The following is a 1,153,433-nucleotide window of genomic DNA, read 5'->3' as shown; positions in this document are numbered from 1 at the left end:
CTCGTCGCTTGTTCTAAATGTTCTTGGAGGCAAATCTCTCCCCGCGCCCTATTAGAAGTCGGGCTCTTGGAATTTGAGCTAGTAGTACCCCCAACCACTTTCAAAACCCACCAGCCACCAATCGTTTCGGGGCTCTATTCCGCACACCTTTCCACATGCCGAACACTACTGAAAATTCGAATTTAAACCATACGTAAAACACAGGTTTATATCTATTTATTTAACACTCCACCCTGCTGCTGTCCTCCTACCGTACTCCAGGCATTTGTTAATAATACGCCACTTCTCATAGCGCTACACAAACATCCGCTAGCCCCAGCAGCCGTCCCTGCGCGCCTCTGATAATTAGCAAATCAAGCACTTCCGAATTGCAGACTGCATGGGCACGCCTCGGTAACCTCATTTGCAAACTCCAAACCTGTTCCGTGTTATTTATAGCCCTCATTTCAATAAACCCACTCATTATGTCGTTGATGTTAATGAGTCAAGCCTGCTAAATATAGCCACTTCCTGCATTACGAAGATCGAGCTTAATTTACCAGGCACCGGGCGTTTTTTGTTGTCCTCCTTGGACCTAGGAAAGGAAGTCAACGCCCACTTATAACTTCAAACCAAATTAGCCCAAATGACCTTACCATGCCGCCAAGTAAATTGTTAATAAGAGGTCGGAATTAGTGTCGCTGTTTTCCCCGCTTACGACCTTTGTTGACCTGATCGTAGTAAGCCAATAGTCGATGTAAAAAATGAGTTAGTTGTTCTTTCTGTCTTAGAGTTTTGCAAAGAGGCAAACTGTCACCTTGCAGTCTTTTCCAAGCCTTGAGGACAGCAGGAGAAAAGTGGAGGAGATAAAACGTAAATTTCTGAGCAGTCGAAGTCTGCCCGAATGTGGGCATTCCTATTCAACATTCTTCAGAATTCTTGATTAAAAATAAGCTTGGCTAATTAAAGGATTAACGTGAGTTAATTTTTTTGTGATATTTTGGACTGTGCTGGAGTCAAAGTTTCATTCGAACCCATTCAAATCAGGTAGCAGTGGCCAGACTCAGCTGCAATAATGCCTCCTACTGGCTTATGACAGTACTCGCACATGTACAGCTTCATGTGTTTTTGATGCTTCACAAGTACGTTGGTACTATGAGTATGTAAGGCACATTACATTTAAATTGCACATAATTCTGCTTTATGAGGCCTTTACGCCGCTGTTGCTTCACTTTTTGTGACGCTGCGGCGGTGTAAAAAATGCACCACACTGCGCCATATTTACAAAATGACTCATCCAGGCAGATGCGTCGCTTGGTAAACCCCAGCATTACATTATACCTGCGAAAGGTATAATTTATACAGGGTGGTCGTTCCAGCGCAGAAAAGGCTCGTCAAAGTGTCACAGACACCTCTACGACCTCACTGCGTCAAATCCTTACGCCTGCTTGAAGCAGACGAAAGGGGTGACACAGGCCTTTTCACATGGGGCTTACTTGATTTTTTTAATGTTTGGTGCATGCATGCATGAATATTTGGGAGTGAGTGTTGTGAATGGATATGTGTGTGTGTGTGTGAATGCATGGTTGTGAGTGAGTGAGTATGTGTGCGCGTGTGCCCCTTTCACTCCCCTCCCTGCGAAAATGATCAGTCGCCACTGATCTGGACTCTAGAGCTTACCTCCCTCTGCCCAAGCACCCATCCCTAGGTTTACACTCCTTCCAACACTCTAAAAACAAACAGAAGAGCTCATATATCCTTCCCCTGATCATCAGTATTAGAAGATCATTCTCACAAACAGAATTGCCCTCCGATTTAAAAATAAAAAATTACAACTCTTATGACAATAGTGTCCTTTCTTGCTTACTTTCTCACGCCATTAACACTCAAACAGAAAAAACTAGAAACCCTTTCCCTAGAGATTGGGAGATAAAACATAGAAGTGGAAAACACCAGAGCGGCCATGTTTAGTCTCTCCAAAAAGTTGTAAGTAGCTGCCTGCATAAGCTTCTCTGACCTATTTCCGCTGGAGATCAAGACAATTGTCCCAAGACACCAGAGTAGATGTCCCTTAGAATCCCATCTTCTCTTTTCAAGTTTGAAATGCTTCATGGTGACCAGGAGTCAAACACAAAAGAGAGTAGCCTAATGAAAACTAAACTGAAATGCCTGCTCATCCCAATACAGACAGGACACAAATCATGCTCTTGATAAGTTTCTATGCACAAAAAAATGCAAGCAAAATGTATCAAGACCATAACACTCAGCTCTTCCTCAGCAAATTAAAATATATCTGTAATGTCTGCAAAGTCTACCTCAGAATCTTGGTCTTATGCTTCTGAGAGAAACCCGATGAACTGAACAGTACCATAGGATTAGTTGATCATCCACCTTGATAAGAAGGCAAGACAGGGATAGTTTATTTCTGATACATAGCCATTCCATCTGCTGGAAGCCTTTAGAATAAGAATGGTTTTTATGTGTTCCACTTTTTGGCAGTTGAACTTACTTCTGCCTTCCTTTTACCTAACTATCTCAATATCATATACCACCAACCAGAAAAAGAATTGATTATGGAACACTGTATCAAGCACACGACCCCCACAATCATATGCTTAAACAGTAGCATTTTATTCAGAGATGTCAATCCCTACTAGGAATACCCGAAGATCTAATTTCATTTGCATCTCCTGTGCCTTATCCTCATGTAAAGGGGCAGTTCTAGACCTCATCATAGCAAAGAAAGGCAGTCTTAGGATGGAAGAATCTACACTCGTGGGAAGGCCTGACCATTGCCAACTTCCCCTTTTTCTATTCTTTTTTAAAATGACTACACCTGGCCAAAGGAAACCCATGTGCACTTGGGCTGGCAACACAAAACTGTGGACACTGAAAAGCTCACCTCTTTCATTTCTACTAAGGAAAAGAAAATCCTCACTGAGTCTGGAATGGAATTGGGGGCAAATTGTTTTGTTGCAAAGTTAGAAGGGCTGCATGCAAAGAGAAGCATGTACATAAAAGCATATATTTGAAGCAAAGCTGCTTCCATCATAACACAAATTGATTCGGCCACAAATCGTTTGAATAGATTATTTGATATTGTGAAATACGCTACTTGCCCTTCCATCACTCTTGTAATTGAGGATCCTGACAGAAAAAGCTGGGATTGTGACCATTTTCTGATGGTCTCACGGCTAGACTGCCGAATTTGGAGCTGGGAAACCAAGGTTCGAGCCTCGGGGTCGACTCCACATCCTGTGATTCTGGGTAAATCACTTAATCTCCCCATGCCTACCAAAAAAAAAAAAAAAAAAGCATTTGCAATGCAATAGGTCTCGCAGTTACGAGAGTTTCAGCTATTGGCATTGTAAATAACAATGCCTTTTATTTATGTTTTTAAAAGAAAAACAAAAATAAAAAGTATTATTATTTGCAATGTCAATAGCTCAAACTCGCGTAAATGCGAGACCTATTGCATTGCAAATGCTTGTTAATGTAATGGCGATCGGCACGCTAATGCCATTTCATTGAAAGTTAAAGTGAAATGAGACAATTGTCTCATTTCATTTTCACTGCATCAGTGCTTGGGGCCTTGCTCAGCCCCCTGAGCACCAATTCAGACTGGGGAGATGGATCCAACCGAGGTCAATAGGAGTCCCATGCAAGGGATCCTATTGTGCTTGTTTGATCCATTACTGTTGCAGGCACTTAGACCCAGCCGCACAAGTGGGCCAGTGTTTTTATCAGCACAAGTGGGGCAATGCTGGGTGGTAGGAACTTTGTTGATTCAAGTGGTATGCAGACTTTTCCATCACAGAAATGTAAGGAAAATACATGACTTGTGGCAAAGTTTGAGATTTGAAGGGCATTGTGGGTAAAATAAACTCATGGGGTCCATGCAAATCACCTCATCTTGAATTCTGAAGTTGTCTCATATATCAAAATGTACAAGTTTGCTAGCTTTCCCTAGGTGTCGGCTGAGCTAGGGCCCAAAATCCACAACTACCCACTTTGCAAAAAAAGGGTCAGATTTGAGTTGAAAAATATGATGTATTCATGTTGCGTTTTGGGCTGTTTCCTGTCACAGGGACTAAGCCTACCCACAGAATTGAGGTACAATTTTTCTCAGAAGATGTAGCGTAATGCTGGGTGGAAAGAAGTGTGTGGCTCCCGCAGATTCCAGAACTTTCCATTAAAGAAATGTGAGGAAAATGTGTTTTTAGTCAAGGTTTGAGGTTTGCAAGGGGTTCTGGGTAAAACAAACTGGAGAGAGCCACACAATTCCCCCATCCTGGATTTCCTCAAAAAAAGATTTCAATAAAGTACAGGTTTCCTAGGTTTCCCTAAGTGTCGGCTGAGCTAGGGCCCAGAATCCACAACTAGGCAAATTGCAAAAAAAAGGGTCAGTTTTCAGTGGAAAAAAGTAATGTGCCCATGTTGCCTTGTGGGAGCTGTCCTGCCACGGGTAGTGGCCCACCCACACAAGTGTAGTACCATTTTATCAAGATACTTAGAGGAACAAAGATTAATAGAACAAGTGTAATTACCAATTGTATTTCTCTGCATTTGTGCCTTCCAAATGTAAGCCAGTGGTCAAGAAAGAAGACATTTTGATAAATACCTTCTAATTCACATGCTAGTATGGGTACCCACAAATTCAGAGATGTGCAAATAACTACTACTTCTAAGCTCCATATCTTGTGCCCATTTCGAGAATACATAGGTTTCATTATCTAACTCTGATAGAAATGTGAGAAAACCACCATTAATTTTGATAAATGCCTATATTCCTGTCAAATGCCACTTATGATGCCCTCCTAAGTGAGGTTGTCTCAAAAATTAAAAAGCCTATGATAAAGAATCTCCCCCACAAATAATATTGGTAGGGGACTTGAATTCTAAGATTTTTAATCTTACATTAGAAAGGTTTCGGAATAAAGATAAAAGAGGAAGCCATGTGGATCCCACAAGCTCTTTTCCCCCCAAAAAATAATAATAACTAATAAGAGAGGGAAAATGTTAGCTGTTGAATTGAAAAAGGTTGATGGTGTTATAGTAAATGGGAAGACTACTTTCTGATTCTCTAGCAGTTTTACATGTAAAACTTCTAGGGAGAGAGTCAATCTTAGACTACATGGTCATGGGAAGTGCTTCTTTCTTCCTGCTCGGAGAATTAAAGGTCTCTAATTCTGTTTTTAGTGATCACATGTTATTAACTCTCCTTGTAAATTTTAACGTCTCTCACTGACTCCTAGGTATTAGATTGTGAGTCCACTAGCTTTGATAAGAAAACAGGGAGATGCCATTGGGATAGTAGGGTTATTCTAGGTCTCAATGGCATCTTAGAGGCTGCTCTAGAAATGCTGTCCACTTGGGCAGGAAAAGAAATAGAAAGTTTCAATACACTCATGCAACAATTATCAGAAAATGCAAGATATGTAAACCAAAGTAAAAGTTTTAAAGAGGTCCCTCAATCCCTTCTTCTGTTAAACCATGAAATAAATACTCTAGTCAGGAAACAGTATTTGAATTATACCTCGGAAAGATACTATAGAATATTATTATTAAAAAGGAGGAGTAACCGATTAAAGGTCAGGCTGAGGGGGGGCGTGGCTAGGACGCCGAAGAAGATGGCCGTCTAGTACGGGAGCTCCGCTGTGCCGGGACGATCTTTCACGGCATGCTGCATTCTCGGAACCGCAATATGGGCGTCTCCGGTAAATTCAACAACCGGAACCTGCCGTCCGTCTCCTGAGGTCTGCATCATTGTTTTTTTTTCTTAAACGCATCGATAATGCCGCTTTTTCAGTCCCCCTCATCGCGGCCGCCATTTTGAGCACCTCGCAGCGCTCGTATGCGCTCAGCGCGTCCACACAAACTGTTCTAAATGCTGCCTGCTTTGCTTCCTTATGTCTATTTTTTGTGCATTTTGGTGATTTTTTGAGGAGACTCAGGAGGGGTTTCTGCTCAGACATGCCATAAGGAGCTGACTTCTAGTTGTATTTTACCTGCTCCTTCACTTGCTTTCATCATCTGCGGACTTCAACTGATGTGACATATTATGCCCCTTTTGTGCTATGTGTGTGAATGAGCATTATATGGCGCCAACTTGTTATTGGACATTACATCTTACTCTCTGACTCGCTTTTACTGCTTCTTTGAGGAGGTACTTCAGGATTACGTCTTGAATCACGTGATGTGATACTGGAATTCCCTCTTTTGAATACCTTCACTCTGCGTTGTGGCTCTAGGAGGTTTGGTGATATCTGTGGTGGTCGCACGTACACAATACCTGACAGCTCTCATGGTTTTTTGTTTGAAGTGCATTATCGCCTCGACTCTTATTAATGCGTCACACCTTTTCCTGTCTCATGCTTATCATCAGGGATTTGAGTGTTTTTTGCGATGCCTTGCTGAGTTCAGGTTTTTGATCGCTGTTGCTGTCGTCCGCCTCACATCTGTGCTGCCTATCTGCACTGTACGGTGCCTGCCTGTCAAGGTCAGGAAGATCTTTTCTTCTCTTCCACCTCGCCTTAGTACATTTGTGTTACCTAGCCGCCTCAATACCTATGGGCAAGTTGCGTAACCCGAAGTTTGTTTTTGTGCCCTCAAAAAACTTCTCTACGACGTCACCTTCCTCCTCCTCAGCTGCTGATTTTTCATCTAATCTAGACCAAATGGCTGCTTCAGCTCCCAATCGTGCTTCCTCCTCGCAGCCCTCTTCAAGTAAGGTCTCTCCTCCTTCTACATCGTCTAAACGCTTGAAGCAGGATTCTCCCCTTCCGGTCAAACCGTCTTCTCCTATTTCTCTGGAGCTACTCCTGGAGGAGATCCGTGCTTTACGTCCATTTGTTGAGGAGACCAATAATAAAATGCAGAATTTTGAACTGAAATGGTCAAATATGGACAACAGAGTCTCTTCGGTGGAGCAGCAGGTTTCAGAGATCCAAGTTAATTCCCAACGTATAACCTCACTAGAGAAATCCGTTCTTGCCCTCCAGCAACATACTGAGGAGTTAGAAAATAGAAATAGGAGGAATAACCTGCGCATTTATGGCCTTCCTGAGTCCTTGGAAGGCGATGATCCTGTCTCGTTTTTCTCCTCCTTCCTCCTGAAACTTTTGGATTTGCCTGCCACTACCTCTCTTAGGGCCTTATGTAGGTGGCCTGGCATTTACCACTTCATAAATACCGAATCATACCGATTCGGTATTTATGAAGTGGTAAATGCTATGTAGGTATTCAATCGGTAAAAATTACCGATTCGTAGAAATTCGGTAATTACCGAATCGGTATTTACCGATTCGGTAATGAGGCATACCTTCCCATTGATTGAATCAATGGGAAGGTATGCCTCATTACCGATTCGGTAAATACCGATTCGGTAATGGGGGGAGCACAATCAAGGGTGGCAGGGTGTCACAGTGACACCCTGTTGCACCCCTGATTCCTACATGTGTGCACATGTGGCACACATACATGCCCTAAGGGCATGTATGTCTGCCACATTGCACACTTCAAAGTGCATAAAAATGCTTTTTTGCAGCTATTCGTTATTTACCACCAACTTTTAGTTGGTGGTAAATAACGAATCCCCACACCAACCACACACTCCCCCTACATGTCATTTCTGGATTCGGTATTTACCGAATCGGTCAAATTACCGAATCGGTAATTTTACCGATTCGGTAAATTACCGAATCCAGAAATATGCCCCCTACATAGCAAAAGCCAAAATACCGGTCGGTAACGGGATTTTTACCGAAAATCGTCCGTTACCGACCGGTATTTGGCTTCCTACATGAGGCCCTTAGCATCCAAAGAGCTCATAGACTTGGCCCTCGCTCCTCCATCTCATCCAAGCCTCGTGGAGTCATCATTCTTTTCTTAAAATTCACAGATCTACTTCTGGTCCTTTCTGCGGCTAGATCCAAGCGTCAAGTTTCATGGTTGGGCCAGAGGGTTTTTCTTTCCCAGGATGTTTCAAATGCAACTGCAGCAAGACGGAAGGAATTTTTGAATCTTTGCGCCCCTCTACGCTCTCTTGGAGCCAGATACGGCTTATTCCATCCTTGCATCTTTAAAGTTATTCATCAGAACCAAACTTGGACTTTTCAAGATCCTGCGGAACTTAAAAACTTTATTCACATTCAGTCTAATGCTGGCATGGATACTTCTACTGCTTGTGGTTGAATGTTTAACTCTCTTTTTTCTTGCAGGTTTTATCTAAAATGTTTTTGCATTGCCTTGTGTCTTATTGTTGGTTTGCCTTTAGATCAATTCTTTTTCATCTAGCATTTTGGTGTTTGTTTCTTCTTCACGCATTTTGTTTTATTGTTATTTTCTTCATCATAATTGTTCACATCCTCTTTTTCTTTATCAAGGCTGACTGATGTGTTCCTCTTCATTCCATATGGTTTGTCTTTTTTGTCTTCCGTCCTGACTCGGTGTGTTCTCCCGGTTTTGAGTGGTCAATCTTGTCGAATCCTTCCACAACCCCGCCATCCTTTTTATGTCCCCTTCAGGTACGTTATCTTCAGTCATCCTTTTTGGATATGTACTGTCTCTTCTTGTACTTTTTCTCTCTTGTCCTTTACCTTTTTTCCTCTCCATTTTGCTCTCCCTATTATCCTCTTTTGTTTCTCCTCTATTAGTATCTTATTTTTGTCTTTCTACTTATATTCTTCCATTTGATCCTGTTTCCTTCTATCTGTTGCGACTTCCTTTTTTTTTATTTGTTGTCTTTGATATGATATCTTTTCGCTTTTTCATTGTTGCTGTAGGTATTGTTTCTATTAATGTTTTATTGCGTTCAAATTCAGAGTAATCTCCTGGAACGTAAAGGGTTTTATTAGTCCCATTAAACATCAGAGGATTCTTTCCCACCTTGCTTCTTATAATCCTGACATTGTTCTGTTACAAGAGACTCACCTCTCGGAGGCTGAGTCTCTCAAGCTAAAGCGAGGTTGGGTGGGTACGGTGTTATTTTCTCCCTCTACCAATAAGAAGAATGGTGTTGCTGTCTTGTGTCATAAAAGGTTAGCATGTAAAGTATTATTACAAGAATCAGATTCTGATGGTAGGTGGATACTAGCTAAGTTACTGATTAACGATGTTCCTCTGACTGTCTTCAATGTATATGGTCCTACACAACCCGATTTATTTTTCTGGCCTTCAATTACGAGCAAATGTATACAGCATAGAGATGACCTCTTTATTCTAGGTGGTGACTGTAACCAGATTGTGGACCCTTTTCTGGACCGTAAGTCAACTGTTCGGTTTATTCCTCATAAGCCTCATAAACAATTTCTAGATACTATTTCCCAATCACATCTCACCGACTCCTGGAGACTTTCACACCCTGACACTCTTGACTATTCCTTTTTCTCTCCTCCTCACTCATCTTTCTCTCGTCTTGACTATATTTTTCTTTCTCCTTCATTATTACAAAATCTACTCTCTTCTTCTATTGAACCTATACTTATCTCGGACCATGCCCCTATTGTAACGGATCTCGACTTCCTTCCTCCGCGTCCCAGGTCTTCTCGCTGGCGATTTAATAATTCTCTTCTTACTGATCCTTTCTTTTCTTCCTCCTTTCGTTCCTTTGCTACTGAATTTTTTATGTTAAATGATATTTCTAACATTTCCCCTCATTCTCTTTGGGACTCCTTTAAGGCCACGGCTCGCGGGTTTGTCATTAACTTTGTCTCTAAGAAGAAGAAGCGTTTTCTTCAGAAGCAGAAAACTACATTGGCCCATATTAAATCTTTGGAACATAAGTTTTACTCTTCTCCCAATAATTCCGTCCCTCCGGATCTTATTCGTGCCAAGCTCGAGTTCAATAAATCTACTACTGAACACGCTTCGTCGGTGCTTCTTCGTAGTAGTGCTCGTTATTATGGTGGACGCAATAAGGCAGGTAAACTTCTTGCCAACTATCTTAAGTCCCGCATGGAGCGTTCCTTTATTAAATCCATCTACTCTTCTGAGAACACCTTGCTACATAAATCTCAGGATATTCTTGACCAATTTCAATCTTTTTATTCTGCGCTTTATACTCCGGAAGCTTCCCCCCCTCCCTCTTTGGTCCAGGCTTATTTTGATAAACTTCCTAAACCGTCGCACTCTCATCTCAATCTCCAAGACTTGGATGCGGATCTCTCTTTACAAGAGCTATCTGTGGCTTTGAATATTTTTACCAAAGGCAAAACCCCAGGTCCTGACGGTTTTTCGGTTGAATTCTATCTACACTTTTCTGATCTTTTACTCCCCAAACTTCTTTCTCTCTTTCAATCGTTTTGTTTGTTGGGCAAGGCCGAGGGTACATTCCAGGAAGCCACCATTTGTCTTATTCCTAAGGATGGTCGCGACCCCAAATTCTGCAAGAACTATCGTCCGATCTCTTTAGTAAATGTGGACTACAAGTTGTTTGCTAAAGTTCTTGCGTTACGGCTCGACCCCCTTATGCCCCATCTTATTGGGAAGGAACAATGCGGTTTTGTTAAAGGCAGACTTACCTCCGATAATTCTCGTCTCTTTCTTAATGTTTTAAATAAAGTCCCATCTCTCTCTATCCCCTTGGCAGCTATTTCTGTTGACGCTGAGAAGGCCTTTGATAGAGTTGGCTGGTCTTTCCTTTTTGCTTCTTTGCGTTGGTATGGTTTTGGCCCTCGTTTCATCTCTCTTATTTCTCTCTTGTACTCCTCCCCCAAAGCTGCTGTCCTGGTTAATGGTCAAGTTTCTTCGTACTTCCCTCTTCAACGGGGTGTTCGTCAAGGTTGCCCCTTATCTCCTTTACTTTTCGTCCTGGCTCTTGAACCCTTTTTGTCTTCCATTCGTAATAATGAGTCTATTTTAGGTTTTCCATATGGGACTAGTCAATTGAAGCTTTCTGCTTATGCGGATGATATCCTTCTTTTCATTTCTGCTCCGGAAACTTCTATCCCCCCTTTACTGTCTGAGTTTGATTCCTTTTCCCAAGTCTCGGGTTATAAAATTAATTCGGATAAAACTGAGATTCTCCCTCTTACCAAATTTTGCAACCCTTCTGTATTCTCTTCTACTGGATTTGCTTGGAATAGTTCCAAAATTAAGTACCTAGGAGTATGGTTTTCCAACTCTATTTCCTCCTCAATTTCTTTAAACATGTCTGCGGTTTTGTCTCGTATTGATCATTTATTTTCCACCTGGAATCCCCTCTTTCTTTCTTGGTGGGGACGAATGGATTCAATCAAGAATATGATAGCTCCCATTTTAATTTATATTTTGTCTATGTTACCTTTTCATATTCCCGCAATTTATTTTAAACGCATCGACTCTTGTTTGTCGAGATTTCTTTGGAGCAAGAAGAGGGCTAGAATCTCATTAGCATGTCTCCGCAAGCCCAAATCCAATGGTGGGGTTAATTTCCCAGATTTTCGGCTCTATCATAAGTCTTTCTCTCTCCGTCAGGCATCCAGGTGGCTGGCCTCTACTCCCTCTCCTCTTGCTCCTCTGTGGCTGCATATCGAACAAACATTGTTGTTGCCTTTTTCTTTCAAAGAGACTATTCGCTTCTCTGTCAAGGCTCCGCACTCGTCACTCCCTTTATTTAAACACACCTCTTCCCTTTTAAAGCCTCTCTTTAATCCTTCACCTACTACTCGGGAGTCCTTTCTGGATTCCACCGTTTGGTATAATTCACTTATTCTTATAAAGAATAGACCCATCTTCTGGAAAGCTTGGAGGTCTAAGGGCATCATCTGGGTGAATCAATTTTTGGACGGACATTCTCCTTGTTCCTTTCCTCAATTTCAGAGGTCCTTTCACTGTCCTCGCTCTTTTTTGCAAAAGTTTGTTACTCTAATGACACTTATTCTTGATATTTTCTACTCTCTTCCTTCTTCCCCCTCTTCTGCTGCCAGCGCTCCTCTTCTTAAGGTGCTTTCTGCCCTTCCCAAAGCTTCCCTTATCTATAAATTCTTTTCCGCTCCTAACCCGGATCGCCCTAAATCTAAATTGGAGCTTTCCTGGGAGGCGGATTTGGGTTGTGTTTGGTCCGTTGCCATATGGGATAAACTCTGGTCCAGATCTCTAAAAATTTCTCGTTCTGCTTCTCTTACTCAATCTCTCTTTTATCTGTATCGTAGGCTATATCTATCTCCACTTTCTCTAGCCCGTTTTTCCTCCTCTGCTGATTCTCTCTGCTGGACATGTTCTTCCCCCAATGCCAACCTTTTTCATCTCTTATTCTTATGTCCTTCTGTTTCTCACTTTTGGGATTCTGTTTGGCTATACATCTCACGCATTTTCGCTATTTCCTCTCATTATTCTATACCTATCCTTTTTCTTGGCAGTTTATCAGATTCGCTAGCTCTCCCTCTTCATTCTCGCGGTCTTTTTGACCTCATGCTTGCCTTAGCCTTTCAGCATATTTCTTCCAACTGGAAGTCCCTCACTAAGCTCTCCATACGCTGCTGGTGGAACTCTCTATGTCACTTCCACAGACTTGATACCGCTTTTGCTTCCTCCTGTAATCCCACTCACAAAAGGGATCTCTTTTGGTTACCTCTTACCTCATATCTAGACCGGATGGTTCGTAAGAATCTATCAAGTACCAATGCAGAAAACTTTGATCCGCCTTGAGGAATTTACATCTTCTCTTCTTGCAGTAACAGTATAGGATTTATTTATTGTTATAATTGCTCTTCGTATTTGCTATTTGAATATTGTTTTGCCTACAGCACTTACTTCTAAAGCATGTTATTGTATTTTCATAATGCATTGTATCATTTCCTTTTTTTTTTTTCTTTTTCCCTCTTTTATTTCTTTCCCCCCTTCCCCTTTCCCCTTCTCTCCTGTTTTTCCCTTAAAATCCTTATAAAATGCTTTTGCTCGTTTCTTATGATATTGGCCTTTTCATGCTATTTAACTGTATTTATACTGTTGCTGATATCTTTGTACTAATATTTTCCTGAAATAAAGCTTTTCAAACACAAAAAAAAGGTCAGGCTAAGGTAAGAGCAGGAAGACAGTATCTGGATAAAACTTAGGAAAGCAGTCTCAAAAGGCCAGATTAGGACCTTTTGGTCTCTTTCTACGGAGGTTTGTGGAGTCAGAGCTCGATCTCTCCCTGTTGCTATTGAAGAATACAAATGAGGTAGTTTTATTCAGGAACTCTACACAGCAAATGAGGGGGCAACTAAGTTCCTTATGCCAAAGGAAGCCTATGCCTCGTATGGACCGCCTCCTGATAAAGAAATAGAAATGGTGATCAGGGGAATGCGTATTTCGATGGCAATGGGCCCTGATTAAATACCAATTACTGTCATAAAACAAAATGGTACATTGTGGAGCAAAATTATGAAAGAAAAATGGTTCCCCCCTTCTGGAAAGGAAGTATAAAAGTTCCACTATTTAAGAAAGGAGACCGTGACCTTCCGCCAAACTATTGTCAGATTGCGCTTCTTGACGTGGTGGGTAAAGTCTTCACTGAATGCCTCCTGCCTCAAATTAGTGATTGGGCAGAGGCCAATAAAAATCATACCTATGGAGCAAACTGGGTTTAGGGTGAAACATGGAATGATTGATAATTTGACTGCCCTCCAGGTAATGAATAAAAATGATAAAATTAGAGGGGAACAGTATATACAGATTTAATTGACTTCTCCACAGCCTTGACTAAGTAGATCGTCCTTTGCTGTAGAGTAAGCTTTTAAACTTGGGCTTGCCGGGCACCCTTTTATGTTATATTATGTTATGTTAAATTGGATTTGTTGAGCGCTTAATACCGAAAAGGTCTCTAAGCGCTGTAGAAGAAGAGTAGCGTAGAATCTAAGCAGTGCACTTGATCGCTATGTTAAGCCCAGGCTTCAACAAACAGGATGGTTTTCAGTTGTTTCCTAAAAGGGAGAAGGCGGTCTTCAGCTCGAAGTTGGTTGGGAAGCTTGTTCCAGAGAGTGGGAATAACGGAGGAGAAGGCCCTCCCTCCTTTGGAGACATAGTTGATGCTGGGACAGTGAAGCAGACTCCCTGTGGAGGACCTGAGTACACGCCCTGGTACGTATTTTGTAAGGCGCTGTTTAATATATGAGGGAGCTTGGCCATAAATGGCTTTATGGGCGATGCACAGGCCCTTGAATTTGGCCCTTTGTTTCACAGGGAGCCAGTGAAGGCGTTGAAGAAGAGTCGAGGCTCGAGTGTGTCTTGGTAGTTTAAAAATGAGCCTAGCGGCATCATTCATTGCTATCTGCAGTCTTCTAACCAGGAAGTCAGGAAGTCCAATGTACAGGGAGTTGGCGTAATCGAGCCGGGCCAAGATAATGGCAGATACAATAGTTCTCATAGTGGAAAATGAGAGAATGGGGGAGAGTCTCCTTAGCAGTCGGAGAAGTCCCACACAGGTGCCAAAGACCGTGGAAACTTGGTTGGCCAGGGTAAGCTTGTCATCTATTTTGATGGCCAGGCTTTTAACCACCGGGATCGGGACAGGGGCCTCACCCAGCTCCTGGGGCCAGTACAGGGAGTTCCACGGATTGTGGACATCTGACATTGCCAGGACTTCGGTTTTGTCAGGATTAATTTTAAGTGAATTGGCCATCATCCAGTTGACCGTAAAGCTTAAAATTTCTTTTGCCCTGGCTTGTGCATGGGGGGAGTTCTCAATGTGGAGAATGAGCCGAGTGTCATCTGCATAGTTAAAAATCTGGCAGTCCATATCCGATAAGGTCTTAATTAAAGGACTGAGATATATGTTGAACAGGAGAGGTGAGAGTGCAGATCCTTGCGGGACTCCACAGGTAATAGGGCCTTTCTCCGAGACCCAATCACCCATCTGGATTCTTTGGGTGCGATCTGTCAGAAAGGAGGCGACCCATTGTAGGGCAGGTCCCACCAATCCCAGTGCGCGTAATCTTTCCAGCAAAGTGACGTGGTTGACCGTGTCGAATGCTGCCGACAGGTCGAGAAGGATCAACACGCAAGGCATCTTCTTATCAACATTTAGTCTGATGTCGTCGAGGACCGATAGCATTACCAGTTCGGTGCTATGGTGAGCACGAAAGCCTGCTTGCCTATCTCCCAAGAAATGGTGATCTTCAAGGAATCTGGAAAGATTCTGCAGCACGTGCTGTTCAAGTATTTTAGCAAGGAAGGGAAGTTGGGAAATGGGGCGGTAGTTCTTCATATTGGATATATCCGCGCCGGGTTTTTTAAGGAGGGGGGTGATTCTAGCTTCCTTGAAGCCGTAAGGAACCTTCCCGAAGCGTAGGGAGGCATTGAGAAGAGCCAGGATGTCGTGCTCAATTTCTGGGAATGCAAGGTTAAAAATACTGGGCGGGCAGGGGTCGGCTGGGGAGCCGGATTTAGTCTTTTTGGCCAGGCCTCGAAGGGCATCCATTCCAAGGAGTGGGAAGGAGGAAAGGGACTCGGCCGTCATGACTTGTGAGTCATCCACTACTTTAGGTAAAAGTGTGCAGGGAGAATTGCCGATCTCCATCAGGATGTCCTGAATTTTCTTTGAAAAATATGTGAGGAAATTATTACATTGTTCCTTGCTGGGTGGGGTGGTCTGTGATTGTTTTTGACTAAGTTCCTTCAGGATTCTAAACGTTTCTTTTTGTTTATTGGGGGCAGACAGTATTCTGTTTTCATAGAAAATTGCCTTGCTACGCAGCAGCGCTTTTTTATATGAGGCTAGTTCTCTTCTGTAGTCTGCCAAGGCCTGAGGATTGTAGTGTTTCCGCCATAGTCGTTCATGCTGGCGCAGAACTCGTTTGGAAGTCCTAAGTTCTTCCGTAAACCACGGGGCCCCTTTGCCTTTAATGCAGATTTTAATTTTCTTTTCCGGGGCCACCGTGTTAATTGCTGCAGAGAGTCGATCGGAAAAGGCAACGACCCCCCCATCTAAATCGTCCTCACATTCTATATCCGCTGACGCCCATTTTATGGAAGGGAGATTGCGGAGGGCATTTAGCAGCGTCTGGCCTTCTATTTTGGACCAGGTGCGCACGAGTTTCCAGGTCGCAGTGGGTGGCATTGTTCGTTCAGTAAGGGGAAGTATCAACTGAATACAAGAGTGGTCTGACCAGGGACATGGGATGACTTCTTTAAGTAATAAGGAAGGGATGGTGGACCAGACCAGGTCCAGAGTGTGTCCCTGCACATGAGTAGGAGTGGTAATTAATTGGGAGAAGCCGAGCTCGGTTAGAGTCTCTTCTAATTGGCGAGCCTGAGCCTCCCTGGGTTGTTGATCCCAGTGGAAATTAAAATCTCCCATTACCAAGAGGTGTTGAAAGCGTGAGCGGAGGTTGGTGATAGATTCGATTAGGAGGTTGGTGAAGTTAGGGGGGCATTTCGGGGGGCGGTAGAGCATGGAGATCGTGATGCTCGAGGAGTGATGACAGACCTTAATGGTCAGCATGTCAGCCCCAGCCAGAGTTTCACCGGAAACTTTCTCTATCCTTAAGTGTTTTTTGAAAAGGAACGCTACCCCTCCTCCTCTACCAACGGGGCGGTTGTGCCAGAATATGTCGTAGCCGTCTGGAAGCGCCGCCAGTATAGTGGGTCCCGATTCTTCATCTAACCAAGTTTCCGACAAGGCCAAGATATCTGGGGCCTCGTTTTGTAGAAACGTGAGAATTTCTATGGCGTGCTTTTGGAGGGAGCGTGTATTCAGGACCATTACTTTCAGTAATTGAGGCGTCAAAGTGGAGGAAGTCTGGGCCAAAGTGGGACTGGGGCGCGTGGGCCTATCCTCTGATGGTATGAGGAGGCCTTCTCTCCTGAGAACACCAGTAGTCTCCCTATTCAAGGGGTAGTGGTCCCGGTTAAGGGTTCTTAATTCTACACTGGTGTAGGATAGAGGTCGGGCAGAGATTTTGGCCCCTGGGCCCGGCAGGGCGCGGACGGGCGCAGACGGGCTTGCCTTTGGCGCGCCTTCGGCGCGCCAGAGGCGCGCCCGCTGCGCGCGTCCGCTGCGCGCCCGCTCCAGTGCGAGGAATATATGCCCCTGTGACCCCTGGCTCCTCCCCGCCAATCAGCCCTGCTGTGCAGCAGCTGACACCCTCACGGTCGCTAGACCTACGTGAGCGCGTGCGTGGGAGGAGATCAGAGCGGCCAGGTGAGGTAGAAAGTGCACAGTACACAGTATCACAGTCAAATGGTTAAAACGGTTTAAAAGTTATAAAAACAATTAAAACTTTTAGGAGCAAGGCTTGCTTTCAGCGTTCAGCGTTCAAGCGTGCACTGCTAGAGCTAGCGTGTCATCTTCTGACAGCGCGTCCGCTCCAGTGCGAGGAATATATGCCCCCGTGACCCCTGGCTCCTCCCCGCCAATCAGCCCTGCTGTGCAGCAGCTGACACCCTCACGGTCGCTAGACCTACGTGAGCGCGTGCGTGGGAGGAGATCAGAGCGGCCAGGTGAGGTAGAAAGTGCACAGTACACAGTATCACAGTGAAATGGTTAAAACGGTTTAAAAGTTATAAAAACAATTAAAACTTTTAGGAGCAAGGCTTGCTTACAGCGTTCAGCGTTCAAGCGTGCACTGCTAGAGCTAGCGTGTCATCTTCTGACAGCGCGTCCGCTCCAGTGCGAGGAATATATGCCCCCGTGACCCCTGGCTCCTCCCCGCCAATCAGCCCTGCTGTGCAGCAGCTGACACCCTCACGGTCGCTAGACCTACGTGAGCGCGTGCGTGGGAGGAGATCAGAGCGGCCAGGTGAGGTAGAAAGTGCACAGTACACAGTATCACAGTCAAATGGTTAAAACGGTTTAAAAGTTATAAAAACAATTAAAACTTTTAGGAGCAAGGCTTGCTCACAGCGTTCAGCGTTCAAGCGTGCACTGCTAGAGCTAGCGTGTCATCTTCTATTTTTAGAGCTCGTTTGTACCATTAATACCGATAACTAGTGTAGAATCTTAGTAGCAGGGGATAGAGGTTTTTCGCAAGCCATCCCGTCCGCAAATTGACTAAAACAAGGATGCTTACTTGCCCACCTGCTCTTCTTATTTATTTCAACTCTTCCCAATTATCTGGTCCAAAGTGATGGCATCGCCCCGGCAACTGTGGGAAAATCGATTGTGTGTCTACTCTATGCGGACGACATATTAATCTTTGATTTAACCCCCAAGGGTTTAAATAGTCATCTGCAGGAGCTCCAAAACTTCTATGAGGCTTACCACCGAAAGATCAATGTATCTAAAAGTAGAATTATGTGTATGCATGGGAAACAAAAGTTGAAATATGGAAACTTTGTATGGTCTCTAGGCGGCCTAAAATTGGAACTCGTAAAGTCACATACCTTTTTAGGAAAAATAGTGTGTGGCAACCTAAGCGACAAAGCCCATATGGATAACAATATTTCTAAAGCCGCCACTCAGGGGAAAAGCTTGGGCTCCCTTTACAGGCCTACTGGGAGAAAACACTTTACACCGTTATTGGAGGTCTTCTGGGCAAATATGCCTGCCTCCCTGGTGTATGGTACAAAGCTGATCGATATAGGGAAATGGGGCTATTAAACGCAACAGAAAGCCATATTTTAAGAAGCTTAGGGCCATATGTAGGTAAATTATTTTTACCGATTCTTAAATACCGAATTTTACCGAATCGGTATTTAAGAATCGGTAAGTTATATGTAGGTCAACAATCGGTAAACATTACCGAATCGGTAAAATTCGGTAAACATGAATCGGAATTTACCGATTCGGTAAATACCGAAGCGGTATTTTCCGAATCGGTAAATACCGAAGCGGTATTTTCCGATTCGGTAAATACCGACGTGGAATATTCCGATTCGGTAAATACCGATTCGGTAAATACCGAATCGGCAGTTCAAAAACACATGACTTCATGCAGCCAATCCTGTGCAACCTCAACCCCACCCAACCAGGGAGTGGCCACACCCAGGCAGGTGCACACAATTAGCAGACTCTGGAGAGGCTGGGAGTGCTGAGGAGAGGAAGAGAGCAACTGCCAGATTCAGACCTTGAGACTGCAAGAATGGCCAGCCAGGACACAGAGAGGGAAGGAGGGGAGAGGAAGCGAAAGCTCAAATTCAGCCCAAAGGAGCTGCAAGTTCTGGTGGAGGAGGTCGTGAAGCAGCACCAGAAACTATTTGGAAAGCTGTCACAGCAAGTGCCTGAGTCAGAAAAAAGAAAGATCTGGCTTGGAATCCAGGCACAGGTGAATGCCGTGGGAGTGACCCCCCGGGACATCGATGTCCTGAAGAAGCGGTGGTATGACATCCGCATCATCACAAAGAGGAAGGTGGCAGATTTAAAAAAAGAGGCCAGCCAGACAGGAGGTGGACGCAACAGAGCACCAGCCCTGACAGAACTGGAGGAGCTAGTGGAGACAACGATTGAGCCAGAAAGCATCGTGGGGATTGGGGACGCTGACAGCTCTGCCAGAGGCACCTCCAAACAAGGTAAGACGCTTGCACAGCAATGTGCCCCCCCCTACCCCTATCCCAACTCCCAAAATGTGCCATGAGAATCCCACTCCAGTACAGGTATTTGTGCATGCCTGCAATGCATCATGGGAGATGTAGTCCCTGAAAGGCCAAACATGATACGAGGACATTGAGATACTGTCTAGAAATTGTATTGTCATGTCATCTTGAAAAAGCTTCTGGTACACTTAGCTGCTGTCGCTTTTCTGTCCACAGGCACTACTGCGCACAGAACTGGCCATGAGAAGGGAGAGAGGGCACACCACACACCCAGCACAGAGAAGGCCACCACCAGTTCCGCCCAGGGAACGGCACCACAGGCAGTTACACCACCCCAGCCAGCATCGCCGCTCCTGCCAGCATCCCCAGTCCTGCAGGTTTCACCACCATCTTCACCTCCTGCATTGCACAGGTTGAGGAGGCGTCCTGCAGCCAGGTTGGATGTGACCGACTCATCATCCGAGGAGTCGAGGGGCCCGGAAACGTCCACTGTACCCCAGAATGTAACCCATGCCAGTGTGCCTTCCGAGTCTGAGGGAGAACACACAGTTGGCAGACGGCGCCGCAGGGCTCGGCCGCAGAGTCCACCTCCCCTTGGGCAGGGCCATGGAGTGTTCTCAGGTCTTGAGGGCACCATGGTGAAGATACAACGCGTCCAGGCAAGGGCAATGGTGTCCGTACAGCGACAGATGCGTGGCCTCAACAACACCTTTGGTAACATTGAAAAGGGCATCACCACCATGGCAGGGGGCATTGCTGATATGGCAGCGGGCATGCGGGACATGTCCCAATCCATCATGCTGCTGTGCTCATAGTTCGATGAGGACAGGGCCACACGGCGCAGGGGACATCAGAGGAAGGATCAGACCTCGAGGGCAGTGAACCGGCTGGCGACTGCCACATCGCTGATCTGCAGGCGCTCTGTGGCGATGCAGGAGGGCCTTGCACAGTGCAGCACAGATGTGTCCAGGGGGATGGTTAGGGTCACAAGTGCACTAGAAGTGCTGCTCACCAGCCAGTCTGCAGCAGCTGGCGCTTTGGATGCTGGCGACACAGAAGACACGACCAGCAGGAGCAGCATAACCCCCCCTGTCCCAGACACTCGTCGGAGCAACAGGCGTCAACGTGGTGCCACTGGTACCCCAGCCAGTGAGGACGCCCCCTCAATTCCATCCCGCACTGCTGCGCATGGGCGCAAACATTAATGCGTCATGCGACACAATGACACATTTGGGTGAAGTAACCCTTAACTCACAAAATTTTATTTTTCATTGTTGTTGGAATACAATTTCCTTTGTGTTGTGGCGTAGTGCTGCCTGATTAAACTACGTTATGGTATCCAACTACAGGCTGTGTCCCCTTACTCATTCAGAAATAGTTGCATGTGATCTCTGCCCGTCTCACTCTTCCATCTGTTGCTGTTTGTACTCCTGCTGCGTTGGCCTCTGCATGTGCAGACTCATCATCATTGTCCTCAATATATGTAATTTCGACCTCTGTGCCTCTCTTTGTGGCAAGGTTGTGCAGCATTGCACAAGTGGCAATAATCTTGCAGCAGAGGATGGGTGTGTACTGGCGTGCACCTCCACTCTTATGGAGGCAGCGAAACCTGCTCTTCAGTAGTCCAAACGTGCGCTCAACCACATTGCGAGTAGATTTGTGTGCCACATTATATCGTCTCTCACTCTGGGTTGTTGGGTGTAGGTAGGGAGTGAGGATGAATGACCGCACGGCATATGCACTGTCCCCTAGGTGAGTAAAAGGGAGACATCAGTCACATGCCTCAATACACTATGATTTGCACTGAGTACTATGTAGCGTCACTGTTACTTACCTAGCAGATATCCTTCTCCAAATTCTCCCGCAAGCAGTCGTGTGTAGATCCCACTGTTCTGGAAGATGTAGGAGTCATGGGTGCTCCCAGGGAATTTGGCAACGATATCAGTGATGATGTTCCCTGCATCGCAGATTACCTGCACATTGATGGAGTGGGTGGACTTTCTGTTTCTGTAGATGTGCTCAGTGGCAGCTGGTGGGCAGATTGGGATGTGTGTGCCATCTATACAGCCAATGACATGGGGGAACTGTGCCATGTGATAAAAGTCAGTTTTAGTTTTCTGCAGTTCAGCCTGTGTGTTTGGAAAGCTGATGTAGTGGTGCATTCTCTGCATCATGGCATCCAGGAACTTCCTGAAGAAACGGGACAGGCAACTCTGGGATACACCGCCCACCGCAGCTATCACCCCCTGGTAACTGCCAGATGCAAGTAGGTGTAGGCTGCAGAGCACCTGCACATGTGGTGGTATGGCATGCGCCCTTCTTGTTGGCTGGTCCAGGAGTGGGTGCAGGTCCCTTATCAGGTCCATGATGGTTTGGGGGTGTAGCCTGTACCTTTCATGTATCTCTGCGTCAGTCAGTTGGAAGAGTGTGATGCGCTGTCTGTAGATGCGTTCCTCCCGTCTCCATATCCTTAGTCCTGCAGCCTGTAGACGTAGCCGCCTTGCAATGACATACAGAGCGGCCATGTTGTCCATGCTGTTGCATTTTGGGATTGCTTAAATGCACTGTTGAAAATTACCACCTGCTTTCTATCAGTGTTAATTACCGACTCTTATTTACCGATTTTGAAGGATTTCTTAATTACCGAATTTACATACATATCATTTTTCCGTATTACCACTTCATATTTACCACTTCATATTTACCAATTCGGAAAATATGTATTCGGTAAATTTGAAGCGGTATTTTTGAAGTCGGTAAATTTGAATCGGTATTTACCGATTCATATTTACCGAATATGGGTTTTTGGTCTCCTACATCTCAACTATCTAAATACCGGTCGGTAACGGGTTTTTTACCGAATTTCGGCCGTTACCGACCGGTATTTGGCTACCTACATGAGGCCCTAAGTCTCAGTTAAATCGGCATGTTCTGCAGCTGCACTCAGGCTAGAGTTTGGAATGAGAGATACCTGGGCACAGGGCCTCGGGGGTGGTACGTTGGACTATGGGTTTGGCGAAGAGCGATTAGGGTACACTTAGGTTCTCGCTCCGAAAATAATTTAGAAGGTTTAAAAAAACAGTCATTCATTTTTAGAAATGTTATGATTGCAATTGATTTGCTGCAGACCAGTCCTTGATTTTTACATTATCACCGTACCAACTAAAAGCTGTCCTGAAACAGGCCACTTGGTCTCAAAGTTTCTCAAGGGATAGAGAAGCTTCCACTTTAAAGAAGGGTAAAATCTGACTTTTGACTCCTGCTGGATAAAGTACAGGCTTATATTTCATGGAACTTGCCACTTGGAGTGCGCCATTTTTGGTTACTATTGAAACAGGGTATGCTCCGTTTTAATCCTTTACTGGCAAAATGGTGTGATTTATCACTGATCTGTAATCTGTGCAATAAATGTCTCCAAAACGTTAATCGTGTATTATTTATCTGTACAGCCTTGCTATTATGCCGACAGAAATGAACAAAACAAATCTGTTTACAGTTATCTATCTTCTCTACCTCAGCAGTTGAAGAGTCTCTCTAAGACCCCTCCAACAAAATATTCTATCATTAAAAAAAATATGTTTTAAATTTATATGAAGGTCCATCAGATATGTAGGATGTAGCTGCTGATACTTGTTTTATGTAGATGATTTTATCCTCTATTTTCTGATGGTATTTCACGGAATATAAACTATCTTATTTTATTTAGTTCCTAAACTCTTGCACTAGTGGCACAAATGACACTTTAATATTTTGTACTGTATGTTATGCTGCTGTGTTGTTAACTGAAAGCCCTTTGATCGTTGGTTTCAGTTTACGAGTCTCTGATCTTTTGTTGGGGAGGAATATTTGTGTCTATTTTATCGTAAAATAAAAACCTTTATATATGTTGGTGGATTTGTAATTTATGTGGACTTCTTCTCAGTTCCGTAAACATAAATAAATAAACTTGAACTTAAACATGAATACAGTGTGATGATACTATCAAAAGATAACTATGCGTAAAGCAGTGTCCTTTAGAAAGAATATGACTGTATCGCCGGCTGTCAGGGGAAAAGGCTGGATTGACATCCTGGCTTCCACCCTAGACCAAATTATACGCTCCTCAGTCAACAGCTTTGCATCTGTTTAACTCATTGCCCTTAACTGGCTACTTTGTGAACTCCTAAGTAAATCAGGCCAGAGTTCACCCAGCAATGAAATAGAGATTTATTTTCAAATTTTGAGAGGTCCTTTGATTTTTTTTTTAAAATGTTGTCTATGTGCATTTTATATGGTATGCCTATCAATGACTTTAAGAGGAAGGATTCCCTCTGGTTCTCAGACTTGGTAGTAATTACATACGGTTATTGAACTGGGTCCATATTGGGCAGTTTAACCATGTCCTTAACTTTACTGGCAAAAACACGAATTGATTACTGAAAAATGAATCTAACAAGCACTGGCAATGCCAATAGGTCAGGCTTATGAATGCACTGTGAAGCCTGGCCTAAAAATCCATGTAGATTATTGGCTGCCCTCCTTCCATCTGTGCTGCTTCCAGAGAAAAACACTATAAAATATCAAATTGTCTAAGACACTTTAGTAGCATTGCAATGGCAGATGTTGCCCCCTGGAAGATCAGACTTAAATAAAGTAAATACAATGATCACAGCTGTGTGGAGGGGCAGGAACTATGCTAGTGGAATCAAACAATGTCTGCCCAATCAAAACATGTACTTCTAACTCCCAGCATGTGTTCGAAGCCAAGGGCCCCTCCTGGCGATACTGACATAATCGTCTGCCGACAACTGCACTGTCAAGCCAGACCATACAAACATTTTATTATTTCCAGTTTATATTTCACGTGGCTCACTCTCTTAGGGAATTTGAGAGTAAGTAAGATATTTCCAGTCTGTTGTGTTTTTGTATTTTCTCGTGTTGCATATTACTCTTGTATAGTCGATACTTTGACGTGAGCCGCCTGTGGTTGTTTATAATTGGCCATGGTTGAGAGCTCTGGAGTTGAGTGTGAAGGCAGTGCGAGTTACTCACAGTGTCTATCAGTGGATCAAAAAAGACAATCAAAATACATGGTCATCCCATCCTTGGTCTAACTGCAGAGCACACATAGGCGATGGTTTCCTCATCGAGTTGTAATTGTGATTCTGTGCAAATGTGTGTGGAGGAGATACACAGTTGTAAATATATTGACAAGAAGATGTAAAAAGAGGATGGAGAGTTTATAGTTGATTGTGTAGTAGGTGGTGAAGTGTAGGAGATGCAAGTAAGTACATTAAGGAGAGGGGGAAAAAGGGTGCTGAAGAGGAAAGAGATGAGGTTTGAGATATGCAGATGGGCAAGATGTGGAGCGAAAAAGAGCATATATGTCTAACACGGAGTGAATATAACAGGGGTGATTGCAACATTCTGAAGGGCTCAGTATTGTTTAATTCACTGCCTGAGTTTCAGAATTTAAATATGTTCAATAATATGCACAACAAAATCATTGTTACTCATTTATCTAAAACAGGTAACAGCCATTGACAAAGTCTATAGTCAATGCTGGTTTTAGCTGTATATCAGTTGCTGTGTTATACATCTAAATGCAACAACAGAAAGCTCGTAATGGCGCCAACACACCGCTCTGTGGGCACACTATGCAATGCCCCATTTATCGACCACCGCTTTTTTAGGTCTCGCCTGAGCGAGCGCATGCTCTGTCTCAGGTGAGACATTTAGTATACAGGATTTCAAAGTGCTACCAGCGCTGGCCTACCACTGGCGTTCATGCGAGCGTGAACGCGCACAGCTGCCAGCTTTCAGCGCCCGAGGCGCCATCTGGAGCGTGATTGCATTGCTTTCACTTTTGGCAGTGCTGCGTGCTCACCACTCGCGTGTTTGCCGGCACGCGCGCACACCACTGCAATGCTTGTTTGTAATTATAGTGGCTCAAATACAATGAATAGAAATATTGCATGCAATGCATCTGGAGCGTGATTGCATTGCTTTCACTTTTGGCAGTGCTGCGTGCGCACCACTTGCGTGTTTGCCGGGACGCACGCGCGCGCACCCCTGCAATGCTTGTTTGCAATTATGGTGGCTCAAATACAATGATTAGAAATATTGCATCCAGTGCAACAGGATTATATTCCCCTGCTAAAGTGTGTGTCATATAGTTGTTACAAAACGCATGAAGCATAATTTGTTGCACGATACATATCTCCCCAAAAAAGTTCATTTCTGGCTGAAATCTAGAGTGTGCCCTACACGTTTATGAAGCAGTAATAAAACCAGAAGGGTGCTGAGCCTTATATAAACGCAGCTGCTTTCAATTCACAATCACCAACATTTGTCTTAATAAAGAGCATAGATACAAGACAATAAATGCTATGCATAAAAATGGTAAACTCACACAGGTGTTGATATACACCTCCCAACGCCAAACTAGAATAGTTTCATATGCCATTACCCAAAAGGTGGACAGTGAGCCTTTTGACTCTAGTAAAAGAGAGACCTAAATTTGTTTCTAGATACTGCAAAAGAGAAAACTCAGAATTGATCTGATGACACACGACATTAAGCCAGAGAAAAAACCGATGCATAGAGCAGCCGCCAACTATGCAAAATTGAAGAATTTATACATTTCAGAAGAACACAAATCTTAAGTAAGAATCAACTACAACCTACAAGATAAACAATGTGTAATTACACACCTAGGGGGAGTGATCAAACATTTGGTATGATCACCATAAGCTTGGGGTCATGCACCCACGTCATTTATGGAAGTTCAGTCAATCTATAAATTATTTTATTTCGATTTGAACTGTCATAAAAACACAAATCACACTGTTCCAATGTTATTGACAGCTTGCTATCATGCCTAAAAAGGCAGTACAAACAGTTGAAGTACACACATTATATAAACAAGCATTGGCATAGCCAATAGGTCTCGCCTTTGGGACCTTATACGTGTTTAGCCATGCAACAGTTGATGTTGTTGCAACAAGGATATTGTACTGCATAGCTAAATGCATATGAGGTCCTAAAGGCGAGACCGATTGCATTGCAAATGCTTGTTATTGACAGTTAATCCTTCAGCTATGTGACTCTTTCCTCATATTTTCTCTTTCACTTTTCTTTGCCTCTCAGTGTTTTGTTACCATCAGCCTCTCCCAGTGCTTTAAATAGGAACAATCATTGTGTTTCGCCTACGTGACTGATAATAATGCTTTTGTTGTAAGTTTTAGCTTGATAAGCAGCTGTGCAGTATCAGTTACTTACGCTGCTTTAAGGTTCCAGGAAAGAGCAGAGCAGCTCTGAAGAATCATTTGATCATTTAATGCTATTTTCCCATGATAAATGTAGGAGTGTAGGTATCAATTCCCAAAAACAAAACTGAACAAGCATTGGCATAGCCAATAGGTCTCGCCTTTGGGACCTTATAAGTGTGTAGCCAGTGATATTTGGAAAGAAATTGTGTGTGTGCGCGTGTGTGTGTGCTTGAGCGAGAGATAGAGGAAGCGAGAGAGAGAAGGAGTGTAACTGAGAGAGGGGAACAGAGAGTGCGTGTTACGAAGAGAGTGACCACGGGAGGGATGAAAAGAAATAGAGAGTGAGTGCCTGGGTGATGGCTAGACAGAGAAAGAGAGACGGCAGAAGACTAGATACAGAGATAAAAAAAAGAGCAGCAAAGAGACGAGGGGATATGGTGAGAGGAAGAGTGGAAAGAGATAAATAGAGGAGCAGAGAAATAAGAAGAGAAAGGGTGACAGAGGAAGAGCGAAAGGGAGAGAAATTAATATAAGGAAAGGGGAAATGAGTAGCAAATACATGAAAACTATCGCCCATAATTCGACTGAATGTGGGCTGACCGACAAAGTCACCGCAGGGGACCCTCATAAGAGGGCGGCCCCTTTAGTGCCACAGGATGGCACACTGGGCAGCCTAGTGTTCTAGAGACCCCATTGTGGTCCAGCTCGTCACCTCCGGCCGGGGTTGGGGTCAGGGGGAGGTATTAATTCCTCCCCCGCCCAACTGGTGGCCTCTGTGTCCCCTCACCCTGACGCAGTTTAGACGTGTCCCAAGAGCTGCGACTTATATTGCATGGTGAGTGCATGTTCCCCCGCCCTCGCCCGATTCCTCCCTTCAAGGGGGGTTGTATGAGGGCTGGGTGACCTGCATGGAGTGGCCCACCATAGGGGGGGGTTTCGTCAGCTTTGAGTGGGCTCTGTGGGTGCTGAGTATTGAGGTACGCGGGGGCAGCGGTACACGGTGCACCCTGTTTTCCTCCACCCGGTAGGGGGAGAGGACTTAGAGGTGTTCCCGCCAGTCGTGGCCTGTGGGTCCCAAACCACGCGGGCAGTGGCCTGAGCCTGAGTGGGATAGCAACACACACAAAATGATGGACGGAATGTTGCACATTGGCAAAACATTCACCCCCAGTCACAGATCTTGGTTTAATCCATCGTTATTTTGCTCACCACGCCACCCCAGTTCAGACATGGCCATATGCAAATCAGTCTTGACCCTGCGACTCATGGGAACAGTCCAGCCCGAACTGCCAAGCCATGTCTTCCCTGGACCGTAATCAAGCATCCTAGGACCGGTTTCGGGGTTTCACCCCTCCTCATCCAGGATAGCTTGAATCAAGTGGCGTAGTGAGCACGGGACCCACGTCTGGGCATACCCTTCCCACATAGGGCGAACAGCAAAACACACAAGATGATGGACGGAATGTTGCACATTGGCAAAACATTCACCCCAGTTACAGATCTGGGTTTAATCCATCGTTATTTTGCTCACCACGCCACCCCAGTCCAGACATGGCCATATGCAAATCAGTCTTGACCCTGTTCCTCATGGGAGCAGTCCAGCCTGAACTGCCAAGCCATGTCTTCCCTGGACCGTAATCAAGCAGCCTAGGACCGGTTTCGGGGTTTCACCCCTCTTCAGCCAGGATAGCTTGACTCCAGTGGCGTAGTGAGCACGGGACCCACGTCTGGGCATACCCTTCCCACATGGGGCGAACAGCAAAACACACAAGATGATGGACGGAATGTTGCACATTGGCAAAACATTCACCCCCAGTCACAGATCTGGGTTCAATCCATCGTTATTTTGCTCACCACGCCACCCCAGTTCAGACATGTTCATATGCAAATCAGTCTTGACCCTGTTACTCATGGGAACAGTCCAGCCCGAACTGCAAAGCCATGTCTTCCCTGGACCGTAATCAAGCATCCTAGGACCGGTTTCGGGGTTTCACCCCTCTTCAGCCAGGATAGCTTAACTCCAGTGGCGTAGTGAGCACGGGACACACGTCTGGGCATACCCTTCCCACATAGGGCGAACTTCAAAACACACAAGATGATGGGCGTAATGTTGCACATTGGCAAAACATTCACCCCCAGTCACAGATCTGGGTTAAATCTATCGTTATTTTGCTCACCACGCCACCCCAGTTCAGACATGGCCATATGCAAATCAAATGCTGTTCATCCTATGTGGTAAGGGTATGCCCAGACGTGGGTCCCATGCTCACTACGCCACTGGAGTCAAGCTATCCTGGCTGATGACGGCTGATAGCCAGAAACCGGTCCTAGGATGCTTGACTCTGGTCCAGGGAAGACATGGCTTGGCAGTTCGGGCTGGACTGTTCCCATGAGGCACAGGGTCAAGACTGATTTGCATATGGCCATGTCTGAACTGGGGTGGCGTGGTGAGCAAAAAACCGATGGATTAAACCCAGATCTGTGACTGGGGGTGAATGTTTTGCCATTGTGCAACATTCCGTCCATCATCTTGTGTGTTTTGCTGTTCACCCTATGTGGGAAGGGTATGCCCAGACGTGGGTCCCGTGCTCACTACGCCACTGGAGTCAAGCTATCCTGGCTGATGATGGCTGATAGCCAGAAACCGGTCCTAGGATGCTTGATTCTGGTCCAGGGAAGACATGGCTTGGCAGTTCGGGCTGGACTGTTCCCATGAGGAACAGGGTCAAAACTGATTTGCATATGGCCATGTCTGAACTGGGGTGGCGTGGTGAGCAAAATAACGATGGATTAAACCCAGATCTGTGACTGGGGGTGAATGTTTTGCCATTGTGCAACATTCCGTCCATCATCTTGTGTGTTTTGCTGTTCACCCTATGTGGGAAGGGTATGCCCAGACGTGGGTCCCGTGCTCACTACGCCACTGGAGTCAAGCTATCCTGGCTGATGACGGCTGATAGCCAGAAACCGGTCCTAGGAAGCTTGTTTCCGGTCCAGGGAAGACATGGCTTGGCAGTTCGGGCTGGACTGTTCCCATGAGGCACAGGGTCAAGACTGATTTGCATATGGCCATCTCTGAACTGAGGTGGCGTGGTGAGCAAAATAACATGGATTAAACCCAGATCTGTGACTGGGGGTGAATGTTTTGCCATTGTGCAACATTCCATCCATCATCTTGTGTGTTTTCCTGAGTGGGATAGCCACGGGGGAGGCGAGGATCAGGGGTCGCGGGTCCAGATGGCGCACGGGGGGACTGCATCGAACACCGCAGTATTCCCTCAACTGCTCCCTGGAGGTAGAGGGTGTGGCTTAACGGCTAAGGGCTGTCTCTAATGCTGGGGTACGGTGTTTGAGTCTCCGCAGGGACACACTAACATCTTGTGACACTGGGCAAATCACTTGGCGAGGCTGCACTATTACCTGGGGAGGCGCATTGCACCGAGGATCATGCCGTCACATGTTCCAGAGACATCCGGGTCCAGGCCGGACTAGGCCTGCATCACGGGGCCGGGGAGCGGCGTGGCTATTTCTTCACTCCTTTCCTCTCTCCAAACAAACCCTGCTCAGTGTAACCCACTGGGACAAGGGCATTGTGACATTTGGGTCCCGAGACAATTCAGCAACATCGGTCATTGGATCGGTCGTTTTCGATCACTAAGTCCCCAGGGATCGGCAGCAAAGGTTTAGGATGAGGGGATTAGTATTCGGGGTGGCTGGGGCTTTGCAACTGGCATTCACAGGGGTCCACGTGGGGCACAGGCACGCAAATCGGGAGTCAAGGGGAACCCACCTCAGCTTTGGAATCCAGGAGCTGTTTTGTAATGGTGCAGGGGGAGGGGAGTGTGGCTTACTTTTGTCACCTCGCCACCCCTTTTCCGGTAAATGTGCTTAGTTCAGGTCAGGGTCAGGACCGGCACTGAGCACATGGCCTACCCCTATCTGCCAGTACTGCCTTCGTCCCCACCTGCAGTCCGGCAGCTCCCTTCTGGCTGGTGTCGGTCTCTGCCACCCATAGGGACATCAGTAGCGATGGGACACCGCAACTGTTCTGGGGCCCTGTGCCTGCCTTCTACGCCCTCATGGGGGGTGGTGCAGGGGTGTGGGGGACGAGCATCGTGGTGGTCGCCATTATCTCGGGCACGGGGTCGGCCTTGAACACCCTGGGGCACCGGATAGATTGGCAGCCTGCATTCTTAACACCGTTGCCTCGCTTTTCCCACCCCCAGCGACGGCGCTAGCAGATTCTGCGGGGGAGCCTAAGCTATGTCCAGCTGTAACTGGCATTATAACTTTGCATCCATGGAATTGCATTGTGCTGTGGCGGCTGTGCCACAGCAGCGGACACGGGCTCAGCATTCTTGCAACCGGACCGTGTCCTCTGAATCAAAGGACTAGCCAGCCTTGGCTTTTTCTGGCCGACCAATGTCATAGTGCCAATATCGGCAACAGTTATCACAACACACATAAGTACATAAATAAAAACACACGACACTGAATGTAAGTGGAGAAATATTGCTGCAGGTTTATTAGCATAAGCAATATGCAAACATGGTGGGTTATCTTACGGGCGATCCCAGGGCAGGCCAGCCCCTATGCCGCCTGCCCGTCTGATAAGCCTAGAGTCACCATGGCAACGCCAGATGGTGTATACCAACTATTGGGAGGGGCCACCCCTCCCATCCGTGGACCCCCAGTCCACTTGCTTCACACGCCCCCTGCCCCGTGAGGGGTGGGCGGAGCATACATGGCAGCCCCCGGTTGCTCAGACCCACAACCGCCTGTCGGATAGCGGGGCGCCGTCGGTCTTCCAGTGGACACGCTAAACATCCCTGGGTATCCTGGCTTAGCACCACACGGTGCTGCTGCATGCTATACCCCTTGGTATGTGCAGACCCTGGATCGCCCTGTAACTCCTCCTGCAACACAAAGTGAGAATTGTTAGAAAACCTGGCCCCCCCTTTGTCCCTCCGGACGCCGGGTATGCGGATGGGCGGGCAAGGCGAACGAGCGGACAAGAGGGCGAGGAGGGGGCGGAGACAGAATATGTACCCCCCTGGCTCCTCCCCGCCGGAAGCAGCTATCTGCTGGGGTCTCCCATGGTCCATCCCAGGGACACGACCTCCCACCCCTGTGCCTTCCTGTGGCACTAAGGCGGCCGCCCTCAAAGGGGCGGGCCGCTGCGCAACCCCCCCCGGGCAGCCTTACATAGTGCCAATATCGGCAACAGTTATCACAACACACATAAGTACATAAATAAAAACACACGACACTGAATGTAAGTGGAGAAATATTGCTGCAGGTTTATTAGCATAAGCAATATGCAAACATGGTGGGTTATCTTACGGGCGATCCCAGGGCAGGCCAGCCCCTATGCCGCCTGCCCGTCTGATAAGCCTAGAGTCACCATGGCAACGCCAATTGGTGTATACCTAATGTTGGGAGGGTCCCCCCCCTCCCACCTGTGGACCACCAGTCCACTTGCTACACACGCCCCCCCGTGATGGGTGGGCGGAGCATACATGGCAGCCCCCGGTTGCTCAGACCCACAACCACCTGTCGGATAGCGGGGCGCCGTCGGTCTTCCAGTGGACACGCTAAACATCCCTGGGTATCCTGGCTTAGCACCACACGGTGCTGCTGCATGCTATACCCCTTGGTATGTGCAGACCCTGGATCGCCCTGTAACTCCTCCACAGCCTTGGGAGTGGCCACCGTCACTACCAGGGCCCCCCACCAAGGTAGACCTATTTCCTTACAACCTGCTGCAGCCAAAGCTTCCCCTAGGTCCAGTAGGAAAAGAACCGTGCCTAAACTAGAGAGGTGCACCCCATCTCCCTCCCGGCACCCTGTGGACTTGGCGTGTATAAGACCATGCCTGATGAAGCCCAAAACCTCTTTGCTCTGCGCAACTGCGCATGGCTCCAGGTAGACCTTTTTACCTACAGCAACTGATACCGGGCTTCTCCCAGGTCCAGCCAAGACAATCTACGCCCAACCGGACCGGCGGGCGGCCTGCCCCTCAGGACAGGTGCCCTCATCCTTTCTAACTCCCCCGTGGATTTTGACTGAAATGACCGTAAACCTATAACTAGGCGTTGGTCCAATGTAGCCTTTGAATGGCTGAAGAACAATCCCCTTGACAAGACACTCCTGCCTGGCAGTGCCAATGCGGGAGGGGTAAGAGTTGACAAGCCCGCCTTAACTCCTCCTTCACTCAGTTGGAGTATGTCCATCGCATTCCATCAGTCACCACCAAATGAGAAGCCTTGCCCTCCCAAACTTTTGCTAGTATACCAGGGAGAGACAGGACTGAGTGACCACAGAGGAGGACCAACGTGTAAAATTCTTCACTATCTTGGATACTGGGTAAGCCAATTGTTCTCCTGCTAATTGGTAGCCCAAAAGCATTACCCTGGGGTTTCCCTCAATCATGTGGACCATATCGCCCCCGAGGAAGGCCACTTCCACAACCTGCATAGCTGCCAGCCAGTGCTGAAGGGCAGGATACGTTACCCGGTACCGATACTCGCATCCATGGTACCTGTTTCGTCGAACTCAAGGACGGGCTACTAAGTGAGCAACCAGGCTCCGCCCACTCCTGCCTGGCAGTGCCCATGCGGGAGGAGGTAAGGGTTGACAAGCCTGCCTTCCTTCCTCTTTCACTCCGTTGGAGTACGCCCATCGTATTCCATCAGTCACCACCCAATGTGAAGCCTTGCCCTCCCAAAATTCTGCTATTATACCAGGGAGAGACAGGACAGAGTGACCACAGAGGAGAACAACGTGTAAAATGCTTCTCTATTTGAATACTGGGAAAGCCAAATTGTTCTCCTGCAGATTTGTAGCCCAAAGTGTTACCCCGGTGCTTCCCTTAATCATATGGACCATGGCCCTGTTGGAAGGCCACCTGCATAGCTGCCAGCCAGTGCTGGAGGTCGGGAGAAGTTACCCGGTACTGATGCTCGCATCAAAGGTACCTGTTTCGTCTAACTCAAGGGCGTGCTACTAAGTGAGCAACCAGGCTCCGCCCTAGTACCCCGAGGCCAAACCCAAGCCCCTCCAAGTTCTGCTGCTTCACCTGCCTGTTAACACGAATCCCAGGGCAGACCACCGGCCTATAACCCATGCTTGGCCATGCCTGAGCTAAAATACCTCTGAACAGCCTGACAACAAGCTAACCACCAGCATAGATTTCTGAATGTTTCTGACGCTGCCAAGAAACATGCGCATAACTAAAGCAACTGCCACCATGCCATAAAAGTAACAATTCAACCTTCTATGAAACAAACGTGCCCTTGTGGCGATCCGAGTAGTGCTCCCTCCAAGCCAGCAGCCGTACTCAGGCAACCCGCACCCTCTTGGCACTGGCACACCCCCGCCACAGCTGCCCTCGAGTGCCTGGTCGTGTGTAGCCACAACCTAGGTTTCATCACTGCGTCATACCGGGGTATGATGACCCATCTAACTCGACTGCTGAGTGCCCATTGCACCATCGCAAGTATGCCTTTGCCTGCTCAGAGTCTGGCTGTAAAGTTGGAAGGCATTGACCCCCCAGCCCAGGGTGAAGATGGCAGCATTACAGTACCTGGTGCTATAGACAGTCCCCGTACCCTGATGGGACAGAATGCAAATCCCTTGCTCCTGTTGAGCACGAACCCAAAACCAATTGCTCACCATGGTTTAATACCTTCCTGCTGCTAATCATTTCCTAGCTGAATGTTGACAAATCCATGTTCTGTAATGGCACTACTTCGCAGCCTGCACCATTCTGCCAGTGCCGAAAAGACCTTTGTCATGCTGCCTGGCCTCATCAATCTTGCCCTGTTCTAGCAGCGCCCGCTTCAGCCGTGGAGCAAACAACTCGCCGGTACCCCCAAACTGGCCCTGATGCGAGACAAACCGGGCCAAGGCACAACAGTGAGTGTACTAACTAATAGCAGGTCTAACAGCGTCAACAGGCATCCTCAGCTTACAATAGGCGTGATGGAGTGAGGGTATCCAGTGAGAATCAAGATGACAACTTCCCATCTGACCGACCGTGGTGGGAACCACTCCTGTATATTCTAGTACACATGGTCCCAGTTCACCTGTCACTGCCTGATGTACGTGACCTAGGTACATGGTCCCCTAGCATGGCGGCATGCCATTGAGACCAACATCCAGTCCCCGATAAGTACCACTATCTGCCTATGCTACAATCTTGCCTGGCGTTCCTTCATGCCCAGCTATACCAGGCGATGAATGCTCTCCTCCGTCACTTGACCCGACCACACCTAGAAATACAAAACAGCGAGAGGAGGCAGCCTGTGACCTGCCCCAAAAACCACCACCCCGCATCAAACCGACCCGATGGAAAGACAAGCGCCTAATGCTCTACACCCCTGGAAGACCCAGGAAATAACCCATCGTACAAAAGCGAGTAACTAACAACGGACATCCTTTCAGCATCTGGAGGCCTAGCCCTTCCGAAGTAACCTGGGAGCCCAACGCCAGGCCTCAGCACCTGTGGCGTGAGTGATCTTTGCCCACTACCGTGCGAGCCAGGGCCCCCGGTGCATTTTTTTTTTTTTCTTTTTTTTGGATCACTGAAGCACACGAAAAACCCCTAGCTGTTCCTTACTGCTAGGTCTTCCTACCCTCAGGAGGCCAAGAAAGACCAGGTAACAATAACACTCACTCAACTGTGGTAAATAAAATCTTCTTTACCGTACTGAATTTCATACGGAATCTTAAAATAAAGAAAAATAGCTCAAAATAACAAGAGGCAGAATCCGTGGTATAAGAGGTTTTCTAAATGGGCTTTATTCCATTCAAAATGGCCGACTCGAGTCGCGGCCTTCAGGTTCCGTCACCACGAGGGTTCAGGAAGTGAAGTACAATAATTTATTGACAGACATGTATTTTTATAATAAGTGCATTACAATGAAACGAATGTAGAAGGCGTAACATTTGATAAGAAGAGTGACAAAACAGGTACGTAATCGAAACTAGGCGTAATAAGGAATAAAAGAAACATGATTGGTTTGCATTATCAGACATAGGTGGATCTATAAGATAATACTTGGCATAGATGCGCGCGCAGCAGCATGACGTGTATTTGACGTGCAACTAGGGGGTGAAGGGGACTTGACATTTAGCTCTACATGTGGAGACGAGAAGTCTGGGGGGTCAAGTCAACCTAATCCCAAATCATATCTACCATCCTATGTTCGGAGAACTATGTTATCCACAATGAAGGACTCTCGGACAGAATCTATTCTATACTAACTGTGTGTGCGTGTACAAGCGTCTAAGTGTCTATATGAGATGCGAGGGGCAGAAAACTTTCCATGGCAGCAGGGCTATGAATCACTTGCAGGAGGACGGAAAGGCTGAGTCCTTGCTTGTGAGCTAAAGGAAATGTTTACCTAAATCACTTGACAGGAATGCATCGGCTGAAGAGCAAAATAGATAATTCGAAGGTGAAATACAACTTCTTGGCAGGCAGGCGAAAACTGGCCGAGGCAGACATTGTTAGCTGCACAGGGAGTAGGACAAAGTTCATGGATACAGATGCGAGCTCAAGCTGAAGCTGTCAGAGACAGAGAGCAGGGAAAGGCTTTGAGGACAGAATCGGGCCTACTTGCCTGAACTGTAAAAATGGAGTAACTTAGCCATATAAAGTCGGTGGCCTTTCATACTTAGGAATCGAATATCCAGCCCATTGATGGCGGATCTGACAGAGAACATGTCGACGGAAGACACACATATGTTTGCGTCTTAGAAACTGGAACTGGAGGGAACATACATGTACTTGTAACATGCATATAGAACCGTTGGGGTCCAAGATAGGGGACATAACTGATCAGGAAAATCCACATTTCCACATTCCCTCCTTGTCCCCTTCTTGCCCTTCAAGAGACATCAATCTTCATCATTCCATCGATTTGCTCATGGAGCATCATTTCTTCTTCCTTCTTCTTCCGGCATTCTGAACGAGACCTTGGTGGTGGAATACACGATGTGGCACACAGACCACAAATCGCTGGTCCACATTGTAGACATAGACAGCAACTGAATAGTATGAGAAGGCCAATACCTAGGAAGGATAGAACTCTCCATCCCCAGGCTGATATCACACTCCAAAACCACCCGGACCACGTCCAAGTGCCTGGATTCTCGTGTATCTGGCTTACAATCTTATGAAGGCGTGTTATAGCTTTATATACAGATGGCGAATTTTCTGGTATGAATATGCAGCAGCTGGATCCGATGACCCTGCAAGCTCCGCCCCTATCGACCAGGATGACGTCAAGGACAAGACGATTCTGGAGAACAACAATTCTCATCGCTGATTGTTCCTCTGTCAGATTGCCTAGGGCGGCTATAGTCTCGTTTACTACAGCTTCAAGAGTCTTGGTGAGTCTGCGTATCAGCTTACTATTTGATATAGTACCTATATAGGGAAAGATACCTTTATTGAAATCTACATATTTGTCCCATGCTGTCTCAGTATAATCGACAACTGGGAGATCTCTTCGCTCTCTATTGTGTACTAAATGAACATTTCGATAATAATCAGGGGGAGCTAGGAAAACAGGTGGCAAAAGGAATGCTATGTAACAGGTACCATCCCAATCTAGAGGCAGACGCATATATGCCGTCTGGCCACATATGAAGTAAGAATGGCGAGAAGCTCTAAATGAAGATTTACCTTGATCACTATATTCTACTATAGTAACGCATTGGCTATGGCCCATATGTATGGAACCAACTTTTCTCACACATAATTCACCCTTAACTGGAAATACTGACATAGTGGGCAGAATTAGTTCAACTTCGGATTTGACATTCAAAATCATAAGATTAGGCGTAAAATTACCTAATTTATACACTTCATTTTCTAAATCAGTTCCTGTTCTACTGGGGTGACCCTCCTTATTAGGGTGACAGACTTTGAATAAAACTAGATTCAAATTTCCCCATATCCAATGTTGTTGATAAACTGCTGTGTCTGGGTCTATGGAATTTAATAAACTAAACCATGCTCCACAGGAGCCATTGTGTGTGAACGGATGTGGAAAGAAAGGCAGAACTCCTTTGTTATTCTGATAGGGAGGAAGTCGGCCACACACCCAACAATTGGTGGCATTACTAGTCTGATGGAAATGATGTAACATACTAATGAATGTGTTATTGCGCAGCGCAAGTCTATAGGACAACTCATGTGGCGGTAGGTCTCTAAAAGAATGTTCTCCAGTTATATTGAAAGCACGTTTAGAAACAGGATAATACATATGCAACAATATACTTGCAGTAACTATTAAAAAACTCAAGAAAAACAAAATTAATAAAGTCACAATACAGTGGCTACGCAGTGATTTACAATAAGCATGTCGTTTCATTATGATTCTGGACTCTACATGATTCAGACCTAAGGGATACATGTCGGGACAGATTCAACCGCTTCACCTTGGAGAGGACTTAAACAATCAAATCGTCCGACAGTTTAGATCTGGACCTGAGTTTCTGTTTATAGAGTTCGGTGCTACTGGCCTCAGCCAAAGGTAGCTTTGAGTCAATGGGGGAAGACACACGGGGAGTACTGTTTGTGTCAGGAGGAAGTCCATGAAATTTTTTTATATGGCTGGAATGCACCCAGCCTTTCCTCCCTTCGATCTTCACAGCTGTTCTGGTCGTCAGCAGGACCAACTTAGGAAGCCTCCACCTTGGCTCCAGTTGGGTTTTCCGATCAAAATTCCTGACGAGAACATAATCGCCGGGAATTACGTCATGAGGTTTCACCTCGGTGTTGTCAGGAAAAGCTGCGACTACCTGTGAACGACAAGATTGTAGTGCAGACATCAAGGAAGCCAGGTAATCTGTCAGCATATTACAGTCAACATCAGTTATTTTACGGGGTATAGGCGTCCCCCACATATTCGGTGGCCTACCAAAGATCACCTCATAAGGCGATAGCCCTGTTCGAGAGTGTGCTACCATCCTCATGTAAAATAGCGCAACTGGTAAGGCTACTATCCAGTCCACACCCTTTTCCTGACATATTTTAGACAATCTGATTTTTAAAAGTTGATTATGTCGTTCCACGAGACCTGCTGCCTCGGGGTGTCGGACACAGTGGAATTTCCACTGATATCCCAACAAGAGTGAGACATGTTTCATTAATTCGGATGAGAAAGGCTGACCGTTATCTGAATATACAACACGGGGTAAACCGTACCGTGGGAAGAATTCTCTAATTAGCTGCTTGGCAGTAGTCGGGGCAGTGTAATCTGATACGGGATACGCCTCTGTCCAACGGGAGAGAGCGCAGACAACTACGAGAACATATTTGAATCCTCGACAACGTTCCATCTGAATATAATCCATCTGGAGGACTTCAAAAGGATGGTCAGGAGGCTGAAATCCACCCTGCTCTACGGGAACACTCTTTCCTGGATTAAACTGACAACATATCATACAGGTACGAACCTTTTGTTTAGCTGCTGCTCGTAAATGTTTATTGAACCAAATGTGCTGAATGCTGTCTAGCATAGCCTTCTCTCCTAAATGTGCTGGACTGTGAACTGTAGCTATAATGGCTTGAACCATGGAATCAGGGAGAAACCATACAGATTTCTCCTTCGTCATCCATCCTTGATCTGTCTGGATCCCTCCTAGTTCAGTCCACTTCTTTATTTCTTCTGCTGTGGCATGTGTCTGTATGTCAATTACGTCAAGTGCGGGGTCCTTAATTGTCATACACTGTGTTGGTGTCTGAACTATTGGCTTTGTCATGTCTAATGTGCGATTCTGAGCAGTCTGTTTAGCTGTTTTGTCAGCTAAATCATTGCCTTGAGAAATGGTATCAGTAACCTTCGTGTGTGCTTTACATTTCATAATCGATATAGCAGTGGGTAGATGTATTGCGTCTAACAAAGCATGAATGAGGGGTCCGTGCTGAATGTGGGCACCATGGGAGGTTAAATAACCTCTCTCTCGCCACAGCACGCCGAAGTCGTGTACAACTCCGAATGCATAACGTGAGTCAGTGTATACATTAACTTTCTTATTTGTGGCTTGAATACAGGCTTGTGTTAGAGCAATAAGTTCTGCTGCTTGGGCTGACAAAGTATCTATACAATTTGTTTCAATAACTTCAGTGTCTGTTGTGACTGCATACGCGGCCACTAAGTCTCCTGTACTTGCTCTCATGCACGATCCGTCTACATACAACGTCAGGTCTGGATCTAACAATGGAACGTCTGTCAAGTCTTGTCTAGGTTTCGTCTTTATTTCAATGATTTCAACACAATCATGAGCTAGTGGGTCTGTTCCAATTACAGGTAATAGTGTAGCAGGATTCAATGTATTACACCGTCGGATCTCTATGTGTGGTTGAAACAATGTCAGTTCATAACCGGTAAGTCTTGCTATGGTCAAGTGTTGTGTTTGTGTTCGGTTCACAAGAACCTCTACTGCATGTGGTACTTGTACTGTCAATGGGTGTCCTAATACTATGGCATCGCTTTGTCTGATTGCTAAAGCTGTCGCTGCCACTGATTTCAGGCATGCAGGCAAAGCCTGAGCTACGGGATCTAATGTACTGGAAAAATAAGCACATGGCTTGCGTGATCCTGCTTGATCCTGAGTGAGTACTGACAAGGCAGTACCTTCGCGTTCTGTAACAAAAAGTGTAAAATGTTTGCTATAACATGGCGTTGCTAAAACAGGTGCTTGACATAAAGCTTCCTTTAGGCTTTCAAAAGCTTGTGTATGTTCCTGAGTCCAAGGGAGAACAGTCGATGTGGCTGCCTCCTGTGTGGTTAACTGAATGAGTGGTTTTGCTAGAAATGCGTACTGAGGGATCCACTGCCTACAATATGAAGTGAGGCCTATGAAAGCCCGCACCTCCTTCTGTGTCTGGGGTATTGACATGTTAGCAATTAACTGGATGCGATCTGGTGTAAGCTGCCTTCCCTCCTTGGACAGCGAGTGACCAAGATAAATAACTCGCTGAACACAGAATTGCAGCTTAGAAGGGGACACCTTGTGCCCCTTGTCGGCTAGGAAATGTAAAACTGTCAGAGAAGCCTTTTCACATTCTGGCTCGCTTCTTGCGGTGATCAGCAGATCATCGACATATTGAAGCAGTGCAGTATTGACTGGCATGTGGATACTGTCAAGTTCTCGTTTCAGTGCTTGGCTGTAGATGCTGGGGCTTTCTGTAAATCCTTGGGGAGCGCGTGAGAATTTAAAGCTGCGCCCATTTAAACTGAATCCGAACAAGTATTGGCTTTCCGGATCTATTGGGACGCTGAAAAAAGCATTCTTGAGATCAATTACAGTAAAAAATGTTGCTTCGGAATCAATTGCTGTCAACAATGATGATATATCAGGGACCACAGGGAATTGTGGTACAATACACTTGTTTAGTTCACGCAAATCAATAACCAATCGGTATACTGGTGGGGCAGTAGGGTCAGTTCGTTTAAGAATCGGAATTATCGGTGAATTACATATATTGGAGTCTGTTTCTATAACTACTCCCTGGGCAATCAGCTCATCAATGATTTTCAGCAAAGCCACTACAGCATCATGCGGTAACTTGTATTGTCGCATTCGTGGTAGTACCACTCCTGCTTTCAATGTAACTCGATAGGGTGTAATGTTCATGCAGCCAACATCCGTAGGGCCTTGTGCCCATAGATGTACTGGTAAAGTCTGTAGTCGGGGATCCATGTCTCTAGACACATAGTGACCTTTAAAATCCCGCAAAAACAACCTTACTCCTTCCGGAGAACAACATATTATGGCTCCTAGTGCTTTCAGAGTTTTAATTCCTAACAGATTTTCTGGGCATGATTTAGTAAGCAATAAATCTGTAGTTCGTGTCAAAGGTCCTATCGTAAGTGGTAGAGGCTGTGATACTTCATTAACAATAGGTTTTCCCGAAAAACCAAGGGAAACATTTTGAGAGCCTGAGAGGGGTGCCCCTGGAACTTCACTACGTTTTATAGTTGTTCGACTTGCCCCTGTATCGAGTAAGAATTTTCTATCTTGACCTAATAATTCACTATGTACATAAGGTCCTTCTTGATCTACAGGAATCTCGATAAGCGGTAAGTCAACTTCCCTCTCTAGGCTGGTTCATGCGTAATGCTGATATTCAGGGTATTCATACTGTGCAGTCTGATACATTTGTCGTGTTGTTGTTTGTGTGGCAGGAGCAGGCAACGGTGGTGCAGCTGGCACAAACTGTATGGGTTGCTGTGAGGCTGGCATGGACTGTTGCTGAACTGGCATGGACTGTCCATGCTGCATAGCTCCTTGTTCATTCTGATCTTGTCTAACTAATCGTGGTCTCTCTTTTGCAATACCCGTAGCTATATTACGTTTCAGGACTGGACAATCATGTACATAATGGCCTAGTTGTTTACAGTAATTGCAGGTTCCTTTTACAGGAACTGCAGAATCACCAGAATGTGTCACACCCTTTTTGTGACCATCTGCTGGTACTGTCTGAGAAACTAGCATTTTCATTTTTGTATCCTTCATGCGTCTATGCTCGTGTTCTTGTTCATCCCTAATTCTATTGTGATGATACTGTAACATCTGTAGCATTTGCGACGGAGTGTTACTTTGCCAGGTACTCTCGAATTTCAATATTCTATTCTTCACTGGAGGCAATGCATTTTCCACCAATTTTGTCACAAATAAATGTGGATATGAGTCACTACTTGCTTTTATACCACTATTTATACCAAAACATTTTTCAAATCGAGCATAATAATCGCTTGTGTCTTCATCTTGCTTTTGTTTGCAGGCTGTGATTGCACCCCAATCTTCCTTTTTTGTAGTTAATAAACGTGGCAGTACCTGTACTAGTAAACCTGGTAACAGTTTAACTTTATCCCCGAGCCCCGAACCTGCAGTTCGGCTCCTTTCTTCCTCTGCTAATGCTGTCCAGTCTATCTTTTGGTCTCCTACTTCCCACTCTTTTTCTTTCAGTTTTTCATAAATGCCAGCAGGCAAAAGCACCTTTAATATCGTCATAATATCAGGAAAGGTGTACTCTCCCATCAGTAACATGTCTTTAATTTCTCGGTGGAAACCCGCTGGGTCTTTGTCATGACTAGGTACTACTTTCTTCATTTCTAATAATTCCATTTTTGATATGGGTGTGTAAACAAATACACGGTGAAACTCATTGTCTTCGCCTTTTATTGGGTGCACTTCTCGTAAAGGATTTTGTCTATCCATATAGTACGGCGTTCTTTCTCTGTGGGGCAGCGAGAGAGAATCCGGACTTACAAAAAGGACATACTGTTTACGTGACACTAATATCTCTTTAATTAGCTTATTACTAGAACCTCTCCATCTGTTTGTGAGTAGTTCCGTTAATATATCAGGTAAAGGACCAGGGTCAGCATGTTGGCACTTATATAATATGAGGAGTTGCTGAATCATATAGATTCCAGCTAAGCGTTGTTCATCTGTACTGAGATTGAGAAACGTGTGTGCTACGGTCTCATCACCGTATTTTTCAGGACTGTCAATCCAGTGAACGGCTGATCTGGCTAATTCTTGCTCATCCATGGAATCGAGGAGGTGGTAACCCCTTCGTTCTCGTAGTATCTTATCTGCGGCTTGAAACGAATGTTCAGGAGACTTCAGATTTATTACAGGCGTCGGATACGTTCTGCTGTTTTTTGGGCATACAGAATGTATTGGATCAGGAAAACATCTAGCATTATCACAGGATCTTCCTCTGCCTACATAGGCTATGGTCTCTGACTGTCTTGCGGAGTTCCCTGATTCGGACACTTCATCTTGCTCAAACTCGTCTGTTCCCAGTCTTTCTTCATGAATACGCTCTATTTCTTTACGGATTTTTCGGCACATGGCTATTATACAATTTTGCTTATCGTGTCTCCCTTCTGATATATTCTGACTCCATCTTGTAAGAATAAGCATTGCATTCGGGTCTACCCCCGGACGATCTTGATTTCTGATCATACAGTTTATGAGGAAACGTAACAGTTCCCCCTGTATCTCTACTTTCTGGAATTCCATAGCTCTGTTAATACATCCTGGATCTCGTCCTGTTTGAACAAAATGATATATGTTGTCTAGATGCGTAGTCATCCCTGGTAACCTCGCTAAATACTCTGCGGCTCGCCTGATACGTAATGATGCCAGGACCATTTCGTCCTCTTTACCAACCACCGGGTCATATCTACAATTTACAAGGAGTTCCTTAAGCGTACGTTCACTTACGAATTTAGGTGTACGTGAATGTGCTGACTCTTGAAAGACAAGTTTATTTATTCTAGGTGGTGTAAAAGTACTGCTAGCACCTCCCGTGGCCCTATCTGGGGCGTCGGGTGTGAATGGGTTCGTTGAACGTGACACAGCAACTATGGGTGTCGATACCTCTGTAGAGTCGACTGCGGAGACAGATGCGGAAACAGATGTGCTTGCCGACGCTTGTGTCGGAACTTGCTGTTGCACGGGGACAGATACCTGATCCTGACGTTGAACCCCTCCGCCAGACGGTCTATGTGGTGCGGCGTTAGCATACTCGGGAGCTGCGTCATCTAGATATGAGGAAAGAAAAACATCTTCTGCGGTTCTGGGAAGCCCCTTTGGATGTACCTTAATTGGAAATAATGGGGGTGGCAAGTCTTTTGGTATCTCTGGAGCAGCCTTAGGTAATCCTTCGGCTAGTAGGGGATACATACCATTCATAAGAGCATTTCTTTGTCTATTTACTTGTTCTGATCTCACTCGGATACCTTCCTCAATTAATAGATTTTCTTGAACTTTATTTGAACTTTCTTTACTCCTCTCTTCTTGTCTACGTGCTTTTTCTGTTCGTCTATGAGATTCTTTACGCCATAACTCAACAGCGTCTTTCTGTGACTGTCTGACCTTTCTTTTCCATAACTCTTCCTCCACTTTCATGATGCACTCTGCATCCCAGGTTCCCGCTATGGGCCACCTTTGACTTTCCGGTAATCCCTTGGTATAATCTACCCATAGATCAAGAAATAATATGGCATCTAAGCCATGTTTATGGTACATAAAATGCCCTGGAGTGTCCCTAGGAGGAATAGGAACTGCTTCTTCAAGCACCCCTTTTCTGGTAGTAATCTGTCTTAACTTCGAGAAGAACGGCATATTTACAACTGATCTGATACTTACTCTTGAATTTTCTTAATACGAAAAACACAATAAATGAACAGTGAACAATGAACAGTCATTCATACTACAATATTTTGAACACTTTAAACATTAAACATTAAACATTGTAACAATGATCGACAATGATGACAGTCTGCCTAACTAATCACCACGCTGAATTCTTGACAATAACTGAATTCTTCGGAATACTTGATATACTGCTAAACAGTACATATACACTGCTAAACAGTGCAGACCGGATTTGTGTACCCAAATCCGTCTTGACCGGCACAACCTATGTGCGCGTCAACACGCCTCCCCGGCGATGGTACTCACCGAGTAGCTCCTTGAAACGGAAGGCCTCAGAGAATGGACAGGACTCGATGACTGCGGACAGCGGACCCTCTGGACATCGGGATTTCGGAAAACCTGGTGGGCCTCTGTATACCTCGGATCTTGCTCTCTCAGCTAGGCTCTGGTCGGGATACTTCTCACTTCTCACCGCCTCGTCTGGGTTGATCGCAGCCTCAGTCGTCCCCGCTTGACCGGAGGGAGCTTACAGGAAATCCTGCTGGTACGCGTTTATGGTCCGTCCAGCTGTGGCAGGAGACCGGGCCTGCAACGCACCGCCGGCGCGTGAGATGAGAAAGTGTCCCTGTTCGGGCGCCATTATGTGGTAAATAAAATCTTCTTTACCGTACTGAATTTCATACGGAATCTTAAAATAAAGAAAAATAGCTCAAAATAACAAGAGGCAGAATCCGTGGTATAAGAGGTTTTCTAAATGGGCTTTATTCCATTCAAAATGGCCGACTCGAGTCGCGGCCTTCAGGTTCCGTCACCACGAGGGTTCAGGAAGTGAAGTACAATAATTTATTGACAGACATGTATTTTTATAATAAGTGCATTACAATGAAACGAATGTAGAAGGCGTAACATTTGATAAGAAGAGTGACAAAACAGGTACGTAATCGAAACTAGGCGTAATAAGGAATAAAAGAAACATGATTGGTTTGCATTATCAGACATAGGTGGATCTATAAGATAATACTTGGCATAGATGCGCGCGCAGCAGCATGACGTGTATTTGACGTGCAACTAGGGGGTGAAGGGGACTTGACATTTAGCTCTACATGTGGAGACGAGAAGTCTGGGGGGTCAAGTCAACCTAATCCCAAATCATATCTACCATCCTATGTTCGGAGAACTATGTTATCCACAATGAAGGACTCTCGGACAGAATCTATTCTATACTAACTGTGTGTGCGTGTACAAGCGTCTAAGTGTCTATATGAGATGCGAGGGGCAGAAAACTTTCCATGGCAGCAGGGCTATGAATCACTTGCAGGAGGACGGAAAGGCTGAGTCCTTGCTTGTGAGCTAAAGGAAATGTTTACCTAAATCACTTGACAGGAATGCATCGGCTGAAGAGCAAAATAGATAATTCGAAGGTGAAATACAACTTCTTGGCAGGCAGGCGAAAACTGGCCGAGGCAGACATTGTTAGCTGCACAGGGAGTAGGACAAAGTTCATGGATACAGATGCGAGCTCAAGCTGAAGCTGTCAGAGACAGAGAGCAGGGAAAGGCTTTGAGGACAGAATCGGGCCTACTTGCCTGAACTGTAAAAATGGAGTAACTTAGCCATATAAAGTCGGTGGCCTTTCATACTTAGGAATCGAATATCCAGCCCATTGATGGCGGATCTGACAGAGAACATGTCGACGGAAGACACACATATGTTTGCGTCTTAGAAACTGGAACTGGAGGGAACATACATGTACTTGTAACATGCATATAGAACCGTTGGGGTCCAAGATAGGGGACATAACTGATCAGGAAAATCCACATTTCCACACAACACTAGGCGTTCCAAGTCCACTCGGCCTAATTTGCCATTGCAACAAAGCATTGCAACCAGGCCCCCCCCAGAACCGCTGAGGCAGGAATACTCCCAATCAACCTCCCATCTCACATCAATACTGGCTAGACTAAGCCTCTATGGTGCATAGGATAATGCGACATCATTGTGGCTAACAGGCATAGCCTCTTGATAAATGCCTCTGTTCAGGCATGGTAAGGCCGGGTCACCAACACTGCTAGCCAAACTTACTAAAGTTTACACTCCCAAGCCCTTTCAGTGTGAATATTTTTTTTTTTTTTTTTTTTATTCAGAGGGCACCCGGGATACCTACGGGCCCCGAGACCATCCCGAGGAAGGGTGTGCATTACCCACAGTGACAGCTGTGGTCATTATCGGTGAGGGTGAGCCCAGGCAAAGTCAGGCAGATCATTGCTTCCCCAGGTCTGTTTACAACATCTAGGGCCTCATGTAGGTAGCATACCAGTTACCACTTCTTAAATACCGAGCCGTACCGAATCGGTATTTAAGAAGTGGTAACTCGTATGTAGGTAATGAGTCGGTAATTTTTACCGATTCGTTACAATTCGGTAATTACCGAATCGGTATTTACCGATTCGGTAATGAGGCATACTTTCCCATTGAGGGGAAGGTATGCCTCATTACCGAATCGGTAAATACCGATTCGGTAATTGTGGAGAACATGCAAGGGTGGCAGGGTGTCACATTGACACCCTGTTGCACCCCTGATTCGGCCATGTGTGCACATGTGGCACACATACATGCCCTAAGGGCATGTATGTATGCCACATTGCACACTGCTACGCGCGTAAAAATGCTTAAACACATACATTAATTATTTACCACCAACTATAAGTTGGTGGTAAATACCGACTCTTAAACACACCCACACACTCCCCCTACATCTCGATTTTGGTTTCGGAATTTACCGAATCGGTAAAATTACCGATTCGGAAAAGTTACCGATTCGGTAACATTACCGATTCGGTATTATTACCGAATCGGTAATTTTACCGATTCGGTAAATTCCGAAACCAAAACTTGTCCCCCTACACACCAATAGCCAAAATACCGGTCGGTAACGGTATAATTACCGAAAATCGGCCGTTACCGACCGGTATTTGGCTACCTACATGAGGCCCCTAATGAGTTACCAAATACTTTAAGGACATCTGCATGCATAACCACCAGAGTACGATGTTGGGCCGGTAGCGATGAACGACGTACACAAAAGGCTGGTAAAGCAGTGGCCACCAAGAAATCACACAACAGGTCAACCTGCCTGGCCCACTGCAGGCAATAGCCGGGAAATCACATCTCCTTCCGGGTCAAGGGACGTTGACGGACACAACAAAACGGGCCCCTCACCCTATGCCATTGACCGACTCGGGCCCACGAGGTAATCTACTGTGGCGGAGGACACCTACCCCTTGGTGGATGCTGTATACACATTAGCCCTTCCGGAGCATGCCTCCAAGGTGGCCGACTCACCACGTGTACTTCGACAGTCCCAGCCCGGTAGAACTCAAGCAACGTCACCCAATCTCTAAGACAAGCGACAAGCCGTTGTCATGCTCAACCCCCAGTCCTAGTTGCCCGGTGCTAGCAAGTGCTTACATAATTATCTGTTTGCTCCAGGCCCTCTGCTACCCCTGGAGGATGTGGCTGTAAGGAACAATAATGCAGCTGGGTCGAGTAAAACCGCACCCAGAAGAGGCAAACGATGTGGCACAATACGGCCATCTAGTAATGGTATACTTCATTATTTTCACATATTATTAAAAACTTGGTATACTTTCTGGGCATAGGTTGCACTTCATAAGTACCAGCATAATCCTAAATACCGCAAAAATCTATAGAAAGGTGACCAGGTGCTGGCCTGACTCAGACCCCCGGGCCGCCGTTCCTGGTCGCGGGAGGCCCCCGCCCGCGTGGACAGCGAGCCACGGCCGCCCCAGCATGCCTCCCTCAGGGCCACGCCCTGCACCACGAAGGAACACAACGTTGCGTGTGGGGTGGGAAATGGTGGGCAGCTCACCGGATGCGCGCACAGCCGCCCCGACCAGGTGGGGACAGGGCAGACTGTGCCCCACCCAGTGCCTCTACCTGCCTGCTGGACCCCCAGTGGAGCCGTCCTCGAGGCCCAGCAGTCCCGCTCAGGCCCGCCGCGGTGGGACAAACGTACGCGTGTGAATCAGCGTGCAGGGAATGTTCCAAAGCAAACAAACTCAAAATGTAGGAACCCCAAGACATCCCTACTAGTGGGCAGCATAGCCCAAGATTGCTTGGTGTGGAGAAACACAAGCTCAGAGTCGATTACTAGCTATATAAACCCTTTTTACAATGTCAATCAATGTTCTAACACTGTATGCCTTGCGGTGTGTTTGCAGTTCTGGGATGAACGTCTGAGCTCACTGTCGAATACCAGGACTTCATTGTTACAAAATGCAAGCAACAGAGGGGTGCCTCTCCTGAAAACAGACACCTGCTGATCCACTTACGTCACACACACTCTGTAATCTACTTGGCACACGTTCTTTGCAGCAGGCACATTAACCCTCTGCCCCACCGCGCAAGGCAAAGGCGGCTGCAGGGAACACCAACCAGACAAGCACATGGTGCTGCAGCGAGCTGCTTGTAAACATGCCTGTGTCAAGAAAAGCAGATGCAGCCCTCACGATAGAACACAGATTCCAATCACTGCAAAAGCCGAAAACCACAACACTAAATAATTCACAGCGTACAGGCACTTTGTGTAACTGTGCAACACCAATCAATGTTTTAATAATGAATGCATTGCGGTGTGTATGCAGCTCTAGATGAACGCCCGTAGCACACTGTAGAATAATAGGAGCTCAAGCCATCAATTGCAAGTACAAAAGGCTGCCTCTCAAAAAGCGGAATCAATCATGTGCGCACAAATATGCTGGCCCTAGTGAGATCCCAGTCCGAGGCCCCGTCTTCCACAATGCTCCACCGAGTGAGGAGGGCGCCCCGCCATGCACCATAGGCACAGGAATGTCACTATCTTGCTTCATATCACCTGCTGAGTAGCCTGGCTGTCCTGCCAACGGTACCCACAAGATTGGATAAACAGTCCGATACTCCAAAAGGCCTATTTTGAGTAAAGAAAGCCTGGCGTGCGGTGGAGTGACCTCCTGCAATGCAAACCGAGTGGAAGATGTGGGCGTCGATAGACAGCGTCATCAGCAATGCAACTAGTAAAGCCTGAGGCTGCCAAGCGACAGCTGCATAGCAGCATGGGTGAGCAGCATATCAAGACCTGCCAGGCGTTCACGTCCGTCCCGTAATGCCCGGGGGCTGGGGATAGGAACGACCCTTAAGCAGTGCACACCAGCGCCATGCTGCTAAAAAGCGTGGAGGCTACCCCAGTCAGGAGCAGGGGCATCTGGTCAATGAAGGCGGGAGGGCACGAAACCCGAACACCCCTGACGGGACATCAACCGACACAACTATCGCGTCCCAACTATAGCCACCAAAATAGCGTGTACCCACCACAGCCCACCCACATAGCACCCCATTGGGAACAATACAAGAAAATCTACACCGAAGAAAACAGCACCTTCGCAAACGACAATTCGGGCACGCTAAGATGTCAAACAACATTCCCGACAGATATCACATCACACACCCATTGAGAGAGGCCACGGGGCACGCAGGACATGCGTGAGCTTCACACTCACAGTGGAGTGAGTACAGGCTCAGGAGTGCATGCCATCACTCCCTAAAACTGCGCCCCCTAGGCCACAGCCAGTAGAACGGGAGGGAGCCGTGGCGGAGGGCCTCGCGGCACTCGCAGCCCCCCCCCAGCACACAACATCCGGCCCATGCTGGCCGGAACCCTGCTACCGGCTCCGCCGGATTAACCAGAAACGAAAGGGGAGCAACGGGGCGCCCCCTCCCCCGCAACACGCATCATCAAGTCCCCGCGGCCCGGGGCCCTGAAACCGGCACTCCACAGTGCCGACAAGCGTAGGAAGGAGCGTCCCGACCATACTCCCGCCCCCACCCAAAGAGCCGTTGGGAACCCTCATGGCAGTCGCAGCACCCCCCTATCCACAACATGACCCATCTGGCCGGGGGCCTGACACGGCCCGCCGTAGGAAAAGCAGCAGAGTGGGGCACCACGTGACACCCACAGCCCCCTCCACTCACGCACTCAACATCTGGCCCCCACGGGCCGAGGCCCCCGAGCTAGCTCGACAACAAGGGGAGGGGCCGTAACCCAAGAGGAGGGGGGAGGGCTGCGGAAACAAGACACTCCGGCCCGATGTGAGCTGCCTCTCGCCCCCAGATCGCCGACCGCTGCCCTGGCCTGAGGAGAGGTGCCGCTGCCCTCTGCACCCCAGGAGCTGTCCACCCCCCCCCCCCTCCAAGGCAGCCCGCAGCCACGGCAATGGCCGCCTTTCCTAGGAGTAAGGGGGGCGGTCAAAACAGTCACCGGAGAACAGCCTCCGACGTGGTACTGCAAGCTATGCATTGCAAGCAACAAAGGATGCCTCTCTTGACAAAATAAAAGAAGTAACCAGCTGACCCATTTACATCATACGCACTCTGTAATCTATTTGGCACTCGTTCTTTGCGGCCGGCATATTAACCCTCTGCACGAACTTGACCGATGTCAAAACCACAACTATACAGAGACACAGCATAGCATAATAAGCTACAAACCCGGCGCCCCAAGAAGCCAGCACATGGTGCGATGGCCCCGGTCGCATCGCCCTAAATCCGGCCCAGCCGGGGGCCTCCCACACGCAATCCAAGAGCTCTATGCTCCACCAAGGCTCTCACTCTCATCCCAACAACACTCACCGGGATAACAGAGATGACGAACGACCCGGACAAAACCCGCCGCAAGACCCCGAGGGCGAAAGCGGCGTCAAGGCGAACGAGCGGACAAGGGGGCGGAGACAGAATATGTACCCCCCTGGCTCCTCCCCGCCGGAAGCAGCTATCTGCTGGGGTCTCCCTTGGTCCATCCCAGGGACACGACCTCCCACCCCTGTGCCTTCCTGTGGCACTAAGGCGGCCGCCCTCAAAGGGGCGGGCCGCTGCGCAACCCCCCCCGGGCAGCCTTACATACTACAGCTTTCAGTTACCAGGGCTTTACTTGCCCTGATGGTCCCGGTGCACGGCACCGTCAGCCAGCTCTAAGAACCCGCGTTTGTGATAGTCTGTCACTAGCTGGCTCGTGCCTCCCAAATTTGAGTTGACCACACCAACAGGCTTTGATCGACTCAATATACTTTCTTTTTCCATGCCTGCGGCCCAAGCCCTTGTTTAGCTTTGGGGGCCGGTAATAGCCTGTGTTGTCGCACTGGTGGCAGGGTTAGGAACGGTGTGCTACCACACTTGGCAGAGTTGGCAGAGGCTAGGTGTGGTGCCAACTGATTTGGCCGCTTGACATGTGCTCTCGCATATAGTTGCTCATGTGTCAGGGTCAGTAGGGCAATGTTACATGATTGGCAGCACGGCAAGTGTGCCCACAGTCTGGGGATGCAGCTTGGAGGTGCGCGCAGTGAATGGATCGTCGCATATGCCTGCATTCTGGAATTGCTCTCGGGTGGAGAGACTGTGCGTTGGTTGCACAGGTTGTGGGTCGTCTCTTGCGAGGGGGTGGGTCACGGCACCGACGGGTGCACCGGCTCCCTCTGGTGCCTGGGTGCCCATACCAAAAAAACAAAAAAAACTGCCTTTGAGGGAACTTGAAAGAGACTCGTTTTATTTGTCCAGTCTCACCGTTTCAGAACTGAAGCATTTGCAATATTATATACAAGCCATAGTTGTTGCCTATTTACCTTTTGCAACTAACAACCATTGATAAAGCCAATGGTCCTCACTTGTTTTCAGTGCTTGCAATGGAAAAATAAAAGTGCCTCCTTGTTTCTGAGAAGTACTCTCCATTTAGGTATTGCTTTCTCTTGAGAAGTGCCGGTACTCTCCTCCTCTGGACAGTACCGGCCTATTTAAAGCACTGCTTGTTGTAGGTATAATGTTAGATGTTTATATATCGAGGCAATGGCAGAAGCAGCAAGGTGTCGGGCGGCACACTATGCTAAGCACAGAATTTTAGCATACATGTTTTAAGCAGTTTATCATGATATGCTCTATTACATTGTCTGCGATTGAATGCAACCTGAGATCGGAAGCGAAAACACATTTTCAGCGTTTTCAGTTGGGAATTTATCAAGCCTATTTGGAGTGCGAGTAGGGGACGTGTTAGCCAGCATTTTGTGTGTGCTCATGGGCCTCCCAGCTTGTTGTTAGGGACGGTGGACTGCTGTTTTTAGGTCTCGCTGAGCCCCAGCGCTTGCGCTGGCTCGGAGAGACATTTTATAGTTGGTATTTTCAAAGTGCTGCCGTGGCCTAAAGCCTCAGTGCACGTGAACGTGCACGCGCGCAGCGCCATGTGTCTTTCCTCGGCAGCACGCGATCGCAATCGCGATCACTTTCACTTTCGTGGCCGAGGAAAGTGGCGAAAGCTTGTTCTATTTCTTTGTCTTCTTGTTTTATTTTGCAAGTGAAGCCTTGCTTTCCTGCAGCCTGGACATTTCAGAATAGCATCGCTTTCCGTCCCTAACCCCTCGCAGCTTATTTATTTGTTGGTTTGTGAGTTGAGGAAGATGATCTATCTGATGCTTTTCTTTTCACATTCTTGCCGATCTTCCTGCGTGTTTTCCGGAAGACCGGGGAGAGGGCTTTTCCTAATGGAAAGAATGCAGGGCGTGTGACTTAAGAATGTTTTGTTCTGAGCTAGTTAAGGTGCTATAATGGACGTTTCTTCCAATGTTTTAATGCAGTGTCCGTACCTGAGTCAAATTATTTATTAGGCCTAATTACTTTCACATTTGGCCATTGCTTGTTATACACTTGTTTTGTTTTCTTCTCTTTCGTAGTTAGGGAAATGTGATGGTGAAAGGCAGCACGAGTACATTTAAAGTGTAAGAATGCTTGAGTTTTCGTCTGTCCTTGTGCTTTCATTTCGCACCCTCTTTTATTTGTTTGCAAAGCGCTCTGATACCCACGGGTCTAGCCAGCGCTATATAAAGCTTTATAAATAAAAACTCGGGCGCACTTCAAATTACAAGAACGGTTCTGTTTCTGGCCAGTCCCGATCACTGACCCTTGGAAACACTCTCTGCTCACTCCCAGCTCAGCACATCCAACTCTTCCCTCAGTCCACAGCACAGAGAAGCCGATTTAAAGGGGGCGCCGTTTTTCCACAGAAATTGCGTGCACTTCGCCCCGGAATCAGACTTGGCACCAAGATAACAGGCCACAGACATGCCTCATAGCTGAAAATAAAATAAATGCAAGTCCAGTCTGGTCATTAGATAAAGCTCTCTACCAGGTTTTATTGTTGTAGCCCTCTCCATGGATGTTTCACGGGAGCCATTTCAATCAAATGCTAGATGTGTACTCTGTTTTCAGCTGCAAGAATTTCCCTGAAACATGAGCCTAAACGTCTGACTGTTGCATGTGGGCACTGATAGGGCTGATAAGGAAGAGTGATTATGGCAATAAAGGAGGCCTGTGCGAATTCTGTAGCCTTCACTGCTTGTGGATAAGCACATTATATGCGTGCTCTCCCCGTTACTTTTGAAAATGTATCCATGTGTTAAGATGTCTGAAATGGCCGCAAGGAAGCTCTACAAATTAGTGCTCCGCAGTAGCACTAATTTCTGTTATTTATTAACAAAATAAACAGATACACATTTGTGTAGCACCCAAATCAGATTTCTAAGAAACTACCGTTGTGAAACCAACACACCAAGAGCCCCACTGTTCGTTCTCTTGAACCATCAGACTGACACATCTGAAGCACTGTCCATAGCACACTGCACCCCGCACTGAATCCTACTTCTGCATACTTAATATACTTCTGCAAGTCATTCATAAACTGGCACACTTTAAATCCGTATAGAAAGCATAGCATATTGTGGCAACTAGCTCATACACACATCCACTTGGCTTGTCTTTAAGGTACATCTAGGCTAAACATGCATGTCACCATTTGGGATGCATCTGCGGTTAAAATCTACTGTGACACCTCACCTATTGATCATTTTTGCTATTAACTATGGAAAAAGATCATGTGGCACTTTAAATACTCTTGAAATATCACCAGTCCCAAATATCTGCATAAGTGACAAGTCAAATAGGCATCATTTCTAATTATGCCCTTTTGGCTGGTGCTATCATCTCACCACACCAAGTTCCCAGTCCTATTTACTTTCCATTCTGCAGAGGCCTGGTAAAAATAGTGCACTTTGTTAAGTATTACATCCCATAATGTTTGTGTAAGTTACCAGATCTTTAGCTGCCACGAAACACTTAACCATAGTATGGTCCTCCAGAATAAGGTCAAGACACACAACCAACCACAACCAACCACACACACACAACCACACATACAACCACACACACAACCACACACACAACCACACACAACCACACACACACACCCAACCACACACACACACCCAACCACACACACACACAACCACAATCACACACACAACCAAACACACACACAACCACACACACACACACACACAACCACACACACAATCTTAAACGCAACCTCAAACACACACACAACCACACACACAACCACACACACACAACCACACACAAACAACCACACAACAACACACACACAATCACACAAACAACCACACAACACACAAACTAACACACAACAACACACACACAACCAAGCACACAACCACACACACAACCATGCACACAACCATACATACAACCACACATACAACCACACCCACAACCACACACACAAACACACACACTCAACCACACACACTCACACAACCACACATACACAACCACACACACAACCACACACACAACCACACACACAACCACACACACACAACCAACCACAACCAACCACACAACCACACACACAACCAACCACACAACCACACACATCCACACACACAACCACACACATAACCAACCACACAACCACACACACACAACCATACACAACCAATCACACACACACAACCACAACAACACAACCACACCCCCAATCACACCCAACCACACCAAACCACACACAACCACACTCACACACAACCACACACACACAACCAAACACACACAACCACACACACAACCACACACACAACCACACACACACACAACCACAGCCACACACAATCACACACGCACACAACCACACACACACTCACAACCACACACAACCACACACACACAACCACACACAACCACACACACACACACAACCATACACACACAACCACATAACCACACAAACAACCACACAAACAACCACACACAACCACAACCACACACACAACCACACATGCACAAAACCACACACAACCACACACACACACAACACACAACCACAAACAGTTTTTTGGGCTGTCAGCATAAATAGGCTGTCACCAAACACGATGAACACCTCAGGAAAGTTTAGGAAGTCACCCTCAACTTTGAAACCACTTGCTGTTGCAGAGTGTGTGCTGTACACATGGCAATACCTTGACACAGCGGACTGTTGCAAGGAATGCTTTGAGCCTCGGAGGCTGACAGACTTCAGCCTGTGCATTAGTTCACCCCGACTTGGCGCTGCATGTAAACAGGGTGCCCACTGTCCAGCATGAAGTGAGACATTGTGATCGGGGCTGGAGATGCTATTTAGCAATCTGCTTAGAACAGTGTGTTTCATTTATGGCATTAAACATAAAGGAGCACTGGCAACGCTGATAAACTGGATTTCAATTTGAGTAGTGACTAAAACTTTAAAAAAACCTTCAGTACTGAAACAAGTGCAATAGGTCTTGCATTTGCAAAAGTTTAAGCTATTAGCATTGTTCATGACAATGCATTTTTATCTATTTTATAAAACAAACACATAAATAAATGTCATTATCATTTACAATGCCAATAGCTAATGTTGCATTATTATTAGCAATGCCAACTGCTCACACTTTTATAATGCGAGACCTATTGCATTGCAAATGCTTGTTTGCTTTTGCGATGCACAGGGCGGCACGTTTACACCGCCGTAGGTCCACCCGCTGGGCAGTAATTAGCAGGTTTGTCCATTGGTCGCGTCTCACCTGGGTGACTGGAGTGCATTGCTGTCTCTGGTACTCGGAGGGGGTTGCCCCCCCCCCCCCCAAACGGTCACTCTGCTGTTTTCAGTGAATGTCTCGGAGATGCGTGAAAGATTGTGCTGGTCTATCATTCCAATGGCCGTCAGTAGTTCCACTGTTAGGAAGATGGGATGCTAGGGTGCGCAGTAAAGACAGGCGCGGCAGGAGTAAGTTAAGGTCATAGAGTATCATACAAGTGGGAGAGAGAGAATGAGTATATGTTGCAAATTAGTACAACACCGTGTTCACAGCCCCCTTCACCAGAGTTGATCATTTACGGGCTTGGGGACACTTATAGGAGTACAGCCAAGTGGGGGCCACTGGGTAGCATTGGCCCTCAGTAACTTTTTCCCTGGGCTCGTGACTTACCTCTACTTGTGACTGCGTGGGAATGTCAGTTGCTTGTCTTTCTTTGACTCAAAGCATGCGAAGGCAGAGTTGCATGGGGCAGGCCCAAAGGCTTCTGTGCTCCACGTTGTGAAGGTATTACCAGAGATTGGCCAACAGGATGGTGTGGAAGCTGCACCCCAGTCCCTGTGTGAAGCCAATTGTATGCTACGCTAGGGTGATCTGTGATGCCTAAGTTGGACATGAGGTAGTTTTGATATGCACCCGGCTACAAGTGTTAGTAGGGTACACTGCCGAGTGAGTTGATGCATAATGTGTTATGTTCAGTAAAGTCCCTACCAGTAACTACTGGGTTCAGCTAACTGATCTGTAGGACAGTGACCAAATTGACCTAGTGATTGATGTGATCCCTGTGAAGTCGTGACGAGGTTTGGGAGCACAGTGTGATATAGGCGGTTAGAACAAAGTTTTTTCTTTTTTGGAGGATACGAAGGATAATTTGAATAACCTTGAATGGAGTCTCCTCTGGTGTGCCTAGTTTGCTACTGTGGGTGTGCGGGTGGCACATAAAATTTACACTGCCTCTGGGATAAGCCCTAAGGCTCTGCCTAGCTACATAGGGGGTGAGCAGGCCTTAGCTTAAGTGTGTGCTTCCTTAGCCTGACTTGTGGGGGGTTCGGCCAGGCTCAGGTGCAGACCTTAGCCAACCAGAAACTCCACTTATGACATTGGTAGAGAATGCCTAGGAGTTGTTTGCAGTCCATTTGCAACCGCCCCACAGGGCGAATGCTTTAGGCCACATGGCTTGTGAAGGGCTTTTGTGGTAGAGCCTGGTTGAAGAGCTAACGTCGGGCAAGTGCGTCTTATGCTTTCATCGCACTGTTAAGTCCCAGTCACAAGCTGATTTTATCAGGGTGAGGGGCTGGGGGTCAGGGAGCGCCTATGCATCAGAAGCACTGAGCAGCTTTCAGTCAGGTGTGTATTGTTGATATCTGATGCAAGGGGCATCTGGTAGACTGAAGCTGCATTTCTCCCCAGCCAAAAGTCACCGTGATACACACTTGACATATTCGACCCGGGCATTTAATTTAATTTTCAGCCTCTGTTGTTTAATACCACATGGTGAGAACGTCACCCAGGGATGCTAATAAAGTGCGGCATTGGCCTACTTATGCTAAATCTCAGCATCTAGTTTACCTGTGCTATATCTGACTGGGTGGTTTTCGGAAGCTCAGCACCGGCACTTATATGTCAACACCGGCGACTGCGATGATGGCCTGCCACAAGGCAACGCCACAAGTCCCAGAGTTTGGAAGCACCAGTAGCTGGGCAGGCGCGTACTTTGGGAGGATGGTTACCAATGTATAATAGCCTGGGATGGCCAAGCACCCTCTTCTACTAATGGGAGCCCCGATGGGGAGACTGGAGGAGGTGCTTGCTATTCGGGCAGAGGACAGGAGGCTAAGAGCTTTCCAGGGTCCCCAGGGCTTAGCCAAAAAATCGATGCACAGGAGGATGGAGGTGGGCATTGGCAACACCAGACTGTCAGCTTGCTGAATAGGGTTTTTCGTATCACCAAGCAGAAGGGTGCCAGGAGGCATACCGGTTAACAAGCTGGCCTTTGTTGTGGTGGAAGGAAATTCAGTACAGAGACAAACCTTTGTAGTGGGTCCAAGTGCTGGTTTAAGCATACATGTCTACAGCCCATTAAATGCCACGCTGTTATCAATGATTAACCACAAGGTATTACAGATGGGGAGCATATCAGCTACCCAGTGGATGTGTATCACTAGAGGAGTGACTACACATGATTGTAGGCATTATTGATGCTTAAGTTAATGCTTAAGGAGGCTGTCGTTTACCAGCCCAAGGGGGGGGGTACAATTTTACACTTCCCCCGGTATGTTTGCCAGGTGGCCCTTCAGGGCGAGGGTTTTCTTATTCCGCTTAGATGATGGTAGATTGTTGGAGGGGTCCCCAGGCCCGGGGGTATCATACCACAACCCTATCACAAACTGATGGAAGGCAAACATTCCTTTGGGATCCCTCGCTTAATTTGTACTCTGTCAAAATAGTGGACAAAGTTACACCCGAGATGCCAGGCAACAAAGCCATATGGGGGCCTTCGTGGTCTTAGGCAAATAACCAGAAACATCGAAGCCAGTAGTACTAGCTTACAGGTATATGCATTTTGTGGATACATCTGGACACTGGCCACCAGCTCAACTGTATATCATTCTCCCTCAAGAGAGAAGGCATTCTTGGAAGCCCTCATCCATCGAAGGCATATATTTTATTTTATAACACTTCTTGATCTGATAAAGTAGCATGGATAGGGGGCAGAGTAGTCGGACAGCGGTTGTGGCTTGACACACAAATCATAGCAGGGCACACATGGGAAGATGCACGATAGACATACAGTTACACAAACCAGAGGGACACCCTTCATTTGCTCGACACAATTCAACAACAGAATGGCCTGCGCAAATGTCTGGTCGATGCAGAAGAGCAGGTGCACTCTGTATACAAGGGCATGCTACCAGTTGCTCATGTGAGACAAAAACACCCGCCCTATAGCTGGTGAGCCAGGCATTTGCGGAAGTTGCCATCTAACTAGTGGGTTGCGGTGCAATAAACTGTGGGGAACATGGGGTCATATCATAATTTGGTTACAATGATTAAAGAATGATTGTTTTGGTGTTCCCACTGCTCAAGAAAAGACAGGTATTCGTACATATTGTTCTCCCTCCTATACGTCAGGTACACAAAGACACCCGTGCTTAATGTCGCCTAACCCATGGCAGGATAGTCACCAAGGGGGGGACAGGCCATTGGTATGCCTTGCCAGGACAGTGATAGCCACTCACACTATCTGGAGCCTCTAGGGAGGATAAATGTTGGAAACACAGACTGGGGTGCGCTGGGCCCATAAACCCCTCACCAAAGTTGCGGGGTGCATCATGCTATTAGGTGTCTTTGTGGAATGGGCAAGGGCATTAAAGGGCTTTAGTTCGTGACAAGGCATTTGCAGGGATGCAGAAGGGTCCCAGCGGATCCACCAAAGGGACTGCAGCTAAAGATAAGGCCCCTACTTTGGGCAAAAGGACACTGCTTCAAAACATGAAGGCCACAATTTGCAAATTAAGCAACCAGTTAGGGACATGTGAACTGTGGTGGTCAGAGATCACTCCCCGGCTCCTGTGGCAGGGAGCCCGTTCAGGGGAAGCAATGGAGGCTGCGTGCAGGAGAGTCAATTGCGCGATGCGTAAATTCACTGAACAAATGGGGTTTGGATTCATAAGACATGGGTTGCTTCATGCTAAATCCACAGGGTGTTTCGAGGAAGATGGGATACATCTCTCCAAGATAGGCATGGACTTGTTCCTCCTGGATCTAGGGGAGGCCCTGGAAATAGAGGGATGTAAGTAGGAGTGCCGTCCTTGGTGTGGGGCCCTGGCTGCGACAGTCGCCACACCCAGGTCTGTGGCGGAGTTACATGGCGATCCAGAGGTGGAAAGTTACTCAGGGATACCCTCTTCAGGAGCACAAAGGGTGCTGAGGCCGAATATCCCCAGGAAGTCTGTGCGGTGGACCTTGGGGTGCGACGGCGCCCCATCTGTCCTATGGGCAGTTGGAAACCTGTACAACCGGGGGTCGCTTGAACGCTCCGCCCCTCGTAGGGGGGGCGTGAGTTATATGGTGGACCAATGGTTCACCGGAAGTGGGAGAGCTATCCCCTCACCACAACCGCTAAGCACCGATTGGCTAAGGCCACGATGCAAGTTGGCCCATCAGGTGGTAGGCCGCGAGGGGTGGCTTGCCTTTGGATCGCCTGTAAGATAACCCACCATGTTGGCATATTCAGTATGCTAATAAACCTGCAGCAATTTTCTCCACCAAAAAGTTGTCTTGTCTGCTTATTTATGCTACCTGTATGTTGCTGCGGGAGGGCTGGTGAGTGTGGCCGATATTGGCACTAAGCCTTGTGGCCCTTCAGACGCAACACAACCTTCCCATGGGCGCGTCATAATCCCACTGTGCTCTGCAAGTAAATAGAGATAGTGTGAGGGGAGAATGATGTGCAGCATTACAACTGGTCACCGACAGGGGGAGGGGAGGCTGGTTCGGTGGGCGGTACAGTCTCTGCCTTGACCCCACAGGCAGTGTGTCCCTTCCTGCCAGAGGACAGCACCAGACAGGAAGCACCATGGTGCGTGGCCTTCACTACAAGGAATCGCTGCTCATTCGGCATCCTTGGCAGGGAGAGAATTTGCATAAAGCGCTGCCATAAGACGTCTCCCATGTGGGAAGGATGCAAGCTGCATAAACTGTTCCTCGCGTGTGACGGAAAAGGGTTATACATATGTAGCAGGGGGAGGTGGTTGCACATGAAATGTCCCTGGTGTGTGTCACAAGCAGGTCTGACAGTTCTTACATGTTCCACGTGTATAAGGAAGGCCGCTGGACATGTCCTTCAAATAGTGGGGTCTTCAGGCTGTGACCGGTGGACATTTCATGTTCCAGGTGTGTAGCTAAGAAGGGACATTTTATGTTCCAGGTATGTGGCTGAGAAGGGGCATTAAACTTTGCAGGTGTGCAGCAGGGAGGGCGCAGCAGGGCCACTGTAATAATGCTGCAGGAGAGGGCCAAATTATGCGCCAAATTGAGTAAATTATGGGGCAAGCAAAGCCAAATTATACAGCATTTTGTAATAGTATTACTTCATTATTTTGTTATTTTTTAATTTGGTAACACTCACTGGGCATTGGTTGCACCTCATTTGTACCAGTTTAACCCCTTCCCTGCTCATGACGGAACCACTCCGTCATGAGCCACGGTCGCCGTGTGCTCATGACGGAGTGGTTCCGTCATGCCGCGGCCGTTGGCTGCCGCTCCGCCCACGCTGGGCGTTTTCCCCGCCTGTGCGGGCGTGCTACGTAAGTGGGCGGTGCCGTGACGGAACCACTCCGTCATGAGCACAGCGCAACCGTGGCTCATGATGGCATGGTTCCTGAAGTAATCTAAAAGTTATCCCAAGGGCCACACTTACCAGTGGCCCGCAATGTTAAGTTAAATAATAAGCAGTTGGCAACGTAGAAGGTTCAAGCGTTTATTGGCCACAACAGAACTCTATATAGAGGAGCCTCATCGACCCTCACCCATCAGGTGCGCCAAGAAGACTGCTCACATACAGTTAAAACCAGACAGATATACTTTCAGTGAACACATGAAGTCAGCACATGGAAATCTACAAATTGGCTCACAGAGAAAGGAAGGTCCATATATGGCACACATAATTAGCTCAGAGCTGGGAAGGTCATGAAGGTGCCTCCCTTTCTATCTCAGGCATCGGAGTTTAGGAACAGAAACTGCAAGAATGTGCTTATCATAGGCCCAAGGCCCGGCACGGCCTTGGGCCTCAGATAGAAAGGAAAGACAGTTCACTTTCAGCTGCTTTCAGTAAATCAAACTCCAAGAGGGAGGGGGAATTGTGCCATGCACGGAGCGACAGAACAAGTGTCAGCATCAGAGGTCTTTCTGCCATTAACAAGCCTCTATTTCTTATAACAGAAATATACAGAAACATCCATATTATAGACTTAACTGGAGGAAAGCAATGTAGCATAACAGGTCTCTTACTGAGAAGGTAAGAATAAGATAGAAGCTTTCACATTACAGAAACAATTCTATACACCTGAAGCTTGCACATTACAAAGATAGCTCAGTGGGTTGCAGCACATGAATAACAAACTGCGACTTCATATTGATTAAACATATTAGATACATTATGCTAACATTACATATTGACCTGAACACCTCAGAACGGCCCTTTTAGCACAATGTAGCTAATAACTGAGTCACTCTTCGAAGATGCCCTCGTCTATCTGCATTATGTCATGTATTTCTTTCTGCGTCAGTTGAGCATTCACCCTGGCTGGATTGGATCTAGATTCGGGTATAGCAAGACGAACTCGGGCAGCACAGTAGGAGCAACAGGCGGGTCCACATCGAATGCAAACACAACAGGTGAAAAGGACACCCGTTCTTCCTAAGGGAGTCATGAATATTTTCCATTCCCAAGTGGTAAAAGGAGACCCCAAATGACTTTCAGATGCTAATCAGTGCAGCCTTTGAATGGGATCGGCCCTTTTGGCGTGATGTAGCCAATATTCAAACAAAACTAAACAGAGAACACTCCCTAATCCGTAAGTGCCACTGAAACTAAGAATCGGACATTCCATTGTCTGCAGAGGGTGAGATCACCACTACTTTGCACTAAACCAACATTCATTTAATTAATCATGTCTCTGAAAGCCAAAGAGATGGCATGAGGAAAATTCAAATTGAGGCCTGAAGCCTAGGTCAAACTATACTCTTGGATGACATATATAGAATGATATGTTCTGCATTATTATATACAGGTACTTAGATACATTTGCTAATAAAGACATTCTCACATTATATACATCTAACTTATTCAACTGAATGCACACATTGTTACACAAAATTACTGCCTTACTCAAAGGAAACATTCTGCTTAAGGGAAAGAACCAGCATACTCAGTGAGGTTGAACCATTGGAATCCTACACTTCACTTTCACATCTGTTAAGGAAAATTCATGCTTCCCTTATTACATTTGAACAGGCATTTAGATGCATAGTACCTTGTTACTGTTCTCTCAAGATCTGTTTCTGATGCAATACACTGTACCTCAGGACATCTTCATAACCCAATTTACTTCACTTTGGAGCCCGATAAATATTTGTATTACCATGATTAGGCCCATCTACCTATACACCTATAACAAAATTAGGGACAAAACCAGATCATCCTTACTAGACAGAGTGGGAAGCGATCAGTGGACCCTACAACTAATAGATACTATCATTACTCCATCTGTGTCAATCTCGGGGGTACGTTTCATCATAGGATGAATTTGACGCTACTTCCACTAATCAGAATACTATTCTAAAACAGTGCCAGCAAAAACAGTAAGAATCAGTCTTATCGCACCCAACTGCTCGTGCAAATACGACTATGCCCAGAGTCCGTTCGAAGCCTCTCTGGCAGGCTTCTATTGTTCATCAAGTCTGCTTCCATCGTCATATTTGGCCTCTTTGATCAGGCCCTCCATGAAAATAGTTCTTCGTAGTATCCGTTGGAGTGCCCTCCTGGCAAACACTCACAGCTCACTTGAAAATCTCAATGTCACCAGGCAGTGCACCAACATCTTTCCTCTGTGGCAGGCACTACAGATATTGTGCTTTTCGTTGGTCCTGGGAACAGATCATATCATGCAGACCCAGGTACTACTTAAACAGGAAAGTTTCAAGTTCAGCTACACCCTCAGGCTCCAACACTCGTTATTCAGTGTCAGAGGATACTCGGGCTGCTGTTTCATGGGTACCACAATATAGTGCCTTTTGCCAATTGTAGATTCTTCGGTGCACTGTCTTTCCGTTGATATAAAGGAAAAGGGGTTTGGCCACAACTCAGGCCAAGGGGATCAGGGGACCGCGCGCTGTCAGAGGTTACTAGCACATGACAGGTAGAAAACTGAAGAAACTGAACAACAGCCCTGCCATCAACAACAGGGATCCCTCTCCTTTGCACTTTTGCACTGAAGTTCTGCGGCCAGCAGGCCTCTTCCTTCTCTGATGTCCGACGCCATCCAATGAAGCAAGCACGATGCTGCAGTCGATAAAGCATTGGCAATCGCGGTCCAATTTTACTACTTTCTGGGTGTTGAGACTGTAGGGCCAGGACATGTAGCCCTCATCTGTAGCTGACACTGATGGGAATTAGGACTCATCTTTATCACCGTTCCGCAGGGTATCATTCTTCCTTTTACTCTGGAAGATCCCGCAGAACCTAGTGATGTAGGGAATGTAACATAGTTGTTAATTTTCTTCCAAGTACAGAAAAACAATTCCTAGTATTTAACAAGGTGACTGAAAGCAGGCGGCCTGCAATCTTTGAGGGAGTGGCCATACGCTATGGGCCTATTTTGAGGGAGTGGCTATACGCCATGGGACTCATCTAAAATGTACTGTTTCTCAACTGGGCACTTTCTATCACCTTCTGTCATCTAGGGGTAGATAGCTACAGGGGAATTCTATCTGTATGTATGTCTTCACACATAATAGCATCGTATAATGGGGTAAACATCTCCTGAAATACTACATCTGTGTGCTCCTATAGTTCTTATCCGGAACATATCAAAAAGGAAACGTATGAAACAACTTATCAGAGGCATACAGATACCTTCCTTAAATAATAGTGTATTAGGTGCATGATGTAATGCAGGCTGATGGTCAGAAATGTGGGGACAAAAGACAAGGACTAGAGAGTCCTGATATTTTCACTATTGAAACCCATCTGATCCCACCAACATTCAAAACAGCAGGAACATACAGGTAACTACTATAGTCCAAGTGGAATAATCATACATGATATGGGGGTCCATGGTACATAGCCTGGGAATGCGTACTTGAACAACGTACCAAGGGCTGCAAGAAGACAAAACTGCTTTTCCCTAATCCAAATTACGCAAAATCAGTTTCTAGTAAAGACTGTGAGTGTATTCACACAGACTAGTTAAGGAAGAACTAGCCGAGTCGCCTAAGATTAGTAGAACAAAAACTACCCACAACTAACTCCCCTTAAAGATCACGATAAAACATGAGAAAAGGGAAGAGCAACATACATATTACCTCGGCTTAATTTCTAAGGGGGCTAGCAGGAAGCTAACCTCCTCCTCCCTCCCCCCGGTTTGACAGGAGTAAATCTGAAACAGATTTCAATGCTGTCAACACTATCAATCCCTGTGTGTGGCAATTGGGCATAAGCAAAATTATAGGAGATACATAGCACTTTTGAAATGGCAAGAAGTCCTTCTAGCAAAATGTACAAATCTCTTTGCCTTAGCTTATAGGCTGGCCAAATGACATCTCATATGCAAATGTCCCTATTATGTGATACTATACTAACCTGAAGTCAATCTTAATGCTAGGAGGCCATAATATGAATTTTAAGCTTCCTAAATATTTTAGAAAACGAATTTTAAAAGCACTTATTAATTTTAATAATTTCATAATTAATATTTTATCTGTTAAAGAAACCAATCGTTTTTCTATAATTCCACCTATAAAACAAGCTAAATCCCTCGCCTTCCATATTCAAAACGCTTCTCTTCAGAAGCTTAAACACAGGAGCCTAATTTTGACAACATGGCAACTTTTTGCGCCACCATTTACAAGAATGAGCTTATTAAAAGAAAACGTTTAAGAAAAGGAAATCCTGTCAGATATTTTCTCATTACCCAAAATACTGAACCTCATTTGTGGAAACCCTTTACAGCATTCTAAAATGCAGAGTTTTCACTCTGAGGAAGTCTTAGGTAAGTAAACATTCCTGTTCCATTTGTGGCCTAAAAAACACAACAGCAACAGCTGTTTTGCTCATCAGCAGTAAAAACGCTTCTCAGGGTTGCAACAAGATAATGGTGGCAGTCTTATTTAAAACAGACATTTCAAGTGTTAAGATGCGGGTGTAATACAGCAAAATCCAATGTATTCAGATGATGTGTTTACCCATTAATATCGAATACAATGTATCTAAAGGAAATTATTTATAATTATCTGTTTTATTGTAGAACACGCAATTTCGTTTTATAAGGCCTTTTATCCCCATATAAAGAATATGAAAAAGAAACCTGATTTATTTTAAGGAATCAAAGGCATCCTTATACACTTCCAAGGAAACAGAACAGGATTCAGGTCACCTTTTTGTAGGGGCTACAAATCATAATGGTTCCATAATATCCAATCTGGAAACATATGACCGACGACTGCCTGTCTATAAGAGAAGGGCAGTCATTGCTAAGCACAGGTGACACATATTCTAGTCTTGCATAACTTTTCTTGTTTTATTCATCTCCAATACCAATTAGACATACACTGATAACGTGTTGTCAGCTATTTTGACAGCATGATAATGATAATATCATGTCTGTGGAATTTAGTAATTTTGAACAAGTTCCAACCAAATGCTGCGCAGGGATTGACGTCGTCACGACCATCTCTGTACCGCACAGGAGAACTTGTATTAGTCTTAAAATACAATTGTCAATACGACGCAAAAACAAAACATATATAAAATAAAAATACATATGCCAAGCCATCAGTATACCAAGCAGAGAAAGCATAGACAACTTACAATAGCATATATAAATAAGCAGTGATGCGCAATTACTGAACCTACAGCTCAGGGTCGAACATTTTGGCCTGCTTAATTTGTCAGGCTTAAAGTCAATAACTGATTTTATAACTGATTTTCTTGCCTCACTCACCCCCGTCTGAACTGACTGTGTCGTTTCTGACACACAGGACCAGCAAGAATAACCAAAAATGAAAAACACACGAACATTTCTTCTTGGAAAGGTGTTATGACGAAAATACATTTATTTCAACACAATGTACCCTGATTCCCATTTGAAGGCGCATATCTCATGCTTCCTCTCATAGTTATAACCTTTTGATCACTTTGCCAAACCAACCCACGTGTCTTGTCAGTCGTAAAACCACCCAGAACAATCCATGAATGATCTGTGGGCAGAAGAAAAATACAGCACACACAAAAGAAAAACATGTCCCATAACAGACAAAATAACACTTATAACTTATAATCAAAAGACAAAACATAATGCTCAAAATAAATTTCCATTACTTAAATGTTATCATCTTGTCAGTTTGCGACACTAGGCCATCTGACTCTCAACTTTCTAAAAGTGGAATTACTCCACGGACATGCCATGTTAGCTTTGGGCCACAATTTCCACTGTGAAAATTAATTCTGAATTTGAAAATCGTTTTTATATAGGCATATAGCCCTTAAAATTTCAAGCGAGAGCATCATTTTACTTTTTGTCTAGAATCAATCCAACATTTGTTAAGAAATAAAAACAACAGTCTTCCATAGACATTTCCTTAAGGCACGGGTCTTGCACAAAATAGAACAAAGGAAGGCTTCTCAAGTTTCGTTTCTCAGCTGCCCTGTCTTATCAGAGAAGCTAAAAATAGCCCCTCAGCATGGCTTGAGCCTGGGCTGCTAGCCATCTGTTTTCCATCTACTCCTGGCCCCCCACCTCCTTCCAAGGCTCTTTGGCTGCAGGCATTACACATTTTCATGTCAGAGAAGCTTTCTAAGCAGTGACTTCACCTCCCGGTTTACTCGCTCCTAGCCCCCACCTTACAGGCTTCAGAGTCAGAATCTGCCTTCGATTTCTGCATCGCATTCTGCGCTCTTTAGCCCCCACCTTCTCCTCACTCTGAAGCTGTCAAAGACAAAAAGTCTTCCCAATTCTATATAAACTGCAATAATTCGCCCTATTGAAAAATTGTTTTTGATATACAATTTCTTTTCAGGGGATCATAACCTTATTTTTCCAATCTCAGATTAGTAAAACGCTCACTGTGAATAATGTACAGCACATAACATACTAGCACAGAGCAGATTATTAGTCATTACTTCACACAATGGTACTTATTTTATCAACCTCTAATGGATAGGAGTCTCAGCAAGTTCAGCTTGAATCAGAACCTACAACCGTCTGGACCTAGCACATTGGCTCACTGAACCACCAAGAACACAAAGCTGCATAGGAACAATTTGCAAATTCGAAATACCCACAATTTTTCTCAAGCTAAACTTTTACCCGTTCCCTAATTATTTTTCATTAATGTTTTTGTACATTCGGGGTGTCATCAAATCACAGGGGTTGCTGTTTCTCTAGCTACACCCCTCTCAATTTCCTTTTTCGACGCATTGACGGTGATGAAACCAAATTAAGCTTACTCCTCAACAATCTCACTTCTCAGAATTCTTTCACATAGTCACAGTCATTCAATCACACGCTTCTTCCAGCGCTAGCAACATCCAAAACACAATTGACCATACCACAACATTCTTATTCACTAATAGCTTACTTACATTCAAATTAGCAATCTTACCAACATACAATCTCACATCTACATGGCCATGTTACACACACTCCCATGTTTTATACTGCAAACATATATTCGCCACTCACACACATTTTCTAACACGTGATTGAAAGCATGAAAATAGCCGGCGCTTTTTACCAACAATTCCAAATACCAAAATGACATGTACATTTCTTATATAACGTTTTCTGCAGTTCAACCTATCCAAACTTGATGCATCCAAACAAACGAACCGAGCCTGTCGACTCCTGTTCGTGGAGAATTATTCAAAAGGATCAACAGAATCACAACAAGCAGTCTTCCAACAGACTGGCAAGAGGCTGTCAGACAGGGGTAACCACGAACTGGACTACGGACCATCCCATGACCTTCCTGGTTCACCACTGAGACTGTTCTGATGTGGTCCAAGCCGCACTTCAGATATGTCTCATGGCTACCCAGTTACAGCCACAGGCTTTTCCAAGTGCAATCCGGCCATGTGTTACACACAGGTAACAACTAGGCATCTGATCAGTGTCTCCAAATCACAAAAGATACGCGGAGTCCCTACAGTCAGTCCCTAATGGACCATCCTGCAAGACCTCCGTAATTCTCCTAGGGTCCTCATGACCCCTCAAATCAAATACAGTTAACTGTTCCAAATGCACCGCTTAACAGCGCGTGCTTCAACTTCAAACAAATGCACCGCTCAACAGCGCATGCTTCAAACAAATAAATTACTCACCGGGTGCACCCAGGTACGAATGTCCGTTCTCCGCTGCCAACTCCTCTCGACCAACACGGTCCGTTCCTGGGTTAAGCCCGTAGGACCCCGGTGAAGGGCCACTAGCAGTAGAGGGCACTCTGATCGTGGGTGCAGACCAAAAATGGTATATTTTCAATGTTTTTTTCCTCTCACTCACTTGACCAGAACACCCCAAATCCTAACCACCCGGTTACGGGGGAGGAAGGCCCTATCACGGGATCCCTTCATGGTCGCCAACTGAAGTAATCTAAAAGTAATCCCAAGGGCCACACTTACCAGTGGCCCGCAATTTTAAGTTAAATAATAAGCAGTTGGCAACGTAGAAGGTTCAAGCGTTTATTGGCCACAACAGAACTCTATATAGAGGAGCCTCATCGACCCTCACCCATCAGGTGCGCCGAGAAGACTGCTCACATACAGTTAAAACCAGACAGATATACTTTCAGTGAACACATGAAGTCAGCACATGGAAATCTACAAATTGGCTCACAGAGAAAGGAAGGTCCATATATGGCACACATAATTAGCTCAGAGCTGGGATGGTCATGAAGGTGCCTCCCTTTCTATCTCAGGCATGGGAGTATAGGAACAGAAACTGCAAGAATGTGCTTATCATAGGCCCAAGGCCCGGCACGGCCTTGGGCCTCAGATAGAAAGGAAAGACAGTTCAATTTCAGCTGCTTTCAGTAAATCAAACTCCAAGAGGGAGGGGGAATTGTGCCATGCACGGAGCTACAGAACAAGTGTCTGCATCAGAGGCCTTTCTGCCATTAACAAGCCTCTATTTCTTATAACAGAAATATACAGAAACATCCATATTATAGACTTAACTGGAGGAAAGCAATGTAGCATAACAGGTCTCTTACTGAGAAGGTAAGAATAAGATAGAAGCTTTCACATTACAGAAACAATTCTATACACCTGAAGCTTGCACATTACAAAGATAGCTCAGTGGGTTGCAGCACATGAATAACAAACTGCGACTTCATATTGATTAAACATATTAGATACATTATGCTAACATTACATATTGACCTGAACACCTCATTCCGTCATGAGCATGGCGGCGCTGCGCTTACAAAAAAAACCCCACCGCCGCGGCGGAATTCGCGCCGCGGCGAAGGGGTTAACAGCCAACTATAGTAATAAGAAACAGAAAGGTGACCAGTCCAGCATTGGAAAGATCCTTCCACTGCAGGGCAATAGCTTTCATCAGATTTTAGTCATTTTTTAACGTTTGAACTAGAAACTATTTTTCTAGTTAAAATCTGCAGAGTATATGACAAATTATGGATTATGTGGCAAATCTATAATTATGCTAAAATCGCCGCGGCCTCACAATGGCATAATTCCAGTGACACTACATCACCAGGGAATCAGTTTGCAAACTGTTCCGGGGTGCATATCATGGAACGATCAGTGCACGGAGGCTGGGGAGGAGAGAGAACCAGCAGGGTAATCCCCGTCTGTAACCAATCAAGGGCCTGGAGGAGCACACGGCGGACAATGTGTGTTGGAGACACCAAGACCGTCTGTACGGAGCGTGCACTGCCCACTCCGCCTGTCTCACGTGCAGCTGCTGAAGTCACTCAGTGCCCCCTGGGCCTAGTTGTCCCGAACTTGGGGGCACGTGTCCTGCACTGCACCTACAAAACTCGCGTTTTGTCTAAGCAGGGTGCCCTCCACTCGCAGTAGGTGCCAGCTTGTTCAAGTGGTGCCCACTTCCTTGGAACATCTGGACCACGGCCAGCTGCTCGGAGATGGAGGTCCCTACATTCTGCAAACTTGCTTCGGTGCGGAGCGTCGGCGCTTCCTGGCTCCACACTCTCTTCTGCAGCATAAAGTGCCCAGCACAATGCCCCTCGGAAACAGCTCAGGGAATTGATGTGCCTGCTGCATAGATGTATGTGGAGTCTGCAGTTCACATACTCCAATTCCAGTGACGTAGCTCAAAGGGTTAATAGAATTGCTGTGGAGACCTGTGTGTATTTTTCAGGCCATAATTTTAAACTCATATACCATTTACACCAGTGCAGTTGTATTAATCACTCATTAGGATTGCATAATATAAAGGCACGGCCACTTAAAATGTGACTTCAGCGGCTAATTCCTTTTTGGGTTTTTTAACAAATTGCAGACTGATTTCACGTACGTCCGTGATTGGTGGTCGTCTTTGAGAGATATGGTTTTGATATCTGGGTTTATTTGAGATGTATGTGGGCTGGATGTGTAATATTGTGGTTGGGTTCAGGGGCGAGTGACTGGCACAAAGTGAGGGGCATATCAGCAACAACCGGCGATAATAATCGCTAAGCGCACTTAGCGCTAGGATAATTATCGCTGGCTAACGTGGATTTTTATCGCTGAGATAGCATGCTATTAACAACGCTTATCTTAAAAGCGATAAAAATCCTAGCGCTAACTACGTGAGATTATCGCTGGAAACCCAGCGATAATCTCACAAAATGTGGCGTTAGCTTGTTGATAGGGCCTCACATACTTAGCCATGATTTCCACCTTCCATAGGATATCATGGCTAAGTCAGTCCTGAAGCAGGCGTAAGGAAAGTAGTGATAACAGGGGTTTCACTACTTTTCTTGCCGCTATGCTAGATAGCGTGGGGCTTGATGATAGGAGAAATGTCGCTTAGCGACATTTCTCCTGTCATGTTAGGTCAGGAACGCCCACTTTGCATCTCATTAGAGATGCAAAGTTGGGCATTAGGAATTTGTGCGCTAATGCAAGGTTTCATGCGCTAGTGTGACCTTGCTAATTAAGCGATAAAATTATCGCCGCTTTTTGGCCAAAAACAGTCGCAAAAACGGCGATAATTTTCTATCGCCGCGTTGTAGATATGCCCCTTAGTGAGTCCTGCTTAGATACAAAGAAACGCAGGGTGGATAACGAGGCACCTGTTGAATGGGAAGAGGTCTTGTCACAGGGCCAGTTGGCATAACTATGGAGAGAAGGCTCGGTACTGACCGGGGTTCTTGGCGTGGACGAGGCCTTGTCATGGCAAGGCAGTGCTTGCTTCCCTGGATCACAGAGAAACAAATGAAAGGCTGGTCATAGGGTCTCTATCAAGGTAATCGCAGTGCTCTGTCAGCGCTGAAACTCTAAGGCAAGGCTGTCGCTCGTGTTAGGTTTCATACTTTAATTTTGTTTTCCAGGTTGCTTGAGACCTTGAATGAACTTCCACCGAAGAACACAAACACAGTAGTTTGCTGATGGGAAACTGATAAGAGAACCATACACGAAAGAACAGAAACATTAAAGGCAAAAGAAATGAGGAAAGGTAATGTGACAAGCACAAAGAACTATAAGAAGTGAGGGAAGGCTGTACGTCCCTTTTAAGATATGTTGAATACAGCGCTGTGCAGGAGAAGCATACAGGATAAGTGCAGATACTCATTACATTGAGCTAGGGGCGTTGCTAGTGGGCGGGAGTTGGAGGTGGGGTGAGACGATGATAGAGAACACTTCCCTTGAGTATTCATTTTGCCCTTGATAGTTGTCTCAAACTTCAAACATCTGCAGTACAGGGTGGTGTAAAGACCTTCTGGAAACAATGGAAGGCGCTCCTTAACCCTGAATACAGCCAGGCCATCAACAGTACTTTCAGCACTTTCAGGCTAATAATCAGTGCGCTCCAGGACCAGAGAGACTCTGGCACTTACACCAGCTGCAGGACAGACCAAAGACATGTGAGAAATGTATCAATAGAAACAAAATGTGTTAACACGGTACACATAATGAAGGCCAGACAGTGAATGTTAATCTTTCTTTGTTTTGTAATATTTGCTTCTTAATGTCACACTGTTTCTACTTGCTTGCTTTTGGCGCAATACTTATATAGTCAAGAGTGCACACACATACACAAAGAAACAAGCATTCCATACATTTCTTTTCAAATACCTCCTGCGTGTCCCGATTCTCTTCCTCTCTGAACTTGTTTCTCTCTCACACACAAAAATACACACAAACAAGCAGACAAACACTCTCTATCAGTCTTCACATCTCTAACCTCTCAATCCCTCCCCGCTCACTTCTCCCCGATTTCTATCTATTACTGTCTTTGTCCCACTCTCTTTACCCCAATTGTATCCTTTCATTCTCTACCATCACTTTTTCTATTTCTACTTTGCCATGTCCATGTCTCTCTTACTCTTTCCACAGCCGTCCCAATCTCTTCCCCATCTCTATCTGCTCTCTACCTTTTTTACCCTTTCAACTCTCCTCTGCTCCTTCCATCTCTGCCCCCTCACTCTTCACCTTCTCTCACCCCATTCTCCCTCCTGTTCCCTAAGCAGGAGGCCCAGGGCCAGTAAGCTTTCAGTGGTAGACTGTGAGCACTGCAGGGATGCGAGCCGGTGCAGAGTCCAGCAGGGTAGAGGCCAGGTGAAGAACAATACTGTCCTATGATGGGCAGGTCAGTAGACCTCCTCCCACCTCACATGGGCACCACAGAGGCTGCTTAGGTTGCCGTGTAGTTCCTACAAATCTATAAAGGATTTGCGCGTTTAGACAACATAAACTAAGGGACTGGTGTTCAGATTGATTCCAGATACCCCCAAAGGATATGTTAGTCTGTAGGCCTGCTAGCTAGCTACTATGAGCCCCTGTTACTAAGGAAGGAATAGCTTCTGGCAACTATCAAAAATGACAACCCTGACCCCTCAGGGATCTTGGAAACAGTACAGTACTTTTCGCCCAATCACTCGTTCTCACTTTGTCTCAGGGAGATACACAGAATAAACAGTGGGGACGTTTTCAATAAGCATTTATTGAACCAGCGTCATTCTAGTATAAAATATGTGTGCTGCAACAACCATTAGACAGAAACAGATATGTACAATGATGACACCAGTAGAGTAAAGGAAAGGTAGAATTCAACCATAGTGCTAAAATAATGAATATATGCAGGCAAATACATGCATAACAGTAAAAATGCATACTCCTACAATGCAAACCCTAACTAGATGTACCTATGTGTACCTATTTTGTATGTAGATCTATAACCAAGAATGCCCTCAGGATAGAGCCAACCCTATTACCTGATGTGGGAGAGTGAAGGACCCTGTCTTGGTCTGAAGATGGACACCCCGCAAATGATGTCAGGCCACTGCATGCTGGAGTGTCTGAATGCAGAGACCTCAGCGTCTCGTGTCAGCATGTTGGCAGGGAAGTCTTATCCTCCGGCTGCCCAGTGAAGATGTAACACTTATATACCCGAAAGGTACTCTCAGAGTTTCTACCTAGAAGTGAACTATGGGCAAGTCAGGCAAGGAGGACGACAGAGGTGACCCTTATACAGAGTTATTATGCAGAAGATGGTAATCCTGCTGTGATACTGAGAATCCTCATGCATAATAAATGAGGCTACTTTTCGGAGAAACCACACAACAGTCAGGTAGCACCTAACTAGGCAAATGGTCAGCGTCAGGCCCGTTATGTATAACAATGGTAGGACAGATGCAAGTAATAGGTCGTGTAACTACCTCGGCCTATATTGGGGTGCATTGGTGTTCATTACAAGGCCCTCTCCACCGCCTCATTCCCGCCCATCATGGACTCAATGTCCCAGCAGGTGGGCAGGGTGGATGTGGGTTTGCAGGGGCAAGTGAGTCAGGGGAAAGACAGTCCAACCCAAGTGGGAGGCCAAGGGATGAAAATGGCCCTTCTTGCCTGGGCCCACGTGGCCACTAATGTGCTGGGCTGGGCCACCCCCTCCTCATCTTAAACAGTTAACAGCCATTGACAAAGCCTATAGTCAAGGCTGGTTTTAGCTGTATATCAGTTGCTGTGTTATACATCTAGATGCAACAACAGAAATCTCGTAATGGAGCCAACACACCGATCTGTGGGCACACCATGCCATGCCCCATTTATCGACCACCGCTTTTTTTGTACTTAAAGCTTTGAGCCTATCTGGGCTCGGCTCCTGTCTCTTCGAGTTAGAGTGGCTCGGCTCTGGCTCTGTGCCCTCCTGCGTTCACCACCGCCTCCTCTAGCTGAAAGGAGGGAGAGAGCTCGTTAGCATCCCTGGTCAGGAATACCCTGGGCGGCAGGGAGGTGGTACTATAAGTAAGCAGGAGTAAGGATATTCTCCATAAACACCCTGCACTGTGTTAAATATGAGTGTGAGTGTTATTTGGGCATCAGCTTGCAATTCTACATACAGTAGCAGCTTCAGTGACAGGAAGCAGCAAAGAAAGGTCACTTGGAGGACATACTCTCCACAGTCCAGCCAGCACCAGGATCCAGAGGGCCCTCCCTGAAGGTGACAGCCTGCTCACATACATTGCGCTGTGTCGTGGTGTTGTATGTGCTTCTTTCACTCCCTGGAAGCGCTTCCTCCTTCCTCTGTGTGTGTGTGTGTGGTGGTCTCCGGTCTGGGCGTTTATATACGTGTGCATGCGTCTGTGTGTCATGTCTATCTCTCCATCTGTGCGTGTTCTCTAGCTTGTGTATGTGTGTTTTGTGTTTGAAGTCAGTCTGTGCTTGCGTGCTATTTTTCTTCTTTACTTCCTCGTGTTTTTTAGGTCTCACATAGCGTTGCAGCGCAACGCGCTGTTCGCTTTGCGAGAAATGCAGTATACACTATAATGGGGGGAAGCTCCGCCTACTTTCCGGCCTTATTTTTGATTGGCTTTAGTCAGAAATTCAGAATTATGATTGGTTTTTCGCTTGGTAGTCCCACCTCCTGATGGCCATGTCGTCATTTTTGTTCCTCCGAGGCTATCAGCCCCTTTACTTTAAAAACCCTTTTGTTCCCCTTCCTCTCCCTGTACCCTGCCACAGTCTGTACCTTCTTGGACCACAACTACCCCCCACCCCCTCCCCCTCGTGCCTTCTCTGATGCCCGCACTTCCGTTGAAAATGCAATAGGTCTCCCGTAAATACGAGTCCTATTGCATTTTCAATGCTTGTTTGGCCTGTGATTGGTGGGTGACTTTGCACTATATTTTGCCTGACCCTGTCCTAATCACATGCGCAATAGAAACGGCTCTCTTACGCATGCGTGGGGATGTCTTTCTGTGTGCACTGCTCACAAAGCGTTAAAGCCCTAACGCTTCGTGAACACACAGAAAGACATCCCCACGCATGCGTAAGAGAGCCGTTTCTATTGCGCATGTGATTAGGACAGGGTTAGAGACACTGGTTTCAGGCTGACGTCATCGAGTGTGTGTCCAATGACTGTCTGCCACTGGACGGCCCGCCTGGACGTGTGCGCACGTGAACACAAACAGCACCGAACAGCTCACAGCCTCTGGACACCTATGCGGATGCAGCAGAGTTGTTTATGGAAGATTGTGCCCTGCTGTATGCAGCGGTGCAGGCTCCGGATAGCGTAGGACCGAAACTTCACTTCCTGCTTTCAAACAGTGTCAAAGCCAATGTGTCTAACTTCGTAACCCTGTGCTAAGTGCTTTTTAAGGCACACTGGACTGCATGGTACTTGAACAGCTCGCTGCATGTATCCACAGGGCATGTATGAGCTTTGATGAGGTAGGCAACATGCAAGTGTATAAAGATTACTGCATCCACCATCTGAAAGAGAGAAACCGGTGTGGTGGCCTACAGCATTGTGTTTTAACTCCATGCCTACCTAGTTCCGGATGTGAGCAGAGAGGCCGTATATTGTATGGGTAACAAGCTGAGGCGTCTTTTCGTTGCTCCTGAGATCGGCATGGCTAGGTCACAGTGCTGTTTTTACTGTGTATTTTTTAACTTTACATTTTTGTAAGCACAAAGTTTGGTGTTTCAAATATTCTTGAGCAGACCAGACCCCCCCCCCACACACATACTCAAACACATTGTGTCACCGCTCCTTCAAGTACCCAGTAGATTCCACACTGCGTGCTCCGGGCAGCGGGTTCCAACCAGCGAGTTGGGCTTTGATACCATCTCTGCCAATCACTTGGGAAAGGACGAGTGATGACTCGGTTTACCTTCTCCAGCTGCAAATGAGTTTTGCACCAAGGCAACACGTCTAAACGCAGCCTCATTTAGATGGTGTTACGCCCCATGAACTCATTCATCTCCGCCCTCTTAACAAGCTAGACGAGCCATTAGACTTCAAAGGGGTCCCCTGATCTGAGAGCCTCCGGGGTTGATCTGGGACAGAGAATAGACCCGAGAACCACAATAAGTGTCCCGCATTATTGAATTAGATAGGTAAAAAAAAGTCCCATGTTCGCAAACTGGGCCAGCTTTAAACCTGTAAAAACCTGCTGTATACGTGTTTTAAAAGGTATGGAAGATTGATTTTAGCTGCCTGCAAGCAATGTATATTTTATTGTGAGGAAAATCAACAGTAAAACCAGACACAGCAGACCACAAGACAGGCACACAAAGAACCCCCAAACCGAGCTCATTCAATAACCTGTGACGCCAGACAGACCGTTCTTCGGGCACTGCTCGATTACTTTCCTCACACTACAAACATGTTTTCCACTCCCTTGATTTCAGTGGGCGCCCCACAATCTCTCTCAAGCTGCCACTCCATTCTTCTGCCTCCTCTGCTAGCTGTCCGCCCCTCTCTATTTTGTCTCCCATCCTGACTCTTTATCTGTCCCAGTCACTCCCTCGGTGTCTCTTCTCTTCTTACCACCCAACTCTTCTCTCTTCACCTCACTTAATGTTTGTTTCATTTCTCTCTCTCAATGTTTGCTCTCTTTCTTTGTCACCATCTTGGTCAGCCTTACTCTTTCTTTTTCTCCCTAAGTCTCTCACATTCTCAGTCTCTTTCTTTTTATCTACGTCTATCACTTGTCTTAGTTTCCCTCAGTTTCTCTCTGACTGGTTCTCAGTAGTGAACCTTTTCTTTCCTTCTCATAAAGTGCCTCGATCAGTTCTTCACGGTTATTCATTCTCTTTAAGCCCCTCTCTGTTCCCTAATTGCTCCTGCTCTTGGGCTCCCAAGTCTCTCCTCCCTCCCTCTCACCTATCCTCGTCAGTGTCTCGCTCTTTATTTCGGTCTCCCATTCACTCTTTTATTCTCTCTCCCTCACACACTCTCCGCCTATGTGTATAATATTTAATTCTCTTTCTCTCACTGTTCTTTCATTCTGCATTGCTCACGTTCTCCTTTTTTTTCTCCACCGCCGGAGAACTAGTTGCTAGTTCTATTGCTGGTTGTTTATTGATAGTGTTTTTTAAAGCACGAACATGGCCCAAAGGGCGATGGATTTCACTATTGGGGTTGGGTTGATACCTTCATAGGATGTGGCATTGAAGGAGTTCTGAGGTTAGCTATATGATCAATAGTGCTGGTTGTCTGGAGGGCATGAATGTAGTTTTGTGGGACCATAATGAGTTTCTTAATCTCATTTTTTTCCTCGTCGGTGAAGAAGTTAACAGCACAGAAATTGGTGCTTTGTATATTTTTAACTCTGGCAGCAAAAATGGCTCCGCTGGGCGTGTTTAAATAGATTAACCTGGGCATATTGCAATGCCAACAGGGACTACTATTACCTTCTGTTTTTTCACTGTATGCTGCAAGCAGAGTTCAGTAAAATACCAGAAGCACTTTAGCATTCCCTTTATTCCAGGCAACAGAAACTTGTATTCAACGAGCACCCATAGACGATAATATTTTTTTCAAATCTTGTATTTTCAGTGATATGACCACCGAAGGGGCTGATTTTATATTAAAAACAGAGCTTTGGACAATACAATTTTCCACTGATGGGCAGTATTTCTCTCCATGTGTTACCATATCTGGCATGTTCTACAGTTTGGTGCTTACTTTCCCTCCATGTTAAATAACAGTAGATGTTTCAGCACACAGGCTAATGTGCTGCATAGCTAAATGCATATGAGGTCCTAAAGGCGAGACCGATTGCATTGCAAATGCTTGTTATTGACAGTTAATCCTTCAGCTATGTGACTCTTTCCTCATATTTTCTCTTTCACTTTTCTTTGCCTCTCAGTGTTTTGTTATCATCAGCCTCTCCCAGTGCTTTAAATAGGAACAATCATTGTGTTTCGCCTACGTGACTGATAATAATGCTTTTGTTGTAAGTTTTAGCTTGATAAGCAGCTGTGCAGTATCAGTTACTTACGCTGCTTTAAGGTTCCAGGAAAGAGCAGAGCAGCTCTGAAGAATCATTTGATCATTTAATGCTATTTTCCCACCACAAATGTAGGAGTCTAGGTATCAATTCCCAAAAACAAAACTGAACAAGCATTGGCATAGCCAATAGGTCTCGCCTTTGGGACCTTATAAGTGTTTAGCCAGAGATATTTGGAAATAAATTGTGTGTGTGCGCGTGTGTGTGTGCTTGAGCGAGAGATAGAGGAAGCGAGAGAGAGAAGGAGTGAAACTGAGAGAGGGGGAACAGAGAGTGCGTGTTACGAAGAGAGTGACCACGGGAGGGATGAAAAGAAATAGAGGATGAGTGCCTGGGTGATGGCTAGACAGAGAAAGAGAGACGGCAGAAGACTAGATACAGAGATAAACAAGCATTGGCATAGCCGATAGGTCTCGCCTTTGGGACCTTATAAGTGTTTAGCCATGCAACAGTTGATGTTGTTGCAACAAGGATATTGTACTGCATAACTAAATACTTATAAGGTCCCAAAGGCGAGACCTATTGGCTATGCCAATGCTTGTTTTAAAGGAAGACAGAAAAGCAGAAGAGCCATACCTTGTGCAGCAAGTAAGCAATGGCGGTGGCTGGCATGGGATTGCAGGGTGCAATAACCAGCAGAGAGAAGTGGCAACAGAAAAGGGGAGTGGGTAACAGCAGTCACAGGAGAGGCAAGGTACAGGATGGCTGCAAAATCAGTACGCCACTGCAAATTAGCCATAGGGGCAATCTTGAAAATTTGTTAGACTTTGGGACCTGTGCTGGCGTAAGTGAAAGAAGAAGATGGCGCATGTGAGGGAATTGGGACTCCCACTCACAAAGCATTAAAAACATACAATTAACACCAAGAGTTCAGTATTTTAAAATGCAAATAAAATAAATATAGTTACGCCTTGTCATGGTAAATAAAAAGTAAAAGTTATTAAATATAGGAAAATACACTGTTAAACTAACCATGCATGTTTGGAAAATCCACGCTAAAGACCTTGCCAACTCAATACTGCCCATGATTTACTCTCTGGTTCATCGAGACTAGTCCCCAGAGGTCTACTAGGTTGAATCTGTGCAGACAGTATACTTACCTGAACTAGATATGAGCCCCTCATGGCTGTGTTCTTATTGGAAGAGAAGGTATTCAGTGCATCAAGAGGGCTTTCTCTTACCTGATCCTGGGTAGATGGTATTCAGGCCTGGGCACAGATCATTGTGCTATGCAGAATCTACAACCTACATGCGGGTCAAAAGGGTCCTCACCTAAAAAGTTGGGCTTGTGAGTAAAAAAGAGGCAGGACTGCTTGCTATCCCCTGCTCTCTTAACTTTAGCTGGATTCAGATTAAAATAATTGTAGTGCTTTTTCTGGGTAAAAGCCTGATCCTAGTAAACTTACAATCGTCAAATGTTTAAAACAAGTGTTACAAGTTCATACAATTATCTCAGCTATCCTGACGGGACCTAAATATAGCCTTAATCTCTACCAGTAGCTCACTAGTGCATATCAAGTATTCACCGTTCCAATACTATCTGTTAGACCTGGCACCATTGGCGTGGGTCTCCCTTCCATTTTCCGCTGTTGTCTCCTCTGTTTTTGATGGTGATAGATGCTCTGGGCGCTGTGCCACTGCCATTCAGTGCCACAGCGTGAATGCTCCCTGTGTAAAGATGACATGTGAATTGGTATATCCATGATTGGCTTATTTGGTTTGCCTGTTAGTCCCTAGTAGCGTGGCCTGTGTGTGCCCAGGGCTGGTAAACCAAATGCTGCTGGTGGGCCTGCAGCGCTGGTTTGCACCACCCACAGAAGCAGCTTGTAAAGAGTGTCTCAGACCTGCCACTGCAGTGTCTGTGTGCAGTCTAGAACTGCCATCTTGGCTGTGAAGTGCACCCACTTCCCAGCCCCTGAACCTTCCCATGGCATCATGTAAGCCACCCCTATGGTAGGGTGCATTGTATGTGCAAGGTAGGACATGCTCTGATGTGTGTAGCATGTCCTGGTAGTGAATTACACCCAATTTCGTTTTTCACTACTGTAAGGCTACCTGTTCTCCATGGGCCAGAATGGGAGGTTTGGCTATTACATCCTATAGTCCTAACTGACCCATAGAACATGGTAGAAAAACGAATTTAGTATGCCTGAGCTCAGAATATTAAAATACATCTTTTAGTGAAATGTATTTTTATATTCTGTGTTTGAAAATACCACTTTTAGAAAGTAGTTATTTTCTTGCGTAAGCCTTCCTGTGTGCTCTGCTGTTATGTGTATTGGCTGTCTGGTTTTGGAGAGACAGGGCAGGCTGAGTCAGACCTGGGTTGAATAGAGAGATCTTCATTGGAGTATGGGGAAGGGTAGCTCCTGGACCTGAATAGGGCTGTGCCTGGCAAGGTGAATGCTGGCTCCACCTCCCACTGTGCGTCTGATGGCAGACCCCCTCTTTCTGAAAGGAAGGATGCAGCCTGGTAAACAAAGTGCTCCAGGGCTGGGCAGAACTGGTTCTGGCTGGGTTCAGTAACTTGTGACTCTTTAGAACAAAGACTTTTGGGGTATAAATATCTGTGCTGAAACCCCTACAATTTGTATTGCTCCTGGACAACAAGAAGAACCTCTGTCCGTGTAACTGAAGGAATCTGCAGGAGAAGGACTGTCCTTTTGCTTGTGTGCTGTTTCTTGGACTGGCCTGCAGTGGTTACTACTGGACTTGGAAGAAGAGGAAAAGGACTTTGAAGGAACTTTTATTTTTGCTACAGCAATCACCCAGGGGCTAGAAGAGAGCTAGCCTCCTGCAGGAGTCTCAGGCACATCAGACTCCACCACCAGCCTCCTGTTTCCTCCCAGCGAGGATTTCAATCTGCAGGTGAGGCTCCTGTGAGTTCCAGGGCCTCTAGTTCTACTATGGAGAAGAGAGTGCTGAAAATCGTCACTAACGCCCGTTAGCGAGCCGCCGCAGCTGAAGAGCGTAAGGAAAATCATTGCGCTGCTGCCGCTGAGTGCTCGCTACCCGAGATCATCGCATCAAACATTTGCGGGCTGCCAAATGCTCGCTAACCCGAAGATTATCACATTGCATGTTTGCGGGCCTCAAAGTGCTCGCTAACCAAACATCATCGCATCGAGTTCATCGCTTCACGACATCGCAGTGCGGACGCAGAGCGTTCGCCATTTTCATCGCATCGCCTCAGGATCGTCGCTCCCTCGCGGAGCAACATTTCTTTTCATCGCAACAAGATCGCATACGCCACAAGCTCGGCGCATCATCCTCCCTTCGCGGCAAGGATTTCATCGCATCGACGGCTTAGCATGTAGAAGTTTGTCGCTTTGTCCTGCACACAAATCAGCGCATCATCCTCCCTTGCGGCAAGGATTCAACGCATCGCTGGTTAGCGTAAGGAAAATCATCGCTACAACTCCTCAGCGACATTTTGGTTGCTTTGCTACAGAATCCAGGTACCTTGTAAGTAAAAGGGTCGCAGAGACCACTGCCTTGAACTGAACACCTCTTTGCACACTTTGAACTATTTTTGCAGCCTTTTGAGAGTAACCCTATTTTCTAGTATTGGGGCTTTTTACTGTTATTGGTCTTTGGTAAGTCTATATATAAAGATACTTATTTTTTATAACTACTTGTGTGGTGTCCCTTTGTAGTGTTCTTCACTGTGTTACTGTGTATGGTCATAAATGCTTCACACACTGCCTCTGAGATAAGCCTAGCTGCTCGTGCTACGTTACCACAGGGTTGAGCACCCTGTTATCAAAGGGTGTAGTCTGCTTTCTCTGACTTAGGAAGAAGGGTCCCTTCTTGGACAGTGGCCAGCCATTGCCAACTAGAGACCCCCATTTCTAACACTATCCAAACATTTTACAATAAACTTGGCTAAAATTTAAAATATATCGTATACAACTTAATTTACAACATATAGTTTTTGTACAGCATATTTATGATCAACACATGATCTATGGCAAGCAAGAATTAGCAGTTATTAGAAGGCTGCTCAATGTGTCTCACTTTTAAGTTTAGTTATCACACAAAAGAAAAGCATTAGGCTCTATTAGAACTGTTTTGACAGTAAAACTTAATCCCCCTTTCAGCTGTGCTATACATTATCACAATAACTCAACTTTTAAATATTTCCATCTAAAGTTAATAAGGTGATATAGTGTTTCCCTGCTGTGGCCACATAAACTGCAATGAATTAATTTTCCATTGGTTGGGCTCCATGAATTGATGCATTGAAAATGCTAATATGTTGAATCTATACTTCATAAAACACAAATGTACATTTGGATTAAAAGGAACAATTGTGCTTCTCTTCCATGTTCCATGGTACTTTTCTAAGGCAGGTGTACATTGTCACAACTTTACAATACATCTTGGGTAGCCTCAGTAGTTCCCAACCATCCAAGAAACGCATCAGTCTGAAATCGCTCTTAATAACACTTTGCTTACCATATATATATATATATATATATATATATATATTTATATATATATATATATATATATATATATATTTCGCCACAATTAAGGAGCACTCACGGGGTGTCCGAAAGTTCATTTTATTTCAAATAAAAGCATGAACAGCAAATGCATTTCAGCGCTTCTCGCCTTCCTCAGTGCTCTCGTTCAAGTCCAAGTTTGTGGTTCCCGTTTATTTATACGGCGCCTACGAGAATATGAATTACGGCTGCAACGAGGGGTGCTCGACAACACAGGATCTTCTAAGTGGCAGGCCCACCTGGGTAACGATGGAATGTGGCTGGGGTTGTATCAATAGAGCTCCAAATGGATGCGGAAAGAATGACATTCAAACCGACACCTGAAAAAGCATCCATTACTGCTGAGCCAATCACATCTAAATTGCAGCCTTCCCATTGGCCACCTATTCACCAATCAGAAAGAAGGTGACTATTTTTCAACGAATGAGTGACTGTGTTGCATTTCACGAGCCTGAACGAGAGCACTGAGGAAGGCGAGAAGCGCCGAAATGCATTTGCTGTTCATGCTTTTATTTGAAATAAAATGAACTTTCGGACACCCCGTGAGTGCTCCTTAATTGTGGCGGAGTTGTTTTAGAAACACGCGAGTCCTACCCTCGCGCAAAGGAGTCACCCGTTACGGAGTTCGGCAGTGGCACATGGTGGGAAAACGTGGAAGCTGTAAAAGTCACCTATACTGCCTGAACCGCAGCTGAGAATTCTTTTGTCCACCTATGGAGGTGGCAAACTATCCAAGTTTGTGGTTCCCGTTTATTTATACGGCGCCTACGAGAATATGAATTACGGCTGCAACGAGGGGTGCTCGACAACACAGGATCTTCTAAGTGGCAGGCCCACCTGGGTAACGATGGAATGTGGCTGGGGTTGTATCAATAGAGCTCCAAATGGATGCGGAAAGAATGACATTCAAACCGACACCTGAAAAAGCATCCATTACTGCTGAGCCAATCACATCTAAATTGCAGCCTTTCCATTGGCCACCTATTCACCAATCAGAAAGAAGGTGACTATTTTTCAACGAATGAGTGACTGTGTTGCATTTCACGAGCCTGAACGAGAGCACTGAGGAAGGCGAGAAGCGCCGAAATGCATTTGCTGTTCATGCTTTTATTTGAAATAAAATGAACTTTCGGACACCCCGTGAGTGCTCCTTAATTGTGGCGGAGTTGTTTTAGAAACACGCGAGTCCTACCCTCGCGCAAAGGAGTCACCCGTTACGGAGTTCGGCAGTGGCACATGGTGGGAAAACGTGGAAGCTGTAAAAGTCGCCTATACTGCCTGAACCGCAGCTGAGAATTCTTTCGTCCACCTATGGAGGTGGCAAACTATCCAAGTTTGTGGTTCCCGTTTATTTATACGGCGCCTACGGGAATATGAATTACGGCTGCAACGAGGGGTGCTCGACAACACAGGATCTTCTAAGTGGCAGGCCCACCTGGGTAACGATGGAATGTGGCTGGGGTTGTATCAATAGAGCTCCAAATGGATGCGGAAAGAATGACATTCAAACCGACACCTGAAAAAGCATCCATTACTGCTGAGCCAATCACATCTAAATTGCAGCCTTCCCATTGGCCACCTATTCACCAATCAGAAAGAAGGTGACTATTTTTCAACGAATGAGTGACTGTGTTGCATTTCACGAGCCTGAACGAGAGCACTGAGGAAGGCGAGAAGCGCCGAAATGCATTTGCTGTTCATGCTTTTATTTGAAATAAAATGAACTTTCGGACACCCCGTGAGTGCTCCTTAATTGTGGCGGAGTTGTTTTAGAAACACGCGAGTCCTACCCTCGCGCAAAGGAGTCACCCGTTACGGAGTTCGGCAGTGGCACATGGTGGGAAAACGTGGAAGCTGTAAAAGTCGCCTATACTGCCTGAACCGCAGCTGAGAATTCTTTCGTCCACCTATGGAGGTGGCAAACTATCCAAGTTTGTGGTTCCCGTTTATTTATACGGCGCCTACGAGAATATGAATTACGGCTGCAACGAGGGGTGCTCGACAACACAGGATCTTCTAAGTGGCAGGCCCACCTGGGTAACGATGGAATGTGGCTGGGGTTGTATCAATAGAGCTCCAAATGGATGCGGAAAGAATGACATTCAAACCGACACCTGAAAAAGCATCCATTACTGCTGAGCCAATCACATCTAAATTGCAGCCTTCCCATTGGCCACCTATTCACCAATCAGAAAGAAGGTGACTATTTTTCAACGAATGAGTGACTGTGTTGCATTTCACGAGCCTGAACGAGAGCACTGAGGAAGGCGAGAAGCGCCGAAATGCATTTGCTGTTCATGCTTTTATTTGAAATAAAATGAACTTTCGGACACCCCGTGAGTGCTCCTTAATTGTGGCGGAGTTGTTTTAGAAACACGCGAGTCCTACCCTCGCGCAAAGGAGTCACCCGTTACGGAGTTCGGCAGTGGCACATGGTGGGAAAACGTGGAAGCTGTAAAAGTCGCCTATACTGCCTGAACCGCAGCTGAGAATTCTTTCGTCCACCTATGGAGGTGGCAAACTATCCAAGTTTGTGGTTCCCGTTTATTTATACGGCGCCTAAGAGAATATGAATTACGGCTGCAACGAGGGGTGCTCGACAACACAGGATCTTCTAAGTGGCAGGCCCACCTGGGTAACGATGGAATGTGGCTGGGGTTGTATCAATAGAGCTCCAAATGGATGCGGAAAGAATGACATTCAAACCGACACCTGAAAAAGCATCCATTACTGCTGAGCCAATCACATCTAAATTGCAGCCTTCCCATTGGCCACCTATTCACCAATCAGAAAGAAGGTGACTATTTTTCAACGAATGAGTGACTGTGTTGCATTTCACGAGCCTGAACGAGAGCACTGAGGAAGGCGAGAAGCGCCGAAATGCATTTGCTGTTCATGCTTTTATTTGAAATAAAATGAACTTTCGGACACCCCGTGAGTGCTCCTTAATTGTGGCGGAGTTGTTTTAGAAACACGCGAGTCCTACCCTCGCGCAAAGGAGTCACCCGTTACGGAGTTCGGCAGTGGCACATGGTGGGAAAACGTGGAAGCTGTAAAAGTCACCTATACTGCCTGAACCGCAGCTGAGAATTCTTTCGTCCACCTATGGAGGTGGCAAACTATCCAAGTTTGTGGTTCCCGTTTATTTATACGGCGCCTACGAGAATATGAATTACGGCTGCAACGAGGGGTGCTCGACAACACAGGATCTTCTAAGTGGCAGGCCCACCTGGGTAACGATGGAATGTGGCTGGGGTTGTATCAATAGAGCTCCAAATGGATGCGGAAAGAATGACATTCAAACCGACACCTGAAAAAGCATCCATTACTGCTGAGCCAATCACATCTAAATTGCAGCCTTTCCATTGGCCACCTATTCACCAATCAGAAAGAAGGTGACTATTTTTCAACGAATGAGTGACTGTGTTGCATTTCACGAGCCTGAACGAGAGCACTGAGGAAGGCGAGAAGCGCCGAAATGCATTTGCTGTTCATGCTTTTATTTGAAATAAAATGAACTTTCGGACACCCCGTGAGTGCTCCTTAATTGTGGCGGAGTTGTTTTAGAAACACGCGAGTCCTACCCTCGTGCAAAGGAGTCACCCGTTACGGAGTTCGGCAGTGGCACATGGTGGGAAAACGTGGAAGCTGTAAAAGTCGCCTATACTGCCTGAACCGCAGCTGAGAATTCTTTCGTCCACCTATGGAGGTGGCAAACTATCCAAGTTTGTGGTTCCCGTTTATTTATACGGCGCCTACGGGAATATGAATTACGGCTGCAACGAGGGGTGCTCGACAACACAGGATCTTCTAAGTGGCAGGCCCACCTGGGTAACGATGGAATGTGGCTGGGGTTGTATCAATAGAGCTCCAAATGGATGCGGAAAGAATGACATTCAAACCGACACCTGAAAAAGCATCCATTACTGCTGAGCCAATCACATCTAAATTGCAGCCTTCCCATTGGCCACCTATTCACCAATCAGAAAGAAGGTGACTATTTTTCAACGAATGAGTGACTGTGTTGCATTTCACGAGCCTGAACGAGAGCACTGAGGAAGGCGAGAAGCGCCGAAATGCATTTGCTGTTCATGCTTTTATTTGAAATAAAATGAACTTTCGGACACCCCGTGAGTGCTCCTTAATTGTGGCGGAGTTGTTTTAGAAACACGCGAGTCCTACCCTCGCGCAAAGGAGTCACCCGTTACGGAGTTCGGCAGTGGCACATGGTGGGAAAACGTGGAAGCTGTAAAAGTCGCCTATACTGCCTGAACCGCAGCTGAGAATTCTTTCGTCCACCTATGGAGGTGGCAAACTATCCAAGTTTGTGGTTCCCGTTTATTTATACGGCGCCTACGAGAATATGAATTACGGCTGCAACGAGGGGTGCTCGACAACACAGGATCTTCTAAGTGGCAGGCCCACCTGGGTAACGATGGAATGTGGCTGGGGTTGTATCAATAGAGCTCCAAATGGATGCGGAAAGAATGACATTCAAACCGACACCTGAAAAAGCATCCATTACTGCTGAGCCAATCACATCTAAATTGCAGCCTTCCCATTGGCCACCTATTCACCAATCAGAAAGAAGGTGACTATTTTTCAACGAATGAGTGACTGTGTTGCATTTCACGAGCCTGAACGAGAGCACTGAGGAAGGCGAGAAGCGCCGAAATGCATTTGCTGTTCATGCTTTTATTTGAAATAAAATGAACTTTCGGACACCCCGTGAGTGCTCCTTAATTGTGGCGGAGTTGTTTTAGAAACACGCGAGTCCTACCCTCGCGCAAAGGAGTCACCCGTTACGGAGTTCGGCAGTGGCACATGGTGGGAAAACGTGGAAGCTGTAAAAGTCGCCTATACTGCCTGAACCGCAGCTGAGAATTCTTTCGTCCACCTATGGAGGTGGCAAACTATCCAAGTTTGTGGTTCCCGTTTATTTATATGGCGTCTACGAGAATATGAATTACGGCTGCAACGAGGGGTGCTCGACAACACAGGATCTTCTAAGTGGCAGGCCCACCTGGGTAACGATGGAATGTGGCTGGGGTTGTATCAATAGAGCTCCAAATGGATGCGGAAAGAATGACATTCAAACCGACACCTGAAAAAGCATCCATTACTGCTGAGCCAATCACATCTAAATTGCAGCCTTCCCATTGGCCACCTATTCACCAATCAGAAAGAAGGTGACTATTTTTCAACGAATGAGTGACTGTGTTGCATTTCATGAGCCTGAACGAGAGCACTGAGGAAGGCGAGAAGCGCCGAAATGCATTTGCTGTTCATGCTTTTATTTGAAATAAAATGAACTTTCGGACACCCCGTGAGTGCTCCTTAATTGTGGCGGAGTTGTTTTAGAAACACGCGAGTCCTACCCTCGCACAAAGGAGTCACCCGTTACGGAGTTCGGCAGTGGCACATGGTGGGAAAACGTGGAAGATATATATATATATTACCTACTGGCGGTCGCCAGTAGGTAGTTATAGTTAGGACCCTGTTTCCATAGGAAATCCGCAACATTCTATTTGGAATAACTTTGGCGCCGGTCGACGAATCCTCGCGAAATTTTCAAAATAGGTGGGGCGCTACGCTCCGCTCCTACCCTGAAAGTCTCGGGGGGATTCGTCAAGCAGGGGCCGAGAAAAAAGGGGGGTCCCAAAACGCGTTTTCCCCATGCATTTTTCCATAGGACCTTTAGACACAGCTACAGCCCGAACGGCTGAACAGAATTACTTGAAATTTGGCAGAGAGGTAGCCATAAGGTCAAGGAAGTGCCTTTTGCAGGTCTGGTGTAAATCTGTTCAGTATTTCCTGAGAAAATAGCATTTAAAAGCATATATATATGTGGGCGGAGCCTAACCACACATCTCATCCTGAGATCTGATTGGCTGTCAGCACTTCATCCAAGAAGTGTTGGCAGCCATCTTGGGACCAATATACATGATAGCACCTCATTAAAAAGCATTGCAGTTAATAGAAGGTTTTAAGACTTTAGTTACATTATAAATCATTTGTTGATGGTACCATACTCATTTTAGGAATTGTGGTATGTTCTAAGGTGATTTCACCATGTGAAAAAGCCTTCTGCTGGGATATCATGATTGAGAGAAAAATATTTTCTCATGCTTTTACCACAGAGGTTTGGAAGGTGATCTATAGGCTAAACTGAGAGCTTATTTTCTGTAAATTCACATTATCTTTCTGAGTCATGTGAGAATGAAGTCTGACATTCTCAGTAAAACATGTACATCCAACAAGGGCAGAGACTGTCAGTTGATTCCTTTGTGTTCTACTGCAGCTTCCCAGAGTGTTCCAAAGAACTACTAGAGCGCTAACAGTCCTACTTATGATAAACGTATGGCACACCTGAAGCCATCTTGCTTGGATTAAAGTGGTAACTCTTAAAACATTTAATTTAAAAAGGAACAAAATGAGGGGGTTCATTTTTCCATAAAAAGTATGATTAGTGCTGCAGAAAGAAAAATTAGGGCACATTTTGAGTGACTTCTCAAATCCTCTTCTATTTCATTAAAAAATTCTGACATGCAGACTGAAACGCACTTTCAATACCAGCAGCAGTTTTCCCTGGTGAGCAGAAGCTTTACTACAGTGATCTAATGAGCAAAAAGAGTGCTAACATTCTGAATTTATGGCAAATGTGTGACACATCTGAATGCCTTCTTGATGGAATCAAAGTAAAAAACTGAAAGTATTTCCTACTGAGGAGACTGCAGTAAATGAGGAAATTAGGAAACTTCATAACAAATAAGTCTCCCAAGATGGCCACCAGAGACAAAAGAGCCCAAATGTAGCCCAAATATCACCCAGATGTAGCCCAAGTATAGCCCAATGACAGAATGTCCCAGAATGTTCTTAAAAACAACTAGAGCGCTTACTGTCTTCATTATGACAAAAGTAAGGCACACCTGAAGCCATCTTGATTGGAATAAACTGGTAACACTTAAAACATTTAATTTAAAAAGGAACACAATGAGGAGGTTCATTTTGCCATAGAAATTATGATTAATGCTGAAGAAAGAAAATGAGGGCACATTTTGAGTGACTTCTCAAATCCTCTTCTATTTTCATTAAAAAATTCTGACATGCAGACTGAAACATGCACTTTTAATACCAGGAGCAGACTTCCATGGTGCAGTAGTTTTACTACAGTGATCTAATGAGCAACTAGAGTGCTAACATTCAGAATTTATGACAAATGTGTGACATTTCTGAATACCTTCATGATGGAATCAAAGTAAAAAACTGAAAGCATTTCCTACTGAGGAGACTGCAGTACATGAGGAAATTAGGAAACTTCATAACAAATAAATCTCCCAAGATGGCCACCGGAGACAAAAGAGCCCAAATGTAGCCCAAAATCACCCAGATGTAGCCCAAATATAGCCCAATGACAGAAGTGTGCAAAACACTTATTATTTTGTGTTTTTGCAGTGTTATATAGTGCAGACTTGTCAGGTATTGGAGTGCTTTACATTAGCATTGGTTACATCACACAAGAACAAATTCATTTTGGTTGTAGACATGGGGAGACTAAGTGATTTGACCAGAATCACAGAATGTCGAGCTGAAGCAGAAACTTCAACTTGGTTCCCCAGTTGCAAAGTCTGCAGTTCTAGAAGTAACACCACATCCTCTCCCCTAAGTGCAACATTTAATCAAGTGGTCAACTGGATAAAAAAACATAAAGATAACAAATAATTTAAAAGTGCTTTGTCGCTATTTGAAAACTCAGAAAATATGTCCTTATTTTAGTCTTTTAGAGCACTAACCATAATTTTGATGCCAATAAGACCCTCTCATATATGTAATTTCTAAAGGAAATGCTCTAGGTATTACAGTTTTGATTACATCAAGATGATGTCAGGCGTTCCACACTTTTGTAATAAATATAGAATGTTAGCAATCTAGTTGTTCATTAGGATACTGTTGAGAGGCAGAGGCCAGGGGCACGGACTCTGAAAATTGAAGGCAGGTAGGAGGGTGCAAAGGCAACAATTTAACCACACTGAGCAGGCAGGAAGGGCCGTGGAAGCACAACAGACTATGGAGGGCAGTGGAAAGGGGGGCAGGGGCAACAAACCAACAATACAGGACTTGCAAGAGAGGCTGTTGGAGGGAAGATCTATTACGGGTCAAGGAAGCTAGGGGCGGTCCCCAGATCCCCGGGAGCCACCACAGAACTGAGCAGGAGAGTGAGTCAGGGACAAAAGGGGCACCTTAATTTGAGCCGGGGTGCCTAGGAACGCTTGCTCCAAAAATGAAGAAAACAGACATATGAGACATGGAATTGGAGGCAGAATACAATGGCAGTTTAATGAGAAGATGCAACTTCAAAGAAACCGCAGAATAGAGACATAAAGTACAAAATACAGAATCCAGATAATCATACAGCTGTCATAATATTCTCTGTATCTCAATTAATGTACTGACAGAGAGAGAGAGAAAACACATCTATAAATGCATCATGAGAAACAAGTTACACCAAGGAAAATGTTACCTAGGAACACTCACGTTTACTCTTAGAGCAAGCATTCCTGCAATTACAATACAAAATCTTTTAAATGCAAAAGTAAAGAGAACAATGGTTAAACATAACATGACATTTCATACGGGTAAAATAGAATAAGATACTTCAAGCAAAGCAGAGCAAGACATTTTAAGAAAAGGAAGACAAGAGCTCCCAGCTCTTGGGGAAAACCTGCACTGCCTGTTAACCTACATACAGACGGCGAGGTAGTCCGTCGATATCTGTGGGTGCTCCCTTTTTATATCATTTTGTGGGCTCCTTTGCACGCTACATCTACCTACGTATGCTACCCAAAAGCTTCGTCTGCAGATTTTACCAGACATTTCGTCATTTACCCACTTAATGCTGACAATGGACTGGGTGAAAAGGTCAGTCTCTCAGGCCAATCGCTTATCGTAAGTTCCATAGAGAAAGCAGAAAATAATGGGTATTGTACGGGAATTCAATATATTCATGTATAAAATCTCCTCAGTTCTCCTAACTTGACGCTCTGCGGTTGCCACTTCCTTAAAAGCGGGAAACCTGCCCAGGAAGCAAGTACCAGTCCAGGATGCAGCCTACTGTATGTCGACAGCTTCAGGGGGATGTTGAACTTTGATACCGAGCACGGAGCACTCGGGTAGGGTGGGGGCTACTAGTTTGGATCAGAAGGACTCGCAGCCCTGCCTTCAGACTGCTATACACTAAAATTGCAGAGCTATGGTCAATTTAACAAAGAGGCCTACATATTGAACAGAAGGGCCTACACAGGGGTTTTATGCTGGCTGAGTGGTAAGGATGTCTCAGGATAATTATATAGCAACACAGGACCCGCTGGTCAATTTAATACGGCCTACAAATGCAGCTGGCAGGGCAAGGACAAGGGTCTCATACTTCAGGTGTGGACAGAACGGGCCAGGGGCCCCCTGTGATACAAAATCTACCCTCCTTCAAGGCTGTGGCAATGTAATAGACCATTGTGGGCAGAAGGAAGAGGCAATGGTAGTACAACCATACATGCCAACAGACCCGATTCAGCCAGGAAACGTCCAATGTTTTTAAGCTCAAATGGGCTTTATTTGATCTGTCTCCTGTCTACAATATCCTCTTTTTCAATGTAACTCAAAGGGGAAAATCAATACCCCAGTTTTTTTTCAAAATCTCCCTCTTACCAAGTTCAAAATGTTCGCAAGTATGGTACATTGGATCATGGAAGGAAATGGGATAGGGACATGGACTTGGATAACAGAGGACAGGAGGGACATGGAGAGGTGCACCAAACTGACCCTGCAGGGAAGGCATCAGGGTTTGCAGCAGCACAATACACCACACAGGGCATGCAGGACGGGAGTGCAGCACAACAATCCATAGAAAGCAAGAGGGAGGGGACAGGACCATGCACATGGACAACAGAGAACAGAGGGGCAAGAGGCAATGGTAGCTAGCTGACCATAATGGACAGACAGGAGAGAAAGCTGCAGTATAACAGATCATAAAGGGCAGGAGGGACGGATCAGGGGCATTACAATGGAACAGACAAGCCAGGAGGGAGGGAGTAGGGCTGGGGGCAAGGGGGCAGGGCAGGAGCAGCAAGATAGCCATGGAGGTCAGGCAGGATGGGCACTAGAAGCAAGACACACCATGAAGAGCAACAGTGAGACTGTGATGGCATACACACAGACCATGGAGGGAAGGTGGGAGGGGGTCAGGGGCAGCTAACTGACCACACAGGGAAGGTGGGAGGGGCCATGGCAGCACAGAAGACCATGCATGGCAAGTGGGAGGGTTAGTGGCAGCACAATGGCTATGATGGGCAAGAAGGAGGGTGGAGGGGCATGCACAAAGGACGATGGAGGATAGAAGGAAGGGTCAGGACCTGTGCACAGACAAGAAAGTTCAGGGGAAGGGACCTCACAACAGACCACACGGGGCAGGCAGGAGGAGCAGTTGCAGCACAACAGACCAGGGAGGGCAGAAGGGTGTGGCAGTACAATGGACCATGTAGGACAGGAGGAAGAGGATAGGGGCATGGCATGTGGACAGGCAGGGTGGAGGTGGCAGGGACAGGTTACAGTCATCTGACAATGCTAGGCAGGTGGGAGGGGAGTGGCAGCTCAACAGAACACTCAGAGTAGATAGGAGTGGCAGGTCCATGGGACATGGTGGGCAAAAAGGATGGAGCAGGGGCATGCACAAAGACATCGGAGGGCAGGGGGAAGGAGAATAGGGGCAGCAAGCTAAGCACAGAGTTTAAGCAGGAGGTCAATGATGGGGCATAGAATTGGGCAATGGAGGGCAGGAGGAGTGGACTGGTACATCATACTAAATTGAGGGCAGTGGCAGCACATCAGACCATGCATGGCAGGAGGGAGGAGGCTAGTCCATGGATTCACACAACAGAGGATAGGGAGGAAGGGGATGGGGCAGCAAGCTAACTGTTCAGAGAAGGCGGGTATTAGGAACTTTATTGTTTTTAAAACATAGTGTCTGTGCGAACTACTTAAAATATGAACAAGTATGCAGCATAATCTCACTTTTATTCAGGAAGAAGAGGACGTTTGTGACTGTGACTCCGGGCTCACTTGGCAGAAACACCCCCTGACCCTCCACCCCCTATCGCAAAATGTAATGCCCGTGAAAAGGGTAGGTGAACACAGTGTTATATTGAACATAGTCCTGAGAGCACGATTGAGAATGAAAACTAGATATAGTGTATGGTATAAACTATGCACCAAAAAGTGTGATATAAGATGAACCGGGCGTGAAATATACTATGCAATACATTGTGCGCAATGACAGATTCATTGGAGAGCGCGAGATAGCACAGGCACTAGCGCGTGCTATGCGATATGCGCCTTGGAGTGTAATATGCACAGGGCAGTGTTGTGTAACCTAACTAGTCTCTAAAGTTGTAATATAAAATATGTGCTGGGGAGTGTAACGTTGCATATGCACTGTGACAAAGATATGGATCCCAGATTGTAATATGTATGGCATAGCACTGTGCGTTATAACATAGGCATCGAGAAAGGCACGTTAGATGGGGCAATATAACCCGTGCGAAGACAAGTGTGGCATGACATATTCACGGGGTGGTGTTACAGTGCACATGGGCTAGAGAGTGTCATAGCATATGCACTAGCTAGTGGAATACAACACAGAGGTGTGTGGCACTCGGCAGGCAATGGTGGGTGTAACACAGCATTGGGCTCTGTCAGGAGCACGCTGTGACTCTCAAGTGATGTTCGTCCCCTTTCCAGAGAGTAAAATAAAAAGTATTACACATCCGGCAGTGGATGTGTGTTTTATTAACCGTGAGGGGGGTTTCTTGCATAGTTTTGGTCGAATTTTTGTCGAATCCCCTTTGAATGGCTTGGTGTGCATGTGTATTAAATGTGCCCGTCAATAGCTACCCATGTTTGTATAAATAAACGACAAGGGTGTCTACCAGGATTAGGCACAGTAGGGCATCAGACATGTCAGAGCTTCACTAGTGGTGTAAATACATTCCACGTGGATTCATTGCATAGTCGCCTTTTAATGAATATCACGCAAATCGTCATGGTGATAGGTACGTACGGTTGGTCCAGCATGTCCTAGGTGTGTCTATAAATATATATTTTTTAAAAATAATAAAAAACAGTGGCCGGCCCTGGGGATTGGGGTCAAAAAAATACAATTAGGAGACTGGCCCTGGGGGATGGGGTCATCAGGGCCAATAAATTAGAATAAGAAGGGGAACCAAACAGCCCCCCTTCTTAAAAAACTAAAATAAATAAAAGACTGGCATCGTGCCGGAGGCCATGCCCCCTCCGTGCAGCACTCTGCAAACGCGCCCCCAACAGGCATCTCCAGTATGCGCCAGGGAGCTGCGCTGCAGCCAGGTGTTCTGAGGCCAAGCCCCTTTTTACACCTCTCTGCAACGCAGCTCTGTGGCGCTTACTGGAGGTACCTAGTGGTCTAGTTTGACCCTAGGGACCCTTAGGATTCAGGGGGACTTAATCTCTCAACTTATAACAGCCACAGGGCGCGTTTACACAGTGGTGAAGGGAGGGGATGGGGCCTGAGGTGACGTGTGCAAACACGCACTATGGCACGTTTTAAATTGGGGATATAATTTCCCTTCAATACTGAGGGCCCCTGGGGGCTAACTAGCCCACCAAGTGCTTCCAGTAAGCGCCACTGAGCTGCATTGCAGAGAGGTGGTCCAGGCCGTGCCACTTTTTACACCTCTCTGCAACGCAGCTCTGTGGCACTTACTGGAGGTACCTAGTGGGCTAGTTGGACCCTAGGGACCCTCAGGATTCAAATGAACTTAATCTCCCAACTAAAAATGGACACAGGGCGTGTTTACACAGTGGTGAAGGGAGGGGACGGGGCCTGAGTTAACGTGTGCAAAAACGCCCTGTGGCCTGTTTTAAGAGGTAGTTTTAATCCCCATGCCCTATTATACACTAGGGGCTTACAGAGGAGGTCATGCTAATCACAGGGGGACCCCAACGCATAATGTTCCCTAGTGTATGTAGGTGTTTTAACTGTATTCTAAGTGTCTTTTAACATAGCACTGGCTCTAGGACTGGTTAGTCAGACTCAGTTACCACCAGTATCCGTCTGAAAAAGTTGAGGGTACAGGATGATTTTGCAACAAGGCTTCTTTCTGCTCTTCTTTTTGTTCTTTCTGCACGTTATCCTTCTTCCTGCACTTATCTTCGTATTTGAGGACTTCTGTTGCTTCTTTCTGCACTTCTTTTGTTTCTTTCTGTGCATTTTTTCTTCTTTCTTCACATGTCCTATCTCTGAAGGCATAGTTAGAAATTAGCATTTAAAAAACCTTTGAAATTCACAGAAAAAACCATAGGTTTCAGGCACGTTATAGTTAGGAATTAGCATTTAAAAAACCTCAGAAATTCACTGAAAAAACCATAGGTTTCAGGGGTGTTATAGTTAGCTGGACTTTTCACTTGTACAAAACCATTGAAATTCCCCCGTTATAGTTAGTTCAGCTAACTATAACTCGCGCGCCCGCAATGCACTGCTGATGACGTCACATATTACATCACTCATGACATGGTCAGTGACATCACTCATGACATCACTGATGACATCTCAAATGACATCACTGATGACATCACTGATGACATCATCCTTGTGATAGAGTGGCAGACCTCCTCTCACCCTAATATAACCTTTGATACACACATTCAAAAATAGAGACTAAAATGTTCAAAACAATGGACATACCAATACCAGTTACAACAACCTCTTCAGTAATTCTAAGATCCACATACACATCCACTCATTCACCAACAGTCCTATACAGTCACTCATACATGTACTCACTCATCATATGTACTCATACACCTATACATCCTGTTACACAATGCCACTCATCCATAGAGTTACTCACACACATAGTCACTCATGCTAATAAAGAATCAAGCATACATTTACTTGCATATACAGTTATACACACACCACCATACTTACTTCTACGGAAACTTACACATACTTAGTCTTTTAAACAATCACTTATAGAAACACATACTTATTCATACAGGAACTCTTTCAATCTCTCACTCTCACATATACTCACATATATACACCAATAGTCACATATACTAGTTTAAAACATATGTAGTTACTCATAAAGACACTATTGAGACAGTCATTCACTCACTAACACACCCATACACACACTCATCCACCCATACAGTCCTGCACACATGCTGTGTTCAACACATACAAACAGTGAGTCACTCATTCATGCACCTATGCACTACGTAATACCCCCCACCGAACCATGCAGACACTCAGACTGATACTCAAAAAACCAACTAATACCCTATATAGACACCCATGTAGCTACTCACCAACCCATGCAGCCACTTATACACAAAGTGAGAGACTGATACAGATATTTACATATTTAAACATTACTCACTAAGCCATGTATTCACTATGATACACTTAATCAGTCAGTTACACAATCAATTTTTCAAAAACAAATCATCCATTTAGACACTTATATACCCATTTATTCTTCCATCGACCTTGAGATATGGCATTCAGTCCTTAGCACACATCCTTTTTGTATCACAAACAAATTGTTAGGTGTTCTCACAAATAACAGTACAGAACTTAAGTTGAACAGAATAAAATGGTCTTCTTTTGAAAGTAGTTCTTTATTCTTAGGTGTCTTCCGTGCGATACACAACATCCAGCCGACACGTGTTTCGTCGCTACATGGGAATGTATGTCCCGCGACTTTTTCAAGGCTATCTTTCGTTCGTTTAGGTAATTTTCAAAAGTGGTGATAATTCCAAACCACCTGGGGTTTCAGTAGTGGTAACGTCAGTATTCCTCTGAGGTTGTTGACCTTTTCAGGTACTATTAAAACCTATTTCCAGTGCGTATCTGTCTGAAAATCGGGCCGGAAAACCTCCTGTGTCTGGTTTCCCTTTCGGAAGTGTAACACTTCCGAAAGGGAAACCAGACACAGGAGGTTTTCCGGCCCGATTTTCAGACAGATACGCACTGGAAATAGGTTTTAATAGTACCTGAAAAGGTCAACAACCTCAGAGGAATACTGACGTTACCACTACTGAAACCCCAGGTGGTTTGGAATTATCACCACTTTTGAAAATTACCTAAACGAACGAAAGATAGCCTTGAAAAAGTCGCGGGACATACATTCCCATGTAGCGACGAAACACGTGTCGGCTGGATGTTGTGTATCGCACGGAAGACACCTAAGAATAAAGAACTACTTTCAAAAGAAGACCATTTTATTCTGTTCAACTTAAGTTCTGTACTGTTATTTGTGAGAACACCTAACAATTTGTTTGTGATACAAAAAGGATGTGTGCTAAGGACTGAATGCCATATTTTGTAGAGCTTTGGCTCTTTTTTCTGGGGAGTTAGGCGGTACTTCCCACCTTCTAGCACCATCAAAATACTTCAGACAAATAGATAATTTATGCTTAATTTCCCTGTGGCGCCGTTACCTAAACCTAAAACCCCAACTCTATTATTTTGACCTTGAGATATACATATATAAAACATATTTAATTTTCAGAAAAACACACATTCACTGGATGATGTCATCAGTGATGTCATCAGTGATGTCATTTGAGATGTCATCAGTGATGTCATGAGGGATGTCACTGACCATGTCATGAGTGATGTAATATGTGACGTCATCAGCAGTGCATTGCGGGCGCGCGAGTTATAGTTAGCTGAACTAACTATAACGGGGGAATTTCAATGGTTTTGTACAAGTGAAAAGTCCAGCTAACTATAACACCCCTGAAACCTATGGTTTTTTCAGTGAATATATATATATATATATATATATATATATATATATATATATATATATATATATATATTCAGTTGGGAATCTCCTGAGTAGCGTTAAAACATATTTATTTTTAAGTTTCACCGTATTTTTATAAAGATTGTTACAATGTTTCTGCTGGTCCCATCTCTGCAGAGATCCTCCCACAAGTGCCATAAAAGTGAACCTCATTGACCCCTCTCTAGATGGAGATGAAAGAGCAAACTAACTTTACCAGCTAACGCCTTACAACTAGTCAGACTTAGATTAAGCCAATAAAGGGCTTCATAGGGTTGCCTGCCTCAAAAGAAACAAGAACCTCATTATTACCCCCACCCCCCAACTCACTTTAAAGTAAGGGACGTGCCCTCAGTAAATACTGACGATGCACATAATAAAACAGGAGAAACGTCTGCACAGAATGGCCCAATTAGGGATTTAGCTGAAAGACCACAGTATCTGTTGGTTAACATTTTTAGGCTATTAGAAATAGTGAGGACCTTACTTTGTTGTAGTCTAATTGTCACTCCAACTGAAATTAGCTTTAAACAGTCTTCCGAAGTCAAATAGTTCTTCACTACCTCAATGTTTTCCCACCGAAAAATTACTCTTTTCAAGAATTTTTGTTTTGTCGAAATTGACCATCAGAAATTTCTCGCTATTGTAAGAAGTCAAGCCATGCAGCTGGAATTGCAGACCAATTGTATTGGAAAAAACAATTTGCTTTATTCAAGTGAATTTTTACATTCACCAGATAAAAAGCAGGGGTATGGACACAGCCTTGTGTCAGACCCTTGCTGTACTTATCTTATTGTTGCAAGTTCTGATTCAGAAAAATACATATCAGTGCAAGTTTAGGTATCTCACAAGGGCCAACCATAGAGGGAGAGGAACTACACCAATGGTCTCCAAGTCGGATAAGTTGTGTCCCAGAGTATAATTATTGGACTAGCCATCCTTGCCCATACAAACTCTGGTCTATGCATCTTCATGAAAAGTCTGTAACTATTTTAAAAGCTCAGCATTCAAACCTATGGTATTGAGCTGTTTCTAACATAAATCACAGCTAATCTTATTCAAAAGCTACTTTATAACCCACCATACATGCACACAGATTGCTACCTCTACTCAGCGCAGTCAAGGTAATATCATTTTGTATTCAACAGTACCTGGAGGTCTCCTGGAGCTCTTGCTTCATTGAAATCAGAATGATCAGCTCATGAGGGCTTCAGTGACCGCAGACTGCTCCCGCTTGATAAACTTGGCAGAACTTGAACTGCCAATAAACCACTCCTAACTGTGGCCAAATATGCACGCTTATCCATTATCTGATTTCATCATATAGCTTATTTAAAAAAATTATTACATCAAACCGACTACTGCCAGTCACATGTATTTATCAGTGTGGATCACTGTGAAATTCTCCTGACATATACGGTTCTGAGGTTGGTCTGATTTACTGGTGATGCAAGTGATGTCTGCTCCACTTCTCATATATTAATTCTTGGGTCCCCGGATCAATTGATCAATTGATGCATACAAAGGACAGATTCCATATACTAAGAGTGTGAACTTTTACTTTACATGCATTAATCTATGGCGTTTAAAAGAGATTTTCATTATTGTATGTATAGATGATTAATGTATGTTGTGTTATGTATGCTTTATGTACCCTGTAATTCTGACTACTTCCTGTTACAAATTATACAGACAATTGTTTTGAATTTATGATTGTGTATGCCAGTTTCACCTAGTTTTCTTTAGTTCATATGATCAGTTGTTTGGCTTTTTGCCGCCAGTTTAATTCTGTTGGTCACCATTTCTGAGACATATTATCCAGATTTATTGTTTGCATAATGATCCCGGAGCTATCAGTTTACTTTATTCTAGATTGATACCCAAGCTCTGGAGACTTTACTGAGTTAGCAGTCCTGTTTGATGTGAGGTCTCACTAAGACACGTAGCGAGGTTAGTCAATCTACCTTCTTCCTCCATCCGGATAATATTCCTGGTGCCCCTTTATAACAGGGCGCTTCACAGGTCAAAAATAAGACCTTTACAGAGGGGCTAGAATATTCTCAGATAATCCCATTAGATTTAGAGGTACGGGAGAAATAAATTGGTGTCTAGACCATTTGGAGACCTGGAATGGTTGGGCCATTTTCCTTGCATACCCAGATGTTGAATTTGAATCAGTTGCAAGTTTGCAAGTCGACGGGATGGGGCACAAGGAGTTGCACCTTCTCGACTGGAGAAAGATGGACCAGGAATGGGCACTCAGAGCACATAAACTATCGATATTTAGAGCTTCATGCAGACTCCTTTGCATAACAAAGTCTAGTGCAGGACAAAGTGAAGTGCACACTTCTCATGGACAATCTGACTGCAGTCAGATATATCAACGAGTTAGCGGGGACAAGGTCAAAACCTCTAGCAGAACTGTCCAGGGCTCTGTGTGAGTATTGTCTCCAGCACGAAATGTCTCTGGTATTGGAGTACCCTCTGGGTTCATTCAATGTGGTAGCAGATTATTCCTCAAGAAACCTCTGCAACAACAGCAACTGGAGTCTGGCTTGTCAGCTACTCAGCACCCTAGAAGAGATTTGGGGTCCATTAAGTATAAATCTTTTTGCTTCCAAGTTGACTCAGTTATAGAAGTTCTTTAGTTATAGGCCAGACCCAAAGGCTTTGCCAATGGACACTTTCGTTCAAGACTGGTCTTGGGAAAGGTAATATGCGTTTCTGCCTTTTGCCATGATCTAACTCAAATTAGCAGGCAGTTTGCACATATTGTAATGGTGACAACTCTTATTGTTGTCAGCTTTCTTACCTTGCTTTGTTGGAACTTGTTGTGATCTCTGTAGAAAGACACCTGGAGCCAGGAGGTATTCTTAAGCCATCTTTATTCAGTCTCCAGTTCAGGTTACATCTGTCTCTACTCCAGCCAGCCTAGTGTGGTACCAGCCCCACCAGGAGCAGCCTCCCTAGCTGCTCAGCCCATCTTCAACTGCCAACACTCATCCACTCAGACACCCAGGCATTCCATGCATCACAGGCACACCAACATTCCATGACCATCTCACGCTCTGGCTGAGCAGCTAGTGGCAGCAGGACTGGACTACATGTTATACAATTAAGTAGGATATAACATTATCCCTTTTTCTTCAATGAAAACGAAACATGCAAATAATAAAACATCAAGGAAGAACTATAAACAAGAAAAAATGAATAATGGTACAAGTCCCACAGATGCAAACATAAATAAAACATCACAGGAGCAAGAACCATTAAAGCAAGAAAGGACGGATAAGATGCATACATTTGAAAAACCATATCTCCCATCCCTCCCTAAAAAGAATTAAAAAGCATTATGAAGCAAGCATAACATTACCAAAAATACATTTGAAGCATTTTGAAGCAAGCATAACTTTTATCTTTTGCAAGTTTCGTTTTCGTTGAAGAAAAAGGGATAATGTTATATCCTACTTAATTGTATAACATTGTAGTCCAGCACTGCTGCCACTAGCTGCTCAGCCAGAGCGTGAGATGGTCATAGAATGTTGGTGTGCCTGTGATGCATGGAATGCCTGGGTGTCTGAGTGGATGAGTGTTGGCAGTTGAAGATGGGCTGAGCGTCTCTAGGGTTCAAGTCCGCTCGTCGCCAAAATAAATGTTGTGATCTCTGTAGAAAGACACCTGGAGCCAGGAGGTATTCTTAAGCCATCTTTATTCAGTCTCCAGTTCAGGTTACATCTGTCTCTACTCCAGCCAGCCTAGTGTGGTACCAGCCCCACCAGGAGCAGCCTCCCTAGCTGCTCAGCCCATCTTCAACTGCCAACACTCATCCACTCAGACACCCAGGCATTCCATGCATCACAGGCACACCAACCTTCCATGACCATCTCACGCTCTGGCTGAGCAGCTAGTGGCAGCAGGACTGGACTACATGTTATACAATTAAGTAGGATATAACAGAACTGTTAGAGGATTATCCTATCCTCCTGTCCCACAGATGATGAGCGGCATTTATGATCACAAACACAATCTGGTGCTACAGAGAACGCTGAGTTTAGTGGCATGGAAACTTTCAAGATATTCATGTATGTGCCAGGACTTTTGGAAATGGCTTCTGGGTACATCAGAGTTCATAGGTTCTAAATGTCATGACATCTCTGGCAGCTGGTAAGAAATTATGCAGGACTATAAATGTTTATAGGTCAACAATGTCAGGAGGGCATCAGAAGTTAATAGAAAACCAGTTGGGGAACATCCTTTGATGTGAAGATCATTGAAAGGGATAAAGTATGAACCTAAATATTCCAGTATATGGGATGTTAAGCTGATTGTGCGTTTGTTTGAATCATGGAATGATAATGATGGTCCATCTCTTAAACCAGAGCTTTCCAAACTCTGTGTCGCGACACGGTACTGTGTCGCCTGCCATGTGCTGGTGTGTCGCGCGACGTCGACCAGATGCGCTTTTTGAACAGGACTGCATGTCAGTGATGCAGTGCGGTACGCGGAGGAAGAGCGTTCCCTTTGACGTGCGCGTCAAATGCACTATCAGTTCACAGAGCCGCCTCTGCTCCCCGTTCCATGCACTCAGTATGGCGCAGTTTTGACAGGAGAGGCAGCCCCGGTGCTCCCGCAACAATCAATGTCACCACTTAAATTATTTAATTTTACTCTGAACATTTAGAAAATGCAAGGTGCATCAACAAGTTACCAGCAAGAGCGGCATTGTAAAATAATCCGATTAGCTTCGGCAATATTTGTAAATCTACAAGTCACGCGATGAGCATTATTGTATGCAATGGTATGGTGGGGTACGATTCGGATGGAGAGATGAAGGTTAGGGCGTGATTTCGGTGGGCGAGGCTTGGAGACAAAAGGGAGCGAGAATCGTTTTCATTTTGGCCGGGACAGGATAAGACGGGAAAACAAGCGGGACAGAGGCGGGGGTGGGGGGGTAAAGAAATGGGAAAACAGAAAAGCTGTGAGAGAAAAAACTTACGCGAGAGACAGGCACGGGTGTGAAGACATTATTTTCAAAGGACGCAGCTTCTTTCGATAAAAAGTATGCGGTTAAAAGTTGACCCCTGACCGGCACTAATAGTGCTTGCTTGCCCTGTGGCTGGCGCTCTGTAGTTTAAACTACTCTCTGCCCAGTAAAGTTGACTGACTGCAGTTAGACTTTCACTAACACTTACCAACATTGAACTGCAACAGTAAGAGATCCTGGCGCTGTGCTCCAGTCCAGCCTCCGTTTATTCCGTCCTCGAGTGCATACTCAAGCGGGGTCCGCCATTGAGAGTGCCGCTGCCTTCAGAGAGCTTGTGCCATCACAACGCGTCTGTGTTTGCCTTTTGAGCACCTGGCTGCAACTCACCCCCTGCCCCGGCCCCACAAGCAGCACAATTTGTTTTCTAATTAGAGCGGGTCTCTTGGCATCCCAGGGACAACGGGGCTGAAGGGAACAGATGGGCTTAACGAGGCTGTCTCCAATTAAAACGGGATGGGCTGCTGAGCTGGAGCCTAAAATGGGATGGGAGATTCCCACCACTGGCAGGAGTTTTCCTAGTTCCCTCAGAATTCACTCAGCGTGAACGGAAGTCCAACACTCCTACTTCCTGTGAGCAACAGTAGGAACATGGCCCTCACCTTGGGCGGAGGACGAAGAATCTGGGTCTGAACAAAGGAAGCCATGATCCCAGAAATACACGAATCCACACAAAATCGGAAAATCACCCCTGACCAAGACCATCTCACTTTAAACTAAACATAAAAGAACCTTTTTTGTTGTTGTAGTTTTATGTAGCGCAAACTCGACCCAAAGGTATCATACAGATTTAGAGGAGCACCAGTTGCGTTACAGATGAAATATTTGAGGTAATAATGTTAACTATCAACGTTTAACACTAATAAAGCCACTTATTTCAACACGGAAAATCTAACTTCTTCTCTTCCTATACCCAACCTGAAATCATTAATTTCTTTACATTTTTAGACAAATGGATTTGTTACATCCCAAACAGACCATAACAGTAATAAGAACTAGCACTAGCCCAACAGCCGGAAGAGCAGAAGCAGTAACACACCTTTGCTCCCTCGCAAGGTTTATGCAATGTATGTACCTTTGCGCACATATTTTATTTGTGCTCAACCCTAGAACAATTATTCAAATTTGAAAATGGACCATTTTACCAGGCAATACTGGAAGTTGAACATGTGTCATTTTAACCTTCAACACTGAAATGTAAAATTATATATGGCCCTTCACAGACTTGGAAAATGTGCGTTTGCACTTCCAACCCTGCAACAAAGAACTATTATGTTTGATAGATTTGGGAAACAACCGTTTCAAAATTGCTTTATTAACCTTCCTGCTTTCTCAAATTTGTTTGAAAATGCACCATTTGCCCTCTTTTTTTTCAAATTTTTCTCAGGGGAAGAACCCCCTGAACCCCTTTTAGTTGGTTCCAGCTCGCTCGCTACACTGCGTTACCGTGTCGCAAAATGATGCATGTCGAAAAAGTGTGTCACCAACATGAAAAGTTTGGAAAGCTGTGTCTTAAACTATTATCTGCTAAGGTGGTAACACTGTTGTGTCTAGTACCCTTTAGACATGTGCCAGGTGCTTCATATCTTGACTATGCATTTCTCCCCTGTTGGTGTCCATTTTAATATTACAAGGCTAACTAAGAATGCATCCACTTACGTAGAAATCCTTAGGTTTCCTAAATATCTGTAGTCATGTGTGGTAAGGTGCCTTCAACAGTATGTACAAGTTACTAAAGATTTAAGAACAACAGCTCAACAATTATTGATTGCTCTTTGTAAGCCATTTCCCCCAGTAACATTACCCATGTTGAGTAGTTTGGTAAAAAGGTGGGGGGGACTTTGGCACAAAAGGATACAGAACACACTGGATCACATTCAGCTAGGGGTTCTGTCGCTTGTAAGGCATTCTGGGCATGGGCTTGGTTAGAGGACATCCTGAATGTGGCAGACTGGTCTAGAGTGTCAACTTTTAAAACATTCTATTGAGGGCTAGCTTTAGCACTGGTGGCGCCTTGTGTGACAATCTTTGTTGGCACCCCTCCCCCCAATGCCCTCCTTCTCCATGGACTAACTTTGCATTTAGGAAATGCTATTACCTTTGACTCCAAGTCGATGTTACCCATATGCAATTTTTGAAAATGCACAAAAAATGCAGTTTCCAAAGTGCCATGTATGCGCTGTTTTGGGGGGGGGGGGATTTCAGGGGGGCCTTGACCCCTGGGCACCCTTGGTTTTGCATGACCTAATTTACGATTACCAATTAGGTAATTGCAAATGACCTAATGCAAAACCATTCGCACCTATGGGCCTTTGGAAAAAATGGAGTGGTATTACCGAATAGTGATTATCTATTTACTGAATCACTATTTGGGAATTTTAAAAATTCGCTAAATCATAAGTGATTTCTTACATACATCGCATTTTGCGATTACCAAATGCCGATTCAGTCAAAATTGGTCATCGCAAAATTCTATTTTGATAAATGTGGACTCAACTTCGGTTGCCGCGCTGTGTTGCACTTGAAAATGACACGCCTCCATAATCCATATGCTATTCACCTGCTTCACCAGATCTGCAAATATCACCTCCCTAACGTGATATGAGCATGGCCTGGTGGACACACCAATCGCCTTATACTCTGGAGATATGTTTGAGATTTTAGATTTTTCAGAATTAATTCACGCTTTTAAAAGCCATTTGTGTAAAAAAAAGTTCACTTGCACGCGTACGATCAAATCAAATTGCAAACTGATTTGGTGCCGTTTGGTCTGATTAATCAAAGCAGAACTCCGGCAGTGCATGTTTTTGAAATAAGAAATGTGTGTAAAATGACGATTCTAAATGTAACTCCTATCCCAGCAGTTGTTAATCATTCCGACGCGCACAGAAACTTTGCGGACCAGTTTTAAAAATAACTTTAGTCAACTCCTTCTGTTCTGGCCTGGCTAATAAAACAGTTGGCGGAAAATTGGAAAGTGTGTGACACAAGCATGTCAACGATTTGTGTCAGCAAATGCGATTCTGTTGAGAAGAAATATGGGTGTAACCGATCTGCAGCGCCATCTGGTGGAAGTATACGATAACTATTTCAATGTTTCTGAGTTTCAGCAATCGAATGAGTATATCAAATAGCAACGGGTTTTATCAACCGCGTGAGTTGTTATATTAGTTTGAAACTGCACGCGGAACTTCAGTTTGAGTAGTGGCAAAGCCAGACAAAGTGATGCACGGACAATACCCATAGTGAATCAACAGTACACATGTTAAAACAAGCATTGGCCCTGCGGCTCACTGAGAACATCAAAGCGTCCGAAAGCGACCGAAAGGGGAGAAAGGAGGGGTGAGTGCAAGCCGAGGTGACAAGAAGGGCTGGGCAAGAAGGGAGGGGGGAATGCCAGCAGCAGAGGAGCTTTATCAAAGCTGATGAAAAGGGAGGGGAGCAGGGAGTGCGAGCAGCAGCTGTGCATGTGCACGCCATCATGCACTCAAGCTTCAGGCCTGCAAAATCATGTGGGTAGCACTTTGAAAACCCATATACTAAATGTTCTCCGAGCAGCGCATGTGCGCTGGCTCAGCAAGACCTAGAAAAACAGCAGCAAAGAGACGAGGGGAAATGGTGAGAGGAAGAGAGGAAAGAGATAAACAGAGGAGCAGAGAAATAAGAAAAGAAAGGGTGACAGAGGAAGTGCGAAAGGGGAAATGAGTAGAAAAGACATGAAAACTAGCGCCCATAATTCGGCTGAAAGCCTCGTGGCCCTTAAGACGCAACACAACCTTCCCATGGGCGCGTCATAATCCCACTGTGCTCTGCAAGTAAATAGAGATAGTGTGAGGGGAGAATGATGTGCAGCATTACAACTGGTCACCGACAGGGGGAGGGGAGGCTGGTTCGGTGGGCGGTACAGTCTCTGCCTTGACCCCACAGGCAGTGTGTCCCTTCCTGCCAGAGGACAGCACCAGACAGGAAGCACCATGGCGCGTGGCCTTCACTACAAGGAATCGCTGCTCATCCGGCATCCTTGGCAGGGAGAGAATTTGCATAAAGCGCTGCCATAAGACGTCTCCCATGTGGGAAGGATGCAAGCTGCATAAAGTGTTCCTCGTGTGTGCCGGGAAGGGGTTATACATATGTAGCAGGGGGAGGTGGTTGCACATGAAATGTCCCTGGTGTGTGTCACAAGCAGGTCTGACAGTTCTTACATGTTCCACGTGTATAAGGAAGGCCGCTGGACATGTCCTTCAAATAGTGGGGTCTTCAGGCTGTGCCTCGAGGAGGACCGGTGGACATTTCATGTTCCAGGTGTGTAGCTAAGAAGGGACATTTTATGTTCCAGGTATGTGGCTGAGAAGGGGCATTAAACTTTGCAGGTGTGCAGCAGGGAGGGCGCAGCAGGGCCACTGTAATAATGCTGCAGGAGAGGGCCAAATTATGCGCCAAATTGAGTAAATTATGGGTCAAGCAAAGCCAAATAATACAGCATTTTGTAAGAGTATTACTTCATTATTTTGTTATTTTTTAATTTGGTAACACTCACTGGGCATTGGTTGCACCTCATTTGTACCAGTTTAACAGCCAACTATAGTAATAAGAAACAGAAAGGTGACCAGTCCAGCATTGGAAAGAGCCTTCCACTGCAGGGCAATAGCTTTCATCAGATTTTAGTCATTTTTTAACGTTTGAACTAGAAACAATTTTTCTAGTTAAAATCTGCAGAGTATACGACAAATCATGGATTATTTGGCAAATCTATAATTATGCTAAAATCGCCGCGGCCTCACAATGGCATATTTCCAGTGACACTACATCACCAGGGAATCAGTTTGCAAACTGTTCCGGGGTGCATATCATGGAACGATCAGTGCACGGAGGCTGGGGAGGAGAGAGAACCAGCAGGGTAATCCCCGTCTGTAACCAATCAAGGGCCTGGAGGAGCACACGGCGGACAATGTGTGTTGGAGACACCAAGACCGTCTGTAGGGAGCGTGCACTACCCCCTCCGCCTGTCTCACGTGCAGCTGCTGAAGTCACTCAGTGCCCCCTGGGCCTAGTTGTCCCGAACTTGGGGGCACGTGTCCTGCACTGCACCTACAAAACTCGCGTTTTGTCTAAGCAGGGTGCCCTCCACTCGCAGTAGGTGCCAGCTTGTTCAAGTGGTGCCCACTTCCTTGGAACATCTGGACCACGGCCAGCTGCTCGGAGATGGAGGTCCCTACATTCTGCAAACTTGCTTCGGTGCGGAGCGTCGGCGCTTCCTGGCTCCACACTCTCTTCTGCAGCATAAAGTGCCCAGCACAATGCCCCTCGGAAACAGCTCAGGGAATTGATGTGCCTGCTGCATAGATGTATGTGGAGTCTGCAGTTCACATACTCCAATTCCAGTGACGTAGCTCAAAGGGTTAATAGAAGTGCTGTGGAGACCTGTGTGTATTTTTCAGGCCAAAATTTAAACCCATAAAGACTTAAGTGGTCCCCATTATCTTAGTAAACATCACTTCTGTTCATTCTTATAGAAGTGCAAGGAACATATATTTAGGAACAGCAATCCCTAAAAAAAATATTTTTATTAAAAAGTTTGCATATTAAATGCCTTGGACGCCTTGTGTTAAGGAAAATAACGTACTGTAAATAATACAAGAAGGCTGCGAATAATAGCAGGTTTGCTTTTAATCAATCAATCAATCATAGCCTTTATAAAGCGCACTACATACCCGTGAGGGTCTCAAGGCGCTAGGGGACAGGGGGACGCTGCTACTGTTCGAAGAGTCAGGTCTTGGGGAGTCTCCTGAAGGTAAGGAGGTCTTCGGTCTACCGCAGGCGGATGGGGAGGGTGTTCCATGTCTTGGCGGCGAGGTGGGAGAATGATTCGCCGGCGGTCACTCTTCGGATGCGGGGGACAGTGGCGAGGGTGCGGTCTGCGGAGCTGGCGGGTGAGGGTGTAGAGGCTGAGTCGGCTGTTGAGGTACACTGGTCCGGTGTCGTGGAGTGCCTTGTGTGCGTGGGTGAGGAGCTTGAAGGTTATCCTCTTGTTGATGGGGAGCCAGTGCAGGTCTCTCAGGTGGGGTGTGATGTGGCTGCAGCGAGGGATGTCGAGGATCAGGCGTGCGGAGGCGTTCTGGATGCGTTGGAGCCGTTTCAGGAGTTTGGCCTGTGCTCCTGCGTAGAGTGCATCCAGTCTACTGCTGACGAGGGCCTGGGTGACCGTCCTTCTAGTTTCGGTGGGGATCCACTTGAAGATCCTGCGAAGCATGCGGATGGTGTTGAAGCAGGAGGAGGAGACGGTGTTGACCTGCGTTGTCATGGTGAGGGTGGAGTCGAGGATGACCCCTAGGTTGTGTGCGTGGTCGGTGGGTGTAGGGGGTGCTCCTAGTGCAGTCGGCCACCAGGAGTCGTCCCAGGCCGAGGGGGAGGATCCGAGGATGAGGACCTCCGTCTTGTCTGAGTTCAGCTTCAGTCGGCTGTTTCTCATCCAGTCGGCGACGGCCTTCATTCCTTCGTGGAGATTGATTTTGGCGGTGTGGGGGTCTTTGGTGAGGGAGAGGATCTGCTGGGTGTCGTCGGCATAGGAGATGATGTTGAGGTTGTGCCATAGTGCGATGTGGGCGAGTGGTGTCATGTAGACATTGAACAACGTAGGGCTGCGGGATGAGCCGTGGGGTACACCGCAGATGATCTCGGTGGCTTCGGAGCGGAAGGGGGGAGGCGGACGCTCTGAGTTCTGCCAGAGAGGAAGGAGGTGGTCCAGTCCAGGGCCTTCTCTTGGATTCCGGCATCGTGCAGGCGTGTTCGTAGTGTGCGGTGGCAGACCGTGTCGAAGGCAGCTGACAGGTCCAGGAGGATGAAAGCCGCTGTTTCTCCGTTGTCAAGCAGTGTCCTGATGTCGTCGGTGGCGGCGATGAGGGCAGTTTCGGTGCTGTGGTTGCTGCGGAACCCGGACTGAGATGGGTCCAGGATGCTGTTCTCCTCGAGGAAGCTGGTCCGTTGTTTTTTGACAGCCTTTTCGATGACCTTTGCCGGGAACGGGAGTAGGAAGATGGGTCGGAGGTTCTTGAGGTCCTTGGGGTCTGCCTTGGGTTTCTTGAGTAAGGCGTTGATCTCTGCATGCTTCCAGCTCTCCGGGAAGGTCGCTGTCTCAAAGGAGATGTTGATGGTTTTCCGGAAATGGGGTGCGATGGTGCTGCTGGCTTTGCTGAAGATGTGGTGTGGGCAGGGGTCTTCCGGGAATACGGAGTGGATGGTGTTCATGATCTTGATGGTGTCGTCGTAGTTGATGTTGGTCCAGGTGAGCAGGCGGTTGGTGCGGGTGGTGGTCGTGGGAGTGGGGGTCTCAGCGGTTGCCGGGGTGGTGACGGCGTCGAAGCTGTCGTGGATGTCGGCAACCTTGCGGTGGAAGAAGGTGGCCAGCGAGTCGCACAGGTCTTGTGACGGTGGGATGTCGTTGGTATCGGAGCTGGGGTTGGAGAGTTCCTTCACGATGCTGAAGAGCTCTTTGCTGTTGTGTGCGTTGTTGTCTAGGCGGTCGTTGAAGGAGGTCCTTTTGGCGGATCTGATGAGGTGGTGGTGTCTGCGGGTGGCGTTCTTGTGGGCTGTGTAGCTTTCCAGTGTTCCAGTTTTTTTTGAGGCATCTGCTGGGTGCGGTGGTGTGTGGTGGGTTTCCGGAAGGTGAAGTGGATGCAGCGGTGGTCGGTCCAGTGGAGTTCGGTGGTGTGGTTGAAGAAGACGTGGGAGCTTGCTGAGAAGATGGGGTCAAGCGTGTGGCCGGCGGAGTGGGTGGGTGTTGTGACGAGTTGTTTGAGTCTGAGGTTGGCGAGGTTGTCGATCAGGATGGAAGAGTTGGAGTCGTTGTTGTTCTCAAGGTGGAAGTTCAGGTCCCCGAGGAGGATGTAGTCCGTCGAGGCGAGGGCGTGTGTGCTGATGAAGTCGGTGATGGAGTCGCTGAACTGCGATCAGGGTCCGGGGGTCTGTAGATGAGGGTACCTCTGAGGGTGGTGTTGGGGTTGGTGTGGATCTGGAAGTGCAGGTGTTCGGCAGTGCTGAGGGTGTCGTCGGTGTCTGTCGAGATTTTGAGAGTGTTTCTGTGGACGATGGCTATTCCTCCTCCTACTCCGTTGGTGCGGTCCTTGCGGGTGATCTTGTAGCCTTCCGGGATGGCTATGGCGATGTCGGGTGCCTAAGAGGGGTTCGGCCATGTCTCCGTCAGGAAGGCGACGTCTGCGGCATTGGTGTCGAGTAGGTCCCAGAGTTCGACGGCGTGTTGGCGGGCGGAGCGGGTGTTGAGCAGGATGCATCTGAGGAAGTTGGGTTCTTCGGTTGGTGGGTTGGGGGGCCGGATGCTGGTGAAGCTGCAGTTCCGGCAGGAGAACGGTCCTGGGGTGTGCTTAGGGGCGGCCAGGCAGCAGGTGTGTGATCGTCCGGCGTTGAGTGCATGGAGGGTGCTGGTGTCGTAGCGGAGGCGGAGGCGGGTTTCATGGCTCTTGCAGGGGCCAGGGGCTTTATGTGATAAACAGTAATAATGAATCTGCAAAACACTACTAGACCATCAAATCTGTGAGAATAGCCCTAGTTCTCAAACAAGAGATCTGCCCTCATATACCATTTACACCAGTGCAGTTGTATTAATCACTCATTAGGATTGCATAATATAAAGGCACAGCCACTTAAAATGTGACTCCAGCGGCTAATTCCTTTTTGGGTGTTTAGGTCTCGCCTAGCAGCGCACATGCGCTACTTGGAAAAAGACCTTTAGCCATCGATGCAGTTTGTGTCCCAAAAACGTGCACGCGTTGCATTGCCTTCAATGGCAACGCATGCACGTTTGGCGATTACCTTGCGGGAGCAAGCTTTGGCACCATGTGTTTATAATTAACTTGCAAACACACGCTTTGTGTGCTCCCCTACACCCTCACACTTTTAGCGCGAGGCACGGGCTTGTTTGTGCAGGCAATCATTTCGACGTGCGCGCTCGATAGGGCTCAACAAGATCCCAGCTATTCCTTTCCAGACCAAGTGAGTTCCCTGTCTTCTCTGCAGCACCCAGACAAAGGTCTTGTCATTCCTGGGATCTAGAGCCTGCTTTGACTTTAAAAGCTTGTAAGTTAAATAGCGTCCCTGAGGACAGAGCAGTAAGTAGAGTTGGGCAGGCTTACAGGGCGCTGCACAAAATAATGTGGGACTCTGGTTGCCTGTGAAAGGATGAAAATTCAAAAGTGCCACTGAAGCCAATTGTAAAAACCACCTGTTTCAACACTTTGTATGCTAATGAGGCATTAGCGTGGAAAAGAATACAGCAACCACACATTTGGCCTAGAATTCGGCACAATCGTTTCACTGTTCAGAAACAAGCCAGCTCGTAAAGGGCCATCTCTCCTGTTTCTCTCTTAGGGGCATATTATCAAGAAACGGCGTTAAAATTATCGCCGCTTTAGCAGCAGAAAACAACCGCTAAAGCGGCGATAATGGTCTTGATAATATGCCCTTGAGAATTCCCATAGAAACCCATGTTCTGGTGTCATTCTCTGCGGCATCTTATCAAGCCCATTATCGCCGCTTTAGCAGTAGTTTTCTGCCGCTAAGGTGGCGATAATTTTAACGCGGTGCTTGATAATATGCCCCTTAGTTTGTTTTGTTTTATCTCCAGGGCTTTTGTCGCAGTGGTTTTTCACAGCCTGATATGGTGTTTCCCTGTCAAGCTTGTTCGGCCCAGATCACAGCGCTCCTCTGGGCCACACATGCTGGCTAAAGCGCCTTTACTACATTGAGCTGTGAAAACAGGCAAGAATTTCCGATTTTGGAAAAAAAAAACAACACAAAGCCTGGGGGTGTGAGGCCAAACAGAAATAGGCTGCTGTCAGTAGGGAAAGATACCTGAGGCTGAGGCAGGTAATGTAAGTACGTGACTCTGTGATGGTCGATGTCTAAGTATTCGGCATATCACCTGGCCTTGCTTCCGGCAACCTTAGCAGCATTCCTCGTGCCTGTGTGCGTCATCCTAGTTAGAGATGGTAGGGGAGCGTGGAAGTGAGGCATTGTTAGAAAAGAAAAAATGTGCAAATTAATCGCTGGCCTTGTCACACAATCAGCGCAATCTCAAAACATGTACTTTGTGTCTCCTGTGGGGACAGTTGGAGGGGCCTGACAGCCCGGGCAGAGTTTATAAAACTATTTAATCGTTTGTCGATTGGTTTGAGACAGGACTTAAAATATGGAATTTTGGATTTTACTCCGGATTGTTCATGCATGGAAATGTATCCTGCGGCACAACAGCTCCCGCTTAACATTAATAGGAATAGACTGGAAAGTCCCTGATTTAGAGTACACGGTGAGGGGGGCAATTTCAGCACATCTGCCAAACAAGCACTGGCAAAGCCAATACTTATGCGAGATCTATTGACGTTGTAAGTGTTTATGGGACATGTTGCACAGCAGCACAAGATGCTGTGCAACATGGCTTAAAGTTAAGAGAAACAAGCATTGTCATAGCCAATAGGTCTCGCCTTTGGGACTTTATGCAGAACAATATCCTTGGTGCAAAAACATCAACTGTTGCATGGCTAAACACTTATAAGGTCCCAAAAGGCGAGACCTATTGGCTGTGCCAATGCTTGTTTAACAAATTGCAGACTGGTTTAACATACATCCGTGATTGGTGGTCGTCTTTGAGAGATATAGTTTTGATATCTGGGTTTATTTGAGATGTATGTGGGCTGGATGTGTAATATTGTGGTTGGGTTCAGGGGCGAGTGACTGGCACAAAGTTAGTGAGTCCTGCTTAGATACAAAGAAACGCAGGGTGGATAACGAGGCACCTGTTGAATGGGAAGAGGTCTTGTCACAGGGCCAGTTGGCATAACTATGGAGAGAAGGCTCGGTACTGACCGGGGTTCTTGGCGTGGACGAGGCCTTGTCATGGCAAGGCAGTGCTTGCTTCCCTGGATCACAGAGAAACAAATGAAAGGCTGGTCATAGGGTCTCTATCAAGGTAATCGCAGTGCTCTGTCAGCGCTGAAACTCTAAGGCAAGGCTGTCGCTCGTGTTAGGTTTCATACTTTAATTTTGTTTTCCCGGTTGCTTGAGACCTTGAATGAACTTCCACCGAAGAACACAAACACAGTAGTTTGCTGATGGGAAACTGATAAGAGAACCATACACGAAAGAACAGAAACCTTAAAGGCAAAAGAAATGAGGAAAGGTAATGTGACAAGCACAAAGAACTATAAGAAGTGAGGGAAGGCTGTACGTCCCTTTTAAGATATGTTGAATACAGCGCTGTGCAGGAGAAGCATACAGGATAAGTGCAGGTACTCATTACATTGAGCTAGGGGCGTTGCTAGTGGGCGGGAGTTGGAGGTGAGGTGGGGTGAGACGATGATAGAGAACACTTCCCTTGAGTATTCATTTTGCCCTTGATAGTTGTCTCAAACTTCAAACATCTGCAGTACAGGGTGGTGTAAAGACCTTCTGGAAACAATGGAAGGCGCTCCTTAACCCTGAATACAGCCAGGCCATCAACAGTACTTTCAGCACTTTCAGGCTAATAATCAGTGCGCCCCAGGACCAGAGAGACTCTGGCACTTACACCAGCTGCAGGACAGACCAAAGACATGTGAGAAATGTATCAATAGAAACAAAATGTGTTAACACGGTACACATAATGAAGGCCAGACAGTAAATGTTAATCTTTCTTTGTTTTGTAATATTTGCTTCTTAATGTCACACTGTTCCTACTTGCTTGCTTTTGGCGCAATACTTATATAGTCAAGAGTGCACACACATACACAAAGAAACAAGCATTCCATACATTTCTTTTCAAATACCTCCTGCGTGTCCCGATTCTCTTCCTCTCTGAAAGTGTTTCTCTCTCACACACAAAAATACACACAAACAAGCAGACAAACACTCTCTATCAGTCTTCACATCTCTAACCTCTCAATCCCTCCCCGCTCACTTCTCCCCGATTTCTATCTATTTCTGTCTTTGTCCCACTCTCTTTACCCCAATTGTATCCTTTCATTCTCTACCATCACTTTTTCTCTTTCTACTTTGCCATGTCCATGTCTCTCTTACTCTTTCCACAGCCGTCCCAATCTCTTCCCCATCTCTCTCTGCTCTTACCCTGTCTGTCTCTCTACCTTTTTTACCCTTTCAACTCTCCACTGCTCCTTCCATCTCTGCCCCCTCACTCTTCACCTTCTCTCACCCCATTCTCCCTCCTGTTCCCTAAGCAGGAGGCCCAGGGCCAGTAAGCTTTCAGTGGTAGACTGTGAGCACTGCAGGGATGCGAGCCGGTGCAGAGTCCAGCAGGGTAGAGGCCAGGTGAAGAACAATACTGTCCTATGATGGGCAGGTCAGTAGACCTCCTCCCACCTCACATGGGCACCACAGAGGCTGCTTAGGTTGCCGTGTAGTTCCTACAAATCTATAAAGGATTTGCGCGTTTAGACAACATAAACTAAGGGACTGGTGTTCAGATTGATTCCAGATACCCCCAAAGGATATGTTAGTCTGTAGGCCTGCTAGCTAGCTACTATGAGCCCCTGTTACTAAGGAAGGAATAGCTTCTGGCAACTATCAAAAATGACAACCCTGACCCCTCAGGGATCTTGGAAACAGTACAGTACTTTTCGCCCAATCACTCGTTCTCACTTTGTCTCAGGGAGATACACAGAATAAACAGTGGGGACGTTTTCAATAAGCATTTATTGAACCAGCGTCATTCTAGTATAAAATATGTGTGCTGCAACAACCATTAGACAGAAACAGATATGTACAATGATGACACCAGAAGAGTAAAGGAAAGGTAGAATTCAACCATAGTGCTAAACTAATGAATATATGCAGGCAAATAAATGCATAACAGTAAAAATGCATACTCCTACAATGCAAACCCTAACTAGATGTACCTATGTGTACCTATTTTGTATGTAGATCTATAACCAAGAATGCCCTCAGGATAGAGCCAACCCCATAACCTGATGTGGGAGAGTGAAGGACCCTGTCATGATCTCAAGATGGACACCCCGCAAATGATGTCAGGCCACTGCATGCTGGAGTGTCTGAATGCAGAGACCTCAGCGTCTCGTGTCAGCATGTTGGCAGGGAAGTCTTATCCTCCGGCTGCCCAGTGAAGATGTAACACTTATATACCCGAAAGGTACTCTCAGAGGTTCTACCTAGAAGTGAACTATGGGCAAGTCAGGCAAGGAGGACGACAGAGGTGACCCTTATAAAGAGTTATTATGCAGAAGATGGTAATCCTGCTGTGATACTGAGAATCCTCATGCATAATAAATGAGGCTACTTTTCGGAGAAACCACACAAAAGTCAGGTAGCACCTAACTAGGCAAATGTTCAGCGTCAGACCCGTTATGTAAAACAATGGTAGGACAGATGCAAGTAATAGGTCGTGTAACTACCTCGGCCTATATTGGGGTACATTGGTGTTCATAACAAGGCCCTCTCCACCGCCTCATTCCCGCCCATCATGGACTCAATGTTCCAGTAGGTGGGCAGGGTGGATGTGGGTTTGCAGGGGCAAGTGAGTCAGAGGAAAGACAGTCAGACCCCAGTGGGAGGACAAGGGATAAAAATGGCCCTTCTTGCCTGGGCCCACGTGGCCACTAATGTGCTGGGCTGGGCCACCCCCTCCTCATCTTAAACAGTTAACAGCCATTGACAAAGCCTATAGTCAAGGCTGGTTTTAGCTGTATATCAGTTGCTGTGTTATACATCTAGATGCAACAACAGAAATCTCGTAATGGAGCCAACACACCGATCTGTGGGCACACTATGCCATGCCCCATTTATCGACCACCGCTTTTTTTCTACTTAAAGCTTTGAGCCTATCTGGGCTCGGCTCCTGTCTCTTCGAGTTAGAGTGGCTCGGCTCTGGCTCTGTGCCCTCCTGCGTTCACCACCGCCTCCTCTAGCTGAAAGGAGGGAGAGAGCTCGTTAGCATCCCTGGTCAGGAATACCCTGGGCGGCAGGGAGGTGGTACTATAAGTAATCAGGAGTAAGGGTATTCTCCATAAACACCCTGCACTGTGTTTAATATGAGTGTGAGTGTTATTTGGGCATCAGCTTGCAATTCTACATACAGTAGCAGCTTCAGTGACAGGAAGCAGCAAAGAAAGGTCACTTGGAGGACATACTCTCCACAGTCCAGCCAGCACCAGGATCCAGAGGGCCCTCCCTGAAGGTGACAGCCTGCTCACATACATTGCGCTGTGTCGTGGTGTTGTATGTGCTTCTTTCACTCCCTGGAAGCTCTTCCTCCTTCCTCTGTGTGTGTGTGTGTGTGTGGTGGTCTCCGGTCTGGGCGTTTATATACGTGTGCGTGCGTCTGTGTGTCATGTCTAGCTCTCCATCTGTGCGTGTTCTCTAGCTTGTGTATGTGTGTTTTGTGTTTGAAGTCAGTCTGTGCTTGCGTGCTATTTTTCTTCTTTACTTCCTCGTGTTTTTTAGGTCTCGCATAGCGTTGCAGCGCAACGCGCTGTTCGCTTTGCGAGAAATGCAGTATACACTATAATGGGGGGAAGCTCCGCCTACTTTCCGGCCTTATTTTTGATTGGCTTTAGTCAGAAATTCAGAATTATGATTGGTTTTTCGCTTGGTAGTCCCACCTCCTGATGGCCATGTCGTCATTTTTGTTCCTCCGAGGCTATCAGTCCCTTTACTTTAAAAACCCTTTTGTTCCCCTTCCTCTCCCTGTACCCTGCCACAGTCTGTACCTTCTTGGACCACAACTACCCCCCCACCCCCTCCCCCTCGTGCCTTCTCTGATGCCCGCACTTCCGTTGAAAATGCAATAGGTCTCCCGTAAATACGAGTCCTATTGCATTTTCAATGCTTGTTTGGCCTGTGATTGGTGGGTGACTTTGCACTATATTTTGCCTGACCCTGTCCTAATCACATGCGCAATAGAAACGGCTCTCTAACGCATGCGTGGGGATGTCTTTCTGTGTGCACTGCTCACAAAGCGTTAAAGCCCTAACGCTTCGTGAACACACAGAAAGACATCCCCACGCATGCGTAAGAGAGCCGTTTCTATTGCGCATGTGATTAGGACAGGGTTAGAGACACTGGTTTCAGGCTGACGTCATCGAGTGTGTGTCCAATGACTGTCTGCCACTGGACGGCCCGCCTGGACGTGTGCGCACGTGAACACAAACAGCACCGAACAGCTCACAGCCTCTGGACACCTCTGCGGATGCAGCAGAGTTGTTTATGGAAGATTGTGCCCTGCTGTATGCAGCGGTGCAGGCTCCGGATAGCGTAGGACCGAAACTTCACTTCCTGCTTTCAAACAGTGTCAAAGCCAATGTGTCTAACTTCGTAACCCTGTGCTAAGTGCTTTTTAAGGCACACTGGACTGCATGGTACTTGAACAGCTCGCTGCATGTATCCACAGGGCATGTATGAGCTTTGATGAGGTAGGCAACATGCAAGTGTATAAAGATTACTGCATCCACCATCTGAAAGAGAGAAACCGGTGTGGTGGCCTACAGCATTGTGTTTTAACTCCATGCCTACCTAGTTCCGTATGTGAGCAGAGAGGCCGTATATTGTATGGGTAACAAGCTGAGGCGTCTTTTCGTTGCTCCTGAGATCGACATGGCTAGGTCACAGTGCTGTTTTTACTGTGTATTTTTTAACTTTACATTTTTGTAAGCACAAAGTTTGGTGTTTCAAATATTCTTGAGCAGACCAGACCCGCCCCCCCCCCACACACACATACTCAAACACATTGTGTCACCGCTCCTTCAAGTACCCAGTAGATTCCACACTGCGTGCTCCGGGCAGCGGGTTCCAACCAGCGAGTAGGGCTTTGATACCATCTCTGCCAATCACTTGGGAAAGGACGAGTGATGACTCGGTTTACCTTCTCCAGCTGCAAATGAGGTTTGCACCAAGGCAACACGTCTAAACGCAGCCTCATTTAGATGGTGTTACGCCCCATGAACTCATTCATCTCCGCCCTCTTAACAAGCTAGACGAGCCATTAGACTTCAAAGGGGTCCCCTGCTCTGAGAGCCTCCGGGGTTGATCTGGGACAGAGAATAGACCCGAGAACCACAATAAGTGTCCCGCATTATTGAATTAGATAGGTAAAAAAAAGTCCCATGTTCGCAAACTGGGCCAGCTTTAAACCTGTAAAAACCTGCTGTATACGTGTTTTAAAAGGTATGGAAGATTGATTTTAGCTGCCTGCAAGCAATGTATATTTTATTGTGAGGAAAATCAACAGTAAAACCAGACACAGCAGACCACAAGACAGGCACACAAAGAACCGCCAAACCGAGCTCATTCAATAACCTGTGACGCCAGACAGACCGTTCTTCGGGCACTGCTCGATTACTTTCCTCACACTACAAACATGTTTTCCACTCCCTTGATTTCAGGGGGCGCCCCACAATCTCTCTCAAGCTGCCACTCCATTCTTCTGCCTCCTCTGCTAGCTGTCCGCCCCTCTCTATTTTGTCTCCCATCCTGACTCTTTATCTGTCCCAGTCACTCCCTCGGTGTCTCTTCTCTTCTTACCACCCAACTTTTCTCTCTTCACCTCACTTAATGTCTGTTTCATTTCTCTCTCTCAATGTTTGCTCTCTTTCTTTGTCACCATCTTGGTCAGCCTTACTCTTTCTTTTTCTCCCTAAGTCTCTCACATTCTCAGTCTCTTTCTTTTTATCTACGTCTATCACTTGTCTTAGTTTCCCTCAGTTTCTCTCTGACTGGTTCTCAGTAGTGAACCTTTTCTTTCCTTCTCATAAAGTGCCTCGATCAGTTCTTCACGGTTATTCATTCTCTTTAAGCCCCTCTCTGTTCCCTAATTGCTCCTGCTCTTGGGCTCCCAAGTCTCTCCTCCCTCCCTCTCACCTATCCTCGTCAGTGTCTCGCTCTTTATTTCGGTCTCCCATTCACTCTTTTATTCTCTCTCCCTCACACACTCTCCGCCTATGTGTATAATATTTAATTCTCTTTCTCTCACTGTTCTTTCATTCTGCATTGCTCACGTTCTCCTTTTTTTTCTCCACCGCCGGAGAACTAGTTGCTAGTTCTATTGCTGGTTGTTTATTGATAGTGTTTTTTAAAGCACGAACATGGCCCAAAGGGCGATGGATTTCACTATTGGGGTTGGGTTGATACCTTCATAGGATGTGGCATTGAAGGAGTTCTGAGGTTAGCTATATGATCAATAGTGCTGGTTGTCTGGAGGGCATGAATGTAGTTTTGTGGGACCCTAATGAGTTTCTTAATCTCATTTTTTTCCTCGTCGGTGAAGAAGTTAACAGCACAGAAATTGGTGCTTTCTATATTTTTAACTCTGGCAGCAAAAATGGCTCCGCTGGGCGCGTTTGAGTAGATTAACCTGGGCATATTGCAATGCCAACAGGGACTACTATTACCTTCTGTTTTTTCCCTGTATGCTGCTTCATTGTCCCATCAGAGGTCAGTAAAATACCAGACGCACTTTAGCATTCCCTTTATTCCAGGCAACAGAAACTTGTATTCAACGAGCACCCATAGACGATAATATTTTTTTCAAATTTTGTATTTTCAGTGATATGACCACCGAAGGGGCTGATTTTATATTAAAAACAGAGCTTTGGACAATACAATTTTCCACTGATGGGCAGTATTTCTCTCCATGTGTTACCATATCTGGCATGTTCTACAGTTTGGTGCTTACTTTCCCTCCATGTTAAATAACAGTAGATGTTTCAGCACACAGGCTAATGTGCTGCATAGCTAAATGCATATGAGGTCCCAAAGGCGAGACCGATTGCATTGCAAATGCTTGTTATTGACAGTTAATCCTTCAGCTATGTGACTCTTTCCTCATATTTTCTCTTTCACTTTTCTTTGCCTCTCAGTGTTTTGTTACCATCAGCCTCTCCCAGTGCTTTTAATAGGAACAATCATTGTGTTTCGCCTACGTGACTGATAATAATGCTTTTGTTGTAAGTTTTAGCTTGATAAGCAGCTGTGCAGTATAAGTTACTTACGCTGCTTTAAGGTTCCAGGAAAGAGCAGCGCAGCTCTGAAGAATCATTTGATCATTTAATGCTTTCCTTTTTGCACACGGGTACTTTACTGTTATTTTCCCACCATAAATGCAGGAGTCTAGGTATCAATTCCCAAAAACAAAACTGAACAAGCATTGGCATAGCCAATAGGTCTCGCCTTTGGGACCTTATAAGTGTTTAGCCAGAGATATTTGGAAATAAATTGTGTGTGTGTGTGTGTGCTTGAGCGAGAGATAGAGGAAGCGAGAGAGAGAAGGAGTGAAACTGAGAGAGGGGGAACAGAGAGTGCGTGTTACGAAGAGAGTGACCACGGGAGGGATGAAAAGAAATAGAGAGTGAGTGCCTGGGTGATGGCTAGACAGAGAAAGAGAGACGGCAGAAGACTAGATACAGAGATAAACAAGCATTGGCATAGCCGATAGGTCTCGCCTTTGGGACCTTATAAGTGTTTAGCCATGCAACAGTTGATGTTGTTGCAACAAGGATATTGTACTGCATAACTAAATACTTATAAGGTCCCAAAGGCGAGACCTATTGGCTATGCCAATGCTTGTTTTAAAGGAAGACAGAAAAGCAGAAGAGCCATACCTTGTGCAGCAAGTAAGCAATGGCGGTGGCTGGCATGGGATTGCAGGGTGCAATAACCAGCAGAGAGAAGTGGCAACAGAAAAGGGGAGTGGGTAACAGCAGTCACAGGAGAGGCAAGGTACAGGATGGCTGCAAAATCAGTACGCCACTGCAAATTAGCCATAGGGGCAATCTTGAAAATTTGTTAGACTTTGGGACCTGTGCTGGCGTAAGTGAAAGAAGAAGCTGGCGCATGTGAGGGAATTGGGACTCCCACTCACAAAGCATTAAAAACATACAATTAACACCAAGAGTTCAGTATTTTAAAATGCAAATAAAATAAATATAGTTACGCCTTGTCATGGTAAATAAAAAGTAAAAGTTATTAAATATAGGAAAATACACTGTTAAACTAACCATGCATGTTTGGAAAATCCACGCTAAAGACCTTGCCAACTCAATACTGCCCATGATTTACTCTCTGGTTCATCGAGACTAGTCCCCAGAGGTCTACTAGGTTGAATCTGTGCAGACAGTATACTTACCTGAACTAGATATGAGCCCCTCATGGCTGTGTTCTTATTGGAAGAGAAGGTATTCAGTGCATCAAGAGGGCTTTCTCTTACCTGATCCTGGGTAGATGGTATTCAGGCCTGGGCACAGATCATTGTGCTATGCAGAATCTACAACCTACATGCGGGTCAAAAGGGTCCTCACCTAAAAAGTTGGGCTTGTGAGTAAAAAAGAGGCAGGACTGCTTGCTATCCCCTGCTCTCTTAACTTTAGCTGGATTCAGATTAAAATAATTGTAGTGCTTTTTCTGGGTAAAAGCCTGATCCTAGTAAACTTACAATCGTCAAATGTTTAAAACAAGTGTTACAAGTTCATACAATTATCTCAGCTATCCTGACGGGACCTAAATATAGCCTTAATCTCTACCAGTAGCTCACTAGTGCATATCAAGTATTCACCGTTCCAATACTATCTGTTAGACCTGGCACCATTGGCGTGGGTCTCCCTTCCATTTTCCGCTGTTGTCTCCTCTGTTTTTGATGGTGATAGATGCTCTGGGCGCTGTGCCACTGCCATTCAGTGCCACAGCGTGAATGCTCCCTGTGTAAAGATGACATGTGAATTGGTATATCCATGATTGGCTTATTTGGTTTGCCTGTTAGTCCCTAGTAGCGTGGCCTGTGTGTGCCCAGGGCTGGTAAACCAAATGCTGCTGGTGGGCCTGCAGTGCTGGTTTGCACCACCCACAGAAGCAGCTTGTAAAGAGTGTCTCAGACCTGCCACTGCAGTGTCTGTGTGCAGTCTAGAACTGCCATCTTGGCTGTGAAGTGCACCCACTTCCCAGCCCCTGAACCTTCCCATGGCATCATGTAAGCCACCCCTATGGTAGGGTGCATTGTATGTGCAAGGTAGGACATGCTCTGATGTGTGTAGCATGTCCTGGTAGTGAATTACACCCAATTTCGTTTTTCACTACTGTAAGGCTACCTGTTCTCCATGGGCCAGAATGGGAGGTTTGGCTATTACATCCTATAGTCCTAACTGACCCATAGAACATGGTAGAAAAACGAATTTAGTATGCCTGAGCTCAGAATATTAAAATGCATCTTTTAGTGAAATGTATTTTTATATTCTGTGTTTGAAAATACCACTTTTAGAAAGTAGTTATTTTCTTGCGTAAGCCTTCCTGTGTGCTCTGCTGTTATGTGTATTGGCTGTCTGGTTTTGGAGAGACAGGGCAGGCTGAGTCAGACCTGGGTTGAATAGAGAGATCTTCATTGGAGTATGGGGAAGGGTAGCTCCTGGACCTGAATAGGGCTGTGCCTGGCAAGGTGAATGCTGGCTCCACCTCCCACTGTGCGTCTGATGGCAGACCCCCTCTTTCTGAAAGGAAGGATGCAGCCTGGTAAACAAAGTGCTCCAGGGCTGGGCAGAACTGGTTCTGGCTGGGTTCAGTAACTTGTGACTCTTTAGAACAAAGACTTTTGGGGTATAAATATCTGTGCTGAAACCCCTACAATTTGTATTGCTCCTGGACAACAAGAAGAACCTCTGTCCGTGTAACTGAAGGAATCTGCAGGAGAAGGACTGTCCTTTTGCTTGTGTGCTGTTTCTTGGACTGGCCTGCAGTGGTTACTACTGGACTTGGAAGAAGAGGAAAAGGACTTTGAAGGAACTTTTATTTTTGCTACAGAAATCACCCAAGGGCTAGAAGAGAGCTAGCCTCCTGCAGGAGTCTCAGGCACATCAGACTCCACCACCAGCCTCCTGTTTCCTCCCAGCGAGGATTTCAATCTGCAGGTGAGGCTCCTGTGAGTTCCAGGGCCTCTAGTTCTACTATGGAGAAGAGAGTGCTGAAAATCGTCACTAACGCCCGTTAGCGAGCCGCCGCAGCTGAAGAGCGTAAGGAAAATCATTGCGCTGCTGCCGCTGAGTGCTCGCTACCCGAGATCATCGCATCAAACATTTGCGGGCTGCCAAATGTTCGCTAACCCGAAGATTATCGCATTGCATGTTTGCTGGCCTCAAAGTGCTCGCTAACCAAACATCATCGCATCGAGTTCATCGCTTCACGACATCGCAGTGCGGACGCAGAGCGTTCGCCATTTTCATCGCATCGCCTCAGGATCGTCGCTCCCTCGCGGAGCAACATTTCTTTTCATCGCAACAAGATCGCATACGCCACAAGCTCGGCGCATCATCCTCCCTTCGCGGCAAGGATTTCATCGCATCGACGGCTTAGCATGTAGAAGTTTGTCGCTTTGTCCTGCACACAAATCAGCGCATCATCCTCCCTTGCGGCAAGGATTCAACGCATCGCTGGTTAGCGTAAGGAAAATCATCGCTACAACTCCTCAGCGACATTTTGGTTGCTTTGCTACAGAATCCAGGTACCTTGTAAATAAAAGGGTCGCAGAGACCACTGCCTTGAACTGAACACCTCTTTGCACACTTTGAACTATTTTTGCAGCCTTTTGAGAGTAACCCTATTTTCTAGTATTGGGGCTTTTTACTGTTATTGGTCTTTGGTAAGTCTATATATAAAGATACTTATTTTTTATAACTACTTGTGTGGTGTCCCTTTGTAGTGTTCTTCACTGTGTTACTGTGTATGGTCATAAATGCTTCACACACTGCCTCTGAGATAAGCCTAGCTGCTCGTGCTACGTTACCACAGGGTTGAGCACCCTGTTATCAAAGGGTGTAGTCTGCTTTCTCTGACTTAGGAAGAAGGGTCCCTTCTTGGACAGTGGCCAGCCATTGCCAACTAGAGACCCCCATTTCTAACACTATCCAAACATTTTACAATAAACTTGGCTAAAATTTAAAATATATCGTATACAACTTAATTTACAACATATAGTTTTTGTACAGCATATTTATGATCAACACATGATCTATGGCAAGCAAGAATTAGCAGTTATTAGAAGGCTGCTCAATGTGTCTCACTTTTAAGTTTAGTTATCACACAAAAGAAAAGCATTAGGCTCTATTAGAACTATTTCGACAGTAAAACGTAATCCCCCTTTCAGCTGTGCTATACATTATCACAATAACTCAACTTTTAAATATTTCCATCTAAAGTTAATAAGGTGATATAGTGTTTCCCTGCTGTGGCCACATAAACTGCAATGAATTAATTTTCCATTGGTTGAGCTCCATGAATTGATGCATTGAAAATGCTAATATGTTGAATCTATACTTCATAAAACACAAATATACATTTGGATTAAAAGGAACAATTGTGCTTCTCTTCCATGTTCCATGGTACTTTTCTAAGGCAGGTGTACATTGTCACAACTTTACAATACATTTTGGGTAGCCTCAGTAGTTCCCAACCATCCAAGAAACGCATCAGTCTGAAATCGCTCTTAATAACACTTTGCTTACCATATATATATATATATATATATAAACATATATATATATATTACCTACTGGCGGTCGCCAGTAGGTAGTTATAGTTAGGACCACGTTTCCATAGGAAAACCTCAACATTCTATTTTGAATAACTTTGGCGCCGGTCGACGAATCCTCGCGAATTTCTCAAAATAGGTGGGGCGCTACGCTCCGCTCCTACCCTGAAAGTCTCGGGGGGATCCGTCAAGCGGGGGCTGAGATAAAAGGGGGGTCCCAAAACGCGTTTTTCCCATGCATTTTTCCATAGGACCTTTAGAACGAGCTACAGCCCGAACGGCTGAACAGAATTACTCAAAATTTGGCAGAGAGGTAGTCCCTAGGTCAAGGAAGTGCCTTTTGTAGGTCTGGTGTAAATCTGTTCAGTATTTCCGGAGAAAATAGCATTTAAAAGCATATATATATATATATGCGCGCAGGGTGCGCGCACCGTGCGAGCACCGTGCGAGCACCCTAACGTGCGCGAGCGTAATTCTGATTGGTGGTTACATGTTAGTCAACGTTCGAATCGGTCGAAATCAGGAAGTGTCGGCCGCCATTTTGTTTGTTTTCAGTGCGAGAGTGAAAAAGGAAGGTGGCGAACGTGAAAAGGGGGCAGGGTAGAGAGTTCCTGACCCCCTAGCCTTTGTCAGGGGGTCCCTGAAGGACCCCGAAGGCAAAAAAAAAAATTTTTTTTTTAAAAATCGCGGGGGTGCGCGCACAGTGCGTGCACCCTGAAAAACACAAAAAAAAATTATTTTTTTTGCAAAAAAAAAAAAAATTATTCGCAGGGTGAAAACCCAAAAAAAAAATAATAATAATTTTTAATACGTAGTTTATTGTAAAATAAATATATAAAAAATAATACATAAATAAATTAGCATTTAAAAAACCGTACAAATTCACTGAAAAAACCATAGGTTTCACACACGTTATAGTTAGGAATTAGCATTTAAAAAACCTTGCTAATTCACTGAAAAAACCATAGGTTTCACACATGTTATAGTTAGCTGGACATTTTACTGATAAAAAACCAATGAAATTCCCCCGTTATAGTTACTGTAGGCAACTATAACTCACGCGACCGTAATCCTCTGCTGATGACATATGTGTCTTTATGAAAAAAAAATATTTGTAATATATGTATAGCTAAAATTTAATGGAAGAAGACATGGGCAAATAAGTGTCTAAATACAGTATTAGCATCAGCAGAGGATTGCAGTCGCGTGAGTTATAGTTGCCTACAGTAACTATAACGGGGGAATTTCATTGGTTTTTTATCAGTAAAATGTCCAGCTAACTATAACATGTGTGAAACCTATGGTTTTTTCAGTGAATTAGCAAGGTTTTTTAAATGCTAATTCCTAACTATAACGTGTGTGAAACCTATGGTTTTTTCAGTGAATATATATATACATATATATATATATATATATATATTACCTACTGGCGGTCGCCAGTAGGTAGTTATAGTTAGGACCACGTTTCCATAGGAAATCCGCAACATTCTATTTTGAATAACTTTGGCGCCGGTCGACGAATCCTCGCGAATTTTTCAAAATAGGTGGGGCGCTACGCTCCGCTCCTACCCTGAAAGTCTCGGGGGGATTCGTCAAGCGGGGGCTGAGATAAAAGGGGGTCCCAAAACGTGTTTTTCCCATGCATTTTTCCATAGGACCTTTAGACAGGGCTACAGCCCGAACGGCTGAACAGAATTACTAGAAATTTGGCAGAGAGGTAGTCCTCAGGTCAAGGAAGTGCCTTTTGTAGGTTTGGTGTAAATCTGTTCAGTAGATTCTGAGAAAATAGCCTTTAAATCAATATATATATCTGAGCCAGCTTACGGTGCGCTTACGGTACGCTTACCGTACGCGTACGGTGGCGTGCGCGAGCGCGATTATGATTGGCTCTTAGATCTTAGTAAACATTCGAATCGGCCGAAACCAGGAAGCGGCGGCCGCCATTTTCTCTCTCGCACTGAGAGAGATGATTAACAAACAAAGCACAAAAACATTTAAAGGGGCTGTTTTGACAGCTCCCACACACATAGCCATGTACAGGGAGTCCCCAAAGATCCCCCAAGGCCAAAAACTGAATTTTTATTTTTTCGCTAATTTCGCCGATTACGCTTACCGTACGCGTACGGGAAAAAAATATAAAAAAAAATAAAATATCCACACTAACCCCACCCCGTGTGCAATTGGTGACCGAAGGTCACCAATTGTGCAAGGCTTATCACATAAGTAAAAAACGAAAAGATTAAAAAAAAAAATATTAAAAAAAAAAATTATCCACACTCTCTCCACCCCGTGTGCAAATGGTGCCCGAAGGGCACCATTTGTGCATGGCTTATAACTTTTGCGAAAAATTAAAATATTACCTTTAAAAACGAAGTGCATCATATGTCCTCCATGTGCGCACGGTGCGCGAAGCGCATCGTGCGTACATGGCCCATCTAGCGTAACGTGGGCACGCGGTGCGCGTAGCGCACCGCGTGCCCACCGTGCGTGCACGGCACTAACTGCGTAAAGTGGGCGCGCGGTGCGCGAAGCGCACCGCGTGCTCACTGTGCGCGCACGGTGCGCGAAGCGCACCGTGCGCGCACGGAACAAACTGCGTTAAGTGGGCGCGCACGCCACGAATGGCGTAAAGTAACTTAGCATTTAAAAAAACGTACAAATTCACTGAAAAAACCATAGGTTTCACACACGTTATAGTTAGGAATTAGCATTTAAAAAACCTTGCAAATTCACTGAAAAAACCATAGGTTTCACACATGTTATAGTTAGCGGAAATTTTACTGATAAAAAACCAATGAAATTCCCCCGTTATAGTTAGTGCAGGCAACTATAACTCACGCGACCGCAATCTTCTGCTGATGACATATGTGTCTTTATGAAAAGAAAATATTTGTAATATATGTATAGCTAAAAATGTATGGAAGAAGACATGGGTAAATAAGTGTCTAAATACAGTATTAGCATCAGCAGAAGATTGCGGTCGCATGAGTTATAGTTGCCTGCACTAACTATAACGGGGGAATTTCATTGGTTTTTTATCAGTAAAATTTCCGCTAACTATAACATGTGTGAAACCTATGGTTTTTTCAGTGAATTTGTATATATAATATATATTCAGTTGGGAATCTCCTGAGTAGCGTTAAAACATATTTATTTTTAAGTTTCACAGTATTTTTATAAAGATTGTTACAATGTTTCTGCTGGTCCCATCTCTGCAGAGATCCTCCCACAAGTGCCATAAAAGTGAACCTCATTGACCCCTCTCTAGATGGAGATGAAAGAGCAAACTAACTTTACCAGCTAACGCCTTACAACTAGTCAGACTTAGATTAAGCCAATAAAGGGCTTCATAGGGTTGCCTGCCTCAAAAGAAACAAGAACCTCATTATTACCCCCACCCCCCAACTCACTTTAAAGTAAGGGACGTGCCCTCAGTAAATACTGACGATGCACATAATAAAACAGGAGAAACGTCTGCACAGAATGGCCCAATTAGGGATTTAGCTGAAAGACCACAGTATCTGTTGGTTAACATTTTTAGGCTATTAGAAATAGTGAGGACCTTACTTTGTTGTAGTCTAATTGTCACTCCAACTGAAATTAGCTTTAAACAGTCTTCCGAAGTCAAATAGTTCTTCACTACCTCAATGTTTTCCCACCGAAAAATTACTCTTTTCAAGAATTTTTGTTTTGTCGAAATTGACCATCAGAAAGTTCTCGCTATTGTAAGAAGTCAAGCCATGCAGCTGGAATTGCAGACCAATTGTATTGGAAAAAACAATTTGCTTTATTCAAGTGAATTTTTACATTCACCAGATAAAAAGCAGGGGTATGGACACAGCCTTGTGTCAGACCCTTGCTGTACTTATCTTATTGTTGCAAGTTCTGATTCAGAAAAATACATATCAGTGCAAGTTTAGGTATCTCACAAGGGCCAACCATAGAGGGAGAGGAACTACACCAATGGTCTCCAAGTCGGATAAGTTGTGTCCCAGAGTATAATTATTGGACTAGCCATCCTTGCCCATACAAACTCTGGTCTATGCATCTTCATGAAAAGTCTGTAACTATTTTAAAAGCTCAGCATTCAAACCTATGGTATTGAGCTGTTTCTAACATAAATCACAGCTAATCTTATTCAAAAGCTACTTTATAACCCACCATACATGCACACAGATTGCTACCTCTACTCAGCGCAGTCAAGGTAATATCATTTTGTATTCAACAGTAGTGTACCTGGAGGTCTCCTGGAGCTCTTGCTTCATTGAAATCAGAATGATGAGCTCATGAGGGCTTCAGTGACAGCAGACTGCTCCCGCTTGATAAACTTGGCAGAACTTGAACTGCCAATAAACCACTCCTAACTGTGGCCAAATATGCACGCTTATCCATTATCTGATTTCATCATATAGCTTATTTAAAAAAATTATTACATCAAACCGACTACTGCCAGTCACATGTATTTATCAGTGTGGATCACTGTGAAATTCTCCTGACATATACGGTTCTGAGGTTGGTCTGATTTACTGGTGATGCAAGTGATGTCTGCTCCACTTCTCATATATTAATTCTTGGGTCCCCGGATCAATTGATCAATTGATGCATACAAAGGACAGATTCCATATACTAAGAGTGTGAACTTTTACTTTACATGCATTAATCTATGGCGTTTAAAAGAGATTTTCATTATTGTATGTATAGATGATTAATGTATGTTGTGTTATGTATGCTTTATGTACCCTGTAATTCTGACTACTTCCTGTTACAAATTATACAGACAATTGTTTTGAATTTATGATTGTGTATGCCAGTTTCACCTAGTTTTCTTTAGTTCATATGATCAGTTGTTTGGCTTTTTGCCGCCAGTTTAATTCTGTTGGTCACCATTTCTGGGACATATTATCTAGATTTATTGTTTGCATAATGATCCCGGAGCTATCAGTTTACTTTATTCTAGATTGATACCCAAGCTCTGGAGACTTTACTGAGTTAGCAGTCCTGTTTGATGTGAGGTCTCACTAAGTCACGTAGCGAGGTTAGTCAATCTACCTTCTTCCTCCATCCGGATAATATTCCTGGTGCCCCTTTATAACAGGGCGCTTCACAGGTCAAAAATAAGACCTTTACAGAGGGGCTAGAATATTCTCAGATAATCCCATTAGATTTAGAGGTACGGGAGAAATAAATTGGTGTCTAGACCATTTGGAGACCTGGAATGGTTGGGCCATTTTCCTTGCATACCCAGATGTTGAATTTGAATCAGTTGCAAGTTTGCAAGTCGACGGGATGGGGCACAAGGAGTTGCACCTTCTCGACTGGAGAAAGATGGACCAGGAATGGGCACTCAGAGCACATAAACTATCGATATTTAGAGCTTCATGCAGACTCCTTTGCATAACAAAGTCTAGTGCAGGACAAAGTGAAGTGCACACTTCTCATGGACAATCTGACTGCAGTCAGATATATCAACGAGTTAGCGGGGACAAGGTCAAAACCTCTAGCAGAACTGTCCAGGGCTCTGTGTGAGTATTGTCTCCAGCACGAAATGTCTCTGGTATTGGAGTACCCTCTGGGTTCATTCAATGTGGTAGCAGATTATTCCTCAAGAAACCTCTGCAACAACAGCAACTGGAGTCTGGCTTGTCAGCTACTCAGCACCCTAGAAGAGATTTGGGGTCCATTAAGTATAAATCTTTTTGCTTCCAAGTTGACTCAGTTATAGAAGTTCTTTAGTTATAGGCCAGACCCAAAGGCTTTGCCAATGGACACTTTCGTTCAAGACTGGTCTTGGGAAAGGTAATATGCGTTTCTGCCTTTTGCCATGATCTAACTCAAATTAGCAGGCAGTCTGCACATATTGTAATGGTGACAACTCTTATTGTTGTCAGCTTTCTTACCTTGCTTTGTTGGAACTTGTTGTGATCTCTGTAGAAAGACACCTGGAGCCAGGAGGTATTCTTAAGCCATCTTTATTCAGTCTCCAGTTCAGGTTACATCTGTCTCTACTCCAGCCAGCCTAGTGTGGTACCAGCCCCACCAGGAGCAGCCTCCCTAGCTGCTCAGCCCATCTTCAACTGCCAACACTCATCCACTCAGACACCCAGGCATTCCATGCATCACAGGCACACCAACCTTCCATGACCATCTCACGCTCTGGCTGAGCAGCTAGTGGCAGCAGGACTGGACTACATGTTATACAATTAAGTAGGATATAACAGAACTGTTAGAGGATTATCCTATCCTCCTGTCCCACAGATGATGAGGGGCATTTATGATCACAAACACAATCTGGTGCTACAGAGAACGCTGAGTTGAGTGGCATGGAAACTTTCAAGATATTCATGTATGTGCCAGGACTTTTGGAAATGGCTTCTGGGTACATCAGAGTTCATAGGTTCTAAATGTCATGACATCTCTGGCAGCTGGTAAGAAATTATGCAGGACTATAAATGTTTATAGGTCAACAATGTCAGGAGGGCATCAGAAGTTTGATAGAAAACCAGTTGGGGAACATCCTTTGATGTGAAGATTATTGAAAGGGATAAAGTATGAACCTAAATATTCCAGTATATGGGATGTTAACCTGATTGTGCGTTTGTTTGAATCATGGAATGATAATGATGGTCCATCTCTTAAACTATTATCTGCTAAGGTGGTAACACTGTTGTGTCTAGTACCCTTTAGACATGTGCCAGGTGCTTCATATCTTGACTATGCATTTCTCCCCTGTTGGTGTCCATTTTAATATTACAAGGCTAACTAAGAATGCATTCACTTACGTAGAAATCCTTAGGTTTACTAAATATCTGTAGTCATGTGTGGTAAGGTGCCTTCAACAGTATGTACAAGTTACTAAAGATTTAAGAACAACAGCTCAACAATTATTGATTGCTCTTTGTAAGCCATTTCCCCCAGTAACATTACCCATGTTGAGTAGTTTGGTAAAAAGGTGGGGGGGACTTTGGCACAAAAGGATACAGAACACACTGGATCACATTCAGCTAGGGGTTCTGTCGCTTGTAAGGCATTCTGGGCATGGGCTTGGTTAGAGGACATCCTGAATGTGGCAGACTGGTCTAGAGTGTCAACTTTTAAAACATTCTATTGAGGGCTAGCTTTAGCACTGGTGGCGCCTTGTGTGACAATCTTTGTTGGCACCCCTCCCCCCAATGCCCTCCTTCTCCATGGACTAACTTTGCATTTAGGAAATGCTATTACCTTTGACTCCAAGTCGATGTTAACCATATGCAATTTTTGAAAATGCACAAAAAATGCAGTTTCCAAAGTGCCATGTATGCGCTGTTTTGGGGGGGGGGGATTTCAGGGGGGCCTTGACCCCTGGGCACACTTGGTTTTGCATGACCTAATTTACGATTACCAATTAGGTAATTGCAAATGACCTAATGCAAAACCATTCGCACCTATGGGCCTTTGGAAAGAATGGAGTGGTATTACCGAATAGTGATTATCTATTTACTGAATCACTATTTGGGAATTTTAAAAATTCGCTAAATCATAAGTGATTTCTTACATACATCGCATTTTGCGATTACCAAATGCCGATTCAGTCAAAATTGGTAATCGCAAAATTCTATTTTGATAAATGTGGACTCAACTTCGGTTGCCGCGCTGTGTTGCACTTGAAAATGACACGCCTCCATAATCCATATGCTATTCACCTGCTTCACCAGATCTGCAAATATCACCTCCCTAACGTGATATGAGCATGGCCTGGTGGACACACCAATCGCCTTATACTCTGGAGATATGTTTGAGATTTTAGATTTTTCAGAATTAATTCACGCTTTTAAAAGCCATTTGTGTAAAAAAAAGTTCACTTGCACGCGCACGATCAAATCAAATTGCAAACTGATTTGGTGCCGTTTGGTCTGATTAATCAAAGCAGAACTCCGGCAGTGCATGTTTTTGAAATAAGAAATGTGTGTAAAATGACGATTCTAAATGTAACTCCTATCCCAGCAGTTGTTAATCATTCCGACGCGCACAGAAACTTTGCCGTCCAGTTTTAAAAATAACTTTAATCAACTCCTTCTGTTCTGGCCTGGCTAATAAAACAGTTGGCGGAAAATTGGAAAGTGTGTGACACAAGCATGTCAACGATTTGTGTCAGCAAATGCGATTCTGTTGAGAAGAAATATGGGTGTAACCGATCTGCAGCGTCATCTGGTGGAAGTATACGATAACTATTTCAATGTTTCTGAGTTTCAGCAATCGAATGAGTATATCAAATAGCAACGGGTTTTATCAACCGCGTGAGTTGTTATATTAGTTTGAAACTGCACGCGGAACTTCAGTTTGAGTAGTGGCAAAGCCAGACAAAGTGATGCACGGACAATACCCATAGTGAATCAACAGTACACATGTTAAAACAAGCATTGGCCCTGCGGCTCACTGAGAACATCAAAGCGTCCGAAAGCGACCGAAAGGGGAAAAAGGAGGGGTGAGTGCAAGCCGAGGTGACAAGAAGGGCTGGGCAAGAAGGGAGGGGGGAATGCCAGCAGCAGAGGAGCTTTATCAAAGCTGATGAAAAGGGAGGGGAGAAGGGAGCAGGGAGTGCGAGCAGCAGCTGTGCATGTGCACGCCATCATGCACTCAAGCTTCAGGCCTGCAAAATCATGTGGGTAGCACTTTGAAAACCCATATACTAAATGTTCTCCGAGCAGCGCATGTGCGCTGGCTCAGCGAGACCTAGAAAAACAGCAGCAAAGAGACGAGGGGAAATGGTGAGAGGAAGAGTGGAAAGAGATAAACAGAGGAGCAGAGAAATAAGAAAAGAAAGGGTGACAGAGGAAGTGCGAAAGGGGAAATGAGTAGAAAATACATGAAAACTAGCGCCCATAATTCGGCTGAAAGCCTCGTGGCCCTTAAGACGCAACACAACCTTCCCATGGGCGCGTCATAATCCCACTGTGCTCTGCAAGTAAATAGAGATAGTGTGAGGGGAGAATGATGTGCAGCATTACAACTGGTCACCGACAGGGGGAGGGGAGGCTGGTTCGGTGGGCGGTACAGTCTCTGCCTGGACCCCACAGGCAGTGTGTCCCTTCCTGCCAGAGGACAGCACCAGACAGGAAGCACCATGGCGCGTGGCCTTCACTACAAGGAATCGCTGCTCATCCGGCATCCTTGGCAGGGAGAGAATTTGCATAAAGCGCTGCCATAAGACGTCTCCCATGTGGGAAGGATGCAAGCTGCATAAAGTGTTCCTCGTGTGTGACGGGAAGGGGTTATACATATGTAACAGGGGGAGGTGGTTGCACATGAAATGTCCCTGGTGTGTGTCACAAGCAGGTCTGACAGTTCTTACATGTTCCACGTGTATAAAGAAGGCCGCTGGACATGTCCTTCAAATAGTGGGGTCTTCAGGCTGTGACCGGTGGACATTTCATGTTCCAGGTGTGTAGCTAAGAAGGGACATTTTATGTTCCAGGTATGTGGCTGAGAAGGGGCATTAAACTTTGCAGGTGTGCAGCAGGGAGGGCGCAGCAGGGCCACTGTAATAATGCTGCAGGAGAGGGCCAAATTATGCGCCAAATTGAGTAAATTATGGGTCAAGCAAAGCCAAATTATACAGCATTTTGTAAGAGTATTACTTCATTATTTTGTTATTTTTTAATTTGGTAAGACTCACCGGGCATTGGTTGCACCTCATTTGTACCAGTTTAACAGCCAACTATAGTAATAAGAAACAGAAAGGTGACCAGTCCAGCATTGGAAAGAGCCTTCCACTGCAGGGCAATAGCTTTCATCAGATTTGAGTCATTTTTTAACGTTTGAACTAGAAACAATTTTTCTAGTTAAAATCTGCAGAGTATACGACAAATCATGGATTATTTGGCAAATCTATAATTATGCTAAAATCGCCGCGGCCTCACAATGGCATAATTCCAGTGACACTACATCACCAGGGAATCAGTTTGCAAACTGTTCCGGGGTGCATCTCATGGAACGATCAGTGCACGGAGGCTGGGGAGGAGAGAGAACCAGCAGGGTAATCCCCGTCTGTAACCAATCAAGGGCCTGGAGGAGCACACGGCGGACAATGTGTGTTGGAGACACCAAGACCGTCTGTAGGGAGCGTGCACTACCCCCTCCGCCTGTCTCACGTGCAGCTGCTGAAGTCACTCAGTGCCCCCTGGGCCTAGTTGTCCCGAACTTGGGGGCACGTGTCCTGCACTGCACCTACAAAACTCGCGTTTTGTCTAAGCAGGGTGCCCTCCACTCGCAGTAGGTGCCAGCTTGTTCAAGTGGTGCCCACTTCCTTGGAACATCTGGACCACGGCCAGCTGCTCTGAGATGGAGGTCCCTACCATTCTGCAAACTTGCTTCGGTGCGGAGCGTCGGCGCTTCCTGGCTCCACACTCTCTTCTGCAGCATAAAGTGCCCAGCACAATGCCCCTCGGAAACAGCTCAGGGAATTGATGTGCCTGCTGCATAGATGTATGTGGAGTCTGCAGTTCACATACTCCAATTCCAGTGACGTAGCTCAAAGGGTTAATAGAAGTGCTGTGGAGACCTGTGTGTATTTTTCAGGCCAAAATTTAAACCCATAAAGACTTAAGTGGTCCCCATTATCTTAGTAAACATCACTTCTGTTCATTCTTATAGAAGTGCAAGGAACATATATTTAGGAACAGCAATCCCTAAAAAAATATTTTTATTAAAAAGTTTGCATATTAAATGCCTTGGACGCCTTATGTTAAGGAAAATAACGTACTGTAAATAATACAAGAAGGCTGCGAATAATAGCAGGTTTGCTTTTAATCAATCAATCAATCATAGCATTTATAAAGCGCACTACATACCCGTGAGGGTCTCAAGGCGCTAGGGGACAGGGGGACGCTGCTACTGTTCGAAGAGTCAGGTCTTGGGGAGTCTCCTGAAGGTAAGGAGGTCTTCGGTCTACTACAGGCGGATGGGGAGGGTGTTCCATGTCTTGGCGGCGAGGTGGGAGAATGATCCGCCGGGGGTCACTCTTCGGATGCGGGGGACGGTGGCGAGGGTGCGGTCTGCGGAGCTGGCGGGTGAGGGTGTAGAGGCTGAGTCGGCTGTTGAGGTACACTGGTCCGGTGTCGTGGAGTGCCTTGTGTGCGTGGGTGAGGAGCTTGAAGGTTATCCTCTTGTTGATGGGGAGCCAGTGCAGGTCTCTCAGGTGGGGTGTGATGTGGCTGCGGCGAGGGATGTCGAGGATCAGGCGTGCGGAGGCGTTCTGGATGCGTTGGAGCCGATTCAGGAGTTTGGCCTGTGCTCCTGCGTAGAGTGCATCCAGTCTTCTGCTGACGAGGGCCTGGGTGACCGTCCTTCTAGTTTCGGTGGGGATCCACTTGAAGATCCTGCGAAGCATGCGGATGGTGTTGAAGCAGGAGGAGGAGACGGCGTTGACCTGCGTCGTCATGGTGAGGGTGGAGTCGAGGATGACCCCTAGGTTGTGTGCGTGGTCGGTGGGTGTAGGGGGTGCTCCTAGTGCAGTCGGCCACCAGGAGTCGTCCCAGGCCGAGGGGGAGGATCCGAGGATGAGGACCTCCGTCTTGTCTGAGTTCAGCTTCAGTCGGCTGTTTCTCATCCAGTCGGCGACGGCCTTCATTCCTTCGTGGAGATTGGTTTTGGCGGTGTGGGGGTCTTTGGTGAGGGAGAGGATCTGCTGGGTGTCGTCGGCATAGGAGATGATGTTGAGGTTGTGCCATAGTGCGATGTGGGCGAGTGGTGTCATGTAGACATTGAACAACGTAGGGCTGCGGGATGAGCCGTGGGGTACACCGCAGATGATCTCGGTGGCTTCGGAGCGGAAGGGGGGAGGCGGACTCTCTGAGTTCTGCCAGAGAGGAAGGAGGTGGTCCAGTCCAGGGCCTTCTCTTGGATTCCGGCATCGTGCAGGCGTGTTCGTAGTGTGCGGTGGCAGACCGTGTCGAAGGCAGCTGACAGGTCCAGGAGGATGAAAGCCGCTGTTTCTCCGTTGTCAAGCAGTGTCCTGATGTCGTCGGTGGCGGCGATGAGGGCAGTTTCGGTGCTGTGGTTGCTGCGGAACCCGGACTGAGATGGGTCCAGGATGCTGTTCTCCTCGAGGAAGCTGGTCCGTTGTTTTTTGACAGCCTTTTCGATGACCTTTGCCGGGAACGGGAGTAGGAAGATGGGTCGGAGGTTCTTGAGGTCCTTGGGGTCCACCTTGGGTTTCTTGAGTAAGGCGTTGATCTCTGCGTGCTTCCAGCTCTCCGGGAAGGTCGCTGTCTCAAAGGAGATGTTGATGGTTTTCCGGAAATGTGGTGCGATGGTGCTGCTGGCTTTGCTGAAGATGTGGTGTGGGCAGGGGTCTTCCGGGAATACGGAGTGGATGGTGTTCATGATCTTGATGGTGTCGTCGTAGTTGATGTTGGTCCAGGTGAGCAGGCGGTTGGTGCGGGTGGTGGTCGTGGGAGTGGGGGTCTCAGCGGATGCCGGGGTGGTGACGGCGTCGAAGCTGTCGTGGATGTCGGCAACCTTGCGGTGGAAGAAGGTGGCCAGCGAGTCGCACAGGTCTTGTGACGGTGGGATGTCGTTGGTATCGGAGCTGGGGTTGGAGATTTCCTTCACGATGCTGAAGAGCTCTTTGCTGTTGTGTGCGTTGTTGTCTAGGCGGTCGTTGAAGGAGGTCCTTTTTGCGGATCTGATGAGGTGGTGGTGTCTGCGGGTGGCGTTCTTGTGGGCTGTGTAGCTTTCCAGTGTTCCAGTTTTTTTCGAGTTTTCAGCAGGTTCGCTTGGAGGCCTGGAGGTCTTCGGTGAACCAGCTAGCTCTCTTGCTGGTGTGTGTGTTGGAGGGCTTCTTGAGCGGGGCGAGGGTGTTGGCGCAGTCATCAATCCATTGTCTGAGGCTGCGGGCTGCGGCGTCGGGGTCGGTTGGGTCTGCGGGTGGGCTCTGGGCGAGGGCAGTGGTTAGCTGGTCCTCGGTGACCTTGCTCCAGCGGCGGCGAGGCATCTGCTGGGTGCGGTGGTGTGTGGTGGGTTTCCGGAAGGTGAAGTGGATGCAGCGGTGGTCGGTCCAGTGGAGTTCGGTGGTGTGGTTGAAGAAGACGTGGGAGCTTGCTGAGAAGATGGGGTCAAGCGTGTGGCCGGCGGAGTGGGTGGGTGTTGTGACGAGTTGTTTGAGTCTGAGGTTGGCGAGGTTGTCGATCAGGATGGAAGAGTTGGAGTCGTTGTTGTTCTCAAGGTGGAAGTTCAGGTCCCCGAGGAGGATGTAGTCCGTCGAGGCGAGGGCGTGTGTGCTGATGAAGTCGGTGATGGAGTCGCTGAACTGCGATCAGGGTCCGGGGGGTCTGTAGACGAGGGTACCTCTGAGGGTGGTGTTGGGGTTGGTGTGGATCTGGAAGTGCAGGTGTTCGGCAGTGCTGAGGGTGTCGTCGGTGTCTGTTGAGATTTTGAGAGTGTTTCTGTGGACGATGGCTATTCCTCCTCCTACTCCGTTGGTGCGGTCCTTGCGGGTGATCTTGTAGCCTTCCGGGATGGCTATGGCGATGTCGGGTGCCTAAGAGGGGTTCGGCCATGTCTCCGTCAGGAAGGCGACGTCTGCAGCATTGGTGTCGAGTAGGTCCCAGAGTTCGACGGCGTGTTGGCGGGCGGAGCGGGTGTTGAGCAGGATGCATCTGAGGAAGTTGGGTTCTTCGGTTGGTGGGTTGGGGGGCCGGATGCTGGTGAAGCTGCAGTTCCGGCAGGAGAAGGGTCCTGGGGTGTGCTTAGGGGCGGCCAGGCAGCAGGTGTGTGATCGTCCGGCGTTGAGTGCATGGAGGGTGCTGGCATCGTAGCGGAGGCGGGTTTCATGGCTCTTGCGGGGGCCAGGGGCTTTATGTGATAAACAGTAATAATGAATCTGCAAAACACTACTAGACCGTCAAATCTGTGAGAATAGCCCTAGTTCTCAAACAAGAGATCTGCCCTCATATACCATTTACACCAGTGCAGTTGTATTAATCACTCATTAGGATTGCATAATATAAAGGCACAGCCACTTAAAATGTGACTCCAGCGGCTAATTCCTTTTTGGGTTTTTAGGTCTCGCCTAGCAGCGCGCATGCGCTACTTGGAAAAAGACCTTTAGCCATCGATGCAGTTTGTGTCCCAAAAACGTGCACGCGTTGCATTGCCTTCAATGGCAACGCATGCACGTTTGGCGATTACCTTGCGGGAGCAAGCTTTGGCACCATGTGTTTATAATTAACTTGCAAACACACGCTTTGTGTGCTCCCCTACACCCTCACACTTTTAGCGCAAGGCACGGGCTTGTTTGTGCAGGCAATCATTTCGACGTGCGCGCTCGATAGGGCTCAACAAGTTCCCAGCTATTCCTTTCCAGACCAAGTGAGTTCCCTGTCTTCTCTGCAGCACCCAGACAAAGGTCTTGTCATTCCTGGGATCTAGAGCCTGCTTTGACTTTAAAAGCTTGTAAGTTAAATAGCGTCCCTGAGGACAGAGCAGTAAGTAGAGTTGGGCAGGCTTACAGGGCGCTGCACAAAATAATGTGGGACTCTGGTTGCCTGTGAAAGGATGAAAATTCAAAAGTGCCACTGAAGCCAATTGTAAAAACCACCTGTTTCCACACTTTGTATGCTAATGAGGCATTAGCGTGGAAAAGAATACAGCAACCACACATTTGGCCTAGAATTCAGCACAATCGTTTCACTGTTCAGAAACAAGCCTGCTCGTAAAGGGCCATCTCTCCTGTTTCTCTCTTAGGGGCATATTATCAAGAAACGGCGTTAAAATTATCGCCGCTTTAGCAGCAGAAAACAACCGCTAAAGCGGCGATAATGGTCTTGATAATATGCCCTTGAGAATTCCCATAGAAGCCCATGTTCTGGTGTCATTCTCTGCGGCATATTATCAAGCCCATTATCGCCGCTTTAGCAGTAGTTTTCTGCCGCTAAGGTGGCGATAATTTTAACGCGGTGCTTGATAATATGCCCCTTAGTTTGTTTTGTTTTATCTCCAGGGCTTTTGTCGCAGTGGTTTTTCACAGCCTGATATGGTGTTTCCCTGTCAAGCTTGTTCGGCCCAGATCAAAGCGCTCCTCTGGGCCACACATGCTGGCTAAAGCGCCTTTACTACATTGAGCTGTGAAAACAGGCAAGAATTTCCGATTTTGGAAAAAAAAAAACACGAAGCCTGGGGGTGTGATGCCAAACAGAAATAGGCTGCTGTCAGTACGGAAAGATACCTGAGGCTGAGGCAGGTAATGTAAGTACGTGACTCTGTGATGGTCGATGTCTAAGTATTCGGCATATCACCTGGCCTTGCTTCCGGCAACCTTAGCAGCATTCCTCGTGCCTGTGTGCGTCATCCTAGTTAGAGATGGTAGGGGAGCGTGGAAGTGAGGCATTGTTAGAAAATAAAAAATTTGCAAATTAATCGCTGGCCTTGTCACACAATCAGCGCAATCTCAAAACATGTACTTTGTGTCTCCTGTGGGGACAGTTGGAGGGGCCTGACAGCCCGGGCAGAGTTTATAAAACTATTTAATCGTTTGTCGATTGGTTTGAGACAGGACTTAAAATATGGAATTTTGGATTTTACTCCGGATTGTTCATGCATGGAAATGTATCCTGCGGCACAACAGCTCCCGCTTAACATTAATAGGAATAGACTGGAAAGTCCCTGATTTAGAGTACACGGTGAGGGGGGCAATTTCAGCACATCTGCCAAACAAGCACTGGCAAAGCCAATACTTATGCGAGATCTATTGACGTTGTAAGTGTTTATGGGACATGTTGCACAGCAGCACAAGATGCTGTGCAACATGGCTTAAAGTTAAGAGAAACAAGCATTGTCATAGCCAATAGGTCTCGCCTTTGGGACTTTATGCAGAACAATATCCTTGGTGCAACAACATCAACTGTTGCATGGCTAAACACTTATAAGGTCCCAAAAGGCGAGACCTATTGGCTGTGCCAATGCTTGTTTAACAAATTGCAGACTGGTTTAACATACATCCGTGATTGGTGGTCGTCTTTGAGAGATATAGTTTTGATATCTGGGTTTATTTGAGATGTATGTGGGCTGGATGTGTAATATTGTGGTTGGGTTCAGGGGCGAGTGACTGGCACAAAGTTAGTGAGTCCTGCTTAGATACAAAGAAACACAGGGTGGATAACGAGGCACCTGTTGAATGGGAAGAGGTCTTGTCACAGGGCCAGTTGGCATAACTATGGAGAGAAGGCTCGGTACTGACCGGGGTTCTTGGCGTGGACGAAGCCTTGTCATGGCAAGGCAGTGCTTGCTTCCCTGGATCACAGAGAAACAAATGAAAGGCTGGTCATAGGGTCTCTATCAAGGTAATCGCAGTGCTCTGTCAGCGCTGAAACTCTAAGGCAAGGCTGTCGCTCGTGTTAGGTTTCATACTTTAATTTTGTTTTCCAGGTTGCTTGAGACCTTGAATGAACTTCCACCGAAGAACACAAACACAGTAGTTTGCTGATGGGAAACTGATAAGAGAACCATACACGAAAGAACAGAAACCTTAAAGGCAAAAGAAATGAGGAAAGGTAATGTGACAAGCACAAAGAACTATAAGAAGTGAGGGAAGGCTGTACGTCCCTTTTAAGATATGTTGAATACAGCGCTGTGCAGGAGAAGCATACAGGATAAGTGCAGGTACTCATTACATTGAGCTAGGGGCGTTGCTAGTGGGCGGGAGTTGGAGGTGGGGTGAGACGATGATAGAGAACACTTCCCTTGAGTATTCATTTTGCCCTTGATAGTTGTCTCAAACTTCAAACATCTGCAGTACAGGGTGGTGTAAAGACCTTCTGGAAACAATGGAAGGCGCTCCTTAACCCTGAATACAGCCAGGCCATCACAGTACTTTCAGCACTTCCAGGCTAATAATCAGTGCGCCCCAGGACCAGAGAGACTCTGGCACTTACACCAGCTGCAGGACAGACCAAAGACATGTGAGAAATGTATCAATAGAAACAAAATGTGTTAACACGGTACACATAATGAAGGCCAGACAGTAAATGTTAATCTTTCTTTGTGTTCTAATATTTTCAGCTTCTTAATGTCACACTGTTCCTACTTGCTTGCTTTTGGCGCAATACTTATATAGTCAAGAGTGCACACACATACACAAAGAAACAAGCATTCCATACATTTCTTTTCAAATACCTCCTGCGTGTCCCGATTCTCTTCCTCTCTGAAAGTGTTTCTCTCTCACACACAAAAATACACACAAACAAGCAGACAAACACTCTCTATCAGTCTTCACATCTCTAACCTCTCAATCCCTCCCCGCTCACTTCTCCCCGATTTCTATCTATTTCTGTCTTTGTCCCACTCTCTTTACCCCAATTGTATCCTTTCATTCTCTACCATCACTTTTTCTCTTTCTACTTTGCCATGTCCATGTCTCTCTTACTCTTTCCACAGCCGTCCCAATCTCTTCCCCATCTCTATCTGCTCTCTACCTTTTTTACCCTTTCAACTCTCCTCTGCTCCTTCCATCTCTGCCCCCTCACTCTTCACCTTCTCTCACCCCATTCTCCCTCCTGTTCCCTAAGCAGGAGGCCCAGGGCCAGTAAGCTTTCAGTGGTAGACTGTGAGCACTGCAGGGATGCGAGCCGGTGCAGAGTCCAGCAGGGTAGAGGCCAGGTGAAGAACAATACTGTCCTATGATGGGCAGGTCAGTAGACCTCCTCCCACCTCACATGGGCACCACAGAGGCTGCTTAGGTTGCCGTGTAGTTCCTACAAATCTATAAAGGATTTGCGCGTTTAGACAACATAAACTAAGGGACTGGTGTTCAGATTGATTCCAGATACCCCCAAAGGATATGTTAGTCTGTAGGCCTGCTAGCTAGCTACTATGAGCCCCTGTTACTAAGGAAGGAATAGCTTCTGGCAACTATCAAAAATGACAACCCTGACCCCTCAGGGATCTTGGAAACAGTACAGTACTTTTCGCCCAATCACTCGTTCTCACTTTGTCTCAGGGAGATACACAGAATAAACAGTGGGGACGTTTTCAATAAGCATTTATTGAACCAGCGTCATTCTAGTATAAAATATGTGTGCTGCAACAACCATTAGACAGAAACAGATATGTACAATGATGACACCAGTAGAGTAAAGGAAAGGTAGAATTCAACCATAGTGCTAAAATAATGAATATATGCAGGCAAATAAATGCATAACAGTAAAAATGCATACTCCTACAATGCAAACCCTAACTAGATGTACCTATGTGTACCTATTTTGTATGTAGATCTATAACCAAGAATGCCCTCAGGATAGAGCCAACCCTATTACCTGATGTGGGAGAGTGAAGGACCCTGTCTTGGTCTGAAGATGGACACCCCGCAAATGATGTCAGGCCACTGCATGCTGGAGTGTCTGAATGCAGAGACCTCAGCGTCTCGTGTCAGCATGTTGGCAGGGAAGTCTTATCCTCCGGCTGCCCAGTGAAGATGTAACACTTATATACCCGAAAGGTACTCTCAGAGGTTCTACCTAGAAGTGTACTATGGGCAAGTCAGGCAAGGATGACGACAGAGGTGACCCTTATAAAGAGTTATTATGCAGAAGATGGTAATCCTGCTGTGATACTGAGAATCCTCATGCATAATAAATGAGGCTACTTTTCGGAGAAACCACACAACAGTCAGGTAGCACCTAACTAGGCAAATGGTCAGCGTCAGACCCGTTATGTAAAACAATGGTAGGACAGATGCAAGTAATAGGTCGTGTAACTACCTCGGCCTATATTGGGGTACATTGGTGTTCATAACAAGGCCCTCTCCACCCCCTCATTCCCGCCCATCATGGACTCAATGTTCCAGTAGGTGGGCAGGGTGGATGTGGGTTTGCAGGGGCAAGTGAGTCAGGGGAAAGACAGTCCAACCCAAGTGGGAGGCCAAGGGATGAAAATGGCCCTTCTTGCCTGGGCCCACGTGGCCACTAATGTGCTGGGCTGGGCCACCCCCTCCGACTCATTTTGCCTACACACATTACTGTGTTGCTCAGATATGAATTTACCTTGAAAAAATGAAAAGATAAGAGGCGAATTGGAAAACAGGAACAAGTTAGTTTAATTAAACACAGCTTCTGGGAGAGCATCAACAGAAACATGTCTGAAGACAGTCTCAATCTACAGAAGTTTTGACCTGTAATATATACAGTTCTTGAGGTACAATAGAATGATTACACATACTAGTACAACATGTAGACCCGAGCCTAGTCATGAATCATAAATACAACCATCATATAAGGAGGACACAGGTGGCTCTCGACCTCGTCGAGAGCTAGTGCTGGCCAGTGTGTATGTGTCCAGATGTCAGGCATAGGGAGCGTGTGATCGCTGCGTGTGGTGTGTATGCTGTGCTCTGATTGTCTGAGTGTTCCTAAACTACATGTGACATCTGACTTTGTGGTATTTTGGGCCTTAAGCCAAAGGTGTTTTTTTGGGACGAGTCTCCTTGGACCCGTTTGTGGTGTATCTGCCTTTCTATGGGATCGATAAGGGTTTTCCCTGTTTGCACGTTTGTCTTCGGGCTAAGTGTAACCCCACCTGTGACCTATCATTTGGTAGGCTTGGGTTTGGGTTACAGGGCCTATCTGACCACGTATCTCTGACTCTGGGTTGGTGGGGAGGTCATCTCGGGTGAATTTGACATCAATGATACAAGTTCGTTATTACGTGTACATAAAACATGGCAGTCATGGATATCATATTTACTGACATTCTCATTATAATGTGTACATTTGTTATAGCATAAATTAACATCGTTTTTACTGGCAGTGACATTGCTATTCCAGCATAGATTATAGCATAAATTCATATTGCATTAACTGATATTGACATCGTTATGCGTGTATATATCATGTTATAAATTGAAATCGTATTTACCGCTATTAACATCTGCACCTCATTTTCTCATTCTAACCAAAATATTATGTTTCTTTGTGCAGGAGACCCTGGCCACTAATCCTTCGATAAACTAATTTTGTGTGTTGTTTACTCAAAGTGGTACTTCTTTTAACATTGGTTACTACTGCCCTGTGCTCTGGTCAGTGATAAAAAGTGATAGATTATAGGCAGGGCCCCTGAAATTATGTGAAAGGGTTGAGGAAATTATGTGGCAAGAAAAGGGAAATTATGCAGCACATTTTGTGATAGTATTAATACATTACTTTGTTATTTATATGCTGTGTGGGTATTGGTTGCATCTCATTAATACCAGTTTAACCCCTTCGCTGCCGCGCCCTTTCCCCGCCCGGTGCCGCGCGTTCCATTAGCGGGCGGGGTTTGTGACGAGCTGGTCTCGTCACAGGCACAGCGCGACCGCGGCCCGTGACGAGACCAGCTCGTCACGGGCACTCAAGAGGTTAATACCTCAATATAACAATAAGCAACATTAAGGTGACCAGTCAACATTCACACAGTGCCTTTCACTGTATAGCTAAATTTTCTGCTGTAGTTTTAGTAACTTTTGAACCATTTGAGTTAGAAACATTGCTTTGCTAAAATCTGCAGATTTTGCTGCAGATGATGGTTTATGTGTCAAATCTTTTATTATGAGATAAAATGTCGCAATCTCAAAATAACATAGTTCTAGTGGCCCTTGATTATAGACTTTTTTTTAATCTGTGCTGCAGGGGTGAGACTGCATCCTAGCCCACCCTGTGTAAATCTGTGGAACATGCTAAACATGGGGGTCCATGATTAACTGTGATTGCATGTGATGTGCAGTAGTGTGTCTGGTTACAGTAATGGTATGTCACTTCTAATACTCAGTGTTGCTGAAGTGAAGCGCCCTAGGTCCGTCAGCACCTACAACACTATTCCAAAGAGCCAAATGTAACAGCAATGAGAAGCCTTAAATGGGATCAGGTGTGACTCACAACGATCACAAACCTTTAAATAACACGGTAGCCAAAGCTTTTGCCTCCTAAAACCTACCACTACTTGACCACAAAAAAATACAGGGAATGAAACAAGAGGATGTCCTATTTAGAACCAAGGCCACCACTAAAAATTAGAGCTATGATAATAGACCAAGACTGATTACAACTTATAACAAAAGATCTAATCAGTTTAAACAACCCTTAAAACAACATTTGAGCCTGTTATTAACTGACCCCATAATTAGGAATATGATAGGCAATGCTCCTCTTTTAACATATAGGGGACCTCAATCAATGAGGGACTGCTTAGTACGTTACATACACAGTGAGAACTGTGGCAGGGTATAAGATGCTGCACCAATTACTTGTGTTCTTGTACAATATCTAATACATATTAGTTATTTCAACCAGTAGTGGTCCAACAAATGCCCACCTCCCGAAACCAGCCACCAATTTGGTTTCAAATATAAAACAGATACACAGAAAGAAGGGAGAGGCAATGCTATAATGACCAAAGAGTTAATCTCTTTCATTCATCACAGACGATGACAGAATAAATGATTTTTGTAGCCGGAAATGTTCTTAGTCTTTTTTTATTTCAGTTTTGTATGTATAGCAGCAAAACAGCCAACGTGTTTCACCATTTCAGGCTTCTTCAGGGCAACTATAATGTTTCGCAGAGTCTTCGGCTCGGAGTTTCCCGATACTCATTCTAGGCACTTTCAAACTTTAGGATATACACTTTTATAATTTAGTATCAAAGTTACTGTAGGTACATATTCTGGTCCACGTTCCTCATTCCAATTCAGCGGGTCCTACTACCACAACAATAAGTGAATGCACTCAATCGCCCAATCTTTCAAAATCAAACAGTTGTCCTTCTATGTGTTTGAGTCCACACCCATGGTAAGTCCAAGGACCTCGAGTAATAGACAGTAATGGCGGCGCTCAATCGCTAATAACAAAGGATGTTCCTATAGTTCCTCAGAGATAGAGTGTTATCAACACGAAGGTTGTGGTGGATTAATGCACCATATAGACCTTAAAGAAAATCCATATGTCGGATTTGAATGCCCTCACACACCCTTGCAGGTGTCATGCTTCATCATATGGGCTGCTCCTCGCCGGGCCGGCGGTGCAATGCCTAGCGGGCTCCCTAAAAAGGGGCACTTTAGCGGAGATCTTTTATCCGACTGCCGTATAGGTGAAGTGCAGGTGTGGGGCCAGGTAAATGTAGATATAGAACAGTGAGATTAAAATAAGATTAGGAGTGCCTGGTGAAAATGAGTTTTATTCTGACGGCAACCTATCTTAATTAAAAACGTGTGTACATGGCACTAATACGAGTGTAATGGCTCTTGTTGAGGTGGCATGTAATTTACAGAAGTTGGTCAACATGTTTCTCGCTAGGAGCAAGTACGCTCGCGATTCTTCAGGACCTTAATGAAAGAAAGACTATCTACATTCAAAAACCTACTTTGGTTAGGGTTATATGTCAATCTATGTCTTTGCGTCCAGATTCAATACCTGTTAGTGTCAGGAGCTGCCCTAGTCAGTCACTATCCTGGCATCAACAGTACTCGGTGGGCTTATACACGAGTCGGACTTCCTTAAATTAATAGGAACGTCTTCTCCCCGTGTATCGTCAATCGACCTACCCTCTCCACCGAGTCCGGAAGGTGAGAACTGTGGCAGGGTATAAGATGCTGCACCAATTACTTGTGTTCTTGTACAATATCTAATACATATTAGTTATTTCAACCAGTAGTGGTCCAACAAATGCCCACCTCCCGAAACCAGCCACCAATTTGGTTTCAAATATAAAACAGATATACAGAAAGAAGGGAGAGGCAATGCTATAATGACCAAAGAGTTAATCTCTTTCATTCATCACAGACGATGACAGAATAAATGATTTCTGTAGCCGGAAATGTTCTTAGTCTTTTTTTATTTCAGTTTTGTATGTATAGCAGCAAAACATCCAACGTGTTTCACCATTTCAGGCATCTTCAGGGCAACTATAATGTTTCGCAGAGTCTTCGGCTCGGAGTTTCCCGATACTCATTCTAGGCACTTTCAAATTTTAGGATATACACTTTTATAATTAATATCAAAGTTACTGTAGGTACATATTCTGGTCCACGTTCCTCATTCCAATTCAGCGGGTCCTACTACCACAACAATAAGTGAATGCGCTCAATCGCCCAATCTTTCAAAATCAAACAGTTGTCCTTCTATGTGTTTGAGTCCACACCCATGGTAAGTCCAAGGACCTCGAGTAATAGACAGTAATGGCGGCGCTCAATCGCTACCCCTATTCAACGTGGAGACTCCTCCTCAGTGATCTCATCAGTGATGTCATTTGAGATGTCATCAGTGATGTCACTGACCATTTCATGAATGATGTAATATGTGACGTCATCAGCAGTGCATTGCGGGGGCGCGAGTTATAGTTAGCTGAATTAACTATAATGGCCGAATCTCTCTGGTTTTGTACAAGTGAAATGTCCAACCAACTATAATGTCCCTGAAACCTGTGTTTTTTTCAGTGCATTTCTAAGGTATTTTAAATGCTAATTTCTAACTATAACGTCCCTGAAACATATGTTTTTTTTACTGAATTTCAAAGGTTTTTTAAATGCTAATTTCTAACTATAACGTCCCTGAAACCTATGGTTTTTTCAGTGAAATTCTAAGGTTTTTTAAAGGCTAATTTCTAACTATGCCTACAAAGGTAGGACATGTGAAGAAAGAGGAAGAAAAGCGCAGAAAGAAGCAAGAGAAATGCAGAAAGAGGCAACAGAAGTCCAGAAAGAAGAAGAAAGGTGCAGAAAGAAGCAAGAGAGGAGCAGAAAGAGGCCTTGTTGCAAAGTCATCCTGTGCCCTGAACTTTTTGCTGACGGGTACTGGTGGTAACTGACTCTGACTAACCAGGTGCTATCCTGAAAGACACCTAGAATACAGTGAAAACACCAACATACACTAGGGAACACTATGTGTTGGGGTACCCCTGTGATTGGCATGACCTCTTCTGTAAGGCCCTAGTACATAGTAGGGCAGGGGATTCAAACTACCTCAAAGTGACACATGCATAAAGACACTTCTTTAAGTAGTAGTCACATTTGGACAGTGCTTGGATTTTGGCAGAGTGTCTGGAAAAGTACATGGTGCTGACTGGGTGATTGGAGGAGTGCAAAGGCAGTGACAGTGAGATGGCTGGACTGTATGGGTAGTGCTCAGGGGATTGTAGCAGTGAATGTGTTAGTGCCTGGGTCATTGCATGAGTACATGGGTACTGACTGGATGATTAGAGTACTGCAAGGAGAGTGCATGTTGAATTTATAAGTCCTTGGGTTTTGGTGGAGTGATTGGATAAGTACATGATGCTGGATGGGTGATTGAAGATGTACATGGGTAGTGACAAGGAGATGGCTGGTCTACATGAGTAGTGCTCAGGTAATTGTAGCAGTGCATGTGTTAGTGTCTGGGTCATTGCATGAGTACATGGGTAGTGACTGGATGATTAGAGTGCTGCAAGGACAGTGCATGGTGATTTTATAACTGCTTGGGTTTTTACGGAGTGATTGGATAAGTACATGATGCTGGATGGGTGATTGGACAAGTGCATGGGTAGTGACAGAAGGATTGCTGGAGTGCATGGGTACTACCTGGGTAATTGGAGGAGTGAATCAGTAGTGTGTAGGTGGTTAGAGGTCTGCATGGGTAGTGCTCAGGGGATTGTAGCAGTGCACGTGTTAGTGCCTGTGCCATTGCATAAGTACATGTGTACTGACTGGATGATTAGAGTACTGAAAGGAGAGTGCATGGTGAATTTATAAGTGCTTGAATTTTGGAGAGTGATTGGATAAGTACATGGTGTTGGCTGGTTGGTTGGAGGAGTGCATGAGTGGTGACAAGGAGATGGCTATGTAGGAGAGTAGGATCTGCTTCTTATGATTACCCCCAATTTTTGCTGATGTTTCACTGTTTTTGAACTTTAGTCTGGCTGGGGCCATGCTATTCAGGACCCCAGCATAGCTGCTTCCTCTGAAAAATGGATTCCCAGTACTTTAGGTGCACTCCAGATTGGATTCTGGGGTACCCTTGTGAGTCCCTAGTATATGGTATACTATGTACCCAGGGCATAGGTACCCCAGAGGCCTACCAGGGGGCTGAAGCATGTATTATGCCACCCGTGGGAAGCCTTCCAAAATGACACCACAGGGCTGCTACTGCAGCCTGAGTGAGATGTTGCATGCACCCCTCACTGAGATATAGGTTCACTATATCTCACCCTATCACTGCACATAGAAACCTATCAGTCACCCCAATGGCAGGCCTTATCAATCCTGAAGGCAGGGTGCTTGGTTATATGTGAGAGGGTGCCCATGAATGAGCAGAGCCCCTCTGCAGCCTTCGGAATCTATCCACTGGGGTTGTCAGTGGTGCAGCCTGACCATATATTCTTAAGTGCATTATAACCTCGTGGTAAATGCTAACTTTGGGATGGCTGCACGGAAACATGTTGTGTTTGGTGTCAAACACCTTGTAATCATACCCCCACACCAGTAACTGGTGTGGGCGTATGATCCCACCCATCTAGAGGGAGAGACATGACAGCACCGGTATACCCAGTACCAGCTTAACAGAGCCCTGGCGTCACAAAATGGATCCTGCAGCCACAGACACGAGTTTGGCCTCCTGCTGCTGACTGAAACCTCGGCAGGGGTGGCCTGGACAATAGGTTTCCTGTCTAAGGGAGGTGTGACCACCTCCCAGACAGGCTTTAGTATATTGGGGCTGGGTGGGAGCACTCCAAGAGTGCTTTAAAGTATGCACTGGTGGCACACTTGGTGTCCCTGTGCATAGTTCAGCTCAAACCGGTCCAAGGGGCTACCTGCCCCTGCTCTGGCATGCAACTGGACAAAGGAAATGGGTGTAGCCACCCCTCTTTCCAAACCCTCCCATAGGTGGGTCCCCTGAGGTTTCTTCTCTTTCTGCATGGGTTGCTGTTGCCAATGCTTGTTGTGTCCAATCTGGGCACCGACGCTGCAGCACTCAACATCGTTTGGGAGACAGCTCGAATCCAGCTCCTGGTTGTCCTTGACACCTCCTGGTCCTCGTGGCTGAAGAGTCAAGCTTCACCTTCTTCACCTTCTTCACCTGAAACACCCAACATCGGTGGGCATTCGTCTAACGTACCCCTGGTCACTGGCTAGTGACCCAGACTCTGTCCCCTCTGCATTCAGGTCATCCTCATCTTCGATCCAGGCTTGGATCTCTTCGGATACTTCGCATCTTCCCGGCAGCAGCACTTCTTCACCAGCTTCTATTGAAAACGACGACGTGACCCGACACCATTTGACACCTATGCACCCGGCTTCCCTGGGTGAGGTAACTCAAGTACTCCGGTGCTCCCATAAGTGTTGACCCTAGAACTGTCTAAGTCCAAGAGGGTTTGGTCCTAGTCCATTTCTAAGTGCCCTGAAACTTTATATTTCCAACCGCAACTTTCCCCTTAGAAGCTAAGGGGAGCTGGTGGCTGTGTTCTCACACTGCACACAACCCCCATGGGTACCCTGTGTCATTACTTTGGGTGGTTCCTTGGGGTCCCAGCGATTCTACAGGCTCTAGGCCTTGTGTCTAGTCAAGTTGTGGTTCTTATACCACTACTTTAGTATATGGTTTGGTCCACCCCTAGGGCCTATCGTAAACTGTGCTATTTACTGTGAATATTTGACTTGTAACTTGTGTACTTCAACTTCTAGCCTCATAAAGAGACTAGGGGGTGTGTTTTAGAATAAATACATTTATTTTATATATATACCTGGTGTGGATCTCTTTCAATTTGGTCATTCAAGAGATTATAGACTGGTAAAACAAGCTGCTTTACATTCCTTCAAGACTAAGCCTGAAGGCTGCTCTTCATAGCTACCACTAGGATAGCTTTCAATAAAGGTTGTCTTTAATTAATAAGGGGTTGTTTGGACTAGTGCAGGGTGCCCACTATAACTAGTGAAAAGCATATACCAGGCCAACTTCTCACATTGGTGTGCAGCGGTGGGATTAAAGCTTGCTATTGTTTTACCAGATAATCTCAATTGAATTGAGTAACTGAAAACCACTAAAGGTACCGGAGATACATATAAATTCAAGCTTAGAATAACAGTAAGTTCTCCTGAACTTAGAGTTGTGTGTTAAGGGCTTAGCAAACCCTTTCTACAACTCAAGAGAGTTTAGTGGGCCACACTAGAGTAGATAGTACATACACCTCACCTCACTAGTGATGTCTTCAAGGCCACAAACCAGTGGGTCCCTGCAAGAAGCCACTGGGCTTCTTCCAACCAAGTATGATAATCTCCCATTCTTGGAATTGAGAGCATTATGCAGTACTAGGAGACTGAAGACAGGCAAAAGTGCAAACACCCAACGCCTCATAGAGGTACTTCTGTTGGATGATCTCAGAAGACTTACAGGATCTGAAGGGGTAGGCAGAGTGGGTGGGGCAGCAGATGAGGAGGGGCCTAGGGATGAAAATCCGCATGACCTGACCTCTGATGCTGACCAGGAATATGATAATGATCTTGACCTGGAAAATCCAGCTCCCCGGGAAGATGAGGAGGAAGACCTCAATGGTCCTCTCTTTGTCCCTCCTGGGAGAGTTGGTGGTGTGCCTAGATGGTCCAGACCTCCCTCTGTGGGTTGAGTCTAACCATTCTGGTACATCCATATGGACCTCTATCTCTGCTCATAGGAGGGAATCCTCTCATGAGAGGAGAGGGAGACTGCTCAAGTATGAGGAAGCTCAACTTAGGACCAGAAAAAAGCAGTTGGCTATAGACAAGGAGGCCCTAGAGATTCAGAAATCTAGAAAAAAGATTGGGACTAGAGTCCCATTGTGGCAGCAAGATCCCTAGTACTAGGGAAAGGTCTTATGACCATAGAAACCTAAGCAAGATTGTCCCTCCCTACCAGAGTGGGGATGACATCCACAAATGGATTACTGCACTGGAAAGGGCCTGTAAAGTTCAGAGGGTCCCCCAGGAGCAGTGGGCAGAAATCTTGTGGCTCTCCTTTGCAGACAAAGGTAGAGATAAGCTCCTCACTGTCAGAGAAGAGGATGCTGATGATTACCAAATCTTGAAAAGAGCATTAATTGAAGGGTTTGGCCTAACCACTGAACACTACAGGTTAAAGTTCAGAGATACCCAAAAGGCACAGAATCAAGACTGGGTGGACTTTGTAGATTGTGCTACTAAGGCTCTGGTAGGCTGGTTACTTGGGAGTAAGGTGTGTGACTTCAAAGGATTATATAATGTAATCATGAGGGAGCAGATTCTTAATAACTGTCAAAATCAGTTGCTACATCAGTACCTGGTGGACTCTGATCTGACCTCTCCCCAAGAATTGGGAAAGAAGGCAGACAAATGGGTCAGAACCAGGGTGAGGCAGAAGGTACAGAACCAAGGTGGCGACCCAAAGAAGCAAGATTCTAATAACTCTGACAAGGGTGGGGAGAAGGGTAAAGACCAGAAGTCTTCACAAGAGCCCCAAAAATCTTCTTCAGGGAGGGAATGCCAATTTAACAAGGGAAAATGCCAAAAGAAAACACGGTGCAAGATATGTAAACAGAAAACTCACTGGACTAGTGATTGCACCAAGCCCAAATACTCTAATCCAGCCACGGTGCCCCTAAGGCAACTGTTCCCCCTAGTGCAGCTACAATCGGTGGTGGTAGTACTCAGAATAAGGGTATAGTAGGGTTAACCCTGGGTACTGAGATGGACTCTGGCCTAGTCAGAGTTCCAACTCAGGCTGTCCTGATCTGTGATGGAGGCATGGATATGTCCTCCTTTGTGAGTCCAAGTAACTTGGGCAAATACAGACAGCAGCCTTTGATTAATTGAAAAGAGGCTTTGGCATTCAGGGACACAGGAGCAAGTGTCACCATGGTGACAAAAGAACTTCTGCATCCTGGGCAGATTATACTTGGTGAAATGTACCAAGTGACCAACTAGCAATGTCAGAACAGACCATTCTCTGGCAGTTGTTAACTTCTCCAGGGGAGGGGTAACTGGCCTTAAGAAGGTTGTGGTGAGAGCAGACCTCCTTGTTGAATGCTTGCTTGGCAATGATCTTGAAACTTCAGCTTGGGCAGAGGTGGAGCTCAGGACCCATACAAAAATGCTAGGCATCCCTGCACATGTCTTTACTGTGACTAGGTCACAGGACAAAATGTCAAAAACTGAACAGGTCCTGGATTCTGGAACAATGGACCAGGTGCCATCCAAGAGGAGGAGCAGTAGGGTTAAAGCAGTGCCTTCCCCCCTGACTCAGAGTACAGACCAGCCTCCTGAGGGAGATGATCTTAGGCCTGAAGAAGGAGCTATCCCAGGGGAGCTTGAGCCTGACCAGGTTGAGTTCTTGGGGACAGGGGCCCTTCCAGGGCAGAACTGAGCCAGGAGCAACTGAGCTGCCCCTCTCTTGAACCCCTCAGATAGCAAGCTGCTGCTGAGGCTGATGGGAATGCTAGTGGTGCCCATAAAGTATTTTGGGATGATGGACTCCTATATTTAGAGTGTAGAGACCCCAAGCCTGGTGCCACCAGGAGGTTGGTTATACCTCTTAAGTTTAGGGGCTTCCTACTGACCCTAGTCTATGATATTCTCCTAGCAGGTCATCTGGGCCAGAACAAGACTTGGGACAGACTTGTACCCCACTTTCACTGGCCCCACATGTCTGAAGACACAAAGGAGTTGTGTCGCTCCTGTGTAACCTGCCAAGCCAGTGGGAAGGCAGGTGGCACCACAAAGGCCCCCCTGATACCACCACCTGTGGTGGGGGTTCCCTTTGAGAGGGTAAGGATTGACATAGTTGATCCCATGGATCCTCGAACAGCATCTGGGCACAAATTTATCCTGGTGGTGATGGACCATGCCACTAGGTACCAAGAAAACATTCCCCTTAGGACCACCACAGCACCTGTGGTGGCAAGGTCCCTCTTGGGGATATTCTCAGGAGTGGGCTTCCCTAAGGAGGTAGTATCACACGGGATGCAAACTTCATGTCTAGTTACTTGACTGCAATGTGGAAGGAGTATGGAGTGAATTATAAATTCACTACACCCTTTCACCCACAATGCAATGGTTTAGTTGAAAGGTTAAAAAAACCTTAAAGGGCATGATTAAAGGGATCCCAGAAAAGCTTAGGTGAAGATGGGACATACTCTTGCCCTGTCTTTTATTTGCATACAGGGAGGTGCCTCAAAAGGGGGTTGGCTACAGCCCTTTTGAACTTTTGTTTGGCCATCCTGTCACGGGTCCATTGTGTCTGGTGAAGGAGAGATGGGAGTTACCTCTCAAACCGCCTAAACAGGACATAGTGGACTATGAACTTGGTCTCTGCTGCAGGATGGCTGAGTATATGAAAAAGGCAACCAAAAACCTTGAGGCTAGCCAGGAATTACAGAAAGCCTGGCATGACCAAAAGGCTGTGCTGACTGTTTACCAGCCAGGGCAGAAGATGTGGGTGTTGGAGCCTGTGGCCCCAGCAGCCCTCCAAGACAAGTGGAGTGCCCCCCTGCAATTGTTGAGCATAAGGTAGAGGTTACCTACCTGGTAGGCCTAGGAACTCCCAGGAGCCCCCATAGGGTGCTCCATGTCAACAGACTGAAGCCATATGTGGACAGGGCTGACAAGGGCTTGCTCATGGCTACTGATGAGGGACAGGATCAAGAGAGTGACCCACTCCCTGACCTGCTCTCACAGAACCCTGATGATGGGTCAGTGGATGGTGTAGCCTTGGCAGGCAGCCTCACTGCCCATCAGCAAGCTGTTTGTAGACAGGTGTTCAATCAGTACAGACATATGTTTTCTCTGACTCCAAGTCAGACCACCTGGTGCACTCATGAAGTGGACACTGGGGACAGTCTGCCTGTTAAAAATAAGATTTACAGGCAACCTGATCTTGTCAGGTACTGCATAAGGACAGAAGTCCAGAAGATGTTGGATTTGGGAGTCATTGAACCCTCAGATAGCCCTTGGGCTAGTCCAGTAGTCCTGGTGCCTAAACCTCACACCAAAGATGGCAAGAGAGAAATGAGGTTTTTTGTGTACTACAGGGGTCTCAATGCAGTCACTAGGACTGATGCCCATACAATCCCCAGGGCAGATGATCTAATAGACACTTTGGCCTCAGGCGAGTATCTAAGCTCATTTGACTTGCTCGCTGGCTACTGGCAGGTCAGACTAGCTGATGATGCCAAGCCAAAGACGGCATTTTCTAACACTAGTGGGCATTACCAATTTGCGGTGATGCCCTTTGGTTTGAAGAATGCACCTGCCACTTTCCAAAGGTTGGTGAATACAGTCCTTGGAAGCTTATAGTGCAGCATATCTAGATGATATTGCTGTCTTTAGCTCCACCTGAGAGGATCACCTGGTCCACCTGAGGAATGTCCAGCGATTCTACAGGCTCTAGGCCTTGTGTCTAGTCAAGTCGTGGTTCTTATACCACTATTTTAGTATATAGTTTGGTCCGCCCCTAGGGCCTATCGTAAACAGTGCTATTTATTGTGAATATTTGACTTGTAACTTGTGCACTTCGATTTCTAGCCTCATAAAGAGACTAGGGGTGTGTGTTTTAGAATAAATATATATATTTTATATATATATATACCTGGTGTGGATCTCTTTTCATTTGGTCATTCAAGAGATTATAGACTGGTAAAACAAGCTGTTTTACATTCCTTCAAGACTTAGCCTAAAGGCTGCTCTCCATAGCTACCACTAGGATAGCATTCAATAAAGGTTGCCTTTAACCTATCATCATCAAGGGGTTGTTTGGACTGGTGCAGGGTGCCCACTATAACTAGTGGACAGCATATACCAGGCCAACTTCTCACTGGCTGGTCTGCATGAGTAGTGCTCAGGTAACTGTAGCAGTACATGTGTTAGTGCCTGGGCCATTGCATGAGTACATGGGTAGTCACTGGATGATTAGAGTGCTGCAAGGATAGTGCATGGTGATTTTATAACTGCTTGGGTTTTGGCGGTGTGATTGGATAAGTACATGATGCTGGATGGGTGATTGGAAGAGTGCATGGGTAGTGACAAAGGAATTTCTGGAGTGCATGGGTACTACCTGGGTAATTGGAGGAGTGAATCAGTAGTGTGTAGGTGGATAGAGGTCTGCATGGGAAGTGCTCAGGGTATTGTATCAGTGCATGTGTTAGTGCCTGGGCCATTGCATAAGTACATGGTGTTGGCTGGGTGATTGGAGGACTGCATTGGTAGTGACAGGGCGATGGCTGGACTGCATGTGTAGTGCTCAGGGGGTTGTAGCAGTGCATGAGTTAGTGCCTGGGTCATTGCATTAGTGCATGGGTAGTGACTGGATGATTAGAGTTCTGCAAGGACAGTGCATGGTGATTTTATAACTGCTTGGATTTTGGCGGAGTGATAGGATAAGTACATGATTCTGGATGGGTGAATTGAGGAGTGCATGGGTAGTGACAGAGGGATTCCTGCAGTGCATCGGTACTACCTGGGTAATTGGAGGAGTTAATCAGTAAGCTGTAGGTTGTTAGAGGTCTGCATGGGTAGTGCACAGGGGATTGTAGCAGTGCATGTGTTAGTGCCTGGGTCATTGCATGAGTACATGGGTACTGACTAGATGAAGAGAGTACTGCAAGGAGAGTGCATGATGAATTTATAAGTGCTTGGGTTTTGGCAGAGTGATTGGATATGTACATGGTGCTGGGTGGGTGATTGGAAGAGTGCATGGGCAGTGCACAGATTATCGTACCACTGCATGTGTTAATGCCTGTGTTATTGCATGAGAACATGGGTAGTGACTGGATGATTAGAGTACTCTAAGGAGTGTGCATGGTGAATTTATATGTGCTTGAATCTTGGCAGAGTGATTGGATACGTACATGGTGCTGTCTGGGTGATTGGAAGAGTGCATGGGTAGTGACAGGGTGATGGCTAGACTACATGGGTAGTCCTCAGGGGATTGTAGCAGTGCATGTGTTAGGGCTTGGGTCATTGCATAAGTACCTGGGTACTGACTGGATGATTAGAGTACTGCAAGGAGAGATCATGGTGAATTTTTAAGTGCTTGGATTTTGGAAGAGTGATTGGATAAGTACATGGTGGTGAATGGATGATTGGGGGAGTGCATAGGCAGTGACAGGGAAATGGCTGCACTGCATGGGTAGTGCTCAGGGGATTGTAGCACTGCATGTGTTAGTGCCTGGGTCATTGCATGAGTACATGGGTAGTCACTGGATGATTAGAGTGCTGCAAGGATAGTGCATGGTGATCTTATAACTGCTTGGGGTTTGGCGGTGTGATTAGATAAGTACATGATGCTGGATGGGTGATTGGAAGAGTGCATGGGTAGTGACAAAGGGATTTCTGGAGTGCATGGGTACTACCTGGGTAATTGGAGGAGTGTATCAGTAGTGTGTAGGTGGTTAGAGGTTTGCATGGAAAATGCTCATGGGATTGTGTCAGTGCATGTGTTAGTGCCTGGGCCATTGCAAAAGTACATGGTGTTGGCTGGGTGATTGGAGGAGTGCATTGGTAGTGACAGGGCGATGACTGGACTGCATGGGTAGTGCTCAGGGGATTGTAGCAGTGCATGAGTTAGTGCCTGGGTCATTGCATTAGTGCATGGGTAGTGACAGGCTGATTAAAGGGCTGCAAGGAGAGTGTATGGTGAATTTATAAGTGCTTGGATTTTGGCGGAGTGATAGGATAAGTACATGATTCTGGATGGGTGATTGGAGGAGTGCATGGGTAGTGACAGAGGGATTGCTGCAGTGTATCGGTAATACCTGGGTAATTGGAGGAATTAATCAGTACTGTGTAGGTGGGTAGAGGTCTGCAGGGGTAGTGCACAGGGGATTGTAGCAATGTATGTGTTAGTGCCTGGGTCATTTCATGAGTACATGTGTACTGACTGGAAGATTAGAGTCCTGCAAAGAGAGTGCATGGTGAATTTATAAGTGCTTGGGGTTTGGTAGAGTGATTGGATAAGTACATGGTGCTGGCTGGGTGATTGAATGAGTGCATGGGTACTGAGAGGGCGATGGCTGGACTGCATGGATAGTGCACAGGGGATTGTAGCAGTGCATGAGTTAGTGCCTGGGTCACTGCATGAGTACATGAGCAGTGACTGGATGATTAGAGTGCTACAAAGAGAGTGCATGGTGATTTTGTAGGTGCTTGGGTTTTGGCGGGGTGATTGGATAAGTACATAATCCTGGATGGGTGATTGAAGTAGTGCATGGGTAGCGACAGGGTGATTGCTGGAGTACATGGGTACTACCTGGATAATTACAGGAATTAATCAGTACTGTGTAGGTGGGTAGAGGTCTGCAGGGGTAGTGCACAGGGGATTGTTTCAGTGCATGAGTTAGTGCCTGGGTCATTGCATAAGTACCTGGGTACTGACTGGTACAGGAGCAGGATATCGACGCAGGCCTGACCCTTAATAACATCAACAAGTTAACTCAAAGCTTATGCAGTAAAAAGGACAAATGCGACTCTAATCTTTCTCATATTATACTAGCCCCAGACTATAAATCAAAAGGTAGGCAAGACATTCTCAACAGATCTAATATAATTAAATTAGTGGATGGTACTCCGGGGTTTGCAGGCTTGGTTACGGACGACATAGATTCCATCGTATTCCTTCCCCCAAGAGGCACCCAACCATCTGAGGTAACACTGGTAGCATTCAAGTCGGCCTATTGGGCAAGGGTATTTCTGGACCACAAGGCTATCCTGCGGGATTGGGGCATTCGAGTTTATCCATATTCCACCCCAGGGTACCCCCCAGCTTTATTAAACCAGCAAACGCCACCCAAAAGAGCCGGAACCCTACAATTCGAGCCCCGCCCCAGACCCTTCTCGATTCTAAAAAATGCGTCAGGATCTGAAGCATGTGACAACCCGACTTGAAATGTGGTCTCTAACGATGACTCTCATCAAGGCTGGAGTTGGCTCCCAGCTATCTTATCATCAAAAAGAACAGAATGACCTCAAGGTACAGAGCCTATTGGTCAAACTCTTACACCTTCGGAAAACACAAGCACTCAAGCATTCCCATCGGCAAAGGGGCACATCCCACAAGTAGATTCAATCTTCTTAATTTGCTCCTGGAACATCAGCGGTCTTCAACAGAAAGTTAGGAACTCAGAAACTTATTCTTTTATTTGTAAGCATGCTGTAATAGCTCTGCAGGAAACTTGGGCTTCACAAGGCCACCCCGTCACTGGTTATATCGATCTATGGAAACCAGCACTGAGGGACAGCAGGTATGGTCACTCAAAAGGTGGCATGTCAATATATATATCAATTAACCTAAAAGGCCCAATAACACAATTAAAATTGGATGAAGACTGGCTGCTTGGGGTTAAAATCAATTCTTGGCGGGAACAACGCTCACTCATTCTTCTAAACGTGTATATCAACCCAAACACACGCACAAAAAAATCACATCTGGTACGACTAACGGAAATTATGAGCAACTTAGCCGTGGAGCACCCACACTCGGACTGTATTGTTACTGGGGATTTCAATACCAATCTATTTCAGGGGCAACTAACAGAAATTGAGGGGCCCTTTCTATTCTCCTTGAATGAGGCAGAGGCACAAACTAAACCGGCGAATCAGGCCTACAGTGCTCTGGGACACCTCTGTGCGATGCGTTTTTATAGCGCAGGCTACTTGGTCATAAATGGAAGATCGGAGAGTGATACGCCCCCCAATTGGACTTGGACAAATGGAAACAAACGTTCCTATCTGGACTATTCCATCTGTAATTCAGCTCTGCTCTAATGCTTGGTCAGCTTTTGCATTCACCCACGAACAGAAAGTGATCATCGGCCTCAGGTCATAGCTTTCAAAACAAACCCGGTGAAGCATAAACCTGCACCTTCAACCAGTAGGGGAATATACTCCGAAAACCTCAAACGCCTCAGATGGAGCGATGACATTAGTCCGCAGATCCTTCAAGTAAGCATGGAGCTGATAAGAGGTGGATTTGACCAGGAAGCTTCCCCAATAGTGACATGGACGATGCTCTGCGCTCACCTGATTAACCTTTTTCCAAAAAAACACCAACCCTCAAGTAGATCTCTCCCGCGCCAGTTCACGCTTTCACACCAGTCGAAGCAACTTAAGAAAGCTAGAAACAATGCCTTACGACTGCTGGTAAAAACTCCAGGGAACAGCGAATGCTTAAAACGGTACCTAGTAGCCCAAAAGTCATTCAGGTTGGCAACCACTAAAGATAAACGGACACATGATAACCAATTTTGGTGTAAGTTAGTGTGTGAGAGTAAGAGCCGAAACTCACGAAAATTCTGGGCCCTAATCAATCAGTCAAATTCAAGCACACTGAGCCTTGGATCTGCTAACATCCAAGAAACAGACTGGGTCACCTTCCTTACTGACCATTTTAGTCACTCGGAATGCTTGGGAGCAACAGGAGAGAATCCCGTAAGTGAGAAAGTATCAGATCATAACAACAAGCAGAACAATCTTATAGAGTGCTCATACACCGATAACGACGATCTCCAGATGTCACAAGAAAGGGTCGCCACGGCTGTGTCAAAAGCTAGATCAGATGGAGCTCCGGGTCCAAATGGCCTCCCACAGAACTTGTTTAAATCTGACGTGGCCCTCTGGTCAGGCCCATTGTCAAATCTCTTTAACTTTGCTCTGAGAACTGCAACAATCCCAGACTCATGGCGGGGTGCAATAATTCAACCTATCTATAAATCTGGTTCCCGTGCCTCCCCCAAAAATTATAGACTTATTGCACTCCTGGACATTGAGGCGAAACATTATGCGGGTCTCCTGCTGGAGGAGTTGAGGGCATGGGCAAAGGCACACAAATTGATACCAATTAACCAAACAGGTTTCATTGCAAATTCCGGGACAATGACCAATCTATTAGCATTGTCAACTATCGTCGATAAAGCACTCTCTACATCCAGATCGGTGTTTTGTTGCTTTGTTGACTTCAAAGCAGCGTTTGATAGGGTTCCGAGGGCCGCTCTATGGGAAAAGCTGATGAAATGGGGGATCCCTGACAAACTTTTGGAGGCAATTGTACAACTCTACTCCAGAACTTGGGTTAGGGTGAAGTTGGGGTCCGGCACGCATCTCTCCCGGAAAATTTCGACATCAAGAGGTGTGAAGCAGGGATGCGTGCTGGCCCCCATGCTTTTCAATCTGTTTATAGCGGATTTGTCAACCTCATTGGACGATACTAATAGTCACGCCCCAAAGGTAGGAGGAATGGCTTTAAGCAACCTCTTATATGCCGACGACCTGGTTCTTTTTAGCCTCACTAGGGTCGGGCTGCAAAGGCTTCTTGATAAACTGTACACCTACACGTCCATGAACCAACTAGAGGTTAATTTAAAGAAAACACAAGTAGTCCCATTTGGTCGGAAACGGCGCATTGTTGGAGGTTGGTCATATAATAACACAAGCCTCATTGTAGGTCACTCGTACAAGTACCTAGGTGTCCATTTGGACTCTAGAGGTAACCTTACTAAACATCGTAACGAGCTCACAGTCAAAGCCATAACCCTTGCTGTATCACTAGCTAAAGTCTCGAAAAATATCTCTGGCCCAACTCTTTTACCACTCTTAGAAGTTCTGAGAGCAAAAATCGGCCCTTCTCTATCATATGGTATAGAGATATTCAGGGGCAAGCTGAATACTGCCTTAAACCAACATACAAGCAAAATCTATAAAAAGGTACTCCACTTGCCAAACTCCGCATCTCCAGCTCAGGTAAGACTTGAGCTGGGGATATTGAATTATGATGCTTCTAACATTGGTACATATCTGAATCTCTGCCACAAACTGCGACAAGCAGACTTAGGCACACTAGAATCTTTGGTCTGGTTGGAAATTACCCAGAAAAACCCTGGCGGTACGTTTGGTTGTCTTTTCAAGGATTACATTTGTCAAATGTCGGCGAGCGAGCTATGGGTCCTCAACCCCAGCCGGGCAGCATTCAAAACTGCCATCAAAAAATGTGTGAGAATGAGTTCTCTCATAATGGATAAGGCCCTCTTCACCAAACGTAGTCATGCTTGGGCTCTTGTAAATTCTTACAGACGGCTAGCCCCTGCATCTTATCTGTCTTGCACATATTCACTGTACTTAAAACGCAGCTTTATGGCAATCAGGATGGGTGACTGGCGCTTTTTGCAAGATGTGCCCCCCTGGCGACGTATGGCGGAAAACGTTATCTGCAGAGGGTGCGGCAAGACAGCCGAAACCCTGCTACATGTAGTTTGTCTCTGCCCAGCTTTTAACTCGCAACGCAGGTGTAAACTTAAAGTAGAGTGGAATAGGATGGGTGTTCGGACATGCAGGCAAGCCATTATTGTGGCTCTGAACCCTGAAAACAAAGACTTAAACCTGGGTTTAATAACTTTTATTCAACAAGTATATCGTAACTTTACGCAAAACAGGATTTGTTAACAAAAATTTTAGAGAAGAAGAAATGAAACGTTTATCATGCTCTGCAAAGTGATAGATCAATACATCTAATCCTATTCCACAGAACACTGCCTTGTTTTAATACTTATGTTGTATTTTTATAGCCAGTGTAACATATAACAGTGTATTGTATTTTAAAACAGTTGGTTTCTTTTTAACTGTGAATCTTGTAAACTCTTTTAAAGATATGTGTTATATCTAAATAAAGATTATTATTATTATTACTGACTGGATTGAGAGAGTACTGCAAGGAGAGTGCATGATGAATGTATAAGTGGTTGGGTTTTGGCGGATTGAGTGGATAAGTACATGGTGCTGGCTTGGTGATTGGAAGACTGCATGGGCAGTGCACAAGTGATTGTACCACTGCATGTGCCTGGGTCATTGGATGAGTACATGGGTACTGACTGGATGATTAGAGTACTGCAAGGAGAGTGCATGGTGAATTGATAGTTGCTTGGATTTTGGCAGAGTGATTGGATAAGTACATGGTGCTTACTGGGTGATTGGAAGAGTGCATGGGTAGTGAAAGGGTGATGGCTGGACTGCATGGGTAGTGCTCAGGGGATTGTATCAGAGCATGTGTTAGTGCCTGGGCCATTGCATAAGTACATGGGTACTGACTGGATGATTAGAGTACTGCATACGAGAAGTTGGCCTGGTATGTGCTGTCCACTAGTTATAGTGGGCACCTTTCACCAGTCCAAACAACCCCTTATTGATGATAGGTTAAAGATAGGCCTGGGCTAAATTTCCGTTCCGCTCACGGAAATTGCGATAATTTGACATTTTCGCGTTCCGCGGAGAGCGCGAAAATGTCAAAATTTCCGCATTCCGCAGCTGAGCGATAATTTGTTTCTTGCTCGCGCTGTAAAATAATACATTCTCGCGCGCGCACGATCGCCTTACCGGAATCCCCGCGTTCGCCGACAAGTTTTCCCGATCCGGTCGCGTTCTCCACGAGATGTTGGATTGTTGGTAGCCATTTGCGCTGTCTCGCGACAGTTCGCGCCTGCAGTAACGTCATGCGTCGCGCGATCACTTCTTTCTTCTCGCGATCATGCACCGCGAGAAGAGTGAAAACAAGATGGCCGCGCCCGCGAGCAACCGCATGGGTAAGTTGGCGAGCCGCGACCACGCAGAAAATACCGCGAACGGGCGGGAAAAAAACTTCCTCATCTTCGCGATATTTCAGCGTGTTTGCGGAGATTTTTAACATTTTCGCGATAATTTGCGAAAATCGCTTTCGCAAATTCCGCCCACCCCTAGTTAAAGACAGACTTTATTGAAAGCTATCCTAGTGGCAGCTATGGAGAGCAGCCTTCAGGCTAAGTCTTGAAGGAATATAAAGCAGCTTGTTTTACCAGTCTATATTCTCTTGAGTGGCTAAATGAAAGGAGACCACACCAGGTATATATATATAAAATATATGTATGTATTACTAAACACACCCCTCTAGTCTCTTTATGACGCTAGATGCAAAAGCACATAAGTTACACGTCAAATATCACAGTATATTAGCACAATATACGATAGGCCCAAGGGCGAACCAAAGCATATATTAAGAAAGTGGTATAAGAACCACGATTTGACTAGACACAAGGCCTAGAGCCTGTAGAATCGGTGGGACCCCAAGGAACCACCCAAGGTAGTGACACAGGGGACCCACAGGGGACGTGTGCAGTGTGTGAACACTGCATTGAGCTCCCATTAGCTTTTATGGTGAAAGTTGTGGTTAGAATTTTAAAGTTTAAGGACACTTAGGAGTGGACAAGAAACAAACCCTTTCGGACTTCGATGGTTCAAGGGCCAACACCCACGGGAGCACCATAGTCCAGTTCAAACCGGTTACAGGGGCTGCCAGCCCCTGCTCTGGCACAAAACTGGACAAAGGAAATGGGTGTAGCCACCCCTCTTTCCTGACCCTCCCATTGGTGGGTCACCAGAGTATGTCCAACCCCTTCCTTGGGTATAAGAAAGGAACCCCTGGCTACAGGTCTTTAGATTACACTTGGACGAAACTCTGATACAGAAATCCCAGAACTTCGACGATCTACATGACTAGATGACTGAAGAATCGACCTTGGAGTAAAGGAGTTACTCCCCTGCAAGGCAGGCACCTATAACGCATCTGACCTGTTTTCCTCTCTGAAGCTCCTGCTGGACTCCGAAGAATTTGCAACACAGGAGGTGGGCTCCCAGACTTCCCAGAGGCCGACCCGAGCTCCCAGCAAAGCTGAGACCCGTAGCCCTTGTGGGGACCGTGGAACCGGAACCCCTGGACACCGTGCACATATGCAAGTGCATATGCTTCTCGTCGATCCTTGAGGCTGTGCATTGGGTTACTTGTAACCCTGACCCGAGCAGCATTTTCACCGAAGATTGCCAGCCTACACTCCACGAGTGTTTCGTGAGCTGGCCATTTGTGTTTTCTCTCAAGGTCCCTTTGTGATCCCTGGTCCGTGACTGGTGGGTTCCTGTGAAGGCAACTCTAACTTTAATTGGGCTTCCCTGGTTGCTCTAGACGTGCCCTGACTCTCCATCGCTTGGGGAGTCCCAGGACCTTGCTGGTCTGCACCAACGCATCTTTCCTCTTCCTACGTGGGTTGCTGTTGACAAGGCTTGATGTGTCCAATCCGGGCACCAACGCTGCAGCACTCGACATCCTTCGTGGGACAGTTCGAATCCAGCTCCTGGTTGTGAGAAGTTGGCCTGGTATATGCTGTCCACTAGTTATAGTGGGCACCTTGCACCAGTCCAAACAACCCCTTATTGATGATAGATTAAAGACAACCTTTACTGAAGCTATCCTAGTGGTAGCTATGGAGAGCAGCCTTCAGGCCAAGTCTTGAAGGAATGTAAAGCAGTTTGTTTTACTAGTCTATAATCTCTTGAGTGGCTAAATGAAAGGAGACCACACCAGGTATATATATAAAATATATGTATTTATTTTTAAACACACTCCTTTAGTCTCTTTATGAGGCTAGAGGCAAAAGCACATAAGTTACACTTCAAATATCACAGTAAATTAGCACAATATACGAAAGGCCCTAGGGGCGAACCAAACCATATATTAGGAAAGTGGGATAAGAACCATGACTTGACTAGACACAAGGCCTGGAGCCTGTAGAATCACTGGGACCCCAAAGAACCACCCAAGGTAGTGACACAGGGGACCCACGGGAGACATATGCAGTGTGAGAACACAGCCGCAAGCTCCTGTTAGCTTCTACGGGGAAAGTCGCGGTTAGAAATTTAAAGTTTAAGGACACTTAGGAGTGGACTAGGAACAATCCCTTTTGGACTTAGATGGTTATATGGCGAACACCCACGGGAACACCGGAGTACTCATGTTACCTCACCCAGGGAAGCCGAGTGCATAGGTGTCCAATGGTGTTGGGTCGCGTCATCGTTTTCAATGGCAGCTTCTTCAGGATTGATAAGGCCTGCCAGAGGGGTGACTGATAGGTTTATATGTGCAGTGATAGGGTGAGATATAGTGCACATATATCTCAGTAAGGGTTGCATGCACCACCTTACTCAGGCAGCAGTAGCAGACCTGTGGTGTCATTTTGGAAGGCTTCCCAAGGTTGGCATAATACATGCTGCAGCCCCTGGTAGGCCTCTGGGGTACCTATGCCCTGGCTACGTTGTATACCATATACTAGGGACTTATAAGGGTACCCCAGAATCCAATCTGGAGTGTACCTAAAGTACTGGGAATCAATTTAGAGAGGAAGCAGCTAGGCCGGGGTCCTGGATAGCAGGGCCCCAGCCAGACTAAAGTCGAAAAACTGTGAAACATCAGCAAAAAGTGGGGGTAGCAATGAGAAGCAGATCCTACTCTCCTACACAACCCCCCCCACTAAAACGCACAGACATTAAACTAACCTTGACCAGTTGAGTCTTCATGTTCTACGTGGAAGTATCTGGAGAGTCCATCTGCATTGGCATGGTTACTCTCAGGTCTATGTTCCACTATATAGTCCATCCCTTGTAGGGAAATGGACCACCTCAAAAGTTTGGGGTTTTTACCCTTCATCTGTTTTAGCTATCAGAGGGGCTTATGGTCTGTCTGAACAATGAAGAGAGTGCCAAACAAGTATGGCCTCAACTTCTTCATAGCCCAAACCACAGCAAAGGCCTCCCTCTCAATGGCTGACCAATGTTTTTCTCTTGGGGTCAGCCTTCTGCTAATAAAAGCTACTGGCTGATCCTAACCTTCATCATTCAACTGTGACAGTACAGCCCCTACCCCGAACTCAGATGCATCTGTTTGCACAATTAACGTTTTGGAGTAATCAGGACTTTGCAGAATGGGAGCAGCGCACATGGCCTGCTTCAGGTCATCAAATGCCTTTTGACAGCTAACTGTCCACTGAACTTTCTCGGGCATTTTCCTAGAAGTAAGGTCATTCAATGGAGTCACTATGGATCCATAACCTATTACAAATCTTCTGTAGTACCCAGTCAGGCCCAAGAAAGCTGTGACATGAGTCTGGGTGGTTGGAGCCACCCAGTCCATTATGGTCTGGATTTTGCTTTGCAATGGTTGAACCTGGCCTCCACCTACAGGGTGGCCCAGGTACACAACCTGACTCTGCCCGTTCTGGCACTTAGTGGCCTTGATAGTTAGGCCTGATTTTTGCAGGGCCTCCAAATCATTCCTCAGGTGGACCAGGTAATCCTCCCAGGTGGAGCTAAAAACAGCAATATCATCTAGATATGCTGCACTATAGGCTTCCTGGCCTCTAAGGACTTTATTCACCTACCTTTGGAAAGTGGCAGGTGCATTCTTCAAACCAAAGGGCATCACCACAAATTGGTAGTGCCCACTAGGGGTAGAAAATGCTGTCTTTGGCTCTTCATCATCAGCTAGTCTGATCTGTCAGTAGCCAGCTGTCAAGTCAAAAGTGCTCAGAAACGTGACTGAGGTCAAAGTATCTATAAGCTCATCTGCCCTAGGGATTGGATGGGCATCAGTCCTAGTGACTGCATCGAGACCCCTGTAGTTCACATAAAACCTCATCTCTCTCCTGCCATCTTTGGTGTGAAGTTTAGGTACTAGGACTACTGGACTAGCCCAAGGGCTATCTGAGGGTTCAATAACTCCCAAATCCAACATCTTCTGGACTTCTGTCCTGATACAGTCCCTGACATGATCAGGTTGCCTGTAAATCTTATTATTAACAGGAAGACTGTCCCCAGTGTCCACTTCATGAGTGCACCAGGTAATCTGACTTGGAGTCAGTGAGAAGATATGTCTAAACTGGCTGAGAACTTTTCTGCAGTCAGTTTGTTGCTGGACAGTGAGGCTGCCTGACAAGGCTACACCACCTACGGATCCATCATCAGGGTTCTGAGAGAGCAGGCCAGGGAGTGGGTCACTCTCTTCCTCCTGTCCCTCATCATTAGCCATGATCAAGCCCATGTCTGCCCTGTCAACATATGGTTTCAGTCTGTTGACATGGAGTACCCTATGGGGACTCCAGGGAGTTCCAAGGTCTACCAAGTAGGTAACCTCTCCTTTCTGTTCAACAATTGTATGGGGGCCACTCCACTTATCTTGGAGGGCTGCAGGGGCCACAGGCTCCAACACCCACACTTTCTGCCCTGGCGGGTAAACAGTCAGCAATGCCTTTTGGTCATGTCAGGCCTTTTGTAATTCCAGGCTAGCCTCAAGGTTTTTAGTTGCCTTTTTCATATATTCTGCCATCCTGGAGCGGAGACCAAGTACATAATCCACTATGTCCTGTTTAGGGGTTTTGAGAGGTAACTCCCATCCCTCCTTCACCAGACACAATGGACCCCTAACAGGATGTCCAAACAAAAGTTAAAAAGGGCTGTAACCAACCCCCTTTTGAGGAACCTCCCTGTAGGCAAATAAAAGGCAGGGCAAAAGGATGTCCCATCTGCGCGTAAGCTTTTCTGGGAGAGCTTTAATCATGCCCTGCAAGGTTTTTTTGAATCTTTCAACTAAACCATTGCATTGTGGGTGATAGGGTGTGGTGAATTTGTAATTCACTCCACACTCCTTCCATATTGCAGTCAAGTAACTAGACATGATGTTTGCATCTCTGTCTCATACTATCTCCTTAGGAAAACCCACCCTTGAGAATACTCCCAAGAGGGCCCTTGCCACCAGAGGAGCTGTGGTGGTCCTAAGTGGAATTGCTTCTGGGTACCTAGTGGCATGGTCCACCACTACCAAGATAAATCTGTGCCCAGATGCTGTCTGAGGATCCATGGGACCAACTATATCAATCCCCACCCTCTCAAAGGGAACCCCCACCACAGGTAGTGGTATCAGGGGGGCCTTTGTGGTTCCACCTGCCTTCCCACTGACTTGACAGGTGACACAGGAGCGACAAAACTCCTTGCTGTCTTCAGACATGTGGGGCCAATGAAAGTGAGGGACAATTCTGTTGGGCGGAATTTGCAAAATTAACTTTCGCAAATTATCGCGAAAATGTTAAAAATCTCCGCAAACACGCGGAAATATCGCGAAGATGCGGAAGTTTTTTCCCGCCCATTCGCGGTATTTTCTGCGTGGTCGCGGCTCGCCAACTTACCCATGCGGTTGCTCGCGGGCGTGGCCATCTTGTTTTCACTTGTCTCGCGGTGCATGATCGCGAGAAGAAAGACGTGATCGCGCGACGAATGACGTTACTGTGGGCGCGAACTGTCGCGAGACAGCGCAAATGGCTACCAACAATCCAACATCTCGTGGAGAACGCGACCGGATCGGGAAAACTTGTCGGCAAACGCGGGGATTCAGGTAAGGCGATCGCGCGCACGAGAGAATGTATTATTTTACAGCGCGAGCAAGCAAAAAAATTCCGGTAAAATGCGGATTGCGGAAATTTTGACATTTTCGCGCTTTCCGCGGAACGCGAAAATGTCAAATTATCGCAATTTCCGTGAGCGGAACGGAATTTCAGCCCAGGCCTAGTTTTGGCCCAGGTGACCTGCCAGGGGAATATCATGGGCTAGTGTTAATAGGAAGCCCCTAAACCTCAGAGGTATTACCAACCTCCTGGAAGCACCAGGCTTGAGGTCTTTACTCTTTACTGAGTATAGGAGTCCATCATCCCAATAGAATCTATGGGATCCACTAGCATTCCCAGCAACCTCATCAGCAACTTGCTTTCTGAGGGGTTCAAGAGAGGGGCAGCTCAGCTGCTCCTGGCTCAGATATGCCCTGGAAGGGCCCCCTGTCCCCAAGAACTCAACCTGATCAGGCTCAAGCTCCCCTGGGACAGTTCCTTCTTCAGGACTAAGATCATCTCCCTCAGGAGGCTGATCTGTACTCTGAGTCAGGGAGGAAGGCTCTGCCTTAATCCTACAACTCCTCCTTTTGGGAGGCACCTGGTCCATTCTTCCAGGATCCAGGGCCTGTTCAGTGTTAGACATTTTGGCCTATGACCTGTGTAGGAGAGTAGGATCTGCTTCACATGGGTACCCCCACTTTTTGCTGGTGTTTCGCTGTTTTTCGACCTTAGTCTGTCGGTGGCCCTGCTAATCAGGACCCCAGCCTTGCTGCTTCCTCTCTAAAATGGTTTCCATGTACATTAGGTACATTTCTAATTGGATTCTGGAGTGCCTTATAAGCCCCTAGTATATGGTATACTATGTACCTAGGTTATAGGTACCTCAGAGGCCTACCAGGGGCTGAAGCATGTATTATGCCACCCCTGGGAAGCACTCCAAAATGACACCACAGGTCTGCTACTGCAGCCTGGGTAAGGTGGTGCTTGCACCCCTTACAGTGGTATAGGTGTAGAAGTGGACCTCAGCTAGGCCTACCAGTGCAAGGGGATCGCCCTTCTCTGCACAGAGTCCTCAGACCAATAGGAAGAAGTTGGCACAGAAACTGGAATAGAAAATACAAAGTTTAATAAACCTCATGAGGTGAACTTCATTCACACAGCACCCTTCGGTATTGAATGAAGTAGCACACCGAACAGAAGGAGCATGGTCCTTTTATACCCACACAGGGGCCCAAAAGAGGGCGGTACAAGTACAGGAGAAGGTTTTATGTACATATAAGGTCATATAGAAATGCATAGTCGACAAGTAGGAGGAGTTAACAGTTTGCCAATGCTAGTAAACACATCCTGACAGTTACATACTACTAACAGCTGCAAGGACAGCTGAAAACTCACTGGGCATGTGCGAAGGTGGAAGATGCTAAATATAGTTCGTTTCTAGGCAGATTACAAGAACAGTCAACACTGAGGGAGGACAGAGCACATGGTGAGCACGTGGCAGCACATGGCAAACAAAATGGCTGCCAGAAATACAAAATGGATTCCACAAAATGGACAAGATAGCCTCTAAATACAAGATAGATTCCGCTAATGCTAATCCAATCGCTGCCAATTTACAACAGACGACCCTTTTAGCATTAGCTGAAGACATTCGTTCCTCTGGGGTAATCTAAATATGCATCCCGTACATCTATTAGCATTATTTCGGCCACCTCTTTATTCAACATTTGTTGGGCCTTTGTTTCTGCAACATTCCTTTCGACAGGTATACAGACAGAGATGCAAATGGAGCAAAGCATTGGACCACATTGGATACATACACAGCATGTAAAAAGTATCGTAACCATTACACACAGGATAGTCAGGAGCTTCCAGCCCCAAGCAGAAACAAGAGTCCAAAACCATCCAGCAAAAGTCCAAGTACCAGTCTCTGGATGAATTTCTGCAGCAATTTTATGCAGTTTTGATATTGCGTCATATACTGAAGGTGAGTGATCCGGTATGAATACGCAACAGCTGCTACCGATGATGCGACATGCACCACCTCGATCAGCCAGAACAACATCTAGAACCATTCGGTTCTGGAGAGCTACAATCCTTGCAATTTGCAGCTCCTCCGTAATGTTCCCAAGTGCCATAGCTGTCTGATTGGTAACAGCTTCCACAACTCTAGTCAATCGTCCTATTTTCCTACTGTTTAATGCAGCACCCACAAAGAAGAACAAACCTAAATTAAAATCGACATATTGTTGCAAAGTGGTATCAGTTTGGTCTACTTCGTCAGCACTTATTGTCCTTTTATATATATTTCTAGAGATATCGTCAAATAATTTAAGGTCCCGGTGGTATGATGCAGGTGCCAGAAACACAGGGGGCAATAGAAAGGACACATAACACACACCTGACCACCCAGCAGGTAGTTGATAATATCCGTGGCTACCACAGATAAAGTAAGTATCATGTGAGGCTATAAAACTACTATTATTTACACCTTCAATAGTCAGAATTACAGTACATTCGCTTTTCCACACTGGAATTCTCCCAATACTGCTTATACATAGATCTGCTTTAGCTCTAGTAACAGAAATCACAAATTGTTCATTACTGGTAAAAGTTCTCATATTTGTGAAGACATATGGTGTTGAAATATTGTCCGGTTGATACTCTTCCTATTCCCATTTGGTCCCTTTGGCTTGAGGATAACCATCTTTATCTTGGTAGCATACTTTATTAAGGCGAAAAAGAAGCCCGCCTACTGTACGTCTTCCAGATGCAAACAAAAGAGCATACCAAGCTTGACAAGAACCATTATGAGAAAAGGGAAGAGGAATAAAAGGTGTTCCTCCTTTCTTTTGATGTGCAGGTAGCATCCCACACACCCAACAGTTGGTAGTATTTGTGGCATTATGAGTATGATGCAACATCTGGATAAAGGTATTATTTAAGTAGGATTGTCGATGCTTCTGCTCATGTTAGGGAAGCGTAAAGTAGTGGTGTTCAACTGATACTGGAGTAGTGGCGATCAAAAGCTCTCAAGCAGGAGCCACTTTCTCAATGAACCAGGTTATTACTGCTACAGCCACCATAGCAACAACAAACCCTATAGCACAAATGATATTTCTCTTAGCAACAGTTGATCTCATTGTGGACATGATCAGCTTGTCATTGAAAACAATCGTTGGAGCTCTTATCCCTGGGCAGCCGTTGGTTTCTTCACCAAGGGTCAAGACGGGTGTCGCTACACTATACAGGACTGATCCCCCCCCCTTGCCACATCAGAATTCCGTTGCACTAACCCAGGGCAGTTGCTCAACCAGTCTATTTCGATGGTGTAGGCTCTTTCCGAGGTCTCAGTTGGTATCGGGATACACCAGGAATTGTGTGGTCCGGGAAGACTTCCTCAGGTTCGTCAGGTGATATGGCTTGGCCTCTCTCTGTATCCAGGATGCCCCGATGGTCGATCAAGGCAGCAGGATCCACCAAGTTAGACGGCACTTTCATGCAGTGGGTGGAGTGCACCCAGTTCCACCTGTTCGTCACTCGGACCACAGTTCTCGTTGAAAGGAGCACCTGCTCTGGGCCGCGCCACCTCGGTTCCAAGCTGCTCGACCTCTGGAATGATCAGATCATCACCTGGTCTCCAGGTCGAAGTCCATGGCCTTCACCTGCAGACCTATCAGGAAGAGCTTCTCGAACCTGTTGATGAATAGAAATCAAACTGTCAGTCAATTGTGATAGGTAGTCACTCATCAACACACATGGTACATCATGTATGGGACGTGGTTTAGGAATTCCCCAAATATTCATAGGCCTTCCAAACACCACCTCATATGGTGTAAGACCAGATCGCGAATGTGGCACTGATCTAATGGACAACAGTGCCAAAGGTAATGCGTCTGGCCAATTCAAGGATGTGGAAGCCAGTATTTTCGCCAGTTTCAATTTAAGTGTGGCGTTATACCTTTCCACTAGCCCTGCTGATTGTGGATGGAAAGCAGCATGACATTTCTGCTTTATCCCTAATCCCTTCAGGACATATTCGACAACTTGCCCAATAAAATGGGGTCCGTTATCACTCCATAAAAGTTTACAAACACCAAATCTAGGGAAGAATTCCTTCAAAAGCACCTTTGCTGTAGTGAGCGCTGTATTGACCTTCGTAGGGTATGCCTCTATCCATTTACTGAAGGCACATACCACTACCAAAACATACTTTAAGTTGCTACTGCGCTCAAGCTGGATGTAATCCATTTGCAAAACTTCAGAAGGTGCGGTTGGCGTAGCAAACCCTCCTGTAGGAGTTCGTGTCCCTTTAACAGGATTATGCTGAAGACAAATCAGACAAGACTGCACCATCTTTTTAGCTGTGCCGGCAATTTCTGAATGCTCCCAAACTTGCGTGAGCAATTTCGTTATCGAGAAGGCTCCAACATGTGCCGGCCCATGTGCCATATGAATCATAGGTTGTAAATAGGCTGTAGGCAATCTCCACTTGCTCATCTCTTTATTCCTCCAACAGCCCTCATCGTCCAATGTTCCCTCCTTAGACCATTGCTCAATTTCTTCTGCAGAAGCAGATCTCTGCATATCTAGCACTTCCTGTCTGGTATCATGCCAGCGTTCAGCCTGTGACTTCACTACGTACATAGACGTGGTGCTTCGCTGCATGGCAGTTTCACGGGCTGTTTGGTCTGCAAAAGCATTGCCTTGTCCTATCTTATCAATTACTTTCTTATGTGCACTTCATTTAACAATTGCTATTCTCTTCGGGTATGTTAAAGCAGTCAAGAGATTATGTACTAATTCTCCATGCATTATTTGCATCCCGAGGGATGTAAGAAAGCCCCTCTCCTTCCAGAGTAGCCCAAAATCATGAGCCACTCTGAAAGCATAGCGGCTATCTGTATAAATGTTCACAGATAAGTCAGTACTAAGTTCACACGCTCGTGTCAAAGCTATTAGCTCAGCTCCCTGAGCTGACTTCTGTGGAATACGAGCTGTCTCAACTACCTTCTGAAGTGTTTTAATTGCATATGCAGCTGACATTGTACCATCTGGTAACTTCAAGCAGGACCCATCAACCCATAGTTCCCCATCAACACTTGAAAGGGGCGTGTCTTGCAAATAGACACGACCCTTTGTCTGTTCTTCAGTAAGGAATATACAATCATGAGACTCCTGTGACTGAGACTGAGTCACCGGGTATGGCAACAAAGTGGCTGGGTTTAGTGTCGCACATCTCTTCAGTGTAATGTGAGGGGCCAACAATGTCAATTCGTATCCTGTCAGACGAGCACTAGTTAAATGCTGCGTCTTCGTCTGATTTAAAAGGGCATCAACCGCATGGGGTACTAGCACCAACAGCTTATGTGACAAAACTATCCCTTCACTCTGACGTATTGACACTGCAACTGAACGGAAGCATCCAGGCAACGCACGAGCAACAGAATCAAGTACTGCTGAAAAATATGCACAGGGACGCTGTTTGTCACCGTTTGTCTGCACTAAAACTGACAATGCGCATCCATCTTTCTCATGTACATAGAAGTGTAAAAGGCTTCGTATAATCTGGAATACCTAACACTGGTGCTGAACAAAGAGCTTGTCGTAACTGTCGGAAAGCAGTCTCACATTCATCTGTCTATGGGAGGGGCATTGGAGTATCTTTAGTCAAAAGTGCTAGCAAGGGTTTAACAAGGTGTGAAAACCCTAATATCCATTGCCTACAAAAAGAAGTAAGACCAATGAATGCACGGACATCTTTCTGAGTACGGGGTACTGGTGTGTCTAAAATAGCTTGAATGCGATCTGGTGTGAGTGCACGTCCCTCCTTAGACAGAAGGTGACCTAAGTAGGTTACCTTCGGTCTACAATATTGCAATTTCTTTCGTGACACTTTGTGATGATGGGAAGCAAGAAAAGAAAGCAAGGACAAAGTACATTTTTCACACTGTTCAGGGGTATCGGCTGCCAACAAGATGTCATCGACATATTGTATGAGAGCCACACCTTCAGGCAAAAGAAAAGAATCAAGTTGTCTTTTTAATGCTTGACTGTAAATACTAGGACTCTCAGTATAGCCTTGAGGCTCTACAAAATCTATACGATCGATTATTCAAAGTGAAACCGAACATATATCGGCTCTCAGGATGAATAGGGATCGAAAAGAAAGCATTCTTCAAGTCTATCACAGAGAATGTAGTTGCTGTCGGAGGAGCCAAAGTAAGAAGTGTCGTTATGTCAGAAACCACGGGGTATTGTGGTACTACAATCTTGTTAACTTCTCGCAAATCAATAATGAATTGGTAAATCCTAGTGTCAGCATCTTTTTTCAGAATAGGAAGAATCGGACTGTTACAAACATTGAAAGGAACTTCCTCAACAACCCCTTCTTCAATGAGATCATGGACAGTGCGTATGAGTTCTTCTTCACCATCCTGTGAAATTTTGAATTGAGGCAAACGTGGTAGCACAGCGCCCTCCTTGACACTCATATGTACTGGTGGAATAACCATTTGCCCTACATCAGTGTCTGAAGTAGCCCACAAAGTACTAGGAGTGAAGCTAATGCAATATCCTCTTTAACAAGACAAGCTCTCTCCGTCACAGGATGGTTGTCATTCAAAATAACACGTACACCTTCTGGAGAACATCGTATCGTGGCCCTAAAATACTTGAGCATATCAAGACCCACAATATTGTCTGGTGTATTCGGGGAAAGCAAAAATGGACATGGAGCAGTAAATTTATCCACATGGAATGCAAGTGGTTGTGACAGTGGGCTAAGGGAAGGGGTTCCATCGAAACCTATCGATGTAATGGTTAAGCCAGACAGGGGAGCCCTTGGAACCAATTGTTTAGACAAGGCGCTACGAGTAGCTCCTGTATCAACCAGAAACTGATCAGTAGAACCCAAAACATGTGCTGTAACATAGGGGCCCCTCTGATCTACTGGAACTTCAACTGATTCCTTACCCCATCCTAGACAATCCTATGCATAAGCAGAATCTTGAAAATCAGACGGCACATAGTCGGACATTTGATAGTGGTTCCTTCTATCAAAAGTGTTAGACCCATCCTGCCCACGTATATTTGCATCAAACCTAGCATGATCACCTGTGCTTCCTCTAGGCCCTGAATATCCTGAACGATTTCTCATTTGTCCCTGACCACGTGGACACTGCTGAGCACACAGTGCTGGACAATCGGAAGCCCAGTGCCCAAATTTCTTACAGTACGCGCACTGGTCAACAGACGAATTCGAACGAGTATAAGAAGGGAAAGATGAACCATAAGATCCACGTCCACCTCTATCACTACCTCTAAAAGGCGGACCATAAGCCTGAGCCAACATAACCTTCGTTTTTAATTCTTTAGTCTTTTTATTCTCAATACCCTTTGCTTCTAATTCCTGGCGTTCATAATACTGACCCATAGTCAAGAGAGAAACTGAAGAAGAGGTAGTCGATGAACTCTCACTGGCTTTTAGGCGACTAGCTATTCCTGACAACAGGTTAGCGACATATTTATTGACAAACAGATGTCTGCCCGTGTCATCTGTCAATGACTGGCCACTAAAATCGTGGAATGCTTCTTCAAAGCGTGTAAAGAAATCAGAGACCGATTCATCTGCCTTTTGCTTACAAGACGCTAGAACAGTCCAATCTATCTTTTTAGGGGGAATAATAGTTTTTAACTTAACTAATATAGCTGTGGGAAGATCTAAAATTAACTGACATGGCTTCTGTGCGGGTTCCCTTTCTACATCCATTTGTTCTAAGTCTTTCCATAACGCCCCAAATGCTGCACGGTCATCAATTTTACGAACAGTTCTCCACATATCAGGTGGTAATATCAATCCGAAAAATAAATCAATATCAGGCAAAGTCATAGTACAAGAGCTAATAGCACCCTCAACTTCCTCATAAAAAGCGGCTGGATTTTTCCGCGGATCAGGCAATGCAGTTTTAAGTCCCATGACATCCTACGAAGTGTGCTAAAAACAGGCATGCCAAAAATAGTGCAGAATATGCAGTATTATAATCAAAGTAGCACTTAAGGTGCCTTTAGTACGATGTGCCGTTCAAATCAATTCAGATAGAGAAAATTCTCCTCATTTCCTGCCTATATAAATTGCAATTTATATATGAATCACATAGAAATCCAAGTTGGCCAACACAAATTCCAAAATACAAAAGCTGCAGTAAGTGTTACTAAACTACCTTACCAATCCCAGGCATGAAAACCAACAGCAAGCGCCGCAGAATGACACTTACAAATCACTTGGTGTCCATGCTCTAACTGCCAAGTTCTAAAATCGACCAAATGGTCACTGGACGGCGAATCAACAGAAGAGATCTCAGTCGAGAACCGGCACCACCTGGATGGTCAGATCAGAAAGAAAGGAAAAACTCAGTGGTTGCCAAGACTCGGGTCTCATCGGGCAGCGATCGCGTCCAGAGCGAGATTCCAATCCTTCGTCGCGACCAATTCTTTGGGCATCCGAGTCGCCGATGAGCCCCACTTGTCGGGCGCCAATTTGTAGAAGTGGACCTCAGCTAGGCCTACCAGTGCAAGGGGTTCGCCCTTCTCTGCACAGAGTCTTCAGACCAATAGGAAGAAGTTGGCACAAAAACTGGAATAGAAAATACAAAGTTTAATAAACCTCATGAGGTGGAACTACATTCAAACAGCACCCTTCGGTATTGAATGAAGTAGCACGCCGAACAGAAGGAGCATGGTCCTTTTATACCCACACAGGGGCTCAAAAGAGGGCAGTACAGGTACAGGAGAAGGTTTTATGTGCATATAAGGTCATATAGAAATGCACAGTCGACAAGTAGGAGGAGTTAACAGTTTGCCAATGCTAGTAAACACATCCTGACAGTTACATACTACTAACAGCTGCAAGGACAGCTGAAAACTCACTGGGCATTTGCGAAGGTGGAAGATGCTAAATATAGTTCGTTTCTAGGCAGATTACAAGAGCAGTCAACACTGAGGGAGGACAGAGCACATGGTGAGCACGTGGCAGCACATGGCAAACAAAATGGCTGCCAGAAATACAAAATGGATTCCACAAAATGGACAAGATAGCCTCTAAATACAAGATGGATTCCGCTAATGCTAATCAAATCTCTGCCAATTTACAACATAGGCTACCTATATCCACCTAAATATACAGACACATATAAACCTATAAGTCACCTCTATGGCAGACCGTGGCAATCCTGAAGGCAGAGTGCTTGGTTTTGTGTGAGAGGGTGCCCAATCATGAGCTGAGTCCCTCTGCAGCTTTCCTTAATACTTCCTTATGGCTGTTCTGTGATACAGCCATACCATATACTGTTAGGTGCATTATAACCTCGCGGTAAATGCTAACTTTGGAATGGCTGCATCAAAACATGTTGTGTTTGGTGTCAAACACCTTGGAATACTACCCCTCCGCCAGTCCTGGCGGCGGGGGTAGCATTCCACCCTTCTAGAGGGAGAGACATGTTCACACTGGTCTACCCAGTTAAAACTTTCTAAAGCCCTGGAATCACAAAATGGATGCCACTGCCACAGACACGGGTCTGGCCTTCTGCTGCTGACCAAAACTCTGGCAGGGGAGGCCTGGACAATAGGTTTCCTGTCACAGGGAGGTGTAACCACCTCCCCAGACAGGCAGATGTGTATTGGGGCAGGGTGGGTGCATTCAGAGAATGCTTTTCAGAGACTGCCTGGGGCACACAAGGTGTCCCTGTGCATAGCCCAGTTCAAACCGATTGCAGGGGCACTCAGCCCCTGCTCTGGCGTGAAACTGGACAAAGGGGAAGGGGTGTAACTACCCCCTCCCCAGGTCCTCCCATAGGTGGGACCCTAGAGTTAGTCCAACCCCTAAACTTAGTATAAGTATAGGAACCCAGTCCATAGGACTTCAGATTACCCTAGACGAAACTCTGCTACATATATCCTGGTCCTTCGACGTTCTATTTCAACTAGAAGACTGAAGATATCTCCCTTGGGGTCAACACCTGACCGGTCTACATCGCTGAAGCTCCCGCCAGACGCCAAAGTCTTTGCATCACGAGAGGTACATTTCCAGACTTCCCCGAGGCTACCCTGAGTCCACAGCAAAGCTGAGGCCCGTGGTTATGGTGGGTGACGTGGAACCGTGACCCCTGGACACCGTGAACTTTTGCAGCTCCATCATCTTCCTGGTCTTCCTCGAAGTTGTGCTTTGGGCTCTGAGTAGCTCCAGCCTTGAGCACCTCCTGCACCAAAGATTGCTAACCTCCACTCCACGAGTGATCCGTGGGTCAGTTTCAAGTGCGACCGCCTGAGGCTCCTTTGCGATCGCTAGCCCATTGGCTAGTGGGTCCCCACAAATGTAACTCCTCTTCTGATTGGGCTTCCCTGGTTGCTCCAGATGTGCCCTGACTTACCCTTGCTGGGTGAGTCCCCCAGACCTTGCTGGTCTGAACTGTAGTCCTTTCTCTGTTTCCAAGAGACATGCCGATGCCAAGGCTTGTTGGGTCCAATCTGGTCACCGACACTGCAGCACTCGACAGACTTTGTAAGGCAGCTTGAATCCAGCTCCTGGTTGTCATCGGCGCCTCCTGGACCTTGTGACTGAAGAGTCAAGCCACCCGTCAACTCGCCTGAAGCACCCGACATCTGTGGGCATTGGTCCATCGTGCCCCTGGTCACTGGCAAGTGACCCAGACTCTGTCCCCTCTGCTTTCAGGTTCCTTCCATCTTCGATCCAGGCTTGGATCCCTCCGGACACTTCTCCTCTTCACGGCAGCAGCACTTCCGGAGCAGCTTCCATTGAAATCGACGACGCGACCCAACACCAAAAGACACCTGTGCACCCGGCTTCCCTGGGTGAGGTAACACGAGTACTCTGGTGCTCCCGTGGGTGCTAGCCCTAGAACTGTCTAAGTCCAAAAGGGTTTGGTTCTGAGTCATTTCCTAGCGTTCCTAATCTTTAAATTTCCAACTGCGACATTGCCCATAGAAGCTAACGGGAACCCACGGCTGTGTTCTCACACTGCATACGGCCCCCGTGGGTCCCCTGTGTCACTACCTTGGGTGGTTCCTTGGGGTCCCAGCGATTCTAGAGGCTCTAGGCCTTGTGTCTAGTTCAGTCGTGGTTCTTATACCACTTTTAAGGTCTCGCGTTTGGCAGCGCATGCGCTGTCTCAGCGAGACTTAAAGTAATCTGTCTATTGGCTTCACCTCCATGTCATTTCTCCTGCCCCTCGTGATTGGTTTAAGTTTGGCATTGCTGTTGTTTTCTTGATTTCTGTTGACTGTTGGCCCTATGGCCACTTCCGTGTGGTCCCGAGGCAGCGGCGCCTAACTACAGTTTTCATCCGCTTCTTGGCTCGCACTTAATTGCCTGATGGATGTGTCAGACCCTGCCGACAAATGGTTGGGGGCATGGCGCCCCTCCTCTCCCTCCTCGCCTTGTTTAAGACGCACTTTCTTTTCTTGCCGGTTTTTGCGTAATGGGAGATTTATTCCTGCTGTGTCTAAACTGAAATGAACACATTGCTTTAAAGTGGATTTTTTACAGTTCTTCTCTACTTGTTTTCAAAAGGAAGGCTTTGGAGCTTGAAGAACCAGAACCTTTTGGGCCTGGCGGCGCAGGGTACGCCTTAATCTCCGGGGTTCTCCTGCTCAGCTGCACAGAGACACGGGACACTCTTTTAGGCGTTAGAAGATCGGATTTATTAGCTGCAGCTAGTACAGTTATCCAAGAAGTACACGAGGTAGGTTCTCAGGAGACTGCCACTTCACTCCGTGGCGCACAATCTTATATAGCACATAAGTAAATATACATTAACCAAATACACACCCAGAACATATAAGAAAGAGCCAATAAGAAAAGTTGGGAAACAGGACAGAACCAATAGAAAAGGTTTGAAAACAAAGTATCAGATGACTCGAAGAAACCTCTCCTCCAACTGTGTTTGTTACCCCTCCCTCGAACTAATTCATTAACAGATCTGCAACTAACTTGCAGGTGGCGAGATACGTTTGTGTGTGTTGGAGGACAGTTGTGAAACGAGAGAATGCTAGCAGAGGACAGCGAAGGCCCGACGATAAGATAAAGTCAGAAGAGAATAGTGTGAACCAACAGATAGTTGAGACGGGGATTAGAAAAACCAGACAGGGATTAGTGTACTCGGCCAGTCCTAACACCAGCTTTGTAAATAGAGGCAGAAGGCTTATTTCGACACGAGGCTGCAGAAAAAGCAGAATAGACTTTGTTCACCGTGCTGCCTGAGTGAGGGCAACACAAAATGGCGGCGGAGCACAAAATGGTGGGTCGATTCGATCACGATCGAAATTCGAATTTTCTCAGACCCTCCTTTTGCCAGAACTCAGGCAAGATAGACTCATGTTAATCTGAGTTAATGTCGATGGCCATGAGGTCATCAAGCTGTTGCTGTAGCATCATTCTTATATTCTCTGCTCTTTGTGATTTGGGTTTAGGGATACACATAGTAGCACAAAGGTCGCAGATAGCGGGACCACAGTGCATACAAAGGCAACAAGAGAAAATGATGGTCAAAACTACTCCAAGGAATGTCAATGCTTTCCAACCCCATTTGGACAGTAGTCCCCAAAACCACTCCAATAATGACCAATTTCCTTCGTCCTGATGAATCGACTCAGAGATTACATGCAACTTAGAGATAGCTTGGTATACTGTCAGAGCGTCATCAGGTATGAAAATACAGCAACTTGACCCGATCAATTTGCACACTCCACCACGATCCGCAAGAACAAAATCTAAGGCAACTCGGTTTTGTAAGGTCATAAGACGATCCGCCTGTAGTTCTGCCGTGACATTACTTAAGGCTCCTACAGTGATGTCTATTGTGGTTTCGACGACACAAACCAGTTGCCTTATATTTCTGCTGTTGGCCATTGGACCCCAAAAAGGAAGAAATCCTTTGAGGAAATCTCCTCCCTCTTGTCCTGCTGTGTCTTTGGAATCAATAATCCCTCTGCCATATCTGTTTCGATGATAGTTTGCAGAAGCGGTGTATGTAGGGGGAAGAAGGAAAGCTATATAACAGGTACCAGAAAAACCCGTTGGCAACCACATGTAAGCCCTATTGTGGCAGATAAAATACGTGCCTTGAGATGGCACTAGAGGCGGCGAGTTCTGAGAGGAGTAGACGTATGTGTGGGAACAGTTGTTTCTTTGTATGGTGTCAGAAGACCGACCATTTATTTGCAGACAGAAATTTCCCTGATGAGGAATAGTCCAAATTGGTGGAGATTTTCTTTCTTTGACCTTATCACTAAGGCTAGTGACATAATGGGTGACGTTCCAGTTTGTATACGCTTTCCTTTCGTCAATGGAAATCTTACTATTTTCCATGATTTTAGCCATAGCTATCATTCCCTTTATCAATGAGCTATGACTAAAATCTGGACCACCAATATATGAACTAATGGATCGTTTGAATTTGCTTTGGTAGGCATTGGAGAAGATAACAAAATAAGCCCAAGCAGAACCCTCATAAGAAAACGGAAGAACTGAATATGGCATTCCTTTTTCTGTGGTATGTGGCAGAAGTCCACACACCCAACAGTCAGTTGTATTGACCACTAACTGGTGTTGATGTAATAACTGGACAAAGGAATTGTTATAATATTCAGTTCTTCTAATGAGTTCATGTTGAGGAAGGGTATGAAATAGATGTGGAGAGACAGTAGAAGAAGACGAAGAGGAAGAAGGAGAGACAACTTTTTGCTGCAGAGCATAAATAATCCAACTTATAAACGCCAAAAGGTTACACAATAATATAATAATACATAAGGATATACTAAAACGACTGTACATTAATCTACAGGATTCTTTTTTCATTTCATCCTTTCTCTCTCTTTTGCCTAGTGTAGTTTCCATCTTTCTAAATGGATGCTCACGGCAATCTTCCTCGATCACTTAATTATGATTATCTGCCGTCCTATGACACTGCAAGTCCTGCAGGCCTATTGCCACTACTCAGGTCACAATCAAGAATCCTACCGTGACCCTGCAACCGGGATAGAATACTACACAGGAAAGAGGAAAATCTTAAGTGTTCTTTGGTCTAGGTCTCAGATTATAATGTTCTTTATCAGGTACAGTTTGGTCTCGGAGCAATGTTCGCGGATTTGTCGTATTCAAGCGACGATGTGGTGTTATCGCTTCCTGAAGAATGTTGTCGTCCTCTTTCTCAGATTGTGTTCCATTCAGGCGTGCATCGCTAAAAGGTACGAATCGTGGAACCTTCTCACTCTCAGAGTCACCAATGCCCCTACGCACCCATTGATCGAAGGGTAGAGGCAAAGGCACTTTCTTACTATGCACGCCGTGAATCCAATTTTTCTTTCCTTCGACTTTAACTGCTGTTCTTGTCACTAAAAGTACTAAACGAGGCTCCCTCCACCTGGGCTCCAAATTTCTCGTCCTTTGGAAATTCTTTATACAGACCCAGTCACCTGGTCGGATGGAATGACCTGGGTCTGTGGAAGCCTCCGGTAAAGCACTCTGAACCTGTTGATGGAGAACACGCAATTTAGTTGTAAGTTCATGCAAGTAGTCAATCAACATTGGATATGGCAAGTCTGAGTATTTCTTAGGGCGAGGGACTCCCCATATATTAGCTGGGCGCCCAAAGACCACTTCGTAAGGGATAAGTCCCAAACGAGAGTGCACAGCAGTTCTGGTGGAGAGGAGAGCTAGTGGTAAAGCATCGGGCCAATTAAGTCCTGTACTAGCCTGCACTTTCGCTAGTTTGAGCTTCAAAGTTCCGTTGCAGCATTCCACTAAACCTGCTGACTGTGGATGGTTTGCAGCATGGAACTTTTGCTTGATATCAAGACCCGCACAAACTTTTTGCATGACTTGGCCCACAAATTCGCTCCCATTGTCACTCCAGACAATGCATGGCAAACCAAACCTGGGGAAAAATTCTTTCAGTAGAATTTTGGCTGTGGATAAGGCTGTATTGTCTTTTAGAGGGTATGCTTCTATCCACCTGGAGAAGGCGCATACTACCACCAGAACATATTTGAGATTGTTGCATCGTTCCATGTGAATGTAATCGATCTGCAACACCTCAAATGGATATGTCGGAGGAGCAAAGTGACCCGCTGGAGTTGGGGTTCCCTTTCCAGGGTTGTACATCAAACAAACAATACAATGTTTCACTATATTGTCTGCGCATTTTGGGATTCCTTCATTTTGCCACACTGGAGCCAGAAGCTTTCATATACCTTTCGCACTTAAGTCGGCTGGACCATGCGCCATAGCGCCACTGGGAGTACATAGGCATCTGGTAACAGCCAACGTTGGTGTTCAGATAATTCCACCCAACAACCCATCTCATCTAACATTCCCGTACTTTCTTTCCACTTACTCAATTCCTTCTCTGTAGCCTCTTTCTGAATCGACTTTACACTTTCCACTGTATTCTCATACATTCCTCTTTCTCTGACCCAATTCGCAGGACCCGCCACATACATTCGACTTGTAGCATCTCTCGCTGTCTTTTTTGCTACTTCATCTGCAAATGCATTTCCTCGGCCAACATCATCTGTAATCTTTTTGTGTGCACTACACTTCACAATTGCTATTTGGGTGGGCAAAGCAAGTGACTCAAGAAGATCAGTCACCAACTGACCATGTTGTATTTTAGTGCCATGTGAAGTAAGGAATCCCCTCTCTTTCCAAAGACGCCCAAAATTGAACGCTACACCAAACGCGTATTGACTGTCAGTGTACACGTTCACTCTTTTCCCTTTTGACAGCACACATGCTCTCGTTAATGCTATCAGTTCTGCTGCTTGAGCTGAGTTGTGTCTGATACGGGCTGTTTCCACAACTGTATGTAAAGTAGTTGCAGCATAGGCTGAAACTGTATCTCCATTAGGCATCTTAAAACAAGAACCATCTACCCATAGAGTTCCATCCGGATTCTCTAGCAGCGTATCTTTCAAGTCAATTCTTCCTTTTGTCTCTTCCTCAGTACGGAGGAAACAATCATGTTGCTCCTCAATACCTTTCTCCTCTGGAAGGGGCAACAGAGTAGCTGGATTTAGGGTATTACATCGTTTGATGTGTACGTGACTAGCCAAAAGCATCAGCTCGTATCCAGTTAAATGAGCACTTGTAAGATGCTGCGTTTTTGTTCTGTTTAGTAAAGTATCCACTGCATGTGGTACCATGACAATGAGAGTATTATCTAGCACCACTCCAGCAGACTGTCGAATAGAAATTGCTGCTGCTGCTGTCGCTTTAAGACAACTAGGCAATGCTTAAGCTACGGGATCTAGCGTAGCCGAAAAATAGGCACATGGCCGCTGTTTGTTTCCAAATTGGTGTGTTAAAACTGACAACGCACAACCCTCTCTCTCATGAACATAGAGCGTAAAAGGCTTATTGTAATCCGGAGTACCTAGTACAGGAGCAGAACACAGAGCAGTACGTAAATCAGTAAAACTCCTTTGGCACTCGCCAGTCCAAGGAAGAGGCTGAGGTGTATCTTTCAAAGTGAGTGCCAACAAAGGCTTGGACAACAGAGAGAAGTTAGGGATCCACTGCCTACAATAGGAAGTAATACCCAGAAAGGCACGTACCTCCCTTTGTGTGGATGGCACAGACATTTGCGTAATCGCCTGAATTCGTTCTGGGGTTAATCGTCGTCCCTCCTTTGATAGGAGATGACCCAAATAGGTAACCTCTCGACGGACATATTGTAGTTTGGAAGGTGAAACCTTATGATTCAGATTAAACAAATGGCGTAACAATGCAACAGTCACATTTTTGCAAATATCTTCTGAATCAGCAGCGATTAACAAGTCATCCATGTACTGAATAAGAGCAGCACCAGACGGCAAATGAAAAGTATCAAGATGACATTTTAAAGCTTGGCTGTAAATGGAGGGACTTTCACAATATCCCTGCGGTGCGCGCTTAAACCGGAAGCTTCGGCCTCCAAGAGAGAAGCCAAAAATGTCCCTACTCTCTTCTGCAATGGGAATACTAAAGAAGGCATTCTTTAGATCGATAACAGAAAACCAAGTCGCTGTGGAAGGTATCATTGTCAACAGCGCAGTGATATCTGGGACAACAGGAAACTGTGGTACAACAATTTTGTTTACCTCCCGAAGATCAATTACAAAACGATAAACAGGAGGTTGAGAAGGATCAGTGCGTTTAAGAACAGGAAGAATAGGACTATTGCATATGTTTCCTCTCGTTTCCTCAACCACACCCTTCTGAATCAAATCATGAATGATTTCCAAAAGCGCTTTTTCACCTTCAGTGGAAATTCTATACTGCGGAATACGCTGCAATTCAACATTAGGCTTGAGAGTGACAACATAAGGTGGAATTTCAAGACAGCCCACATCATTCGGGCCCGTGGCCCAAAGCGTTGCCGGAAGAGAAAGCAATTCAGGTGGAAACTGATCTTTGGACAAATACATTGGAGAAATCAGTTTCTGTCCTAAAGTAAGATGTACACCAGAAGGAGAAGAATATATTGTAGCATGCATTCTTTTCAATAGGTCCAAACCCAACAGATTCTCACCGCAACCATTCGTCAAAAGAAGTGGAGCTTCCAAATCATAAGGGCCAATTGAAATAGGCAAAGGGCAAGAAACCGGGTTACGAACAGGGGCTCCAGAAAATCCTACAGATACATTTGTTAAGCCAGAGGTGCCCCAGGGAGTTTAGAATGAATGATAGAACTTCTCATCGCCCCAGTATCTAGAAGAAATGGCTCCAAAACACCCATTGTAGTGACATTAACATAAGGTCCATTCTGATCTACTGGAACCGACACAACTCCCTTACTTTGTCCATGGCTGTCCTAGTTAGCATGAAGACTTTCATTCTCACTTTCAATATAATGGTCTTCATTGTAGTACTGTGTAGACCTAACATTTTGCTGATCAAAGTAATTCATGGAATTGGGAGGAGGAAGGGCACGCTGTTCTGGAGTCAACACACCTCGACCTCTACCTCTGTTTGCTGACTGGAGGCCAGCACGACCTCGTGGAGCAGACAATGCTCCATTGCGCTGCAATAAAACCGGACAACTATTCTTAAAATGAACTTCTTCTCTACAATAGGCACATTGATTAGGTCCTAACAAAGGTCGCGGAATGTATGGCTCAGGTTTTTGATACAACCTCTGAAACTGCGGAGGCTGTTGAAACTGAGGCTGAGCATAGCGAGGAGGATAAGCTTGTTGCAAGAGAATCTTTGTTTTTAATTCTTTTGTCTTTTTCTCTTGCTTTTCTTTTTCTTCTTTATCTCTGTTTTCATAATATTGTGCAGTAGCCAATATCTGGGCAGAGGAAGAAACAGCCCATGAACTTTCAGAATCTTTCAATTTGTGTGACAGCTCGGGAAGCAAATTAAATACAAATTTGTCCACAAATAATCGCTGTCCACCCTCTGTAGCCATATCTTGACCACTGTGATCAATAAATGTCTCCTCGAAACGAGTAAAGAAATCAGAGACACTTTCATCTTTCTTTTGTTTGCATGCCGCTAATTTATCCCAATTAACTCTCAATGCAGGCATCATCGTTTTCATTAATGTAATAATCCTACCAGGGAGTTCTGAAATCAAAGTGTCAGGCTTCGCACCACCCACTTGGTCTCTATCTGCGGCAGTTATAGTATCCCAATCAGCACCTAATTCCTGTGCGTGATTCTCCTTACGAATCCTAGCCCATAATGTCTGTGGGACTACATTTCCCATCAACATATCGATATCAGCTAGATTCATGATGCAAGCGTCAACTGTCTGTGATAATTCTTTATAATACCCCGCAGGGTTTTTACGAGGATCGGGTAGAGTCTGTTTAAGGGCCAGAACTTCAGATCTTTTCCAGGGGACATGTACCCATATGCGTTGAAAATGAACAGGAATAGCTGGATTAGCACCTACTGCTGCAACCTCTTCCTTCCATACTGGAGGAACCTCTCTCATGGGATAATTTTTCAGTGTCAGTCTAACCGACGGATCGGAATCAAGGAAAGTCTGAGAGGACAATAAGTTTCAAAAGGAAGTAAGTGTCCTTACAGCGTTTTCAACTTTGGAACCCACAATAAGTCCTTTATCAAAGTCAGCCTGAACATCTAACAGACCCTGTGGAACGAATTCAAATTCACATCCTCCCATTCTTTAATGAGAGTATCACACATTACATGGAAAACATATCTTTGCGTGGGTGCATTCCATTGTGAGAAGGTAGGCATATTATCGAGCACACTGTATTGGGGACCCTTTTTGATCCATTTTCGTGCGAGAGATTCCAACCTTTCTCGTTCTTCAGAATCTGGGAACTGACTACGAGATTGTCTTCGAGAAAAAGCCGGAGACACATTTAATGCCTCAAAGAAAGGAGATAAAAGACCAGAGACCGTTTCTGTGAGTCGTTTACGCATAGACTGAGAATTGAACATAAGGATAGGGGACAAGGTATTAGGCAAACTAACGGAAGGGAAATCAGTAATTACCGGAGGAGCGGAAGGCGTAGAAGATGAAGGTAAAGGAATCGAAGGCAAAACTGGCAAAGGCGGCAATACTTGAGGGGGCAAATGTGGAAGAGCCGGAGCAAGCGGAGGCGCAATTGGCGGCTGAATAGGCTGTAACAACTGGGGTGCATTGGCACCTTGTGCATAGGGCAGAGGCAATCGCAATAAATGAGACATTAGGGGATCTTCTTCTAAATCTTTCTTGTTATCGGAAGGGGAAACAGGCAGCACCGGATAGCATTTATCTATCGTCATACGATGCTGTCTCTCTGAAATTTCCATTTCTTGATCAATCTCATTATCTTTAAACTGCTGGGCAGCCTGTATAATCGTCATACTTTGTGTTTTCTTATCTCTTTTTGCATGTTTAATTTCTCTCTGTTTGGCTTCCTTGCGCCAGAGGCGAAAAGAGTCAAACATTGCCGGCCGGGCTTCTCTTTTGAATAAGACTGCTTCTAAATTATCTAGCACATTAGGCTCAAAACTACCATTTTCTGGCCATTTTAGAACACCATCTTTCTTCGTGTATCTGGTCCATGCCTCGTTAAAGGCAATGGGGCCAATACCATGTTTTGAATAGAGCTCATATGTGGGAGTTCCAACCGAAGGAATCGGACAAGAGTCCTCAAGCCGGGAGTCCCTATTAAAACCAAAGCAACAAAGTTTTCCAAACTTAGTCAGACCAGGCATCTCGTGATTTCACCGGACTGTTCACAAACTTCAAGGGGGTAAAACTCAGTTTACGCAGCACAAATGCACTTACCCCTCGGCTTCGGCTATTGCAATAGTCGAATCTAAGGACCAAAGGATCAAAGGAACTAAGGAACAAAATTGTGGTAGCGACCCAGCAAATACTTAACTAAGGATGTCTTCTCATGCCAACAGAGGCCCGTCTATCGTCTCGCCTTACCATACATCACCAAAGGAAGGGCCAAGGCAGGGTGGCAGTCAGGGCAGCAGTCGTCAGTAGCCGTCAGGAAGGAGTAACCACGCTGAAAAAGACCTTCGGACCACTTTCGAAATACAGGGGTCGCTTGATGTGGCTCGCGAATCCTCCAGAATTTTCTTGCGGGGTTCCTCACGACCTTCAGGCAGAACCGGTACCACTGAAGCCGCCCCACGTTGGGCGCCAGTTGAAGAACCAGAACCTTTTGGGCCTGGCGGCGCAGGGTACGCCTTAATCTCCGGGGTTCTCCTGCTCAGCTGCACAGAGACACGGGACACTCTGTTAGGCGTTAGAAGATCGGATTTATTAGCTGCAGCTAGTACAGTTATCCCAGCAGTACACGAGGTAGGTTCTCAGGAGACTGCCACTTCACTCCGTGGCGCACAATCTTATATAGCACATATGTAAATATACATTAACCAAATACACACCCAGAACATATAAGAAAGAGCCAATAAGAAAAGTTGGGAAGCAGGACAGAACCAATAGAAAAGGTTTGAAAACAAAGTATCAGATGACTCGAAGAAACCTCTCCTCCAACTGTGTTTGTCACCCCTCCCTCAAACTAATTCATTAACAGATCTGCAACTAACTTGCAGGTGGCGAGATAAGTTTGTGTGTGTTGGAGGACAGTTGTGAAACGAGAGAATGCTAGCAGAGGACAGCGAAGGCCAGACGATAAGATAAAGTCAGAAGAGAATAGTGTGAACCAACAGATAGTTGAGACGGGGATTAGAAAAACCAGACAGGGATTAGTGTACTCGGCCAGTCCTAACACCAGCTTTGTAAATAGAGGCAGAAGGCTTATTTCGACACGAGGCTGCAGAAAAAGCAGAATAGACTTTGTTCACCGTGCTGCCTGAGTGAGGGCAACACAAAATGGCGGCGGAGCACAAAATGGTGGGTCGATTCGATCACGATCGAAAATCGAATTTTCTCAAGCTGTTATCTGTGGGTGAACTCTTTCAAGCGAAGAGATGGCAGTACATTTCCCTCTTTATGAAAGTTTTGCAGCACTGTAATCCATTTTCTGTTTGACTCTGACATAAAATCTGAAACGCAGCAAATCATGCGCGTCCGGCGTCAATAGTCTATAGAGAAGCTGCGCACTCATTAAAAAGTGTTAGAAGATAAGCAGACTGCACGGCATGCTTATCTTAAAGCAAGACCTCGCGCTCGCTTGTAAGAGATCAGGGGCTCTGTAGTTCATTATCAACGAAACCCTTTCTGCTGACTGCAAAGAACACTCTTTCAAATGTCTTCTGTTTTGTTGCTCCCGCAAATCAATAACCGGAGTGATGTGATCTGTTCAGATGCAGCGTTTGTTCCGTTGAGGCTGCCCCTGGCTAAATATTGTGAGTAATTACGCGAGAAGCCGCGCTTCAGTGGACATCTTGTAGACGGGAATGTACTTGTTAGTGGCTATAGCTTGCATAAAGGCATAATTGCATAATTGATTTGAATATTGTTTGTTTTAGCCCTTTTCACTTTGCTCGAGGGTGGAGATAAGTAACAGATGTCAATTTGTCAAGATGCCATTTTGTGGCACTTTATTTACCCATTTTGGAAGAATGAAAGGCAGAGGTAATGATTTTGTATAGCGATATTATATGTTTAATTTCAGTGCCTTTGATACAATTTTTAGCCATTGCAGTCTGTACCCATAATGCCCTTAAATCCTGATCAATTAGGTGAGTGACAGTGATTAAGTGCAGCTACATAGAATAGAGTAAGAAGTAATGTTTGTATGGCTGATTAGTCAAGGACGTGTTCATGACATTTTTATGATTCTTTTGGCCAGTCTTAGTGGAAACGTTTCTACCATCTTCAAACCATCTTTTGCCTTTGGAAACATTGGGGCATATTATCAAGCCGGGCGATTATGGGCTTGATATTATGCTCTATGGAATTCCAATTGAAGCCCATGTTAGACGTCCTTCACATTTAACATGGGCTTCAATTGCAATTACATAGAGCATATTATCAAGCCCATTATCGCCGTTTTAAGCGGCGATAATTTTATCACCTAGCTTGATAATATGCCCCATTGTCTTTCGGTCCAGGGCCATCGCCAGATTTCAGATGTGGGCATTTGGGCCTAGAGATGTATGGGCAAAAGGTTCTTCTAGGCGCTTTTGGATGTCGGCCAACTAGGGCTCTTCAATCACACGTATCCTGCAGGCAAGTCTTGTTGGGACGTGACACACTCTGCAGACACTGATGTGAGACACACAGACTGCACCAGCAGAAGAACAACATGCAAAGAAATAAAGCACTACAGAAACCTGGCAACGCCGAGTGGCACAGTGCCACCGGGAGGAGGGGTGGGGGAACCATGGGCACATAAGAGACGAGGAGCACATCAGGTCCTCCAGGGCAATGGCGGCCTCTCGGGCAGTGCCCCCTTTGTTGCTGGGGGTCGGCCCATCAAAGGATGACTTCTGGCAGACACTGCGGGGTTGTGGGAGTTGTGCTGGCCGGGCGGCTGTTGGTAGGGCCACTTTTCAAGGCGGCGGTTAATGATCTTGCAGTCTCTTTTGCTGCTCACTCACAGTCGTCCTTTGAACAAGGCAGTCCCAGGGCTAGACTGCCGACTTCGGAGCTGGGAAGCCAAGGTTCGATCCTCTGGGTCGACACCACATCATGTGATTCTGGGCAAATCAATTAATCTCTCCGTGCATACCAGCATACCACAAAAAAAAAAAAAAGAATGTGTACTTGTGTAACGTACCTGGTGCTCATGTATGGGCCCATGTGTTCAAAACACATGGCCCCATAAAGAGAAACTCCGCCGCATGTTTATTTTTGCATTTCACTTTCACTTTAAAGTGAAAGCGAGATGCAAAAATAAACCGTAGCTGCCTGTCGAGTTTTTTGCTTGCCCATGGGGTTATCTCTGCAGCAATAAAACGGAGGACTGTCTTTCATTCAGCCATGGGGAGGGTCGCGGCTGTCACAGCATCGGTGCCTTTCATTTTCAGCCAAAAACATGGGTGTACAAGCGCGTCCCTGTAACACACCCTTGACACCAACGACGCAAAGCATGTTTTGTGTGAGAACAGAGCACCCCTCGGCACACAACATGTTTTGCACCGGATAGTAATTAGGACACACTGCCTTCTCTCACTCTCTGCGCCACCCCAAAGCCTTAGTGAGTCCGGGCCACTATGAGGCCGCCTGGTCGTGTACTCACTCCCTGGTGATGTCGGCAGTAACCTGCAGACACAACTCCACCTTTCATCCTTCATTGTGACATCTGTGCAGTAAAGGCGCCATGAGGCCCAGCAGGTGAGCAGTCTCTGCTGGTGCGTTAAGTGGCCTACAGGTCACACCAAAGAATCTCTGCAGAGTTGACTCCACCTTTTATCCTTAAAAATAAAAAAATGCTGAGGGCTCCGCATAACAGCATAGCAGAGCCAGAGAGGGGACGGGTTCCTACTGACATCTGCAGTGAGATGCAGGTCAAATAGCTTCTCTCGCAGGGCCGACTCCGCCTTTAATCCCTGCAGTTGACACTTTTACGCCTGAGATTTAAAAACACCATGAAGCCGCAGGGCAAAGGCTCCCTGCTGACGTCAGATGGGACCTGCACGTTCACTAAATTTTGATGTTGTTTTTTCGGTTTTGTGAAGAAGACGTTGTTTTATGAACAAAATATTTTAATATTCATTCAAAATAATGCAACTTAAAATAAAGTATCACTTCACTATTTAGAATTTCATGTTTCTTGAGATTTTTGTGGCGCTGCTAAGAGTGTGGTGTTAGGAGGGTTATTGATCGATCGATTTAAGACGTGATGAAGTCACCCAAAAACTCTTAAATATCTCTGGATAAGCGCGGACTGTCCAATGATCGGCAGTTAAAGGGGCACCGTCAGCGTTTAATTGTATTATTGGTCATTGTTAATGGAAATGCTGTTGTTAGTAGAAGCAGAAAGATTGCAATTATTATCCCTGTTAATAATAACCTGTTAGCAAATGCCATTGATAACTCTCACCGAGCCAATGAATACAAATGATAATATTACCTGTTATCCTTGTTTCATGAAACACAAAATAAAGTTATTTTATCTGTCAGAGGCGCGGCTTCGAGACACAGTTGTGACCATCAGCGCCAGACGTGGTTTCTCGCTGTAAGCGAGAGGCGCCCACCCTTGTGTGCCCTGCTTTGGTCTGTTATCACCTGCTAACGCCCGCTTACGGTCTTGCCGCGGTCCATGTTCAGGCCCCAGGCAGCCCTTTCACCACCAGAGCCCCGAGGTGCCGACCTGCTTTAGCGCTCAGTGCTTCGGTCTGTTATCACCTGTTAATGCCCGCTGAGTGTCCTCATCCGTCAGCCCTTTCACCACCAGAGCCCCGAGGCACCGACCTGCTCTAGCGCTCTGTACTTCGGTCTGTTATCACCTGTTAACGCCCTCTCCGGGTCCTGTCCACGATCCATGTTCCTCCATCCATCAGTCCTTTCACCCCTAGGGTGACCAACTGACATGGGTGCAAATTCAGGACAGTGAGTGTAAAAATTCAGGACAAGGGGTCAAAATTCAGGACAAAAATTCAGGACAGGAGGTCAACATTCAGGACAAAAGGTACGTTTTACAGACACATCAGAGAAGGTTGCGAAATAGTATATAAGTAAGTAAATAGACAACTACTAAAGTACAAGTGAAAATAAGTTTATATTAGGTTGAGACAATTGTGCACTTCATGGTTTGTCAGTGTGCGCGCAGCTTTAAGCAAATGTGCAGGTCTTTTTGTGATAACGAAACCGCCCCCACCTTTCCAGCTCCCAGAGAAAACGCCTGATGCCCGGTCCGGCCAGTCCGGCCTTGATACCACCCTCCAATGGCGCCCCTCATCTTCACATAGACCCTCTCTCATGTGTATTTAATTTCTTCTATAGTGCTACTCATCCCAAGTATGTGGGGCAGAGTGTTGGAGTGCGTTACAACACACACATATTATATAGAGACAATCACTCATATAAATGTGAAAGTCAATGTATAAGAAATGTTGCTTAAGATAATGGGGCTTACAATGTGTAATCATACTTTCGTCCATCATTCAGTCTTTCACCATTCATTCTGTCCTTCCAACTGCGTGCCCATCCATGTCCATATTCATCCATTTACAAACCTATCCATCACGTATCCTTTCATCCATCATGTCACTCATCCATCCCTCAATCCACCCTTTTACTCATCCATCATCCATTCATCCACCCTTTCACCCTATCCATCCGTACACTCATCCATCCACTCTTCCACCCATCCATCCATCCATCCATCCATTCACTCATCCATCCAGCCATCCTTTCACTTACTTATTCATCCATCCAGTCACTCATCCTTCTACCCATTCACCCATTTAGTCATCCATTTATCCATCCCCCTTTCCCTTTCAATTCCCCTTTCACTTAGCCATCAATCCTTCCATCCACCCACCCATCCATCTACTCATCCACTCATGAATCCATCCATTGAACCTATCATTCATCCATCCTTTCACTCATCCATCCATCCTTTCTCATCCATCCACCATTTCACTCCTTCACTCATCTATCCATCCTTTTGTCCATCTACCCGCCCTTTCACTCACTCATCCAGCCTTACATCCACCCTTTCACTCATCCGTCCATCCATTCACCCTTTCACTTATCAATTCATCAATCCACCCTTTCACTTATCAATTCATCAATCCATCCACCATTTCACTCATCCATCCACCCATTCTCTCACCCGTCATCCATCCTTTCACTCATCCATCAATCCATCATTTCACTCATCTATCCACCCATCCCTCCACCCATCCCTTCATTTACTTACTCACTCACCTTTTCACATTAATTATGAGACCCATCAAGAACTCCACCCTCGCTGTAGTTCCTAAAGCAAGGGGTGGGGTGGGGCAGGGTTCACTATGCCCCTGCACTTAGGCAATCTGAAAAAGTGGAAGGCATGAGTCATGCATGATGCACAGTGCCTGGACGTGGGGCGACTGTGACATGGTGTTGTTTCCAGAGCTTTAAGTGGGATGTAAAAACTATGGGGGTCTCTCCAAAAGGGTGTTTAATGTAATAAAATGCGTGGCTTAAAACACAAACTAAAAATCAGTGCTTATTATAATGTGCCGCCCGACTGGTATTTTTGTTGCTTGTGCCATTGCATCCAGATATATAATACAACAAGTGATGTTACACTTAGAACAAGTAACGTTACACCTACAACAAGCCAGAACTATTGGCTTTGTCAATGGTTGTTGCATAAAAGTAAAAAGCAGCAACCATGGCTGCTATACTATAACTATAATCCTTTCCTTTGATCTTCTTTCACCGCCTCCTTCATTAACTGGATTCTCAGGTAGCAGCAGCATGGGCTTCCAGGTGACAGAATGCCCTGCCTGGACCGAGGCTGGAGGAGCCACCACATGCTGTGCCAGCCCAGACTGCCCCATTGTCATTCTGTATGTGGCAATCAGCCCCACACGGAATGACAATGGGCGGGGTGGGGCTGCTCTTGTACTCGGAGGAGTGCGAGGCGGCCCCATCAGGGGGCTGAGGCCTCTCGCAGGGGAACAGATCTGTTTCCTGAAATGCCTAAAATTACGGACAAAAGGCTTCCGTAAAAAGGATCCTCACGGACAACGGACGTGAGGTCCAATTTACGGACTGTCCGTGAAATTTACGGACGGTTGGTCACCCTATTCACCCCAGGATACGCGGACCGGGTCCAGGGCTCAGTGCATGTCTGATCTCGGCACAATCAAGCCCTTCAGGGCACACACCGTATATTTCTTCAAGGAACTACACCTTTAAAGCGCTCCGAGGAGCACATACAGCGCTATGAGAAGCTGGATGCCGCTTTGTGTAACTGAGGCCCATGGACGGATATTGTGGGGCTTATTTACAAGCCCCCAGCGCCGCCGGTGCCTCACTTTGTATCATATAAAAGACACGCAGGGGCGACGCAAGAGCCTGCGTTTTTAAAAGCACAGAATTATCTGCAAGTGTTTTATTTATTTTATGTTTTCCTTTTCCTTGTGTGTCTGCATGCTATTTCCCTACATATATCACGGGTTTTTTAAACGAAAAAAGTGACAATTAAACATTTACAAGCACACAAAGTAACATATTAAGAAACCAGAATGCTTTTTATGCCTGTTCTTTTTTTGTATCATAATTCTTTATTAAACGTTTTTCAAAATTACATACCAAGATCATGGGTTCATACATTGATCATGGAGTGGTTTAACAAAATAAAGATATATGTACACAAGAAGTGAAGAAATATATGCATTCAAAAACAAAATCCCTCGTGTAAACCCATTGAGCATAAATGGATAAAATATAATCAAAATCATCACAAACCAATTACAGAACCCCATACATGGGTAAAACGAACCACATTGTCATCCTATAGATTATTTTCTCAAAGTGAGCCGCATCGAACATATCCTCAAGCCACGAGTCGGAATAACACTGGCCCTCCAAAAACGTAAAATGCCATTTTTTTGACTCTTCTGATTTAAATGTGTGAAATAAAACCGTGAAAGAGTTTAGGCACGGCTTCTGCGCTACGGCTGTGATCGTGAACGTCCTGCAAGCATTTTTCACTTAAAGCAGGTGTAGCGGCCACACAAACACAACTCACTGTTTTCTAACACATACAGAATAATCCAAGTTACACAAATACGTCAGAAACGAGTCAGAGTCGAAGCAAGACAGTCAGTCTAAAACCCATTGCCTCACTATTAAACTAAACCCTTAAAATAACGGAGATGTAAGTTCATTGTAAATAGAACCCAAATATATTAGTTCCAGACTTTATGTAGAGGAGAAAAACTATCCTGACCCTTGCACTTGGCTTTGAAAGGGGGTGCACGGAGACCACAGTGATGTAGGACCTGGTGCTGTGCTTGGCAGAACTGCATTTTCTTCCCCTTAACGTCAACAGGCAAATGATTGGGACACACCGATTTATCCGAGTGGTGTACAGCACAAGCTCAGTTTTGCCACAAAAAACATTTGCCATGGTGGCACGACTTAAGGGCCACTGTTAGCAGATAGAACAAGCATCGGCATAGCCAATAGGTCTCGCTTTTGGGACGCATTAAAAATGCAATAGGTCTCGCCTTTCATTAAGTTAAAGCAATTTGCTTTGCTATACAATACCATTAGCAAAGCAAATGGCTTTAACTTAATCAAAGGCGAGACCTATTGCATTTTCAATGCTTGTTTGGTATATGGTTTGGTACGCCCCTAGGGCCCAAACGTGTATTTGTGCTATTACTGTTGAATACTAACTTGTAACTTAAGTACTTCGAACTCTAGCCTCGTAAAGAGACTAGAGGGGTACGTTTTATCTTAAATACATATATTTTAAATATGTACCTGGTGTGGTTGTCTTATCATTTGATCATTCAGGAGATTATAGACTGGTAAAACAAGCTGCTTTACATTCCTTCAAGACTTAGCCTGAAGCCTGCTCTCCATAGCTACCACTAGGATAGTTTTCAGTAAAGGGTGTCTTTAACCTATACCAATTGGGGGTTGTTTGGACTGATACAAGGTGCCCACTAGATCTAGTGGACAGCATATATCAGGCCAACTTCTCACATTGGTGTGCAGCGTGTGGGATTCCAGTTTACTATTTTTTTACCAGATTATCTCAATTGAATTGATCAACTAAAAACCACTAACGGTACCTTAGGAACATATAATATCAAGCTTAGTATACAGTAAGTTCTACTGAACTTAGAGTTGTGTGTCAAGGGATATCACACCCTTTCTACAACTCAAGAGAGTTTAGTAGGCCACACTAGTGTAGGTAGTGCAATACACCACACCACATTAGTAATGTCTAACCAGCCAGCAACCAGTAGGTCCCTGCCAGAAGCCACTGGGCTTCTCCCCTATAGATATGAGGATCTGACTTTTGCACAGCTTAGGTCCTTATTTTCCATTAGGAAGCTGAAGACAGGCAAAAGCCCAACCACCCAGCATCTCTTAGAGATACTCAAGCTAGATGATCTCTCAACCTCTAGTGGGTCTGATGGGGTAGGCAGAGTGGGTGGGGCAGTAGTTGAGGGTGGGCCTAGGGGTGGAAACTCCCCTGACCCTACCTCTACTGCTGACCAGACTGATGACAATGATCAGGATCTGGTGAACCCAGCTCCCCTGGATGAGGATGAGGAGGATGACAACAATGCTCCCCTCTTTGTTCCTCTAGGGAGAGTTGAACACAGGGTTAGAAGGAATAGATCTCCCTCAGGGGAGTCTGTTCACTCAACCTCATCTGTAGGGACCTCTGTTTCTTCTCACAGAGGGAGGGAAACCTCCCAGGAGAGGAGAGAGAGACTGCTGAAGTATGAGTAAGATAAATTCAACCTCAGAAAGCAGCAGCTGGCCCTAGATAGGGAAGCCCTGAAGCTCTTTAGAGCTAGTAAAAAGGAGGGACTAGAGTCCCTTGGTGGCAGCAACTTTCCTAGAGATAGAGTGTGAGAAGTTGGCCTGGTATATGATGCTCACTAGTTAAAGTGATCACCTTGTACCATGCCAAGCAACCCTTATGGTGTGGTTGTAAGTCAACCTTTTCGGACTAGCTGCCCTAGTGGTAGCGTAGGCTAAGCAGTCTTTGAGGCTAAACTCGTGAAGCGTGTTAAGCCAGCTGTTTTACCAAATGCAACCCCCTTTTATACCAATGAAAGGACACCACACAGATATATATTCAAAATATATATGTATTTATTTCTCAAAGTAACCCCTAGTCTCTTTATGAGCACAGGAGCACAAATCGTCAAACAAGATTACAGTAGAATACACAGAAGTTGCACTTTATATGGATAGGCCCTGGTGGCCGCTCAAACCATATACTAAAATAGTGGTATAAGTACCACGAACAGAAAAGGGAAAAGGCCTAGGGCCTCTAGAATCGCTGGGCCTACAAGGAGCTAACTTCAGTTAGTGACCAGGAGGTCCACGGGTGGCGTGTGCAGAGCAAATAGTCACACGCGTGCTCCCATAGGTTTCAATGGGTGCGTAAAAAGTACAAAGTTACTGCAAAGAGGATCTTCCGGATGGACTAGGAACTCAAGATTTGGAACACAGGCACTAGAGATGTAATACTACACTTGGGCACAGGTGTGCCAGCTTTACCTCACCCACAGGAAGCGGGTGCATAGGCCTCGAAGTGCGTCGGGTTTCTTCTACCTGTTCCGTGGAGCCTGAGGATAAAGATGCTGCAGGCGGTCGGTCCGGGAGGGATGCAGTGGATCCAAGGGTGGATCGGAGATGTTGAAGACCTGTAAGCAGAGGGGACAGTGTTCACAGTCACTAGCCAGTGACCAGCGTGGCACCAGGTGGGTACCAGGCAATGTCGGGTGCAAACAGGAAGAAAGGTGTAGCTTGTCTCTGCAGCCACGTGGTCCCTGGAGATCGACGACGTCCAGGAGTCGGTTCACGAGCTGTCCCACACAGGCTCTCGCTGTCGGCGGTGTCGGCGACTTGATCGAAGCAAACAAGCCTTGGCAAAAGCAATTGTTGTAGGAGATGGAATAAGCTGATGGTTCTGACCAGCAAGGTCAGAAGGACTGCTCCTTTGGAGGGGAGCAAGGGCCAGTCTGGAGCAACCAGACCAGCGGTGTATTTTGTAAAGTTCGTCGCCAAGATGGCTACTAGCCAGCGGGCCAGCAACCGGTTAGGCGCGTCGAGTGGCAAAATGCAGAAGGGCCCCACGCAGATCGTGGAGATGCTGGAGGGCTCACCTTTGGTGCAGATGCTGCTCGGGTGTTGGGCTTCTCAGATCCCAAAGCACAACTTGGAGGGAGCCTCGGTTGTTGCACTTGTCAGCTTGTCGTGGTCGTTTCAAGATGGCTGGCTCCACGTGTCTCGGTGCCTCCACGGGTCTCCTCTTGTCAGGGACTGTGGATCGGGCGGTGAGAGGTCTGGAGGTCCAGGTCTTGTCAGTCTCTGGGCTCGGGCTCCGGCGGGAGGCGGCGGCAAAGCAGATGTTGATTCGCTGGATGGTGCTTGCGTTAGCAAGGTGGTCACTCCCTGACCACAGGGGAGATTTCCTTCAGTCTTCTGTGCAGCAGAATGTCGAAGTTCCCGTCTTCTTCTTAGTTTCAAGTTGATTCCAGGATGTCTGAAGTCTTAGGACACAGCTCCTACCTTTAAGCGGATTCTAGGGGCCGGACTACCTGCTAGGTCCCTCCCTATGGGTGGGACCAGGAAGGGGGGTGGTTACACCCCCAATCCTTTGTCCAGCTCGCCCCAGGCCCGGGACTGGTGTGCCCCAGGACCGGTTTGAACTGGCATATGCACCGAGGCTCCTTGTGAGCCACAGGCATGTCTGGTTTCTTTCAAGCCCTACCTGACCAATACACAAAATCCTGTCTGGGGTGGTGCATGCACCTCCCCTGGCAGGAAACCCTTTGTCCACACCTCCCAAGCTGGAAGGACTCCCAGCAGCAGGAGGGCAGACTTGTGTCTGTGGTGGCAGCATCCATTTTGTGGAGCTGAGGCTATGTCTGATTTTACCCGGGTTTCAGGTACTGTACATGTCGTGTCCCTCTAGAAGGGTGGAATGCTAACCCCGTCGCCAGAATTGGCGAGGGGTTAGTATTCCAATTCGTATGACACCTTACTCGACATGTTTTGATAAAGCCAAACCAAAGATAGCATTTAACCGCGAGGTTCATAATGCACTTAAGAGTATCTGGTATGATGATATCTGGAAACAGTAGAAGGAAGTTGTTCCGGCCACTGCAGACAGGCTCAGCTCATGCCAGAGCACCATCTCACATGGAACCAAGCACTCTGCCTTCAGGATTGTTAAGGCCTGCCATAGGAGTGACTTATAGGTTACCAGGTGTCCCATTTAAGGTTAGGTATAGGTATACTACACCTAAGTAAGAGGTGGTTACACCAACTTACCCCAGCTGAGTGATCAGCCAGTTGTGTCAAATTTGTTAGGCCAAGCCTGGGGTGGCATAATACATGCTTCAGCCCCTGGCAGGCCTTAGATACACCAATGCCCTGGGTACCTAGTGTACACTGGTACAGGGGCTGACAGGGTGATCCAACCAATTGGGTATGTACCTAGGGTACATGGAGTCAATTTTAAAGAGAGAGCAGATGGGCTGAGGTCCTGAATGGCAGGATCTCAGGCCAACTAAGTCGAAAAACCAGCTAGACACTAGGCAAAAATTTGGGGGTAACCATAGTCAGATATCCACCTTCCTACACAACCCCCCCCAAACGAAGGGAGATAAGGCTGACCTTGACCAGGTAAGCCTATATTGCCCAAGTGGCCATATAAGGAGGAACCAGCACTGGCATGGTTACCCCCTGTCTCATGGTCCACTAAGCAATCCCTCACCCCAAGGGTATCAGAGGGTCTCCACCATAGGGAATCTCTACCTTTGGTGTGTCTTGGCAAAGTAAAAGGCTGGTGTTGAGATGGAGTACTGAAGTGAGTGTCCTCAAAGTGAGGCCTCAGCTTCCTCAAATCATCCTTCACCATGGATGCCTTTCTTTCCTTAACTGCGTTGCACTGTGCTCTCAGGGTCAGCCTCTGGCTACCTAAAGCTGGAGGCTGGGTCCCTTTTGTGGGCTTACTGGAGGGACAGGTCAGGTTTGGGGCCGTAAGGTCCCCGGTTTGCCTGTGCCAAACAGAATCCTTCTGGGGGAGGTCCCTAACTACCTGTAAAGGAGATCCCTCAGGAATGTTTTTACCCATCACCTGACTAGGGCTACTAGCCAGGCAATCCTCATTCTTTTGATGGGGGGGTTCTTGTGGACAGGGGCCCTCTGGGGGTCCACTGGCCTCCCTGACCTCTGCAGCCCTGGGCTGACTGAGGCAGGGTAGAGAGAGGCAGGCTACCTGCACCAGACTGGGTCCCACCTTGGAAGGGGCCACTGACATCAGAGGCTCTGCCAGGCCAGGCCTGGCTACCTCTGGGGCAGTTCCTTCACAAGGGGTGAGGTCAGATCCCTGAGGAGGCTGACCTTTTCCTAATGTCTGGGGAGAGGGAGACTTTTCTTCCTCCCCACTACTCTCAGTTTGTGTGGAGTGATCCATTGTTTCAGGCTTCACTACACCTATGTCAGTCTGAGTATAGACTGAGACCATTACAGCCTTGCCAACCTTTTCAGGGGGGCACTCAGTTTGTGTTTGAGCTGTGACTGTCACAGCTCTGCCAGTCTCTACAGGGAAGTCTGTCTGTGCCTGGGCTGTGGCTACCACTGCCCTTCCAACCTTTTCAGGAAGGAAATCTATTTGGACAGGGGTTGTGAATGGCACAACCCCCCTACCCTTTTGTGAAAGGCCTACCATTTTAGAATGGGTGTCTTGTTCAACTCCAGCCCAAGCTGAGAGTTCTAAGTCATTCCCCAGTAAGCAGTCTACAGGCAAGGTTGGGGACACTGCTACCCTTTTAGGGCCAGTGACCCCTCCCCAGCTGAGACATACCTCTGCCATGGGATGACTGTTCTGTTTGGCATCAATGTTAGTCACCTGGTAGGAGAAACCAGGCAAAAGCTGCTCAGAGGGAACTAGCCAATGGGCCACCATTGTGATGCTAGCTCCAGTGTCTCTGTAGGCCTCAGCTTTTGTACCATTGATGTAGGGCTCCTGTCTGTACCTACCCAAAGTGTTGGGACAGGCAGTGAAGTTGGCAAACCCCATGCCACCATCACAGACAAGAGTGGTTGCTGTAGGGGAATTGGCTAAGCCAGGGTCCCCCTGTGTTCCCCAAGTAAACCCACCCAGATTTCTGGGGGCACTCCCACCACCTGGGGGATTAGTGCTGACAGTAATAGGTGGTGTGACAGGAGTAATTGGAGGAACAGTTTTGTTTTTAGCCCTTGGGCAACCGCTGTCAGTTTTCCAATGCCCAGGAGTTTTACACTCATGGCAGTAGGTCTTTTTAGCTGTGGTAGAGGAGGGAGCTTGGGACCCACCACCCTGTGTGGAGTTTTGGGGCCCTGAGGAAGATTTCTCTTTTGCTTTATCCCCACCCTTCTCTTGAGGTTTGGTGGTATCTTTCTTTTGGTCACCACCCTGATTCTTAGGCCTGATCCTGGTCCTGACCCATTTATCTGCCCTGTTTCCCAATTCTTGGGGAGAGGTCAAATCTATACAGATTCACTAGAATACTACGATTACGACATTTTTTTACAAATGTATTACCAGCTAAGGAAGACACACAAACCAAAGAGTTCCTTGAATTCAAACCCAAATCCACATATCAGGCACCAATTTCGCATAAAATCATAGACTCATTTGATAACCTAGTGAGGAAAGATCTACAAAAACTAACAATTCAGGAAAGTGAAGAATTCGAATTTAACTCTACAAGAAAAAAATACATTAAAATCCATTCAGAAGGACACAGATATACAGATTCAAAAAGCAGACAAAGGAGGCGCCATTGTTCTTATGGATCGCTCCTTTTACATCAACGCAGTACAAGAACACGTATCAGATATTCAAACTTATTTAAAACTGGACCAAGATCCTATATTAGAGCTCAAGGAAACGCTTGGAAGCATTCTAGATCATGCTTTAGAAATGGGATGGATAAGTGAAACCACCCAAAAAATTTTGACAGTAGAGTATCCAAGGAAACCCACTCTGTATATGCTGCCAAAGATTCATAAGAACTTGTTTAATCCACCAATGCGGCCCATAGTAACGGGTTGTGGAACCATCTTCGAGCCCTTGGGACACTATATTGACTACTTCCTACAACCGCTGGTTCAAGAATGGCCCTCGTATATCAAAGATACGACAGATTTCTTATTAAAGCTACAGAAAATAAAGTTCATGGAAGACATCATTTTTTGCACCATAGATGTCAAGTCTTTATATACTTCGATCCCTCACTCAGCTGGCATGGAGGCGGTAGAATGGGCTCTACTGCGCCAATCTTCGCTCAGAGCAGACAAAGTGTTCATTCTGGAACTTTTACATTTTTGTTTACATCACAGTTACTTTTATTGGAATAATGATTTTTATTTGCAGCAACAAGGCACATCTATGGGCTTTGCCGGGGCTCCGGCTTATGCCAACACCTTCATGGCTAAATTTGAATCAGACTACATCTACAAAGATATCGGATGGACTGGAAATTTACTGCTATATTGCAGATTCATTGATGATATACTTATTCTCTGGATTAACACTCAGGAAATGTTGGAAAGCAAAATTGAACAACTTAATCAAATTGATGAACACATTCAGTTTACCCATGCAATTGATCCGATAAAAATATCTTTTCTTGATGTCATTCTCACCAAAGAAGCGGGTCACATAAAAACGGAGGTTTTCAAAAAGCAAACAGATGTGAACAGTGCGCTCCATTTCCAAAGTTTCCATCCCAACAGCCTAAAATACAACCTACCATTGTCTCAATTCTTGCGGATAAAACGGATCTGCTCCACTGCAGAGGATACGGAGAAGAATTTATCACTCCAACAGCAGATGTATCTTGCCAGGGGATACCCTATAGAAGTGATTGAATCAGCCAAACAACGCGCATCCAAATTCAACAGAGACAGTCTCTTATTAAGCAGACCACGAAAGCAGACAACTAGACAAGTGTTTGTATCAAAATACTCTACAGTATCTGGTAAAGTGAAGAACATCATCATTAAAAGATGGGAATTGTTACAGAATGAGCCTGATTTTCACAACATTTTTAAAGACCCTCCCATGTTTGCTTATAAACGCGCAAAAAATATTAAAGAAATTATCAATACTCCAATTAAGCAAGGAAACATCGCTTACAAAGGAATGAGTAAATGTCATAACTGCATCCATTGCAATAATGTTATCATCGGTAACACATTAAATCATCCATGCACTGGAGAAATCATTCAACTTCACCACACTTCTGATTGCAATTCAAACAAACTCATCTACTACATCAAATGTCCATGTGGCAAGTTGTATGTGGGCAAAACCGAAAGAAAAATTAAAACACGGATATCTGAGCACAAAAGTACAATCAGAACATTCAATAAACACAGCAGTTTGGCTATGCATTGGAACGAAGAAAAGCACAGTATCGCCCAACTCAGATTCTCTGTGCTAGAAAGAGTAGAGCAACGTCAAGACACAGATCTGACTAGAAGTCTCCTACAGAGGGAGACCTATTGGATCAAGCGTTTGGACACCTTAATGGAAAAAGGCATCAATGACAAAATAGACTATGCTTGTTATTTATGATGTATGTGTGCTAGAGCTTTTTTGTATCAGGATAGTACTGCATATTCACATATACCAATGTGATTAACCATTCTTCTTGGGTTAGATTACCCTGACCAGTGACCCCACCAATATATGCTTTAATTTTTCGCGGTATATTTTGTATTTTTTACCATTCTTCTACCATTAATACAGTATTTTTTCACTATGGGTTCTTTGCGCTCTCTTCCAAGATGGCGGCACCATCTATCTCGTTTTTAGTCACCTCGTTTATTTTCAGTTTAGCAGCACAGTATGCACGCGAGCATTACCCCCATCTTGTTTCAGGCTTACGCGTTTAGTCACCTCGTTCATTTTCAATAGAGGAGTTAGCCTTAACCTCGATTAGAGCCTGCGTATTTTTAGTCACCTTGTTTATTTTCATTGTAGTTTTCTTTCTCGTGATAGTTTTACCCATCGTTGTTTAGTCACCTCGTTCATGTCTAATATGCTCTGATATAAGCGCATGCTCCCATCATGCCGCTATGAGTTTCACCTGGTGATTTTTTGAACCAGCAGTCGGATAGGTTTCCTCTTCACTGAATCAACCACGTTGTACTGTGTCGGTAAGATTTTTCATTTGATTTTTCATCTTATCGCTTTTGTCAGTTTCTTTCTCTTTGTTTAGAAACGACATTTCAGTGTGTTCTGTTTTCAGATTGAATTCTTCGTTTTGAACAGCGATTTTTCATTGATCTACAAGGTAACAGTTTCATTGGGTTTTTTTCGTTTTTTTCGCTTTCTTCACTATTTACACAACTTTATTCAAACATTTCCTGGTGATGGTCATTTTGGGTCATTATTCGGTCACTGAACTTACTACCCAGTCGTGTTTCAGCATGGAATGTTGTTATGAAATTTTGAGTTTGATCATGTATTTGCAAACTGATGTTTTGCCATCATTGTAACGTTTATCGTGTAAATATATACTGTTTATTTATTTCTTTAGATACTTAGCCCCTGACGAAGAGCCGGTTGGCTCGAAATGCATTGGGCATTTATAAAAAGTGAACTTCTTGTAAGAGTGTAATTTGGATTTGTACGAAGAAATGAATGAAGATTTAATCAACAATTACTTTTGCAATGAATAAATTGCTATAATCATTGAGATATTCTTCGAAAAATTTTTCATTTATTCACCACAATGTTGGATTGAGTCTGTTTAAGAATAACTACAGTTTTGAGAAGTTTCAAGGTATCCACCTAAACGCAACTGTGCGTGGAGATTAGGGCCTCAACGGTCCTAGTATTGAAGGAAAGAGAGGTCAAATCTGAGTCTACCAGGTGTTGATGGAGGAGCTGGTTTTGACAGTTACTTAAAATCTGTTCTCTCATCATCAAATTGTACAATCCTGTATAATCAGATACCTTACTTCCCAGCAACCAACCCTCCAAAGCCTTAGTGGCACATTCAACATATTCAGACCAGTCCTGAGTCTTTTGGGTGTCTCTGAACATTAACCTGTACTGTTCAGTGGTTAAGCCTAACCCATCTACCAGAACACTCTTCAGGACTCTGTAATTTCTGACATCCTCTTCTCTAACAGTGAGGAGTCTGTCTCTGCCTCTTCCTTCAAAGGAGAGCCAGAGGATTGCTGCCCACTGGTCTTCAGGAACCTGCTGTACTTTGCAGGCTCTCTCAAGAGCAGTTATCCATTTGTTGATTTCATCCCCACTTTTGTAGGGGGGCACAACCTTAGACAGGTTCCTATTATCAAAGACCCTATCTTTGTCCTTAGGGACAATGCTGCCACCAGTGGGTATAGACCCACTCTCTCTAGGTTGCCTAGCCTTGTTCAGTTTTTCTTCCATCAGGGCTACTTCTAGCTCCTGCTTCCTGATCCTCAGCTGGGCTTCCTGCATTCTGGCCTCATGTTCCCTCCTCTGAGGGGTGGTCATCCTTTTCCTGGAGTGACCTTGAGAGCCTCTAGAGCCATGAGAAGCATTGGAGTCACCTGAGCGATTCCTTTGCCTCCCAAGCCCTGTGTTAAGTCCACTGGGGAGATCCAATGGGGTAAACCCACTGTCAGTCCCCAATAGCCTTAGTTTAGCTGGGCCAAGTATAACACTTGGCACTGGGCTAGTTCTCCCTTCATCATCACTACTTTCTGTATCAGCCCCTTTATCACTCTCATCCTCTGTGGTATTATTGCCATCTAAGGGGTGACTATTGGAACTGGGTACCTCTGTAGCATCTTCAGAAGGGGGGCCTCCTGTTCCTGACCCTAAGGGGGCTAACTGGGAAGCTTTCTTGAGCTCTCTCTGATTCTCATCATTTTGCAAGAGTTCTCTGAGCTCAGCAGAGGTAGGGTTCTTGGGCTGTTTAAGGCCTCTAAGAGTTGCCAAATGCCTGAGCTCATTCTGATTAAGGGTAGCAAAGATGGATGGTGCCCTCTGGGGGTCACTCTCAACAGAGATGGGTACAGTGGACCCCTCTGCCCCAGCCATTGCTCTTAAGTGTGGGTGGATGTGTTGCAATCTACCTACACTTGGGTTTACCTACTAAACCTATCTAGTAGTTGTAGTCAGGGTGTGCTACTCCCTTTGCTCTACAACAACTAAGTTCAGTAGAACTTATGTATATCTAATCTTGTTTTATATGTACCTACAGGTACCTATGTGATCTTTCAATTGGTAACCAAGAGATTACAATGGTAAAACACAGCAAGCTCAAATCCAACCGCTGCTCACCAATGTGAGAAGTTGGCCTGGTATATGATGCTCACTAGTTAAAGTGATCACCTTGTACCATGCCAAGCAACCCTTATGGTGTGGTTGTAAGTCAACCTTTTCGGACTAGCTGCCCTAGTGGTAGCGTGGGCTAAGCAGTCTTTGAGGCTAAACTCGTGAAGCGTGTTAAGCCAGCTGTTTTACCAAATGCAACCCCCTTTTATACCAATGAAAGGACACCACACAGATATATATTCAAAATATATATGTATTTATTTCTCAAAGTAACCCCTAGTCTCTTTATGAGCACAGGAGCACAAATCGTCAAACAAGATTACAGTAGAATACACAGAAGTTGCACTTTATATGGATAGGCCCTGGTGGCCGCTCAAACCATATACTAAAATAGTGGTATAAGTACCACGAACAGAAAAGGGAAAAGGCCTAGGGCCTCTAGAATCGCTGGGCCTACAAGGAGCTAACTTCAGTTAGTGACCAGGAGGTCCACGGGTGGCGTGTGCAGAGCAAATAGTCACACACGTGCTCCCATAGGTTTCAATGGGTGCGTAAAAAGTACAAAGTTACTGCAAAGAGGATCTTCCGGATGGACTAGGAACTCAAGATTTGGAACACAGGCACTAGAGATGTAATACTACACTTGGGCACAGGTGTGCCAGCTTTACCTCACCCACAGGAAGCGGGTGCATAGGCCTCGAAGTGCGTCGGGTTTCTTCTACCTGTTCCGTGGAGCCTGAGGATAAAGATGCTGCAGGCGGTCGGTCCGGGAGGGATGCAGTGGATCCAAGGGTGGATCGGAGATGTTGAAGACCTGTAAGCAGAGGGGACAGTGTTCACAGTCACTAGCCAGTGACCAGCGTGGCACCAGGTGGGTACCAGGCAATGTCGGGTGCAAACAGGAAGAAAGGTGTAGCTTGTCTCTGCAGCCACGTGGTCCCTGGAGGTCGACAACGTCCAGGAGTCGGTTCACGAGCTGTCCCACGCAGGCTCTCGCTGTCGGCGGTGTCGGCGACTTGATCAGAGCAAACAAGCCTTGGCAAAAGCAATTGTTGTAGGAGATGGAATAAGCTGATGGTTCTGACCAGCAAGGTCAGAAGGACTGCTCCTTTGGAGGGGAGCAAGGGCCAGTCTGGAGCAACCAGACCAGTGGTGTATTTTGTAAAGTTCGTCGCCAAGATGGCTACTAGCCAGCGGGCCAGCAACCGGTTAGGCGCGTCGAGTGGCAAAATGCAGAAGGGCCCCACGCAGATCGTGGAGATGCTGGAGGGCTCACCTTTGGTGCAGATGCTGCTCGGGTGTTGGGCTTCCCAGATCCCAAAGCACAACTTGGAGGGAGCCTTGGTTGTTGCACTTGTCAGCTTGTCGTGGTCGTTTCAAGATGGCTGGCTCCACGTGTCTCGGTGCCTCCACGGGTCTCCTCTTGTCAGGGACTGTGGATCGGGCAGTGAGAGGTCTGGAGGTCCAGGTCTTGTCAGTCTCTGGGCTCGGGCTCCGGCGGGAGGCGGCGGCAAAGCAGACGTTGATTCGCTGGATGGTGCTTGCGTTAGCAAGGTGGTCACTCCCTGACCACAGGGGAGATTTCCTTCAGTCTTCTGTGCAGCAGAATGTCGAAGTTCCCGTCTTCTTCTTAGTTTCAAGTTGATTCCAGGATGTCTGAAGTCTTAGGACACAGCTCCTACCTTTAAGCGGATTCTAGGGGCCGGACTACCTGCTAGGTCCCTCCCTATGGGTGGGACCAGGAAGGGGGGTGGTTAAACCCCCAATCCTTTGTCCAGCTCGCCCCAGGCCCGGGACTGGTGTGCCCCAGGACCGGTTTGAACTGGCATATGCACCGAGGCTCCTTGTGAGCCACAGGCATGTCTGGTTTCTTTCAAGCCCTACCTGACCAATACACAAAATCCTGTCTGGGGTGGTGCATGCACCTCCCCTGGCAGGAAACCCTTTGTCCACACCTCCCAAGCTGGAAGGACTCCCAGCAGCAGGAGGGCAGACTTGTGTCTGTGGTGGCAGCATCCGTTTTGTGGAGCTGAGGCTATGTCTGATTTTACCCGGGTTTCAGGTACTGTACATGTCGTGTCCCTCTAGAAGGGTGGAATGCTAACCCCGTCGCCAGAATTGGCGAGGGGTTAGTATTCCAATTCGTATGACACCTTACTCGACATGTTTTGATAAAGCCAAACCAAAGATAGCATTTAACCGCGAGGTTCATAATGCACTTAAGAGTATATGTAAATGTAAATGTAAATGTATGTGTCTTGTAAAGCGCACTGCTGCCCTGAGGCGTCGTGGCGCTGTAGACCGCTGGGGAACCCGTCCTGGCTATCCCTGTGAGATGGTCCCTCCTGGGTATCTCCAAGGTGAAACCAGGCATCCCCGGCGAATGTGGGGGGCCGTTGTGGAGATGAGGCAAGCTAATGCCCAGAGTTGCCGAGTGTGTTCCTGGTTAGAGTAGGTACCGAGGCGAGAATTATCGAGTCCGTTTTGACCCTGGTCCACAACCCTGCCGCGTCGGGAATTGAACCCTGGTCCCTGGCCGATTCTCTGCTTGCGGATCTGCCGCCTCTAACCAGTGAGCCACACCTCTCCACTGACGATATGACGGTATGACGATATCTGGAAACAGTAGAAGGAAGTTGTTCCGACCACTGCAGACAGGCTCAGCTCATGCCAGAGCACCATCTCACATGGAACCAAGCACTCTGCCTTCAGGATTGTTAAGGCCTGCCATAGGAGTGACTTATAGGTTACCAGGTGTCCCATTTAAGGTTAGGTATAGGTATACTACACCTAAGTAAGAGGTGGTTACACCAACTTACCCCAGCTGAGTGATCAGCCAGTTGTGTCAAATTTGTTAGGCCAAGCCTGGGGTGGCATAATACATGCTTCAGCCCCTGGCAGGCCTTAGATACACCAATGCCCTGGGTACCTAGTGTACACTGGTACAGGGGCTGACAGGGTGATCCAACCAATTGGGTATGTACCTAGGGTACATGGAGTCCATTTTAAAGAGAGAGCAGATGGGCTGAGGTCCTGAATGGCAGGATCTCAGGCAAACTAAGTCGAAAAACCAGCTAGACACTAGGCAAAAATTTGGGGGTAACCATAGTCAGATATCCACCTTCCTACATAGAGGGAGGTCTTATGACCATAGAAACCTGAATAAGATTGTCCCTCCCTACCAGAGTGGGGATGACATCCACAAATGGATATCTGCCTTAGAGAGGGCCTGTAAAGTACAGAGGGTCCCTCAAAGTCAATGGGCAGCAATCGTATGGCTCTCTTTTTCAGACAAAGGTAGAGATAAGCTCCTCACTGTAAGAGAAGAGGATGCTGATGATTACCAGGTCTTGAAAAGTGCATTAATAGATGGGTTTGGCCTAACCACTGAGCAATACAGGTTAAAGGTCAGAGATACCCCAAAAGCACAAAATCAAGACTGGGTGGACTTTGTTGACTGTTCTGCTAAGGCTCTGGAAGGCTAGAAATTGGGCAGTAAAGTGTGTGACTTCACAGGATTGCCTAATCTGATAATGAGGGAGCAGATTATTAATAACTGTCAAAATCAGCAGTTGCACCAGTACCTGGTAGACTCTGATCTGACCTCGCCCCAAGTATTGGGAAAGAAGGCAGACAAATGGGTCAGAACCAGGGTGAGGCAGAAGGTACAGAACCAAGGTGGTGACCCGAAGAAGCAAGATTCTAAGAACTCTGATAAGGGTGGGGACAAGGGTAAAGACCAGAAGTCTTCACAAGGGCCCCAAAAATCTTCTTCAGAGGGAATTCACAGTCCAACAACGGAAAGGCCAAAAGAAACCTTGGTGCGAAGTCTGTAAGCAAAAGACACACTGGACCAGTGATTGCACGAAGTCCAAAGATAAGACTCCAGCCCCCACCAATGCCTCTAAGGCACCTGCTCCCCCTAGTGCAGTTACAATTGGTGGTGGGAATACACAAGCCAAGGGTTTAGTAGGGTTGACCCTGGGACCAGAGATGGGCTCTGGCCTAGTCAGATAAACCACTCAGGCTGTTCTTGTCTGTGATGGGGGCATGGATATGACCCCCTCTGTGAGTCCCAGTAACTTGGGCAAGTAAAGGCAACAGCCTTTAATCAATGGAGTACAAGCTTGGGCATTCAGGGACATAGGAGCAAGTGCCACAATGGTGACAAAAGATCTTGTGAGCCCTGGGCAGATTATACTTGGTGAGAAGTACCATGTGACCAATGATAGCAATGTCAGAACAGACCATCTTCTGGCAGTTGTTAACTTCTCCTGGGGAGGGGCAACTGGCCTTAAGAAGGTTGTGGTAAGTGCAGACCTACCAGTACAGTGCTTGCTTGGCAATGATCTAGAGACTTCAGCCTGGGCTGAAGTGGAGCTCAGGACCCATGCAGAAATGTTAGGGATCCCTGCACATGTATTTGCTATGACCAGGTCACAAGCCAAAATGTCAAACACTGAACAGGCCTTGGATTCTGGAAGAATGGACCAGGTGCCTCCCAAGAGGAGGAACAGTAGGATTAAGACAGTGCCTTCCCCCCTGACTCAGAATGCAGATCAGCTTCCCGAGGGAGATGATCTTAGTCCTAAAGAAGGAACTGTCCCAGAGGAGCTTGAGCCTGATCAGGTTGAGTTCTTGGGGACAGGTGGCCCTTCCAGGTCTGATCTGAGGCAGGAGCAGCAAAGCTGCCCCTCTCTTGAACCCCTCAGAAAGCAAGCTGCTGATGAGGCTGCTGGGAATGCTAGTGGCACCCATAAAGTTTATTGGGATGATGGACTCCTTTACTCAGAGAGTAGAGACCCCAAGCCTGGTACTTCCAGGAGGTTGGTAATACCTCTGAAGTTTAGGGGTTTTCTGCTGACACTAGCAGGAAACCTGGGCCAGAACAAGACTTGGGGAAGAATTGTTCCTCACTTTCACTGGCCCCACATGTCTGAAGACACAAAGGAGTTGTGCCACTCCTGTGTAACCTGCCAAGCCAGTGGCAAAGCAGGGGGCACTACAAGACCCCCCTGATACCACTACCTGTGGTGGGGGTTCCCTTTGAGAGGGTTTGGATTGACATTGTTGGTCCCATGGATCCTCAAACAGCATCTGGGCACAGGTTTATACTGGTGGTAGTGGATCATGCCACCAGGTAAACAGAAGCAATTCCCCTACATCATGCCACCAGGTAAACAGAAGCAATTCCCCTAAGGACCACTACAGCACCTGAGGTGGCAAGAGCTCTCCTGAGTGTATTCTCAAGAGTAAGCTTTCCTAAGGAGGTAGTATCTGACATAGATGCAAACTTTATGTCAGGTAAATTAACTGCTATGTGGAAGGAGTGTGGAGTGAATTACAAATTCACCACACCCTATCACCCACAATGCAAACCTTAAAGGGCATGATTAATGGGCTCCCAGAAAAGCGTAGGCGAAGATGGGACATACTTTTGCCCAGCCTTTTATTTGCATACAGGGAGGTGCCACAAAAGGGGGTTGGCTACAGCCCCTTTGAACTTTTGTTTGGTCACCCTGTCAGGGGTCCATTGTGTTTGGTGAAGGAAGGATGGGAGTTACCTCTCAAGCCCCCAAAGCAAGACATAGTGGACTATGTACTTGGTCTCCGCTCCAGGATGGCTGAGTACATGAAAAAGGCAACTAAAAACCTTGAGGCTAGCCAGGAACTGCAAAACGCCTGGCATGACCAAAAGGCTGTACTGACTGTGTATCAGCCAGTACAGAAAGTGTGGGTGTTGGAGCCTGTTGCCACAGCAGCTCTCCAAGACAAGTGGAGTGGACCCCACACTATTGTTGAACAGAAGGGAGAGGTAACTTACTTAGTAGACCTAGGAACTCACAGGAGTCCCCACATGGTTCTCCATGTCAACAGGCTGAAGCCATATGTGGACAGGGCTGACATGGGCTTGCTCATGGCTACTGATGAGGGACAGGAGGAGGAGAGTGACCCACTCCCTGACCTCCTCTCATAGAACCCTGATGATGGGTCAGTTGATGGTGTAGCCTTGGCAGGCAGCCTCACTGCCCAGCAACAAACTGATTGCAGACAGGTGCTCAATCAGTTCAGACACATGTTTTCACTGACTCCAAGTCAAACTACCTGGTGCACTCATGAAGTGGACACTAAGGACAGTCTGCCTATTAAAAACATGATTTATAGGCAACCTGACGATGTCAGGGACTGTATCAGGACAGAAGTCCAGAAAATGTTGGATTTGGGCGTTATTGAACCCTCAGATAGCCCTTGGGCCCACACCCCACATGCCAACACCAATGGAGCACAACAAATAGGGAAACCAAAGTGGGCTACACTCAAATGGAAGGCCATGGAGACACACAACAAGCATGTGTACACCACATCAACACAAGGAACAGAGCACAACACCCTCACACCATCAAAGCACACATGGCTGGGACAGTCAGTGAAACCAAACCACAGACAGCTCAGTGCAACAACACAGGGAGACAGCAAAGCAAACCATGTATAGCCACAAGGATGAAAGGAAGGCCCTGAAGTCAAACTGGGAACAGGCACACATCCATACAACTACTTCACAGGAGTACACCAGCATCACTACACACAGCGACCATCTACACACCTCAGGACTGATAAACACCAGTAAGAATCTACACACATACCCCCCTCATACCAGCAGCACACAACACCAGTGCCAAACACACTGAAGGCTGGCAGTACTTGACAGGCAATACACACACAAACAACCATACACCCTGGGCTCAGCCACAAACATCACACACACACACACACACAGGGATGCCACCACAAATGTGGAAACAAATACAATAGACAAACACATAACCCAACTGAAACACACACAGAGCCACAACAACAACAACAGACATGCCCTGTGCAGCTAAACTGGGGAAAGGCAATGGGAGCACAGACACAACAGGAGTGCACAACCTCATCACTCAGGAACAATGCACAGACAACATACCACAACACACACAAGAAGTGATAAAGGCTATATTGTTGCTCTAACAGCTGTATGTTGCACGGGGAGCTGCTAATTTAACTTTTTGCGCTTTGCACATGAAGGAGAAACAATTTTAAAATACAGATTTTTCTTTTAATATTATCGGGGAGCTGCTAATCCTGTATGATTCAATTAACTGTTTTTACCTGATTTTTGCGTTTTGCACATGATGGGGAATTTCTTTTGAAGTACAGACCTTCTTTTTAAAACGAATCAGGGAGCTGCTAAGAGTGTGGGTTTTTTAATTGTTTGTGTTCTCAGGGCCACCCTCATTGACTTGAGTGTGCCCTGTTTTGGAATTGCGGTGTCCGGCTGTTAGAGCGGACCCGCCATTTTGGAAGTGTGCGGTCTAGTCGTTTCGGGCCCACAGCTACAAAGGACACGCTGGTGTGTGCGCGCAGCGTGATAAAGGTTATATTGTTGCTCTAACAGCTGTATGTTGCACGGGGAGCTGCTAATTTAACTTTTTGCGCTTTGCACATGAAGGGGAAACAATTTTAAAAAACAGATTTTTCTTTTAATATTATCGGGGAGCTGCTAATCGTGTATGATTCAATTAACTGTTTTTACCTGATTTTTGCGTTTTGCACATGATGGGGAATTTCTTTTGAAGTACAGACCTTCTTTTTAAAACGAATCGGGGAGCTGCGAAGAGTGTGGGGTTTTTAATTGTTTGTGTTCTCAGGGCCACCCTCGTTGACTTGAGTGTGCCCTGTTTCGGAAATGCGGTGTCCGGCTGTTAGAGCGGACCCGCCATTTTGGAAGTGTGCGGTCTACTCGTTTCGGGCCCACAGCTGCAAAGGACACGCTGGCGTGTGCGCACAGCGTGATAAAGGCTATATTGTTGCTCTAACAGCTGTATGTTGCACGGGGAGCTGCTAATTTAACTTTTTGCGCTTTGCACATGAAGGGGAAACAATTTTAAAATACAGATTTTTCTTTTAATATTATCGGGGAGCTGCTAATCGTGTATGATTCAATTAACTGTTTTTACCTGATTTTTGCGTTTTGCACATGATGGGGAATTTCTTTTGAAGTACAGACCTTTTAAAAACGAATCGGGGAGCTGCTAAGAGTGTGGGTTTTTTAATTGTTTGTGTTCTCAGGGCCACCCTCGTTGACTTGAGTGTGCCCTGTTTCGGAATTGCGGTGTCCGGCTGTTAGAGCGGACCCGCCATTTTGGAAGTGTGCGGTCTAGTTGTTTCGGGCCCACAGTTACAAAGGACACGCTGGCGTGTGCGCGCAGCGCGCGCGCCGCGCGCGCGCCTAATGCAAGCCAGTATGCGCCTGTCCGCACACCGACCACGCACAGCGCCAGCCAGGCTGCCCGTTTCAGACCACAGCATGTTACAGTAGGAGGCGGCTGTATCTGCTATACAAGTCTGGAACTACGCAAGATAGGTGCGTTGGGAAAGGGAAAGGGGGGGTTCATAATTGAGGAGAATGCGGGCCCTCTCTCTGATTTTGTATTACAAGAATACCTCCTCTGCGGGCTACTTAATGTAAGGTCTCTGCCCAAGCACTATGTGGAGATTCAGCTGATGTTGGAGCTCCACAAATTGGATATCCTATTCATGACTGAAACCTGGACTCATCCTGACAGTGACTTAGAACTAGGATTGGCATGTCCGTTGGGATATAAAGTCTGTCATAAACCTAGACTGAGTGGGAGGGGAGGAGGAGTAGGTGTGATATTTAAAGAATCACTGAATTTGTCTGCTATTGAGATCGATGTGATAGAAGGGTTCAAATTGCTTGGTTTCGCCCTAAAGGACTCTAGTGGGCATGTATTAACTGGGATTGTTTGTTACAGACCCCCAGGGGCCATTAGCATGCAGCAACAGCAGCTACTGATTGAGACTATCAGTAACTTGCCAGTTACACATGCTAGGTTGGTTGTTCTGGGTGACTTCAATCTGTGGTTTAATGGATCACTAGATTCTGGTTTTAAGAATCTACTTCAGTCATGTGAGGGCTTTAACCTACATCAGCAGGTCTCTGAGCCTACCCACAAGGGAGGACATGCCCTGGATTTAATTTTTGCAGAGGATCACATATTGGGAATGTTGGACATACTGCAGGTGGTCTGGTCCGATCACTATCTGATTAAATTCCAGGCATATATACCGAAGGGTAGCAGCCATGTAACTAGGGAAATAAAAAACTATGTTAGCAGAGATTGGAAGGCCCTGCTACGAAAGGGTAGCACTCCCCCGGTGTTTTCTCTGGATGGTTGTTTTATGCCAGACAGACAGGTGGAAGAGAATTATGCGACACTCTGTAAAGAGATCACTTCCACCTTGGATCAGATTGCTCCACTGAGAAATCGTAGGAAAGTAGGTAGACCCTCTGCCCCATGGTTTAATGATAGACTAAAAGACCTGAAACTAGATTGTAAACAGGCAGAGAGGAAGTGGAGGAGGAGGTATGAAGTTAAGAATAAGTCCGCTTGGAAAATAACAATTTCTAGCTACAAAAAGGAGATAAATATTGTAAAAGCGGAATATTTCTCTAACTCTATCCTAAATGCTCCTAATAATACCAGTAGCATCTTTAAAATAGTGAATAACTTGATGAATCCTGATTGCGTCAAGAAGCAGACACCCCCCTCACAAGCTCTCTGTGATGACCTTGCCAGGTTTTCAATTATAAAATTAAAACTATCATTGATGGCCTTGGTAGGGACCCTGTGGAAGAGGAAGGAGCTGGCCCAGAGTTTTGTGGGCAGCAGAGGAGGTTCTCTTCCGGTGTTAGGAAAGAACTCGAGACAGAGAGTACGATTTCCCTGATGGAATTTAAGATGCCCACTATGGAGGAATTTGGTCAGGTGGCCCTAGGTATCTCCTCAGGTTCACCACTGGACCCTGTGCCTCACAAAATCTGGAAGGAGTTGGGAGGAGAATTGTTCCCTGTACTCCACCTTATTTGTAACCAATCCCTCAGCTCTGAAGTAGTACCGAGCAGCTGGAAGCAGGCATGGGTAACACCTCTTTTGAAAAAGGCAACTTTGGATCCTGCCTGCGCTAAAAACTATAGGCCAATCTCCTTGCTACCTTATCCAACTAAAATTGTAGAGCGGATAGTTAGTAGATCACTATCCAAATATCTGGAAAGTAATATGATCCTAGAAGATGTGCAATTCGGATTTCGTCCTGCACATGGTACAGAAACTGCCCTGGTGACAGTAATGGATGAACTTTGTGCGCGGGCAGACAGAGGTCAGGCGGCGGTTCTTATCCTGCTTGACCTCTCTGCCGCGTTTGACACGGTGAATCATGCCATTCTTTTGACAAGACTGAGGGAGGTGGGAATATTAGGGACCGCCTTGAAGTGGTTTCAATCCTTCCTCTCTGATAGGAGGCAGGCAGTGGTGATACCCCCCTATCAATCTAATTTTACTAACACCTTACATGGCGTCCCTCAGGGCTCCGCGATTAGTCCGATTTTATTTAATATATATAGGCTACCTTTGATTTCGGTTATAAGGGCACACAATATTAACATTGTTAATTATGCGGATGACACTCAAATGATCCTCTCCTTGGAGGGGGAACAGTCTAAGTCCCTTGAAGTGTTCCATAATTGCATGAGAGATGTAACCAACTGGCTAAGGGAAAACTCATTGCAATTTAACGCTGAAAAAAACGAGGTTCTCTATTGCTTAGCTGGGAAGGCTCCCCCCATGCTGCCCTCAAATTTTTGGCCTTCAAATTCGGAGCGTCCACCGTTGCCTGTTGACAAGGTGCGGAATTTGGGTATCCTGTTTAATAACAAGTTGACGCTCGAATCTCAGGTTAATAAAACCGTGGCGAGCTGTTTTGTTATTATTAGAGTTCTTTGCAAAATCTTCCCGCTATTGCCTATCCATGCGCGAATATTGGTAGCCCAGAGCACCATCCTAAGTCGATTAGACTATTGTAATGCGCTGCTGCTGGATTTTCCGAGAAATCTAATAGATAGACTCCAGAGGATCCAAGCAATTGCAGCTAAGCTGGTTCTTGGGAAGTCAAGACGGTTCTCGACCACGTCGGCTTTGGCTGAATTGCACTGGCTTCCGATTCTGCAGAGAATCCAATTTAAGTCACTCTGCATAGCCTTTAAGGATCTGCATGGATTAGGACCGGAACTCTTGCAGAGGAAATTTGCTTGGTATGTCCCTGAAAGAAGCCTTCGCTCTTCGTCAGCCAGACTAGCGAAGGTGGCAAGATTTAAAAAAGTAAAATCCGGAGGCAGAATTTTCAGCATCTCTGCCGCTCGATTATGGAATAAGCTCCCAGTGGAGATGAGACATTTGGTCGACCTTCTGCCCTTTAGGAAGAGATTAAAAACTTGGCTCTTTCCTAGCGCATAATATGGGTTTGTTTAGCGTCCTCCCGAAACATTAGTCCTTGAGTGCACGTATATGCCAGCGCCAGGATGCCTGATAGGTGATAGTGCGCTCTATAAATGCAATAAATAAATAAATAAATAAGTGCACCATCACAGAACAATACAGCCACAGCAAACAAACAACAGATACACTGGCAGAACAATCACATAGCAAACATAGCACGACATCAGGGGATGCACACCAGGTAATCACAAGGCAACATACACACACAGCACTGCATGCACAACAAGCTGTGTGTGCACACCAAGCATACCAGACACACACAGACATCAGTGACAGAACAGCAACCCACACAACACCATACAGCACAGCACGAAGACAACAGCACACCCAGGAAGTGAAGCAATAACACAAACAACACACATACATCCAACACAACACCCAATAGATGCACAAGTCTGGGACACAAAGGTGGAAACAACTTGACCACAGGACTGGGCAGCACACACAGTTGAACTGCATAGCAGCAACCATGACTGATAAACAGCACAAGAACATCACACATGACCCATTGGGGAAATGCACTGAGTGACACATTTACCCTGGACAAAGAACTGCACCACAAAGCACAGTGGCACAAATGATGTCATGGGGAGGCACACACACATACAAACCAAGGGGACAGCTCACACCAAAGTGAAGTGTACTGCATGTCAGTAGGGGACATGGCAGGAGTGTACCATACACAAAGAGAGGGGGTGCAGACCCACCATGGGTAGGTAGCTGAAGCACAGATAGTGGATGGCATGACAACACACACAACATGCCACACTGGAGGCAAGAAGGCACCATGGGACAGCAAGGCATGAGACAACACAACCACAATGGCAGTGTGGAGCAGCAGGTCTGCACAGACCACACAAACAGCCACCAGACACATGGATGTGCAACAAAACACAACACTGAATTGCTAGTAACAGCCTCTGCCTACTCACAAGTGACAAAAACAACAAGTAGGAGTCAGACAGAACTGCAAGGACACACCAACACACTGCACAGTGCACAACATACATCTCACACATGGGCATACAACCACATCCACGGGGATGAAAAACCAAAACAACAGGCACACAACACCTGGGTGACACATGTGTGTAGTTGACATTGCATAGGCATGCACACATCAACACTCCCCACAAACTAACCCCCTTCACACTGCACACTACCTGGCCATCCAAGAGCACACATGGAAAGTAAGCCATGGGACTAGGGTGACTGGCCATCACAAGATGACCACACACATACACCACTGGGCACACATATAGGAAGAACACACACATGATGACCCTGGACAGCCTGCCTGCAATACTGTGTGCAGAAACCCACCCCGTGCTGACAGTGCCCCCCAACCTGACATGTGTACAATAGAGCCAACATGAACTAATCAAGTAAATGACAACTGCAAACCATTCGAAATTGACACCCTTGCCACCACAAGCATATGTGCCAAGAAGAACTGAAGACCCTGTCACCCCAGAAAAAAAGAGAGCAAGTGAGCCCAAACATAGACCATGCTGAAGTGCCACATAGACCATGAGGCACACTAAAGCATTTACACACAGCAAAATAACTTTATTCAGTAAGGACACTGACAAAATAGACAACTGCAGCAACTGACTTTATTCACAAATTGCACAGATAGGCACCATGAGAAGAGAAGAGTAGGGCACAAAATGCAGAGCATGTCCATGAGAAGCTGCACAGGCAAGGGCAAAACAGCAGTGAACAACAAGGCCAGTGGCCAGGGCAGAGTGCAGAGCATGTCCACGAGAAGCTGCACAGGAAGGGCAAAACAGCAGTGAACAACAAGGCCAGTGGCCAGGGCAGAGTGCAGAGCATGTCCACGAGAAGCTGCACAGGCAAGGGCAAAACAGCAGTGAACAACAAGGCCAGTGGCCAGGGCAGAGTGCAGAGCATGTCCATGAGAAGCTGCACAGGCTAGGGGGCAAAACAGCAGTGAACAACAAGGCCAGTGGCCAGGGCAAAGTGCAGAGCATGTCCATGAGAAGCTGCACAGGCAAGGGTGTAAAACAGCAGTGAACAACAAGGCCAGTGGCCAGGGCAGAGTGCAGAGCATGTCCATGAGAAGCTGCACAGGCAAGGGGGCAAAACAGCAGTGAACAGCAAGGCCAGTGGCCAGGGCAGAGTGCAGAGCATGTCCATGAGAAGCTGCACAGGCAAGGGGGCAAAACAGCAGTGAACGGCAAGTCCAGAGGCCAGGGCAGAGTGCAAAGCATGTCCATGAGAAGCTGCACAGGCAAGGGCAAAACAGCAGTGAACGGCAAGGCCAGCAGTGAACGTCAAGGCCAGTGGCCAGGGCAGAGTGCAGAGCATGTCCATGAGAAGCTGCACAGGCAAGGGGGCAAAACAGCAGTGAACGGCAAGTCCAGTGGCCAGGGCAGAGTGCAGAGCATGTCCATGAGAAGCTACACAGGCAAGGGCAAAACAGCAGTGAACAGCAAGGCCAGTGACCAGGACAGAGTGCAGAGCATGTCCATGAGAAGCTGCACAGGCAAGGGCAAAACAGCAGTGAACGGCAAGGCCAGTGGCCAGGGCAGAGTGCAGAGCATGTCCATAAGAAGCTGCACAGGCAAGGGGGCAAAACAGCAGTAAACAACAAGGTTAGTGGCCAGGGCAGAGTGCAGAGCATGTAGATGAGGAGCTGCACATGCAAGGGCAAAACAGCAGTGAACGGCAAGGCCAGTGGGCATAACAAAGTGCAGACTGAGTCCATGAGAAGCTGTACAGGGAATGCGTGCGACTGTACCTTTCCATGTTCAGCAACACAGTCAGGGGGCAACAATGTGCAGTACATAGGTAGGTGAGACACAGGTGTGTGAGGGTGACTGACACTCAGACTTGGCTGTCAGGCGGACTGGGAGCTGGCTGTGTCTCGGGAACTGTCAGGGCACTTAAAGGGGGAGAGAGCGGAACAGCTAAGGTAGAGCTATCAGTGGCTTGGCAAGCTGGAGGGCTGTTTGGGCCAGGTGGTGTAGTGGCACGTGGGGGTGGAGTCATGCAGACGGGAGTAACGGTGTGGCTGGGAGATTGTGGAGGGCTGCCCTTCCGCTTCTTGGGGATCCTAAATGGCTTGCCTGACTTGGGATCAGTGGGAATTGGTGTGGGTACAAGAGGCACACACACCACCACTGCTGCAGCAGGTGCAGGCGCTGGCAGCCCCTCTGGTGATGTGCTGGACCCAGTGGAACGCTTTGCCTTGCTTCACCTCTGCCCCCCTTGCCCTGTTTACTAGGTGTTACCCCTACAGTACTCCGGCTCCTGCTTCACTGGGCTTGGAATGGGAGTCGAGGTGGTTGGTGATACTGCCTTTGAGCCCTTCCCCGGTGTACTCTTGGCATGCACAACCTCCTTGGTGGGCACAGACATTGTACGATTATCTTTGCGCAATGCTTTAGGGGCAGGAGAGTCCTTGGATGGGGATGCCACTGAGACATGCATGCCTGAGGTCTGCTGCTTTGCTAATTGTACATTGGTGTTGCCTGACTGGCTTTTCTCCCTGCGCTCTGGGGTGCCTTTGGTCTTCTGTGGGGATGGTGTCTGCGCACGGGACCGCTTGGGTTGCTGCTGCTGTGTGCTCCGTGTACTGTATCGTGATTTTGATGTATGTGGACCATGGTCATTATCGTCAGACGTGGCCACTGCCCGGGGGGGGGGACAAAGGGACTGTGAGAATGTGCCTGTTGCAGGGCAGACGTCACTGTTGATGACAAAGCCTGGACTGTCCGGTGCAGCCCACCCACGTCAGAATGTATGCCCTCCATGAAAGCAACCACCTGGGCCAATTTCTTGTTGTGGTCAATGAAGGCATTGAAGAGAGCTGTCTGGCCTACACACAGCTGGCACAAAAGGTCCACAGATTCAGCACTGATGGCAGCAGGGGGGACAGGGGCAGGGGCAGCGGTGCCAGGGTTGAAGGGCACTCTTCCCCTCTTACTGAGGTGGACACGGGCAGCACCAGAGGAAGTGGCTGGGAGGGTGGGCAATGGCCGCTGCGTGGTGGAAGTCGATGCAGAGTCCTCGTTCCCTGTGCCCTCCAACATGGACGCATCCCCGCTGGCATCGGATGATGTGGTGCTTTGCGTCTCAGGCTGGGACTTCTCCAGCAGACTCCTGTCCCCCTCTGATGCGCTGGTGACATCTGTGTCACAGGGCTCCTGGGCAGCTGTGGTGCTAGTTTCACCCCCACTGGTGTCCGTCTCCTGTCCCTCCGTAACCACAGGTGATGCTGCATGGGAGAGAGAGATGTAGGGTCAGGTCAGTCGCAAAAACAGAAGCAAACATATGGAAGAACTGCATGAGAAAAGTAGAGCAAATCTACATGTTGCACACCACCCTGTGCAATCAAATCGTGCCAACTCACTACATAGACTCAACCAGTGCGTGGAAACTGGAAACTCAGGCATGAGTGAGCCATGTGATGACCACACAGCACAACACCCTGCTTGTGGCTCTGTTCAAATAGACACACAACTAGTTCTGAGCACATCTAGGGACATGATGGGGGCACAGTACTTGTTGCCAATGACAGAACTGGATGGAACAGGAGGGGACAACACAGACCCAGACTACAACATGACAGTCCACAATGGACATTAACACATGCCACCCACCATGTCGTACCTTGGGGACAATAGAATGCTGCACATTGCTGTAAGATGTCTAGCCCTCTCCAATATGGGTGCATGCAATGGACGCATTGATGTACGCACAGTCAGATTGGGCACACTGCCGTTCCCTCCCATGGGATTCCCAAGACTACACCAATGCAGAAGAAACCTGAAGAGGACAACTCAGAATGTAATGTGAAGGCACAGCATCCAAATCTACTTTGCAAGTACAGGTAGGGCAAATGCATGCCACAGGCACCACATGCCACAGCATCACACTACCAACATCACAGAGGCCAGCGCTGGCACAGGCTCTGTGCATATGCAGCCACTCCCATGCAAAGTCAGACTCCCAAAATGCTCACCCCTGGCTTGCTGCTGATGCTCCTTCAAACGTGCATCCAGCTCAGGCTGTGTAACCGCCAAGATGCGCCCCATTAGTGGTGTCATGCTGCGCCATGCCAGACGCCCAGTGCAGTGTGAAGAGGCAGCCCCAGGGTCATCTGCGCAACATTCTTTGCCAGCCGGCTGATGTCGTCCCATCTCTTGTGGCAGTGGGTGCGCTGTCGGTTTGAGACCCCCAGGGCTCGCACCTTCGCTGCAATGGCCCTCCACACGGCCTTACGCTGGTGTACCTTGAGCTGCAGGCATGGGAGACAAGAGGGAGAAATGATCAGGGACACAGTGCCATGTACCGACATCTATCAGTATGGCTGCAAGATACAACATCATCACATATCCAACGATAGGTCAATCAGAGACTATAGTACAGCCCACATGGGACCCCTGCATGGGAAAAGCTGATGTTAAAGCATGCAGGTGTGAGGGGGTACACAGTCCCTGCACATCTCACACATGCAGGATGCCAGCACTGAAACATCCATATAGCCTGCCCACGTCTCCAGTCCATTGTTTGCTTGAGCAATACATACATCCCATGTCAACCTGTGTTTGTGGGTGGACTCACTGTTTCCAAGACTGCGCAGCCATCAATGTCCCTGTCTTATGAATATTTGAATATTTGGTGGTCACATGGATGGACATGAGATCACAAATCCAATATGTCAATCACAAGGGCAGTTGTGTGCAAACCACAGTGCTGAGATGGACCATAGCTGGAGTGACATGTGACAAGACTGATGTCATACTCTGTAAGTTGAGTGAGTTGTCCTTGTCTTTGTAGGTGGGGATTGTGCAGGCCAGCTGGGCTCACACTGAGATGGACTACAGGGGCACACACAGCCATCCAGCCAAGAAATCACTGTCCTGACTATAGCATGAACAAACTTCTGTGTCACTGTATGGCTGACAACACAACACAGGTCACTCATACATACATGTGCAGGAAGGGAAAGCTGTGGCATTGTGTACACACACCCTCCCACTGGAGACAGCATGTCAGGCAGTGCATGACACTACCCCACACTCCCAGGCACATACTGCATCAGTCCACTACATGTGTGCCCCCCCCTGCCCTACCACATCACTGTTGAAGACTTACCACGACATTTGGGGCACCATATAGCCTTGGGTACTGTGTGAGCACCTCGTCCACCAGGACCTCCAGCTCCTCGCTCGTGAAGGGACTGGCACGGATCTTCTCTATCCTTGCCATCACTGTGGACATGAGACAACAGCAGGGAATTTTGATGGTGAGGGTTCCCAGGCAGCAGTCCCTGGAGGCAGCAGCAGGTGAGGGGTCTCAGGCAGCAGTCCCTGGAGGCAGTAGCAGGTGAGGGGTCTCAGGCAGCAGTCCCTGGAGGCAGCAGCAGGTGAGGGGTCTCAGGCAGCAGGCTCTGTGAGCAGTGGCAATGTGAGGCTCACTCCCACATATATATCCCCCTGGGGTCGTTTCAAAGGTGCCAAGCTGCAGCAATTGGTGGTCCAGGTCTGCCTCTTTCAAATGCATCCAGTGACCGCCTCTGCGGTGGCGGAGCACACCTACTGGAGCTTCAAAATTGCATTATGTCACCACAATCATGGCTCTCATTGGCTGTAAGGGCATGCGCCATGGTGGTGATACAACACTGGGGCCCGGGGTGCGCTACCACGATGGTGCATCTTTCAAATGCATCCAATGACCGCCTCCACGGTGGCTGAGCACGCGTAGCGCGATCTTCAAAATTGCATCATGCTACTGCTATCGAGCTTCGCATTGGCTCCAGGGCGAGCTCCATGGCGGTGTAACACCGCAGGGGCCTGGTGTGCGCTACCGCAATTTTAGTGGCGGGGCATGCCAACCGCCATTTCCACATGTCTCTATGCCTATGACTTCCGCACTTGTGTGAATGGGGGTGCTGGTGACACACCGCCGGTGCCAGGCAGTAGCTACCGCAATATGGGTGCCATGCATTGACACGAGGCACCGCCATTCTGGCTGCAGGGCATGCCAACTGCCATTTCCACATGTCTCCATGCCTGTGACTACTGCGCTTGTGTGAATGGGGGTGCTGGTGACACACCGCCGGTGCCAGGCGGTAGCTACCGCGATATGGGTGCCATGCATTGACACGAGGCACCGCCATTCTGGCGGCGGGGCATGCCAACCGCCATTTCCACATGTCTCCATTCCTATGACTACCGCACTTGTGTGAATGGGGGTGCTGGTGACACACCGCCAGGGCCAGGCGGTAGCTACCACGATATGGGTGCCACACAATGGCGATGGCCATCTGTCAAACATCAACAGTGCACAGTGCCAACATGTTCAATGGCACATCATTGTGCACAAGATGCCAATGTTCAATTTACTCCACTGATGGCTACACATGCCATGTTTGTGTGTGTGTAACATAGATTTGCCTGTACCCACTCACATGTCACTTAAGGATTTGATGTTGGTGTAGGCAGGACAGTGTAGTCCTGGACTGTACAATGTGTACACATGTCAATGTGTTGAGGTCCCGTGACAAGCACAGCAATGCTCGTCTCGATGAATGTTGATCCATCTAGCATTGCCTCTCATGTCTGCTCATGCACACATTCATCATTCCAGCGCCGACTGTGGTCATTGTGTGGTGGATGTGTGCCAGGTTGTAATGACGCATTAAGCTGTGACCGGTACAGCAGCTAGGTATGAGACAGTGGTTTTGATTAGTTACACATATGCTGGATGCTAGACTACCAGGCGTGCACATGTGTGCTGTGGCCATATCCCTGTGTGCATTCACATTGCCAAAGGTGGTGTTTGAGGTACTTGTCTTGTGTAAGTTGACACGCGTGCCCTTTGTGTAGCTGAAGGTGTCCCTCCATGTAAGCTGGTCTGTTAGTCACTATAGATGTCAGTCATTGTTGTCGTTGTGTCATCCAGAACGTGATATGCTGTGCACATCTCATGATGTATTGCATTGACATGTGTCCACTATCATCTCCAAAAGGAGGAGGCCAAATTTGACTCGTCACTTGACGGTGCTGGAGGACATGGAGGATGTTGCGATCATACGCATATGCCGCCTGGACAGAGCCACCCTGAAAACCCTTTGTGATCTGTTGGAGCCCCACCTGCAGCCACGCAGGACATATCCAACAGCTTTCACCCCTACTTATAAGGTGATGGCAGCCCTGCATTTCTTTGCCACGGGATCGTTCCAGGAGACTGTGGCCAGCGCTGGTGGGATGTCACAACCGATGTTCAGCATGGTGCTGCATGATGTACTGTCCACCATGATGCTATACAAGGACTGATACATACATTTCCCCAGGGGTGCTGAATTGCCAGCTGTGAAGGGAGACTTCTATCCCCTTGGAAACATCCCCAATTTTGTTGGGGCCACTGATTGCACCCATGTTGCTCTTGTGCCACCACAGGCAAGTGAGCACATTTACTGCAATCGCAAGCATTACCACTTCATCAATGTGCAGGTGGTGTGCCTGGCAGATATGATCATCTCGCAGGTGTGTGCCAAATTCCCAGGCTCGGCCCACGACTCCTACATCCACCGGAACAGCATAGTGCCCCAGCTGATGGCTAATCTTCCAGAGCGTGCATGGATTGTGGGTGAGTATGCCTAGTCATGTGGCGTGCTGTGTGTGTGACCTGCTGCCCTGAGCCTCTGCGAAGCTGCAATGTCTATTTGTGTTTGTCATACCTAGGTGACTCTGCATATCCCAACTGTCCCTGGTTGCTGAGCCCACTGCGGAAACCCAGGTCCCCGGCTGAAGTCCTCTACAATGAGGCCCATGGAAGGACACGTCATGTGGTGAAGCATACATTTGGCCTGCTCAAGTCACGTTTCCGGTGCCTGGACAAGACCGAAGGTGCACTGGCATACTCGCCCGGGAAGGTGTGTCAGATTGTTGTGGCATGCTGCATGCTCCACAACCTAGCCATTCGCAAGGAGATTCCCCTGCTCCTGGATAACGGTGAGGACCCAAGGCCCCAGCCTGCAAGCCAAGCCGTGTCCAGTGATAAGGACAGTGGAGAGGAGGAAGGTGTTGACCTGCATGAACAACTCATCACCTGCTACTTCACTTGACGGTGGGTGTCAATGTGCAACATATCCATTGTCTGATGATATGGCTGTTGTCATGAGGGGGCATGTGAGAATTGTAGCATCAGCCAGTTGTAGACTCAGTGGTGGTTGGAAATGTTTCTAGGACATGTCATTTGGGATCACCAACGGGACGTGTATGTTGACGCTCGGTGACCATTGTGACACGTGCATGTTGGGTTATCCTGGTGTTAGGGCTTGTGTGATGTCTGTGATGCCACACCCAGACCAGTGACAGTTGTTCTGTTGCGTTTCCCTAGGTGCCTTTGACTTCTCCTTGCCTACATACAGCCCATGCTCATGGTACATTGTGATCATGTTGAAGACTGTACACCCTGCAATAAAGACGGAGCAGACACAACAACATGTGTGTGAGGATATTTTATTTACTATGGTGAGATGCGAGGGGGTGTACATTTTCATGGGGGGGAGCAGTGAGTTGACAGTCGTGGTAGATGAGATGGTCGAGTAGTCACCACATTGCTGTGGTGACCCAGTCCAACAGACAGATGCCATTCACAAGGCACTGTGGGGAAGGACAGTCCAAAGAGTCAATGCAGTGGTGAAGAGGGTTGCCATCCTGGCTGGGTCCGTGACTGGCGTCTGGCAGGTGCTTGGCCTCCAGATACTCCCAGGGTCTTCTTGGGACGGCCCCTTTGTTGTTTGGCAGGGGGCGGGACTGCTGCTGGGCCAGTGGGGTCTGAGGACTCACCCCTCTCTGTGGGTGCAGGGGAGGATGGTGAACTGTCATTGTGCAGCCCTCCAGAGGGAGGCGGAGGTGTTGTCTGGGGTGCATGTCTGTCCCTCAGAACCGCCACTTGCTGGCCCAAGAGGTCCACGATTTGTCCCATGCGGCTGTCAATGGACCTCATCAGCAGGATGAGCTCGTGCAACAGATCGTCCAAACGGCCCGTTCGTCCCTGGGCCTGTTCGTATGCACCCAGGACTCTGGTGATATGTTCGAGGGAGGGTCCCAGCCTCCTGGTGTCCCTGGGTGACCCTGCCCCTACCACCTGCCCTGCTGCCATGGAACTGTTGCCTCACCACTATGGGCACCCGCATCCTCTCCCTGCCCTCCTCCATGGGTGGTGTGTGCTGGGCATCCTCTGGGACAGGGAGGGTGTTGCAGGCAGCACTGATGGTGGTGGTGGTGGCTGCACAGGCTGTGACAGCAGGGGTCTGCTGTGGAGTTGTTGCTACAGAGGTGGTGGAGGGGACGCTGGGGTCCTGGGACCTGATCCTTCCCTGGCACACCAGATGGGCTGGCCTCGAGCTCATCGTCCAGGGAATCTTGGGAGTCAACATTCGAGAGTCCATGTACTGGGGAGGGGGGACAGGCTCTGCAGGTTGCTGGTGTTGTCCTCTGCAGTGAGTTCTTGGTCACCTGTGGATCAGACACAAACCCCATCTCAGGGAAGATGGCTACCTACCTGTAAGTCTGATGAGGGTTGTGTAATGGCTGATACATGCTCCTGGGTGGGGTGGGGGAGGGCTCCATTCTGCTTCGGTGTGGGAGAGGGGGTATAGTGGGGGTGCTGGTTCAGGCCCCCCACCCCCAGACACCCTCATTGTGAAGATGGCTACCTACCTGTAAATTTGTTTGGTGTACTGCAATGGCTTCCAACTGCTCCTGGGTGGGGTGGGGGAGGGCTCAATCCTGCTGAGGTGTGGGACAGGGAGCATGGTGGGAGTAGTGGTAGAGGCTCCCCCAAGACACCCTCATTGTAAAGATGGCTACCTGCCTGTAAGTTTGTTTGATGTACTGCAATGGCTTCCAACTGCTCCTGGGTGGGGTGGGGGAGGGCTCAATCCTGCTGAGGTGTGGGACACGGGGCATGGTGGGAGTAGTGGTGCAGGGCCCCCAGACACCCTCATTGTGAAGATGGCTACCTACCTGTAAGTTTGTTTGATGTACTGCAATGGCTTCCAACTGCTCCTGGGTGGGGTGGGGGAGGACTCCATCCTGCTGAGGTGTGGAACAGAGTGAATGTTGGGAGTAGTAGTGCAGCCCTCCCAGACACAAACACCATCCCAGGGAAGATGGCTACCTACCTGTAAGTTTGATGAGGGTTGTGTAATGGCTGACACATGCTCCTGGGTAGGGTGGGGGAGGAGTCCATCCTGCTCAGGTGTGGGCCAGGGGGCCTGGGCGTTGTGTGAGTGCTGTCTGCCTGTACACATGCCCCCATGGTTATGTTGTTAGCTGTGTTTGGGGTGAATGGGAGTGGGTGAATGTTGGGTCTGTGAGCCATGTTTTTGTGAGTGTGTGCTGCAGATGGATGGTATGTGTCCTAGGTGGTGTAGCTTTGTAGTTGTGCAAGGCAGTCCATTGCAGAGTGGCAGCAGTCATTTGTTTGTACTTACCAGCCTCCACTCCCCCGGCTACTCCTTTGAGACTCTCTGGATGCAGTATGGCAAGCACCTTCTCCTCCCATTGTGTGAATGGTTTTGATGGAATGGGAGGGACACCGCCAGTCCTCTGAGCCAGCTCACGTTTCTTGCTCCTCCTCTCCTTGACCACCCTCTTCAGATCATGCCAACGCTTCATGATCTCCTTTTTTGATCTTGGTGTGGTCCCTATTACATTGACCCTTTGCACTATCCTAGCCCACATTTGTGTCCTTGTGGCTAATGGTGTCTGTTGGACCAGGGTACCAAAAAGCTGTGGTTCCACTCTGACTATCTCATCTACCATGATCTTCAACTCACTCTCAGTGAATTTGGGCATTTTCTGTGGGGCCATGGTGTGTGGTGTGCAAAGTGATTGTGGGTGCAGGAGTGTGAGTGGTGGTTGTGGTTGTGCTGTGTATGGTGTGTGTTGTGCAGGGGGGTTAGTTGTGCTGGTGTGGAGGTGGTGGTGGTGCTGTGTGTGGTGTGGCTGATGATGCTGTGTCCTTTGCCTCTCCTGTCAGCTGTGGTATGTGTCCCTTCTCGCCTGGAGTTTTGCAAGGGATTGTGGTCAGGGAAGGGGCTGGTTCTATACTCAGCCATGTGGGTGTGTCCAATTGGGGTGTTATTGACAGGTGTGTTGTCCTGGGATTTGTATTTTTCTTTTTGCCATGTGGTTGTGTCATTGGGGTGTGTTTTGTGTATTTGGGAGGCATGTCTAGTTTTCTGTGTGCACTTTTTGGCCTTCTTGTGGGGTTTTGGCTTCGTCCCCCATATTTTTGATGGTTCATCCGCCGTGGTGGCTGTGCTTCAGCTCTTCCACTGGCTCTCCCATTCATCCCATTGTGCGACCGCGGCAGTCGGAGATGGCGGTACGGACCGCGGGACCGCCGGGGATATACTAATTTCCGGGACGGTGTCTCCGCTATACTTGTCGCGGGTTGTAGTTTTTCTGCCTCGATTCTGGTTGCCGCGGATGGATTTTGGCCATCTCCGCCCGCTACGGGCGGTTATTCTTGGCCCCGTATCACCGCGGTTGGATTTTTTTGCAGTTAATGCTAATTTGGGTGCCGGTTTTTCCCACGGGGCCGGCGGGCGGTTGTTTTCCGCTTCCATGGCGGTCGGGGTGTTTTTCCGCCTGCCATCCTAATGGACCTCATAGTATTTACACAATTTACATACTTAATAATCAATTAAATAGTTAATATTAATTTTAAACAAATTATAAATTAAATATACTTAATTAACTTCCCACCCTGTACCCCTACAAACCACACTATAAATCACTATTTTACACTTGAACTACAAATATAATAACTTAAAATTAAAAAATATGTTTAAAACCATTAACAGCAATTACACAAACAATGTAAAATATATACAATAAAAATGTAGAGGAACAAGGAGTTGTCAACAGTGTGTACACTGTAGCAATGTGATAACAGGGAAATATATCATCCATCCTAGGTCTTGTTCAAAAATTTAATTAAGGCACACATCAGATTGTAACTCCAAAAATGTGGAATACAAAATTAAATGCCTTTGTGGAATGTTGTATATTGGGAAGACGGAAAGAAAGATAAAAGTAGTTATATCTGAACAAAAAAGTACCATTCGAACTCAAAACACAGCATCGAGTCTGACAGAACATTGGCTCACTGCCAAGCATTCGATCTCCCAGTTACGTTTTCAGGTAATTGAAACTTTAGGACCTACACCAGGGAAGGATCTAACCAGATCCCTACTACAGAGAGAAATTCATTGGATCAAGAAACTTGATACACAAATTCCCAAGGGTTTAAATGAAAAAGTTGACATGACTTGCACACATGCACAGTAACTTTCAAAGATGGCCGCAACATTAAAGCACTGAAACTAGAGTTACGCTCTAGACCGCTCTCTAGATTCACAACCACAATTACATTTTAAGCGGAGTGGGAGGGAAGGCTTCGCACCAGAGTTCCGCATATACTGGTTTACCCGAACGAAGCAGGACGTACTGAAAAGTGTGCAGCATCCCATAGAAGGAGAGGAGAGCGTAGCATGTCTTTCACTTTCAACATGACAGTGAGCAAAGTTGTGGCGAGTGTCCAAAGCACAGAGAGGCATTTGCCTAAACAAGCAGGGAACAGGTCAGTTTTTGAGTAGCTCTCCACAGGTTGTTGGATGGCCTACAAACAGCTTAGTGGTTTATGCAGTATCTATTTCGTTAATTCAGATGGCATATTATCAATGTGATCCAGTCAAATTTGGATGATTTAAGAAGGTTTTTTATCACATAAGTGTGTTAAAATAATGGTATGACCCAAGAGGGTGAAATATTTTGGCACTGGATTGCATGATAGGATTACCTGCATGTTTGGATAGGTTTGCAATCACGAGTAACACGTTGCACTTTGCAGCAATACACAAGGTGAAATAGAGTAGGAGTGTATCATAATTTACTTGTTCTTAGAGCATGATCACTTATGGGGTCACTATGATAGGAATCTCTTGGCTACATGGTGTTGGTTGATTGGCAGAAAATTACAGCTTAAAACTTAATGCCCTGTACATTGTTATTGTTCGTTTTAACAGATTGGCCCCTGAATTCATGTTCAATTTGAATTTGGCATTTTTTGTTAGACGCACTGTGGAAAAGTCACATGCAAAACAATACGAAAAACAATATGTAACTCATTATTACACAGAGTTAAACAATACGTAAGTTATTGTGATATGTCAAACGATCATAACATGTGAAATTGATTAAAAGAAGTCATTTCAGTAAAAAACCTGAAGTAACAATCGACATCTGTAAATGTGCACATTGTTTCAAGTATTATTACTTGTTTTCTATGAGTTGGATACTTCTGAAGCGTAAGGGACAATATGCTTTCCAATGTAGCACACACAGGTTGAAAGGATTAGTTTAATAAGTGTTTTAAACAGAACAGAAAGTTTTGAGTGCACTACACAAACCCCACTGAGTTCATTGCTCACAGATTGGATGCATCTCTTTACATGTAAGATCATTTTCAATAATTAAAACTGTAACATTTACAGTACTAATGACAGACACAGGTCAAAGTTTTAAAGGGTTGTATAAAGGATTAATAGGCAAAATACTAGGCCTGGGTGGTAAATTCCGTTCCGCTCGCGGAATTTGTGGAATTTGGGTAATTTCGCGTTCCGCAGAGAACGTGGAATTGCCAAAAATTCCACGATCTGCGACTTTGTGGAATTTTTTGCTTGTTCGCGCTTTCAAAATGCGTGTTCGTGAGATATTTTCCCCCGAGCACGCAAACAGCATTCGTGAACAGGAAAAAAGCATCGCGAACGGGTGGAACAAGCAATCCCGCGTGTTCATGGAACTCTGCGTGCTCGCGGAGATTTTTTACCATTTCGCGGAGCTTTGCGTAGGGTGACTACGCAAATTCCACCCACACCTACAAAATACATGAACTAGGCCCTCAATACATTGAGCAGCAAAGTATGCAAATCATAAGTATAAAGAACTTAGGTGCACATGCATCAACAAAAGCAAAAGCGATTCCTTAATAGCGATAAATAAGGAATCGGTATCAAGGAATCGCTTTACAGAATGCATCAACAGATTCGGTAAAATATAGCGATTCTTTAAAAATCGCTATATTTTACCGAATATACAATAGCGAGTAAAGAAAACACAGATTAGCAAAAAGCGAAATCGGCATCACCGATTTAGCTAATAGCGATTTCGGTATTAGCGTAATCGGTATTAGCGAAATCGGTATTAGCGAAAACGTGAAATAACGGGTCGCTCCGGGAACGGCATTATGACATCACCACCAGGAAATACTGCAGCCCCACCCTCATTGCCTCGCCAGAGGAGCAAACAGGAGCTGGTACTGGAGACTGCCTGAGCCCATTGAAGCTAAACTTACAGGACTACCACCCTACACAACCAGGATGGAAAAAGAAGCACCATCCAGCGCAGAAGCTGCACGCAAGAGAAAACGCAAGTTTTCCGACCGGGAGCTGGAGCACCTGATCGAAGGGTGAGCAGCAAACACGATCGGCTGTTCGGGAAGCTGTCTCTAAAGGTGCCAGAGTCAGAGAAGCGGCGCATATGGCTGCGCATCCGAGAGAGGGTCAATGCGGTGGGAGTGACGCCCCGCAGCATAGACGATCTAAAAAAGCGGTGGTACGACCTGAGGAAGCGGGCCAAGGAGAGGATTGTGGAGAGGCTCCGGGAGGCATCCAGAACGGGAGGCGGACCTTCAACAGTGCAAGCAAACACTGCCCTGGAGGAGCTGGTGGAAGGGACCATCGAGCCTGAGGCCGTCGTGGGAGTTACCCAGATGGATACCTCCGGCGCAGCCACAAGTGCCCAAGGTAAGATGCATGCCTGTGCCCATACCCAGCATTGCGTTAAACCATTCCCAACCCCCAGCACGATCAGAGTGTGTATGCAGATGTTCCCCACACAACTTTACTCATAACAGTAGTGCATCATGGGAGTTGTAGTCAAGTCAGCCCGGTGTGCATGCACAGGATAAAACTAAAATTAAAATTCACTACATCAGTAGAGGCTGGATATAGACAGTTTATTTAGTGGATCACAGAGGGACATGTATGTTTACAATACTACGTAGGTGTAACTATACCACTAACCATGCACTCTTTCACACACAGATGCATCTCCTGGCGATTCCGACGACAGCGGCCGGCTGATCATTTCGGAGACACCAGCCAATTCGGACGTGGATACACCGCAAGAGACGCAATCACCACCTCCACCAGCAACCACACCAACACCACCACCACCACCACCACCAGCAACACCTGCTGGCGCAACAACTGCAACTAAAGAGCGGAGACGCAGGTCACAAGTTCCACCCATGCAGGTGATGGATACATGTCAAACACCTGCAACACCATCGGGCCAAAGTCTGAGTATCATCCCACCACCTGCAGCACCACCAGCAAGTGTCAGACCCCCACAGCGCCGCAGGTCTCTGCGCAGTTCACAATCTGTAGGCGACGTTGCAAGCTCCCCAAATGGTGGCATCGAGGAATGGATGCTGCGTGTCCAGCGCCTGCAGGGGAGACACATGGCTACAATCAGCTGTAACATAGCGCGCCTTGCTAAGGAAATGCGTTCCATGACTGCGGCAGTGAGGGACATGAGCACTGTGGTGGCAGAGGGCAATGGGTACCTGAGGGAGGACATACAGGAACTCACCCGTGCCATGAGAGAAGGCCATGACAGCGACAGGAGGAGGCACCGGCAGAACTTGCTCCGGTCCGCAGCCTCTACGAAGGCCATCACCAGGCTGAGCAACAGCACCGCAGTGTTGGCACGCCACTCGGTGTCACTGCAGGTGGACCTTGGACACTTTTGCGGTGATGTTGCCAAGGCCCTAGGACAGGTCACCGCTGCAGTTGAACACCTGCAGAGCGGTACATTCAGTGCTAGCGCATTGGGAGGGGAGGACGGCAGTGAGGCTGCCTCAAGTGTGAGCAGTGTTTCGGTTGCAGAGGCCAGCACCAGGCGGCACAGTTCGCGGTGCTCCACAGGGACAGGCCGTGGTGAGGTGTTGGAGATGCCTGAGAGGAGGCTTGGCATTCGTGGCAAGCGCCACTAGACTAACTGATAGTCATGCTTGACCGTGGTGGGGCAACCAGGGTCCTCCCCTATTTGACGCTGCACAGCCATGACTACAACGGCCATTTGTTGTTACACTTTTGTTGGGGATATATTATTTTATTGCTTGTTTGGTCGCACATACCTCAGTGCTCCTGTGCATTAAACAGTAGCAGCACCAATGAAATCGTCATGTTTCATTCTTACCTGGTTCAGAAATGATGTTGCGTGATGTATGTCCGCCTCCTATGGCCCTCAGCTGTGTTAGAGACGTGTGCCTGTTGGTGTTGCGCGGGTGGTTGGTCATCCCGGTAGTCGTCATTCCTGTCCACCTCTATGGGTATCCCCCTTCTGGTCGCAATGTTGTGCAGCATGGCACATACAGCTACAATCCTGCAGCAGGTATCAGGTTTGTATTGCAAGGCACCGCCAGTCTTATGTAGGATTCTAAAGCGACTCTTCAGAATCCCAAAGGTCCTCTCTATGACATTCCTTGTGCTTATGTGGGCCGCGTTGTATCGTTGCTCCTGTGGTGTTGCTGGATTGATGTAGGGGGTGAGTATATATTCCCGCAGGGCGTATGCACTGTCACCTACAAGATAGAAGCAAAGGCTTAGCAACGGTGATGTATATACATGTGTGGTGCTCATGTGTGGAAGTGGTATGTGTACGTACCAAGCAGGAGTCCCTCTCCGAATTCTCCATTGAGTAGACGCCTGTGGATGCCACTGTGTCTGAATATGTAGGAGTCGTGTGTGCTCCCCGGAAATTGTGCCACTAGGTCCGTGATGATGTGCTTGGCATCGCACACAACCTGCACGTTGATTGAGTGGTAGGACTTGCAGTTACGGAATATGTACTCATTGGTAGAGGGTGGACAGATGGGGACATGCGTACAGTCGATGCATCCAATGACATGGGGGAAATGGGCCACCTGGTAGAATGCCTGTTTGTTGCGGTCCAACTGCTGTGGGGTTGTGGGGAAGCTGATGTGGGTGTGTATCATTGTCAGCATGGCATCAATGAATTTGTGGAAGAAGCGTGAGAGTGCGCTTTGCGATACGCCTCCGGCTACGGCAATTACCCCCTGAAAACTTCCTGAGGCCAGTAGGTGCAGGCTGCATAGGACCTGGACGTGCGCAGGGATTGCATTGGTCCGATGTGTCTGGTGCTGCAGTCGTGGTTCGAGGTCTGCAATGAGGCGCATGATCATGGCACGATTCAGTCGATACTTGTCGTACACCTCGTCCTCATTCTGTCCTAGCAAGGTGATGCGCACTCTGAATACTCTCTCCTGGACCCTTCTCCTGCGCTGTCCTGCTGCATTGATTCGCATCCTCCTTGCAAGCACGTAGAGGGCTGCCATTTTGTGCTAGCCAACAGGGTCTCCTGGGCCAAATTTAAGGGTTTACTGATTGGTACCATCTGTTGCACATGTAATATATATATATATATTTTTTTTCTTTGTTTGTAACTTTACCTCCAGGTTCTGATTCCCCTTAATCTGCTCATGCTAAATAGCGATTTTTGGGATTTTCGCTATTTGTGATTTTTGATGCATTGAGTAGCGATTCATTATTAGCCATTGGCACTTGCCGGGAGCTAATAGTGATTTCGGTGATAGCGAGTTCGGTATTTAGCGATTATTTATTTTTGCAGGTTGGTTATTAGCGATTCCTTATTTTTCCGGGTCATTATTTAGCGATTATTTATTTTTTCCCGATTAGTGTTGATGCATTGGGATTCGGTTTTTGACACTCGCTAACGGCTGATTTTACCGATTCGGTATTTTACCGACTGGATTTTTGCTTGATGCATGTGCCAGTTAGTAAAGTTCTATGGAAAATCCAGCATAGACTTGCCCTGTAAGAACAGGAAATGAGGATTCCAAGTTACAGAGAAAGTTGAGTTTTTTTATAGGATTTCAGATAATGGATTTCATACATCACACAAGTACATGGTTTTCAGATTATGCACCAATAAGAAACAAGCAAGAAGAAACGTTTATTTGTTTTATTTTTATCATTGTAAAGACAAGAGAATGGGTACAAGCTACCATCTGTGTAATGTGATCCAATAGTTTACAAGTATGATAGCTCAATGCTGCAGTGTTACATATTTAGAGGTGACACCAGGTATGCACATACAGTCCAGTAAATCCATTCCTTCAAAAGTAGAACTTCATCACCCAACCATAAGCCCCACCATTCCTTTAATTCGACATAATTTCTGAACCCTCCCCCTGGTCCTTTCCAAAGCAATATGTTGCCATCCCGGTGATGTGGGTGGGGCCTACTCAGTGGCATTTGGCTCAGGGGTATCAGTGTCTCCATGTCTATCTCCCCAGATGCCGGCTGGTATCCTATTCTGCTAAGTATGCCCCGAGGGAGCCCTAGATATTTCATGATTAGATCAGGAGCATCAATGTGTAGGTTTCAGTTCAATCCTTGCAAATGGATAAATCTCAAAGCCAATCCATAGACAGAAGAGCACTATGGCTCCCCTACATTTCGGCAACAGGTTTTTTTTAATGCCATTGCCATGAAGTATCTTAACCCTCTGGGAATCTCCTTCCAATGACCGAGAAATGACACAAGAGGGTGGGCTGAAGGGCAATGGTCTGTCATTTGGACCAACAGGTCAGCACCGCCACCCATTATACACAGACCAGGAGGCAGTCCCATGCCAAATGTAAGAAATCTGTGTGATCAACCCCACACAGGGCTCAATCATGAGGGTGTGATGGATCTATAAGGTGTTGGTGGGCTGGTGTACTATATGCACTACTTAAAATGTAAGAGTTTGTGTCAGTAATTCAGAGAGATTCGTCCCATCTGCGTGCAGCAGTAACCCAACTGCACATCAAACAGGAGCGTCCCCAAGTCATCATTCTCATGTGTGCCAGGCTGGCAGTGCCCCAATTACTTGGTTTTGGAATATGCTGGCCCAGAACTGTGACTTTCGCCTTGTGGTATCTGCTGTGTTCAGTGGTTGCCAGAAACTATTCGCTCCCTAGTTAGGACAGGGGGGCTTATGGTGGCAATGTGAGCTAGCTGGTCTCTAGGACAACATATCCTGTGGGAGTGCCAGGAATCAGTCCAAGCATCTCACCCAAAGTTTATGCTGTCCAACAAGCACACAGGTCCTACGTATCAGTGGGAACTACACGACCTGGCACCACCAACGTTGGTTGGGCTCCCATTTATCAGTCTTTCCTTAGTAGTTCAGTTGTGCTTTTATCAGAGACTCCTACTCAGCTCTAAACTGGAGACATCCGTGGTGGAAAGGGAAATCCAGCTGAGTAGGTATACCGTATGTATTGGTTGTAGGGTATACAAGCTTGTAGGATAACATTTCCCCACATTTGTGTTAACCCTATCTCAATAAATTCATTTACCTAACTCCTTCTATCTTAACAATGTCTGTAAATGGAGAGGAAGTTGAAGAACAAGCAATTAGACTAAATATTACAGAAAATTACCGACATGCAGTTACACTGAAAGGATTATATCACAGCCTCCCGGCAACGGGTGGTGATGTTACCTTCATGGTTGAGACACACAAAGCATTCAGAACAGAGGTATTCTACTCTTGGGTTAAATTCCCGCCTGCAGATGCTCACACAAAATTGTTTCACACTTACATTGAAAATAAAACACCAGTGGAATATTTTCGAATGTGTATATAGAAATTTCGCTAACATACCAAGCACATACAAATTGGTTTAAAGGTGCCCTTCTCCACACTGTAGTAAATGTGAGACTCAGTCCACTCACTAAAGAAGGAGCACATTGGCCTGTCCTAGCTGCTTATACAAAAAACCTAATCTTAATGATTTAGATGCAGCAGAAATAAAAACACTATACAAGGATCTGGTGCAACTTTACAGAAACCTCATGCAGTACATTATGCAAACACTCACAGTTAACCCTGCATGGACAACTTAGGCTGCACAACCTCAATTAGCTGCTATAGTTCCTCAAACACTAAATGCCATTATGGGAAAGATTGTGCCACTTGGGGTACAGTCTTCACTGCAGTCTACACCAGAACTCATGGTACTGCTTAAATAGCAGTTTTACCTCATGTAATGAAACAAGTACAGAATGATTAATGGAGCAGGATCAGCCCTGGACTTGAGGAGGAAACTGGTGGGCAATTTTGCCGCACTATCAGACATTATGTTAAGTAACATAAAAGGGGAAGCAGCAGCATTGGCTATACGCCAATGCCTGAGGGAGTTCACTCCTGCACCGCAGAAGCGGGAATTATCAAAGAAACCTATGCTACGCTAGGGCAAGATAATTTCGGAGCCAGACCTGGAAAACTACAGACAGGTTAAGAGTAATTTATAAAACGAGAACTCTAAGCAAGCAACCGATTCTACGAAGAAGAAATTAAACAATAAACAAAAATAAATAAACAAAATAAATTCAATCACTGGGTGGGTCTCCTTAGCAGGAATCCACTGAGAAAAAAGTATAATTTATGAAACTGTGATAATATTAGAAAACCTAACAGGCATCATTATACTGATACACATTCTTCATGTTCCTTACAGGATTCATCCGATACACGTTCAGTGAGAGGTGGACGCTCAGAGCCCAGATCAGAAGAGTGTGTGAAGCCAAAAAGTGAAACACATTGCACTTCAGACTACATCCTTAAAGAGGACAAACACAAGACTCCTAAACCTCAATTCAAAAAGAAGAAAGTAGCTGGAATTAAAAGAAGACATGCCCAGGCTACCGAGGACTTTGCTTCTGAATGGGAAGTGGGCAGTGACGATGCTGGACAGCGTGGCAGAAGTCACAATAGCTCGCCGGAACCTGATGGATTATCTGGTGATAGTAGTGTTGAAAGAGCATATCATGGTGGAAACACATGCTATAACGGTAAGTGTCCCACATTGTTTATACAAAATAAGGCTCCAAATGGAGGCGACATACCCAGGAACATTAAAGCTCCTTTTTGGGAGAACTTGACATAAGTTTACGATGGTAATGAGACAGAATATCAAGGCCCAAAAATTCGAACTATGTGAATATCAAGTTGGAAATATCGCGGAGTGGAAATATCAAGTGCAAGAATATCATTGTCAAGAATATCGATTTGAACGTAAGTAATATCAAATTTAAAAATAGAGAAGTCATTAATATCATTTGCAAAAATATTGGGGCAAATTCACAAGAACGTGCGATAACTATCACCAAAGTAATTTATGGGCAGAAAAGTTAGCACTGCCTAACCCCGATTATTATCGCCGTGATAGCGGGGTATTCACAAGCCCGCGCTACATGGCGATAATAACAGTGAACAGCGGAGAAATTAGGCGACAACAACATCGCAACGGTGATAGTTATTCCTGCGTTAGCAGGTGATAGCTGTGGATCGGCACATCAGCGTCAGAAAATTCACCTTTCTCAACCCAGGCGATATCGCATTGCGAACATGGCCCTCCAAATATTAGGATGTGAGGGTTAGGATGTCAAGTGAATAACAAATGCAGGAGACATCTGGTTCATTTCACATTTGGCAGGCAGCCTGAAAGACTGCTGTGTCAACAGAGGCGCTTTCCCCGACATCTGTACCCCCGCTCTATTGAAAGACCCTGCCAGTCAGCACCTACAAGTGATAGATATAGATGGAAATGCATTCACGGGTGAAAGTTGAGGGGTTGGCAGGTTATTAAAAAAATATAGAGGGGGGGCTGGGGATGGTGGCGATGGGTGTTGTGACCCTCATGGGTATCGGAGCTGCATGATCATTGCCTCCATGGCATCTGTGGGTCTTCAGGTGTGGCTCTTGGCTGGGCTCAATTTCATGCTGTGGGTAGTCGTCCTGCTTAGCACCAGTAAAAGGCAGGTGTAGAATCCCGGGTGCCACCGCGGGTTATCCCCTGTTTTTGTTTTGCTTCGCAGATTTGGAAGTTTGTTGTGAATGTGGTGCTGTGGTTTTCTCGTGTGTTTTTGCACGGGAACGCCTACCCTGCATCTCATTAGTGTTAGTTGGTGGTGTGCACCGCGGAGATACATTTTAAGGCAGTTATCGCGGGAATGCTGGTGTTGTCTGCAGTTAGCACCAGATTGTGAATGGGGTGTTGAATCTATTTCCACTTTTGATGCGTTAAGGTGGTGATAAATCGGAGATAAGTCCTTGTGAATATCCCCCATAGTTGTTTAAAATGTCAATTTTTTTATATTAGTGTTATGCATTTTAGTATATATGTTATATGTATGTGATGTATTTTTTATTGTCTATGAATTTGTTAAAGTTTTTTAATATATGTGTGAAATATTTAGTAGTTATCAATGTTATTTTAATAACATTTTGCGTTTTTTAGTTTCGTAGCGGGTTGTGGGTTTATAGGGGAATAGGGTGGGAACTAGTTTATAATAATTAATGATTATTTTTATTTATTAATATTTATTGAATTGAGATTTTATACTGTTAATTGTGGGAAGCAATGTATTATTAGTTAATGATTAATTGGTTGTTGATTAATATTAATTAAATAATTGGAAGTTAATTTTGGTAATTGTGTGATTCTTTAGGTGCAGGTTGTTGGGTTTATAGGGGTAAAAGTTGAAAAGTAATTTATTTTTGATTATTTAATAAATATTTGGTAATTGATATTAATTAATTTATTGAAAATTAAATATGGAAACTTATTTAATTTTAGGTGTGGGTTGTGGGGTTTATAAGGTCACAGGGTGGGAAGTGATTTATATTTAATTAATTGATAATTAGTTGATCATTAATTAATTAATATTTAATTAGGCTAATTGTTTATTTTTTGACTGTGGGTTTTACTTTTATAGAGGTAAAGGGTGGGCAGTAAATTAATTTTACTTACTTTATAATTAGTTGTTAAATACAATTTTGTTTTTGATTGAAAATAAGGTTTAATTGTGTATTTACTTTTTACAGTTTCATTTTAGCTGTAGGTTGTGGGGATTATAGGGGGAAAGTGTGGGAAGTTAATTAATTTTTATGAGTTTTAATTTGTTATTTAATTGATAATATTTTTTTAATTGGTAATTTATTATGTTAATTATGGAAGTACATTTTTTAAAAATTTAGATGTGGGTTGTGAAATGCGTGGTGTTAAAGGTTAGTAAATGAAAAAACTAAATGTATGTAATAATTGATGTTTTTTTCTTAATATTTTCAATTAAAAATATTTATTTGTTTGATACTTATTTTTAAAGTTCATTTAATATAATATTGGTAGGTATTTGTCCTATTTATTCAACATTAAATTATGTTTTTATTGTTTAATATTAAATATATTTGTATTTAAATGTCTTACTTATTCATATATATATTTTTAATTTTGTGTTTTAAATACTATTTTGTTGTCAATATTTTGTTTGTTTTTATTTTTGAACTGACTGGAGTGGAAAAATTAACTGTTACCCCTCCGTACTTCAACACTTTCCCTACTGTTGCACTCACTGGAGTGGGAATAGTACATTTTATCCCACCGCTATCCAACACTTTCCCACCTGTTGCACCCATTAGAGTGGGAATAGTCATTTTTACTCTTCCACTACCCTACATTTTCCCTACTGTTGCACTCACTGGAGTGGGAATAGTAATTTTTACCCCTACGCTTGTCAAGACTTTCCCTACTGTTACAATTATTGGAGTGGGAATAGTAATTTTTACCCTACTCTTGTCAACACTTTCCCTACTGTTACAATTATTGGAGTGGGAATAGTAATTTTTACCCATCAGCTATACAACACTTTTTCTATTGTTGCACTCACTGGAGTGGGAATAGTACATTGTATCCCTCCGCTATCCAACACTTTACCTACTGTTGCCCTCACTGGAATGGGAATAGTATTTTTTACCCCTCCGCTATCCTACACGTTCCCTACTGTTGCACACACTGGAGTGGGAATAGTCATTTTGACCACCTCCTTTATCCAACCCTTTCCCTCCTGTTGCACTCATTGGAGTGGGAATAGTAATAATTACCCCTCCGCTATCTAACACGTTCCCTACTGTTACACTCACTTGAGTGGGAATAGTACTTTTACCCCTCTGCTAACCAAGACTTTCCCTACTGTTGCACTCATTTGAGTGGGATTAGTAATTTTTACCCCTCCGTGATCCAACACTTTCCCTTCTATTGAACTCCTTGTAGTGGGAATAGTAATTTTTCCCCTACGCTATCCAACACTTTCCCTACTGTTGCACTCATTGGAGCATAGCTTAATGTTTTAATTTATAATAGAATGTTATTAAAGTTTATGTTATTTGTATCTATATATATATTTATTTATATATATATATATTTATTTATTTGGGAATTTTATATAATTTTAAAATTATTAATTGTTTTAAATTAAATATATATATAAATATATATATCTGGCTCGGGTGCAAAAACACACTGCACTCACGGGTGTATTGAATCCCTTTATTCAGGCACACCAATCGCGAGGACGCGTTTCGGCATTCCGCCTTCTTCCAGCTCGCGTGTGCATCAACAGACATGAGTGGGTGTCATTACTTAAAATGTCAGAGCTGAATGCTCATTGGCCGCAGTAGCTGGTAGGGAGGTAGGGATTGGTTGCTCAATAGCCAATGTCATGGGCCCCTCTGCTCGTACATCTCCCCTTTACCGCTGGCTAGATCCCCACATGTCAAACGTGGTCTTCAGGGCACCCCTCGTCAACCTCCGGGTTTTGTCACAAAACAGTGCAGGGATCAGCATATATCCGATTGTCCTCCAGTCTGTATGACTGGCGCTTTCGCAACACTGATATTTCCGACGCCCAGTGGTGGTGCAAGACTCTGTAAAATCCTGGCTCCTCTCCCACCATTTACGCCTGCTGCACTCTTCTGACGGGTGCAAGTAAAGATGGAGGTGGGTCCTCGCGATTGGTGTGCCTGAATAAAGGGATTCAATACACCCCGTGAGTGCAGTGTGTTTTTGCACCCGAGCCAGATATTTAAGAATGGACCCACCTCCATCTTTACTTGCACCCGTCAGAAGAGTGCAGCAGGCGTAAATGGTGGGAGAGGAGCCAGGATTTTACAGCATCTTGCACCACCACTGGGCGTCAGAAATATCAGCGTTGCGAAAGCGCCAGTCATACAGACTGGAGGACAATCGGATATATGCTGATCCCTGCGCTGTTTTGTGACAAAACCCGGAGGTTGACGAGGGGTGCCCTGAAGACCACGTTTGACATGTGGGGATCTAGCCAGCGGTAAAGGGGAGATGTACGAGCAGAGGGGCCCATGACATTGGCTATTGAGCAACCAATCCCTACCTTCCTACCAGCTACTGCGGCCAATGAGCATTCAGCTCTGACATTTTAAGTAATGACACCCACTCATGTCTGTTGATGCACACGCAAGCTGGAAGAAGGCGGAATGCCGAAACGCGTCCTCGCGATTGGTGTGCCTGAATAAAGGGATTCAATACACCCCGTGAGTGCAGTGTGTTTTTGCACCCGAGCCAGATATTTAAGAATGGACCCACCTCCATCTTTACTTGCACCCATCAGAAGAGTGCAGCAGGCGTAAATGGTGGGAGAGGAGCCAGGGTTTTACAGCGTCTTGCACCACCACTGGGCGTCGGAAATATCAGCGTTGCGAAAGCACCAGTCATACAGACTGTAGGACAATCGGATATATGCTGATCCCTGCGCTGTTGTGTGACAAAACCCGGAGGTTGACGAGGGGTGCCCTGAAGACCACGTTTGACATGTGGGGATCTAGCCAGCGGTAAAGGGGAGATGTACGAGCAGAGGGGCCCATGACATTGGCTATTGAGCAACCAATCCCTACCTCCCTACCAGCTACTGCGGCCAATGAGCATTCAGCTCTGACATTTTAAGTAATGACACCCACTCATGTCTGTTGATGCACACGCGAGCTGGAAGAAGGCGGAATGCCGAAACGCGTCCTCGCGATTGGTGTGCCTGAATAAAGGGATTCAATACACCCCGTGTGTGCAGTGTGTTTTTGCACCCGAGCCAGATATTTAAGAATGGACCCACCTCCATCTTTACTTGCACCCGTCAGAAGAGTGCAGCAGGCGTAAATGGTGGGAGAGGAGCCAGGATAAATATATATTACCTACTGGCGGTCGCCAGTAGGTAGTTATAGTTAGGACCACGTTTCCATAGGAAATCCGCAACATTCTATTTTGAATAACTTTGGCGCCGGTCGATGAATCCTCGCGAATTTTTAAAAATAGGTGGGGCGCTACGCTCCGCTCCTACCCTGAAAGTCTCGGGGGGATTCGTCAAGCGGGGCTGAGATAAAAGGGGGGTCCCAAAACGCGTTTTTCCCATGCATTTTTCCATAGGACCTTTAGACACAGCTACAGCCCGAACGGCTGAACAGAATTACTAGAAATTTGGCAGAGAGGTAGTCCTCAGGTCAAGGAAGTGCCTTTTGTAGGTTTGGTGTAAATCTGTTCAGTAGATTCTGAGAAAATAGCCTTTAAATCAATATATATATCTGAGCCAGCTTACGGTGCGCTTACGGTACGCTTACCGTACGCGTACGGTGGCGTGCGCGAGCGCGATTCTGATTGGCTCTTAGATCTTAGTAAACATTCGAATCGGCCGAAACCAGGAAGCGGCGTCCGCCATTTTCTCTCTCGCACTGAGAGTGTGAATTAAAATACAAAGCACAAAAACATGTAAAGGGGCTGTTTGGACAGCTCCAAAACACCTAGCCATGGTGTGGGAGTCCCCAAAGAATCCCCAAAGCGAAAAACTGAATTTTTTTTTTTTCGCTAATTTCGCCGATTACGCTTACCGTACGTGTACAGTAAAAAAATATTAAAAAAAAAAAAAATTCCACACCCTCCCCACCCCGTGTGCAAATGGTGCCCGAAGGACACCATTTGTGCATGGCACTCTAATAGATGTAAAAAATTAAAATATTACCTTTCAAAACGAAGTGCATCATATGTCCTCCATGTGCGCACGGTGCGCGAAGCGCATCGTGCGTACATGGCCCATCTAGCGTAACGTGGGCACGCGAAAAAAGAGGGTATGAAGTTCCTTATGAGAGTCTTAAGCAGGTAAGAGAGCCCGGATAACTATTACTATGGAGGTGGTCCAACCAATGTTACAAGGGGATGGGGGAATTCCTCCATTGGGAACTAGGGCCCTCACACACCCAGCCAGCTAGGTGTCATGCTTCATTATTGGGCCTGCTCCTCGTCGGGTCGGCGCTGCAATACCCGACGGGCACCCAATTCTTGGTCAAGATGTATTTGATGTTATCAGAGTTGGTGTTGTATGTCATAATGATACGTGTAGTGTCTTCATCTTCCTTAGATGCCTGAGTGGGTTCGTCCACCAACGTAGAAAGCCTAGAGATACCATTAGCCCTGTCTCTGGCTCTATTGAGTACCCATTTGGGATACCCTCTGTCTTTGAAATGCTCAAACATCTCCTGAGTCACTTGAAGATATGCTTCCTCTGAGTTACAATTCCTCTTCGCCCTCATGAGCTCACCAAAGGGGATACTCCATTTGAGGGTCTCTGGGTGGCTGCTCAGTGCCACATGTCATGTAGATACCATTTATTCTGTTGTTGTCTGTTGTTGCTTGTCATGCAAGATACCTTTTCCATTGACATACTCATGTAGCCATTGTTTATTCATTTTTTGAGATCATGTCAATGTTTACTGTTTATCATTTCAGACCATTCAAACATGTCTGCCGAGGTTACTCAGTATTACCAGCAGTGGTCCTATGTTTGTGTTCACAGCCCTGATTACTTTTTATTTATTCAGTTGTCACTTTAGCACAAACATTCACGTGATCAAGACTTGCAAGAGTCGAAACGCGTTGTGAATAAACACCCGTTTTACCGCTACGTCTGTTGGAGTCTTTGTTCCTGAGAGCGCACGTCACTTGAACTGTTTGGAATATATACATATATATACATATATATATATAATATATATATAGTTAGAACGATGTTTCCATAGGAAAAGCATTTTTTGATTTGCTTATAACTTTGGTGTCGTTTGACAAATCTTTACGAAATTTTCCGAAAAGTTCCTCATTTTAGGTCAGCTCCTATCCTGAAAGTTTGGGGGTGATTGGTCACGGGGGGGGGGGGCAGAGAAAAAAAGGGGGTCCCAAAACGTGTTTTCTCCATTGCAATTTCCATTGGAAATTTTAGACAAGGCTACAGGTCAAACTACTGAACGAAATTACGCCAAATTTGGCAGGGAGAAAGGTCTTGGTCAGAAAGCATGCTTTTGTTTAAATGGGGTAAGTCCGTTCAGTAGTTTTAGAGGAATATGAAAATTTACAGATATCGATATTTGAGAATTCTGACATCAGATTGGCTCAGGCATTACGAGCACGAGAGTGTGGCTCATTGGCTGCGAACTGTTGAAACTAGGAAGTGTTGGCAGCCATTTTGTGACTGAGTTGAAAGGCGTAGGGCGGAAAAAAAGAGAATAATTGTATAAGAGGGTATAGTAGAAACACTGTGGTCTTAGCTTAAGCAGTCTGTACGGTGCTGAGGCAGGGAGTTTGAATGTTGCGCAGGCCATGGAAATTACATCCGCAGAACAACGGTGAGCGGTATTTGGCGAGGTTGCGTAGGGTCTGGAAATCCCGTCTGGAAAACAATGCGCCGTATTGCGGCAAGCAGTGAGTAGGGTGCACACACAGATAGTGTGAATGTGTGGTATTGCGGCAATGTCCAGCAGGCTGTGTAACGGTGCACACACAAGTAGTGTGAATGTGCGGTATTGCGGCAATGTTCAGTAGGCTGTGTAAATCATATCGGGAAAATAACAATGCGCAGTATTGCAGCTTTCCTTTAATATAATGAGCAGTAATGTTTACTTATAATGCGGTGTTCACTTTTATCACGGACAGTGTCACTTTCTTAGACGAAATTTTATATTATGTGGGAGGATGTGTTCTGTTCCTGTGCCCGGAACAAAATTAACGTTTATTTGGCTGAGGTGTACTAACAACAAGCTCAATTTTCATTGGCTGCGAACGATTGAAAGTAGAAGTGTTGCCAGCCTTTTCCTCCCCATCTGCGGAGTAGCGGAGACATCTGATTGGCTTACGTGCTCCAAGCAGTACCTTCCCAAGCTTAATGTTCATTGGCTGCTAGCCATTGAAAGAAGAACTATTGCCAGCCATTTCCTCCCCTTCCGCGGAGTAGCAGGGATATCTGATTGGCTGACGTGTTCCAAGCAGGACCTTCCCAAGCTTAATGTTCATTGGCTGTAAACCATTGAAAGTAGAAGTGTTGCCAGCTATTCCTTCCCCTCCGCGGAGCATCAGGGACATCTGATTGGGTAACGTGTTCCAAGCAGGACCTTCCCAGGCTTAATGCTCATTGGCTGTAAACCATTGAAAGTAGAAGTGTTGGCAGCGATTCCCTTCCCCTCCGCGGAGCACCATGGACATTTTATTGGCTACAGTGTTCCGAGTGCAAGTTTGCTCATTATTGGCTGGTAACGGTTCACTGTTGTGAACCATTTTGTGACTCACTTCAATGGAGTACGGGAAAACAAAGTAGTAGCGGGAGGGTAGGAACACTATAAACTCGATATATTTTAAGGGCCATTTATATAATTGACGTGGGGTGTACAAATCACGGCGGCAAAATAACAGGGTGTGTTGTGGTCTTCTTTTTATTGAGTTTGTAGGTGGGATACTTCCCAGGAGCACTATTTACTTATAATGTGGTGTTTACTTTTCTGACGGGGGGCTGTGGTTGCGCCGCAAAAATTTCAGTCTAGCTTTGAAAAAGTTTTTATTAAGCAATTACAAATATATTTTCTTCGGAAAATGAAGCTTTATATATATCAAAGGGGTGCCAAAAAAAAAACGCAATTCATAAAATATCCCTTAAGCATGGCCACACAATCCCTTTTTTTTCTGCTATAGTTTGTAAAAGTGTTGCCCCATATTCCTGATATTATAAGAGGGCATGAGTTACTTTTAGATAAAGTAGAAAAGAAGTGCTACAAGAAATACTCTCGCAGTACATCATCTCAGGTCGAACAATAACAAGTAAAAACAGTTAAACACAAATGACTTTATATTACATAGAAATGCATGCTTTATCATTTTTATAAATTTCTATTCTGTAGAATTCGGGAAAGTTCTGTCGTAGTACTTAGAGGTCGCTTAGTGCTCCGCTAACAAATCACGTACTCCTTTAAGAACATATAGGATAGTAGTATAATAATATACACTACTGGTCTTATATATTCTATAGGGAGAATGTGAATAGGAACCGCAACAGAGAAAAATAGAAATACTCCCCAAAAATGTAGGGTTTATCAAAGATATTCTCTAAGAAAGTATGCAAACTAACTTTTTTTAAACTGTAATTTCTATGGATGAGTGGCAGTGTGTGAGTGTCTGAAAATTTATATGAGTGCATATGATAGGGTTGTACTGATGAGTGACTCCATGTCTAAGTGACTGTATGGGTGAATGAGTGGATGGTGTGTAGACCTAGGAATCAGTGAGTACATATGTAGTAACTGGTATTGATGTCTCGATGGTTTCGAAAATGGTAGTCTGTATTTTACAGTGGGTGTATCAAAGGTTATATTAGACTGTGAGGAAGTGCATCAGATTTTCATGTGGATGATGTCATCAGAGATGTCATCAGTGATGTAATTTGAGATATCATCAGTGATGTCACTGACCATGCCATGAATGATGTATTATGTGACATCATGAGCAGTGCACTGCGGGGGCGCGAGTTATAGTTAGCTGAACTAACTATAACGGTGGAATTTCTATGGTTTTGTACGTGTGAAATGTCCAGCTAACTATAACGCCCATGAAACCTATGGTATTTTCAGTGAATTTCAAAGGTTTTAAATGCTAATTTCTAACTATAACGTACCTGAAACCTATGGTTTTTTCAGTGAATTTCAATAGTTTTTTAAATGCTAATTTCTAACTACAATGTCCCTGAAACCTATATTGTTTTTAAATAAATTTTAAAAAGACATGCATACCTTTTGTAGTGAAAAACTAAATGTAACAGTAGTCTGTTATAAGTTATAATTTAACAATGTTTGAAACGTAATTAGCAGTAATTGACATATAAGTGTGGAAAAAGTGTGACGCAGCAGCTATGATACCTGACTTCGAACAACAGTGTTCATTGTTCGATTCCCGGCTCCAGCGGCACGTTAGCCCAACACTATGTAACTGTATGCAACACCTTGCTTAATCTTTCTGATGCCCCTGAGCGCAGGCACACCTTTCCAGGGGTAGCTGTGCGCTTTACAAATTCTCACTTTTTTTTAATTTAAAACCATAGTGATGAGAAATATTAGCACGTGTTTTTTTCTTCTATTTTGAAGGATATTTTTTTTAATGTCTTTTATTTAGAATAACGGCAATTAATAGATGTATTTATTCATGAGAATGGAAATTACACGGTTTGCCGGGTATCAGTTTTTAAGCTCTTCAACGTATGTACATATTAAGGACCTTATACGTGTTTGGATCGAAATTGAAACCTTTACCGCGTCACATTTTGTAACTTTTCCCAACACGTGCACAAGTTAAACAGTTAAAACGTGAGCATGTGTCAACTGTAAAACGTGACATCAAAATTTCGAAAAATATTCTCACTGTGAAAATATCTGATCAAGTAAGTTATATGCCGGGAGTGGGCGGGACCGTTACAGCAGCAGGCACAACTAGATCGCTGACCTATTCCACTCACCGGAAGTGAGTAATTGTAAGCTGGGTGTTTTACCCCTCCGCACGATCGGCACAAGCCGCGGCGGACCGGGGGGACACCAGAATCAAGGTAGGCAGCAAAGATTAAGTGAACACAGTATTTTTAAAAGCACAGTAAAGCAGCTTAAAAATACGCTAAAAATATTAAAACATATATTTGAATTATCATGCTGAGATTGACCTGAGTACATGAGGAGGTCTGAGGAGGTATTACCCCCATATCACTCCCTGAACCTAAGTCTCTAACTTGCTTATACTGTAATGCCCGATCCCTCCCTAAACATCAATTAGAAATTTGGGCACTTCTTGACGCAGATAAGCCAGACTTGTGTTTCATTACTGAAACCTGGCTCTCAGACTCTGCATTACCCGACATTGCAGTAGCCCTTTCCCATGATTACAAAATCTCGAGGCTGGATAGGACGAATAAAAAAGGTGGAGGAATTGCTATCGCTTACAGGTCCAACATCAAACTTCACCTCAATGATTCTCATCTTGCTGTTTGGGGCGAAATTTGCACTTTCACAATTACCCTAGGAAGTAAAGAGTCCTGGAAAGGTGCCCTCCTTTATAGGCCGCCGGGAACAAAAACGAACTTTTTAAATAAACTCACGGAAACTATCGCCTCCCTCGCTGTCTCCTCTGACAACTTTTTTCTCCTTGGAGACTTCAACTATCACGCTGAATCTCTACAGGACCCCCATACAAATGAACTTATTATAAGTATGAACACACTAGGTTTAAATCAACTGGTGACCGGCCCTACCCATATCGCCGGTCACACCCTGGATCTTTTATTTACCAAATCTGATAAATTAAAACTGGATCAACTTCTACCGGTCCTTTGGTCCGATCATTACATCATCAGATTCCATATCAACCTTAACTCAATTCCCCCCCCTCCTAAAAAAAGAGTTAGCTTAAGCAGACCTTGGAACAAGATTAGTCCAGAAGCCTTTTCCATGCATTTTTCCCCCACACCCATCGGACCTTTAACAGATCCTAACCAAGCTGCTATCTATCTTGATCAAGCCATCACCGCATCTCTAGATATCATTGCTCCTAGCAAATCCAGAAGATGTCCAACTAAACTATCCCCTTGGTTCACCCCCGAACTTAAAATAACAAAATCTGCCCTTAGGGCATTCGAACGCAAATGGAGGCATTCTAAAAACCCCCACGACAGAATACAATATAAAAAATCCCATCACCAATATATGAGGGATATTGCCTCTGCAAAAAAAGACTATTTGGGTGCCAGGATAGATCGGGCTGCTAACTCCCATAGAGAACTCTACAAAATAGTCAAAGAATTCTCTAGTCCTGCGTCCTGTCTGCCTCCTACAGTCGCTTCCTATGAATGGGTCAATACTCTTTCTTCATTCTTTTATAACAAAGTAAATGATATTTATAAAACCTTTGTTAACTCCATCACTACTGACCTACCGGATAAGCAGCCAATAAGCTTTACCCCTCTCATTCCTTCTACCATTTTGAAGGACTTCCATTCATTTTCGGAACTCGAGGTAACATCCACACTGTCTAGAATTACTTCTGGTTCCCCCACCGATACGGCGTCATCTTCAATCATTTCCAAAATCGCCCCTATCCTCATCCCTTACTTGACCAGAACCCTTAACCTCACACTCTCCCAATCGATTGTGCCCTCTCACTGGAAGAAAGCTGTCATCAGGCCCATTCTGAAAAAACCATCTGCCGACCCAACTCTGCCTCTAAACTACCGTCCCATCTCCCTCCTTCCCCTGTTTGGAAAGGTCCTGGAATCGCTGGTCAACTCCCAACTTACCAAACATTTAGAAGCCAACAAACTGTTAGACCCTTCTCAGTCTGGATTCAGAGCATTTCACAGCACTGAAACTGCTCTAATTGAGATGGTGGATAATATAAGGCTTGCCCTGGATGTAAAACAGCCCTCCATTCTGGTCTTATTGGACTTGTCTGCTGCCTTCGACACCATCTCACACAGTATTCTTCTAAAACGCCTTGTGGAGGTGGGTGTCGAAGGCTCAGCTCTAATGTGGATCAAAAGTTTTCTGGCTGGACGTAGTTCGAAAGTGCAAGTCGACAAATTCACCTCTTCAGATCAGGAAGTAGACAAGGGCGTGCCACAAGGCTCCATACTAAGTCCCACGCTTTTTAATCTTTATGTGTCTCCATTGGCTAGATTAATCAAAGCACACGGTTTTGAAACCGTGTCCTATGCCGATGACACACAAATTCTCATCACTTTAGGAATTGATCCCACTAATGTCAAATTCAGATTCCAGCAGTGTATGATCACGATAAAAGAGTGGATGTCAAACAACTTTCTGTTACTGAATGCAGACAAAACTGAGATACTACTCTTCGGAAATGCCGACAAATTTTGGAGCGACGATTGGTGGCCTATAACTTTAGGCCCGTGTCCCCCTCCCAAAACGTCAGCCCGAAATCTAGGGATAGTGTTGGACAACAAACTCTCTATGTCTAACCATATCAATAGCATTGTGCGCTCCAGTTTCGGGCTCATGCGTAACCTGAAGAAAATTTTCAAATGGATTCCCCTTCCCTCCCGCCTGCCTCTGGTCCAGGGACTAATTATTAGCCGCCTGGACTATGGCAATGCGCTTTTTGCATCCATTAATGAAAATCTTCTGAACAAACTCCAGGTCCTGCAGAACACCGCTGCTAGGATGGTCCTCGATCTCCCTTCTCGCACTCCCTCGGCCCCAAGCTTGAGGTCATTACATTGGCTTCCTATAAAAAAGCGCATCGAATTCAAACTTTGTTGCCTGGTCCACAAAACCTTAAATGGCAAAGGCCCTCTTTATCTTGCCAACAAACTCAAAGCTTATCACTTGGCTAGAACGCTCAGATCATCCTGTAAGCACCTTCTCTCCGTCCCCAAAGTTCGAACGGTCAGAAACGGAGACAGATCTTTTTCTAAAATAGCCCCGCTTATCTGGAACTCCCTCCCTCTTCCAATGAGGATTGAACCAAATCATTTAAAGTTCCGCAAACTGCTGAAAACCTGGTTGTTCTAATTCTGTCTGATTACCTGTCCATTATTGGAGTTTCTGCAGGCGCTTTGAAACCTACGGGTGATTTATGCGCCTTACAAATGCCAATACAAATACAAATAAACAAATAAAGGTTAGTAAGCTGTATTTCAGATGGGTTACTCCTGGCGGCGACAAATCTCCACTTCCTGTTGTGTGGAAATATGACACTCTATTACAATATACAGAGTGTCACTGATGTCACACAAAAGAAGATCAATAACGAAATATTATTTCTAAGGAAGATGCGGCTCCGCCCATTTTGGTTTAGTTTGGCAACTTTGTTTCTACTGCTGAACGAACACTGTCTCCCAGGACGCTCTGCAGTACAACTTGTGAACTTGGTTCTGAAACCACATACATCATTGCACCATGAACTAAGGGACCTGGTGAACAATACAGCAGTTCCAGTTCTGGAAGGAATAGTATGGGATAGGGTATTGTATGATATATGTGGTCCTACTGAACATTTACAAATTCCATATTAGTTTAAGATTTCCTTAAATTATATCATCGCCTCTAGTACTTTCTATGATGATTGGGACATTGAAACTGTGCATACTTTGCTTGCAGATCTAAAGCAATCAGCTGCATTTTTAAATGATGAATTGTATGATAGTATATCTAATTTTGGCAACTTGTTTTGTTATCAACATTATGGTCACCATTTTTTACACAAAGCTAGTATCCCACGATCTGTTTACAATTACAATGAATGGAAACATTGCCCAACACCGCCAAAAGGTAGTTCAAAAACATTTGCACAAAAGTTTGCTTATTTTTCTGGTTTTGACACATCAAACCCAGCCCTCTTATTATTATAGGCTTGCACCGACACCAGCACAGAAAAATATGCTAACAAACACCAAGCTATTCCCCAACTCTCTGTACAGGGTTTCGACTTTTGGAAAGATACCATAGACGCGAAATCTGTCTGGGGACAAAAGGTTGGCAGTGTCAGGGAATGGAGGCTTTATTTAAAGCATGCCTCATACCACAACAAACTTCCCATCTTAGAATAGCCAAAATGAAGGATTTTAACACACCACGTATTCCTGCATTCTCATGCTTTGTGAATTGGCAGCACTTAACACACTTCAGTGAGGATATATTAGACACCATGATACATGATGGTTCTTTCAATTCATCCAAACCCAATGGTTGGTTTGGCCTGTGTGCACAAATGGGTGTTAATCTAGATTCCTGGGCACCATCAATGGGTTTAGCATCAATAGGCCTGCTCTGCAATATGTACAAATAGATCACTCTGGGGTGCTGACATCATATAGTTTTGGGAAGTTGTGCCTTGGTTAGCTATACACCTCAACACTCTCTCAGGTGAAGCAACACGTGTTCCTTCTTTCTCATGACATGGATCCTAAGGATTTTCTATTAGGTCCCCGGATCCCATGTCAAAAGCACTTCTTGTACTGAATATACAATGAGCTGTGGAAAGGAAGCTGCTGAGAGATTGTGTGAGATCGATAGGGTTAATTTAGAAAAAGCTTTAGCTGTGTTTGACAACAGTATGACCACATTTTCATCCAGCATTTATTCACTAAGAAACAAAGTGTCTTCTGCAATGGACATTATACAGCAAGACATGTCGGTTTTACAGCATGAACGGTCACAATTATGGTACATTGGGATACTGAACTGGTACTTTGCAAACACTACGTTATGGCCATGTGCCGTGGCGTACCATTAATAGTAGGAGTATGTTACAGCATACAATATAACAGAAAGACAGGAAGAGATGGCATGCAGAAATGCAAAGTATACCATGTTGCAAATTGAAAAGCTAGATCAATTACCTTTTACCATGGCAGAGACACCATCCACAGACTGGATAATCCATGGTCACATCACCCTACCGGTTTCAGCTTTCCAATTCCAATATTGTCTCCAATACCAACAGGTAGGTAGATATGAAGCGCTAGGAAAAGGTTATGTGCATCAGGTTTAGATTCAGGAATGGGAACACTGAAGTTTTCCTTAGTGGTTCCAACAGTCAGGATGCTTTAAGTGGGTCCTTAATATGCAAATTTCTCTTCATGGAGAATGCATTGCTTCAGTTGCAAACTTGTCTTGTTATCTGAAGGGTTCCTCGGCTCCCGGGATACATCCGCTTTTCAAGTTTCTCTTGAATGGGAGCTATTTGATGCTGAATGACCAGGTTGCTGTGGAATGGAACCAGGCATTGCTTATCTGGTGACGGTTAATTCCATAGTCACTTGTTGCACACAAGTATTGTTTCCATCTGCCCGAACAGTTAGTATTGTGAATACTTCCCTGAGCATAAGTTAACATGAGTGACTGAGCGAAAGGTTCTGATCTGTTTCCACGATCCCTGAGGGGTCAAAGTTGTCATGTTCAGTGGTTGTCTGAAACTATTCGCTGCCCAGTAAGGTTAGGGGGTCTTATAGTCTCTAGGCCAACATATCCTGCGGGTTGCCCAGAATCAGTCTAGACACCTCACCCAAAGTTTATGTTGTCCAACAAACGCACAGGTCCTATGGATTAGTGGGACTACATGGCAGGGTGTAAGTACAGGATCTCTGACCCTACCAGAGTAGTACACATCTGGACCTGTGACCACTCTGCCAGGAAGAAGAGGAACTGCTGTGCTGCTAAAGGACTGCCACTCTGCTGGATCTGCTGTATGCTGAACTCTTTTCTTTCTGTGTTGCCTTGCTGCTGCAGCTCTCCCTCTGCCTGGTTGAGAAGGACTGGACCTGCATCACTTGAACCCAGAGTGACTCAAGGGCTTTCTCCTGTTGCCTAAGTCTCAGGGACACATAAGACTTAGAACTCTCCTTTTCCAACCCTTGGGCTCATCAGCTGGTGATTCTGTCCTGCCAAGAGGTGCAACACTTGGATGTGAACCTGAGGGTCTGCTCCAGTGTTTTAGGTTCATCGCCTGCTGTCGCTGGAATCTGATTGGTGCATCGCACCCAGAGCTGACCAATCACACATAGACCCTCTGCACTCTGAGCCTGACACTTCGTTCACGGCCCTCGTCACATCACCGCTGCTGCATTAGGGATCATTGAAGTATCGCTTGGCTGCACACCACCTCTGTTGATGATAACCTTGGATCAAGGTACTTTTGTTAAGTGGGCCTAAATGGGACCCTGTATCCAGCCTGCGCTCCCTTGCGATAATCCTTAACTGTTGAGTTTGTTCCAGTGCTGCACAACCAGTTAACTAGTGGCGGTGGGAGCTCACAGAATTTTACTCCGCGGAATTCCACTGAGTTACATAAAACCTCCACAAGATCCTTTGGAGTTCCGCCCACCACTAATAATGCCAAGGCCTCACTTTAAGCCTGCAATAAGTGCTGCAATCTGTGAATTGGCAGCTTTCCTCCCACTGATTGGCAGCTCTACCATCACATGTAGTTTTCACGATACGCATTACATGTTTCAATTTTGTTTCAACAATTTATACGGGTCACATTACAATCCAAACCTTTTATTTATGCGATGTATATTACAACAAAAATTTGCACATTATACAATATTTTACAATAACATCATAATGTGGCCACATTTCATTCATACATGCACGCACTCAACCTCAACAAAAAACATAATAAACCTTCTATTGCAGGACGAAAATTACATCCCTAATCTACTTTTGGGTAAATGCAACTTACAACTCCTGGGCACATCCCTTCACGGCCCAGAGGGGATTCCTTTCAAACCACGCATCTTTGAGATCATGGAGTGACTTTCTGTCCCTCATTTTCAATTGGAAAACATATTGGCAACTTCAAATTACCCACACTGACCACTTCCAACTCATCATAGGGAATCACAAGTTTATTAGTTATGCATGCACATTAACTTACGCTGCAACACAAGTGCAAAATACACAAACTTGCATGCTGTACCCCTTAATGACTCTGATAACCTTATATCTTGTATTTACACTATATTTACATCTGCGTTAAACATTGCCAAGAAAAAACAATGTAATGCATAAACAAAGGTCAAAACCTTTAAAGGATCTTTAAAAGACGACGGTTCCTGGATCCTCCCCAACATCAGGGCAAAGGGAGAACTTCATTTGAAACACGGTGCCTGCTTACCTCATCAAAAAGTGCGCACTGGACACTGCAGCGGGGGTAGTCGGTGTTCCGGTGCCAGCAGTCAAAGAATCTCCTATCTGGCTCGCTAACTTTTGTGGGGCACTACAAGACCCTCCAAAATGGAAAAACTACATGTAATGCTCTTGGCAATGCAAAGACAGTATTTACTAACTGTCGCAACATGGAGAAAGACCTTTAGCAGACAACACAGACTGCACCTCAGTCTCACTCAGGCTTTCTCAGATTGGCTGCTCGCAGGCAACCCTTTTTTATAAATGATACTACAAAGGGTAATTCCAGGTAGTGAACAATAGTTAACTTGGAAGTTGCAGATTTAGGATTTGAAAATACTTGAAGACTTGTGACCTCACATTCCTGAATCACAATGTAATCCACTACATATGCTTAATTGCATTCTCAACAAAGCTTGACAAACAAACATTCTTCTGCTTGTGAATGCATGTGTGTTTCATGGTATATGCAATTTTAGTGAGACGTATTCTGTAGTATAGTATACTTAAGATCTTTGTGTGCTCAAAACTAATTGATTTCCCTGCACCCATTGTTTAATCAGGCACCTTAGGCCTTCAGACGATCTCAGCTAATTCAATTATGGCACCCATTGTCTCAGTGGGGTAACGAAACGTGAGGGGGCCCCCCTGCAAAGTGCATGGAGTGGGGCCCCCCACTCTCCTAACCAAGTAAGGAGCTTGCAGGCCTGGTGTCCACCACCCATGCACAGTGTCGGAGGGGCCCTCTGGAGCTTGCCCCCCCCCACACCGAGGAGGTTGCAGGGGCTATTGTTACCTCACTGCTTATTGCTTAGGTTTCTAGAAAACCGAACTCCGTGTTCTAGAGTTATATAGAAAATGCTAATTTGTATAGTAAAAGAGAGCCCTAATCGTAGTGCAGTAACCATTATGTCACTGGGTCCTGGTGCCACTGTTCCTGCTGCTCTAATGATAGCTATGTCCCCTATTTTAGATGACTAAAGTGATGTGGCATTTGTTATAAAACTGGGAATGTAGAGGGTTGCTTTTGCAGGTTTACAAGTACAAATCTGAGAAACGTTTGCTTGAGAGGTGCCTTCTTAACTTGAGTATTGTTTACCCTTTTACAATTTTGGATCCCAAACCTTTGTGTATTTTCTGCTTCGTTCCAAGTACTCGCGAAGCAAAGTGCCCATGTGCTGAAAGCACTTCTACCGGTTCCATCCAACCTGACTTTCCTTGATTCTTTCTTCTTCTTGGCTGCGTTAGCAGTCAGACACTTACAACCCGGTTAATGTTTGTCAGCAGTGCATTGAAACTCCATCACCTGACCTTCAAGATCCTGCCAAGTTAGTTGAGTTGGTACTTTTAGAATGTATTAATCTAGCCCTGGGACCATTACATTGCTGAGGTTGGGCTTATTTCAGTACTTTATTGTTAAACGAAAACAGGATCATCATAAGTAGGCAGCTTGAGAGGGCCTTTCAGATTGTTCACAGTAACCAAACTGGTATTATCAAGTAAAGCACCTCCCAAAAATATTCACATCTTAAACAAAGCAAACAACACTTAACCACAATTGTGCATGTTATTAGACATGCCATCACCAAAGGCAGCTGCAGCCTTCACACATTATTTCCCAGACAATGCTGTGTGCTCAGCCCTTGCAGCCTTAGTTTCCTCTCTGAGCTGAGCACTAACCCTTGAGACTGCTCTAAAGGACTCCAACTCCACACCCAGTCAACATTGATCTGTGTTACTAATAAAAGTATTGCGCAGATGCATCTGATACAGAGTGGATGAAGAGAAGTTGGCTGAGGAGGATATTTAAATACCCACAAACCTTTATGTCGCATCTACATTCCCACAATCCTTTCTTCTATTGCTGCAATCTTTAAATGCGATTTTCAATAATTAGGCTGACTTTTCCTTACATTGTAACATAATCCACGTGTTTCATTTATATTTAAAATAAGCAACTGTACCTTTCAAAGGTTTATCTTTTTCCTGGGATGACAAGCACTGATCTTCTTTTGTAAAATAAATAAATAATAATAATACAAAATGTATAAAGCTCCTGGTTACTCCATACAGAGTGTTCCTGCGCTAGAAATGAATTCTCCAGTATAGAGCCAAAAAGCACAGTCTACACGCCCTAAATTTGTTTAAAAAGCCAAGTCTTAAGTTTCTTATGAAAGACTAATCCTGAGAATTCCTGTCTCAGATCCAGAGGCATGGTGTTCCACATTTTGGAAGCCAGAGAACTAAAGGAACATCCTTCCATGGGTGCTTTTTTCATGATGGGGATTATGGTGAACCCAGCTCCTGCAGACTTAAGACTTCTTCTGGCTCGATAAGGCTTCACCAGAGAATATAGGTAATAAGGTACTTTATAATTCAAGATTTTATGGCAGAAGCACGTGGCTTTAAAGGACACCCTCTTAATTAGCGGGATCTAATGTAGTTTAGCAAGGGCTTGTCCCATGGAGAAGCGTCTTGTGATGTTCAGCAGCAAACTTGCTGCCGAATTCTGCACCCTCTGGAGCTTCTCAACTTCCCTTGTGTGGCTCCGATATATAACACATTACATTAGTCCAGTCTGGACATGGCCAGGGCCTGGACTACTGTTTACCTGGCAGCTTCACTCGGAGAAGGCCCCTGATCTTGTTCAATGTTTTTAGGATACCAACACATTTCACCGCGAGGCTGGCTGTCTGTCAAATGATAGATTTTGTCAAACCATATTCCTAGGTTCTTCACTTTCGGCTAGGGAACAGGTACTGGTCCAAGTGCATCTGGCCAAAGACTGTTAAAACTCTGAATCTGACATTTGTTTGCAGTTTCCGTGTCAGTGAAATGCCCTGCATACCCTGCTCAGCACTCTGGAGAAGCACAGCCTGGAAAGAACATCCCAGATACTGCAAGGAGTGTGCACTGTTTGGCTCCAGCACACCTCAAAGAGTAGCTCCCGGAGTGGTGTGATAAGTGAGCCATGCCACCTCCATGTAAGGTGGCAACGGAGACCCAGCACCGTTGAAAGGACCCCCTCTGGAGTGTTTGGGAAGTGGTGGTACAGATGGAGAGGTACTAAGCTTGCTGGAGCTTGCCCATCCTTGATGACATGCCATCAATCATAGCGACAGATAATCCAGCCACCAAATGACTGCCCTTTGGGCTGTTCAAAACTGTGAATGACATTTCCAGCTAACCAATGACTGTAGGTGGCAGGTCCATTGCCCCAGTGGGCACCATTGCGCCAAGAGTGCTTACAGTATGTTAAGATTTGCTTCCATTATGCCACAGTAAGCATTACGGAGGACACCATTGTGCCAAGTATTCCCACATAATGTTCAGTATTACCATCATTATGCATAATTAGATTTGCCCCATCATTCATTATTAGTATATGTTTGAATATGCACATCCCTCAATAATCCTTAATGTGAGCTCAGAGTTGCATCATCACTCAGTAATCCTAACTGCATACCCAGATTTGCACCATCGCCCCGTAGTAATCTGTACACGCTGATGTTTTCACAGTCATTTAGAAATGTCGACTGAATGGCCACATATGTAGCATCACTCGAACTCTATTTTATGCATGGATTTAAATCATCACTTAGAAAGCCTGTGCATGATCAGTTTTGCACCTTTGCTGAGAAATATTGGCTGAATGCACACTTTTCAGAGAACTGATATCTTTACTCACTGCCATAAGCATTCAGCTCAAGCCTGGGCTTGAGCCATCTGATTCTACCAGTGCAAGTTTCTAAGGGACCATTTAAGTGTCACTCGTAACACCCTAACACCTCTGCACCCAGAGTTACTGGTATCCCCGTTATTGATAGCTTGGGAGCGAGATAGAGGGTGGGATGTATGTATTTTGCTTTATTTCTCAATCATCTAAGCTCTGGCACACCGCTAAATCTTAAAAACATAAAAATGAAAACATTTACACATCACCTTGACCGCTTTTCTTGTCTCTGTTTCTAATTGGCAGCCATCCGTACATTACTGTTGCCCGTTACTCTGCCGGCGCTGTGTTAGTGTTGGTAAATGAATGCTTTAAAATGGAATGTACCCTTTCTTTGTTCTCTTTCCAATGTGTTTTCATTATCATGATTATGAAAAGTTATTTTGTCTGTTTGTCGTCCTTCAAGGGTTCTGTTGACATATACTATTCCTACAACTTAGTGATGGTGTTTAAATCGAATCATTTATGTTGGTGAAATGTATGCAATGTACATTTCACAACTGAAACAGTAATACCTGATGCAGTGTGAAACTGCATGTTACTTCAAAAGGAGTACTAAAATGGTGCAGAGGTATGTAGTGAGCTGAGTTGAGATAGAGTTGGGCGAGCCATTGAAAGTTGTAGCCTGGATCTGGCTCAACTCGAGGTCCCTTTGGAACCTTGAGCCCATAACGAGCCGAGCCTTCATGTGCCCTCTGCCTGCCACCCTTGCTCTACCTTTATGGGCAAAGAGGTGAAAACATAACCTTAACATTTGAGATAAAAAGGAGAGACAAACAGATGCCCATTCAGTGAATGATTTGTACAAAGTGGAACCAGAACACTTGGATTCATTGCGGCTTCCCCGGTAACTCAATTGTGTGATCTTAGGCAGATATTTCTTTTTACCTGCTTTTTCTTCACTATTGCATATAAAAGCACCCTCAAAAACATGAAAACTGTCTTGCCTCTTAGTTCATTAATAGAACTACTGCCAGGGTAGGGGAGGGGGCAGAAATGGTTATAAATTCAAGTTAAAAACTATCACTTTTGATAAGTACGTCTCTGACAGTGTTTCCATGTGATTTATAATGTCACAGCTTCCACTTCTTCAAGAAGTATGATTTACATCGCAAACGTGTTCGTGGCTCAGCTCGTGCACGGGCTCCAAGAACCACCCAGATCCTTGGATCGGCTCTGTCTCGGCTCGCACTGTTAATTTGTTGGATCGCTCACCTCTAAGTCGTGGATTCGTCTACCTACCTTCCATGAGATCATTCATAAGTTATTGTCCGTTTACTCCCTCCAAGTTCCATGTTTAACATTCCAATGATGTGTCTTGAGAGAATAGTCCAATTGTTTCCCAATCCCCAAGGACTGGGCGCGCGCTCCAGCCTTCCGTGGGTGACCTTAGGCCTGACTGGCGTGAGCAGTGGTCGCCCGTTCGATTCCCTGACTACATTCTATGACTTTTATCACAAACAGCATTGTTTCTTTAATTTATGGACCAAATGAAACTTCGAGTAGAAGAAAGGTAACAGATATATTTATATGTAGAATGTGTAGACCTGTGTCATGGAGGGCCCCCCCTCTCATAGCTGCCAAGGTTTCAGATTGCTATGTGTGACATTTTCATAATTTCAGTGTGATTAGGAGTGACATTTCAATGACCATGAGTGACACTATCTCGAGAGCAAAATACAGCGATGTATAAGAGGGAAATATATAAATATCAGAATTTACAGCCATATGAACAACGAGAAAAAGATTTTAATACTACTGCAAAGCATTACTAGAAATTAGAGGGCACTAGTGTCCTTGTAATCTGATTGTACTGTAAAGCTGGGCAGGACGGCCCCCCTGCTGGAGAGATCTTGTTTTATTTGGCACAGGGCGCCGCCCATGGCGCTATAATGAGGTAGATTGCATACAGCGCTAGTCGATTAGTACATGACCCCCTCCCGACCGACGCTGTTACACTACAGTATTGTGCACTAACGTGTCACTGCTGAAGTAGAGAGAGGCTGCTTGCTGCACAATAATTCCTAGAGTAAATGAGAGTGGAGGCAGCCCAGAATTAACCCAAATTTAGAGCAACCAAGCGCAATTACTTACCTGGCAGACACGGAACGTGAAAGAGCTGTCCATGCTGAAATAAATGTAAGGGGCTTGCAGCGGTAAAAATCAAGTAACTTTAAGTGCTTGTGCTGCAGCTTCTTGCTGCTTGCGGGGGCGCTCAGTGGGACAGTCTAGCCAAAGATGGGCGATCAACTAAGTGACCTGAGTGAGTGTAGAACGATCAGACACAGCGCAAAGGTAGCAAAAAGACTGCAGAGAGGGGCTCTCACCAAACAAGCTCCTTCTGGCACCCATCTGATACCTTTGAAATTCCCGCCTGTCCGGACATGCAATGGCAGCATTAGAGATGCTGATAATAATTGAACTCCGCAAGGATTGTTACGCCGAGGGGATGTGGAGGGTAATTTTTAATGATGTCTTGCTGGGGTTCACATTGTAAACTTCAAAAAAACCTTTCTTTTCTGTACCACAGCATGGCAGTGTGAACCCCACCCGTCCCCAGAGTGAAAAAGTAATCACTTACTGCGGCGCCACCCGGGCAATGATTTTAAGGGTACTCACCAGCTGCACAGTCTGTGAATTATGTGTGCTCTCCTGCTCTGAGCTCCATCGCGGCTGCCAGGGTCTCGTGAGTCGAGAAGGGCGTCACTGTTTCCATGGGTGCATCAACCCACCATTCTATCTGCTTGGCGTGCATGTGGGGTAGGAGTCTGTGGTAAATAATAGGTCATCAACAGCTCTCTTCTTGTAAGATGGTTTATTCAAGTACAGAGAGGACACAAGAGCGGACTCTCCACAGCAGAAGCCAACCGCAACTGCCGTGGAAGAGAACCTAGAATTATAAGGCAACAGAGAACATAGGGAAAGGAACATTCTACTAGCATTGACAATACCCAGCATGTACTACAGAGTCCTTGTGATGGAGCACCAGGGATGTTGTGTGCTTTTCAGAATGCTGTGCTCCCTACTCTGCCCCCTCCACCGATGAAATACCCCACCACCCTCTGAGTACCCCTCCTGAACCCACACTCATTGCTTCATACTTTTTAGTCTGGTGTGGGGCATTGTTCGAAGGTTTCCAAATCACTCTTTCGTCACCATTTTCGGTGGGATTGGATGTACATGTGCGAATCACTAATGAACAGAACTGTCTGCATGTTGATTAATATTTGTACTGACGTCATTACACTTATACCGATTTATTGGTATGTTGTGCTGTTCTCTTTTAGTCAATGTTAGGGTTTGCGTTAGATGAAAATAACACAGCAATAAAAAGTAGATCATTGTGGGGTTTTCGCCAATAGGTGCATTTGGGATGAGCCTATAAGAACCAGCTTCTGGATACCCTCACAACCCCGGTGACAGGCAGCGCTCTACATACAAATACACCTTGCATTACATAAAGGTTTGCGGACCAAACTCACCTCGCCTTTGTGCCTCGCAAAATATTTGGTTTGTACAGCGCCGAAGCTCTCGGATGCATTCCGTCACATGGCGCTAGAGCAGTGCTCCGCCCCGGTGAAGCCTCTCAGACTCCTCACCCCTCTGTCACACCCGTCTCCGGTCAAGAGCCCAGTCGTCGGGTATCACAACGTAGATTCATTATAAATTTGACCACGGCAGTGCGAGCATAACTACCATTTGCCGCACAGAAACTTTGCTGCCTGACCCCTGCCCTCCTGTGCCACAGGCGCCACGAGGACGTGATGTGCCACGGCGATCGAAAGTCGGCTGCTGACACTGGGTGCAAATTATTACATTGTAGCACAATTAGCAACGCTATGGCTTGACTTTCCGGGGGCAGGCGCAAATGCATGGCATTTCAGTTGGAAGTGGCTTCCTCAGGAGTGTTGAGGGGGCCCCCTGGGGGTCAGCCCCCCCCGCTCCGTGGGGGCCTTTGTTACGCCCCTGCATTGTCTAATCAGGCCACTCACTATCTGTTTGAAGGCATGGGTTGCATGCCGGTGACCTTGTGTGTTGGAGTCTTAAATGCTTCCAAGCCTTTTAAACATGAGTTGACCTTTAACAGAAAAATCCTTTCAAGTTGCATATTCCATTGTATCCTAAAGTGGCCTCTCCACCTTACTCGTGTCTGTGCGGGATTTGGGCCTAAACTGTTTTTAAACCACAAACAGTCATGTGGTTTCTGCTTGGGCTTGTTGTTGAGCTATATTCTCATGTTGTATATTTTCTGCAGCGTTTCACATTTCACCCCTTGCGGTGTCGCTTTTTTGCATCAAATGTGATTTTGCTGATGATATATGTGACTGGCCATCGCTATCTTCTTGGCTTGGCACTTTGCTTTTGTCCTGGGGATGGAGGCTGTATCTAGATGCAGTGCAAACTGCGGTTCTTGTAGCCCTGAAAATTAGGAGTCTCCTACCCTAGTTTGCTGCCTGGGTGTACACACATGTTTTGGTTTTGTCTTTGGCTTTCGTGCGGTGACCTTGGTGGTACCTTTTGGAGAGGGGGAGGGGTACTACTTTCAGGGTTTTTAAATCCTAGCGCAGCTTCTTGTAGCTGAACCAGTGGGAAGATGGTACCCTGTGAGAGGGACTCATTGGATCATATAGTGCTGGGGAACTCACGGGGTCCAAAGGATATCCTATTTTGAGGATTTTTTTGACTGCTCGCAAAAGACTCTTCATAAGACTACAGTAGCCTCCCTTTTCTGTAATTTTGCTCTGGCAGATTTATTTCGGAGATATGTGACAACATGTTCAATTATTTTATCATCGAAGGTTCCGTCTTTTGGCCAGGTATACATATGCTTTTGGTTGGCTTAAACCCACTACAGGTTATACTTTTCTAATTTCTTATTATTACTTTGGAAAACCTTCTGCATATGCTTTAAGGGAATCTCCATTATTAGGGGTGTTGAACTTGGCCCTTTTGGCAGGTTCACCCCGAACCTTTTTGCATTCTCCTAGCCTTTTTCTGTAACCTGGTGTTGGTGGTTTTAGGCCTCTGTGCACTTTAGCACTGTGGCCCAGTGTAAAGTGCGTGCACTCTATGTGTACGTGTGGTGAGATTGGCCTGCCCTCCCATAGGAATGCATGGGGGATAAGTGTGTCCATGGTAATTCCTGGTATGAGAGGAGTGCAGGGTCGAGTTTAGTTTGTATGAACTCGTGAGGATAAATGCTGCGCAATGGTGTGCGCAGATTTATGTTGACTGGTGGAGAAATGCCACTTTTAGAAGTTGGCATTTCTGTGTGCTATGTGTCTGACTGCCTGATGTGATTTGCATGTCTGGCTTGTGATTGACAGGAACTGAGAGGTGTGGGTGGCTCCAGGAGGGGCAGGGTGAGTCAGCGCTGAGCTGAATGGGACACCTGGAGGAAGAGTGGTGGGAGGAGAAATCCCCTGACTCTGTATAGGATGGTGCTTCCCTAGTGAATGCGGGCTCCGCCCCCTGTGGTGTGTCTGATCACTGAGCCCCCACCTGACAAAGGTGAAGAGGAGCTTCCAAAACAAAGTGCTCCAAATCCCCCCTAAACCAGGTCTGACTGGTATCCCCAAGCCCTGTGCTGTGACACAAAGGAAAATGTGATATAAATATAGGGGCTGTGACTCCATGTCTCTGTTCAGTTCTGCACTTTGGTGCTAATCCTGCTTGGGCCAAGGGGGGCTGCCAGGAGGGCTTAGCTCCCTGGGCCCTGCATTGCCCCTTTATTCCTAAGGACTTCTAGGACTCTTGTGGCATCTAGCGCCTTGTGAGCACTTTATTTGTTTTCCTAAAAGCGCTGTCTCCCTGCACCTGAGGAGGGGCACGTCTATTTTCTGCTTTGCAGCGCAGAGCTGCGATCCTCTTAGAGGGAATCCCCAGCATAGGGATTCCCCCGCATTGTGGCTTGTTGCGGGTGCCCACCCCGCATTTGACTTTATTATACCAGAGGGAGCCTACCCTGCATTATTGCCGCCTGGAATCTCCTTTTCTTTATCAAGAGCGGGTGCCCACCCCACCTTGCCTCAAAGGAGATCACTGCCGCAGCCCAAGAAGAAGAAGTGCCGAACCCGACCAGGAAGTCAGGCCAGGTTGCCTGGCATTGGGCGGGATTTCCGGTCCAGCAGAAGGAGTTCCCTGGTGTCAGTGAGCAGTGAGGGAGCCTCGCAGGCTCCACATCAAAGTCCCAGGTCCCAGGAGGGAGCCCGGGTGAAGTCCGCAAAGGTCTGTGTCGGCCCTCTACATCGAGGGGCAGTGGCGATGCTGCAGGCGTGCAGCCTGGACTGCCTGGAGCCTCGCAGGCTCCATGTTGAAGTCCCGGTCCCAGGAGAGGGACTGGGCGAAGAGCAGAGCATCGCTGGAGAAGCCGCAGAAGTCTCCAAGCAGCCCAGTGAGTGGGTTGGGGCACATTGTCAGTGCCCGCCCCCAGTGCCGTGCTCATCTTCACAGCGGCACCGCAGTTGCAGGCAGCGGCAACGGCTTGGACATTATTGTCAATTTCAGAGTCCCTGAGCGGGACTCCAAGAGTGGCTTCCACGGCACGCAGAGTGCCATTGCTTATTCGATTTCTCCAGCTGCCCTGCCTCATAGCGGGCAGCTGCACCGATTTGGCCTAAGTATTTCAGGGTCCCTGAATGGGACAGGAGGGCCCAGTGAGTGCCAGTGAATTTCACAAATGCCCAGCAAGTAGTGGGCCGCTGCTCCGTTTAGGTCACAGTTCTTTGGGGGCATATTCTGGGAGAGGAGTGGGACACATTCCTTTGCCCTAGCGCATTGGCGCACTTTGGGTTTTTGCTGCATAGGCAACAGCCCTGACATTCTGGACACAGGGCGTTTCAGCCCTTTTGAGAAGTCCAGTTGGCCAGGGGGTCAGTGATTTATGAGCTATTAGGAAATGTGATAATCTACTATGATTCATGCCTCTAAATGCGTTTGGGGATGAGATTATGTGCGTAATGTGTTTATGCCAGTGAGATTATTTCCTACTGTGAGTATACCCCTAATGTGAATGATTCTTAGGAGGTTAGGGTCTAAGATGTTAGACTGATGAGGTTGGTGCACAATGTGTTTGGCGCCCAATGTGATATTGTGCATAATGTGGTTTATATTACAGGCTGATGCTGATTACTGGTTGTACGTTTATGATATGTCTTGCTTTCACTAAATTCGCTTTGTGATGGTTCTGACAGTGGTCCAGTGGGTTTTGCCAGTTGTAAATAATCCCTTGTAAATATCACCTAGTGCAAGGTGGCACAATGTGTATTATGTGAGTACTATTCTAATGTGTTATGAGAATACAAAGGCTATTTTTGATATAACTTTGCGTGGAGTTCCTTTTGTAGTGTGCCTGGGATCGAGATGATAGGGGTTGATGATTATCAAGATTATAGGGGTTGGTGTGTGAACACGGACAGTCCGAGGGTGAGGTGACCTTGGTGATACTGTATTTAATTATGGCAATTTTTTCAATGAAAAATGTGATGAGAGAATCGCATAAAGATTGTTATGGGGTGGGTTTAGCAGTGACACGATCTGGTTCAACAAGTTCATCTACTATGGAGAAGATATCCTTGGCTCTGTTGGAAGATTTTAAAATTTTTGAGGAAAAGTATTCTGCTTTGGTTTTAAGGATAGCACTTTTGGAGTCTCTAAGTGCAGATACTTAAATGGCCTTTTTATTTGGGCAATAATCTTGTCTCCACTTGGGTTCAGCTTGTCGCACAGCCAGTTTCTTCATCTTAAGGTTGTCAGAGAACCAGCGTTGGGCATCATGGGGCCTCCTATTTTTGATTTTCTTTAGGGGAGCTATGCTGTCTCTGGCAGATTCCAGCCAGGCATTGATGTTTTCCACCTGGATGTGAGGGGATTCCTTCTGGGCAGTTGGGGCTGAGGCGGTTAGTAAGGAGCAGAATTCCATGGTGTCCACCCGGCTCCAGTTTCTGGCCATGATATTACCTGAAGGAGGGACTATAGTAGGGGGAGTACTCAGGATAGAAAAGGTAATAAAATGATGGTCCAACCATGTACAAGGGGAAATCCGTAGTTGGGAAATTTCCAGGGAAGATGTCCAGATCTGGTCTAGAGTGTGCCCCTTTACATGGGTGGCTACCTTTATATGCTGGGTGAAGTTCATACTCGTTAGAAGGTCGGTGAATTCAACAAAGCAGGAGCTTCCCTGTGCATCATTAGGCCAGTAGTTAAAATCACCAATTATCAAGATTCTAGCGTGGTTGACAACCAGGTTGGCAATTACATCGCCCAATAACTGAGGAAATGTAGGCATGTGGAGTGTAGGTCTATAGAGTAGCGCACATATAAATGAAGAATGATGAGATTCAAACTTAAGTAAAAGGCAATCAACTGATGGGGAACCTAATTATACTAAGAGGGTGAACTTGTGTTTCTGTGATAATACAGCTGCAACCCCTCCTCCGGCTTTGCCCGCAGGTCTGTTAGCCTGGAGGATGTAATAATTGTCTGGGATGCTGCAAGAATGTCAGGGCTGGACTCAGCTGTCAGCCATGTTTCTGATAAGAGAAGGATATATGGTTTGTCCACATCTAAGAGGTAGAAGATCTCAAGTTGGTGTTTCACCATCGATCGGGTGTTTAGGTAACAAATTGACAGTTCCTCCTGTGCCTGGTGTGCGGGGTAGTGGTTTTGTTTTGGTGCTCACCGGTATTATTAGGGGGCTCCTGACCAAGTGGATTAAAGAAAGTATTACAGTAGGGGCCCCTATGGGTCAGGATCCCAAGTTTATCTAATATACACTGGGTTTGAGGATCAATGGCCCAGTTCACCTGTAGCGAGTTTAATTCAATGCCGAGTAGTGTAGAAAATGGGCATTGTGTATGACCCCTGGCCCCGGCTGGCCATGGACGGGCGCAGACGGACTTGCCTGAGGCGTGCCCGCTGCACGACGGAAATGGTATGTAGCTGTCAGGAATCCCCTCCCGCACATGGATTCCCTCCCACGATGCCACTTCCGTGAACCTGGTGCGCTTGGAGGAGAGCGGACTACAACTCCCAGAATGCCCTCCGGCAACAATTGCCTCATGGAACTCAAGAGTTCTGGTTACATAACACCAAGGGTAACGCCTAGTTTTTATGTTATGCAACTCAAGAGTTCTGGTTGCATAACACCAAGGGTAACGCCTAGTTTGCATGTTATGCAACTCAAGAGTTCTGGTTACATAACACCAAGGGTAACGCCTAGTTTTCATGTTATACAACGCCGAGAGTACTACTTAAGGAGAAGATCACTGGGACTCGGCGTCGGATATTCTGATCTTTGCCGGAGTACCTGGTTGAGGTACACGGACCCGTTGGAGAGTGGAGCGGCGGAAGGAACATTCTAAGGAGCGGAGGAGAGGTGCTGGCGTGTGCTTCCTGCCCGTGTCCTGTCCCGTTCTGAGAGCCGTATTCAACGTCAATGGGCACAAGTACCGTTGGTAGAGCCGAAGCTCCCAATGGCCTGACAATTTGGAGAAATCGAGGTTGGTGAGAGCCGAAGCTCCCAACCCTCGTTACTTGGGTGAACACACGCTTAGAGCTAAGACGCTATCCAGGAGGTGTTTCCGCGTCTTAGCCATCGACACTCGTAGGAGAACTGGGATAGGTAGAGTGGCTGCTCCCATCCATTCTCTGCACCACCTTGGGTATCATCACTTAACAAGAGACGCACACTAGGAGGTGTTCCCAGCGTCTTTGTGTTGTGGCAGTAGTCTGGGGGAAACTGGTAGAGCGGCTGTTCCCAGGTGGTAGAGAGCCCGGCCGGGTGACTCCCACGTGCCCCCCATATATTCCACAACCTTGGAACTACCCTTCACAGCGGTCGAGTGGCATTGTCGGCCACTGCTTAGCACTGTGCCCTCCGTTGGAGCATACCGGGACCGGTGTGCATGCGGAGGACGGTTAGAAGAGCTGTGAATGGGTATCGTACTTTAACTGGTGATTCCAGTACTGGTATTCTTTGTTGTCTGTAGTTGTTTATCTGTTTATTAAATCCTCCTTAACCTCCCTTTCTCTGCTCCGTTGTCTGTTTGTCCCAACCCCGAGAAAGCCAGGACGTTACAGTAGCTGATATAGGCTGCGAGCGTGGCGCTAATCGCTATGCCCAAGGTAAATCTAATATTGTGCAAATGGTGGGATTTCAGACCTGATCAATTAGTACTGGAACTAACGGGAGATGATAGGGGTTCTTAATAGTCACCATAGTGGAGAAGTGTGGCTCAATGGTTAGAGCCAACAAAAAAATGCCAGTACTGCACTTCAATTCAATAGTTTCTGCTAATTGAGTAACAATCCTCAATTCGGAAAGACCAATCTTTTAGTCTGGTTTCTTATGAACATTTCTTTTTATTTTGGATTTTATTCCTAAAGTTTTTTTCTATTTTTTGTTGGACCTTCTTTAAACAAAAATTATTTCACAACAAATAGAGACTTGAAAGGTATATACAAAAACATCCAATATATACAAAGACATCAAAAAATGTCACAACTCACATATAATGTATATCACTGCAAATTTTCATTCTTAACATTACAGCTACACGATTAGACACTTTGTTGGGAGACCGACCACTGAATCATAAATACAGGTATGATCTGAGAGTGTGCGTGATTGATTGAAGTCGAGTGTTGTGAGTATGACTGACAGAATGTTTTTATTATTTTTTCTGTAGATTGAATCTTCACGGTCCTGATGAGAATCCCTGCTACATAAGGGATTCGAAACGCGTCGACCCCTGTTCTCTTTACCTCCGTTCTCTCAAATAGACCAATCTCCCCAGGATTACAACTTAAAAATTGAATTATCTGATGGTCTATTATATGAAAATATGAACAAACAAATCTTGTACTAATCACTAGTATCCGCACCTGTTCTCAAAAAACTTTATTTAACACAGGGCGTTTACACTTGTTTCTGAACAGGCTATATTTGTTAATGTGTCGTCAATTTGTCAAGTCTTGTATGTTCATGTCTCTAAGTGCACTTAATGTTGTCCTTTGAATGTTTAATGTGTTCACTAAATATTTTGCAAAGTGATATACATTATATGTGAGTTGTGACATTTTTTGATGTCTTTGTATATATTGGATGTTTTTGTATATACCTTTCAAGTCTCTGCGGGATTTCCGGTCCAGCAGAAGGAGTTCCCTGGTGTCAGTGAGCAGTGAGGGAGCCTCGCAGGCTCCACATCAAAGTCCCAGGTCCCAGGAGGGAGCCCGGGTGAAGTCCGCAAAGGTCTGTGTCGGCCCTCTACATCGAGGGGCAGTGGCGATGCTGCAGGCGTGCAGCCTGGACTGCCTGGAGCCTCGCAGGCTCCATGTTGAAGTCCCGGTCCCAGGAGAGGGACTGGGCGAAGAGCAGAGCATCGCTGGAGAAGCCGCAGAAGTCTCCAAGCAGCCCAGTGAGTGGGTTGGGGCACATTGTCAGTGCCCGCCCCCAGTGCCGTGCTCATCTTCACAGCGGCACCGCAGTTGCAGGCAGCGGCAACGGCTTGGACATTATTGTCAATTTCAGAGTCCCTGAGCGGGACTCCAAGAGTGGCTTCCACGGCACGCAGAGTGCCATTGCTTATTCGATTTCTCCAGCTGCCCTGCCTCATAGCGGGCAGCTGCACCGATTTGGCCTAAGTATTTCAGGGTCCCTGAATGGGACAGGAGGGCCCAGTGAGTGCCAGTGAATTTCACAAATGCCCAGCAAGTAGTGGGCCGCTGCTCCGTTTAGGTCACAGTTCTTTGGGGGCATATTCTGGGAGAGGAGTGGGACACATTCCTTTGCCCTAGCGCATTGGCGCACTTTGGGTTTTTGCTGCATAGGCAACAGCCCTGACATTCTGGACACAGGGCGTTTCAGCCCTTTTGAGAAGTCCAGTTGGCCAGGGGGTCAGTGATTTATGAGCTATTAGGAAATGTGATAATCTACTATGATTCATGCCTCTAAATGCGTTTGGGGATGAGATTATGTGCGTAATGTGTTTATGCCAGTGAGATTATTTCCTACTGTGAGTATACCCCTAATGTGAATGATTCTTAGGAGGTTAGGGTCTAAGATGTTAGACTGATGAGGTTGGTGCACAATGTGTTTGGCGCCCAATGTGATATTGTGCATAATGTGGTTTATATTACAGGCTGATGCTGATTACTGGTTGTACGTTTATGATATGTCTTGCTTTCACTAAATTCGCTTTGTGATGGTTCTGACAGTGGTCCAGTGGGTTTTGCCAGTTGTAAATAATCCCTTGTAAATATCACCTAGTGCAAGGTGGCACAATGTGTATTATGTGAGTACTATTCTAATGTGTTATGAGAATACAAAGGCTATTTTTGATATAACTTTGCGTGGAGTTCCTTTTGTAGTGTGCCTGGGATCGAGATGATAGGGGTTGATGATTATCAAGATTATAGGGGTTGGTGTGTGAACACGGACAGTCCGAGGGTGAGGTGACCTTGGTGATACTGTATTTAATTATGGCAATTTTTTCAATGAAAAATGTGATGAGAGAATCGCATAAAGATTGTTATGGGGTGGGTTTAGCAGTGACACGATCTGGTTCAACAAGTTCATCTACTATGGAGAAGATATCCTTGGCTCTGTTGGAAGATTTTAAAATTTTTGAGGAAAAGTATTCTGCTTTGGTTTTAAGGATAGCACTTTTGGAGTCTCTAAGTGCAGATACTTAAATGGCCTTTTTATTTGGGCAATAATCTTGTCTCCACTTGGGTTCAGCTTGTCGCACAGCCAGTTTCTTCATCTTAAGGTTGTCAGAGAACCAGCGTTGGGCATCATGGGGCCTCCTATTTTTGATTTTCTTTAGGGGAGCTATGCTGTCTCTGGCAGATTCCAGCCAGGCATTGATGTTTTCCACCTGGATGTGAGGGGATTCCTTCTGGGCAGTTGGGGCTGAGGCGGTTAGTAAGGAGCAGAATTCCATGGTGTCCACCCGGCTCCAGTTTCTGGCCATGATATTACCTGAAGGAGGGACTATAGTAGGGGGAGTACTCAGGATAGAAAAGGTAATAAAATGATGGTCCAACCATGTACAAGGGGAAATCCGTAGTTGGGAAATTTCCAGGGAAGATGTCCAGATCTGGTCTAGAGTGTGCCCCTTTACATGGGTGGCTACCTTTATATGCTGGGTGAAGTTCATACTCGTTAGAAGGTCGGTGAATTCAACAAAGCAGGAGCTTCCCTGTGCATCATTAGGCCAGTAGTTAAAATCACCAATTATCAAGATTCTAGCGTGGTTGACAACCAGGTTGGCAATTACATCGCCCAATAACTGAGGAAATGTAGGCATGTGGAGTGTAGGTCTATAGAGTAGCGCACATATAAATGAAGAATGATGAGATTCAAACTTAAGTAAAAGGCAATCAACTGATGGGGAACCTAATTATACTAAGAGGGTGAACTTGTGTTTCTGTGATAATACAGCTGCAACCCCTCCTCCGGCTTTGCCCGCAGGTCTGTTAGCCTGGAGGATGTAATAATTGTCTGGGATGCTGCAAGAATGTCAGGGCTGGACTCAGCTGTCAGCCATGTTTCTGATAAGAGAAGGATATATGGTTTGTCCACATCTAAGAGGTAGAAGATCTCAAGTTGGTGTTTCACCATCGATCGGGTGTTTAGGTAACAAATTGACAGTTCCTCCTGTGCCTGGTGTGCGGGGTAGTGGTTTTGTTTTGGTGCTCACCGGTATTATTAGGGGGCTCCTGACCAAGTGGATTAAAGAAAGTATTACAGTAGGGGCCCCTATGGGTCAGGATCCCAAGTTTATCTAATATACACTGGGTTTGAGGATCAATGGCCCAGTTCACCTGTAGCGAGTTTAATTCAATGCCGAGTAGTGTAGAAAATGGGCATTGTGTATGACCCCTGGCCCCGGCTGGCCATGGACGGGCGCAGACGGACTTGCCTGAGGCGTGCCCGCTGCACGACGGAAATGGTATGTAGCTGTCAGGAATCCCCTCCCGCACATGGATTCCCTCCCACGATGCCACTTCCGTGAACCTGGTGCGCTTGGAGGAGAGCGGACTACAACTCCCAGAATGCCCTCCGGCAACAATTGCCTCATGGAACTCAAGAGTTCTGGTTACATAACACCAAGGGTAACGCCTAGTTTTTATGTTATGCAACTCAAGAGTTCTGGTTGCATAACACCAAGGGTAACGCCTAGTTTGCATGTTATGCAACTCAAGAGTTCTGGTTACATAACACCAAGGGTAACGCCTAGTTTTCATGTTATACAACGCCGAGAGTACTACTTAAGGAGAAGATCACTGGGACTCGGCGTCGGATATTCTGATCTTTGCCGGAGTACCTGGTTGAGGTACACGGACCCGTTGGAGAGTGGAGCGGCGGAAGGAACATTCTAAGGAGCGGAGGAGAGGTGCTGGCGTGTGCTTCCTGCCCGTGTCCTGTCCCGTTCTGAGAGCCGTATTCAACGTCAATGGGCACAAGTACCGTTGGTAGAGCCGAAGCTCCCAATGGCCTGACAATTTGGAGAAATCGAGGTTGGTGAGAGCCGAAGCTCCCAACCCTCGTTACTTGGGTGAACACACGCTTAGAGCTAAGACGCTATCCAGGAGGTGTTTCCGCGTCTTAGCCATCGACACTCGTAGGAGAACTGGGATAGGTAGAGTGGCTGCTCCCATCCATTCTCTGCACCACCTTGGGTATCATCACTTAACAAGAGACGCACACTAGGAGGTGTTCCCAGCGTCTTTGTGTTGTGGCAGTAGTCTGGGGGAAACTGGTAGAGCGGCTGTTCCCAGGTGGTAGAGAGCCCGGCCGGGTGACTCCCACGTGCCCCCCATATATTCCACAACCTTGGAACTACCCTTCACAGCGGTCGAGTGGCATTGTCGGCCACTGCTTAGCACTGTGCCCTCCGTTGGAGCATACCGGGACCGGTGTGCATGCGGAGGACGGTTAGAAGAGCTGTGAATGGGTATCGTACTTTAACTGGTGATTCCAGTACTGGTATTCTTTGTTGTCTGTAGTTGTTTATCTGTTTATTAAATCCTCCTTAACCTCCCTTTCTCTGCTCCGTTGTCTGTTTGTCCCAACCCCGAGAAAGCCAGGACGTTACAGTAGCTGATATAGGCTGCGAGCGTGGCGCTAATCGCTATGCCCAAGGTAAATCTAATATTGTGCAAATGGTGGGATTTCAGACCTGATCAATTAGTACTGGAACTAACGGGAGATGATAGGGGTTCTTAATAGTCACCATAGTGGAGAAGTGTGGCTCAATGGTTAGAGCCAACAAAAAAATGCCAGTACTGCACTTCAATTCAATAGTTTCTGCTAATTGAGTAACAATCCTCAATTCGGAAAGACCAATCTTTTAGTCTGGTTTCTTATGAACATTTCTTTTTATTTTGGATTTTATTCCTAAAGTTTTTTTCTATTTTTTGTTGGACCTTCTTTAAACAAAAATTATTTCACAACAAATAGAGACTTGAAAGGTATATACAAAAACATCCAATATATACAAAGACATCAAAAAATGTCACAACTCACATATAATGTATATCACTGCAAATTTTCATTCTTAACATTACAGCTACACGATTAGACACTTTGTTGGGAGACCGACCACTGAATCATAAATACAGGTATGATCTGAGAGTGTGCGTGATTGATTGAAGTCGAGTGTTGTGAGTATGACTGACAGAATGTTTTTATTATTTTTTCTGTAGATTGAATCTTCACGGTCCTGATGAGAATCCCTGCTACATAAGGGATTCGAAACGCGTCGACCCCTGTTCTCTTTACCTCCGTTCTCTCAAATAGACCAATCTCCCCAGGATTACAACTTAAAAATTGAATTATCTGATGGTCTATTATATGAAAATATGAACAAACAAATCTTGTACTAATCACTAGTATCCGCACCTGTTCTCAAAAAACTTTATTTAACACAGGGCGTTTACACTTGTTTCTGAACAGGCTATATTTGTTAATGTGTCGTCAATTTGTCAAGTCTTGTATGTTCATGTCTCTAAGTGCACTTAATGTTGTCCTTTGAATGTTTAATGTGTTCACTAAATATTTTGCAAAGTGATATACATTATATGTGAGTTGTGACATTTTTTGATGTCTTTGTATATATTGGATGTTTTTGTATATACCTTTCAAGTCTCTATTTGTTGTGAAATAATTTTTGTTTAAAGAAGGTCCAACAAAAAATAGAAAAAAACTTTAGGAATAAAATCCAAAATAAAAAGAAATGTTCATAAGAAACCAGACTAAAAGATTGGTCTTTCCGAATTGAGGATTGTTACTCAATTAGCAGAAACTATTGAATTGAAGTGCAGTACTGGCATTTTTTTGTTGACTCTTGTATTGGCGCAGCCTTACTGCGTTGGAGCCAGAACCCCTATTGTTGCCACCAATCAATGGTTAGAGCGGCAGACCCTGATGCAGAGGTCTGGCCCGGACCAGGGTTCAATTCCCGCCTCGGCGGGTCTTGGGCTCAATTTCCCCGGACCCGATAATTCTCGCCTCGGTGCCTATTCTAATCATGGGTCCCACTCTGCAACTCTGGGCAATAGCTTGCTTAATCTCTACAACGGCCCCAAAAGTGCTAGGATGCCTGGCTTCACCTTGGGGGTGCCCCGGAGTGGGCACTTCACAGGGAAAGGCCAGGAAGGGTTTCAAAGCGGTATGTGCACAGCGCCTGAGAGACCCTTTCGGGGGTGTGCGGAGCGCTATATAAATGCACTACATTTACATTTACCTTATTTATCACCCTATAATCCACACAAGTCCTCAAATCCCCATTCTTCCAGGGTACAAAGAAGAGTAGGGAAGACACAGCCGATGTGTGGTAACTAATAAATCCTATCTCTAGTGGTTCATTCAGATATTTGCGTAGCTATTGAGTTTTAGGTTCTGTTAATGTGTAAACTCTACTGAAGGGCAGCGTTGCTCCTAGGTGGAGATCTATGCGGCAAACAAAAGCTCTGTGTGGGGGCAGTTTTGTGGCTTTTATGGGGTCAAAAACATCTTGAAAGTCCTGTTAACCTTTGGGTAGTTTAATGTTTTCTGTGCCTTAGACCAAGGCGCAATGCAGAGGCATTCCCACCACTAGAACCTTGGTAGCAGGTAGTATTGCAGAATGGTGAGTCCAAGGTTAAAGTGCGGTGTACCCAATCGATTTTTGGATTATGGTGTTCTAGCAAGGTATTCCCGAAATTACCCAAAAAGATGTGAGTGTCGCCGGCAAGATGGCATCCCCCAGGGTGGACGTGTGAGCTGGTCCTCCTGGGCTCTCCACCCGCATAACCGATGAATTAGGAGGAGAGGAAGAAAACGGGAACTCTCTGCTGCGCGGCCCGTTTTGGCATGTTGAGAACCGTGGTGACGACGGTGTTTAGCAGGCTACAGCAATTTGCTAGACTACAGTGGAGAATGCCGTGGAGTTGGCGCTGGTGGTGTGCTGTGTCTGCAACGGCTGACGTCAGGAGGAAGAGCGGTGCTGACTCGGCGATGCCTCCCAAGGCTGGAAGAGGTCTCACCCCCTGATGGATGCTGCTGGATCTGGAGCAAGACTCATTAAGGGCTCGAACACTGTAGCTACATTGAACAAAGTATCCAAAATGGATGCTGCTGAAGATGCTATACTGGAAAAGTCGGACTGTGCACCTAGAGACAGCATTGGTAAGCGTGTTATTCCCTCTTTGTTCTCAGTGGGGAAGAAGGGAAAAAAGGCACAGATTGCTCCTTCTGGTATCCCTCAGACTTTAAACCAGCAGCAGAGAGTGGAGAAAGATAGGATCCCCACTCCGGCGGGGTCACAAAGCCCTATGGGGGATTCGGTTGTTTATAGTACAGACGCAGCTGAATCTGACATTTTTTAAAACTTGGGGGATGTTACTTTGATTATGGATAAAGCAGAAGGGGGTGAACTCCAAGACTCTTCAAATATGGCTACTCTGAGCCCCGATGGACCTAAGGTTGGAAATGTCATAGTGGCCCCTACAGAATCAGAAGCCGCCGGTGCTAGGAAAAAGGGAGAACCTCGGTCTACAACGAAAGAGATAGATTCAGGGGATAACTTTTATTCCTTGTCGTATCATACGGATGGTTCTAGTGATGAGTTGGATTAAATTTGGAAGTGTCAAACTGGGGGTGACTCACATGGTAGTGGCAATAGCGACACTAGTAGCAAGCACCTCGATGACATAGGGGTGACACATCTGAAGTTAGCCCGCTGACGGTTCGTAAGAAGCAGAATTTGAGTGAAGGGGCTATGCAGATGAATAGTGATGATGCTCTGCAGTGGTATTATTCTTTCACATCTGGTATAAGGGCTGGCAGTGGGGGCATTTTAGAGCCCAACAAAGAACAGGCCATAGAAAGATTAGAAGAGGTCTCGCTTGCCCTAATTTACCAAACCATAATGACCCACCGGGAAGAAACGCGCACAGAGAGTCAGCAGACACAGAGTGCTTGCCGCAAATTACAGAACTCTGTCAGGCGCATCGCAAAATCTTGCTACAGATTTACTGAAAGGTTTAATGAAGCGGGGGCCCGAATTTAATTCCTGGAAGATGAACTGGCAAGGCAGAAGGCCCCAACGGAAACTCTTCGGTCCCTTAAAGATGACACACAATGGAAATTAACCGATTTGGAGAATCAGCTTCGAAGAAATAATCTTAGAGTCTTGCAAATTCCAGAGGGCGCAGAAGGCCAGGACCCCCGCAAGTTTGTTATTGAACTATTCTTAGAAGCCTTTCCGGAGTTGACTCAATGGGACTGGCAAAATAAAATTCTAAGAGCTCACCGATTCCCATTCTCACTTCGAGCAAGATCAGGACAAGAAGCACCTAGACCCAGGGCGATCTTAATTTCATTTAATTACTTTTTGGCCCGTGAAGCAGTATCTGATCTGGCACGCCCTGATAGAAAGAGGGTGGGGAAAGGGGTAGAGTTCTTTGTCAGGCCAGATTTTTGCCACCAAACACTATAGAGGCTCTGGCAACTACGGCAACTTATTGCACCACTGCAAGCCACAGAGGGGCACTTTTTTGGCTAAATCCTGCTAAGTTAAAAGTGATATACAAGGATCACTGTTACAAAAGGATGAAGTCAAATCCAATAAAAATGATGAGTAGATTTATTATAAAGCAGCACAGCAACCAAAGGACAACTGATCAGTAGATGAGGAACAGTGCAACTGTCCCCAGTACCTAACAGTGTCCCCAAGGTTCCATATGGAATAAGAATGTCATCCATATGATGCCACGGTGCAGAGACATTACATAAATTAAATTAAACAAGCATAGCAAATGTAAATGCAACATATCTCCTTTTTTTCAAACAAAAGAAAACAGAAAACAATTACACACAAGATAAGCTACAATAAGTTATACATCATCAACATTTTTTTAAAACAATAACACATAAGATATGCTACAATAAGTTATTCATCGTAAAATCTTTTTGGGGAAAATCTCAGGCGATCAGAAACGTTGACTCTTGACGCTACCGTATCATTGCAATGTACTGGCGGAAGGTTATTTGTTTGTCTGGGTATGTTAGAACATTTTGCAACACGTTTAACATTCCATACCCTCCCATCTTGGGTTATGACACTGTTATCAAAAACCCTTACAATCTTCATGGGCTTACCAAAACTATCTGAACACTTCATGGTTAAACCAGGCTTTTAACTCTGACCCAATCACCCCTATTGAAATTGTGAGACTTGGTTTTCCACTTGCTATCATACCAGATTTTTGTCTTAATTTGTTTGGATCCAACCCTTTCCTTAACACCATGGAGTCAGAGAATGACTTGTATCTGCATTTTTCTTTAAATTACCATGGACATATCTTAGACGCAGGATCCCTGCCTTTTAAAAGATGGAAAGGGCTGACTTCAGTAGTGGTGTGAGGTGTAATGCGGTACAACCATAGTTTTTCTCTCACAAAATTTTTCCAATTACCATTCATTTTAACACCATCTGAAACATAACATTTTAAGACCCTATTAAAATGTTCCACAAGAACATTCTCGTGTGGTTCATAAACCGAGACAGTATGGTGTTTGATGTTGTGACATTTTAAAAAACTCTCCATTTCATTAGAAGTGAGTTGTACTCCATTATCGGTTACAAGTTCGGCAGGACACCCTTCTCTTGAAAAAAACTTCTTTAAAAAACTCCATGACTAAATTGGGCGAAGTACCTGATGAAAATGTTACTTCTGGCCATTTGAAGTGATAGTCCACCAAAACAAATGTATAACGAGAATCATGTGGTAAGCACATGAAAGGACCAGAGATGTCAAAAGCAATTTTCTTCCATGGCTCAGTGGGCCATTCAGTACTCTTTAATGGAGGAATGTTCACCTTCAACATTTTCTCGCTTCCCATACACACTTCACACTCTCTGACAATGCGATCCACCATACGATCTAATCCAGGCCACCAAAAATAATTTCTGACTAAACGTTTCATTGCTGATATGCCAGGATGTGACTTGTGTGCCAACTCCAGAATGATTTTTTGAATACCAAAAGGAGGAACACATTTACCATTTTTAAACATCAATTCAACTTCTAGTACTAGGACGTCCGAAACTCTCTACATTGGCATAAACTCTTCTGGCAACGCCTTTTTATCCGGCCACCCCTTCAAAATGTATTCTTTGACAGTTTGCCAGATGAGGTCCTCCTTCTCACAACACTTCCAACTATTTTCAGAAATAATCTCAAATGTTCCAGCCACGACATCTTGAATAGTGGTGATGACTTCAGAATCATCAGCCTTATTACTATCAGAAACTTGACAGGGAAGTCTGGACATAAAATCTGCCATGACATTTTTTTTTCCAGGAACAAACTCTGGTTTGAAGCAATATTCTTGCAACCTTGAAGTAAGTCTTGCAATTCGGGCGGTGGAGTTCCAGCCACCACCCGGAGAAAGTATGTTAACTAGCGGTTTGTGATCAGTTCTTAAAACAAACTTGCTCCCCCAAATGTAATTCCTGTAATGCTCAATGGCCCAAACATAAGCTAAAAATTCTTTTTCTATCACTGCATTCGTCCTTCCCACATCTTTGGGATAAGACTCCTCCAATCCCATACAAACTTGCATCAACTGTAATGATGCATTCTGTATTCATGCAATAAGGTTTAAGTGTGGGAGCCTCAAGAATTTCAGCTTTGATGAGTTCAAAAGTTTGTTGTTGCTCAAACCCCCATTCAAACACAGCCTTAAGTCTTAATAATTTCCTCAAGGGTTCCATTTTGGATGCAAAATTTTCAACAAACTTGCTATAGCACTCACACATTACAGTGAACGATAATAACTGTTCTTTGTTCGATGGCGGAGGAGCATTAACAATACCTTCTACATTAGACCTCTTGGGTACTACCCCGTCACTTGATAGAGTATGACCTAAATATTCGACTGAATCTTTAAACATTTTACATTTATTAGCCTTAAGAGTTAACCCACTACTTCTTAACCTTTGACGTTTGCTTTTTCACTTCTGAAATACAAGCAAAGGAGTACTTGCAGTCTATTTGAGGCAAAGTAGGCGGGTGGCACTACGGAGGATTGGATGTTTGGCTTAATATATATAATTATGTTATTTGGACCTTACAATTAGGTGCTGTTTTTGTTCTTCTTTGGAGTGGGGTTCATAGCTTGTTCTTTTGTTCCCTTTTGACCTGGGTTCTCATGGCAATATGCTGTACATACAAATAATAATGGCATGTGGGCATTAGGAGGGCACGCGTGTGTGGTCTTTGATATTTACATGTTACTGGTGTGCAGGTGGGAGGATGAGCCTTGGGGAGTGGGAGCTCACCATCACAGGGACCATTGGTCCTAAAGCCTTATTGCAGGGGAAGGGGGGCACTGGGGTGGGTGGAGGAGTATTGGGCGGGTGGTTTGTGGGGGGCGGGGGTTGATGAGGAGGGGTAAAATGAGGGAAAGAAAGTAATCCACAGTATTTTAAGCATGATAATGATAAGAGAGTTTTACAGAGCAGAACTATCAGTCTTAGGTACGCATCTAGATGCAGGAGATAAGATGGCTAAACCAGGATTACGCATTTGTTCGCTGAATGTCTGTGGGCTAAATAGCATTAATAAAAGACAAAGAGTAGCTGCGGAACTGAGGGTGATGAAACTCGATCTAGTGTGTGTACAGGAAACGCACATACTCTGGGGAAAGCGGAAATGCCTAACAGAATTAGGTTACGCGGTGTTGGCATGCTCACAACAAACGACGACAACTCGTGGGGTTGCAGTATTAGCAAAATGGGGAGTTCAGCAATCAGGACAAGTGTTAGTGGATAAGCAGGGTCGTTGGGCCATTTCAGAGTGTACAGCGGGGGAAACTAAGTTTACAATGTGCACGCTTTATGGCTCTAACTTTGACAAGGTTTCAATCCTGGAGGAGTTGAATGTAGAACTGGCCCTATGGCCTACCCCACTTATATTATGTGGGGATTTTACTATACACTTAGGTCAGTGGAATTTACAATCTGATATACAAGGATACAAAGGTAGGAAGCCTAAGGTTTTTAAAGCATTACACCACTTGTTGACAGATCATTGTTTGGTTGATGTTTGGGCAACACTGCTGGAGTCGGATCCGGGATATACATTCTATTCCCATCCACATCGAAAATTTGTAAGACTTGACTATTTTTTCGTTTCACCAAAGCTACTCATAGGAGCCAAGATTCAAGTCTTTCCTAGGATCACTTCCGATCATGGGACGGTGGTGATTGATATTTCAGCTTTAGGTTCCCATGAGACTCCGAGAGTTTTTAAATTTGATAGGAAACTCCTACTAGATACCACGTTTATAGACCATATAAAAGGTTGGATTAAGGATTTTCTTGACAATAATCGCAACTCTACCTCATGGGTGTTTGTTTGGGATGCCTTTAAGGCTGGTTTTAGTGGGGGAGGCTTTGAGTTACTGTTTGCATAAACAGAGGCAAGCAAGATTAGTCGTTCAGGAACTATACCTTAATCTTAAAGTAGCCGAAGAAAAACGAATCCAAGGGATCCTGAAAATGGGGATATTGGACAATTACAATTCGATGTTGCTAGAATTAACTTACAATGGCGTACGGAGAATGCTGTTAAAGATCAGGTCTATAAGAAAGACTGCTATGAATATTGGGAAGCCACGGGGCGCTGTCTAGTGCAAAGACTCCGCTCGAAAGATGCTTCACAAAGAATCAATGGTATGAGAAACCCACAGAATATTTTGGTACATAATCCCCAGGGGATTTTAAGACTCTTTCATAACTTCTATGAAGAGTTATACTCAGAAGATCGGGTAGGGGGACAGACTTCCATGAAAGGGCTACATAACCTTGTATTTAAGCACCTGGGGTAGGAAGAAGTAGAGCTTCTAGAAAGACCAATCACTTTAGAGGAATTGGAAGAGGCTATAGATAGTATGGCTAATGGTAAGGCTGAGGGCCGGATAGGCTACCCTTTGAGATCTATAAGACTTCCTTTCAGGTTTTAAAACTAGATATGATAGCAACCTTTCAAGATGCACAATCTGGGTTAGCTCCGGGATCCTGGGACCAGGCTAACATAGTTGTATTTAAGAAGAAAGATAAACCACCAGATCTCCCGGAGTCTTATCAACCAATATCCTACTTGATATAGCAAAAGTACAGGGTAGCGATTTTGGGTTAATTCTTTGAGATGCTGAGGTCTTCGATCGTGTGGCGTGGGATTTTTTTATGGGGAATCCTACAACAGATGGGGTTTGGCCCAGGGTTTATAAAAGCTATTCAGGTTTTATATTGTGCTCCGGTGTCTAAGATTCGTACAATGGGGCTTGAATCAGATCCAGTGTGTATATCTAGAGGGACTAGGCAGGGCTGCCCATGCTCTCCACTTTTATTTGCATTATACATCAACCCGTTTTTAAATATGATGGAGGCAAGTGCGGGGATCAAACCTGTCGTTATTGGCCAAGATCGTTTTTCTGTGCTTGCATATGCTGACGAGATAGCGGTCGTAACACCTGACCCTGTCACAGCTATGCTAGAAATTGAACATTTAGCACATTTGTTTGGCTCCATCTCAGGCTACAAACTGAATGCTGCTAAAACTCAGATTATCTATATGAATCAAGCTGCAGTTACTGAACCTAGAATAGTTAAAGAAGTAACATATTTAGGAATTAAGATCAGGGTGTTTCTAAAGGAATTGGTTGAGGTCAACTAGGGCACCATCATGACTAATGTGAAGCAATTGTTGGAGAGATGGGAATGCTTACATCTTTCACTGGTTGGAAGATGTAACATTCTCAAAATGAATATATTACCTAGGGTTCTCTACCTTTTTAGGTCCGTTCCATTGGAATTGTCTTGTGAACAGCTACAACAACTGCAGTCAATATGTGCTAGATACTTATGGTCCTCGGGGAAACCACGAAGAGCTATGAGTTTTATGACTCTATCCTGGGAGAAAGGAGTGTGGTCAGTTCCAGATTTCACTCTTTATTATTATGCCTACATACTACAGAATTTAAGAATACTTCTAACAGGAGAGGATGTGGGTAACCTGGCGGAGGCCCCTTCTATATACCAGATGGTTTTGGGAACCGAAGCCAAGAACTGTTTGTTTAAAAAAAAGAGAGTAGTTATTACAAAATAACTTGTTTTAAAATTATGGTTGCAGCTTTCAAGGTATTGGAGGTAGTATGAAAATGTCTCCAGATTCAAAGTGTTTCATACTATACCCCTACCGCGGCAACAACAATATAGCCTGCAATTTTTTGGGATCAGATCGTTGATAACTGGAGACTAAAAGTAATTACGCAAGTTGGGGACTTCTACGAGGGAGGGGGTTTATATTCTTCATTTTCAATATTAGCAGATAAGTTTCATTTGCCTAAAAATCAATTTTTCAAGTTCTTACAAATTCGTGATTATTTAGGTAAACGGCAAATCATGAATAAACCGCTTAAATTAATAGAAACTATTAGGCGCCACGGTAAGATAGGGACACTGTACAATCTGTTGCTGGAGACTAGGATGGAAGATCTCGGTATGCACAACCTTAAATGGGAATATCGGTTGGGAGAGCAGGGTGTGTCTGTGATACATTCAATTGACATAGCAGGGAAAATCTTAATCTGGGCTAATTTAAGAACACAACACTACAAGACAGTATTTAATCTGTATCATACGCCAGCAAAGTTGTTGAAGTGAGGTGGGGGAAATGATGGGAAATGCTTTCGCTGTGGGGCAGATGATGCCGACATTGTGCATATTTTTTATTCATGTGAGAAAGTATTGCATCTGGTTGGACATATTGAAAGGTTTCTGTCAGAAATAACAGGGACTGAGATAAAGATCTCTACCTCTATGATGCTCTTAGGGATTGGGGAAGATTTACGGCAGGGGCTACCCGTGTATGAATTTCGCTATCTAGTTTTTATTGCCACGGCGGTGGCACGGCTGTGTATATCGTCTGTATGATTACAGCAAGAAGCTCCGTCGATTGAAATGTAGAGGGCTAGTTTCTTTAACATGTTCAATCTGGAATACAGCCTCTACTCTGTTAAAGGGGTTAGAAAATGTAAACAGGGTAAATATATTTGGGGCCCCATGATTATTCATATGTTGGATTGAACCTCTTCTTTTTTATGTTTTTTGTTTTCTCTACTGTCTGTACCACATTATGATATGATGTAGATGTTTATATATTTTTTGTATGTGCTGTGGATTACAAAAATAAAATAAAAAATAAAAAAAGATGTGAGATTAAAGACAAGTTGTTCAGTGTGCCCATTATCATACACTAAGTTTAGAGCCTTTGTCTGAAAACAAATTAGTTCAGAAGACAATTCTTTTTTTTTTTTTTTGTAAATCTTTTTATTAAAACCAATTCGACAACATGGCCTAGTATCACTGAATCATACAATAGGCGGCAGCAAGACAGAAGTTCATAAGCATACAGGAATTTTGTACAGTAGGAATTACACTTCAAGGGAGACATCTTCCTCCAACAATCTGGGTGGGGAACAGATATTACCACGGTATGTGTTTCAGGGGGCCCCACACTTTGGACCACTTACGGGGGCAGCCTCGAGCAATGTATACAGTTTTTTCACGGTGCATGCACCAATCAAGGTCATTCTTCCAGTCAGCGATTTTGGGCGCATGTGCCGCCCCCCAGAGTTGCGCTATATTTCTCTTTGCTATTATGCAACCAAGTGTAACCCACTGCATGGCATGGTGGTTCAGGTCTGTCGGCTCCCAAATATTGAGGATGCATCTGGGGGCTTCCGGCTGGATCTCAATTTTCAGAGTGTTGCTAATGATTTCATGTATCTTTCGCCAATATTCCTGAATATGTCTACAGTGCCATAAGGTGTGCATGAAAATGCCTGGGAATTCCTGTTCCTACATTGGTCAGATATTGTGATATCTATATGGCTTCTCTCGACAAGACAATCTTCCTTCTGGTCAAGAGCCTTAGTTTTGCTGTTCTTGATCGACCTCTACACTAGCCACAGCCTTAGTCTTTTTTGTTTTGCAGAACATTCCCTAGTGAAATGACCATCTTTGCCACAATAAGACATAAGACATAGGTTTAATTTCTGGCAACATTCCTTTTCCAGTGGACCCCTAATACCTCCTATCAGAATTGGTTCAGTATCAAGAGTCTTACTTCTTGGTTTTGAGAAACATTCATCTGGTATTACTGCGAGATCGGTCAACCTTCTACTCGCCCAATCGTTGATCTAACTTAACTATATACTTTTTGGACAATCGTCAGGCAGATTAATGATGTGTGAGAGGGAATCTTTAAAGTCATCTCTCAAACCTCGATAGTACAAAGATGTTCTTTTCTCTTCTGACCAGCATGTTTCTGCCACCAGCACATTAAAGTAGTGATATAAGTCAGCAGATCCTTATAGCCTTGTCATAGGTTCAACAACTTATTATCACTTGCTTGCAGAAAAACATGTTGTGCAAATAACTTAGTCATGGCAGCCTTAAAAGCTGAATAGTTGTACAAAAGGAGATAATTTGTTTCTGGATTCCAAATGATTTCAAAAGGGGCAGCAACACTAGTTCCTGAATCCTCCCGAGACTTGCCCTTGTTTTCCAGGACGATACACTGCTCCGGTGGCAAATCTTAGAGGGAAGTCAGTTTGGCATGGAGAGAGCTTATAGAGTCACAGATGCTGTGGCTCAGCTACTCAACTGCATTGTCACTTGCTTGTATAAAAACATGTTTTGCAAATAACTTAGTCATGGCAGCCTTAAAAGCTGAATAGTTGTATAAAAGGAGATCATTTGTTTCTATTAAAGGAATTGCCCAGTTAGCGGATACACCTCCTGTTAGAGTCGGGGATCTCTGGTTGGCGCAAGGTTGCCCTTGTGTCAAGCAGGAACCCTCTCCTCCACGTCAGGGCGCAGGATAACCCCTCGCGAATGACCCTTGCTCACCCTCTAGGTGCGTGGCGTGAGCAGCCAAGGCGATTCCTCAGGCGTTGTTGGTTAAGCACTTACAATCGTACACACAGTAAATACATCAATCCCCCCAGAAACGGACACCAGACTTGGATATATATAAAAATACGATTCTTTATGTAAAAATAAGGTATATATATCTCAACAGACTTATCACAAGACCAATAACGTTTTCGCTAGGCCACCAGGTTATACAGCAGGCAAATGTTCTTGGTTCGTAGTTTCAAATGGATAGTTCGTAGGTTCTTTACTTGTAGTTCCAGTACTCACAGAGATCGGTTCCTGCGAACGGGGAAATAAGGCGTTGCGGGCCCCGAGCCCGATACTGGAGCTTCTTTCGTGATGTGGAGAGTCGGCACAGGTCGGTGCGACTCTCAGCTTGGGAAGTGTTCTTGGGTCCTCAATCAGCAGGTGTGGGCACGTAGGCAGGCGCGGCCAGCGACCCTTTAGCACGGCGGTGCAGGAGGGTCTCCACAGCGGGGGCGGCGCGGCCTGAGATGTCCGGGGATAGCGAAGCGGGGTCGCAGGGCACGGTCAGTGCAGCTGGATGACCCGGCGTAGATCACAGTCGTCGGACGGCTTCCGGCAGGAGGGGTGATAGCGCGTTCAGCGCGCTCCAGTAGCAGGCGGTGACAGGGATGCAGGCGGCCTGGCCCGGGGACAGAGAGCGGCTCGGGACGGAGCGGGGCTCTCACGGGTTTGAGGCAGGTGAGCTTCTGGGTGTCACGGCCCTAGGAGGGGCGATGAGGGGCGCAGTCTCTTTTCCAGCGGGATGCACACACGGCTCGAATTGGAGGACGAGCAAGAAGCACAGAGAACCCACTGTTCCTGGGGTTCAGTTCAGGGGGCAAGCTCAGATCAAGCCCTTGGAGAAGGTTCAAGCACAAAGTAGCAAAGTCTTTTCAGTAAGTCTCTTCCTCTCCTCTCTCAGCAAGGCAAGCAGCAGGCCAGCTCCTCCGGCGTCTTCTTCTCCTTCTAGTCGGGCAGAGGTTCTTTGTGGTAAACAGGATTCTGATTTCTTAGGAGCCAGGCTCCTACTTTTATACCATGATTCTTTTGTTCTTTAGCGCCAGGGGGCCTAGGCCTGGCTCAGTCCAGTTCTGGAGCACTTTGTTATGGTGACTCTGCTCTTTCCTTTCAGCAGCAGGGCAGAGACATCAGCCGCCCCACAGGGGGTGGCGCCGGCTGTGTGGTGGCAGAGCACAGGTCTATTCAAGAGTCAAGGTGTACTCCTCCCACCCATCCAGGTGTAATCTCTCTACCCACCACCTGGCAGCCAACCTGTCTCTGGGGATTCCCCAACCCTGCTCCTTACTGTGGCTGGGCAGAACACACACACATACAGCAGAGGCGGACTGAGATGGTCAGGTCAGTAAATACTAACTTTCTAAAAGTAGTATTTACAAACCCAGGGTATTAAAATAAACTTGACTACAAGAAGTATTTTATCATCCTGAGTTCAGGCATACTAAACTTGACACTTCTACCATGCTCTCTGAGTCCACTGGGGTCACAGCGTCGGCGTGATCCCGGCAGCCCATTCTGGCCTATGGAGAGCAGGTAGCCTTCAATAGTGAAGAACGACAAGGGCTGTAATTCACTACTAAGACATGCCACACACATCAGGGCATGTCCTACCTTATGCCTACAATGCACCCTGCCCTTGGGCCTACCAGAGGGGTGGCTAATATGTAGGTAAGGGAAGGTTTAGGGACTGGTAAGTGGGGGCACTTGCGCAGTCAGCGCGACGGTCCCGGACCGCGCACAGGGTCTGCGGTGGCAGACCCTAGGCACATTTTACAAGGCCGCTTCTGTGGGTGGCGCAACCAGCGCTGCAAGCCCACCAGCAGCATTGGCATTCACAAGCCCTGGCACCCCTGGTGCACTTTACTGGGGACTGACAGTGAATCCAATAACCCAATCATGGACATCAATTACAGGTACACCTTACCTAGGGAGCACTTGCACTGCGGCACGGATTAGCCGTGGCGCAGTGCCCTGAGCGGACAACACCAGCAAAACAATCGAGGCACACCATCAAAAAGTGGAAGGGAAACTCACGCCAAGGTGCCAGGTCTAACACCTCCCAAATCAGAGATTACAAACGCTACTTTAGCAGCGTCATGGGGGAACACCTGGGGTTTGCATGGGAAGTGTAATTGGCATTGACCCATAAAGGCTGCAAATTTATTACTGTCACTATTAAAGTGTTTTGGAGCTGTTAAGGGCACAGGACTGGGTGTAGCGACAGATACATGCAGATTCTGGTGATAAACCCCCCTTGTTGAAATGGTTTTCCAAACACAGGCCGGGACAAAACTGGGTGACTATCCTTGGGTTTAGTATGCCTCTATTGTGTGAAATGTGTCCTCTCTCCTTGCAACTCATCCTTAAGTGTTGCATTTTCTGCCTTTTACATATTCAGATCTAGTTGCAGCTGCTGTATTAACCCCTTCGATGCTCATGACGGAACGGTTCCGTCATGAGCATCGGTTGGGCTGTGCTCATGACGGAACCGTTCCGTCATGAGGACAGCCCCCGGGGGAAGCGCTGGCGCTCCCCCCCTTGTGCCTCGATCTTGCCCCCCTTTACGGGGGTGGCAGCGGAAGAGCTTCCGCTGCCACCCCCGACCCCCCCCGAGCCCCCCCACGCTTTCTGATGACGTCAGCGCGCACAGCGCGCGCCGGCGTCATCAGGAAGCGTTGGACGCGCTGGAATCCATTTCTTCCAGCGCGTCCAAGGGGAGCAGAGGTAGGTGTTTGTCGTCTGGTGGGGGCCGTGGCGGTGAAATCTGTAGTATTGAGGCATCGGGGGAGAGGAAAGAGTATTTCCTCTCCCCCGATGTCTCAATACAGGGCATTCCTGCTCCACGATCGCGCACAGCGTCGCGATCGTGGAGTAAGATGCCCCACTAGACACCAGGGATTTTGTATTTTGAGTTTGGGAAGCGACCCCTTGGGCAAGGGTCGCTTCCTTGGGGATGAAAATTTGGCAAAGTCTTTTCTGCCCCCCCTGGGGGCAGATCGGCCCGCTTTCTGCGCGTTTCTGCCCCCAGGGGGGGCAGAAAAGCCCACTAGACACCAGGGATGTCGTTTTTACTATGTAGGAAGCGACCCCTTGGGCAAGGGTCGCTTCCTTGGGGGCAAAATTTGTGGAAGTCTTTTCTGCCCCCCCTGGGGGCAGATCGGTCCGCTTTCTGCGCGTTTCTGCCCCCAGGGGGGGCAGAAAAGCCCACTAGACACCAGGGATGTCGTTTTTACTATGTAGGAAGCGACCCCTTGGGCAAGGGTCGCTTCCTTGGGGGCAAAATTTGTGGAAGTCTTTTCTGCCCCCCCTGGGGGCAGATCGGTCCGCTTTCTGCGCGTTTCTGCCCCCAGGGGGGTCAGAAAAGCCCACTAGACACCAGGGATGTCGTTTATGCTATGTAGGAAGCGACCCCTTAGGCAAGGGTCGCTTCCTTGAGGGGTCAAATAATTTGAAGACTTTTCTGCCCCCCCTGGGGGCAGATCGGTCGTCTTTCTGCCCGTTTCTGCCCCCAGGGGGGGCAGAAAAGCCCACTAGACACCAGGGATGTCTTTTTCTTTATGTAGGAAGCGACCCCTTGGGCAAGGGTCGCTTCCTTTGCGGCCTAATTATGTAGAATACTTTTCTGCCCCCCCTGGGGGCAGATTGGTCGTCTTTCTGTCCGTTTCTGCTCCTTGGGGGGGGGCAGAAAAGCCCACTAGACACCAGGGATATAAATATTATTGTAGGAAGCGACCCCTTGGGCAAGGGTCGCTTCCTTGGGCCCCTAAATGTTTTGAAGTCTTTTCTTGCCCCTCTGTGGGCAGATCGGTTTTATTTTTTTGCCGTTTCTGCTCCCATTGGAGGCAGAAAAGCCCACTAGACACCAGGGAATTAGTTCAATTAGAAATAGAAGTGACCCCTCGCTTCCAGGGTGCAATTTGTTATATGTATTTGGCTCACCTGCCCCGGGACTGAATAGCCTTTTTTTTCCTGCTGTTTTCTGCCTGACCTGGCACACAAACCGATTGACCATTTGGGTAGTGACATGGCATGTTATAATGTTTATTGTTATATTTTTTGTGATTTCCAATTGTAATGTTTTTTTTGTTTACTTTTTTGTTCTAGGTGAAGGCTTTTCTTCTGTTCACGGTGACGTTTTGGTTCTGGTGGTTTTGCTGTTTGTGTAGTTTGGTAAGAGACTGTTTTTTTGTACAATGCAAATGTGTTTGATTTCTCTGCCTGTTTTTTTTTGCAAATGGTGTAATAATAGCAGTATGTTTGGTTTTTGAGTTTCAAAAACTTTTTGCATTGGTGCACGATGTGTATTTTGTTGTCTTGTGAGTAATTTGTTTTTTTTTCTTCTCTCTAGTTTGATATCGTTGGTCTTTGCTGTGTCACTGCAGAGTTTGTTTCTGGTGAGTGTAGCTGTCTCTTTTGATTTTGGATTGTATAGTTTTTGAGTACATTGATCTTATTGATATAAGGTACACATTTCTTTACTTACTTGGTTTGCACATTGTTGGTTGTTGTTGACTTGTTTGTGCAGTCTTCCATCTTAGTAGGTATAATGGCTAGCCGCAGGATGACTGCTCAGCAGGTTGTTGGTTTGCTGTTTGAGTCTTCCTCTGATATTGGGTCAGAGACTGACTCTGCTTCTGAGGGAGAGGGGGCAGGGGACGATTCTGGCAGTGAGTTTTCTCTCCGTATGGGGTCATCGGATGATGAAGATACTCTTAGTGCGGATGAAGTGCCTGTGTTAGAGGAGGAGACTGATGTGCCGATAGTGCGGCAAGAGGCATCTGGGCTGCAGCCTGCGGCTGCAAGGCTTCCCGTTGGTGTAGTGCGGCAAGAGACATCTGGGCTGCAGGCTGGGACTGCAAGGCTTCCCGTTGGTGTAGTGCGGCAAGAGGCATCTGGGCTGCAGGCTGGGGCTGCAAGCCTTTCCGTTGGTGTAGTGCGGCAAGAGACATCTGGGCTGCAGGCTGGGGCTGCAAGTCTTCCCGTTGAAAGTGATGACCTCTGGGTTGCCCCTGGCATGGTGCAGCCGGAATTTCCTGAGTTTACTGGTGTTCCAGGGTCTAGAGTGAATACCGAGAACTTTTTGCCTGTAAATTTTTTTCAGTTGTTTATGGACGATGTGTTTTTGGCAGAGATTGTTGAGCAGACTAATTTGTATGCCGAACAGTTTTTGAGGGACAACAGTGCCAGTCTTAAGCCACACTCTAGAGCTACCCGGTGGACTCCCACAAATGTTGAAGAGATGAAGAAGTTCTTGGGTTTAACTTTTTTGATGGGCTTGCTAAGGAAGCCATCATTGGCTTCATATTGGTCTAGCAGTCCCTTGATGGCAACGTCTATTTTTCCGGCAGTCATGAGTCGTGACAGGTATTTGCTTCTGCTTCGGATGATGCACTTTGTAGATAATGGTTTAGCGTTGCCACGAGATCACCCTGATTGTGACCGTCTTTTTAAGATTAGGCCTGTCCTTGATCACTTTGTTGATCGATTTTCTGAGATTTATGCCCCTGGTAGAGAAATTGCAGTGGATGAGTCTTTGGTGTTGTTCAAGGGCCGCTTGGTTTTTAGGCAATACATTCCTAGTAAGAGGGCACGCTATGGAATAAAGCTGTATATGCTGTGTGACAGTAGGACTGGATATGTCTCTAATTTCAGGGTGTACACCGGTAAGGAATCTAGGTTTAACCTCCCTGGTTGTCCGTCCACTTTTGGAGTGACTGAGAAAATTGTTTGGGAACTTGGAAGAGGATTTTTTAACAAAGGCCACCATTTATATGTAGATAACTTCTACACTGGTGTACGGTTGTTCAGGGAATTGGCCAAAGTGGACACTTTTGCTTGTGGCACAGTCCGCTGTAACCGTAAAGGTTTTCCGAAAGAACTTGTTTGTCAAAAGCTTGTGCGGGGACAGTGCAGTGCGTTGCGTTGCCAGGAGCTTCTTGCTGTGAAGTTTACAGACAGGAGAGATGTCTACATGCTGACTTCCATCCATGATGAAAGCACTGCACCTGTGACTGTTTGGGGTCAGGTCGCTGAAGCGCGCAAACCTGTATGTGTTTTAGACTATAATAGGTACATGGGTGGTGTTGACAGAGTAGATCAGAGGTTGGAACCTTACACTGCTCTTCGTAAGGCTTACATTTGGTACAAGAAGTTGGCTATCCATCTTTTCCACTTGGCAATGTTTAATGCTTTTGTTGTGTTCCAGGATTCTTGCCCTGAGTCAAAGATGACTTTTGCTAAGTTTCAGGAGTCTGTAATAGGCAGCCTTGTTGTAGTGGAACAGGCAAGTGTTCCTAGAGTTGGACTGGTGGAGGATGTTGCTAGATTGAAAGAACGCCACTTTCCAGATCACATTCCTCCCACACCCGCAAAAGATTTTCCCAGTAGGAGATGTAGAGTCTGTTGGCGAAGAGGTTTGCGGAAGGAGAGTCGTATGTACTGTCCCGATTGTCCCTCTCATCCTGCACTGTGTCTCTCTGCTTGTTTTAGAGCGTACCACACGCGAAAGAATTTTTGGGAGGATTCTTGAGTGGTAAAGTGAACTGCCTGGTCTGTATTCTTTGGATAATTTGATTCTGTTTCAATGTTGGTGTTAGTGCAATGTATTTAGTTGCTGATTTTCTGTTAGAAGATTTGTATCTATTTGCAATTTGTTTGTGTTTTTATTTTTTTCTAAAAAAATCCAAAATGTGATGGCGGTGTGTGTAGGCTTGCGCTTGGCTGTTGGTGTGTGTGGACTGGCACTTGGTTGGTGGTGTGCGTGGAATGGTGCTTGGCTGACGGTGTGCGTGGACTGGCGGTGTGCATGGACTGGCGGTGTGCGTGGACTGGTGCTTGGCTGGCGGTGTGCGTGGACTGGTGCGTGGCTGGTGGTGTGCGTGGAATGGTGCTTGGCTGGCGGTGTGCGTGGAATGGTGCTTGGCTGGTGGTGTGCGTGGAATGGTGCTTGGCTGGCGCTGTGCGTGGACTGGTACTTGGCTGGCAGTGTGTGTGGACTGGTGGTGTGTGCGGACTGGTGTTTGGCTGGTGGTGTCCGTGGACTGGAGCTTGGCTGGTGGTGTCCGTGGACTGGAGCTTGTCTGGTGGTGTGTGTGGACTGGAGCTTGGCTGGCGGTGTGCGTGGAATGGTGCTTGTCTGGTGGTGTCCGTGGACTGGAGCTTGGCTGGCGGTGTAGGTGGATTGGCGATTGGCTGCCGGTGTGCCTGGACTGGCGATTGGATGGCGGTGTGCCTGGACTGGCGCTTGGCTAGCGGTGTGCGTGGACTGGCGTTTGGCTAGCGGTGTGTGTCGACTGGTGCTTGGCTGGCTGTGTGTGAGTAGTGACTTTCTGCTGGTCACTACACACACTGCTAGCTGAGTGCCACTCCACGCAATCCTTCAGCCTGTGTAGTTGCTGTGTCTGGATTGTGGGCGTGTGAAAGTGATGGGCCCTTGAATGGCGCTGTGTGCTGGTGTGAGTTTTGTTATGTGATGGGCCCGCGGCTGGCGGTGTGAATGGTTTTGTATGTCTCACACGTATGAAAGGTGTATGAATGGCCTGTAAAGAGGTTGGTGCCTTGTCGTGGCTTTACAGCTCACGAGCTGTGAGTCAATGGTTCAGTTTCTTGCCCTTTCAATTATTACCAGTGCATTTCATGTTTTGTGAAATCACTTGGTAATACAATTTTATCTACTGAACCATCACTCACCCTCGTGCCAAATCCAACCAGTATGTGTGTGTGCTTGCGGGTTAGATGACTGTGCAGTAATATTTGTCTTTCTGAAGCAGGGTGTACCTTGTCCCTTTTTGGTGATTTTTGTACTGTGTTGCTTTTGTACCTGGTGGTGCGAATGGTCTTGTTTGTATCACGTATGAAAGGTGTGTGAATGGCCTGTAAAGCGGTTGGTGCCTTGACGTGGCTTTACAGCTCACGAGCTGCAAGTCATTGGTTTGGTTTTTTGTGAATTTAATTATTGACAGTGCATTTCATTTTTGTGAAATCTCTTGTTAATAAAATTTAATACACTGAACCATGACTTGCCCTCGTGCCAAATCCAACCAGTATGTGTGTGTGTTTGAGGAATAGATGGTTGTGCAGGAATCTTTGTTTTTTGTTTCTCTGCCAAGGTACACTTTCCATGTAAGAATAACCCACCAACTGTAGATATTGTCGAAAACCTTTGGGAGTTCATGGTGATGTCTCTCTAGTGATTTGAAAAATATTTTTTATCCCCATTGTCCTGTAAACCTCAAATTGTCTGCCACATTTTCTTTGCAGTATTATTCCTAAATTCTCACGCTGTAGTAACAATAGGTAATCTGGTTTTGCAAGGGGGGTTACTTTGGTTTTTTGCCCAGGGCTCGGCGGCCATCTAGGGAAACCTTTCCAACCCACGCATTTCTGAAAACTAGACACCCGGCGGCTTCCAGGGAGGTATGGCTTGCGTGGATCCCCCAACGTTTCCTTACCTAGAATCCCCTGCAAACCTCAATTTTTGCCCAAAAAATCACTTTTTTCACACATTTTGGGGTGGGAAAGTAGTGGCATCACCGGGCTCACACAAATTTACCACCACCCAGCGTTCCCCCAGGTCTCCCGGTAAAAATGGTGCCTCACTTGTGTGGGAGGCCCAAGTACCCGCGGCAGGCAAGGGCCCCAAACGTAGTGAGGCGACCTCAAGATGGCCTATCGCCAAACCACCTGGTTTTGCAAGGGGGGTCACTTTGGTTTTTGGCCCGGTGCGCGGCGGCCATCTAGGGAAACCTACCAAACCCAGGCATTTTTCAAAACTAGACACCCGGCGGCTTCCAGGGAGGTATGGCTTGCGTGGATCCCCCAACGTTTCCTTACCCAGAATCCCCTGCAAACCTCAAATTTTGCCCAAAAAATCACTTTTTTCACACATTTTGGGGTGGGAAAGTAGTGGCATCACCGGGCTCACACAAATTTACCACCACCCAGCGTTCCCCCAGGTCTCCTGGTAAAAATGGTGCCTCACTTGTGTGGGAGGCCCAAGTACCCGCGGCAGGCAAGGGCCCCAAACGTAGTGAGGCGACATCAAGATGGCCTATCGCCAAACCACCTGGTTTTGCAAGGGGGGTCACTTTGGTTTTTGGCCCGGTGCACGGCGGCCATCTAGGGAAACCTACCAAACCCAGGCATTTTTGAAAACTAGACACCCGGCGGCTTCCAGGGAGGTATGGCTTGCGTGGATCCCCCAACGTTTCCTTACCCAGAATCCCCTGCAAACCTCAATTTCTGCTCAAAAAATCACTTTTTTCACACATTTTGGGGTGGGAAAGTAGTGGCATCAACGGGCTCACACAAATTTACCACCACCCAGCGTTCCCCCAGGTATCCCGGTAAAAATGGTGCCTCACTTGTGTGGGAGGCCCAAGTACCCGCGGCAGGCAAGGGCCCCAAACGTAGTGAGGCGACCTCAAGATGGCCTATCGCCAAACCACCTGGTTTTGCAAGGGGGGTCACTTTGGTTTTTGGCCCGGTGCGCGGCGGCCATCTAGGGAAACCTACCAAACCCAGGCATTTTTGAAAACTAGACACCCGGCGGCTTCCAGGGAGGTATGGCTTGCGTGGATCCCCCAACGTTTCCTTACCCAGAATCCCCTGCAAACCTCAAATTTTGCCCAAAAAATCACTTTTTTCACACATTTTGGGGTGGGAAAGTAGTGGCATCACCGGGCTCACACAAATTTACCACCACCCAGCGTTCCCCCAGGTCTCCCGGTAAAAATGGTGCCTCACTTGTGTGGGAGGCCCAAGTACCCGCGGCAGGCAAGGGCCCCAAACGTAGTGAGGCGACCTCAAGATGGCCTATCGCCAAACCACCTGGTTTTGCAAGGGGGGTCACTTTGGTTTTTGGCCCGGTGCGCGGCGGCCATCTAGGGAAACCTACCAAACCCAGGCATTTTTGAAAACTAGACAACCGGCGGCTTCCAGGGAGGTATGGCTTGCGTGGATCCCCCAACGTTTCCTTACCCAGAATCCCCTGCAAACCTCAAATTTTCCCCAAAAAATCACTTTTTTCACACATTTTGGGGTGGGAAAGTAGTGGCATCACCGGGCTCACACAAATTTACCACCACCCAGCGTTCCCCCAGGTCTCCCGGTAAAAATGGTGCCTCACTTGTGTGGGAGGCCCAAGTACCCGCGGCAGGCAAGGGCCCCAAACGTAGTGAGGCGACATCAAGATGGCCTATCGCCAAACCACATGGTTTTGCAAGGGGGGTCACTTTGGTTTTTGGCCCGGTGCACGGCGGCCATCTAGGGAAACCTACCAAACCCAGGCATTTTTGAAAACTAGACACCCGGCGGCTTCCAGGGAGGTATGGCTTGCGTGGATCCCCCAACGTTTCCTTACCCAGAATCCCCTGCAAACCTCAATTTTTGCTTAAAAAATCACTTTTTTCACACATTTTGGGGTAGGAAAGTAGTGGCATCACCGGGCTCACACAAATTTACCACCACCCAGCGTTCCCCCAGGTCTCCCGGTAAAAATGGTGCCTCACTTGTGTGGGAGGCCCAAGTACCCGCGGCAGGCAAGGGCCCCAAACGTAGTGAGGCGACATCAAGATGGCCTATCGCCAAACCACCTGGTTTTGCAAGGGGGGTCACTTTGGTTTTTGGCCCGGTGCACGGCGGCCATCTAGGGAAACCTACCAAACCCATGCATTTTTGAAAACTAGACACCCGGCGGCTTCCAGGGAGGTATGGCTTGCGTGGATCCCCCAACGTTTCCTTACCCAGAATCCCCTGCAAACCTCAATTTTTGCTCAAAAAATCACTTTTTTCACACATTTTGGGGTGGGAAAGTAGTGGCATCACCGGGCTCACACAAATTTACCACCACCCAGCGTTCCCCCAGGTCTCCCGGTAAAAATGGTGCCTCACTTGTGTGGGAGGCCCAAGTACCCGCGGCAGGCAAGGGCCCCAAACGTAGTGAGGCGACCTCAAGATGGCCTATCGCCAAACCACCTGGTTTTGCAAGGGGGGTCACTTTGGTTTTTGGCCCGGTGCGCGGCGGCCATCTAGGGAAACCTACCAAACCCAGGCATTTTTGAAAACTAGACACCCGGCGGCTTCCAGGGAGGTATGGCTTGCGTGGATCCCCCAACGTTTCCTTACCCAGAATCCCCTGCAAACCTCAAATTTTGCCCCAAAAATACCTTTTTTCACACATTTTGGGGTGGGAAAGTAGTGGCATCACCGGGCTCACACAAATTTACCACCACCCAGCGTTCCCCCAGGTCTCCCGGTAAAAATGGTGCCTCACTTGTGTGGGAGGCCCAAGTACCCGCGGCAGGCAAGGGCCCCAAACGTAGTGAGGCGACATCAAGATGGCCCATCGCCAAACCACCTGGTTTTGCAAGGGGGGTCACTTTGGTTTTTGGCCCGGTGCACGGCGGCCATCTAGGGAAACCTACCAAACCCAGGCATTTTTGAAAACTAGACACCCGGCGGCTTCCAGGGAGGTATGGCTTGCGTGGATCCCCCAACGTTTCCTTACCCAGAATCCCCTGCAAACCTCAATTTTTGCTCAAAAAAGCACTTTTTTCACACATTTTGGGGTGGGAAAGTAGTGGCATCACCGGGCTCACACAAATTTACCACCACCCAGCGTTCCCCCAGGTCTCCCGGTAAAAATGGTGCCTCACTTGTGTGGGAGGCCCAAGTACCCGCGGCAGGCAAGGACAACAAACGTAGTGAGGCAACATCAACATTGCCTATCCCAAATGTCGCCTCACTACGTTTGTTGTCCTTGCCTGCCGCGGGTACTTGGGCCTCCCACACAAGTGAGGCACCATTTTTACCGGGAGACCTGGGGGAACGCTGGGTGGTGGTAAATTTGTGTGAGCCCGGTGATGCCACTACTTTCCCACCCCAAAATGTGTGAAAAAAGTGATTTTTTGGGCAAAATTTGAGGTTTGCAGGGGATTCTGGGTAAGGAAACGTTGGGGGATCCACGCAAGCCATACCTCCCTGGAAGCCGCCGGGTGTCTAGTTTTCAAAAATGCCTGGGTTTGGTAGGTTTCCCTAGATGGCCGCCGCGCACCGGGCCAAAAACCAAAGTGACCCCCCTTGCAAAACCAGGTGGTTTGGCGATAGGCCATCTTGATGTCGCCTCACTACGTTTGGGGCCCTTGCCTGCCGCGGGTACTTGGGCCTCCCACACAAGTGAGGCACCATTTTTACCGGGAGACCTGGGGGAACGCTGGGTGGTGGTAAATTTGTGTGAGCCCAGTGATGCCACTACTTTCCCACCCCAAAATGTGTGAAAAAAGTGATTTTTTGGGCAAAATTTGAGGTTTGCAGGGGATTCTGGGTAAGGAAACGTTGGGGGATCCACGCAAGCCATACCTCCCTGGAAGCCGCCGGGTGTCTAGTTTTCAAAAATGCCTGGGTTTGGTAGGTTTCCCTAGATGGCCGCCGCGCACTGGGCCAAAAACCAAAGTGACCCCCCTTGCAAAACCAGGTGGTTTGGCGATAGGCCATCTTGAGGTCGCCTCACTACGTTTGGGGCCCTTGCCTGCCGCGGGTACTTGGGCATCCCACACAAGTGAGGCACCATTTTTACCGGGAGACCTGGGGGAACGCTGGGTGGTGGTAAATTTGTGTGAGCCCGGTGATGCCACTACTTTCCCACCCCAAAATGTGTGAAAAAAGTGATTTTTTGAGCAAAAATTGAGGTTTGCAGGGGATTCTGGGTAAGGAAACGTTGTGGGATCCACGCAAGCCATACCTCCCTGGAAGCCGCCGGGTGTCTAGTTTTCAAAAATGCCTGGGTTTGGTAGGTTTCCCTAGATGGCCGCCGCGCACCGGGCCAAAAACCAAAGTGACCCCCCTTGCAAAACCAGGTGGTTTGGCAATAGGCCATCTTGAGGTCGCCTCACTACGTTTGGGGCCCTTGCCTGCCGCGGGTACTTGGGCCTCCCACACAAGTGAGGCACCATTTTTACCGGGAGACCTGGGGGAACGCTGGGTGGTGGTAAATTTGTGTGAGCCCGGTGATGCCACTACTTTCCCACCCCAAAATGTGTGAAAAAAGTGATTTTTTGGGCAAAAATTGAGGTTTGCAGGGGATTCTGGGTAAGGAAACGTTGGGGGATCCACGCAAGCCATACCTCCCTGGAAGCCGCCGGGTGTCTAGTTTTCAAAAATGCCTGGGTTTGGTAGGTTTCCCTAGATGGCCGCCGTGCACCGGGCCAAAAACCAAAGTGACCCCCCTTGCAAAACCAGGTGGTTTGGCGATAGGCCATCTTGAGGTCGCCTCACTACGTTTGGGGCCCTTGCCTGCCGCGGGTACTTGGGCCTCCCACACAAGTGAGGCACCATTTTTACCGGGAGACCTGGGGGAACGCTGGGTGGTGGTAAATTTGTGTGAGCCCGGTGATGCCACTACTTTCCCACCCCAAAATGTGTGAAAAAGGTGATTTTTTGGGCAAAATGTGAGGTTTGCAGGGGATTCTGGGTAAGGAAACGTTGGGGGATCCACGCAAGCCATACCTCCCTGGAAGCCGCCGGGTGTCTAGTTTTCAAAAATGCCTGGGTTTGGTAGGTTTCCCTAGATGGCCGCCGCGCACCGGGCCAAAAACCAAAGTGACCCCCCTTGCAAAACCAGGTGGTTTGGCGATAGGCCATCTTGAGGTCGCCTCACTACGTTTGGGGCCCTTGCCTGCCGCGGGTACTTGGGCCTCCCACACAAGTGAGGCACCATTTTTACCGGGAGACCTGGGGGAACGCTGGGTGGTGGTAAATTTGTGTGAGCCCGGTGATGCCACTACTTTCCCACCCCAAAATGTGTGAAAAAAGTGATTTTTTGGGCAAAATTTGAGGTTTGCAGGGGATTCTGGGTAAGGAAACGTTGGGGGATCCACGCAAGCCATACCTCCCTGGAAGCCGCCGGGTGTCTAGTTTTCAAAAATGCCTGGGTTTGGTAGGTTTCCCTAGATGGCCGCCGCACACCGGGCCAAAAACCAAAGTGACCCCCCTTGCAAAACCAGGTGGTTTGGCGATAGGCCATCTTGAGGTCGCCTCACTACGTTTGGGGCCCTTGCCTGCCGCGGGTACTTGGGCCTCCCACACAAGTGAGGCACCATTTTTACCGGGAGACCTGGGGGAACGCTGGGTGGTGGTAAATTTGTGTGAGCCCGGTGATGCCACTACTTTCCCACCCCAAAATGTGTGAAAAAAGTGATTTTTTGAGCAAAAATTGAGGTTTGCAGGGGATTCTGGGTAAGGAAACGTTGGGGGATCCACGCAAGCCATACCTCCCTGGAAGCCGCCGGGTGTCTAGTTTTCAAAAATGCCTGGGTTTGGTAGGTTTCCCTAGATGGCCGCCGCGCACCGGGCCAAAAACCAAAGTGACCCCCCTTGCAAAACCAGGTGGTTTGGCGATAGGCCATCTTGAGGTCGCCTCACTACGTTTGGGGCCCTTGCCTGCCGCGGGTACTTGGGCCTCCCACACAAGTGAGGCACCATTTTTACCGGGAGACCTGGGGGAACGCTGGGTGGTGGTAAATTTGTGTGAGCCCGGTGATGCCACTACTTTCCCACCCCAAAATGTGTGAAAAAAGTGATTTTTTGAGCAAAAATTGAGGTTTGCAGGGGATTCTGGGTAAGGAAACGTTGGGGGATCCACGCAAGCCATACCTCCCTGGAAGCCGCCGGGTGTCTAGTTTTCAAAAATGCCTGGGTTTGGTAGGTTTCCCTAGATGGCCGCCGCGCACCGGGCCAAAAACCAAAGTGACCCCCCTTGCAAAACCAGGTGGTTTGGCGATAGGCCATCTTGAGGTCGCCTCACTACGTTTGGGGCCCTTGCCTGCCGCGGGTACTTGGGCCTCCCACACAAGTGAGGCACCATTTTTACCGGGAGACCTGGGGGAACGCTGGGTGGTGGTAAATTTGTGTGAGCCCGGTGATGCCACTACTTTCCCACCCCAAAATGTGTGAAAAAAGTGATTTTTTGAGCAAAAATTGAGGTTTGCAGGGGATTCTGGGTAAGGAAACGTTGGGGGATCCACGCAAGCCATACCTCCCTGGAAACCGCCGGGTGTCTAGTTTTCAGAAATGTATAGGTTTGCTAGGTTTCCCTAGGTGCCGGCAGGGCTAGGGTACAAAATCTACAGCTAGTCACTTTGCCAAAAAAAGGGTCATTTATCACTCCAAAACCACTTTGCGTTTTGCGCCATTTCCTGTCGCGGGCACTAGGCCGACCCGCACAAGTGAGGTACCATTTTTCTCGTAGGACTTTGGGGAACGCGGGGTGGGTGGAAATTTGTGGATCCACGCAGATTCCAGAACTTTCCATCACAGAAATGTGGGGAAAATGTGTTTTTTTTGTCAATTTTTTACGTTTGCAAGGGATTCTGGGTAACAGACCATGGTGGGAGGCAGTCAAGTCACCCCATCCTGGATTCCCCTGGGTGTCTAGTTTTCAGAAATGTATAGGTTTGCTAGGTTTCCCTAGGTGCCGGCAGGGCTAGGGTACAAAGTCTACAGCTAGTCACTTTGCCAAAAAAAGGGTCATTTTTCACTCCAAAACCACGTTGCGTTTTGCGCCGTTTCCTGTCGCGGGCACTAGGCCGACCCGCACAAGTGAGGTACCATTTTTCTCGTAGGCCTTTGGGGAACGCGGGGTGGGTGGAAATTTGTGGATCCACGCAGATTCCAGAACTTTCCATCACAGAAATGTGGGGAAAATGTGTTTTTTTTGTCAATTTTTTACGTTTGCAAGGGATTCTGGGTAACAGACCATGGTGGGAGGCAGTCAAGTCACCCCATCCTGGATTCCCCGGGGTGTCTAGTTTTCAGAAATGTATAGGTTTGCTAGGTTTCCCTAGGTGCCGGCAGGGCTAGGGTACAAAATCTACAGCTAGTCACTTTGCTAAAAAAAGGGTCATTTTTCACTCCAAAACCACGTTGCGTTTTGCGCCGTTTCCTGTCACGGGCACTAGGCCGACCCGCACAAGTGAGGTACCATTTTTCTCGTAGGGCTTTGGGTAACGCGGGGTGGGTGGAAATTTGTGGATCCACGCAGATTCCAGAACTTTCCATCACAGAAATGTGGGGAAAATGTGTTTATTTTGTCAATTTTTTACGTTTGCAAGGGATTCTGGGTAACAGACCATGGTGGGAGGCAGTCAAGTCACCCCATCCTGGATTCCCCTGGGTGTCTAGTTTTCAAAAATGTATAGGTTTGCTAGGTTTCCCTAGGTGCCGGCAGGGCTAGGGTACAAAATCTACAGCTAGTCACTTTGCCAAAAAAAGGGTCATTTTTCACTCCAAAACCACGTTGCGTTTTGCGCCGTTTCCTGTCGCGGGCACTAGGCCGACCCGCACAAGTGAGGTACCATTTTTCTCGTCGGACTTTGGGGAACGCGGGGTGGGTGGAAATTTGTGGATCCACGCAGATTCCAGAACTTTCCATCACAGAAATGTGGGGAAAATGTGTTTTTTTTGTCAATTTTTTACGTTTGCAAGGGATTCTGGGTAACAGACCATGGTGGGAGGCAGTCAAGTCACCCCATCCTGGATTCCCCTGGGTGTCTAGTTTTCAAAAATGTATAGGTTTGCTAATTTTCCCTAGGTGCCGGCAGGGCTAGGGTACAAAATCTACAGCTAGTCACTTTGCCAAAAAAAGGGTCATTTTTCACTCCAAAACCATGTTGCGTTTTGCGCCGTTTCCTGTCGCGGGCACTAGGCCGACCCGCACAAGTGAGGTACCATTTTTCTCGTAGGACTTTGGGGAACGCGGGGTGGGTGGAAATTTGTGGATCCACGCAGATTCCAGAACTTTCCATCACAGAAATGTGGGGAAAATGTGTTTTTTTTGTAAATTTTTTACGTTTGCAAGGGATTCTGGGTAACAGACCATGGTGGGAGGCAGTCAAGTCACCCCATCCTGGATTCCCCTGGGTGTCTAGTTTTCAGAAATGTATAGGTTTGCTAGGTTTCCCTAGGTGCCGGCAGGGCTAGGGTACAAAATCTACAGCTAGTCACTTTGCCAAAAAAAGGGTCATTTTTCACTCCAAAACCACGTTGCGTTTTGCGCCGTTTCCTGTCGCGGCCACTAGGCCGACCCGCACAAGTGAGGTACCATTTTTCTCGTAGGACTTTGGGGAACGCGGGGTGGGTGGAAATTTGTGGATCCACGCAGATTCCAGAACTTTCCATCACAGAAATGTGGGGAAAATGTGTTTTTTTTGTCAATTTTTTACGTTTGCGAGGGATTCTGGGTAACAGACCATGGTGGGAGGCAGTCAAGTCACCCCATCCTGGATTCCCCTGGGTGTCTAGTTTTCAAAAATGTATAGGTTTGCTAGGTTTCCCTAGGTGCCGGCAGGGCTAGGGTACAAAATCTACAGCTAGTCACTTTGCCAAAAAAAGGGTCATTTTTCACTCCAAAACCACGTTGCGTTTTGCGCCATTTCCTGTCGCGGGCACTAGGCCAACCCGCACAAGTGAGGTACCATTTTTCTCGTAGGACTTTGGGGAACGCGGGGTGGGTGGAAATTTGTGGATCCACGCAGATTCCAGAACTTTCCATCACAGAAATGTGGGGAAAATGTGTTTTTTTTGTCAATTTTTTACGTTTGCAAGGGATTCTGGGTAACAGACCATGGTGGGAGGCAGTCAAGTCACCCCATCCTGGATTCCCCTGGGTGTCTAGTTTTCAAAAATGTATAGGTTTGCTAGGTTTCCCTAGGTGCCGGCAGGGCTAGGGTACAAAATCTACAGCTAGTCACTTTGCCAAAAAAAGGGTCATTTTTCACTCCAAAACCATGTTGCGTTTTGCGCCGTTTCCTGTCGCGGGCACTAGGCCGACCCGCACAAGTGAGGTACCATTTTTCTCGTAGGACTTTGGGGAACGCGGGGTGGGTGGAAATTTGTGGATCCACGCAGATTCCAGAACTTTCCATCACAGAAATGTGGGGAAAATGTGTTTTTTTTGTAAATTTTTTACGTTTGCAAGGGATTCTGGGTAACAGACCATGGTGGGAGGCAGTCAAATCACCCCATCCTGGATTCCCCTGGGTGTCTAGTTTTCAGAAATGTATAGGTTTGCTAGGTTTCCCTAGGTGCCGGCAGGGCTAGGGTACAAAATCTACAGCTAGTCACTTTGCCAAAAAAAGGGTCATTTTTCACTCCAAAACCACATTGCGTTTTGCGCCGTTTCCTGTCGCGGGCACTAGGCCGACCCGCACAAGTGAGGTACCATTTTTCTCGTAGGACTTTGGGGAACGCGGGGTGGGTGGAAATTTGTGGATCCACGCAGATTCCAGAACTTTCCATCACAGAAATGTGGGGAAAATGTGTTTTTTTTGTCAATTTTTTACGTTTGCGAGGGATTCTGGGTAACAGACCATGGTGGGAGGCAGTCAAGTCACCCCATCCTGGATTCCCCTGGGTGTCTAGTTTTCAAAAATGTATAGGTTTGCTAGGTTTCCCTAGGTGCCGGCAGGGCTAGGGTACAAAATCTACAGCTAGTCACTTTGCCAAAAAAAGGGTCATTTTTCACTCCAAAACCACGTTGCGTTTTGCGCCATTTCCTGTCGCGGGCACTAGGCCAACCCGCACAAGTGAGGTACCATTTTTCTCGTAGGACTTTGGGGAACGCGGGGTGGGTGGAAATTTGTGGATCCACGCAGATTCCAGAACTTTCCATCACAGAAATGTGAGGAAAATGTGTTTTTTTTGTCAATTTTTTACGTTTGCAAGGGATTCTGGGTAACAGACCATGGTGGGAGGCAACAAGTCACCCCATCCTGGATTCCCCTGGGTGTCTAGTTTTCAGAAATGTATAGGTTTGCTAGGTTTCCCTAGCTGCTGGCAGGGCTAGGGTACAAAATCTACAGCTAGTCACTTTGCCAAAAAAAGGGTCATTTTTCACTCCAAAACCACGTTGCGTTTTGCGCCGTTTTCTGTCGCGGGCACTAGGCCGACCCGCACAAGTGAGGTACCATTTTTCTTGTAGGACTTTGGGGAACGCGGGGTGGGTGGAAATTTGTGGATCCACGCAGATTCCAGAACTTTCCATCACAGTAATGTGGGGAAAATGTGTTTTTTTTGTCAATTTTTTACGTTTGCAAGGGATTCTGGGTAACAGACCATGGTGGGAGGCAGTCAAGTCACCCCATCCTGGATTCCCCTGGGTGTCTAGTTTTCAAAAATGTATAGGTTTGCTAGGTTTCCCTAGGTGCCGGCAGGGCTAGGGTACAAAATCTACAGCTAGTCACTTTGCCAAAAAAAGGGTCATTTTTCACTCCAAAACCACGTTGCGTTTTGCGCCTTTTCCTGTCGCGGGCACTAGGCCGACCCGCACAAGTGAGGTACCATTTTTCTCGTAGGACTTTGGGGAACGCGGGGTGGGTGGAAATTTGTGGATCCACGCAGATTCCAGAACTTTCCATCACAGAAATGTGGGGAAAATGTGTTTTTTTTGTCAATTTTTTACGTTTGCTAGGGATTCTGGGTAACAGACCATGGTGGGAGGCAGTCAAGTCACCCCATCCTGGATTCCCCTGGGTGTCTAGTTTTCAGAAATGTATAGGTTTGCTAGGTTTCCCTAGGTGCCGGCAGGGCTAGAGTACAAAATCTACAGCTAGTCACTTTGCCAAAAAAAGGGTCATTTTTCACTCCAAAACCACGTTGCGTTTTGCGCCGTTTCCTGTCGCGGGCACTAGGCCGACCCGCACAAGTGAGGTACCATTTTTCTCGTAGGACTTTGGGGATCGCGGGGTGGGTGGAAATTTGTGGATCCACGCAGGTTCCAGAATTTTCCATCACAGAAATGTGGGGAAAATGTGTTTTTTTTGTCAATTTTTTACGTTTACAAAGGATTCTGGGTAACAGACCATGGTGGGAGGCAGTCAAGTCACCCCATCCTGGATTCCCCTGGCTGTCTAGTTTTCAAAAATGTATAGGTTTGCTAGGTTTCCCTAGTTGCCGGCAGGGCTAGGGTACAAAATCTACAGCTAGTCACTTTGCCAAAAAAAGGGTCATTTTTCACTCCAAAACCACGTTGCTTTTTGCGCCGTTTCCTGTCGCGGGCACTAGGCCGACCCGCACAAGTGAGGTACCATTTTTCTCGTAGGACTTTGGGGAACGCGGGGTGGGTGGAAATTTGTGGATCCACGCAGATTCCAGAACTTTCCATCACAGAAATGTGGGGAAAATGTGTTTTTTTTGTAAATTTTTTACGTTTGCAAGGGATTCTGGGTAACAGACCATGGTGGGAGGCAGTCAAGTCACCCCATCCTGGATTCCCCTGGGTGTCTAGTTTTCAGAAATGTATAGGTTTGCTAGGTTTCCCTAGGTGCCGGCAGGGCTAGGGTACAAAATCTACAGCTAGTCACTTTGCCAAAAAAAGGGTCATTTTTCACTGCAAAACCACGTTGCGTTTTGCGCCGTTTCCTGCCGCGGGCACTAGGCTGACCCGCACAAGTGAGGTACCATTTTTCTCGTAGGACTTTGGGGAACGCGGGGTGGGTGGAAATTTGTGGATCCACGCAGATTCCAGAACTTTCCATCACAGAAATGTGGGGAAAATGTGTTTTTTTTGTCAATTTTTTACGTTTGCAAGGGATTCTGGGTAACAGACCATGGTGGGAGGCAGTCAAGTCACCCCATCCTGGATTCCCCTGGGTGTCTAGTTTTCAGAAATGTATAGGTTTGCTAGGTTTCCCTAGGTGCCGGCAGGGCTAGGGTACAAAATCTACAGCTAGTCACTTTGCCAAAAAAAGGGTCATTTTTCACTGCAAAACCACGTTGCGTTTTGCGCCGTTTCCTGCCGCGGGCACTAGGCCGACCCGCACAAGTGAGGTACCATTTTTCTCGTAGGACTTTGGGGAACGCGGGGTGGGTGGAAATTTGTGGATCCACGCAGATTCCAGAACTTTCCATCACAGAAATGTGGGGAAAATGTGTTTTTTTTGTCAATTTTTTACGTTTGCAAGGGATTCTGGGTAACAGACCATGGTGGGAGGCAGTCAAGTCACCCCATCCTGGATTCCCCTGGGTGTCTAGTTTTCAAAAATGTATAGGTTTGCTAGGTTTCCCTAGGTGCCGGCAGGGCTAGGGTTCAAAAACTACAGCTAGACTCTTTGCAAAAAAAGTGTAAATTTTCAGTGTGAAAATTTGGTGTGTTCACCTTAGGTTTTGAGCCACTTCCTGTCGTGGGCACTATGCCTACCCACACAAGTGAGGTACCATTTTTCTCGGGAGACTTAGGGTAGTTCAAATTTGTAAAGCAACTGTTATTACCTATTGATTTTTGATGCATTTCTCCCTTCCAAATGAAAGACATTGTGTAAAAAAAAAGTCATTTTGAAAAATGACCAATAATTGTCATGCAAATATGAGTATTCCCAATTTCGAAAATGTGCAAATATGCACTGTTTCTGAACTCTGTAATTTGTTCCCATTTCAGAAATACATAGGTGACTTTCATACCGATTTTTCCAAGTACACATTTTCCCACAAAAATTGCTATATACCCGGACCAAAAAAAAAAAACATTACAAAATGCTGCTCATTTTTCTACTCTGGGTTCGTTGGGCTCTTGATGAACCTACAAGTCCTATATGTCCCCACAACCAGGAAGGTCTACCGGATGTAACGGTACATTGCTTTCAAATAGATGTCATAATTCGAAGAAGTTACAGGTAAAAACGTTGACTCAAGAGGCTGCTTTTTTCAACAAATTTTTAATTTTTCCTATATTTGCCTGTAAATTTCTATAAAGAAACCTTGATGGATCTACGCAAATGACCCCTTGCTGAATTCAGAATTTTGTCTACTTTTAAAAAATGTATAGCTTTCCAGGATCCATTATTGTTTTGTTACCCTTTTCTACCGTTAACTGGAAGGAGGTTGAAAGCACAAAAAATAGCAAAAATAGGGTATGTCCCAGAAAAATGCCAAAACTGTGTAAAAAATGTTGGTTTTCTAACAAAAGTCTGTCATTCCCTAAAAGCTGGAGAAATTGTGATTTCAGCCCCACAAACCCTTTTTTGATACCATTTGCAGAGAAAAACCCAGAAGCTTTCATTTGCAGCCCGTTTTTCACATTTTTCACAAAAAAAAAAAAAAATTGCTGTATTTTGACTAATTTCTGGGAACCCTCTAGGAGAATCCACAAACCCTGGGTACCTTTAGAATCCCCAAGATGTTGGAAGAAAAGGACGCAAATTTGGCGTGGATACCTAATGTGGTCAAAAAGTTACAGGGGCCTAAGCGCGCACTACCTCAAATAGCCCAAAAAGGGCTTAGCACAGGAGGGGAAAAGGCCTAGCAGCGAAGGGGTTAACTCAGACAGATTGTTAGCGTCATTAAGGTCCCCAGATAATGAATATTTTGCCTTGATTGGTCATGGTGCTGCCCGAAAGGAATCTTAAGTGTGTGACTTAGCCTTCAGTCATAAGCCACCTACTTGGATTCCAAATGATTTCAAAAGGGGCAGCTACACTAGTTCCTGAATCCTCCCGAGACTTGCCCTTCTTTTACAGGAGGAGTCAGTGCGCTGGTGGCAAATCACAGGGGGAAGGAGGTTGGGATGGAGAGAGCGTATAGAGTCAAAGATGGAGTGGCTTGTCTACTTAACAGGAACATTGCAGCAGGCATTCACACCAGTCTGATGAATGGTACTGGTAGATATGGCACCTATACACAAACAAATAATAAGGTGTTAGCCTAGTATTAACTCTATTTCTTAAAGTATCACCTCCCAAAAGCTTTTCAAATCTCAACTAACCTTTAGTTTTGTAGTTGTTTTGTTTTCTTTTAGAGTGTCCATAGAGGCTCCTTTATAAACATTTTCAAAAATTGTAGAGTATGATTTCAGCATAAAACCCTCAAGCAAATTTGGATGAGTTTAGCTTTATCCACTTCCTCTCTGGCAGAGCCCTGCTAACAGTGTGTACACGTTGAACAAAAACACTGGTTACCTTTCTTGGCAGCACGATGTTGCAACTGAGCTCAGCTTGTAGTAAAATCAAGGATGAAGAGAGCTAGCAAGACAGAGTCCTGGAAGCCGGTAAACTGGCAGACAAAGAGGCTAAGCGAAGGGGAGGAGTGAAGACAGTCTTTAAATAAGTCTGCTTATCTTTGAGCTGCACGTGAGTGTTAATTGCACTGCTTTAGAATGTTCACAAAGGTCTAATTTTAATTGTTTGTGACAAGGAACAGGTGCAGATAATTAACTTGATGAGGCTGCCTTCTAGAGGTGCTTTAGAATGTTCACAAAGGTCACGTTCTAATTGCTTATAGCAAGGAACAGTTGCAGATGGTTAATTTGATGAGGCTGTCTTCTAGAATGTGTGTTAGAATGTTCGCAAAGGTCAAGTTTGTATCGCTTTTAGCAATATACAGGTGCAGGGAATTAATTTGATGGTGGCTGTCTTCCAGAAGTTTCACGCTGAGGTCATCCATGCCGTGTTTGGAGAAATCATACGAGTCATGCTGGTAAATTGTTATAGTCATGAGAGGTGAGCTGTGGAGGGAATCCTGACACTGGGTGGGGCAAAGTGGTTTTAAAAATGTATTTGCCTCAGGGTGCCACCAGGTGGGACCAGAGGAGTAATTAAGACACTATACTGCATTCAACTCACCTATATGGACATGCCAATACTGTTCTATGCCGTTTGGCATAGCATGAGCTGCATCTATTTTTCAGAGAATCATGTTCCATCTTCTAGGAGAGGTTGTTTTTTAGATCATCATGCATGTTTATGCAACAACAACAAAAAATAATTTGAATGAACTTGTCACAGTGCTGCAAAATGTTTTGCAGATTTCTGGAAAGAGCTATTGTTTTTAAGAAACAAAAGTTGGAATTTTGGAGAATTTTTTTTTAGTTCTGATGTCATGTAAGATCACAAGAGGGAATTGTGCCGAGACCTGGTTTACTCAGAGCTGCATTTTGATTGTCCTGAGGATGAGTTAAAATCTTTCTTGGGCTTATGCATGTTTTATTCTAAATTCATTCCTACAAATGGTTCCAAGATTGAAAATCTTTCACAAATGTTAAAGAAGTCTATCCTTTACTAATCGGATGATGTATGTCAAGATACATTTAAGCGTGTGAAATTGGAAATAACTAATGCTTAGACTCCCAAACCTTTGACTCAGTCCTTCTTTGTGTTATTATGGTGGTTAAAAATAAATATGGATTGGGTGGCATTCTTAATCAAATAAAAGCGGCTGAAGACTATATTGTTTGTTTTGAATCTAGAGTCCTTTTTGTTCTTTGATCGAGAAAGAACTATTAGGGTGTTTTGGGGAAATTGAAAAATGTTGATGTTATGTGTGGTAAAAGAGATTTTTCCTTCAGACAGATCTTAAAGGATTACTTTTTATTTTGAATGGAAGTAATATTAAATAAAATACTCCATGCATTGCTAGATTAATAACCAAATTGGTACAGTATGTTTTTGAAATGCAATATATCTCAGGCAAGAGCAACCCAAAATTGTACTACCTTTACAAGAAAAGAAACCTATGCTTGAAGGAGAGAATGATGAAAGCTGTTTCATTGCTGTGTTCTTCTGCTTGTTCAGAAGTCTGGAAGAATGCTTGTAAGAGTGAACATTTTTTGAAGAAGTTTAGGGTGTTTATCGAAGAAGGTTGGCACAATGAGAAAGACTTATACACTAGTATTAACCCTTTTTCAAAGATGGCAGCAGAAGTGAAGGTTGAAAATGATTTGATTTTAAGGGGTGAGAGGTTGATCCTCCTTCCAGTATCTGGAAAGGCTTGATTATGAATATCCATGAAGGTAATTTAGGTGCCACTATGACAAAGAATAGGGTTAGAGTTATATTTTGGGTGCGCTCAATGGCTAAGACAATTGATTCTATTGTAAGGAATTGTGTGGTGATTAAAAGGCAATATCACAATAGCAAGACGGTTATGGTATATTTTCGCAAGCCAAGTCTATACATATAACTAAACAAGGTGAAGAGCACAACCGAAAATATTTACAAGGGTCTAAGAAGATCTCTTACACATCATGATGTCTGTAGCCAAACTGTAACACAACTCTTGACAGCAAACAATCATATAATACACATTCTTTTTCCAGATTACTTTCATCAGTTTTTATTCATAATTTTCAAGTAAAAACAGGATGAGATATCCAAGATGAACAGCCTACAGGTTTTGTCCCTATTCACTTGGGACTTCTTCAGGGCAACGCTCTGTGTTGTTGGAAGCCTTATCCTTAAACATCAATTGTCTGCACAATATCCTTTATACACTCATTCAGACCTCATACAGTTCCTCTATTGGTTCAAGATCTATAGTGCACATCAATAACACAATCAATTTCTTCCGTGATGTCTTCTCCCTTTCAACACTCTTTTATATATTACTCCTCGTCTTTTAATTTTAAGAGTATTTGAGCGTTGAAACCTATTTTATTCAGGCCTCAATTCCATAAGGCCCTGGTTCTCACACGAGTCCGGTTCCGGCAGTGTACACGTTAAAAAATAAATAAATAAATCGTGGACACTGCCAGAACCCGACTAGTGTGAGGACCAGGAGACATTACTCGTTCTGCTGGTGGCAGGCATGCATGATAGGGCCTATGGAATTGAGGCCTGAAATAAAGATTGTTTGCTGTCAAGAGTTGCGTTACAATTTGGCTATAGATATCATGATGTGTAAGAGATCTTGTTAGACCCTTGTAAATATTTCCGGTAGTGCTCATTACCTTGTTTGGTTAGGTGATTAAAAGGCATTATGGTGCACAACCCACCCCTTTTCCACCAAGCACATGGAATAAAGTTTGAATCAACATGGTTGGTCCTTTTCAGTCTTTTTCACCATCCCAATGTTGTGTATTTGTACTAATGGGATATTACATTTAGTAAGTAGTTTGAAGTGCAACTTATCGCAGAACCCACAGCATAGAGTTGTTGAATTCTTAAGAGATGTGTTCACAAGGTAGGGTTTTCCTGTGTTTCTCATCTCTAATAACAGTGTTGAGCTTATAGGAGCGGACATGGGAAAAAACGTCCTAGCTGAATCAGGTATCAAACATCTTAAGTGCTCACTTTATCACCCTCAAACCAATGGCCTTGTAAAACACATGAAAAAGGTGCTTAAGTATAGCAGTTTTTTAGCAAAAAGGAATACTTATGGTATTCTAGAATCAGTCAGATCAAAGTTTTAGTTTTATCCCATCACACCAATTCTGTTACAACTGTTTCTCTGTTTGAACTGCTACAAGGCTTAAACTTACTTTGGTGATGTTCCCAAAGTGATTGGCTAGGTGGCTTGAGAAAGGTATTGTGGAGTTGAGTTTGAATGCTACAGTCCCTAAGCAGGTGACTGAGTCTCAGAGTAGTCAGAAAAAAAAGAGTATGAGTCTAGGAAACATGTCAAGCAGATTACATTTTTCGAAGGAGATATGGTATGCATTAAAAAGCCGGGTTTTGTGAGAAAAGGTGAACCAGGAAGTGGAAAGACTTTTAGGATGAATGACATTTGTGGCAGTGCTGTTAGAATACAAGGAGGACAATGGTGGAATGCTGGAAGAGTTGCTAAAGCTTCACCAATGGATGATGTTGATGTTCCTCATTCTGTATCTACGAAGGTGTAATAGTCTTTTTCTTCTGTATCTTTCGCCGTTTTCTGATGGTAATTTACGCAAATCTTCCTGAACAATATGTCTACCAAAAAAGGTTTAGCTAATCCATCAATATACTTCTCAAAATAAATGTGTACAGTGATGATGGTGTTTGTGGTTAGTCACATATGCTCATTCTGAAAGCATAAAATGTTCAATAGCATACAATTTAATGCAATGAAATTCAAATACATTATTGTCCTTTTCGGTGGTAACTTTGTAGTTTTTTGTTCATGATAAGTAGACTTTCATTTTCTTTTATTCATGATGAGTACTATTGTAATTTTGTTTAGTTTTAATTATGTGTTTTTTTAACCTTGTCACAAAAAATATCTTTAATAATATGTACAACTAAAGATACTAATCTGCTGTAGAGCACTTGTGTACAGAAATGATAGAAATTTCATTTGGAAAACGTGGCTCACTCTAATTATGTTTTGATTTGCATCCTTTTTCTACTTACACAGGGTACTGAGATAAGCAGGAAAGGCAGCGAATGGAGTCAGCAGATCACTTGTTAATGAAGGTGAATGGGTTCATGGCTGAGTTAATTTATGGACATAGAGATCCACATCACTCTGTACTTCTTCCTTAAGTGTAGTTTTTAAAGGGGTGTTAAGAAATGGAGCCATAAGGGATGTTCCAGCTGAAAACTTCAATGGCCACTTTTGAATGACCATCCAGTGAATGATGTCATACTATGTATTGTAATATGTCACAACATTCTATCAGACCTCCTCAAATGTTTGAACTTTTCTAACTGTTGGTGATGCAGAACTGGGTAAATAGAACTCTCGCTTAACTGGATGCCCCTTCAAAAGATGCAAGTGCATTCCTGACAGCATAAATAGAGAAGTGCTGTTTAGTTGGATTAACACCACTATTTTGTAGAGAACAGAACACAGGTGTGGAAAAATGGAAAGTGTGTTATCTATTGAGAATTGTTTTTTTTTTATGGAAAAGAGTTATAGTTTGGAAAATCAAAAACATTACATTATGTGCTCAAATAATCACAACATCTTTGCATACAAGTTGGAAACATGCACTCAAGAACACAGATTATGGAGCAATGGGCCATCACCCGAGTTCTCTTCATCTCCCTGGTACGTTTGTAGCCGATCATCCATTTATTTACTCATCAATGCTTTCTTAGGCACCACGTGTCACTCGCAGTCTCTGAGGCTGTTTCATGCTTTCTTGGTGCGGCTCGAAACTTTAAAGATAAAATGAAAGTTATGATTGATAGAAAAAATGAGCAGAAACATATATACAGAGAACTAAGAATATGAACCATGAGAGGAAGCTGTGGGGCGGACACAGCTCATAGAACGTCATCCTCTTAATAGCAGTTCACAAAACCTGAGGAAAGACTTTTTTAATTGTTGACTGTTAAAATTCAGAAAGGCTATCAAGAGTAATACAGATGTTTATTGGTTTGCACTTTTGTGCACCGTTAGCAATGTGCAGAGTGCATTTTCACAATCGATTAAACATGTTTACACCAAAAAGTGTTGTTGCATTTAAAACAAACTTTATATCATGCATAGAAGTGAGTTTTTCTGATATGTTGCTGAGAGACAGAATCAGCCGATGACCCTCCTCTTACTAGGTGCAGAGAAGGACTTCGACAGGGTGGATTGGCCGCGTGCATAGGAGTGGCGGATATACCCAACCAGTTACGAGAGTCATTCCACCAAGAGGGGCTCATATTTACCGAGAAAACCATTAGATACATAGGGGTCAATCTCCCATTCCCTACTCAAACATTATATCCCACCATTAATCCCTGCCCTGTGGAAGGATTTATATCGGTGGGCTAAATTTGAAATCTCTTGGTTGGGCAGACTGACTGTCAATATAAAATTAATTTCAGGCCCGCCCACTCTATACACTACAAAAACGTCAGCTTGCAATTAGTAATACAACCCTGATGCGAATTCGACAAAAAAATGCTGCACTTCCTATGGCAAAGCAAATCCCCAAGAGCGGCTTGATTGACCCTGTCTTGCCCTATAGATGAGGGAGGTCTGTCAATCACTAACAGAACAGCCTACATGTTAGTGGCCCAGATATGCCCGTCGCTAAACTGGAATTATAACCCAGAGAGCAAACCTTGGATATAAGTAGAACAAACATTCTCAGCCATGTCACTCAAAGATTGATTAAAACTGCCACACAAAATTTGATGGCGATCTCACACTCTCCTTTTTACCACGGTTAAGTTACTTGAATACTGGAAAACCATACTCCACAAACTAGCATTTCCTTCCTATCCTTTTCCCCCACTTCATCATGCCTTCCCCCCCTGCGAACGTTCTCCTGTCCAGATTCCCTGCAGTCCACTACCCTCTGCTGCCTTAGGTTTGTGCTTCCTCGGCTCATTTTCTGCCTTCTTTTCTGCTCGTTTTTCTGCTTATTTGTGCCCACTTCTGGCCCCTAGTTTAGCATCGATCTGCTCGTTCTGCCAATCTTTTCTTGCCTCTTTCTACTTGTTTCTGACCTTTATTTTTCCTTCCCCTACTGCTTTGTTCTGATCTTTAGATTTCCTCTTACTGATCGTGTCAGACCTGACTCTTCGACGGAGACGTCACATGCACAGTGCCCAGATACACCTAGGGTGACAGTGCTGTGCTATACAAATGTTGATTGATTGAACCCTGCTGGTTAACAACCTGGACTTTACCCCAGGCACGGTGGATACAAGGTGTCACACCTGGAACCAAGGAAAGTCCCTCCAGTTTCAATATTTCTTCGACTGGCTAGAGCAGACTTAACTAAAAAATGTAGCCTGTACAGACGCAACATCATAGGATTACATAGGCCTTACATTTGGTAAGAAGAAGATCTATCAGAGAAGCACTGGCTTGAAATCCGACACCCATAAAATCTATTTTCAGCAACAACATACAGGGCATTTCCTGTCTATGCCACTATGTACTCCCTCTCGTTCCTCATAAGAAACAAACCTATGCCACTTGATGGGAAAGAGACTAAGAAACATAAATCAAGGAAGAACCTTGAAAGACTATTGGGAAGATGGGTTAGAAGTATTCAAGGTGCATACATCACAAGGAGAATGCAAATAAAATACTGACTCAATGGTACCTCAACCCACATGTTTTCACAAGATGATTGGTAGCCCTGACTTGTTGCAAAGGTTGTGGTGCATATCTGGTGGCCATTCCCTTATGCGTAGTATTGCTGGCATGAGGTTCTTATAAAAATATAAGCTATATAAAATGTCCCTAGGTGACTCTGGATAGCTGAGAGTATCCCTCAATACCACCCCAATAGGAACATTTATTTACCACTTATTGCTAGATGCTCACTTAAGCATTGCCAGATGTGGAGCAACCACACAATCAACACATGGTGGGGGAAAATATGGGCCATATAGGCCATGGAGAAACTATCTGCACAGATACATGATCATGAGAAAACATGGCATCCATTTGTCACTCCAATGAAAAGAGAACAAACAGTGAGTGACATCACCATGACAATTTCTAGGACCCCGCGGTGCTCTGGCATTTGTACTATATCCTCCTCTAAAGACAATAACCAAACAAACCACAGCACCTGAGAAAGCCATGCAAGATACAAATTGCTCAATGCTTGTAACAAGACATCACAAACAGAAAATGCAGCAAAATGTGACCCAGCTGCACCAGAGTCTATGTGTCTTCATTTTTTTCCCTTTTTTAATAATTATTTTGTTTTCTTGAACATGTAAAATATACACAGCGAGTAATTGTGTGTTGTATGTGTCTATTTCCAAATCCTGATATTAAAATTAAGTTGTAAAAATATAAATATATAAAAAGGAAGACTTGGGCTTTGCCATGTCAAATTATGCCAATTGGGGGTAAAACAATTAAACATTTACACTTTTAAGGGTTAGAGCACAGGAACTGAGTCTGATTAGCATGGCTCAGGGCAGTTCAGAGACATTACACCAGTCCCTTGTAGTCAAAATGGGGGGCAAAAAGTGAGGGCACCCCTGAACAATCCTGTTTCCTCACACTTAATTTGTCTCCCCTTTGAACACAGTTATAGCTGCCCTCTATGACTTCTGATGATCAAGACAGTCTTCTTGGAGGCCATTACATTGACCAGGAAGGTCAGCAAGCTAAAGGCTCTTTCTGTTCACCCTCCGTACACCAGCTTCTTCTCACACAAACTGGTTCTCTGAACCCATGCCTCTTTACTGCTGAAGGCGGTGACACTTTTCCACATTGGCCAATGCATTACGATACCTTCTTTGCTCTGCCTCCGGGGAGGTGGAGAGACTATACCACTTGTACCCAAAAAGAGCATTCCATATCAATTGCACCAAAGTACGGCAGGTGGACGATTAGCAATTTGTTGGGTTCACAAGAGCGAGAAGTGGAAAGTAGTGCCGTAGGTGCGACTACTTCGTTATCTCAAGGAGCTCCCCTACTGGACCTCTGGCTGCTACGTGGACATCCTTGCACTCACTTACTAAACACTACTACTTTGACAGCCTGAGCACTTTGCCCTTTCAGTCCTCCAGGACATTTAAATCTGAGCTAGTTTGCAGACCCACCTGTGGGTAGGTATTGATTTGCTGTCTATTCTAAGGATAGGAATTTTGGACTAGATCTCGCTCTCAGATGAACAAGATACTTACCTTCGGTAACGACTTATCTGGTAGAGACCTACCAACCCCAGGGGCGTAACAAAGGCCCACGTAGCCCCCACGGTTTGTGTTTCCCCTGGCTTACCCGTACTGGATAGGGACACCTCAGCCCCTCCTGATGTGAGTTTGAGGGGCCCCTTTAGCATACCGACCCTCCTACCTTCCCCAATTTGCAAACCTGTTTCCCTACCTAAAAAAATACATTTAGGTCCTTAGTATCTGCATACTGGTGAATCACAGTTATGAAGGAGCTCTGTTCTTCTGCCATGGAAATAGTGACGTAAACAAAACTGATGTCAGTGCACATCACATCTAGAGTGGACAACATGTACAATACCGGTGCAGAGCCATTCAGTGCCACCTATCGTCACAAAGGGGTTATGCTCAAGATTTTCTGCATCCGGTCTGATGCCTGAGGACATTATATAGTAAGGAATCTGTGGCTAGATAGAATGTCTACTAGGTGAGGCATTACCAAAGGTAAGCAACTTTTCCTTCAGTGCATGACCTATATCTGATGTTATCTGTTACTCTTAGCCCACCTCCTAGATACAAAGGAGCAAGCACTGGCAAAGCTAGGTGGTTAGGTCTGGGGTTATGTGCTAATGTATGGCATACATCATTTGTGCCTGCCTGTTATACATATGTTAACATAGTAAAGTCAGACATTTTGACATTGCTAATGCTTGTTCCGCCCAGAGCTGCATGCAATTCTGAAAAGCGATGACTCTTGTTAGATCAGTCTGAGTCAGATTAGAAAGAATGATCACTCTAAAGCAATATCGGTGATGTTCAATTGTGAGAAATGTTCTGCAAGTTTAGTCTACAGTGGCTTTAATCATATATTTATTTATTCTAAAGCACTGTAGGCCATTTTTAATCAAGAACCATGTTGCTTGTGAGTGATCTATAGTGTTGCTATGTATGGGTCTCATAGAGAGCCTCTATTACTTATTTCAGTTTCTGAATATCATAACTCACTGATATGACAACACAACAGTTGATAACAACATTGGTTACTTACTGTTGGATAACATAAAGGCATTTAAGGCCAGTCTTACAGGCCTCCCTGAGAGCCTGTCAGCACAGCTCAGCTTGGTTGCATTTTTTGAAAGCTGAATCTTTGGGACATGGATACATAACAAAGGGCATGTTATGTATGGGTCTCCCCATTACTCCTCTGTCCCTGAATAGCAGTTGAAAGCAAAGGCAGATGATTTGGGGGGTCATACATAATATAAAATTAAAGATGGGAAAAAGTGAATTATGTGGATGTTTTTTACCTCAAGGTTGAGTGTCATCATACAGAAAGGGGGAGGGGGGACAGGAGCAGGATCTAGGGCCAGTGACTCGTGCTCCTTGAAAGTAGAATAGTTCGGGAGAGTCACAGTTCCTGTGAAAAAATGTGGTTAAAAAGAGGAGAGAGAGAGAGAGAGAGAGAGTTGTTCTCTTAATGTAATGACAGGGGACAGTATGTCCTTTTCTTGGTGCCATCACACACCCCGAAGGATGTCATGTTTTATCCTTGATAATCCTGAGTGATCGGCTCATGAATGCAGCATTTTTAACGTGTTGTATCTATGTGTTTGTGCATCTACTTCAACGTCATCACAACATTTTGTATCATATTATGAATTCAGCATTTTTAACGAGACATTTCTATATGTTTGTTCATCTACTCTAATGTCATCTCAACATTTTGAACAACATCAGCCCACACCTGCCTCCCGGAAACTACACTACTGGGTGATTTGAGTAGTTGGCAGCACTACGAGCACACTGTCGACCAATGGGGGACCTCAGCTCCACCCAGATATAGTACCCAATTAAAAGGATTAGGCTTGACTGTATGCCCTCTGTTTCTCTTGCCTTGTTCTTTTGTCGTTCCAAAATAAATCAATCTACAACCCTTAAGAGTGGCAATATGACAATCTAACAGGCCACTACACTGCACTATCTTCATCCTGAAGAAGCGCATAGGATCTCCCCCTGAGACCACGACACTGAGCGAAACATGTCGAACCTTCACATGTCCTTAATAGACATGACACTTGCCTAGCTACTGGGGGCCTTTATCACCCCCGAGCAGCACAACCTTCTATTTTTTTACTGATGACAGAGGGGTTCTTTCCTCACTAAACCTACTACTAGCCCCCTCCAGCCATCTCTTAACACTTCACTAGACACCACTCCAACTCAGACCCGCACACACCTTTACGGCTTAATCATTCAAAAGATCTCCGAAAAACTGAACCTTCGGTTGGATCGCGTAGGGCATTACAGCGCCGACCCGGTGAGGGGCACCGCCCAATGATCAAGCATGGTATCCTTTGGGGTGTGTGAGGGCACCAAGACAAGGACATACTGTCCCCTGTCATTACATTAATGGAACAACTCTCTCTCTACCCCCTCCTTTCTACCACATTTTTTCACAGGAACTGTGACTCCCACAAACAATGATTGTCATCATAGACAACTGGAGCTTTCCTCTCGTTTACTTTTTGATGTCACCCAGAATCCCTTGGTGAAAAACATTCCCGTAATTCACTGTTAACCATGTGTAATTCCATACATTTTTCCACAATTAATATAGCTCTATATTTAATATGATATTTGAAGGAACTCTTGAATAACCAAGATTCTTGAGTCACCCAGTGACCAAGGGATGTTCATAATGTCTTTATGCAATTGGATGACTTTTCAAGTTCACTGAAGGGCGGCATAATGAGCATACATCCAGAAGACCTGTGTATCAGAAACTAAAAACTCATTTGACTATATGTTATCTTTAATACTATCTACAACTAAAGATACTAAGTTGGGGTAGGGCACCTGTGTACAGAAATGATATTATTTTCGGTAGGAAACTTGGTTTGCTTGAAATATTTCTTGATTTGCTGCCTTGTCCTACTTATGCATGGCGAGAGCACTAAAAAATGGAGCCACAAGGGATGTGACAGCTGAAAAGTTCTAAGTTTACTTTTCTAAGGGCCCCCTGGTGAATGATGTCATAATATGCATCATAATATGTCTCAAGACCGTATCAGCACTCCACAAGCATTTGAACATTCTAGATTTCTCACTGTTGGGGATAGGAGCTTTAGCTCCACCCACATGTACATGTGTTGATTGGGCAGAAAGTGTGTGCTTATACAAAAAAATGTTTTGACTTCCACACAGTGGTGATCATTTTGTTTACTTATCCAGCTGCCTGAGCTTGAACTTTAAGGGCAAACACATATTATTGTAATATTACTAAAGTGTTTTAGATGACTAGCCAGTTTATTGTGTTTTTCTCTGGCAGCAGCACAGACAGGAGGAGGGCCGTCATTTACCAACATGGACTTTTAGGTTCAGCATCACATTGCAACTCTCAGCTGACCTTTTAACCTACACCAATATTATTCTACAGTTCTTTACATCCACACATATAAATTCCCATGCTATTTACGCGTAATGCTTCACATTCCAAAGCAAGATTCCTTTAAAGCCTGACTTATTGGAGTGGAGTACAGAGGGGGCCGTCTATAGTTAGACATTAAAAAAGTGATGAATACAAGTAATGTCTTTGCTGTGTGATTTATGCAGGTATTAGCAGTGATATTTTGCAGGGCTGTCTTTTGTTTGCCACTGGAGCATGGAATATTGGGCATAATGGAATGTTCACAGATCTGCTACCATCCTCCGAGTACTTGAAATAAGTCTGTTTATATGTGTGTGTTCCACATTTTATAAATCTCTGTATAGGTTCCTAAGCAGAGATTACTCAAACTCTAATGAATTATTTGCATGCGTATGAGTGTGTGTGCATGTCTTTGTGGTAGCATCAAGTGCATTGATTTAAAACACACAGTGCACAGTGTACTAAATTAAACCATGGGATCCAAGTCCTGAAGAAAGCCCTAGACCGCACAGGGGCTAGGAAAATGGATGAAACATGTCGACCTATGAGTGCATGATTAATAAATACCTCTAAAATCCCCTTATACATTTGCTTTTAATATCTCAGTAGAAACTGCTAATACATAATGCTTGGACTACAAAGACAATATTATCTGTTCGATCCCAGTACCATAATTGGTAATGCCATCCTAAGCACTCCCAAAAATCTTTGGAAGCCCATACATCCTCCTAAGTATGTCAGATTGATGCGAGACAAACTCAATGATGTAGCATGCTGCCTAGATTGGTGGGTGAGTGTTTGCCTCCAATTTTTTAGAAACTAACACACCATATCTCTGTGGGGTACCCACTGGTTAATCCCTTGTTCCTTAATGACCACATTTGCATCCAGATTGATTTTTTTTTATTTTGTAGTGATTGTGTAAAATTAACAGCTCTAAAAAGTAATAGACAAAACCTATTGCCACTGAAGGCTTTGTAGGTAGTGGTGTGGAATCACAGTCTGTACATAATGTTTTTGCTTTCAGAAAGTTTCTTCAGAGAAGCCTCTGTTGTGAATGGCTTACCAGTGTTCTCTGCTCACATCTACTTTAGTCAATACCTTCAGCTGTCAGGCGTTATGAATAGCTGGTATCAACTTCCACCCAGATGCTACCCCTGGCTTGGTGACCCTAGACTAGTGCTTTAGGACCCCTTTGAATGCTCTTGCTATGTCTCAGAAGACATGAAGGCCGGGGCAGGAACAGGAAATTAGCAATAACTGCTCACTGAGCTCTGTTTACTTTATGTAGTTTATACCTTATGACCATTTTCCATGCAGCCCATAGCAAATAGGAAGCTAATAAGGGGTTAACTATGGGATAAAGGGGTTAACCTTATGTCAGTGTATGGTCAAAGGGTGAGTGATGTCGCTCGCACTGCCCCTGGTATTTTATTCTTAATTTACAACCTTGATAGCTGCTGAACATGCCCAGCTCCTGAATGAAGTTTTGTGTTATGCTGAGAATGGACAATATCTTGGTGGTTAGATAAATTTGTTGCAGATGTTTTGGGGTTTTGGGGTATTTGCTCACATAGGGTTATGGGCTTCAAGTAGAGCATCCTAGGTTAAGAACCTGTAGCAGTGTAGCAGATTGGGATTCTTGACATTGTAAGGCTTCAAGTAATTGGATGTTGGACTGGTCAGTGTTTTTGAGAATTTAAAATAAGTGGGAAGTGTTTAGATTGGATATCTTTGCGACAGGCTGAAGGTGTAGGTTTGGAAAATCTTCAGTCGATGTTTGCATTAACAGGGATAAATGTATTTCTTGAGGATTGGTTGAGTTGGAGGGTATGGTTCAGGAAAGTTTCCTTCCATTTGACGTGATAACAAGGATGATGTTGATGGTTCGTTGATGGAAGAAGCTGGCTGCAATAGTCACAGGTCTTTGGTGGTCTCAGGTATGGTTCCCAGTCATGATGGAGATGTTTGTGGATAGTCATCTTCTTCCGTGGTTCCCTGAGTTGTTGAAAAGAACTGCCTGCAAGGTGCATGGACTTGTGTAATTGTGTCAGTTGTTGGTGGATTGGAGAACCTTGGAAGACTGTGTGAGCCTTGCAAAAGGGACCACTAAACGCATTTAACCTTTTCGGTGCTCATGACGGAACGGTTCCGTCATGAGCGTCGGTTGAGCTGTGCTCATGACGGAACCGTTCCGTCATGACCACGCCCGCGCAAGAAACGGTCAGCGCTGAGCGGGAATCGGCGCCGCATCGAAGAGGTTAAGAATTCTGGACTCTAGGAACAAAGAGAGCATATAGGGTGGTTTTGCCAAAATGGTAGCACTGTGTATTTGGAAATAAAAGTTGATCCAGTTTCCTAGGTATGGTGTTATTGTATAAAATGATTGATATATACCCTTCTGCTATTGCAGTGGGGCACTAGTAAGTGAATGGGATGTTTGTAGGACCAAATGTACTGGTGGCGAGATTGTTAAGAAGTGTGAGGGTTGCCGAGTCATGAACTTCAAGGTGTACAGAAGAAAGAGAAGTAAATCTTGTGTCACATCTTTTAGAAAGCTAGAATTGTAATGAGCGGTTATCATTGTGTTTACTTTTTTGGAAGGTTAATATGTTGTTATATTTGTTATCTTACAGGAAGGTGTTGGGTATTAGAGTTTTGGCTATTTCTTGTAGTTTGGAGAAGGAGTCTATATTGAAAATAACTATACGTTTGTGTATGAGTATTTTTTTATCCAATGTTTCATTGGAATGAAAAGATATGTCTGGTGCACTGTATGGGAATACATTGGATGGAAACAGGTTGTGAGCTCTTAAGGAATAGTGCAATTGATGACTTTCACTGTAGAGGGCTAGAAAATCGGGTTTTATCTCTGTTTGCAGAAGGCAGATGGCTGTGCATTCATTGTTTTTATAGGATTGCTTTATTATTGCATAGTTTCAAATTACTTGTTTTGTTGTTGCTGTGAGTGGAGCAAAACAGAAAGATTGCTTTTCATAAATTCAAAGATTTCTGCCCATCTGGTTGTGAAAAATATACTCTAGCGAACGTTTATACATAGAATTCACAAATAGATTAATGACAAATGTAAACCCATGTACAAGTGTGAAGATATCCCTGTATCCCACTCAAATGGAGGCATTCCAAAGCATGGTTTGCCTAGGAAGTTTGGGAACACCCCTGAATTTAAACATTTTCAGCGAAGTTTGTGAACACCCCCAAATTTAGATCTTTCTTAGCATTTCTAAACTCTGACCACTCTCCACTCCAACCTGGAAAGGGTCATGTATTTACTCAAGCACAGAGCTGATAACTCCCCTTAAGAGGAGGGAAGGGGAACCAATCGTCCCTATATTTAGAGGGGGTGTTGGGGAAAGGATCTTGCACAGGGGATTTTTTCAAACTGTATGGAAAGCTCTGCACAGCGGAAATAGAAGCCCACATTGGAAAAGTCATTTATCTTCCCAGGAGTGAGTCTTCCTGGAAACTTGTGCCTGGCACCATTTTCCAGGAGTACCACTGGAAATGTTTTTAAATCCATTAAAAAATAGAAAAGTACATTCAGGCAGAGGCCAAGATCTCTGCTGATACCTTTTCTGTGAATTGGGCCCATTATCATTTGTGCTTTCCCAGTTGTAGTAGATCACATTATAGTGTGATATGAAAGCTATGGAATGAGTGAGTTTCATGAACATTGAGCTCTAAAGTAGGGCGCCTAGAAGACTACCAGGAAAGGGTGAGAATGTAGTTGGATGTGAAGATAGTAGCAAAGGTGTGTAGGAGGGAGCTGGTTAGTAGTATAGTAGGGTGTTCATAATATTAGTGATTTTCAATTAGTGTACAGCAATATCATTCACTAACAAGGAAGGTATGTCTATAGGTGCGCGTGAGTGAGAGAGGAGGCTAATAGTGGTGCTTGCTAGTTTCTGAGAATGATGCTGAAGTTAGTTGACACAGGTATGGAAAAATGCAGATTTAGTGTTGTCAAGGGTGTTGAATATTTTATCAAGGCTTGTTTGCAATTTCAGCGGTTTGTGGTAAACTGGAGCCTGAACACCATTTATGTAGTTATGAGATTTAGAATGCTGGATTGGTCCTGGGCATAAGGTGATGAAAATGTTCATCATGCATATTGTACTTTGAAGGTTTGATTCACTGTGCTGTTAAATCTTGATTGATGTGTTGTGTAGAAGTGAAGTGGATTAATTGGTTATTAGTCTCACATATTATCAGAACAGCCTCCACTTGATTCTGGCTGTTAAAAACTTTAAAAAACAATTCCTCTCGTGCCTTAGTCATTTTTCAAGACTGTACTGCCAGCATCTCAGTGGATCAATGATGTTCAAAGCTCTCTGCCTTTGCCATAAAACATTTCTTTACTGGCTACCTTTCTGTTTGGCCTCTTTGTGTCTCCCTTAGCATCCCAGGTGATTGATAAAGTCTGCTCCTTATTATTCCTAATGTTGACTGTTCCCATGTCGCTGGTTATATCCTGGATTTGAATTTTTATTTAGTAAGCGATCGTTCACTCAAAGGCGACTTGGCAAAATAATTCTTAAATAGAAAGAACTCTAAATAGGTAACAAATAAAGACACAAACATACTAGGCATCACCACAGTCAAGGACATAGCCCTGGACATCAGTGGTATTAGAAATGGACAAATAAGGTTTTCTGATAGAGGTCCTAACCTTTGATTCTTCACCTAGTGATTTTTCCCAGGCACTAGACTGGATCCGGAGATGTTATATAGTAATTCCATCACAGTTCAATGGTGGCATCATGCAGCTCTATGTCTGATTTGTCTTGCCCCAGATGTGACATTGGGGCCAATATGTCTACACCATCTAAGCATGCTAAAGTTAGTTCCTTTCTTTAAGTGCCTTCCAACACGGATCCAGAGCACCATTAAATCCTGTCCGGCTGACAGTTTACCTTTTCCCTTAAATTTTTCAACATGTCCTTAAAAAACAGCAGTGTTTAAACCTTTCAAGGACTACAACTGACAAATGCTGGTGACAGACGCCCACAATGTCATTTTCTGGTGCCTTTGATCCAGACACAACTCAGCGTCATGAGAATGCTGAGCAAAGCTGAACAAGAATGCGATCCCCAACTGCAAGCCAAGCTTGCCATCAAAGAACTTTGGAAGATGTCAATGAATACCCGGTCAGGGTTGAAAAATATTACTTTCCCTAACCAAAAGCAGCACAGATGCCTATTCAATTACTGTGAATTGCTCATGGGCATGGCCGAACCTTAACAAAGTGAGCACTGTTAAGCTGTTGCCAATACGTTCTCATTAGTATGGTGGTCATTTTCATTGCCTGTCACATGGGAGACAGGGGTTCAATTCCCCGAGGGGAAGAAGATTCTTTTAATTTGCACAATTAAAGAACAAAGATCTATTTACTCAAGTTTATGTCTATCTATATATTCAATTAATATATTTATTGATAAAGCTAACTATTTTTGCCTAGGAAATTCTGTACTCTAGTTTTTATGAGAAAAGATTACTTTGCCTAACCAGTAGCTGCAAAGCTGCCTATTCAAATACTGTGAATTGCCTGTGTGCATGACCTAACCTCAACGAAGTGAGCCATTGCAAACATGTCCTCGTTAGTATAGTGATGCATATGTCATATGGAATACCGAGGTTCAATTTCTCGACGGAGAGAAGATTCTTTGAATTTGCATGATGTACTTACTGATGTTGTAAAATATAGTTGTCATTATGCCTGCCTAATATGATTGAGATCAGGGTTGAATTCACAGATGACCAAAATGCTTACTGATGTGTTAACTGAAACTCGGAATAGGTTCTGAATATTTTAATCTGTACAAAGGGAACCAGAGCTAGTGGACAGTGACTCACCTGGTGATCTGCTGTCACAATTTCGTGGACTACATTAGGGATTACCTGCTCTGAGGATACCTAACAGTAGTCATACTGGCACCTGTGTCTCTCAGAGCCTCCACTCTCTTCCCATTGATGGTGAGTCACAGCTTGCATTTCTTATTGTTGTTAGACTTGGGAAAAGGTGACGCTACTTGCTACTTCTGTCGCGCACGCTGCTAAATTGTTTTTAAATTGAAATTGAATAAGAAATTACACTTTTACTCTTTGTTTCGCTCTATTTTAAAATCACTGGTTCAAAGCTTTATCGCTGTGCTGAAAACCTCACCGTATTCGCTGGCCCGACTCACCTCCTGGTGTACACGCCACTGCTGAGCGCCAATCAGGGAAGTGGGGGGAGGAGCCAAGGCTGACTACGGCTACTAATGCCTTTTGCAGCGAGGGAGCAGTTACTTGGGAAAAGGTGACGTTACTTGCTACTTCTGTCGCGCACGCTGCTAAATTGTTTTTAATTTGAAATTGAATACGAAATTACACTGTTACTCTTTGTTTCGCTCTATTTTAAAATCACTGGTTCAAAGCATTATCGCTGCGCTGAAAACCTCACCGTATTCGCTGGCCCGACTCACCTCCTGGTGTACACGCCACTGCTGAGCGCCAATCAGGGAAGTGGGGGAAGGAGCCAAGGCTGACTACGACTACTAATGCCGGTTGCAGCGAGGGAGCGCAGCGGACGCGCGCAGCGGGCGCGCCGACAGCGCGCCGAAGGCGCGCTAAAGGCAAACCCGTCTGCGCCCATCCGCGGCCGACAGGGGCAAGGAGCTCCCCATTATGCCCAATGTATAACCTACTCATTGGATGAACTAAAAACGATACACTGCACTGAGTTTGAAATTAACCACCGCACGCTGGATCGACTACGTAGGAACGGGTTAAGGGAAACAAGATCATCCTTCGCGGAATTTAAACACCCCATAGACACTGGGATTCTCACTAAACCTCAAGCAACAAAAAAAGAAAAATCTCTCTCTGTCATCTACCTAAATACCCGCTCCCTGCCAAAACATCAACTAGATATTTACAATCTGTTGATTTCTGAACACCCAGATATTCTACTTTTAACCGAAACTTGGTTAACACAAGACTCCGCTCCGGATATCCTAGCAGCACTACCAAATGACTTTTATATTCTCCAAGTCAATCGCCCACAGGGAAAAAAGGGAGGAGGAGTAGCAGCTATTATACACCAAGACCTTATATTCACTACACTTACCTCATTAGATATACTTCAAACAGATAATCTAGTTTTGAAATTAGAGCCTCCGCTCACCCCCTTAGTCGTTGTTCTACTTTACAGACCATCTCAGAACATGCCCCAGTTCCCTAAATAATTGAGTGAACAAATGACTCATCTGGTAACAAACCATGCAAAAGTACTGATGGCCGGGGATTTCAACTACTGGGCCAACGACCCAGCAGAGGGACCACACTCATTGGAACTTACGGACCTACTTACCGGACTTAACCTAAGTCAGCATGACTCGTCTGCCACACATATCAAAGGGCATACGCTTGACCAGGTATGGTCCAGCAATTTGTCCTTAACAAACTTAGAAGCCACCCCCTGCATCTGGTCTGACCACTATCTCGTCAAATTTTTTATAAATATCCCCACCTCGACCAAAATGACGCCACTCGATCTCGAAGCACGCAGGAGCTGGAGGACCATTGATAAAGATCCCTTTCTGGAGTCACTGGCCAACACCATTCCTACTGATCAATCTTCCATCGAGCTTAGCGAGAATGCACTTACAAACTGGCTGCTGACAGCCAGTAATAAATATGCTCCCCTCAAAAAATCTTCGCACATCCGTCGCCACGAGGCCCAGAAATGGTTTTCCCCCGAATTAAAGAACCTAAAGCTTGCTCTGCGGCACGCAGAAAGGAAGTGGAGAAACAAATACCTACCCGACGACAAAAGCACGTACTTAAATGCACGGGGAATTTATAAAAAAGCTATACTGGCTTCCAAATCCGAATATTTTTCGTCCAAAATCATTAACTCCATTAATCGATCCAAAGAAATGTTCTCAATCATCAATGAATTATCCAATCCAGACAGAGTAACGATTAAACCCACTCCTTCTCAGTCCCTATGTGACTCCTTAAATAATTTCTTTATTGAGAAAATCAAAACCATTAAATCAAATATCCCTCACTGTCCAAGCCCTGCATACCCCAAAAAACCTATGAATCCACACAAGCTGGAACAATTTCCAACAATAAATCAAGAAAATTTCAATGACCTATTGGCTAAAGTCAAGTCCGGGTCTCCAAGGGACTGCTGTCCCCCCTGGATCTTAAAGGAAGCATTTACCATCTGCCCTGGACCAGCCATGACCCTCCTAAACAAGTCACTAACTCAGGGTCAGGTACCAGAGATCTTTAAGGAAGCGGTTGTCATCCCTCTCCTAAAAAAGCCAGGAGCAGACCCTAAAACGTTAACTAATTATCGCCCGATCTCACTGCTTCCCTACCTGGCCAAAGTGCTTGAAGCACACGTAGCCAAAAATCTGTCTGCATTCCTGGAGCAATCTGAATATCTGGACGCCCATCAAGCAGGTTTCCGCCCAGCCCACTCCACAGAGTCAGTAGTATTATCTGTGCTGGACACCCTGAGAGAAAAGGCTGATAAGGGTCTCCCTCAAGCATTGGTATTGCTGGATCTCTCTGCAGCCTTTGACACGGTCGACTATAACATCTTGATCGACCGTGTCAGAGATGCGGGTATGGAAGGAACTGCTCTTGAGTGGATTAGATCCTTCCTAACAGATCGATCACAGGCTGTATACCTTGGCGGCTTCTCAACTCCCATGATTAAAAATACCTGCGGAGTCCCCCAGGGATCCTCTCTATCCCCTCATCTTTTTAATTTATATCTTCTCCCCTTGATCCATGCATTAAAAGAAAAACATATTCAAACCTTTAACTACGCAGACGACTTCCAATTGATATTTCCTATCAATGACTCTCCAGTATCCATCCTTGAATTTCAAGCAACTATGCTGTTCATCCGCGACTGGATGAACAGCAACCAACTGAAACTAAACCCAGATAAAATTGAACTGATCCTCACGGGTGGCTCACTAAATCACCGGAGCCCCAATTTCTGGCCAAATGAACTGGGACAACCACCGATCCCCTCCAAGCATGCCAAAACTCTTGGAGTTACTATCTGTAATGATCTCTCCATGAAAACCCAAATAGGATCAGTGTCATCTACATGTTTTTTCCAACTAAGGAAAATAAAGAAAATTAGCCAGTTCCTAACACAGGAAGCAAAATTACAAGCTATCCTTGCCATGGTGATCTCGCATATTGACTATGCCAACTCCTTAAACTTTGGTATCCCAGCCTATCTTAACTACCGTTTACAATTGATACAGAACCAAGCAGCTAGGCTGATCTTGCTGGAAAACAAACGCCAACACGTCTCCCCCCTTCTTAGGAAACTACATTGGCTACCCATATCACAAAGGTGCGCCTTTAAGATGGGCTGCATCATATTTAAATCTCTGAATGGCAAAAACCCTAAATTCATTGACAGCTTAATCACTAGATATATTCCAAATCGGAATCTGAGATCCACTCACTTGCACCTTCTAACAATACCCTCTTTTAAACAGAAACGATTTGGCGGCTCTAGGTTTGCCTTCTTGGGCCCAAGGTACTGGAATTCTTGCCCCCTAGAGATCAAAAGCTGTACAAATATCACGACCTTCCGTAAATTGCAAAAAACATGGCTTTTCAAACAGGCATTCGACTAACCCACTGATTCATAATACCTTCGTCACCTATCCAAGAAGCGCCAAGAAACCAATCCGGTGTACGTGCGCTATACAAATCCATTATAACATAACATAACATAACAGACATGTGAGCATTTGGCATCATCGCTTTCTGTCACCCAAAGACATGAAGGTAACCTCTGGTCTTCCCTTAGCATTAACTGGGGCCACCCCCTCCCTGAACACTATACCTGCAGTCCCAGGGGTCTGTACGCCGGTGGAGAGCGGATTCCTGCAGGGAACAGATGACATCCTTCTTTAAGTGCTCATACTGATAGCACTCATGGCACTCTGGTTTCAAGGGACCTTGATGTTTCTTCTGGAAACCCTACCCTTTCCTTTGATCAGGGTTTGACTGTGATTCCCCCTGTCGAAATTCAGTTGGATGTCTTTAGAACACTCCCTCTGTTTCCCCCTCTATCTGCTGTCCCTGATATCAACCAGTACATCTCAGGGGCTAAACTATATTTCCTGACAAGGGTTTCCTTCATGAGGAGATATTGTATCCTGCTCACTTTTCCAAGGGCCAACAGAAAATTCCCTCCCCTCAGTGGGCATATGCCTGGGGCCCTATGTATCTCTAGAGCTACCTCATAGGCTTCAAACTATTTGCTTGTGTTGTTTCCAACCTCAAAGCTAGGCACCAGGTCCTTGAGTTTCACTACCATTGCATAAGGATTGTCAGTTCTTCTTCGCATTTCGGTTCAGCAGCCATGTTCTGGCATGGTGCAGAGTCCCACAAGTGTATACTGAGTGTCCTTCAATTTTCAACCAGATCCTTAAGAAGAATATGGTGTTCCTGATCATCCCTTATAACTCAGTCCTGGTTAAGTAGATTGACGGCCTATTGGTTGCGTAAAACACACAAGAAGCCTGTAAGGCTGATACCATTATCCTGTTGAACCACTTAGCTGAGAATGGATATAAAGTGCCCTTAAATAAGTTGCTGTACTGTAAGAAAGAAGTTTTATATCTCGGACATCACATTGAAAAAGAGCATGGAAGGTATCACAAGAAAGAATCTTGGCAATTCAGAGAATTAATCCACCAACTATACAGAGAGAAATCAGGATGTTCTCGACAATGATGGGAAACTGTCACCAGTGGATCCCCGACTCTTCCCTATTGACAAAGTCTTTACAGAAGCTGACACATAAGAATGTATCTGATCTGGTCGTTTGGAATGACGTCTGCCTGAAAGCTTTCCTAGAGCTGAAAGAAAGTCTCTTAGATGCCCCGGCACTAGGAATGCCTGATTACAGTAAAGCGTTTTCACTATTCTGCAGTGAGAGGGAAAACTGTGCTGTCTCAGTGCTTACACAGTTACACCGAACACAACAGTCAAAGACCAGTTGCTTATTTTTCTGCTACACTTGACCCAGTAGCTGTGGCATTGCCCAGCTGCCTCAAAGCTTTGGCTACCATTTGTGTCAGCATTGATAGGTGTGAAATTATTGTCATGGGTCATCCACTCACAGTTCATGTGCCCCACTCAGTGGAAATACTGTTAACCCGTACTTGCACTCAGCACCTTACTAATAGCCGTTTGACCAAGTATGAGCAGGTCATTCTGACCTTAGATAATGTTACCCTTAAAAGGTGTACCACTTTGAATCCTGCAAATATAATGCCTGTTACTGAAATTAAGTTGAAGAAAATGAAATTGAGTCAAGGCCAGATATACGAGATGAGCCACTACCTGAATCTGATTATGTGCAATTTGTTGGTGGCTCCTGTTTGCGAGACCCCAGAGGAAACCTGGGAGGTCCTTATGCTACAAACACAAGGAGATGATTGACGGAGTGCTGAAAGTTTTCAGTCACTCAACCCCAGTCACAGATGTGGGTTCAATCCATCACCATTCTTTAGCTCTCTACGCCACCCCAGTTCAGACACAACTATATGCAAATCAGTCTTGACACTGTGCCTCATGGGAACAGTCCAGCCAGAACTGCCAAGCCATGTCTTCTCTGGACCGGAAACGAGCATCCTGGGACGAGTTTCGGGCTAACAGCCCTCATCAGCCAGGCTAGCTTGAATCCAGTGGCAAAGTGAGCAAGGGACCCATGTCTAGGCATACCTTGCCAACTTAGGGCGCAGAAAGCAAACACAAGGAGATGATGGACGTAGCGCTGAAAGTTTTCAGACACTCACTCCCTGTCACAGATCTGGGTTTAATCGATCATCGTTCTTTAGCTCACTTCGCCACCCCAGTTCAGACACAGTTATATGCAAATCAGTCTTGACCCTGTGCCTCATGGAACAGTCCAGCCCACACTGCCAAGTCATGTCTTCCCTGGACTGTAAACAAGCATCCTGGGACCAGTTTCGGGCTAACAGCCCTCATCACCCAGGCTAGCTTGAATCCAGTGGCAAAGTGAGCAAGAGACCCACGTCTGGGTATACTCTGCCAACATAGCGTGAACAAAGCAAACACAAGGAGATAATGGCCGGAGCGCTGGAAGTTTTCAGACCCTCACCCCCAGTCACAGATCTGGGTTTAATCCATCATCATTCTTTAGCTCACTTCCCCACCCCAGTTCAAAGACAGCTATATGCAAATTAGTCTTGACCCTGTGCCCCATGGGAACAGTCCAGCCCGAACTGCCAAGCCATGTCTTCCCTGGACAGGAAACAAGCATCCTGGAACCGGTTTCGGCTAACAGCCCTCATCAGCCAGGCTAGCTTGAATCCAGTGGCAAAGTGAGCAAGGGACCCACATCTGGGCATACCGTGCCAACTTAGGGCAAACAAAGCAAACACAAGGAGATGACGGACGGAGCGCTAACGTTTTTCAGACACTCAGCCCCAGTCACAGATCTGGGTTTAATCCATCATCGTTCTTTAGGTCACTTCGCCACCCCAGTTCAGACATAGCTATATGCAAATCAGTCTTGACCCTGTGCCTCATGGGAACAGTCCAGTCCGAACTGCCAAGCCATGTCTTCCCTGGACCGGTAACAAGCATCCTGGGACCGGTTTTGGGCTAACAGCCCTAATCAGCCAGGCTTCCTTATGCTGCCTGTACTGTCTGAGGTGGTCAAAGCCTCCTGGCTTCAAGGAGTATTGTCTGCACAAGTGATCAAATTGGTTGCTATTACAAGAGCATGCTGTGTTTCAGACCATCTGATAGTTACCATTTTCACAGATATGCAGTGTGGCTTTAGTGTCGTGCACGACTTTAGACATTTATGGCCACAAAGAGGTCTTATGACATCTTCAGGCTCTCCCATACACAATGAGGAGAATGCAAAAAATCTACTTGAGGCATTGCAAAAGCCTATCCAGGTGGAGATTGTGAAATGCTCTGCACACTGCACTGGAAATGACCATTTAACAGCGGGCAACAGGTATGCTGATGAGATCGCCAGATACTGTGCTTAAAATGCTTGTACTTTCAATGGTGAATTTTAAAATGATGGTACAGATCAGACCAATTGCAACTTCCTATTAATATCAGCTGATAGATGGAATGAGGTTAAGAGATTCCAGGGAGAAGTGACAGAAGCAGAACAGCAATTATGTGTCAGAACATGTTGTATCAAAAGATATGGGGGCATATTCACAATAACTGGCGCATCCCTGCATATCAGCAGGGATGCGCCAGTTATTGTGCGCCACAGCTCCGCCACCATGGATGCGCCGCATTTACAATGCGGCGCACCATGGGGCAAAAACGGCACAGATGCGTGACGCATCTGTGCCGTAAAAGTGGCGCATTGATGGAGTTGCGTCGCAAGCGCGACAAAGCTCCAGCAATGCTCTAGGGGGCCCTATCTTGTTAATGCTGCATCAATCCTTACGCCTGCTTCTAGCAGGCGCAGGGTTTTGACGCAGCATGGGCCGAAAAGTGACTGAGTGAAATCTTTTAGATTTCACTCAGCCACTTTTAGGAGGCGTTCCTGCGCCGGACCGCCCCCTCCTGCGCAGGAACGCCTACATGTGGCGCAGGGCTTTAAAACGTGACGCATCTCCCAGATGCGTCACGTTGTAAGTACCCCGCACCATGGTGCAGGATTTGCGCCGCCGCTGCGTCACCAAAGTGACGCAACGGCAGAGTAAATGAGGCGCAAGGGGCTTGTAAATCTGCCCCGTGATGTCATTTGGATTTCAGCAGATGGAAGACCTGTGTTGTCAGACAGTTTGTTACCCCCAATGGCAAGGCACTATCATGGACCTGCACATGTACACAGGGATGCCATGGTCAGGTTGTTTAGGAAGACATGGTTTATCCCTAGGTTCAGATTGATGGCTGAAGGATTGTGTCACAAATGTGTTGTGTGTCAATAGATGAATGTAGGAAAGAAAACACAAGTAACACTGTGTCACTGTAATTGAGACCCCCTGGAGGAGGGCTATAGGTGCTGCGGGGGAACTACAAGAGACTGCCTGACATCCTCGACGAGAAAGAACGCTGATGCCGGAACAGAGAATCCAGTGAGAGGAACTGTATATAGAGGACGAGAACGAATACAACCGTGATGGAGACAGCTTTCCTTCCCTTATACACACATCCTGGGTGAAAAGGTGAAGGAACCAGCTATTGTTTGTCCTCAGCCTTGATAGTAACCGCCTGTGCTTTCTCTGTTTCCACGAGGGTCCTGCAGTACAAGATAGGCTGAAAGAAGGGCGAGATCACGACAGGCTATCCAACCAGGCAAAAGGAAGACAATGAGAGAGAAGGAAAGGAAGGAAGCAGACACCGAGAACCTGGGACAAAGACGAAATATCTCCTAGGGCTACTCACCTAGAGTCACTTGTTATAATAAAAAGACACACTGGTTAAGCAACCATTATGCAGTCTCCTGTCTTTTCCTGTAATAAGTGGTGTCAGAAGTGGGATTCCATTCCCGGCATACCACAGAACGAGACGATACAGCAAACCACAAGCCTTGACAATATGATTAAGCAACTCGCAGAGGGAAAGCGACACCTGCAGCTGGAGGTGGAGGGGCAGACCATGGGGGCTCAGAAAGAACATGAGCACCTACAGGAAGCCCTACAAGAACAAGTGGGGTGATCGCCAGTAACCAGGTGGTACAGGTTGCCGCCATTCAACATCTAATGGACACCATAGCCAGTAGCAGAGTTCACCCCAATATACCCAGTTCTGTGTTACAGAAGTACCAGCCCTGGAGGACCCACACTTTTTTCCCCAAATTATGACAGAGTAGCCAGTACTGCTCAATGGCCAGTGGAATGGTGGGGCCACTACATCGCTCCCTTACTGTCAGGGGAGTTACAAACAGCCTATCAAGCCGCTAATACTGCTGGAACCACCCCATACAGAGAGATCAAAAAAGCTATGCTGGAAAGACAGGAATATTGCTGAGTAAAGTTCTGGAAAGAAAAATGGATGTAACAGGACACTCCCTGAGCACTCTTCTATAATGTACAGGATCTCGGCACTCGGTGGCTACAACCAACTACCTCCACGAAGGAGGAAGTGATGGACAAGGTCTTCCTGGAACAGCTACTGATGGGCTCCCGAGTACGACACGTGCATGGGTTAAACAACACCCAAACTTAACCATCCAGGCTGTAACAGTCACCCAGGGGGATCAGGTGGTCCATTTAACAGGATGCATGTGGACTTTATCAAAATGCATGTGTGTAATGGAATGAGATATATCCTGGTGAATGTGTGGATCTTCTCACAATGGGATAAAGCTTACCCGACTAGAAGATGTAACAGTCTTACAGTAACTAAGATGTTGTTGAGGGAGTTGTTATGATGTTTTGGATTCCCAACTTCTCTTGAATCAGATTTGGGAACCCATTTTAATAATGAGGTTCTGAAGATGCTAGGCACAGCATTACAAGTGGAGCAAAGACTACATTGCAGGTACTGGCCTGAGTCTTCAGGCATAGTTTAGCAGATGAATAGGACTCTGAAGTGTGTGCCTCATCATCTCTGAAGTGGCCAGATGCTTTGCCCCTTGTGTTGATGAGTTTCCACAGTATTCCTGATAGGAGGACAGGACAAACCCCATGAGATTATCGTGGGCAGAGCAATGCTACTGCCAGCTGTACCTGCACATGCGCTTGTCAATCAATAAGCATTTGTATAGCACAGCACTGTCATCCTTAGGGGTATCTAGCCGCTGTGGGTTTGACATCTCCATTGAGGAGCCAGGTCTTGAATTTCTTTCTAAAGTCCACCAGGTAGGGTGCTGATTGAAAATGGAGGAGTAGGTTGTGCCAGGTCTTGGCAACAATTTTATGGAAAGGAGCATCCCCTACTGCTGCAACGGATGCGGGGGGATTCACAGGGCTAGTGAGGAGGAATGCAGGTGTCTTACGTGTAGGTGGAAGTTCATTCATTGGTTGATGTAGACAGGGCCGGACTTGGAACGCAAACCAGCCCTGGCAATTGAGTTGGACCAGCCGCGAGTAGGGGTGAAGGGGGGGTACGCGAGGAAAACACTGCAGCTGCTTTTGGTAAAGGGAACCGATATTGCCGCACTGCTGCAGATCCGGCCCCCTGTACCAAAAACGGCCCACACCAGTCCCAAACCAGCCCCCACCCTTACGGCCCACCGGAGAAACGCCTGGTCCGGTCCTGGATGTAGACCGGTCCTTGATCGTGCAGAGCTATGTAGGCTCAACTGATGATCATGTGAACTTTTGATCATTACAGATGCCATGATTCTTGATTACTGCAAAGGACTGGCTGATGTGGTGTGATCTGTGTCTCATCAGGTTAGAAAAGCCACATGCCCACCTCATCCAGACCTATGTCATGACATCAGTCCCAGTGACTGGGTGGTTGTGAAGAAACATGGGAGAAAGAATTGCTTGGAATCTTGTTGGCGTAGGCCTTACCTGGTTATCCTTGTCACCACAACTGCTGTTAAGTTTGGGGGTCTTCCCAACTGGGTGCATGCCTCACATACTCACAAAGCCCCGTGTCCCCTTGATGATGTAACAGATCCTCTCCCTGATGGGATAGTAGGAAAAGAGAGACAGAGGGAGCAGGTTAATCAAGCTGTTGGGGACCAGCAAGTAACTGAGATAGCACATTTTCGGCCTGAGGACTCAACAGTTGAAGCTGAAATAAGAGAGTCTCATCCTGTGGTGTTGACTGAGCCAGATCCAATCCCTGAAGAAGGGCTTAGTGTTGTGAGATCAAGAGTGGTGATTGGAGACTGGTGGCCAAAAAGGCAAGAGAGAACAAGATAGAAGTTACTTGAGAAACGTGTGACTCATGTCATCACAGAGGGAACAAAAGAGTCAGGCGTAAGAAACAGTGAAGATGAAAGATCCACATTAAGAAGGTCAAAGAGAGCACGATTAACCTGTCAAAGATACTTATTATCTGAATGGACATACTTTACGAGCAATGATTGGGAAAGAGAGTTTTAGGACTTTTGCTATAATACTTGAGATCCATCTGAGTCTCAATAAAAAGAACTTTGCAATTGAACAGCATTATTAATGCACTTTGCCTTTGAATCAGCTGAAACAGCTTTTGGTTGATCTATAATTTCTTGTACATTGAACTCTGAACTACTTTAGAAATTCAAATAGATTTTGTATGGAAGAAAGAAGAATCCCTAGGCTTGCATCTGCTGAAACATTATTAGGTTATGCACTGGCGCACATTTGGCTGCCATGAGTCAACGCAGGCACCCTGGCACCACGGTGCAAGCATGCCTGCATTGTGGGGATGATTGTTTTAGTGCAGGAAGGAACACCTTACTGCACTAAAACAATCACGAGAGGTGTTTTCCTCTTTCAATGCATGGTGCAGAATGCAGCACGTATAGAAAGAGGAAAAAACGAGGATTAATGAAAGTATTTCTCCTCGTTGTGCCTTCTTACGCCTCCCCTGGAACCTTGTAAATCTGGGAATGCAGCAGAATCCATGGGTGTTGCGTGGGAACACTCACACCAGCACCTATGGCATGCCCCTCTCACCTCGGTCCCAGGATCGCACTCTCCCCTACAGCTCCGCTGTGCACTGCAACGCCCTGATTCTGTTTATTTTCCTTGTAGCTCTTTGGCTCGTTAATTTCACTTCATTGTGCCTTACTGATGTTGTGTTGGTTGTATTGCCCCTTATTGTTTGTAGTGCACCTTACTGTTGTAGTGCCGGTTTCCCTACGTTTTCCCCTGTTCCTGCCACCACATTGATCTGTGACCCCTCCCCCTGATCTCCCAGCTGCACGTCCCTCACCCCTCTCCTACATAATGGCGGCCGCTGCGGGGCAGCACGAGTGAGACCTCCGACCTTGGTCTCAGGATCGCACTCCGCTGTGCTCTGCGTCGCCCTTGGCAGCCCCACCATTGCAGGGTTCGAGACTACCCTGATTCTGATTATTTTTCCTTGTCACTCTGTGGCTCATTAATTTCACTGTATTGTGCCTTACTGTTGTTGTGTTGGTTGTATTGCCCCTTTTTGTTTGTAGTGCCCCCTTACTGTGTTTCCCTACGTTTTACCCCTATTCCCGCTGCCGCATTGACACGTGACCCCTCCCCCTGACCGCCCGCTCCCGCCACTCAGCTGCACGTCCTCCCCCGTGCCCTACATAATGGTGACCGCTGCATGGACGCGCGCTGAAGGATCCCTGGGACCCCGCCAATATAACTCCGCCGCACTCCACGCACTCAACCCTGGAAGACACAATGACTGCAAAAGAGCCTCCCCCATGACCACCCATGGACAGTTCTCATGCAGACTCTGCGCAGATCCTCTACCGTCGAGAAAACCACCTCAAACGCCGAGGGCCCGCGTGCTGCACGCACTGCCGAAACCCTCATTTGCATTCTCCTCAACGTGTGCTCCCTGCACTGACACCCCACGGAGATCTGGGACTCGATCGACACCCTCTCGCCCGACGTCGCCTTCTTCACGGAAACCTGGACCAATGCCACCTCTGGCCCCGACATCGCCATCGCCATTTCCGATGACTACAAGATCCAGAGAAAGGACTGCCTCCAACGCCCAGGAGGAGGACTCACCATCGCACACAAGACCCCCCCCTCCGACTCTCCACATCCAGCATGAGTGACCCCCACTCCAACACAGAACACCTTCACTTCCAGATCCAGACCAACCCCAGGACCAAGCAACGCTGCACCCTCATCTACAGACCACCGGGACCTTGCACCTTGTCCACAACTACCATTGCAGAGCTCGCCGCGCCCCACACCATAACCTCCACGGACTACATCCTACTCGGGGACCTGAACTTCCACCTCAACAACTGCGACAACCCCAACACCACCACGCTCCTCAACAACCTCGCTAACCTTGGACTGAAGCAGCTTGTCAACATGCCCACGCAGAAAGCTGGACACACCCTCGACCCTATCTTCGCGTGTGGGACAAACATCCGCTTCAGCCACACCACCCAGCCCTTCTGGACGGACCACCACTGCGTCCACTTCACCTTCAACACCACCACCATACCCAAGCCCCCCGTGCCCAGCATGATGGAACTGGAGCAAGGTCTCAGAGGAACACCTCAACACCACCCTCCTCCAAGCCCCCCCCCGGCGCCTCAACCAACACCAACTCCGCAGCCAGGGAGTTTCACTGCTGGATCTCCTGCTGCACTGACATACACGCATCCCTCCACCGCACCGCCAAACAACGGCCTATGAAGGCTGCCTGATTCACCACGGAACTACAAGAAGCCAGACGCTCCTGCAGACTCCTATAGAAAACCTGGTGAAACCAGAAAACCACAGATGCACGAAACAGCGCCCTGAAGGAATACCACCAGTGTATAAGAGACACCAAACCGACCTTCATAAGAGACAAAGTCCAGACCAATGCAACCAACGCCAAGGAATTGTTCAACGTCATACAGTAGTTTTCAAAAAACCCCAGCGAGGCCAGAGACGTCACACCCTCCCAAGAACTCTGCGACAAGCTCAGCTCCTACTTCCATCTGAAGATCAAGGTCTTTTACGACAACTTCAATGAACAGACACTGGACACCATCCTCCACCCCCCTCGCCGCCGATAAGCCATCCATCATGACCTGGAATCCCATCACCATAGAACACACCACCGTGACCATGATGAAAACCCACTTAGGAGCCCCTACGGACCCCTGCCCACTGCACATATTCCACAGGGCCGCCTCTGCAATCGCACCCGAACTGGGACAGACCACCAATGCCTCCTTCATGTCCGGCATCTTCCCAGACTACGGGAAGCGGGCGGAGATTAAACCCCTCCTCAAGAAACCAACGGCTGACCCAACGGACCTGAAAAACTACCGGCCTATCTCTCTCCTCCCCTTCGTGGCCAAAGTCACTGAGAGACTCATAAATGCCCAACTCACCGCCTCCATCGAAGAGAACTCCATCCTGGATGCCTCCCAGTCTGGATTCCGCAGCAACCACAGCACCGACACCACCCTCCTCGCCGCCACTGATGACATCTGCATCCTACTCGACCAAGGACACACTGTGGCCCTCATCCTTCTGGACCTCTCCACAGCCTTCATCACTGTCTCTCATCGCACACTTGCAGCCAGACTTCACTACGCGGTGATCCAAAGAACCGCCCTCAACTGGATCCAATCCTTTCTCTCTGGCCGAACCCAGAGGATCAGATGCCCTCCCTTCCTCTCTGAACCCACCAATATCAACTGTGGAGTACCCCAAGGAACATCGCTCAGCCCCACGCTCTTCAACATCTACATGGCCCCCCTCGCCGCCATCGTCAAACAGCATGGACTCAGCATTGTATCCTACGCCAACGACACCCAGCTCATCCTCTCACTCACGAAGAAGCCCGAAGACCCCAAACTCTGTTTCCAGGAAGGAATGAAGAAGGTGCACGCCCACCCCCACAGACCACACACAAAACTTCACCATCATCCTCGTCTCCTCCCTCTCCATAAACTGCCAGATCAACGCCGTCGCCTCCACCAGCTTCAACTGCCTCCGCATCCTCCGCAAGATTTTCAAATGGATCCCCCCGATTGCAGAAGAAACATCACCCACGCACTCATAACCAGCAGAGTGGACTTCGGCAACGCCCTATACACCAGTATCAACCGAACCTTTCTACAGAAACTCCAAACCATCCAGAACGCCGCTGCCAGACTCATCCTCGGGACTCCGCGTCACAAACACATGACCCAACACCTACGAGACCTCTACTGGCTCTCCGTCGAGAAGAGGGTCAACTTCAAACTCCTCACCCACGCCTACAAATCACTCAACTAATTTAGAGAGCAATGGTCCTTAGCCTAAATTGAATTGGAAAAGAGCTGTTGCAACATAGACTACAATGAGACCTATGTGTATTCTTCCTAAGTTTTGGACTTAGGAAGAATACACATAGGTCTCATTGTAGTCTATGTTGCAACAGCTCTTTTCCAATTCAATTTAGGCTAAAGACCATTGTTCTCTAAATTAAATGATATACCCGTGGTCCTAAGCTACATTTATCGGGTCCCCCTTGTTAACTATATCGTACAAATCACTCAACAACATCAGACCCAAATACCTCAATAAGAGATTATCCTTCCACGTACCCAAGAGGAACCTCCGTTCCGCCGACCTCACCCTGGCAGAGGTCCCCCGCATCCTTAGAAACAGAAAAGGTGGGAGAGCCTTCTCCCACATAGCAGCCAAGACCTGGAACGAGCTCCCTGTTAACATCAGATGCTCCCCAACCCTGCACACGTTCAGGAAGGACCTCAAGACTTGGCTCTTCAACTGATCTGGAGCTGCCCCCCAAGCCCCTTGATACCCTCATGGGTGAGTAGGTCGCTCTATAAACCCCTGATTGATTGAATGCATTCACAAGGACATGAAAAGCCATGCAGGGTGGCTTTACATGTCCTTGTAAATATGGAGCACCAAATTGCTCAGCCGGTGTGTTACAAAATGTGATGCACCTGCGGAGCAAGGGGCTGGTAAATATGCCCCTGCATTCTTTTGCATGAACTTTGTGTTGCCAAAGTTTACACAGATGGAATATGACAGAGAAAACTCTGCAGCTTCTAGGTTCCACCCAGCTGTTTGATTTTTGAGAAGTCATGGAATCTAACAATAGTGATAGATGTAAGTGCATACTGACAAGAGTGTTAATTATTGTCACTTATTGTCGTTGTAGGATTGAGCCTGCCCACATCTTCTAACTCTGGATATAATAATTCTTAAAGCCCCCTTTCCTACTGACAATGATTTGCCTTCATTTTTATGAGAAAGATTTACATGTAGATGTATCTAGAGGCGATTATTAACTAATTGTTTATTCTAAATTGCTTTATGAATATATTTCACACTATGCAAGCAATAAATTGATACATGTGCATGCAATTACCTGCCTCAAAGGTAGATCGTATCACCATCTCCCTTTGACTTATGGTGTGCCTTGTAATATGCTAATGAGCCTTTTCTATTGAAAGGGTCATTTTCACTATAATTATTCAAATTATGATTTGGTCTTTTCAGAAATTCCTTTGTTGAAACATTTGAATCGTCAACCTGATGCTAAAACGTTAGACATAATAGGACACTTCTTTAAACCCACCATGACATTAGACACGGCTTATGCGAATAGACACAATTTGACTTGCATATTAACAGATGTTGAGAAGAAATTTATAGATTCAGTAGAAAACTAAAACTATAATGGTTAGAGCAGCATATCATACAAATGCACCTACTTGGCCTAAAGAAGAGATTGATCATAAAGTAGCAGGAAATATAGTAGCATTAGCATTAGAAAGGCAAGAGCAAAGGAAATTGTGTACATACACTACAAGATCTAAACTAGACATTCATTTTGTGGGAAGGAGTGAATGTGATCATACATTTGAAACCCATGGAAACTGAGGATTGTATTTAAATGGAAAGAACCCTATTATTGCTGGAGTTTATTACATCTGTGGGAAGAATGCCTATTATAAGTTTCCCAAGAAATTGTATGGTATATGTTATATAGGAGTTGCTTTTCCAACGATTTATTATGTGGGACATCTTGATGACACATTAAGAGAACATAACAGAACCAAAAGGGGTGCCAGTGCAAGTGTAATTATTGGAGACATTTTTGGAGCAAATATTCTTTTTATAGGAGTGAAATAACACAGATTAGAAAAATGTGTCTACTGTGCTTGTACAACAGAAGCATTCCTAGTTGTGAATGTTAAGATGGTAGCCATAAGATTATTGGTTGTACAAAAGAAGATTTGAATTAGACGTTCTTCTTGCAAAGGAGGGTGGAGTCTGCAGAATGCTAAACGTTCAGCATTGCTGTACTGATATTCCTGACAAGAGTAAGTACTCGAAGAAGTATATTAAGAACATTACTAATCTGAAGAAAGATTTGAAGGGGTTTGAAGCAATAGATGCTTGGGATGCAAAAGGTATTGGATTTACTGCTGTAGGCAGATGGTGTGGAAATCTGGGGAGTAGAATTGTAGGTAGCATCTTCAGACCCCTAGTGATAATTGCTCTTTGTGGAATATTCCTGTTTGTAATCTATTAGGGGACAAAATATCAAAGGATAAGAGGAGAGTGAAAAAAGAGAACAGATATAGAGCATGAAGAGAGTCAGGGCAGATATTATGATGACATCAAATGTCTTGAGGAATCTAGAGCAAAGTTTATGAAACCCATTTAGTTGTAAATGATCTATCTGACAAGATATTTATCTTAATGCTATGGCTAGATTTGCCATCAGAGGGGGGATTGGAGCAGAATTATTGTGGCCCCAACATTATATGTCATAGAAGAGTGTATTTACGCGTGCTTCACAATATGTATATTGGGTCCATTAACATAAGGTGAAATGTAACATGTAGTCTCTATTAGAAATCATCCTCACACAAGAAACGCATTCCATGCAGAAACCCAGAGAATCATACATATACGTGTATTCTAATGTTTTCATAAATAGTGCTTAACATGTAGTCCTTAGTCACTTCTACATTTGCATATTTTGAAATACATTAAAGTTACTGAAAGTGTAACATGAATATAATACTGAATTCTTAATTACATTTGCTTTTATAGCCACATATTAACATTGTGCATTTTGCTGTTTCATGTTAAGTTAGCCTAAATAGGCCTGTGAACATGTCCTTTCTCTTTGTGCTTGCAATGGCCTTTTCCTTGCAGGTACTGTTCTGTTGATTCCTTAGTAAGTATGATGAGAACAATCTATTAGTCATAGAAAATCTGAGAAGAGACTCTTGACAAGGACAAGATGCTCTGACATGTTGCGCGGACGTTTCTTATTCCGCATTTACCAGGAGCAGCAAGATGCTGAGAATGGTTGTCCTTGTTGAGATGATGGGAATCATGAGCCATGTTGGAAAGCCTCTCAACATTGTTTTCTTATTGGATGATGGTGGTGTGATTGAGAATAAAGCTATCTGAATCTCATGTATTTCCTGTATCCTGGAGTTAACACAGTTTACTGGCCTGGCAGATACTTTTGGACTTTGAGAAGTACAGATCTCTCTGCTTCCTTTATTCCTATCTGAGTGTGGCTTTATGCTATCATGTAATCCTTTCTTTGGAATACCCTTATAGAATTTACCGCAATGCTGACACTTTCCTAAATATCCTGTCACTTCCATACACTTTCCCAAACCTTTTTAGAGATCCATGCTTAGGGCTGTCCCTATCCTAACTTTAGAGCTCAGAGTAGATGATTTCAACTGTCATAACACTACTTTGGACTTTAGAGTGATGGCTTTAAATGTTTGTATCTGTGTTTCATGACTTCTACAAAAAAGGCTGAACTTAACTTCTGAAATCTGAATTTACCTATAGAAATTATGTATCTCTTGGTCATTACTAATAACTTGCCTAATTTTGGATTAATTTTGAATCTGTAATAAATCTACTAAACTTTACCCTCCGATTCCTAGTCTTCCTTGTTTAGCCAAATTTTATGTTATGTAATAGGATTTATAGAGTGCATGGCTGTCCTGGCAAGGGGATGTCCCAGCGCTAAAAAGCCGGAGGTGAGGATGCAAGAGGAGGTTCTTGATCAATGGAAGAGCCAGGTCTTCACAGCTTTTCTAAAAGTGGTTGGTGGTGTTTCTGATAGAAAGCAGCAGAGAGTGCCACAGAACGGGTGCAAGCACCTTGAATGAGTGTCCTCCTGCTCTGGACCTACAGAAACGTCGCACACGTGTCAGATGTAGGTCGGCGGAGCAAAAAACATGGGTTGGAGTGTAAGAATGACATAGATTGCTCAGAATCACCAGGCCAGCGCCTGCAAGAATGTTGTGTGTGATGCAGAACACTTTGACCTGGATTCTTTGTGCTACGGTCAGCCAGTGAAGGCAACGCAGCAGACCGGAGACAGAGCTATATCTAGGCAGACCAAACAATGTACGGGCTGCCGAATTCATAGTGCATTGCAGCCTGTTGATAACGGACTTATTAGATCCAAGCAGCAGACTATTGCAGTAATCCAACCTGGCCAAACCCGTAGCTTGAATGACCAACTGACAGGTTTGGGGGTCAAACAAACCCAGTATGGGTTTAAGGCCAAGCAGTAGGCCAAAGCAAGCTCCTGCCACCGACTTAACGTGGTCCTCAAAAGGGAGGGCATTGTCGAACCGAACGCCAAGGTTTTTTACAATGGTTTTTGGAACAGGAGGAGTACTCAGCGTCGGTGGTCACCTCTTGTCACCCCATAGATGGGAGTCTCTCCTTAATAGGAGCATATCCGTTTTAGATGAATTAAGCTGGAGGCAGTTCATTTCCATCGAGGCAGCTATGCCAGATAGGTCATCCCGAAATTTGGCTAGGGTCGTTAGTGAAAGATAGTATCAAATGCGTATAATGCGCATATGACACCAGAGAAATATTACGGGTTTTGTCCAGCACAGCCAGCGGCTGGATATAGACATTGAACAGGGTCGGACTCAATGCCTACCCCTGAGAAACACCACAGCACAGTGAATGTATCTGAGAGTGAAACGGAGGGGCAAAGACCTGAAAAGACCTGTCAGACAGAAAGGATGTGAACCAGGTGAGGGCGTTACCAGTAATCCCGATCTCCTGCAACTGAAGGCGCAGGATGTTATGCGATACCATATCAAATGCATTACACAAAATGTTAAACGCATTTTGAATGCTAACTGCCTACGCTTCAACAGGTGAACTACGGTCTGAGGGGAAGAAAGTAAAGTGGGAGAAGGTCAATCCGTTCCAGCCAGTCGAGGCTCCTCTGTCAGAAGCTGAACAGTTCTCCAAACTCTAAATCATGCAGGGGAACTCTATGTTTGGCTGAGTGGGTGCCCAGCCATTTTATGCCAGATATCCACTCTGTCAAACTAGCAATGAGGCCAGGCTCTCTTACATATCTGAGCTTGTGATTATCCCTGCCACCTAAAGGTAAAACTGAAGTTTCTATGCCTGATCGTATAACGTTTTTTCTACCAAAAATGCATTACATGTGCCTCACCTTTATCTCTACAAATATGCAATTTCTTTTTAGTTCCTTTTATTTTGGAGTCAGAAGAAGAATATGCTACCACAAGACACACTAAGATGGTCAGACATGAGCCATGTGCTCAACCTTAGTGATGCTTGTTTTCGTTTCGTTTTTTGGCATTTGTATAGCGTACTGCTCACCCGGAGGGTCTCAAGGCGCTGGGGGGGGGGGGGGGGGGGGGGGGGAACGCTATTGCTCGAACAGCCAGGTCTTGAGTTGCTTCCTGAAGGCGAGATGGTCTTGCGTTGTCCGGAGGTGGATGGGGAGGGAGTTCCATGTCTTGGCTGCCAGGTAGGAGAAGGATCTTCCTCCGGCGGTGGCTCTGCGGATGCGGGGGACGGTGGCGAGAGCGAGGCTGGCGGAGCTGGCGGGTGGGCTTGTGGAAGGTCAGGCGGCTGTTGAGGAACTTGGGGCCCAGGTCGTGGAGGGCCTTGTGTGCGTGGGTGAGGAGTCGGAACGTGATTCTTTTGTTGACGGGGAGCCAGTGCAGGTCTCTCAGGTGTCCGGAGATGTGGCTGTGTCAGGGGATGTCCAGGATGAGTCGTGCTGAGGCGTTCTGGATCCGTTGGAGTTTCTTCTGGAGTTTGGCGGCGGTGCCGGCGTAGAGGGCGTTCCCGTAGTCCAGCCGACCGGTGACGAGGGCCTGGGTGACAGTCTTCCTGGTCTCGGTGGGGATCCACCGGAAGATCTTTCGAAGCATGCGCAGGGTGTTGAAGCATGAAGACGAGACGGCATTGACTTGTCTGGTCATCGAGAGGGAGGAGTCCAGGATGAAGCCTAGGTTGCGTGCGTGGTCCGTTGGCTTGGGGGTGGCTCCCAGGGCGGGGGGCCACCAGGAGTCGTCCCAGGCGGAGGGTGATGATCCCAGGATGAGGACCTCCGTCTTGTCTGAGTTCAGTTTCAGGCGGCTGTTCTTCATCCATTCGGTGATGTCTTTCATCCCTTCGTGTAGGCTGGCTCTGGCAGCGTCCGGGTCGCTGGTGAGGGAGAGGATCAGCTGGGTGTCGTCGGCGTAGGTGATGATCTTGAGGTTGTGTTGACGTGCGATGGTTGCGAGAGGGCTCATGTAGACGTTGAAGAGGGTGGGGCTGAGCGATGACCCTTGTGGAACTCCGCAGATGACTTCGGTGGCCGCTGACCGGAACGGGGGGAGGCTGACTCTCTGGATTCTTCCGGCGAGGAATGAGGTGATCCACTCCAGGGCCTTCTCCTGGATGCCGGTGTTGTTCAGGCGCTGTACCAGGGTGCGGTGTCAGACAGTGTCGAACGCTGCGGAGAGGTCCAGGAGGATGAGGGCCGCAGTTTCCCCGTTGTCCATTAGGGATCTGATGTCGTCTGTGGCTGCGATGAGGGCGGTCTCCGTGCTGTGGTTGGCTCGGAAGCCAGATTGCGAGGGTTCCGTTGGTCTCGAGGAAGGCGGCTAGCTGTCTGTTGACGGTCTTCTCGATGACTTTGGCAGGAAACGGGAGGAGCGAGATGGGGCGGTAGTTCTTGAGGTCGGAGGGGTCTGCAGTTGGTTTCTTCAGCAGGGCACTGATCTCGGCGTGTTTCCAGTACTCCGGGAAGGTGGCGGTGTTGAAGGAGGCGTTGATGATGTCGCAGAGGTGGGGTGCGATGATGTGGTCGGCCGTGTTGAAGATGTGGTGTGGGCAGGGGTCCGTAGGGGATCCGGAGTGGATGGTGTTCATTGTGCGTGTTGTGTCTTCGGTGCTGACTGGGGTCCAGGTGCGGAGGGTGGCGGTGGGGGGCATCGGTTCGGTGGTGGGGTTCGTGGTTGGTGGGCCGAAGCTGTTGTGAATGTTGGCGATCTTGTCGTTGAAGAAGGCTGCGAGGGAGTCGCAGAGGTCTTGCGAGGGAGTGATGTCATTGTTTCCGGCGTCGGGGTTGGAGAGCTCTTTGACGATGCTGAAGAGTTACTTGCTGTTGTGGGTGTTGTTGTCCAGTCGTTCCTTGAAGGCTGTCTTCTTTGTGGCGCGGATCAGTTGGTGGTGTTTGCGGGTGGCGTGTTTGAGGGCCGTCATGTTGTCTGTGGTCTGGTTGGTGCGCCAGGTGTTCTCCAGGGAGCGGCAGTTCTTCTTGGAGGTGATGAGCTCATCGGTGAACCAGGAGGCTTTCTTGCTGCCGCGTCTGCTGGGGGGGTTCTTCTTCAGTGGTGCGAGGGCGTCTGTGCAGTTGGTGATCCACTGTGTGAGGTTGTTGGCGGCTTCGTTGGGGTCCGTTGAGCTGGTGGGGGGGTTCTGGCTGAGGAAGGTGGTGAGCTGGTCGCCGGTGATCTTGTTCCAGCTCCTGCAGGGGGCTTGTTGAGGGTGGTGGTGGGTCGTCGTTTTACTGAAGCTGAAGTGGACGCAGCTGTGGTCAGTCCACTGGAGATTGGTGGAGTGGCTGAAGGTGACGTATTTGCTGGATGAGAAGACTGGGTCAAGCGTGTGGCCGGCGTAGTGGGTGGGGGTGGTTACCAGTTGCTTGAGTCCGAGTTTGGCTAGGTTGTCCAGCAGAGCAGTGGTGTTGAGGTCCTTGTTCTCCTCCAGGTGGAAGTTGAGGTCCCCCAGGAGGATGTAGTCGGTGGAATTGATGGCGTGCGGGCTGACGAAGTCTGTGATGTCTTCGCTGACCTGTGTGCGTGGTCCTGGTGGTCTGTAGACGAGGGTGCCTCTGAGCGTGGTCTTGGGGTCGGTGTGTATCTGGAAGTGGAGTTGTTCGGCGGAGGTGAAGGTGTCATCGGAGTTGGTCGTGATGTGGATGGTGTTCTTGTGGATGATGGCGATGCCTCCTCCTGTCTGGTTAACGCGGTCCTTCCTGGTGATTTTGTACCTAAAGACTCACTCTGAGGAGTTGACAGTGACTGTGAGTTGTAGAGAGTAATGAAGAAAGGGCATTTGTGGCAAGAGAAACTGTTCAAAATTTCGGCTTCTGTACCATGGATGGATGGACCGCAATAAGCATTGCCTCCATCACCACAGCCATCTTTCTATACACTTGGAAACACGCAGAGGTGAAACCCCTCCTTGAGAAACCCTCTACAGACCCCAGTGAGCTCCAAAACTGCCATCCCATCTCGCGGCTCACGTTTCCTACCAAAGTCCTGGAGAAGGCCATCAATCTCCAACTCACCAAACGCCTGTACAGAAACAGCTTCTCAACTCCTCCCAATCAGGCTTCAGAGCCAACCACAGCACATAGATAGCCCTGATCACCGCAACAGACGTCATCCACACCCTACTTGACAGAGGAGAATCAGCCGCCCTGATCCTGCTCAACGTCTCCACAGCCTTTGACACCATCTCCAACCACATACTCATCAATCGACTGTGCTAGATCGGAATCACAGAAATGTGCTCAGATGGATGGTATCATTTCTCTTGGGGCGTGCCCAGAGAGTCTGCCTCCCTCCCTTGACCTCAAAACCCAAGCACACCATCTGTGGTGTCCCTCAAGACTCATCTCTTGGTCCAACTCTTTCCAACATCTACATGACACCATTCGCAGACATCGTCAGATCGCACAACATCAACATCATCTCCTACACCAATACCAAGCTTGTCCCCTCGCTTTCAGTGGACCACACCAAAGTGAACACCAACTTCCACAGCTGCATGAAGAACATCTCAGCCTGGATGAAGAACAACTGTCTGAAGCTCAACATATTATATTTCAATAAAAAATGGAGAAATAGAAGAAGCTGCGATCCATTCGGCTTCCAGTTAAGCAGTAGTAATCAAAGGGAATGGATCACTTGTAGCTGGCACCAGGGTTCGGGTAGTTGTTTCCGATATTTGGTAAAAAACCCTCATTCACGTAAGGCAGTTCGTGGGCGGTATATCTTGGTTCTCCGCCTTCATATTAGATACGTGACAGCATCATCATAGGGTTTTTCCCATGCTTCCTCCGTCCTGAAGGGAACCACTGGGTGTTCCAGTAGTGATCAGGGAAAAAAATAAAATAGAAATACAAAAAAGTGAGAAGTGCTCAAGTGTGGTGACTAATTATGTTAAAAAATTCCTCAAGCTACCTATAATCAATTTTTATTCTGTTAGGTGCAGGGAAAAAAATCAAAGAACAGCTAGTTGCAGGAAGGACGTATAATGAATCCGCTGCAGTTGTAGTCTGAGTGGTCGTTCGACATGTTTCAGCCCCTAATTTGCCCAGATAGGTCGGGGGGCTTTCTTCAGGACCTTAGGTGAGAACGATGTGAGATATGGAGAGTGTCCACAAACAGGTGGAAGTTCCTATATTACTTATATGGACTTCCTCAAGGATAGTACCTATGACCAGGGGAGGAGGAAGAAAGATAAACACACGGGTCCTGGTTAATACAGGAAAGGTGAGGTTGGAATCTGGTAATGCTAGAATCGCAATACAGAAGCAAATAAAAAATGGCAAATCTTTAGATACATGATCATACACATTTTGAGATGCAAGTGGAGATTCGAACCAGCTGCGTTTAGAAACTGGTGAGTTAAAAACAGGCAAGTGAAGAAGGGTTAAAATAGCACAGTACATACTGGGAGCGAAAACAGGAAGGCACTCCTTAACGTTCCGTTATGGTATTCACAAAGTGTAAAAGCGGCGATTAATAGTGTTGTTAGTCCTAATAACACATGTCCCAACCAAAGAATTTTTGAAAGGTCAGAGGGTCGTTTCGAAATATCGTTATTGTCAAACATTGATAATGGGTGTAGATATAGCTCTGTAAAAACCAGAGCCCTACTTTAACTAGAGCAGGCTGTGGACGATTGTTACGATAAACAGTGTGAAAAACAAATACCTTCGAGGTTCCAAATTCAGAACTCCGTGAGGGCAAACAACTTGGCGATATTACTGTAAGGTTAAATAAGAGGGGAAACATTGGAAAAACAGTAACGAAAAGTAAGGATAATGAATAACGTTACGTGTCTTCTATGGAGGCTGAGAGTGGGTCCTCCTACAGCAGTACCGTTGCAGCCACGACTTGTGCTGACGCTATCATCCTGTTCGCACGGAAGATTCAGGAGGCGGGATTAAGTAAAGGGTGGGAGCCAGTGAAGAAAGACTGTTTGTGTTGGGAAAAAGTCTCGTGTCTGTTACGACAAACTTTATTGACAAGGCGAAAATTGTTTAATGATGAACACGAAAATCGTGAAATAATAATGAAAGGGCGAATCTGGAATTTTAAAAAACGTAGTTGATTAATGTTGAGGAGATAGTCATTAGCATAAGGGATATATGACCAATCAAGAAAATATTAACAAAAGAGGGAGAGTGTAAATGTACATTTACGTTCTCTTAACATTGTATTCTGACATCCGGATTTCATAAATCAATCAAGGAATTTTATGTTAAGATGAGAGGGGGAGTGCTAGTATATGATAATGTTCATTTTGTGGTCAAACGTCCGTTTATAGTTACATACTCAACCAAGGAATATCGTCGTTCAGTCCTTTGATATTGGTCTTAAGACGATACACCCATCTTTGTTCCTTTTCATAAAGTAATTTTTCTGCATTGGATGGTTTGGAGGTTAAGGTTTCAAGTATTATCCTTCTGAGATCATTCACAGTGTATGAGTGGTCAATGTAGTGGCTGCTCATTTTGGTAGTTCCTCGTCTGCACTTAACATTACTTCTGTGTTCACAGATTCTCTGTTTGATTTTACGGCAAGTCATCCCGATATATCTGAGATTACACGGGCAAGTGATCATGTAAATTGCATGGGTCGTGTTGCAGTTGGTATGTTGTCTCATAGTCCAGGTCATTTGTGGTGATAGTTCTATTGTTTTGACAGTTGCTGTTAGATGGCACACGGACCAATTACCACATGGAAAGTGGCCTGTCACTGGGGGTAAGGCCCACAGGGTGTTCTGGGCCAGATTCGGCTTGAGAGCTGGTGGGCGAGTATGTACCAAAATGTCTTTGTAATTTCTTGTTCGTCTGTTGGCGAACATAGGTTTGGGCCAGGGTAGTCTCTTTTGCAAAGTTTTATGCCATACAGTCAGTTCCTTCGCCTCAAAAGGAATTGTAGTGAACTCAGAGAGTACAAGACGCAAGCTCAAGAGCTCTGATATATCGGGATGACACCCATTATCAATCTTTGACAATAACGATATTGCGAAACGACCCTCTGATCTTTCAAAAACTCTTTGGTTGGGACATGTGTTATTAGGACTAACATCACTATTAATCGCCGCTTTTACACTTTGTGAATACCATAACAGAAAGTTAAGGAGTGCCTTCTTGTTTTCGCTCCCAGTATGTACTGTGCTATTTTAACCCTTCTTCCCTTGCCTGTTTTTAACTCACCAGTTTCTAAACGCAGCTGGTTCGACTCTCCACTTGCATCTCAAAATGTGTATGATCATGTATCTAAAGATTTGCCATTTTTTATTTGCTTCTGTATTGCGATCCTAGCATTACCAGATTCCAACCTCACCTTTCCTGTATTAACCAGGACCCGTGTGTTTATCTTTCTTCCTCCCCCCCGGTCATAGGTACTATCCTTGATGAAGTCCATATAAGTAATATAGGAACTTCCACCTGTTTTCGGACACTATCCATATCTCACATGGCTCCTGAAGAAAGACCCCGACCTATCTGGGCAAATTAGGGGCTGAAACATGTCGACCGACTACAACTGCAGCGGATTCATTATACGTCCTTCCTGCACCTAGCTGTTCTTTTATTTTTATCCCTGCACCTAACGGAATAAAAATTGATTATAGGTAGCTTGAGGAATTTTTTAACATAATTAGTCACCACACTTGAGCACTTCTCACTTTTTTGTATTTCTATTTTATTTTTTTCCCTGATCACTACTGGAACACCCAGTGGTTCCCTCCAGGACGGAGGAAGCATGGGAAAAACCCTATGATGATGCTGTCACGTATCTAATATCAAGGCGGAGAACCAAGATATACCGCCCATGAACTGCCTTACGTGAATGAGGGTTTCTTACCAAATATCGGAAACAACTACCCGAACCCTGGTGCCAGCTACAAGTGATCCATTCCCTTTGATTACTACTGAAGCTCAACATAGACAAAACTAAAGTTCTGTTCTTTGGCAAACACACTGCCCGCTGGAGTGACTCCTGGTAACCATCGGAACTAGGAACCACCCCCACTCAAAAAAAACATGCCCACATCCTTGGGATCATCCTGGAAAGCGAACTCTCCATGAATCGCCAGGTCAACACCGACTCCTTATACACACTCAGCATGCTCCGCAAAGTGTTTAAGTAGCTCCCTATCAGCTCAAGGAGAACAGTGATGCAGGCCCTCATCACCAGCCAGCTGGATTACAGCCAAACACTCTAGGCAGACACCACCACCAAACTCATGAAAAGACTCCAGACGATCCAGAACGCAGCAGTCAGACTTGTCCTCAACCTGTCCAAGAGGACCCACATAACTCAGAACCTGATGTAACTTAACTGGCTCCCCATCCAGAAAATATGCAAATGTATGCTTCTGACTCACTCCTACAAAACCCTCCACAACCAGGGACCCGCCTACATAAGCTGTCACCTGCATTTCCACCAACCTCCCAGGAACCTCCTCTCTGCACACCTCACCCTCACACAGATACCTCTCATCTGCCAATGCCACTCCAGATGATGCTCCTACCTCCTCATCGCTGCCAAGTCCTGGAACACCCTCCAACCCTGCTCTTCACCCTCGTTGACCCACTTCAGGATGGAACTCAAAACATGGGTCTTCAACTGAAACCTGCAGCACAGTGCCTGGAAACCTTCTTGGGTGATAAGCCATGCTATACGAGTACCACTTGACTGACTGATTGATTGATTGACTTGTTTCCAGAAAGCATCTGAACATTGGCATGAGGTATCACTACACCAGATGTCTGTTGCTAAGCCTGTCTGCCTTAGGATGGTCTATTTTGCCTTCTGCCCTCCTGTTTTGTTGAACTGGTTTGTTTTAGACTTAGGACTGTGCATTTACTACTGCTAATGAATGATAAAATGCTTGTGCTTACTCCCTAAAACATGGTAAAATTGCCTTACACCTTTATGTGTTTCATGCATGGCAATTGTATTTTTCCCAATGTTATCCAAACTATGCATGACTAAAGCTGCATTAGCTTTGCACACGTTACTATATGAACACGTTTTGCTTTTATGCCACATTGTATTTTCACACAGAGCCTGCAGTTGTTTTCTCATTCTCTTCTTTCCTGGGATTTAGTCTGAACACAGCAGACAAGGTCATGCAACAATGCCCCTTTTTATCTAGGCACCTAGACACAACACAGAAATGTTTGGTCAGATACTTATTTCCAGGAACCCTGAATCGTGCTAGTGCTTCTCCACAATACCCTCACATCATTTTGTGGAGACGTCCGTGGTGTTAGGGATCCATCCTCCACAGTTTTTAGGGACCACCTATTTCTGTTGGTTTTTCAAGCTTGAATATTAGAAGGTTTATACCCTCATTTGTACTGCCTTTTTGAATCTTTTGCTTACGCATTATGGTGTTTGCCATTGCAGTTAATTGCCACCCAGCAGTTACTCAATAGTTACTTCAACATGGAGTCCCTAATGCGAGAGCTCCTGTAGTTTTTGTAATAGAAATGGACACTGCGTACCGCTTTGTTTTTTTTTACTCTTGGGTAAATTTTCCGGCTGTTGACGCTAATGACAATCTGTTTCATGCCTATACTACTGCAACAGCACCAAATGTTTATCATCCTTATGCACTTCTTGAAATTCCTCTTCCAGTCTGGGAACACCAGACTTGGTTTAATGGCACCCTTGCCCATGTCCCCGGCTTATTTCGTATGGCCCCCTTAAGTACTGACTGGGCCACCTGGCCTAGTCTTGCAGGCATCATGCCGTACCCAAATTTAGATGGTCTGGTTTTGGAGGAAACACCAGTGTTATATAATCAGGTTGTTCTTTTATATAGATGCTTAATACAGTTTGTGTCCCGTGCCTTCCTAGCCGGTCCTGCTAGGGCTGGTGCAGCAGCACAGACAAAACAAGCAATAGGACTTGCAATTAATCCAGTCATTATACATTCAGTTATGGGTTAAGGCCCACTTAATCGTAAGGATAATTCCTTTTTGGGTGGGCCAGAAAATTGGTCAATTTGGTGCTGTATATCCCCTTACAGGACCTCAAGAAAAACAGAGAATTTTAACCATGTGTTCGCCTAATGGTCTGGTTCCCCCTTTAGTCAACTGTAACCTTTGGGGGACTGTATTTGCTACAGTATATACTCTCTGTAATGGCACTCCCTCAATGGGCGTTGGGCCGAAAGTCCTCAAACAGACACAGAATGTGTATGGGCTGGGCGTGCCCTCATTTTGGGAATGAAACTTGTCGAATATTTTCTGGTTACCTACTAAATGATTCTTTCTAATGTTAAAGGTGAAGCAACCTCTTTGGCTATATGCCGGCAACTTGCCACAGTGGCTGTGGTCGACAGTGAATGCGAGTTGCCTATTATAATTTTTCAGGTGTATATGTCCTTGGATCGTAATAGTTTGGGGACCAGACCTTCGATTTTGACCCTTGTCAAATCTGTTTCTGACAAAGATATTCGTCCTGCCCGTGAATTTCCAAAGAAAACGTGGGATAAATCTAAACAATCACAACAAAAGGGTAGATCTCATGACGGTACCAAGCCCCTGGAATACAGTGAATGAAGTAATGTTTTTTGTGACTGCTCTAAAATTAAAACTCCCGATCGATTTCAAGTTTCTGATCCTTAATCTCCTTGTTCCTTTCAGGACTTGCCTGACCAGCAGTACGACAGAGGAGGCCGATCAGATCGTAGACTAGGAGAGTACATGCAGCCTAAATTGGACACACAACACTCTTTAGACGTGAAGATCAAAAAGGAGGATCAACCACCTCCTTATAAGAGTCCTTTTCAGGAAAAGAAAGTTGCAGCATTGACAGCTAAATATGCCTCAGATAGTGAAAACCCTTCCCCTAGAGAGGAGTTGGGTGGAGACTAGGGATCTATTAGGATGGCGGGTGGATGGCTGCCGCCGGGCCGGTGGTAGCAACTGCCGGACCGTTGGCGGATATACGCCCGTGATCGAAGCCCTGAAAACCGCCGGTCCGATTAGCATTGCGGTCGTGACCGCAGCGGTGTGATTTTCCACCCGCCACTTTTCTGCCGGTTGCAGTCCGCCCGCTTGCCTGGCATGCGGAGCTGGTCCGCTACAATTGTGGCGGATCAGGGCCAAGCACCGCCGTCACGATTATGATGCCGGCGGTGGGACCGCCATGGAAAGGCATGTGAAGAATCTCTCCTGGGGTCCATTGTGGACCTCCAATGTGTTGGGGGGGGTGTGGGTTCACTGGGGGGTACCCATGTTACCCCCCTACATGTCCCTGTATCAGGTGGCAGGCACTGTGCAATGCCTGCCACACAGTGGAGGGACATGCAGGACATGCTTTTTTGACATCGCGGCTGTGCTGCTGGCAGCAGCAACCGCCGCAATGTTAACTACCGCGATCCGACCGCCGTGGTCGGATTTCCACTGCGGAGCATAGTAATTGGGTCGGCGGTTTTCCTGCCGTCCTAGCGGGTGGTGGTTTCCTGCCACCATGGCGGTCGGAGGGATTTTCTGCCTGCCATCCTAATAGACCCCTAAGTCTGGGCAGTGAACTCCACTCTGCTCGCGGAGTTCGGGGAGTTCCGAAAAACTTTTTCCCTCGCTCCCGTTCATCAACATCAAGTTGGCAAGCGAGGAAAATCCACTTCCCGGCGAGATTTTTGCTCGCTCGTGATCATCAACATCAAGTTGGCGAGTAGGAGCATGGAAAATCAACCTCCCGGTGAGATTTCATAACTTTGGCGGTCAAGTTTCTCATTGCGAGTGGTCACGTATGCTCGTGACTGTTCATGTTGAGAAACTGTCAGTTCGCATTGAGAAAGCGGACGCTCGAGTAAAAATCTACAAGAGTGGCAGAAAGGCAGCAGCGCCCACTTGAGCTGTCCATGGTGCCTCTTGCGGTGATTGCATAGTGCAGACAAGCACCAGGCACTGAAAATCATCGCGAACAGCATTTACCCAACGCACTCCGCCACTTGCGGAGTTCCGCGTAGCGCAGAGGAGGTTTTTTTGCACTTTGCGGAGTTCCGCGTAGCAGAACTCTGTGAACTCCGCCCTGGCTTAGTGGTGACTCTCCTCGACAGTGCAGCAGAAGTTACCATAGTGGGCAAGACACTCCGCCAACTTCCGGAGGCGCGAGCAATTGAAACTCCTGTCACGGTAGAGATGGTGGACACCCGTGTTGCACCCCCCTACAGACCAGCCTGGAAGCTAAAAGTGAGACGCACTCATGTTCCCTGTTCACACAGGACCAATTGTGGGAATACTTCAGCAATGTGGCCCATCATGAAAAAATATGATAAAGGAATGCGTTTACCAGATACAGGGAGAAACAGGTAAATTAGTCAAATGTAGATTGATTGACCATACCTGGTCTAATGTGTGGGCTTGTTTTTAGAGTAGGAGCGTACATGTTCTTCCATATGAAGACTGTTCACGTAGTCTGTTTAATTGCAGAACTTCTGGCAGTTACTCTCACCTTTGGTCCAGTACTTAGAACATCTAAAACATTTCCGCACAATCTATTAAAACAGGACAGATTAACTCATAAAATTCCCGAGGAAAAGATGACATATAGTGTGGGGACCAATAAACAAAAATGCAAATTAGAGGTTGATTTGATATAATTTTTGTAAAGCGCTAACGTTTGCCCAGAGGCGTCTTGGCTCTACCTATGACAGATGTGACCAAGAGGGAAAGGCAACGGCTTACCCAGAGATCACTACTCAGAGATCCAGGGAGAACAGCCATGTCTTTAGGTCCTTCCTGAACTTAAGCCGAGAAGTCTCATTTTTTAGTTCCCAAGTGAGACGATTCCAGTGCAACGCCATACACCGTATTATGCTCCTGCCTCCCCGGGTAGTTTGTCTGTGAAGGGGGACACACAAATCTCGAGCTGAGCTTGCGGGAAGCTTCCTATTTGGGAGAAACTATCTAATCCTGTCTCTCAGGTACATCAGGCCTTTGCCCTACAGGGCCGTGTAGGCTACGCAGAGTCCCTTAAAGATTATGCATTTTCTCACTGGCAGCCAATGAGGACTGCTAATGGCTTGAAAGACTGAGTCAAATCTAGGAGTTTTTGTGATAAGTCGAGCTGCTGCATGTTGTACAGACTGCAACTTTTTCAGATATTTCTTAAGCAGATCGGTGTAAAGCCTGTAGCAGTAGTCTACTCTTGAGATAACTAATGCTATGACCACTGTCTTAACCATATCTGGTGGTAGAACTTGTGTAATTTTCCTGAATACACGCAGGGAGATGAAGGCAGTTGAAACAACTTTATTTATTTTCTGCTTATAGGGTAATCGGTTGTCAATCATTACACCCACACGTTTTACTGTTTGCACTGGCTTGGGGAGAGAGCCCATTTCTTCAGGCCACCAGCAAGGGGACCCGAACATGGTATGATTCCAAACAAGATGACCTCTGTCTTTGTTGAATTAAATTTGAAACAATTGTGGTCCATCCACGCGGACGCGCCGCCGTCGCACCAGAGGCAAGCCCGTCTGCGTCCATCTGCACCCGTCAGCGTCCCAGAAGCGTCCAGCGCCAGCCATTATGTCGAAACCAATTCAAATGGTAAGCACCGTTTTGAGCATAGTGCTGTGCAACTTCAAGACCTTGCCACTGCTCCTAGATGTACTCCTTTGAGTTTTGACACTCTAGGTCCACTAGTTAACAATTGCACTACCTGTAATTTTAGCATGATGTGTAATGAACATGCCCCCTCACACCACTCTGAGTGGTTCCCTTCTTTTAAGGCAGCACTGATTAATGCCCGTCCCCTCCCAAAGCATGCCATTAATATACATGACCTACCATGCAATAAATGCTTTGACGCTCTGTTTGTAACAGAGACATGGCTCAATGAATCCTCGGATCCTGACATCTGGTCAGCAGTCCCGAATGGGTTTAAAATTGTATGGAAAGGCAGAAGGGGGGAAGGGCTTGCCATTATCTTCAAGGACTGCTATTGTCTGACTCTATTGCACCTTATGGAACTTGAGGGGGCGGAGCTATTAGGGTTCACCCTCTCCCTTTCATCTAAACCAGGGATACTCATAGTACGGCCCGCGGGCCGCCAGCGGCCCGGCAAGCCTTCCTTGGCGGCCCGCGGACCTTGCAGACATCGTGCCAGTTGCAGCAGCGTGGAGCTATGGGGGCCGGGCCGGGCCGGGTGATTCTTTTAAAAGCCATTCACTTGTTAATAAGGCTTTGTTGTATTTCACCTCTTCTTAGCGCCCCTGCATCTCCCCTCTGAATGAGTGGAGATGCAGGGGCGCTAAGAAGAGGTGAAGTACAACAAAGCCTCATTAACAAGTGAATGGTCTTTAAAAGACCCGTGAAGTACTTGGGTGCGGCGGCTGTGTGCGCTCTGTCCACTCTGTGCCCCGCCCCGCCTCCCCTCTCATCGCGCCTGGCTCTGCCTGGGAATGAATGTCATCTGAAGTGTATGAGGCTGAGCAGATCAAACACCACGAAGAAAGCACTGAACACTACGGTTGTGCTCCCGGCTATTCTGGCTAGAAGGCGGCCACTGTTCAATACCTGGACGGTTTTAACTAATTTGGAGAGATGGAGGCCGGCCTGGCTGACTCCGAAGCACATGTTCCCAAAATCCGGGTTTACAGTCTCGGCCAAATCTCTGATTTCCTCCGCCAGCTGGTTGGCAGCCGTCATGTGTTCTTTGATTCTCTCCAGCCCCCTTTCACACTCCTTCAAGAGCCCCTCCACTTCGTCTTTCTCTATTTTGCTGTTGATCGCATCCACCACACTTGCCCCTGCAGAGGTGACTCCCCCTGCGGTGGAGAGGCCGAGTCCTACAGCAGCTGCCCCGAGGGATGCCTCCCCTGTGAAAGGTGCAAGGACCAGCCCCCCCCCAATGCCAGCAGTCCCCCAGAAACACCCGCGAAGCTCCCGATGGAGACAGAGGGAGAGAGAGGGAAGGAAGGAGACGGAGAGAGAGGGAGAGTGATAGAGAGAGCGAGAGAGTGATAGAGAGAGCGAGAGAGTGATAGAGAGAGCGAGAAAGTGATAGAGAGAGTGATAGAGAGAGCGAGAGAGTGATAGAGAGAGCGAGAGAGGGAGACAGAGGGAGGGAGACAGACAGGGAGGGAGACAGACAGGGAGGGAGACAGACAGGGAGGGAGACGGAGGGAGACGGAGGGAGACAGAGGGAGGGAGACAGAGGGAGGGAGACAGAGGGAGACAGATAGATAGATAGATAGATAGATAGATAGATAGATAGATAGATAGATAGATAGATAGATAGATAGATAGATAGATAGATAGATAGATAGATAGATAGATAGATAGATAGATAGATAGATAGATAGATAGATAGATAGATAGATAGATAGATAGATAGATAGATAGATAGATAGATAGATAGATAGATATGTGTGAATGCCTGGTCTGGTGGCTCAGTGGACAAAGGCGTCCGCTGCAGGGGCCTGTGTTCAATCTCATGGTCATAGATTTTTGTGGGGGTCTAGCCCCGCCCCCTCCCCCACTGGCCCCGCCCCCACCGGTGCGGCCCTCAGCCAGAAACCACACTGTAAATTTGGCCCCCGAGAGAAAGTTTGTGAGTACCCCTGATCTAAACAATCTATATCCGGGGGACTTATCTACAGACCTCCTGGTCCGTCTAGAGGGGTTGTATCCTCACTATGTGAAACTGTCTCCCGCCAGTCCCTGAGATAAAGACAATGTGTCCTTTTGGAGGATTTCAAAATACATATGGACTGTGAGTATGTAAAAGAAAGCCAAACACTCCTGGAGAGTTGCACAGCTTGGGTCTGTTACATACCATCATGCCCTCCACTCCCCTGGCCAGGCACACACTAGACCAAATATTCTCTAAACTTCCTCTCAAATCTGATCCTCCTAGCCCTCTGGATTGGACTGATCATTATATGGTCAGGTTCAGATGGCCTAAACTTAGTAATGTCCCTCCCAAAGAAAGCAACTTACCCTGTACGGTAAGGGCCTTCCGCAAAATTACATTGGAATTATTAAGCAACAGGCTTGTTGCGACGAAGCCCACTCTCACTGGCACAATAACCAAAGATGTAGGCTTGAGAGACAGCTGGATTGAATCTGCCTGCCAAACACTGGCACCGGAAAGTAGCAACAAACTACATTGCTCAAAAGTGCCCAGTCCTTGATTCACCTCTTCCCTTAAAAAACAAATTTGCCTGCAAACGGAAAGAGAGGCTATGGAGGGTAAACTATTGTTCAGCAGCCAAGGCTGACCATAAAGCAGAATCAGGGAAGTACTATAAAGAAATTGAATTAGCAAAGAAAGCCAAAATTCTAATGGCAGGAAATCAGTCCAAAGAAATGTTTTTAATTGTTAAAATGAGAAACCTCCTTCCAAGGAATGGTGCGAGTTGCTTGCTTCATTCTTTCATGAAAATATAGACACTATTCAGGCTAGCCTCCCACCCCCTATGATGGGGAACAACATACCAGTTGCGGTCCTAGGGGTGGTAGAAAACCAGGAAGAGCCGGGTCATGACCCAACCTCCAACACGGAAGTATGCTCCCTGAACTCTTTTTCTCCAATCTCCTTGAATGACTCTTTGCAGACCTTAGAATGCCTCAAATCAGGTACCACGCTGGACACTGCCCCCTCTTCTATCCTTGTCTTGAGGGTAGACGCTATCAATTCACTCATGAACTGTTCGTATTAAATGGAAACACGTTAAGGTCATCCCGCTACTAAAAGAAGCCCAGGCAGACCCTGCTGACCCTTCAAACTAAAGGCCAATCTCCCTCCTTCCAGCTTTCTCGAGGAGCATGTAAATCAGCAGCTATCATCTTACCTCGAATTAAACGGCTTACTTCATCCCAGCCAGTCAGGCTTTCGCCCCAACCACAGTATGGAAACAGCTCTGTTGGAGGTAGTTGTTTCTATCTGACTTGGTCTGGAAGTGGGGTAGAGAGCGATGCTGGTCCTGCTTGACCTATTGTCCACTTTCAATACGGTCTCAGATCAGAATCTCCTAACACAGCTCCACTCGATTGGCATTGGGGGGCTGGCCTGGAAGTGGCTGGCATCCTTTTTAGAGGGGAGAGGGCAGGAAGTATGGTGCCACCCTTACTCGGCCAAGTCTCGCAGGCTGATTTTTGGTGTCCCGCAGGGCTCGGCCCGAGTCCAACTTTGTTTAATATCTACCTTGCATTTATGACTACAATGGTAGAATCCTTAGGGGCAAAAATTGTGTCCTAAGCTGATGACACCCAGTTGCTATTCACATGGAAGAGCAACGAGCCCTGCCCTGGCAAGTTAATTAGTACCTGCCTCTCAGCGGTATTTGGGTGGCTGGCTGCGAATCAGCTGAAATGTAATGCGGGAAAGACCGAGTTTTTTTTCTTTGGCATGGATGCGGAACTGCTACCACAGTCCTTTTGGCCACCAGACGCTCCCACCCCCGTTATAAAAAAATCAGGGGGTGAGAAACTTGGGGCCCGATTCACAGAACTAACTTAAGACAAAATCCTAAACTTACTACCATTTTCGTATTCACAGAAGGCACTTACTCATTTTGGTATTCACAGAAGGCACTTACTTACTTCGGTATTCACAGAAGTTAGGAGTCCTAACTTTAGGACTCCTAAATGCCTTCTGTGAATACCGAAAGTCTTAAAATTAGGATTTTTCTCAGTTTAGGAGTCCTAAAGTTAGGACTTCTAACTTTACTACTACTAAACTGAGAAAAATCTTAATTTTATGGCTTTCGGTATTCACAGAAGGCATTTAGGAGTCCTAAAGTTAGGAGTCCTAACTTTAGGACTACTAAATTGAGTAAAATCCTAATTTTAAGACTTTCGGTATTCACAGAAGGCATTTAGGAGTCCTAAAGTGAGGAGTCCTAACTATACTATTACTAAACTGAGAAAAATCGTAATTTTATGGCTTTCGGTATTCACAGAAGGCATTTAGGAGTCCTAAAGTTAGGAGTCCTAACTTTAGGACTACTAAATTGAGAAAAATCCTAATTTTAAGACTTTCGGTATTCACAGAAGGCATTTAAGAGTCCTAAAGTGAGGAGTCCTAACTATACTATTACTAAACTGAGAGAAATCGTAATTTTATAGCTTTCGGTATTCACAGAAGGCATTTAGGAGTCCTAAAGTTAGGAGTCCTAACTTTAGGACTACTAAATTGAGTAAAATCCTAATTTTAAGACTTTCGGTATTCACAGAAGGCATTTAGGAGTCCTAAAGTGAGGAGTCCTAACTATACTATTACTAAACTGAGAAAAATCGTAATTTTATGGCTTTCGGTATTCACAGAAGGCATTTAGGAGTCCTAAAGTTAGGAGTCCTAACTTTAGGACTACTAAATTGAGAAAAATCCTAATTTTAAGACTTTCGGTATTCACAGAAGGCATTTAAGAGTCCTAAAGTGAGGAGTCCTAACTATACTATTACTAAACTGAGAGAAATCGTAATTTTATAGCTTTCGATATTCACAGAAGGCATTTAGGAGTCCTAAAGTTAGGACTCATAACTTCTGTGAATACCGAAATGAGTAAGTGCCTTCTGTGAATACCAAAATGAGTAAGTGCCTTCTGTGAATACCAAAATGGTAGTAAGTTTAGGATTTTGTCTTAAGTTAGTTCTGTGAATCGGGCCCTTGGGCTTTATAAATTTGACAACCAATGCTATTCCACACCCAGGTAAATTCAGTAGTGGGCACCTGTTTTACCTTTCTGCATCTCTTGAGGACATTTCCGTTCTTTCTGATCCCGGCTGCCAGTCAACAGGTGATCCAGGTCCTGATCATGTCTTGTCTTGGTTACGGGAAAGGCCTCTATTTGGGTATACACAGGTATCTTTTGGAGAGGCTTCAGCTGGTCCAGAATGCAGCAGCTCGAACAATATTTGAGCTCCTCCGTAATGCTCACGTATCGAACCTACTGAAGAGTCTCCATTGGCTTCCAGTAAGGAAAAGAATCATATTGTAAGACTCTACTTGTGACTCAGAAAGCTTTATACGGAATGTGCCCTGGCTACCTTAAACATAGGATCTCGTTCTACGTCCCACCGAGAAATCTCCGCTCCTCTAATCTTTTTCTGACCAGCACTCCATGTATTAAAAAGGCCAGCTCGGGGGGTAAGGCCCTTTCCTTCCTCAGCCCATCCCTCTGGAATAAACTGCCCTATACCCTCAGAAGCATCAAGTCTACTCCCCTGTTCCCGAAATAGCAGAAAACATGGCTTTTCTCCTGCCCATAATCCACCTCTTGCCCCATCGTTACATTTCAGCATCCAGCGCCAGGACACTCTTTGGAGTAGAAGCCGCGCTCTACAAATACCCCACATAGACATACACATCCAGAGGCTGACTGCCACCATACAATTTTTAAAGATCTTACTAATGTTCGGACCTGTGTCTGATAGCGAAATCACAATTTGGGGCAACTGATTGGATGTGGCCCATCAGAAAGGATTTCAGCAGCTCTAGAGCTCCCCCTAGGATCCCCAAGTTTTGAAGGCGGCTAATCAGGATACTATGATTGACTGTATCGAAGGCCGCTGATAGATCAAGAAGGATGACAGCGGCATTGCCTCCCCCATCCACTGCGGCCCTAATCTCTTCTGTAGCCACCATAAGAGCGGATTCTGTACTGAAGCCACTTCGTAAACCGATAGAGTGTCATCTAGCAAGTTATTTTCATCCAGAAAGCTGTCAGTTTTACATTGCTAGTTGGAGCTTTGAAATAGGATGATAGCTGTTGAAGTCCTGCTCATTCAAATTAGGTTTCTGCAAAAGCAGCAGCACCGAGGCTGCCTTCCAATCCTTGCGGTATATTCCAGTGCTAAACATAGAGTTAAAAATCTTTGTCAAGTGAGGAGCAACCTCCTCCGATATTAGTTGGAAACCTTTAGGAGGACAGGGATCAGCTGGAGAGCCCAGCTTTGAATGTTGAATGGCCTGGGAGACTTGCTCTTTCGTTAATGTGGCAAACCTGGAGAAGATGGACTTGGTTAGAGATTTTATAGTGGGTTCTATACGTTCCTGTCCTAAATGTCCATTGACGGTAAAATCATCAAAGATAGCTTTTACTTTCTGCTGAAAGAAATTGGCTATGGAGTCACAGGAGTCCTGCGTTCCTTCCTCTGAGATATGGGATGCTGGGGTGGAAAGTTGGGAAACCGCTTGGAAAGGGCTCTTGCAGAGTTAGTAGCAGCTTGAATTTGATTAACAAAGAATGCTGATTTGGCCTCTAGAATGTACTTTTTATAGTTACCAATGCAAATTTTACATTTTTCTCTTTCAAGAGAATTGTAATCCCTCCTCCAAATTCTCTCTTGTCTACAACACTTTCTTTTGGCTTATTTAAGAGAGTTGTTAAACCAACTGAAAGTTGGTTTACTTCTTCTAACAGTTTGTCGGTTTAACTGGGACTAGCGAGCAGGCAGCAACATTTAGCCATGTTGTAAAATTTTGGGCCACTGCATTAATGTTATTTGACTGTTCTGGTTGTGTCCTTACCAGCAGAGAGCTGAGGTCAGATACTTGTAATTTATGCCGCTAGTTGTGAGAGTACTAACTTCCTAATACCTTTTACGCATGTGGGTTTACAAGGGAGCTCTAAAACCCAGATCACTGCCTTATGATTCGTCCATGTTTTATCTCTACTCACGGGAGTAGAGATAAAGGTATTATTCGTAAATATCCTATCAAGTGTGTGCCCTGCTTTGTGCGTGGGGCCGTTTATTAACTGAGAAAGAGAGCAACATGATAAAGTTTCAATAAGCAGTTCTGAGTCTAGGTTTGCATGCTTCTCTAAATGAAACTTAAAATCACCCATTATGGTGAAATTTGATTTTGAAATAGATAATTCTAAAAAGGATTCTAAAAACTGGATTAAAGGGCCTCTTGCCCCTGGTGGGCTATACATCAATAGCCCATTAAAAGATTCAGTTTTAGTGAGTTCAGAGTTGAACAGAAGGGCTTCAATGACGTCAAGAGAGGCAGGAGTGCAGGTAGCCAGGAAGGAGTCATGATAGATGATGGCTAGCTCCCCTGACGCAGTGCAAACACTGGAAACTCAAGCCAAACAATCTTAAAGGTGGAGAAAGTAAATCATAAACACATCATAAAAACAGGCTGCCTCTCCGAAGCTGGTGCCCATTTTCCAATGAGCCAGGCAAGGAAAGTACAAACTAAGGTTGTCACCAACCTGTCATAGGCTGCGCGGACGCGCCCTACACTGGTCTAAATAGCCCTTCATGAAGAGGGCGTGTCCGAGGGCGTGGCAGCCCCACTTTGCACTGTGAGCCAATCAAACCAGGTGGGGGAAATAAAAAAATTAAATATGGCGTCCAGCAACCCCCTTTGCAGAGCACGGGCTCTCCTAACGCAGTGCAAATACTGGTAACTCAAGCTAAACAAACTTAAAGGTGAAAAAATTAAATCATAAACACCGCATACAAATGGGCTGCCTCTTCTAAGATGGCGCCCAACTTCCACAGAGCCAGGCAACCCCACAAATTGCACGACAGTGCTTACAAGAAAAGTAAGAACTGAGGTTGTGTCACCAACATGTCATAGGCTGCGTGGGCGTGCCCTACGCTGGTATAAATAGCCCGTCATGAAGAGAGCATTTCAGGGGGCGTGATTAAACAGGTGGGTGAAATAAAAAGTAACTGGTGTCCAGCAACCACTTTTGCAGAGCACAGGCTCCCCTGATGCAGTACAATACTAGAAACTCAAGCCAAACAAACCTAAGGGTGGAAAAAGTAAATCATAAACACAGCATAAAAATGGGCAGCCTCTCCTAATATGGCTCCCAACTTCCACAGAGCCTGGCAACTCCGCAAACTGCACAACAGTGCTTACAAGGAAAATAAAAAGTAAGGTTGTGTCACCAACCTGTCATAGGTTGGTGTAAAAACTCTATTTTACTAATTATGGAATGTCCATGCCTGAGAAACTATGGCGATAGAAATGTATCCGTTCTTTTTATTTTATATTTTCTTCTCAGATGTTTTTCTTTGAAAATTCTCCGAAGTCCGAAGCTAAGCCAGGCCGAATCCACTATGAATATTCCAACTGCTCTCCATCGCTGTCGGCCTTAACTTTCCACTTTGCCACGGTCTCGCAGGACCAAATTACCGTGGTTGGTGTTTCTTTCTTGTGCTATTGTTCACATTAAACTTCACAAATCAATAACTTTGTTTCCACTGATTGGATTGTTGTCATTTTGGTGTCAAATAGTTTTTCTCAATTAGTGTGTGATTGTTCTTGGGTTATGCTTTCACTTTATAACAGTTTGAGTGTTTCATACATACTTTACTCATTACCCATAAGTTACGTCTAACTGCTTTCATGCTAAGCTACCACAAGATTAAGCACAGCTTAATTTAGGTACTTTTGTGGTTCACCTTAACGGGGATTGCAGCTGTTGCTTGAGGATGACTTACACCCTCCTCAGTCAATAGCACAATTCCTCACAACTGTAAACCCAGTAGCTTTGTTTTTCACAAAGAGGGTTTGGAGTAGCGCCCTGAGAACCAAATCGTATCTCTCCAGTGTCAGGCCAAGAGTGCACGCTGCATGTTCATACATTAGTGCTCTTATGAGAAAGTCAGCTAGGTACAGAGAGAACTGGCAGAAATGTGCCCTCTGGGCACAGGATCTTGGTCAAGACCCATAGGGTGGTGCAGAAACTGTGGCAGTGTTCTCTACTGGTAATGGTTTCCTGTTGTGATACAACACTATATCCTGCGATCCTCCGTGATAGGTAGATTTAAGTAGGCATTCTAAAGAGTGACAGAGTTACAGAGTTCAGCCTGTTAAAGCTTTGAACAACTACCACCACCTGCGCCTAACTCAGCATCTTGAACTTCTGTATGAATGGAACTGGGTTAGTCATAGATGTTTAAGATGGAGTAAAGCCCACTTCCTCTTTCCCTTGCAGTAATATTGCTGCCCTAATCTGAGAATGAGATGAGCTTGATTGCTCCTAAAAGGAAGAGCTATTGACTTTTTCTGAAGTTCTTGGGATGCTGATTGTGACAGAGGAGACATAGATTGGTGACGTTTAACGGTTGTAGAACAAATTCATTGAGCAGCAATAAGAGGCCCCAGGTACCTGTAGCTAGTCAAGTTCAGTGATGGTAACAGAAGGCCAACCCTTCCCCAAATAGAGTGGGCCTCATGAGATGTTGCAGTTGAGGATAGATCATCAACCAGTAAGTCTTTGGGACTTCTTGAGTGGTGCTTCGCAATATGCGCTGAGCAGATTGGTGCATCCACATGCAAATCATTGGGACTTCCGGAGTGGCACCTGCTGAGACGCTCCTTCATAGGGTGACTCGCCCACTGGCAAGACTTTGTGAATTTCTGAAGCTGGCTTGTCACAAGATGGTGCTGATGGAGGTAGTTGGCTGGTCCACTGGAAAACCTTTGGGAATTTCTGAAGTGGCACCATGAGATAGAGCTAAGGATGTTGGCTCATCCAAAGGCAAGTCTCTGGGACGTATTAGCATCTTGTGATATTAGTAGATTGGGTTTGTCACCCCACCCCCCCCCTAGGCTTCCTGTGTCCTGATGAGGAAGAGGAGGCTCTTGCAGGGTCATTAAGTGAAAAAGCTACTACCTCTGGTAAGAAGTGAAGGCCTTTGTTGGAAGAGAGAGGTAGCTCCTGATTCAGCTTCTCCTGTTTAAAGAGTCAAATGAATCTATCTGTCTGCCATGGAATCAACAAACCTTGAATATCTCACAGCATAGGACATGGCTGTAGGGAGTGCACAGGTTGTTAATCTGAGTCCACTCCAGTTCTTCTCTGATTTGCAGCAGTCACTCACCTTAGGTAAACATGCGACAGGGACAGGACAACTACCACCAGAAATATATGCCTCCAATACACCTGCTGCACAATGCAAGCTCAATGGCACTTTGTCCTAATCCTGTCCAGGATTCACAAGAGCTGGAATAGGGAGACACCTGGGCAGCACACTGGCACCTCCCCTCAGAAGAGGGTGAAAGTGTAGGAATAAAGTAACATGAATGAAACCAACAACAAACAATATTCATATCTGAAGTTGTGGTAACTTCTGGCCAAAGCTATTCCTCTTACACCCGTTTGCATACAAGGGCAAAGAGTGCAGCAAAGACTAGATGCACTATGCAACCATTGCTTTGGCAGTACTTCTTTAACAGTATTACATTTAAAGAAATTTTTCTATAATTCACCAGCCTCATTATGCTGAGTGAAAGAAAACAATAGAAAAGTCTGTGCCAAGTAATTTGATAAATAATAAAAAGCAAGATGCCCTTCCCCAGTCAGACGCATCTGACAGCTGTACTGATTAAATGGCTGTATGCCTGTGCAAAGACAAAACTTGTGTCATGAATAACAGTTACAAACAAGCACTGGGAACAACCAATGACTGAAGTGGCCTAAACTGTCGCCTCTCCACGTGTAGACCATGGTGACTATGTTGGGTTAGACAGACTTTCATAAATAGCATCTACATCCAGAGGTTGTCTTGGGGGGGTAAAAACAGAAACTATAAGCACCACTCTCCTCTGTTGGCATGCAGTGAGGTAGAGCGGCCTCTAAGTAACATCTGTCAGTCGTAGCAAGTGTCGTATCAAAAGACATCAGTGGCCAAATCACATGAAAGAGTATAGGAACTGCTGATTTGATGAATGGCCTATGCAATGCGTTTGTGGCATATGGTATTTAATAGATATAGACCAAACTCCATAAATACATTATATGTTCCTGTCATTACTTTGAGGAGAACAGACTGTAGGAGGGTCCAAGGTATATTTGAGTCTTTGACAGTGGTAATTATTTTGCTACACTGCGTTAGCCAGTAATGTTACCATTAGTTCTAGTAGTCTATAAACAAATCTACCTAACACAACAATAAAATAAAACAACAATAATTAAATAAAACAACGCAGGAACACAGCAAAAGCAACATTTCAAACAAACACAAAATAAATAACAAGACACTACCATCTCAATCAAACAAAACACAACATAATAAATTAGCCAAATTGCATAATTCAATTCAAAATACAGTAGCAAATTCCCAGTGTGTTTTACTGCTGTGTGGCTGTCATGTTGTTAATTGGTGTGTTTGCATCGAATTTTCATGTGCTGTATTACAATTGTGTTATTGTAATGTAGTGTTGTTGTTTTACCTCCACTTCAGCCCCTATATTTAAACATGGACACAGTCTTATTACACAATACTATGGGCACACATCCATTATCATGATACAGTGATAGAAACACTATGCTATATATCACCTAGGTCATATAATTGAAGCATTTGAAATGTTTTTGGGGTCCACCCTCCATTGTTATAAATTCCATCCTGTAATTACAAAAGACACCACAAACTACCATGACAGAGCTAGCTCGCAGCTTTAAAACCCTTTCAAATCCTTTCATCCCTTAGCTGCAGACAGTGTAGCACATGGGCTGGGTGTGCAGCTCCTACTAGCATGAGGCCCTTTGAGAAGAACTCATAGAACTGCTGGCCGTGGGGCCAAAGCCCTCCCTGTCCCATTAAGACCTAATTCTGGGTGAACATCACCTCCTGTGATTTGGGTTGCTTTCATCCTTTCTTGTACTCACCTTACCATCTCCCACTGGAAATGAACGAGATGTCCTCATACTGAAAGAGACAAAGACCAATCCTTTATCAAGAGTAGAGTAAACATACTAATACAACAAAAGACACAAACGACAGAGCAGTTACATGTGCAGCTGAGCAGAACTGTGTTGCCAAATAAACAAGATAGTATGTAACTCCCTTAACATTGGCACCATCCCACGAAAAGTAGAGAAGGCAGGGTTAATTTTTCAGTGCAGGTTATCTGAGTGTCACTTGCCATGGTCATCTTTCCGTGTAACAATAGTGAACTTCAAGACACGCGGTGGATCCCAATACGATTAGCATCTCTATTACCAATCCATTCCTCTTCCTTGTCACAGCCCTTAACATAATGAGGGTGAGGCACATCCAGAAAATAGACAACTATGCTGGAACTTTAAAGTTGCCAAACTTTTTAAGTTCCTCCTATCACCATTAATATGAGTGGGGCAGCTTTGAAGTTGGACCCCGGTGACGTGCAAAGTGTGTTGACCACTTCCTAAAACTCCAGAGAATTTGCAAGGATGTGTGCACAGTGACCAAATCACACATTGATTGTGTTTGTGTGGTGCTTCAACAGAGCCGGCACCTCTCACCCCCGAACTCTACTGCACCATCAAATGCTTTATCAGCACCGCCACCTTCCCCGAAGACTGGAAACACACACACCCCTTGCTGAAGAAACCCTCTACCGACACGACAGACCTCAAGAACTTCAGAACCATCTCTCTGCTCCCTTTCCCCACCAAGGTCATTGAGAAGCCATCAATGCCGAACTTTCAGAGTTCATCAAAGCATACCACATCCTGGACCTCTCCCAATCTGTCTTCTAAAGCAACCACAGCACTTAAACCGCCCACCTCACTGCCACAAAAATCCTCTGCACCCTCCTCAACCGAGGCAAAACTGCAGTCCTCATCCTCCTGGACCTCTCGCCGCCTTCAATACCATCTCCCACTTGCCCCATGCACAAGACTCCACAACGTCACCATCCACAACAAAGCCCTGGAATGGATTCCCTCCTTCCTCACAGGCCGAACACAGTTCGTCAGACTACCACTGTTCCACTCTGGACCAAAGAGATCAGCTTCAGAGTGCCTCAGGGCTCCTCCCTGAGACCCACTCTCTTACTCTCTTCAACATCTATATGTCCCAGCTCCCAGTCATCATCAGAAACCACAGACTCAACACCCAGATGATCCTCTCCCTCACCAACGAACCCATGGTCACGAAGAACAACTTTCACAATGGGATGAAGGCTGTCGCCACCTGGATGAATGACTGCTGCCTCCATCTCAACTCAAAGAAGACTGAAGCCCTCATCCTGGGCTCCACCCCTCTGCCTGGGATGACTCTGGTGGCCAGCATCACTTGGATCCCCCTACACCCACTGACCATAAATGAAACCTCTGCATCATGCTGGATTCCTCGATCACCATGATCTGCCAGATCAACACCATCTCATCATCCTGCTTCCACACACTACACCTGCTCCATAAGATCTTCAAGTGGATCTGCACTAGTCCAGAAAGACGGTCACCCGGGCACTCATTAGCAGCAGACTCGACTACAGCAACGCACTCTGTACCGGCATCACGCAGAAACTCCTAAAAAAACTGCAGAACATTCAGAAAACCTCCACCAGACTCCTGAACATTCCCTGCCGCAGCCACATCACCAGACACCTGAGAGACCTCCAAGAAAAAGAATCACCTTCAAGCTCCTCACATATGCCTACAAAGCCCTACACGACTTGGGACCTGAGTACCTTAACCACCGCCTCACAATCCAAGCACTCACCAGAGACCTTTGCTCCACACAACTGGTGCGGGCCACCATTTCACATGTCCACAAGACCACGGCCGGAGGAAGATCCTTCTCCTACCTTGCAGCAAAGACCTGGAACACCCTGCCTCTCTATCTCAGGCAATCACCATCACTGCCTCAATTAAGGAAGGACCTCAGGACCTGGCTCTTCGACTGAACCATAGTGCCTCCGTTGTATCAGCATCCCCTTCCCCATCGCCTTGAGACCCTTACGGGGAAGTAGTCATGCTTTACAAGACACTTGATTGATTTATTAGGATAGTGTTGGCGGTAACCCTCTCTCTAGGGTCACACCCAAACTTTTTACCTTTACCTGCCACCTTTTTTGTTTTTGTTTTTTGCTGGCCTTAGGACTCTGCACTTACCATTTCTAAGCGTTTGTGCTCAATCCCCTAAATATGGTTTGATTGCCTCATACCTGATAGGCATATTTTATTTACTTGTAAGTTCCTTGTATAATGGTATACAACATATCCAAGACCTGTAAATTACATGCTACCAGTGGGCCTGCAGCACTTATTGTACAAACCACTCAAGTAGTTCCTTAAAATATGTTCCATGCCTGCCGTTGCAGTCTGAATGCAGTTAAACTGCTAATTCAACTTGGTCATATAAACCCCTTGTCAAGCTTCATAAAGAAATTGAAAGTAATTATATTCTTAAACTTGGGCCTGGTTGCCAAAAAGGAGAACATCACATGGATTGAATGCTCAGGGACAAAATAATAGAGAGGCATGGATAACGGTAAGATGATAGGAAACACCAATTCACCAAGGTTAGGGGTGTTCACAAAAATCCCTGGAAAGAAGATGAACATTGAGGGAGTTGATGCCCTTTTGATTTAGTACTCGATTTGTTTACCTGAGATTAAGGTGTCATAGTCAAAGGGTGAGAGTGGGTAGACTAGGTCATTTGCACGGAGTCTCATTTCGATGGAGTTATGTTAACATTATTGTAAGATTGTGTTATTATGACCAAATGCAATTAAGTTTGTTATAGATCGAGGGAGCTTTGGAGAAGGAACACAAATTGAGACAAAAGAGGAGAAAAAGAAAGGGGCGTGCACCTGCACAACTGGCTGCCTTAGGATAGAGTTTGTAAAATGTTGTGGAAAACATGGTATGAAGCAGACTAAATATTGTGTGGCAAGGAAGCAACAAAGGAGCAAATATCAGAGTTACTTCTGGAGAGAGATAACTTTTGCAAATCAGTTGGTGAGGTCAAACATAGCTGTAGAGCCGTTAGTGTTACAAGGGCAAATGTTTGGTGGCCAGGGGTAACTCCCTAAGGTCTAGCGGCGCAGGGCAGCCACCTATGGTCCAGTGGTCAAGGGCATCAGTTTAAGTTCTGGCTGCCAGGGGCACTCACATAAGGTCTGGCTGCCAGGGGCTCACACCTAAGAGAACCAAATAATGAGAAATAGGTTATGATGGAGGGGAGACAAAAGTAATATGCTGCCTGAAAAAAGTAACAACATCCTAGAAATAGCAAATAGGGAATGGAAGATTATGTAAAGCATGTGAAATGTAAGCAGGAACTATGTAGTTAATGAGGTCCACACCACCTTTGATGGCTCCTTTTTAAATTAAAGTGGGCAAGTATGTCATGCACTGAGAAGAGCCAACAGGCTGAAAAAAATGAGTATTAGTATGTGGTGTTTGGTACAAGGCTGTCAAGGTACCCAGACAGCAGGTCGAAAGAATCACAGGGGTCCCTTCCCAGATATTGAGGGGTATTGTATTTATGACATCAGCAATGCTTGTAATCCTCTGTGTTAAGATTGCGAAAGTAACACGGGCAATGCAAATGGTTGACATGTGCTATATGAATGTGTAAACAAAAAATGCTTGAGAACTCCAGCAACTGAGAAAACACCTGAAAGCACTTAAATCATTATAGAGGCTGAACCTTTTATCCCTATCTAAAACACGCTGGTGTTCTATTTGGCTTAACATCAATTAACACATGACTTACTAGTGTCATTTATTGGAAAAACAGGACTGTTGTAGAGATTTAATCCTCCCCTATATGTTATGCAGAAGTCATGGGGGAACTGAAAAGGGAGCGTCAATACACAATAGATACATATTTTATGGTGTGAGTGATACTGGTAAATGCACTCCATCTCTCCAAACATTGGAGACATGTAGAGACTGAGCGTTGAACTCATCTTCCAAAATCTCTATTAGCATAGACAAGAAGATAGATAACATTAAGGAGAGGGTAAATAAATGACACGAGATTCAATGCGGTTCTGACTAAAGTCCTAATGGCATTTCAATGTGGTTGAGGAGGTCTTTGGCCCTTAGGATATGACAATATTTGAATCCATTATTGATGTTGTTCTAATTGTGGTTGCCACATATATTGATACGAGACTAATATTGTGTATCATTTAACGCTCTTCCAAAAATAAAGGTGCTGCTAATTACTTTACAGTTACTACTTCTAAGGATGATAAGTAAAGTGAAAATAATGAGATTACTAAAAACACAAGGAAATGAAGCCTTTGTTGCTTTCTGACTGCTGCATAGCAGCTGCAGCAGCAGGAGGCATGAGCTTAGGGCAATTACAATAAATCTTCAACATCTTTGGAGATTTCACAGTGCTAAGCATTGAACAATGTCAAAAGGCAGTCTCTTCTCACCTAATTATCTGAATTAGCAGTGTGTGTGGTTTGGGACTAGCCAGGCTGTCACTGATAAGCTTGCCTTTGGCACACCATGGGTGTGTCCGCATCTAAATGAGGATCTGTGAACATGACTTAGAGTGCTGACCAAGCTTCCCAGTAGCCAGGTATGCTCCCAGGATTGCCAAGGCTAGAAAAAGAGAAAAGACTACTACTTTAGAGGAAGGCTTGGGACTAAGACCTTGACCACCCACCTCAGGAGAAGAAAGATGGCCCCCCAAAAATTGAAACTAAAATAAAGTGCAAGTGCCTAATATCAACAGTGCCCCAAAACAAGTAAAGCTAAAATGAAATGCAGATGTTCGAGTCGCATAAATCAATCAGATTAAAACAGCAAGAAATGTGCAGCATCCTTATTTAAGAGAGGATCTCTGAATAAAGGTAGGAGTGTTGATCAAACCTCCCTGAAGTCTGGTATACTCCTGATGGAGCAGGTAGTGCAAGATGTTGTATACCTCCTCTATTCTGCATGAAAATACTAATTATATAATCTATTAACTATAATATTATTAAACGAGTTTGCATGTGTATTAACCAACATTATTAATATTTGAATTACACGTGGGATTTGCATTTTGCATGGCTAAATAATCTTTATAACTGAAATCTGTACGCATATTAACAATAGTATATGTGGTAATAGAATACTGCATGATATATGTTGCTTTTGTGAAGTTGCCCCAAGAGGAGGACCGAAAAGGTGAATATAAATGGCTTTAAATGTTGCTATATGCTAGATAAATACAAGCACATAGAGATTAGTAAGGGGTTAACATTAGATTCATTATTTCTATGTATTAATTACTCTTTTGTGTTTGTTTCGCTTAAGTTGGCATTTGGGCCTAAATCTAAGATGGCCTCTGACACCACACGACGAAGTGGCCACTGTCTCATGAGGCGCGGAGTGAGCTACGCATGCGTGAGAAATCTCCTAAACCTCATCACGACCCTTGTTTACCATGTACCCAGACAAGGCCAGAAAACGGGAGGTCTGCCAAGACAGGAGAACAATCAACCTTACAATAAACAGGAACAAGCCAACTCTTGGACTAACCAGTGACCTCACCCCTCAAACTGTACTGAGAACCTTAAAATTGCATCGGACGATCGCAACCAGCCAATCACGACTGTTCTAAAACTTTAAATTGCATCTTCTTTACTCCATTGCATTATAAAAGAGTGGTAGAATAGAGAGGGACGTTATGTTATGCTACTGGCGTTGCGTTGAAACCGCATTCTCCTGAATCCTTGAGGGTCCGAATGCTGCCCGATCATCTGATGACTGCGACCTTTTTCTAAAACTACGGGCAATGACTGATGCTTGCACATCTCTGGTCCTTTGCCGATCTTTGGGACTGTAACGTGCTGAGCAAAGAACTTTGAGTTTGGTCTGCTTTGGGACGATTTACGACAACATGTTGATAATGCAGAGCCAATGAATTTGAGGACTCCAAATAGTCAGATTAGGTAAATATGATGTTCTGCGATTTATTCAAAATTTGATATACAACTTTCTAAACTTTGACGGGACAAAAGCAAATTTAAATCATTATGAACATTTAGATAAACAATTACTGATTAACACAAAATTATAAGCTGTGAGTTTCCATTTAGATTCTGAAGTCTTAAAATGTGATTCAGCTGGTTCTAAATCACCAATAACCAATCCAACTAATTGGTCAATTGACCAAGTGGGAGGAGTGCCTTGATGTTTTAGGATTAAGGATCTGTAGGAGAAGGGTGTTAATGTATATTTTTGTAAATGACTTTTCCCTCCCTATAGGTTATACGGTGTTTTCCCCCACATGCCCAGCCCTTGAGTTACTCATCCCTCCTGTGTGTGCAGACCAGTAGAAGAAAAGTGTGAGTGTTGGTGTTGTGGGCCCCACCAATGACTGCATGTGTGAGTGAGCTAGTGTGACGTAGGGTCTGTGACGCAGGGAGGATATTGTTACAAGTTGTTCCCCATTACCCGATTTTGCGCTGGATCACTCCCAATATGGCAGAGTGTAAAAATAGGGAAAACACTACCACTTTAGAGGAAGGCTCTGGAATAGTACAGTGACTGTTACCTTATTTCAGGATACTCTCCTTCCCATTGTAGGAGCAGGTGACACCTAACAATGGGCTCAGAAGTGTCTCTTTGTTGAGGATAAGGCTCCACATGTTATTATGATAGACAAGAGTGTACTAGAAAGTAAGTCAGACCAGTGGTATTCAAAATCCAGGTGTCTCAGATCCATGCCTGGTTATCAGGATACCAGCTGACTATGTAAGTTAGTTCAAATCTCATTAAATGCATGTAACTTTTATCTAAGAGGTGTATGCTCAAAATCTGACATGATTGTGGCCCTATTGAGTCCGCATTAGACAACTTTGGCTTACACCAATAAATCTGAGGTACAAAGGTATTTATCTCTAAATTTAGGTTGCAGATAGGTCTGCCTGATACATTTCTGAAATCACACATTACTGAAGTGTGATTCTTGGACAGAAAATCATCTCTCAATTCTCTCAACAAATATAAGATGCCTGTTAAATATTATTTACCCTCAGGGCATTAAGCTTTCAAGACTAAAAGGTCAAACTTTTAATTGAGCAGACTCTGCTCCCTAAACATGGAAGTATCTTTAGAGTAATGGTATTCTATGTCTTATGCAATAAACTATTGTTCATCCATGATATTGATTTGCAGAAACAAGGATGTGTGTGCTGAATTTGAAAAAGTCTCTGCAGATACTTAGTTTTTCTAGTAGGCACAGTTAGCTCACCAAGGGAAAAATAAATACAGAATGGATACATATTTTGTAACGAACCTTATTTTTCTCAATATATAAGAGGAGAGTTTGAGACTGTGAGATTATTTGTCTTCGTATGATTAGGCATAAAATTGTGTATTACACTTACCACATTCTCTTCCACTTTGGCAGTGGTCAAAGTCGTCTTTGTGTCTAAAATACATACAAAACAAATGTTATGCATCATCCATTTCTAGAACAACCTCCCCTTGGCCGTTGTCCAGACACTAAAAACAATACTTTGTTTGGATTCAATAAAATGTATTGCAGTAATGCTTCTAACAGGAAAGATATTTTATTTTAAAACTTCAATATTCATCAATGTGCTATATCATAAAAAGGATAAAAGGCGACATTTGCCAACTTACTCTGGACTTGTTTTATAACAGAAATCTAAAATGATTATTAATTACAAAACAGTACCTCATGTTCACAATTGCAAACTTAATCAAGTAATCCTGTATCGCCACATATTTCATATTTTGAGCTAATATATGATTTTGTTATGTCAGAATACCAGATCTTTAAAGAAGTGCCTTAAAAATGTGAGTTTCTGAGCAAAGAATTTTTGGTCAAGTAAAAGCAATCAGGTGAGATCCAGTGATCCAATATAGCAATCACATTTAAATATTTATTAGACAGTTCTTTAGGTCGGCCAGCTTATTTTAACATTGCTATTAGTTTTTAAGCATTTGGTTTAATTTGCACTCCTTCTGTTTATTATCTTTAAGCTGAAATGTGTCCTATAGCATACTCACCCTTTCAGCGCACCATTTCACTACATATGACTTCACCAGTGGGTCCCCCTGTTAATACCACAGTAACATATAGATTAAAGAGCTGGGTGGAGCACAGGCATACAGTAGACAATTAGAGGCTATCAGAGACAGCAGCTGGTATCTCTGCATGACCTTTGGTATCACTACCACTGCTCATTCTAGGTTTGGTATCAGAGGTCAAGAAGACAATGGCAGGAACAGAACATAGACAAGTCTGCATGAGTGCCATTCATGGTCTGTCCTTTCTACTCCCTGGATGTCCTGACTGCAATAAATAAGGAGCTGTTAGTATGTTAAGGGTGCACCAAGGAGGGTAAATCCTGTAAGGTCACTGTAGGTCAAAAGTTGGATGTTACTTCTGCTACCACAGGTTTGTTGTTGAATTAACGCTAAGGAAGTGCTAAGGCAGACCCAAGAATGAATTGGGTATAGAACAGGAGCTTGACCAAATTAGCAAATATCCTGAGAATACGAAGTAAATTATAACTTAGTTAACTTTTTGCTACATAATTCCCAGAAGAACATCAAAAAGGAAGTAGCAAGCAAATCAAAATTTTGCCTGATTAAAGATGTTTGCAAACATATATTATAAGCAATTTTACACAAAGTCAAATAGCGAACATGATACTTGAAACTTTGTAACTTTTGTGACCTTTGACCAGTTCTTCTAAAAATAAAAACATCCACCAAGCGAATGGGATGAAGCAAACAGACGTGTGCATGGAGCATTACAGATATGAATGTGTGGAAAACACCACCAATGTGCTAAAAATTTACAAAGCAAGGAAACCAAGGGACGTAGTACCACATGAAGTGGGTGCAGTTTAGAATGATGCGTGTGACACTATAGATTACTGTACATTATGGAAATTAATACTCGCGAGGAAAAACTGAATGAAGTGGTCATTTGAGGAGTTGTATAATGTCCTGACATCGCAAGTTAGGGTTCCAGTGACGTAATAGTACACATGTTGCAGCCTGCAGTCTATAGATCTGGCCATCCTTAATATAGATACATGAATATTAGCAGTGAAAGGTCTATAGCTGGCTAGATATGCCTTCCACAGCTGGAGTAACCTTTTAGGATTATGGAGACATATCAAGGCCTTGATCAATATGTCTAGTATTCCACTGATGTTTGTTGTTTTAGTTTTCCTCCATTTCTTGACTTATGGTTAAATATGACAGGAGAAAAAACTAAAGTCCGGCCAGCCACTCTCGCCATGAACTAGAGCTGAAGCTGCATCACAAGCTTATTAGAAGATTGCAGGAGAGAGTTCGATAATCGGAAAATCGACTCTGCATTTAAACCATCTAAAGAACTCTTCACCATACTTTAGCCACAATCTTCCCTCAAACTCATGTCTACCATGGCTGCTCCTTCCACGGATAACTGCAACAACATAGCCACCTTCGTTTCTTCGAAAGTGGCCAGGATCTATGACACCTTTCCCATTGAAGCCCAGAAAGCAAGCTCCTCACCAGTCGTGGGAAAACCCAGTTGACTGGTCGGTCTAGCAGCTTCTTCCCATGATAAAATTCATACTCTCTTCCTGCAAATCAAGTCTGGCTCCCCCCTGGACCTACCTCATCCAATATTCTCCATCTATCTTCAGAAGCAATTCTTCCTCACCCAAGATAACTGGTCACTATGTCCCTAAACTCAAATGCAGTCCCCAAGAATCGGAAGCAAGTAATTGTGCTCCACATATGCAAAAAACTCTCTCTTGATCTGTCTTTTCTGGAAAACCTAAGACCCTTTTCTCTCTTCCCTTTTTGTGCAAAAATCCTTAAAGACGTGAATATTCTGGTAACTAGCTTCATTGAATCTCATGACCTGCTTCACTCATCCCAATTGGGGTTCAGGGCTAATTACACTACCAAGTCCACCCTACTTGAGCTGATTTATTTTTGGGACAAAATACCAATTGCTTTAGTTTAAATTAAGTTTACCTTGCTCTTGCCTGATTAGTGGACCAAGCCTTGTTTTTTTCCCAATACGTCCGGTCCGCCGCGGCTGAGAGTGCTGATTGAGCGGAGGGCGGGGCTGGAGGCTTTTTGACACACTTCCGCCGAAGTGAGCGGTCTAGAGGTCATCTACAGGTAGATGACAGCAAGGACGAGCAGCGGACACGCGCAGCGGGGGCGCCAAAAGCAAGCCCGTCTGCGCCCAAACGGGACCAGGGGCCAAAGATGCTGCCCATTTTTCTCCAGACAGTAAAATTAACTATTCCAGCAACCAACTTAGACAAATGGAACCAAAGTCAATGCAAAACTCTAGACATAGTTTTGATATAGATCGGGAAATAAAGAAGTGTTCAAACTAAATCCAATTATAAAACAGAATACTAAACAAACAAACTATGCACTAAATGCCTACTCATTATCTGTAGATCATTGGGTAGACATAAAATTGAAATGTATGAATGCATTGTGGAGAACGATCCAGATGTCCTGTTTCTTACTGAAACTTGGTTACAGGAATCATCTGCACCTGACATCTTCCAAGCACTCCCTTCTGAATATGGAATCCTTAGAATGGATCGCACTAAGAAGAAGGGAGGAGGTATAGCTATAATCTAAAACGAACATTGACGGAGAAAAACATAGGAGATTGTGAAGCGGCAACGTTTACAATAAAACCTAATGATAAACAAACCATAAATGTTTATTTGATCTATAGACCCCCAGGGACATGTACATGGAAAATGTAATCCAACCAGCACTGTACCATAGTAACCTGATTGTTTTGGGAGACCTAAATTTAAATTTCGATGATAAAATGAGTAAAGAAACACAATCTTTACGACAGGAGTTGGTGGGGCTGCAATTAGAACTGAAGTCTATACATGCCACACATCAATTAGGACACTTACTGTACCCCATTTTCTCTAACTGCAAAGGGCTATTGGTAAAACACCCGACGGCGGTTCCATGGCCAGACCACCATCTTGTGACTTTCTTCATCCCGCTATTAAGACCACCAACAAAAAAAGGTTTACCGACCTACAATAGACGTAGGAAATGGACTAAATTCAATAAGAATAATTTTACCCAGGCCCTACTAGCAAACCACCCTATCATAGGCAAGAACATCAATGAAGCAAGGCTAGGGGTAGATAAATGGATTACGGACGCATTAGATGTGGCAGCACCATGGACCAATGGTATCCCACAGAGACAGACAAAGAGCGCGCCATGGTTCAATGAGACTTTAGAGCTGGCCAGAAAAGCATGCAAAAAGCAAGAACAAAAATGGAGGGAAAGCTTCTCGGATTCAGAGAAAATGCTATATGAGGTCAAACTTAGACAATATCACTCACTCATAAAGATAGCCCAGGTGATCTATTATTCAGAAAGAATTGAGACAGCAGAAACTTCATCAAGGGAACTATTTAGAATATTTAAATAGACATCCTCATTAGAGAGAACAACAACCCCAGCTTCAGGTTCAGTAGAAGCATGCAATGAGATTGCAGAGTTCTTTGCTGAAAAAGTATCCAAGATCTATGATACCTTTACTGATCACGCTCGGCATGGCAGCATACAGCACAAAGAGCAAATACAAGATTGGGGCGAAACCAGCATCCGACAATTTCTCTGCCCCCCACTAGAAGATCTGAAAAAGATAGCACAGAGTATAAGATCAGGCTCCCCTATTGATCCAGCTACTCCTAAGGTGATTGGCACAAGTTTAGAGGTAATACTTTGCTATATTCGACAATTTCTAGACACTTCCTTTTGGGAAGGCCAGCTACCTGAAAGATGGAAACGAGCAATGGTTCGTCCAATCAAAAAAAAAAACACAGCAGATGGGAACATATTAACAAATCTACGACCAGTCTCACTGTTACCATATTTCTCTAAAATAGCCGAAAAAGTGGCTAATATACAACTTGTGGGGCACATAAAGGAAAATCAGGCTTTAAGCCAACTTACTCAACTGAAACAGCTGTGCTTTTTGCTACCGAAACGATCCGGAAGAGAGTAGATGAAGGGCTGACAACTGTGCTGGTCTTATTAGACCTGAGCGCAGCATTTGATTCAGTTTCACATAAGCTGCTCATACATCGCCTAAAGAGAGGAGGTGTGGTCGGAGCTGCACTGGAATGGATGGTATCCTTTCTGCAGGACCGCAGCTTTCAGGTGATACAATCTGCGTACATATCTAAACCCATTAATTTGGCCCAGGGGGTGCCACAGGGCTCAATACTGAGCCCAACTCTTTTCAATCTATATGTCGCACCCCTGGCAGACATTGTAGAAAAACATGGAGTCTCAATCGTGTCGTACGCAGATGACACTCAGTTAGTGGTGACTCTGGCACCTAACTCTCCCCAGGCAGCGAATAGCTTTGCAGCCTGCTTGAAAGATCTGGCAGGATGGATGTCAGATAACTGTCTGAGCCTAAATGGCAGTAAGACAGAGGTGCTAATAGCGGGGAACTCCCCATCTATATGGTCGCCAGTATGGTGGCCAACTATGTTAGGACCAACTCCTGCCCCCAAGACCGAGGTGAAAAATCTGGGAGTATGGATGGACTTGAAACCATCCTTTGAGGCCCAGATTAATAGAACAAGAGGAAAATGCTTTAGAATCCTGAAAATTATCTAAAAAACTCTCGACATCCTCCCTATAGTTGCTAGAAAAACCATGATCCACGCACTTGTTACGTCAAGAATGGACTACGGGAATGTGCTGCTTCTGGGGGCAACAAAAAAGGGTCTTCAGAAGTTGCAGGATGAGGATAAGAAGAGCACACATGAGTGCCTGCCCCTTCAGATATTTGACAGCAAAGAGCTGGAACGAGCTCCCCATGTCTCTCCGAGAGGAACAATCACATATAGTTTTCAGCAAGAAACTAAAAACATGGCTGTTTATAGAGTTGGAATGAAAACAATATAAACTGCATGCAAGTGGCTCTTGAATTTCTCAGTTGAAACTGAAATAGCGTGGAACACACCAGCTGGTGTAACCAGGCGCTTCATAAACCTAAACTAAACTAAACTCCCTGCTGGAGAAACTCTCAGACAGGCGCTGACAAAGCCCTGATACTGCTGGATTTGAGCGCGGCTTTTAACACCTTCTCCCATGGCCTCTTAGTACAGAGGCTTGGGGAATGCGGGGTAGGGGGAGGAGCGCTCAAATCGTTTACTTCCTTTCCTCAGGACCGTACCTTTCAGGTCACCCAAAAACCAAGTGTATGCAAGATTTTTACTCTACCTCAGTGAGTCCCGCATGGATCTATTCTTATCCCCATTCTGTTTAAAATATACACCCGCCCCTTAGCAGAGATTATTGTTAGACACAATGTGCAATTAGTGTCATACTCTGACGATACTCAACTAATTGTCTTGCTCTCGCAGTCTGAAAGAGATCCAGCTACTCAATTCAAAACCTGCCTGTCAGAGGTCACCACCTGAGTGGCCGACAGCTGTTTGAAATTAAATGTCAAGAATAGACAAATTTTTATAGTTGGGAATGTACCCTCGATCTTGACTTCAGCCTGGTGGCCAGACACCTTTGGAAAGCTCCCAGTACACAAAGTTAAAAACCTAGGAGACTGGTTTGACTCCAAACTCTCCTTTGCCAATCAGATCAGCACTGTGGCTGGGAAAACCTTTGGCATTCTTAAGATTCTGGGGAAAATCCTGGATCTGCTCCTGCTACAGTCTCGTAAAATGATTGTTCATGCCCTAGTAACATCCCAGTTTGATTAGTGCAACGTCCTACACTTAGGAGCCACCAAGGCAATTTGAGGAAACTTCAAAGAGTACAAAATGTGGCAGCACGTCTGGTACTCATTCTTCCTAGAAGATCATCTGCTTCTGCGGCTTTGACCCAACTTCATTGGCTCCCCAGTGTCAAAAGGATCAACTTCAAAGCCATGTGCTTCTGCTACAGAATCCTGTCTCAGCAAGGTCCCAAATAGCTCTGATCTTTGATCAAACTGTATGCTACGTCACATGTCCTTAGATCCTCCACAGCTAAGCCGGCGTGGGTGCCCGAGCTAATAGAGCTAGACTAGGGGGACCTCTCCTTCTCCTTCTTAGCGGTAAAAACGTGGAGCTCTTCACCTGCCCAGCTGCGAGCTAAATCTTCTGAGAAAATCTTCAGGAGCAACCTGAAAACCGCTGCCCCTAATCCTATCATACTCTAGGTCACCCTCTCCCCCCCCACCCTGTCCTCTCATCTGTGCCACTTTCCTCGGTAGATCCGTGGTCTTAGCGCAGGGACACACCGTTCTGGTGTAACCAGGTGCTTTATCAATCACTTATTATTATTTTTATTATTATTATTATTACTGAACATTTGGAAATTACGTAGGTATACACATATTGTTGTGTCCAGTTGCGGACTCTTCTTTTTTAAAAAAATGTTTATTTATGAGTTTACAACACAGAAGTAATACAAAGTGGGAATAAAGAGATACACAAGGGAATTGAGAAGGAGATAAACATTATCAATCACAATACAAAGTACAGTTCATGCCATTGCTTATGCTCATTTGAAGAAAAGTGCACCTGTGCATGACCGATTAGAATAGTGAGAGCACCAAGAGAATGCTAGAGGAGGCGAGAATAGGAGCAGACAGACATACACGTCACGGGCAGAGAGGCATGAGTGTGCATGCTATAGTGAGGTGCATAATAGGGATATCACAAAGATGTACGTATGTGTCGAGTCTCCTAGTAATTCCAGTGAATGTGCATTAATCTTCCTTGGGGCTATCTACATCAGTAGAGAAAAGCAGCAAGTAATCTTGCATTGGTTGCCATATGTCTGTAGGTCTAGAGGATGGCGGCTGCAATGTTGCATATATGATTTTATTAGATTTGGTTTATTTTCTTATAGAGCGCCTGAATCACCCCCCAAGGGGTATCTCCACGCTATCGGATTGCTTGCGACGAGCCACAGATAGATGTGGATTAGAACTGTAGGGTTTTAAGGAGTTTTATAAACTATAAGTGATCCGAACATTGTTGCAGGTGAACCGGGAGTGCATTCCAGAGAGTAGGGGACACGTGGGAGAAAGCTTTTCCTTCCAAGAGCTCTTTATTGTAGCGAGGAGTAACAAGGAGAGAATTGGACCCTGATCAAAGAGACCTAGTCGGCAGGTAGTTGGTAAGTTTCTTCACTAAGTAGCTAGGGTCTTTGCCATTCAGAGATTTGTGCATGGTGCAACAAACCTTAAACCTGATCCGCATCCACACAGGCAGCCAGTGCAGCTGTCGCAGAAGGGGCAGGGAGGCAGTTCGAGGGGGGCGATTACCTACCAGGCAAGCAGCAGTGTTTTGAACTACTTGCAGCCTGTTCAAAGATGCTTCGTTTGCTGAATTCATCAGGGAATTACAAAAGTCTAGTCGGCTTAACACTAGTGCCTGGATAAGTGTTTTCTGTGTGTTTAGTGGCAGAAAGGGGAATACCTTCCTTAGGAGACCAAGCACGTGAAAGCATGACCCAACAGTTGATGTAACGTGCTCTTTCATGGTCAAATTCTGGTGCAAACGGACACCCACGTATTTTACCATTAGTTTAGGCGTCGGTGTGGTACCCATTTCCTCGGGCCACCACCCAGGGACCACCTCTACATTGCCTCACCAAACTGCATTATCCTTGTTTTCCCCACAATGAGCTGGAGAAAGTTATTTCGCATCCAGCTTACAATGGTGCACATACCCTCCGAGAAGATAGACTGAGCATTAGGATTGTTCTTGTCAAAGGAGAGTAGAAGCTGAGCATCATCAGCACAAGACATAGGAACAGGCCCTAAATTCCTTAGTAATCCCACTAAGGGGGCAACATAAATGTTGAATAAGGTGGGACTCAAGCAGGAGCCCTGCAGCACTCACTTAGTAAATTTTGTGGTTTTTGAACGGAATGGGCCAAGATTTATAGTTTGTGTTCTGTCAGACCGAAAACTCGTCATCCATTTCAAAGCGCTTCCATGGAGGCCAATTTCCCCAAGCCTCCTGAGCACGGTCTGATGGGAGATGGTATCGAAGACTGCCGATAAGTCAAGCAACAGTTGTGTTGCTGTCTATCAAATCATGGATCCAGGCCTCCACAGTAGGAGCAGTGGCTCTGCCCCAATGTAGTGATACCTGGTGCTTGGCCAACAATAAAGCAATGGTGGTATAATGCCGGGCTCCTACCGGCAATAGTTTAACATAGCCCAGCAGTGCCATCAGTGGGGTAAGGGTGCATGAAAGACCATTCATGCGTGACAAAATGGAAAAAACTTCCTCTCAGTATGACGGTATTAGTGCACTGTTTCATGCCAGATGCGAAAAGTCGGGTTGTTCCCCTGCGCATCTGGGGCAACAATGCGATCTAGTGTGGTCAATCGTAGCCATGAGGTGTGGGGTAGTATAGGCCCAGGGCAAGTATTTGAAATGTAATAATTTATGTTAATGGGGATTGGAGACCAATCATGTCTGCTCACAGCAGTAGTACCACGTCATGTCCGGCAATGGGTTTCCCCAAATTCCTCTCCCATGCAGTTCGAGCCCTCTCCACTCCAACAGGTCTCAAAAGGAGGTACATATGGTATAGATGAAAAACCAAACGGGCACTGTCCGGGGCTGTGATCACCATAGTAAATGGTGAGAAATCTGTAGGTTCTGCATGAAAAGAAGGGAGTGTTGTGTCAATAGTGCTGCATAGCCGGTGCAGATTGAATCTGTATTAATGGGACACATTATTCCCTTCTATGAGTGAGGTTACAGTCCTTAGTGCGGTGTTGGCGAAGAGATCGCCCAATGAGCAGAGCTGGCACACGGCCAATGCCCGCTTCATCAACGTCTCTCCGATCACCGGGAGCCAAGGTTTATTGGGAAGGGAAATATGCAGAGACTATAATAGGTCAAAGCCCAAATAGCGCTGGAGTCTGGTCCAGGCCCCTTATGTAGCAGGAAATGTTTGTATTTCCGAGAATGTCCTAGGAAGGTCTTGTGATAAAATAGCTGAAAGAGAATAAGGGCGGGTCTGGGTCCATTCCATTTTAAAGTATTGAAAGCGAGTATCTGGGTGATACCAATAGTATCAAAAGTGTGCCTGTGTTGAGGTAGCAATCGAGGACTCCATATCCCCCGCAACCATAGGGCAAAGTCAATGTTTTCCAGTTGATTCTCGGGTGTTTGCATGTCCCAACCAGTCGGATGAGCATTCTAAAGATGTCAAAGAAATTGCCTGTCAGTACTATGGGAATATTGTGAAATAAATATGAAAATCAGGGCAGCACCACCATTTTGATTGATTTAGGATGAAAGTCTTTCGATAGCTGGGCCATAATTGAAGTGTATGACCCCCGCACTACTCTGGTGGAGGTAGATACCCAAGTATTTTGAGGAATCAGCACACCATTGTAAAGGGAATTCAAGGGGACAGGGAATCTGAGACTATCAAGACAGAAATGTCGTAGACAGGACAAAGATAGAGGAAAAACTATGAGGTAGAAGAGAAAATCACATATAAAGCCAAACTTGCAAGGCATAAGAAAGATATCATAGAAGCAAAACTGAATACTTCACTAAGCACATAAAAAAATGCTTGCAACACTGCAACACTAATAAAACCCTTTTGTCGGTTATCAATAAGCTGGTCAAACCTAATAAGGCTAGTCATACTGAATCAAATCAAGACTTTCGCAATGTATTGGCCAGTTCAAGAGAAGGTGGTCAATATGTATGATAAATTTGCGGCTTATAATACTCAGATTAAGCATGCACCTGATGTTAGAAAAACCATAAATAGCCTCTCTACTTTTATGAGCCCCTCAGAGGACCAATTAAAAGACCTTATTCTGTCAATTAAGTCTGGCTCCACATACAACCCCTGCCCGCCCAGCATAATGCACCTGATACCCACCCAATTGGCAGTGCATCTGGGGCAAAATATTAATAAAGTGTTTTCCTGCTGAATTTTTCCCGCTTAGTGGAAACGTACTTCAATCCTTCCACTTCTAAAAAAAGACAATCTGGATAGCACTGAACCCTGCAATTACCGCCCTATCGCAAGACTCCCTTTTGCCGCCAAATATATAGAATAATTAATGAACAAACAAATCACAGAACACATTGGAACAAATTCTTTGCTAGATGAAACACAACATGGTTTCAGGAAGTATCATAGTACAGAATCTGCCTTTATCATAGCAACTGAGGATATTCGTGAAATTCTTGATGGAGGTGGATCAGCGGCATTGGTGCTGCCTGATCTCTTGGCGGCATTTGATACGGTCAGCCATGAGATCTTGGCAGACCGTCTCCGGGAGGCAGGAGTAAAATGCACGGCATTAGAGCTTTTAAAATAATTTTTAACAGATCGACACCAAAATGTGACAATGGAGACAGCGATCTCCAAGGAGTTTTCCCTACCATGTGGAGTCCCTCAGGGCTCAGCCCTGAGCCCCACACTTTTTAACCTATATGTAGCGCCACTAGCCCTGATTATAAAAGAGGCGGGTTTCTCCCTAGCTTCATACGCTGACGACATGCAAATTGTGGTGTCCCTAACAAATGGAGAAAAGCACGTATGAAGAATGTGAGTGAGTGGATGAATGGAAACTGTCTGAAGTTGAATGCTTCAAAAACAGAGGTTATTTTCTTTGGTAATAAACCCTCCCTCTGGACGCCCGACTGGTGGCCACCAGTACTGGATGCATTGCCCACACGCTCTACCAAAACAAAGGATTTGGGAATCACCATGATAAGGAACTCAAATTCAAAGAACAAATTAGCAAAATCCCTTCTGTTTCCTTTTGTGCCATAAGACTAATCAATAAAATTAAGAAATACATACCAGGGATACTCTTGAAAATAGTGACCCTGGCAATGGTCCTCTCACGTATAGACAATTGCAATAGCCTTTATCTTACCCTTAGCTCAGGTCTGGTCAACAGGCTCCAGATCGTACAAAATGCGGCTGCCCGTCTAATTTTTAAGATCCCTAAAAATGTTTCAGCAAGAGAAGCTATAAAAAAGCTGCAATGGCTGCCGGTTAGACAGAGATGTAAGTTTAAAGCCCTCTGTCTGGCTTTTAAATCTTTGCACGGTCAGGGACCAGCACAGTTTACGAAAAACAAAGTGGTATGTCCCCAACAGAACCTTACGGTCAGGACTGGCTAGGAATATGGTAATTAATCCCTTCAAGAAGGTTACCAGGGGAGGCAGGAGCCTCTTCAGATCAACAGTGTTGCTTTGGAACAAATTACCTATGACCCTGCTGAGTTTCAGGAAAAGCTTAAAACGTGGCTATTTACACAGACTACATGAGTTAAATAATCTATTTTTTTCCTGTTCTTAGCACTAATGTCCCTTCTGTCCTCAGTCTTTATAGCGCCAAGACGTCTTCCGGCAGTAGCTGCGCTTTATAAATCCGATTTACAATTACAATTAATAGTAAGTTCCGAAAATATCCCAAATCGGACTACCTCTAAATGGATAGGAGAGAGATTGGACTCGGGTCCATGAAGAAGAGCATGACTTCATCGACATAAAGCGAAGCCAAGAGGGGGCTTCAAAGGAATCGCAAACCCTGAGCCATATGGCCCTCCTGGAAATGACGAACCAGGGCATCCCAAGCGATCCAAAGCGACCCAAAGCGATGATAAATAATAGGCACGAGAGAGCATCCTTTCCTAGTGCCCTGAGACAGTGAGAACTGTTCGTTCAAGGCGCCATTCACTCTGAGTCGGGCCATTGGGGCAGTATAGAGCAGTCGGACTAGGTCCTGGAAACCTTTAGGCACACCCAATTTCCTTAATGCAACATGCAGAAAAGACCACTCGAGCAAAGGCTTTTCAGCATCCAGTAGGATAGCAGTTGTGCGAAGCTAAAGAGTTATCTGGTTAAGGCCAGCAAAGATTCTGCAGAGATTTACCGAAGTAGAGTGATTCTGAACAAACCCAGATTTCAGCAGGGAGATTATACTGTGCATAAGGAGGGAGAGGCGGGTAGCGAGGACATTAACTAAAATTGTGTGGTCATGATTCAGAAATGATTGGGGTCTCTATGAGGTGCAGAGTTGTGAGGATTTGCCAGGCTTAAGTAAAAGAGTTATCACTGCCTTTCACAGTGTGGGCAAAAGGACTTCCTGCGCCAAGGATTCTGCATATACCTCATGCAAGTGAGGGACCACAAAGGGCTTATAGGCCATATCGAAATCATCTGTGAAGCCATCTAGGCCTGGGGCGCAAGTGCCTCTCAGGGCGTCGATAGCCTGCGAAATCTTCTCACACAAAATGGACGAGACGAAGAGCTGCTGGTGCCCCCGTCAAGCTACTGGTGGAGCAGGTAAAACAACATTTTGTATACCTTCTCTATTTTGCATGATAATACTAATTACATAATCAGTCTAAATATTAACCTGTACTAATGGTTTGGAGAGTGGTATTAATCAACCTCACACCTTAATAAACACGAATTACACGTAGGACTAAATGCTAATTGCATGGCAAATAACCCTAATGAATAACTGTGGTACGCATATCAATGGTAGATTGTGTTGATATAGAAAATTGCATGATTTATGTTGCTTTTGTAATGTTTGCGAAAATACTAATATATAAAGGGATTAGTGTGGGTTTAAACATTAGAATCTTCATTTCCGTATATTAATTACTCTTATGTTTGTTTCTAGGCCGCAAAATCCAAAATGGAGTTCAGAAGTGGCCACCGTCGTGTCTACTGCGCAGACTTGAATGGCTCTGAAGATCTCCAGGCATCCTCTGACCGAGTCACAGTGTTCCTCGTCAAGGATAGGAACGTGGTGGACTGCCAAAACTCAGCTAGTGTGACTGACAAAGAAGATAAAGGACACCGGTCCTTAGCAGCCAGTATATTGTTACTTTGGACCCTTTCGCATGAGAACTGCTCAAACCAGGACATGACATCTTTGGGTTCATGAGAACTAAAGAACTATGAGAATCTTGTCCGATATTGTAAACTTCATGGCTTAACCAATCACATTCCTTCCACATTGAGCAAATGTAGCATGTTACCCAAAATTTTATTATAAAAGGGGGGTTAATAGGAGGGTGTTGAGTTGTTGCATTCCAGGAGTGTGATCCGAATCCTCGCTCACTAATTTGCTTGCACGGGTCCCCGGAGATCTTTGGGACTGGGTCGTGCTGAGCGAAAAGAACCTATTCTCCGGACTGATTTGGGTCGCAGCCTGCATTCGATAGAAGGGTCACACCGGAAGGAATTTGATTTATGCAGGGTGGATAGGTTGTGGGAGAATGGTCGCCGAAATCAGAAATTAGGTAAATATAATTGTCACCCTGATTTATGCCAATGTTATTCAAATTCTGACTGATTATGATGCTGAGTAATTTAATTAGATTAACTAAACACTTACTGAAAGAAAATGAGTTTGTGATTCTTTGCAGAGTATTGATTAAGGATTCCGAGACTTTAAAGTGTTTTAGCTGGTTCTAAATCACCATCAACCAGTCCAACTACTTGGTCCATCGACCAAGTGGTGAAGTGCCTTGATGTTAAAGTTAGGATTTTATACGTGCAGATGTATAATATGTAAATACTGTAAATATTTCTTTCTATAGGTAATAAGGTACCCCCACATGTCCAGCGCCTCTCTTCCTCCTGTGTGCAGATTCAAGTGAGACGTATGGGTATTGGTGTTATGGGCCCCACCAATGAATGCATTCATGAATGAGTAAGAGTGATGACGGGTCTGTGACGCAGGGAGGATATGTAAATGTGCCATTTCACGCTGGATCACTACACCCATGCCACCTCTGATAAATTGTTAGCAAGTGACTCATCCGTTATAGCACTACGGGACATATACAAGCAAGTGTAAAAGGAATCAGAGATGGCTGCACTGTTTGTAACCAAAAATCCATCTTTGAGCTGTAGTTCTGTGATGCAGGAGGCACGATAGGGTGGGCGGAGCAGCCTGGCCAGTGTGCGTCCAGGCCTCTCACCCTCTCTGTAGACCCGCGCTCATGCAAAGTTGCATAGTTACTTCACTGCCTGAGCTTTACGGCTGTGTAATTTGTGTATTAGCATAGAACAGTGGTGGCCTCTATGACCTTTCTGTCAAGGTCCCCGAGTGCGTGCTCAAAAGTCACTAGTTCCCTTCCTAAGGATCGGAGCACTCCCGAATGCTTGGCAATGCAAATTACTCTGATGCATGCTTTAAAGCAGTGATACTCAAAGTACTGCCCAGTGGATGCTTGCGGTCCTCTAGACTTTTACGTGCACCATGAAAGGTATTGTTCTATGGATCAGAATGCAGACACCTCTGGAATACGTGTTCTAACTATCCAAAAAACAGTTGCTACCCCAGTAAGACGCATAGTGGTTGGGAGAATGTGGAGCACAGTGGGTCTCCTGTAGAAAAGCCAAATGGGTACCATGTCTGGCCAGGTAGAACAGCACCTGTCGCCCCTTTCTGGGGTTAGTCAGTCCCCTAACATTCCATGTCATGCACTTTAAAGTCAGTGCCCCAGTTCCCTTAGCGGGTAGTTCATGTAGATTTGGACATAAAAGCAGTAGTGCAAGCGTATGGACAGTAAAGTAGTGCATGGCGTGTAGTTTAATTGTTCCCTTTTATGAGAGAGGTATAAAGAATATAATTGCAAAACTTAACAAGTCCCGTACCCCCTACCCACACCAGATAGCAAGCAAACAATATTAATTGAACCCCATACCAACCCAAAAACAAGGAAAAGCAATCAAATGGAATACTCCTAAGGGGGAGGCAACAGTCAGGGAAGCGTGCCAATTGACAATAATCCTGGTGGGGTAAAGAGCAGCGTAATCTGGTATATTAGCAGTAGGGATGAATGTAGCTTCGATACCAGGCTCAATTCCATGGTTTCCCCTGGACAGCAGTCAGTATGGCACAGCAATGCAATACTCATAGTTTACTGTCAGTGAGAATGGTTACAGATCTGCCCGGGCACGGTAGGGTGGAGAGACAGATCCCCTCCTCTGAGCGCCCCGGACCCAAAATGATGCTGTTTGAAAAAACCTGCAGCATCAGCAGGAGGGTAAAACAATGATATTTGCCATTTACTTGGATGCTCAGACGTGCAGGGTACAACATAGCATAAAGGACATCAGCTTTTTTAGAGTGAATGTTTAACTTCCGTGAACTTGTGGCAGGCCTCCTGCACAATTGGTGTGAAGTCTGGGAAAAGGGAGGCAGTCATACCCTGATATTGCAGCCGCTCACCCTCGCGGCTGAGGCGAAGAGTGGTATCCCAGTCGTGATAGTTGAGGAGTTTAGTGATAATCAGCCGGGGTTGAGCGCCAGGCACTGGCTCTATGGGCCCTCCCCACTGCAAATGTAGATGAAAAGGTCTGTCTGTCAAAGAGTTCCTAAAAAAGGTGTTCGACGAAAGTGCTCATGCAGCCAGTGATGGCAGACTCCACTATTCTGGAAATGCGGATAATATTCCAAAACGAGCGTGCCTCCAAATCTTCAGCCTTTGCAGCAACCGTCATGAGGAGCCTCCCCACCTTCTCAAGGCCCTTATTCATCGTGGCGCTAGTGTCCTCGATGTCAGAGACATGCTGTTCCACTGTGTTGAGTTGTGCCTCGTGTTTAAAAAAAAAAAATTTATAAAGTTTTTATAAAGCGCGAACATGACCAAAATGTTGGAATCATAGCGCAGAACTAAACCTAATAAATAGCATTTAATATACAAGGAGCAAAATATAGAAAATACAGCATTAAAAGATAATACAAAGAGACTTACTGAAAACACCAGCAAAGAAATCAAATTGGGATGGATAGTCGCCTCAGATGGGAAGGAAATTATTCAGTATTCTCATTTTTACTTTGTTTTTTAAAAGAACGAATGAAGGGATGGTCCTGATCCCTGAGGGAAGAGAGTTCCAAATTCTTGGGGCAATTCCAGAGAAAGATCTCTTATAGGTTTTCTTTCTGTGAAATTTTGGGGGTTTCAGCAGTAGGGAGCATGTACTACGAGAAGCTCTACTCCTTCCATAGCACCAGATTCTGAGCCAGGTAGCGAGGACTGTTGTGGTGGATGGCTTTGTATTCTATGCATGCTATTTTTAAGTGGATCCTAGATTCATAAGGTAGTCAATTCAGAGAGTGGAGGGCTGGGGTGATGTGATCATTTATCTTTATGCCTGTGATGAGCCGTGCAGCAGCATGGAGGGTAGCCCTCAACAGTGCTAGTTTTATTTTTGGTAGGCCAACAAGAGTAGCATTCCCATAGATAAGTTTGGAGACCACAAGAGCCTGAACCGCCATCTTTAGATCTGCATTGGGCAGGAAAGGCTTTAGTTTTCTTAAGATGTGGAGATGGAAATTGGCCGCTCTGGTTGTGGAGCTGATGTGATTTATCATGGAGAGGTTGTTGTCTAGTGTTATTCCTAGGGATTTTTCTGAATCAACAATATGTGGGGTACAGTTCAATGCGGTGAGTAGTGGGAGCCAGTCTTTGATGTTAGAGGTGGTGTTGGGAGGTGAGATTAATAGGAATTCAGTTTTGAGGGTGTTCAGTTTGAGGTGGTTAAGTGTTGACAAGTGTTGAGTTTTGTTCAAGATGTTATTGAGAGTGCTGATGTTGTTAGGAGAGGTAATCTTCAATTTACAAATGCGTATCATCAGCCTACATATGGTAGGAGATGCTGTGGTGTTTGAGGATTTCAGTCAGGCGTTCCATGTAAAGATTAAGCATGGTAGGCGAAAGTGAAGAACTTTGGGGAACGCCAATAGTGAGCAGTGTCTGATCGGATAAGTCATGATTGATGAGGACTCGTTGAGCTCTGTTTTGCAGGAATGAGCATAACCATTTTAAGACAGTACCAGAGACGGCCATCCTAAGTTATAAGAGGTTCAGGAGGGTTTCATGTTTGACTGTGTCAAACGCTGATGATCGGTCAAGAAGGATTAAAAGACAGGATTCATTATGATCGAGAAAGCGTAAAGCATCGTCTACAATGTGGACCATGGCGGTTTCAGTACTGTGACCTGGTCTGAAACCAGATTGTCAGTGGTCAAGGAGTTGCTGCTGGTCAATGTGATTGCAGAGTTGTTGATGAACACATTTTTCCAGGAGCTTGGCTAAGGTTGGGATGCTCGAAATGGGGTGAAAATTGTTGGGATCAGAGAGGTTCATGCTTGGCTTTTTTAATATAGGTGTGACTTGTCCACTTTTTAGACTTTCCGGCATGGTGCCTTGCATAAGAGAGGAGTTGATAATTCTGGTCCATAGGGTTTTTAGGAGGTGTGAAGTTTCCTTGATGAATTTGGAGGGGAGAGGTTCATTGAAGTGGTTGAAAGTTTAGTGGAAGACAGTGGTTTTGAGTTGACAGTGTCTTCAAATGTCTGAAAGATGGACCATGAGGCATTGTTTTTAGGTTTAAAGAGAAGGTTGCTAGGACAAATTTCCTGTGAGGTGGAGGTGCATTGTGACTGGGTTTCAGGCGGTAAACCATTCACAGCAATGTGGAGCTCATTGTCAATTGACTTAGTTTTATCAGAAAAAAAGGAGGAAAATGTTTGACAGTTAGGTAGGGTTGTAGTGTCAGATGTGGAGGATTTACGCTTTCCATTACTTTGTTGTTTCACTAGTTCAAAGAGGTTTTTTTTGGGACGGTTGAAGGCTGTGTCCAGTTGCTGATGGAAAAATTATGATTTGGCACTTCTGATGCATCTGTACCTTCTTTTTTTATGCAACAGTTTAATGTTTGAAAGAGATGGAGTCTGTCTCCACACTCTTTCTGCAAATCTAAGGGCACGGCGTTCCTCGTTAAGGCCACAGTTGAACCAGGTATTGGTTTTACTTATCGGGACTCTCTTTAGTTGTTTGGGGGCAATGGAGTCCACCATGATGTTAGACATAGAGCTAAGGTAGTGCTTAGTGAGGTCTTGAGCATCAACCATATCAGTGGGAGGAGACAGGAGGTTAAGGTTGGTGGCAGATATCATGTCTGGATTGAGATTGAGGGTGTTTCTGATCCAATGTTTAGCTTTCACAGGCTGGCCTTTGTGGATGGTTGCCTTTACAACAATGGAGAAGGTGATGCAGTGATGATCGGTCCAGTCGCAGGGTGAAATAGAATCCAATAGTATGGTATTTTCCTTGGCTATGATTAAGTCTAAGATGGTCCCTTTTATATGAGTATGACGATTTTAGACTTGGTTCAGGTTGAGGTCCTGGAGGAAATCCTTAAAGCAATTCACTAGTGGATCCTTAGTGTCATTCCAGTGATTGTTGCTGTCACCTAGGAACATCTGGTTGTTGTATGGGGTAAGGTTGGTAGAGATGATCAAAATGATTTGTTCTATGAAGGTAAGATTATCACCTGGGGGATGGCAGAAAGTGTGCAGAGTGCAGATGGAGTTGTCTTTGGTAGAGATATTGATCATCATATATTCACAGCCAGATGTTGGAGAGGATTGTGATTGTTTGACAGAAAGGTTTGATTGATAAATACAAGCAATACCGCCCCCAAGACGGATAGCGCGATCTTGACGGATGATAGAGTAACTGGGTGGAACCAGGATGTCTAGTATAGTAGAAGAGGAATCATTTAGCCAAGTTTCAGTGAGAATTAGTAGATCCAGGTCCAAGTTGAGTAATAATTCCTGTATGTCGGCCGTGTGTTTCACTGCTGATCTGCAGTTGAGCAGTGAGCATTTTAGGTTGCTTTTGGTAATGGTAATGGTATTGGTTGGTCAATGCGCTTGTGCATGCTCTCCAATCGAGCCGAGAGTATGTCAAAATGAGAATCAATTGATTTAAATCCGGCTTTCAGCTCAGCAGTGATAGTCGCATTGCCCTCCAGTGTTGGTGCCTCAGTTATAGATGATCCAGGGGCGTCTTTCTGGGGGTCACCCACTTCCCTCCCGCCAGGGGGTTCTGGCAGGCTCAAAGGAAAATGGACGTTATTTAGGGCCACTTCGTCCCATGTTGAAACCGTTGGTTTTGTCAGTGATGCACCAGCATTGCGGGGAGAGAGGGTCAGATGGTGCCAGGTATGGAAGGCGGGGACACACCACAGTAGGTCGCCGCTAAGGTAGGTGAGTAAGCAGTCAGTGAGCAGCAGAGTAAAAGAGCATGCTCGCTACTAATATAAGCAGTTAGTGCTCCATGTAAATAGCAGGCATGAGGTGCAGACACTGAGTCATGGTATGAAAGCGTCACTCTGGATCCAGCCCAGCAGAAGCGTTCATGGGAGCACAGGAGTAGGCCAGGTCTGAGAGGTCGATGGTCCCCAACGTGACATACCCAAACCCCCAGCATGAGCTTGGAATGCCAGTGTATTGAGTAGAGGGCTGGTCAGGAGATGCGGATACCAATGGCATGAGGGCAGAGATACCATCCATAGTGCCCGAACCTACACGGGCAAACAAATGCAGAGTAGACAACATGGAAGGGCCCGCTGGCCCCTGGAGGCAGTGATAGGAAATGATGGGCAGAAGGGGTCAATAAAATGGGCACACTTACTTTATGTATGTGGAATCTCGTACCTCCAGGTCAGAGGGGCCGGCCAGTAGTGAGCATCCAGTAGCAGGATCCACAGAAGGGGTCTGATGCCTGAGGCCCCGGCCTTGATTGTAAAGTCAGCTGCCAAGCACAACCAGAGCCCCGCCCTCAGGCTCACCCGCGACCCCTGTCATTGCACCCTATTGCAGCCACCCCAGTAGAAGTGGACCAGATCACCGGAACGGGAGGTCAAGGTGTGCCCATCGCAGCAGTGGTGCCACAGTCGGGAGTCCGGGGGCCGCAGTGGGCTGCTGTATGGTGGTGAACTCTCCGGAGCTTCAAGGTCGAGTGACCATCATGGTCCTTGGCTCAGCCACGCCCCCCCAGTTGCGGACTCTCTTAAAGAATATACACAGTCTGAAGATAGTGTAGTAACTATCACATGACTGTGCCTCTTGAATTCAGAGATATCTACCCGTTGGTTATTGCCTGTGCACAAATATTTGCACAGGTAGTATCGTTTCTCTTGCTCTCAATTGGCTAAAATGCTAATGCACTTAGACATTGCAAAGCAGAAATATGTGATTTCCTTTGGTGTTCATTCCTGATGGGAGCGGTTTTATAATTGTACACTTTCTTCCAAGATGAAGTTTGGAGTTCTAGTTCACATCATGTGACCTTCGAGCGACCGACGCCAGGGTAGGTGTGTTATAACTCCTGACTTCTATTATTTGTTCACTCCAAGTGGCACAAGGTTTCCTAGGTATAATAAAGCATGAAGAGGTTGGGTATTATGAATGGTGCCCACTCCATAACCAAGAGTTTTTTTATACATTTCTAAGATACACTTTGGGATACTAGTTTTCATCACATGACCATCTAGTGCTCGCCTCCTGGGCAGGTGGGTGTATTTGATCAGCTGTCTTTAATTATGTGTTTGTGTTGATCCTTAGATACAGTTGTTTACTTAGCCAAAACAGCACAAGGTACAGATACAAACTGGAAGGATACATAATGAGCATGATAGTAAGTATGCTGGATACAGCTTTGTATTGTGTATGGGAGATGAGGAGAGGTAATACCTGCCAGGCTTAGTGGTGGTTGGGGCTTTACGGGATTTGCCCTATACATCTTTTTTCAGACGGGAACTCTTGCTTGGCACTGTTTGTCCTTTGGAGAAGAAGATGGCGGGATGGATTTACAGGTGGTGGACTGTGATCCCTGGTGCACACTAATTGGAGTGGAGAGTTTTTCAGTGGATGGCAACATTATTAGATATGAAGTGATATGTCTCAACATAGAATCACTATTGGGCAGCAACCGCTCACATGGGAGTCATAATTACTTGTCCTCTTCTGAAATAGGGGCATACAGAGAGAAGCCAATAGTGCATTGTAGCATTTATGTAAAGTCCAATTAATATTCTATATTTGATTTTTTCTGCAGTAATGAACTTACCCTGGTGAAGGATCTCACTGGATTAAGCACGTGTCTGGAAAGTTTATGATCCCTTTATCTGGTAAAAGTAAGTATGTCGCTATAGGATCCATATTTGAGGCAGTACATAAGTGTTGCATGGGGCTAAAGTCTGATTCTTCCTGGCATTGTAGCAGAGCCCCGTCTTTCAAGCACCAATATTTTCAAGAGACAATCTTTCAAGTAGGGGGTCTATATAGAGAATGGATTAGTAGGTGGAGGTACTGTTCAAAGTTTCCCTTTTACAGCACTATATATGATTTGATTTGCAGTAACAAATGCACTTTGGTGAAGAGAACTAATGATGTGCTAAAACAGTTTCTCTACAATAGTAAGCCTGTTGGTAACTATTTCAAATGTGAATTGGAGAACAACCTCCAATGGATCTTATATCGGTATATACATCACATCTGACATGGTACATCAGTGTTCTATGAGGCTGTACATAGGGTACCATTTTATTATTGATTTGTGGCTTTTTATGTATAAAATATAGATATCCAGGAATACCATTCATCAACAGAGAGAAAAAGTATATATATGTGAGTGGATATCTTAAAGCATGGACTGCACTCTATGGGTACACGGTGAGGGACATGGTTGGCAAGTGTAGGATATTTTAAGGCTTTTAGACTTATGACACTGCATGTAAATATAGAGATCATTGGTGAGGGAACTGAACTGGTTATGGTGGTTGTGAGTATGGAGGTAAACTATTAGCACTTGGAAATCTGCTAGATCTGGTGTCCTTATCAGTAATACAACACAGGCGTTTGATTTATTTTCTAATTGGAATAATATGTAGATTGTGGGTCTGACCCTTATATAATGAATGTTTGGATGAATGGTGCCCACTCCATAACCAAGAGTTTTTTTATACATTTCTAAGATATACTTTGGGATACTAGTTTTCATCACATGACCATCTAGTGCTCGCCTCCTGGGCAGGTGGGTGTATTTGATCAGCTGTCTTTAATTATGTGTTTGTGTTGATCCTTAGATACAGTTGTTTACTTAGCCAAAACAGCACAAGGTACAGATACAAACTGGAAGGATACATAATGAGCATGATAGTAAGTATGCTGGATACAGCTTTGTATTGTGTATGGGAGATGAGGAGAGGTAATACCTGCCAGGCTTAGTGGTGTACATAGGGTACCATTTTATTATTGATTTGTGGCTTTTTATGTATAAAATATAGATATCCAGGAATACCATTCATCAACCGAGAGAAAAAGTATATATATGTGAGTGGATATCTTAAAGCATGGACTGCACTCTATGGGTACACGGTGAGGGACATGGTTGGCAAGTGTAGGATATTTTAAGGCTTTTAGACTTATGACACTGCATGTAAATATAGAGATCATTAGTGAGGGAACTGAACTGGTTATGGTGGTTGTGAGTATGGAGGTAAACTATTAGCACTTGGAAATCTGCTAGATCTGGTGTCCTTATCAGTAATACAACACAGGCGTTTGATTTATTTTCTAATTGGAATAATATGTAGATTGTGGGTCTGACCCTTATATAATGATTGTTTGGATTGTACCTGCAACAAATCCCATATTCTTATTGGAATAAAGATAGACTGATTTAGTTCCTGAAGCAGGTGGTTGGAAGTTAATATCTCCACCGAAACGTGTGTTGACATGATAGTTTGCTGACTCCCCCAGCCGAGACACAAAAAATATAGAAGAAAGACTAATAGTCACCTTGTTGGGTCGTTAAGGGGTTTTGGGGGCTGTGTGATTGAGATGTTTACATGAATGGTATGTGTGGTGGAGGAGTTGAGTGTGGGTTGTAATGATTGAGCAACTGGCTTTTATTGAAATTTGATAAAAAAAGATATATAATTATGAAAATGTAATAGATTAAGAAATGTACAAAAAAAGAATGTTGAGTCAGCAATTATGCATCATTAACTCAAAGCTTGAGTGAATAGAGATTAAATTGAAATATTTGTTGTCATTCTTAGCGTCTTCTGTGCTTTCATAAAATGAGTAAGCTTGGAGCAGGTTGATGTATACCGGAATGTTTTTGCAGATCTTGGGGCTCCCCAGCAAAATGTAGCTATCGCCCTCTAAAGTTACATTTTGGATTCCTATTCCACAAACATTGAACAAGCAAAGAACCCTGCGATTCAGAGCCCTGAGAGGTTTAAGTCTTAGCACAGCACTGCTGGTGTTTTGCTACAAAAATAGAGCCACTATAATCATAGATTACAATAATACTCAAAAATGTAGATGTATTCCCTGTCTCACCGCCAATGTACCAATACAACCCGAATCAGCAGCCTTTTTAAGGACAAGGCCTGGGCAGGGGCAGAAGAAGAGAAGGAGCTCAGAAACAGGTCCAGTGGCAAGACCATTCGGAACCACAACAACCAGTGCGCATGGAACTGAGGAGCAAGAAAAATAACCAGAACTAGTACTGAATCACTCTTCCAAAATTCTAACACTGCTGGAAAAGAAAGTCATTGAGAGGGACTTAGGTTTTGTACCTTTCCTCCAGGAAGATCGCTTTTGACTCCACAAGGAACTCCATGGTTTCTTTAGAAAGGTACGACTGAGAGCATTTTTTCAAGACAAAGAACCTCAAGAAAAGACTGATACTGGCCTCAGAGTCACCTCGAGATTTATACCACATGAAGGCATGACACCTCACATGATCCTTACCTTTGAACAAGCCATGATGAAGGAAGTAGACAGCTTGAATAATAGAAAAAAACTTCAACAACATGTCATCTACTGAAAGAAAGTCTATCAAACAACTGACGGAGGATCAGTAAATCACCATCAAACCAGCCGACAATGGAGGAGCCATACTCCTAAACACTGAAGACTACAAGAAGGAATGCCAACAACAACTCTCACAAGAGAGACATTACAGAAGGATCACCATTGACCACACCGACTCACTACTGACGAGGAACAAATCCATTGTACATTCAGCATAAGCCCAGGGCTGTATTTCCAGGAATGAAGCAGTGTTCCTTTTCAACATGGAACCAAGAACACCGTTCTTTTACATCCTTCCAAAAATTCACAAGGAGCTACCACCCCCCAGCCGTACCATTGTCTCTGGCATAGATCACTGCTAGAACCACTTAGCACATTTTGGGACCACTTTTTGCAACTGCTCATCAAGAAAATACCCTAGTACCTACAGGACACCTAGATGTCCTGAACCTGATCGCCAACTTAGAAAGGAGTGAGGAGATCAACTTCTTGATGACCCTCAACGTCGAGGCGTTGTACACAAATATTCCTCAATATGGGACACTAAGAGTCGTTGATACACGCCGAATAGCTAAGGACTAGACCTCACAGACTCCGCCTGGTTTCATTATGAACAGTGCCGCAATAGCAATGTGCGAAAACCTTTTCCAATTTCAAGACAAGCTATACCATCAAACCCAGGGGACATCCCTGGGAAGCACGTTTGCACATAGCCTGGCCTATCGGTATGTGGCTGAGTTCGAACGTCTCCACATTGCTACCAACAACCTGTACGTGGACAACATCATTGTGTGGAGACGGTATATAGACAATATCATCATCTTTTGGAAAGGTGAAGTGAGCACCTGCGACTCTTTCTTAACATGTGTTAACACACTGGACCCCTTCCTGAGATTCACAAGGTCTATCTCATCCACGGAAATCCACTTCTTGGACCTGACTATCATGCTGGACAATGGGGTGTTATCTACCAACACCTCCAAGAAACCCACAGACTGTAATAACCTGTTACTCTATGAGAGACACCACCGCAAGGCACTATGGGATAATCTCCCATTTGGGCAATTTTTGAGAATACATAGAAATTGCAACACCATCTCCAATTTAAAAAAAGAAGCAGCTTCCTTGAGAAAGAACCTAGAGGCCTGTGACTACCCATCATCGGTCATCAAGAAGTCATGCAAGAGAGCTCTCAATGACAAGAGAGAGGCTCTTCTGGAACCCAAACAAAAGGCAGAAGAAGACATTATAGCATGTGTGACCACCTTTACTCCAGACTCAAACAGGATACAAAGAGTAATCAGAAAACATTGGAAGATCGTCCAATCACGCAACCTCAAAATCCCTATGCCTAGCTTTGCAATGAAACGCACGAGCAACCTATGAGATATGCTGGTCCACAAACGTCCAAGACCAACACAAAAGAACTCTCAGAGTACACTATGGAACACTACACCTGTGAGAGGCCACTATCCTTGTGGTCACTGTGGGGTGTGCAGTCTGACCAAACACACCAAGGAAATAATCCTTAAGGACGATAAGGTATGGACTCAATGTACCCACACCAACTGCAATACTAAGAATTACATATATCTCATTGAATGCCCGTGCCTACTTAGGTATGTTGGTATGACAATGCATCCAGTCAAGACAAGAATCATAGAACATCAGAGTAACATTAGATGTTAGAAGAACACGACGAACATGAACTCCCACTTCCTTTCCCACCCGCACAGGCAAGAGGACATACACTGGACAGTGACAGAAAGTAACACATCATGGACTACACAGAAACTGTTTGAAATGGAACAGTGCTGGATTTTACGCCTTTCCACCCAGTCACAAGGTCTTAACGATGAGATACCATGGACTGAACTGAACACATTACTATAGTTGGGTGCACTACATCCTCTCGGCCTCTGGTCAGTACTCCCACAGTCATGTACACTACTATATGACTCGAATTTCATTGTCACTAATGTAACTACGCTGAGTTCAACATTATTCACCCTCCTACAAAATATCACCACTCTAGAGACCCTGAGGGGTTAACTTCTGCTGACCGCGCAGTGACAGAGTGTAGTACATTTATCCGCACACTTCTACACGCATAACCATGCCCTCGATGTCTTTATAAACCATGCCCTAGATGTCTTTATAATATGGATTATGACACTACAGGGGTGAGGTTCCAACTTGACTAAATAGTGTGCTACAACTCTCAGAGCACATCAAAACCTAGTAAACCACACAGATTACTCCACTCCAAGACGGCCCCCACGCTCACTGCATTGCCGCATGCTACCAATGTACAGTGGACGTGAGCTTGGACCATGTGACTTGGACTATTTAGTCACAACCATGGCCGCTCCGCCGGTGATATTCGGGCTGGATGGAGCAGGGTAGGTGCGACGGCAGTGTCTGATCTACAAACCAAGTAAGTGGAGTAGATACAGAGAGTTAGTCTCTTTACTTTTTGATTGTGGGACCCGCAACATGACCTGCTCAGACAAGCCTCTTTGAGGACCCGCTAGGGAATATCACACAGCCACAGGCTAGTGATGTTTGACTATCAATTGTATATCATTGCCACTCTGCTCACCACACACACTACCGCCAGGGGCCTTTGTACATGCCTTCTAGACCGCGATCACTTTCATTTTAGCAGCTGCATGACAGCATAAATCACCCATAATCCGTGTTAACACATTGCCGGCGATTCTGCACATATACAGAACTATGCGCAGGAAAACAGGACCTCGGTATATAGGGGTTGGACCTTCCTACCACCTTAGGGGCATATGCATCAACATTGGCATTTGCGATTCCTTATTAGCGAAAAATAAGGATTCGCTAATAAGGAATAGCAAAAGGCTATGCATGTAGGAATCGCTATTCAAATAGCGATTCCTTAACTTTCCTTAATTGCTACTAGCAAATTGCGAGTAGCAATTAAGGAATGCCATCCCTATCATTCCTATGGGCCTCCAGGCCCATAGGAATGAATCGGAGATTGCATGAGCAAATAGCGAGTACCAGTAGGTTCTCGCAAATTGCTCATGCAATTTCAAGGGTGCAAGGGTGTCAAAATGACACCCTATTGCACCCCTGAAATTGATATGTGCACATATGTTGCACACACACATGCTCTAAGGGCATGTGTGTGTGCAACATGAAACTTTGAAAAATGCACAAAAGTGCATTTTTCAAAGTTTTAGCAAATTACCATGCAGTTCATCTTCATGGTAATTTGCTCCCCCTATTAGCGAAATCGCTAATTTTTTAACTTTGATGCATTGCATTTAAGGAATCTCACTTTGGGATTCCTTAAATGCAATCGCTATTTAAGGAATCGCTATTTAAGGAATCCCTATTGAAGGAATCGCTATTTAAGGAATCCCTATTTAAGGAATCGCTATTTAAGGATTCCTTAAATAGCGATTTTTGCTTTTGGGTTGATGCATTGGGATTGGTTTTTTTTAACTCAATACCGGGAGCTATTAGCGACTCGGTATTTTACCGACTGGATTGTGGCTTGATGCATGAGGCTGTTAGTGCCCAAAATCCCAGTACCGACTAGCTATTGTGTCTCATTCGTTCTCCGACAAAATCACAAAGCTACAAATGATTAGACAACCCAGAACACAACACTACCAACCCTCTCAGGATCGCTGCAGCAAGACACACCCTTTCGCTCACTCACTCATACTGGTCCACAATAAGAATTGTCAGAGTTACTGTATAGTTCAAAATGTTTATTTTAACTATCGTGCTCTATAATGCAGTATACAAGCCACTACCAGCAGCAAAATGCATAAACATAACACAGTTAGCAATGGTACAATACCAGAGAAAATAAAGGGGGAAGTTATTATATATAGATAGTGGAAAAAGGACTATAAGGCCTAACCACCCTCCCCTTGGTAAGTTGAGGTTTTTCAAATAAAAGAAGATCTCTGGACTTTGTCAGCAAACCCCATACTTTAGAGATTAGATGGTAGGTTTACATCATAGGAACAGCATAGCTCTTCTCCAGGGAAAGGATTCCTTCCAAGTGTGTGTGAACAACATGCAACAACTTAATATCGAAGCACAAGCTCTCTAGCAGTGCAGCTGTATGTAGCATGTTTTGTCTAGGTAATAGGGACTGACCAGAACATAATAACAAGGGGCATATTTTTTTACCTTGCACATCGTGTTCAGAATAAACTCCAGGAACAGCAGAGAACGCAGAATGCAGACAGTTCTCATGTAAATGGCACAGAGTCTTGCAAAATAAAGTCATGTAGTAACGTGTGCAAAAGCAGCATCATGGCTGCAAAGCTCATGGTAACTTAGCAATGTCGAAAATTACACTAAGGGCCAAATAACAGGGGCCTCTGTACACGCCTTCCAGCCCGCGATCACTCTCTTTTTAGCAGCGGCATGCCAGCGTAAATCACCCATAATCTGTGTTAACCAGCACTTTGATCACCGCATACGTTGCTGCCAGGGGCTCTTTGAATACGCATTCACGCTGCGACGCTTACTGTTTAATGTGGATATGTTTCATTTACTATAAAACGGGATCTCTACCTGGTCACTCACCTATCAACGTGCTCCAGAGTACGGACAAGGTGGGGTTTGTAGACCACACAGGCCCTCAACATTACCACACTGGGTGCTCGCCGAATGTTAGGCCCTTTTTTGAGCTTTTGTTGGCATGTGATTGAGGGCAGATACTGTGTACGCCTAACCATTATGCTTGTTGTGCACAAATGGATCAAGCCAATGGGCTCTACCAATGTGATTCTTCTTTGAAGGTGTCCCCCAGAGTGATCGGGACCCTCCAGTCCTCCTATGAAGAAATAGACTCCTCAATTTGAGGTAAGTCACATAAGGGCAACATGACTCTGTCCTGCCGTTATGAATTGGACAAGGTAAACACTTGTCTAACGTTGGTTGAACTAGTCCCTAGATTATTAGATCAATCAATCAATCAATCAATCAATCAATCAATCAATCAATCAAGCATATGTATAGCGCGCTACTCACCCGGAGGGTCTCAAGGCGCTTGGGGGAGGGGGGTCCGCTACTGCTCGAACAGCCAGGTCTTAAGTTGCTTCCTGAAGGAGAGGTGATCTTGGGTCAGGCGGAGGTGGATGGGGAGGGAGTTCCACGTCTTGGCAGCCAGGTAGGAGAAGGATCTTCCTCCTGTTGTGGCTCTTCGGATGCGGGGGACGGCGGCGAGGGCGTGGCTGGTTGATCGAAGCTGGCGGGTGGGAGTGTAGAAGGTCAAGCGGTCGTTGAGGTATCTTGGGCCTTGGTTGTGGAGAGCTTTGTGTGCGTGGGTGAGGAGTCGGAACGTGATTCTCTTGCTGACGGGGAGCCAGTGCAGGTTTCTCAGGTGTACGGAGATGTGGCTGTGTCGGGGAATGTCCAGGATGAGGTGTGCTGAGGCGTTCTGGATGCGCTGGAGTCGTTTCTGGAGTTTGGCTGTGGTTCCGGCGTAGAGGGAGTTGCCGTAGTCCAGTCGGCTGGTGACGAGGACCTGGGTGACCGTCTTCCTGGTTTCGGTGGGGATCCACCGGAAGATCTTACGTAGCATGCGTACGATGTTGAAGCATGATGCGGAGACGGCGTTGACTTGTCTGGTCATGGAGAGGGAGGAGTCCAGGACGAAGCCCAGGTTGCGTGCGTGGTCTGTTGGTTTGGGTGCGCTGCCAAGGGCAGGGGGCCACCAGGAGTCATCCCAGGCGGAGGGTGATGATCCCAGGATGAGGACTTCCGTCTTATCTGAGTTCAGTTTCAGGCGGCTGTTCGTCATCCACTCGGCTACGTCTTTCATCCCTTCGTGTAGGTTGGTTCTGGCGGTGGCGGGGTCGTTGGTGAGGGAGAGGATCAGCTGGGTGTCGTCGGCGTAGGAGATGATGTTGAGGTTGTGTTGGCGTGCGATGGCTGCGAGGGGGCTCATGTAGACGTTGAAGAGGGTGGGGCTGAGTGATGATCCTTGTGGTACGCCGCAGATGACTTCGGTGGCCTCGGATCTGAATGGGGGTAGGCGGACTCTCTGTGTTCTTCCGGCGAGGAAGGAGATGATCCATTCCAGTGCCTTCTCCTGGATACCGATGTTGTTGAGGCGCTGCACTAGGGTGCGGTGGCAGACCGCGTCGAACGCCGCGGAGAGGTCCAGGAGGATGAGGGCCGTTGTTTCCCCGTTGTCGAGCAAAGCTCGGATGTCGTCGGTGGCTGCGATGAGGGTGGTCTCGGTGCTGTGGTTGGCCTGGAAGCTGGACTGCGAGTGGTCGAGGGATCCGTTCGTCTCGAGGAAAGCAGCCAGTTGTCTGTTGACGGTTTTCTCGATGACTTTGGCCGGAAAAGGAAGGAGCAAGATGGGGCGGTAGTTTTTGAGGTCGGTGGGGTCCGCTGATGGTTTCTTCAGTAGGGCGCTGAGTTAGGCGTGCTTCCAGCACTCTGGGAAGGTGGCGGTGTCGACGGAGGCGTTGATGATGTCCCGCAGGTGGGGTGCGATGACGGAGTCGGCCTTGTTGAAGATGTGGTGAGGGCAGGTGTCGGTTGGAGATCCTGAGTGGATGGAGTTCATCGTGCGGATGGTGTCTTCGGTGTTGACTGGGGTCCAGGCGCGGAGGGTGGTGGTGGGGGGCGTTGTTCCAGTCGTAGGGTGCGTTGGCTGTGTGCTGAAACTGTTGTGTATGTCTGCGATCTTGCTGTGGAAGAACGAGGCGAGCGAGTTGCAGAGGTCTTGCGAGGGCGTGATGTCGTTGTTTCCGGCGCTGGGGTTCGAGAGCTCTTTGACGATGTTGAAGAGTTCCTTGCTGTTGCGGGCGTTGTTGTCCAGTCGTTCCTTGAATGCGGATTTCTTGGTGGCGTGGATCAGCTGGTGATGTCTCCGAGTGGCAAGCTTGAGGGTGGTCATGTTGTCTGTAGTTGGGTCTCTGCACCAGGCTTTCTCAAGGGCCCGGCAGTTCTTCTTGGAGCTCTTGAGTTCGTCGGTAAACCAAGATGCTTTCTTGGTGCCGGGTCTGGCGGGGGGGGGTCTTCAGTGGAGCGAGGTCATCTGCGCAGTTGCTGATCCATTTCGTGAGGTTGTTGGCGGCTTGGTTGGGGTTCGCTGATCTGGTGGGGGGGTTCTGGCTCAGGGATGTGGTGAGCTGGTCGGCAGTGATCTTGTTCCAGCTTCTGCGGGGGACCAGTTGCGGGTGGTGGTGAGTCGTGGTCCTTCTGAAGCTGAAGTGGACGCAGCTGTGGTCTGTCCAGTGGTGTCCGGTGGCGTGGCTGAAGGTGATATCCTTGCTGGAGGAGAAGACGGGGTCGAGCGTGTGGCCGGCGTAGTGGGTGGGGGTGGTCACCAGTTGCTTGAGTCCGAGGTTGTCCAGCAGGGTGGTGGTGTTGCGGTCGTTGTGGTTCTCCAGGTGGAAGTTGAGGTCCCCGAGGAGGATGTAGTCAGCGGAGGGGAGGGCGTGCGGGCTGATGAAGTCGGCAATGTCTTCGCTGAATTGTGTGCGAGGTCCCGGGGTTCTGTAGATGAGGGTGCCTCTGAGGGTGGTCTTGGGGTCGGTGTGGATCTGGAAGTGCCGGTGTTCGGCGGCTGTGAGGGTGTCTTCGGAGTTGGTCGTGATGCGGATGGTGTTCTTGTGGACGATGGCGATGCCTCCTCCATTCTGGTTGGCGCGGTCCCTCCGGGTGATCTTGTATCTGTCCGGGATGGCGATGTCGGGTGCTGAGGAGGCATTCATCCAGGTTTCCGTGAGGAAGGCGACGTCTGGGCATGTGGCGTCGAGCAGGTTCCAGAGTTCCACTGCGTGCCTGTGGACGGAGCGGGTGTTGAGCAGGATGCACTTCAGGTGCTTCAGGTGGTTGCTGTTGGTGCTTGGCTTGGCGGGTGCGGTACGGGTCCGGATGCAGGAGAACTTGCAGGATTGGCAGGTGAAGGGTCCGTGGGTGCGTCTTGGGGTGGCTCTGCAGCAGCCGGGGCTCCGGCCGGTGTTGAGTGCGATGAGAGTGGCGGCGTTGTAGGTCTTGCGGGTGGGCTGGCATCTGCGGGGGCCAGGGGGTCTGGCGCAGGGCGTGGGCCAGGCACGGACGGGCGCAGACGGGCTTGCCTTAGGCGCGCCTTCAGTGCGCCAGCGGCGCGGCCGCTGCGTGGCCTCCATATGAGTGGGAGAGGGAGGGAGGAGCAGCTGGGAGGTGGGAGCGGGGCGGCCAATAGGGTGCGAGGGGGGCGGAGCTATGGGACGCGGCGGCCAATAGGGTGCAAGGGGGGTGGAGCTACGGGACGCGGCGGCGGGGGGGAGACGCGGGGAAAGACAGAAGAAAAAAGGGACACAATCTGGGCAACAAAGGAGAGGGGGACAATCAAGGCAGCAAAATACACAGGTACAGTGGGGGAGAATCACTCACTCGTGGGTACAGAAGAGAAGGAGGGCACAGTCACTCTAACGCAGGCAGACACAATGCAGCAGCGGTCAGTGGTCACACAGGGGACTGCGTGGCGGTGAGGGGAGCGACCTGCCTGGTAAACAGGGTCAGAGGTCGCTCTCTCTACCGCTGCGCGGCCTCCCTATGAGTGGGAGAGGGAGGGAGGAGCAGCTGGGAGGTGGGAGCGGGGCGGCCAATAGGGTGCGAGGGGGGCAGAGCTATGGGACGCGGCGGCCAATAGGGTGCGAGGGGGGCTGAGCTATGGGACGCGGCGGTGGGAAACGGGCGGCGAGGGGGAGACGCGGGGAAAGACAGAAGAAAAAAGGGACACAATCTGGGCACCAAAGGAGAGGGGGACAATCAAGGCAGCAAAATACATAGGTACAGTGGGGGAGAATCACTCACTCATGTGTACAGAAGAGAAGGAGGGCACAGTCACTCTAACGCAGGCAGACACAATGCAGCAGCGGTCAGTGGTCACACAGGGGGCTGCGTGGCGGTGAGGGGAGCGACCTGTCTGGTAAACAGGGTCAGAGATGAGCACAAGCTTTTAGCTTTATCTTTTATTAATTCTTTATTAGTTAGTTTTTAATCACACCTGGACAGCTATCTGGTACTATGTCTATGCACCTCAATCCCATTTGTGACAATGATAGTATCTCTGGTACCAAGGGGTTTTGCCCAATCCACATTTTCCGGCAACCCCTGTAAACTTTACTACATAATACTGTCCTTGTATTCTGCACTAATTGTAAACAACGAGTCCTTGTGTCACGTATTTGTTTGTTTTTCTGCCACTTTTTTTCTCCTACTCTCTTAGGTGGAAAACTTCACCGGCTCCCAAACAGGGGATACCGGCACACATAATTAGGTCATCCTCGAGTAGCGGGGCGACCACCCGCCTCATTAGGGGGCACCACTGATCACCTAGATCCTGAAGGAGTGCCGCCCGAAGGTTGGGCATAAACGGTTCGAAACATGTTGACCACTTGTTACTAATGCTATCCTGGTACCTAAGGACCACAAGATAGCATCACTGTTTTTACTTAGTCCTGGGGCCCATATCTGATTAAATAGTTTGCTTTTGGGCTGCGTTGCCTATTTTAAGTCACTTTTTATATGCTAGTACTCACCACTCATACTGACCACTTGCACTCACCATTTATGACGTCCTCAGATAAAAAGAACTCCACTAAAGCAGCCAGGCATTGCTGCCTGGCCTGACGAGGAGCGCCCTATGATGAAGCATGACACCCCAACAGGTGTTTGAGGGCATTACGATCTGAATTACAGATCTCACAGCGACACTTACTCTGGCCAAATAGCACTAATACGTGCGTCTGCCTGCCAGAGGAACTTCTTCTCATATTTGATAATCCTGATGACAAAGAAACACCACATCTAACTATAAAAATTACCATGCATGAACATTTTCAAAATTAATGTAACTTTTGTGCGAATTAGTAAATGTACTATCCTCATCACTCCCCTCAAGTGTTTGATGGTGGAACAAGATACAGATCAACGCGTCCGTGTGTAGATTTTTTTATGGTCTTCATTTTTGCATCTTCATTTAGATTAAGTATATTTTTATGGTCGTTCTTATGAGATCTTTGCATGGGGCCTGCGTTATGTGCCTCAACTGAATGCAGCGGTTTCTGGGATTGTATAGCCTACGAGGGAACGTGTGGGTGTGAAAAAGAGTCTTTGGTTAGATTTAGTAATTGGGTGAGTGTCAGGGTTTGGGTTAGTGAGCCAGAGTTTGGGTTAGTGCGCCAGTGTTTGGCTTAGTGTGTCAGGGTGCAGTTTAGTGTGTCAGGGTTTGGGTTAGTGTGTCAGGGTTTGTGTCAGTGTGTCAGGGTTTGGGTTAGTGTGCCAGGGTTTGGGTTAGTGTGTCAGGGTAGGTGTGCCAGGGTTTGTGTTAGTTTGTTTGTGATTCGGTTAGTGTGCCAGTATTTGGGTTAGTGCGCCAGGCTTTGGGTTAGTGTGTCAGGGTTTGGGTTAGTGCACCAGTGTTTGGGTTGGTGTGCCAAGGTTTGGCTTAGTGTGTCAGGGTAGGTGTGCCAGGGTTTGGGTTAGTGTGTATGTGATTCGGTTAGTGTGCCAATATTTGGGTTAGTGTGCCAGGGTTTGGGTTACTGTATCAGTGTTTGTGGTAGTGTGCCAGGGTTTGGGTCAGTGTGCCAGAGTTTGGGTTAGTGTGTCAGGGTTTGTGTGCCAGGGTTTGGGTTAATGTGCCATGGCATGGGTGTGTGTTCCAGGGTTTGAGCTGGTGTGCCAGGGTAGGTGTGCCAGTGTTTGAGTTAGTGTGTCAGGGTTTGGGTTAGTGTACCAGACTTTGGGTTAGTGTGTCAGGGTTTGGTTTAGTGTGCTATGTGTTGGGTTAGTGTGCCAGGGATTGGGTTATTGTGTCAGGATTTGGGTTAGTGTGCCAGGGTTTGAATTAGTGTGCCAGGGTTTGGGTTAGTATGTCATGGTTTGGGTTAGTGTGCCAGGGTTTGGGTTAATGTGCCTGGGTAGGCATTCAAGGGTTTGGGTTAGTGTGCCAAGGTTTGGGTTAGTGTGCCAGGGGTTGGGTGAGTGTAGCAGGGTTTTGGTTAGTGTGTCAGGGTTTGGGTTAGTGTGTCAGGATTTAGGTTAGTTTAGGAGGGGTTTGGATACTGTGCCAGGGTTTCGGTTAGTCTGTCAGAGTTTGGGTTAATGTGGTATGGGTTGGGTTAGTGTGCCAGGGTTTGAGTTAATGTGCCTGAGTAGGCATGCAAGGGTTTGGGTTAGTATGCCAGGGTTTGGGTTAGAGTGCCAGGGGTTGGGTGAGTGTGCCAGGGCTTTGGTTAGTGTGTCAGGGTTTGGGTTAGTGTCTCAGGATTTGGGTTAGTTTGGGAGGGGTTTGGATACTGTGCCAGGGTTTGGGTTAGTCTGTCAGGGTTTGGGTTAGTGTGGTATGGGTTGGGTTAGTGTGCCAGGGGTTGGGTTAGTGTGCGATGGGTTGGGTTAGTATGTCAGGGTTCGGATTAGTATGTCAGGGTTTGGGTTAGTGTACCGGGGTGTGGGTTAGAGTATCAGGGTTTGGGTTAGTGTTCTATGGTTTAGGTTAGTGTGCCAGGGGTTGGGTTAGTGTGCTAGGGTTTGGGTTAGTGTGTCAGAGTTTGGGTTAGTGTGCCAGGGTTTGGGTCAGTGTGCCAGGGGTTGGGTTAGTGTGCTATGGGTTAGGTTAGTGTGTCAGGGTTTGGATTAGTGTGTCTGGGGTTGGGTTAGTCTGTCAGCGTTTGGGTTAGTGTGGTATGGGTTGGGTTAGTGTGCCAGGGGTTGGGTTAGTGTGCCATGGTTTGGGTTAGTGTGCCAGGGTTTGAATTAGTGTGTCATCATTTAGGTTAGTGTGTCAGAGTTTGGAATAGTGTATCAGGGTTTGGGTTAGTCTATCAGGGTTTGGGTTAGTGTGCCAGGGTTTGAGTTTGCGTGCCAGGGTTTGTGTTAGTATGCCAGGGTTTGGGTTGGTGTGCCAGGGTAGATGTGCCAGGGTTTGCATTAGTGTGCCAGGGTTTGGGTTAGTGTGCTAGGGTTTTGGTTAGTCTGTCAGGGTTTGGGTTAGTGTGGTATGGGTTGGGTTAGTGTGCCAGGGTTTGAATTAGTGTGTCATCATTTGGGTTAGTGGTCCAGAGTTTGGGTTAGTGTATCAGGGTTTGGATTAGTGTGTCAGGGTTTGGGTTAGTGTGCCAGGCTTTGAGTTAGTATGCCAGGGTTTGTGTTAGTATGCCAGGGTTTGGGTTGGTGTGCCAAGGGTTGGGTGAGTGTGCTAGGGTTTTGGGTTAGTGTTTCAGTGTTTGGGTAAGTGGGCCAGGGTTTGGGTTAGTGTGCAAGGGTTTAAGTTAGTGTGTCATCGTTTGGGTTAGAGTGCCAGGGTTTGGGTTAGTGTGTCAGGGTTTGGGTTAGTGTGTCGGGGTTTGGGTTAGTGCACCAGGGTGTTTGTTAGTCTGTCAGCATTTGGGTTGGTGTACCAGGGTTGGGTTAGTTTGCCAGGGTTTGGGTTAGTGTGTCAGGGTGGGTTTGAGTTAGTGTGCCAGATTTTGGGTGAGTATGTCAGGCTTTGGGTTAGTGTGCTATGGGTTGGTGCCAGGGTTTGGGTTAGTGTGCCAGGGTTTGGCTTACTGTGTCAGGGGTTGGGTTTGTGCGAGGGTTTGGGTTAGTGTTCTATGGGCTGGATTAGTGTATCAGGGTTTGGATTAGTGTGTCAGGGTTTGGGTTAGTGTGCCAGGCTTTGAGTTGGTGAGCCATGGTTTGTGTTAGAATGCCAGGGTTTGGGTTGGTGTGCCAGGGTAGATGTGCCAGGGTTTGCATTAGTGTGCCAGGGTTTGGGCTAGTGTGCCAAGGGTTGGGTGGGTGTGCTTGGGTTTTGGGTTAGTGTTTCAGTGTTTGGGTAAGTGTGCCAGGGTTTGGGTTAGTGTGCCAGGGTTTGAGTTAGTGTGTCATCGTTTGGGTTAGAGTGCCAGGGTTTGGGTTAGTCTGTCAGCATTTGGGGTGGTGTACCAGGGTTGGGTTAGTTTGCCAGGGTTTGGGTTAGTGTGTCAGGGTGGGTTTGTGTTAGTGTGCCAGGGTTTGACTTACTGTGTCAGGGGTTGGGTTTGTGCGAGGGTTTGTGTTAGTGTGCTATGGGCTGGATTAGTGTATCAGGGTTCGGATTAGTATGTCAGGGTTTGGGTTAGTGTACCGGGGTGTGGGTTAGAGTATCAGGGTTTGGGTTAGTGTTCTATGGTTTTGGTTAGTGTGCCAGGGGTTGGGTTAGTGTGCTAGGGTTTGGGTTAGTGTGTCAGAGTTTGGGTTAGTGTGCCAGGGTTTGGGTCAGTGTGCCAGGGGTTGGGTTAGTGTGCTATGGGTTAGGTTAGTGTGTCAGGGTTTGGATTAGTGTGTCTGGGGTTGGGTTAGTCTGTCAGCATTTGGGTTAGTGTGGTATGGGTTGGGTTAGTGTGCCAGGGGTTGGGTTGGGTTAGTGTGCCATGGTTTGGGTTAGTGTGCCAGGGTTTGAATTAGTGTGTCATCATTTAGGGTTGGTGTGTCAGAGTTTGGATTAGTGTATCAGGGTTTGGGTTAGTGTATCAGGGTTTGGGTTAGTGTGCCAGGGTTTGAGTTTGCGTGCCAGGGTTTGTGTTAGTATGCCAGGGTTTGGGTTGGTGTGCCAGGGTAGTTGTGCCAGGGTTTGCATAAGTGTGCCAGGGTTTGGGTTAGTGTGCTAGGGTTTTGGTTAGTCTGTCAGGGTTTGGGTTAGTGTGGTATGGGTTGGGTTAGTGTGCCAGGGTTTGAATTAGTGTGTCATGATTTGGGTTAGTGGTCCAGAGTTTGGGTTAGTGTATCAGGGTTTGGATTAGTGTGTCAGGGTTTGGGTTAGTGTGCCAGGCTTTGAGTTAGTATGCCAGGGTTTGTGTTAGTATGCCAGGGTTTGGGTTGGTGTGCCAGGGTAGATGTGCCAGGGTTTGCATTAGTGTGCCAGGGTTTGGGTTAGTGTGCCAAGGGTTGGATGAGTGTGCTAGGGTTTTGGGTTAGTGTTTCAGTGTTTGGGTAAGTGGGCCAGGGTTTGAGTTAGTGTGCCAGGGTTTAAGTTAGTGTGTCATCGTTTGGGTTGGAGTGCCAGGGTTTGGGTTAGTGTGTCAGGGTTTGGGTTAGTGTGTCGGGGTTTGGGTTAGTGTGCCAGGGTGTGTGTTAGTCTGTCAGCATTTGGGTTGGTGTACCAGGGTTGGGTTAGTTTGCCAGGGTTTGGGTTAGTGTGTCAGGGTGGGTTTGAGTTAGTGTGCCAGAGTTTGGGTGAGTATGTCAGGCTTTGGGTTAGTGTGCTATGGGTTGGTGCCAGGGTTTGGGTTAGTGTGCCAGGGTTTGGCTTACTGTGTCAGGGGTTGGGTTTGTGCGAGGGTTTGGGTTAGTGTGCTATGGGCTGGATTAGTGTATCAGGGTTTGGATTAGTGTGTCAGGGTTTGGGTTAGTGTGCCAGGCTTTGAGTTAGTGTGCCATGGATTGTGTTAGAATGCCAGGGTTTGGGTTGGTGTGCCAGGGTAGATGTGCCAGGGTTTGCATTAGTGTGCCAAGGGTTGGGTGAGTGTGCTTGGGTTTTGGGTTAGTGTTTCAGTGTTTGGGTAAGTGTGCCAGGGTTTGGGTTAGTGTGCCAGGGTTTGAGTTAGTGTGTCATCGTTTGGGTTAGAGTGCCAGGGTTAGTGTGTCAGAGTTTGGGTTAGTGTGTCGGGGTTTGGGTTATTGTGCCAGGGTGTGTGTTAGTCTGTCAGCATTTGGGTTGGTGTACCAGGGTTGGGTTAGTTTGCCAGGGTTTGGGTTAGTGTGTCAGGGAGGGTTTGGGTTAGTGTGCCAGGGTTTGGCTTACTGTGTCAGGGGTTGGGTTTGTGCGAGGGTTTGGGTTAGTGTGCTATGGGCTGGATTAGTGTATCAGGGTTTGGATTAGTGTGTCAGGGTTTGGGTTAGTGTGCCAGGCTTTGAGTTAGTGTGCCATGGTTTGTGTTAGAATGCCAGGGTTTGGGTTGGTGTGCCAGGGTAGATGTGCCAGAGTTTGCATTAGTGTGCCAGGGTGTGGGCTAGTGTGCCAAGGGTTGGGTGAGTGTGCTTGGGTTTTGGGTTAGTGTTTCAGTGTTTGGGTAAGTGTGCCAGGGTTTGGGTTAGTGTGCCAGGGTTTGAGTTAGTGTGTCATCGTTTGGGTTAGAGTGCCAGGGTTTGGGTTAGTGTGTCAGGGTTTGGGTTAGTGTGTCGGGGTTTGGGTTATTGTGCCAGGGTGTGTGTTAGTCTGTCAGCATTTGGGTTGGTGTACCAGGGTTGGGTTAGTTTGCCAGGGTTTGGGTCAGTGTGTCAGGGTGGGTTTGAGTTAGTGTGCCAGAGTTTGGGTGAGTATGTCAGGCTTTGGGTTAGTGTGCTATGGGTTGGTGCCAGGGTTTGGGTTAGTGTGCCAGGGTTTGGCTTACTGTGTCAGGGTTTGGGTTTGTGTGCAAGGGTTTGGGTTAGTGTGCTATGGGCTGGATTAGTATGTCAGGGTTTGGAATAGTGTGTCAGTGTTTGGGTTAGTGTGCCAGAGGTTGGGTTAGTCTGCCAGGGTTTGTGTTAGTGTGACAGGGGTTGCGTTAGTGTGCCAGGGATTGTGTTAGTGTGCCAGGGCTTTGGTTAGTGTTCCAGGGGTTGGGTTAGTGTGTCAGGGTTTGGTTTAGTGTGCCAGGGGTTTAGTTAGTGTGCTAGGATTAGGTTAGTGTGCCAGGGTTTCTGTTAGTGTGTCAGTGTTTGGGTGAGTGTGCCAAGGTAGGTGTGCCTGCCTCAGTGCAGGATACAGTGAGCACAACTATGTAGTGCAAGGAGTGGTGCCTGAGAAGCAAAAGCTTGTGAACTTTATATCAGTGGCAGGGGAAATGAAAGGGCTTCTTTCACTTCTCTTTTAGACACACAAAACAGCAAAGCAGCAGATTACCTTTCCAGAAGCAGATACAAACACTGATGATTGTCAAAATCCCGAATGTAAAGCCCACTGCAAGGCCTACTTTCGTATAAGAATTCCAAGTTGATGTGGCTGAAAAAAGAAATAAGTGTTTTATTTTACAACTAGTCTGCTCGGTTAATGTGCATGATTCAGATAATATGCATACATTGGTATGAATGACTGATTCTAAAATCTACTCTGGTATATTTAGCTATTCATCCATTTATAACGTTGTTAGAATATATTCAAACATTGTGATTCAAGAGGCATTTTAATTGGTCATTTAAAACATTTATTTTGTCCACACAAACTATATGCAATACCTAAATGTAATGTAAACCATGCTTTAATTGATGTAGCTAGGATTTTATGAAAGCGTGACTCTGTGTACACAGCACCACATGACACCAACTATATCTCACTGACAACATCTCAGTAGGATGGACCGGTCTGGGATTGCCTGTGATACCACCTGGCAGTTCTGGCCCGACTGTTCCTGTTGGGACTGCTTTCCGTATGGCTGGACTCTGTCTAGAGTGTCACAGTGGGTGAAATGTGATGGACGGAAAGTGTCCAGGGTGATCACTAGAGGCTCAGATAAATCCAAGCATTCCATCCATCAACTTGTACTCTGGGTGATTGGACAAAATATTGGATTACACATATAGGAAGGCAGAAATATCAGAAAATACATGTTGGAATACACAAATATTGTGATGCACAAATATCATTGACAAAAATATCATTATTTTAGGCGAGTAATATTGTTGTTAGCAATATCGATGGGTTTAATATCGTTTTCAATAGTATAGTGGTAAGAAATATTGTTTTGGGATTATTTTGATGTTTTTTTAGTTGCTATATTATTTTATGTGTTACTATTGTTCATATAAAGGTAATTTCTTTTTTAGGTATAGTTTGTAATTTGTTTAGCATTTTTATTTACTTTTTCATTGTAATTGATAGTGCCTGGGAAGTTTGTTGGGCTTATAGAGGGATAGGGTGGGAAGTTAACTAGTTAATAATAATCATGAATTATTTAATACATTTAATTTAATTATATGATTGACATTTGTTATAAATTATATTATATTGATACATTTTAATTCTATGCTATTTGCAGGCGATAGGGGTATATGGTGGGAAGTAAATTAATTGATATTTAATTAACAATTAATAGTACATACTTAATTAATTATATAATTGATTTTAATGTTGTCATTTATGGGATTCCTATTTAGTTTACTTACATTTTGGTTATGATCTAACCCTAGGGCTCCATGGTGGGAAGTTAAGTAATTAGTAATGAATAATTTAATAATATTTTTATTTAAATATTTAATATATTTTAATTATGTAAAATATGGAATACTGATTTATTGTACTGATCTTTTATTTGAGGGATGATAGATTTGTAGAGGAATAGGGTGGGAGGCTAATCATTTAATAATTCATTTATTATTAATTATCATTTTGTAATTCATTTTTAATTGAATTTAAATATTTAAGCTATTTTAAACTAAATTATTTTAATTATAATTAGTTGCGAGCTGCTGGGTTTCGAGGGATCTAGCCTGGAAAGATAATTAAGCAATGAATAATTCATTGTTAATTATTTATTTAATTGATTTTAAATATGTAAACTTTGGGATACTTATTTTTTTGTAAGTTATATTTTATGTGCGGGCTTATAGATTTGTAGGGGTATAGAGTGGGAATGTAATTAATTCATAATTGAATAACAACTATGTGTTTATTGATAATTACTTATTTTTAAAGAATAGCAATTAGGTAAAATTATTGTTTTTGATTTTTAAATACATACATTTACATTTATTTTAAGAAATAATTTGTATATTAAGAGTTTAATATTCTTTCTACATTAATGATGTTACTTATATATGTAATGTGTTTGTAGGTGAAGTGCTATTCCTACTTTTTTTAGGCTGCTGTAGGAAAAGTAAAGTATTGGCCCCTCTCCCTGGAGGCACAAGAAATCTTTGAAAAAATTGTGCAAAACGCAAAAAGGGGGCAGGGTAGGAACACCCTGACCCCCTAGGCCAGCTTAGGGGGTTCCACAAGGACCCCGTGGGCCCAAAATTATTATTATTTTTTTTTAAACGGGACGATGAGCGCAGGTTGCGCGGATCCTGCAGATTAAAAAAAAACAAAGCGCGGCCTCCCGCGTTTCATTGGTAATAAGCCCCCGGGGGGGCCAAGTCCTGGGGTCAATATTATTATGTGAATGGGGGGCCCAGAGGGGCCCCCCAGCCCCAGGGACCGCCACCCCCGGGGCTTTATAAAATTATGTACGGGTGGCTCACAGCCCCCCCAGCCCCGGAGATCGCCACCAACTGGGGCTTCAATATTCATGGGTGGAGGGGCTCAAAGGCCCCCCCAAGCCCTGGGGACCACCACCCCTGGGGCTTCTTTAGAATATATGCGGGGGGCTCATGGACCCCCGCAACCCCGGGGACCGCCACTGGTTAATTTTATCGGATGTCTTGATAATATGCCCCTTATATTGGTGTGCCAATGGTTTCATATATGGTACTCCATATTTTATAATGAGTGATGAAAGGTTATACTAGTGTATGATGAGGTGTATCAAAAGCGAAAAGGCTGGCCGTGGATGATGGGGTCCCCGGGACCATAACTGGCCTCTGGAGGGGGGCCACGCAGCCCCCTCCCACCCCCCAAAAAAAAGGCTTCCAGGCACTGGGGCATGGGGTCCCCGGGGCCAATGGTGACCCAGGGAAGGAGGGCCATGTGGCCCCCCTTTCATAAAATACCAAATTTAAGAAAAAGAAACTGGCAACTCACGGGAGGCCCTGCCCCCTACCTGCATTACACTCCAAACACGCCACCTGGCGTGTTCTAAGTTGGGGAATCAAGTCACCTTGAATACAGAGGTTCCCTGGGGGCCAACTAGCCCACAAAGTACCTCCAGTAAGCGCCACACAGCTGGATTGCAGAGAGGTGATCCAAAGCCATGCCCCTTTAACACCACTCTGCAAACACGCCTATTGGCGCACTGCTGGTGGGGCGATGAGGTCCTCTAGTGTCCTGAGGATTAGCATTTAAAAAACCTTAGAAATTCACTGAAAAAACCAGAGGGTTTCAGGGACGTTATAGTTAGAAATTATCATTTAAAAAACCTTAGAAATTCACTGAAAAAACCATAGGGTTTCAGGGACGTTATAGTTAGAAATTATCCTTTAAAAAACCTTTGAAATTCACTGAAAAAAACATAGGTTTCAGGGACAGCATAGTTAGAAATTAGCCTTTAAAAAACCTTTGTAATTCACTGAAAAAAACATAGATTTCAGGGACGTTGTAGTTAGTTGGATTTTAGAGGAATATTTGTACAATGGTAAAGGAAGGGGCGGGGCCTGAGGTGACGTGTGCAAAGACGCTCTGTGGCGCGTTTCAAGTTGGGGATTTAATTACTCATCAATCCTGAGGGTCCCTGGGGACCAACTAGCCCACCAGGTACCTCCAGTAAGCGCCACGGAGCTGCGTTGCAGAGTGTTGTATAAAGGGGCGTGGCCTCTGAACACCTCTCTGCAATGCAGCTCCCTGGCGCTTTCTGGTGGGACCTGGTGGGCTAGTTGGCCCCCAGGGGACCTCAGGCTTGAAGAGGAATTAATTCCCCAACTTGAAACGCGCCACAGAGCGTCTTTGCACACGTCACCTCAGGCCCCGCCCCTTCCTTTACCATTGTACAAATATTCCTCTAAAATCAGCCGAACTATGAATTCCGATTTACTCACCTGTTATCAGGAGAGAACCCAGGGCTGCATCTTTTAGCCCAGCACTGACCCTGAAAAGTAATTCTAAGCGTACTTACCAGTAACTTGTATTTCCTTCCATAGGAATCCATTGTGTGGTTTTCTGCAGAAAATGTTCTAAGTGTCCAATTTTGAAACGTACAAATATTCCTCTAAAATCAGCCGAACTACGAATTCCGATTTACTCACCTGTTATCAGGAGAGAACCCAGGGCTGCATCTTTTAGCCCAGCACTGACTCTGAAAAGTAATTCTAAACGTACTTACCAGTAACTTGTATTTCCTTCCATAGGAATCCATTGTGTGGTTTTCAGCAGAAAATGTTCTGTGTCCAATTTTGAAACGTACAAATATTCCTCTAAAATCAGCTGAACTACGAATTCCGATTTACTCACCTGTTATCAGGAGACAACCCAGGGCTGCATCTTTTAGAACAGCACTGACCCTGAAAAGTAATTCTAAGCGTACTTACCAGTAATTTGTATTTCCTTCCATAGGAATCCATTGTGTGGTTTTCAGCAAAAAAGTTTCTGTCTATTTTCACAAAATAAAAATATTCCTAAAAAATCGTCTGTATGACTTAAACACATTCTTTCTACTGTTTACAGGAGGTTGGCCAGTGCTGGATCCAGGATCCACCACTGAGTAAGAAAAAGTAACGATAACACTACTTACCTGCTATGTCTGCCATAGGATAACATTGGTGATTCTATGTCAAAATGTTTCTAAGTGTCGACTTTTAAAATACAATAATATTCCTTAAAAATAACTACTGTAACCAAAACGCTTTTACTCAACTGTTTACAGGAGATGTCCAAGGACTGAATCTAGGATCCAGTCCTGTGGTTAGAAAAGTAATCCATAAAGTAACTAATTGCATTTAACTAGAAATTCACATTGAGCTCAATGTTGCTTTGTGTTTGAAATTGTGTTGCCCATTGCAACAACTGTAACTACTGTACTTAAAAGTCTGTTGCCTATTTGCCAAGTATTTAAACTAAAGTAATTCATTCTGAGAAAGTATATTTTGTATTGTAATGTATAATGTAATGAAAAAAAATATATCTAAAAATAAATAGTTTAAAAAATGTAGTAAATCAGTATAAAAAAAATCAGTATAACAATTAATACATTAAAATTGTCATTTACAAACCTTTGAAATTCAGTGAAAAAACCATAGGTTTTAGGCCTGATATAGTTAGGAATTAGCATTTAAAAAACCTTTGAAATTCAGTGAAAAAAACATAGATTTCAGGCCTGATATAGTTAGGAATTAGCATTTAAAAAACCTTAGAAATTCACAGAAAAAACAATAGGTTTTAGGGGTGTTATAGTTAGCTGGACATTTCACTCGAACAAAACCATTGAAATTCCTCCGATAAAGTTAGTTGTATTAACTACATCTCGCGCGCCTGCAATCCACTGCTGATGATGTCTGTAACGCCCTGAACGTCTCAGGATCGTTTAACCGACACGACAATGAGGACGCAACCACTAGTGAAGGGTTAGTTGTTTTAATGAAGGCAAATATAATACAAAGAATAAACAAGTTATAGTCACTGGAATCCTCCAGGCTAAGTACGTTACCAGCCCACAGCACGGATGGTCCTAACCGTCCTCTGCATATACGCCGGTCCCGGCGTATGCCAACAGAGGGCAGAAATGAAATGGCCGACAATGCCAATCGGTAGGCTGTGAGGGGCACGAAGAGTGTTGGGGAGAATCGAGGAGTCAGGGAAACACCCAGCCGGGGTCTCTACCTGAAGGGAGCAGCCGCTCAACCTCTTCCTCAGACTGCACCGGGACGCGGAGTCACCTCCTGGTGATGCGTCACCGATACCCCAATCCCAAGCAAGAAGACTGAACCGAGAGCAGCCGCTCGATCGATCCTGTGGACTTCCGAGTCTGTAACGCGGCAAACACCTCCTGGTGTGCGTTACAGCTGGCAGTCCCTGTGTCTCTGGTCGGGCTGGGAGTTACGACTCCAACCAGCAAAAGCGCAACTGCGCTTGGACTCAGCCGAGTCAAAAAGCGAAGCTCAATGGTTGACCGGTAGAGCTTCCGGGTCCTTCACAGGTGACGATGGGGCAAGACACGGCCCAGGGAGTAACGACTCGACCTACCTCCGTTCTTGCCTTACTGGAGCACCACTCCGGAACACTGCTCTTCACGAAGCAGGTACGTCGGTGTGAACACAATATCCGACAGCGTTGTACCTCCCGGTTCCTCCCTTTATAGGGCGTGTTTTCCTTGAGTTATGTAACAGCTCTCCTGTTTACATAAGGGCGTGTTTCCTTGAGTTATGTAACAGCTCTCCTGTTTACATAAGGGCGTGTTTCCCTTGAGTTATGTAACAGCTCTCCTGTTTACATAAGGGCGTGTTTCCCTTGAGTTATGTAACAGCTCTCCTGTTTACATAAGGGCGTGTTTTCCTTGAGTTATGTAACAGCTCTCCTGTTTACATAAGGGCGTGTTTCCCTTGTATGACAGGAATTCTTGACAATGTCACATATTACATCATTCATGACATGGTCAGTGACATCACTGATGACATCTCAAATGACATCACTGATGACATCACTGATGGCATCATCCACGTGACAATCAGATACACCTATCATACACTAGTATAACCTTTCATCACTCACTGTAAAATACGGAGTGCCAGATTTAAAACCATTGACACACCAAGTTTCTAAACACCCACTCAGTGATTCCTAGATCTATACACACATCTAGTCACTTACCTATAGATTCACTCATACATGCTGTCAATGATCAATAGAAAACTATCACATATACACCTATATCGACATTACACACCAGCACACATCCTAGTCACTTATGAAGTCATCCTACTTACTTATGCAAACAATGGATCATACTTACTTTTACTTAGCTATACACTTATATAAACACCACTTCATCTATTCATATAGATAATAAATCATACTTAGTGTGTTATAAAAACACTATTACATGTATACAGTTATCCATACAGTCACTCATACAATCACTGAGTCATAAATACTCATTTATATACAACAACTGACACATACACTGGCTTTTATTTTCCTAGTTTGTTGGACATGTACCATTGAGACATATATTGGCTCATCACCACACCCATAAAGATATTCACTCACCCAAACAACTGTTATAACATGTAGTTTTAACTTCATATACCTACTGAATCAACTATTCACACTTCTTTGGGTTTCACACACCCCCCACTGAACCACACACACATTCACTCTCCCATACAAATACTCAATTAACTAATCAATAAATAATATAGACTTTCACGTAGCTAGTAACCAACTGGTGCAGCAGTTTACACAACAACTTACACAGTGATACAGATATTCACACAGTTTAGTCACTATCCAATATATTTAGTGGGACACTATAAATTAGTCAAGTATAAATTAGTCAAGTAAACAGTCAATCACACTGCTAATAAATCCTCCATCCGGATATTTATATATCCACTCATTTTTCAATGCAAATTGCTATATATATATAATACATATTTAAATAACGAACCAAACCACATTCACTGGATGATTTCATCAGTGATGTCATCAGTGATGTCATTTGCGATGTCATCAGTGATGTCACTGACCATGTCATGAATGATGTAATATGTGATATCATCAGCAGTGGATTGCGGGCGCGCGAGATGTAGTTAGTACAACTAACTATATCGGAGGAATTTCAATGGTTTTGTTGGAGTGAAATGTCCAGCTAACTATAACACCCCTAAAACCTATTGTTTTTTCAGTGAATTTCTAAGGTTTTTTAAATACTAATTCCTAACTATATCAAGCCTGAAACCTATGGTTTTTTCTGTGAATTTCAAAGGCTTTTTAAATGCTAATTCCTAACTATATCAGGCCTGAAACCTATGGTTTTTTTCAGTGAATATATATATATATATATTACCTACTGGCGGTCGCCAGTAGGTAGTTATAGTTAGGACCAAGTTTCCATAGGAAGAACATTTTTTGTTTTGCTTATAACTTTGGCGTTGTTTGATGAATCCTCATGAAATTTTCCAAACAAATTCTTTGTTCATATCAGCTCCTATGTTGAAAGTTTGGGGGTGATTCATCAAGGAGGGGGCCGAGAAAAAAGGGGGTCCCAAAACTTGTTTTCTCCATGTTAATTTCTATTGGAAACTTTAGACCAGGCTACAGGTCGAAAGGGTGAACGGAATTACCCCAAATGTGGCAGGGAGAAAGGGCTTGGTTTAGAAAGCACACTTTTGTTTATATGATGTAAATCCGTTCAGTAGTTTTGGAGAAATATCAAAATGTGCAGATATCAATATTGGGAATTCTTCCATCTGACTGTCTGAGGCGCTGCTTGCTTGCTGCTTATTTGCTGCGAGCGGCGCGAACAGTTAGAACTAGGAAGTGTTGGCAGTCATTTTGTGATTCTGTTGAAGCGAGTAAGGGGACAAAATGGCGAAAAAAGAAGAAAGAGGAGGGTAGGAGCACTGTAAGATCTGTGGGCTGATTAGGGTGTGCTATACAGGGGTGCGAAGTGAACTACTCATCCCTACTGGGCTGAAAGTGCTGGGCTACGGAAATTAAGTGAGGCATTGCCTAGAGTTTGATGCTGCTAAGGTGAGCTGCTGCGGGACTCAGGGATTAAAGCGTGAGGCCAAACTGTGTGTCTTACGCTGTGAAGTCAGGTGCCCTCTCCGTTGTACCACACCTGTGGAAGTAGTGTCAGCATGTGTTTATACTTACTAGGATGAACTACTGACCCCTACTGGTCTGAAAGTGCTGGGGTACGGAAAATATGTGAGGTATTGTCTAGAGTATCATGTTGCTAAGCTGAGCTGCTGCCGGACTCGGGGATGAAAGCGTGAGTCCAAACTGTGTGTCATATGCTGTGAAGTCATGTGCTCTGGCCGCTGTGCCACATCTGTGCAAGTAGTGTAAGCATGTAGTTATACCTACTCGGAGGAACTTTTGTTTTGAATATTGTAAGTTGTGTATGGTGTTTAGGGGGTGTTATACAGTGAGTGCGAAGGGAAATTTGCGCTTAACAAATCAATTCGGTATTTGGAAAGTGCAAACTACTCACTCGTATGGGTCTGATGGCGCTGGGGGCATAAGCTGAGCTGCTGCTGGACTCGGGGATAAAGGCGCTGAACTACTGACTCCTACCGGTCTGAAAGTGTGGGGTACAGAAATTAAGTGAGGTATTGCCTAGAGTGTTATGCTGTTAAATTGAGCTTCTGCTGGACTCGGGGATGAAACCGTGAGCCCAAACTGTGTGTCCTATGCTGTGAAATCATGTGCTCTGGGCGCTGTGCCACGCCTGTCCAAGTAGTGTCAGCAATATTTTATACGTAGTAGGAGGGAGTTTTGTTTGGAACACAGCAACTTGTATATGGTGCTGGTAAGTGATCCGCAGCACTTGCAAAGGCAGGGCACCCAGGACATGCAGCAGATGTGCAAGGTATAGGTGGACGTGAATGGAGTCGACCTTGTGTTCGGAATGCCCTGCTATGCGTCAGTGGCTCTGCTTGTAGCTGCACTGGCTTGCCGTGTGCCAGTCTTGTGGATGAAATGGCACAGCTTGGTGCAATGAGCCGGTCTGTGTGCAATGGTTGTGGTGGGAGTACGTGTGAAGGCCATTTCATGCACGCTAAATATGACAAAGGGGTTTTGAGTGTGGGATGTCCACTCGTTGTTCTCAAATCAGGCAGTGGGTAGTGTGGGAGATGGATGCAAATATTATCGTATCTGTCAGGGGGGGCTGGCTACTTGCAAGTTCCTTCTCGGAGCAGCAGATATGTTCGCGCAAGACAGCTCAGACAAAGAACCTTTCATCCTTACAATAACTTCTCCAGGTGCATTCATACAGGATGTGTACAAAGGCCAGTTGTGGGATGTCTGCGACCCTGGTCATCATGGATGAGATGCCCAGCACGTGGCACATGGGCGGGTTCACTGTGTGTTACATTGCCAAACAGCTGCTCCTCCCTCCAACGAGCCCCCACACTTTTGTGCGCTGTGCTGTTGCATCCTGTGCACTCCTACAGCACACCTTTGTAATGCCTATTGGCGCATGTCCTGCAGCATTCCAATCACACCGTGACACTGCCGTTTGGAGGTGGTGCCTGTCACTTTACAACATCGACTGCTGCGGCCCTTGTGGCGGCCACAGCAGAACACAGATACACACTTACTGCATTTCTTGCACACGGACATTTGTGAGACACCCCGTTCCCTTTGCCGCTTGTGCATACAGGAGGATGCGTGCGTAGCTACATCTCCAGGCTCACTGCCAATGCTGAGGTGACATGGTAACGTACGCTGAAGACAGCACACTGTGATGTTGCAGGGCTGGTGCCTATCATGCTAACACAATGACCACACGGACATACTTGTTCAGATGCGGGTTCGAGGGGCGTTGGCGGTCCTGGGGTTGTTGCGATGAGTGTTATGGCCCTCATGGGTATCCGTGTATCTTGCTCATTGACTCTATGGCACCTGTGGGTGTTCAGGTGTGGCTCTTGGGCTGTGTTCCTTTTCATGCTGCCGGAAGTCGTCCTCCTTAACATCAGCAGAAAGCATGTGTAAAATCTCTGGTACTAACGCGGCTTATCGCCGGAATTTGTTTTGCTTCGTACTTTTTGGCTTTCGTTGTGAAAGTTGTGATGTGGTTTTTTCGTGTACAGAAAAATAAACGAACTGGGCAGTGTATCCCATCAAGATCCAGCACCTGACCCACTATTCCCAATCAATATAAATACAATGAGATTTCTTTATTGATTTTGTGTGTACACTGTAAATGCACCCACTACCACAGTGGAATTCGAAACAGGATTTCAGTAATTAGAATAGATCGCAAAGTTGCACCTCGTGTGTTTTTGCACGGGAACGCCTACTCTGCATATCATTATCAGCACTTTAATGTAACTAAAGTTGAGATAAATCTAACACACTATTCAGAAGCTGGTGCAAACTGCAGACATCACCAGTATTTCTGCGATAACTGCCCCAAAATTTAACACCATGGTGGACAGCACCAAATAACAGTAATAAGAACGAGAATGAGTGACACAGCACTTAAGTAACAACCAAAAACTTTATTGAAATTTAACAAACTCAACATAAAACAACAAGGCGGAAGACTCCTGTCGGGTCCATCAATGTCGACGACACAGCCGGGAAAACAAAGCACAAAATAAGGATGTGTGTAATGCTCATATCAGAGGAGTGAGACACAGAGGAAGAGAGAAGGGAAAAAAAACAGAGAGAAAAAGAGAGGGAAGGAAAGATAGGGAGTGTGAAAGGGAGACGGGAGAGAGAGAGAGATAGAAGGAAAGGAAGAAAGAGAGTGAGAGAGAGAGTGAAGAGAGGGAAGTGAGAGAGAGAGAGAGAGAGAGAGAGACTGCCACCCCTGCGCAGCCATGACCAAATAATTACCTGCTGCCATCGGAGTGTCTACCAGTGGGCACTCCACGTGCCCGTCAAAGCTCCGCGGCCCGGCACATCTCACAGATGTCGCTGAGTCCTGAGTCATGAATGGCGGAGACCACATCAGCTTCTCCGCGGCCCGGCAGATCTCACACGTGTCCTGAGTCATCAATGGCGGAGATCACATCAGCTTTTGGGGCCGCTAACCCTGTGCAATGCAAGTCAGCGCCACGTGGTGGTAGGCCGCTGACTGCCATACAACTTAGGGTGCGACTAACCCTGTGCAACTCAAGTTGACGCCACGTGGTGGTAGGCCCCTGACAGCCACATCAGCTTCGGGTGGCACTAACCCTGTGCAAGTCAAGTCCATGCCACATGGTAGTAGGCCCCTGACAGCCATGCAGCTCAGGGTGCGACTAACCCTCTGCGCAACTCTTCATGGACTCTTTATGATTCAGACCCGTGGAGCGTCCGCCATCCCGTCACCACCGGCAATAAAAGATGTGACGTTGTCGATGCATTATATTTGCGTGGTCACTTGGCCTGTGACGCATGTGCCGGATGGGTGTGGTGTATGTGCAAACCTGCTCTCAGGGAGTGGTCATGAGATGTTGACAGCTAGAGCACTGACCTGCACACCAACAGCGAGTATGCCTGCGTCAGGTAGCTATGTGGGGGTGTGAAAACGTGTTTTCTCAATGGATTTTCCATAGGAAACTTGAGTCAAGGCTACAGGTCAAACTGCTGAACGGAATTACGCCAAATTTGGCAGGGAGCAAGGTCTTGGTCCAGAAAGCGGGCTTTCTCGCATCGAGTGAAAATATAAAAGAAAGGTCTCAGGGGCAATTTAATACACCGGAGCTCTGTTTCTGCAAGATAACTCTTTCACGCTGCCTTTGCCCAACATCACCACTTTGCAGCTAGGCCGTTAGAAGCCAGTCCATCGGCTCGTAGCTCTCTACCTTTACGAGCTAGTACGCTACTGTGCCTGTACCTCTGCGAATTACTACGGTGCTATTCCTTTGGGAGCGGACGGCTCGTAGTACTGCGTCTGTGAGTTGATCAGACGGTCCGCAGTTGTGCCTCTGCGAGCCTGGGTACGAACTGTTCATAAGTCACACTACATAAACATTGAAAAGCCATTTTGTGATTCAGTCCCTCAGCTGGCATCTGTCCGAGGCATTTCTGAAAACATATCGGAGTTCTTTCTGTGAGAGATACCCCTTTCACGCTGCCTGTCCCCACAGCAGCAGGTAACGCACCCTCTTCCCACATTACCAACATACCCCCAACAACCTTCTTGGGCCCAGAATTGTCCCTGTGCGGTTGGACAAACAAGAATCTTAGTCATGTATAGATTTACATATAAAACATTTTATTTAAACAAAACAACAACAAATAAAACTGAAGGGAGTCTGGTGCTGTGGTCGCTGCCACGAAGATGGGGTTACTGTCATTCAGGACTCAGGGCACAGTTCCACATGTGGGATCGGCTTGTATTGAGCAGGATTAGTGGCACCCCGTGTCACGCCTTGTGTTGTACAGGGTTAGTTGCACCACGTGTCGCCGGCCTTGCATATGGAAATATGCCTGACTGATCAAAGGGAGTATGCTGCTGTGGTCGCTGCCACGGTCTTTGGGTCACTGCCATTCAGGACTCAGGACACAGTTCCACAAGTGGGATTGTTCGGCTTGTGTTGAACAGGGTTAGTGGCACCACGTGTCGCCGGCCTTGCATATGGAAATATGCCTAACTGATCAAAGGGAGCATGCTGCTGTGGTCGCTGCCACAGACTTGGGTTCACTGCCATTCAGGACTCAGGACACAGTTCCACATGTGGGATCAGCTTGTGTTGAACAGGGTTAGTGGCACCACGTGGTCAAAAATTCAAATTGCGAGCTCTGTTGCCAACAGTGTAGAGTATTATTGAGTGTTTGTTGGCACTTGAAGATGAATTTGTTGATTGTACTAAAGCTATAACTGATATAAAAAAAGTTCTTGAAGCAAGGATACTAAAAGGATATTATGTAGGTTTTAGTCCTGTGATAGTTACTTGCCCAGTGGACTCTGTCATTAATGAATGAAGATTTAATTTTAATTGTGATCCCTACTGACCGTAGTGTAGGCATTTCATGAAAAGATGGAATATGTATAGAATACACTGTCGAAGTGTATGAGCCAGTGATGCTGCTTGGTGCGGATGGACCGCAGTGGGAGCTATGTCTCTTGCCTACTACGTCATCTGCAATCGTGACTGTATCTGAATTGTGAGTCCTGCTGACCGTAGTGTAGGCCAGAGGTAGCAGTGAGCAAGGGCCCACAGCCACATGCATAGGTTGGTGGTCGCTAACACGGACTTGGGGTCACTGCCATTCAGGATTCAGGACACAGTTCCACATGTGGGATCGGCTTGTGTTGAACAGCGTTAGTGGCACAACATGCCACCGGCCTTGCATATGGAAATATGCCTAACTGATCAAAGGGAGTATGCTGCTGTGGTCACTGCCACGGGTTGGGGGTCACTGCCATTCAGGACTCAGGACACAGTTACACATGTGGGATCGGCTTGTGTTGAACAGGGTTAGTGGCACCATGTGTCGCCGGCCTTGCATATGGAAATATGTCTAACTGATCAAAGAGAGTATGCTGCTGTGGTCACTGCCACGGACTTGGGGTCACTGCCATTCATGACTCAGGACACAGTTACACATGTGGGATCGGTTTGTGTTGAACAGGGTTAGTGGCACCACATGTCGCCGGCCTTGCATATGGAAATATGCCTAACTGAGCAAAGGGAGTATGCTGCTGTTGTCGCTGCCACGGACTTGGGGTCACTGCCATTCAGGACTCAGCACACAGTTCCACATGTGGGATCAGCTTGTGTTGAACAGGGTTAGTGGCACCACGTGGTCAAAAATTCAAATTGCGAGCTCTGTTGCCAACAGTGTAGAGTATTATTGAGTGTTTGTTGGCACTTGAAGATGAATTTGTTGATTGTACTAAAGCTATAACTGATATAAAAAAAGTTCTTGAAGCAAGGATACTAAAAGGATATTATGTAGGTTTTAGTCCTGTGATAGTTACTTGCCCAGTGGACTCTGTCATTAATGAATGAAGATTTAATTTTAATTGTGATCCCTACTGACCGTAGTGTAGGCATTTCATGAAAAGATGGAATATGTATAGAATACACTGTCGAAGTGTATGAGCCAGTGATGCTGCTTGGTGCTCTGTGAGAAGTTGGCCTGATATATGCTGTCCACTAGTTATAGTGGACACCTTGTATCAGTCCAAACAACCCTTTATTGGTTATAGGTTAAAGACAACCTTTATTGAAAGCTATCCTAGTGGTAGCTATGGAGAGCAGCCTTCAGGCTAAGTCTTGAAGGAATGTAAAGCAGCTTGTTTTACCAGTCTATATTTTCTTGAGTCACTAAATGAAAGATATCCACACCAGGTATATATATAGACATATATGTATTTATTACTAAACACACCCTCCTAGTCTCTTTATGAGACTAGAGGTCAAAACACATAAGTTACACTTCAATAATCACAGTAAAATAGCACAAATACACGTCAGGCCCTAGGGGCGAGCCAAACCATATACTAAAATCGTCGTATAAGAACCACGACTTAACTAGACACAAGGCCTAGAGCCTGTAGAATCGCTGAGACCCCAAGGAACCACCCAAGGTAGTGACACAGGGGACCCACGGGGCCCGTGTGCAGTGTGTGAACACAGCCACGAGCTCCCATTAGCTTCTATGGGGAAAGTTGCGGTTAGATTTTTAAAGATTAGTGTTAGAAATGGGATCTCTGGTTGGCTAAGGCTTGCGCCAAATCCAGGCAGAGACCACCACTCTAGTCAGGGCAAGGGAGTTACATGCCAAAGATAACCCCTGCTCACCCCCTTGGTAGCTTGGCACGAGCAGTCAGGCTTATCCCGGAGGCAATGTGTAAAGCGTTTGCACAACACACACACACACAGCAGCAACACCCTAGGCCCACCACAAAAGGAACTCCACACAAGGTTATATATAAAAATAGCCTTTGTATTATAATAAACACATTAGATCCTAATCACACAATATACACTGTGACAACTGGCACTAGGCAATATTTACAGGGGATGATATACACATGACAGGGCCACATGGACCACTGTCAGAATCATCACTTAGTGAAAATAGTGGATGTAGATCATATAATAAATGTGGAATACAACCAGTAATTACTGGCAAACACTGTACTCAGTATTGTATCCTGCATCATAAACATATTAGGCAATCAGCATCACCTCAGGCGCAAACACATTATGCGCCAACCTCATGAGCCAAAACATAATAGACAATAACCTCACAATCATGAATCCCGCTAGGGGCAGAAATCACAGTAGAAAGTAACCTCATCACATAACCTATAGTAGAGGTGTAAATCAGGGTGCATCAATCACATTATACATACACCATAAGCATGAGCCCAGCATCCAGAATGTCAGGGCTGGCTGCAAAAAGCAGCGAAGCAAAGTGCGCAAATGACCAGGCCTAAACGTGGCAGCTGCCCACTACTTGCTGGGCAGCTGTGCAGGCAAAAATGTGGGCACTGGCACTACACATGCCTAATCCACACGGGCCCCTGCTGGGACTCCTCCGGGAATGCGGTGACTAAAACACAAATGCCCCCAAGATGCAGTTGCCCACAACGGCGGTGCAACTGTGAGGAGATATGGGGCTGGCACTGCAGTGCTTCCTGAACCCCCCCCCCCCCCCCGGGGCTCTAACAACAAAAGATGCCCCATGTTGCAGCGGCCCGCCACTGCGGCGCCGCTGTGAAGCCACAGGGAGAACGGGCACAAATGTGCCTGGGAGCCCCACTCGGGGGACTCATGAAAACAAATGCCCCCTATGTTGTAGCGGTCCGCTGCCCTGTTGGACCACTCTAGAAGAACAGGGACCGCCTGTAGGAAGGTGGATATCTGACTATGGTTACCCCCAAATTTTTGCCTAGTGTCTAGCTGGTTTTTCGACTTAGTTGGCCTGAGATCCTGCCATTCAGGATCTCAGCCTGGCTGTTCTCTCTTTAAAATGGACTCCATGTACCCTAGGTACATACCCAATTGGTTGGATCACCCTGTGAGCCCCTGTACCAGTGTACACTAGGTACCCAGGGCATTGGTGTATCTAAGGCCTGCCAGGGGCTGAAGCATGTATTATGCCACCCCAGGCTTGGCCTAACAAATTTGACACAACTGGCTGATCACTCAGCTGGGGTAAGTGGGTGTAACCACCTCTTACTTAGGTGTAGTATAACTAAACCTAACCTTAAAAGGGACACATGTTAACCTATAAGTCACTCCTATGGCAGGCCTTAACAATCCTGAAGGCAGAGTGCTTGGTTCCATGTGAGATGGTGCTCTGGCATGAGCTGAGCCTGTCTGCAGTGGTCGGAACAACTTCCTTCTACTGTTTCCAGATATCGTCATACCATATACTCTTAAGTGCATTATTAACCTCGCGGTTAAATGCTATCTTTGATTTGGCTTTATCAAAACATGTCGAGTAAGGTGTCATACGAATTGGAATACTAACCCCTCGCCAATTCTGGCGACGGGGTTAGCATTCCACCCTTCTAGAGGGGCACGACATGTACAGTACCTGAAACCCGGGTAAAATCAGACATAGCCTCAGCTCCACAAAATGAATGCTGCCACCACAGACACAAGTCTGCCCTCCTGCTGCTGGGAGTCCTTCCAGCTTGGGAGGTGTGGACAAAGGGTTTCCTGCCAGGGGAGGTGCGTGCACCACCCCAGACAGGATTTTGTGTATTGGTCAGGTAGGGCTTGAAAGAAACCAGACATGCCTGAGGCTCACAAGGAGCCTCGGTGCATATGCCAGTTCAATCCGGTCCTGGGGCACACCAGTCACGGGCCTGGGGCGAGCTGGACAAAGGATTGGGGGTGTAACCACCCCCCTTCCTGGTCCCACCCTTAGGGAGGGACCTAGCAGGTAGTCCGGCCCCTAGAATCCGCTTAAAGGTAGGAGCTGTGTCCTAAGACTTCAGACATCCTGGAATCAACTTGAAACTAAGAAGAAGACGGGAACTTCGACGCTCTGCCGCACAGAGGACTGAAGCCAATCTCCCCTGTGGTCAGGGAGTGACCACCTTGCTAACGCAAGCACCATCCAGTGAATCAACGTCTGCTTTGCCGCCGCCTCCCGCCGGAGCCCGAGCCCAGAGACTGACAAGACCTGGACCTCCAGACCTCTCACCGCCCGATCCACAGTCCCTGAAAAGAGGAGACCCGTGGAGGCACCGAGACACGTGGAGCCAGCCATCTTGGAAAGACCACGACAAGCTGCAAGTGCAACAACCGAGGCTCCCTCCAAGTTGTGCTTTGGGATCTGAGAAGCCCATCCCTCGAGCAGCATCTGCACCAAAGGTGAGCCCTCCAGCATCTCCACGATCTGCGTGGGGCCCTTCTGCATTTTGCCACTCGACGCGCCTAACCGGTTGCTGGCCCGCTGGCTAGTGGCCATCTTGGCGACGAACTTCATGAAATACACCACTGGTCTGGTTGCTCCAGACTGGCCCTTGCTCCCCTTCAAAGGAGCAATCCCTCTGACCTTGCTGGTCAGAACCATCAGCTTATTTCACCTTCCACAACAATTGCTTTTGCCAAGGCTTGTTTGCTTCGATCAAGTCGCCGACACCGCCGACAGCGAGAGCCTGCGTGGGACAGCTCGTGACCCGACTCCTGGACGTCGTCGACCTTCAGGGACCACGTGGCTGCAGAGACAAGCTACACCTTTCTTCCTGTTTGCACCCGACATCGCCTGGTACCCACCTGGTGCCACGCTGGTCACTGGCTAGTGACTGTGAACACTGTCCCCTCTGCTTACAGGTCTTCAACATCTCCGATCCGCTCTTGGATCCACCGCATCTCTTCCGGGGCGACCGCCTGCAGCATCTTTGTCTACAGGCTCCATTGAACAGATAGAAGAAACCCGACGCACTTCGACGCCTATGCACCCGCTTCCTGTGGGTGAGGTAAAGCTGGCACTCCGGTGCCCAAGTGTAGAGAATCATCTCTAGTGTCTGTGTTTCCAATCCTAAGTTCCTAGTCCATCCGGAAGATTCCTTTTGCAGTAACTTTGTACTTTTTACGCACCCATTGAAAACCTATGGGAGCCCGCGTGTGAATATTTGCTCTGCACACGCAACCCGTGGACCTCCTGGTCACTAACTGAAGTTAGCTCCTTGTAGGCCCAGCGATTCTAGAGGCCCTAGGCCTTTTCCCTTTTCTGTTCGTGGTACTTATACCACTATTTTAGTATATGGTTTGAGCGGCCACCAGGGCCTATCCATATAAAGTGCAACTTCTGTGTATTCTACTGTAATCTTGTTTGACGATTTGTGCTCCTGTGCTCATAAAGAGACTAGGGGTTACTTTGAGAAATAAATACATATATATTTTGAATATATATCTGTGTGGTGTCCTTTCATTGGTATAAAAGGGGGTTACATTTGGTAAAACAGTCTGCTTAACACGCTTCACGAGTTTAGCCTCAAAGACTGCTTAGCCTACGCTACCACTAGGGCAGCTAGTCCGAACAGGTTGACTTACAAGCACACCATAAGGGTTGCTTGGCATGGTACAAGGTGGTCACTTTAACTAGTGAACATTATATACCAGGCCAACTTCTCACATTGGTGAGCAGCGGTTGGATTTGAGCTTGCTGTGTTTTACCATTGTAATCTCTTGGTTACCAATTGAAAGATCACATAGGTACCTGTAGGTACATATAAAACAAGATTAGATATACTTAAGTTCTACTGAACTTAGTTGTTGTAGAGCAAAGGGAGTAGCACACCCTGAATACAACTACTAGATAGGTTTAGTAGGTAAACCCAAGTGTAGGTAGATTGCAACACATCCACCCACACTTAAGAGCAATGGCTGGGGCAGAGGGGTCCAATGTACACATCTCTGTTGAGAGTGACCCCAGGAGGGCACCATCCATCTTTGCTACCCTAAATCAGAATGAGCTCAGGCATTTGGCAACTCTTAGAGGCCTTAAACAGCCCAAGAACCCTACCTCTGCTGAGCTCAGAGAACTCTTGCAAAATGATGAAAATCAAAGAGAGCTCAAGAAAGCTTCCCAGTTAGCCCCCTTAGGGACAGGAACAGGAGGCCCCCCTTCTGAAGATGCCACTGAGGTACCCCTTTCCAATAGCCATCCCTTAGATGAACACCATACTACAGAGGAGGAAAGTGAGGGGGATACAGATGTGAGTGAGGATGAAGGGAGAACTAGCCCAGTGCCAAGTGTTATACTTGGCCCAGCTAAACTAAGGCTATTGGGGACTGACAGTGGGTTTACCCCAGTGGATCTCCCCAGTGGACTTAACACAGGGCTTGGGAGGCAAAGGAATCGCTCAGGTGAATCCAATGCTTCTCATGGCTCTAGAGGCTCTCAAGGTCACTCCAGGAAAAGGATGACCACCCCTCAGAGGAGGGAACATGAGGCCAGAATGCAGGAAGCCCAGCTGAGGATCAGGAAGCAGGAGCTAGAAGTAGCCCTGATGGAAGAGAAACTGAGTAAGGCTAGGCGACCTAGAGAGAGTGGGTCTATACCCACTGGTGGCAGCATTGTCCCTAGGGACAAAGATAGGGTCTTTGATAATAGGAACCTGTCTAAGGTTGTGCCCCCCTACAAAAGTGGGGATGACATCCACAAATGGATGACTGCTCTTGAGAGAGCCTGCAAGGTACAGCAGGTTCCTGAAGACCAGTGGGCAGCAATCCTCTGGCTCTCCTTTGAAGGAAGAGGCAGAGACAGACTCCTTACTGTTAGGGAGGAGGATGTCAGAAATTACAGAGTCCTGAAGAGTGTCCTAGTTGATGGGTTAGGCTTAACCACTGAACAGTACAGGTTAATGTTCAGAGACACCCAGAAGACACAGACTCAGGACTGGTCTGAATATGTTGAATGTGCCACTAAGGCTTTGGAGGGTTGGTTGCTGGGAAGTAAGGTATCTGATTATACAGGATTGTACAATTTGATGATGAGAGAACAGATTTTAAGTAACTGTCAAAACCAGCTCCTCCATCAACACCTGGTAGACTCAGATTTGACCTCTCCCCAAGAATTGGGAAAGAGGGTAGATAAATGGGTCAGGACCAGGATCAGGCCTAAGAATCAGGGTGGTGACCAAAAGAAAGATACCACCAAACCTCAAGAGAAGGGTGGGGATAAAGCAAAAGAGAAATCTTCCTCAGGGCCCCAAAACTCCACACAGGGTGGTGGGTCCCAAGCTCCCTCCTCTACCACAGGTAAAAAGCCTTACTGCCATGAGTGTAAAACTCCTGGGCATTGGAAAACTGACAGCAGTTGCCCAAGGGCTACAAACAAAACTGTTCCTCCAATTACTCCTGTCACACCACCTATTACTGTCAGCAGTAATCCCCCAGGTGGTGTGAGTGCCCCCAAAAATGTGGGTGGGTTTACTTGGGGAACACAGGGGGACCCTGGCTTAGCCAATTCCCCTGCAGCAACTACTCTTGTCTGTGATGGTGGCATGGGGTTTGCCAACTTCACTGCCTGTCCCAACACTTTGGGTAGGTACAGACAGGAGCCCTACATCAATGGTACCAAAGCTGAGGCCTACAGAGACACTGGAGCTAGCATCACAATGGTGGCCCATTGGCTAGTTCCATCTGAGCAGCTTTTGCCTGGTTGCTCCTACCAGGTAACTAACATTGATGGCAAACAGAACAGTCATCCCATGGCAGAGGTGTGTCTCAGCTGGGGAGGTGTCACTGGCCCTAAAAGGGTGGCAGTGTCCCCAACCTTGCCTGTAGACTGCTTACTGGGGAATGACTTAGAACTCTCAGCTTGGGCTGGAGTTGAACAAGACACCCATTCTAAAATGGTAGGCCTTTCAAAAAAGGGTAGTGGGGTTGTGCCAATCACAACCCCTGTCCAAATAGATTTCCTCCCTGAAAAGGTTGGAAGGGCAGTGGTAGCCACAGCCCAGGCACAGACAGACTTCCCTGTAGAGACTGGCAGGGCTGTGACAGTCACAGCTCAAACACAAACTGAGTGCCCCCCTGAAAAGGTTGGCAAGGCTGTAATGGTCTCAGCCTATACTCAGACTGACATAGGTGTAGTGAAGCCTGAAACTATGGATCACTCCACACAAACAGAGAGTAGTGGGGAGGAAGAAAAGTCTCCCTCTCCCCAGACATTAGGAAAAAGTCAGCCTCCTCAGGGAGCTGACCTCACCCCTTATGAAGGAACTGCCCCAGAGGTAGCCAGGCCTGGCCTGGCAGAGCCTCTGATGTCAGTGGCCCCTTCCAAGGTGGGACCAAGTCTGGTGCAGGTAGCCTGCCTCTCTCTACCCTGCCTCAGTCAGCCCAGGGCTGCAGAGGTCAGGGAGGCCAGTGGACCCCAAGAGGGCCCCTGTCCCCAAGAACCCCCCCATCAAAAGAATGAGGATTGCCTGGCTAGTAGCCCTAGTCAGGTGATGGTTAAAAACATTCCTGAGGGATCTCCTTTACAGGTAGTTAGGGACCTCCCCCAGAGGGATTCTGTTGGGCACAGGCAAACATGGGACCTTAGGGCCCCAAACCTGACCTGTCCCTCCAGTAAGCCCACAAAAGGGACCCAGCCTCCAGCTTTAGGTAGCCAGAGGCTGACCCTGAGAGCACAGTGCAACTCAGTTAAGGAAAGAAAGGCATCCATGGTGGAGGATGATTGGAGGAAGCTGAGGCCTCACTTTGAGGACACTCACTTCAGTACTCCATCTCAACACCAGCCTTTTACTTTGCCAAGACACACCAAAGGTAGAGACTCCCTATGGTGGAGACCCTCTGATACCCTTAGGGTGAGGGATTGCTAAGTGGACCATGAGACAGGGGGTAACCATGCCAGTGCTGGTTCCTCCTTATATGGCCACTTGGGCAATATAGGCTTACCTGGTCAAGGTCAGCCTTATCTCCCTTCGTTTGGGGGGGGGGGTTGTGTAGGAAGGTGGATATCTGACTATGGTTACCCCCAAATTTTTGCCTAGTGTCTAGCTGGTTTTTCGACTTAGTTAGCCTGAGATCCTGCCATTCAGGATCTCAGCCTGGCTGTTCTCTCTTTAAAATGGACTCCATGTACCCTAGGTACATACCCAATTGGTTGGATCACCCTGTGAGCCCCTGTACCAGTGTACACTAGGTACCCAGGGCATTGGTGTATCTAAGGCCTGCCAGGGGCTGAAGCATGTATTATGCCACCCCAGGCTTGGCCTAACAAATTTGACACAACTGGCTGATCACTCAGCTGGGGTAAGTTGGTGTAACCACCTCTTACTTAGGTGTAGTATAACTATACCTAACCTTAAAAGGGACACATGTTAACCTATAAGTCACTCCTATGGCAGGCCTTAACAATCCTGAAGGCAGAGTGCTTGGTTCCATGTGAGATGGTGCTCTGGCATGAGCTGAGCCTGTCTGCAGTGGTCGGAACAACTTCCTTCTACTGTTTCCAGATATCGTCATACCATATACTCTTAAGTGCATTATGAACCTCGCGGTTAAATGCTATCTTTGGTTTGGCTTTATCAAAACATGTCGAGTAAGGTGTCATACGAATTGGAATACTAACCCCTCGCCAATTCTGGCGACGGGGTTAGCATTCCACCCTTCTAGAGGGGCACGACATGTACAGTACCTGAAACCCGGGTAAAATCAGACATAGCCTCAGCTCCACAAAATGGATGCTGCCACCACAGACACAAGTCTGCCCTCCTGCTGCTGGGAGTCCTTCCAGCTTGGGAGGTGTGGACAAAGGGTTTCCTGCCAGGGGAGGTGCGTGCACCACCCCAGACAGGATTTTGTGTATTGGTCAGGTAGGGCTTGAAAGAAACCAGACATGCCTGAGGCTCACAAGGAGCCTCGGTGCATATGCCAGTTCAATCCGGTCCTGGGGCACACCAGTCCTGGGCCTGGGGTGAGCTGGACAAAGGATTGGAGGTGTAACCACCCCCCTTCCTGGTCCCACCCTTAGGGAGGGACCTAGCAGGTAGTCCGGCCCCTAGAATCCGCTTAAAGGTAGGAGCTGTGTCCTAAGACTTCAGACATCCTAGAATCAACTTGAAACTAAGAAGAAGACGGGAACTTCGACGCTCTGCCGCACAGAGGACTGAAGCCAATCTCCCCTGTGGTCAGGGAGTGACCACCTTGCTAACGCAAGCACCATCCAGCGAATCAACGTCTGCTTTGCCGCCGCCTCCCGCCGGAGCCCGAGCCCAGAGACTGACAAGACCTGGACCTCCAGACCTCTCACCGCCCGATCCACAGTCCCTGAAAAGAGGAGACCCGTGGAGGCACCGAGACACGTGGAGCCAGCCATCTTGAAAAGACCACGACAAGCTGCAAGTGCAGCAACCGAGGCTCCCTCCAAGTTGTGCTTTGGGATCTGAGAAGGCCAACCCTCGAGCAGCATCTGCACCAAAGGTGAGCCCTCCAGCATCTCCACGATCTGCGTGGGGCCCTTCTGCATTTTGCCACTCGACGCGCCTAACCGGTTGCTGGCCCGCTGGCTAGTGGCCATCTTGGCGACGAACTTCACAAAATACACCACTGGTCTGGTTGCTCCAGACTGGCCCTTTCTCCCCTCCAAAGGAGCAATCCCTCTGACCTTGCTGGTCAGAACCATCAGCTTATTTCATCTTCCACAACAATTGCTTTTGCCAAGGCTCGTTTGCTTCGATCAAGTCGCCGTCACCGCCGACAGCGAGAGCCTGCGTGGGGCAGCTCGTGACCCGACTCCTGGATGTCGTTGACATTCAGGGACCACGTGGCTGCATAGACAAGCTACACCTTTCTTCCTGTTTGCACCCGACATCGCCTGGTACCCACCTGGTGCCACGCTGGTCACTGGCTAGTGACTGTGAACACTGTCCCCTCTGCTTACAGGTCTTCAACATCTCCGATCCACTCTTGGATCCACCGCATCTCTTCCGGGGCGACCGCCTGCAGCATCTTTGTCTACAGGCTCCATTGAACAGATAGAAGAAACCCGACGCACTTCGACGCCTATGCACCCGCTTCCTGTGGGTGAGGTAAAGCTGGCACTCCGGTGCCCAAGTGTAGAGAATCATCTCTAGTGTCTGTGTTTCCAATCCTAAATTCCTAGTCCATCCGGAAGATTCCTTTTGCAGTAACTTTGTACTTTTTACGCACCCATTGAAAACCTATGGGAGCCCGCGTGTGACTATTTGCTCTGCACACGCAACCCGTGGACCTCCTGGTCACTAACTGAAGTTAGCTCCTTGTAGGCCCAGCGATTCTAGAGGCCCTAGGCCTTTTCCCTTTTCTGTTCGTGGTACTTATACCACTATTTTAGTATATGGTTTGAGCGGCCACCAGGGCCTATCCATATAAAGTGCAACTTCTGTGTATTCTACTGTAATCTTGTTTGACGATTTGTGCTCCTGTGCTCATAAAGAGACTAGGGGTTACTTTGAGAAATAAATACATATATATTTTGAATATATATCTGTGTGGTGTCCTTTCATTGGTATAAAAGGGGGTTACATTTGGTAAAACAGCCTGCTTAACACGCTTCACGAGTTTAGCCTCAAAGACTGCTTAGCCTACGCTACCACTAGGGCAGCTAGTCCGAACAGGTTGACTTACAAGCACACCATAAGGGTTGCTTGGCATGGTACAAGGTGGTCACTTTAACTAGTGAACATCATGTACCAGGCCAACTTCTCACACCGCCCATGTGGGGTAGCATTCCACTCACCTGGGACTCCCTCGCGGTCGGCTCCTCGTTGCGTCCTCAGCGCTGCAGGTCTCCTTCTCCTCGTTGCTCCACCTCAGGACTCCTCCGGTCAAGATCCTCTGGGGCAGAACGGCAGGGAGCAATGTCTCCGCCCCTTCACTTCACGGGCACACACAGGAGCGCGGGGTAGGCTCCCGTCTGCCTCCTTTGCCGGCCAGAACTTCTGCTCTCTTGGCCAGGCCCTGCCCACGTCTCAGCGAGGGTTGCCTGACTTCCTGGTTGGCCCGGGCTGCGGCGGTGATCTCCTCAATACGGGGTGGACTCCGGTTATTTTAAAATACAGTCACTTGCGGGGTGGGCACCCGCTATTCAAATATGCCAAAAAGCGGCAATTATGCGGGGTGGGCTCTCGCGAAGCCACCAGCAGCACGGGGGAATCCCCACTTTGGAAGGCAGCGCCACGCAGCAGGGCCCCAGCAAAATTTTCATGGGGTCACAGCCCCTGCATTTATACCACTTTTCCCCTTTGTGTCACAGCACAGGGTTTAGGGATACCAGTTAAAACTGGTATAGGGGAGCTTTGGAGCACTTTGTTTTGCTCAGCTCCTCTCTCCTTTGTTAGGTGGGGGCTCAGAGATCAGACGCACCACAGGGGGGGAGCCGGCATTGTGGAGGGAAGGCACAGCCCTATTCAGGTCCCTAGTGCAACTCCTCCCTCCCATCTAGATGCAGATCTCTCTATTCACCACTGGGCTGACTCACCCTGGCTCCTGGAATTCCCCACACCATCCAGCACCTGTCAATCACAAACCAGACATGCACTCCACATCAGGCAGGCAGACACATAGCACACAGAAATGCCAACTTCTAAAAGTGGCACTTCTCCACCAGTCACCATAGATCTGCGCACACCATTGCGCAGCATTTATTCTCACGAGTTTGCACATACTAAACTCGACCCTATACTCATCTCACACCAAGAATTACCATGGACACACATATCCCCCATGCATTCCTATGGGATGACAGGCCAATCTCACCACACGCACTCAGAGAGTGCATGCACTTTACACTGGACCACCAATACCAGGTCACAGGAAAGGCAAAAAGTTTAGGGGGTGAACCTGCCAAAAGGGCCAAGTCCAACAATTAGGGACACTTAGAAATGAGTCAGGACAAACCCTTTTGGACTTAGGAAGTTCTAGGGCTAGCACCCATGCGAGCACCGGAGTACTCGTGTTACCTCACCCAGGGAAGCCGGGTGCATAGGTGTCTTTTGGTGTCGGGTCGCGTCGTCAATTTCAATGGGAGCTGGCGAAGAAGTGCTGCTGCCGTGAAGATGCGTAGTGTTCGATGAGATAAAAGCCTGGATCGAAGATGAGAAGAACCTGAAAGGAGAGGGGAAAGAGTCTGGGTCACTTGCAAGTGACCAGGAAGGCGATGAGCAGATGCCCACTGATGTCGGGTGATTTCAGGTGAAGGAGGTGAAGCTTGACTCTTTAGCCACGAGGACCAGGAGGTGTCGAGGACAACCAGGAGCTGGATTCGAGCTGTCCCACAAAGGATGTCGAGTGCTGCAGCGTCAGTGCCCAGATTGGACACAACAAGCCTTGGCAACAGCAACCCATGCAGAAACGAGAAAGATGCTTCGGTGCAGACCAGCTAAGTCTGTGGGACTCACCACTTGGAAGGGAGTCAGGGCACGTCAGGAGCAACCAGGAAAGACCAAGGAAATGCAAAGTTACCCCCTCAGGGACCCACCAGTCAACGGACCAGGGATCGCAAAGGGACCTCGAGACGAAACATAAAATGGCAGCCCATGGGTCACTCGGAATGACCAGGCCGACAATCTTCGGTGGATTCACTGCTCAATGTGGGGGCTACAAGTCATCCCAAGCACGACTTCAAGAAATGTCGAAAAGTCAATGCACTTGCAGAAATGCACGGTGACCAGGGGTTCCGGTTCCACGCTACTGACGAGGGCTGCGGGTGTCAGCTTTGCTGGGGACTCGGGTCGGCCTCTGAGATGTCTGCAAATCCTCTTCCTGGGCTGCAAATACTTTGGAGTCCGGCGGGAGCTTTGATGATGCAGACTGGCAAATTGCTTTGTTGGTGCCTGCCAAGCAAGGGAGTCACTCCTTGACCCCAAGGGAGATTTCTTCAGTCCTTTGATCTTGAGCAGAGCGTCGATGGTCCAGGATTCAGCTTCAGAGTTTCGTCCAGGGTACTCTAAAGTCCTAAGGACAAGGGTCCCATACTTATACTAAGGTAGGGGGTTGGACATACTCTGGGGACCCACCTATGGGAGGGTTTGGAAAGAGGGGTGGCTACACCTATTTCCTTTGTCCAGTTTTGCACCAGAGCAGGGGCTGGAAGCCCTTGAACCCGTTTGAGCTGGACTATGCACAGGGATACCAAATGTGCCTCCAGTGCAGGACTTCAAAGCATTCAAAGAGTGCTCCCACCCAGCCCCAATACATATAAGCCTGTCTGGGAGGTGATTACTCCTCCCTGTGATCGGAAACCTTTTGTCCAGGCCTCCCCTGTCGGAGTTTCGGTCAGCAGCAGGAGGCCAGACCCGTGTCTATGGCTGCAGCATCCATTTTGTGATGCCAGGGCTCTATTAAGCTTCTACCGGGTAATACCAGTGCTGTCATGTCTCTCCCTCTAGAAGGGTGGAATCATACTCCCACGTATGATTCCAAGGTGTTTGACACCAAACACAACATGTTTCCGTGCAGCCAATCCAAAGTTAGCATTTACCGTTTGGTTATAATGCACTTAAGTGTATCTGGTCAAGCTGCACTACAAACAGCATCACAGAAGGGTTTCCGAATGCTGCAGAGGGGCTCTGCTCCTGCCGGGGCACCCTCTCACATAAGAACCAGGCACTCTGCCTTCAGGATCGATAAGGCCTGCCATAGGAGTGACTTATAGGTTTCTATGTGTGTATATATATATATTGTTATAGGTAACCTATATCACAGTAAGGGGTGCATGCACCACCTTACCTAGTCTGCAGTAGCAGACCTGTGGTGTCATTTTGGGTGTCTTTCCAGGGGTGGCATAATACATGCTTCAGCCTCTGGTAGACCTCTGGGGTACCTATGCCCTGGGTACATAGTATACCATATACTAGGGACTTATAAGGGCACCTCAGATCCAATCTGAACTGTACCTAAAGTACATGGAATCATTTTAGAGAGGAAGCAGCTAGGCTGGGGCCCTGATTAGTAGGGTCCCAGCCAGGCTAAAGTCGAAAAACAGTGAAACACCAGCAAAAAGTGGGGGTAAACATGTGAAGCAGATCCTACTCTCCTACAGGATTGGCTTGTGTTGAACAGGGTTTGTGGCACCACGTGCCGCCGGCCTTGCATATGGAAATATGCCTAACTGATCAAAGGGAGTATGCTGCTGTGGTCGCTTCCACGGAGTTGGGGTCACTGCCATTCAGGACTCTGGACACAGTTACACATGTGGGATCGGCTTGTGGTGAACAGGGTTAGTGGCACCACGTGCTGCCGGCATTGCAAATGGAAATATACCTAGCTGATCAAACGGAGTATGCTGCTGTGGTCGCTGCAACGGACTTGGGGTCGCTGCCATTCAGGACTCAGGACACAGTTACACATGTGGGATCGGCTTGTGTTGAAGAGGGTTGAAGAGGGTTAGTGGCACATGTTGCGCCTTGTGTTGTACAGGGTTAGTGGCACCACGTGTTGCCGGCCTTGCATATGGAAATATGCCTAACTAATCAGAGGGAGCCTGGTGCTGTGGTCGCTGCCATGGACTTGGGGTCACTGCCATTCAGGACTCAGGACACAGTTAAACATGTGGGATCATTCGGCTTGTGTTGAACAGAGTTAGTGGCACCACGTGTTGCCGGGTTGTGTTGAACAGGGTTAGTGGCACCATGTGTTGCAGCTTGCGTTGAATTCTGCCTGAATAAGTCCACGTGGTGATGACTTGCCGTGCAGTGAGTTAGTGGCACCTGAAGCACTCAGCGTGTGCGCACCCTGCGATGATTCGTGGTCCGGGCGGGCCTCCCTGGTAGCAATGTCTTTACATGCTTTGAATGAATCTTCATAGCAGTCAAAATCTCCAAGTAATTGCATTTCAGTCCTCCAAGGTTTGAAGAGTTGGAGAAGAGCTAAATAGAAAAACTCTCTTATCTGGACTATCACAACTTAATTTCCTGTGATTAATCACATTTCCTTTGGCATTCTTTAAGAAACATCCATCAGATCCAATTACAGCATATTTCCCTTCTTTATTTTCTCTATAAAATTTTTTCTAAAACTATAATGTTGCAGTATTTCATATAGACATATGTTTTCCAGGTATGGACTTCAATTTGGATAGTATGCGAGGAACAGGAATTGAGTTATATGTAACATATTGTATGTCCATATTTTCATTCCACATCTTCAAAATTACTGGATTGTAATCATTAATGTAATTGATTCTTCTATTCTTTTTATATTATAAGTATTTTTGGGTGATTTTCAAGTGATAGTATGCCTCACTGCTGACATAAAACTGTTCACTCTTCCTTGCAATGACTTATGGTGCAGTGACTTATTAGTACCTTTGGAGTTCAGCGTGTACGTAGACCTGCGATGATGCGTTGTCTGGGAGGGCTGCATTCGGAGCAATGTCTTTTGTCTATTGAATTCTGCCTCAGTAAGGCGACGTGTCGATGTCTTGTGTTGCACTGAGTTAGTAGTACCTTTGACGCTCAGCGTGTATGTACCCTGCGATGATTCGTTGTCCGGGAGGGCCGCGTTCGGAGCAATGTCTTTTGTCTATTGAATTCTGCCTCAGTAAGGGGACTTGTCGATGTCTTGTGGTGCACTGAGTTAGTAGTACCTTTGGCGCTTAGCGTGTACGTACCCTGCGATGATGCGTTGTCCGGGAGGGCCGCATTCGGACCAATGTCTTTTGTCTATTGAATTCTGGCTCAGTAAGGCGACGTGTCGATGCCTTGTGGTGCACTGAGTTAGTAGTACCTTTGGCGCTCAGCGTGTACGTACCCTGCGATGATGCGTTGTACGGGGGGGCCGCTGTCGGACCAATGTGTTTTGTCTATTGAATTCTGCCCCGGTAAGGCCACGTGGCAATGACTTGTAGTGCACTGAGTTAGTGGCATTTGAAGTACTCAGCGTGGGTGCACCCTGCGATGATGCGTGGTCCGAGAGGGCCGCACTGGGAGCAATGTATCTTGCGTACTGGACTGCGTCATCTGCAAGCGCTACTCCATCTGAATTGTGAGGCCTGCTGTCCGCAGTGTAGATCGAAGACAGTAGTCTGTACAGACATAAGTCTGCAGTGCTGTGCCGCTGGGTTCACAGGGGGCTTGTGTCGAGGAGAGCCGCGGTCATGGCAGCAGCCTCGTGGCAGGGTGAGGCCTGCCACTCTGGCACAGTCGTTGGTCTTCACAGTTCACAGGTGAACCACGCCCAGAGCCCCGGCCTATTTATTCACACTCATAAGGAATAATGCTGTACAGAGAACTGTGTAAATATTACAATCATGATTTCTATGGATGAATTCTTTTAATCAAGTACACTCCAAGATGGAGCCTTTGAAATCTTGTGGCGTGATTGTCCTTTGTTTCTATGTTTTGATCGGTTCTGGTATTTAAAAATGACGCCTCTCAGTGTGAAATGCAAACACTGAGGAAGGGACATCCCGAAACGCGTTTGTTTTGAAGCGCTGTGATTTTGAATTAAACGAGGGTGATATATCTAACCCCTTGAGTGAAGTTACTTGTCCGGATGGGATAGAGTATTGGATATATATATATATATATTCACTGAAAAAACCATAGGTTTCACACACGTTATAGATAGGAATTAGCATTTAAAAAACCTTGCAAATTCACTGAAAAAACCATAGGTTTCACACATGTTATAGTTAGCGGAAATTTTACTGATAAAAAAACAGTGAAATTCCCCCGTTATAGTTAGTGCAGGCAACTATAACTCACGCGACCGCAATCCTCTGCTGATGCTAATACTGTATTTAGACACTTATTTGCCCATGTCTTCTTCCATACATTTTTAGCTATACATATATAACAAATATTTTTTTTTCATAAAGACACATATGTCATCAGCAGAAGATTGCGGTCGCGTGAGTTATAGTTGCCTGCACTAACTATAACGGGGGAATTTCACTGGTTTTTTATCAGTAAACTTTCCGCTAACTATAACATGTGTGAAACCTATGGTTTTTTCAGTGAATTTGCAAGGTTTTTTAAATGCTAATTCCTAACTATAACGTGTGTGAAACCTATGGTTTTTTCAGTGAATTTGTACGGTTTTTTAAATGCTAAGTTACTTTACGCCATTCGTGGCGTGCGCGGCCACTTAACGCAGTTCGTTCCGTGCGCGCACGGTGCGCTTCGTGCACCGTGCGCGCACAGTAAGCACGCGGTGCGCTTCGCGCACCGCGCGCCCACTTTACGCAGTTAGTGCCGTGCACGCACGGTGGGCACGCGGTGCGCGTGCCCACGTTACGCTAGATGGGCCATGTACGCACGATGCGCTTCGCGCACCGTGCGCACATGGAGGACATATGATGCACTTCGTTTTGAAAGGTAATATTTTAATTTTTCGTAATTTTTATAAGCCATCCACAAATGGTGCCCTTCGGGCACCATTTGCACACGGGGTGGAGAGAGTGTGGATAATTTTTTCTTTTATTATTTTTTTTAAAAATATTATAGTTTATCACACCTCTTATAAGCCATGCACAATTGGTGGCCTTCGGCAGCCAAATGCACACGGGGTGGGGAGAGTGTGGATAGTTTATTTTTTTTTATAATTTTTTACCGTACGCGTACGGTAAGCGTAATCGGCGAAATTAGCGAAAAAATAAAAATTACATTTTTGCACTTGGGGGATCATTGGGGACTCCCTCAACATGGCTATGTGTGTGGGAGCTGTCTAAACAGCCCCTTTACATGTTTTTGGGCTTTATTTTAAAACCTAACTCTCAGTGCGAGAGAGAAAATGGCGGCCGCCGCTTCCTGGTTTCGGCCGATTCGAATGTTTACTAAGATCTAAGAGCCAATCAGAATCGCGCTCGCGCACGGCACCGTACGCGTACGGTAAGCGTACCGTAAGCGCACCGTAAGCTGGCTCAGATATATATATTGATTTAAAGGCTATTTTCTCAGAATCTACTGAACAGATTTACACCAAACCTACAAAAGGCACTTCCTTGACCTGAGGACTACCTCTCTGCCAAATTTTTAGTAATTCTGTTCAGCCGTTCGGGCTGTAGCCCTGTCTAAAGGTCCTATGGAAAAATGCATGGGAAAAACGCGTTTTGGACCCCCCTTTTATCTCAGCCCCCGCTTGACGAAATCCCCGAGACTTTCAGGGTAGGAGCGGAGCGTAGCGCCCCACCTATTTTGAAAAATTCGCGAGGATTCGTCGACCGGCGCCAAAGTTATTCAAAATAGAATGTTGCGGATTTCCTATGGAAACGTGGTCCTAACTATAATTACCTACTGGCGACCGCCAGTAGGTAATATATATATATATATATATATATATACATACATATATATATATTCACTGAAAAAACCATAGGTTTCACACACGTTATAGTTAGGAATTAGCATTTAAAAAACCTTGCAAATTCACTTAAAAAACCATAGGTTTCACACATGTTATAGTTAGCTGGACATTTTACTCGTAAAAAACCATTGAAATTCCCCCGTTATAGTTAGTGCAGGCAACTATAACTCACGCGACCGCAATCCTCTGTTGATGCTAATACTGTATCTTTAGCTATACATATATTACAAATATTTATTTTTCATAAAGACACATATGTCATCAGTGATGTAATATCTTACGTCATCAGCAGAGGATTGCGGTCGCGTGAGTTATAGTTGCCTGCACTAACTATAACGGGGGAATTTCAATGGTTTTTTACGAGTAAAATGTCCAGCTAACTATAACATGTGTGAAACCTATGGTTTTTTAAGTGAATTTGCAAGGTTTTTTAAATGCTAATTCCTAACTATAACGTGTGTGAAACCTATGGTTTTTTCAGTGAATTTGTACGGTTTTTTTAATGCTAAGTTATGTATTTATTTTTAATTTTGGCGCGCTCGGTGCGCTTCGCTCACCGAGCGCCCACGTGGCGCATTTCGTACCGTGCAAGCCTCGCCATTTTTTACAAAATATCAATTGTTTTTTCTCTCTTGGGGGTCCTTAGATTTATATATTAAATGTGATTGTTAATTCTTTTTTTTTTTTATATTTTTTTTTACCGTACGCGTACGGTAAGCTTACAGTACGCGCACCCGCGATTTTTTTAAAAAACATTTTAAATTCATTTTTCATACTTTTTGGTCCTTCGTGAACCCCCTGACGAACGCTAGGGGGTCTGCAACTCTCTTCATGGCCCCCTTTTTGTGTTATGAACCTTTTCTTCTCAGTGCGAGAGACAGAAAATGGCGGCCGCTACTTCCTGGTTTCGACCGATTCGAATGTTTACTTTGATCTAACAACCAATCAGAAACGCGCTCGCGCACGGCACCGTACGCGTACGGTAAGCTTACGGTAAGCGCACGGAGCACACTTACAGTTATATATATTGATTTAAATGCTATTTTCTCAGGAACTACTGAACAGATTTACACCAGACCTACAAAAGGCACTTCCTTGACCTTATGGCTACCTCTCTGCCAAATTACAAGTAATTCTGTTCAGCCGTTCGGGCTGTAGCTGTGTCTAAAGTTCCTATGGGAAAATGCATGGGGAAAACGCGTTTTGGGACCCCCCTTTTTTCTCAGCCCCCGCTTGACGAATCACCCCGAGACTTTCAGGGTAGGAGCGGAGCGTAGCGCCCCATTAGTTTTGAAAATTTCGCGAGGATTCGTCAACCGGTGCCAAAGTTATTCCAAATAGAATGTTGCGGATTTCCTATGGAAACAGGGTCCTAACTATAACTATCTACTGGCGACCGCCAGTAGATAATATATATATATATATATATATATATATATATATATATATATATATTACCTACTGCTTCTTTGATGTACTCTTCTCTTTTTACCAACAGGCGACCGCCAGTAGATAATATATATATATATATATATATATATATATATATATATATATATATATATATATATATATATATATATATATATATATATATATATATATATATATATATATATATATATATATATATATATTACCTACTGGCGGTCGCCTGTTGGTAAAAAGAGAAGAGTACATCAAAGAAGCAATGAGGCACCTGGAAGATAAGTCGTGCTATGGAAATAGTAACAGAGTGGCCTGGAACGCGACGCAAGCATCTTTTCGAGTCACCTTGATGGCATGGCGAGAAAGGGGCCTGCTAACATCAGATGAATATAAATACTTGTGGAATTCCAATCCAACAATCCCGATTTTATATTTCATACCTAAGGTGCATAAAAACAAAACCAGCCCACAAGGCCGACCTATAATATCAGCCCGGAACAGTGTATTTGAGAATACCTCCAAATATGTTGATTACTTTCTCCAAGATCATGTACAGAATCTAAGGTCATACATCAAAGACACTGGTGACTTTCTTACCAAGATTAAGAATTTTCAATGGAAAGATGATTATTATCTAATTACCCTTGACGTCACGTCACTCTACACCTCTATCAGGCACAATGATGGACTACGAGCCATGAAGTATTTTCTGGCAAAGAAGGAAATACAGTATGAAGAACACAATAGAATGCTTGCAAACATGGTTGAACTGTGTCTAATGAATAACATATTTATGTTCCAGAATTCCATGTACCAACAATTGAGAGGTGTGGCGATGGGGGCCAGCTTCTCCCCCAGCTACGCGTGTTTACACATGGGCTGGTGGGAGGAGCAGGTCCTCATGGCAAAACACTCTGAGCCTTTCAAACGCAGTCAGATGTTGGTGGAGATTCATCGATGACTTATTCTGTGTGTGGCAAGGATCAGAGGAGGTAGCTTTGGAATTCATTGAATCTCTTAACAACAATGACCTCAATCTCCACTTTACATCTTATATCAGTAAAACAAACATAGTTTTTTTGGATGTGGAAGTATATGTGGAACAAGAAAGAGTAGAAACCAGACTACACAGAAAACCCACGGCGGGAAACGCAATCCTGCATGCTAGTAGCGCGCATCCAAGCCACCTCATACAGAGCATTCCCTATGGCGAACTCTTGCGTATTAAGCGTATCTGTAGCCATCAGGATGCCTTGAAACTAGCGCAACAGGATTGTATCAAAAGATTTAGGGCTAGGGGATATAGCAAAAAATGTCTTGAAAAAGCTCTCACTAAAAGTAATCTGCATGATAGTCTATAGTCCCCGATAACACTGCCGATGATTTCAGATTTATCTTAGACTACAATCAGCACCAAATGTCAGTGAGAAAAATCATCAATAAAAATTGGCACCTTGTAAAACAAGACCCTGTTATAGGCACATTGGTACCGAAAAAACCCTCTGTGACCTATAGAAAAGGGATTTCAATGAAGGACTCACTTGTTGACAATGATCCTTGCGGGATCCCAGCCAAGGGATCTTGGCTGGCACAACAACAAGGTTTTTTTAAATGTAAGACCTGCAAGGCCTGCCAACACGGTGTATCCACATCCAATTACTCTACTCCCTTTGGCGGCCCAGATAAAGTAATTACCAAAGCCCTTAACTGCAAGACAGACTATGTGGTTTATGTTTTGGAGTGCCCCTGCAATTTAAGGTACATAGGGAGTACTATACTACCAGGCCATAAAAGGGTACTCCAACATCTACGAGCTATTAAGAATAAAGATCAGGCGTACCCGGTGGCACGGCATTTTCATGAAAAGCATGAAGGCAACCCCAGAGATCTTAAATATTTTTTTATTGATTCTGTTCTTAAAAACAAAAGAGGGGGAGATAGGGAGAAATCCCTTAGATTATTGGAGATGCATTACATTTTAAATTTAGACAGCAAGCATCCGAATGGGCTTAACAGCTCTGAGGAATTGCATGCTAGTCTATAATAGAGTTTGTCATTAACAATATCTCCAATCGTAGATACTGAAATTCTTTGCCGTGCTACCTAACACATATTTTTGTACCCCAAAGCTACTTATGCATAAACCATCAATTATCATGCCACACTTATGTGAGTATTGAGGCAGTGATCATTTAAATTCAATACTTAAACAGTCGCCAGTTTAAGGGCCCCGCCCTGTCTCCTCCTGATTTTTCTCTTAAACACATCAGTTTTAATTATCACGGTGTTTTTTTAGGTATAATTTGCACTAAAACAAAATATTATGTTTTTTATATGTACTTATACTATATTTTAAGTATATATTTTTATTATATAAAAAAGAAAAATCGGTTTTTCACCATTTTGGGCACTAAGCCCCCCACTGTTTTTGTTATCTAGGAGGCAGACAACAACCGCTGTTCAACACATTGGTGTATCCAAATGGTTGCTCATTAAGGCTTGCTAGTCTCTTTAATTTAATCAAACTTGCTGCAATAAATTAAGCTTAATAAGATATTTTAGTCCACATATTAGGGAGACATTGTGAGAACTAATATTAATAACTTTGGTCCTAAATAATTGATGGTTTTAGATATTTTAGAAATTTAATATTTAATATTTATTGTGTATACTTATGTGTTTTTTAATATATATATATACACAAATAATCTTTTAACCATCTTAATGTCAATCGTGTCAATTATATTTATTCATGGTATTTAATCTTGTGTTATTAACAGATTTCGTGTTTAATAATATATATATTTTTTAATATCTTTGAATATTTTTGTCTTTATACTATGTGGAAATTTTAAATATTTTTAAAGCCATATTTTGCACCTGTGACAACTATTCTACCTCATTCCATTGTGGATAAATTTGTCTAAATTTAGACTACTAATTTAGAATATGACTAGGTTTCTCCAATAGACATTGCAAGTTTTTACTAGTGAGCAATCAAGGATTTATCCTGAAATTTGAATGACAATGATTCATTTTACATCTGTGTTAAACATACGACACAAACGGGCACGAACCACAGTTTTTAAAAAGGAACCCACACGGAAAACAAGTTCATGATCATCCAGGGTTAATATCATTGAAAATGCGAGATCCAGGCTAATCGGTTTCAATTTTTTAAAATACGGAGTTTAAAACCATTTAATATATTTAATATAAAACTTACAAAAGAATAAGAAGTGTAAAATTGTTTGGTCACTTCGGCAATCACATGGGCACGGCTCGACAATTTGATCATTATGTTTCCATAACGGGAAACTAAGAACATATTTGATAGTGCCAGCCCTAAGGCGAAATAAGAGGCCTCGCTCCCAGTGGCTCATTGGGAGAGTTAAGTAGCTGGGTATGGGATAAGTTAAAAAATTACGGGCTAGGTATCTAGTAACACTAGGTTTCAAGGACTCTCTCGCAACCCTTTCGTCACTGAACAGTGTATAGAGAGCTTGTTTGAGTACAGACTTGGGTGGGAGCTGGATGGTGGTTGGATCAGAAAAAACATTTTGAAAATTCACACTACCAAGAACGCTCTGCACCCCAGAAAGCCAAGTAATGGACATGCCTCTGTCACAACATAAACAATCCTCTATAATATCCCTAGTCAATTTAGCGGCAGGATTTTTCCAAATAGCCAGCCAAAAAAGAGCAGGGCGAGCACGGATAAAATGCAACCCTAATTCTTTATGACATATGTAGTGGGGAGAGGAGATGGGGGCACAAAGGAGCTTCCTGCAAAATCTATTTTCCTCGGCAAGAATGTGCGGACATCTGGCTGTTCCCCAAACCTCAGCTCCATACGTTGCAACCGGAACGCATTGGGCCTTATATATTTTTAAAGTGGCAGCCAACGCGCCAGTCCTTTTAGGGCGGGGGAGGCTCAGGATAGAGTTAATGGCCTTTGAGAACCTACCCCTGGAGTGGGCGATATGCCCACTCCAGGAGTTGTTCGCAGCAAAGACCACTCCCAAATACGGGAAGCTACTGGTAGACCCCAATCTCTCGGTCCCCACGACGATGCTTCCAATGTGTCGTTTCTTCGGGCCACACGACATAACAAAGGATTTCTTAAAATTGGTCTTTAAGTCCAAAGAGTCCATGTGGTCGACGAAACCATTCACTAGGATGCGTAACGCGTTGGGGGTGCGGCCTAGAGACTCATGGAAGGAGGAAGTGATGGCCGCCATTTTGTGATTCCGTTGAAGCGAGATAGGGGAAAAAAGTGGGAAATAGGAGGGTAGGAGCACTGTAACCTCTGTGGGGTGTTTAGGGTGTGCTATAGAGAGGGTACAAAGTGAACTAATCACACCTACCGGTGTGAAAGTTCTAGGCTACGAAAATTAAGTGAGGTATTGGCTAGTGTGTGATGTTTCTAAGGTGAGCTTGTGCGCGACTCGAGGATTAAAGCGTGAGCCCACACTGTGTGTCATATGCTGTGAAGTCATGTGCTCTGGCCGCTGTGGCACATCTGTGCAAGTAGTGTCAGCATGTAGTTATAGCTATTTGGAGGAACTTTTGTTTCGAACATTGTAACTTGTGTATGGTGCTTAAAGGGTGTTATATAGGGAGTGCGAAGGTAAATTTGTGTGTATGAAATGAACTTGGTATTTGGAAAGTGGAAATCACTGACTCCTATGGGTCTGATGGCACTGGGGGCGTAAGGTGAGGTGCTGCTGGAGTTGGGAATAAAGCTGATGAACTACTGACCCCTATTGTGAAGTTGTTGAATGTTCAATAAAATGTTGCAAAAGTATACCATTAGGTTAAAAATAAAAATGATGAACTTGTAACCTGCAGGTGTCTTAGAAGGTTCAAGAAAGTGTGGTGATAACATAGGTTGAACTTGTGATCTGTATGTGGCACGGAACAATAAGTAGCTTTTCGGAAGAAAAATTCAAAATTAACCAATGGAGGTAAGTTTTGGAATGTCGTTGAAGGAATTTAGTATTCTGATTTCTTCTTTACATATATTTATGTGTGGAGCGACAGAGAAATTGTGCCATTCCTGGTTTCATTCTTGATGAAGTCGGAGAAAGAGAGAATTGTATGCGTGTGTCATTTGAAATCTGGATAGCAACTACAAAGGTGAGTTAGAAATGAACACAGTGTGTTATGTGTTTTATAGTATTGATTACGTTTTTGAGGTGATGTTTTTAATTTTGAAAGTGTTTTTTATTTCAAAGTAATATAGTGTTAGTAAAGTGTGGTGTTTGATATTGGTTATGAAATATGCATAACATTTGAGCTGTTGTTAGATAAGTATTTTATATATGTTTAGGAATTTTTCACAGAGAAGAAGTGTAGTTTGTCATCTTTATAGGACTGTATTGTTTTGAAAATAAGTTTAAAATAATGAGAACAGTGGAACCTTCTAATGACCAGCACCTAACCTCTTATCAGTCCCTCAGTACTATCCCTTTAAGTTTTAGTGAGAATTCGCGTGCACACTGAATAGCACCCACTGTCACTGTGCTTGTTCCCTCGGGAATCCAAATATATAAAATCAAAACAAAGGTGCCCGCACGAGAGAATTGCCATTGACAATCATAAAGTTCATCTCCAACAATTACAGTTCTTCAAAAATTATTTCTTTTATTCCATTTTCATTTTATGAAGGACAAACATAGTTCAGTTCTTATAACTCAACAAACAGAACAGCCGACGCATTTCGTCCTGATACAGGACTTCTTCAGGGTGCTAATCAATGATGGGATGCAAAGTATTATCGTACTGGAAGGTCGTGATTGACTTTGCATTGGGAGTATTATCCCGTCCGGCAAGATTTTGTCTCACTGTTTCTAGGACTCGTATTGGTCCAGTTATTTCCAACAGTTCATTGCCACGTACAAGCCGCAATCAAGAATGCCACGCACACCTGATCAATGGAAGTACTTTAATTATAGAATAAAATCCATCCCGACTCTCTAGGGATTATCCAATATCATCATCAACATGAAGCATCTCTGTAAAGATACCAATTAAGGCCAAAACCTGAAACAATTGCAATCTGATAGTTGCGGTGTGCAGCGGTCAACAGGAGATGACATAACGGTCCAGACACCAAGGCAGGGACCCTGAGGTACAGTGATAATCTGAGTTTGTAATGTATTTGGAGAGATAAAGAAAATGTTGCACGTTTGCAACTGATACTTTTTGTGGAAATAGTGGGGTGGTGGTGGTAGGAGACGTATGTGGTATTAAGTTAAAAGCGATAAAACGAAATACAGAACTGTTAAGTGGGCAGGTTGTGGTCTTATTTTTGACACTGAGAGGTAGGTTTGAATGTAAGTCAGGGTAGGTTCTTGTACAGTGGGGCCGTGTACAGTGTTTGGAGATTACATGGAGAGGAGATGGAGATAGGAAAAGTGATACGTTCCTTTTAAATGTACGCATAGTTTGAATCATGTGATCCTAAGTTGAGATAAATATGAATATGGTTTCTGGTTTGCATTTGGGTATCATGAATAGTTTTTGTAGTTTCTGACTAGTGAATAATAAAAAGGTAGATATACCTAAATATATGGTAGTAAACATATTAATTATTGTCTGTGCTTATGGAATAGAAATAGTTGGGGAGTGCTTCTGTAGAAGAGATGTTTTATAAATGTGTGAGAGATAAAAAAAGTGTAAATGTGCGGTATATTTTCTGTATGAGTTTGTTGACATTAGAGAACTACATGTGATTATAAGTGATACTATTTGTCAGGCTGTGTCGCTGTGGCGGATATATGTAGCTGTTGAAGTGGTTCGTTTTTTACTGATGGTGAGATTCACTATCCCTTTTGAGACACTCGTCAATTTATTCATTCCATTTAATATCTTTAATATAGATACAGTAAAGGGACTGTATATAAAAAATTTGGGAATTAAAACTTTGTTTACTCTCCCCATGCCCTGCTATACAGTCTACAGAGTGTTCAAACGACTTTCGTAACATATAGATGTCTAGCTAGTAAAGGTGGTGTAGTTCGACTGGGCCCATTTATAAACCGTGCTAATGGATGGTTTATGTTTTACCCGCCAATTTACATGTTTGAATACTTTTTGCTGATAAGTGTTCCGGCAGACAACTGTTAAAATTAACGTTGTATATGGGTATAGTGGCGCTACTGGGAATGGTGGGGGTTTCTGTTTGATTTCGGATGGTTAAGCAAGGGTGGGGGTGGGGTTGGGGGAGGTGGTTATGTTGCTGATTGAAACACAAAATATAGTAATGTGCAGATGTCGAGCTACTAAAGGTGATCTAGTACCAATGGGAGCACTTATAAAGCGCCCTATGGCATGGGATATGTTTTAGTTGCAAATTTGCATGTTTTAATACGTTTTGCTGGTGAGCGTTTTAGGAGACATCTGTTGAAATTAGGCCTCTGTTTGGCTATAGTGGCGCTTCTACATTTGCTGGGGCTCTTTCTTTGATTGCGTAAAGTTAAGCAAGGGTGGGTGTTGAGGTGGTGTAGTGGTACTGTGACTATTTATAAACCGTCTTATGGTATGGTGTATGTTTGAGTTGCAAAATTGCAGGTCGTATATGGGTATAGTGGTGCTACTGGGAATGGTGGGGGTTTCTGTTTGATTCCGTACGGTTAAGCAAGGGCGGGGGTGGGTGTGGGGGAGGTGGTTATGTTGCTGATTGAAACACAGAATATAGTAACATGCAGATGTCGAGCTACTAAAGGCGATCTATTACCACTGAAAGCACTTATAAAGCACCCTATGTCATGGGATATGTTTTAGTTGTAAATTTCCATTTTTTAATACGTTTTGCTGGTGAGCGTTTCGGGAGACATCTCTTGAAATTAAGCCTCTGTTTGGCTATAGTGGTGCCTCTACGTTTGCTGGGGCTATTTCTTTTATTGTGTAAAGTTAAGCAAGGGCGGGTGATGAGGTGGTGTAGTGGTACTGTGACTATTTATAAACCGTCTTATGGTATGGTGTATGTTTGAGTTGCAAAATTGTAAGTTTTAATAGGTTTTGCTGATGAGCATTCCGGCAGACACCTGTTGACATTAAGTCTATCTATGGCTATAGTGGCGGTAACGGGAGTGCAGGGGCTCGTTGTTTGATTTTGTAAGGTTATGCATGGGTATGGGTGGGGGTGGGGGATGTGCGTATGTTGCTGATTATAAGACGGACATTTGTAACGTGGGCATGTGTAGTTAGTAAAGGTAATGTAGTTTGAGTGGGCCTATTTATTAACCGTGCTATGGTATTGTGTATGTTTTTCCCGCCAATTTGCATGTTTGAATACTTTTTGTTGATAAGTGTCCACACCTGTTAAAATGAAGCCTGTGTATGGGTATAGTGGCGCTACTAGGAATGGTGCGGGTTTCTGTTTGATTTCGTACGATTAAGGAAGGGCGGGTGGGTATGTTTCTGATTAAAACACAGAATTTAGTAACGTGCAGATGTCAAGCTACTGAAGGTGATGTAGTACCACTGGGAGCACTTATAAAGTACCCTATGGCATGAGGGAGGGGAAGGTTCCGGTGCCATGGAAAAGAGCTATGGTGATCCCCCTCCTCAAAAAGCCTGGGTTGGACTCTGAGGTCTTGGCCAATTACAGGCCGATTTCCCTTCTGCCAGCCTTGGCTAAGATCACAGAGAAGCATGTTCATGGCGTTCTCTCCAGTTTTCTTGAATCCAATGATTTGTTCCATCCATCGCAGCCCGGCTTCCGTCCTAATTTAAGTACGGAGACGGCACTTCTGGAAGTGTCTGAGATCATCAGGGAGACACTGGATTCTGGAGGAAGGGCCATGCTCGTCATGCTGGATTTGTCGGCGGCCTTTGACACGTCCCCCATGAGGTGCTCCTCTCCAGACTTTATGACATCGGTCTGAGGGGGACGGTGTTCAATTGGTTTACATCTTTTCTCGAGGGCCGCCGACAAACGGTCTGGGCCTCTCCGAGCTCCGCCGAGATGCCGCCATTGGGAGTCGGTGTTCCACAGGGTTCTGTGTTGAGCCCGACTCTGTTCAACATCTTTATGACACCTTTGGCGGCAATGGTGGAGTCCTTTGGGGCCCGGATCGTATCCTACGCTGATGACACCCAACTGCTTTTTACGTGTGGGAAAGACCAGGCTTTTGACGGGGAGAACATCCGGGGCTGCCTGGAGATGGTTTTTGGCTGGTTCCAGCGGAACAGCCTTAAGGCAAACTCCAGTAAATCGGAGGTGTTGTTTTTCGGCTGCTCTCTGGACCCCGATTGGCAGGCCTGGTGGCCATCAGGTATGGATTCCCCTGTACGGGCATCGCTCGTGGCTAAGAATCTGGGAGTGAAGGTTGACAATAATTTGTCACTGAGCTCACACATTTCTGGCCTGGTGGGTACTTGCTGCGGTATGCTTAAGATGCTCCGGAAGTTCCTGCCTTTACTCACAGAAGAGCATAGAAAGATCACTGTGCAAGCCTTGATAGGCTCTAGATTGGACTATGCGAACGTCCTTTATGTAGGTCTTCCGGAATATCTGGTTCAGCGGCTGCAGGTTGTGCAGAACTCCGCGGCCCGGGCCATCTTTGGCCTTCATAGGCGAGCGAGAGCTTCGGGTCTGGTCCGATCGCTCCATTGGTTACCTATCCGGAAGCGGATTATGTTTAAAGTACTGACCCTGGCGCATAAAGCGCTCTTTGGCACTGGAGCAAAGTATCTACAGCAGAGAATGTTCTTCTACCGCCCAGTTAGATCTCTGCGGTCGGAATCTTTGTTTCTCGCGGTGGTTCCTCGGGTGAGGAAGACCCGCACGGGGGGTCGCTCTTTCAGTCTGAGGGCCCCTCAGTTGTGGAACTCTTTGCCTTTGGTCCTACGGTCCTCTTCCTCTCTCCTTTTGTTTAGGAAGAGCCTTAAGACGTGGCTTTTTGACCTTTAGGGTGTCTCTGTCTTTTTTTTTTGTTTGTTTTCTTGTTTTCTGGTTTTACTGAGCTGCCTCGATAAAGCGCCGGGACACTCCACGGAGTAGCCGTGCGCTATAGAAATAAAAGTTTAACATAACATAACATAACATAACATATGTTTTACCCACAAATTTGTATGTTTTAATACACTTTGCTCATGAGCGTTCCGGTAGACGGTTCTTGAAATTAAGTTCTTGTATTGGTATAGTGTGTTTACTAGGTTTGGTGTGGCTCTTTCTTTCATTTTGTGAAGTTAAGGAAGGATGGGGAAGAGGGTGGTGAAGTGGCAGTGTGCCCATTTATGAATCGCTTTATGGTATGTTATATATTTTTCTGGCAAATTCCGAAGTTTTAATACATTTTGGTGATGAGTGTTCCAGCAGACAGGTACAGAAATTACACAACATGTCTGTGGATAAGACATCTTCGTGCTGATAGACACTCTTGAACTGTGGTAGAAGGCTGATAGCATTGATGGAAAATTATGAAACTTGGTGCTATTGTAGATTTTAATGGAAGGTTACACTGTTTGTTACTATGGTGTAGTTAGGGTTCTAAGTGGGAGAAAAAAAAGTGGGGGCGCTCTAAAAGTGGGGGGGGGGCAAATCCCTTAGAGGGGTGTGGGCTATGCAAGTTGGGGCGTGGTCTAAATCAAGATAAGTATCACTGTGTGCTTTGGAAAATCCTCTCCAATTATCATAGGTTTGCAAAAAAGCATTGTTTTAAGGATTTCCCTTTCTTCTATGTGGGTAACCTAGCGTGATGTCTCCAGTTCTCAGTAGTGAGCAAAATAAGCATGCGTACATTGATGTGCATGCTGTCACTGCAGTGTAATAAAAAAATTACTATCTTTGAGAGGGCCGAAAATAGAGCCTGGTAGAGAGTTGTTTGGAGGCTACCTGAAAATAAGTGCCGGTCCACAGACCCGGCCCAATTAAGGCGCAGTATCCATGCGTCCTAAGCACTGCACCATTCAACCATCTTTTAACTGATGGATATATTCCTACTTATATATTATCTACTGGCGGTCGCCAGTAGATAGTTATAGTTAGGACCGTGTTTCCATAGGAAATCCGCAACATTCTATTTGGAATAACTTTCGCGCCGGTTGACGAATCCTCGTGAAAATTTCAAAATAGGTGGGGCGCTCCGCTCCTACCCTAAAAGTCTCCGGGGGATTCGTCGAGCGGGGGCTGAGAAAAAAGGGCGGTCCCAAAACCTGTTTTCCCCATGCAATTTTCCATAGGGATCTTTAGTCCAAGGTACAGCCCGAACGGCTGAACAGAATTACTTGAAATTTGGCAGAGAGGTAGTCCTCAGCTCAGGGATGTGCCCTTTGCTTATATGGAGTCAATCTGTTCAGTAGTTCCTGAGAAAATTGCAGTTAAAAGCACATACATATCTATAGCCGCGCACCGTGCGCGCACCGTGCGAGCTACGTGCGAGCAACCTAACGTGCGCGAGCGTAATTCTGATTGGTGGTTACATGTTAGTCAACGTTCGAATCGGTCGAAATCAGGAAGTGTCGGCCGCCATTTTGTTTGTTTTCAGTGCGAGAGTGAAAAAGGAAGGTGGCGAACGTGAAAAGGGGGCAGGGTAGAGAGTTCCTGACCCCCTAGCCTTTGTCAGGGGGTCCCTGAAGGACCCCGAAGGCAGAAAAAAACATTTGAATTTTTTTTTTATAAATCGCGGGGGTGCGCGCACCGTGCGCGCACGGTGAAAAACCCCAAAAAATAAGTTTTAACATTTGTTTTTTAATACGTAGTTTATTGTAAAATAAATATATAAAAAAATAATAATACATACATAACTTAGCATTTAAAAAACCTTTGAAATTCACTGAAAAAACCATAGGTTTCACACACGTTATAGTTAGGAATTAGCATTTAAAAAACCTTGCAAATTCACTTAAAAAACCATAGGTTTCACACATGTTATAGTTAGGTGGATATTTCACTCGTAAAAAAACAATGAAATTCCCCCGTTATAGTTAGTTCAGATAACTATAACTCGCGCGGCCGCCACTCTATCACAAGGATGATGTCATCAGTGATGTCATGAGTGATGCAACTGACCATGTCATGAGTAATGTAATATGTGACGTCATCAGCAGTGGATTGCGGTCGCGCGAGTTATAGTTATCTGAACTAACTATAACGGGGGAATTTCATTGGTTTTTTACGAGTGAAATATCCACCTAACTATAACATGTGTGAAACCTATGGTTTTTTAAGTGAATTTGCAAGGTTTTTTAAATGCTAATTCCTAACTATAACGTGTGTGAAACCTATGGTTTTTTCAGTGAATATATATATACATAAATCTGTTCGTCCGCTTATCTTAAGCATCTATGAGCGCACTCGCCTATAGTAAGCCCTGTGCCATTCATGCAGCGATACACCTATATATGAATAGATATATCTGTCCCAGAATCAATCCTAAGCATTTATCAGCCCACCCATCTATCGTAAGTACTGGTTTTTGCATTCATTCATCCTTCCATCCATCCATCCATACAGTGATACATTGATATATGTATCTATCCATTGATGCATCTGGCCATGCATCCACTCGCCCTTTATTCAACTATATGTTCTTATTTCCGTGCATCGTCCACCCCTATCTTAAATACGACGTATTATACTCATCCAGCTACCCTCTTAAGGCGTTGAAAAGGCTTGCGAAAAGCATTGACAGGCAGATTTGTAATAAAGAATAACAAAGCTTTGAGTTACTCTTTGTGGAGCATACTTCAACACCCTTCTCTGGTGGAGTTTTCAACAAAGGTATATCTAGCGAAAGAAATGTAAAGGAGCTTTTAAGTGTAATACTTTAATTTAGAAACATAACGTTTTGTCGAGTTGTTTATAGGTACACTGTTTTAAAGTGCCCATGACTGACAGATACTGAATACCTGTACTTCTTATATTTGATAAAGTATACCAGAGAGCTAATTTGGGGTGGTGAGTACCTTGAGTTCTATATTTCAATGTGAAGTACAGTATAGGAATATAAAAGTAATTGGAAAGCTTTTAAGTTCATATTAAAGAGGGGGTGTGAGAACTTAGTGAGGCAGGCAAAGTGTGTGTTTTCGTAGCACTAAAACAAGATCGTGTGTAAGGTGAGAGCAGGTTCGTGCTGGAGTTGTCTTGTTGTGGTAGTTTGCAGAGGCGCAACCTGAGGGAAATTTTGGGAATTCTTGCAGCAATAGGCAGAGTGGGCATGTAGGAGTTGTAAAAAGTGGTGAAAAAGAACAGAGTCTCCTTTACAAAAAAATTATGTTTTGAAGACCGGTGAAGTACCTGGGTGAGGCTCTGTGTGTGCGCCCGGAAAGCTGTGTCAGAGAGACTGGGGCAATGGACGTTGCGCGCCTGGTGGTCAGTCTGCTAATCACCCCACGATGATGTTGCTGGTGCATTGCAAAAAGAGAAGGGAAATACTGAGAGAAAAAGGCTCTCTTTAAAGGATTTCCCTTCTCCTACAATGCGAGTCACTTGGCATGATGTCTGCACTTCTAAGTAGTGAGCAATGTGCATGCTCTCACAGTGCCACTGCAGTGCAATAAAGAAATAAAAAACGGATTACGTTTGTAAGGTCGGAAAATAGAGCCCTATAAAGACCCGTTTCGAGGCTCCCAAAAATAAAGTGCTGTTGGTCACATCCCCACAGACACCCCCTCCAGTTAAAGCCCTGGGTGAAGTGTTATGTTTGCGAAGTTGTTGATAAAATTGTTAGGTAATAATGGACATTTTTATGTGTGCTGTTTGGTTGATAATATCATTCTAAGTACATAGATTAAAAATTTAAAAAATACTATTTATAAAGTTGTGTGCAGTGGGTTGCAGAGAAAGTGGTGTGGGGTGGTGGGGTGTGGCGGAGAGGTGAAAAGTATGAGGTAGTGCAGTTATATATAAATTGTGAAGAAGTATGTAAATAATTAAATAAATACTTGCTGTATGTTCTATGGCACTACTTGTCATCCTAGTGCTCATCTGTCATGCTCCACCACATTGCAGCACTGGGTCTGGAAGTTGTTAGTGGAAGTCTTGCAATTGTATGTTATTATTTTAACATAGTGAAGAAAAGTGAAAAATAATTGAATCTATTTTTTGTTTTTAAGAAAATTATTTCGTTTGGTTGGAAATTTGGAAATGCCTAGAAGAAGTGAAAAAAAGAAAAGAGAAGAAAAATATATATTTGACGAAAATGAAAGATCTATAAGTAGAGAAAAATGCGAGTAGTAGAGAAACTGTTTGTTTGAGTAAAAGCAAAAGACAATTTTTGAGAAAAATATTAGGAACATTTAATGAGAAAAACATCACACAAAGCAAAAAGAAGAATTTTTCAAGTAAGGTGAAACAGAGTTCAATTTCAAATACGAGGAAAAGGAAAGATGATAAAGACATAGTATTTGGTACTCGGAGCCAAAACCAATTTCAAGAAATTTGTCAGAGACTTTTTCGATCTAGAGTGATTCAGAATTTATTGAAAACATGCTGCAAATATAAAAGAAGAATGTTCCAATTCAAAGAGAAGCAGCGTATTGAAAGTTTAGTGGATATTGCTTTCAATTTGAAACAGAAGTTGTTCATTTTGATTTTAAAGCGATTGAACGTATTGAATAAAATAGTGAAAGTATTGAAAGACAAAAGTAGAAAAAAAAGACTTGTGAACAGAACCAACTTCTGTAAAATCTTTAGTGGACATTGGAGACATACTTCTAGTACTGAGCCTTTTTTTAATGAGGAAAGTTACTTCCAGGAAAATAGTTTATCATTTGCAGTTTATACTGGAGGTCGTTGCTACGAAGTTCAGGATGGTGTTCCTCTTCCAAAGGAGGAAATGGTTGGTAAAAGTGCAGAAGAGTTAATAGCTGAAGAAGTGCAAGGGAAACGTCCACGAGCTCCTGTGTATAAGTGGAGTTGTAGTAGCATTTGTAGTATTCAACAGGAATCCATTGATATAATGAGAAATTTGCTACGAGAATATACTCAGAAAAGTATAAAACAGAAGATTAAGTTGTTACAAGGACTAGATCCATGTAATGTAAGAAAATATACTGAGAATTATGGGCATTCTCTTGCTTGTCTTTCAAGAAAAGTTTGTAAAAGTATTTTTCATCATTTGAGGATGTTGGCAGTTCACCATTCAGAAATGCGGAACTTTGTAAAGAAACTGTACTATGTAAAAAGTCCTGCATTACGTTTAAGTGAACTGAATGGAAGTCTTTTATATGGTTCTTTATCAGATGTTCAAAAAAAGTGTGATGATATTGAAATGCGATATTTTGGTTCAGAACAGCAGTTCATAGAAAATGAAAGTTTGACAAATACAGATGTTGGAGGAGATGAGAAAGTGATTAGTACTGATCAGTTTGAAGAAGAAATTGCAAAGTTTAATGTAGTGTGCTCTGAAATACCAAACTAATTTTGTGTTTGTTGTCGACGTACTCATTATAAAAGTCAAAATAGGAATGTTGATTTGTATTTGAAAAGTGAAACGGAGAACAATGCTAAGTGGGAAGAATTTGCAACTTACTTGTTTGTTGATGGTCGATTTGAGTTAGGTAGTAATCAACGTATATGTAAATATTGTTAAAAAAAATTAGAAAAGAACAAAATGCCTGCTAGAGCAGTGCATAATAAGTTGAAGTTAGTAGCTATTCCGCAGGAGCTGGCCAAATGGAATGCATATGAGTCTGTTCTAATTCAATCTGTTCATCCTTTTCAAACTATAATTCGGATGGAGCCTAACACAGGTAAACTGCCACCAACAGACTTGCAAAGAGGGCTAAAAGGAAGAGTGGTGTACTTACCTTTGGATTTTAAGAAAAACATTGAAACTATTGCTGGAGAGAAAGAGGAAGATGAAGGCAGTAGTTATTTTAGTAAAAGGTGTACCCAAAAAGAGTCAGAAAATATTGCAAGAATTTCTGGATGTTAATAAAGTTGAAAAGGCTACCTTAGATCTTATAGAGAACAATATTTATTACATGAAAATGTGGATGAATAGGTAATACGTTTAGAAGATGATTTTGAAATTTCAAGTGGTCAATTAGAGAAAGTGGACAAGTCAAGGACTGAAGAGATGAACTTTATGTCCTTTGCATTCAAAAGAAGTGATAGCAAGTAGCATTGAGTTATTTCAAATGAAAAAAGCACAGGGAACTCCAACGAGTGTATGGGAGAAAAGCTTGGAAGCTCGTTGTTTTCCACAGTTGTTTCCTACTGGAGAAGGTGGACGATATGATGACCGACCTGTACAGATTCCAGCTTCAGAATATCGTGCTACAAGATTATATTCTGAAGATCCTAGATTTCGACAGTGCATTCCATACATATTTCACCTTTTGTTTGAAAGTGATCTGTCTTCTCTCTCGTATGCAGTGAATCATATACCTAAAACTGGAGTTCATGAATTACTTCTTTCTGTGAAAGAATTTGTGGAGAAAGTTCAAGAAATGGATTAAAATTTAGAAGCACAGTTAATCAATTTGATGGCATGTCAACGTGGAACAAATGATTATTGGTATCGTCGTCATGGAGAACTCAAGTGTATGTTACGGAACTTAGGTACACCAACATGGTTTGTCACACTTAGTTGTGCAGAGTATGCATGGAAATATTTGCTAGAGTTTTTAAGATAAGCGAATTCTAATATAAAAAATGTTGAAATAAAGACTCCTGGTGAACTGTGTTCATTGGATCCTGTAAATGTGTGCAGATATTTTAATCATAAGTTTCAAGGTATGATGTCTTTTATCTGTAATAAAAAGAATCCACCTCTTGGAGAAGTTACCGATTTCTTTAGGAGAAAGGAGTACCAAGCAAGAGATGCACCTCATACATATGATACTATGGGTCAAGGATGCACCTAAATTTGGAACTGATTCTGATGAAACAGTATTGTCTTTCATCGAACAGTATGTGACATGTGAGATTCCAAGAGAAGGAGGAGATAGAAGCTTGAGACAGCAAGTTTTACGTTTCCAAAAGTCACCGTTGTGGAAAGTACGGCAGAAGAAAATACAAGTCTAAAGGAAACTTTTACACCAAATGTCGGTTTGGTTTTCCCCGTCTAATCATTTGTAAAGGAAGAGTAAATTCTTTTTTTTCTTCTGTGAGGCACACAATAACTCGGAAATCTCTAAAGAATACCTACAACTTATAAGGAACAGAAGTGTCAAAGTATATCAATGACTACAATCCAGTCATTATAAAAATGTGGAATGCGAACATGGACATCCAGTATGTTGCGGATAACTCGATTGCTGTTGCATGTTATGTTTCATCGTACATAACAAAATCTGAAAAAACAGAGATGAAACAAATGTGGGAAGAAATTGCACAAGAGAATAGTCTTAGCAAAAAATTGTACAGCTTTAGTTTGAAAATGCTTTCACACCGAGAAATTGGATCGTATGAATGTTCAGACCGCTTGTGTTCTTCAAGTTTATATTCAAAGTCACGAGGAATCATTTGGGTAAGTTTAGGTCTTGCCTGCAAACAAAATAGAGTGTTGAAATCATTGGAAGAAATTGAACAATTAGCAGCAAATGAGCCAGATAGTACAGACATTCTTAAAACGAAAATGTTGTACACATACTATCCGAAAAGGAGTCAACATCTGGAACAGCTGTGTCTGTATGAAGTACTTTAACATTACAGCTTCAAAAGAAATGACAAGACAATTTAAAAGAAGGAAAGTTTGCAGTAGTTGGATGTCATGGTTGTTTAGTAAAACATGCAAAGGGTAATCTTATAAACCACAAGAAACTTAGTTGTGAAACTCCAGATAAGCGAGAATTTTACTATTCAGCACTTCTGCAGCTGTTTAAACCATGACGTAGCGAAAGTGAATTACTTGGAGAGTTTGACTGCTACGAAGATTCTTTTAATGCTTGTAAAGATAGCATTCAATGTCCAATTTTCCCTACATTTTTAAAAATGTTGAATGATGAAGTTGAACAGGAAAAGACTATTATAGCTGAAATAGCTCATGAAAGTTCTCAAGATAGTCAAAGTAGTGGTCCATGTAGTCAAGATCCTCTTGGACAACCAATGTTGGAAAATTAAGCAACGATTGCTATGCATGAAGTCGAAATTGTAATGCAACAAGCACACATGGAGAATATAACATTGGAAAAGTTAGAAGAACAAGTAAATGTTGAACAGAAAGAAATATATGTGCAAGTGAGAGAATGGATAGAACATGGTTTGTTGCATGAAACAAAAGAATGTCTGTGTTCATCTTTTAAACCTCTTCTGATGAACATCACTGGTCAAGCTGGGACAGGTAAACGTTTTTAAATTAAAGTTTTGACCAGTTATCTTCAAAAAACTACTGGTTCACATTTATGTTGTATGGTAACAGCTCCAACTGGATTAGCTGCACACAATGTTAAAGGAGCCACTATGCATAGATTATTGATGTTACCAGTGGAGCTTGATAATAAATTACAATATCAGAAGTTGTCTGGAGAAGCTTCTTATGAAGTGTCAAGAGTGCTGAAGAAAATGAAACTTTAAATTATTTATGAGGTGAGCATGGTCTCAAACTTAAAGCTTGCTTTTGTACACTTAAGAGTGCAACAGGTATAACAAACAGATTATGACGTTCTCTTTGGGGGAAAACATTTAATTGTATTTGGAGATCTACTACAACTAACCCCTGTAAAAGAAGAACCAGTGTTTAAAACTCTTCTACATGAAGACACTAAGAAAGTATTGGAAATGTGAATCTGTGGTTACATTTTGAATATAAAGAACTCACTCAGAATATGCAACAAGCTAGAGATGAAGATTATGGAAATATTCTAAAAGATGTAAGAATTGGTGTTCTAAGCAAACATGGTAAACAAGCTTTTCAAAGTCTTCTACTAAAGAACTTGTTGACAAATGAAAACACACCAGCAGAAGTAATGTACAAGAAAATGAAAGAAAAAAAGTCTATAGTTTGCTTAATGCCTATAGTGGAAGAGTGTTATACATTTAATAGAGAGCTTATGAAATTGGAAAATCAAGAAATAGTTCACATTGAAGCTATTGATAAAAATAGAGCATCAAGGAATAACAATTGTTCTTTCAGAAAAACTACTGACTAAATTGGATTCTTTGGAAAAGTATGTATCAAAAACTGCTGGCTTAGAAAAAGATTTAGATATATGTTTAAACTGTCGGGTAAATTTGAAGCATAATCTGAATGTAGAAGAAGGTTTAGTGAATGGAGCATTGGGGAAAGTTGTTGATTTTGGAAAATATCAAAATAGAAATGGAATTGAATTTTTGAAAGCTAAATTTGATCAGATTGCAGAGGTAAGACAGATTGAACCTTCTGCCGAACGTTTTTTGCTTGTAAAAGACTTGTATGTTCGTAGAAAACAGTTTCCCTTCTGTTTAGCATATGCAATAACTATTCACAAATCACAAGGTTTAAGTGTAGATAATGCTTTGGTAAATGTTGGAAAAACTGTGTTTAAAGAGGGAATGGTATATGTTGCATTATCTCGAGTTAGAACGTTGTCTGGTTTGTATTTAATTGATTTTGATGAGAACAAGGTTAGTGCTGATGTTAATTGTGTAAGAGAATATAATCATTTGAGAAGGCTTTATGCTCCCCATTTAGGTGAATATCCTATTTATGAGAAACGTGTTGTGTGTTCAAAACGCAAATATGTTGAATAGTTAACTATGGTTGAAACGCTGAAAGAAAATCAACAGAAAAGAAAAGATGTAAAGAAGCAGAAAATACAAACAAGTGATGATGTTGTTGGATCTCAATTAGAAAATGCTTCTGGTGTCAACTGCTATGGTAATGTCATTCTAAATGTTATATTTTATCTTGAAGATGTTTGTGGTGAAATTATGGAAAATCAGGAAAAAACTTTATGTTCTGCACTCTACACTTTATTTCAAGAATTGAGAACTGATAGAAGTAAGATTAATTCTGCTTCTGGTATTCGCCAACTGTTGGATCTTTAACGTTCCGTGCTAATATGCAGCAAGATGCACAAGAATTTTCCGATGGTTATGCTTGGAGTACTAGAAGATGAAGAAATTCAGATTGAGAGTTTATTTGGACTCAGTTACAAATGGGAACATAAATGTGAAGAGTGTTCGTTAACTTCAAGCACTATAGTTGACAGAGAACGATTTTTATATTTAACAATACCTGACTGCAAATCTGTACCATTTTCCAAATTCGTAAAAGAAGCTGATCATGAGATGATGTGTTCTCGTTGTAAATCAAGAGTGCTATCTGCATTATGCCTACAAAGATATGGAAAATATTTGATTATAATGCTGTAATGCTGTCGGCCAAATGGAAGAAAAGTGGAAACCAAAATTAAAAATGTTGTTGCTAATCAAGTATCTATTTCTGGAAGAACTTTTGCAACAGTTGCTATTGTTTTCCATGCTGGAAGTACTACTACAAGTGGACATTATACAGTTTATTTAAGGTGTAATAATGGTTGGAGTCACTGTAATGATACACACTTGGAAATGAAACGAGATTGCCTTATGAATTACCCAACTCATACTTAATTTGTCTGAAACAAAGATTTTTGATACGCTATTCAGCTTTAATGGGAAGGTGTACAGATCTTTAAGGAATTCATACTGGATACTTTCAAAGTTAAATTTTTTATACATTATCTGGCGTATTGGGAAAATGTGCAGAGAAACTACGTAAAAGATCTTTAAGGAATTCATACTGGATGCTTTCAAAGCTAAATTTTTGTTGGGGGTACAATTTAAAATTAAACAGCATGAATGGAAATATAGGAACCCCTCAAACGAGAGAAATATTTGAATGCTGCCCCAATGTTCAAGACTTTGATGGTCTTTGCTGTCTATTTGCGGCCGGCAACTGGACGTAGATTAGCTTGCTGTCCGCTTAATTATTATGATGGATTGACTATAAGGAGGTGACTTCGATCCGAGTTGCTCACCGTCGGCTTGATGTAAGAGTCTTCTGACCATTGTCACATGTTTGACACGCCGGCAGGCCAAGATAATGGACGTGCCTTTCAGCCAGCGTATCACCGCTTGCCTGCTCGAGCGAATGTTCAGGACATTAAAAATAAATATTAAGTGCTGTCTCCTCTGGGGCAGAACTGCTGGGCAGGCACATAGTAAGTGGATTAAAGATTCTGATTTATACCCACATAGTCGACAGTTCTCGGATAGAAAAGGCTTTTTCCAAATTGGATACAGGTCCTTTGAGTCATGCACACCCATTCTGAAGTTTGTAAAACTCTTTTTTAGCTGCAAGCTGAAATGAGCAGATAAATAAGCTTGAGGCCTTAGGGTTTTATATGAGTTGATGACAGTCCACCGGTGCCGGCGCTTGCTGAGTTCTTTTTTGTCAGCCAGCAAAGATTTCATTTTTGCTGCAGCATTTGCAGCTTTGCTGAAACTTTCTTTGTCATCCCCGTTTTCCCATGCAGTTTGTAATTCCAGCACGTCCAAAGATGTTTTCAGGAAGCTGCCCCATGAGATCGGTATTTCAGAGTTCATCTGGTCCCTAATTTCGTCCCAGCATAATCTGCTCATAGAGTCTGGGTTAGAGGAGCGAAGTTTATAACAAAGTTTGACAAAGCCGCTCATTCCCTGGAATTTTTGGTTCTGAAGACCGAATTCCATATGGACCTGAGAGGGAGAGGCAGATTTTGGCAACTCGAAGACGGCCTTGTAAATCCTTGACTGGAGCTCGTTTAGTATGTTCGCTTCCTTACTACACCAGGTGGCTAAACCATACGATAAACTGGGCTGGATTTGTGTGGCCATAATTTTTAGCAAATGAATGTAGTTCGTGCAGTCAATTTTCTTACGTAGAAGTCTATACGCGTAAATTAATGATTGGGCTTTAGCTTTGAGTGCCAGTTTATGATCTTTATAAGAGGCATTTTGCCCAATTATTACGCCGAGATATTTGTATGAACACTGTACTTCCACTATTGCCCCATTTGCCGACCATTTGAATTTTGTTTTTTTATGATCCACTAACGAATGATTTTTGTTTTTTCTTTATTTAACTCAAGTTTTTCCTGCTCCAAGTAGGTTGCTAGATTATTTATAGATCTCTGTAAGCCAATTGGGGTTTGGCTCAGCAATACAATATCGTCTGCGTATTGTAAAATGGCGACTGACTCATTGGCCATGTTAGGTGGATGGCAATCAGCTTTTTCAAGGTGCGGTGCGATGTCTGAAAGAAACAAATTAAAAAGACTAGGAGCTAGAACGCATGCTTGTTTCAGCCTCGCTGCGTGTGGATACTTGAGGTTCTGCTGTATCCGTCGCCCAACTTAACTCTGGCCCAGGTATCCGAATATAGGGTAGTTATGGCATTAAGCATTATACTTGGCAAACCCCAAGCCTTGAGTTTCTTCCAAAGATGACCCCTGTTTACTCGATCAAAGGCGGATTTAATGTCCACAAAGCATGCAAAAAATCGCGATTTCTTTTTTTGCGCTTTTTCAGTTAAAAGTGCTAGAATGGTCAAGTTGGTTAAGGTGCCCATCCCTTGCCTGAAACCCGTCTGAAACTTGGGGTTTTGTTCTTCTCCTCCATCCAATCTTGAAGCTGGACCAACAGGCAAGAAGCATAAAGCTTGGCCTCCAAGTCTATCAATGAGATCAATCTGTAATTACCTGGTTTGCGGTGGTCACCCTTTTTAAATATGGGGTGGATAATCTTCCCTTTCCAGGAAACCGGGACATTAGATCATATATAGATCTCATTGAAGACGGGGGTAAGGTGGAAGGACCAAAAGACTGGATCGCTCTTAAAAATAAAGTTTGGAAGGCCATTAGGACCTGCCGCTCCCTCGGTCTTAAATTTTAATATAAAACCTCTTAACTCCTTTGCGTTGGTTAGTTCATGGCTAAATACCTCTGAACTTACTGCGCTGCCTTCCGCATGATCCGGGTCGAGAGCCGATTGTTTTACCTCTTGTTCAAGATGCTGCCCACTGTTATATTGGACCCGATGACAATTTATTTATAATGCCCCAGAAGTCGCTGCTGTTGGGCTTTTTACTCGCGGCAAATAAGTGTATCCAAATACCCCTCTTGTGCGCTAATTTTGCGCTCCTCAGGTTCCTCCTGTAGTTGCTCCTCAGTTGGCACAGCTTCCGTTTTTCTGTTTTCCTACCCGCTTTTACTGCTCGTAATTGTGATCACACCTCTCGTGCAAGCCCTCTTTTTTGTTCTCTTAGCTCGTAATTGAACCAGGGCTCTCTTTTGATAAAAGTCCTTGAGGTGGAACCCCTCGTGGCTGGGAATCTTTGGACTAATAACTCGACCAGCTGTTCACAGGTTTTAATGCAGCCGGCTTCTGTTTGCGTAACCTGATTGCCCAAAAATTCCCTAGCTGTCTCCTGTATAATTTGTGGGACCACTCCCAGCCATTTAAGTTTTCGAAGACTGAACTTTTCTGGGTAATGCGCTGTGGACTTGATTTTTTTGGGCGAGCTTTACTTTGATGTTCATTCTTACAATAAGAGGAAGATGATCACTTTCGACTCGTGATGTAACTTTGAAGGTGTCGACTTGTGAGAGCAAATTATTGCCAACGATAACAAAATCGATCGTTGAAGAAACTTTTCCACTCAGAAATGTGACTGCCACTGGGATGTCGCCCGGAATTTTCCCATTCAGGATTGTCAGACCGAGAGATTCAAGTTGTTTCATTAGCATTCTAGCTCCCTGTTTGTCCTGCCTTTTACTTTCATGCAGAGTACTGGCTATTAGATTGCAATTGAAGTCACCCGAAATAGTCATTTGGCAGTACTGATGACTTTTCTGCAATACTTTTATTAGATTTGTTAGTGTTGTATATTTTTCGTTCTGCTTTTTCCTTTCGGGATGGATGTAGACATTAATTACTAAAAATTGCCACTTACATTCTTCGGGCAAATGTCTACCACTTAGTTTGGTCACTTGGACCCATGCGGTCCCCGTATCCAATTCTTCAATTGACCAATCCAGTTTTTGTGTTACGAAAGTTGAAAGGCACCCTCTTGGGTGCCCAAAGCTTGAGAATCTTTCAGCCAGGATGTGGAATTCTATAAATCCTGGAATGGAAATTGGTGACATATTCCAGGTTTCCTGTAGCAGGATAATATCTTGATGAGTGAGAAAAGTTAATGTTTCGTGGTCCTGCCCCATATCTTTAAAACCATGGACATTCCATGAACAAAATGCAACGTTAACTGGACGGACTTCTTCCGAGCTGGAGACCGGCCTCCTTTCTCCTGTTAAATTTTTCCTTTCTTCATTAGGTATACTTATTGTTTAACGTTTTTGACACCCAGGACCAATCCCTGATCTCCTGAGATGTTACCACCGGGTTTCTATGCTTCCTATTATGTTCGACCTGTCCTCATTGAACGGCGTGACAGGAGAATTCGAACATGCACCTCGCACACATGTTATTATTTTTCACCGGTGCGTCCCCGTCTTTTAGATATTTGAGCAGGGGATGCAGGTATCTTGGACATTTATAAGTCTGCAGCGTAATTCCCCATGCTCCGAACCTTGTACTCATTGAGTGTATTCTATCCACCAGGTCCTTTGAGGACCAGGTTGTCAGGGTCTCTTCAGCTCCCGTCCTTAGGCTTTGTTTAAATTCTACGGCTACTAGATCTCGGGAATGAATTCCTTTTAATTCTGGGATTTCTTTAAATAGCCTCAACAGGTTCCCTCTGTTTAATGTATCTTGTATTCCTTTGGTCTTATATTCTGGAGCAAATGACAGTTTCGATTCGAACCCCTCTGATTGATTTTGGACGCTGAAGCAGGAATATGGATTTTCCTTGCTTCCTGTCTCAGGAGTTGTTGTTGGTGACGAGCCCTTTGAGGGCCGTAGCTCGCGCTCCCTCGGGTCAGCGTTTGCCTCCTCCATTGTCCGTTCCATCGGGCCGGGTTTGCTAATTGTGTTGTTCCCTGTTTGCACCGGCCCGGAATCCAGATGGTTGAGCTTGCAATATCGGGCTGTTCCGCTTATTGTGACCTCTAGTGGGTTGGTAAAATTGTGGGCCATGGGGGATGTGGATACCTGGGACATCTAAGCTGGTAAAGGTTTCCGCTTTCCCGCTTCTGGTCCTTTTTTCATTTCCTCGTTGGACTTGACCTGTGTATCTATGCTTGCTCCACTTTTACGCCTGGATTTGCTTTTGCCAGACAATTGAATTGTTTTCCCACGCCCCTCTCCTTTTGCTATTGCTTCATTGCTATCTTGTTGCTGCGCTTCCTGCTTGGATTTCTGGCGTGCTTTGCCCTCTGGAGAAGATCCTCCACCCTTTTGAAGGAATTGGTCTTTCTTTTGAAGTATGGGAGGGGAGGTAATACTTTGTTGTGTTTCACTGGAGGCCAGAGGCATTTTAGTGTGTTCTATGTCCAGATGTGTTGCCCCACAAGGGGAGGAGTGGATCTTTTCCCCTTGGGATGCTTTTATTGTAACTTGCGGGGAAGTTTTCTCCAAAACAGGGCTTAACTGTTTATTTTGTTTAAGCCGGGCCTTCCTTGCGCGCTTTCTTTCCCGTTTTGTGGGATTTGCTACCCTCGCAGGCTTCAAAAGGGTTTGTGAGGCGTCTATATGGGGATCTGTTAGATCCAATTGGACCTGCAGCTCCACTCTCTCTGTATCGTTAGCATTACTAGTTTCCGCTGTAGTTAGTTTGGTATAATTTGTTTTCTCTTCTTGGTCTGCGGTTTTTTGGGGTTGGTTAAACTGCTTGCTATTGTAGGATTGTTTTACTACCCCTAAAATGTCCTTTAGGATTTCAGGGAGGGTTGCCAGCTTCTCTATGATTAAGCCGCAGCCACAGGTGAAAGATTGTCTGTTGTTATCTATTGGCTGGTCCATCTTTCCCCTACATGTTAATAAAGATGTTATTAGGTCCATTTTGGTGTTGATGCCTGAGATATGGCTGGCGATGAGATTTACAAGGTCAATTTGAACATCCATTTTGTCTGATTGGAAGTTCAAAACCCTTATGGCTTGTTTCAGGGAATGAATCAGGGTTTGAGTCCAATATGTGTTAGACTGATATTCATTATACTTCACCGAGGCCTCTGACCCGAGCTCAATCCTGATAACTGAAGAAATGGTTATTGGTGGTGAGAGATTTTGTTGATTTGCTCTAGTGGAGCTTTGGAGGTCCTCCACAGGTACAGGACGCTGGTAAACTAGCTTGCCTGGTGGACTTAGGGGTGTTGATATGGCTATTTTAAATCTACCCTGTGGGGTTTTGTTACTTAAGTCTAATTGCGAGTCGTTTCCTTGAGGATTTTTTTCCTGACTCTTAGATTCCAATATTTCCAGGATTTCCACCAAGTTAGAGTCATTTAGCATAGAAAATGATTTGGCAGGACCTTCTTTCATGGGGCCTGCCTGTGCTGAAGGTTTTATTGATTTTTCTTTTATATCATGTATCCCTTTTGAGTTGGGGAGGCCTTCTTCGTTGGGGCATGCTAAATATCTTCCCACCTTTGGTCCCGTTCCGGTTATGTGGCCATCCAAGGCTATACTATAGGCTGCAGAACTGCTGTTGGGAGTAATCTGTGCTCTCCTTTCCATGGAGATCTCAGTTCCCCCCTCTAATACAGCGTTGACTACTTGCTCAAATGCGTTCGAGTTAGGGGATTTTGCAATCACTTCAAATTTATTTGTGAGTGTGGTGGCTGAAGTTATGGGCGTTGTCTGATGTACCTGAGCTGTTGTGGTTACAGGCTTTCCCGCGTCTAAACATACCATATTTTTTGTGTGGAAATAATTCCCTTTGTGGTGCACTGATCGAATCTTCTGGGGTCCGGAAGGGGTGGGCTCTTGGTTTGTCGGGGAGAATTGGACTTGGCAACTGGGCGGCTTCAACTGTTGGAGCGTATAATGCCGCCATAGGGTCCTTTAAAAAAAAGAATTTGCGGATCCCTGTTTTGTTTTTTGGGCTTGGCATTGTTATTGTTGGCATTGGTGCTGAAACCAGCCTCTCCCTTGAGCCTTTTACCTTTGCTGATTGGGTAAACAGTGAATCCTCTTCGTTAGATTTTTTGAGCTTTGATTTTTTGTTTGTTTTTCTGCCTGTTGCCGCTTGGCGGATTGTCCCCGATCTCATTTGAGCAGCCCTGTGCTTGGCCTAACACCAGAGCTGAATTCTTCGCACTTGGAGCAACTCTCCGTGACTCCGCTGGTTATGTAAGAATGGATGGTAACTAAATTCCTAAGCCGTTTAAGGTTACCTGAGGGTCGATGTGAGCGTATTAACTCAAGACGGAGGGCGTAAATGAGGGTAAGTGAGTCTGGTTTTAATCCTGATTTGTTTGATGCCCAGCCTGGACCTTCCCTTGAAAAGCTTTAAGCTGGGGTTCCTTAGTTTGAAAAAATTCTGGTGCCAGCTGGGGGCTTGTTGAGGGTTGTTGCCCGCGCCCCACCCCGATGCCCTAGAGCAGCATGTGCGGGGGACCGAAGTTTCCCAATGGCGCTACTTCTAGCGCTGTGCCTACCTGGCCAGACGGCAAGCCAGTTGGAGGTCGTGACAATCCGGGGGGGAGCAGCTTAGGCCAGGCCCAGTCAGTACTGTGGCTCAAACTCCAAAGCTCCAAGACGCAGGCTCACTGGCTGACGGGCCAATAGGCTCTCTCGCTCCACAGCCCGCAGCCGCCGCTGGCCGCGCCCGACTGCAAATTCGACTCGGCTACTCCCTCGGGTGCTCCATGCGGCTGTCCGCAATGACTAGTGCAGCTCGGGCCAGGCAGTTCTTGCACCGGCGTCAGGATAGAGCCGGGGGCCAAGCCGAGAGTCGGGGGTTGATTGCTCCTTCCCCCCGTCGAAAAATGTCGAAAAATGCTCCGCCGCTACAGCTTGGTCCGCTTGCAGTCCGCTTGCAGTGCGCCTCGGCACAGCTCCGCCCCCAACAGGTATCTTGGCGCTAGTACGTAGATCCCACAGGTTGGCACCAGCGAATGATCCTGCGCTGTGGTGTTAGGAGTAGCAAGACATCACTGATGACATCATCCAAGTGAAAATCAGATGCACCTGATCAGACCCTAATATATCACTTGATACACCCAGTCTAAAATACAGACTACAATTTTCAAAACCGTGAACACACCAATACCAGTTAGTGCATATCCACTCTCTAATTTGTAGGTCTACACACATCCATTCATTCACCTATACACTCACTCATATATACAGTCAGCCATCAATACAGCATTATCATATCCAGTCACATATCTATACAGACACTCACACACTGCCTCTCATTCTTAGAGTTATTCACACACCTAGTCAGTAATGGAAATAATCAATAACACTTTCATTTACTCACCTGTACAGTTATACACATACCACATCACTTATTTAAACATATACTAACACATACTTACACTCTAATACAATAACTAATATAAGGACACACTGATCCATACAGGCACTCTCACAATCACTCATTCTCACATATAGTCATTTATATAGTCCAACACTCATTTATACAGCCTTTCACATATGGAGTTACTCACATGTACCACTGAGGCATCCATTCACTCACTGAGACACTCATACACACTCTCACTCAGCCATACAGACCTTCACAGATACAGACTTGTACACATATACCTAGTGAATTAGCCACTCACACATCTATGCAGAGTCACACCCCCACCCACCCACGAAGACACTCAGGTACTCATACAGGTACTCAGACAAGCAATGAATAGCTCATATAGATCCTCATTTAGTTGCTAACCAAACCATGGAGCTGCTTACACACCAACTAACAACGTAAACTGTGTGAATGTCTATATCAGTCGCTATTACATGCATTAAGCAAGACACAATTAATTAGCCACTTATACAGTTAGTCACACACCTATTTAATCATCCATCCTGAGTCTTATACACTCATTCATTCTTCAATACACCTTGGTATATATATATATTTATAAACCGTATTTAAACTTTACAGAAACACACATTCACTGGATGATGTCATCAGTGATGTCATTTGAGATGTCATCAGTGATGTCATGAGTGCTTTATTGAGTAAGTAAGTAAGTAAATGCTTTATTGAGTAAGTAAATGCTTTATTGTATAGTTAATAAAAACCATTACAAAATATAAATACGACAATATACTAAGACACAAAGAATTTACACTACTGTAAACATGATAAAAGATAAAAAATGAAGATAAGAACGGATGACTTGCAACCGTAAGAAATAATATATTCCAAGATCAACAGTTTGCTAATAATTTTTGCTTTTTCTCAAAAAGTTCAATGAATTTGATTGTCCTACAAATGAATTGTGGGTCTACTGTACATAAAGTTTGTATGACAGCGGACCGACATGTACGTGTTCCATACTCCTTGAACTTGGTTTTCAACCAATTCCGACGTTCCTGTATAAGAGCCGGGTATATACAAATCAGGTTGACAAAATCTTGTCTTGCTGCGCCACATAAACCGCACCCTTCACTTTCTTGGGACTTCCACTTTGGCTGATCGGCATTAGTTGGCAGGTTGCCCAACCTTATATTAATGAATTTACGTTTAATAAAAGGCGAAAATGCGAGGTCCAAGAACAGCGCCGACACAAGTTCTTTGTAAGAATGGAGTGTCATCCAAGCATGAGACCGGCGGCTAAAAGCTGTTTTGTCGTCCAGCAATGAGTGCCTAATAGCTGCCTTCCTGACCAACTGTTTGAATGAAGGTACTGGGAGCTTAGATTCCCAGAGGCCAGCCAGATTTGTTGATTCTATTGACATTTTAAGATACTTAGCATGATTTGAATTTGGATTTTTGGTGATTGTTTCCCACATAACTCGATAGAGCATAATCTCTTGGTTCATCCAGACGTCGTACCAGAATTTTATGGTCTCATATTTCCTCAACAGCACTTGGGATTTCAGGCCGAGTTCCAGTCTTATTTGGGCCGGAGATGCGTTACTTGGCAGCGCGAGGACATGTTTATAGATTTTCATTTGCACTTTGTCCAAAAGTTGTGCATTCTTGCCATGATACAGTACGCTCCCGTAAGCTATCGTTGGAATTAGTTTAGCTTTCATTATTGTTAGCAGAGGCGAAACCAGAGGACCTTTGAGTTCAGTTGCTAAACTCATGAAAGCGTGCATTAGGGCCATGCCCTTCTTTTCCATGCTGGTGAATTGTGCCTGGAAATTAAGGCGCTTATCCAACACTATCCCGAGGTACTTGTAACTTCCAACCGCTGCCAGTTTGACATTATCTATTAGGAAGGTTGGTGATGGTTTGTTGCGTCGGGTTATGACCATTGTTTTTGTTTTTGTGCTATTTATTTCTAGCATGTTCAGTTTTGTGTAGCGGGTCAGCTCCTGTAGAAGGCATTGCAGGCCTATTCTTGTCTGGCTTAGCAGGACCACATCGTCGGCATAGGATAGGTGTGTTATACGAAGCGTACCCAGCCGGGGGGGATGTGCATTGATCAGGTCAAGGCTTACTGTTAGGTCGGCCAAAAACAAGTTGAAAAGTTGGGGAGCCAACACACAGCCTTGTTTTAATCCGTCAAAGGTGTGGATCTTTCTTGTTAGCCTTTGCCCATTGTTGATTTTTACCTGCATCCATGTGTTACTATACAGATCAATGATTGGCAATAGGATTGACTCTGGTAGACCCTGCTGCTTTAATTTGGCCCATAGTAAGTTCCTGTTTACACGATCAAAGGCCGCCTTAAAATTGACGAAACAGGTATATAATTCCCGATGGTTGTGTAGACTGTTTTCGCCGAGCAAGCACAGTGCCATTGCATTAGCCATTGTTCCAGTTCCGCGACGGAACCCTGTCTGATTTAACGGGATCTTGTTGTTCGTATCCGACCATTGTGCTAAATCAGCTAGAAACAAGGAAGCATAGTATTTTGCCTCTGCATCGATCAGGGCAATTAAGCGGTAGTTTGATGGATTTTTGCGGTCTCCGCCTTTATAGATGGGGTTAATGATAGCACCCCTCCAACTTTCCGGAACCCGACCTGAGTTGCTGATTGTCCGGAACAAAAGGTTAAATTTGCATGCCCAGAACTTAACTCAGTGATGTCATGAGTGATGTCACTGACCATGTCATGAGTGATGTAATATGTGACCTCATCAGCAGTGCATTGCGTTGGCGCGAGTTATAGTTAGCTCAGCTAACTATAACAGGCGAATTTCTGCGGTCGCCAGTAGGTAGTTATAGTTAGGACCTATTATCCATAGGAAATCCGCAACATTCTATTTGGAATAACTTTGGCGCTAGTTGACGAATCTTCGCAAAATATTTCAAAACAGGTGGGGCGCTCCGGTCTACTCCTATCCTGAAAGTCTCGGGGTGATTCATCAAGCGGGGCCTGAGAAAAAAGGAGGGTCCCAAAACGTGTTTTCCCCATACAATTTTCCATATGCACCTTTAATCGCAGCTACAGCCTGAACTGCTGAACGGAATTACACCAAATCTGGCAAAGAGGTAGCCCTTGGTTCACACTCGTGCCTTTTGGTTAAATGGTGTAAATCCGTTCAGTAGTTCATGAGAAAATCAAAAGTAAACTCACCTATATATCTCATCTGTGCCTAACCCCACATCTCATCGTGAGATCTGATTGGCTGTCAGCACTTCATCCAAGAAGTGTTGGCAGCCATCTTGGGACCAATATACATGATAGCACCTCATTAAAAAGCATTGCAGTTAATAGAAGGTTTTAAGACTTTAGTTACATTATAAATCATTTGTTGATGGTACCATACTAATTTTAGGAATTGTGGTGTGTTCTTAGGTGATTTTACCATGTGAAAAAGCCTTCTGCTGGATATCATGAATCATGTTTGAGAGAAAACTATGTTCTCATGCTTTTCCCACAGAGGTTTGGAAGGTGATCTATAAGCTAAACTGAGAGCATATTTTTTGGGTAAATTCACATTATCTTTCTCAGTCATGTGAGAATGAAGTCTGACATTCTCAGTAAAACATGTACATCCAACAAGGGCAGAGACTGTCAGTTGATTCCTTTGTGTTCTACTGCCGCTTCCCAGAGTGTTCTAAAGAACAACTAGAGCGCTAACAGTCCTACTTATGACAAACGTATTGCACACCTGAAGCCATCTTGATTGGAATAAAGTGGTAACTCTTAAAACATTTAATTTAAAAAGGAACAATGTGAGGGGGTTCATTTTGCGATAGAAAGTATGATTAGTGCTGCAGAAAGAAAAATTAGGGCACATTTTGACTTCTCAAATCCTCTTCTATTTCATTATAAGATTCTGACATGCAGACTGAAACATGCACTTTGAATACCAGCAGCAGACATCCCTGGTGAGCAGTAGCTTTACTACAGTGATCTAATGAGCAACTAGAGTGCTAACATTCAGAATTTATGGCAAACGTGTGACACATCCGAATGCCTTCTTGATGGAACCAAAGTAAAAAACTGAAAGTATTTTCTACTGAGGAGACTGCAGTAAATGAGGAAATTAGGAAACTTCATAACAAATAAGTCTCCCAAGATGGCCACCAGAGACAAAAGAGCTCAAATGTAGCACAAATATCACCCAGATGTAGCCCAAGTATAGCCCAATGACAGAATGTCCCAGAGTGTTCCTAAGAACAACTAGAGCTCTTACTGTCTTACTTATGACAAAAGTATGGCACACCTGAAGCCATCTTGATTGGAATAAACTGGTAACACTTAAAACATTTAATTTAAAAAGAGACACAATGAGGGGGTTCATTTTGCCATAGAAATTATGATTAGTGCTGAAGAAAGAAGAATTAGGGCACATTTTGAGTGACTTCTCAAATCCTCTTCTATTTCATAAAAACATTCTGACAGGCAGACTGAAACATGCACTTTTAATACCAGCAGCAGACTTCCGTGGTGAGCAGTAGCTTTACTACAGTGATCTAATGAGCAACTAGAGTGCTAACATTCAGAATTTATGGCAAATGTGTGACATATCTGAATACCTTCTTGATGGAATCAAAGTAAAAAACTGAAAGCATTTCCTACTGAAGAGACTGCACTAAATGAGGAAATTAGGAAACTTCATAACAAATAAATCTCCCAAGATGGCCACCAGACAAAAGAGCCCAAATGCAGTACAAATATCACCCAGATGTAGCCCACATGTAGCCCAATGACAGAAGTGTGCAAAACACTTTTAATTTTTTTGTGTTTTTGCAGTTTTATATGGTGCAGACTAGTCAGGTATTGGAGTGCTTTACATGAGCATTGGTTACATCACACAAGAACAAATTCATTTTGGCTGTAGACATGGGGAGGTTAAGTGATTTGACCAGATTCACAGAATGTCGAGCTGAAGCAGAAACTCCAAACTGGTTCCCCAGTTGCAAAGTCTGCAGCTCTGGAAGTAACACCACATCCTCTCCCCTAAGTGCAACATTTAATGAAGTGGTCAACTGGGTAAAAAATCATAAAGATAACAAATAATTTAAAAGTGCTTTGTCGCTACTTGAAAACTCCGAAAATATGTCCTCATTTTAGTTTTTTAGGGCACTAACCATAATTTTTATGCAAATAAGGCACTCTCATATATGTAATATATATGTCATTTCTAAAGGAAATGCTTTAGGTATTAAAGTTTTGATTTTATCAAGATGATGTCAGGCGTTACACACTTTTGTAATAATTATGGAATGTTAGAGGGGGGTGCTAGCGAGCCCGGAGCAAGATGGCTGCGCCTTAGTGTAGCTCTGCTGGTTGAGCTACAAATCCGTCAAAAAAACGCTAATTACGGCACCATCCACGGCCAAAAACGACGACTGCCTGCTTTTACGCTGCTGAGGAGTGCTCTGCTGCGGAAATTCGTAGAATCAGCTGCCTTTAACACCTGGAACCTGACTTTGGGCTGCCAAGCCACGCTGTGGGTGAAATGGCGGCTTCTGGGTTGGCGGACTGCTGATTCCCTGCGCTGTGGACTGCCCTTCCTCTGGCTAGCTGGCTGTGAGCAATATACTATTGATTTGCCTCCTGACTACTGCCTGTTGGTGAGTGATTACTATCGGCTGCTGCTGGTACCCCTTAACCTATATTGATCTGCTGTGCCTCACTGTGTGTAAAATGGCCGTCCTGGGCTCTGCATACTGACTCCCGGAGCTGTGACCTACCTTCTCTGGATGTGGGGAGCCGGATACTGCTGTTAATTGCCTGATACGTGGCCAGAGACATTGCTGAGAGGCTCTCCTGTGTAGCGGTGTGGCGCTCATTTGCTGTTGAGGACCGTACTCTGTAGAGAAGCGTCCGTCGGCCGTCCTAGCCGCTGCGCCCGAGACGGAGATCCGCAAGACGGTGAGATCCTTGCTGGAGCTGCGGCGCTGCTGTGGGGCGGGGTGCCGGTTGCTGTGTCTCCCCCACTGGATGGCCCGTGTCTGGGGGCGCTGCGCTGAAGCCTATGGCCGGGTCTCTTCGCGGGGACCCTTTGTAATCAGCAGCGAGGCCTTGGTCGGCCCGGGACAGGCGTGGTGCATCCTTGGGATCAGAGCATCCGGCCGTGGCTGAACTCAGCAGGCTAACCCCGCTCCTACCATCTGGTGCTCTCACTGTTGCTGGGACACTTGTGGCACATATAAACTGTGGAGCGCTGGAGCGACGCGGGGCCTAGAGAGGTCTCCTGGGCCTGACGCGGCCTGCGAGGTGACAGGACAGAGGGCATTACATATTGGGCATACACGAGGTGGGCACATCGCCACGGTGGGACACCTTACCCCCCCGACCAGCGCTTCACCTGCTGCCCCAGCACCTCTGGCTGAGCGTCACTTTGGCTTTCTCTGTGCTCCGGTCTCTGCCAGGTGCTCCCTACAATACACAAGATACCGCCTCACTTTCCCTCTTGTGCTTCTAATTGCAACGTGATTAACACCGTCAGTTCATCTCATATTTACTACCTCCCTGGGGTGGAAACGATCATTTGGTCACGAGAATTTTGCTGGACATCCTATCTAGTACACAGTCTGGTCACAGACGCTGATTGCTGTTTTACTACAAATCCATGATCCTCCACTGCGACTGTCCCAGTATTGATATGGGGCGCACAGACAAACAGCAAATTAAGCTTCAGTTTGAGGCCAAAACACATACTAAAGCCTCTACTCCCGCTGCCTTTGACAGGACCCGAAGCATGGTCCAACCGCAAAGCTGGAGCATATGATGCTCAGTATGCAACAAAGTCTACAAACTATTGATGCCAAGATTGATGGTCTCAACCTCACCGGAGGCGCGCATCTCAGCCACGGAAGATCGGATGGAGGTGGTAGGGACCTCATGTGAAGAAAATATTAGAAGTCATTAAGGCCAAAAACGAGGACATAGAAGCTTGTTCCCGCAGAAATAACCTCTGTATTATTGAGGTATCCGAAACTACCAACACTGGGCCCATGGAGACGTATATTGAAATGCTGCTCACGATGCTGCTGGTAGCCAAACACTTTTCCAAAGTACTTATCGTCGAGCAGGCTCATCGATCCCTGGCACCAAAGCCCATTCCAGGAGCCCCACCGCGACCAATCATTGCCAGACTCCTCAACTATAGGGACAGGGATACGGCTCTCTGTCTGGCTAGGGAGAAGGGGAGGCTCGACTATCAAGGGATGAAAATAGAATTGTTCCCTGACTTCACCAAAGCAGTACAACAGGCTCGTCGGGAGTTTCACTCTGTGAAGAAGAAACTGCAGTCTCTTCAAATTCCCTATGCTATGCTTTATCCGGCCCGTCTGCGAATACAACATGATGGGAAGGCACGAATTAAGGAGGTGCTGCAATACACTCGGCGGCTGGAGCGGCAGGAGACACTACGCAGGAAGAGTGGACATTCTGACTCTGAAGGCTGTGCACGTGAGACTAGTATAACTCTGTTCATAAATGTTATATTGCCTATTTTCTTTAATGGTCTTTTATGTGAAGTTCGCTCTCTAGCTGGTTGATATAGGATTAATGCTTTAACTGTACCAACTGACATTTCAGCTCCATATGTGCCATGATATGTAGGTGCATTTAAAGTATGCTGGCACAGACACCTGTTCAGAATTGTACTTCATGCCCAATGTTAACACCAGGTAGTTAAAGATAATACTTCATACTTTCCGTATGACCATGAGTTGGTTAGCCAATTTCCACCTAGCTCGACCCATCCCGCACGTGCAGGGGGCCAGGGGCTCCTAGCGTCCCACGAAATGGGAATTCCCCGCAAAGTTTTGGTTCTATGTTGGAGCCACAAGGGCGCCCTTATTGGGGTACTGCATTTCTTTGATCCTAATAAGCTATGCATTGTGAAAATTCACCTGTTATGTGTCTGTTCTGTTTATACAGGGAACTATTTGCGGCAATGTTCAATGGCCGCTGTGGGAGGGTGGGGTGGTTGGGTATAATGGGATTGTGCAGGATCCATTTTTAAGTACCGAGTTGTATATCAAATGTAGATTCCGTTGTGCTGCAATTTTATATCTCAGATTGTATGGCCATGGTAGATATAAACCGGTCTAATCTCACTTGGGTGAGTTGGAATGTCAGGGGGCTTAATAACGCCAAGAAGGTACGGTAAGTGGTAGCCTACCTGGACAGGCATCATGTGCAGGTCGCCCTACTGCAGGTGACACATCTTACGCAGCAGTCAGTCTTGCATGTTGCCATGAGATGGGCCGGGGTGAAGTTAGCTGCATCTTATTCGTCATATGCTCGGGGGGTTATGATCTTGGTGAAAAAAATGATCCCTTTACGCCCACCCATGTTGATGCAGACACTGAGGGCAGGTATATAATAGTTCAGGGTAAGCTATATAATACTCATTTAACTATTGTTAATATATATGAATCAAACACGGATGATCCCGCCTTTTTTGATACTCTGTGGAGTAAACTCTATAACATCTCCCCTGAGACCATTATTTGTGGCGGTGACTTTAATGTGGTACTTGATCCCACGGTGGACAGAAGAATGACAGTAGATTACCCCCCCCCCCCCCACGAAGGGCCACCTGTGTAGTACCTGAAGGAATGGGATCACTGGGTCTCGCCGATATCTGGAGACAGCGACACCCACGAGCCATGGATCGGACATGTCACTCGTATGCGAGGCAGTCTTGGTCACGTATTGATTATTGGCTGGGAACGTCAGATGTTTCTAATTGGGTTACGCAGATAAGGCACTTGCCTAGAACTTTGTCCGATCACTCCCCAGTGGCTTTTGACATGACTCTTCCCTCCCATGTCCTGCCCCCCTTCCAGTGGCGCTTACAGTCCTCTTCCCTACTTGATCCAGTATTTACTGAGGATGTCCGTGAGGCTATAACAAATTACTTCTCGTTTAATACAGGTTCGGTTCAAACTATGGAAACATTGTGGGAAGCCTTTAAAGTGACCATTCGGGGGAATTGTATAGGTCTCCAGGCTAGGATCTTGAAATCTCTCCGTCGCAATATGGCAACGCTGGAGCGGGAGCTAGGCGACCTGGAACGCCAATATAGCGCCCGGCCCAGCCCAACCATATTAGTGCACATAAAGGATAAAATTCTAGAATATAATGAAACAGCTGAGCAAGAGGTTAAGCATCTCTCCCGACGGAGCAAGGCACGAACTTATGGTGAGGGTGGCCAGCCGGGTAGGACACTTGCTGCCCGTATCCTAGACCCACACCCTAGGGCGCAGGTTGTTCAAGCAATCAGGGTTAATGAAGACACACATTACGACACTGATAATATTTTGCAGGCGTTCTCTGATTATTACACTACGATGTATGCCCACCGACCCACAGCTAGCACTGCTGAGTTAGAACAATATCTTGATGATATCGCCTTGGTGTGGCTATCACGGGGGCAACAAGAATTTCTGATGCACCGACTCACGCTGGGGGAGATACAGGACGCTATTTCCGCTCTGCCTAACGGGAAAGCTGCAGGCACTGACGGGCTGCCGGCCGAATTCTATAAAGAGTATGTTGAACAATTAGCGCCGTGTCTGCTTCAACTCTATGAGGAGGCATATGAGGCCCAGTGTCCGCCGCCGACCCTGTGGAGTCGCTAATGGTTGCCCTTTTGAAACCTTATAAGCCACCTGATAAATGCAACTCGTATCGCCCGCTGTCTATCATAAACACTGACGTAAAATTCTGGTGAAGGTTTTGGTCACGAGGATCCACCTCCTCCTTCTGGTTATGGTACTGCCAGGCCAGTCGGGATTTATTCCCACTCGTTACACGTCCCATAACTTGCGCACCATTTTTGCGGTAATACATGTATTAAAGCCCACACTCCCAGTGGTAGCAGTGTTGCTCAACGCTGCAAAAGCGTTTGACTCGATATCTTGGTCCTATATGATTGCAGTCCTCCACCGTATGGGTGTTCCATTTATATTTACAAACTGGATTAGACTGTTGTACACTAGGCCAGAAGCTAGAGTTAGAATGAACGGACAACTCTCGGAAAAGTTCTCCATCCACCGTGGCACTCTGCAGGGCTGCCCACTATCGCCATTGCGCTTGTGTTGGAGCCCTTAGCATGTATACTAAGGCAGAGACATGCTGCGTCGGCCCTGCGATTTTTTCAGCATCCACTTGCAGTTTCCATGTATGCAGACGACATGGTGCTGTATGTTTGTGAGCCGGCGCATTTTCTGGCGCAACTCATCCGAGAATACATTTGGTTTGAACACTTCTCAGGCCTAGGAATCAACTGGTCCAAGTCCACTATACTAACTCTCATTGATAGTAGCCGCCCATTTGACATGGAATACCCATTAACGTGGTGTTCGGATGCTGTCAAATACTTAGGAATCTGGCTGCATAGGGATCAGCAGACAGTCATACAGGCTAACTTTGGCACCGCCTTCACACGGTTGGAGGAGCAGGTGAATCGTTGGATTAAATTGCCCCTGTCCTTCGCTGACCGCATAGCCTTAATAAAAATGGTAGTGCTCCCACGATTTTTATATCTCAAGACATTTTTTTGACACCCTTCGCTCACTCCTGATCACACTAGCTTGGGGTGGGAAGAAATCTCGGCTTGAGTGGGAAACACTCACCTTACCGTATGAACAGGGCGGGTTTGCGGCACCAGACCTCCATCTTTACTACCTCTGTGCGCAAACGCCGTATGCCTACTACTGGCAGCATGAACTGGCATACATCCCGCATGGGGCGGTGGAGGCAGGTGCGGTGCATCCTATACCCCTTAAGGCCATGATAGTAAACTCGCACATGGTGTATGAGAAAGGGGATACAATTCAAATTACATCTCATGCTTGGCGAGAGCTAGGTCAACGGGCGCAGAAACTACCGCTGTATGCTCCAAACATGCCACTGCTCCACCATTCAGATATCTCGGCAACCCAAGAGGCGGGTACACTGAGGACACTTGTGGGGATGGGACTCTCCATCATGGCGGACGTATTCCCTGGAGGCCAGTTCATAACCTCAGCAGACCTGACCACTCGGGTGAGGCCTCCGCCATGCAGATATTTGTTTACACTAGGTTGCGCTCTGCCATGCTTGTACATAATCCACATTTCCCTTCTGAACTATTGACTCTTGAGGCGCTGCAACCCCTATACACGGCTACATCCAGAACCAAGCTAGTTACAAAACTCTATAGGGCGTCCCAACGTGACATGATATCTGTGGTGGCGACTGCCCTGGATAACTGGAATGCTGTGCTACCAGAACCGTTCTCTTAAGACGACTGGTTCGAAAGCTGCTGCCTGACGGGCATCGGATTGTCGGAGCCCAAATTGAAACAGCTGTGCCGGTGTATAGTACAACTGATGCAAATACATAAAAGATGTAATATGTGACATCATCAGCAGTGCATTGCGGGCGCGCGAGTTATAGTTAGCAGAACTAACTATAACGGAGGAATTTCTATGGTTTTGCACGAGTGAAATGTCCAGCTAACTATAACACCCCTATAACCTATGTTTTTTTCTGTGATCCTATGGTTTTTTCTGTGACATTCTAAGGTTTTTTAAATGCTAATTTCTAACTATAACGACTCTGAAACCTATCGTTTTTTCAGTGAATATACATATATATATATTATCTAATGGCGGTCACGAGTAGATAGTTATAGTTAGGACCTGGTTTCCATAGGAGAAGCGTTTATTGTTTTCCCAATAACTTTGGTGCCGGTTGACGAATCTTCGCGAAATTTTAAAAACTATGGCCTGCTCCAGTCAGCTCCTATCCTGAAAGTTTCGGGGTTATTTGCCAAGCAGGGGCCGAGAAAAAAGGGGGGATCCCAAAACTTGTTTTTTCCATGTTATTTTCCATAGGAAACTTTAGACAAGGCTACAGCTCAAACTGCTGAACGGAATTACACCACATTTGGCAAAAAGGTATCCCTTGGTTTAGAAAGAGACCTTTTTGTTAAATGGTGTAAATCCGTTCAGTAGTTCCTGAGAAACTTTTAAAAAAAGAGGTTGAAAAATGCATTTCCCATAGGAAACTTTAGACACGGCTACAGCTCGAACTGCTGAACGGAATTACACCAAATTTGGAAAAAAGGTAGTGCTTGGTTCAGAAAGCGTCCTTTTTTTTTAAATAATGTAAATCCGTTCAGAAGTTTTTGAGATATTAAAGGAATAAAATCTTTATATATCTGGGCGAGACCTAACTACACAAGCACAAGCTTGGCTCCAATTGGCTGCCAACACTTCAATCCAGGAAGTGTTGGCAGCCATCTTGGTGCAGTGCTTTTTAGGTCTTGCCTAGCGACTCAGTGCATGCGCTGCCCACTACTCAAACACCACTGCACTACCCTAAAAACTAAAATGATACCCCAGCATGACCCCCTAAACTAACCAAACAATACTGTACTACACTAAACCCTAAAACACTACCCCAGCACGACCCCCTACACAACCCAAAAACCACTGCACTACCCTAAACACTAAAACACTACCCCAAGCATGACCCCTACACTAACCAAACATCACTGCACTACCCTAAACCCTAACACACTACCCCCAGCATGACCGCCTACACTATCTAAACACAACTGCACCAACCTAAACCCTAAATCTACCCCCACCATAACCCCCTACACTACACAAACACCACTACACTACCCTACTCCCTAAATCACTACCCCCAGCACGACCCCCTACACTACACAAACACCACAGCAGTACCCTAAACCCTAAATCTACCCCAGCACGACAACCTATACTACCCAAACACCACTGCACTACCCTAAACCCTCAAACACTACCACCAGCACGACCCCCTACACTACCCAAACACCACTGCACAACCATAAACCCTAAAACACGACCCCTATACTACACAAACACCACTGCACTACCCTAAACCATAAAACATGACACCCAACACTACCCCTACACTACACAAACACCACTGCACTACCCTAAACCCTAAATCTACCTCCAGCACGACCCCCTATACTACCCAAACACCACTGTACTGCCCTAAACCCTAAAACACGACCCTCAGCATGACCCCCTACACTACCACAACACCACTGCACTACCCTAAAACCTTAAACACTTCCACCAACATGAGCCCTACACTAGACAAACACCACTGCATTACCCTAAACCCTAAATCTACCCCAGCACGACCCCTTACAGTACCAAACACCACTGCACTTCCCTAAACAATAAAACACCACCCCTACACTACACAAACACCACTGCACTACCCTAAACCCTAAAACACTACCCCCAGCACTCTCCCCTACACTACACAAACACCACTGCACTACCCTACACCCTAAAACACTACCCCCAGCACTACCCCTACACTACACAAACACCACTGCAGTACCCTAAACCCTAAATCTACCCCATCACGACTCCCTATACTACCCAAACACCACTGCACTACCCTAAACCCTAAATCTACCCCCATCACGACTCCCTATACTACCCAAACACCACTGCACTACCCAAAACCCTAAAACACTATCTCAACACGACCCCCTACACTACCCAAACAGCAATGCACTACCCTATACCCTAAAACACAACCCCCTACACTACACAAAAACCACTGCACTACCTTTAAACCTAAAACTCTACCCCCAGCACTACTCCCTACACTACACAAACACCACTGCACTACCCTAAACCCTAAATCTACCCCATCACGACCCCCTAAACTACCAAACACCACTGCACTACCCTAAACCCTAAAACACGACCCCCTACACTGCAAAAACACCACTGTACTACCCTAAACCCTAAAACACTACCCCCAGCACTACCCCCCACACTACACAAGCACCATTGCACTACCTGAAACCCTAAATCCACCCCAGTACGACCCCCTACACTACCCAAGCACCACTGCACTGCCCTAAACACTAAAACACGACCCACTACACTACCCAAACACAACTGCACTACCCTAAACCCTTAAACACTTCCCCCAGCATGAGCCCTACACTACCCAAACACCACTGCACTACCCTAAACCCTAAAACACTACCTCCAGCACAATCCCCTACACTACCCAAACACCACTGCACTACCATACACCCTAAAACACTACCCCCAGCATGACCGCCTACACTACCAAAACACCACTGCACAACCCAAAACCCTAAAACATGACCCCCTACACTACACACCCACCACTGCACTACCCTATATCCTAAAACACTACCCCCAGCATGACCCCATATACTACACAAACCCCACTGCACTACCCTAAACACTAAAACACTACACCAGCACTACCCCCTACACTATACAAACACCACTGCACTACCCTAAACCCTAAAACAGTAGCCCCAGCATGACCCCCTACAATACACAAACACCACTGTACTACCTAAACCCTAAATCTATCTCCAGCATGACCCCTACACTACTCAAACACCACTGCACTACCCAAAACCCTCAAACACTACCCCCAGCACGACCCCCTACACTACACAAACACCACTGCACTACCCTAAACCCTAAAACACTACTCGCAGCATGACCCTCCACATAACCCAAACAACATTGCACTACCCTGAACCCTAAAACACTACCCCCAGCATGACACCCTACACTACCCAAACACCACTGCGCTACCCAAAACCCCAAAACACCACCCCCAGCACGACCCCCTACACTACCCAAACACCACTGCGCAACCCAAAACCCTAATACACCACCCCCAGCATGCCCCCTACACTATCCAAACACCACTGCACTATCCTAAACCCTAAAACAATACCCCCAGCACGATCCCCTACATTACCCAAACACCACTGTGCTACCATAAACCCTAAAACACTACCCCCAGCATGACCTCATACACTACCCAAACATCAAAGCGGTAACCTAAACCCTAAAACACTACCCCGAGCACAACCCCCTTCACTACCCAAACACGAATGCGCTACCCTACACACTAAAACACTACCACCAGCACAACACCCTACACTACCCAAACACCGCTGAACTACCCAAAATCCCGAACCACCACCCCCAGCACGACCCCCTACACTACCCAAACATCAAAGCGGTAACCTAAACCCTAAAACACTACCCCGAGCACAACCCCATTCACTACCCAAACACGAATGCGCTACCCTACACACTAAAACACTACCACCAGCACAACACCCTACACTACCCAAACACCGCTGAACTACCCAAAATCCCAAACCACCACCCCCAGCATGACCCCCTACACTACCCAAACACCACTGCTCTACCCTAAACCCTAAAACACTACCCCAAGCACGACCCCCTACATTACCCAAACACCACTGCGCTACCCAAAACCCAAAAACACTACCCCCAGCATGACCCCTACACTAAACAAACACCACTGCGCTACCCTAAACCCAAAACACTCCCCCAGCACGAACCCCTACACTAGCCATATACAACTGCTATACCCTAAATCCTAAAACACTACCCCCAGCGCAACCGGCAACACTACCCAAACACCACTGCGCTACCCTAAACCCTAGAACAATACCCCCACCACGACCCCCTACAGTACCCGAAAACCACTACACTACCCTAAACCCTAAATCTATCTCCAGCACTACCCAAACACCACCGCACTACCCTCAACACTAAAAAACGACCACCTACACTACCCAAACACCACTGCACTACCCTAAACCCTAAAATACGACCCCCTACACCACACAAACACCACTGCACTACCCTAAACCCTAAAACACTACCCCCAGCATTACCCCCTACACTACACAAACACCACTGCACTACCCTAAGCCCTACATCTACCCCAGCATGACCCCCTACACTACCAAACACCACTGCACTACCCTAAACTGTAAAACTCAACGCCCTACACTACACAAACACCACTGCACTACCCAAAACCCTAAAACACTATCTCTAGCACTACCCCCTACACTACACAAACAGCACTGCACTACCCTAAACCCTAAATCTACCCCCAGCACGACCCCCTACACTACCCAAACACCACTGCACTACCCTAAACCCTAAAACACGAACCGCTGCACGACCCCTACACTATCCAAACACCTCTGCACTACCCTAAACCCTTAAACACTTCCCCCAGCATGAGCCCTACACTACCCAAACACCAATGCACTACCCTAAACCCTAAAACACTACCCCCAGCACAACCCCCTATACTACCCAAACACCACTGCTCTACCCTAAATCCTAAAACACTACCCCCAGCATGACCCCCTACACTACCAAAACATCACTGCACTATCCTAAACCCTAAAACACGACCCCCTACACTACACACCCGCCACTGCACTACACTTAAACCTAAAACACTACCCCAGCACGACCCCTTACACTACCCAAACACCACTGCAATACCCTAAACCCTAAATCTACCCCCAGCATGACCCCCTACACTACCCAAACACCACTGCACTACCCTAAACCCTAAAACACGACCCCCTACACTACAAAACCACCACTGTACTACCCTAAAATCTGAACCACTACCCACAGCATGACCCCCTACACTACACAAACACCACCGCATTACCCTAAACCCTAAAACACTACCCCAGCACGAACCCCTACACTACACAAACACCACTGCACTATCCTAAACCCTAAATCTACCCCCAGCACGACCCCCTACATTACCCAAACACCACTGCACTACGCTAATCCCTAAAACACTACCCCCAGTGCGACCCCCAATACTACACAAATACCACTGCGCTACCCTAAACCCTAAAACACTACCCCTAGCACTACCTCCAACTCTATACAAACACCACCGCACTACCCTAAACCCTAAAACACTATCCGCAACATGACCCGCTACACTACCCAAACACCACTGCGCTACCCTAACCCTTAAAACACTACCCCCAGCACAACCCCCTACACTACCTAAACACCACTGCACTACCCTAAACCCTAAAACACTACCCCCAGCACGACCCCCTACACTAAACAAACACCACTGTGCTACCCTAAACCCTAAAACACTACCCCCAGCATGACCCCTACACTAAACAAACACCACTGCACTACCCTAAACCCAAAACACTCCCCCAGCACGAACCCCTACATTACCCATATACCACTGCTATACCCTAAATCCTAAAACACTACCCCCAGCGCAACCGGCAACACTACCCAAACACCACTGCGCTACCCTAAACCCTAGAACAATACCCCCACCACGACCCCCTACAGTACCCGAAAACCACTACACTACCCTAAATCCTAAATCTATCTCCAGCACGACCCCCTATACTTCCCTCAACACTAAAAAACGACCACCTACACTACCCAAACACCACTGCACTACCCTAAACCCTAAAGTACGACCCCCTACATCACACAAACACGACTGCACTACCCTAAACCCTGAAACACGACCCCCAGCATTACCCCCTATACTACACAAACACCACTGCACTACCCTAAGCCCTACATCTACCCCAGCATGACCCCCTACACTACCAAACACCACTGCACTACCCTAAACCGTAAAACTCGATGCCCTACACTACACAAACACCACTGCACTACCCTAAATCCTAAAAAACTATCTCTAGCACTACCCCCTACACTACACAAACAGCACTGCACTACCCTAAACCCTAAATCTACCCCCAGCACGACCCCCTACACTACCCAAACACCACTGCACTACCCTAAACCCTTAAACACTTCTCCCAGCATGAGCCCTACACTACCCAAACACCACTGCACTACTCTAAACCCTAAAACACGAACCTCTGCACGACCCCCTACACTATCCAAACACCTCTGCACTACCCTAAACCCTTAAACACTTCCCCCAGCATGAGCCCTACACTACCCAAACACCACTGCACTACCCTAAACCCTAAAACACTACCCCAGCACAACCCCCTATACTACCCAAACACCACTGCTCTACCCTAAACCCTAAAACACTACCCCCAGCATGAACCCCTACACTACCAAAACACCACTGCACTATCCTTTTTTTTTATTTTTTTATTTTTTTATTTATTGAGATTTACTGGTGTCGTACACAAATTTTACAAATTCATTAAATAGATATTCCTGTTAAACCATACAAGAGCACATTTAGACAATACTAACCATTGTAAATCCAAGTAAAACAAGGACAAAACAATAATAATAATAGGGCAATAGTTCTAAACCATTCATTATCATTAAATACATAATTAAATAAATAAAGCAGTATTTAGGCGCTCAAGCTCCTCCAGATAGCAAGTGGTGCCCAAATATTTCTTCCTAATTCCCTTAATGTTTTACCTTTTGACTCATATAGACAAGCCTCAATATTATGCACTCCCAGCAACCTTGCAATCCACATTTGAAATGTCGGAGGGGAGGAATCTTTCCAAGCTGCTGAAATAAGGATGCGTAGCACTGCAGTTGATATAAAGACCAGAGCTTCAGCCGCCCTACCCAACTCCAATTTCCTATCTACACCTAACAACATCAACGTGGGGGATAGCCTAATCCTACAGTCTAGCAGCCCCTCCAAAAACTTAGAGATTTCCATTAATACCATAGAAAGCTTATCGCACTGGTGGAACATGTGGATTAGATCCGCTGGACCATTATTGCATCTAGGACACTTATCATTCTCCACCAGACCCCAGGCATACAGCTTCGCCGGAGTAAAATACAGATTAAACAGCGTTTTGTAATGCTGAGCCCGTAGGTTAGAAGATCGAAATAATCTCTGATTTAATACAAGTGCTAGATCTAAATCCACGTCGGGGTCGCCTAATTTCCCTGCAATTGCCGATTCTGTCTGCTCCAAATCGTCCTGAATACCCATCATTAAATGATTATAGACAAATGTTATTTTATTACCCCCGTTCCATAAATAATCGATCAAGGGGAAACGTCTTGTTTCAAGTATCCTCGGTCTAAAAGCCTTCAACGTTTGGGCTAACTGTCCATACGTAAACCAATGATTAGATGAAATCCCAAACTTGTGTTGGATCACTTCGAACCTGAGGACCTCCCCCCCCTCCATAATATCCCCAATAGAACTAATTCCATGTTCTTTCCAAGCCGCGCAATTCCTGTCCATACCCATATAAGGAAATAGGTTAGAGTTCCAGAGAAGGAGGTGCGCATTAATCTTAGGAATTACAAGCAGCTTTTGGACGGCTTTCCATGACCCCCACACCCCACCCATGATCTTAAGCCGGGCCCTCTTATAAAATCTCCGATCCACCTCGCTCAAGAGTAGCCCCACAGCCTTCTTCCCCACTAGCAGCTCAAAAATAGATGGGGGAACCTGACTCTCTGCCTGTGTCACTACCGAGCTGGGAACTGATTGAAAAAGTATTGACATTTGAGCCAGAAGGCAAGATAAATGATATAGACGAAGGTTTGGTAAAGCCATGCCCCCCCTTACGAACGGGAGCGACATAAGGTTCATGGAGCGCCTAGTCTTCCCATATTGCCAGATAAACCGGTTAAATATTGACTCCAGATTTTTTAATAGTTTTTCTTCCAGCAATAATGGGATGGCTCGAAACAAGTAAAGGACCTTCGGAAATATTGACATTTTAAGGACGTTTACCCGTCCTACCAGGGAGAGGTGTAATACGTCCAACCTCTTTAATTCTGCTTCAATCGATCCCATTAGGGGGCAATAATTTTCTGTAATGATCTTATCTACTGAGGCATTAATTCTGACCCCTAAATAGACCGCTGAGTCTACGTATCTACTGTCCGACCTATTGATGTTCTTAGTGCAAATAATCTGGGTCTTCCCCTCATTTAACAGATACCCAGACCTGCTACCAAAGTCTTCCGCCGCTCTGCAAGTGCAGACATCGCCTGCTGGGGGTCAGTGGTAAGAACCGCCAAATCGTCAGCGTATGCTAGCAGTTTGTTTGTAAACCCGTTCAACATCACTGGACTAATCTGAGGGCAGCCCAAAATTCTTTGAATCAGGGGGTCTATATATAGAGAAAAGAGGATCGGAGAACAAGGGCAACCCTGACGCGTTCCTCTCTTAATCACAATTTTCTCCGAACTCTCCCCCATTACCGACACCCTGGCCACCGGATCTTTGTACATAGCTCTAAGAGCCCTGATGACCTTGGGACCAAATCCCCTGCCTACAAGAATACCCCATAAATACTCCCAGACCACGCGGTCAAACGCTTTCTCCGCATCTAGGAGGATCATGGCCATCTCACCCCCCCCCAGCAGCATGAGCATCGAACAGTGCGATAGCACGGCGTGTGTGGTCCGTCGTTCTGCGCCCAGGCACAAACCCATGCTGCCAAGGAGAGACAAGACCGCCAATGACCCTCCCTAGCCTTTTGGCCCATATTTTCGAGTACAGTTTAGTATCCGCGTTGATGAGCGAGATAGGTCGGTAAGAGCCTGGGTTCTCCTTGGGTTTATCCTTCTTGTGAAAGACAATTATATTGGTCTCTTTCCATGAATCTGGAATGTCCCCTGTACACAGTATACCATTAAAGAGATCCAGCAAGATGGGCACTATCTCAGATTCAATGCTTTTGTACACTTCCAGGGGGATTCCGTCGGGTCCTGCTGCCTTACCAGCAGCAAGTTCCCGTAGGGAGGCCAGAATCTCACTTCCAGTCAGGTCCCTATCTAGCTCTTCTCTGGATAGATCATGCAGCATTGGGCCCCGGCTACCATTCTCATCCATTTGTGGTCCTTGGCGGCTCTCTTCATCGTACAATTTTTGATAAAATTTTTTAAACACCCCTAAAATTTCCTTTGTCTCCGAATAAGTCTTACCGTCCTCATGTATGCTAGAAATGATGTTCCTCGATTTCCCCTGTCTGATACGAAGTGCCAGAACCCTGCCTGCCTGCTCCCCTGTCTCATACCGCTTAGCCCTTGATGCCTGATAATCCCCTACTGCCTTCTGTGTGACCAATTTTTGAAGTTCGGCTTTAATGATCCCCAACCTTCTTTGGCTCTCTGTCCCATCTACACCGTTGCCAATGTCCCTAATGTGCCGTTCCTCCGCCTTCGCTAAATGGCCCATAAGCCTATCTAGCTCTCCCCTGTCCGCCTTCCTTATTCTCGCTGAACAACTAATGGTTTCCCCTCTGAGGGCCGCCTTAAAAGCTTCCCAAACGCTATTCCTAGAGGTACTATAGCGGTTTGCGTCAAAGAATTCCACTGTCCATTTTTTAATATGATCTAAAAATCTTTGATCCGATAATAACCTTCTTTCAAAAGTCCAGCTAGTATGACTTTTCTCTGCTAAATCTATTCTACAAGATAGAATCAGCGGGTTGTGGTCAGAAATTATTCTAGGGAGTTTCTTTATGCTAACTCTATTCAGTTCCGACATTGATATAAAGAAGTAATCTAATTTGGAGTATTTTTGGAACGGATGCGAAAAATACGTGTACCCTGGGTTCTGTGTCTCCTTCTCACCCCAAACATCCTTAAGCCCATGTGAGCTCAAGAGGGAGGACATAGCCCGAAACACCCTAGGTTTCCGTCCTGAATACTTAAGTACATTATGCCAGTCAGTGGATATATTTAGATCACCGCAGACTATCAAGGGGGTTGGCCAGCCCGCTAGCTCCTCTTCCAGGAAGTTAAAAACCTCTGGGTCATCGCAATTTGACCCATAGATCGAACAGATTGTATATCCTAAGTTCAGCTCTGCGATGACCCACCTACCCAAGCTATCACTTTTAGCCCGCTTCACCCCCCCTAAAAAAGATCTGCCAAGGATTGCAACCCCCCTAGTTACAGATGTCTGTGATGTACAGACTATCAAATCAAACCCCCTAATACAAAGTAAATTCCGTTTGGCCCACGGTAAGTGGGTCTCTTGCAAACAAAGTACATCTATCCCATTATGTTTAACAAAATACTCCAACTTTTGACGTTTTTTCCAGTCATTCAGTCCGCTAACATTGACGGTACAAATTTTAATATCCATCATTATATAAATTTCTGATCATCAATGCATCTGTGTGCCCTACTTGTCTCAGAGTTCTCTGTAACATTATCCCAGCTAACGCTCTTGCAACACTAAACCAACCAACTACATAGCTACCAAGATCCTTACAACACCAGATTATCTCATTTTTCACTTTTTCCCCCCACACCCGGTTCCCCCACCCCTCTCCCATCCCACCCCCTCTCCACCCCAACCCCCCCCGCACCCTCCCCTGTAGCCCCTCAGACGAGGCGCTCAGACCTAGTCTGTGCATGGGATGAAAAGCAGTAGACGCAATGAGAATAAAAAACAATAGCTGTAACCTAAGATCGCCCCCCCGGGGACGGACATACATTATGAATGAGATGGCAGCACCATATAACCCCCTGAGCAACTTAGGAGCCTAACAACCGCTGAAAAAAAGAAGAGAAAACAACCCTGTGACCCTCAAGAAATTACCTAGACAGACAAAATAGCCGGCTGATAGTTTTTCCTACAAAAAAAAAAAAAAAAACCTAATTGCCCAAAGAGTCTAGGTACTCCTTCGCCTTTATCTCAGATGAAAAATAGAGGGTCTTCCCTTCATTGATAACCTTTAACTGGGCAGGGTTTATCAGGTAGACCTGTAGTTTTTTTTCCTGAAAGGGTTTGATGAGCTGCCGAAGCCTCCACCTCCTTTCTACCGTGGCATGGCAGAAATCTGGCCGAACGAAGAATGACATTCCCTCACTAGCCCTCCTTGCGTCCGGTCTTGCCTTCTCTGCGATTAATTGCCTCAGTACGAAATTGCCCAGAAAAATTAGAATAGCCCTCGGCTTGTCCCCTTCCCTCGCGTTTTTCCGTACTTTAAAGGGAGTGCGATGTACCCTCTGAATTTCGCAGGGCCAGTTCCAGCCACTGCACTATCCTAAACCCTAAAATACTATCCCCAGCACGACCCCATACACTACACAAAGACCACTCTGAGGTTCTGCAGCGATCCAAACCCGTGTATTCGGTATCGTAGTACTGACACGATTTTGGTATCAATGAACAGTAAATGATCCATTTAATATATGACAGTGTTTTCGCTGCGCTACGAGCATGAATTCACTGAGAAATAGGGCATTCTGTTGTAAAGCCATGGCATCCATTTTAGATACGGCACCCATTTTGTTTCTTGCCCTCACATAGTCAATGGACGAGCAATGACCCCGGCAGAATCACCTTGTTAAGGACACGTAAGCCCGAGCCCGAGGAAGCTGACGCTGCGTGACTAGGCAGAATCAAGCTGCCTCCCCTGCCTGAGGCCAGCCCTGCTATACTGGTTCTCGTGTCCATTGTCCTGATTGAGAGGCAGAAGACGGTAGCCATGCCCGTTTATGATCCATAAACATCTCTATCCTACTTTTCTATCTCCTACACCTGGCTCTGCTCTCTCCTTCTGGGCTTTTACAATGGGGAGGATACGATTTTTATGATGGGGAGGATCGGTCAAAGAATGGGAAACTGACAAAGGGACTTGATCGAATACTGAAAACCTACGACTAATTATTGTTTGGTGTATGTTTTTTGTCTATTTGGGATACCGGGTTGGGCATGAAAGATATTCGTGTAATGTTGCCTGAAGGCATATTTTATGTATTTAAGGTGCAACCCACTTTTTGCAAATCGAACAGTCTCGTAGATTCTGCCTTTGTGTGGTTCCTATGACTTCTGTGTCCCTGCAGTAAATAAATCTTGGTCTCTGACGCCACCATCGAGAAGCCCGCGTCTCTGTTTATTTGTGCACCAAGGCAGGAAGGAACTCAGGGGTCTTTGGGTGTTGTTTCCCTGACACCTCTGGACTCTTAAAAGTCCAGAACCTCAAATTGGCGCCCAACGTGGGGCGACCTCATCCGGTACCGGTCCAAAGCCTGAAAATTTCGAGGAGCTTTGTGTGAAGATTCCGGAGGGAGGTACCCCGCTTCATCAATCCCTGTATGTCGTAAAAGTGGCCCGACGATCTCTTCCACGAGGGTTCCCGTTCCTAGACGGCTACAGAGGACCGCTGCCCTGACTGTCGCCCTGTCTTGGACCCGAGGTGCAGACCTTAGTACGGCGAGACGTAGACGGGTTCTCCTTGGTGACGTCTTCCACATTTCAGTTAAGTATTAAGTGGGTTGTGCTTTGTTGCTCTTGTTTTGTTCTCTGGATACGTTTGTTTTTGAATTCGTAGATTATCATTGGTTGCTCTTGTTAAGATAATCTTTGTTTTGGTATTGGTTCGTTTGGTAGGCCTAAGTTCTTTGCGCATTTTTGTTGGAATCTGTCCTTAGTTTATAATGACTAACAGTAGTAATTGTTTCCTGTCCTGGTTAAGTTGCAACGGGGATTCCCAGTTGGAGGATCCGTGTTCGGTTCCTCCAATTGGAACTCCTACATATGAGCTCTATTGTAAACACGGTGTAGGTCCTATCGCTTATAATGAAGTATGGGTCCGTTACACCAGGAAAGACGGTGTCCTTAGTTGGCCACCGCATGGTAGCTTTGAAACCGAAATTCTAGACAATCTAGAGATGAAGTTGTTTAAAAAGAAAGCCCGGCCGGCAATGTTTGATTCTTTTCGCGTATGGCGTAAAGAAGCTAAACAGAGAGAAATTAGGAAGATGAAGAAGGAACAGAAAGAGAAGGGGTTGACATTAATGGAGTCTGCTAGACAGTTGCATGTCAACGAGACTGAGAAAACAATAGAGATAGCGAATAGAAAACATAATTTGGCGATTGATAAATGCTACCCTGTCTTGCCATCTTGTCCTGCTAAGCCGATAGAGGACTGCGAAAAGGATCCTCTGTTGTCTTATCTTTTGAGATCACCTCCACCGTATGCACAGGGTAATACAGCACCACAGTTACCACCTGTTGTGCAGCCAGCTGCTGGTCAGCCTGGAATAGTTGCTCCACTTCCTTTGATTCAAGCACCTGTCCTTCCTGTGGTAAATGTTCCCTCGGCACCCCCTCTTTCTGGGTTGCCTATTCCGCCTGTGCCTGTCGTTTCGCAAACTGCTTTACCTGCTACTCCCACCCTTACCATTTCATCTGCTCCAGCTTCCCTGTTCCCGAACTCTGTAAACATTCTGACTCCGCTTTCTGTTCGTCGGAAAATAACCGACTCTGTAACTAATATCCTAACTCCTCTCTACAGGTCTTTAATTGGGACCCCCGTTTCTGACTCTACACAGAGACGTAGCCAGTTTCCTGGTCCTCAGGAACGAGAAATGTTGGATTCGACAGCTCTCAGGTGGATGTCGAAAGCTGCGAAGTATGATGCACGAAGAGTGTCAGATACATTTATGCAATGGAATGAACCAACTCAGCGTTATGTCTTTGACGTGATGTGTTCTCTTTTGCGTGAGGAATGGGATGATGATGACTCAGATTCCGTCCCCTCTGATTTGATAAATATTCAGCAAAAGTTCGCCGCAGGAATGGTGATAGGTTCAGAAGTAAGGGAAGCGTTAAAACTGATTTTAGCTTATAGGGATGATTCTCCTTCTCGGCCTGCAATGGGTTCTGATGGTTCTCCGATTACTAGGAAAAGACGAGGTCAGTATCCGATGAGGGAAGTTCCGCCGATATGGCGCAAAGCAGTTCAAGCTGATGCGGCTAATGGTATTGCAGCTGCTCCGGCGCATTTCCATAGAGTGTGGATACACATCCCTTGGAAGCGGGCAGAAGTGTTAGCAATAAAACAGGCATTGCCGGACCCGCGTAAGAATCCTGCTGGTTACTATAAAGAGTTAACGCAGACGGTTCAAGCGTGTGTCATGAATTTGGCAGATATCGAAATGCTATTTGGCAATGTAGTGCCACAGCCTATATGGGCCAAGATTCGGCAAGAGAACCACCCAGTCGCCTTAGGAGGTGATTGGCCAGCTATTGTAGCGGCAGACACGCAACAAGTTGGTGGTGCTAAACCTGAGCCTCTGATTGCTGCTTTACCTGGCAGAATAATTAATCTGATGAAAACGCTGATGCCAGCGTTACGGGTGAACTGGGATAAACTATCAGCATGCAAGCAAAAGAAGGACGAAAGCGTCTCTGACTTCTTCACTAGATTTGAAGAGACCTTCGTAGACCACAGTGGGCAAGATATGAGTACTGAAGGAGGTCAGAGGTTGTTTGTCGACAAGTTTGTGTTTAATTTACTGCCTGAGCTTAGTAACAAGTTAAAGGATTCTGAGAGTGCATGGGCAGTGTCGTCGACAGCACAGATACTTGCAACTGCTCAATATTACGAGAATAGAGAGAAAGAAGAGAGGGAAAAGTCAGAAAAGAACACAAAAGATCTAAAAACTAAAGTTCTTTTGCAACAGGCATACCCGCCTCGCTCAGTTCAGTCAGATTCACAGCAGCGACCCCAGTTTCAGCAACAGCCACAATTCCAGCAAGGGACGTCCCAAAGATTTAATTATGGTTTTCCCCGACAACAGTTAGCATGGAATCAGTGTGCCTATTGTAAAAAGGAGGGCCATTATAAGAACGAGTGTCCAGTACTGCACACACAAACCAGTGGTGTCCCAGCTCATAGAGGTAGTGGTGGGTTTATGCAAGCTCCTAGAGGTAGAGGACGTGGTACAATGACTCCACAGGCTGATCGCCCATCAAATTATTTCGATCATCGAAATGTACAATCTACGCAACCAGGTAGATCTCCACAGTATCATGTTGAGGATTACCTTGAAAATAATGAAGAGATTCAGAAAAGTGAGTACTAGGACAGCCACAGGCAAAGAGAGGGAGTAGTATCAGTTGCAGTTGATCAGAGTGGACCTTATGTCGCAGTAGTTACATCAGGCGTGGTCGAACCGTTTCTGTTGGATACTGGTGCGGCAAAAAGTTCAATTATGCATGCGAAACTCCCTGGCGCACCTTTGTCTGGCTTAACGAACACTTCAGTAGGTTTCTCAGGCGCCCCTGTTCACAATCCTGTTTCTAGTCCTTTGTCAATTTCTGTTGGGCCATGCGAACTGGAAGCACCCCTTATTCTAACAACCGGTTGTAATGAGAATCTGCTTGGTTTAGATCTGTTGAAACGCCTGCATGCGACACTGTACTGTTCTCCTTCGGGAGTACAGCTCACATTGGGTAAGAGAGTCATTTCTCCAATGTACATGTCAATGAATAAGCTCCCACCGGAGCTGCGTTCTCTCCCTGATACTCTTTGGGCAACTGGTCCTAATGATGTAGGTCTTTTGGAAATTCCCCCTTATGTGGTGAATCTGAAAGCGAATGTTAGATTCCCACGAATACCACAATATCGGATTTCGAATGAAGGTGAACGTGCACTTTTACTGATCGTGAAAGACTTAATACAGAAAGATGTGATAGAGGAAACTAGAGGAAATGTCTGTAATAGTCCTGTTCTGCCGATTTTGAAACGCACTGACCCTTCCAAACCTCCAATCTACAGATTTGTGATTGACCTCAGAGAGGTTAACAAAATAGTGATTCCACAGTTTCCTGTGGTACCAGATATCACTGCATTATTGACGTTGATTCCTGCCTCAGTCTCATGGTTTACAGTGATAGACTTGAAGAATGCCTTTTTCAGCATCCCGATAGCCGAGGAAAGTAGAGACATTTTTGGTTTCTCCTTAGGTGGTCGCAGTTTCAGGTTCAAGCGCGCTCCACAAGGTTATTGTGAGAGCCCTTCAATTTACAGCCAAGCATTAAAAAGTCAATTAGATGCTCTTGTACTTCCTCCTGGTGTTGCCCTGATCCAATACGTAGATGATCTTTTACTGGCTGCTAATGACAAGGAAACTTGCAAAACAGCTACAATTTCTTTATTACGTCATTTGTCAGACTTCCATCACAAGGTTTCACCTTCTAAACTGCAATATTGTTGCCAAGAAGTGACCTACTTAGGTCATCTTTTGTCAAAGGAGGGAAGAAGGTTGACCCCAGAGAGAATCAAAGCAATTTCGCAGATGACTGTACCAAGCACACAGAGAGAAGTGCGTGCGTTTTTGGGTATTACGTCATACTGCAGGCAATGGATCCCAAATTTTTCTCTCATGGCAAAACCATTGGTAGCCCTGACTGGAAAAGGTGTTCCGAGCCCTTTGCCATGGTCTGATGAATGTCAACAGAGCTTCTCCGACTTACGTGATGCGCTGTGTTCAGCTCCTGTGTTGGGTACTCCTGACTACAGTAAGCCGTTTACTTTATATGTCCATGAAAGAGAAGGTTGTGCGTTGAGTGTTTTAACGCAACAATTTGGTGACAAACAGCGACCTTGTGCATATTTCTCATCCACATTAGATCCGGTAGCCAGAGCATTGCCAAGTTGTTTGAGAGCTACAGCAGCAGCTGCAGTGTCTATTCGACAGTCTGCTGGACTAGTCATGAACAACATGTTAGTAGTCATGGTTCCACATGCTGTGGATACACTCATGAATCGAACGAAAACTCAGCACCTCACCAGTGCTAGACTATCAGGCTATGAGCTGACGCTTTTGGCAAGTCACATCCAGATCAAGCGATGCAACATATTGAATCCAGCAACGCTGTTGCCGACTACTCAAGAGTCGAGTGATTCAGAGCCCCATGATTGTTGTTTTAGAACTGAGGAAGAGACAAAAGGTAGGATTGATTTAAAAGATACTCCGTTACTAGATCCAGATGGCACTTTGTACATCGATGGGTCATGTTTTAAACTACAGAATGGTGATGTGACGGCCGCGTATGCAGTTACGACTTTGAGCACGATTGTTGAGACCGCAAGAGTAAGTCAGAATTCTGCCCAAGCTGCAGAATTAATTGCATTAACAAGAGCGTGTGTTTTAGCTGAGGGAAAGAGAGTGAATGTGTTTACCGATAGCCAATACGCCTTCGGCGTAGCACATAGTTTTGGACGTCTGTGGAAAGAAAGAGGTTTTCTCACGTCCCATGGGACTAAGATCCAACATGGACAGTTAGTCAATGACCTGTTGGAATCTCTGACCTTACCGAATGAAGTTGCGATTGTGAAGTGCAGTGCACATCGAAAGATTACGGATGATGTTGGCCGTGGGAATGCGTTTGCTGATGAGGTCGCCAAAGAGACGGCCAAGAACATGATGAGTCGAATGTACGTTGCAACGTCTGCGAGATGGATTGCTGAATCAGGAATGTGTGAGAATACAATTGAAAGTGTGAAGGCAATCCAGAATGAAGCAACTAAAAATGAGAAGAATGAATGGAAGGAGAAAACGGGTAGAATGGATTCAAGTGGATGTTGGGTTGATTTGTCTGAGCAGCAGCGTTGGATGTTACCTGATGCGTATGTACTTGCGGTAGTCACGATGGCGCATGGAGCGGCACACATTAGTTCGAAAGGGATATGTAAGATGTTAGCTCCAGTATGGAAGAACGATGGAATTACTAAGTGTGCGGAAAGAGTGGTGAAAAATTGCATGATATGCCTGATGCATAATCCTGGCAAGGGAACCCCAACCCCAGTTGGTCACTTTGCTCCCCCTTCTTGTCCCTTTGAAGTGATTCAGTTGGATTTTATCCACATGGACAGATGTAATAATCTTAAATATGTCCTAGTGGTAGTCTGTGCCTTTTCAAGATGGATTGAGGCGTATCCGTTAAAGGATAACAATGCTATGTCTACTGCAAAAATCCTCCTCAAAGAGTACTTCCCCAGGTATGGTATGCCACGGATTGTTTGGTCGGACAATGGAAGTGAGTTTGTAGGGAAAGTTATGAAGAGTGTGTGTGCGGGTCTGGGAATCACCCAGAAATTCCACAGTGCGAATCACCCACAGTCAGCAGGCTTGGTTGAAGGGTACAATGGTACCTTGAAGCTAAAACTTGCTAAAATTCAAGCTTCCACTGGTCTATCGTGGCCAGACGCACTGCCTTTAGCTTTACTGTCCACCAGAGCGACTGTACACTCTCGAGTAGGGCTTAGCCCATATGAGATTGTGTTTGGTCGTCCTGCTAATGATTGGGGAGTCCCTAGGCCAAAGGAATTCAAACAGATCGAATATCCAATGTTGATTGATTACCTTTTTGACCTGACTGCTAAATTGAGCCTTATTCATCAACAGGTATTTGAATCCTTGCCTAAACTGCCAGAGAGTCCAGGCCACACATTGAAACCCGGTGATCAAGTGGTGGTGCGGAATTTTGAACGAACCCGGAACCTCCAGCCAAGATTTGTGGGACCGTTGCAAGTGCTCCTGGCAACAAGAACTGCTGTACGCCTAGCTGGAAGAAAGAATTGGGTGCACGCTAGCCATACGAAGCGTGTCCCTCTCCCACTCCCCTACTTCAACTGGGTTAGACAGGGATTTGGTGTATCCGAGACAGAACCTGTTCCTAGGCTCATTCCCTTCAGTGATGCAGAGTACATAACGGACAAACAAACTGAAACGCAGAACTCTGACACCCCACCAGGAACTGTTCCTTCGAACCCTGAACAGAGTGTTGTACAAAGTGAACATTTGTCACCTGTGGATTCGAACATTACTGCACCTGTAGACCAGCTATTTCAAGATCAGACAAGACCCGGAAAGTACAGATATAACCCACGTTCTCATTCTATGAACCAATAACATTGCATAATTACCTTTCTATTTGAAAACTGTTTTGATCTTATCACATTTCCATTCAGTCAGGAAGTTTGCTCTATAATTTTTTGTTTTTTTGTTTTTTTTGTGTTGTTTTCTCACCTTGCCATCTGGGTTACCGTAGGGTCGTAACGTGTGCCTTGTTTTAACTTGCAGGGAACCAGACACAAGGTCGGTTTCTTCTGTTTATTTTGGGAACTCCCAGGGTAGACAGAGGCAATTTTTAACCGGTACAAACCATCCGTTGCGAACGGTTGTAGAAGATGGAGCTTCCTGAACTGCGACAGGCTAACGTCATAAATGCTCGCAAGACAAAACTGTATGAAATATTGTATAGCAAATGTTTCCTAATGCAATGTGCTCTGACATTTCTGATTGTTTTAATAACTCTTATAGGCGGAATTATTTTTGGTATTCAACTGATCTTTGCACCTGTTACATCTACGGTATCTCCCCATGTTTCTGTTTCTCCGACTATTGTTTCTGTTCATTCTTTCCATCCTTTTCCTGCACATGAGCAAGCTCGACGCTCTGAGTTTATAAATAACACTTTCATTCAGCTCTTGCACCAACACCAACTAGTGGTAAACACAACAAACTGCTGGGTGTGTGGCTTGATACCACATACCATGGACAAGGGTATCCCTTATCTGGTTCTGCCCTTTAGTTATAATGGATCATTCTGGGCATTTCAGACCATGTTCGCCTATGCTCTAGAGACCTATCCCCCGCGACCTCCGCGTTCCACTAGGTATAACTCCGCTAATAGAGCCTTGGTAAAGGGAATTACTGACATGGTTAGAGATGTCAATAACACTCCGTTTATTCCCAAGGATGAATTGCGAGTTTACATGGGTTGGAATGTTACGGAATATGGCATTACTTTGGGTGAGAACAAACGTAAAAGCTCGACTCCGATCTGGGTCGTACCCCACCAAGGTCAGGTCTGTTTGCAAGAAAATGGGAGAAATCCGAAAGCTCGACTAGGGAAGAGTGACTGTACCGAAACATACGTTTTCCCGTCACAGTTTTCACCTGCATTCTTAGCTGCTAAGGGCACCTATTTTGTTTGCAAAGACAGAGCATATACATGGCTGCCTGCTGACTTTTCAGGCTCATGTTATATCGCTCAACTGTTGCCTCCGACATACACTGCTGCACCGGATTATCACAAAACTAGAGTTGTGAGAGGTGTTTTCAATAAGGAAGACACTGCTGGCCAAGAAGCAGGAGACTTCTTCAAAGGTTTCCTTCCGTTCTGGGGGCCTATGGCCAACAGTAGAAACTTACGTCAACTAACACGGGTAGTTGAATCCACTATTACCGAGACTGCGGGTGCCCTTAGCAACCTGACAGCTGAGCTTCAAGCGGATCGCCTCATGACGTTACAGAATCGTATGGTCCTTGATGTATTACTTGCAGATCGAGGTGGGGTATGTAAGATGATCCAATCGAGTTGTTGTGTTTTTATCCCAGATAATGCGCCAACGGTATATAAGGCCATTTCTAAGTTACACAAAATCTCTGACTCTATTCATGTAGAGGAAGGTGACTGGTCACTAATGGGATGGTTCAGGAATCTGTTATCTGCGTGGGGAGGGAAGGTTCTGATAGTCACTGGTGTTGCATTGGTATTTTTATTCTCGTGCTGTCTCATTGTTCAGTGTGGTCCTGCCTTATGTGGCCTTTGTGTTTCAACATGCGTAAGAAGACCACCTGTTCTTGGAGATATGCCACAGGATAGAATAATGTTCCAGCAACATATCAGTGACCTGATGAACATAGAGATGGACTCTGACATAGAGTGAGATATTGCCTATGTAAGGGCAAAAGGACGGTCTGAGGTTCTGCAGCGATCCGAACCCGTGTATTCCGTATCGTAGTACTGACACGATTTTGGTATCAATGAACCGTAAATGATCCATTTAATATATGACAGTGTTTTCGCTGCGCTACGAGCATGAATACACTGAGAAATAGGGCATTCTGTTGTAAAGCCATGGCATCCATTTTAGATACGGCACCCATTTTGTTTCTTGCCCTCACATAGTCAATGGACGAGCAATGACCCCGGCAGAATCACCTTGTTAAGGACACGTAAGCCCGAGCCCGAGGAAGCTGACGCTGCGTGACTAGGCAGAATCAAGCTGCCTCCCCTGCCTGAGGCCAGCCCTGCTATACTGGTTCTCGTGTCCATTGTCCTGATTGAGAGGCCGAAGACGGTAGCCATGCCCGTTTATGATCCATAAACATCTCTATCCTACTTTTCTATCTCCTACACCTGGCTCTGCTCCTCTCCTTCTGGGCTTTTACAATGGGGAGGATACGATTTTTATGATGGGGAGGATCGGTCAAAGAATGGGAAACTGACAAAGGGACTTGATCGAATACTGAAAACCTACGACTAATTATTGTTTGGTGTATGTTTTTTGTCTGTTTGGGATACCGGGTTGGGCATGAAAGATATTCGTGTAATGTTGCCTGAAGGCATATTTTATGTATTTAAGGTGCAACCCACTTTTTGCAAATCGAACAGTCTCGTAGATTCTGCCTTTGTGTGGTTCCTATGACTTCTGTGTCCCTGCAGTAAATAAATCTTGGTCTCAGACACCACCATCGAGAAGCCCGCGTCTCTGTTTATTTGTGCACCAAGGCAGGAAGGAACTCAGGGGTCTTTGGGTGTTGTTTCCCTGACACCTCTGGACTCTTAAAAGTCCAGAACCTCAACTGCGCTACCCTAAACCCTAAAACAATACCCTAGCACAACCCCATATACTACCCAAACACCACCGCGCTACCCTAAACCCTAAAACACTACCTCAGCACAACCCCCTACACTACCCAAACACCGCTGCACTACCCTAAACCCTAAACCTACCCCCAGCATGACCCCTACACTTCCCAAACACCACTGCACTACCCTAAATCCTAAATCACGACCCCCTACACTCCACAAACACCACTGCAATACCCTTAACCATACATCACTACCCCCAGCATGACCCCCTATACTACACAAACACCACTGCACTAGCCTAAACCCTAAAACACTACCCCATACACTACACAGACACCACTGCACTACCCTAAACTCTAAAACACTACCCACAGCATGACCCCCTACACTACACAAACACCAATGCACTGCCCTCAACCATAAAATACTACCCCAGCATGAACCCCCAAACACTACCCAAATACCACTGCACTACCCTAAACCCTAAATCTACCCCCAGCATGACCCCCTATACTACCCAAACACCACTGCACTACTCTAATCCCTACATTTACCCCCAGCACGACCCCTTACACTAACCGAACACCACTGCACAGCCCTAAACACTGAAACACTACCCCCAACACAACCCCCTACACTACACAAACACCACTGCACTGCCCTAAACCCTAAAACACTACCGCCAGCATGACCCCCTACAATACCCAAACACCACTGCACTACCCTAAACCCGACACCCTACCCCTAGCACGACCCCCTATACTATACAAACACCACTGCACTACCCTAAACCTTAAATCTACCCACAGCATGACCCCCTACATTACCCACACACCACTGCACTGCGTTAAACCGTAAAACACGACCCCAATACGACCCCAATACAACACAAACACCATTGCGCTACCCTAAACCCTAAAACACTACCCCCAGCACTACCTCCCTCCAACTCTACACAAACACCACAGCACTACCCTAAACCCTAAATCACTACCCCCAGCACTACCCCCTACACTACCCAAACACCACAGCGCTCCCTGAAACCCTAAAACACTACCCCCAGCATGACCCCCTACACTACCTAAACACCACTGCGCTACCCTAAACCCTAAAACACTACCCCCGGTACGACCCCCGACACTACCCAAACACCACTGCGCTACCCTAAACCATAAAACACTACCCCAGCACGAACCCCTACACTAACCAAACACCACTGCGCTGGCCTAAACCCTAAAACACTACCCTCAGCTTGAACCCTAAGTTAACCAAACACAACTGCGCAACCCTAATCCCTAAAACACCACCCCAGCACGACTCAATACGCTACCCAAACACCAATGCGCTACCCTAAACCATAAAACACTATCCCCAGCACGACCCCCTACACTACCCAAACACCACTGTGCTACCCTAAACCTTAAAACACTACCCCAGCACAACCCCCTACACTAAACAAACACCACTGCGCTACCTTAAACCCTAAAACACTACCCCCAGCATGACCCCCTACACTACACAAACACCACTGCACTACCCTAAACCCCAAAGCACTACCCCATACACTACACAGACATCACTGCACTACCCTAAACCCTAAAACACTACCCTCAGCACGACCCCCTACACTACACATATACCACTGCACTACCCACAACCAGCCACGGCCCGGGAAGGGAATTCCGTGGGGCGGAAAGGTGGGGCGGGGGAGGGGCAGGGTGGGGGGTACTAAACAGCGGAAAGTGGATAATTGCAGGTAAGTAAACAATTAAATAAATAAAACAAACTTCGTAGTGTGCGCTGCATCGCATTTTGCGATGCAGGGCACGCTACGAAATTCGTCTTATTTAATTTTTAACTTACCTGCAATTATCCATATTCCGGTTTTTAGAACCCCCACCCTGCCCCTCTCCGCCCCGCCTTTCCGTCCCACGGAACTCCCTCCACGGGCCGCGGCTGCCCACAACCTTAAAACACTAACCCCTGCACAAACCCCCAAACACTACCCAAATACCACTGCACTACCCTAAACCCTAAATCTTCCCCCAGCATGACCCCCTAACTACCCAACCACCACTGCACTACACTAATCCCTAAATTTAGCCCCAGCATGACCCCTTACACTAACTGAACACCACTGCACTGCCCTAAACACTAAAACACCACCCCAGCACGACACCCTACACTACACAAACACCACTGCACTGCCCTAAACCCTAAAAAACTACCCCAGCACGATTCCCTACACTACACAAACACCACTGCCCTACCCTAAACCCTAAATCTACCCCATCATGACCCCCTATACTACCCAAACACCACTGCACTACCCTAAACCCTAAAACACTACCCCAGCATGACCCCCTACACTACACAACCACCACTGCACTATCCTAAACTTTAAACCCTACCCCTAGCACAACCCCCTACACTACACAAACACCACTGTACTACCCTAAACCCTAAAACACTACCCAAGCATGACCCTCTACACTACCAAAACACCACTGCACTACCCTAAACCCTGAAACACTACCCCCAGCACGACCCCCTAAACTACCAAAACACCACTGCACTACCCTAAATCCTAAATCACGACCCCCTACACTCCACAAACACCACTGCAATACCCTTAACCATACATCACTACCCCCAGCATGACCCCCTATACTACACAAACACCACTGCACTACCCTAAACCCTAAAACACTACCCCATACACTACACAGACACCACTGCACTACCCTAAACTCTAAAACACTACCCGCAGCATGACCCCCTACACTACACAAACACCAATGCACTGCCCTCAACCATAAAATACTACCCCAGCATGAACCCCCAAACACTACCCAAATACCACCGCACTACCCTAAACCCTAAATCTACCCCCAGCATGACCCCCTATACTACCCAAACACCACTGCACTACTCTAATCCCTACATTTACCCCCAGCACGACCCCTTACACTAACCGAACACCACTGCACAGCTCTAAACACTAAAACACTACCCCCAACACAACCCCCTACACTACACAAACACCACTGCACTGCCCTAAACCCTAAAACACTACCGCCAGCATGACCCCCTACAATACCCAAACACCACTGCACTACCCTAAACCCTAAAACACTACCCCAGCATGACCCCTACACTACAAAACCAGCACTGCACTATCCTAAACCCGACACCCTACCCCTAGCACGACCCCCTATACTATACAAACACCACTGCACTACCCTAAACCTTAAATCTACCCACAGCATGACCCCCTACATTACCCACACACCACTGCACTGCGTTAAACCGTAAAGCACGACCCCAATACGACCCCAATACAACACAAACACCATTGCGCTACCCTAAACCCTAAAACACTACCCCCAGCACTACCTCCAACTCTACACAAACACCACAGCACTACCCTAAACCCTAAATCACTACCCCCAGCACTACCCCCTACACTACCCAAACACCACGGCGCTCCCTGAAACCCTAAAACACTACCCCCAGCATGACACCCTACACTACCTAAACACCACTGCGCTACCCTAAACCCTAAAACACTACCCCCGGTACGACCCCCGACACTACCCTAACACCACTGCGCTACCCTAAACCATAAAACACTACCCCAGCACGAACCCCTACACTAACCAAACACCACTGCGCTGGCCTAAACCCTAAAACACTACCCTCAGCTTGACCCCTAAGTTAACCAAACACCACTGCGCAACCCTAATCCCTAAAACACCACCCCAGCACGACTCAATACGCTACCCAAACACCAATGCGCTACCCTAAACCATAAAACACTATCCCCAGCACGACCCCCTACACTACCCAAACACCACTGCGCTACCCTAAACCTTAAAACACTACCCCAGCACAACCCCCTACACTAAACAAACACCACTGCGCTACCTTAAACCCTAAAACACTACCCCATACACTACACAGACACCACTGCACTACCCTAAACCCTAAAACACTACCCTCAGCACGACCCCCTACACTACACATATACCACTGCACTACCCACAACCAGCCACGGCCCGGGAAGGGAATTCCGTGGGGCGGAAAGGTGGGGTGGGGGAGGGGCAGGGTGGGAGGTACTAAACAGCGGAAAGTGGATAATTGCAGGTAAGTAAACAATGAAATAAATAAAACAAATTTCGTAGTGTGCGCTGCATCGCATTTTGCGATGCAGGGCACGCTACGAAATTCGTCTTATTTAATTTTTAATTTACCTGCAATTATCCATATTCCGGTTTTTAGAACCCCCACCCTGCCCCTCCCCCGCCCCGCCTTTCCGTCCCACGGAACTCCCTCCACGGGCCGCGGCTGCCCACAACCTTAAAACACTAACCCCTGCACAAACCCCCAAACACTACCCAAATACCACTGCACTACCCTAAACCCTAAATCTTCCCCCAGCATGACCCCCTAACTACCCAACCACCACTGCACTACACTAATCCCTAAATTTAGCCCCAGCATGACCCCTTACACTAACCGAACACCACTGCACTGCCCTAAACACTAAAACACCACCCCAGCACGACCCCCTACACTACACAAACACCACTGCACTGCCCTAAACCCTAAAAAACTACCCCAGCACGATTCCCTACACTACACAAACACCACTGCCCTACCCTAAACCCTAAATCTACCCCCATCATGACCCCCTATACTACCCAAACACCACTGCACTACCCTAAACCCTAAAACACTACCCCAGCATGACCCCCTACACTACACAACCACCACTGCACTATCCTAAACTTTAAACCCTACCCCTAGCACAACCCCCTACACTACACAAACACCACTGTACTACCCTAAACCCTAAAACACTACCCAAGCATGACCCTCTACACTACCCAAACACCACTGCACTACCCTAAACCCTGAAACACTACCCCCAGCACGACCCCCTAAACTACCAAAACACCACTGCACTACCCTAAACCTTAAAACACTACCACCAGCATGACCCCATACACTACCCAAAGACCACTGCACTACCCTAAACCCTAAAACACTACCCCCAGTAAGACCCCCATCACTACCCAAACACCAATGCGCTACCCTAAACCCTAAAACACTACACCCAGCCGGACCCCCTATACTATAAAAACACCACTGCGCTACCCTGAACCCTAAAACACTACCCCCAGCACGACCCCTACACTACCCAAACACTTCTGCACTACATTAAACCCTAAAACACTACCCCCAGCATGACCCCCTACACTTACCAAACACCACTTCACTACCCTAAACACTAGAACACTGCCCCCAGCACGACCCCCTACACTACACAAACACCGCAGCGATACCCTAAACCCTAAAACACTAACCCCAGCCTCACCCCCTATGCTACCCAAACACCACTGCCCTACCCTAAACTGTAAATCTACCCCCAGCACGACCCCCTACACTACCCAAACACCACTGCACTACCCTAAACCCTAAAACACTACCCCAGCACAACCCCCTACACTACCCAAACACCACTGCACTACCCTAAACACTAAAACACTACCCCCAGCATGACCCCCTACACTACCAAAACACCACTGTACTACCCTAAACACTAAAACACGACCTCCTATACTACACACCCGCCACTGCACTACACTTAACCCTAATACACTACCCCAGCATGACCCCCTACACTACTCAAACACCACTGCGATACCCAAAACCCTAAATCTACCCCCAGCATGACCCCCTACACTACCCAAACACCACTGCTCTACCCTAATCCCTAAAACACGACCCCCTACACTACCCAAACACAACTGCACTACCCTAAACCCTAAAATACGACCCCCTACACTACAAAAACACCACTGTAATACTCTAAAATCTGAACCACTACCCACAGCATGACCCCCTACACTACACAAACACCACTGAACTACCCTAAACCCTAAAACACGACCCCTACACTGCACAAACACCGCAGCACTACACTAAACCGTAAAACACTACCCCCAGAACGAACCCCTACACTACACAAAACACCACTGCACCACCCTAAACCCTAAACCACTACCCCAGCACGAACCCCTACACTACACAAACACCACTGCACTACGCTAACCCCTAAAACACTACCCCCAGTGTGACCCCCTATACTACACAAACACCACTGCACTACCCTAAACCCTAAAACACTACCCCTACACTGCACAAACACCGCTGCACTACACTAAACCGTAAAACACTACCCCCAGAACGAACCCCTACACTACACAAAACACCACTGCACCACCCTAAACCCTAAACCACTACCCCAGCACGAACCCCTACACTACACAAACACCACTGCACTACGCTAACCCCTAAAACACTACCCCCAGTGTGACCCCCTATACTACACAAACACCACTGCACTACCCTAAACCCTAAAACACTACCCTTGACACTACCTCCATCACTACACAAACACCACTGCACTACCCTAAACCCTAAAACACTACCCCCAGCTCTACCCCTACAGTACCCAAACACCACTGCGAAACCCTAAACCCTAAAACACTAACCCCAGTATGAACCCTACACTACCTAAACACCACTGCGCTACCCTAAACCCTAAAACACTACCCCCAGCACGACCCCCTACGATAACCAAACACCACTGCGCATCCCTAAACCCTAAAACACTACCCTCAGCACGACCCCCTACGCTACCTAAACACCACTGCACTGCCCAAAACCCTAAAACACTATCCCCAGAACGACCCCCTACACTAAACAAACACCACTGTGCTACCCTAAACCATAAAACACTATCCGCAGCATGACCCCCTACACAACCCAAACACCACTGTGCTACCCTAAACCTTAAAACACTACCCCCAGCACAACCCCCTACACTACCTAAACACCACTGCACTGCCCTAAACCCTAAAACACTACCCCCAGAAGGACCCCCTACACTAAACAAACACCACTGTGCTACCCTAAACCCTAAAACACTACCCCAGCACGACCCCCTACACTACCCAAACACCACTGCGCTACCCTAAACCCTAAAACACTCCCCCAGCATGAACCCCTACACTACCCATATACCACTGCGATACCCTAAATCCTAAAACACTACCCCCAGCACAACCGGCTAAACTACCCAAACACCACTGCGCTACCCTAAACCCTAGAACAATACCCCCAGCACGACCCCCTACAGTACCCGAAAACCACTACACTACCCTAAACCCTAAATGTATCTCCAGCACGACCCCCTATACTACCCAAACACCACTGTACTACCCTCAACACTAAAACACAACCACCTTCACTACCCAAACACCACTGCACTACCCTAAACCCTAAAACACTACCCCCAGCACTACCCCTACAATATACAAACACCACTGCACTACCCTAAACCCTAAATCTACCCCAGCACGACCCCCTGCACTACCAAACTCCACCGCACTACCCTAAACCCTTAAACACTACCCCCAGCATGACCCCTACACTACAAAAACACCACTGCACTACCCTAAACCCTAAAACACGACCCCCTACACTACACACCCACCACTGCACTACCGTAAATCCTAAAACACTACCCCCAGCATGACCCCCTATTCTACACAAACACCAACGCACTACCCTAAACCCTAAAACACAATACCCCCAGCATGACCCCTACAATACACAAACACCATTGTACTACCTAAACTGTAAATCTACCTCCAGCACGAACCCCTACACTACCCAAACACCACTGCACTACCCTGCAACCTAAAACACTACACCAGCACGACCCCCTACACTACACAAACACCACTGCAGTACCCTAAACCCTAAATCTACCCCCAGCACGACTCCCAATACTACCCAAACACCACAGCACTACCCTAAACCCTCAAACACTACCCCCAGCACGACCCCCTAGACTACCCAAACACCACTGCACTACCCTAAACTCTAAAACACGACCCCCTACACTACCCTAAACCCTATAACACAACCACCAGCACTACCTCCAACACTACACAAACACCACAGCTCTACCCTAAACCCTAAAACACTGCCACCAGCACTAACCCCTACACTACCCAAACACCACGGCGCTACCCTAAACCCTAAAACACTACCCCCAGCATGAGCCCTACACTACCCAAACACCAGTGCACTGCCCTAAACCCTAAAACACTACCCCCAGCACAACCCCCTACACTACCCAAACACCACTGCTCTACCCTAAGCCCTAAAACACTATCCTTCAGCACGACCCTCTACACTACCCAAACACCACTGCACTACCCTAAACCCTTAAACACTACACCCAGCATGACCCCTACACTAAAAAAACACCACTGCACTACCCTAAACCCTAAAACACGACCCCCTACACTACACACCCACCACTGCACTACCGTAAACCCTAAAACACTACCCCTACACTACACATACACTAATGCACTATCCTAAACCCTAAAACACTACCTCCAGTACGACCCCCTACAAATCCCAAACACCACTGCACTACCCTACACCCTAAAACACTACCCCAGCATGACCCCCTTGTTGGACTTGGCCCTTTTTGCAGGGTCATCCCTAAACTTTTTGCCTTCCTCCTGTATTTTTTCTGACCTGTTGTTGGCTGTTTTATGACTCTGGGCACCTTACCACTGCTGAACAGTGCTAAGGTGCATATGCTCTCCCTATGGTAAAATGTTGATGTTCATTGGATTCCATGATTGGCTTATTTGGTTTACTATCAGCCCCTAGTAAAGTGCACCAGGAGTGCCAGGGCTCGTAAATACAAATGCTGTTGGTGGGCTTGCAGCACTGGTTGTGCCACCCACAGAAGCGGCCTAGTAAAATGTGTCTAGGGTCTGCCATTGCAGAACCTGCGTGCAGTCTGGTACTGTCATGCTGACTGCGCAAGTGCACCTACTTGCCAGTGCCTAAACCTTCCCTTAACTACAAATTAGTCACCCCTCTGGTAGGCCCAAGGGCAGGGTGCATTGTAAGCATAAGGTAGGACATGCCCTGGTGTGTGTGGCACGTCCTAATAGTGAATTACAGCCATTTTCGTTTTTCACTCTTGAAGGCTACCTGCTCTCCATAGGCCAGAATGGGCTGCTGGAATTATTACACGCTATAATCCCAGCAGACTCAGAGAGCATGGTAGAAAGTCAAGTTTAGTATGCCTGAACTCAGAATAATAAAATACTTCTTTTAGTAAAGTTTATTTTAATATCATGTGTTTGTAAATACTACTTTTAGAAAGTTAGTATTTACTTGCTTAGCCATTTCAGTCCGCCTCTGCTTTGTGTGTGTGTGCTGCCTAGTTTCAGTGAGGGGCATGGCTGGGGAATTCCGGGAGATAGGCTGGCTGCCAGGTGGTGGGTAGAGAGATTACACCAGGATGGGTGGGAGGAGTACACCTTGACTCTGAATAGTCCTGTGCTCTGCCACCACAATGCCGGCTCCGCCCCCTGTGGAGCGGCTGATGTCTCTGCCCTGTGCACTGAAAGGAAAGAGCAGAGTCACCACAACAAAGTGCTCCAAAACCAGACTGAGCCAGGCACAGGCCCCCTGGCGACAAAGAACAAAAGAACCTGTGTATAAAAGAAGGAGCCCTGCTCCTAAGAAATCAGATCTTGTTTATGTCAAGAAGAACCTCTTCCCGAAGAGAAGGACCTGGGAAAGCTGCATGGAGGAGTACTGTCTCTAAGCCTGAGAGACTGTCCTGTGGTGGGTGCCTTGCTGCTGGAAGGAGAGAAAGAAAAGACTGAGAAAGACTTTGAATTCAACTTGTGCTTTAAAAACAATCTCCAAGGGCTTGCTTGTGAACTTGCCCCCTGAACTGCGCCCCAGGAACTGTGGGCGCTAGCCCTCCCTGGAAGAAGAGGAAGCTGCTGTGGGTGGATTGCTAACGCTGACCCCAGAGAACCTGTGTGCCCCATCTCGCCGAGCAACGTGACCTCTGATCGACCGTGCTGCTGTGAACACCGTGGAGGCCTGCCTGCCTGGCCTAAACAAAGTAAACAGCTGCCCCCTCGAGCCGGAGCTCGCAACGTGAAGAGAGACTGTCCGGCTCCAAGCGCCGAGCCTCTGCGACCCCTGGCCGTAGAGACCACTGCGAGGACTGACGACACCCTGGTTCGCCGATCCTGGCCGATACCGACAGCGCTGCGCGCTGAAAAATCACCCCCGAGCTGCCCCTCCTGCTTCCACCATCGAGGTGTGCTGTGACGTCCTGAGGCGCCCCACGAAGCATCTCCGTCCACTGACCAGCGGGACTGCAACGCAACGCCGGACGCCCCTGCCAAGGACTGCTGAGGCCGCCACGAACTTTGCCCCCAAGAATAAGGTATTGTGAGCCCCAAGCGCCCCTAAACGACGCGTACTTTCCTGTGTACGGTCCGTACGGCGCTGTCGTCCCGCTACGCTACTCACACGGGAAGCGTTAATCTTTGTGCGGTTCGCACCAAGCCCGTATGGCGCGTCCCTGTACCTGTACGGCCCGTACCGCTTTAAAGAACTAGACGCTGCTCACGTGGGAAGCGTGAGGAGTGGCAAGAGGCGTACCGGACTCGTACGACGCGTACCTACGAAGGTACGGCCCGTACGGCTTGAGTTCCAGTACGCGTGCTCACGCGGGAAGCGTGAGAAACGGCACGAAGCGTTCTAACACTGGTACAAAGCGTACGGAGGGCCCTACGAAGCGCACAGACCCCCAGAAAGTGCAAATTACACCAGAAGTGACCATTTAAAGAACTGTGGCCTCCTAAAAAGTGACAACAAGTATCTGGAACCTCATGTTAAAGTGAAACACTGTATTCTGAAGCCTGCTTAAAGAACTTTACATAAAGAACTTTATTTTTATAAATACAGTCTTGTGTCCCTGTGTGGTGGGTTGGTGGTTATTGTGGGACGCCTTAAATGCTTAACCTAATGCCCTCTGGAATCTAGCCTGACTGCTCGCGCCACGTTACCTAGAGGGTGAGAAGGAGTAATCCTTCGCCCTGACTTAGAGGAAAGGGTCCATGCTTGTCGCAAGTGCATACCTGCCCCAACCAGAGACCCCAGATTCTAACATTGGTGGCAGCGGTGAGGATCTACGGATTTGCATTTTTGGTGTCTGCGCAGTGATTACTAGACATTGCACATTGAGGACAGTCCAGTAGCTTAAGCCACAGAACTTTTTATTTTTGCTTGCCAAGAAAGAAGATCCCTTGTGTTTGGAGTCATGCCTGGCCCAAACAGCATTGAGAAATCGACCTCTGAAACCTCTGAAATGGTAGGAATTGAATGGGATGAGTCAAAACTGGATAGCTACAAGAAAACTGAACTCAAGCACTTCTGCAGGAAGCTAAAGGTTCCACATGCAGGATGCAAGAACAAATCAGATCTCTACAAGGCGCTGAAAGCCTGGATTGAATCAAGGGGTGCAACTGAGGAAGTTACACCATTGAAACCAGCAGAGAGCGTTAATAGTTTTGGCAGAGGCCTGTCGCCAGAGGAGCTGGCAGACAGACAGACCACCAGGGATCATGAAATGAAGTTGGCAGAGCTGGAAGTAAAAAGCCAATTGGAGCTAGAAAGCAAAAAGCTGGCTCTGGAAGAAAAGAAAATGCAAATGGAGCATGACTTAATAATGAGGAAATATGATATGGAGCTCGAGAGGCTTGAGGCCATGAGTGTCTCAGCCCAGCAACAAGAAATGTGCGTAGCTCAGAGATTGAGCTTTGCTGAGTGGGAGGAGGAATCCAGCTCAGATGGTGGCAGCAATATCGAATTTTCTAGTGCTGAGAGAGTAGTACGCACACCCAGAGATATGGCGCCTGACTTGAAGGAGGGGGTTAACATACACCAGGAGGTTCAAGGGCATGAGGTAGCTCAAGTAGTGCGCAGTATCCCTGAAGGGAATATGGTAACTGGCGCAGGGGTTCATGGTCCTAGTGGTGGGAGGGACACTCTACTGACTCTAGCTGAGAGGTGCAGGGAGAGGGGTTCCCCCCAAATTGAAGTCCTGGTGGGTGAGTGTGAAGACCGCCCAGAAGAGTGTGGGTTGTGTGACAGAGACAGTCAGATACTGTCTTGCCAGTCTCAGGAGAGTGGTGTGGAGTACGTGTGTGAGGCACTGGATGGTAAGGTGAAGGATAGTTTGGTTAACCCTGCTAGTGAGTTCTCTGACCGCAGGGAGCTCACATTGGAGGCAGACCTTTTTGTGGAGTCCAGAGGGTCTGGAAAGGCATTGGGGAGTGATCCCAAGAGGAGTGGTTCAGGTATCTTCCAACCCAGTGTGGTGGAAGTGGCTCAGAGTAGCCCAACTATTTCCTATAGTAGTGAGAGGGGTGTAGGGCCTCACGTCCTGTCTTTAAGGGGAAGGAGTGAGAAGGGGTTATGTCCCGGTAGTGCCCAACCTCAGTCTCAGAGCTTAGATGGTTCTTTAAGGGAACACCAGGTGGGGAGCCTAGTCTGTCCTGAGGGGCTGCCCGTTGTGCGGGATCCCCTAGTGTCTGGTGAACGGGGAGTGTCTGTAGGCAAGCCTCCCTCAGTTCCGGTGTCTGGCAGTACCGCTCCAGTTGGGAGGGTGCAGAAGTCCAGATTGAGGGGTGAGAGGGGGAAGGAGTCCCCAGTGGAAGAACCAGTGGGTCAGGGGCCAGCTAGAAGGGCTGCGTCCCCAGTGAATGACCATGGTGACCCCACTTCTGTCCTGGGGGATCTTCGCGCACTGTCAGATGGACAGGGGTTGGGAGATCTGCGCCAGGCAGACGGTCACACGACACATGAGTTATGTGTCACCCTCAGGGGAGGCATGCGTGCCCCCCAGGAAGTCCTGGTGCGCCAGGCGAGCGTTCAACCGCATGGGTTGGTCCCAGGGTTGGGAAGCCAGGGTCAGGTATTGTCTGACCTGGAGGGTGGGACAACTGTAATCAGTGTCCTGACCCCGGTTGCTTCTAGGGGTACCACTCCAGTTGGGACGGTACAGCCATCTGGAAGGGGGTGCAGAGGGAGGGAGTCCTCGCCTCTGACCCCGGCTCAACTGAAGGGTTTAGACCCAAGGTTGGAGAGCCAGGTCCAGGGTGTCCCCCCTGACCTGGACGCCCAGTTGCAGGATAGAACCCCTGAACTGGTGGGCGAATTGCGCAGGACACCTGCCCCAGGTGCCCTGACAATTCTGGAAGGGGGTACCACTCCAAGTGGGAGGGTACAGAGCCCCAAGGAGCAGGACCGGGTGTGGGAGAGCCCACCCCAGTCTTTGGTCCAGCCGTCGGATACAGTCCTGGGGCTGGTGGGTCAGTGCCAGGATGTCATACCTGACCTGACAGGAGGGAGAATGTACAAAGGGTGCCAAGCACCTGGGGCTACTGCCCCCCGCTCCCTGGCGCCACAGAAGTTTGAGAGCCCTGAGAGGCATACGGCCTGGGTCTCATCCCTGACTACTGTCAGTGGCCACTGTAGCATTTTGCTGTCTGTCTGTTGGGACACACCTGTGGGCCAGTTAAGGTTAGGTGCTGCACAGGTGGTGTCCACAGGTGAGGAGAAGGGTTCCCCATGGATTGGCTTGGTGGGCCCTGAGAGTATGGACAGAGGGAATCCAATAGGTTCAGATTGGCGTAGAACTGGAGTCTGCCCCTGCAGTTGCGGGCCAGGTCCTTGTTCTATCGCTCCAAGCAGGGAAGACCATCACGGTGGTGATTGGTCTGCCCTGCGTTTTGGCTGGAAGGGGGTTGTGTTGGACTTGGCCCTTTTTGCAGGGTCATCCCTAAACTTTTTGCTTTCCGCCTGTATTTTTTCTGACCTGTTGTTGGCTGTTTTATGACTCTGGGCACCTTACCACTGCTGAACAGGGCTAAGGTGCATATGCTCTCCCTATGGTAAAATGTTGATGTTCATTGGATTCCATGATTGGCTTATTTGGTTTACTATCAGCCCCTAGTAAAGTACACCAGGAGTGCCAGGGCTTGTAAATACAAATGCTGCTGGTGGGCTTGAAGCATTGGTTGTGCCACCCACAGAAGCGGCCTAGTAAAATGTGTCTAGGGTCTGCCATTGCAGAACCTGCGTGCAGTCTGGTACTGTTGAGGAAATATGAATTTTGTGATCAGTTATGTCCCCTATCGTAGACCCCAACGGCTCCATGTGCATGCTATAAGTACATGTATGTTCCCTCCTGCTCCAGTTTTGAAGACGCAAATATATGTGCGTCCACCGTCAACATGTCCTCTTTCAGATCCGCCATGAATGGGTCAGATATTCCATTCCTAAGTATGAAAGGCCACCGACTTTATGTGGTTCACTTTCCACATTTTACAGATTCAGGCGAGTAGGCCCGAATTCTGTCATCAAGCCTTTTCCTGCCTTCTGCCTCTGAAAGCTCCAGTCTGAGCCTGCATCTGTATCCATGAACTTTGTCCTACTCCCTGCGCGGCTAACGGTGCCTGATCCAGCCTGTCGCCTGCCAAAAACTGTATTTCACCTTCAAGATTATCTACTCCGCTCCTCATCCGATGCATTCCTGTCTAGTAGTTTAGGTAAACATTCCTCCAGCTAAACGTGCAAAGGGCCAGGCCTCGCTGTCCTCATGCAAGTAATTCATAGCCCCGTTACCATGGAATATTCCTACCCCCTCGCATCTAGTGTAGACACTTAGACGCTTGTACACGCACTAACAGTCAGTATAGAATAGATTCTATCCTAGAGACCTCTCCTTTTGGATAACACAGTTCTTTAAACATAGGATATTAGATATGATTTGGGATTAGGTTGACATGACCCCCAGACTTCTGTCTCCACATGTAGAGCTAAATGTCAAGTCCCCTTCACCCTCTAGTTGCACGTCAATCACACGTCATGCGGCTGCGCGCGCATCTCTGCCAAATATTTCTGCTGACATTGCAGGATTCTTTTATGGATCCGCCCACTTGTGACATCATGTATGATGACGTTTATTAAATTACGCCCATATGACCGCCTCTATTAGTTACGTATGCACAGTTTATCTGTATTATCAGCTGTTACGCCTCTTGCATCTGTTTCACTGTAATGTATTTTCTATAAAACTGCCTATCTGTCAATAATGTATGCCCTTCCTTCCTGAACTTTCGTGGTGATGGAATAGAATGCCTACAATTCGAATTGTATTCCTTTGTATAGGAATAAAGCCTTTTAAAACCTCTAATACCACGGATTCTGCCTCTTATATTTACTGAGTTATTCTTAATAGACTTTACCGCATAAAAAATAGTACCGGTAATGAAATATTTACCACACTGTCATGCTGACTGCGCAAGTGCACCTACTTGCCAGTCCCTAAACCTTCCCTTAACTACATATTAGTCACCCCTCTGGTAGGCCCAAGGGCAGGGTGCATTGTAAGCAAAAGGTAGGACATTCCCTGGTGTGTGTGGCATGTCCTAATAGTGAATTACAGCCATTTTCGTTTTTCACTATTGAAGGCTACCTGCTCTCCATAGGCCAGAATGGGCTGCTGGAATTATTACACGCTATAATCCCAGCGGACTCAGAGAGCATGGTAGAAAGTCAAGTTTAGTATGCCTGAACTCAGAATAATAAAATACTTCTTTTAGTAAAGTTTATTTTAATATCCTGTGTTTGTAAATACTACTTTTAGAAAGTTAGTATTTACTTGCTTAGCCATTTCAGTCCGCCTCTGCTTTGTGTGTGTGTGCTGCCTAGTTTCAGTGAGGGGCAGGGCTGGGGAATTCCGGGAGACAGGCTGGCTGCCAGGTGGTGGGTTGAGAGATTACACCAGGATGGGTGGGAGGAGTACACCTTGACTCTGAATAGACCTGTGCTCTGCCACCACAATGCCGGCTCCGCCCCCTGTGGAGCGGCTGATGTCTCTGCCTTGTGCACTGAAAGGAAAGAGCAGAGTCACCACAACAAAGTGCTCCAAAACCGGACTGAGCCAGGCACAGGCCCCCTGGCGACAAAGAACAAAAGAAACTGTGTATAAAAGAAGGAGCCCTGCTCCTAAGAAATCAGATCCTGTTTATGCCAAGAAGAACCTCTGCCCGAAGAGAAGGACCTGGGAAAGCTGCATGGAGGAGTACTGTCTCTAAGCCTGAGAGAGTGGCCTGTGGTGGGTGCCTTGCTGCTGGAAGGAGAGGAAGAAAAGACTGAGAAAGACTTTGAATTCAACTTGTGCTTTAAAAACAATCTCCAAGGGCTTGCTTGTGAACTTGCCCCCTGAACTGCGCCCCAGGAACAGTGGGCGCTACCCCTCCCTGGAAGAAGAGGAAGCTGCTGTGGGTGGATTGCTAACGCTGACCCCAGAGAACCTGTGTGAACCCATCTCACCGAGCAACGTGACCTCTGATTGACCGTGCTGCTGTGAGCACCGTGAAGGCCTGCCTGCCTGGCCTAAACAAAGTAAACAGCTGCCCCCTCGAGCCGGAGCTCGCAACGTGAAGAGAGACTGTCCGGCTCCAAGTGCTGAGCCTCTGCGACCCCTGGCCGTAGAGACCACTGCGAGGACCGACGACACCCTGGTTCGACGATCCTGGCCGATGCCGACAGCGCTGCGTGCTGAAAAATCACCACCGAGCTGCCCCTCCTGCTTCCAACATCGAGGTGTGCTGTGACGTCCTGAGGCGCCCCACGAAGCATCGCCGTCCACTGACCAGCGGGACTGCAACGTGATGCGGGACGCCCCTGCCAAGGACTGCTGAGGCCGCCACGAACTTTGCCCCCAAGAATAAGGTAATGTGAGCCCCTAGCGCCCCTGTATGATGCCTACTTTCCTGTGTACGGTCCGTACGGCGCTGTCGTCCCGCTACGCTACTCACGCGGGAAGCGTGAGTCTTTGTGCGGTTCGCACCAAGCCCGTACTGCGCGTCCCTGCACCTGTACGGCCTGTACCGCTTTAAAGAACTAGACGCTGCTCACGCGGGAAGCGTGAGGAGTGGCAAGAGGCGTACCGGACTCGTACGACGTGTACCTACGAAGGTACGGCCCGTACGGCTTGAGTCCCAGTACGCATGCTCACGCGGGAAGCCTGAGAAACGGCATGAAGCGTTCTAACACTGGTACGAAGCGTACGGAGGGCCCTACGAAGCGCACAGACCCCCAGAAAGTGCAAACTGCACCAGAAGTGACCATTTAAAAAACTGTGGCCTCCTGAAAAGTGACAACAAGTAACTGGAACCTCATGTTAAAGTGAAACACTGTATTCTGAAGCCTGCTTAAAGAACTTTACATAGAGAACTTTATTTTTATGAATACAGTCTTGTGTCCCTGTGGGGTGGGTTGGTGGTTATTGTGGTACGCCTTAAATGCTTAACCTAATGCCCTCTGGAATCTAGCCTGACTGCTCGCGCCACGTTACCTAGATGGTGAGCAGGGGTTATTTTCTAAGAGTAATCCTTCGCCCTGACTTAGAGGAAAGGGTCCCCGCTTGTCACAAGTGCATACCTGCGCCAACCAGAGACCCCGGATTCTTACACCCCTACACTACACAAACACCACTGCAGTACCCTAAACCCTAAATCTACCCCCAGCACGACTCACAATACTACCCAAACACCACTGCACTACCCTAAACCCTCAAACACTACCCCCAGCACGACCCCCTACACTACCCAAACACCACTGCACTACCCTAAACCCTAAAACACGACCCCCTACACTACCCTAAACCCTAAAACACTACCCCCAGCACTACCTCCAACACTACACAAACACCACAGCACTACCCTAAACCCTAAAACACTACCCCCAGCACTACCCCCTACACTACCCAAACACCACGGCGCTACCCTAAACCCTAAAACACTACCCCCAGCATGACCCCCTACACTACCTAAACACCACTGTGCTACCCTAAACCCTAAAACACTACCCCCAGTACGACCCCCTACACTACGCAAACACCACTGCGCTACCCTAAACCATAAAACACTACCCCAGCACGAACCCCTACGCTAACCAAATACCACTGCGCTACACTAAACCCTAAAACACTACCCCCATCTTGAACCCTACGCTAACCAAACACCACTGCGCAACCCTAAACCCTAAAACACTACCCCCAGCACGACCCCCTACGCTACCCAAACACCACTGCGCTACCCTAAACCCTAAATCACTATCCCCAGTACGACCCCCTACACTACCCAAACACCACTGCGCTACCCTAAACATTAAATCAATACTCCAGCACAACTCCCTATACTACCCAAACACCACCACGCTACCCTAAACCACTTCCTCAGCACAACCCCCTACACTACACAAACACCACTGCACTACCCTAAACCCTAAAACACTACCCTCAGCACGACCCCCTACACTACACAAACACCAATGCACTACCCTCAACCTTAAAACACTACCCCAGCACAAACCCCCAAACACTACCCAAATACCACTGCACAACCCTCAACCCTAAATCTACCCCCAGCATGACCCCCTATACTACCCAAACACCACTGCACTACCTTAATCCCTAAATCTACCCCCAGCATGACCCCCTACACTACCCAAACACCACTGCTCTACCGTAATCCCTAAAACACGACCCCCTACACTACCCAAACACAACTGCACTACCCTAAACCCTAAATCTACCCCCAGCACGACTCACAATACTACCCAAACACCACTGCACTACCCTAAACCCTCAAACACTACCCCCAGCACGACCCCCTACACTACCCAAACACCACTGCACTACCCTAAACCCTAAAACACGACCCCCTACACTACCCTAAACCCTAAAACACTACCCCCAGCACTACCTCCAACACTACACAAACACCACAGCACTACCCTAAACCCTAAAACACTACCCCCAGCACTACCCCCTACACTACCCAAACACCACGGCGCTACCCTAAAACACTACCCCCAGCATGACCCCCTACACTACCTAAACACCACTGTGCTACCCTAAACCCTAAAACACTATCCCCAGTACGACCCCCTACACTACGCAAACACCACTGCGCTACCCTAAACCATAAAACACTACCCCAGCACGAACCCCTATGCTAACCAAATACCACTGCGCTACACTAAACCCTAAAACACTACCCCCATCTTGACCCCTACGCTAACCAAACACCACTGCGCAACCCTAAACCCTAAAACACTACCCCCAGCACGACCCCCTACGCTACCCAAACACCACTGCGCTACCCTAAACATTAAATCAATACTCCAGCACAACTCCCTATACTACCCAAACACCACCACGCTACCCTAAACCACTTCCTCAGCACAACCCCCTACACTACACAAACACCACTGCACTACCCTAAACCCTAAAACACTACCCCATACACTACAAAGACACCACTGCACTACCCTAAAACCTAAAACACTACCCTCAGCACGACCCCCTACACTACACAAACACCACTGCACTACCCTCAACCTTAAAACTCTACCCCAGCACAAACCCCCAAACACTACCCAAATACCACTGCACAACCCTCAACCCTAAATCTACCCCCAGCATGACCCCCTATACTACCCAAACACCACTGCACTACCTTAATCCCTAAATCTACCCCCAGCATGACCCCCTACACTACCCAAACACCACTGCTCTACCGTAATCCCTAAAACACGTCCCCCTACACTACCCAAACACAACTGCACTACCCTAAACCCTAAAACACGACCCCCTACACTACAAAAACACCACTGTAATACTCTAAAATCTGAAACACTACCCACAGCATGACCCCCTACACTACACAAACCACTGAACTACCCTAAACCCTAAAACACTACCCCTACACTACACAAACACCACTGCACTACCCTAAACCACTACCCCAGCACGAACCCCTACACTACACAAACACCACTGCACTATCCTAAACCCTAAATCTACCCCAGCACGACCCCCTACACTACCCAAACACCACTGCACTACGCTTACCCCTAAAACACTACACCCAGTGTGACCCCCTATACTACACAAACACCACTGCGCTACCCTAAACCCTAAAACACTACCCTTGACACTACCTCCATCACTACACAAACACCACTGCACTACCCTAAACCCTAAAAAACGACCCCTACACTACAAAAACACCACTCTAATACTCTAAAATCTGAAACACTACCCACAGCATGACCCCCTACACTACACAAACACCACTGAACTACCCTAAACCCTAAAACACTACCCCTACACTGCACAAACACCGCTGCACTACACTAAACCGTAAAACACTACCCCAGAACGAACCCCTACAATACACAAACACCACTGCACTACCCTAAACCCTAAACAACTACCCCAGCATGAACCCCTACACTACACAAACACCACTGCACTATCCTAAACCCTAAATCTACCCCCAGCACGACCCCCTACACTACCCAAACACCACTGCACTACGCTAACCCCTAAAACACTACCCTTGACACTACCTCCATCACTACACAAACACCACTGCACTACTCTAAACCCTAAAACACTACCCCAGCTCTATCCCCTACAGTACCCAAACACCACTGTGATACCCTAAAACACTAACACCAGCATGACCCCTACACTACCTAAACACCACTGCGCTACCTTAAACCATAAAACACTACCCCAGCACGACCCACTACTTTAATCAAACTCCACAGCGTTACCCTAAACCCTAAAACACTACCCCCAGCACGACCACCTACGCTAACAAAACACCACTGCGCATCCCTAAACCCTAAAACACTACCCCCAGCATGACCCCCTACGCTACCCAAACACCACTGCGCTACCCTAAACCCTAAAACACTATCCGCAGCATGAACCCCTACATAACCCAAACACCACTGCGCTACCCTAAACCTTAAAAAACTACCCCAGCACAACCCCCTACACTACCTAAACACCACTGCACTGCCCTAAACCCTAAAACACTACCCCCAGAACGACCCCCTACACTAAACAAACACCACTGTGCTACCCTAAACCCTAAAACCCTACCCCCAGCACGACCCCCTACACTACCCAAACACCACTGCGCTACCCTAAACCCTAAAACACTCCCCGAGCATGAACCCCTGCACTACCCATATACCACTGCGATACCCTAAATCCTAAAACACTACCCGCAGCACAACCGGCTACACTACCCAAACACCACTGCGCTACCCTAAACCCTAAAACAATACCCCCAGCACAACCCCCTACAGTACCCGAAAACCACTACACTACCCTAAACCCTAAATGTATCTCCAGCATGACCCTCTACACTACCCAAACACCACTGCACTACCCTCAACATGAAAACACAACCACCTTCACTACCCAAACACCACTGCACTACCCTAAACCCTAAAACACTACCCCCAGCACTACCCCTACACTATACAAACACCACTGCACTACCCTAAACCCTAAATCTACCCCAGCACGACCCCCTGCACTACCAAACTCCACTGCACTACCCTAAACCCTAAAACACGACCCTCAGCACGACTCCCTACACTACCCAAACACCACTGCACTACCCTACACCCTTAAACACTACCCCCAGCATGACCCCCTACACTACCAAAACACCACTGCACTACCCTAAACCCTAAAACACGACCCCCTACACTACACACCCACCACTGCACTACCGTTAATCCTAAAACACTACCCCCAGCATGACCCCCTATACTACACAAACACCAATGCACTACCCTAGACCCTAAAACACTACCCCCAGCATGACCCCTACAATACACAAACACCATTGTACTACCTAAACTGTAAATCTACCACCAGCACGACTCCCCACACTACCCAAACACCACTGCACTACCCAGCACCCTAAAACACTACACCAGCACGACCCCCTACACTACACAAACACCACTGCAGTACCCTAAACCCTAAATCTACAACAGCACGACTCCCAAAACTACCCAAACACCACTGCACTACCCTAAACCCTCAAACACTACCCCCAGCACGACCCCCTAGACTACCCAAACACCACTGCACTACCCTAAACTCTAAAACACAACCCCCTACACTACCCTAAACCCTAAAACACAACCACCCGCACTACCTCCAAAACTACACAAACACCACGGCGTTACCCTAAACCCTAAAACACTACCCCCAGCATGACTCCTACACTACCTAAACACCACTGCGTTACACTACACCCTAAAACACTACCCCCAGTAAGACCCCCTACACTATCCAAAAACCACTGCGCTACCCTAAACCATAAAACACTACCTCAGTACGAACCCCTACGCTAACCAAACATCACTGCGCTACACTAAACCCTAAAACACTACCCCAGCTTGACCCCTACGCTAACCAAACACCACTGCACAACCCTAAACCCTAAAACACTACCCCCAGCACGACCCCCTACGCTACCCAAACACCACTGCGCTACCCTAAACCCTAAAACACTATCCCCAGCACGACCCCCTAGACTACCCAAACACCACTGCGCTACCCTAAACCTTAAAACACTACCCCCAGCTCAACCCCCTACACTACCCAAACACCACTGGGCTACCCTAAACCCTAAAACACTACCCCCAGCATGATCCCCTACACTAAACAAACACTACTGCGCTACCCTAAATCCTAAAACACTACCCCCGCAACAACCCCCTACATTACCCAAACACAACTGCGCTACCCTAAAACCTAAAACTACCCCCAGCACGACCCCCTACACTACCCAAACACCACTGCACTACCCTAAACCCTAAAACACTATAACCAGCACGAACCCGTACACTACCCATACACCATTGCCATACCCTAAATCCTAAAACACTACCCACAGCACAACCGGCTACACTAACCAAACACCACTGCGCTACCCTAAACCCTAGAACACTACCCCCAGCACGACCCCCTACAGTAGCCGAAAACCACTACACTACCCTAAACTAAGCCTGGGCAAAGCACTACGCTACGCTCGCGTAGTTTGCGAAGTTCGCGCTACTTCGCACTACGCGAACTGCACATAGCACAGTGCGAACACGCGTAGCGTAGTTTTGCGTAGTGCTGCGGTCATTTTTTGCTTGCTCGTGGTCCTCAACGACAAGTTGGCGACCGCGAGCAAGCAAAATGACATCCCGGCGAGACTTTTTCCTTGTTCGCGATCAGCAACTGCAAGTTGGCGATCGCGAGCATGGAAAATAAACCTCCCGGCTAGATTCCCAACGCGAGGAGGTCAGGTTTTCTCATTGTGAGTGGTCGCGTATGCTCGCGACCGCTCGCGATGAGAAACTACCAGTTCGCGTTGAGAAAGGTGAAGCTCGAGTAAAAATCTACTCGAGCAGCAGAAAACTACAGCTCGCACTGTGCAAGATGCCATTTTCAATGATTGCACAGTGCCGGTTGCTTGTCCGCACTGTGCAATCATTGAAAACGACATCTGGCACAGTGCAAACAAGGTACTACGCAGTTCGCGAAGTGCTACGCGTAGCTCGCGTAGTGCAAACTTCACTTTGCGTAGCTTCGCGAAGTGCTACTTCGCGAACTTCGCCCAGGCCTACCCTAAACCCGAAAATCTACCCCCAGCACAACCCCCTACACTACTCAAACACTACTGCACTACCCTAAACCCTAAAACTCTGCCCCCAGCAAGACCCCTACAATACACAAACACCATTGTACTACCTAAGCTGTAAATCTACCTCCAGTACGACCCCCTACACTACCCAAACCCCACTGCACTACCCTACACCCTAAAAACCTACCCCCAGCACGACCCCTTACACTACACAAACACCACTGCAGTACCCTAAACCGTAAATCTACCCCCAGCACGACTCCCTATACTACCCAAACACCACTGCACTACCCTAAACCCTCAAACACTACCCCCAGCATGACTCCTACACTACCTAAACACCACTGCGCTACCCTAAACCCTAAAACACTACCCCCAGTAAGACCCCCTACACTACCCAAAAACCACTGCGCTACCCTAAACCATAAAACACTACCCCAGCACGAACCCCTACGCTAACCAAACATCACTGCGCTACACTAAACCCTAAAACACTACCCCAGCTTGACCCCTACGCTACCCAAACACCACTGCACAACCCTAAACCCTAAAACACTACCCCCAGCACGACCCCCTACGCTACCCAAACACCACTGCGCTACCCTAAACCCTAAAACACTATCCCCAGCACGACTCCCTAGACTACCCAAACACCACTGCGCTACCCTAAACCTTAAAACACTACCCCCAGCCCAACCCCCTACACTACCCAAACACCACTGGGCTACCCTAAACCCTAAAACACTACCCCCAGCATGACCCCCTACACTAAACAAACACTACTGCGCTACCCTAAACCCTAAAACACTACCCCAGCACAACCCCCTACATTACCCAAACACAACTGCGCTACCCTAAAACCTAAAACTACCCCCAGCACGACCCCCTACACTACCCAAACACCACTGCACTACCCTAAACCCTAAAACACTATAACCAGCACGAACCCGTACACTACCCATACACCATTGCCATACCCTAAATCCTAAAACACTACCCACAGCACAATCGGCTACACTAACCAAACACCACTGCGCTACCCTAAACCCTAGAACACTACCCCAGCACGACCCCCTACAGTAGCTGAAAACCACTACACTACCCTAAACCCTAAATCTACCCCCAGCACAACCCCCTACACTACTCAAACACTACTGCACTACCCTAAACCCTAAAACTCTGCCCCCAGCAAGAGCCCTACAATACACAAACACCATTGTACTACCTAAGCTGTAAATCTACCTCCAGTACGACCCCCTACACTACCCAAACCCCACTGCACTACCCTACACCCTAAAACACTACGCCCAGCACGACCCCTTACACTACACAAACACCACTGCAGTACCCTAAACCGTAAATCTACCCCCAGCACGACTCCCTATACTACCCAAACACCACTGCACTACCCTAAACCCTCAAACACTACCCCCAGCACGACCCCCTACACTAACCAAACCCCACTGCACTACCTTAAACCCTAAAACACGACCCCCTACACTACCCTAAAACACTACCCCCAGCACTACCCCTACAGTACACAAACACCAGTGCACTACCCTAAACCCTAAATCTACCCCAGCACGGCCCCCTACACTACCAAACACCACTGCACTACCCTAAACCCTAAAACACAACCACCTACACTACACAAACACCACTGCACTACCTTAAACTCTAAAACACTACCCCCAGCACTACCCCTACACTACACAAACACCACTGCACTACCCTAAACCCTAAATCTACCCCTAGCACGACCCCCTACACTACCCAAACACCACTGCACTACCTTAAACCCTAAAACACAACCCTCAGTTCGATCCCCTACACTACCCAAACAGCACTGCACTACCCTATACCCTTAAACACTTCAGCATGAGCCCTACACTACCCAAATACCACTGCACTACCCTAAACCCTAAAGCACTACCTCAGCACAACCCCCTACACTAACCAAACACCACTGTACTACCCTAAACCCTAAAACACGACCCCCTATACTACACACCCACCACTGCACTACCGTAAATCCTAAAACACTACCCCCAGCATGACCCCCTATACTACACAAACACAACTGCACAACCCTAAAACATTACCCTTACACTGTACAAACACCACTGCACTCCTCTAAACCCTAAAACACTACCCCCAGCACAACCCCCTACACTACACAAACACTAAATCAAATCCAATAGGCCGCACCCTGCTCGTCACACCAGCAAGTTGCCCCAAGGAACTGTGGTCAATGTAGTGGCGACGGCGAGTACGCCTGTGCCACAGTGTTTACAAAAAAGTATGTGTCGCATTAGCCATCCCTGGACACGTGTTTCGAGGTAGTTGCCTCTCGTCAGCAGGGAGCAGGTAAGTGTATAGGGGTGCCACGTGGACTGCCAAAAAGTAATTAAAACAGGTAGAGTACCTCTCATGGCGCGCAGGTGCAGGTCCAAGGCTCGTCAGCCCGATAGCTCAAGGGAGCTGTAATAAATCAAATCCAATAGGCCGCACCCTGCTCGTCACACCAGCAAGTTGCCCCAAGGAACTGTGGTCAATGTAGTGGCGACGGCGAGTACGCCTGTGCCACAGTGTTTACAAAAAAGTATGTGTCGCATTAGCCATCCCTGGACACGTGTTTCGAGGTAGTTGCCTCTCGTCAGCAGGGAGCAGGTAAGTGTATAGGGGTGCCGTGTGGACTGCCAAAAAGTAATTAAAACAGGTAGAGTACCTCTCATGGCGCGCAGGGATGGCTAACGCAACACATACTGTTCTTTATACATCGTGGCATAGGCGTACCCGCCGTCGCCACTACATCTACCACAGTCCCTTGGGGCAACTTGCTGGTGTGACGAGCAGTGTGCGACCAACCTTTGCTTAATTTATTACGGCTCCCTTGAGCCAACGGGCTGACGAGCCTTGCATCTGCACCTGCGCGCCATAAGAGGTACTTGACCTGTTTTAATTACATTTTGGCAGTCCACGCAGCACCCCTTTACACTGACCTGCTCCCTGCTGACGAGAGGCAACTACCTCGAAACACGTGTCCAGGGATGGCTAACGCAACACATACTGTTCTTTATACATCGTGGCATAGGCGTACCCGCCGTCGCCACTACATCTACCACAGTCCCATGGGGCAACTTGCTGGTGTGACGAGCAGTGTGCGACCAACCTTTGCTTAGTTTATTACAGCTCCCTTGAGCCAACGGGCTGACGAGCCTTGGATCTGCACCTGCGCGCCATGAGAGGTACTTGACCTGTTTTAATTACATTTTGGCAGTCCACGCAGCACCCCTTTACACTGACCTGCTCCCTGCTGACGAGAGGCAACTACCTCGAAACACGTGTCCAGGGATGGCTAACGCAACACATACTGTTCTTTATACATCGTGGCATAGGCGTACCCGCCGTCGCCACTACATCTACCACAGTCCCTTGGGGCAACTTGCTGGTGTGACGAGCAGTGTGCGACCAACCTTTGCTTAATTTACTACACAAACACTACTGCACTACCCTAAACCCTAAAACACTGCCCCCAGCAAGACTCCTACAATACACAAACACCATTGTACTACCTAAGCCGTAAATCTACCTCCAGTACGACCCCCTACACTACCCAAACACAACTGCACTACCCTACACCCTAAAACACTACCCCCAGAACAACCCCTATACTACACAAACACCACTGCAGTACACTAAACCCTAAATCTACCCCAGCACGACTCCCTATACTTCCCAAACACCAATGCACTACCCTAAACCCTCAAACACTACACCCAGCACGACCCCTACACTAACCAAACCCCACTGCACTACCCTAAACCCTAAAACACGACCCCCTACACTACCCTAAAACACTACCCCCAGCACTACCCCTACAGTACACAAACACCACTGCACTACCCTAAACCGTAAATCTACCCCAGCACGACCCCCTACACTACCAAACACCACTGCACTACCCTAATCCCTAAAACATGATCCCCTACACTACCCAAACACCACAGCACTACCCTAAACCCTAAAATGCTACCCCCAGCACTACCCCTACACTACACAAACACCACTGTACTATCCTAAACCCTAAATCTACCCCAGCACAACCCCCTACACTACCCAAACACAACTGCACTACCATAAACCTTAAAACACAACCCTCAGCACAACCCCCTACACTACCCAAACACCACTGCACTACCTTAAACCCTTAAACAATTCCCTCAGCATGAGCCCTACACTACCCAAAAACATCTGCACTACCCTAAACCCTAAAACTCTACCCCCTGCACAACCCCCTACACTACCCAAACGACATTGCACTACCCTAAACCCTAAAACACTATCCCCAGCAGGAACCCCCACACTACCAAAACACCACTGCACTACCCTAAACCCTAAAACACTACCCCCTATACTACACACCCACCACTGCACTACCCTAAATCCTAAAACACTACCCCCAGCATGACCCCCTACACTACCCAAACACCACTGCACTACCCTAAACCCTTAAACACTTCAGCATGAGCCCTACACTACCCAAATACCACTGCACTACCCTAAACCCTAAAGCACTACCTCAGCACAACCCCTACACTAACCAAACACCACAGTACTACCCTAAACCCTAAAACACGACCCCCTATACTACACACCTACCACTGCACTACCGTAAATCCTAAAACACTACCCCCAGCATGACGCCCTATACTACACAAACACAACTGCACAACCCTAAAACATTACCTCTACACTGCACAAACACCACTGCACTCCTCTAAACCCTAAAACACTACCCCCAGCACAACCCCCTACACTACACAAACACTACTGCACTACCCTAAACCCTAAAACACTGCCCCCAGCAAGACTCCTACAATACACAAACACCATTGTACTACCTAAGCCGTAAATCTACCTCCAGTACGACCCCCTACACTACCCAAACACAACTGCACTACCCTACACCCTAAAACACTACCCCCAGAACAACCCCTATACTACACAAACACCACTGCAGTACACTAAACCCTAAATCTACCCCAGCACGACTCCCTATACTACCCAAACACCAATGCACTACCCTAAACCCTCAAACAGTACCCCCAGCATGACCCCTACACCAACCAAACCCCACTGCACTACCCTAAACCCTAAAACACGACCCCCTACACTACCCTAAAACACTACCCCAGCACTACCCCTACAGTACACAAACACCACTGCACTACCCTAAACCGTAAATCTACCCCAGCACGACCCCCTACACTACCAAACACCACTGTACTACCCTAAACCCTAAAACACAATCCTCTACACTACCCAAACACCACAGCACTACCCTAAACCCTAAAATGATACCCCCAGCACTACCCCTACACTACGCAAACACCACTGTACTCTCCTAAACCCTAAATCTACCCCAGCACAACCCCCTACACTACCCAAACACAACTGCACTACCATAAACCTTAAAACACAACCCTCAGCATAACCCCCTACACTACCCAAACACCACTGCACTACCTTAAACCCTTAAACAATTCCCCCAACATGAGCCCTACACTACCCAAAAACATCTGCACTACCCTAAACCCTAAAACACTACTCCCTGCACAACCCCCTACACTACCCAAACGACATTGCACTACCCTAAACCCTAAAACACTATCCCCAGCATGACCCCCCGCACTACCAAAACAGCACTGCACTACCCTAAACCCTACAACACTACCCCCTATACTACACTCCCACCACTGCACTACCCTAAATCCTAAAACACTACCCCCAGCATGAACCTCTATACTACACAAACACCACTGCACAACCCTAAACCCTAAAACACTACCCCCAGCACAACCCCCTACACTACACAAACACCAATGAACTGTCCTAAACCATAAAACATTACCCCCAGCATGACCCCCTACACTGCCAAAACACCACTGCACTACCCTAAACCCTAAAACAAGACCCCCTACACTACACACCCACCACTGCACTACCGTAAATCCTAAAACACTACCCCAGCATGACCCCCTGTACTACACAAACACCACTGCACTACCCTAAACCCTAAAACAGTACCCCTACACTACACAAACACCACTGACCTACTCTAAACCCTACAACACTACCCCCAGCACAACCCCTACACTACATAAACACTACTGCACTACCCAAAACCCTAAAACACTACCCCCAGCATGACCTCCTACAATATACAAACACCATTGTACTACCTAAACCATAAATCTACCTCCAGTACGATCCCCTACACTACCCAAACGACACTGCACTACACTAAACCCTAAAACACTACACCCAGCATGAACCCCTACACTACCAAAACACCACTGCACTACCCTAAACCCTAAAACATGACCCTCAGCACAACCCCCTACACTACCCAAACACCACTGCACTACCCTAAACCGTTAAACAATTCCCCCAGCATGAGCCCTACGCTACCCAAACACCACTGCACTACCCTAAACCCTAAACCACTACCCCCAGCACAACCCCCTACACAACCCAAACGACACTGCACTACAATAAATCCTAAAACACTACCACTGCATGACCCTCTATACTACACAAACACTTCTGCACTACCCTAAACCCTAAAACACTATCCCCAGCATGACCCCCTACAATACACAAACACCATTGTACTACCTAAACCCTCAATCTACCTCCAGCACAACCCCCTACACTACCCAAACACCACTGAGGTATCCTACACCCTAAAACACTACCCCCAGCACGACCCCCTACACTGCACAAACACCACTGCACTACCCTAAACCATAAAACATTACCCCCAGCACGACCCCCTACACTACACAAACACCACTGCACTACCCTAAACCATAAAACACCACCCCCAGCACTACCCCTACACTACACAACCACCACTGCACTTACCTAAACCCTATAACACTACCCACAGCACGACCCTCTACACAACACAAACACCACTGCACTGCACTGCCCTGAACCCTCAAACACTATCCCCAGCATGACCCCCTATACTACACAAACACCACTGCGCTACCTAAACCCTAAAACACTACCCCCAGCACGACACTACCCAAACACCAATGCGCTACCCTAAACCCTAAAACACTACCCCCAGCACGACACCCTACACTATGCAAACACCACTGCGCTACCCAAAAACCCAAAACACCACCCCCAGCATGACCCCCTACACTACCCAAACACCACTGCGCTACCCAAAACCCTAAAACACTACCCCCAGCATTACCCAAGAACCACTGCACTACCCTAAACCCTAAAACACTACCCACAGCACGACCCCCTACACTACCCAAACATCAAATCAGTATCCTAAACAATAAAACACTACCCCGAGCACAACCCCCTATACTACCCAAACACGAATGCGCTACCCTACACCCTAAAACCCTACCACCAGCACGACACCCTATACTACCCAAACACCACTGCACTACCCAAAATCCCAAAACGCCACCCCCAGCACGACCCCCTACACTACCCAAACACCACTGCTATACCCAACAACACTACCCCCAGCATGACCCCCTACACAACACAAACACCACTGCACTACCCTAAACCCTAAAACACTACCCCCTACACTACCCAAACACCCTGCGATACCCTAAATTTACCCCCAGCATGACCCCTTACACTAACCGAACACCACTGCACTGCCCTAAACCCTAAAACACTACCCCCAGCACGACCCAAGAACCACTGCACTACCCTAAACCCTAAAACACTACCCACAGCACGACCCCCTACACTACCCAAACATCAAATCAGTATCCTAAACAATAAAACACTACCCCGAGCACAACCCCCTATACTACCCAAACACGAATGCGCTACCCTACACCCTAAAACCCTACCACCAGCACGACACCCTATACTACCCAAACACCACTGCACTACCCAAAATCCCAAAACGCCACCCCCAGCACGACCCCCTACACTACCCAAACACCACTGCTATACCCAACAACACTACCCCCAGCATGACCCCCTACACAACACAAACACCACTGCACTACCCTAAACCCTAAAACACTACCCCCTACACTACCCAAACACCCTGCGATACCCTAAATTTACCCCCAGCATGACCCCTTACACTAACCGAACACCACTGCACTGCCCTAAACCCTAAAACACTACCCCCAGCACGACCCCTACACAACATACCCACCACTGCACTACCCTAAATCCTAAAACGCTACCCCCGCATGACCCTCTATATTACACAAACACCACTGCACTACCCTAAACCCTAAAACACTACACCTACACTACACAAACACCACTGTACAACTCTAAACCCTAAAACACAACCCCCAGCACAATCCCCTACACTACACAAACACTACTGCACTACCCTAAACCCTAAAACACTATCCTCAGCATGACCCCCTAAAATACACAAACACCATTGTACTACCTAAACCCTAAATCTACCTCCAGCACGACTCCCTACACTACCCAAACACCACTGCACTACCCTACACCCTAAAACACTACCCCCAGCAGGACCCCCTACTCTACACAAACACCACTGCAGTACCCTAAACCCTAAAACACTACCTGCAGCACGACCCTCTACACAACCCAAACACCACTGCACTACCCTGAACCCTAAAAAACTAGCCCCAGCATGACCCCCTACACTACACAAACACCACTGCGCTACCTAAACCCTAAAACACAACCCCCACCATGACCCCCTACACTACCCAAACACCACTGCGCTATCCTAAACCCTAAAACACTACCCCAGCATAACCCCCTAAACTACCCAAACACCAATGCGCTACCCTAAACCCTAAAACATTACCCCCAAGCACGACACCCTACACTACCCAAACACCACTGCACTTCCCAAAACACCACCCCCAGCACGACCCCCTACACTACCCAAACACCACTGCGCTACCCTAAACCCTAAAACACTACCCCCAGCACGACCCCCTACATTACCCAAATACCACTGCGCTACCCTAAACTCAAAAACACTACCCCAGCACGACCCCCTACACTACACAAACACCACTGCACTACCCTAAACCCTAAAACAATTCTCCCTACCCCCTACACTACCCAAACACCACTGCGCTACCCTAAACCCTAAAACAGTACCCCAGCACAACCCCCTACATTACCCAAGAACCACTGCGCTATCCTAAACCCTAAAACACTGCATCAGCATGACCTCCTATACTACCCAAACACCACTGCACTACCCTAAAACCTAAAACACTACCTCAGCATGACCCCCTACACTACCCAAAAACCACTGCACTGCCCTAAACCCTAAATCTACCCCCAGCATGACCCCCTACACTACCCAAACACCACTGCACTACCCTAAATCCTAAAACATGACCCCTACACTCCACAAACACCACTGCACTACCCTTAACCATAAAACACTACCCCCAACATGACCCCCTGCACTACACAAACACCACTGCACTACCCTAAACCCTAAAACACTACCCCATATACTACACAGAAACCACTGCACTACCCTAAACCCTAAAATTATACCCTCAGCACGACCCCCTACACTACACAAACACCACTGCACTGCCCTCAACCTTAAAACACTACGCCCAGCATGAACCCCCAAACACTACCCAAATACCACTGCACTACCCTAAACCCTAAATCTACCCCCAGCATGACCCCCTACACTACCGACCCCCTATACTACCCAACACCACTGCACTACCCTAAACCCTTAAACACTACCCCAGCATGACCCTCTTCACTACCCAAACACCACTGCACTACCCTAAACCCTAAAACACTACCCCCAGCACGACCCCCTCCACTACACAAACACCACTGCACTGCCCTAAACCCTAAAACACTACCCCCAGCACGACCCCCTACACTACACAAACACCACTGCCCTACCCTAAACCCTAAATCTACCCCCAGCATGGCCCCCTACACTTCCCAAACACCACTGCACTACCCTAAACCCTAAAACACTACCTCAGCATGACCCCCTACACTAGACAAACACCACTGCACTACCCTGAACCCTAAACCCTACCCCTAGAACGACCCCCTACACTACCTAAACACCACTGCACTACCCTAAACCCTAAAATACTACCCCCAGCACGACCCCCTAAACTACCCAAACTCCACTGCAATACCCTAAACCCTAAAACATGACCCCCTACACTACCCATACACCACTGCACTACCCTAAATCCTAAAACAGGACCCCCTACACTACACAAACACCACTGCACTACTCTAAACCCTAAAACACTACCCCCAGCATGACACCCTTCACTACCCAAACACCACTGCACTACCCCAAACCCTAAAACACTACCCCCAGCATGACCCCCATCACTACCCAAACACCACTGCGCTACCCTAAACCCTAAAACACTACACCCAGCCGGACCCCCTACACTACACAAACACCACTGTGCTACCCTAAAACACTACCCCCAGCATGACCCCTACACTACCCAAACACCACTGCGCTACCCTAAACCCTAAAACACTACACCCTGCATGACCCCCTACACTACACAAACACCACTTCACTACCCTAAATCCTAGGACACTACCCCCCCACAGCCCCTTACACTACACAAACAACACAGCACTACCATAAACCCTAAAACACTAACCCCAGCATGACCACCTACACTACAAAAACACCACAGCACTAACCTAAACCCTAAATATCTACCCCCAGCATGACCCCCTACACTACCCAAACACCACCGCACTACCCTAATCCCTAAAACACTACCCCCAGCATGACCCCTACACTACCCAAACACCACTGCGCTACCCTAAACCCTAAAACACTACCCCCTGCATGACCCCCTACACTACCCAAACACCACTTCACTACCCTAAATCCTAGGACACTACCCCCCCCACAGCCCCTACACTACACAAACAACACAGCACTACCCTAAACCCTAAAACACTAACCCCAGCATGACCACTTACACTACAAAAACACCACAGCACTAACCTAAACCCTAAATATCTACCCCCAGCATGACCCCTACACTACCCAAACACCACTGCACTACCGTAAACCCTAAAACACTACCCCCAGCATGACCTCGTACACTACCCAAACACCACTGCTCTACCCTAAACCCTAAAGCACTACCCCCAGCACAACCCCTACAATTCCCAAACACCACTGCACTACCCTAAACCCTAAATATACCCCCAGCACGGCCCCCTACACTACCGAAACACCACTGCACTACCCTAAACCCTAAATCTACCCCCAGCGCAACCCCCTACTCTACCAAAACACCACTGCACTACCTTAAACCCTAAAGCACTACCCCCAGCATGACCTCCTCCACTACCCAAACACCACTGCACTACCCTAAACCATAAAACACTTCCCCCAGCATGACCCCCTACACTACCCAAATACCACTGCACTACCCTAAACCCTAAAACACTACCCCCACCACGACCCCCTACACTACCCAAACACCACTGCCCTACTCTAAACCCTAGAAAAGTGACTCTCCACCCCATGCCCAATCCCCCTTACCTATCACTCCTCGTGGTTCCTGCCTCACGTCGTCTCTGAGGGGCAGTGCATGTCGTTGTGAGGAAACGGAACATCCTATGTTTCCTTACAACGACGTGGATCTTCTACATTTTTTTAGAATGTATGGTCATTTACCATACATACCTTTACAACGAATTTTGCTGTAAAGGCATGCGTGGTGAATGACCGTGCGTGTTAAAAAAAAGCTGTAGTAATGACTTCGCGATGTACAACGCACGAATGGTAATGCATGCTTGTAATGGCATTGCAAAGTAAAAAAGTCATTGTAACAGCTGTTTACCGATCGAAGCTGGCCCCTGTTCTTCAGTGAGTCTTTTATTTGATTAGGAAGGAATATGTTTTTATACCGAAAAGTGCATTTCCGGCTGTTGTATTGTGAAAGTGTCCGCGTGGCTTGGTTTCACTTCCGGTGACAGAGTGGAAGAGTCGGTTTCGATCTAAAGGAGTTCTGTTTTTGGACGGGGCCGGCGCGACACGTCATCAGAAAACACAGCTAATGGAAAGTGTCCTCCTCAAAGTGTGGAGCAGTGCCATGAGTGGTGAACGAGTATACGTCCCACCGCAGTTTGACCGTACTGTGCCGTTCTAGGTTACAGGAGGCAGAAGCGGCATCCATCGCCGGTCCTCTTGTACACTAGAAAAGGACCAAACAATGCTTTCCTTTCTTTTGTTCTTCTGCTGTACTATATGTTCTTCCTCCTCTACTGCAAGTGAATCAACTTCGGCAAAACTAGAAGCCATAGGTGTACGAAAAATAAACAAACACACAAAAAAGGTATATCAATATAAAGAGAAGCAAGAAACTAGTCTTCTCTCTATCAAGGACAAAAAGTAAGGGAAATATCAGAATGATGGATCCTCCCTCTTTCACAATGAAACTGATTTCAACCAATCAGATTCCTTTTTTAGGTTGAGCCTAGAGCAGCTTGCTCGACTTTTAGTAAGGGGTAAAAAAAGTGCTACCAGATGCTGCCATGGCCGGCCTAGAGCTTGAGTGCATGTGCGCGGGCGCGCGCTTTGCGTGCGTCTCTCCGCTCTTCAATTCCCTCCCCCCTTGCATGCCTCTCTCTGTGGTTCAATTCCCTCCCCCACCACAGATCGCGTCACTCTGCTGGCCTCAACTCCTCCCCCCCCCTTTCTATACTGCAGGAGGCCGCGCGATCACTTTCATCAGTTTCACTTGCGCGGCCAATGCTTGTTTCCCGCGCGGCCAATGCTTGTTTGGTTTTATGTTTTGCTTGTAAATCAATTCCATTCTTTAAAAAACTAAGATTCAATTCCTCTAACCACAGCCCGCTTGGGAGAGCCTCACACTGATTTCATTACCCCTCCACTATGTCAGATATTTCTGCGAGAAACGTCCTGGCCCTGTTCCTTCAACAAAACATCAAAATCATTGATCCAAGTCATAGCCAAAAACCAACACAAAATGTACTACAAGGCTGGTGAGTTAATTGTTTGCTCGCTATGGTACAAAAACCTAAAAGCCAAAATATGCCCACACAAAAACGGCACATCACTTTTCTAGAATTTATTTAGAACTTGATTCTTGATTCAGTTGAAAATAGTTGTATATTTAAGAGTCAAGCAGGCGCAGTCCTGTTTATTAGGCTATAAAATGAAATGTTCCAGCTGATCGAAAATGGGTCGCAGCCAGGCTCTCTCGTGAATCAGCGGTGGGTGGGTTCATTTCAGGAAGTAAGTGGGGTCTGGAGAACAGCGGGGGGAGCGGATATATTACTTGCTGTGCCCCTGAGACAGAGTGGTGGCCAGTGGGAAAAAAACATAGGCTGTCTCTCTACAGGAATCTGCAACACTTCTTTTATTAACTTTCGTCCCCTCAGTCAGGAGTCCTTTTACAGATCGGCTGAAGTCAGCACAATTAGCCAGGCTCCAGTAAGTGCTTGAGGTAGAAGCACTGATGAGCAGGTGATCAATGCGGCACAATGCAATCCTGGCCCGGGCTACACATTGGGAATCGTGTGGACTAAAGTTTTCAGCTTTCCAAGCATCGCTGCGGGTACAAGGGTCTCCGTTGCCACGGGCTGATAGGGTGCAATCTGGGACTGCAACTGCCCTCATACCACATCACAGAATAGATACCAGCACACATGCAGAGTGGCATACTCCTGCCAGTGGGCAGCAGATTGGCTTACAGGGCATTTGCTTAGTGTAGGGCATTTTTGCACATCATACATAATGTTCTGCCACCTATAATGTGCCCCACATTACAGCTGGCATAAAGTATATGATGCCGGGATATCGTTCATTTGCAACAGGCGCAGCACGAAATGACAGCGTGTTAGCAGGGCTATTCATCTATTCTGAAAAGGGGCCAGCATTAGCTCAAGAAACCTACGCACGGAATGAAAGGTGCACCTTCTGTGCCTTTCAGCATCACATATGGAACTACTGTCACAGAAACAGCTGATGCTCACAGTGCGCCGGAGCCCGGCGCCACTGCTCTTGTGGCACGCAAGCTTTTGCCAATGGTGAAAAGAAGGACCATTCCCAGCACTGACCCCACCATAAGCTTACCGGTGTGTCCTGTGCGGGTTCCTAACACAGCAGGTACCTGAGAAAGATTCATATATACATATTTGAGGTAGGGCACTGGTAGAAGGGGCGCTGGTTTGAGGTAGTGCATGGGAAAAGAGCATTGGCATAGCCAATAGGTCTCGCCTTTGGGACCTTATCAGTGTTTAGCCATGCAACTGTTGATATTGTTGCACCAAGGATATTGTGCTGCATAACTAAATACTTATAAGGTCCCAAAAGCGAGACCTAATGGCTATGCCAATGCTTGTTCTTTTGCTGACATGAAGTCGCGTAGGGTGCACGCACTCGTCGCGCACCCGCGAAAATCATATATATCATTATACATTATAAATAAAACTTTCTATTAACTTTTAATAAGTATATTAGCAGTTCATATTGAGGTGGCGGGGACATGTAAAGAAGTGGGAAAGTTACGCAAGTAGGATTGAGAACGGTGGGGGTGAAAGGAGATCACTAAGATTAAAAGTAAGCATGAGTGGTGTGTTTGATTAAGGTTGAATTCAGAGTGCACCGTTAGAAAGTGGAAGAGCAGATGAGATATTTCAAGAAGGGAGGGATGGAAAGAGCATGTAACCGGATGCTGTCCAGAAATTGATGAGAGTTTGGTTTTGGAAAAATATGTTCATGTAACAGGTTTAGTGAAATCTGCTATTCGATGTGGTCAGGATGGGATACTTGTTTTTTAATCGCCGCTCAGTTAGAATGATTTCTCACACATGTATAATATTGAATAATGCATTGATGTTGAATGTTTTAATTGTTATTTGCAGTTACCCCTGAAGAAGGGCTCACAAAGCCCGAAATACATTGGGTCTCAATAAACACTGCTTCGGACGAACTATGCATTTGTGCGTGTTCTTTGATAGAGGTCCGAATGGGCACACTTAGAGCATGAGAAGCTTGGAAAACTGCATTACACCCAACTTGTGGATTAAACGTGGTTTAAGGAATATAAAGCAGCGTAAAGTTTGGAGTACATTGAATACTATGGATTACAGCATAGAGAAGATATGTATATTTGCCTTTAGCTGTGCGACTGGCGTTGGGGCAAAAGGTTGCCCCTCATCATCCGGTACACATCCCTGTGTGCAATGCCCACAGACACTGCATGGGATATAGGTAAGACACCCTTCTAGAAAGCCTTAGCCTTGAGGCAAGGTGTACTATACTCCTGTGAGGGCATATCTGTATTAGCAGATATGCCCCTTCAATATCCAGGCCAATTCCTGGATATTGTAATTCACCAGGGAAGCCATAGTAAGTACATGAGCTGAACACTCGTCATTACAAGTTCCTCATCTCCATGATTGCTTCACTGAAGTATGGGATGTGGTACCAAATATCTCAGCATAATAAACCTGCACTGATTCCAGTGTCGGATTTATAAATAAATTGCACACAGAGGGCATCTTTGAGGGGCCCCCTGAAACCCATCAACCTTTAGCGTGGTCACAACTGGTCTAAGACAGCCTCCTACCACCAGACAGTGTTCCGACCATATGGAGAGAGTGCCTGCACACTCTGCGGTTGAGAACAATCTCCTTTCCTGGGTGGAGGTGTTCACACCTTCCCCTGGTCACGAAGAGCCATTTGTGGCGGGGAACTTCAAAGGCCTTGCAGCCTTTGTAATGCAAACCCAGCCTCCCCTGTTGGAAGGAGGAGGCCCCCTTCCTGTCCTCACACCTTTTTTTGGCAGGAGGACATGTGTGCCCCCCTTTGCCAACTCCACCCCTCAAGTGCTGGAGGCAAGGTGAAGTACACTTTCAGTCCCCACCATCTTGAAGCTGGTGGGACTATCAAATCAGGGCTCGGACTATGTCCCCTGCCAGCAGGAGTTGGGCATAATAGAGGGTGTAGACATCCCAGGTAAGGGGCCCATTGGCCACTACCTGTCACTCCCTTCTAACACCCCTAAATCTAGTATTTAGGTGGCATCCTCAGACCCTGAATTGCAGTTCCTAGCAACCTAAGAAGAGCCGCAGTGTCGCAGCAGCAGAGAAGACTGCAGTGAACTACTGACTTGGCCCCAGCCCTACAAGCATGTCTATAGCCCTCGGTGATCCTGCACCAAAAGCGACCTCCAAAACCTTAGGAAGATTGCCTCCCTTCGACAAAAACCAAGATCTCCCAAGAACAGAGGACCTGTTCAAAAAGCAACCATCTTCAAAGTAAAGACTCTGTGACCTGAAGAACCTCGAAGCCTACCATCGGTTCCACCTCTGCACATGATGCCTCCCGCCTGAGTCCAAGTGGCCCACCGGTTCCAGCACGATTCCCCAGTGCTCTAGAGCCGTAGTCAACCATGAGCTGACCTCTCCTGGAATCCTCGACGTCACCTGCAGCCTCTACATGGAGAACGACTCCACAGCAACCTGCTCGGGTAACGCATTTCCGACCCCAAAAGACACTCTTGCCCCCATCCTCCCTGGGCCTGGGTAAAGAAGGCCAAATGTGTCTCTACATCCCTGAGCATCGCAACTAACCTCTAAAGCTGTTGGTCTCCTTCGAGTGGCCTCCTGGCCTGAGCCTGAAGCCCTTTTCCGATTTGGCCCTTCTCCATTGCTTTTTATTGAGCACCCAGTGCTGTATTCGCACCCTGCATCCACTTGCCCCTGTGCTGCCACTGCGTAGTGTTGGTGTTGCTTTGGGCCCCATCCAGTGCCTGCCACAACCCCTGGAGACTGGGCCCCAAGCCACTGCTACTTACCTGTAAGCATACCTGTCCGAGTGCCCTTAGTCCCCATTGATTTGTATTGGGCATCCAACCTCAAACGTGCACCCTGTACCCTGTTTGTGCTGAACTGAACATTGCCCAATACTGATCTTAACTCTCGAAGACTAGTTTTGCAAATCAATGTTGCCTAACTGTATGTTCAATGTTTTCTTTCTCCCATTGCAAAGCCTGGAAATCGCAGTGTCCACTTTTGAAACTGTTAAGTATTTTTATTGCAAAACCTATTTGCCTAAGACAAAGTTCTGTGGTTCTACAAAATAAATATAACCAAGTATTATTTTTATAAATTTGTTTGAATTTCTTCATTGATTGTGTGTCTCATTTATTGCCACTATCTGTACAAAAAATGCTTAACGCTGCCCTTTGATAAGCCTAACTGCTCGTTCACACCTCCATAAAAGAGCAGTTGCGGCTCCGCGCTAAGGCGGAGGAGCATCGCCCCACTGAGCAGGTCAACAGGAAAAAATAAAACGATAATAAGAAATTGTTATTATCATTATATTTTTACGCTTCCCTATTGATGAGGAGATGGCTGGCCTTCTTCTCAAAACTCAGCTGTTCGCGCGCCGGAGAATTTCCTGGTGAGAGCGGACTTATCTAAGGGGCAATATGATACTATCACACACATCTTTTAATTGGTTTTAATGCGGTTGGGCATTTTATCCTTTCTTCAATAGGTTGGTCCCTTTCTAGTCATTCGCCTCAGTCCAGATGAAGACACGTTGGTGAGGCTAAAATTGGACCCTTTCCCTTTTGCCAGGTCGAAATGTCGACATCTCTTACAGCTTGGATTCGATATTGGTTCCATAAGGGGGGCAATTAGGATTAAATCAATTATCCCTCTATAATGATATTACATTTATGTTACATAAGAAATGCAGTTTGCACGCTTTTAAAAAAAAATATTATTATATATGTAAAAGTTATTTTTGTAAAATGTAATGAGAATCGTCTTTCCTCTTCTATGCACTGTGGTTATTTCACACAGTCATTTGTTGTGCACCTCTTTCTCTCAAATTTCCTCTTGGAGCAGTCATGTATAAATAATCTACTTATAATGCGGGTTTTCATTTTATAAACGTATGCATTCATCTCTTTGTGTGTGTTAAGATTTTGATGATTTGTGATATATATTCCCCAGTACTGACAGAAGCAGTACTCCACACCTTTCCACAAAGTGCAGGAGTTTATTTTGGATATAAAGAAAACAGAATAAGTTAAATGATTTAGCTTTTCCATTGTGCTCATCTTTCCTATCGGACCATTCTTGTCATGTATCATAATTTACCCAGGTCCATTGGGTTAAGTTTGGATTGCCCCATTGTTATGAAGTGGCTATTTGGGGCATGTGCTAACCTGCGAGGGTCCTTCCTTTTTGGATTCCTTCCCTTACATTGTTATACATTTGTTTGCTACTCCACTTGTATTTTGTCAAAATAAACAAATGTCAGAGAGAGAAACTCTGTCACATATTGAGGATCATATCAATATGTTGATATAGGGACAAGCGGGACCTAGATTTCTGGGACCTGCTACCTCTACAATTTATCTCACTTTGAATGGGAAGATCAACACACTTGAGACACTTGAGAAAAAATATGTAATTAATTTTAGGTGTTGGTTGTGGTTTTTATAGGTGCAAAGGGTGGGAAGTAATTGTTTTTTAATTGATGAATTAATAATTGGTTGTTAATTAATTTGAACTAATTAATTGCTAATTAATTCTGGTAATTGTATAATTAATTTTAGGGTGTGTTGTAGTGTATATAGGTGTAGTGGGAAGCAATTTATTTTTAATTTATGAATTAATAATTGGTTGTTAATTCATTTTAATTAATTAATTGGTAATTAATTTTGGTAATTTGTTATTCATTTTATGTTTGTGTTGTGGCATTTATAGATGTGTGTTGTGGTGGGTATTGGAGTAAAGGGTGGGAAGTAATTTGTGTTTAATTAATTATTATATAGTTGTTAATTAATGTTAATGATTGGATATTTATTTTGGGTAATTGTTTATTTTTGTTTGTGTTGTTTTTACTTTTAAAGGGGTAAATGGTGGTTATTAAAATACATTTAGTTATTTAATTATTAGTTGTTAATAGTAACAGTTTTAAATTTTAAAATAAGTTTTAATGTGTTTTATTATTTTATAGTTTAATTTAGGTGTGTGTTGCGGATATTATAGTGTTAAAGTTTGTGTAATTAATTAATGTTTATTCCTTTTTTTACTAAGAATATTTTTTAATTGATTATTAATTGTGTCAATTATATACATAAAAGTAATTAAAAATGTTGAAGTGTTTTGTTGTTGGTGTGGTGTAAATATGTTTTAACTAATGTTTTTTTTTGTAAATATTTTCTAGATTAAGATATTTTTTTTGTGTAATTTATTATCTTATTTTCTATAATATTTATAGGTTTTTGTTATATGTAATTCATATTTAATATGTGCTCTTTTTATATGTCTAATATTTTTTATATTTATTTTTTAAATATTATATTATATTTTTTTAAAAATGTAACGTTTAAGTGTTTGAGCAAATTTATTTTCTCCGCTATCCAACAATTTCCCTACTGTTGTACTCACTAGAGTGGGAATAGTAATTTTTACCTCTCCGCTATCCAGCACTTTCCCTACTGTTGCACTCACTGTAGTGGGAATAGTACGTTTTTACCCTCCACTATCCAACACTTTCCCTACTGTTGCACTCTTTGGAGTGGGAATAGTAATTTTTACACCTTTGCTATCCAACATTTTCCCTACTGTTGCACTCACTGGAGTTGGAATAGTAATTTTAATTATTTTGTCATCCAACACTTTCCCTACTGTTGCACTTATTGTATTGGGAAATTTAAGTTCAAATATTTTTTTATAGTTTGTTTTAATTTTTTCTAGATTTGTTTTTTTAAATATTTATATATATATATATATATATATCACCGAAACTCCTCCCAAAGAAAGAGCAGAAGCCCGTAGGGGAACAGTGGAAACTTCCTTTATTCAATTGTTGGCAAATGCATCTCGGCCTGTTCCGGCCTTCATCAGCGCCAGGATATTGCAGGAGGCTTTGCGCTGTGCGTTTTTAAATACCATCTTGCCCCACTACGATTGGTGAAAGTCCGTTCCACCCCTTTGATGATATGCTCACCATTCACAGTTCACGCATTTCTTGTGGACCATGATTCCCAGGATGCACCTTGTGGCTACCAGGTAAGTGATGCATGGAGTACTGTACAATGTCAGCATTCTTGGGCGGAAGGCAAGATGATTTGCATAGCGCAAAAGTTCAATCCCCTGTCAATTAAAATTTCAGTTGCTTCCTCAGGCCCCCAGGACCATCTCAGCCTTTGTGCTCGGTGTTCAATTAGGCGGGGGCAGGTCTGACAATGCATCCCGCCCAACCGAGGTTGATAACCTCGCTGTACCGCCAACTAGTCTCCCGAGTATGCAGGCGTGCCCGGAACTTTCAATAACTTGAAGAAAAGGTTTTGCCGAAACGGATGCCAGTGTTGTCCGGGCCTGCTTGAGAGATGGGGGCCTCTGTACCGCGTCTCTGGCCGACGCGTACTACATCACCGAAACTCCTCCCAAAGAAAGAGCAGAAGCCCGTAGGGGAACAGTGGAAACTTCCTTTATTCAATTGTTGGCAAATGCATCTCGGCCTGTTCCGGCCTTCATCAGCGCCAGGATATTGCAGGAGGCTTTGCGCTGTGCGTTTTAAAATACCATCTTGCCCCACTACGATTGGTGAAAGTCCGTTCCACCCCTTTGATGATATGCTCACCATTCACAGTTCACGCATTTCTTGTGGACCATGATTCCCAGGATGCACCTTGTGGCTACCAGGTAAGTGATGCATGGAGTACTGTACAATGTCAGCATTCTTGGGCGGAAGGCAAGATGATTTGCATAGCGCAAAAGTTCAATCCCCTGTGAATTAAAATTTCAGTTGCTTCCTCAGGTCCCCAGGACCATCTCAGCCTTTGTGCTCGGTGTTCAATTAGGCGGGGGCAGGTCTGACAATGCATCCCGCCCAACCGAGGTTGATAACCTCGCTGTACCGCCAACTAGTCTCCCGAGTATGCAGGCGTGCCCGGAACTTTCAATAACTTGAAGAAAAGGTTTTGCCGAAACGGATGCCAGTCTTGTCCGGGCCTGCTTGAGAGATGGGAGCCTCTGTACCGCGTCTCTGGCCGACGCGTACTACATCACCGAAACTCCTCCCAAAGAAAGAGCACACTTTCCCTACTGTTGCACTTATTGTATTGGGAAATTTAAGTTCAAATATTTTTTTATAGTTTGTTTTAATTTTTTCTAGATTAGTTTTTTTTAAATATTTATATATATATATATATATATATATATATATATATATATATATATCATTTTTATATAATTTTAAAATGTTTAAATAAAGTAAAGATAATAGTTTATTATTATTTTAAAGTAAATATATATATATATATGTATACATTACATTATTATATTTTTCTAAATTAAGTTTATTTGTTATATTTTGTAAAAATGTATATTAAATGTAATATATTTTGCTAAAATTAATATTAATATATTGAATATTTATTATAATATTTTATACATTCAAATCTATATTTTTACATCTATATTTTTTACATTGATATTTTTGATTTCAGATTTTTGTACTTACCTGTTTAGGTATAGGAGTCGATATTTTTCTATTCTATATTTGTTTTCGATATTTAGAACATCGATATTTGTGACATCGATATTCTATCAGTGAACCCTCCAGGCACTGGATGGTGTTGGGTGTGGAAAGGCACTAGACAAAGTACAAAAATGAATAAAAGACATTTGAGACCTTAAAAAGGAGATCCTGGAAGACAAAGCTCTAGTCAATGCTAAGGAGGCTAATGAGCATCTAGAAAATTTTGATTAAGCCAAAAAAGTGGCTTGATGCTGCCTCGTAGATAAAGCGCAGGCTCCTGAGCCACAGAACATCACAAAAAGTGACGTTGTGGCTCGTGAGGGGCCTCATAAATGAGGCCCCTAATGGGCATCCCAGGGGAGGGCCGGGTAGAGCTTTGGGCAGGGGGCTGCCTCAACAGTGAAGTGTTAATTGCAGTTCGCTACCGGCCAGAGTGGGAGGAAAGGAAAGTGAAGGGTGGAGAAGTGCCCCGTACTGTTACCGCACCCACCATTCTCATAATATCAGATTGTGAGATGCTATAGACTATCACAGTCACTGGCGTGGCTTTCTACTGCCAGGCATGCTCGGAGACATGAGCATATACAGTGACTGCATGCAGCAGGAGGAGGGAGCTAAGGTAGTTGGAGTATGGTTTTGATGGCACGCGGGCACACATGCACACTTGTCCTTAGAAGGTGGTTTATTATTAGGGGTAGGTAGAGACCTACCACTGACAAAATGCCACCAAAACAATATAAGGCCCTTTCGGGGTCTAAATCTTTTTTTTCCCTCGTGCAGCGCTTTGTAGCTTGCTGCAAACAGACAGACTTAACTTACGTGACAAGTGTGTGTAAAGCATTTAAAAGCTCAATACATTAAATAAGTAAGACACAAAACAAAACAAAAATACAAAACACAATCATAAAAATATGAAATAGTTTAGGATCAAAAAGGATACCAAAAGGACAAAAAATTTAAATGTAGGAAACAAGAGATATGCTTTATAAGGATTAAATACTGATAGTTCCTAAACGAAAAGCGTCAGCGTGGGACATCTGGTCACACTTGCTCAGACAAAGTCAAAGTTTGAGGCCGAGTGCGATTCAGGAGAGAGATAAAAGTTTATGAAAATGGAGGACATGTGGATAGGAGAGGCATATCTGTTGCACATACATACAACATTATGGAGGGACTTTGATAGTGTGAAGCCTCAGCAAGTTTGGGTTCACACTGACAATTACAGAATGACTGCATTTCAGACCAAGCGGGTAAATGAAGCACTGACTATCATCAGCCTTGGTCCTGTCCCATGCCCGGCGCGCAGATGTCGAGGCGAGGAAAGAATCTGAAAACGGCATCAGAGAAGACTCACGGGCAGTGGAGGAAGTTGCACTTGTAAGTTTGTGCATAGGAGATGGAGGCAAGCAGAGCTTGTTGGTAAGGCCACGTCCTCAACAGATGAACACCTTCTAGAGCATCAGGTAAGCCACCCGCACCGGGATTTTTATTCATTATAGAATAGGCGCGTCAGGAGCACAGGGAATGGATGTGAGAGAGAGACAGTGGAGCTGGAGAGGGACAGAGATTAGCTGGGGAGAGACAGAGGAGCTGGGGAGAGACAGAGGAGCTGGAGAGAGACAGAGATGAGCTCGAGAGCAGCTGGAGAGAGACATAGGGGCTGGAGAGAACGAGATAGACACATGGGAGCTGAAGAGAGAGGGATTGGAGAGAAAAAGTGAGGCTGGGGGAGAATGTGTGCTGGAATGAGAGGGGCAGGAGAGAGAGAGTGGGGACAAGCAGTGCATAATTCGTGCCGGTGCTTGCCGGTGCTCAGCACCGGCACTTATTTTTCCGGGACACTGGCTGTGATTGCCAATGCTTGTTGGCCGCCGTGTTACACTGTTTAATGGTCTGTTTTCTGTTTCTAACATCGCACTAATTGTCTCTTCATTGGAAGCGGAAGTCAAGTTAACTTGCAGTTGCTGTAGAACTGAGGGGTGAAGATAAGTTTTTCTGCTCGGACACTGCTTGTTCGGACGGAGCGCACTAGAGATGGAGAGAAGAAACCATCGATGTGCCCCCGTTTTATTGGTATGTGTTGAATGGTGGGACTCACCCCTTTAAGAGACCCCCAGTTTTTTCATCCCACTTAAAGCCCTGGGCGAGACCAATTCCTGCTGTCAAGAAATATCAAAAATTGCATGTACATGGTAATGCTTAAGATATTTAATGAGAGGGCCCCGAAACTAACAACGGACAACATCCAATTTCCAAGCACTTTGTTGTTCGCATTTTAGCCGTCCCTGCACTGCACTGGCGATTGTTACGTACATAAAAATGCAAACAATAAAGAGATGCACATGTTCCAGATTTTTGACTGCAGGCAGGCGCAGAAATAAAATATCTGTTCGTGAGCTGCCAAGCTCCGTGACAGGGTGTTGACGGTGAACTGACGGCTCTGCCTCCTGAGCTGGGGACCCCCCTGACCTCCATGGGGCGCAGGGTGTGTGGGTGAGGGGGAATAGGCACAAAGTGATTTGAGGCAGGTGTGATTTTTGCCGCCTTCCTCTGTGACTACTCGGCAAACGTGAGATTTGTTTCAACGGTAGGATCTGTTATGAGACGCTTAAATATAGTGCGTCATTAGTGAATGTAGTAAATTATTACAAGCAACTAGGTGTCATTTTCTCATTAACAGGTGTCATATGGCTATAGAGCATACATTTAAGCTTACTGTCTCCCACTTACTATTGTTAATACATATATCATTTGGTAAGCATTAAAGGCCCTGCATTGTTTTCCAGTTATTCATAGGTGTCCACTGTGCCGTCTCTCAGCCCCAGCGCAGTTTCAGACCGACATTCCCTGAAGTTAGTCATTTACACCTGCTATGTATGTGTGCTGTGCAGACAGAATTATGAGTCAGTCTCCTGTAAGTTGAGCTGCACAGTAATGAGGAGTGAGAATTATATTTATTTGCTGTAGCGTGATCGTTTAAAAGGAAATATACCAAGTTTTGGACAGGCGTATGTGGTGTTGGACAATGAATGGGATTCTTTAATGTCAGTCATTGTGTAGTCTTCCTCACACCTCTAAGCAAGGTAACAAGGAAAGAAAAGAGTTGGGCTGCAGTTTGAATAATGTTAAATGTGCATATAAATTCAGGGGGAGAGCAATAAAGTTAAATGTACGGTTTTGCAGTAGCTCATACATCTTCCTGCCAGGCTTTATGAAATCGGGGGTACCTCTTGGACCTGCCCTGCAGGCTTGGGTGTGCACTGCAAACTAATAATGAGAGGCATGCGGACTCGAGATGGGCAACAAATCGAAAATGTGTTTTTAATTTCAGTTCTAATGTCGTTCTCGCTGGAAGCTTCCTTTGTGTGTGCGTTTGTTTTCTGGCATTTTTCTGCCTCAGCCTCTGTGTGTGGATCTTACTTGATGTGCCCTGGTTACTTTAGGCGCAAAGACAGTGAGTAAGTGTTAAAAAATAAGGTGCAACTGCGAAGCGATAAATGAATAAGTTCTTTCATTTTGTTTTGTGTAGCTTCCATCTAAGGGACGTTCAAGGAAATGAGATAATGCTGGGAAATTTTACCTTCAGTGGTCTTCCCCCATCTCGCCTGAACGAAGGGTTCGATTGGATACCTGGGTTCTGATATGGGCCGGCTTTTAGCATGGCGAGCTAGGCCTAAGCCACAAATCCTAAAATGAGCGCACGTAGCTGTCGCAGATAAAGTCCGCATAAACAACAACGTCCCTCTTGAATCCAATGATTTAGATTAATTTTTTTTTACTTGCCACAGGTGCAGTGTTACATCCCATTAAACTCCTCCCATCTCCCTCTTCCCCACTGCTGCCGAACACCAGCACCGGTCTGGTTCTAATCCGGTCTTATTCACAACACATTCTGCAATTATAAGCAAATCACTTTATTCTCCATAATTGTGATACTACTCGATTACAGCCTGATTCCTGTCCTACAGGTTCTACTGCCCTACATATATTTCAATTTATACCTTGCATTTGAGAAGCTAAAACTACAATAGGTGTTGTCTGTACAGTGTTTCACTGCTCTTTGAAATCAGGCTTCTGTTAGTATGAAGCAAAACAAAATAAGCACTAGCAAAACCAATACATTGGACTTTTGAATAGTGGAAGCAGAAATGCATGCAAACACACAACATCGATGGGCAATTAACAGAAATCACATGTTCAAACAGATAGAGCAATGTCTCTACAGATATTCATACATATAAAACCAACCAAAAGAGAAAGGGTACACTTTCAGCCCAGTCTGCAAGTGGTGCCCCCATGACTGGCAGTTACTCTGAAGTGTCGTACCAGAGCAGAGCATGGCCGGAAGTTGCTTATATGAACAGCCAGGTCGTCAGCTTCTTGCTGAACTCAAGAAGTGAGGAGCTGGCTATGATGTGTTGAGGCTTGTGGATGTGGGTGGAGCCAAGAAAGGAAGTGGGTGGAGCCAGTGGATGAAGTGGGTGGAGCCGGGGGAGTGGGTGTGGCCGCCTACAAAAATTTGAGCACCTGCACTTAATATTTTACAAATTAAGCACTGGGGCCAAGGCTGGGCTGATTAGAGAGTGAGGCCGGAGAGAATAAGGAAGAAACCATGATAGGTCCTGAAAGTGTAACCTGTGATGCCCAAGTGCTGGTGATGGCTGTTGAGTTAGAACTGAAAGCACTTTACACATACCAAGCATAGTTGCAATGAGTCAGAAAAGGTAAAAAAAAGTGCCATTGCACTTTGATATCAGTTGCTTCCTAAGTGTTTGCTTTTGCTATTGACTGGCAGTCGTATTATTCGCAACCACTTGGATTGCACGTTTATTTTTTAGTCAGATGAGGAATGCACATTTATTCTCCACTCCGGTGAGTCATAGAGAAGTGCATGAGCTTTCAACAGTTACCTAGTCATGGCACAACTTTTCTTTCTCTGTTACCGGCATGCACTTTAATTGCATTCGGCAATTATAGACCATTTTTAAACATTCCTGAGATTTGTCATCGGCTTTTTTGCAGCACAGTGAAAATGTAAAAAGTGTAGTGAAAGTGAGTCAAGCTTGTATGGGACATAGGGTTGGTGTTTGATACAATGTTATTTACTATTTAATTAACCTGTTGCTAATTGTGGGGCATATTTATAAGGGTTTTATCTACACTTTTTTGGCTTTTAAAGCCAAAAAAGAGGAGATAAAATGATCGCCCTATTAACAAGAGGGTGCTAACATGCATTAGCGCATGTTAGCACCCATTTACCCAACGTCTGTGGGCGTCACTGGGCAGGACAACCTTGTAAATATCGCTGATGTTCACATCGCAATATTTACAAGGCTGCCCCACCATTTTAGCACACGTTAGTTTTTGGAGAAAAACGCTGTTTTCTGCAAAAACTAACGTCGGCTAAAATGCAGACTTACCTATCCCTAACATTGGGGTGGATTATGCTGATACGACCCTGTGGGTCGTATCAGCAAGGTTATCGCGCAAAACGGCAATAACCTCGCTATCTCTGGAATTTGTATCGCCCTAGAGAAATGCATTGTTAATAACGCACTACTAGGGCAATAAATTCCAGAGATAGCCTGCGATAACAAAATTATCGCTAAGCACGTGTTGATAATATGCCCCTTCGTTTTTTTAAAAATGAGGATTGATGTCTGCAGGCTACTGTAGGACTGAGGGGGTTGGAAGTGATGCCCGTTTATTTGTAGTTCTGAGGTGTGATGGAGACAAGGATTTTTAAAAGTATACAAATAAGAGGAGCAGGCAAGACACTGGTTGGGGTGGCTTCCTTTTCAAGCACCTCTCAAAGCAGCTTGTAGACACAGCCTATTGTGCGGGCCATTCTCCTCACAACAGGGCAGTCTCCAGCCTGGAGCACCCTCAACAAAGGCACAACGAGGTGTGAACCATTTGCATCTGGCTATGAACAGTGATCAGGAAAGAGAGACACAGGCTGGTCTCACCTAAAGGCCCCTTTTCACCCTGAACAACAGACTGCAGCCCCTGGACCCCTACTAGCTACTAAGTGGCCCTGCTCCTAATTGAATTTCTTTAGGAGCCTTGTATCCTTTGTCCTCACTGTACTATGTCTCCTCCCTCTTTCATCCTGATACACTTCCACTGCCTGGGGAAACAACCTCACCCCCCTCCCTGTGCACACAAATAATATGGAACATCCAAATGGAGCCCACAGGCCTACATCACTCTGCTTTGCTAATACATATACTGCACACACTAAAATAATCTCTCACACACAAACACACACAACATACACATGGACAGGATTAGGTGACAAAGCAGGCTATAATCTGTTTGTGCATTGGCGAGACACTCTAAGCCAGTGATAAATAACGCATCTTCAGTTAGCGAGTGGAAAAAAAACTTTCTATTTACACAATAGTGAAGGAAGACATTTAAATAAGAACTTTATTTTTTCTGTGTCAATTCCCCTGGTGCAGTGTCAGACCCTGTACCAAGGTTAGTACACTCCAGACTATGCTTAAGAAGGTTGACCTAGGCTTGGCACACAGCAGCTAGGGCTCTTAATGTTTAAATGATGTAAACACTTGGAATAACATGTTTAAGCTGTCTTTCTCAGCTATGGAGCACTATGTATAATATTGTTTCTTTCTGCAGCTTACATTCTCCAACTACTTGCTAACTCAGAAGCCTTCTCCAACTATACTCCTAAACTATGCATCAAAAATTGACCTTGATTTATTTGTGCTTGTTTCTTCTTGTTCTTTCTTCAGAGTGGGCCTCTTCCTACCTTCCATTCCCTGCATGCTTTCTTTTCTGAGTATAGCCTCCTCATAGTCTCATGCCTGTCTGCCTCCTTTCTTCTTGTTATAATTCTGCAATTGGCAGATTCACCATTTCATAAATAACAAACTCTCTCCTGCAACCTAACATTAGCTAATCTCCACCGGCCTATCTATCCCACTGACCATTCTCCTGAAACATATAGCCCCTACTAAAAACAACACATACCTGGCATTAATAGGTCACAAAGTAACTGGATAAAATGGATGCAAGTTTTCTTGAGAGCAAATTGACTAACCACAATATCCAACAACAAACTGAACTAAACACGAACCGCTAACCTTGGGTTCCGGAGAAGCGCGCTACTCACCGTAAAGTGCTTTGACGCCTCGTCAGGGGTAGTAAGTGCTATATAAATCTAAATTGCACTACAATACAATACAATATAAATACACAGGGCTACACACTAGATAAAATGGCTGGGGACATAAGGTTTTATGATAAAAAAAATAATATACTCCTACCTCTGAAACGATTATTATGAACAGGATTCTATAGGTAGACACTCAAGTTGGGGCAGAGGGGGTTTCAGAAAGTACACAACCTTTTCAGAGTCCTCAGGAGGTAGTAGTAACAACAGTGACGCAAACCAACCAAGTACAAGTGCAGGCTCTTATGATCAGAGTTATGGTTATCAAGACTTAGCATCTGGCCTTTTTTTTAGGAAAGACACCACAGAGGGGGGGGGGTCAACACTGGAACAGGGGGCGACCCATAGAACGGGGTTGGGGCCAGGGCAGGAACAGAGGCAGGAAACAAGTACGGTTCCAGGTATTACAGGTGGTAAGTCCGGAGGCCCCAAACCCCATCGTAAATTTGTCTGACTATGAACTGTCACTAGCTGAGCAAAAGGTACTTTCAATGGGTTTATTTTTTGTACCTACAACACTCCCTAATTCTTTCAATATGGAGATGGAGTTACACCAATTTTTCTGTAATGTCTGCTTAACAAAACCTCTTCTCAATCATCTGTCTCCAGTACTTGTCTAAGAGCACCTTCTAGTTTTACACAGCCTGCACATCTTATGCTACATAAGATACTTGCCTTTGAGCAGGTAGTACTAAGGGATACAATGAATCTCATTTCTCAGAAAAAATATGTGAAATACAATATCTCAAAGGCTGAACGAGAGGCTTTATCGACCTTGAAACAGAATGAAAACATTGTCATAAAATCAGCGGATCAGAACACTACAGACTATAAAACGGAGATCATGTCACAGTTGCATGATGGGATAAGTTATGCAAAACATTTACAAGGCAGAGTTAAGCCACTTACCGTGGCTCAAAATTGCCTTGTAAATAAGGCACCCTTTCACACTGTACTTAGCGTGAAAGGGGAGGGCAATGGCTGTTGCTTTGGCCATTCCACCGCAGCAGCCATTGATTTTGATGCTACCCTATATTTACAAGGGTGGTATAAATATGAGACAGTGCCAAAATTAAGACCAGGGAAAACCTTGTCTTACCCTGGCAAAACGAGGAGAAATGTTTAATTTCTCCTCGTTTTTGCTGTTTCCATGTGTGCTGCACTGTGCCGCGCACATGGAAACAGCAAAATGTCAATGATTGTTTATGTGCAGGAAGGGGCCCCTTCCTGCACAGAAACAATCATTTAAAAAAATTGACGTTTTGCAACTTCTATGTGTGCACATGAACAATGTTCCTCTGCAACGCAGACACCCTTGCACTTTGGTGCAAGGGTGCCTGCGTTGGTGCTAGGCAGCTAAATTTAGCGCCAGTGCAGGGGGAAACGCAGGGCTGCACCATATTCTTGTAAATATGGTGCAACCCTGCATTTCTAAAGTGATGGAGCGTGTCGTTAGCCTTCTTTGCTTAACGACTCGGTTCGCCATTGTACTTGTAAATATGCCCCCCGGTGTTGAATCCGGAAGGGCTTGTTTGAGGGAGACCATGGAAACCATAAAATTAATTGAGAATCTTGCCTTCAATCCCAGATACCAGAACTGAAGGTGGTTAGAAAGGTCTTAGAAAGAAGACCACAACCAGTACAGGTCCCAACTAATTTCATACTAGATCTACTTGAGATTGCTATGACCAAGAATTTCTTTAGTTTCAAGGATTTTATTTTCTGCATACAAAAGAATTTGCTATGGAGGTAACTTTCGCACTGGACCTAGGCATCCTTTACATGGATCACTATGGGGATCTTTATGTATTTAAGGCTGATACACCATACAATAATCACGTCACCCTATGGAGACGTTACATTGATGATGTCCTTATAATATGGACAGGAAGTGAATAGACCCTCTTAGATTTTCACAGGTTGTTAAATGAAAGGTCATAGGACATAAAGTTTAACATTCAATATAGCACAGAGGTAATTAACTTTTTGGATGACACCATTAAGGTGGATGTGGAACTTATTTACATGACCCTTTACATGAAGAAAAGTGAGAGAAACACCCTCCTGCAATACTCTAGTCATCACCCAAGGAATTTAAGAGATAGCTTGCCTTATGATTCTCCATTCAACTGCTTACTCAAACCTGATACCTGTAGGGAATCTGAGGACCTAATGAGACAACTGCCCGAAAGAGATTATCCGAGTAGCTTATTGAAAAGTGCGCAAAGGAGGACATGGTTCTGCCCAAGGCTTACTCTACTTGAACCAAAACAGCAAAATTGATGCAAAAAATAGAATGACATGTGTGACTACATTCGGCTCATGAAGCAATTAAATACGCAAAATCATTAACCTTCAAAGGACCTTAATCTCAGATGAAATTGAAATTTTTCATCCCCCTATGCACTTCTTTTGGAGGAGTAAAAATCTTAAGGATCATGTGGTGAGTTTTTTTCTAGGGGGACCACCCAAATCTTCCTTACTTTCATTATGAAATCTGATATTAAAACTTTAGTGGGTGGGACATGGAGAAAATAAGGTATAATTAAGGTAACTTTAGTTAGTTAGAGCAGCATTGCAGGCGTATGGCAGAGCGGAGCGAATCGCTGCTGGAGCAGATGCCTAGGCAGGTGGAGGGAGCTGAATGCAGAATCTGAAACAGAACCCTATCCTGATCCATTTGGGTTAGATCTGAAGATTATGGAAGAAACTCAAGGAGGGAGAGAGTGTCAGAGAGGGGTGCGACGCAACCGTCGGTATTTTAGAGAGGTCCAGCTGTCCTGTCTGATCCTGTCTTGAAGTCTTCGTCTCCTGAACCTATCTCAGGGGACCCTCACCAGCCCTTTGGCCAGGGGGTTGGTCTTCCACACCAGCCTTGGTAATGATAATTTTCCGTTATTTGCTTATGTGATTTTATTTTCTCTTTCTATCCTCTCTAATTAGGGCATTGATATTGCATGAGTTTGAGGCAAATGTATTGTGTTTATTAATTGAATCTTCTCTCCTATGAGCTATGGTGTCTGCACTGTATTGAGACTGTTCACATGCATCTAAAATTTAGATAAAGCTTTGAAACTATTCAGAGTCTGTGGTTATTTACTATAAAGTATATGAAGTTAATACATTTTGTTAATTAGCTCAACTAATGGTCCATCGACCAGAGGAAAGAGCTTTTGATCTGTGAAGGGTTAGTTAGAAATGAACAGATAGATTGAATAATCTAATCCTAAACAGTCATAAAAAATTATAAACTTGACCCCCCCCCCCCCCAGGGGTTTGTACGCGGTGAGTTTATGGGTCCAGGTGAGTATATGGTAGGGGAGTATTTGTTGCTGCTGAACTGCTGGATCAGTTTTCTGGTAGCAGAGCTATGGTTATTATTGACTAGTTTGGTGACAAATATTGATTATTGATTTATGTCTAACATGAAAAGTTAGTGTCTTGTTCTATGTTGTCTGGAAGTACAGGTACAGAGGCTACCTGGCAATCCCAGGAATGAATTTGAATAGTGGGTGGTAAAGAAGCCACAGGTTACTCGTCTGTTGTAGTAATACTGAAAAGCTGTGCAGGGCTGGCAGTGTTACAATAGGGATCGTATATCGTATAAAAGTGAGTGTGAGTGGTAGCATAAGGGTTTTACCTGTGAAGTCATTGGTTCTACTTCCCAGATGGGGTATCCAAGTAACAGGTTCTTCCCCGAGTTTGAGCGAAGGGTAAACAGGGGTTTTACTCGCAGTAAAAGCTCTCTGTAAAATAAGTTGAGAATCTATCCTTTGGTTAGCGGAGTAGACAGAGTAGCACTGTTTTTATGTTGCTACTAATGGATTTTTAATAAGAAAAGGTAAAGAAATAAGTTATCGTATTACTTTGTGAAGGGAGGGTCAGTCGCAGGAGTTGTGCTGACATCACAAAGAGCCGCGCTGGGATTGGTCGAAGCAGCGGGCGTGTGAGAAGAGCAGATTGTAAAGGGAGGGTCAGTAGTGAGTAGCAATATTGACGTCACAAAAAGCCATGCTAGAATTGGTCGAGCGGCAAGTCTGAGTCTGAGTTCTGATTGGTAGATAGATAGAAGCTGCGCTAGGATTGGTTGAGAAAAGAATTGTATGACGAGTCCTAGTTGGACTATTGGTGTGAGTCGCGCTGATATAGGATGGGACGTAGGTAATAGAGTTAGAAGGTATACGAAAGACTCTTTCATATATCGTCCGTCTGAAATGTTTGGAGAAAGCAAGAAAATTATGTTAATAAAGAAAATCAAGAATTTCTTTAAGAAAGACAAGCCAGTGATAACTAGGGAGGGAATTCCTATTCCGCCACCTAAAACGCCTGCTTCATTTATGATGATGGAGAGGGGATATCATACTTGTGTATGGTTGGAAAATTGGGTAGAGTACACGAAAGGGGATGGTGTTTTGGCATTTTCAGATCATGGTACCTTTAATGTGAGGATACTGCAAAATGTGAGGAATCGCATGTACTGCAGCGATGACATTGAGGCAAAACACAGAAAGCTGAAAGAGAAAATGATGTGGGCACAGGTGAAGTTGGCAGAGCAAGGAACAAATCCCAGTTCACAACCTGATAACAAGACGAAAGGGCAGAGTCAGAGTGAACAGGTCGAATGGTGGTAAAGGAAAGGGGCGATTGAGTAGAGAGGAAGCAAAGAAGAAGTTTCCTTGTCATACGTGCGGAAAGCATGGACAATGGAAGAATGAGTGTAGAAGTGTCCAGAATAATAATGGGCCAAATCAAAAGTGAAATCCACAAATGCAGAATAAAGAGGTTGTGAACCAGCAACAGCAGGTAGTTACTCCACAGTATCGGGGGCCACATGCTCCTATGCCCAACCATGTGAACACTCAAAGATACAGTGCGAACACCGGATTTCACGGAGAAAGTGGTAAGAATACCTCTATGGTTTCACAATATTTCTTGCAGAACAATGAGTGTGACTCGGACTTCTCGAAATGACGGTGCCTGAGGGGGGAGGAGGAGGAGTGCGTGCTTGGCGCATCCTTGCCGGTAGACCAGACAGGTCCATTTATAGATGGGAAAGTGGAAGCTAATGGCATCACTTTTCTGCTGGACACTGGTGCTACCCGGTCTACTGTGAGAGCAGCAGACATCCCAAACCTACCCCTCTCGGGAGAAACTATCCAAGTTGTAGGAGTCTCAAATAAACAGATTAGAACACCAGTTACAAAACCGATGGATTTGCATATTGGAAATTTTAAAGACATGCTTCGGTTAGTGGTATGCGATTCACACCAGGTAAACTTGTTAGGGAGAGACCTGTTGTGCAAAATGAACTGCACAATTTACTGTACTTCTGATGGTGTTGCTTTACACACACCTGACGAGGATGTTGCATACAAAATGATGATAGCTAAGCAAGGAACAGAGGTGGATGAGATGTTTTCATTGCTTACTGAAAATGATTTACCTGAAGAACTAAAAACCATAGTGAACCCAGAAGTGTGGGATTTTTCAGGAAAAGAAATAGGTCTAATGACAAATGTAGGCCCGATCAAAGTTGTGGTGAAGGAAGGTGCAGTTTACCTAAATACACGCCAGTGCAAAATGAGTCCTAAAGTAAAGGCAGGAGTTGCTCCAGTAATTGATCAAATGATTGAGCAAGGAATACCAAAAGAAATAATGGGTAGTCCCTGTAATTCGCCAATTATGGGACTCAAAAAGCCAAGTGGCAAGTACAGGATAGTGCAGGTTTTACGTAAAATTAATAAAATTGTAGTGTCTTGTTGTTGTTGTACATCCGGTTAGGCAGTATCTTTTTGCTTTCCGGTTTGGAGACCGTGTTTTGGCATGGTGCCGAGTTCCTCAAGGGTACACAGAGAGTCCCTTGATTTTCAATCAAATCCTGAAAAAGTGTCTTGAGTCATTAGTTATGCCTGAGAAATCAGTTCTTGTTCAGTACATTGATGACCTATTGGTGGCATCAAAAACACGAGAGGATTGTGTCACTGATACAATTGCCATACTGAACCATTTGGCTGAAGGAGGACACACGGTGTCTCCAGAGAAATTGCAGTTTTGTCAACGGGAAGTTCAGTATTAAGGGCATAAAATAGAAAGAGGAGTTAGAAAAGTGACCACAGGAAGAAAAAGATAATCAGACAAATGCAAATACCTCGCACTTAGAGAGAGATGAGAATGTTCCTAGGTGTGGTTGGATAATGCAGACGGTGGATACATGGATTTTCTCTGCTTGCAAAACCGTTAATACAATTGACTCAGAAAAGAGCAAAGGATCCAATTGATTGGAATGATGAATGCATGGAAGCATAAGTAAAACTGCTAAATTGCCTGTGTGAAGCACCTGGTCTAGGAATGCCAGATTATTCAAGAGAATTTGCACTGTTTTGTTGTGAAAGAGAAGGTTGTGAACTTTCATTCTTGATCCAAAGGCATGGATTGAGCCAGTGTCCAGTGGTGTATTTTTCAGCCACCTTGGATCCAGTGACTTCAGCTTTACCTGGATGCTTAAAGGCAGTAGCTGCTACCTTTATGAGTCTGGAACAAAGTGAATCAATTGTGATGGGACATCCCATCAAAGATTACGTGCCACATTCAGTCGAGATTCTTTTAAGAAGAACTCAAACACAGCACCTCACGCCTAGTTGGAGGACTAAGTATGAAAGAGTGAGTTTGGGAGCAGAAAATGTGACGTGATAAGATGTACCATGATGAATCCCGCCACAATATTACCAGACCCCTGTTGTGAAGAAGTGACAGATGAGGCTGATCACAATTGTTTGGCTGTGACAGACATGTGTACTAAGCCCCGCCCCGACATACAGGAAGTACCCTTGACAGAATCAGACCATGTGTTGTTTGTGGATGGGTCATGCCTGAGGACGGAAGAAGGTGATCTAAGTGCTGCATATGCTGTATGCAAAGTAACAGGTGTCATTGAAGCATCCTGTTTGCAAGGTGTAAAGTCTGCACAAGTAGCTGAATTGGTGGCTTTAACAAAGGCATGTAAAATTGGGAAAAATTGGAGAGTAACCATATTTACGGATAGTCAATATGGTTTTGGGTTGTGCACGACTTCGGCCAGTTACGGATGCAGAGGGGATTTCTGACTTCTTCAGAATCTTCCATAAGTAATAGCAACAATGTAAAATAATTATTGGAAGCATTACAATTGCCAAAAGAAGTAGCAGTGGTCAAGTGTTCTGCACATCAGTCAGGAGATGACTATATGACGGCGGGTAATAGATACGCTGACAGATTGCACCATATTTGCGCAAGAAATACAATGTCAATCAACAAGAACATGGAAAGAGATGAAACCAGTTGCCAACTAATGTTCTTTTAAGCATTAGAAACATGGGATGAGGTCAGGCAGTTGCAGGAAGAAGCTGAAGAAAGAGAAAAAGAAATCTAGATAAGGTCAGGTTGTACAAAAAGTGCAGAAGACGAGGTGTGGGTTTATTCAGATGGCAGACCAGTCATGCCAGATTGTTTGCTCTCCCAGATGGTGAGGGTATACCATGGGATCACAACATTGGTAGGGATGCAATTATCATATTTTTCAAACAAACTTGGTATAATCCGAAGTTTAGGATAGTTGCAGAGAGTCTTTGCCAACGATGCCTAATCTGTCAGCAGCAAAATCCAGGCAGGAAGACGGTGGTGAGTTGGGGAAAAATTGGAAAGGCAGAAGGACCATTCACCAGGCAGCAGCTCGACTTCATCGTGTTGCCTCTGTGTAACGGATTGAAGTATGTCCTTGTCATTGTGTGTCTGTTCTCTAGATGGGTGGAAGCATACTCCACTAGGAGAAATGACAGTCTCACAGTAGCTAAGCTACTGTTGAGAGAGTTGATCCCGCGTTTTGGATTTCCAGTCACTTTGGAATCAGAAAGAGGACCTCATTTTAATAATGAAATCATTTTATTAATTTGTGCTGCATTCAATATTGAACAAAAGTTGCACTGTGCTTACCGACCAGAGGCTTCTGGAGCGGTTCAACAGCTTAACGGCACAATCAAGTCAAGACTAGGGAAGGTGTGTGCATCCACAACGCTAAAATGGCCAGATGCCTTGCCTCTTTTACCGATGGGTCTTAGAAGCATTCTTGACAGGAAACCAGGATTGAGCCCCCATGAAATCCTTATGGGAAGAGCAATGAGACAAGCATTTGTTCCTGGAAATAAATTAATGAATATAACTGATGATCTGTTATTGGATTATTGCAAGGGATTGGCTGATCTGGTACGTTCTGTGTCTCATCAGGTTGGAGAGGACGCAGTTGCACAACAGCCAAGTCAAGTACATGATCTGAATCCTGGAGACTGCGTGTTAGTGAAGAAACACGCAAGGAAATCGTGTCTAGCACCCAGGTGGAATAAACCACGTCAAGTCATATTGGTCACAACAACAGCAGTGAAATGTGCTGGTTTACCCAATTGGATTCATGCCAGTCATACCAGAAGAGTACCCGATCCATCTGAACAACAAGAGGGACAACTAACTAAACAAGCTTGAATGTCAGAAGCTGAGGGTTGTAAAGGGGAAGAATCTAGAGTGACAGTTTCTGAAGAACATATAGATGAAGAGCAACCAAGCACAAGTCAGGAAGGGTGGACACCAGTGACTGAGATACCTGAGATTGTTGTCAAAACAAGAGGTAGAAAAGGATTGAGAAAACAGGGAAGTAGTAAGGAAAAGACAGGGAAAGAAGAACACACTCAGGTATATGTAAACAAAGCTGCCCAGACACCTGAGCAGGGGCAGATAGAAGAAGAAGAACAAGTTCAGGCAGAAGAAGAACAAATTGTAATATGACCTGAACAGGGCCAGGTAGAAATTAAAGAACATGTTCAGGCAGAAATAGAGATAACCATAATAAGACCTGAACAGGCATAGGAAGAAGAAGAACAGGAAACCAAGGATACAGAACAAAGTCAGGTGGAAAGTGAAGAAAGAGCAATTGATCCTGAACAAAGTCAGGCAATAGAAAGAGAAGAATCAGAAGATCAAGAACAGATTTTACCGAAACAAAGTGAAAATAAAAAAACGTTGGAAGAAGACGGGAAAGGTGAAAGTGCAGTTCAAGTCAAAAGAATCAGAAAGGGAGAAACCTGAGCCAATAAATGAAATTTCAAGTCAAACTGAACCTGAACAGCCAATAGCAAGATCCACACGAAGAAGCCCAAGACTGAAAGTTCTGACAGAAAGTACAAGGCCCCAGAGTGGACCTACATAATTTTAGAGGAATTTGAAAACTTAGATTTACATGAAGGAGCAGAGAGATTATATGTTACTCAGATTGATGAAAGCAAATTAAAACCACCTTAAATAAAAAGGCTGTATTTGTAGGGAAAAAATTCAAATAAAGAAATAAAGGTGAAAAAGAAGAATTAAAGAAGAAGAAAAGGAGACGGAAAGTCTTGAGGTAGAGAGTCAGACAGAATTCTTGGTTAGATTTCCTCTATTGCACTTTAGAATAAAAAGACATTTTCAGCTTGTTATATTTTCTTAGATTGTAAAATGGCAGAAATTGAACTGACTGAACAACTGAAACGAGGAATAAAGCAAAGATGTTTAAAGCTTGCCTATGTAGTCTAATATTAATGTGATTATTGTTAACTGTGGTGATCCCTTTATTAATGATAACAAGTAACAGGAATAATACAATTACTATTGAGAGTGTAGATACAGTCACAAAAGAACTAGCACAGAATTAGAATAAATAGATGAAACCATGTATTATCATGGTAAATCAAAGAATGATTCATCTTTAAATGTGTTTACTAAGCTGTTACTCCAATATGTTGATACAATGGATGTTAATGATTGTTACGTCTGTATGAAGTTACCTTCATCCGTTTCAGAAGGGGTGACTTACCACCATATACCTTTAACATATGGTGTGTCATGTAGTGTTCTAACAAGCTTATTCTATGTAACCGGAAGATTGCAATATTATTATTCAAATTTAGATTTAGTGTTTTCAGAATTGCCTGTTCGAAGGAACATGAATCCAGTGCTTAGTAGTAAAGATGCACAGTTCATGGGTGAGTTCTTCTTAACAACAAGCCCAATAGATATAGCAATAGCTCACAAGAATAATTTAACTTGTATATTGCATGAAGAAGAAAAATAATTTTTAAATTTAGTTGAAGAAAGGAGACAGGATTTTAAAAAGAAAGCTGCTGAACAGAAATGCCATGTACCTCCATGGGCTGGGAAGGAGGGGGACTGTGCAAAAGGCGAGACCTGTGCTGCAATGTTCCTAGACTTAGCCAAGAAAGGTAAATTCTGCCTCAATAGATTAAAGACTTAGTACAATAACATTTTTGTTGGTTCCAGTGAGTGTGAACACAACTTCCTAATTACTGGGGCATTGGTACTAAAAGGGGGAACTGATCCTGTATTTCCTGGGATATACTATGTGTGTGGGAAAAATGCCTGTTATAGGTTACCTGCACGATGGTTTGGTAGTTGCTACTTTGGAAGAGTATTTCTGAAGATCTACCATGTGGAAGAATCAATTAAAATACGTCAAGGACTAACACGAAGGAAGAGAGACAGTTTTTCTGAAATAGTGGGTGACATATTTGGTGCATTGATTCCCTCAGTAGAGTTGTTCTGAATTTGCACAAAATTCGGAAATTGTCAACAGTAGTTGATCGTCTCTTGACTGATACTGCTGGAGGATTTCTGATGATTAACACAGAAATGGTTGCAATTAGGTCGATGGTTTTGCAAAATCGACTTACTCTTGATATTTTATTGGCAAAAATGGGTGGAGTCTGTGGCATGTTGAGAATTCAACTTTGCTGCACTTACATTCCTGACAAAAGTAAAAGAATTGAAAGGTATATTAAGAATATTACAAGGATTCATAAAAAACCTGAGCCAACTGGAGGTTGACAGTGTGTGGGAAAGACTAACAAAAAGTATCTCATTTATAGGGAATTGGTTTTCTGTTTTTGGGAAAAGCCTACTAGGTCAAATAATACTACCAGTAGTTGGAGTAGCAATAGTAGCTTTAATAATAATGATCACATGCACATGTTGCAGGAGCAAGGGAAGAAGAACAATAAATGCAGAAATAAATGGGAAAGGAAAGAAAGGGACAAGGGAAATTGAAGAAATAGAATTAGAAGAGATAAAAGGAAAGCTGTATAAAAAGATGAAAGTAAGCAATGAATTTGTGAGGGAGGAAGAGGAAACTGAAAATTACTGAAGTTGGTAACTGGGAAAGGATGGGTATTATTATGATGGCTCAAAAATGCCATCAAAGAGGGGATTGATGGGTCAAGGTCTCAGTAAAAAGAGACGTGCTCGGAGCAATCCGCTCGTTTAACTCTCTAACAAGTTATTAATAAAGTTTTGTGAAAATTAATACGCATTACACTACATTTAGGGAAGTAAAGCTTGGGTATGCATGTATTACGTGAATAACTCTGAAATGGGGCTAATACCACTTTAAATCGGGAAATCTGTCTGCGCAAGCGTCAACTGCATCTATGTAGGATGACGATGTAATGCTTGGAGGGAAAAATCTTGTGCATGAGCAAAAGCTTTTAAAATGGCGCCTTGAAGACACCTGCTTGCTTGAGATATAAAACAAGCTATTTACTAATGCTAATGCAGGGAAAAGTAATAATAATGAAATGGGATAGAGTAAAGGTGGTTGGTATACAGTGTACATCTTTATTTGAGAAATTAACGTTTGTCTTCTGACTTTCATTACTAGTGTATGGCTGGACTAAACTGAATGACGCGATGACCACGTATGCTCATCAGAGGGTAGCCATGAACTAATGATACAATGGATTGAATGACTGCCAAGGACAAGGGAACATACATGGGAACAAGACTGTCCAAAGCTCGACTGCGAAGAGTTGCATTTATGAATAAAGTTATTTGTTGCAAGATTGAAACATTAATTGTATGGGAATTAATTTTATGAATAAAAAGTAAGAGAACGGGTTTGCAAACAAAGAATGAACTGAAATTATGACATGTCAGCATGGTGTGATCAAGACCCCCCTTGCCTTGTCCAATCAAATCTCGCACTTTCCCGATATTGAAACTTTAGTGGGTGGGACATGGAAAAAATAAGGTATAATTAAGGTAACTTTAGTTAGTTAGAGCAGCATTGCAGGCGTATGGCAGAGCGGAGCGAATCGCTGCTGGAGCCGATGCCTAGGGCAGGTGAAGTGAGCTGAATGCAGAATCTGAAGCAGAACCTTATCCTGATCCATTTGGGTTAGATCTGAAGATTCTGGAAGAAACTCGAGGAGGGAGAGAGTGCCAGAGAGGGGTGCGACGCAACCGTCGGTATTTTAGAGAGGTCCAGCTGTCCTGTCTGATCCTGTCCTGAAGTCTTTGTCTCCTGAACCTATCTCAGGGGACCCCACTAGCCCTCTGGCCAGGGGACTGGTCTTCCACACCATCCTTGGTAATTATATTTTTCTGTTATTTGCTTATGTTCTTTTATTCTCTCTTTCTATCCTCTCTAATTAGGGCATTTGATTATTGCGTGAGTTCGAGTCAAATGTATTATGTTTATTATTTGAATCTTCTCTCCTATGAATTATGGTGTCTGCACTGTATTGAGACTGTTCACATGTATCTAAAATTTAGATAAAGCTTTGAAACTATTCAGAGTCTGTGGGTATTTACTACAAAAGTATATGAAGTTAGTACATTTTGTTGATTGTCACCATCAACTAGCTCAACTAATGGTCCATCGACCAGAGGAAAGAGCAGTGAGTTTATGGGCCCAGGTGAGTATATGGTAGTGGAGTATTTGTTGCTGCTGAACCGCTGGATCAGTAACCTAGGGTATTCACGCATATTAAAACCTTACATGTCTAACTGATCCTTTCAGCAACAGGGTGGAGGCTTTACATAGTCCTCTTTAATTCTGAATGTGAAACCCTTTCTCAAAATGTTCATTCTGTGTTGAAGGTCTATATTTGCATACTTTGATCATACTTTGTACTTAAGATTTGTTAGGCATATCTAATTACCAAAAGTTTATTGTGTCTGATTACGAGTTAAAACTGTGGTGGAGATGCGGTGGCAGTCATGGACCACTGAACCAGTCGTCTGACTGCCATATTACGAGTGAGGCAGTCGGACTGTGAGGCGACCGCCACAACTGCCGAGGATCGGTGTCGGCAGGATCGGTGGTCCCGAGGCCACAATATGCTTGGCAGTGCTGCTGCAGCACCGCCAAGCATATTATGAATTTCCTCCACGCCTCGCTTTTCACAGCGGTGAGCCCACCGTGAAAAGTGAGGTAGGAAGGACTCAAAAGAGGCCCTATAGTCCATTGGGGAAGAGGGGGCAGCACACACCACTGGCAGAAGGGTTGTGTGAAAAAGGCTGCTTTGTTTAAACAGGTGCACATTACAATATAACCTGTGCCTTTGCCTTACAAATCTGTAACCTCACTATACATCTTTATTCAACTACAATAAATTACCTCCCACCCCTAAAATAACCCACCGCATCACAACTTTCAACCTGAATATCATACTTGCATCAGAGCTGCTCAACTGTAAGTGGGACCTCAGAAATCCATTCCCTTTTCCTACCTCAACTACCCTTTGAACCTCATTGAAGTTCCTACCTAACCTTGAAGTTCCTACGTCATTTAGGCATGAACTTCCTACTCAATTCCCTTCAGCCTGAAATGCCACTGACAAACAATAACATTCTGTAAATCCTGTCAACTTGACAGCCCATCGCCACCCAGAGTAAGGAAGAAGGGGGAGCATCCCCTCCTCCCCCACCTCCCTCTTTACTCTGCCCCCAGCCCTCACTATATTGGAAGGCAAATGTCTCCTGTCACTCAACCCCTAAATCTTTCACCAAAGCCAACTTCATCTGGACAATTAAATGTCCATCTCCATGAACAACAAATGCACTGCCACCCCTTGAAAAATTCAATGTCCTCATATCTGAGATCCGAATGTACTACCCTGCCAATACCATTGTCCCTGCAGATAACTTGTATTTCTTTGTTTAATTTCTTTCTAGCCTTGTCTATGGCAGACAGCTTCACTCCCCCAGGCCAAAGCTTGTTAATCTCCTGTAAATCATCCTTCATCACCTTAATAAGAGCTAGGCCCTTTTGCAAAACCATATAATTCTCCCCCAAGTGAATGATGAGCACATCTGGACATTTGACGGCCACTAAATGCTTGTTAAAACATAGAATGAGCTCTCTCCACCACAGGAGATAGAGTAAAAGTCATTGTTGAAACCTAGATTAAGGCTATGACTGCTTGCCCTCACTTGCCACTCAGCCCACATCATGAAAGAGTAGCCCCACAAGCCATATTTTCATCTCAGCCATCTGAGGCCCGGTAACAGAACCTGAAAAGGAAACAAAGTTGAGAACCTGTACATTATTCTCTCCCATCTACCTTCCCCCTGATATATCTACGAAAGTAACCCGATGTCCATCTACCCATGTCTATGACGCGCCTAGTGCTACATCGCCGCCTCCTTGCATCCATCGCTGCCCCACTCCTAAATGAATGAGTCCCAACTTGCTTAGGTCCAGGCCTACCGTCCTCAAAGCTTTGCGCAAAACTGCCAGTAACTGGAAAGCCCTAACTGGCTTCACATCGTCATGTTGAAAAACCCTCCCCACAATGACGACCTCAACCCGCAAAGCCTCCGCCGACCAGACCGGACAAATGTCCGCCGATGGGTAGTATTTCAATAGCACCATTTTCCCTACTCTCCTTTGGTCAGTCTTGGACTTGTTTAACCAAACCTGTACCCCATTGTCCTTGAAAAGCACATTGTCCCAAAGTAAAACCCTACTGCCCCTGCCCCACAACAGTCCTGAGATCCGAAATGCCCCAAAAAACAGTCATTATGGCTGAAAATAATAGTACTTTCTTCTTACCTGAGCATACCTCCTCAAGAGACGGAATCAATTTTACCAGAATGTCCAATGTCAGAGGCCAACGTATCCGCCCCCCCAGGCCCAGCTTCTCTTGCTTAGCCCTCCAATATTCTTTTCACCAGTTCCCTTGCTTGCTTCCCATGGCATCTTGCATATGAAAGCAATACCCGACAATTTTCCTGCCATGGTCACCCTCTACTGACCCTTCTCTATGAGGCAGAGGATGAACTGAACTATGTCCTCCACCCTCTCCCACTCCTGCGATCTCTTTATGGCCCCTGCCAATAATTCCGCCCATGCCTGGAGGTATGCCCTCCTCATAAAAATGGCTAAAGATTCCACTACCAATTGTGGCATCCTTTCTCTCCTACAGCCCACAGCTCATGGGGAATGCATGTCTTCTCCCGATCCGCATCCATGACCAGGCCACTGAGAATGAGACAAAGCATCACCAATGTCATTGGTCACACCGGGAATGTGTCGGCCTCTGAATGTTATATCAAGTCTCAAACAATACAATAAAACCACCAGCAGCAGCTCCCACAACTGTGGCTCCCTGCTTGACTGCCTATTGACCACCTGTACTACTGACATGTCCATGCGGAAAATAACTCTTGTGAGCTAGCCGTGTCCCCTAAAGTAAGAGTGCCACCACCAGGGGAAAAACCCAAGTAAGCAATGCTGCACTTTCCCTCCTTCCATACTTTCAGCCATTCCTCGGGGCACCGCTGTCCTTGCCAATACAGGCCAAAGTTGCCACCTCCCACTGCGTCAGAAAAATGTGTGCATCCCAGTCAATATCTGCGAATGATATTAATGGAATCTCCTTACAAGACTGTAAGAAAGCCCTCCACATCCTCAAATCCTCCTTTACTCCCGTCGACAGCCTGACATGATGGTGAGGTAAGGGCAACCCTGAAAGTGACAAACCTAGTTGCTTACAAAAATTCCTCCCCGCTCTCACTACTTTACATGCAAAGTTCAAATGGCGAACCAACATCTGCACTTCTTTAACCATCACCTTGTGTTTGCCCAGTATTGCATTCAACAGTGTCAGCATGTTACACTTTTTGTCCTCAGGCAACCGGGCCTCTATTGCCACGGAATTTATCTGGATACCTAAAAAGGACAACATCTACGTAGGCCCCACTGTCTTCTCTGGGGCCAAGCTAAGTTTTCCTTGAGGGAACGCGGATGTGCGCTGTCAAAATGTAACCAGCTGTTTCTGTCTGTTGGCTTGGTGTATAGTGAACTGACCAAAGTGCCTCCTGTAGCTTTAAAACTGATGTCTAGGAAGGAGACCTCATAGCTGCTCATGTTCATAGTAAAGCGGAGGTGTGGATTAAGTTGGTTGATTACAACTAGAGAAGTTATTGAGGTTGGATATGTCCACCTTCCAAATAATAAGGATATCATCAATGTATCTATACCACTTACAGATGTTCTCAGTGTAAGGGTTCATGGGCCAGATGTATTGGTCTTCAAAGTGTCCCATCTAAAGGCACGCTAGGCTCGGAGCAAACGTGCTGCCCGTAGAAGTTCCATTGACATGTAGATACATTTGTTCTTCGAATTTGAAGACATTCTCAGTCAAGGCAAGACACATAAAGATAATAACCCAACTGATAGGTGCCTCCCATTGCCAATCTTCCTGTTTGAGAATATCTTCAATTACCCGGATACTCTCCTCCTGTGGGATGCTGGTGTACAGCGCTTCTACGTCTAGACAGACCATGGTGTTCTCTGAAGGGTCGTATTCAATCTAAGATAACAGATTGAGAAGGTGCTTGGTATCTTGCACGTATGATTTTATACGTGTGACCAATGGGCGTAGAAACCAGTTGGCGTATTTGGATAAAGGTTCGAGAAGAGAACCTATACCCGAGACGATTGGTCTACCAGGGGGTGGTTCTCTGCCTTTGTGTATCTTGGGTATTGTATAAAACAAAGGCACCCTGGGGTCATCTGGATTGAGGAAGTTGTGCTCTTTTTTCATGATCCAGTCTCTGTCTAGAGCGTCTGTGGTCAATGTGCATATAGTTTTCCTGATGCGTGCTGTTGGGTTTCTATTGATCTTCCTGTAGTACTTCTCATCAGCCAAAAGATTCAAGCAGGCTGTTCTGTAGGCATTAGTACTCTGGATAACCGTAGCACCGCCTTTGTCGGCTGGTTTGATGATGATATCGTCCTGGTGCTTAAGTCCTTCATAGCCGCTCGTTCTTTATTGCTCAAGTCATTGAAGGTATTTCTTCCTGGTTGGAGTTGCTCTACTTCTTTGGTGACTGCCATTACAAAGGCGATGACCTCTGGGGGCATCAGTGAAGATGGCGGGAAGAATGTTGATTTAAGTGGTAAAGTAGTGTAGCTGTTCTTATCCTCTGATTTCTCCCTGTCCATGAAGAACGTTTTAATGCAGATTTTACAAAAAAATTCACCAAGTTCACATTGCAATTGGAATTTGTCGAGAAATGCAGTTGGAATAAACCCTAATCCTTTGTCCAGAATAGCGAGTTCATCTGTACTCAGGATTATGTCAGTGAGGTTAACAACTAATCCCTTCTTGTACTCGTGCTCAGTTGTTGGCCTTTGGTCTGGCTTCGGGTATTCATTGATGCTCTTTCGTTCTCCCATTGGAGTCTCGTGTTGCCCCTTCTTCCCCGTTTTCCTCTTCCCCTAGTCCTTGTGTTCCCCGAACTCCTTGTTCACTTCCTCAAGCTTTTTTTTAAAGAGAGTAATCTTAACTTCGGTCATGAGGGCGTCTTCACTATATTTCATTTTAATCAGGAGTGCCTCTGAGAGTCGTTTGGCCGTATTTATAATGAGGATCAGCCAATCGCGTGTACAGCGCCACGCGATCAGTGACCACTCTTTTTTGAAAAGGGGATCATCCAGGAAAATCCTGGGGGAGTTAGTGACCAGTAAACCTGTGGGTGCAGCATTGCCCGGTAAGTACTCAGTCATGCTAGCCCCATGCAACAGAATCGTCATCTGGGTCTGTTTTAGTTCTTTCAATTCGTCCCATTTCTGTGCTTGTCTGAGGCTCTGATTTATGTTTGTGTCAGGTAACAAGGACGGGGCTGCCAGAATGGCAGATGCCATCTTGTCTGAGTAACTATGCATGGTATTTCAGTCATATTGGGTTATCTTGTTAGGAGTGCTGTGAGTGAACAACAACAAGTGATTCCAAGTGACCAAACAGTGTCTATTTTCTGGAAATTATCCTAAGAGAACCCTACACCTGTGCGATGCTCAAACTACGATAAGACCATAGCAGCAGGGAAAAGGACAATTCCCGTGCCGAGAGGGCTGAGAGGATTTTTCACGTTGGAGTATATCCTCCCGTGTTTCTAAACAAATCACAAAGAAAACTCAACTGCTTCTTCCAGGGAGGATTTGCTTCTCTGCCCTGAAGAAAGTACAGGACCTACACAGCCTTCACTGGACTGAAACATGTTGGCACTAGGGTCATAGGACCATAACACTCCCATTGACCCTTTTCATTCATTTTTAATATCCCTGACAGAACCACCAATAAAGGGATACTGGGATCTGTCTGAGGATTTTTAATCTTTATCCCCCGGCCAATAATCTCACTAAGAGCTCCCTGGAATATGGTCGAGCCCACCCTGGCTTTTAGGCGTCAGGGTGACCCGATGATGAAGCATGACACCACTAGGGTGTGTGAGGGTAACTAAAACAAAAGGATTTTTTCCCTTCCCCACTCCCTGGTGAGTATAGGCTCATGTCTTCACATTTGTAACTTCCCTTTCTCATCCTTTGAGCATCCCATGGTGTCATGGAGTATTCTTTGTGATTTGGAGTTATCAATAGGATCCGCCATCGTCCCCTCCTCAAACTCCTTCTTTAACTTCTCCCTGACCACCTGTGCATGCTCAGTTTCAGATTTCAGGTTGGAAGCCCAACAGTGCACCCTCAGGCTCCATACCCAAGCCTAAACCCATCCGTGAAGCCTCCTAACAGTATACTAGCATCCTCAGTCTGGTCATAAACGGAAAGCCAAAATGCGAGTCTGTCCAATTTAATGAGCGTAAGAGCCCTTCCCTCCAGATCCTCTGCCCCTCTACCTGACCTGAATCCCTCTACCAGCTCATATTGCTGCCCTTGATCTGGTCTTGGCTGACCACCTGAAGTCCCTTGGCCCATAGCCTGAGGCAACACTGGTTCTACCCGCACTAAAACAGGAAACCAATGGGCGCCTGCCTGAACATTTTGAGCATTCATGACGAAACTTGCAAAGATCCCATGTGCACAGGCCTTTCTTTTAATCCCAGTATGCCACACTCTGGTTTCCCTGGCTTTTATTGCTTCCCCCCACCCCGCCCCAGGTGGGGCACCCCCGAAAGGGTTTATAAACTATCAGCAACCCGCTAGCTGTAAAAATGTTTTTTCAAATTTCTCTGGGCCCATTTAGTGCTGCCAATCAATCAATCAATCAATCAATCAATCTTGGTTGGTAAAGCACCACTACTCACCCGCGAGGATCTCAGGGTACTGGGGGCACTGGGGGTGGCTCTGTTGAGTGCTGGGGTCATCCGAAGTGCCAGGTCTTGATGTCCTTCCTAAACTGGAGCAGTGTGGGGACTTGCCGGAGGTGGAGGGGGAGGTCATTCCAGGCCTTGGTTGGGAGGTAGGAGAAGGACTTTCCTCCCGTTTTGGTCTTGTAGATGCGTGGAATGCTGGCCAGAGAGAGGTCAGCTGATTAGAGGTATCTTTTAGGTGCATGGAAGGAGAGGCAGTTGTTCATGTATGTTGGTCCGGTGTTGTGGAGGGCCTTGTTTGAGTGAGTAGTTTGAAGGTTATTCTGTTTTCGATAGGGAGCCAGTGGAGATTGCGGAGGTGTTTGGAGATGTGGTTGCGACGGGGGATGTCTATGATCTGTCTGACTGCGGCGTTCTGGACGGTCTGGAGTTTACACAGTAGTTTCTTGTTGATTTCGGTGTAGAGATCATTGCCATAGTCCAGTCTACTACTGATGAGAGCGTGTGCGACAGTTTTCTGGATTCAGATGGGATTCATCTGAACATTTGTCGGAGTATGCAGAGGGTGTTCAGGCAGGCTGAGGAAATGGCATTGATCTGGTGGTTCATTACGAGCGAAGAGTCTAGTATGATGCCGAGGTTTCGTGCATAGTCTGATGGGGTGGGGGCTTCCGTGGGCAGGGAGCTACCAGGAGTCACCTCATGCAGAGGGGGTGGAGCCGAGGATGAGGACTTCTGTCTTTTCTGAGTCTAGTTTCAGTCAGGTGTTCTTCATCCAGATGGCGACGGCTTTCATTCCTTCTTGGAAGATGTGTTTGGTGATGTTGGGTTCATTGGTGAGGGAGAATATAAGCTGGGTGTCGTCGGTGTAGGAGACGATTTGAGCCCGTGGTTTCTAACAATGGTTGCAAGGGGGGCCATGTAGATGTTGAAAAGGGTAGGGCTGAGGGAGGATCCTTGGGGTACGCCACAGTTGCTCTCTGTTGCTTCCAAGAGGTAGGGCGGGAGTCTGATTCGCTGAGTTCTGCAGGTGAGAAATGAGCATATCCAGTCGAGGGCCTTTCCACGGATGCCGGCATCATGGAGTCTAAAGGCTAGTGTGCGGTGGGGGCCACAAGCCTTTGTCCAGCTCCCTCCATTGAGCCTTCTGGTCCACTCGTCCTACTGTATCCACGCTTAGCCCCCGTAATTAAGCTGTGCCTTACTAATCATGTCCATGTATTTAAAGAGTGCTACTAGTCCTCTCAGTAACTTTTCACAGTATACACTTGCATAAATGAGAAATGCAGCCATCCATTTTTTTTTTAAGCATCTGTTTATTAGGTTTTTTATGAATACAGATCTACAATAAACAAGGTAACACAGGTGGTCAGTCATCTCTTGTTGCTTCTCAATGAAGCCATATACATAGAGAGTGAAGCTCTATTTCACACACAGTAAACAGGCTTGCAGTTTCTTGCCTTCGCGTTTGAATGAACATATGAATATCATTATTAGTACAAGTACAGTTCAGTGTCCAGCATTCCGCCTCTCTCCCCTTATCGCGCACTCTGGTGGAGGTTGTTTTTGATACTGTTTATGTTTTAGGGGCCCTTCTCTCCAGTAGCTTGTGCCCCCTCCACTTCCTCTATTATCTTCTGCATGAAATGACTCCTTTTGTGTGTTCTTCCCGGAGCTATCCTGATCTGATTGGTGTTCCATCAGGTAGGTCCGCGGTGGTTAACATATATCATGCTGTCTGGAGGTTATCGGCATTAGCTCTGTGTATGTTAACAGCTGATCTTGACAGTATATGTTTGTGCATCCATTCCTTAAATTTAGGTGCTCTGCCCCTCCCCCATTTGCAAGCTACTCTTCGCTTAGCTAATAACAGCCCCAGCGATACATATTTCCTGACTGAAGTTTCTATCTCCTCTGTATACCCTAGCAATAGTCAGTGGAGTGTTCGGAATTGAGGAGCCAATAATCTGCTCTAGGTCTAGCAAAACTTGTGTCAAATACCCCTGAATAGCCTCACACTCCCACACCAGGTGTAAGAATCCTGCTCCTACTTTATTACATCTCTCACATCAATTGTTATCTCAAAGTTTAAATCGATGAAGTCTAACTGGGGTGTGATATATGATGGTGTAAGTATTTGAAGTGTATGATGCGTAACCTACTCCTTGCTGACACTTTTCCGGTTTGCTGATAGCAGTATGCCCACTGATCATCACTAATGGGAGTCCCTAGGTCCTCGTTCCAGTGGATGCGGGAATTCTGTTTCAGATCAGGGCTATTTGCCTGGGTGGCGCGGTAAAGCATGAAGGCCACATGGGCTGGTGTAGTGCTTTGGAGCAGGACATGCAGCAGGGCTAACGTCTCAGGCACAGCGGGGAAATCAGGAGTGGCCGTTTTTACGTCCTGGCACAACCGGACATAAAGAAACAGTTTCATTGGGGTAGGCTGACGCTCACAAAAGAAAGCTTCCCAATTGCAGAAGGTGCCATTGACACATAAATCGTTCCAAGTTAACCTCCCGGCCTTTTGAAGCATCTGTCGACAGGCCGCTTTGTGCATTACTGGGAGGTCTGGGTGGTACTGTGTTCCCAGCAGCGGGGAGTATAGCATAGATGTTTGCAAACGGTTGGCAATTTTTTGCCAGGCTATGTTTGTGCAATCAACTGTCATTGGGTTTGTCCCCCTCAATTGTTTGGAAGAGCCCAGGAATGCCGTGGTCTGGACCGGAGTCATGTATCTCTGCTCCACAACTATATGTGGCATAGACGGTGGCGGTTGCATCCAATACACTGCTAAATGTGCCTGAGCGCACTGAAAGTAAAGCTCCATGTCAGGTGCTTCGAACCCTCCCCTTGCAAATGGGGACCCTACGTCATTAGTTCCAAATTCAGCCTAGGTTGTCACCCCCCCCCCCCCCCTCCACGCTAGTCGAGTCAGTTGAGTCTGGAGATCTTTGAAAAAATGTTTACTGGGTGCATACGGCAAACTAATGAATAAATAAAGTGGCTTCAAGAGTATTATCATCTTAATCAGGAAGATTCATCCCGCTAAGGATATGGGCATGGAGAACCATTTCGAGCTGGAGTCTGTCATGGCCTCCAAATTGTGTCTGTAGTTATTTTGCATCAGCTCTGTTTTATCTCTTATTATCGTGATTCGAAGTATTTGACTTCTGTTTCACACCACTTTAGTGGGTAATCAGGGTCGAATCTGCTGACCGCCTGGGTGAGGTGGAATATTTGGGATTTTTCCCAATTGATATTTATCCGCGAAAGTAGCCCAAAGTGTATGAACTCCCTAAGTAGCGGATTAAGGCTTATACTGGGGTCCCACAGATATAGCGTTATGTTGTCCGTGTATAGTGATACTCAAATTTGTCTGGATGAGTATATTAACGCATACTCCCTATGATGATGTCAGAGTTTGTCCGCCAGCGGCTCCACCGCCAGTGCAAATAAGAGGGGGGATAGCGGGCATCCTCGTTGTGTTCCCCTAGTGATCTTAAAGTGGGGGAGCACACACCATCGATTAGGATTTTTGTCTGTGGTTGAATATATAACAGCTGGACCCAGAAAAGGAAGGAGGGAGGGAAGCCCATTCGGCATAGCACCCTCATGAAATAGTCCCATTCAAGGGAGTCAAATGCCTTAGTGGCATCTAAAAACACTGCTGCCGCTTCTAAATAGGAATCTATATCCTGCATTAGGGTAAAAAGGGTATGTAGGTTTTGGGATGTTGCTCACTCGGGCACGAACCCCGATTGATCAGGCAATACCAACACATTCATGAGTAAACTCAGATGGTTAGTCAGTATTTTTGCTAATATCTTCGCATCCCTAAAGTTAACTCAGCATTTACCTGTGGCTCCACTGAGCTTTCGGTTTCCTTATTCACTGAGAGGACATGTCATTTTGCAAATGTGGTTTTTGGTCGCAATGTAAAAGGGCTTTTCAATTAAGAGGTATGAGGTTTCGCACAGAAAGCCCATTATGTGAAGTACACGTCATTTACTCACACTAACGTAAACACTTCAATTTGCATTCCTTGCAGGCCTTCCTAAGCGTACACTTCGATGCTGAGCCATGTCTTTAGGAGGTAGATAGGGTTTTACATGAGACAGAGCTAAACGACTTTATTTGGGCTTCATTTCGCTCTTTTTCACCTTTTCTTTTGAGCTTTTGGTGATATTTATTACCCCGTACTGACAGAAGCAGTAATCGACCCAGTTCCACAAAGTGGGGGAGTCTATTTTGGTTAAAAAGAAAACAGGATAAGTTAATAGATTTAGCTTTTCCATTCTGCTGATCTTTCCTATCGGGTCATTGTTGTCACATATCAACATCTTGAACTGACATCATTTAGGAAGGGGGATCCATTGGAGCTTCTTGAGGTGCGGGTGATATGGGTCAGTTTAGGGAGGTCTAGAATGAGTCTGGCTGCTGAGTTCTGTATAGTTTGAAGTCTCATGAGGAGGTGGAATGTGATTCCTATTTAGAATCAGTTACTTTAGTCCAGTCGGCTGGTGACAAAGGCTTGTGTAATGGTCCATCTGGTGTCGATGGGGAGCCACTTGAAGATATTGTAGAGTATGCATAGGGAGGGGATGCAGGCAGATGAGACTGTGTTGATCTGTCTTCTCATGGTGAGCTCACAGTCCAGCATGATGGTAAGGTTGCTGGTGTGGTCGTTTGGGGTAGTTGAAGGTCCTAGCTCAGAAGGCCACCAGACTTTGTTTCAAGGGAAGGTGTTGTTCCCGAAGATCAGTACTTCGGTCTTGTCTGTGTTGAGTTTTAGGCAGTTACCTCTGATCAAGTCAGCGATGCTCATCATGCACATGTGGAAGTGTCTTCTGATACCAAGAGGATGAGCTGGTTATCGTCTGCATAGGATATGATGTTCACTCTATGAGATCTGATGTTGTTGGTCAAGGAAGTCATGGATTTGTTGAACAGGGTAGGGCTAAGGGACAAACCTTGATGCCGCAGATGATGCTCTTGGGTTCCGAGGTGAAGGGTGAGAGGCGATTTCTCTGGGTTCTTCCAGTGAAGAAGGAGGCAATCCACTTGAAAGCGTCTCCTTGGATTCCGATGTTGTGAAGCCTTTTGATCAGGGTTTGGTGTGATACTGTGTCAAATGCTGGTGAGAGGTTGAGGAGGAGCAAGGTTGCTGCTTTTTCTTGGTCCAGGAGGGATCTGAGATCGTCTCTAGTAGCAATCAGGGCCGTTTCAGCCCTTTGGTTGGTGTGAAATCTGGATTGCGAAGAATCCAGAAGATTGTTCTTCTCCAGGGAGTCTGTGAGTTGGTGGCTGATGGCCTTCACGAGGACTTTGACGGGAAAGGACATCTCAGAGATAGAGCGGTAGTTCTTGAGTTCGATGGGTTCAGTGGACGTTTTCTTGAGTAGGGGATTGATTTCTGCGTGTTTCCATTTTTCAGGGAAGGTGGCAGTGGTGATAAACGCATGTTCACCTTTTCATTTGAGCTTTTGGTCAGCGGAGGCTCCTTCTTAAATGCCCCCCAAAACCCCTGAGATGAAAAATAAAATGGTAATTCATTACCATTTTAATTTTTCATCGTCCCGTCCTAAACTGAGTGTCAGGTTGGGGCAGGGCCTGCTGAGTAACAGCAGGGAGGGGTGGTAGTCAGAGGACTGCCTTTGCACTGCTTTAAAGTGGGCATGTCTCTTTGGCCGGCTGTCTTGGGACAGCCAGCCAGACATGCACAATTTAAACCTCTCAACCGAGCTATCGTAAGACAGCTGGGCTGAGATTAAGTGCAGGCCTCTAGTGCGCTGTGGAGCGCAGAGAGAGGGAGCTCCCTCCAATCAGGGCGCTGCTCACATGCTGCATGTGAGCAGTGCTAGGATTGGGCAAGGGAGTTTGCTCCTGCCTGCAACCCCGCACTCAAAAAAGAAGAGGTAAGTGTTTCTTTTTAAAATTTTAAAACAAATTTTCCACCTGTCAAGCCCCCCTCAGGATCGCCCGCCTCTTCCTTTCCTGTAGATGCCTGCCGCCACTGCTTTCGATGATATTACATTTCCACGAAAGTAATGCCTGATCTTTTATCCTTTTAGAGCTTGAAAGGATTCATTCGTGTTTGAAAGGAATTACTCAGAATTTACCAGTCTTATTGTGGCAGCATAGAGACAGTTTAAAATCATTGGGTGAGTTTTCCTCCCAGGTTTTTTTGACACAGATTATTTTATGGCCCCAAAACATGTTTAAAAATCATTAATGGAGTGACTTCTGCTTTTTGCCAGCAGGATATTAAAAACAGGCACGCATTTGGAAGTCCTAATACAAGGCCATTTTTTAAGGTGAGCTAATGATGTATACATTGGGCTCACACGTTTATACAGATCCCAGTACCACAATGAATAGTGGACTAATTTTTACATTCTTTAGGTTTTGAATCTATTTCACAATTGATGAGAAGCCGACAGGCTTAATTAAGAATTAAGGAAATTAAAAGCAGGTACCCATTTTGAAGGTGAGCTAATCGAAAATTGGGATCACAAGTTTATACAGACGACAGCACCACAATTAAAAGTGGACATAAAGCATTTTTATATTCATTAGGTTTTGAATCTATTTCCCTATTGATGAGGAGCTGGCTGGCCTTCATCTCCCACAACTCAGCTGTTCACTCGCCTGAGAATTTCCAGTGCACTTATTTCAAGGGAACTATGATTCTATCGCACACATCTTTTAATTGTTTTTAAAGCAGTTGTGTCCTTTCTTCTATAGGTTGCTTCCTTTATATTCATTCACATCAGTACTGATGAAGACCCACTGGTGAGGCTAATATTGGCCCATTTCCCTTTTCTTCGACATCTTCGACATCTCTTACAGCCTGGATTTGATATTGGTTGCATACGGGGGCAATTAGGTTTAATTAAATTACCCCTCTATAATAAGATTACTTTTATGTTACATAAAAAATGCAGTTGGCAGGCTTTTCTTCTAATATTATGATATATGTAAAGTTCTTTTTTAAGTTCTTTTTTTAAAGGAATAATATATATGTAATCAGAATAGTCTTTCTTCTTCTATGCACTGTGGTTATTTCACTCACAGGCACTTTTTTGATCACCTCTTTCTCTCTAGTTTCTTCTTGGAGCAATCATGTGTAATCAATGTATTTATAATGTGGGTTTTCATATAAAAAACGTATGCATTTATCTCTTTGTGTTTGTTAAGATTTTGATGATTCGTGAGATACATTCCCAAGTACTCTTAAAACCAGTACTCTATTCCTTTCCACAATGGAGCACTTTATTTTGTATAAAAAAGAAACAGGCTAATTTCATTTATTTAGCTTTTCGATTGTGCTGATCTTTCCTATTGGACCATTGTTACAAATCATAATTTACCCAGGTCTTTCAGGTTAATTTTGGGCTACCCCATTGTTATGTAATGGCTAGTTCAAGATGTTGATCCACACTTTTAAGGCTCTCCACAACCAGGGACCAGCTTGCATCAACCACCAACTGAACTTTCATCAGCCCTTCAGACACCTGCGCTCTGCATCCTTCTGCCTCACCCACACTCTCCACATTCACCACAGCAACAGTGGAGGATTCTCCTTCTCCTTCCTCACCATGAATTCCTCGAACAAACTCCCTCCTTACCGCTGGACCTCATCCTCCCTGCTGGAATTCAGAAAAGGAGTCAAGACCTGGCTATGCAACTGAGCCCCCTACGGCAGCACTGCCAGCACCTGGGTACCCTCACTGGTGATTAGCCGCGCTATAAAAATCCGATTGACTGAGTGACTGATAGAGCGCTTTACATAAATACTACCTTGCATAACATTGTGCAACATTCCGTCCATCATCTTGCGTGTTTTGCTGTTCACCCTATGTGGGAAGGGTATGCCCAGACGTGGGTCCCGTGATCACTACGCCACTGGAGTCAAGCTATCCTGGCTGATGACGGCTGATAGCCAGAAACCGGTCCTAGGATGCTTGATTCCGGTCCAGGGAAGACATGGCTTGGCAGTTCGGGCTGGACTGTTCTCATGAGGCACAGGGTCAAGACTGATTTGCATATGGCCATGTCTGAACTGGGGTGGTGTGGTGAGCAAAATAACGATGGATTAAACCCAGATCTGTGACTGGGGGTGAATGTTTTGCCATTGTGCAACATTCCGTCCATCATCTTGTGTGTTTTGCTGTTCACCCTACGTGGGAAGGGTATGCCCAGACATGGGTCCCGTACTCACTACGCCACTGGAGTCAAGCTATCCTGGCTGATGACAGCTGATAGCCAGAAACCGGTCCTAGGATGCTTGATTCTGGTCCAGGGAAGACATGGCTTGGCAGTTCGGGCTGGACTGTTCCCATGAGGCACAGGGTCAAGATTGATTTGCATATGGCCATGTCTGAACTGGGGTGGTGTGGTGAGCAAAATAACGATGGATTAAACCCAGATCTGTGACTGGGGGTGAATGTTTTGCCATTGTGCAACATTCCGTCCATCATCTTGTGTGTTTTGCTATAACATTTAGAGGCACAAGGTTAAGTGATTTGCAAAAATGTTAACCCAAGGCTAGGCTCAATCCTGGTTTTCCACTTCAAAGTCCAGCTGCTCTAACCATTAGGCTACATCTGTTCCACAAAACAAACCTTGGTACACATTTCTCATGTCACATACAAACATAATAATCGCCCACCTCACAATTACTACTACTTGAGTACAGTTTGTGTAATTATACATCCATTCTCTGAACTCTTATTATTATTATTATTTTTGCATTTGTACTGCGCATCGGCTACCCAAAAGGGTTTCCCGGCGCATTTTAGCTGTTGCAGGTGGAGAGAAAAGGTTATTTTTTTTATTTATCGAATAACCTGGTTTTTAACAACTTTCGGAAACTGAAGTAGTTAGGCTCATTTCTCAATGAAATGGGGAGAGAGTTCCAGTGAGACGGGCCTAAGTAAGCAAGGGATTTGCCTCCTATGCGAGTACGTTTAAATTATGGAATCCTGAAACGGCCCTGGGTGGCTGATCTGAGGTTCCTGGATGGAATATATGTATTTACCAGTGAGCAAAGGTACCTCGGGGCTGTGTTGGCTTTTATTTTATACATGTAGGTGAGAGCTTTAAATTTCACTCGATTTTCAATGTTAAGCCAATGCAGTTTGCGCCGGAATGCAGAGACTGATTCCCTTTTAGGTACATTGCATAGTAATCTGACTGCCGCATTTTGAGCCATTTGTAGACGATGGAGGTTAGCCTTATTTGATCCTAAATAGAGGACATTTCAATAATCTAAACGGGATGTTATTAAGGCGTTCACCACCGTTTTCCTGGTTGACTCAGGGAGCATCCAGCAGATTTTCCTCAGCCATCGTAGGATGGAAAAACAGGTGGCTGCCACTCTAACTGATTGTGCATGCATGCTCAGAGTATCATCCAGGAGTACACCCAGATTACGTACTTGTGAAACTGGGTTTGGGAGGTTGCCCATTTTCTCTGGCCAATGTTGATGGCTCCATAGATGTTTCTGTTTCCCTAGAATGATCACCTCTGTTTTTTCACCGTTTAGTTTTAGGAAATTTTCCTTCATCCAAGTTGCGATGTTGTTCAGTCCAGTTTTAAGCGTAGAGATGTCATTTACTTTTTGGGCCGTCAATGAAAAAATAATTTGTGAATCATCTGCATATGAATAGATCGTGAGTCCCGACTCCTCAACTAACTCAGCCAAAGGCTTAACATAAATGTTGAAGAGAAGTGGACTCAGGATGGATTCCTGTGGTACACCATGACTGAAAGAATGGATCTTGGAGCATGTGTTTTGAGAGAAAACTTGAAATGTCCTATTTGAGAGGAAGTCCTGAATCCATTTCAAAGCATCCCCACTGATTCCTACGTTACTCAGAGTGTTTAAGAGCACCTCGTGAGAGATGGTATCGAAAGCAGCGCTCAAATCCAAAAGGATGAGCGCTACTGTTTCTTCAGGATTTCGACCAGCAGCGTAGTTTCCGTTGAAAAACCTGCCCTAAATCCAGACTGTGACTGGTGAAGAAGTTGGTAAGTGTTCGCATATTGTGTCAACTGAAGGTGGATGTGTTTTTCTAAAATTTTAGATAGAATTGGGAGTAAGGAGATGGGACGGTAGTTTTTCGTATCCGTTACATCAGCATTTGGTTTTTTCAGCAGAGGGTGGATCATAGCATGCTTCCAAAGGGGAGGAACTTTGGCCTCTTTAATTGACATGTTGAGTACCTGCGTTATAGTAGGTATCACAGATAGATTTAACTGCTTAAGGATGTTAGCTGGAATAGGATCCCTTGGTGACCCCGATTTGATAGAATTTAATAGGTCTTGGACAGTATTCGTAGTTAATAGGGGCCAATCTTTTAGTTCATGCTCGATCTTTCTTCGATTGGAAAGCTGTATACCCTCTGATGCAATAACCTTTGGCCTTGGAACTTCCATGTCCTGTGAGATGATATCTTGATAGATACCTTCCACTTTATTTATGAAGAAGTTCGCTAGTTCTTCACATTTGGATAGTGATAAAGTAGGTGGTTTGGCAGTTGCATCTGAGCCAGCCAATGTTTTCACTGTGTTAAAGAGTGTTTTTGCACAGTTTGAGACCTTATTGATGGTTTGATTTACGAAGGTGGCACGTGCATACTTACATTCCTTATGATATTCACTTAAAGCGGCTTTATAAGCTACTTTATCTATGGGGTTATAGTTTTTCCTCCAGTATCTTTCGAGAGTTTTACAGCTAGATTTTGATATTTTCAGAGAATCGGTATACCATGGTGCTGGGGGATGATGAGTAATTTTATTTTGTTTGGAAATAGGAAAACATAGGTCCACAGCTTTAGTAAGCCAGCATTGGATATCATTTGCTAATGGGTCTATTTGTTGCTTCATCGGTGGTATATGTGCCTCTAGACATCTGTTCATTTTCTCTACGTCTAACCTCTTCCAGTTTCTTGACGAATTCTCTATGCAAGTTATGTCATTTCCTCTGTTAGTATTGTAAGGTGATATCAAGGAGAATTTTATTAGATAGTGGTCAGACCAGATTGTAGGTAATGCTGGGGAGCAGGTAATTGTATCTAAATTGGTGAAAACGGGATCTAAGAAATGTCCTGCTCTGTGAGTAGGCCCTTCATTTACCAATTTAAGATTTTGAGAGGCCATGTCCGCGATAAGTCTTATACTATTTCTACAGGTAAGATCTTCTAGACGGAGATTTAAATCTCCTAGCACGGTAAAATTGGCCTTATTTGTTATCTGGAAAGAGATTTGTTCCATTAATGCAGAAATCCAATTAGTCATCAAACCGGGTGGTCTGTATATAAGTATCCCAGAGAAAGTAAAGTAGGCAGACAGGGTAAGTTTAAAAAGGGCAGCTTCACCTGTTGTAATGGGAAGTTCATCAAGAGTGCAACTAAAGCTTTTTTTAAAAATTACTGCAATTCCCCCCCCCCAATCTTATTAGTACGATCTACTCTTACTATAGCATAGTTCGAGGGTAGGGCTATTGCTATGTTTGGTCCTGAACTTTCCTGGAGCCACGTTTCAGTAAGGAACACTGCATTAAAAAGGAGGTCAAACATATTAGCACTATGTTTGGAAAGTGACCGGCAGTTTATGCTTATCATGTTATATGTTATGGGATCAATACATTTTTTCCTCTGATAGGGATTTTCAGTACCCTTGGAATTCAATGAAAAGCCGCAGAAGTTGCAGAGAAACGGTTCCGATATATTGTGGGCTCTAGCACACTTGATCATTCTGGGCTCTCCGATGGCTTTTAAAGTGTCAGTGTCATATGTATAAGTCCCTATCTTACCTAGTTGTTTCTGTGGGGAAGGGTCAGACGGTATTTCTTCTGATCCTCTAGCAGGGGTTTTGGCCCTCGGCCCGGGCCAGGCGTGGACGGGCGCAGACGGGCTTGCCATTGGCACGCCTTCGGCACGCCGCCGGCACGCCCGCTGCGCGCGTCCGCTGAGCGGACCTACAGAGGAGTCCATTTTATCTCAGCAGCGCCACAACAACTAGCCCGCTGCCAGGTCCGATTACCTCCCAAGATGGCGGCAGAAATCGATCGGCAGATTCCGGTGGTGTTTTCGGCGTCCCCTGTCCAGAGCCTAATCGTCTAGATCAGGTAAGTTTAAGCAAAGCAGCAAATCAGGCTTGACCTCGCTATTAGGGTATAATTATTTAATAAACGTCTCGAGTGTCAGCGCAAGTTTTATTTTCAAATTCAATTCAGTTTTCAAGTAAAAGTTATAATAACCACGATTATTACAAAACACAACTAAAAGCTCCCGGCTTTCCGCCTCAGGAGTTGCACACACAAGCTAACAGCTAGCTGATAATAGCATCATCTGTAAGACTCTTCAACCAGAGCAATTACAGCATACCAGTTACTCTCTTCTTGCTTGTGCACATTTACTGGAAAGTCAGACAGCATCCAGGTTCGGTCACTCAGAGAGGACAGCCAGTGTAGTAAGAAATGCTCCAAATGGAGCATATTAAAAAGGTGTGATGCTTAAAACTAAAACACATTAGAGACACAGCATTCGTACATCCCTCATCAAGTGGAAATTAAAACAGTTCTTTACACTTAAGGACTGGCAGCTCCTAAAGACGAATTTTATTTACATTTTTTTAAAAAAACGTGTTTTAGCTCTTCTTTCTAATGCCTCTAGTCGTTGCCAACGAGATGCAGCTGTTGAATTTTCATTGCCGTCTCTGTGAAGTGCTCTTCTGCTGTTAACACTGGCAGGGACCAAAAACAGAAATAATCTAAATATAACAAACATTGGCAAAGCCAATAGGTCGCACCTGTGCAAGAGTGTTTGACTGTGCCAATGTCTTTTAGCCATGTTGTGGTTGCTTTTCAGCATGGTGTAGAGCAGAGCAGCGTAGAGTAGAGTTGCATAGAGCAGAGTACCATACAGTGGTGTAGAGTAGTTCAGTTGTGGATGCTAGTAACTAAAGTGTCTATAGAGATTGTTGACAGGGTGAAAGCACCATAAATAAGAAGCTGTATGCCTGTTTTAAAAGTAAGAAATCGAATTGCACGTTCAGGAATATCATTGAAATTTCTCATAAGAAATAGTGCTTTACAAAAAGATGACGAAGAACAAAGACAAGCAAGACCACATGTACTTGATCCATGCTCTATGTAAGAGCTAACACAATCATTTCCCATTTCCTCTCCCTTCAATGGTAGTTAAAAACCTTGGAGTGCTGATAGATGGGTGTCTTACAAAGCAGTCTCAAGTAAACCCTGTGGTATCCAAATGCTCATTTTGTTAAGAAAGTTGAGGAAAGCTGCGCCCTCCTTAATCTTTGAAGCACGTAAAACAGTTGTTATTGCAACCATTTTATCAAGATTGGACTATGTGAATGCAATCTACGCTGGGTTACAGGAGGCTTTGCTGTATCAACTTCAGCTGTTACAAAATGAAGCAGCCAGGTAGGTTTTTAGCATGCCTAGAGTAGACGCTCACATGCCACTCCTCTGTTAAAAGAACTTCATTGGCTTCCAGGTAAACAAAGAATACAGTTTACCCTTTGCCTCACAGTCTTTAACCCCTTCAGCGCGGCGCGGATTACCGCGCCGTGCTGAAGGTTCGTTGCGCGGGCGGGGCCGTGACGGAGCGGTTCCGTCATACGCACAGCGCGACCGATGCGCATGAAGGACCCGATCCGTCATGCGCATCGAAAGGGTTAAGAGCCTAAACAACTTGGCTTCGGATTCCATCTCAGGTAATGTTAAGAGATATGCTCCGTCATGTAATCTGAGAACAGCTGGCTTCAATGTATTAGTTGTACCCAGATTTCGATCTGATGTAGATCAGGAGGCTGCAGCCTTTCGGCCACAGCTTTTAACAGTTGGAACCTTCTGCCGAGCACAATTCGATCTCTGCCAGATAGCCTGTTGTTTAAAAAAAGCTTGAAGGGGCGTGGCCAGGCTGGCAATGGCGTGAGACGTGCGCTGCCGGGGCTCCGGGCCGCCGCCGAAAGAATCCACAGCAGACAAGGTCTCAGCGGCAGGGGTGACGCCTCCAGAGGGGGCGAATAGGCGGCGGAAGGGGGCGAGCTGCCTCCGGTCGACTCGAGGAGCCCCGGGCTGCGTCATAGCGGCGATCGTGGCCGTGGCTGCGGAGAGGCTCTGGCTGCAGCGGGTGCGCCCGCCATCTTAAGTGCCCGGAGAGAGCGGAGCAGAGTGGCCGAGTGTCGGGACCGGCTGGCGGAGCTGCCCTGAGGCTCTGGGTGACGACGCGGGAGCCGAGAAGCGGCGGTGAGGCACCCTTGGAGTCCGACGGGGGCTGCAGCGCTGATGGGACGGACTAGCTGAAGAGAGCGAGCCCGCCATTTTGAGACCCCGGGCCTGCTGGGCGGTGACGGAGGCGGCCTGGGCGGCCGGGAGCTGAGGCCTCCAGAGGTGCAGGGCGAGCGGCAAAGATTGAGGTGAGGAGGACGATGGATGCCTGAGCCCTGAGTCTACTCTTCGGCGGCTTGCTGAGGGGGCGGAAGGCCTGCAGAGGCGGGGACGACCGCGACTGCCGCTGTGGTGGGGCCTACTCTGGCGACGTTGGGGGCGCTGCCTGCTGGAGGCGCTGCCTGCTGTGGAGACGACGGAGCCGAGGTGGGGCTGGGAGTGGAGCGCCTGGACTGGGCCCTTTATTAAGAGACACCCTGGCCTGCATCCATTGCTGGGGCTGTTGCAACGCTCCTGCCCAGGCCCTGACCGGGACCACCACCCGGACGACTAGCACACCCCCCTGCCTGCGCGCCCCAACCCTGCTTGGCACAGCAAGACTCTGAGGGGAGAGGGACCGAGCTGTGCGGAACTGACGGGGCCCTTGGTGGACGGGATCCGCTTGCTGCTGGGCTTCCCGCCACGTGGGCGGTGGTGATCTTGTCCTCCGGCAGAAGAATACCGAGACACCCCCGGGGTGCGGTGAGGACGCTGCGGAGGGGGCGGCGGGTTACACGGCATCCGGGACTCTGTGACTGCTGCTGGCTAAGACAGAGCCCTTCCGGCACAGTGACTGGTGGTGCACACGCTTCTGAGGCGGTCCCGGCGGGTGCGGACCCCGGTGCCTCCTGTGCCACCCGCCCTGGGGCCTACGCACTACGGCGCTGCGACCTAGGCCTCTGACGACCAGACCCGGAGCAGAGGGTGGACGTTGGGCTGCGAGCCGATTTCCCTCAGAGCCATTGGGGGTTAGCTGGCTTGTGCGGTGGCTGTGGCGGAGAGATCGGGCTTTGAGTGGACCGGACGGGCTGGGGTGGCGGATCCCCTATCGAGGAGGTGTGGAGCCGCAGAATGACGCGCACTAAGCCGGGGAAAGTGCCGCCTGCGGCCCCTAAGGATGCTACGGTGAAGGTCCTTTGGACCAAGCCTGGTGCGGCGCTGGTGGGCCCCTCATCGACGGGGGCCGGGGCCTCGGCTGAGCCGGTGACGCAGTCCTTCATGGCACTCTTCATGCAGGACCTCAAGTCTGAAATTGGCTCGCTGCGTACGGAGGTCCAGGCGTGCGTGAAGGAGCTCCGAAGAGATGTGGGTGAGCTTGGGGACAGGGTGGATGATATGGAAAAGACTCTCGACGCCCGCACAGAGGATCAGGAGCGCCTGTGGCAGCGGATTGCGACCCTGGAGGAACAGCATGTGGAGCTCCAGATCCGACAGGAGGATTTGGAAAACAGGGGGAGACGCAACAACATACGCATACGAGGCGTCCCGATCGGAGCGGAGGGTAATGATATCATGGCCTTCGTGGCGGACCTCCTCCATGAACTTCGGGGGGACGATGACGCCTCGCCGCCGACCCTGGACCGGGCGCATAGGGTCTCTGGGCCGCCTGGGAGGCCTGGCCTAATACCCGACATCCTGACGCGGGTCCACTTCTTCGTCGAAAAGGAGGCCATCCTGAGGGCAACCCGAAATCAGGTACAACGGGGCCTCCATCCAATTATTCCAGGACTTGGCCCCCACGACCCTCCGCCGTCGGAGAGACTTCAGACCTATCACCGATAAGCTGAGGGACCTTAACATCCGTTACCAGTGGGGCCATCCCTTCACCCTCATATTCCAATGGGAGTCCAGACGCCGGGTGTTGCGTTCATACCGAGAAGCGGCACAGTTGCTCCAGATCCCGGACACCCCGCCGGTCAGTCCCTCGCGCCGCACTGCGGGGCCGCGCGTCCCGCTCAAGCCCAGTTGGTCCAGGGTGCGCCGCCCAGGGAAATCTCTCTCTCCTGCTGCCAGTAGATCGTTGCGGGACAAGCAGGACATCATACAGCACATCCGATCCTTGGAAGGAGGCTCGTCGCCAGTGGGATCGCAGGAGTCCGCCCCCAAATTACTCTGTATGTCTCTGAGACTGTCCTCGCTGCGGGCCCCCGGGACGGGGGGGCTTGCCGCCTGTTCGCCCAGTTCTTTCTCTGCTTTGACCCCCACTTCAACGACCTGTCCACCCCAGGTGGGGTGGGCTTGACGCCTGCCTCTCTCTGACACGGCGACTTCACCTAAGGGGCGGTGGCCCGGAGTTACCCCTGGTGTCCTTGATGTACAGTGATGGTGCCGACGGACCCCCGCTCCTATTCTTGGGAGAGTGACATCTCCGGGATAGCCTGTGCCTGGCAATTCCCTTGACTGGAATAGGCCTCGTTGGCCATGTTGGCTGCTTTGCTGTTTCTGTTCTTCCCCCCGACCTTACCCTTCACCTTTCCTCCCTACCTCTCCTTCTCTTGCCCCTCTGGCGGGGGGGTTCCTGGGGGCCTGGGGGATTTTGGCGACCTTGTTTGCGCTGGCTGATCAATAACCATGTCCACTGTACCTTCCTGGAAGGTTGTCTCCCTGAATGTGAAGGGGCTTAACTCGCCTAGCAAACGGCATCAGATTTGGAGGTATTTGCTCTTGCAAGGCCCGGATATAATTTTCCTGCAGGAGACACACCTCCTTAAAGCTGATGTTGCTCGAATGGCCCACCCGCGTTTCCCCCATAGGTTTTGGTCTACAGCACACACCAAAACAGCAGGGGTGGCCATTTTCTGTCGGGCGGGCTTCCCACAGGGGGATGTGAAAGTGGTTAGGGACACTGAGGGCCGATTCCTGAAGGTTGAACTAGCGAGAGGCCATCGCACACTTACACTTTGCAATCTTTACGCCCCCAACCAGGGCCAAGATGCCTTTCTGCGCAGGATAATCCGGGACTACCTTGAGCCGGTGAGTTCGGACCTCATTGTGGGAGGTGACTTCAATCTGGTGTGGGACGCGGCACTGGATCGCTGTGGAGGAGCCTTTCACGGGGTGGGGGCCATGTCCGCAGCAGTGAAAATATCCCTCACTGCCTTAAACCTGGTAGATATCTGGCGTTACCACTCCCCGGGGCTGACGGATTACACGTATTACTCTCATGCACACCGCTCCTACTCACGCATCGACATGCTCTTTGTCTCCCATCCCCTGCTTAGGGACACGATATCGGCGTCACATTCAAGTATCTCGGTCTCGGACCATGCTCACGTGGAGCTGCTGCTCCATGAGCGCTTGGCGCGCTCACCCCGTACGCGTCGCTGGCGGTTCCAAGACCATGTTTTGCGGGACCCGGTCGATAGGGAAGAAATAAGGGAGGCTATCCAGGAGTATTTCGATAACAATGATATACCGGAAACCCCCCTCCCCCTGGTATGGGATGCCTTCAATGCCTCGATACGGGGAACTCTCACCGCTATAGCCGCCGCTCGTGCGCGGGAGGCCCGGCTGTACGAAATAAAGCTTGAGCGTGAAATTAAGACACTGGAAAAAATGGACCAGGACCGACCTCTGGTGGCGCATCGGAGACGACTGGCGGTCCTCCGGGGGCAGCTCCGCGTACATAGGACGAACAAGGCGGAACGGGCGCTCCTTGCTCTTCGACAGCGATTTTACGATGGAGGTGACAAAGTGGGTGCTGTCCTAGCGCGGCGCCTGCATACGCGGGCAGCCAAGGCTCATATCTTGAAGCTGAAGGGGGCTGGGGGAACCTGGGTGACCTCTGAAGCTGCAAAGCTTCAGGCGTTTCATGACTATTACTCTTCTCTGTATGCGGGAGAGCCCCCGGAGCCCGCACTGATATCGGCGGCCTTGAGCGAGTGCGACTGGGAGCCATTGAGTAAACACCACTCCGAGCCTTTGGAGGAGTCCATCACTCTGCAGGAAATGGCGGGCGCGCTGAGAGATCTCCCGTTAGGTAAAACGCCCGGGCCAGACGGGCTCCCGGTGGCGTTCTTTCGAGCCTTCCTGCCGCAGTTGCAACCGTACCTCCTGCGTCTCTTTAACTCCTTTGCGGAGGCCGGGGGGCCGTCCCCGGACATGGCGATGGCGGAGATAGCCCTCATCCCGAAGCCAGGGAAAGACCACACTCTTTGCTCCTCTTACCGGCCCATTGCCCTGCTAAATACCGATCTCAAGCTGTATACTAAAATACTGGCCAAACGGCTCTGCGTTCATTTGCCCACCCTTATTGAGCCGGACCAGGTGGGGTTTATTCCCCAACGTCAGGGTGCGGACAACGTACGCCGCATAGCCCACATTGTGGGGAAGGCTAGGCATTGGGGAATCCCGGCCTGCCTTTTGTCGCTCGATGCTGAAAAAGCATTCGACCGGGTGGACTGGGCATTCCTCCGCGCAGTTCTACAGAAGATAGGGCTTGGACCTAAAATGGAGGCGCGCATCATGGCCCCCTACCTCTCTCCCGCAGCTAGAGTGCGAGTGAACGGTCAGCTAACGCAGCCTTTCCCTATTTGCAGGGGCACCCGGCAGGGGTGTCCCTTGTCGCCCCTACTATTTGTCCTAGTGGTGGAGCCGCTCGCTATTCTAATTCGTCAGTCCCCGGCCATCACGGGCATCTCCTTGCGGGGCCGCGACCACAAGATAGCGCTCTTCGCTGACGACCTCCTCCTCACGTTATCCGACCCCTTACACTCCCTCCCGGCGGCGCACTCGCTGCTTCAAACCTATGAGCGTGCATCCGGGCTTAAAATTAACCATTCTAAATCCTGGGTGCTTAACCTCACGATCCCGGAGGAGGAGATCGCCGCGTTGCGGGCCTGTGCCCCTTACCAGTGGGCTAGTGGATCGGTAAAATATCTTGGGCTTAACCTGACTCCGGACTTGGCCACCTGGACGCAGGCCAACTGGCAGGAGTGTAAACGCTCGGTCTTGGACGACTTGCGCTGCTGGAAAGCCTTACCGCTTTCCTGGCTCGGCCATCTCAACGCAATCAAGATGTCCATATTGCCAAAGATCCTCTACCTTTTTCAAACTTTGCCGACGCCCATCCCGGAACACTAAATTCAGGGGCTGTAGCGTGACCTGGTCTCATTTATCTGGGGGGGTAAGAAGCCGAGATTTTCTAATAAAATTTTGAAGCTCCCCCGGGATAAGGGGGATCTTGCCTGCCCCAACCTCCTGGAGTACTATTGGGCGTCGCACCTCCGCTTCATTCTGGAGTGGGGAGCGTGGGAAAGCGAGAAAGTCTGGTTCCACATGGACAGGGCAGTTACGTGTCGCCCGATTTGGGATCATGCTTGGCTGCCTCGAGCGGCGCGTCACCGTAGTGCGTACATGGCAATCCCCACTAGGACGGTTCTGGAGATATGGGACAGGGTGGCGGTCCGTAGGGGACTCACTACTTTTCCCTCCCCTCACACCCCTATTGCACGCAACCCCCAGTTTCCGCCGGCATGCCACCCGCCCTACTTCGAGAACTGGACCGAATCCGGTTGCAGGACGATCCGAGATCTGTTTACAGGGGGGGAGTTCAAAACCTTTACCCAATGCCAACGGGAATTTGGATTAGCGGACAAGGACAAATTCCAATACATACAACTTCGACATTGGGTGCAGAGATTCGCCTTGACGAGGGCGGCCACATGACCGTCCACTCCGTTCGAGCACTTAGCACGTACATTTGGCACCTACAAGGGGTTAATCTCCCGCATATACAAAGTGCTCCAGCACACACAGCATCTCGGCCCTCACCCTTACCAGTTGCGGTGGCAGAACCTCTCCGGCTCAGGGGTCACTCCTGCGCAGTGGACAAGGCTCTGGCGAGACATCCCCAGAACGTTCCGTAGCATCCCCCAACAGGAATCGGCCTACAAGGTGATGACCCAGTGGTACTATACTCCTGCACGACTTCAGAAGATGTTCCCCAGTGTCTCCCCGCTCTGTTGGCGCTGTACCCAAGAGCTGGGTGACTTCACCCACATTTGGTGGACGTGTCCGCTTGTGACCACATACTGGAAGGAAGTCCTCAGCCACATTAAACGAGTGTTGGGATACCCCCTGCCGGAGGACCCCCTCACTGTTGTGTTGGGTCTCCGACCTACGTCTAGGCGAGCCATGACGGGCCGTGACTGGCACTTGAGCCTCCACATGCTGGGCGCAGCAAAGCAAAGAGTAGCGATATATTGGAAAAAGGCAGAAACACCTTCTATCAATGTGTGGTTCGCCCGATTGTGGCAGGTGGTGGCGATGGAGCTGCTCATGGCACGCCTTCAATTTAGAGACACTAAGTTTAGGACCCTTTGGAAGCCCCTGGTAGATCACCTAGGGAGGATAGAGCATGCTAGGCTTCAGCCGCCGCGACTAAGGGCCCTTAAACTGTTTGACGATGAAATCTGCCCGCCTAGTCCGGGGGTATACTTGGGGTCCACAGAGCAATTGCCCTTCCCAACAGGGGGTCACAATCTCTAGGGGGGGGCGCTATGGTCCTATCCCCCCGCTACACCCCTGTGTGCCATTATACCTGTACTTGGGGCCCCCAGGGGACAGCACACCTTGATTGGGAGAAGGAAACGGAATATGGGTGGAGAGGTCCTGCAGTCCCCGCCCCCTAGTCAGATCCATTCTTCCTTCCCCCGGCATTCCCTCCCCGCTCTTCCCGCCCCCGGCCCCTAGTTCTTGGTTTGTTTTCTTTTCAGGGTTTAGGGAGGTGGAACGAGGTATCACTGTCAAGATAGCATTGAGCAGACGAGTCATATCCGGAGCCCCGGATTCTATGAGGGATATGGGGTTAATAGGAAGCCCCACACAGCGCTGCACGGAAGGTTTGCAACCTGGCGAATGACGAGGGTATGAGCCTGGCCCAGTGTGTGTTGCTTACTTGACTTGCGCATGGTAATGATGGGCGCAGGGCCGATAAACTGCCCTTCGTACAGGGCCTAGCTGGGCCCCCTGTTGAAGGCTTGGCTGCAATGACTGCTGCACCTGCTCGATTTGATCTTTAGGTTCCTAGATCTGTGCCTGCAGACATTCTGTGGGGGGTTCTATGCGGGACATATGCGGTAAACTGTGCTGGGCTACAGCTGGTGGGGCAAAGCTGCACGTACTTGAAAGCGGGCCCAGGACAAGGGGGCGGTGGGATACAAGGCCTACTGAACTGGGATGTGACCTTGTGAGTAGCGTATATTGCGGACCCTATAATATGCGGTGCGGGAGCTCGGCTTTGTCTTCTTGCATTTGTACTGTACAGCTATGGTTCTTGCTGCCGGCCTCAGTGGTTGTAGGCGTACAGCTGTGTAATTTGCCTGACTGTCCCTCCCTACCAATTAATAAAAAGTTGGTTATTAAAAAAAGTAGAAAGAAAAAAAAAAAAAAAGCTTGAAGACCTGGCTTTTTAGTCAAGCATATAGGATAGGATAGGATAGGATATGTGCTTCTAGAGCGCTCGTATGCAGTGGCGTCTTGGCGCTAAGGTGAGTACCAGTATTACGGCCTATATCAATCGCCTATGATTTAGCAAACAGCCAGGTCTTCAATTCTCTCCTGAATACTAATCTGTTAGATTGAAGACGAATGGTTGTAGGCAATGAGTTCCAGACCTTCGCTGCACAGTGGGAGAAGGCTCTCCCACCCCATCTTGCCTTCCTGATCCTGTCAATATGGAGAAGACCCAGATTACTGGATCTCAATGAACGGGCAGGGGTATAGGGTCTGAACATTCTTTGAATGGCCTTAGCTCCTCCACCATAAAAGGCCTTATGGACCAAACATAAGGCTTTAAATTCAACTCGACGCTGGATAGGAAGCCAATGTAAGACGCGGATTCCAGCAGAGGTGGATTTACCTCTTGGTATGTTTAGGAGTAATCTGGCGGCGGCGTTTTGTAATGATTGTAGCCTGCTCATTTGTGACTTATTAATTCCCAATAGCAGGCCATTACAATAGTCTAACTTGGATAGCAGAGGAGCTACTACCACTGACTTCTGCAAATCCTTCCCAATAAAGGGAAAAATCTTCTTCAAAGTTTTAATTAGAAAGAAGCATGAGGAGGTAAGGCTATTTACCTGGGCAGAAAAAGTTAATTGACGGTCAAAGATAACTCCCAGATTTCTAACCTTAGGAGCCGGACTGGGACATTCCCCCGCTGTCGTAGGCCACCATGAGGCGTCCCATCGGGGTTGCCCCTGGCCCAATTCAATGACATCTGTCATATCTGTATTGATTTTTTGGACGCTGTGGTTCATCCAGATCATAATCTCCTCTAAGCAGGAATGAAACCTGACAGCTGTATTCTCAGGGTGTTTAGCCATGGAGATTATGAGCTGGGAATCATCCGCATATGATGTAAAAGCAAAACCATGCTTCCTGATCAGACTGGCCAGTGGTAGCATGTAGATATTAAAGATTGTAGGTGATAATGCTGAACCCTGGGGGACCCCACAAGGCAGGTGAAAACTTTCTGATTGCAAGCCCTCCCAATACAGGCTCTGTACTCTCCCGTCCAAAAAAGAGGATAGGAGGGACAGAGCCGACCCCCTAATTCCCACATCACGCAGCCGCTGAACCAACACCGTGCGATTCACGGTGTCGAAGGCCGCCGACAGATCGAGCAGTACAAGGACTGCATTACCCCCTTGATCAATTGTTCTCCGGATCTCCTCAGCGGCTACGATCAGAGCTGATTCGGTCGAATGATTAGATCGAAAACTATGCTGGGTTGGATCCAGTACCTCATTGAGATCCAGATAGTCCGTCAATATTCTGTTCATTGACTTTTCCAAAATCTTGGCCGTTATAGGCAGGCCGGCAATCGGCCGGTAGTTCTTTGGCTCCATAGGATCTAAAGTGTTTTTTTTTAGGATAGGTCTGATCGTGGCCTTTTTCCAGCATGCTGGATAGCTGCCTGACTCCAGGACTTGATTGATTAGCGGCATCAATTCGTCGCCAATTCTGCGAGCCACCAAGTGAAATACAGTAGCAGGACAGGGGTCTTTAGGTGATCCCGATTTTAGAGAGAGGAGCAATTTGCAGACTTCATCTTGACTAATCACTGGAAATCTGGTTAACTCCGTCTCAGGTGGTTCTGCTGTTCACTCTGCGGGGACGCTTGCTGGGGAGGTTCCTGCCTGCGGTAGCGGCTGCGGAGCTGGATCCTGCTCCGGCGGTCTGCGGAGGGCGAGTTGGTGATCGGCGTGCTCGGGTCGCCACTCGGTGCATCCGGCCCCCACCGGAAGTCCCTGTTCAGTGACCCGCTCTCGGGTGTTTGGTGAATTTGGTGGCACGCTACAAATATTGAAAACATTGAAATATTGAAAAGCAAGCAGTGGACTTGGACCTTGTGGAGGTGATTACAACGGGACTGCGAGGACCAGCAGCCCCGTAATTCTGTGCAGCTGTGTGCCTCTTCCCCCGCCCCCACCTACTTCTACTTAATTGCCTACGCATACCGCTTCGCGGGACGTGCGTGGGTGAAGCCCGGGCCGAGGGTGGGCCCGTTTGAGCCCGTTAGAGCCTGGAGGAGACCGGACCGGGCCCCTCCTTTAACAACTATACCTAGGAGGCTTCGTTGCAATGGAAGGTAGGAGAAAGAGAGATATATTCTGCCATAATATATCGACAAAGATGCTTGCAAACGAACAAAGGGGGAGGAAGGTTCTTGGTGCTGGATATGTGACAGGTACATTGGACCAATTTATTACGAGAGCTTCTAATGTACTTGAACAGGAGATTGCCATAACTGAAAGGCGTCTTTCGTTGGATCCAGTATTTAATAAGCGCTCCTCTTTGGGGGGCCTCCTGAGTGTTTTATCTCCCACAAAAGAGACCCGACTGGCTCGCACTACTCCGCCACAAATAATAAGTTGTGTTGACTTGGATGTGTTGAATATTGATGCTCGGTGGGGTCACAGGCTAATTTGATTCCTGCTAACAAAGATATTGGATCAGATTTGTCTATAGGACCTGTGACTCGGACTAAGGATGTTCCAAAGACTAAACTGATAGCCCCAGAAAAGTCGTCTGGAGCAATCCTGAAGAGGAAATGTGGAGATACTCATCGAAAGGGGAAGAATGGAAAGGTGTACAAATCTGATAAAAGTAATAATGGGGCTACACTGGATTCTTCTGCCAATGAAGTAGCTCAGCATAATAATGTGGTGGCAGGTACACCAAAGGCGGGCGATGCCGACATGAGAACTACCCAAACAGAGGACCTTAATTGGCAGAGGATCGAGGGTCTTATCACTTTGTCCATGCAGCCACTACTAGAACGACTAACATGCATTGAAAATAAGCTGGACAAAATTGTAGAAACAATGTTGTCAAATGTGGATATTACTAGGAATACTATAGTACATTTTGATCGGCCAAACGTTTCACTCAAGGAGGGATTCGGGGATGGTGGGGGGCCTGTTGGACCTATCTCTACTCAGAAAGCTCAAGTAATGGCCCCAAGTGTTGTAAGGAAAGTAGGGGTAAATTCGGACAATTCATCTGCACTAGAGCCGATAATCGTGGGGACACGGGAGAGGGACTGTGAGGAATGGCCCCTGGGAATTTTAAGCACTCAAAGAAAGCCAATATCTGGCCAGCAAACACTGGGTAGGTTGGTGGCAAAACCCATTCGGTCCCATTTGGACCTCCAGCCAGATTGTGCGCCGTATGTGGTAATACTGACGGGGGTGCCAGAATTGGATCAGGGGAAGTCCGAAACACACGAACAACTTAAATGTAAAAAAATTCACTGGCTAAACTCTAATAGACCCCTTCCGGGTGAAGTCTATAGTCAGATACTGTGCGTGAGGAGAGTCAGCTGGGTAGGGAACCAACCTAAAAATGAAGTAGGTGATTGTGTCGTTTTAAATTTTAGGGACCCAAGAGCTGTAAGACATATATGTGCATGGCCATTGAGACCTATTGGCGTAACCATCAGGGCCTACAATTTAAACCATTTTTATTGCCCTTTTTATCAATCGTCCAACTGTAACCAACAAGAAGAGAATAGGGCTGGATACAACGGCTCACAATTTATGGTGCCACTCAGTAATAGATTTAGCGGTCTAGATCTGGTAGATTGACTGACTCCCTTGTCCACTAATAAGTATGTTAGGTTAAAACAAACAACTAGTGGGGCTAAGGGAGGAGGGCTGCCTCTCCAAATTGCCCCACGTATTGAAGAGGGGCTGTCCTTAGATGGCTGGATAGCCAGGAATGATTTAGGGGATACTCCTAGGGTGAGTGGGGATGGCAATCAGGGGATGGGTGCAGATATTGGACCTCCTTATCTAACAACTCAGGCGGTTGCTAGAGGCACAGTATCCCCAGTGGATGTGGGTAGGTTGACTGCCCATGAGGGAGAAGGGATGGGTCAAATTGCTATTTTAAATATTGCTGAAGAACCCACTGCTGTAGGGGATAACTGTGACCCAGAGCAACCTCAAATTGGGGCGGGTGGGACAAAGGAAACAATAAATATCCTGTCGTGGAATGTGGCTGGGATTAAAAACAAATTGCTGTGCCCAGATTGGGGAGCTTTTGTGGAGGGAAGCGATGTTTGCCTATTCCAGGAAACTTGGGCTTTGGCTGATATATATTGGAGAGGGCATTCTACATTTAGTGTACCAGCAACCATGAAGGGTAAGGGCAGACCATCAGGGGGACTTAGCATCTGGGTTGGTACACATCTGGGGGCCCAGGCAGTCCAGATTCCTACTGATGTACAGTGTGTCTTGCTTACTTTCTCAGAAAATAGACAAACTGCTTTTATAAACATCTACTCACGACCAACTGTGTGTGGGAGGGAATCTGGAACGATTGACCAACTTAGGCAGTTTATTCTAACCTTGAACCCATCAATTACTCTAATTGTGGGCGGTGATTTTAACTGCCAATATGAGCAACTTACTGATACAACCCAAGATGGTCTAGATGATGAGGACCGGCACTGGCATATTCCGGAAACGGAGAATCCGGTAGTTAGAGCTTGGACTCCCCTAGTGTTGCAAGTTAACTCTTTCACTCTTCTGTCCTCTTTTAGAGCCTGTAATGGGAGGACAAAGTCAGATAGACCGGGGCGTATGACCTTTAATAGGGAAGGCCACCATTCCATCCTGGATTATATCTTGGTCGAATTTAGAACTTGGGGAATGGTTCAGGATTTTATAATATATGATAGGAAAGATAGTGATCATAATCCTCTGGTTATGATGTTAAAACCAGAGAGTTTGGGTATGCCAAATCTAATCCCAGATAAAACCTTAATTGGACCTCCACTTCTATTAACTAATAACAGGCGGAGAGTCAAGTGGCCACAAATATTAGGCTCCCCGAATAAACTTGCGGATGTGTATCGAAGGTTTCTGCCTGCCCTGAGTGATATGGGTGAGGTGCAGGATAAAGCTAAGCACACAGGGATTGGCGATGAGCCCTTGAAAATACACCAAGGGCTCATTCAAAATCTCTCTGATGTGTTTTACTCGGAAGGAAGGTCAAGGACAAACCCAGTTGTAGCCCACCGCTGGTTCAATGCTCATTGCAGGGAAGCCAAAAAGGACTTGGTCCTTGCGGTCAAGTCAAAGGATAAAACTAAGATTAAGTACTGTCGGTGCTTATATAAGCAGGCTATTCAGAAGGGAAAGAAAGAGTGGGCGGTGGATAGCTGGGAAGACCTTAGAGTTGCACTAAAGTCCAAAGATTTTAAATCCTTTTGGACAATTGTTAGTTGTGGGAGTAGGGTAGGTAGATTGGCCAATGAACCAAATATAGCTGCATCGGTCTGGGAATTGCATTTGGAGGCCCTGTATTCCTCCCTGAGTAATGATGAATTTGAAACCACTCCCCCATGTCTACACCATGAGTATCGACTGGAGGGGGCCTGGGAGATTACATTGGTGGAGGTAGAGGATGCCATGTTGAAATTAGCTCCAAAAAAGGCCCCTGGACTAGATAAGATACCGGGAGATCTATACCGTTCTGAACCGAAAATATGGGCTCCTTATTTGCGTGTTCTTTTTAATGCCATACTGAATGGTATGGATCCCCCGGAAACATGGCGGGGAGCTGAAATAGTTCCTATCTTTAAAAAGGGTTGCCCCCTTAAACCATCTAATTATAGGCCAATTAGCCTCATAGACGTGACGCAAAAATTGATCGGCAGAATCATTCAAAGTAGAATACAGAGTTGGATGGAGGATGGCGAGATTTTATCTTCGTTCCAGGCCGGTTTTAGACAGGGCATATCCACGGTGGATCAGTTATTTAGACTGCAGGTCCTATATTGGAAAACTGTAAAGGTAGAGGGTGGCAGCCTCTACATGATCTTTGTTGACCTGTGGTCAGCATTTGACCTGGTGCCTAGAAACAAACTGTGGAGGGTACTACAATATTTGGGTTTACCACGCTATCTTCTTAATGTTTTAATGAGACTCCATAGTGGCACTTACGCCCAGGTAAGGTGTGGGAAGAATGGGGAATTATCAGGCCGCTTCCCGGTCAACCAAGGGGTGCGGCAGGGCTGTGTCCTGGCTCCCACCCTTTTTAGCCTTTATATAAATGGACTGGTTGATCACCTTCTGGGAGCAATGAATAAAGATGCCCCGAGGCTAGCCACTGGTTGGGTGCCCGCTCTGATGTTCGCGGACGACACTTTGTTGTTGTCCAAGACATCAACGGGCATCCAACGCATTCTTGATGGCTTTGTCGATTTTTGTGTTTCTAGGGGACTAGAGATAAATCTAGATAAAACCAAGTTCATGATCTTCAACCTGCCGATGCAGACACGCCCGAATCCCGTCCTAGGTGGAACCCCGCTGGAGAGAGTGAAGACCTTTGAATATCTGGGTATCACCTTGGGAGAACACTTGGAATGGGATTCGCAGTTGGCCAAGGCTGCACTCAAGCTAACAAAGGTGGTGGGGGGGATCCAGAAGCTACATAGAGAGTCCGAATTTAAGCCTGCGGCTCCAGAAATTGAAATCTATAATTCCCAGGCCAGATCGGCAGCTCTGTATGGGGCAGAACTTTGGGGGCACCAAAAATCGCAAAACCTAGCCAAGGTGAAACATGCATTTGTGAGGAATATATTGGGTCTTCCTATAAGTACCCCATTGGTACCATTGCGTATGGACCTAGGGCTTCTACCTATTGAGGAGGTTATGCCTTTACGCCCGCTATTATATTGGAAAAGATTGTTCTCCGTACCTGAGTTCGCTTGCTATAGAAACGAATTTAGGGAAATTTGGGATGCACTGAGAAATAAGAATATCAGGTGGCTGGCCCACATTAAGTTAATTAGCTGCAGGCTAGGTCTATCTGAGCTTTGGGTATCTCCGGAAGTTGCCTGTCCGGAGATATCGAAAGCTGACCTGAGTCGCTGTTATAAGAATTATAATTTAGCATCCCTGCATGCGAGTTCTGATGGGGGCAGATTGACTACTGAGTTCCTCCAGATTAAAGTAGAGTATAAAAGAGAGGAATTCTTAGACCTAATATTCACTGCACTAGCACGAAAGTTGTATATGCAACTTAGGCTAGGTACTCTCCCGCTTAAGAGTGTTTTCTAGCAAGTGGGATAAAACTACGAGCAAGCAGTGCCCTGCCTGTGGTTCTTATTTGGAAAACAAAATTCATGTTTTCTTTTTTTGCCCAGTATATCAGGGTCCACGTAAACACTGGCTAATTCCAATCTGTAGAAACTTAGGTTTTCGCCAGTGTGCACATGCACTTAGGGTGTTAAAAAAGGATACCCACCCCCCCATAATTTTTGCTGTCTCTCGCTTTTTGAATGCAATGTGACACATACGGAGGAAATTGATTACTGAACCCAGTGCTGTGCACGAGTTTCTTGCTCTAAATTAATATAACGCTTGATAATGAATTTCAAGTTTAATCCTTGTTTTAATCGACATATAGTATTGTATGTATATGTAAAGTTGTATATGTAATGTATTTTAAATGCTAATTTTATTCATTAATTTAAATTTTGTATTACATGTTTTTTATGAACTTTTATGGCCCTTGGTGGCCGAAATAAAGTTATCGAACGAACGAAGTGATATGTCTGAGAGCAATCGAGCTTCAGAGAGGTTATCATAGATAACTTGAACTTTATTTTGAAAGAATGTTGCTAGCTTATCACACATAATTTGATTAGGATGAAAAATAGTGCCAAGCTGTGATTTAGAAAGCAAATTTACTGTTTTAAAAAGCTCCCTAGACGAATTACCCGCTTCCACAATTCTAGTGGTGTAAAACAGCGTTTTTGCCTCAATAATTGCCTCTTTATATTGTTTAAGGGCAAGATTATAATTCATTTTCATGACCTTGTCGTAATCCTGCCGCCACTGTCGTTCGGCTGTTCGACATTTCACCTTTAGCATCTTCAGTTGAGGGTTATACCAAGGAGAAGTAGGCTTAAATCTCCTAATAGTAGACCATTTTTCAGGGGCTACCTGGTCGGCTGCTGTCTGGAGCCAGTTGTTAAACTCAAAGGCTGCCTCATTGCTATTTTTGGTCAGCAACAACAGACCTTGACCGAGAGCTACTAACAGGTCTTCTGCGCTGACTTTATTCCACCGTCTGGACATTACCTTAGTAAGTTTTATTTGTTTTTCTTGAGATGGCAACAGGACCCTGATCTTACAATGGACCGCATGATGATGTGTCCAAGGAAGAAGTGTGACTCTTGACTCGAGTATTTTAGGGTTATTAGAAAAAATACCATCTAAAATGTGACCAGCTTGATGGGTGGGCTCTGTAACCAGCTGAGTAAATCCAAAAGTGGCTAGATTGTCAAGTAGCCTTCTAGTATCTGAATTATCAGCGAGTTCCAGATGAAAATTAAAATCCCCGAGTATCATAAACGGGGCAGAGTCTGTTTGGGATTCTAAATGAGTCATTAAGGACTGAGCAAATGGAGCCTTAGGTCCGGGGGGGGGCGATAGAGTAATAAACCCTGAAAATTCAGAGTGTTATTAATATTAATGACAAAGTGCAGGGCTTCTGCTGGGAGATCCCTGATGGTGGCTACACGCAATTTTAGATATTCCCTATGAATGATAGCTATGCCCCCCCTATTCCCCCCTCCCTATCTTATGAGGTAACTGCATAGCCTGTTGGCAAGGCTATGTTCCAATCAGGGCATGAGGCGTTGTCTGTCCATGTCTCAGTGAGAAAGATTATGTCAGTGTTCATACTTTGGATCATGTCTTCGATCTGGTATTTGTGTTTGCCTAGCGATCGAATATTAAGTAAAACTTACTGCAGATTTTCCTCATGGACAGTTTTATAGTTTCTTACCACATTATGCCTGGTCAAAGAGCCAGTTTGGGTATCCATAACTCCACCCTCCCACCCCCCTACCCTTTCAATAGTTGGACATCCCAGACGATAAGAGCAGTTAGAACACTCAGTATTACCAGAAGAGGTTAAATCATGTGGCTTACATGATTCTAGATCCAAAAGTAACAGCTGGTCCCTGCTATATTCTCCGGAGCTCAATTGACCAGGGGTTATGGCGCTGGTCGCGTTCCGGGCGCAGACGGGCTTGCCTTTTGCGCGCCGGCGGCGCGCCCGCTGCGCGCGTCCGCCCCAGCGCGTTAATGTAGCTTCCGGTAGTGGAAAGACTAGCGTGCCAACCCTTGTGCAGTGCGGGCCCGCTAACATCCGGGTTCCGCCAGGGTCGAGCGCGAAAGAGGAGCGGATAGGCAGGGAGGAGAGGTAAGAACTAGAGCAGAGTATCAATCAGTGGTTAAAAATTTTCGTATTTTTTTAAAAACAGAACAAGCAACAATAAAGTGCCAGGTGCAATGAGAAATGTTCAGCAAAGTTAAAATAAGGTTAAAAATGGCAGATAGCAGCAAATTCACGAATAGCAGCAATCTAAGGCTTCTCACAACAGGTACTCACACCCGAGTATATGGGATTTAGGGGCATATTATCAAGCCAGGCGATAAAATTGTCACTGCTTTAGCGGCAGAAAACTGCCGCTAAAACGACGATAATGGGCTTGATAATATGCTCTATGGAATTCCAATTGAAGCCCATGTTAAATGTGAAGGACATCTAACATGGGCTTCAGTTGGAATTCCATAGAGCATATTATTAAGCCCATTATCGCCGTTTTAGCGGCAGTTTTCTGCCGCTAAAGCAGCGATAATTTTATCGCCTGGCTTGATAATATGCCCCTTAGTGATGAAGTTTATAACTCTCGTTAAGCTGGTCATCTAGTGCCAAGAGACCTGCGGTGGATGGGCTCTCTATAAGTTCCATTAACAAGAAAGGAAGGGAAGCCTACGGGAGCTAAGCAATCAAAAGATTGCAAATGAGAGTGACACTGAAAACAACTAATGTATGATGTGGACAGGTTGTAAGCCCACTTAGTAGTGAACAATATATTTTGCAGGACAACACATGCACTGGGTAGGCGAGACCTGAAAATGTGATCCGCACATTCCCGTATAAATGGATCTGGCCTCAGAAACAACAGCCCTTGAAGGCCCTGAGGTGATCACATCCGATAGAAGCCGAAACTACTGGTACCTACATCATAAGCGGACTCTTCGTAATGAGGTGGCAGTGTTATATCCTGGCAACTATGTTGATATGCTATATCCAGGCTACTATGTTAACCGTGTTGTCTTAGCAACTTATGCTGACCACAGTGGATTCTAGATTGTGGAATCGAGTGGTCAGAGTCCTGGCGGTTGCTGCTGTGTGAGGACGAGTAAGGGGTTGCTACTCCTCTACCAATAAACTAACTTCAACTATACCTCGTATCAGCGTCTTAAAAGTGACTATGGGGATGGGATTCTTAATTGTGGATGATCAATTTACAGTGGCTGATTGGCCGACTGGCATTTTTTTTCAGGAGGTGGGTCTACCGCATGGATACAGTGTTCATCTGACGACTATATTTCAGTAACCTGCTAATTTTACATGCCACTGTCGGAGACAGAAATCAAATCTCTGCGGCGAGAGGAACGGCAGCGAGCTGCAGTGATATTACTTATCTTACTGTACAATGAACTGCGATGAAGGGGTCCCATTGAAAGGCTGAGTCGGTGGCAGGAACTGATCAGTGAATTGATGGTCAGGAGTGATGTCACAACGTGGAGTCAGGGGGTGTATTGTGTATCACATGACATGCGTGCTCCATTGATCTTCTTCATACCAGCATTTTTCTTGACAGGCTAGTGTTGCCTAGGTAACTGTGAAGCACGCTTTGTGAGATTTTGCAGGTCCTGCGCGAAGTGCACAGCCCAACCGGCAGCAGTCAAGAAAAGGAACTAGAGGCAGTTTCAACCTGAAAGGACACCACCTGCTGCTGCTGTGTCAGTCCTGCCAGACAATGGTGACCACTTTATTTATTTTAACTTATTATTTTAAACACTACTTACTGAGAGAAAGGTTCAACATAGTATGTTGGGCATATTTTAGTTGTATTAGTAAATAGTTGCGTGCATTTCCAGAGTTAAAGAGATGGATATATCTTCTATCGCAGCCCCTTCCAAATGTTTACAAAATCCTGGGGTTCCAGTTATGGTATGGGAGGACTGGCACAAGTATTTTGAAACATATGTGGAGGTAATCGGGGGAGAAACTTTTGTGTCCACGCAAAAAGTTGCTTTATTAAAACACAATTTAGGTGTGGAAGGCAGGAAGGTTTCATAAACTCTACCAAAACATGCAATGGTTATATCTTCTAAACATGAAGGTGAAAGAGGGAAAGGGTCGGAGTCAGAGGAAACAATGTTGGATGAATTGTTGAGGTTATGAAAGCTCTGGAGTTCAATTATGGAAAGAAAACCAGCATTGTAGTGGAGAGACATACGTTCTTTTCAAGGGCTCCACAACAAGGGGAAACCGTGGAGCAGTATGTATCTGTATTACGGACTATAGCTGGGACATGAAGATTTAAAGATCTACACAAGGAAATAATTAGAGAACAGTTTATAAACAGAGCCAACAACACCAAGATCCAAGAAAGGTTATTAGAATTAAAAGATCCCTCTTTGCAAAAAAACTATTGATGTTGCTAGACGTATAGAAAACACAATTAGATATGTCAAAAAACTCGATAAGGATCATACCACTGTCAAAGGTGATCCCAATAATGTGAGTGATGTCCAGAAGCAAATAATAGTAGTCGAAGTGCCGTCAAAGATATCACCTGTTAAGAACAAATGGGTGTGTTATAGATGTGAAGCTTTAGATATACAGAGGAGGCTGCAAAGTGTCCTGCTGCGCAAGTAAGGCGTTTTAAATGCAAGAAGAAGGGACATTTTTCACGCATGTGTAGGCGAGTAATCAAGAGAGTTGGAAGCGTGCATTGAATGTTGTTAATGAGTTTTCGGTTGAACTTTCAGAGGAAGATGGTAGAGTGGAGGTACTAGTGATAAACGAGGGCGAGAATGCCATTAGTGAAATAGGAGAAGGGTATAATCCACCCAAACGTACCATGACAATTAATGGGAGATGTTTGCCTATTTGGGCAGAATCATGCTCCCTGTATACTATTATCAATAGATAAGTGGGAGAGAGTTTAGGTGAATGCAAATTGTTTGCACCAGACATAGAGTGGGTAGGTTATTGTAATGTGAAGCTCCCCTTAGTGGGATATTTTGATTGTAATTTATCATACAAGGATAGGATGACACGTGTGAGAGTGTATGTGGTGGAGAAGGTGAGAGTCCTGTTAGGATGGAAAGAACAGAGAGCTTTAAGCATAATACTTAGTCCTAACCACCCACAACAGGTACTGTTGGCAGAGGATGCAGAGAGTGTGAAGTGGAGTGTAAAGTGCCCCAAATTATTTGCCAATACTCTTGGTTGTTTAAACAAATTTGAACATCGCATTGCCTTAAAGGCAGGGAGTATACCAAAGGTACACAGAGTAAAGAATGTGCCATTTGCCTTGCATGCACAGTTGAAGGAGGAATTGAAGAAGTTGTGTGATGCCAAAGTCATAAAGCCAATAGAATCATCAGAATGGCTTAGTCTCATTGTTTTGGCGAGCAAACCGAATAGCAAGTTGCGCATGTGTGTCGACTAAATTGCAACATATGGGTTGATTGCCACCCTCTGCTACATATTAACTAAATGATTTCTTGCATAAAGAATGACAAGTATTTCTCTCGACAATCAATTTATCCACTGCATACCACAAAATATGCTTATATGTTGAATCTAAACATCTCATCTCATTTATAATACCTGAAGGAGCATTTCAATGTATGCGCGTGCCATTCGGCCTAGCATCGACATCTGCAGTCTTCCACAGACTCATAAGCAGTGTATTAAAGGAAGTACTCAATGTCTCAGTATTTCAAGATGATGTACTTGTGTGGGGAGCTGAAGTCGAGTGTCACGATAACATACTCAATGAAGTGTTCAGTAGATTGCAGGAGGCAGGGTTAACTGTGAGCATGGACAAATGTAAGCTTGGGGTGATGCAAGTTGATTATTTAGGACACACATTGTTGGGAGAGGGTGTGAAGCCTAAGAAAAATTTATTGGAAGCCATAGAATGTGCACCATCACCAGTTGACAAGGAGCAATTGCAATCTTTTCTCCGTCTAGCCAACATTTTGCGGACAAGGTACACATTTTAAGATCATTGATGAAGAAGGGTGTAAAATTTGAGTGGACTAATGAATGTCAACTAGCATTTAATTAAATTAAACGGGAAATAGTGAACGCAGTTACTTTAAAACCCTTTGACCCATGTGATCAAAGCATAGTAGTAGTGGATGTGAGTGCATATGTTTGAGGGCTGTCTTGATGCAAAGGAGGAATGGTCATGAGTGCATAGTAGCATTTGCCTCGCATAATCTCAAGGGAGCGGTGGCTGCATACTCGGTCATTGAAAGGGAAGGCTTGGCGTGCTGGTGGGGTGTCAGTTATTCCAAAACATATGTGTGGGGGAATAGTTTTGAGTTAAGAACTGATCATAGACCGTTAATTGACATATTTACTACAAAGGTTGCAGGCAAAGCAACTCCAAGAATTACAAAATGGTAGTACAGGTTGCAGGAATATGATTTTACACTCAGCTATTTTCCTGGCAATATGATTTTGAAATCAGATTGTTTGTCGCGTTTGCCTTTGCAAGATCCCAAGATGGAAGATGAAGAGGAAGACGGAGAAGAATGGTTGGTAGCTAATGTAGGTGAATCTTGTAAAGATATCATAGGTGAGTATGAATGGAAAAACACCATAACAAAGGATGAATTTTTGAAGCAAGTTGCAGACAGTTTGATTAGTTCAATGGGTCCAGTAGTGAAGGCAAGAAAGGAGCTTGGGGAGCATAGGATGGTGTGGTCAGAGTTGTCAGTGATAGATGGGATTGTAAGAAGAGATGTCAGGCTAGTGGTTCCTTTAAGTCTGTGAGCTAGATTGGGACATAGTGGTATGTCGGGCATGAAGAGAAGGCCAGGATGTGGCCAAGTGAACAAACTGGCTTCTGTTCTGCATGTAGGAGAAAAACCAATAAAGGACAGTGTGGGTGAATCTTAGTCGAGAGTCCAGGGTGTGTATGGGGGTTTAATGGTCGACTGTGTCAAAGGCAGCTAAGACGTCCAACAATATCAGGAGGTAGAGTGCCTGTGGTGCAGAACTGAGGGGGCGAACTTGCTCTTCATGCTATGGTCCTGAAAAGCAGTGTCAGGATACTAGCTAGAAATAACATATACGCCAGAGGAGGTAACAGGGTAAATAATGTCACCTTAACGCACCTACTTAGGACTTATGGGCAGACCACGAAAGGACAAAAACACTACAAGATTTATAAACTTACACTATTACTTTCCTGGTGATGCATTATCATCCAATGGAAGGCTAGAAAAGCAACTCTATCACTAAATGCAGAGCAGAGGTCCTAAAGTGGGCAGATCGGGAAGCAGAGGCTCTTTGGATTGACAGACGAAGGTGCACAAGTGACTCATAAAAGGTCCAAGCTTAGAATATCATCTTCCTATGCTTCACAGAGGATGAGGGCAACAGCAACAGTACATAACACTACCCCATGTATAACCAGGTAGACACCACCTGGAGACCCCAGGTCAAAAACATAGCTTGCTTGCCGATGTACTCCACCTCTGAACTTCTGCTCTATATCTTGCCCTCTGCCTTATCACCTCTCACTTAATTCTACCTCATTTTTTCTTTTATCTTTGCTCACATGATGGAATCGCAGAGTGAGGGGAGCATTCAGCCTCAAATAGACTCATGCAGCGAGTTATGCTCAGACTTTTTGGATGTGATAAGTACCTGCCACAAAGTAGAAAACAGAGTTCTTAAAAACAGTTACTTCCTATTGGTTGATGAAACAGTGAGACAAGAAGTCTTCCCAAAAAAAAGACACAGAACTCTAGGAAGTGCTCAGTAAGTAACAGCACACACCTTAAACTAGGAGATAACCCAGCCCGAAAGCTCCACTCAAAAACATTTGTGGATGGACTTCATCAGACTCCAATTAGGAGCCAGCGGAAATGTGGAATATAACACATGTCCAAAGAAATGTGTTACAATCTCAATGCTGTGAAATATGAATGTGCTTGAATGAAAGTGATAGTGTATATAGCGGATTCACTAAAACATGTATTGAAAAACAAAGATTTAAAAGAAAAATCTATTCCAAAGAAATTTAAAAAAAAGTTAATTTCTTGTTCCCTAGAATTCTGACGTCAACGTACTCTGAGCACTGTCATAAAATGTTACTTGGGTAATAATGTGTCTGAGTGGAATGTCAAGAGGCTTGGCAAAAAACACACTGTAGGGAAAGTGTAATATGGGTTAGTAAAGGCACTTGGGGTACTAAGATTAACTCACAATGTTCACCAAATGTCCCGGCCACATATGCAAAAACATACGACATCAAAATTACACGTTTTATTTGAAAGTAAAAGTCATTTCTCACCTTGCTTACAGGTTGGTCCTGTGTACCCGGGTTTACAAAAACATTTGCCAGACGAGCAATAGCCATTCAGGCAACTGAAGATGTTGCAGGGTGAGGATTCGGAAGAGGTGGCCAATACTAGAAAAAAATTTAAAGTGCATAAACGTTCTCATAAGAAGCATATGATATTGAACTTTGTGTGAAGCATAAATAGGAAGAGAGGAAAAACAAAGAACAGAAATAAACATCTGATTTAGAGCAGAGATAAAAGCAGAGATGAAGTGTAGAACTCTTGCTTTGGGATCCCTCTAAAATAATATAAACCGTAAGATATGCACGAAGTCAGTCTTATTTTAAATCCTCATTCTATCTAGCCAGTGAAAGTGCAGATTAGAGTTGTGGTTCTGGAATCCCACAAAGGCAGAGCACACAAGACACTGAGGGGTATATTCACAAGATGGTGTGCTAAACATCACCAAAAAAGGCTAACGCAACTTTACATATTGCAGCCTATTGCGGGTAAATAACCCTGTGTCAATGTGGAATTCACAACAAGGCGGTACCATGCGATAGTCTGCCGAAACTGCGGCCAATGTCTCCGATACAACCACCTCAAGGGAGATAAAAACACAAACCACAACACAAACAAACGTGCGATGAGCCCGTTCATGCTGAGGAAAGCAGGGATAAGCACCGCCCGGCCCGCTACACACACGGCAGGCGGGAATAAGCACAACAAAAGCCTGAAAAAGAAGCACAAACCAAACAAAAAACAAAAGCCAAGCACAATGGAGGCAACCCAAGCCAGCAGACAACTCCCCAAGCCCCAATGACAACAAAACTTTGTACACGGCAGGCCATCTTGGACAAGGTGAATGCAGCATGAGAGCAGAGGAGGATAATGGAAGAAAAACAGAACATCCGGAATGATGCGAAAGGCACAAGCAAGCAGAAACACGCCAACAAGAAGGCAGCAATGCACACCTGAGATGGGAGTCCAGCGCCACACCAGGAGCTGGATGACATGAAGTCAATGGTGTCCACCACATCAGTCTGGAGATGGTGGCAGGACTTGGGTACCGGAAACTGCCCAAAACAACAGACACAATAGAAACAGGGAGAGGAACCAGCAGGGACTGGGGGATGGGGGGAGATGGGCACAATGGCACACATTCACAATTAAGCACAGCACAACTGCAGACAAGCCATGCCCAAGAGTAACAACACCAACCAGGAGCACAAGTCACACAACCCGGCAATGTCACTTCACTGAACAAGCACAGAAGTGAAAACCACACCGCCTGAAAGGGAGAAGGGTGATCCGAATCTGAGCTGAAGGGACATCTCACACACAATGCAGCACACACACATAGGAAGTCTAGCACCCCAACATCAAACACAATGTGGTACAAACACCAACATTTGCACAACCGAACACAGGACACAAGTGCACCCGCATGTGGCCGGTAAACGGTCATACGCATCTGGCTAAGCAAGAAACAGGGACATGATAATGCACAAGTACAAACCCACAGTCCTGATGGAGTAGCTATGCACATATGGCAGAGAACCAGAGAGTCTGTGACACACACTTTGGCATACAAATCAAGACCCAACACAGTTGGAGACAAGTGAAAGTGCGGAAACTTTATCAACTAGTGTGTGTTATTACAGCCAAGAGAAGTGGCATGAAATGCAGACCAATGCAGCAGTATGTCTGAATGAGGAACGTAGGAAAGCACCCATGTCCACATCGGGGGATCCATCACCAACACAAGTCAGTGCCAACCCGCGTTGGTTGTCCGCGCCGGGAACATGAGTCCAGGCCAATGCAGTCATGTCCACTATCATCTTGGGACATGTGACCAAATTCCCAACAACCAACCAGGCATCAGGACACATGCAATGGGTCACATCCAGTTGTGGCTGCAGGTTCCTTGTCACTCGTCAATGAATGCGAGTGCAGCTGCATAGGTCAACATCTCCAATGAGCGATCTTTGTCCACCACATCTGACATGTCGTCGATGTAATCCAGCAGCTGACCCGGACAGATGTGCTGACTCCAACCACTGGACCCAATGTACACCAAAGTCCAATCAGGTAGTGGCTCAATGTGCTCACTGCACACGACGACTCATGCAATCTCCCAGGTCCAGTTTCCAACCTGCATGCCAAAAATCAATGCATGCCATAAACGGGCATCGCGGTGACACTCCTGGACGTGGGCCAACAGGGGGCGCACACACACATCATAATCCAGGTCAGCTACTGTTACATTGGAGAGGCAGACATCCATTGACGCCTCAAATGTGCATGAGCGGTAATGCAACACAGGCTGAACGAAGATGACGTCCGCAAGGCGGAAGCTCAGCCAGGAACTGATCTGCAGCACTGCCAATGGCAATGCCCCCAGGACATGTAGCAGACGTGCATGGTACAGGTCCACATGACTGGAGTCGAGCATGTGTCCGGGATGGTCTGCCATTGCGTCAGTGGCTCTGCTTGAAGTGGCACAGGTTGGCCCAGCGCCAGTCCTGTGGATGAAATGGCACAGCTCGGTGCAATGAGCAGTGTCTGTTTGCAATGGGTGCAGGCCTGGGGTGGGGTGGGAGGACGTGTGAAGGCCATTTCACACACGGTAACTATGACCAAGGACGTCTGCTTGTGGGATGTGTACACGTTGGTCTCACGTCGGGCAGTGCGTAGTGTGGGAGTCGCAAGCAAATGCTATCGTATCTGTCAGGGGGTGCTGGCCACATGCAAGTTCCTGCTTAGAGCTGCATATGTGCTACCGGCTGATAGTTCAGACAAAGGACCTTTCATCCATACAGTAACTTCACCATCTGCATGCATACAGGAGATGCACAGAGGCCTGTTGAGGGTGTGGTGGGATGTCTGCGACCCTGGGAATTATGGATGATATGCCCAGCACAGGGCACATGAGCGGCCTCACTGTGTGTTATGTTGCCACACAGCTGCTCCTCCCTCCGATGAGCACCCACACTTGTGTGTGCTGTGCGGTTGCATCACGTGCAAACCTACGGCACACCTTTGTAATGACTGTCCGCGTATGTCCAGCGGCATGTCAACAACACCGTGATGCTGGCCTTTGAAGGTGTGTGACCACGTGAGTGTAGGCCAATTGGCCAGACAGGGCATACACAGGTGTACAGCCCATGGCTGGCTGTGATCGCGCTGTGAATGAGGCCAGTCAATTGACTCATGCATCCGCAAGACTGATGCACATAACACTTGGCATGCATGTGCCAAGCCCCCGAGCGATCTTGTGGTCCTGCATGTCCCTGTACGTGCACGCCCGACCCCCTGGTGCATGCCACATTGCAACATCGACTACTGTGGCCCTGGCGGCGACAACACCCCAACACAGAGACACACTTGCCGCATTTCCTGTCCAAGGACAGGTTCGAGCCACGCCATGCTCCCCCTGTTGAATCAGCACACCCCTGGGCTAACCTGACATACGCCAGAGCAGCACACGCCGCTTGTGCATGCAGGGGGGGTGTGTGAGAAGCTACATGTCCAGGGTCACTGCCAATGCTGAGGTGACATGGTAACGTCCATTGAAGACAGCACACTGTGATGTTGCAGGGCCCTTGCCCATCATGCTGACACAATGACAACAACGACACACTTGCTCAGATGTTGTGAATGGCTACGGGCACGTGCGCACAGCCACATTTATTAGCAGGCACACATACCGAGTGACGCCTGTGTTGGATGTGTGTGGGGTTTGTGCACACCATCCGGCAAGGGCTGCCTGGTGCAGTCAGAAATCGACAACAGTGTACTTCGTAAAGGACACGACCATTCAACCATAAAGGCCCCATGACTTGTGCTGCACAGAGTTAATGGCCCCGGATGCACAGCGTCCTGCATGGGCCTACCGCCATGGGCTGCTGACTTGCGGGGCACTGGGGCAGGGTCACAAGTGCAGAGCAGGTTTCCGTAGATGACAAAGGGGCTTGTCATGGAGTGTCTTGGTGGACAGTGGAAGGTGTACCCTGAGGGCATGATTCAGAAGGCAGGATCACGCTGAAACAGTCACTATGGTGGCGATGAACGGAGCAGACACATGTCAGACATCAAGCCCGGTCCAGCAGGATGAAGATGCAGAAGACCACCAAGCCATGGACTCAGACGCCACCCAGGTCCAACAAGATGGTGCCCATGACTCATTGCGCCCAGAATTAGTGGCACTAGTGCTGTTACGGGATGCCGCATGCGATAAGGCGTCGCCAATGTTGTGGACTCCTCCACATCTTACTCAAGACACAGTTCCACATGTGTGACCTACTGGACTGCAGTGTAGGCCTGAGGCAGTGGTGAGCACGGGCCATTCACAGAGTGTCGCCGGCTTAGGTTGGAAGGCACCACCGGCCTTCGTAGTTCAGGTTCAGTGGCACCACGGGACCGGGACTTGCGGTGAACAGGGTTGATGGCACCAGGTCAGTTGTTGATAGTGGTCGAGCACCCCTGTGACTCTGATCCGGCTTTTGTCCCTACTGAGCCGCATCTTCGTCTTACTCCTCTCCGTGCGTTCACTGGTGTGAACTCTGCCATTCATGATTCACGACTATGTGCTGGATGTGGGACCTACTGCTCCGCAGGCTCGGCCTAAGCCCTCATTCCCGTGTCGCCGGCTTGCGTTGAACAGGGTTGGTGGCACCACGTGTCGCCGGCTTGCGTTGAACAGGGTTAGTGGCACCACGTGTCGCCGGCCTGCGATATGGAATTATGCCTCACTGATCAAAGGAAGTCTGGTGCTGAGGCCACTGCAACGGACTTGGGGTAACTGCCATTCAGGACTCAGGAAACAGTTTCACATGTGTGACCTACTGGGCCAAAGGGGATACAGGTAGAGTTTGTCAATGAGAAAGGAGTAATGTGAACTAGCGTTGGGGGGTCCAGCAATGGTCTGCGGAGGCTGCAGAGGTCGCTCGACTGGTGCTTGGAGCTTGCAACGGCATGTTGTGGGCCCTCTTTGACACACGCCGGTGTAGGCAGGTGAACGGAGCCTCGTTGGTGCGCTGGGGCAGGCATGACAGGCCTGGGGACCAGCAGCCCTGGGGGGGCAACAGGCGCACAGGCACGCAGGCCCCGCCGTGCTCGGTGCAGGACTTGTGGCGGGCTGAGAGGCCCCACCCTGGCTGACGCGTTGTCCATTCCGAATGAGAACCACAAGCAGTGCAACAGGCTTTTTGCTCACACCCCTGCACAAGCCTCGCATGCGCAGGTCCAACCCACTACGCACGCGCATGCAGGGGCGGACATAAAGTGTGACATTTTCACATTCTGCCCACAGCCTGTGGGGACATGGTAGCGTCCACTGGTCACTACACACCATGCACCAACAGTTGATCTCCACATGGCCATTTCCGTGGTTTGCACTCTGTGGTCTGTCCGGCACCTCCACGCTACACCTGGCAGTGTGTAGGTTCACATTCCTTAGTCACTTGCCGCTCTCACACATGCCTGCTCCATGCCTCTCCTCACATCCTGCTATTGTGTGTCTGTGGTGCCAGGCCGTGGCTGGGTTGTGGGCATGGCAAGGCAGGATTCCCAAAGGAGCCGTGTTGTTGTGTCTGGTCGTTTGGCATATTGGGTGTCATGTTAAATGTAGTTGTGCTGCATGCCCATTGGCAGTGTCGTGATTGCATGACTGTGGGCTGGAGGTCTGTGGTGTGTTTATTTTGGACTTCACGACGGGCACTACTTTTCCATGTGTGCCATCCTGGGAGCACTGGGTGATGATGGACTGTCGGGAGATGTGAGCTTCATGCACTCTGCCTGGGAAGATGGCCACGACATTGTTGAGGTGTCCTGGGCGGCCCACTATTTCCTGCACATTCATGGTATGCGTGTGCTTTCTGTTATGGTAGTTGTGTGCAGTGTGGGCAGGGGGCAAAAGGGGGACATGTGTGCAGTTGATTGTCCCTGACACGTGAGGGAATCCAGCTATGGCGTAGAGGCCTTGCTTTGTCTCCAGCCTGTAGTGTAGTTCCTATATCCCTGATAGGCTCTGCGCATTGGAATAATATACACTATAGTTTTGACATAGGACTGAGGACAGTGTGTCTCTATTGAGTACATTAAACTTAATTACTTGTGTGTGCCAGATAACTCAGAGGTCACTAGAAATTTCTCGAATAAACAAGAAGGGATTAGTTTCTGACAACCGCATAAACATAACAACTTTGTTTCCCTTAGAGTCCTTAGAGTCGGAACAATGTCAGAACCATGGAAACAATAGATAACAGTTTCACTCAGTCAATCGTGCATGCTTCGTTTGCACCGAAATAGAGAGACGGGTGTTTCAATAAAAAGGGGTTTATTGAACAGTCTCATTTCTCATGCAAGAGATATGAACTGCTACAATCGTAAAACAGGATGCGAAGTACAATAGGTACAGAGTTAGCAGTAGGATAAAATAATACTGCAATAGCATGGTTTGTAGCTATGAAATATATTCATAAAATACATACATAAACAACACAGGCTAAAATGTGGATACTCATCTGATGCTTCTAAATAGTTCTACCCCAGGGTACCTAACCTAAGTGCAGTACGAGGTAAGAAGTAGGTGCTGTTTTCTAAAGTATAGCTAGCTATAGTTTTAGTTTTGCCAAGAGTTGCCAAAAGTTTCTCTAAGTTAAAGTCTGTTCCATACCGTAGAATGTGTGAGGTTGGAATCTCTTTCCGGGACTCGATGTCTAAAACCCCGCAAGAGGAATCAGAAACACTGGAGCTGGATTCTCTGCGAGGAGGATGCCAGCGTCTGGTCAGTGCATCAGGCAGGAACTCGATCTCCTTCCGAACTTGCTGTGGCAAACCGCCAGTAGGCAGTCAAACTGGACCGTCCTGGAACCGTGGTTTGCCAGGGCAAGTGCAGGTATATTTATACCTTGAAGTTGTTTAGGAATGCCTGTATTGACGTAAAAGTCGGGCATTGGAACGTCATGAATGAACCCATAAGGAATCGATGTTCATGCATACTAAATGAATTCTTAGAGAAATCAATATCCAAGCAAGGGAAATTCCTAAAGGCTTAAGAGTCTGGTTTTCCTGCAAGGGAAATTCCTAAAGGCTTAAGAGTCTGGTTTTCCAAGAACTCGTCGTGACGTGGATTGACAGATGTAGGAGACCATGCCTGTATTTGGTTAGCATGGACAATGCCTAAATAAGGGCTGGATTTTCTATGCCTAAATAAGGGCAATATGAATTGTACCTATATGAGGGCATCAATCGGGAAACCTATATACGGAATCTAAATCTGCACACAACAGCTGCTCCTGCGCAGTGTGGGTGACGTGGGGGTGCTGGGGTACCAGGCTGATGTTGGCATCCAGGACAGGTGTGATGACCTTTGATGTGGCTGGCTGTGTGACTCCTCCGACTCTGGCAGTTGTGGGTTGGATGGTACCAACCCACAGTCGCAGTCGGCAGCTTTGTCTACGGAGGTATGTTGGTTGTCCGCTAGGTTGGTACCGTCAGCAGGTGGGGGATGTAGGTCAGGATGCAGGGGATGGTTATCCTTTTGGGCCTGTAGTGGGAAATGTCCTCCTCTGGTGTTGGATCTGTGCAGCAGGTGCGTTTCAGGTGGGTCCGCTGTCTTTGTGTACGCTGCCTCTGTGGTGTTCCCGGGGGGGTCGGGACGGGTCCTGGGGTGGTGGCGGGCATGGGGTGGTTGTGGTGGGTGTTGTGGCCCTCAAGGGCATTCGCGTTGCATGATCATTGTCTCCATGGTATCTGTGGGTCTTCCGGTGTGGTTCTTGGCTGGGCTCCCTTTTTGCTGCAGGAAGTCGTCCTGCTTAACACCAGGGTGAGTGCTTGCAATGTTTCAACACTCCGTCCATCATCCCCTCTGGTTTTACTTTGTTGAAACTAAGTTGGCAGGGTATGCCCAGACGTGGGTCCCTTGCTCACTTTGCCACTGGATTCAAGCTAGCCTGGCTGATTAGCCAGAAACTGGTCCCAGGATGCTTGTTTCCGGTCCAGGGAAGACATGGCTTGGCAGTTCGGGCTGGACTGTTCCCATGAGGTACAGGGTCAGACTGATTTGCATATGGACATGTCTGAACTGGGGTGGCGGAGTGAGCTAAATAATGATGATGGATTAAACCCAGATCAGTTGACTGGGGGTGAGTGCTTGCAATGTTTCAACACACTGTTCATCATCCCCTTTGGTTTTGCTTTGTTCGCCCTAAGTTACCAGGGTATGCCCAGACGTGGGACCCTTGCTCACTTTGCCACTGGATTCAAGCTAGCCTGGCTGATGATGGCTGATTAGCCAGAAACCGGTCCCAGGATTCTTGTTTCTGGTCCAGGGAAGACATGGCTTGGCAGTTCGGGCTGGACTGTTCCCATGAGGCACAGGGTCATACTGATTTGCATATGGCCAAGTCTGAACAGGGGTGGCGGAGTGAGCTAAAGAATGATGATGGATTAACCCAGATCAGTTGACGGGGGGTGAGTTCTTGCAATGTTTGAACACTCCGTCCATCATCCCCTTTGGATTTGCTTTGTCACCAGCAAAAAGCAGGTGTTAATTCCCTGCTGCTACCACAGCTTATCACCTGTTTTTGGTTCACATCGCAGATCTGTAAGTTTGTTGTGAAAGTGGTGTTGTGGTTTTTTTGTGTGTTTTTGCATGGGAACGCCTACTCTGCATCTCATTAGCGTTAGTTGGTGGTGGCCACCATGGAGATAAATTTGGGGGCAATTAACCTGGGAATACTGGCAATGTCTGCAGTTTGCACCAGCTTGTGAATGAGGTGTTAAATCTATCTCCACTTTTCATGCGTTAAGGTGGTGATAAATCGGAGATGATTCCTTGTGAATATCCCCCCGAGTCAGTTTTTTGTGATTATTTTGTGTTCCCTTTCTCTTACTGGAGGACAGTCTGCGTCTCTCTTAGGATAACCTTTAGATATTTCCTTCCTCTGAAACCTCGCTAGCGAGTGAATCCTCTCCACTGCCTCGTTTTCATCGCCAGGAGACAACACTAATTGGAAACCACTCCTCTGAGGTCACCTCTAAGCTCAGGATATAACATATCCCATTAATAGAATTTTTTATTTTAAAAAAATGACATTGATGTTTACATTAAGAAACGTTTATTTAAATATTTTAAAAGTAAGTAAGAAATATGTAATATTTATAGATTTCGTTTTACAATAAATTACATTTATTCATATGCTTGACTAATTTAAACAATTTAATGTAATTTAGCATAATTTCCGTTGTGTTTTTCTTTAAAGTCCATACCTCCATTACTTTGTATGGGAGGGTGCTGCACTACCAGTGGGTGGCTAGATCTAGTGCTAGACTTAGTACTGTTTTTTAGTAGGAGATAAAACCTGGAAGACCTGATTCGCAAACTTCACTTTGCAGTACCTTTGTAGTACTACAATCGTATTACAAAATGCTACTCACAAACTGTACTTCTAAAGTACTGCTGCAAAACAGTAGTAAGTCAAGCACTACTTATGACCAACCACTCATGCTCATACAATAATAACAATAGTTCTAGCTAAAATTATTTTTATAATATACTGCATTGGTTTGATCACAGTGTAGGTAAACAACATCATGTTAAGTTGTCTCCAGTCTGTAGTGATTTCTGAGTACAGTATAAATCAGTATTCTACCAAACAATAAACTGAGGCTCGTAGGTATGCCAAATCTTAAAAGATCTCTTTCTGCAGGATTAAGTACAAGTAATTAGCTTGGCTTCAACTTGTAGCTTGGTAGCCGACTTCTGGAATTCTGTTTAATAACACTGAGGTACTGTCATACAATCATGTAATTGTGACTGCCACAACCTGTGAGTAGTTTGTCTCTGGGACCTGAGATATGTGTAAAACATCTCCAAGAACCTGAGACGAAATGTGGTTTATCAAAATCGTGCTTTACCTGGCTCTTCGTACCACTTCTGTTCATGTTGACATGGAACACTCCGCTGTGCCCTTTTTTAGAGGTCCCAGCAGCCTCATCTTCCATTGTGTCTCACTTACATATTAGAGTAAGCATGCGAATTTGACACCATTGAATGGAGGCCTATTGTCAATTTATAATTTGATTGGAATGGCACATGCGGAGCACAAAAATTTCCAGCGGAGGAACAATCTACGCGTCCTAGGAATACCAGAAGGATCAGAAAGGGCTGATGTGCGTCAATTTATTATAGACCTGTTTAATGACTCACTCCCGGAACTTAAGGATTGGAACTGGGCTTCAGAGATACAGCGTGCCCACCGTTTCCCTTTTGTTCAGAAAAAACCTACCCGGGCTGGTTCTCTACCAAGAGCTATTTTGTTTTTTTTCGGCAACTTCTTGCTTCGCCAGGCTATCTTTGAGAAAGTTCGGCCTGAATCTAAAAGATCATGGGCGGAAATCATATACTTTGTTCGGCCAGATTTCTGCCACACCACGGTGGAAAGGCGCTGGCTTCTACGCCAACTAATAACACCATTTCAGGCTAAGGATGCTCAGAAGTATCTAAATAATCCCGCTTGTCTCAAAGTGATTCTGGGGGGCCAAACACGCATCTTCCCTTCTGAGATCAAGGCTCGGGAATACCTGGACAGCCTGGGCTGATCCCAGCACCCGACTGGTTAATCAGAAGTCATAGTTCCGTAGAGGGAAAAGGGGGTGAAAAGTGGAAAGGCAGAAGGATAAAGTTGGAGGGGGGGAAATTAGGGAAAAAGGGGAAAAAAATAAAATATATATATATAAATAATTAAATCACTTTGGCATATGGATACCGGGAGCATTAAAACACGGTAATAACCGGCTTCTGGGTTAAAAAAAAAAAATAGAGAGAGTGAAAAAACAAAAAAAAGGGGTAGTTATTAAAAAAAAAAATGTATAATCGCTCTTTAGGTGGGGCCTTATTGGCACTGCTAATGAAAATTTGGCTATATTCCCTTTTTCTTTTTTATATATGGAACTTAAGGAGCTCTTCGACTGTATGCTCTAACCATCGAACACAGACTTAGTCTGAGTTCCTCTCGAGAAGGGTGGTGGGTGGGTCTTGTTGTTGGGTGGAGGGGGGAGTGGCTATGGGAGGGTGGGCACAGGGGTGTCCAGGGGGGGGTCGTTGTTTTGGGGGGTGAGGGGCGAGAAAGCGGGAAAAAAATTATACCCAGAGATAAAAACAAGGAGGAAAACAAGTTAAAAATGGAAATTAAACGAACTAGCAAGGATATGGGAAAATGGTATAGTACTGCTTTAAAATGGGGAAGATAAAAATCTGCTCTCTGAACGTGGCGGGCTTAAATGATAAAGGGAAAAGGAACTGATTAGCCAACTTTGTTAGATTAAACTCATATGATATGGTCTGTATACAAAAAACTCACATACCGTGGGCAAATAGATCACTCCTGGATATTATAGGGTACCAAACAGTTGTATGTTCATCACAGACTTCAAACATCAGGGGGGTTGCCATCTTAGTTAAAAATAATATTATAGACCAAGTTCAAAGGAAATTATCCGACCCTAAGGGCAGATGGGTCATTTTGGAGCTAAGTATAGGGCTTACCATCTGCTCGATTTAAGGTCCCAATTTGGATGACCCTTAAATTTTCGATGAAATTGAGATGGAACTCTCGTCTTGGCCTACCCCTATACTTCTCTGTGGGGATCTAAATATCTCGCTTGATTTTAGGGTAGATCCAAAAAATAAAGGTGGCTACGCTGGTAGGAAGCCCAAAGTGTACAGAGCTCTGTCCTCGTTGATAAATACTCATGCTCTGATTGATCTATGGAGGACTAAGTCTCCATTAGATCCCGTTTACACCCATTTTTCATGCCCCCATCAAAAGCTCATCAGGCTCGATTATTTTTTTTGCTCTAATGAGCTAACTGCAAGATCTGAAATAACGAAGCTCCCCAAGTTACTGTCGGACCACAACCCTCTCGTAGTAACAATTGAACTCAATGGCTTTCATAAAAATAGAGCAGATGGTCATTTGACAAGAAGCTCTTGGCAAATCAAGAATATATAGACCATATAAAAAGCTGGACTGTTGCCTTCTTTGAGATAAATCGATATAGTTCTAATAGAAACATAGTCTGGGATACTTTTAAGGCCGCCTTAAGGGGTGAAACAATTAGCTTTGTAGCCGGGGTCAGGAAGACTCACGTATTAAGCACGAGGAACTGTCAGGTAAACTTGCCGAAGCTGAGTGTGAATTTATTCGACTAATAAAGCTTGGACTCGGGGTAGCCGAGATACAACAGCACATCCTTATTCTCAAGACCGAAATTAACAGCTGGTTTGCTCAGTGCACCGCCGAAATGTACCATACCCAGGGTTGTAGTCTATATGAGAATGGGGAAGCAGTGGGAAAGAAACTGGCCCTACTCACCCGTCAGAAAGCTTCACTAAACTCTATTAAGGAGATTAGACTAAGCGGGCAGATACACACCGACACCATCAGCATAGTCAGAGAATTTCAGAAATGTTATCAAAATTTATACGGTCAGGGTCTGAGCAATCTCAGTGAAAAAGATAAGATCCAGGAAATTAGGCATTATCTTACAAAAGCAGATCCTGTCCGCAAGTTGGACTCGGAGAGTAGAAACCTACTCGAAGAAGAGATCACGTTAGAAGAAGTGGAGCAGGCACTCTTTGACCTGCCCCCCGGAAAAGCATCAGGACCGGATTGGCTCCCGTTAGAGCTGTATAAATAACTTAGTCAGGTTATTAACCCACTGCTACTGGATCTCTTTTTGGGAATCCAGTATCAGGGAGCTCCTCCAGAGTCCAGGAAAGAAACTGATATAGTAGTCTTCCCCAAGAAAGGGAAACCTAAAGATGTCCTGTCCTCATACAGACCCATAACCCTAATCAATTCCGATAGTAAAATTTATTCGAAAATCATAGCCAACCGGCTGGGTAGGGTCATAGCACATCTGGTCTCCCCCTGGCAGCATGGTTTTATACCCGGAAAAGACACAACCGATCATATTATAAGGGTAATATCTCTTTTTGATATTATGGCAGCTACAGGGGGGCAGATGGCTATGATCCTACTCGACGCAGAGAAAGCCTTTGACAAGGTACTATGGCTCTTTCTGTGGGAGATTCTCCAATATAAGGGGTTTGGCCCTGGTATAATCAAAGCTATTAAAGCAATGTATAAGACCCCAACATCCCGCATACAGATGATGGGAATACAATCAGGGAAAATCTCTATTTCAAGAGGAACCAGACAAGGCTGTCCATGCTCTCCTATTTTGTTTGCTCTGTACATAGACCCCCTCCTTACTAAACTACTACAGAGCAGGGAAATTAATCCTGTGGTGGTAGGAGGGTGGAAAACGAAAGTTCTGGCCTATGCAGACGAAGTAGCTATTTTAACAACTAGCCCAGCCAAATCTTTGGCTGAGATTAGTCACCTAACAGGAGAGTATGGGCTGATCTCTGGTTACACACTAAATGCGGCTAAAACAGTGTTGGTCTATACAGATAATGTAATCTGCAACGATTTCAGACGGGTAACCCCCGCACTGTACCTTGGGGTCTATATCAGTGCCAATATCAAAGACCTAACTAGGCTAAACTACGACCCCCTAATTAGTCAAATAGCAGCCGACCTAAAGAGAGTTAACAATCTTCACCTCACAATTATTGGAAGAGGCAATTATCTCAAAATGAACACTCTGCCAAAGCTTCAGTATCTATTTAGATCAATCCCTTTTGCTACTGAAAGTACATTCTTGGGGCGTCTCGAATCCATGATGTCTAATTTCATCTGGCAATATGGTATGGTAAGGCGTTCCTTAAAATTACTGTCTTTGCCCTACGAAAGGGGAGCCCTTAAAATACCCAATATTAGACTATATCACTAAACTGCATTACTCCAGCAGATGAAGTCCCTAATTCTCATCAGTAGGGCAACTAGACATCCTGATATAGATATAATTCCAACGTGCTACGAACTAGCAGTGGGCACAGCAGCATCTGGTTTATTTCTGAGACATTTAGAGCAAAGGTATTATAATAAAATACGCTTTAAGATAATAACAGATGCTTGGAAGATGTGGAAGAAAATTTCAAAAATTATGGCTGTTCCCGGGGTAAATTGGTATACTCCATTGTGGCATTCAGGAATTTTGCCTGCTCTCTCGCAGGATAACCTTGGAAATAGATGGGAGGAACTGGGTTTGTACACAATAGATCTTTGTAGCCCTGATGGGGGCCCGGATGGTAACTTCTTGACATTTAACGCTTTGCAGCAAACACATTCCCTCCCAAACAGCTATTATTTTAAATATCTTCAAATTAAAAGTTCCCTCGCTGCTTTGAACCCGGGCAATAAATGGAACACGATCCCTATTCTAAAGATTATGAGTTCCCCTGTGAATAGAACCAGAAATATTTATGGCCTCTTTCTGGGAAAAATCCCAGACGACCTGGAAAAAATCGAACTAGATTGGTCAAAGAAATTAGCTAACAGCGATACTGATATATATAAGAGTTTAACGATGTCTCAACAAGCTTTCCTTAGCACAAACCATAAAGCCCAACTGTATAAAACAGTATTTAAACTATACTATACGCCTTCCAAACTTTACGCATGGGGGAAGCGCGAAGACGATAACTGCCCTAGATGTGGCTTGGGTCCCGCCGACTTAAAACATATGTTTTACGATTGTACAAAACTTGCACATTTTAAATCGGATTTACAAAACTTTTGGCAAAACATATTTTCCATAAGATTAGAGCTAACCCCCTCGTTATTTTTGTTGGGCTCTGATATTGCGCTAGGATTAAGCAAGAAACAAGAATACTGTTTATTTGTTGGTACAGCTATCTACAGGATAATGCTAGCAAAAAGATGGAAGGACACAGATACCCCCACCCTTTCGATGTGGTTAGCTAGATTGCTCGGACTATACAAACAAAAATTTGCACTTTATCGATGTAGAGGCTTGCAAGCCAAGCAGAGAGGCAATGAAATCTGGGCCTATATCTCAGACTGGTATGGGAATGAAAGGTTAAACTTAGATTTCCATTAGATGAGACTCTCTAAAGGATATTAACCACCCTGCAAAGAGAGGTCTCTTTTTCCATATTGCTATACTGTTATTATTATCTTATCCTCTTTTTTCCAATTTAATAACGATGTAATCTTATCTCAATTGGGTATTCAATAAAAAAAAAAAAAGAGAATAAATAATGCTTGAAGTCTGTGCTGCCAGACAGTAATGAAAATAACCTACAGTGCTGAACAGAGAGTTAACAAACACAGTACAAGTAATTATTGATAACAGGCTGTCCAAAATCTACACTTTCCAAAAGAGGACTCATTAAATATTCATATCCATACCATGGGGACGCTTTCATTTTATGAATAATGATTAATCCCAATCAAGGCTTTCCTGTTGTGGGTTTTCTTCCTATGTGATTTTTTTTTTGCATCAGGCAAAGTTCTGTTTGCATCTGTTGTAGGGAAGCTACTGTATGTTTTAAATTTGAAACACGAGCTTACGCCTCTGCAGCATGGCAATAATGAATCTGGTACACGCTACTGGCATAGTATTAGATACACTGACTCTTGAAATTCAAGAGAAGCAAACAATTTGGCTGAAAATTGGCTGGAAATTGTAGGGAAAACACAACAAAATTAGGCTAAACTAGGAATAGAAACAATAATAAAACAAAGAGCAGGGTTTTCTGAGGCCCGTACGTTCTTACGTTATAGAGCTACCTGGATACATAAAATGACACTTACTTAATTTGAGAATGTTAAAAACTCAAAGCTTAATGGCAGTACAAATCGTAATACAAAGTGCACAAAACACAGTGCCTGTAAGTTAATTTCACTAACTTGCGCTAGCTCAATTTGATATTGAATGTAATATTACTTTTTTTTTCTTTTTCAGGTCTTTATTTCAGGTTTTTTTCTCAGTAAAAAATATAATAATAAATAAATAGGCTCAAATTTACTGCAACTGAGCAAAACAGTAACATGATATATACACACTGACTTAGTAATAAAGTTTATTAATGTCTGATTTCATCATCCATTATGGAAGGTATTATCTAGCAGTCCCTGGAGCATCCTCATTCTTGTCTCATTGTGACCTCTCTTCCAAATAGTTTTATCTGAGTGTTGTTTATCAAATAAAAAATTATAACTTGAAATAAGCCAAGGTTTCTGTAAGAAACTGGGTTTTGAATGAGGTGGGTGAAGATCCTTTTCAAGCAACAACCACAATCCCTGTCAGGAGGAAATACCAAAGTCACTGCTTAAACCTCTGGTAGCTTGCCAGCAGTCAGGATTAACTTAGAGGCAATGTGAATGTATGCAGCTCACAAATAATACACTAATAAAGTAAAAACACAACACAAGAAAAATCCCACACCACTTTAGAAAAATAGTGAACAATTTAAAAAATAAATCAACATCAAAACAAATAAAATTCAATCAGTAGAACAGGAGTTTGGATTTTGAAAGTTTTAGTGAAAAAGAGAACCTAAAAGGTCAAAACTCTAACCGTGGACATCTAGTCACATAAGACTGAGGAAAAGTAAAAAATGATGACCGACCATGATGGAGTATGGTTTGGATAAATAAGGTGGATTGGGTCCGGTCATGGATTGCCTTTGGACTTAAGAAATTTCAAACAAAAATGTCTGTGAAGGTAAAGTTCAGCAGGGCAAGGTAGCCAGCGGTATCCGAGGAGAAGGCATCTATGTCGGGGAGCCACTGGACGAAATTGCAGTGAAGGATTGTATGTTATGACTGTCACTTTTTTGGAAGTCGAAAACCTTTAGTGGGATCTAACAGCAGGCTATAAACAACAAGGGCTCCACGAAGAAGGATAACGTTCCTGGGAGGAGTCGCTAAGCCGGATTTGCTGCTGCGGAGAAGAATGTAGCAGGATCTATCGCAAAGTCAGGCCAACCGACGATGCACCTCAGATGAATCGATTAGCCAGTAGGTTCTGTTCTCCTGTCGGTTCTCAGACTGCTTTGTATTGGAAAAGTTTATTGGAAAAGTTTCTAAGTCCCAAGTTTTGTTTCTTTGCTCATGATGTGCCTTCAACACCACTTCCAAGGGTCCTGTACTAGTGGGGAACCAGTTGGAGGGCAAGACTCACTTCAGGCATGGTCCAGGTGTGGGTTCAAGGTTGTTGGAGCTTTTGTGTAAAAAAAAAATAAAGAAAAAAAAAATAAAGAAAAAAGAAAAATAAAGTAATGGCACACGTTTCTAACGTTTAAAGAAGGGAAGGAATGCCATTGCTGGAGCTACTGTGGATGATATCTGATCTCCAAGTGGACTCTGAAGCATTCATCCATTGCCACCAGAAGGTATTGTCCACAGTCAAGGCACCCTTAGAAGTTTGAAGAAGTCTTATTAGGCACATCAGGTATTATCACTTACTACGGGTGTGATGCATGGTTCATTACGGGGCATATCTTACTCTTTTATAGTTGTGTCTATCATAGGATCTAATCTTGGAAACCATGCATGTGTCTGTCGTCTGGTTTGTAGAGATCATCTCTTTTTGGATTTTGGCCACAACTTCAATCCTGTTTGGGTAGAGTATTTTTATTATACCATTGCTTTACACAATTCAGACAGGTCTGATCTGCAATGTCTTCTAACAACAGATTTTCCATTAGTTGTTTACCCAGCGTCTAAACGCAGATGGCGTCTGAGCCTTTGGATATCTGCTGAGAGGGCTCGTAGGGCTGCAGTTCCAGCACTACCGTGATGAGATTTCCGTATAGAAACATATGTTCTATGCTTTGCACTGTACCTGGTCTCGAGTTGAAATGCAAACCATTGATTGTGATAAATTCTTTTTGGGGCAGATTTAGTTTGGGATAGATGACAGATTATTTGCCACTGTTATATATGAGAAGTCCACCTGAAAATTGTATGGTCTACTCTGACCCTCTCACAGATTGTTTCTACTATATTAATTGACTTGGAAGAGTGGTTTAACTTTCCCTAGATATTCTCCCTTTTACCTGGTTTTCAAAGTTTAGAAAGTAGGGCACATGAGTGGCCATCTCTCTGGTAACCAATAACTTTGCCCTATGGGCACTGGTTCTACGCCACCTTACTTATAAGGCTCATAAGATAAACCATGCTCATGTGTGTTATGCGCTGCATAATTTCCATTTGCTTTTCCTCTAATTTGGTATTGAAGGACAGTTTGCCGGTTGACCCTGGATTGTTTACCACTGTGTGTTTCACAAACACGTTTAAATTGATTGAGGTTTGTATGTATAAAACAGTGGAGCTAGGCAGTAGGGACATGTCAGTTGCACGATCCACTTTTTCTCCACATTACTGGTGGCAATGGTAAGTGTAATTATATCCAACAAGAGAATGCACATATGGACGCATGCTGCCAAAGAACAAGAACTGATAATCAACGTTGGCCTTGAGCACAATGTATATTCCACCTTAGGTTATAGAAATCCATAGTCACAATCAAGGAAGAACATTTCTCAATTTGCAGCATAATCTGAAATATTTTCCCTCCTGTAAAGCTTACAAGGGACAAAGGGGTCATTCTTGAGAGCGAAAAAGAACAGATGAAGAAGAAATGGTTGAATTGTTGCTGGTAGCACTAGATTAATAACAATAGCTTCAGGTTGGGCAAATACAAGACATTATATAACATCCTCATTTACAGACCCAGTCAACTACAGTAGAAATCTATGAGAACATTTCAACTGTGACAAAACTGGCAGCCTGATATATGCAGTCCAGTAGGGAACATATCTGTAGGATGTCAATATTATGTCATATGTGGATCCTACATGAAAGACAGTGCCTATTTTCGACATTACCTTGCTGAATTTGCTTACATGTAAGGATTAAACTGTTAATGGTCAGCGTGCCACTCCCTTGGAGCTATAAGTAGCTTGACCTAAGTGTAGTAAATTGCAAACAATTAGATGAAAGTAAAAAAAATCATTGTTAACCCGAATGCACGTTACTCATGTGGACATCATAAGATTACCTCATTCATCAAATGAAATGCAGAAAAGGACTCTATATTTGTGTTATCGCAGGCCGCGCAAGTGTTTCTGCCATTTGAAAAACCAGCGACTAAAACAGACGAGGGTGCACACAATGTGGGCAGACTGTCATGCACACCTTGGCCCTTTTTCGCTAATTAGTTGAGATCCTTGTGACTTCTGGAGGCATCCAACAGTTGAAGGCTCCAGAAGCCAAGATGTTGATATTAATATTTATCAATGTATACACCCAGTCAATTAATGTGAACTCTAGAGGTGTCATATCAAAACAATATAAAAGAATTATGAAAATAATGAGGCTGAAGGAAGCCTGCTTCTGACCATGTTATTACCAGGCAGGCTCATTAGGGGAGGTAGTTTCCAAAGAACATTCGGAACAACTGGGAGAAGAGCTCTAGGGTGTTTCTAATCCCTCTAGGTATACCAGTGGCTGCTCCATACACGGAAGGTATTATATATATTATATAGCATATGGTGTTGGATGGGAGGTATTAATAAAACGTGTTCCTCTGTGTCCAACTTGTGTATGCTCTTTTTGAACAGTCATATTTATTCATCAACAAAGAATATGTTAATAATTGATATTCAACGATTTATTGAATCAGTGTTTGTACGTGAACCTCAGAATATTTACTAAACCGCCATTCGAGACCAACATGTGTATGATCGTTTGATGTGATAGAAGTGGACATCAGAGACTCTGTGTCCTCTCCAGTGGTTTCACAGGGCTGCTCTGTGCCTTTTCCTTAGCTCCACAGGAACCTCTGAACTGCTGAAGAGTAGGTAAGTGAATGGCCATGAGTATAAATGGCAGAGTAAACAGAATCATTAGAGTCCTGGATCATGTTTAGTCTTGCAAATCTCGGCCACAGACACCACATGTCACAATGACTGTGCCAGGGGCTATATGGGCAGGACAGGGGTCTCAGTTGAACTGGTGTATCTAGTGTAGCTAGTCTCTCGCAGCACTCTGAATGTTCATCTATGTTCACCAATAAGTAATGATTCGTAGTTACTTAGCCTTTGGGGACTTGTGTCAAAGAATTCTGCAAAGCAGAACATAGTACATTAGCTTTTATTCATTATTAGCACCCAAAATATATAGGAGCATTCAGACATTACAACAATCCAACACAAAAAATAAGCTAACTTATGACTTTGCCAGTGCCTGTTTACGAATGTGTTTCATTTAAAACAGTTTGTCTGTTTAATGGCCTGCTGTTTACAACACAACCGTGCAAACTATTGTGCCTGTGATCTGCAATTCATCTTTCGATTGTGCCAAATGTGTGGTCTTTCCATCCACCCTTACTCGCTCACCTTCATTACAAGTTGGTCCGGTAAATCCGTCATTACAAAAGCATTTGCCAAACAAACAGTAGCCGTGATCGCAGTTGTACCAGAAGCAGGCATTTGTAGAAGTGGTGGTTGTTAGAGTAGTAGTGGTAATACCTGGCAATTGACATAAGGGAAAGGGCAAGAGTCATGTGGAGATATGAAATGATGAGAAATCCACAACTTTTATGCATTTCATTTGGAATTATAACAACTACTGCTACGAACTCCCAGCAGCTGACTAGGAGCAGAACTCTGCAGATGAACACAAGTATTTCCCAACATGCATATAAACATAGCACAAGGTAAACACATTATGTAAATACACTACATATCCCCCTCACCAAAATGAAGAAAAAACAAAATATGATGCTGAAAAACTTTAAATGAAGTAACTTCAGAATAATGTCATTTAGATTTCGCAAGGCCTATTTCCATTTCAGTTTTCTAAAAACTTTTGAACATTTGAACAACTAGATGGTATTTCAGCAACTCTACCAATATTAATATAATATAACCCCATTATTTTTTGTTGCCATTGAATATTCTGTAATCTTAACTTCTTGAGCAGGCAAAGAAATTTAGTTTAGAATTCAACCTGTTTTTTGACCCAATCTGTCTCCCAACCATATCTCCAACACACACTTTAGTAATACTCTTCTGTAAATTAGCACAACCATCCTGCACTCTCTTTACACATCACCACAATTCTATTCAACTTTGAGCCAGCAACTCTCATTCTTAACAACACAGAGTGTGTAACTCCCATACTAACATGAGGAGTAGATGTGATAGCTGACAAAACATCCCTCAAACCTTGTTTCCACATCACCTAAATGATTCATTCTAATTGCAATTGATTTGTCAAAGCCCTGTTAACACGCCCCTCCAGTCTATTATTCCTAGGATGGTATAAAGAGTAGGCCTGGGCAAAAATTTCGTTCCGTTCGCGGAAATTGCGATAATTTGACATTTTTGCGTTCCGCGGAGAGCGCGAAAATGTCAAAAATTCCGGTTTCCGCAGCTTGGCGATAATTTGTTTCTTGCTCGCGCTGTAAAATGATACATTCTCGCGCGCGCGCGATCGCCTTACCTGAATCCCTGCGTTCGCCGACAAGTTTTCTTGATCCGGTCGCGTTCTCCATGAGATGTTGTATTGTTTTTAGCCATTTGCGCTGTCTCGCGACAGTTCGCGCCCGCAGTGACGTCATGCGTCGCGCGATCACGTCTTTCTTCTCGCGATCATGCACCGCGAGAACAACTCAAAACAAGATGGCCGCGCCCGCAAGCAACCACATGGGTAAGTTGGCGACCCGCAACCATGCAGAAAATCTCGCGAACATGCCGGAAAAAAACTTCCGCATCTTCGCGATATTTCTGCTTGTTTGCGATAATTTTAAACATTCTCGCGATAATTTGCGAAGGTTAATTCCGCAAATTCCGCCCACCCCTAATAAAGAGGGCCTGGTATGCTTGAACTCTTGAGACTCAATACATTTCCCTATTTCTAGTGAAGTTTGATGTGTACCATTATCCCTCACCAACTCTGATGGAAAACCTTCTCTTCTAAACACCTCATTAAAAACTGAGTAACAGCATTAGTATCAGTATTGTTAACAATCCTGATCTCATGCCATTTAAACATGTAATTAATCAAAGCAAAGGCATATTTGGGTGCACTACCTAACACAGCAAAAGGTCCCATGATGTCAAAATCTAATTTATTCCTTGGCTTCATTGGTACCTTAATTGGAGTAACCGGAGACAGGTGAACAACTTGCAATCTATCACTTAGTATACAAAATTCACAATCACATACAAATCTTTCAACAGCTTTGTCAACCCCAGGCCAACAACTGTATTGCCTAATTCTAAGTTTCATATCCCTAATACCAATATGGTCTTCATAAGCAAGGCTAAGCACACTACTCCACAATGACATTGGTACTGCTGGTAAATCAGTACAATGGGGTCCCAAGGGGATCGGTGCACGAGCAGCTGTCCCCTTGGGGAATTTCACGCGGTGGAACAGTCCACACAGCGCGTGAGGGCTCTAGGCAGGCAGGGGGCGGGGCTTAGCAGCACGAGCAGAGCAGGCAGCAGTTAGGGAAAACGGTGTTTTTTTCTGTGAGGAGATTGGGAGGCTGTCGTTTTTGTGACGCAAGCCTTGCCAATTTTCCTCATTTTCTGCTAGTTTTGGTGTGTTTTTCTTCAGGCTTTGCTTCAGGATGGCAGAGTCGGAGGCTGTGAAGGAGGCTTTGCACATTATTTATGACGCAGGTCATGAGGACCTATTGCAGCCTGGTGTCTCAACAGTTTTAGCGGCGGTGGGGAGACGCCCAAAGAGGATGGCAGCTCAAGGAGTTTCGGAAGCAGTGGCAGCTTGTTTACCTGCGAAGAGCCGGTCGCAAGGGGCTGTGGGTCGTGCTGAGGTGGAAACATCGACGCTGCAACATAGAGGTCGTGTGGCGCGTCGCAGCGGAGCCAGCAGGTCACAGGCTACCAGATGTCATTCGCTTCCTGACAAGTCTTCAGGTCAATTGAGGGCGGTATCTTCTCTCTGCATGGGGCGTGCTAGGAGGAGAGTACAGGGCAGGGGTGGTACTACCTCCAAAAGCCTTACTACAACACGTTCCCTGTCAAGCAGGGGGAGGGGGGGTTAATATGACATTGGGGTAAAGGAAAATTTGTTTTTGCCGGCACCTACATCAGCTTTTAAGAGAGCGCACGTAGTTGGCAAGGTGCTCACAAACATTGCTAATTTTCAAGGAATGTATTCCATTAATATTGCGCCTCCTGTGTCTTTTGAGGGACGCTCTGCTGTTTTGGTGGATTATTCTAGTGACAGTGGTGATGACGGTGAGGGGGTGCAAATTTTGGCAGCGGGAAAGCACAATAGTATGAACGATAATTTTGCTCCGGTGCAGGGTACTGCAGGAGTGGGAGCCGTTCCTGAGGTGCTTTTGGCCCCGGTGCCGAGGGGCACGCCTGGGGAGTATGTCAACTCATAATTACAAAACAATATCAACACTTTAGCTGTTGATTTAACAGACTCAGCGTTTGAGAAGGTTCAGGAATTGGATGGTGCTGACTCACTGTCTCACAATATATACCTTACGTCACGTTCTGAACCTCCTGGTTATTCTTCAGGATTTGAATCTATTTTTCCGGAATCTCGTTCTCCTCCTTGTTTCTCACAGTTTTCTTTTGACTCTGCATTAGGGCCAAGTCGAGGGCAATGGGTCTGGGTGGATCATGCCACTCCATCTTCGGCAACGGGCAGTGCCACACAGTTTCGGGATGGTGGTAAGTTGGTAGCGGCGTCTGGCATGAGCGGCTGGAAGTCTTCATCTAACAAGGTCCCGCAGATGGCGGCGGGCGTGTCCAAGTACAAGAAGGCGAAGCATGGCGCGGCTGTTGGTAAGGGTGTGGTGTCACAGAGCGGATTAAAGGCGGATTTTACTGTGACCAATTGGGATTGTTATGATGGCAGGGTGGGAGACGGGGAAATGCCGAGTGGGAGTAATAATGATTTGGTCATACCTGATGAATATGCTGGTCAAGGTTTGGGGGACGAAAATATACATGAAGGTTTTCTATTTGATGAAGGGATTTTTGATGCAAGAGCTATGCGTCAAGAACAAGTAGCGGTTACAAAGGGGTCGGGGTCAACTGTTGTTGCTAGTATTTTTCAGAGGTCACGAGCGGGCAAGACAGCGGAGCAGGAACGGCTTTGGGGGCAACAACGGCGAGAGGATCCTCAGGAGTTCCAGAAGCGGGCTACTCAATTGACATCAGGTAGGCCTCAGTGGTGGTCTTCGTGGCCGCAACCTTTGACAGACAAACCTAGTGTACGTTCAGTGGGGGTGGGTGATGACTCACTGAAGGAAGGTTCGGGTTGTGGGGCGGGGGAGGTGTTTGGTAAATCTGCAGAACAGGTGGGAGTGGGTTCAGGTGCTGTGGGATCAAATAAGGCGCCAAGCATTGATAAACAGGTTAGCACTGATAAACAGGTCTTGGATGGGTCTGAATCCTCATCTGAGCAAGTTTCAGGTGCCGTTCACCCCATGCTTAAAAAATTACCTTACATGGGTTTGTCCATGCCCCTGGGTACGCATTTGGCTGAGAAAACTAAGAAGAGGATTTGGGACCACGAATTTGTAGACGTATTCAAGCTCCTTCATAGGGATATTCAAGCAAAGCAGGGGTCCAAGGAAGAAGATTGGAAGCTTTCGAGGCGTCCTAGGATTCCAAAAAATATCGAAAATTGGACGGCAGCATTTTTAATTTATGCAAGCGTCTATTGTGAAAAACATCAGGACAGGGCTGTTGCAATGTTTAAGTATATTGATATCATACGCAAAGCACATTTACAGTCCGGGGGGTTCGCATGGCTCAGCTATGATGAGGAGTTTAAGGCTAGAGTAAGTATTTTCCATGATAAGCCTTGGGGGGATGTGGATCAGGAACTGTGGCTTCAGTGGATGTCCTCGTCTCAGATGCCTGCGACAACGCATACTGCAAGAGGGCTCCCAATTACTTATCGGCCCTTTCTGCCTCACCCCACCCAATTTGGGGCGGGTGTTGTGGGAACAGGACAACTACCAGTTACGGGATCCTGTTGGAACTTTAATCGAGGTTCCTGCATCAGGCAATTTTGCAGGTTTAAGCACGAATGTTCACAGTGTGGTGGGAAACATGCCATCATCCTCGAGTGTTTTGCCAACCAAAGGTTTGGGGATCAGGGAAAATCACCAAGAGGTAGGGGAGCTTTTCCGCAGTTTATCTCAAAGGGCTCATACCCCAATTAAGTTATCGGTCATGACACAGTGGTTGGAAAGGTATCCTGATACGGAATCAGCTTCAAAACTCTATTGGGGTTTCAAGGAGGGTTTTAAGATAGGTTATCAGGGTCCCCGTTATAATAGATGGTCTGACAATTTAAAATCAGCGAAGGAGTTGCCTCAAGTGGTTTAGAAGAAATTGGATTTGGAGATACAGGAGGGCAGGATAGCAGGTCCATTTAAGCACTGTCCTTTGAAGAATTTGATGATATCTCCATTGGGTTTGGTTCCCAAAAAATTGGCAGGTGAATTTAGACTAATCCATCACTTATCGTGGCCGGAGGGCCAGTCTATTAATGACTTCATTTCCCCGTCAGACTCCAATGTGTCTTATACATCTGTTGATGATGCCCTGAGGATGGTACGCACAGCTGGGAGTGGTGCGGAACTGGCTAAATGTGATATCCAGTCAGCGTTTAGTTTACTGCCCATTCACCCATCAGATTTTGAGCTGTTAGGCATGTTTTTCAATGATTCTTTTTACATAGACAGAGTCCTCCCAATGGGTTGTTCGGTGTCATGTGCACTCTTCGAAATGTTCAGTACTTTTCTTCAGTGGTGTTTTTCGGGAAAAAGTGGTCACAAACAGGTATGTCACTATTTAGATGATTTCTTGTTTATTGGCAAAGCTCAAGTGCCACAGATGCCTGAACATTTTCAAACAATTGGCTGAGGAGTTCGGCGTTCCTTTGGCTCGGTAAAAAATTGAGGGTCCAGGTACCAAACTTACATTCTTAGGTATTGAAATTGACACGGAACTTATGATGGCTAGGTTGCCGGCGGCTAAAGTGACTGAGATTAGGTCATTTTTATTGGAGATCATTGACAAGAAAAAAGTTCAGCTCAGGCAGGTTCAGCGTATTTTGGGCTATTTGAATTTCGCTTGCCGCGTGGTGTTATGTTATGTTATGTTATTATGACTTATAGAGCGCATGATTACCATACGGTGTCCTGGCGCTAAGCACTGATAACCTAAGATAACAGAGAACTAAAACTGAGAGAAAAAACATGTTTTAAGACCTTTCCTAAAAAAGCTGAAGTCAGAGGTGTTTCTCAGCATGAAAGGGAGTTCGTTCCAGATTTTAGACACACTATTTACAAAGCTTCTACCTCCCCAATTTACTTTTTTAAAGCAGGGAGTTTTCACTAGCTTAGCACCAGTAGATCTAAGAGTTCTACAAGGGATGTACCAAAAAAACGTATTTTTTAGAGACTCTGGACCAGTCCCGTTCAAGGCTCTAAACACTATACACAAAGCCTTAAAACGAGATCTCAAATGAGTTGGGAGCCAGTGCAGCTTCTTTAGTTCTCCTTTGACTGAAACTGTCCTAGGAGTCCGGGTCAACAGTCTGGCAGCAGCATTTTGAATAACCTGCAGCCTGTTTTGATGTTGTATTTGCATATTAACATAAAGACTGTTGCAATAGTCGAGGCGTGATAATATAAGTGCGGTCACCACCATTCTCAGACTCACCTCGGATTAAAAAAAACTGATTTTCCTGATCATTCTAAGCACCATAGAGCATCTCGACGTCACCTTGCTCACCTGGTCCCCCATATTGAGTTTGTCATCTACCACGACACCCAGATTTTTGACTTTCCTACAAGGTCTGGGGCAAAGACCAAGATTATCAGGCCACCAATCAGGTGTCCACATCAGAGGATTGTTGCCAAATCTCAGAACCTCCGTTTTAGCTGAATTCAGCTTGAGGCAATTTGCCGACATCCACCTAGAAATGGATCCCATGCAATCTGAGAAACGCGCACCTGTTTCCTTTTCAGCTCCCTCCATCACCGACAACACAATTTGTGTGTCGTCCGCGTAGGAGGTGAGCTGAAACCCGAAAGATCTAATAATGCCAGCCAGGGGTGCCACATAGATGTTAAAAAGTGTAGGGCTAAGAGATGAGCCCTGCGGCACCCCACATGGCAAAGAAAAGGGTTCAGAAATGTTGCCATTAAGTTCGACTGTTTGTGACCTATCCTTCAGAAAGGAGTTTAGCAGATTCCATGCTCGACCTCCTATCCCGATCTTTGATAACCGATTAAGTAATACCTTAAGATGAACGGTATCAAAGGCCGCGGATAGGTCTAATAGGATCAACATCGCATTCCCTCCCTTATCCATCACCGCTCTAATTTCCTCTGTAGATTTAAGAAGCGCCAGCTCAGTGCTGTGAAAAGCTCTGAAACCGTATTGTGAGTCCAGAGAGTTATTGAACTGGAGAAAATCACTAAGTTGCCTGTTTATAGCTTTTTCTAGTATGTTGGCTGGCAGGGGAAGTCTGGAAATAGGACGGTAGTTAATTGGGTCCAAGCTTTTTTCCAAAGATTAGGTGCGTGGTGCGTGCTGGCAGGACCTTCTTTAGATGCTTGGGGATGGCGATGTCTGGGGCATTTCTTCCACATCACAGGATCAGGCTCACCAAGCAAATTAAGGAGGACTTACTAATTTGGCTGCAATTTATGAAGGATTTTAATGAAGTCTCTCTATATTTTGTGGAGGATGACATCATCTGGCATTTTCAGATTTTTTCAGACGCTTCTAGAGCGCATGGCTTCGGCATTTTTTGGGAGGGTCGTTGGTGTGCGGAAAAATGGCCTCCACATTGGCTACAACAGGGTCGAAGCATAGCCTTTCTTGAATTGTTCCCTCTTATAGTGGCTGTTTTAGTTTGGGGGAGGAGTTTAAGGATAGGAATGTTCTGTTTCATACTGACAATATGGCTGTTGTGGAGCTAATTAACAAGCAAAAGGCAAAAGATGTGCGTGTATTACACCTGTTGCGTGTTTTTATGCTGCAAAGTCTCAGATTAAACATTGTGTTTCAAGCGAGACACATTCCAGGTGTTAATAACTCAATTACGGATGCTCTGTCTAGATTCAATTGGCAGAAATTTCGCAGTTTGGCGCCGGGGGCGGATGGCTGCAAAACTTCGATCCCGAAAGACATCTGGGCGTTGGGGGGAATGAGAATCGTTGATCTGGTGGAAAATTCTATAGCCCCTTTTACTAGACGCAGTTATCATCAGGCCTGGTTGGAGTTTTTAAGTTATGTTAAGTTTCACAAAATGGTTCTTTCTACAGATGGTATCAGGGAGGTTATGTTACGGTTTGTTTTGTATTTGGTCAATTTGGGGTTATCTCATGCAACAATCTCAGAAAAATTGGCCGGCATTTCGTTTTATAGTCAGTTGTGGTGGAGACAGGAGTTTACGGGGGATGTTTTATTAAGGCGTATGTTGAAGGGTCTTGGGAGGGAACGTTCTTCTTCTTCAGAGTTACGTGAGCCAATCACTTTTCACATTTTGCAACAAATTTTAAAGCAGTTAACAGTGTGCTGTTATGATTTGTGGGAGGTTTCATGTTTTAGACTTTGTATGATTTGGCTATTTTTTGGTGCTTTTAGTGTTTCCGAGTTGTTAGGTCTGCGGGATCAGAAGGGCATGCAGGAAGAGGATATTCAAGTGCAAGGTGGGAAGTTTAGCATTCTTTTGAGGAAGTCAAAAACTGATCAGCTGGGTAGAGGCACTTGTATCTTTTTAAAGGGTAGCAGAGTGCAGGATTGTTGTCCAGTGAAGGAATGGGAGTAATTTTTTGTTTCCTTAGGCCTTCAACGTGGGGACATATTCATTCACAAGAATTGGAGTAAAATTACTAGTGGACAACTATTGGCAGTTTTACGTAAAACTTTGTCATTGTTGGGAAAAAAACCCGCACTTTATGGGACTCACTCTTTTCGGATAGAGGCAGCGACTGAAGCCTACAGATTGGGTTGGGGTTTGGATGACATTAAAAAGATTGGGAGATAGAAATCTGATTGCTGCACACGTTATGTAAGGAAATTAGATGTTATTTACTATGTGGACTAATTTTGGTTTTATTCGCTAGGTCGTGTTAAAAGTTCATTATCATCAAAGAGGCTGACATGGATAGTGGGCCATTCGTTTGTAAAGTGGTCAGCCAGCTTCGCCCAACAGCAGATTTATGGCCGAGCTCTTGGTTTGCCTAGCAAGGGACATGAAGTTGTATGGCGGGGAAAGGGGGGATGAAGTGGGATGATTTATTTCCTATGCACTCTGAGCTGTCTTCTGCTAGAGGTTTTCCTGATTTATTAATAATCCATTTGGGGGAAAATGATCTTGTGGCATTGTCCGGTTTATCCCTTTTGAAGAAAATGAAAGTGGACTTGGCAGTGCTCAAGAATAACTGGGTAGGTACAACTCTGGCTTGGACTGAATTTATTTACAGGCACCATTGGAGGGGAGCTCGCAACCACATGGTGATGGAAAGAGCTCGCAGGAAACTCAATCGGTAAATGAAAATTTTTTGTTCTGCAATGGGGATAAAGTTTTTAGCTCATGATAATATCACAGGTGCGGAATATCATCTTTTCAGGGAAGACGGGGTGCACTTGTCACAAATGGGCCAGGCATACTATTTAATGGAGTTGAGAGATCTACTGGCGGATTTTTGGGGCGAGAATCTTTGGTGTTCCTTTAATATCCACTAAGGTTGTGGCAGCAAACATAATTTTTGTTTAAAGGGGTGGGGGGGAACCAGGAAAACTCTCTGGTTTTCCTGGGTGGCGTATTTTCTTGGGGGTTGGATGGTCTGGAGCCGGCTTATCCTTCCCTCTGGGGTGGGGGAAGGGCGTTGGAAAGGTTGATTGGGATTGTGCATTTCATGGGGTATTTTTGATGAGAAGTCTTGTGGGGAATATTTGGTTGGATAGCCAAAAGTTTCAAGAGTAATGACAATGGGGTTTTTGTTCCAAGAATGTTTATTGTAGCAAGATTCTAATTTATGTTGTCTGGCCTAATAAAGTGACCTTTTATGCTAAGTGCAAATATTTGGTGTGGTTGTTCTTATTGCGCGACAAAACAGCTCATTAGAGCAACTCAACTCTTGAGCAATTTGAGTAAAATGTTGAATATCAGGAAACAATATTTGGAACCAAACAATAGTGTAGAAAGCTAGCAGAGTCAAAATAAATCGCACATCCCTTATAAAAGTCGGGTTAGTATATCATTACTCATTGCAAATGTTGAATATCCACCCATGAATAAATAAAGTGCTACAGTCAGACAGTCTCTGACACGCTGCTACCTATAGGGTGTGACAATTGTTGTTACCCCAAGATAGGTTACAATCAAATTCAAGTTTACAATGTGACATCGGAGCACTGTAAAAACAGTCTATAAAAACATGGGGCAGTTTGCAAGCCCCTTGCGCCACTTTTGTGTCACTTTTAACATAAGAAAAGTGACGCAAAAGTGGCGCAAGAGGCTTGTAAATCTGCCCCATAGACTTTATTTTTTGGGACTAAGGATTTGCCTTATTGCTCGGGCGCCTTCTTAGGCCCCCTTGAAATGTATTTATTTGTTTATTTTTGTAGGACTCGTAACTCACCACAACCCTACTTTGTTTTATCATCTTGGGGAACTTGCATAACACATGTTAAGATAGTTGCTCGCTTCTAGCATGGTTTTTGTTGTAGTGGAACCCCTGCAAATAGGTCTGAATGTTTAAGACGCTAGTGATGGGATATGGTTTAGCTAGTCGAGTTGTCAGTGCATGTAGCCCACTGGATCTGATGCCTTATTTGTTTTGCACGTAGCAGCCACAATCACTCTTCTTTGACTAGGGGCAGGCGGTTTACTTCTAATTTGGTGACACACAGACATTTGATGATGTGGGCATTCTCGTTTTCTTTCCTGGCTGGCATAGATGAGCAGAGAGGTGCTTTCTGGTGTGCATTTTAATTTGTGGGAATACATTACATGTTTTGCACTTATTGCAGCCGTGGAAAAGTCTGTTCTAGGCAAAACACGTGTTATATTGGAGCTGGTGAAAATAAACGGAGAAGAAGAGAAATATAACATTTTTGGATCATTTATTCAAGAAGGAAATTGCTTTATTTTGCAGTGACTGCTTTATAGCGCTCCGGGCGCCACGTTGTAAACTTGAATTGGGCCGCACACCTTGAGCAGACTGTATGACTTTTTGGAAAGCATTTTCTCCACTCTACTTCCTGTTAGGCATCATCAACATTGAACTTACACAACGTACACTTCAAACAATCTCAATATGATCTTCTGAATCACCTTTTTCCGAATTAATATTGACAGGCACATAGGACGCAAAATCAGCAGGAAAAGGCGTCTTTCCTGGGTTATACTTGAAATCCTATAGATACTCTTATAGGCGATATGGCCACTTGGCAATGCACGGATGTACATCTAGTAGTTTTACTGGCTTTAAACAGGAAACAGTCGGAACACCGGATGTGAACCACGCGTGTTCCAACTACGCAAGCTCTACCATGCATGCCTTAACCACACATATAGAAAAAAAACCACAGGAGTATAACCCATAAACCAAGCTGAGATCTGGGTAGGTACAATATAAATACAACAATATCTCTGCCGAATTCATTAAGACTGATTATATTTGTATGTACAAGACATAACAAGAACAAAAGGCGAGAGACTTCAAGATATTTGTTAAATGTGCCCTTGGGCATCATATATTTTTAGAAGACCAAAAAATACACACAACAGTTGTGACAGCACTGTTAGGCATAAATGCGAAGGCAACCCTAAAGAAAAGTGCACATAGTGCTCGAGACAGAAGGTGACGGCGCAAGTGACAACGTGAAAGAACACCACAGCGCAAGGCGCAAGAGAACCGTGATGTAGGATATATACAAGATATATACAAGATAAAAAGGTTCACACAGAAATTATTTCAGATACATAGAGTATCATTTTCAATGTTTTGGAGAACCAAAGTTCAAGGTGCGCCTGAAGCGTTTTGGCTGGTGGGCAAGTGTCGACGGCGTTTCGATCCTGTTAAATTAGGATCATCTTCAGGACCGGGTGGCCTATTTGATGAGTGCTGATGCACGTGAAGAATTCGTGCTAGCGCAGAAAAGGGGACTCGCTGTAAAAGTCGAATCAATATTGGGCAGGTCAAGGTTCGGTAAGATACCTTGTAGCGAAAGGGAGAGATTTCGATTCTGGAATAAATACAAGGCTTGTGAATCACCGGGATGCCACGATCGTGTGCAAGATGCAGCAGGCTGCATCTTGCTTCCAGAAACTTGACAGAGTTGATCAGGGTCGTATCCCTGCAACCTACTCTTTCCTTTCCAGTATTGCCGCCTACAACCGATTTCGCTTGGATGTTCATTTCTGACGCCCTGCCCAATATTGATTCGACTATTACAGCGAGTCCCCTTTTCTGCGCTAGCACGAATTCTTCACGTGCATCAGCACTCATCAAAAAGGCCACCCGGTCCTGAAGATGATCCTAATTTAACAGGATCGAAACGCCGTCGACTCTTGCCCACCAGCCAAAACGCTTGAGGCGCACCTTGAACTTTGGTTCTCCAAAACATTGAAAATGACAATCTATGTATCTGAAATAATTTCTGTGTGTACCTTTTTATCTTGTATATATCTTGTATATACCCTACATCACGGTTCTCTTGCGCCTTGCACTGTGGTGTTTTTTCACGTTGTCACTTGCTGTCACGAACACAATGTGCACATTTCTTTAGGATTGCCTTCGCATTTATGCCTAACAGTGCTGTCACAACTGTTTGTGTATTTTTTGGTCTTCTAAAAATATATGATGCCCAAGGGCACATTTAACAAATATCTTGAAGTCTCTCGCCTTTTGTTCTTTTGTTGTAATGTCTTGTACATACAAATATAATCAGTCTTAATGAATCCGGCTGAGATATTGTTGTATTTATATTAACCACGCATATGCCGTCACCACGCATATGCGTGGTCAAGGCAGTGCGTGGCCAACCTGCTGCAGGGACAGAAGACAGTGAAGAGGGAAGGAAGCATGGAAACGCGGTGAAGGGAGTGGGGTTGGGGGTCGGTATAGGCTTTAGGGCAGTGGTAGGGGTTGGGGTAGTGGGAAAGCGCGGGGTGGGAGAGTATAAGGGACAGCACTGGGGCATGGGGCGTTGTAGTGTAGCATTTTTGGCCTTACGGCAGTGGGAGGGAAATGAGTAGTTGGGGTAATTTTTGGTGTTTGGGTGCCGGGGTAGGTTTTAGGGCAGTGGAAGGGGTTGGGGTAGTTTAAGGGACAGCGCGGGGGCAGGGGTAATGGCGACTTTAGCCACACATAGACCCTTTACCATTTATACCTAGACCACAAAATATTGTGGTAAAGGAATACGTGGTTAGGACGCATTTGTTGTTGGGCTACATGGTAGAGGGACGCGTGGTAAAACTATTTGTGCTTCTGTCACACAACCGTTTTAAACTAATCCACCAAGATGTTATGATCTATACGTAGTTCAAGTTTACAACTTTTCTGAAATATTAGGTTCCCCACCATAAGGCCAAAGACTCTTTCTCAATGATCAAATAAGTTGGCTCTGCTTCAAATACCATTCTAGATGCATGGTGTCTGGGTGTCCCATTTCACTGGGATTCACTGCCTGCCTGATGATGATAATGTTTTTGAGTACAGAGAACTAAGGCCGCCTCATTTTCCCAATAATATTTTTTTTACTCAACACGAGGTGATGGATGCTTTACATAAAAGCCCATTTAATAAACTTTCAGTGAGTGGTGGGGTACCCATGGATCTCGACATGTTTAATCCTGAGTTGTGGGGACCAATTCTGACTAGCTGTATCAATACAGCCTATAAATCTGGTCTTCCCAATCCTGGTGGTGGGCTACTATAGTGCCATTGTTTAAAAAGGGGAACTGTCAGGACACTAAATGCTATTGACCCATTCCCTATTAGCCTCCACTGTAAACATAATTGGTAAAATCATTCTCAAAAGACTCTTGTTTTGGACTGCTGGGTAATATAATTTCCAAAGTTCAATGTGGCTTTAGGACTGGCCTGGACCTTAGAGCAATGTTTAAATCTGCATCTGCTGATTAGTAAATACAATGTTGCTGAGAGTAGTCAAATTTTCCTGCCTTTGTGGACCTTTCTTGCACTTTCGACAGTGATAATCGGTCAAAGCAATTGGAAAATCTGTTCCATTTGGGAGTGGAGACCAGGCTGGTGGATTATCTCCATTTAATTTAATCTTATTATCTTTGTCACATTCCAGTATGGGAATGGTGCAAAGTGCAGTGATCCTTCTCCACTCTTTCGCAGAGTGTGTCAGTGTTGTGTCTTCACCCTCGTTTTGTTTTTGCTCTCTCTTTATATATATCTATATATATCTTTGCTCTGCACTTCTTAGAGAGCGCATGATATGCCAAGGGTAAAGTGCAAACCTGTGCCAGCTTTAATGTGGACTGTGCTGTCCTTTAAGACATAACTCCAAAAGGCCTTAAATCCCTTTTGGACACTTTCGTAGATTTGGAGAAGTTAAACTTGAAGACTAACAGCTCCAAATCCTTTATAATCACTTGTGGCTCTAGAATGTGAAAATATGCCAACTAGAAATCAAGGGGAAATCGTGACAAATGGTCACTCAGTTTCCTTACCTGGGGGTTGCTTTTGATTATGCTGGCTTATAGGCTCCATGTATCTCTAATTGGCATGCTTTTCACAAACAGTGAGGTCTATTTTCAACTCTCTCTCTCTAACTCATTTCTTGATTCCAGACCATGGTCCGCATAGTGGAGCTATATTTTACTGGCTTTGCAGTTCGGGCTGGGCTGTTCCCAAGAGGCACTGAGTCAAGACTGATTTGCATATAGCTGGGTCCAAACTTGGGTGGTGTAATGAGCAGAAGAACAATGGATTTAACCCAGATCTTTTGACTGGGGGTGAATGTGTGATTTACTCAGCATTCCGTCCATCATTTGTTTGCGTATCACTTTTCGCCCTAGATTGAATGGGTATGCCCAGACGTAGGTCTCTTGCTCACTTTACCACTGGATTCAAGCTAGCATGGCTGATGAAGGGTAATACCCTGAAACCAGTCCCAGGATGCTTGTTTCTGGTCCAGGGAGGACCTGAATTGGCAGTTCAGGCAGAACTGTCCCCAGGAGGCACAGGGTCAAGACTGATTTGCATATAGCTGGGTCCAAACTGGAGTGGTGTAGGGAGCAGAAAAGGGATGGATTTAACCCAGATCTTTTGACTGGGGGTGAACATATCCCATTAAGGTAATTTTTTTTTATTTGAAAAAATAAATAACATTGATGTTTACATTAAGAAACGTTTATTTAAATATTTTAAAAGTAAGTAAGAAATATGTAATATTTGTAGATTTTGTTTTACAATAAATTACATTTATTCATATGCTTGACTAATTTAAACAATTTAATGTGATTTAGCATAATTTCCTTTGCGATTTTCTTTAAAGTCCATACCTCCATTACTTTGTATGAGAGGGTGCTGCACTACCACTGGGTGGCTAGATCTAGTGCTAGACTTAGAACTGTTTTGTAGTAGGAGCTAATACCTTGAAGACCTGATTCACAAACTGCACTTTGCAGTTCTTTTGTAGTACTACAATAGTATTACAAAATGCTACTCACAAACTGTACTTCTAAAGTACTGCTGCAAAACAGTAGTAAGTCCAGCACTACTTATGACCAACCACTCATGCTCATACAATAATAACAATAGTTCTAGCTAAAATTCTTTTTATAATATACTGCATTGATTTGATCACAGTGTAGGTAAACAACATCATGTTAAGTTGTCTGCAGTCAGAAGTGATTTCTGAGTACAGTATAAATCAGTATCCTACCAAACAATAAACTGAGACTCGTACGTATGCCAAATCTTAATAAATCTCTTTCTGCAGGATTAAGTACAAGTAATTAGCCTGACAGCAACTTGTAGCTTGGTAGCCGACTTGTAGAATTCTGTTTAATAACACTGAGGTATTGTCATGCAATCATGTAATTGTGACTGCCACAACCTGTGAGTAGTTTGTCTCTGGGACCTGAGCTATGTGTAAAACATCTCCAAGAACCTGAGACGAAATGTGGTTTATCAAAATCTTTCTTGACCTGGCTCTTCGTACCACTTCTGTTCATGTTGACATGGAACACTCCGCTGTGCCCTTTTTTAGAGGTCCTGGCAGCCTCATCTTCCATTGTGTCTCACTTACATATTAGAGGAAGCATGTGAATTTGACTCCATTGAATGGAGGCCCATTGTCAGTTTATAATTTGCTTGGAATGGCACATGCTGCTAACGTTTAAAGAAGGGATGGAATGCCATTGCTGGAGCTACTGTGGATGATATCTGATCTCCAAGTGGACTCTGAAGCATTCATCCATTGCCACCAGAAGGTATTGTCCACAGTCAAGGCACCCTTAGAAGTTTGAACAAGTCTTATTAGGCACATCAGGTATTATCACTTACTATGGGTGTGATGCATGGTTCATTCCGGGGCATATCTTACTCTTTTATAGTTGTGTCTATCATAGGATCTACTCTTGGAAACCATGCATGTGTCTGTCGTCTGCTTTGTAGAGATCGTGACTTCAATCCTGTTTGGGTAGTGTCTTTGGCGTGACAGTCTGGACACTTTCTATCGTTGCTAATGTACCTTTTTTATTATACCATTGCTTTACACAATTCAGACAGATGGAGGTCTGATCTGCAATGTCTTCTAACAACATATTTTCCATTAGTTGTTTACCCAGCGTCTAAACGCAGATGGCATCTGAGCCTTTGGATATCTGCTGAGAGGGCTCGTAGGGCTGCAGTTCCAGCACTACGGTGATGAGATTTCCGCATAGAAACATATGTTGTATGCTTTGCACTGTACCGGGTCTCGAGTTGGAATGCAAACCATTGATCGTGATAAATTCTTTTTTGGGGCAGATTTATTTTGTGATAGATGACAGTCATGCAATGCAACTAGGATGGAGAGACAACAGACACTTCAAAAGTAGCTCAAGATTATTAGCCACTGTTGTATGAGAAGTCCACCTGAAAATTGTATGGTCTACTCTGACCCTCTCACAGATTGTTTCTACTATATTAATTGACTTGGAAGAGTGGTTTAACTTTCCCTAGATATTCTCCCTATTACCTGGTTTTCAAAGTGAAGAAAGTAGGGCAACTGAGTAGCCAACTCTCTGGTAACCAATACCTTTGCCCTATGGGGCCCTATGGTAGATACTTATGAGGCTCTTAAGGTAAACCATGCTCATGTGTGTTATGCGCTGCATAATTTCCATTTGCTTTTCCTCTAATTTGGTATTGAAGGACAGTTTGCCGGTTGACCCTGGATTGTTTACCACTGTGTGTTTCACAAACATGTTTAAATTGATTGAGGTTTGTATGTATAAAACAGTGGAACTAGGCAGTAGGGACATGTCTGTTGCACGATCCACTTTTTCTCCACATTACTGGTGGCAATGGTAAGTGTAATTGTATCCAACAAGAGAGTGCACATATGGACGCATGCTGCCAAAGAACAAGAACTGATAATCAACTTTGGCCTTGAGCACAATGTATATTCCACCTTAGGTTATAGAAATCCATAGTCACTATCAAGGAAGAACATGTCTCAATTTGCAGCATAATCTGGAATATTTTCCCTCCTGTAAACCTTACAAGGGACAAAGGGCCGAGTCTTGAGAGTGAAAAAGAACAGATGTAGAAGAGATGGTTAAAGTTTTGCTGGTAGCACTAGAGTAATAAAAAACAGCTGCAGGTTGTGCAAATACAAGACATTAAATAACATCCTCGTGTACAGACCCAGTTAACTGCAGTAGAAGTCTATGAAAACATTTCAACTGTGACAAAACTGGCAGCCTGATATATGCAGGCCAGTAGGGAGCTTATCTGTAGGATGTCAATAATATGTCATGTGTGGATCCTACATGAAAGACAGACAGAGCCTATTTTCGGCATTACCTTGCTGAAATTGCTTACATGTAAGGATTAAACTGTTAATAGTCAGCGTGCCACTCCCTTGGAGCGATACATAGTTTCACCTAAGTGTAGTAAATCGCAAACAATTAGATGAATGTAAAAAAATTCATTGTTAACTCGAGTGCACCTTACTCATGTGGGCATCATAAGATTACCTCATTCATCAAATGAAATGCAGAAAAGGACTCTATATTTGTGTTATCGCAGGCCGTGCAAGTGTTTCTGGCATTTGTAAAACCAGCTACTAAAACAGACGAGGGTGCGCACAATGTGGGCAGACTGGCATGTACACCTTGACCCTTTTTCGCTTATTAGTTGAGATCCTTGTGACTTTTGGAGACATCCAACAGTTGAAGGCTCCAGAAGCCAAGATGTTGATATTAATATTTGTCAATGTATTCCCCCAGCCAATGAATGTGAACTCTAGAGGTGTCATATCAAAACAATATAAAAGAATTATGAAAATAATGAGGAGGAAGGAAGCCTGCTCTTGACCATGTTATTACCAGGCAGGCTCATTAGGGGGAAGTAGTTACCAAAGAACATTCGGAACAACAGGGAGAAGAGCTCTAGGGTGTTTCTAATCCCTCTCAGAATACCAGTGGCTGCTCTATACAAGGAAGGTATTATGTATATTACATAGCATATGGTGTTGAATGGGAAGTATTAATAAAATGTGTTCCTCTGTGTGTGTCCAACTTGTGTATCCTCTTTTTGAACAGTCATATGTATTTATCAACAAAGAATGTTAATAACTGATATTCATCCATTTATTGAATCAGTGTTTGTACCTGAACCTCAGAATATTTACTATTCCGCCATTCGAGGCCAACATGTTTATGATCGTTTGATGTGATAGGAGTGGACATCAGAGACTCTGTGTCCTCTCCAGTGGCTTCACAGGGTGCTCTGTGCCTTTTCCTTCGCTCCACAAGAACCTCTGAATTGCTGATGAGTAGGTAAGTGAATGGCCATGAGTAGAAATGGCAGAGTAAGCAGAATCATTAGAGTCCTGGATCATGTTTAGTCTTGCAAATCTAGGCCACAGACACCACATGTCACAATGGCTGTGCCAGGGGCTAAATGGGCAGGACAGGGGCCTCAGTTGAACTGGTGTATCTAGTGTAGCTAGTCCCTGAATGCTCTCTGAATGCACATCTATTTTCACCAATGAGTAATGATTCGTAGTTACTTAGCCTTTGAGGACTGGTGTCAAAGAATTCTGCAAAGCAGAAGATAGTACATTAGCTTTTATTCATTATTGGCACCCAAAATATATAGGAACATTCAAACATTACACATATCTAACACAAAAAATAAGCTTACTTATGACTTTGCCAGTGCCTGTTTACGAATGTGTTTCATTTAAAACAGTTTGTCTGTTTAATGGCCTGCTGTTTACAATACAACCGTGCAAACTATTGTGCCTGTGATCTGCAATTAATCTTTCGATTGTGCCAAATGTGTGGTCTTTCCATCCACCCTTCCTCTCTCACCTTCATTACAAGTTGGTCCAGTGAATCCGTCATTACAAAAGCATTTGCCAAACAAACAATAGCCGTGATCGCAGTTGTACAAGAAGCAGGCATTTGTAGAAGTGGTGGTTGTTAGAGTAGTAGTGGTAATACCTGGCAATTGACATAAGGGAAAGGGCAAGAGTCATGTGGAGATATGAAATGATGAGAAATCCACAACTTTTATGCATTTCATTTGGAATTATAATATACAACTACTGCTACGAACTCCCAGCAGCTGACTAGGTGCAGAACTCTGCAGATGAACACAAGTATTTCCCAACATGCATATATACATAGCACAAGGTAAACACATTATGTAAATACACTACATATCCCCCTCATCAAAATGAAGAAAAGACTAAAGATGCTGAAAAACTTTAAATGAAGTAACTTCAGAATAATGTCATTTAGATTTTGCAAGGCTTATTTCCATTTCGGTTTTCTAAAAACCTTTGAACATTTGAACAACTAGATGGTATTTCAGCAACTCTACCAATATTAATATATTTTTAACCCCATTATTTTTTGTTGCCATTGAATATTCTGTAACCTTAACTTCTTGAGCAGGCAAAGAAATTTAGTTTATAATTCAACCTGTTTTTTGACCCAATCTGTCTTCCAACCATATCTCCAACACACACTTTAGTAATACTCTTCTTTAAATTAGCACAACCATCCTGCACTCTCTTTACACATCACCACAATCCATCCATATTCTATTCAACTTTGAGCCAGGAACTCTCCTTCTTAACAACACAGAGTGTGCAAATCCCATACTAACATGAGAAGTAGATGTGATAGTTGATAAAACATCCCTCAAACCTTGTTTCCACATCACCTAAATGATTCATTCTAATTGCAATTGATTTTTCAAAGCCCTGTTAACACGCCCCTCCAGTCTATTACTCCTAGGATGGTATAAAGAGGGCCTGGTATGCTTGAACTCTTGAGACTCAATCAATTTCCCCATTTCTAGTGAAGTTTGATGTGTACCATTATCCCTCACCAATTCTGATTGAAAACCTTCTCTTCTAAACCTCTTGAGAGGTGCTTTCTGGTGTGCATTTTAATTTGTGGGAATACATTACATGTTTTGCACTTATTGCAGCCGTGGAAAAGTCTGTTCTAGGCAAAAGACATGTTATATTGGAGCTGGTGCAAATAAACCGAGAAGAAGAGAAATAAAACATTTTTGGATCATTTATTCAAGAAGGAAATTGCTTTATTTTGCAGTGACTGCTTTATAGCGCTCCGGGCGCCACGTTGTAAACTTGAATTGGGCCGCACACCTTGAGCAGACTGTATGACTTTTTGGAAAGCATTTTCTCCACTCTACTTCCTGTTAGGCATCATCAACATTGAACTTACACAACGTACACTTCAAACAATCTCAATATGATCTTTTAAATCACCTTTTTCCGAATTAATATTGACAGGCACATAGGACGCAAAATCAGCAGAAAAAGGCGTCTTTCCTGGTTTATACTTTAAATCCTATAGATACTCTTATAGGCGATATGGAACACCGGGTCTGAACCCCGCGTGTTCCAACTACGCAAGCTCTACCATGCATGCCTTAACCACGTACATGCCGTAACCACGCACATGCGTGGTTACGGCAGTGCGTGGCCAACCTGCTGCAGGGATAGAAGACAGTGAAGAGGGAAGGAAGCATGGAAAGGCGGTGAGGGGAGTGGGGTTGGGGGATGGTGTAGGTTTTAGGGCAGTGGAAGGGGCTGGGGTAGTTTAAGGGAAAGCGCGGGGTGGGAGAGTATAAGGAACAGCACTGGGGTATGGGGCGTTGTAGTGTAGGATTTTTGGCCTTACGGCAGTGGGAGGGGAATGAGTAGTTGGGGTCATTTTTGGTGTTTGGGTGCCGGGGTAGGTTTTAGGGCAGTGTAAGGGGTTGAGGTAGTTTAAGGGACAGCGCGGGGGCAGGGTAATGGCGACTTTAGCCACACATAGACCCTTTACCATTTATGCCTAGACCACAAAATATTGTGGTAAAGGCATGCGTGGTAAAGGATTACGTGGTTAAGACGCATTTGTTGTTGGGCTACATGGTATAGGGACGCGTGGTAAAACTATTTGTGCTTCTGTCACACAACCGTTTTAAACTAATCCACCAGGATGTTATGATCTATACGTAGTTCAAGTCTACAACTTTTCTGAAATATTGGGTTCCCCACCATAATGCCAAAGACTCTTTCTCAATGATCAAATAAGTTGGCTCAGCTCCAAATACCATTCTAGATGCATGGTGTCCCATTTCACTGGGATCCACTGCCTGCCTGATGATGATAATGTTTTTGAGTACAGAGAACTATGGCCGCCTAATTTTCCCATTAATATTTTTTTTACTCAACACGAGGTGATGTATGCTTTACATAAAAGCCCATTTAATAAACTTTAAGTGAGTGGTGGGGTACCCATTTATCTCTACATGTATAATCCTGAGTTTTGGGGACCCCTTCTGACTAGCTGTATCAATACAGCCTCTAAGTCTGGTCTTCCCAATCCTGGCGGTGGGCTATTATAGTGCCATTGTTTAAAAAGGGGAACTGTCAGAACACTAAATTTTATTGACCCATTCCCTATTAGCCTCCACTGTAAATATAATTGGTAAAATCACTCTCAAAAGACTCTTGTTTTGGACTGCTGGGTAATATAATTTCCAAAGTTCAATTTGGCTTTAGGACTGGCCTGGACCTTAGAGCAATGTTTAAATCTGCATCTGCTGATTAGTAAATACAATGTTGCTGAGAGTAGTCCAATTTTCCTGCCTTTGTGGACCTTTCTTGCACTTTCGACAGCCAAAGCAATTGGAAAATCTGTTTGATTCGGGAGTGGAGCCCAGGCTGGTGGATTATCTCCATTTCATTTAATTTTATTATCTTTGTCACATTCCAGTATGGGAATGGTGCAAAGTGCAGTGATCCTTCTCCACTCTTTCGCAGAGTGTGTCAGTGTTGTGTCTTCACCCTCATTTTGTTTTTGCTCTCTCTTTATATATATCTATATATATCTTTGCTCTGCACTTTCATAGATTTGGAGAAGTTAAACTTGAAGACTAACAGCTCCAAATCCTTTATAATGGCTTGTGGCTCAAGAATGTGAAAATATGCCAACTAGAAATCAAGGAGAAATCGTGACAAATGGTCACTCCGTTTCCTTACCTGGGGGTTGCTTTTGATTATGCTGGGTTATAGGCTCCATGTATCTCTAATTGGCATGCTTTTCACAAACAGTGGGGTCTATTGTCAACTCTCTCTCTAACTCGTTTCTTGATTCCAGACCACGGTCCGCATAGTAGAGCTATATTTTACTGGCTTTGCAGTTCGGGCTGGACTGTTCCCATGAGGCACTGAGTTAAGACTGATTTGCATATAGCTGGGTCGAAACTCGGGTGGCGTAATGAGCAGAAGAACAATGGATGTAACCCAGATCTTTTGACTGGGGGTGAATGTGTGATTTACTCAGCGTTCCGTCCGTCATTTGTTTGCGTATCACTTTTCGCCCTAAGTGGAATGGGTATGCCCAGACGTGGGTCCCTTGCTCAATTTGCCACTGGATTCAAGCTATCCTGGATGATGAAGGGTAATACCCTGAAATCGATCCCAGGATGCTTGTCTCCGGTCCAGGGAGGACCTGGCTTGGCACTTCGGGCTGGACTGTTCCTATGAGGCACAGGGTCAGACCGATTTGCATATGGCCATGTTTGAACTGGGGTGGTGGAGTGAGCTAAAGAATGATGATGGATTAAACTCAGATCAGTTGACTGGCGGTGACTGCTTGCAATGTTTCAGCTCTCCATATATCATCTCCTTTGGTTTTGCTTTGTTCACCATAAGTTGGCAGGGTATGCCTAGACGTGGGTCCCTTGCTCACTTTGTGACTGGATTCAAGCTAGCCTGGCTGATGATGGCTGATTAGCCAGAAACCAGTCCCAGGATGCTTGATTCCGGTCCAGGGAAAACATGGCTTAGCAGTTTGGGCTGGACTGATCCCATGAGGCACAGGGTCACACTGATTTGTATATGGCCATGTCTGAACTGGGGTGGCGGAGTGAACTAAAGAATGATGATGGATTAAACCCAGATCAGTTGACTGGGGGTGAGTGCTTGCAATGTTTCAACACTCCGTCCATCATCCCCTTTGGTTTTGCTTTGTTCACCCCAAGTTTGCAGGGTATGCCCAGATGTGGGTCCCTTGCTCCCTTTGCCACTGGATTCAAGCTAGCCTGGCTGATGACAGCTGATTAGCCAGAAACCGGTCTCAGGAAGCTTGCTTCCAGTCCAGGGAAGACATGGCTTGGCAGTTCGGACTGGACTGTTCCCATGAGGCACAGGGTTAGACTGAATTGCATATGGCCATGTCTGAACTGGGGTGGCGGAGTGAACTATTGAATGATGATGGATTACAACTCAGATCAGTTGACTGGGGGTGAGTGCTTGCAATGTTTCAACACTCCGTCAATCATCCCCTTAGGTTTTGCTTTGTTCGCCCTAAGTTTACAGGGTATGGCCAGACGTGGGTCTCTTGCTCACTTTGCCACTGGATTCAAGCTAGCCTGGCTGATGACGGCTGATTAGCCAGAAACCGGTCCCAGGATTCTTGTTTCCGGTCCAGGGAAGACATGGCTTGAAGTTCGGGCTGGACTGTTCCCATGAGGCACAGGGTCATACTGATTTGCATATGGCCATGTCTGAACTGGGGTGGCGGAGTGAGCTAAAGAATGATGATGGATTAAACCCAGATCAGTTGACTGGGGGTGAGTTCTTGCAATGTTTGAACACTCCGTCCATCATCCCCTTTGGAATTGCTTTGTCACCAGAAAAAGCAGGTGTTAATTCCGTGCTGCTACCGCTGCTTATCGCCTGTTTTTTGTTCGCATTGCAGATCTGTCAGTTCGTTGTGAAAGTGGTGTTGAGGTTTTTTCGTGTGTTTTTGAATGGGAACGCCTACTCTGCATCTTATTAGGGTTAGTTGGTGGTGGCCACCGTGGAGATATATTTGGGGGCAGTTAATGCAGGAATACTGGCAATGTCTGCAGTTTGCACCAGCTTGTGAATGGGGTGTTAAATCTATCTCCACTTTTCATGCGTTAAGGTGGTGATAAATCGGAGATGATTCCTTGTGAATATACCCCCGAGTCAGTTTTTTTGATTATTTTGTGTTCCCTTTCTCTTACTGGAGGATGGTCTGCTCCTCTCTTAGGAAACCTCGCAAGTGAGTGAATCTTTCACTCCACTGCCTCGTTTTCATCTCCAGGAGACAACACTGATTGGAAAACACTCCTCTGAGGTCACCTCTATGCTCAGGATATAACGTATCCTATTAATGTAAGCTTTTTTATTTAAAAAAAATGACATTGATGTTTACATTAAGAAACGTTTCTTTAAATATTTCAAAAGTAAGTAAGAAATATGTAATATTTGTAGATTTTGTTTTACAATAAATCACATTTATTCATATGCTTGACTAATTTAAACAATTTAATGTAATTTAGCATAATTTCCTTTGTGATTTTCTTTAAAGTCCCTACCTCCATTACTTTGTATGGGAGGGTGCTGCACGACCAGTGGGAGGCTAGATCTAGTGCTAGACTTAGTACTGTTTTTTAGTAGGAGCTAACACCTGGAAGACCTGATTCGCAAACTGCACTTTGCAGTACTTTTGTAGTACTACAATAGTTTTTAAAAATGCTACTCACAAACTGTACTTCTAAAGTACTGCTGCAAAACAGTAGTAAGTCCAGCACTACTTATGACCAACCACTCATGCTCATACAATAATAACAATAGTTCTAGCTAAAATTCTTTTTATAATATACTGCTTTGGTTTGATCACAGTGTAGGTAAACAACATCATGTTAAGTTGTCTCCAGTCTGTAGTGATTTCTGATTACAGTATAAATCAGTATCTTACCAAACAATAAACTGAGGCTCGTAGGTATGCCAAATCTTAATAAATCTCTTTCTGCAGGATTAAGTACAAGTAATTAGCCTGGCAGCAAGTTGTAGCTTGGTAGCCGACTTGTAGAATTCTGTATAATAACACTGAGGTATTGTCATGCAATCATATTATTGTGACTGCCACAACCTGAGAGTAGTTTGTCTCTGGGACCTGAGATATGTGTAAAACATCTCCAAGAAACTGAGACGAAATGTGGTTTATCAAAATCGTGCTTGACCTGGCTCTTCGTACCACTTCTGTTCATGTTGACATGGAACACTCCGCTGTGCCCTTTTTTAGAGGTCCCAGCAGCCTCATCTTCCATTGTGTCTCACTTACATATTAGAGGAAGCATGTGAATTTGACACCATTGAATGAAGGCCCATTGTCAGTTTATAATTTGCTTGGAATGGCTCATGCTGCTAACGTTTAAAGAAGGGATGGAATGGCATTGCTGGAGCTACTGTGGATGATATCTGATCTCCTAGTGGACCCTGAAGCATTCATCCATTGCCACCAGAAGGTATTGTCCAGAGTCAAGGCACCCTTAGAAGTTCACTATTGAAGAAGTCTTATTAGGCGCATCAGGTATTATCACTTACTACGGGTGTGATGCATGGTTCATTCCGGGGCATATCTTACTCTTTTATAGTTGTGTCTATCATTAGGCCTGGGAGGCAAATTCCGTACCGCTTGTGGAATTTGCGGAATTTAGGTAATTTCGCGTTCCGCGGAGAACGCGGAATTGCCCAAACTTCTGCTTTCCGCGGCTTCGCGGAATTTTTGCTTGTTCGCGATCTCAAACTGCGGGTTCGCGAGATATTTCGGTCGTGAACAGGAAAAAAGCATCGCGAGCAAGCAATTCCGCGTGTTCGCGGAATTTCTGCGTGTTCGCGGAGATTTTAAACCATTTCGCGGAGATTTGCGTAACGCGACTTCGCAAATTCCGCCCACCCCAATCTATCATAAGATCTAATCTTGGAAACCACGCATGTGTCTGTCATCTGCTTTGTAGAGATCTTGTCTTTGTGGATTTTGGCCACAACTTCAATCCTGTTTGGGTAGTCTTTGGCGTGACAGTCTGGACACTTTCTATCGTTGCTAATGTACCTTTTTTATAATACCATTGCTTTACACAATTCAGACAGATGGAGGTCTGATCTGCAATGTCTTCTAACAACATATTTTCCATTAGTTTTTTACCCAGCGTCTAAACGCAGATGGCATCTGAGCCTTTGGATATCTGCTGAGAGGGCTCGTAGGGCTGCAGTTCCAGCACTACGGTGATGAGATTTCCGCATAGAAACATATGTTGTATGCTTTGCACTGTACCTGGTCTCGAGTTGGAATGCAAACCATTGATCGTGATAAATTCTTTTTTGGGGCAGATTTAGTTTGTGATGGATGACAGTCATGCAATGCAACTAGGATGGAGAGACAACAGACACTTCAAAAGTAGCTCAAGATTATTTGCCACTGTTGTATGAGAAGTCCACCTGAAAATTGTATGGTCTAATCTGACCCACTCACAGATTGTTTCTACTATATTAATCGACTTGGAAGAGTGGTTCAACTTTCCCTAGATATTCTCCCTATTACCTGGTTTTCAAAGTGAAGAAAGTAGGGCGACTGAGTAGCCATCTCTCTGGTAACCAACACCTTTGCCCTATGGGCACTGGTGTAGATACTTATAAGGCTCTTAGGATAAACCATGCTCATGTGTGTTATGCGCTGCATAATTTCCATTTTCTTTTCCTCTAATTTGGTATTGAAGGACACTTTGCTGGTTGAGCCTGGATTGTTTACCACTGTGTGTTTCACAAACAAGTTTAAATTGATTGAGGTTTGTATGTACAATAGAGTGGAACTAGGCAGTAGGGACATGTCAGTTGCACGATCCACTTTTTCTCCACATTACTGGTGGCAATGGTAAGTCTAATTATATCCAACAAGAGAGTGCACATATGGACACATGCTGCCAAAGAACAAGAACTGATAGTCAACGTTGGCCTTGAGCACAATGTATATTCCACCTTAGGTTATAGAAATCCATAGTCACTATCAAGGAAGAACATTTCTCAATTTGCAGCATAATCTGGAATATTTTCCCTCCTGTAAACCTTACAAGGGACAAAGGGCCGAGTCTTGAGAGTGAAAAAGAACAGATGTAGAAGAGATGGTTAAAGTTTTGCTGGTAGCGCTAGAGTAATAAAAAACAGCTGCAGGTTGTGCAAATACAAGACATTAAATAACATCCTCGTGTACAGACCCAGTCAACTGCAGTAGAAGTCTATGAGAACATTTCAACTGTGACAAAACTGGCAGCCTGATATATGCAGGCCAGTAGGGAACATATCTGTAGGATGTCAATAATATGTCATGTGTGGATCCTACATGAAAGACAGACAGAGCCTATTTTCGGCATTACCTTGCTGAAATTGCTTACATGTAAGGATTAAACTGTTAATGGTCAGCGTGCCACTCCCTTGGAGCGATACATAGTTTCACCTAAGTGTAGTAAATCGCAAACAATTAGATGAATGTAAAAAAATTCATTGTTAACTCGAGTGCACCTTACTCATGTGGGCATCATAAGATTACCTCATTCATCAAATGAAATGCAGAAAAGGACTCTATATTTGTGTTATCGCAGGCCGTGCAAGTGTTTCTGCCATTTGAAAAACCAGCGACTAAAACAGACGAGGGTGCGCACAATGTGGGCAGACTGGCATGTACACCTTGACCCTTTTTCGCTTATTAGTTGAGATCCTTGTGACTTTTGGAGGCATCCAACAGTTGAAGGCTCCACAAGCCAAGATGTTGATATTAATATTTGTCAATGTATTCCCCCAGCCAATGAATGTGAACTCTAGAGGTGTCATATCAAAACAATATAAAAGAATTATGAAAATAATGAGGAGGAAGGAAGCCTGCTCTTGACCATGTTATTACCAGGCAGGCTCATTAGGGGGAGGTAGTTACCAAAGAACATTCGGAACAACAGGGAGAAGAGCTCTAGGGTGTTTCTAATCCCTCTCAGAATACCAGTGGCTGCTCTATACAAGGAAGGTATTATGTATATTATATAGCATATGGTGTTGAATGGGAAGTATTAATAAAATGTGTTCCTCTGTGTGTGTCCAACTTGTGTATCCTCTTTTTGAACAGTCATATGTATTTATCAACAAAGAATGTTAATAACTGATATTCATCCATTTATTGAATCAGTGTTTGTACCTGAACCTCAGAATATTTACTATTCCGCCATTCGAGGCCAACATGTTTATGATCGTTTGATGTGATAGGAGTGGACATCAGAGACTCTGTGTCCTCTCCAGTGGCTTCACAGGGTGCTCTGTGCCTTTTCCTTCGCTCCACAAGAACCTCTGAATTGCTGATGAGTAGATAAGTGAATGGCCATGAGTAGAAATGGCAGAGTAAGCAGAATCATTAGAGTCCTGGATCATGTTTAGTCTTGCAAATCTAGGCCACAGACACCACATGTCACTATGGCTGTGCCAGGGGCTAAATGGGCAGGACAGGGGCCTCAGTTGAACTGGTGTATCTAGTGTAGCTAGTCCCTGAATGCTCTCTGAATGCACATCTATTTTCACCAATGAGTAATGATTCGTAGTTACTTAGCCTTTGAGGACTGGTGTCAAAGAATTCTGCAAAGCAGAAGATAGTACATTAGCTTTTATTCATTATTGGCACCCAAAATATATAGGAACATTCAAACATTACACATATCTAACACAAAAAATAAGCTTACTTATGACTTTGCCAGTGCCTGTTTACGAATGTGTTTCATTTAAAACAGTTTGTCTGTTTAATGGGCTGCTGTTTACAATACAACCGTGCAAACTATTGTGCCTGTGATCTGCAATTAATCTTTCGATTGTGCCAAATGTGTGGTCTTTCCATCCACCCTTCCTCTCTCACCTTCATTACAAGTTGGTCCAGTGAATCCGTCATTACAAAAGCATTTGCCAAACAAACAATAGCCGTGATCGCAGTTGTACAAGAAGCAGGCATTTGTAGAAGTGGTGGTTGTTAGAGTAGTAGTGGTAATATCTGGCAATTGACATAAGGGAAAGGGCAAGAGTCATGTGGAGATATGAAATGATGAGAAATCCACAACTTTTATGCATTTCATTTGGAATTATAATATACAACTACTGCTACGAACTCCCAGCAGCTGACTAGGTGCAGAACTCTGCAGATGAACACAAGTATTTCCCAACATGCATATATACATAGCACAAGGTAAACACATTATGTAAATACACTACATATCCCCCTCATCAAAATGAAGAAAAAACTAAAGATGCTGAAAAACTTTAAATGAAGTAACTTCAGAATAATGTCATTTAGATTTTGCAAGGCTTATTTCCATTTCGGTTTTCTAAAAACCTTTGAACATTTGAACAACTAGATGGTATTTCAGCAACTCTACCAATATTAATATATTTTTAACCCCATTATTTTTTGTTGCCATTGAATATTCTGTAACCTTAACTTCTTGAGCAGGCAAAGAAATTTAGTTTATAATTCAACCTGTTTTTTGACCCAATCTGTCTTCCAACCATATCTCCAACACACACTTTAGTAATACTCTTCTTTAAATTAGCACAACCATCCTGCACTCCTCTTTACACATCACCACAATCCATCCATATTCTATTCAACTTTGAGCCAGGAACTCTCCTTCTTAACAACACAGAGTGTGTAAATCCCATACTAACATGAGAAGTAGATGTGATAGTTGATAAAACATCCCTCAAACCTTGTTTCCACATCACCTAAATGATTCATTCTAATTGCAATTGATTTTTCAAAGCCCTGTTAACACGCCCCTCCAGTCTATTACTCCTAGGATGGTATAAAGAGGGCCTGGTATGCTTGAACTCTTGAGACTCAATCAATTTCCCCATTTCTAGTGAAGTTTGATGTGTACCATTATCCCTCACCAATTCTGATTGAAAACCTTCTCTTCTAAACCTCTTGAGAGGTGCTTTCTGGTGTGCATTTTAATTTGTGGGAATACATTACATGTTTTGCACTTATTGCAGCCGTGAAAAAGTCTGTTCTAGGCAAAAGACATGTTATATTGGAGCTGGTGCAAATAAACCGAGAAGAAGAGAAATAAAACATTTTTGGATCATTTATTCAAGAAGGAAATTGCTTTATTTTGCATTGACTGTTTTATAGCGCTCCGGGCGTCACGTTGTAAACTTGAATTGGGCCGCACACCTTGAGCATACTGTATTACTTTTTGGAAAGCATTTTCTCCACTCTACTTCCTGTTAGGCATCATCAACATTGAACTTACACAACGTACACTTCAAACAATCTCAATATGATCTTTTAAATCACCTTTTTCCGAATTAATATTGACAGGCACATAGGACGCAAAATCAGCAGAAAAAGGCGTCTTTACTGGTTTATACTTTAAATCCTATAGATACTCTTATAGGCGATATGGAACACCGGGTCTGAACCCCGCGTGTTCCAACTACGCAAGCTCTACCATGCATGCCTTAACCACGTACATGCCGTAACCACGCACATGCGTGGTTACGGCAGTGCGTGGCCAACCTGCTGCAGGGATAGAAGACAGTGAAGAGGGAAGGAAGCATGGAAAGGCGGTGAGGGGAGTGGGGTTGGGGGATGGTGTAGGTTTTAGGGCAGTGGAAGGGGCTGGGGTAGTTTAAGGGAAAGCGCGGGGTGGGAGAGTATAAGGAACAGCACTGGGGTATGGGGCGTTGTAGTGTAGGATTTTTGGCCTTAAGGCAGTGGGAGGGGAATGAGTAGTTGGGGTCATTTTTGGTGTTTGGGTGCCGGGGTAGGTTTTAGGGCAGTGTAAGGGGTTGAGGTAGTTTAAGGGACAGCGCGGGGGCAGGGGTAATGGCGACTTTAGCCACACATAGACCCTTTACCATTTATGCCTAGACCACAAAATATTGTGGTAAAGGCATGCGTGGTAAAGGATTACGTGGTTAAGACGCATTTGTTGTTGGGCTACATGGTATAGGGACGCGTGGTAAAACTATTTGTGCTTCTGTCACACAACCGTTTTAAACTAATCCACCAGGATGTTATGATCTATACGTAGTTCAAGTCTACAACTTTTCTGAAATATTGGGTTCCCCACCATAAGGCCACAGACTCTTTCTCAATGATCAAATAAGTTGGCTCAGCTCCAAATACCATTCTAGATGCATGGTGTCCCATTTCACTGGGATCCACTGCCTGCCTGATGATGATAATGTTTTTGAGTACAGAGAACTATGGCCGCCTAATTTTCCCATTAATATTTTTTTTACTCAACACGAGGTGATGTATGCTTTACATAAAAGCCCATTTAATAAACTTTAAGTGAGTGGTGGGGTACCCATTTATCTCTACATGTATAATCCTGAGTTTTGGGGACCCCTTCTGACTAGCTGTATCAATACAGCCTCTAAGTCTGGTCTTCCCAATCCTGGCGGTGGGCTATTATAGTGCCATTGTTTAAAAAGGGGAACTGTCAGAACACTACATTTTATTGACCCATTCCCTATTAGCCTCCACTGTAAATAAAATTGGTAAAATCACTCTCAAAAGACTCTTGTTTTGGACTGCTGGGTAATATAATTTCCAAAGTTCAATTTGGCTTTAGGACTGGCCTGGACCTTAGAGCAATGTTTAAATCTGCATCTGCTGATTAGTAAATACAATGTTGCTGAGAGTAGTCCAATTTTCCTGCCTTTGTGGACCTTTCTTGCACTTTCGACAGCCAAAGCAATTGGAAAATCTGTTTGATTCGGGAGTGGAGCCCAGGCTGGTGGATTATCTCCATTTCATTTAATTTTATTATCTTTGTCACATTCCAGTATGGGAATGGTGCAAAGTGCAGTGATCCTTCTCCACTCTTTCGCAGAGTGTGTCAGTGTTGTGTCTTCACCCTCATTTTGTTTTTGCTCTCTCTTTATATATATCTATATATATCTTTGCTCTGCACTTTCATAGATTTGGAGAAGTTAAACTTGAAGACTAACAGCTCCAAATCCTTTATAATGGCTTGTGGCTCAAGAATGTGAAAATATGCCAACTAGAAATCAAGGAGAAATCGTGACAAATGGTCACTCCGTTTCCTTACCTGGGGGTTGCTTTTGATTATGCTGGCTTATAGGCTCCATGTATCTCTAATTGGCATGCTTTTCACAAACAGTGGGGTCTATTGTCAACTCTCTCTCTAACTCGTTTCTTGATTCCAGACCACGGTCCGCATAGTAGAGCTATATTTTACTGGCTTTGCAGTTCGGGCTGGACTGTTCCCATGAGGCACTGAGTTAAGACTGATTTGCATATAGCTGGGTCGAAACTCGGGTGGCGTAATGAGCAGAAGAACAATGGATGTAACCCAGATCTTTTGACTGGGGGTGAATGTGTGATTTACTCAGCGTTCCGTCCGTCATTTGTTTGCGTATCACTTTTCGCCCTAAGTGGAATGGGTATGCCCAGACGTGGGTCCCTTGCTCAATTTGCCACTGGATTCAAGCTATCCTGGATGATGAAGGGTAATACCCTGAAATCGATCCCAGGATGCTTGTCTCCGGTCCAGGGAGGACCTGGCTTGGCACTTCGGGCTGGACTGTTCCTATGAGGCACAGGGTCAGACCGATTTGCATATGGCCATGTTTGAACTGGGGTGGTGGAGTGAGCTAAAGAATGATGATGGATTAAACTCAGATCAGTTGACTGGCGGTTACTGCTTGCAATGTTTCAGCTCTCCATATATCATCTCCTTTGGTTTTGCTTTGTTCGCCATAAGTTGGCAGGGTATGCCTAGACGTGGGTCCCTTGCTCACTTTGTGACTGGATTCAAGCTAGCCTGGCTGATGATGGCTGATTAGCCAGAAACCAGTCCCAGGATGCTTGATTCCGGTCCAGGGAAAATATGGCTTAGCAGTTTGGGCTGGACTGATCCCATGAGGCACAGGGTCACACTGATTTGTATATGGCCATGTCTGAACTGGGGTGGCGGAGTGAACTAAAGAATGATGATGGATTAAACCCAGATCAGTTGACTGGGGGTGAGTGCTTGCAATGTTTCAACACTCCGTCCATCATCCCCTTTGGTTTTGCTTTGTTCACCCCAAGTTTGCAGGGTATGCCCAGATGTGGGTCCCTTGCTCCCTTTGCCACTGGATTCAAGCTAGCCTGGCTGATGACAGCTGATTAGCCAGAAACCGGTCTCAGGAAGCTTGCTTCCAGTCCAGGGAAGACATGGCTTGGCAGTTCGGACTGGACTGTTCCCATGAGGCACAGGGTTAGACTGATTTGCATATGGCCATGTCTGAACTGGGGTGGCGGAGTGAACTATTGAATGATGATGGATTACAACTCAGATCAGTTGACTGGGGGTGAGTGCTTGCAATGTTTCAACACTCCGTCAATCATCCCCTTAGGTTTTGATTTGTTCGCCCTAAGTTGACAGGGTATGGCCAGACGTGGGTCTCTTGCTCACTTTGCCACTGGATTCAAGCTAGCCTGGCTGATGACGGCTGATTAGCCAGAAACCGGTCCCAGGATTCTTGTTTCCGGTCCAGGGAAGACATGGCTTGAAGTTCGGGCTGGACTGTTCCCATGAGGCACAGGGTCATACTGATTTGCATATGGCCATGTCTGAACTGGGGTGGCGGAGTGAGCTAAAGAATGATGATGGATTAAACCCAGATCAGTTGACTGGGGGTGAGTTCTTGCAATGTTTGAACACTCCGTCCATCATCCCCTTTGGAATTGCTTTGTCACCAGAAAAAGCAGGTGTTAATTCCGTGCTGCTACCGCTGCTTATCGCCTGTTTTTTGTTCGCATTGCAGATCTGTCAGTTCGTTGTGAAAGTGGTGTTGAGGTTTTTTCGTGTGTTTTTGAATGGGAACGCCTACTCTGCATCTTATTAGGGTTAGTTGGTGGTGGCCACCGTGGAGATATATTTGGGGGCAGTTAATGCAGGAATACTGGCAATGTCTGCAGTTTGCACCAGCTTGTGAATGGGGTGTTAAATCTATCTCCACTTTTCATGCGTTAAGGTGGTGATAAATCGGAGATGATTCCTTGTGAATATACCCCCGAGTCAGTTTTTTTGATTATTTTGTGTTCCCTTTCTCTTACTGGAGGATGGTCTGCTCCTCTCTTAGGAAACCTCGCAAGTGAGTGAATCTTTCACTCCACTGCCTCGTTTTCATCTCCAGGAGACAACACTGATTGGAAAACACTCCTCTGAGGTCACCTCTATGCTCAGGATATAACGTATCCTATTAATGTAAGCTTTTTTATTTAAAAAAAATGACATTGATGTTTACATTAAGAAACGTTTCTTTAAATATTTCAAAAGTAAGTAAGAAATATGTAATATTTGTAGATTTTGTTTTACAATAAATCACATTTATTCATATGCTTGACTAATTTAAACAATTTAATGTAATTTAGCATAATTTCCTTTGTGATTTTCTTTAAAGTCCCTACCTTCATTACTTTGTATGGGAGGGTGCTGCACGACCAGTGGGAGGCTAGATCTAGTGCTAGACTTAGTACTGTTTTTTAGTAGGAGCTAACACCTGGAAGACCTGATTCGCAAACTGCACTTTGCAGTACTTTTGTAGTACTACAATAGTTTTTAAAAATGCTACTCACAAACTGTACTTCTAAAGTACTGCTGCAAAACAGTAGTAAGTCCAGCACTACTTATGACCAACCACTCATGCTCATACAATAATAACAATAGTTCTAGCTAAAATTCTTTTTATAATATACTGCTTTGGTTTGATCACAGTGTAGGTAAACAACATCATGTTAAGTTGTCTCCAGTCTGTAGTGATTTCTGATTACAGTATAAATCAGTATCTTACCAAACAATAAACTGAGGCTCGTAGGTATGCCAAATCTTAATAAATCTCTTTCTGCAGGATTAAGTACAAGTAATTAGCCTGGCAGCAACTTGTAGCTTGGTAGCCGACTTGTAGAATTCTTTTTAATAACACTGAGGTATTGTCATGCAATCATATTATTGTGACTGCCACAACCTGAGAGTAGTTTGTCTCTGGGACCTGAGATATGTGTAAAACATCTCCAAGAAACTGAGACGAAATGTGGTTTATCAAAATCGTGCTTGACCTGGCTCTTCGTACCACTTCTGTTCATGTTGACATGGAACACTCCGCTGTGCCCTTTTTTAGAGGTTCCAGCAGCCTCATCTTCCATTGTGTCTCACTTACATATTAGAGGAAGCATGTGAATTTGACACCATTGAATGAAGGCCCATTGTCAGTTTATAATTTGCTTGGAATGGCTCATGCTGCTAACGTTTAAAGAAGGGATGGAATGGCATTGCTGGAGCTACTGTGGATGATATCTGATCTCCTAGTGGACCCTGAAGCATTCATCCATTGCCACCAGAAGGTATTGTCCACAGTCAAGGCACCCTTAGAAGTTCACTATTGAAGAAGTCTTATTAGGCGCATCAGGTATTATCACTTACTACGGGTGTGATGCATGGTTCATTCCGGGGCATATCTTACTCTTTTATAGTTGTGTCTATCATTAGGCCTGGGAGGCAAATTCCGTTCCGCTCGCGGAATTTGCGGAATTTAGGTAATTTCGCGTTCCGCAGAGAACGCGGAATTGCCCAAACTTCTGCTTTCCCCGGCTTCGCGGAATTTTTGCTTGTTCGCGATCTCAAACTGCGGGTTCGCGAGATATTTCGGTCGCGAACAGGAAAAAAGCATCGCGAGCAAGCAATTCCGCGTGTTCGCGGAATTTCTGCGTGTTCGCGGAGATTTTAAACCATTTCGCGGAGATTTGCGTAACGCGACTTCGCAAATTCCGCCCACCCCTATCTATCATAAGATCTAATCTTGGAAACCACGCATGTGTCTGTCATCTGCTTTGTAGAGATCTTGTCTTTGTGGATTTTGGCCACAACTTCAATCCTGTTTGGGTAGTCTTTGGCGTGACAGTCTGGACACTTTCTATCGTTGCTAATGTACCTTTTTTATAATACCATTGCTTTACACAATTCAGACAGATGGAGGTCTGATCTGCAATGTCTTCTAACAACATATTTTCCATTAGTTTTTTACCCAGCGTCTAAACGCAGATGGCATCTGAGCCTTTGGATATCTGCTGAGAGGGCTCGTAGGGCTGCAGTTCCAGCACTACGGTGATGAGATTTCCGCATAGAAACATATGTTGTATGCTTTGCACTGTACCTGGTCTCGAGTTGGAATGCAAACCATTGATCGTGATAAATTCTTTTTTGGGGCAGATTTAGTTTGTGATGGATGACAGTCATGCAATGCAACTAGGATGGAGAGACAACAGACACTTCAAAAGTAGCTCAAGATTATTTGCCACTGTTGTATGAGAAGTCCACCTGAAAATTGTATGGTCTAATCTGACCCACTCACAGATTGTTTCTACTATATTAATCGACTTGGAAGAGTGGTTCAACTTTCCCTAGATATTCTCCCTATTACCTGGTTTTCAAAGTGAAGAAAGTAGGGTGACTGAGTAGCCATCTCTCTGGTAACCAACACCTTTGCCCTATGGGCACTGGTGTAGATACTTATAAGGCTCTTAGGATAAACCATGCTCATGTGTGTTATGCGCTGCATAATTTCCATTTTCTTTTCCTCTAATTTGGTATTGAAGGACACTTTGCTGGTTGAGCCTGGATTGTTTACCACTGTGTGTTTCACAAACAAGTTTAAATTGATTGAGGTTTGTATGTACAATAGAGTGGAACTAGGCAGTAGGGACATGTCAGTTGCACGATCCACTTTTTCTCCACATTACTGGTGGCAATGGTAAGTCTAATTATATCCAACAAGAGAGTGCACATATGGACACATGCTGCCAAAGAACAAGAACTGATAGTCAACGTTGGCCTTGAGCACAATGTATATTCCACCTTAGGTTATAGAAATCCATAGTCACTATCAAGGAAGAACATTTCTCAATTTGCAGCATAATCTGGAATATTTTCCCTCCTGTAAAGTTTACAAGGGACAAAGGGGTCAGTCTTGAGAGTGAAAAAGAACAGATGTAGAAGAAATGGTTGAATTTTTGCTGGTAGGACTAGAGTAATAACAAATAGCTGCAGCTTGTGCAAATACAAGACATTGAATAACATCCTCATTTACAGACCCAGTCAACTGCAGTAGAAGTCTATGAGAACATTTCAACTGTGACAAAACTGGCAGCCTGATATATGCAGGCCAGTAGGGAACATATCTGTAGGATGTCAATAATATGCCATGTGTGGATCCTACATGAAAGACAGACAGAGCATATTTTCGGCATTACCTTGCTGAAATTGCTAACATGTAAGGATTAAACTGTTAATGGTCAGCATGCCACTCCCTTGGAGCTACAAATAGTTTGACCTAAGTGTAGTAAATCGCAAACAATTAGATGAAAGTAAAACAAATCATTATTAACCCGAGTGCACGTTACTCATGTGGACATCATAAGATTACCTCAGTCTTCAAATGAAATGCAGAAAAGGACTCTATATTTGTGTTATCACAGGCCGCACAAGTGTTTCTGCCATTTGAAAAACTAGCTACTAAAACAGACGAGGGTGCACACAATGTGGGCAGACTGTCATGCACACCTTGGCCCTTTTTCGCTTATTAGTTGAGATCCTTGTGACTTCTGGAGGCATCCAACAGTTGAAGGCTCCAGAAGCCAAGATGTTGATATGAATATTTATCAATGTATTCACCCAGCCAATGAATGTGAACTCTAGAGGTGTCATATCAAAACAATATTAAAGAATTATGAAAATAATGAGGAGGAAGGAAGCCTGCTCTTGACCATGTTATTACCAGGCAGGCTCATTAGGGGGAGGTAGTTACCAAAGAACATTCGAAACAACAGGGAGAAGAGCTCTATGGTGTTTCTAATCCCTTTCAGAATACCAGTGGCTGCTCTATACAAGGAAGGTATGATATATGTTACATAGCATATGGTGTTGAATGGGAAGTGTTAATAAAACGTGTTCCTCTGTGTGTGTCCAACTTGAGAATCCTCTTTTTGAACAGTCATATTTATTTATGAACAATGAATATGTTAATAATTGATATTCAACGATTTATTGAATCAGTGTTTGTACGTGAACCTCAGAATATTTACTATACCGCCATTCGAGACCAACATGTGTATGATCGTTTGATGTGATAGGAGTGGACATCAGAGACACTGTGTCCTCTCCAGTGGCTTCACAGGGTGCTCTGTGCCTTTTCCTTAGCTCCACAGGAACCTCTGAATTGCTGAAGAGTATATAAGTGAATGGCCATGAGTAGAAATGGCAGAGTAAGCAGAATCATTAGAGTCCTGGATCATTTTTAGTCTTGCAAATGTAGGCCACAGATCCCACATGTCACAGTGACCGTGCCAGAGGCTATATGGGCAGGACAGGGGCCTCAGTTGAACTGGTGTATCTAGTGTAGCTAGTCCCTGAATGCTCTCTGAATGCTCATCTATGTTCACCAATAAATAATGATTCGTAGTTACTTAGCCTTTGAGGACTGGTGTCAAAGAATTCTGCAAAGCAGAAGACAGTACATTAGCTTTTATTCATTATTAGCACCCAAAATATATAAGAATATTCAAACAATACAACAATCTTCTACAATAGGTACTTGCAGTAAAAATAAGCTAACTTATGACTTTGCCAGTGCCTGTTTACGAATGTGTTTCATTTAAAACTGTTTGTCTGTTTAATGGGCTGCTGTTTACAATACAACCGTGAAAACTGTTGTGCCTGTGATCTGCAATTTATCTTTAGATTGTGCCAAATGTGTGGTCTTTCCATCCACCCTTCCTCTCTCACCTTCATTACAAGTTGGTCCGGTGAATCCGTCATTACAAAAGCATTTGCCAAGCGAACAATAGCCGTGATCGCAGTTGTACCAGAAGCAGGCATTTGTAGAAGGGGTGGTTATTAGAGTAGTAGTGGTAATACCTGGTAATTGAGATAAGGGAAAGAGCAAGAGTCATGTGGAGATATGAAATGATGAGAAATCCACAACTTTTATGCAATTCATTTGGAATTATAATATAGAACTACTGCTACGAACTCCCAGCAGCTGACTAGGTACAGAATTCTGCAGATGAACACAAGTATTTCCCAACATGCATATAAACATAGCACAAGGTAAACACATTATGTAAATACACTACATATCCCCCTCACCAAAATGAAGAAAAAACAAAATATGATGCTGAAAAACTTTAAATGAAGTAACTTCAGAATAATGTCATTTAGATTTCGCAAGGCCTATTTCCATTTCGGTTTTCTAGAAACGTTTGAACATTTGAACAACTAGATGGTATTTCAGCAACTCTACCAATATTAATATAATATAACCCCATTATTAGGTCTCGCTGAGCCAAAGGCTCGAAGAGACATTTTATATGTGGGATTTTCAAAGTGCTACCCACAGTTTTGGCTGGCCTAAACCTTGAGTGCACGATCACATGTACATGCACAGCTGCTCCCACTCCCCCCTCCCTTCTCTATAGCTTTGGCTCCTTTGTTTTTTATTACACCCTCCCTTCTCTCCCCGCTGTTTTCACACTACCCCCTCCCTTCTAATCAGTTTCCTTTCTGCTCCCTTGATCGCGTCTCCGATCACTTTAACTACTTCAAATGCAGCGCGCACCCCTGCTTTCACTTTTTTTCTTTGCTGCTGGCATTTCCACATCTGGCAGCTTCCTGCCCTCACCGGACACTGTTTATTTATTTATATTTAATATTCACTAGATCTCTGTTTATTTAATTATAATTAAATGATGCAGCCCATGCTGAGGCTCGAACCCTGTTCCCCTGCTCCAAAGTCGACATCTTTATATGTTGAGCCACTTCCTGGCCATCGTTTGTTTGTGCTGAAGTTCCTGCTCTGCCCTTGCTGGGTGCTAAGCTGCTGGCAGCTGCATTGCGCGTGATCGTCTTTGAAGTGGTTTGGCTACGTGCATGCCTTTATCTTGTTTTAATGAGTTTCTGTTTTTTTGTTTTAAACCAGCCCGGCCAGCAGTAGCAAGTTTGTTTACTTTAAATGACCCTTCTCCCTTCATCAAAAGCATTTCTCAGGCTAATTTAGCATCAGGATCGAATTGCAGCTGAGTCCAAAGCGGGGGCAGCAACTTGGAGCATAACAGCTCTGGGGGCATTCACAGAAGGCGACATGCTAGGTGAGGGGGCACTGTGCATAGAACCTCTTGCCAGCAGCCAGCCCGTCTGACAACATGGACAAAGGTACTTTTTCATTCTCCCCACTCCTCTCCCCTTCTACGCATTTGTGCGCCATTTCTGTTGTAATCTTCATCATGTATAATTTAAAACTCTTGTATCTTAAAGAGCTGCTCGTTCTGACCTGGATTTCCAGGGCGCCGTCTCGCCTCTTCTAATTACCGTGCCTTCCCTCCAGCTGATTTCATTTGTGTAAACTTAGCTGTAACAAGTTGAAGCCAGCCAGCATTGCCCATAGTTTAAATAAATGTTTGTGATCCGAACTAGTGCCTTACTTTAAGTTCTGCTTCGGCTGTTTCCCAGGAACAATGAGTTAAAGCTGTGCTTTTAGCATTTTTAAAAGGGCTGATTTACTAGAAATAGTGGTATCACTTGCAAAGCAAAGGCTTCTTCTGTTCTCTCTCTGCCCTCCCCCTTCCTTGAGTTGCTTTATTGCAGATCTTGAGAAACCATCGTCCCCAACAAAAATAAAATCAGCCTCCTTTTAAAAGAACATGCAGCTGCTGCTGCTGTTACACCAGAAAACACATCCGGCTGGTGTATTGAGTCTTTGCACTGTACATGTCATTGAAATGTTAAAAATAAATGTATGATTAAAAACTTGCATGTTTGTAATTTCCTTAAATAGCTGCTTGTTGTAACCTGGAATTCCAGGGCTCAATATCGCTTCTTAGGATTGTCGCATTCCCTCCTGCTTATTTTATTTGTTTAGACTTAGTTGTAACTAGTTGAAGCCATCATTGCTCAGAGTTTAACTACAATTTTGTGTTCTATAAAGTACATTAGCACAGCTATTTTTATATGCTTTAGTACTGCTTGTTTTTACTTAATGTTAAACATATAGCGCACAGAACACTCTTCGTGTCAAACATGCAGTGCTTGGTGCACAGCGTGTGTTAACAATACCACATTCAGTGTATCTGTAAAAAAATGCCAATATTTATATGCTTTGGTACTGCTCATCGTATGACGTAGAGTTAAACATCAAGCGCCTACAGCAGTCTCCTTGTGTGAGAAATGTAGCGCTTGGTGCATGCCATTTGTCACTCACAGCGTGTTAAACATACAGCACCCAGAGCATTGTCCTTGTTATGATACTAGTTAGGGCCAGCCCGCTTGAAACTCCTTCCACCGTCCCATGGCATGTGTGTGCGGTTGGGAAACTTTACAGACAAATGTGGCAATATAAACCATGTGCTGGTTAGAAGGATGATAACAATCTTTACAGTTGAGCACAGCTACAAAGGATTCTTCCATCTCCCACCAGTAGATGCTTAATGAAGGAAAAATGAAATATTCATTCTATAATATTTGTGCATGCTGTACTCCCCTCCCCACCACTCAGCTTTACTCAACTACACTCTGCTTTACTCTACTCAACTCCACTCTGCTTTACTCCACTCTGCTATACTCCACTACCCACATTTGCTTTATTCCACTCTCCACCACTCTGCTTTACTCCACTCATGCCACTCTGCTTTACTCCACTCCACTGTGCCTTACTCAGCTCTACTCAACGCCACTCTGCTTTACTCGATTCCACTCTGCTTTACTCCACTCCCCACCACTCTGCTTTACTCCACGTCACTGTGCTTTACTCCACATCACTCTGCTTTACTCCACTCTGCTTTACTCCACTCTGCTTTACTTCACTCTGCTTTACTCCACTCTGCTTTACTCCATTCTACTCCACACCACTCAACGTCACGCTGCTTTACTCCGCTCAACGCGACTCTGCTTAACTGCACTCCACCCAGTTCAATGCCACTCTGCTTTACTACACTCCATCCATCTAAACGCCACTCTGCTTTACTACACTCAATTCAGCTCAACGCCACTCTGCTTTACTACACTCAATTCATCTCAACACCACTCTGCTTTACTACACTCAATTCAGCTCAACGCCATTCTGCTTTACCTCACTCCATTCAATGTCACTCTGCTTTACTCTACTCCACTCTGCTTTACTCAACGCCCCTCTGCTTTTCTCCACTCAACTCCATTCTGCTCAGTGCCACTCTGCTTTACTCCACTCCACGCCATTCTGCTGTACTCCACCTTGCTTTACTCCACTCTGCTGTACTCCAAGCCACACTGCTGTTCTCCTCGCCATTCTGCTTTACTCCACTCTGCTTTACTCCATGCCACTCTGCTTTACTCTACACCACTCCTCTCAATGCAACTCTTATTTACTCCCCTACACTCTGCTTCACTCCCCTACACTCTGCTTTACCCCTATACTCTGATTTACTCCATGCTGCTTTATGCCATGCTACCCTCTACTTTACTCCACGCCACTCTGCTTTACTCCCCTCCACCCAATACAGCTCTGCTTTACTCCACTCTGCTTTACACCCCTACACTCTGCTTTACACCCCTGCTTTACGACCCTACTCTCAGCTTGACTCCACTCTGCTTTACTCCATGTCATTCAACTTTACTCCCCTCCGCTCTATTCTGCTACACTCTGTTTTCCTCAACGCCACTCTGTTTTACTCCACTCTGCGTTACTGCATGCCACAGCTTTACTCCGGTCCACTCCACGCTGCTTTATGCCACGCTACCCTCTACTTTACTCCACGCCACTCTGCTTTACTCCCCTCCACTCAATGCAACTCTGCTTTACTCCACTCTACTTTACACCCCTACACTGTGCTTTACACCCCTGCACTCTGCTTTACGCCCCTACACTCTGCTTGACTCCACTCTGCTTTACTCCATGTCACTCAACTTTACTCCCCTCCGCTCTACTCTGATAGACTCTGTTTTACTCCACGCCACTCTGTTTTACTCCACTCTGCGTTACTTCATTCCACAGCTTTACTCCGGTCCACTCTGCTTTACTCCAGTTCACTCTGTTTACTCCGATCCACTATGCTTTGGTCCACTCTGCTTTACTTTACTCTGCTTTGCTTTACTCTGCTTTGCTTTTCTGCTTTGCTTTACTCCACTCCGCTTTGCTTTACTCCACTCTGCTTTGCTTTACTCCACTCCGCTTTGCTTTACTCCACTCCACTCTGATTTACTCCACTCCACTCTGCCTTACTTCGGTCCACTCTGCCTTACGCCGGTCCACTCTGTTTTACTCCACTCTGCTTTACTCCACTCTGCTTTACTCCACTCATGCCACTGCACTTCACACCAATGCACTTAACTCCACGCCACTGCACTTCACGCCACTGCACTTCACGCCACTGCACTTTACGCGACCGCACTCCACAAAACTGCACTTCAATCTACACAACTGCACTCCACGCCACTCAGCTCCATACAATGCCACTACACGCAACACCACTCAGCTCAATGCAATGCCACTACACGCAACACCACTCAGCTCAATGCAAAGCCACTACACGCAACACCACTCAATGCAATGCCACTACACGCAACACCACTCTACTCTACACCACTCCACTTAGTGCCACTTTATGCTACTTCACACGACGCCACCCCGCGCAACTGCACTTTACGCGATGCGGCCCCACTCTACACAACTGCATTCCACCCAACTGTGCTCCACTTTGCACCACACCACTCCATGCAGTGTTAATCAATGCAGCTCCACCCACGCAATGCCACTCCTTGCAATGACACTCCACACAACACCACTCCACGCAACCCGACTCCTCTATGCAACACCAGTCCAACCAACTGCACTTCACACAATGCTACACTACTGCACGCCAAACCACTCTACTCTACGCAATGCCACTCTACGCAATACCACTCAATACAATGGCAATCCATACAATCACACCACACAACATATTTACAATCCATATAATACCACTCAGCACCACATAATTCAACTCCACCTAATTACACACTACTCAATACCACATAAATACACCCCACATAAATACACTCTATATCACATAACAATCTACATAAAAACTCTCCACCATGCCACATAATTCCACTCAACACAATTTCACTCTATACCTCACTGTTCCATGCCACACTATTCAACTCCACCCAAATCCATTCCACACCACAAATTACAAAAAGCAAACATTATTCCACCCCACAACACAATTCCACCACACATCGCATATAGCCAATTTACAACACACAATTCAAAATCATTCCTTAAAATTCAACAGCACACCACAGAATTAAAGTCCACTATATAAAACTCCACAACACAAAATACCATTCATCATAATTACACACAATCCCACTTCACATAATTCCAATACACTCAAAAACACATACTATTCACATAATACAACTGCTCACCATGCCACATAATTCCACTACACAAATCCACTCTATGACAGACAATTTCATGCCACACAATGCCAGAATTAACAATTCCAATACAACCCACAAAATTCCACTACACACCACATACATCCACTCCAATCCATAACATATAGGGAAAAGACATTTACAACTCCAATAGCTCTAACTCTTTCTTTTTTGTTTGCATCCAAACACATAGATCTGAAGCTCATCTCCAACCTAGTTCTTCTTTTCCTCACCAAACAGGTAAACCTATCCACACAGTTCCACACCACACAATTCAACTCCACACATTTGCAATCCACTCCACATGATTCGACACCAAACCACATAATACAACTCAACAACACAATTACACATACAACTAATCCACACCACACAATTCCACATCACGCCACAAAAAATTCAACAGCACACAATATAATTAAAGTCCAGAACGTACCTCTCCACACCACAAAATACCATTCCACATAATTACAATCCATAACACACAATCCCACTCCACATAATTCCAGTATACTCAACACCACATATTTACTATGCATATAATTCCACGGCACACCATGCCACATAATTGCACTGCACAAATCCAAGCCACACCACACAATTCCATGCCACACAGTTAGACAAATAACTAATCCAGTCCAACACACAATTCCACTACACACCACATACATACATTCCAGAACACCTAGCTTCAGGGACACCGCTCCCTGTTTCATATATATTTTTTTTAAACTTTAATGGTGATCGTGTCGTCCGCTTCAGGGACACCGCTCTGTTTAATTATTTTTTTTACTTCAATGATGAATGCGGCACCCACTTCAGGGACACCGCGCCCTGTAATACAATAGGTCTCGCTTTTGCCAAACTTTGACTTATTGGTATTGTAAATGACAATGCCTTTTATTCGTTCAAAAGGCATTGCCATTTACAAGGCCAATAACTCAAAATCTCGCAATTGCGAGACCTATTGCATTGCAAATGCTTGTTTTTTATTGCCATTGAATATTCTGTAACCTTAACTTCTTGAGAAGGCAAAGAAATTTAGTTTATAATTCGACCTGTTTTTAAACCCAATCTGTCTTCCAACCATATCTCCAACACACACTTAGTAATACACTTCTGTAAATTAGCACAACCATCCTGCACTCTCTTTACACATCACCACAATCCATCCATATTCTATTCAACTTTGAGCCAGGAACTCTCCTTCTTAACAACACAGAGTGTGTAACTCCCATACTAACATGAGAAGTAGATGTGATAGTTGATAAAACATCCCTCAAACCTTGTTTCCACATCACCTAAATGATTCATTCTATTTGCAATTGATTTTTAACACGCCCCTCCAGTCTATTACTCCTAGGATGGTATAAAGAGGGCCTGGTATGCTTGAACTCTTGAGACTCAATCAATTTCCCCATTTCTAGTGAAGTTTGATGTGTACCATTATCCCTCACCAACTCTGATGGGAAACCTTCTCTTCTAAACACCTCATTAAAAACTGAGTAACAGCACTAGTATCAGTATTGTTAACAATCCTGATCTCATGCCATTTAAACATGTAATCAATCAAAGCAAAGGCATATTTGGGTGCACTACCTAACACAGCAACAGGTCCCATGATGTCAAAATCTAATTTATTCCTTGGCTTCTTTGGTACCTTAATTGGATTAACCGGAGACAGGTGAATAACTTGCAATTCATCACTTAGTGTACAAAAATCACAATCACATACAAATCTTTCCACAGCTTTGTCAACCCCAGGCCAACAACTGTCTTGCCTAATTCTGTGTTCATATCCCTAATACCAATATGGTCTTCATAAGCAAGGCTAAGCACACTACTCCACAATGACATTGGTACTGCTGGTAAATCAGTACAACAAAACAGCTCATTAGAGTAACTCAACTCTTGAGCAATTTGAGTAAAATGTTGAATATCAGGAAACAATATTTGGAACCAAACAATAGTGCAGAATGCTAGCAGAGTCAAGATAAATCGCACATCCCTTATAAAAGTCGGGTTAGTATATCACTACAATTGTTGAATATCCCCCCATGAATAAATAAAGTGCCACAGCCAGACAGTCTCTGACAGCTGCTACCTATAGGGTGTGACAATTGTTGTTACCCCAAGATAGGTTACAATCAAATTCAAGTTTACACAATGTGACATCGGAGCACTGTAAAAACAGTCTATAAAAACATAGGGGCAGTTTACAAGCCCCTTGCGACACTTTTGCGTCACTTTGAACATGGGAAAAGTGACGCAAAAGTGGCGCAAGAGGCTTGTAAATCTGCCCCATAGACTTTATTTTTTGGGACTATGGATTTGCCTTATTTGCTTTCTTAGGCCCCCTTGAAATGTATTTATTTGTTTATTTTTGTAGGACTCGTAACTCACCACAACCCTACTTTGTTTTATCATCTTGGGGAACTTGCATAACACATGTTAAGATAGTTGCTCGCTTCTGGCATGTTTTTTTGTTGTAGTGGAACCCCTGCAAATAGGTCTGAATGTTTAACGCGCTAGTGATGGGATATGGTTTAGCTAGTCGAGTTGTCAGTGCATGTAGCCCACTGGATCTGATGCCTTATTTGTTTTGCACGTAGCAGCCACAATCACTCTTCTTTGACTAGGGGCAGGCGGTTTACTTCTAATTTGGTGACACACAGACATTTGATGATGTGGGCATTCTCGTTTTCTTTCCTGGCTGGCATAGATGAGCAGAGAGGTGCTTTCTGGTGTGCATTTTAATTTGTGGGAATACATTACATGTTTTGCACTTATTGCAGCCGTGGAAAAGTCTGTTCTAGGCAAAAGACATGTTATATTGGAGCTGGTGCAAATAAACCGAGAAGAAGAGAAATATAACATTTTTGGATCATTTATTCAAGAAGGAAATTGCTTTATTTTGCAGTGACTGCTTTATAGCGCTCCGGGCGCCACGTTGTAAACTTGAATTGGGCCGCACACCTTGAGCATGCTGTATGACTTTTTGGAAAGCATTTTCTCCACTCTACTTCCTGTTAGGCATCATCAACATTGAACTTACACAACGTACACTTCAAACAATCTCAGTATGATCTTCTGAATCACCTTTTTCCGAATTAATATTGACAGGCACATAGGACGCAAAATCAGCAGGAAAAGGCGTCTTTCCTGGGTTATACTTTAAATCCTATAGATACTCTTATAGGCGATATGGCCGCTTGGCAATGCACGGATGTACATCTAGTAGTTTTACTGGCTTTAAACAGGAAACAGTCGGAACACCGGATGTGAACCACGCGTGTTCCAACTACGCAAGCTCTACCATGCATGCCTTAACCACGCATATAGAAAAAAACCACAGGAGTATAACCCATAAACCAAGCTGAGATCTGAGTAGGTACAATATAAATACAACAATATCTCTGCCGAATTCATTAAGACTGATTATATTTGTATGTACAAGACATAACAAGAACAAAAGGCGAGAGACTTCAAGATATTTGTTAAATGTGCCCTTGGGCATCATATATTTTTAGAAGACCAAAAAATACACACAACAGTTGTGACAGCACTGTTAGGCATAAATGCGAAGGCAACCCTAAAGAAAAGTGCACATAGTGCTCGAGACAGAAGGTGACGGCGCAAGTGACAACGTGAAAGAACACCACAGCGCAAGGCGCAAGAGAACCGTGATGTAGGATATATACAAGATATATACAAGATAAAAAGGTTCACACAGAAATTATTTCAGATACATAGAGTGTCATTTTCAATGTTTTGGAGAACCAAAGTTCAAGGTGCACCTGAAGCGTTTTGGCTGGTGGGCAAGGGTCGACGGCGTTTCGATCCTGTTAAATTAGGATCATCTTCAGGACCGGGTGGCCTATTTGATGAGTGCTGATGCACGTGAAGAATTCGTGCTAGCGCAGAAAAGGGGACTCGCTGTAATAGTCGAATCAATATTGGGCAGGTCAAGGTTCGGTAAGATACCTTGTAGCGAAAGGGAGAGATTTCGATTCTGGAATAAATCCAAGGCTTGTGAATCACCGGGATGCCACGATCGTGTGCAAGATGCAGCCGGCTGCATCTTGCTTCCCGAAACTTGGCAGAGCTGATCAGGGTCGTATCCCTGCAATCTACTCTTTCCTTTCCAGTATTGCCGCCTACAACCGATTTCGCTTGGATGTTCATTTCTGACGCCCTGCCCAATATTGATTCGACTATTACAGCGAGTCCCCTTTTCTGCGCTAGCACGAATTCTTCACGTGCATCAGCACTCATCAAAAAGACCACCCGGTCCTGAAGATGATCCTAATTTAACAGGATCGAAACGCCGTCGACTCTTGCCCACCAGCCAAAACGCTTGAGGCGCACCTTGAACTTTGGTTCTCCAAAACATTGAAAATGACAATCTATGTATCTGAAATAATTTCTGTGTGTACCTTTTTATCTTGTATATATCTTGTATATACCCTACATCACGGTTCTCTTGCGCCTTGCACTGTGGTGTTTTTTCACGTTGTCACTTGCTGTCACGAACACAATGTGCACATTTCTTTAGGATTGCCTTCGCATTTATGCCTAACAGTGCTGTCACAACTGTTTGTGTATTTTTTGGTCTTCTAAAAATATATGATGCCCAAGGGCACATTTAACAAATATCTTGAAGTCTCTCGCCTTTTGTTCTTTTGTTGTAATGTCTTGTACATACAAATATAATCAGTCTTAATGAATCCGGTTGAGATATTGTTGTATTTATATTAACCACGCATATGCCGTCACCACGCATATGCGTGGTCAAGGCAGTGCGTGGCCAACCTGCTGCAGGGACAGAAGACAGTGAAGTGGGAAGGAAGCATGGAAACGCGGTGAAGGGAGTGGGGTTGGGGGTCGGTATAGGCTTTAGGGCAGTGGTAGGGGTTGGGGTAGTGGGAAAGCGCGGGGTGGGAGAGTATAAGGGACAGCACTGGGGCATGGGGCGTTGTAGTGTAGCATTTTTGGCCTTACGGCAGTGGGAGGGAAATGAGTAGTTGGGGTAATTTTTGGTGTTTGGGTGCCGGGGTAGGTTTTAGGGCAGTGGAAGGGGTTGGGGTAGTTTAAGGGACAGCGCGGGGGCAGGGGTAATGGCGACTTTAGCCACACATAGACCCTTTACCATTTATACCTAGACCACAAAATATTGTGGTAAAGGAATACGTGGTTAGGACGCATTTGTTGTTGGGCTACATGGTAGAGGGACGCGTGGTAAAACTATTTGTGCTTCTGTCACACAACCGTTTTAAACTAATCCACCAAGATGTTATGATCTATACGTAGTTCAAGTTTACAACTTTTCTGAAATATTAGGTTCCCCACCATAAGGCCAAAGACTCTTTCTCAATGATCAAATAAGTTGGCTCTGCTTCAAATACCATTCTAGATGCATGGTGTCTGGGTGTCCCATTTCACTGGGATTCACTGCCTGCCTGATGATGATAATGTTTTTGAGTACAGAGAACTAAGGCCGCCTCATTTTCCCAATAATATTTTTTTTACTCAACACGAGGTGATGGATGCTTTACATAAAAGCCCATTTAATAAACTTTCAGTGAGTGGTGGGGTACCCATGGATCTCGACATGTTTAATCCTGAGTTGTGGGGACCAATTCTGACTAGCTGTATCAATACAGCCTATAAATCTGGTCTTCCCAATCCTGGTGGTGGGCTACTATAGTGCCATTGTTTAAAAAGGGGAACTGTCAGGACACTAAATGCTATTGACCCATTCCCTATTAGCCTCCACTGTAAACATAATTGGTAAAATCATTCTCAAAAGACTCTTGTTTTGGACTGCTGGGTAATATAATTTCCAAAGTTCAATGTGGCTTTAGGACTGGCCTGGACCTTAGAGCAATGTTTAAATCTGCATCTGCTGATTAGTAAATACAATGTTGCTGAGAGTAGTCAAATTTTCCTGCCTTTGTGGACCTTTCTTGCACTTTCGACAGTGATAATCGGTCAAAGCAATTGGAAAATCTGTTCCATTTGGGAGTGGAGACCAGGCTGGTGGATTATCTCCATTTAATTTAATCTTATTATCTTTGTCACATTCCAGTATGGGAATGGTGCAAAGTGCAGTGATCCTTCTCCACTCTTTCGCAGAGTGTGTCAGTGTTGTGTCTTCACCCTCGTTTTGTTTTTGCTCTCTCTTTATATATATCTATATATATCTTTGCTCTGCACTTCTTAGAGAGCGCATGATATGCCAAGGGTAAAGTGCAAACCTGTGCCAGCTTTAATGTGGACTGTGCTGTCCTTTAAGACATAACTCCAAAAGGCCTTAAATCCCTTTTGGACACTTTCGTAGATTTGGAGAAGTTAAACTTGAAGACTAACAGCTCCAAATCCTTTATAATCACTTGTGGCTCTAGAATGTGAAAATATGCCAACTAGAAATCAAGGGGAAATCGTGACAAATGGTCACTCAGTTTCCTTACCTGGGGGTTGCTTTTGATTATGCTGGCTTATAGGCTCCATGTATCTCTAATTGGCATGCTTTTCACAAACAGTGAGGTCTATTTTCAACTCTCTCTCTCTAACTCATTTCTTGATTCCAGACCATGGTCCGCATAGTGGAGCTATATTTTACTGGCTTTGCAGTTCGGGCTGGGCTGTTCCCAAGAGGCACTGAGTCAAGACTGATTTGCATATAGCTGGGTCCAAACTTGGGTGGTGTAATGAGCAGAAGAACAATGGATTTAACCCAGATCTTTTGACTGGGGGTGAATGTGTGATTTACTCAGCATTCCGTCCATCATTTGTTTGCGTATCACTTTTCGCCCTAGATTGAATGGGTATGCCCAGACGTAGGTCTCTTGCTCACTTTACCACTGGATTCAAGCTAGCATGGCTGATGAAGGGTAATACCCTGAAACCAGTCCCAGGATGCTTGTTTCTGGTCCAGGGAGGACCTGAATTGGCAGTTCAGGCAGAACTGTCCCCAGGAGGCACAGGGTCAAGACTGATTTGCATATAGCTGGGTCCAAACTGGAGTGGTGTAGGGAGCAGAAAAGGGATGGATTTAACCCAGATCTTTTGACTGGGGGTGAACATATCCCATTAAGGTAATTTTTTTTTATTTGAAAAAATAAATAACATTGATGTTTACATTAAGAAACGTTTATTTAAATATTTTAAAAGTAAGTAAGAAATATGTAATATTTGTAGATTTTGTTTTACAATAAATTACATTTATTCATATGCTTGACTAATTTAAACAATTTAATGTGATTTAGCATAATTTCCTTTGCGATTTTCTTTAAAGTCCATACCTCCATTACTTTGTATGAGAGGGTGCTGCACTACCACTGGGTGGCTAGATCTAGTGCTAGACTTAGAACTGTTTTGTAGTAGGAGCTAATACCTTGAAGACCTGATTCACAAACTGCACTTTGCAGTTCTTTTGTAGTACTACAATAGTATTACAAAATGCTACTCACAAACTGTACTTCTAAAGTACTGCTGCAAAACAGTAGTAAGTCCAGCACTACTTATGACCAACCACTCATGCTCATACAATAATAACAATAGTTCTAGCTAAAATTCTTTTTATAATATACTGCATTGATTTGATCACAGTGTAGGTAAACAACATCATGTTAAGTTGTCTGCAGTCAGAAGTGATTTCTGATTACAGTATAAATCAGTATCTTACCAAACAATAAACTGAGGCTCGTAGGTATGCCAAATCTTAATAAATCTCTTTCTGCAGGATTAAGTACAAGTAATTAGCCTGGCAGCAACTTGTAGCTTGGTAGCCGACTTGTAGAATTCTGTTTAATAACACTGAGGTATTGTCATGCAATCATATTATTGTGACTGCCACAACCTGAGAGTAGTTTGTCTCTGGGACCTGAGATATGTGTAAAACATCTCCAAGAAACTGAGACGAAATGTGGTTTATCAAAATCGTGCTTGACCTGGCTCTTCGTACCACTTCTGTTCATGTTGACATGGAACACTCCGCTGTGCCCTTTTTTAGAGGTTCCAGCAGCCTCATCTTCCATTGTGTCTCACTTACATATTAGAGGAAGCATGTGAATTTGACACCATTGAATGAAGGCCCATTGTCAGTTTATAATTTGCTTGGAATGGCTCATGCTGCTAACGTTTAAAGAAGGGATGGAATGGCATTGCTGGAGCTACTGTGGATGATATCTGATCTCCTAGTGGACTCTGAAGCATTCATCCATTGCCACCAGAAGGTATTGTCCACAGTCAAGGCACCCTTAGAAGTTTGAACAAGTCTTATTAGGCACATCAGGTATTATCACTTACTATGGGTGTGATGCATGGTTCATTCCGGGGCATATCTTACTCTTTTATAGTTGTGTCTATCATAGGATCTACTCTTGGAAACCATGCATGTGTCTGTCGTCTGCTTTGTAGAGATCGTCACTTCAATCCTGTTTGGGTAGTGTCTTTGGCGTGACAGTCTGGACACTTTCTATCGTTGCTAATGTACCTTTTTTATTATACCATTGCTTTACACAATTCAGACAGATGGAGGTCTGATCTGCAATGTCTTCTAACAACATATTTTCCATTAGTTGTTTACCCAGCGTCTAAACGCAGATGGCATCTGAGCCTTTGGATATCTGCTGAGAGGGCTCGTAGGGCTGCAGTTCCAGCACTACGGTGATGAGATTTCCGCATAGAAACATATGTTGTATGCTTTGCACTGTACCGGGTCTCGAGTTGGAATGCAAACCATTGATCGTGATAAATTCTTTTTTGGGGCAGATTTATTTTGTGATAGATGACAGTCATGCAATGCAACTAGGATGGAGAGACAACAGACACTTCAAAAGTAGCTCAAGATTATTAGCCACTGTTGTATGAGAAGTCCACCTGAAAATTGTATGGTCTACTCTGACCCTCTCACAGATTGTTTCTACTATATTAATTGACTTGGAAGAGTGGTTTAACTTTCCCTAGATATTCTCCCTATTACCTGGTTTTCAAAGTGAAGAAAGTAGGGCAACTGAGTAGCCAACTCTCTGGTAACCAATACCTTTGCCCTATGGGGCCCTATGGTAGATACTTATGAGGCTCTTAAGGTAAACCATGCTCATGTGTGTTATGCGCTGCATAATTTCCATTTGCTTTTCCTCTAATTTGGTATTGAAGGACAGTTTGCCGGTTGACCCTGGATTGTTTACCACTGTGTGTTTCACAAACATGTTTAAATTGATTGAGGTTTGTATGTATAAAACAGTGGAACTAGGCAGTAGGGACATGTCTGTTGCACGATCCACTTTTTCTCCACATTACTGGTGGCAATGGTAAGTGTAATTGTATCCAACAAGAGAGTGCACATATGGACGCATGCTGCCAAAGAACAAGGACTGATAATCAACTTTGGCCTTGAGCACAATGTATATTCCACCTAAGGTTATAGAAATCCATAGTCACTATCAAGGAAGAACATGTCTCAATTTGCAGCATAATCTGGAATATTTTCCCTCCTGTAAACCTTACAAGGGACAAAGGGCCGAGTCTTGAGAGTGAAAAAGAACAGATGTAGAAGAGATGGTTAAAGTTTTGCTGGTAGCACTAGAGTAATAAAAAACAGCTGCAGGTTGTGCAAATACAAGACATTAAATAACATCCTCGTGTACAGACCCAGTTAACTGCAGTAGAAGTCTATGAAAACATTTCAACTGTGACAAAACTGGCAGCCTGATATATGCAGTCCAGTAGGGAGCTTATCTGTAGGATGTCAATAATATGTCATGTGTGGATCCTACATGAAAGACAGACAGAGCCTATTTTCGGCATTACCTTGCTGAAATTGCTTACATGTAGGGATTAAACTGTTAATGGTCAGCGTGCCACTCCCTTGGAGCGATACATAGTTTCACCTAAGTGTAGTAAATCGCAAACAATTAGATGAATGTAAAAAAATTCATTGTTAACTCGAGTGCACCTTACTCATGTGGGCATCATAAGATTACCTCATTCATCAAATGAAATGCAGAAAAGGACTCTATATTTGTGTTATCGCAGGCCGTGCAAGTGTTTCTGGCATTTGTAAAACCAGCTACTAAAACAGACGAGGGTGCGCACAATGTGGGCAGACTGGCATGTACACCTTGACCCTTTTTCGCTTATTAGTTGAGATCCTTGTGACTTTTGGAGACATCCAACAGTTGAAGGCTCCAGAAGCCAAGATGTTGATATTAATATTTGTCAATGTATTCCCCCAGCCAATGAATGTGAACTCTAGAGGTGTCATATCAAAACAATATAAAAGAATTATGAAAATAATGAGGAGGAAGGAAGCCTGCTCTTGACCATGTTATTACCAGGCAGGCTCATTAGGGGGAAGTAGTTACCAAAGAACATTCGGAACAACAGGGAGAAGAGCTCTAGGGTGTTTCTAATCCCTCTCAGAATACCAGTGGCTGCTCTATACAAGGAAGGTATTATGTATATTACATAGCATATGGTGTTGAATGGGAAGTATTAATAAAATGTGTTCCTCTGTGTGTGTCCAACTTGTGTATCCTCTTTTTGAACAGTCATATGTATTTATCAACAAAGAATGTTAATAACTGATATTCATCCATTTATTGAATCAGTGTTTGTACCTGAACCTCAGAATATTTACTATTCCGCCATTCGAGGCCAACATGTTTATGATCGTTTGATGTGATAGGAGTGGACATCAGAGACTCTGTGTCCTCTCCAGTGGCTTCACAGGGTGCTCTGTGCCTTTTCCTTCGCTCCACAAGAACCTCTGAATTGCTGATGAGTAGGTAAGTGAATGGCCATGAGTAGAAATGGCAGAGTAAGCAGAATCATTAGAGTCCTGGATCATGTTTAGTCTTGCAAATCTAGGCCACAGACACCACATGTCACAATGGCTGTGCCAGGGGCTAAATGGGCAGGACAGGGGCCTCAGTTGAACTGGTGTATCTAGTGTAGCTAGTCCCTGAATGCTCTCTGAATGCACATCTATTTTCACCAATGAGTAATGATTCGTAGTTACTTAGCCTTTGAGGACTGGTGTCAAAGAATTCTGCAAAGCAGAAGATAGTACATTAGCTTTTATTCATTATTGGCACCCAAAATATATAGGAACATTCAAACATTACACATATCTAACACAAAAAATAAGCTTACTTATGACTTTGCCAGTGCCTGTTTACGAATGTGTTTCATTTAAAACAGTTTGTCTGTTTAATGGCCTGCTGTTTACAATACAACCGTGCAAACTATTGTGCCTGTGATCTGCAATTAATCTTTCGATTGTGCCAAATGTGTGGTCTTTCCATCCACCCTTCCTCTCTCACCTTCATTACAAGTTGGTCCAGTGAATCCGTCATTACAAAAGCATTTGCCAAACAAACAATAGCCGTGATCGCAGTTGTACAAGAAGCAGGCATTTGTAGAAGTGGTGGTTGTTAGAGTAGTAGTGGTAATACCTGGCAATTGACATAAGGGAAAGGGCAAGAGTCATGTGGAGATATGAAATGATGAGAAATCCACAACTTTTATGCATTTCATTTGGAATTATAATATACAACTACTGCTACGAACTCCCAGCAGCTGACTAGGTGCAGAACTCTGCAGATGAACACAAGTATTTCCCAACATGCATATATACATAGCACAAGGTAAACACATTATGTAAATACACTACATATCCCCCTCATCAAAATGAAGAAAAGACTAAAGATGCTGAAAAACTTTAAATGAAGTAACTTCAGAATAATGTCATTTAGATTTTGCAAGGCTTATTTCCATTTCGGTTTTCTAAAAACCTTTGAACATTTGAACAACTAGATGGTATTTCAGCAACTCTACCAATATTAATATATTTTTAACCCCATTATTTTTTGTTGCCATTGAATATTCTGTAACCTTAACTTCTTGAGCAGGCAAAGAAATTTAGTTTATAATTCAACCTGTTTTTTGACCCAATCTGTCTTCCAACCATATCTCCAACACACACTTTAGTAATACTCTTCTTTAAATTAGCACAACCATCCTGCACTCTCTTTACACATCACCACAATCCATCCATATTCTATTCAACTTTGAGCCAGGAACTCTCCTTCTTAACAACACAGAGTGTGCAAATCCCATACTAACATGAGAAGTAGATGTGATAGTTGATAAAACATCCCTCAAACCTTGTTTCCACATCACCTAAATGATTCATTCTAATTGCAATTGATTTTTCAAAGCCCTGTTAACACGCCCCTCCAGTCTATTACTCCTAGGATGGTATAAAGAGGGCCTGGTATGCTTGAACTCTTGAGACTCAATCAATTTCCCCATTTCTAGTGAAGTTTGATGTGTACCATTATCCCTCACCAATTCTGATTGAAAACCTTCTCTTCTAAACCTCTTGAGAGGTGCTTTCTGGTGTGCATTTTAATTTGTGGGAATACATTACATGTTTTGCACTTATTGCAGCCGTGGAAAAGTCTGTTCTAGGCAAAAGACATGTTATATTGGAGCTGGTGCAAATAAACCGAGAAGAAGAGAAATAAAACATTTTTGGATCATTTATTCAAGAAGGAAATTGCTTTATTTTGCATTGACTGCTTTATAGCGCTCCGGGCGCCACGTTGTAAACTTGAATTGGGCCGCACACCTTGAGCATACTGTATTACTTTTTGGAAAGCATTTTCTCCACTCTACTTCCTGCTAGGCATCATCAACATTGAACTTACACAACGTACACTTCAAACAATCTCAATATGATCTTTTAAATCACCTTTTTCCGAATTAATATTGACAGGCACATAGGACGCAAAATCAGCAGGAAAAAGCGTCTTTCCTGGGTTATACTTGAAATCCTATTGATACTCTTATAGGCGATATGGAACACCGGGTCTGAACCCCGCGTGTTCCAACTACGCAAGCTCTACCATGCATGCCTTAACCACGTACATGCCGTAACCACGCACATGCGTGGTTACGGCAGTGCGTGGCCAACCTGCTGCAGGGATAGAAGACAGTGAAGAGGGAAGGAAGCATGGAAAGGCGGTGAGGGGAGTGGGGTTGGGGGATGGTGTAGGTTTTAGGGCAGTGGAAGGGGCTGGGGTAGTTTAAGGGAAAGCGCGGGGTGGGAGAGTATAAGGAACAGCACTGGGGTATGGGGCGTTGTAGTGTAGGATTTTTGGCCTTAAGGCAGTGGGAGGGGAATGAGTAGTTGGGGTCATTTTTGGTGTTTGGGTGCCGGGGTAGGTTTTAGGGCAGTGTAAGGGGTTGAGGTAGTTTAAGGGACAGCGCGGGGGCAGGGGTAATGGCGACTTTAGCCACACATAGACCCTTTACCATTTATGCCTAGACCACAAAATATTGTGGTAAAGGCATGCGTGGTAAAGGATTACGTGGTTAAGACGCATTTGTTGTTGGGCTACATGGTATAGGGACGCGTGGTAAAACTATTTGTGCTTCTGTCACACAACCGTTTTAAACTAATCCACCAGGATGTTATGATCTATACGTAGTTCAAGTCTACAACTTTTCTGAAATATTGGGTTCCCCACCATAAGGCCAAAGACTCTTTCTCAATGATCAAATAAGTTGGCTCAGCTCCAAATACCATTCTAGATGCATGGTGTCCCATTTCACTGGGATCCACTGCCTGCCTGATGATGATAATGTTTTTGAGTACAGAGAACTATGGCCGCCTAATTTTCCCATTAATATTTTTTTTACTCAACACGAGGTGATGTATGCTTTACATAAAAGCCCATTTAATAAACTTTAAGTGAGTGGTGGGGTACCCATTTATCTCTACATGTATAATCCTGAGTTTTGGGGACCCCTTCTGACTAGCTGTATCAATACAGCCTCTAAGTCTGGTCTTCCCAATCCTGGCGGTGGGCTATTATAGTGCCATTGTTTAAAAAGGGGAACTGTCAGAACACTACATTTTATTGACCCATTCCCTATTAGCCTCCACTGTAAATAAAATTGGTAAAATCACTCTCAAAAGACTCTTGTTTTGGACTGCTGGGTAATATAATTTCCAAAGTTCAATTTGGCTTTAGGACTGGCCTGGACCTTAGAGCAATGTTTAAATCTGCATCTGCTGATTAGTAAATACAATGTTGCTGAGAGTAGTCCAATTTTCCTGCCTTTGTGGACCTTTCTTGCACTTTCGACAGCCAAAGCAATTGGAAAATCTGTTTGATTCGGGAGTGGAGCCCAGGCTGGTGGATTATCTCCATTTCATTTAATTTTATTATCTTTGTCACATTCCAGTATGGGAATGGTGCAAAGTGCAGTGATCCTTCTCCACTCTTTCGCAGAGTGTGTCAGTGTTGTGTCTTCACCCTCATTTTGTTTTTGCTCTCTCTTTATATATATCTATATATATCTTTGCTCTGCACTTTCATAGATTTGGAGAAGTTAAACTTGAAGACTAACAGCTCCAAATCCTTTATAATGGCTTGTGGCTCAAGAATGTGAAAATATGCCAACTAGAAATCAAGGAGAAATCGTGACAAATGGTCACTCCGTTTCCTTACCTGGGGGTTGCTTTTGATTATGCTGGCTTATAGGCTCCATGTATCTCTAATTGGCATGCTTTTCACAAACAGTGGGGTCTATTGTCAACTCTCTCTCTAACTCGTTTCTTGATTCCAGACCACGGTCCGCATAGTAGAGCTATATTTTACTGGCTTTGCAGTTCGGGCTGGACTGTTCCCATGAGGCACTGAGTTAAGACTGATTTGCATATAGCTGGGTCGAAACTCGGGTGGCGTAATGAGCAGAAGAACAATGGATGTAACCCAGATCTTTTGACTGGGGGTGAATGTGTGATTTACTCAGCGTTCCGTCCGTCATTTGTTTGCGTATCACTTTTCGCCCTAAGTGGAATGGGTATGCCCAGACGTGGGTCCCTTGCTCAATTTGCCACTGGATTCAAGCTATCCTGGATGATGAAGGGTAATACCCTGAAATCGATCCCAGGATGCTTGTCTCCGGTCCAGGGAGGACCTGGCTTGGCACTTCGGGCTGGACTGTTCCTATGAGGCACAGGGTCAGACCGATTTGCATATGGCCATGTTTGAACTGGGGTGGTGGAGTGAGCTAAAGAATGATGATGGATTAAACTCAGATCAGTTGACTGGCGGTTACTGCTTGCAATGTTTCAGCTCTCCATATATCATCTCCTTTGGTTTTGCTTTGTTCGCCATAAGTTGGCAGGGTATGCCTAGACGTGGGTCCCTTGCTCACTTTGTGACTGGATTCAAGCTAGCCTGGCTGATGATGGCTGATTAGCCAGAAACCAGTCCCAGGATGCTTGATTCCGGTCCAGGGAAAATATGGCTTAGCAGTTTGGGCTGGACTGATCCCATGAGGCACAGGGTCACACTGATTTGTATATGGCCATGTCTGAACTGGGGTGGCGGAGTGAACTAAAGAATGATGATGGATTAAACCCAGATCAGTTGACTGGGGGTGAGTGCTTGCAATGTTTCAACACTCCGTCCATCATCCCCTTTGGTTTTGCTTTGTTCACCCCAAGTTTGCAGGGTATGCCCAGATGTGGGTCCCTTGCTCCCTTTGCCACTGGATTCAAGCTAGCCTGGCTGATGACAGCTGATTAGCCAGAAACCGGTCTCAGGAAGCTTGCTTCCAGTCCAGGGAAGACATGGCTTGGCAGTTCGGACTGGACTGTTCCCATGAGGCACAGGGTTAGACTGATTTGCATATGGCCATGTCTGAACTGGGGTGGCGGAGTGAACTATTGAATGATGATGGATTACAACTCAGATCAGTTGACTGGGGGTGAGTGCTTGCAATGTTTCAACACTCCGTCAATCATCCCCTTAGGTTTTGATTTGTTCGCCCTAAGTTGACAGGGTATGGCCAGACGTGGGTCTCTTGCTCACTTTGCCACTGGATTCAAGCTAGCCTGGCTGATGACGGCTGATTAGCCAGAAACCGGTCCCAGGATTCTTGTTTCCGGTCCAGGGAAGACATGGCTTGAAGTTCGGGCTGGACTGTTCCCATGAGGCACAGGGTCATACTGATTTGCATATGGCCATGTCTGAACTGGGGTGGCGGAGTGAGCTAAAGAATGATGATGGATTAAACCCAGATCAGTTGACTGGGGGTGAGTTCTTGCAATGTTTGAACACTCCGTCCATCATCCCCTTTGGAATTGCTTTGTCACCAGAAAAAGCAGGTGTTAATTCCGTGCTGCTACCGCTGCTTATCGCCTGTTTTTTGTTCGCATTGCAGATCTGTCAGTTCGTTGTGAAAGTGGTGTTGAGGTTTTTTCGTGTGTTTTTGAATGGGAACGCCTACTCTGCATCTTATTAGGGTTAGTTGGTGGTGGCCACCGTGGAGATATATTTGGGGGCAGTTAATGCAGGAATACTGGCAATGTCTGCAGTTTGCACCAGCTTGTGAATGGGGTGTTAAATCTATCTCCACTTTTCATGCGTTAAGGTGGTGATAAATCGGAGATGATTCCTTGTGAATATACCCCCGAGTCAGTTTTTTTGATTATTTTGTGTTCCCTTTCTCTTACTGGAGGATGGTCTGCTCCTCTCTTAGGAAACCTCGCAAGTGAGTGAATCTTTCACTCCACTGCCTCGTTTTCATCTCCAGGAGACAACACTGATTGGAAAACACTCCTCTGAGGTCACCTCTATGCTCAGGATATAACGTATCCTATTAATGTAAGCTTTTTTATTTAAAAAAAATGACATTGATGTTTACATTAAGAAACGTTTCTTTAAATATTTCAAAAGTAAGTAAGAAATATGTAATATTTGTAGATTTTGTTTTACAATAAATCACATTTATTCATATGCTTGACTAATTTAAACAATTTAATGTAATTTAGCATAATTTCCTTTGTGATTTTCTTTAAAGTCCCTACCTTCATTACTTTGTATGGGAGGGTGCTGCACGACCAGTGGGAGGCTAGATCTAGTGCTAGACTTAGTACTGTTTTTTAGTAGGAGCTAACACCTGGAAGACCTGATTCGCAAACTGCACTTTGCAGTACTTTTGTAGTACTACAATAGTTTTTAAAAATGCTACTCACAAACTGTACTTCTAAAGTACTGCTGCAAAACAGTAGTAAGTCCAGCACTACTTATGACCAACCACTCATGCTCATACAATAATAACAATAGTTCTAGCTAAAATTCTTTTTATAATATACTGCTTTGGTTTGATCACAGTGTAGGTAAACAACATCATGTTAAGTTGTCTCCAGTCTGTAGTGATTTCTGATTACAGTATAAATCAGTATCTTACCAAACAATAAACTGAGGCTCGTAGGTATGCCAAATCTTAATAAATCTCTTTCTGCAGGATTAAGTACAAGTAATTAGCCTGGCAGCAACTTGTAGCTTGGTAGCCGACTTGTAGAATTCTTTTTAATAACACTGAGGTATTGTCATGCAATCATATTATTGTGACTGCCACAACCTGAGAGTAGTTTGTCTCTGGGACCTGAGATATGTGTAAAACATCTCCAAGAAACTGAGACGAAATGTGGTTTATCAAAATCGTGCTTGACCTGGCTCTTCGTACCACTTCTGTTCATGTTGACATGGAACACTCCGCTGTGCCCTTTTTTAGAGGTTCCAGCAGCCTCATCTTCCATTGTGTCTCACTTACATATTAGAGGAAGCATGTGAATTTGACACCATTGAATGAAGGCCCATTGTCAGTTTATAATTTGCTTGGAATGGCTCATGCTGCTAACGTTTAAAGAAGGGATGGAATGGCATTGCTGGAGCTACTGTGGATGATATCTGATCTCCTAGTGGACCCTGAAGCATTCATCCATTGCCACCAGAAGGTATTGTCCACAGTCAAGGCACCCTTAGAAGTTCACTATTGAAGAAGTCTTATTAGGCGCATCAGGTATTATCACTTACTACGGGTGTGATGCATGGTTCATTCCGGGGCATATCTTACTCTTTTATAGTTGTGTCTATCATTAGGCCTGGGAGGCAAATTCCGTTCCGCTCGCGGAATTTGCGGAATTTAGGTAATTTCGCGTTCCGCAGAGAACGCGGAATTGCCCAAACTTCTGCTTTCCCCGGCTTCGCGGAATTTTTGCTTGTTCGCGATCTCAAACTGCGGGTTCGCGAGATATTTCGGTCGCGAACAGGAAAAAAGCATCGCGAGCAAGCAATTCCGCGTGTTCGCGGAATTTCTGCGTGTTCGCGGAGATTTTAAACCATTTCGCGGAGATTTGCGTAACGCGACTTCGCAAATTCCGCCCACCCCTATCTATCATAAGATCTAATCTTGGAAACCACGCATGTGTCTGTCATCTGCTTTGTAGAGATCTTGTCTTTGTGGATTTTGGCCACAACTTCAATCCTGTTTGGGTAGTCTTTGGCGTGACAGTCTGGACACTTTCTATCGTTGCTAATGTACCTTTTTTATAATACCATTGCTTTACACAATTCAGACAGATGGAGGTCTGATCTGCAATGTCTTCTAACAACATATTTTCCATTAGTTTTTTACCCAGCGTCTAAACGCAGATGGCATCTGAGCCTTTGGATATCTGCTGAGAGGGCTCGTAGGGCTGCAGTTCCAGCACTACGGTGATGAGATTTCCGCATAGAAACATATGTTGTATGCTTTGCACTGTACCTGGTCTCGAGTTGGAATGCAAACCATTGATCGTGATAAATTCTTTTTTGGGGCAGATTTAGTTTGTGATGGATGACAGTCATGCAATGCAACTAGGATGGAGAGACAACAGACACTTCAAAAGTAGCTCAAGATTATTTGCCACTGTTGTATGAGAAGTCCACCTGAAAATTGTATGGTCTAATCTGACCCACTCACAGATTGTTTCTACTATATTAATCGACTTGGAAGAGTGGTTCAACTTTCCCTAGATATTCTCCCTATTACCTGGTTTTCAAAGTGAAGAAAGTAGGGCGACTGAGTAGCCATCTCTCTGGTAACCAACACCTTTGCCCTATGGGCACTGGTGTAGATACTTATAAGGCTCTTAGGATAAACCATGCTCATGTGTGTTATGCGCTGCATAATTTCCATTTTCTTTTCCTCTAATTTGGTATTGAAGGACACTTTGCTGGTTGAGCCTGGATTGTTTACCACTGTGTGTTTCACAAACAAGTTTAAATTGATTGAGGTTTGTATGTACAATAGAGTGGAACTAGGCAGTAGGGACATGTCAGTTGCACGATCCACTTTTTCTCCACATTACTGGTGGCAATGGTAAGTCTAATTATATCCAACAAGAGAGTGCACATATGGACACATGCTGCCAAAGAACAAGAACTGATAGTCAACGTTGGCCTTGAGCACAATGTATATTCCACCTTAGGTTATAGAAATCCATAGTCACTATCAAGGAAGAACATTTCTCAATTTGCAGCATAATCTGGAATATTTTCCCTCCTGTAAAGTTTACAAGGGACAAAGGGGTCAGTCTTGAGAGTGAAAAAGAACAGATGTAGAAGAAATGGTTGAATTTTTGCTGGTAGGACTAGAGTAATAACAAATAGCTGCAGCTTGTGCAAATACAAGACATTGAATAACATCCTCATTTACAGACCCAGTCAACTGCAGTAGAAGTCTATGAGAACATTTCAACTGTGACAAAACTGGCAGCCTGATATATGCAGGCCAGTAGGGAACATATCTGTAGGATGTCAATAATATGCCATGTGTGGATCCTACATGAAAGACAGACAGAGCATATTTTCGGCATTACCTTGCTGAAATTGCTAACATGTAAGGATTAAACTGTTAATGGTCAGCATGCCACTCCCTTGGAGCTACAAATAGTTTGACCTAAGTGTAGTAAATCGCAAACAATTAGATGAAAGTAAAACAAATCATTATTAACCCGAGTGCACGTTACTCATGTGGACATCATAAGATTACCTCAGTCTTCAAATGAAATGCAGAAAAGGACTCTATATTTGTGTTATCACAGGCCGCACAAGTGTTTCTGCCATTTGAAAAACTAGCTACTAAAACAGACGAGGGTGCACACAATGTGGGCAGACTGTCATGCACACCTTGGCCCTTTTTCGCTTATTAGTTGAGATCCTTGTGACTTCTGGAGGCATCCAACAGTTGAAGGCTCCAGAAGCCAAGATGTTGATATGAATATTTATCAATGTATTCACCCAGCCAATGAATGTGAACTCTAGAGGTGTCATATCAAAACAATATTAAAGAATTATGAAAATAATGAGGAGGAAGGAAGCCTGCTCTTGACCATGTTATTACCAGGCAGGCTCATTAGGGGGAGGTAGTTACCAAAGAACATTCGAAACAACAGGGAGAAGAGCTCTATGGTGTTTCTAATCCCTTTCAGAATACCAGTGGCTGCTCTATACAAGGAAGGTATGATATATGTTACATAGCATATGGTGTTGAATGGGAAGTGTTAATAAAACGTGTTCCTCTGTGTGTGTCCAACTTGAGAATCCTCTTTTTGAACAGTCATATTTATTTATGAACAATGAATATGTTAATAATTGATATTCAACGATTTATTGAATCAGTGTTTGTACGTGAACCTCAGAATATTTACTATACCGCCATTCGAGACCAACATGTGTATGATCGTTTGATGTGATAGGAGTGGACATCAGAGACACTGTGTCCTCTCCAGTGGCTTCACAGGGTGCTCTGTGCCTTTTCCTTAGCTCCACAGGAACCTCTGAATTGCTGAAGAGTATATAAGTGAATGGCCATGAGTAGAAATGGCAGAGTAAGCAGAATCATTAGAGTCCTGGATCATTTTTAGTCTTGCAAATGTAGGCCACAGATCCCACATGTCACAGTGACCGTGCCAGAGGCTATATGGGCAGGACAGGGGCCTCAGTTGAACTGGTGTATCTAGTGTAGCTAGTCCCTGAATGCTCTCTGAATGCTCATCTATGTTCACCAATAAATAATGATTCGTAGTTACTTAGCCTTTGAGGACTGGTGTCAAAGAATTCTGCAAAGCAGAAGACAGTACATTAGCTTTTATTCATTATTAGCACCCAAAATATATAAGAATATTCAAACAATACAACAATCTTCTACAATAGGTACTTGCAGTAAAAATAAGCTAACTTATGACTTTGCCAGTGCCTGTTTACGAATGTGTTTCATTTAAAACTGTTTGTCTGTTTAATGGGCTGCTGTTTACAATACAACCGTGAAAACTGTTGTGCCTGTGATCTGCAATTTATCTTTAGATTGTGCCAAATGTGTGGTCTTTCCATCCACCCTTCCTCTCTCACCTTCATTACAAGTTGGTCCGGTGAATCCGTCATTACAAAAGCATTTGCCAAGCGAACAATAGCCGTGATCGCAGTTGTACCAGAAGCAGGCATTTGTAGAAGGGGTGGTTATTAGAGTAGTAGTGGTAATACCTGGTAATTGAGATAAGGGAAAGAGCAAGAGTCATGTGGAGATATGAAATGATGAGAAATCCACAACTTTTATGCAATTCATTTGGAATTATAATATAGAACTACTGCTACGAACTCCCAGCAGCTGACTAGGTACAGAATTCTGCAGATGAACACAAGTATTTCCCAACATGCATATAAACATAGCACAAGGTAAACACATTATGTAAATACACTACATATCCCCCTCACCAAAATGAAGAAAAAACAAAATATGATGCTGAAAAACTTTAAATGAAGTAACTTCAGAATAATGTCATTTAGATTTCGCAAGGCCTATTTCCATTTCGGTTTTCTAGAAACGTTTGAACATTTGAACAACTAGATGGTATTTCAGCAACTCTACCAATATTAATATAATATAACCCCATTATTAGGTCTCGCTGAGCCAAAGGCTCGAAGAGACATTTTATATGTGGGATTTTCAAAGTGCTACCCACAGTTTTGGCTGGCCTAAACCTTGAGTGCACGATCACATGTACATGCACAGCTGCTCCCACTCCCCCCTCCCTTCTCTATAGCTTTGGCTCCTTTGTTTTTTATTACACCCTCCCTTCTCTCCCCGCTGTTTTCACACTACCCCCTCCCTTCTAATCAGTTTCCTTTCTGCTCCCTTGATCGCGTCTCCGATCACTTTAACTACTTCAAATGCAGCGCGCACCCCTGCTTTCACTTTTTTTCTTTGCTGCTGGCATTTCCACATCTGGCAGCTTCCTGCCCTCACCGGACACTGTTTATTTATTTATATTTAATATTCACTAGATCTCTGTTTATTTAATTATAATTAAATGATGCAGCCCATGCTGAGGCTCGAACCCTGTTCCCCTGCTCCAAAGTCGACATCTTTATATGTTGAGCCACTTCCTGGCCATCGTTTGTTTGTGCTGAAGTTCCTGCTCTGCCCTTGCTGGGTGCTAAGCTGCTGGCAGCTGCATTGCGCGTGATCGTCTTTGAAGTGGTTTGGCTACGTGCATGCCTTTATCTTGTTTTAATGAGTTTCTGTTTTTTTGTTTTAAACCAGCCCGGCCAGCAGTAGCAAGTTTGTTTACTTTAAATGACCCTTCTCCCTTCATCAAAAGCATTTCTCAGGCTAATTTAGCATCAGGATCGAATTGCAGCTGAGTCCAAAGCGGGGGCAGCAACTTGGAGCATAACAGCTCTGGGGGCATTCACAGAAGGCGACATGCTAGGTGAGGGGGCACTGTGCATAGAACCTCTTGCCAGCAGCCAGCCCGTCTGACAACATGGACAAAGGTACTTTTTCATTCTCCCCACTCCTCTCCCCTTCTACGCATTTGTGCGCCATTTCTGTTGTAATCTTCATCATGTATAATTTAAAACTCTTGTATCTTAAAGAGCTGCTCGTTCTGACCTGGATTTCCAGGGCGCCGTCTCGCCTCTTCTAATTACCGTGCCTTCCCTCCAGCTGATTTCATTTGTGTAAACTTAGCTGTAACAAGTTGAAGCCAGCCAGCATTGCCCATAGTTTAAATAAATGTTTGTGATCCGAACTAGTGCCTTACTTTAAGTTCTGCTTCGGCTGTTTCCCAGGAACAATGAGTTAAAGCTGTGCTTTTAGCATTTTTAAAAGGGCTGATTTACTAGAAATAGTGGTATCACTTGCAAAGCAAAGGCTTCTTCTGTTCTCTCTCTGCCCTCCCCCTTCCTTGAGTTGCTTTATTGCAGATCTTGAGAAACCATCGTCCCCAACAAAAATAAAATCAGCCTCCTTTTAAAAGAACATGCAGCTGCTGCTGCTGTTACACCAGAAAACACATCCGGCTGGTGTATTGAGTCTTTGCACTGTACATGTCATTGAAATGTTAAAAATAAATGTATGATTAAAAACTTGCATGTTTGTAATTTCCTTAAATAGCTGCTTGTTGTAACCTGGAATTCCAGGGCTCAATATCGCTTCTTAGGATTGTCGCATTCCCTCCTGCTTATTTTATTTGTTTAGACTTAGTTGTAACTAGTTGAAGCCATCATTGCTCAGAGTTTAACTACAATTTTGTGTTCTATAAAGTACATTAGCACAGCTATTTTTATATGCTTTAGTACTGCTTGTTTTTACTTAATGTTAAACATATAGCGCACAGAACACTCTTCGTGTCAAACATGCAGTGCTTGGTGCACAGCGTGTGTTAACAATACCACATTCAGTGTATCTGTAAAAAAATGCCAATATTTATATGCTTTGGTACTGCTCATCGTATGACGTAGAGTTAAACATCAAGCGCCTACAGCAGTCTCCTTGTGTGAGAAATGTAGCGCTTGGTGCATGCCATTTGTCACTCACAGCGTGTTAAACATACAGCACCCAGAGCATTGTCCTTGTTATGATACTAGTTAGGGCCAGCCCGCTTGAAACTCCTTCCACCGTCCCATGGCATGTGTGTGCGGTTGGGAAACTTTACAGACAAATGTGGCAATATAAACCATGTGCTGGTTAGAAGGATGATAACAATCTTTACAGTTGAGCACAGCTACAAAGGATTCTTCCATCTCCCACCAGTAGATGCTTAATGAAGGAAAAATGAAATATTCATTCTATAATATTTGTGCATGCTGTACTCCCCTCCCCACCACTCAGCTTTACTCAACTACACTCTGCTTTACTCTACTCAACTCCACTCTGCTTTACTCCACTCTGCTATACTCCACTACCCACATTTGCTTTATTCCACTCTCCACCACTCTGCTTTACTCCACTCATGCCACTCTGCTTTACTCCACTCCACTGTGCCTTACTCAGCTCTACTCAACGCCACTCTGCTTTACTCGATTCCACTCTGCTTTACTCCACTCCCCACCACTCTGCTTTACTCCACGTCACTGTGCTTTACTCCACATCACTCTGCTTTACTCCACTCTGCTTTACTCCACTCTGCTTTACTTCACTCTGCTTTACTCCACTCTGCTTTACTCCATTCTACTCCACACCACTCAACGTCACGCTGCTTTACTCCGCTCAACGCGACTCTGCTTAACTGCACTCCACCCAGTTCAATGCCACTCTGCTTTACTACACTCCATCCATCTAAACGCCACTCTGCTTTACTACACTCAATTCAGCTCAACGCCACTCTGCTTTACTACACTCAATTCATCTCAACACCACTCTGCTTTACTACACTCAATTCAGCTCAACGCCATTCTGCTTTACCTCACTCCATTCAATGTCACTCTGCTTTACTCTACTCCACTCTGCTTTACTCAACGCCCCTCTGCTTTTCTCCACTCAACTCCATTCTGCTCAGTGCCACTCTGCTTTACTCCACTCCACGCCATTCTGCTGTACTCCACCTTGCTTTACTCCACTCTGCTGTACTCCAAGCCACACTGCTGTTCTCCTCGCCATTCTGCTTTACTCCACTCTGCTTTACTCCATGCCACTCTGCTTTACTCTACACCACTCCTCTCAATGCAACTCTTATTTACTCCCCTACACTCTGCTTCACTCCCCTACACTCTGCTTTACCCCTATACTCTGATTTACTCCATGCTGCTTTATGCCATGCTACCCTCTACTTTACTCCACGCCACTCTGCTTTACTCCCCTCCACCCAATACAGCTCTGCTTTACTCCACTCTGCTTTACACCCCTACACTCTGCTTTACACCCCTGCTTTACGACCCTACTCTCAGCTTGACTCCACTCTGCTTTACTCCATGTCATTCAACTTTACTCCCCTCCGCTCTATTCTGCTACACTCTGTTTTCCTCAACGCCACTCTGTTTTACTCCACTCTGCGTTACTGCATGCCACAGCTTTACTCCGGTCCACTCCACGCTGCTTTATGCCACGCTACCCTCTACTTTACTCCACGCCACTCTGCTTTACTCCCCTCCACTCAATGCAACTCTGCTTTACTCCACTCTACTTTACACCCCTACACTGTGCTTTACACCCCTGCACTCTGCTTTACGCCCCTACACTCTGCTTGACTCCACTCTGCTTTACTCCATGTCACTCAACTTTACTCCCCTCCGCTCTACTCTGATAGACTCTGTTTTACTCCACGCCACTCTGTTTTACTCCACTCTGCGTTACTTCATTCCACAGCTTTACTCCGGTCCACTCTGCTTTACTCCAGTTCACTCTGTTTACTCCGATCCACTATGCTTTGGTCCACTCTGCTTTACTTTACTCTGCTTTGCTTTACTCTGCTTTGCTTTTCTGCTTTGCTTTACTCCACTCCGCTTTGCTTTACTCCACTCTGCTTTGCTTTACTCCACTCCGCTTTGCTTTACTCCACTCCACTCTGATTTACTCCACTCCACTCTGCCTTACTTCGGTCCACTCTGCCTTACGCCGGTCCACTCTGTTTTACTCCACTCTGCTTTACTCCACTCTGCTTTACTCCACTCATGCCACTGCACTTCACACCAATGCACTTAACTCCACGCCACTGCACTTCACGCCACTGCACTTCACGCCACTGCACTTTACGCGACCGCACTCCACAAAACTGCACTTCAATCTACACAACTGCACTCCACGCCACTCAGCTCCATACAATGCCACTACACGCAACACCACTCAGCTCAATGCAATGCCACTACACGCAACACCACTCAGCTCAATGCAAAGCCACTACACGCAACACCACTCAATGCAATGCCACTACACGCAACACCACTCTACTCTACACCACTCCACTTAGTGCCACTTTATGCTACTTCACACGACGCCACCCCGCGCAACTGCACTTTACGCGATGCGGCCCCACTCTACACAACTGCATTCCACCCAACTGTGCTCCACTTTGCACCACACCACTCCATGCAGTGTTAATCAATGCAGCTCCACCCACGCAATGCCACTCCTTGCAATGACACTCCACACAACACCACTCCACGCAACCCGACTCCTCTATGCAACACCAGTCCAACCAACTGCACTTCACACAATGCTACACTACTGCACGCCAAACCACTCTACTCTACGCAATGCCACTCTACGCAATACCACTCAATACAATGGCAATCCATACAATCACACCACACAACATATTTACAATCCATATAATACCACTCAGCACCACATAATTCAACTCCACCTAATTACACACTACTCAATACCACATAAATACACCCCACATAAATACACTCTATATCACATAACAATCTACATAAAAACTCTCCACCATGCCACATAATTCCACTCAACACAATTTCACTCTATACCTCACTGTTCCATGCCACACTATTCAACTCCACCCAAATCCATTCCACACCACAAATTACAAAAAGCAAACATTATTCCACCCCACAACACAATTCCACCACACATCGCATATAGCCAATTTACAACACACAATTCAAAATCATTCCTTAAAATTCAACAGCACACCACAGAATTAAAGTCCACTATATAAAACTCCACAACACAAAATACCATTCATCATAATTACACACAATCCCACTTCACATAATTCCAATACACTCAAAAACACATACTATTCACATAATACAACTGCTCACCATGCCACATAATTCCACTACACAAATCCACTCTATGACAGACAATTTCATGCCACACAATGCCAGAATTAACAATTCCAATACAACCCACAAAATTCCACTACACACCACATACATCCACTCCAATCCATAACATATAGGGAAAAGACATTTACAACTCCAATAGCTCTAACTCTTTCTTTTTTGTTTGCATCCAAACACATAGATCTGAAGCTCATCTCCAACCTAGTTCTTCTTTTCCTCACCAAACAGGTAAACCTATCCACACAGTTCCACACCACACAATTCAACTCCACACATTTGCAATCCACTCCACATGATTCGACACCAAACCACATAATACAACTCAACAACACAATTACACATACAACTAATCCACACCACACAATTCCACATCACGCCACAAAAAATTCAACAGCACACAATATAATTAAAGTCCAGAACGTACCTCTCCACACCACAAAATACCATTCCACATAATTACAATCCATAACACACAATCCCACTCCACATAATTCCAGTATACTCAACACCACATATTTACTATGCATATAATTCCACGGCACACCATGCCACATAATTGCACTGCACAAATCCAAGCCACACCACACAATTCCATGCCACACAGTTAGACAAATAACTAATCCAGTCCAACACACAATTCCACTACACACCACATACATACATTCCAGAACACCTAGCTTCAGGGACACCGCTCCCTGTTTCATATATATTTTTTTAAAACTTTAATGGTGATCGTGTCGTCCGCTTCAGGGACACCGCTCTGTTTAATTATTTTTTTTACTTCAATGATGAATGCGGCACCCACTTCAGGGACACCGCGCCCTGTAATACAATAGGTCTCGCTTTTGCCAAACTTTGACTTATTGGTATTGTAAATGACAATGCCTTTTATTCGTTCAAAAGGCATTGCCATTTACAAGGCCAATAACTCAAAATCTCGCAATTGCGAGACCTATTGCATTGCAAATGCTTGTTTTTTATTGCCATTGAATATTCTGTAACCTTAACTTCTTGAGAAGGCAAAGAAATTTAGTTTATAATTCGACCTGTTTTTAAACCCAATCTGTCTTCCAACCATATCTCCAACACACACTTAGTAATACACTTCTGTAAATTAGCACAACCATCCTGCACTCTCTTTACACATCACCACAATCCATCCATATTCTATTCAACTTTGAGCCAGGAACTCTCCTTCTTAACAACACAGAGTGTGTAACTCCCATACTAACATGAGAAGTAGATGTGATAGTTGATAAAACATCCCTCAAACCTTGTTTCCACATCACCTAAATGATTCATTCTATTTGCAATTGATTTTTAACACGCCCCTCCAGTCTATTACTCCTAGGATGGTATAAAGAGGGCCTGGTATGCTTGAACTCTTGAGACTCAATCAATTTCCCCATTTCTAGTGAAGTTTGATGTGTACCATTATCCCTCACCAACTCTGATGGGAAACCTTCTCTTCTAAACACCTCATTAAAAACTGAGTAACAGCACTAGTATCAGTATTGTTAACAATCCTGATCTCATGCCATTTAAACATGTAATCAATCAAAGCAAAGGCATATTTGGGTGCACTACCTAACACAGCAACAGGTCCCATGATGTCAAAATCTAATTTATTCCTTGGCTTCTTTGGTACCTTAATTGGATTAACCGGAGACAGGTGAATAACTTGCAATTCATCACTTAGTGTACAAAAATCACAATCACATACAAATCTTTCCACAGCTTTGTCAACCCCAGGCCAACAACTGTCTTGCCTAATTCTGTGTTCATATCCCTAATACCAATATGGTCTTCATAAGCAAGGCTAAGCACACTACTCCACAATGACATTGGTACTGCTGGTAAATCAGTACAACAAAACAGCTCATTAGAGTAACTCAACTCTTGAGCAATTTGAGTAAAATGTTGAATATCAGGAAACAATATTTGGAACCAAACAATAGTGCAGAATGCTAGCAGAGTCAAGATAAATCGCACATCCCTTATAAAAGTCGGGTTAGTATATCACTACAATTGTTGAATATCCCCCCATGAATAAATAAAGTGCCACAGCCAGACAGTCTCTGACAGCTGCTACCTATAGGGTGTGACAATTGTTGTTACCCCAAGATAGGTTACAATCAAATTCAAGTTTACACAATGTGACATCGGAGCACTGTAAAAACAGTCTATAAAAACATAGGGGCAGTTTACAAGCCCCTTGCGACACTTTTGCGTCACTTTGAACATGGGAAAAGTGACGCAAAAGTGGCGCAAGAGGCTTGTAAATCTGCCCCATAGACTTTATTTTTTGGGACTATGGATTTGCCTTATTTGCTTTCTTAGGCCCCCTTGAAATGTATTTATTTGTTTATTTTTGTAGGACTCGTAACTCACCACAACCCTACTTTGTTTTATCATCTTGGGGAACTTGCATAACACATGTTAAGATAGTTGCTCGCTTCTGGCATGTTTTTTTGTTGTAGTGGAACCCCTGCAAATAGGTCTGAATGTTTAACGCGCTAGTGATGGGATATGGTTTAGCTAGTCGAGTTGTCAGTGCATGTAGCCCACTGGATCTGATGCCTTATTTGTTTTGCACGTAGCAGCCACAATCACTCTTCTTTGACTAGGGGCAGGCGGTTTACTTCTAATTTGGTGACACACAGACATTTGATGATGTGGGCATTCTCGTTTTCTTTCCTGGCTGGCATAGATGAGCAGAGAGGTGCTTTCTGGTGTGCATTTTAATTTGTGGGAATACATTACATGTTTTGCACTTATTGCAGCCGTGGAAAAGTCTGTTCTAGGCAAAAGACATGTTATATTGGAGCTGGTGCAAATAAACCGAGAAGAAGAGAAATAAAACATTTTTGGATCATTTATTCAAGAAGGAAATTGCTTTATTTTGCAGTGACTGCTTTATAGCGCTCCGGGCGCCACGTTGTAAACTTGAATTGGGCCGCACACCTTGAGCAGACTGTATGACTTTTTGGAAAGCATTTTCTCCACTCTACTTCCTGTTAGGCATCATCAACATTGAACTTACACAACGTACACTTCAAACAATCTCAGTATGATCTTCTGAATCACCTTTTTCCGAATTAATATTGACAGGCACATAGGACGCAAAATCAGCAGGAAAAGGCGTCTTTCCTGGGTTATACTTGAAATCCTATAGATACTCTTATAGGCGATATGGAACACCGGGTCTGAACCCCGCGTGTTCCAACTACGCAAGCTCTACCATGCATGCCTTAACCACGTACATGCCGTAACCACGTACATGCCGTAACCAGGTATATGCCTTAACCACGCACATGCCGTAACCAGGTATATGCCTTAACCACGCACATGCCGTAACCAGGTATATGCCTTAACCACGCACATGCCGTAACCAGGTATATGCCGTGCGCGGCCAACCTGCTGCAGGGATAGAAGACAGTGAAGAGGGAAGGAAGCATGGAAAGGCGGTGAGGGGAGTGGGGTTGGGGGATGGTGTAGGTTTTAGGGCAGTGGAAGGGGCTGGGGTAGTTTAAGGGAAAGCGCGGGGTGGGAGAGTATAAGGAACAGCACTGGGGTATGGGGCGTTGTAGTGTAGGATTTTTGGCCTTACGGCAGTGGGAGGGGAATGAGTAGTTGGGGTAATTTTTGGTGTTTGTGTGCCGGGGTAGGTTTTAGGGCAGTGGAAGGGGTTGGGGTAGTTTAAGGGACAGCGCGGGGGCAGGGGTAATGGCGACTTTAGCCATACATAGACCCTTTACCATTCATGCCTAGACCACAAAATATTGTGGTAAAGGCATGCGTGGTAAAGGAATACCTGGTTAGGACGCATTTGTTGTTGGGCTACGTGGGAAAGGAACGCTTGGTAAAACTATTTGTGCTTCTGTCACACAACCGTTTTAAACTAATCCACCAAAATGTTATGATCTATACGTAGTTCAAGTTTACAACACTTCTGAAATATTGGGTTCCCCACCATAAGGCCAAAGACTCTTTGTCAATGATCAAATAAGTTGGCTCAGCTCCAAATACCGTTCTAGATGCATGGTGTCTGGGTGTCCCATTTCACTGGGATCCACTGCCTGCCTGATGATGATAATGTTTTTGAGTACAGAGAACTAAGGCCGCCTCATTTTCCTATTAACATTTTTTTTTCTCAACACGAGGTGATGGATGCTTTACATAAAAGCCCATTTAATGAACTTTCAGTGAGTGGTGGGGTACCCATTGATCTCTACATGTATAATCCTGAGTTTTGGGGACCCCTTCTGACTAGCTGTATCAATACAGCCTATAAGTCTGGTCTTCCCAATCCTGGCGGTGGGCTACTATAGTGCCATTGTTTAAAAAGGGCAACTGTCAGGACACTAAATGCTATTGACCCATTCCCTATTAGCCTCCACTGTAATATATAATTGGTAAAATCATTCTCAAAAGACTCTTGTTTTGGACTGCTGGGTAATATAATTTCCAAAGTTCAATGTGGCTTTAGGACTGGCCTGGACCTTAGAGCAATGTTTAAATCTACATCTGCTGATTATTAAATACACTGTTGATGAGCGTAGTCCAATTTTCCTGCCTTTGTGGACCTTTCTTGCACTTTCGACAGTGATAATCGGTCAAAGCAATTGGAAAATCTGTTCCATTCGGAAGTGGAGCCCAGGCTGGTGGATTATCTCCATTTCATTTAATTTTATTATCTTTGTCACATTCCAGTATGGGAATGGTGCAAAGTGCAGTGATCCTTCTCCACTCTTTCGCAGAGTGTGTCAGTGTTGTGTCTTCACCCTCATTTTGTTTTTGCTCTCTCTTTATATATATCTATATATATCTTTGCTCTGCACTTGTTAGAGAGCGCAAGATATGCCAAGGGTAAAGTGCAAACCTGTGCCAGCTTTAATGTGGACTGTGCTGTCCTTTAAGACATAACTCCAAAAGGCCTTAAATCCCTTTTGGACACTTTTGTAGATTTGGAGAAGTTAAACTTGAAGACTAACAGCTCCAAATCCTTTATAATGGCTTGTGGCTCTAAAATGTGAAAATATACCAACTAGAAAACAAAGGAGAAATCGTGACAAATGGTCACTCAGTTTCCTTACCTGGGGGTTGCTTTTGATTATGCTGGCTTATAGGCTCCATGTATCTCTAATTGGCATGCTTTTCACAAACAGTGGGGTCTATTTTCAACTCTCTCTCTCTAACTTGTTTCTTGATTCCAGACCACGGTCCGCATAGTGGAGCTATATTTTACTGGCTTTGCAGTTCGGGCTGGGCTGTTCCCATGAGGCACTGAGTCAAGACTGATTTGCATATAGCTGGGTCCAAACTCGGGTGGCGTAATGAGCAGAAGAACGATGGATTTAACCCAGATATTTTGACTGGGGGTGAATGAGTGATTTACTCAGCATTCCGTCCATCATTTGTTTGCGTATCACTTTTCGCCCTAAGTTGAATGGGTATGCCCAGACGTAGGTCCCTTGCTCGCTTTGCCACTGGAATCAAGCTAGCCTGGCTGATGATGGGTAATACCCTGGAACCGGTCCCAGGATGCTTGTTTCTGGTCCAGGGAGGACCTGGCTTGGCAGTTCGGGCTGGACTGTTCCCATGAGGCACAGGGTCAAGACTGATTTGCATATAGCTGTGTCCAAACTGGGGTGGCGTAGTTAGCAGAAGAACAATGGATTTAACCTAGATCTTTTGAATGGGGATGAATGTGTGATTTATTCAGCATTCCGTCCATCATTTGTTTGCGTATCACTTTTCACCCAAAGTGGGATGGGTAAGCCCAGACGTGGGTCCCATGCTCCCTTTGCCACTGTGCTAGCCTGGCTGATGAGGAGTAATACCCTGAAACTGGTCCCAGGATGCTTGTTTCCGGTCCAGGGAGGACCGGGCTTGGCAGTTAGGGCCTGGACTGTTCCCATGAGGCACAGGGTCAAGCCTGATTTGCATATAACTGGGTCCAAACTAGAGTGGCGTAGTGTGCAAAAGAACAACGGATTTAACCCAGATCTTTTGACTGGGGGTGAATGTGTAACTTAGTCAGCATTCCGTCCTTCATTTGTTTGCGTATCACTTTTTGCCCTAAGTGGGATGGGTATGCCCAGACGTGGGTCCCTTGCTCTCTTTGCCACTGGATTCAAGCTAGCCTGGCTGATGAAGGGTAATACTCTGAAACCAATCCCAGGATGCTTGTTTCCGCTCCAGGGAGGACTTGGCTTGGCAGTTAGGGGCTGGACTGTTCCCATGAGGCACAGGGTCAAGACTGATTTGCATATAGCTGGGTCCAAACTAGGGTGGCGTACTGTGCAAAAGAACAACGGATTTAACCCAGATCTTTTGACTGGGGGTGAAAGTGTGATTTATTCAGCATTCCGTCCATCATTTGTTTGTGTATCACTTTACGCCTGAAGTGGGGTGGGTATGCCCAGATGTGGGTCCCTTGCTCACTTTGCCACTGGATTCAAGCTAGCCTGGCTGATGAAGGGTAATACCCTGAAACCGGTCCCAGGATGCTCGTTTCCGGACCAGGGAGGACCTGGCTTGACAGTTCGGGCTGGACTGTTACCATGAGGAACAGGGTCAAGATTGATTTGCATACAGCTGGGTCCAAACTGGGTTGGAGTAGTGAGCAGAAGAACGATGGACTTAACCCAGATCTTTTGACTGGGGGTGAATGTTTGGGTTATTCAGCATTCTATCCATCATTGGTTTGCGTATCACTTTACGCCCTTAGTGGGATGGGTATGGCCAGACATGTGTCCCTTGCTCACTTTGCCACTGGATTCAAGCTAGTCTGGCTGGTGAAGGGTGATACCCTGGAACCGGTCCCAGGATGCTTGTTCCCGTTCCAGGGAGGACCTGGCTTTGCAGTTCGGGCTGGACTGTTCCCATGAGGCACAGGGTCAAGACTGATTTGCATATAGCTGGGTCCAAACTGGGGTGGCGTAGTGAGCAGAAGAACGATGGATTTAACCCATATCTTTTGACTGGGGGTGAATGTGTTATTTATTCAGTATTCCATCCATCATTTGTTTGAGTATCACTTTTCACCCTGAGTGGGGTGAGTATGCCCAGATGTGGGTCTCTTGCTCACTTTGCCACTGGATTCAAGCTAGCCTGGCTGATAAAGGGTAATACCCTGAAACCGGTCCCTGGATGCTTGTTCCCGGAGCAGGGAGGACCTGGCATGGCAGTTCGGGCTGGACTGTTCCCATGAGGAACAGGATCAAGACTGATTTGCATATAGCTGGGTCCAAACTGGGGTGGCTTAGTGAGCAGAAGAACGATCGATTTAACCCAGATCTTTTGACTGGGGGTAAATGTGTGATTTATTCAGCATTCCGCCCATCATTTGCTTGTGTATCACGAATTTGTGTACGAGTCAGGAAAATCTTACCTGAATGAGGGGCGGCCCCAGAAAGCGTTTAACGCACGACAATCCTTGTTCACTGTTCAAATACAAGGCACACAGTTGACGACAATAGCCAACCATTCCCAAAACATCCTCAATTCCCTTTGGGTACTATGAGGATTGATTTTCAGGATTGCAGAAATGTGTTTGTTGTGCACTTTCTTTTTACCTCTTCCTCAACATGATCACCTAGATAAATCACTTCTCTCATACGGTACTGTGAATGTGACATTTTATATCCATTGCCAGAAAGATGGTTCAAATCACATTTGTATCCAACCTGTAACCTTCGTTCGCCTTTGAAGTGGCAGTCATGTCATCTATTTATTTATTTATTTATTTATTTATTTATTTGTTTGTTTGTTTGTTTGTTTGTTTTGTAGAGCACCTGAATCACCCCCATAGGAGTATCTCTGCGCTGTGGAAGTGCAACAGTAGGCCGAAGAAGGGAACGAGATAAAATTGAACAGTTTTGAGGGGCCCTCTAAATTGAAGGTGGTCAGGGCATTGTCTCATATGGGTGGGGAGCTGGTTCCAATAAAGGGTGGCAAGGTGAGAGAAATCTTTCCCACCCAGCCTTGATTTTTTGAACCCAAGGAACAAGAAGAGATTTAGTTCCTGAGCGAAGAGACCTTGTAGGAAAATGGTGGTTTAGTTTCCTTGCAAGGTAGTGGGGCCCTGGCATCACTCGGCCTTGTGGACGATGCAACAGATTTTAAACTTTATTCGCTTGCGTACTGGGTAGCCAGTGAATCTGTTGAAGAAGGGGAAGGGAGGCTGTTCTGGGTTCGGCATTTGAGACAAGGCACGCCGCAGTGTTTTGGACTACCTGTAGTCTGCTCAGCGAGGACTCATTGGCTGAGACCAGGAGACCGTTACAGTAGTCTAGGCGGCTTAGTACTAGTGTCTGAATGAGAGTTTTCCGTGTAGACAGGGGGATGAAAGGAAAGACTCACCGTAACAGACCAAGCACATGGAAACAGGAGCCAGCAGTGTAGGCTGCATGTTCTTTCATGGTCAGTGCTTTGTCTAGGCCTATGCCAAGATTCTTGACAACAGTCTTAGGTACAGGGGAGTCGCCAAGATCCACCGGACACCAATCAGGTGACCACAGCAGTGGTGCATCTCCGAAGACCATGAGCAGCATCTATATACTGTACCGGCACAGATTTACAGTGCATCTGCAGATTTTTCAAATCTTTCTTCAGGATCTGACTAAAGATTGAAGAACTTTCTGTATACCCTAGTGAGATTCAACACCAGCAAAGGAATTAATAAAGGAATCGAAAAGCAAAAAGATATTGGCTATCTACATTAAGAGGAATGGAGAAGAACGCTTGGCACAACTCGTTGACTGTGTGTCACTCCGCAACTGCAGGGATTTAAAACAAGTCACAGCAGGATTCGGTACCACCGGACAACATGGTATTACAATTTATTTATATTTTTAAGATCTTGACCTCCCTCCATTTTCTAGTCAGTGTTTTAATGCCCATCACATGAGAGTTGCAAGGACTATGAAGAATCTCCTGTGAGATATACTGCTATACTGTCTTCTCCATGATAGGTCTTATTCCCTCTTTTGACTCTCTTGAAAGTTTATACCTGTGAGTTCAAGGGTAAACTGCCCCTGGTTTCACTATAATACTCACCACACTTTTAATCAGTCAATCTTTGGTGTGAAATCCCATACCTGCTCTTTAACTCTATGTCTTAGATGAAGAGACAGTTCATCTTATGTGAGTACTGGAACAATGAAACTATTGACTCAAGCTATTATATTTTTTAATCTGTATTTCATTTTGAATTTGAACCCTTGCCTCGCTCACCAATGGTGGGGTATAATCAAGGTACCTTTAGGATAACTAATTCACCGACCTGAAAAATGGAGGAATAGAACCAATCCGTATTCGCAATAGATTTGCACGTCTAAGCGTTGAAAGGGAGAATATTTTATCCTGGGGCGGGCATGTGGACTAGGTAGTAGCTGCACCCACTGGCTCGGAGGTTATATCCTGAAACATACATGGGCTGAGGAATTTATTAAAAACAACAGATATTACTCAAATATGGGAAGAGAATGAGATAATTTGCTTGCAGGAGACATGGTTGATGGGTTACTCGATCCATCAAAGTGGGTTTTTGCAGTTTACTAAAGGAGGAGCCAAAATAGGTTCCGGATGGATAAGAGGTGGCCTTATGACTGTAATCTCAACCAGATGCAGTAAAGGTGCAAGAATCATCAAGAGAAATAGTGAGTGGCCTTGGATCTACATAATGACTGCTTGCCAAAAATTGCAATTGCAAATGTCTACATAAATCGCAAAGCGGCTCGGAGGGAGATGTGGGAGGTGCTCCAGAGGGACCTGGTGGATCTGAGAGAATTACCAGCCCTCCCCCCCCCAGGTTTTCCTCAGGGAAGGTAGACGCAGGAGCCTTAGGTAAGATAGAATCCTATGGTATCCCAGTTGCAATCTTCCCAGAGTGTGCTCAATTTAAGTTAGAGGGAAAATGTGCACAATCTCTCTTGGAGTTAGGGTGTGTCTGTTTAAATGGACATTTTAAGGGGAATTCACCTGCAGTCCAAACCTATCTTGATGGGAACCAGCACTGCCCAATAGACTATACATTTAAACAGACTTTGTTTTTTCACCTCTGTAAAGATGTTCAGGTGATAAGATTCAGGAGCAGTGATCATTGGGGTTTGAAAATGATTATTGCTGCAGACTATCCAGTTAGGGAGCAGGTGATTCCGATGGAAGTTGCTTTAACAACACGTCTAACAACAGGAATAGATGATAGGTACATGTCCCAACCCATGCAGTATCAAATCCTTTGTGAGCTGGATCTTGGAAGCGATACGAGCTTCACAGTCTTGAAATGGTATGCTAAAACCATTTCTGAGCTAGTCTAGCATTTGACCCCAATAGTAAGGCGATGTAATAAGGAAGCAAGAGAGGAAAAGTTGAGTTGGTCCCCAAAGCAGCCGTGGTTTGATAAAAAGTATTTGCAGGTCAGGAAGGAGTTAAGGAAAACAGGAAGGACCAGGCACTCCAGGTACCCTAGGTTAATTCTTGAGAGCTATAATCATAAAAAAGGGTGTATGAGTCCCTGGTTAGTTCCAAGAGACTGGCATATTATCAAACTAATTTTGACCTCATGATTAGCACTTTCCAGGATGAGGACTTGAGATAATTCTGGAAGTTAGTCAAGAAGGGATGTGGTAATGGGACACCTCCGGAAAGATGCATGGTACCAGAAGCAGATTGGGCAATCTTAAGTGATATTTACTTGCCCAGGAAGGAAATTGTGAGGGAAAACTGGCCAGAATTGGAGCAGGAGTCATTAGAGTCCTTCTTCGTCCAATCTTTGGTCAAGTTAATAACCTCTTGAAATCTGACTAAAGCAGCCTGACCTGCAATTGTGATCAAGACAAACACTCTGTTGTGGGCATTCTTTTTTTCAAAGGTTTTTAAAGCCATAATAAAGTCAGGTATATTCCTGCTTAGTTGGAAGGGTGCAGTAATCAAACCTATCCATGAAAAAATGGAGATGTCCACTAATGTAAGTGGGCACCTTGCACCAGTCCAAACAACCCTTATGGTTATTTAAGAGGTGTTAGACAACTTTAAAAGCTCTCAAAGTGGTAGCTATGGAGAGCAGCCTTTAGGCTTAGTCTTGAAGGAGTGTAAAGCAGCTTGTTTTACCAGAATGCAATCTTATGGTATAGATTAAATGAAAAAGAACCACACAAGGTATTTATAAAAATATGTATTATTATATAACACGATCTAGTATGTTACAGTATCTCCCGCACAGAGATAGACACAAAGCACACAAAACTTTAGCAAATAAATCACAGTAAATAGCACTAATACATAGTGGGCCCCAGGGGGGTCTAAACCATACACTAAGAAAGTGGTATAAGAACCACGACTCGAGTCAGGACATTGTAAAGAGGACGTAGAATCGCTAGGGACCCAAGTAACACCCACGGTAAGTAGAAAGGGACCCCACGGAGGGCACATGCAAAGTGGGAACACCACAGAGGGCTCCGTACAACTCGACCTGTAAGTTGCTGTTAGATTTTTAAAGGTTAAGGACCCTTCCCAGTGGACCCTGAAGAAACCCAGTGGAGGCCAGAAGGTCAGAGAGTCGCCCTACCCGTGGATACCCTAGTACTCACGTTACCTACACCACACAAGCCAGGTGCATAGGGGTGAAGTGGTGTCAGAAACCATTGTCAAACCCAAAGGAGGACTTCAGTAAAGTGCCACTGCTGGAAGGGGAGAAAGTGTCAGTGGGAATCCAAATGTGGATTCTTGTCAAAGAGTACCTGAAAGCAGAGGGGACAGAGTCTAGATCACTAAGGAGTGACTGGAGCTTGGTAGACGAATGCCCACCGATGTAGGGTGCTTCAGGGAAGATGACAAGGACATTGACTCTACAGCTGTGGGGACCAGGCGATGCTGAGGATGACCAGGAGCTGGATACGAGCTGTCCCACATAGGCTGTCGAGTGCTGATGTGTCGGTGTCCGGCGTGAGGACCAACAAGCCTTGGCAAATGCAACCATCGCAAGAAGTCAAGAAGATGCACAATTGATACCAGCAAGGTCCAGGGGACTCACCACAAGCAGGTGAGTCAGGGCAGGCCCCAAGCAAACAGGTGAGCCCAAAGAAAACAAAGGTGACCCTCAAATGGACCCACAGGCCGGAAGCACTGGAGTCGCGAGAGGACCTCGAGCAGCTCACCAAAAGATGCAATCCACGATGCGGTGAGGCTGAATATTCTGGTCGCAGGAGGTGATTGAGTTTGGGGCTACTTGGAGCCCGAAGACCTTCTTACAAAAATAACAACAAGCCTTTGCAACTACAAGTTGGAAGCTGGACCCAGGGGTTTGGTTATTGCAACCCCCAGAAGGACTACTGACCTCAAACTTGGTAAGAGGGTAGAGTAGGCCTCAGGAGCTGAGGAAAACCATCACCTGTGTCACAGAGTCCACGGAGTCTGGAGGAGCTTGGGATATGCAGACCGGTCGACTTAGTTGCGGTGCCTGTGAATGCAGGGGAGTGAATCCTTCACTTCAAGGGAGATTACTTTGGTTGTCTTTGATGCTTTACAGGCCTAGGAAGGTTCCTGTCTGATGAACAGGCACAGACAATGCAGCAGACTGGAAGGGAGATGAAGTCAGTCCCAAACGAAGTCCAACGAAGTCCAGAGTGCTCAGACGGTAGAAGTGCAGTGGTGTCTGATCTGAATCTTATCCCATGACGAATCTAGGGACACACCCGAAGGAAAGCCTTTAAGTACCCTAGGGAAAGGGTTGGGATGATTCAGGGGACCCTCCCAGGGGAGGGTCTGGACAGAGGGGAGTTTAATCCCATGTCCTTTGTCCAGTTTCATGCCAGAGCGGGAGCCAGTGGCTCCCACGATTGGTTTGAACTGGAATATGCATAGCAACACCAAATGTGTCCCTCATGCAGAGTTTCTGGCACTGGCAAGTGCTCTGATCCAGCCCTATACACTAAATCCTGTCTGGGAGGTGGTCACACCTCCCTGTGACAGGACGCCTATTGTTCCACCTTCCTTTGCTGAAGCTTGGCTCAGCAGCAGGAGGGTAGAAATGTGTCTCTGGTCAGCAGCAACCATTTGTGCTGCCCAGGACTAGAAGGCTGGTACCGGGAACACTGAGAGCCTAACGGAGGGCTCTTCCAGTGCTATGAATCATACCTCCCACCCCGTTTACGGTGTGGGGGCATGATTCCAACATGCTTGATACCAGTTTCAAGATGGTCATTGCATAATTATGCTGTGCCCCTCTATATAGTATATGGCCGCTTCATTGACAACCCAGGAGAATGGACTCCGTAGGCTGCAGGGGTGTCCCGCTCATGCAGGGGCACCCTCTCACTTAGAACCAAGCACCCTGCCCTCAGGATTGTAAAGGCCTGCTATAGGGGTGACTTATAGTTTTTAAGTGCAGTGACCCAAGATATCGGAAACCTATATCTGTAGTAAGTGGTGCAAGCACCAACTTACACAGGCTGCAATGGCAGGCATGTAGTTCCATTTTGAATAATCTCCCATGGGAGGCTTAATACATTCTTCAGCCCATGGGGGACCTCTGGGGTACCTATGCCCTGGGTACATGGGTACCATATACTAGGGACTGCCAAGGGTACCCCAGTATCCAATCTGGGATGTACCTAAGTACTGAACACAACATGTTAGGTAGAAAGCAGATAGACTGGGGTACTAGTTAGTAGGATCAGACTAGTCAAAAACCAGCTTAGCATCAGACAAAAAGTGGGGGTAACCAATATATATAATATATAATATAATATCGTAACAGGCGGTGTGGGGCGTGGCTCCCCTGATGTCAGGGAGGAGGAGTGCTTGCTGTACTCTAAAGTGCGCATGACACTTTGGCCAGCCGACTCGGCCGTCCAAAGCATCATGAGCACTTTGCATGTTCTCCACCCAGGCTTCATTACAGCCTGGGTGGAGAACATGCCCATGCCCTCAGCCCCTGTCTGAGTGCCGAAGCTCAGACCGATCACAACACTGAATTGCAGCATTGTAATTGGCTCAGGGTAGGCTGGCTGCTTAATAATCACAATGCTGCATAGCAGCATTATGATTGGCTGTGGAGATCCTGGGTGCTTCTTGGAAGAGACACGATGTGGGAAAGGCAGAGGAGAGATGTGGCGAGATCAGGTGAGTACATTTTACTTATTTTTTTGACTCCCTCCCACCCCCACAACCACTCGCCCCCACCCCTGCACCCCCATACCATACCGGCCGCCACTGAAGATGGTTGTGTCTGGTAATTATCGTTTGATAAACTTACTAGATACGGACGCTAAATTGTATTCCAATGTCATCCTTCTCTCTCTAAAGAACTGAAATAGCACCAATGGAACAAGCAGGGTTTAAACGCGGTCACTCAACGATAAATCATTGTTTTAGTTTGTGGGCCCTGGGCCAAAAAGCAATGGAAACTACAGGTAGTTTATTCTCTTGTTTCGTTGATTTTAGTTCACCATTTGATTTGGTAGATCGTAGTATGCTTTGCTTGACATGGTTGGGAACCTATCCGAAAAGATACCTTTAGGAAACAGTTTAAGGTAGGGCTGCGTTTTGGCCCCCACACTGTTTTCCCTGTTCCTTGCAGATCTCCCGAGGGCGTTGGCTGCTACACAGTCATTCTTACCAAAAATGGGGGGTAGACATGTCAATTTACTCAGCTGATCTGGTGATCCTTAACCTGACCCAATTGGCTTACAGAGTAAACTGACTAAATTCTACAGTTACTGTGAGGCAAATAAGCTAAAGATGAATATGGGTAAAACAAAAAGAATCACTTTTGGGAGAAAAAAAAAACACTGAAGTGGGCTCAGGGAAATAAGATAGTGGAGGTTGTGTCTTCTTATAAATACCTAGGTATGATGTTTACAAAAAAGCTGAGCTGGGCTCTACATAAAGAATTGGTTGAGGCGCAGGCAGCTGCAAGTGTAGGGGGCCTAGTTCAATTTAAGAATAATGTTGGTGGTTCCTCCTGATCTCCCCTTCTGACAGCATATAGTGCAAAGATGCCTTTCCAATGTCTTTATGGGGCTGAAGTATTGTCGTTCAATATGACAGGTAGTTGGTAGAGATGCAAGAATAAGTGCTTGAAAAAACTGCTTGGTATCCCCAAATCTATGATGGGCCCTGCAATAAGTCTTGAAGGGTACTTGCAGGCTTGGAATTACCTGACTTATAAAATAACCCTAAGATTCTGGGATAAACTCTGGGCCTCGGAGGCTCAGAAGATAGCAGTTCTCAATGCTACCCAAATAGGAAGAAACTAGCTAAGATGGGCAGTGCAGGTCAGGAAGAAATTAGGCATCATTCCTGGAGCCTTAAAAATAGAAACCTTAAAGTTGGCGAGACTTCATTCCTCTCTAAAGCAGACATACAGATGGCAAGTAAAAGGGAATCAAGATTGCCTGACATGAGAATTGTCCTGCAAGTTATATGCTAGACTCTCAGGAAAATACAAGAGTGTTTCCCTACATATCTGCCATTCCTGTTGCAAATTCACGTTCAGTTCTCTTAAAATTTCGGGTGGCCTTGAATGTTCAGTTCCTGAGGGAGGAGAAATTTCAAACTTTTTGGGATAAGGAGAGTAAGTCTACATGTGGACTGAAAGTCCAGAATTCCAATGTGCATCTTTTAATTGATTGTCACCTTTTTAATAAGCCTTGTTGTTCCATTTGTAAAAGGCTTTTTATAAAGTATTGTATAAAACATAGCAATAATGCACTTGCACTTTCGTTGATTATGGAATTTTTATATGTTGCTTTTGCCTTGGCAAGATTATTACAAATATGTATTAACTAGAAATGCAGGGTCCCAGTGGAAGAACTGTTTTATTGATGAAGTATACCTACGTACTTTGGCCCAGGCCTAGGGTAGTAAAATAGTCTGAATCTGTACCAGAAAAATTGTTAATTTTAATTCTGTGTAAATGTAAATTGTCTGTATTTATGTTTTAAAGACTTGAGTCTAAACATTAATAAAATGTAACTGAACTGAACTGAATTTGAACTGAGACACCATCTATTGTACAGTATATTAAAGTATTCATCCTACAGAGGAAATCCCTGTTGAGTAAATTAACAGGGCTTGAACCACACAATATAAACAGGTGATCGTTTTCTAAAGAAATACATTTCCTGGGACATTTGTTCATAACTGATTCATAATCAGGTTAATTGAGATGCCTACTACATCGACTTCTTTTCCTGAGAGGGTAGGTTTGGAACCGCCATGGAATGAACAATCAATCAATCAATTAGGGAATTGTGAAGCATGCTACTCACCCGTGAGGGTCTCAAGGCATTGGTGGGAGAGCAGCTCTGAGTCAGCCGAACAGTTAGGTCTTGAGGCTCTTCTTGAAGGTGCGCAGAGTGGGGGAGCGTCTGATGTTGATTGGGAGCTCGTTCCAGGTCTTTGCCATGATGTAGGTGAAGGCTCTTCCACACGCTCTGCTTTTGCGTGGGGTTTCGACGAGGTCAGCGGAGCGAAGGTTTTTCTTGGGTACATGGAAGGAGACTTTTTCGTTGAGGTATTGGGGTCTGGTGTTGTGGAGGGATTTGTAGGCATGAGTGAGTAGCTTGAAGGTTACTCTCTTCTCGATGGGGAGCCAGTGGCGGTCTTGCAGGTGTTGGGTGATGTTTTCATGTTGTGGGATGCTGAGGAAGAGTATGGCCACGGTGTTCCGAAAGGTCTGGAGTTTGCAGAGCAGGGATTTGTTGATTCTGGCATAGAGGGCGTTTCCGTAGTCCAGTCTGCTTGTTATGAGTGCGTGGGTGATGGTCTTTCTGGATTCGGGGGGGAACCATTTGAAGGTCTTGCGAAGGATGCAGAGGGTGTTGAAGCAGTTGGAGGTGACGGCGTTGATCTGTCGGGTCAGGGTGAGGGAGGAGCCGAGTATGTTGCAGAGGTTCCTGGCATTGTTGGTGGGAGTGGGGGGGTTCCTGAGGGAGGTGTTGTCCCATGCTGAGTGGGTGGGTTTGAGGATGAGGACTTCTGTCTTCTCTGAGTTGAGCTTCAGGCAGCTGCTACTCATCCAGTATACGACCTCTTTTGTTCCTTCCTGGAAGCTGAGTATGGTGTTATGGGGGTCCTTTGTGACTGATAGGATGAGCTGGGTGTCATCAGAGTAGGATACTATGCTGAGTCCATGTTGTCTGATGATGGCGGCGAGGGAGGCCATGTAGAATTTGAAGAGCGTGGGGCTGAGCGATGATCCTTGGGGTACTCCCCAATTGATCTCTGTGGGTTCAGAGAGGAAGGGCGGGAGTCTGATTCTTTGGGTTCTGCTAGTGAGGAGGGAGCGGATCCAGTCGAGGGCGGTTCCCTGTATGTCGGCGTCATTAAGTCTGGAGAGTGTGGTGGGAGACGGTGTCGAGGGCTGCAGAGAGATCTAGCAGGATGAGGGCCGCGGTGTGGCTCTGGTCGAGGAGAGTGCAGATGTTGTCTGTGGCAGCGAGGAGGGCGGTCTCTGTGCTGTGGTTGCTTCGGAACCGGGATTGGGAAGGGTTGAGGAAGGAGTTGTCTTTGATGAAGTTCGTTAGCTGGATGTTAACGATCTTCTCAGTGACTTTGGCCGTGAAGGGAAGGAGAGCGATGGGTCTGTATTTTTTTAGGTCCGTTGGGAATGCAGAGGGCTTCTTGAGGAGGGGCTTAACTTCTGCACGTTTCCAGTCATCGAGAAATGTGCCGGATTCAAAGGTGGCGTTGCTGGTGCGTCGTAGCTCGGGTGCTATGGCGGCGGCAGCTCTGTGGAAGATATGCGGTGGGCAGGGGTCTGTGGGGGTTCTTGGGTGAATGCTTTTCATCGTCATGGCGGTGTATTCGGTGGTGACCAAGGTCCAGGTGGAGATGACAGACTGGCTGACATTGCTGAAGCAAGAAGTGTTTTCGGTGTCTAAGGTCTGTTAGTTGAAGTTGTCATAGAGGGACTTGATTTTCAGATGGAAGTAGGAGCTGAGTTTGTTGCAATGGTCCTGGGAGGGTGTGACGTCCTTGGCTTTGCTGGGGGGTTTGTGAATTCCTGAATGATACTGAAGAGTTCCTTTGAGTTGCTGGAGCTGCCGAGGATTTTGTTCTGGATGAAGGTCCTTTTGGTGGATCCGATGAGTTGTTGGTATTCTGTCATGGCGTTCTTGTAGGTGGTCCAATCTTCCGAGGTTTTGCTGTTTCTCCATAACTTTTTGAGACGTCTGCAGGTTCGTCTGGATTCTCAGAGGTCAGTGGTGAAACAGGTGGCTTTCATAGGGAGCTGTCTGTCTGGGTTGCGGAAGGACGACCTTGTCTGCACAGTTGGTGAGCCATCTGTGTAGTTCGTTGGCTTTAGAGTTTATGTTTGTCGAGGTGGGAGGGGGATCGTGGTTGAGGGTGGAGTTGTGGTGCTCCTCTTTGACCTTGCTCCAGTTCCTTCGCAGAGGGTGTGGTGTAGGTTTGTGAGCGGTGGCTTTGTCGAAAGAGAAGTGTACGCAGTGGTGGTCCATTCAGGGGGTTTGCATGGTGTGGCTGAAGTGGATGTTGTTACCTCCTGCAAAGATGGGGTCGAGGGTGTGTCCTGCTTTGTGGGTGGGGGTGGGGATGAGCTGTTTCAGTCCGATGTTGGCGAAGTTGTCCAGAAGGGTGGAGAAGTTAGGGTCACTGAGGTTGTTGAAGTGGAAGTTGAGGTCTCCAAGCAGTATGTAGTCCATGTAGGCGATGGCGTGGGGTGCGATGAGGTCGGTGATGGTTGTGGTGAACGTGGTTCATGGTCTCAGAGGTCTGTAGGTGAGGGTGCCACGTAGGGTCATTCTGGAGCTGGTCTGGATCTGGAAGTGGAGGTGTTCCGTAGGGGACGAGGAGTCGTTTGTGCTGGAGGTGGTGAGTCGGAGGGAGTTCTTGTGTGCGATGGCGAGTCCTCCTCCTGGGTGGTTGGGGCGGTCCTTCCTGTGGATCTTGTATCCGTTGAGGAGGTCCCAAATTTCCACTGCATGTCTGTGCAGGGAGCGCACATTGAGGAGGATGCACCTAAGAGCTTCAGGTGTGCTGGCGTCCGGCAGGAGGGCGGTGGCCGTGGGGGTGTGGAGGTTGGTGAAGGTTTGTAGGCTGTGTCGGCAGGAGAACTGCCCGTGGGTGGTGTTCTGTGTAGACAGCTGGCAGTGTTGAGTGCATGAAAGGCAGCTGATTTGTAGCGGTGGGTGGTTGGAGAATCAGGATCCCTGGCACTGGTTGCGGTGGCTCACGGATGGGCGCAGTCGGGCTTGCCTTTGGTGCAGCGCCCGCCATTAAATAGGGAACGGGAAAGGGAAACACATCTGGGAGGTGGGAGCGGAAACAGGCAAAGGCCACAGGGGCAGCAGCGGTGGGAAAAGGGCAGCGAAAACAGGCATAGTAAAATGGAGGACTCAATAAATAGCAAAAAAATAAAAAAAACTGAAAAACAGGCACAATAACAGTAACAACAGAAGAGACAGACAAAAGACAGTCAACAGGCACAAATACAGTAAAAACAGAAAAGACAGACAAAAAGACAGTCAAAATAGAGAAGGCTGGCTAAGGGGACTAGCAGAAGAGCAAGGCCCTCCCACTGGACCACCACGAATGTGGCGTAGGCAGGAGAAGTAGGGCCTCATACTCCTACATGGACAGACAGGTGTCGGGGGCAGCGGCGCAACGACAGAGCTGCTGGAGCGGAGAGCAGAGTTCCCCAAACGGTTAGCACCAATATCAGTCATGAAAGATACAGGATGAACATTCACCTCACAATCTACATATGGGCCACTCGGGTCAACCCCCAGATTAGCTTCAAGCTTGCAACCGTCCTCCACCCTCGGGCACCATCAGTGTGAAACTGTTACATTTTGTATAAGTTGAGGAAAGTCATTATTTAAGATCAAAGGGGCAGATCTATATTGGAGATGCGCCACTTTTACGCCGCCGTTGCGTCACTTTTGTGACGCAGCGGCGGTGTAAACCCTGCGCCACGTTGCGCCATATTTACATTGTGACCCATCTATGGAGATGGGTCACGATGTAAAGCCCTGCGCCACGTAAAACCTGCGTCAGGTTTCACGTGGGTGTGTCGACAGAGGGGGGGGGGCGTTCCGTCGCAGGAACGCCCCTGAAAAGTGACTCAGTCAAATCTATAAGATTTGACTGAGTCACTTTCCCAACACTGATGCGCCAAAACCCTGCGCCTGCTTGAAGCAGGCGTAAGGCTTGACGCACCATGTTAGGGATAGGGTAGGTTGGAACAGTGCTGGAGTTGCCTCGCGCTTGAGACGCAACTGAAACCCTGCGCCAACCTTACGCCATCGGATGCGTCACGCATCTGTTAATTCCTGCGCCATGATGCGCCGCATTGTAAATGCGGCGCATCAAGTGTGGCGCAAGGGTAAATTTGCGTGACGCATCTTTCCTGGCGCACCCTTGCTGATTTGCAGGGATGCGCCAGGAAACATAAATCTGCCCCAAAGGGTTTTGCAGAAAATCTGTATTCTTATTGTGAGGCATTTTGTTTCTCATATTTGTTAGACCTGGCATCTTTTGGCGTATTTCCCATGTCTTGTTTGCTTTCTAACCTCCTGTTTTGATAGTTTGCTGGACTTCATTTTTGCTGGTTTACTGTCTCTGCGCACCTTTTAAATTCTATTCAGTGCTAAAGTGCAAGTGCTCCTACTGTAAATTGTGTTATGATTGGTTTTCCATTATTGGTGCATTTGATGGACTAGTAAGTCCCTAGTACAGTGCACTGTAATAAACATAAATGCTACTAGTGGGCCTGCAGCACTGGTTGTACCACCCACACAAGTAACCTTTCAATGGTGTCTCAGCCCTGCCACTGCAGTGTCTGCGCACAATTTAACTGCCATTTCGACCTAGCAACTGCACCCACTTGCCAGGCCCATACCTTCCCTTTTTCACATGCAAGTCACCCCTAAGGCTGGCCCCAGGTAGCCCTGTAGACAGGGTGCAGTGTATGTGAAAGGTAGGACATGTAGTAGTGTGTTTAATATGTCCTGATTAACCCTGGGCGGTGCAGAGTTTTCCGCACTCCACGTTACACGGAGCTCGTTCGTCAACGTCAAGTTGGCGACTGCGAGCGAGGTAAATCAACCTCCCTGTGAGATTCCTCTATGGGGGGTGGTCATGTTTCTCATTGCGAGTGGTCGCGTATGCTCGCGACCGCTCGCGTTGAGAAACTGCCCATTCACGTTGAGAAAGCTGCCACTCGAGTGAAAATCTACTCGAGTGGCAGAAAAGGAAAGAAGGGACTGCTTGCGCTGTGCAAGGTGCCATTCGCAATGATTGCACAGTGCGGACAAGCATCCTGCACTGTGCAATCACCGTGAGTGGCATTTTTCGATGGAACTCCGCCGCTTGCGTAGCTCTGCGTTGTGTGGCGGAGTTTTTTTGCCATTTCGCGGAGTTCCGCGTAGTGCAACTCCGGGAACTCCGGCCAGGGTTAGTCCTGAGAATCAAATACTGCGCATTTGGTTTTTCACTATTGAAAGGCTGTCCGTGTTATAGGTTAACATGGGAGCTGCCCTGTAACATCTTCCAAGTGTAACTTTCCATTGGGACAAGGTAAAGGAGTTGAGTTCAGGTTTTCTGAACTCAGAATTTAATAATACATCTTTTAGTAAAGGTCTTTGTGAGAAGTTGGCCTGGTATATGCTGTCCACTAGTTATAGTGGGTACCCTGTACCAGTCCAAACAACCCCTTATTGGTAATAGGTTAAAGACAACCTTTATTGAAAGCTATCCTAGTGGTAGCTATGGAGAGGAGCCTTCAGGCTAAGTCTTGAAGGAATGTAAAGCAGCTTGTTTTACCAGTCTATAATCTCTTGAGTTCCTAAATGAAAGATACCCACACCAGGTATATAGATATATAGATATATATTATCTACTGGCGGTTGCCAGTAGATAGTTATAGTTAGGACTTATTTTCCATAGGAAATCCGCAACATTCTAGTCCCAATAAGTCTGGCGCCGGTTGATGAATCCTCGCGAAATTTTCCAAACGTTTGGCCAGCCCCACTGCGCTCCTACCCTGAGAGTTTCGTGTTGAATCGTCAAGCGGGGGCCGAGAAAAAAGGGGGGTCCCAAAACGCGTTTTCCCCATTCAATTTCCCATAGGATCTGTTGTCGCAGCAACAGCCCGAACCGCTGAGCGGAATGACACCAAATTTGGCAAAGAGGTAGTCCTCAGTTCAGACTCGTACCTTTTGCATAAATGGTGTGAATCCGTTGAGTAGTTCCTGAGAAAATTAGAGTTAAAAGTACAGAAATATCTATGGCCGGGGAGGATCTGCGGGCCCTACACGCACCGTAAGCACACCCTCTCCGAACCGAGCGTGCACCCTCCTGATCGCGCGCTGAATGCTAATTGGCTGTCGAGTGTCTGTCTACATTCGAAACCAGGAACTGTTGGCGGCCATTTTATGACTCGGTAGAAGCGAGGCTGAAGAAGCAAAGGGAATAAGTGTGTAAATGTATAAAGGGGGCAGAGTGGAAATACTCTGACCCTCTAGAGGTGCTTAGGGGGTCCCAGAAGGACCCCCTGGGGCCCCCCTTTTTCTTTTCTTTTTAACGGTGAAATGTGCGCACGGTGCGCGCATTCTATCGCGTTGGATGCCCGGATTCTCTCACGGTGGGTTCGCGGATCCAAGGAAAGAAAAAATTAAATTGTTGGGAGATAAAGATTAATGTTAAGTGTTTTGTTCTTGAGTGGCTCTAAAAAAGAGCCGTTGTGTTCATTGAGAGTTTTGGGTACTTATAAGTAAGTACCTATACAGAGTCTAAAGTTGTTGAGGAAGACTCTGTTTCCTTCATCAGTAAAGTGTACTCCATCTCTCCTATACATCTCTTGCATATGAAAGAGCAGATTGTTATTGTAAATGGACCCCATTCTGTAGTCTCGGAGAAAAGCAGAAACAGATTTATTCACATGTTTCCTAGCTTTCTCAATCTGTGGACAAAAATGATCGGACCAGTTCCATTTCTGCCTTTGGCATATGTTAGAATACACAAAGGCAGTTTTAGGGAAAAGTTAAATCAGTTCTGCAAAGGTGTCCTTCATAAGCATTTCCAGACCTACCCCAGTCAAAGTGCCTAGGTCATTGCCACCACAGTGCACTATTATGAGGTCAGGGTGTTGGATTTGCATGAAGGATTTCAGCAATGGCATCAATTGGTGCCACTTTAATCCTCTCTGTCCAATCCATTTAATGTCTACATTTGGCAAACCTAGGTCTTTGTGAATGCCTTTGTTTTCTGCATACTTTTGGCTCCAGAAAATGTAGCTGTGTCCCACAATCCACACTGTAAGCATCTTGTAAGGAGGTCTGGATGCACTCAGATGGTCTCTGTAAATGAAATGGCAGATTGGAAAGTAAGATGTTTCTAAAATGGTGGCTAAGATGCAATTTTGAAAAAAGACAAGAAATCATTGGTTGTTTGACAACCTTCTACACTGAAAGGTAGGGTGTATATTTCTGTTTTTTTAAACGCATGATTCTTATTGGTTAACAAAAACTGATTGTAAGGAACATTATATATGATAAGCTGATATGTTGAAAAGTCAAGCACACTTGCTGTCTTGATTAGCAACATTGTGTGTGCTGAACTCGTGACCTGTGTGCTCAGTACAGTGTTCCATGACCTGTTTCTATGGTAACGGGCAGAAGGCAGATTCGGGGAAGGGTTCAAATTTATGTCATTTGGAAAGGGTTGAAATGTTTAACCAATAGAAATGTGTGTTTGCTTTTGAATTTATGTGGGAAGGAATGTGATTTGATGTTGACATGTATATGTGTGGAAAATGAGAGGGGAACTTTGCCATTCTTTGGTTCTGCTGACACGTGCACAGTGCAGAGATTCTGTATAAGAAAATCTGGTGTGTGACTGATATCTGGTGTGTGACTGATATACTTCTTAATCTACAAAACATCTTGAAAGGTGAGTTATTTAATTGTGAGGGGATGTATTTCTTCTGCTAAAGTGTAGGGAGTACTTTTTTTTCTCTACAATCTTATTGACAGTGTGTGTGCATGTAGAAACCATTCTGTGATAAGCATTTGTTTTTCCATGTGTTTGAAGACAGATAACTGTGCAGTTTTTATATTTTGGTAGAATTAAAAACCAGTCATTGTTTATGAATTTGTGAAATGAGTTATGTTTCTGCAGTAAAATGTAGTACTCCTTGTAGATGAAGAAATGTGTTTTGGTATAGTGCAAGGGATAGTGTTGTTTGTCTAGAATCACACAGTGAGTCTGTGTGCATTTGGGAACCACTGTGAGAGAAGCATTTGATAACATCGTCTATTTGCTGACAGATAACTGTTTTAAAACATGTCATGTTGTCAAGTTTTAGTAGCATTAGACGCCAGTCTTTGCTTATGCATTGATAAAATAAGTCATGCTTTGACACTAATGTGCTGTACTTTAATATGTAGATTGTGTGTAGTCTCCTTACCACTTGCACAGTAGTGAATGAGTTTTGGCAAGCTGCTAGGGATAGTGTTGCTTGTCTAGAATCACACTGTGAGTCTGTGTGCATTTGGGAACCACTGTGAGAGAAGCATTTGGTAACATCGTGTATTTGCTGACAGATAACTGTTTTATAACCTGTCATGTTGTGAAGTTTTAGTAGCATTAGAATCCAGTCTTTGCTGATGCGTTGATTAAATGAGTGAGGCTTTGACACAAAAGTGCAGTCCTGAAATATGTAGATTGTGTGCAGTTCCCTTACCACTTCTACTGTAGTGAATGAGTTTTGGTAAACTTCTAGGGATAGTGGTGCTTGTCTAGAATAACACTGTGAGTGTAGGTGCATTTGGGAACCACTGTGAGAGAAGCATTTGGTAACATCGTGTATTTTCTGACAGATAACTCTTTTAAAACCTGTCATGTTGTCAAGTTTTAGTAGTATTAGAAGCCAGCCTTTGCTTATGCTTTGATTAAATGAGTCAGGGTTTGAAACAAAAGTGCAGTCCTGAAATATGTAGATTGTGTGCAGTTCCATTACCACTTCCACAGTAGTAAATGAGTTTTGGTAAACTTCTAGGGATAGTGGTTGTTGTCTAGAATCACACAGTGAGTCTGTGTGTATTTGTGAACCACTGTGAGAGAAGGATTGGGTAACATTGTGTATTTGCTGACAGATAACTCTTTTAAAACCGGTCATGTTGTCAAGTTTTAGTAGCATTAGAAGCTAGTCTTTGCTTATGCATTGATAAAATGAGTTAGGGTTTGACACTAAGGTGCAGTACCATGTACTATTCTCTTCACTGTGGCAGAACTGAAAATTTAAAAGTTTTACCCAGGCACTGTCCTAGAAGTAGTCTGATGATTTAGTCAGTTTCTAAGTACTTATGTTGTGAACCATTCATTACCAATTAGACTGCTTCAAATGTCTATGCAGTATGCATGTAGTGTTCTAACATACTATACACTTGTCTTTTACACCTTCAATTCCCTAGTCAGTATCCATACACTTCCAGGAAACACCCTGTCACTCCCTTTACAGTCCTCTAGTGACCCATTCAGCACCATGTACTAATCCATTCCCTGCGCCAAAAGCCTACCACTCATAAATTCACCCAGGCAGTCTTCTTGCTGTTCTCTAATCATTCAGTCGGTACCCAAGTACTCATGCAGTGAGCCAGGCCTTATCACATAGACTGCTTCAAACGCCTATTCACTATGCATGTAGTCCTCTAACCACCTACACAGTTGTTTTTCACACCTCCAATTCCCTAGTCAGTATCCATACACTTCCAGGAAACACCCTGTCACTCCCTTTGCAGTCCTCTAGTGACCCATTCAGCACCATGTACTAATCCATTCACTGTGCCAAAACCCAAACACTCATAAATTCACCAAGACACTCTCTTTGCAGTACTCTGATCATTCAGTCAGTGCCTAAGTATTCATGCACTGAGCCAGGCCTTAGCACATGGATTGGTTCAAACCCCTATCCAGTATGCATGCACTCGTCTAACCACCTAGACATTAGTCTTTCACACTTTCAATTCCCTAGTCAGTATTTATACCGTCCAGCAAACATCCTGTCACTCCCTTTGCATTCCTCTAGTGACCCTTTCAGTACTAAGTACTAATCCATTCCCTACGCCAACAGCCTACCACTTATAAATTCACCCAGGCACTCTCCTTGCTGTACTCTAATCATTTAGTCAGTACCCAAGTACTCATGCAGTGAGCCAGGCCTTAGCACATGGAGTGCTTTAAATGCCTATCCAGTATGCATTCAGTCCTGTAATCACCTACACAGTTGTCTTTCACACCTTCAATTCCCCAGTTAGTATTCATACACTTCTAGCAAACACCCTGTTACTCACCCAGTGTGTCTCCTTATAGTACTGTAATCATTCAGTCAGTTAGCATGTAGTCTTTTAGTGAGGTAGGCTTTAGGGCATGAACTGCTTTATAGTAGTATGCACTATGCATGTAGTGTTTTAACCATTGTCACACTTGTGGTTCAGGGTTATAGTTTCTTAGTCAGTTTTTATATAAAATGTGTTTGTACAGTAATGTAATAGTGTAAATTTGTAAGTTATTAATATACATTTATTTGTGATTCTTTTTTACAGATACTGTTTTTCAACGTTAAAATAGAGAAATTATGCCAGAAAAAAAAAGAAAAAGAAAAGAACAAAGACAGGAGGATTATTTGAAGAAACATCAACCACAAGTATTGAATGAACAAGATAATGTGGCTAAAAGGAAAAATCGTCTGGTAAGATCATGAAGCAATTTATTAAAAATGTTTGTAGGAGCAAACAGAATGTAGATAATGCTGCAACTTCTGAGAATTTTTCAAGTAAGAAAAAATTCAAAATAAGAGGAAAAGTAAAAAAGCAAATGTTCAGTCAAAGGAGATAAAGTATGGTAAAAGAAGACAAAATCAGTATAACGAATTACGCAAAAAATTTTTTTACAAGAGAGTAGTGCATAATTTGCTGAAAGATGTGAAGAAATATAAAAATTGAGCTTTATTTTATAAAAAGAAGAAGCATATTGAAAGCATTGTGGAAAAGGCTTTTGAAGTAAAAAGGAAACTGTTTATTTTAGTGTTAAACAGAATTTGATCACTAGATAAACCAATATATGTAATGAAGGCCAAAAGTAGGAGGAAAAGAGTTATTAATAAAAACAAAATGTGTGATGTTTTTTGGGGAGAATGGAAACACAGTTCTAGTTCAGAGCCTTTTTTTTTAATGAAGAGAGTTATTCACTGAGCGAAAAATTATTGTATGCAGTTGACACCAGTGGTAGAGGTTATGAGGTTAGTGATGGCTGTCCAATGGAGAAAGAGAAAATGGTTGAAAGAAATGCAGAAGAAGTGATAGCTGATGAAGTTTTAGGGAGACGTGCTAAAAACCCTGTGTCCACTTGGGATTGCAGTAGTGTTTGCTGTGTACAACAGGAATCTATTGAAAAATTATGTAGTTTTTTACGAGCCTATACCAAAAAAAGTGTAAAACAAAAGATTAAGCTGTTGCAAGGACTAGACCCTTGCAGAGTGAGAAAACATACTGGTTTGCAAGGTCATTCTCTGGCTTGTCTTTCTAGGAAAGTTTGTGAAAGTGTTTTTCACCATTTCAGAATGCTGGCAGTACATCATACTCAAATGCGGAAGTTAGTGAGAAGGTTGTATTATGCAAAAAGTCCAACACTAAAGTTAAGTGAGTTGAACAGTGCTCTTTTACGTGGGTCAGTATCAGATGTGAAGCAGGTCTGTGAGGATATTGAGTTTTGTTACTTTGGGCCTCAGCAAGAGAGTGAAGAAACTGACACATTAGTAGAACAAAATGTTGAAGACATTGTAGAACCCGTAATTACAGAAAAATTTGAGGATGAAATCACAAAGTTTAAGGTAATTTCAGGTGAAAGACCAAATGTTTCTTGTATTGTTGTCGGCAAAGTCACTATAAAAATCAGACAAGGGGTGTCAATCTGTATTTAAAAAGTGAAATAGAAGATAATGATAAGTGGATGGAATTTGCAACTTATTTGTTGGTAGAGGATTGTTTTGATTTGGGATGTGAGCAGCCTATTTGCAAATATTGTTATAACAAATTAGATGACAATAAAATGCCTGCTAGAGCTGTTCATAATAATCTACAGTTGGCTGCTATTCCTCCAGAGCTGATAGATTTAAATACGTATGAGTCTATTCTTATACAATGTGTTCACCCGTTTCAGGCTATTGTTCGTATGGAGCCCAAAACAAGTAAATTACCTCCATCAGAGTTGCAAAGAGGATTGAAAGGAAGAGTTGTGTATTTACCATAAGATTTAAGGAAAAATATTGAAACTATTAGTGTAGATCAGGCAGAAAATGAGCCACTAGTCATTCTAGTTAATGGTGTTCCTACTAAGAATAAGAAAATCTGGCAAGAGTAAGTGGATGTTAGAAAAGTGCAAAAGGCATCATTGTATCTGTTAAGAAATAATGAGTACTATAGAAATGTGTTTGTTGGAGAAGAAGAAATAGATTTAGCAGAAGATAGTGAAACATTAAGTGGACAAATTGAAAAAGTGGACATGTCCAGATGTGAAGAGATCTATGAACATTACAGTGTACATCCACTTCATTCCAAAGAGGTGATGGGGAATACGATTGAGTTGTTTCAAATGAAAAAAGCAACAGGAAGTCCCATGAGTGTATGGGAAGAGAGCTTCGAAGCTCATTGTTTCCCGCAGTTGTTTCCATCAGGAAAAGGTGGACGATAAGATCAACGTCCTGTGCAGATTCCTGCATCTGAATATCGGACAACAAGATTTTATGCAGAAGATCCAAGATTTCGACAATGTATCCCTTATATGTTTCATCTTCTGTTTGAAAGTGACTTGTCTGGACTTTCATATGCAGTAAATCACATTTTAAAAACTGGAATGCATCTTCAAAATGTAACTGCAAAGGATTTTATGGATAAAGTGCATCAGAGATGTGATCATTTAGAATCTCAGTTGATTAATCTGATGGCATGTCAGCGTGGGACTAATGAATATTGGTACCGTCGACATGGAGAACTGAAATGTATGCTACGGAACTTGGGAACTCCTACATGGTTCATTACACTATGCTGTGCTGAGTATGCTTGAGATGATTTACTTGAATTTCTTCGAGAGGCAAATTCCAATATAAAAAATATTGAATACAAGACACCTGGAGAATTGTGCTCTTTTGGATCCTGTCAATGTATGCAGATATTTCAACCATAGATTTGAAGCTATGACGTCTTTCATCTGCAATAAAAATAATCCTCCTCTTGGAGAAGTTGTGGATTTCTTTTGGAAAAAGGAGTATCAAGCAAGAGGTGCTCCTCACATACATATGTTGTTATGGGTCAAGGAGGCCCCCAAATTTGGAACAGATTCAGATGAAACTGTTTTGTCTTTCATTGAAGATTATGCTACATGTGCTCTTCCAAATAGCTGAAAAGAGAAAAACTTAAAACGACAAGTCTTACGATTTCAAAGCCACAGGTGTGGAAAATACTGTCGACGAAAGTACAAGTCAAGGATAAGTTCTATACCAAATGCCGTTTTGCATTTCCACGTCCTGTATTATCCAAAGGAAGAGTGAACAGTTTTATCTCAGCTGTATGACATACCATCACAAGAAAGTCTCCGAAAAACACCTACAACTTAAGAAGAAGTGAAGAATCAAAATACATAAATGACTACAATCCAGTTATTTTACCCATGTGGAACGCTAACATGGATATTCAGTATGTTGCGGACAATTCCATTGCTGTTGCTCGATATTTAACGTCTTACATTACTAAATCAGAAAAGACTGAATTGAAAGAAATGCAGGAAGAGATTTCTCACTAGAAGACTCTAAGTAAGAAATTATACAGTTTCAGTTTGAAGATGTTATCGCATCGTGAAATTGGAGCATATGAATGTTCAGATCGGTTATCATCTGCAAGTCTATGTTCCAAAAGTAGAAGAATCATTTGGGTGAGTCTAGGTCTTGCAGGAATGTGAAATTGGGTACTGAGATCTGTTCAAGAAATTGAATATTTAGCAGAAAATGACCCTGAAAGTACAGATATTTTGAAAACCAATATGTTGGACATATACTATCCAAATAGAAGTCATCATCTTGAGAACATGTGTCTCTATGAAGTGCTGCAAAACTATACTTTTAAACGGAATACTACAGAGAACATCGATGGAAAATATGGAGTGATTGGTTCCGAAGGATGTCTGGTGAAACAAAGGAAAGGAAATTTCATTAATCACAGAAAACTGAGTTGCGACACTGCTGACAAAAGGGAATTTTACTATTTAGCCCTTTTGCAAATGTTCAAACCATGACGTTCTGAACTGGAATTACTTGGAGATTTTCAAAATGTTGAATGATTAAATTGATCAAGAAGCTATAATTGCAGTTGAGATTGCTAGAGACAGTTCTCAAGACAGTCAAAGTTCTGCTGCACTGAGTCAAGATCCACTAGGACAACCAATTGTTGAAAATTAAGCAGCGATTGCAATGAATGAGGTGGGAACAGCAATGTATCAAGCACAGGAAGATGCAATACAGTTAGGAAACTTGGAAGAGCAACTAAATGTTGAACAGAAACAAATATATCAGCAAGTGAAAGAGCAGATTGACCATGGATTACTTCATGAAAAGAGAGGGTGCTCATGTACATCATTTCAACCTATCCGAATGTATGTGAGTGGTCAAGCTGGAACAGGAAAAAGTTTCTTAATTAAAGTAATTACAAGTTATCTGCAAAAAACAACTGAGTCGCATTTGTCTTGTGTTGTCATTGCTCCAACTGGGTTGGCAGCACATAACATTAAAGGAATTACTTTACATCGTTTACTAATGCTGCCAGTAGAGCTTGAGAACCTATTGGAATACCACAAGCTATCTGGAGAAGCTTGTTGTGAAGTTTCAAGAGTCCTGAAGAAAATGAAACTTCTCATTATTGATGAGGTGAGCATGGTTTCAAACTTTATGCTTGCCTTTGTGCATTTAAGAATGCAGCAAATTCTTAAAACAGAGTATGACGTGTTATTTGGAGGAAAACACGTCATAGTTTTTGGAGATCTACTGCAACTGACACCGGTAAAAGGACAACTGGTATTTAAAACACTTACCCATGAAGATACCAGAAAGTCTCTTGGCAGTGTTGGTAATGTGGACATTTGGAGTAATTTTGAATATAAAGAACTGACAACAAATATGCGACAGGCAAATGATTCAGAATATGGAAGTATTCTTCAAGATATAAGAATTGGAATTCTTTCAAAACAAGGGAAAGAAGCTTTGGAGAGTCGATTACTTTGCAATGTCTTTCCAAATGAAAATGCAGTTCCTGCAAAAGTGTACGTGGAAATTGCTAAAAATAAGTCAGTGATTTGCTTAATGCCAACACTGCGTGAGTGTTCAATATTCAACGAAGAATTATTAAAACTGGAAAATGAAGAAATTGTAAAAATGGAAGCCATCGATAAAATACTGCATGAAGGAATCACTATTATTTTGACGGGTAAGTTGAGATCAAATCTGGATTGTTTAGAAAAAAAAATATCTAAAACTGCTGGTTTGGAAAAGACACTGTATACGTGTGTAAACTGTCGGGTAATTTTAAGGTGTAATTTGGATGTAGAGAAAGGTTTAGTTAATGGTGCAATGGGCAAAGTGGTGGATTTTGTGAATTATCAGAAAAAAGAAGGAATTACATTTTTAAAAATTACATTTGATCAGATTGATGAAGTTAAAGAAATTGGTCGTTGTTCAGTTCGTTTTTTGCTTGTTAAAGATTTATATGTCCGTAGGAAACAATTTCCATTTTCTCTGGCATATGCAGTGACTATTCATAAATCTCAAGGATTAATAGGCACATGCATCAAAGGAAAAACCGGTCGCAAACGGGCAGATTCTCGGAATCTGCCCCTTTGCGACCGGTATTTTTGCATTTGGGATGCATCATCCCAAATGCAAAAATCGCAATTTAAGGAATCTCTAAATTGCGATTCCTTAAATTGCAATTGCATTTAAGGAATACCAAATTGAGATTTCTCAAATGCAATGCATTAAAGTTAAAAAATTCGCGACTTCGCTAATAGGGGGAGCAAATTACCATGAAGTTGAACTTCATGGTAATTTGCAAAAACTTTGAAAAATGCACTTTTGTGCATTTTTCAAAGTTTCATGTTGCGCACACACATGCCCTTAGAGCATGTGTGTGTGCAACATATGTGCACAGATCAATTTCAGGGGTGCAATAGGGTGTCATTATGACACCCTTGCACCCTTGGAATTGCATGAGCAATTTGCAAGTACCTACTGGTACTCGCAAATTGCTCATGCAATCTCCAATTCATTCCTATGGACCTGGAGGCCCGTAGGAATGAATGGGACGGCATTCCTTAATTGCGACTCGCAATTTGCGAGTCGCAATTAAGGAATTTGTAGGAATCGCTATTTTTAAAGCGATTCCTACATGCATAGGCTTTTGCAATTCCTTAATTGCGATTCCTTAAAAATCGCAATTAAGGAGTCGCAAAAGTCTTTGTTGATGCATGTGCCAGTAAGTGTAGACAGTTCATTGGTGAACATTGGATCTACCGTATTTAAAGAGGGTATGGCATATGTTGCTTTGTCGCGAGTCAGAACATTATCTGGTTTGTTTTTGATTGATTTTGATGAGACAAAGATTACTGCAGATGCAAACTGTGTAAAAGAGTATAATAGGTTAAGAAGGGTGTATGCTTCAAATTTAGGTCAATATCCTGTATTTGAAAAGTGTGTGGTTGGTCGAAAAAGAAGGTTAGAGAATATCTGTTCTGAAGGTGTCAAGAAAAGAAAAGAAAAGAACAAGATAATGTTGTGATTGCAGGTAAAAAGAAATTGGACACTGTTGGAGAGATTGTTGGTTATCAGTTTGAAAATAGTTCTGGTGTCAACTGCTATGCTAATGTAGTGGTCAATGTTGTTTTTTATATTGAACTTTTGCAAGAACAAATTATGCAGAGTCGGCAAAAAAGATTTTGTTCTCTGTTGCTTTCTGTTTATGAAAAATTGACAACAGATAGAAGTAAAATACAATATGTTTCAGATGTTCTTAGTCTTTTGGATGTGTGTTCTGGTTCTACACAATTTACACAAAATATCCAACAAGATGCTCAGGAATTTTTAATGTATATGCTTACCATTTTTGAAAATGAAGGTGTAGAAATAGAAAATATTTTTGGCCTTTCTTACAAATGGGAACATTATTGTGAAAATTGCATGTATACATGTAGCACCAATGTAGACACTGAGAGATTTCTGTATTTAACATTACCAGACTGTAAATCAGTGTCTTTCAATACATTAGTGAAAGGTGCAATTCAAAACATGGAGTGTAGCTAATGTAAATCAGAAATGTTATCCACATTATTCTTAACAAAATATGGAAAATACATAATTTTAATGATGCAACGTTGTACAGCTGACGGAAGAAAATTGGATACTTTAATAAAACAATTTGTAGCAGCACAACTATCAATATCAGGAAGGACTTTTGTAGCAATTGCAATAATTTTCCATGATGGTCCTTCCACCACATCCGGACATTACACTGCCTATCTAAAATGTGACAAAGGCTGGACACTTTTTAATGATGCCCAGTTGGTTTTCAAACAACGTTTGCCTAGTAAATTACCAAATTCCTACCTAATATTTTTAAAACCAAAGTTTTAGGAAGATATTTCACTCTCTGAGGAATTTATTATTATAATTTAATAGGACTACCATTGGACAATTTACAAGAAGAAGTGCAAAAATACCATTTGACCTCAAGGAAAGGTATATTTTTGAATTATGGACTTTTTGGTGGTCATTGATTCAGTGATTATTTTAATGCGGCAACATTTTTATAAGTTAAAGTTATAACATTTTGTAATCTGTAAGCATTTCATATATGTATGATTTGTATTTTCTGGTATTTTACTGAGAATAGTATGTTGTTTTTTTTTTAACAATCTTTCTGATTGTTTTTTTTTTGCCCGCTGTTAAGTGATGAGTACGATTGAAATCACTATTTCTAGTTTAATTCAATATATTCTGAGAACAGCGAAAAAGGCAAACAAATTACTTTGTGGAAATTATGCTGTGTTATAAAAAATGTATTATTACATGTTATACATTTTTTTTTCTTTTCTTTCACAGATCCAAATTTTAAAATAAGCAATTTTTATGAATTTAGATTGGAATGAAAATGTGAAAAAAATGTGTACCATTTTTTATTCCTATTACTGTGAAGGTAAGTTTAACTAAGTCTCAATATGCAGAATGAGGAGGTCTGCAAGAAGCTACAAAGTTGAAACATGTTTCTAAAAACACTCTGTTTATACCTATGTACTTTTGAAATCTGACCATAATCAGATATCATGTGACCTGCAAAAAAAGAGATTTGAGAGGTTCATAATATTTCCTATTTTAGCTATTGAAGGACCGCAATTATTCCAATCATTCTTCTTTGAACATCTTTGCAGACAAAACTCTGTGCTTACCTTTTATCATTTGCAAGGAATTTTAAAAACGGAAATATGTCACTTTTTGTTACATAGTTATTGGGTAAGATACTCTTTCATATTTACAAAGAGAGGAAAAGGCACTCTGTGCACTTTTTATACTCTATGTAAATACGACCTCATCATGCAGACCACTTTGTGTTGAAAGGGTGTTATATCAGTGTTGCTGTGCATGATTGCACTGAATACTCATAGAACAAGACACATGTCTAGATTTATCAGAAATCAGAAATCTCGATATGTGTGTGAATGGTGCACCATTCTAAAATTGGTGTAGGAAAGCACAACAAGGAGAATTGTTTTCATTTCTCCACATTTTTATATCTTCAATGCATGCTGAAATGTTTAGCATACATTGAAGGAGAAAAATGCATTTTCTCATTGTTTTTGTGCAGGAAGGTGTGTCTTCCTGTAGAAAAACAAACAGCACATGACACAGATATCCTTGCACTATGGTGCAAGGGTGCCTGTCTCAACACATGGCTGCAGTTTAAGCAGCCGTGCAGACAGAAGCATAGATTTGCAACATATTTATGTACATATGTTGCATCCCTGTGCTTCGGAAGTACTACAGCACACTGCAGTTAAAGAGGTTACTGTGTGATGCTGCAGCACTTCCTCATAGTTCTGCACTTATACATTCACCATACGCTACTAATACATTCATTCAGTCAATTACGTACTACACATACATTCATCTAAACTTTCACACACTAACAAAGAAATGTAGCTTTTTTTTAAACCAGGAAAGTTAGTTCTTACAAGAACTTTTTTTTTTCTTCTTTTTTGTTTTTTAAATTTTTTGTACTTTTTGGAACAATTTTGTAATTTTTTTGTTTTTTTCAAAAGGAAAAAAAGACAACAGGAGGAACAAAACAGTCAACTTCTGCAAAAAAAAAAAATAAACACAAGTTTAGCACTTGTGGTTTTGCTGCGCTCGGCAGATTAGTTCAATTGACTGCTTGCCGTAACATAGTAGTTTGTTGCATTTAATGCAACTAATTTTTAGTTTTCCAAATTCTGGACGTATGTCCGGGTGAGTGCTTGATGGTGATGCTGCAGAAGTGCTTGCCACTGCTGGCTGAGGCTGCTGTCGGAGTCTTCTGCATTCCTGCTTGGCCAGGTTCACAGGATGCAGAGTCTTCAGGTGTTATAACATACTCGCAGTCCCACAAGAGTATTTTTTTGATGGATCTCCTCTGGAAAGCACTCTTTGACATATTTTACATGTCACTTTAGTTGAATTAGTTTTATTTTGTCCTTCTGGGAAGGAAAAAAATTTCCACACCACAGAGGTGTATCTTTCTGGGCGTGGAGGTTCCACAACAAATTCCTCATCGGACGAATGGTCTGATTCTGATGGTGGCTGCTGTGCAGAAGCCATTGTCTTCAGAAAAATTGCAGCTGTGGAAATCTTCCCCAAAAAGTTTCTTCTAGTTCTAAGGTGTGAGATGTTCCTCCAAAGAAGCTTAAAGAATGATTGAAATGTGTGGGGTCTTTCCATAGTTAGAATAGGAAGTGTAATGAATCAATCAAATCTCTTTTTTTGCAGGTCACATGGGATCCGCGCACCCTGCGCTTACGCAGCACGCACCCAGCGCGCATCCGCGAAATTGAATTAAAAACAATTATAGGATTAGATGTAAAAATATATTAGTTTTAAGAATAGTTTAGAGTTTGTCTTCAATTAATATTCACATGAAACACATATAATTTTTTTTTTAAATGTTAAATATATCGCGGGATCCGCGCACCTACCGCGTCATAGACGCAGATGACGCATCGCAGAAGCACGTAAACGTCGCGTTACGTATATCAAACGTGACGCGTATAGGCTGGGAGTCGCGTACCGGTCGCATTGCAATCGTGCACTAAACACGTACCCAACTCGTACCATGCCCGGAGGCTATCCCGTAGGGATCGCGAAGGGTGCGCAGATCCCAAAACATTGAAAAAATATATAAAATAAAGATTTGCACATATAGTTAAAAAAATATTTTGAATAATATAAAAAAAATGTTTGTAAAACCCATTAAGTTCAAATAATATTTTGTAATTTTTAAAAGTATTAATTGAAAAAATAAGTTTAAAGAATGGTGATAAAAAAGTATTTTAAAAAAAATGTAATTAATGAAATTGACACACTGAATTTGAAAAATATACAAATCCAATCAAAATCATTGAACATGATATCTTCAGAGATAAGTTATAGATAGGAATTAGCATTTAAAAAAACTTTGAAATTCACTGAACTAACCATAGGTTTCATGCACGTTATAGTTAGGAATTGGCATTTAAAAAACCTTTGAAATTCACTGAAAAAACCAAAGGTTTCAGGGACTTTATAGTTAGGAATTGGCATTTAAAAAACCTTAGAAATTCACTGAAAAAACCATAGGTTTCAGGGGTGTTATAGTTAGCTGGACATTTCCCTCGTACAAAACCCTAGAAATTCCCCTGTTACAGTTAGTTCAGCTAACTATAACTCGCGCCCCCGCAATGCACTGCTGATGACGTCACATATTACATCACTCATGAAATGGTCAGTGACATCACTGATGACATCACTGATGACATCTCAAATGACATCACTGATGACATCACTGGTGACATCATCCATGTGATAAATTACTGCATCTTCTCACACCCTAATTTAACCGTTGATACACCAACTCAAAATTTCAGACGTCCATTCTCAAAACCATAGATACTCCAATACCAATAACTACATACCCACTTATTAACTCTTAGGTCTACATACACCTCCACTCATTCACCTGTACAGTCACTTATACTTACAGTCACTCCGTACAAGACTATCATATGTATTTATACACCTACATAGATACTCACACACCACCAATCATCCATAGACATACTTTCACACCTAGTCAGTCATGCAAATAATTAATCACACTCCCATTTACTCACCCATGCAGTTATACACACTCAAGTTCCCTTACTCATAAAAATAGTACCACATTCTTACGCTCTTATACAATCATTGATACAAGCACACACTCATCCATACAGCCACTCTCACAATCACACACTCTCACATATACCCACTTATATACTCTTACACGCATATATACTGCCTTTCACATATGTAGTTAGTCACAAATGTACCACTGAGATATACATTCAATCCCTAACACACCCATACATACACTCACTCAACCGTACAGTTCATCACAGATGCACTCTTAAAACCATGCACCCAGAGATTCACCCACTCACACATCTATGCACAGAGTCACACATAGCCTACCCACACAAACACTCAGGCACCCATACAGATACTCAGACAACCAATCAATAACCCATATAGACACTCATATAGCTATTCACAAAACCATGCAGCCACTTATACACCAACAGACAGAAACATACAGACATTCACACAGTTTAGTCACTAGTCTGCAGTAAAATACATTTAATGCCTCAGTCATAGAGTCAGTTACGCAACTAAAAAATCATCCATTCACACACTTGTACACCCACTCATTCTTCAACAGGCCTTTCCCTATATATATATTAAACATATTAAAACTTTACAGAAACACATACTCACTGGATGACGTCATCAGTGATGTCATCAGTGATGTCATTTGAGATGTCATCAGTGATGTCACTGACCATGTCATGAGTGATGTAATATGTGACGTCATCAGCAGTGCATTGCGGGGGCGCGAGTTATAGTTAGCTGAACTAACTATAACAGAGGAATTTCTAGGGTTTTGTACGAGGGAAATGTCCAGCTAACTATAACACCCCTGAAACCTACGGTTTTTTCAGTGAATTTCTAAGGTTTTTTAAATGCCAATTCCTAACTATAACGCCCTTGAAACCTTTGGTTTTTTCAGTGAATTTCAAATGTTTTTTAAATGCCAATTCCTAACTATAACGTGCATGAACACAGCCGCGAGCTCCAGTTAGCTTCTAAGGAGAAAGTCGTGGTTAGATTTATAAAGATTAGGGACACTTACAATTGAGTCAGGACCAAACCCTTTTGGACTTAGGAAGTTCTAGGGCTAGCACCCACGGGAGCACTGGAGTACTCGTGTTACCTCACCCAGGGATGCCGGGTGCATAGGTGTCGGGTCGTGTCAACGATTTCAATGGGAGCTGGCGAAGAAGTGCTGCTGCCGGGAAGATGCGAAGTGTCCAAAGAGATCCAAGCCTGGATCGAAGATGAGAAGAACCTGAAAGCAGAGGGGACAGAGTCTGGGTCACTAGCCAGTGACCAGGAAGGGGATACGCAGATGCCCACCGATGTCGGGTGATTTCAGGTGAAGAAGGTGAAGCTTGACTCTTCAGCAAACGAGGACCAAGAGGTGTCGAGGACAACCAGGAGCTGGACTCAAGCTGTGCCACAAAGGAGTGCTGCAGTGTTGGTGCCCGGATTGGACACAACAAGCCTTGGCAACAGCAACCCACGCAGAAATGAAAAAGATGCTTCGGTGCAGTCCAGCAAGGTCTGAGGAACTCACCACTTGGTTGGGAGTCAGGGCACATCTGGAGCAAAAAGGGAAGCCCAAGGAAATACAAAGTTACCCCCTCAGGGACCAACCAGTCAACGGACCAGAGATCACGAAGGGACCTCAAGAGGAAGCACAAAATGGCGGCCCACGGGTCACTCGAACTGACCAGGCCAACAATCTTCAGTAGATTCAGTGCTCAAGGTGGTGGCTACAACTGAGCCCAAGCACGACTTCAAGAGATGTCGATAAGTCAATGCACTTGCAGAAAAGTACGGTAACCAGGAGTTCCGGTTTCACGCTACTCAAGAGGGCTGCGGGTCTCAGCTTTGCAGGGGACTCAGGTCGGCATCTGAGTCATCTGCAAATCCTCTTCCTGGGTTGCAAATACTTCGGAGTCTGTCGGGAGCTTTGATGATCCAGACCGGTAAATTGCTTCATTGGTTCCTGCCAAGCAGGGGAGTCACTCCTTGACCCCAAGGGAGATTTCTTCAGTCCTCTAGTCTTGAGTGGAGCGTTGAAGTTCCAGGATTCAGCTTCAGAGTTTCGTCCAGGGATATCTAAAATTCTGGTTACAGGGTTCCTTTCTTATACCTAAGGAAGGGGTTGGACCAGCTCTGGGGACCCACCTATGTGAGGGTTTGGAAAGAGGGGTGGCTACACCCATTTCCTTTGTCCAGTTTCATGCCAGAGCAGGGGCTTGAAGCCCCTGGACCGGTTTGAGCTGAACTATGCACAGGGACAGCAAATGTGCCCCCAGTGCAGGACTTCAAAGCACTCAGTGAGTGCTCCCACCCAGCCCCAAAACACATTAGCCTGTCTGGGAGGTGGTTACACCTCCCTGTGACAGGAAACCTATTGTCCAGGCCTCCCCTGACGGAGCTTGAGTCAGCAGCAGGAGGCCAGACCCGTGTCTGTGGCTGCAGCATCCATTTTGTGATGCCAGGGCTCTGTTAAGCTTCTACCGGGTAACCCAGTACTGTCATGTCTCTCCCTCTAGAAGGGTGGAATTCTACCCCCACTGACAGAACTGGCAGGGGGGTAGGATTCCAAAGTGTTTGACACCAAACACAACATGTTTCTATGCAGCCATCCCAAAGTTAGCATTTACCGCGAGGTTATAATGCACTTAAGAGTATATAGTCAGGCTGCATTACAAACAGCATCAGAAAAGGGTCTCTGAACGCTGCAGAGGGGCTCTGCTCATGCAGGGGCACCCCTCACATAAGAACCAAGCACTCTGCCTTCAGGATTGATAAGGCCTGCCAAAGCAGTGACTTATAGGTTTATATGTGTGTATATATAAAGTGATATTGGTAACCTATGCATGCACCACCTTACCCAGGATGCAGTAGCAGACCTGTGGTGTCATTTTGGGTGGCTTTCCAGGGGTGGCATAATACATGATTCAGCCACTGGTAGGCCTCTGGGGTACCTATGCCCTGGGTACATAGCGTACCATATACTAGGGACTCACAAGGGTACCTCAGGATCCAATCTGTGGTGTACCTAAAGTACAGGTAATCATTTTGGAGAGGAAGCAGCAAGACTGGGGCCCTGCGTAGCAGGGTCCCAGCCAGGCTAAAGTCGAAAAACAGTGAAACACCAGCAAAAAGTGAGGGTATACATGTGAAGCAGATCCTACTCTCCTACACAACCCCCCAAAGGCAGGGACATTAAATTAACCTTGAGCAGTTGAGTCTTCATGTTCTAAGTGGAAAAATCTGGAGAGTCCATCTGTATTGGCATGGTTACTCCCAGGTCCATGTTCCACTGTATAGTCCATCCCCTGTAGGGAAATGGACCACCTGAACAATTTGGGATTTTCACCCTTCATCTGTTTTAGCCATAAGAGGGGCTTATGGTCTGTCTGAACAATGAAGTGAGTACCAAACAAGTATGGTCTCAACTTCTTCAGAGCCCAAACCACAGCAAAGGCCTCCCTTTCAATGGCTGACCAATGTTTCTCTCTGGGGGTCAACCTTCTGCTTATGAAAGCTACAGGTTGATCCTGACCTTCATCATTCAACTGTGACAGTACAGCTCCTACCCCCAACTCAGATGCATCTGTTTAACAATGAACTTTTTGGAGTAGTCAGGACTTTGCAGAATGGGAGCAGTGCACATGGCCTGCTTCAGATCTTCAAATGCCCTTTGACAGCTAACTGTCCACTGAACCTTTTTGGGCATTTTCTTAGAGGTTAAGTCATTCAGGGGTGTCATTTTTGATCCATACCCCTTGACAAATCTTCTATAGTACCCATTCAGGCTGAAGAAGGCTCTCACCTGAGTCTGGGTAGTGGGAGCAACCCAGCCAATTATGGTCTGGATTTTGCTCTGCAATGGTTGAACCTGGCCTCCACCTACAAGGTGGCCCAGGTACACAACCTGACTCTGCCCTATCTGGCACTTAGTAGCCTTGATAGTTAGGCCTGCTTTTTGCAAGGCCTCCAAAACATTCCTCAGGTGGACCAGGTGGACCAGGTGATCCTCCCAGGTGTAGCTAAAGACAGCAGTATCATCTAGATATGCTGCACTATAGTCTTCCAGGCCTGTAAGGACTTGATTCACCAACCTTTGGAAAGTGGCAGCTGCATTCTTCAAACCAAAGGGCATTACCACAAATTGATAGTGCCCACTAGGGGTAGAAAATGCTGTCTTTGCATCATCAGCTAGTCTGATCTGCCAGTAGCCAGCTCTCAGGTCAAATGTGCTTAGAGACTTGGCTGAGGCCAAAGTATCCATTAGCTCATCTGCCCTGGGATGGGTTGCGCATCAGTCCTAGTGACTGCATTGAGACCCCTGTAATCTACACAAAACCCCATCTCTCTCTTGCCATCTTTGGTGTGAGGTTTAGGTACCATGACTACTGGACTAGCCCAAGGGCTATCTGAGGGTTCAATAACTCCCAAATCCAACATCATTTGGACTTCTGTCCTTGACATTGTCAGGTTGCCTGTAGATCTTATTCTTCACAGGCAGACTGTCCCCAGTGTCCACTTCATGAGTGCACCAGGTGGCCTGACTTGGAGTTAGAGAAAACATATGTCTGTACTGACTGAGAAGTTTTCTGCAGTCAGTTTGCTGCTGGGCAGTGAGGCTGCCTGCCAAGGCTACACCATCAACTTAGCCATCATCAGGGTTCTGAGAAAGCAGGTCAGGGAGTGGGTCACTGTCTTCCTCCTTTCTTTCATCAGTAGCCATGAGCAAGCCCATGTCTGCCCTGTCAACATATGGTTTAGTCTGTTGACATGAAGTACCAGTGGGGACTCCTAGGGGTCCCATGGTCTACCAAGTAGGTGACCTCCCCTTTCTGTTCAACAATGGTATGGGGGCCACTCCATTTGTCCTGGAGGGCTGCTGGGGCCACAGGCTCCAACACCCACACTTGCTGTCCTGGCTGGTAAACAGTCAGTACAGCCTTTTGGTCATGCCAGGCTTTTTGTAATTCCTCAAGGTTTTTAGTTGCCTTTTTCATGTACTGAGCCATCCTGGAGCGGAGACCAAGTACATAGTCCACTATGTCCTGTTTAGGGGGTTTGAGAGGTACCTCCCATCCCTCCTTCACCAGACACAAAGGACCCCTGACAGGATGGCCAAAAAAAGTTCAAAAGGGCTGTAACCAAACTCCTTTTGTGGCACCTCCCTGTCGGCAAACAATAGGTAAGGCAAAATAATGTCCCATCTCCGCCTAAGCTTCTCTGGGAGACTTTTGATCATGCCCTTTAGGGTTTTTTTGAATCTTTCAACTAAACCATTGCATTGTGGGTGATAGGGTTTGGTGAACTTGCAGTTCACTCCACACTCCTTCCACATAGCAGTTAAGTAACCTGACATAAATTTTGCATCTCTGTCAGAGACTAACTCCTTAGGAAAGCCTACTCTTGAGAATACACCCAAGAGAGCTCTTGCCACCACAGGTGCTGTAGTGGTCCATAGGGGAATTGCTTCTGGGTACCTGGTGGCATGGCCCACCACCACCAGTATAAACCTGTGCCCAGATGCTGTCTGAGGATCCATGGGACCAACAATGTCAATCCCAAACCTCTCAAAGGGAACCCCCACATCAGGTAGTGGCATCAGGGGTGGCTTTGTGGTTCCACCTGCCTTGCCACTGGCTTGGCAGGTCACACAGGAGTGACAAAACTCCTTAGTGTCTTCAGACATGTGGGGCCAGTGAAAGTGAGGGACAATTCTGTCCCAAGTCTTGTTCTGGCCCAGGTGTCCTGCTAGCGGAATATCATGGGCTATAAATCTTATGGGTGCCACTAGCATTCAGATCAAGGGTCCTGAGGTTGGGAATCTTACCGGTAAAGTGTCACCTCCCTCCATGGAAGCGCACAGACACAACTAATCATTGCAGACTATGTGGTGACATCAAAGAGGATGTCTTACACTTACTGTGCATTTGCAAGGGCTTAGACGAGGAACGAAGACAGCTAATAAAGCCGCGCCGGATTGAAAGTCAGATACGAACATATAGACAGGTGGTGAAGGCTTGATTCATGGGAGGCGAAGTGCAGTTGGCCTGCAGCTTTGTCCGCTTTATGAGCGCTGTAAAAACAAAGCTAACCCCGGCAGTACTCTAATAAATCGGTCCTCAACCAAGGTTCACCGATTTCCTAGCTACTTACTGGAATCCTTCTTAAAAGAGATCTACTGTGGTACTTACTGTTTAGAACTACTGTTCCTTGGGATTTTTAAATTGTCTTTTTTTGTGGGTTGGTTACTACGACATAAAATTCCCAAATCCATTGTGTTATTTGAGGTTTTGTAATGTGGTCCTAGGAACCAGCGCACTTACCAACACAGGAGTTACTTGGCAAGGGCTGTAAGGAATTGGGTGCACGACGATACTGCCGTTGCTGACTACAACTGGCAAATATGCACTTCTGGATGACCACCTTTAGATTTCAATGCTAGCTTGGTCATGACTCTTAAAGCCAATTTTAGAAACTTGCACTGCTCTAGGATCTTTTAGGAGAATGAACTCTAAATTTGACATATTGTACTTTTTCATGACACCCATTGCACCTTACTGTTCGTACTGTATGCCAATTTTTATGGAAAATTTTTAATTTCTTAAATGAATTTTAACTAACTATCATTATAAAAGGGCCTGTTTTATGCACTTTGCACATGTGTTTTACTTTGTAGCTGATTGCAAAGGTTTTTATTAATCAAGCAATAAAGAGATTACTTACTTACTTACTTAAAGGCCTGACACAGATACCACATCCTTTTGAGGTTTTCACACAGTAAGTTATCAAGTAAAAAACAGTATAATGGGCCAAGCTATCCTGTTGTTGCATCGGCTATAAGACCAGGTGAAGCAGGTTTCTGAAAGGTCCGCCCCCGCACAGGGCTTGGTTGAGAGCTTCAACCTTCGATTGGCTTGTAAGGCAAGGCTGCAACATGACATAATCGCATCCAAAGAGTGCATCTGTGCCTCACTACTTTATCCATGGCACACAAAAAAATTCTGCCCACTTTCTCTCTTTTTTCTGAAGGGGATGTTTCAAAATAGAAGAGGTGGATTGTTCAGCAAGCCTGGAGGCCTGAGCGACCAGTTCTGGGGTGATGCCCTCAACTTCCAGAGAGGGCAGTCTTGTCTCACAGCAGCCAACAACACCATCAACCAGAAAACTGGCAACAACAGCAACAGAAGGACCATACCCAACCTGTGCGTTGCATTGGTTTCAATTGAAAGGGCTTAAGTCCAGTGCTGAGGCGATGGCAAAAAAGGTTTAGCAAGTGGCATCACCAATAATCCATCCACAGGATGTTCCAGGAGTATCAGGATGATTTGCCTGGGAAGATGCACCAATGCCCAGAGCTTAGCAGGCTGGCAATAAAGTATCTGGCTTGCCCTGTAGCCTGTGTATTTTCTGAACCTGTGTTCAGTGCAGCTGGTGAAGATGTCACAGTGAGAAGGACCAGTCTTTGGCCTCATAACATGGAGAGATTGACTATGCAAATACATTGTTCCTGAAACAGCACAGGGAGAGGAGGAGAATAATTAGTCAGAATCAAGTATGTTAGATGACCAAATTCTGGATGAACCAGAGTTTGAGGACGAACTATACTTCCAAACTAAGTATGTCAGTGTCCCCATCGAACATTTTAATTATTTCTCATTGAACTTCTATCCTTGCAAAAAAAAGTAATTTATGCTGCCCCACAATTTGTTTATAAAAATAGATTGCTAGATTGAAGTTGGGCCAGTGTGCATTAAAGAAGCCTCCACAATTCCTTCATGACATTGGAGGCAATGCCTGCCCCCTAACCTTTTTTGCATCAGTTAACATTAGCAGGGCTGCCCTAGAGGATCATTGATATACAAGAGTGCCAGTACCAAAGTCCAATGTATTGCCTGTGTCAAAGATGAATACCTAATACCTTAAATACCTGTGCTTGAATTGGAAGACTTAACTACAGCTATTTCAATGGTGATTGAGTGTATGTGTGAGTGATGATTGATGAGTCATGTGGTGGCAGACAGTCAGGGAGGGTGTTGAACTGTAATTTGAGATCTTGCTTGAAATGATTGATTCACAAAGTTTGTGTCCTGAGTGATGGGCGATCATTTTTTACGTGAAGGTGATTGGCCCTTTCACACTTAGCCAGATTTACTTGCAGGGTCATCTACTTTTTAGGTTGAGCCTCAACATCACTTGTGCTGTCTGCAAGACCTGTTATATCTCTTGTGTGGGCTTTCGCCACACCCACCGATTGCCATTGGTTGTTATCTGTGCCATTCAGAAATGGTGGCTTGTTATTGGTGCATTTGTTGTAATTGTCCCACCTTTATGTGCTTTGTTCCCTTTCAGCCGATTTCACTCATTGTTTATTTTGTTTGGCCATCGCTGTGCGTTCATGGTGTCAGGAATCGGGCACAGCGGCGCCTACCTCGCTGATTCCCGAGGCAAAGACTACATTTCCCATGAGGCCAATGCGGAAGTGTGGATAAAGGCGCTCGGATGACGAGAACCGGCGCGCGTAATTCTGTTGTTACTTCCGTTGTGTCCGGTGAGGACGCCAGCGTTGTATCCGGAGGACTTTGGCTGTTAGGAGCACCGGCGAGGACTTCAAAGGCCGGATTTGCTGCGAATCGTGAGTACCGCAATAGAGCAGGTTAGCTCTCGCGGTTTCTGGACATGGTTTTCTTGGAAACCCCTGGTAACGGAATCCGAAAAGGCGGTTCCGGTTCTAAGCCTAGGTTATTAGGAAGAAGAGACTTCTCTTTCGTTGTGTTTTCCCTTTGAGTTTGGACGCGCAGCGGAGCGGGGCGGTGATTCCAACTGCTCGTTACCGGGTGTGCTTTATGCGTGACATTGGTAACTCTCAGGGGTTGGATACCTTTGGATACAAGGAGCTCTGAACAAACCCCTACAAACACCTTTGTACAGTGAATAGCGGTGACTAAACCGGTAGTGACTAGTAGAACCCCAGGAGGGGGCTTCGTGGATGCTACCCCTTTCTTTTGGTTTTTCCTGAGTTTATACAAGGAACGCACTTCCCCCAAGCAAGGCAGAGGAGGTTTTTGCCTGTGGTATGTGTGGTGTTAATAGTGCTGGTGCAGAGTGTCTGAGAGAAGGTGGGGAAGATAATGTCATTAATGCTTGTGGTATTGTGTTACAGAACGGTATAAAGGCTCCTGAAGACTTCAGGGGGGAGTTTCCTTCTTTCATCATTTTCAGGTATCACTAATAGCCTTTTAGCGAGAATTCATGAGAGTAGAGTTGTAAGCACATGTCTAATGCCTTTGTTTCCTTTGTTGTTTTGTTGTTACAGGTCCTAACTCCCTTGCTGTTCCTTTCCTTACCCTTCCCTCGCCTGATCCCTCGAACACCCTGTTTATTGATCCAGGGTGTTGGTGATATCAGGAGGTGGAGACTTTTTTCTACCGCCGCTGGATTCCGTGGAGCGTACTCTGACAGAATTACGCGCCTACGAATTTAGCTCTGCCCAATCCAGGGGTGGTGAAAAATGGCGTCCATGGACGATGTCCTTCAGGCGTTGTTGTCGGTGCAACAGGAATTGGCTGCCTCCAAGGCAGAGACTGCTGCATTAAGAGATAAGGTAGAGAGGTTGTCTAGGAACCCGTTTGACGCCTCTACGGCGGCATCTCAGATACAGGTCACGGTACCTCCGCCTATCCCTTTGGCTAGTCCGGAGAGATACGCCGGAGACCCGATGAAGGTACAGGTGTTTCTGACACAGATACTGCTGCACTTCTCTTGTAAGCCAGCCTCGTTCCCTACACACCACTCACGAGTAGCTTTTGCTATATCCTACCTGGTAGGGGATGCGGCCAACTGGGCCGTACCATTGGTTCGGAATGACGACGCAGTCCTGTCCGATTGGGATGCCTTTAGAGAAGAATTCGAAAAGGTTTTCGACCGAAGGGCCACCACGTTTAGTGCAGATAAGGAGCTTCTTGAACTTAAACAGGGGAAGAATGAGTTGGTCTCGTATCTCACTACTTTTAACAGGCTCATACCTGAGACGGCGTGGCCAGAGGAGAAAAGGATGTCCTTGTTTTATCAGGGTTTAAGGGACGAGTTAAAGGACGTGTTGGCCCAGATAGATCCCCAGCCTACTACCTGCAAGGAAATGATTAGTCTAACCTTACGTTTGGACGGCCGCATGGCCGCTAGAGGGGGGGATAGAAGGCGGTGGGACAAAGGGCTCAGTCACCCGGAGAGAAACCCTCGACGACAGGTGGACACTCAGGTGATGGTGTCGGAACCAATGGAGATAGGGGCGGTTAGAACCCCGTTGACAAGAGAAGAAAGAGAAAATCGACCAGTGCATGGGTTATGCATGTATTGCGGAAAAGGGGGTCATTACGTGAGGGAATGCCCTTCTAAACCAAAACAGGCCGGGGTCTGGCCTCGGAACAAGAGTGCAGCCGTGTCCTCGACGCTCCCCACCGGACCGGCGGAGGAACAGGCTGCAGGAAAGGGTTGGAAGATACCTTCTTTGGCCACCACTAGCGTTAGGGAGATTGAGTCTCACATAGTGCTGCACATGATTTTGGAAAGCCGGCAACAGAGCCACCCAGTGAAGGTGATGATAGACTCCGGGGCCACCGGAAACTTTATCCATGATGGCCTGGTAAAGAAACTTAAGCTCCAAAGAGTAGTGAAGGGAATGCCAGAGGAAGTACTGGCGGTGGATTGTAAACCGTTAAATTCTGGTTTAATCATAGAGCAAACGGAACTGGTCTGTTTGGCTCTCAGAGTCCAACAGGAGAAGCACCTAGATGAGTTGTCCTTGAATATTATTGAGGCACCTCAATACGAAGTCATTTTGGGTATGCCATGGTTGCGATACCACAATCCCACCATCGACTGGAGAACCAAGACCATCCGGTTTCAGTCAGAAGAATGCATAAGTCATCTGGTACCTTTAGATCTCTCAGCTGCGAAGGAGTTAACACATCCACATGTCGTGGCTACAGCAGCGGAGAAAGAAACGCAGTTGCCTCTGGAATATGCCTCATTTAGTGATGTGTTTAGCGAGAGTAATGCAGAACAACTGCCTCCGCACAGAGAATACGACTGCCGCATTGATCTAATGGAGGGAGCCAAAATTCCAGCCTGCAGGGTGTATGCATTATCTGTGCCGGAAACAAAGTATTTGAGAGAATATTTGGATCACTACGTAAAGATAGGATTTATTCGACCTTCTAGATCCCCGGCGGCTTCTCCGCTATTTTTCATAGCTAAGGCCAATGGAGATCTCAGGGCATGTGTGGACTATAGACAACTAAACAAAAACACAGTAAGGAATAGATACCCATTGCCCCTAATACCAGATTTGCTTGACCAAGTAAGGGAGGCATCTATTTATACTCGACTAGACCTAAGAGGAGCGTATCATTTGGTACGCGTCAGGGAGGGGGATGAATGGAAGACGGCGTTTAAGACCAGATTCGGGTTGTTTGAATATACTGTTATGCCGTTTGGCCTTTGCAACGCCCCGGCGGCATTCCAGTATTTTCTAAACGACGTGTTAAAGGACTATGTGAATCTGTTTGTTGTCGTGTATATAGATGACATCCTCATCTATTCAAAAGAGGTCAAGGACCATGTTAGTCATGTACGTCGAGTGTTGTTGCGACTGCGGGAGCATGGACTTTTCTGTAAGTTGAGCAAATGCGAGTTTGGGGTGGACAGTGTGGAATTCCTGGGGGTGATGCTATGTCCAGAAGGCCTGCACATGGCACAGAGGAAGGTTCAGGCCGTACAAGAATGGCCCGCTCTGAAGAACGTCAGAGATGTGCAATGCTTCCTGGGCTTTGCTAATTACTATAGGAGATTCATCCTGCAATTCTCCAAACTCGCTGCCCCCATTACTCGTCTTCTACGAAAGGACACTTCTTTTCATTGGTCACAGGAAGCAGAAGAGGCTTTCCGCTCTCTGAAACAAGCATTTACATCGGCCCCGGTGCTAGCGCATCCCCAACCAGAACATCCATTTATAGTGGAAGCAGATGCTTCCGAGGAAGCCATAGGTGCGGTTTTGTCACAACGGAATCAACACACCGGACAACTGCACCCTGTGGCCTATCTGTCAAAGAAACTAAACTCGGCAGAAAAGAACTACACCATTGCCGAAAAGGAACTTTTAGCTATCAAAAAAGCCTTTCAGGAGTGGAGACATTACCTGTGGGGGGCCAGTCACCCCACCACTGTGTATTCGGACCATCGGAACCTCCAATTTATGAAAACAGCTCGACATCTCTCTCAGCGCCAAATGAGATGGATGCTCTTTTTTGCAGGCTATGATTTTACGATCACGTTCCGTCCCGGAGTGGAGAACCGCAAGGCAGATTCTTTGTCTCGGCAGGACTCGATAGGTGACACCGCACAACGCACGACTCCAGACTCCATCATAGATCCAGCCAAGGTGCTATGTGCGGTTACAATACACAATTTCTTGGAATGCGTGAGAAGACACGCTACCAAGGACGCTTGGCAGGAGTGGGCTCAGAAGGAGGAAGGGCGTACAGTGCGTGATGGGTTGCCTTTTCAGGGAAACAAGCTCTATCTTCCCACCAAGGAACTCCGTCTGAAGGCTTTTACTTGGTGCCATGAGTCTCTGTTGGCAGGACATGCCGGAATCCAGAAAACCGTACAGTTGATTCAACGCCATTTCTGGTGGAAGTTCTGGAACAAAGATGTGACCTCTTGGGTTACCGAGTGTGAGGAATGTGCCCGAGCCAAGACGGAAAACACTAGGAAGAGAGGAAAGCTCATACCTTTGCCGACCCCCAGGCTACCGTGGCGAAACATCAGTCTTGATTTCATCACAGGACTGCCTCCTGAGAAAGGGTATTCCGCCATTATGGTCGTAGTGGACGGACTCACAAAGATGGGGCATTTCGTCCCGTGTGTAAATCTACCCACAGCTGGTCAGACTGCTCAGTTGCTACTGAGCAATGTTATCAGAGCACACGGAATCCCGGAAGTGATTGTATCCGACAGAGGACCCCAGTTCATTTCCCGGTTCTGGAGAATGTGGTGCAAGGCCCTGCACATTGAATCTGCCTTATCAACGAGCTTCCACCCACAGACCGATGGCCAGACAGAACGCCTGAACCAAACGTTAAAGAAATACCTCCGGTGTTATGCAAAAGAGGCACAGGAATCCTGGGTTGATCTATTGTGGATGGCAGAACTAGCATATAACAATGCCAAACATAGTTCTATTGGCGATTCCCCTTTCCACGCCAACTTTGGCTACGACGCCCGAATCCTGCCGATCACGATTCCAGAAGAAATAGCAAGCCAGCCATCGGTGCTGAAACAGATGAAGAACCTACATAAGGTACAACGCAAGATAAAGACCCATTTACAGCGGGCCAAGCTGACATATAAAAAATGGGAAGACAGGCATCGGAGCGAAGGGCCACACTATCAGGTGGGGGATCGGGTATGGCTATCCACCAAGAACATCCGGTTCAAATTAAGGAGTATTTTCCATCCGCGATTCATCGGCCCATACGCAGTTGTCAAACAAATAAATCCGGTGACCTACAAACTAAAGCTGCCCGGTTCGTTACGGATCCACCCGGTGTTCCATTGTCAGCTCCTGAAACCGGCCATTGGTGCACGCAGAAGGACCCCACCGTCGGTGTTGCGTGATGGGGGATGGGAATACGAAGTTAAAAGCATCAAGGATTCCAAGTGGAGAAGAGGGGCGCTATGGTATTTGGTAGCATGGAAGGGGTACACAGCTGAGGATGACTCATGGGAACACCAGCACAACGTCCATGCTCCTGCTGCGGTACGGTCATTCCATCGGCGTTTTCCGGGGAAACCCGGACCTGGAAGGCGCTAGGAAGAGGGATCTACTGTCAGGAATCGGGCACAGCGGCGCCTACCTCGCTGATTCCCGAGGCAAAGACTACATTTCCCATGAGGCCAATGCGGAAGTGTGGATAAAGGCGCTCGGATGACGAGAACCGGCGCGCGTAATTCTGTTGTTACTTCCGTTGTGTCCGGTGAGGACGCCAGCGTTGTATCCGGAGGACTTTGGCTGTTAGGAGCACCGGCGAGGACTTCAAAGGCCGGATTTGCTGCGAATCGTGAGTACCGCAATAGAGCAGGTTAGCTCTCGCGGTTTCTGGACATGGTTTTCTTGGAAACCCCTGGTAACGGAATCCGAAAAGGCGGTTCCGGTTCTAAGCCTAGGTTATTAGGAAGCAGAGACTTCTCTTTCGTTGTGTTTTCCCTTTGAGTTTGGACGCGCAGCGGAGCGGGGCGGTGATTCCAACTGCTCGTTACCGGGTGTGCTTTATGCGTGACATTGGTAACTCTCAGGGGTTGGATACCTTTGGATACAAGGAGCTCTGAACAAACCCCTACAAACACCTTTGTACAGTGAATAGCGGTGACTAAACCGGTAGTGACTAGTAGAACCCCAGGAGGGGGCTTCGTGGATGCTACCCCTTTCTTTTGGTTTTTCCTGAGTTTATACAAGGAACGCACTTCCCCCAAGCAAGGCAGAGGAGGTTTTTGCCTGTGGTATGTGTGGTGTTAATAGTGCTGGTGCAGAGTGTCTGAGAGAAGGTGGGGAAGATAATGTCATTAATGCTTGTGGTATTGTGTTACAGAACGGTATAAAGGCTCCTGAAGACTTCAGGGGGGAGTTTCCTTCTTTCATCATTTTCAGGTATCACTAATAGCCTTTTAGCGAGAATTCATGAGAGTAGAGTTGTAAGCACATGTCTAATGCCTTTGTTTCCTTTGTTGTTTTGTTGTTACAGGTCCTAACTCCCTTGCTGTTCCTTTCCTTACCCTTCCCTCGCCTGATCCCTCGAAAACCCTGTTTATTGATCCAGGGTGTTGGTGATATCAGGAGGTGGAGCCTTTTTTCTACCGCCGCTGGATTCCGTGGAGCGTACTCTGACACATGGGTCCTCATGGTCGACCGTGAGCCTTTTCTTGTTTTTATTTCAGCGCAAACACAGTGGGCTTATCTATAGCCGCATGGGTCAAAAACACCATGTGACTCATAGCCTCCCTGCAATACTCCCTTTGATATCAGCCAAGCACTCCTCTCGACTCCCATGTCTCGCGAGCCCAAGTGCAGTGTAAGTGATTTAGTCATTCTTGTATTTGCAGTTGTAGTTATATAGCGCTTAATACCCCTGACGAGGCGTCAAAGCGCTTTTCAGCACAAATGAATTCTACTGAAAGTTTTTCCGCCTGCTATAATGAAAGTATGTAAAGTTGATCTGTAAATGCCTGAGCTGCACTTCAGCCCTGTTGTGGCTTGCATGGGAAGCCCCGGACAGCAGTATTTACCCAACCTTACAGCGAACCACCACAAAGAAACAAATGTTTAAATCATGACGCCTGAGCAGCTCTGCACTGAAATAAAAGGGTCATCAAAGCATCTCACTTGTTAAACCTCGTAGCTTAACAGCTACGCCAATAAAGTTTTTGCATGTATGTGCCAGTAAATATGCACTGTGCGAGGCTGGATAGTATGCTAAAATATCTGGCATGCTCACTACATAAGCTAGTCACCGGTTCACTCGGCGTGCGGGCGTGGTTCACCATAGTTCACCATAAGACACTTCCTCTCACTGGGGCTCTGACTCATGGATCTCTCACAGCCTCCTCCTGACACTCTCCAACCCCTTCACCCACCAACGTCGATAGTTGCCCATGTAGCCTCACATTGCTACTAGGGTGTTATGGATGGCAGCATCAGAGAGAAGGCCTTGGCCCTTTCCTCCTTCCTTCTGAAGTAATTGCTTGGGGGAGAACTAGAACTCCAGACCTGCTTATTTTTTTCTGCACATCATACTTCACTGGATGGGCCAAACTGTACAGATAAAATCAAACACTAATTCCCCTTAATTTATGTGCACGATATTGCGGCAAGCCCTGGCTACAAATGGTGTGCAGATCAACAACGGACTTTCCCCAAATGGATGTGTGTTTTACCATTCTCATGTCATCCTGTCAGGCAGAAGTGCACTCCACAGCACTGGCTAGGGACTGACAATGTTGCAAAATAATTATAGCTGCCAAATGTATTGCTGAATAAAAAATATATATAATGCAGGACTGCTAAATGACGGGCATATTTACAGGAAACCGTATGCAGCTTATAGTAGAGCCAACAATGAGGGATTTTTAACTACTTTTGCTATCAAAGTTCAATGTGCTAACATTAACCCCAGCTTTATATCTTTAAAAGGAAACAAGAAAATATTTGACCTGTCTATTTAAGAAAACCCTACTGGTCCTTGCAAAAGCATCTGAAGCAATTAGTTGAAATAAATGTGTTTACCTTACAGATTTTGAGATTGCCACATCCGCAATGTCTAAGCAATTTTGATATCAGAGTGCACATTTATTCAGGACTTTTATCAGAGAATAGCACATACTCTGAATATAGCTCATAGTATAAACCAAAAATCTGAAACAAAACTATGAAAATCTAATGAATATCAACAAAAGAATGGCCCCAAGGTGCAATAGTGAACCACAAGCTTTCCTGATCTAAGCCGCAATATCCATGAAGGTCTTTCTAGGGGGACTTGAACACTTGCTGTCTAAGGGGGCTCGGGGTTCTGGCTGTCATGGAACTCAAGGCGCTCACTATCAGACGACTCGAGGCTCTTGCTCCCCAGAGTTCTGACTATCCAGGGCTCTGTCTGTCAGCTTTTGACTCTCTGGCATCTGTCTGAGGTTGTGGCTGGGTTCTGTTTGAGCTTTGTTCATAAGTAGTGGGGTAATCCTTCTAAATGTGCAGCTTATGCAGTGAAGCATTGCTTCCGGTTGTGTCAACGTACATGGTGTGTAGCTCTTTTCCTGTGTAGCCAGACATGCAGGGAGAAGGTGATGCCTCTGGTAGTAATGGACATGTGATGTTTTCCTGTGATGCTGAGTCTGGCTTGTTGAAGTGCTGTTAGCAAGTCTAAGGCCAGCAGCTAGTAACCACTGCTTGTGATACTTGTAATGTAATGCAATTGTCACTTGTAATAATGCCAAGAGAAATAATAAAAACACTGTAAAAAGTCTCAAATATAAGTATGATTGCAGTGGTGTTGTAAAGATGCTATCAACATCTTCCTGTTCCTTCTCTCCTCCCTTTTGCACACCACTTTCTTTAGTCCCTTTTCCTTTACCACATGTATTGACTAATCAGTGTTGATCTGCACAATTTGCTGCATTGCTAAATCCTTATTATGTCCCAAAGGCAAGATTGATTGCATTGCAAATGCTTGTTTCTGGTTCTTCAGAGACGAGAACAGTAATTTTAGTTAAACAAAAAACTATGCAAAATACTGCAATTCTGTTTCTCTACTTGTTCTTCAACAGAAGTGCACTACAGGTCTATTTTGCACGTGTCATGACTGGTCTGGAACAGAGTTACTCGGAGTTAGGAGGAGTAGTATGGAGGAGCTCAGGGCGGGAGCAGCGGAACAACCTCATCAATAGCTATAAGCAAGAAGGTATCAACTTCAAAGGTCAACCATGATTCTGAGGCCTAGTACTCAGCTATGTGGACTGGAGAGAGGTGCGTTGATGTGTGAAATGCTGCTATGTGTATGTGTGTGTGTGTGTGTGTGTGTTGCACTGGTGGCAAAAGTGAAACTCTGAGTCTCCCTCTTCTTTTTTTTTATTTTGCCTCTAGTCTTCTAAAGACACTCCCCATGAAGCCTACCTCCCTTCTGTCCTTCTGCCTGACTTCAAAATGCAGTCCCCGAATTAAAATCCGCAGACCTTCTAGTCTCCTACATGAACGAAAGGTGAGAGCTGAGCTCAACACCCCTGCTTGCCTACCGGACCAGTCCGGACAGGCACCTAAGAGTGATGACGATTCCTAAGGAGAATGCAGATGCACCATCAAATTTTGCAATACATATAACTTTTCTTTTAACAATCGTAATTGGAGTAGTGGGTGGGTGGGTTCACTCCCAACCTAGAAGACAGAACATTAGATATTTGAAAACTTGGGTCTTGGGGGCAGAAGAACTGTTTGCAATGCATTTAACTTTACAGTGTCATACTCATTCCTGTGTTTCCTTTCACAACAGATTGGTGACGAATGATATGCTGCTCATTGCCCAGTTGAATGTTGTCCTTGTGTAGTGTTTGCCTTTGTGAAACCTTTCCCCAAATCCCCGCTCCCATCCATTCATCAAACCTGGTAGGGCGAATGTGGTGAAAGCAACACAAACTCACTGCAGAATCTTCTAAACAATAGCCCACACTGGCCTCAATTACCTACCTGTACATAAAAACGTATCCCTATTTTAGATATAGAACTAAAAACATCAGTCGTCAGCATCATCATGCAGGCCTTAAGTTGGGTAGCCATAAACGCCTAACATAAGTTTGTCCACTCCTGACTTGAGTCCATTTTTTATGACTCAAGGATTTCGTAGGTTACTAGTAGCTACCCATTGTTCAAGTTACTACTATAACTATTGCCATTTTCTGTTATGTTTTCCTATCAGGAATTCTTGTTGTGTCATCATGTAGTAGTCTGGTGTCAATTGTTTGTAAATCTATGATATAACCCACTAACTCAGTGTTTTTATTTCCATTTAGTTGCCTACGATGGATAACCCTTCTGATTAATCTTACAGTTGGAGCTCACCTGGGAGGAAGTGGGACCTCGCTTCTGAAGTTGTGATGCCTTCACTGCTATTGCTTCATCTATATTCAGGTAAGACAGCTATGGAGTGAAGTGAATTAGTTAAGTTAGCAAGTAAGTAACTAACTGCGACCACAAGTAATTGGTTATCTAGATTGTTGTAGTCAATATAGGTCAGGGCAGGATCCCCCTAATGGTCAAGATAGAGAGGTATAACTCAATAACTAGGTGGTGTACTCTTACAAGCACATAAGCACGCTGAGTAAAAAATTCAGGCAGCAGTGCAAAGTAAAAGTAAAACAAACTACTTCAGGCATGAATTTCAAAAAAATATAATACGTTTCTCGTGTTTTGTTTTTACAAACAAACCCAGCCTCTCCACCCACACAACAGGCCCACCCCTCTCCCAAAACAAACTGACTCAACCCCCAATACAATGGCCAAAATTCTTAACTGTCCAAAGAATAAAACCCAGTCCCAACTCCCTTCCCACCCTCTCCAACCACAAGTCCCTCCCACGAAACAAAAAATGAAAACAAGGGCTAGAAGAGGACATTTGAGATTTTGGTCCGGAGCTGGTCCAGGTTCTGCTCCATCATAGCGAGATGACTCTCTATAGCGTCTTGTGACTGACTGCAGGATGTGCTGCAGCAATGTCCTGCTGTTGTCAGTGTGGGAGGGCACAGCAGCTGTGGATGTCAGCTGGCAGCAGCGCCGGCAAAGGGATGCCCAGGAAACTGGAGGCTGATGGGGAGAAGCTGCCCTAGGCCCAGTTGAGAAACCACTGGCATTCCTGTTGTATGCGGTCCAGCTTCTTCCACTGTAGACAGGCCGCTATCTCCTGCCTGCACTTCCTTGTGGGCAGGATGTCTAGATCAGACAAATTGTAAATAATGCTCTGTTCATACAATTGTTTTGTTAGTGGGTGGCACAGTAGCAGTACATCACTGGTCCCCCAGGGCCATTGGAATTTGATGTGATTATGATTAAGAGAGTCATTAGGACAATTTTGTTTTACCCACACATGCCTTGCATAAAAAGCACTGATGGCAGAAAAGTATTAGGGCAGAATAACACCAGATTAAAAATACAGTGAATTGATTTCTTTTCTTCTAAAGGCTTTGCAAGTAAATATAAACAGACACTTTGAGTGGAGAACTAAATTACTTCTCATAATTTGTACAGCATGATGCTCGATGGAGTACAAGCTGTGTGTTTTGCTAAAATAATGGAGTTATGCTCATTGTTAGCCAGCGCATTGTGGGGCATATTCACAAGGAGTTAACTCCGATTTATTTCCACAACAAAAGTGGAGATAAATTTAACACCCCATTCACAAGCTGGTGCAAACTGCAGACAACGCAAGTATTCCCGCGATAACTGCCCCCAAATTTATCTCCACGGTGGACACCACCAACTAACAGTAATGAGATGCAGAGTAGGCGTTCCCATGCAAAAACACACAAGAAAACCACAACATCACATTCACTACGAACTGCCAGATCTGCGAAACTAAGCAAAAACAGGGGATAACCCCCGGTAGCACCAGAGATTTTACACCTGCCTTTTGCTGGTGCTAAGCAGGACGACTACCCACAGCATGAAAGGGAGCCCAGCCAAGAGCCTCACCTGAAGACCCACAGATGCCATGGAGGCAATGACCATGCAGCTCCAATACCCATGAGGGTCACAACACTCACTGCCACAACCCTCAGCTCCCCCACCATATTTGCCTTCTGTTGCCAACCAAATACACAATGCCAGCCAGGGCACACCCAGAAGGAGTAAACAAACAATTCCGTGCTTGTTGGTGCATAACTAGTCCACATTACAGAAACAGCTGCTTTATGTATTTTTTCCCGGAAAACTGAATATTGATCTTTTTCTAATAACCTGCCAACCCCTCAGCATTCACTCGTGAATGTATTTTCAACTATCACTTGTAGATGCTGGCTGGCAGGGTCTATTCAATGGAGCGGGGGTACAGAGGTCGGGGAAAGGGCCTCTGTTTACACAGCAATGCAATATCGCCTGGGTTGAGATGGGAGTTTTCTGGCACTGATGAAGCGATCCACAGGTATCGCCTGCTAACGCAGGGATAACTATCGCCATTGCAATAGTGTTGTTCCCTTTTTTCTCCGCCGTTCACTGTTTTTATCGCAATGTAGTGCAGGCTTGAGAATACCACGCTAACATGGCGATGAAAAACAGGGTTAGGCGGCGTTAACTTTAATGGCGATGACTAACGTTGGCGATAGGCATCGCACGTTCTCGTGAATATCCCCCTGCGTATTTTGCTACTGATTGTCGCTGGGGCAGCTGTAGTTTCTCTATTTTTAATTCCAATGGCCCTGCTCTTCACCAAATGCATTTCTTTTTCTGCCCTGCCTCCAAAGAGGCAGATGAATAATAAATAAGATTGTACGTCAAATAACTCACATATGAAATGCGAATATTAACCTGTCTGCCGTAAGTAGATGATGTACAGGGAAAAGAATGGGCTATGTAGATTGTATCTGGCATGTTCATCACAGAGTATCCCATATGCCAAACTTGACATCAAATCATGCACTTACTCCCACTTTACTTTCTGGCCACCCCCACCCCCACATATTATTTCCAACAAATTAGTTTGCTGGGCAGTAAGTAAGAAAAATAAATGACTTACTCTCCTGCAGGGTAGGATAGAGGGATTAGACGGGTAGCGCAGAGCTTTGATATAGATAGAGGGGTCACTACACTGATCATCTAGTTGATGGAAGTCAAAGGGAAAAATCTGAACAGGTGTAAAATAAATCTGTCATGGCAAACTATGAAATATATTTGAGAATCACTTCCCTTCACATGATTATTAAATCAAATATGGCACATGCCGAGACTGATTTTCCAATTAAATTTTTGGTAGGCTGGGATGGAAGAACTTATAATAAAATAAAGGAGTGAAGTAGTAAGAGGTGACTGGGAGGGAGAAGGGAAACACACCTTGTGTGTTTAGTTTGCAGTGCATTGAAAACTTTGTAAATGCTGCATTAACTGAAGCAGACGCACATTGCAAAGCCAACACTGCAGTCATGAATTGAACCATACTGCACTTCAGTGATAGGTGGTAAACTGCCTTGGGCAAGGAGGGGTGGTGATGAATGATGGGTGAGATACAACTGGCTCGCTTAACAAATACAGTTAGTCAAAGGAGTAGAACAAAAATAAAAAATACCCCACACTTTGAACCATAGCTTTGATAGCCCTACATAAACAAAGTAAGTGAAGTAGAAGAGCAGCATGCCCCTTTCTATGAGAAGAGCTGCCTTTCGTGTTCATCTGAGCAATCCAAATATTCATTCATCCTTTCATTCTAATTCACCCATAGCCATCATGATTAAGCTTTACTTTCTCTCATCCAGTCTTTAACCACAATTTCCAATCTATTATACATCCATTCAATATCCACCCATTCTCCCAACCTTCCTTTCACCCATCCATTCCTTTACCCACCCACCCTTTTCACTCATATACCATTTGTCTTTCTTTTAGCCTTATGTTATTTCATGTTTCCCTCAAGCAATCAATGCTTAACATGTGAGCTTTTGGTGAGTTGCAGATAGAAAAGGCCATAATAATTCAACCACCACTGTAGCTGGTAAAGCCGGGGTGTTCTCGGTCACGAGTTGACGATGCCTTGGTACTAGCTAGTGAGTATAATAGTAATTGTCAATAAGCAAGCAATTATGTGACTTACCAGTGCCCGTCCCTGCCGCCGCTTCTCTCCTTCCAACTGAGTCTCCTCCTGCAGCGGTGCTACTTGAGCCTGCATCACTGGTTGTCTGTGTGGCTAGAATAAAACATTATACATAATATTTTAGATGCCAAGTACGGCTCCCCTATTTTTTCAATAAAACATTACAACCACAATGCATCACTACAGTTCGGTTACTACTGCAGTATCTTCTAACAAAGATATTACTCTGTACATTTGGTTGGTTTACAATGTTAGCCAAGCAGAGGTTGAATAAAGGCCAATGAAAGGCATATAGGGTTGGTTGGCAAATACAATGAAAGTAAGACCTCGTATCTGTTTTCCAGCCATGCTGCACAGTTATGGAAAACTGCTGGTATACTGTTTAAATGAATAGAACAGCACACAACATTGGGTTGGGGAGGTCCATGACCACGGCCACTCTCCTGCGAACTCAACTATTAGAGCATGAGCAGGAAAAATAAATCCTTCTCAACAAACAAACATGGTGAATATTATTTATAATACTAGCTTACTTGTGCCTGCAATCTGCACAGTAGACGGTAGAGTACAAAAAATGTGTTCATCTTGGTCTTACTCTTGCATTACCAGAAGATAGATAGGAAAAGATTACCAACCAAGCAGAAGATAAGTGAACTAGTAGAGACTAGAGACCGGAAAACGTCAGCTACCAAAAAAGAAACCATGTATTTGACAAAAAAAATGATAATGCAGGGATAACAGGAATGAAACAAAAAATATATCCATTGTGCTTTTCACAAGTGAGTTCACATCCAGTCCTCGTCGCCACGTGGAAGGAAGTCGGCAGGTAAGGGTGTCAGAGCAACTTTATTTCTCACCAGCAACACCTTCCTCCAGGCACCAACTCCGATCCTGGAACAGAGCACCAACATTACAATACCCCAAAATTGCACCCTAAGCCCACAACAATCATAAATCCCAACATTAGGGTAATAATAATAATAAATAATAAGACTTACTAGTGCTAGCAGAGCCCTCAGCAGTGGCGCTGGTGGTCGAAGCCTCCTGTTGACTAGCTACTCCAGGACCCTCTGCAAAGTCCCACTTCTTGCCCTTGAGTTCTGATGTAAGACATGAAGAAAATAGGAAAAAATAAATTAGAGATTCAGTTAATCTACACAAAATTATTATGACAGACAAAACATAGTCAGATAATTGTACTTCTCTAAAACAGATCACATATAGTACTAGTTTTTAGTCTATCGACTATTGTTGAGTTGCCAATGCTAATCCTAAAATAATAATATTCCAACATAAACTAAATGTAACTTACCTCTAAGTGTGAGCAACATGCTATTTGGATTTTTTTTTGTCATTGTAGAATACAAACTCAACAAATAATTAATATTAACTGAGCCCCGGAATCTCGATGACTAATAGGTCGAGCAGGTCCTGTTCCTTGTCCAAGATATCCACCCATCAGAACATCAGCTGCTGGATGGTTCGCCGAACCTGGCTGGTGTGCCGCACAAACCATCGCACTGTCCCCAGCTCAACAGATGCTCCAGAAAGGAGCATTTACTCCTGGGCCTACTACCAGCATGGAGGGGAGGCAACATTGCACAAAAAACGCCATTGCTGCCACCTCCTTCTCATTGAAGATTGCCCTGGGCTGCACACCTGGGCTGCGGCGCCACCCGCAAGGTAGGTGACCCGCTGTCATGGCAATCGGTGGGTAGAAAAGAAGGAAAAGGAAGGAGAAGGAAGTAAGGGAAAAATACAAAAAGTCACAAAAAGCACCAAACAAATTATTTAAAAAATGTAAAATGGACAAAAACACACTAATATAATAAATAAAAATAATGAGGGGTAAATAAGTTTGATAGGAAGAGGATTAAGGAGATTAAAGAAGGATTGAAAATTAGGCCCAGCAACATAACAGAGACTAGAGAAACAAGATGGCTGCACCCATGCAAACCGCTTGGTGCCGTCCAGACTTGATTTGGAACGTGAGGACACATATAGTGCCATTTGCATGCAATTTGGAATGCGAGGACGGACTCAGCGTTGCACATGGCAATGGGAACAGGCCCCTGGCAAACTCCACCCACATGCAGAATGCCGCGTAATGCGTCAGAGTTTTTTAGCCACTCTGCGGAGTTCCGCTTAGTGCAACTCTGGGAACTCCGTCCATGCCTACCAATGTTACCAATGAGAGTCAAGTGCTGTAAGGATACTTGGCCCAGTTGCTCTGAAAACATAAGAGGTTGGGCCCTGGGTCATCAAGAGTTAAAGGGTTCTATCCTATCATTTGGGCCCCATAACTCCTGCTTGCCCCAGGTTCCTCTGAAAGGGGTTCTGACAGGCCCTTCAATCCTTATGGTTTTAATATGTTCCATTGGCCTGTCATTAAAAGAATGAGCTGTCTTTTGGTTTCTTTAATGGCATACAAGTCCATATCCAAAGTATAAGGCTGGAACTGATGGTACTTCTTTTCTCACCATAAACTCTTTCAACTTGATACGCGCCTTGCCCTCTATTTGTGGGTTCTTATCATATACTTTCAATGGTTAATGTTACATGGTTGGTTTGGTCATCTCAATATATCTATGTTCTCTCTATATATGCATGTAGAATCACTTGTAGAGTATGGAAGAAAACTGAGCCCCAAAGCAATGAAGCACAGAGCAAGAGTTTTGGATACCATAGGAATGTCTGTGTGTGGAGGGTCTCTTTCATTGCCATCAATAGCTAAATAGATTATTACTGAAGGAAAAGATGCTGATTGAAGTTTTGTGTGTTTAAATATTTAATTAAATGTAATTAAAAAAAAATAGTTTGATATATCTGAGATTGAGTTGTAACAGGAAAAGTAGGAGAAAGGCTGGAATAAAATCTTCCAGTTGTTGAAGGAAAGCACTTAAAACAAAGGAGAGTCAGCCTTCAGATGTACCCCCACCTTTCTACCCTATAGTGAAGGATTTCCAACTGGTGAGTTCTACCCATATGAAGCATTTTGTCCTGATAGTGAAGGGTTTTCCATTACAAACGTGTTCTACATTATGCCTCTAGAATCTAAATTGTGCACATTCTTTTTGCACATTCTTTTTTTTCCTGCCAAAGATTTTGGAGTTAGTGTTCCTGGGTGTGTATGAAGGAGTGCTTCAGTTTGGGGCCTTGAAGGTGATGGAGCAGACTTTGAAAATCATGCAGGTAGACAGAGGAAGTCAATGGAGTACTCTGTGCATAGAGGTTCATATAAACGAGTGGAATATCCTGTTCAGAGGGTCATACATGACCTGAGGAAACTAGCAATTAGAGAGATTCACGCTGTCTAAAGACAAGTTGCAGAGGAATATGCACTCTGGAACTGCATGCATGCAGTGCGTCAGAACTGCACACACACTTTAGATAAACTAAAGTTTGTGTGAACTGGCTGTTTTGAACACCTACGTCACTTCTAATTTAAAAGGTTCAATAATACCTTTTTCCTGAGCCCACAGCAGCATAATTTTCAATGGTTACAACCAACTATTTGAGGATTGCTTCAATGTACTTTCTTTTGAGTGTTTAGAAATAGCCTTAACCACAATGATTTAGTCTATGGTGGACAAGATCAATGTAGCTACACCGCATGCAGGCAGAAGTACTAGCTGGAGCCAAGAACATTGAATTATGTCCACCAACAGATATCGTTCAGATTCTCACTGTGATAGCCTGCTTGTACTTCAGCAAATGTGGGTTAACTTATAGTGTTGTCTAATGTAGCATGCTTCTTGTGGAGTGAAATCCCTTGTCTGAGCTGTAAGTTATTTAAAAAAATCTTTTCTGCCCTGTTTTGCTGCCCAGCCAACTCAATATATTGTTCTGCTGTTGAGGGTCAAGCAGGGATTTGCGTTAGAGGGTCTCGTGAGATGTAATTAAATGGAATTTAGCCCAGCCAGTCTTATAGATAAGGACAACTTCTTACTTCCTTATAGTTATTCATTAAATCCCATGTAGGGTTTTTTTTTTTTAATGTTTGGGATTCATGTTGATATTTTGTTGCCTAAACACATAATGAAGCCATAATTAATGTATTATCAAATTTTTTTACGCAACTAATCTACACTCCCACATGGATGGCTGTTGGGCTTCAGCTAAATGTTTTTGGTGCAGTTTCAGGGCTACAACTAAACTGGGCGAAGTCATGCTTGTTCCCACTTTGGCAAGTGTTGCAGGCTGACCACAAGGGACTGTTAGTCAAAGGCCATGAATGCCCATATCACACTTTTAAATATTTGGCACTCAACGATTATTACACCTAGGATGATTCAGAGAGCGTGTTAGAAGTTGGATCTTTAGTTGGCAGAGGTTTGTACCCTGTCCAAGTAGGGAGCACCTTCCTAGTTGGAGTAAGTCAGGTGCACACCCTAAATTAACCTGTGCTCCCCCACTAATAGCTTGGCACAGAGCAGTCAGTCTTAACTTAAGAGGCAATATGTAAAGTATTTGTGCAACCCTTAAATTACAGTAACTCGATGAAAACACCACACAGGTTTAGAATAATAGAGATTATTTATTTGATTAAAACAAGACCAGAATGACCAAATTCCAATAAGTAGAAGCCAAATTATGAATTTTTAAAGATTAAATGTGAAAACAATGCTTAGAAGGTACTAGTAGTGAAAAGGGTACTTGATGTCACAAGGGACAGGTGCAAGTTCAATGTTTAGGCTGACCGCGATGGAGGGCAGCCCGGCTACAGGACTGAGACAGGTCCAGCTGCAAAAATACCTTAGATGGAGCTTTTGTCAAAGTCGAGAGCCTACTACATCACAGTCAAGCTTTGTTGAAGTGAATGCAATGCGTTTTCATTGAGCTGCACAGAATATTATCATCGAGCGGTGCAGATGGGGATCCGATGTCACCAAACAGCCTCTGCGTCAAAGTGTGATGCGGCAGAATTTCTTATGCAGTCATGGTAATGCGTTGGCTTTTGCAGAAATCAGTTGCAGAACCCACTTTCGAGGCCTAGGACTAGATGAGGCACCTCCAGCAAGGGTAAGACTCACAGAGGGCCTAGTCTAGCAGCACCAGCAGGATTGCAGGAAGTTGTTTGTGTCCCTGATATTTAAGAAAATAGGAGGCAAGCAAGTAAGCCCTTGGAGTCACTCTGGGTTCAAGTGGTATGGGTCTAGTCCTTGTCCCCACCAAGGAAGAGATCAGCTGGCAGCTCAGCAAAGCAGAAAGGTTCCTCAGAACAGTTAGTCACAGCAAATTGGCAATCCTCACAGCACAGCAGTCTTTACTCCAGCAGAGTTCCTCCCATCCTGTAGTGTACTGATTTAGCATGGACAGAGCCCTGGTACTTATTTCCAAAAGTGCCTTTGATGTAGGGTGTGACTTCTCTGAAGTGAGCAACTCAGTCCTGTCAGCCAGGCTATCTGTTGGGGTGATCAGTCCTTTGTGTGATGACAGGGCACACTGAAGAAATAATGACAGGTAGGAAATCTCAGACACCGCACCACCTATTGTAATCACAAGTGTAATACTAGCATCGATATTTCCCTCCTCAAATTGCCAGCTGCCAAATGGTCATGCATTAAACAGTTGAAAACACAAAAGACAAGAGGCAAAACTAAAAACATGAAGTTGAGTCCAGAGTTCTTTCTGAAGTATGTGATGAGTCTGTTTCAGCTTGAATGTTCATTTATTTCTTGTCTTTCAGTTTAAGGATAGAACAAACATACCCAGCCAACGTGTTTCGCTCAAACATGGGCTTCTTCAGGGCAGAATTGTTCTCATAACTGTAATAATCCTATGTCATTTATTCCACACTAGTTAACTGCAAATAGATATTAAAATAATCAGCAAAGCTGCTCTGTGATCCTGAGAGTCATCGTTCACACAAAATAGTCTTTAGTTCAGGTAATTCCAAAATACAAAGTGCAGTGTTCGGCCACTGCGTCCATGTCCATGTGGATTTAGTGTTGAACGAACGACGTAGGACTCCGGTAGGACTCGTCACTTACCAATTACATTATTACCGTTATGAGAATAATTCTGCCCTGAAGAAGCCCATGTTGGGCAAAACATGTCGGCTGTATATGTTTGTTCAGTCATTAAGCTGAAAGAAAGTAAAATAAAGAGAATTCCTGCACAAACAGACTCATCATGTACTTCAGAAAGAACTTTGGACTCCACTTCATGTGTTTTGTTTTGCCTCTCATCTTTTATGCTTTCAACTGTTTGATGACAGGACACAGCCTATTCAGATGTAAGGGTGAGCTACCTCTTTCCCTTTCTTCCCAGGAAGGCTATCAGGAGGCAGATGAATGCAGATGAGTCCTCTGTCATACCCACCCCTTCCTGGGTTTGTGGCTGCCTAGAGGGAATGCACCTAGCCCAGACATTTATTTGAGACAGGCTGCAAGCATACAGAGCAAAGGTAGGAGGAGAGAAATGTCTGCTTTCTAAAAGTGGCATTTCTAAAATGGTAATGTCAAATCTAACTTTACCATTTAAGAGGATTTATCACCATCATCCCAAAGATATGAAACATGCTGCAGCTACTCATGACTAATCAGGAATTACATCTTAAAAAGTGTTTAAAGGAATACCCCATGCTAGCCTATGAGAGGAGTAGGCCTCAGAGCAGTGGAAATTGAATGTGGCTGTTTGCCACTACCATGACAAATAAAACTTAAAAGTACATGCCCTGCCTTTTAGTTACACAGTGCTTTGCCCTTTGGGTCACTTAGTGCCTACCTAAGGGGTGACTTATGTGTAATGAAAGGGAAGTTTAAGGCTGGGCAAGTGGTATTAAAAAGGGCCATTTCCAACAGAGGGTAAACTGGGCGCAGTGGCGATAGTCTTGGACTACTCCTTGGCCTTCTGGAAAACCTTCCCTTTTTCTCCGATGGACAAGATGGCGATAGGCAAGATGCTGGTGTTGCCCAGATTAAGCTATGACTTCTCCCCGTTATCTGACCTGATATGGCCCCAGGTAGAAAAAGATTGTCTACATAAATTATCTAACTCCCTGGATGGAGAGGGGTTGGGTGCTCCACATTTTGAGCTACACTATGCCGCAGCACAGTTGCAGTGGCCCGTGAGGTGGTTGTCCTCCATCCGTAACTCTGAAGGAACAAATATATTGAGGGAACTTGGGGGATGCCCGATTCTTGAATTGGCTGCTGGATCACTGGGATGGCAACACTTTTATGGGTGAACTGGCAACGGTTGCACAGCACTGCTGGCATGAGTATGTACCCTCCACAAAACACCCTCGGGCATACTCCTGGCCTTTTACAGGATTACTGATCGCCACAACATTAGACCGTAGACATAGGTGGGACTGAACTCCATAGACAACAACATACAATGCATAACATGTTACCAACTTTTTAAAGGAATAACGTTTGCATTAATGGGGGGCACTTCTTGACGTACAATTCTTTGGTAAATACAATCAGAGAGGTATGGGGACAGGATCACGGGGAACCACAACTATCTGACACATTAAACTTACTAGTTAGTGGTGGAGATATCAGAAGGGCAGTCACTCTAGTATATGGTACACTTTTAAGAGCTCGACCACCCTGACCTTAAGAATAAATGGATCCTCTGCATAGGCCAGCGGTTGACCGATAGATAACTCCTCCTTGAGATATGTTAAAAAGGTGTCTCGGAATCCCTGCCTTAAAAATTCACAATTTAACAACTTCCACCTCACTTACAAAACTTCCCTGTGGATCAATCATATGTTCCTAGTGATAACACCTATATGCCCTTCATGTTTGTACCCGGAAGCTGACTTTTACCATATGGTATGGTCTTGCACAGAGATAACATGGTTCTGGATAGAAGCGGTAGGAACAACGGCAGAAATAATCGGTAGACCGGTACAGTGACTCCTATCCGGCGCTTACTAGAGGCATTGTTAAATAGCAACATGAACAAATAGGTCATGAAATTCATAGACCTGGCATACATCTTGTGTTGTATTTCCTTATTGCGGATTCAAACAATTTGACACAGAATACAAAATAGGATTGTACATACGTTGTCTTGGGTTACATTCACATAATCGGTACAAACATGTGATATTGCGCCGTGAATTTGACATATAGATCCTACAAATAACAAACATACACTGCAAACTTTAAATAGGGGTGATAATAGGGAAAGGGAGGGGTGGGGGAAATGGGGGGACAATATGTATGTGGCTGCACAGGTCCGCTTTCTTGCCTCCTTCCCTACCGGCTGGATGAAAACTACTACCCTACCTCAGCTCGCGCTCCACCTCACCTTGTCCCCGCAGGATGCTTGGAGATGGTTATGTATTATCTCATTAGTGCCTCATTCTCTATTTGAGGGGCGAACCAAGCAAGTTCAGGGGGTGCGTGGAGGGGAGACGCCGATAGGCCCTGGCGAGGAAGCACTGACAAAATACGAGGTCTATGATGGTTTGGCAGCGCCTCAGTCTAACCCTATGGCCATGTGGCAGCACGGGGATGTTTGTGCATGTATGGGTGAAACAGCGCCTTATGACAGTAATAGTAATAATGGTAGTGAACATAATAGTAGTCATAATAATAAGAGTGAAAATGATAGTAATGCTGGGCCCGATTCACAGAACTAACTTAAGACAAAATCCTAAAATTACTACTTTTGGTATTCACAGAAGGCATTTAGTAGTAGTAAAGTTAGGATTTTGTCTTAAGTCTGTCCTAAGTTTGTCTTAAGTCTGTCTTAAGTTTGTCTTAAGTCTGTCTTAAGTTTGTCTTAAGTCTGTCTTAAGTCTGTCTTAAGTCTGTCTTAAGTCTGTCCTAAGTTTGTCTTAAATTATTCTTAAGACTGTCTTAACTTCCATAACTCAGGTATACAGTATGAGTGAGTGAGGTAGAATAGTGTGGGTCCTCCAAGGCCTAAGACACCCCACAATAGAGTTCAGTGTGGATACCCAGCTGTCCGTTGATCAGATATCTTCCCATTGCGCAGTCAGCTGCATACCCAACTGTAGTAGAAGTCATCAACCTGGGCCCTCCACCAAGGGCCCTCCACATCCCTGATCCGGTGCAGTTGTTGGTTTCAAAAGCAAATAAGATTTGTCCCTCTGTGGTTCGGAGGCAAAAGTGGCCACAGCTTGTAGCGCGGAGGCTCTGTCCTCATGTGTGTGTGCCATTCTGTCCTGGCCCCTGCCAAGTTGCCATATTTCTACATATGTTCATCTCCTGCTCTCTGTTGACTGAGATGGGCCAGAAGGTTGGGAAAGTTCAAAGTCGTCAGTGTGCGTGTCCATGTCCTGACATGTTACATTGTCTAGGAATAGGTAGAGGTCCTCTGGATTGTGGAAATGCCTAGAAGTGCCATCCTTGGTGATGCGGAATCTCGCCGGTTCAAGTAGGCCATAGTTAATGTTCAGCTGTCAGAGCAGGGGCCTGAAAGATACGAAGGTTTTGCAGCACTCATCCGTTTCTTTGGACAAGTCAGCGGCCATCCGGATGCTGTGGCCATCCTGGGTGAATGATCCTTGGGCACACGCTGCTGCTAAGATTAGCCTTGTCTGGTCGTGGCATAGAAAACAGGCAATAAGTGCACGTGGGCGTACGTTAGAATCCTTGCGGAGCGGTCCTCTGTGATGGGCCCATTGAATCTCCAGGGGTGGATCAAAGGTGGCTCCAATAAGCTCCAGGGGGGTGACCTTCAAAAACATGGCAGCATTGGGGCCCTCAAAGGATTGAGGAAATCCAAAGAAGCAGACTTTATCCCTGCGGCTGCCGTCCTCCAGGTTGACAAGCTTTTTGTAAGGAAGAGGATTTCTTGATCCCTGTCCTGCATTGTGTTCAGCTGGCCCTCCACCGCCATCAGCCTCTGATTCAATGCATCCGCACTAGTGTGGAAACCAAGCCAGGTCTGCCTGTATTGATTTGGCTTCATCCGCCAGTTAAGAAATATTAGAGTCCATCCCCTCCATCCTGCGACTGACTGAGGAACTCTCTTGGAGAATGCAGTCCATAGTTATTCCTGCTGCCGGGGTCGCTGGAGGGGGGCTGGGGAGCCGCTCATCAGGAGGTCATCAGCTTTCACGGCATGGTGCACGGTTGTTGTTTCAGCGCCTCTGTGAATAAAAGCTGCATGGAGGTCTTGCTTTCTGGTTTTGCCATGGTCATTCGTGCCATGATACCGTGCTTTGCTGTCACCAGCCAGAGGGGGAGCGAGGCAGTGCAGGGGCACGCACCCTCATCCATTGAGATATTCAGGTGCTCCTTAGGAGAGCATCCCACCGGATATGAGGAGCTTTGGTACACCCTCAGCAGGCTCGTTGTTGAGAGAGGTCTGAACCCTCCGCTAGTGTAACGCAGTCTGTGGGATATATTCCTGGCCGCTGGGTGTGAAGGTGTAAGCCTCTGCTGGGCCTAGGAACTCAGCTTGGCATGCACATACTGCTCAGCAATGCCCCATACACCTGGGGTGAGGGGTTAGTCAGTGGGTAACTGTGCAGTAAAGGAAGCAAGTAGCGAGGTATGGAACCCAGGTGCACACGCAAGTCTGGGGGCCTCTGAGAAGCTTCTAGTCCTCACCTTCCTGCCGCTATGACTCCGTGGCAAGGCATACATTTTGAATAAAAGGCAGACAGTGCTGGCATGGATATCCCCCTCTGCCCAGCTACTGAGAAACGTGATACATGAACTGACCAAATGGACACCGCAGAGTTAGACACATGACACACCTTGTCTGCAATTGGAGTCATGGGGCCACCGTGTGATGCGTGGGATCTATCATGGATGCACTAGCAGGAAAATCTGATGAACGGCAGCCTTGAACCCCTAAAATCATGCTGATAAAATGACCATCTGTGGGAATGGAGAGATTCCAGTTGTTAGAAATGTGATTTCTAGTTGGCTAGGGCATGTGCCTAAGCCAGGCAGAAACCACCACTCTAGTCAGGGCAAGGGAGTTTCACACTGAAGATAACTCCTGCTCACCCCCTTGGCAGCTTGGCACGAGCAGTCGGGCTTATCCCAGAGGCAATGTGTAAAGTGTTTGCGCAACACACTCACATGGCAGCAACACACTAGGCACACTACAAAAGAAACTCCACACAAGGTTATATAAAAAATAGCCTTTGTATTATCCAAAACACATTAGAATTATAATCACAAATATACACTGTGCCAACTGGCACTAGACAATATTTACAGGGGATTTTATACACACAACAGGGCCAATCGGCTGCTGTCAGAACCATTAGAAAGCACAAGTAGCAATTTGTAAAACACAACCAGTAACTACTGGCAGACACGGTACTTAGCACTGTATCCTCTTAGCATTAGGTACCATCCTAAAATATCATAGCATGACATTACGCATCAGCATAAATACATTATGCAACATCACATTAGGCATAAACACATCATGCATAGATCAGCAGTGCACCACAGTAACACTCCCACCAGGTGCATACATCACCTTAGGGCCTTGCGCCCTATCTATACCATAAAGCTGACCCCAGACCAACTGGCCTTCCTTTGGGCTCAAATGCCCTTTGTCCAAAAATGTCAGGGCTTGAACTGGGGCCTCTAAAATGGCCCTCTAGCTGCCAATGCAGCAAAGCGCAAAGTGCGCAGGGGACGGGGGAGTGTATCTCAATCCTTGCTCTTTATGAACAATATGCCCCCATGTTTGCAGCTGCCCGCGCTCTTGCGGCACAGCTGAGGAATGCAAAATAGGCACTGGCACCATTGTGCCTCGTGAGCCCCGCTCTGGGACTCAGCACTCAAGACTTGCCCCATGTTGCAGCTGCTAGCAACTGAGGCGCAGCTGTGAAGATCAATAAGGCCCTTGCACTAGACGTGCCTCGGGAGCACTAACATGGCTTCAGGCACCGATAATGTGCCTCGGGAGCCCCACTTCACTGGGGCTCTTTTGGTGCTAATCTTGGCACCCAAGGCTTAGATTCAGCCCCCCCACTAACCGGGCTGTCCGGGGACTCCTCCGGTCCTCTTGCTGAAGCTTCCAGCACACGGGCGATGTCTGGGTGTTCTGTTGGCTGCTCACCAGCGTGGGGTTGGATCCCGCCTGGCTTCTGCTCCACGAGATAGAGCACGCAAGGCCCTCACTTTTCTGTTCACCCGCGGGGCTCCCACCGGCACCAGGGTGTCCCACCTTCCTTCAGGAATGCTCAGCCGGACTTCCGGCTACTTCCTTCCTACCAGTCGGTCCCGCCTACAACCAGGCAGCTTGCCTGGCTTCCGGGTCACTCATGGTAGCTGCCCTCAGCACTCAAGGAAATGTGGGGTAGGCTCCCATTTTTACCAGGCGCACCATGCCGGGTAAGCTCTCGCTTGACAGGCAGAATGTGGGGTGGGATCCCGCTTCAAGGAGCATTAAACAATACGGAGTGGGCTCCCGCTCCTCTGCAGAAATGCGGAGTGGTCTCCCGCTCTGGTTGATGCAAATGCAGGGTGGACTCCTGCCCCGATCCCAGCAACACGGGGGAGTCCCCACGCCGGGATTCCCCCTGCAGACACTGCAGCCGCACGCTGCAAGGCACCAGCACTCCTCTTCTCTTCCTGGCAATCAGAATATAGCGCTCACGAGGCGCTAGAGTCCTTTACAGTTCAAGGGGCACAGCTGGGCCCAGGCAGACCAGCACACAGGACCCTCCAGTAGGGAGGCAGTGCCACGTGGCGGTTCCTCCTAGGGCCTAGCAGCAGCAAGCCCCGCGTCACAAGAACAGCCCAAACATGGGGTCACAGCCCTAGTATAGACATTATTTTCTTTGTTCTGCCCTTGGCACAGGGCTGGAGGAACCTAACTGTCCGAACTGGTTCTGTTTTTTTTTAAGCACTCTGTTTACAGAGCTCCTCTTCCACTTTATCAGGTGGGGGCTCGGTCATCAGACCACCACAGGGGGGCGGACCCAGCATTCACCTAGGCGGGCACAAACCTATTCAGGGTCAGGGCACTACTCCTCCCACCACACCAAATGGAGATCCCCTATTCAGCCTAGCGCTGACTCACCCTACCCTCCCTGGAGCCACACACACCTCATCAGCCCCTGTCACTCCAAAGCCAGACATGCAATCCACATCAGGCAGGCAGACACATAGCACACAGAAATGCCAAATTCTAAAAGTGGCATTTCTAAAATAGTTATAATAAATCTGCGCACACCATTGCGCAGCATTTATTATTACCATTCCAAATATACTAAACTTGACCACACTACTCATTTCATATCACGAATTACCACTGAATCACTTATCAGGGAATCCCAAATGCATTCCTATGAGAGGGCAGCCTCACAGCAGTGAAAAAGCAAAATGGCTGTTTGTCACTACCAGGACATGTCACACACTTAAGGTACTGTTATATTTCATATCGGTACCCTAATATAGGTCCAGGTAACATCGTACACTTTCCCTACATCATCTCCCCTTCATTTCATATGAACGAGCCTTATAAGGACATAACTCCTAATAAGGACAGAACGCCTTATAGGAACATAACGCCTTATAAGTACTGACGCCTTTTATGGACTAAACCTTTCACCTAGTTCCATGCAGAGGGTGGGATTTTCCAAAGTGATATTGCTAAGACGTCATCCTTAGCACATATGAATAATTTATGAGAACACTTTCCAGGGGGTATACTTCACCTCTCCTATCTACGCACAAGGTTTAATCCCCAACGTCATCCTCATACTGAACAGTGGCTAACACATGCACATGGACTGTATCAATACAGCACCTCTTGCTATCAGTAGGCAGGAAGGGAACCGAGACTTCAAGGCTGACACACTGACCAGAGACGCTGAAGCTCCGATATGCAGTCGCTCCAGCTGACAGTGGTCTAACCATCCCTCGCGGGGTGTCCAACTCGAGTCCAGGACTAAGTCCCACACTCTCACTATTCAGGTAATGGGGTTCGACTAAATCTTAGCAGGATTCTTGGCTCTTAGGCTTATTAACTCTTTCACACCTACTCACATGCTAGGTACACTTCGGTACATCTAGACAGACATCTTAGGAGTATGTGCTTTATTTTATAAATGCATTTTAAATTCATGTATATGTTCATGACTATTGCAAAATGCTAGAACTGTACTATTCCTTTTTATTCACTTTACTGCGGATCCTATATCTCTGCTACTGTGTAACAGTTGTAGAAGTGCATATATTTTACACGAGAAGAACAACGGTACAATAAATTCTTATTGTAAACACACCCGACTGTTTCTTCTATGTATCTCTCTGAGAGAAAATGAGCAAGCACGAGTGACTGGGTGAAAAGTAGTATATTGTTTACACAAGTATGAGGAATCAGGGTTTGTTGTGTTCTGAGGTCGCCAAAAACTAATCTCTCTAATAAAAGGAGATTCTAGTGGCACTGTGAGCTAGCTAAAGAAAAATGAGGCTAACTCGGAGGGGGTGCATGGAGTCAGTCTGCCACCAGACCCACAGTGTATGTTATCCAAAAGCGCAGGTCCTGCATTAGGGTACTATAGGAACTACACTACAGTACATGTCCTACCTTTCACCAACAATGTACCCTGTCTATAGGGCTAGCTAGGGCCTACCTTAGGGGTGACTGACATGTAGTAAAAGGGGGGACCTAGACATGGCACACACTTTAGGTGCCACGTCACAGAGGCAGTAACACTGCATGCACAGGCCCTGCAATGGCAGAGGCCAGAGGCAGGTTTGAAAGGCTACTTTAGTGGGTGGCGCAATCTGCGCTGCAAGTCCACCAGTAGCCCTGGGAATCTGAGATATTACTTTACAAGGGACTGACACGTAAATTAAATGTGCCAAAAAGGTGTAGACCAATCTTACCATATTTACCACAGAGAGCACACACACTTTACACTGGACAGCAGTGCTAACGTGCCCAGAGTGGTAAAACCACCAACACCATGTCAGACAAAAAGACTAGGAGGAAGGCAAAATGTTTAGGGATGACCCTGCAAAAAGGGCCAAGTCGAACACCAGTACGTGTGAAAGAATGCACCCCGTTATTGTACTCCCTGCTTTCATTTGTTAATTCTAAAGACGCTCCAGGCAGAAGTGTCGCATGCAGGCGTATATCGTGCCATAGCCCAAAGCACAAATGCACTAATGGCACCATACAAAGCCTGCACGCGACACTTGAGCCTGGAGCTTCTTTAGAAATAACTAATGAAAGCAATACCGGTGTGCATCCTTCCACATGTACCGGATTCTAATTCTCCTTTTGCCCCACGGATTGATTGCACCCAACAAGAAAGAAAATGGAGAAACGATAAAAATATTACTTCACATTTAGAGCTGATTGAAAACAGCTTGATCAAATGGAAGGGAGTCTACTTTGTTATGATGAACAAAATGTATACTTTCATGGTGGTATCATTTTTCAAGAATTTTTTTTTCTTCACTTTTCATGTTTAATTTTCTCATGTCTAATTTAGGGGCATATCATCAAGGGCTTTATCTCCGCTTTTCTGGCTTTAAATGCCATAAAAGCGGAGATAAAACCAACGCCCTATCAGCAAGAGGGTGCTAACATGCGTATTCGCATGTTAGCACCCTTTTACAGTACGCCTACCTTTGTATCTCTAATGAGATGCAAAGTGGGCGTTCCTGACATACACTACATGTCAGGAGAGCAATAATGCGTCTTTGCGCTATCAGCAAGGTTGCACTTGCATTTTAGCAGACGTTAGTTTTTGGAGAACACAGCTGTTTTCTCCATAAAATAACGTCTGCTAAAATCCTGACTAAGCCACCCCTAACATTGGGGGTGGATTATGCTGATACGACCACAGGGTCGTATCAGCAAGGTTATCGCCCTTTTGCAGGAAACATCGCGGGAAAACCAGCGATGTTTCCTGCAAAACGGCGATAACATCGCTATCTCTGGAATTTTTATCGCCCTGGAGCAGCACGTTGATGATAACGCGCTACCAGGGCGATAAAAAGCAGAGCTAGCCAGCGATAAGAAAATTATCGCTAAGTACGTCCAGCGATAATTATCGCTGGCCATTGCTGATATGGCCCATGGTGAGCACATCGCCCTTCATATGTTTTTGCACAGGGAGCACGGGAACCAGGAGGGTTGGCAATAGTATTTTTTCATGGTTCACTGGCATTCTGGTCACATGTAAGGTGTAGGTTTTAACAGAAGGTCACAACTGGGAAGGTTTGACTCGGATGAGATGCACACGTGAACCCTTGGTTTCACGGAGTTGAGAAGGTGAATACTCTCAGTCACTGCATTGTAGAGTCTCTGAGTTTGATTGCAGAGTTTTGTAGTTCAGTTTCATTGGAAACCCCAAAAATTGTTTTGATTAATACAAGGGATTTCGTTCTGCCAGTATTTATGAATTAAGATGTATAAAGTTTGCAAGGTGAGCATGTAGCGAAGGGAAGGGGTTGGGCAATCATACGGGTGAGATTCTGGAGGGACCATGAATGTTCGATGTCGTTTGGTAAATGTTGGTGATTTTCTTTGACTAATCACAAGGAGAAGAATCTGTACATGGAGTTAAGTGACTATGAATTTGTGCGTCATACAAGCTTGCGTAGAACACTCACGTTCATTCAGGTTTTTCATTACAGTTACCCCTGAGGAAGGGCTCACACAGCCCGAAATGAATGAGGCCACCCTACGGAAGCCTGGATTCCTACGTGCTTTTGAATATAGCCACGGATGGGCAATTCTTTGGCATTTGAAAAAATTAGGAATCGTGCAGCCTTTAATGTGAATGGAACTAGACGAATTGTCGTGAAAACGAACGAATTTAAACATCATTAAAATAGATTTTTGGTAACAAATGACTGAGTCTTTGGAATATTATATAATACAGCTGTGCAACTTGTATTGGAGCAGCATGATGCTCCATGGGGCATATTATCAACGGACAGCGATAATTATCACTGGCCGTGCTTAGCGATAATAAATTATTGCAGGCTATCTCTGGAATTTATCGACCGGGTAGCGCGTCTTTAACAACGCGTTTCTCCAGGGCGATAAAAATTTCAGAGATAGCGAGGTTATCGCCCTTTTGCAGGGAACATCGCTGGTTTTCCAGCGATGTTCCCTGCAAAACGGCGATAACCTTGCTGATACGACCCACAGGGTCCTATCAGCATAATCCACCCCCTATGTTAGGGATGGCTGAGTCAGGATTTTAGCAGACGTTAGATTTTGGCCAAAACGGACATTTTCACCAAAATCTAATGTCTGCTAAAATCATGTGGGCTGTCTTGTAAATATCGCGATGTAAACATCAGCGATAATTGCAAGGTAGTCCATCCGGGGTACGCCCAGTAACGCCCACTTTGCATCTCATTGGATATGCAAAGGGAGGCGCTGGGATAAAGGGTGCTAACATGCGATTATGCATGTTTGCACCCTCTTGTAAATAGGACGCTGGTTTTATCTCTGCTTTTTTGGCTTTAAACGCCAAAAAAACAGAGATAAAGCCCTTGTAAATATGCCCCATTTGTTTTGGAAGGAGAGATTGCCACATCCATCAGAAGTAACACACATGGCCAATGACAATTTGGGTTGGGGTGTACGGACAGCAGCATCTCTTCCTTCCCTTCCCTCTCACGACTTCCAGAGGACAACTGCATACGGGAACTATGCACACAGTAGGAAACCTATTGGACCCTTATCACAGACACTGCATAATTAGCACGGCTGCAGAGGAGTGCATTGGGAAATATGCACCAACCTGATAGGATGAAACTGGATGTGCAGTGTTGCCCGGCTGTTTTTATTGGATAAGGCTTTCCTGGCCTTTGTTAATGTTACCTTAAGTGTGCATGAAAAACATCATCAATGCTCGCTAGTCGCACAAGTGGCTTTTGCCAAAATCACCAAGCATGTCTTCGCTTGAAGGACCATCAAAGGATGCACACTGTATTGTTTCTCCCTTACATTGATCTGTAGGTGATGCAACTAAATTTACACAACTAGGGTAGTGCAGCATCTCATCGGATGCCTACTTTGTTTGCCAATGCTTTAGTGTAGGGATCACACGTCAAGGAAAATTGAATATCCTCAGTTCTGTTGAGAATTGGACCATGAATATGAGGGAACACTCACACTCAAAAGTGTGGAAGCAAACGGTGCACAAGTTCATTTATTAGTGCAAAAAGCAAAGAGCTGCCACTCGTGCAGGGTCTCGGCCAGCTTCTTTTCATTGAATTCACTGTACATCTGTCCCACTCACGCATTCCTTCTGATAGAGTAGGATTTTGCATTCACGTTTTTCAATTGTGGGGGTGCATCATAATCACTTGTAGAGAGCACCCGCATATATCATGTTTTGTGTAAGCGTGCATGTTGGAACGTGATACCTGTTAATGCATATGTTTTAGTAGCTACCTAGATGATTAACAGTTTAACATAGGTAACAGTTGTGATAGCTGTAAATATTCATGTGAAGAAACCATACTTTATAATTAATAATGTATTAGCTGTGTTTTAATAATTATATTTCATTTTACAATTTGACTGCGTATATTAGCAGAAATGGAACATAATTATGCTGATTTGAATCTATGTAACATGGATGTTTGAAATGTTATGTTATTTTGATTTATAGCACGCACGGATACTCACAAGTGTACCGGCTTGAAACCAACAAAGGGTGAAAGTGTTTAAGCGAAGAGATGTGTTTTCAAGTTTTTCTTGAATACCGCTGGGTCTTGAAAGTTGCCTAGGGCAACGGGCAGTGCGTTCCAAGCAACACTGGCCATCCTTGTCAATGAGCTGCCGCCAAACCTCTGATATTTAAATCGAGGAACCTGTGCAAGACGGAAAGACGTAGAGCGCAACTGTCTAGATGGGTCATAGAAAGAGAAACGTTTTTGTAAATAAAGTGGGCCAAGCCCATGCAAAGCTCAGTGAGCCAAAACCAATGATTTAAACTTCACCCGTTCCGCAACAGGGAGCCAATGCAGTGAGTGAAGATGGTATCGCACGCTTTTCCTGACAGAGATACCCAGAAGAAGTTTGGACCACCTGTACCTTTTTCAACAAGTAGCCCGGAATGCCGATGTAAAGCGCATTGGCATAATCTAGCCGGGACAAAATGAGTGCACAGGTGACTGTTTCTCTCACTGCCTGGGGAAGGAGAGGGAAAAACTTCCTCAAAGTTTTGAGGAGAGCAAAACAATTGCCAGCCAGCTCCGTAATATGCTCTGAGAAGGAAAGACTCTCATCAAACTATACCCCCAGATTCTTGGCAGGCTCTCCTACAGAGGTTGGCAGTGGGAGCCCAGGAGGCCAAAGAGATTCTCGGAAATTGGGAGGGAATTTTCCAAAAAAGGGGATCCCTCACTTCCCCTCTCTGCAGCGCTGACCATTTAAAAATGGATAGCGGCTGCGATGAACCGAGGAGACAGACTCATCATTATTTTCCCAAGTAAATAACAGCTGGGTGTCATCGGCGTAAGCCATCACCTTGCCCCCCAACCTCTCGGCCAGGTAAACTAAAGGTGTAACGTAGATATTTAAGAGAAGGGGGCTAAGGCAAGACCCCTGGGGCACTCCCGTTGTCACAAACTGTGTAGAGGAGGAGGACGGAGGCATCCAAATCTGCTGGACCCGGTCTTCTAAGAAGGATCGGAGCCAGTTCCAGGCAGTACCCGACACGTGTTCCTACATGCTTTCTAATGTTAGTCAGAGTTGTAGGCCTGAAATACAAGTCCTTGGTAGCTCTCGTTTAATATTAATGTTCAAATTTCTTTTGTACTGTGGAATTGTTCTTTCTCGCGTTTTGATTGCAAGTGGAGACTAGTAAGAATAGTAATGGTTTTGTTTTAGCAGCTAGGCAAGGAGAGTAAAAGTGACATTTGTGTGCCATAAGGTGATAAGGGGCAAGAGTCGGTTTCACACAGGAGATATCATGGAAACCAAGAACAAAATGTTGCAGAAGAGGAAATGGAGAACACTGAGGAAAAGTCCATCCCAGCCTGTGCCCATCATTGGAGTACATGCACGGAGAGGATTCTGGGAAGTTTTACCTACAAATAATTGGGTGTTGGAATTAGGGATAGTGCCCACATCTCCCTTGCTTGTAGAGAGAGAGCATCTTTGAACGAGCTCTTCCCCTTTCGAGAGTGGCTACATGCTACTAAACCCATTTTAGCAATGGAGAGACTTCTTAGTAAGACTCCACGAATTGCACATTTTTCTTTCTAGAAATGCTTGCTTCTTCATCTAGGGATGTCACTATAGCTATAGAGAAGGTATAGATTTATGCTTTTCACCCCCCAAGCCTCGATACAGCAGAATTTGGACTAATAGTGTTGTTTATGTTGCACCTGATAAACTGGGTGTGCTAATTTGACTTTTTTTTACTATTTCCTCTGTACCTTTATACTCTCGTATTGAAATGCATCCATGTACTTCTATTTTTGGCTTTGTAATAAATTCAACTCACTATCTCCAGTTGTCCGTGGGCTACAAAGTATCGTGATGAGTTACCTTGAATTAGATTGTTAACAACATTTATTTTCTCCCCTTCACACTTTCATGCTGCTTAAAAGAACCATCAGTTGGTGATTGTAGAGAAATCTAGAAGTCATGGGCCCGGCCCTTTCACTTCTCACCTTCACTACAGGTCGGTCCTTGGAATCCATAGTCACAACTGCACGTGTCATCCGAAGTGCAGGAGCCATTAATGCAATTACTTGAATTGCAAGATGCCACTGGAGAAGAGAAGAGCACATAAATTAAAACGAGACAAGCTGCATCACTGTTCTTGCAAATTAAACTTAAGAGATTTATTTTCAGAGATGTCTATAGGGCTGCTTTAATGAGTTCCCTGTTCCCTACTCAGTTCATTCTGCATCTTTACTCATCTGGTCTGGGACCGAGCAGCAATTGTTTTTGATGTATGTGTTTATAGTGTCTAACAAGCACTTAACATTCAGAAGTTTCACAATATGATCTTTTTATGTTTCCTAAAATCCCTTACGTATGTTCTATCACCAAAAGAGTTATTAAATGATGTTTTAATTTTTTTCAAAGATTATCATACAGAACCTCCCTATATGGATCTGCGCTTAGCTGCTGGCGGTGCATTACACAATAGCAAAAACAAGAAACAGGAAACGGAATTTTGATTTTCTATACTCTAGTTTAAAAGTACAGAATGTGTTCCTTGGGATGCCTGTGGCAGATCATTACATATAGTTAGGAAATCAAAATACATGAAGGTTAAACAGAAGAAGGTGGCAGGAGCAGGCTTCTAGGTGTACTTTCAGAAAGGTCATGTAACTTTCTGTAAAGGTGTCTATGACCCCTGCACTGAGTTCCCACATATGAGAAATCATATGCAGATCTCTTTTATGTGGAGTGAAAGATTTCCCCCCTCCTCCTCATTGAAGATGCTCCCTTGCACCCATTCCAAGTCTGAAGGTGAGGTTTCCCCTTCCAAACATGGAAAGGTAGTTACTCTAGTCCTTTGCTGGAGTAAATGTTGGACCTGTTCCAGGGTGGGAAGAGGTCTGAGGGAAGTTTGAGACTGCCCCGAACCATCCAAATTTCCAAGGCAAAGCACAATGGTATGCACAGTTCCCGCCCCATATGGGTGAACTATTATTCCAAAGATCTCTGGTAAAGAGTTCTCCAATAGTTAATACATTTACGTCTGCCAGATGTCACTTCTGTAAATTCAGTTCTGAAGTTATGATTACAACCACATTTGCATTTGTAAATTGGACCATTTGATCTATATGTTTAGACACATTCAATGGACTTGTCAGCAAAGGTGTGAGCTGTCTTTTTGTTTCTTCAATAAGATACAAGGCCATATCCGTAGTGAAATGCTGAAATAGATGGTACTTCTTTTCTTGCTGTAAACCCCTGCTCTCCATTTCTAAGTTCATATCATATTCTTTTAATGGGCCGGGCCTCAGAGGAAGGCATCCTTGGTTTTCTCATCTCAGTATATCTGTGTGCCCGGTATAGGAACACTTGTTGAGGATGAAGGCACACCCAACCACAAAGCAATGGTGCACAGAGCAAGAGTGTGGGACACCAGAGGAATTTATGTTTAGGAGGGAGGCGGGGGTCTGTTTGATTGCCATCAATATCTAAAGAGATAGTTATAAAAGGAAATGATCTTGCTTCAAGACTTGTGTGTTTAATTATTACATTAAGAATAGTAGAAAAATGGCTTGACAGATCTGAGTGGGGTTGGAGTTGCAGTAGAAGGAGAAGCTACAGAAGGCTGGAAGAAAACCTTCAAGTGTTGGAGGACAATGTTTAATACAAAAGAGGCTGAACCCTAAGATCCACCTCCACCATATTACCACTATGTTGAAGGATATTCACCTGCTGAATTCTACCATATTGCGAGTCTAATGCACGAGCAAGCCCAAACTGAAACAGGAAGGTGTGGGGGATTCTCCCCACCCAAGAAAAGTTTGAAAAAAGTGGATTCTAATGGTGGGTTTTATGGCACACATTTTATCAAAATGGGGCTTTTTACCACTCAAATGTCAAGAAAATCATAAAAGTCAAAAAATACCCAAGGTGTAATATCTAATCGGTGTTTGTGAAATGTTGTACCTCCCCCAAGCCAAGCACCCATGTTCACTCATAAAAATAAGAAACTCACATGTTTTCTACCTGTAATGCAGCTCTGCCTGCAAACATATTTTGTGGATCAAAGTGGTGGTAATGGATATGACAAATACTAAATAAATAATATGGCAAAAGATGGACACATCCATTTCCCCTTTGCAATTCCTCCTTTCCTTAACGGAATTGTGTGATTCTTGACAAGCGCTATATTTCACACAGAGCTCATTTGATTCAGTAATTCCAGTGGCGGCTCCCCCATTAGGGCGTTGGGGCGTTGCCCCACTGCTTTCTCGCAGTGCGAGAAAGCAGAAACATAAATGGTAAAAAACGACCATTTATGTTTCTGCCTTCTCGCATTGCGAGAAAGCAGAAGTGCCTCTGTGCTTGCCTGGTTGGGGGCGGGAGGGTGGGCGGTCGTGCTCGAGGGCAGGGGGGGAGTGGCTTACCCACTGTTGTAGATACTGACTGTTTGGCCGTCGGCCCTGAGCCGACCAAACAGTCAGTACCCACAACAGTGTGGGTAAGCCACTCCCCCCTGCCCTCGCGTAGGACCGCCCACACACACTATTTCTCTATGCAGAGAAAATGTCCCGGCTGGGGCGCTCTCCTGCTGTGCCTGCGCCTGCGCAGCGATTGACTTGCGATGAGGAGGAAGCTGCCTGCTGGCTACTTCCTGTTCCTGCAGCAGGAACACGTGGACCCAACCGCCGCTGCACCAGTACAGCGTGACCGGCCAGGAGCTGAGGCGGTGAGGTACCCAACACTCAGGTACGTATGTTTTATTTTTAATTGTTTTAATCCCCACCCGCGGCCCCCACCCCCTCCCTCGAGCATGCCGGCCGCCTCTGGCAGTTTTCCAACCTGGCACTCGTATTCGCTGAATAACATCACGTTTTTATGTTTTTTAAAGCTTACCCGTTCGCTTAAAAGGAGAGAGGCTGCCTTCAAAAATAAAAGTTGGCCTTCCAAGACTCATCAGCGGAGCCATGCAGTGGTACCCGAGCACTATTTTCTCCCACTTAGGCCTAACGCACACATTCACAAGGCGGGAGCTATCCCATGGAGATAGATTTCATTTTGCAGATGTAATACCACCTCCTTTAGATAGTCAATGGTTTACCATCGCAGCAGTAACAAATCACTAATACAATCCACCACTGTAAGTCAGTAGAAGGCTACACTCATTTCATGCCCCTCCTACTAATGAACTGAAATCAGTCGCAAATGGATTTTTTTATGTTTGGCAGTGATTTTCAAGTAGCAATTTATATTTGTACATTTTAAATAATTACCCTTTTACAAAGCCTGTGAAATGGCAAATCCCAGGCTTTGCAAATATTATAAGTGATTAGCAAAACTGCCACGCAGTGGAAATATGACTATGTTGTCAGGGGCACCATTTTCCAGTGCTACGCCTTTACTTTTTACAAGTTAATGCATTATGGATATTTACGAGCATATTGCACAATACCTCGGTCGTTCTTACTGCTGAATCCGGATATTGCCTGAAACAACAATGCTAGATTCGTTTCCATAGAGTCGCGACTCGCACCCCTTACACGGAGACGTACACACACGCAGACACACACACTCCTCCCCACCCGCCTTATTTATTCTGATTATGTGCTTTCAGTGTCATCGTTTTATTTAAAGGGACGCTCTGTACAACATACTACTTAATTTAATAGATGCCTATTGGCGGGGCAGTTCAGTCACGCTGAAATACAGCACTGTATGCGGCAGAGTGAGTCTTTGTTACGCTGAAATACAGCACTGTATGCAGCAGGGTAAGTCTTTGTTACGCTGAAATACAGCACTGTATGCAGCGGGGTAAGTCTTTGTTGCAAGAAAGCTTAACTATTCTATGGCACTTGTAATAAGGCGGGGTTTCTAAGCTCTAAATAAGACCCTCAGACATGTTCTTTGGCTAAAGCAATAATATCTTGTAACATACAGATGCAAAAAAAAAGTATGCACTCAGGTTCTCAATTTTTATGCATAAGAGTGAGGAAGATGTCATGTTGTTAAAGCTTAGTACGTCCTAAATACATAAATAGATTGCATTAGATATATGCGTATAGACTTCAGCCTGAAGTTGTGTTACATTACATGCGTGTCTGGCGAGATCATTCCTCGTAGTATTACAGAATGCCTCAGACTGCGCAGGTAAAATGTCTCCTTGTATTAGTCTGCACAGATTTTTCATGGGTTTGAATGTTCTCTCTTTAATTTGTTTTTATTAGTGACTTGTTCTCAGTCTTTCTTCCGACTTGACTCTCACGCTTCTAAAATGTGGTGTTTCGTTCCCTGTTTTGATTCATAATTGTCAGTTGTATTGCTTCAGATTTCCCTGTTATCTTATGTGAGCAGTTGCTTTTAATCGGCACTTCGCAGTCCCTTTAAGTGGTGACGGAAAGACACTTACAGAGAAAAGGGAAGTTGTTCTGAAAACCATTCCCAGGGGGTAGTGGTGACCCCGCTTCAGCACTTATCCCTGTAGTGTCAAAGCACCGGTAGGAAGTGGGTGAGAGCGTCTGGGCTTTGATTGACATTTCATCGTCACTGCCAAAGAACACATTTCCACCTGCTAACATAGCTAGGACAAACTTTTGTGAAATGAGATTTTGAATTGGCAGTTGCTAGTGAGGAGCCGGAAGGGCTGGGGCAGTGTTAAGATTGTGTCCTATAAAGCTATTGGGTTTTATGTCAGAACACCAGGAAATAAATCAATTTATCAGCCTTCTGGCTTCCTGGCATGCACAGCACAGGGTGAGGCCCTGTGTTTTGGAAGTGGTCTGAAATTTGTCCTGGCATACAGGGATAGTGTTGGTATCATATAACTGGTAACATCACCCAAGCCCACCTGTCCCTGGCATTGATTTACTTGTTGCAACCGGAGCAGCCTGTAGAGAACTGCAAAGAATATTCTGTGAAATTAGTCTTGTTTACGGGGGATGTATAGGTGATCATGCCATTTTGGGCATGCTGTCGCAAATATATTACTAAAGGATTGTGTGCAAATATATTACTAAAGGATTGTGTGCAAATATATTACTAAAGGATGGTGTGCAAATATATTACTAAAGGATGGTGTGCAAATACATTACTAAAGGATGGTGCAGTAGCACACTGCCATTCACATAATGCACATTTTCACTGTAATGGACATTACATTTTAACAACCATGCACTTCTACTAATAATTTTATAAAGCAATGATTTGCCCTAAAACTCTCCAGAACCTCCCTTATGATAGTCAGGCTACCTCGCTTAGTTAGCTGGCAACATAACACTCAGCCACGACTTTTACGCCCTACCACTTTCAAATGTCACCAGCCGCCACTGGTAATTTCAAATACGGGAATTCGTTCTATTTGGTGTGTTTTTTTGGTGAATGTAGGAGCTACAAACATCAATTTTATCTTCAGCAAAAACACTGGAGCTTAGAGTTGCACAAATAAAGTAAACAAAAACGACAGTATCTAGAATGCCAATATGTTGTTACATTACTGTCCCCGCCTAGGCATTCTACACTGATACCTTCAGTCAGTTTATTATTAACAGAACTCAGTGGTTTCGGCTCAAAAGCATGAATTGCAAAGTAGGCCCATCTAGGCTCTAACACTGTCTGGGTTCAAACTACGGTGCAACACTATCATAAATGAATAGAACGTTTAGTCTCAAACACACTACTATCACAGCAAATATCACTCAAGAAATTGGAGTGATACCAAATCTTCTTGAAGTAGAGACATATACTGTGAAAGAACATGTAATGCAACTTATGCAACAGCACTACTTTCAATGAAACAGCAATAAAACTTGATTTATAGAAAATGTAGTGCACAATCAATTGACTTGTCTGGTCTGTTGTAAAAGGACAGCACCCATTTGACCCCATAAATATGTGTGACACCAGCAAGTGCTGACTTTTATGTAAACCTCTCTTAGCATTCTGGAACACGTGCCTTGGCATAGTGGCATAATTCTCAGAAATGTGTATAGCAAGTGTAACAAGAAATTAAGCAAATTAAGCACTATGTAATGAAACTTTTGCCTATGCCTAATGTGGGCTTAATTTGTAAAGCATGTACTTAAGCAAAAACTGCTGGCGAATTTTCAACTGTAAAGAAATGGAACGATGAATTGTAACTGGACTGCTAGAAAATATATCTTAGTAGCAACATTCATTAATCTGCTTTGGCAAAAATAAGAAGCAAATATACTGCTTCCAATTTCAGTTTGAGAGTGCACACCAAGATCCCTTCTAGAAGAGATTAAAATTTTCATCAACAATATCTTACTGGCAGGCGAGATGAACACGTGTTATCAGTCAAAGACATTAATGACCACTTAACTATGTATGTGAAGATAACAGGCAGCCGGAGGAGCTCAATTTTTGTCATTGAGTTTCTTGAAGCCATCAATAGTATGATATGATCTGAAATCATTGAGAACTTTGCAGTGCTCAATATCACATTTTGATCATTAATGAAGGCACAGATATTTCTGTTACCAAATGCCTATCATGTACTTTGAGTTCAGATCTGCAACATCAAGAGAGAACAAAACAGTATCTGGGGCATAACAAACCTGAGGACATGTAATGCTGCGGCTATTACTATAACTGTGATAGGCCTCTACACTGGTACTGAAGTGGATCTTACCAGACTGGTCATGTTTACATCGGGTGGTGGGTCAGAGGTGCTGAGCCAGAATAATGGTATTGATACACTGCTTAAACAGTGTATTCCGCATCTAGTTGAGCAGTACTGTCGCCCACCAAAAGGATCCTGGAAGATGATGTAGATGATCAGAAAGATGGAAAGTAGAGATGGATAGAGACATTATTGAGGACTATTTACACTGTTTCTCCAGGACTCCTTAACCCCTTCGCTGCTGCGGACATTCCGCTGCAGCGCTGGGGGGGGAGGGGGGCAGCGCGGTGGGCCTGTGCTCATGACGGAGCCGCTCCGTCATGAGCCACAGTTGAGCTGTGCTCATGACGGAACGGTTCCGTCATGACTCCGCCCATTTGTGTTGTCCCCTCGCACAGGCGGGGAAACAGCGCCGCGGAGGCGGAGCGGCCGCCAACAGGATTGTCATGACGGAACCGTTCCGTCATGAGCACACGCCAACCGTGGCTCATGACGGAACGGTTCTGTCATGAGCAGGGAAGGGGTTAAAGAAATGCAGCTTAGATGAAACTGCATAGGTCACGGACAATGACACGGTCTCCTGTTGACCACTGAATTAAGTGGAGCTGTTTTCAGGGTATTTTTTGCTGCTGCATTAATCCCTAATTATGAGATTATTCTAACAACTTTGAGCAGGAGCATGTTGAAGAAAATTACCCAGTTTCTATACATTGCCACAAGAAGATGTCTGACTCATATTATCATATTTTCCTTGCAACACTGAATGCGATTTTCAGCGAACTTGTGTGCTCGTCCAATTTACTTCAGAAATGCTCTTTGACCTCTACTGAAGCTGTGTAAGAGACAGGACTGGCCAAATTAAAGATCAATATTTGGGTGAAACTGTCTTTTAGAATAGCACAGAGATCTCATTGCCTTGTAGAGCAGTTTGACAGTGAGCCTATTTTGTCTTATTTCTTATTCTTTGGGAGTATTTACAAAAAAATATTTTCTGAAGATGAACTGAAGGAATGGACATATGTTCATTTCTGGGCAATAGCAACACAATCAGATTTTGAGTATGGGACTGAGAATGTGGTGAAGCGTGTTGAAAAATATACAATGCTCCTAGTTACGTGTGATTCTGAAATCTCCGAAGATATTATCCAGCAGTACCAGGCATATAAGTATGTTGTTATGTTATGTTATGTTATGTTTAACTTATAGAGCGCACAGCTACTCAAAGTATCCCGACGCTTGCCCCAAAAAAGAAGAATAGACTGCAGACAAATCAGAAGCTAAAAGAGCAACGTTTTGACTTTTTTCTTAAACAGCTGTGGGTCCTGAATGCCCCGGAGTGCCAACGGTAGTCTGTTCCAGGCCAAGCCGGCTTTACGGACAAATGAGCTCCCGCCAAGCCTCTGGCGATTAAACCTGGGGGTCTGTATCAACAGCTGGTCGGACGAGCGAAGCTGCCTGCTAGGTTTATAAAAGGCAAATCTCTTCTGAAGATAAATAGGGCCTAAACCATAAAGAGCCCGATGTGCAATAGAAAGCATCTTAAATTTTAGCCGAGATTCAATTGGGAGCCAGTGCAAGTTACGCAGATGGATCCGAAGACTAAGAGTAGAAGAAAGTCCCAGCAATAGTCTAGCTGCTGAATTTTGGACTACTTGCAATTTCCTCGTGAGGTAGCCTGGACTGCCAACCAAAAGAGCGTTGGCATAGTCCAATCGGGATAATATCAAAGCCCGGACCACAGTTTCCTTGGCACTATCAGGTAGAAGAGGGAGAAACTTCCTCAAGATCTTCAGAGAACCAAAGCAGGTCCCTACCAGTTTCTTCACCTGTGTTGAGAAGTTCACGTTTTCGTTAAACCAGACACCAAGGTTTTTTGCAGTACCATTGCCTACGGTAGGTCGAGGGAAATCATGCGGCCACAGCCTTTCTCTGAAGTCCACTGGAAACGAGCCATACAGGAGCACTTCAGATTTTCCTTCATTGCACTTCAACTGTGCACTCGCCAACCAGTGAAATGTTGTGACAGAGCATGTGAAAGTTTAGTTGTTTACTAAAGCCAACCCCGGAAAAGTCAACATTGATTAAGTTGATCAGAACTGGAAGAGTGGCAAGGGCCAGCGGGAGAAGCAAACTTGTCACATATCAAGTGAAGCACTTTACTTGTCTTACCTTAACTTCCAGAGTCCACAAGTTTTATACACTCTGGGGCAGATTTACATGATCTGGCGCATCTCTGCATATTAGCAGAGATGCGTTAGCTAAATTGCGTGACGTAAAAAAGCCTTGTGCCACCATGGATGCATTGCATTTACAATGCGGCGCACCATGTCACAATGATAGACAGATGCATGACGCACCTTTTGGCTGAAAGGCAGCGCATTGCTGGAGTCGTGTCGTAAGCACGACGCAACTCCAGCAATGGTCCATAATGCATATTTCCATCATGCTGCATCACTCCTTATGCATGCTTCAAGCAGGCACAAGGTTTTGACGCAGTGGCGTCGTAAAAGTGACTCAGTGAAATCTTGTAGATTTCACTGCATCACTTTTATGAGGCTTCCTTGCGACGGAACGCACACAATGCATACATTATACCTGATGCAGGTATAATGTAGCACAGGGCATTATGAGCCGCTTCCTCCTAGTTGCGCCATGTTGTAAATATGCCGTATCGCGGTGCAATGTTTACGATGCCGCTGCGTCACAGGAGTGACGGAACGGCACGTAAAGTTTTCACAAGGGGCTTCTAAATCTGCACCACTGCCTCTTTGGAGGGTGACTGTGATATTATTACTCAGTAATTTGTGCCGACAAATTTAAAAATATGTAATATAAGGAAACAGTTGACGTGCTTTGTTTTTTGAAGTACTGAGAGTAAAATGTGTTACTGACACAACCTTTTTGGGAGTTTGGTGTTGAGGATGAGTGTTGGAAAGTCACCCTTTTGGCCTGTTCACCCCCAGGTTTTTGTGCTGAACGGGACTGGTGGTAGCTCGCTCTGACTGTGCTCTGGGCTCAGCTAGTCAGGCCCAGGACCAGTGCTATGCACTGTTTTTAAATAGGAAATTCACTGCAAAATCGACTTTGGTGGCATTGGCACTTCAAAAGTGACAGAGCTACCAGAACATCACTTTTCGTGATATTCTGGTGGCGCTATGCCCTTTTCCATATTATCACAGTGGTGTTAAGCCAATTTTTGTGGCTTAATGCCGCCTTGTAAATACGGCCCCTTTACATGCATCACTTAGTGTGAATGGGCATGCAATGGGTGTTGCTGTGGGCGTTCCACCGCAAAACCCACTGCTTTTTGACACTGCCCCAGAATTACAAGGCGTTATAAATCTGAGGCAGTGCCAAAAGCTAACACCATGCAAAAGCAGGCGCTAGATTGTTGCAACATAGAGAAATACTTTTATTTCTCCTTGTTTTTGCTTTTCCTATGCTTTTTTTAATGTTCTGCCGTTATGTTCCCGGGTTAGGCCCTTGTAGTGAAACAGTTCATTTCTTACATTGTCCTATTTCCCCATATTACCATTTTAGAGGAGACTTTTAGCACATATTGCGTTTATGACAATCTAGATTAGTTTCTCTAAAACTATACTTGTTATACATCTAATTTTGCACAACACCATCATGATGCCCTGTGCCCTGTACACCATCTGTAAATGTCATCGCTATCTTCATCCAAGGGGGGAGAGCGCTATCTACATATCCATAACATTGCTAATCTATATACACAATCAAAAGGATGCCTTTTATTGTAAAGGATCAGAATTTCTGATAGATTGGTAGAGGAAGCACTTCCGCTGACTTTGAGGTTCCCTCCATGCTGAAACTTCATCATGCAGCGGTCAGACATTCCGTTAGGGGTGTCCAACTTGTGACCAAGACATGGTGTTTCATTCTCTAGCATCAGGTAACGGAGTTAGATTGTCACTTGGAGTATTATTGGCTCTACACCTACACACACACTCTAGGCACACTTAGAGTAGGGTTCACATCGTAGAAGTACGCTTGATTACCACCTTGTTATATGCTTGCATAATCACACTCCTTCAGCACCATGGTAGGTACACTTTTGGTGCTTGTAATCACTTTTATCTGCTTCTGTCTATTAATCATTGCAGCACATGTATTTAATACAAGAATAACGTTGGATCAATAAATATATTTAATACTCCCCACTGAGTATTCTCTGTATATTTGTCTGTAAATAAGTAAGCCCGAGTGACTGAGCAAAAGGTACTGTACTGCTTCCACGATCCCTGAGGGGTCAGGGTTGTCATGTTCAGCAGTTTCCAGAAACCATTCGCTCCCTGGTAAGGTTAGGGAGGTTACGGTGGCACTGTGAGCTACCTGGTCTATTGGCTGACATATCCTGCGGTGGTGTCCAGAATCATTCTAGACACCAAGCCCTTCGTTTATGTTGTCCAATAAACGAGCAGATCCTACAGGTTAGTTGGAACTACATGACACTGCCTTCTGCAGCATACAAAGAAAGTGCAAAATGTCATTAATAATTGCTTATGTGCAGGGAGGTGTCCCTTCCTCCACATGAACATTCATTAAATGATGATGATTTGCTACTTCTATAAGTGCTGCAGAATGCAGTACACATAGAAGTAACAAATCACCATTATTGATTGTTTATGTGTAGGAAGGAACACCTTTCTGAGGATGAACAGTCATTCCCCGGAACGCAGGCCCTCTTGCACTAGGGTGCCTAAATTGGTGCTACACAGCTAATTTTAGTTAAACCAGATTGGTCGCACACTGCTACACCTACCAGGCGTGTTCCCCCAATGAAAATGGTCCCTGAAGGTCAGCGTCGGCGGATACACCTATGCTCGAGTGTGAATGCAAGTATGCGTGGCGTGTGCCATCCCTGGACACGTGTTTCGAGGTAGTTGCCTCTCGTCAGCAGGGAGTAGGAAAAAGTGTGGGGTTGCTGTGTAAGCTGCTAAAAACGTTATCAGGTCTAGTACCTCTCGTAGCGCGCAGGTGCGTAACCATGAGTCCGTCGACTCCACCGGCTCAAGGGAGCCTGAATATAAAGTTAAACCAGATTGGTCGCACACTGCTCCACCTACCAGGCGTGTTCCCCCAATGAAAATGGTCCCTGAAGGTCAGCGTCGGCGGATACACCTATGCTCGAGTGTGAATGCAAGTATGCGTGGCGTGTGCCATCCCTGGACACGTGTTTCGAGGTAGTTGCCTCTCGTCAGCAGGGAGTAGGAAAAAGTGTGGGGTTGCTGTGTAAGCTGCTAAAAACGTTATCAGGTCTAGTACCTCTCGTAGCGCGCAGGTGCGTAACCATGAGTCCGTCGACTCCACCGGCTCAAGGGAGCCTGAATATAAAGTTAAACCAGATTGGTCGCACACTGCTACACCTACCAGGCGTGTTCCCCCAATAAAATGGTCCCTGAAGGTCAGCGTCGGCGGATACACCTATGCTCGAGTGTGAATGCAAGTATGCGTGGCGTGTGCCATCCCTGGACACGTGTTTCGAGGTAGTTGCCTCTCGTCAGCAGGGAGTAGGAAAAAGTGTGGGGTTGCTGTGTAAGCTGCTAAAAACGTTATCAGGTCTAGTACCTCTCGTAGCGCGCAGGTGCGTAACCATGAGTCCGTCGACTCCACCGGCTCAAGGGAGCCTGAATATAAAGTTAAACCAGATTGGTCGCACACTGCTAAACCTACCAGGCGTGTTCCCCCAATGAAAATGGTCCCTGAAGGTCAGCGTCGGCGGATACACCTATGCTCGAGTGTGAATGCAAGTATGCGTGGCGTGTGCCATCCCTGGACACGTGTTTCGAGGTAGTTGCCTCTCGTCAGCAGGGAGTAGGAAAAAGTGTGGGGTTGCTGTGTAAGCTGCTAAAAACGTTATCAGGTCTATTACCTCTCGTAGCGCGCAGGTGCGTAACCATGAGTCCGTCGACTCCACCGGCTCAAGGGAGCCTGAATATAAAGTTAAACCAGATTGGTCGCACACTGCTACACCTACCAGGCGTGTTCCCCCAATGAAAATGGTCCCTGAAGGTCAGCGTCGGCGGATACACCTATGCTCGAGTGTGAATGCAAGTATGCGTGGCGTGTGCCATCCCTGGACACGTGTTTCGAGGTAGTTGCCTCTCGTCAGCAGGGAGTAGGAAAAAGTGTGGGGTTGCTGTGTAAGCTGCTAAAAACGTTATCAGGTCTAGTACCTCTCGTAGCACGCAGGTGCGTAACCATGAGTCCGTCGACTCCACCGGCTCAAGGGAGCCTGAATATAAAGTTAAACCAGATTGGTCGCACACTGCTACACCTACCAGGCGTGTTCCCCCAATGAAAATGGTCCCTGAAGGTCAGCGTCGGCGGATACACCTATGCTCGAGTGTGAATGCAAGTATGCGTGGCGTGTGCCATCCCTGGACACGTGTTTCGAGGTAGTTGCCTCTCGTCAGCAGGGAGTAGGAAAAAGTGTGGGGTTGCTGTGTAAGCTGCTAAAAACGTTATCAGGTCTAGTACCTCTCGTAGCGCGCAGGTGCGTAACCATGAGTCCGTCGACTCCACCGGCTCAAGGGAGCCTGAATATAAAGTTAAACGAGATTGGTCGCACACAAACAGCTAATTTTAGCACCAGTGTGAGGAAAAACGCAGGGGTGCGCCGTATCGTTGTAAATACGATGTATCGCTGCATTTTGAAAATGTTAGAGCATGGCGCTGCCAAATTTGGCGCAGCTCCACGCTGCAACATTTCCTTATAAATATGCCCTAGGGGTGCACTGTATTGTTGAAAGTATGGCACATCCCTGCAGTTTGGAAATGTCAGAGCGTGGAGCTGGCAAATTTTGCACAGCTCCATGCTCCGACATCTCCTTGTAAATATGTCCCTCGGTCTTATAGGCTAACATGGCAATATTTTATAGATGCATAACAATTGCTAGGAAATTATAGAACATAACATTTGAAGACTGACTAGAATGGTATTGATAGTTCTAACAACTTGCCATTGTTGAATGTATTCAATTTGTACAGGAAAGATGTTATACGACTTTCGTTTCTGTAAGCCAAAATTCAGCCTCTAGCACTCTTCCCTGATTGGTCAGCTCTGACGGGATTAGCCAAGCTGCCTTGACTAGTTCATAAGTGGCCTAGCTGGGCAGGGGCTATCATGGAGATAGAGCTCTGTAGTGCACAGAAATGCCTGGGCAGGGGAGAAGGGCCATAAAGCATGAGCTTCAAAGGAAGGCAGGACAAGGAAGATTGTCAGCCAGGCCCACCCCCTCTTCCTGCCATATGGGAGGCCTAAGGAAGGAATCTGCAGAGGTTAGGGGGAGCAGAGCTATGGAAATGAGTCACACTGGGAGATAGTTTAGTTAGCTCTTACTGCTCTGCTGAAATTTCAGTTGTCATGGATTTTGGGAGAAAATGATTTAGTATTTTGGGAGAATAGTGCTTTCTGGGACAAGACTATGCCACACTTTGGAGGAAGATGTCATGCTTTGGGGTGTTGTCCTGCACCTCATTGGATGCGGGTGCTCCCCTGCTTGTCACCAGAGAACACTGAATAAATATGTGAGAGCTGCATTGCCTCTCAGTTCTGCTGCTTAAAACTACAAGAAGAAGGAGGACTGTCCTGCTGGAATCCTGATGTACACTCAAGGGCCCGCCTGGTGAAGACTGTGCCTGCTGCACTATTTGGTACTACAGCTCTGAGGACTTTGCCTTACTTTAAGAAGGAATAAGGAGTGAACCCCCTGCAGCTACAGGTTAACAGAGCTTAACTGACCCTTCTACAGTCAGAGTCCCCCTCCTGTAGTGTGCGTCCAGTGGACTTTTAGGGGTTGACAAAGTGCATTGTGGGAAGTGTAGTCCAAGCCTGCAAAGGATCATCTAGGAGAATCCAGACCCTTGGATTTGAATTTGGACACTTGGAACCTACATGAAGACCTTTTGGAAGGACCTCCAGCAATTTGGGAAAGTTTTGGGAACTTGTGGGAAAAGCTCTATAAGGTGACCGACCCAACCACGAGGGTCAATCCGGCCCGTGTTCTAAGTTTGTCCCGCTGAAGAGCTCTGGTGGTCCGACTTCCAGGATTTGACTGGGAGCTCCCTGAAATCCTCACTGAATCCGGCCTGGTGAAGAGCAGTGAGGATCCTTGAAAGAAAAAGCTCCAGAAATGTTTAAAAGTTTAAGGGTAAAATTTTGACCGGGACCTCCCGCTTCGTGTATCCGTACAGGGCTCCATCGCGTTCAGCCTAAAATGTTGACTTTGTCCCGGTCATGTGTGACCAGATGTGCCAGAGTGACACTATTGGTTTCTAAGCACTGCAACGTGTTTATTCTTTAATAATAAATATCTTCAGTTCCCTGCATTATTTTTTGTTGTTTTGATGTCATTTTAAAGATAGAAATATTTCCTATTTGATATAAATTAGTGTGGGATTTTAATTGAGTGTGGTGTCTTAACTATTTACTATATTGGTGTTTTTAAATGTTTTATATGCCTTTCTCCTAAGTTAAGCCTGATTACTGGGTGTCAGCTACCAAGTGTTGAGCAAGGAACTAATTTATAGAGACCCTATTAAGGAGCCAGTACAGTGACAGTTGCGTTATTGCTGGTAGTAGGTGCATATTTACCAACACCTATAAACCACTTTCCAACAATGAGTACGCTCTACAGAAGAAAACAATGATTTCTGTCATGTGGGTGCATGTGCACCTACCTTACAAACTACCTCCAATGAAACTAATTGTGCGAAAATTCTCCTTTTTGAATTTCAGTTTTGAACAAAATAAAAGAATGGTTAATGTCATGGTAAACTATTGCACACCCTTAACTTCCACACGCAAGTTAAAACATTTGATGGAAATATGCTTCCAGAATATAAATAATAAAACAATCTTTTTTAAAGGGTATGACCTCACACCTGAATAACTTTCTATCTCAAAAAAACTTAAATTCTTTTCAAAAGTTTATGCATCAAACGAACATTACCCACCTCGAGCAGCTGAGAATGCACAGAATCTCATACAAAAAGGCGGTTCGGAAAGCCAAACCAAAAGCGATCAGATCCCAAGTTGACAAAGCAAAGAACTGGCCCAGAAAACTCTTTGACATAATAAAGCAACAGTCAGGAAAACTTGCAGAACCCATAATTGCAAACAACTCAAAGGAAATCTTAAACTCCTTCTTAACTTTCTCTAAAGACGAAATCGCAACCATAAACAACTCTATTGACAGCCAAGCTTGTTCCCAACCTAGTGAATCCACCATCACCATCCAAGCAACACACACAGCTTGAATACTGACCAATACACTCCAATGGGCCAAAGGAACAATGAAGCCTTCTGGATTAGTTTGAGACCTCTGTCTGAGGAGGAAATACAGAAAAACATTCAGTCAATAAATCTTACCATACATTTTGAGGATCCCATTCCCTTCCACCTACTAAAAGAGATCCACCAGTCTGTAACCCCCTTTTTGATGAAAATAGTGAATGCATCTCTCCAACAAGGATCCCTCCCTGAATGCCTGAAGATGGGGCAAGTATCCCACCTACTAAAAAAAGGGCACTGACCAGAATGACTTGAACAACTTCTGACTAGTATCCAGTTTGCCTTTCCAGCCTAAATTGATAGGAAAATGTGCCCATGATCAGCTATGCGAGCACATCAAGAATTTTGACCTATTAGACAATCACCAATCTGGTTTCAAACCTCGACACAATATTGAGGTAGCCATAGTTAACATCCTAGATGATAAACAAACATCGCTAGACCCAAACAAATTTTGTCTTCTAATACTTCTAGAGTTATCTGCAGTTTTCTACACGGTCAGCCATGAACGCCTCAGAGAAACTCCTGAACTTAGATGGGTAAGCAGGTTCTGTCCTTAACTGGTTCATCTTCTTCTTGCAAATCCAACAACAAAGAGTCAAAATAGGCAACACCCTATCTGACGTAGCAGATATTGATAGGGGCATTCCTTCCTCCATAGTCATTCCTATTGTCTGAGTTGTCTTCTTTCGTAGTTTATGTTTTGATTGACACATGGTACTGGTGGTTTATTCATTTGCCTTTTTAGTTGTAATGGAGTGGACGTCTGAGCTATGTTGGACATACTGCTGTTGTAGAGATGCGTTAGATCTTGAACCGATGTTTGGTAAGTACGGAATGCCAGAGAAATGTGGCACATATCCACCAGTTGTGGTAAATTTAATTACCTAGACTTAATTTATGCGGTAAAATTAAATAAGAATAACTCAGTAAAAATAAGAGGCAGAATCCGTGGCATTTGAGGTTTTAAAATGGGTTTATTCCTTACAAAGGAATTGGTTCGAACCAGGCAATCGTATTCCGTCACCACTAAGGTTCGGGAAGGGATAGAAGCAATACTTTATTGACAGGTTGTCATATTTATAGTAAATGCATTACAGTGAAGACATATGCAGAAGGCGTTACAGCTGAGAAGAGAGATAAGAATACACATACGTAATGAAAAGGCGTTACAATAGGCGTGCATGAGGGCATGTACTAGAAACGTCATTATGATGATGACACAAGTGGGTGGATCCATAAGAGAATCCTGCAAAGTCAGCAGAAATACTTGCCAAATATGCGCGCACAGTAGCATGACGTGTGATTGACGTGTAACTGGAGGGTGAAGAGGACTTGACATTTAGCCCTACATGAGGAGACAGAAGTCTGGGATGTCAGAACAACCTAATCCCAAATCGTATCTAATATCTTGTGTTTAAGGAACTGTATTATCTGGAAGGAAAGGTCTCTCAGGCAGAGGCTATCCTATACTAACTACTAGTGCGTGTATAAGCGTCTACGTGTCTACATGAGATGCGAGGGGCATGGGCCTACCATGGCAACCGAAGCCATGAATTACTTGCACGGAGACAGTAAGGCCGGGCCCTTTGCTCTGTAGCTGGAAGGATGTTTACCTAAACTACTAGACAGGAATGCATTTCTCGAGGAGCGGAGCAGATAACTTGAAGGCTGAATACAGTCTTGGCAGGCAACAGGCCGGGCCAGGCACCGTTAGCCGCGCAGGAAGTAAGACAAAGGTCATGGATACAGATACAGGTCCAGGCTGGAGCATTCAGAGGCAGAAGCAGGAAAAGCTCGATGGCAGAATTCAGGGCCTACCTTGCCAGAGCTGGAAAACTTGAAAAGTATACCATATAAAGACGGTGGCAAGGCATACTTAGGAACGGAATATCCGACCCATTCATGGTGGATCTGAAAGAGGACATGTTGACGTTGGACACATATGTATATGCGTCTTCATAGCTTGAAGTGGAGGGAACATACATGTACTTGTAGCATGTACATGGAGCCGTTGGGGTCTAAGATAGGGGACATAATTGACCATAAAAATTCATATTTCCTCATTCCCTCCTTGTCCCCTACGGACCCTTCATGAGATATCGATCCTCAGGAATCCATCAATTTGTTCATGTAACATCATTTGCTCTGCTTTCTTCTTCCGGGATTTTGAACTAGAACTTGAACGTGGGATACATGACGTGGCACACAGGCCGCAAATCGCTGGTCCACATTGTAGGCACAGGCAGCAACTGAATACTATGAGAAGGCCAATACCTAGGAAGGATAGGACTTTCCATCCCCAGGCTGACAACACGCTCCAGAACCAACCGGACCATGTCCAGGTGCCTGGATTCTGATGTATCTGGCTTGCAATCTTATGAAGACGAGTTATGGCTTTATATACGGATGGCGCGTTTTCTGGAATGAAAACACAACAACTTGATCCGATGACTCTACAGGCTCCGCCCCTATCGGCCAGGATGACGTCAAGGACAAGACGATTTTGGAGAACAACAATCCGCATCGCAGACTGCTCCTCTGTTAAGTTGCCTAGGGCAGAGGTAGTTTCATTCACTACTGCTTCAAGGGTTCTGGTTAATCTACGTATCAGTTTACTATTAGAGACAACACCTATGTAGGGAAAGAGACCTTTATTGAAGTCTGTATATTGTTCCCATGCTGTTTCAGTGTAGTCAACAATCGGGAGATCTCTCTGCGGTCTATTGTGTACTAGATGGGTATTTCTGTGGTAGTCAGGAGGGGCTAGGAAAACAGGTGGCAGAAGGAATGCAATGTAACAGGTACCATCCCAATCTAGAGGTAAGCGTATATATGCGGTATGACCACAAATGAAGTAGGAATGACGGGAAGCTCTAAATGTAGACTTGCCTTTATCACTGAATTCGATCACAGTAGTACATTTACTATGACCCAGGTGTACTGAACCATTCTTTCTTACACATAATTCACCTTTGACTGGTAATACGGACATAGCAGGCAAGACTAGTGCAGCTTCAGATTCGACATTCAGAATCATGAGGTTGAGTGTAAAATTACCTAATCCATATACTTCATTTTCTAGGTCAGTTCCTGTCCTTTTGGGAAGTCCCTCCTTGTTAGGGTAACAGGCTTTAAGCAAACCTAAGTTCAGGTTTCCCCATACCCAGTTGCTCTGGTAAACTACAGTATTTGAATCTAAAGAATTAATCAAACTAAACCATGCGCCACAGGAACCATTATGTGTGAATGGATACGGAAAGAGGGGCAGAACTCCCTTGTATTTCTGATAGGGAGGGAGTCGGCCACATATCCAACAATTCGTAGCATTGCTGGCCTGATGGGAGTGATGTAACATACTAATGAATGTGTTGTTGCGCAGCGCAAGTCTATAGGGCAACTCATGTGAAGGTAATTTGCTAAAAGAATGTTCGGCAGTATCATTGTAAGCAGAATGAGCACGCTTGAAAATAGGATAGTATATGTGCAACAGTATACTTGCAGCAATAATCAACAAATTTAGAAAAAACATAATCAACAATGTCACTATACAGTGACTATGAAGTGATTTACAATATGCACGTTTCTTGAGCTGTTTCTGTCTATCTCTCTCTCGATTTCGGTCTAGAGGATACATGTCAGAGACTAATTCAACCGATTCACCTAGGAGAGGACTTAAACAATCAAATTGTCTGACTTGCTAGACCTTAGTTTCAGTTTATAGTTTTGGGAAGCAGTGTTCTCGACCAGGGGAAGTTTTGAATCAGTCTGTGGAGGGGGGCAGGGCTGAGAGTTCAAATCAGAAGGTAGTCCATGACATTTCTTGATATGGCTCGAGTGTAGCCAACCCTTGCGACCCTCGACCTTCACTGCTGTCCTCGTGGTCAGGAGTACTAATTTCGGCGTTTGCCAGCGAGGCTCCAACGGGCTCCTCCTTTTGAAATTTCTTATGAAAACAAAATCTCCGGGAACCACTTCATGGGGCTTCACCTCGGTGTTGTCGGGAAAGGCTGCAGCTACCTGTGAACGGCAAGATTGTAGTGCAGACATCAAGGAAGCAAGGTAATCTGTCAGCATATTACAATCAACATCAGTGATTTTACGAGGTATAGGCGTCCCCCACATATTTGGTGGCCTACCGAAGACCACCTCGTACGGGGATAGCCCTGTGCGAGAATGTGCTACCATTCTCATGAAAAAGAGTGCAACTGGTAAGGCTACTATCCAGTCGACGCCTTTCTCTCTACAGATTTTTGAAAGTCGAATTTTCAGAGTCTGATTATGACGTTCCACGAGACCTGCTGCCTCGGGATGCCGGACACAGTGGAATTTCCATTGATAGCCTAACAGGAGTGAAATGTGTTTCATCAGCTCGGATGAGAACGGTTGGCCATTATCTGAGTACACGATACGGGGCAAACCATACCGTGGGAAGAATTCACGAACCAGCTGCTTGGCAGTGGTCGGGGCAGTGTAATCTGAGACTGGATATGCTTCTGTCCAACGGGAAAGAGCGCATACAACTACGAGGACGTATTTGAATCCTCGACATCGTTCCATCTGGATATAATCCATCTGGAGGACTTCAAAAGGGTGGTCAGGAGGTTGAAATCCACCCTGCTCTACAGGTACGCCTTTACCTGGGTTGAACTGACAACAAATCATACAAGTACGGACTTTCTGTTTGGCTGCAGCTCGTAAGTGTTTATTAAACCAAATGTTTTGAATACTGTCTAACATAGCTTTTTCTCCTAGATGTGCTGGACTATGTATTGTGTTAATGATAACTTGAACCATTGAGTCGGGGAGAAACCATGTAGATTTTCCCTTCGTCATCCATCCCTGATCTGTTTGGATCCCTCCTAGTTCAGTCCATTTCTTGGTTTCCTCTGGTGTAGCATGTGTCTGTATGTCAATTACATCAAGGGCGGGATCCCTAACTGTCATGCAGTGTGTCGGTGTCGGAACTATTGTCTTTGTCAAGTCAGTTGCATGGGTTCTATTCTGTACTGTTTGCTTAGCTGTTCGGTCTGCTAGGTCGTTACCCTGGGAAATGATATTGGTGACTTTTGTATGGGCCTTGCACTTCATGATAGATATCGCAGTAGGCAGATGTATTGCATCTAACAGAGCTTGAATGAGGGGACCGTGTTGAATGTTGGCACCGTGAGAAGTCAAATAACCTCTCTCTCGCCAAAGGACTCCGAAGTCGTGTACAACTCCGAATGCATAACGTGAATCTGTGTATATGTTGACTCTCTTATTTTTGGCTTGAATACAGGCTTGTGTCAGAGCGATGAGCTCTGCTGCTTGAGCTGATAATGTGTCAATACAATTTGTTTCAATGACTTCGGTGTCTGTCGTGACTGCGTAAGCGGCCACTAATTCTCCTGTACTTGTTCTCATACATGAACCATGCACATAAAATGTCAGGTCTGGATCTGGTAATGGGACATCTGTCAAGTCTTGTCTGGGTTTTGTCGTAATAGTAATGACTTCAATGCAATCATGTGCCAGTGGGTCTGTTCCACTTAATGGCAAAAGTGTGGCAGGATTTAATGTACTACAGCGTCTGATTTCTATGTGTGGCTGAAACAATGTTAATTCGTAACCTGTCAGTCGTGCTATAGTCAAGTGCTGAGTCTGAGTTCGGTTTAAAAGAACTTCCACGGAGTGTGGAACTTGCACTGTCAATTGATGTCCTAATACTATGGAATCGCTTTGTCTGATCGCTAAAGCTGTCGCTGCGACTGATTTCAGGCATGTAGGCAGAGCCTGAGCTACTGGATCTAATGTGCTGGAAAAGTAAGCACACGGCTTGTGTGAACCTGCTTGTTCCTGAGTGAGTACTGACAAGGCAGTACCTTCGCGTTCTGTAACGAAGAGTGTAAAAGGCTTACTGTAACATGGTGTCGCTAAAACAGGTGCTTGACATAAGGCTTTCTTTAAGTCTTCAAAAGCTTGTGTATGTGCCTGAGTCCAAGGGAGGACAGTCGAAGTCGCTGCCTCCTGGGTTGTCAATTGAATGAGTGGCTTTACTAAAAATGCATACTGGGGAATCCATTGTCTACAGTACGAAGTGAGACCTATGAAGGCCCGCACCTCCTTTTGTGTCTTGGGTGGTGGCATGTTTACAATTAGCTGGATGCGATCAGGTGTGAGCTGTCTTCCCCCCTTGGACAGCAAGTGCCCAAGGTACACAACTTGCTGAACACAGAATTGCAGCTTCGAAGGGGACACCTTGTGCCCCTTGTCGGCCAGAAAATGTAAAACCGTCAGTGATGCTGTTTCACATTCGGGTTCGCTTCGGGCGGTGATCAGCAGATCATCGACATACTGAAGCAGTGCAGTGTTAACAGGCATGTGGATACTGTCAAGTTGTCTTTTCAGTGCTTGGCTGTAGATGCTGGGGCTTTCTGTAAATCCTTGAGGTGCGCGTGCAAATTTGAAGCTTCGTCCATTTAAACTAAATCCGAACAAATATTGGCTTTCCGGATCGATTGGGACGCTAAAGAAGGCGTTCTTGAGGTCAATTACAGTAAAGAACGTTGCTTCTGAATCAATAGCTGTCAATAATGAAGAGATATCTGGAACCACGGGATATTGTGGTACAATGCATTTATTCAATTCGCGCAGATTAATAATTAATCGATAAACTGGGGGTGCTTTTGGATCAGTTCGTTTAAGAACCGGAATTATAGGAGAATTACACACATTGGAGTCGGTTTCCACAACCACTCCTTGTGCAATGAGCTCGTCAATGATTTGCAGCAAAGCCACTACAGCATCTGGAGGTAACTTGTATTGTCGAATTCGTGGTAATACCACTCCTGCTTTGAGTGTGACTCGATATGGTGTAATGTGCATACAACCTACATCAGTAGGGCCTTGTGCCCATAAATGTGCAGGGACATTCTGTAACCTGTGATCCATGTCTCTAAATACATAGTGACCTTTAAAGTCACGCAAGAATAGTCGTACCCCCTCCGGGGAACAACATATTACAGCTCCTAGAGCTTTCAGTGTCTTTATACCTAACAAGTTTTCTGGGCATGATTTTGTAAGCAATAGATCTGTAGTCCGTGTCAATGGACCGACTGCAAGAGGCAGAGGTTGCGATACTTCATTAACAATAGGTTGTCCTGAAAATCCAAGGGAAACATTTTGTGAGCCTGAGAGGGGTGCCCCTGGAACCTCGTCGTGACTTATAGTTGTTCTGCTTGCCCCTGTATCAATTAAAAACTTTCTGTCTTTCCCTAATACTTGACTCTGTACATAAGGACCCTCTTGATCTACGGGAACCTCAATAAGGGGTAAGCCAACTTCCCTCTCTAGGCTATTTCATGTGTATCGCTGATAATCTGGATAGTCATTTTGTGCATACTGGTACATCTGTTGTGTCGTGTTTTGTGTTGCGGCAATAGGCTGTGACTGTGGTACCGCTGCGATCTGTTGTGCAGCTTGCATAGGCTGTACATTCTGAGGTACTTGTTGTTGGATCTGATCCTGTCTAGGTGGACGTGGTCTCTCCTTGGTTTTACCCGTAGAGATATTATGTTTCAGAACTGCACAATCATTTATGTAATGACCTGGCTGTTTACAATAGTTGCAAGTCCCTTTAACGGGAACCGCTGAATTACTGGACTGTGTTGCACCCTTTTTATGACTGTCAGCCGGAACTGACTGGGCGACGAGCATTTTCATTTTCGTGTCTTTCATACGTCTTTGTTCGTGTTCTTGTTCTTCCCTAATTCTATTCTGGTGATACTGTAACATTTGTAACATTTGTGACGGGGTATTAGCTTGCCAAGAGCTCTCTACTTTCAATACTCTGTTCTTAACCTGAGGCAAGGAATTTTCGACTAGTTTCGTTACAAAAAGATGTGGATATGAATCGCTACTTGCTTTCAGGCCGCTGTTAATACCAAAACATTTTTCAAATCGGGAATAAAAATCACTAGTGTCTTCATCGGGTTTCTGTTTGCAAGCTGATATTGCTCCCCAGTCTTCCTTTTTCGTAGTTAATAAACGTGGCAATACTTGTACTAATAATCCTGGTAATGCTTTAGTTTTGTCTCCAAGCCCTACGCCTGCAGTTCGGGCATTTTCTTCGTTTTCTAATGCTGTCCAATCAATCTTTTGTTCTCCCACCTCCCACTCTTTTTCTTTGAGTTTCTCGTAAATACCGGCAGGCAATAATACTTTCAATATTTTCATAATGTCAGGATAGGTATAATCACCCATGAGTAACATGTCTTTTATTTCACGGTGAAAACCTGCTGGATCTCTGTCATGGCTGGGCACTAGTTTTTTTCATTTCCAATAGTTCTATTTTAGTTATAGGCGTGTACACGAACACACGTCTAAAAGTATTATCATCATTTCTAACTGGGTGTACTTCGCGTAAGGGATTCTGTCTGTCTATGTAATACGTTTTTCTTTCCATGGAGGGAGCTGGATCATGTTCTGGACACAAAAAGGCACTATATCTGTGTTGATATTCTAGAATTACTTTAATTAGATCGGTACCTAGACCTCTCCATTTATTCATGAGTAGTTCTATCAGTATATCAGGTAGGGGACCAGGATCGGAGTGTTGGCCTTTATATAATATAAGGAGATGTTGTATCATGTATATACCAGCTAAGCGCTGTTCGTCTGGTGAGAGATTCAAAAACGTATGTACTAGCGCGTCATCACTATATTTATCAGAGCTGTCAGCCCATTGTACTGCTGACCTGGCTAATTCTTGTTCATCCATAGAATCGAGTACATGGTACCCCATTCGTTCTTGAAGTATTTTATCAGTAGCCTGAAACAAATGTTCAGGGGTCCCTGGGTTTGACATAGCTGCTTGAAAAATTCTCTTACTTTCTGGACGTATCGGACGTATTGGAGTATTGAAGGATCTTCCTTTTCCTACATAAGCTATCATTTCTCTAGCTGGTAATTGTAATTGTCCTGTTGTTATTTCTAATTGTTCCTCATCCCCTGAGGACTCGGTTTTATCTGCATCTGTTTCTCTTTCAGGCTGTTCTTTTTCACATATTTGTTCTACTTTTTTCCTGATCCTTCTGTACATACTTTCTATACTATTCTGTTTATCATGTTTTCCGTCTGCTATATTCTGGCCCCATTTGTTAAGGGCTCTCATTTCTTCCGCGTCTACGCCTGGCCTATCTCTGTGTCTTATCAGGCAGTTTATAAAGAAGCGTAACAACAGTTTCTGCGTGTCCACTTTCTGGTAGGCCATGGCCTCGCCAATACTTTCAGGACCTTGCCCTGTTTGGACAAAGCGATATATTTTGTCTAGATGTTCAATCATTCCTGGTAATATCATTAAATAGTTCGCAACTCGTCGTAGACGTACTGATGACAGCATCATTCTGTCGTCTTTACCTGGTACTGGATCATATCTACAATCTGTAAGAGGTTCTTTAAGTATGTCATAATTCGCTGTTTGAGGTGTACGTTGGTGTGCTAGATCCCTATAAGTCAATCGACGCACTGATGGCGGCGTATGAAAACTTCCTGTCGCACCTCCTGAGGTGCTAGGTCCGAAAGGATTCGTTGGGTGTAAGGTAGGAAGAATAGATGCAGGAAGAAGTGGAGGAACGGGCGGAAGGTTTTGGACGGACGAAGGAGTATGTTGCTGCTGAAGCGGGGACAGATTTTCTCGGGGTCGAGCACCATTTGCAGGTGGTGTACGTGGCGGCGGAGCATTAACATATTCGGGGGCTACATCGTCTAAATAGAAAGAAAGGAAAATGTCCTTTGCAGTCTTGGGGTGCACTTTAGTCGGAAGCAATGGAGGTGGCAGATCTTTCGGTACTTCCAGGGTGGCCTTAGGTAAACCCTCGGCCAGAAGAGGATACATACCATTCATAAGAGTGTTTCGTTGTCTGTCTACTTGTTCTGCTTTTACTCGGATACCTTCCTCAATTAATATATTTTCTCGGGCTTTGTCTGAATCCTCCCTACTTTTCTCTTCTTTTCTGAGCGCTTTCTCTGTGCGTCTATGCGATTCTTTACGCCATAATTCAATGGCATCTTTCTGTGATTGTCTGGCTTTCTTTTTCCATAATGCTTCTTCTACTCTCATGATGCAATCTGCATCCCATGTCCCAGTAGTGGGCCATCTCTGATTCTCTGCTAAATCCTTGGTGTAGTCTACCCACAATTCGAGATATAATACGGCATCTAGGCCATGCTTATGATACATAAAGTACCCTGGAGTGTCCCTAGGTGGAATGGGAACAGCTTCCTCGAGTATCCCTTTTCTAGTTTTTATCTGTCTTAATTTCGAGAATAACGGCATTTTGAACCTTGCTACTTGGTTCTTACTCGGACTTGAACACAACTAATACAATAAACACAGTAATGAAGATCGAACAATCACTCATACCACGACATTTAAAACATATCAAAACATTTTAGAACGAACAATAATAATTAGAATAAAACTAGTTAACTGCATAACACTAGATGTACTGCTAAACAGCACAGATACACTGCTGAAACAGTGCAGACCAGGTCTGTGTACCCAAACCCGTCTTGACCGGCACAAACCAATGTGCACGTCTAGATGCGTCCCCAGCAACGGTACTCACCGGGAAGCACGGAACGGAACAGAAGGCCTCGGAAGTCTGGACTGGACTAGACCAAACTGGACTGGACTCGACTCGTGACTTAGATACTTCGGAACTTCGGAATCTGGTGGGCCTCTATATACCTCGGATCTTGCTCTCTCAGCTAGGCTCTGGTCAGGATTCTCCGCACTCCTCACCGCCTCGTCTGGGTGTTGATCGCAGCCTCAGTCGCCCCCGTTGGCCTGAGGGAGATACAGGAAATCCTGCGGGTACGCGTAGTTGTCCGTCCGGCTGTGGCAGGAGACCGAGTCTGCAACGCACCTCCGGCGCGTGGGGTGTGAGAGGTGTCCCTGTTCGGGCGCCAATTATGTGGTAAATTTAATTACCTAGACCTAATTTATGCGGTAAAATTAAATAAGAATAACTCAGTAAAAATAAGAGGCAGAATCCGTGGCATTTGAGGTTTTAAAATGGGTTTATTCCTTACAAAGGAATTGGTTCGAACCAGGCAATCGTATTCCGTCACCACTAAGGTTCGGGAAGGGATAGAAGCAATACTTTATTGACAGGTTGTCATATTTATAGTAAATGCATTACAGTGAAGACATATGCAGAAGGCGTTACAGCTGAGAAGAGAGATAAGAATACACATACGTATTGAAAAGGCGTTACAATAGGCGTGCATGAGGGCATGTACTAGAAACGTCATTATGATGATGACACAAGTGGGTGGATCCATAAGAGAATCCTGCAAAGTCAGCAGAAATACTTGCCAAATATGCGCGCACAGTAGCATGACGTGTGATTGACGTGTAACTGGAGGGTGAAGAGGACTTGACATTTAGCCCTACATGAGGAGACAGAAGTCTGGGATGTCAGAACAACCTAATCCCAAATCGTATCTAATATCTTGTGTTTAAGGAACTGTATTATCTGGAAGGAAAGGTCTCTCAGGCAGAGGCTATCCTATACTAACTACTAGTGCGTGTATAAGCGTCTACGTGTCTACATGAGATGCGAGGGGCATGGGCCTACCATGGCAACCGAAGCCATGAATTACTTGCACGGAGACAGTAAGGCCGGGCCCTTTGCTCTGTAGCTGGAAGGATGTTTACCTAAACTACTAGACAGGAATGCATTTCTCGAGGAGCGGAGCAGATAACTTGAAGGCTGAATACAGTCTTGGCAGGCAACAGGCCGGGCCAGGCACCGTTAGCCGCGCAGGAAGTAAGACAAAGGTCATGGATACAGATACAGGTCCAGGCTGGAGCATTCAGAGGCAGAAGCAGGAAAAGCTCGATGGCAGAATTCAGGGCCTACCTTGCCAGAGCTGGAAAACGTGAAAAGTATACCATATAAAGACGGTGGCAAGGCATACTTAGGAACGGCATATTCGACCCATTCATGGTGGATCTGAAAGAGGACATGTTGACGTTGGACACATATGTATTTGCGTCTTCATAGCTTGAAGTGGAGGGAACATACATGTACTTGTAGCATGTACATGGAGCCGTTGGGGTCTAAGATAGGGGACATAATTGACCATAAAAATTCATATTTCCTCACAGTTCTGCTGTTTACGCTGCTGAACCACGTTTCTTCCCTTCTCTCTGGACCCTTGATTTTTGTTACTTCTGTGGTTATTTGAAAAAATACCTGACCAATCTGTGGGATGATGACTAGCATGTTTACTGAACCTGGATTAGCGATGATGAGGTCAAGTGTAGCACCTTCTTTGTGGGTTGGGCCTGTGCACACTTGAACCGTGTTGAGGTCTTGGAGCAGGCTGCTGAGTGCAGCCACTGTGGGGTCTTTGACATTGTTCCAATGTAGGTTGAAATCTCCTTATAATATTGTATTCGAGATAGTGGTAGCATGGATTGTGATTGTTTCTGTTAGAAATGGGGGTCTCTAGTTGGCAATGGTTTGCACCTTTGTCCAAGTAGGGACCCTTCTTCCTAGTCAGGGTAAGGGGGATACACTTCTAAAATAACCTCTTCTCACCCCCTTGGTAGTTTGGCACAAGCAGACAGGCTTATCTCGGAGGCAGTGTGTAAAGCATTTGTGCATGCATACCGTAACACAGTAACACAGTGAAAACACTACAAATGGACACCACAGCAGTTTATAAAACTTAGTGAAACTTTATCTAAACCAACTAGACCAAATACGACAAAAAATCCAACATAAAATACTGTAAAAATAGTTACTTTGCAAGATAACCTTTACATTGCAGAAATAGCTGAAAATACACTGTTCTTCCGAGTCGGTAGCTCCGTCCGGGGCTACCGTGATGCTGAAAATGACAGTCTAACAATTTTATCCAACCGGGTCAGTACTGGCCAGCTAAAGCGTCGACAGACATGTCTTTCTCGTTGCAGCTGATCCTAATGGTGCGAGTCGGTCAGGGCAACTGTTGCAGTTGCAGTGAAGTGAAGCAGTGCAGTTTGCGGTGCCCTCACAGTGGGGTGCAGGAGGTGGCTCGGTGACAGTCATCCAGCAGTGCCGGTGAGACCAAGGCTTGCGATGCGGAGTGAGGGGGTGCTCAATGCGGTGCTTGCAGGTCACGTTTCAGGCGACGGAGCCAGACGTTGTCTGGGTCGTGCAGCGACAGTGTTGGTGACATCCAGGCCTTCTGCCGTGCCTTCATGACACAGAACCCTGCGACGGACTCGGTGACAGAGTCGGCTGCTCCTTTCTTCTGCGGTGGCTGAAACCAGTGGTTCCAAAGACTCTGCCCAGATGGACGGTGCGGTCTTTGCTGTTCCTGAGGCCTCTTTAACAGGGGGCAAGCTCCACTTGCAAGCCCTTGGAGATACTTTCTCAAGCAGGATACACACACAGTTCCTCTCCTTGGCAGAAACAGCTACTGCAGGCCAGCCCCAGACAGCACACAGCAAAGTGGCAGTACTCCTCCTCCAGTTCCTTCCAGCTCTTCTCCTTGGCAGAGGTTCCTTCTTGAAGTCCAAAAATGATCTAAAGTTCAGGGGTCTGGGCTACACTTTTTATAGTACAAACTCCTTTGTTCTCTGGAGGCAGAGAGTGTCTGTGCTCAGCAACACCAGTTCTGTCCTCTTTGGGGCAGCTTACTGGCAGGAGCTGGAGACAGCATTGTCCAAACCAGACCAGGCCCATTCAGATGTAAAGGAAATATCCTCCCACTACTCTAAATGCATCTTAGGTCTATTCAGCCCAGCCCAGACTCATTCTGAAAAGGCAGGACACACATCAACCCCCCCCCCCTCCTCAGTGTCACGCCAAAGCCAGACAGTTGATCCACAAACCAGCAGAGGCACACAGAATGGCTAAGCAAGAAAATACCTACTTTCTAAAAGTGGTACTTCAAACACACAATCTAAAAATCATCTTCACTAAAAGATGCATTTTTATATTCTGAATTCAGGCATACTAAACTCCAACTTCCTATTTTGTCCCAATGGGAAGTTATATTTATATGATGTTATAAATAAACACCCATTCTATTCTATGGGACAGTAGCCTTTCAATAGTGAAAAAACGAAATACAATGTATATTTTACTATCAGGACATGTCACACACCTCAGTACGTTTCCTACCTTTCACATAGACTGCACCCTTGGACCTGCCTTGGGGTGTTTTACATGTAAGAAAAGGGAAGGTTAGGGCCTGGCACTTGCCAGGTCGTCAGAGAAGTACCAAACTGCGCACAGACACTGCAGTAGCAGGTCTGACTCACATTTACAGGCTGCTCATGTGGGTGGCACAATCAGTGCTGCAAGCCCACTAGCAGTATTTGATTTACAGGCCCTGGACACACACAGTGCACTGTACTTGGGACTTACTCGTAAATCAAATATGCCAATCATGGAATCACCAATCCATACATGCAATTTACAGGGAGAGCGTATGCACTTTAGCGCTGATCAGCAGTGGTAAAGTGCCCAGAGTCATAAAACCAACAAAAACAGGAGACCAAAAAGTAAAAATTCTGGGGATAAACCCGCTGGAAATGCCAGGTCTAACAGTTTCCATAAGTTGTTCCAGGAAAATTGTGTTGTCGCCTGGTGGATGGTATAAGAGCAGCATTTTTGCTATCAGTTTCTTTCCCAGATTGATTTCAACTCCCATGAGTTCAAAAGATGATCGGTCTTCTAGCAAGAGTAAGGTTAAGGTTAAGGAGTCTCTGTATGTTACAGCAAGCTCTCCCCCTTGCTTCAGTGTGTGGTCTAAAGGTAAAATGGTAAAATTCCGGGGAATGAGAAGTTCCATTATTGGAGCTGATGTTGGGTTGAGCCAGGTTTAAGTTAGGTAGGTAGAATGTCTAGATCATGTGCTAAGATAACATCTGCTATATCAGTTGCATATTTTGCAACGGATCTTCTGTTGTGCGGCATGCATTCCAGTTTTGTTATTGTTTTGCAGGTTACTGTGGTGGACATTGTGCTCATAGCTATCGGGATCAGATTGTTGTGATTGACTTGTAGAGGGTTGTCTCTCCGGTTTTTATGGTTGAATATCTTGACAATCGGAATGTTTGATGTTATGGCGGGAAGGTTTTCTGGGTGCCCTGATAGTAAATAAGCAGCATGGTAATCTCTCCTTCATAGAGGTCATTATTTGTTCTTCTCGGATGATGAAGCTTGTCTCGTGAAGTTGTGCGTGTGAGGTTGTGGCTAAGTTGTCTGCTGGAAGGGGAGTTAGAGCATTACGTCAAGGACATGTACAACTTTTACAGGGTGAGTAGGAGTGTGAAAACTTTCGTCTTGACTTATTCTATGTCCTCTCTGAGTAGTTGCAGGTTGTCATTGATTTGATTTATGGGATGATTGTGAGATGGGCCCAAAACAGATATTACCGTTCAAAGCACCAGGATGAGGCCTGTAATATTCCCTCACTGTCCCGCTCTCCTGCTAAATGCTTTCAGCATGAAGAAAGCAGATCAGTCAGTCCGCACCAACTCCAAACTGCTGGGTAAAGTGCCAACGTTGCTGAAACTGGCACTGTAGACCAGATTAACAAAATTGTCCCCACCAAAGTTTTATTACCCATGCTCTTATCATATCGATTTTTGAACAGTGATACAAAGAAAAGAGGTAAAAAGAATTATACTAGATTTGACAGAAAGCAAGATCTTTACCCAGGAAGTGTACTTTTTGTGATTTGGTGTCAATCTTATGAGCCGCTTTTGGAGAAATTGAGGTTAACATAATATCTGGATGGTTTGTCCGAGGGACCACACATTTATAGATTGTTTTGATTGGTTGCAACATTTTTTCACTTTGTGCAGTTTGGTCCTGTAGGACCGAGAGATATCATCATTTGGCAGAAACAGAAAAGAAAATGTTGCAGTCTCCATTACAGTACACAGAGCAGGTCCTCCTCTCGTGAAGCAATTTTGCAAAGAACATAAATGGAGTTAGGGTAGGGATATGCTGACCCCCTGATCTCTGTAGGGGCCCCCCAAATGAAAACAAACAAAAAGAACAGTGGGAATAGTAACTTTTACCACTCCGCTATCCAATAGTTTCCGTACTGTTGCACTCACTGGAGTTGGAATAGTAATTTTTACCCTTCTGATATCCAGCACTTTCCCTACTGTTGCACTCACTGGAGTGGGAATAGTAATTTTTACCCCTCCGCTATCCAAACTTTTCCCTACTGTTGCACTCATTGGAGTGGGAACAGTCATTTTTACTACTTCGCTATCCAATAGTTTCCATACTGTTGCACTCACTGGAGTGGGAATAGTAATTTTTACCCTTACAATATCCAGCACTTTCCCTACTGTTGCACTCACTGGAGTGAGAATAGTAATTTTTACCCCTCCGCTATCCAACATTTTCCATACTGTTACACTCTCTGGAGCTGGAATAGTAAATTTAATTTGTCTACTATCCAACAATTACCCTACTTTTGTACTGAATGGAGTGGGAATAGTAAATGTTACCCCTCTGCTATCCAACACTTTCCCTACTGTTGCACGCTTTGGAGTGGGAATAGTAATTCTTACCCCTCTGCTAACCACCACTTTCCCTACTGTTGCACTCATTGCAGTTGGAATAGTATATTTAATTATTTCGCTAATCAACATTTTACCTACTGTATTTATTGTATTGCGAAATGTACATTTTAATTTTGATTTAATAGTTTAATGTTTTAATTAATATAGAATGTTTTTTAAAATTATTGATATATGTCTATATTTTATTTTTATATAATTTAAAAGTTATAACATTAAGGTGCCGATTCCGATCCGTTAAAAAAAATTACTGTACGACTCGTATCCGTATTTTTTTACTTACGAATCGTACAAGTGCCGTCCCACCGGTGAAGTACGATTCGTACTTGAAAAATACATACGAATCGCTTCGGGAAAAGTCTACGAGACGTCCCCGGACAGTTTTACATACAAATCGTAAAACTGAAGTCCGAGCGCGCAAGTACGATCTGTACCGCCCTTCCGAAAACACAAGGGCATGGAAAAGGCCCCGTACGGAGCGAACGCCGTACCACCCGTATCCGGGTAAACTTGTGCCCAGGATACGAGTCGTACAGCCCCCCTTCCCCCCCATATGTCAGCACCGTACCCCCCCTGTCCAGACTCTACCCCTGCCCCGTACGTGTACGCACCGTACCCCACCACCGTACTCCAGCCCCGTACATGTACGCACCGTACCCCACCACCGTACCCCAACCCCTTACTTGTACGCACAGTACCCCACCACCGTACCCCAGCCCCGTACTTGGACGCACCATACCCCAGCCCCATACCCCAGGCCCGGACTTGGACGCACCGTACCCCAGCACCGTACCCCAGCCCCATACCCCAGCGCCGTACCCCAGCCCCGTACATGTACGCACCGTACCCCACCACCGTACCCCAGCCCCGTACTTGTGCGCACCGTACCCCACCACCGTACCCCAGCCCCGTACTTGGATGCACCGTACCCCAGCGCTGTACCCCATGCCCGTACTTGGACGCACCGTACCCCAGCGCTGTACCCCAGCCCCGTACATGAACACACCGTACCCCAACACCGTACCCCAGCCCCGTACTTGTACGCACCGTACCCCAACACCATACCCCAGCCCCGTACTTGGACGCACCGTACCCCAACACCATACCCCAGTCCCATACTTGGATGCACCGTACCCCACCAACGTACCCCAGCATCGCGTATGTATGAACCGTACAACAACATTGCATATGTGAGCACTGTACAACAACATCGCGTATGTACGCACCTTACATACGCTAAAACGACTCGTACAGAATCAGGACACTGTAAAACAGCACAAGGAGGGTCAATTCGACTCGCACAACACCACAAAACACGTCTACAGTAGAAAAAACATCTAAAAGACTGACCTGGCACATCCAAACAGGCAAACAGAGGCCCAAACTCACAACCACCTCTTATAACACACACACCAAAATTTCAAACCCAGCCACACCCACAAATGGACCAATAAAATGAGCCCACACTCACAAACCATGAGCCTTTGCAACAGACCCACTGCTGACAGACACCACACACAAACAACTACACCCATACACCTTAACTTACACACCTTCACACAACCTCCTTCACACATACCCCCTCTACACATTCACACACACACACCTACACATTCACACCCACACACCCACAACCATCCACACCCACACCCCACACCATGCCCACAGACAAGAATCCAAAGTTCACAAGGGAGGAGCTGGACATCCTTGTCAACGAAGTCATCAGAGTCGAGCCACAGCTCTTTGGAACATTGGTCAGACAGACCAGCATAGCCTAAAAACCACGCCTGTGGCAGAGGATCGTCGATCGGGTGAATGCTGTAGCACCCATCAGAAGGACCAGGAATGAATGCCAAGCCAGGTGGTACGATCTGCGGAGAGCAGTCAAGCGCAAAATGAACGAGGACTACGCCCAGAGTAACATCACTGGAGGTGGGCTGCCCCACAGACCGGTACATTACCATCCCTGGGAGGAGAAGGTGATGGCCCTGCTTCCGCCGGACGGAGTACACGGAGTCGAAGGAGTTGCCAAGCCTGGTGAGTACACAAACAACTTACGTAACATGGGGGAATGGCATCCACACCCCAACTACAACAAATGCACTCACCTACCCCCAAGCCCTCACCGGACACAACCACACTCAAAAACAACGCTCATGCCACTAACATGTGTATGCCCCATTCACAAAGCAAGGCCATGCCATGTCCCAGCCTACACAAACCACAAACCCAAGACTGGATGTCCGGGATGCTGGGAGGGTGGGGATTACTAAACATATTGTACAACTCAGAAACAGACACCATTGCCCTCAGCCCATATGTCCCAGGTACATACCCATGCACCATGCTCAATGCACAGGGACAGGCAAAGTACTGACAAGGTAGCTCACACTTGGCCCCGCTGTAGGCAGCGCAAGGGCCTCCTGTGACCACTGCAAACTCTAACACAAACACAACAAGCTCAGATATCTAGAACAGGAACTCACACTCACTGACATGGCAGCATGCTCCATGGGGGGACAGATACATCACCTGGGAGACCCACTGCTAAATCACACTACACCCACCAGCAGGCACCGTCAATCAATCAACAATCGATCAGGGTACTTGTAAGGCGCGCTACTTACCTGTGAGGGTCTCAAGGCGCTGAGAGGGGGGGGAGGGTTCCACCACTGCTCGAAGAGCCAGGTCTTGAGGAGTCTTTTGAAGGCAAGTAGGTCTTGGGTCAGTCATAGGTGGGTTGGGAGGGTGTTCCAGGTCTTGGCGGCGAGGTAGGAGAAGGATCTGTCGTAGGCGGTCGTACGTTGGATGCGGGGGACAGCTGCGAGGGCGAGGCTGCCGGAGCGAAGCTGGCGGGTGGGGGTGTAGAAGCTGATTCTGATGTTCAGGTAGGCTTGTCCGGCGTTGTGGAGTGCCTTATGTGCATGGGTGAGGAGCTTGAAGGTGATCCTCTTGTCGATGTGGAGCCAGTGCAGGTCACTCAGGAGGGGGGTGATGTGGCTGTGGTGGGGGGCGTTGACGATCAGTCGTGCGGAGTCGTTTTTGAAGCGTTAGAGCCGCCGTTGGTGTTTGGATGGGAGTCCTGCGTAGAGTGCGTTGCCATAGTCCAGTCTGCTGCTGACGAGGACCTGTGTCACTGTTCTACTTGTTTCGGTTGGGATCCACCTGCAGATCCGGCGGAGCATGCGTAGGGTGTCATAGCAGGAGGAGGAGACTGCGTTGACCTGCTTGGACATGGAGAGGGAGGATGCAAGGATCAATCCTAGCTTGCGTGCGTGGTCGGTGGGTGTCGGTGCTGTCCCCAGAGCGATCGGCCACCAGGAGTTGTCCCAGGCTGAGGGTGTAGGTCCAAGGATGAGAACCTCTGTCTTGTCCGAGTTCAGTTTCAGATGGCCGCTCCTCATCCAGTCGGCGATGGCCCTCAGACCCTCGTGGATGGTTTTTTTGACAGTGTGAGGGTCCTTGGTGAGGGAGAGGATGAGCTGGGTGTCGTCGGGGTAGGAGATGTTTTTGAGGTTGTGGTGGCGGGCCACTTGTGTGAGGGGGCCATGTGGATGTTGAACAGCGTCGGGCTGAGGGATGATCACTCACCCCTTACACAAGCACACACCCCCGGGCAGCCAATGGAGTTACACACTCTCACAATGGACATGTGACACAACAAGATCAAGCCACAGCCAAAGAAGCATCCAAGCACAAATTCGACATGTCAAACACCCTGGAGAACATTTCAATCAGTCCCCTGCAACATACCCATCCACAAGTGAACATTGATGTGAATGCTAGGCACATACAACTACCTGGAGGAACTGTGGCAACTAGAATATGTATGAAACATGGATGTCGCATTAAACAGCATTAACATTGTCTCTCTCTCACACAGGGCAACGTCATGGATCTCCCCCCAACAATGGGGGGGAAGTACCACAGTCCCAGGCTCGGGAGGAACCTGATCCCACCGGCAGCGACACCTCACAACAGTCCGCGGATGACCCCAACCCACCTGGCCCCTCTGGTGCCCAAGCCCCTGCAGCACCTGCTTCAGGTACATCTGTGCCAACCACCACCCCCATTACTGCCACATCTCAGGAGACACCCAGGAGCCCTGCACACACTGAACAACTGAGCCAATCTGATCTGGAGGGACAAGGTTCGCCGGGCACCCAGGAGGAGGCAGCCAACACCGACACTGCCATCCCTCAGGGGTCCCGTAGACCCGATGTGCCCACAACGGCAGGCCAGGCTCATGTGGGCAGGGGTGGTGGGAGTGGAGGCAGGCGGAGGTGAGAACCTGACCAGACAGCTGAAGGGACCGGTATGTCACACGTACACAACATCATGGATGCATACCGGCGTGACACCAGGGCCATCAGTCAGGTAGTGGCGACCCTCACAGACATTAAGAATCAGCTGGCCGAGCAACACGCCAGTCAACAACAACACTAAGGATGGATGGAGGCAAGACTGGCTGAGCTCCTGGCGGTGCAAAGGGACATAAGCCATTCACTCCGTCGGATTGCCAACAACATGGGCAACCCTCCCTGTGACACCAGGCACAGACCAACACCAGCCACAGGGAGGGAGGAGGAGGATTTGTCCGATGGAGCGTCCCAAGCATCGTCAAGGCCTGCATCTGAGGGTCCCCAGAGGAAGGTGGGTCGTCCACGGAAAAGACCTTGAGAGGCAGCGGACCATCCACATCTCCCAGGTCACCTGGCCTGGCACCTGGCCTTCATGCGCAACAGCAGCACATCATTCACTGACATTCTCTGCCACATGGACTTGCTGGTCACAGTCTGACCAATGATGACCAACACTGTGGTCTGGACTCTGATGACTTCAAATGCCAAGGATCCCATCTCCCCCTGTGAACTTTGGATTCTATGCACCCAGTATAGCACCCCACCGAGAATAAAACTATTTATTTGTCATTAGATGTCATTAGATGTTGCAGTCATTTTGCATTAGTCCACAACATACGTGTGGGTAAATGTCAAACTATGCCTGAGTGTTGAACTAACTCCAGCCATCCATACCCTGGGATCTGAGTCCGGTACAGGACACACATGAGTCACAATGTATCATCCGATACAGCCTGGGAGCCCAATACTCACCCGTGATGGCCTCAAGATGCTGAGGGGGGCTTGAAATACTGTGCGGACACACCAATCAGGAAGAGGATCATGAAGGCCTAGAGGTCATGGCTCATGTGGAGGTTCCCGGGGAGGGAGTCCCAGGTATGTTTGTCCAGGTGGGAGAACCATCTCCTTCATGCTGGAGTGTTGTGGATGTGAAGATTGGTGGCCAGGCCAAGTTCGGATGCATAGAGATGGGCCAACGGGGTCTTGGATGACAGACGTACAAGGTTGATTTTGGGGTCTGGGGTTGTTGGCTGCCTCCTGAGTGTGTGTGAGGAGCGTGAAGGTCATCCTGCAGCACACAGTGATCCCTTGCAGCTATCTCAGGTGGACGGTGATATGGATGGGGTGCGGGATGTTGAAGCTGAGTTGTGCAGATGCACCCTGGATGTGGACAAGTTTCCCGTGAGTTTGGATGTACTTGCTCCGTAGAGGGCGGTGCAGTAGTTGACACGGCTGGTGTCGTGGACCTGGGGGATGGTCTGTCTTTCCTTAGAGTGGATCTATGTGTGGATAATGTGCATCATGCAAAGGGTGTTGCAGCATGAGGTACAGATGCTGGTGATTTGCATGGCAAATGCGAGTGACAAATCCATGATGCAAACCGTCTTGTGTGCGTGGCCACTGGGTGCTTGTGTAGGGCCCCTGCGGGTGGGACACAAGGAGTAGAGCCAGCTGTAAGTGGACAATCCTCGGATGATTACCTCAGTCCTGAACAAGTCCAGTCTCAGGTGGCTGATGTTTAGCCATTCATCCATGGACCTCATGCCTTCTTGAATGTTGGAACTGGCAATGGCTGCGTCTTTGGTGAGGGTGAGGAGCACCTGGGTATCAATGGCATTCGACATGATGATGAGGTTGTGTGCGCATGTGATGGTGGAGAGGGGGGTCCAGGACACATTGAAGATTGACATGCTGAGAGATGATCCCTGGGCCATGTGCCAGATGACGCCACTATACTACATGCTGAAGGCTTGAGTCCCACTCCCATGGCCTTGCTGGTGGACGGAGCCGGGGTGGAGCAGGAGGGACATGATCTGGTTGGTGTGACAGGGCCTGGAAGGCGGGGCAGCGCTGTGTAGGCAGTTGGAGTTGCACACTCAGCATGCAAAGGTGTCGTGTGTGCGCTTAGGGTATGCCTGAGAGCAGGCGGTTGATTTTCGGATAGACATTGCTTGGAGGGTGGCTGCAACATCAGACTGTAGTGTGATGTGGGTCATGCAAGGACATGAGGGTCGTGCAATGTGCACGTTGCATGTGCTGACGGTCCTGCCTTTGGCACCGTGTGGCCGTAACAGTGACACAGACAAGATGATGACAGCCAAATGAATGGGTGGAGGGAGGCAGGGAGGAGCATCTTTGAGGCGTGTGTGTTGCCGAATCCCGCTACTTTGTGTGCCCTTGCTGCAGGGGCCGCAGCAGCAGGCAGCATGTCCTGGAAACTATGCCAAAAGTAGCTCACAAAGACAAGGATGTCAGAAAGGACAACTGCAACAGGCGTATGTAAAGGAAGGAGTGTCCGGTTACCCATGGCACACCCAGAGAAAATGGATGCACAATCACCAAAGATGACTGACACAGGATCAGGAAACAGAAGGCCGAGCCGCGCACAGGAGACACACCCTCGGCAGGCGTTGACGGCCCGTCGTGGGGACCAACATGCCCAAATACATACACAACCATGGACTTCATGCACAATCGAGATTCTAACCCATGAAGAACTGCATGCATGTAGCCAAACTACACATAGACTCATATGCACAATCTTTGACAACTATGCCAGAGATTCCGCATGCAAAGTGGCAAGAGACCTGCATTGACAGAGATGAGGCACCTTGGAGGGTGAGGAACCCCTTTATTACTCAGGCTCACGCTAAGGGAAATGCATCAATATGAACAGACTCACAGGTCATTTGGCTGAACATGTGGGGCCTACACTGGACACCCCCTTCACAACACAGATGTAGTAAATCCAAAAGGCCTGGCTCACAAGTTAAGGGGATGAGCCAAACACCCCCTGCTGCACACGGATGAGCCTCTTATGGGGATGTCCCACACTATGACCACCCGTAACATCCCGTATGTTTCTGAGGCAAGTTTTACACACGTTGATGCCTTCATCAGAATCCACAAACCATAACAGATGACTGTCACGAAGGTTGACTATCAATTCATGGGAGTCATGCTACATGTCATGTGCCCCATGGTGAGTCGACATGTATGCATGGTAACCCAACATGCACAGGAGCAGTCCCCACACATTCCAAACACGTAACACCCCCAAAATGCCTTGCTGCAATCCTCACCCAAAATGACTTTTCCCCATGTCCGTGCATGGAACGCTGATTCAGCACACGTTGCAATACTCATGAGGAATAGCAGGAGGCCAACGATGACACGACCAGACAACATGCGCAAGAACCTGTGGATGACAGACACACAAGAAGTCAGCTAAAAGATTGTTATCCGCATACATGGTCATTTACTCTACAGGAATAATGTTGTCACCATGCGATTTGAAAATTTAGTGTCTCAGCTAAAATGAGTGGAATGACATCATCACTCGAGTGACACATCAGAACACACATCTAAGTCACTTAGCATACAGTCAGCTGGACACACACATTGCAACACATGCCACACAAGGCTCCAAGCGTGCACACTCAGACCCAGTGACTTACCATTATGAGAAGAAGTTGCGTATGAGCTGACTCCAGATATCATCCCCCTCCTCCTCCTCCTCCTCCTCACTTGCCTCGTGACCAAGCCCTTCATCCTCCACGGATGGATGTTCCTGCTTATGCTGCTCCAGGATGAGTGGCACTGCCTTCTCCACTGCCATGTTGTGCAGCATGCAGCACACGAGGAAGATTTTGCAGACCTTTGCCGGTGCATATGGGAGGGACCCGCCTGTCTTGTGAAGGCACCGGAATCGGCTCTTCAGGAGGCCAAACGTCCTCTCAATCACTCGCCTGGTCTGCCCGTGTGCATCATTGTAACGGTGATCTGCAGCTGATCTCGGGTTGCGGAGAGGCGTCATCAGCCATGGCATGTTGGGATAGCCAAAGTCCCCTACATGGAAACATCATGTAAATAAGTGGGTCAGGAGATGCTGTAAGATACAAAGAGACTGCAAAACACAGGACAAACAGAGTATACCCACCAACAAGACATGCTTGTTCGTTGTGCAGCCGCAGCATCATTTGTGGCACCCTGCTACGCCTCATGATGTAGGCATCGTGTGCTGACCCTGGAAAACGTGCACAGACATGGGAAATCAGCATGTTAGCAAGACACACCACAAGGGCATTTATAGAGTGGTAATGTTTACGGTTGCGATAGGCGACCTCCTGTGCCTGTGGTGGTACCAAAGCCACATGTGTGCCATCAATGGACCCAATGACATGGGGCATCCCACCCAGGGCATAGAAATCACCCTTGACACCTGTCAACTCCTCAGGAGTCGGAAAATGGATGAATTCATCCAGGTGCTCCAACATGGCTGCCAAAACATCATGCAGGACACAGCTGAACATTGTCTGTGACATGCCACCAACATCAGCTATGGTGAATTGAAACGTACCTGTGGCAAAAAAATGTAGGGCTGCCATCACCTTCATCTTGGTGGTCAGCGCAGTAGGATACCTGTGTCGTGGTTGGAGGTGTGGTGCCAGCTTGGCGGTCAAGTCCTCAATCAACTGTTGGGTGAATCTGTAACGGCGTATGCAGTCACGTTCCCTCATGGCACCCAAGTCTGGCATTGGTCTGGGGACATGCGGTGCCCTGCAGAAAATTGGAATGTATAACGAACAGTGAGAACATGACAACATCAATGAACTGAGCACATGCTCAACTGCTAATACACATCTGCTAAATACAGAGTCTGGTCTGTGCAATACATCCATGACACGTATGCCAGTCAGGTGATACTCCTACGAAAAGCCAGCTACACCCGTTGATTGTCAAGTCTACATGACATGCCCTGAAACGAGCTGTGGGCCAGTGTCAGTGAACAGCCAGAGACATCACAAGAGTGACATACATCCACATATCAGCATTTGAAGGATGTCATCTCATACAGACAGCTGACAGCAAGCTAGACGCACAGATCACATGGAATGTCAAATGTACAGATCACACACATTGCGATGAAGGGGTACACGTGAAAACAGAACACACAGACATTGAGACAACGCAGATATGTCCTCATGTCAAAATTTCATGTTCGATGCATACAGACACACGTTACGTGGAAATCCACATGTTGCATGGTGTGCGTAGATGTGTGCCATGCCCATCTACACACAGACACATGTTGGATGCAGCAACAGCAGATGCAGTTGACGGAACACCAACAGCAAGCTCATGGGAACACATAACACACACATGACATAGTCACATCAGTGCACGCTGGTCGTTAAATGTCAGTTGTTAGTGTCCCTGTCCCTGGCATCAGGGGACAGTTGCGGGTGGTGGTGACTGTGCCATACCAGTGATGCTGTGCTTGACACGTTTGTACTACATGCACACATGCGCAAAGTGTGAAGGGGAAGTGTGCCACTAGTGCCCCATCACACATGACATGTGTACACAGGTCATCACACATCAAATGTGCAAATACATGAGGAGACATGTGTAATAGCACTGCCTGACACACCTAGGCCCTGCACATGTAGGACAGCAATGACAATGACTTGATGTACATCCTTATGCGAGTCTGAGACCTCCATTCCTTTCGTGTGTGCATCCTATCAACAGTGTAAGCATGTGAAACGCACCGTACACACGCTCTGAGGGTGTGTGTACGGTCCGTATCACTAGAGTTGTGTGGCAGTAGGAGTACACGTGGTACGGACCGTACAAGTACGGTCCATATCACTATAGTAGTGGTGCCGTAGGAGCACGCGTGGTACGGACCATACACACGTACGTGTACTACCAGTGCATACCTGCACGTGTAGGCACTGGTAGTACACGTACGTGTAGGCACTGGTAGTACACGTATGGGTAGGCACTGGTAGTACACGTACTGGTAGGCACTGGTAGTACACGTACGGTACGTGTACTACCAGTGCCTACCTGTACGTGTAGGCACTGGTAGTACACATACGTGTAGGCACTGGTAGTACACGTACATGTAGGCACTGGTCGTACACGTATGGGTACATGTACTACCAGTGTGTACACGTACGTGTAGGCACTGGTAGTACACGTACGGGTACGAGTACTACCAGTGTGTACCCGTACGTGTAGGCACTGGTAGTACACGTATGGGTACGTGTACTACCAGTGTGTACACGTACGTGTAGGCACTGGTAGTACACATACGGGTAGGCACTGGTAGTACACATATGGGTACATGTACCACCAGTGCGTACATGTACGTGTAGGCACTGGTAGTACACGTACGTGTAGGCACTGGTAGAACACGTACAGGTAGGCACTGGTAGTACGTGTACTAACGGGTAGGCACTGGTAGTACGCGTACGGGTACGTGTACTACCAGTGCGTACACGTACGTGTAGGCACTGGTAGTACACGTACATGTAGGCACTGGTAGTACACGTATGGGTACGTGTACTACCAGTGCATACACGTACGTGTAGGCACTGGTAGTACACGTACGGGTACGTGTACTACCAGTGCGTACCCGTACGTGTAGGCACTGGTAGTACACGTACGTGTAGGCACTGGTAGTACACGTACGGGTAAGCACTGGTAGTACACGTACAGGTACATGTACTTTCCAGTGCGTACCCGTACGTGTAGGCACTGGTAGTACATGTACAGGTACGTGTACTACCAGTGCATACACGTACGTGTAGGCACTGGTAGTACACGTACGGGTAGGCACTGGTAGTACACGTACGGGCACGTGTACTACCAGTGCGTACACGTACGTGTCAAACGCACTGTGCAACTGGTGCCATAGGGGTACGTGTGAAACGCACCGTACCTGTGTGTGGATTTGAAAATTACATAGGGGACACATAAGGGACAAGGTTGTCATGGATACAGAGTTTTCAGTTCAAATTTTTCCATCAGGTGTCCTGGAAAAGTCAGTTGGCCACAAAATACAATGTTGCAAAGTGGTTGTTGACTTGACATGATGCTCAAAATTTGAACGATGCAAATGCTGTCACTGGTGTATGTGGAAAGGGATTGGAGTAAACGTAAGATGCGAATGAATCTGACCAATCACTATGTACTCCTCCAAATGAATGGCCCTCAGCAAGACAGATATAAGTCAGCCAGAACCCATGAGAGGGCACTTGCCTGCACAACTTTCCTGTTGAAAACACTGCTGCTGTCTGTGCTTCCTCTGGCACCATGTCAAGGTCTGTGGAGAGGGCCCAGCCATTCACCCAGGAGGAGAATGAGGCATTGCTGGATGTCATCCTCCCACAGTACACCATCCTGTATGGGAGACCAGGGGAGCAGGTGAGTGCTGACTGCACTACCTTTGACTGTGCACCTTTTTTGTGACTGTCACTTCTGGCATTGTGTCCAGGTGTGACAGACATGCAATGTTGTTTAGAGTGGGTCCCAGGGGGGGGAATGGCTTATGTCTCCCATGCAGAGCATGATGTTGTTCATGTGTGCACTCCTCACTTGCATTGTGCTTACTGTGACATTCACTGCGTAGTGCATGACAAATTCAGCCTGGCTAATCCTTTGTGGCATTTTTTGTCTATAGTCCTGAGGTGATTCAGTGGTCCCCCCGGTGTGACAGGTGACTGTACCCACAGATGTGTGTGAGTTGAGTGGAGCTGTGGTGAGAGTGTCCAAGTGATGTGTACGCCCCCTGGACATTGATGTGTGGGAATGTTCCTTGTCATGTGGGTGAGTGTCTATGTGAAGTGTTGCACCACAGCTGCATGGAGGAGACAACAGCTCTACCCATCTGATGTGAGAAGTAAGCCGTGCTGTGTGTCTGACTTTCTGAGCTCGCCCCACACCTGTGACACCCCACAGGCAAGTGGCACATGTGCAGAGTGAGGTTTGTATCCGCTGTTACCAATGGCATGTGATTGATCTGTGCCTGTGTGTGTTGTGTGTACCCTGCTGAGGTTGTGTCAGTGGCCTGGGGCATGTAACTTCTTGGAGGTGCTGTCCATAAGCCTGGTGTTGCTTGTGATGCACAGTGTGTGCCAAGATCATGGAGTGTGTCGCACCCTCATGCCACCTGTGTACTTTCAATGCCATGTAGTGCATTGGTGCTTCCACAGAGGCCAATGTCCATATGACAAAGATGCTATTCCTTGGCAGCATCCTATGCCCTGTTCAACATATCAAAGATGTTCAAATGTGTGTCTCTCTGACATGGAGCAGGTGTAGTGATGTTGTCTCACGTTGTCATCCTCACAGTTAACTGCCTACGAGAAGGGGGAGATCTGGAAGCGGGCTGTCAGGGCCGTGAGATCGGTGGAGGGTCGCAGTCGGCGCCTAGCCCAAGTCAGAAAACGGTGGCAGAACCTCCGGTGCTGGACCCCGAGGATCGCCCGGGTCCTGCTGGGGGACTCACCTCCACGCCCCCACGGCGGGCGCCAACGCCTGACCCACCAGATCAGGCGTGTCCTGGCGGTGGTCTTCCCTGACATGGATAGGCGGTTACAGGATAGACAGCAGCAAGGAGGGTGTAGGTACATGTGTGTTTGTTGTGTGTCACCAGCTTTTGGAAGTGCTCAGTCGCCTGGATACACTGCCAGGGTTTATATGTACAGTGCATATCCTGTTCCCCCAAGTCAACCGGTGCTGTTCTTCCTCCCTTCCCCTCCTTGACATGTGTTCCCTGGTATGTGTGTAATCACTATTGCACATGGTCATCTAGGCTGCCAGTTCATCCAAGTGCACATTGCTTTCTACATCATGTGTGGGGGTGGTCTGTGACATGTGTTGGTACCTTGCCTGTGCCCTGTCCTGTTCAGTCATTTGGGGGTCCATATTTGTTGGCACTGATGCTGAGTCTCAACATAGGAGTGTGAGGTTTCAAATTACCAGACGTGCAGCATGCATGACCGATGTTGTGGCCTCAGACATGATGTGCATGAGTGGGAGATATGCAGAGTGCCGGGACGGTTGCTCATGTTACAGTCAGATCATTCCAGGACCATGGAGCAGTGTGCCCACTAGACACCCTTGCCTCGGAATCCTGTGTGTCATTCAACACTGTGCCCATTCTCTGTGTGTTCAGCATAGGTTGGCCTCTGTGGCATTGTTCCCTGGCCTCATTTGTATTTATCTAAAGTGTGCTACATGTGTCCACTGGACAGGGTGACCCCATTTGGCTTGTGCATACTCACACTGGGCAGTGCCTGTGTGTCTATTTACAACTATCTGTTGATGGTTGTTTGTCACAAATATGTGTTGGCAGCCTCACAAGGTGATGTGGAGTACATTTTGGAATTCTTGCTGCACATTTTTGTAAACCCTGATTAAGAGGTGTCACTTCTTGATCTGTCTCAATCACATTGTCTAAGGTATGGGGGGTTTGTGCGGGTGAGGCCTACATGTCCAAACCTTATGTCTCCTTGCCAGGTCTGACCTGTGTGTGATAATTGTCTGGACAGACACTCAACATGCAGTGACCCAGTGATGTTGTGCAGGCTTTAATGTTTGTGCTTTGCAGCATGTGTCAAAAGTTTAAATACATGATTCCTGCTCATCCATTTTTGGCACCAGTGTGTGGTCCAGATGCTACGTAGTTTGGTCTTTGTGTGCTGACATCTGTGTGGACATTCTTGCTTGCCATGAGGGTGTCTCCTCAGTGCAGGTGTGCCTTATTCCGACACAATTGCAGGCCCATTAGCTTATGCATTGTCCTGTGTTTGGACATGTGTGCCACTTCACATGACAGGCAGTGGGCCAGATGTGTTGCCAACTGTGTCATCATGGTACGGATGGCCATGTGACAGGTGGCATGATTCAAGTTGTTAGTCAAGAAGTCTTGTACCTTGGCACTCACTACACTTGTCAACATGTCTTCATGTTTTCAATGCTTGAGTTTGATGTTTTGTTGTGAAGGACAATAATGTGCCTGCATGACAGATGACTCCCAAGGAAGTGCACAAGAAACCACCTTTACACTTTCAGGGGACACACTGGCACATGTTAAAGAAAGGCACAGTTCGAATAAGACTGTTTTTCAGATTATACATATCCATGTTCCCACAGTGTGGTGGCATTTGGGTAAGTCCTTGGTTGTTGCTGATACCATCTTACGAGTGTCAAGTCATCCAGACCTCCGTGGTGCCATGTATATGTACTTACTGAAACCCCATTTCTTTCTAACAGTGGCTTCTTTGAATAAGGCTGGCAGCTCATACAATGACTGTGTAAATGTAGTTTTGTGTGCACCTCCTTGTGTAACTTCTTTTATACAGGCACATGTGTGTTCTGTTCACAAAGTGGCACATTCACACATTCTAAACATGTAGATTGTGTAAAGTGGTGTGATTCCCAAGGGATCACAATGTATTTTGTTTGGGTTTCCAAAGTACTTACAGGTCTCTGAGTGTGGGGACACCTTGAGTTTGAGTTTGAGTTTAAAAACATTTATAAAGCGCACGTTCACCAGGCGGTTTCTTGGCGCTATGGAATGCTGAACCATTTAGAGAGCAGGAAAATCGGGGGAGTGAAGAGGTTTATAGTGGGAAGGCTTGTAGGAACAAAAAAGTTTTCAGCGCCTTTCAGAATTCAGAGTATTCGGTGGAAGATCTGAGGTGAACTGGTAGAGAGTTCCAAAAAGAGGGGGCGAGTGTGGAGAATTTCGATCCCTCCACTTTTTGCGTCTAAAACGGGGAACTATCAACAGATGTTGGGAAGACGAGCGTAGTTCCCTGACTGGAGCATAGGAATTTATTTCCGAAGAGATGAAGGCAGGAGCCGTGCCAGCCTGGGCCTGAAAGGTGATACAACCCATCTTGAACTGAGAACGTTCTCGGATGGGGAGCCAGTGTAAAGACTTGAGAAGTGGTGTGACGTGATGGGATTTGGCCAGGTTATAGACTAGGCGGGCAGCCTGGTTTTGAACCAGCTGTAGTCGCCGGATCATGTAAGTGGGCATACCACAGTATAGGGCGTTGCCATAGTCTAAACGAGAGATAACCATAGCCAGAACAATGAGTTTTAATGCAGGGAGGGAAAAGAAGCGGGAAACCTTACGAATGGTGCGGAGTGACAGAAAGGAGGAGGATACCACTGAACTAACCTGGGATTGTAAATTGAGTTGGTCGTTCAATTTGATTCCGAGTGTTTTTACGGAGGAGGATGGAGAGGGAGGGGGGCCTAGAGAGGGGGGCCAGAAGAAGGGAGTCGAGGGACTGGAGGAGCCACCCGTCAGAACCAGCTCGGTTTTGTCAGGATTTAATTTCAGATGATTGTGGTTCATCCAGTCTTGGATGGAAATCATAGTAAATTGAAATTTAGCAATGGACTCAGGGGATGATGACAAGGAAAAAATGAGCTGGAGGTCATCCGCATAGTTGAAGACGGAGACCTTTATTTGTTGAAGGGCAAAGATGAGGGGGGCAATGTAGAGATTAAACAGAAGTGGGGAAAGGGAGGAGCCTTGGGGAACCCCACATTGAATCCTTCGTGGCTCCGCCGAGAAATCACCCAGGCGCACAGCCTGGGTTCGGTCCCTGAGGAAGGAGGATAACCAGACCAGGGCGGAACCTCCAACCCCTGCCGCCCTGACACGGGAAAGTAAAATGGAATGATCAACCGTGTCAAAGGCGGCGGAGAGGTCAGGGAGGACAAGGGCCTGGGGGAGATTGGTGTCCAAACCCTCTCTAAGCATTAAGGTTTGTTATTTAGCCTTGGGTTCACCAATACTGTTTCTTTCACAGTAAACAAGAGGTGGCATGCCTTCATAGTATTGCTGTGCTTAACTGTTCCCAGACACTAGCTTCTCAGTATATTTCTAAATCAAGTTTTTGGCTGTTGTGTCCTATTTTTCCTTGTTTCCAAGTGGCATGGTGGTTCAACCAACTGGGGAGCACAGGGATTACATATGTGCGGAGTAATCTAGATGTTACTCATGATGCATTGCCTGATATGCACTGTGACCTATTTTGTTTGGACTCATGTGTCAGATGTATACAGGTGACTGATTATTTTCTGTATCTTCACCTTGCCCACAGCATCATCGGAGGAAACCGAGGGAGACACCTGCACGGACCTGGAGGAGGGATCCAGCACCGGTGCCACCAGTGCTGGCGAGTCTGCGGGAGCAAGTGGCACGGAGGGCGAGGGGAATCAGGCGGAGGACCTGTCTGGTGGCGACACCGACTACGACGCTGACGGGTCCGAGGCTGAACTCATCGAGGGGGCAGAGGCTGCTAAAACACCTGGCAGCAGCACAACATCTGTCCCCGCCTCCTCCATTCCCATCACCGCCCTCCCAGTTGCTCCGGTCCCTTCTGTCCGTGCAGGGCACCACCATGTCTCCTTCTTGCCAGGCACCGCACCCCCTGCCCCTATCACCCCTGCTGCCCTCACTGCAGAGTCTGTGGACATTCAGCGGCTGTTGCAGGTTGGCCAGACATCGATGCTGAATGTCCTCCATGGCCACACCAGACTGATGACACAGATGGTGTCGTTCATGGAGGGCATGTCAGCAGCGATGTCTGACCAACGGATGTTGCTGAGGTCCATGGTCTCTTCACTGACGGCAGCAGTGAGTCTCCTGCAGTGCTTCGTCCCCCCCCTACCCCAGCCCCATCCACACTTCCCACTCCCATGCCTGTCCCATGCACACCCAGACATTCCCAAGCACGCACCCCACCAGACACAGGCAGCACACCAACACTTAAGGGCAAGCACACACCTCCTGGCACGCACACTCAGGGGAATAAAGGCACACCCACTGGGACTGGGGCACACAGACATACATGCAGCCACAGTCTGAGTCCGCATGCCTCACTACCCAGTCCCTCCAAAAGCACTCCCCTTGGCTCCCCTGCCACACAGTCAGACAAGGAGAGCTACATGTCTGTGCTGGGCCTCAGCCCCACAGGGTCACCAGCCCGCAAACGGGCAAGGCACGCCCGGGTAGGGGAGTTGAATCCCCCCCATGTCCACCCCCTCCCTCAGTAGGGCTGCACCCCATCCCTCCAACCCCCCCCCTCCTTTGTGCCTGAGGTTTCTTCCGGTGCAGGGGATACTCTGGACACCCTGGCAGAAGTGTGCAGCGCCGAGCTCACCTCCACCTTTGGCGCTGCCCCACCCCCAGTGGTGGAGGCGTCCAGCTCTGCACCCACCACACCTACCCTTACACCTCCTGTCCCTGCGGTGCCTGGTCCTTCCCCACGATGCCTCCCCCCCAGTCGACGAACCTGAGGGTTCAAATGTGCAGGCAAGCTAGGGGAGACGCATGCCCATGTGTCCCCCCAAGGACTTCTATTTTGAACTGGCCATTGGCCTTTGTATATAGTGTTCTTGAAAAAACATTATTTTATGCTTATTAAAGCATTTTCTTTTTACTTTGAATACTATTGCATTTCAGGTATTGATGTTGGTGCTGATGCTCCAGGAGTTGGGGTTGTGGTAATGTGTTATGTTTCTGGCAAAGGTTCGAGTCTGATGGTCATGAGGTGGACCATGGGATCTGCGTGACATCACAAGGTCTCTGCAAAGGATCTTTGGTTGTGTGTTATTTGTTTTTTGAGACATTGTACCAAGGAGTCTCCCTTCCTCCGTGGCACCTGACATCTTCCCTGCAGAGAGTTGCACAATTGTTGTGGTGACCTGTGTATACATTCCCTTTGTTGGTGACGGATCTCATCAACTATGGCATGCCTGCTCAGCAATGTCTCCGGCTGCATCGTCTGTGCCATCCTTGCTAGTCACTGTACTTGTGTATTGAGTATGTTGCCATGCCTTCATGGAGAAATTCTCCCTTTTCCGCACTATGCATGTGTGTAATCCCAGCCTAGCACACATATGGTACTTGTTCTGCAGGGTATTTGGGCACCTGACTCACAATTGTGGGCATTGTATCCGTGGGAACTCCACCCTATTCCTTCCATGAGAGACAACATCTTGGTGGCTGTCCCAGCACCTGTACATTCCTATCAGTCCTGGGATGGGCGTGACAGTGTGTGTTCCCTTTGGCTCTCTTAGTTTAGTAGGCATTGACATGACTATACAGTCTTGTGGCATGATCTCTGTGTGTGTACTGTGCTGCATCCGCCAGGGGTGGGTATGCATGTGTCGTTTGTCCTCACACCCACATTTAGTGTGTCATGCAGTGGGGGAAAGACATCCATCCTCATGAGAGTGGGACACTGCTGTCAGTGATGTGTTGTTATGGCACTATCAACATAGTCGAAAATTAGGGATGCGTACATACACCCATGGAGTTGTGGTCATCTGATAAGGATGTACACACCCCCATGTCTCTGTCCATTGCTCGTATTCCTCTGCACCCACCCCTCACATGTCTCTGTCCACTGCTGGGAGTGATAGGCACCCACACCTCACATGACTCTGTCCACTGATGGGAGTGATAGGCACCCACCCCCATGTTTCTGTCCACTGCTGGGAGTGATAGGCACCCACCCCTCACATGTCTCTGTCCACTGATGGGAGTGATAGGCACCCACCCCTCACATGTCTCTGTCCACTGTTGGGAGTGATAGGCACCCACCCCTCACATGTCTCTGTTCACTGATGGGAGTGATAGGCACCCACCCCCATGTCTCTGTCCACTGCTGGGAGTGATAGACACCCACACCTCACATGTCTCTGTCCACTGCTGGGAGTGATAAGCACCCACCACTTACATGTCTCTGTCCACTGCTGGCATTCCTCTGCACCCACCCCTCACATGTCTCTGTCCACTGATGGGAGTGATAGGCACCCACCCCTCACATGTCCCTGTCCACTGCTGGGAGTGATAGGCACCCACCCCTCACATGTCTCTGTCCACTGATGGGAGTGATAGGCACCCACCCCATGTCTCTGTCCACTGCTGGGAGTGATAGGCACCCACCCTTCACATGTCTCTGTCCACTGCTGGGAGTGATTGGCACCCACCCCTCACATGTCTCTGTCCACTGATGGGAGTGATAGGCACCCACCTCCATGTCTCTGTCCACTGCTGGGAGTGATAGGCACCCACCCCTCACATGTCTCTGTCCACTGATGGGAGTGATAGGCACCCACCCCAATGTCTCTGTCCACTGCTGGGAGTGATAGGCACCCACCCCTCACATGTCTCTGTCCACTGCTGGGAGTGATAGGCACCCACACCTCACATGTCTCTGTCCATTGCTGGGAGTGATAGGCACCCACCCCTCACATGTCTCTGTCCACTGCTGGGAGTGATAAGCACCCACACCTCACATGTCTCTGTCCACTGCTGGGAGTGATAGGCACCCACACCTCACATGTCTTTGTCCACTGCTGGGAATCCTAGGCAGCCACCCACCCACCCACCTGCACTCATGGTGCTGTCCTGGGCATACACACACCCCAATATACTGGTTATTTGCTGCACCAGGCCCTAAGCCAACATTTGTGGCGTGTGTATGCCTTGTATCACAAATGTACTGGTGCCCTAGGGGTATGGGTGATGCGGTCTGTACCCCCGCATTCATAGGGTGGGTACGGTCCGTACCACGCGTACCCCTACGTCACCACTACAATGGTGGTACAGACCGTACCCACGCTCTGAGGCCGTGGGTACGGTCCGTACCACCATTGTAGTGTTGCCGTAGCGGTACGCGTGGTACGGACCATACCCACGCCCTCAGAGCGTGGGTATGGTCCGTACCCACTCTCTGAGGGCGTGGGTACGGTCTGTACCACCATTGTAGTGGTGACGTAGGGGTAAGTGTGGTACGGACCGTACCCACGTTCTGAGGGCGTGTATACGGTCCGTACCATGCGTACCCCTACGTCACCACTATAATGGTGGTACGGACCGTACCCACGCCCTCAGAGCGTGGGTACGGTCCGTACCACGCGTACCCCTACGTCACCACTACAATGGTGGTACGGACCGTACCCACGCCCTCAGAGCGTGGGTACGGATCGTACCCACGCTCTGAGGGTGTTGATATGGTCCGTACCACGTGTACCCCTACAGCACCACTACAATGGTGGTACGGTCTGTACCACGCGTACCCCTACTTCACCACTACAATGGTGGTACGGACCGTACCCACGCCCTCAGAGCATGGGTATGGGCCGTACTCACGCTCTGAGGGCGTGGGTACGGGCCGTACCACGCATACCCCTACGGCACCACTACAATGGTGGTATGGACCGTACCCATGCTCTGAGGGCGTGGGTACGGTCTGTCCCACCATTGTAGTGGTGACGGGTTCGCGTACACATCCACTTCCGTTGTTGCGGTACGCAGGGATTGGTGGACACGCCCCCCGAAGTGACCAGACCCTGGAGGTAATGTATGTCCTCCATATTGTATGTTTTAATTTGTGTAGGGGGTATGTTTCATGCCTCTCACCCCCTCTTGACCCATGGGTGTTGTTCTCACCTTCTGCGGCGTGTGTGTCGGGTTCGGTGCACCAGGTCATAGGCTAGGAGGGCCGGGATGACACGTAGGATGGGGTCCATGGCTGTCCGTCGCGTACCGGTGCTCCTTAATCGCGTCATACTCAATTTCCTGGGAGTTTTTGGCTGCCATAAAAAATGAGCCGTGCAGAGTGACGTAAGCACAAATCGTACTTGCTTGTCCGTAAAACGCTGGCTGACTCCATATGGACGTCACGTACTCGATGTCCCGGATCAGAATTGTGGGTATTTTTTAGCCGCACGAAGTTTGTTACGAATCATACGGAAATGGTATTTCTGTACGAATCGTACTTGCTAGTTTGTAAGGTGGATTTCCCGGGTACGCGTCATACGGAGAATACGCTCCGTACGACCAGTCGTACCCGGGTTTTACAGCATTGGAATCGGCACCTAAATATATTAGTTAATAAATTATTTTAAAGTAAATATATGTCTATGTATGAATTATGATGTTTGTGTGTTTATATTTTTTTAAACAAACTTAATTTTTATATTTTGTTAAAACGTATATTAAATGTAATTTATTTCGTTAAAGATAATATTAATATTTTATATTTTTTATATATAATTTTTTATTTTATTTATATTTTTAAATCGATATTTTTTACATCTATATTTTTAACTTCGATATTTTTAATATGATATTTTTGTACTTACGTGTTTAAGTATAGGGAGTCGATATTGTGACTATCGATATTTTTTCCTCGATATTTTTACCATTTATGTTTTTAGCATCGATATTCTATCAGTCAACCGGGCCCAGCAAGAGAGGGAACCCTTTCCTGAACAATGCTAATCCTTACAGCCACAATCCTTGTTCATGTCCAGCATCCTCATCTATGAGACAGGCGAACAGGAAAATTATATAGCATCCCAGGAGGGTGGGTGGGGCTTCATTTCAGAATTCTCCTGCACTTTTTTCCTGCATTGGATCACCTCAATGTTAATGGCTGAAACAAGGACGATTGGCGTAGTTGTACTACTCTAACCCCGAGAGGGCTTGCAGAGCTGGTGAATGAGAGTTGATGAACAATATCAAACCCATTGGTGCAACATTAGCTCCCACAGCTCCTGCAGTGTAGAGGGCCCACTTTCCAGTGGTTCCCCCTTAAGCAGCATGCAGTCACACAATGCAGGTTGGCCACCACTGCACGGGCGGTGGGCGCCTGGCCTAAAAGCTCCTGACTGGGTTGGGTGAGGCTCAATGTACTTTGCACTGGGGCCCCCTCAAATTGTGTTACGCCGCTGGCCAAACTACATGAATAGAGGGCCGCAAGTATGAGATAGTCGCCCCAGAACTTTATTACATGTTTGACAACATTGTACAGATTGACAGCCCTAAGACACTAACTTGCTAGAGGCGTGCGTCAGGTGCCACGTGCCTGACTGCTCTGCTTCAGTCTGAGCCAATAGAACAGTTCTCTGTGCTGGTGTTGGTGGCGCCGACCCATGGGCAGTATGTCAAGCCACTGACTGTGTCAAATCACTGGCCAGCCAATTGAGTTTCTTTCTTGCACAAAAGGGAAAAATATTGGATATTTCTGTGTGGGAAAACACACTCTTAGGTGCCAGGTTTTCAGTGTGCTTACATGTGACATTTCCATATTTGCAGTGTACTTATGCGTGACATGTTAATGCTGTATGTGTGATGTATTGGGTGGCACTTTATCATAGTAGAAAGAGGCAGTTTATCTGTATTAAGATATTAATATAAATGCAGTTGTCTATTGGGCTCTTGAACAGCTACAACGTTCCTGATGTGCTGCAACAGGTTGTAAAATTGAGGGAACACGACTAGAATTTTATGGTTCACAGGCATTCAGGGCATACACAAGATAAAACTGAGAGCCTCTTGCTGTATCATTGTCTGTCATTTGAGACACAAAGGAAATGCACAAAGTCCGCTGTAAGTAGAAGGGCTCGACAGACTAGCATCTCCATTACCACTCACCTACATTGTTTGACTGCAAGGGAACTGACATAGTGCTCATTAGACATTGTTCAGCCTGCTCTTCTAGCTACAGATGAAAAAAATGCCTCGACTCTCCTCCGGCCACCCTGCACTTCATTTACTTCTTGCAGTACCCCTTTCCCATCCATGTCCTCTCCACTTTCAGTTCCTACCATTTTCTTGCTCTATGCTCTCTGCATCTTCCCTTCACTCACTCTAATTTCTTCCTGTTGACTCTCAACCATCTTCTTCCTTTTGTTTCCTACTTTGCCCTTTCTCTCCTTCATTCCTCACTCCCTCTGTCCATCCCCCCTCCTTCTGTAGCTCTTTTGTACTCCCTTTACTCCTCCATCCCTCATATTTCATCTGTCTTTCCCCTCACTGCTCATCTCTTTTTTCGGTTTCACACCTTTCTCTTTTTGACACTTGACTCTTCTCACATCTCTTTCACTTTTCCTTCTTTTATCTATCTTTCTCCTCCTTCCTATATTGCTGGGCTCCCTATTCTTCATTTTGTGCTGGAGGTTATTAAGCAGCAATGGAAAGATTCCGAGAAGATCTCAGGATCACAAACTGTAAGAGTATCCTAGATGATTGCCTAGACCTTAAGGCAATATCCAGTGCACTCAAAATGTTATCTAACGAAATGGAATCCTTATTACATGAGTTTTACCTTTTTTGTTTAACACATTTAATATAGACAGCTTAGCTAGTGAACTCCCAAAGACAAATTCAGAACATTTGAAACCTCATGATTTTAACTTTTGTGCTGAGACCATGGCCAAGATGCCACATATGCAACTTTTTCCTGCTCTGTGCCTACTTCAAATCAGTTTTGGGGATAGCTTCCCACCCACTGGGGTTGGCCCCAGTTGTCTAGTATGGACCTTGAAGACAAAGGTTTTTCCTTCTTCAGGTTTCTGCTTACACTAACATGGTCAGGCCTCACTTCTCTCCCTTTCAAGTTAATGAAGTTCCTGATTCCACCAAATTGTCCTTCCTGGGATGAGTGTCCCTCACCTAGTCCACCATATCTCCCAGGCCTAAGCCATTGCTCTGGAATAGTTTTCACTCCTAACTAAAGTCAAGAACTTGTCTTAACAGCTGCTGGAGACCTAATAGAAATTAGTTTCCAGAAGTTTCAGGCAGAGTAAATATAATAAATTAAAGGTTAGGCATCTTAAACATTTAATAAAAATCTGACATCACCACTGAATCGGGCTTTTAATAATTATTAAACAAAGTTTTCAAATGACTTCTGTAGCTAAGTCCTCTCCAAATCAGACCCAGCTTTAGCACTGGTGGCAACTGGTGCGACAATCTTTTTAGGCACCTCCATATCCTCCTGTTCGGATTTCCTCACTACCACCCAGCAAAAGTGCCCCTCGTCTCTCCATAGCCCCTCTTGGAGACATTTCTCCTGTAAATATAATGTCATATTCTTGGATATCTTGATGAATATGATTTGGAAGAAACACCTTTTTTGAATAAGAGGAAAACTAAGCCTGAGCAGCAGACACTTCCTTTACAACCATATTCCAAGAAGGAAATGGAATGATATCTGAGGTATGTTTTGGGTTGACACTTTACCTGGATTGGTGTTTTTTAACTCTTTGATCACACATTGGATAAGAACAATTGGTGGTTGAGACTATTGCACCCTTGTGCAAAATATATCCTTGGTGTTTTTTCATGTTTTTTTGCATTTGATTTTATGGATTTTCACACTTTCCATAAATTATTTGGTTTATTTTATAGCACGTATATTATTCCCTTTATAATAAAATGTATACTAAAATGCAGAGAAAGATTCATGTGTATTAAAATGCACAGAAATGAACAGAAAGATTCATTTGATTATTTGATTATGAATGACTAGAACTGGTTGGTGTTTCTTGCCCCTTCCTTTTTGTGATTGTCAAAGTGCTATATGTCTTGCTTATTAGGCAATTTAGTGTTTTTTGGTTTAGTTTTATGTATATTGTTTATTTCATTGGTTGATATTTGGATATACATGTGCATTATGGTTTATTATATGTATTTGTGTTACTTTTATAATACATGTTTAGTGTATTTATTTTATGGCTTGTTTATCTTCTTTATATATTTATATGTACATCGTATTGTATTGTTTCCAACTGTGCCAGTTGACAGCATTTTATATATATTCCTGTTTCTGTAGTTTATTTACGGCCCTGATGAAGTTCAATAATTATTTTGAATCAAACGCGTTGGCTGGATTTTCTCTGTGGTGGATGCCTTTTGTATGAATAAGAGAAAAAATATCTACATGGATATAAAATAACGAAGAAATATAACTTTGGAGCATACTTTGGATTTCTACAGACTACAATTCTTTCAGTGTGCACCTTTCAATTTACAATTACATTTTGTTGTCCTTTGGACAGTGGTACCTTACAACGACAGGTACCAAAAAAAGAAATGCATATGACTATATTTTGTGGGAACTTTGAGTGAGGTTCAGTCTCACTAGTCCGCCGTTGGTTCATTTTCTTAAAATGTGTTTGTCTTATGATCTGGTTCCCTCTTTGATTGACTGCAACACTTGGGGAATGGTGTTTGCTACAGTGTATACACTTTAATGGCACCCCCTCGATGAACATATATTCTCAAACATGTACGGAATAAACATGGGGCAGGTCCAGCCATAGATTTGGGGATGAAACTAGGGGAAACTTTCCTGTACTCTCCAAAATGTTTCTCTCTAATGTTAAAGGTGAAGCATTGTCCTTAATTATACACCAGCGATTCTTGGCTATGGCCATTATTGATCGTAAGTGTCAGCTGCCTTTTATTATTGCTGATGTTTATACATCCTTAGGGCATAATAGTTTGTGCGCCAGACCATCTGAGCAATCTTTCGGCAAACTTCCTCCTGAAAAGTACACTCACCCTTTCTTTCCTAAAAAGTTATGGGACATGTCTAAACAACAGTTTCATAAGCCTAAGTCTTGTGGCGGTTCACTGCCACCAATTGCTTCTGAAAAGCGCTATGATTTGTGTGATCACTCTAAGATTAAAACTCCTGTACATTTTCAGGTTCCTGATCCTCATTTTCCTCATTCCTTCGAGGATTCATCTGATCAGCAGTACTACAGGGAAAGACAACAAGATCGCAGACAAGGAGAGTCCATGCAACCAAAGCGGGATACACAACGCCCTTTAGATGGGAAAGTAAAGAGGGATGACCAGCCTCTATATAAAGCCTGTATATAAAGCCCCCTTTAAAAGGAAGAAAGTTGTTGCTTTAACAGCGTAATATGCCCCAGACGGTGAGAGCCCTTCTCCTGGACAGGAGTTGGGTGGTGACTCTCCTCGACAGCTTGGCAGAGGTCACCATAATGCACCAGACACTCCACCAGTTTCTGGAAGTGAGAGCAACTGAAACATTTGTTACAGTTGAAACCGCGGACAACCATGTGGCGTCCCCTGATCGACTTTATCATTTAGATATTCAATTGATGGTGATATTAAATGCACCATTAGTTCTATTTTCTGGGATAGCTTCACTTTTTCTTATGACATTTTACTGGTAGAGGTCGACTGGCCTCCCCCCTTTATTCTGGCTTGTTCTCCCCTCGTTTTCACATATTGCTCCTGATGAAACGCAGCATGCTTACGCTTCTGAAGAGGCCCTTGTTTTTACACCTGCCTTGTTCTGCAACCAGGCTGGTTGGGATAAGGACTCTCCGTTACATGTTATTCCGTTACATTAAATGTGATGCAACAGCATCTGTTAGAGAAAGTCTGACTCAATTGGGGTATCAAGGTGTGGTTGAGCCCTGTGTCTCTCCTATGAATAATCCTTATTTTACGGTTTTAAAACCTGACGGTTCTTATCGTATAGTCTTAGATTAATGACATTTGAATGTTCGTACACGCAACTTTGCGGTGCAAAATACGCATAGTAATGCCCTGATTAATAATATAATTCTTTAAAAAGTGTAAAACTACTCCTCACATTACTAGCATTTTTTTCAGTCCCAACCTGGCTCCTGAGAGCCATGATTGGTTCACAATCAGTGCCCTCGGTACCCAGAGGCGATACGCGAGACTACCCAATGGGTATAAGAATAGCCCTGGGATTTTTGCAACACGTATAGTGTCCATTTTGCATGATATAGATCCTGATGCTTTGTCCTATGTCAATGAGATACACCTTACCGATTATGACTTGAATCCTTATCTAACAAGAGTGGCCCCCTTCATCAAGTGATTTGCTGAATTGGGCTACAAGTTTAATTTTTCAGAATCTCATATTGCTTTTTTTGCTCTTCCTCTTTCTTGGTTATGAATTGACCAATGAGGGTAGGGGTTTGGCTCTTCACTTTTTAGAGAAATGTGGTCAATTGCAACCCCCGTACACCCCAAAAAATATTGCAGTCTCTGCTTGGTTTTTAAAATATCAGACAAACTTACATTCCTGATTATGCATAGCTTATCAAACCTCTTTATGCTTTGATACATCTATCCTTTTGTGCTACCGTCACACTTTGCAGTCTGATCTACTTGCTACGCAATACTTACAGACCAGGCTGAATACCACAAATTGCTGAATACAATAAATTTGGTCATCAGAATTTTAGCAGGTGCAAATGGTTTTATTTATGTAACATTCACTTAAGGTGATACTGTTTCCATTGCTTATAAATCACATCTGTATAATCCTGCCAAAATGTGTTTTTCTTCTACTGAAATTTCTCTAACTGCAGTGCAGATGGCCATCCTTAAAGAAAGGCCACTCGCTCAAGGTAAATGCATCTTGTCGTTTCACCTGCGCCTGCCTTAGAGGCAGTTGCAAAGGCTAGCATTCCTAACTCTAAAGCCCTTTACCCTTGTTAAATTCAGTGGGTTACATCTTTGAAGTCTGTTGATGTTACCTTTGTTTTTTACCCTTCCTTCCAAACGCAGGAGTTACTTCAATATGAACATGTTGATCCGCAGCCTTCTTCAATTCTTCCTCAAGATCAATATCAATGCATCATTTACACTGATAGTTCAGTCCAACCTGCCATTGGTTCTAAGTAGTCTTATTCTGCTGTCTGCGCTATCGTATAGGTACTATGGCGGATGGCGTTTTTAATTTTACTTTGATTCATACACAGTCCCTTAGAGACTGTACGGCACAGTTGGCCAAAATGAGGGCTTTGCTTATGGCTTTTGAGCATTGCGATCTTGGGTTACTTACCCTTGTAGTGTGTGATTCGTTTTTATTGTGTACAGTCCTTTAATTGCAATTTGCATTTTTGGAAGCAAAATGACTTATGAGATTCGAAAGGTAGCACAATAAGGCACAAAACGGTTTTGGTTAAGGTGCCTGGTCAAAATGAACGCCTACCTCTTATACATATTGTACATACACTGGGCATTCAACGTGCAGTAGCGAACTCTGTTGGGAATTCAATGGCTGATGAAGCAGTCAAATCTGCAGTAGCCACAAATAAAGTCACTACATTTATGCATTCTATGATTAAAATTGATGACGACATTCTGGCTGCCATCACCTCATCTCAGGATGATGGTTCTTTACCTCAAGGATTTACTTGTAAATATACTTATAAGTTGACTACTGACAAACTTTGTTACAATTCCTGTGGTTGGAGATTATCTGATACCCATCCTTGGCTACAGACACTCATTAATAGTGGCCGGTCATGAAGGTATGGCTTCTGCACATGTAGGAGTGGCCACCGCTATTTCAATCTTACAACAACGTTATTGGTGGCGGGATCTGTATCAGCAGACTCGCCGTTATGTCCTATGTTGTGACATTTATCAACAGATTAAGTGTTCTACTGTGTCCCGTGTCCCGTCAGAGACACACCTTCAGATTTCAAATCAACTATATGGCTGTATTTATCTTGATCATTGCGGTCCCCTTGTTTCCGATAATGCATCCAAATATATTTTGGTTGCAGTGGATTCTTGCACTAGGTTCCTCTGGGTCTGGCTGCAGCGATCGGCTGATGCTCTAACTGTTATAAAAGATTTGCATGCCTTTGTCAGGACTTGTGCCTGTGGGCCTTCCATTCAGACCAGGGTCCGGCTTTCGCCTCTAAGGCATACCATGATTCAATGACATCCATGGGAGTGCAGGTGGATTTGTCATCTCCATATAGGCCCGAGGGCAATTCTGTTGTGGAGCAGATGAACCAAGACTTAAGCAGTCTTTAACTATGAGGGTATTAAGTGCGATACGTGACTGCTTAACTCATCTTTATGGGGTTCAACATGCTCTTACTGACCTCCCAAAATATCTCCGGGTGGACGGACCCTGTATTAAATGCTCTTTGGCATCAAGCTGTATGTTCCAGACTTTGATGGTGTAGAGGTTGTGGCAGCAGCCGCAACCTTTGATGTAGATAATGTCTGTGCTGTCTTACAGGATCTACAAAAATTTCATGGCTCACTGGAGAATGCCCATTTGCCTTCGACTGTCCCACTAGATGCAGCTTTACAGATTCCTGTCTCTGGCTGGCTTCCTAAAGATGTCGATCTGGTTCGTGAAAAGGTGGCGATCAAGAAAGAATTCGGGCCCTCCTACCGTGATCCTGTACTAGTGCTTCGTCTTCAGGGTGCCTAAACTGTGATTTTTACTCTCCTTCCAGAATACAAAGAAAACTGGCCATTTCTAAATAATATGTCTAAAGGCATCCCTAGACAGAATGTTGCTTTACATCCAGTGACCACCATCATTGTTTCTCCCTGGCTATTAGAGGGGGAAGTTAAGTCTTCAGTTGATTTGAACTATTACATCTCCTTCAAACTCCACAATAGAAATTGTTTATTGTGGTCCACCACTTGAAGTCCCTTCTGCAGTGCGAGCTACAAGTCCTCATCCAGACTCACAGGCTCCTCTATTCCAGCTGAGTTCTTCTGGATGCAATATTGATCAAAATAACTTTTCTCCAGATAAGTCTTCGTTGTCCTCTGTTTTAAATCCCTACCAGCGTGGATTTGTGTTTTCATCTCATGATTAAAACACACTTATCTAGTTCCATCATAGATATATATCTGGATAGTACTCTCCATGGTACTTTTGTTCATGCGGATTGGATTTGCGTCTGTTTTTTTTTTATCAGTGGCCATTACCTCCCAGAACATTCTGCTGTGAAACTAGTCATTGAGATGTTGGCTCCACATTCTTTCTTGCATAAAATGTAAAGAGGCCAGTCCCTTGTAAACTTATCAGTGGTCCGAGTAACTGATGGAATTGTATAGGATAAAGTAGCATTCAACATATTCGGTCATACGGGGACCCTTCAGATATCCTACGCATTCAGAGTTTCCATGGGTGATGTAATAATGCCTGCGTTACAATCAGATGATAGGGATGATGATACTGTAAATTATATGTTTTCAGAACTACAATATTACATTGGTTTTGAATATGAAGATGTATATTTAAATTCTCACAATGCTGAGTTGTTCTGTTATCAATATTATGGACCTTATTTTCTTCATAGAGCAAATGGACTGTGTCCCCAATATAATTATATTCAATGGGAGTATAGCCCAACTCCACCTAAGGGTAGACCCAAAATGCAAAAGATAAAATACACATATTTCACAAGTTATTATGCTTCTGACCCGCAATCAAATAATTTTCAATTGGTTTGGACTTCCTCAAAAAAATAAATGTTTACTCAAACTAAGCTAATCTATACAGCATCCTTCATTGACAACCTAGCCCTGAAAGGCTGTGAATATTGGAAGGATAACATTGACTTGAAATCGATTTGGGGTACTAAGTCTTGGCAAGTCCAAGGTACATAGTTTCTATTTCGTGCTTGTTTGATTCCTATGCTAAATACTTTTCTTAACCACATTGTCAAGCAGACAACTTGTCTGGGATTGGCAAAACCTGAGGAATTGAATACTCCATCCCTTGCTCATTTTGATGATTGGCAATCTTATATAAATTATACTGAAGACCAACTAAATAGTATGATTCAAAACAATACATTCAACTCTTCAATCATTTCTCCGGGTGGGTGGTTATTATGGTTTTTGCTTTGTTCGCTATAAGTTGGCAGGGTATGCTCAGACGTGAGTCCCTTGCTCACTTTGTCACTGGATTCAAGCAAGCCGGGCTGAAGACGGCTGCAATGCCAGAAACCGGTCCTAGGAAGCTTGTTTCCGGTCCAGGGAAGACATGGCTTGGCAGTTCGGGCTGGACTGTTCCCATGAGGCACAGGGTCAGACTGATTTGCATATGGCCATGTCTGAACTGGGGTGGCAGAGTGGGCTAAAGAACGGTGATGGATTAAACCCAGCTCAGTTGACTGGGGGTGAGTGCTTGCAATGTTCAACACTCCGTCCATCATTTCCTTTGGTTTTTGCTTTGTTCGCCATAAGTTGGCAGGGTATGCTCAGACGTGAGTCCCTTGCTCACTGTGTCACTGGATTCAAGCAAGCCGGGCTGAAGACGGCTGCAATGCCAGAAACCGGTCCTAGGAAGCTTGTTTCCGGTCCAGGGAAGACATGGCTTGGCAGTTCGGGCTGGACTGTTCCCATGAGGCACAAGGTCAGACTGATTTGCATATCAGTTGACTGGGGGTGAGTGCTTGCAATGTTCAACACTCCGTCCATCATTTCCTTTGGTTTTTGCCCTATTATGGCTGATAGACACAAATATTTGTCACTCTTGTTTTTTAAACACTACATCGGGATTCAAATTAAGTAGGTGTGATCCGCAATATTCACAATATATGCACTCTAACACTGTTACTACATATTCCGTGGGTAAATAATGTGAACAATGGTTAGAGCACTCCACATCATATGCAGTGAAACAAAATCGTTCTCTCCTGTCTCGTAGACATGACTCATTGTTGGTCCAAAATACCCATTTTTTAAATGATTTGTTTATACTGCTTTTAATGAAATTTGGAAATTGTCACAAATGGAATCTGCAGTACATATACGCCAAATTGATCAAGATAATTTAGATAAAGTGCTTGCTGTAGTCGACAACAGTATTAATACATTATCATCTTGTATTTACAGTTTGGATAATATTGTATCATTTGTAATTGATATTGTGCAAAATGAAGTGTCTACATTCTATCATGGTCAGAATCAGCTTAGATCAATCATGCAGTTTAGTTGTGCACTGCAAACTCTTACGAATGGTAGCGTTCTTTGGCAGTATCTCAGCAGTACCGGTTTGCTCCTACCTTTTGATTTGACACATACACTGCAGCCAATGGCTTTGAAAGACACTAGATACACTATGTTACACATAGAGAAGCTTGAACAACTCCCCTTCACTATAGCGGTTAAAACACAGGGTTATCTCCTTACCCATCTCGACTTTTCTGTTCACTGCCTGCATGAAACACTTTCCCCTGAGTAGATACAAACCCCTTGGGAGCAGCTACATACACGATTTATGGTCCCTACCCTTTACCTATTGTTGTGAACCAGCTGTAGAGGTTTTTCTTACGGGGAGAATGCTACTCTACTTCCGGTCAATACCTTGTCTGTCAACATGTAAAAATTCACTGCATATGTAACATGTCGGCCTCCAATTTGGCTTGTTATTTGAAAGGAACTCCTGTTCCTGCAATTATTCCCACTATAACATTGAATTCGAATGGAAGCTATCATGTTCTTCATAAACAGGACTGCTGTGGTATGCGGGCGGGAATCCCATATGTGGTATCTGTTTCCCAGTTAGTCAATGCTACAACAACGTCCTGTTCCCCCCGACCACACAGGAGTGTAGATAGTTAATTACGGCCTTCCATGTCAACTCAAAGACTGATTTCAATAAACTAAGCATACTCAAAGTTTTATTATGTCAACAAGAAGTGGCTATCAATCAAGCTCGCAAGACCTTCGAATTGCAGGTGGTGAAAACTTCCAGTGAAATACAGTCATTGTTAAACACAAATCTTCCCCTATATTTTAGTGAACTGATACATCAAATATTTAATGCGTCTGATACCATAGTCCTGGCGCACTTTTTAAACTGTGGCCTCCTGCCTCATGAACTCTTTTCAAAATATTTTTGGAGTAATCCCCACTTTTATACATTGGATTTTTTTCTAGCGTGTTTGGTAGGTTCCCGCTGCTGCTAGTCTGAATGTATAGCATTATAGTGTTGTTCCTGCTGTTCTACAATGGATGCTTCATTTGTGGTCCTGCCAGGTCAGGCATCGCTGCAGCTGTACCGTGATCGAATACTGCAATATTTCGGAATGGTGCCACTGAACACTCTGGATGCAGAGATTTATTTAACCTTCCACCACACTTATTTCACATGTGTGCAACCTGTGTTTCATTGCATCTGGTGCCCCATCCAATGGCACTAGACATCTGCCTGTGTACGCCACCTCATGCTCCCCTGGATTTCGACCTGTTGATGGGCCCCTTAGTGGTCCATTACCAGGGCTGTTCCCTGGGCTTGCGACTGGTTTATAACCCTGCGTTATGGCTGGTACAGCGTCTCCTTATCTCGGAATTATTGAGATTAACGCAGGTTGTCCATTGGTGGTCTTGTCGGTGACTGTTACCGAAAAGTATGTTTGCTCTTTTGAATTGCTCAATGGATGGCTGATGCTTCTACCTCGGAAGGTTCAGATCTCTTACTGGAATCATTAATTTTCCACTTAGCATCCTAAGTCCTGGGCCTCTACAACGAGCTGTATTTGGGTACATTTTAACTACATTTTCTACCTGCACGACTGATAAACTCATATATTCAGACACTTTGCTTTTGCTTACCCTCTTATTTCTGTTGTCACTTTGGTGCTACCATCCTGACCAAGGGGAGGTATCATATGTCTCGTGCAGGCCCATTGTCGTTTTCCCTATGCAACCCTAAGCACGTTATTGGCTACCCTCTGCTTTGCAGACATATTATTCTTTGTGCCACACTGTACTTCACACACAACCTGCCATTGTTTTTGAATTCTGCTCTTTCCTGGAATTTCATCTGAACACGGTGGACAAGGTCAAACAATAATCTGGCACATGCATCAACAATGCCATTTGCGATTCCTTATTAGCGAAAAATAAGGATTCGCTAATAAGGAATAGCAAAAGGCTATGCATGTAGAAATCGCTTACAAAATAGCGATTTCTAAACATTCCTCAATTAAGGAATACCTCCCCATTTATTCCTATGGGCCTAGAGGCCCATAGGAATGAATGGGAAGACTTTCTCAATTTGCGATTCTCAATTATTGAATCACAAATTGCTCATGCAATTTCAAGGGTGCCAGGGTGTCAAAAGGACACCCTGTTGCACCCCTGAAATCTGCATATGAGTACATCTTTCACACACACAAGCCCCAAGGGCATGTGTGTGTGTAAAATGGAACTTTGAAAAATGCACTTTAGTGCATTTTTTAAAGTTTTTGCAAATTACCATGAAGTTCAACTTCATGGTAATTTGCTCCCCCTATTAGCGAAATCGCTAATATTTTTACTTTAATGAATTGCATTTAAGGAATCTCAATTTGAGATTCCTTAAATGCAATCGCAATTTAAGTAATCGCAATTTAGAGATTACTTAAATTGCGATTTTTGCATTTGGGATGATGCATCCCAAATGCATAAATACCGGTCGCAAAAGGGCAGATTCTGAGAATCTGCCCGTTTGCGACCGGTTTTTGCTTTGATGCATGTGGGCCAAAGCCCCTTGTTATTCTGTTCTGGTCAGGCACTAGCACCTAGGCAAAATACATAGATGCAGCTGTTGTCTGATACCACGTACTCTTTGTCATATAGGTATGCACAGACATAAAAAAGACACACTTAGAGGGAGGTTTTCAGAAAGGAGATTTCAAATACATCTAAGATGTAGAACATTCATCAGTTCATGCTAAGGTACGGGGGTCTGCTGCAAACACCCAGAGATCTTCTGATATATAATCACTTTGATTCTGTAGAAGGGGAGGTGGGCTAGTCTACCCTGTCTAATACCATGACAGCTCCTTATATGGTTTATGGATTACTTGCTATGATGATCATATTTGTGATAGGACCTTTCCAACTTATTGTGGCACATATACTGCATACAATAGCACAATAGTTTTTAACATTTTCTTGTGTCTCTGTCAGAACTTATTGTGGACAAGTATGAGTGTGAAAGTAAAAGGGTGTGTCCTCTCACCAAGATTCCTGAGAGGGTCAGGAGAGTTGTGTTCTTGGGTGTCAAATCACTTGTTCCTAGGGGACTGAGTAGGAGGGCAAGTAAGACATTATAGCTCGTCGGTCACGGGCTCATGGCTTCTAAGGTGGTAGGACAACTCAGTCTCTGCCTACTAAAGTTATATGGTCCCAAGCATAGTTCTGTGACTCCGTAGAATCCCTGCAACAATTACACCTACCTTTCTCCACATTACACAACAATTAAAAGGTTGGATGAAGATTCTATCGCTTCCCGCAGTGGCACACCTTTACCTAAAAAGTATCCAGCAAAATGTTCATACCGGTTGTGTGCCAAAAACATTCCTTTTGCTAGCATCCCTGGGGTGGGTGATAGAGTTTTACCCAACCAGGACCGTAGGCTTGATTTAATAATAGCTGCACATGAGGGTGCAGCTTCTGCCCATGCAGGTGTGGCAGACACAGTTTCTCTACTTCTGCAGCACTATTGGTGGCAGGGTCTGTTGAGGCAGACAAAACAACATGTCCTCAGTTGTGACATTTGTCAACAAATAAAAAGTTCCTCTGTTGCTCGCCCACGCAGACAACCCTCTTAATTTCAAACAATCCGCTTCAATGCGTGTATCTTGATCATTGCAGACCTCTAAATGCAGATGATGCATTTAAATGTATCCTACTAGCTGTAGGTTCTTGCTCAAGATTCCTATGGGTGTGGCCACAACCATTAGCTGACACTCAAACTGTTATTATAGATTAACAAGTCTGTTTGGGAACATATGCAGTAGCGGCATTCCACTCAGACCAGGGCCCTGTTTTGCCTCTTAGTCTTACAGGGATACTATGGGAACTCTGGGTGTTGCTGTGCATTATTCGTCTCCATACCATTCTGAGGGAAATTTGAATGTAGAGAGGAAGAACCGTGACTTAAAGCAATTCTTACCAGCTAGAGTATTAGGTTCAGGTCGAAGTTGGATCCATCACTTGTATGGAGTCCAGAGCACATAAAAAATCTGCCAAGAGGATGTTTGGAAGGCCGGGCTCCTATGAGGTCCTCTTTGGCATCCAGATGTGTGTTATAGATTTCGACAATCCAGGCACAGTGGCAGCAGATATGCCTTTTGACATAAAGAAACATTTTGCTGTCCTATAAGAACTACAAGACTTCGGGGATAAGCGCTTGGTTGAATTTTGAAAACATTTTGCTACTCGATGGAGTGAAAGAAAAACTAGCAGGTTGGATTCCGAAATATGGGGATCTAGTTCGAGAGAATTTTGTAATTAAGAAGCAATTTGACCCATCATACTGTACACCAGTGCCAGTTTTAGCCATTCAAGATACAATAACCATGATTTTGCCACCACTTGCTAGTTGAAAAGACAAAAGACTTGTCTCAGTTGATTACATCATGTGGCCAATTGTACACAGTAGGCAATGAGGACTCCTGGGTAGTTCCCTAACTTCACTTACTACCCTATAGGAAATAACTTTACTGGTATTGAGTAATATTAATATTGTTTTCTCTCCTCTGGGGAGGGCGGAGAAGGAACCTTTGTTGATTCATGTTACCGCGGTAAACACAATGCATACATCAGAGGTGAGTCAACAGTTTTCTACAGCTACTCCTAACAACAGAGTTGTTTATGATGAACCCCTTTTGGAGGTGTCTACCTGTTCTCTTTCAGCAGCTGAGGCCCCTGTTTTTACAGACTTCTTCTAGTCATTTTGTCGGTATTGATGACTTCTCTTCTGAATCCTTGCATATTTCACCACATGGTGAACGTGATTTTCTTTCCTGTCTGAAACACACTTATCTGATCCCTCAATGGTTTTACATTTGGATTGGTATTTCACTGCTTTTCCTACTTGCTTGAATTGAATTTGTGACTATTTTCTTCTTGCTCATAAATGGATACTATCTCCCAGAATACTAATGCAGAACTGGCAAATGAGGTGTTGAAACCACTTTTGTCTTCGCATAAAGTGTGAAGAGACCTGTCCCTTGTGAACTTTTCTGTTTTTCCAGTTCATGATTTAATTGTTTGGGATAAGGTCCCGTATTATATTTTTGGACTTACAGAAACTCTGCAAATCTGTTATGTTTTCAAAGTCCCCAGGGATGGTACAATTACCCAGGTTTAATTTCAGATGAGTGTTATGTTAAGGTCATAATGTCAATGCTCTTGAATGTTATAGAGCAGGTGAATCCAGTGGGTATCCCGGGAGCTACTGGTCGCTCGCCAGTACCCTGAAAGTAGCTCCCTCAAAGTGCAGCTCAGCATGGTACTTACTTTAGAGGGCCTACTCTAGCCATATTGAATAAGGTAACTCTGCTAGAAAAAGGCTATTTTTTCTTTGAGTGTGTTAACCCCAAATAGAATGTGCATCTTTGATACAAAATCATGTATTATGAGAAAATTATATGCTGATATTTGAAAACAAAATGATTGAAAATCCCAAAAATATTTAAACTGCTCATTGAATGGTAATCTTCACTTTGCATGCTGGGGCATAGAGATTTATGTAGATAAAAAAAAATCACAATGCAATGAATACAGTGACAACACATAGGGCCCAATTTTGATTTTGGCCAGTTGCGCCGGCTGTGCCATAGCCGCGCAAGTACTGCAGGGCGTATTAACTCGTAATTTGCCCGGCGGTTCTTTGACTTTCCCATGGCGGTGCCTGGAAAACAGGCACTGCAATGGGACCGTCAAAAACGTTCCGCAAGCCATGGAAGGTGACATCCATGCCGTGCTGGAACTTTGTGGGAATATAGACAGAGGGGCACATGTTTTGCCCCCTAGAATGTATCTCGAAGGCATGGAGGTTATGGAGGCCTGTAGGGCCATCTTTGTTCCTCCATTGCCAGTCTTTTCATGGCGGGGCTCCCACCATGAAAAGATGGCGGTGGAGGAACTCGTAAAATGCTGAGCAGGACTGCGGTAGTCCCCACTCAGCATATTGCAATGTGGTGAGCTATTGCCAGGGAACGACTGTTCCCTGAAGCAGCCGGTGGTTCACCGCCGATACGACTTTGACAGTCGTAATACGGCAACCAGGCGCGTAATCAGCCCCTTATATAAATTAGTTTATATTTTAAGAATCACAGTTCGGCATGTAGATGTTTCAGTTTTTTTTTTTAAGGTTACTTAAGTAAATGTTGGTTTAGAAGATTAGATTAGTGTGTAGTCTGTTGATTCTGACTCATATGAACACTGGAAGTTTTCAAATAGTTGGAATTTTTCTGAGTGTTTCATGCATTTGTTGTATTGGAAGTGGCCCTCTCTACATGGTCATCCCAAAACGTTTTGCCTTCCTCTTCCTACTTTCACTGCAGTTTTGTTTTGGTTGACCTTAGGACTCTGTGCACTTTACCACTGCTAACCAGTGCTGAAGCACTTGTGCTCTATCCCCAGAACATTGTTTAACCTCTTCAGTGCCCATGACGAGATAGTCTCGTCATGGAGCACAATTGCGCTGTGCCCATGACTAGACTATCTCGTCATGAACCCCACCCACTAATACAACGCCCGGCGCAGGAGGGGGAAAGGGCGTGGCACTGAAGGGGTTAATTGGTAAATAACCAATTGACATATTTAATTTGCTTGTATGTCCCATATAGAGTGGTATACCATATACCCAGAGCCTGTAAATTAAATGCTACCTGTGGGCCTGCAGCACTTATTGTGCACCCACTCAAGTAGCACCTCAAAATATGTACCAGGTCCCAGGCATGCCATTGCAGTGTTCCACTGCCATGTGGACTTGCCATTTAAACCCCATTGCCAAGCCTTAAACTCCTCTTTTATTACATATACATCACCCCTAAGGTAGGCCCTAGGTAGCCCATAGGCTAGGGCGCTGTGTAATTAAAGGTAGGATATGTACTTTTAAGTTTTACATGTCCCAGTAGTGAAATACTCCCAAACTTATTTTCACTACTGTGAGGCCTACCCCTCCCACAGGATAACATTGGGAATTCCTTATTACAGTTAATAAGCTATAATTCCTATTTAAGTGGAGGTAGATATAGGTAGATATACCATGTTTTGCACCTATGGAATTGTAATGTTAAACCCTCTTTGAAGGTAAAGTTGGATTTTCATTGCAATTCAGAAAATGACACTTTTATAAAGTTGGAATAAAGAAAAGAGATGCTGGGTTGCACTCAAGTGTAATGCAAAAATAGTATACCAAGTAAACACTAGAAAACTAGTTCATAAACTTGTTGTGCACTCTGTGAGGAGGTTCCACCCCACCCCGAATCAAATTGAAAAAGGTACCTAGAGCAAGTGTTCTAGACACAGTGTGCACGACCATTGCCACTACCAGAGTTGAACCTGATTTTAACACAATTAGTGGTATATTTGTAACAATTCAACCTGTCAGTTATTCATAATTCATACATAACAATAAATTCTGAACAGTGAAGGCACTGGGGAGAGGAGTTGGCCTAACGGCTAGGGTGGTCGACCTCGAATCTGGATAACTGGGTTTGAGTCTCGGCAATGACGCTGAACATCCTGTGATTCTGGGCAAATCACTTATTCTCCCTGTGCCTAACAAAAATGAATGTGTCCTCATGTGATGCAACTGGTGCTATGTAAAGCGCTCTGATACCCGATTCGGGTCAAGTTTGCGCTATGTAAAACTCTCTAAAAAAAAAAGAACTCGTAGGCTCTATCTTGATCAGGTTGATTTAATTGTAAAGACATGATTCTTGTATTGAAATATTCCACTTGAAAAGCTAGCTGTGTGATTCATCCCTATGCATTTTGGGCTGTAACAATCGCCCTTCATCATGGGCATTCACAGTTGAAAACATGTCCTGTAAATTATCTATTGAGGTTCAATTTCTTACATGAATACATTCTAAAATCTCTCAACACGAGGGACACTAGCAAGAAGTGTAAGAATCATTGGGGATAGCTCAAACAAAAATAAAAATAGACACTCATTCTAAGTGGTGCCTCTGGGGATTCCCAACAGAGTGCCATTTGTATTAGTTACAATGAAGTGGAAAAGACCAGATGTTGCGAAAACTAAAATGTGCTGTTAGCAATGTGGTCAGTACTATACCCACGAGCCACTCGAAAAGCGTAGTAAATAAAACAAACCACCATTAGTGAAGCACAGTGCACATGCAAAACGGGTGAGTCCTTAATCTTCACTCGCTCGTTTTGCATGCATGCAGCACACATATAAACAACAACAATGAGGAGAAATAAAGCATTTCTCCACGTTTAGTCATATTTTGCCATGTTAAGACCAGGTTTTTCTTGGTCTTAATTTTGGCACTGCCCCATATTTATGCCATCCTTGTCAATATGGGGCAGCATCAAAATCAATGGATGTTGTGGTGGAACACCCACCACAACATCCATTACCCTCCTCTTTCATGCTAAGTGTAACGTGATAGGGGGCCTTGTTTATAAGACGGCGTTAAGCCACGCTAAGTGGCTTAATGCCGTCTTTTAAATAAGATGAAGCCCCTATCGCCACAGTAAATTTAGAAAATTAGGCATTCCTGTGGCAATAGGGGCTTCTAAATGTGCTCCTTTTTCCATTCAGCCTTTTTTCTGCAGCTGCAACAGATATTTCCTATGGGAATTGACACTGGAAGTCAATGTTTTGTGGTCATCTTTATCTTAACCCTTACTTGATTGATCACCCCAAAACTTTCCAGGAGGCAGCTGAGGTGGAATAATTTTTTTTTGGGACAGTTTTGTAAAGCTGCAACACTCCACATGTCGAACGTTTGTCGACCAACCTATCAAGTGTCACGGCATCCCTTCCCCCGTCTGTTGTAACATCCGGATCTGGGGAGCAAGCCGCTGGCTACCCCACCTAGAATAACAAAGGAGCAGGCTTGGTAATAAGAGGGCGGTGCGAAAGCAGTAGTGCAATACGGAGCCGTATATCACCTAGTCACGTGGAATCCAACTGCTCTATCCTATACCCTTGGGTACCATCCCTGAGTGTGGCTGGGAAGTGGAGGAATTGTGCAGGGAGTCAATATATGCCTTATATGGGCCCCAGATATCCTTAGGGCAGGCTGCGCTGGGCAATAGGCTAGAGAATGTTTCACTATTTATACTGCAATTTGCTAAGCTATTCAGCCAGCCTTGCAGCGTGGGAGCAGCCTTGCTGCCCCAGAGCACCGCTATCTCTCGTTTTGCCAAGAAAAGACCAAGGAAAGCTAGTTTCCGGACCTTTTTAGGGAAGTTAACCGTGTAGCCCAACAGAGCCACTTCTGGTATAGGAACCAGTGTGAGACCAAGAATGGTCCCTAATGTGTTGTGCACCTGCTCCCAGTTTGAGCTTATGTGGGGGCATGTCCAAGTGAGATGGGCAAAATCGGCATGCTGAGCGCCGCATTTCCAGCATGAGTGTGACCTATTAGTTATATTGCCGGTGTCATGTAGGTTCTACGGAGAAATTTATAATGCAATAATTTATGGCGGCTGTTCAGTGAAATGTCCTTTGTGGCATTTCAGCAGACAGTCCACTGGTCGTCCAAAATTGGACGTCCCAAATCGGCCTCTCACTCTGCTCGAAGGCTGTCGTCTATGATCGGGACCTGTGTTTTGCATAATTTGAAAAGTTTGGAAATTTTGTGTGTTCTGCTCTGATTCTCAATAATCAGAGACAACGGTATGAAGGAGTCTGGCTCCAAGGGGAAGCCGACGATCGTAGCTTTTAATGCTGAGTAGAGTCTCCTGAGAACGAATTTTCCCACGAACGTGGCCTCTTGGAAACAAGTGTCCTCAGCGTCCGAGAATATATGCCCGCTCGGGTACAAATCCCCTATCTTGGTATAGTTAAATTTGGTTAACGTGCGTTGTACCAACTTCTCACTGGTGATGGGAAGCCAGCGGGCATTCGGAAGCGGAAGGGCCGAAGAATATAAAACTGAGGTGCCAGTGTAGCAGAGGAGCCTGTTCCAAGCCCAACTGGTGGTCGAGACTGTTTGTATGTCGGCCGGATCCCTAGGTTCGCCTCTAGACAAAACAGCCGCTAGTGGTTCAGGGAGGACAAAGTCAGCCTCTGGGGGTAGATATGGGATCCTTGCGTCTGGGTGGTACCAAGCAAAGGCGTAGCTACACTGCGCTACTAGGTAGTATAGATAAAAATCCTGCACTCCAAATCTGCCCCTATCATATGGCAGAGTAAGTATTTTCCATCGAACCCGCGGCCGACTGCCCCCCACACCAGCCGGATCAGGTGGGATCTTAGTGTTAAAAAGAAACTATTTGTAAGGGGCATGGGGATATTATTAAAAAGATATAAAAACTTGGGCAAGACAATCATCTTAATTATGCCTATCCTTCCTGCCATGGACAAAGGGAGTCGTAACCAATTCCCCACCTGAGTCTCCAGTTTCTCAATCGCTTCTCCGTAATTAAGGCGAATATTCTGGTCTGGGTTCAAGTGTACATGGATACCCAGATATTTGACTGAGTACGAGCATCATTCTAATGGAACTCACATTCCCAATAGTCAAAGGAAAGATAATTGATTTGTGCCAATTAATACCTAACCCAGAATGCCGTCCAAAACGCAGGATTTCCCGGATGAGTGGGGCTAGGTTCAGGTGTGGTTCCCTGACATAGAGAATGGTGTCATCGGCGTACAATGAGACCAAAAGGGGGCCTGTCCTAAATTGCAGCCCTCTGTGGAGGTGACGCTCCTGAAAATGTCGTATCAAAGGGTCCATGGCAAGAATGAACAAAAGGGGTGGACGAGGATATCCCTGTCGTGTGCCACGGGTTAGTGAAAAGGGCCGGAGATCGTGCCGTTATAAGTAGTCTAGCCATAGGGATGACTATACAATAAACAAGCAGTGGCAATAAAGCGGGCAGGCATGCCCATACGTCGCGTAATGGATAGAAAGAAGGGCCATTCAAGTGTGTCGAAGGCTTTCTCTGTGTCAAGAAGAACGGCCACTGCCGGAGTTTGGGGATTTATTCTGTGTAGTACCGCAAACAGGATCCGCAAATTTAATGAGGTCGAGCCATTTGGGATGAAGCCGAATTGTGCAGGGGACATAATAAACTCCATTAACTGTGACAGTCTGTTAGCAACAATTTTTGCAAGAATTTTACAATCTATATTTAATAGCGAGAGCTATATGATCCGCGCAGGGAGGGGTCTTTACCGGGCTTCGGAAGAAGAGTTATAACTGCTTCACGTAACGTGGGAGGCAGGATTTGTTTTTCCAGGGCCTCAGCATCATCAACTTCACGCGAGCAGATCTGAAAAGGCCTTATAAAACTCCTCTGTAAATCCATCGAGCTCTAGGGCAGAGGAGCTGCATATCCTTCACTGAGATTCTGCAGCAGTCACCAACCAATGCAAGGCAGGACCACCAAGATGAGCCCCTGAGCTTACCTGCCTACCCTGTGGAGAGAACAGCTGCACATTCATGCTTGGACCCAGTGACCCAACGATCAGGTAACACAAACACCTGAAAGACAGTGATTGTGAACTGCATAACCAGAATTTCTTGGTTGGATTTTGAGTATCATTTGAAACCCTTATACCAAAACGGCCTAGCTATGGTTAAATATCACAGGAAAGCTGAGTTGAAGACTTTCTTTTTCACTTTGTAGTAGACACCATAGGCCCGTAGTGTGCCTCTACAGCACAACCTGCTTGAGACGTATTGGACTGCACATCCTCAAAACCCTCAGAGTCAACTAATGTAGGGGTTTAAATGTGGTTTACTTGTGTGAGATATCAAAGAAATACACAATCTGTATTGTAATTATAATATACCCTTGTTTACCCTTGTTTACCCTGATTTGTCACAAGTGGAACCCTAACCTCTGAGGCGGAAGCCGGAGGAGATACTCGCCATTTTAAAAATTGTCGATATTTGTGTTTACATATTTTTAAACTTCTATTCTCACCTGAGCTCTTTTCTGGGCAAAAGCGCCAAGCAGGCTCAACACATTTCAGCGGAACTAGCGCTGTTTTGGCTCATTGTTGTTCACGGCCGCCATCGCAGCAGACGCGAGGCCACGCCCACCTGACAGGCCACGCCCACACCCCCGCCTATAAAAACAGCGCGGATTACTAGCGCGACCAGTGGAACCCTAACCTCTGAGGCGGAAGCCGGAGGAGATACTCGCCATTTTAAAAATTGTCGATATTTGTGTTTACATATTTTTAAACTTCTATTCTCACCTGAGCTCTTTTCTGGGCAAAAGCGCCAAGCAGGCTCAACACATTTCAGCGGAACTAGCGCTGTTTTGGCTCATTGTTGTTCACGGCCGCCATCGCAGCAGACGCGAGGCCACGCCCACCTGACAGGCCACGCCCACACCCCCGCCTATAAAAACAGCGCGGATCACTAGCGCGACCAGTGGAACCCTAACCTCTGAGGCGGAAGCCGGAGGAGATACTCGCCATTTTAAAAATTGTCGATATTTGTGTTTACATATTTTTAAACTTCTATTCTCACCTGAGCTCTTTTCTGGGCAAAAGCACCAAGCAGGCTCAACACATTTCAGCGGAACTAGCGCTGTTTTGGCTCATTGTTGTTCACGGCCGCCATCGCAGCAGACGCGAGGCCACGCCCACCTGACAGGCCACGCCCACACCCCCGCCTATAAAAACAGCGCGGATCACTAGCGCGACCAGTGGAACCCTAACCTCTGAGGCGGAAGCCGGAGGAGATACTCGCCATTTTAAAAATTGTCGATATTTGTGTTTACATATTTTTAAACTTCTATTCTCACCTGAGCTCTTTTCTGGGCAAAAGCGCCAAGCAGGCTCAACACATTTCAGCGGAACTAGCGCTGTTTTGGCTCATTGTTGTTCACGGCCGCCATCGCAGCAGACGCGAGGCCACGCCCACCTGACAGGCCACGCCCACACCCCCGCCTATAAAAACAGCGCGGATCACTAGCGCGACCAGTGGAACCCTAACCTCTGAGGCGGAAGCCGGAGGAGATACTCGCCATTTTAAAAATTGTCGATATTTGTGTTTACATATTTTTAAACTTCTATTCTCACCTGAGCTCTTTTCTGGGCAAAAGCGCCAAGCAGGCTCAACACATTTCAGCGGAACTAGCGCTGTTTTGGCTCATTGTTGTTCACGGCCGCCATCGCAGCAGACGCGAGGCCACGCCCACCTGACAGGCAACGCCCACACCCCCGCCTATGAAAACAGCGCGGATCACTAGCGCGACCAGTGGAACCCTAACCTCTGAGGCGGAAGCCGGAGGCGATACTCGCCATTTTAAAAATTGTCGATATTTGTGTTTACATATTTTTAAACTTCTATTCTCACCTGAGCTCTTTTCTGGGCAAAAGCGCCAAGCAGGCTCAACACATTTCAGCGGAACTAGCGCTGTTTTGGCTCATTGTTGTTCACGGCCGCCATCGCAGCAGACGCGAGGCCACGCCCACCTGACAGGCCACGCCCACACCCCCCCCGCCCTTAAAATGTGCCTTCTACGCAAGCGCAGCGGACGAGCGCAGCGGGAGCGCCATTTGCGCGCCGAAGGCGCGCTTAAGGCACGCCCGTCTGGGCCCGTCCGGGCCCGGACGGACCCAGGCCCAGGGATGCTGCCGGATCCATCCCCCAGTCGCCTGATGTATTCAGCAGACATGCTTCGGGACCTCCGACCTGAAAAAAACCAAGGTTGTCGCTACATTCACGAAGCAGGTAAACCCTTCACAAGCTGCGCGCGCTGCTATACAGCCACTCAGACCCCAGCCAATTCCAGGCTACAGCTCGGTCTCCTCAACTGTCGCTCCCTCCCCAGGCACGCATTCGAAATCAATGGGCTGATCCAAGACCAAGGCCTAGACACATTGTTTTAACAGAAACTTGGCTTTCTGACAGCAATGATGCGGATATCGTCACCGCCCTTCCCTCAGGCTACCTCATCCAAACCCGCCATAGACCCAGAGGAAGAGGAGGCGGGCTGGCTATAATCTACCGCAATCACCTCAGCTGTAGAATCAATGACGCCAATATTGAAGACGCTGAAAGCTGCCACTTTTCCCTCCAAACCTCCCCGACGCACTCCCTTTCGGGACTGCTCATCTACCGGCCCCCGGGTACCCTTGGGAAATTCCTTAACGCAGTCACCGAAACGACTTCTCAATTGGCCGCCTCCGTTTCCAACTTTCTTATTGTAGGTGATCTTAACCTCCATTTTACTGATCCCGCTGACCGGTCTGCCTCTGACCTTCTAGTGGACCTCCTGTCACTCAACATTCGTTTAGTGAATAACGAGCCCACCCACGACAAGGGACACCTTTTAGATCCCGTCCTTACTAATGACGCCAATATTACCACGAGTCCTTCTTTGCCACTGCCATGGACCGATCATTTTTTAATCCCCATTTCCTGGGAGTTTCCTACTATTACCATCCAGTCCGCGAAAATCAAAGTCACCGATAGACGTTGGCACAAACTCGTACCATCTGAATGGTCCTCCGTTCTCTCTAACTCTATTCCATCGCTTTCCCCCGATGCTATTACGGCCGATAAACAGCTTGGCTCCTGGATCACATCCTCATTGGATATACTCCTCCCTAAAACCACCACCCTCAGACACACCAAATGAATACCTTCGGCCCCGTGGTATACTCCAGAGCTCAAGTCGCTTCGGCAGGACTGTAAAAGAGCTGAACGCTCCTGGAGGATGGAGAAATCCAACACTAATAAGGATGCCTATCTCACCTCCCTATCAGTATACAAATCTTCTATTGGCAAGACAAAAAGTTTATTCTTTCAGGAAAGAATCGAAAAAGCCGCCTGCTCTAGTAAAGAAACTTATACCATCCTGAAAGAACTTCTCAATGTTCCCGATCCAGTTCCGAGAAACCCCCCAGACCCCAAAGCGGACCAGGAAAAATGCCATCAGCTAGCCAGCTTTTTCCAAGAAAAAATTCAAAAAATCCTTAATTCCATCCCTCCCTCCATTCCGAGCGACTTTGGCGATCCCCTCGACACTCCGATTTCCCCTAACCTAACTTCCTGGGGGCAAATAACCACCGAAGAAGTCGAGAACACGCTAAAAACTATCAAAAGCGGATCTCCCAGGGACCCCGCACCGCTACGGTTCCTCAAGGAAGTAGCTCCCATCATTATCCCCCCCCTCACCCATCTGATTAACGCGTCTTTTCAACAGGGAACCATCCCCCTTAGTTGGAAAGCGGCAGTTGTTAAAGTGCTCTTAAAGAAACCCTCCTTGGATCCAGCGGAATTGGCTAATTATAGACCAATATCCCTCCTCCCTGGGACTAGCAAGATCGCCGAGAAACTGGTGAATAAGAAACTTTCCCAGTTTCTTGAATCTAATAATCTGCTAAAAAACTCGCAAACAGGTTTTCGCCCAGGACAGGGCACTGACATCGCCCTCCTGGCGGCGGTGGAGGAGGCCAGAACACTCTTAGACGAAGGAGGATCAGTGGCAGTGATCCTCCTCGACTTGAGCGCGGCCTTCGACACCGTCAACCACCAACTCCTGATTAAACGGCTCAAGAAGGTAGGAGTAGAAGGTACTGCTCTATCCTGGCTTTCCTCCTTTCTGGCCCAACGTTCCTTTCAGATCTGGGAGAATAACACCTGCTCCTCCGAAATTCCCCTCCAATGTGGGGTGCCTCAGGGCTCCTCCCTGAGCCCCACACTGTTTAACATATACATGGCCCCATTGGAGGAGGTTGTCACCCCGTTCGGAGTGAGCATCGTCAGCTATGCGGACGACACACAATTAGTCGTCTCCTTATCCCACCCCAGTCAACAACCTGCGGATTTATTCAACTGCTTGACGCAGATACAAGGGTGGATGAACAACTCAGCTTTAAAGCTGAATGGATCAAAGACGGACATCCTCCTTCTGGGACCGAAAGGTCTTACTTTTCCCTTGAACATCTGGCCACCCTGTCTGGGTCCCCCCCAGACCCAAAACAGGAAGTAAAAAGCCTGGGAGTATGGATCGAAGCTGATCTCTCGTTCACCACGCAGGCCAAAAAAGTAGCCGGTACCTGCTTCGGACTACTGAAATCTATGAGAAAGATTCTGCCCCTACTTCCACCCACATCCCAAAGACTTCTCATCCAAGGCCTCATACTCTCCAGGCTCGACTACAGTAATGCAATCTACCTGGGCACACCTGAAGTAACTCTAAATAAACTTCAGAAAATCCAAAATGCGGCGGCCCGGATCCTCACTAACACCCCGGCCAGAGCTTCAGCTAAACCTGCCCTGAAGCTCCTTCACTGGCTCCCAGTGAGAGAACGAGTGATGTTCAAAGTTCTATGCCTGGTGCATAAGCTACTGCAGAATCAAGGCCCTCCGATTCTTAGAAAATTCATAAAATCTTACAAAGCACCAAGACCCCTTCGATCGGATAAGGAGTCCCTTATCATCATGCCTAGATTCAAGAAAGCCCGCTCGGGTGGAAGACGCTTCTCGGTCCACACTGCTCGCCTCTGGAACGCTCTCCCCCGAGACCTGAGAAAAGAACCCAACTACCTACGTTTCAGGAAACGGCTCAAAGCTCACCTGTTCCCTTAATTTTAATTTTCCTCCTTCTGATACCTGCCGTCCCCCCCTCTCAGCCGCCCAACCCACAGAGGTAGGGATCTCTAGCGCTGGGATACCTCAGGGTGACTACGCGCTCTATAAAAATTTTTAATAATAATAATGATACACATCATGCACATTATTAGGTATGCATACAACCTCATCCCCAACTAGTAAGTGACTGCTCAAATGAAGCCCTTCTGACACCATGTGTGCCCAAATGCTGCCCTGGTGTATCTCGCCCATGAGGATTGGCACAGTCATGGCTGTATGTCCTTTAGGGCATTCTGCAGTTTGGTGCATTGTTTAACACTTGGGTAAAAAACGCTGCTAATCTACAATTGCGTTCCTTTGAATTTCAATTTTTCTGGATTAGTATATCTGTTCACAAAAAATGCTACTTGATTACTTTGAACCCAGGTGTAAGATACTTTATATACCATTTAGCAAATATTGTTAATTTTTGGGGGAAATTTAATTTCTGAATCTCTTCACATAGGCAAGGTTCACCCAGCTTTTTTCCGGTACTCATTTGGCTTTCAAAGATTATGCAGCAAAATACTGAAATTACGTGGGACATTGTTTTCCTTCTTTGAAGGCAGAAAAATATTGTTTGTGAAATCAACAAACTATGCAAATTATGTTGCAAATGCAGTTGATCCATAATTATGAGGTAAGTCAACAAACAATGCAAATTATGTAGATTATGCAGTAAATCCATAATTATGTAGCAAATGCTGTAACTTTTGAATCACATTAATTCACTGCTGCTCACCATTGTGAATTGTTTTATCAAAAATGTTCTCTCTAAAGATAAAATCAACCTATTCATTCTAATTCCAGTCAGTGCTCATTGTTAGCTGCCTTTCAAAGAAAAAACCTTTCTGAAGCCAACTAATCAACCAACGCCTCACTGATAACCTAAGCAATAACCAGCTCCTCAACGCCACGCAGTCCGGATTCAGGCCCATCCACAGTACAGAAACAGCACTCCTCACAGCCACAGACAAAATCTGCATGATCCTTGACAGAGGATAAATGACCGCCCTCATTCTCCTAGGCCTCTTTGCAGCATTTGACACCATCTTACACCACATCCTCATTGGGTGCCTGCACGAGATTAGCAACCAAGAATATGCTACCCACTGGATCTGCTCCTTCTTCAAGCTGTCAACCTGGCATCTTAGTCCTCGGAAGCCCCTTAACTTATCTGCCTACTTCTTGAGCCCCACCCTCTTCAACACAGACATGATCCCTCTGGTCACTTCCTCTCAGCATACAACATCAACATCATCTATGCAGAAAACATGCAATTGTTACTCTCCCTCTTGAATAAGACCCCCCAACACAAGAAACAAATTTACCGCCTGCATGACCAAAGTCGCTAACTGGATGAAGGCTAGCTAACTCAAGCTCAACACAGACAAGACAGAAAAAGTGATCTTTGGCAAGAAAACCTTACCATCAAACTCCGACTGGTGGTCGACCAAACTCGGACCCACTCTCACACCCAGAACCCCTATCCAGGAACCTCAGAATAATCTACAGAAATTTGGACATGACCACGCAAGTCAATGCCATCCCTACATCCTATTTCCACAGCCTGATAATGCTGAAGAAGATCTTCAAATGGTTTCCAAGCAACACTATTAAAATTGTCACTCATGCTCTAATCACCAACAATTTTGACTATGGCAACACCCTCTAGAGCAGGATCATCCAGCAACTCATTAGAAGACAACAACTATCCAGAACTCAGCAGTCCGACTTTTTCTTTAATATCCCGCACAGAATTCACATCACACCACACCTTAAGGAACTACCTTGGCTCCTGATACAGATTCTCAATTCTAACTCCCTACACACAAAGTCAAGGCGCTACACAACTCAGACTCTGCTCACTTGAACATAAGCATCTCCTTCCATAAACCATCCAGACACCTCCAATCCGCAGGACTACTACTCGCACACATCCCACAAAAACACAGAAGCAGATCGGGAGGACAGGAATTCTCTTACATCGCTCCTAAAGCATGGAATGGCCTCTCACTCAACACCAGAGGCTACTCTTCTTGAATTATACAAGTCGCTGAAGACCTTACTTTTTAATTAACCAACCTACCAGAGGCAGGGCGAGGCACACACACCTGCTCAGTGCCAGGATACCTTCGTGGGTAATAGTGCATGCTACAAATACACATAACATAGCCAAATCAATGTATAATATCCAAAAATTCATAGCAAGGAGCAGGTGTAATATGGTGTTATACTGTTATCTTAAGGTTCTTCTGGTGAAATGTTCAAACCACTCAACCTTCATGGTTTATGATGTCAACATAGCCACTCGATGGCAATATGGAACCATATAATATCATTAACTCCGACCTTTAGAGTTGAGACCCTTAGGGGTGAGTAGCACGCTTCACAAATCCCTGATTGATTGATTGAGAGTATAGAGCAATGGGGCAGCTGACTTGAGACTTTGGTTCCTTCCTCAGCATATTTACAAAGCACAACGGCACAACGGCATTACCACTAATCAAGCAAGTGAAGCAAGAAGTCCCATTCAATGTCAAAGCTTCGTGGGCCATTATGTGTGCCTTAAAAAAATATTTTCTTTTTTTAAACTTATTTTAAAGTTTTTGAGAAGCTGGAAGTCCCCCAGACACTGCTGCTTGGCTTTCACCCCCAAATTCTCCACTGCTTGTAGCTGCTATGTTTGGAAATGGGATTTCAATTGATCGCAAGAAGGCCACCCATGCCAATTCATAAGCGTTTTGTTAAACTGTATTACACATACTTTTAAAGACAACTGGTTGTGTGTCCCGCACATGTCTGCACATAAAGGTATCCAATTTGTTACTGTTTGTGTAACAGAGGTTTACAAATGCATTTCAAAACAGTGGCAAAGTCAACATGCTTGTATCCAATGCTAGACCTATTTCCTTTGTCAATGCTTGTTTAATATGTGCTGTACTTTAATGCATGTAAAGATTTGAAGGATGGCTCTGCAACAAAAACAGTGATGAAGACTTTTGTGCTGATGATCTGAAAGGCACTCTTTGATTTTGGCCTTTGTGTGGTCCACACATTAGCCTATTATTTCTCACCTTCATCACAGGTGGGTCCTTTATATCCATCGAAACAAATGCAATTTTGAGGCGGACAAAAGCCATTGAGACAGGTATTGAAGGAGCAGGGTGTGGCAACTGTAATGGAGGAAGAAAACCATGCACAGGTTGTATTTGTTTTTACATTATTTATAAAAACACATGAATACCAAAACTCATGTACAACACACTGATAACTTATAGTCTTCAGTTGACAATTTCACATGCCTGGACCTATCAATAACATTGTAAATTAAAGTAACATGCAAACATTGTTCTAGCAAAGGGTGCTAATAGAGTTGGTGTGACATGCAAACCCACGATACATTTTAGAGAGGATATGACTCATATATATCTCCATCTCCAGCCTGAGCAGGAGCAGGGGGCCATGAATCATGACCAGGTAGAAAGAGTGCAGTCGAGTACATATAGCCTTAGGTCTAGGAGAGCTTCTTCACAGGATCATTACTCACAACATGCCCTCAAGCACCCACTCCCAGTCGCTGGTGTGGGACCACATCCACACCCAGTTGCCACATGTGACTTCTCCTGCAAGAATGAGATTGCAGCATATTTCAGCACTGCCGCAGGGACAGGAAAGAGAAGATATCTCAGCTGTAAACATTAAGTAAGCATGTACAGAATCACAGAATGGAGCAGGTGATATCTGTTCCAGGAGTTGTTGGGTTATCTAGAATTCCCAACAACAAGTGACAAACGCTGCATCACCACAAGCCGCTGGCGGCTCGATGTTCTCAATGTTACCCTCATCATTATATCTTCAGGTGCAGATGCTCAAGGATTGGCGTTGGATCCACGGTAATTCCTGAAGTTAAATAAACTTGACATGCACCTTGTGGTATGTGGCCTAAGGATCATACTCGCAATGTTCTTGATGATTTCTCCCTTGGAGTGCTCTGGCCAGATCTCCTGATGGATGTGATTATGTCTCATCTGGCCCTTCTACTGTCTCATATTGTTTTTCATCTTGCGGTCCATTCCTTTTATCATATTATGTGAGCTGGGGCCTGTCATTCGAAAAATAGCCCAGCAGGGTATTAGTCAGTGCCTGATAGGCAAACACATGCTGGTTCCCACTGTTTTGTTCAGAAGCCCACGACAGGCGCTATAGAAGGTCAGACCGCCGAATAGCAAGGATGCACTGTCTTGATTCCACCTGTGCCTCTTTGATCCACCACCAGGCACTCCCTCGCTCTTATATTACTCTTTCATCTTCCTTTTCATCCCTGCTTTCTCCCGTTATCAATGTTTTTCTGTCTTTCTCTCCTGCCTACATTCTCCCTTGTGTGTTTTCCTCTCTCTTGCTCATGGTGAAGTTCTAATGGGAAAAAAGTTCTGGTTCCCAAAAATAGGAGCCAGTGGGTTCCACCTGCAACCAGTGGCTCAAATTGAGCACTGATATCAGGATAACAACACCATCTCAGCAGGACATTTTGAGTGGTTTCTTGGAGCCACTCAGAACTTAGCACAATGTTGCAGTATTAACATTTTTGATGGTCACAACTCTTCGACCACCTTCTATATTCCTAACGTGGAATGCTCCATGATGCTAATCACCTAAGGTGAAAGTAGTGTGGCGGCTCCTCTGCTAAGGTGGAGGAGCGCCGCCCCAATGAGAAGGTCAAAAAGATCAAAATAAAATGATAATAACTCATTGTTATTATCATTTAATTTTCTGTCCTTGCTCAGCTGGGTAGGGGTGGGGCTGCTCTGCACACAGAGCAGGCAAGGGGAGGAATGGTTTGCCCACTTCAAGTGCGCATGATGCTTTGGCCTTCCGTCTCAGGCTTGTCAAATCGTCATGCGCACTTTGTATATTTTGCTCCCAGGCTGCATTACAGTCTGTGTGGAGAACATGCCCAGCCTCCAATTCCCTGGCTGAGCAGCAAGCCACAGCACTCAGACCAATCACAACATTGCTTTGCAGCGTTGTGATTGGCTCAGGGGAGCATGGGAGCCAGGTGCTTTCTGCTACCTGCCCTGGAGTCCTGGAAATGGACAAGAGGACCACGAGGAGGTGGTGGTGGCAAGCAGATAAGTGTTTATTTATTTTTATTTTCATTTCCTCCGCCCGGGACCCACCTCCCTCCACTGCAACTCGCCCAACGCACCACCATCAAATACCAGCCGCCAAGCCGTGCTTGAAGCATCCTATCAGTTTGACAGCACACAATGAGTGTCCTTTTTGCTTTGTAAATTGGTTGGAATTCCCCATGCTGCAAACATTTTATGGATGATAGCAAGTACCACAGTAGCTACCACACATGTCAGCAGATTTCCTAGCAGGACCCTGTCGTATGTACCTGGTCATAGTCGTCAACAGGTATTCCCAGAGCCAAGTGGTGCATAGAAGTTTGCGTCCCGAGACATCCTCATTAAGCCTGGGCGGAGTACGCAGAGTTCTGCTACATGGAACTCCTCGAAGTGACAAAAAAAACTCAGCAGCACAACGCCGAGTTCCGCTAGCAGCGGAGTGTGTTAGGGTCATGCGGTTGGCAGCGATGATTTTAAGTGCTGTGTGTTTGTCCCTAGCTGGAAAATCATCGTGAGCGGAAGGCGCTGCTTTCTTTCTGCTGCTCGGGGAGACTTTCTTAAGGCGAACAGAAGGTTTCCTAATGCGAATGTTCGCGAGCATATGCGACCACTCTCATTGAGAAATACGGCCGCCTGCATTGACAAATATTGCAGAGAGGTTGATTTTTCTGCACTCACCAACTAGACATTGACAAGCGCAAGCAAAGAAAGTCTCACCAGGAGGTGTATTTTCCTTGCTCGCCAATTTGCCGTTGACAAGTTTATCAGAACTCAGCAAACTCTGTGAGAGGAGCGGAGTTCACAGCCCAGGGTTAATCCTCATAGCATCGTGTTTGCATTAGAGGTGTAAAAAGATGATTGCAGTAGACGAGTAAGAACATAGGCCTATGGCACACCAGTAGAGCAACCACATCCTAGAGAGACATGGCATTGCTTTTTAACATAACTGATCAGAAGTGCATTGCAGATAAGAACAGAGCATAAGGTATAAATACATGTTACACCCAGGATATTAAAGGTTCCTTAATGTTGCTGATACTATAGTATGGATTTGGCAAATTTATGTTTCATAACAAAACAAAAAAAGTAAATGCTGTTTACCACATGGCGGTATTGTACATTGGACTGAGTTTGCGGTTCAGCCACTTTACCAACAGGGTTCAGTGTCAAATGATGGCTCTCCACAGCCTTAATAATTCAGCACCATTTTTACATTTCTTCCTCTATTTGTTAGGATGTGTCATATGAGTTTCTGGGATGGCTGACCCAAAGAACTATCATGAAACTCTTGTCTGGTCTCCTTCAGGGCATCCTGTGACAGTGACCCAAAGAACTATCATGAAACTCTTGTCTGGCCCCCTTCAGGGCATCCTGTGACAGTGACCCAAAGAACTATCATGAAACTCTTGTCTGGTCCCCTTCAGGGCATCCTGTGACAGTGACCCAAAGAACTATCATGAAACTCTTGTCTGGTCTCCTTCAGGGCATCCTGTGACAGTGACCCAAAGAACTATCATGAAACTCTTGTCTGGTCCCCTTCAGGGCATCCTGTGACAGTGACCCAAATAACTATCATGAAACTCTTGTCTGGTCTCCTTCAGGGCATCCTGTGACAGTGACCCAAAGAACTATCATGAAACTCTTGTCTGGTCCCCTTCAGGGCATCCTGTGACAGTGACCCAAAGAACTATCATGAAACTCTTGTCTGGTCTCCTTCAGGGCATCCTGTGACAGTGAGCGGTGTGTGGTTCTCTGAGCCATCTGTTTGTTCTTACCTTCTTCACAGGTCCGTCCTGTGGATCCGCCGATACAAACGCATTTGCCAGCAAAGCAAAAGCCATTTCTGCAGCTAAAACCAGGAGAGCAGCTTAAGGACACTACAAAGGACGAGAAAAACAGAAAAATGGTAATGTAAGGGAGAGCACATTAAAACTATTTGTCGTGATATTAGGAAAGGAAAGAGAGAGAACAAAAGGCCAGCCCTCTGTTTATTTATTTCATTATTTATCTATCTATTTGAATCTTTTTGGCATTTTATTTTAAAGATCGGAGGTACAAAAATAATGATTAAAATTCATCAAACGGCTGCCTCGGATGGAGCTACAACACACTGTACACCAAGGTACATGATTTCAAGCAAGAAGATATAAATGGTACCATAAAGCTGTAGGCAGTAAAAGTGCTGTGCTTACAAAGGTGTGTAGATAAAGTGCGTAAACAGGGCATAAAGTGTCACAGCTCATAGTACGGTATTTAGCAATAAGATGAACAAAGAGCCCCAGATCTGCGAAAACGGGGGTCACCACAGTTCACCATTGTTGTAATATTACTGAGCAAGCTACCAATAGTGCAATAATACAGCTATGATGACAATGAAACACGTGCCAGGGGTTGCGTTTGCTCATTCAAGGTTGCTCTCCATCTAAACTAGGGAACTACACAGAGTTCTCTCTTCTTTTTTGCAATATTGCACTATATATCCGTTTTTGGGATCTATGCTCTGTACCTTGCATAGGATGATTGCAGATCAATAGGATTTGTGGATTACGCAAAATTTATATAACAAATAATGTCGCGCTATGTTTACAGATTAGATTCCAAAAGCTATTTTGCTGACCGCAGGTCCATATAATATAGGACCATTTTGCTTAGGCCAGGAAATTACATCTCAAGCAGAATTACTTGGGAAAATCCTATTCAAACAACCAGAAGTGATATATATTGACCACTTAAGATACAACTGTATTGTATGAAAAATTGTGACTCTAAGCATCAAAAAGTTAAACTCAATAAATATTTTCCAGATAGTTTCCGAGCTTTCTTTAACAATCAGTTATTGATTTTAACAAATATATTGGAAGGTTTCGCACTCGTCAACAAGAGCTTCCAGCTCCCTGCTTTTATAAGTATAGTATTCTCCAAACATTGTACACCAGCTCCACTCACTCATACATCAGTGAAAGAGGTATCTTCCAGTACCTTCTTCAGGAGTTATCTTCTTGTATATCAGTAAAGAATGTATAATAAATAGACCCGAATACACGACCATTGTCTCCATTTTTTATCAATTTTAATTGACTCAGCTTTATCATCCAATGTTCTCCATGCATATCTTGAGACCTTGTAATACCCATTTATTTTCCATCTGGTTATTATTGGGAGGCCTAGTTCTAAAAGATTTTATGAAACCACATTCACAAGGGTGGTTGAATCATGAAAATGTGGTATCCCAATTGTTTTTTTTTAAATGCACTTGCCTAACTAACTATGAACCAATGTAACACCTTCTAACACACTTTGTAAAAAATGTAGTTAAGCACAGAATATCTTTGAAATGAAATGAAAATTTAATTTGTAAAGAGCTCTAATGCACAGAGGCATCTAGGCACTAGCCCAAGGAAGGAAGAACCAAGAGATGGTGAATCAATCGACCAAGCCAGGGAGTTCTATTGATTAAAGAGCCAGGTTTAGAGGGCTTTTCTAAAAGAAAGCAGTCCTGTCATTTTCTTGAGGTCAGGAGGAAGGAAGTTTCACAGTTTGGAAGTGCAGAACACAACGCTCCTACCACCGCAGTTTTACCTGCTGCATTTCAGAACTACCACGTTATAGACTGAAGATGAACATAGAGGTCTAAAAGGGGTGTGCTATTGAAAGAACTGTTTAAAATAGGTGGGTCCAAAGCCATGCAGAGGCTTCAGTGTGATGCAGAGTGCTTGAAGTTAAGGCGCTTCTTGATGGGAAGTCAGTGAAGTTGGATCAGAGTCTGCAACACTCACTGAGGCTTGGGGATCCCTAATAGCCGACGGGCTGCTGCATTCTGTAATAGTCTGTTTCAGAATCTTTTCTGTAGATTAGCGAACAGCGCATTGCAATAGTCCACATAGGACATGAGGGCCGAGACCACAGTTTTCTGCAGTTCCTGTGGGATACAACGGAAAACATTCCAAAGTTACTTCTGCATAAGGTAGGAGGAGGAGGTGATGGCATTGATCTGACTTTCAAATGACACCTTACTGTCAAAAAGAGCCCCTATGTTTTTAACGTTTGTGACTTGGGTGGGCAAACTGCCAAGTTCCTGTGGCCACCAATTAGGGGACCAGAAAAAAGTGTTTCAGCTGAACAACAGGGCCTTGGTTTCAGACATTTGTCATTCATCCATCTACCAATCTGAAGCATACAGTTCTGAAATTTCATAGCAGTGTCCTCCAGGATACTGGCCACTGACAACACAATCTGGGTGTCATTGGCGTAAGATACTACTGAGAAGTCAAAGGATTTAATCAGGCCAGCCAGAGGGGTCACATAAAGGTTAAAGAGGGTAGGACTTAAAGATGAGCCCTGTGGAACACCACATGCCAATGAAGAGGAAGGTGATGTGAATTCGTCAAAGGCGACAAATTGCTCTTGTTTTGTAAAAAGGATTTTTGAAGTGCGAAAGTCCACCCCTGATTCCCATGGAGTAAAGAAGTTTGATAAGCGGGTCATGGTTGACCGTGTCAAATGCAGCAGAGAGGGCTAACATAGATCAAAGCAGCATTTTTTCCTGAATCAAGAGTCTGTCTGATTTCTTTTGATGCTGCTATTAGGGCTAATTCGGTTCTAAGTTTGCTTCCAAAGCTGAACTGAGTTAAATCAAAAAGGCAGTTGTTATTATTAAAAGACTTCAGGTCTAGGTTAATAGGCTTCTCTACAATTTTTAGCAGAAATTGAATATGTGAGATCGGTCGATAGTTGTTGGGGTCAGAGGAATCAAGGTTGCAAGATGGAACCTTTTTCCATTCCTTAAGAAAATAGTCAGAGGTGAGCATCATATTAAAAAGTCTGTAAGGTGAACCGGAGTGATCTCTGGTAAAAGACGCATAATCTTTGGAGGGCATGGATCCCAAAGGGAAGCAGATTTAAATTTGTGAGTAACCTCTGGACCTGGCCTGAGGTTAATGAAGAGAAGGTCCATTGTTTTAGAATTCTAGGCCAGTGTGGTATTGATAGAGGACCCAGAAGGCAAGTAAACTAGTCTACCTGAAGAGGTGCCTTTATGAGAGGCATCTCCGATATATCGGCTAGCCCTATGCCATTTGGAAACGCAACTCCATCTGGAGGGCTGGGGTGTGGCTTGTTGTCAGAGAAGATATAGACAGCTTTAACTTTTTTGGGGAAAACAGTTGCAGAAGGATTGATTGATCATGTTATTTTTATTTTCTGGAAGCTTGGTCAGTTTTATTATGGTTGCAAACAACCCTTAGGACAAGTATTTTGAAGATTCAATTTTATAGGTAAAAAAGCAAGCTTTTTCCTCCTTTATCATTTCTTTGTATGTTGAAATAGTGCATTTGTACGTTTCATTTTCAAGTCAAGTCAGCTTTATTCGCTGTGAATAATGCCACCATAAAAGCATACTATTCAGAGAAAACAGTTACAATTGCAAACTTAAAAAATACGTAAAGATACACAATCAAAAGATAAAAACAGCATTTCGTTGACATACGGTATAACAAATTACAGTTCGATTTTTTAGGTACAGAATTCGAAGAAGTTATACAATCAGAGGGAACAATGAGCGACTCTTAAACGTTCAAGTACGTAAAGTGCAAAGTGTTCAGCTATATAAAAACAATACTGTCACAACAACACGATAATCTATACTATACAAGTATATAAAATTCATAATGCCATTGTGTATAGCACAACTTAATGGACAGTGGACAAAGATGACCTTTGTCATACAATATAAAGTGCTCAGTACCATTGTATGTATCACGACTACATATAGTCATCTGGTTTTTCGTACAATAGTGCATCTAGATGTGAATAGACCTTTCTTTTCCCTACTGCCAGTTGTATATACAAAATAACTGCGTTCGTGATTATCTGATTTTCCAGACTACATACAAAATTAAAAGCATGTTTATGAAGAAAAAACATTTTAGATAAAAAACAAAGGTTTTTAAATGGATTTCCAAATGTCTTTATAGAAACTACAAAATAGTAAAAAGTGCAACGTAGATTGGGGAGACTTTCCATCACACGGGCAATTCGGGAGTTTATGTGTGAAAAGGTGGCCTGATATATGCTGTCCACTAGTTCTAGTGGGCACCTTGTATCAGTTCAAACAACCCCTTATGGTGAATGGTTAAAGACAACCTTTATTGAAAGCTATCATAGTGGTAGCTATGGAGAGCAGCCTTCAGGCCAAGTCTTGAAGGAATGTAAAGCAGCTTGTTTTACCAGTCTATAATCTCTTGAATGATCAAATGAAAGGACAACCACACCTGGTATATATTAAAAATATATGTATTTAAGATTAAACACACCCCTCTGGTCTCTTTATGAGACTAGAGTTCGAAGTACTTTGTTTACAAGTTAGCAAATATCAGTAATTGCACAAATACACGTTTGGGCCCTAGGGGCGTACCAAACCATATACCAAAAAAGTGGTATAAGAACCACGACTGGGATAGACACAAGGCCTAGAGCCTGTAGAATCGCTGGGACACAGGGGACCCAGGGGGGCTGTATGCAGTGTGTAAACACAACTGCGTGTTCCCGTTATCTTCTATGGGCAATGTCGCGGATGGAAATTTAAAGATTAGGGACACTTAGAATCGAGTCAGGACCAAACCCTTTTGGACTTAAGAAGTTCTAGGGATAGCACCCATGGGAGCACCGGTGTACTCGAGTTACCTCACCCAGGGAAGCCGGGTGCATAGGTGTCTTTTGGTGTCGGGTCGCGTCGTCAATTGCAATGGAAGCCTGCAAAGAACTGCTGCTGCCGTGAAGAGGAGAAGTGTCCGAAGAGATCCAAGCCTGGATCTAGGATGGAAGGAACCTGAAAGCAGAGGGGACAGAGTCTCTGTCACTAGCCAGTGACCAAGGGCAGGATGGACCAATGCCCACAGATGTCGGGTGCTTCAGGTGAGTTGATGGGTGTCTTGACTCTTCAGCCACGAGGTCCAGGAGGCGTCGACGAAGTCCACGAGCCGGATTTGAGCTGTCCCACAAAGTCTGTTGAGTGTTGCGGCGTCGGCGACCAGAATGGACCCAACAAGCCTTGGCAACGGCAAGTCACAGGAAGAAAGGACTGCGGTGCAGACCAGAAAGGTCTGAGGGGCTCACCCAGGAAGGGTAAGTCAGGACACGTCTGGAGCAACCAGGAAAGCCCAATTAGAAAACAGTTGCCTCGAGCGGTCGCACTTGAAACTGGCCCACGGGTCACTCGTGGAGTGGAGGCCAACAATCTTCGGTACAGGAGATGCTCAAGGCTGGGGCTACTCGTAGCCCAAAGCACTACTTCGATGAGGTCCAGGAAGATAGTGTTGCTGCAAAAGTTCACGGTGTCCAGGGGTCATGGTTCCACGTCACCCACGATAGCCACAGGCCTCAGGTTTGCTGTGGACTCAGGGTAGCCTCGGGAAAGTCTGGAAATCCACCTCTGGTGATGCAAAGACTTTGGCGTCTGGCGGGAGCTTCAGCGATGCAGACCGGTCAGTTGCTTCTTTGATGCCTGCCAAGCAGGGGAGTCACTCCTTGACCCCAAAGACTGGATTCCTATACTTATACTAAGTTTAGGGGATGGACTAACTCTAAGGCCCCACCTATGGGTGGATTAAGAAAGAGAGGTGGTCACACCCATTTCCTTTGTCCAGTTTCGCGCCAGAGCAGGGGCAGGTATCCCCTGCAACCAGTTTGAACTGGACTATGCACAGGGACACCAAATGTGCCCCCAGTGCAGGACTTCAAAGCACCAGAGAGTGCTCCCGCCCAGCCCCAATACACATCTGCCTGTCTGGGGAGGTAACCACCTCCCTTCGACATGAAACCTATTGTCCAGGCCTCCCCTGTCGGAGTTTCGGTCAGCAGCAGGAGGCCAGACCCGTGTCTGTGGCAGAGGCATCCAGTTTGTGATGCCAGGGCTCAGGAAAGTCCTACCAGGTTTGACCAGTGTGAACATGTCTCTCCCTCTACAAGGGTGGAATGCTAGGTAGTATTACAAAGCGTTTGAAACCAAACACAACATGTTTTGATGCAGCCATTCCAAAGTTAGCATTTACCGCAAGGTTATAATGCACTTAAGAGTATATGGTATGGTTGTATCACAGAACAGCCATAAGTAAGTACTTCCGAAAGCTGCAGAGGGGCTCAGCTCATGCTTGGGCACCCTCTCACACAAAACCAAGCACTCTGCCTTCCGGATTGTCAAGGCCTGCCATAGGAGTGGCTTATAGGTTTATGTGTGTCTGTATATATAGGTGGGTAGAGGTAGTCTATACCACTGTAAGGGGTGCCAGCATACCCTTACCCAGGCTGCAGTAGCAGACCTGTGGTGCCATTTTGGAGTGCTTCCCAGGGGTGGCATAATACATGCTTCAGCCCCTGGTAGGCCTCTGAGGTACCTATGCCCTAGGTACATAGTATACCATATACTAGGGGCTTATAAGGCACTCCAGAATCCAATTATATATGTACCTAATGTACATGCAAACCATTTTAGAGAGGAAGCAGCTAGCCTGTGGTCCTGATTAGCAGGGCCACACCCAGACTAAGGTCGAAAAACAGTGAAACACCAGAAAAAAGTGGGGGTACCCATGTGAAGCAGATCCTACTCTCCTACACAACTCTCCCCAAACGCAGGGACATTAAACTAACCTTGACCAGTTGAGTCTTCACGTTCTAAGTGGAAATACCTAGAGAGTCCATCTGCATTGGCATGGTTACTCCCAGGTCTATGTTCCACTGTAAAGTCCATCCCCTGTGGGGAAATGGACCACCTAAGCAGTTTGGGGTTTTCACCCTTCATTTGTTTTAGCCATAAAATGGGGCTTATGATCTATCTGACAAAGGAAGTGAGTACCAAACAAGTATGGCCTCAACTTCTTCAGAGCCCAAACCACAGCAAAGGCCTCCCTCTCAATGGCTGACCAACGTTTCTCGCTAGGGGTCAGCCTTCTGCTTATGAAAGCTACTGGCTGATCCTGACCTTCATCATTCATTTGTGACAGTACAGCCCCTACCCCCAATTCAGATGCATCTGTTTGGACAATGAACTTCTTGGAGTAGTCAGGACTCTGCAGAATGGGAGCAGTGCACATGGCATGCTTCAGGTCATCAAATGCCTTTTTTGACAGCTAGCTGTCCACTGAACCTTTTTGGGCATCTTTTTAGAAGTTAATGCAAGGGTGTCACTATTGATCCATACCCTTTGACAAATCTCCTATAGTACCCAGTCAGGCCTAAGTAGGGTAGTTGGAGCAATCCATTCCATTATGGTCTGGATTTTGTTCTGTATTGGTTGAACCTGGCCTCCACCTACAAGGTGGCCCAGGTACACAACATTACTCTGCCCTATCTGGCACTTAGTAGCCTTGATAGTGAGGCCTGCCCTTTGCAGGGCCTCCAAAACATTCCTCAGGTGGACCAGGTGATCCTCCCTGGTGGAGCTAAAGACAGCAATATCATCTAGATATGCTGCACTTAGGTCTTCCAGGCCTGTAAGGACTTGATTCACCAATCTTTGGAAAGTGGTAGGTGCATTTTTCAACCCAAAGTGCATTACCACAAATTGATAGTGCCCACTAGGGGTTGAAAATGCTGTCTTTGGCTTTGCATCATCAGCTAGTCTGATCTGCCAGTAGCCAGCTGTTAGGTCAAATGTGCTTAGAAACTTGGCTGAGGCCAAAGTATCTATTAGCTCATCTGTCCTGGGAATGGGATGGGCATCAGTCCTAGTGACTGCATTGAGACCCCTATAGTCTACACAAAACCTCATCTTGCTTTTCCCACCACTGGTGTGAGGTTTTGGTACCAGGACTACTGGGCTAGCCCAAGGGCAAACTGAGAGTTCAATCACACCCAGTTCCAACATCTTTTGGACTTCTGTCCTTATACAGTCCCTGACATGGTCAGGTTGCCTGTAGATCTTATTCTCCACAGGTAGACTGTCCCCAGTGTCCACTTCATGAGTGCACCAGGTGGTCTGACTTGGAGTCAGAGAAAACATATGTCTAAACTGGCTGAGAAGGTTTCTGCAGTCAGTTTGCTGATGGGCAGTGAGGCTGCCTGCCAAGGCTACACCATCTACTGATCCATCATCAGGGTTCTGAGAAAGCAGGTCAGGGAGTGGATCACTCTCTTCCTCCTGTCCTTCATCAGTAGCCATGAGCAAGCCCATGTCTGCCCTGTCAACATATGGTTTAGGTCTGTTGACATGAAGTACCCTATGGCGACTCCTAGGGGTTCCAAGGTCTACCAAGTAGGTAACCTCCCCTTTCTGTTCAACTATAGTATGGGAGTCACTCCATTTGTCCTGGAGGGCTGCTGGGGCCACAGGCTCCAACACCCACACTATCTGTCCTGGCTGGTAAACAGTCAGTACAGCCTTTTGGTCATTCCAGGCTTTTTGCAGTTCCTGGCTAGCCTCAAGGTTTTAGTTTGCCTTTTGCATGTACTCAGCCATCCTGGAGTGGAGACCAAGTACATAGTCCACTATGTCTTGCTTTGGGGGCTTGAGAGGTAACTCCCATCCTTCCTTCACCAAACACAATGGACCCCTGACAGGGTGCCCAAACAAAACTTTAAATGGATTGTAACCAACCTCCATGTATGCAAATGTATCCATGTTCACCTAAGCTTCTCTAGGAGTCCTTTGATCATGCCCTTTATGGTTTTGTTGAATCTCTCAACTAAACCATTGCATTGTGGGTGATAGGGTGTGGTGAACTTGTAGTTCACTCCACACTCCTTCCACATAGCAGTCAAGTAACTGGACATGAAGTTTGCATCCCTGTCAGATACTACCTCCTTAGGAAAGCATACTCTTGAGAACACACTCAAGAGAGCTCTTGCCACTACAGGTGCTGTAGTGGTACTTAGGGGAATTGCTTCTGGATACCTGGTGGCATGATCCACTACCACCAGTATAAATCTGTGCCCAGATGCTGTTTGGGGATCCATGGGACCAACAATGTCTATCCCTTTCAAAGGGTACCCCCACCACTGGTAGTGGTATCAGGGGGGCCTTTGTAGTGCCACCTGCTTTGCCACTGGCTTGGCAGGTTACAAAGGAGCGACAAAACTCCTTGGTGTCTACAGACATGTGGGGCCAGTGAAAGTGAGGGACAATTCTGTCCCAAGTCTTGTTCTGGCCTAGGTGTCCTGCTAGGGGAATATCATGGGCTAGTGTCAATAGGAAACCCCTACTCTTCAGAGGTATGACCACCACCTGGATGCACCAGACTTGGGGTCTACACTCTCTGAGTATAGGAGTCCATCAGCCCAATAAATTTTATGGGTGCCACCAGCATTCCCAGCAGCCTCATCAGCAGCTTGCTTTCTGAGGGGTTCAAGAGAGGGGCAGGTTTTCTGCTCCTGGCTCAGATCAGATCTGGAAGGGTCCCCTGTCCCCAAGAACTCAACCTGGTCAGGTTCAGGCTCCTCTGGGACAGTTCCTTCTTCAGGCTCAAGATCATCTCCCTGAGGAGACTGATCAGCATTCTGAGTCAGGTGGGAAGGCTCTGCCTTAACCCTACTGCTCCTCCTCTTGTGAGGCACCTGGTCCATTCTTCCAGAATCCAGGGCCTGTCCAGCTTTAGGCATTTTGGCCTGTGACCTAGTCACAGCAAAGACATGAGCAGGGATCCCTAACATTTCTGCATGTGTCCTGAGCTCCACTTCAGCCCACGCTGAAGTCTCTAGATCATTGCCAAGCAAGCACAGCAGTGGTAGGTCTGCACTTGCCACAACCATCTTAAGGCCAGTTACCCATCCCCAGGAGAAGTTAACAACTGTCAGAGAATGGTCTGTTCTGACATTGCTAGCATTGGTTACTTGGTACATTTCACCAAGTATAATCTGCCTGGGATCCACAAGATCTCTTGTCACCATTGTGACACTTGCTCCTGTGTCCCTGAATGCCCAAGCTTCTACTCCATTTATTAAAGGCTGCTGTCTGTATTTGCCCAGGTTACTGGGACTCACACAGGGGGACATATCCGTGCCCCCATCACAGACAAGCACAGCCTGAGTTGGAACTCTGACTAGGCTAGAGTCGATCTCAGAACCCAGGGTCAACCCTACTACACCCTTATTCTGTGTATTCCCACCACCAATTGTAACTGCACTAGGGGGAGCAGGTGCCTTAGGGGCATTGGTGGTGGCTGGAGTATTTTCTTTGGCCTTGGTGCAGTCACTGGTCCAGTGAGTTTTCTGCTTACAGATTTTGCACCAAGGTTTCTTTTGGCCTTCCCCTTTGTTAGCCTGTGAATCCCCACCTGAAGAAGATATTTGGGGCCCCTGAGAAGACTTCTGGTCTTTACCCTTGTCCCCACCCTTGTCAGAGTTTTTGGAAACTTGCTTCTTTGGGTCACTACCTTTGTTCTGTACCTTCTGCTTCACCCTGGTTCTGACCCATTTGTCTGCCTTCTTTCCCAATTCTTGGGGAGAGGTCAGATCAGAGTCTACCAGGTACTGTTGCAACAGCTGATTTTGACAGTTATTAAGAATCTGCTCCCTCATTAGCAGATTGTACAATCCTTTGAAGTCACCCACTTTACTGCCCAATAACCAACCTTCCAGAGTCTTAGCAGCACAGTCATCAAAGTCAACCCAGTCTTGATTTTGTGCTTAATGGGTATCTATGAACTTTAACCTGTATTGTTCAGTGGTTAAGCCAAACCCATCTAACAGTGCACTTTTCAAAGCTTTGTAATCATCAGCATCCTCTTCTCTAACAGTGAGGAGCTTAGACTGGACAGATCCCCTTGACAGAGATCTATCCCTTCTAGCCCTGTCAGGTCTACCTGGAGGAATAAAGGAAGGAGCATTATTGTCATCCTCCTCATCCTCATCCAGGAGATCTGGGTTCACCAGAGTCTGGTCATTGTCACCAGTCTGGTTAGCATCAGAGGTAGGGTCAGGGGAGTTTCCACCCCTAGGCCCACCCTCAGGTGCTGCCCCACCCAGACTGTCTACCCCATCAGGCCCACTAGGCCCTGTGATATCATCCAGCTTAAGTATCTTTATGAGATGCTGGGTGGATGGACTTTGCCTGTCTTCAGCTTCCTAATGGAACATAAGGCCCTAAGCTGAGCAAATGAGAGATTACAATAGAAATCATGCAAAAGTTACTTTGTGGGCAAGAACTGTGAATGTTCGGAGGTATAATTGCACTGTGGGAAAAGGACATGAGCAGTTATTTTACTGCAAATCCTGTCTGAACTCTGAATTCCTCTGAACTGAACTCTCCTGATTCCTCTGCGCTTTGCCGGCTGGTGAAGTAGAGCAGGCTAAACCTTTCGGCTGAAGGGTTAAATGACTCCGGCTATTGCACGCTGTGCTCTAGTGTCCTACTGGGTCTTTTCTCGAGTCCCGGTCCTGATAAATCTATAACCAAATCGTAGGTTTGTATGATTCTTGATTGCATACTGTATTTTGCAATGTGTTTTCTCTTTTCTCTCTCTCCCTCTCATCAGGTACTAATTGTGAAGTATTTTGCTCTGAGCTCTGATGACTTGTGATGTTACCTGTGTTCAATTGAATAACCGATGATAAATGATTCTGATGTATTTTTGTGCTCTAACCATTCATATTGAAGATTAGATAAAGGTTTCCTTGTTATAACAATTCCATGTGTTTGTCATTACTTATTGAGTCTGTCGGTGGTCCCGACATAGGCATTACAATGTGACCGCCACCACGGCAGTCGCTACGCCTACATTTTGTGTTGCGGCATGTGCTGCTAGCTGCAGCACACGCAGCAAGCCAAAAAGGGAACATTGCACATATCCCTGCATTACATGGCAGGCACCATGCGGTGCCTGCCACATTGTGCATGGATATATAGGGGGCACCATAAGTGCCCCCAGTGCCCATATCTGGGGGTGCCGGGGGGAAGAGGGGCCCGCAATGGGCACGCAAAGTCCCTTTCCGCCTGCCTTTTCATGGCGATTACCCGCCATGAAAAAGGCAGGCGGAAAGGGGCATCATAGTCCCTTGTAGGGATATCATTCTCCTCCGACAGTCTGATGGTCTTTCCGACTGCCAAAAAAACGCCCGCCATTGAAATATGGCAAGCGCAAAACCTGCGTATGATGGTAGTGAGACCATCGTAATCAAGCCCTAAATTAGTACACTGATTTTAATGCGGATTACTCACACTGCACATGGTGGAGGTCATCTTAACCCTAATGTAATCTCGAGACTTATGATATTCATCACTCTTTGCAGCCTTGTGAAATCCCCAAGCCAACGTGCCACTATGGGGCAGAACACGTGTCAGCTGCCGAAAGTCACCAATCGATGATGCAATACTGGGAGTAGGATGACAGTTTTGATTTGAGAATAAAACAGAAAATCCTCACAAACAAAACATGACCTAAAGCCTTTTTTTGTATATGACATTGACAAGTTGGAATAACAAACATAAACAGGAAGACTTATTCAATCCATGCATGTGTCTAGATGCCTAGCATGGGGGATGTGTGATGACTGAATGTAGAGTATTTGTTCTCCATCCAGATTGGCTTCGTGTCCCTAACTACATGCAGAATCTGACACTCATATTTTGGGAGTGCGCGCCCCTCAGGCCAAACGTGTTTTATCGGGGGCCAATCCCCTCAGGCCATTGTGGTGCGACTGCCTATCTGTGGGATTGATCTGGTTTTCTCTTGTTCATGCATGTGTCTACGAGCTAAGTGATACCCCACCTGTGACCTATCAATCTTTAGGCATGGGTTTGGGTCGCAGGAACTGCCTAACCATGTATCTCTGACTTAGGGTTGACAGGGAGGTCATCTAGGGCAGATACGACAGCAATGATACGAGCTTGTTAGTATGTGTACATATAACATGGCGGTCATAAATGTTTCATTTACAAACATTATCATCATTATGCGTACATGTATCACGACATGCATTGAAATCAACAATATCACTGTTATTTGTGCAGGTATCATGGCCTTCAATGACATTGAATTGACCAATATGTGGTTTATTAAATATTACCTCTCCAGTGCTCAACACTTTGTCTAGTTGTGTTTACATTGGAGTGGAAATGGTAAAACTAACCCTTCTAACACGTTCTCTTTTGTTATGTAAGTTTGAATGTAAATAGTACATATAACTCCTTCAATGATCAACACTTTCCTTATTCATGTTCAGGCTGGAGTGGGAATTGTTAATATGATTCCTCCAAAATCCATCAATTTCCCTACTGTCACTTAGTTTGGGGTGGGATTAGTAAACTTGACCCCTTCAAAGTCTAATGCTTTCCTCGATGCTACTTTAATTGCAGTTGGTATAATTATTGAGAAGGTTTTTAAGTTTTATTTTTGTTATTTACCTCTTCGCTGCCCGGCCTCCCTGTGCCACACCCTTTTTTGTCGATTTGGGGTAGTTCACGCTTAGCCCCCATAACTTTTTGTCCACATAAGTTATTCACGGCAAATTTGCGTCCTTTTCTTCCAACATCCTGAGGTATCCAGGGTTTTGGGATTTCCCTCGAGGGGACCGAAAAATTTGGCAAAATACAGCAAAGTTTTGGGTTTTTGTGGAAATATGGAAAAAAATTCCTGCAGAAGAAAGTGGCTTTTTTTTTGCCTGTAAATGTATCAATGAAGGGCTTGTGGTGCTAAAATCGCCATCTTCCCAGCTTTCAGGAACAAGAAAACCTTTGTCAGAAAACCAACATTTTCTACAGAGTTTTGGTATTTTACTGGGGTATAGCCTATTTTTCCTATTTTTTGTGCTTTCAACATCCTTCCGGTTAGTGGTTAAAATGGGTGTGAAACCAATTTCTGTAAAGTAGACGAAATTCGAAATTTAGCAAGGGATACTTTTTGTAGATCCTTCCAGATTTTCCTATAGAAAGGAACAGTTGAAATAAAAGAATTTTGAAATTTAGTTGAAAAAACAGCCGTTTGTGCCTACATTTTCACTTGTAACTTCTTCTAACTATAGTAGATTTTTTTAAAGCTATATACTGTTATGTCTGCGGGACCCTTCAGGTTGTGGGGATATATGAGGCTTGTAGGTTCACTAAGAACACGGGGTACCCAGAGCCAATAACAGAGTTGCACATTGCAATGGTTTTTCATTGTGTACCGGGTATACAGTAATTCATTCGGTAAAATATAATGAGTGGAAAATAGGTATCAAGGAAATCTATGTATATCTGAAATGAGAACGAGATATGGAGTTTAGAAGTAGTGGTTATTTGTGCATCTCTTGATTTGTGGCTACCCATATTAGCATGTGAATTAGAGCATATTGTTCAAACTGACTTCTTTTTTACACGCTGACTTACATTTGGAAGGCATACATGCATAGAAATACAAACAGTAATAACACGTGTTCAACTATTCTGTATTCCACTAAGTCTCCTGATATGATACCTCACTTATGTGGGTAGACCTAGTGTCTGCGACATGAAATGGACCAAAACACAAAGTGGACACATCACATTTTTCCACTGAAAACTGACCCTTTATTCACAATGTGCCTAACTGTGGATTTTGAGCCTTAGCTCAGCCGCCGTCCAAGAAAGCCTATCAAACTGGTACAGGTTTGAAAACTAGACACCCAGGGAAATCCACGATGGGGTGACTTGTGTGGCTCTCAGCAGGTTCCATTACCCAGAATCCCTTGCAAACCTAAAACTTTGTTAAAAAAAACACATTTTCCTAATATTTCTGTGATGAAAAATTCTGGAATCTTTGGGGAGTCACAAACTTCCACCCACCCAGAATTTCCCCAAGTCTGTAGAGTAAAATGGCACCTCACTTGTGTGGGTAGGTCTGGTGCCCGTAACAGGAAACGGCCCAAAACGCAATGGGACACATCACATTTTTCGAGTGAGAAACTGACCTTTTTTTACAATATACCTAGCTGTCGATTTGGAGCCCTAGCTCAACCTGCACCTAGGGAAAGCTAGCAAACTGGTGCATTTTTTTAAATTACACTCCCAGGGAAATTCAGGGTGGGGTGACTTGTGTGGCTCTCAGCAGGTTCTGTTACCCAGAATCCCTTGAAAATCTTGAACGTAAAAAACACATTTTCCTCACATTTCTGTGATGGAAAGTCCTGGAATCTGCGGGGAGCCACAAACGTCCACCCACCCAGTATTCCACAAAGTCTGCAGAGTAAAATGGTCCCTTACTTGTGTGGGTAGGCCGAGTGCATGTGACAGGAAATGGGCCAAAATGCAACATGGACACATCACATTTTTCCAGTGAAAACTGACCATTTGTTTGCAAAGTACCTAGCTGTGGATTTTGGGTCCTACCTCAGCCGGTACCTAGGGAAACCTAGCAAACCTGTACATTTGTGAAAACGAGCCACCCAGAGAACGCCAGGATCGGGTGACTTAAGTGGCTCTCACCAGGTTCTGTTACCCAGAATCCCTTGCAATTCTCAAACTTTGTCAAAAAAGCAAATTTTCCTCATCGTTCTGTGATGGAAAGGGGGCATGGCCAAGCAGGCTACAATGGCGGACGTGCTGAGCTGAGGCTCCGACACAATTTCACCACTCACACTGCGCCAAAGCAGCTACAATCGAGCCCACAGGTGTCGAAACATAGTGGGACACCTATACAGGGCTCTCTACTCTGGAATTGGGGTGGATCAGCACTAACGGGAGCATCGAGCTGAGGCGGCCCCAGAGTCAAGATGGCGGCCACCATATCCTGATGATAGTGAGAGCTCGCATACACCGTCGGCGAAGCTCCCGAACTGGTTCTGGTAAGAACAGCGAGCTCGCCGTGGGAGCGGCTGAGGAGAACAAGGACAAAGAGAAGTGAGTGCACAATCAGATGGAACATACAAGTGGCTGCCCGACACTCTAGTTTCTTTTTCTTCCTGGACCACAACACGGATTGCAGATCGGAGCATCGAAGCGCGTATTGCCCGCAGCTCGGACAAGCTGAGCAATAGACACGTCTTCTACCAACGCAGTAAGTGGAGGCAAATGTGGGGAAAAGAGAACAGATCAGCAGTTTAAAATGGTGGTCAACATAATTTATTGGCAAGCCTGAAGGCGACACTGAACCTCCTTAAGCAGGCTTCCGCTACCAAGTCTAGAGTGTGCAGAGCCCCACTGCAGTCCCAGGGGAGAATAATGATCAAAGAAACTCCTCTCCGTGCAACAGACAATGACTCAAGGGAAGCAATTGAACACTCGAGAGTATCATTGGAGGAGCACTTTGGCACAGTGACTACAGATTTTAACTTACTCAGGGGTGATCATCGCAAACTTGTAGACAGGGTATCAGACGGAGAAAAAACGATTGCCTCCTTGCAACCCTTAGTCAAGACACACTAAGAGTCTTTGCAGACACTATTGGGCCAGATGACAAATATGGAGGAGCGCACAGATGACCTTGAAGGTCGCTTGAGGTGCTGTAATATCCAGGTCCCTGGACTTCCAGAGGGCGTTGAAGGCACAGATCCGGTTGCTTACATGGAGGCATGGACAAAGTCATTCATGTCTGCCAGTGACTATACAGCATTCTTCTCCATAGAAAGGGCGCACAGGGTACTGGCCCGAAAACCTACACCGGGGTTCCCACCACGCCCGATGCTTGCAAAGATTTTACACTACAGAGACCAGGATGCTGTGCTCAGGGCAGCCAGGCAACATGGCCCTATCCAGGTCGAGAACAAACAAATAATGCTTGTCCCGGATTACTCTCGAGCGGTGCAACAACAACGCTCCTTGTTCCTAGAAATTAAGCGCCGGCTCCGACAGGACAGAATTCAGTACTCCCTACTGTTTTTGGCCCGTCTAAAATTGTACACGAAGGAACTGCCATTTTCTTCACGAACCCGGAGGAAGCCCACGACTGAGCGGACTAACATTGTCAAAACCACCCCAGCACAAACAGGAAATATACCAGGCGCCCAATGACACAGCGTGGCAACAGAAGCCGCCCAAAACGGCAAAGCAGGCGACTCAACCCAGAACTCCATAATCAATCCATGGGCTCCCCGGACTTGGTGCTAATGATAAATGAATGCCTCAAAGCCCTACAAGCTGCAGCAGAACTGAGACCGCCCTTGCCTGTAAAAGACACAGACGGAGGTCCACACATTTCCTCAAAGCCCTACAAGCTGCAGCAGAACTGAGACTGCCCTCGCCTGTATAAGACACGGACAGAGGTCCACACATTTTCTCGTTGGGTAGATAAAGTTGCTCAGCCAGCGCCAGATCCCCACTAGACTTCTAGGCGCGTAATGATCCTACAACTGCCATGGTGAGGATCCACTCCACAGACACACGCAGCCACCCCATGTTACATTAGAAATGTTTTCTAGCACTCAGTTATATTTGGACGTATCACCAGTTGCGATAGGTCCCCGGTATTGGGATTGCATCCCACTCCAGTCGTTTTTCCCTATCATGTCATTCATTGCCACACTGTATATTCACATGCATGCAGAGGAGGTGCTACAGCTATACTAGGGCACCCGGATCAGGCAAAAAGAGGGAGGTGGCCCACAATATGGTTCCGCGCACTGCAGTAATATCTCTCCCCTGACACCATACATACCCCATAAGAGTAAAATCACCATCCTCACACTGAACGTGCAAGGTATGCACACAGCACGTAACCAATACGCAGTATATGCATACATAAAGCGGCAGAATGCGCAAATCGTACTGCTACAAAAAACCCACCTAGTGGCCGGCAACTAGAAAAGTTGTGCAAGCATTGGCGCGGGATACTTTGTGCCAAAACATACTCGGCCTACGCGTGAGGGGCGCTTATTTGGCTGACACCAGGGGTTCCATTCCAAGAGTTGTCCAGAACAATAGATACAGAGGGCCGCAATGCATGATTGCAAGGGCTTCTTGATGGTGAACCAATAGTGCTGGGAAGTATTTATGCTCCAAATTTGGACCAGGGAACATTTTGGGAGGGACTTTCGCACCCATTAGGCTTGCACACCCGGGCACCATGGATACTGGGTGGGGATTATAACTGTGTACAAAAATCCCACCTAGATAGATCCTACCCACCCCATGCGGCCTCCTTAGCAATAACACAAGCAAAGCACTTTGCAGCATGGATTACGCATTGGGTGCTAACAGATGCATGGCACTCCAAATACCCGGACACTCAAACATACTCATTCCACTTGATACCACATGGCCTAATGTCCACCTGGAGTGTTTCTTTTGCTCCCCTCCCATACTGCCCAAGATACAGTACTCTGAATATTTGGGCCGGGTCCTGTCAGATCATGATGCCCACACAATCACCTTAGCTTGGCGACCACCCAAGCCACCGGTCACCACCTGGCGCTTGCCTAGGCAATGCCTGGAGGACCCTGTGTTTAGGCAAACTCAAGTATCACATATACAAAACTACTTTCATGAAAATGCATACACAGCGACCTCCCGGGCAATGGAATGGAATGCATTCAAAGTAGTAATAAGGGGCACGTGCATCCAACACGTCAAGGTTTACGTCAAGCCTTAGAGAGATGCATAGTGGAAAAGGAACGTGTGTTGGCTGCGCTGACACAAGCAGCAGATAGAGATGAGGCTACACCAACCCAGGTAGCGAAAGCTAAATCCGAGTACGCAGAGGTGCTCCCAGATCTTCGCAGATATAACTTTAGAGCGCATGCTGCTAGTGCATAAAGAAGGTGCCGTGCTAGCATAACTCATGAAGCAAGACACTACCATGCCAACGATAACAGCGATATGCAATGTGGCAGGAACCCTAGTCCATGAACAAGCCTCCATAATGGAAGTATTCCAGCAGCACTACACACAGCTATACGCTGCCCCTAACCCAGTAGCTCCAGAAACGCTAAACAGATTATTGAGCATGGCACTTCAGGCCCTTCAGGCCTTGGCCACATGTAAAGCACCCGACCTAGATGGTCTACCACTTGGATTCTTCTGCACCTTTTCCACACAATTGGTTCCTCTACTGGTGAAACTGTACCAGGCAGCACTCGAGGTGGGCGAGCTCCCACAATCCATGTGTGAATCAGTAATAGTCTCTTTTCTCAAACTGGACAGGGACCCCTATAATGTAGGTTCATATTGACCCATAACGCTCCTACCAGCAGATTATAAAATGTATGGGAAAATATTAGTGAATAGATACTCCACAATTCTCCCAATGATAATACACCTGGACCAATGTGGGTTTGTGCCAGCGAGGAACACCTCGTATAACATTCGGCGTCTGTTTCATATCCAGAATCAGGTTCAGAAGCATCTCCACTGTGCGGCATGCCTGATCCTGGACCTTCAAAAGGCCTTTGATTCTTTATTCTGGCCATATCTCCTCCAGGTCCTTCAGCGGATAGATATAGGGTCTCGCCTCCTTGGCTACACCAAATTCATATATACCAAACCAACCTCTGGAGTGAAGCTGGGACATCCCAATATCAAAAGGCACAAGACAGGGCTACCCACTCTTCCCTTTGCTGTTCGCCATATCGATGGAACCACTGTCAATTCGTCTCCACAAAGAGGGTGAGCAATGGGAATTCCAATCGCTGGTACGGTCCATGCGGTTTCATTATATGCGGATGACCTGCTCATTTACATCCAAGACATTGCTTCGGACCTCACCCTGATACTTGCAACCCTGCTTGACTTTGAGTCCGTAGCGGGCCTAAAAGATAATAGGGCTAAGTCCACAATATACCCTCTGTCAGACAACCTCCCCCCGACAAGTGCAATTGGGAGGATTAGATATATCATGGAGCGCCCAAGCGATGCGATACCTGGGAGTGCGCCTGTACCACACGCCACAAAATATCATCACAGGGCACTGGCAGGTATACGATCCTCTGTAAATTTTTGGAAGACTCTCCTACTAGCCCCCATAGGGAAAATTGCTGAAGCAAACAAAAAGGATTGTGGTCCACGTTTGCTGTACTACTTCACTAACCTTCCAATGGTACCTCCCCGCTTCTTTTTTCAGGAATTAGATACCCTTCTAGGTACTCTCATCCAGGGGGCGGGACGGAGGCGGATAGCCCTGGCAAAGCTAAAGTTACCAATGGATCAAGGGGGACTGGGTGCCCCCTCCTTTGAGGCATATTTCCTCACGGCCCAACTGCAATGGATGTCATGATGGACAGCCGGCCGCACAATGGGAGAAACCCACACAAATGAGAGACCAATATCGGCCCCAATAATTCACCGCATGATGCTAACAGGAACCAAACTCATATGATATAGCCCGCCCTAATTGACAGTAGAGTGCACATGTATGAAAAGAGTGCACAAGATGACACGTGCAGCTCTCAGGTACTCCCGTCTGCAAGCCCTGGTAGGTTTACCCAGAGGTCAAGCTCACTATACAGCGTGCGTGAAACACGTGTGGACCGAATACTTAATCACAGAAGCAGGCTCCCTTTCGGCAAATGGCCAATTGCAGACATTTGCAGAGGTTGCATCTGACACAGACCTTCCAATCGGGAATGCTCTTTTTGACATCGCGGCGGTGCTGCTGGCAGCAGCGACCGCCGCAATGTTAATCACCAGAATCTGACTGCCGGGGTCGGATTTGGGACTGCGGAGCATCCTAATTGGACCGGCGGTTATGCCGCGGTCCTTGCAGGCAGTCTTTTCCCAATACCAGGGCCGTCGGGGAGATTTTCCGACCACCATCCTAATGAGCCCCTTAGTAACATAGCGATCCAAGCACCGGCCGCAACCACCCTTACCCGACTCCGCGAAAAGTGAGAGGCAGAGTTCCAGTGCCCCCTTTATGATAAAGAATGGGAACAAGCACTCAAATTTCCTAAAAAAGTGTCCCGCAACTATCGCTTCAAAAACGTACAATATTTCATACTGCACCACGCATATTTGACACCCGACACGCTCCAACGCTATTACCCAAACACACAATCCACTGGCCGTAGGTGCCCTGAACCTAGAACATCCTTTCTTCATATGTTCTGCAGTTGTCCAGTACTCTTGACGTATTGGGCCATGGTCCATACCACTCTGCATGTGGTAACGGGACTCAGAGGCATTAAGATAGCCAGACGTTGGAAACACCACAATGTGGAGACACGGTTCGCATCCCTAGCTATCCTATTAACAAAAAGAAGTATAGCGATGCACTTGAGGACACAGGCAGGACCACCAATGGTGGTATGGAGGGGGCACTTAATAAATGGGGAGCATCGGAAGAACAGGCGCTAAGGCATAAAGAAATCTGAGGCATGCGCCACTTATCTATGCAATGGGCAACACTACTCCACACCTTTAAACAGGAAGAAATAACTATCTTACCTGCACAGACTACTCTATCCCTTTCTCGTGCAACATGTGAGGACACATGCATGGAATATGTCCAGCTAACCCCCCAGGCGATTACTCACCTGCAGAGCACAACCACCAATCAAACATAAATAATAATCCTCACACGTAATATTAGTCACTCCCTCCTGAATCCAGACCCGGACAGCCCAAGAAGAAAACCTGAACAAATAGCTCTCCTGCTTCTCACACAGTGACTTCTCTCATACAGTGTATCCCCGTTGTAGTTACCCCTGTTGTAGTGTTATGTCCCTGTGGAGGGGTGTGAGGAACTGTACGTAGACCAGGTCTTTTAACATAAGGCTTTATTGAAGAGAATACACGTCTGTGTTTGCTGGTAAGTCTCTCTTCTCTCTTGGGTGGCTCCGTGGTGAAAACGGTGGCTTAGGTCTCTCTTCTTGGCGTGAAGACGCTTAGTTTCAGCGCTCCGTTGTGCTCCAGGAACCCCGGTGGAAAGAAGGAGAAAAGGAATATTAGGGTAAGGTAGATTACTTGATTCTAACTTATGACCAGGGCCGGGGGGTGGGGAACACCTCTTCTTGTGGTTTCGTGTGACAACTTCGTGGCTACTGCCTATCGGTGCACGGTGTGAGGGGAAATGAGCTGGGGGCAGGGCTCGAGACGAAGGAAATCATGCACAGTATTTAGCGGCTTTCCCGCATCCCCATCCAGCCCCTTATTCGCTCTCGTACCTGGGGAAGCCACGCTCCTCCGTGAACGTGGCTCGGCGAAACACGGTGTCGTTGGCCTCCAGGCTTGCTCCCTGCGTCCGTCTTTGGGTCGTCTCGCTGATCCTCCTCCGGTGCTTCACTTTCCGCGTCCTTGTCCGCTCGTCTCTCCTCTCCTCCGGGACTCCGCTCCTCCGTGATGTCACACATGGTTTCCTGGACATCCGCCTCTATATCCAATCCGCGGAGTCCACGTGGTACAGGGGGCGTGCCCATGGTGAAAAGACAATCCTGGTTAAAGGGACCCGACGTAGCCCTGGGGAACACCTCAGCGTCATCGAAGTGCCGCCAGTCCTCCTGCTGGGAGGGAAAAGTACAAGGTAGCGGTGTTACGGGGGACCACCAGTCCTGCTTGACACTCCCCTCGTCCCGAGCCGGGGTGTCCCGTTCACAGTCCCCTATTCAGATACACTAAATTGTGTCCTCATACATCAGCATCTTTGATGAACACTGCGATACACGATCTTTCCAGAAACAGATGCCGCAATGTTATTACAATGAATGACAATGTTTGAAGTTGATACGATGACACATTGTAATGCATGCAGAAATCTGACTATGTATGGTTAATATTCATGTACAGTGTCTGTAATAACTATATAATAAAATGGCAATGAAAAATAATTTTAAAAAAATAATCTGTGATGAAAAGTTCTGGAACCTGCAAGGAGCCACACACTTCCTCCTGCCCACCATTCCCACAAGTCTGCCAATAAATATGGTACCTCTCTTGTGTGGGTAGGCCTAGTGCTTGCAATAGGAAATGGCCCAAAATGTATTATGGAGACATACAAATAATTTTTTACGAAAAAACCTGGTTTTGCAAGAGAGTCACCTGCGTTTTTGTTCCTGGGCCCGGCAGCCATCTAGGGAAACCTACCAAACCCAGACATTTCTGAAAGCAAGACTCCCGGGGGAGCAGCTTGCGTGGATCCCCTAATGTTTTCTTACCCGGAAGCCCCTGCAAACCTCAAATTTAGCTTTAAAAATCAAATTTTCTTCAAATTTCCAAGTGGGAAAGTTGTGGGATCACCAGGCCGACACATATTTCCTACCACCCAGCATTCCCCCAAGCCTACTGATAAAAATGATGCCTCACTTGTGTGGATGGGCCAAGTACCCGCGACAGGCAAGGGCCCAAAACATATTGTGGAGATATCAAAATTATGTATCACGAAAAGACCTGCTTTTGCAAGGGGGAATCTGTATCTTTGGCCCTGGGCTAGGCGGTCACCTAAGGAAACTTACCAAACCCAGACATATCTGAAAACTAGACACCCAGGGGAGTTCAGGGCTTGTGTGGATCCCCCAACATTTTCATACCCAAAATCCCCTGCAAACCTCAGATTTAGCTACAAAAATCACATTTTCCTTACGTTTCTGTCTGGGTTCACAGCAACAGCACAAAGTTCCTACCACCCATCGTTCCCCTTGGTAAAAAACATTGGTTGTCAGTAGTGCAGCCTAACCATATAATCTTAAGTGCATTATATCTGAAACGGTTAATGCTAACTTTGGATTGGCTGCACGGAAACATGTGTGCTTGGTGTCAATCATACCCCCACATCAATTCCTGATGTGAGAATATGATCCCACCCTTCTAGAGGGAGAGACGTGACAGTACTAGTATACCCGGCAGAAACTTAACAGTGCCCTGGCATCACAAAATGGATGCTGCAGCCACAGACACGGGTCTGGCCTCGTACTGCTGACCGAAACTCTGGCAGGGGAGGCCTGGACGATAGGTTTCCTGTCACAGGGAGGTGTAACCCCCTCCCAGGCAGCCTTATGTGTATTGGGGCTGGGTGGGAGCGCTCTCTGAGTGCTTTGAAGTCCTGCACTGGGGGCACATTTGGTGTCCCTGTGCATAGTCCAGCTCAAACAGGTTCAGGGGCTTCCAGACCCTGCTCTGGCACAAAACTGGACAAAGGAAATGGGTGTAGCCACCCCTCTTTCCAGACTCTCCCATAGGTGGGTCCCCAGAGTTAGTCCAGCCCCTTCCTTAGGTATAAGTAAGGAACCTCTGTAACCACAGCTTTAGATATCCCTGCACGACACTGAAGCTGAATCCTGGAACTTCCACGCTCTACTAACGACTAGAGGACTGAAGAAATCTCCCTTGGGGTCAAGGAATGACTCCCCTGCTTGGCAAATGCAAAAACAACAATTGATGGACAGAATGCAGAACAATGTCATACATTCTCCCCAGTACAGAGATATGGGCCTAAATCCATCGTTTTTTTGCTCACCATGCTGTTCCAGTTTGAACCAAGCCATATGCAAATCAGTCTTGACCCTGTGCCTCATGGGAACAGTCCAGCCCGAACTGCCAAGCCAGGTCCTCCCTGGACTGGAAACAAGCATCCTAGGACCGGTTTCGGGGTATCACCCCTCTTCAGCCAGGATAGCTTGATTCCAGTGGCATGGAGAGCAAGGGACCCACGTCTGGGCATACCCTTCCCACTCGGGGTGACCAATGCAAAAACAACAATTGATGGACAGAATGCAGAACAATGTCATACATTCTCCCCAGTACAGAGATCTGGGCCTAAATCCGTTGTTTTTTTGCTCACCATGCTGTTCCAGTTTGAACCAAGCCATATGCAAATCAGTCTTGACCCTGTGCCTCATGGGAACAGTCCAGCCCGAACTGCCAAGCCAGGTCCTCCCTGGACTGGAAACAAGCATCCTAGGACCGGTTTAGGGGTATCACCCCTCTTCAGCCAGGATAGCTTGATTCCAGTGGCATGGAGAGCAAGGGACCCACGTCTGGGCATACCCTTCCCACTCGGGGTGACCAATGCAAAAACAACAATTGATGGACAGAATGCAGAACAATGTCATACATTCTCCCCAGTACAGAGATCTGGGCCTAAATCCATCGTTTTTTTGCTCACCATGCCGTTCCAGTTTGAACCAAGCCATATGCAAATCAGTCTTGACCCTGTGCCTCATGGGAACAGTCCAGCCCGAACTGCCAAGCCAGGTCCTCCCTGGACTGGAAACAAGCATCCTAGGACCGGTTTCGGGGTATCACCCCTCTTCAGCCAGGATAGCTTGATTCCAGTGGCATGGAGACCAAGGGACCCACGTCTGGGCATACCCTTCCCACTCGGGGTGACCAATGCAAAAACAACAATTGATGGACAGAATGCAGAACAATGTCATACATTCTCCCCAGTACAGAGATCTGGGCCTAAATCCATCGTTTTTTTGCTCACCATGCCGTTCCAGTTTAAACCAAGCCATATGCAAATCAGTCTTGACCCTGTGCCTCATGGGAACAGTCCAGCCCGAACTGCCAAGCCAGGTCCTCCCTGGACTGGAAACAAGCATCCTAGGACCGGTTTCGGGGTATCACCCCTCTTCAGCCAGGATAGCTTGATTCCAGTGGCATGGAGAGCAAGGGACCCACGTCTGGGCATACCCTTCCCACTCGGGGGGACCAATGCAAAAACAACAATTGATGGACAGAATGCAGAACAATGTCATACATTCTCCCCAGTACAGAGATCTGGGCCTAAATCCATCGTTTTTTTGCTCACCATGCCGTTCCAGTTTGAACCAAGCCATATGCAAATCAGTCTTGACCCTGTGCCTCATGGGAACAGTCCAGCCCGAACTGCCAAGCCAGGTCCTCCCTGGACTGGAAACAAGCATCCTAGGACCGGTTTCGGGGTATCACCCCTCTTCAGCCAGGATAGCTTGATTCCAGTGGCATGGAGAGCAAGGGTCCCACGTCTGGGCATACCCTTCCCACTCGGGGTGACCAATGCAAAAACAACAATTGATGGACAGAATGCAGAACAATGTCATACATTCTTCCCAGTACAGAGATCTGGGCCTAAATCCATCGTTTTTTTGCTCACCATGCCGTTCCAGTTTGAACCAAGCCATATGCAAATCAGTCTTGAACATGTGCCTCATGGGAACAGTCCAGCCCGAACTGCCAAGCCAGGTCCTCCCTGAACTGGAAACAAGCATCCTAGGACCGGTTTCGGGGTATCACCCCTCTTCAGCCAGGATAGCTTGATTCCAGTGGCATGGAGAGCAAGGGACCCACGTCTGGGCATACCCTTCCCACTCGGGGTGACCAATGCAAAAACAACAATTGATGGACAGAATGCAGAACAATGTCATACATTCTCCCCAGTACAGAGATCTGGGCCTAAATCCATCGTTTTTTTGCTCACCATGCCGTTCCAGTTTGAACCAAGCCATATGCAAATCAGTCTTGACCCTGTGCCTCATGGGAACAGTCCAGCCTGAACTGCCAAGCCAGGTCCTCCCTGGACTGGAAACAAGCATCCTAGGACCGGTTTCGGGGTATCACCCCTCTTCAGCCAGGATAGCTTGATTCCAGTGGCATGGAGAGCAAGGGACCCACATCTGGGCATACCCTTCCCACTCGGGGTAACCAATGCAAAAACAACAATTGATGGACAGAATGCAGAACAATGTCATACATTCTCCCCAGTACAGAGATCTGGGCCTAAATCCATCGTTTTTTTGCTCACCATGCCGTTCCAGTTTGAACCAAGCCATATGCAAATCAGTCTTGACCCTGTGCCTCATGGGAACAGTCCAGCCCGAACTGCCAAGCCAGGTCCTCCCTGGACTGGAAACAAGCATCCTAGGACCGGTTTCGGGGTATCACCCCTCTTCAGCCAGGATAGCTTGATTCCAGTGGCATGAAGAGCAAGGGACCCACGTCTGGGCATACCCTTCCCACTCGGGGTGACCAATGCAAAAACAACAATTGATGGACAGAATGCAGAACAATGTCATACATTCTCCCCAGTACAGAGATCTGGGCCTAAATCCATTGTTTTTTTGCTCACCATGCCGTTCCAGTTTGAACCAAGCCATATGCAAATCAGTCTTGACCCTGTGCCTCATGGGAACAGTCCAGCCCGAACTGCCAAGCCAGGTCCTCCCTGGACTGGAAACAAGCATCCTAGGACCGGTTTCGGGGTATCACCCCTCTTCAGCCAGGATAGCTTGATTCCAGGCGCATGGAGAGCAAGGGACCCATGTCTGGGCATACCCTTCCCACTCGGGGTGACCAATGCAAAAACAACAATTGATGGACAGAATGCAGAACAATGTCATACATTCTCCCCAGTACAGAGATCTGGTCCTAAATCCATCGTTTTTTTGCTCACCATGCCGTTCCAGTTTGAACCAAGCCATATGCAAATCAGTCTTGACCCTGTGCCTCATGGGAACAGTCCAGACCGAACTGCCAAGCCAGCTCCTCCCTGGACTGGAAACAAGCATCCTAGGACCGGTTTCGGGGTATCACCCCTCTTCAGCCAGGATAGCTTGATTCCAGTGGCATGGAGAGCAAGGGACCCACGTCTGGGCATACCCTTCCCACTCGGGGTGACCAATGCAAAAACAACAATTGATGGACAGAATGCAGAACAATGTCATACATTCTCCCCAGTACAGAGATCTGGGCCTAAATCCATCGTTTTTTTGCTCACCATGCCGTTCCAGTTTGAACCAAGCCATATGCAAATCAGTCTTGACCCTGTGCCTCATGGGAACAGTCCAGCCCGAACTGCCAAGCCAGGTCCTCCCTGGACTGGAAACAAGCATCCTAGGACTGGTTTCGGGGTATCACCCCTCTTCAGCCAGGATAGCTTGATTCCAGTGGCATGGAGAGCAAGGGACCCACGTCTGGGCAAACCCTTCCCACTCGGGGTGACCAATGCAAAAACAACAATTGATGGACAGAATGCAGAACAATGTCATACATTCTCCCCAGTACAGAGATCTGGGCCTAAATCCATCGTTTTTTTGCTCACCATGCTGTTCCAGTTTGAACCAAGCCATATGCAAATCAGTCTTGACCCTGTGCCTCATGGGAACAGTCCAGCCCGAACTGCCAAGCCAGGTCCTCCCTGGACTGGAAACAAGCATCCTAGGACCGGTTTCGGGGTATCACCCATCTTCAGCCAGGATAGCTTGATTCCAGTGGCATGGAGAGCAAGGGACCCACGTCTGGGCATACCCTTCCCACTCGGGGTGACCAATGCAAAAACAACAATTGATGGACAGAATGCAGAACAATGTCATACATTCTCCCCAGTACAGAGATCTGGGCCTAAATCCATCGTTTTTTTGCTCACCATTCCGTTCCAGTTTGAACCAAGCCATATGCAAATCAGTCTTGACCCTGTGCCTCATGGGAACAGTCCAGCCCGAACTGCCAAGCCAGGTCCTCCCTGGACTGGAAACAAGCATCCTAGGACCGGTTTCAGGGTATCACCCCTCTTCAGCCAGGATAGCTTGATTCCAGTGGCATGAAGAGCAAGGGACCCATGTCTGGGCATACCCTTCCCACTCGGGGTTACCAATGCAAAAATAACAATTGATGGACAGAATGCAGAACAATGTCATACATTCTCCCCAGTACAGAGATCTGGGCCTAAATCCATCGTTTTTTGCTCACCATGCCGTTCCAGTTTGAACCAAGCAATATGCAAATCAGTCTTGACCTTGTGCCTCATGGGAACAGTCCAGCCCGAACTGCCAAATTGTTTGTTGTAACGCTTTTCGACCTAAGTGGGATGGGTATTCCCAGACGTGGGACCCATGCTCACTACGCCACTGGAGTCAAGATATCCTGGCTGATGACGGCTGATAGCCAGAAACCGGTCCTAGGATGCTTGATTCCCGTCCAGGGAAGACATGGCTTGGCAGTTCGGTCTGGACTGTACCCATGAGGCACAGGGTCAAGACTGATTTGCATATGGCCATGTCTAAACTGGGGAGGTGTAGTGGGCAAAAGAACGATGGATTTAACCCAGATCTCTTGACTGGGGGAGAATGTATGCATTGTCAGCATTCCGTCCATAATTTGTTTGTTGTAACGCTTTTCCCCTGCTTGGCAGGCACCAACGAAGCATTTTGCTGGTCTGCATCTCTGAAGCTCCTGCCTGACTAAGAAGTATTTGCAGCCCAGGAAGAGGATTTCCAGACATCTCAGAGGCCGACCCGAGTCCCCAGCAAAGGTGAGACCCGCAGCCCTCGTGAGTAGCGTGGAACCGGAACTCCTGGTCACCGTGCACTTTTGCAAGTGCATTGACTTCTCGACGTCTCTTAAAGTCGTGCTTGGGGTTATTTATAGCCCCACCTCGAGCAGAGAATCCAGCGAAGTTTGTCGGCCTAGTCACCCCGAGTGACCCGTGGGCCGCCATTTTGTGTTTCCTCTCCTGGTCCCTTCGCGATCCCTGGTCCGTCAACTGGTGGGTCCCTGAGAGAGTAACTTTGATTTTCCTTGGGCTTTCCTGGTTGCTCCAGACGTGCCCTGACTCCCTACCAAGTGGTAAGTCCCTCAGGCCTTGTTGGTCTGCACCGTAGCATCTTTCTCCTTTCTGTGTGGGTTGCTGTTGCCAAGGCTTGTTGTGCCCAATCCGGGCACCAACGCTGCAGCACTCGACTTCCTTCATGGGAAAGCTTGAATCCAGCTCCTGGTCATCCTCGACACCTCCTGGTCCTCGTGGAAGAAGAGTCAAGCTTCACCTTCTTCACCTGAAATCACCTGACATCGGTGGGCATCCGCCTATCGCCTTCCTGGTCACTGGCTAGTGACCCAGACTCTGTCCCCTCTGCTTTCATGTTCTTCTCGACTTCGATCCACACTTGGATCTCTTCGGACACTCCGCATCTTCCCGGCAGCAGCACTTCGTTGCCAGCTCCCATTAAAACGATGACGCGACCCAACACCATTTGACACCTATGCACCCGGCTCCCCTGGGTGAGGTAACACGAGTACTCCAGTGCTCCCATGGGTGTTGACCCTAGAACCTCCTAAGTCCCAAAGGGTTTGGTCCTGACTCATTTCTAAGTGTCTTTAATCTTTAAAAATCTAACCGTGACTTTCCCCGTAGAAACTAATGGCAGCTCGCGGCTGTGTTCTCACACTGCACACGGCCCCCGTGGGTCCCCTGTGTCATTACCTTGGATGGTTCCTTGGGGTCCCAGCGATCCCACAGGCTCTAGGCTTTGTGTCTAGTTAAGTCGTGGTTCTAATACAACTATTTTAGTATATGGTTTGGCTCGCTCCTAGGGCCTGAGGTATATTTGTGCTTATTACTGTTATATTTGAAGTGTAACTTATGTGTTTTGACCTCTAGCCTCACAAAGAGACTAGGAGGGTGTGTTTAGAAATAAATACATATATTTTATATATATACCTGCTGTGGTTGCCTTTCATTTGGTCATTCAAGAGATTATAGACTGCTAAAACAAGCTGCTTTACATTCCTTCAAGACTTAGACTGAAGGCTGCTCTCCATAGCTACCACTAGGATAGCTTTCAATAAAGGTTGTCTTTAACCAATCATCAATAAGGGGTTGCTTGGACTGGTACAGGGTGCCCACTATAACTAGTGGACAGCATATACCAGGCCAACTTCTCACATTGGTGGCAGCGGTGGGATTCCAGCTTGCTATTGTTTTACCAGATAATCTCAATTGAGTGACTGAAAACCACTAAAGGTACCCTAGGAACATACAATACAAGCTTTATAATACAGTAAATTCTACTGAACTTAGAGTTGTGTGTTAAGGGCTTAGCACACCCTTTCTACAACTCAAGAGAATTTAGTAGGCCACACTAGAGTAGGTAGTGCAATACACCACACCTCACTAGTAAAGTCTTCAAGGCCAGGAACCAGTGGGTCCCTGCCAGAAGCCAATGGGCTTCTTATCTCCAAGTATGATAACCTCCCATTCATGGATATGAGAGCATTATGCACTACTAGGAAACTGAAGACAGGCAAAAGCCCAACCACCCAGCATCTCATAGAGGTACTCAGGCTGGATGATCTCAGAAGACCTATAGGGTCTGAAAGGGTAGGCAGAGTGGGTGGTGCAGCAAATGAGGAAGGGCCTAGGGGTGAAATTTCCCATGACCTAACCTCTAATGCTGACCAGGAAGATGACAATGATCTTGACCTGGAAAATCCAGCTCCCCTTCAAGATGAGGGGGAGGGCCACAATGGTCCCCTCTTTGTCCCTTCAGGAAGAGTGGGTGGTGGGCCTACAATACAGGAGCAGTGGGCAGCAATCTTATGGCTCTCTTTTGCAGATAAAGGTAGAGATAAACTCCTCACTGTTAGAGAGGAGGAGGCAGATGATAATAACAGTCTGAAAAGTGCCTTGATTGAAGGGTTTGGCCTAACCACTGAGCAATACAGGTTAAAGTTCAGAGATACCCAAAAGGCACAGAATCAAGACTGGGTGGACTTTGTAGATTGTGCTACTAAGGCTCTGGAGGGTTGGTTACTTGGCAGCAAAGTGCATGACTTTCATGGATTGTACAATTTTAATATGAGGGAGCAGATCCTAAATAATTGTCAAAATGTCGAGGCCCCACGAGGCTTACCTGGTATACTCGTGAGGTTATCTCGCAGAGACGACAGGAACAACCTCCACCGATCCCCTCCACACCTCGGCAGGTGGATACACTGACCGAGTTGAGGATGGAACCAGGGGAAGGAGACAAGGACAGGGGAAATGAGGTTGTCTGGCAGGAGCTAAGTTGTCTGAGGGTGTGTTGGAGGATCGCCAACTAGAAGAGAAAAGGACCCATGGATTAATAAACGGGCTCAGCTTCTAACCTACTTGCTCATGCTATGCATTCATCTAGCACCAGGTTTCAAAACATAGTCACCTGAAAGGCAAGTGGGTCCAGGCTTTTCTTCTGCCAGCAAGGAGTGCGTTGCGGACGTGCAAGGAGGAGGTGCTTCCAAGGAACGAAAGGAAATGTCACAAAATGTCATAACATAAGGCGCTCCGGCGCGGTGAAATAAAGGTGCTGCGATTCACGCTTCCCTGTGCGTGTCGCAGTATGTCTCCACATAAAGCGCTCCGGCGCGGTGAAATTAAAGCTGCTGCGATTCACGCTTCCCTGTGCGTGTCGCAGTATGTCTCAGCATAAAGCGCTCCGGCGCGGTGAACTTAAAGGTGCTGCGGTTCATGCTTCCCTGTGCGTGTCGCAGTATGTTTTAGCATAAGCGCTCCGGCGCGGTGAAATCAGGGTACTACTGCGAACACACTTCCCTGTGTGTGTCGCAGTGACGTTCTTGAGGTCTATGGAGGGCACACGATGCCGTGAACACGCTACCTTGTGCGTGTCACGGGACTTCTGGGCGCCCCGGTGTGGTGTTCCCCTAGCACAGCAGTGAGCACTTGCGGCGTGGTGCTGTACGAGTTTTATGGGGGCAGAGGTGCTCCTGCACCGGAAAGGCAGAGGCAAGGGACGGCAGGAGTCAAGACGAGGGCCAAGGGAATGAGGGCTGAGGCGCTCCTGCGCTGGGAAGGCAGGAGTCAGGAAGGCAGCCAAGCAAGGGTGACGCAAGGCGGGTCGGCAAAAACCTAGTTTCTGGATGTCAAGGCTGGAGCGGCGGTCAGGCGGCAAGCGGAAGGCTCGCTCTCCGGTTCTGTACTGGAAGCGCTGCATTGGTTGAATACCGCGGTTAAATGCGGTCTCAACCGGCAGCGCTTCCCAGGCGAGTGAGGCACTTCCGGGTTGTGCGGACGAGCGGACAGCTAGAACGCTGACTCGCTCAGTTCTGCTGCACATGCACGTGCCGTCTGAATCCTTCTGCAGCGCATGCGCGTGCCGTCTTGAATCCTGGTTCCCCGTTCCCCGCTGCACCATGACAGTACCCCCTCCCAGACACAAACCCACCTACACCGGGGTGGCAGGACGAGGTTTATGTGGATGCCGAACATGGAAGGCACGAACCAACCGAGGAGCATGGCGTACATGGGATAAAGGTTCCCATGATCGTTCCTCGGGCCCATACCCTTTCCAGTCCACCAGATAGAAAAGCCTCCCCCTTGTTCTACGGGAATCTAGGATGGCCTTAACTTCGTATTCCTCGTGGTTGTCTCTCAGGACGGGAGGAGGGGGGCTGACAACCCGCGTCTCGGGATGGGCAGGACGCAGGAGAGACACATGGAAAACAGGGTGTAGTTTCATCTGCTGAGGCAATGTGAGTCTTACTGCCACTGGGTTAATGATTCTTTCTATGGGAAAGGGACCTATGTAGCGGGGTAGTAGCTTTTTGGGTCCGTGTACGTTGAGGTTTTTTATGGAAACCCAGACCTTGTCTCCTTTTTGGTACTCTGGTTCTTTTTGTCTATGGGCATCGGCATGCTGTTTGTAGTTTTCTTTGGCCTTGGCAAGTTCGAGCCGGGCATCCTGCCATAGGTTGCGCAGATGGGTATGGTGTTCCTGAACTGATGGTATCGGGCAGACTGTTGTTTTTTCCCATAGTTCTGCTCGTGGGTGTTGACCTTGCAGACAGAAGAACGGAGACATCCCTATCGATGCGTGTTTGCTGTTGTTATAAGCATATTCCACCATCCATAGTACTTCTGACCATTCTTGGTCGACGGATAACAGTAGACAACGGAGGTATTGTTCCATGTTCTGGTTTGTTCGTTCGGCCTGTTCGTCTGTTTGTGGGTGGTATGCCGATGAGAGGCGTGTTTCCATGCCCATGTGTTTACACACTGCACCCCAGAACCTGGATATGAATTGGGAGCCCCTATCCGTGATTACCACCGAGGGCAACCCGTGTAATCGGATCACGTTGTGAGCGAAGATTAGGGCAAGGTCTTTAGCCGATGGTAAGGCTTTTAGGGGCACGAAGTGTGCCATTTTCGTTAGGTGGTCCACAATGGTGAGAACAGTGGTATACCCTGTCTTGGTTTTCGGGAGTTCAACAACAAAGTCCATGGAGACCGTATGCCAGGGACGTGGAGGTACCGGGATGGGGTTTAGTAACCCTACCGAAGGACTGGAACGACTTTTTCCTTGTGCACAGACGGAGCAGCGATCGACCTAGGAACGGACGGTCATGTCCATGGAAGGCCACCAGAAATGTCTGTGCAGGAGGTCTAGGGTTTTGTGGAATCCTGGATGGATGGACAAGTTATGGTCGTGACACATGTGTAATGCTTGTAGCTGCTGCTTTTCTAGCGGAAGGTAGTAACGGTCTTCTTTGATCAATAGCCAGTCCTGGATTGAGATCCCTTCCAGGTCTCCAATCCATTCTTCGGGTTCTTTTTGTTTCAGATCCTCACGTAGCAAGGCGAGGAAGGAAGAGGACAAGACAACTCCCAGGAAACAATGGTCAGGAAGGATAGATTCGGTTTCAGTGCTTGGTATGTCTCCTTCTGTTTCTTCCAGTCTGGACAGAGCATCGGCCTTGGCGTTTTCTTTTCCAGGTCGGTAGGTGATAAGGAAGTCGTATTTGTTAAAGAATAGGGTCCACCTTAGCTGTCTAGCCGTAAGAGCTTTAGCGGAACGAAGGAACTGTAGGTTTCTGTGGTCGGTGTAAATGGTCACTGGGTGTTGGGCGTCCTTGAGGTAATGACGCCATTCCTCAAAGGCCGCTTTGATGGCAAGTAATTCACGGTCGGAAACAGTGTAGTTACGCTCCGCTGGTAGCAGTTTCCGTGAATAAAAGGCTATGGGATGTAACAACCCGGTTCCTGCATTGCGTTGTGACAATATCCCTCCCAAGGCGTTCTGTGAGGCGTCCGCTTCCACTATAAAGGGTTGTTCCGGGTCGGGGTGCCCTAGGACGGGAGTGCTTGAAAACTGCTTCTTTAGGGTCTGAAATGCCTTTTCGGCTTCTGGGTTCCAACCAAAACGCACCCCTTTTCGCAGTAGGCTGGTGATGGGAATAACAATGGCGGAAAAGTTAGAGATGAATCTTCGGTAGTAGTTGGCGAACCCTAGGAATCTCTGGACCTGTTTCACAGAGCTGGGCGAAGGCCATCGCAGTATTGCTTCCACCTTTCTGATGTCCATTCGGACTCCTTCAGGGGTTAGGATGTGCCCTAGAAACTCTACCATGGTGGTATGGAACATGCTTTTTTCCAGCTTGACATAGAGGCCGTGGAGCTGTAGTTGTTGCAAGACAGCGCGTACATGAGAGATGTGTTCTGTGATGTTGTCGGAAAATATGAGGATGTCGTCTATGTATACGACACAGAAACGGTCAAGGAACTCCCATAGTACCTCATCAATGAAGTACTGGAACGCCGCCGGGGCGTTGCAGAGACCGAAGGGCATGACCTGGTATTCGAAAAGGCCGTACTTGGTTCGGAAACGCGGTCTTCCATTCATCGCCCTCTCGGACTCGGACAAGATGGTATGCGCCCCGGAGGTCCAGTTTGGTGTAAATCGTGGCGTCTTTCACTTGGTCTAAGAGGTTGGGTATGAGCGGTAATGGATATCGATTCTTGATGGTGATGGCGTTTATGGCTCTATAATCGATGCACGTTCTTAGATGGCCCTCCTTTTTAGCCACGAAAAAGAGAGAAGAAGAGACGGGTGATTTGGAGTGGCGTATGAACCCGTTGTGCAGGTATTCGTCCAGATACTTGCGCAAATGGAGGTTTTCCTTCTCGGTGAGAGAGTAAACACGGCTACAAGGCAGAGTAGAACCAGGGATTAGGTCGATCCTGCAGTCGAAAGGACGGTGTGGTGGCAGGGTATTGGCTCCTTTTTAATCGAATACCGAGGCCAAGTCGGCATATGCCTCCGGCACTTCTTCTTGTGTGACTGCGCCCATACCAATTAAGGACACTTGGCAGACCTGTATTTCTTGCTCACTGGGTGCTATAGTCTGTGGATAACAGATGGCGGAGCAATGGGCGGAATCCAATACCATGATCCGGTTTACCCAATCGATATGAGGATTGTGCGTCACTAGCCATGGGAGGCCCAAAATGAGTTTGAATTGGGGTGCATCGATCACTGCAAAGGCAATGGTCTCTTGGTGCCCATTCACACACGTCATCTTCATGTCTTCGGTCTGATAACGTATCATTCCAGACGTCAAATCGGTACCATCCACGGCTTTTACGCATTCTGGTTTGTCTTTGGTTATCATGGGAATGCCCAGTTCTTCCCTATACTGGGTGTCAATAAAGTTTCCTGTGGCGCCGGAGTCAATGAGCGCCGTGGGTGTCTCGTTCCGGCCGGCCATGGACTGTAATGTTATGACCACTCCTAGGTGATGGATAGTGGCATAGGAACTGGGGAGGGGGGACGGTATGGAAGAAGAACCCAGTAGACTGACCCCTTCGCCTACTGGGTTTCGTCGTTTCCCGCTTCCTCTCTGTGACTTATGACCAAGGCGTGTGGTTTAGGGGTTCGTGTTTTTACCGGTTTTACTGGGCACTCTCTGACGAAATGACCGCTTTTGCCACAGTATAGGCAGAGGTTCTGGTTTCTTCTTTTTTCTTTTTCATCTCGGGTTAAAGGGCCACGAATCCCTCCGATCTGCATGGGTTCGGGGGTATCGTTTTTTATGGGCCCGGTCTTGATCTTCTCGCGGAACGGAAGGAATCGGTTGTCGGTGCCTTTGGTTTTTTCATTTTTTCATTCCTGTAGTCTGAAGTTTAACCGGAGCACTAGGTCTATGAAGGATCCGATGTCCTCCGGGGGATCGGAGTGTTGTGAAAGGAGATCTTTGAGATCGTCTCGTAGTCCCCTGTAGAAGACAGAAATCTGTTTGGATTCTGGCCATCTGGCTTCGATTACGAGCCGGTTGAAGGTGGTGATGTAATGTAGGAGGTCGGAAGAACCTTGTTTTAGGTTAAGGAGCTCGTTGTCTGCGGCCTGCACAAACGTGTGGCGGGCGAACATCCTTCATAAGGTTTCTTTGAACACAGGAAACCTATATAACATAGGATCGTCATTTTCTACCAGTGCTATGGACCATTGGGCCGCATCTCCTCCGAGATAAGAGAGGACAAACGCGACTTTAGAGGCGTCATCCGGGAAGGCGGAGGCACGGGCCATGAAGTGCAGTTGGCATTGGTTCAGAAAGATGCTATATTTGGAGCTATCTCCATAAAAACGTTCTGGGGGTGCTAGCTGTACTGGGTGAGGGGCCAGCACCTGTATGGACGGGATGGAACTATGGGCGTCGGGTGTGGAGACTCCCGGGTTGAATATAGGAGGACGCAACACACCCCCGGTTTTGGTTCTAACCGCTGGGTCTGGGCCCCAAGCCCCGGTCTGCCCTACTGCTACCTGGTTCTGTAGTGCCGTTATGTCCTGACGCAGGCTCTGATTATCTGCCTGAATACAGGACAACATGGTTGCGAGATCCTGCAGGGTCACGTTGGGGTTGTCCATGTCGCCCAGGCGAGATTTAAAACGTGGGCTTCCAGTTCTGTCGAGGCCCCACGAGGCTTACCTGGTATACTCGTGAGGTTATCTCGCAGAGACGACACGAACAACCTCCACCGCTCCCCTCCAAAACTCGGCAGGTGGATACACTGACCGAGTTGAGGATGGAACCAGGGGAAGGAGACAAGGACAGGGGAAATGAGGTCGTCTGGCAGGAGCTAAGTTGTCTGAGGGTGTGTTGGAGGATCGCCAACTAGAAGAGAAAAGGACCCATGGATTAATAAACGGGCTCAGCTTCTAACCTACTTGCTCATGCTATGCATTCATCTAGCACCAGGTTTCAAAACATAGTCACCTGAAAGGCAAGTGGGTCTAGGCTTTTCTTCTGCCAGCAAGGAGTGCGTTGCGGACGTGCAAGGAGGAGGTGCTTCCAAGGAACGAAAGGAAATGTCGCAAAATGTCACAACATAAGGCGCTCCGGCGCGGTGAAATAAAGGTGCTGCGATTCACGCTTCCCTGTGCGTGTCGCAGTATGTCTCCAAATAAAGCGCTCCGGCGCGGTGAAATTAAAGGTGCTGCGATTCACGCTTCCCTGTGCGTGTCGCAGTATGTCTCAGCATAAAGCGCTCCGGCGCGGTGAACTTAAAGGTGCTGCGATTCACGCTTCCCTGTGCGTGTCGCAGTATGTTTTAGCATAAGCGCTCCGGCGTGGTGAAATCAGGGTACTACTGCGAACACACTTCCCTGTGTGTGTCGCAGTGACGTTCTTGAGGTCTATGGAGGGCATACGATGCCGTGAACACGCTACCTTGTGCGTGTCACGGGACTTCTGGGCACCCCGGTGTGGCGTTCCCCTAGTACAGCAGTGAGCACTTGCGGCGTGGTGCTGTACGAGTTTTATGGTGGCAGAGGTGCTCCTGCACCGGAAAGGCAGAGGCAAGGGACGGCAGGAGTCAAGACGAGGGCCAAGGGAATGTGGGCTGAGGCGCTCCTGCGCTGGGAAGGCAGGAGTCAGGAAGGCAGCCATGCAAGGGTGACGCAAGGCGGGTCGGCAAAAACCTAGTCTCTGGATGTCAAGGCTGGAGCGGCGGTCAGGCGGCAAGCGGAAGGCTCGCTCTCCGGTTCTGTACTGGAAGCGCTGCTTTGGTTGAATACCGCGGTTAAATGCGGCCTCAACCGGCAGCGCTTCCCTGGCGAGTGAGGCACTTCCGGGTTGTGTGGACGAGCGGACAGCTAGAACGCTGACTCGCTCAGTTCTGCTGCGCATGCGCGTGCCGTCTGAATCCTTCTGCTGCGCATGCGCGTGCCGTCTTGAATCCTGTTTCCCCGTTCCCCGCTGCACCATGACACAAAATCAGCTGTTGCACCAGTACCTGGTGGACTCAGATTGGACCTCTCCCCAAGAATTGGGAAAGAAGGCAGACAAATGGGTCAGAACCAGGGTGAGGCAGAAGGTTCAGAACCAAGGTGGTGACCAGAAGAAGCAAGATCCTAAAAACTCTGACAAGGTTGGGGAGAAGGGTAAAGACCAGAAGTCTTCACAAGGTCCCCCAAAAGCTTCTTCAGGTGGGGATTCACAGTCTAACAAGGGAAAAAGCCAAAAGAAACCATGGTGCAAAATCTGTAAACAGAAGACTCACTGGACAAGTGATTGCACCAAGTCCAAAGGTTCAACTCCAGCCCACATTGCCCCTAAGGCAACTGTTCCCCCTAGTACAGCTACAATTGGTGGTGGTAATGTTCAGAATAAAGGTGTAGTAGGGTTAACCCTGGGTTCTGAGATGGACTCTGGGCTAGTCAGAGTTCCAACTCAGGCTGTCCTAGTCTGTGATGGAGGCATGGATATGTCCTCCTTTGTGAGTCCCAGTAATTTGGGCAAATACAGACAGCAGCCTTTGATAAATGGAAAAGAGGCTTTGGCATTCAGGGACACAGGAGCAAGTGTCACAATGGTGACAAAAGATCTTGTGGATCCTGGGCAGATTATACTTGGTGAAATGTACCAAGTGACCAATGCTAGCAATGTCAGAACAGACCATTCTCTGGCAGTTGTTAACTTCTCCTGGGGAGGGGTAACTGGCCTTACGAAGGTTGTGGTAAGTGCAGACCTACTAGTTGAATGCTTGCTTGGCAATGATCTAGAAATTTCAGCTTGGGCTGAAGTGGAGCTCTGGACACATGCAGGAATGTTAGGGATCCCTGTTCATGTCTTTGCTGTGACTAGGTCACAGGCCAAAATGTCTAACACTGGACAGGCCCTGGATTCTGGAAGAATGGACCAGGTGCCACCCAAGAGGAGGAGCAGTAGGGTTAAGGCAATGCCTTCCCACCTGACTCAGAATACAGATCAGCCTCCTGAGGGAGATGATCTTGAGCCTGAAGAAAGAACTGCCCCAGAAGAGCTTGAACCTGACCAGGTTGAGTTCTTGGGGACAGGGGCCCTTCCATGTCAGATCTTAGCTAGGAGCAGAAAACCTGCCCCTCTCTTGAACCCCTCAGAAAGAAAGCTGCTGATGAGGCTGCTGGGAATGCTAGTGGCACCACTAAAATGTATTGGGATGATGGACTTTATTAAGAGTGTAGAGACCCCAAGCCTGGTGCATCCAGGGGGTTGGTTATACCTCTGAGGTTTAGGGGCTTCCTATTGACACTGGCCCATGATATTCCTTTAGTAGGACACCTGGGCCAGAACAAGACATGGGACAGAATTGTCCCTCACTTTCACTGGCCCCACATATCTGAAGACACTAAGGAGTTTTGTCGCTCCTGTGTGACCTGCCAAGCTAGTGGCAAGGCCAGTGGAACCACAAAGACCCCCCTGATACCACTACCTGTGGAGGGGGCTCCCTTTGAGAGGGTTGGGATTGACATTGTTGGTCCCATGGATCCTCAAACTACATCTGGGCACAGATTTATCCTGGTGGTGGTGGACCATGCCACTAGGTACCCAGAGGCAATCCCACTTAGGACCACTACAGCAGCTGTGGTGGCAAGAGCCCTCTTGGGTGTATGCTCAAGAGTGGGCTTCCCTAAGGAGGTAGTATCTGACAGGGCTGCAAATTTCATGTCAAGTTACTTGACTGCAATGTGGAAGGAGTGTGGAGTGAATTATAAATTCACCACACCCTATCACCCACAATGCATTGGTTTAGTTGAAAGATTCAACAAAATCTTAAAGGGCATGATCAAAGGTCTCCCAGAAAAGCTTAGGCGCAGATGGGACATCCTTTTGCCCTGCCTTTTGTTTGCCTACAGAGAGGTGCCACAAAAGGGGGTTGGTTACAGCCCTTTTGAATGTTTGTTTGGCCATCCTGTTAGGGGTCCTTTGTGTCTGGTGAAGGAGGGATGGGAGTTACCTCTCAAACCCCCTAAACAGGACATAGTGGACTATGTACTTGGTCTCTGCTCCAGGATGGCTGAGTACATTAAAAAGGCCACTAAATACCTTGAGGCTAGCCAGGAATGACAAATGTCCTGGCATGACCAAAAGGCTGTACTGACTGTATACCAGCCAGGGCAGAAAGTGTGGGTGTTGGAGCCTGTGGCCCAAGCAGCCCTCCAGGACAAATGGAGTGGCCCCCATACAATTGTTGAACAGAAAGGGGAGGTAACCTACTTGGTAGACCTTGGAACCCCTAGGAGTCCCCACAGGGTACTTCATGTCAACAGACTTAAACCATATGTTGACAGGGCAGACATGGGCTTGCTCATGGCTACTGATGAAGGACAGGAGGAAGAGAGTGATCCACTCCCTGACCTGCTTTCTCAGAACCCTGATGATGGATCAGTAGATGGTGTAGCCTTGGCAGGCAGCCTCACTGTCCAGCAACAAAATGACTGCAGAAAACTTCTCAACCAGTTTAGACATATGTTTTCTCTGACTCTAAGTCAGACCATCTGGTGCACTCATGAAGTGGACACTGGGGACAGTCTGCCTGTGAAGAATAAGATCTATAGGCAACCTAACCATGTCATGGACTGTATAAGGACAGAAGTCCAAAAGATGTTGGATTTGGGAGTCATTGACCCTCAGATAGCCCTTGGACTAGTCCAGAAGTCCCTGTTCCAAAACCTCACACCAAAGATGGCAAGAGAGAGATGAGGTTTTGTGTGGACTACAGGGGTCTAAATGCAGTCACTAGGACTGATGCCCATCCGATCACAAGGGCAGATGAGCTAATAGATACTTTGTCCTCAACCAAGTTTCTAAGCACATTTGACTTGACAGCTGGCTACTGGCAGATCAGACCGGCTGATGATGAAAAGCCCAAAACAGTATTTTCTACCCTTAGTGGGCACTATCAATTTGTGGTGATGCCCTTTGGTTTGAAGAATGCACATGCCACTTTCCAAAGATTGGTGAATCAAGTCCTTACAGGCCTGGAAGACTATAGTGCAGCATATCTAGATGATATTGCTGTCTTTAGCTCCGCCTGGGAGGATCACCTGGTCCACCTGAGGAATGTTTTGGAGGCCCTGCAAAAAGCAGGCCTAACTATCAAGGCTACTAAGTGCCAGATAGGGCAGAGTCAGGTTGTGTACCTGGGCCACCTTGTAGGTGGAGGCCAGGTTCAACTATTGCGGAGAAAAATCCAGACCATAACGGACCGGGTTGCTCCCACTACCCAGACTCAGGTGAGAGCCCTCTTAGGCCTGACTGGGTACTACAGAAGATTTGTCAAGGGGTATGGATCAAAAGTGACACCCCTGAATGACTTAACCTCTAAGAAAATGCCCAAAAAGGTTCAGTGGGCAGTTAGCTGTCAAAAGGCATTTGATGACCTGAAGCAGGCCATGTGCACTGCTCCCATTCTGCAAAGCCCTGATTACTCCAAAAAGTTCATTGTGCAAACAGATGCATCCGAGTTGGGGGTAGGGGCTGTACTGTCACAGTTGAATGATGAAGTTCAGGACCAACCAGTAGCTTTCATAAGCAGAAGATTGACCCCCGGAGAGAAACGTTGGTCAGCCATTGAGAGGGAGGCCTTTGCTTTGGTTTGGGCTCTGAAGAAGTTGAAGCCATACTTGTTTGGTACTCACTTCATTGTTCAGACAGACCATAAGCCCCTCTTATGGCTAAAATAAATGAAGGGTGAGAACCCCCAACTTCTCAGGTGGTCCATTTCCCTACAGGGCGTGGACTATACAGTGGAACATAGACCTGGGAGTAACCATGCCAATGCAGATGGACTCTCCAGATATTTCCACTTAGAACATGAAGACTCAACTGGTCAATGTTAGTTTAATGTCCCTGCGTTTGGGGGGGGGGGGTATTGTGTAGGAGAGTAGGATCTGCTTCACATGGTTCCCCCCACTTGTTGCTGGTGTTTCATGTTTTTCGACTTTAGTCTGGCTGGGACCCTGCTATTCAAGACCCAAGCCTAGCTGCTTCCTCTAAATTGATTCCATGTACACAAGGCACATCCCAGATTGGTGCCCTTATAAGTCCCTAGTATATGGTATACTATCTACCTACGGCATAGGTACCCTAGAGGCCTACCAGGGGCTGAAGCATGTATTATGCTACCCCTGGAAAGCCCTCCAAAATGACCCCACAAGTCTGCTACTGCAGCCTGGGTAAGGTGGTACATGCACCCCTTAGTGAGATATAGATACACTATATCTCACATAATACTGCCCATAGAAACCTATCAGTCACTCCTATGGCAGTCCTTATCAATCCTGAAGGCAGGGTGCTTGGTTATATGTGAGAGAGTGCCCAGGCATGAGCTGAGCCCCTCTGCAGCCTTCGGAATCTCTTCTCCGGGGTTGTCAGTAGTGCAGCCTAACCATATACTCTTAAGTGCATTATATCTAAAACGGTTAATGCTAACTTTGAACTGGCTGCACGGAAACATGTCGTGTTTGCTGTCAAACACCTTGGAATCATACCCCCTCATCAATTCATGATGTGAGAATGTGATCCTACCCTTCTAGAGGGAGAGACATGACAGTACTGGTATACCTGGTAGAAACTTGAGCCTGGCATCACAAAATGGATGCTGCAGCCACAGACACGGGTCGGGGCTCCTGCTGCTGACCGAAACTCTGGCAGGGGAGACCTGGACAATAGGTTTCCTGTCAGAGGTAGGTGTAACCACACACCTCCCAGACAGCCTTATGTGTAGTGGGGCTGGGTGGGAGCACTTTCTGAGTGCTTGAAGTCCTGCACTGGGGGCACATTTGGTGTCCCTGTGCATAGTCCAGCTCAAACCGGTTAAGGGGCTTCCAGCCCCAGCTCTGGCACAAAACTGGACAAAGGAAATGGGTGTAGCCACCCCTCTTTCCAAACCCTCCCATAGGTGGGTCCCCAGAGTTAGTCCAACCTCTTTCTTAGGTATAAGTAAGGAACCTCTGTAACCAGAACTTTAGATATCCCTGGATGAAACTCTGAAGCCGAATCCTGGAACTTCGACGCTCTACTAATGACTAGAGGACTGAAGAAATCTCCCTTGGGGTCAAGGAGTGACTCCTCTGCTTGGAAGGCACCAATGAAGCATTTTGCCGGTCTTCATCTCCCAAGCTCCCGCTGGACTCCAAAGTATTTGCAGCCCAGGAAGAGGATTTCTAGATATCTCAGAGGCTGACCCGAGTCCCCAGCAAAGTTGAGACCCGCAGCCCTCGCGAGTAGCATGAAACCGGAACTCCTGGTCACGGTGCACATTTACAAGTGCATTGACTTCTCGACGTCTCTTGAAGTTGTGCTTGGGGTTTTTTGTAGCCCCTACCTTGAGCAGAGAATCCTCTGAAGGTTGTCAGCCTAGTTACCCCGAGTGACCCGTGGGCTGCGATTTTGTGTTTCCTCTTGAGGTCCCTTTGTGATCCCTGTTCCATCGACTGGCGAAGGTAACTTTTAATTTTCCTTGGGCTTCCCTGGTTGCTCCAGACGTGCCCTGACTCCCTACCAAGTGGTGAGTCCCTCAGGCCTTGCTGGTCTGCACCGAAGCATCTTTCTCCTTTCTGTGTGGGTTGCTGTTGCCAAGGCTTGTTGTGCCCAATCCGGGCACCAACGCTGCAGCACTCGACATCCTTCATGGGAAAGCTTGAATCCATCTCCTGGTCATCCTCGACACCTCCTGGTCCTCGTGGCTGAAGAGTCAAGCTTCACCTTCTTCACCTGAAATCACCTGACATCGGTGGGCATCCGCCTATCGCCTTCCTGGTCACTGGCTAGTGACCCAGACTCTGTCCCCTCTGCTTTCAGGTTCTTCTCGACTTCAATCCAGACTTGGATCTCTTAGGACACTTTGCATCTTCCTGGCAGCTGCACTTCCTTGCCAGCTCCCACTGAAAACGACAACGCGACCCGACACCATTTGACACCTAGGCACCCGGCTTCCCTGGGTGAGGTAACACGAGTAGTCCAGTGCTCCTGTGGGTGCTGACCCAAGAACTTCCTAAGTCCCAAAGGGTTTGGTCCTGACTCATATCTAAGTGTCCCTAATCTTTAATAATCTAACCGCGACTTTCCACATAGAGGCTAACGGGAGCTCGCAGCTGTATTCTCACACTGCACACGGCTCCCGTGGGTCCCCTGTGTCACTACCTTGGGTGGTTCCTTGGGGTCCCAGCGATTCTACAGGCTCTAGGCTTTGTGTCTAGTTAAGTCGTGGTTCTTATACAACTATTTGAGTATATGGTTTTGCTCACCCCTAGGGCCTGACGTGTATTTGTGTTTATTACTATTATATTTGAAGTGTAACTTATGTGTTTTGACCTCTAGCCTCATAAAGATACTAGGAGGGTGTGTTTAGAAATAAATACATATATTTTATATATATACCTGGTGTGGTTGCCTTTCATTTGGTCATTCAAGAGATGATAGACTGGTAAAACAAGCTGCTTTACATTCCTTCAAGACTTAGCCTGAAGGCTGCTCTTCGTAGCTACCACTAGGATAGCTTTCAATAAGGGTTGTCTTTAACCCATCATCAATAAGGGGTTGATTGGACTGGTACAGGGTGCCCACTATAACTAGTGGACAGCTTATACCAGGTCAACTTCTACTATGCTACATGGGACATACCTATAATCAAGAACAACCTACAACTAACCATATTAATTGGAAATACACCACATACTATTTCAATGCATGGTATGGGATGGCAACATCAAGGGAAACGTCTGTTATACATGTGAAAGAGCATAACCACCCCCCTAACATAGCTGAAATAGAAGTGAGAGATGAATTGGAAAATATCAAAGTGCTAGCTCTCAGAAACCCACCACAGAAATACTAAAAGACATCCTAAAAGACATGTAACTGGGCAATTGCCCCCATCCCAATGTTAAAAAGACTAATTAGTAGAAATAAACAAAAGCTACAAGTAATACCCCACCTGCTCCCAAAACGTTCAGAGAAGTTCAAATACCACCTGAACTAACTGTAACTTATAATGAAAAACAATTCCTTCTTTACTATAATACATCTCACGAGACATGAATCCTTATGTTTGCAACTCCCACAAACCTATTTAAACTTCAAAGTTGTGAAATATGGATGATGGATGGGACATTTAAAAAATGTCCAAACCATTTTACAAGTTATACACAATCCATGGACAATACCAAAATAGCAACATCCCTTTATGTATGCACTCTTGCTCAACAAACACACAACTACCTAGCTGCTAACAAAAATAAATCAAGAGACTATTAACGACTACCCTCAAAATATTATCATTGACTTCGAACAGTCAATAATACAAGCCTAACAAAATTACCCTCACAAAGCAATACAAGCTTGCTATTATCATTTCAACCAATGTATATGGAGACACCTACAAAAATCAACTCTATGGGGCCGATTACGATGAGGCCTGTGAAGCCTTCAACCGCAGGTCAGACGCTTTACAGGCCTCATAGTCGGTTTCAATTCTGACCGACTGATTAGGATACAGCCGGTCGAAATTGAAACTGGTCAGTCATTCTGGCTGTCATCCGTTGGGCTCCAGTAGCCTGTCTGCCAGTTGGAGGCAAGCCCGTAATCCAAATGGAAGGCGTTTCCGCCTTCCGGATTAGGATACACGTTTTCCCGGCAGGGTCTCCAGGCCAGCCTTTCCGACATGGAAACCTTGTTGGGAAGCGTGTTTGAGGGCCCCCAGCAAGGTCCCCTTCTGTTTTCGGCCCTAATGTTGATCCCTGCACCTTGTGGGAGGCCCCTTGGGTGCAAGGATGAACACAGACTTCCATTCCTCTATGGGAGCTTGTGTTGTGGTCAATTTACGGGCGTAACACGAGCTCACATAGAGGAATGGGAGTATGCGACTGCACCATGTGCGTTCGCATTGTGAATAGGCAGTCAGGACCGTCGACCAGAGATTGGTCAGTCCCATTTCCGCAACGGTGTAGACATCGAAATAAGCCCCTTAGTGTATAAGATGCAACTAACAGCAGCTTTGCATATGGAATAAAAAAAACTAATTGCACTAGCCCACGTCCCAGTAACAGAAGTTGCTGAACACTACAAAATATTAGGTGAAATCCCCTGTTATCAAACCAATGAACAAAAACTAAGACCCTCATGATGGCAGTGGGACCACCACCGTCAGGCCATCCGTGGTGGTCCCACTGCCATTGCCCACCGCTTGACCGCCCGCCATTGACGGATGGTAGGCGGTCAGAGAGAATGACTGCCATGGATCCGACGGGCTCAATGAACCCGTCAGTCCATCAGAGGGACTTGCATCCCTATAACATAGGCGTCGCCTGCTCAGGCACCGCCTTAGGGATTAGAATGTCCATTTCCGCTGGCCGTTTCATGGCAGTTAATCCGCCATGAAAAGGCAGGTGGAAAGGGACTTTGGGGGCCCCTAGCAGGCCCCACTTGCCTTCTTGCTCTCTGCCTTGGATTCTGGGGGGCACCTATGGTGCACCCCTACATATCCCTGCACCATGTGGCTCGCACCGCGTGGTGCCTGTCACATAGTGCAGGGATATGCAAAATGTGTATTTTTTGTACTGTGGCATGTGCTTGCAGCCCGCAGCACATGCTGCAATGCAAAACATACACATTGCGACCACCTTGAAGGTGGTCACATCATTATCCCTATGGTGGGACCACCAACAGCTAGTTGGGCAGTCCCATCCCTGACATTATGGTGGTCAGACAGAAGTCTGACCGCCATCATAATCAGGCCTTACGTCCTCTCCTCCATTATTTCAAGGACTCCTGGGTAGGAAGATAGGTCTGAACATAGAAGACAACAACGTTTCCACATTCCCTGATCGAATGTGTACAACAGTGCCCTAGCCTAGGAAGCAAAAACCAACAACGCAGTGGAAGGATGGCATAATGCCTTCCAATCCACAATGGGAAGAACTCAACCCTGCCTGCACAAATTACTAGAATCGCTTCAAAAACAGCAAAGCTATCAATAACTAAGGGGTCGATTACGATATTGTTCGGAAAGGCTCAGAATCGGATTCAGGTTTGCCGAATCAGATTCTGAAGCCTTGTTTACGACCGATGCGGAAACCTTTCCAAATGACTGATTACGATGTTTGAATTTTCCGACTCGGTTCCGAATCTGAACCGGACAGCATTCAGTAAGCCATTGGGAGCCGAATCGTGTGTGTCTATGGGCCCCGTTTCCAATCGGCTCAGAAGCTTTCCGACTGAGAGATTACAATGTCAGATTCGGACAGCCCTTCTGAATTGGTTGTTCCAACTCGGATCGGCTGTCGGTATCTGACTTTGGGGGCCCGTAGCAAGCCCCCATTCACCCGGGGCCTTCCGAGTCAATCCCGTGGGGGTACCCAAGGGACCCCCTCTTTCCAAGTATGCACAGTGTGGCAGGCACCATGGGGTGCCCACCACATGGTGCACATTTTCTCCAGCCACCCCTTTCTTCAAAGAGAGGCTGTGTATTCGGTCGGAACGCAGGATCCCGTTGAAGTCAATGTAAGTCTAACCGAATCATATCTGGAAGCATCCAGATGCATCATAATCAGTCGGCCGGACTCTCCGGATTTGATTTGGTCGGAAACCATTCTGAGAATGATTCGGTCGGAATGCTTTCCGACCGGCATCGTAATCGAATCCTAACACTGGAGGAATCTGTGACACAACTATGCCGTGAACTAACAAAACAAACTAAAAAGAATTTATGAACACTTACAATTTAAAGTAAGAATCTGCCCAAACACTGAAGGACAAGAACACTTAGAAACCATTGAAAAATCCATACTCTAAAAACTTCCCATACCTACAAAGAAGTAATAAAATGTAAAAAAAATACTAAACTGTAAACCTTGTTTTAAAATATTAATAATATATCTAAACAAAAAATAATTATTATTTGACTTAATATAAATATTCTTTATCTTATAACAAACTCTAACTCAACTAAATACATGACAAACAATAACATATATAATAATCCTACCTCCATAGAATATAAAACGAAACATACAAAATTGAACATTATCAATAACAAATATATAAATACCATTTGCCACCCACTATAAATAATTTAAATGCACTTAGGGTTTCATAGCTGCAAACCTCCATCCAAAGAGTAGATGAACAATCCAAAGGCCATCTTAATCCATTTATCAAACAGAAATAACTAAAACAAATTGAAAAATACAACTGGCCAAAAGTAAATCCTCTGACGCAATCTCTGTGGCGTAGAACCATAAAAAAAAAATCGTTTAAAAAAGAAACGCTCCAGGAAACCCAACTAATACACATTTCCTTTAAAAAAATCAATAAAAAACAAAACCTTCTTCCAAGTCCAACTCTGGAAAACACAGCACCTGTAAATAAAATCCAACACTTATACCTCCCACACAAACAGACACTAACAAAACTACATATAAACATAAACACACTTACATTTCTCAACACATACTACTCTACATATTGCTAACATCCTATAACCTACCATAACAGTTAACTAATGACACACTAGCCTTACTTCACAAACACTAACCCAAATAATACATAACATAATAGCAACCAAAAACACACACTACAAACCCTACATAGTACTTAACTACAGCCCCTACTCCTAAATTACCTTAAAAAGTATTTAAAACACACTTACCTCAACTGAACCGACACAGCTTCCACTCGCAAGCTTCTCCTTTCCAAAATGACCAAAATGACCTAAAAACAACACTGATAGACTAAAGAAGTAACATTAATATTAAAAAAATAGGGGCCTAATTAAACTAGAAAAAATATAATTTCTCATTAAAATCAATGTAAAATAAATAGTTAAAATTAAGAAATTGTAAATAAATTCATAACTTAGGGGCTGATTAGGAAAAGCAAGTTTTTCGCCTACCACATTACGTTGGTGGGCGGTTTATTGGCGGTTGACAAGACTGACCACCACGCATCCATGGGCTCCTTGAGCGCACCGGTGCGGCGGAGGAGGAGTAATGCCTACAATGGTAGCAGTGCCAGCCAGGCACCGCCATAGGCATTACTATGTTCCTTTCTGTTGGCCCTTTCATGGCTGTGAACCCGCATGAAAAGGCAGGTGGAAAGGGACATTTAATACCCGTAGGGGGCCCTTCCTGTCCCCCGGGCCTCAGTTTTGGTTTTTAGGGGGACCTATGGTGACCCCCTCGATATCCCTGATATCCAGGCCCCATAATGCAGGGACATGTACAGGGTGCATTCTTTGCATTACGGCGGGTGCTGCAACCAGCAGCCCCTGCCACAATGCAAAGAATACACGATGCTACTGCCTTGCAGGCGGGTGCATCGTAATCCCTATGGCGGGATAGCTGAAGGCGTAAGTCCGCTCACCATCCTTATCAGGACCAAAGTTAGAAATTACAAAAAAATAACAAATGTTATGTTAGAAAAAGTAAAATATATAGCAATAAATAATGAAGCATACAAAATATTTTTTACTATATATTGAAAACATTTCATTTAACTTTGTTTAAAATAAATTGTATCTACTGTTTATGAAACTATAAAAAAATACTACACATGTATGAAAAAAAATTGTAATGTGTTTAAAAATGTATATATATATGTTTATAATACACTTTTCTACCACTCTGTCTTCTTTTCTGATACATTAAATAATATTATGTCAAAATATATTATTAAATATCAAAATTATTATGTATTTAAAAAATAGAATATTTTCCACAAAAATGTTTGTAAAATATATATGAAATAAGAATATACACTCTAGACAATTATTTAATATATATAAATAAATTATCAGAAAATGTAAAAAAAAAAATCAATATATATCTGTTACAAAATACATTCAAAATGTATATGTGTATTCAAAAAAATCAATAACTTTTTACACTACAAAAAATGTATATATTTCTAAACAACTGCATTATATACTGTAAAAAGTGTTACTTAATTACTATATAGAAAATTGTATTAATTAATAAAGATGTTACCAAAATATGTTACATGTCAAAAAGATGAAAAATGTATCACTGTTTTTTTTCTAAAATAATTCAGAATATATACTGTAATAAAACAAATGTACTAACTCATTTCTGATCATGATTTCAACAAAGATAAATAAAAAAATAAAATACATTACTTTTTTTTATTGGTTATCTATTTCAATTTATATATGTCCTTAATGTAATAAACTTGATTTACTTAAATCTACAACGTATTATAAATTATTGTTTCTGCAAATAAAATTGCTTGTTTAAACATCAATGTATTTTATAACAGAAAATAACAAAAATCTACACAAACTTATTTAAAACTCTCACCATAACATAACTTCATTAATATATACTACCTGAAACAACACATACATATTTTACTATTCACACTCCAACTTACATTAAGTCAAGGAAAGTGCTACTGAACACTAATTACATATAAATTACTATTCCAACTCCAACCTACATTAAATCAGAGTAAGTGCTGGACTCTAAACATACATTATTTAGTATTCTTACACCAACCTACACTAAGTCAAGAAAGGGGCTGAACTCAAAACATATATAAATTAGTATTCCTACTCCAAACTTCATTAAGGGGTCGATTAGAATGTCGTTCAGAAAGGCTCCGAATCGGATTCGGGTCTGCTGAATCCGATTTGGAACCCGTTTTTCCGACCGATGTTCAAAAAGCGTTCGGACTATCCGAGTCAGGCATTCGGAGGAACCGAGTCATTCGGAGCCAACTCGTACAAGTCAACAGACCGCGTTTCTGACCGAGTGATTACGATGTCAGATTCAGACAGTCTTTCTGAATCGTTTGTTCTGACATGGATCAGCTGTCGGAATCTGATTTTGGGGGCCTGTAGCAGGCCCCCCTTCACCCGGGGCCTTCCGAATCGGTCAAATGAGGGTACCCAAGGGACCCCCCTTTCCAAGCAGGCACAGTGTGGCAGGCACTATGGGATGACCGCCACAGGGTGCACGATTTTCCCAACCCACCCCTTTCTTCAATGGGAGTCTGTGTATTCAATCAGAACACAGGCTCCAAATGAAGTCAACGGGAGTCCGACCGAATGATATCCTAAACCAGTGTAAACGGTCGATCTGACTCCCCGAATCCGATTTGATCGGAAACCATTCTGATTCGGTCGGAATGCTTTCCGAATGATATCATAATCGACCCCTATGCAACAGAAGTTGCTGGACACTAATATAATATAAAATAGTATTCCACCTCCATCCAACATTAAGGGGTCTATTACGATGCAGGTCAGAAAGACTCTGCTTCGGTCAGAGGCTTTCCAACCCCCATCGTCGGTTTCAATTCCGACTGGCTGATTATGTATCAGCTGGTTGGAAGTGAAACCAGCCGGTCATTCCGGCTGGCTTCCGACGGGCTCAAGGAGCCCATCAGCCAGTCGGAACCAGCTCGTAATCCCAAAGGTCGAGCCATGCCGCCCTTGGGATTACGATGCACAGTTTTCGGCATGGTTTCCATACCGGCCTGTTGGACATGGAAACCATGTCAGAATGCGTGTTTGGCGGCCCCCAGCAGAGCCCTCTTGTGTGTGCAGCCTCCGGTTGGGGGCGAAAGTTGATCCCTGCACCCCTTGGCAGGTACCTTGAGGTGCCTGCCTCGAGGTTCACGGATCAACAACACCTTCCATTTCCCTATGGGGGCATGTATTATGGCTGGTTTATGCCCGTAATGCATGCTCCCATGGGGAAATATCGGAATGCAACCGAACAGAGTTGAGTCGCATCCTAATGAGGCGTGCGAGACTGCCGACCGTAGGTCGGTCGGTCCCATTTACGAGACTTTCAGGCTGAGGCAAGTCTGCCCAACATTGTAATCGCCCCCTAATTCAGGTAACGTGCTGGGCTATAAACATATAAATTACTATTCCTACTCAAACCTACATTAATTAAGAGAAGGTGCTGGACTTTAAACATACTGAAATTACTATTCGTGCTCCAACCAAGATTAAATCAAGAAAGGTGCCGGACTCAAAACATAGACAATTTACTATTCCAACTCCAACTTACATCCAAATTACATTAAGGGGTTCATTACGATGCCATTCGGAAGGGTTTCAAATTGGATCCGAGTTTGCCGAATCCAATTCGGAACCCTTGTTTCCGACTGAATCGTATACATTTCCCAACAACTGATTACGATGGCTGGAAACCGTTCAGGATGTCTGAATCAATTCTGAAAGGCATTTGCATAGGTCAAGTCTTTCGGTGCCGAATTGTACAACTCTATGGACACAGTTTCCGAGCGAGCGATTACGATGACTGATTCGGACAGCCATACCGATTTGGTGTGCCCAAAATGAAATGGCTATCGGAATCTGTCTTTGGGGGCCCAAAGCATGCCCCCCCTTCACCCAGGGCCTTTCGAATCAGTACCGTGGGAGTACCCAAGGGAGCCCCCTTTCCAACCATGCACAGTGTGGCAGGCACCAAGTGGTGCCTGCCACAGGATGCACGATTTCCCCCAGCCACCTTCTTCTTCAATGGGAGCCTGTGTATTCAGTCAGAATACAGGCTCCCATTGTAGTCAATGGGAGTCCACCCAAATCGTATCCCAAAGCATCCAGATGCATTGTAATCAGTTGGTTGGACTCGCAGAACCCGAATCGTTCAGAAACAATTCCAAAACCGATTCTGTTGGAAGAGCTTCCTAACGAGATCGTAATCGCCTCCTAAGTCAGGAAAGGTGCTGGACACTAAAAAAAAATGTATTACTATTCCAACCTACATTAAATCACAGAAGGTGCTGAACTCTAAACATAGATAATTAAGTATTCCAAATCCAAAACTACAGTAATTTATGGAAGGTGCTGGACTCAAAATATACATCATTTACTATTCCAACCCCAAACTTCATAAAGTCACGGAAAGCACTGGACACTAAACATGTAAAACTTACTATTCCCACTCCAATCTAAGTGAACATTTCAAAGACACTCAGGGGCTCATTACGATGCTGGGGGAAAGCCTCTGCCCGACACCACTCGGAATCAGGTCTGACTGAATTGCGGTTCTGACCACCAGATTACGATGTGACCAAACACTGTTCATAAATCCCTTTTTCTCTATGGGAACTTGTACCACATAGAGAAATGGGAGTTTGTGTGAATCCCTGCACCCTGTGGCATGTACCCCAAGGTGCCTGCCACAGGTTATAGGGATTTAGAGGGGGTAACATAGGTCATCAACCATAGGCCACGGAGGCCCTCATAGTTGGATCCGGCAGCCTTTCTGTGTCATAAAAGCCAGCACGGAAAGGTTGTGGGAGACCCAAATCGTAATCCCAACGGCATAAACGCCTTCCATTGGGATTTTAGGTGGGTCTCCGACTGTCAGACGGGTTCCTTGAGCCCGTCGGAAGCCGAAATTTTGGTCCGGTTGGAATTCCGCCAGCGTCATAGTGATACGGCAGTCAGAGCGACCGCTTCCATGTTACCACAGCAGGCCAGACTAAGCCCAACAGGACCACGGAGGCACTTCCGACCTACATCACACCAATATAATTTAAAATATAACCAATAATCCACTAATATTGTTAATGTAATTCAATAATAATTGCAACATATAGGGGTCGATTCCGATGTCGGTCGGAAGGGCACCAAATCGGATTTGTGATTCCCGAGTCCGATACGAAGCTCATTTCCGACCAAATCGTACACAGTTCCTAATGACAAACAGCATTCGTACAGAACGAGCCGGTCGTAGCCGATTCGTACAGCACTATGGACTCGCTTTCCAAACGAGCATGTGGTGGGCACCATGGGGTGCCCACCACAGGGTGCAGGCTTTTACCCAACCACCCATTTTTGCTATGGGAGCCTGTGTATGCGTTTGGTGTACAGGCTCCCATTGAGTTCAAAGGCAGTCTGAGCGAACCGAGTCCGTCACTATACGGATGCATCATACTCACTTGTTCGGACTCCTGCGACCCGCTTCGTACGGAAAGCATCCCGGTCCGATTCGGACGGGATGGTTTCCGAACGAGATCGGAATTGAGCCCATAATATAATTTTCTTAAAATATTAAACATTCATGAACAATTTTTTTACAACTACATGTTAAAAATATATGAAATCATATAGTTGAACCTGCATATTTGTTTCCTACTCCACCAATTTATACACGTATTTTAAAAATGATATGTATTTTTCTAATATTTAAAGAATATTTGTAGATTTTTTATAAATCTATTTATCATTATTTTCTTTTTATCATTTTTTAAAAAAATGCCAATAAACATAATTTAATTTTTTAAAATTTTAAATAAAAAACATATTATCCTTAAAAAACAATTGTTTTAACAAATTTTTCACTTTTTTAAATTACATATTATAATCAATCAATCAATCAATCAATCTGGATTTTATAAAGCGCGCTACTCACCAGTGAGGGTCTCAAGGTGATGGGGGTCGGCAGCTCCGGATCAGTTGAAGAGCCAGGTCTTGAGGTCCTCCCTGATTGTGTGCAGGGTTGGGGAGCATCTGATGTTAACAGGGAGCTTGTTCCAGGTCTTGGCTGCGATGTGGGAGAAGGCTCTCCCGCCTGTTATGTTTCTGCGGATGCGGGGGACCTCTGCCAGGACGAGGTAGGCGGATCAAAGGTTCTTCTTGGGTGCGTGGAAGGATAATCTCTCGTTGAGGTATTTGAGTCCGATGTTGTTGAGTGATTTGTAGGCGTGGGTGAGGAGTTTGAAGGTGACCCTCTTCTTGACGGGGAGCCAGTGGAGGTCTCATAAGTGTTGGGTCATGTGTTCTTGACGCGGTGTCCTGAGGACAAGTCTGGCTGCGGCGTTCTGGATGGTTTGGAGTTTGTGTAGAAGGGTTCTGTTGATACCGGCGTATAGGGCATTGCCGTAGTCCAATCTGCTGGTTATGAATGCGTGTGTGACGGTTCTCCTACAGTTGGGGGGGATCCATTTGAAAATCTTGCGGAGGATGCGTAGGCAGTTAAAACTGGTGGAGGCACCAGCGTTGAACTGGCGGTTCATGGAGAGGGAGGAGTCGAGGATGATGCCGAGGTTTCGTGCATGGTCTGTGGGGGTGAGCGGGCTCCCGAGGGCGGCAGGCCACCAGGTGTTGTCCCAGGCGGAGGTACAGGGTCTGAGGATGAGGACCTCGGTCTTCTCAAAGTTGAGCTTCAAACAGCTGTCTTTCATCCAGGCTGCCACATTCTTCATTACTTCCTGGAAACAGAGTCTGGTGTCTTCTGGCTTCTTCGTGAGTGAGAGGATGAGCTGGGTGTCATTGGCATAGGATACAATGCTGAGCCCATGTTGTCTGACGATGACGGCGAGGGAGGCCATGTAGATGTTGAAGAGCGTAGGGCTGAGCGATGATTCTTGGGGAACTCCGCAGTTGGTATCGGTGGGTTCGGAGAGGAAGGGAGGGAGTCTGATCCTCTGGGTTCGGCCGGAGAGGAAGGATTGTATCCAGTCGAGGGCACTTCCTTGTATCCCTGTGACATGAAGTCTGGCTGCGAGTGTGTGATGTGAAACTGTGTTGAAGGCTGCAGAGAGGTCCAGAAGGATGAGAGCTGCAGTGTGTCCATGGTCGAGTAGCATGCGGATGTCATCAGTGGCGGCAAGGAGGGAGGTCTTGGTGCTGTGGTTGCTGCGGAATCAGGACTGGGAGGCATCCAGGATGGAGTTCTGTTTGATGAAGGTGGTCAGTTGGGCGTTTACAAGTCTCTCAGTGACTTTGGCAGCGAAGGGGAGGCGAGAGATAGGCCGGTAGTTTTTGGGGTCTGTTGGGTCGGCCGTATGTTTTTTGAGGAGGGGTTTAATCTCCGCCTGCTTCCTGGCAGCTGCACTTCCTTGCCAGCTCACACTGAAAACGACGATGCGACCCGACGCCATTTGACACCTATGCACCCGGCTCCCCTGGGTGAGGTAACACGAGTACTCCAGTGCTCCCGTGGGTGCTGACCCAAGAACTTCCTAAGTCCCAAAGGGTTTGGTCCTGACTCACTTCTAAGTGTCCCTAATCTTTAAAAATCTAACCGCGACTTTCCCCATAGAGGCTAACGGGAGCTCGCAGCTGTATTCTCACACTGCACACGGCTCCTGTGGGTCCCCTGTGTCACTATCTTGGGTGGTTCCTTGGGGTCCCAGCGATTCTACAGGCTCTAGGCTTTGTGTCTAGTTAAGTCGTGGTTCTTATACCACTATTTTAGTATATGGTTTTGCTCACCCCTAGGGCCTGACGTGTATTTGTGCTTATTACTATTATATTTGAAGTGTAACTTATGTGTTTTGACCTCTAGCCTCATAAAGAGACTAGGAGGGTGTGTTTAGAAATAAATACATATATTTTATATATATACCTGGTGTGGTTGCCTTTCATTTGGTCATTCAAGAGATTATAGACTGGTCAAACAAGCTGCTTTACATTCCTTCAAGACTCAGCCTGAAGGCTGCTCTTCATAGCTACCACTAGGATAGCTTTCAATAAGGGTTATCTTTAACCTATCATCAATAAGGGGTTGATTGGACTGGTACAGGGTGCCCACTATAACTAGTGGACAGCTTATACCAGGTCAACTTCTCACACATGCTTTCAAAACCAATAAAACCCAAGTGCAAACCAAATCAACCAATAAAAAAATAAAGATTAATCTGCATTATACGAGCAAATGCCGAAGCAAGCAGAAACTCTGCTGGATTTCTACAAGATCATCAAATTTCCAGACCTAAAACTTTAATTACAACTTAAAAAAGAAAGTAAAAAATACAGCCTCATTTTAATATTTAACAAAGTACAACCAAACTAGAGTTAAATAAATTACATAAATTAACTAATCATTTTATAAACTGTATCTCATCTACAGATTATCCCAACGTCATTCAACTACCTACAAAAAACAGACAAATAATTCCTCGAAACAAAGTAAGTATAATTTAAATAAATCCTACTTTAATAACTAAACCTCCAAACCAGAAAACCCCACTACCTACCCACTTCCCAAAATAGAAACAATTACTATTAAAGAAAGAAATTAATTGAATATTGTTTTTCAGCATGAAAAAGCCAACTACTACAACCAAACATCAAAGGAAAACTTCACAAAACCCTACATTTTCTACACACCCACAAATGTAAGTTTATGAAAAACTGTTATTGTTTTAATTGCAATACATGCATATTAAAATATTTACAGTTTCTATATATATCTCACTACAGTTGAATTAACAAAATGACTTAAGGTGCAAAATTTATATTATCACAGAAAAGGAAACTGTTACTATGCTACATGGGACATACCTTTAATCAAGAACAGTCTACAACTAACCATATTAATTGGAAATACACCACATACTATTTCAATGCATGGTATGGGATGGCAACATCAAGGGAAACGTCTGTTATACATGTGAAAGAGCATAACCACCCCCCTAACATAGCTGAAATAGAAGTGAGAGATGTATTAGAAAATATCAAAGTGCTAGCTCTCAGAAACCCACCACAGAAATACTAAAAGACATCCTAAAAGACATGTAACTGGGCAATTGCCCCCATCCCAATGTTAAAAAGACTAATTAGTAGAAATAAAAAAAGCTACAAGTAATACCCCACCTGCTCCCAAAACGTTCAGAGAAGTTCAAATACCACCTGAACTAACTGTAACTTATAATGAAAAACAATTCCTTCTTTACTATAATACATCTCACGAGACATGAATCCTTATGTTTGCAACTCCCACAAACCTATTTAAATTCCAAAGTTGTGAAACATGGATGATGGATGGGACATTTAAAAAATGTCCAAACCATTTTACAAGTTATACACAATCCATGGACAATACCAAAATAGCAACATCCCTTTATTTATGCGCTCTTGCTCAACAAACACGCAACTACCTAGCTGCTAACAAAAATAAATCAAGAGACTATTAACGACTACCCTCAAAATATAATCATTGACTTCGAACAGTCAATAATACAAGCCTAACAAAATTACCCTCACAAAGCAACACAAGCTTGCTATTATCATTTCAACCAATGTATATGGAGACACCTACAAAAATCAACTCTATGGGGCCGATTACGATGAGGCCCGTGAAGCCTTCAACCGCAGGTCGGAGGCTTTACAGGCCTCATAGTCGGTTTCAATTCTGACCGACTGATTAGGATACAGCCGGTCGAAATTGAAACTGGTCAGTCATTCTGGCTGTCATCCGTTGGGCTCCAGTAGCCCGTCTGCCAGTTGGAGGCAAGCCCGTAATCCAAATGGAAGGCGTTTCCGCCTTCCGGATTAGGATACACGTTTCCCGGCAGGGTCTCCAGGCCAGCCTTTCCGACATGGAAACCTTGTTGGGAAGCGTGTTTGAGGGCCCCTTCTGTTTTCGGCCCTATTGTTGATCCCTGCACCTTGTGGGAGGCCCCTTGGGTGCAAGGATGAACACAGACTTCCATTCCTCTATGGGAGCTTGTGTTGTGGTCAGTTTACAGACGTAACAAGAGCTCCCATAGAGGAATGGGAGTATGCGACTGCACCATGAGCGTTCGCATTGTGAATAGGCAGTCAGGACCGTTGACCAGAGGTCGGTCAGTCCCATTTCCGCAACGGTGTAGACATCGAAATAAGCCCCTTAGTGTATAAGATGCAGCTAACAGCAGCTTTGCATATGGAATAAAAAAAACTAATTGCACTAGCCCACGTCCCAGTAACAGAAGTTGCTGAACACTACAATATATTAAGTGAAATCCCCTGTTATCAAACCAATGAACAAAAACTAAGAACCTCATGATGGCAGTGGGACTACCACAGTCAGGCCATCCGTGGTGGTCCCACTGCCATTGGCCACCGTTTGGCCGCCTGCTATTGACGGATGGTAGGCGGTCAGAGAGAATGACTGCCATGGATCCGACGGGCTCAATGAACCCGTCAGTCCATCAGAGGGACTTGCATCCCTATAACATAGGCGTCGCCTGCTCAGGCACCGCCTTAGGGATTAGAATGTCCATTTCTGCTGGCCGTTTCATGGCAGCTAATCTGCCATGAAAAGGCAGGTGGAAAGGGACTTTGGGGGCCCCTAGCAGGCCCCACTTGCCTTCTTGCTCTCTGCCTTGGATTCTGGGGGGCACCTATGGTGCACCCCTACATATCCATGCACCATGTGGCTCACACCGCATGGTGCCTGTCACATAGTGCAGGGATATGCAAAATGTGTATTTTTTGTACTGTGGCATGTGCTTGCAGCCCGCAGCACATGCTGCAATACAAAACATACACATTGCGACCACCTTGAAGGTGGTCACATCATTATCCCTATGGTGGGACCGCCAACAGCTAGTTGGGCAGTCCCATCCCTGACATGATGGCGGTCAGACAAAAGTCTGACCGCCATCATAATCAGGGCTTACGTCCTCTCCTCCATTATTTCGAGGACTCCTGGGTAGGAAGATAGGTCTGAACATAGAAGACAACCACGTTTCCACATTCCCTGATCGAATGTGTACAACAGTACCCTAGCCTAGGAAGCAAAAACCAACAACGCAGTGGAAGGATGGCATAATGCCTTCCAATCCACAACGGGAAGAACTCAACCCTGCCTGCACAAATTACTAGAATCGCTTCAAAAACAACAAAGTTATCAACAACTAAGGGGTCGATTACGATATTGTTCGGAAAGGCTCAGAATCGGATTCAGGTTTGCCGAATCAGATTCTGAAGCCTTGTTTACGACCGATGCGGAAACCTTTCCTAATGACTGATTACGATGTTTGAATTTTCCAACTCGGTTCCGAATCTGAACCGGACAGCATTCAGTAAGTCGTTGGGAGCCAAATCGTGTGTGTCTATGGGCCGCATTTCCAAACGACTCAGAAGCTTTCCGACTGAGAGATTACAATGTCAGATTCGGACTGCCCTTCCGAATTGGTTGTTCCAACTCGGATAAGCTGTCGGTATCTGACTTTGGGGGCCCGTAGCAAGCCCCAATTCACCCGGGGCCTTCCGAGTCAATCCCGTGGGGGTACCCAAGGGACCCCCTCTTTCCAAGTATGCACAGTGTGGCAGGCACCATGGGGTGCCCACCACATGGTGCAAATTTTCTCCAGCCACCCCTTTCTTCAAAGAGAGTCTGTGTATTCGGTCGGAACGCAGGATCCCGTTGAAGTCAATGTAAGTCTAACCGAATCATATCTGGAAGCATCCGGATGCATCATAATCAGTCGGCGGACTCCCCGGATTTGATTTGGTCGGAAACCATTCTGAGAATGATTCGGTCGGAATGCTTTCCGACCGGCATCGTAATCGAATCCTAACACTGGAGGAATCTGTGACACAACTATGCCCTGAACTAACAAAACAAACTAAAAAGAATTTATGAACACTTACAATTTAAAGTAAGAATCTGCCCAAACACTGAAGGACAAGAAAACTTAGAAACCATTGAAAAATCCATACTCTAAAAACTTCCCATACCTACAAAGAAGTAAAATGTAAAAAAAAAAATACTAAACTGTAAACATTGTTTTAAAATATTAATAATATATCTAAACAACAAATAATTATTATTTGACTTAATATAAATATTCTTTATCTTATAACAAACTTTAACTCAACTAAATACATGACAAACAATAAAATATATAATAATCCTATCTCCATAGAATATAAAACTAAACATCCAAAATTGAACATTATCAATAACAAATATATAAATAACATTTCCCACCCACTATAAATAATTCAAATGCACTTAGGGTTTCATAGCTGCAGACCTCCATCCAAAGAGTAGATGAACAATCCAAAGGCCATCTTAATCCATTTTTCAAACAGAAATAACTAAAACAAATTGAAAAATACAACTGGCCAAAAGTAAATCCTCTGACGCAATCTCTGTGGCGTAGAACCATGAAAAAAAACAAAAATCATTTAAAAAAAGAAACGCTCCAGGAAACCCAACTAATACACATTTCCTTTAAAAAAATCAATAAAAAACAAAACCTTCTTCCAAGTCCAACTCTGGAAAACACAGCACCTGTAAACAAAATCCAACACTTATACCTCCCACACAAACAGACACTAACAAAACTACATATAAACATAAATACACTTACATTTCTCAACACATACTACTCTACATATTGCTAACATCCTATAACCTACCATAACAGTTAACTAATGACACACTAGCCTTACTTCACAAACACTAACCCAACTAATACATAACATAATAGCAACCAAAAACACACACTGCAAACCCTACACAGTACTTAACTACCGCCCCTACTCCTAAATTACCTTAAAAAGTATTTAAAACACACTTACCTTAACTGAACCGACACAGCTTCCACTCGCAAGCTTCTCCTTTCCAAAATGACCAAAATGACCGAAAAACAACACTGATAGACTAAAAAAGTAACATTAATATTAAAAAAATAGGCGCCTCATTAAACTAGAAAAAATATAATTTCTCATTAAAATCAATGTAAAATAAATAGTTAAAATTAAGAAATTGTAAATAAATACATAACTTAGGGGCTGCCACAGTAGGATGGTGGGCGGTTTATTGGCGGTCGACAAGACCGACCACCACGCATCCATGGGCTCCTTGAGCGCCCCGGTGCGGCGGAGGAGGAGTAATGCCTACAATGGTAGCAGTGCCTGCCAGGCACCGCCATAGGCATTACTATGTTCCTTTCCGTTGGCCCTTTCATGGCTGTGAACCCGCATGAAAAGGCAGGTGGAAAGGGACATTTAGTGCCCGTAGGGGGCCCTTCCTGTCCCCCGGGCCTCAGTTTTGGTTTTTAGGGGGACCTATGGCGACCCCCTCGATATCCCTGATATCCAGGCCCCGTAGTGCAGGGACATGTAAAGGGTGCATTCTTTGCATTACAGCGGGTGCTGCAACCAGCAGCTCCTGCCACAATGCAAAGAATACACAATGCTACTGCCTTGCAGGCGGGTGCATCGCAATCCCTATGGCGGGACAGCTGAAGGCGTAAGTCCGCTCACCATCCTTATCAGGACCAAAGTTAGAAATTACAAAAAAATAACAAATGTTATGTTAGAAAAAGTAAAATATATAGCAATAAATAATGAAGCATACAAAATATTTTGTACTATATATTGAAAACATTTCATTTAACTTTGTTTAAAAAAAATTGTATCTACTGTTTATGAAACTATAAAAAAATACTACACATGTATGAAAAAAAGTTGTAATGTGTTTAAAAAAAATATATATATATATATATGTTTATAATACACTTTTCTACCACTCTGTCTTCTTTTCTGATACATTAAATAATATTATGTCAAAATATATTATTAAATATCAAAATCATTATGTATTTAAAAAATTGAATTTTTTCCTCAAAAATGTTTGTAAAATATATATGAAATAAGAATATACACTCTAGACAATTATTTAATATATATAAATAAATTATCAGAAAATGTAAAAAAAAATCAATATATATCTGTTACAAAATACATTCAAAATGTATATGTGTATTCAAAAAAATCAATAACTTTTTACACTACAAAAAATGTATATCTTTCTAAACAACTGCATTATATACTGTAAAAAGTGTTACTTAATTACTATATAGAAAATTGTATTAATTCATAAAGATGTTACCAAAATATGTTACATGTCAAAAAGATGAAAAATGCATCACTGTTTTTTTTCTAAAATAATTCAGAATATATACTGTAATAAAACAAATGTACTAACTCATTTCTGATCATGATTTCAACAAAGATAAATAAAAAAATAAAATACAACACTTTTTTTTATTGGTTATCTATTTCAATTTATATATGTCCTTTTAATGTAATAAACTTTATTTACTTAAATCCACAACGTGTTATAAATTATTGTTTCTGCAAATGAAATTGCTTGTTTAAACATAAATGTATTTTATAACAGTAAATAACAAAAATCTACACAAACTTATTTAAAACTCTCACCCTAACATAACTTCATTAATATATACTACCTGAAACAACACATACATATTTTACTATTCACACTCCAACTGACATTAAGTCAAGGAAAGTGCTGAACACTAATTACATATAAATTACTATTCCAACTCCAACCTAAATTAAATCAGAGTAAGTGCTGGACTCTAAACATACATTATTTAGTATTCTTATACCAACCTACATTAAGTCAAGAAAGGGGCTGAACTCAAAACATGTATAAATTACTATTCCTACTCCAAACTTCATTAAGGGGTCGATTACAATGTCGTTCAGAAAGGCTCCGAATCGGATTCGGGTCTGCCGAATCTGATTCGGAACCCGTTTTTTCGACCGATGTTCAAAAAGCGTTCGGACTATCCGAGTCGGGCATTCTGAGGAACCGAGTCATTCGGAGCCAACTCGTACAAGTCAACAGACCGCGTTTCCGACCAAGTGATTACGATGTCAGATTCAGACAGTCTTTCTGAATCGTTTGTTCTGACATGGATCAGCTGTCGGAATCTGATTTTGGGGGCCTGTAGCAGGCCCCCCTTCACCCGGGGCCTTCCGAATCGGTCAAATGAGGGTACCCAAGGTACTCCCCTTTCCAAGCAGGCACAGTGTGGCAGGCACTATCGGATGACCGCCACAGGGTGCACGATTTTCCCAACCCACCCCTTTCTTCAATGGGAGTCTGTGTATTCAATCAGAACACAGGCTCCAAATGAAGTCAACGGGAGTCCGACCGAATGGTATCCTAAACCAGTGTAAACGGTCGATCTGACTCCCCAAATCCGATTTGATCGGAAACCATCCCGAGACTGATTCGGTCGGAATGCTTTCCGAATGATATCATAATCGACCCCTAAGCAACAGAAGTTGCTGGACACTAATATAATATAAAATAGTATTCCACCTCCATCCAACATTAAGGGGCCTATTACGATGCAGGTCAGAAAGACTCGGTGCTTCGGTCGGAGGCTTTCCAACCCCCATGGTCGGTTTCAATTCCGACTGGCTGATTGTATATCAGCTGGTTGGAAGTGAAACCAGCCGGTCATTCCGGCTGGCTTCCGACGGGCTCAAGGAGCCCATCAGCCAGTCGGAACCAGCTCGTAATCCCAAAGGTCGGGCCTTGCCGCCCTTGGGATTACGATGCACAGTTTTCGGCATGGTTTCCATGCCGGCCTGTTGGACATGGAAACCATGTCAGAATGCGTGTTTGGGGGCCCCCAGCAGAGCCCTTTTGTGTGTGCGGCCTCCGGTTGGGGGTGAAAGTTCATCCCCGCACCCCTTGGCAGGTACCTTGAGGTGCTTGCCTCGAGGTGCAGGGATGAACAACACCTTCCATTTCCCTATGGGGGCATGTATTATGGCTGGTTTATGCCCGTAATGCATGCTCCCATGGGTAAATGTCGGAATGCAACCAAACAGTGTTGAGTCGCATCCTAATGAGGCGTGCGAGACCGCCGACCGTAGGTAAGTCGGTCCCATTTACAAGACTTTCAGGCTGAGGCAAGTCCGCCCAACATTGTAATCGCCCCCTAATTCAGGTAACGTGCTGGGCTATAAACATATAAATTACTATTCCTACTCAAACCTACATTAATTAAGAGAAGGTGCTGGACTTTAAACATACTGAAATTACTATTCGTGCTCCAAACAAGATTAAATCAAGAAAGGTGCTGGACTCAAAACATAGACAGTTTACTATTCCAACTCCAACTTAACTCCAAATTACATTTAGGGGTTGATTACGATGCCATTCGGAAGGGTTTCAAATTGGATCTGAGTTTGCCGAATCCGATTCGGAACCCTTGTTTCCGACTGAATCGTACACATTTCCCAACAACTGATTACGATGGCTGGAAACCGTTCAGGATGTCTGAATCAGTTCTGAAAGGCATTTGGATAGGTCAAGTCTTTCGGTGCCGAATTGTACACCTCTATGGACACAGTTTCCGAGCGAGCGATTACGATGACTGATTCGGACAGCCATTCCGATTTGGTCTGCCCGAAATAAAATGGCTATCGGAATCTGTCTTTGGGGGCCCAAAGCATGCCCCCCCTTCACCCAGGGCCTTCCGAATCAGTACCGTGGGAGTACCCAAGGGAGCCCCCTTTCCAACCATGCACAGTGTAGCAGGCACCAAGTGGTGCCTGCCACAGGATGCACGATTTCCCCCAGCCACCTTCTTTTTCAATGGGAGCCTGTGTATTCGGTCAGAATACAGGCTCCCATTGTAGTCAATGGGAGTCCACCCAAATCGTATCCCGAAGCATCCAGATGCATTGTAATCAGTTGGTTGGACTCGCAGAACCTGAATCGTTCAGAAACAATTCCAAAACCGATTCTGTTGGAAGAGCTTCCTAACGAGATCGTAATCGGCTCCTAAGTCAGGAAAGGTGCTGGACACTAATAAAATATAAATTACTATTCCAACCTACATTCAATCAAAGAAGGTGCTGAACTCTAAACATAGATAATTAAGTATTCCAAATCCAAAACTACAGTAATTCATGGAAGGTGCTGGACTCAAAATATACATAATTTACTATTCCAGCCCCAAACTTCATAAAGTCACGGAAAGCACTGGACACTAAACATATAAAACTTACTATTCCCACTCCAATCTAAGTGAACATTTCAAAGACACTCAGGGGCTCATTACGATGCTGGGTGGAAAGCCTCTGCCTGACACCACTCGGAATCAGGTCTGACTGAATTGCGGTTCCGACCACCAGATTACAATGTGACCAAACACTGTTCATAAATCCCTTTTTCTCTATGGGAACTTGCACCACATAGAGAAATGGGAGTTTGTGTGAATCCCTGCACCCTGTGGCATGTACCCCAAGGTGCCTGCCACAGGTTATAGGGATTTACAGGGGGTAACATAGGTCATCAACCATAGGCCACGGAGGCAAGGGGACCCTGCTAGGGGCCCTCATAGTTGGATCCGGCAGCCTTTCTGTGTCATAAAAGCCAGCACGGAAAGGTTGTCGGAAACCCAAATCGTAATCCCAACGGCATAAATGCCTTCCATTGGGATTTTAGGTGGGTCTCCGACTGGCAGACGGGTTCCTTGAGCCCATCGGAAGCCGAAATTTTTGTCCGGTTGGAATTCCGCCATCGTCATAGTGATACGGCAGTCAGAGCGACCGCTTCCATGTGACCACAGCAGGCCAGCCTGAGCCCAACAGGACCACGGAGGCACTTCCGACCTACATCACACCAATATAATTTAAAATATAACCAACAATCCACTAATATTGTTAATGTAATTCAATAATAATTGCAACACATAGGGGTCGATTCCGATGTCGGTCGGAAGGGCATCAAATCGGATTTGTGATTCCCGAGTCCGATACGAAGCTCGTTTCCGACCAAATCGTACACAGTTCCGAATGACAAACAGCATTCGTACAGAACGAGCCGGTCGTAGCGGATTCGTACAGCACCATGGACTCGCTTTCCGAACGAGCGAGTATGATGACCGTTTCAGACAGAATTTATGATTTGGTTTGCCCGGATCTAAAAGGCTGCCAGAATCGGTCTTTGGGAGCCCATAGCAGGCCCCCCTGCACCTGGGGCCCTCCGATTCAGTCTTGTGGGGGTACGCATGGGTCCCCCCTTTTCACTCTATGGGAGCCTTTTATCAAAGGTTCTTCTTGGGTGCGTGGAAGGATAACCTCTCATTGAGGTTTTTGGGTCCGATGATGTTGAGTGATTTGTAGGCGTGGGTGAGGAGTTTGAAGGTGACCCTCTTCTTGACGGGGAGCCAGTGGAGGTCTCATAAGTGTTGGGTCATGTGTTCTTGACGCGGTGTCCTGAGGACAAGTCTGGCTGCGGCGTTCTGGATGGTTTGGAGTTTGTGTAGAAGAGTTCTGTTGATACCAGCATATAGGGCATTGCCGTAGTCCAATCTGCTGGTTATGAGTGCGTGTGTGACGGTTCTCCTACAGTTGGGGGGGATTCATTTGAAAATCTTGCGGAGGATGCGTAGGCAGTTAAAACTGGTGGAGGCACCAGCGTTGAACTGGCGGTTCATGGAGAGGGAGGAGTTGAGGATGATGCTGAGGTTTCGTGCACGGTCTGTGGGGGTGAGCGGGCTCCGAGGGCGGCAGGCCACCAGGTGTTTTCCCAGGCGGAGGTACAGGGTCTGAGGATGAGGACCTCAGTCTTCTCAGAGTTGAGCTTCAAACAGCTGTCGTTCATCCAGGTTGCCACATTCTTCATTACTTCCTGGAAACAGAGTCTGGTGTCTTCTAGCTTCTTCATGAGTGAGAGGATGAGCTGGGTGACATTGGCATAGGATACAATGCAGAGCCCATGCTGTCTGACGATGGCGGTGAGGGAGGCCATGTAGATGTTGAAGAGCGTAGGGCTGAGCGATGATTCTTGAGGAACTCCACGGTTGGTATCGGTGGGTTCGGAGAGGAAGGGAGGGAGTCTGATCCTCTGGGTTCGGCCGGAGAGAAAGGATTGTATCCAGTCGAGGGCACTTCCTTGTATCCCTGCGTCATGAAGTCTGGCTGCGAGTGTGCGATGTGAAACCGTGTTGAAGGCTGCAGAGAGGTCCAGAAGGATGAGAGCCGCAGTGTGTCCATGGTCGGGTAGCATGCGGATGTCATCAGTGGCGGCAAGGAGGGCGGTCTTGGTGCTGTGGTTGCTGCGGAATCAGGACTGGGAGGCATGCAGGATGGAGTTCTGTTCGATGAAGGGGGTCAGTTGGGCGTTTACGAGCCTATCAGTGACTTTGGCAGCGAAGGGAAGGAGAGAGATGGGCCGGTAGTTTTTGGGGTCAGTTGGGTCGGCCGTAGGTTTTATGAGGAGGGGTTTAATCTCTGCCTGCTTCCAGTCATCTGGGAAGATGCTGGACCTGAAGGAAGCGTTGATGGTCCATCCTAGTTCGGGTGTGATGGCAGCGGCGGCCATGTGGAATATGTGCGGTTGGCAGGGGTCCTTTGGGGCTTCTGAGTGGGTCTTCTTCATGGTGGCGGGATTCCAGGTCATGATGGATGGCTTATCGGAGGCGAGGGGGGGTGGTGTTCGGCGTCTGTTTACTGATGTTGTCTAGAGGAGCTTGATCTTCAGATGGAAGTAGGAGCTGAGCTTGTCGCAGAGTGTGATGTCCATGGCTTCGCTGGGGGGTTTTGTAAACTGCTGTATGACGTTGAACAGTTCCTTGGCGTTGGTAGCATTGGTCTGGACTTTGACTCTTATGAAGGTTTGTTTAGTGTCCCTAATTTCCTTCAGGGGGCTCCTGTGATTGTTCTGTGCTTCCATGGTTTTCTCTAGGGGTCCACAGGAGCGTCTGGCTTCTTGTAGTTCTGTGGTGAACCAGGCGGCCTCCATGGGGCATTGTTTGGTGTATTGGCGGAGGGGTGCAAGTTTGTCGGCGCAGCAGGAGATCCAGCGGTGTAGTTCCCTGGCTGTGGAGTTGGTGTTGGTCGAGGAGCTGGGGGGAGTTTGGAGGAGGGTTGTGTTGAGGAGTTCCTCAGAGACCTTACTCCAGTTCTTCCGTGGCGGGCACGGGGGAGGCTTGGGTGTGGTGGTCTGTCCAGATGGGCTGGGTGGTGCGGCTGATGTGGATGTTGGTCCCACCCGTGAAGATTGAGTCGAGGGTGTGTCCAGCCTTGTGCGTGGGCGTGTTGACCAGCTGCTTCTGTCTGAGGTTGTCGAAGAGAGTGGTGGAGTCAGGGTCGTCGCGGTTGTCGAGGCGGAAATTCAGGTCCCCGAGTAGGATTTAGTCCGTGGAGGTGATGGCGTGGGGTGTGGCGAGTTCGGCGATGGTAGATGCAGACTGGGTGCAACGTCCTGTTGGTCTGTAAATGAGGGTGCCGCGTAGTGTGGTCCTGGCGCTGGTCTGGATCTGGAAGTGGAGGTGTTCTGTGTTGGAGTGCGGGTCACTCGTGCTGGATGTGGAGAGCCGGAGGGGGGTCTTGTGTGCGATAGCGAGTTCTCCTCCTGATCGACACCCTCTCGCCCGACATCGCCTTCCTCATGGGCGGTGGGGACGGTCCTTTCTCTGGATCTTGTAGCCGTCAGGGATAGCAGTGGCGATGTCGGAGCCGGGGGTGGCGTTAGTCCAGGTTTCCATGAGGAAGGCGATGTCGGGCGAGAGGGTGTCGATCAAGTCCCAGATCTCTACGGCGTGTCTGTGGAGGGAGCGCGCATTGAGGAGAATACACTTTGTAAATTCATTATTTTCATTATATACAATATATTTCAATATATACAAAATTAATCACCAACCCTATCCCCTATAAAATCTACTTCCCACTACAAAACATTTAATAAATATAGTTTTTTATAAATAATTTTTTGATTATTGTAAAACAAAATCCCCACCCTTATCCCTAATTGTTTAAAATTTGTTTTACATTTATTTATAAATAAAAAAATAAACACATTTTACAAATATTTTAAAACACTCCCGACCCTTATCCCCTATAAACTCAATGTCCCGCTCTTAAAATGTTAATTTTTCTTTACAATTAATAAAAATGTAATAATATTTTACACAAATATTTTAAAACACTCCCCACCCTTGTCCCCTATAAACCCAATATTCCACTAAAGATATTAAAAACAAAAAAGTAACATTAAATACAAAATCAAACATTTTAAATGAAATTAACTATATAGCATTAAAAATCAATTTTTTAACAATGATATTTTCAACTTCAATATTTTTTACATCGATATTCAATACAACACCTAAAATCGATAGTCTTAATCTCGATATTACATACCACAATATTTTTAAACAACGATATTTTAAACACAATATTTATGTCACACGATATTTTAAATTCGATATTCTGTCTAAATACCAATTTTAGATGGAGAGCTCTCTTTTCTGCTGGGAAAATGTTGCCTAAGAAGACTTCAAAGCTGCAGTCTTGCTTGAAAGAGAGATAGCGAAATATCAGAGGACCTGCATGGCTTAACTTTGCTTAATTAATGTGCGCAGTAAGACTCTATAACCAGATCATGGCTAGCCTTTGTGATGATTCCCGGATGGAGGCAGAGATCTTTCAGGTCGATGTTGTGAAGGACAATTGACATATGGTCCCAGGCCCAGCACTCCCTGTTCTGCTGCATGGCTCTTGCTCCTGTCTTCTACTTGCTTTATTCCCCATTTTTTGTGTGACTTCTCCTTGCTTTTCCTTTATTTTGATTGCTTTCACCCTGCTTTTCCTGCTATTTTTTGAGTGTTTTCATTCGTTATCACACGTTTTTCCTTTCTTTTCCTCTGTTTTTTCCATGCCTTCTCCTTGCTTTTACCTCGTAATCACTGCTTTCTTATTGCTTTCCCTGCCGTTTTTTGTGTGACATCTCCTTATCACTAATTCACACTGCTTTCTCCTTGCTTTTTCCTGTTTTTTGAGTGCCTTCTCCTTCCTTTTCCCTCGTTTTTTGTGTGCCTTCTCCTTACTTTTTTCCCCACTTTTGTGTGCATTCTCCTTGCTTTGCCCTCATTTTCACTGCTTTCTCTTTGCATTCTCTATCTTTTTTGGTTTGCTTCTCCTTGCTTTTCCCATTTTTTGTGTGCCTTCTCCTTGTTTTTCTCAAGCCGCTCTACATGCACCCGTTATTTCCCACCTCCCGCCTAGCCCTCCGCACAGACATCCCAGTGCCCCTCCCTCCTCCAAGGATCTATTTAATAGAGGCCTTAGCACAATCCCATTGAGCAGGTCCCAGTCCCAGTTCCAGCTCTGCCCATGCAGCTGCATTACTCTTGTTCCTGTCATCTCCTTGATTTTTCCCATTTTCTGTGTGCCTTCTCATTGCTTTTCACTCATTTTCACTGCTTTCTCCTTGCCTTTTCACCTGTTTTTTGTGTGCCTTCTGCTTGCTTTTCCCTTGTTTTTAATGCTTTCTTCTTGGTTTTCCCTTGCCGCTCCTGCTTGCCGCCCATTTTTTTCAGACTCCCACCTAGCCCACCCACCGCCTCCCAGCACCCCTCCCTCTTCCCAGGACCAACTTAATGGAGGCAGCAGCATGAACCTATCGAGCAGGTCCCAGGCCCAGCTCCTCCCATTCTGCTGCATCACCCTTTCTCCTTCTCCTTGTTTTTTCAGCACCTTGAGACCCTCACAGGTGATATGACGAGCTTTATAAATCTTTGATTGATTTATTGATTGATTGATATGGGCAAACCATGGTATTTTGTGATACTTTTGAATAGTCATAATATCCAAGAGTGTGGATGTATTAGAGGCGAGATTATCTTTAGACAAAATTCGGATCCAGTACTTTGATGGTGCCAAGGCAACTTGATCCTCGATTTTCTCGATATCAAGATCTGCTCGCAATGTGTCCATTGGTGTTCCGTGACCCAGATGTGGTAAGTTTCGTAGGACGTTGTTTTCAGTCATTTGAATCGATGGGGCTTTTCTATACCCCCCAGATCTCTGCGCCATATGTGCTTGCTGCCCTTGCTTTCATTTTGTATGTTAGCATTGCCGAGTCAGCTGAGTGGTATCCGCACCTTTTAGCAAATCTCAGCACCGCTCCCACCTGCTGGGACAGAGTGGAATTGCGCTTGGATAATTACGGGGCCCACAAGAGGTTGCCCAGGCGGATTCCCAAGTAGTCATAGGTGGACACATGATCCAGAGGCTTGCTGTAGAGCCTACAAGTAGCTTTCAAGTTAGATTTTTGATTGAGAATCATGTATTTTGTTTTCCCAACATTGATGGTTAAACTTCTGGTAGTTCAGAACAACTCAAAACCTGCCAAAATGTGGTGCATTGATAGTTCTGTTCCGGTCAATAGCACTGCATCATCTACGAAGAGTAATATTGATAAAGGCTGCTTTCTCATTTTGGGCACATCTAGATTAAGGTACGTTTATGATTTAACAACAGCATTAATGTAACAATTATGGGGCTGATTCCGATGTCGGATGGACTCAGGTCCATCCGACATTGGTCAGGAGCCGTAACCGACCGACCTGCTGTCGTCGGTTACGGCCCTGCAAGTACGATGCGACCGAACAGGGTTTGGTCGCATTCGTATACTTCACAATGCAAGCATACATTCTGAGCGGAATACATGCTTGCAGTGCGAAAAGCAGAGGTGCAGTTCATCCCTGCACCCTGTGGCCGGCACACCAAGGTGCCTGCCACCGGGTGCAGGGATCCACAGAGGGGCACCATAGGTGGCCCCAGGCCGCCATTCAGCAGCCTCACACCCATGGGGGCCCCACTAGGGGCCCCCAAAGACAGTTTCCGACTGCCTTTTCGTGCCGGAAAGACCGGCACGAAAAGGCAGTGAAAAACTGCCATCGTACTCCCTCGGTCACAAAGAGGCGGCCGGGGGAGTACTGAGGGATTTCCAGACGGCGTACGGGCTCTCCGAGCCTGTCGTCCGCAATCCGGAAATCTGAGTCGGATTCCTTTCCGACCGAGCCCATCAGAATGGCTCGGTCGGAAAGGAATCAGACCAACACCTTCCGATTCGGTCGGAGCCCTTACGACCGAAATCGGAATCAGCCCCTAAAAAGAGTTGGTGCTAGGATGCAGCCTTGCTTGACGCCTCACTGTATTGGGATCTCTGCTGCATATTCGCCTCTGGTACTGTACTTCACACGGGTGGTGTTGCCGAAATATAGGGTAATTATTAGATTTAGTAGCTTTTCCGGGATTTCCTGCTCTGTTAAGGTGTGCCATAGTCTGGGGCGATCAGCGCTGTTAAAAGTGGTCTGGAAATCGATGAAAAACAGATAGAGTGATTACTTTATAACAATGTATATTTGGAGCAGATGAGATTTGCCTGAAAGCTAGATCCACTGTACTCTGACCGCCCCTGAAACAAGCTTGATACAGGGATATCAAATCATTTTCTTCAAGCCACTATTCCAAGAGAGATAATAACAGCTTCTCTTTTTTATGTAACTGCATGATTACTGATTTTCTCCAGGAGGATGGGATCTCCTCGAGAGACCAGATGTTATTAAAAGAGCGAGTTAAAGCAGGTGACCATAAGGTTAAGGGATTGCGGGAAACAGCAGAATACATTTTGTCTGGCTCAGCAGCTTTCACCAGCTTTTGAGCTTGAATCTCTTCAGGCACTTTCTTTTCATTGAATTTAGCCATTGGCCCCAGACTTCAAAGATGGAGGCATGCACTAACATAAATAGTTATGGAGTTACAAGGCTTTGGAGTAGCGATTGTGGGTGGTGAGTGGTCCAAAAGTTGTTGTTCAAAGCTGAGATTTCTGTTAATGTTCACCTTCTGAAATGTTTCCATTCGGGTGGTGCTACCACCTAGCGTAGCCTGGAACTGCAGGCCTAAAGTTTTCACTTTGCCCATTGTACTAACTCTTCCTTCTGGTACAGAATTGTGAGGATGTTTATCCAAAGTTGTGGGCTTATGTTCAGCTCCAAGTTTTTTGGAGGACCTTCACAGCCCCAGCTTACAAGCTCCCAAAATGTCTTTGATTTTCTTGAGGTTATTGCATCCAATAGAGTTTGCAAGAGCTTTTGCGAGGTGTGTTTCTTGTTAACCTTTTTCAACTGTTTATACTGTCTTCTGCTGTCATAGAAGAGCTGTTCATTGTGGCTGGGCAGATGTCAGTTTTTCAGGGCTAAGGTAACTGACAATTTTAGTTTTAAGCATTCCGCATGATCCCAATCTAGACAGTCTAGAGAAGGGTATTGAGAAATGGCATGGGATTTGCCTTTTTGGGCACAGCTGTCTGTGCCAACAACTGCTGCTCCCTTCCCTTCTAGAACTGGGGCTTTGATTGAGGATTGCAGGGTCATCCATGTGTGACTAGAAGTATAGATCTTTGAGTCACAATTGATGATTATCTAACATAGGAGGAGGAAGGCTCCAACGTGGATGCTCCATGACCAAAAGTACTAGATAATGATCAATTTCAATCCTGCCATGAACTTTCATGTCAACAACACAGTGCTATGCTTCTTTATTTAGTGCCATATATTCCATAATACTTTACCTATGACCAGCTCTGAAAATAGATTTAGGAGGGTTGTCTGATGGTGTTCGGCCGTTCAGTGGGCGTAATGCCTCCCTCAACTAAAGCTCCAAAGAGAAATTCACCCTTCTTTGTACTCATGCAATACTCTTTGGATGGTAAAGGAATGTTCCAAGTGCTATCTGTGTCAATTATCATCTGGTCCAGCATTAGGGGGAGCATTTTTGTATTAAAGTTGCCACGTTCCAATAAAAAGTAGTTTTTTGTGCAAGCGTGCCCTGCAAGTATGTGTACATTAATACGTCACCTAGTTCTAGCTACACCACCATCAAAATCAAAAGGTACTGTAATTGTCTTTGACGCCGGCACAGGGACAGGCACCCGTAAGTGATTTACCTTGTGGAGGTGGCAGCGGAATTATTGAGGATGCAGCTGATAGAACGGGGAGAGGTACAGCGTGCAAGCCACACCAGTACCTAGGCAGGGAGCCTTAACCTGCGGCAGCCCTCGACCCTGCAGACCCGTGCCTAACTCACTGCAACATCGCCCGCTTTGCTCGTCCCGGAGCACTTAACATGAATTGGCACCTCCACCACCACAACACACTTCTCCTCCTCATCAGATCCTGAGACATGGCTGGGAGCAGTAGACACAAGCACAGTAGCAAGTTGTGAGCAGGAATGGCCTGAGCAGGAGCTGGTGTTAAGAATAGGCTGGCTGCAACCACCAAAGCCGCAACCACCTGCGAATGCCAAGCGCTGCATTGTCCATCAAGGCCATTGTCCATTGAGGTAGCAGACGGCTGCAGGAGACAGGCAAGTGAGCAGGCAGGTGAAGGAGGGTGGGTGGAGGCGAGCTGGTGAAGATGGTAAAGGAAGCGGCACCAGCCAGCTGGATCCTCTGCCTCTCCAAAAACAAGTTTTAAGGTGGCTGTGGAATAAAGCTCGCCCCCTCAACCATGTGTTTGGTCTCAGACCCCTTTAGGAATCACTGACGCTGCACCTCACCTCAACACCTCGCCACTACTCCTTCCTTCCTGCTCCTTCCTTCTTCGTCCTCCTCCTTCTGACGGGCATGCTTGTACATTAATATGTCACCTAGTGCTAGCTACACCAACATCAACATGAAAAGGTACTGTTAGTACATTTAACATTATGTATTTGGCAGTATTCATTAATATATATTGATATTTTTTATTTCATTCTCATAATTTTATTAGACATTATTATTATATTTTCATTTTAATATGTTATATTTATTATCATTATTTTATTTGTTTAATATAAAGTTAATTTAAACGTTGATTCTTATTTTTACCTGTATGTTTTGTAGTCTGACTTCATTTCTCCGCTATTCTAGGTGGTAGGGTGGGTTACTGATGATTCAGCTTCCAATCTCCCAGCTTTTAGAGCCAACATTAATTAGGGTTAAGAAAAAACTGAAAACCTGGCTGTAAACATTGGGATCATTATGCTCCATTTCTCCCTACAGGCTCAACTTCTGTATATATAGTTGGTTTGAGAACAGAGGAAAAATAGGGCTCTCTCTTAACTGTTTCTTAACATGAATTTTGACTTTTATCTGCGCCTATAGTAATGCCGAAGACCCCCCTCTGCAAGAGAGTTTTTTCCGTTTCTGGAACACATAGCAGGCTTCGATGCCTTCTACATTCTCCACTCAGAAATGTGCATGCACGTCCAAGCAATGTTAGCTGCATACAGGGTGACTCCTTGAGGATTCAACTTCTGTCTACTTCCTGTGAAAGAGTTTGGAATGTCCATAATTACAAAAAGTACGTGTACTAATTTAAGAAATATGTTAGTTTATTTTATATTGCTTACTTTTATAATAATTTGTTTTTGGTTATTTAAAATTATAATATAATGTTTATAAATATTTTTATTGTATATATGTATATAAATTTATTTTTATATAATTACATCTAAAAAAGATTTACATTATAATATAAATTTAAAATATTAATTTAATGATATTATTACATTATATATATGCAAATATATATATACATATATATTTGTATGTATAAATATATCTATTTGTTTTTCATTTTGCAGATAATCAAAATTGTTATAAAAAAACAAATTATATTGTGTATTATATTTGAATCATTATTTAATGTGATTATTGTTTACTATTTACATTTATATATATTTAAAAATCGATATTTTAGACAACTATGTTAGTGACAATAATATTTTTATTTCAATATTTGTGCAATTTCAATTATAAGTATAAGTTGATATTTTTCACTCAATATATTTGTATTTAGATATTTTTGTAGTCGATATTTTGTTAGTGAACCAGAATAAGGCAATCAAAAGAATATGAAAGAACGGTGCAGTCATACTATTTGCTGGCGTCTAGAATATGGCAAAATGTTAAATATGTATATGAGAATATATAAACACGTTTGGTGATTTCACTTTACACAGAGAGCAAGCACTGTAGTGTTTTTACTTGTATGGTACTCACTGTGTCACATAATAACTACTTGTAGGTCACTTCGAACAGAAAGCAGTGATTGTCTTATACAGCCACATAATATGTGCCATGAAGGTTCTTCAAGTTACTGGGATGTAAAATGGCTGAACATGAGTTACTAGGCCACCTTATTCCTACTATCCGATACTAGGCCAAGTAATGCTTGTTACTGGGCCACATAATCCTTACACATCAGATACTGAGTCATATATTATCCTCTACTAGGCTACTTGGTGCCTCCCCAGTTGATACTAGGGCTTATATTCCTTATCTGTACTTTTCTAGGGCATTGAATAGGTATTCATCAGCCATCAGGTTACAGGGTGTCTGCAAATTAGTGGCTCACATTCTGGCTTCACTGGTCACGCGGTCACAGGATTGCTTCCCATCACCTACAGGGCTACATAATGTCTGCCATATACCAGTGATTTGCAGGTTTCCTGCCCAATAGTTCTGGGACACTGGGTGATAGGGTAAACTTTTCTAGGGCACTATAGTTATGTCTTCTGCCTCTCTGCCTCTATCTAACCTCGCTCTGTCTCCTTTTTCTCTGCTCTGCCTTCCTCCATAAACTCGCCAAACTCATACTTCCACCACCTCGTTATCACTCTTGTTCATACAAACACTTTGTAAGTCTCCTGTTTGCTATTCTTAATGCTCACGCGTCCCTCCTTGTTACACTCATATTCTCACATTTTTCCTATACTTTTACTATCTATTTCTTACACACTCCATAATTCTTTTCAGTTTTATCTTTTACTCTCGCTGACTGACTGGCATTCTGACACTATTGCTCACTTACTGACTATTACTCACTTACTTACTGACTATTGCACACTTACTTACTGACTGACACTATTGCTCACTTACTGACTATTGCTCAATTACTTACTGACTACCCTACTGCTCACTTACTGACTATTGAACACTTACTTACTGACTGACAGTATTGCTCACTTACTGACTATTGCTCACTTACTTACTGACTGACACTATTGCTCACTTACTGACTATTGCTCACTTACTTACTGACTGACAGTATTGCTAACTTACTGACTATTGCTCACTTACTGACTGACAGTATTGCTCACTTACTGACTGGCACACTGACACTATTGCTGCTTTTCACAGCTTGTAATAAGCAATTCAAATCAGAGAGATAGAAAACAGGAAGTGAATGTGGATGAATTATGCTTTCTTGGAGGGCACGACAAAGTTCACAGATTTGTTCCCTATCTGAAGTGAGAAAAACAGGTGCCCGATGTTGCCTACCTCTGATACTCAATATTCAAGATTACAAGAGCAACCCTTATGTCCCTGCGAACCGGGTAAGTACAATGTACTACAAAACAATGTTCACAAGGAACTGATTTGAAAATAATCATCTATTGCATACAACATCAATAGTTGTTTTTGAATTAATCTCTCAAAAAACGACACCAAATCAATGATAAACACTGTAAGCCTTCACACGACCTATTGAAATCTACCAAGCCTCAGCCGAGGTCTTTATTTAACACAAACTTTTTTTTGTTAAATCACATATAAAAACATTTTTTATATACACAACTCCTCTCTTTCTTACATTCGCAGTGCAAAGTGAACCCCAGTGAAAAAAACCATAACCTCACAGAAGTAACAGAAAGTAAAAACAAAAGTGTAGAAGGTTATTGGAAAAAATTATAACAAGGACAGTTTATAAACAATATGTAATAATCCAGTCAAGGCTGTCTCTTATTTTGTTGTCGACGGCGTTTCGACCCACTTTTAAATACCGGGTCTCATCAGGACTGTAATTCTGGGGACTGGTGGAAAAAAGAAAGAGGGGAAATATAACTATACTAAAATCAATTATCAAAATACTGATGTATGAAGTTAGGGACCTTAAAGGCTTACAGATTTTTGGCTTACCAGTGTAAAACATACAGTCGTCCTTATCGGATCCAGTATGCATAGGGATGTGGAGGATGAGAAAATTACATCCAAACCTGTAGGTGAGGAATATTTATTTTTATTTTTAGTGTGAATTCAATCATAAAGATAACCAGAGAATCACCACGGTGTAGTATATTTTAATAAACTTACTTGGGCTTTTTATTATTCTTCCACGGATAGGGGTCAAATAATAGACCAAATATATTGGGCCATACGAGCTTCCCTATGGATAAGGAATGTTTATTTTTAGTAAATGTTCAATAATGAAGATATCTGGAAAAACACCACGGTGTAGTATATTTTAATGCACTTACTTGGGCTTTTTATTATTATTCTTCCGCGAATAACGGTCCAGAGGTGCACCCAATATTTAGGGAGATACAAACTTCCCAAGATAGTCTTAGTTCTTATCTCGACACTTCTGTAATGTATCGAAAATTTTATCAATACACATCTCGTAACGAAGTTTCCACACTAAAAAACCACTCAGATTACTTACATATTATATTTTTTGGAAGAAAAAGGAGCAAGTCTCCTTCAATCCGTGCTGACTCTACTGGATACGAGAGCAAAGGCGCTGACTTTATGGCCATTAATCCAAAACGTAGTTACTCCGTGTTGTGTCTGTAGCGGAATGAATCTCGCTGGCTCCCAGACCAGGAAATAACCAGTTACTTTATCTGCCAATGCCGAAAGAAAAGACGGCGAGAATAGCAGCCATCTTGTAGCGGCTAAGAGTGTTCTACTCGCCTATTTAATAATGAGAGTGTAACGTGTACTCTAATCATAGGACCTTTTATAAAAGGACAAAGATATTGTATTGAAGGGAAGCACCCTGTCAGGTTACTTCTTTAGTGAATTGATGAAAAGGCCTGTTCTATATCTAAAAGATCGGGCAACGACGGCGGAATTAGTGGCCATCTTATGTTGGGAAGAAAAACATTACCCGATTTCATAGTCTAAAATAGTAGGGTAAGGGTAATATCCTTTATATGATGGCATTTCGATAGATACATCCTGAACCGCAACAGATTCCGCTATGATGGACATGTTAAAGGATCGCTATATTTTGTGTGGAACACTCTTACATGAGACACCTCTACAAAAAAGAGAATGATTGCCTATATAGTAAACACCTTAAACTGATAATCTAATTCTTACGATGTTATATCATTATTTCAAAATACTCTCTGATACTCAGGCAAAAGCAAAACAAAATAAATCAAGATACAATCTAAAAGGCAAGAGTGACCTTGGGCAGTGCCTAATGTGCTCCTACACCTACAACATATCCCATTCCTTCATTACTTAAAAGTCACCTTTCTGCTCTGTGGGACAGAGGTGGGGAGTTGGGGAGGAGGAATGAACAGAATGAATCCCAAACCTGCCCTCCTTACGTTAAGGCTTTAGGGCCCCTTGGCCTCCCCTGGTGATTTAGTGCTGCGCTCCACTGTAGGTGTTCTCATTAATTTAAATGGTCTCTTGAAATAAAATAAAAATCCCAAAAGCTGTGATTAACTGCACATTATTGGTGCTGCAGCGTGTCCTCATCGATATGCCCTTCCAAATACAGGCTACTTGCAGAAATTGACTGGGCAGTAGAAACCTCTCAATACACACACAAATTGCTGTCATGAGGGTGTGTAGTGTTTGAAGTAGAATACACAATGGCGGCTCCTACTCTGAGGCGGAGGGGCGTCGCCCCACTGCTTTAAACCAGTGCAAAGGAAAAATAAAATGATATTAACAGAACGTTATTATCATTTTATTGTTAGTACAGGTACAAGGTTTGTTTTTTTATTTGCAGTTGCACTCCAGCCAGGTTGTTACGGTGGGCCCGGCTTTCCTGACGTCGAGGGAGGAGGAGTGGTGGCTGCACCTTAAGTGGGCATGACAGTTTTGCCGGCTGTCTCAGGCTGGGCAAACCATCATGTCAGCACCTCTCTGACCGCCAAACCACAGCGCTCAGGCCACTCACAGTGCTGCTGTAAGGCAGTGTTGTGATTGGCTAGGGGATTCTGGGAGGCTGTGTCCTTCCTGGTTCCTGCTGGAGGAGAGGTGGTTGCTGGCAACGGCCACCACCAGTTACATTTCCTTTCCTTTTTTTCTTTTTCTTCCCTATCCCCCCCACATTCCCCTGCCCCCACCACCTTTTCCTACTAGCCGCCACTAGAATACATGACAGACAGGAGAGTCTTTTTCAAAGAATTTACTTGGTTAAGTAAGAAGAAAGACCCACAAGGATGCAGAGACGAGCAGGAGCTTCCAACACATGTTGCAGTTGAGTCGCCAATACCGCCTCGCTATGACAACTGTGGAATTCCCAGGCACGCAACACATCACAAGGCAATGCATAACAATAGAGCACGAGATATAGAACACCCATAATGTACATTAACATTTAGTAAGAATAACCCACATTACAACATCTCTCTTACCACAAAACAAAAACAACAAAACATAAATAAAAACATTTAATGGAAATAACATGATTTTGTTACATTCAAAATGTGAACTAACCCTCACCAGAACAATCAGATACATGCTCGCTGAAAGAACACAATGTTTGTTCAACATGTACCTCAGGTTCACTAACATCAGAAGTAGAATCATTAACTGAAGCATCATGTATTTCTTTAGAAGTATCAACTGGCACAAAATCCACCCAAGGGTTATTCTCTCCAAAATCTGTGCCCCTTCACACAGGCTCAACGATTGTCTAGAATTTCTTTTTAACAAGAATTCATGTTAACATCCGTGTCTTCATTCCATCCATGATCCTTCAACAACACAGCACTACGACTACACGGATCACCAACCCACACAGGTTTAGAAAAACTAGAACAGGGAACTAGAAATAGGGTGTGAAGCAAGTAACAGAATGAGGTGCGTTTAAATATTGTCAGGCTTTTTCTCTAACGTCCAGCCCAGAGGGATGGCTGTTTGTATTCTCTCTTTAAGAAACCTATTACACCATTCAACCAAACCACTAGAAGATGGGGAAACATGGGATGCTTTTTCATGTTTGATTACATTACATGCAAAAATACTTAACATTTTCTCTGAGACAAATTGTGTGCTATTATCTGAAACAAACACATCAGGAACTCCCTCTCTCGAAAAAAACTTCCTACAGAAATAAAACCACACTTTCTGGATTGGGAATACTTACAATACCATAGCATACCAATTTAGAGCAATGATCTGTTAAAACTACAAGATATCTTATGGTATATGGTAGTAAATTGTATGGACTAGCAAAATCAATTGCTACTTTTTCACATATGTGATCAGGTAAAGGATTCAAAACAACTTTTTCTTTACTGTGTTTCCAAACTTTGTCAGATAGTGCACATTCTTTGCATTTATTAGAATAGTCTCCAACATGTGTATCCATTCCAGTCCACCAATAGCAGTTTCCTAATGTTTTCTTTGTGGATGTCACACCTGGATATCCACTATGTTTGATTTCAATCAATTTATGTTTCGGACATTCAGGTGGGGCAAACCTACCCTGCCTAATAAGCTTGACATTTTCAATAGTAAGGAGCTCTGACGCCACTTGTAAAATGTGACCATGGTCCTATTCAGGCTTCTGACTGGTGGCCAGACACTCACAAAATATTTTTTTTACCTTGCACAATCGTTTATCATTTTCACACTCTTCAGGCCATTCTTTCTCACCAGCACATCCTATGCATCTAAAGCACCAGCAACAAATTCTGTGTCATCAACAATTTCAGAATCCTCTGGTAATGGCAAACGTGAACAAACTCTCTGTCTTTGTGTTCTTACCCCTGGGTATGTATTTCACAATAAAATCCAACTCCTGCAGTCTTGAGAGCAATCTTACTAACCTGAAAGAGATTCTACCTGTACCATTATTACCCATAAGGAACAAAAGTGGTTTATGATCGGTGACAAGATGTTAAAAAGAGACCATATGGGTATTCTCAATGAAGTGGCGGAGAGAGGCATTAGCATGCTTTGCTTAGCGCCTCTCTCCGCCACTTCAGAAATGCGAGGCTTCACCCTATTCTCAAGGACATGGTGCAGCCTCTCGTTTCCCCCTGTAATGGCACTAAGTTTCACAACTTAGCGCCAACGCAGGCACCCTTGCACCAGAGTGCAAGGGTGTCTGCAAGCAGGGAGGTTTGTTTATGTACAGGAAGGTGTCCCTTCCTGCACATAAACAAACCGAAAATGCCAGTTTGTAACTTACATGTGTGCTGCTCCGTGCAGCACACATGTAAGTTACAAAACAGCATTTTAAAAAAAGGTTAGTTTATGTACAGAAAGGGACACCTTCCTGTACATGAACAAACCATGTAAAAACGAGGAGAAATACAGCATTTCTCCTCGTTACGCCACCTTAAGACCATATTTTTCCTGGTCTTGGCGCTACCTCCTATTTACGCTGCCCTTGACAATAGGATGTAGCGTCAAACTCAATGGGTGTTGCGGTGGAATGCCAACCGCAACACCCACTGAACGTCTCTTTCACGCTAAAAACAGCATGAAGGGGGCCTTATTCACAAGGCAGCATTAAGCCGCGTTAAGCCACGTAACGTGGGTTAACGCTGCCTTGTGAATAGGGCTAAGCCCCTATCGCCACAACAACGTCACTGCAAGTGACGTTGTTGTGACAATAGGGGTTTGAGAATATTCCCCCCAATGTCTAACAAAGCATATAACAGGCCACTTGGTATGCCACATCTTTTCCTCATACTATTTTATTTCCATTGATAAACACATTTTTTAATATGCACTGACCACTTTGGGGTTCCATTCAACATCAAGGTACCAAGATGCACACAATCCCAGAGATTTCCTTTAATTTCTAAAGTGAGAAATGGGAAGAACTTCACAGAGGATACTATGGCGCTGTTTGCTACAGAGATTCAGCATTACACTGAGTGCTGTCTTCGATGCCACACTTCTGATCTGGAGCACAACTCTCATTAATTTTCCACTGAAGTAAATAATGTGAAACCAGACTTTTGTAGCACATAATAAAAGTGGAGAAAAGACTATGCTACAGAGCAAAGGTCCACGTTTTCAACAGTAGCTGAGTTGCAAAAGTGTCAAATCACTGAAGTCAATATGACCTACTCTTTTGAACAGATTAGATGTGTATCTAATACATCCAAGTAGCTTTACCACGTTGATACTGGGCTTCTGAACTCACACACCCATGTAGACATGTTTCTGCCTCCATGATGGACGCAGAAGTCCAAATGGAAGCAAGTGATAAATATCACTTGCCCATGATGCTCCCCCTATCTGGCTTAATTGATGAATTCTCTGCCGATGGCCAGCATAGACAACCTCCTCTCCCTTCTCAGCAGTTTACTAAGCCAAGAGATTTCCAGATTTGTGGAAATTACTAATTGCTAAGCCATTATTTAAGAGGCCATCACCTATTCTACCCAGACTAAGGGCCAATTAGCGAGTTTGGAAGTGTGGCAGCGTGCCACCACACCAGCACCCCACTGCCACACCGCCAAACCGATCTACTCACCGCCCAATGGATTACAAGTTGTAATCCTGGCTGGCGGTTCTGCTTTAGCGGTCCCACGGCACTGCCTTTCAAAGGCTCATATGTGAGCCTTAGAAAGGCACCATCGTGGGACCACCAAAGTGCATTCCTGCATGGCATGGACTTCGAAGTCCATGCTGTGCAGGGATAGGTGGTGCATAAAGACAGGCGGGCACACCATGTGCCCCCTCTGCATGCACCCCCATGCACTGAGGCCTGTAGGGCCCTCCTAGTTTCCTCACCGCCACACTTTTCATGGTGGGATCACTGCCATGAAAACTGTGGAAGTGAGGGAAACTCGTAATATGCTTGACAGTGCTGCAGGGCATCACCAGCATATTGCGGCCTCAGACCACTGCACCACCACCGCAGATCCTGTGGCGGTCTGACTGCCAAAGTCATAATAAGGCAGTAGCTGCACCGCCACCATGGGTTTGGCAGTCGATCAGACTGCCAATCTCATATTTAGCCCCTAAAGTCTTTCTGTTTTAATGCTTTACTTCCCTATCTTGGAAAGATATTGAAAAAAGTTATTTAGTTCCAACTTCAAAACTTGGCAGGAGAAAATGGCCCACTCATTTTCAGCCTGATGTACCAAACTGGTGTTAATAACTGCCTCCGGCAATCTGTGACTGCTAATGGACAGCTGTGGTGTTGTAATGCTGATTCTATAGGCCTGTCAGCGGCCTTCAACATTATAGATTATAACATCTTGTGCAATAACTTAACAAAGTCAGGGATTCTATCAAAGGAACAGACCCTATGCTGCGCTGTTCCACAGGGAACCACAGTTCTTCTCCTTCCTTCTCCTTCTTTTAACCTTTTACAAGAGGACTCTGCTCTACTATCTCACAATGCAGACCCGCTTTTATATGTACAATCATAACACTCAACTTAGTTTAGCATTCATATATGCAAAATCCCAAAAAAGCACTGACAACAGCACATGCACCCTGACCAAAGTTTTATCATTAGTGATGGATGGCCACTAATTTCCTGAAGTTAAAGCCAAGATATTCTACTTATCTCTCAAGACAAAGCAGAGTATGATGCTTTCCTGTGACCAAAAATTCTGTCCCGGTTGTCCATGTCCTGTATGTTAGTTCTTCTGGTAGATCACACTCTATCTGTGGAGATACAGTCATGAAAGCCACTCACCCCCGCTTCACTCAGCCAGCTATCCTTAAGAAGATCCTGTGGGTCACTGATCCCAGCCTTCATATTCAGAAGATCAACGCTCTCCTACAAAGCAGACTTGACTACACCTATTCGATTTGTTGGACTACCCCAGAAAAGCCCTGATAACAGCTTCAGATCGATCAAAAGATAATTAAATCAGGGGAAGCAGGATTCAAAAATATGCATGCAAATATAAGACTGAACAATGTACATTTATTTGTCATGGAATTAGAAAATAAATATGACACCATTTATCTCAAATTTGATTATAATTCTGACATTCTATGGAAAGATACCTGATCTACTGATGAAATAAATTAGACAGTGATTGTGTTCCTAGGCATATTGCATCATTCAACATTGAGAAGACAAACATTTAGGTTGTGTGAATAAACCCTATACACATGCCAGTAGAAGGTGCTAGAGGACATACTGAAAGGAATGTTCTAATGCTAGTCTGGGAGGTGGTGCAGCCGACAATTGGACACACAGCTCCCTTAGACATTGGGTAGCAACACAGAATTAAGAGGCATAATTAGAACAATCAAACATGCAGATGCATTTAGATGCATTCAGCGATAACTGATGAAAACTGTGAGGTTATTTAGAGGCTGGATGGGTGCAAGACAGGTCCAAAAAACAGGCGGATGTCCATCTTACCTATTCATAGTGTATACATTGCTGGAGACTCTAAGTGGGGTGCATTTTGGGGGGATATCCCGCAACCACCATACTCTAAAAAAAAAAAACAGTGGCCCTGATTACTTGTGTAGGTGGTATTTATTGTGCACACTAAATAACGATGCCATGGGGTACGTTAGTTATCCAATGCAATGAATATCATACCACCTACTACAAGTGGTTGGAGGATTACATGCAGATTTTCGTGTTTAACGCACCAAAATCCGGATGATATGGTAAATACGGTATGGTTTTCCCAACTAAAATTTCGGCAGGTTTGACTTCCTGAAATTTAACAAAGGTTCATTTATTTAATGCATTTGACAATTGTTAGATGCTTTAAATACCTAACAACTCATAATTCCAACCAGTGAGAAAACAGCAGTTCACACACGGATCGGAATTAAATGCCCAACTCGTAATTAGACCCTATTTGTTTTGCAAGTGAGAATAGAATATGGACTAAACATGGCACGTTATAATTTTAGTACAAATGGTGTTATACCGCAATTGAAGATGAATGGGTTATTTTTTTCTCCAAAGAGTGAAGTTGCTATAATGAGATTCAATGTTATGTTTCAACTAGCCCGTTAAATAGTAATTACATTGGTTGTTCATATAGTATACATTGACACAATCTATATGGATAGCACTACAAGATAAAATGTAAATGATAGGTAATAAGTACTTGGATGCATTCCACACTGGACAGGTTGTAACATTTGGCAGATGCCCAGTGAGTTAGTACCAAGCGCTCTCTACAAAGACAATGGCATAAAACATACAATATTTGTACAGATGTATGTTATATTAAAAGATGTGTTGTATTTTAATCTAGGTATAGGTTTAATGGATGCTGTCAAACAAATACTGTGAAGACTGTCATATTGATAACCTTCACTGCACCTTTACACGTGGCCAAGCATGGCATATAAACAACCCCTCCTTCCTTACCTTCATTGCAATTTGATCCTGTATAGCCAAAGAAACACCTGCATTTGGGAACTGAACAAAAACCATGGTTGCAGTTGGAAGGGGAGCAGGATGAGGCTGCAGAAGAGGAGGAGGCAAACCATAGAACATTATCGAATTACTATGAGATGCTCACAATTGGAAAATGATAAACAGAGACACAGCAATGGGGTTTAGTTTAACAACCTAATGCGTTATGGAAGTTCTAATCATCTCTCACTTCTGCATCTTAGAGCCCTGGAATAATTTGCAAAAAAAATCCAGGTAATATCATTGCATTTTTGGTGACATTGAGTGACCAAGTAACATTAGCGGCGGGACCCCTTTACACTCTCTTTCTGTGAAATCCAGGTAAGCACTGCTGCTGCATGCAGGCGCCAGCCCCCTAAGCAACATTTATTTTCCTTGTTTATTTCATTGGGAAAATGGCACTGCTCTTTTGGAATCAAAGTCTGTGGTAATAACTGCTTGTAAAATAAACATTTACGAGCACAACACAAGGCCCCAATAAACTATGTCAACACAACAATCCCATTACAGCAGCCCTGCATAAGAGATAATGTATGTAAAGTACATTAAAGGAAAGACAGTCAGAAACAAAGCAGATTATTTTTTACAACTCGTTTTCTGACAAATAAGCAGGTGCACAAAAAACAAAAGGTATTATAAAGTTTTAACCACACATGTCTTATCTTCAATTGAATATAGTTCGTAAAGGCAGCTGTCAATGCGGAGTCTTCTCTCTTTTTACTGCAACTTTATTAGGACATCAATTGTATGCTATTAGTGGTATCAGTGGTACCTAAAATATTTACTTAATCCTTAATTCTAAGAAAGCCAGAGTCAGACCCTATTCGAGAGGCCACGTGGCACACAGGGACACAGGGACTACTGAGCCCCAACCATTGTGGTGATTTGCAAGCAGAGCTAAGCAACAGGAGGTAGTTTGAAGGGCAAAAATTCAAAACTCAGTAGTCAATGCATAGACACAATAACTCAACGTCCTGTCCAGTGCATGTCTTTTGAAAAAGAGAAATACTTTTAATCATAGTGATACTACATAGTCCAATGGGAGTATACAGGGAAATATCTCTCTTCAAGATCCCCCTGGGGGTAATATAACCCTTTTCTTCATGCTTTGCTCCACCTGGCTGGCCCTATCTAATACCCTCAGTAAATCATGGCAGGATCTTGACCCAGCACTTGGTTTCCCACATGTTCAAATGCACAACAAGTTGCTCCTTGATATTACACCCTGTGTTGGAGCAGGTTTGAAACCATCTTAAGTTTGGTCTTGACAGCAGACATGGCCTGTGGTCTTGGTGCGCTGGCTTGGCAGTGGTTGCAGAGGAGGCCAGGTACATCTCACTTCGGTGACATGCGCAATGACATGGACATCATTTAGAGTTCACCATGACTGGCAGCTTTCATCCCAGGCTTAGCCCTTGCTAAGGCACTGCCTTTGTGACCCCTTGCGTCAGAGATGACAAAAGCAGGACCAAGAACACAAAGGCAGCAGGCTCTTAGGGTGTTAGGGCTCTAATCCCCTTGTTTGCCTCACATGTGTATTACAATAACAGTAATTTTTATACTATTCTTCCCTGTTAGTGTATGAAAAATAGGAACACCAGGAGCTAAACTGGGACATTCACTAGCAAATTAATACAGCATAAATAAGAAATGATGTAAAATGTAAGTTGTGGGAATGCATGCAGCTAAAATTGTGCTGTGTGAGAAAGAGCATGTTTATATATGAGCATGTGAATGGGAAAAAATGAATGAGAGTGAGTACCAGCATGAGGGAACCAGAGTGAGTGCAAAGGAATGAATGACAGTGAGCAAGAGTGAGTGAGAATGAGAATAAGGTAGGGTAACTGAGATTGAGTGTGAGTGAGAATCAATGTGAGTGAGAATTAGTGAAATTGAGTGACAGTGAAAGAGTATGGGTACTGTGAGTGAGAATGAGTGTGTCAGAATGAGTGAGAAGGGGAGTAAGAGTGAGTGGAAGTACTTTTAAGTAAAACATGTGAGTAAAAGTGAAGGTTGAGTCAGAATAATTGAGGTTGTAAGAATGAGGGTGTCTGTATGAATGAGTGCATGTGAAAGTGCAAATAAGAAAATATGAGTCAGTCAGAGTAAGAGTGAGTGCCAGAGGGTAAGAAAAAATGAGTGCAAGAGAATGACTGGTAGTGAGAAGGAGTAAGAATGAATGCATATAAGTGTGCATGAAAATATGGAGTTATGATTGCAAATTTCCCATTGGCCCTGGCATACTGAAGGTAATTATTGTCTTAAAGAAGTGCCCATGGCAATTTTCTGGCTACTTCTTACCATGACAAGCACCTTTGACAAAATACTGAAACTGGCATACTAGAGGAGGGGACTTCGCCTTTCCATTATAATGGGAAGAAACTGCACTCTGTGAAAGATGACACAGGAGTAGCATTCTTTGAGCAGGCTCAGGGGAACTGCTGAAAGTATGCAGACGACAGAAGAATCAGAAAAATACAGGTAATACTTGTCATACTGGAGGGTATTCTATGCATAATAAAATACTACTGAGATTAAAATACAGAATACAGGACTGGCACTGACATACTAGAGAAGAATAGAGGAACACACCTATGACGCAATGCTGGTCATGGAATACTGATGGGAAATTCTTGTCATCTGAGGAATCGTGGACCAGTGCTGGCACATTGTGGTTCATTCTCGCCATAGGGGAGGACAACCACTGCATTATGTGTGGGCGGTCAGTAATGGCAGGATCCTTGGCCTGACAAACTGGAGGAAATATTTTACTAAATGCTCACTCATGGCATAAGGACGGCTTTGATAGCAACATTCTGGCAATTGATTACACATTTAAAGAGGTGGTTGGGGTGCACTCAAATATACGAATATCAACTCGATTCATGTAAAAAAATATTTGAACAATTTTAACAATCTTAGCGTGCTGTATGAGAGCGAATCCTGCGTAAACTTTTGTTAAAACTACTATGCAAGCTAGATGTTAGACTTGGGGGTCTCTAGTTGGCACAGGAATGCACTTGTGGCAAATAGAGACCCTCTCCTCTAGTCAGGGTAAGGGGGTACACTCCTAAAATAACCCCTGCTCACCCCCATGGTAGCTTGGCACGAGCAGACAGGCTTATCTCAGAGGCAGTGTGTAAAGCATTTGTGAACACATACAGTAACCAAGTGACAACACTACGGATGGACACCACACAGGTTTTATATAAAAAATAAGTATTCTTTATATAGATTTACCACGAGACCATTAAACGACAAAAACACACAATACTGTTACTTTAGATGGTAGGTTTTTGCTTAGTTCTCTTAAGTTCTTAAATGCAACACTTTAAGTCAATGTACCTTTTATATGTGACACGCAGGGCAACGAAAGTATTGCAACGATGTTGATGCGATTAAGTTTTTGGTGCAAAGAAATAAAGACGTGAAGATCTTCCAGATGCGGCACGCTTCTCCGATGTTGCGAGAAGACTTGACTCGATGCTTCAGCTGCAGCGGCGACACCCTTTACGCGATGCGACGACAGCGGCCTTGGCAGCGGCACTCTTCTCCGACGTTGCGAGACGCTTCCGCTCGACTCGATGCTGCAGCGGCAGCGGCGACACTCCTTTACGCGATGCCACAACAGCAGCTCCGACGGCGGCACGCTTCTCCGTGGATGCGAGGCGCTTTTCTTGATGCAGTGTAATGCGACAACGACGATGGCAGCGATGGCGACACGCTTCTTCCTCGATGCGAGACTCTTCTCTTGATGCGGTGCAATGCGTCAGCTATGATGGCTGCGATGGCGACACGCTTCTTCGGCGTTGCGAGACACTTTTTCGATGATGCGAGACGCTTCCGCTCGATGCGACAACTGCAGCGGCGACACCATTTACGCAATGCGACGACAACAGCTCCGACGACCGCACGTTTCTCCTACTTGAGTCGCGCTTCCAGCTCCTAGTGACATGCAGTCCCTCAGAAAGCCCAACAACACAAGCAGGCACTTCCAAAGAACTCTAGGGAGCTGGGGGGTGAAGTCTGTTGTTCCTGAGACTTCAGCAGGAGGCAAGCTCTTTTCCAAGCCCTTGGAGATCCTTGACAAGTTGAGCAAAAGTACACACTGTGTTCCTTTCTCCTCTCCTTGGCAGTAAGGCAACCACTGCAGGCCAATCCCCCAGGTTCAGGGATAGTTTCCTCCTCAGCTTCTTCTGGTTACTCCCTCAGCAGAGGTTCTTCTTGTTTTCCCAAAGTGACCAAAATTCTTGGGATCAGGGTCCCAATATTTATACCCAGAAATCCTTTGTCCTCTGAAGGCAGAGGGGCCTTTGCCCAGTCCAAACCAGTTCCTGAGCACTCTGTTTACCAGAATTCTCCTTTCCTTTCACAGTGCAGGGCAGGGCAGAAACATTAGACGCCGCACAGGAGGTGGAGCCAGCATTGTGGAAGGCAAGTACAGCCCTGGAGCACTTTGTTGACATGATTCCTTCTCTCCTTTCACAGTGCAGGGCAGAGACATCAGAGGCACCACAGGGGGTGGAGCCAGCACTGTGGGTGGCAGGCACTGTCCTATTCAGGTCCCAGGTGCAACTCCTCCCTCCCATCTAGATGCAGATCTCTCTATTCACCACTGGGCGGACTCACCCTGTCTCCTGGAATTCCCCAGCCCTGTCACTCAAACTCCAGACAGGGACTACACAGCCTAGCAGAGGCAGGTTTGAAAGGTTAGACAAGAAAATGCCTACTGGCATTTTCAAACACAGAATGTTAATACCAACTTCACTAAACAATGTATTTTATCATTCTCAGTTCAGGCATACTAAATTCGAATGTTCCCTGAGTCTGTTAGGATTATAAAATGTAATTACCAAAGTGCCCATTCTGGCCTATGGAGACCAGATAGCCTTGCAATAGTGAAAAACGAAAATAGCTGTAATTCACTATTAGAACATGCCACACACACCAGGGCATGTCCTACCTTACCCTTACAATTCACCCTGCCCTTGGGCCTACCATTGGGGTGTCTGATATGGAGAAAAGGGAAGGTTTAGGGACTGGCAAGTGGGTGCACTTACCCAGTCAGCATGGCAGTACCAGACTGCACGCAGGCTCTGCAATGGCAGACCTTAGACACACTTTTACAGGCTGCTTCTGTGGGTGGCACAAATAGTGCTGTAAGCACAACAGCAGCATTTGGATTACAAGCCCTGGGCACTCCTGGTGCACTGCACTAGGGTCTGACAGGTAAACCAAACCAACCAATCATTGAATCACTAATTCGTACAATAATTTACAATAGGGAGAGCATATGCACTTTAGCACTGGTCAGCAGTGGTAAAGTGCCCAGAGTCATAAAACAGCCAACAAAAGGTCAGAAAAAGGATAGGAGGAAGGAAAGAAGTTCAGGAATGACCCAGCAAAAAAGGCCAAGTCCAACACTAGAACTTTGAGATGTACTAGATCCGACACACACAGCTATTGAGCCCTAGGACTTCACAATAAACAATTGTATCAAAAAGATATGAATGATGTAGTATTAACATTAAACAATGATCAAACAATACTGCTATGCATGTCATTGGGACAATAGTGACAAATGTATCACACTTGAATACAATATAGAGCTAAGCAAAACCAAAGGAAATGATGGACAGAGTGTTGAACATTGCAAGCACTGACCCCCAGTCAACCGATCTGGGTTTAATCCACCACCGTTCTTTAGCCCACTCTGCCAACCCAGTTCAGACATGGCCATATGCAAATCAGTCTGACCCTGTGCCTCATGGGAACAGTCCAGCCCGAACTGCCAAGCCATGTCTTCCCTGGACCGGAGACAAGCTTCCTAGGACCGGTTTCTGGCATTTCAGCCGTCTTCAGCCAGGCTTGCTAGAATCCAGTGGCAAAGTGAGCAAGGGACTCACGTCTGACCATACCCTACCAACTTATGGCGAACAAATCAAAACCAAAGGAAAAGATGGACGGAGTGTTGAACATTGCAAGCACTCACCCCCAGTCAACTGATCTGGGTTTAATCCACCACCGTTCTTTAGCCAACTCTGCCACCCCAGTTCAGACATGGCCATATGCAAATCAGTCTGACCCTGTGCTTCATAGGAACAGTCCAGCCCGAACTGTCAAGCCATGTCTTCCCTGGACCGGAAACAAGCTTCCTAGGACCGGTTTCTGGCATTTCAGCCGTCTTCAGCCAGGCTTGCTTGAATCCAGTGGCAAAGTGAGCAAGAGACTCATGTCTGAGCATACCCTGCCAACTTATGGTGAACAAAGCAAAACCAAAGGAAATGATGGACGGAGTGTTGAACATTGCAAGCACTCACTCCCAGTCAACTGATCTGGGTTTAATCCACCACCGTTCTTTAGCCCACTCTGCCACCCCAGTTCAGACATGGCAAAATGCAAATCAGTCTGACCCTGTGCCTCATGGGAACAGTCCAGCCCGAACTGCCAAGCCATGTCTTCCCTGGACCCGAAACAAGCTTCCTAGGACCGGTTTCTGGCATTTCAGCCGTCTTTAGCCAGGCTTGCTTGAATCCAGTGGCAAAGTGAGCAAGGGACTCACGTCTGAGCATACCCTGCCAACTTATGACGAACAAAGCAAAACCAAAGGAAATGATTGACGGATTGTTGAACATTGCAAGCACTCACCCCCAGTCAACTGATCTGGGTTTAATCCACCACCGTTCTTTAGCCCACTCTGCCACCCCAGTTCGGACATGGCCATATGCAAATCAGTCTGACCCTGTGCCTCATGGAAACAGTCCAGCCCGAACTGCCAAGCCATGTCTTCCCTGGACCGGAAACAAGCTTCCTAGGACCGGTTTCTGGCATTTCAGCCGTCTTCATCCACGCTTGCTTGAATCCAGTGGCAAAGTGAGCAAGGGACTCACGTCTGAGCATACCCTGCCAACTTATGGCGAACAAAGCAAAACCAAAGGAAATGATGGACGGAGTGTTGAACATTGCAAGCACTCACCCCCAGTCAACTGATCTGGGTTTAATCTGCCACCCCAGTTCAGACATGGCCATATGCAAATCAGTCTGACCCTGTGCCTCATGGGAACAGTCCAGCCCGAACTGCCAAGCCATGTCTTCCCTGGACCGGAAACAAGCTTCCTAGGACCGGTTTCCGGCATTTCAGCCGTCTTCAGCCAGGCTTGCTTGAATCCAGTGGCAAAGTGAGCAAGGGACTCACGTCTGAGCATACCCTGCCAACTTATGGCGCACAAAGCAAAACCAAAGGAAATGATGGACGGAGTGTTGAACATTGCAAGCACTCACCCCCAGTCAACTGATCTGGGTTTAATCCACCACCGTTCTCTTTAGCCCACTCTGCCACCCCAGTTCAGACATGGCCATATGCAAATCAGTCTGACCCTGTGCCTCATGGGAACAGTCCAGCCCGAACTGCCAAGCCATGTCTTCCCTGGACTGGAAACAAGCTTCCTAGGACCGGTTTCTGGCATTTCAGCCGTCTTTAGCCAGGCTTGCTTGAATCCCGTGGCAAAATGAGCAAGGGACTCACGTCTGAGCATACCCTGCCAACTTATGGCGAACAAAGCAAAACCAAAGGAAATGATTGACGGAGTGTTGAACATTGCAAGCACTCACCCCCAGTCAACTGATCTAGGTTTAATCCACGACCGTTCTTTAGCCCACTCTGCCACCCCAGTTCAGAAATGGCCATATGTAAATCAGTCTGACCCTGTGCTTCATGGGAACAGTCCAACCCAAACTGCCAAGCCATGTCTTCCCTGGACCGGAAACAAGCTTCCTAGGACCGGTTTCTGGCATTTCAGCCGTCTTCAGCCAGGCTTGTTTGAATCCAGTGGCAAAGTGAGCAAGGGACTCACGTCTGAGCATACACTGCCAACTTATGGCTAACAAAGCAAAACCAAAGGAAATGATGGACGGAGTGTTGAACATTGCAAGCACTCACCCCCAGTCAACTGATCTGGGTTTAATCCACCACCGTTCTTTAGCCCACTCTGCCACCCCAGTTCAGACATGGCCATATTCAAATCAGTCTGATCCTGTGCCTCATGGGAACAGTCCAGCCCGAACTGCCAAGCCATGTCTTCCCTGGACCGGAAACAAGCTTCCTAAGACCGGTTTCTGGCATTTCAGCCGTCTTCAGCCAGGCTTGCTTGAATCCAGTGGCAAAGTGAGCAAGGGTCTCACGTCTGAGCATACCCTGCCAACTTATGGCAAACAAAGCAAAACCAAAGGAAATGATGGTCGGAGTGTTGAACATTGCAAGCACTCACCCCCAGTCAACTGATCTGGGTTTAATCCACCACCGTTCTTTAGCCCACTCTGCCACCCCAGTTCAGACATGGCCATATGCAAATCAGTCTGACCCTGTGCCTCATTGGAACAGTCCAGTCCGAACTGCCAAGCCATGTCTTCCCTGGACCAGAAACAAGCTTCCTACGGCCGGTTTCTGGCACTTCAGCCGTCTTCAACCAGGCTTGCTTGAATCCAGTGGCAAAGTGAGCAAGGGACTCACGTCAGAGCATACCCTGCCAACTTATGGCGAACAAAGCAAAACCAAAGGAAATAATGGACGAAGTGTTGAACATTGCAAGCACTCACCCCCAGTCAACTGATCTGGGTTTAATGCACCACCGTTCTTTAGCCCACTCTGCCACCCCAGTTCAGACATGGCCATATGCAAATCAGTCTGACCCTGTGCCTCATGGGAACAGTCCAGCCCGAACTGCCAAGCCATGTCTTCCCTGGACCGGAAACAAGCTTCCTAGGACCGGTTTCTGGCCTTTCAGCCGTCTTCAGCCAGGCTTGCTTGAATCCAGTGGCAAAGTGAGCAAGGGACTCACGTCTGAGCATACCCTGCCAACTTATGGCGAACAAAGCAAAACCAAAGGAAATGATGGACGGAGTGTTGAAAATTGCAAGCACTCACCCCCAGTCAACTGATCTGGGTTTAATCCACCACTGTTCTTTAGCCCACTCTGCCACCCCAGTTCAGACATGGCCATATGCAAATCAGTCTGACCCTGTGCCTCATGGGAACAGTCCAGCCCGAACTGCCAAGCCATGTCTTTCCTGGACCGGAAACAAGCTTCCTAGGACCAGTTTCTGGCATTTCATCCGTCTTCAGCCAGGCCTGCTTGAATTCAGTGGCAAAGTGAGCAAGGGGCTCACGTCTGAGCATACCCTGCCAAGTTATGGCGAACAAAGCAAAACCAAAGGAAATGATGAACGGAGTGTTTAACATTGCAAGTACTCACCCCCAGTCAACTGATCTGGGTTTAATCCACTACCGTTCTTTAGCCCACTCTGCCACCCCAGTTCAGACATGGCCATATGTAAATCAGTCTGACCCTGTGCCTCATGGGAACAGTCCAGCCCGAACTGCCAAGCCATGTCTTCCCTAGACTGGAAACAAGCTTCCTAGGACAGGTTTCTAGCATTTCAGCCGTCTTCAGCTAGGCTTGCTTGAATCCAGTGGCAAAGTGAGCTAGGGACTCACGTCTGTGCATACCCTGCCAACTTATGGCGAACAAAGCAAAACCAAAGGAAATGATGGACGGAGTGTTGAACATTGCAAGCACTCACCCCCAGTCAACTGATCTGGGTTTAATCCACCACCGTTCTTTAGCCCACTCTGACACCCCAGTTCAGACATGGCCATATGCAAATCAGTCTGACCCTGTGCCTCATGGGAACAGTCCAGCCCGAACTGCCAAGACATGTCTTCCCTGGACCGGAACAAGCTTCCTAGGACCGGTTTCTGGCATTTCAGCCGTCTTCAGCCAGGCTTGCTTGAATCCCCGAAACCGGTCCTAGGATGCTTGCTTCCAGTCCAGGGAGGACCTGGCTTGGCAGTTTGGGCTGGACTGTTCCCACGAGGCACAGGTTCTGATTTGCATATGGCTGGGTTCAAACTGGAACGGCATGGTGAGCAAAAAAACGATTGATTTAGGCCCAGATCTCTGTACTGGGGTGAATGTATGACATTGTTCTGCATTCTGTCCATCAACTATTGTTTTTGCATTTGTCACCCCGAGTGGGAAGGGTATGCCCAGACGTGGGTCCCGTGCTCTCCATGCCACTGGAATCCAGCTATCCTGGCTGAAGAGGGGTGAAACCCCGAAACTGGTCCTAGGATGCTTGCTTCCAGTCCAGGGAGGACCTGGCTTGGCAGTTCGGGCTGGACTGCTCCCATGAGGCACAGGGTCAAGACTGATTTGCATATGGCTGGGTTCAAACTGGAACGGCATGGTGAGTAAAAAAACGATCGATTTAGGCCCAAATCTCTGTAATGGGGTGAATGTATGACATTGTTCTGCATTCTGTCCATCAACTGTTGTTTTTGCATTTGTCACCCCGAGTGGGAAGGGTATGCCCAGACGTGGGTCCCGTGCTCTCCATGCCACTGGAATCCAGCTATCCTGGCTGAAGAGGGGTGAAACCCCGAAACTGGTCCTAGGATGCTTGCTTCCAGTCCAGGGAGGACCTGGCTTGGCAGTTCGGGCTGGACTGCTCCCATGAGGCACAGGGTCAAGACTGATTTGCATATGGCTGGGTTCAAACTGGAACGGCATGGTGAGTAAAAAAACGATCGATTTAGGCCCAAATCTCTGTAATGGGGTGAATGTATGACATTGTTCTGCATTCTGTCCATCAACTGTTGTTTTTGCATTTGTCACCCCGAGTGGGAAGGGTATGCCCAGACGTGGGTCCCGTGCTCTCCATGCCACTGTAATCCAGCTATCCTGGCTGAAGAGGGGTGAAACCCCGAAACTGGTCCTAGGGTGCTTGCTTCCAGTCCAGGGAGGACCTGGCTTGGCAGTTTGGGCTGGACTGTTCCCATGAGGCACAGGGTCAAGATTGATTTGCATATGGCTGGGTTCAAACTGGAACGGCATGGTGAGCAAAAAAACGATGGATTTAGGCCCAGATCTCTGTACTGGGGTGAATGTATGACATTGTTCTGCATTCTGTCCATCAACTATTGTTTTTGCATTTGTCACCCCGAGAGGGAAGGGTATGCCCAGACGTGGGTCCCGTGCTCTCCATGCCACTGGAATCCAGCTATCCTGGCTGAAGAGGGGTGAAACCCCGAAACCGGTCCTAGGATGCTTGCTTCCAGTCCAGGGAGGACCTGGCTTGGCAGTTCGGGCTGGACTGTTCCCATGAGGCACAGGGTCAAGACTGATTTGCATATGGCTGGGTTCAAACTGGAACGGCATGGTGAGCAAAAAAACTATGGATTTAGGCCCAGATCTCTGTACTTGGGTGAATGTATGACATTGTTCTGCATTCTGTCCATCAACTATTGTTTTTACAATATAGAGCTGGCAAGTTCAAGCTTGGAAGATACTTGTTGATGAACACATGGCTCAGTGCATTTTGGTTGTGAGCACCCTTCATCAGGGGTAACATCAATAGTATCTGATCATTAAAAGTATCTGAAACTGAGCCATTATCAGGTCTTAGTTGTTGTGAGATTGACCCTGACGATGTGCCATATGTTCTAACCTTTTCTATAAGTGAATAAATGTTGTATACTTCTTCAGAAGTATACACCTTCATATCTGCTATGTTTTTATCAAGTACAGCCCAACCGGGTAAGCAGGACAATTGATTACAAATTTTAAAAAATGGTAAACTAGTGTTTCAATTAAAGGTATAGCAGTCTAGTTTGATCCTTGTTTAATGCTAATACAATATTAATATGGAAAAAGCCGATGTTAATATGAAGAACGATACACTCATTTTTAGGTCTCGCTGAGTCAGCGCGCATGCGCTGCTCGGAGAGACATTTTCTAGGTGAGATTTCAAAGTGCTGCTGGCTGACCTAGCGCTTGCGTTCACGCGATCGTGAATGTGCGCGTCGGCCAGCTTTCAGCCCCGCACCGCATTGCACTCCACTCACCAGCCTACTCTTGCCATCGCGTGCGCGCGCACTACTCGCGCAGCGCCCGCGCTTGTTAACCCAGCCTACTCGTCGCCCGCATGCTTGTTTTCTTTCGCATTCATTCTGCATTTCCTTCCTTCCTCACTATTTCTGATGCCCGCTTCTTTATTTAATTTAGCAGCGTGGTCCGCTTTATCTTTATCCACCGCCGCTCTACGAACCCTTAGTATAAAAAAAAATTAGTGAGCGCACGATAGGGTGCTTTCACTTTAATGGTAGCCACACTCTTTTATTTAGACGCTGCTCGCCGTATTTAGCTTACAGCGAGCCCCGTCTAAAGAAAGGGGCGCGGTCCCCATTAAAGTGTAAGCTCCGCAGGAGGGATTTCACAATCACAATTTCTTTTTGGTAAAAACTCCCCACTATCACTTTAAGAAAACCGCGCCCAATTGTGGTTAAAATAGCGAACTCTATAGAAACTGCATTGCCCCGGAACTGTTTACCTGCGACTCAGCAGGGACAAGTTATTCAGCAGTACACATCACCAGTTGCTTTCAAAAGCAGAGATGGCAGATTACTTCCAGGTTTTGCAGCGGGCCTGGGGTCATATCAGCAGGCACGGTGGAATCCATGGTGCCATCTGACTGCTCCTCAGGTAAAGACAAGCATCTGTGTATCATGCCTTTTATATGCCCTTTGATGAATTCACGCTTTCGAATGTACCACTTTCCCATGTCGCTTGTGTCACCTTGCATGGTACAAACTAATGGCCAGAAAAAAGGGACTATATTAGTAATATGACAATGTTTTTGGAATCGCCAGAGTTTTAATATTCACTAGCCGGAGCTAGTTAGCAAAGTAATATTTCAAAGCTTTATTTTTCATTCATGAGAGGAATTCAGGTTAGATTGAGATTGCCAACTCCGAATTATTTTGGAAAGCTTACCATCTATTAGTGTTTTTGTATGTATTAGAATGCTAATTTGTTGAGTACAGTATAGGAATGTTTTGGAATTGTTCGTAATTTTGACGTCTTTTCCATACACAAATGGAGAGAATTGCCCAGAATCACAGGATGTTGAGCGTCGTTGCCGAGACTCGAACCAGGTCCGAGGTCGACTGCTCTCGCCGCAAGTCTATCCTCTCCACTGAGTGGCTTAACACCTTTGACCACAGTGAAATACTTCGCAAAGGAACGAAGCGCTCTCGGCCCCCCTCTCAGACTTAGCTCTTTATGTTACAGCTTTCAAGGAGTGCTTGGACAGTTCAGCATGATTGCAGACAGACATGTTCCGACACTGAGTTTGATATTCAGTCATTGTAGAAATACTCCAAACTAAAGCGCATCTTTACATCTTTCTACTATGCTCCTGTGTCTAGTATCAGTTTGATTTAAGATGTGATAAGTGTATTCATTGAACTTCACACACTAACACTAATTGTATAACTGAGCGCAAAGCACTGACCTTTGGTGTAAAACAGGAGAGATGGTTTGTAACCCTGCTGTTTCAGCGCTGCACCATATGCAAAGCTGGACTCCTGGCTCCCTACCTCACCTGCCCGCATTGTTTGCCTTGTGTATTGGAAATTGCCCCAACTGATACAAGTTAATCGAGGAAAGGGCCAACATTAGAGCATTTAATAACGGGAACAAGGTGGCAGATTAGAATAACAGCCATCAAGGGATTCCTACGATTTAGAACAGTCAATTTTACGATATAGGAACCATGTTAAGGGCCGCATTACCCTGATTTGAAATGGGGAGTTAATGCACAATTGTTCCTCACGCCAGTCGGGTGGAGGGAAGATCTGTTTGGGTAAATCAACGGAGAAAGATAACAGGGTAATTATTACTCAGTGGACATCATACTAGCTTTGAGATTGTTGTAATTAGCAACCATATGTGCTATTCGGATTAATAATTATATCCATTTGCTTTTAGGAATAATACTAATTATGGTGGGAGACAGAATTATGTGGTCTTGATAAAGATGGCATTATCAGTTTAAAGCCATCGAAACGCGTCAACGCTGTGGATAAGCACAATCAAAGGACCAATACAGACAAACCAAATACTGATTTATCAATGTATAAGAAGCTGTGATTCTGAGTCTAATGTGATGTGCATTTGTAAAGAAGAGTAATTGGATCTTACATTCGTGTCTGTCTCCATATTATGCTGGTCATAATTGTGTTATGTTGTTCAACGATAATTAGATTGGGTGTATATGTACTGTAGGATGTTTTTTAATAATTTTATTTGAAGTATGATGAAATGTTTTGTGATTTTATTTGTTTTAACAATGAGAAATATATCTTTCTAAATAAAATAATTCTTACATAGACTTTTCTGACATAGTACTTTATGCTCTACAAATTGTAGAATCAAGGGAATTTTCTCTTTCTTCTCTAAGTTAACAACCAACAAAGTTTTTTTCAAACTAGGTAACAGCTGTGTACCAAGGCAACTTTCATCAACCTTAATTAAACAAGAAACAGAGGAAAAAGAAAATTCCTGAAGTCACACCAATGGAAGGAAGAGTAAACCACCAACTGCTCAAAATCCGGGTGGGTGCCCCATTCCTTTGTGTAACCAAGATCTTCCATGGCAAGGACTTATGAACTAATTTTCGATGAAGCAAACTGAACACAGCCGCTCGAGGGCCCCAGATCACTCACAGGAAATCCAAGCCAAGATCTACAATGTCCACAACAACGTCATGTAGTCTTGCATTGTTGTGTATGATCGCAATGCTATGTGCACTCTGTCTACATATTCTGCTGAGGAACTGTCTAGTTAAATGGAGTCCAGCCAAAGGTCACCACAGCGCTTGCATAAGGACCTCTCAAACATCACATACAATTACACTGGTCAGAACACCAGCCTACCATACACACCATACAATGACCTTCTGCATAAAACCTGGTATCTGCACAAGACTGTAGTCGGCTCCCAAACATCAGCCAAGTCATGTTACATCTATTAGTTCATCCCACATGCAGTAGGCACAGACTTTACTTATCTCAGGAGGTAGCCCTCAAGAAAGCAAAATGCCTCATCCACTTCTATTTATGTAGAATAAGACCCAATATCCAACCCACATAGCAGTAAACCTAACCCGATACAAAAACAATCCAATCGTTTTATACATTCCGACTGAACACACTGTATACAAACCAAGCTGGATAGAATGCGTAGGAAGGGCCAAATAGGAAAGGATACCACATGGACCCAAGAGTTCCTGGAAAAAATGTTACTGGAGGTATCAAATTCCTGTGCAGTGCACAAATACATCAGCTACAGTTTATGTCTGTGGACTGAGCTAAACAACAAGCAGTCTCACAATATGGAATTCCAATGTAGGGCCATCTGACGCAAGATTTTACACATTCCGGATATGCAATGGGGCACCTACAAACTGATGGATTCCTACCGGCAATGCGGCTAGTTTGCCTACACTCAGCCCGCCCCCGGATGGCACGGACCTTGTACCCTGGTCACCATATACACGTGACCCTTGTCATGGAGTAGAAGTGCCGGACTTGTAGCAGCACCCATTAAACAGAAGACAACCTTGTTGCACCAGGCTTGTGAGAAAAGAACTGTAGACTATTTTTGGCTGGGTTCAGTACAAAGGCATTCCAGAACAATTCAGACTGTTTACTGATTAACAACTGTCGTCAGGATGGTTGAGATCCTTCTTTGCCTTACAGATAAAAAACAATGCCCGCTGGTTGCAAATAACCAGGTGGGAAATGCTCAAGATGATGAACATCACTGAGCTCGGTCTCAGTATGATCAAGGAAGAACTGCTTGCAACCCGCCTCATAGTGATACAGCATAGATACGTGTGGGACTCAATCCTTTCTTTGCTGAGGCCACAACAGTTACGTCCTTGGCTGTCGCGCTGGTGTGCCGAGGACATAACCGTTACGTCCTCTGCACACCATCCAGAAATCCCTCTGCTGTAAACAGCTGAGGGATTTCCATTTTAGTTGTTTAGCCTCGGGAGCTGGGGAAGAGCTTCTCCAACATCCCGAGGCATTCTTTTTCAATGTAAAGATGATCGCATGCATGGCGCGCTGAAGTTATTACATTGAAACTAAAACTGAAATGAGCCCGACCGGCTAATTTCAGTTTCACTGTTTCAGTGCCCTTGGGCTATCTTAGCCCCCGAGCACTGAAACCACATGGGAGAGGTATTTGTTGGAAAGGAAAGGGGAGAATCTCCCCTTTCCAATGGTACCCTTCCCTAGCAGATCACTGCTTGGGGATTGCCGCAGGAGGGCGCTCCCAAGCGGGGATCCATCACTAGACACCAGGGAGGAGGGAGCAGCCCTGTGGGCAAGGGTCTTTGTTCCTCCCATCTTTTTATTGACCTAATCATTCTTTCTGCCCCTCCAGGAGGCAGATGGGGCAATACCCCCTGTCTGCCCCTCCCGGGGGGATTAAGAGCCAACTAGGTACCGGAGATTTTTTTTATGAACATTTAGGGGTGGGGGTTTCCTGAATAGGCACTGTAATTCCCTCACCCCACCCACAAATAGGCACAGTCTAGCTTCTAATCTGCCCCCGGGGGGGACAGAAAGCCCACTAGGAACTAGTGATTACATTTCTACATACATTTCTGGGGTGGGAACTCCCCAGAATGGGCATGCCTTACCCCCACCCCCCACAAAAATAGCCACAGTCTTTCTGGCCCCGGGAGGCATATAGGGGCAACAGCCCCTGACCTGCTCCCCCGTAGGAAGCAGAAAATCCACTAAGCACCAGGGAGTATTTTCTTTAGCCAGAGTAGGGTTGTGGGCTGCCCAGAATGGGCATACCAATGCTCCCTCCCCACTCAAAAACAAATGAAAAAATTTTCTGCCCACCTGGGGCATATGGGGGCAATAGCCCCCAAACTGCCCCCCCCCCCCCCGGGAAGCCAAGAACTAATACTTTTAGTAGTTAAAGGGTGAGGGCTGCCCAGAATGGGGATGCCAATTTTCCCATTCCCACAACAAACAGCCACAGTTTTCTGCCCCCTCTGGGGGAAAGATGTGGCAATAGCCCCCAATCTGTCCCCCGGAGGGGGGGCAGACAGTCCACTAGGCACCAGAGATGTGCTTATGGGCAAGTCAGAGAGAGGCACCTTAGGCAAGGGTCATTCCCCTTTTTTGTACACACATTTTGGCCATTTATGGGAGCAGATCAGCTATAATTGTAGGCTCATTTGCCCCCAAGGGGGGGGTCAGAAAACCACTAGACTCTAGCGAAAGTTTCTGTTTGTGTGTGTACTGGAGTGCGGCTGACAGCCTTTATGTACTGGCTGGCTGTTTGCGAACCTGCATTTTGCTGGTGGTGTGTGTGGACTTGTGCTTAGCTGGCAGTGTGTGTCGACTAGCCCTTGGCTGGCTTGGCTAGGGGTCTGCTCGGACTGTAGCTTGGCTGTTGATGTCCTTCGATGGAGTGTGGCTGGTGGAGTGCGTGGATCGGGCTTGGATGGTGGTGTGTATGGATTGCAGTTGGCTTGCGGTGTGGCTTGATGGATCCTCCAGTGTTTTATTACCCAGAATCCTCCACTTGTGTAGGTAGGCCTAGTGCCTGCAGAAGGAAATGGCCCAAAACTTATTGTGGAGTCATAAAAATGATCTATCACAAAATGACCTGGTTTTCTAAGGGAGTCACCTGCGTTTTGGTGTAGGGAAACCTACCAAACCAGACATTTCCAGAAACTAGACATCTGGGGGTGTCGCGGGAGGTGTGGCTTGCATGGATACTCCAACTCTTTTTTCCCCTGAAAACATCACATTTGCTAAAAAGTCAAATTTTTCTCACATTTCTGTTTGGGAAGGTTGTGGGATCACAGGGCTGGCACAAATTTCCTACTCCCCAGAGTTCCCCCAGGTCTGCCAATAAAAATGGTACCTCACTTGTGTGGGTGGGCCAAGTGTCTGCGACGAGGAAGGGCCCAAAACTTATTGTAGAGACATCGGAATGATCTCAACAAATGACCTGGTTTTGCAACGGGGGCACCTACGTTTTTGATCCAAGAGTCGGGCCATCTTGGGAAACCTACTACACCCAGACATTTCTGAAAATTAGACACCTGAGGAAGTCCAGGGAAGTGTGGCTTGCATGGATCGCCCAATGTTTTCTTACCCAGAATCCCCTGAAATCTTAGAATTTGCCTCACATTTCTGTCTTGGATCACCACGCCAGCAACATTTCCTACCAGCAAGCATTCCCCTCAGCCTCCAAAGTAAAATGATACCTCACTTGTGTGGGTGGGCCAAGGGCCTGCAACTGGAAAGGGCCAAAAACATAGATATTGAGGGGATACCACAGTGAGCTCTCAGGGCTATATTTTTTTATATATAAGTTTTTAGGCTGACTCTTCGTTGGACACCCACACAAGTGAGGTACAATTTTTATCAGGAGACCAAGAAGAACACTGTGTGGTAGAAAATTTGTGCCAGAGCGGTGATCCCAGACAGAAATTGGGGTATGCATTGGATTCTGGGAAGGAAGATGTTGGGGGATCCACACAAGCCACACCTCCCTGGACCCCCTTGTGTCTGGTTTTAAGAAATGTCTGGGTTTAGTAGGTTTCGTGAGATGGCCGCCTAGCCCATGACCAAAAACGCAGGCGCCTTTCTTGCAAAACCAGGTTGTTTTGTGATAGATAGTTTTGATATCTCCACAATACATTTTGGGCCCCTCCCTGTTGTGGGTACTTGCCATCAGAAGATGTGGGGGAATGCTGGGTGGTAGGAAATTTGTCAGCCCGTGATCCCACAACTTTCCGACACAGAAATGGGAGGAAAATACAATTTTTTTAGCTAAATTTGTGATTTGCAGGGAATCTCTGTAAGAAACAATTGAGGGATCCATGCAAGCCACACCTCCTTGGACTCCCCCGGGTGTCTAGTTTTCAGAAATGTCTGGGTTTGGTAGGGTTCCCTAGACCAGAATGCAGGATGTTTTGTGATAGATAATTTTCATATGGCCACAATATGTTTGGGCCATTTCATGCTGCAGGCACTCAGCCTATCCACACAGGTGAGGTTCCATTTTTATTGGGAGACTTAGTGGAATGCTGGGTGGGTGGAAGTTTGTGGCTTCCCGCAGATTCCAGAACTTACCATCACAGAAATGTGAGGAAAATGTGGGTTTGGTGACAGCCACAGAAGCCACCCCATCCTGGATTCCTTAGGGTGTTTAGTTTTTAAACATGTACAGGTTTACTAAGTTTCTTTAGGTGCCGGCTAAGCTAGGCCCCAAAATCCACAGCTATTCACATTGCAAAAAAGGGTCAGTATTCACTGGAAAAATCTGAGTTTCCATGTTGTGTTTCGCAACATTTCCGGTCACAGGCACCAGGTCTTCCCACACAAGTGAGGTACCATTTTTATCAGGAGACTTGAGGAAATGCTGGGTGGAGGGAAGTTTGTGGCTTACCCCAGATTCCAGAACTTTACATCAAAGGAATGTGAGGAAATGTGTTTTTTTAGACAAGTTTTGCCAGGGATTCTGGTTAACAGAACCTGGTGGGAACGACACAAGTCACCCCATCCTGGATTTCCTTGGGTGTCCAGTGCAAAAAAAAAGATACAGGTTTGCTAGGTTTCCCTAGGTGCCGTCTGAGCTAGTGCCCAAAATCTAAAGCTAGGCACATTGCACAAAAGGGTCCGTTTTCAGTTGGGCCATTTCCTATAGCGGGCACTAGGCCAACCCACACAAATGAGATACCATTTTTATTGGGAGACTTAGAGGAGTACAGACCAGTAGAACAAGCATTATCACCATTTGTCTTTCTATGCATTTCTCCCTTCCAAATGTAAGACAGTGTGAAAAATAGAAGTATTTTTGACAAATACCCTTTAATTCACATGCTAATATGGGTACCCACAAATTGTGAGATGCACAAATAACCACTGCCTATAAACTCCATATCTTGCTCCCATTTCAGATATACATAGGTTTCCTTGATACCTATTTTTCACTCTTTATATTTTACCGAATGAATTACTGTATACCCGGTACAAATGAAAAACCCATTGCAAGGTGCAACCCAGTTATTGGGTCTGGGTACTTTGTGTTTTTGGTAAATCTACAAGCCTTATATATTCCCACAATCAGAAGCGTTCTGCCGACATAACAATATATTGCTTCAAACATCTACTATAGTTAGAAGAGTTACAGGTAAAAATGTAGGCACAAATGGCTATTTTTTCAACTCAATTTCAATGTTTTTTTATTGTAACTGTTACTTTCTATAGGGAACCCTTGAAGGATCTACACAAATGACCCCTTGCTTCATTTAGAATTTTGTCTACTTTTCAGAAATGTATAGCTTTCTGGGATCCATTATTGGTTTTATACCCATTTCTACTACTAACTAAAAGGAGGGTGAGAATGCAAAAAAATAGGAAAAATGCCATAAAATGCCAAAAACTGCATTGAAAATGTTGGCTTTCTGACAAAAGTCTGTCTGTTACTGAAAGCTGGGAAGATGGTGATTTTAGCACCACAGACCCTCGTTGATAGGATTTGCAGTGTAAAAACCAGGTGCTTTTTTCTGCAGCACATATTTCCCATTTTCCCCCCAAAACCCAAAATGTAGCTGCATTTTGGCTAATTTCTCAATCCCAAAAGTGAGACTAAAAATCATAAGTCCCCCCCAAAAAATGATGTTCCCAATGAAAGAGGTAGGTGGGGCGGTAGAAGGTTCAACTAGAGGAGGAAATGTTAATATGGAAAAAGCAGATGTTAATATGAAGAACGATTCACTAATTTTGAGAACCAAATCACGTCTATAATAAAAGAGTCACCTGAGTTGAACTCAACTTCATTCCAGCTTGCAAATATGTTGTTAGACAGGCCCTGAGACTGAGGCCTGGGATTCCAGATTGATAGGTCACAGGTAGGAGTGTGCATCGCTGGCAGGCATACACATGGGCAAGAAGCACTCAATTGACCCCCAGATGGTTGCAGCGACATTACAATGGGACAACCTTTATGAGCTGTCAAAAAGTGTATTTAAGAAGGATGCCAACCGAATGTAAATTGAGAGAGCCCTCGGACCCTGTGTGCTGTAACTGTTCTCCCGGCCACTCTGTTTAACTAAACAAACTGTTTTTGTTTTGCCAAATGCCTCTTGAATTTGCTGTTTTTTAAGGTATATCATGTTCAACCAAAACTGCATCATTCTTATCACTTTTACAAAATTGTTTACTTTGAAGCCCTAGGCCACAATACCTATGTGTGTCGGGTCTAGTACATCTCAGTATTCTAGCTTACAAAGTAACATTCTGGCAATGGCATATTGCATGTAATTATTGGCATATGAGGGCGCCTATTGCGTATGGTGGGGCATCCTTGACAAAGTACTGGCCTTAGCATATTAGATACAATTTCTGGATATATGGCGACACGGATAGCACATTTTGAAACAAATGTAGTCTACTCCAGGGAGGTGTCACGTTTCCTTGACTTGGTATGAGAACATGAGAACTTGTATAATGAGTGGCCTCTAAGCACTTTTGGATTTTTCGCAAGGTTATTTGAAAGCTGCATTGACGGTGCAGTAGTTGCAGCCCAACACAGACTGGGGCATGGTTCTCGCAGCACTGTACTTGTAGCCCAACATGGGGCAGTGCAGGATTCACACAGCACAGCAATTGTAGACGATCAAGGGTGGTAAAGAAATCACCCTTCACAGTAGTTGCAGAAATCACACAGCATAGCAATTGCAGCCTGACACGGGCTGGTGCAGTTCACAATGGGAACCTCCGAGAGAGGGTGGAAGAGTCACTACGGTACGGGTCATTCCTGGCTTCCCTTTCTGAGGAAGCCAGCTTTCTCCCATTGTCTCTTATAAAGAAATGCCTTTTTTTAATGACAACCTCCTGCCCCTCCCCCCATACACATACTTTTTTGCTGGATTTTATTGCTGGTATAAGGATTCTATAAGGATTCTACACACTGGGGGACTGAAGTCCACCATCCAGTGTATGTGCTCTGAGTCCTAAAATCAAGTAAATATGCTTATCTCTGATTGCATATTTATCCTCCCTAGAAGTCCCAAGTATATAGTCCTTTCTGTATCCAGGGCCTGTAAGTTAAATGTCACTATAGAACAATTATTTTGCACCACTAAAGTGAAAACAAGAGTTTAGGCCTGCCACGGCAGTCTGGCTGAACAGGTGCAACATTGCCATTTAGACCCTTTAAAATCAAACTTTTAACAGGCCTACGACTTCCTTTTAATTAGTAGTAAGTCACCCCTATATTAATCCTAAACAGCCCTAAAGTAGGATGTGTGCTATTTAAAAGTAGGGCATATGTGTCAATGTTTTACATTTCTTTACTGTGAAAAAGACCACCAACCCTTTTTCACTGTAGCATGGCTAACTGCAGCATTGAAAAAAGTGGCTTACTATATTTCACTTCATACTAAAGTCGAATTTGGCCTCTCTATCTTCAAACATAGTGATTTTAGAAAGTGACTATGTAACTGAGTAAGTATCTGGTAGCCTTTTTCAGAGTTATTCTGTAACTATTTCTTTGTCAGAAATTGCTTCCCTCACCGCACAGCTCTGCCTGGTAGCTGACATCCCCTGACACCTCCAGGTCCAAGTTCAAGGCCCTCCTTCACTCGCAGGCACCCGCCTGCACCTCATCCCTGGTGGTTCAATGGGGAGCATCTCTGCTCTGCTGCTACTCTCTGCCTTTTGTTTTTCATCTTTCTGCATTTTTGTCCTCTGCTTTATTTCCCTTTCCACACCCTTGCTGTTGCTGGTCCCTCATGGCCTGCCCCCCTACAGCACTGTTTTCCCACTTACTGCCTCCCAGCTGTCCAGCCCTCCCCAACATTACTTTATGGCGGGCCTGCACAGTTTAGGAGTGAACTTACTTTCTTGTAAGTTCAGTAAATTGGTTCCTTCACCACATAGCTTCGCCTTGTAGCTGTTGCCCTCTGATTCCTCAATTCCTAGTTCGAGGCCCTCCTCCACCAACAGACACCCGCCTGTGCCTCATCCCTGGTGGTTCAGTGGGGGGATCTCTGCTCTGCTGCTGCTCTGTGCCCTGTTTTTCACCTTTCTGCCTTTTTGCTCCTCTGCTCTTTTTTCACCTTTCTTTTATCTATTACTTTTTACTTTTGACTTTATCTTATTTCTCCTATTTTTTGCACCGTTTTTCCCTTTCTGTGCCCTTGCAGCTGCTCGTCCCTCGCTGACCGGCCAGCCTACAGTGCCGTTTTTCTGCTTCCCACCTCCCAGCTGTCCAACCCTCCCCAACACTACTTAATGGTGGCTGCTGTGCAGCTGTGCCACTGGTGCACCGAAGGCACCCCAAAGGCAAGCCCATCTGCTCCAGTCCGTGCCTGCACTGTGCCCAGCACCAGGGACCCTGGTCCTATGGGCCATCTACCGTTACAACTCTAGCACCTTCCATGCACTCGACCGTGTGTGGTCCACCACCTGCCACCTCACATCACCGAAGAACACCCAATGCCCATTCACCTTCCGCAACTGCAACTTCTCCTCCCTCCGCACACAAGACCCATCTGCTGCATGACCCTCAAGAATGGGAACCGACCACCTCAGATGCATCCTACTCAACACCAGCTCCCTCAGTGGAGATCTGGGACCTGCTCGACTCCATCTCCCCCGACATTGCCTTCTTTATGGAACCCTGTATGAACCCCACCTCAGCCCCAGACAACGCAACCACCATCACTGACGGCTACAAAATCATCCAAAAGCATCGCATCAACTGACTGGGAGGAGGCATTGCCATCTTACACAAAAACACCCTTCGCCTCACAACATGGAGCACCTCCACTTCCAGATCCAGACCAACCCGAACGCAAACCTCCACGGCACATTCTCCTACAGACCTCCTGGAACCCATCCCCTCTTCAGCGATGCCACAACTTACTTCATGTCACCACACTCTCGCCTCAATGGACTACATCCTCCTCGGCGACCTCAATTTTGACCTAGACATCCTCGACGACTGTAACACCTCTTCCCTAAAGGAGAACCTCTCCACCGCTGGACACAAACAACAAGTCACATTTCCAACCCACTCAGCAAGACACACGCTCGACCCTATTGTGTCTGCAAGCAAAAACTTCTCCGTCAGCAACACCTCTATGCTATACTGGACCGACCACTCCTGCCTCCACTTTTCCTTCACCAGACCCATCGTACGCCAACAAGATCCACACAGAAACTGGAACAAGGTCACCGAAGTCCAGCTCACCACCTCCCTCAGCAAAACCCCACCACTGACATGTACGGGCACCAACACTTCAGCACGATACATCCACCATTGGATCTTAGACTGCACCAACACACTGGCTCACCTCAGACAAGCAGCCCTCCAAGAAAGCCAGCTAGTTCTCCCTGACCCTCCAAGAGTCCAGGCACACCTGAAGGTGGCTCAAGAATAGATGGAGGAGCAGCAAGATCATGGCAGACCACGCAGCCTTCAAAACCACCATCACCGCACACCACCACCTCATCAGAACAACAATGAAAGCAGCCATACAGGAATGCGTCAATGCACACAATAGTAAAGAACTCTTCACCATGGTCAAAGAATTCACCAAACCCAGCACAAAGACAGCAGACACTCCCCCCTCTCAAGACCTCTGCCACAACCTCTCCACCTTCTTCTACCGCGAGAAGAAGGCGATCTATGACAGCTCTGCAACCCAAGACCCACCCGAAACCACTGCACCCAATGGGTCCAGACCCCAGCAGATCATGAAGAGCATCCATTCAGGAGCCCCCTTAGATCCCTTCCCTCACCACTTCTTCACCGGAGCCGGCACCTCAATTACACCTGAACTCTGCCGCACCATCAACTGCTCCAAAAAGTCTGGCGCCTTTCCCGAAGTCTGGATGCATGCACAGATCAACCCCCTGCTGAAGAAACCCTCAGCCGACCAGGTGGACCTCAAGAACTACAGATCCATCTCTCTGCCCCGATTCCCAGTCAAAATCATCACAAAAGCCATCAATACCCAACTTTATAAGTTCATCAAAATGAACCACATCCTAGACCTCTCCCATTTGGGCCTCAGACACAACCACAGCACTGAGACCGCTCTCCTCGCTGCTACAAACGACATCCGTATTCTCCAAAACTGCTGCCCTTATCCTCTTGGACCTCTCAGCCGCATTCAACACTGTCTCCACCACACCCTCTTCACAATCCTCCACAATACCAGCATCCGTGACAAAGCTCTAGAATGGATCTTCCTTCCTCACCATCCGAACACAAAGATCAGACTTCTACCGCTCAACTCAGAACCCACAGAGATCAGCTGCGGAGTGCCTCATAGATACTGCCTGAACCCCACTCTCTTCAACTTCTACATGGCCCTGCTTGCAGCCATTCTTAGATGCCACATACTCAACCTTGTCTCTTACGCCAATGACACCTAGCTGATTCTCTCCCTTACAGACAAACCCACAGCCACCAAGAGCAACTTCCACAACTGGATGAAGGGATGAAGGACAGCTGCCTCAAGCTTAACTCAGACAAGAATGAGGTCCTCATCCTGGGCTTCACCCCTCTGCCTGGCACAACTACTGGTATCCCGCAGCACTCAGAACCCCCCCCAGCACCCACAAACCACACAACAAACCTCTGCATCATCCTGGATTCCTCGCTCTCAATGAACAACCAAATCAACACTGTTTCATCCTCCTAATTCTATACGCTCTGCCTGCTTTGTAAGATCTTCAAGTGGATCCCCACCACGTCTAGAAATATGGTCACCCATGTACTCGTCAGCAGCAGACTCAACTACGGCAACACATTCTACGCCGGCAACAACCAGAAACTACTAAAGAAACTGAGGAACATCCAGTACACCTCCGCCAGACTCGTCATGAACATCCCATGCCACAGCCACATCACTGATCACTAGAGAGGCCATCACTGCCTACCAACAAAAGAAGTACCTTCAAGCTCCTCATGCACGCCTTCAAAGCCCTCCACAATGTCGGACCTGCATACCTCAACCACTGCCTCTCCTTCTACACTCCCACCAGACATCTCCGCTCCACCCAACTTTCCCTAGCCACAATCGCATGGATCCACAAGACCACAGCTGGAGGAAGAACCTTCTGCTACCTCTCTGCGAAGACCTGGATCTCCTTGTCTTTGCCCCTCTGGCAATCACCATCGCTGCTGCAATTCAGGAAGGACCTCAAGTCGTGGCTCTTCGAGTGAACCGCAGATCCACCCCCTGCCCCCCAACTCCCCACTCAACACCTTGAGACCCTTATGGGTGAGTAGTTGTGCTTTATAAGAATCCTGATTGATTGATTTTGATTGTATCACTTGGCAGCATGATGGCCTCCCAGTGAGATGTGTGATTGGCTTTCAAGAATCAGACCAAAAGGGCCTTGCTGGGAGGAGGTGTCTCCCAAAATGATGGCCTGGGGGGGTTTGTCCACCAACTTCACAAGCTTCAAAGGGGCATCCCCTGTCACAGGCAGATTGACCTCACAACTAGGCCTGCCTCTTCCTTTGTCCAAGTAGTCAAGCTGGCACTAATTCCAGTAAGGAAAACCTGTCCCAGATTTGGCTTTGGACACAGATTTGGGGGCTGCCCAAATCTCTGTCATTACGAAGAAAGCTTCTGCATGTTGGATGCATAACAGTGTACTGTGGTATTGTTTAGAGCCAAACCTCTGGGAAAGGATGTCAATGTTGGTAGAGTTACCCCTTAGAACTATGCTCCTATTAATCAGAGAGCCTCCTCCATCCACAACCTAGTGCCAGGCATAAAAGTGGCACTCCAGATACCTTCTTCAGAACATAGCTGGAAGACAACAAAAGGACTGCACCTGCTGATATTCCTTGGACTTCAGAAAGACACCTGCACCTACTATATCCTGTGGTGAGCCCCCATGATCTGTACATATTGCCACTTGAACCTTGAACAAAAGAGTGAATTCCAAGGGCTAATTGGCTAGCCTCCTGTTAAGCTTTAGGAACACAAAAAGTTGCAAGAAGCCTAAGATTCTGCTGAGCCCAGCTGATCAATTCCAACTGGATTTGCCCTGGAGCCTGATGATGGCTTCTGGGAGAATGGGTACTAACCCACAAGTAGTGCCCAAAAGGTCCTCGCCCATCGGCTGGTGTTAGAGTGTACTTTATTTCCCTCCCTGATTACAAGACACTTAGGGCCAGATGTACGACTGCTTTTTGCGTTTGCAAACAAGAAATCGGGCCATTTGCCACTGCAAAAAATGTTGCTGGCATCTACAAACGCTATTTTGCAAGAATAGCGTTTGTGACTCCCAGGGACCACTGCCTGCCCTTAAAAAATGAAAAGAAAGCTTTTCTTTTATTCTTTTAAATGCATCCCGTTTACCTTTAAGGAAAATGGGCTGCATTTGAAAAAAAGGCTGCTTTATTTAAAAAGCAAACACGAATATGGGGGTCTGCTGTCTCCAGCAGACCCCCATCCCTGGGTTTGCAGGCAAATACCAATGGGTCGCAAATTGCGACTTGCCTCATGAATATTAATGAGGCAGGCAACTTGTGACCCCATTATGAAATGTGCATTTCATTTTGCAAGTCGCAAATTACTGCGCAATTTGCAGCTTGCAAAATTGAAGAGTTGTACATCTGGCCCTTAGAATCTTTTTTCATATGTTTTGCAACACCAGACCACTACTGAGTCGCAGCCGCCAATGTTGAATCGCTGGCGTGATTGAACTTACTGGTTAGCTCCTCTGAAAGAAGCTTGATTTTAAAGAAAAGTCGTAGAGGGATTCCCCGAAGGTTAACATTGAAGAGCAGCTGACGCCAGCGAGACTGTTTCAGGCACATAATTCAAACTTCGCCCGCTCTGAACTTTCATGCTATTGTCACTGCGAGCCTCAAACATCTGAAAATCCCAATGAGGCCCTGCACTCCAGCCAGCTGACAACAATGAACCCTTTGGATCCAGCTGCCACCCTGAACCACTGACGACATATTCAGCAAAGATTTTCTCTGGAAAAACAACAAAGTCAGAAGATAAACTTTCCACCAGGACAAACCTGGTCCCTGTATCTGACCTGTGCTTCATCATGGTCAGCTGTAATTTTTGACTTTCACCTGGTCTCGCACGACCCGATACCTGCAGTTGGCTCTTTGCGCATTTTGGCAATAGAAACATCTACAATTTGAAAACTTGTATCTCCAGTTCCCTATATCAGATGTTAGCTGTTCTACTGGCTATTTAAAGATTAAAAAATATACTATCTTTATAAACTGGAGCCAGGCTTTAATTGTGCTGTTTATTCCACTTATTAACTGTTTTGGCACTGAAAAACACTTTACACTTTTTTTTACCTAAGCTAAGTCTGTCTACTGTGTTCTACACCTACTAAGGGATGAGCTCAGGTTTACATTACAAAAATCTAACTGGACCAATTGAAGAAATGTGGCTTTATTACTTGAAGATTACTACTTCTATACACTCTCTTCTTTCCTCAATCAACAGGTTTCCACAGATTCAGAGGTTGTCTGAAAAAAGTATGCAGGGGTGCTGCACGTTTGCCTGGGACTAGCTTGTGGGGGGTGCAGTGGGGAGACTCAATGACCAGTAGAAAAACAGTTTTTATGGACAACCATACCCACTCTGACATAATTTCCTTGAAGTTTGCCTCTTAACATTCCCACATTGCACTCCTTTGCAAAATCCAACATGGCAGGACATTTATCCTTCGTGGAAGAGCTCTGAACATACTCCTGATATGTGCTTAGGGAAATGAGAAATTCCCTCTGCAAACCAGTTCTGAAACAGGTTTTCCACAAGTGGGATTGGTGCCATTCTGGCTTCCTGGAAAATGGAAAGGTCAGGCCAAGGTGTGAGTTACATCTGCCTGTGCAAGGGGGTGTCCCTTTGAAGCTTGTGCAGTTGGTAGGCACATCTCCCAGGCCATCCTGTCAGGTGGAGGTGACACCTCCTCCCACCCATGGCACTTTTGTTCCTTTCCTGGGAGCCACTAACACCTCCTGGCAGGGTGCAGTCAGGCTGTCAAGGGACAGCTGCAGATTAACTCAGAAAGGCTACTAGAGGTTTTAGGCTGGAGCAAGATGAATGTCTAAGGTCACCTTTTACTGAATAGTTAAAAGAATGATTTTTCTTGCTAGATGGGCATTCTATTATACCCCTGCATTAAAAAAAAATGTTCTCCTAATGTTTCATCAGGGTGCATATTGTTTTACCTGTCCTGCCCTGAACCTGTTTTGGCAACAGATATTTATGTTTGCATCTCAGCAGTTATCTAAGAGGGTGGGATCTGATTTACTAGTTGTTCTTTTTGGGGTTTACTGCACATAATGAGGCTTTTGTAAGATAAAGCCAAAAGTTTATCTTTTTACCTTTCTTTTATTCGCTACATCACTTATTCTACAATTGCGGAAGACTTTTAGATGTCCATTTGAACAATGGCAAACTGAAATGAATAAGATACGACAGTTGGAGTAAACGTATGCCAAGGGGAATAATAACATGTTTATTTCTACTTCAAGGGATATGCTCTGACTAAAATGTCCATGTGGAAGATCTTTCCATGTTTGTTTTTGAGTAGTCTACCTTGGAGCTTTTTTACATCTTACTTTTCATTTTTCTTAGTGTATATTGCATGTTAATGTAATGATCTTTGCACTATTCATGATAGCACATGATATTTGCACTTTAAATACGCACTATACATAACTCCCCGTTTGGAGTATGGTACTTTAATGATATGTCCTTTTTTCACTAGCTATGATTGCCCATGTATAGTTTTGATTTTAGCAATATATTTAGAATGTAATAGACTTTTTTGGTCTGTTTTATCCTTGGGGTTCTTTAATCATTGATGGATATTTGAATTGCTGGAAAAACAAGGGATTTTATGAATAGATATGTATGGCTATTTGTGCATTGTACATATAATACTGTTTTTAGTGTTCAGCTATTTATCAACAGTGTTGAAAATATGATTGTGTATGTATTGTATCACATAATAAAAAAATAATATAAAAAATAGTAATATCAAGTCTGACTTTGGAATTAAAGTGGATATGATTTAACTATTAAAATATGAGGATTATAGCATAACCTATTGTTAGTCGAAGGTAGAGATACCCCTTCAGTAGTGAAAAACAACTCTGGAGAGTTTTCACTTGGTTGGTTCAGTAAGTGGTGCAGTCCGCTAGTGACATTTAATTTACAGGCACTGGTTACGCGGAGCACTATCTACCAGGTTCTTATAGAAAAGTTAAAGTACCAATTAGACATGTTCTATGGAGTCAGAGCACATACACTGGGCACTGAACAGCAGTGCATCAGCGTGCAGAGTGCATACACCAGCAGTAAAATCCAACAAAAAGTAGGGAGTGACAACGCAAAAAAGGCATCTTCTTACAGCATCCAAATATTTCTTTCTGCTAAATGGGATTTGTGTTCCTTAAAGTATTTCCCCACACATGCTGATGTTTCAATGGGGGTAATTTTGCAACTTAATGTGATTTTGCAGCTAAATGTAATTTGGCCCTAAATGTGTTAGTACAGTCCTGCTTACTTTGCACATATTGTGATTTCTCATACCTAAATGTGTTTGTGCTGATGCTGCTTCAAACCAAGAATGATATGTTGTCACACATTAGTCCTCAAAACCTTGCAGTCAACAACCTACAACAATATTACACCTTCCCTAATCACAATAAGGGATCCGCCGTGAACCTGATTTTCATGAACACTGAATACTAATCTAAAATCGTATTGGTCAGACCACTTCTTCATTACTATCAAAATCTTGATCATAACACACGGTGTACTTCCCAAAAATCTGCAGACCTCGAACACTTTACAAAAAGCATTGGTAAAGCAAAACGGTTTTAGCTTTAATGTGGTAACTCATGCAAAGATAGGCATGCATCACGCACACATACTATTTGGTCGGTGTTTCTGTGGAATCTGTCTCTTTCTGTACTTATTAGGTCTGTGTGATGGTTTTATTCTTCAAGCTTGTGGTGGAGCTGTTTTTTATTCCATGAGCTTGTCGTGCTGGTGGTATGCATCACTGGAAGCTTGAACAGTAAAAGACAAGGCACAGACATAGGAGGCACAGAAAAAGGCATATTGTGCTGAAAGATGAGAACAATAATATGTTTGCAAGTGTGCATGCTTGTACTTGCACATTAAAACCAGACCTGTAAATGAGAGACTGATTCTCATTATGAAAGTTCAGCATTTAACAATGTGCTACTAACATAACATGATCCCTTCCCTTCAGTGATGTTGGAATTAGTTCAATTTGCATTAGAAAAACTCTTGTTCAGCCAGGGATGAGCTGGTTCCAGGGCGGGATTACATTGTTCTGCGGGTAGCAACACAGTCTGGGGAGAGACCGAGTCGTATAAATGTATCACTGGGTTTAGGCGCCATGGTGGTGTTGTATTACCTTTCAGTTCAATGCTTTTGACGTCTCCTTGTCTCTCATCGGGAAGGGAGATATTCCTGAAAAAATGAAAGACAGACTAAGGTTATATAATATTCTAAGCATCTGCCTGCAGGTCTAGGGTAGAGACTTTTGCAGGTTTCCCAGCAAGCACAATTTGAAAGACCTGGGGTAGTGGTGGACAGTAAAATACAACATATTATCAAATGTAAATAGGTGATTCAGCTCTCCAGAATTCTTGTCATTTACACTTGCAACAGTTTTAGGAAATGTATGTCTTTTTCTGGGGTGAAAAAATGAATAAAGAATCGTTGTGACTGGTGTTCAGTAGAAGCTAGCAGGAAGTAGTGCACCTCCATAGGTTACGGGCAAATGGACGAAGGCTCGATAAGAGATCTTTATTTGTGACAATGCATGGGACTATAAGATTGATGCAATACAGTCCCTTTGTGCTTACGCTGTGGAGACAGTCCCTGTATGTTAAAAGCTATACTTCTTTTGAAAATAAAACAATAACAATATTTTACTTTAAAAACAAAAATTAAGCCTTTTTACTGCCTGTTCCTTTTTTGCATTCTTCTTTTGTTTGTTACACCTACCCACACACTACTCCTTGGTAAGATGTAATGGCCAGGTCGTTGATAGTGGAGAGCATACAGCGTTAGCCAAGGGAATAGACAGAAAATTAAAATACCCTCACTGTGAACCCAAGCTCCCAGGAAGCGAAGCAGTGAGTCCGACCCTCTCTGGAGAAGATCCATTGTCTCTTTCATCTAGTCATCTAGGCATCCACCCATTCTTCTTCTCAGATTTAAATGTATTCTGCCTTCCTTTCGCCTATGCATCTATCCATCCATCCAGCCATTCTCTCAGATTTCCATTTACTCTGCTATCCTTTCTACCCCCCACCCATTGCCTTTTTCAGATTTCCATTTACACTGCCATACTTTCACCCATCAATCCATCATGTCAGATTTCAATTCACTCTGCCAACCATCCATCCATTCACCCACTCATCCGTCCTTCCATCCATTCATCCTCTCAGCTTTCCATCCATCCTCCCAGGTATCCTTTTACCTACCTATACACCCATCCATTCTCTCAGATTTCCATTTACTCTGCCATCTTTTCTCCCACTCATCTTCTCATCCACTCATCCACCCATCCTTTCAAAAATGCATCCTCTTACGCACTCATCCATCCATCCTTTCACCCACCCATCTATTTTCAAGCACCATTCCTTTCACCCACCCACTCACCCATCCATTCTTTCACCCACCATCATTTCAACTGCTAAACCATCCATCCTTTTACGCACTCATCCATCTAATCTTTCTTTGACTTGTCCTTTCATTCATCCATCCATCCTGTAGGTACTAAGCGAGGGGTTCACAATGCTCCAGGTGTTTTTGAATGTGTGGCACATTTTGGTTCTTTGATTAAGAATGAATGAATGAATGAAACGACATTTAGGTAGTGCAGCTGCTGCTTCATAAGAAGTGTCCTGGCCCTCACCTAAGTCAAGTAGGAACAGATTTACAATTCGCCAAACAGAAATAAATAATAATAATAGTTAATTTGTAGAGCACCTGGCTACCCCAAAAGGTGTGTCTCCGCGCTGGAAGCATGTCAGCAAGAGTGATGGAGACTGCTGGCACAAGTTACTGTATGTACAGGCAGGTTTTTAATCCTTTGCGAAAGGCTGGTTCAGATTTCTGAGCGCGTAGCCAGAATGGAAGCGTGTTCCAACTCTTGGCCACTAGGTAGCCAAAGGATCGAGCGCCCATCCTAGCTTTACTTATCCTGGAGATCTTAAGTAGGTGTGCTCCTGTCGATCTTAGCTGGCGGCTAGGATTGTGCAAGGAGAGAAAATCAAATAGGTTGCTGGGGCCCTTCCCCTGTAGGCTCTTGTGACAAAAACACATGACTTTGAAATTTATCAACTGTGACTTAGACAAACTTTTGCTAGAGATGGAGAGCAGGAAGGGCATTGTTGAGACTGGGGGCCAGAAGGGAGTGGGATCTGCTCCAAGACTTGGCTTTGCAAAATTTAGGAATGCATAATAAGTTATGATTAGAAGAGTGGAGTGCCCTTACAGGTAGATATTTTATCAACGTGTCTTAAATGTAGCTGGGGACCTTCTGATGGAATACTCTCTGTGTGCTCATAAGAGTTTTAAATTTGATTCTGGATTTGATTGTTAACCACTGCAATTGTTTCAGACCTTGTCTGATAGACTGGCTTTTTGGGATGTTCAGTATGAGCCTGGCTGCAGCCTTCGGTACATGCTGAAGCTGAGGCAGCAAATTCTGAGGATCACCCAGATAGAGTACTTTGGCATATTCCAACCTGAAAGTGATTAGTGCATGTACAATCCTGTTGTTCCTTGAACATGAATAACAAAAGACAAGAGGCGTTTGGCAAAACAGGAACAGTTGGTCTAATTACACACTTCAGCCAGGAGACAGTTCAGAAGCTGGTCTGAGGACCGTCTCAAAGTACAATCGATCAGAGCGTGTTTTATATGTTTTTTTGTGCATCATAAAACAATTTGGAGATCCTTTTTTGGTAAAGGAATGCATACCTTGTTTTTGGAGTCATAAATAATACCACCTGATAGCAAATGCAGGTGGTGCTCAACTTTGTGTGGACACAGTGAGGGCCAGTGGGCTACATGTCCAGAAGTCTGCCATGAGGGGCGCATGATCGTTGCGTGTACTGTGTGTGCTGAGTTTTCCTAACTTTGTGTGGCATCTGAATGTATGGTGTTTTGGGAATGTGCATACCCCTCCCATCATGTGTGCTTTATAGGGGCCAATTTCTCTGGACCATTGTGGCATCGCTGTGCCTAGCTATGGGATTAATCTGTGTTTCCTGTTCACATGTTTGTCTGCCGGATATGTGCCACCCCACCTGTGACCTGCCAATCAGCAACTTCAGGCTTAGGTTGTAGAGCCTGCTTGACCACGTATTTCTGAGTCAGGGTTGATGGAGAGGTCATGACGGGTGAATTTTATAATAGTGATACAATTTTGTTCGTATATAGGAATGTATCATTGTGCACATCGACATCGACTTTTCCCATGTTAACATTCCCCCCTCTAGTTGAATTTTCAGCTACACCATCTATCCCATATTTCATGACAGTCACATTGATGGGGGCTTGTTGTTCTTCATTTTTGACTATTGCTACTTTCCTAGTTACTTGCATTCTACTCAATTTGAGGACTGCACTTTTACAGCAGGAAACTGTTGCAGGGATTCTGCCCAAGAACAGAACTATGCATAGGATTATGGGACCGTAGTGCATAGTGACTGAGTCATCCTACCAACTAAGTACCCATGAGCCCAGGACTGACTATCTATAGTGTCTCTGTTGCCCTCCTACTCACTCACAGAGAAAGTGATTAGACACCATAGTAAACTACACTCCCGAATTTCTAAGGACTCGCAGTTGCAAGATACACCCTTTCACTTGCACTCTTCTACCTGTCCACAATAAGATCTGGCAGAGACATGAATCGATATAAAATATTTATTTTAACTAGCGTGCTCTAAAATGTAGTATACATGCCACAACAAGCAGGAAAATGCATAACACAAATACAGTCAGCATTGCAGCTAGTCCATAAATCATAAAGGGAGATGTCATCATGAAAAGGCAATAGAGCCTTACCTCCCTCCCCTTGCTATAAGGCAGTATTATTATATATTAGAATATCTATGGATTCTGTCTGCAGACCCCATACCTTAGACTGTAGATGGTAGTTCTACATCATAGGTGCTGTCTCGCTCTTCTCCCTGGAAAGCTCTGTCTCCAAGTGTGTGTTACCAATGCATGTATCCCCATAATACCAAAGTATGATTTTCAAACCACAGCTGTGTTGGTATGTTTTGTCTAGGTGCTAGGGCCTGACCAGAACAGAATTACAAGGGGCACTGTTTATTGACCTTGCTCAAAATGTTCCAGGAACTGGCAGAGAATGCCCACAGCAAGCAGTTCTCTTGTGAAAAGTACAAACAAAGCCATGAAGTAATGTGCGCAAAGCCGCGTACTGTCTGCCGAGCTCATGCTAACTTAGAGAAAATAACAATGTCCCATGGGCCATATGACACCCTCCCCTTGGCCAGGCCGATGCAAACAGAATTCAGAGGTCAGCAGAGCCAAAGGGGGTTGGTTAAAGGCCAAATAGGTGTAAATGTTCCAAGACGGACGAATGGTGCATAAAAAGGAAAAAAATCTGCACAAGCATAAACAGAAAGGCCCTTGTGACATTTCACAGGTCTCCTTTACAGTGGCTAATCGGAATCAAAAATATCACGGGAAAAGTGGAATGCCATTAGTTCCAACAAGCCGTCAGAACCTTCCATTGTAAAAAGCTATGCCATCCAATTAAGTAATTCGAGTGAGCACATATGCTCCTCATATCCAGAAGCTGCTAGAAGCATTTCAGGACATCCTGCGTGAAATTGGATACAACTCTGAGCACAGGTACTCAAGCCTACCGACGCTCCAAATGAAGGATCATACACAAAGTGCCTACCCACGGACCAGTCCTGGTCATGGGCCATCAAAAGACCCATCAACAGTTCATAATCCAGGGCAGACTGTGATGTATTGGAGAGGCAGACATCCAGGGCCCATTGAAAGGGGCCCCGGAGGCAGTAGAACACAGGTTGCATGCAGGTGAAGTAGGCATAAGAAGGTGAGCCAATAGTCGGTGTTAAGAGCTTCTAATGGCATTAAACCAAAATGTTACCGCATCCGTTCACGGTACAGCTGCAATTGCTCCCAGCTTGGTAGCACCACAGGTCAAGCAGCCATTACGGAGCAGTAGTTCAAGTACAAGTACACTGCAACTCAAAAAGAGGAGTAAGGGAAACCCTCCGAAGGCGTTGGAAAAAATAGAATGAATAAAAGCAAAAATTACTCCAAAAATAGTCTGAAAGGAGGTGACAAGGCAGGATCCTACAAGTTTAAAAAAGTGGGCCAGGCCTTCGGTATCAGAAGCATTGATTATTTGGTGAATTAATTCTCCAAAATGTAGAGGGAGATTCGTGTTTAGCAATAAGTGTATCTCACTCGCTGTTCTCGCCACCTGCAATTCAATTGCCTCACTAGTTGATGTGAGAGCGACTTCTTGTTGAAACAATAGCGCTTTGAATCTGCTCAGCTTATTGAAATCTGTTTTCAGAGTTGGAATGGAAGGTCACAGTGAACGATCTACAATCCCATGTGGGGGTGGAAAGAGAACATTGCTGCAACATGTAATACGTTGTGAAATTGTTACTATATAGGGGATGCCTGCCCTTAAGCTGCAGCAGTCGTGATTGTTTAGAATTAGATAACTGCCGTTGGAAAGCAGTGTCAGTGTGGTAATAATAGCTGGGACTGGAGTCCCGTTTAAAAAACAAGCCAAATTAAGGGCTGAAATATTGCAAGCACCCTGCAGTTTCACTTGTTTACAGACGAGGGAGTGCCCAACCCTAGAATTACAATCCTCCCCTGTAAGGAAAACTTCCTTATCAGCTCAATTACAAAGGAACGCAAAAGGCAAGGACCATAATTCATGAATAAAGCTACTACCAAGGGGTTCACATCTACCTACTGGATAATGTTTCATGCATGCTGTGAACTGGAATAGTGAGATGGGCAATGAAATAACTCTGTGTCCTAACCACACAGCAGAATCAGTTTCTGCTACTGAGAATGGCAACTGTTCTAGCTTCTCAATATGTAACATTGTGTATGTGGCGCCCTTCACTGACATAAGCTTCTGTTTATCTGTCAAGTTAAATGGTAAAAACAGGGCATAAGCATTTAAATAATCCTATGGCACTTTTCAGTGTTTACAATGTCCAACCAAATTGCATAACAGAGCACAACTGATTCTGACCATGATACAATACAGACACTTCATTTTGAACACCAAAGATAACAGATGATACGATGTTATCTACAGTATATATATGAGAAGACAAAGTGTTAAAACTGTTATCAACCACTGCAAGAACTTTCTCCAAATTATCTTGATCAATTTGCCGTAAGCTTACTGCAGCTTCCATCTGGGACAGTTTCCAAAATTCATTATAGGCAGCATGTGTAAAACGTGTAGTGCGAAGGGATTTCGGACCTAAAGGGAAATCAGCCAGATCAATGTCACCTGACAAAAGAGAAAGGTGTTGTTTCACAGATGACAGTGCGGAATGCTCTAACCATTGTTGACACAATTTACCTACTGAATATGTAGTAACTGAATGGAAATTAGGAAACAGGGATCAGGTCTACTGAGTGTAAATCCTCTAGAGGCATTAGAAAAGCATAACTGTTAAGCATTTGAATTAGTGGGCCGCACTGACCAGCCTAAAGGATCAATATTGGAGGAGTTAAGAGTGCCATTCTGAACCATTACAGTAAATTCTTCAATTGTAAAGTTTGTATATGTCTGACATGTGTCATAGGCAGCCAAAGACGGAATTGAGGGAGCATTCAAATCTTTTACAGTGCCAAAACCAAAATATGTAGTTTGTTAAACGGTCTCATTCAAAAATAACAGCTGTGACAGAATTAAACATGTACGATGCAACAGTTCAGTGCCTTGCACCTGCCAATCTTTGATACCCTATATTGATTTTAAATCAATTATGTCCTTCCAATAATCATAACATTTTAATAGCAAGTCGGTTATGAAATTTGAAGAATAGACCAATTTAGTATGGGTCAGTAAGAAGTTTGCGAGTGTAGGCGATGTCAATTTGAAAAAATATGATTTTGAGTCAGTTAGATCATAACCAGAAAAATATACAGATTTACTTTTTTGTGTTAGTGAACGTCCCTGGGACGGTGTTGGGCAATGTTCCCATTGTGTATAAAGCAAAAGTGGTCTCAGAGTGTTAAAGTGTGTAAAAAATGATGGCCATAATGTTGGTAACAGAATAGATCAGCATAATTTGCAGAATTTAAATACAAATCTTCAGTTTCCAACGCAGAATAATATTTTAAGTCCGAAAACAGTGTGTGAACAGCATTAACATCGGAGTGCATTCCAGGCAAAATAACATCCCCCAATGAAACTCGGAATACGTATAGAATTTGCAAAGTCTCTGTAGGACCATAGACTTTGAATGATACTTTAAATCAAACAATACCATCAACAATAGGGAACGCTGAAATATTAAGCAGGGATTTATACCTTTTCATTTTATGAGGGCCCAGAACTCCGTCAGCCAAGTCTACAACAGAGCGTACAGGTAAATAAGGGCCATTTATCAATAGGAAAAAAACTGTCACAAAACCAATCCACATGAAGAGGAACACAATTGTAAGCACCATCCAGATGTATGTCCAAGGAGGAAAAAGGTAAGTTCTTTTAAACCAGGAGATGAAAACATAAAACTGCATTGGGGATTCTGCCTCAAAAGCAGACAATGAAGATGTATCTGTAGAAAAGGAATCTCGGTCCATATAGTAACCATTGGACCCTAGATGAAATAATGGGGGTTGTTCTTCATTGGAAGGTGAAACTGTACTTTCAGGAATTTCAACCATGATCTCAACTGGTAGAGAGGTATATTAATTTGCCATAGTGGTAGACAATTGAAGACTCCATCTCCCCATCCTGTTGTTGTGGAGTAATTATTGAGACTGTAGTTTTTGGACACAATGGAACATCCCGTTGGGGGATGTTTGTAGGCATACTATTGAGTATCGGCCATATGGTGTAACTTGACATGTTTGATGGAAATAATTCGATTATCTTTGTGACCAGGCAGCGGAGGAAAAATCACAGTACGGGTACCCTTCAATCCAAGGACTGGGACTGGTGCACAGTATGAGGGACCAAATTCGTTTTTGTTTTCCACTTTCTCTCGGACCAGATCTTCAACTTCAGAAAGCCAGCCATTAACGGGAAACAGCACAGCTGCATCCATGGATGAGGGCAAATGGTCTTTCGCCAGTGTGTCACAAGTCTTTTGTAGATCTCGTAACAATGGTTATCTACGTCAAACATTGCAGCAGCAGCCACAATGTCTAGACCATCATGGTCTGGCACAAACATTTTAATGCGAAATAGTAATTCATATGGGGTCGGCCCACCAAGAGATCTTCTAGGGAGATTATTAAGTGTACGTTGGACTCCATAAAGATGAGTCAACCAGTCCCGACCAGTGCCTAATACCCTTGCTGTTAAAGATTGCTTTGAGTCATGGTTAATCAGCTCCATAACAGAATTATCCTCAGGCTGATATGGAGATGAGAATTGCACCTGCACCCCCAGAGACTTCATCGCATCACGGTAAGCCTTAGAGGCAAAAGCTGGACCTTAGTCAGAATGGAAGGTGCCACAGGCAAATGTTCCTACAAAGACACACAAATCTTTTATAACAGTTCGAGCATCAGCACTGCGCTGTGGCCAGATTGAAAGGAATCTATTGCAAGATTCCACTGCAACCAAGATATATTTAACAGCAGTGTCTGAAGTTAAAGTACTGCAGTGATCAAGATAAATACAGCCAAATGGCTGATTTGAAATGAAAAGTTGAGTATGTGGTGGGGGTGAAACAGTAGAAGGCTTAATTTGTTGACAAATGTCACAAGATAGAACATATTTATGCACTTGCTGATATAAACCACGCCACCAATACGTAGCTTTAAAAGCGAAATTGTCGCTGTCACACCGGCATGGGCAGAAGCCATGCCTTCATGAGCGGCAATAATAATAGAAAGCCTGCGGTCCTTTTTGGGAATCAGCCGATCCCCAATGGATGGTATGGTTGCAAATGGAATTTGATCTGACGTCAAGTGATATGTGTAACGTGAAGGGAAACCTTGGGGATACTCTGTTTCCTCCTTCGTCGCAGCTATAGCCGCCAGAATATCATCATCAATTTTAGTCATGGACCTTGTAACTGCTGCTACTGAACAAGTGGCTACTGCAGATTTGGCTGCCTCATCAGCCAATGAATTACCAACAGGGTGTGCCCCCACACGCTGATGTCCTAATGTATTAATGACATGAGTAAGTGGTAAACATTCCTCAAGAGCGGCCACTCTGACCCAAAGCGTTTTTCTGCTTTATTGCTCTACCTTTAGAATCACAAAAATTGTTTTGTGACAAAAATAACAAGTTGTCATTAAAGAATTTTACATAGTAAAATAAATTGCACACTACTAGGGTAGGAATTCTAGGATCAGCAAATTCCAGAGCTAAAAGTAAAGCACGTAACTCAGCCAATTGGGCCGTACAGTCCCCAAGGGATTGAGTGTGCACCAAGAAAGATTTAAAATCACCTTTAACTATTGTGCTAGCCACAATTGTGCAGGCTGCGGAATAAGCATGCTTTGAACCAATAGCTGGCTGTGCAAAACCATCTATGTAAATAATGCATTTGTAATGATCAAGAGGAATCAGTGACAATAGAGGAGGATGAACATGTTCATATTGTATAAACTCCTGTGTCTGTAAAGAAGGGTCAAAGATAAAATTGACGTCAGCCGACATCCAGGAACCATCCCATTGTATCCAACGTGGAAAGCCTTACAATTTGGAACACTTGCCTTAGTGACAGCTTCTAAAGCAGGCACTGGCGAGACCATGCAAATCTGTTTTCCCTGAGCCAGAGAGCGTTCCTTAAGAATCGCCATCTGTCAGATGTCTGACAGATCTTCTCTGAGAATGACCAGGGTCGGGGTGTGTATGGTGACAAGGGAGCAGAGGCCACGCCATCTAGGGATGAACTGAGTGTAGGCAAACTCGCTGCACTGCCAATATGTTTCCATCAGTGTGATGGTGCCCCATTGAATGTGCGGAATGTGTAGTGTTATGCCATAGTTTTCATTTGTTCCCAGTGGAAAGGTTCCTTTACCTCTGAAACACAAGGATAAAAGTGCAGGTGTACGTACAATTAGGGGTAACCCTTTCCCTTGTAACTACATATATCTCTCTGTCGCAGCATCCCAGATTTCTTGACATGGGTTATCTATGTTCAACCCTCCCTTATGAGACTCATTTCCCTTTGCATCATCAAAGTTGATGGCCCTACACTGGAACTCTATGTCTGAGGTCCATTTATTATGAAAGACGTCTACCCCAGACAGGCTTAGGGCCACCCTGGGACTGCAGACAGAAGCAGGAGTGCTTGTGTTTGTGCACTATTTTGTTGCTTTTGCTACCTCAAAGAATTTCTTCCTTGGAAGTCTCAGGGCCAAATAGTATCCTTCCCTATGGTGCCCCTTCTGCGCACCCTATCTAGCTCAGTTTGAATATCGCTAGGCTCGGTTAAAAGGTACAATGCTGTGGGATTGGTCTTGTATCAGGTCAAATTCACTACTACATTATGGGATTCCACTCTTTTGGGTTGTATGTTGGCCCTAATTCTACATAGGTAGAAGTGGAGAAGGCATTTTGCGGGGGCTACCGCTTGGGACAAGAAAAGCCTGTCTGCATCTACTGCATGCGTTTTCACTGACCAGACATAACATGACTTGGCTGATGTCTTAGAGCCCACGGCATCATCTGCCAATACCATAAGTTATGTAAGAGGGGACTGTGTGTGCATGAGGAATGCTAGTGCTGATTCAGTGTAATTATAAGTGATATGGAAAAGCTTCCTACATAATCACTGTGACAATTGCTGGACAGACTCCATTTGACTACCCAGTACTTTGTAAATGAAGGCATGCAGAAGCATTCATGGTAAACAGAGGTGTAGGAAGGTAGGATTCTTTTGGCATGGTTACCCCCACTTTTTGTCTAGTGTCAGTGTGTTTTTGGCTTAGTCTGCTGGGATCCTGCTAATCAGGATTACAGCATCTGTTCTTTCACTTTTAAATTGACATGGTAAGTACTTTGATACCTTCACAATTGGCCACTAGTGTACCCTTGTAAGCCCCTAGTATACTAAGATACCCATAACATAGGAACACCAGGGGTCTCCCTTAGGCTGCAGCATGTATTATGCCACCCATGGGAGCCCACTTAAACTGTGACTGCCATTGGAGTCTGTGTGAGTTGGTGCTTGCACCTCTCACAACGAATATAAGTTTCCTTATATACCAATAGCTGAGGGCAGGGTACTTACTTAATAGTGTGAGGGTGCTCCTGCATGAGCAGGAAACCCCTACAAACCCCTGAGATGATTCTTCAGACTTTGTAAGTATTTTAAGACAAATAGTAAACATCAGTCATTACGAGATGTCTAACTTTATAAATGCTGCACCAAACCCGGTCATGATTTAGAGTTCTGAGGCCCTGGGATCCCAGGTCCTGGAGAGTATTGCTCAATTTAGATGAATTATGTTCTCGAGGGAATAGACTCAAGGCACTGGACCTCTATGGCCTTAAACATTCATAAGTCTTTGTAGTAGTGAGTCAGTTTCCCTCTCTCTTATAATGAACCGTATCCAGACTTTTGGTGGAACCAAAGAATTCTTTTATTCGTGATGTAAATGAACATGGGTAATCAAATGAACATGGACAGCCAACACGTGTTTCGCCCCCTAGGCGCAGTTAGGGCCGGGGCTTTCTCAAGGCTGTACGGAAACAAGGGAAGAAAAACAAAGAGGGATAAATCCTTGGGGAAATTATTTTGTGGGCTGAAAGGAGTTAATGTGACCACACCCTGTGAAAAAATTTTTTTTTGAAAAAAAGATTGAAAATGTGATGTTGAAAAAACCCGTGTCCATAGGTCAATGTAAATGTGACTAGTCTCTTCCAGATTATTGTGAGCAGGTTAGTGTTATTTAGTATTGCTCATCGATTTAGTGGGTATTAGGGCTTGATAGTACTTAGCATGTGTCAATAAATAAATCGAGTTCTAATAGAGAGTCACGTATAGAGTGAAATGGCTACCTATGCAAAGAGAGAAATGCTGCGCCAGAGAAGGTTAGTTAAGATTGGTGAAGTATAGAGTCCAATGCCAAAGAGCTTTAGTTAAGACAAATGAATAAGGTCAGGTTTTTACCTGGAAATGTGCTTTCAAATTAATTTCCGTATGTAACATCTCAAGTTTATCATTGTTTCTTCATTATCTCCTCATTCTTTCAAAGGTTACTTGTACAATACAGGTATACCAGCCTCTGCACGAAACAATATATGTATGTACAATAGCGAAATTGCAACAGACTAAGCATATTGGGGAGGGATCAGTAGGAGAAATTGTTGTTTAATACAAAGCACTACATACAGAGGACCGCCCGGTATTTGGTGATCCGAGTTTTAACTATGCAATAACATTGTGACGATCTTATTCTCATTGTTGGTCACATCTCTTAGGTTTGCTATAATAGTGGGAAGGTTCCGGGAGCCCAATAATGGATTTTTAGAAAAAGGAGTTAGTTTATTAATTATCCGGTTGTGGGGAGTAAAGCAACCCGTTTAAATACCATCGTATGGGCCCTTGGCGGGGGAAATATTTTTACAGAACAATCTGGAGACCCAAGCGCAAACTAAGTTATTTCAGAAGCGTTTCCTAGGAGCTGATTACTTACTGTTGGGCATGAAATCAGGGTCACGGAGGGATTACCGTCTCTGGTATTCTTCGGCGCGATGTATTCGCGTTCTGGTCCGCGGCCATCTTAAAGGGGTTAGTGCGGCCAGTCACGTGTTTCTTACGTCAAACAAGGTCGTTTCCTGCGCCATCTTAGAGTGTAGTTTTGTTACTTTACGAAAGGGTCTACATCTCTAATCTGGTTTACATAATGCCATCATAGTGATGAAGATTTTCATCTTATTATGTTCTGTTTTTATTTGCTCTTTTCCCTACTTCGTTTATTTTGAAAAGGTTTTATTTAAGTTTGCGCGACCGGCTATAAGGAGTTACTTGGTTGGTCAGCGCCATCTTTTGATGTGGTCATAGAAGTTTACGAGCTACAAGTGCTTCATTTAGTTGAGTTGAATTTTCCTCATCCATGTTGTCGATTATTCGAACGACAGAAATACGGAAGGTTTATTTTAATCATTATAATGCTGTCTATTTATTTCCCCTTTCCCCCCTCTGACTATGGGGATAAGGTTGCGGACTTGCGAGATTACATTGTTAGTCTTATTACTTAACACTAGTGGTTTATTAAAGCCACCGGCGCCATCTTGGAGTGGCCACGGGGCAATGTGAAATTGAGTAAGTTGGTTGCTTCTGGTCTATATTTATTAAAAGCAGTGACCACGACTGCGTAGGGTGTACTTTACTCCCATAATTTTATTGCTTACGTATCCATTTTTTTAGATTTCCGCGGTTTTTTTTTTGTTTTTTTGGTGTGTTTTTGGTGAGAAGGAAACGTCAAGAAATTTTTTTAAATTTTTTTTTATTATACCCGGTCATGTTTGGTATCAAACATGTTGCAATCATAACCCAACACCGATTCCAGTGTAGGGGTATGTCTCCTAAGGGGCCCCCATGTACCGGGGGCCCCTTAGGAGACCCCCCGTACTCCCGGTAACAGCCTTTCAGGGTCTGCAAGCAAGCTAGTGCCGCTGCCAACCACAGACACAAATCTGCCCTACTGCTGCTGAGCCAGCCTTGAGCAGGGGAAGGTGTAACAATAGGTTCCTGTCACAGGGAGGTGTGACTACCTCCAGACAGGACTTGCTCTATTAGGCTGAGGTGCATTTGCTTGCCGGCACCACTGGACTGCTTTGAAGGGCATATGTTATGCCATCCTTGCATACTACAGTTGAAACCAGTTCAGGGAGCACTTGGCTCCCTCTCTGGCGCAGAAATGGACAAAGGACATGGGAGTACCCTCCCCTCTTTCCAGCCCCTCCTCTGGGAGGGTCTCCCAAGTTGTTCCAACCCTTACCTTAGGGAATTTAAGGGCTCCCCTGTGGGTGGGTCCTCAGATTCGTCATGGGATAAGACTCAACCCTGAAACTACGTTGCTTTTCCATTGTCTGGGCACTTGGACTTTGTTGGACTTTGATTGGAACCAAGACTGCAACCGGTAAGTCTCCTGCTGCTCTTGGCCTCACTATTTTTAAAGATTTCTGCGTCTTCTGTGTCTGTGCCTTCATCCAGGTTCTTCCCAGTACTTGTGGGCATCAAGGACACCCTAAGGAATCTCAATTGAAGTGAAGTAGTCACCCTCCTGCATCTGCAGGCACAGCAACAAAGCTAACCGGTCTACTGCTCCTGTCATACTACAGACTTCTTAAGGCCCAGCAACACAGGTGGCAGTTCTGTAACTCCCCAGAGGCCTGACATGTCCTTGCTGCAATTTTAACCCCTTCCCTGCGGGGGTAATTCCCCCACAGTGCGGGGGGGCCGCGGCGCGGCTGTGCTCGTGACGAGCTCAGCTCATCATGACTCACAGTGGAGCTGTGCTCATGACGAGCTGAGCTCGTCACGGCCCGCACACTGATTAATTCTCCTGCACAGGCGGGGAATTTATCGCACGTGGGCGGGCTGCGGCCGTTATGATGAGCTCAGCTCGTCATGAGCACAGCTCCACTGTGACTCATGACGAGCTGAGCTCATCATGAGCATGGAAGGGGTTAAGGCTAGTATCCCTCGTAGCAACCGCTGGGACCAAACCCATGTGCACCGCGTCGACTTGTTGTTGCCAAGGCTTGTTGGCTCTGCACTCTGGATCTTTGGGCTACAAGAAGCTCCAGCCTCCAGCACTCCACTTCCTGAACATCAGCATCCCCCCTGCAGTCCTTGAATCGCGGCCTCCATCTTTAGTTGGCTGCTTGAGGTCCTCTTGAAATCTTGTGCCTTTCGGCCCGTGGGTCCTCCTAAAGGCCTTCTCTTTCTTCAGTTGGCACCCCTGATTGTTTGGTGCCAGCTCTGACTCTCCTGCTGTTGGTAAGTCCCTTGGACCTTGCTGGTCCCAATGTTGCTCCTTTTTCGTCCTCCATGTCAGTTGCGGCTACTAAGGCTTTTGGTGTTCCATCAGACTCCGACCACTTAGTCACCAACATTCAATATCGGGCAGCTGCTGCATGGCTCCTGGTCTTTCTGATCATTGCCTGGTCCTAACAGCTGCATAGACAGGGTTACAGTTGACTCTTCAGTACCTTCCAACATCAGTGGGCATTGGGTCTCTGTGCCTCCTGTTCACCTCTGAGTGGCATAGACTATGTCCCCTCTGCTTGAAGGTTCTTCACTTCCAGAATCCACTCTTGGATTCCACTGGACTCCCTCACTGTCTTCTCCAGAGTCATCTTCTTCAAAGTCTTCAATTTTTGTCTATGGCAGGTTACAACGTCACTTCACCCCTATGCACCTTGCTTCCCTAATAGAGGTAACCTGGGGGCATATCAACAAGGGCTTTATCTCTGCTTTTTTGGCTTTAAAAGCCAAAAAAGGAGAGATAAAACTAGCGCCCTATCAACAACAGGGTGCTAACATGCAAATTTGCATGTTAGCACCCTTTTACTCTACGCTTCCCCTTACATCTCTAATGAGATGCAAAGGGGGCGTTCCAGAGTAAAATAATAGGAGAAATGTCGCTAAGCGACATTTCTCCTATTATCAAGAATGTCGCTAACCCTGTTAGAGACAAAAAAAGCAGCGCTAACCGCGGTTAACGCAGCTTTTTTACGTCTGGTATTTTTCTGACTTAGCCATGATATCCTACGGTAGGAGGATATCATGGCTAAGTTTGCCTGTCCCTATCAACAAGGTAACGTGAGATTATCGCTGGGTTTCCAGCAATAATCTCACGTTAGCCTGTTAGCGTGAGGATTTTTATCGCTATTGAGATAAGCGTTGCTAATAGCACGCTATCTCAGCAATAAAAATTCACGCTAGCCGGCGATAATTATCCTAGCGCTAAGTGCGCTTAGAGATAATTATCGCCGGTTGTTGTTGATATGCCCCCTGGTTCCTGGGGCATCCATGGGTGGGGTGGCTCGCCAACCGCCTGTCTACAAAGTGTTTCTCCGGAGGCCTCTACGAAGGGTCCTTCTTCTTTAAAACTGCAACCGCGACTTCTCCATTCAATTCCATTGGGCACACAGCTGTATCCCCACTTGGCTCCTTTGGGTCTTCTGGTCCAAGTCCCATTCTCCTTTGCAGTTCGCATTCCAATTTCTTAATATAGGGTTTGGTATTCCCCTGGAGACCATTGTATTTTGTACTACTTACCTGATTGTGTTTGAAGTATTCTTGTGTATTGTGTTGATATCTCCAGGTAGGCGATATACCAATGTGATAGTGATTGTGTGTTGTAATAAATAGACTTATTTTTGCTAAAAACTGTGTGGTTTCTTTTAATCTAACTCACACTAATGATTAAACTGGTGAAACGAGCTGCTTAACACATCTTCAAGATAAGCCTAAAGGCAGCTCTCCACAGCTGCCACTTTAAGAGCTTTCTATGGTTATCAAAGACCACTAAAATCACCATAAGTGTTGCCTGGATTAGTGCAAGGTGCACCGCTTGAATAAGTGTGCACCATATACTAAGCCAGCCTCCTACAAGATGGTATATAAATAAATGTGCAAAAAATACATAACCTTTTGAACATTATAGGCCTTGGTATGGATCCATGGGAGATGTCTGTAGTCCTCTGGTGATTGGGGGTTTCTTGGTTATGACAGTTCAAGATAAAAAGTTTACGGTGCAGTTTGTAGTTTTTGGTTTGCATACTTTAGATCCTGTTGGGATTGCTGATGTGGTCGCTTAAAATGTGGTGGACTGCTGTAAAGTTGGTGAACTTTGATGCTCAATTGCAGGCTTGTTGCATAAGAGTTATGTTCCTTTGTTAGTTCAGAAAACATTGCTTCTTTGCATGTGTTGTCGCAAATAATTTCCTAGGGGTTCTTGAGCTTTTCTTTAGGGTTGTGTTTTTTCCACATTCATTCGTGCAATTTTAGTGAGGAACCGGAGGGTGGCCCCAATCGGGTATCTGTTTAAAAGTGGGTGAGTGTTCATGGGACGCATTCATTTGAAAATATATTTTATGGGATGATCTTCATGAGCATGGGATTTGGCTCAGTTATTAACTGGCACCCTGCGGGCAATGCCTCCACTATTCTATCTCCCCTAGTGTGTACGGGGGTATTATTAGTGCGGGTGGTGTTTCTTGACCGGAGTGTGTGCGTGCCAATATCAATTGAGTGCTGTTGGCAATCACAACGTGCCCTGAGGTCATGTGTATGCCCCTCTAGCCCGACATGCAGTGTGCAATGTGACTCTTCCTAGTGGCACCAGATGTCTTGACTGCACCCTTTTTCTAGAGACTTCTTTTTGGACTAGCTTTGGGATTCATTTTACTGGTCTTTGGGTGCTTCCCTAAATCTTCATGTGATTTGTTATCTCAATTGTTGTGAACTGGAGGGAGTCGAGGAGCTCCAATGTGCCTCTGATTTTGTAGTGCCCGAGATTGGCCTTGCTGCTTCCTCCAGATGATGCATGTAAAATCTTGTGTGTTGGCTGATTGCTAGGCCTGCTATGGTGGTGTGCACATTTTAGTGTTCTAATCTTGCACGATCTGTGATTGACTTTTTACGGACTCCCTACTTAGCAGCACCTGCCTGTCCCCTGGACCACGTTTCTTCCAGGGTGGTTTGACTTGTGGTTCCCAACTGGCCTGGGACCTCTAACCAGCAACATGCTTCGAGATACTTCGGGATGTTTTGGGATACTTGCAGAACTTTAAGGGAAAGGAAAAGGCAAAAAATCGCTGAATGGAGAGTCCGGTTTAAGGCAAGAACTCGTTGAGATTTGACTAGTGATGGTGATGAACTGGGACAGCTGGCTATCCTGGCGAACCTCCCTTCTTGACTGTGCCATGCAGTGTTTTGCAGCCTGTTGAATCCTGTGGGTTTGCTGCAGAGTTTGTGGACTCTCCACTATCCTAAGCGTACAGTAAACCTTTGCTCCCGACACTGGAGGACAGCTTCAGTTTGGAACTAAAAGGGGGCCTCCATTTATTGGAGGCCTGCAGTTTATGGGGCACTATTGGAACCACACGCCATGATGGAAACATGGATTCTGGGCTGGTTACCAGAGATCAGGGTCCTTTCGATTAGGTAACTAGAATCTGTCTCAATTGGCTTGTGGGTGCGGGGATATGGGTGCGTGTTTTTAAGCACTGGTCAGGAAGCCGCCATGCCCCATCGTCAGACTGCCCAGTACCCGGGTGTGGCCAGCCAACCCCGCACTGGGGGATTAGCAGCAGAGTGGGGCCTAGGCTCCCACAGGCATCTTGAATGGCAGACTCTAGTGAAGATACCCGATTGATAAAACACATACAGCAGCCCTGAGTTTCCTGAATGCAAGTAACAGCTTGAATTTCTATTATTGTCTCATTGGTCTTTTGAGTTTTGCTACAATTAAGTTTGAGGTGTGTGTGAAATGAATGCTTCGCATTAGGGGTTTTAACTTACTGCACATTTGGGTTCTGTGATTCTGTGAAGGCATTACTTCCCTAAATAGTTACCCTCCCCAGCCATGGTTGTGGCCTCGGTTCCTGTTGGGCTGAGTTCCCTGTCTGTGGTTGCTGTTGCCACGTGTTTGTCCAACTACCTGAGCCCTGTGGTGGCAGTGTGGTGGCTGACTGACTTCCCTGTGGCTGAGTGTAAGGTGTATTCAGGTTTCCCTGGGTTTGGTTTTGTGGATGGAAATTTTGCAGGGACTGGACCAGGTTCATCGACCTCTCTTCGTGATATGCCATCTGTCAACCATGTAGCCCATTTGGTGGCAATAGTAACATTCAGTAAGGTCCGCTGCTGCTAACCTCCTTGGTTTCTGCTATTATAGCTGGATTGAAACCCTCTGGGGTTTTGCAATTGAGCCCCCTTCAATACTGGTGCCATTTGCATGCTTCCGGCTAATGGGGCCACCTCGAGGGCGTATTTTTTCAATTTGTGTTGGACCAACCTAAAAGTGTCTCTTTGGGCTTGCTCCTGTTTCCCCCTGTCCTTTTCTTGGTTTGTTTTGTAATAGTGTAATATGTGAGCTTGTGTCTCCCGGCAGGGTTTGGTGTCTATCCCCACCACGCTGTCCAATCCGCTTTGTATTTCGGTGGCCAGCCCCTTTTGGAGGATATCATAGATTAATGTGATCTGGGGACCTGTGTCAGTCCATGGATGTCCTGTCTCTTGCCCTCATCATTCATCATCCTATCTAGAAACTCAGTTATGGGGCTGTATTACAAAGAGTGCCCTGGGTCCGCAATGGGAATTTGCGCTCGCTTTGCGAGCCTCCGGGGCACTTTGGTATTACAGAAGGGCCCGCAGGCACTTGTGCAGCCCCTTCTGTAATACCGATATGATGGGCGCACATAAAAAACCAGCACTATCTGCAGGGGGCGTGCCCTCATTTGCATGGGGGTGTGTCCCATGCAAATGAGGGAATCCCTTTGCCTCTGCGCCTGCATTACAGAGGCAGGCGCAGAGGCAAAGAAGATGTTAGAGAGCACACTGACAGGATGGCACACTGTCAGTGCGCCCCCTGAGAGCAGTCCTTTGCAGGGGTAAAGGGGGTCCTATGGAACCCCCAGACGTCCCCTTGCAGGTGGGTGCAGGCACTGACTGCACTCGCCTGCAAGGGGACCTCCAATCCCCTTTTAAAGGGTAGGCGGGTTGCTGTCTGCACTGTGAAACACGGAGCAGCTGGAATGCATCCGCTCCGAATTTCACGTAAATGAGCTGCCCCTAGGGCAGCATGAGTTTGCAGCTGCCCTGAGGACAGTGCATTCTAAGTAATAGGCCGCACTTTCCCTTTTTGCGACCGACGCACGAGTTTTAAGGTGCGCCAAGCGTGAACAGGAAAAGTGCACCATGATACATAATATGGGCCATGGTCTCCTCAGGTTTTATACTTTCTGCCATTAACCCTCCCATGTCAGTGCAGTCAGGAAACATTTCCCTCAGGGCTGTCCATATTTGGTGCCTGTGTGAGTGAATGTGGCCCTGTCATGCTCTGTGTATGTCAGCGTGAATGCTGGGATGAAAGCGCGGGTGAACACTGTGTTATTTTGCTCCCCAATGAGACTACTTAGCAAACTTTTGACAACGCCTATCGCTAGGTTTATTTCCATGGTGTTCTTCTCAAAACATGAGATCCATCACCCCTCCCCATCCAGCAATGGTGGCAATTTGGCTCTTCGCCCTTCTTTTTCCATTTGAGCCCATGGCACATAGATGGTCCCTGACGTGCCCTTCTGTAGTAGCGGGAACATTTTGACTTGGGGTAGCTCCACTGCCTTCTCCCTATCATAGCGTTTCCATTTCCTTAGACAATCCTACATGAAGGGGAAATTTCACTTGGGATCTCCCCCTCCATGTCACATGCCTTCTTCCGCAACAGCCATATCCTCCTGTTCGAAGAATCCCTCCTCTGGCAAGGGTTTATCGTACTGGTCCTTTCCCTTGGTCCTGCAGGCTAGCAAGTGGCAAAATGGCAGTGCGAAGATCTCAAGACCTCTTGGGCTACTATCTCTCTTTTTGTCAGTCTGTCTATCCTGCGCGTTCAGGAGGAGCAGCGGATGTCTTTGCTCCCTTCGTGCACATGCAAAAGGGCCATCTTTGTTCTCCTGCCTCTTAGCTGAGTTTGCACCAGGCTACCTTGTACTCTTATCTCCTGGTCAGCCCCTCTCCTACTTGACGATCCGGTGAGGCTTGGTTCCCAGCCAAAAGACTCTCCTCTAGTTCTGCCTTGGACCAAACGGTGCTCTGTACCTCCCCCCACTCTCTTCAGGTGCATGGCGCATTGCTCTGCTCTCTTGTTGTGCTCCCTGGGTGAGAACTCTCTCTCCTTAGTTCGAGCCTTTCCTCGAAATCCCATCTAGTTTTCCTTTTTCGTTATGAGCTGTGCGCTGTTCGGTTCGGAATTTTCAAGTCGCTTTCTGTTGTTTCTTCGGCTACCTGCACAAACCCTGTGGCTACCCCTCATCGTCAGATCCTAGAGGACTGGCACCCCTTTCCTCATCCCCGCTAGTTGTATCACTGTCCAGAACTGCTATGAATCTCCTTTTTACTCAAGTGTGTTCACCTGAACTCATGGGTGTGTGTATTCTTCTCTTTACTGAGGTTCGATGGACTAAACACGATGGACAGGGGGTCGAATTTCAGGGAGCACTAGCACTGGACTGGGGTAGTGCTGGAATTACCTGAGCCTGCTGGTCTGTTAGTCTGTCCTGCCTGGTAGAAAACCATCAAGCTCCATCGACCAGTGGGTTGGTAAAGCCTAATGTGGGGATAGCAGGCATCAGGGAGAGCACCTCCATTCCTGCATATGGCGTGGGAGGGGCAGACGCTTTGCTTTGTGACTGTGGGATAGGATTATCGGTCTGGGCCTCCTCGAAGATGGCTCATAGTTCTAATAGCACCTCTCTCCTGTCCTTCTTTTGCTCTATGTATTTGGTCCGTATATGTGTCCTCGTGTTCAATTATGTTGGGGTCAAATGTTCCCTCTTTTGGCCAGGGGAACACGTGTGCCTTTGTGTGTGCATGCCATTCATGGCAAAACTTGTTGAGTTTTTTAGCCTGTGTGGGGAACCTGCTTGCATGTGGTTTAGTGGCGACTTTATAATTAGTTGGGTACTTTTTAAGGGGACAGATATACTCTAGTTTTCCTGATCTTTAGGGATCTTATGTAGTACTCTGGTCGTGGGGAAATACATACACAAGGATTGCTATTTCTAAATACTTTACTCTGAACTATACAGATGCATCAACATAAATATTTCACAAATACAAATAACAAGCATATTATGGGTGCAATTGTTACTTCAAACGTCATAGAATTTAGCAGCAAAATAACAGACTTTACTTTGATATAAAATATCGATTGTGAGAAATAGTGTTGCAGTGACTCAGCACATCCGCAGAACTATGCACAGGAATATGGGACCTTGGTGCCATAGAGGCTATGCCTTCCTACCACCTTAGTATCCACACACCCCGGACCAACTAGCTATAATGTCTCACTCGCTCTTCTACACAAAACTGGAGTAACACATGATTGGACACCCCAGAACACAACACTCACTGATCTCTCAGGAATCGTGGAAACAAAACACACCTTTTCGCTTTCCTACTCGTGCTCGTCCACAATAAGATCAAACAGAAACACAAAGTTTATTTTAACTAACATGCTTTTAAATGCAGTATACGTGCCACAACAAGCAGAAAGATGCATTTACCACTATGGTTAGGCCATAAATCATGAGGGGAGAAGTCATTGTATATTGACGGCAGAGAAAGGACTACAGTGCCTAACCTCCCTCCCTCCCCTTGATAGGTGGGATTATCATATAATCGAGTATCTCTGGGCTTTGTCAGCAGACCCCATACCTCAGGACATAGATCGTATTTCTACATCACAGGAGCATGTAGCTCTTCTCCATGGGAAGGTTCCTCTCCAAGTGTGTGCCACCTCAGCGCGCATTCCCATAATTTCAAAATATGAGTTCCCGCCTATAGCAGCTGCACAGGTATGTTATGTCTAGGCGCTAGGGCCTGACCAGAACAGAATAACTAGTGACTTTGTTTATCGACCTTGCTCACAGTGTTCAGACTAAACTCCAACAACAGAGAGAACGTGCACAGCAAAGTGTTCTCATGTGAAAGGCAGAAACTGAGTCGTGAATAACAGGAGCCTCTAGTGTCGTACGCAAAAGCAGCATCATGGCGTTCCTAGCACATGCTAAGTTAACAATGTCACTAATGTCCCCATCAGCCATGTGACACCCTCCCCTTGGCCAGGTTGCAATGTCTAGACAATAGATCTCAAGTGTAAGCAGTGTCAAAGCGCAACATTTGTCAACAAGAATGTTGTATCCCAAAGTTAATAAGATAATTTGCACCCTGGTAGCCAGACTTTCCAAAAGGATGTCATTGTCATTGGAAAAAACAGAGATGCCATCAAATCCAACAGGTAAAACGAGCACTTGTGATTCTCATAATCCACTGCTTCCAACAGTTCCATCGGGCAACTTGCGTGATATTCTATAAAGCTTTCTTGTAGGAGGCTTTCCACTGACTCACAATTCCAGAAATCCAAGTGCAGCAGCACCCAACCTACGCATGTTGCCAGACCAGGCCTGGTCATGGGCCAGCAAGGGACCCACCAACAGAACATAATACGGGACAGCTCTCGATGTTGTGGAGAAGCAGACATCCAAGGCCCAATAGAAAGGGCGCTGCCTGCAATAGAAAACAGGTTGCACGCAAGTAAAATAGGCAAAACGAAAGGTGAGAAAGTAGCCCACGTTTAGTGTTGCCAGTGGCACGCATCCAGAAAGCTCTTGTTGATTATCATGGTACAGATGCAACTGTACTGGTCTGTGCAGCACTACAGTATGGACACCTATTGCGTAAGAGGCGCAGGAGCACCAGCACACCACACGCCAGCAAGAGGATTAGTGGAAAACCTCCAAACGCGCTGGAAAAAATAGAATGCATAAGTGCCGGTATTACTCCAAAAATTGTCTGAAAAGATGAGACAAGGCCAGAGCTTACAAGCTTAAAAAAATGTGCAAGGCCTTCCGTAGCAGATGCATTTAAAGTCTGATGATTTAACTCCCCAAAATGAAGTGGAAGATTTGTATTTAAAAGAGACTGAATCTCTCTAGAGGTTCTAGCGACCTGCAATTCGAAGGTCTCTCGTGCTGATTTGAGAGCCACTTCTTGTTGAAACAATAGCGCTTTGAACCTGCCTAATTTGTTGAAGTCTGTTATCAAAGTGGGAATGGAAGGCCAGAGAGTACTATCTACAACCCCATGCCAGGGTGGAAACAGAACATTGCCATAACATGTAAAACATTCGGAAACTGTAACTATATACGGAATGCCTACCGGTAAGCTGCATAAGTTGTGGTTATTCAAAATAAGATAACTACCATTAGAAAGCAAAGCGAGAGAGGGAATTATTGATGGGATTGGTGTTCCTTTAAAAAAGCAAGCCAAATTAGGCACTGACAAGTTACACATGTCGTGAAGCTGGAACTGTTTGCATAATAATGCATGCCCCATTGTAGAATCACAATCCTCCCCTGTCAGGAAAACCTCCTTCTCCTCTCGTAAACAATCATAAGTAAATGTTAATTCCCACAATTTGTGTAAGAAAGTACTATCCAAGGGCTCAAATCTACCAATAGGAGAATGTTTTCTACAAGCTGTAAATTTAAAAAGCGAAATTGGTAAGGAAATCACCCCATGTATTAACCAATGGTTACATGGGGGGACGAATCTGTTTCGACTTTCGAGAAAGGAAGCTCTTCCAATTTCTCAATATGTAACATTGTGTATGTTGAGTCATTCATAGACAGTAACTTTTATTTGTCTGTCAAATTAAATGGTAAAAATAAAGCAGTGCTATTTAAATAATCCAATGGCACCTTACCATTGTTTAACATTTGCAAAGTCCAGCTGAATTGCATGACAGAACGCAATTGATTTTGACCATGATATAACACAGACATATCAGATTGTACAATGTCAATAACAGATTATACAATATTGTCTAAAGTGTAAATCCGTGAAGTTAAAGTGTCAATGCTGTTTCAACCACATCTAGTACTTTACGCAAATTGTCTTGGTCATCTGTTGTAATCTAAAAACTGCCTCTGCTTGGGAAAGCTTCCAAAGCTCATTGTATTCTGAATAGGCAAAGCGTTTTGGATGAGGTGATCGCGGGCCTAAAAGAAAATCTGGTAGATCAATGTCACCAGACAAGCGTGACAGATGCTGCTTAGCTGCTGACAATGACGATTGCCCCAACCACTGCTGACACAATTTGCCCACTGAGTAAGTAGTAACAGAATGTGTGTGTGCAAAACGGGGATCAGGTCTATGCAGAGTGAAGCCTTTGGACAGATTGCAAAAATGTAACTGGCATGCGTTGAAACTAACGGGCCATATTAGCCAACCTAATGGGTCAATGTAGGACGAATTAAGGGTACCATCTTGCACTATCTCATGAAAGTCATTCACACAATAATGGGACTGTCAGATTCAGAAATAAAAATTGTGATGGGATAAAACAAGCATGATGTCATGATTCCATTCCTTGGACCTGCCAAATTCTGGTACCCCATATCAACTTCAAGTCATTTTTTTTCCTTCCAATACTCATAACCTTTTGTTGCCAATTCGGCTATGAATGTCAAAGAATATACCGATTTAGTATGGGTCAACATAATTTCTTGTGTATTTGGGCATTAATTTATAATAACAAGATTTGAGATCAGACAGGTTATGCCAGTTAAAGTAAACAAACGTATCCCTTTGTGTCTGAGAACTACTCAACGAGGGTACCGGAAAATGTTCCCATGGGGTATAATTAACCTGATTTCTGTCAGTATTTGATTTGTGTAAATTAATGATGGACATAATGTTGAAAATAGAACAAATCCCGGAAGTGGATAGCGCTCTCGACAAAATGGAACTCCTATTGTGGCAATATATGTGAACCCCCGTATATTCCTCCCATTGACGAACCACTGACTCCTTGATATATAATTCTGTTATCCTGAATATTCTTTCTCACTGTACTGATGTATGTAATAACCTCCTATTTTGCATAACTGTGATACACCTGTTATTGATAAACTACTGTATGCATTGACCACTCAACTGGTATTGTTTAATAAAAATAATGATTAAAAAAAGAAAATAGAACAAATCACCGTAATTAGCAGAATTCAAATATAAATCCTCAGTTTCAAATGCAGTATAATATTTTAAATCTGAAAACAAAGAATGTACAGCATTAATGTCACGTCACAGTCATCAGAATGCATCCCCCTTGTAATGACGTCACCCAAGGAGACTTAAAAGACGTATGGCATGCGAATAGTCTCAGTCAGGCCCAGAATTTCGTAAGGAACATTATCCCAAACAATTCCATCCACTACAGGAAAAGCCGAAATATTTATGTGGAGTTTATCTCTTTTTAACACGTCAGAAGACTGTATCGGGGCGAGGACACCATCCACCTGGTGGACTGCAGAGCGTTCAGGCAAATAGTGACCATTAATCAAAAGAAAAAATACTGTCACAAATCCAATCCATATGAAGAGGAACACCATGATAAGCACTATCCAAACGTAAATCCAAGGAGGGATTTGATAATGCTTCTTGAACCACCAACAAAAAATACTCAGACGGCTGGGTGGTTCCAATTTAGTGGAATCAGAAGATGATGACGAAGAAGGCAAAGAAAGATTGTTTCTGTCCATTTAGTATCTTGCAGTATCCAGACGATGTAATGGCGGTCGATGGCACGGGACCACAAAATGCAACTGCTATTTCCAAAGTTGGTGAAACAAGGGTTTGAGACTGAGGTGCCGATCACGATCCGGTAAAAACCGGGTACGAACCGTCGGACGGAGCATAATCTCCGTCCGACGCGTACCCGGTCGTCAATTTTTACAAACAAGGAATCACGATTCGCACGGGTACACCATTACCGTACGAATCGTAAAAAAGCCCGACCGAACAAAAAAACACCTACCAATGCGATCCGGGAAAGCGCCGACCTGACGTCGGGACGCTCGCAGCCAGCCATTCACGACCCAGGAATCACGATTCGCACCGACGTCACCCCGCACGGTGAATATTTTGCGGCAGCCAAAAACTGCCGGGAAATCAGGACGACGCGAACAAGGACCACCTGTACGCGACGGACAGACGACGACGCGAACAAGGCGGACCAGTACGTGACGGACACACAGGACAACGCCACCAAGGAGGACCCGTACGCGACAGGACGACGCGATCAAGGAGGACCCGTATGCGACAGGACGACGCGAGCAAGGAGTACCAGTACGCGACGGACAGACATGGACCCGAACCTACGAGTCATCCCTGCCCTCATAGCAGTCCACCTCCTCTACAGGTTACGACGCAGACGCCGCAGAAGGTCAGAATAACTAAGGGAGGGGGGAAAGTGGGGTGGGGTGGGGGTGGCAGGACCAGGGCAGGCCACAAAACAACCACATAAGTCACACACCACACATGGCCTGGACATACCTGACTCCCATGCCCTGGTCACCACGAGGGGGTGGGGGCGTGTCCTGATAAGCCAGCGACCGCCACAACGGAAGTCCGTCACCACGCGAACCGGCAACACAACCAGACAGGTACGTCCCGTACCCACGCCTGAAGAGCGTGGGTACGAGTCGGACCACGCCCACACACGTCACCCCAACAATGGCGGGACGGATCGCACCCACGTGGCAAAGGCCTGGGTACGGGCCGCACAAACATCACATAGCGTGGGGACGGATATGTACGGACCCTACCCCCACCCCGTATGCAAGGAGCGTACCCCCCACCCCAACAGTGAAAGTACGACCCGTACCCCCACCCGCGTATGCATGGAGCACACCCCCCATGCCAACAGTGTAAGTACGACTCAAACCCTCACCCGCGTATGCAAGGAGCGTACCCCCCACCCCAACAGTGAAAGTACGACCCGTACCCCCACCCGCGTATGTATGGAGCGCACCCCCCATGCCAACAGTGTAAGTACGACCCGTACCCCCACCCGCGTATGCATGGAGCGTACCCCCCACCCCAACAGTGTAAGTACGACTCGAACCCTCACCCGCGTATGCAAGGAGCGTACCCCCCAGCCCAACAGTGTAAGTACGACCCGTACCCCCACCCGCGTATGCATGGAGCGTACCCCCACCCCAACAGTGTAAGTACGACCCGTACCCCCACCCGCGTATGCAAGGAGCGTACCCCCCAGCCCAACAGTGTAAGTACGACCCGTACCCCCACCCGCGTATGCAAGGAGCGTACCCCCCGGCCCAACAGTGTAAGTACGACCCGTACCCCCACCCGCGTATGCATGGAGCGTACCCCCCACCCCAACAGTGTAAGTACGACCCGTACCCCCACCTGCGTATGCATGGAGCGTACCCCCCATGCCAACAGTGTAAGTACGACCCGTACCCCCACCCGCGTATGCATGGAGCGTACCCCCCACCCCAACAGTGTAAGTACGACCCGTACCCCCACCCGCGTATGCAAGGAGCGTACCCCCCAGCCCAACAGTGTAAGTACGACCCGTACCCCCACCCGCGTATGCATGGAGCGTACCCCCCAGCCCAACAGTGTAAGTACGACCCGTACCCCCACCCGCGTATGCAAGGAGCGTACCCCCAGCCCAACAGTGTAAGTACGACCCGTACCCCCACCCGCGTATGCAAGGAGCGTACCCCCCGGCCCAACAGTGTAAGTCCGACCCGTACCCTCACCCGCGTATGCATGGAGCGTACCCCCACCACACCAGTGTAAGTAGACTCGTACCCTCACCTCGAATGCATTGAGCGTACCCCCACCGTGTATGTTCCAAGCGTACATATCCTGAAATCGGAGGTGTGTGTGCAGAGTCCACCCAGCAGTGCCCTGAGACAGGAGGGGTGGGTGCCTATCACTCCCAGCATTGCCCTGAGACAGGAGGGGTGTGTGCAGAGTCCTCCCAGCAGTGCCCTAAGACAGGAGGGGTGGGTGCCTATCACTCCCAGCAGTGCCCTGACACAGGAGGGGTGTGTGCAGAGTCCTCCCAGCAGTGCCCTGAGACAGGAGGGGTGGGTGCAGAGTCCTCCCAGCAGTGCCCTGAGACAGGAGGGGTGGGTGCAGAGTCCTCCCAGCAGTGCCCTGAGACAGGAGGGGTGGGGGCCTATCACTCACAGCAGTGCCCTGAGACAGGAGGGGTGGGTGTGGAGTCCTCCCAGCAGTGCCCTGAGACAGGAGGGGTGGGTGCAGAGTCCTCCCAGCAGTGCCCTGAGACAGGAGGGGTGGGGGCCTATCACTCACAGCAGTGCCCTGAGACAGGAGGGTGGTGTGCAGAGTCCTCCCAGCAGTGCCCTGAGACAGGAGGGGTGTGTGCAGAGTCCTCCCAGCAGTGCCCTGAGACAGGAGGGGTGGGTGCAGAGTCCTCCCAGCAGTGCCCTGAGACAGGAGGGGTGGGTGCAGAGTCCTCCCAGCAGTGCCCTGAGACAGGAGGGGTGTGTGCAGAGTCCTCCCAGCAGTGCCCTGAGACAGGAGGGGTGGGTGCAGAGTCCTCCCAGCAGTGCCCTGAGACAGGAGGGGTGGGTGCAGAGTCCTCCCAGCAGTGCCCTGAGACAGGAGGGGTGGGGGCCTATCACTCACAGCAGTGCCCTGAGGCAGGAGGGGTGGGTGTGGAGTCCTCCCAGCAGTGCCCTGAGACAGGAGGGGTGGGTGCAGAGTCCTCCCAGCAGTGCCCTGAGACAGGAGGGGTGGGGGCCTATCACTCACAGCAGTGCCCTGAGACAGGAGGGGTGGGTGTCGAGTCCTCCCAGCAGTGCCCTGAGACAGGAGGGGTGGGTGTGGAGTCCTCCCAGCAGTGCCCTGAGACAGGAGGGGTGGGGGCCTATCACTCCCAGCAGTGCCCTGAGACAGGAGGGGTGGGTGCCTATCACTCCCAGCAGTGCCCTGAGACAGGAGGGGTGTGTGCAGAGTCCTCCCAGCAGTGCCCTGAGACAGGAGGGGTGGGTGCAGAGTCCTCCCAGCAGTGCCCTGAGACAGGAGGGGTGGGGGCCTATCACTCACAGCAGTGCCCTGAGACAGGAGGGGTGTGTGCAGAGTCCTCCCAGCAGTGCCCTGAGACAGGAGGGGTGGGTGCCTATCACTCCCAGCAGTGCCCTGAGACAGGAGGGGTGGGGGCCTATCACTCACAGCAGTGCCCTGAGACAGGAGGGGTGGGTGTGGAGTCCTCCCAGCAGTGCCCTGAGACAGGAGGGGTGGGTGCAGAGTCCTCCCAGCAGTGCCCTGAGACAGGAGGGGTGGGGGCCTATCACTCACAGCAGTGCCCTGAGACAGGAGGGGTGGGTGTGGAGTCCTCCCATCAGTGCCCTGAGACAGGAGGGGTGGGTGTGGAGTCCTCCCAGCAGTGCCCTGAGACAGGAGGGGTGGGGGCCTATCACTCCCAGCAGTGCCCTGAGACAGGAGGGGTGGGTGCCTATCACTCCCAGCAGTGCCCTGAGACAGGAGGGGTGTGTGCAGAGTCCTCCCAGCAGTGCCCTGAGACAGGAGGGGTGGGTGCAGAGTCCTCCCAGCAGTGCCCTGAGACAGGAGGGGTGGGGGCCTATCACTCACAGCAGTGCCCTGAGACAGGAGGGGTGTGTGCAGAGTCCTCCCAGCAGTGCCCTGAGACAGGAGGGGTGGGTGCCTATCACTCCCAGCAGTGCCCTGAGACAGGAGGGGTGTGTGCAGAGTCCTCCCAGCAGTGCCCTGAGACAGGAGGGGTGGGTGCAGAGTCCTCCCAGCAGTGCCCTGAGACAGGAGGGGTGGGTGCAGAGTCCTCCCAGCAGTGCCCTTTGACAGGAGGGGTGGGGGCCTATCACTCACAGCAGTGCCCTGAGACAGGAGGGGTGGGTGTGGAGTCCTCCCAGCAGTGCCCTGAGACAGGAGGGGTGGGGGCAGAGTCCTCCCAGCAGTGCCCTGAGACAGGAGGGGTGGGGGCCTATCACTCACAGCAGTGCCCTGAGACAGGAGGGGTGGGTGTGGAGTCCTCCCAGCAGTGCCCTGAGACAGGAGGGGTGGGTGTGGAGTCCTCCCAGCAGTGCCCTGAGACAGGAGGGGTGGGGGCCTATCACTCACAGCAGTGCCCTGAGCCAGGAGGGGTGTGTGCAGAGTCCTCCCAGCAGTGCCCTGAGACAGGAGGGGTGGGGGCCTATCACTCACAGCAGTGCCCTGAGACAGGAGGGGTGGGTGTGGAGTCCTCCCAGCAGTGCCCTGAGACAGGAGGGGTGGGTGTGGAGTCCTCCCAGCAGTGCCCTGAGACAGGAGGGGTGGGGGCCTATCACTCCCAGCAGTGCCCTGAGACAGGAGGGGTGGGTGCCTATCACTCCCAGCAGTGCCCTGAGACAGGAGGGGTGTGTGCAGAGTCCTCCCAGCAGTGCCCTGAGACAGGAGGGGTGTAACACATGTGTGTGAGGCCAGAATTATCCACATGCATACTGGCTACAAGGGAACATGTCCCCATGAACTCATGTCAACAGACTCCACACACAAGTACAGTGATCACCAAGGATTCCACGATTGTTGCAGGTGGAGACATGGCCCTGCATGCATGGCCAAAGTAGAAGGGCTCCGTCACACACACAGCTCATGTAGACACAGCTCTGCGCTAAACATTGGGAACACCCTGCAGGGAAGAAAGCTGGGTACACAGAGGAAGGAATACACCCTGGGACAAGTGCACCATGCAGTAACTGCTTACATGAACAAAGAAAGTTAGCCAACACCTTGTGATGGCACACAGATCACAGGGTCCCACCAATGAGCAGTACACTACTACATATCCCACACACCCAAACCCTTACACACCACCCAAAACCATGTAGCAGCCCCACCAACACCAATACCAGCATAGCAGTAGTGTGATAATGAAAACAAAATTAAGCTTTATTCAGCATGAGCACAATGTCCGTGGATCGCAGGCAGTACAATCTTCACAAAGCCCATAGGGCAGTCAATGATTCTCAGCTGGATGGGGGACACAGTGGGATGCGTGTCCCCTACCTTGCCTGCACAGTCAAATGGCATCGTCTTCCACACTGGTGAGGGCATCGGGGGGGGGGGAAGCAACAAGCACCGCAGGGACATCAGGGCAAAGGGGCGGCGTTGTGGGTGCAGGGATGGAGGACTCCACCACAGGGGGTGGGTCAGTGCCAAAGGCGGAGGCCAGGATGGCACTACACACCTTTGCAAGGTCCTCCAGGGAGTCCCCTGCACCCGAAGGGACCTCAGGCCCCAAGTAGGGGGGGGGGTCAGAGGGATGGGTCGCAGCGCCACCGGGGGAGGGTGGAGACAGGGGGGGAGACTCAACCACCCTGACCGGGGACCTCCTTGACCGCTTGCGTGGTGGTGTAACTGTGGGGCTCAGGGACAGAGCGGCCATGAAGGAGTCCTTGGGGGAGATGTGGCCAGGAGAGCTGAGGGGAGGGGATTTGGAGGGAGTGGACTGGGTGGAATGCGGACTCCCACTATGGCTGCGTGTCACACGTTTGCCCCCCGACCCAGTGGGTGTGCCTACCTCACCCTGTGTGTGCGTGTCAGGAGGAGTGCGGTGGACCTTCCCTGCTGGTGTGGTGCCCGTGTCCGTTGATGTGGGTGCATGCCGACGTCTGGGTGTACGTGGGACAGGCTTGGGAGTGGGAAGTGTGGATGGGGCAGGGGTAGGTGGGGGGAGGTCGCGCTGCAGGAGACCCACTGCTGCAGTCAGTGTGGAGTCTATGGACCTCAGCAAGTTGCGTTGGTCAGCCTGCGATGAATGAATGCCCTCCAAGAAAGCCTCGATGTTGGTGAGGGTTTTGCCGTGGGCATGGAGGACATTAAGGATCGCAGCCTGACCAACCTGCAGTTGCCGCTGGATGTCCACAGACTCTGCATTGGCGGCAGCAGTGGAGACAGGGGCAGGGGGTGCGGTGCCTGGCAGGAAGGAGACATGCTGTGACCGGGCACGCTGGGAAGGGACACGAGCAAGTGGGAGGCGGCTGGTGGAAACTGAGGGGGCGGTGCGAGGTGTTGTTCCGCTGTCAGCTGCTGGTGCAGCCTCCGCCCACTCGGAGACATCCTCCTCGGACCTGTCAGCTTCGTAGTCTGATGTGCCAGTCGACAGGTCCTCGGCCACACTCTCCTCCGCCTCTGTCCCACTCGATGTGCCAGACCCGATGTCACGGCTGGCACTGGTGCTCGGTCCCTCCGCCTGGTCTGTGTCCATGTCTCCCTCTGTGTCCCCCGACGATGCTGTGGGCAGGGTGGAGAGACAGAAATTAATCAGACACCTGTACACATCTGTTACATGAGTCCAATCCACATAGGTAACATTGCATGGCCTGAAAAGGAAGATCCCTAACATCTACTGAACAGGGTACCGATGTAGGGCATGAAACACACAGTTGGTTGAGCCACCATGCCACTGAAATACCATGGAGAGCATGAGACAATAGCTAAACACAGGAAACGGAGTCTGACATAGCACCCAGGCCCTGGGGACAATCCAGCACTGCATCTGCACCACACAGCGTTGGCAAAAATACCGATGACCAGGGAGCATATCCATGAACTTGAGACACATGCTGCATAGGTAATGCTGAAAACATGCACAACATGACTCGGTCACTGCACCTTGCGTGTGTGTCCAGACACATCACACACTGCCCAGACCCAGCAAGTGGAAATCAGGAGTTAACACATAGGCATTGCCCGCCCCAACAAGACCCTACACGAGGCAAATTGTTGAGACACAGGTGGCACCAACATCTCATAGTCTGGGTGATACACACAGGGGCAGGCAAAAAGCAAGATTGGACGCCAAACAGCCAAGGTGCGCCTGTACAAATAATGAGGTACCAGTGCCCATCCTCAGATGAGTAGAAAAAGACACACAGGCACTGGCAACTGTGAGTATGAAGAAGGACAATCAGGTCAGGCTGCACAGTGGACACCTGTACAAAATAGCACGTCTATATACATGGTGACAGGGGACAATGGCACAGAGCACAACCTACGCTGTAGACACTGAGATTGGCCACGTTTATGATGACACATACACCACTGAGGAAAAGGTGCCCCAGGGGACAGTAGTGGGCACGCAACTACATGCTACTGAATGGTAATGACTGCAACACACGTCACCATCCCTGCACTATGTGTATCGCACACTCATGCACATCATGTCACAGGCCACTACATAGGACATGCGCGCTGTAAGGCATGACACATGAGAGACCAACTCCCATGTCTGGAGTCAGCATCAGTGGCAACTGACATGGAACCCACATGCAGTGAACTTGACAGTGCACAGGCAAGGTCCCACAACCTGTTACACACCACCCCCACACATGATGCTACAGTCATTGTTCTCGTGGACAAAGCGCCAGCCTACATTACCTTGTGAAGGAGTGACTACACACAGACCAGGGAACACATTGCAAGGAGGGGAAGGGTGGCAGGGGCACAGCGCTATACTGGGGCAAACAGGATCTGCACAGCACCTTTAAACCCTGCCAGTGAATTCATGCTACTGTGCCCTTACAAATGCCGGTGACACACAACAAACACACATGTACCTACCCCCTTCCGGCTGCTGCATCGCCTGTAAGCGCCTCTCCAGGTCTGGAAAGACCACCGGCAGCACACGCCTGTGGAGGTGGCTCAGACGGCGGCGGCCGCGGTTCTTGTGGCTCTCAGGTGAGTCCCCCAGCAGGAGCCGTGCAATCCTCCGCGTCCAGCACCGGATATCCTGCCAGCGTTTCCTCACCTGGGGCAGGCTCCGCCTCCGACCATCCACACCCCTCACGGCACTGACGGCGGTCAGCCAGATCTGCTCCTTGGCAGTGGCGCCTACCTGTGAGGAGGAACAAGTGACACCACATCAATACACCAGCCACATGTCACAGAGAGACATATGGGTACAAATTAGCTGGTTACAACAAGGCATGTCATGCAGCCAACGCATTGCACCTTTGTCATAGGGACATCATCCCCTGGTGAGGGCAAAAGCAGTACGTGCCACAGTGGGTACACAGGTGGAATGATGGCAATGTCACAATCAATGATCAAGGCTCACACTGTGCATCACACCCACCCCTCCTGTCTCAGGGCACTGCTGTGAGTGATAGGCCCCCACCCCTCCTGTCTCAGGGCACTGCTGTGAGTGATAGGCCCCCACCCCTCCTGTCTCAGGGCACTGCTGGGAGGACTCTGCACACACCCCTCCTGTCTCAGGGCACTGCTGGGAGGACTCTGCACACACCCCTCCTGTCTCAGGGCACTGCTGTGAGTGATAGGCCCCCACCCCTCCTGTCTCAGGGCACTGCTGTGAGTGATAGGCCCACACCCCTCCTGTCTCAGGGCACTGCTGTGAGTGATAGGCCCCCACCCCTCCTGTCTCAGGGCACTGCTGTGAGTGATAGGCCCCCACCCCTCCTGTCTCAGGGCACTGCTGTGAGTGATAGGCCCCCACCCCTCCTGTCTCAGGGCACTGCTGTGAGTGATAGGCCCACACCCCTCCTGTCTCAGGGCACTGCTGTGAGTGATAGGCCCCCACCCCTCCTGTCTCAGGGCACTGCTGTGAGTGATAGGCCCCCACCCCTCCTGTCTCAGGGCACTGCTGTGAGTGATAGGCCCACACCCCTCCTGTCTCAGGGCACTGCTGTGAGTGATAGTCCCCCACCCCTCCTGTCTCAGGGCACTGCTGGGAGGACTCTGCACACACCCCTCCTGGCTCAGGGCACTGCTGTGAGTGATAGGCCCCCACCCCTCCTGTCTCAGGGCACTGCTGGGAGACATCAGGCACCCCCCCCCCTGGGACCCCCCCGACAGTACATGGCATGTGTGTTACACCTGGACACAATGGCAGAAGTCACAGTCACAACATAGGGACAGTCTGTGGCAGTGGCCTATGCACTCACCTGATACTCTGGTCGCCCATACAGCATGGAGTACTGTGGGAGGATCACATCCAGCAGAGCCATGTTCTCCTCCAGGGTGAATGGCTGTGTCCTCTCCACAGCCCTTGACATGGTTCCAGGGAATCAGTAGCAGCAGCTGGGTCGACGAATGCAAAGATGTGCAGGCAAGTGCTCCCTCATGGGACCTGGCTGCCTTATATGTGCCCTTCTGCCCAGTCTCATGCACAGGAGTACAGAGTGATTGGTCACTCACATTTGCATCCTATGTTTCCACCAATCCCTTCAAACCTAGCAGTCTGTGGGTTCTCTATCGGTTTCATTCTCCTGCATGATGTCAGCCCCACAAACACATTGCAACAAAGTAGAAGAATTCCAACTGACTTCTGCTGTGCACCTTCCAGAACAATTTCGAAATTTGAACTTGGTCTCCATGACAACCAGCATGCATGTAGGCCTTAATACTTGTCCCCTATGTAATTTGGAGCATCACACACAGGTACGGTGCGTTTCGGGGCCCTAGGGCACCCCAAATGCATGGCAACGGCCCGTACATGAATGCCTACGTTCACTGTCACTATGGGTCTGCACGCGTATGCGTACTCGTAGTGGTACGGACCGTACACACGCATGTACGCTCACTATCACTATGGGTCTGCACGCGTATGCGTACCCGTAGTGGTACGGACCGTACACACGCATCTACGCTCACTATCACTATGGGTCTGCACGCGTATGCGTACCCGTAGTGGTACGGACCGTACACTCGCATCTACGCTCACTATCACTACGCGTGCCGACCCATAGTGATAGTGAGCGTAGATGCGTGTGTACGGTCCGTACCACTACGGGTACGCATACGCGTGCAGACCCATAGTGATAGTGAGCGTACATGCGAGTGTACGGTCCGTACCACTACGGGTACGCATACGCGTGCAGACCCATAGTGATAGTGAGCGTACATGCGAGTGTACGGTCCGTACCACTACGGGTACGCATACGCGTGCAGACCCATAGTGATAGTGAGCGTACATGCGAGTGTACGGTCCGTACCACTACGGGTACGCATACGCGTGCAGACCCATAGTGATAGTGAGCGTACATGCGAGTGTACGGTCCGTACCACTACGGGTACGCATACGCGTGCAGACCCATAGTGATAGTGAGCGTACATGCGAGTGTACGGTCCGTACCACTACGGGTACGCATACGCGTGCAGACCCATAGTGATAGTGAGCGTACATGCGTGTGTACGGCCCTATCACTATGGGTCTGCACGCATATGCGTACTCGTAGTGCTACGGACCGTACAAATGCCTGTACGCTCGCCATCACGATGGGTACACATACGGCAGCACTCCCACAGTGATTTAGGAACATGCACAGGCCCTCTCAGCAGCAGTACGGCGGTTTTTACACATCACTGTGGTGATAGGCGACACACAGGTAGGAATAGGGCGGACATACTTGTCCATGGATGGACATACTTGTCCATGGATGGACATACTTGTCCAGGAATGGACATCAAGGCATCGTCTGTGCATTACTACATGTGTGGGGCACAGGTGTCACAGGCTGTGATGTGGAACATGCCTCCTGAGTGGAGAAGGCACCAGATGTATGATGAGATGTGTACAGGTGTACTGTGTGAGGGTGCAATGTGTGCCAGGCATGCCCTTGACTCCTTTGACATGTGTGCATGTGGGACTGCGCACTTGGGGTGAGCGTCACTGGCATGGCACGGACACCAACACACGGAAGTGTCCCATGATGCCCGGTACAGGGGTCATGACACATGACTTGTCACTACCCACAGTGCACAATGTGACTATGTCATATATGTGTCCGGGATTTACATCAGGTTGATGTTGTAGCACCCTCAAAAGCTGCAGCCGTTGCAGCAACCAACATGTGGCTGTGTGTAGATTGTCATTGCACACTGTTCCGCACACCATGCCACATGTGTTATCGGATGTGAGATGCACATGTATGCATGGGACACGGAGTAGCGTGACAAGGCCATGTCAGCATCCTCACAAGGAATGTGTGGTGAGTCATGACATGTGCACCTTCATGGCAAGGTGTGTGGGCTGGACTAGTGTAATGTCATGTGACCTGTGGCTCCAGTGTTCCGCTACCAGTCTCTGCAATCGGCATCCCACTTCTGCTGATGTGTGGGTGTATGTCACTCCTGTCTTGCGTCGGGCTGTGCACTTGCACTGGGACACAGCTATTTCCATGGCGTGGCATGGGGAGGTTCTCAATCACCGTGTGTAGCTGGGTCTTGGAAGGAGTGTCACCTTGCATCCATACGTGTCCTGGGCATGTAGCACATACCTGACTCCCTATGTAGCATGTGTGTATTGCCAGATTTACATGTGCTCAGTAGACATGAGTTGTTCTCGTAGTGCACTCACTCTTCGTTGTCACTTCCAAATTACTGCAGAGCGCCGCCTCTTGCCCGAAGAATTCCAGACTTGGCTACCATGCAGGAGAATGACAGGATCCGGCTCTACCGCTTCACCCAACCGTTGATTCTGGAGCTGACGGCGAGACTGGCACCACACCTGCAACCGCAGCACAGGTATCCTACGGCACTGACACCCCAGCTGAAGGTAATGGCTGCCCTACATTTTCTTGCCACGGGTACCTTCCAAAATACCATAGCTCATGTTGGTGGCATGTCCCAGAGCATGTTCAGCGGTGTGCTGCATGATTTCTTGGAGGCCATGTTGATTCACCTGGATGACTTCATCAAGTTCCCAACCCCTGAACAGATGACTGAGGTCAAGCGTGGATTCTATGCCCTGGGAGGGATGCCCCATGTCATTGGGTCCATAGATGGGACACATGTAGGTTTGGAACCACCACACGCACGGGAGGTGGCGTACCGCAATCGGAAGCACTACCACTCCATCAATGCCCTTGTGGTGTGTCTGTCCAATATGGTGATTTCACATGTCTGTGCTCGTTTCCCAGGGTCAGCACACGATGCCTACATCATGAGGCGTAGCGGGATGCCTGATATGATGATGCAGCTGCGCAACGAATGGGCATGTGTTGTTGGTGGGTACAGTCTGTCTGTCCTGTATTCTGTATAGCCGACCAGCACGACCGCTTCACCAGTTCTAACGATGTCCATGTGCTTCCCATGTAGGGGACGCTGGCTATCCCAACATGCCTTGGCTGCTGACACCTCTCCGCAACTCCATCATGCCGGCCCAGCTCCGCTATAACACTGCCCATGGCCGGACAAGGCGAGTGATAGAGAGGACGTTTGGCATGCTGAAGAGCCGATTCCGGTGCCTCCACAAGACCGGCGGTGCACTCCCTTATGCCCCGGCGAAGGTCTGCAAGATCTTCATGGTCTGCTGCATGCTGCACAACATGGCAGTTGAAAGAGCTGTGCCACTCATCCTGAATCAACATGACGAGGACCATCCACCCGTGGAGGACGAAGGGCTTGGCAATGGGGCTAGTGATGTGGAGGATGTGGAGCCGCAAGAGGACATCCGGACTCGGCTCATACGCGACTTCTTTGCTTAGTGGTGAGTACCAGGGTCTGAGTGTGCACGCATTAGTCCCCGTGTGGCATGCGTTGTGATGTGTGTCTCCACCTGCATGTATGGCACGTGGGTCAGAGGTGTGTGTGGGTGTGTCACTGGAGTGATGGTGGCAGTGATGGTAGTATTTCCCCAGTCATAATTGTGACCTAGCATGTTGTCATCCATACATGTGTCGAGTAAATGCACATGCAAGTGGCTGTGCTTTTTGTGGCTGACTTCTTGTGTGTCTCTCTTCCCCAGGTACCTGCGCATGCCGTTTGCTGGTTGCATTGTTGTGGCACTGCTATTCCTCATGGACATGACATCGTGGGCTGACTCAGCGTTACAGGCACGGACACGTTTGGAAGTCTCCATGGGGTAAGGGATGCATCTGGGGTGTATTGGGTGGCAGTTGTTCACGATGTGTGCACACTGCCCCGGTCGGGGTTTGGTTCCTCTGCAGTCATGTGGCATCCCCATGGGACACGACATGCAGCTGGGTACACCTGAATAGATGGGCTGCCTGGTTGTCAGTCATCAGTGATGGGATAGTGGATTGTGATGATGGCATCAATGTGTGTGACACTGCCCTCGGACACATACGGTTGACATTGTCTTGACATGGCGTGGGACTTCCACATCAGCGGATCTATGGTGTATGTCAGGCTCTCCGTGTGCAGCTGTGGGTTTTAGCTGTTAGCCGACACTTGTGTGCCAGTTCCATGGCTATCACGCATTTGTGCTGCAGAAGGGGGGTGCCAGTGTTGGACCCACATGTTACTCCACATGATGTGTTCATGTGTACTTCAAGTTGCCTCTGCAATCCCAAAAACATGACTAATAAAGGTGTCCCTATGCCTCCAAGGTGCCTCTTCTCAGTCAATGCTGGTGTGTTGGCACGGTGCATCCTGCATGTCTGGCATGGTATTCCCTGATTGTGGCTATGTGTCAATGTGTCGAGTGGCAAGATGCAAGCTGTGTGTGTGTGCTGAGACTGTGTATTGTAGTATGAGAACAGTGGTCCCAGCATACAGAATCATTCAATACAAAACATTTAGACAGACAATGTACCAAGAAACCTTATTAGAGGAGTTCCAATGTCTATTTAATCACATTGAACACTGATAATTTGTTATTACTGAGCTCCATAGTACAGACAATATTTGAGTATCATAACAGTGCCCAGAAAAGAGGAGTAGGAGTAAGGAGGTGAGTGATAAAGTGTAGGATTTGGAAAGAAGTGAATACAAAAATTAGATACATTAAGAACACAATCAAATTAATCGGCAAAATTAACTCTCTGCCGTATTTACATTCCGATCAAATCATGATTCAAATATCGACAGTTCTTAGAGAAGCCATATATATGAAGAAAATCACAGTACATCCTGAACTGGTGATGATATTGGCAAAGATGTTGTGTCGACGTTTCGACCCCTTAAGGCATGTAGGTACTCATTGCGACCTTACGGGATGGGGTCTTCATCAGGACTGGGGTGCAAGTGGAAGGGGGGGGGGTTTTTGTGGGCACCTAAAAAACAAAATTAAACGTGCGTAAGGCTAATGGATCTATACAAAAGGGAAAGAATCTAATTACATAGTTTTAAAGGAAGATTACCCTATCTGTCAGAAGACAGGACTCTAAGACGTCAAAGGATCGTCAAAGGTAGAGGGTAGCAGACTCCTCGAGGGTAACGACAGAAGCGGGAAAGACGGAGGTATCCACCTAAAACGAATATGTAAATTAGTGGATAAAGTGGAGATAAAATTACCAAAAAAGTTCGCTCCATGATTGAGCGCATAACTTACTGAGTCGCAGAAAAACTTTTCTGTCGAGTTACATCAGGAGGCTCCTATTAATCGGCACTCCCGGAAAGAAATCCATTGTAAACAAGGCAAATGGGGACTCCTCCTGATGTAACTCGACAGAAAAGTTTTTCTGCGACTCAGTAAGTTATGCGTTTTAGGTGGATACCTCCGTCTTTCCCGCTTCTGTCGTTACCCTCGAGGAGTCTGCTACCCTCTACCTTTGACGATCCTTTGACGTCTTAGAGTCCTGTCTTCTGACAGATAGGGTAATCTTCCTTTAAAACTATGTAATTAGATTCTTTCCCTTTTGTATAGATCCATTAGCCTTACGCACGTTTAATTTTGTTTTTTAGGTGCCCACAAAAACCCCCCCCCCTTCCACTTGCACCCCAGTCCTGATGAAGACCCCATCCCGTCAGGTCGCAATGAGTACCTACATGCCTTAAGGGGTCGAAACGTCGACACAACATCTTTGCCAATATCATCACCAGTTCAGGATGTACTGTGATTTTCTTCATATATATGGCTTCTCTAAGAACTGTCGATATTTGAATCATGATTTGATCGGAATGTAAATACGGCAGAGAGTTAATTTTGCCGATTAATTTGATTGTGTTCTTAATGTATCTAATTTTTGTATTCACTTCTTTCCAAATCCTACACTTTATCACTCACCTCCTTACTCCTACTCCTCTTTTCTGGGCACTGTTATGATACTCAAATATTGTCTGTACTATGGAGCTCAGTAATAACAAATTATCAGTGTTCAATGTGATTAAATAGACATTGGAACTCCTCTAATAAGGTTTCTTGGTACATTGTCTGTCTAAATGTTTTGTATTGAATGATTCTGTATGCTGGGACCACTGTTCTCATACTGCTCTATACCCAGGTCCCAGTGACTTTATATGGGTTTACCCTTTATTTTGACTGAGACTGTGTATTGGGCATGATGTCCATGACTGTGTGGGTATTGTGACATGTGCCATCCCCATGCATCCAACGTTGTCCATGACCCCATTCTCTGCATCCACCGGACTCAAGCTTGCAGGACATGGTTCTGCCACCTGTCTACACATACCTGGGTGCCCCCCAGGACACTGGCCAGGATCCCTGACCTCTGCGCATGACTGTTGCTGTACTCAATGTGTCTGTCAGCACGGTTGTTCGGCCACCCCCTCAGCTGGTTCTGCCCATCACGGGTGTGTATGGTGCTCCATGTCTGTCTTGCCTAATAAACTGTGACCCATGTGTCCTGTGCCAGACTCAGGCCCCAGGGTGTGGATGGTTGAAGTGAACAGATGACTCAGGCATGTTTAGACTGTACAAGACACATGTTAGGTAATAATGCTACCAGCAGGCATCTACTCTTAATAGTGTGATTTATTATTGGGGGGGGGGGGGGACAAAGTGAGGGGCTTTCCGGGATTAGGGAATCCAAAGTTCAGTAGGGGAGTTGGTGTCCTTGCCATTGGAAATCCTCAGAGTCCATGCCACAGTCTTTGTCAACATTGGTCAGCCAGTGACCAGCAGGGCCATGTGGCAGAGAATGTCTCTTGATGCTGTGATGCTGTTGCTCCAGTGGGCCAGGTGCCAGGCCAGGTGTCCTGGGAGATGGTGATGTAGCAGCCACCCTCACGGTCCTTTCCGTGGACGACCCGGCTTCCTGCGGGGAACCTCAGCAGCAGGCCGTGACGACGTCTGGGATGCTCCGTCGGATGTTTCCTCCTCCTCCTCCTGATCCCTCCCTGTGGGTGGTGATGTTCTCCGCCTTCTGGCACAGGGAGGGTCGGCCATGGTGTCGGCCATCCGACGGAGTGTAGCGTGAATCCCCTGGAACGCCGTCACTTGCTCAGCCTGTCTGTCCTCCATCCTCCGTTGGTGTACCTGTAGACAGGCTATTAGCTCCGCATGTTGCTGGGCCTGCTGGACCTTGATCCCCTCGAGGACGGACACAACCTGGGCCATGCCCGTGGTGTCCTGCCGGTATGAGTCCAGGATGTTACGGACATGGGAAAATACCGGATCCCCAGCCAACTGGTCAGGCTCGCGCCTCCGCCGTCCTCCACTCCCACCACCCCTGCCCACTTGCGTCTGGCCTGCACTTGTGGGCACATCGGGTCTCCGGGACTCCTGAGGGGTGGCATTGGCGTTGTCGCCTGCCTCCTCCTGGGTGCCCGGGACACCGTGTCCCTCCTGGAGAGCCTGGCTGCATTGTGGTGTTGGGGCAGGGATCCTGGGTGTCTCCTGGGATGTGGCAGGAGTGGGGTGGTGGTTGGCACGGTTGTACCTGACGCAGGTGCTGCAGGTGGTTGGACACCAGAGGGGCCAGGTCGGTCGGGGTCGTCCGCAGAGTGGTGAGAGTGGTCGCTGCCGGTGGGATCGGTCTCCTGCAGATCCGGGTCCTGTGAGTGTTCCCCCCCAGTGTTGGGGGGTGCAGCACGACGTTGACCTGTGTGTGAGAGAGAAAATGTTAATTTTGGTCCATGCAACATCCATGTTTCATCCGTTTCAAAGTTGGCACATTTCCTCTTGGAATTAGGATCTGTCTTGCATTCCACTCACAGTGCACTTGTGCATGGGTGTGTCCCTTGGGCACCAATTTGGCCCCTTTAACTATGTGTGGCACAGTCTTACTTGCTGCGTCAAGTGTGACTGCAGTCAGCAGTGGAGTGTGCAGGTGTGGCGAGCCATGCATTTTCGCCTTCCTTGTAGCACTGTACATGTGCACATGGAGTGGATCCACACACTTATATGATGCAGGTGGCTGTCCTTGTGCTCGTGTACAGGTTGTGACATGGCCCTGCGTTTTGCCATGATGAAGAGGGGGGGTTCTGGCACTGGCCACCCTTGTCTACATGCACGCAGTATACCTGCTGACGAGCAGACATTCCCACACACCAAAGGACTGATTTGCTATCCCTGTGTCTCCCTCCTTCTCTGTCCCCCTCTCCCTCCCTCTCTGTCCCCCTCTCCCTCCCTCTCTGTCCCCCTCTCCCTCCCTCTCTGTCCCCCTCTCCCTCCCTCTCAGTCCCCCTCTCCCTCCCTCTGTGTCCCCCTCTCCCTCCCTCCGTGTGTCACCCTCTGTCACCTTGGCCCAGCTTCCTGGGCACACACTGTTAGCAGATCTTTGAGTGGCCCTTGGCCTGTTGATGTGAGTTTGTTTCTGATCTCCAGGCACCCATTTTGTCTGCTGTGTGTCTGTGCGCTGCTGCTGTGGTGGTGTGTGCTGCCACTCTTTCACAATGTTGGCTGTTCATTAGCTGCTGTCATGTGCAAAACAGTGCCTTCACCCCCATGTGTTGATGCAAGGCGTCCGCCATTTGCTGGCAAGTCATTCCTGTGTTGGGACACAGTGTTTGTCTGGCTGTGACCTAGGCCATATGGGCAGAGGGCATTGTTGTCTGCTTTGGAGTCGCACTATGTGATTTTTGGTGCCCAGCCTCCCGCCATCCGGGTTACCGTGTCATGTGTTGTTGTCTTCTGTGGCCTGTGACTTGACATTGTCCAGCTGGGTGCATGGGGCATGGTGGCAGCAGTGGCATGTGCCTGCTCATGGAGTGTGGTTGAGTCATGCGATGGCTTGTGGTGGTTGCGTGCCTGTTAGTAATTTTGGTTGTGGTTGCAGTTCCCCCCATGTGAGGTGCGTTGTTTGTGTACTCACCCGGGTCTCGGAGTCCTTCTACTCCTTCAACTGCCTCCACCGGCAGTATGGCCATCACCCTCTCCTCCCAGGGATGGTACTGTACGGCTCTGCGGGAGGGCCCTCCTCCGGTGGCGTTGGCCTGGTCGTGTTCCTCCTGCCTCTTGGCTCTGACCCTCCTCCGCAGATCGTACCACCTGTTCTGGCAATCCTGCTTGGTCCTCCTGGTGTCCGCAACAGCATTCACAGCATCGACGATGGTCTGCCACATGGCTGTTTTGGCTGCCTGGCTGGTGCTTCTGACCAATGTTCCAAAGATCTGTGGCTCGACTCTGAGGATTTGATCAACAAGGACCTCCAACTCTCGGTGACTGAACTTTGGATTCTTGGTAGTGGGCATGGTGAGGGGTGTGGGTGGGGATGGTGTGGGTGTGGGGGGTGTGTGGATGTTGGGGGGGGTCTGGATGGTTGTGTGTGTGTGTGAATGTGATGAGAGGGTGTTTGTGAGGGTGGTCGTGTGAAGGTGTGCAAGTGTAAGGTGTGGTGTAGCTTGTAGTCTGGTTCTGTGGTGTCTGGCAGCAGTGAGTCTTTAGCAAAGGCTCATGGTTTGTGTGTGTGGGCCCTTTTTATTGGTCCATGGGTGGGTGTGGCAGTTTTTGAATTTTGGGTGGGTGTGTTATAAGGAGTGGTGGTGTATTGGGCCTCTGTTTGTTTTTGGCAGTTGCAGGTCAGTGATTGTGTTATTTTAGTGGTTGTTGGCCATGTTTAGTGGCTGTGTGCCTTTCGAATGGTGTATTCTTGTGTTGTTTTATTTTGTCCTGGTTGTGTACGTGCGTTTTGAGCGTGTGTACGGTGTGTACATGGGCCATTTGGTTGTACGATTATGTCCTTGTGTGTGGCTTTGTACGACTCGTACATGCGGTTGTGATGTTGGGGCATGGGGTGCGCTCCGTACTTAGGAGGTTGTGTTGGGGGTGCGCCAGGAACTACTGGGGTGTAGGTTCACGGTGGTACGACACGTACTGGGGTGGGGGTACGACTGGAACGTACTGGGGTGTAGGTACACGGGGGTATGACACGTACTGGGGTGGGGGTGGGGCTCGAACGTACTGGGGTGTACATAGACGGTGGTACGACACGTACAGGGGTGGGGGGGTGTACATTGACGTTGGTACGACACGTACTGGGGTGGGGGTACGACTGGAACGTACTGGGGTGTAGGTACACGGGGGGTGTGACACGTACTGGGGTGGGGGTGGGGCTCGAACGTACTGGGGTGTACATAGACGGTGGTACGACACGTACAGGGGTGGGGGGGTGTACATTGACGGTGGTACGACACGTACAGGGGTGGGGGGGGTGTACATTGACAGTGGTACGACACGTACAGGGGGGGTGTACATTGACGGTGGTACAACACGTACTGGGGTGGGGGTACGACTGGAACGTACTGGGGTGTAGGTACACGGGGGTATGACACGTACTGGGGTGGGGGTACGACTGGAACGTACTGGGGTGTAGGTACACGGGGGGTATGACACGTACTGGGGTGGGGGTGGGGCTCGAACGTACTGGGGTGTACATAGACGGTGGTACGACACGTACAGGGGTGGGGGGGTGTACATTGACGGTGGTACGACACGTACAGGGGTGGGGGGGTGTACATTGACGGTGGTACGACACGTACAGGGGGGGTGTACATTGACGGTGGTACGACACGTACTGGGGTGGGGGTACGACTGGAACGTACTGGGGTGTAGGTACACGGGGGTATGACACGTACTGGGGTGGGGGTACGACTGGAACGTACTGGGGTGTACATGGACGGTGGTACGACACGTACTGGGGTGGGGGTACGACTGGAACGTACTGGGGTGTAGGTACACGGGGGGTATGACACGTACTGGGGTGGGGGTGGGGCTCGAACGTACTGGGGTGTACATAGACGGTGGTACGACACGTACAGGGGTGGGGGGGTGTACATTGACGGTGGTACGACACGTACAGGGGGGGGTGTACATTGACGGTGGTACGACACGTACTGGGGTGGGGGTATGACTGGAACGTACTGGGGTGTAGGTACACGGGGGTATGACACGTACTGGGGTGGGGGTACGACTGGAACGTACTGGGGTGTACATAGACGGTGGTACGACACGTACTGGGGTGGGGGTACGACTGGAACGTACTGGGGTGTAGGTACACGGGGGTATGACACGTACTGGGGTGGGGGTACGACTGGAACGTACTGGGGTGTACATTGACGGTGGTACGACACGTACTGGGGTGGGGGTACGACTGGAACGTACTGGGGTGTACCTAGACGGGTGGGGGTATACATATACGGGGGGTACGTGTCGGACGTACGGGGGCTGGGGGGAGTGTTGGGCGCGTATGCGGGCACATGTCTCCATGGTTGCTATAGGTGTTCGGTGCGGACGGTGTTTTTTCCATACGGTTGTAGGCTCGGACGCACGGGATGGATCGTGATTCCTCGGTCGGACTTGGATTTTTACGTTTGTAAGGTAAATCGTCCGAGGACGTGTCGGACACATTTTCCGACCCGAGGACGTGTGGGGAATGATTCCCAGTGCGGTTCGTATGGACTTTTTACCATGCGAATCGTGATTGCCAGTTCGTACGGCACTTGTACGATTCGTACGGTAAAAAGACCCGATACGAGTCGTACGGGGACATTTTTTACCGGATCGTGATCGGCACCCGAGCTGGCAAAGTTGACAACTGGGTAGGCTGCATGTCCACAGATTTTCAATCTCGCTCGTCACAACAGATGTAATTGCCGGTTATGTCATATTAGAAAGATATTCTCCCGTGGAACATTTCTGTGCATACTATTCAGTATCGGCCAGATGGTGTAATTAGACATGTTCAATAGAAATGTATTGATTTTCTTTGGAGGCAAAATAACGGTATGTGTACCCTTCAATCCAAGTACTGGTACTGGTGCACAGTAGGAAGGACCAAATTCTTTTTTGTTCTCATTCTTCTCCCGGACCAGATCTCCGACTTTAGGTAGCCAGCCAGCGACAGGGATCAGCACTGCATTTTTGTCTTGTGAGTGCAACTCAGCTTTTGCAAGAGTGTCACGAGTCGTCTGAAGATCCTGTAACATATTACAATGGTTATCTATTTCAAAAGTTGCATCAAAGTCTAGACCATCAAGGTCAGGCACAAACATTTTAATGCCAAAGAGTATTTCGTATGGGGCCTGTCCACCCAGAGATCTTCTAGGGAGATTATTAAGTGCACTCTGTACCCCGTACAAATGAGTCAGCCAACCCCTGCAAGTACCTAAAACTCTAGCTGTCAAAGATTGCTTTAAATCACGGTTCTTTCGCTCCATTACGGAATCGCCCTCAGGCCGGTATGGAGACAAAAACTGCAATAGTACCCCCAACGACCTCATATCTTCCTTGTAAGCCTAGAGGCGAATGCCAGACCTTGGTCGGAATGGAAGGTACCACACGCAAATAAATGTCCCGATAAAGATACACAAATCTCTGATGACATTTTGAGCGTCAGCACTGCATTGTGGCCAAACCCAGAGGAACCTTGTGCATGAATCAACTGCAACAAAAATATATTTATAGGCAGGACCTGTCGTCAAAGGACCGCAGTGATCAAGATATATACAACCAAACGGTTGATTGGAAATGTAGAGCTTCATATGTGGCAGCCATGCAACTATGGATGGTTTAATTTGCTGGCAAATATCACAAGAAAGAACATAACTATGAGTCTGCCTATACAGTCCCCGCCACCAGTAACGCTGCTGCAAGAGGGACACGGTGGCCGAAACACCAGCATGTGCTGAGGCCATGCCCTCATGCTCTGCTATGATCAAAGGAAGTCTGTGGTCCTCGTTGGGACTCAGCAGATCACCAACGGGACAGTATTGTCGCAAAGGGAACTTGTCCCTGAGACATATGATAAGAATATTTAGACGGGAACCCTTGTGGGAATGTATTCCCATCTTTTGTGGCAGTTATTGCAGCAAGAACTTCTTCATCAATTTTTGACATGGACCTTGTAACTGCTGCTACTGAAAAAGAGGTTACTGCAACCAAAAAATTACCCACAGCATGTGCTCCCACACGATGATGGCCATGAGTATGAATAACAAGTGTGAGGGGCAAGCTGTCCTTAAGAGCAGCAACTCAAATCCAAAGCTTTTTATGCTTAATTGCGCTACCTTTTGAGTCTCGGAAATCACTTTGAGACCAAAAGAAAAGATTGTCATTATAGGATTGTACACAATAGTAAGAGTCGCATACTATTAGAGTAGAAGCTGTAGGATCTGTGAATTCCAGAGCTAAAACCAAAGCGCGTAACTCAGTCAACTGTGCCGTGCAGTCTCCCAGAGACTGTGTGTGAACCAATAATGACCGGAATTCACCGTCAACCATAGAACCTGCCACAATGGCACATGCGGCCAAGTAAGCATGCTCAGAACCGACAGCCGATTGAGCCGAACCATCTGTGTAGATTATACACTTATATTGTTCAAGGGGAAGAAGAAACTGTGGCGCAGGATGTACTTGTTCGTACTGTGAAAAGTCCTGCATCTGCAAAAAAGGGTCAAGATGAAAGTGACATCAGAAAATGCCAAAGAACTTGCCCGCTGAATCCACCGTGGGTGTAAAGCTTTTGAATTTAGAACACTCGCTTTGGTCACCGGCTCCATTGCCGGAATAGGCGAAACCATCAGAATGCTATTGCCTTGTGCAGGTGAACGGTCCTTAAGGATCGCCATCTGCACCACTGTAAGAATTTTCTCAATTGGTGCAAAACGCAATTCAGCAGATGTGTACAAATGTATGCAATGGGGATTGTGTCCCTCTCATTGAATGTCAGGTAAGTGAAACCCAATGTTCCAGGTACAATCTATACAACCAAATTAGTTGTGTTGTCACGAGTTAACAGAAAGTTTGTCGCTAGCAGATCTGACTGCAACAACCGAAGAATTGAAGTATGTTACAGAGTTCACCTGGAAGACAAATTAGTGGGTTTTATCAAAGCGTAAAGCTGCTTGATACGTTGAGCAAAATCCGGACTGTATGTTCTTCTGAAATTCAAGAAACCCAACAAAGATTGTAATTTCTTTAGAGTAGAAGGTGTTTTCAATTGTGCACATTTCTCCAAAAAGTGTGGGGCCAACCCCCTTCCTTCATTATTGAGTTTGTAACCCAAGAAGAGAATGGACAAAAAGGCTATGTGATACTTTGCAAAATTAAATTTGGAGCCAATGTCAGTAAATGACACTATAATGCGATCAACACACACCAGATGCGGAATCAACTCATCATCAGTCAAATAAATGTAATCGACGTAAGATAAAGCATCCGGATCAATGCCGTGTAAAAGCGACACAACACGCGCGGAGAATGCACCTGGGCTATTCTTATATCCCATTGGCAACCTTGTGAATTTTTCCTGATTGCCAATGGCGGTAAATGCAGTACAACTTTGCCTATCCGGGGCCAACCATTCGATATATTCAAAGTAGTTTTGTACTTTTTACGAATTATATTGTTTATCAACGCAGAGCTGTGAGTGTTCTGTACTGCAAATGTACGAACAAGACTGTTCAAATCTCTGTAATCTAAAACTATCCGATATGAACCATCCTGTTTCAAGATCGGAAGCAGAGGATTATTCATTGACGATACACAGGGTTCAATAACACCTTGATACTCCAACTGCATTAAAATATTTTTAACGGCGGCCTTAGCCTCATGTTTGATTAGGTATTGAGCCTGTGGCTGTGACATCAACCACAACGGAATTTCATGAGCAGGTGAAAATTTATCTCAACCCACCTGATGCATGTTTAGTCTCTTAAGGGATGTAATTCGAAAAACTCGGTAGTATAACATCCTCCCCTCTTGAAGAGGCCAAAACAAACAGAGGAGGCCAATCCGCCTCTGCCAACAAAATGTCATAGGAGGAGGTGAGGTTATCCCAAAAGATACCTCCCTCAATTTGCAAGACTATTTCATAAAGTCTAACTGGGGTGCAACTCGTGTGTCAGCTGTTTCTACTGTAATAAATTTGTCAGTTGCTTTTCCCTCCAGGCTAGGATGCAGTGCCTCCCGCACTATGGTAAATTCTGCCGCGCTGTCGAGCAGGGTCACTGCCCATCTCCAATCCAGGAGACAGGTCCTCACCATCTGGGGCATATTTTGCTGTTACAGCGGCAACTTTTTTCTTCTGAAATTGGCCACAATATTGTGGTTGTTCCTCCGGTTTGCCTTTAACGTCAAACTGGTGTGGCTGATCACATCGCTGTTGCTTGTTCTTGACTGGTTTTCTATCCTGACGTTTTTAATACGATTCCTACAAGGAACGAGGAGAACTAGAGTAAGGAACTTGAAACCGTTCCGGGGACTTAAGCAGAGAACGGTCACGTAAATCATATGTACGATCAGTAGCCACAGGTGTTGGTGTACCAGCACGTGAACCCTGCTTCGGCTGCTGTTGTTGTTTATTTTTATTCCAATTCTTTTTAGGAAAGAATGGACGCCCCTCCTTCTCAGGGGGAGCTTTAGTTTGCTTTTGCGCAAAAGGTTGGACCCCCAAATTATTGCGTCCTAATAACTGATAGACCTTTGCTATAATCTTTGGCAACTCACACTGCTTATCTACATCCGTCACTTATTCGAGGTGGTTACTTATTTGTAGACTTACCGCGTCCACCTGAATGTTGGCTAAAATCACGTCAGAGACGATAGAGAAAACCCCGACCAGTCTCATCCCCAACTCCAGGGCCGCCACTTCAGCCCCATGCTCATCCTGAACCTTCCGAATGATGGACGGTAGGACTGCAATAGAGGGTGTGCCAAACCAAAGGGAATACAACACCACAAATACTGTACCCCAAGTGGTGCAATCCTTGACATTGGGAACTAGCTTGTATCATATCGATGAAGGTGTCACAGAACCCATACCGTTGGAGGACCTGGAAGAGAAAGAACCAATCCACTCGGTCAAACGCCTTCTTGGTATCTAGACCTAGACCCAGGAATCTGTTTTTTATGTGTTTTCTCTATTAGGTGGCTCACCCTGTGTACATTATCATGTGTTTATCTGCCCCTAATAAAACCAGATTGGTCTGGGTGTATGAGGTCAGGTATCAACCTATCCAGCCGGGAGGCCAGCATCTTTGAGTATAGTTTAGCCGCTAAGTTAAGTAGCACTATGGGGCGGTAGGAACCACAGAGCTGAGAATCCTTCTTCACCTTAGGGATCACAGTAATTAGTGCTTCGCACATGGTGTTGGTAACTTGAGAAGAGGTCGCAATGTGATCAAAGAGCAGAGTTAACTGGGGAATAAGTTCCGCACTGAAGCTTTTGTAAAATTGTGCGATCAGACCGTCCAGTCCCGGGGCCTTATGCAATTTGAGAGTCTAAAGGGCAGACTGAACCTCTTCTTGTGTTATAGGTTCCCCAAGTTGCTCGTTTTGGGAATCCATCACCCGGGGTAGGGTCACTGTGTTCAGATAATTGGCTTGGGCTTGTAAGTCGACTTGATCGGGAGTTTAGAGTGCCTCATAAAAGTTTTTAAACATTCGCACATTCCCGAGTTCCTCCCTAATCAGGGCGCCTGTGGGATCTTTTAAGCTTGCAATGTACTACCTTTCCCTTTTTACTCGAAGCTGTCGCGCCAAGTGTGCACCTATTTTGTTCCCCTGCATATATGATATCTGCTGCAGGCAAAGCATAGTCAAATCTGCCCTATTCGAGTAAATTGCGTGTAGCTTCCCCTTCAGGGCCGTGACTTTTCTCTGTAGGGTGAGAGTGGGTTTAGCTTTATGATCGTGTTCTGCCGCTTTTAGTCCCCCCTTCAAAAGTAACCTCTCTGCCGCCCTCTCTTTTTTAAAAGCCAACATCAAGGATAGGCATTGTCCCCGGAAGACGGCTTTGAATGTGTCCCAGTTATTTGTCTCGGATGTGTCCTGAGGGTTGTTTAATTAAAAGAAATCTCTAATAGAGGCCCTTAGGGTGTCCCGCAAGGTTTTGTCTCGGATTAAGGAGATAGGAAAGTACAAAAGTTTGGACTTAGGTGTGTTGTATCTCCACTCCATGGAAACCGCGAGTGGGGCGTGGTAAAAAATTATGATAAAGTGTATTGTGGCTTCGCGAACATATGCATTAAGGGTTTGACTGAGAAATGTGTAAACGAGGCATGAGTAGCTGCGATGGACATGAAAGAAGAAGGTGTAGTCTGTGTTGTCAGGATGAGCTTCTCTCCATTCGTCATTAAGGCCCATTTCCTGTACCACATGTTTCAGTGCTTTGGGGAAACTACCCATGTGTGTCTTATGAGGGTTGGAGCTGTCTATTCTGGAGTGCCATGTGAGGTTAAAGTCCCATGACTGAAGCAAAGCCCCCCAGCAGCGCAGTTAGGGCCTGCTTCATATCTTTCCTCAATTCTCACCCTTTCTCGTTCCCACCCTCCCTCCATCCCAACAGGTTGCTGCAGTTTATTTCACCACCCACACTCCTTCCCCATGGAACCCTCTGTATTGTCGCCATCACCCAGGGTCAAAAAGGAAAACCCTTCTAAAAAAAGAAATAAACCAATGAATTTAAACAGTGTCAAATTTGGGACTGTCTATCCCCAGTACCACGTACAGTCACAATGGCCGACCGACGTTGTGAGGCGAATAGGACCATAGTCTGCTGCCAAAATGTCTGTGTTGCTGCTGATGATAAAGACAATCACCCTCTTGCTGTGACTGGCATAAAAATCATCGCGCCGTGTTTGGCGATGTAGGGGAAAACACTTCTCAAGCAACCATTGTTTTTAGTGCCCCAGGTCGCTAGAGCTGCCCAGGGCACAGAGCAAGGTCGTTTCAGTTTGTTTCTTAAGGTGTGTTAAGCTCTGACTTCTTAAACCTTCCTGGGTCAGACCCAGCGATCCAATAGACTGTCTCTCATGTCCAAGTGTTGCTGCAACATTGTTCAGCTTGAATCAATAATGGTTTGGGTCTTATTAGGGCCGAGGAGTCGTCGTGTGTGCCACGCGCTTGCTTCACCCCCGCCGGACTTGGCACTGCTGAGGGAATGTGATGGATTCTCTCCAGGATCCTGAACTGGCACCGATATCCCCAGGACTCTGCACGCTTCTTGGACCTCAGAGGCATGACGTTCCCTGTTTTTATATTCAAAGCTAAGACCAAAGGGGTAGGTCCACCGGTAGCGAATATTGTCCTGTCGTAACTTATCTGTAATGGTCCAGAATAGTTGACGTCGTGCCAGAGTTGCCGGGGCGATATCCTGGAATATGTCATATGTGAACCCCTGAAATTTCACCACATCTCTCTTCCTGGCTGCCTGAAGTATTGCTTCCTTAGCTTTGAAAGACTGCATTTTGGAAAGGATGTCTCTTGGTCGGCGTTTCTCGCTCTGAAGGGGTCTCTCCACTCTGTAGACTCTCTCTATTTTCACCTTTGCTGCCGTTGCTCCCAAAATTTCAGAGAACAGCCCCGTTATAAAGGCCTCAAGGTCCGGACCTTCCGCCCCTTCTTCCAGGTTACAGATTTGTAGATTGTCTCGCCGAGAGCGATTCTCCAGATCCTCCTGTTTTAATTGCGTTGCTAGAAGTTGGGTCTGGAGTTCCTTCGTCATGGCTGCGATGTGTTCTGATCCCTGTTCAATTCCCGCCATTTTGGTCTCCAAGTCTAGCATCCTCGTGCCCACCGAGTCGATGTCTTGTTGAAGGGAGGTGAGTCTGCCATTCAGATCTGTCCTCAGAGCTTGTCAGAGCTGTGCTCAGAGCTGTTGTTCTCACAGTTTGTGCCCAGTCCGCCCATAATTCATCCCTCAGTTCCTGCTTGAATGCACTCAGAGAGGTGAGGAGGTCGTCCTTAGATAGTGCCATTCCGGGCTCTTCACTCACGCTCTGTTGGGGTTCCGTGTCGGAGGTAGGTGCGAAGTAGGTAGATACCCTGTTGCTCTGGGGCTGCTTTTTGGGCGGCAAAGGTTGTGGTTGGTGCGGCCCGTAGGATGTCTGGTGCCTGGTCCTCCCAGATTGCATCACCTGGAAAGGTCACTACCCTCCCTTCAGCGCTGCTCCGCTTCACCTATGATCAGGGTGCGGCGGTAGAGTCTCATCTCCATTGGGACCTCAACCTGGCGCATGGTGCACCTCTGCCGTGGGGTTCGGGACATTTCCCACACGTTTGTTCTTTTCTTGTGGCCCTCAAACCCTCCACTGTCTCTCAGGTGTGGTGACTCCTTTCCTCCTCCACTGTGTGCTTCTAACTCGTTGCCAGTGCCAAAGCCTGAGGGTTTCACCCTCTTGCTGTGTCGGTTTAATGCCAGGTGCACTGGTAAAGTGTCCCGCAGTCGAAGAACTGACTTGTGTGGGCCTTCGCGTCTTTACGAGATCACTTGTCCCCAGCGGGCACCATATTGGAGTCAGGCGCCGCTCGTTTCTATCCCACGTTTCAAGCTGTATTGCTGGAGTTTTGATTCAATGGCGAGAAAACCGGGAGATAGTTTTCTCGTCCACACTCCCCGGTTTCCTCAGAGGGCTGCTTTAATGCCTCGTCGGGTATGCTGCATGATGCTTCCCCCCACGTAGTGGTATAAAATGGTGGCCAGTGCTCCTCGCGCCTCTCCTCTCCAGCACTCAACGGATCACTGACATCAGGGTGTCGCATTCAGTCTCCCCGACGCTGCCAACCTTCCTCTCAGTGTCCCCTGCGGTGGAGCCCTGGAACTCAGGTCTCTACCCGCTGCCCAGCAGTTTCGTCCGACACCAGAGGGTCTCCGATGGGAACACCAGCGTCCGTCTCTTCTCAGTGATCACTCGCCATCCACCGCTCTTAGTCCAGTTCCAGCCTTGGTAAACAGAGTCAGGTATGTCTCCGCTTTATTATTTATACATTGACGAGGTGTTGTTGCTGTTAATGCAGCGTTGTCTTAAGTTATGCACATTTTGGCAGCGGAGCCGACATGGATTACGTCCATACGGCCATCTTGGCTGGCCACACCCCCAACATATAATTTTTAAGTATAGTCAGCATGAAGCATTTTTATGTTTTATGTACTGGAGAAGTTGATAAATATGAATTTTTTACAAATAACATATGCAGTTATCCACTGTTTTTTTTACATTTTTTAATACATATTTTTTTGTAACAGTTATAGAATTTTTTGTAAATATGCATTACATAATTAGATATATATTACAATTTTAATAACATACATTTTGTTTCAATTTTTTCATTGTATAAGTTTTTTATATTTTTGCATAATTCTTAATATTTTGTTTCTAGATATTCTAGCCCTTTAGGGTTTGGGTAGAGTATTACTTTGTATTGTAACTTAAGTGCTTGAACATTATTTTAGTTTGTTTAATTAGTTTTGGACCTTGCTGTGTTACAGACTGTTCAAGTCTTAGGGGTCCATTAGTATGGCGGTCGGAAAACCATAATAGCGGAAATTAACCGTCTACCGGTACCCTGGCAAAACCGGCGGTCCTATGAGGATCAACCGCCGCAAAATTCCGACCGCGGAGGAACAATGCCACGAAAGAGCGCCGGTAGCAGGCAGAGCTGGTGAAAATCCGTCCGCGGCGGTTGAATTCGTGGCGGAAACACACAAAACTGCCGCTAGGCCAAGGGAGTGGCCGCACGTAAAATTAGGATTCCATTGAGGTGACAGCGGGCCGATCCGCTGTTTCAGACCGCAGCGATAGCAAACAGTGATGAATGCGAGAGCCGGCAGAAGGGCTGTTGCATAGCCACCGCCGCGGACGCTCCGTGACAAATATGACGGTCGACAAAAAAAACACACAGCAAGGCCACCAAGTGCACACATCAAACTAGCTCAGCCCCCAAAAATACCTAGCACACCCCAATGACACACCCCCATGGCAACTTAAAAAATACAAAGCCCAGGATAACCCACACAACACACCTGACAGCAATACTCTATTTACACACACCCACATATCTGAGTATAAAACCAGCCCCTTCCCTGACCGTAATCCTTTGCACTACTCCAGTCCTGAAGGAACTAAACCCTGCAGCACATTGGATCGGCAAAACACCACACATCTCACCAGCATAACAACACACACACATACCCCACCTACACCACCCCCACCACCCTCACAACTGCACCTCAAACCATTTGCACATCACACACCATGGCACAAAAGAAAATGCCCAAATTCACTGACAGTGAGTTGTCAGTCGTGGCTGATGAGATAATCAGAGTAGATGCAGTAGGGACCCCCCGCGCACCAAGCAGGAAATCACGAAGCAGTGGCATGACCTGAAGAGGATGGTGTAACAGAAGAACTACAAGAACCATCAGCTGGCTCAGATGACAGGCGGTGGCCCTCCCATTCCACCAAGAACATTTACTGCATGGGAGGAGAAGGTGCTTGCCATACTGCATCCAGAGAGTCTCACAGGAGTACCCGGGGGAGTGGAGACTGGTAAGTACAAACAAATGTCTGCCATTACTATGTACTGTCTTGCACAACTACAAAGCTACACCTCCTAGGCCCAATTCCATTCATCTGCACCACACACTCCCCAACACGTCTCACAGATATAACATTCATTCCATCCGAATGACCCCAAGGTAGCCAGCAACATTCCCAGGGTTGCATGTGTACAGGCAGCCAGCACAACAACTCCCACCAGGCCCCCTTGTTCCACAGCTCAACAAGATGGAGCACTCCCCCCCTCAGAAGCATGTGGCAGCCATTGTATTGTTCACCTTCACCTAACAGGTAGGTAGCCATCTTCAGAGGGAGGGGTGTTTGGGGGTGGGAGACCTGCACTACAACTCCCACCAGGCACCCTTGTCCCACCCCTGGGCAGGATGTAGCACTCCCCCCACCCAGAAGCATGTGGCAGCCATTGTATTACAACAACCAAACGTACAGGTAGGTAGCCATCATCACAGGGAGGGTGTTTGGGGGTGGGAAGCCTGCAGTACAACTCCTACCAGGCCCCCTTGTTCCACAGCTCAACAAGATGGAGCACTCCCCCCCGAAACATGTGGCAGCCATTCTATTACACCAACCAAGCTCACACGTAGGTAGCCATCTTCATAGGAAGGGTTGTTTGGGGGTGGGAGGCCTGTACTACAACTCCCACCAGGCCCCCGTCTCACCCCTGAGCAGGATGTTGCACTCCACCACACACCCAGAGAAATGTGTCAGAAATTCCACACAAATGTGACAACAGAACAGGTAAGTAGACAGTGCATGCACCCCACCATTACTCTCAAAAAGCATGGAGTCATATGACAACACCAGCCCTCACATCCCACCAAAATTTACTCAGATCCAATAGCCACTTACAGTATGCAGACAGCTAAGTGTATGTAACTGTCACAGCAACCAAAGTGTGACTCACTAAATCACACGTTGAAGAAATTCAGGGCACAATCATTCACAGCCATGGAGGCAGAGCTTGAAGGACCATATGTAAGCAAAGCAAGCATGAACTATAGTACAAATAAAGTAATGCACATGACAAAGGTATGCATGAGATAACAATGGCTAGTTCATGCTCAGATGTAACATCTTCCAGGCAGAGTAATCAACAAACATGCTTCACATAAAGTCGTTGTGCCGCTGGTCGTTAGATGACAACATGTCCTTGTAATCACAAAACCTGCACGTGGCGCATGGTATCTATTGACATGTCACACCATGGACATGTAATGTATGTACCTCATCATCATGTCATGATGCACAGTACTGTGAAGACATACAATGTGAGAACCAGTAAACTGTGTGGTGCATAATCTGTAAATAAGATACATCTAACACCAAGCTTCAGGGGTGCACGTCAATGACCATTTCCCCTCTGTCCCACAGGTGACCAAGAACTGACAGCAGAGGATGACAACACCAACCTGCAGAGCCAGACTCCACCCCCGAAGCATGAACTCTCTGAGGATTTCGAGGATGTGGAGCAAGAAGCCGACCCATCAGGCATGCCAGGGTGCAACAGGTCCTAGGACCCCACTGCCCCTCCCCGGTTCCACATAAGCAACAACAACTACGCTGACCCCTGCTGTAACGCCCTGTGCGGCCTCCACCACCTCCATCACCACCACCAGTGCTGCCTGCAACACTCTCCCTGCCTCAGAGGATGACCACCCAACCCACCAACTGAGGAGGGCAGGAGAGTAAGCGGGTGCGTAGAGTGGTGACGCAACAGGTCTGTGACAGCAGGGAAGGTAGGAGAGCAAGTGGGAGTCAAACACAACCGGACACTGGGTCCGAAGCCCTGGCCAACATCGCCAGAGTCCTTGAGGCCTATGAACGAGCCCAGGGACACACGGGACAGGCTCTGGAAGATTCCCATGAGCTCCGCCTGCTGCTGAGGTCCATAGACACGCACATGGGCCAAATCGTGGACCTCTTGGGCCAGCTTATGGTGGTTCTGAGAGACAGGCCTACGGCCCAAACAACAGCTCCACCTCCTTTCAGTGGCCCGCAGGATGACAGTTCCCCAACCTCCCCTGCCGCCACAGAGAGGGGGGAGTCCTCAGACCCCACTGAGCCTGCAGCTGAGGCCCCCCCTGCCAAACAATCAAGGGGCCGTCTGAAGAAATCCCAGGGAGGATCCCGTGGCAAAGCTCCAGCCAAACGCCAGTCAAGGAGCCAGCCATGATGGCACCCCTCTTCACTATTGGATTGACTTTGTTGACTGTCCTTCCCCACACTGCCAGCTTAAAGGCATCCGTCTGTTGGACTGGTTTACCACATCAATGTGGTTACTACTCGATTGTCTCATCTTCCATCACTGACAACTCATTGATTCCCTATTCACCTTTTTGTAAATATTCACTTCCCTGTCACATATACCCATTGTAAATAAGCACTCCTTACACACCTATGTTTTCGTGTCTGCTCCATGTTTATCACAGGATGTACAATGTTGACCATGATTACAATGTACCAGGAGCACGGATTATTTGTAGGCAATGAGAAGGTGAAGGGACCTAGGAAAACACAAGAGAACAATATTCACTTGTCAGGCGGTGGCATCACAGCCATTACACAACACTTAGTCATCAAGGTGCTCCAATCTGCACACATTACAATGAGCACCAGTACCAACATAGACATCCTGTATCTGTGCATAACTACCCTATCCCGGAAACATTAGCACCCAGCACAGAGGCAACAACAGGCAGCAGTCACAAAGCTCTCCTAGGCCTTTTCACCTACAACAACATTAGCAGACAATGCCCCCGTTGTACGTTTTCACTCACCTTCAAGGGAAGTAGCAGTTGATGAGCTGTTGACGCAGGTTGACACCTTCCTCCTCTCCACTATTCTTGTCACTGGACATGTGTAGGTTTGCAGGCGGGGCCCTCGGCTGCTCATCAGCGTCCAGGAGCAGGGGGATCTCTCTTGCGCAAGGCCAGGTTGTGGAGCATGCAGCATGCAACTACAATCTGACACACCTTTTTGAGCGAGTACATCAGTGCACCTCCGGTCTTGTCCAGGCAGCGAAATTGTGACTTCAGGAGACCAAAAGTACACCCCACCACACGACGTGTCCTCCCATGGGCATCACTGTAGCAGACTTCAGCAGGGTTCCTGAGATTCCGCAGTGGACTCAGTAACCAAGGCCGGTTGGGATATGCAGAGTCACTTAGGTGTGAGATACACGTACCGATTTTGTGATATAACTGTGGCAGAGGACAGCATGTCACAAATACAGCAGGCTACTTGACTCTGCAAACTCACCCACAATCCATGCACACCCCGGAAGCAGATTTACCATCAGCTGTGACACAATGCTGTTATGCAGGATGTATGAGTCATGGGCAGAGCCAGGAAATTTGGCACAGATGTGTGAGGTAATCATATCCGCCTGGCACACCACTTGCACATTGATGGAATGGAAATGTTTCCTATTCCTGTAGATGTGCTCACATGCCTGTGGTCAAGCCAGGCCAACATGTGTGCAGTCAATGGCACCAAAAACATTAGGGATGTGTCCAAAGGCATAATAATCACCCTTCATAGCCGCCAATTCATGCCTCCTGGGGAAAAGGATGTATCTGTCCTTGTAGGTCATCATAGCGGACAGGACATCACGTAGCACCATGCTGAACATAGGTTGCGATATCCCACCTGCATTGGACACCATGTACTGAAATGATCCAGTAGCAAAAAAATGCAGGGCGCCATCACCTTAGACGTTGGTGTGAAAGCAGCACATAGGTCTTGTAGGGTGGGATGATCCAGACGGAATTTCCTTATGACGTCCTCATCTACCATGTCCGCCAGCACTGTGAAGGGACGATGCACATTTGGTTGCCTCCTAGGTGAGATGAAATGGGACACATGTCATTCCAATCCACCATGAGATGTGTCCAACATCTTAAGTTTTGACTGACACAACGCCAACAATGACTGGCATCACAGTTCAGCTTACAGCACTACTGACATGTAGGGACACCTTCAGCTACACTAGTCGCACACTTGTCCACTTTTCACGCAGTGAGTACCTCCAAAACAAAATCTGACTATGTAAATGCCCAAAGGTATATGTCCACATCTTGCGTAACCAGCCCTGACAGTAGTTCAAACAGCATATGTGTGAAACAGCAACACTACTTTCTCCTACCTAGCTGCTGTATCTGCCACACCTTCTTGTGTAAGTCAATATTAACAACACAATGAGCACAGTCTGTGCATTAAGATCAAGTATGTACATGAGCAAAGCAAACTACACAGTGAAATATGCACATTGTGTAGTCAGATATTCATCATTGTTTGTTGCTTAGCCATATCGCACATTGACATGTGTACACATTGGAGAGTCCATCACAACACTGATCTGTGTACTTGCCCAGCAATATCACAAGTGGCATGTGAGGAAGTACATGCCAATGTTTTCAATCATGTGCACCAACATGGCATGTGTAGTCAGCAGTGGGCTAAATGTTACATTGGCATTGTGTGCACTATCTTGTGCCATGAATCAGGTGTCTACTGGGCACTGTTGAGAACTGGCCATTGCCACAGCATGATGTGTCCATAGGTGCTGTCAACGTGCTCTGCCACCCAAATCACGGTCATTGGCACCAAAGGATAGCAGCCATATCGCGGTAGCGACCACCTGGCCCCAGCGGTGTGTCACCGCCAATGCCCATGCCCTTACAGCCCATGGGTACCGCAATCACGGTAGTGATATACACATTAGGAAATGGCGGTTGCATGCTCTGCCACACAAATCATGGTCATTGGCACCAAGGGATAGCAGCCATATCGCGGTAGTGACCGTATGGCCCCTGCGGTGTGTCACCGCCAATGCCCAAGCCCTTACAGCCAATGGGAACTGCAATTGCGGTAGCCTAATGCAATTTTGAAAATCGCGGTAGGTGTGCTCCGCCACCGCGTGGCTGGTCATTGGATGCAATTGAAAGATGCACGATCATGGTAGCGACAACCTGGCCCCTGCAGTGTGTCACCGCAATGCCCATACCCTTTCAGCCCATGAGAACCGCAATTGCGGTAGTGAGATACACATTGGGAAATGGGGGTTGGCATGGTCTTCCACCCAAATCATGGTCATTGGCACCAAGGGATAGCAACCATATTGCGGTAGCGACCGCCTAGCCCCTGCGGTGTGTCACCACCAATGCCCATGCCCTTACAACCCTTGGGAACTGCAATTGCGGTAGTGATATACACATTGAGAAATGGCGGTTGCATGCTCTGCCACACAAATCATGGTCATTGGCACCAAGGGATAGCAGCCATATCGCGGTAGCAACTGCCTGGCCCCTGCGGTGTGTCACCGCCAATGCCCAAGCCCTTACAGCCAATGGGAACCGCAATCGTGGTAGCCTAATGCAATTTTGAAAATCATGGTAGGTGTGCTCCGCCACCGCAGGGCCGGTCCTGGGATGCAATTGAAAGATGCAGGATCGTGGTAGCGACCGCCTTGCCCCTGCGGTGTGTCACCGCCAATGCCCAAGCCCTTAGAGCCAATGGGAACCACAATCGCGGTGGCCTAATGCAGTTTTGAAAATCGCGGTAGGCGTGCTCCGCTACCGTGGAGCCGGTTATTGGATGCATTTGAAAAAAGCGGACCTAGAACACCAATTGCAGCAACTTAGAACCACTGAAACTACCCCTGGGGGCTATATATGTGTGGGAGAGAGCCTCACATTTCCACTGCTTCCAGACACTGCTGCCTGACACTCTTCACCAGCAACTACTGCTGCTCCTGTCTCCTGGACACAGACACTGATGCCTGACACTCTTCACTACCAACTGCTGCTGCTCCTGTCTCCTGGACCCAGACACTGCTGCCTGACACTCCTCACCACCAACTGCTGCAGCTCCTGTCTCCTGGACACAGACACTGCTGCCTGTCAGTCCTCACCACCATATGCTGCTGCTCCTGTCTCCTAGACCCAGACACTGCTGCCTGACACTCGTCACCACTAACTGCTGCTGCTCCTGTCTCCTGGACCCAGACACTGCTGCCTGACACTCCTCACCACCAACTGCTGCTGCTCCTTTCTCCTGGACCCAGTGATGGCGATGACTGAGAACATCAGGGCCCGTCCCTTCACCACAGAGGAGCTGGAGGCCCTGGTGGACGAGGTGCTCACACAGTATGGGAGGCTATATGGTGCGCCAGATGTCATGGTAAGTGTTTCATAGTGGAAGTGAGAGTGCACACATGAAATTGATATGCTGCAGTAAGTGCCTGAGAGTGTGGCTTTGTGTTATACACTGCCTAGCATGCTGACTTCAGGGGAAAGGTGTTTGTAGCCTGTTTTACTCATTTCCCTGGCTCCATATCAGGATGGGAGGGACATGCAGTGTTTTTGCAGCCATACAGTGACACTGCAAGTTTGGTAAGCTGGAGTCAGAACAGAAATTGCCTGTGCTAATGGATGTTTGGTTCCATGAGGTTATTCTCAGGCTCATATATGACATTACCAAGAGATTCCGACCATAGGATACTGATGGAAGTGTGTCTGACTTAATATTGCCACCATGGATATGCCAGCATTATGCACAAGAGTGAAATGCCAGAGGGTGACACTCTTGGTGAAAATTCACCTATGACACAGCAGATTGTTGTACTTTTGACACGTCCCCCTTCCATTTTCATCATTATGTGTACTGACTCGCATGTGTAGGCACTGTTTGCCCTCTCATATTGTCCCTGCCTGTGACATTTCTGATGCCCCACGTTAAACCTCATTTTGCACTACCCTGGCCTGCACAGACACTGCCCAATTTGACAAGGACCCATCACTGAATGGACAGTGAGACATATGGGTTGTCCGCTACCCTATCCATCAAAGGGCTATCTCAGGCCTGTGGATTGCACAAGACAAACCTTGTTCGAAGGGTGTGAGATTGTGAGATCTTGTCCCTAAATGTGATCTCCATAACACAGTGAGCAATGTATGTCTTTCTCACTCACAGACTGGATGTGGGCCTCCTTCACATTGCTTTCAGTGCTGGCATTCTGCATGTGTATAAGATGGGCAGGTACTTTGTCCATCCTCATACCTGCATGCAGTTTGGTATGATTATCCAATGCTTATGTACCACGTGTCATGCTGTATTGTCTCTGTTAAACAGATCTGTGAAGTTATGCTGAGTTTGTGCATGCTCCTGTACTGAGAGATAGTGGTACATAACCCAGTGTCACTGAAATTTCCTCTTCTTGTCTCCCATGTCTGCAGCTCAAAGCACACCAGTGTAAGGCTGTATGGAGGGCCATTGCACGCAAGGTGCGGGCTCAGTGGGCCCGATTCACAGAACTAACTTAAGACAAAATCCTAAACTTACTGCCATTTTGGAATTCACTGAAGGCACTTACTCATTTTGGTATTCACAGAAGGCACTTACTCATTTCGGTATTCACAGAAGTTAGGTGTCCTAACTTTAGGACTCCTAAATGCCTTCTGTGAATACTGAAAGTCTTAAAGTTAGGATTTTTCTCAGTTTAGGAGTAGTAAAGTTAAGACTCACTTTACTACTCCTAAACTGAGAAAAATCCTAACTTTAAGACTTTCGGTATTCACAGAAGGCGTTTAGGAGTCCTAAAGTTAGGAATCCTAACTTTACTACTCCTAAACTGAGAAAAATCCTAACTTTAAGACTTTTGGTAATCACAGAAGGCATTTAGGAGTCCTAAAGTTAGGAGTCCTAACTTTACTACTCCTAAACTGAGAAAAATCCTAACTTTAAGACTTTCGGTATTCACAGAAGGCATTTAGGAGTCCTAAAGTTAGGACTCCTAACTTCTGTGAATACCGAAATGAGTAAGTGCCTTCTGTGAATACCAAAATGGTAGTAAGTTTAGGATTTTGTCTTAAGTTAGTTCTGTGAATCGGGCCCTGGGTGTCTCCAACTGACGACACACACACTGTCACAAAAGGTGGGATAGGCACTAGAAAAATTCTTTGTAGGGTCTAAGGGAAATTTTAGTGACCTGCCACAGTTCTAATCCCCTAAATCTATATTGTAAACAACAAAACATTGAACTGGGGGTCTAGTCAGATCCTGCTTAGTAAGCAGAAAAGTAAAGAGAAACGGGCTAAAAAAGTCCCAAAGAACAAAACAAGTGAAAAGAGTAAGAGAAGCAGAAAGAAGAGACAACCAGATGCAATCGGGAGTGAACCTTGGAGCGGAATGATCGGATACCCATCAATTATCGATGTGATCAGTCTTATCATCAGGTTGTCCAATCCAAATTGAGATGCTTCTCTTGATCATAGAGAACATCTGAATGAAAAGATTACACTCATTGGTAGGCCAAGGTTGTCAAGGGATTGGAATGGAAAAACAAACCATAGTTAGATGATAGGATAATTGACAGGAGTGCAGTGCTAACAAGATACAGTGAAGTGGTGTGTTAAAATAGAATTGCGAGAAAACACTACCAATTTATTACGTGTCTCGCATCCTAATTAAAACAACAGTGCAGAAAGGCAGAATTAAACAAATGACTGCCGTATAGAGGTCGACATGTTTCAGCCAATTGAGATACAATCACCTCTGAGGCTTTCTTCAGGACCTGTGTTGTTATTTATCTAGCTACTGCAGTAAAGTGAAGAACACGTATAGTGATAAACATATAGATAAAGACAGACAAGTACGTTTATCTCACTATCATGTAGAGATGGCACATTGTGCCATACTGAATGTATCCTCCGTCTCAAAAGGATGCTGCGTGCATCTGCCAAGAAAGCAAAAGGAATTGTCTCAAAATAGGGAAAAATAAGAAATAGAAACACTTGTTTTTGTTCTAAACAGAGAACCAACATTATATTAGATGTTTAGAGGGCTTACCCGTAATGATCGGGGAGCAGACCTCACCTCGCCCGGATCCTGATTCCTGACTAAGAGGCCCCGCTCTATATGAAAAGAAAAATGAACTACCAATAGCTGGAAAGCAAATTCTGCAAAATCCAAGGAAAAAGTATATGCCAGTGTAATATACTACTAGCTACAAAAAAGGTAGTCTACAACTAGGAATAAACCCACACAATGTGTCACAGAGAGGTACTTATTTGTCAGTTGCAGACACACGCATTTACACCTCAACAGCCAACATGGGTTTTTTCTTTTGGAGTATCGATATCAAGCACGCACATACTTTATTAGCAAACCAAAACGAACTACACCAGCGACCATTATGACGTCATTCTGTAGTCTTGTTTAGTTCGTTTCACTGAGTTGTCGCCACAGCCAGCATAATTATGTGTTTGAAAGTTGACAGGCATAGATGACTTTGTTAACAAATAATAATAAACACTGTTCTGCTGTTGTTTCTTGCCACGTAACTCAACTGGATACAATTAAGTCGATATCCTCGTAACCTTGATGAACTACATAAACGGCCATTGTGACGTCACCCTGTAGTCCGGTTGATGTTTCCGGATACAGGGTTAACGCGCCTATCCCTACGCAATCTCGCGTTGTCCCAACGTGATTTGGAGGCTCCATTAGAACGCCGTCTTTGCAGTCCCGGTTACCTCCCTCCTGATTCTGGTGCCGCAACGAGGCAACGACGGAGAGGTAAGCACAGGGGCCACTGCTTAAGTCTTCTTATTTTTAGAAGAATATCGGGCGTTCTCTAGTAGAGTATCTTCGTTTTACGAAGTTATTAGACGTCTTTTTCCCTGGCAAAATTCCCCCTTGATAAAGTTTTCAATATGTAAACTGCACACCAGTTCTCTAACATCATCATCATGCGAACCCATGCAACTATGCCCATGCCTAAGAGGTGTAGATGTTTCGTTATGCATGAATATTTCATGCTTAGGTGCATATCTGGTATCCCCTTTCCCATTTAACATTATAACCTATCACTTCCTGCCGGGGAGTTACCTTTTGTTTGGCATGACACATTGTGTGGGTTTATTCCTAGTTGTAGACTACCTTTTTTGTAGCTAGTAGTATATTACACTGGCATATACTTTTTCCTTGGATTTTGCAGAATTTGCTTTCCAGCTATTGGTAGTTCATTTTTCTTTTCATATAGAGCGGGGCCTCTTAGTCAGGAATCAGGATCCGGGCGAGGTGAGGTCTGCTCCCCGATCATTACGGGTAAGCCCTCTAAACATCTAATATAATGTTGGTTCTCTGTTTAGAACAAAAACAAGTGTTTCTATTTCTTATTTTTCCCTATTTTGAGACAATTCCTTTTGCTTTCTTGGCAGATGCACGCAGCATCCTTTTGAGACGGAGGATACATTCAGTATGGCACAATGTGCCATCTCTACATGATAGTGAGATAAACGTACTTGTCTGTCTTTATCTATATGTTTATCACTATACGTGTTCTTCACTTTACTGCAGTAGCTAGATAAATAACAACACAGGTCCTGAAGAAAGCCTCAGAGGTGATTGTATCTCAATTGGCTGAAACATGTCGACCTCTATACGGCAGTCATTTGTTTAATTCTGCCTTTCTGCACTGTTGTTTTAATTAGGATGCGAGACACGTAATAAATTGGTAGTGTTTTCTCGCAATTCTATTTTAACACACCACTTCACTGTATCTTGTTAGCACTGCACTCCTGTCAATTATCCTATCATCTAACTATGGTTTGTTTTTCCATTCCAATCCCTTGACAACCTTGGCCTACCAATGAGTGTAATCTTTTCATTCAGATGTTCTCTATGATCAAGAGAAGCATCTCAATTTGGATTGGACAACCTGATGATAAGACTGATCACATCGATAATTGATGGGTATCCGATCATTCCGCTCCAAGGTTCTCTCCCGATTGCATCTGGTTGTCTCTTCTTTCTGCTTCTCTTACTCTTTTCACTTGTTTTGTTCTTTGGGACTTTTTTAGCCCGTTTCTCTTTACTTTTCTGCTTACTAAGCAGGATCTGACTAGACCCCCAGTTCAATGTTTTGTTGTTTACAAAAGGTGGGATGACATCTGCCGGCTGAGTAAAAACGTGGCAGAGATGACGCTGGGGCTGCTCCCTCGGACTGGCAGGTTGGCGCGCTGGAGCATGCCACCACTAATGGCACGCATCTTGGCAGTGACAGAGCCAGAGCTGGATGCACGTTTGAAGGACCATCAGCAGCAAGCTGGGGGTGAGTATTCTGGAAAGGGTGACTTTGGTTGTGAGTGACTGCATGTATTCCAAGCCTGATCCAGTTCTGAGCTCTGTGATGTTGCTAGTGTGCTGCAATGGCTTGTAGGTGGCCTCTGTGTTGGGTGCAGCTGTCATGCATTATCGCTACATGTACTTTCTCATGTCATTAATGTAATGGCACTTGATGTTGCATTCGGCTGCATTGGGGGAGTCAGGGACATCCCATGGCAGTGGACGACAGTGTGCCTCATCTGAGTGTACTTTCCTCAATGTGTGCAGTACCTGACCACAAAAGTGTGAGAACTACACATCTGACACCGATGTGCAACTGTAGTTGCGCCCCAAAGTACGACATGGTGGATCGCATGAGCTCATGGCCATTGCAAACTGATATTTTGGAGTCTGTATCTGTGTTGTCCCCTTATGGTAACTCCTTACGTGACTGTGACAACATGTTGGGAGGTACATCTTTTCCACACACAGGGACCTAAGTATGCTCAGAGGGATCTGTATGTCTGGTTACACGGTGGCACAGGCAAGCTATTTGGCTGTGTGGACATCACATGGGTCAGTTATGCCAAGTTTGCATGATACCATGCAATTTTTGACTTTGGAATTAAAGTTGCACAATGGACAGGGTGGTGTGCAACATGGTGGTATCATCATCTTGTTTTGTGCTTTGCTTGCATATGATGCGTGTGTAATTGGCACTAAACTGAACCTATGTCTTTTGTCTCTTGCAGCATCTACCCATGGCACAGAAGGACAGGGGACGGACACCAGTGGTGAGGCGTTAGGCACAACTGCTACACATGAGCACACTGACACTGATGTGACCAGTGCCTCGGAGGGGGGACAGGAGTGTGCTTGAGGAATCACAGCCAGAGACACCAACCTCAACACCATCTGACGTCAGCGGTGACTCCTCTATGTTGGCGGGCACAGGGAGTGGGAAATCTGCCTCCTCTTCCACCACACATTGTCCAGTGCCCATCGTCCCAGCTACTTCCATTAGTGCTGCACATGCTTGCACCAGTAAGAAGGGAAGAATATCCTTTCCCCAGGCACCGCTGCCCCTGCCCCTGTCACCCCTGCTGCCCTCAGTGTTGAGGCTGTGGACCTTTTGTGCCAGCTGTGTGTGGGTCAGACAACTGTCCTGAATGACTTCCTAGACCATGACAAGAAGTTGGCACAGGTAGTTGCCTTCATGGAGGGCATTCATTCAGATGTGGGTGGGCTACACAGGACTGTCCAGTCTTTGTCCTCCACAGTGACAACAGTCATTCAGCTGTCACAGTCTCAGAGTCCAGCTCCAGTCCCTTTGGCCATCTCCCTGCCAGTGGCTACATCTGACGAGAGTGACCACACACCACAGCCCATAGGCTCAAGATACACCACACGCAGCACACAACAGCAGCACCCCAAGCGGGCCAGAGCGCAGACACCATCCCCCAAACAAACCAAAGTCACCCCAGAGCGTAAAGGCAAAAGTCCTCCAGGTGAGACTCAGGGGCATCAATCTAAGAAGCAGGCTTTAGGCTCACATGCCTCAAAAGCATCCCCATCCAAGGACACTCCCGTCCCAAAAACATCTCCCAAAGACAAGCAGACAGTGGCCATGCCTGCTGTGAAGCTGGTGCCTGCTAAGAGTCCGGAAAAAAAGCCCTCTAAGGCAGATTCACCCACAGCCTCAACTCCCATCCACAACCCTGTGAAGCAGGGAAATGAGGGCACTGTAGCGGGTTCACCTGGTCAACATGGGACGGAGGTGAAAAGGCAAGGCCAGGCCAAACGTACCGCCGGATCCAGCAGGTCCACAGAGGGAGGGCCACCGGCTGCACCTGATGCAGCTTTGGTGGAGACTTTGCCTGTTGTGCCCACCCTACCTCCCACTCCTATCAAGACCAAATTTCCATATCGAGTCCCCAAGAAGTGGAAAGCCATCCCTCCACATTCTCCCACCCACACTGTCTCAGGGCAGCATGACTCCGTCTCCACATGCCACAACGCCACCCAGTCCAAGCAGCCCTCCGGCTCCCAAAGCCACTGATGCCTCTACCTCAGCTGGTCCTCTCTCTCCCAGGTCCAGTCCTCCAACTGGCCCGACACTGAGCCACCTCCCTGTCTGACTGACAGCCAAGTCTGAGGCAAAGTCCCCCTCACACACCTGTCTCTCCCACAGGGGTGCCTGCACTGCCCATTGTTATCCCCTTAGCTTTGTTGCTGACCATGGCAGTGTACAGTCTCACCCATTCCATGTGCAGGGTCTCATGCACACATGTGCCTACTTTGAAGTATGGACTGGCCACTGGCCTTGCTGTTTATTACTGTGTTTGCCAATTCCCTGTACAGCTTCTCATGTACCTACTTTGCACTTTGTACTGGCCAATGGCCTTGCTGTTCATCACTTTGGATGCCCATTCCCTGTGCAGCTTCTCATGCACACATGTGCCTACTTTGAATTGTGGACTGGCCACTGGCCTTGCTGTTTATTACTGTGTTTGTCCATTCCCTGTGCAGGTTCTCATGCACACATGTGCCTACTTTGAACTGTGGACTGGCCACTGGTCTTGCTCTTGTCTACTTTTGATGCCTATCTGTCTAATATGTAATAAAGACAGTTACTCCTGTTGTGTGCTTTGCCAGTGTCCTAGCTAAATAAATGTTTTTCTGTATGGGTATGGTTTAATGTGACACATGCTCTGTGTGCCACTCTAACATTGCCAATGGCTTGTTTCACTTTTTCAGAGTTTGGCAGAGGTGACAGGCACATCAGTTTTTTTTTTACTGTGAGGCTTGGGGGTGCAATGATGGTTATTTGTGATGACCTACTGTTATCCTAATCCTTCTTTGGTCAGGTTTGCTAAATTGAACACATGTCATGTTTGGATGCACTACCAGCAGAGAGGGAGATTCTATCCACAGGATGGAAGACAGGCTGGCCAGGGTTCATCATGTCTGTGTGATCTTTCTTGATGTGTGAACAGAAGTGTTGGTGTATGGTCATCTTGTGATGGCCTGTCTTCCTAGTCACATGGGTACATTTGAATGTGTGCACTTGAGTAGTCACGAAGTGTGCAGTGTGAAGGGCTGACTTTGTCAGTAGTCTTGATGTGTGTGTGCCCCTGCAATTCCAACTGCCCTCATGTATGACCCAGGAGCTGAGTGCCTGTTTGTTTGATTTGTCAGCTCTGTGCTTGTGATTGTGTGCACATGTAGGAGTTGTAGGTTGTGCACTGTGCAGTGTGTTGGTGTGTGCTTGCACTCCAGGGGGACACCTACTTGTTTTTGCTGCCAGTTGTGAGTATGCAAAGTGTGTGACAGCCAAGTCTGTGTTGTGTTTTGTTGATCAGCCATGTGTCTTGTTACTGGTTGTGCTCACTGTGCATACCTGCTCAGCCAGACTGACATTGTGGGTGAGTTTTCTCATGCATTACTGTCACTTGAGCCATTTTTGGCTCCAGTATGGTATGTGGGATGTGGAGTTATACCATCCCCTAGCTTTGCTTCTGATGCCTACCCATTGTGAGTGACTCCTCCATGTATTTGTGTATTGTACACTCCTGACCTGTCCACTACTAACGTACACACCACTTCACTCTCATGTCACCTATCTCCTCTAGTATGGTATGTGGGATGTGGAGTTATACCATCCCCTACCTTTGCTTCTGATGCCTACCCATTGTGAGTGACTCCTCCATGTATTTGTGTATTGTACTCCTGACCTGTCCACTACTGACGTACACACCACTTCACTCCCATGTCACCTATCCCCTTGGGTTGGCAGTGTGTGTGCCTCCCCACCACTTCATTTGTTACATTATGCCTTGTGGTGCTGATCTGTGCACAGGACCAATGTGCCACCCATCACAGTTTCCCAATTCGTTATGTGCGATTTTCTTGTACTTGTTTGCAGTCATGGTTGCTCATGTGCAGTGCAACTGTTTGTGCTGCACAATCCTCAGGTCATGTTGTTTGCACCTGGGTGTCCCTGAGTTGTGCATCTATGGGTGTTGGGTTAGCTGTATGTGTGTTTGCTGAGGTACTGCTACCCTTCCTGAGTGTGATGTTGTCTGTGTGCTGTGCTGATTTGTGTTGTGGGAGTACATGTTGTGGCACTGAGATGTGCGTGCTACTGATTTGGTTGGTGCGCACACACTGCTTGTTTTGCATGCAGTGCTGTGAGTGCATGTTGCCTTGTACTTGCCTGGTGTGCATCCCCTGATGTCCAGCTGAGTTTGCAATGTGATGGATTGGCATGTGCATCAGTTGTGTTTTTATTGTGGATGTATGCAGTGGTTGGCCTGTGCTGGCTCTTTCAGCTGACAGATGCTCTGTGTGTGATGTTCTATTCACATGCTATTGTGTTTGAGTTGTTTGTGCATTGTGATGCATTCAGATGTGTGTTGCAGGTGTAGTGTACATTACTTGTGTGTATGTCACATGCAGCAAGGCGAATTCTTGTTCCTGAGCTTGTTGTGAGTGCACATTGGTGGTGTGTCCTCCTATTTATTACCTATCACTTGTCAGGATTGTGCATGTGCATGCATGTGGTACACTATGACATCATGTTGACTTGATGGGTGGTATGGTATGTCTGTCTGTGTTAGTGTATTGTCCCATTGATCCCAGTTTGTGTCCATGACTGTTTTGAGATGATATACTTCTTGTTTGTGTTGGGGTATGGCGTGTGTGCATTGGTCCTGAGTGAAAATGTTGTGTACTCTTGTCCTGTCTGGGTTCCCATTACCTTTCCACTGTTTAGCTGGCCATATGTGGGCTTGTTGGACGTCTGTGTGTGTTGTTTGATGAGGTTTGTGTTTGGCTATTGTTTTTGTGCCAGCATTGGTTCAGGCACCCCGGAGTGTGTGTGTGATGTTTGTGGATACACCCCAGGGAGGGTGATTGTTTGTCAGTGTACTCACAGGACATTAGTTGCACCATTCTGTGTGTTTAACACTGGTGTTGAGTGGTGTGAGGTGGGTGGAGGAGGGGTATGTGTGAAGGATACAACTTGTGTTTGACAGTCAGGGAGTGTGACAATGAGCCATGAGTGTTATGCTGATGACTTTCACATGTTAAGTACGTTGAGACAGATGTGTGGCTGATCACTTTTTGACTTTAGGCACTTCCTATCATCCCTGTGCTTATGCATGGCCTGCCTCACTGTCTCCCTGAGTTGTTGCACAGAGGTCACTGTGGTTTAATTTCACTCACTCTGCCAGCCATGTCTGATTTGATGGCCTAAGGGTGTTGTGAAATGTTCCTTCTCTTGCGTGTGATGTACACATGCTTTGTGGCTTACTCCATGTCTTTCCAGCACTGCCCAACTCACTTTTGGCTAGCCCATTTATTGTCTTCCCTTGCTACTGACATTTGGTATGTGTATGTGGCTGTGTGTCAGTGTGGGATGTGTCTGGGTGGCTTGACAGGCAGTGTGTACAGTTAAGTGGTTGTTCATATTCAGTGTCAGTGTTGATTTTACGAATGGACTTAGCTTGCTTGACATGAGTGGAGGGTAGGTGTGGGGAGGAGGGTTGCCCTGCCCCTGAGCTTCTGTGCAGGGTGTTCCTCTTCCCCCCACCTTCTGAGACAGGCTCCCTGGTTGTTTGGTGTGTGTGGTGCAGGGTCTGGGTACACCTGGCTGGTTAATTGTGCAGGGTTGCACAGGAGGGGTACACAGCATGTCCCCTTATGGGTGTGGGGGGCCTAGTATGTGAAGGTGGAGGTGTGGCCCTATAATTTTTGTGGACTACCCTTGCCTGGCGATGGCCCTGCCTACTACATTGTGCGCAGGTTTTCCCAAGTATTCACCGCTGCGGGGACGTGACCGGGATATTGCAGTGATTTCGCGGTTGATGGGTGACCTGGATGCGGAGAGGTGATTTTGTGACAGGTAGGACATGTATGGGTACACTTGTGGATGTGTTCCTGTCCCCAACAAGAGTATCTGGTGTGGACAGGAACCGTATATCAGCCCAGGAGTTGTGTGTTGTGTTTGTGTGTGGAGTTGTGTGATTCCGTACCTGCGGCATTGTCCGCGACGGTGCATTACTTGCTGGTAGTGGATCAGGTACAGCACCGGAAAGGCGTGTAAAGCTGGATCCATTGCAATCGGGACCGGGTGGAGTGGACTGGGAGTCTGGTTTGGTGCTCCGCTGTCGTGCTTCCACCGTCTCTGGTTGGGTGGTTTCTCCGCTGCGGTGTGACGGGCTGTTTGGGGCATCCTGATTAGTACGGGGGTCGGGACATTATTCTGCACGACGGTGGGTCTCTAATGGCTCGCACCGCCGCAGTGGTAGGCGCATTTTTAAGGCGGTTCACGTTGCACCGCGGCAGACGGGAAATGGGCTATGTTTGCCCATTGTAATGTGGCGGGTGTGATGCCTGCTCATGGCGTGCGGAAAATTACATTTTCCGCCACCGCCAGCACGGCAAAGGTGCCTTTGCTCGCCATCATAATGAGCTCCAAAGTTGTTGATAGCTTTGTTCTTTTTGTATTGACTGTAATAATTTATGTAGGGTTGGTTGGGTTCTGCCTGTTGTGGCTTGGAAAGCATTATGCCATCCTTCCACAGCATTAATAGTTTTTGCTTCTTTGTTTAGGGTACTGTTATATACATTCCATCATGAAAAGTGGTATTTGGGCTGTCTTCTGTGTCCAGATCTGTGTAGCTTTCCCACCCAGGTATCCTTGAAATAGTCGAGTTGGGGACTTAGTTTATGTTCATTTGTTTGGTAGTAGGGGCTTTCTATTAATAAATTGTAGTGCTTCGCTACATCAGTTATTGGGACGTATGCTAGTGCAATTAGCTTTTAAATTTCATATGCAAAATTGCTATTAGTTGAGTATTCTACACTAAGGGCCCGATTCCGATCTCGCTAGGAAAGCCCTCCATACGACTTAGATCCGGAGGGCTTTCTGAGCGAAACGTGCTTCGGGAGTGCGACCAAGCGAGTATGATGCATCCCTATGCTTACAGACTCGTTTTGCTCAGACTCCCATTGAACTCTATTGGAGCCTGTATTCCAATGCATACACAGGCTCCCATAGCAAATAGGGGTAGGCGGGGAAAAGCATACACCCTGTGGTGGGCCTGGGTGAAGGGGGACCTGCTATGGCCCCCCGAAATACGATTCTGACAGCCGTTTTGTCTTGCTGAGATCGAGTCGATGCGGCTGTCCAAATCGTGCATTGTACTCACTCGGTCGGAATCCGTCTCAATTGCTCTGCACGATTCGGATACGAATGAGTCATACAGACAGGATCGGGTTCGGAAACGATTCAGTCAGCGCATACACAATCTTCGCATCGTACTTTGTCGTTTGAACCTGTGTACGATTTGGTCGGAAACAAGGGCTTCAAATCGGTCCTGGGAAAGCCAAATCCGATTCGGAGGCCTTCTGAACAACATCGGAATCGGGCCCTTAGCGTAGATTTTTGAAGGTGTCTCCATAAGCATTGGTTAAAGTGATAATAACAACCTTGTATTGCTGAGTGAATGTAGTTTTTTAGGATGGCTTGTATCATTGACTGTTCAAAGTCTGTGATCATTTTTTGAGGATAGTAATTATTAGTTTCGTGCTTTACCTTTGTTAAAATTGTAAATTGATACTTGTATAGCGCACTACTCACCTGCAAGAGTCTCAAGGCGCTTGTACGAATACCGCTGTGGAACCCATCCTGGCTTTCCCTGTGAGGTGTCCACTCTTGGGCACCCCCATGGTGGAGGCCAAGCATCCTTACCGTTGTGGGGATTAAGCAAGCTATTGCTCAGAGTTGCAGAGTGGGACTCCATGATTGGAATAGGCACCGATGCGAGAATTGTCAGGTCCTTTGAATTTTGAGACCAAGCCCCACCGAGGTGGGGAATTGAACCCTGGTCCCGGGCCAGACCTCTGCATCAGGGTCTGCCGCTCTAACCATTGAGCCACACTTCTCCAGAGTTCTACAAAGGTAGTGGATTGTTTGTTTGGTAACAGGGCATATATAAAGGGGATGTTGGTATTGCGATACAGTCCATGAATTGTGTATAATTGGTAAAACGGTTTGGGACATATATTAAATGTTTCATCCTGTCTCACAATTCTGTAGTTTAAGTAAGTTTGTTGGAGTTGCAAATGTTATAATCCTTTTTTCGTTAGATTTGTTGTCATGAAGAAGAAATTGCTCTTCATTATGAGTTACAATGAGTTCAGGTGGTATTTGAATTTCACTGAAAGTTTTGGGGGCAGGTGGGGTGGCAGCACTTGATTTTTTTGTTCCAGCTATTAGCCTTTTTAAAGTTGAGACAGAGGGTAACTGGCCAGTTACGTGTTCTGGAACTCGGGGGAGTATGTCTTTTAGTATTTCAGTAGTAGGTTTTTGATAACTAGTGCTAGCTTCTTTCAGAGTCTCTAAAATATCTCACACTTCTATTTCAGCTATGTTAGGGGGGTGGTAATGTCCTTAAAATTTAAAACAGTAGTTTCTTCAGTTGTAGCCCTCCCATAATATGCATTTGCATAATATTTGCTTCATTTCCAATTAATTTTGTCGCCTGTCTGATTTTCTTGGGTGTGGACATATCCCATATAGCATAATACAACTTTTCCTTTCTGGGAAGTAATGAATTTTGCACCTACAGTCCTTCTGATGTTTCAAATGCTATGAGAAATGTATATAAAAATATTAAATGTATTGTAATTGGATTTATTCTAATACATATTTCCATATACAAAATGATACTTACATGCTTGAATATGTTGAGTTCAAGTTTTTTTTTTCAAGTTTATTTTTTGCATAATTACTCAAAACCATTGCAACATTTTAAAATAAGCAATAGAACTAATATTGTACACCATTAAAATCAATAAAACATGTGCTAATAATTGATGTACAGTGGTTAAAATTGTCGGTGTGAGTGTTAGCAAGAATCATTGATTCACAAAATAAAGTGCAGTGCGGTGCAAAGCGTTACTGAAGCCAGAAATGCGCGTAGTAAAGTGCTGTATAGTGCATATTGTTTGGTAGTGAGAGCCTGCTCAGAGTTTATACAATAAAAAGGTGCTCCTTCCTTGTTGCGACCGAGATAAGCAGCGACCAGTTTGCGGGCCAATTGCTCACAGGCAGCTTATTACTTGTGTGGGCCGAGGTTGGGTTGTTATTATAGGCACTTTTTGTTTGGCCAGCATGAGAAATGTTATCATTCTGCAGTTCAGTTGCATGTCCCCCTGATTAAAGCATGCCAGCACTGCTTTCGTCTTGGTGCCGATACCTCTTTGCTTCAAGGGGGCTTTTAACAGCAGTTCCTTGCATGTGCAGATTAAATGCAGAATATCTTCTTGCTCGGTATTGCACAGCCGGCAAGTGCTTTGGGTTTATGTCCTAAGCCAAGGTGGAATGTGCTGAGTGCATGGTAGAATGCCCAGTCTGTGCCTTAGAAATTTTATTTTTATTGGTTTGGGATCGTTCAGATTGAAGTATTTTTGCGGTGCAAGTGTTTTGTAGGACTTTAGGGTCATCCAGGCGTGAGATCTGGCTGAGAAAGTTGCCTTGTCCTCCACCAGTGAGAGTAGTTTTACGCATTTTCAAACCAGTTTTTTGAAAGTTAAATGATAATGTTGTGTATTCCAGAGATCGGTGAGCTTTGTAGTTTCCAGAGATGTCTGTAGGTAACTTCTTGCGTATGAAGTTTCCCTGTACTGGAGTTCTTGCCATAGCAGTTGATTTAAGGTATTTGGGGTGGCAGGTCTGATCTTGTGCCAGCAGATAATGTAAGATTTGTGCCTGGCCAGGGATTGTTGTAATAGGCTGAACTCCAGCCTTACTTGAGCTGGTGAGGTGTAGTGCGGGAGGCAAAACACGGTTCTATATGCTTTGAGCAGCGTGCTATCTAGTACGTTGGCATCTCTCCCCCGCATTGCTTCGCTGCCATAAGTTATCGTGGGGAGTAGTTTGGCTTGAACTACCTTCAGGAGCGGGCTCAATGTTGGCCCCGTCAGCTTGTTTATGAGTTTTTTTATTTATAGTGCTTTTACCAACCCTCTACTTCTTATTTCTTCTTTTTGGCAAGCGAATGTCCCTTCTTTGTCAACTATAACTCCTAGGTACTTGTATTTGTGTGATGGTTCAAGCTGTGAGCCTCCCAAGTACCATTTCCTCTGCTGATTTTTAATCCTATTTATTGTCATTGACCGTGTCTTACTAAGGTTAATTTTTAAGTTGTTTTCTCTGGCGTAGTTCTACATTTCCGTTAGTAGATGTTGGAGACCAACATAGGTATGGCTGAGCAGCACTACATTGTCTGTGTACATAAGATTAGTCAATGTTTTGCCACCTAACTTAGGAGCATGTGAGTTGCAGAAGTCAAGTGCCTGTGGAATGTCATCCATGAATAGGTTGAAGAGTGTGGGTGCAAGCACGCAACCCTGCTTCAATCCTTTGGTTGTAGGGACGTTTGAGGAGAGGTGAGTTCCGCCACCCAGTTTCACTTGAACCCAGGTGTCTGTAAGAAGAAGTGACAAGATGTTTAAGATGGACTGTGGGATTCCCCAGTGCGCCAGCTTCCCCCACAGTCTGCCCATCTCAACATTATTAAATACAGCGCTGAAGTCGATGAAGCATAGATGTAGTTGTATGTTGGCTATTTTTGCTGCGTTGATCACTAAGGAGATTGCGAGAATGTTTGTTGATGTGCCAGCCGTTTTGCAAATGCCTGTCAGATTTAGTGATATTATCTAATTTTCCACTGCCCAGGTTGTGAGATCCTCTGAGACAGTGCCCGCAAAGTATTTTGCTTCATTGTCAATCAGTGCAGCCAGCCGATAGTTGCTCGACACGGGCTTATCGCCTTTTTTGTGGATAGGGACAATTGTCGAGCCCTTCCATGATTCAGGTAGTCTGTTCAGAAGCCTAACCTCCAGGAAAAGAGGTTGCAGGACGTTTGCCCATTCACCCGACTTGAATTTGAACAGTGCAGGCGGGATACCATTCAGTCCCAGATCCCCTTCTTTCCTCCCTTTTGCGATCTGCTTTTTTATTAGGAGTGAACTACTGGCTTCACAGAGTGGTATGATGTCTATGTCTAGCATAATCGGTTCCGATGTCTCATTGTGGCGCTCTCCCAAATGCTCTTCTATTGGCCATCTATTAGTATCTTGTGTTCTGTCGCCTCCCGTTTGGTTGTTAAAGTGCTTAGTTAGGAATTTCACCCAGATTTCTTCCGAAATATGAGACAATATTCCCTAATGATGAGGGTGGATTATGTCGTTCACAATTTTCCAGAATTCCAGAAGTGGGTACTGTCATTGTGATTTAGGTCATGAAGAAGTTTTGCCCACATTGCGTTATCTTGGTCTTTGTTAATATCCCATTTCAGTTTTTTGGGTGAAGTCCTTTGGTTCCTCAAAAGTGAGCGCGTGCTTGAGTCCCCTGGGTGTCTTCTCAGCATGCTCAATGTGCTGTTTATTGATTTTTTTATGAGCTTGAGGCAGTCTCTTTGTCCTTTCGGGATCTTGTTTCTCCAGCGTGAGGCCTGGGAGTGGTCTTTTTTGATTGAGGGGGCGGCCTGGCATTCTAGAAGTGTGGCTATAAACTGTCCCATTGTGCTATATGATCTTTTGAGCTTATCGCTTGTGATTTAAAGAGTTCGATTCCAGCTTCTGCCTGGGGTTCTGCGTTAGTTAGTTGGGATGGACTTCCGATAGCACCCTTTCTTTTTTCTGTTGGCGACATTGTTTGGAGTTGAGCTTCTGGGCTTGAGCTCCTTCTAGGCAGTCTTTCGTCAGTTCGCTGCCGGCTCCTTCATTTCCAGGAGCTACTGTGATGTCAGGACCCTCCTGTGGGTTGAAATGAAGGGATTCGCTATTTGTCGGGTTTACTTGTTGACCATTGACCATGCCCCGTGTGGTGTGGAGATTGTCCGGGCGGTTACTTGGGGATCCAGAGGTTGCGTGCTTTATATCCTTTATCATGCTATTTATCATTGAGGGAAGGGTGATAGCTTATCGACTATGTGGCTGCAACTGTAGCTAAGGTGGGCATCAGATTGAGCTCTCTTAATTAGGCCATTCAGGTTTCCTAGTTTTTCATCGATGCCCGCCATAAAGAGTGCCAAGGTGTTCAGTAATGAAAGCTGGATGTCCATCTTTTCAGATTGGAATTGGAGTGCTTCGATGGCCAGTTGCATAGTGTTTAGTAGAGAGGCCCAGGTTCTGCCAACTTGTTCATTCGGGGTCCCGCCCACCTTTGGCTTGTTTTTGGTCAAGTCCCTGGGTGGTGAGTCCCGTTGGAGCTCTTTGGGGGGTGCTCACTCCGTGACTGGTCTGGCGAGTAAGTGGCGAGCATGTCCTTCCATTCTTGTGTGTTCAAGTAGGAGATGATTGCCTTCTCCTCCTCTTGCTGGGTTTGGTCGGGGGTCCCTTCAAGTAGCCCTCCTGAGTGTAGAAGTGGTCAAGCTTGAGCCGACAGTGGTGAAATGGTTTGTGAGTTTGTGTTTCCTGGCTGTGTTGTCGATGTGGGTATGCTATTTGTTCTGTTCATCATGTTCGGTATGGGGCTGAGATTGATGTCCATAACTTGTTCCTCTAGCACACTCCCTATGCTTCCTATGGCGTCACTCTCGCCTTTGGTTGTGATGGCGCTATCCACTGTACCGAGCCCAGATAGTGGGAACTGCATTTTCCTTTTGTGATCAGGATCTTCCTGTGAGGGGTCCTCCTGTGAGAGACCCTATTGGCTGATTGCTTTTAGGAGAGGCACGGGGCAAGCGGGCCCTCCATCTGAAGCGGAGGGGGTGTTCGTGCTACTGCTGGTTCCGAACCTGGATTCATAAGGGCTCGAGGCTTGATTTGGGCTTGTTGCTACGCTTGTTGTTGTTCGGGCAGCATTGTGTTTTCTGGCAGCCCTGGTTGCCGGGTTGGGATCAGATTTTTTTTCCACAATGGTGGGCAAGTCCCTTGGGCTTCCCGGCTCTCAGAGCAAGCCGTGCACGTAGATCTCCTGGTGCCACCTGCCTCTTGAGCCATTAGGCGGCATTTAAAGGTGTGTTGATTTGCTGTTGTATTTGCCGTTGCGTTACTGGGCACTGGTGGGCCCTCTAGATCCTTAGTGCCCTGGCTGGGCTCCTCTGGTGGCAATGTGAGCGGAGCAGGGAGCTGTGACTGTAGGGGTAGCAGCGGGGTCTGCAGACCTTTGAGGGTGGTTTAGCTTGAGCAGAGAACAGATTCTGTGTCCCCTAAAAAGCTGCATTTTGTGTAAATTTTAGGTTGGTTTGAATACGTTGCATGCGTTCAGCCACTTGGTGCTGCTGTATCTTTTGGATCCTGGACTGTCGCTATTAGTTGCGATTTGGCGCTGTGCTGAGCGCGTGAGTTTTGTTTCTTCCCTTTTCTCCCCCCTTACCTGGGGGGATGGCCACCCTGGTTCTTCCTGACCTCATCTACGTAGATGCATAGTGCTTGAGGTTGCTGGTGATTCCAGGCAGTTGGTGCTTCAGAGATCGCAGAAATCCAGGCCTTAATGCCTCAATGCCTCAGTGCCTCGGTGTCTCAATGCCAAGAATTTAAATACTCTTAGCAGGGCTTATGCAGGCTTGCGGGCTTACAGAGGCGGGACTGTGATAGGGAGATGGATAGCCCAGTTTTTGTTATTGTGATTATTGTGATTAGTTGGGTGCAGTCCTTGTCCCCCCTTGAATCCCCTGAAGGATCTGCACCGTGGGACAGCAGAGTCCGAAGCGTTGCTGCTGTCGTTGTCTTTTGTCCTGTCAATGTCCTATCGATGTCCTATCCTTCCTTGTTCCCTTTTATTTCTGCCCCCGGCCAGGCTGCCCTGGCTCAGCTGTTGAAGCGTGCTGTCTTTGTAGCCGGGCTGGCTAGGTGGTTGTCCAAGGGGCTGATGGCTAATCGCTGGGACGGCAACCTGCCCTCCTGTCTGTCTGGATGGATGGAGGACTGTGGCTGGGGCTGTGCTGCTGGTGCCCCAAGGGAGCTTGGCCCTAATCAGATGCTAGACCCAGGGTGATGTTGGGGGACGACTGGGTAAGACTGGGGTAAGGCTGGGGCTTGTTGGCTTGATCCCAGGCCCTTGTGTGGGAGGCTTGTGTGGGAGCTGGTGTAGGAGCCTCTGTGCTGGCCTGTCCCCCCGCTTCTCCTCACCCCCTCACCTGTCACTCCACAGCCTCCTAGGCTGGACCAGGCGTTGTGCTAAAATGGTCTTTGGCTGGCAGTGGCTGGCTGCCGTTATCTGGAAAGTTGAAGAGCTTCTCAGAGGGGATGGGGGCCCGAGTGGGAGCGCTCGGGATCGCCGCAAGCCGCACCCAGCCTAGCTGGGCTGCTTCCATGGAGATCCCAGGCTCACTCTTCACAGTGGAGAATAGCCCCCCCTGAGGTCAGGCCCCCCTACCTCGCGCCGTGCCACATTCTGCCGCCGTAATCAGTTTTTTCAATAAGGAAGTCGAATGTTGTAGAAGCAATCCGGCAGAGAGTCCCCTTATTCTTGGTTTTGTTGTTGTAGAATAAAATAATGTTAAATTGTCTTTAGTTTAGGTAGTATTTCTTATTAAAACACATTTTAGAAGGGGCCAGTTTGTCAAAACCTAGTAATACAGCATCATTAATGGAAGTAATGGCACCCTCCATTCCTATCGATACATCTACCGTAATTGGTGATATTGGATATACTAGACTCCGGGATACTGCACCATGGCCTGAAGGTTCTTTTGGCTGTGGTTGTAAAAAAGGTATGGAAAACTAAGAAGATAAGATCAAGAGTATGCCCACCTCTATGAGTGGCACCTTCGACCAAATGGGTAAGTTAAGATTATGCAGTGAGTGCCTAAACTGTTCTGCTATCTACAATTTGGGTCATTCATATGTTCATTGAAGTTTCCCAAAACTGCAAAATTCGAATATTGTAGGTAGAAAGGGGTGAGTGTGCTGATACATGCATTTAGGGACAAATAAGAAGCTTTGGGAGGGTGATAAACTAAAGTAACTGAGAGGGAACAATTGAGTGAGACCTGTAGGGAAAGAACAGACCCTCAATTAGGTCAAAGCCCTCAAGCTTGGTTGTGATTCAACTGAATTTGGAGGAATACGTGGGGGCAATCCCACCACCCAGGCTGGTTGAATCATCAATGGAGTAATTGAAACACTCTCTGCTACAGCCCGGGCAATGTCTGGGGCTGAGTTGTTATCAAGCCAAGTTTCAGTTAAGAATAGAACGTCCCAATCATTATTATTTGAAAGACCCCAAGTATATGTTTAATGTTTTGGAAGTGATCTTACATTGATTAGGCCAACAAGTAGTTCACTTCAGTCATGGGGAGAAAGCCCCATATGACGCTTGTCACGAGGTAGCATACGGGTGCTCAAGTCATCCCGGGGTGCATCGCATAGAGTGTGCCAATTACAATTGCATATGGGACAGTACCAGATGGGGCTAGCCTTCAGTGAATAAAATAGTAATTTGCGGCAGAGCTGTGGGTGTAAGGCATATAATGCTTCCTTACCACACATTAAAATAAGGGGCTTGGCTAGATCAAAAAGGGCAGCATGGCTGGCTCTGGACACGTTCCATGCAGGGACACGTTCCATGCAGGGATGGTAGCAGATGGACATGTTACCATATCTAGTGGTTACTTGCATTAGCCCTAGCTGTGATCAGCAGTGATTGTCTGCAATTGCCAGCAGACGCTTTGTTTCGAGGTTACTTACAGTACAGTCAGCTGTGATGTTATGAGCAAGTATGTTTTATTGTGGTTGTTTAGTGGACAAGTGTGATCTTCAGTGGTGGTCTAAAGTTGTCGGTAGGTCTGCCCTTTTGGGGCCTTTTTAGTCTGCTTTTGCTGCTGACCCTTTTGCCCTATTCCCACTCCTTTCTCCCATTCTACTTCTTCCCGCCTTCCCACCTTTTTACCAACCCCACCCACTGCCTCCTAGTACCCTTCTCAGGACCTACTTAATGGCCCAGATCCAGCTCTCTACCTGCCTCTGTTGGCTCTCTGCCAGTCGTGTTCTTCCGGGCCCTCTCCCTTCTGCTACATTCATAACCCTCTTTCTGCACCGCCCTCTTCTTGACCCTCTTCCTGCTCTCTTTCCTGCCCTTTTTGCTGCTCCAGCTCTGTTCAGCCCCCTTTGTTTGCTGCTCCTGATCTCTTTCCTGCCCATTTTGCTGCTGCTCCTGCCCGTTTCCCACCCATTGTTCTTACTCTCCACATCAGTCTTTTCCCTATTGCTGTCTTCCGACCTCATTCCTTCCTCCTTCATTCTTTTTTTGCTTTTTTTCTTTTGTCTGCCCTCTTTGGGCACTTTTAGTAAGCCTTTGCTACTGCCACTTTTTGCCCTTTTCACATTTCTTTTTCCTGCGCCTGCCACTTTCCATAACCTCCTCTGCATCCTGCCTTTTCTCCAGCCCCACCCACTGCTTCTTAGTGCTCTCCATCCTCCCTGGACATAGTTAATTGCCTCCTTGTACCCTTCTCAGGACCTACTTAATGGCCCAGATCCAGCTCTCTACCTGCCTCTGTTGGCTCTCTGCCAGTCGTGTTCTTCCGGGCCCTCTCCCTTCTGCTACATTCATAACCCTCTTTCTGCACCGCCCTCTTCTTGACCCTCTTCCTGCTCTCTTTCCTGCCCTTTTTGCTGCTCCAGCTCTGTTCAGCCCCCTTTGTTTGCTGCTCCTGATCTCTTTCCTGCCCATTTTGCTGCTGCTCCTGCCCGTTTCCCACCCATTGTTCTTACTCTCCACATCAGTCTTTTCCCTATTGCTGTCTTCCGACCTCATTCCTTCCTCCTTCATTCTTTTTTTGCTTTTTTTCTTTTGTCTGCCCTCTTTGGGCACTTTTAGTAAGCCTTTGCTACTGCCACTTTTTGCCCTTTTCACATTTCTTTTTCCTGCGCCTGCCACTTTCCATAACCTCCTCTGCATCCTGCCTTTTCTCCAGCCCCACCCACTGCTTCTTAGTGCTCTCCATCCTCCCTGGACATAGTTAATTGCCTCCTAGTACCCTTCTCAGGACCTACTTAATGGCCCAGATCCAGCTCTCTACCTGCCTCTGTTGGCTCTCTGCCAGTCGTGTTCTTCCGGGCCCTCTCCCTTCTGCTACATTCATAACCCTCTTTCTGCACCTCCCTCTTCTTGACCCTCTTCCTGCTCTCTTTCCTGCCCTTTTTGCTGCTCCAGCTCTGTTCAGCCCCCTTTGTTTGCTGCTCCTGATCTCTTTCCTGCCCATTTTGCTGCTGCTCCTGCCCGTTTCCCACCCATTGTTCTTACTCTCCACATCAGTCTTTTCCCTATTGCTGTCTTCCGACCTCATTCCTTCCTCCTTCATTCTTTTTTTGCTTTTTTTCTTTTGTCTGCCCTCTTTGGGCACTTTTAGTAAGCCTTTGCTACTGCCACTTTTTGCCCTTTTCACATTTCTTTTTCCTGCGCCTGCCACTTTCCATAACCTCCTCTGCATCCTGCCTTTTCTCCAGCCCCACCCACTGCTTCTTAGTGCTCTCCATCCTCCCTGGACATAGTTAATTGTGGCCATAGTGCATCCGCACCGCTGGTGCACTGAAAACATGACAAAGACAATCCTGTCTGTGTCATCCACGTCTGGACCATGCCCAATGCCAGGAACCTGGACCAACTGCCACCCACAGCAACACTTCCATTGCCCACCATGTTGTTGCTTGCATTGGTGGCCAGGTGTCATCTCCACTGATGCCCTGCAGTACTTGCTTGCAGTGAAGGCCTGCAGTTGTGGATAGGTGTGTTACCACGTGGTTGCATGATTGTTGGCCAGGTGTGATCTTCAGGGTTGTCTTCCAATTGTGGAAAGGTGTCTTTTGTAGTGTTTGCTTGCAGTAGTGACCAGTTCTGATCAGCAATAGTCTGCAGGTGTGAGCTGTAGTGATGCCATTTGTGATCTGCAGTAGTGGCCTGCAATTGTGAGTAGGTGTCTTGTATAATGGTTGCTAGCAATGACAGCCAGGTGTGATCATCACTGGTGGCCTGCATTGTGAGCAGCTGTTTTCTGTATGGTTATTTGCAGTGTTGGCCTGAAATTGTGAACAGGTGTTCCCTGTAGTCGTTGCTTGCAGTGGTGGCCAGGTTAGCTCCAGTGATGCCCTGCAGTAGTGTGCAGGTGTGTTTTGCAATACTTGCTTGCAGTGGTGGCCTGAAGTTATGAGTCGGTGTATTCCGTCATGGGGTATGAATAATTACCAGGTGTGACCTGCACTAATGGCTACCAGTTGTGGGAAGGTGTGTTATGTAGTGGTTGCTTACAGTGGTGGACAGTTGAGATCTTCAGTGCTGGCTTACATTGTAGATAGGTGAATTATGTATCAGTTGCAAGTAGTGGTGGCCTGGTGTGATCGTCAGTGGTGACCTGAAGTTTTGGGCAGATGTGTTCTGTATGGTTGTGTTGCAGCCAAGTGTTATCTGGAGTGGTGGTCTGCAGTTGTGGGCAGGTGTGTTCTGTAGGGTTTGCTTGAAGTGGCCATCAGGTAAGATCTTCAGGGGTGGCTTGCAGTTGTAGGAAGGTATTCTGTAGCAGTTGCCTGCAGTTGTGGGTGGGTGTCTTGTCTGGTGTTTGCTGACAGTGACGGCCAGGTGTGATCAGCAGTGGAGGCCTACAGTTATGAGCAGGTGTGTTCTGTAGGGGTTGCTTGGAGTGGCTATAGGTGAGTTCTTCAGGGGTAGCTTGCAGTTGTAGGCAGGTGTATTCTGTAGAAGTTGCTTGCAGAGGTGGCCGGGATGGTGACCTGCAGTTTGGGCAGGTGCATCCTGTATGGCTGTGTGGCAGCCACGTGTGATCTGCAGTGGTGGCTGCAGTTCTGGGCAGGGGGTTTTCTGTAGTAGTTGCTTGCAGTTGTGGTCAGTGATTATGAACCTGTGATTTCTGTAGTTGTTGCTTTCAGTGCTGGCCTGGTGTAATTTGCAGTCATGGGCAGGTGTAATTTGCAGTAGTTGCCAGGTGTGGTCTGCAGTTATGGCCTGCAGTTGTGAGCAAGTGTGTTCTGTAGGGGCTGCTTGAAGTGACTATCAGTTGAGATCTTCAGGGGTAGCTTGCAGTTGTAGGCAGGTGTAGGTATTCTGTAGAAGTTGCTTGTAATGGTGGCAGGATGGTGTCCTACAGTTTTGGGCAGGTGCATCCGGTACAGTTGTGTGGCAGCCAAGTGTGATCTGCAATGGTGGGCTGCAGTTCTGGACAGGGGGTATTCTGTAGTAGATGCTTGCAGTGGTGGTCAGTAATTATGGTCAGTGATTTATGTAGTTGTTGCTTTCAGTCCTGGCCTGGTGTAATCTGCAGTCATGGGCAGGTGTGCTTGCAACGATGGCCATGTATGATCTCCAGTGATTACCTGCATTTGTTGGAGGGTATATTTTGTAATAGGAGCTTACAGTGGTGGCCTACAGTTGTGGATATGTGTGTTCTACATTGGTTGCATGTGTGTTGGCCGGTTGTGATGTGCAGGGATGTCTGCCAATTGTGGGCAGGATTGTTCTGTAGTGGTTGCTTGTAATGGTGGACAGTTCTGATCAGCAATAGTGTGCTGGTGTAATCTGCAGTGATGCCACGTGTAATCTGCAGTGATGGCCTGCAGTTGCGGGCAGGTGTGCTATGTAGTGGTTGCTTGCAGTGTAGGTAGGTGTGTTCTGTAGCAATTGCTTGCAGTGATGGGCAGGTGTGATCTTCAGTTTTGTGCTGGTGTGTTCTGTATGGTTGTGTGGTAGCCGAGTGTGATTGGCAATGGTGGTCTGTAGTTGTGGCTAGGGGTGCTTTCTTTCAGTGGTGTCCTGCAATTGTGCACAGATGAGTTCTGTATTTGTTGCCCTGCAGTGGTGGCCAATTGGGATCTCTAGTGGTGGCCTGCAGCTGTGGGCAGATGTGTTCTATAGGGGTTGCTCACAGTAGTGGCTTGGTGTGAGCTGCACGGCTGGCTTCTAGTTGTGGCCAGTTGAGTTTTGTAATGGCTGCTTGAAGTGGAGGGCTACAGTTCTGGATAGGTGTTTCTTTAGTGGGTGCTTGCAGTGGTAGCCACGTGTGATCTGCAGTGATATTCTGTAGTTGGGAGCTGGTGTTTTATGTATTGGTTACTCGCAGTGGCAGCCAGTTGTGATCTGCAGTGGTAGCCTGCAGTTGTGGGCAAGTGTATTCTATAGTGATTGTGTGGCAGCCAAGCGTGATCTGCAGTGGTAGCCTTCAGTAATGGGTGGGTGTGTTCCCGAGTTGTTGCTTGCAGTGATGGCCTGGTGTAACCTGCAGTCATTGGCAGATGTGATCTGCAGTGGTGGCTAAGTGCTGTCTGCAACGGTGGCATGCAGTTGTAGACAGATGTGTTCTGTAGTGGTTGCTTGCAGTCTTGGCCTGTACGTATGGATAGGTGTGTTCCGTAGTGGATCTCAGTGGTAGGCATGTCACACTGAGTTTTACCCCAGCGCACCAAAGCTTAGAGCTCCTTCTCCCTGGTGTCCTTATTTGCATGCAAGACACATAGTGAAGTCAGCACAGGCACCCCTTTATGGGTTTGGAGATTTGGACCCCAACCTCCTTAAAATGGTCCATTGGTGCAGCCATGCTAGAGGATGTGTGCTGAGGACATAGACACAAAGTTCCAGTTCACAAGTGTGTGCAGGGACCTCCGCAGATTGTCATGAAGATGTTGTTAGCAAGAGGCTTTTGACTTGTTCTTCCTGAGCACTGCCATTTGGTAGATGGTAGGAGTGAAGTGTGGGGCTGCACTGTTTGTTTGTTTGTGCAGCACAAGGAGGTTTCTAGGCCAGACCTGCCGTTTTGTCTGCCCTTGATTATTATTTCAAAAAGCTGATGACAGGTGCAAAACTTCAGACCTCATTGTGACTTAATATGAGTGCTGCAGGATGGGGAAAGCCCCAGTTCAACCTGCTGTGCAAAGCATCACTTTATACAAAGGCTCTGTCTCAGAAGAGCACTTGGAAGAGAACTGCTTCAAATGATATACAATTTATTAACCTCTTGAGTGCCCATGACGAGATGGTCTCGTCATGGGCCGCGGTTGCGCTGTGCCCATGACGAGACTATCTCGTCATGAACCCCGCCCGCTAATGAAAGGGCCGGCACAGGGCGGGGAAAGGGCGGGGCACTCAAGGGGTTAAAGTTATGTAAAAGACTGATGGAAGGGAAGGATGCATCACTAAGAAACCTTTTTAACAGGACGAAGCCAGGAGCACATTTGTTACAGCTATCTGCAGCTATGAAGTAAGCAGTACAATTGTTTGGAGGAGGATTTTCCTGAACAATGCACATCCTGTCCGCTGCCTGAGTAACTGGGATTGAGGATACTTTCTTATCGCGCTTTCCTGAAACTGTGAAGGTGGTCTTAAAATCCAACTAGGCAACAGGCTGAAAAAGAATCATGAACATGAACTCAAGGAACAATTACTGAAAAAATAGTTAACACCATCACAAATAAAATGCATTTTTAGGTCGAGCATTCGAGACCTCTTGTATTTACTTTAGCATTTACTTATATGTGTGTGTACTTTGTGGGCTCTGGAGATCAGCCCTAGGATTGTCAGCTTCCGCTTAGGGACTTTGGGGCATCTTTAGAAGGAGGCGATAATAAATTATCGCCGCTTTAGCGGCCGTTTTCGGCCGAAAAGCGGCGATAATTTTATCGCCTAATTAGCAAGGTCACGCTAACGCGTGAAACCTCGCTTTAGCGTGGGGATTCCTAACGCTCAGCTTTGCATCTCTAATGAGATGCAAAGTGGGCGTTCCTGACCAGACATGACAGGAGAAATGTCGCTAAGCGACATTTCTCCTATCATCACGCCCCACGTTATGAAGCATAGCGTCAGGAAAAGTAGCGATAACCCCTGTTATCGCTACTTGCCTGCTTCAGGACTGACTTAGCCATGATATCCTATGGAAGGTGGATATCATGGCTAAGTTTGTGAGTCCCTTTCAATAAGCTAACGTGAGATTATCGCTGGGTTTCCAGCGATAATCTCACGTTAAGCAGTTAGCATGAGGATTTTTATCGCCGAGGAGATAAGCGTTGCTAATAGCACGCTATCTCAGCGATAAAAATCCACGTTACCCGGCGATAATTATCCTCATGCTAAGAGCGCTGATCGATAATTATCGCCGGTTGCTGCTGATATGCCCCTTTGTTTTCCTGTTCAACTGCCTCTATTACACTGTCTTGATAGAAAACGACCAGCAGAGGTCAGTAAAATACCAGAATCGCATTCTCTAGATTCCAGTCCATAGAAATTGTCTTCCACGAGCACCCGTAGACAATATTATTTTTTTCAAATCTTGTATTTTCAGTGATATGACCACCGAAGATCCTGATTTTATATTAAAAACAGAGCTTTGGACTATACCATTTCCTGCTGAAAGGCAATATTTCTCTCCACTTGTTCCCATACCTGGCGTGTCATACAGTTTGGTGCTTACTTTCCCTCCATGTTAAAGGACAGTAGATGTTTCAGTACCCAGGTTAATGTGCTGCATAGTTAAATACATATAAGGTCCCAAAGGCGAGACCGATTGCATTGCAAATGCTTGGTTGTCTAGACCTAGCTAAGGTAAACTCCAAACAAAATTACATTTAGAAGAACCACATCCAGGTGTTTCCCTTCTTAGAAGGGTTAGATCTTTGCTGGTTCTCTTCTTTCATCTCTGGTGCTCCTTCATTAAAGAACATAATGCCTCTGAACTGCCTTCAGAATGTCCATCTTATTTTGTCTTATGTCTGTGACTTGACCGATCATCCCAAGGAACTTTGGAGTGAACAGATGTTAAGTCAATTGCTTATGGAAAATCATACATGAGGTGCCCCTGGGTCTTCATAAGTATATTTGGATGAAGCACTACCCTCTGCATCTGGAATGGATAGAAGTTCTTCATCCAGATCAGGCAACAGCAACAGGCTTCCTACTTGTGTTTATTATCTGACTTGTCCGATACCTCCAAAACTAATGATGTGCCTCAGTGTTGAACAGGAGCATGAATGGCACTGGTGAAACCAGGGCGGAAAAGGATTTCTGGCCCTTCGCGTAGGAGGAAATTGTGGACTCAGAAGGTGCCTTTATTACCTTCTTAGTCTAACACCAACACACAAAGCATCTCTCTTAAACATCTGAAACGCATCATGAAACACATTCTACACTTCTTCGAGCGTGAGGGGTCAGTGTGCACAGTGAGAGTGAGGGTTAGGCAGGCAGCCAGCCAAACATTGTGCTCTACATTTCATAGCTGCTTCACACCACAAGAAGGACACCTGTCAAAGAGGGCAGGCATATAGATCAAACATGTGAAAGCACTTGAACAAATCAGAACAAAACTAAACTTGAAAATGTCAAAGCTTAGCCACGGCTAAGGCTTCAATGCTTGTGAATGTCTGGGAATGCTAATTCTGTCAGAGGAAAAACACTGCCTTAGAAACCTTGAATGCAAAAGAAACAATTGATGGACAGAATGCTGGACAATGCAAACATTCACCCCGAGTCACAGGGATCTGTGTTTAATCCATCATTCTTTTGCTCACCTCACCACCCCAGTTTGGACCCAGCCATATGCAAATCAGTCTCGACCCTGTGCCTCATGGGAATAGTCCAGCCCGAACTGCCAAGCCAGGTCCTCCCTGGACCAGAAACAAGTATCCTGGGACCAGGTTCAGAAACTTTGAAGGCATAAAGTGATAGGCAAACGTCATATTCTTACTGCCATCGTGCACTTTACCAAGGGGTCGATTCCGATCCTGGAATTTTTTTTCCCGTACGACTCGTATCCGTATTTTTTTACGTACGAATCGTACAAGACCCGTACAAACGGCGAAGTACGATTCTTACGTGAAAAATACATACGAATCGCCTCGGGAAACGTCTACGAGACGTCCCCGGACAGTTTTACTAACTAATCGTAAAACTGAAGTCCGAGCGTGCAAGTACGATCCGTACCGCCCGTCCGAAAACACAAGCGCATGGAAAAGACTCCATACGGAGCGAACTTTGTACGAGCCCTACCCCGAGTACACTTGTGCCCGGGGTACGAGTCGTACGGCCCCCCCCAGCCTCCCACCCCTCCTGCGTATGTCCGCACCGTACCCCCCACCCCCAGTATGTACGGCGCATACCCCCCACCCCCCGTATGTACGGTGCGTACCCCCCAACCCCCATATGTACGGCGCGTACCCCACCCCCGTATGTACGGTGCATACCCCCCACCCCCTGGCGCGTACCCCCACCCCCGTATGTACGGCACGTACCCCACAGCCCCGTATGTACGGCACGTACCCCCACCTGCGTATGTCCGCACCGTAACCCAGGCGTACCCCAATCCACGCGTATGTACGGACCGTACATACGCGGTGATTTGGGTACGCCTGGGGTTTGGTGCGTACATATGAGGTTGGAGGGTACGCCTGGGGTACGGTGCGTACATACGCGGGTGGGGGGAACGCCTGGGGTACAGTGCGTACATACGCGGGTGGGGGGTACACCTGGGGTACGGTGCGTACATACGCGGGTGGGGGGTACGCGCCGTACATACGAGGGTGGGGGGTACGCGCTGTACATACGGGGGGTGGGGGGTACGGGCCGAACATACGGGGTGGGGGTACGCGCCGTACACATGCAATGTTGGGGTACGCACCGTACATGATGACACGTACGATGTGGGTGATGGCGTGTACATCGCGTAGCGGGACCCGTTTTCCTCGTGCATCGCAGCGTACTTAGCTTTTCCGGCACTTTTGGGCTCCCGTAAAAATATAGCCGTGCGGAGTGCTGTAGGTACGAATCGTACTTGCTGGTCCGTAAAACGCTGCCTGACTCCGTGCTGACGTCACGTACGCGCTGTCCAGGATCGGAATTGTATGTATTTTTTAGCCGTACGGTGTTTTTTACGATTCGTACGGAAATGGTATTTCTGTACGAATCTTACTTGCTGGTTTGTACGGTGGAATTCCCGGGTACGAGTCGTATGGAGAAAACGCTCCGTAGGACCATTTGTACCCGGGTTTTACAAGATCAGAATCGGCACCCAAATGTTGTGAGTGAGAAATAGCTCCTACACCAGCTTAAAGCACGCGATACAGGCACAAGGAGTTTAAAAGAGTTTAGAGACATAGGTCCAGGCGTTCTAAGTCATTTTCTGATAGCCAAAATGCCTTACATTTTTTTTATTGAGGGACAAATACCCCCCCACCCTTTACGCTACCTTCCGTTTTTGTTCCAACCCCCCTCAAAAGGCCCGCAGACACCAACTTGTTTTCTGCGTGTGAGACAAGAAATCACAATGGGGCAGAAAAATCTAAACATTGTGAACCCCCACTGAAAGGGACTGCTGCCCATGTAAAACTAATAGACTCAAGGCATGCGCACATTTCTGAATCATTGGGTCGAATCCACTAACGAGGATGCAAAAAAGAACTATCCTGATAGTGATACCTTTTGCTTGAAGCATCTGAATAATTTAAAAAAGAAACAATCCTAAGAATAAAACAGATGAAGAACAGGCAGCATTTTTTAATTGGTATGGGGAAGTAAACAAACACAGACAAATCCAAAATCTGCGGTATAAAAGAGACTGAGGAGAGACTGGAATATAAAGTAGTCATTTGAGGGACAGACTTGGCTACTGCCCTCCTCCAACCTATTTATTTCCCTAGATCTCTGAACTACAGGAAAGGAGAACGGCAGCGGGGACAATAGGTGGGGGAGGATTTCTGGCTGTTTTGAATTTTCCTTTGGCGGCCAAAGGAGCTGGGGCTGTGTCAGTGGATGCATCTGGAAATGAGGCTGGGCCAGCTGGACTGCTGGCGGAAGAAGCACAAGGAGGCATTGAGCAAGGAGCACTGCGATGTAAGGTACTGACAGTAGGGCACTAGAAGAAGCGGACTGTCTAGCAGGATCTGAGCTATTGACAGTATGACACTAGAAGAAGGGGTGTCACTAGAAAGCCGTGAGCTACTGACAGTAGGAGAATAGAAGAAGGAGTACAAGTAGGAAGATGGGATGCAGACTCCACAGATATTGATTGGACAATTCCCAGATTTCGGTTGGTTGCAGCTCGGTACAGGGATCACCATGAGTGCAGTCCCACTATCAACTGAGAAAGTTTAAGGTGGACTGCGGATGTTTAGCTTAGAAGAAGAGTGTTATATCCTGAGTAATACATTTAATTGTAATCAGCCTAGGTCCTCCTAGCTGCTCAGCCAGTGTGAGAGATTGTAACGGAATGTTGGTGTGACTGTGATGAATGGAATGCACAGAGCACAACAAAGAGTCTTAAATGTGAGGAAGGAAACTTCCCCTTCCTCTAGCGATGCAGACAATGAAAGTCACTTGTATACCTACCCCACCACTGGAGATGGGTTTACAGTTCATGTCCCCTGGACCCATCCTGATTTGATGAGCATTAAGAAGCTACTTCCTAATGTTTAGAAAATGCTACACATTTCCTCAAAGGAGTGCAGAGTGTATTTGAAGTTTAAAAGCCTTACTGTGAAACAATGATAGCGTTTGATTGTGCCAAGTGAAGTAAGGGATGGACTGGCAGAAAAGAGAGTATGGCAGGGACAAAACTCCAGGAATGTGAGGACCCTGAATGCATAGAAGGATGCTTTATTGAATGCACTTGCAGAAGTGTGAAAACTGGTTGGTCTAAGATGTCAAGTAGTCAACACAACAAATGAGAGTCATCAGCAGATTTCTTAGACAGGAAAAAGGATTTGCTTGGGCTCAGGAAGCTTTGGGTACTGCGTTTGTGCAGTGATTGTCACTGAATGTTTGAAATCGATTGATGACTAGCTGTATTGTCTGGCAAACTAAAATGTTGCCTAATTAGTGACTATGTCAAATCATTAAGTAACATCTCAGAAACATATGAGGGAATCTGAAGAATCTGAGTTGATGTCTTTAGAATTAGGAAATAATCAACAGAACATGAAGGGGATGATCCAATATGCTCTTAGCATGGGGAGGGAGGAGGGTAAGATGGGAGGGTGGCAGGGAGAGGCATTGGAGAAACCCCAGCCAGGAGGGTCATGCTTTATTTGTGGACAGCTTGGACCCATGCGACCTGAATTTACCCAGGTCACACATAATCTGTACCATGAATACTAGGGAGGCCGGAGAGATGTGACAGTAACCTGAACACTTTCATTCCTGTAGTTTAGAAATGTCCTTATGTTGGTTATATCATACATTTAAAAGACACTACCTGTCTCATTCATTAATAGCGGTGCAAGCTCATTTTCCCTAGAAAACATCTAATTTCCTTCACTACCTCTTTGGCTTATGCATAGACACAGTTGGTATTTCACACCAATACGTTCCACACTGTAGTGTCCTGCGGGACACTTTCTAGTGCTCCGCAAGAAGCCGTTCTCCCAGCCACTCCCTCGAGGGCTGGACACACTTGCACCCCCACACCCATCCATCATGGGTGCCACAAGTGACGTGGCCCCACCAATAAAAGGGCCCGGGTGCACGTGCTCGTGGACAGTTAATGCAACATAATACCGTGTGTCCGTGTCTGTCTCTCCTCACCATGTGGGCCTGAGACCCAACTTTACACACACCACATTTCAAATCCTGTTTCCATACCTTTTGGTCCTACGACAGACCTATTTTCCTAACCGTTTGTTAAGTAAAAATTTCTGAAAACGTAATTACACTGTTTTGTGTATCTTAAATGGTGTTTACCTTAATCTACCACAGAGCAAGGAAAGTGAGGCCCTTGATGTGTTTTGCAAGAATGATTGAAAATAATCTACTGATACTTATAAAAAGAATGCTGAATCACTCAGAAAGTTCTCTCAAGGTTATGGTGCATAGGTTCTAATGATGTGTGCAGCATACTTTCCATTGATTCTGGAAAAATATAGATATATGCTATGAAGTAGTATTCCATATTACCCAATATTCTCTAGGACTGGAAATCAAAGCTGGATTTCAAACAGTCATTGTGGTCAAAATCACACTGGTCATTTTGGCACCGATTGTTAGCAGGTGCAATACTCCAATTCCCCCTACCAAAAGGTCTGAACGACCAAAGCGTACTGGTTTGTGCAAGACCTCTGTACTATCAATATTCTGGTTATCCTTAGATTCTATGTGGTCCTCAACCCCACTAGAATCCTTTCCTGTAGCCCCACAAATGTCAAATGGCTCACTGTGGTGGGTTAGTGTTCTGCATTCTTCTCCTACACATTCATGAAGAGAGTCTGTTTCTCTTTGCTTTCTCATTTGGCGCATCCCAACGTGTGTGATGGAGGCTCTGTCCAGGCTTTACAGAATACCTTTCACTCTTGTCCCAACCATTAAAGAAAGATTTTGACATCTTAAGTCTTTCCTGGAAACTTCACTTTGGTTCAATAAGTTGATGATATCCTTCGTGCCTCTGTTGCTTTAGTCTGGTACATCGTCTTACTAAATTGGCTAATAAAGGGCACAAGGCTTCAAAGCAAAAACTATAATCTTGCCTTCCCTGTGTACGATATCTACATTTGAATAACAAAAAGAGTCCACGGGTCTACACCAGTCTGTCAAAGAAACGAAAACGGCATAACAGCACATTCAAAAAAGGAGTCCTCATAAAGAGGGCCAAGTCCCATCACCCACCGAAGTGGCATGCTTCATCATCTGGGACCTCCCATAACCACACCTAGTGTGGTTATAGAGCTACAACTCCTTTGATTACTGTAAAAAGGAGGAGCTCAGGGATGTTTTAATTGTTGTAACAGGGAGGATGAGTCTCTCAGAGTGAAAAAGACTACCGTCAGTGTGGTGAATATAAATGCAGTGTGTGAACTAAATAGGTGATTTAAAATTGATTACCATTGGAAAAATATTTTATTCAATATCCAGTGGCGTCAAACTAAAAGAAGCAGGAATCTTAGGGGAACCGTGTCCACAAATGTTATAGGAACACACGTGTTCCTATAACATTTGTGGACACGGTTCCTATAACATTTGTGGACACGGTTCCCCTAAGATTCCTGCTTCTTTTAGTTTGACGCCACTGGATATTGAATAAAATATTTTTCCAATGGTAATCAATTTTAAATCACCTATTTAGTTCACACACTGCATTTATATTCACCACACTGACGGTAGTCTTTTTCACTCTGAGAGACTCATCCTCCCTGTTACAACAATTAAAACATCCCTGAGCTCCTCCTTTTTACAGTAATCAAAGGAGTTGTAGCTCTATAACCACACTAGGTGTGGTTATGGGAGGTCCCAGATGATGAAGCATGCCACTTCGGTGGGTGATGGGACTTGGCCCTCTTTATGAGGACTCCTTTTTTGAATGTGCTGTTATGCCGTTTTCGTTTCTTTGACAGACTGGTGTAGACCCGTGGAATCTTTTTGTTATTCAAGTTTGAGTGATTCGGGGATTTGTCCACGCAGGTCTCTAAATTCCCTGAGACCCCATTACTAATTGTTTTTTTTGGTACGATATCTACATGCCAAGATCTCTGCAGGGAAGTGCCATCCATTGACGGGGTAGATTGAAGCCATCTGTACATTGCAATGTCCAGTAGCTGTCTCACCAGTATGGTTTTTCCTGGGACTGGCTGTGTGAAGTAGACAGTGGATCCTTGAGTAAACCACAATAGAAGAAGCATTGCAGAATTATGTTAAAAAGACACCCATGAACACTTCAGATGTTCTAAAGAAGCTTAAATTGCATTTGTACAAATAAAACAACCACTTGCTTCTGCACACACTTCAAGGTTTCCTAATTACACAAAGCTGTTTGATTTGTATTGTCATGAAAGAGAGGGATCTACCCTTGGAGTACTGGTGCTGGAGGACAGTGATAAGCCTAAAGCATACTATTCCTCCACTTTAGATGCAGAACCGCTTCTATGCCTCTGCCTTGTTGCACTTTAATTGAACATTGCCTTTCACAAAGTGTATTGACTCAAACAATATCACTGGTGACTACTTTTTCAGTCAGATTTAATCAAAACGTTTACTCAAATTACATTACATTTTTCTTACAAAATACATTACATTTTGACCTTATTTTCTGAGGCCAATCTATTAGTAAAAATAACAAATAGAGTCTAATGTTCTTAAAAAATCACTAATACTGTTTATGTTGATGGTCTTTTTGTGTATATGTATTTAATATTATTTGGGTTTGTTCAATGTGCCAAATTGACATGAATGGGATTGAATGGGTATGAGTGAATAGTGAGTAAGGGATTTGTATGTCAATATTGATTCAACACGTTAGGAGGTGTCTCAAATGTAAAAAAGAAAATATATGTTCAAAAGACAATGTGGACATTACTATGAGATGTGCTTTTAGGTTTGTGGAATGTATTTTGTAAGAAAACTTTAATGTAATTTGAGTAAACGTTTTGTTTAAATCTGACTGAAAAAGTAGTCACCAGTGATATTGATTAAGTCAATACACTTTATGAAAGGCAATGTTCAATAAAAGTGCAGCATTGGCATATTTTTGGTATTTGATGTTACTAGGCTAGGCCTTGCTGCCATTAAGCCAAGACCCGAGATTGTTGTTTCTGCTCTGTAGCGGCATATATGGTGAAAGCTGTCATATATTCCAGTTTATAGTCCAGTCTTATGTCTTTAATTCCGCTGCTTCAACTTGGGTTCTATGGAGTGTCATAGTGGGACCTTGGTTGTGGTATGCTAGAATGTGCATCCTTCCAAAAGGGACACATTCCCATCCACCTGAAGGTGGATGGAGCGTTCTTTTGTGTTACCTTTAACTATTTGATCAAGCTTCAAGTAAAACTGTCGGAAATATTTTACTTAGTCCCATTTTGCTTGTAGTTGGCAGCCTGTCCTGATATGAAATCCTATTTTTGTTTGCCTCTCATATCATCTTGATTCACTGCTCTAATTAAAAACCAGCACCTCAAATGCCCACAAGTCAGAAGGGAGAACCCCATGATTGACTTTTGGGAAGTGAACATGTGACAAAGCCCTACACAGATTTCACAGATGCACCCATACTACTTTGTAAATTAATCTACTTTGTAGGTGAATCATGTATAGAAATAATGGTGCAGAGAAAGAATATCAAGTAAAAAATATCGAATTGCGCAAATATTGTGGCAAAAAAATCGTTGGTCAAGAATATTGACAGACAAATTCTAGTGGTCAAGAATATCGATTTTAGGTAAATAATATCGATTTGAAAAATATCGAAGTATATATTTTATATGTGTGTGATGTATGTATTTTTTGTATAAGAATTGTTTGTATTTTTATTATATGTGTTGAAATTTTATTAGTTATTATTTTTTTGGTTTGAATTTTGCGTTTTTAGTTCCGTAGCGACTTGTGGGTTTATAGGGGTATAGGGTGGGAAGTAATTTAATTATATAAAATCTATTTAATATTTTTAGTAGTTATTATCTTTTTTTATTTGAATTTTGCGTTTTTAGTACCCTAGCGGTTTGTGCGTTTATAGGGGAATAGGGTGGGAAGTAATTTAATTTTAGTAAATTTAATGGGAATAGTAATTTTTACCCCTTCGCTATCCAACACTTTCCCTACTGTTGCAATCACTGGAGTGGGAATAGTATTTTTACCCCTCTGCTATCCAGCATGTTCCCTACTGTTGTACTCACTGGAGTGGGAATAGTAATTTTTACCCCTCCGCTATCCATCAATTTCCCTACTGTTGCACTCACTGGAGTTGGAATAGTCAATTTAAATATTCTGCTATCCGACATTTTCCATACTGTTGTATTTATTGTATTGCGAAATGTACGTTTCAATTTCTTTTAATAGTTAAATGTTTGAATTAATTATAAAATGGTTAATTTTTTATTTTAAATTGTTGGTATAGGTATATATTTTATTTTTTATATAATTTAAATGTTTAAATATTAAATAAAGATAATAGCTAATAAATTATTTTTAAGTAAATATATGTATAAATTATTATGTTTGTGCGTTTATATTTTTTAAATTACGTTTATTCGTTATATTTAGTTAAAATGTATATTAAATTAAATTTATTTTGTTGAAAATAATATTCATATTTAATATATTTTATTTTATTTTATATATATTTCAAAATCGATATTTTTTACATCTATATTTTTACTTCGATATTTTTGATTTAATTATTTTTGTATTTACCTGTTTAAGTATAGGGAGTCGATATTTTTGCATTCTTTTTTTTATTGATATTTTTACATCAATATTTTTTACATCAATATTTTGTCAGTGATCCAGAAATAATTAAGGCGAGAGTGTTGACTGATACTTTGCAAGCACTATATATCAAGGTACTGAAAGCCACCTTTTACTCAGTGTGAGATCTGCCCAGGTTGCTGAGCTTGTTGCCCTTACTAGGTATTGTATTCTCTTTCACCTGGCTACTTAGTTAAGAGTATATTTTGTGAGACACAGATCGGTACTGTCAATGTGGGTGAAAGCACCTATGACAATGTACTAAATGCCATTTCAGGTGAGGGTGAATCCTGCCTCCTGGTGTTACTAGACTTGTCCGCAGGCTTCAACACAGTAGACCATGACCTGCAAACAGAAACCCTTAAAAGAAGGATGGATTTATTTTTCAAGATGTTGTAAACACATATTTTCTCTTGAGAGACAGAGCGGCTCTTTGTCTTAAGATTGATCATCTGGCTTTCTTATCATGCTCAGCAGCATCCAGCTGGCTAGCCACTTTGGGACCTTCTGAGACTAACTATTTCTTCGCCATTCTTTTCCCAATGTATGAAACTGGACAGTCCATGTCGGAAACCAGAGCAACTGCTTATGTCTTACAAGAGGATGCAAAAGCCAATAGCAGCAAGTCTAGTGGCTATGCAGCTTGACTCCTAAAAAACTGCCATATTGAAAAATATAATTTATGAATTTATTTAGTAGTTCTGTATAGTACCAGGTCACCAATAGATATTTAAGCACTTTACATAGAGCAATGTTCTGAGTACAGCAAAAATGTTCCTTAAAACAACAGGGGGTAATAGTGGAGGGTGGGGAAAGAAAGGGAAAAAGGGAAGGTGGGACAGTGTGCAGGGCTGGAACAGGGCTGAAAGCCAGTAAGCTCATGACCAAAACTTCAATTTTCTTTTCAAAAGGTCTGGATTCAGCAACAGGGAAAGTGGCATGAGAGTGACAACCTCGATTGCACCCAATCACCACTTATGATCAGGGGATCCAAAGTCTCCAAATTAGGCATGAAGGGGGGATTTTTAATACATCTTTTGAGGGATGGGGTGTTAGGCACTAATCTCAGGTCCATGGGGAGAGAGTTCTAAGAGGTTGGATCTGAGCCTGAGAAAGATTGTTTTAAGGCTAGTGAAAAACTATGGGACATATTTACAAGCCCCTATTGCCACAGGATTGTCACTTTTTGTGATGGTCCTGTGGTGATACGGGCCTCACTATATTTACAAGTAGGCCTGGGCGGTAAATTCTGTTCCACTTGCGGACAACGTGGAATTGCCAAAAATTCCGCGATCCGCAGTTTCGTGGAATTTTTTGCTTCTTCGCGCTTTCAAATGTGTGTTCGCGCGATATTTCCCCCTGAGCACGCAAACAGGAAAAAAGCATCGCGAACGGGCTGAACAAGCAATTCCGCGTGTTTGCGGAATTTCTGCGAGCTCGCAGAGATTTTTTACCGTTTTGCGGAGCTTTGCGTAACGCGACTACGCAAATTCCCCCCATCCCTATTTACATGGCGGCGTTAAGACAATGTGGTTTTACGCCGCCTTGTAATTAAGGCACACTTTTGTGCTATATGTAGCAAGAAAGGGATTCCGCCGCAACACCCATTGATTTTGAAGCTGTAATTTACAAGGGTGGTGAAAATATGATACAGCGCCAACATTAAGACCAGGGAAAACCTAGTCTTAACATTGCAAAACGAGGAGAAATGCTTTATTTCTCCTCATTTTTGCTGTTTCTATGTGTGCTGCATTTTGCAAAACACCATGTATGATTGTTTATGCGCAGGAAGGTGTCCCTTCCTGCACATAAATAAATAATTTTAAAAATAACGAGTTGCAAATTCTATGTGTGCTGGACAAATCACCATTTATGATTGTTTATGTGCAGGAAGAGACACCTTCCTGCACATAAACAATCATTCCAACAATGCAGGAACCCTTGCACTATGTTGCAAGGGTTCCTGTGTTGGCACTAGGCAGCTAAATTTAGCACCGGCGCAGGGCTTTGCCGAATTGTTGTAAATACGGTGCAGCCCTGCATTTCTAAAGTGACGGAGCGCGGCATTGGCTTAACGCTGCGCTCTGCTACTTTAGTTGTAAATATGCGCCAAAATTTTGGTGGTTCCAGGCAGAGAGAGTTTTTGCTTCTGGATTGTCTAATGACTCAGCAAATCCACTATGTAGGTGGGTTTGTGTTGGTGACTTGCCTTGCACCATGTTTTAAACTTTATCCTGGCCTCCTGAGGGAGTCAATGGAGAACTCATAGGACTGGAGAGATGTCTCTCAATCTTTTTTTATCATCGATTAGTGACGCTATGATGTGCAAAACAGCTTTTGGAGGGGAAGTGTGGACACTGGAAGACCAGCCAAGATTACATTGCTAGAATCAATCCTGGATGTAACCAGAGTATTTCTCAAACAGTTGTGGGGCATTGCAATCTTTCTTTTTTTAATTGGTAGAGATTGAAGTTTATAGAGTGAGTCAGGTTGTTTACTTGAGGAATCATAGTGAGAGAACAGTCAATAGTGTCCAAGGCATCTGACAGTGGTGTTGGGGAATGAAATGTGTGAGATTTGCTAGTTGCGTAATTAATGGTGGGTTCATGTTGTTGTTGCCTCTTCTGGAGATACGTTGAAATTCTGTTTTTAGGTGTTAATTTTGTTCAAATCATTTTTATTAAATTTTATCATGTGGCATAGGTTTACCAATTATGCCTCCATCCATACGACAAGCAATTAAGTGCAATTACATGATGTCATAACATTTGCCAAGACCCACTTATAGAGAAGAGATTCAAGATCCAAAGTAAAATAAACATGAACATCACCCCCCACACTCCATCCCGGCTACTCTGTAAACAAGAGCACACAAAAGAAAAGAGAGAAGTGACCTGGGGGTCCGTTGACTGTTGGAGATAAAATCCTAGATCGGTCTATGGTCTGCTACGGAATCCCCTAATGGTGAGAATGTGCTTGTGAGATTAGGGGGGTTGATTTTATGCAGAGTGTTTCCATCCAATTATGTATTTTTCTTGGACTGATCTGTAAAGTGAGAAGATCACTGGTCAATGACAATTTTCGGTATAATTGGGTGTCACCTGCGTATTGGTAAGTATTAATGTTGGTTTTGTTGAGCAATGTTCCTATAGTTTAAACATACATGTTGAATCAATTCAGTGTGGATCCCTGTGCATCACTGTACATGCTATCTGCTTAAGAGTGGCTGAGTGGTTTCATAGATTTATTAATTGTGTTCTGCCTTTCAGGAAAGAATTGAACCACCAGTTGAGTACTGCATCTCTGAAGCCCATCCTTCTTTCCGGGGTTTCTAGTTGCAGATCATGGTCTACTGTGTCGAATCCTGCGAACAGCTCCAGTAATACTCAGAGGCAGGCTTCACCTTCATCCAGGATGCAAAGAATGCCATCCAGTACCTTGAGTGTGACTATTTCAGTTCTATGGGGCATATTAACAAGGAACAGGGAAAATTAACGCTAAGGGCGCTTAGCGTTAATTTTTTTAACGCACCCTATCGCTGGATAATATCGCCTGGTTATCGCGTTATTAACAACGCTAATCGCCTAGGCGATAAAAAGTCCAGCGATAGCGGCATTTTGGGAGGTTATCACTGGTAATGCAGCGATAAAACAACAAGGATAGGGATATCCTTGTTGATAGCCCATGGTGGATTTAGCCATGTAATCCACCTCCCATTGGATTACATGGCTAAATCTGCAAATTAGCAGACGTAAAAAAGCAGCGTTAACCGTGGTTAGCGCTGCTTTTTTTGTCTCTAACAGGGTTAGCGTGAAGCTTGATAATAGGAGAAATGTCGCTTAGCGACATTTCTCCTATTATTTTGCTCTGGAATGCCCACTTTGCATCTCATTAGAGATGCAAAGGAAAGCGTAGTGAAAAAGGGTGCTAACATGCGATTTTGCATGTTAGCACCCTGTTGTTGATAGGGCGATATTTTTATCTCCGCTTGTTTGGCTTCTAAAGCGGAGATAAAGCCCTTGTTAATATGCCCCTATGTCCTTCTCTGAAGCCTGGTGGTGAGGAGAGTACGTAGGAATTTTTTTGACAACTGTTTAGCTGTAGCGCCTCATATTTTTCTATTGCCTTACCCATCATAGGAAGTTGGTGAGACCTGGATCAGCCTTGGGTTTCTTTAGGATCGGGATGTCCGGCCTAGTTTTTGGTGGTTGGGATAAACTCTTTGAGACAAGGATGCATTGAATAAATCAAGCCAGTAGGGGTAAACAAATGGAAATTTGATTCGGCTCTGGAGTTTGTCCTCGCTGCTAAGGGGGAATTTTCTGCCATAGTTGGGTCAGAATGTTTTAATTGCAAACCAAAACACTTGACTTAGCATTCATGAACAAATAGGTCCCATCAAGAGTAGTGTCAGTGAGTTACATGAGAATATAAGAGCCTTTGAAATGAACCATGGTACCATCTGGCAATGAATATGTGGAATATTCGGAAATGGTGAAAAGGTTTCTTGAAATAATACAAGACATAATGCTTGCTATGATCTGTTGGCTCAACTAAGCATAGCCACCGTTCAACACATCTGCTGACTAAAGGCTTTTCCCCTACTTATACACTTGCTATAACTGCAGATGCTAACACATGCGTAGAAGATGAAAACTGTCATGGTGCTGATGTTCAAGCTGAAATGATCAGACTGGACAACACTGATTTGTTGTGGGTTTTCATGATGAAAAAGAGGGAATTGCGAAATCGTTTTTATACCTGCTTAAAGTACTACCGAATCCTTTCCATTATTTCATATGAAAACACATTTTAAATCTCTTGCCTTCTGGGGGCGTGGCTTGGCGCCCGGGGTGAATGGCCGCGCACGGGTGAGGCTCCCGGCTCGCCTGGAAGACGCGGCGCTTTTAAGAAATTCTACCGCTCTGCTGGAGATATTTATGGCTGCATAAGGACTCGGAGCGCGTTCTGAGACGCTTGCAGGTCTCTAATGTAACATTCGGAAGCGCATTTCATCGCGGCCGCAATTTTGTTTCTTATCGCGCGAACGCGCGCGTCCTGAGAACAGAGCCGAAATGATGCCCTTATTTTTCTCAAGATACCTAATTTCATGCTAAAGCATTAGAAATTACTATCAGCTGCCTTTTCTGCGTGGATATTGTGTTACTTAGAGCTGCCTCCTGCACACTGACTTTTGCCTCAGCTTATTCACTATAATTTGTGCAGCAGCCATTTTGTGCTCACATTCCCTTCCACGACATGCTTTCACGACTTAATGCTTCCTGAGTCTAGAGAAACTTTTCTTTGTTCTTTTCAGCATATTTTATAGAGGACATTGCTATTTTGCAAGCTGCAAGTGGTTATTTGTACTGTCTCCTGTTACTCAACTGACTTCTACTCCGCCACTGGTGCAGTAAGCTGTAGTACGTCCTTTAGGGATTCCTCATCGGCTCTTCAGCTTGTGTTTTTTCATTTACAGTACACTACTGTTTTGAAGAGAGCGCGAAGACTGACTGCAGATTTTTCTCTTCATTTTAAGGGAGTCTTCTGTGCCCTATCTTGGCGATGTATTCCTTTGTTTAATGTACTGTACCGTCCACTTCTCTTTGACATTTTTTTTTACTTCACTGTGCCTGGTTCCTAAGTCGCTTGCATCAGTACGAAGTGCGCTAAATGTGATTTATGGGCAGAACGAAGATACCCCATTCTTCATTCTCTAAACCAAAGCACGTTTTTATAAAGAATTCAAAGATTTTCTCTGTTCTCCCTAAATTAGAAGACTCTCTTGGTTCCTCTTCTCAAGATCTGGATATTGCAATGGAGCCCTCGTCTACAGCTGTAGGGAAGTCTAACACCAAACGATTGAAAAAGGATCCTCCATCACCACCTAAATCAGCATCACCAGTGTCAATGGAGCTATTATTGGAGGAAATCAGAGCTCTCCGGCCATTCATGGAAGAGACTAACACCAAACTACAAACCTTAACAGATAATTGGTCTCAACTTGAGACAAGGGTCCCGTCAGTCGAACAAAATGTTTCCTCCTTCAAACAAACTTTTGCCACTGTCTCTCATCTTCATTCTCAATTCTCTGCGCTTCAGAAACAAGTCGAAGACTTGGAAAATCGCAACAGGCGGAACAATCTACGCATCTATGGCCTGGGAGAAGGTCTTGAGGGGACAGATTCTATTACTTTTTTCAAATCATTCCTCCCTAAGCAGCTCCATATGCCAGAGGGAACATTACTCAACATTCAGCGAGCACATCGGTTAGGTCGTATTCCGTCACAGACCTCGCCTTCAACAAGGCCTACAGGAGTCATCTTATACTTCTTGGAATATACAGATTTGTTGAAGGTCCTTTCAGCCGTTCGAGCCTCTCCGAAGCTTACATGGTCTGGTTCATCTTTGTACTTCGCACAGGACTATGTTAAAACTACTGCTAACCGGCGCAAGGCTTTTTTGAATATGCGAGCTGATCTTCGTTCAAAAGGAGCAAGATATGGTCTTTTTCACCCTTGCCTCTTTAAAGTTACACATAATAATAGAACAATTACTTTTGAGGATCCTTTGCGTCTACAGAGCTACATCAATTCGTGCAAACCGACTGCCATGGACTCCTCTGGTCTTACCTCCTCTTTTAGTGCTTGACATTGTTATTGACTGAACTTGCTGTTTGAGTTTTCATTCTCTCTACTATACTATTTGATAGTTCAAACTGTGTTTTTTCCATGTTCTTGATACCTTTGATGTGACCTTCACCCGGTCTTAATTTTTTGATTATTTGCCTTATTGTCTTTTTTAACATTACCGTTATTGTTCGATTTACTATTTTATTCTAATATTTATTCTGGTTCATCTCCACAGAGTCTATACCCCTGTCCCATGATGTCTTCCCGGTCTTCCGTTTAGCCGACCCCTGGATGTGTCATCCATTCCATGTGGTTCCACCCCTCTCCCCGTATCTACCTGATCTTTCCTCATGTAGGTGAGCGTGGGTTCGTATCCCATCCTCGTCGCCATGAAATGAAGAGCCTTCACAGGTTTCCTGTATTTAGTGTAGATTTATTCATATCACAGCATCCCAGCAAATACAGCTTCAACCTCTCAATCTTCCTTGTACTAACCGCTCCCCACTAGAATCTTCTCTCATTTGCATTCTACTCGTAGCTAGGTGACCAACCTGTGACATCAGCACTAGATATCTCTACATAATGTTACCCTTCTACAGCTCCATCCTTCTTATGTTTCTGGTCTTTATCTTTCTATCCTCTTCGTATATCCTCCCTCTTCTTCTTCGAAGCGTTGTTCCTTTTCTCACTATTTGTGTTTTTCACTTCCTGATTCTTTCAATTTTAATTTTGAGGTGGTTAACTTCCAGCTTTCTGTGTTATTTATTCCTCTCACCCTATGTTCGCTTTTTCTTTCTTCCCTTTCGAATCACAGTTCTAACTATGCTTCCTTCTGCTTTCCTGCTGTTCCTTCTGATATTTGTGATCTCCTTTTACTGTTTTCTGTCCTTCTTCTCTTTCTTACCTGGTCCTAATAACCATGTTTATGATATTTATTTTATCTTATACTTTTCATAACTTTTTTATTGCATTGTTATGTTATTGTCCATATTTCTTGCTTTTGCTATTACTTCTAATCTGTTATGCCATTGAAATTATTATCATGGAATATTAGAGGGCTGAATTCCCCCATAAAACAACAAAGAGTTCTCACCCATTTAGCTAAATTAAATGCAGATATAATATTCTTGCAGGAGACTCATCTCAGGGAGTTTGAGTCGTTAAAACTTAAAAAAGGTTGGGTGGGGGTGGTATTCTACTCCAAGGGTGATGGTAAACGTAATGGAGTCATGATGCTATGTCGTAAGTCACTTAATTTTAAATTTCTTTCACAAGAATCTGATGCAGATGGTCGTTGGCTTAATGTTAAACTGATGTTGAAGGATGTTCCAGTCTCCTTTTTTAATGTTTACGGTCCTACTGGTGGTGACTCTTCTTTTTGGTCTTCAATTGCTAAGCAGATTTCTCTTTGCATGGAAGATAATTTTATGCTAGCAGGTGATTGCAATCAGATTTTTGATCCTTTTGTGGATCGAAATTCCAAAGTCTCATTCATTCCTAATAAACCACATAAATCTTTTGTCCATACTATTACTCAGCACAAACTCTTAGATGCTTGGAGGCTGTGTAATCCAACCACTAGGGAATATACTTTTTATTCCCCTGTGCACCACTCTCAAACACGTATTGATTACTTTTTTGTATCCCATAATATATCACAAGCACTTATGAATGCAGAAATAGGACCTATATTATTATCGGATCATGCCCCTATTTCAGTTGATTTGGACATTTTACCTAAAGTTAATGCCCCCAGAAGATGGAGATTTAATAATTCCCTTCTTTTGGATCCAGCATTCTCCTCCTCATTTGTCGCTTTTGCCGAAGAATACTTCTCTATAAATGATACCAAATCTTTACCTCTCTCCACTATTTGGGATGCCTTTAAGGCTTCAGCGAGAGATTTCATTATAAGTTATGTGGCCAGAAAACGCATCATTGCTCGCAGGGGGTTCGCGTTCCCTACTGCAGGATATTAAGAGACTGGAGCATTCTTTTTACACATCCAATTCAAAAGTTGTTCTTGATGCCCTTATAAAAGCAAAATTACAATTTAATAAGGAATCAACTGAGAATGCCTCATTGTATTTGCTGAAGTCTAGCGCAAAATATTATGGTGGGATAAATAAGACAGGTAACATTTTAGCCAATTATTTGAAAACCAAACACAACAAATTGAATATTGATTCTATTTATGATGATCACTCTATCTTAAAATTCAAAGATACGGAAGTTTGGGATGAATTCGCACTCTTTTATAAATCATTATACGCTTCTGAAACAAATCCTACCAGCCACATGCTATCATCCTTCTTTTCAACCATACAAAAATCCCAGCAGAATTCTCCCGATCTATTATCCTTAGAAACAGATATAACACAACAAGAACTCTTGGCTGCACTCCAACACTTACAAAAAGATAAGGCACCTGGACCAGATGGATTCACTGTCGAATTTTATCTTCATTTCTCTAAGTTATTATTGCCTAAATTATACCTTTTGATCAATTCCTTTACTTCTTTAGGGAAATCAGCAGGCTCTTTTTCAGACGCTCACATTTGCCTGATTCCCAAAGAAGGTTAAGATTTGAAATATTGTAAAAATTATAGACCAATATCACTTGTCAACATAGATTACAAGATTTTTTCTAAGGCACTGGCCTTGCGTTTAGCTCCTATTTTACCAACTATATTGGTTTCGTGAAAGGGCGAGTTATTAGTGATAATACGAGACTATTTTTCAATATCTTAACTAAAGCTCCGTATTTAAAGCATTCTCTAGCAGCTATAGCGTTAGATGCTGAGAAGGCATTAGATAGAGTTGAATGGCAATACCTATTTTACACTCTCAAATGGTTTGGCTTTGGCCCTAAATTCATATCCCTTATCTCACTTTTATATTCCAATCCACGCACTGCTGTTTGTGCCAATGGTCTCAAATAACCTTTTTTTAGTCTTGGCAGGGGAGTGAGCCAAGGTTGTCCCTTATCCCCTTTTCTTTTTAATCTACCCCTTGAACCCTTTCTTTCAAAAATCCGTTTAAATTCACATATATACGGTTTTCAGACTTCTAATACTAATATCAAACTTGCAGCGTACGCTGACAATATTATGCTTTTCATCTCCAACCCTAGTAAAGGAAGTTCAAGCCTTTTCACTAATTTCAGGGTTTAAATTAAATAACGATAAGTGTGAAATCTTACCTTTGACTAAATTCACTTTTAAAGTTGATTTTGCTTCAACTAACTTTACCTGGAAATCCTCCCATATCAAATATCTAGGTTTAAATTTCACGCCCACTATAAAAGAAACTGTAACCTTATGTATGAATAATTGTATTTAAAAAAATTCAGAGCTCACTGCTAAATGGCATCCCCTTTACCTTTCCTGGTGGGGCCGTTTAGACACTATAAAGATGATGGGTTCCCCCATAGTTTTATATACCATTTCTAATATTCCGGTTCCCATTTCTACTAAACTATTCAAATCTATTAATTCAGTACTGTCCTCCTTTTTATGGAACAACTAAAAACCTTGTATGTCCACTTACAAATGAACACGTCCTAAAGCTGAAGGAGGAGTTAATTTTCCTAATTTCCCTGTTTATCAAAAAGCATTTTTATTACGACAGGCTTCATTTTGGTTACTTGACTCCACAGCAGATTGCCCTTTATGGACATCAGTTGAGAGTTTACTTTTATTCCCTTTTTCATTTCAAGAACATCTCTATTTTTCTCGTAAGCCTCAAGCATTATCTACTCCCCTATTTAAATTCACTTCCAAACTTCTCGGCCCTTTATATACTTTGATTTATGACACTTTGGACTCTTTTTTAGCCTCACCCATCTGGCATAATAAAACTTTATTAATACATAATAAGCCCTTTTGTAGGAAAACATGGAGGCAACATGGTTTGATTTGGGTCCATCAATTATTTTCAGATAATGAATTTGTTTCTTTTTCTTCACTTCAGAAGTTTTATAATTTGCCTGCCTCTTTCATTTCTAAATATTATGTTCTCCGTAGCACGGTGCTTGACATATACACTCAACTTGCTAGTAACTCTTCTAACTCTCCAACTAATGCCTTGCCTACTGGTTTGTCTACTCTTAAACGTACCAAACCTAAACCTAAAGCATTCACTTTGTATACCTTCCTTCAGTCTACAGGTATATCAAGACAAAAATCTAAAATCGAAATTGCTTGGGAGACAGACTTTGATGTAGTTTGGTCCCTACCAATGTGGAACAAGATTTGGGTTAAAATACGCAATACCTCAAGAACAGCTAGTTTACACAAACGTTGTTTTACATTTATAAAAGACTTTTGCTATCTCCACATACTTTAAATAAAAGGTTCTCCACTGTACAAGATACTTGCTGGTCTTGCTCGTCTCCTAATGCTACTTTATTTCATATGCTTTTTTCATGCCCACCTGTACATATGTTCTGGAAACAGGTTTGGTCTCCAATCAACTTAATCTTTGGCACCAATATCCCATTTTTCATAAAGTACACCTTCTTAGGAAGCATTTCACCAGTTTGGGATAATTGTGAAACTAATACTAGCATGCCATAGTTTTTAGGGAGTCAAATAGGCGAATGTGAGTATTTTAATTGTAAAAGTCTTAGGGGCTGATTTAGCCAGCTCAGTGGACAACTCTTGACATTGGTTGAAGCCCCAACATGGTGGTTACTGTCAATGTCACAAACGTTTGACAGACAGCGCCATCAAACACGAAGTCCACCTATCAAACTATTAGAATGTTTTCCATTTTTCAAAAGCAAACTCCAAAAACAGAAGCAGGGCCAGACTGGGAACACAAACCAGCTCTGGCAATTAACCTGGACTGGCCAGGGGTGCTGGGGGTGCTAGTGAGAAACACCAGCCGGGGGATGTGGGGTTGGGTGCTACTACTTTAGCACTGCTTCTGTTTTTGTAACAGGGGGCCCATACCACTCGAAAACCAGCCCTAACCCTTCCAGCCCACCGGGGAAATTTACGGTACCCGCTACGGCCAGTCCGGCAGATTATTTTTGAAAAATGAAAAACTAAAGAGCCCCACAACATGTGAGTTTCCTCCTATGTTGAAGGGTTTATTATATTTTTTACTGTCCCTCACCACTAGGTTTTACCTGGAGGTGACAGACAGCAACAAACGCCATCCCATTGCCGTTTCTAAACTGGGTGGGAAGTCAGATGGCTAACCTTTGATGGTCTGTACTCTGTCCGGCCTCCCCTGGAGTATATCTTCAACGGACCCTCTTAATCTTCTGAGAGGACCTTGAGTGTAGCGGAGAGGGTACTCAAATGCCATTGCGATGGAGTACCTTCTAGGATAAACTCTAAAACCCTTATTTATGAAGGCCTCACGCCGCCGGTTCATCACTTTTTGTGATGCTACGGCGTCATAAAAAATGCGCCATGTTTACAAAGCAACGCACCTAGGCAGATGCGTCACTTTGTGAACCCCTGCGCTACATTAGACCTGCGCCAGGTATAATATATGCAGGGTGGGAGTTCCCCGTAAAAAAACCTTGTAAAGGTGGCACTGCGAAATCTGTGAGATTTCACTGCGCCACTTCTATGAGTTCACTGAGTCAAATCCTTACGCATGCTCACAGTGGGCATAAGGACTGACACATGCCCTTTTACATGGGGCTCGCTCATGTGCAATCACATATTGTTGGAATTAGGTCTGTTTTGCGACACACGCCAGCAATGCGTAATTACTGCACCACCAGATACATCAGAATTCCTGACATATCTGGTCACTTCTTGCATCATGGAGTGCCGTACTGTAAATACGGCATATCCAAGGTTTCGCAATGAGGGTGCAATGAAAAGTGTTGCATCGCTGTTTTCAGCCAGCGTTGCAACACTTTTCATAAATGAGGCCCTGATGGGCCTCAATTATGCAGGGCTTACACTGCCATTAAACCACTATTTGTGATGCTCCAGTGGCGTAAAAAATGTGCCACACTGTGCCATATTTACAAAGGGACTCATCTAGGCAGATGCGTCCCTTTGTAAATCCCTGCGCTACATTATACCTTCGTCAGGTATAATGTATGCAGGGTCGGCGACTCCCCATAAAAAAGGCTCGTAGAAGTGGAGCAGTGAAATCTAAAACTTCTTTATTTATTCGTTGACCAAACTCCTTGTTAGTACCCCGCTTATACCCCTTCGTTTAGATCTGGGACTAAAAGCGAATATTGCAAAAACAGGTCTTAGACGACTCCTGTATTGGTGCAGACTGAGCGCCTCCTGACCCAGTCGTGGCCACCACAATAAAGAGGTGGTGAGGCAGGTTGAGGGGGCGCGGCGGAGCTCAGGAGGGGGTGCACGCTTGTGGAGGATTATAACAAAAAATAAATTAAAAGGAAAAACGTACCCAGAGCTGCCTCCTGCGTTGCACTTGGCATAGTCCTTCCTGGTCCCAGCAAGCACTCTAGCCATGTCACGGACTCCCTGCAATTTCCTGCCCTGCTCTCATGGGAGAGAAGCGCGGGAATTGGTCTGAGTGGGCAGGAAAGATGCCCTGCCCAGACCAAGGAGTCTGTGGGGTTTCTCCAGGCCAGGTGCTCAATGCAGCCGGGCTGGAGAAACCTGATTGCGCATGTGTGTTTTGGACGGCCAAACACATATGCGCACTTAAGGAGTGCACATAGCACTCCTCCTCCCCATGTCCCACCCCTCCCTTCGCATGCTGTCTCATAACTGAAAAATGAAAAAAAAAGATGATTTTCTTTTATCTTTCATTTACTGGCTCTGAGCCAGGCAGTGGGCGACGCACCTCTGCCATTGCGGAGGAGCCGCCACTGTCCTGAGATTCTCCCCTATTGGCAGGGATTAGAGGACATTCTTAGGACACCTGGTGCTTCAAAAATACCATGGGTTAGATACATTAAGCAATCCTTTACCCAGTAAGGACGTGTGAACCTTTGGTCTTTTCCCTCAGATCGTAGTGGTGTATCTAAGTCTGCTTTAAAGGGTCTGTTTTGGTTGTGTGAGTTATCCTTATTCATTGGGTAACCAGGAGAAGGCTCCCTAGCTTCTGCTTTCCCTGATTTTAAAGTAGATTTTAATTTGGAACCTTTTCTTAATGAGGTGAGCCCCCCCCCTTAGCTAAGACACTTTGGGCCAGATGTACGACCGTTTTTAGCGGTCACAAACAGAAAATTGGGCCGTTTGAGACAGCTAAAAGTGGTTGTAGTATGTTTAACCTTTACTTTGCAAGTTGTAACCTATTATCATTGTGCAAAATAAGGTTTGCGAGTCGCAATTAGGAAGGGGCGTGCCACGGCATACCTTCCTAATAGTGACCGCAAATGAGGTTGCAAAACAATCGCAGTTACCACCTTCTTCAAAAAGGTGGTAAGCCAGTTGCAAAGGGGAGTAGGTCCCCGGGGGACCCCTTCTCCTTTGTGAATGTATGCAAAAATATTTTTTAAGAGCAGGCAATGGCCCCATGGACCACTTCCTGCCCTTAAAAAATGAACATAAATCTTTTTATTTCTTTTAAACATTTTAATTTTCCTTTAAGGAAAAAGGGACGCATATGAAAAGAAAAAGTTGCTTTATTTAAATATCAATCACAGACTTGGTGGTCTGTTGTCTCCAGCAGGCCACCATCCCTGTGATTGTAGCCAATTCCCAATGGGTTGCAAATTGCGACCTGCCTCATGAACATTGAGGAGGCAGGTCATTTGCAACACTATTGGGAATCACTAAATGTGTCTGAGACACATTAGTACATTCTGTTTTGCGAGTTGCAAATGTCGAGTCAGAAAACAATTCGCAATTTGAGACCCGCAAAATGGAAAGGTCGTATATTTGGCCCTTTATTTCAAATTTCATTTTTGAACTCTGCACCTATGTTCTTTTACTTCTATATAGCAACACGTAATGTAATGTAAATTGATACTTGTATAGCGCACTACTCACCAGCAAGGGTCTCAAGGCGATTGTACGAATACTGCTGTGGAACCCATCCTGACTTTCCCTGTGAGGCGTCCACTACTGGGTACCCCCAAGGTGGAGGCCAGGCATCCTTAGCGTTGTGGGGGCCGTTGTGGAGATTAAGCAAGCTATTGCCCAGAGTTGCAGAGTGGGACTCCATGATTGGAATGGCACCGAGGCGAGAATTATCAGGTCCGTGGAATTTTTTTTGAGCCCAAGACCCGCCGAGGCGGGGAAATGAACCCTGGTCCCAGGCTAGATCTTTGCATCAGGGTCTGCCGCTCTAATCATTGAGCCACACTTCTCCACTAATAGGGGAAGGGTTTTGTCCCTTTTGCACTGGGATCATTGAGACTATTGAGCATGTCTTGTTTTTTAGCCCAGCTTAGTAGGGATATCGTAAAAAATGTTTATTTCAATTTGTTGATTATTAGGCATACAAGATTATAGAGCAATGATCAGGATTTTGAGAAACGACACAAGGCAATGTATAGTGTTCTCAGTCTCATGATTTCTGTTATGCATGTGGAGACTAAGGCTTAACAAACTTGCAGTCTAGTGATTCTGCTTTTGCTGTCTGCCTGATCTTGTATTACTCCCTGTTATCTAATGTTGCTGCTGTATTTTAGCATATTGTATTGTTGTAATGGCTGTATCAGGTTTTTATTTGTTCATGTATTGTATTTTATCGATTTTATGCAACCTACATTTTTATGATTTTTATGGCTTGTTGCCGAATAAAGATTAATGATAATGATAACGTAGAGGAACAGTGGACAGGGGCTGAGAGCAATATTAGAAAACAAGTTTTTTCAGAACTCTACAGTTCGTTGATATTTGATTTACCGCAAATATCCGCCCTGTATGTGGACATCGCGAAACACTTAAGGGCCTATTAGGATGGCAGGCAGATGTATCTCTGCCGAGCTTGGACCGTCCGCCATAGGTGCACCGGTCCCGCCCACCGAATTAAGATGCGCCCGCCACACTGGCAGTTGCATCCTGGTAGTTTAACATTGCGGACGGTGCTGCCGGCTGCAGCACCGTATGCAATGTTAAACAACCATGTTTTGCATTGCGATGCACAATGTGGCAGGCACCGCGCGGTGCCTGCCTTGTTGAGCATGGCAATGTAGGGGGGTACCATGGGTACCCTTCAAGTGCAGCCCTCCACCCCTCTCCCCCCCGGGGGCCCGCAACAGGCCCCATAGCAGAACTCCATATGTCTTTCCATGGCGGCATCGCCGCCATGGAAAGGCCGGCATTTGCCTGCATCCTAATCTGGTGGATGGTGCTTGCTAGGCACCGTCACCATTTTGGGCTCCCTGGGCCGTCCGCCAGGCAATTGGGATGATTGCTTGTGGCGGACGGTCTTTTCGTCCGCTGCGAACGCATTCATGTTCCCACCGCCATCCTAATCTTGTGGTGAGAAATATCCCTTCAATGGCGGAAGGACCGCCACTGCATGGCCAGTGTTTGCCACAGCCGGCCCTGCCGTGGCGGTCCTTCCGCCATCATAATCAGCCCCCAAGCCTGGTAAACTGTGCCCACCTGTGTCAGTGGTTTCAGTTCCAGTTTTGTTGAGAAGATAAATACAACATAAGTGGCTAAATTGTTTCTGCCTACTATTCATTTGCTCTTTCCATGTACCACCAGAATCAGATTGTACACCCAAGTATTAGAAGTCTGCTTCAGCTAGGTGTCCTTCAGACTGAGCTAGCAAGAAAAGGGGCGATGGGACCCACAGGTGATAATGTATGTTTTATCCATAGTTTCCCTGAAGTCCAAGTTACCCATAAAGTCAGCGAAGGTGTTCAGAAGGAAATGGAGGCCTTTCGGTGTGCGGTTCATGAGCACTGAATTTTCAGCACACAGGAGGGCCGACAGTGGACGATGACCTATTAAGTCATGTCCCTGGACCTTTTCAACAACACCCTCTCCAAGTTGTTAATATACAGGGTGAAGAGGAAAGAGGTGAGGACACACTCCTGCCTACCCCCTCCTGCCTCTGTTGAAGTTCTCCCTAAATTCCCGATTAATTCCACACCTTAATCTTGACCCGATATAGTGGTCATAGAAAGCATTGGAACCCCCGGATTCATCGTCAAGAGACAGAGTTTTAAATGAAAATGCCAGATTCTCCACCAAGTGCCACAGCTTAAAATGAGAAACATATTCAAGGGCGCTTGACATATCCATAAATGTTTATTAGATCGTACCCTATTTAGCCACCATATGGTTGTTAATAATTCTAAATTTAGACATTGTTCAACATTCACAGTACATTCCAAAAACTCATTGCTTGTTGGACAGAATTGTATGGTTTCCAGCCCTCAACTCCAGCCTAGTTAATAGAGTCCTACCCACAACTTTAACTAAGGCGTCTAGGAGGGATATCAGGCAATATAGAAAGGAAAATAATTAAACTTTCCAGCCACATTTCCAATTTGCCTTTGGTACACACCGCCCTCAAAACATTAGTCAGCATAGGGACCCAAAACTGTTTGTTAGCTATGAAGAGATCCAATAGAATACCATCTGAACCTGGGGCTTCGGCATTAGGTCTTTCAACAATGGGCAAATTTTCTGTCTAATGAGAATGCAGGGAGGATGACTCATCTATCCGAGAATGAAGGCTACAAGAGTCCAGGTTCTCATGGCCTTTCCACACTTCCGGCATTGCATAGGTGCTTCTAAAGTTGGCTACTCACTGGTGGGACAGAATGACCACTTCCAAATCGTAAAATAAAGCACATTCAGCCAAGGAGCTGCTAACGCATCCTGCAGTTTACAACAAAAACATAACGATGCAAAAAAGAAATAGTTCCTCACAAAACAGAGTAGGTGGAACCATCCAGTCCCTGCTCTCTGGGCGTAACCAAGCAACTAACAGGGGGAAAAACAGGGACAAAAAACATAGATCACCCAATAGAACACAATTGTTTCTAAACGACAATGTAAATTGCCAATACAATGCCAGTAGGCGGGCTCCAAGCCCAAATGGTGATTACAGCATGTGAGAGACAGCGCATGCGCGCTGCCAAGGCTCGACCTGAAAAAAGTGCAAGACTGTTGACTGGGAAAAAGAAGCACAGCTCCATTTCTCCAACACTGAGGGATCTACACTGGCTCCATATAAAACAAAGAGAAGCTGTCCTATAGGGCTTTTTATAATAAGGACAAGCCACTCTTACTGAGGAAACGGACAGGTCATAATCCTAGCTAATTTCTGCGCGTTAAGGGCGCACTAGTTTTAATGGACTGAATTAATCTTGAATGGAAAGTTGGAAAACATTTCTCACTCCAATTCCAACAGTTGCAGAATAATCTCCCCATATCACTCACCGAAACCAATCATTGGTGATTTCTCTTGAAACCAAACACATTGCTATTTCAATAAGCATAACTGCATGCCTGATTCAGAGAGGACCTCCGCGCTCGTAGCGGAGGCCCCGCAGTCGTGCCAGGACCTCCGTTCTGCAGTTACCCATTGAGGAGTTCACAACAGTGTTGCGAGCCTCGCCACGACTGCGGGACCTCCGCCACGAGTGCGCCCCCAGCCATGACTGTGGTACTGTGCCACAAGTGCGCCCCCGTCACGACTGCAGGCCTCTGCTACCGGTACGCCCCCCAGCCATGACTACAGGATGACAAGTGCGGCCCTTCCTACCCTCGCCACAACTGTCGGGCCTCTGCCACGAGTGCAAAGTTCTTTTGTGAATTGGGCCTTTCCTGTTCAGATATTAGCACCAGGACACCCCTCGCGGCGTCACAGTCGAGCTTTATAAATACATTTCATCATCATTATTTGGGAGGGTCGTGAAAAGATGGTGCTGAAGAGGAAGGAGATGACGTGTGACATGCAGATGGAGGATCTCTGAAAGATGTGGGGGTGAAAAGTGTGTAAGCGTCTAACAGAGTGAGAAACTGAAGAGAAAAGTGCTGTGGATGAGAATGACTGAGAGATTCCGTAGATTGCTACTTCTTCCATCGATCTTAGTAAAGTTTGATTCACAGCCTCAGATTTTCAGAATTGAAACATGTTAATTCTAATTATTCAAAACAAGATCATTGGATTTACTCATTTATTTGATACTGATAACAAGCATTGGCAAAGGCAATAGCTGGGTCTTGCTTTTGGTATATATACATTGTGGTGTAACAAGCATTGCAAAGGCAATAGCTCTGGCTTCCTTTTGGCATGCATACAGTGCTGTGTGATATGTATGGTTGTAACAACAGAAATCTCACAAGAAGGAGCACAGATGCCGGCATGTGACAGGCTGTGTAAAACACAGTATTTTAGTTTACTTGTTATACGCCCTGCTTTCATTACACATGCAGTCCTCGTGGAAAGGATGCCTCGCTAAGCTTCTTTGGCCACGCCCTTTTAGAGACTCCACACACCCCAGCATTTTCATCCGAATTAAAGCACTGTATGCAAGTCACTTTTATTGATCACAATGTAATAATAGATAACTATGCACAAAGCATTTCCCTTTACCGCAGTGCTTGAAGTGGGCAGGTACTGTCCGGTACGGAGTACCTGCACTTCTTAAATTTTCAAGGGATAAAATACCTGCACTTCTCAGCACAGTTGCAATAAATGTAATGGGAGAGTACCGACAAGTCTTGAGGGAACACAGACACTCTATCTAGAGTACCTGCACTTGTACATTTCCATGTAAAGCATTGTTTTACAGTATATATAGAGGCTGCGGCCAGGGCCGGCTTTTAGTATAAATGAGCCACTATTCTGAGGGGCGCCTGGAGCGAGCTGTGTGCATTAAGGTTATGCCAACAGCAGCGCCCTTCTAATCTTGCTCCACCCTTGTCCTTGTGCCTGCCTGTTCTTTTCTGCTGATTTGCCAGTTTAAAGGGATTTTAGTTCTTCATTAGCATATGGGGGTGATGTTTTTAACACCCCTTTAGCCCCCTCCCTTGTCCTCCCTCCACCCTATAACCCCTCCCTGCACACATCAACAAAACCATCGTCTGCACGAGGCATCCAAGCTATCCCGGATTCAGGTGAGCTGGGGGAGAACCAGCGATGTTTGTGTTCAGGGTTCACTCCCTGCTCATCCAGACCCAGACCAGTGGACACAAAAGGGACCCCCTGCTGCCTCGTTAAATTCACTGCCATCAACAAGGGCGCCAAGTTTCCGCTTCGCCCCGGCGCTATCTTAGCAAAGGCCGGCTCTGGCTACCACTGTACTGAGGACTGTGCGGCGAAAACACCTGCACGGACATCTCTGCCGCTGACCGCGGCCCCCGCAGGGGGCCACTCGGCGGTCGGCGCCTTAGTGGCCCCGGGGCCCCGGTCACCCCTCCCCACTCCCTCCTTCGGGGGGGGCGGGGGCAGGGATCCTGACTGTTGCCCCCCTCCGTGTCAGGGGCCGGAGGTGACGCGCAATGCGCGTCACTTCCGGGCCCAGGTGTGAGGGAGAGGCTATTTAGCCTTCCCCCACCCTCACTGGCGACCTCTTTGTCGCCCACCTCGCCTTTTTACCCTCCCTACCGCTTACCCGGCGTAGGTGTGGTGGGGTGGGGTTTTTTGCTGAACGTTTTAATGTTTTCCTTTTCGTTGCAGGCGGAGTTACAGGGCGATCTGGAAGCAGGCCGGTACAAAGGGTACCTCTGCGCGGCACCACGTGGTGCCCGAGCCAAAACGAGGAGCCTCCAGAGAGGTCCCGGAAGCCGGTCGGCGCCCCGCTAGGCCTGCGGGCGGTTGTGGGCCTGAACAACCGGGGGCTTGCTATGCGACGCTCCGCCCCGAGAGGGGGGGTGTGAGTAGAATCTCAACGGCACGTGATCGAAAAAAGAATCACTTGGGGGGCAGCACTTGCGGGTCGTTCCCGTGCTGCCCGGCTCATCAGGCGGGGCAGGTGAAGTAGATGGCCGCCTGCCCTTGGATCGCCCGTAAGATAACCCACCTATTACATATCCTGGAATTATGTAATAAAACCTGCAGCATTTGTTACCCACTTACAACTGTTTCTTGTGTCTTCTTTGGGTAACCTAATTTGGGGGAGGGGGGAAAGCGGGGTGACCCTGGGGGTACTATGCTTCCGGCTTCCACCCCGCCCACATTACGCGGTCCCGGGCCAACAACTTCCAGTCAGTGTAACTCATCGCCCTTAACCGGCTACTTTGGGAACTCCTACGACTGTATCTGTCCTGAGTTACCCCTGCACATAAACGAGCTATTTTTTGATATCTTACAATGCTGTCTATGATCGTTTGAATTGAGAGGTCTATTAATGGCTCAGAACTCTGAGGGTCAGGAACACCCTTGGCTCGGCTCTGGCTCGGCTCTCCTCCTGCATTCAGTTCTTTGTCCTCCTCTGGATCACAAGAGGGAGGGAGACAGGACATCCACCCTCATCTCCCCGATGTAAAGTCCCTCCCAGGCGCTTCCAATTACGAACAGCAAAGAAAGGTCACTTGGAGGTCACACTCACCACAGTCCGGCCAGCAGCAGGATCCAGAAGGCCCTCCCTGAAGGTGACCGCCTGCACACGTCCATAGCGGTGTGTCCTGGTGTTGTGTGTGCTTCTTTCACTCCGTGATCGCGCGCTTCCTCGTTCGTCTGTGTTTGTGGTCACCGGCCTGTGCGTTTACAACGTGTGCGTGTCTCTCTCTCCATCTGCCCATGCGTGCGTTCTCTAGCTTAATCTGTCTGTGCTGTGTCTTTTGTCTTTAGTCAGTCTGTGTTTCCGTGATGTCCGACTTCTTCGTGTTACATTGACAGCCAGTCCTCCACGCCATGTGACTCTTCCTTTCTTCAAGTTGTTTTCTGTGACTTCTCTGTCTCTCCACGTTTTGTTCCCATCAGCCTCTCTGATTGTGCATTCCCGCAATGGTTTTGCGCCCTTCCTATTGTTCAACGCAAGCTGCACACCTTCTTTCCTTTCTGCTGTATGTGGTGTTTGCCTGCTTGTCGTATCTTATTCGCTGCCAGCGTCAAGGCGCTGAAGGGCTCGATGACGAATATGATATGGGTGCAGCTCGAGGTGACGAGCTGGCAGTTCCCGCGGAGTGACATTCCGCTCACAAATGATGGAAATACAATACACCCCCGGCCTCACCTGGGGCGCACCTAAAACCGCACTTCCTGGAGAGTCAGTTATGTTGCCACAAGTATTTCTTCAGGGTGTTCCTAGAGACCAAAATCCCAGACACAATGGCCACGTGACAACCTGCTCCTCATTTTGTCCAACCGAAATATTAGGTTGCTTTGTGCAAGAGACCCTTGGCAATAATACCTCGATAAGTTTATTTTGTTTGTTGATTACCCAAAGCGGTGACAAATAGTCATGAATTATAAGCTTTTCTTTTTAACCTCTTCTGCACCGCGAGACCGCATCCTAGCTCTCCCTGTGTAAATCTGTGGAACCTGCTAAGCTCGGGGCTCCATCATTATCGGTGATTGCCCGTGATGTGCAGTGGTGTTCGTGATGTGCAGTGGTGTTCGTGATGTGCAGTGGTGTGTCTGGGTACAGTAATGGGGTGTCATTTCTGATACTCAGTGTTGCTGAAGTGAAGCGCCCTAGGTCAGTCAGCAACAAAGACTCTATTCCAAAGAGACACATGTAACAGCAATGGGAAGTCTTAAACGGGATCAGGTGTGACTCAAAACCACCACAAAACCTTCTGAAAACACGACAGGCTGAGTTTTTGCCTCATAGCATCTATCAAAACTTCAACGGCAATTTTTTGTCACATCACTCCTCGTTTCACCAAATTGTTTTTAGCCGCCAACCTTGGTTTGGTAAAGATCGCAGACGAGCAAGGTTATCTTTTTCCTGGTGGCCACCAGAGGTAACATTAGAACTGACTGACAGCGGAATTTGCAATAAAAGAGTGTTGAAAATGAAGAAGGAAATAGAACCCTATGTGGGAAGGGTATGCTTAGACGTGGGTCCCGTGCTCACTATGCCACTGGAGTCAAGCTATCCTGGCTGAAGAGGGGTGAAACCCCGGAACCGGTCCTAGGATGCTTGTTTCCAGTCCAGGGAGGACCTGGCTTGGCAGTTCGGGCAGGACTGTTCCCATGAGGCACAGGGTCAAGACTGATTTGCATATGGCCAGGTCTGAATTGGGGTGGCGTGGTGAGCAAAATAACAATGGATTAAACCCAGATCTGTGACTTGGGGTGAATGTTTTGCCAATGTGCAACATTCCGTCCATCATCTTGTGTGTTTTGCTGTTTGCCCTATGTGGTTAGGGTATGCTGTTTGCCCTATGTGGGAAGGGTATGCCCAGACGTGGGTCCTGTGCTCACTACGCCACTGGAGTCAAGCTATCCTGTCTGAAGAGGGGTGAAACCCAGAAACTGGTCCTAGGATGCTTGATTCCGGTCCAGGGAAGACATGGCTTGGCAGTTCGGGCTGGACTGTTCCCATGAGGCACAGGGTCAAGACTGATTTCATATGGCCATGTCTGAACTTGGGTGGCGTGGTGAGCAAAATAACAGTAGATTAAACCCAGATCTGTGACTGGGGGTGAATGTTTTGCCAATGTGCAACATTCCGTCCATCATCTTGTGTGTTTTGCTGTTTGGCCTATGTGGGAAGGGTATGCCCAGACGTGGGTCCCGTGCTCACTACGCCACTGGAGTCAAGCTATCCTGGCTGAAGAGGGGTGAAACCCCGAAACCGGTCCTAGGATGCTTGATTCTGGTCCAGGGATGACATGGCTTGGCAGTTCGGGCTGCACTGTTCCCATGAGGCACAGGGTCAAGACTGATTTGCATATGGCCATGTCTGAACTGGGGTGGCGTGGTGAGCAAAATAACGATGAATTAAACCCAGATCTGTGACTGGGGCTGAATGTTTTGCCAATGTGCAACATTCCGTCCATCATCTTGTGTGTTTTGAAGGAAATAGAACAACATGGCAAGATCTCAGGAGTGCCGTTAGCATGAAGGACTCATGCGCCTTCTGGCATATTCTAGCCAATGGCAGTAAATATCTTTCACCAAAGCAAGAGGCATACATTACTGGAGATCTCTGGCTTGACCACTTTCCATCCTTATATTTCGGCTTCTCAGGCCTGGAAGGAAGCAATATATAGTGGGGAGTCATTACTGAAAGGCCTACAGATATAGCACCTTTTACTCAACAGGAAATTCCTGGACAATTAACAAACAAAAGAAGGACAAAGCCCCTGCCCCTGATAAATGCTGACTGATCTTTGCAAATCAGACTCTGTCCTCTAAGGATTGACAAGCGAATGGTGCGGTCCTGAGGCGGAAGCCGGGACTCTGTGCGAGCGTTTGGCTGAGACTGTGATTTTAGCTTATTTCATTTTTAAACTGCACTGGCACTTATTCATTTAATGTTGTGACCTGATTTTAACTATTAATAATCGGTTTTGCGCACGCTGAGGCATTACTCACTTGCTGGGAAACCTCTGTCTCCCTCGAAGCGCCCATTGCAGACGATTAGGTTCTGCGTGGGGTAACGACTTCGGGCGCCATCTCGAGTGAGGCGAGGAGCTGGAGAGCGGTCTAGTGCTCGGCCCCTCCCGCCACACAGCATAAAAACCTAGGGTAATCCTTTACTCGCTGATTGACAAGCGAATGGTGCGGTCCTGAGGCGGAAGCCAGGACTCTGTGCGAGCGTTTGGCTGAGACTGTGATTTTAGCCTATTTCATTTTTAAACTGCACTGGCACTTATTCATTTAATGTTGTGACCTGATTTTAACTATTAATACTCGGTTTTGCGCACGCTGAGGCATTACTCACTTGCTGGGAACCCTCTGTCTCCCTCGAAGCGCCCATTGCAGATGATTAGGTTCTGCGTGGGGTAACGACTTCGGGCGCCATCTTGAGTGAGGCGAGGAGCTGGAGAGTGGTCTAGTGCTCGGCCCCTCCCGCCACACAGCAATAAAATGGCTCCCTGGCACAGGAGGCGCAGCGGGCGCGCCGGCGGCGCGCCGAAGGCTCGCCAAAGGCAAGCCCGTCTGCGCCCGTCCGTGCCAGTTCCGGGCCTAGGGCCAGTTATGCTGCCGGTTCACATCCTATCCAAGGACACCTTTGGTCTAGATCCCAGCTAATGGCCCTGAACAAGGAAGTGTGTACTCCCCAGGTACGCTGTAATCTGACCTCGCCCACCTGGTCCCACTTCAAATGTGAACATTGCACCTTTTCTTTTTTGAATAATAAATCTATACTTTCTACCTCATATTCTCCTCCCATTCCTTCTCGCCCATACACGGCTGGCTTATTGAACTGCCGCTCTTTGCCGTGTCACTCTAGTGATATATGGCTACTACTGTCTGAATCGTCTTGGGATTTACTATTTCTCACTGAGACGTGGATCAAAGACTCATCTAATCCAGATATTGCCCTAGCCACACCCCCTGGCTATCGCCTAATAGGAATTAGCAGCGAGGGAGGTAAGTCTGGAGGTGGAATTGCTGTTATTTTACAGAACCATCTAACCATCACCTCTAGGAAAATCTCCAATATAGGTTCCATAGAGGCATTCTATTTTTCTATCTCAGATGCCTCCACAGCCATATTTTCAGGCGTCCTGGTATACGCCCCCCCTAACGTTCCCCAGTCCGCAATGGTCACATTATTGGCGGCCATTGCTGATCTCTCGCTTAACCGTCCTCACTTTACGGTACTAGGAGACTTCAATCACCATATTGATGTATATGATTGCACACGCGCTAAAAATCTCTTAGACTCTATGCAAGGTCTGAATTTATTTTAAAAAGTCAAGGGCCCCACACATTCTGCAGGACACACCCTTGATTTAATTTTTTCAAGCTGGTCTGACCTCAAGGTTCTTCCATCTATGCCCCTCACGTGGTCTGATCATTACTTGATCCCGTTTGAATTATCCATTCTCTTACCACCTAAGTTGAATTTGACTATCAGAGACCAGGGAAGAAAGTGGCATAAAGTTACCTGTACGGCTCTGGAACAATTATATAGGAATAGCACTGATTTTGTTAATGATGATCTTAATGTAGCTGTAGCTACTTTTAATAATGATCTTTCTGCTGCCATTGAACAAATTCCCCCTATACAGAACTTTACCTCTCAACATTCTAAACCCTCAGCCCCCTGGTTCTCAACGTTGTTACGAGATAACAGACGTAAATGTAAAAAACTGGAACGTAGCTGGCGTCGTTCATACGACCCTGAGTCCAAGGCCCTCTACAGATCAGCCCTCAAAGAATTCCATAAACTTAAACGTAATGCCATGAAACAATACTTCATGGACAAAATCAAAAGAGCTGAAAATTCCACTAAGGCGCTCTTTAATATTGTCAAGGAGTTCGCAAACCCATCTGCTTTGGCATGCCCTGTTGTTCCTACTCAACTATTTAGCGATGGTTTGTCGGACTTCTTTTTTGATAAAATTGCGAGCATTACAGCAGCTATTCAACAGACTCCGCTAGCTACCACTTCAGCCAATGAAACCACCAGCGCCACAACATTTACCTCTTTTAAACCTCTGTCTGAAGAGCACGCTCTGTCCCTGTTCTTAAAATGTAAGTCCGGCTCCCCCCTTGATCCTGCCCCGGCTCAGACTTTGAATGAATTAGCTCCGTTACTGATTAAACCTTTGTTAAAAATCTGGAACTCTTCCCTGCAATCGGGCCTCTTTCCTTCTTTGTGGAAACATGCAATGCTGTTACCAATTCTGAAAAAAACTGATGCCGACCCACTATGTTTTAGCAATTATCGGCCCATTTCACTTCTCCCTAAACCAGCAAAAGTGTTAGAGAAAGTGGTGCAAGAGCAATTGTCTGACTACTTGGAATCGAATCACTTGTTACATGACACCCAGTCAGGATTCAGGCCAAACTTTAGCACCGAATCAGCCCTGCTTGAAGCAACTGAATCAATTCGTGAATGCGTGGATAGAGGAGAGGAGGCCATGTTGGTCCTCCTCGACCTATCCGCAGCATTCGATACCATTTCTCATAACATCTTACTTAATCGTCTTTTGGAAGTGGGCATTGGCGAGATTCCGCTGGCTTGGGTGAAATCATTTTTGACAGACAGATTCCAACAGGTCTCCTTTGGCTCTTTTGTTTCCACTGAAAAACCATTGATATGGGGGTCCCTCAGGGCTCTGCCCTAAGCCCCCTCCTATTTAACGTATATCTTAGGCCGTTGGCAAGGGTGGTTGAATCTTGGGGCATCAGAGTGATCTTCTACGCTGATGATACTCAGCTTGTGTTTTCATTTAAAGATCACTCTGAAAGCTCTTTAGCTAATTTTCGCCACTGCCTGGTTAACATCGCCTCTTGGATGTCCACCAACAATTTGAAATTAAATGCCAAAAAAACGGAGGTTCTTTTCTTTAATCAGAAATCTGCCATCCCTTCTAACATCTGGTGGCCAGTTGAACTTAATTCCCCCCCCCCGGCACCGGTTCAGGCTGCCCGCAACTTAGGCTTTCAATTTGATACAGAGCTTTCCTGTAAAACCCAAATCAACAAAGTCTCTTCCTCCTGCTTTGGAAAACTACGAATGATAAAAAAAATCATCCCTTTTTTGCCTCATGAGTCCCGTAGAACAGTAGTCCATGCTCTAATAACTTCTCATTTAGACTACGCAAACAGTCTGTACCTCGGGGCTCCAGCGTTCCTTATTAATCGTTTGCAGATGGTGCAGAATTCGGCGGCCAGGCTGATTTATAACATCCCTTATCGCCACTCAATTTCACCGTACTTGGCCAAACTGCACTGGTTACCAGTGAACTACCGCATTCAATTTAAAGCCCTAGTTCTTACCTTCAGAGCTCTTAATGGCCGAGGTCCTGCATACTTAATGCATAGACTCAGGCTGACTCAGGCGACACGGAACCTGAGATCTAATCATCTTCGCCTCATGTTCTGCCCTCGATACCGTCTGGCACGCATGGGAGGCAGGGCTTTTGCCGTGGCCACCTCTAGACTGTGGAACCGATTACCGATGGAACTCAGATTTGCGACATCTGAGCCTCCATTTCGAAGAAAATTAAAGACCTGGTTTTTCTCTTGCTTTTAGCTACATTGTTCATTCTCAGCTTGTCCTCTTTTACCGTCACATTCTCTTGTTGTCAGCGCCGGGACACCCCCGTTGGGGGTAGCTGAGCGCTTTACAAATTTCTAAATAAATAAAATAAGGACCGTACATCTCTTTTGTAAATAACCTCATACTGGGAAGGGCCCATGCTCTCGTCTTGGCTTCGCATAGAAATAATGCCAATATCTAGAGGGTGATAGATGTGACCCAGCGAACTATTGCCCAAATAGTCTGTTTGATAATCTCAAAAAATCTTGGCTTCAATAGTGCTGTCCAGACTCAAAGCGTGGGCTGAGACTTAAAAGATTCTGTCCCAGAATCCTGGAAAAGATTCTCAGACTGAAAAGGTACCTCTAGGTAGTTTCTGTGGATCTGTGATCCACATTCAACAACATATCAAGGCAAGACAAATACTGGACATTTACATTCACTGTAGAAATCTCTACATGGTATGGGTATTGCCGTAGATCTTCTGAACATCTTACAGGAACTTTGCAATGATCAGACTAGGCCAGCAGGCGAAACAACACAACAATTTTTGGCAGTAAAGGTGTCCTACAGGGCTGCTCCGTAGCACCCCTCCTATTCTCACTGTTCGTACATCAAGTGGTTCCTGAGGTCAAAAGAACTAGACCAGAGCTTCACCACTTTAGAGTACACAAGTCCATTCAAATAAGTTATAGCTCAATCATGCGCAACTTTGAACAATTTCTTCTTATTATTTCTTTCTTTATAATGCAAACAGCCCACGCATTTCGTCCTGCAATGCAGGACTTCTTCAGGGCTGAAAATTAAAAACAACATTTACAATATATAAACAATACAACACGTACAACATTGATATTTACATATATAAATAAATTTTTTTAAAAGGACATCCAAAAAACCGCCTATATACAACAACCATGAACATGTGAAAAACACACATATCTAATATTAACGTAAGATTATGCCCCAACTGTGACAAATATTTGTATACACAAACAAAGACAGAAAACACAATGATACTAATTAAAAATCAAAAGGCGCATGCCACGATCTTCTTAACATTTTTTCCTGTTTTTCTTTTTTTCAATTGTCGTTGTAGAAGGAGAAGGTGAGCACAGTCAAAGAGAAAGAATAGTATACTTTGCAGGCAATGATGTAACCCCGCAGGAGTCCAAAGTGCAATCCTGTGTAGACCTCATCAAAAAAACTTCCTTATCAAAACCATATGCATAAGATTTGAAGTGCCACAGTCCACCTAGCCATAGCAGATCACGCATAGGCAAACCATTTCCAATCGGGTTATCTCACAAATGGCATTTAGCAATCTATTTGACAGGGTATCCCACATTTGAGATCATAAGTAACATAAATATTCAATATCCAATTAAAACATATGCCTAAAAGCCGAGAGGGTGCTCTAAAATCCCAAAGTGAAGAACTGCATCCTAAGTAATATAAGCACCTACCATTCCTCAATTTAAATCCACCAGATGAAAATATCCATATGGTATGAGGCTCATATGTCGATCTTGTATAAAAAAAAACAGCCCTCTACATAGGACAAGACCACGTCATGAGAATAGGTTTAATAAACCATATATTTAGATGATGAACATAATGTCTTGCCCAGTGCTTAGAGTATGCATACCTCAATTTGGATTTCAAGGAGTAGATCCGAATTAGGGGTCAGAACATATTCCAATGTATCTCCAATTGCTGATGGTCATAACCAGGTCAGTAAATTAACGTGATATGGTAACCACAAATATATAATGGAAACACTGGTGCATTAGAACCAGCATATCTTTTTTGGACCGCTCCTAAAATATGTAGCTGCACCTATGATAAACATAGAAAGTGGATGGCATCAAGTTCACATAAAAATCCCCAACCGAATTTCACATAGACCGTACCACATCATAATTTTATGTACATAGATCATCCTAAAATTCCAAATAGCACAACAATTGTAATCTAATTATATGCAAGTCTATAGTATAATGGACGACTGTGCTGATAACGCAATGTCCTAAAACATTTTTGCACCTTCTGGCTCCCCATAAATGAACCCAGATTATACCCCAACATAGATCCTGGCATGTTCACACCGCACCTTGTAACTCAACAGATATCTACATGCAACCCTGCATAACCCAGTCTCGACTTGATGACACGCACTGAGCCAAGAGACATAGTGAGAATAAATCCCCCCACTTGAGTAACTTCCCCTCTTTGGCCCCACAAGCTACTAGATATAGAGACTCCACAATGTGGATCGTGGCGCAAAACCACTGGTACGAAACCAACACAGTAAAAAATCCCATAGTATCACTTACTTCATCGCAGCGATTACACCCGGCTTCATATCCAGCATGGCCCTACCACCCATAGTTCAATCAAGCAATGAAACCGTGGCGTCCTGATATTAGAGTGAGTGATGTCATCACAGCACACGCACCCTTTGCTACAACTAAACAACGGAATAAGAGATTTCCCAGAGCCGCCATATTGGAATGAAGTTTCTTTGAAGCAGAAGGCTTGAGGTCAATATATTTAGATGTTCTACATAATGATACGCAACATATAGATCCCACTTTAAAGTTGGGAAAACTGAAAGCACCCTATCTAATTTTTAAAAAAATTAGAGAAAATGAAAAGACCGGATACTCCATAAAATAACAACAAAATTGAATCATTACTATATAATCATGATGTCATACCGTGAGTAGGAAAACGCCCATCAAATATTTACATGGACAGAGTGGAAATTATTTAATTCATGAATCCACGCTAATGCGTGCAATCAAATGAAACGCCTTACAGCGCAGATGACATCCAGTGCTCTCTATGTACATGGATGCAAGCATCACCATCTTAAGAAGGGATTGAGAGCAAATCAGCCTCAAGAAAGAAAATGCAACCAGTAGAATCACTATTAGACAAAATACAGATGGCAACTTTCAAAAGAGTCAGACACTCCCTGCCCAGATGTAAAACTGAGTGAAGCAAGGCCACCCCTGATCTGGCTTTAGGAAGAAGTACATAAAACCAATGGTATTTGTGATGGCAATAGCCCGATAATAACATAATGTCCCACACAATCGTCTTGTAATAAAGCCTTGTAACTGGACAACAAACCACAAAGTATGGATCCAAACCCAATCTGTGTATGCGAGTAAATCCTGCCACACGGGGGAGCTCATCAAACCCCACACAAACAAATTCAACTAAACTCACCAGATACCATAGGCCAGCAACAACAGGATTTACTCGCAAATGACAAGGCTATATCCCAAGTCAAAATTCATGTATTGATAAGAGTGGCAATCTAATGTGCCACTTCATAGTTTGAAATAATTTGTGGAGTGGTCCCTGAAAGATGAGAGCCCCACCAGAACTCCAAAGATAACATCTTAAAGTCCAACAGAGTACAGGACATGTCCAGCAAGAAGAAGGATAGAGGGTGAGTCCAAGTATAAACGTATAATCTGATATAAAAACTCAAAATCCAAAACATTCATATAGGCACCAAGATACGTTGAACACATATATGGTCAAGCCAAATTGCATTAACAGAACAGGATGTAATGTGACACTGCCCCTCCATCTATAGATGATAATGCATTTCATCATCCGTATTATGTCCCATTTGTATACATTTCAGAAGACATATCCAAACAGCCTCTCTACGGCATAAGATTAATTCCCTATTCCTACCTCGTGGGTGCATAGGAATATGAATCAAACAACAAAAGAGTGTATCTGAAAAAAGAAGAGTTAGCAAGAAGAATCACTCTAGTTAAAAAGAACCCTCACTCACCAACCTAGTTGGTGACATGCTTCCTCATTGGGTTCCCACCAGAGATGCCAAATGCATCTCTGGTGTGCTACAACGCCTGATTACTGCAGAGCAGGTTTTTTTGTGTGACGTAAGTGAGTGCAATATGTGAAGGAAGTGATTTAAAAAGTGCCTCTGTTTTATCCCAAAAGACGTTTAATGGAGGAAAACTCAGAACTATTAAAACCAAGTGAGTCGGATGTTCCTAACTGGCTTTAATTGTCCAGATCCAACCTAAAATGAGGACAAACACTTGGTCAACATGTTTCTGCTTCTAGGCGTATTACATGACGCATTCGTCAGGACTAGCTCACCACGGCGGTATACGCACGCTAAGGCGTACACTAACCTTTGGTGGATTTAACCAAAAAAACTCACGGTTAAAAGGCAGCCTTCAAAAAAAAATTAAAGAGCTGTGAAAATCTGTAAAAACAAGAGCAGAAGACAAATTCCAAAGCATAGAGTACATTCAGATTCTTGTACTTCGAAATCTTTTTCGTGATTAAACTTATTCCATGGCTCTTCAAAATGCAGCAATTAAAGTCAGTGCTAGCTTGTAATGGTGAAACATTCGTGACAGTGACATGCATTCTTTATGTATTGCCATCACTTGTTATTCACGTACCCAAAAGAATACATGTATAATTTTATGCACTCAAGTGGATTTTTCAAGAAATCAGGTGTATTTTCCTTCAATAAAGCACGGGTAATACCGGCAGCATGTGTATTAAAAGAACATTACTAACCACCCAACATAAAGATCATGGTGGATAAGGCAGACTGTACATACAGTTAAAAATACCAGATTTAGAATCATGATAGAACACAGGACTTACATCATATATTGAGTAATGTCACTCCATGGGTCCTGGTGTTTTACCCCTAGGAAATGTGACTTTGGGTGTGGGTGTAATATGTTCCCTCAAGCTAGGGGTATCATATAAAAGACCCCAGTGCCGTCTCAAAATGCTAAATAATCCAGCGCTGTTATTGGTATATTGTGTGACAAATGTCAAATGAGAACCTGTGACCTTATTTTGACGTCTATTCACCTTCTTGACCAATGTGCATGCTCTTGTTACATTATTGATTCTACGGTCAGCTTTGCTTAAAGTCTCTTCATCATAACCCCGCTACCTAATTCTATTTTTAACATCCTGGATATTTAATCTAAAAGCCATGTCGGCACTGCAGTTCCGACAAACATGTATCACATCCCCAAACGGGATATTCCTGATCACAGATTTGGGGTGAGAACTAGTTGCATACGAAGTGCTGTTGCACTACGTTGACTTACGAAAAATGGTGCTTTGTATGGTATTATTTTCAATATAGAACAAAAGATCCACAAATTCCATATTTGTCTGACTATGTTTGATTGCCAGATGCATATTATGGGGGTTGCTGTTAAGAAATGAATGGTACTCAGCTAATTGACTAGAAGTGCCTTTCCACAATAGGATGATGTCGTCAATATACCTCCCCCAAAACAAAATCATGTCCAACCAGGGGAGGCATATTTACCCCAGGCATGCTTCCTCTCCCACAGCCCATAAAAAGGCCAGCGTACGAGGGAGCAAACCTGGAACCCATCGCGGGTCCCTTGGGTCTGATGGTACCAAGTACCATCATGTAAAAAGAAGTTTTTTGCTAAGATGATGTTGATCATCTCCATCAACATCTCGTTGTGCTCAGCATCGTCAGCTGTACGTCTCCTTAAGAAAGAATGCACCACCATCATACCAAAATGTTTTTGGATACACATATAGAGCCCAGTGACCTCTATGGTGACGAACATCAAATCTTCTGACCATGTTAAGCCATCAAACTTCTGTAAAATATCCCTGGTATCCTGTATATATGCTGGAAGATTAGTGACAAAGGGCTGAAGAAATGTATCCACATATGGTGAGATGCGTTCAATGGGTGAATCATTGCCCCATATAATGGGGCGCCCTGGTGGGAAGATGCCCTCCTTGTGAATTTTGGGAAGGACATAGATACAGGGAGCAAGTGGATTATTTACAGTGAGGTACCTGTGTTCTTCATCTGAAATCAAACCATTCTCACACCAGTCATGAAGTCTAGTAATAATATGGGTGGCAAGGGAGGCACTGGGGTTACCAGTGACCCACTGGTAGCAGCTAGGATCCCCAAGTTGCCTATTGATTTCCTCCATATAGTCAGTGGTATTCATAACCACCACATTGCCCCCCTTGTCAGCCTCTCTAATGACGATAGACTCATCCCTTTTAAGAATTTCCAACGCTTTCCTTTCCACTTTAGTAAGGTTCTGCTTATGATGGTCATGTCTACGTGGTGTATCCATAAGTGCATGGAGATCCTTGGTGACTTTCTCCTTAAAGAGATCAATATTACCATGTGTATTTTTGGGCATGAATTGGGACCGGGGCTTGAGTCCACTACTAACCCCCACATCTTCCTTGATGTTCAAATCCTCCCTAAGATCCTGTATAGTAAAATGTTCCTTATCAGATATTGATAACAACATTTGTGAATCCTGTAAATCAGAGATAGTATGTGTCACAGTTTGTGCAGATGTTATCATAGGACATATAGTAGAGGGGTTTGTATAGCAGAAATCTTTTAATTTCAGAAGTCTTGTAAATTTGTACAAATCAAACATCATCATCCATTGGGAGGGACAAAAACTTAAACCTTTTTGTAACACATCACATTCGACATCATAGGTTTACAATCGTGAGTACATTAGGTTCGACATTATCCCATAACCCACGCTCTATGTTGTCTTTGACCGTGTTGCCATCCCCTGGGTTGTATCTTTTTTTCTTTCTTTTTTCTTGCCACCTTTCCCCCCGCCCCTTCCTTGTTTTTGGTCTTTCTTTATGGGTCTGTTGCCTAATCTTAGTCTTTCCATTTCTACGAAAAAACTTCCGCCGTCCTTAGTTGTTCCACTGTCCAAGTTGTGTGTTTCTGGTTCCTGAGGTCAGTAACTGCACCAGTGATGCCCCAAGGCCAGATGGGACAAAGATCTCCATGGTATTATTTACTGATGATAATTGATTGGTCTTTGTTGTAAATATAAGATAGGTAGTCCAGGTAAATTTCCATGTAGATTTATTGTAGGTAAGATGTTTCCAGGATGAGAGCCCCACCAGGAGCAGCCTCACTGCTGCTCAGCCCATCTCCAACTGACACTCACACACACGAACAATCCATTCACCCACATTCTCTCACACAGACACTCAGGCTGAGCAGCAGCAGTATAACAGTCTCCAAGTCCTCAAAGCCTTTACTAAATATACTTGACAAGTTTTCAGACTTCTGCAGAGCTCAGGGCTTACCAAGCAACAGTAAAAAAAAAACAAGTTAATGTTGTTGAGGCCACATAAAGGTGGAAAAATATTTTTCTTTTGAACAAATCCAGCTTTGAAGTGGTGGATGAATCTACCAATTTAGGGGGCAGTTTATCATCATTTATTATATGGAATACCTGCATCCTTAGAATGCGAAATCTTCTTGCACAAAGGCCAGACACAACCCTTCATTTCGCTCAGGGAAATAGAGGACACTTGGTGTCTCCTGCTTTAGAGGTATACAAGGCACAAGGCCAGAATGCTTCATTATATGCAGCAAAACTCTGAGGCTATTTATGCTCCACACAATGGGCAATCTGCGAGGTAGAGTTCCTCAAAAGATTTCTGGGACTTCATCTGGGGCGGTATCTGGACTGGACCAAGGGCTCACCGACATCACGTTCAGTGCGAAATGTAGACCCCTGTTGTACTGGATTAGAGTTTGGGATACATGCATTATGTGATGTATTGAGCCACAACATTAGTGGTGCTTATGGTTCAACCAGTTACATTAGGGATGCATTGGAGCGTATTTGCCTCAGACACCTCTAGGAATTACCCAACCTGATCACATCTGATACAGACACAGAAGTTACGTCAGTATATAAGATTTTGGTGTAGGAGAAGCAGCAGTCAAAAAATCCATTTGGTGGCCTGACCAGAGTATTTTTGTCCCGAAAATGTGTACCTATGTTTGAGCCACTTGTAGATGAGGTCACATCAGTGCTAGTCAAAACCTTGCACCTCAAATTCAGAATAGGATTTTTTTCTATTATTAAACTCATGTAATTCCATCTGGGGCAATTCATCCCTTCAAATAAACTCTTGTGTCAGTTGTGTAAACTGCACTGAAGGTGAGATACACTTGTTATGTATGGCTCTGGTAGAGAGCGACCAGTGTTTATTACTAGTTCTAAATCTGATAAATCATAGTTATGACTACGCAACAGTTGATACTTATAGAATTATAGATGAGTAACAGTGAAATACGGGGGTGTTTTTCACCCAGGAGTTCTGAGTGACATCAAATAGACAATGAGAGGGAAGCTTGAGTTGTCTATTTGATGTCACTCAGAACACCGAGGTGAAAAACACCCCCGTAATTCACTCTTTGCCCATATATAATTGTTATGTTATGTATGGCTCCAAAATCATCTTCACCTGCTGTTAACTGCTACGCAGGGGCAGAGGCATAATGGTGGAACCGTACATATCACAGCCTCTATTCCATGTCCCAAATAAAAAAAAACCTTAACCTGAAATCACTAACCAACCCAAAACCACCTTCCCCGCCTTCCCCTTCCCCTCCTGCAGCTGTGCTTTCAGCTTTTAGTCAAGGCAGACATGCAGCGTTGCACTGGTAGGCTTCCAGAGATCCCTGTCAGCCTGGCTTGGAAGGCCTTTATGACATCACAGCAGAGGGTAACTGTAGGAAAGTGGACTATTATGTGGTGAGGGGGGTATGTCTTCACCATGCAATACTATCACAATACCCCAAAGATGGCACTTGGATTCCCACTAATAAATCCTGAGTTCAGTCCTGGTAGAGAGGCGAAGGGCAGTCAGGCTTTACTAGAGGAACACGTGTTAAGCGTTTAGGAGTACCAACATGGACGATAAGTAATTGACATGACTTGATAGAAATCAGACACCAATTTATAAAAATAAAGTGTATTTTTATCTTAATGTTCCCCCCTACCAATCCTGGCAACCTGCCGTTCTCAATGCAGACAGTACCACCTCGGAGGCACTGGCAAGCCCTGCTACCAACATGCACCGCTGCATGCCCCAGCCGGCAAGTCAATACTTAACTCCCTGCGTGCTGCAGGCAAGTGCATTATCTCATCTCACTGAGGATTGGAAGTGTTCGTGAGAGTGGAGCAGTATGTGGGGGTCCGCGCCACCAAAGAGTCGCGGCTCGCGCTCCAACACTCGTGGGGGGGATGTTGAGGGTCACGCGCGGGGGAGATTAAATAAAAAAAAGCACCCTTAAGCAAACTAAACTTACCGGATCCGCGCCGCCTCTGCGAGTCCTCCTGGGCCGGGGTCCGACTCCCACATTGGCGCCTTGGCAGGTACCGCCTGCTCTCAGTCAATCCAGACGCTGCTCCAGCATCAGCGCCAAGATTGGCTTGAACAGTAGTGCGCGCATGTTCTGTTTAGGGCTTAACATTTTTTGCGACCCGCCCGAACATGCACACTAGGCTGCTCATTAGAAGAACGGCATGGAACAACCCTCGCTCTTTTAATGAGCAGCCTAGTGTGCGCATGTTCAGGGCTGGTCGCAAAATGTTTAAGCCCTAAACAGAACATGCGCTCTCTTGCTGTGCGCTCCGCCGACCACCTGTGATGTTATGGTGGATGTCAATCACTTAAGTTGCAGCTGAACTCTGTCCTGTAGTGCCCTTCTAAGCCGACTGCCTCCGGCTCTGGCTGGGATACAGGAATTGCATTGAGAGAGTCCCGTCAGAGTTAGAGAGTGACGGCAACGCTCAGTGGGGCAACACCCAAGCGCCCTAATGGACGCACCGCCCCTGGTCCAAGTATCTCTTATGGGAAAACAATATCAATTGTAGGGATGATACTGCACCTCCTTTCTCTAATAACGCTCCTCATGCACTTATTTTTATTATTTCAACTTAATTTATGAGTTATATTTAATTATTCGGGTTGAGACTACTTTTGCCTCCCAATACAATCACCTTATGTGCTGGAATGGGCTCTAGATACACTCTAAGATGGCCGACATTCGGATTGAGACAACTGCTGTCTCCCCATTCAATCCCCTTATGTACTGGAAAGGGCTCTAGACATACTCTAAGATGGCGGCCATAAATCCTGCTCATTGGTCCATTTTCTATGTTTGCTTTAGGCCGTCTGGCTGTGACGTCATTGCGCTTACCGGCAACTATTCAAATCGCACCTTACTCAATGGAACAGCATCCTGGACCCGTCCCAGTCTGGGTTCTGCAGCAACCACAGCACCGAAACTGCCCTCATCGCCGCTACCGATGACATCAGGACCCTGCTAGACAACGGAGAGACCGTGGCCCTCATCCTCCTGGACCTGTCAGCCGCCTTCGACACGGTCTGCCACTGCACACTACGAACATGCCTCTACGATGCCGGAATCCAAGAGAAGGCCCTGGACTGGACCTCCTCCTTACTCTCCGGCAGAACACAGAGTGTCCGCCTCCCCCTTTCCGCTCCGAAGCCACCGAGATCATCTGTGGCATACCCCAAGGCTCATCCCTCAGCCCAACGTTGTTCAACGTCTACATGGCACCACTCGCCCACATCGCACGACGGCATGACCTCAACATCATCTTCTATGCCGACGACACCCAGCTGATCCTCTCACTCACCAAGGACCCCCACACCACCAAAACCAACCTCCACAAAGGCATGAAGGCTGTCGCCGACTGGATGAGGAACAGCCGACTGAAGCTGAACTCGGACAAGACAGAGGTCTTCATCCTCGGATCCACCCCCTCGGCCTGGGACGTCTCCTGGTGGCCGACTGCACTAGGAACACCCCCAACACCCACCGACCACGCACGCAACCCAGGGGCCATCCTCAACTCCACCTTCTCCATGACGAAGCAGGTCAACGCCGTCTCCTCCTCCTGCTTCAACAACCTCTGCATGCTTCGCAGGATCTTCAAGTGGATCGCTACTAAAACAAGAAGGACAGTCACCCAGGCCCTCGTCAGCAGTAGACTGCACTACGGAAACGCACTCTATGCAGGAGCCCCGGCCAAACTCCTGAAACGGCTGCAATGTATCGAGAACGCCTCTGCACGCCTGATCCTCGACATCCCTTGCCACAACCACATCACACCCCACCTGAGAAACCTGCACTGGCTCCCTGTCAACAAGAGGATAACCTTCAAACTCTTCACCCACGCACACAAGGCACTCCACTACAACGGACCAACGTACCTCAACAGCTGACTCAGCCTCTACACCCCCACCCGCCAGCTCAGCTCCACAGACCGCGCCCTCGCCACCATCCCCCGCATCCGAAGAGTGACCGCCGGCAGCATATCATTCTCCCACCTCGCCGCCAAGACATGGAACACCCTCCCCATTCGCCTACGGCAGACCGAAGACCTTCTGACCTTCAGAAGACTCCTCAAGACCTGGCTCTTCGAACAGTAGCATCTCCCCCCCCCCCCCCCCCAGCGCCTTGAGACCCTCGCGGGTATGTAGTGCGCTTTACAAATGCCATGATTGATTGATTGATTGATTGAATGGCGCGAGTGTTCGTGTCAACCTGCTACGGTTACTATGCCATGCAGTATCCGTGCCTTCTCGTAGAGGTAAGCCGTTGCTTTATTACTAGGTGCGCTCACTAGATGGGTTCATGTATCGTCCTTTCTTTTAAATAATTTACACTTTGTATTGTGCCTTCACTATTGTGTACATTGCGTGCTACATGGACTATTTTACACATACATAGCCTTTGCTATTTCCGGTGGCGATCCATGTCCATATCGCGTGCTACTACAGATAGAATCTTTGTCATTTACTGTCTTTTACCAAGGTTTGGTCCTAATGCATCAACTTATTTCAACGTTTAGAGTGATGTGGTATGTGGTATGTGTCATTTATATTCAGATTCCGTAAACCCGGTCGCCAGTTCCACAAACACCTTACACACGGGCATCTTATTAAGGGAATTTTTACCATCTATTGCTGGAGGGAGAGGCGTCTTGAGATAGGGGGTTCCTCTGAACCAGTGACCTCTGTGGACAGACACCTTTTTAATATGTACGTTATTCATTGCGGCTAGGTAAGACTACCGACTTACTTGCTCCCTTCATTAATTTTAAAATACATTTTCACTTACAGAACCTCTATTTCGTGTTTTTGCGACAACAGTTAGTTCAAAATTTGTGGACTACGGTGTTTTCTGGGCTTGACACTTTGGATGCCCTCTGATCAATTTTAAGGTGAGATATATTGTGGTTGAAGCACTATTAGTTCACTGTAACTATTTTTGTTTTGCTTAATTTTCTTCATCAATGTGTTCTGCCAACACTGTTCTTCTTTTTCCCTCTTGTAGATTGGTTGCGCCCTCTTTCTATAGAGGTGAGATATTTAATGCTTGCCCTAATGTGATATTACCTCTGACAAATATGAACAGCCTTAAGATTGACTTTTTGTAATGTCCCCACCTTGGACAATAATGTTGGGCATGGGTCCCAATTGGCCCGGTGTCTTGCACTGACTTAAGTGTTCTGCATTTCCTGATTTTTGTTTAATTTTTAAATCAGTGCAAAATGATACATGAAAAATGTAACATTGCAGTGAATGGAAAAAACCACTAGTGACAATCAGCCACTTTGAGGTGGAGTTTCATGGAACCCTTGCAGGGTTATGGTTGTGCGGGCCCTAGACCAGGCCACGACAGTCAGTTCAATTTTACCTCGCCAGTGGAGTTTGAGTGCAGAGTTATCCTGGCTCTCCGTGATGCTAAATGGAAACCATGGGTGGCGCTGATTTTATCGATTACAAGGTACTGCAAGAAACAAAATGCAAAAGCAAAACATAGACACAGTTGCTGATGTCTGATGTAGGCTGCACAGTGTTCCCTGTAGCTGCCACATCGAGGTTGGGGGTTAGTTGCTGGATTGATGTCAGAGAAGCCTTGCAGTGATAAGCCCAGCGAAAAGGTATGGACACTTTACCAAGTCCAGGGAGTGAGGTAGCAGCCTGAAACGTTGGGACAGATTGGACTACAACTCCTACAGTTTTTGTCGATCCCACGGAGGGCCCGGCGACCAGCGATTCTTAAGACCCTGTGAGTCTTTTTACCTGCAGTGTGCAAGGGACTAGTGCCACTAGACCTGGGGTAGTCTGAGTGTGCTTCTGGCTTCCACAGGGGTCCCTCAGTTAGGGGCTGCAGAGTTTTAGCCAAGGATGAGGCTTGTTCTCACAGTTCCAAGCCTGTTGCCACAGGGACAGAGTATCCCTCTTTAGCGTTGGCTGGTGAGCAAAGTCCTGTTGTCAAAGACACAGGTCCCTTCTTGTTCCTTTTTTGTGCAGGTCGATCGGATCTGACGTTCTGTTGTTGGGGGGTCCCTTAAAACCTAGATTTAGGGGAGCAAGGGGTGTGGGTAACCAATAGACAGCTAGGTCTTGCAGCTATTCAGCCCCTCAGGTGACCACATTGAATATGACTCATTACCACGCGTACTAATACCACGTGTGCCATTACAACGCGGGTATTATTACGCGTTGTAAATTACAACGACATGCCATTACATCGCATACTTTTACCACGCATATACCTTTACCACGCATGCCATTACAATGCAAAGGCATGCGTGGTAAAGGTATATGCGTGGTAAAAGTTTGAAATGTGACCCTGCCCTACCC

The 1,153,433-nt window shown here is 45.5% G+C and overlaps 1 protein-coding gene across 3 annotated transcripts; it reads right to left on the bottom strand.

The window, feature by feature from the left end:
* Window positions 1-321,548: 321,548 nt before the first annotated feature.
* LOC146839630 (uncharacterized) lies at window positions 321,549-1,133,772 on the bottom strand. Of its 3 annotated transcripts, XM_085651718.1 has the most exons (19): window positions 1,133,310-1,133,772; window positions 1,012,138-1,012,193; window positions 980,745-980,840; window positions 893,242-893,343; window positions 889,412-889,510; window positions 805,434-805,532; window positions 785,859-785,960; window positions 784,861-784,953; window positions 719,293-719,424; window positions 709,357-709,488; window positions 692,357-692,488; window positions 682,420-682,551; window positions 672,502-672,633; window positions 653,304-653,435; window positions 632,968-633,084; window positions 428,415-428,513; window positions 388,225-388,268; window positions 380,783-380,822; window positions 321,549-323,116 (listed from the first exon to the last, which is right to left on the bottom strand). In XM_085651718.1, the coding sequence occupies exons 1-18, from the start codon at window positions 1,133,372-1,133,374 to the stop codon at window positions 380,784-380,786; spliced, it is 1,803 nt and encodes a 600-aa protein (XP_085507844.1). In that variant the 5' UTR covers window positions 1,133,375-1,133,772; the 3' UTR covers window positions 321,549-323,116; window position 380,783. The 3 variants fall into 3 exon arrangements, with proteins under 3 accessions (XP_085507844.1, XP_085507845.1, XP_085507846.1); XM_085651719.1 differs by lacking the exon at window positions 785,859-785,960 and having other exon boundaries at window positions 1,133,310-1,133,763; XM_085651720.1 differs by lacking the exons at window positions 784,861-784,953; window positions 785,859-785,960 and having other exon boundaries at window positions 1,133,310-1,133,763.
* Between the last annotated feature and the right edge of the window lie 19,661 nt (window positions 1,133,773-1,153,433).

This window comes from Triturus cristatus, chromosome 4_1 (genome assembly GCF_964204655.1).
Source record: "Triturus cristatus chromosome 4_1, aTriCri1.1, whole genome shotgun sequence".
Lineage (NCBI taxonomy): Eukaryota > Metazoa > Chordata > Amphibia > Caudata > Salamandridae > Triturus > Triturus cristatus.
Note: the sequence above shows the minus strand (reverse complement) of the source record. Positions and strands in the feature narration are given on the sequence as shown.

Bases quoted from the DNA above. Each gene is read 5' to 3' on its own strand.
- LOC146839630 (XM_085651718.1), bottom strand. From the start codon at position 1,133,374: ATGGACGTGTGCAGGCGGTCACCTTCAGGGAGGGCCTTCTGGATCCTG. The intron at 785,961-805,433 runs GTGAGAAGTGAA...GTCTTACATCAG, and splicing joins AGGACCGACCTGTAGTGAAG to AACTCAAGGGCAAGAAGTGG. The intron at 633,085-653,303 runs GTGAGCGAGTAA...ATTTTTTTCTAG, and splicing joins CGGACCAACTTGTAATGAAG to TATTGGCCACCTCTTCCGAA.